General features: G+C 42.6%; 2 protein-coding genes and 1 non-coding gene across 3 annotated transcripts; 2 read left to right on the plus strand and 1 right to left on the minus strand.

Moving 5' to 3' along the window:
- The first annotated feature begins 6176 nt into the window (after positions 1 to 6176).
- Positions 6177 to 6249, plus strand: TRNAF-GAA (transfer RNA phenylalanine (anticodon GAA)). Its single transcript has one exon. It is a non-coding gene; the product is annotated as a tRNA-Phe (tRNA).
- Positions 6250 to 16994: 10745 nt separating this feature from the next.
- DCT (dopachrome tautomerase) lies at positions 16995 to 36402 on the plus strand. Its single transcript, XM_063127445.1, has 8 exons — positions 16995 to 17424; positions 25445 to 25744; positions 27527 to 27627; positions 27942 to 28108; positions 30213 to 30392; positions 30498 to 30633; positions 33673 to 33874; positions 36157 to 36402. The coding sequence occupies exons 1-8, from the start codon at positions 17112 to 17114 to the stop codon at positions 36336 to 36338; spliced, it is 1581 nt and encodes a 526-aa protein (XP_062983515.1). The 5' UTR covers positions 16995 to 17111; the 3' UTR covers positions 36339 to 36402.
- An 18444-nt stretch (positions 36403 to 54846) lies between these two features.
- On the minus strand, positions 54847 to 966927 carry GPC6 (glypican 6). Its single transcript, XM_063126065.1, has 9 exons — positions 966676 to 966927; positions 719825 to 719983; positions 506268 to 506659; positions 303441 to 303606; positions 125804 to 125934; positions 118863 to 119006; positions 65543 to 65676; positions 60234 to 60409; positions 54847 to 55358 (listed from the first exon to the last, which is right to left on the minus strand). The coding sequence occupies exons 1-9, from the start codon at positions 966842 to 966844 to the stop codon at positions 55156 to 55158; spliced, it is 1674 nt and encodes a 557-aa protein (XP_062982135.1). The 5' UTR covers positions 966845 to 966927; the 3' UTR covers positions 54847 to 55155.
- Positions 966928 to 1153433: the final 186506 nt, after the last annotated feature.

Consider the following 1153433-nt stretch of genomic DNA (forward strand, 5'->3'; position numbering starts at 1 on the left):
AGGAAGGAAAAAGAAGAAGGAAGAAACAGTAGGAAAACATGGGAGGGTTATGAGAAGAAGACAATGGGCTCATCTACACCAAGCAGGATATTCCACTATGAAAGTGGTATGAAAGCGTTATATGGTATGTGTCAATGGGCCCCAACAGTTGTCAGTGCACTTCAATACTGTTATAAAGCAGTAGTGTGGCTCCTGCCTTTTATATACCGCTTTCATACCACCTTCATAGTGGAATATCCTGCTTGGTGTAGATGAGCCCAATGTTGTCTGCCTGCCTGCCACCCCACCCCCGCCAGATTCCCTGAATAAGGCAGGATAATGGAACAATAAAACCCTCATCTGGAAGCACCCTTGGTGAGGCAGCATACATACTAGTGGCACTTTATTTACTGATTTTCAAAACAAAAGGGAAGGGGAAGGCTGCTAGTATTGCATTAAGTTGAGAAGTGTTAGGAGATACTCAACAAATGTGAGTAATAATTGATAGATTTTCATCTCTATTTTAGGAGTTATCGTGATGCTGCCTTCATCCAAGTAAATAAATGACACCTAAACTTTTGCACATGTTCTTGAAATTCAACACAGACAGATTTGTCTAGCAATATATCCTAATTATAACAAAGAGTTGTATGACACCAGAAGGCAGCTTTTGTGGACTAGTATGTGTATGTTAGTCTTGAACACATTTGTATTATAACAATAAATGCCTGTGTTGTTAACATATTTATTGTGTTTTAATAACTAATACTTTTTGTTGTTTTGCTGCAACAGATTAATGGGCCCATCCTCCAGAAATTATCCTAACTATTATACTTACATGGAAGTAAATCCCATTGAAATCAATGGGTCTTGAATCATAGAATCATAGAATAGGTGAGTTTGAAGGGGCCTATAAGGCCATCGAGTCCAACCCGCCTGCTCAATGCTTCAAAGTAAACATGGCTGGGATCAGGTTGCTGGCTCTTTCTGGGATCATTGCAGATGGGGGATGAACAGAGATAAAATGTTCAATACATGTTCCACTTATTCCACCCTTCCCCAGTCTGGTGCCTTCCAGAAATCTGGGACTTCAGCATCCAGCATTCCTGTTCATTGGCCATGCTGGTGGGCGGTGATGGGAGTTGAAGTCCAAAACATCTCGAGAGCACACCAGGTGGAGATCGCTGCCTTAAACAATTAAGGCACAATCCTATTCATGTTTAGATGGGAAAAATACTCCTACAACTCTCAGTATGCTGAAGCCATCATTTCCTGTTTCCTAGATAGCGAAGACAGTCAGTAAAACAACATAACCCCCCCACACAAAAAACACACAACAAAATGTTCAGTTCAAAGGAACTGTTTTCCTCTGATCAAAGTGCCTGCTGGTTTTCCTAATTCATTGCAAAGTTGTTCTATGCCTGCAAGCTTGTCTTGTTCATGGAATAGTATGCATTTTGGTGTTCAATGGTTTTCTCAGATCTCTCTTTGAAAAGGACTTTTGAAGATGAAAAATATCTACCAAGAAGGCACAAACTATCATATTGTTGAGGGGAAAGGAAAATGATATTTATATGTTAGGTCCCCTTAATCCCTTGAGACCCAGCCACCAGAGACTTGGTCCTAATCTACACCAAGCAAGATATTGCACTATGAAAGCGGTATATAAAAGGCAGGAGCCACACTACTGCTTTATAGCGGTATTGAAGTGCATTGCAGGATCTACACTACTACTTTATAGTGGTACTGAAGTACACTGACAACTGTTGGGACCCATGACACATCTACACCAAGCAGGTATTCCACTATGAAAGTGATATGAAAGCAGTATATAGTATGTGTCAATGGTCCCCAATAGTTGTCAGTGCGCTTCAATACCGCGATAAAGCAGTAGTGTGGCTCCTGCCTCTTATATACTGCTTTCATACCGTAATATCCTGCTTGGTGAAGATGAGCCCGTGGTGTTAGATTAATTAAAATGAGGTTTCTAGGTAGGTTGATGCTAGGTAGGTTGATGCAGAGTGGCATCTGAAATACCACTCTGGCTAGCATGGCTGGTGCTCCTGTCAGGGTCCTGGTCGTTCTGTGGGATGTAGAGATGGCTCAAGTGGTTGACATGGCTCCCATGCTGGCTAGGGCATGCTGGGAGTTGTAGTGCCCATGATACCGCCGTCTGCCCATGATACCGCCATCTCTGCTGCCTTCTCTCTTGGAGGACTCTCTTTCTCTCACACTAGTCGCCCAGAGGGTCGGGGTGGTGGTGTGGGTCTTTTATTATCTAGTTTGTGCCAGTTCCAGCCTCTTTCCATTCCACCATCACATTGTTTTTCCTCCTTCGAGGTACATGTGGTGAGGCTTTTCGCTCCATTGCGACTGCGGATTGCAGTTCTGTATTGCCCCCCAGGCTTGTCCTCAAAATTTATCTCTGATTTTGATTCGTGGCTGTCCTTTTTCCTCTCTGATAACTGTCCTACTCTTATTTTGGGTGATTTCAATATTCATGTGGATGGCCCTCAAGACGCTGCAGCTCTACGATTTCACTCATTATCTTCCTCTTATGATCTTAAGTTTTGGTCTGATGGACCCACACATTCCCTTGGACACTGTCTGGATCTTACTCTCACTCGGAATTGCTCTGTTTTGGACTTTTCTACTGCTCACTTTCCGTTGTCAGTTTCTTTCAATATTACTCATAATCCTCCTCCTTCACGTCCCGCTTCTCGCTCTTGTCGTGACTTGCAATCTATCAATTATGAGGCTTTTTCTCAGTCTCTAGCCTCCTCTCTTCCTTCTGTCTTTTCGGCTGTCTCCTTGGACTCAGCTGTCTCCTTCTTTAATTCCTCCTTATCTTCAACTCTTGATAATCTTGCTCCATCTACAACTTGGATAGTTCGCCCTTCTCAACCCCAACCGTGGCTCACCTCTTTCCTCCGCTACCTTCGCTCTTGTTCCCGGGCAGCTGAACACCTTTGGCGTAGGACCAGGGACTGGGCGGACTTTGTCCATTACAAATTTGTACTCTCCTCTTTCTCTTCTGCCATTTCATTGGCCAAATAGCAGTATTACTTAACGTTGATCCAGTCAAATGCTAGGCATCCTCAGCGGCTCTTTGCGTCCTTCAATTCTCTTCTGAAGCCTAATCCACCATCTCTCCCCGCCTCTCTGTCTGCTAATAACTTTGCCTCTTTTTTCAATGCTAAAATCCAAACTATTCACTCTGATCTGGCCAGCTCTGCTCCTCTTCCAGTTCCTGTTCCTCATCTGTCAGTTCCTCCTGCAAATTTCTCTGCGTTTCCTTCGGTCTCAGCTGACAAACTGTCTACAGTACTGCGCTCTTCGAAGCCTTCCACTTGTTCTCGTGATCCGATTCCTTCTCGCGTCTTTATTAATCTTATCCCTGCTATCCTCCCTTCCTTGCTTCATATTATTAATTTTTCTCTGTCCTCTGGTTCATTTCCTTCTGCTTTTAAACACGCTACAGTCTCTCCTATTCTCAAGAAACCTACTCTTGATAGGCTATCTCTGTCTAACTACCGACCTGTCTCTTTGTTGCCATTTGTTTCAAAGATCCTGGAGCGTGTGGTCTACTCTTGTTTTCTTGATTTTCTTTCTAGTAACTCTGTTCTGGATCCTTTTCAATTTGGATTCCGTCCTTTGCATTCCACTGAAACAGCCCTTACTAAGATTACCAATGATCTTCTTACTGCCAAGTCTAAAGGCCATTATTCCGTTCTTATTCTCCTTGATCTAACTGCAGCCTTTGACACGGTTGATCATGATCTTCGTTTAGATTCCCTTCATGACCTTGGATTTTGTGGCTCTGTCTATAACTGGTTTGCCTCCTATCTAGCGGGCCGCTCTTTCAGCGTGTTGGCTAATGGCAGCTCGTCTTCTTCTTTTCCCCTTTCAGTAGGGGTTCCGCAAGGCTCAGTGCTTGGTCCGTTGTTGTTTTCTTTATACATGTTGCCCTTGGGTAATCTTATTCAATCTCATGGCCTCCAATATCATCTGTATGCCGATGATACACAATTATATCTTTCATCTCCGGATCTTTCTCCTGATGTTCACGATCGTATCTCGGCACGTCTTTCAGATATCTCGGCTTGGTTGCTTCATCGTCGTTTGAAACTTAATATGGCAAAGACTGAATTGCTTGTTTTTCCTCCTAAACCTTCTCCTCATCTCTCATTCTCTCTTACTGTCAATGATGTTACACTTACTCCAGTCAAGGAAGCTCGTAGTCTTGGCTTTATATTTGATTCCTCGCTCTCCTTTATTCCTCATATTGAGGCAGTAGCTAAATCCTGTCGTTTTTTCCTGTATAATATTGCCAGGATTCAATCATTTTTGTCTGTCTCTTCTGCCAAGACTCTTGTTCATGCATTGGTTATTTCTCGGTTGGACTACTGCAACCTTCTTCTCACTGGCCTTCCTTCTTCTCACTTCAGTCCATTGGTTTCTGTTCACCACTCTGCTGCTAAGATCATCTTCTTGGCTCGCCGCTCTGACCATGTAACTCCACTTCTGAAATCTCTTCATTGGCTTCCAATTCACTTCAGAATCCAATATAAACTTCTCCTGTTGACCTACAAAGCTTTTCACTGTCTAGCTCCTTCCTATCTCTCCTCTCTCATCTCACACTATTGCTCCGCTCGTGCTCTTCGCTCCTCTGATGCCATGTTTCTCGCCTGCCCAAGAGTCTCTACTTCCCTTGCTCGGCTTCGTCCATTTTCTTCTGCTGCCCCTTATACCTGGAACGCTCTTCCAGAACATTTGAGAACTACAAGTTCAACCACAGCTTTTAAAGCTCAGCTAAAAACTTTTCTTTTTCCTAAAGCTTTTAAAACTTGATTTTGTTCTGACTTTATACTGTTAGTTTTACCCTACCCAGTGCCTGTTTACCCTACCCTGTGCCTGTTTGCATTCTCTTCCCCTCCTTATTGTTTTATTATGATTTTATTAGAATGTAAGCCTATGCGGCAGGGTCTTGCTATTTACTGTTTTACTCTGTACAGCACCATGTACATTGATGGTGCTATATAAATAAATAAATAAATAAATAAATAATAATAATAATAATAATAATAATAGTGCTTCCCCCACCCCAGCCCAGTTTCTAAGCATGCATAGGATTGTGGCATTAGCCTCTCTCCCCATCTCTTTTACAATGACCCACTGCTGATTTATGGAGCTGGGAGGGTACTTTTTATGCGCCTCCTAGTTGTGTCTCATTGGCTGACTCTTTTTTTCTTTCTTAATAAGCAATGCTCACGGGGAATAAGTGCTCTTGATAAGTGCTTATAATTATATAGAATTATAAACAAACCTCAGTGGCAAAACCCGTTATTGTTATGTCACGTTTTATAATAATAATAATAATAATAATAATAATAATAATAATAATAATAATAATAATAGTGTTATGCCATTAGCCAGACTCTAGAGAGATGAAAGAGCACCAATCTCATGTCTTGTGGCAATATGAACTTATTTTATTTTCTATTGGTTAGCCAACCAATATATGCCAATTGCTTATTTTTTCCTGCAAAAAAATAAAACAAAAAATCCTACTTTTCATTCTTTGCTATTTGTATATTTGCCATCAGCAGTGATAGTAATGGATGTAGCAAATGCAGGATGAAATGTGATCCATCCCTTGTCCTATATCCAGGAATCTTCTATAATGTTAAGAACGTGTGTAATGATGTCTGGGGGGCGGGGGGGAATCAGACTGGAACTACGCGGATTTTTCCTATGCAGAGATTTCACGGTTCATTTGGAAAGCATCTCAAAAAGGGAAAGGGAGTAAACCCGTGCAGGATACAATTTTGGAAAGGAGAATAAGGGCCCCGGGGGCGTGGGGTGCACGAGATAGTTCTATATTACTTTATCTAGTTTTTAAATTTTATTATTGTGGTATATTAAGTTGATGTAATGTGATTATTGTATGTATAATAAAATTCAAATAAAAACTATTAAATAATAAAAAAGGAAAGCATCTCACAGCCACTGCCGATTTAGTTAATACGAGTAGAATCTGCAGATAATTTAATAAGCGTTGAGGGGCTGCTCCAGAGAAAACCAATTTCAAGTTTACTATGGGATCTGTTCAAGACCAAAACCACAAAACAAATCAAGAGAAAAATAAAATTGGAAAGTCCTTTTTCTAGACTGTCGTTTAAAGCTGCAGACCAGCTGCCGAAATAGCTCAGTTGGGAGAGCGTTAGACTGAAGATCTAAAGGTCCCTGGTTCGATCCCGGGTTTCGGCAGGTTGCATTTTCCTTGCAGAAAGGAAAACGTTTTTGTCCCCCTTCCTAAACTATTTTCTATATATTCTGCATTTAAGCCTTGGTAGTTGCTCCTTCCTGCACGTTGATAAGACCATAGACAAAAGTAATCAACCTTACAAAACACAGCATGATAAAGGGTTTAACTTTTAAATGCGAGATGGGGCGGAGAATACAAAATAAAAGTGGAGAAAAACACAGAACTACACACATTCTCACGATTTCTCAGGACTCCAGTAGGTTTCAAGTTCCTTTGCCACACTTTCTAGTATCCTATTTAATTTAAAGCTGCGGACGCATGGTTTTTTGTTGTTGTTGTTGTTTTAGTCGAACTCCAATCGACTTTGCCCCGTGAATGTAGATTTGAACCATGGCCCTTTACAGATGCTGGTGATTTTTACACGCAGATACCCCCAAATCTTCCCTCCAATCGTAGCTGAACTGCCAGCAACGAGCTTCCTCCCACCGCGTTAAAGTATAAAATGCATTTGATTTTAATCAAATTGACTTTGATTTTAATTATGCAAAACAGAAGAAGCCCTTACAATGCTGAGTTGCCCCAGTGGGAAGTTGATCAGGAGTCCAGGAGTCTCTCTCCCCGCCGTCCCTGGGCGCTAACAGCTTGGTTGCTACAATTAGCGACTAACACAGGTAGCTGTTTGGAATACATCTACGAAGGAATTTCCACCTAGATCAACATTTGCTGGTATCATGATTACCTCCTCCATCATCTCCCTTGCATACTTTGGGGGTGTTATGATATCGGATCTTCTCATCTGGCTCACAGGGATTCAATTCATGGGCTGTTGTTGGGGTATTGGAGGGTTGTTTCCAAATCCAACAAGCCATGCATCATCATCATCATCATCAGTATCCCACCTTTCCCCCAATACTGGGGCTCAAGGCAGCTTTACAAAACTAAAACATATACAATTTAAACATACAAATAGTAATATACAAAAGTTAAAAACATAATTAAATCATCTATACCTTTAAAAGATTAAAAGGCAAATGGCAAATAAAAAGTCCAACGTCTTAACAAAGGTCCAGACTATTCCCAAAGGCCTGCGGGAACAAGAAAGTTTTTGCCTGCCTCAGGAAGTATAGCAAGGAGGGAGCCAGTCTAGCCTCCCTGGGAAGGGAGTTCCAGAGCCTTGGAGCAGCCACCAAGAAGGCCCTCTTCTGCTTTCCCACCGGGCGTGCCTGCGGAACCAAGAGAAGGGCCTCCCCTAAAGATCTCAGGGCATGAACAGGCTCATAAGGGAGAATATGGTCTTTCAGACAACCTGGACCCGAGCCGTATAGGGTCTTTTTAGGTCATAAGCACCACTTTGAATTGTGCCTGGAAACAGATTGGAAGCCAGTGGAGCTGTTGTAACAAGGGAGGTGTATGCGCCCACGGCTTGTTTAATCCACTGTGAACGGGAGAACCAGCACACACACACATGGATCGATGCAACTGCCTGCATTTTTGGACTCTCCTTGCGGTCATGGCTACGGAAGCTGTCATAAAGCGCATCTGTTTATCAAAATTGACCACTACACCACTGGTAACAGCAGTTTGATAATGTAACTAACTACCTAGGTCTGAGGGGAATGGTGGATTCTCCCTTGCTGGAGATCTTCCAAAAGGGGATGGACAGACATGTGTTTAGGAGGCTCTCTAGTTCTGGATCTCCTGCGTTGAACAGATGACTAGATTAGATAGCTCCTACAAAGTCCCCCCACCCCAACTCTGTGATTCTACACAGTCCCGAGATGTGGTGCATTTTGCTTTTTTCCTGCTTTATCTGTACAAGGCAATCAAACACTGCCATTGTACTATGTGAAGAAATATGTCAAGGGATTCAAATGACTTGCGGACAGCAGTGCTCTTCTGCTTCCTAATGTGCAACTCTTAAAGATGTGGTTTAATGTACGGATACAAAACACTTTTATGGGGGGCATGTGATTATTTCATGATCTAATATAGGCACATACCCGGGGCTAATGAGTACACTGTGTGACTTAGGAAGTTGACTTCCCATTTAGGATGAATCGACAGCAGTCTTGTTAATAATTTGTCCTATTTCCTAGAAGTGAAGTCACTAAAACCCTCATTGCTGGGTTGTCTTGTTCATGGAATAGTATGTAATTTGGTGTTTAACTTTTTTTCTCTCCAGATCTCTCTTTGAAAAGGACCTTTGAAGATGAAAAACATCCTCCAAGCAGCACAAACAACTATATTTGGGAGGGGAAAAGAAAAGGATATTTATATGTCAGTTCCATGTAATCCCTTGAGTAGCCAAATAGCCACCACAGACTTGGTGTTAGAATGACTAGAGAGGAGGTTTCCAGGTAGGTTGATGGCATCTGAGTACCGATGGGACCACTCCGGCTGTCAGGGCCCTGGTCGCTCTGTGAGGTGTGGAGAGGACTCAGCTGGTTGAGTCTGGAAGGAAAAAACACCCACCACCTGTCACTCAATGGATGGAAGATCTTACTGCTCTTGTCATGTTGGAGTGTATCTCCTACAACTGCCAGTCATATGGATGCTTATTTAGATAGATGGACTGCTTATATTAACATATATATTTCAAATGGAATTGTTAATCCTTTCCCCTTTTTCCTTTCCTCTTTCCCCCCCTTTTACCTTTATCAAGGGAGATGATAATGATTACTGCATATTGATATATTTCATGGTATGAGGCTGCAGTGGGACGGGATCATGAGAGAGGGAAGAGGCCATGGGGGCTCAGCGGGTCCCCAGTGCTTCTGGTGGTGACCTGTCTTGGGCTGGGCCTATTGGGCAAGGTGCTCGAACAGGCGGTTCCAGTGAAATTCTGTATACTTTTGAATGAAACTTATTATCTGGACCCGTTTCAATACGCTTTCAGGCCCAGTTTAGTTGCCGTCATGGATGACCTATGCCAGGAGAAGGACAAGAGGACTACATTGCTGTCAGTTCTCCTGGACCTCTTGGTAGCTTTTCATATCATGGTATCCTTCACAGGCTGCCTGGGTTGGATCTACTGAAAGGGCAGCATGGTGCTTCCTTTACAGCCTCCATGATGCGATCTTCCATCTCTGTTTGAGGTTCCTCAGGGAGGGAAGGTTTAACACTGGCCAGTGTCTCATCTGGTGAGAAAGGTTGTGGTTCTTCCACTGCTCTGGGATACTGAAGGGGTGCTCCAGTGCTCGGATCCATCTCTTTTCTCTTCCTCTGTAAATTCTGTAGCAAACATCCCTGCAGCTCTTAAGACTTCTGCTTCTCCATAGCGGCTTGATTTTTGCAGAAAAGTTTGCCTGCATAGTCATCGCAATTCAGTTTCAAACAATCTCTCTTTTTTTCTTGAACTTCCACCCTCCTCTTCTCCAGAGAATATTGTCATTCCTTTTCTCTGTCTTCATAATATCTTTTCTCTCTTAATGTTTCTTTTAAAAATGTACTTTTAATGTGTTTGTATTCTGTTTTTATTCTATTTTATTTTGTCCGCTGCTCTGAAATTCTGAACGGGGAGCAATATAGAAGTCTTGTAAAATAAAATAAAATAAAATAAATAAATAAAATAACAATGCAGTCAGAAGTTGAGAAAGAGTAAGTTGCTTTTAAAAATAAAAATGAAATATCAAATTAGCGCACTAAAACTTACTTATCAGAATCCTAAGAGTAACTCACCAAACCAGCTTACAGGGGTGGGTGGTGGTGGTGGGGTGGGGTGGAATGAAGCCCACAGCTGACACTCCCTGGCATAGCTAGGCTAATGTTGTCTCTTTGCGATCCACATGTAGACAAATGGAGCTTCCTTAGCAGACACAAACAAATATTCCTGGGAGGCTGGGCAGCAACCAGGGAGGGAAATTCAAACTGACCAATCAATAACCTGGGAGGACCTGGTCACGCATGCACCAGGTGATTTCTGCCCTATTTCTTTTATCAACTCAGGTTATGGGAAAGGTGAAGCTGGAGTGACTGTCTGGAATGTATAGAAATGTAATTGTGGGAGTTTATCACAGTCTGGTCATGGTGTTCGTTCAGAGGCGTTTTGAAAAAGGGAAGGTGGAGGAAGGTTTGGTTCATCACAAATATTCTCTGGGGTTGTTTGAAAGTTTTGTTATACAGTACTTCTTTTATTTCACGCTGCTGGAGTTTTCAAACTGCATTTTGTTTTCTTTTTTGGTTTTATGGTAAACTTCTATTTTAATGTTACATTCCTGTAAGCTGTCCAGATAACTCCGGATATCTGGATATAACTCTGTTATATGGGTATCATATAAATATTGTTAATAAATAAATAAATGCATATGTAACTAAAGTCACACAAGGAAAGCTTTAGTGGGGCACTGCTTGTGAAAAGGGCAAAACAAGAACAAAATGGATTTGCCAGGGATACTTACTAAAAAAAAACCAAAAGAGTTGGCACATACATCACATTCCAAACTACTCCACGGATTATTGCAAGCATACAATGGGCAACTTTGCACGTCACACTAAGCCACCCTGTGAATGGGTTAGCCAGCTCACTAACTCAACAGACGATCGGGCAATGTGTGGTTGCTATGGCTTGTTTCCTTTCTCAATCCCCCCCACCCCCCCGCTGCCAACTCCCAGTTTATATCCCAGGCACTTTTGCTGCAACATTCCTCATCGTCTCGGTCCCTACATCAGCACCCTTTCTGCTATTGGTCTGCTGGGGGTGCCAGCTCCAAAGGCACCTCCCCCACATCAGATCATTAAATAGAATTGATCTGGAAGTGGGGGAACTAACATCTACCCCCTTGTCATGGTCGGATCAGGATTCCTATTGAGGTTTAGACTCTTGGCGGCCTTTCCCCTTTGCAAGGGTGGGGGGCCTATTAAAATGGTCTGCCCCGGAGGCTCATGGACTCCGATAGATTCCAGAGGGCTCTGGGGGATTTTCCTGTTGATATGGCCGGTGCTCCTGTCGAAGCCCAGGTCGCTCTGTGGAATGCAGAGATGACTCGGGCGGTTGACACGATCGCGCCCAAGCGTCCTCTCCCTCTGAGCAGAGCCCGGTCAGCTCCTTGGTATACACCTGAGCTAAGGGCAATGAAGCAAGAGGGGAGACGGCTAGAACGCAGGTGGAGGAAAACTCGTGCTGGGTCTGATCGAACACGGGTTAGAGCTCACTATCGAGCCTACTCTGTGGCGGTGAGGGTGGCAAAGAGGCAGTTCTTTTCCACCAGCATTGCGTCTTCTCAGTGTCGTCCGGCGGAGCTTTTCCGAGTGGTTCGTGGCCTGTTACACTCTGGGCCAGGGCGTGAGATAGTTGAACCCTCGGTAGCACGCTGTGATGAGTTTGCACAGCACTTTGAAGATAAAGTTGCTCAGATTTGTCATGAATTGGACACCACACTCCACTAGTAGAGGCATTCAGAGCGCTGTCCAGTTCAGTTTTATTGGATGAGTTTCAGTTATTGAGGCCTGAGGATGTGGACAAGGTGCTTGGCCAAGTCCGGTCGACCACCTGTGTGCTTGACTCTTGCCCTTCATGGCTCATTACATCAAATAAGGAGGGGATCGCCGGCTGGGTCCAGGAGGTTGTAAATGCCTCCTTGAGAGAGGGAGTGGTGCTGGCCTCTTTAAAAGAGGCGGTAATTAGACCACTCCTGAAGAAGCCTAATCTGGACCCGGAGGATGTTAACAACTACAGGCCGGTGGCTAATATCCCTTTCCTGGGCAAGGTGCTTGAGCAGGTGGTTGCAGGACAACTTGAATGAAACGGATTATCTAGATCCATTTCAATCGGGTTTCAGGCCTGGTTTTGGAACTGAAACTGCCTTGGTCGCCCTGTGGGATGACCTCTGCCAGGAGAGAGACAGGGGGAGTGCAACCCTGTTGGTTCTCCTGGACCTCTCAGCGGCCTTCAATACCATCGACCATGGTATCCTTCTGGATAGGTTGTCTGAGCTGGGAGTTGGAGGTACTGCATTGCAGTGGTTCCACTCCTACTTGGATGGCCGATTCCAGAAGGTGGTGCTGGGGAATTATTGCTCTGTGCCATGGCTCCTAAGCCATGGGATTCCACAGGGCTCTATCTTTCCCCCTATGCTGTTTAACATATACATGAAGCTGCTGGGGGAGGTTATCCGGAGATATGGACTGAGGAGTCATCAATATGTGGATGATACCCAGCTCTACCTTTCCTTTTCATCAAACCCAGGTGAGGCAGTGACTGTTCTGAACCAGTGCCTGGGCACAGTAATGGACTGGATGAGGGCTAACAAACTGAGACTTAATCTAGACAAGACGGAGGTACTGTTAGCGGGTGGTTCATCTGTCCGGCGAGGTGATGTTTGCCCTGTCCTGGACGGGGTTGCACTCTCTCTAAGGGATCGGGTCCGTAGTTTGAGGGTGCTCTTGGATCCAGAACTGTCACTTGAGGCACAGGTGAACTCAGTGGCAAAGAGCACCTTTTATCAGCTTAGGTTGATATACCAACTACACCCTTATCTGGACAGAGATAGCCTAGCTACAGTTATCCATGCTCTGATAACCTCTCATTTGGATTACTGCAATGCGTTATACGTGGGGCTGCCTTTGAAAACGGTCCGGAAGCTTCAGCTGGTACAAAACAGGGCAGCCTGTTTACTAACAGGGACTGGCCGGCGATATCACATTATGCCAGTCCTTTTACAACTTCATTGGCTGCCAGTCCAGGTCCGGGCCCGATTCAAAGTGCTGATATTGACATTTAAAGCCCTAAACGGTTTGGGGCCAGGTTATTTAAAGGAACGCCTCCTCCCATATGTACCTGCCCAGACCTTAAGATCATCTACAGGGGCCCTTCTCCATGAGCCCCTGCCAAAGGAAGTGAGGCAGGTGGCAACCAGGAGGAGGGCTTTCTCCGCTGTGGCACCCCGGTTGTGGAATGAGCTCCCCAGAGAGGTCTGCCTGGCATCTACACTGTACTCCTTTTGTTGCCAGCTGAAGACCTTTTTATTCTCACAGTATTTTAACACTTAATTTTAACTTAAATTAAATTTTTACTGTTCTAACTCTGTATTTTAATCTTATATCAATTTTGCTGCGTGGTTTTATCCTGGTTGTACTTTTTATACTGTATTTTGTAATTGTGCTTTTAACCTGTTGGTTGTTTTATGATGGTTTTAATTTTTGTGAACCGCCCAGAGAGCTTCGGCTATTGGGCGGTATAGAAATGTAATAAATAAATAAATAAATAAATAAAAATAAAAATTTTCTGAGACCTTGTGAATGGTTACGTGTTTGCTATTTATTTATTTTTTCAGGGTCTTGTGCAAGAACGCAAGAGAGCCTGTCCGCTATTTAGCCAGGCAATACCCCCCTCTTGTCAATGTCCTTGTCAATTTCATCCTCCCCTTCTGCTCCTCCCTTGTTAGCAAACACTTTTTAAAAAAGAGGCTGCTTCACCTTACCCCAAGTAAGCACATCCACCCAGAAAGATCCTTCTCCTGCAGCTGCCAGCTGCTCATGGCTCCCGCACCCCTTCATGCTTGTTGCTTCCCTCCACTGGTCTCTGGTGTTACCTGTCAGGTATACATATGAGTTGCGAAGCAGTGGGGTGGATCAGTAAACATACTAAAATTCAATTCAGAGCAATGAGAGGGATCAGTAAATACAGTATATTGCACATTTTTAGGCAGAGCACTAAAGCTGTTGGGGAAATTATGCAAGTTCCATGGCAGAGCAATGAAACAGATTGCTAAACTACAGAAATGTCATGGTGGAGCAGTAAAGTTGAGTGGAAAACTACACAAATTTCATAGTAGCAGACTTTTGCATCTTCACAAGACACATTTGGGACCTTTCCAGTGTCCTTTCTTCTTGATATTGAGGAGCATGGAGAGGCAGGCACTGACAAGGGATGAGATTGGATAGCGGCAGCGGCACTATCGGGATTGCAAGGAATGGCAGGGGTTCTTGGCACTCTTGCTGGATGACTCTCTAAACTGGTCCCGACACACCCTGATGAAGTTGCCCTGCCTGGTTCGGACATCATGATAAGACAGGATAAGACGTCATGAGAATGCACCATGGGTGATGATCATGTTGTGCAAACCAGGGGCATGTCTAGATGAGGGCTCATCCTGACGATTGCCCCGGGATCATCCCTGTGCATCCACATGATGCACAGGGGATCCTGGGGGCAAGCAGGGATGATCATAGAATCATAGAATAGCAGAGTTGGAAGAGACCTACAAGGCCATCGAGTCCAACCCCCTGCTCAATGCAGGAATCCACCCTAAAGCATCCCTGACAGATGGTTGTCCAGCTGCCTCTTGAAGGCCTCTAGTGTGGGAGAGCCCACAACCTCCCTAGGTAACTGATTCCATTGTCGTACTGCTCTAACAGTCAGGAAGTTTTTCCTGATGTCCAGCTGGAATCTGGTTCCCTTTAACTTGAGCCCATTATTCCGTGTCCTGCACTCTGAGAGGATCGAGAAGAGATCCTGGCCCTCCTCTGTGTGACAACCTTTTAAGTATTTGAAGAGTGCTATCATGTCTCCCCTCAATCTTCTGTTCTCCAGGCTAAACATGCCCAGTTCTTTCAGTCTCTCTTCATAGGGCTTTGTTTCTAGACCCCTGATCATCCTGGTTGCCCTCCCTTTCCCTGGAATAAGCGGGACGGCTTTAATCCCGACTTTTCCCGTGGTCTCAGGATCGTCCCAAGACGTATGGGCAACCATCCTGGTTTTGTCCCGGCTCCTTGCGAGTAAACGTGAGGAGCTGGGAACCAGGCATGGGACATGGAGCTCCTCAGGAGTTCTGTGCCCATCAGGAGTGGGAGAGCAGGAGCTTTTTTTTGGGGGGGGAGGGTAAAATCCCTACCTGTACTGCTGGAGCGCTTGTATGCTCATTTTCAATAATTAAAAAAACCAAAATGGCGGGCGCAACTTCCACTTCCTCCTGGGACATTGTGTGCTGCGTGTGGACTGAGGGGGAGGATCGCGCGATCACCATATTGCGAGATCCTCCCCCTCCCCTCCCCTCCCTAGGTCTAGACATGCCCCAGGTCAATGGAAGATAGCGCTTTGAGCCCTCAGGAAAGTGTAGAGCAGGAGTGTTGAACTTCTTTCAGTCCAAGGGCCAAATTCCATTTTGGAGAAGCTGTTGCGGCCATATTCCAGTGGTGGGCAAAAGCTGAAGATAAAAGCCGTGGGGCCAAACTGCCCAAACTACCAGCATATTATAGTTTAAAGCTCTAACTAAGCCTCAGGAGAGGCATTTCAGCCTTTCAGAATGAAGGAGAAAACCTGCACCAATGTTGGGAAACCATCAAATGAGTGGTACTTGAGGAGGCAGGATGTGGCAATCTGGAGAAGCCGAGGGCCAGATTAGGACCCCGGGGCTGAGGTTCTGCACTCTTGGAGGAGGGAAACAAAGCTATATGAATAATAAGTTCAATAGTACAGACATATTTGATATCCTAGGGTGGATCTAGACAGAGTCCTGAAGGCGCTTGCGTGTGCCTCCAGTGCGCCCCGAAACTGATTGTGTAGGTCTTGCCCTACCTGGCCAGAAGAGACGGAGGAGGAGGCAGCAGCGATGGCCCCGCATCGCCCCTCGCGGGGACGGGGCGAAAAGCTGCCGCCCTGCCTTCTTCCGCCGAGCTCTCCAACCTGGGTGGCTCTTTCGACGACAGCAGGAGGCTGGCGGGGAGGTGGGCGACGGTGGTGGCGGTGGCCGGATTCCCCAGTGAAGCCGCCGAGGCCGGAAACTTTTCACCCCGTCCCTGCGAGGGGCGATGTGGGGCCGATGCTGCTGCCTCCTCCTCCGTCTCTTCTGGCCAGGTAGGGCAAGACCTACGCAATCAGTTTTGGGGCGCACTGGAGGCGCACGCAAGCACCTTCAGGACGCTGTCTAGATCTGCCCCCTTTAAAAGTCTGGCTTCAATATGCTGGCAGTCTACTTGCCTACCTTCCTTCAGATGGATTTGCTTGAGGCCAATTTCTAGTGGAATAATTGCATTTGTAATGTTGTTATATTATTTTAGGAGATGCATACTTAATTTACGCAAATTGGCAGGGGCAAGATTGAACAAATCTCAACAGGCATGTAATCTTCTCGGGGCGGTGGAGATGCCAACATGTAAGGGCAGACTGTTCCAAAATGAGGAGGAAGGAAAGCCGAAAGCTGGCAAGAAGGCCAAGGCTGACTTTGCTGTAACGCTCGTCTTGGATCCCTCTCGTAACCTGAACCTTGGACTTGTGGGGCCGGGAAAGAAGTGGTTAGGATGGGATGCTCGGATGACTGCATGAAGAAAATGGTGACGTTTAGAGTGAATTGCTGTTTCAAAGAATACAATACAATATAATATAAGCTAATAATGTTAGAAAGAAACATGCATCTTTGCAACACGCAGCATGAACTGTGATGCCAGTGGTTTTGAAAACACGAGGGGGGGGGGAGGGAGAGAGAGAGAGAAGTAAATCAAAGACATTTTTTCTGCCTGATCCAGAGCCAAGGGCCTCCAGTCTTCTCTCCTCCAATCCATCCCCTGCATAGGCCCCTTTTTGCCCTTGATGTCATGTGCTCAACACAAGGGTTTGTAAAAGGCTAATCCTTCTAATTAGGGCATGCTAACCCCCCAAAGACCCCCCCTCAAGCTATGGCCTTTTGGCAAACAACAAAGACCTAAACTGTCTGCCTTTTAACCACATTCAAGGAATTTAGAGCTCAGGATTAAGCCAGCACCCCAAAGCCTAATTTAGTAAGCAGCAAAGAGGGAAAAGACCTCATTTGGTCAGGTATAATCTGGCTCGCTTGTTCAGCCCAGAAAGACTGCTAATCAAATCGACTTCATCATTATTACAAAGACCGAGAAGTTCCCAGGGTGAGTGAAGCTCTGGAGCTCGACACCAATGGGCTTCCTGCTGCGATGGGGGAGGCTGGTTTGCTGGCCTCTCTTAGGTTACCTCAGCCTTTTCGGGCCTCAGGGAGCCGAGGCCCAGTTCCCACGAGCGTGTATGACTGTGGAGAGGCTGCAGTCCAAACAATGCTGCCCGGCTTTGGGGACTAATCCTGACAACGTGTGTGGTTCGCAGCAAGCTCGAGGGGTCTGTAAGGAGGTGCAAGTGGACACCAAGCCTTGGGGTGGACCCTACACGCTCCGCAACGTGGACGATCGGGAAAGATGGCCACTGAAGTTCTTCAACAGGAGTTGCCAGTGCACAGGTGAGAGGAAGAGGGCGGCTGAGGGGGCTCTCTAATCATGCTTCTGGAAGATTCTAGAATATACTCAAAAGAATCTACGATTCCACTAGATTCCATCTGCTTTGCATGTATATCCAAACTTGCATGTTCATTGAACTCTACCCACATACACCCCTTATTATAATCCCTGTTGTGTATTAATGAGTGTTTCTACTGTTACTTTTTTCTGTTCATGTTCTGAAAATGCCAGTAAGGAAGTAGCAAGAAAACAGCTGCAGGTGCACTTTGTAACGTGTTCAGACCTGAGACTAGGTAGATTAACAGCAGGGAAGCCTTCCAGAGCTTTGCCAGATGCTCCTTTTAGGCAATTTCCACATTAAAAATTGGGGCTTACGGCGAGGAAAGTGTGCATGTGATTGTAACCCAGTTCTCCTTCTTGCCAGGCAGTTAATGATTTGGGAGTGAATGAATTAATAGAAGTGGCCCCAAATGCATATTTTTAATGTGGAAATTGCAAGGAGCATCTCAATAGGACTTGTTTTTGAGTAGGCAGGTGTAGGAATGTAAAACACAATGGGTTGGATCCAGACTTCGTCATGCTTAGAGTAGACCTATTGAAGTAAACAGGACTTAAATTTTTCGTGGTTTAACTTGTCCCATTCCTTTCATGGAGTTTACTTGAAGTATGACTCTGTATGGAATCAACCCAATGTTTGCACCCCACTTTCTTGAGAGGTGAAAAGTCCTAGGGGACAAGCTACAGGCTTTAGTTTCCTTTGGGTAAGAGAGCATTAGAAATGTATGGCGTCTTTGTAATATTTGTTTGATTCGCAATCATGAAAGCAGAGTATATTGGAAGCAAATTGGCGCTACTACAGCAGAAGACAAACTCCAGAGAACACTCCTATTACACAACAAGGTGCTTCACTTTCAGCTCCAAAACTCTCTGGGTTTGTTCCAGACATACTTCTAGTACATCCAGTGAAATCCATAGGATGTAGGTTAGTTATGCCTAGCCTAAGAGCAATTAATTTCAATGGATCTACTCTAAGTCTGGATCTAACCCTCTGCTGTTTTTTTCTAAAGCTTTCTAAATATTAACTGAAAATTAGGCCAGATCCACACCAAGCAGGATATAGCACTTCAAAAATGATATATGGAATGTATCATGGGACACAACAGTGCACTTCAATACCGTTATAAAGCAGTAGTGTAGATCCTACCCCAGATCCAACTGCTGCTCTGCTCTTTTTTCCTCAGCTAGAGAGTTATCGACTTCTCCAAGCACTGATGGGTATCGTCATCCAAAAAGCTGGGGAGAGATTTTTAGCTCCTGTTGATCACCTTGGAATATGTTACCCAGCTGTCAGATTAACAAAGGGACGGTCAGCCAGTATCGGTAATGGGGCATTAAAACCACTACCAAATTGTAACAAAGCAGCATTAAAATGAAAATAATAATAATACTAACAAGCAATTCTGGCTATGCTATTCCCATAATTCCTGAAGCTACACTTCTTGGGTGTTTGAAAGATATTATTTTGGAGGAAGAGTTAGAGCTAGCTACTAGTTTTCTTATGGCTATTAGACACAGTATAGCATCATTTTAGAAATTTCCAAGGTCTCTTTTCCTCTTAAAATCCATATGCGTGTGTGTGTTCTCTGGAATACGTTTGTTTGTCTCATACTTAAACCATCCGATGTCTCTTTTTCTGATAATCTCGATGTACGTGTGTCCCGGGGCGAGAGGTGGGGAGGCTTTACTCTGTTATGCTAAAAGCGACACTTTCTGACTTTGCCAAAATTCTGTTATATCTACTGGAGCACAAAAGCGCCGTTATATGACCTCGTGTAAGAACCGCGAATGCAGCAACTTGAATGAAAGTTTTCAGCTGACTGATACATTGCATTTCAAAGGGTTTATGTGTTTCAGGTTAGATGTGTTCAGGTGGCTGCTGTGCCCAGAGGGGAGGGAAAAGAAAGTTTTCCAAATAATGTAAATTTGATTGCCAAGTTACAACCCAGAGATACAAGCTTTATTTATTTATTTATTTATTACATTTCTATCCCACCTTTCTTCTGGGACGTCAAGAGAGTGTACACGGTTCCCCCTATTTTATCCTTAGATTTAGACCAGCTCAAGGTCACCCAGTCAGCTTCATGGCTGAATGGGGATTTGAACTCTGGTCTCCCCAGTCTAGGCCTGACAATATAACCACATTGTGCTGGCAGCGAGAGGTGAAGCACTTGTGTTGTTTCCTACCTGGTATATAAGAACAGAAGAAGTGCCCTGATGCTGGATCAGGCCAAGGGTCCATCTAGTCCAGCACTCTGTTCACACAGTGGCCAACCAGCCGTCGGCCAGGGAGGAACAAGCAGGGCATGGTGCAACAGCACCCTCCCACCTATGTTCCCCAGCAACTGGTGCACACAGGCTTACTGCCTCGAATACTGGAGACAGCACACAACCATCAGGACTAGTAGCCATTGATAGCCTTTGCCTCCAGGAATTTATCCAACCCCCTTTTAAAGCCATCCAAATTGGTGGCCATCACTACATCTTGTGGTACTTCCTTTTATTTGTCCTGGATCTCCCACCAATCAGCTTCATGGGATGACCCCAGGCTCTAGTGTTTTGAGAGAGGGAGAAAAACGTCTCCCTATCCTCCATCCCTCTCCACCATTGGCTGTGTGCCACTCCTAGAGTCCTGCAGGAGGGAGGGGGAATGCCGGTACCCAGAAGGGAACGGGCAGACCCTGTGGCTGCCTTATCTCCGGCTGCATTTGGGGGAAATATTTTATTTTCTCAGTATTTTAACAGTCTATAAATTAATTTTAACTTGGTGTTTTAAATTTGTATTTTAAATTTGTATTTTTGCATTGCTGCTGTTTTTATCTGGTTGAGCTTTTATATTGTATTTTAAATTATGGTTTTATACTGTTGTTTTATACTTGAATTGTCTTAATTTTGTAAACCGCCCAGAGAACTTTGGCTATTGGGTGGTATAGAAATGCAATAAATAAATAAATAAATAAATAAATAAGCACACCGCATACCTCCAAATTTCAATCTGGCACCCCCTAGGTGCAAATTTGAAATGGCACCATTGGCTAACATTGAGGGCAGACCCGGAATCAAATGGTTGGCATGACTGGGCATCTAGCAAGGCTCAAGTGTCAACAGTGGTCCACCACTGACTGCTGGACCTCCTTGCTGCTCCCTTGCCACAGCAGACAGTATGCAAAGAAGTGTCCTTTTATCGGACAGATAAAAGGAAGTACTTCTTCACGCAACACATAGTTCAACTATGGAATTCACTACCAGAAAATGTAATGATGGCCATCAATTTGGATGGCTTTAAAAGGGGGTTGGATAAATTCCTGGAGAAGGCTATCAATGGCTACTAGCCCTGATGGCTACATGCTACCTCCAGTATCAGAGGCAGTAAGCCAATATACATGAATTGCTGGGGAACATGGGTGGGAGGGTGCTGTTGCATTGTGTCCTGCTTTGCTTGTCCCTGACTGATGGCTGGTTGGCCACTGCATGAACAGTGCTGGACTAGATGGACCCCTTGTCTGATCCAGGATGGCTCTTCTTATGTTTTTAGGTGAGGAGCAGTGAGATGGTAGGACAGCAACCACAGCTGCCATCTCCTCACTCCCAGTACTGTGGCAGAACTTGTACAAGCTGAGGATCCTTCTCCTCACTTTTATTATTTATTTATTACATGTCTAGACCGCCCATTAGGCATCACTGCTCACTTGCGTTTTCTTTCACCATGGCAGAGGGCATTTAGGTGAAGAAACAGCAGCAGCAAGGAAGTAGAGGAATGGCTGCCTCCTCCACCCACTCTCAATTGGTTCCATGCCATGGGAGAAGTGGAGCCAACTAGACAGGTCATATTTTGAGGGGGGTGGTCTAGTGAGGGTGTCTTGTTCAAGGACACCCCAAAAATCTGAAGCTGGCCCTGACTGAAAGTACACTTAATATATAGTAAACGTCAAAGAATGGTGTCAGATGGCAACTAGATACTTTAGACCATGAAGGTTTCAGGTTTCTAAACGGTTAGGGCCTTGGGGACCTCATCAAGCCAAACTTCCTGTCTCGAATTTCATTTTTTTCATTGTGGGATACTCTTTCCTATATAACTCAATATCCTTCCCGGCTGTAATAAAAAGACATTGTGACATTCAGTGAGGGGAATAGATTTGCAGTGGGGGGAGGTAGAATCAGTGGCTCGACAGCCAAGACTGGATTGATTTGTGGCAAATTTCTTAAATTGAGAAAGAGTGACAGCACTTCCTTCTCGATTTGACAGATGTGTCACAAATCAATCCAGTCTTGGTTTGAGAGCCAGTGTGGTGTTGTGGCTAGAGTGTTGGACTGGGAGTTGGGAGATCCAGGTTCTAGTCCCCACTTGGCCATGGAAACTCATTGGGTAATTTTGGGCCACTTATAGACTCTCAGCCCAAAATGGAGAGAAGGAGGATTATGTATGCCTCCTTGGGTTCCTTCGTGGAGAAAAGGCAGGATATAAATGCAATTAATAACAATGACTAATAATAATAATAATAATAATAATAATAATAATAATAATAATAAATGCAATTGTATTCAGGCTAGAGAGTGAAAAGAACTCATGCTTGTTAAAACAACTGCTTTTTGAAAAAAATCGATCAGGCTCACTACGACACACACCATCATCTCGGCCTTTGCCTCGGGTTGCAAAATGTCTTGGGCTGGCCCTAGCGGCCCACTAACATTCTGTTTTTTGTTTCTTCCCTGGGATTGCAAAACCTGGGAGGTTGCAAAACACCAGGAAGGCACCACTACCTAACTGGTGGGCTGCCTTGAGTTTGGTGAGTCATAAGCTGTGCAGGCCCAATCCAGGGCAGGGTTATTATGTATGTCTTCCATCCTAGCCTTTGCAATCAATTGCAGGCTAAGAAGCAGCAGCCGAGTAGAATGTTTGAACCATGGTACTATGTGTTGCGGACACTGCTCTACTTACAACTTTGGTACTATAAATCCGATGTAATTAAATATGAAAGTCTGACCTATTCCTGTGTTTTCCTGTTAATACTTCTTGTAAGGGATTATTGTTAGAATGCGTTGCAGTGAGTCTACTGATTTAGGGTAGAGGTCATGAATGCAATTACAAGCAATTATCAGCCATTATTGCTCTTGGACAGCTTAGTCTATAATGCATCTTTTGTGAATGTGGTATGTTTCCCTTGTATGCTGAGAGGAGCGAGCCAATATTTGCTCAGAGTGCTATTTCTTCTGAAGGAAGATCTTGTGGACTCATCAGGGCAGTGTCAGAGGCAGTTCAGAACTATGGAAAGGCAAGCCAGGCCTGCAATAGTATATCATTTCATCTGACTCTTATATTACTCTTAGGTGTGTATTTAATATAGCTGGCTCTGTGTTATATGAGGAGCTCAAAAGATTCACCTAAGAAAAGCTTGACTAGATTACATATCATAAAAACATAAGAAGAACCCTGAGAGGGATCAGACCCAAGGGCTACCTAGTCCCACAGTCTTTTTGCCCAGTGGCCAACCAGTGACACCTCTACACTTGTATATGAAACATTGTTTTTACAGTCATTGAACATTTTGTTTTTGAACGATTTAAAATGTAGCAGTTTTTAAAACGTTTACTTACTTTTCTCTTTCCGTGGGAATGCATTCCTTTTGGCCACACTAAGAAAAGAAATCCGTTTGTTCTATCCCCGTCTGCCAATTTCCCCTCCCACTTCCTCTTCTCTCTGAGACAATCCTCCGCCTACAAACAATCCAGCAAGCAGCCTCCCAAAAGTGAAACTGGAAGTGTCTGCAAAAAAGAGGCTTGAAAGAAAAAAATGGCTCCAACTTTGGGTGCGGCAATTACATAAACATGCCCCCCAGGAATGCGATTGGCTAATTAAGAACTACAGGAAACCCATTTAATACGATGAAATCGGCCACATCATACCAAACAGAACAACTTATTTCAGAGAAGTACAAAATAAAAATCGGGAACAGACAACAATAAAACATCACAAACTATACATCATGTGGCGAAATACTACCAAACGCACACTTAAAAATGGTAAGACACGTTCTAACTTGACTAGTGTAGATCCCCTCCAGATGCATATGGGAAGCATGTGGGTACAGAAAGCACATGCAGTAGAACCCTCCCACTCATGTTCCCAAGCTACTGCCCCTGGTATTGGAGATAATACATAACCATCATATAGCCATTGATAACCTTGTCCTCTATGAATTGCTCTAATCCCTTTTAAAGACTTTGTAGGGTGGCCAGGTGTCCTCTTTTTAAATGGACAGCCCTCTCTTCGAAGCACTGTCTAGTCCTATTTGAAAATTGCTTTGTGATTGGTGAACCGACACGTGGTTTTGGTGGGATTTGCGAACCTGTGCTTGGTGAACTTCTGTGAACACAGCACTATGTTTATAGGCAGGGCTGGTGCCAATCTATTTTGCACCCTAGGCAAGGTGAGCTACTTGCACCCCCCCAAAAAAAATTGCCAAATTCGATTCAGCTGTTCAAGAAGAGTTTCTGAACTATTATATTTTTCTTTTATTATGTTTTTTCTTAAAACAGCTAATTTGTATAAAACGGTGACCCTTAAAGGTCAGTACTGCGCCCCTCTGAGGTCTGTGCCCTAGGCAGCTGCCTAGCTGTCACACCAAATGCACAGACACCAGAAGGCAGAGCAGAGCTCCTGGGGTGGGGCCAGGGGCCGTGTGACCTTTCTCCCTCCATGCATTTCATAGACACATGGATTCAACTTTCCGTTAACTGGCAGGAAAATTCACTCAGATGAAAACAGGAGAACAAAAGGTATCACCCTCCGACTGGCAGGCCTGCCTACTTCCCAAGCTGAGGTTTGTGCTTTTAAATTGGCACTTCCTGCCCCTGTTCAAGCAAGCTGAATAGCTGTAACAAGATGGACACGTGCTCGGGTCCTTGACACAGCAGGAGGTTATGAGCACTTCTCCTCCTCCTCCTAATCACACCCGTTTGTATAACACAGGGATGCAGAATCCAGCCCACCTGGTGTCCCAATCCATCCCTCTGGGGATTCCCACATGGCCCTTCTCTAGCTTCACCCCCTTTCCACCAACCACCCATTGTTTGGTGGCGTCTCAGCATTTGTGGGTTCCCCTTTCACACTCTCATTATGAAAGATTAAAACATCTGTCCTAAGGCTTAGCTATCTGGCAGTAGGAACTTTAAGATAAAATAGGCTGGTATTTTGGCCCTGCCCGTTTTGCCCTGCCCTCTGCTGGAATGCCACCCTGAGACCTTTTCCAAAATTGAACTCAGCCCTCGGTCTAAAAAAGTTTCAATACCCCTGGTATAGTATCTATTTCTGTGACCTATTTGTCTACCTATTTATATCTACACCGTGGCATAAACCAGTGGTCGAAGCATAAAGTGTTGGTTATTACGTTTAAAGCTGTACATAGTTTGGGTCCAGGTTACCACCTTCCCCCATACAATCCTCCCCACACACTCAGGTCTTCTAGGAAGAATTTACTCCAGTCAGCCAAAACTAGGCTGGCAACTGTTATCCAGAGGACCTTCTCTTCTGCCATTCCCAGACTCTGGAATGGCCTGCCAGGAGAGATTTGTCAACTTAATAGTCTTTCCAAGTTTAAGAAAGCCATAAAGATTGACCCAGATGAATTTTAAGATGTCCGGTTATTAATATTGCATCAGTTTTATATGTGTTTTAATCAGTTTTATGCATTTTATGGTATTTTTGTATTTAATGTTCCCTGCCTCGCTCCAGAGGGAGAGGCAGGTAAGAATTGTTGTTGTTATTATTATTAAACTGGTCCAGACCCAAGACCCACCTCAGACTCCCAACCTGCAACTTGGGACCCATGGCCAACATTTCCCCATGCCCAACATGGCGGCAACAGCTTTGATGCAACCCATCTAGACTGATCTTGCAACCCATTTTTGGGTCGTGACCCGCCAGTTGAAGACCACTGGCGTAAATGATGTTCTCTTTTAATACAGGAAACTTTGCCGGCTACAACTGTGGGGACTGCAAATTTGGCTGGGTGGGGCCCAACTGTGATGAAAAGAAGCCTCCAGTCATCCGGAAGAACATTCACGCTTTGACCGAAGATGAGCGGGAACAGTTCTTAGATGCGCTAATCCGTGCAAAGTCAACGGTTCACCCAGACTATATGATTGCAACCCAGCACTGGATGAGCCTGCTCGGTCCCAAGGGAAACGACCCGCAAGTCACAAACTGCAGCATTTATGACTACTATGTGTGGCTTCATTATTACTCCGTCAGAGACACTTTATTAGGTTGGTGCTTCCCATTATGGAGGGCTGGGATATAAAAAGGGTGAAACGCACACTGAAGGATGATCAATGGGCTTTTACAGTGAGAAAAAAGACTGTAGGTAACGTAGTAAATAGAACATTCCCAGCACAGTGGGTGCAGTTTATTTAGAATGCGGGTATTGAACCTCTTTTAGCCCAAGGGCAAATTCTGTTTCAGAGACGCTCTTGGGGCAAAAGAGACAAGGCCTAAAGTACAAGCACATTTTAGTTCAAAGCTCTGTTTGCCAGTAACTAAGGCCCCGTCTTGACAGCAGTGGATTGGCCCCAGGAGGTCTCAGGCTCCCGCACTCACACTCCTTCCTGGCATCTGCACCAGAAGGGGCGCGAGTGCGGAGTTACTGCTGAGCGTCAGGGAGGGGGAAGGACCGGAGCAGTGAGAGGGGGAGGAAGACAGGGATGCGAACCATCTCTCCTCCCCCTGACCTCCCTCTTGCTGCCCCGTTCCTTCCCCCCCTGTTTTTTTATCTATTGATGCAAAGGATTGCATCTATAGATAAAAAAGGTGTGTGTGGAAGGAACGGGGCAGCGAGAGGGAGATCAGAGGGAGGAGAGCCGGTTCACGTCCCTGTCTTCCTCCCCTTCTCCCCATTTTTTTAATCTATAGATGCAATCCTTCGGATCTATAGATAAAAATAAATAATTAAAAAAATGGGGAGGGGGAGAGAGGGGGAGGAAGACAGGGACGTGAACCGGCTCTCTTCCCTCTGACTTCCCTCTCGCTGCTCCGTTTCTTACACACACACACACACACACACACACACACACTGTTGTTATTTAATCTATAGATGCGAAGGATCACATCTATAGATAAGAAATAAAAAATGGGGGTGGGAGAGAAATGGGGCAGTGAAAGGGAGGTCAGAGGGAGGGACCCTCTCTTCTTCCCCCTCTAGCTGTCCTGTTCTTCTCCCCCCCTTATTTTTTTAAAAAAATATTTTTATCTATAGATGTGAAGGATCACATCTATAGATAAAAAAAAATTAAAAAGGGAAGGAAAGGAAAGGAACGGGGCAGCCAGAGGGGGAGGAAGAGAAGGACGCCTGGTGCCCGAACCAGCCCTCCTCCAGCTGATGGCGACCAATCAGCGATGTGCAGGGACCGCCTCGTGGCCACCCCGGGATAAATGGCAGGTGTAGACAAGCCCTTAGTGCTATGCAGAGAAAAGCTCTTCTCTTGAATCAACAGCTGTGCAGAGATTAGCGATTTTAAGCAGACAAAATCTCAGTGGATAAATCAGCTGCTGATCAGAAATAAATCATTTCCCCTACCTGGAGAGAGCAGGGACAGCTTAGGAAAGAACCTGGTGGGCTGGATGGGTAACTCTCATAGGCCATATCTAGCATAACAGGTTCCCCATGCTTGTTCTATATGATGGAGAAAACAATCTCCTTCTTTATTTAAAGTTTTTATTTGTTCTTTTTTTTAATATAGCGAAACAAAGCCAATCAAAATTTCCAGCCTATCCACACCCCCATAAAATTACCTTTCCTCCTCCCTCCACAATAACTGTTTCTCAGTAGCAACATTACATCTACAACATTATTTCAACCACCTGCAGACTTACAAAACAAAAATCAAAACCACAAAGGACAAAAGGGTAGGGGAAGAGAAGGAAAGTAGAAGGGGACGGAAGGGAACAGGGAAGGTGACTCTGGAGGTTTTTTTAACCCCCCAACAGATCTAGACTAACTATCAGGATGCCTTTTCTGCATTCCAATTGTTGCTCCACTCTTCTGTCTACAGGACCAGGCCGCCCCTTCACAGCAATAGACTTCTCCCATCAAGGCCCTGCCTTTGTTACTTGGCATAGGTATCATTTGCTACTGCTGGAAAGAGATCTGCAGGTTAGTGAAAACACTCACCTGTGCACATGAGATGTATATTTCGTTAGGCACATGCCTGTTGGCAAATGAGCTGTTACATGGAATATTATGCCCTGGTTTACACATGACAGCAACCCAGAGTATGGGTTGTTGTTGAATCGTGGGTTGTCATTACGTGTGAACCCCTGCACTATGGTTTAACTATAGATTCTTAATGAATTGTTTTGCAAGGGTTGGGTTTTTGTTTTGTTTTGTGTTAATGTAAACCAAAAAATACAATACAAAAGAATTGTCATCTCTCTTCCCGTCTCTCTCCACATGTCCACGTTATTTAGAGGATGATTGGCAATGAGTCCTTTGCATTGCCTTACTGGAATTTTGCTACGGGCAGAAATGAGTGTGACGTGTGCACTGATCAGCTTCTTGGGGCATCAAGACCAGATGACCCAAACCTAATAAGTCGGAATTCAAGGTTTTCACAGTGGGAGACAGTATGCAATAGGTAACAAATTCTGAGGACACGGAATTGTTGGAAATGTGTAGCCACCTTCTCAACTATTTTTTTCCTAGGGTTATGTTATTCAATAATGTTTAGTTCATTAGTCATTTGTCTTTTAACTGTTAAATCAATTATTTATTTTCAGGATTTAAATAGCATTCTATATCGGACAATTCATTTATTGCATTTAAATAAATGTTTCTTATCAAAACCTCAAAAACTGGAAGTAATCTTAAACTACTAAAGGAAGTTTAAGATCACTTCCAGTTTGATAAACAAAAGCTACCACCAAGACTTGGTTTAGATATAGTGCTAAAATTTAGATTTTACATGAATATGGTTAATCATGGTCTAGGAAACAAGACAGCATCAAAAACCATGGCTTAAAGTTGGGTTGTTCCCCTAAATCAGGGGTACAAATAGCATGCCCCAAACCCTATCTGGCAGCCCCCAGACCTCCAGCATAAGTTGCTGCTGAAAAAAGGGAGACAATTGGAAAAACACTCTAGGAAAAGACTCCATGAAGCCCTTTAGATTAAACAGAAATCGTTGCTTTGTTTCCTGCTTCTCTTCCATATTTGAAATGAGCTGAATGGGAGGAGAGCAGCGACCACGTGATCTGCAATTTAAAACTTCCCTGCTCATATAAATTAATGGGGCAGTGCCCTCTAGTGGGTGTTTTGTAGTGCATCTTTGACAGCACACAGCAGGAAATCCCGAAACATCTCAGAACAATTGGTTTTTCCAAGGTTTATTTTTTAGCAGAATGACTGTGAAAAGGAGCAGGAGACATGCAGGAGGCCCATGATATGGTCAAAATGCCTGCAAAATTCTTTTAGTGACCAGTCACGAGAGTCCTATAAATCGCTTGTTTAAAGAACCCCTATGATTCCTGCCATAGGAGCCTCATTCCTAGAACATCTCTAGAGTGCTTGAACATTCCTGCCTCCTTCCTAGAATACTCTGGGGAAGATCTAGGAACTAGGCTTCTATGGCAGGAACCACAGAGTCCATTCCTAGAACATTCCCTCCCTTTTTTGCTAATCTGAACTACTGTATTTCTTCGATTGTAAGATGCCATCGATTGTAAGATGCACACTACGTAATTTCAGTACCACCAACAGGAAAAAAAAACTCTAAGACACACCCACGATTCTAAGACGCACCCCATTTTTAGAGATGCTTATATGGGAAAAAAAGTGTGTCTTAGAATTGAAGAAATAGGGTATCGCTGTTGCTGCAAGACAAAGATCTGTTGCTGTTGGAATGTGTGAGAATGCATGTGTGTGAGGGGTGTGTGTGTGTGTATGTGAGTGACATCTCTGAGTGTGAGAGTAGCATGTGTGCATGAGAGAGTGGATGTCACAGAATGTTGTGTGGCACCTGATGTGGCCCATGGGGCTGAAAAGGTTGTGTTCACCTGCTGTAAATCATGGGTGGGCAGCACTGAGCGTTCTACTCACGTTCAAGCGAACAAGAGTAGAACTACCTTTCAGACCTTGCTGGTTCAACATATCAAGGTCTGAACTGAAGGGGGATTGGAGCCAGTGTGCCTAGAGATGTTGGGCTGGGGCCAGCATGAAAAGCCCTGTTCCTTAACCCACTTTAAGCCTTCATGCGTTCAGGCAAACACCTGAAAAGGGCTAGTGTGCTTGTGACTTAATGAAAATGCTTAGTTAGGAACCCAACGTTGTGCCTCTCTAGACTTATTATTAGCAAATATCTGACAGTTTGAGAGATCAAAATTTGTCCCAATGATTAACAAAACTGAAGTGTTGGTTCATTAATCTTCAAATTAAACCAATTAAAACTTGCTGTTTTAATTGGAGAGGTGGGTAAGAAATTATTATTATTATTATTATTATTATTATTATTATTATTATTACTATTTATCAACCAGCCTTCCCCAACTTTGTACCCTGTAGACTTTTGGGCCACAACTCCCAGCATTCCTAACCACTGGTCATACTGGCTGGGGTTGATGGGAGTTGAAGTCCAAAATGTGTGGAGGGCATCAGGTCAAGGACGGCTGTTCCAAACCAATGCCAGCAACACGTGGCACAAAATAAGGTCTAACTGCTCCATGTCTCTCTGTTTCAAACTCAAGTTTGGACGATTACAACCGTCTGGTTACATTATGCAATGGGACGAGTGAAGGGCTTCTGCGGAGGAACCCATTCAGCAAAGCTGGAGATCGGCTGCCGACCATGGAAGATGTTCAGAACTGTCTCTCTCTTCAGAATTTTGACAAGCCTCCTTTCTTTCGGAATTCTAGTTTTAGCTTCAGGTTAGTTCTTTGGCTCTTTGGTTGGCAATGGTGTTTCTTCTAGGCCAGAAGGTGGCTAGATAGTAATGCTGTGCTGTGCTTTGCTTTGCTTGTCCTCTGCCTCAGGAATGCTTTGGAAGGTTTTGATAAACCAGATGGAACCTTGGACATGCCAGTCGCAAGTCTCCATAACTTGGTCCACTCTGTCTTGAACGGGACCGGTGCTCTTCCTCATTCTGCCGCTAATGATCCCATCTTTGTGGTAGGTCCTTGTTCTGCTTTTGGTTTCCTTAAAGCAAGGGTGGGCAGCATCCAGGAGTTGGAGGGCCACGTTGCCCGCTCCAGAGTCACATTGCCTCCCCCCTCCAGAACATCTTCCCTGCCAGAATTGCAACTGCTCGGAGTTGTTGGTGCCAAAATTCCAGCAATTCTGCTGGGAAACAAAGTGGATGAGAATCATACGCACTTGCTTCCCTGCAGAATCGGGTTTCCAACAGCCCATGAAACAGCCATTTGCTGGGCTTTCGGGAGCTCCATTCTGCAAAGAAACTGGATGCACGAAGGGAGCCATCGCTGGGATTTTGATGGTGGCAGAGGCAAAGACAGCGGGGACTGGGGACAGGAGCAGAAATCGCCATGGTGTGCCGCATGTAGCTCACAGACCATGTGTTGCCCACTCCTGCCTTAAAGGCTTATAACCAAATATACCTTCATGAGAGTTTTTCTCAATAGGAATGGTGCCCCCATTTTATAAATGCAAATGGCAATCATGTCTTCTCTTGATTCCATGTCTTGTCTTGTGTTCAATCAGGCTTATTCTTGGGTAAGTGTGTTTCAGATTGCACCCTGCATCATAAAGGTATTGAACTTAAGATCCAATAGATACCTACCCGTACACTACGCTCAACATCCAAGGTCCTCCTCCGGGTGCCTACTCCAAGGGAAGCTCAGAGGATAGCAACAAGGGAGAGGGCCTTTTCTGTGGTGGCCCCCCAATTGTGGAACAATCTCCCTGATGAGGCCTGACTGGCGCTGTCATTGTTATCTTTTCGGCACCAGGTCAAGACTTTTCTTTCCTCCCAGCTTTTAACAGCATATGTTGAGTTTTAACGGACTCCAGAACTAGCTTTGGCTAGTTAAAAATTGTTTTAAATGTTAGCTGTTTTTAATTTTTTAAATTGTTGTATATTGATTTTTAATGTCCAGTCTTTTAATCTTTGTAAACCACCCAGAGAGCTTCAGCTATGGGGTGGTATAGAAATTTAATAATAAATAAAAAAATAAAAAAATGTGAGTTTATACTCCACTCCCTGTAAGTTGTTTAGGGAGGGGTATAAAGTGGTAGAAGGATCCCTACATGGGATACAGAGTATGAGTTCTTATACCACTTAACTACAGTATGCCATCTCCGGTATTAAAGATGCATCTCAGAGGTGGGAAGAAGCCCTAGCGAAGGCTTTGGAGAGCTGACACAACCAAGATACCTGGGCCCTGTCTTTACGGAGCTGAGTTGGCACTGCCTTCCCCCCAAACCCTAGGGTTTTACTAACTGGGGTGGTGTCGGGTAATGCCAACACGAAGGAGGCTACTGGTGGAAGGCAACCAATCGCCGGTCGCCTTCCACCAGGGACCATCCCTGGATTGGCCCTGGAGCAATGTCAGACTGTGGAAGAACTGTACTGATCTCACTCCCACTGAAAACATCAGGGTAAGTCCCCGACTCTTTCAAAGCACAGGTTCGTGGGAAAGCCCCATGGTGGCTGTGAATCTGCGGCTGCATCATAGAACTGATGCAGCATAGATTTGCAGACACTGCAGGGCTTTCTCCACTTACAGACGGCGCCCTAGTAAAGTTTTGCCTTGAATGGCCTGTGTTCCAGAGGGCACACACGTTACATTACATACCAAGTTAAATGTTGGACTTCAGATTCAACAGAAACAGGCAACCTGGTACTTTCCAGATGTTTTGGATGACCATTGGACAGGTTGGCTGGGGCTTATGGGAGTTGTAGTCCAAAACATCTGGAGGGCAACAGTAGTGAGGCTGATGGATCAATGGCATGACTCTATATAAAACAGTCTGCTATATTCACAAATAGCCACCTTTACAAAGAATGGAAGTGAATTGTAGAGGTAAAAACAACAGTGGGCTCAGATCATACACAGAATGGAGAGTAATGTGATTTTTTAATTTCACAAAGAGAGCAAAATCTGACTCATTAATTTCATTATGATAAAATGATCTCAACTCTGTTCTGAAGACAAGAGTATCCCATTGTACATCTTATGTATTCTCTGCATGGGTAGCTTGGTAAGAAGTAATATTTTACAAACCTGCTCAGTTTAAGGACATTCTTAAAAGCTTTGCTGTTTATTCACAAAAATAAATCTTCTTGTTCTGGGGACATAAAGGAGGACTTCGGCTCCCTCTGGTGGCTAGATCCCTGCTGCTTTAGGGATCCCTGCAGCTTGTAGAGTTTTATTTTTTAAAAAACTCTGTTTTATCTTAGTAGAATTCTGTAACGGTGCCTAAAAAGATGGAATCATCGGTGGGTTCCTCCACAATAGTTTAAAAAAAATAATTGCTTGATAAGCCAAAGAAAAAAAGGGGAAATTCTCATTCTCTGGACCCTTGATGTAACAAATACTGGTTATAAAAATAATGTGCATCTCAAAATTAGCACTCTAGAAGACCTAGACGTAATCATATCGGTATATTTCCAAATCACTGTGTAAAATTTCTTAAAGGGACAAGTTAAAACCAAAGCAAATAGACCATGGTTCCATTGACTTTTAATATTGCATCTCGGTGCTTTTCTGCGGTCTCAAAGCATCCCAGGTAGTAATAGCCAGCACAGCCATATATATAGCTATATACTTGATTGAACACGGAGTCTCACTTCTGCCAACCAAAATGGGCTTGGCAAAATACATTGTGGCCAGCTGTACACCAAACAGGATATGACACTTTGAAAGTGATCTGAAAATGGTATATGGAGGGTGTCCTGGGCCCCAACAGTTGTCAATACCGTTATAAGCTGTTATGAAGCAGTAGTGTAGATCCTGCCGGTATATCTGTGCTCTCTTTCAACTCCAAAGCAACTCTTTTTCTTCCCTCAAACAGTAAGCCGGCATAGTAGATCAGCCTGAATGGATCGCTCTAGATGCTATTTGCAATAAGCTGTAGTTACTGCCACAGCTTTGTGCCTCAGTAACCTCCCCCTTCCTCAGCCATTAGGACTGCCTCTTGCATTTAGCGCAAGGGCCGGCAACTGAAGATACCTGTGAATTGAATTTGCAGGTCCTCCACACCTTTACGGATGCTATTTTTGATGAATGGATGAAACGATTTCGCCCACCTGACAGTGCGTGGCCTCAGGAGCTGGCGCCCATTGGCCACAACCGAAAGTTCAACATGGTGCCCTTCTTCCCTCCCATTGCCAACGAGGAGGTGTTTCTAACCGCAGAGCAACTTGGCTACAACTATGCCATTGACCTGCCAGGTAACGCCTACAGTTGTTTTCTGAAGTACAGTGCCAATTAGAGTAACAACGACAACAACACAGCATTGGAGTGTGGAGTAAGCTGCTGGCAGCATCCCTCTGGCATCTGGAGCATGGTACGACCAAGAAAGTCAGGTGTTGAACAACAGATGTTAAAGATGTAGCTCAGCAACGACTTTTTCTTTTCTATGTCTCTTCCTTTTTTACTGGCTTTTACTGATTCGCAAATCAGATTGGGGCCTTCACACCTAAAATTTACTTGCATCCAAGGATAAATGGCCAATTTTGAAGTGCAGGCACTCATCACGACTGTTTCCACGGCTTCACTCCCAAAATGCAGACAGCTCTGTTGATCTATATAGGTGCTTAAGTGTGTGTAATGCACAGATATATACCCTGAAGAACAGCAGTACATAGCATAATACCCAATTTATTAGGATCAGCTGATAATAATAAAACAGTGAGCTGGCAAAGGACAAGCTAGTGGTTAGCATGTTGGATCTTGGTGAAAGAGACCTGAGATTGTATAAGAAAGAGACAAACGGTGTAAGACCATTACCTTAAGTTTTCCTAGGAGTTTCCTCCCAGCAGCAGGGTGATACTGGCTGGGTTCATACAACATGCTAACCCACATTCAATGGTTGAGTGTGGGTTGTTGTTGAACCATGGGTTGTTGTTGAAATGTGAGTTAGAGGGTTGTCTGAATCCAGGATGTTTGTAGGGAGGCTTGTTAATCATGCAGTGTGGCTTATTAACCACCCTGAACAACCCAGCAACAAACCATGGGTTCTCAAGGTAGCTTGTCAGAAAAAAAAATAAGCCGTACTGCATAGTTAACAACCCACCCTGTGGAAGATGTGCTGCATTAAGGCAACATGGCAGTTCTGGTCACCACACCTAAAAAAGGATATTATAGAGCTGGAAAAAGGGCAGAAAAGGGCAACTAAAATGATTAAGGGGCTGGAGCCTACAAGGGAAGGTTACATCAACTGGGATTGTTTAGCCTGGAAAAAAGGAGGCTAAGGGGAGACATGATACAGGTGGAAAAAATGATGCATGGTGTGGAGAACGTGGACAGGGAGACATTTTTCTCCCTCTCTCATAATACAAGAACCCGGGGTCATCCCATGAAGCTGATTGGTGGGAGATCCAGGACAAATAAAAGGAAGTACTTCTTCACAGAGTGCATAGTTAAATTATGGAACTCACTGCCACAGGATGTGGTGATGGCCACCAATCTGGATGGCTTCAAAAGGGGGTTGGATAAATTCCTGGAGGCGAAGGCTATCAATGGCTACTAGCCCTGATGGTTGTGTGCCATCTTCAGTATTTGAGGCAGTAAGCCTGTTATGCACCAGTTGCTGGGGAATCTGAGCTGTTGCACCATATCCTGCTTGTTCATCCCTGGCCAACGGCTGATTGGCCACTGTGTGAACAGAGTGCTGGAGGGGATCTACACTACTGCTTTTAAAGCTCTTTAAAGCACTTTGAAACCTGTATGTGCAGTGGTTCCTGGGCCCCAACGGTTGTCAAAACTGTTATAAAGTGCTTTAAAGCAGTAGTGTAGTCCGTCCGTCCCCCCCTCCCCAGACTAGATTGACCCTTGCTCTGATCCAGCATGGCACTTCTTATGTTCTTATGATAACCCGCGGTACAACTATAAGCCATGGTTCAACAACAACAACCCACACTCAACCACTGAGGATGGCTTTGCGTGTTGTGGGAACCCAGCCAGTATCTTATCAATAAACTAGTTCCAGCACTTTTCGTCTCTGTCAGGAGCAGGTCTTTTGGAAAGCCTTACAGAAGTCTTTTTGTAAACTGTTGATTGATTGCCCATTGCAGACTAAGCCACCCTGAAATTCTTTGCGTTACACTAAGGGACAGTACATTGCTGCCAGGAAAATTAATTTCCTCCTGGCTACTGTGAGGAGTGCAGTTTAAGTTCAGTGGGAATAGAAGAGCCCGAGGGGGTGGCCGATGATGTCAGAGTCCCTGCTAATGAAAACGACCCAGCATTTCGAGCCTGCAAGCACCGGCTCCACGACACCACGGCCTGCGACAGCAGTGGGCAATGGCAGCTGCCCAAGGATGCCACGTGCTGCTGCTGCGCCTGGCACAAACCTTGGGTTAAGCATGAACACCAAGCAACACCTTTGCCGGAAGTGTTAGCTGCCCAGGATTTCCTTTTGCCTGCTGTGCCTTTTCCCCCGCGGAGCTGATTTCTAGCCGTGAAGCTTCACCACGACGTTGTAACTGACTCTGTTTTCCTGCCTTTCCAGATTCGGCTCAAGAGGCCCGCGCTTGGGCTCTTATGGTTGGATCCACCATTGGAGGAGCTCTGATCGCCTTAACTGTGCTGGTCCTTCTGCTTGTCCTCTTCCAGCACAGGAGGCACAGGAAAGGTTTCGAGCCTCTAATGAATGCGAGGTTCAGTGTAAAGAAATATACTGAAGACCCCTAAAGGAGGAGGAGTGTTTTTGTAAGTAGCCAAGTGGTCCACATTGACCATTTGTTGAACTAGGAACTTGACATGTAGCTTATCATTTGAAACCCCTCGACGGATTACCCATTTCTTCTTGATTTGGGTCCATCACACCCATTTTCACCCATTTTGGGAGGTCACCTGGCAGCCCTGGGCACAGATTTTGACCTCCAGTCCGTGAATGATAGTTGATTTTTCCACAGTGAAAAAAAAAAAGTGTGCTCAGATGTACAGGAAGGAATCCTTCATGGCTGGCCCACATCTCTGAATCCTTGTGAAATGCGTTTGCCCACTATCGCTCCAGGAGTGCCTTAAAAGATTACTTCCGCAAGCTTCTTTCAGACCCTGAAGGTGGGACCCCCAAGGGTGCTAATCTTGGGATAAACAAACATAGAAGGCAGATTTGATGTCCACACGCAGGATATCCCTTGCTGTAAACACGTCCCAGACTTTGCATCCCCATAAACTCAACGCAGTAATTATAGGAGTGGTACAATTTTGATTGCACACCTGCTCCTGCTGTTTTAGCAGTTAGCACAGCGTGGCTTAAAAAACAACCTCCTTGAGTAAAATGATTCTCAATACCATTCCCTTTCGGTGTATTTAGCCGACTGAGGCCGTAGCTAGACCTAAGGTTTATCCCAGGATTGTCCTGGGGTCAAACCTGTTCATCTAAGTGCCACACAGGGCATCCAGCGCTCAGGCAGGGACGAACCTGGGATGATCCTGGGATAAACCTTAGGTCTAGCTATGGCCTATTGATTAAGTTGTGCTTTACAAGACCGAGTGCTGAGCCCCGCAGGGGTGGGCAACTTGTGGCCCCTCCAAGTGTTGTTAGACTCCCATCAGCCCTAGTCGGCAAAGCCAGTGGTGATGGACAATGGGAACTGAAGTCCAACCACATCTGGAGAGCCACAAGTTGCTCACCCCTGGAGTATACTGATGCTGATCCATGGACTCCTGTGTGCAGCTGTGAGGTGTGTTGCATGCTTGTAAGCTCACATGCAAACAGGGGCTGCCCACCGTGCAGCTTTGATGACACCAGTCACACGTCAGAGAGGCCATGTTCAGTGGGTCTCAAAAATAATGTAAGGTATTATTATTATTATTACTACATCTTTATCCCATCCCTTCCAGAAGGCACATGGTTCTCTCTCCACCCGTTTTATCCTCACAGCAACCTGGTGAGGTAGGTTAGGTTGAGAGAAAGTGGTTGACTTGAGGTGTTCTTGGTTCTAGTCAGTCACTTGGGCTTGCCCCCCCCCAACCTGATGCCCTCCAGGTGTTGTTCGACTTCAACCCCCATCATCCCCAGCCAGCATGGTCAATGGTCAGGAATGCTGGGAGTTGTAATCCAAAACACCTGAAGGATGTGAGGTTGGGAACGGCTGCACTGACTACTGCACCATGCTGGTTGTCCAAGCTGACCACCCCAAGTAGCTGTTTGGAGAGGCCTCATGGCCCTAACCAACACAAAGACTGCTCCAGCTGCTGAATTTTATTCTGCACACTAAGCTTTTGTTCATGTGCAACTCAGGCTGTGATCCTGTGCCCACCAACCTGGGAGTAAGCCCCACTGAATTCGTTGAGGCTTGCTTATGCATATAGACAATTGCGCTGTCAATTTGGAAGGGCTGTCCATTTGTGGACACCTGCAGGTAGCCCTCAGTTGGTATTCATTAAACTTATCTTCTAAAACTAAGTTACCCCATACATGAATGATTCTATTTCAAAATCTGCTGCGACTACAGAATCATATCCCTGACTAGTATACGCACGGAGGAGTTGCACATTGGAACACCATCTTTCTTCACTCACGTCAAGAGGCGCTTATTACTCTGCCTTCCTACTGAAATATGGTTATTCTGCTTACAAATTATTGTCACGCGTAGCCATAACTCCGATGGTGATCGTATGGTAATACAAATGTAAACAATGCCCATTTTTGCTTCCCATGCTTTCTGTGCATCATTAAATAAAACTGACCATCCCAAAATATGGGCGGGGGGTGAGTTGGGGACGACGACACTGCTTTTTTAAAAACAGGAATGGAAATGTGTGTTGTATAAAAGCATAGAAGGCCCTCTTGTGGCTGATTTGAAAACTACTTGGAGATATTCTACATAACCCCCACCCCATTGGTTAATAATCAAGACTGAGGGTCATGGATCCTGTTACATCATCCACACCTTTGAACAAGCAGGCTTAAACTTGCCTCTCTTTAATTTGTAAGAAAAAGAAGTCGCGAGCCCCCAATTTGAAATGTGTTTCCAATCCGGATTGGGGGCCCTGTGCCAGGTTTCTGCCAAAATTTGCCCTCTCCCCGGCTGCTCTTTGCCCCTGAAGGTGCTATTTGCAGCTTGGTAGGGTGGGGATTTACAGCAGCAAATTGGAGGGAAGTCCCAATCCAGATTGAGAACGTCTTCTGGATTGGGGCTCCCAGTGGCTGCTTTTTGTTCAGGATAAAAGTAGCTCAGCTTAAGCCATTCCAATAAAGCTGAGGTGGGGAACCTCTGGATGTTGTTGGACCACAACTCCCATCATCCTTGACATTGGCCATGCTGGCTGGGGTGATGGGGATTGGAACTCATAACATCTGGACAGCCCCTGACATAAAGTATTGTTTGGCCCAGAAGAGTTTTAAGTATGGTCCCTTCAAGGTAATTCAACTGGACTTCCTCGGGGGAGCCCAGCTGAGGGAGGGGATTGGAGCAGGGGCCATTTTGTTTTGAAGCCTGATTAAAGAAAGAAGGCCTAAGCGCATTGGACTCAATCCAACTAAAGTTAATTGTGACTCAGATTGCTATCCTGCGCACACTTACTTGGGGGTAAACGCCATTGAACTCAGTGGGACGTACTTCTTAGAAATCATGTAAAAGCTTAGCCTGTAAGTCCTAATTAAACCAATGGATCAAATTAAGATACTCCTAACAAATAAATGAAATAAATAAGATGGAAAACATCATTAGAGTTTGTAGTCAGACCATTGGTGTATCTATCTCTGTGTTGTCTACATACTGACTGAAAATGGCTCTCCACACCAAGGTTTCAGAGAGGATATCTTTCCCAGCCCTATCTGGGAACTTCTCCAGACAAAACCCATGCTCTGCAACTGAGCTATGACCCCCCCTCCCCTAATGCAGGTAGGCACGCCAAGATACAGGGACTGAAAACAACAGTGCTGGCATGGTTGGGCCCACACACCCCAGCAGAGGACTCACTTCCAGAGCCCCCTGGACTGCTGCCCTTCTTCTCCTTCTCCTCCATCGTTTGTAAGCCTATGCGGCAGGGTCTTGCTATTTACTGTTTTACTCTGTACAGCACCATGTACATTGATGGTGCTATATAAATTAATAATAATAATAATAATAATAATAATAATAATAATAATAATAATAACAATAATAATAATAACAGTCTCTCATTCTGGCCAAGACAATTATGGTGCAGAGGAGAAACAGTAGATGCCACTCTTGGCTCATTGAGTTTGTGCCTGCTAAGCAAGCAAGTGGTTGCATTGTTGAGATAAAGGAACAGCATCTGAGGACCATGGTGGTAAGAAGTCACTGAGGGAGGAGAACCCATTGAGAGTGTGGCCCAAGGGCCCACCACAACCTAGAGCCAGCACTGGCACCGGCCAGCCTCACAACGAGCCTCCGCTCACTTGTTGGCAAGATCCATCCACCCAGAGCCTCCTGAGGCTGGTATGGCACACACACATTTGTTCTTTCTGAGCCTATGTCTCGAAGGCAGCTTCCCCTGGTGACTATAGTGCTAACACTGGCAGAGTATGATGGGAGTTGTAGTCCAACACATCGGGTGAGGGGGGTGGAATCAGGCTGGGGAGGTTTGCAGTAAATCAGAGGTGGGGAACCTTTTTTAGGCCAAGGGTCGAATTGCCAAATGTGAAAGGTCTTGGGGTTCTCATTCCCTGGGGCGGGTAGGCAGGGGGGGGGGGGCAAAGCGTGATTATCACCATGTTACATGTCTGCTCTGAAGTCATCAGGACAAGACTTCTGCATGTCTACTAAGAACTGAATCGCTCAGCAGCACTTTCTAAGCATCTCAAACACCACACCTCTGCAAGTGGCCTCGCCTGCAAAACACACAGCTCAGTCCTGTACCACAGCTCTCCTGCCTGCAAAATGCACAGCTCAAAATATTTGCAACAGGTCAATTCTTTGCCAGGTATTTTAAGGTCAATTGCCTTTAAATTGCCCCTCCCCCCTGGTGACTCCCCCAGCCCCACTGGCTTCTTGTTGGCTTCCCTGGTCCACCAACTGCCCTTGTAGCCCCCCCCCCCCTTTCCACTAACTGCTCTCTTCACCAGACATTTTGCCTGCTTCGGGCCTTCTCCCACCTGATTGAGCCAGTGGCTGAAGGAGTCACAGATGCTTAGCCAAGTGATTGTGGAAGCTGCCAGTCAGGTGAAGCCTCCTGACTGAGATGGTGGCTTCACCTGCCTGCCCCACATCTTCTCCAAGGGCGAAAAGGTGTCAGGGTAGTGGAGCCGGTTCTTGGTGGACATGTCGTAGGGAACCAAATTATGCCAGGAAGCACAGCCACATCTCTTGATGTCACTCAGTCTCTGGAGGCCTGGGAGGGGAAGGCTCCCTTCCCCCATGGCAGCCATTTTATGAGAGTACCCACCACATCCTCAAAATTCCAAATGTGTCCTCTGACCCAGAAAGATTGGGGATCCCTGACATATGGGATTGGAGGGGAGTGGGTGAGTCACTCTCCATGGCAAGATGAGCCAACCACTGAAGTCCAGGGCTTGGTCACCACGGATGGCATTGTTTCTTGCCTGCTTGTTTCTTGTAGCACCCTTCTGCTTGAAAGCAAGGGATAATCAGCTGGCTCTCACCTCCTGCTGGTCGTTGCTTTATTCCCTCTTAAACATCTGGGCCAGCCGCAGCTCCTGAGTACCAAGAAATGTTGCCAGAGAGTAAGGGTGAGCAGTCTTAAGGCTTGTGGGATCTGCTTTGTATTTTGACTGGAAATTTGGACATCCAACGTCTGGTGCTAAATGCAAAGTAGTGGCTCAGGGCAGTCGAGATGTAGAATTAAAGCCCTTGGAACAGATGCTTGGCACCAAGAATTTGTTTTTATTACCAGAACTGAGTTCACAGTCCTTTCACAAGCACCAGCTCTTGGTTTTTCCAGCACCCTAATTTAGTGGGGAGTAGTCTACTTGTTGCTGGTGTTGATAAACCATTGGAAATAATAATAAAAAATGCTTGCAGATCTATTGCAAACCCATTTAAAGACCCACCAAGAGATTGTGATCAATGAGTGTCTGCATCCCTCAACAGATTAATGAAAAGACGTCACCCCCATTTAGTTCTGTAGTTAACTTCTATAGATTCTATTCCTTATAGTGTCCCAGAGCCAAATTATATGGTAATCGCAGCTTGTAGCTGCGGCTTGTCTTATATTTTACTGTCGTGTGAGCGTGCACATACCCTGACTTGGATCAGGACTGTAGTGCTCCTGGAGTAGAGGGCTAAACCTTCCCCCTATTCCCCCCTCCAAATTACACACACATCAGAGGAGAAGAGCAGTTAAAAAAAAAAGTATCCATTAGAGTCAATGGAGACTATTTTATTTTTTTAACCCCACCCCACCTCAATATTTGTGTGCAGTGGGGGGGGGACACATGGGGGAATGTTTATCCCTTCCCTCCTTTAGCATCATGGTCTCGATCCAAATCAGGGCTATGCATACTTACATGACAATAAACTGCAAGATAGGCCTCAGCTACACTAGGGTGACCATATGGAAAGGAGGACAGGGCTCCTGTGTCTTTAACAGTTGGGTAGAAAAGGGAATTTCAGCAGTTGCCATTTGTATGCATGCAGCACCTGGTGAAATTTCCTCTTCATTACAACAGTTAAAGCTGCAGGAGCCCTGTCCTCTTTTACATCTGGTCAAGAGGGCAGGGCTCCTGCAACTTTAGCTGTTGTGATGAAGAGGGAATTTCACCAGGTGCTGCATGCATACAAATGGCAACTTGGTCATATGGTCACCCTAGCGACAGCTGACAGAAAGCTCTGGCGTGGGCCGGTCCATGAAGTCACGAAGAGTTGGAAGCGACTGAACGAATAAATAACAAAAGCTACACACCCTGCGATAGTGTAACATGTAGCTTAGCTCCCAGTGGAAGGCATGGGAACAGGGTTTTTTGTCCATTTCATGGTGAGCTGTGTGCGCCACTTTCTGCATTTGTTTTGCAATTCTGCACGCTTGGACCTTTCAAGCACCACAGGAACCAAACTGTCATGTTTTGGTAACAACCTTGAAACACTGCCCACAAGGTGCAGGGCTGGCAGGGTTGGGAGGTCCGGATGCAAGCTTTCGGTACGGAAGAGTCTATATGTGGCATTAGGCCTTTAAAGCAAATCCGTTTGTGACTGTGGCAGCAGCACATGCTGTATCCGTCAACAGTTCTGTTTTAATTTAATATATTCAGTGATTTGCAACACTTGGTTTAACCTCCCCGTACTCCCTACTAAGAGATGCTGCTGCAGGCTGATTAACAAATTAGATTATGAATTCTATGAGAGCTTGTTGTTAATCTAATTGAAGCCTAATTGTGACTTCATTAGCATCTTCTAATTTTCTCTCTTGCTGATACTTAAGGTTATCTGAGGTATTCTGCAACCCTAAAATCAACAACAATATGTTTGTCAAAGTAAACCCATTCATTTCAGTGGAACTTGCCACCATCTTAGGTAGTAGCTGCCCTTCTGTTCTGATGTGGAAGGATAGAAGATGCCTTAACTCCTCTGTCTTTTTTGGAAACCTTGCCTTGAATCAGCTGAGCCCTTATGTGTGTGGAAGGTAGATCTAGATCATCGTCATCGTCATCGTCGTCGTTATCACCCCTTTATTTACAGATGTGAAGGATGAAGTTGGGGCTATACTAGCTTGCCTAAGGCCTCCCAGTCAATTCATGGTTGAATACAGTGACCATATGAAAAGGAGGACAGAGTTCCTGTATCTTTAACAGTTGCCTAGAAAAGGGAATTTCAGCAGGTGTCATTTGTATGCATGCAGCACCTGATGAAATTCCCTCTTCATCACAACAATTAAAGCTGCAGGAGCTATACTCAAGTGACCAGATTTAAAAGAGGGCAGGGCACCTGCAGCTTTAACTGTTGTGATGAAGAGGGAATTTCACCAGGTTCTCCATATATACAAATGACACCTGCTGAAATTCCCTTTTCAATACCACTGTTAAAGATACAGGAGCCCTGTTCTCCTTTTCATATAGTCACCCTATGGTTGAGGTGGGGTGAGATTTGAAGTGAGGGCTTCCAGGATTGCAGCTCTTACCCTTAGGCTGCAATCCTAAGCATTCTTACCAGGGTATAAACCCAATTGGACACTGTGGATCTTCCAAAGTAATCATGCATAGAATTGCACTATGGGGGCACACTCCAACCTATACTTACTGAGATGTACATCCCACTGTGCTCAATGGGCTGATAACTCTGTACAGCAGGGATGCAGAAGCCTCAGTCCACAGGACTAATCCAGCCTGTTCACTTCCCTATTCTGGGAATCCAGGGATCAGAGATATCGGCGGGGATTCTCCTGGGTGCCATGGTCCTTCTGGCAGTGGCTGAGTCTATCTTCATGGCACAGAGTGTCCATGGAGGTGCTGGACAGCACATGAAGCTCAGGAATTGACCTGCATCGGGAGGAGCATGTGTCCTTCCCAGCACTAGTTGAATACCATTCTCTGTGCTAAAAGAGGGCCGGAACTTCATGCCTCTGTCAACATGGATAAAAGCACCATGGGTGGGGGCCAGGGCTGGATGACATCAGTAGGCCTGGCCATATCTATTGACATTACCCAGCCTGCAGGGGAGCAATCTGGGCCACCCACCCCAGCCTCGTTCTGCACCCCTGCTGTGCAGGATTGCACCTTTCGTTGCTATATTATACCCTTTCTCCATCCTTTGTGATGGCAGGGAAATATTCAAATCCTGAATTCCAAGACTTAACTCTTCCATCAGGCTAGGAGAGAGATGCCAGTGTGGTAACTGGGATCCCGTTAGGAATTCTTTTGTTTCCATGTGCATTGAGAAAATTGCACCTCTTCCTTTCCAGCCCCCCGCCCCCAGTAGGAAGCTTTTCAAACTTTATATTTTTTTAATGGATAAATGTACACAAGGAGAACAGAGTATGGAATGCAAGAGCATTGATAAGAGAGAGCATATTTTTGTCACCCACACAAACCCTGCAGATTTTAACCATCATCTTCAGTTTGTACCAGTATCAATGCAGTGAACATCAGCCTGATCATGCGTCCGTGTACATATTATTATTAGTGAGGTATAAGAAGGCCAACTTCCCCCTTACTGCTAATGGGGCACTATCCCTGACCTCTCATTGCTTGCTAACTGAACAAATCGAAGGTGGAGGCTCACTGATGGTTGGTCATGTTGTTTTCCTAATTCCTAACTGCATCAGCTTCCCCATGTCCATGCAAGGAAACAAGATGCTGAAATGGATTGGGATAGCTCAGTGGTCTTCAACTGGTCCAGACCTGAGACCCACCTTGGATTCCCAACCTGCGACACGGGACCCACTTTCACAATTTTCTCCATTCCCTTCATGGCGGCAACAGCTTTGCCAAGACTCATCTGGACCGATCTCTCGATCCACTTTTGGGTCGTGACCCACTAGTTGAAGACTGCTAGCTCACAAGCAGTTTCTGGTCTAGCCAATTTTACTCCTAAGGGAAACACACCAAAGAGTGTGCATGTGCATGAGAGCAACCGAGGAAATGCATCTTTACTTTTTTAAAAGCCATGTAAAAAGAACAGGCATTTGGAATAGTGGGGAGAGTGTGCAATGCTTCATGAGCCCTCTACAGTGGGGGGGGGGGTAACAGCAGTCACCAGCAGTCACATCAAAATGAATTCATGTCCATTGTAGCAGTGCTGCTCATGCTTCTGGGAGCTCATTGTTTCAGACAGTGTGGAAGTGTTACAAAAGCCTGGAAACTGGATTGATCATAGTGGCACATGAAAAGCAGAGATGTACTATAGGCAATAGCTCCACAGTACAATTTCCAGTCAAAGGTTGGAATCACGTTGCCATCACTTGCTGATCCTGGGACCACTATTGATATCATGCTCACATGGTGCTGAACCCTTGAAAAAGCCCATTTCCTGGAGGAATGGGTTTTCCTGCAATTGCACAGATCTCCCTGGCATTGCTGGTAGAACCTGCAAGGGACCAGCAGGGGCCTGAAACCATTCGGCTGATACCTGCTCGAGTGGGAGGCAGCTGCAGTATCAGAACTAACCAAAGTCCTCTGATTGGCTGAAAAGATATTCTGAAAACAATGGATTAATCATACAATCTTATCCCTTGGCTCTATGGTGGTCCTGGAAAACAAACAACCAGAACCTAAACTGCCATTTGGAAGTGGTCTGCACAACGTTTGCCTTAATGGATGATCCCCACATTAATTAATTGTAGAATCACCATACATTTTCACATTATGTGTGCTTCCTCATAATTAACAGATTATTACTATATAATCATCGTCGTCATCATCATCATCATCATCATCATCATCATCATCATCATCTCCTGCTGTTACTTTAGAAAGGTAAGCAGCTTAAATAGAGTTCTCAGTGGTGTCCTATCTAGCCACTAATTAGGTAACCCCTCCTGACCTTGATTAGGTATCCTTTTCCTTACCTTTACCAGTGTATGGGACCAGATGGTTCTGAAAATGGACTTTCCAATAGTATGTATTATGAAAAGTGGATGGACCTTAGTACAAGGTTTACCGCTTCCCTACGTACATTTCATATTATTAAACTTCAGTGTGCACCAAAACTGTCGGCAAAGCCGGTTCTAGGTTTTTGACGGCCCTTGGGCAAGTCTCTCTCAATGGACCTCCTCCCTCAGTGAATCTACCTTCTCACTGCCATTGTCACCAGCTGCTCTTGGTCCTCAAGTTCCTTGCCTGACAGACAGAGAGCCAGTGAGCAAGTAGGCCATAGCTTCTACTGCCCCTCCTTCTCACTACCACTACTGCCTGGGTGAGACCAAGAAGCAAATGAGTAAGCAGGTTGCTATGGTGAAGAGGAGAAGCAAGTCCTGGGGCTGTTGTTAGTAGACCTTTGCTAGTGTGACCCTGAGCTGGTGCCCAACTATGCCTACCCTTGATGCTAGCCCTATATGTTGCCATTAACCAGGATGGCATAAGGTCCTCGTAGATGGGTCATAAACCTTCTGGAAATAGAAGAATGCAACACCTTATGAGGATGACATAAGGGGAAATGACAGATGGGTCTTTTCTAAAACAAAATCTCTGGCATGGCTGTGGTTAGAACTACCATAAAACTATCTGCAACCATAACCAATCCAATGCATAGGGATATTCTGTAGGATTTCAGATCTGCATGCTGCTCCAACCGTTGCATTCTTATTAGCGCAACCTTGTTACAAAACCAAATTCAGCTTTGTTCACTGTATCTTGCTATAAACAGAAGGGAAAATGTTGCACTATGGCACAGAAATAACTTAGCATTTCCGATAGAAAAACAATTATTATAAGGAAGGGGAGTGTAAAGAGGAGCACTTCAAAATGATATAGAAACTTGCCTTTAGAAGCACCAGGTTTTTAGATCTTTATTTCCTAACTCCAAGATTCAACACGCTCTGTCAATTTAATAGCGCCGTCACATTCCAAGACAATGTGAGGTGTGACAAAGAGACAATTCAAGCTTTAGGGAATATTTGAGAGTTTATGTGAACATCTCACACAAAGTGATCACCATACTTACTGCGGAGGAAGAAACAGGGAAATATGATTGGACAAATTCATCCCTGATTTAATTCACATGCTAATCCGTGGACTACGACCAAAACATGATAAATGGATGCATGTTTACCTGGCTTCCATCTTACCCAGTCAATGTCAGTTTCAGGATGGGGAGGTGGAACCATTACTGCTGCATAGAACCTAGCACCGTCATCGGAGCTGCCATGAATGGGGCCCACCCTGAAACAGAATCCAAAATGCCGGCTCTTGGGAAACTCAGCATGGCATTCCTCAGCTAATCACCATTTGTTCTCCTGAGTCACTGAATATGTAACTCTGGCCCTTTCTACACCTAAGGATTATCCCAGGCAAATGGAGGGATCATCCCTGCCTGCTCCCAGGATCCCCTGTGTGTCATTTGCATGCACAGGGATGATCCCGGGATGATCCTGGGATAAATGGCTGGTGTAGACATGCCCTGGATCCCTTCCTTCATTTATTAATGCTAGGCAGGGCTGGACTTTCCATGTGGCAGAGTGAGACAGCCATCTCAGATAGCAGATTTTGGGCTATTTACTTTGTTATTATTATATTTCTACTGCCAGGGATGGAGAGAGGTCCTATAGGATTTTCTGCCTTATGTGCCAAAATAAGTTGGCTCAATTTGGATAGTATGCACCTTGACTTTGGTGAGTAAGAGGCGCCATTTGCTGCCCTGACTCAAGCAGCAAAATGTTCTGGGACATACTAATATCTGGATGGAGTGGTGTGACAGCCACATTGATACAGCTGGATCTTGAGGTCTCCATTCATGTTTGTAAAAGGAAGCATCTGTGACAGGCAAGTGAGGTGGTACTTCCTGCCTCGAGTTCATCAGGCCCTGGGGAATGGTAACATTGGTAGAGAAAGTAACCATGAAAGTCACCCACTCCACGTGGCATGAGATTGATCCACATGGAAGCACTTCCCACACAACTCGGTAACCAGGCTTTTGTTGTGGAAGATCTCCCCTGGTTCCCAGACATGCCAAGAGCAAACAGTGCTCTGGGAGAATTTTTGGAATGTGGAATTGAGAAGCACATATGAGGTTAATTAAGCAGGGAAGAATCCAGCCTGTTCAGGCAGAATCTGAAAAGAAAAATTGTCCAATTCCCCAAATGTTAATAGAGCCTGCTGGAATGGGAAGACTAGTGGAGGACAATCCTGTAGCCCTTTCCTACCTTTTCTAAAAGTCATTTTAGTAGGCTGCTCATATACCCAAGCTCTACCATTTTTTCTTCCATGTGTAGACAACCTGGTGCGCTCCAGATATTTTGGACTACAGCTCCCACTAACCCTGGCCATTGGCCATGCTGGTTGGAATGTAGGAGAATTGTAGTCCAAATCATCATAAAAACATAAGAAGAGCTATGCTGGATCAGACCAAGGGTCCATCTAGTCCAGCACTCTGTTCACACAGTGACCAGGAACCCACAAGTAGGACATAGGTGCAATAGCACCCTCCCACTGGTGTATTTAGGCTTACTGCCTCAGATACTGGAGGTAGCCATAACCATCTCGAGAGTACTAAGTAGTCTACCCATGGGCTGAACTGTGACACATGGAGTAATACATTATATTTACATATAACATAATTAGATGGAAAGTAAAATTAGTCTTTGTTTTAAGAATATCTCACTACAACAGTCAAAGGCCTCATAAATATCCTTGCAGACTGGAAGAGGATAAGAGCAGTAAAGTGTCTAAAGAGAATAAGAGTGAGCTACAAGAGAAACTGACCAATATAAATAAAGATTTTTTTTTTTAAAAAAGGACTACAATTGGTGTCAGTAATAGGGTGAGCTCAAGATGGCATTACTCTACAGAAGCCAGGGCAGACGTAACTATGGGTATAAAGATGTCATTGACATTCTCCAAAACTAGCTGCAACATACAGAAGGTCCTACATTATGGATGGTACCTCTTCTGGCCAAGGCTTGGGGTCAAGTAGGAGCCACTGTGCAGTTATGATAGATCTCGAGAGAGTACTTTAAAATCTGGACAGTGGGTAGGTTCAAAGATCAGCAACACTGGTGAGCACATGATGCAAGTCAGGAGGCTAAGATGGCAGGCAAGGTATCAAGACTCTGGATGGAGCACAGTGGAGCTCAAGGAAAGGATAAAGGGAATGACCAGGCAACCTAAGATGTTGCTCCAACAATGGTCAAGAGCCTGTTGAGGGCTTACATACTGCTGCAAGGAGTTGTATGGCTTCAGTCCGGATTTTCCATAAAATTGACAGGACCAGATAATGTCAAGTGGATGGGCCAACCCCTAATGTCTTCTGGCTCTGGGATGGGGGTTGTTTCAGGAAGCAGTCTGACCCCAGTCTGAGAGATGCACTACAGCAGGGGTGGGCAACTTGTGGTCTTCCAGATGTTTTGGCCCACAACTCCTATCTGCCCTAGCCAGCACAGTCGATGCTGAGGGATGATGGGAGTTGCAGGCCACAACACTTGGAGGGCCACAAGTTGCCCATCCCTGCACTATGGCAACGACGTGTGATATACCTGCTTTTGCTTTTGAGACTGGGTAAAGATGGGATCCCTGGAGCTGAGTCAATTTCTGGGAAAAGAGTCAGTATCTGAAGATATTGGCATGGATTTCTAGGATTGGTGATGGAGGAAACATGGTCCAGTGGTATAGTACTAAATTTTGAAGTGCAAGTACAGTCCTGAATAGCCATGTCCCTAAGGAGAGTCCAAAAATGTAGGCAGCGGTTTTAATCCAAATCAGTAGTTTTCATTTCTACCAGGAGGAGCTGTTTTGTAAAGCTAATGAACCTTAATTGCCCATTCCAGACGAAACCACACCAAAACATTTTGCACAACAACAATTTATTGTTGTTGACAAAAATCTACTTTCCCCAGCTACTGTGAGGATTGCAGCTAAGCTTGGATGCCAGTGTCCTTGCTATTCAAAAAGTGCTGCCACTGTATCCCTACAAAGCCTGGTTTTACTACACCACTGCCTGTGGGTCCCCCCTCCCCTTTCTCATCATCCATAGACACCTCTAAAGAGACGGTCCCCCAAGGCACGGCTTCCTGAGACAGCCCAGGACCCCTGGCATTCCAGGGCTACTTCTTCAATGTAGAACTTTCTGTGTTTGGGTCCTGGCCCATGATAGCCACCCTTAGGTAAAGTATCTCCATGCTTCTGCCTACAGCTGCCAAGAGAATGGTATATGTGTGTCTGTGGTCTTCCGTCAGATGGCAGACATTCACATGATAACACCTCTATACATTAGAACTGGGGATAAGTTTCCACAGAGATATTGTTTATATAGGCATCTCCATGTACTGAGTGTTTTGACTCTATTCTTCTGCGGTTACTTGTTATTGTACATGTGCTGCAGCACGATAAGATTCCGACAACGTGACTTTCAACCGCTGAAACAGAACGCTGCACGTCTTGCGGTTGTTGGGTCACATGTGGAAACATTTGCAAGAACACGAAACCGTAGCAGAATGAGAGAGAAATAAAACCTCTTGGTAGCATTTTCCTCTGCAAAGTGTTTGTACGCATGCACCTTAAGTCGGTGGGTATCCAGCCAAATTTGCAAAAATACCAAGATGAAAGTACTTGGTAGGGAATATGTTAGGGTGTTTATGACACCCTTAGTAATGGGTGAATTCAATTTCGGAGAAGCACTTGGGGTCATCGTTCCAGTGGTGGGCGGGTTTGAGGGCAAAAGGGGGAGGGCCGAAAATATCTGTGTATTGTAGCTTAAAACACTGTCGCTGGCTTAGCCTCAGGAGGGGCATTTCAACCATTTAGAGTGAAGCAAAAAACTGAATGAAAACTGAGAAACCAACAAACAATGGGGGCGGGAAGAGGGTGGGATTGGGGAAGGGGGTGTGGCCATCTGGGGGAACCCCACAGGGTCAGATTGCAACTACAGGAAGGCTAGATCTGGCCCTCAGTGCCCCATCCATCTTTGCACTTTAGCCAGGTAAAGGGCCATAGCTCAGCAGAATAGTATATGCACATATAAGGTCCCCAGTTCAATCCCTGCCCATTGCAGTTCTGCTTGAAGCCTTGTTGCCAGCCAGGCAAGTGTAGACAGAACTGGGGAAAATGGACTATTGGTGTGATTCAGTATAAGGCAGCCGTTTATGTACAGATCCTCAACTACAGGTAGTGGTGGGACACTCAGCAGCCCCATCCAGAGGATGTTAGCCACACTTAAGCCCCCTTGGAATTAATGGGACTTATTATGTTAGGCATGACTCTGGTGACCACATGAAAAGGAGGACAGGGTTCCTGAGTCTTTAACAGTTATATTGAATAGGGAATTTCAAGAGGTGTCATTTGTATGCATGCATTTGCAGCATTTGGTGAAATTCCCTCTTCATCACAACAGGTAAAGCTGCAGAAGCCCTGCCTTCTTTTATATCTGGTCAAGAGGGCAGGGCTCCTGAAGCTTTAACTGTTGTGATGAAGAGGGAATTTCACTAGGTGTTGCATACGTACAAATGACCCCTGCTGAAAATCCCCTTTCTATGCAAGTGTTAAAGATACAGGAGCCCTGTCCTCCTTTCCATATGGTCACCTTAGTCATGACCATTGGTTATAATCCAGCAGAGGTTTGGATCGTGGCCAAAGATACCTCTGTGAAATGGGCAATAGGCAGTTATAAATAGGCCAGGAAGCACAGGCAACTTTCAGAAAACAACAACTGTGTAACTCTGAATTGGGCGGATGAGGTTGGATTGTAGAACGTTTTAAATAATAATAATTTAAAGAAACCAGAATCTCTCTCTTTCTGAGAATCACACTCTCTGCATTTTGTTTTCCTATTTGACATAGCATATAATCCTTAGCTATATATACGGTTCATTTTAGGGGGAAGGGGTATAAAAGTGCTCAAGTATATTTTATACATTTGTGCCGCGAGTGTACTACGTTCATCACTAAATCGATAGCTAATTATAATTAGATGAGGGAACAATCATTTTGAGACATGTACAATTTACATGGTCAAGGCCTTAACTGCACCGTGTGACTGGCTTCCGGGAATTTTTTCTTTATCAACACTTAGAAGGGTCACCATAGTTGGGCAATCTCTTTATACCACAACAACTCCAGCACTCTAGCCCTTTTACGACTAGGCCGGTTTAGGTAGTAAGGCCTGGTTTAGGCCTTTCTCTTCCCCTGGAGAGCCGGGCGCAGAGGGCCTAGGACATCGGAATAAATTTCTCCTTCCTTGCCATGCTAGGCTGTTCTCATGGAATCGTTTTGGCACTTCACCTTGCAACATGCAAAAGACTGCGAGGGTGGCTATGTGCCCGCTTTTACAGAGGACAGTCCTCTATTGGAAGTGCTGCCAGAGGACTGTCCTCTATGTTGAAGGTGTTCCTCTATTGGAATGGCTGCCCAGTCCAAGTTCAGTGTAAAGATAAAGAACCATAAGAAGGGAAGGCGTGCAGGGGCCTTGAAGTTGCCCACCAACAGTCAACACCTGGACAGCAGGCTGAGCAAGTCATACCGCTCACCTGGTCACAGTCCGTCCCACCAGGGCGAGAAGTACAGTATTTCTGTTTTAATTAGAACAATTATCTTAGGGTGACCAACTGTCAGGATTTCCCCGGATTTGTCCTGGTTTTTGTTCTTTCCATGGTGTCAGGGGGGATTTTCTATAATTTTCAATAATGTCCTGGAATGACACACCTTCCTCTTTAAGGCTGCCATTAGCATGGCAGGAGGGAGTGACATGCTTTCTTGAGGCACATCATTCCCCCACCCCGAGCTCCAATTGAGGTCTTAAAGGGGAAAGTGGGTCATTCGTGGACATTATAGAAAAGGCCCCAATTGGAGTGGATGGTGGTGGTGCAGAATGAAATCCTTTCCCCTCCTCCACTCCAATCGGGTTCTTTAAGGTGGCGGGGGAATAACGTACTTTCTGCAGGACTCAGAAAGCTGCTTCCCCACACACACACACTAGGTGTCCTCCTTTTTGGTTTCCCAAATATGGTCACCCTAAATTATCTCCAAAGCTGCATTTATACACAGCCCTTAACAGATTCAAATTTTGTGCCCTCTTTTTTCCTAGGTTTTCTTTTATGACATATTTCCTCTTTTTTTGGTGACTTGTAAGTGGCCAGCTTGTGCCCAGTGACCAGGCTATTCACCGCGGAAGCAGGTGTAATACCATACACTGAGACCTGTATTCACCTCTGGGTGCTCGTGGTGGGGTGAAGGAGAGCCATGGAGGCAGCACAACAAGGGAAGAGAAAACATATGCTTATCTACCAGATCATGCTATTCTGATGAATACTAGGGCTAGTATAACCATTGTAAGCTGTTTAAACTGGCTTCTGAAGAAAGCACATAAGGATGGAATCATATGCATGTTTAGACAGAAAAATGTCCTGCACTTCCCAACTTTCTCCAGCCAGCACAGGATATTTTTTTCCCTGTCTAAACTTGCATAGGATTGCACTCGAGTACAATTTGCCATTGCAAACTTCCATTGTTCCACATATTTTCATGTCTGTTATTGCACAGGCCTGCACAAATACACAGACACAAAAAGAAGGTTAGCGTCGCCTCTCTGCAACTCCGTAAAGAAATGGGCAACCGAAAATGCAAAATGTTTTCTTCTTTGATTCGTGTGCTTGCTAATCATGAACGGATGACTTTTCCTAAGCAGCACAACAAAAATAAAAGCTGGTTGACAAAACATTTCCCCCCCTACAAAGATGTGTCAACCCTGAGCTTGTAATTAAGAAGTTAAAATCTGTGATTGATATATATATATATTTATATATATAAAAATAGATGGTCATACTAAGACTAAAAAAGTGAAAGAAATTTTGCATGTCAGTACTATATATAATTATATATATATATATACATATATTTTTGTGTTAACGTTTTACCAACAGAGTTCCCTTCTGATACAGAAACTAATAGATATGAAGGATGCCATTCCTATGCAAAACTAACATATTGATCCAATTGCCATTGATCAGTTCCTTTGAAACCTGCCGTTTTGGTTCGGTAACAAACACAGCTGCAGAAAGTTCTACTTGAGGCCAAACCTTGCCACTAAAGAAAAGAGATTATATCACAAGAAATTATGATATTTTTTCTGTCCAAACCCTTGAGTTTTTTTTTTTTTTAACAAGAATTGTTATGACTTCATTACACACTTGTGATGATGATCAACCTGCTGGACTCTTGTGTCGATTATACACCATGAGTGTATAATCGCATGTGACAAATAGCATGAGAATTCATATAAGAACTGGGCTAAACATGTGAATATTTTGAGAGGAATTACTAGAAGCTTTTCTGGTTTTGTTTCCAACCTATTGCCAAATCTTCTGTTTATGGCCAATGGAGTGCAAAACATACACTTGTTCTTGTATTAAAAAAAAACAGAAAATAAAACTCCAAGAATACTCCCTCCAGGGTAAACATCATTTGGGTGACCTGAAATGCGTTAAAGAAGCACCCCAGAAAATATACCTTGTCTTTTCCTTGGGTTTCACATTTAGTCTTGTTGTTATTGTTGGACCCTAGGGTTAGCTTGATTTTGAACAAATACCTATTTTCTTTGTTTCTTTTCCCTTTTTCTTTGAAATGGAACCCCCCCCGACCCCTTGCACCCTAATCCTTTCCCTCCCCCACCACCCCAACTTTCTTCCTGCAGCATAAAAGCAAATGAAGCTCTGAAAAGTCTCCTGTAATAAAAATGCAAGGAAGAGATCTCTGAGGAGCGGACATTGTCTTCACAGCTATCTGAAAGGAACAGGAGACAGTTCCGTCCGGCACCTGGTACTCTTTGGGAAAGCTCAAAGGGGAGCAGGTTGTAGCGCCTTCACTCTCTTCTGGTAGAAAACTGCACTATTTTGTGGCATGGTCCATTGTCCAAGAGCATAGGGGAAAAAGAGAAAGTTGGCTGTTTTGTTTTGTTTTTCAAGAGCTAAAGACAGTCATCGCTGACCACAGCCAGGATTATCTACACTGCCGTTGCAGTAGGAGGACCAGGCAGACGGCAAACCATGCGAGTGCTGATTGGCTGGGATGGCTTGCTGAAGAGTCCACTTCCCTTCTATCCGAGTCCACGAACGGGGCTTCCGTGGTGATGAATTCAAACTCTGTCGGACAAATGTCATCAGTGCAACCGCTCCCGCTTCCTGAGCCACTGGTCTCGTCACCTGCGGGAAGCAAAGGGAGGAAAACAGGGAAATAGTGTCAGAGAAAAGCCCTAATTTCTTATACCTGCTGATTTCTGGAAGAGCCAGAAATCAGCAGGAAGGTCAGGGACAGGCAACTCCTGTGGCCCTCCAGATGTTTTGGCCTACAACTCCTATGAGCCATAGTCAGAATAGCCAGTGGTGAGGGACCATGGGAGCTGTAGGCCAAAACATCCGGAGGGCCACACGTAGCCTACTCCTGCTTTTGGTCCTGAAACAGGAAACCATTGTGCACATTGTTCAAAGCATGGTGCATGAACCAGCCCTGGGACACGCTTAGATTCATTTGAGAGGTTGGATCCAGGATCTGTCTTCTGTGAGAGAAAGGGCTCTCTTCATGGAAGGTCCCTTCACTTGATTTTTAGGGATCACCCCCTTCCCCATAAACCAGAACTCATCTCGTTCAGCAAAGTCTCCTGTGTAACACTTTCAGGGGGCTGGAAAGACTGTCATGGAAAGGAGGGGGTGGGGTAATTCACTTCCGACAGTGCAGTTGACCCAGCATAAATCTGAATCCAACCCAAGATCTGGGAGCTACTGCAGGGTGGGTCATAGATGGGGCATGTCTACACCAGGCGATATCCTGGGATCATCCCTGTGTGTCCACATGATGCACAGGGGATCCTGGGGGTAGAGAGGGATGATCCCTCCATTTCCTTGGGATATCACGATACCCTTTCTTCGTAGCTTTTCCCGCAGTCCTGGGATGATCCCAAGGACCGCTGTTGGTGTGACCACCCATCCCGGCTTCTTCCCTCTTCTCCACGAGTAGCGGGGGTCATCAGAGGGAAGAGTCCAGGGCCATCGGGGGTAGGGTGGGGGGCAGGAGCGCCCCCCTTTTTTAACTTACTCTTTCACTGGAATGCATGTGTGCTCCAGCTCCTCTTCTTTTTTAAAAAATGGTGGGCGCAACGGCCTCCTTCCTCCCTGGATGTTGTGCACCGTGTGTGAACGCAGAGGGAGGGTCTCATGATCAGCATATCATGACATCCTCCCCCTTCTCTCCCAGAACACTGGGAAGTGCAGACATGCCCCTACACAGTTTGGATGAAGTCAGAATGCAGCTTCCCATGATGTGCGATGCTGCTCCCGTGGGGAAATGCTGCCGCATGGATTCCTCCTGCAGGAGCTGGGGGCTCTGATCTTCACACTGTTGTCAGGATCTGTCCGGCAGCACCACCTGGTGGCCACAGTGCACCTTGCTGGCTGCAGAGTAGTTGCAGGACCCAGGCCCATATCAGCAAGCACTCCCAGATGGGCTGATGCAGACCAGCTGGGAGCAGCCAGGAAAGGGCTATATAAGAAGGACATTTCCACCTCAGCTTTTGCCACAGCAACATGGTCTCCTGTAGCCTGTTCCTGACTTTTGCTTTGCTTGGCCTGGCAATGCCTTTTGCCCTGCTTGAACCCTGTTGCTCCTGGAGTCTGAACCCTGCTCGTCTTGGGACCTTGCCTTTGCCTCCAGCCCTGCCTGGACTCTGTTGTCAGTTCCACCACTGTCCATCCCAGCCCTGGTGTTCCTGTGCTGAGGCCTTGCTGCCCACGCCCCGGACCCTGACACTGTGGAAATGAGCCCTGCCACAAGGGTAATATGAAAAGGGACCTGAAGTTAAACAAATGGAAGTCCCCACTGAATTCAATTAGAAAATGAAATATGTCCCTAACTCTCCCCAACTGAACTGGAAAGAGGCTTAAGTGCTTAACTTTGGCTGGATCATGCCCATGGTTTGTGGATCAAAGAAAGCACTGGAATGAAATAGTGGACAAAAAGATGGCTTCCCATATGCAGCCTCTAGCATGTGCAATAAAGGCCTAATCTACACCAAGGAAGATATTGCACTATGAAAGCAGCATATAAAAGGCAGGAGCCACACTACTGCTTTATAGCGGTATAGAAGTGCACTGACAAGTGTTGGGGCCCATTGAGACACAAACCATATAACACTTTAATACCACTATAACCTGCTTGGTGTGGCTCCTGCCTTTTATATACTGCTTTCATACCACTTTCATAGTGCAATGTCCTGCTTGGTGTAGATTAGGCCCAAGATTCTCTGTCTCATAGCCTTTTAGTAGGTTTTTCTCACTGCGAATTCTGAATGTATTTTTAAATTGTTTTGGATATACCGTATATAAGATCCTTGAATTGTGTGTCTGAGCACAAGGAGTTCTCTCTTGCAGATCTCTTAATTAATAGCCCTTAGGTTTAAATTTCTGTGCATACCCAAAAGAAAAACAAACATGCTGTGAGCTTGAAGCATCAATTCTGTCCTGGATGTAAATTAACTGTCAAAAGTATGCATACATTGGCTTAATATGTATACGTTCATCTGGTGCTCAAAGTGGTGTGGAGTTTGAAGGCCATCAGGAGGGACTAAGCTGAGTTAAGAGATCTCCTTTCTGGCCCCAGATGTAGTGTTTATCACCCTTCTAGATAAAATGCTGAGTTACAGCTTGAGATCAAGGAATCCAGGGGTGAAATCCAACATTGTGCAAACCAAGGGCCGCTTTAATGACATGGCTTTCTTTTCCTGCTTGCAGCCCCCATATCCAGTACCCAAAAATCTGCTCTGGAGGGTCCCCAACCCTTCGGGGAAGAGTTTGAGGGTGCACAAGGTGGGTCAAGGGGAGAGGGAATTGTCCTCCATCCCTGTTCTGTGAGCAGAAGTAGTGGATTCTTGCACTGAGCAGGGAGTTGGACTCGATGGCATCATAGGCCCTTTCCAACTCTACTATTCTATGATTCTGTGATTTTATGGTTCTGTCAGCAGGAGAACTTAATTGGATCTCATGCACAACAGGTTTCCATGGATGGTTCCCTATGAAGTGGGAGCTGTGGACCCAGATTATATGCACATGTACACCGGGATGTGCACTGATATACTATACAATTGGAAGTATACCTATTTTATATTGCATAGCCATCCATGAAAATACCCAAATATCTGCATATCAGGTGGAATAATTTGTTTCAGACAAAAAGTTATGGTTATGTTTCATTTGTATGCATGCAGCACCTGGTGAAATTCCCTCTTCATCACAACACTTAAAGCTGCAGGAGACTTGCCCTCTTTTGTATCTGGTCAAGAGGGCAAGGCTCCTGCAGCTTTAACTGTTGTGATGAAGAGGGAATTTCACCAGGTGCTGCGTGCATAATGACACCTGCTGAAAGTCCCTTTTCTATGCAACTGTTAGATACAGGAGCCCTGTCCTCCTTTTTGTATGGTCACCCTACTTAAATCTTTCCCACTGAAATCAATGCAGCTTGGGAATTTTTAACTTTGGATGGATCACAGCCATTGTCATCCTTGAAAATAAGGATGAAATTAAGTCACTACCTGGGACTTAATGGGTGGGTCCTTTAGATGGCCATGTGTATTACTTCAGGTGTAAAACATACAACTTAAATTTCTCTTCCCCCTGCTTTCCCTCTATGCTTTACTACTGCTTCTACAACACCCACTGTTTGCCAGCCCTGATTTAAACAAACAAACAAAACTCTGAGGGTGTGAAGTCTTACTTTTTAAACTCACTTATACCATAGTACCATCATGATGACAGGAATAAGATGGAGTTGGTTGCAGCTCTCCTTGTGCCCTCATCTCCTGCTACTCTCGGGGCTGGGGTCATCTGAGGACCCCCTGGGCTGTGTGGCCCTAAAAACATCACTGTCAGAGCACCAGACATATTTTTCCAGACAGACTAGCACTAGGTAGAGAACATAGCTCTGTGGTAAAGAAGAAGGTTTCCATGAAGTGTGTACAATCCTGGCATCTTTGGTTATGGGACCTCCGGCTGCCAGGAAAGACCGCAGCCTGTGTGACCTCAGAAAGCCACTGCCAGTAAGGCTAGGCAGCACTGGGACCAATGGGCCCTGACCCTTCTGTATAAGGCCGCTCATTATAAAGTCAAGCTTGGACAGTAACATTTCTTGCAGAGAGTTTCCGTTAATTGGCATTGCAGCCATTGGAAGTGCTTTTTGAAAGCCCTTAGGTAATTCATTTTCCAAGGGCCACCTCCCTCAGTGGCCTTGTTCAGATGACATGATAATCAATGGGGGGGGGGATGAGGCAACTGTCTGTTGAGTTGATTGTGTTGTGTGTGTGGGATAACACATAACACACAGTACATTATTATTTTTTAATTAAACAATGGGTAGCTATGTTGCTTATCAAATAATCAATTGATTAAAATGTCTTGTGGAGGGCTCCATTGTATAATCACACACCCACACCCCATTGAGTGCACTATTCCATTGGCCATAGAGTTCTCCGGCAGGAGCGGCCGAAAACACCCCGGCTGCTTCTGTACAGGCGCCAAAACTTGCAATGGCTGATGGGATATGGCTGGGAGGAGGGAGGGAGGAGCACCAGCAGCCCAGAAGGATGCTGGAACTTTCAGCCATGCGACGGGGGGAGGGGCAACATGTTGTGTGGGGAGTACTAGCAAAATTATGCACAGTGAGTGTGTTATTCCCCCTCCATTGCCTAATATGTCATCCGAACTTGGCCAGTGAGTCTACCTTCTCACCACCATTGTCATTAGCTGCTCTTGGTCCTCCCCAACATTGCTACCATTGCTGCTCCTTCTCATCACCACCATTTTCTGGGCCAGAGCAAGAGGCAAGTAAACAAGCACATTGCAATGATGAAGAGGAGGAGGAGGAGGAGGAGGAGGAGGAGGCGGCCTTTACTGGGATGTGGGCCACATTGGCAGGTACTCAACCATGCCTGTACTTGTTTCAGCTAAAAACATCATACTGGAAGAGTTTTATATCCCGGAAAGCAATGCTGCAACAGAGCAGATTAAGGTTCTTTGACTGATACAATGCCTTACTTGTATCCTGAAAGTTCACATCGTTTCCATTGTATGCATTCTTGAGCTTGTTTGTCATGACCCTCAGGGCCATTATTTGTTGCCGTATGTAGGTATCAGGCCTGGTGATGTCCACATCAACCTCGGGATTGTTGATCTGGTTGGTAAGCCCATCATTCATGATCTCTGGTAGATATCTAGGCAATGGAATGAAGGATGAAGATGGGGCATTATTAAGGTAATTCCCAGAAGGGGAGCTGTGGTCCAGCAAAAACAAGAGAGAGTCTTGTGGCAACTTAAAGACTAACAAACTTATTATGGCATAAGCTTTTGGTTACATCTAAATAACTGTTTTAAAGTGGTATTGAAGTACACTGATAACTGTTGGGGCAAAAACCACATTCTATATACCTCTTTCATAGTGTTATTTCCTACTTTTTATTCCATATTTGTAATGACTTGACACAAGGTGTAGATCTGGCCTTTGTGAACTAACATCCATTATTCCCCGACACAACTAAAGGTTCAGTTTACATTCGGCATTTGCTGCAAACTTGCTTACAGGATTACTCACATATTCCACCAGGTTATTTTTGATAGTACTTCGATTGTTTTTCAGAAAGGCCCCTTTCACTGACCGGAAACCATAGCCCACAATTTGAACTTTATTGAGAAACAATGAGAAATTGTGCTAATTAACACATTGGGTTGGATCCAGACTTAGTCATTCTTAGAGTAGACCCACTGAAATTAAAAACTGTATACTTATTTCAGTGGGTCTACTCTGATTATGATTAAGTCTGGATCCAATGCATTAAAAAGCACTTTGCTTCTTCATATGATTCAGTCCTCATATATGGTATTTATTTATTTATTTATTTATTTATTTAATAACCTGCCTTCCTGCCAAAAAGAAAGAAAAGGTGCTTAAGGCAGCCAACAATAAAATCCAGATTAAAATCTTAATTAAAAAATAATGTTGAAACATATAAATAAAAACACAATTAAAATGCAACACTAAAAGAAATAAATGGCACTAACTAATTAAAAACCCTTTCAGCAACAGACCAGGTTATATGCCAAAGGCATTAGTAGTACGAACACCCAAGTATATTGTGATGCATGAAGATTGTTTTGGGAAGGCGGGGTGGGGGGCAGAAAATGATTTTCACATGAAAATGTGTCTGTCATTTAAAGGAAGAACGATTTATTATTATGACAGGGTTTCATGTGAACTCAGTACCGTTAAGGCTCTGTGTGAGAAATTAAAAGTTTAGAAAAGAAGCACAATTTGGAAACTGGCCCAAACCATCTGTCTGTGTATCTCTCTCTGTGCTCATGTTCTTAGCTTCTTCAGTGTGAATCTCGTGAGCTAAGCAAGTTGAACTTTGTTCCAATTCAATGGGACAAGTTTGAGCATCATCACACGGGAGAAAATCGTGTTTCCTTACCATTGCTTCTTCGCCCATGCGTTTGTCCTTCATTACTTCCTCTTTCAAAAGAGGAAGTAAACAACGTGCATGTGACCCATCCAATGGGCCATTTTGGTTGCACTGCTTCTCCTGCACACAGCAGGAGATAGTGACAACTTCCATCTTTAAAAATAAATCAGGCTTACTGGGGTGTTTTTTTGTCACGTGAAGAAGGCTAGAAGGGGCAGGAGGCGCATGGGAGGCAGGTGACATCATGAGAGGGACCCGTGGAAATCTGTGAGTGCCCAGCAACGAGCATGAAATAAAACACTCATCTGATGATGGCCTTAGTCATTACTTAAACACCATTGATTTCAGTGGGAACCAAGTGCACTGAATGGAGTCCAGATCTGACTGTATGTTCTAATGAAAAAATGTAGGGACATCTGGGCTTACCAGCTAGCTACTGAAGGAATGCATTGTAATGAAAAGAAGGTTAATGAGATATGGAATTGCACATATGTATTTTCAAACATTGGGCGGAATCCAATGGGCTAGGCTGGCTTTCTCTCTGCTGTCCTTCCACTGGCAGGCAAAGGCATTTTTATTCAAGCAGGCCTTTGGCATGTAAGACTGGGTTGGGTACTGCTTTTATTCTTTTAATGTGTTTTTTTAATTGTGTTTTTAATGTATTGGTTTCTGATTGTTTTAACTAAGTTCTTATTTTAAATTTTTCATTCCTATTATTGTTAGCCACCTTGAGCACCATTTCCTTGGTGGAAAGGTGGGATATTGAATGAATGAATGGATGGATGAATGACCTTCTTCTGCAACGTGCAGCTGCATGGGAGTGTTGGCATCTTCTAAAGTGCACTTATATTGCAGGACACAAGGTGACTTAGGTTGCAATCCCTGTAGACACTTAACTGGCAATATGCCCCATTGAATTCAATAGGACCTATGCCAGAGTAGACAAGATAGGATCGTGCTCAGTAGAGGCTGGTGGCTCTGATTTTAGTGGGGCTGGAAATCCATTCTGGGTTTCGGTCAGAACTAGCCAGAACTCTAAAGGAGCTAACTAAAGGGCTGAACTTTGGGGCTAGGTTCAGCACCTTGGACAGCTACTTTAGAGTTTTGGCCAATACTGATTGAAATCCAGAATGGATTTTCAGCCCCACCAAAATCAGAGCTACCAGCCTCTACTGAGCACAATCCTATGCATGTCTACTCTGGCGTAGGTCCTATTGAATTCAATGGGGTGTACTGCCAGTTACGTGTGAACGGGATTGCAACCTAAGTCACCTTGTGTCCTGCAATATAAGTGCACTTTAGAAGATGCCAACACTCCCATGCAGCTGCACATTGCCGAAGAAGGTCATCCATCCATCCATCCATCCATTCATTCAATATCCCACCTTTCCACCAAGGAAATGGTGCTCAAGGTGGCTAACAATAATAGGAGCGTGGGTTGTGCAAAGGGCGAAAAGGTTCAGAGTTGCGATGACTGTGTTTTCATGTGTTCATCTGCATCAAACCATTTCTCACACCCACATCTCCCAAGTCCTTGTTCATACATGACCTGATCAAATTACATCTCTGACATCAAATAAATAAATGACATCAAATAAGGCATTATTGGCTGACTTTCAACAACAACAGAAATGGCCAGGAAGAGCAATCCTTCTGTGTGCGATTTGCTAATTGGTGGCCTGGAATTAACTCTGCCTGGCCTCTATTTAATTAGCATTGGCACTTGCAAGGCATGGAGGATAATAATAACCACAAGTGATCTTGACACATACTGACTTCTTTAGGAGGATGCCAGATAGCTTTCTTTGCCACAGCCTGAATTACGAATGAGCTGAAAGTTGAAGGATACTGAATATAATACAGGGCATTCACACCCAAGGCATCTCTGCTATAAACACAGGGACATAGTTAGACACTTAAAAGATTCAGGCTTCAGGCCCATGGGCCACATAGCTCTATTAAGTTTGCATATTCTAATCTATAGCTATATATGCAAATTTAGAAGTCATTTATTTAAATTTCACAGAACGTGAAAGCAGTCAATTTCTCCTTGAAATTACCTCAAATAAAATAAATCGTTCAATTAAATTCCACCCCAGACCATCCCAAAACACTAGTTCCTCTTCAATTACAATTAACTAGCTGTACCCGCCATAACATACACCATTGTAGCATATCAGCCTTGGGCCGTCCGCCCAGCTCACATGAGATTAGGCCTGGGCCTGGGCTTGCAGCAGGCGAGTGGCCTCCCACCTGACCACCAAGGGCCCCGGCCATGCTTCGCTCATGATCCGGACCCTCTCCCCGGGGTTCCTGTCAGACTTGGGCCGCCCGCTCAGCTCTCATGAGATTAGTCCGAGGCCTCGGCTCGCAGCAGGCGAGCGGCCTCCCCCCCCACGGGTACTCACCCCATCCCATCTGGCTCTTATTGGGACTGGAACACACAAGGGTGGAGGTTTTATGCTTCCTGTCCCAGAAGGGTCCCTGCAAAAAAATGCCCCTGTGTTGCAGTTAGTGATGGGGTGTGTGTGGAAGCTCCCATTGGCACTATGATGGGGGGAGGAGGAGGGGGGGAATTTCAGTGCAGCGGGATGTGATTGACAGTGATGTGTTTCACACCATGTGTAGTTAAGCCTAATAATTTTTTGTGGAGTATTGCGTTGCCCCTGGCTCCCAACTACAGTTCCTGAGAGGTGGATAGGTGGGGTTTTATATTATAATACATTATTTTATTTGTATTTGTATGTTTGTATTTTGTTCAGGAAAGAATCTTGTGGCACTTTAAAGACTAACAAATTTATAATGGCATATAATGTGATATGCCATTATAATAATATTTATATAATTATAATATTTATAATGTGTGTATGTATATATAGATATATATGATGGCCCTTTCCATCTTCTCTTATTGTTGTTTTTATGCTTTTGATGTTGTGTATTTCTTTTTAATGTTAACTGTTTTTAACTTTTGTAAACAGCCCAGAGAGCTTCGGCTATGGGGCGGTGTATAAATGTAATAAATAAATAAATATCATTCTGACATTATATTTTAACACATTGCAAGATATGGGTGCAGCACATCTATGATCATCAGACGAACATTTTATAGCATGCTTATTACTGGCCACTTAACGGATATTCGCGGGTCCTTTTGACGATGCCATCCACCTCCTATGCATCTTCCGCTCCTTCTCGTTCTTTTTCCATGAAAAAATAAGGTCCAGAAAATCTGTCTGTTCTGGTTTGAAGTGAAACGTGCTGCCATTTCCTGCTGTGCGCAGGAAAGCAGCATGAAAAGAACGCCCACTGAATGGACCACGTGGTCTTTGTTTACTTCTTCTTCCTTCAGCGTCTGAAGAAAAAGGAAGCTGATCATCCCTATTGTGTTGTGGGACAGAAGCATGATTCAAAGCAACAGGGTGGGGGAAATGTGATTCCACCCATCTGATGACACTCTATGTCTTTAAAAAAGTATATGCGAACAGGCCTTGAGATTGAGAAACTTGGTTTTGACTTCTTTCTTTAGGTTACCAACTGGGTACCAGACTAATGTTCCAGAAGGTATTATTCTCTAACCATAGGACACCTTCTTGAAATTGTACTTTCTATAAGTTTTTTCTAATTGTACTTTCTATACATTTTTCCTAATTTGCATTCACAAATACAATGGAAATGGAGATAAAGTCTTCGAGCTGTCCTTGGTAAGATGTGCCACCATTCTTTGTGTGCATTCACATAGTATTTCCAAACATGGCATCACAAAGTGAGCACTGCTGAACACTGCATGGTTTCATGAAAGTTAAATATGCAAATATCAATTGATATGTCCTTTTCCCCCACTGCCTTCCCACCCGCCCCGCTGCCTGCCCACCCTGCCGCCCTTACTTGGCTTTGGTATGCCCATTCCAGCATTCCTCATTTGACAGGCCAGCTGTCACACTTTCTTCCTTGCAGATAGTGTATGGTAACGTGGACCAGAACTTTTTGGAAAGCTTCAGTTTTTCTTTAATGTCAATGACCTGAGCGAAAGACAAAGGAAAGGTGGTTGGTGAAAAAGGTGAGTAGATTCCATTCCTCTTTTTGAAATGGTAAATATCGTTTTTGATGGTGGTGACAATTAAGGAGCTCATCTCAATCAATCAACCTTTATTTACAGTCAACAGAACATTATTATAGCATATAGGTTATAGGTACACAGACGTTAATAAAAATACATGATGGTAAAAAGAAAAGATACAAAATTTGTAAAAATGCTAATCAGTAGGTTTAAAATAATGATGAGACATCCATGAGAGGTCTAATGAGAATAGTCAGATTCAAAAATTTGGCCACTTGCTCAGTAATAGGTTTATTGGTGCCCTGAAAGTAAAATAATCATAAGAGACTCAGGAGAGCGACCGGGGAAACACTGTATAATAGGACATATTAGGTCTCTCCTGGCCTCTTGATAAGGGGATCGATCCAGGCCTAGCATTGACCCATTGAAATAACAAAGACTTAAGTTAGTCATGACATTTCAATGGGTATGCTCCAGGGTGGAGAACCAAGGGCCTTATTTGGCCCTCCTGTAGTTCTAGATGTCCACGCTCCTGTCTTCTGACCCTACCCTCTTTCTTCCAACCACTAATAGTTTAGTGATCTCCTGTCTCCACCCTCTCCCCGCCCCAGAATGTGGCCCCCAAGAACTTCTCTGAAATTGAATTCAGCCCTTGGCCTGAAAGAGGTTCTTCATCTCTGGTCTTCTCTAATTATGACTAAGCCTGGATCCAATCCATGAAGTCTAAAGCAGAATAAAGCCAGCAACTGCATAAAACCAAAATAAAACCATTAGTGGCAATCCAATACTGTTGTTTATTCCAATTCCCCTTTTGAAAAATCAGGATGCAAAGTTAAAAGGGTAAGGGTAATAGCAATTACCCTAACGTCACTTTCCTTAACCCAGACCACTTTATGGTGAGGCATGGCTTCCGTCCATCAGATTAGTAGTTTCTGAACTGTGTTCCAAAGAGGTTTATTGGGTTTTCTCAACAAGAGAGATCAGCAATAGTTGGCAGTCTTCTGTTCATGATAGCTTGCTCCCTACTACTAACCTTGTGTGGGATTTTTCTACAACTGGCTAGTTAACATGGATGATGAATCAATAGTGAGGCTTGCCACTACATGAAATGAATGCCCCCCCTACTAGAAGATGTCCTAGAATCATGTTCCACAATCTAGGGTTCTTTGATAATAGTTGATGTGGAAACCACATGTTGCAGGTAAAAAGTTAGGGCCAAAACCGACATTACTTTAAATATGTGTTGAGCAGCTATGCCTTCCCCATTTTTCTTTTACTCTGGAGTAGCTGCAGGGCTCCCACTCTGCACTGGGATCCCAGTACAGAGAGGAGGGGGGGGGGCTTTTAAGATCCTGATCAGTGGTCATGTGCATAATCTAGTGTAAAAGAAAGAAAGAAAGGAAACACTAAGCAAAGAGACACACATTTAAAGTAATGCCTGTCCTGGCCTCAGACATTTAAGACTGATGACATGGCTTGCCACATTCAAAGAAAACAACAACATTAGAAACTCAGTGAGAAGAAGTTTTAAACTGATATTAGTAATTCTTCCTTAAAAAGCTTCCATGTCACGCACCCATTCTACAGTGAGGAGTCAAATATGTTGATTTCCTAAGACTGTTGCTTCCTCCCCTCCTTTAATAGTTAGAGGACCATTTCACCCTCTAGATGGCAGTATTGGCCAGCACTTACTTCCTCCACCTCCTCCTCCTCCTCCTTCCAGCCAGCCAGCTAGGCCAGGCCTCCCAACTACACGTACGATATTCCACCCCAAATAAAATTGTAGATTGTTCTACTGAATATAAAACTGACAGGCCTGATATTTTAAAACTTGAAACTGACAGGCTGCTATTTTTAATGAGGTCTGCCGGAGCCAAGGTTAACCAAAGCCTTAGTTCCTTACAAAATGTGAAGCCCTCAATTCTCAGCAAGAGACTGTAGGACGCCATCTAGTTCCTAAAATTGCATCACGGGCGTGTTTTACACAAGAAAGGGCTTTTGATTTTTGATTTATTTTAAAAAATACAACATTGAGCAAATTTAATTTTAAAAAAGTTTCTGTTTTTTTTGTGTGTGTGCAAAGAATAGCATAATACGGTTAGCTCCATGCCACCTAGAGGATTTTGTAATTGGTAAAATAAATTTAGAGAGCTCTTTAATGTAATTTAAATCAATATCTCTTTTTTCTTTGACATTAACACCCCCCCAAAAAAAAATCTCAAAAGGAAATTAAAGTACAGCCCTAAGCTTGTCTATTTAGAACTAAGTCCTAATTAGTTCAAAGGGGATTACTCTCATGTTCGTGTGCATAGGATGGCAGCCTTAAAGGAAGCTCTCACGCAAATGGATGAGGAAATGCCAAATGTGTTTAAACAGAGAGTATATATTCATTTTCTCTTCCAGATTGTGTCACACAGCAAGAGTCAGATCAATATGAAGCTTCACAAGTAACAATGGTCACGGAATTCCATTTGTCTCCCAGCATGGAGAAAGGGACTCCATCGGCATTGGGAGAAGGAGATGCTCTCTCCAGTGTCACCCAAGACTCCAGCTTTATGGAGCAACTGGTGTCCCCATGGGGCACCGCACAGTAAGTGAAGTGACTTGTCTAATGTGTGATGTGGCACCTGTATGGAGGCACTGCACAAAGTGACTCAAGCAGCACTCGGAAGTGGAACTCTGACCAGCATCAACCAAGTCCTCCTCACAGCTGAGTCCTCCCTCCTGAGTCTGCCTCCTGCTGTTATCTCCAATCTGAGTTCAGAGATAACAATGGAGATTCATCCAGGAGAAATTCCCCAGAGGTGGAGCTTGAAAGCCAAGCCCTACACACCAGAAGAATCCCAGGAAGTTCTATGGGCCAAACTGGTCAAGGGGCGAGATTAGAGCCCAGAGGGGTGTTTCTGCACTCCAGACGTAGAGAGAGAAAAAATCAAACAATTAGGTCAAAGGGAAATTAAATGTAAAAAAAAGAGAGCAAAGTATGGTAATTCCATTAAAGCATACATGCATGTCAAATAACTACCGTGACCATTATTCAAGCAGTGTTAATAATAACATAAACATTCTAGCAGTGGAACGCTAATTAACACTGGCAGTGGGATTAAAAAAAACACCCCAAACAAAAAAACCCACATTGCCTCTATTCAGTCCACAGATGATTGAGCCAAATGTCTAGATAAGTTATTATTCAGCTGTTTCATGCTGGAATCTGGTCATACATCTCAAAAGCGATATCGGAGAGTTGCAAAATACACAGAAAGGGGCAACCAAAAAGGATCACAGAGATGGAGCACCTTCTAGGATTGGAACATTTTAGTTAAGGGGGGGGGAAGGCTAGTAAGGGAGGGGGATTTATAACACTACGCATTGTGTGGAGAAAGGGAACCAGAGGGTTGTATCTCTCTCTCATAGAACTTGGCAGCATCTATGAAACTGATTGGCAGGAGTTTCAGGAACTCACAGGAAAAAAGTGTTTCTTCACACGGCGGAAAAACTATGGGATTCACTGCTACAAGATCTAGTGATGGTCACCAGCTTGGAAAGGTGATTAGGCAAATTCATGAAGGATAAGGCTATTAATGGTTACAACTCAGCACCATATCTTGCGTTAGAGGAAGCGTGCCTATATATACCACTTTCTGGGGAGCAAGAATGGGAAGGTGTTATTGCACTTCGATGCGCTTGTAGAAATCCCATTGAGGCATATTTTTGGCGATTGTGACAAACAGGATGACAACTCAGGAGACGCTTGGTCTGACCCTGTAGGACTTATGTTATTATGCTCTTGTTTTCAGCCTTCTGTAAAACACCAAAGGTGAGGGAAACATACATCTCCTACAGCTGGATTTCTGAATTGGAGAAGCATCTGCATTTCTGCTGAAAGTGGTACTTTGGGCATTTGCTTCATGCTAAGCACTAATATACCCCGTATAGTCCCAATGCCTTGTTTGTTTGGGAAGGGACAGTTAGGAGAAGCGAAACTAGGCAGGGGATGAACTGTTTCCTGCCATTTCCTCACTCTTTCATTCTCAGCTGCTTTTCCCCACCTGAACCCTCGTCTATACAACAACGGGATTTCTCCTCATTAAATATAAACCCAAATTTTCATTGATTCGAAGGTAGGTAAAGAGCGTCACACTGCAGCAGCAACAGCGATTTATCTCCTGATTTTTTGTTGTCGCACATTATGGGATATACGATCCGATGGAGGGGAGACAAGGAAAACTATTAACTTTCAATGCAGAGCTCTGCAGATTCATATCACAGCAAATCAGGAGAAGTGGGAAAAGGAATGAGGCTGGAGATGTGGATGGCTGCCCATTTTCGCCTCTTTGTTTCTGCAGAGCTCCATAGGATCAGATAGTTCAAACGAAAAAGCGTGCGAACAAACGCCAGAGCTGATAGGTGGGAAAGCGGGACACCGGCCAATCACATTGTCCTACATGCTAAGCACCGCCCACCTGTCAGAATGCTATTTAACTCCCCCAATGACACATAAGCATAATGTGGAGCAAAATCGGGCATGACTGAAAACTTGCAGTAAATCGCAGATGCGAATATGCACATTATTGCGGTAAAACCCCGGCGCTGCGGCGAATGGACGGCTGTACTGTGTCCGGAAATGCAAAAATGCGCATTTACATCACGGAAAATAAGCCGTATAGACCAGCCCTTTGGCTTCAAATGTGTGTTTGCCCTCACATTGTCACCCCTTAAAATGGTGAAATTAAAAGCTATCAAATTTGACTAATCAAATAACAGCTACATAAGTGATCGCATAACCACTAGGTGATCATTTCTCAGCTATGGCCCAACAATGTCCTCACAAGCAGCAACGTCTCAGGTAGTTCATGCATATAATTTTTAATACATGATCCCATTGGGTTGCATCCAGTATGAGTCCTGCTTAGAGTAGACCCATTCAAATAAATGGGACTTAAGTTAGACTGACATTGGATATGCAGGATGGTCTCCTGCAAAAGCAGGGTAGTTTATACAATTTCAAATCTCATTGTACTTCCATCATCTGTGTGACTCTCTCTCTCTTCTCTCTCGTTTCTGGCCCTTTCTACACCTAAGGGTTATCCCAGGCAAATGGAGGGATTATCCCTCCCTGCTTCTGGGATCACCTGTGTGGCATCTGGATACACAGGGATGATCCCAGGATGATCCCGGTTTATAGATGTGGTGTAGACATGCCCACCTCTCCCTCTCTCTCCATTCAGTCACCTTCCCTAGATGACTTTGAAATAAGAAATGCCTGTGCATTCTGACCAACCAAAGACCTTTCCAAAATAGAAAAAGACAGATGAGGCAGCTGAAAATATAGAAGTATAATTTAATATTCAAAATGATAAACACACACACACACACACATTTCTATCTCACAGTAGAACTGCATCCGCTTTAATATTTCTATCACAGCCAACTGTATGATGTAAGCTTCAGAAGTAACAAAAAAAGGCCCCCAAACAAAAAAGACCGGAAATTCAAAGGAAAGAAAAACTTAACTCCCTGAAGCAGAAATCTGAAGAAACCTGTAAAAGCGTTTCCTTTTCCTAGACAACTTGGGAACAGTGTTAAAAAGCTAAGTTGTAAATCCGATTCAAGAAAATCCAAAGCATTCTGAAGGAGATGCATTTTATTGTGGATGACTTTATATATATATATATATATATATATATATATATATATATATAGCGTCAGAAGCACACGAGCATCTTAAAGATGAAGTGCTTGGGGGCTTTTCCATGGCATGTCTTTAGCTTAGTGCTGAAATTTCAGGCATATACTTTCATCTCTTGAAGAAAGCAGAGGCAGTACAAGATCTCAGGTAAATAGATAATAATAGAAAGTTGAGTTCCTACATCTTCTTCACTGGCTATGAAAACTCCTTTGATTGCAGTGAAGAAATGGTCCACCCTTTCAATGTTTTTTTTTTTGAGATCATTAGCAAGGCCATTATAGTTAAGTAATAGGTGGGTGGTGTATATGAGCTGAAAGAATATCTGCTTTCATGTCAGTGAATCAATAAACTGGAGGATAAATCTTTCTTTTTCTTTCAGTGTATGAAATTTGATGGATGTTGATATTCAATTATGCATGTTGACAATCCAAGACATATGTTGTGAATATGCAACAACTCAAGGAATACAGTGGGAAACACTTGACAACCACCTAAGTCTGATTGTCAACATTCATTGGTGCCTGTCTGAAAAATGGGGAAATGCCTTATCTATTTTTGGTCATTCTCAAAACCCACTCAGAAGTGTCAGCAGCCACAATGTTGACATTCACCAAAGCTAATGACAGCTTTCTCTAATGCTGCAGTGTCAGGGCCTAGTGTCAGGATGATCCAACCAGGCTGGTGGTTAGGTTAGGATCTGGAGGAGGCAGAGAAGGATCCAAAGGTAGGGTGACCATATGAAAAGGAGGACAGGGCTCCTGTATCTTTAACTGTAATGTAGAAAAGGGAATTTCAGCAGGTGTCAATTGAAGAGGGTGAAATTCTCTCTTCATCAACACAGTTAAAGCTACGGAAGCCCTGCCCTCTTTTGTATCTGGCCACGCTACTATAGCTAGCGTAGCTTTAACTGTTGTGAAGAAGAGGGAATTTCATCCACTTCAATTGACACCTGTTGCAATTCCCTTTTCATAGAATCATAGAATCATAGAATAGCAGAGTTGGAAAGGGCCTACAAGGCCATCGAGTCCAACCCCCTGCTCAATGCAGGAATCCACCCTAAAGCATCCCTGACAGATGGTTGTCCAGCTGCCTCTTGAAGGCCTCTAGTGTGGGAGAGCCCACAACCTCCCTACATTACTGTTAAAGATATAGGAGCCCTGTCCTCCTTTTCATATGGTCACGCTACCCAAGGGCCAAAGGAAGTGTATCTGGTCCAACACATGCTGGTGGTTCAGTCCTGGAGCAGGTTGACAAGGGGGCTCTTTGTTAGTTCATGGATGTGGAAACCCAGGCTTGTGGGCCAAATCTGGCTCACCTACTTCTCCAATCCAACCCACTGGAGTTCCCCAGATGGCCACAGCTCTTCCCCTGGCTCCAGCCCCTTCCCCCCAATGGCTGATCATTTGATTGTTTCCTGGGCTTAACAAGGATACCCCCTTCCAGTTCTAAAATGCCTCTGCTAAGGCTTAGTTATTGGCAGTAAGAACTTTAAGCTAAAATAAGGTGGCATTTCGGAGCCTGTCTCTTTTACATTTGGTCCCACCCCTTCCCCCTTCCTCCCTGGCCACCACTGAAATGCAGCCCCCAACTTGAATTTGGTCCTCAGGTTGAAACAGGTTCAATAACCATGTCTTAGATGACTGGAGTCAGAAGCCCTTGCTGATCTACTATGAATCACCCAGAGATCTACCAGCAGATCCCAGGGGCTGTGTACGCGTGGGTTGCAGATCTGCCCTGTGTGGTTACACAAAGCAGGTGCAGGTTCGCAGCCACAGCAGGGCTTCCCCGCAATGTTGCATTTTGGAAAAGTTGGGATTTATCTCGACTTTTCCAAAGGGAGCGGTGTCAACACAGCGCTTCCGCCATGTAACGACACTCTGCAGCCAATCCAGGGCCAACCTGGGGCAGAGCCTAGTGGAAGGCGACCAACGATTGGTCGCCTCCCACCAGGAAGTGGGTGGGGGTGGCTCTGGACCTGGATGGCCACCTGGAAATCCCATGCTCCCTCTTCGACATCGGGATTACCTGACACCACCTTGGGATAAAGAAAGTGTAGGGATGAAGAGGGAGGCAGCGCCAACCCCTGTCTACCCACCCAGCACCCTCAGTCTACCTTCTTTCTTCCCCTGCTGTAGAAGATGAGCACAACGTCTCTGGAAATAAAAGTCGGGGGACAAGGCAGGGAAAACACGTTTCACTGCTGGCCTCTGAAGATGAGGTGGGTAATCTGGGGCTGAGACATGCCTCATGATTGCCAACCCATAGGTATCCATGTTAGGAAGTCTAGAACCTTTTCCAGACAAGGGGCCACAAAACAGAGCTTATTTAGTGATCTCTAGAAACTTGAATTAGTGATTTGAATGCAATAAGCAGCAATTTCACAACTGGGATATTTCCCAAGGCACTGCTGGCTGCTCTACAGCAGGGAGTACACACAAACCCCTTCATATGTTGAATGATGATGCGGAGGGAGCCACAGGGATTATTAGCCCCACCCATTGCCATACACACCGGACCCTTTCTTCACCAAACGTCCTTTGATATTCACTGGAAATACAGATTTATGGAGAAGCAACTCCTACACATGTGGATAGAACTTGATTCTTCCTCACACGTATGAGTTTTCCACATGGAGAACTCTTTCTGATGAATGTCAAGCACACATCTGGCAGGGCAGCATGTGGGTCATGGATGGTAGTGAAATAAGTTTGTTCATAAAGCTTTTTCATGGGATACTAGTTGGGATCCACACTTAGGCATGCTTAGAGTAAACCACTGAAATCAATGGGACAAATAAGTCATGACTAACTTAAGTCCCACGCATTTCAATGGCTCCATTCTAAGCCTGACTAAGACTGGTTCCAACTCATAGAGGGTCAAAACAGACTTTACTTTAAATCTGTGTCTAGCAGCTACGTCTTTTTTATTTTTACTCTAGAGTAGCATAGGGGCTACTGAATTGGGACCCAAGGATAGGGGTAGGGGGGCCTTTAAGATCTGGATTGGGCTCTCTGTACCTACTCTAGAGTAATAATAATTATAATAATGCAGCTGCTAGGCCCAGATTTAAAGTAATGTCTTTTTTGGCCCTCAATGTCGAAAATTACACTCAGACTATCTCCTCAAAATGCGAGCTACATGGGACTGTTTTCCACAGTTTAAAGCAGCCTTCCCCAACTTGGTAGCCTCCAGTTGGTTTGGATGTCAGTTCCCATTAGCCCAACCAACATGATTGCGAAGACTGGAAATTGGGAGGCACCTGGTTGAGGAATGCTTGTTTAAAAAAAAAACCCTTTTGTATCTGTATCCTTTCTGCTTAAAAATGAAAAGAGAAAACTTCATAAAAGAAGTATATATATACTATTTTCTAACTCTCTAGCTTTTATCTGAGGGATTCATTGATTGGTCCTGGCTTAACATTTCCTTAGAGGCAAAAATCTCATCTTCCCACCAGCAGGGATTCTGCAGAATTCAGGGGTACATATCTTGTCTTTGAGACCGCTTGGTTTAAACAGGGCTCCTGCTATTCTTTTGGCATCAGATGTTGCATGTAAAAAATAAATAAAACGTTTAAAAAAGTGCTTGAGCTTGAAACTGTGACAAATTAATTAACAATCCCCCACCCCAAAATGAATGGAGGAATTTGTGGTTATAGAGGTGGAAAGTTTGCAGTAAGGGGGGGGAATCATGAGGGGGAAAACATAAAAGAGTTTTGAAATTTCATCACTAGATGAAATAAAATCAGTTGACTTTCAAGTTTTCTTTAAAAAGTGAACAGCTTTCTCATGTTCAAATTATGAAGGGAAAAAACCCATGAAAACATGATAGAAAAGATGGAAAAGTGAAGCTCTAAGGCAGGTTCATGGCAGTATTGATTAGAGCATCCTTCTCCAAGCTTGTGCCCTCCAGATGTTTTGGCTATGCTAAAACATCTGGAGGGAGTTGAAGTCCAAAAATCTGGGAGGCAACAGGTTGGGGAAGCCTGGTTTAGGAGCACAATGCAAAAAGAATAATCATGACAAAGGCCAAGGTCTTACGGATGAGGAGTTAAACTTGTTTCTGGGTAGTACTTCTTCAAACAGCTGGTAGGAGCTTTGTGGTTAACTGCACAATCCCATACATGCCTTCTCAGAAGTAAGCCCCACTGCATTCAACAGGACTTACTCTCAGGTAAGTGGGTCTGGGATTGTAGCCAAAATGCTTGTCCTCTACAGAGGATATCATTCACCTTTAAGACTTCACATTTTCCCTGTAAAGGGAAGTGTATGGAGAAGCATTCAGCCACGTCAACCATTTCTACAGATAGGGTGGCCACTTGCACACTGGCAAAAAGAAGAAGGAAATTCATCACTAAAAAAAGGAGGACAAAGGAGGTACAGATTTGCATAAAATTTGCATATGTTACTTTATGTATAGATGCATATTCACAAATCATTAGTGTGATTAAAATAGAAATACAGCACAGTGACCAAGAGACATGTGTACCTACTCAGTCCACTGTCCAAGTGCTAACTGTTGATGTGCAATTTCACTGCCTCTGCTCTCCCTTTTTATGATTCTTTATCTTTAAACTAGATTTTGAGCAAACATCTCATCTAAGTCAGTATGCCTTCAAATAGAAGGCTGTCCTCTGTTACTCCATCATATACTTTACTACACTCTGTAAACTATTTTTATTTATTTATTTATCACATTTATATGCAATTAGTATATAGGACAATAAATCTAGGAGTTTCGTTTTGTTTAATTATAGGACTTGATCCCTTATTTGCTTTGCTGGAGGAAAGAGAGTACATCAGCAGGTGCCATCTAAACCCTGTATCATGATTTTTGTTGTGTTATTTTTATTTATTTATTTCATTTATATTATTTATTTCATTTATATCCCACCTTTTTTCCTCCAAGGAACCCAAGGCGGCGTACATAATCCTCCTCCTCTCCATTTTATCCTCACAACAACAACCCTGTGAAGTAGGTTGGGCTGCGAGTATATGACTGGCTGAAAGTCACCCAGTGGGCTTCCATAGTCAAGCAGGGACTAGAACCCAGATCTCCTGATTTCCAGTCTGGAAATCAGTCTGGCCACTGCACCATACTGGCTCTCCAACTATGACATATGACCACCATATCTACAACATTCTCCAAGTGTATCAAGTATACCAGAGAGAGCAACATTTATAACGGGGGTGAGGCTGCTTTGAAAGGAACCTCATTGATACCTTTTGTCCTTTTCTCCTCCAGGGTTAAGCTCAGTTCTGAAATTTGCAGAGGAAACCTGTTGTAGATATCACTGATTGGCTAGCTCCTGTTACATCACAAAGCCATTTCTCCCAATTCCCTCAGCAGTTTTTCAAGGACTGTTTTCCAAGGATGTTTCTTTTTTTAAAAAAAAATGGTGAAGGATGTATGTATATAGGGCTTCCTAGAGGTGTGTGTGTGTGTGGAATTGGCACAATTTGCCTCAGCTCCCTGCAAAGCACGCCCCCTCCCTTCAGCTCATTAGCCTGGTTCTGCCACATTGCTTACCAGAACCCCACACATGGGTCCTTGTAGGTCAAAATGCAGGGGCCCCAACATTATATCTGCCTCAGGCTCCCTAAGCCCTCTGGGAGGCCGTGAAATATATAAACAGATGAGCAGCCTTCTTGAAGTATAGATAAATGGTCAAAACTGACAGTTAAACCACCATTTGATTCATTGGCAAGTACATCCTTCCAATTGTTCACCTTATGAGAGAGGGACCAGCGCAAATGCTCCTTTTTATATTATGCCTGTCTTCACCCACAGAGTGAAAGGTTTGAAAGCTGTGCAGAAACACCTCCTCATCAGATAAAGTGTTAGGCTTTTTAATTAATCCACTCAGGCCAAGCTGCCGTCCTGCTGTGTGAAAGTATCATTCATCAGAAGCGAATGCTATTTACACTGTCCCTGCTCCCAATTTGAGCTCTGGAAAAGAAATTGCACTTTAAAATTCTCCTTACTAGGTGACAGGAAGCTACAGACAACTGGCTTTCTTTCGGTTATAGGCCCACCGTGGCATTGTTTTGGGTCTGCATGAATTCATTTTCTGAAACTATTAAAGTAACAGGACTCTCTCTTCATTCCATAAACCAACGTCTGAGACCAGTGATGGACTGGATGTGGCTTCAGAAGCTGAGGCTTAATCCAGATAAAAGAGACGTCTTTTTGGTTAGCAGGAAAGCTGAACCAGGATTAAATCTACAGTTACTTTTGGATGGAGTTGAGATGTTGTCCACTCCTCGTTGGTTTTATGCTGCCTGTGCCAGCTATTTGTATGGTTGCTTCCGTTCTGGTTTTGATTTGTGTTATGCTGCTTGAATTTTTAAATTGCAATTACGCCATTGTTAGTTTCTACCATTTGTATGGTTTTGTAATTTCATTGCATTTTAAATGTTTGTAAGCCGCTTTGTGGGCACTTTCCGCTAGGAAAGCAGGCTTTAAATTGAAATATAAATAATTAAAATACATCTTCCATATACATAAGATTCACAACTTGGTGCATGTGTTTCACTAGAAATATATTCTAGTGCTAGTTTACACTATTTTATTCAGTAGCTTTTAATCTCTTTTCTTCTTCTGGAAGAATTTAGATATAAACACAAACTTTGCAGGATTGCACTGGAAGTTCTTGAGTACTATATTAGGATCAATTTTTTCTCAATGGATTCCCCTTCTGCCCCAGAAGCTTTTGAGGAGAAGTATGAATCCAACGAACTTGAGTTCCACAAAAGGCATAACTTCCTTTCACATATCAAATTCCACAGGGTAGTCAGATTAAATCAAGGGACAGGTTTTCCAATCTAACCAATGCAAAAGAAGGGCCTTGCCAGACGACGGGATAGCCCGGTACGAGCCCCGAGCTGGCCCCTGTACATCCAGATGATGCACAGGGGATCCCGGGCTCAGGCAGGGCTGAAACCTCCTTCGGCCCGGGCTAACCGGAACCTCTTTTGGACCGGTATTGGCCTGAGACTGTGGGTGTCTAGCTCATTCCACCGCTTTTCCCAGCTACCACACTTACTTGCGAGTAGCCGGGACAAGCTGGGGGGGGAGAGCAGAGCCCGGGGGAGGTGGGGGGTAAGATTGGAGCCCGGGGGGGGGGAGATTGGAGCCCGGGGGAGGGGGGTGGGGAGATCGGAGGCAGGGGGGGGAAGGGGGGCTGGCAGGCGGGCAACGGAGCTGACGGGGATGGGGAGGAAACAAAGCCGGCGACCCATGGCCGGGGAGGGGGGTGAAGTTAAAAAAAAAAGTCCAAAATGTGAAAGAAAGAGCAGGAAAACTGGGGCTCCATCAAGAGAATAGATACATATAGTTACCTGATATAGACATCAAAATGATCAACAATTGTGATTATGCTATAATTCATACCTTAGGTTTTACTCACTGAAAATGTACTTTAGTCCTTGTATAGATATAATTAATCCAGGTCTAAGACATGCACTGTCAAACCTGTCAAAGGCTCTCATATTTTATTTCTCCATCAAAGTAATGGCAGTATAGGAAGGAAAATTGAAAATAAAAAAAATACTGCATAGCAAAGGCAGGCCTTTCAAGAAAATGAGGGAATTTGGGGAAGGGTCTTCAGGGCAATTGATTTACTGTAGTTCTTCATGAATACAGAACTGCATGTTTTAGTCTTTAGGCACCCCATCATACAGACACAGCAAGCATTCTTAAACAAATCCAATGTGTGAGGAGGAAAGAAAACAAAATATAGATATCGGCTCAGCAAGCACTTTTTCTACAATGATTCTAAAGGCTCAGTACAACTCCTGACATCATCTCTGCTTTTTTAAAATCTGAGTTACAATGTAAGGTAGCACATGATGCAAAAGCAGTGATCAAGAAGAGAAAAGGGTATGCCTTGAACATCCCACGGTGGAACAAGATGTTACATGTGACGCAGGGCTGCCTGTGAAAATGGTAGCTCCGTGTCCAGTTTTTTTCTCTTCATTTTCTCCTAAAACATTTAGGTACACTTACCTGCATCATGATTTCACATTTTGCATTTCCCTGCTGCCTATCTGAGTATTATTGGCAACTAGCAAGGGTAGTTGACTGATAATGTCTCAGTGCGGGTCTCTGTGCCGAAATATTATGGACAGTACTCAAATTATGGAGGGAAAGGTAGGAGAACCATCAAGGAAATTCATAACTCCACCTCCTATCTCTTTCCAATTTTAGCTGTATCATAGCTCTACTTTAGCCTTTTAAAAACATCAGGTTGTGGGGCTGACCGCCCTCTGCCTCCACCCTGTAATTCAGGCAATGTTTATGAGGAAAAGGAGGGGGATCTTGACTGAGGACCCCTGCTTTTAGTGAGCAATCCCATCCTGAGCATAACACATGTTCCCATTCATACTGTGCTTTCTTGCACAATGGTCTTAGTACCTTTTGTTCTGTGTAAAGTAAAATGTGATGAAGGCACAATTAGGGAAAAAATTACATTTGCAAGGTTCTTAGAAATAATTTTTAAAACTCTCTTTTGGAAGAGAATGCTGGGTTGTTGGATGAATGCATGCATAATTTTTCACTCCCTGCACTAAAGACAGCATGGTGGTGAAGATAACTGACAGTGCAATCCTATACATCGACTCAAGACATAAATCACATCGAGTAAACTGCAGTCAAAGTTACTGGATACATCTTGTTTTAGGTGAGATGTAAAATCCAGTGCCTGAACCATCATACCCAGTACCAGTCACCAGAAGAAGATGGCTGTTTGATGTGGGGCCACTCCTTTTTCAGTGAAGAAATGATTGGGTCTCCAATTTTAGAGCTTTTCTACACGAGGCTGTTAATCCACCATGTCTACTTCTGGTTTTGTCATAGAATTGAGATCCAAGCACTACACAAACAGAATTCTCACTACATAACCTCAAGGTGGCACTGTGGTACTGCAGAATAGCACAATTACATAAGTGGAAAAAGCATTTTCTTTCACTTTCACAAATAACACCACATTTTCTGTTCTAAAAAAGATGCTGAAAGTGGCGTTTAAAAATAGAAGTGAAACTGGAGGTCACAATGTCATCTAAAGGACAGGTGAACAACTGTGACTAGGGAATAATGAGCAGACAGTAAATGTCTCCTGTAGAAAAACTCTTGATCTACTTTGTTAACTGCTTCCCCTTTCTAGTCTTACAGGACAACCCTATATATATCTACTCAAAAATAAGTCTCATTAAGTTTAATTGGGTTTACTCTCAGGTAAATGGTATAAGGATTGTAATCTTAGTGTTCAAAGGTTATTTTCTCGCTACATTTTCCTAGAGGCAAAATGCAACTGTGCTGTTGGCATGCTGAAATAACCACCTGCATCCTCTATACACCATGTAGTGGCAACTCACTCGCATACAACATATAGGCATGACCATTATTCCCTCATCCTTTCTCAGCACAAGGAGCAAAAAGACTCCACCACTTGATACGAGTAACTTTATAAAGGGGACTGCAGCATTTATAGTCAACGTCTGACTGTATCTTCATCATGCCCTTGTTCACCTGTAGAAGCCTTTCCAAAACATTCAGTATTCAAAAATAGAAGGGGGAAAAAAGGTATGTGAAAGCTTAATGCTGGAGGAGATGAAATGGAGACAAAGGCATCCGTTTGCTCACGGTTTCAGTCGAAGAAGCTCCGGTTTCATCCCTTTTGGAGAGGAAGCAGAAATCAGAGTCAATTACTCCATCACCACCTTTCATCTCAGCGTAAAGAGAGACCATGGAGGTGATGGCTAATGGTCAGAATCCTTTAAATAGCCCTGACAGGCATGCTTCAGCTAGCTGAGTGCCTTTTATTTTGGCTCATTTATGGTCTTGTCCATGGAAATGCCGCTATTTGCATTCAGGATGAGGGTGATGTTCAATTAATGCCAAAGGCTGAAATATGCTGAGCGCCCTCGATAACCCAGGCCTTAAATGACTTTGTATGACCGGACATTGAAAAGGATATTTACTCAAGTTTCTTTTATAGTGTTACTGCAGTTGCATCTTTGGAGTCAGGAACGGCAGAAGATAAAAGAAATACAGAAAGGCTATGGAGGCAATCCTATACACAGTTGCTTGGGAGTAAGCTCCATTGTAAAGAATGGGATTTACTTTTGAGTAGATGCCTATAGGATTGTATTGACACTGGACAGCCTTCCCCAACCAGGTGCACTCCAGATGTTTTGGGGCTGAAGGAAAATACTTCAATGCCAGCAAGTATGACCAATAATCAGGAATGATGAGAGTTTTAGTCCAAACATCTGGAGGGCACTGGACTGGGGGAAGGCTGCTGTATAAGTATGTCTAGTCTAAATATAGACTGGGTTCACGCAACATGATCATTCACACTCGTGTTGTGTGAAGTGTTGGTTGAATATGGCTTGTTGTTGAATTGTGGGTTACCGTGTTGTCTGAGCCAGCGGATTTTCTGCAGGGTGGCTTATTTTTCTCAAACAAGCCACCTTGAGAACCTTTAGTTTGTTGTTTGGTTTCTCAGGGTGGTTAACAAGCCATCTTGCATGGCTAACAAGCCACCCTTTGGAAAACATGCTGGGTTCAGACAATACAATAATCCACAGTTCACCAACAACCCACGGTTCAGCGATAATCCACACTTAGCCCGTACTGAATGTGAGTTATCATGTTGTGCGAACCCAGTCATGGAGTCTACAGTCAACAAGTGTTGAGATAACCTTCAACGTGGCTGCCCTGAGGGAATGCATTTTAACTCAACTAAGAGAGTGACAAAGGTCTTAGCCAGTCAACCCGGCTCACTGATGATTACCATAGCCCAAGAGGGAGAGTTGGGACAAGCCCTTTGGCCCCTCCGGCTCCCACATGTCCCCATAGACATTATTGTGGGATAGCCTCCTGGAGTGGGGAGCCCTCTTTCCTCGAGAAAGCTCTCCCCATGATTTAGGACCCTGGAGGATTACGTAGGGTTCTAAATCATGTGGGGAGCCTATTTGAGAACAAGAGGGTCATCACTGCAGACGGTCAGCTCCCAACACAAGGACGTCTGCAGGAATGGCAACTGGAATGTGTGAGCACTGGACCAATGGGATCATCTCCACTCTTCCTCCCCCTTACTATGATAACCACACAGTGCGGGGGCAGTGAGGCAGGGCACCTCAGGCAGCAGACTGGCTCCTAGTTTCATTTCTCATTGTTACTGCCAACATGCCCCTGTGCTTTCATGCTGATTCACTTGGTTCAAAAACTGGATTTCCCCCTGCCTTGTCTCTGTTCGTTTCCAGGATCCCAGTCTTGTGCTAGGTGATCCTCAGTAGTCGACAGCAAATGACCTCAAAGACTCTTGAGATTCTTATTCAAAAGCAGCTTCCTGATCTCCTGCTGTCAGCCCTAATTTTCAATTCAGAGAGGAGAGCTATGGTGACCTTCCTGTTCTGGATGGGCTGCTGTATAAACACCGAGTCTTCATTCACTTTTAAAAAAATGAAAATAAAAATGCTGACCTAGCAACATACATACAATAAATCAAAAACTTGCAGCAATGGGTAGATTGCACTCCAAACCAGCAGGCCTTTGCAATTTTTATACCAAGTGGTAATATATCGGCTCCAGGGGAACTGGACGAGAATTTGTGAGAAAGACAGTGTTGCTTTTAAAATTATTGTGCAAACCCTATGAGAGAAATATGGGCAATCTTTAGGGCAAATAGTATACAGCAGAAGATAAAGGAATATCTGGGTGTTGCCATATTTTCTGCATCCTTCAAACTGCTTTAAGTTGGCCTTTTAATAAATATTGGAGAAGCTGCTTCTCACTGATGAAGCTTTCCCCAGTTTTCTTCCTTCCTTCCTTTTCCTTTCCTTCCTTTTCCTTCCCTTCCCTTCCTTCCTCCCATCTTCGTCCTCCTCCTCCTCCTCCTCCTCCTCCTCCTCCTCCTCCTCTTCTTCTTTTTCTTCTTTTTCTTCTTCTTCTTCTTCTTCTTCTTCTTCTTCTTCTTCTTCTTCTTCTTCTTCTTCTCTGTTTTGGATGTTGGACAGAGAAATACTTCCAATTTTTGGAAAACTGCAAAACCCTTTACAAGCTCATATCCAATGATCCTCCCTCCCTTTCTTATTGGAGGAAAGCTTGATATCTACTCTCTATTTCAAGGGGGAAAAAACTTATTTATGAATGAAATCTTTATTGCTAAAAATTCTTATTTATGAACTGCACCTATTTCTGAGATAAGCAACAGTAATTTAATAGATCACGACAGTGGCAGGAAACCTGATACTCTCCAGATGTTGTTGGACTTCAACTCCCATCAGCCCCAGCCAACATGACCAATGGTCAGGGTGATAGAAGCTGTAGTCTAATATCTGGAACACCCTAGGATCCCTTTCCTAGCATTACAAATAGGGATGTCGGAGAAATCCAGAACAGAATCAAATGAGTTCGTATTTTTATGAATCCAACCGGCAGATTCCACAGACTTTTTTTAAAAAAAAACTTTTCAGAATTTTTCTCAAATTTAATCATAAAAAAAACCAGCAGCCAAAAATGCATATTTCCCCCATAGGCTAAAGCATGAAAATGTGCCTTTGGGGAGAAGGATTTGTGCAATGGGGGGGGGGCTGGTTGCACATTTTTGCAAGTGTGAATTTGCACAAAGGTGAATTTGCGCAAATTTGGGGAAAATTGGAAAAAAACCTGATTTCATCAGTGAGCAGAGAATGGAACGAAAGGCACATGATAATCGATGAAACACAGATAGAATGGATTTTAAAAAATCTTTTCATCCCTAGTAACAAGGTTGGTATGTTCTCATAAATTACTGCTTGTGTTCCAGCACATGTAAGGGCCAAGGCAGTCTTTACATTAAAGACAGTGCAAGTGGTAACATCTTTTGCCCTTTTTAACTTTAGTGTAAGTACAGGGCCCCTGATACAGATTGGGAGCCTGAGGGGGGCAGGTAGGGGTGGGTTTTTTTAACCTCTCTGCTTTGGGCCCAATCCAAATCACCCCCTCCTTACACCTGCAATTCATAGTGCCAAATAATGATCCATTCGCTTTAATGGATCACTGTGTGACACTGTAAATTGCACAATCTTTTCAGTTTGTGATGGTGCGGGATTAAGTTAGCCTAGGTTGAGCAAAAATCATAGCTATCACAGACTCAGAAAGTTATGTGAATGAGCCTTCAGGTTAAGAAACTTGGCAATGGATTGGTAATTCGGGTTTACCTGGCTCAGTATTGTTGACTCAGACTGGCAGCAATTCTCTACAGTTTTAGCCAATTCCCACCCACCTCCCAAGCTCTATCCTGAAATGCTAAGGACTGAACCTGTGACCTTTGGCATGCCCCTGAGCTGGGTTAAATTGTGAACTGGGTTTGTGGTGACATTTTAATAGGACTATAATTGTGAGCTGCATTCCACACAGATTTAAACCACTTTACTATGAATATGGTTACAGGTAGCATGCATGTTCATAGATTTTACATACATTAAAATGTGAGCTTTTAATATCTTTATAGAAATCTACAGTATTATTTCTTCTGCTTAATGGTGATAAATAAACATTTGTGAAATGTTGAACATAGTGGGCTAGATCCAAGATCTGTCCTCCGTTGATGGGCTCTGCTCACGGAAAGTGCCTCCATCTGATTTTGGGGCAAAGGCACCTGAACCCTCCCCCCCTGCTCTCCCCATTCACCAGGGTCTCCTGATCTTCTGTATAGCAGTTTTGGGGGGCTGGAAGGACTGCTATGGGGAGGAGGGGTGGGGATGTCCGCTTCCGCCAGCCCAGCCCAGTTGCACACGCCTAAATCTGGATCCAATCAAGTGTAGTGTTTAGAGTGTCATAAGGCTGAGGAGACTCTGGTTCGAAGTCTACGCAGCAGTGAAGTTCACTGGGTGAACATGTGCCATTACACCCATGCTCAATCTAGCTTGCTTTACTAACTTGTTTAGGTGGGAGGGGAGTCATGAATGCCACCTTGAACTCCTTGGTGGAAAGGTGGGATATAAATGTAATAAAAAAATTTAAAAAATGTGTTTAGAACCTTATATGGCACCTGTTGAAAAGGAGGTACATTTCCATTTTGCCAGAGAAAGAGTTCTGAGTAACTGCAAAGGCTTGCCTGCCCTGCCACAAACCACGGGCCAGATGAATAAAACTGATCACTGGCACTAATTTGTATCACTTATTCTCTGGGAGCAACATGCCTACAGCTGTACTCTGAACCTTCAAAACAATTTCAGTGTGAAAGGCTTGGAGCACAGTTTAATCTTAGTACATTTACTGATATGTTTGCATTTTAAAAGACCCCAGCACCTTGATCTAAACAAGATCTTATGGCTTAGAAAGTCCAGCCTCTCCCCACTTACAGTTACGGATGGTACCCTTGTACTAGCACCCCCATATTCCGCACACTATAGAAGTGGAACGCATATGCATAACTCTTGGAAATTGGACAGGTTTTCCATTTGCAGCCTGAATGCAACATTTAATCTCAGTATATGAAATACAAATGCTGAGTGGTATGGTCCTATACATGTTTACTAAGAAGCCCGACTTGTTCCATGGGGCTGGTAAGTGTGCCTAGGATTCCCAGGCCATAGCTAGATGGGGTGATATCCTGGGGAATGCTCCAGGATCGTCCCTGTGCATTCACATGATGCACAGGGGATCCCGGGAGCAGGGAGGGATGGCCCTCCCTTTCTCTGGGATATTGCCCTACACTTCTAGCCTGCTTTTCCCATGGTCTCAGGCTGATCCTGAGACCACGGAACGTGTGGCCGGGCGTCACGGTTTGTTCCGGCTCCTCGCGAGTAACCATGAGGAGCTGGGCATGGGGGGGGGGTGAAGTGGGGTGAGTTTTTTTTTAAAAAAAATCTCACCATTTGCACCTGAGCGCCTGTGCATTCCGTCCCCTTTTAAAAAATGGCAGCTGCAATGTTGTGCGCCATGTGTAATCGCCTCCCTCCAACCCCCTCGTCTAACTGAGGGCCCAGATAGGATAGCAGCTTTATATTTGTCAGAATCTGTTGATATTTTGATCTTGGTATACTTCAAAATATGGAATCAGAAGGCTATGTTCCGATCTATCCATGATGGTACCTGCCTAGGATTGCTGTACTGAGCTGGAACCAGTGGAAGCTGGAGGCTGTGATTTCGGCAGGGCTGTGAATCCATTCTGGGTTTCCGTTAGAACCAACCAGAACTCTAAAGGTGCTATCATGGATACTGAACCCATTTTGGGGACAGCACTTTGCATAGCTCCTTTAGAACTCTGTCTGGTTCTGTCTTAAACCCAGAATGGATTTACAACTCCACTGATATCAGAGCCACCAGCCTCTATTGGCTGGAACTGAGGGTGAAGTATCAGCACCTCAGCACTGAAGGCAATTCCTGAGCTGATCTTTATATTGGTGCAAGGAGATTGCAACCTCCCCTCCCCCTGCCCAGGTACAGGTAGTAGCATCTATATTCAGTGGATCGCGTTATAAAACAAGTATTACAGCACAAACATTATCAGATGTTATTTAGAAAGGAAAAAAAAAGGCTTGGGAAGTGATGTTCATTTTCACATTTATTAAGCTAGCGACAGGGTCATTGCATTGACTGGAGTACGGAATTCAAATTATTATAAAAAAGAGAAAAGGTTAAAACAGCAGAAATAAATAAATAAAGTTCAAAACCTAGATAAACAACCAGCCCACAGATGGTGTAATTCTTTATAAAGGTCTTCATAAAAATACTCAGTTCCTATCAGTGGGTTCATAAAAACACCCACAGTAAGACCAAATGTGCCACAAAGAATTTATTTTCCTGTGTCTCGGTTTCTTATTTTTCCTGCAAACCTCAAGAACAAGCTGAATAATTTTCACATTATAACCATTCCTCACTAAGTTCTCTAAAACGGTTGTGTAAGGGGAGGGGATTCAGGCGGGTCCTGTGAATATGGTCCTGTGTGTTTATTAACAATCTCCATGAGAGCGCACTGCAGGTAATTTAAGAGGAGAGCATCACCCTTGCCTTGAATAGATTTGCACTGGCGCTTTTCTGGATATGGAGTGCTCAGTACCACATGTGGACAGATCCGGATTTCATGCTTTTGGGAACATCTGGCCACACCTTCTGCTCATTAACACACATAACTCATGTGGCACATAATTTTGTCATTATTCTCACATTACAGCTTGCAGTCAAGGATGAATAACTGAACGTGTCGTCAAGTACCAAAGGCGCACAGTTGTGAAATCTGGCCCTCGTCCTTTTCAAATACTCAAAAGCGGAAATCAGGAAGAGGATAATCAAGTCCCCACCTTTGAATAGGCCAAAGGGACCCAGCCAAATCGTACACATGTGCTCGCCTTTCCCAATTGGTGAGAGGGGTCACATGGGCTAGTCTGCTCATCACCTCTGTGTCATTGTGCCACCACAGCACTCAAACAATTGCCAATCAGGATCACTCCTCATGGGTAGGAGCTTTCTGCAAGTGCATCTATAGGTGCTGAGAACTTGTTCCAATGAACGTCAATCAGATGTTCATTGGAGTAGTGTTGCAGTGAGGCATTGTGGCGGAGGGCCAGTTCACTGGCCTCACACACCCCTCCAAGCATTCATTTAGTGCAAGGACAGGGTTGTATGTATCCCCTAAAATAGGGGTGCAGAACCTCAGGTCTAGAGGTCCAATCTGGCCCACTTCAGCTCCCAATTTTGCCTTCCAGGGTTCTCTAGCTGGCAGGCCCACCAGGCCCAAGCCAGGTCATTGCCTGAAGCCAGATCTGCCACACTGCCCTCTCCCCACTCCACAGCCTCCTCCTCCCCCCACGCCTCCTCCCTGCGCCATGCCGGCCAATCCTGCCGGCTTACTTTTCTTTATGCAGGCCTGCATGCTGTCTGTAAGGTTTTTCTGCCTCCAGGATCTCTCATGATACCTTTTTGAATGTGCAGGCACGGCACAGCATGGCTCCTGAAGACAGAAAGACCTTACAGGTAGCAGGTGGGCCTATGTTAAGGCAAGTAAGCCGGCAAGGTTGGGAGGTGTGGTGCAGCGGGGTTGAGCGAGGCCCGGCATGGCATAGTGAGGTGTCGAGGGTGAGCGTGCGTGCAAGCAGGTGGCTGCTTCTTCTGGGGCCCGTCTTTATGGCGGCACTCTGGTGCCACGAGGTGCCTTGCTCCCGCACTGGCATTCCTTCCAAGAATCTACATGGGAAGGAACGCAAACGCAAACTTCCCCACTCTTTAAAAGTAAATAAACAAAAAAAAACAGGGGAGAGGAACAGGGCTGTTCCTCCCCCCCATTTTTATTATCTGTATCTCCACAGCTGTATAAAAAAACGGGGGGGGGGAGGAATGAGGCAGCGAGAGGAGGACACAAGGAGGGCAGGGACTCAGGGCAAAGCACCTCTACTCCCTCTGGCTGCCTGTTCCTTCCTCCCATTTCTTATTTTTATTATCTGTATCTGCACAGCTGCGGAGAAACAGATAATATATATTTTTAAAAAGGGGGGTTGGAATGAATGGCCCCGTTCCTCTCTTCCCCCTTTTTTACTTTTACAGGCAAGGGGCCGCCCATGGCGACCAATCAGGGGGCACCATGGGCTCCACTGTGAAAAAAGTCCGGGTGAGTGCCCGAAATTTTTGGAGCTGAGTTTCCATGGTTTGCCCCTGCATGGCTTCACAATGGCGGCTGTGTCATGTAGATGACGTGCTGCTACTGCAAAGCCACCCCGGGGCAAACCCTTCATGTAGACAAGCCCTTGGTCCTGCTAGCTGCCTGCATGGCTGGCCATGTGGGTGCCCACCCAGCAGGACCCAGCAGCTGCAGACCCTTTGGAGGGGAGAGAGCTGCCCTCCCCATTCTCCGCTGCCTGCTGCGGCTGCTTTCTACCACCTGCCAGGTGGACACGCCCCCTTTTCCTATCCTCACCCCCCCCCATTCCCACCTTTCATTGGGGTTTTGTGCAGTCCTTTCCCCATTCCAAAAGGTTGAAATGCTTCTCCCAAGGCTTAATTACTGGCAATAAGAGCTTTAGGCTAAAATATGCTGGTATAATTTATATTTTTGTCTCTCTGCCCATCACTGGAATGTGGCCCCCTGAGAGCATCTCCAAAATGGAATTCATTCCTCAGTCTGAGAGAGGTTCAGCTCCCCCACCCCACAGTGTCTGGTTCTGTTTTGTGGTTTTGTTTCGTTTGCTCCCTGGAGGCACACACTTTCTGATTATGTCATTTCTCTGGAACGTTGAGTCCAGGGTGTCCCAGTAGGTTTTAAAGTGAGAATCCAGTCTCAGATATCTGAGCTGGTCAGATACCAGCTGGTAGCCTATCTAGGGACCTCGGGCTCTGGGTTCCCTGCTTTCATTACGGGGCTAGTTCAGAACAGGGTTATGCAGAGAAAGACGTTTGTTCCATGAAAAGGTAGATTCATTTCTCACACTGCATGAGACAGTGATTTACCGGAGGTTACAAACCGACTACAGCTGCTAAAAATAACAGACCAACCTCCTAATTACTTTTGGGGTATACTGATTTTGAGGGATAGGAAACCAACAGGGGTGAGCTTTCATACTGAGGAGCAACTCTGCTGCTGTGCTTTGCTATTTTCCCTTGGATATATGAGGAACGGTGTAGGTAGTGGTTCTGCTTCATATTTTGCCAGTTCTCTACTTCACCTCTCCTCCCCACTGTCCCAGAAATGATCAAACACGAACTTTCTGTCAGGAGGAAATGAGAGATGCACTTCTAAAGGCAAGCGTGGAGGTTCTAAACTAAAGCAGAGTTTAAATCAGGTGCATTTTTTTGTTTTGCACACCATGCCCTCATCTATACGACCATGGGATTGCTCCTCAATATTTTTTAACCCAATTTTTCGCAGATTCTATTCTGCTCACAGAGCGTCACACTGCAGCGTTGTTAATGCACACCTCCATACAATTGCGGGCGGGCGGACTGGTCTACCTCCATGTTCACATATGGAGATTGGATCGGCGGTTGCATTACTTGGATTACTACATTCATTTATATTAAAGAAGTAAGGAAGAGAAAATTGTGACGTCAAAGTTCCGTCCATGGTTTTGGGGAAGGCGGGAAATCGGCAAGCCAATCACTTTGTCCTGCTCTGAAAGCTCCACCCACACTTCAAAATCCGATTTTATTCCAACGACACATTACTATTATGCGGTTTAAACTCGAAGGTATAGCAAAAGTTGTGGTAAGTCGCGTCTCCGAATATGCACATTTTCGGGTTTAAAGACTGGCGCTGCACTGAATGGACAGCTGCATCATATGTCTGAGAAATGCTAAGTTAAGGCGGTGTAAAGATGCCGTATAGACAAGCCCCATCTCTTTTTAAACTGGAGATCCAAGTTTAGATGTGGCCCTCTCCAGATTACTACTAGTAATCTTTTGCTCCCAGTTACCAACTCAAAGGCAAGAGGTGTGCGGAAAGCATAGTTACTGTGACATTTGTGACTGGCTTCCAATCTATTGGGGAAGGGGGTCTGCCCCTCTCTATCCCCTCCACAGAGTAGCCTTTCCATAAAACTAATGGAAAAACAGTGTTTTAAACTGTTGGGTGTTTTACTGTGGTTTTAATTTTTGTGAACCGCCCAGAGAGCTTCGGCTATTGGGCGGTATAAAAATGTAATAAATAAATAAAATAAATAAATGAATAAATAAACTAATGGTTGACCAGGAATGTACTCAATGGGCGCCAGTGGAAATATATGTTCTCCAAATTTACTACCACTTAAAGTGAAACATCCCATATTTTTTCTTATATCCCCTCCCCCATTCCAATTCCCTGTGTCCTGCTTCTTTGATATTAGTCTTTGAGCTTTTCTACATGAAGCTGTTAATTGCTGTATTTACTTTTGGCTTCACCACAGAATTGAGATCCAAGCTCTACACAAACAGCTTTTCCTTTCCTACATAACTGCTAGGTGAAGCTGTGCTATAACAGAATAGCGCAAATAGACAAGTAGAAAGAATGGTTTGAGAAATAATACCCTATTTCCCCCATTCTAAACACACACACACACACACACTTAAAAAACAGAAGTGAAACTCGAGAGTTATGTCATCTAAAACATCCATAAACAAATGTGAATAACTAAGGATCGATGAGCACTCCATATATGCGTCAGGTAGAAAAGCTCACCAAGTTCACAAACCCAATGTATTTTATTCTTCCTTGTGCTTATTCATTGTTCCTTAGTACAACAATTACAACAACAAACATACAATTGGGAATGAGACATAGCTTTGAGGTGGAATTCTGAGAACTTCAAAGAACTCAACCCTCACTGATTCTCCCATCCTTACAACTGCTATGTCTTCTTCTTTGCTTTGCAAAAGTTATAAAAGTTCAGGCTGTGAAGGGGAGAGCCCTCCTTGGCCACTGGGAGGTGAGGTCACTTATTAGGAAGCCTTCCGTAAATTAACGAAAGTGCTTTCTGAGGCCATTTTCTATTCTCCCAACATTTTAACAATCTATAAATACATTTTAACATGGTGTTTTAAATTTGTAATTTTGCATTGCTGCTGTTTTTATCTGGTTGAGCTTTTATATTGTATTTTATATTATGGTTTTATACTGTTGTTTTATACTTTGAATGTTTTTAATTTTTGTGAACCGCCCAGAGAGCTCCGGCTATTGGGCAGTATAGAAATGTAATAAATAAAATAAAATAAAATAAAATAAAATAAAATAAAATAAAATAAAATAAATAATTACAGCTTTGACTTAAGTAGAAAGTCATTTTAGGGGCCTATAGTTGGTCCTGGGCTTGTCACAAACAACAACAACACATTTCTCTGCCACCCAATAGTCTCTGGGCAGTTTATAAAAATCAAAACCCTAAAATACAGCATGATAAAATGTGATACAAAACCTTTAACGTACAAACAATTAATACAATTTAAAACAGCTAAAACCCATTAACAACAAGATGCTAGGACCCAATAAAACAACTGACTTAAATTCGAAAGGCCCATCATATACTATCAAATGCCTGAGCGTAGAGGAAATTCTTAACCTGGGGGCTGTCTTCATGGGGCCAGGTTGGTGCCTCCTCCTTCCTCAACCCAGCGCTTTCCCTCTCCTGGGGTGGCCTTGGATAATTCTGAAATCGAGGAGGGAGCGCGGGGTTTCTGGGTGGTTGGTTGCCTTCCACCAGGTTCCGCCCCTGGATTGGCCATGGATTGGTCATGGAGTGACATTACACGGCGGAAGTACTGTGTTGACGTTGCTCCCTTTGAAAAAGTTGGGTTAAAATCCCGACTTTTTCAAATTGCAGCATTGCGGGGAAGCCCTGCGGTGGCTGCGAACCTGCGCCTGCATTGTCTAACTGACGGGATGCAAATCCACAGCCACCACAGGGCTTTCCCCACTTGTAGACAGCCCCCTGGTGTTGAAAAGATAACGATATGAACCTCACCTGGGAGAGCATTCCACAAATGGAAGGCCACCACCAGAAAGGCACTCTCCCTTGTTGCCATCCTCCAAACCTCAGCCAAATGCAGTTACACTTTCACTGTATATATTCCCCATCAAGACGAAGAGTTTGGCAGTGGAAAGGAGCCCCATCTCCCCCACAGGCTTTAAAATCTGAACCCCTGGAGAACTTATGTGAACTTGGAAAATATATCCAAGACACCTGCACCTACTACATTAAGGAAGGCTCCATCATTAAGCACATGAATTGCATCTATGGATGCTGGTGGTTCCGATGCCAGGAGGGTGGTGAATCCACTCTGAGTCCGTTGCTAGACCTACCTGATAATCCGGTGGTGAGGAGGGGCCAGCCTGCGCTAGAAGTAGTATGGGCTGTTGCTCCAATCCACACGTCAGATGCGACGGGCTGCAGGAAAGCTCCGTCGCATCCGCAATTTTGTTTGTAGTGTTAAAAGGCCGGGTGTGCAGGAGCACACCAGTGGCAAAAGTAAGTGGTTTTTTAAAAAATTGTTCTCCCTGCTCTCACCGCCGGCTCCGATCTCCCTGCCCCCCTGGCTCCGATCTCCCTGCCCCCCTGGCTCCGATCTCCCTGCCCCCCTGGCTCCGATCTCCCTGCCCCCTGGCTCTGATCTCCCTGCCCCCCTGGCTCCGATCTCCCTGCCCCCTGGCTCTGATCTCCCTGCCCCCTGGCTCCGATCTCCCTGCCCCCCCCGGCTCCGATCTCCCTGCCCCCCGGCTCCGATCTCCCTGCCCCCCCGCTCCGATCTCCCTGCTCCCCCGGCTCCGATCTCCCTGCTCCCCCGGCTCCGATCTCCCTGCTCCCCCGGCTCTGATCTCCCTGCTCCCCCGGCTCCGATCTCCCTGCTCCCCCGGCTCCGATCTCCCTGCCCCCTGGCTCCGATCTCCCTGCCCCCTGGCCCCGATCTCCCTGCCCCCTGGCTCTGATCTCCCTGCTCCCCCGGCTCCGATCTCCCTGCTCCCCCGGCTCCGATCTCCCTGCTCCCCCGGCTCCGATCTCCCTGCCCCCTGGCTCCGATCTCCCTGCCCCCTGGCCCCGATCTCCCTGCCCCCTGGCTCCGATCTCCCTGCCCCCGCTCCAATCTTCATGCCCTGCCCTGATGGCTGCAGCGCTCCTGTGGAGTGCTGCGTCCCGTCTGCCACTTTCCCCTGCTACTCATGAGTAATTGCAGTAGCCGGGGAAATCGGTCTCAGCCCGAGACCGCAGGAAATACCGGGCTACAATTGTAGCCAAATACCCCGGGGCAAGGGAGGGTTACCCCTGCCTGACCCTTGGATCCCCTGTGCGTCATTTGGATGTACAGGGGCTAAACCCTGGTCTAGCAACGGCCTGAGTTTCAGTCAGAACTCTAAAGCAGCTATCCAAGGTGTGGGTTTCGGATTAAAACCCGGAGCGGATTCATCACCCCACTAACATCGGAGCCAATAGCAACCACGGTCTTCCATGCAGAAATACTCAGGTTCAAACTCCAGAATCTCGCAGTAGGGTGTGGAAAGACTCCTGTCTGAAGTCCTGGACAGCCAGTGCCCATTAGTGTTAACAGCATTAAACTAGATAGACCAAGGATCTGTCTCAGTATAAGGCATTTTTCTCTGCTTAGCATTTTAAATCTGCTTTTCAGTGTCAAGTCCAATATAAGGATTTATTTCCTTGAACAATATGAATTCTACAGAATAAAGTTATCATGCAGACACTGATCTTTGCCTTGTGTATCCCCTCCCTGCAAAAACAAAACCGGGAGGGGGGGAGGAAATAAACCCAAACGCCTTTCTCCTTCACAAATCATCACCCAGCAATAAACAGAATGTTGTAGCTGCAAAACTAGTGCAGGTTCCTGAACGGGAATCGTTGGTGATTTTAAATGATGATGTATGAAAGAGAGGCAGGGAAATTTGATTTTTCTCAGACTAGGCTGACCCTATAAAACTGAGTGGAGCAGAAAAATTGGTTTGACTAAGCAAACATGACATGGAAGTCATAAAAGGAGCAGCGTTTACAATATGAAACATCAGAATGCCTCATTGCTGTAAATATATTGTCTAAAGCAGAATGACATTTAAATGACAGCAGTAAACGCATTTTCTTCATTATCCTTTATCTGCCTGCATTTCTGTCCATTTTATATATGCCAATGTAGTCCTGCGGCCTAAGAATTTCTATGCCACAATGGCCCTAGGTGAAATGCAATTTCCCAGCAGTAAATGTGCTGACTCTTTCAGAAAATGTAAAATCTCTGCCTCCTTTTTTCTTTTTAAATACTTCCTTTTAAAAGTGAAGTTTTTGTCCAACATGCTTATGGACAAAAGCCACAATCCAGCCAAAGCTGAGCATATTAAAACATCCATTGGTTTCAACTGGTGAGATGTAAGCACATGCTTCTTTTTCCCTTTTAAACCAATGGGACTTAAAAGGAGGTAACATTGGTTGCATTGTGCCCTCAAAACATGTGGTTTAACATGTCTGTTAAACGAAGAGGGCAGCAGGTGGATTTAAGACAGAGGACAAATGGCCACGCCCCCTTCCTCAGGCCACGCCCTTCCCCCCACTGATTATTTGATGGTCTCCCAACTTTTGCACAGTTTTTTTTCCATTATAAAGAATTTAAATGCTTCTCCTGTGGCCTAGTTTCTTGCAGTATGAGCTTTAAGCTAAAATGCTCTGTTTCTTTGGCCTTGCTTCCTTGTCTTCTTCCCTTCCCACCACGGGAATGTAGTCCCCGATGCCCCAAAATTTAATTTGGCCCTTGGGCCAAAAGCGGTTTAACACCTCTTGCTTAAGGGTATGTCTGCTCTAGCTCATTTTCACACAAACCTGTCATGGAAAAGAGTGCAAAGAAAGGGCCGTTCTGTGTCTCAACACTTGGCTCCAATGAAAGCTTCCATGTCCTGGTTTGTTAAGCCAGTGGTTTTTCATACATTAATGGCCTCGTAGAACAACACAGGATGAAACCTGCTGCTTATATTAGGGTGACCATATGACTGGATTTGCCTGGATTTGTCCGGGGTTCTGATGACAAATCCAGGAGTGGGAGGGGAAATCCGGCTTTTTCCAAAGAGCAACTCTAAAGGGAATTAACAGAAATTATTTTTAAAGATAAAGAGATGAAACTTGGCACCATGATTGCGCTTAACAAGGACTTTAGCTATGCCAAGTTTGAAACAGATCTGTCCATCCATTGAGTTTTAGGATTTTTTCTAAAGTTTGAGGTTTTAAAATTATTTTTTTTAAATGACATTTTTAAAAGATAAAGGGCTGAAAGTTGGCAACATGATAGCTCTTAAGGAGAGATTTAGCCATGCCAAGTTTGAATCAGATCTGTTCATCCTTTTTTTTTTTTTTAGGATTTTTTTAAAAAGTTCAAAGTTTTAAAATTATTGTGTTTTAAAACTGCTGGAGCCATATCCTTCAAACTCAGGTTGTCAAACCTCCTCTTTGGGGTGTTGCACATTGAGCAGTTTCAGCCCTTGCCATTAAGGGAATCTCCAATCTTTAGGTAAACTGCCACAACACCCACCCTAATGTTAGAGTAGAGAAACTTGTGACAATTATACACAAGCTTTTTTAAAAAATTGAAATTAAAAAAGCCAGCCATCCGGCTGGCCAGTAGCAAACCCTGTTAACAACAACAGCAGGTTGCAATGAGTGAAGATACAGTCAGAAAAGATATTTGAGGGAAGGGGAGACTGTATCACACAGAGCATAGCAAAAGTTTCAAAGTACAGCAAAACCTACAAAAGTAGGAGTGAGTGAAGTTAATTTCAGATACATTGAATCTCTCACTTGTTCTTTATTTCAGTGATTTTAACATTTCAGATGTTATATAGAACAGATTTGTCTTAAATATGTGCTGTAAAATCAGACATGTGACCAAGGCTATGTTTGGGTAGGCACGCCCCCTTGGTACTGGACACGCACCCTTTGGGGCCGACCATGTTGTCCTCCTTTTTGGTTTGCAAAATATGGTCACCCCAGCTTATATACCAACAGACTTTTAAAACCATTGCTATTTAAGGTTTAGCACATCATCTTTCTTAAGCTAGTGGATTCTCATAGACTATTGCCAAATATGCTGTCATGAAATGATCGTTTGCATACAGGAAAACATTACCTATCCATCTTCCATGTTTCATTTATGAAGAAGAACTGCCAGCTTCCACCCAAGTGAGAGCCTTTGCACTTGGCTTACTTCACAGTGTTCTATCAAAGGCATTTAAGAGAGCAATCCTGTCTGGTGCACAGGCAAATGTCCCTGATTTCAATGAGGCGGATGCATGAGTAGCTATGAGCGAGACCCCCATTGGGGAGTGCTCATGTCTGGCATGTGAAAAGCACAATTTCCCTTTGCCTTCCATTGATTCCAGAGACAGTTAAACAGCAGGTTAACCCCAATCCTGCTCTTTTTAAAATCAACGTCAGAAACTCCACCACCTACAAGCTGGAACATAATTAAGTTTTGCATGCATAAAAGTTTCTTTGCAATGCTGATTCATACTTCTTCTTCTTCTTCTTCTTCTTCTTCTTCTTCTTCTTCTTCTTCTTCTTCTTCTTCTTCTATGAATATGAAAGGCACCACTGAGGAAGGCGTTAATTGTATCTTTTGCAGAAGGAAGCATCATGGAGTGATGAGACTGATTATCTGGACCTATTTCAATCCGGTTTCAGACCAGGTTTTGATACAGGGACTGCCTTGGTCATCCTCATGGATGACCTATGCCAGGAGTAGGACAGCAGTGGTGCAACTCCACTAATTCTCCTAAATTTCTCAGTTGCTTTTGATACCATCAACTATAGTTTCCTTCTGGATAGGCTTTCTGGGTTGGAAGCTGGAAGTACAGTGAAAAGGAAGCTCTACCACCACCACCAAAAAGTCCAAATCCAGAAGGTATCGCTGGGAGACTACTGCTTGGCCCCATGGCATTTATGCTATTTGGTTCCACAGAGTTCTATGTTGTCCCCCATGCTTTTGAACACTTGTATGAAACTGTTGGATGAGATCATTCAGGGATTTGGAGTGAGGTCCCATCGCTATGCTAATGACTCCTCCCTGCCTCTCCACCTTTCTCTTTCATCGGATTTAGGTGAGAAAATTGCTGGACCAAATTGCTGGATGATAGCCAAAAAAGTGAAACTCAGGCCCGATAAGATAGACATTCTGTGGGGAGTGGTTTATCTATTCAGAGATATGGTGTTCAATCTGCTGTGCAAGGGGTTGCACTTTCTCTAAAGTAGGTGTGGGTGGCCCTCAGAGGGTATCCCCTGTGGCCCACAGGTACCCTGGCCAGCCTCCCTGCCCAATTCCCCTCTTCCTCTGAATCTTTTTTCCCTTTAGGGCATAGAATGGACTATTCTACTGCACCCTCCGCTGTAGCCCACCTAACTCTAGTTTTTCTCTCAAGAATAAAATTGAAAGGGAAACAACAGAGCATGGAGGGCTAGAGCGCTGTTTGCTGCTCTAGCCAGCTGTATTCTATGGTTCCTCTCTTAATAACATTCTGGAGCTGGCTAGAGCAGCAAAAGACACCCTAACCCTCCATACTCTGTAATTTCTCTCTCAATAATATTATTCTCGAGGGAGAGAACCACAGAGTTCAGCAGGCTAAAGTAGACACATCTCCTCTTCTAGCAGGAAGGGAAGGCCTTCTCTGTCCAGGGAGTGGAGGTTTGAAATCCTGATGCAGATTCCCACATGGAGGGGAGGCAAGGCGGTACTCTGTGTGCCTGGAGGCAGGGGAAGGGGGAGGAGTCTGTTTATGTGTGACAGAAAGAGAGTGGGTGAAGGCGATGTGCATCTTTGAGTTTATTCATGCAAGTGTGGGAGAGAGGGAAGTGGAGTAATGCAGCCCTACCCACTGTTGACTCTGGTACGCCCACTAAGAGCACGTGACTGCTGTCCCACCACCTAACAATACACACAGCCCTTGGAGGGGAGGGGGAAGATTGCCCACCCCTGTCCAACATTAAGGGAAATTCCGTTGTTTACCTGGGGCTCTTGCGCTTCCCGGTTTTTTGGTCTGATTGATATGGGCTGCATTACATGGGAGAAGAGGGGAGACAAGGCAGAAGATCTTTCTGTCTCCCAGGGCTCCTTTAAACGGCAGACATCTTTGGATCAAGGGAGCACCACCCTCCCTCCCTGGCATATGTACAAGGGAGCTGGGTGTGTGCCTTGTTTTCGTTTGCTCTAAGTCTGTAACTCTTGGCACACTTACTTGGAAATAAGTCCCATTGTCTTCTGAGTAGACCCATGCGGTACTACTAGCTCAAACCAACAGGGAAACCCCCCCACACTGGATTTAAACCAAGCAAAACTAAAATCTAGCAAAATGAAGGGTCTTGTTCTTGCGGTCTTATAGAACCGTCTATGCCTCTGCAGCACACTTACTTAGGATTAAGCCCCATTGAACTTCAAGGGGGTGTTCTTGCTGGGGTGGGGAATCAGATCTGCCTGCCTTTGTTGCAGGGAAGCATTTTACTCTCTTCTCCCTCCGATAACATGGAAAGTTCTTCCTCAGCAGGTTCATAGCACATTGCCAGCTTTACACACTGCCAAATTTGCGCTATTAAGGGTTTATTCTAGCTTATCTCTGAATTTTCTGAAAATGGAACGTGTGTGTGTGTGTGAAAGGGCAGGTGACGTTCTCACTGTTGCCAACATCATTTAATCGACCTGCAAACTTCCATGAGTGGCCAGGCAAGAGTGTGCTATAAATTGGTCATTTAGAGAAGCCCTAAGTCTTGGGGTACTCCTGGATCCAGCTTTGTCATAGGGAGGGTTCCTGACAGCATGGAGGCTTTTCAGGGTGTTCAGCTGAACATGCAAAGGTGAGCGGAATGGCAGGGCTGCCGTGCATTCACCTGAAGGCATGAATAGGGCTACTATTCTGTTTCCAAAGAGAATCCAAGCCTCTCCCCTACGTCATGCTTGCAAACTTCATTTCCTTTTAAAAATATATTTGAATTATCCCTCTACTCAATGAGCATGCAATGCGATTTATTAAAAACAACAACACAGAATATAACCGTTCCAAAGAAAAATAAAATAAAACTGGTGATGCATGAATTGTAATTAAACAGCGAAACCTTCTAAAAAAATATATCAAAGAGCAGCTTTAATTACTAAAACCACAGCAAAACTGTGTATATACCAGATGTCTAAAGGTGAATAACAAGGGAGCCCATCTAAACTTCCTGGGAAGGCAGCTTAACAATCGTAGAACTGCTACACAGAAGTCTCTGGCCATAGTTAGACCTAAGGTTTATCCCTGGATCATCCAGGGGTCAAACCTATTCATCTAGGTGACACACAGGGGATCCAGTGCTCAGGCAAGGGCGAACCCTGGATGATCCCAGGATAAACCTTAGGTCTAGCTGTGGCCTCTGTCTTTGTGTACCCACCAACCTCACCTCTCTAGAGGTTAGGACATGTAACAGACCCTCAGATGATGAATGTAAGCTCCAGGCAGGTCCAAACAGGAGGGAGGTGGTCTTTCAGATACCCTGGGCTCAAGTCATCAATAGCTTGGAGAGCTCCTTTAGATTCATTAGTTTTGAATGAAACTCCGAGTGGATTCACCATCCCGCTGACATCAGAGCCAACTGCCTCTACTCGCTGGGAGCCCACAAAACTCAGAGCCAGCTCTGATAGTGGGGAGAGAACGGTGTGGGGCCAGCAAGGTGATATCATTTTTGTTCTTTGCTGGATACCTTCCTTTGTTGGGAAAGTGGTAAACAATGAGCCCAAAGGTGGAAGCTCACCTTCATGAATTCAGTACTGACTGCATGCACACCTCCCAATTGCTGTTTGCCTGAAAGCTCAATGACAGCGCAAGTCTTGGAGCAAAGGTAAATAAATCCCTTTCGTTTTAGTAGCTGTTTCCCCCCTCTAAGTACTAGTAACATCCACAGAAGTCCATAAAGTGTCAAATGTCCATTACGAGCAAAAGAGAAATATATTAGGAGCTATACATTTGGCTTGGGAAATCACTTTTCCTTTGCTGTAAACCGACTTCTTGTTATGACTGTGTCTGTCAAAGGCAAAATCCTCTGCAGCACATTTCTCTTATGACTACTCAAGCAGTGCATCTGTTAAATCCAAAAAGCTGAAAATGGCTAGGGAGAACCAACATCAAGAGAACAGCTGAATCGGGCGTTTCCATTTGCAACTCTGGCCCTCTTTGTTTCCAATACATTCTGACTGCAGCAAAGAGATTTAATTGCACTTATCATTTCCAAACCCGGTTCTCAAGTGACTTCTTCCTGGAATGATTTGACACCATCGACATCAACATTGTCAAATGAGATCGTGCATTTTCATCTGGGTGTGCATCGCCGGCGCCGTTCTCTGTTTTCGCTCCATTCGGTGGGAAATCACAGCCTCCATTTTTGTCTGCAGGAGAAGAGGCTAAACAGCAGCACGGCTGTACTGCATTTGCTATGCTTGCGCTAAACCAACAAGACGAGTCAGAGAGCCAATTCAAATCTCCAGAAAAAAAACAAGGAGGCGCAGCCACCCCTGGAATGGAGATAAAGGATTGTATAATAGTTCCCCTCCCATTGCTTTCAATGAGAGGTAAATTTTAAAAAGCCAAGATCTGCCAGAAGAAAAAGATTTTAAAAAACCCAACAACCTCCTTTCCCTGCTCCTACCATGGCCAGAAATGAGCTGGCAGGGCTTGATCATCCGTAAGAAGACTCTCCCTCACATAGGATTGCTTGGTGTGTCAAGGAATGCGGAAGCATTTTGTCCATACATTTATTTATGTGCCCCCCACCCTACTTATGAAAAATGATTTCCCATCACCTGTAGCACCTTTTCCTGGCTACTGCTTTTCCTAATTTTATCAAGGATTATAGAACTGATCCATCCTGAAGGCTGGTCCTTGCCCATGGGAACACAATATATCCTCTCAGTGAGTATAGCTTGTATGCTTTTCCCTCTTTGCCTTATTTTAGTTTTCTGTGATCAGGTTATTTTCTCTGTTCTGCTTTTAGCTTCAGTAGCATTCCATTATTTTTTTCAGAGGACATCAGGGGCCCTTCCACACGCCGTAGTGAAGGTGTGTGCATGCGCCCCAACTATGGCCCCAAAACGATAGTATGTACCTGTAGCCTGAAGAGACGGAGGCAGTGGCGTCTGGGGAATCCGGGCGCGTCTGTCGCCGCCGCTACCCGCCTGCCTCCTGCTGCCTGGGTAAGAGCAACCTGGGTCGGAGAGCTCGGCAGAGGCAGAAGCCGAGCTCTCCGACCCGAGTCGCTCTTACCCCGGCAGCAGGAGGCAGGCGGAGAGGCGGAGGTGGCTGGGGAATCCAGAGCTCTTCATTCCCTACTCATGGTTGTTTATGGGTTCTTTTGATGATGACCTAACCCTCCAGTGTCACTTCTGTGTCTAACCAGGTTTTTTAGAGTAGGAAAAATGCGGATTTTAATTGTGAAAGCGAAAGAAAGTGTGATTTTCGCTATTCCGCTATACTACAGTGCCATCTAGAGGTTCTGTGAAAGAAAAGCAGGAAAGGAAACGTTCCCTGCGTAGTGCTCAGATCTCAATTCTGTGATGAAGCTAAAGTAGGTGCATCAAATTAACAGCTGATTAACAGACTCGTGTAGAAAAGATCTGAACCTACGTTATTGAATAACAGTAAACAAATATAAATACTACTACAATCAAGTAAATGGGCATGTGTATACACTATTCAAGTCAACGTCCTATGCTGCTATCACTGCTATAGATATTATGATGTATTCCAAAATAAAATTAATATAATAAATACCACTAGTGCTTGTTGATATTATTGTAATAAATTACATCTATCCAGGTGTGGGCCTTTGGACCTTACTGAATCTTGCATTTTTCCAAATTAAATATCTCCCCTCCTCACTGAAATTGGAAATGATACTCCTGAGGTCTTGCTCAAAGTAAACCTTGTGGTGGGACTGCAAAGCCCTAAAGCAGTTTTGGGAACTAGCTTTCAAGGCAGTCTCCGAGGCCACAGGTCAGAGAATTCTGCCTGAACCGAGGTTGGCTTTGTTGTCCCTGCTGAATGTCTTAAATCCATCCCTTGTCCACAAAGAACTCATCCTGACCATGCTTCCTCCTTCCCCTCTTCCCCTTCCCTCTGTCTTCAATGCATCCAGTTGGTCCTGGTCCCCATTAACTGGGACCAGGGCATCCTGGTGGATGACCGTTTCTCACTGTGTCTTAGGGGGCCGGAGCAACACTGGGTATATCAGCTAGTCATTATTACAATAGAAAATCTGGTAGGTAAGAAAAGATGGAATACCTACACAATGCCTTCTGACTGCTAGCTCTCAGTGGAGGCTGTAGCTTTGCACCTTGTTCTGACTGAAACCCAGAGCAGATTCACTGCCCCCACTGACACTGGCGCCACCACCCTCCACTGCTAGCTATAGGAACCCACCCATCCAGGAGCACCCTAGATTTCTGGATTGGATGTCTCCTTCTCACATGAAACAAACCAGGCTTTTGCCTATTAAATATTTATTCCACAATAAATGTGTAACTCATTAGTACATAAAACAGCCCTGACGAATCAGACCATCAAGATCCATCAACTCCCCCCGCCCCCACATCCTGCTTCCCACAGGGGCCAACCAGATGCCCCTGGAAAGCCTCAAGTTCAATCATGGTACCTTTGCATACTTGTTCTCTCATTCCTTTGGCTAAATCAGTCATTCTCAAACTGTGCGGTGGGAGCATATTAGTGATTGTGAGAGAGAACTGCTGGTGTGCTGTGAGAAAGTAATGAGGCACCTGTGAGCCCAAAGATCTCACCCATAGAGGAAGTGGCCGGCTACATCTTTTGGTCTTCTCTCTTTCCCTCAAGGTGCAAAGATGTCACACAATAACCCACCCTCAGAGAGACTGTCTAGTGCAGCTTAGCATCTGGGTGTGCCTCTTGATTGGATGGAAGCCAACTCAGAGAGGATGCCTCTGGAATGGATGGTGGCAGGTCCAGCCCAAGATATTGAACTGACTGAGGAGTATCAGCAAATGCCACCCCTCACTCTGGTCAAAGTGCATGGGACCCAGCTCTAGCAAACTTATTTTGGCACTTGAGGCACAAAATACTGCAAGCTCCTCTGGATAGTCGCTTCCCTGGCAGTACAAATACAAGAATAATACACTAAATAACTAACCATCTGCTGCCCTTACAGGACAGGTGTGGAAAGAGAGGCTGGCTCTGGTGCTATACAGGATGATAAATGTAGGCTGGTATTTGTCAGAAAATAATGTTTTTTAAAAAAAATTCAAGAAGGTTCAACATTTCGGATCGTCAGATCCTTCGTCAGGAGCTACAATTGAAATATAATACGGGTCTCTACTTCCCTTGCTCGGCTTCGTCCATTTTCTTCTGCTGCCCCTTATGCCTGGAACGCTCTCCCAGAACATTTGAGAACTACAAGTTCAACCGCAGCTTTTAAAGCTCAGCTAAAAACTTTTCTTTTTCCTAAAGCTTTTAAAACTTGATTTTGTTCTGACTTTATACTTTTAGTTTTACCCTACCCAGTGCCTGTTTACTCTACCCTGTGCCTGTTTGCTTTCTCTTCCCCTCCTTATTGTTTTATCATAGTTTTATTAGAATGTAAGCCTATGCGGCAGGATCTCGCTATTTACTGTTTTACTCTGTACAGCACCATGTACATTGATGGTGCTATATAAATAAATAAATAAATAAATAAATAAATAATAATAATAATAATACAAATACCATGTTATATTTCAATTGTAGCTCCTGACAAAGGATCTGATGATCTGAAACATTGAGCCTTCTTGAACTTTTAAATAAAAACTTCTTTTTTTTTTTGGACAAATACCGTACCAGCCTACATTTATCATCCTGTATAGCACCAGAGCCAGCCTCTCTTTCCACACCTTTTTGTGGTGTGCTGTTTCTCCTTTCCCCCCTCATCGCCCTTACAGGACACCCAAAATAAGCTGTCTGTGGCTGCCTCATTCTAACGGTACAGGTGGTCCTATGGGACATCCCAATTTGTGCAGTAGATGTACTTATCTGAAGGTAGATAACACTTATAAACTCTAAAAGGAAACTTCAACAGTCATAAGACAGACGTGTCCTTCAAATTTCTATGCAGAAGAAAAGCATTCACCAGCTATTAGGAGTTTGAGAAACATTGGCCTAAATTCAAGCCATGCTGCGAATGAAAACAAGGGGTGATGAAAAGGACCCATTTAGAGTATTAGGATTTCTGAAAACTAGAAATGAAATTATTTTTGCAGAAAATCAGAGGGAATGTAACAGAGATGACACTAGATGTAGTTTGCACAGCAAAATCAGAAACAGGCAAATGGATATGAAAGTCAAGAATACGAATACCAGAGCTTACACCATGTTGCATTGTCTTCCAGATAGTCCTCTGGGAAGCAAAAGGGAAAGAAAAAGAAAAAGAATTCAAGACAAAGTGTTAGGATATAGAAAGCAGATAGCTGCACAAAAGATAATGTATCGGTATCAGCAAACCACTGTGAATTGGGTTTATTTAATTATGCACGCTATGGGTGACAATATACACATATCCAATTAGCCTTAAGCCATCTCTGCATCATTTAACTCTTCTTCCTTTTTTTGGGTACATTTTATTTTAAGTGCTTGAAATAATTTTTAATTTTATTTTTTCTCAGTGCTACAAAGCTATACAACAAAAGCTCTTAGCATTGTAAGAATGATATATACAAACATCCCAACCCTTTTCCATTAAACGATTTTTTTTTTTAAAAAACCACCACATATATTTATTTTTACTCTGATCCTGATTTCATCAAGGAATGTTCTACATAACAGAAAGAGATAGCTTTAAAAAAAGAAAGAAAAGAAAAATAACATCAGGAGCAATTCCTTCTCAACATCTTAATGGAAATAAATCTGAGGCACTTAATTCATACTGGAGATAGAAGCCCTTTTTGAAACTTAGGACTCCGTTAAGGGCCATTAGTTCTTAATTTTGTTCCCCATATATCCACGTGACTATTTTACACATGTACACATCCACCCACACCTCTTGGTTATTTTAGGTGACGTTTCGGCAAAGACTGACGCTATAAAGATGACAAAGATGTCTCTCACTTCATTTTAAACACTCTATACTGCCTTGTATTGCAGTGCTTATGATAAATCAATATAAAACAATCTGGCTATATATTATCAGGGAGACCTCAAAGACAGTTTTATTCCAAAAGCCCTTGTGTTTATTTTGGTCCCTTTCTGGCTCAGTTGCAATTGATTTGTTTTTGGTTGTTCTCTTCTGCTTCAAGTAATACAAAAAGAAAAAAAGAGAGGAGTTTTTTTCTGGTTGGAACCAGTTCAGATTATCCTACGTTGTTATCTAAGGATGAATCTTTACTCATTAGTCTGTGATAATTGTGTTTCTCCACTGAAGTGTAAATATATTAATAATAACATATCTTTTTTCCAAACTGGGATGTTGCCCATTACTCTGTACCATTGCATTTGATACCTGTTTTTTTTTTTTAAGTATTGCATTTATATCCTTCCTTTCTTCCATAATGGAACGCAAGGTGGTGCATCTCGTATGCATCCAGATACTGATATGATCCAGACCTGTAAGGCAGCTTGTATCACATGTTCTTCATATCATCTCCTGCCCTGGTACCAACTGAATTGGCAGCCTCAGAAAGTTCATCTGTGAGATCAGGGTTTATTGTGACTTGTCCAAGTTTTGGGAATAGATACAGTTGGGGGTTACGAACAGAGAAGGAAGTACCAGAAATAAAACACAGACACCAGAATATGGGATTAAAATAGGGCCTCTTTATTTACTCATGGCAATTCTACCCTCCATGGATCTGCGTGTGACCGTGCGGGAATCATCTTATTTCTCTTCAGGAATCTAGCCTGTCCCCAGGGTGATCCACTCCGCTGGAAAAGGGGGGGTCGGGTGACCTGGCCCCCTTTCCAACCACACTTGCATATTTGGGGAGACTGACCTGCGTCATCTCCACTCAGGCTGCACAGCCAAGTAGATGAGACAAGAAGGTCCCCAAAGTCAAACCATATCCTGGCACAAAGGCTTCAAAGCCCCGAGGAGCAGGACCTCTGGATTGCCCATCACCATAAAGGTGCCAGCGTGGTCACCGTCCCTATCCTGACTTCCACCAATTCCTGCACAACGCTGCCATTAGATCAACCTATTGATCCAGTATAGTGTAGGCGAAAACCTGCTCGTTTCTAAATGGCAGGGAAAATTCCTACTCAGCCCCCTCTCCAAAGAAGGTGACTAGTTACACCTATACTGGTTTACAGGGTGGGAGGGTGGGGCCGAAAGTGAAAGAGGCCAAGTGCCTCGTGGGGTTGAGCCTTTATACCCTCGGCTTCGCCCCCACAACACGAGGCAGCACACGTGCAGCCTGTGCTGTGGTTGTTTCGTTTCTATCTCCTCCCTGCTCGCAAATACCGGCCCCCGCCCGAGCCCGTTAGGCAGGGTGGTGAATGGGCTTTCAAGGCTGAGTTGCTTGGATTTTTCATCTCTCAGAAGAACACAGGAAATCGAGGAGAGAAATGCTTGTTGTAGCAGTGACTAGTCATGAGGCAACATTTATGGACAAGAAGCTATCACTGAAATTAAATGGTGGCTGGCGTGTCCAAGGGATATTAAGAGGATTCAGACAATTTATGAGCCTCGTAATCGATGAGCATGAGGAAGTTGGACAGGGTGGACAACAGAACAACACAGAGATAGTGATAATTCAAGGAAACAGCTTACTAGAAATCTGGGAACAAGAATAAATGAACCAGCGGATCCTGCTACAGTCATTATTAGTATTAGTATTATCTAGAGTGACCATATGGAAAAGAGGACAGGGCTCCAGTATCTTTAGCAGTTGTAGAGAAAAGAGAATTTCAGCAGGTGTCATTTGTATGCAGGCAGCACCTGGTAAACTTCCCTCTTCATCACAACAGTTAAAGCTGCAGGAGCCCTGCCCTCTTTTGTATCTGGTCAAGTGGCCAAGGCCCCTGCAGCTTTAACTATTGTGATGAACAGGGAATTTCACCAGGTGCTGCATCCATGCAAAAGACACCTGCTGAAATTCCCTTTTCTATACAACTGTTAAAAATACAGGAGCCCTGTCCTCCTTTCCATATGGTCATCCAATTATTACCATTGTGGATTCTACTTGAAGTAGACATTCCTCAAAGTATACATTATTAAAACTGGGGCAAACACAGGAAATGGCTTTTGGCTTCATAAACTCATAGACTCATAGGACATGTTTATCTACAGCTAAATAAAACATCCATGTTCAGAGGTATTATACCTCCAAGCATCTTATCTTGTGGGCAACAATAAGGAATGGTCATCACCTTTGTACGTTACCAGAGCATTTCCAGACGCATCTGGCTGTCTACTGCTGGGAACAGGATGTTAGACTACCGGGGGGGCGGGATCTACACTACTGCTTTAAAGCGCTTTATAACAGTTTTGACAACTGTTGGGGCCCAGGACACACTGCATATACAGGTTTCAAAACGTTTTCAAAGTGCTTTAAAGCGCTTTAAAAGCAGTAGTGTAGATCCCCCCAACTTGTATCTTGGTCGGAACCTGTCTAAACAACTTGGGAGATTTGTACCACAAGGAGAACTGTCTCGATTTATGCCTCCTCATCCATCAAATACTATAAACCAAGGGTGGGGAATTATCAGGATTGGGAACCAAATCTGACCCTCCTGGGGTCCTGATCCAGCCCTCCAGAATTCCCAGGTGGCCACACACGTTTTACTGGCATTGTCCCTTTTCTCCCAACAACTGATGACTGGGTGGTTTCCTGGCTTTTGTGTACCCTCCCTCCCCCCATTCTAAAATGCCCCTCTTAAGGCTTAGTTATTGGAAAACAGAGCTACAATATGTTCCAGGGGTCTGGAAACAAAGCCCTATGAGAAGAGACTGAAAGAACTGGGCATGTTCAGCCTGGATACGAGAAGACTAAGGGGAGACATGATAGCACTCTTCAACTACTTGAAAGGTTATCACACAGAGGAGGGACAGGATCTCTTCTGGATCATCCCAGAGTGCAGGACATGGAATAATGGGCTCAAATTACAGGAAGCCTGATTCCGGCTGGACATCAGTAAAAACTTCCTGACTGTTAGAGCAGTGCGACAATGGAACCAGTTACCTAGGGAGGTTGTGGGCTCTCCCACACTAGGGACATTCAAGATGCAGCTAGACAGCCATCTGTCAGTGATGCTTTAAGGTAGATTCCTGCATTGAGCATGGGGTTGGACTCAATGGCCTTATAGGCCCCTTCCAATTCTACTATTCTATGATTCTTTGTCGTGCGTACACATGGGTATTTTTAGTCTCCCCCGCTTTACCTTCGTTCCCACCCACCACTGGAATATGGCCTCTGAGAGCTTCTCTGGAATTGAATTTTGCTCTTGAATTGAAAGGTTTCCCACCTGTGCTATAAACTTATCCTTAATTCCTTGTTCATTCATTTACAGTGTGATCCTATGCATACATCTATAGATGTAAGTCTCAGTGAATTCAGTTGGGATTTCTCTCAGGCAAATAGGTGTAGGATCGCAGCCTGAATTAGTTGGGAAGCAGAGCAGGGCTTTTTCAGTTGTGTTAGCCATAGTCTGAAATTTTCTGCCCAGGTTGATTGGTTAGGCAACCCCTTCTACAATTTCTACTGACAGGGAAGGGCCCTTATTATTTTTGAAGGCTTTTCTCAACCACAGATAAATTATGGAATGGGACTGAATTAACATTTTTGCTATTGTGTAAGCTGGTCTTCGGAGTGGTAATGCTCATATTGGTATTGATAGTATTTTAATTATTAGCTGAAATGCATTGTATCATGCCTTTTGCATGTCACTTTGGGAATGCTTTATTTGCATAGCAAAGTGAGTCATAAATAATAAAACAAGTTTTTATACTGTTGTTTTTATGTTTTTGGTTTTAAATTTTGTATACTTTTTAATGTTCACTGTTTTTAACTTTTGTAAACTGCCCAGAGAGCTTCAGCTATGGGGCGATATATAAATGTAATAAGTAAATAAATAAACATGAACAGCAACACATACATTTTCCCAATTCACATTCAGTCCAGAGAAAAATGGGAATAACCGTAAACTGCAGCATATGGCTAAGTGGGAACCATGATCATTTGCCTACTGTTCTACAGAAATGCAGAAAAGTATGTGGCAGAGTCACATAAAGCTAAATTTGTCCATGCAAGTCATTGGGATTGCACAGGACAGATTGCCTTATTTACACTGAGATTTGCTCATGTTTCAGATACCAGGGACCAGCCACCAGTACAACTGCTGTAAATCCTTAGTACAGACAGACATGAGTTGCTCTAAAAAGTGTCCTTTTGTCTTCTTCTTCTTGGTATAGTTAATCCTGGATTCAAGCTACTAGTAAGCAGCACAGCTTCAAAACATCACTTATCCCCATTTTGTCAGCCCGTTTTATGAGTTTACTTTGGCTTAGCTGACTCCTCTCTAGCTGAAATACACAAAGAAGGTATTGTTCTTTGTCCTTACAACAGTGTTTTTATAATTTTTAAGGCCGATTCCCACTGCTGTAGAATGAGTGAAAAATAGCTTTATGATATGTTAGGAAGTGTTTCCTGGCAGAGACGTGAAAGATCCTGATTCTCATTTCACAGCTTATTTACAGATGTAATTTGGGGTGATGGGGAAGGGCAATCACAGAGAATTCAAAAATTCTGTGTATCAAAAATGTATGTGTTATATGAATGTGCTAATTGCATATTTATTTTGCCCTTGGTTATGTCTCCAGGATTCCCCCACCCCATTTTTTAAAACAATGTGCTGGATCCAGACTTAGGCAGGATCTACACTACTGCTTTAAAACGGTTTATAACAGTAGTGACAACTGTTGAGGCCCAGGACACACTCCCTATACAGTCTTCAAAATATTTTCCAAGTGTTATATCCTGGAAATGCAGTTAACTAACTTAAGTCCCAATGGTTTCAGTGGGTCTACTCTAAGCATATTTAAGTCTGCACCGAACATACTGGCCCCATTCAGAAGACACCTTAAACCATGGCTTTAACCACAGTGGTTAAGCCAGAAAGCCAGGCTGTGTTCAGAAGACACCTTAAACCATGGCTTTAACAACAGTGGTTAAGCCAGAAAGTCTTATTCACTGTGGTTAAAGCCATGGTTTAAGGTGTCGTCTGAACAGGGCCAATGACTCCAGTCTTGCTGAAGTGTAACTCACAGTGGCCATGGAAGACGAAGCATTCCCATCACTAGTCCAATAGGGCTCCGATTAGCACCAAAATGTGGATGCAAATGTGCATTCAGAGGTACCTCTGTATCCATATTATGGGCTGACTGTGCACATGCCTGATTCATACAGATTCCCCTTGCTAGATGGCAGGTTTTTTTTTTTTTTTAAAAAAAACCCTTCATTTCTACTCGAGCAGTCCATGTTCTGAATTAGCAGGAGAGAAAAGTATTTTTGAACTGCAATTGTGGCAAGTAACCTGCTCCTGAGCAGATGTGTTTCTGTGGAAAATATGTGAATTGGAATATATGTGTCAGCATGTGCCAATAGACGGATATTGGATATTTTGCTGGAGGTCTTCAAGTGGAGGCTGGACAGCCATCCGTTTGGGATGTTCTACCTCTGGGCTTCCTGCATGGGGCAGTGGGTAGGACTAGATGGCCTCCAACACCCCTCCGACTGTAGATTCTATGATACTTACATTTTAAAAAATTATATATATAAATTCTCAAAATTTATATATATAAAATGCTTAGGTATGTTTCCGTAAAGGCTTCAGCTGATACAGGTTGCTAAGCAACAGTAACCCCGGGGGAGAGGGTCTGGATCATGAGCGAGGCACGGCTGGGGCCCTTGGTGTCTGGGTGGGAGGCCGCTTGCCTGCTGCGAGCCCAGGCCCCAGCCTAATCTCATGCGAGATAGGCGGGCGGCCCAAGGCTGACAGGAACCCTGGGGAAAGGGGGACACCTGCTCCCCCTCCCCCCAACCTCCCTGCCCCCCAGATCGGCCAGACAGTGCTGTATCAGCAGCCTCCAAGCAGCCCGCGCCCCTGCAATGATATTTAATTAATAAACTTTAAGATATGCTACAACAGCGTGTGTTACGCCGGGTACAGCTAGTATGATAGAAATGTTGCTGTTGTTAATAATAGTAATTGGATTTCTTAGTTGTGTTTCTCATAAGAGAAACTTACAACAAAATTACAAAACACACACACACACACACACACACACACACACACACACATATATATATATATATATATATATATATATGCTAAAAACAAATGCCATTCAAATACCACCACCACCACCATCATCATACATGTGTACATACTGATGATATCGGCAAGATATCGTAATTTCTTTTAAAATATAGCATATCCTATCATCTCAGCCATGTAGGTATTACAAATTTGGATATATTTGGACATATTTATAAGAAATTCTTATTGTAACACTTTGCAGCCAAACTCTTTGAGTAAGCTGCAGAATTAGCGAACATTTATTTTTTAAAAAAGAGAGGAATGAAGAAAAAAAACTTTACAATGAAGTCACTGTACTACAGCAGTTTTACTTTTATATTTTGGATGTAAAGAGTCATTTCAGAGTAATCTTCAATAGAAAAGCTTGAATAGGATTCCTCTAGAGGGGAGTACCTTGCAGTGCTTGTCAAAACAAAAATATTTATTTTGTGTCTGAGGGGACGATGGTTGAAGGCACTGATTGCTAAAACACTGTTGCATATGTCTAATGTAGTTATAAAACAAGTTTTTCGTCCGGTCTTGTATGAAATGTGAATTCCTTAATTAAACTTTAGCGAGGGAAGATGCATTATGCATGCGGACACTTAACAACAATAAGTGCTTATTTAATTATGAGTGGAGCTGTAAAAATGAGTGTATTGTGAAGTTAATTGGTAGCTGAAGTGATTGCACTTTAATGTGACAGGCACGAGATTACTCATTTCAGATGTAGGCATGCTCCATTTTCTCACGGACGGAAATGGATCTATCTGTCGAAATGCTGCTCTCTGTGTTTCATCTTGAGAGTAACGTATTACAACTAGTGAAAATATCTCCCAAATGGTGGGAATCTTTTAAATTGGCCATATGGCCAGGCTCAATTCGCCATTTGGAACTTAGATCTTTAAATCATGGAAGGGGAAAGTGGGAGAGGTTTGCTTTTCTTGCTGCTTACCACAATGGCCTTTAACTAACAGTGCTATACTTACCAGGGCCAGATCTACACTACTGCTTTAAAGCGCTTTATAACTGTTTTGAAAATGGTATATGGAGTGTGTCCTGGGCCCCAACAGTTGTCAAAACTGTTAGAAAGTGCTTTAAAGCACTTTAATGCAGTAGTGTAGATCCTGCCTAAATAGGAGAACATGGGAGACGGGGGTGGAGCTGCACTGAGTAGCCCCTCCCTCTGGCATTTGAGCATTGAGCAAGAATGTCTCCAGGAGGGACCTTCGCTGGACATGCCAGTGCTGGCTCCAGAATTTGGAAGGCCCTCATTTAGTGTGACGATATGAAAAGGAGGACAGGGCTCCTCCTTTATCTTTAAGAGTTGTATAGAAAAGGGAAATTCCCTCTTCCTCACAACAGCTAAAGCTACAGGAGCCCTGTCCTCTTGAACAGATACAAAAGAAGGCAGGGCTCCTGTAGCTTTAGCTGTTGTGAGGAAGAGGGAATTTCACCAGGTGCTACATGCATACATATGAGGCCCAGTATTGGGCAAAAGGCGGAATCATCATCATCATCATCATCATCATCATCATCATCATCATCATCATCTTCTTGCTGAAATTCCCTTTTCTATACAACTATTAATGATTCAGGAGCCCTTTCCTCCTTTCCATATGGTCACCCTACCTCATTGCTATTGCCACCAGCTGTTATTGCTCCTCTTCCTCTTTGTTATTACTGCTACCAATTCCTAGCTTGACAGAGAGCCAGTGAGCAAGTAGGCCCCTACTGCTCCTCCCTTGCATCACCACCACTGGTGGACGAACAAGTTGCAATGGCGAAGAGGTGGAGCATCTCCAGGAGCCTCTTGTCAATGGGCTTCTTCAGACGAGTGTTTTATCACATGCTCGCGACTGGCCACTCACAATGCAGTGATCGTCCTGTGCATCTCAGAAAAGCCAACTTTTCTGAGAAGTTCCGCTATAAAGTGCCCACTAGAGGGAGCTGTCCCATTAAACTGCGTTGAAGCTGTACAAGCCACATGGTCGTTTCTCTTCCTGCTCTTTCGCTCTGTGTAATTGGAGCTCATTACAGAAGCGGAAGAGATGCAGCTTCAGAGCCAACGGTAAGGGAACACGACTTCCCATTTCCCTTCGGCTGAAGGAGGTCATAGTTGGTGTCCTGCACCCCACAGACTCTGTCTTTGAAACATGCCTGTTTTATTTAAACAAAGCCTTTCCACTGTGTTCTCTCAGGCTGTGGCCCCTCCCTCCTCAGGGTTGGAAGGGGTGAGCATTGCCCCCAACCACTTCCTGGTTCCTCTTCGGGAGAACAACCCACTCAGGCCAAATCCAGTACTTCTTTCATACTGTTACACTCGACAGGTGCCCAGTCCTTGATGCCTACCCTTAATGCCGGTCCAGGTGCATGTGAAGCCCTCCATGCGAGCCAGAATCCTGTCAGCATGGTGTTTTGACTCATGTGGAGGCCAGACGTTTTTGTTCTATGTGCGGACACCAGTGGAGGGGATCAGATGACATGTGTGACATCCTAGGCAAAACTACACAATGTGGCCTTGCTCTGGGGTCGCATGTTCACTTATCCATTCAGTTGAATGCCGGAATAGGGCTTATGCATTGAAAGAGATTTTTCCTTGCTGCTTTGCTGAGGGGGGTGGGTGCGCTATTTGGGGGGGGGGCAGGGTTCTTTCTCCCAGGTGAACCTACATAGGTTCCTCAAACAGGCAGGATCTACACTCCTGCTTTAAAACAGTTTATATAACAGTAGTGACAACTGTTGGGGCCCAGGACACACTCCACAGACAGTTTTCAAAACATTTTCAAAGTGTCATATCCTGCTTGGTGTAGATCTGGCCACAGTGTCTACTAGCTTCTCATCCCTCTCAGGTTTCTGACAGTACCCAGAACGGTGAATTGCCCTAAGAGAATTAGCTTGACAGAGAGAAGTGACAGGTGAGAAGCACACTCCACACATAATGACACGGTGATCATTTGTGGCAGCCCATATGTAGCGCTACATTTGGGGATGTGAGGAGCCAGCACATTTGCCATTGTGGAATCCTGTGGGAGGGAGTTCCATGCACATGAGCAAGAAGGCTCCAAAAGCCTGGGACCAGGACCAAGCCAGGGAGTCCAGCAGTATTTGATTATGGCGGTCAAACATTTAACTGGGCCCATCAAAGATGTGCTTGATTGAGTAGCAGCAGCCTATTAGGGCAAAAGCACAAGGGAGGCCTAATGAAGAAGAGAGGTTTTTATTTATTTACTTATTTATTACATTTATATCCCGCCTTTTTTTCTCCGAGGAACCCAAGGCAGCATACATATCCTCTTCCTCCCCCCCCCCCCCCATTTTATCCTCACAACAACAACCCTGTGAAGTAGGTTGGGCTGAGAGTCTGTGACTGACCCAAAGTCACCCAGTGGGTTTCCATGGCTGAGTGAGGACTAGAACCTGGATCTCCCAACTCCCAGTCCAACACTTTAGCCACTACACCATGCTGGTTAGATGGAATTCCAGAGAAGTGGATCTGGGATGGGATGCATGGATGTGTGGGGGATCAAGAAACAGAGTAATTGGGCTGAGGTTGGTGAAGCAGAAGGGGCTTACTTAATATTCTTACTTAACACAACCTCCAAAATCCATAAGGTTCATGCTATTGGATGCAACACTGCGAATTAATTCTGTGAAATATCAGAAGCAGATGGTATAACAAAGTACCATCTAATAAAAGGTTATTGCTATCTCTGGCAGTTTATTAGCAGATTTTATTTCTAACACATCCAGCTATCTGTTGTCAAGATGTTATGCCAGAATGTAGATATAGGAATGCACATCCCGCTGAAAACAATGCCGGGAGCGTAGATCACATCCACGCTCAAGTGCATATTTGGATGGGCTTGGGACGCTCTAGCGCTGTTGAAATTAAGCAGGTATGGACCTGTAGGACCACCAAAAGCTCCATATCTGCATGGTAGATGACTGCAAACTCTATCTAAGCAACTGTGAGAGTTTTAAAAGAAAAGAAAGCTATATATATATATATCATATAATTCCTGGAGATGGTTAAGGTATTTTTTAAAAAATAGGAATGCCATGAAAGATGATGAGCTTCCAGTATGGTCTTGAACTTGTGGGCTCCTGCTCTTAAAACTATCTGGTGAGTCTTTCTATCCATCCCAAAAAAATGTTTCAGGACATTCATCAAAGTTGTGGGCCTGATGTACCTGGGGCAGTGATGATGGGGAAGTCTGCTTGCCTTTGATAAAACCACTTTCGGGGTCAGCAACTTCCACCAAAGATGTACTGGGAGACAGCCTTGAGAGAAGCATCCTTGCTTGGGTCCAACTTTAGCATTTAAGTGCAATGAGTTGTACCAGAATGTGCATAGGGACACACATCTCATTGAAAACAATGCATTGAGGATAGAAAGCATCTATAATAAAATGCACATTCTGATAATGCACATTTGGATGTGTATCAGATTGATACCTGCATCTCGTGACCCAAGAAGTGATTCACATGAAATTTTCCTCAGCTGAATCAAGGCATCCACCCAAACTCTACCCTTCCCTCATGGCTGTCAAAAGCGTTGTTTTCTTACATTCTGTGGGGGTTGTGGGGTGCTCAGTAGGATCATTTGGTCATAGGAACAGTGCTGAGTAAGAAGGCATATAACACTTTGACATAATTTCAAAATATCCCAGTTTTTTAAACAGCCATTCATTTTATCGGATGACAATTGCTCAAATTGTATGAACAATCTTTAATTATTATGATACTTCTGGTTTGGTTGTGTACAGCTATGTAGTGAAACACTACAGCCCCAGACCTGGCTCAGAGGACATGACAGCCCACCCTGCGTTAATCCACTCAGCTGGTGGGGGTTATTTGAGGATTAAACAACTCTCTCATAATCCATGGTATGTTTTAGGTTTATGTGAGGGTTGTTTAACCCTGAAATAACCCTGCCAACCAATGCTGGCAACCCTTGGCCAGGGCTTGCATATTTATAACGATTACCAGCGGGACTCCAGTTCCTTGCAGGTAAATTAACCCATGATGGGCTGCCGTGTCATGCAAACTGGCCTATTGTCTAATAACAAACACAACCCAAGTTTAAGGGAGAAAATATGGGATGTTTAATGATTTGTAAAGTTCTACAGTAGCTAACCAAAATTATGTTGTTGTTGTTTTAAAGATTTGCAACCTGAAAAAAAAGCAAAGACTTAGGGCCTTGCTAGACGAGGCCTTAGTGCGCTGTGAGGCCCGGTTTCCCTGCTGTGTGTCCAGATGACCCACAGGGGAATCTGGGGTCAGGCCGCACTGAAGCCTCCCTTAACGCTCCATAAGCGAATTTGCTTATGGCGCGCCTTTTCCGCAGCCCCGGCCTGAGGACGAGGCTGCGAAACGTCTAGCAAGGTCTGTGGCTTTTTGCGGCTACTCGCTTAGCCGGGAAAAGCCACAGACTGGGCAAAGCGCTCATACGAGCGCTGTGCCCATTGGGCCAGGGGGGGATCCCGGGGGGGGAAGGCCAGACCTGGCAGGAGGGGGGGAGAAGGCCGGGCACCAGGATGGCATCAGGGAGAGGGAGGACGGGCAGCATGGACATCGGGGAGAGGGAGGACGGGCGACACGGACATCGGGGAGAGGGAGGACGGGCGGCATGGACATCGGGGAGAGGGAGGACGGGCGACACGGGCATCGGGGAGAGGGAGGACGGGCGGGGAAAGAGTGGGCAGGGAGGCATCGGGGATGGCAGGGGGGATCAGGAGCGGGTTTTTTTTAATTTTTTTTTAAAAAAGGCGCTTACCTTGTCCGCGGCTTCAGGGTGCACATGGCCCCTTTAAATTGAAAACAAAATGGCCGACACTACAGGGCTTCCAGAGTCCCTGCGCGTCGGCCGTCTAGGAGGTGGGGCAGCGCGCGCTAAAGTTAGCGCGCCGTCGCCCCGCCTCCCTGCTGGCTTAACCGGCATGGTCTAGCAAGGCCCTTACACTGCTTGAGAAAGCACAGGTAAGAATTTTGCTATAACTAGCTTTTCCCCTCCTTCATTTAACAAGTAAATCAGAGATGGGAAACCTCTTTTAGCCCCACAGCTGAATTCAAATTCGGAGAGGCTCTCAAGGGGCACATTCCAGTGGTGGGTGGAGCCAAAGGAAATGGGGGATGGGCAAAGCAAAAGGGTTGAGGGCAAAAATACAACAACCCCCCCCCCCATTCAACACACACACACACAGAGCGTACATTGGAGCTTAAAGCTCTCACTGTCAATAGGCAAGCCTTAGGAGAGGGATTTCAACCTTTTAAAATGGAGGGAAATAGCACAAAACCCAGGAAATCACAAAACCATCTGTGGTTGGGGGAAAAGGGGAAAAGGCCTGGGAAAGGGAGTGTGGCCATCTGGGGAACCCTGGAAGAATGCATTTGGACCCCAGGAGAGTTGGATTGGAACCCTTGGGCCTGGGGCTCCCCACCCTTGATTTAAAGGAACATCTTAACCAAACGGCATTTCTCCAAAAGGAATGGTGTGTCTATTTCATTGAACCTCAAGAGTACTTCTAGTATTACTTATTGGTATGCAAAAGAATGGAATTATTTTATTGTTACTTGTTTTCTGAGGAAAGCAGCTGCTCATTGTTCTAGGACACATCTTCCTCTTGCAGTTTCACCCAATCGCCACTTCAGGAGGGTCAGCTTTCAAAATAAAGATTCCTTCATTTTAATGACAGTTGAGATCACGTTTACCACAGATGTGACTTACCAGCCGATCCAAGCTCGTACCAGCAGCTGTTGTCGGCCTTTCTTCAGGGTTATAGGGTCGAAAGCGGGTATTAAAGTTATCAGGAATGGAGCGGGAGGATCTTAAACCTGGAGCTGGTTTAGGCTGTCCACATCCTTGAAAGACCTGCAAGAACCAAGTTTTATTACACCAAAGGGTCCATCAAAATAGATTCTAGCAGCATCTAACTCTGGGTAGAAATTTAGCATTGATAAACCAGGTGAAAGTGATATGTCTGCAGTGTTATCATCAACCCTTGAAGAAGCAGACTTTTTAAATATTGATTTGCTGTGTGGTATTTTTGGTGGTCTTACTTGTTGAAGGCCATCCACCAAGCTTGGTAAATTAATCAGGGATTTCAGGTTGCGTCTTCTGTATCCAAACTATATGTTCCTATCCTTTGTCCCATAATGGACCTCGCTTCTTAGATGATGATGATTGCATTTATATCCTGCCCTTTTTCCTCCAAGGAACCCAAGGTGGCATACATATAGCTTCATCCCACGTACCTGTTTCCCTCGAATTATCCCCTACGGTGCAAAGCTGTCATTGTTGTTGTTGCTAGCTAAATCACAACCCGGGCAGCAGTGCTCCTAAGATCCTTTGCATACCAGGAAAAGGTTTTAAGGGGGGAAATGTAAAAAAATCATTACAAAATCAACAGATGACCCAATCCGATTCAAATTTGGTATGCTTAAAGCTCTCCTTAATATCTATTACTGTGCCAATTTTGATGTCTTTATCTTTAAAACTTACACAGATGAACGCATTTGTTTAATTTGAAGTTTAAACGTATCAAATCCTGCTCCTGCAGTGGCTGCTCGGAAAACAACAAATGATTCGCTCCAAAAGTAGTAGCAAAACAGGTCGGGTCTTTTGGCTTCATAGCACAATTAAAGCAGGATGCATGGGAGTACTTCACAGTCAAAGCAGATTATAAACTGGAAAACTTCAGAGTCCTTTGCACACAATTTGCAGTGATTGGCGTGATAAAGCTCTTAATCCTCCTCCTCTCCCTTTTATCCTCACAACGTCAACCCTGTGAGGTTGGTTGGGCTGAGAGTTTGTGACTGGCCCAAAGCCACCCAGTGGGTTTCCATGGCTGAGTGGGGACTAGAACCCAGATCTCCCGACTCCCAGTCTGACACTTTAGCCACTACACCACACTGGCTCTCCCTAACATGGGCTGAATGAAAAAAAGAGCGGATAGGTTCCATTTTGGTTTCCACGTAGGCTGAACAAACAATATCTGTGTTTTTCAACATTTTTTTCAGCGTACTAAAAATCACCTGAGCATGGTCTTGAGCATGGACTACCTCCAGGACTGCACAGGGTCCCCCTTTCAAGTCTGAGAAACCTCTCTGGGCTTTGTTGTTTTGGGATTGTTCAGGGACGTCCAAAGGCAATGGAGCTTCCTTCATTTAGGGCAAGGGTTCAGAACCTCAGACCTACTGGCCGAATCCTGCCCTCCTGGGTTTTCAATTTTGCTCTTTGGGGTTCCCCAGAAGGCTATACTGTTTCCCCTGGTCTTCCCTTCCCCCCTGATCATTTGGTGGTTTCCCAGCTATAGTGCAGTTTTTTCTCTTCAAGGTTGAAATGCCTCTCCTAAGAGTTAGTTACTGGCAGGAAGAGCTTTAGGATAAAATATGCTGGTATTTTAGCCCCACCCCTTTTGCCTTTAGCCCCTCCCACCACTAGAATGTGGGCACTGAAAGCTTCTTCAGAACAGAATTTGGGCTTTGGGGTGAAAGAAATTCAATATGTTCAGGGTTTATTTAGGCTTTGCTCTGGACCTCCACAGTGCCAAGACTGGGAAATTCCTCACCACCACCCTAAAATAGCCTTGAAAGGATAGCTTTTTCAGTGGGGGGAGAAATCTACCTCATAGGAAGGGCAACATTTGAAGCAAAAATCAGCACTCATGGAAATACAGTTCAGCCCTAGTGCATCAACATAAGAGAGAAATTTTACTCTCCCTTAGGGCAGGTTCACTTGATTTTTCTGTACTGACTGGCGTGTGAATGGACTTCATTGACAACCATTGTGCTTCAAGTGATATCTTCTCAAAGGAGAGTGGCCTGTTCCCTTAATTGAATAAAACTGAGTGGGAGCCATTTCTGAGACCTATCAAACTAAGGAATGCTAAAGTGGAGAGACAAGGCTTTTGAATTCAAGTGTGCACCTCAAGAATCCTGATCAACATAAATTGAAGGAGGCATTTTTGGTAGATGGCTAATGGCCCCGGAGAAGGTGACATATTACAAAGACGATTGTGTCATAATAGCCTCAATGTGGCTGGTGTTATAGATGGGTGAGACTAAGTGGCTGAAAATTAAAAGGAGGAAATTGATCTCATTGATACTATTTATTGATGTGTCAGATTCTAGACCGAGGTCTGACAGAATGAAATAGTGTTGTTAGACTCCACAGAACATAATGTCACACTTCTGAATGGCTTTAAAATTAAGTAAAGTGTATGCTTCATTTAATCACTTTCCACATGTTATATTTCGAAAGCCAGGCACATACAGGAGATCACAAGCAGGATCTAGATAAACCCAACCCAAGCAAGCCTAGGGGGGTCTGTGGATCTCGATTAATAACATTTGTTGTATTTGCCATATTCATGTAATATATTTGATATTAAAGGCCTGTGATTTAGGCTGACATGAATGTCCATCTGACTTCAAGCTAGCAAAGAGCTTGTCAGAAAAGGTTTTGCTAACATGGGAGATCTGCAGGAAGCGGAAACCTGGGAGTCTGCAAAAATTAAACAATGCCCCATTATTTGTAGCCCCAGGACTCTCTTAGATATAAGGGAGACCTAAATGATGGGACACGTCTTGTGTCTGAGATATAGTGTAAGGAAAAAAGACTTGTGTGCCCTGATGTGAATGCAAATGAAGAGGAGCCCAGGTGGGGAATGCATGTTATCAGTTCTTGGAGACACCACCAATGGCCTAAGAGAACAGCTTGGGCAGGCTCTTTTGAAGTTTTCTTTTATAATATTGGGAACCCAGTATTAAATCCTACTATTGCTACATAGAAGGATATGTGAGGCAAAGCACTGTGTGGGACATGGTGGAGGCAATCCATAGCTAGCTACCAAGCAGCAAAAACAAAGTCTCCTGGTTTCCCAAACCAGAAGCCTTTGTACGAGTCAGGAAATACTACCTGATCCACTCTCACTAATTCCTTGGCCAAGCTTCCTTGGCTTGTGTAGTTGGTCTTCTACTCTGGTCTGATTTGGGTTGTGGTACACAAACTGAATCCTTGCCTAACATCCCTTTGATTGACAGTTCAAGACCTACTGAGAGCTCAATTCTCATCCCCTCAATTCTACTAGGGATGGATGAACCTGTCAGTTTTGCTTTGTCCCATATTTGATTTTTTTTAAAAAAAACCTCAAGTTTTTTCAGTCCCCTTTATGAAGATATTTGCAGATTTCTTATAAAAAAAAAAACCCGAACAAAGTTCTCATCCCGGCCAAATTCAATAGTTGCATATATTCCCAGCACGGGAAGCACCATGTTGTACCTGCCTACTATGCAGATATTAAAGCTAAGGAATATATCAGACCAAAGAGGGGGCAACCCTAATTCTGTACTAACATTTATTTTATTTTTATTACATTTTAATAATGTAATGTGATTTTTTCTCTGCTTTTGAATTTTTAAAACCTCAAGTTCTTTCCATCCCATTTCTTTGCTATTTTTAAAAAGTTCTTATCAAAAATCAAACTGAACAAAATCCTCACTCATCTCTACATTCTATCCCTACACAGGATGCACAAAGCTAGAAAACCATCTATGCTAGCATTTAGCTTAGACTTTACAGGCAAAACAAGTTTCTAAGGAGACCAAACAATGTTACAGTTTGGGCTGGATCCAGGATCTGCCTTCCTTGAGAAGGGCTCTGTTTGCAGAAGGTCCCCTCCACAAAATTCTTGAGGACCCCCTCCCCCCCACAACAACTCATCCCATGCATCAGTGTCTCATGACTGTGTAGCATTATCAGGGGGCTGAAGGCAAGGAGGGGGTGGGGAAGTCCACTTCCATCAGGGCAATTGATCCAGTGTAAATCTGGATCCAAGCATTTGTCATCTAGTTGAGGCATTTAGGGCTCATCTACACCAAGCAGGATATTATTATTATTATTATTATTATTATTTATTTATATAGCACCATCAATGTACATGGTGCTGTACAGAGTAAAACAGTAAATAGCAAGACCCTGCCGCATAGGCTTACAATCTAATAAAATCATAGTAAAACAATAAGGAGGGGAAGAGAATGCCAACAGGTACAGGGAAGGGTAAGCAGGCACAGGGTAGGGAAAAACTAACAGTAGAAAGTAACAGTAGAAGTCTGCACAACATCAAGTTTTAAAAGCTTTAGGAAAAAGAAAAGTTTTTAGTTGAGCTTTAAAAGCTGTGGTTGAACTTGTAGTTCTCAAATGTTCTGGAAGAGCGTTCCAGGCGTAAGGGGCAGCAGACGAAAATGGACGAAGCCGAGCAAGGGAAGTAGAGGCCCTTGGGCAGGCGAGAAACATGGCATCAGAGGAGCGAAGAGCACGAGCGGGGCAATAGTGTGAGATGAGAGAGGAGAGATAGGAAGGAGCTAGACCGTGAAAAGCTTTGAAGGTTAACAGGAGAAGTTTATATTGGATTCTGAAGTGAATTGGAAGTCAATGAAGAGATTTCAGAAGCGGGGTAACATGGTCGGAGCGGCGTGCTAAGAAGATGATCTTTGCGGCAGAGTGGTGAACAGAAACCAACGGGCTGATGTGAGAAGAAGGAAGGCCAGAGAGAAGAAGGTTGCAGTAGTCCAACCGTGAAATAACCAGTGCATGAACAAGCGTCTTGGCAGAAGAGACAGACAAAAATGATCGAATCCTGGCAATATTATACAGGAAAAATCGACAAGATTTAGCTACTGCCTCAATATGAGGAATAAAGGAGAGCGAGGAGTCGAAGATAAAGCCAAGGCTACGAGCTTCCTTGACCGGAGTAAGCGTAACATCATTGACAGTAAGAGAGAATGAGAGATGAGGAGAAGGTTTAGGAGGAAAAACAAGCAATTCAGTCTTTGCCATGTTAAGCTTCAAGCGACGATGAAGCAGCCAAGCTGAGATATCTGAAAGACATGCCGAGATACGATCGTGAACATCAGGAGAAAGTTCCGGAGATGACAGATATAGTTGTGTATCATCGGCATACAGATGATATTGGAGACCATGAGATTGAATAAGCTTGCCCAAGGGCAACATGTATAAGGAAAACAACAACGGGCCAAGCACCGAGCCTTGCGGAACCCCTACTGAAAGGGGAAAGGAGGAAGACAAGCTGCCATTAGTCAACACGCTGAAAGAGCGACCCGCTAGATAGGAGGCAAACCAGTTATAGACAGAGCCACAAAATCCACGGTCATGAAGGGAATCTAAGAGAAGATCATGATCAACCGTGTCAAAGGCTGCAGTTAGATCAAGGAGAATAAGAACGGAATAATGGCCTTTAGACTTGGCAGTAAGGAGATCATTGGTGATCTTAGTAAGGGCTGTTTCGGTGGAATGCAGAGGACGGAATCCAGATTGAAATGGATCCAAAGCAGAGTTACTAGAAAGAAAGTCAAGACAGCGAGAGTAGACCACACGCTCCAGGATCTTTGAAACAAACGGCAACAAAGAGACAGGTCGGTAGTTAGACAGAGATAGCCTATCAAGAGTAGGTTTCTTGAGAATGGGAGAGACTGTAGCATGTTTAAAAGCAGAAGGAGATGAACCAGAGGACAGAGAAAGATTAATAATATGTAGCAAGGAAGGGAGGATAGCAGGAATAAGATTAATAAAGACGTGAGAAGGAATCGGATCACGAGAACAAGTGGAAGGCTTCGAAGAGCGCAGTATTGTAGACAGTTCATCCGCAGAGACCGAAGGAAACGCAGAGAAATTTGCAGGAGGAGCTGACATATGAGGAACTGGAAGAGGAGCAGAGCTGGCCAGATCAGAGCGGATAGTTTGGATTTTAGCATTGAAAAAAGAGGCAAAGTTATTAGCAGACAGAGAGGCGGGGAGAGATGGCGGATTAGGCTTCAGAAGAGAATTGAAGGACGCAAAGAGCCGCTGAGGATGCCTAGCATTTGACTGGATCAGCGTTGAGTAGTACTGCTGTTTGGCCAGTGAGATGGCAGAAGAGAAAGAGGAGAGTACAAATTTGTAATGGACAAAGTCTGCCCGGTCCCTGGTCTTACGCCAAAGGCGTTCAGCTGCCCGGGAACAAGAGCGAAGGTAGCGGAGGGAAGAGGTGAGCCACGGTTGGGGTTGAGAAGGGCGAACTATCCGAGTTGTAGATGGAGCAAGATTATCAAGAGTTGAAGATAAGGAGGAATTAAAGAAGGAGACAGCTGAGTCCAAGGAGACAGCCGAACAGACAGAAGGAAGGGAGGAGGCTAGAGACTGGGAAAAAGCCTCGTAATTGATAGATTGCAAGTCACGACAAGAGCGAGAAGCGGGACGTGAAGGAGGAGGATTATGAGTAATATTGAAAGAAACTAGGTGATGATCTGACAGCGGAAAGTGAGGAAATATTCCACTATGAAAGCAGTATATAAAAGGCAGGAGCCACACTACTACTTTATAGCAGTATTGAAGTGCACTGCAGGATCTACACTACTGCTTTATAGCAGTACTGAAGTGCACGGACAACTGTTGGGGCCCAGGACACATCTACACCAAGCAGGATATAACACTATGAAAGGGATATGAAAGCAGTATGTGGTCTGTGTCAATGGGCCCCAACAGTTGCCAGTACACTTCAATACCACTATAAAGCAATAGTGTGGCACCTGCCTTTTATATGCCACTTTCATAGTGGAATATCCTGCTTGGTGTAGATGAGCCCTTAGTAGCAAAACCATGTTCCATACCTTTGCTGTCACGTGCATACTGTTTTCTTGCATGTTCATGATGGCTTCAGAAATCTTGACATCAATAGGATCCATCACTGATTCGATGTTGAAAGGCCCCTCTAATCGGTCTGCTACCAAAAGCATCGCATCTGTTAAAAGACAAAGGAGCCAGCCATCAGATAATGAGTAACTGTGGAGCCTCATGTGATTCGGCACAATGTGTCCCGATAGAGATGATTCTACTTCACCGTCTTGCAATTGTCTCACAGAGAATCAATGGAAACCAGGTGTGTCTCCTACACAGAACACACAGCCGCACAGCTGGCGAAACTGCTGTGGCCACTTCAATTTGACATTAGCAGGAGATAAAGGGGGAAGGAGGGAGAGGGAATACTGAAGACTTCCAGCAAATGCGCAGATAACAGTCACCAAAAGGTGAATGTATTGCCCCAACTATGGCCTTAGCTAGACCTAAGGTTTATCCCGGGATCGTCCCGGGTCGTCCCTGCCTGCTCCTGGGATATCCTGTATGTCATTTACATGAACAGGGATGACCCTGGGATGATCCCGGGATAAACCTTAGGTCTAGCTAAGGCCTAAGTCTGCGGACCTTTCACACTTTCTGTTTTAACGGGGAACCTGCAAAATGTTTTCTGCATACACACATGCATTTTCCAACTGTGAGCATCCTGCAACTATATGAACCAGTTAGCCAGGATTGACTTTGACAGTAGTCACTGAAGAAGTACAAAAATACTTTTTTCATTTTATTATGCTGATGTCCCAGCCTTCTTTCAAGGAGCTCAGAGTGGAACACATAACATCCCACTTTATCTTGACAACAAACCTGGGAGGTAGATTGAACTAAAAGTAAGTGACTGTGTCCCCAAAGCACCCCCAGGGAACTTCATGGTTTCTCAGGGATTTTGGGTCTCTCAGCTCCACGTCCAACTCTACACTGGTACAGTGCCCCCAGATGCACAGGCAAAATGCCCCAGGTTCAATCCCCGGCAGGTTCAAAATGCCCCAGGTTCAATCCCTGAGAAGAATGGGGGCTCATCTACACCAAGCAGGATAGTCCACTATGAAAGCGGTATATAAAAGGCAGGAACCACACTACTGCTTTATAGTGGTATTGAATTGCACTGACAACTGTTGGGGCCCATTGACACACACCATATACCGCTTTCATAGCACTTTCATAGTGTTATGTCCTGCTTGGTGTGGAGGTGTCATGGGTCCCAACAGTTGGCAGTGCACTTCAGTACCACTATAAAACAGTAGTATAGATCCTGCAGCGCACTTCAATACCGCTATAAAGCAGTGGTGTGGCTCCAGCCTTTTATTTACTGCTTTCATACCACTTTCATAGTGGAATATCCTGCTTGGTGTAGATGAGCCCTGGGAAAGAGCCCTGTGTGGGGAGGATTTGTCCCACATGGCTGGCATTTGCAGGAATCAGTGCCTGCAAGCGATGGCTAAGTCACTTTCTCCATGCATGGAGAGGCATGGAGCTCCATGCCTTTCTCTGCACAGAGGGGAAAAATGGGTGGAGCGGTGTGTGATGATGTCACAGCAGGGGGAGGGGCTTCAGGGCTGGGGCCCATCCCTGTTATATCATCTGGCCCAATGGCTTGATTCAAGGGAGGGGCAATCCAGCTCACAGACCAAAATAAGTTGTTTGCCCCTGATATATATTAAACCTCCGGCTGAAGGAACCAGAAGCAAGTTGAAACCTTTCCCCACAAAAACTATCTCCTGTTCTTCTTCTCTAAAGGAGCGGGGGGGGGGGGGGTTGGAGGCAGCAGAGAGTTTAAAAATGGCATTAATAATGGATGGCGTATCCTATTGCCTCATGCAGCAGAGACAAAAACATCCCTTTTATCTTGACACCTGAAACAGATAATTTGCTAGACAATTCGTATATAGACTTATCCATCATAAAAATGAAAGCTGATCGAAATGAACCCTTGGGGTATATTCAGGAGTTTTGCACAAGACGGAGAAAACTTTGATGTGATATACTGGGATCTTATAATTAAAGCAGCTGTTCATTCTGACCCCAAGGACCCCATTTCCTTGCAATACAAACAGGGGATAAATATTGGATTCCTGCCATGACGTACAGGTACAAGCCGTGTTTTATGCTCCGTGCATTTTACAAAATGCAGCTGGATGCTGTCTGTTGGAAGATCTATTTCATGGTTCTGCTGGGGTTACACAAGCTCGTTTGTTTAATTACATAGCTTCGTACTCAGAGTGTTACATAATGGAGAATAACAAGAAGGTGGTGATGTATATGCTACTGTATTTACAGCACACCTTTGACCAGCTGAGATACTGCCAGGTAATTCATCATCCAAAAGTATATGCTACCTTGCACTCTAACCCCAAAGCACGTTCAGACAGTGTTCGTTTTATTGCCATGTATAAAAAGAACATTCTTTTCTCAAAATGTAGAATTGCTTTTAAGCTCCAGACAAGACTGACACCAATAGGTTCTATATTTAAGACCTTGTTAGCTAACCAGCCTTTACAGAAACATTGCAAAAGATTGTAAGCTTCCTCCGGGTTTGACTTGGGATAGCCACTTATGCATTGCCTAAAAATGAGGAAACACATCACTGAAACAAAGGACACACATTTGCATAACATTTGTATATGCTAATATATATGCCCATTTAAAAATAATGGGCCTGTTCAGACAACATGCTAAACCATGGTTAGGCCACTAACCCTTTTGCAGCAAATGGTTAGTGAGCATGTTTAAACCATGGTTATGTAGTCACCATGGTTAGGAATGGTTCACACGACACACTAAACCATAATGTTTAGCTCAAAATGCTTAGGCACTGTGGGGTAGCTTGTCATGTCAACAGGGTCAGTGACTAGAGCTGAAATAGAAAGTCAAGGCATCTCTCTATAATGGAGAAGACTGTGACCAGGTTACCTGTGTGACTTGCACTTTTTGCTGTTCTAACTGTTGATAGGCAATTTCAAGGTCCATCCTTATGGTTCCCCTTCCTTATGGTTTTTTCTTGTTTATTTTGGATTTGGAATGGATAGGCCTTCAAGCAGAGGGTGTCTTCAAATAGAAGACTGTCCTTGGTAAGGTAGAACACATGGCCACTGTAGTTAGGGTGACTATATTTTGGAAACCAAAAAGGAGGACAACATGGTGGGTCCCCAAGGGGGCGTGCCCACCTACATGTCCGGCCCCAGGGGGCATGTCCAACACCAAGGCGGCGGTGCCCACCAAAACATAGCCTTGGTCACATATCTGTTCTGACTGTATCTGTTCTGTACAGCACCATGAAAATTGATGGCGCTATATAAATAAATATTAATAATAAATATTAATAATCCTCACTCTGCTACAAGCTGCTGCTACTGCTGCTGTTAACGGGGTTTGCTGCCGGCTGGCTGGCCGGCTTTTGTATTTCTAAATTTCATTTTGTGTGTGTGTGTGTGAAACTTGTGTATGATTGTTACAAGTTTCTCTACTCTAACATTAGGGTGGGTGTTGTGGGCAGTGGACAGTACTTCACCCATTCACGCTTCTCACTTTTATACATTAGCTTCTCAAGGCTTGTGCGTTGGCACCACTTTGCACATCCAGACTTTGGACACCTGTCTACTTCCTGCACAAACACGTGACTCTGAGACCCTTTAAAGATTAAAACTTTATTCTTTTAAAGCTCCTCAATCATAAATGGAAAACCTGTTTTCCCCAAACCATTACATGAAAATGAAACTGGAACTTTTGGTTTTGCTTTCAATGATGCTGTATGTCGGATGGGGCCTTCACAGCTTGCAATTCACCAGTCCCAACACAGCCCACCAAGGAAGTCTACCAGGGACTTGATAAGCCTCGTTTTGGTTGCCTGATTGCCATTGGAAAAAGTGGGACATTGATAAGCAAGGATAGCGGACTGCTTTTAGTTTGGTGGATTACAGGTTGTCCACTTGTATTTTAGAAAGAATAAAAATAGAGTTTGGGAAAGGGGAGTGAGTGCTGTACGTCCATAATTTTTCACACAGCTTTAAAAATGCCAGGAACAACCATTAGGGATGTTGAAGAAATCCACAAAAGATTCAAACAAGTTCAGATTTCCATGAATCTGACCTGCGGCATTTTCTGAGTAGCGTGGATTCTGCAGACTTGCAGACCGTTTTTTTAAAAAAAATTGGGGGAGGGGTTGTGCAAATTTACACTTGCCCCGTGCACATTTGTGCAAATGCACATTTGGAAACTGGAACAAACTGCTCATACCTAAAAATCGAATTACGTCAATGAGTGCACAATGGAACAAAAGATGACTGCTATTTTGGTCTACAAATCCATCATCATTGGTTATGCTGGCTAGGGCTGGTGGGAGTTGTAGGCCAAAACATCTGGAGAATTACCAACTTGTCCACCACTGCTCTAAATCTCTGAAAGATTGAGAGGCTCAGTCACTGCATTGACATCTCCTGCATTTCAAGGTACAAAAATGAGTTTTTGATCTTCACTGTCCAGCCTGGGCACATTCAGAGTTGTAAGAAGGAGAAAATAAAGAAGTGACTGTAGTTATTATTATTTTTTTTAAAAAAGAATAGTGTTCTGGTCAGTTCTTGAACATCAGATTTGCAGCCCTACACCCACAATCAGACACAAGGGGAGGGTTGCTTTGAGCAGCAAAAGAAATATTGTGCCAACCCTGAATTTCTGCTCAGAGCAGGAAAGGAAAATTGATATGACAATGCTCTTATGCAATTTTCTTGCTGAATTTAAAAATGTAGATGTCAAGACCGGGTTTCCAGGAAAGTAAAATAGCTCAGCTGCACACTTTCCACCTAGTTAATGAGTAGATTCATAATGTAGATGGACACAAAGCTTTTGCGTCTTTACTAGAAATGCAACACGTTACCACCTCTACCGAACAAAGAAATCACGGGCCATTTTTCCTGTGTTCCGTCCCCCCCACCCTGGCACCCCCTCCACTTTGCGCAGGTTTCATGACTGGTAAATCACGAAACGGCATTTCTCCTCTTGAAATAAAATGCATGAAGTCTCACAACACTGACTTATTTACACATGTGGCAGATTAGAGATGTTGTAATGGGAAAGTGTAAAACCAATGCTGAATTATGGGGCATCTATGAGTACACTGGGAGCCAAGCCAATTTCTAGTCTATTGGATTTGGGAAAGGAAAGACTGTGGAAAGGAGACCTTTTGCATCTCGCACATCATTCCTTACATTTCCTTAAAGTGATATATGTCACTATGGATTTATACAGTTTTGGAGGAATATGGAGAGGCAGCAGGAAGGAATTCTTTGCATACTGGAATCAGGGCTATTTATTTATTTTTCATCTTATTTTGTTACGTTTCTATTCCACCCTTTCTCCACGGAGCTCAGAGCAGCATACATGGTTCCCCAGCCCCAGTTTTAACCTCACAATAACCCTGTGAGCTAGGTTAGGCTGAAAGCGTGCGACCGGGCCAGTGATCTTCATAGCTGAGCAGGGATGTGGACTACGGATTAGTCCAACACTCTAATCATCACAACACACGGATTCTCACATAATGTTGAATGTGCAAAATGCCTGCTTCTTTGGGCTTCCTCGAAAAAGGAGGTGGAGCCAAAAGGAAAAGAGGGCAGGGCCAAAATACCATCATATTCTAGTTTAAACTCTTACTGCCAGTAACTGAGTATTATAAGATGCATTTCAATAGTTTAGAATGGGGATAAAGCCTCCTCAAAGTTGAGAAACTGCCATATATTTGATGGTTAGATAAAGCAAAGGGGGCCTTTTGGGGGTCAAGACTGCAATCCCCAAAGGGCTAGATATGGCTGCCAAGGCTGAGGTTCTGCCCCCCTTTGACTTCTTAATGCAAATTTAGTTTTCTTCTGGGTGATAGATTACTGCTGTGCAAATTATGTGTTTGCAATGCCTGTCTAAAGTGCATATATTACAAGTTCTTTAAACAAGACCCCAGGCCCTATGGAGATTGCTGTAACAAATGGCTTTCTTTTCTTTTTTTCGCTCACCAATTGTCTTGTTTTAATCAGCCCCATTGGTCTGAGAGGAAGCATTATTTTCTGGCGGGTGCGTGGGTGGGTAGTGTTTAATTTTTCTGATTAGAGGTTATTTTGGCTGTTGTCTTAGTCCAGATGTGATGTGGGACATAAGGGCCTCTTTCTATCCAAAAGCTTGGATACAAGCAAATGAATAAATAGAAAAAGTGAGCGAATGAATAGAAAAGCAACTGAATATTTGATCCAGCCAAATGTAAGAAGTTTGAATACCAATGGGAGACAGTGAAGCATGTGTCTAGCTCACCAATTGAAATTAATGGGATCTCAGTTAGTCATAATTAAATTGAGTCCCATTTATTTCAGTGGGTCTTCTCTTCACATAATTAAATCTTTATCCAACCCATTGAGACATTAGGCTGCAATCGTATATACCAGCTTTCCCCAACCTGGTATCTTCCAGATCTTTTGAACTGCAAGTCTCATCAGCATCATCCAGCACAGCCAATAGTCAGGAATGCTGGGAGTTGTAGTCTAAAACTTCTGGAGTGCATCAGGTTGGGGAAGGATGCTATACACAGTTACCATTCCCACTCAACTCATTAGACTTACTTCTAAATGGATCTGCATTTGATTGTGCTAGAGGTGTGCTTAACTTTGGCTGGATTTTGAATAAAATAGAGCTATTGGCTCTAAATATTTGTATCCAATCTGAGATTTAAGATGGAGTGGACAGGCAATTAATTAATTAAAATTTAAGTACTGGTGGCCTTACACAATACAGTGTTTAAACAACAACAACAACAACTGAATTCAAACAAAAATGAAAAACCCAGGTAAATAAACATAAAATGCCAACTTTGAATTAAATCCATTAAAACAACCGAGTTCAAATCATTCAAGTAATTTGGAACTGTTCATTTAAATTAAATAAAAATAAACGGAAAGCATAAAAAGTAATGCAAATGGAATTCAGTACGAATTCCCTTTTATGTTTAATGAAGTAGGCAAACTGTTGTTTTGTTTTTCTCCTGCACAAACTAGAATCACCGTGAGGAGCCATGCCAAGACATCTTAAAGGGCGTGCAGTTTATGTTTCAAATCAAAACTATCATTTACAGCCAAGAGCTCCCTTTCGGCATGTGAGTGCAGTGTGATTTCAGACCTGAACGGTTAGGGTGACTAATATTTCTTTCATGAAGCAAGTATTGCCAGACTAAGCCAAGAACAAAAAAGCCAAAAAACAAAGATGATGTACACTAAACCTTGAATGTACACATTAATGTGTCCGGTCACTTCATCCTTATTTGTTTGAAGCTCCTGGCTTTAAGGGCCCCATATCCAAAGATGGATGTGAATGCTTTGTGCACATCTCGAAATAATTACAGAGAGAATTGCTGAGTGTTTAGGCATTCTGAAAACCCAGGCGCCAGTCCAAGGCTTCACAGGACTCTGAGGTTCTTATGCTGGAGTTTGGGATTTCACCCTTCACTTCAATTATTGTGGGATAATGGGGATGTATAGGCAGAGCCTGGTCTGGGAAAACACCAACTGCCTGATTGCTGAGGCTCCTAGAAATTTCATGGCAGCTCCCAGTTATTAAACCTGATCATTTATTTATTCAATTTGTATCTAGGGTGGGCACTTATGAATCACCAAAAAAGAGATCAAAAGACGACACCCATTTGCAAATGTCAATGTGTGTGTTATAGAGAGGGGCGGGGGAGAAGCTATTTTTGAAATAATTAGTTCAATTTAAATAGAAATACAGTTCTTTTCACCATAGGGCCTGTTCAGACAACACACTAAGCCATTGTTAGGCTACAAACCCTTTCGCAGCAAATGGTAAGTCAGCATGTTTAAACCATGGTTATGCAGCTACCATGGTTAGGAATGGCTCACATGACAGGCTAAGCCATAATGTTTAGCTCAAAATGCTTAGCCACTGTGGCTTAATGTGTCGTCTGCACAGGGCCATTGTGTGGTAGACCAGGTGGGGGGAATTGTAAAGCTGGGCCTATGAATTTGAAATATTATTTCTCCAGTTCCGTACGGAACTGTTTCAAGCATCATCATAGATACTAAGTGTGAATTCAATTCTCAAGTGTGGATCCTTACATAGCCAAAATGGCACCATCCATGAAAAAGGCAGAGGTATCAGCAGGTTCGGGGACAACCTAAAGTGTGCAAAAGTACCCAAAAAAGAAAAGGAAAGAAAGCTGTAAAGGAGAAATGAAACTTCCAAGTAGCTGAATGAGGACTTCGCATGCTCAGTGGCCATGGAATGCTGTCTAACTGTTGGGGCAGAAGTTGGAATGGAGGCTCGTGGAAAAGGGCATGGATGGATGGATGGCACCCTGAACAAGAGCAATGCACATTGCAATATTTTGTTGTAGCTCCCAGTGGTTTAAATGAATGGAGAACTTGCTGAAAGCTTGGTGTGCACACCAGAGTCTTTGAGCTCTTTGAGATGGGGGGGAAATCGTGTTTCCTTGCCATGACTCTTGCTTCCTGCTTCTCTTCCATGATATAGATGAGAAGAATCGCACAGGGGAGAAAGGGGAATTGGCAGCAACCCTGTGGCCCATTGAATGTAGTGGGACAGCGCCTTCTAGTGGGTGTTTTATAGCGAAACTTCTTTGCACATGGCAGGAAATGGTGACCAATTTCACAATAAATCAGAGGAGTCGCATTTTTGGTGGATTATTTTACTACCAAAAAAAAATAAAAAATGGCAGAAGGAGTGGGCGACCAGCAGGATACACGCAGGAGGAGCATGGCGTCGTCAAAAGGTCCATGAATGGCCAGTAATGAACATGTTGTAATATGCTCGTCTGATGATGCTCTTTGTATGCATATGCACTAGAATAGCTGGATCAGGGCTATGATCCATCCCCCACCACTCCAAGTAAGTGTTGGTAGGCCTGTGAACTGTCAAGAGCACTTTCAGCCAAGCACCTTAGGGGAGAAAAACAATAAAAAGGAATCGCTGAATAATACAAAAGACTTTATTTGCTTCCTCTCTCTCAGACTACAATGAAGAAAGATTTTTCCATCAATCCCGTTGTGCTTGTCTCTTGCCCTCTGCGTCGAGCAGTTCAAGAAATCATTCTCCTACCACATAGGACATAAAGAGTGAAAAATATTGGCAAGCTTTTGCTGTCTTGTACTCGCTGATAGGAAGGAAATGAGTTTCTGTGGATGAGCAGTGGGTTTTCTGCAGTGGATTGGACATTGGAACAGCGCACTGCTTTACATGTTTGACAAAATGACATTATGCTTGTAGAAATGAATACTTTTTTTTAAAAGCCAAACACAACCCACTCGTGGCTTAATCTATCACAGTATTAGCAATTCTACATAATTTAATTCAATCCAGTATGGCAAGAGTCTCAGAGTCTTGCTAGACCTACTGCCGAATCCTGCGGTGAGGAGGGGCCAGGCCGTGCTAAAAGTAGCACAGCTTGTAGGTCCCGTCTACACCTGAGGTGCAACAGGGCTGAGGGAAGCCCCGTCGCATCCACCATTTTTTCCCCTTAAAGCGGCCACGTGCGCATCCAACAACCAGGTACGTAATTTTTTTTAAAAAAAGGTTCCCCCTTCTCCCGATTCCCCCCACGACCTCCCCTGGCCTCCGATCCCCCCTGTCCCCATGTCCATGTCTCGCCACCCCCCTGTCCCCACTTGCTGTGTCCTGCCGCCACTGCCGCCACCAATGTCCCCAGTCGCTCTGTCCCGCTGCTGCCGCCGCCAATGTCTGCAGCTGGCGTTTCCTGTTGTCGCTATGTCCAGCCTGTGATGCGTACTGTCACTATCCGGCCAGACATGGCGACAGCACGCATCACAGGCCGGACATGGCGACAACAGGAAACGCCGGCTGGGGACATTGACAGCAGTGGCGGCGGCAGCAAGTGGGGATGGGGGGTGGCGAGACATGGACGTGGGGACAGTGGGGATCGGAGGCCAGGGGAGGTCGTGGGGGGGAATCGGGGGAAGGGGCGGGAGTGCTGCGGCCCATCCGCCGCTTTTCCCGGCTACTCGTGTAAGTGCAGTAGCTGGGAAAAGTGGCGGAATGGTCTACATGCCCGCGGTCCTGGCCTTAGCCCAACCTGAGGCTGGGACCGCAGGAAAAAACAGGCTAAATGGGGTTTCACTTACCCTGCGCCCAGGGAGGTTTCACCCCTGCCTGACCCTGGGATCCCCTGTGCGTCATTTGGACGCACAGGGGCGAGCCCGGGGTGAGCACCGGGCTAAACCTCCGTCTAGCAAGGCCCTCATTGTGTGGAAGGTACAGAAAATAGACCAGAGGGTCAAATATTTGCCATTACAGAAACCAGCCTTAAAAAAGTGCCCCCCCTTTTACACTTTTTAAACTGAAAGACAAACATCTATCTATCTATCTATCTATCTATCTACACAACAATCTTAGATTTTTGTCATATGATTTCATCCTACAAGCTTTTCTACATGACACATCTATTGTGCACTTGTCATCCCTTACTCATGGTTGTTTACGGGTTCTTTAGATGATGTTGTTGTAAACTGCCCAGAGAGCCTCGGCTGGGGGGCGGTATATAAAAGTAATAAAATAAAAATAAATACATAAATAAATGTTGTGGCACACCAGTTTTGCTTCTGTTTTTTAAGAGCACTTTTGTAGGGTGTTTTTGATCAGGAAAAATGCAGCATTATTTGTGAAAGTCTAAAAAAATGCATTTTGCTACGTGTGTAATTGTGTTATTCCACTACACCACAGCTCCACCTAGAGGTTATGTAGCAGAAAAGCTGGAAAGGAAAAGCTCTTTGTGCTTTGAAACTGAAGGTAGATACAGCAGATTGACAGCCTTGTGTAAAAAAAAAGCTCCATGTCAATTTTCCATGTGTTCATTTATGTCTCTTCTGTCCAATTTTCTCATTAATCTGCAAGATGTTTTTTTTTTTTTAAAAACTGCATAAATATTCCTATGTATATACATATGAATCTATGTTTTGATGTGGATTGGTTTTGTACTTTGCAAACATTTTACAAACTGCTTTGCTTTAATTTATTAAATTTTCTAATTTGAAAACTTTACAACCATTCTAAAATCTGCTGTGCTTTCAAATTGGTCTACCTGTGAGTCACTTAGCTGTACAAGCATTGTTTATTCTCATCCTATCAGCATTCTTATAATATTTCAGTTTTAATGCCAAAAATGTGTAGTCTCACAATATTTTGCTTCTTTTCTACCGAGCTATTGGCATTCTTAAAAGTCAAAATGAAGATGAACGTGTAGGAACAACTAACTTTACAATTACATGACCCATGATGCAGCATGATTGGGAGTGAGACCTGATAGCACAGAAACCTCTGGGGCCTTAACTGAAATGAACTAACAATACTGAACGATGCCTGTATAAATTGAAACAGCCAAAATCCAAATAGGTATAGAGATTACTCATGGAACCTTCTCTTCAGGGCTGGGAAAATTAAAATGAAATTAGAATTCCACCTGCAGCTTTCACACATACCTATGGAAAATACAAAAGGACATGTAACACTTGTTTGAAAATGTTCCGCTCAAAATAAGCAGAGCAATCCTTTTGCTGAGAATGCTGTGGATCTCCTCTTCCACACCTGTAGACAGAGCTAGGATTAGGGAGGAAGAGATCTGATTATGGATCTTCCTTCCTGGACCCCCCCCCCACCCAGCTGCTGCAGAAAGCAACTGTGACCTCTTCTGTGACCTCTTCAGAGAAGTCAGAGAGGGAGAAAAGGAATGTGCTTATGGGCGGGGTGAGGAAAGGCCAGGACATCCAGTGGTCTCTTCACTCCCCATCCCACCCAGTGAAGGATAAGTCAGCTGGATGGGCTCAGAGGCCTGTCTAGCTACTTGTTCTGCTTTTAACAGGGGAACTGAGGTGAAATTGTCTTTCTCCACCTCTCATTCTGCCTGGCTCTTGCCAACAGGGCAAAGGATAACCAGAGAGTTCCAGATTCAGTCCTCGGCATATTGAGAGCACAACTCATAGGATTGCACCCTAAAAAGAAATATGCTCGCACATTCAAAAAAGGAGTAATAAGCTTCAATTACTTACTGGAGTACCCAGTTGTTGTTACAATATAAAACTTCCACACCACTACTGCTACTCAAGTATTAATTGCTTAATTGGCTAATCAATTGTGATCAATTGATTAATCAATTAATTGTAATTGTAATCAATTAATTGTAATCAATTGTAATCAATTAATTGTAATCAATTGTAAATTGTAATCAATTAATTGTAATTGTAATTAATTATAATCAATTCATTAATTGACTAATCAATTTATTTAAGTATTGATTAACTGATTAATCAATTAATATAATACATGTCAACTCAATACACAAATATATGTCTATTCAAAAGCTGACTTGCTCCCAGGAGACTGTGTATAGAATTGTAGTTTAAATCTACATATATTCCCCAATGAATATAACAATAGTTTTGAAGAAAAAGAAGCCACTTGTATATTGGATATGTACTTGTTACAGCAGGTATCATCTAAGAAGATACATTCCCTCTGATATGAGAGTGAATGGCTCTTCTAAGACAGTGCCTGCTGTCTGCAGTTTTTGTTAGGACTTATAGTAAAATGACACCTTCCATACTCATTTGTTTTTTATGATGTGAATTGATAATTTTTCATAGACTTGATGGTGTGTGATAGAGCCATCATTGTCTGTGACTACAAATATTCATTATATGTGTGCCCACCCTGTGGTCTCTGATCAAACAAGTTTTGTAGGTTTTCTGTAGTGCTTGAAAAACATGCAAAACCTGTTTGAGCACACCTGTAGTGCATTTCCTGCCCCAATTTTTGGGGTGGTTCTGTCTCCCTGCACCGCTGGATTACTCGTTTGAAAACTGCTCCATTTTTTGAGAACCATGCTATTATTGTCAACGGAAATTTACAGAAATGCATACATCTCCATCATTTTTAAAAATAAAAAGATGAAACTTGGCACCTGGTAGCTCTTAAGTAGGGCTTTAGCCATGCTAAGTTTAAATCAGATCCCTTCATGCCATGATTTTTAGGATTTTTTTAAAAAAAAATCCCCTCAACCTCCCACCCCCAAACAAAACTGTGCAGGACCTATCCTTTACTTTGCTGATGCACAGTTGTGCATCTTCATCTTATAAAAATAGTGATCTACATATATATATATATATATATATATATATATATATTCCAAAGCATATAAACTTGAGTCCTGTCTTCAAAACAGGAGATATACTAGCACTAGCAAATTTTTCTCTCTTGACTTCATGCCCAGCCGAGTTGCATCCATACTTGCAGTTCACAGATCAGCCTTTGGCACAAGATTCTTTCCTGTATCCTAATATTGGCTTGTGAGACTATATGGATCTACACTGCCTGCCAGTCATCATCACTTCCTGGGACAACTCATTTATAGTGAATGGTTTTCATTATTTTCATAATGTGAGCCATTTTTCCTAAATCCTTCCTTTCAGCCAATGTCAATAGTGCATATGAGGAGTGGGACTTGTACTCTTTCTCACTCCATGAGCTAGCAAACAAATGAGTTCCAAGACAGGGGAAAATGGGTTATATCGTTTGCAATCCCTCCCCCTAAGCACTGTGATTGAAGTGGGGACAGGGAGGAAATTGTGGCTAATGGTTAGCCACAGATGTCAATCTCAAGACTTCCCCCCACTTCACCCCTTGGCATCTTCCTAATATGGAAGTGTGTTCAGCTAGCCGTCCATCAACATGAAACATGCCCTCATGTTGCCCCCCCCCCAAATTCGGACCTACAGTTCCATTCGGGGCTCCGAATGATCTTCTAATTGCACTGTGGGGTTCTGATGGTTTTGAAACTGCCCCCAAACTGCACCACAATTTAAGAGATTTGTTGGAGGTCCAGTGGACCCCCAGATTCTTGGTGTGGAGCGCACACCCCTAGTGACCAACCAGCTGTCGACCAGGGACCCACAAGCAGGATATGGTGCAACAGCACCCTCCCACTGATGTTCCCCAGCAACTGGTGTATATAGGCTTACTGCCCCTGATACTGCCTCTGATACCGTAAATGACAGATTTGTCTTGTTTTGTAATCAGGCTACCCTTGCACTCAGAAATACAAATAGAAATAGAGACTATCAACATTAAAAAAAGCCCTACTGAGTCAAAGTCTATCCAGTCCCAGCATCCTGGTTCTCATAGTTGCAAGTCAGATGGCCCAACGTAAAGCCCACAAGCAAAACATGAAGACAACAGCCATCATGACTAATTGGGATTTTCTACATGAGGCTTTTAACTCGTACGTTTACTAAGGCTTCTGCTTCCAGATTCTTTGTGGGATTAAGTTCGGCTCCTTTATGTGTAGTTTCTTTTTCATGGGTTTTTCTTTTTCTGCCTTTCTATACATTCTATTATATAACTACTAGGTGGTGCTGTGGTATAGTGGCATGGTGAATTCCACAAGGCTTCGATGATGCTACCGGGCAAAATACCAGACTGGCTTCTTTAAGGGAAAAAATGCACTTATATTGGCAAAGCACAGGAGAAGCTCTGGAAGACAGTGACATTGTGTAAAGGACCTGCAAACTACTGTGAGAAATCACAAGTAGGGATAGATGGACTCATCCCAGTCTGCCAACCAACTGACCCTGTTTTGTGAACCGCCCAGAGAGCTTCGGCTATTGGGTGGTATAAAAATGTAATAAATAAATAAATAAATAAATAAATAAATAAATAAATAAATAAGGATGAGCTGCCAGGTGGTCTGTGGGCACCCAGCGAGTGGGCTGCCTGATCCCTCACTGAGACACCATTTTGAGTAAAAATGGCCATTCTTTTACGTAAAGAGCTTTTATATAAATGGCGCCAGTAAAGCAGCCAGTTATGCAAGATTACAAGTAAAGCACTCTGCTATCTTTGGTAAATGCCTGTATTATGGCCTCCATTTGCATCAAAGGCCCTTTACGTAAAAGCATATTTTTATGCTATTTTTACACAAAATGGCAACTTGGTGGTTTGCGGACTGGAGTCCAGGAGGCCAAGCCGGAGGGAACCCACCAGATTCCACCCCACTCTCGGACTCCAGCAACATCCCTAATCATGAGCATAGAATAAATGCCCTGTGTGGAACAGCTTGTAGCTCCTGAAATGAAACAGACTGAAATTAAACAAAAAATGAACAGTCACATTACCCCCAAGAGAAAGAAAAATAAAATTACAAAGGAATGGGATTCAACTGTCAAGAGAAATGAGGGTAAATTGAAAATGTAGCAAGAACAGTAACCTTCCCAACTCTGCAGAAATATATAAAGCTGTCAACCCATGAACCAATATTATCCTGTTTTTCTTCAACACTTCAACAGCCCATTTCTCCGTATACTCAAGGAAGTTGGTGTGCACTATTCTGCCCAACTGGTCTGTGCAAACTTAATGATCACTGAACTTTTGCTTTCACTAAATGAGACATCATCTCATTTAGATGATGCACTCAGATACCTTATCTTACTGCATGAGGAACCCTCATCAAAAACCACCGACAGTAATACACTTTGTAAATTATGACCCCACTGGTTCTATGAGTGGCTGGCTGATTTTTGCTATAATCCCGTTTACATTTTTTATTGCTGCTTATTTAGATGGATAATTTTTTTCCATGTCATCTGCAGCTTGGAGAGTTCATATAATTCATACAAACATATTGGTTCTGGCCCTTCGTTTGATGAGATAAGTTCAAATGGCAAATCACCATGTGAAATTTCATGTCTAATCTACGCTTTCCTTGGGAACTCCCCCCCCCCCATTTCATCTTCTTCTGATCACAGAAATTAGAGTTGAAAAAAAGAATCTTTTCAGCCAGCTAGTTCATTCCCTTGCCAGTACAGAATTATTACCAGCTGTATATATTCTCTGTTGCTGCTTCCAGTCCAATTTAAAAATGACTCAGGTGCTGAGGCTGTCATCATTCCACTTCCATATCAAATGCACCTCACTGTTAAGATTTGTACCCTCCCTGACTTTTTAGCTCAATATTTCTTTGCTCCCTTTTGCTTCTTTTTGGCCAGACAACCCCATTTATAGGCATCATATACAATTGCACTTTCCCCCTGTAATATTTACCTTCTTCAAACACTTAGCCGACACCTGCGATAAACTTAAATTAATAATGCCCCGAAGTATACGTATTTATCTCTTCAAATTCTTCATCATAAATCAATCCTCAAAGTCCATTCTTCTTTTCTTTTCTTTCTTTTGCTTCTTAACGTTGCTTCTCAAGTCCTTTCATTGAGCTGATCCCACCACCACTACCACCATGATTCCACATGTACATCGAAAGAGCTTGAAATTTTCTGGGTCCAACACCACTGGGTTATGTCCAATGGTGTCTTTCCACCAGTAGACGAGAAGAGACAAATGACTACATGTCCCTCTCCTCTCCAGCCCCTTGCACTCACCTCAAATCTGGCTGGTCCAGAGGGTTTGGGGACCCTTTGAATTAGATCTGGGGAACATGTGCAGGGCTGTAGGAGGGAGAAGAAAATTTAGCCCCCAGATGTTGAGGGTTGTTTTTAACTGAAAGATCTCCCTTAATGTTTGATTCAAATATAATTCAGTGGTATAGTACATGTTTTGAATGCAGACCATCCAAGGTTCAACCCCTGGCATCTCCAGGTAGGGATGGAAAAGACCCCTGCCTGAAAACCTGGAAAGCCACTGCTAGTCAGTGTCGGCAACACTGATCTAGATGGATCAATGGCTGGCTCTGGCATGGGTCTGTCTCCACTGTTCCTATATTTCTAATCTATAGACCTCTCTCTCTGGGCATGTCTAGATGGGGCAATATCCCAGGGATCATCTTGGGATCATCCCTGTGTGTCCACATGACACACAGGGGATCCTGGGAGCAGGGAGGGAAGATCCCTAAATTTCCCTGGGATATTGCCTTACACTTTTGTCCCAGTTTTTCCCATGGTCCCGGGATGATCCCGAGACCGTGGGACATGTGGGCGGTTGTTCCGGTTTGTCCTGGCTCTTCACGAGTAACCGCGAGTTATCGGAAACCGGGCGCGGAGCTCCTGAGAAGGGTGGGACATTCTTCTGGCTAAAGATGCATAAGATTGTGCCCTAAGGCTAGCTCTATTCATAGGGCATATCTCCATGACAAAAGCCCATGCTCAGAATTTGGCCTTGTAGAAGGGCCCATGAAGGCCAGGGTGTTTTCCCAGGGTATGCATCTCTGGGATACCTCAGAATGCAGAGCACCACAGTTTGACCCATCCTCTGTATAGAGCAAGAGCCCTGACACATCCTCACTGGAGGGACTAGATACATAGTGTGAATGTACCTAATATCTGAGATGAGCCATGCTAAAATATCCTTGGACTGCTGCCCATGCATTCATATCTCATTAGGTTCTCATTTTGCAAAAACATATTTGACATTGCCACTAGTCTTTCACTTCCTTTTGGAGTTGGCTGTAGAGTAATTGTCTAAAGATGGCTTAGTTAGATGGTTGCCAGGTGTTTCCCAGAAAGGATTCTTTGTAATGTTAAAGACAGTTTTCAAAAACAGTCTAATTGAACTCCATGAGGTGATACAGGAGGTGTTTCTGGTGATGGGGTGGGGTAGCAAAGGAAGGGTATTTTATAGGGTGACCATATGAAAAGGAGGACAGGGCTCCTGTATCTTTAACAGTTGCATAGAAAAGGGAATTTCAGCAGGTGTCATTTGTATATATGGAGAACCTGGTGAAACTCTCTCTTCATCACAACAGTTACAGCTGCAGGAGCTATACTAGAGTGACCAGATTTAAAAGCGGGCAGGGCACCTGCAACTTTAACTGTTGTGATGAAGAGGAAATTTCACCAGGTTCCCCATATATACAAATGACACCTCCTGAAATTTCCTTTTCAATACAACTGTGAAAGATACAGGAGCCCTGTCCTCCTTTTCATATGGTCACCCTAGTATTTTACAAAAAAGAAAGTGCTGAAATAAATAACTGTGGGCTCATAGACTAGGGTTCCAGATTGAAAGTGAATCTCAGGACTCAAACCAGCAATTAGTCTTGAAATGGCAAAATGAGGGATGTTGGGCAAGGATTCAGGCTGTGCAGTGTCACTTAGTGCTAGGTGAACCACAGGGAGGCTGGTTACACCGGACGTGGCCTACCTGTGCCCTAAATGGTATTGGACCAGATTATTTGAAGGACAGCCTGCACCCATATGGACCTGCCCAGGCCTTAAGACCATGAATGATGTGTAGGCCCAGTATTAAGGTTCCCCAAATGGCAGCAATTAAAGTCAGGGCCTTTTCAGTGGGAGACCCACATCTTTAGAACTCTCACTGAAAGAAGTACTCATGGCCCTAACTAGTTTTTTAAGCACACCTTAAATATTCATGTTTCAGATTGTTTTTCATTGAGGGGTTGGGTTTTAAATTGCTGCTGCTTTTAGTTTGAAATGCTTTTAAAAAGCACACAACTTACATTGTTTTGAACAGTTTGTGAGCTATCGTGGGAGGGCTTTGCCCTGAGAGGTGGAATATAAATTCCTGAAATAAATAAATAATTCAAGCAGGCTTTCTGCCTGCTCGAGGTTTGAATATTTTACTCTTGGCTCTTGTGATGCCCTCTAGGTGCTTGATGGGCTTGACCTTATCTGTTGTTTTCGCATGTGATTTGTAATTGGGTTTTAGATTTGATTGTTTTGTATTCTTGGTTGTTTTCGCCTTGTTTCCGAACTTTCCCCGACTGACTCATGTTGAGGCAAAATGGTAAGATATAAATATTTTTTAACAAATGAAATAAATTATGAATAAATGGCTAAACTTAACAAGTGTATAAGACAAAAATGGGATACTTTCATGACCAAATGGCCACCTTTTACTGAATTTCAGAAAACGAATTTGCAGTCAGAAAATATTGTAAGATTGTTTCAGACACCTCTCTCTCTCTTTTTTCCTTTTTCATTATGGATTATTTTGATAGTTTTCTTATGCCCCATAGCATTTATTCAATTACCTTTTTTTTGGGTAATGACTTAAATATATATATATATTTTAAAAAAATAAGAGACAAATCAAAAACTTACTGTTCGATGACAGGCTTTAAAAATGAATTGGAAGGAAAGTGAAGGAGAATAAAAACCTAGTCCAAAGCAGACTTTTCTTGTTAAGTCATGGGCTGGGCATTGTCAATATCCTACACCAAGCAGGATATTGCACTATGAAAGCGGTATGAAAGAGGTATATGCTATGTATCAATGGGCACCAACGGTTGTCGGTGCAGTTCAATACCGCTATAAAGCAGTTGTGCGGCTCCTGCCTCTTATATACTGCTTTCATAGTGCAATATCCTGCTTGGGATAGATTAGGCCAACAACACAAGAAATGAAGGGAAATCCAGACAGCCAGAGTTTAATAACTGAGGGAGAACAAGGAATGGACTGGAAGCCCAGTTCCCTGACCTGTCAAGGGAAGTGTCATTAATATGGTGGCACCTCCCCAAGGGGTTTTTGATGCTTACTTAGGAAACATCAAAACCAATATATTTGAAATCAGTATCTTTTTATTTATTACTATCAGCATGAGTAGATATCACAGCAAAAATGGATGGAATGAATTGCATAAGAAAGTAAAGAAGGGGTAGAAAGGATATCAATTACAGAAACCAAGAACTATGAGTTAACAGGGGAGGGGGAGAGTTCACATTGCACATGTTTCAACATGAGCAAAGGCTTCTGATCATGGCAAAAGGTTTTTATCCTGTGGCTGGGCAAAAAGTAGAATGGCCACTAAAATACTAAAAACTAATCATATCCCAAGAAACGGTGATATGCTAAGCTATGGGATTTTGCAGTTCTAAATAAATTAACTTGGAGAAATAAGTTGGCTGTTGGGTATATTGTTGCTGTTGCAAATCTCTTTCTCCTTTGGAAAATTTGATTTTAAAAAATCAACGAAGATCTGTCAAAAAAGAGAGAAAAGTCTATTGCAAAGATTCTCCTTCCTGTCTTCCAACAGATATCATTTTATGCTAAAGAGCTTGATAAGTTTTACTAGAGGTACAGCAACTTGCTAACTCCATATGTAGCCTGGATCCAAACCGGGGGGGGGGGGGGAGAAGTCTAATTGGTATATTTTAAGCAACCATATGCTATGCATGATAATTAAATTTCTGCGTTCATTCATGAAAAATGTACGAAACCAGAAATACGCATGGGGAAAAATCGCCCCGAGGCTTCCAAATCTGCTTGATGCAATTCTTTGCCATTTTCAGAACAGAAATGAGCATGAGTGAGTTTCACACACTTTAATGTGTGCTGTAATGGAACACTATTTGTCAATATACAATTGCAGGTATGAGCCCCTCCACAATCCGTATGGGTACCACAGGTGGGGGAAAACTGTTGCATTACCCCTACGCACCACACCAGTGTCCCAATTTGGATCAGCCCCCCTGCACCTACTCTAAAGTTTTAAAAAAGGGAAAAATATAAACTGCTTATGTCTTCAAAAGTAATGTGTACTTTGGCCCCAAGTGCAAACAGCAGTCGGCCAGCGAAGAAAGATAAACAGGTTATATTATCTGCAAGCATTTCAAATACTGCAAAGTATAATCTAATGGTCCAGAACAGATATAATCTGGATTATCCATTTCAGATTTCAAATAGATGCTGGAAGCACCAGTTCTGCATCTCTTCCTCTTGTTTCCCGATATCACTGAGTACTACTAAAAGGCGAGAGGTAATGACATCACCCAGCCCAGTAGTGTCAACACTGAAAGCTTCATCACACGTACCTGTTTCCCTCAAATTATCCCCTACAGAGCTAAGCTGTCGCTGTTGTTAGCTAAATCACACCCAAGGCGGGAGCACTCCTAAAATCCTTTGCATACCAGGAAATGGGTTTAAGGAGGGAAATGTAAAAAATCATTAAATATCAACAGATGACCCAATCTGATTCAAATTTGGTTTGCTTAAAGCTCTCCTTAATATCTATTGCTGTGCCAATTTTGATGTCTTTATCTTTAAAACTTACGCAGATGTAAGCATTTGTTTAATTTTTCTTTAAACATGATCCTCTGCCCCCAGTGGCTGCTCTGAAAACAACAAATGATTCGCTTGAAAACTAGTAGCTAAATACCTCGATTCTTTTCCCTTTATAGCACAATTAAAGCAGGATGCATGGGAGTAATTCACAGTCAAAGCAGATTATAAATTGGAAAACTTCAGAATACTTCACAATAAAAGCAGATTATAAACTGGAAAACTTCAGAGTCCTTTGCACACAATTCACAGTGGTTGCACAGTATAACGCTGGTGTGATAAAGCTCTGACTGACAGCCTCTCTCCAGTGTTTCAAGCTGGATTCTTTCCTAGCCCTACCTGGAGAAGCCAGGGATCGTAGCTCAGACCTCCTGCATGGAAAGCATGTGTTCTATCACAATGAGCTATGGCCTTCCATTTTTGAGGGCTAAGAATTGTGTGCAGGCACAAACATGTTTACCTTACCTTCAGTTGTTATATCAGTGTATGGAAGCAAATTGAGTCTTGGGGCCAAAGTAGGCAAAATTTCAGTATCAAATCCCACATTGAGATGGATCATAACTAAGTGAGTTGCACTTAGTTCTCATTGAAATCATGGGAATAACCAATTTGTCCCACTGATTTCAACATGAACTGAGCAAAATGGCTCCAATCCATTGTTTTAGCTATGTTTCCAAATGCATGAACACTTCATCTTGAAAAGTGTTCTTAGTGGCTCCTGTACAGCTCTTGGAACCTGGAGAAATATCACAGCCACTACCATAACTGGTGACCTTCAGGAAAGGCCATATTGCTGAACATGGGAGTCTGGGTTTTTTTGGAACAATTTAGGATTCTGGGCGAAACGTCCAAAATAGCCCCCCCCCAAAGGGCAGAAGGGTATTCATCATGGAAGCTGAGGAATTCATAATTCCCAGCCACCCATAATGCCCATACACAAGACCATCAAGGATTTCTTGTGCTTCTGCTAGCACAAATTGGACCTTCTCCATCACCCTCCACCACAGGTAAGCAATGCAAAATTTAGGAAGGACAGTGTCCAATCCATGCCAGCAGCAAATCATGGTGCAGGGAAGTTCTGGATGCCCCTTTGCATGGGCAGTTCATCTAAAGACTGGCTAAAATCAGGATGGGCATCTCAGTACACCTGCTTCCCCCAATTCAGTCAGCTTTGTCAAAGTTAAGTAGCATTGAAAGCTGTGCAAGTACATCATGACTAAGGGGGGGGGGGGTTGGATACATTCCCGGAGGAGGAGGCTATCAATGGCTACTAGCCCTGATGGTTGTGTGCTATCTCCAGTATTTGAGGCAGTAAGCCTGTGTGCACCAGTTGCTGGGGAACATGGGTGGGAGGGTGCTGTTGCACCATGTTCTGCTTGTTCATCCCTGGCTGATGGCTGGTTGGCCACTGTGTGAACGGAGTGCTGGACTAGATGAATCCTTGGTCTGATCCAGCATGTCATTTCTTTTGTTCTTATCAGTGGGTTGGATCTAGACTTACCATATTTCTTCGATTCTAAGATGCACTTTTTTCCCTATATAAACATCTCTAAAAAAGGGGTGCGTCTTAGAATCGCGGGTGCGATTATTACTCTTCAAATCAAAGCTTTTTTTCTGTTGGTGGTACTGAAATTAGTGTGCGTCTTACAATCGATGGCTTCTTACAATCGAAGAAATACGGTAGATATCCATAGAGTAGAGTTAGGCAGGGGAGGAGGGAGGGAAGGCAGGCAGGCAGCAGACATTTCTGGGGGCATAAGGAAGTGAGCCAAGGATAGTTTCAAAGCCAGTAATGCATATAAAATGGAATAAATAAATAAATAAATAAATAAACAAAGGAGGGGTGGAATTAAAGGCAGCAGTGTTGCTGAATAAACAACAAGAAGAATTTTTTTAAAAAGGCCATATCTGTCTTTTACCAGTAAGAGGGGAGTGGACGTGCCCAAGGGGAGGGGGATTAAGAAGTAACCTTTCACTTCAACTCATGAAAGGCATTAGCTCAGCTGCTTCTATGCCAAGAAGCTACCTGTTACTTCAACTCATGACAGGCATTAGCTTCAGCGCAGGGCACGTCCACATGCCCTAGGGGACCTCATCCCCTGCACCACATCTATTCAGTTGTTCCCCAAGGTTAGGGTGGGTAGCAGTGCTGTATTTCCTATCTGTTATTTATTTGCTTAGTATATGATTTCAGGTTGTGTTTGTGCATTTGGTGGGGCTACTGTTTTAAAAAACACTGGGAAAAGTCCGTTCAGACTAAGAAAGAGAAGTTCCCAGAATCCCAAGTTACCCGTTTTGCCTATCCCCTCCTCCAACTTTGGGATCATGTGATCATGACCGGGAGTTGAATCTGCCCCTCAGCCCTTCGGAAAAGGTACCTTTCCCCACTGTTTTTACCCGATTTTTTCAAAAAATTCTAGCAAGCGAACCGCAGCACGCAGAGAGCTGAGAGGAGGCTCAAAATGACCCCCAGCCACGACTCTCTAAGCACAAGAAGTTTCAGAAAGATAGCTTAAAAAACAACACAGTTATCCCCCATTCTTTTCCGCAATGCAATCCTATGGGCGAAATTTTTCAAAATGGCGGTCGGATCGGTCCGCGAAAAGAGAAGCGCTCCACATATGGGCGCTTCTCTTCGCCGTGCTTCTACGGGTCCCTGGTCCGCTTCTACTCCGCCTCTGGGCAAGGCGGAGCAGGCCAATTCGCTTCTGATTCTCTGATTCTCCGATTCTAATTGGAGCGGAGCACATCCCTACTAAATAGTGCCACATTTCTCTCTCTCTCTCTCTCTCTCTCTCTCTCACACACACACACACACACCATCAGCTTTTATGGCAGATATGATCCATTGCAAAGGGGAGGGGAATGAAAACGACACCAGAACAAAATAGACTGAATGGACATTGAACTAAATCAAACTGGGAATGAAATTTTCATGACTTTTTCTCTCCTCCCCAAATGAAAGCAGCACCTCACAAAAGTTGTGTGTGTGTGTGTGTGTGTATGGGTGGGGGCTTTTGGGTTCTGGGGAGGTTGTCTTCCAGGAAAACTTTCAGCTCCCACTTTCCTTTTTTTGCCCCCCCCCCCCCAACTGTTCTCTGGAGAACATTCAGCCAAGCCTTAGAGTCAACACATCTGGAGAAATGTCAACGTTTTCGGAGAAAATTGGAAAAGGAGATCTGAGCTAACAGGAGCTGTGGAGCTGAGCCCATATTGTTCGTGTCTTAATACCAGCTTAGCTAGATCCTCCTAATCCATGGAGTATGTAGCAAAATTCCTTTTGTAGCGGTGACATCTGGTATCAAAGAGCAGAAATAATAATACGTTCCTTGAGTTCTGTGCCCGAGAGCTTTACTCTGTAGATCTTTCTCCATGCCTATATCTCTGCACTGCTGGGCCAGTGTCAGCTGACCTCTCTCTGATGTACACCATTGTATCTTCTGCATCACTAGGACCTCTGCTATTCGGGGCCCACAGTCTATGCTAACCTTTGGGAATGGGTGTATTTTAAACAACGGCTAGCCAAAACGATGCAGGCTGTTTAGTAGTCACCATGTTGGCTACCGCTTTGCTCTGCTGAATAACCAACAATGTTCTTGCCAGCTTTACCGGTATGCAATAAATTCCAATGACACTATTGCTAAGCAGGTATCAAACTCAGGGGCACAGGTAATATTGATTCCCCGCCCCCCCTCTAGCTTTTTGATTAATATGGAAACCTACTGCACATTGCTCACAGCAGCTCACGATCTGTTCTTCTCTGCCTCCGCTTGCCGCATTTATTCTCTACAGAGCTCGATACCACAAATAAACATGAGGTTTGGAAAAACAAAAAACAAGGTGCTGTGTTTTTTTAAAGCAAGTTTTTTCGGTTAACATCGAGATAAGTGCTCAACTACTTAAACTGTAACTCTAAAAAGCACATTTGTATTCCCAAGCGATATTGCACATCAATACACCCGCAGATCAATACGACCGATACGATTTATCTATTTGTTATTTTGACATCCCTTCCTGGGGGAATAAGAAGCAGTGGGGGGGGGGGGGAGGGAAGGATGGACAGAGATCTCAAAGGGTAATTTCTTCACACTTGTCTCACTGAGCTAATGACATTATTGGGATGAAAACAGAATTTGATCAATAACAAAAGTGCAGCATGGTGCAGTTGTACAGTTGAGTGCAGTAACTTTTTAAGGGAGCACAGCAAGCATTTCAATATGCCTGCCTGTATTGGAAAGCTATAAACAGAGTTACAGGATTAAGCAGATGACTTGACCCATCAACATTCCTTCTGGTGAGTACTAAGACTATAGTGCGTATGTATACACACACACACACCATTTTGCATGCCATCCCAATCATGTTGTAATTTGGGGTTTTAACTTTTGTGGCAGCTTTGACTATTAGGCAGCATAGAAATGTAAGTAAGTAAGCAAGCAAGAAAATAAATCAATAAATAAAACCCCTAAATAGGGACACAGCCTAGATTCTGATACCTGCACTTGGTAAATCCCTATCTGTATTCTGTCTTTTGACAATATCTTAGGATGGTTTTAAAAATGTTTTGCACTAGCTTCCCTTCCATCCTTGCCTCTATGATTACCTAATCAGACTGTCAATGTTGCTGAATGGGTTTCAGTTGCAACTGTTCTATATGACATAACCGAATCCTCTATATGTTTAAACAGTGTACGGAACACCCTTAAGTTAAAAACGACTACTGTTGACCAGTTGTGCAGTGTTAAAGCTGGCCAAAGGCCTGATGGAGGGCCATTGGATGTGGTATGGGCTGCTCCATCAGAGGAGAGGGAGTCCTGCTAGACAGAGGGACAGCACTTCTGCCATCGGAGGGCCCCTGATAGGACCACAAAAAGTTCCTTGAGTAGAGTTGTCCCACTAGTGGTTGGTCTGTTGGTGGGGTGTGTGTGTGTGGAGGAATGGGTTTTTTCAGGATATCTTGGGGGATGGATGAAGATCCATGGGATCCTAAATCCCCTTTTTCCTCTGACATACCCCCTAAGTGAGTTCTCAGCTTTGCAAGCCCTGAAGCTGGTGTAGTTACTTCCCTTCCATTGATCTCAGTGGGAAGGAGCAGAGAGACGCATGGCAAAAAAGGTAAGAAAAAGCTGCCCCACATCACCCATCCTGGCTGCAGCGAGCCAGTAGGGCATTCTGTGGTGGTGGCTGTGTCACAGAATCTCCCCACTCCCTTCACCAGAATTACCCTGTCCAGCTGCAGTGCTGTACCCACTTATTTGGGAGATAGCCCCATTGAACTCAATGAGACATACTTCTGAGTAGAAGTTGTACACTACAGAGCCAGTGCAAAACAGAGAAGAGTGTGAGACTAAGGGCTTCTCCACATTTAGCAAAAATCCCGTAGCCTTACCGAGGCTTTGTCTTCCAGAGTCTTTGCGTATTTAACGATTGGCACAATGCAAGCATTTCTCTCCTTTGTTTTCGCTGGTTCCTTACTATACATTTAATTTACACCACCAGCAGATGGTGCTGCTTTATTGCACGATTTTGATTTATTAGAGTATTTTGGGGGTTTCATAAAATGGCGGACTCCCCCTTGAAAATGGTGGGAGAGGCATCAGAGATGGATGATGTCATGAAAAAGACCGGCAAACTTCTGTGAGTGACAAATCACAAACTTGCTACAAATTGCTTATGTAGAGAAAGCTCAAAATACGTAGTAGCATTGGGGGGTGGGAGGCAGTGGTCCTTGGCGTGAGAATTGTTATAAGCACACAGAAATGAGGGACGACATCAGATAACTATGCAACAATGATGGAATTCTATAGGACATTACATATTCTGTGAGAAACAGAGGCAGAGAACAGACTCACACACAAACCCCTTGCAACATGGCTAGCCTTTATTAACCCTCGGACAAATAAATTACAACTATCAAACTGCAGATATTTCTTACATATTCAATTTATTGTCAGCTACTTGAAAATCTGTATAAACAAAACCTTAACGTATCAGAAGGTTAAAGCCTAACCTAGCATGTGAACTGAAATGTTTATTTGCTTAAGACTATGGCAGCAATGGGAAGCTCTTGGTCAAATATTTTAAATGGATTAACATGCCGGTTGGGAGGAAGCAGTAGAGAGAGGGCCTACAGCTGTGGGAAAGCTCTACAGCAGTCAGCCTTGGGGAGGAATGATAAGCATCCAGCATGGGGTGGGATTGGAACTGAGACAGGGAGAGGGAGAGGGAGAGGGAGAGAGAGAGAGAATGTTTATTTGTTAGTTTGTTTGCTATTTCTCTGTTTGCTTTGAGAAGCCAGACCGGCCCAGCGTAATCCCAGTATGTAAACTTGTTTAAATAGGGGAGGGATATTTGTGAGTCTAGGTTATAACGTTTTTGTGAGACTGGGAAAAAAATCATAAACTAGCTTTTAATTGTTTTGTGACAGTGGAGAAATTATAAATTGGCTTATAGTTCCTTTGTGAGACTGGAAAAATCACAAACTGGCCTATAGCTCATTTGTGAGTATGTAAAAATACTTGTGTGGCGCAGAATGGTAAGCGGCAGTTACTGCAGCCAAAACTCTCCCCACGGCCTGAGTTCGATCCCAGCGGAAGCTGGTTCTCGGGCAGCCGGCTCAGGTCGACTCAGCCTTCCATCCTTCCGAGGTCGGTAAAATGAGTACTCAGCTAGCTGGGGGAAAGGTAGCCGCAACTGGGGAAGGCAATGGCAAACCACCCCGCTACAAGTCTGCCAAGAAAACGTCAGCGAAAGCAGGCATCCCTCTAGGAGTCAGCAATGACTCAAGTGCTTGCACGAGAGGTTCCTTTCCCTTTTTCTTTCCAAAAATCATAAAATGACTTATAATGCATTTGCACCATGCCATGTCTTTAAAAAAACACCCACCTGAGCCAGTTGGATGGATGGCCAACTTCTATATCTTTAAAAGCCCTTCTGCACAATATTGGTCTCACCTCGGGTGACCTCTTGGCTCCTCCTCTACTGACCTGCTTTGCACCCCACCTGTCAGACTGGCCAAGAGCCACCACTGCAACCAGGGTAGGACCAATGATTCATCCATGAGATGCCTCTCCAGATCTGAGGGGCTAAGCTACACATTAGGCACAAATTCATCCCAGACTCAATGCTTTTTTTTTAAAAAAAAGGCAGCTTTGAATAGGTAATTTGAAGCAGAGGAGGAGGGCATCCATCCAAAGGTACTTTACCCATTTCTCATGTGATGTTTTGCTACATCACGTCCCTCTCATAATTGCACATTTCATTTAAAATCCCAGAGGAGGGGGAGGGAAAAGCTGATGGAGAAGAAGCCAAAGTGGGGAAAGGGTTCTGGTGCTCTGATTTAGGATGGCCACTTATGCACTGCTAAAAAAAAAAGAGGACAAAAAGGGACAGATTTGCATAAATACAAATTTAGAAATCTCTACCTAAAATGCGGAAAGTATATGTGTGTGATGTATGTCTGGATATGTTTATCCACTTCCAGATGAGTTAGAAACTTGAAATTTGGCATGCTGATAGGGCTGGTTGTACAATGTACCAGAAAAATCTAAAACACAGAATTTGGGGCACTAATAATAATAATAATAATAATAATAATAATAATAATAATAATAATAATAATAATAATAATACACACCAAGGCTTATGGCTATGATTCCCAGCATACCTTGGGTGGAACTCCTAGCATGTTTTGGGTGGGAGGCCAGACTTACTGGCCTTTGGCGGCCATTGTGAGTGCATAGGCGGGTTGCTGCTGCATGTCTTTCCAAACCCCAGCTCCTAAGGTTGGTCTTGAGCAACCAGGTCAGCCCCCTTTCTAAATAACTCTTCCAAAGTACATAACAGCCTGGGTAGGTCTAATTTACTTTTATATTATTTAAATAATACAAACCACAATTCCTGTTCCTGTATCTGAGGCATTTACTATTGCTTTTTATGTATATTTCCAGCTACTGAAGAGGCCACTGAAGAAGACAACTTGTTGGAATGCGTTTGGCCTATGCTTATTGTGATTACTGAGCATGGCTTTTTATTGTATTATTTTTATTGTATAAAAAGTGCTCTTTTAAAATTATTTTAAGTCCTAATTTTGAGAATTACACTATGCATTAAATTATATTGATTGATTGATTATTTATTTCCTTAACTTCTTTGTTACCAACTGTTCAGTTTTTGGTTAAGGCTAGCACCTGGTTCTTGTGCTGAGGTCCAAACAAATGAACATACTCTCATACTCAGTGGAGGCTGGTGGCTCTGAACTCAGTGGGGCAGTGAATCCACTCTGGGTTTCAGTCAGAATTCTAAAGGAGTGATCCAACGTGCGGAAGCTCCTTTAGAGTTTTGACTGGTTCTGACTGAAACCCAGAGTGGGTTCACCGCCCCACTGACATCAGCCTCCACTGCTCGCACTCCAGGGGAAAAGCGAATGAAACACTTTCCCCAAATCACTAACTAATATGATCTAAGACAACAGTGGAAGTGGGAAAGTGAGCTAAGAGCATCATAGAATCATAGAATAGCAGAGTTGGAAGGGGCCTACAAGGCGATCGAGTCCAACCCGCTGCTCAGTGCAGGAATCCACCCTAAAGCATCCCTGACAGATGGTTGTCCAGCTGCCTCTTAAAGGCCTCTAGTGTGGGAGAGCCCACAACCTCCCTAGGTAACTGATTCCATTGTCGTACTGCTCTAACAGTCAGGAAGTTTTTCCTGATGTCTAGCCAGAATCTGGCTTCCTGTAACTTGAGCCCATTATTCCTTGTCCTGCACTCTGGGATGACAGAGGAGAGATCCTGGCCCTCCTCTGTGTGACAGCCTTTCAAGTATTTGAAGAGTGCTATCATGTCTCCCCTCAATCTTCTCTTCTCCAGGCTAAACATGCCCAGTTCTTTCAGTCTCCCTTCATAGGGCTTTGTTTCCAGACACCTGATCATCCTGGTTGCCCTCCTCTGAACACGCTCCAGCTTGTCTGCGTCCTTCTTGAATTGTGGAGCCCAGAACTGGACGCAATACTCTAGATCAGTACATTTTATCCCTGCAAACCTTTTGTTTATGTTTGCAAACTTGGAGCGTCTTCAAATGATAAATGGCAGAGCTTCCATCATAACAGTGAGACGCAGCATCAATATTTCAAGTGTCTGCATGCTACACATAGTGAATGACTTCATATGAAATTAATTACCTTTAAAATGGAAGATGCACATAAATCAATCTAGCTGAAAAATAAATGATTTATTTTCCCTCCATCCAACGGGAAGAGATAATGATGCATGCTGATCAATGCCTTGCAAAAAGAGAGGGAGGGGAAACTACAGAAAGTTATACGGCCCCCAGGGATTGCTCCCGCTCTGTGGATAATTTTATTTGCCTGTGTATCTCTCAGAGAGAAGCTAGTGCTGATAAAACGACTAACAGGATGTAACAAGAGCCCCTTGGTTTCCTCTGGATGATTAGGGGGAAAACTTCATACAATATGAGGAGTAAAGGATAACTTTATCCACTACACACCAACTGACACCGTAAATGAATCCCAGGGACCGATATGTTTCAGGCAAAGGTCCCTACAACAGTTTTGCCTTTCCCCCCTGTGGCATGAGCGCACGCGAGATAATTTAGCTCAATATTTCAGAAAGTTCCAGATGCCATTTTTAAAAGCTGCTGCTTTTGTTGAAAGAGATGGATATGAACACTGTAACCAGGTGATGGTGTGTTCTGCCTCTACTGAAATAGTCCCTTTGATTGGGTTTCAAAGACTCAGCAGGCGAGAGGCTTCTATTGTATGGGTTTGGGCAAATAATGTTGACAATTCAGGAAAAAATAAGGTCATATATATATATATATATATATATATATATATATATATATATTTGCAACCTCCAGAACTAATGCAACCCCTCTTGACCCAATAAGCTAACACCTCTCTAAAGCCCTACAAGGCAATCCGCTGCAGCATTCTGCTGATGGTTATGGAACTAATGTTGTGTCAATTTTTGCCCAAGTTTGAATTTTGTTGTGGAAAGAATGGCTATTCAGGATAGGGTGAACGTTTTGTGCAAGCCATCCCAACCTTACCTAGTTTGGGGCCAGTTCCAATCAGCTGTTTCGAAAACAGCTGTTCTGAACAGTGCTGATCAGCTGTTGCTTCAATGTCATTGTTTTAATACCAAAAAAAGCAGGGGGAAGAGCTTCCCTTTGTAGAAACAGTGAGGTCATCATGGAGCCAATCAGATTTGGCTAGATGATGACATCACCAAGGATATACAAATCTATTCAGAGGAGTTTCATTTGCATTCAATTGCTCTGTTGTGTCACCAGATCTGATTGGATACCCTGTACCTTGCAGTTTCTAGAATTATATTTCCATTGACAGCTAACCCCGGTTGTCAGCAGGGAGAAGACATCTGAAAAAAGGTGTGTGGGAAGGGCTATTGTTAAGCCTTAGCTAGACCTACCTGATAGTCCGTGACAGAGGAGGGAAGATCTCGTGTTGCGATTAATGCAAGATCCCTCTTCCGTTTACACATGAGGCGCGACGACCTCAGGAAGAGAGGCGTTGCGCCCGCCGTTTTTTAATTTTTAAAGAAGACAGAGTGCACAAACGCTTGTGCGCTAAAGGTAGGTGTTTTTTTTTTTTAAAAAATAACTTAATTTCCCCGCTCCCTCCACCCTACCTCCAATGGGCACAGCGCTCAGCCCAAGACTGCGGAAAAAGTGGGCCCAAAGTGAAGGGCTCTATCTCAGGGCAAGGAAGGGATAATCCCTCCCTGATCCTGGGATCCCCTGTGCGTCATGTGGATGCACAGGAACGATCCCGGAGTTCACCCCATGATAAAGCCCGATCTAGCTAAGGCCTTAGAAGGACTGTTTGAACCCAGGGTAAGCCTTTTTCTTCCTTTTTGTACTCAAAATCAGTGAAGGGAGGCTACTGGCTTGCAAGTGGGGGAAGAAGTATTTTCAAAACATGCCCCCTCTATTTTGGCTCAGTCCTATATGAAACACATTGAAATTATTGCATTTCATTAGTCCAGGTCAAAGCATAACTTGGCATACAAGCTCTGCCATAGGCCTAAATGCCACTCCCCCATACAGATAACAATTTTCTTGAATTGGCAGCTATGGAAATACATTTATACAAACATATGACCCTTCCAGGCAATACATGCATCACTTTGTGTGTGTGTGCATGCTGAGGATGGAATGTGTAAGCGCAGTGTACAGATATCTAGATTTAGCAGGTAGGTATTAGTCACACAACACACATGTTTTGGCTTACTCATATCCATTGTGTGAAGTGCCTACACTCTGGGATGCAGTGTCAACCAGCATCCTTACCAGGTGCACTCAAGAGAAAGGCCATTGATTTCAATGAAATACTTGAGTAAGTACAACCCTGGGATCGATTGACATGATCAGATTTTCCAACAGCTGTCCATAGATGAAGGTAGATGGGTGGGATGAGTTGGTACTCACTATCAATACATCCAAGAAGCACCACAAGCAATTTCCCTGATGCTGTTCTGTCAGTTTGCTGCTCATAGCCAATGTTCCATGCCAAACATAAATATTCTCAACTCTTGTTATTTCCTGCAATTATTGTACGTTTTATGCTGTGCAACACACTGCAAGCCAAAGGTGAGGATTGGCTATCAAATTTTCTAATTAATTAATTAAGTAATTAAAGAAATACAATACTGATCTCTCTCTCTGTTCAGGGCACAGGCAATTCAGAATATCTCCCAGAATTTCTGGATATAATTCCATATATTTTATCTTGGGAGGAAATTATGCCTATCAAATTTCACATAGATTTTATTTCTTTAAACCTCAATGAAAAGAATGCTATGCTTTCGCTAAATAAAACTGTGTCCTGATCAGATTAGAGGAACTTCGACAGGTGGCTGAATCTTCTGCCTAGTCCAGGTATTTAAAAAGGCATGACAAAAATGTATGTCCAAAGCCAACGGGCTTCTAGGTTAATACTTGAGTTTTGTATCATGTCAAGATGAAGGACAGATGTCCTTTATGCTGGCAGCTTAACATATAAAGACCCCCCGCCCTTGCAAGGGATTCTCAGCCAGCCAGATGGATGACAAATCCTATGCTGGTAGAGATAGGCCTGAGGGAAAGGGTGTCCAGACCACTAAAAGCTATCCAACATGCATCTCAGTGGGCTCTTCTCTGTAAAAACAACTCTTCTGCAGTTGTTAAGAGAATGCTACTGGCAGAGAATCTAGAGTCACACTGAGAAACTAAATAGAGACAGAATGTTTTGGACCAGGGATCAAAACAGGAACCAGGGATGGAGGGATGTGATCCGAGACTCATGTTTTGCAGCTGCTGGCTATTTGCAGAAAAGAGCATGGCCTGTAGCAGGAAGGAGATGAAAGTGCATCATGAATTTGGAGGCTGCCCTAAGCAGTAATACACTGACACCCTTATGTAAAGAAGGGAGTCATGCTGCCGGAGGGTGATCAAGCAAGTGTGTGATGCAGGGCCAATGTGACATCAGCAACAGCAGTTAGGTGGTGTCATGGATGAGATTGGATTTTTATTGAACTCACCGCTGGAGAGGGGAAGGAAACCTTTTAATCTCCCTGTTTAAAAGACTCTGCTAGACTAGATGGACCCTTGGTCAGATCTAGGATGGCTCTTTTTATGTTTTTTAGGCTATGCCTGCTGTTGGGAGTGTAGAGGAGGCTTAACTATTTGGAACTTGATATATGCTGTAGTTCAGGGACAAGCAATTTTTGGCCCTCCAGCTGTTTTGGCCTACAACTTCCATCAGCCCTCACTATTGGCTATGCTGGCTAATATTGATGGGAGTGGTAGGCCAAAATTTCTGGGAGGCTAAGAGTTGCCTACCCCAACTGTAATTGGAGAGGTAGTTGCTATTGTGGTGTGGGTCTTTTATTATCGAGTTTGTGCCAGTTCCAGCCTCTTCCAATTCCACCTTCACACTGTTTCTCCTCCTTTGAGGCACATGTGGTGAGACTCTTCGCTCCGCTGCGACTGCGGGTTGCAGTTCTCTACCGCTCCCCTGGCTCATCCTCTAAATTTCTCGCTGATCTGGACTCATGGCTGTCCTTTCTCCTCTCTGACAACGCTCCTACTCTGATCTTGGGTGACTTCAATATCCATGTGGATGACCCTCACAATGCTGCAGCTCTACGATTTCGCTCCTTATCTTCCTCTTACGATCTCAAGCTCTGCTCTAAAGCACCCACACATTCCCTTGGACACTGTCTGGATCTTGTCCTCACTCGGAACTGCTCTGTCCTGGACTTTTCTATTGTTGACTTTCCTCTGTCAGATCATCATCTAGTCTCTTTCAATATTACTCACAATCCCCCTCCTTCACGTCCCACTTCACGCCCTTGTCGTGACCTGCATTCTATCAACTATGAGGCTTTCTCTCAGTCTCTAGCCTCCTCTCTTCCTTCTGTCTTCACAGCCGTCTCCTTGGACTCAGCCGTCTCCTCCTTTAACTCCACATTGTCTTCAACTCTTGATAATCTTGCTCCATCTACAACTCGGATAGTTCGCCCCTCTCAACCCCAACCGTGGCTCACCTCTTTCCTCCGCTACCTTCGCTCTTGCTCCCGGGCAGCCGAACGCCTGTGGCGTAAGACCAGGGACTTGGCGGACTTTGTCCACTACAAATTTATTCTCTCCTCTTTCTCTTCTGCCATTTCACTGGCCAAACAGCAGCACTACTCAACGCTGATCCAGTCAAATGCTAGACACCCTCAGCGGCTCTTCAAGTCCTTCAATTCTCTCCTGAAACCTAATCCACCATCTCTCCCCGCCTCTCTGTCTGCCAATGACTTTGCCTCTTTCTTCAATGCTAAAATCCAAACTATTCGCTCCGATCTGGCCAGCTCTGCTCCGCTCCCAGCTCCTGTGCCTCACCTGTCAGTTCCTCCTGCAACTCTCTCGGCGTTCCCCTCAGTCTCAGCTGATGAACTGTCTAAAATACTGCGCTCGTCGAAGCCTTCCACTTGTTCCCGTGATCCAATTCCCTCTCGCATCTTTATTAATCTTATCCCCGCTATCCTCCCGTCCTTGCTTCACATCATTAATTCTTCTCTGTCCTCTGGCTCATTTCCCTCTGCTTTTAAACATGCTACCGTCTCTCCCATTCTCAAAAAACCCACTCTTGATCGACTTTCTCTGTCTAACTACCGACCTGTCTCTCTGTTGCCCCTTGTCTCAAAGATTCTGGAACGTGTGGTCTACTCTCGCTGTCTTGACTTTCTCTCTAGTAACTCTGCTCTGGATCCCTTTCAATCTGGATTCCGTCCTTTGCATTCCACTGAAACAGCCCTTACCAAGATCACCAATGATCTTCTCACTGCCAAGTCTAAGGGCCATTATTCCGTCCTTATTCTCCTTGATCTAACTGCAGCCTTTGACACGGTTGATCACGATCTTCTCTTAGATTCCCTCCATGACCTTGGACTCTGTGGCTCTGTCTATAACTGGTTCGCCTCCTATCTAGAGGGTCGCTCCTTCAGCGTGTCGGCTAACGGCAGCTCGTCCTCCTCCTTTCCCCTTTCAGTAGGGGTTCCGCAAGGCTCGGTGCTTGGCCCGCTGCTGTTTTCTCTATACATGCTGCCCTTGGGTAAACTTATTCAATCTCATGGCCTCCAATATCACCTGTATGCCGATGACACACAACTATACCTCTCATCTCCGGAACTTTCTCCTGATGTCCACGATCGTATCTCAGCATGTCTTTCAGATATCTCAGCCTGGCTGCTTCATCGCCGTTTGAAACTCAATATGGCAAAAACTGAACTGCTTGTTTTTCCTCCTAAACCTTCTCCTCATCTCTCATTCTCTCTTACTGTCAACGATGTCACGCTTACTCCGGTCAAGGAAACTCGTAGCCTTGGCTTTATATTTGATTCCTCGCTCTCCTTTATTCCTCATATCAAGGCAGTAGCTAAATCTTGTCGTTTCTTCCTGTATAATATTGCCAGGATTCGACCATTTTTGTCTGTCTCTTCTGCCAAGACTCTCGTTCACGCACTGGTTATCTCTCGGTTGGACTACTGCAACCTCCTCCTCTCTGGCCTCCCCTCATCTCACATCAGTCCGCTGGTCTCTGTCCACCACTCTGCCGCTAAGATCATCTTCCTGGCCCGCCGCTCTGACCATGTCACTCCGCTTCTGAAATCTCTTCATTGGCTCCCAATTCACTCCAGAATCCAATATAAACTTCTCCTGTTGACCTTCAAAGCTTTTCACGGTCTAGCTCCTGCCTATCTCTCCTCTCTCATCTCACACTATTGCCCCGCTCGTGCTCTTCGCTCCTCTGATGCCATGCTTCTTGCCTGCCCAAGGGTCTCTACTTCCCTTGCTCGGCTTCGCCCATTTTCCTCTGCTGCCCCTCATGCCTGGAATGCTCTTCCAGAACACCTGAGAACTACCAACTCAATCACAGCTTTTAAAACACAGCTAAAAACTTTTCTTTTCCCTATAGCTTTTAAACTTTGAGTTTGTTCTGACTCTATACTGTTAGCTTCACCCTTCCCGGTGCCTGTTTACACTTTCCTGTGCCTGTTTGCATTCTCCTTCCCTCTTTATTGTTTACTACAACTTTATTAGATTGTAAGCCTATGCGGCAGGGTCTTGCTATTTACTGTGTTATCTGTACAGCACCATGTACATCGATGGTGCTATATAAATAAATAATAATAATAATAAATAATTATGCTCTAGGAAGAAGTGTTTGTTTTTGACTGGTGATAGGTGTGCCTAGCCTCACACCACATTGGGAGGGAGACTTATGAATTCTGATAGATACAAGAATTTGATGGCCATCAAGGAACATTGCCCTATCTGAATGTTTTAGACATGCCCAGACTAGTGAATTCTGACCACACACACACATACAAGCACAAAGCCATTTTGATGTCTGGACATCAGAAAAAATATATTCTGATACTGAAATATGACTGGGCAACGAAATAATGATGTTCACAGACCATCTGAAAACATTACCATTGAAGAAATCTGATCAGGAAAGGGGAAATGATGTTACACTGGTCCTCCCATTAGGTAGAGTGAGGCAGCTGCCTGAGGCAGCAAATTTTGGTTGTCATGAAAAGGCAGGGTCAGGTGCTGAAATACCTTGGCTGGCCTTGGACACCTTGACTAGGATGGGTGGCAGTGGTGCTATTTGCTGCTCTGCCTCTGGCAGCAAAATGTCTTGGACTGGCCCTTGCAGTGGTGGCACAATAAAAGCGAAAAACAAGAAGAAGAAGAAGAAGAAGAAGAAGAAGAAGAAGAAGAAGAAGAAGAAGAAGAAGAAGAAGTTAGAGATAGTTAGCAAGAGGCTGGCAACCTGGGGTCATCCGGTGCTGAAAAGCTTGCAGGCAGTAGAGCTGAGGTATGGAAATCATTTTTTGATGAGGACTGTGTGTGTGTGTGTGCGTGTGCGTGTGTGCACGCGCTTGCCTCTCTGAAGGTCACTTTGAGCAACGTTTGCAAAGGCATGCTGTGCGTATTTTTGGTACTCAGTCCCTTAGACAATTTAGAAACTGAATACCAAAAGCACCTACTTAGGAATGATAAGGAATGGAGAAACCTCAGGAGTAAACCTGCAGGCATAGGGAAATATTAAGAAGTGAGTTATTAACATTTCCCATTTTATTATGTCAGATATGTCAGCATGTATCAGCTACAAAAAAGAAAAGGAAAAAAGATTGCAAATTGCTCTTAGTCCCCCAAAACGCCCAGCCCCAAATCTTCCTTCAGCCTTATAGGCTCTGTCTTTGCTTCTCAGACCCTTCCCAGACCGTACGCTCTCCAAGCTGTCAGCTTCCCCACTTCAGAGGCTTCTTCGTATATATTTCCCATGGAACTCCCTTGACACTCTCTTGGGACATCAGTATTGCTCCAGCATGTTTGCATTTTCCTTTTTTCACAAATGAAGGCATCTCCTGTTTTAAAGGTCACCATAACCTCCTCCAGGCAGGTAGTGCAGGAGTTTCAACTCCTGTGCTTGCCTAGTTTAGGGCCCAATGCTATACATGTTTAGACAGAAAAAAAGGCCTGCAATTTCCAGCATTCCCCAGCCAACCACAGCCCAGCCAGCCATGACAGTTGTAGGACTTCTTTCTGTCTAAAACATGTATAGGATTGCATCTTTAGTCCATGAAGCCTATAGCTCTTGGCTGAAGCAGACATTATTGTAAATCTCTGTTTAGCAGCTATGTCTCCCCCTTCATATTTACTCTAGAGTAGGCACATACTCATCCACCCCAGGAATTATTTTAATGAAAATAGAAGCTACAGCTCATTTGTTTTTACAAGACTACTAGATTAAAGAAAAGCAATCTGCATCAAGGAGTTGATTTCAGGGTTAACCAAGGCCTTAGCTAGACCTAAGGTTTATCCTGGGGTCATCCTTGTTCATGTAATATCCCGGGACCAGGCAGGGACGACCTTGGGAAGATCCCGGGATAAACCTTAGGTCTAGCTAAGGCCCAAGACACATTGCACCAGTTTTAAAATCTCTTCACTGGCTGCTACTTACATGGTTTGGGTCCAGGCTACCTGCGGGATCGCCTTCTCCCATACAATCCGCCCCGCACACTCAGGTCCTCTGGGAAGAATCTACTTCAGTCAGTCAAAGTTAGGCTGACGGGTATTACCCAGTGGACCTTCTCTTCTGCTGCTCCCAAAATGTGGAATGGCCTGCTGGAGGAGACTCGTCAACTTGACAGTCTATTAGCATTCAAGAAAGCTATCAAGACTGATCTCTTCCGGCAGGCCTATCCAGGGGAATTTTGGGATGTTTTTATAATGTTTTTAGGATGCTTTAACAATGTATATTATGTTCTTAATTCAGTTTTATATATTTTATATTCACTGTTGTTCCCCACCTCGATCAAAATGGAGAGGCGGGTAAGAAATAACAACAACAACAACAACAAATATAAGTAATCACCCAACAAAGAACTTCGGCTGTTAAGCGGTATAGAAATGCAATCAACCAACAAGTGTTTCTCTCCTTTTCCTTCTTTTTTGCTTTCTATTTTTTCTTGTGTTGTTCTTCCTCATTGCTTCAGCCAGCTTCATCCCTCCCCCCCATCTTGCAGGTGTCTCTCATTTTTTGTGCTTCCCCCTCTATTTTTTTCTCCCCTTACCCCATCATTAAGGCATTTTGGACCCTGCTCTGCTAGGAGTAGGTTTTAGACATCAAGGTGGTGACTGGAGATTTGCCACCCTGCTGTGATCAGCTGTTCGTTGGTTTTTAGTTTTGGCTGTACTTATTACAGGTAGTTTGGAAGAATTCAGAATTAACTCTTGTTTACACATATCTTTTCCAGGGAACTGTTTTCAGTGTTTGCCAAACATGGCTGTTCTGTCAATTTAAAATTTGTTTTCTTGTCTTGTAATTATCCATTACACACACACACACACACACACACACACACTCACATACACACAGAGTAAAGCCTAATGTGGGAAACAATATGCCGATTATCTGTTAAAGAAAGCATCTGTTAGGAACCCCCTGCCAACAAATGTTTTTAATAAGAGTAAAAAGAGACTTTATACATTTCAATTTCAATTGGCAAGCTGACACTCTTCCTTTGCAATGAGCCACAAAATCGGATCCAGCTACACCGCCTTTCCCACTGTAGGGAGACTCTCAGCCTATGCTCCATCCCAGGGTACCTACCACCATTACTCTCTAACTCTAGGTTGAGGACTTACCCAAGAAATCAAATCAAAATTTACCTTTGCCTGCATGATAGCTCAAAACCAAACCTCTTTGCAACACAACTCTTTGCAACACAAGTTAATTGTAAGTCCTATGCGGGCATTTGGTCTGTCCACATGCAGGGCCGGTGCCCAACTATTTTGCACCCTAGGCAAGACAAGCTACTTGCACCACCACCAACCCCAAAAATTTGCCAACTTCGATTCAGCTGTTCAAGAAGAGTTTCTGAACTATTATATTTTCGTTTTATGTTTTTTCTTAAAACAGCTAATTTATATAAAACTATGACCTTTAAAGGGCAGTACTGTGCCCCTCTGAGGTCTGCGCCCTAGGCAGCTGCCTAGTTGGCCTAATGATAGCGCCGGCCCTGCCCACATGAGGGCTAAAAAATGGGTGAGGGAAGGCCTGCCATCTGCTCAGTCCCAGACCTTCCTCAGGGTTTCCAATCATGCAGAGGCTTCTACTTGCATTCAAGCAATCATGACTAGATCCCCACCTTCTGATATTCTCTATGAAAACAGGGAGGACTGAACAGGCTGGGACGGGACTTGTGGGCACGCCATCTCCCCACGACCCTTTAAGCCCTCATGTGAGCAGCCTGAATGCCTTTATATGGCTGTAGAAGATCTGTGCTCTGGCACAAAAGAGTCTGACTGCTTTTTTATTATTTATTCATTTATTTTACTTATTTATTAAATTTATATATAGCTGACGCTCTCTAGGCGGTTTACAAAAGTTAAAAACAGTGAACATTAAAAAGTATACAAAATTTAAAACCATCAAAAATATAAAAACAACAGTATCCGTTTAAACAGCAACAGTTCTGGGGTCCATTAAACAAACAAACAAACAAACAAACTTAGCATATGTTGTTAAATGCTGTTAAATGCCTGGGAGAAGAGAAAAGTCTGGACCTGGTGCTGAAAAGATAACAATATTGGTGCCAAGAGAGCCACATTGGGGAGATCATTCCATAATTGGGGGCCGCCACTGCCCTCACCCTTGTTGCCATCCTCCGAGCTTCCCTCGGAGTAGGCACTCAGAGGAGGACCTTAGATGTTGAACGCAGTGTACGGGTAGGTTCATGTCGGGAGAGGTGTTCCGTCAGGTATTGTGGTCCCAAGCCATGTAAGTCTTTATAGGTTAAATGACAGGGGTGGACAACTTTTAGGGCCCTGTGGGCTGCATGTGGTGTTCGGTGGGTACCAGGGAGCCACATCACACGCACAGACATGCATATACACTCTCCCTACATCCTGCTCATGATTGCTAGGAGGAAGGAGAAGTTCTAACCTCACCCTCCTCCCAGTGATGCTTCTGGGAAAGAAGGTACAAAGGGACAACTCTTCAGAATAAGTTCTCCTGAGAAACAGGGTGTATGAGAAAGCTTTGCACCCTGTTTTCCAGGAGAATCGGGTCCTGCCAGCCCACCAAACAACTGTCAGGTGGGCCGGCAGGAAAATAGGGCATGCAGAGACGACTCTCCTCATGATGTGTGCTATGTCCCAGCAGACAAATGTGATATAAATATCAAAAGAAATAAATACGTTAAATAAATAACAAAAACTTTGCAATTGGGCAAGTGGAGCTAGGCCAGGGATGGGAGGGACCCCACCCTACGGCTCTTTGGCAACTATCCTCATTCTGCTATACAGCACACTAATATAGCAAAATAATCCCTTGATGTCAATGTATGTAAGTGTTGCAGGAATTGCTTCTAAATATTCAGGTAATACAAAAGCACAAAGCAATTACTAATGGTTAATTGTCTTTTTGGCCCTCTGAGAGAAAATTTGAGTGTGGTCACAGCCAAATAATGAGTATACTTGATTAAAGGGATGGGCCCCGTCACCAGTGTCCCCAAAGAACTGAACATCTCATACTCTTACTAGCACATGTGGTAAAATGCAATGTTTCATTTATTTTGGTTTTTTTTTAAAAAAATATAAGCTTTTCACCAAAGAGAAAAAAAAGTATGGAAGCCCAAACATAAGACATTTTAAAAATGTGACACTGGCCTTAGCTAGACCTAAGGTTTATCCCAGGATCATCCCGGGGTCGTCCCTGCCTGCTCCTGGGATATCCTGTGTGTCATTTACATGAACAGGGATGACCCCGGGACAATCCCGGGATAAACCTTAGGTCTAGCTAAGGCCACTGTTGTATTTCGGTATATTTATGGGATTTTCCTCAGAACCAATGACATATACATTTTAATAAATAATTAAGGGCATTAACAAAGCAAAAGTATAAGTGGTGTCCATAATATAATCTAGAAATTGAATCTAGAAAAGTTCCTAGAGCTCCAGCCTGATTTTGACAACAAAGTTAGAACTTTTTTGTAGATCTGGTTCTACCCCAAGAATCTAACTCTCATTAAATTCTCCAAACCAACACCCCTACTTTAAATCAAGCTTTTTGTTAAAGGGATTATTCATTCACTGAAGCGCTGATGTTCCTTCCTAATGTCATGAAACTACTAGACAACACATGGCCTGTGTAAACTCTTATCCTCCAATTACCTCAATGTTCATGGCCTTCTTCAAATGCCATGATTACTACCCATATACATGTATGCTCATTTATAAGAAGAGGTGGATCAAGTGGTTTGAGATTGCAAACCAACTTCCTGCTAGTAAATTGCTCTAGGCACATATTTTGCCTGGCACAGTATTTTTCAAACTTTCTATCTTGACTTCCCTGTCAAGGAGACTTTGAACATTGTAGAAGATTCTGGGCTATGTTCTAGACAGCACACTACATCTCATCCTTTGCTGGATGCCCTCCTTGGTTTGTGGGTTCCCTCCCACATGGGGTGTCTACATGTCCACACATCGAGACCTGGTTGCATCAGCATGTGGGCAGCAGCAGTGCTCTGATCAGCACTGCTAGTGAGCTGTCCATTTTAATTTCCCACAGTGCCCCAGAGCAATGCTACATTCATATTATAGGAAATTAAAAATGGCAGTTTTCAGACTCAAGCTACCCAGTGAAAATAATTTTACCATTACATCCAAACCTGGCCATCCAAATTCTCCCCTCTAACATGCTAGTTTGAAGCCAGAGTTTGAAGTTGGCTTATGGATCCAGGCTTGTTAGAGGAGCAACAAGCCAGAGACCTGATCAGAACATAACACTAAGCTTTTCTGCCCTGGTATGTTTGTGGTTACTTTAGCTGCTTCCACTTGCAAGAACAACCAAGCAGGAGTAATTGAGCCATGTGCACTAGCACGCTGCTCATTACTAATAAGCCAGAATTCTTAGCAATTCCAGCTCAGTATTTTGTGTGAACACAACCAAAGTGAGACAAAACAAGTAGGACAACAAGGATTGGGGCCAAGGTATAAGCATAGGCATCAGATAACAATGCTTAATTTAAATTATTAATTTAAATAATAATTTAATTTAAATTATTGAATACTGAGATGGAAACTGGGACACTAATGCCTGATAGCCAGTATCAGGGGCAGTAAGCCTATATACATCAGTTCATGGGGAACGGGTGGGAGGGTCTGTTGCATCGTGTCCTGCTTGTGGGTCCCTGGTCAACAACTGGTTGGCCACTGTGTGAATGGAGTGCTGACTAGATGGACCCTTGGTCTGATCCAGCAGGGCTCTTCTTATGTTCTTATTATATCGGCCCAAATGATGTCCTTACCTTTACATAAATTTATTCTGGGGTGCTGCATGTTTCTATTGGCTCATGCCAATGGCAACATCCTACATCTGGTTTTGTCCAAGAGACAACTCTGCATTGAGACTTTTAGCTTGTATGAACTAGACCTTAGTTCTACCACAGGAAGGCAGATCCTCTCTCAGCCCGTGGGCTGAATTCAATTTCCGAGAAGCTCTTGGGGCCATATTCTAGTGGTGGGCAGGGCTGAAGGCAAATGGGGCCAAGTACCAAAAATACTGGAGTATTTTAGTTTAAAGCTCTTACTGCCAGCCATAGGAGAGGCATTTCAACCTTTTAGGATGGGAAAAAATACATTAAACCTGGGAAACCCCCCAAACGATAGGTGATCAGGGGAAAATGAATGGGGCCAGGGAAAGGGTGTGTGGCTAACAGGGGAACATGAAGGATTAGATTAGGACCCCAGGCAGGCCAGATTTTGCCCCAGGCCTGAGGTCCCACACCCCTGTTCTATCACAACCAGGCCTATTCCAGGTGTTGGTCTATATTGGAAACAGTCCATCTCTGTTTCTATATTTATGAATTTATCCTTTTGACTTCTACCAATTCAGCAAACATTGGCTGTAAAACATAAGAGCGTGCATTATTATAATGCCTACGTTGCAGTTTAATTATCACGAGCCTTTTAAAATAAAGAAACCTTTCGACTGCAAATATTTAGCAAGGTGTAACGGTAAGCATTTTCTAATACTGGGAAGATAAGCAAAGCACAAAGATAAATAATGTTTTGGGATGTTACATTTTAATTGCCTAAAATGGTTTAAGCAGAGTTTTTCCCCCTCTTCCTTATTATGGAAAAGTTCATTATAAACCTAATCATAAGTAAATTAAATAAACAATTATTGTTTAAAAAAAGAACTAGCGGCACTGTACCTAATTATACATACAGCCCATATTAATTTCCCATTTGTGTGGACAAAAAGATAAGGAAATATTGGAAGGCAGTGCAACACTTTAGTATGGCAGATGAAACACTAGAGCGTAAAATTGCTAAGTACTACATACACTTCTATGTATTATAATTTATACCTTTTGTTGTTGAGATAGGTTCCACATGTGACACATAGATGCTTTGCAAACTCTGTCCCCTCTCAAATAATGTATTTTGTTCTTTTAAAAAACAACAACAACCCTGGCGGCTACAAATATGCAGACGGCAAAGTGCTGCATAGTTGTGCAAGATGATCATGCAATATGATAACGTTATCATATTGGCCAGTCCCCATCAATAATCTGGCTGCCCTGTTTTGGACTAGCTGAAATTCCAAGACCATTTTGAAAGGCAGCTGCATGTATAATATAAGCTCATAAAAGATGCTCTGACCAACCAAGGCGATCAGTGCCTCTTGTGACGATGTTGGACCCATGATAGCTGCCAACCTATGAACCTGATTCTTTAGGGTGTGTGCAACCCCATCTAAAACTGGGTAAACACTATACAGCCAGTCATCCAGATGAAACACCCTCAATAATATCTCTATCTTGTTTGGATTCCATTGCAGTTTATTGGCACTCATCCAGTCCATTATCTTGCCCAAGCATTAGTTCAGAACATCAACTGCCTCACCTGCACTAAACAAAAGGAGAGGTAGAGCTGTGAGACATCTCCAACCACATTCCCTGAATAACCTCTCCAACAGTTTCTAGTAAATGTTGAAAAGCATGGAGGGAGAAACCTGTAGCGTAACTATGACAAGGAAAAGCAATAATTCCCCAGTACCTCCTTCTGGAATTGACCATCCAAGTAGGAGTGGAACCACTGCCACACAGTGCCCCTTCACCCAGCTCAGACAGGCTATCCAGAGGAATACCATGGTGAATGGTTTCAAATGTTGCCGGGAGGGCCAAGAAAACCAACAGGGTTGCACTTCCCCAGTCCCTCTGCCAGCACAGATTATCCCACAGCACAACTAAGGTAGTTTCTGTTCCAAAACCAGGCCTAAAGCTGGACTGAACTGGATCAAGAATATCAGTTTCATCCAAGAGTGCCTTGAGTTGATCAGAGGACACTTGCTTGAGCACCTTGCCTATGAAGGGATTTCAGCAACCAGCCTATAGTTGTTTTCATCTTCTGGGTCCAGGTTAGGTTTCTTTGAGAGTGGCCTGATTACTACATCTTTTAAATATGCTTGTACCTCTCCTTTGTCAGTGGACTTTACAACCTCCCAGACCCATATGGCTATCTCCTTCCTATCAGATAAAGGCGACGGGTTGAGCATACAAGGGGTTGGCCAAACTTGAACAAGCAACTTTTTTACATCCTGAGGCTTCAATAACTGAAATACAAGCATCAGAACACCAGAAAGAAGAGCCTACATGTGTATAGCTATATGTATGTAGAGCCTTCACCTGCACAGGAACCCAGAATGCGCAGGGTTTCCAATCTACCGAACTACAGGTATGAAGGTCCTACTTTCAGAAGTTCTGTTGAATGTGAGGAGCTTCAGGGCAGGGGCAGTGGGCAGGGTTATGTTCCCCCCTCCACTGTATCATGAATAATAGAACCAAGTGAAGAGTCACATGATCTAGTCAGAGAACAGGAAGTGCTGGGATAGCAGCTCTGTGGGAGGGCCTTTCACTCACTGCAGCTTGCCAAGAGTAGCTGGCTAAGGATACCTACAAGTTTACAAAGACCTTTCTTCTAATCTAAAGCCTGCAAGTGGTTTATGTTAATGAAACATCCATATCTATGCAGCATGCACCTAAAGTGCTAGACTGTGATGTGAACAGCCCTGTTGTTTGTACCAGAAGTGGCAAAATCAAATCTGAGGAAAACCACCGAAATCTTTTCTCATAATTGTAATGGCCACATTCTTGAAGCTAATTAACAAGTAGCTCATTAGTTCTTGGAAGTATGAAAGAAGTGCTCTGAGAATCATGCCCTGGTTTGTCTAATGTACAGCTCAAATTTCTGCTTAATATTTATGCATTTCCTCTCCAGTTTCCACTTTTAAAATATGTCCGCTTCATTGGCCTTTACTGCCCTTTTGTTTAGTCACTTAAAATGAAAAGAAAATACAATTTTTCCTTTAGGCAAAATGCCATTGGAGAGGAAAAAGGAGATTGAAGGCAAGCTAACAATATGAATAATACAAATATATATAATAATAATAAATAAAATATGGTTAGATCTATGCACTATACTGTGTAGCCTTTTGTTGGAACAGTGTTCTGAAGGCAGTCATACATCTTCATAATCTTTTTCTTCCCACCCACTACCAAAATACATTTCCCTGGTGACATTGTATATAAAAAAATATTGCTCTTTTCCCAAAGGAGCTTTTACAGTTTCTTTTATTACTGGGTGTATATTTTACAAGCCTGTAATAAAATAAGCAAACAACTTATGAAGCTCCACTTATTTTCAGCAACAAATTACTGGAATGTGCATGAAGTTCTTTGAGTCACCTGTCCATTTCTCCTCTTGAAAAGCAGGAATGGTATATGGAACAAACTTTTACACTGTCTGCTGGTTTTATAATCCGAATAAAATATACTGATTTTACTACCATGCCTTTCAATATCTGAATAAAAATATTTACATTTTTGGGGTTTCAAAATCCTTCAATAACTGAATTGGAAATATTCAGCTCTTTCAGTATACAGCCTTCCACAAATGTCATTTATATTTAAATATTCCCCCCTTTATGATGGTGTGAGAAACTCTTCTTCCACATAAATTACATTTACAGAATAATCCTATCCATGTTTACTTAAGACATAAGCCCCACTGAGTTCAAAGGAAGTGGAACTTATTCCCAAGTACATTCAGAGAGAAAGTGAGAGTTGAGACAGCAAGGTCTCAGCCCAAAATGACTGGCATTTGGCAGCTCCCCTAAAAGAACGGTGTTCATTAGATACTGTTCTACAGTGCTCCATCTGAGAGAGATGGCTTAGGTAGAAACAGATGCCATTGGACTCTTCTCTTACAAGCTGTCAGAGATGCTAAGCCCTCCCACTGAGTAGTGAGGCAACAGAGACTCGCTGTGCAATCCACAAACACTTTATTCAGCTAATAGCACCTCTTCACCTCTGTAGGGACTACAAAAGCTAAGAGCTGTCCTCTAGGCCTACTTAGCAAAGTAAACATTTCAGTAAGAGAGCTACTGAAAATAAGGCAGTTTCCTTTCAACTCAGGCACGTTCGCTGCCATGCTTGGCTGGCTTTTTCTGAGCTTCTGGCTTCAGGGAGGATCCTCCCAACCCAACTTCTGATAGGCAGCCAATCTGGTATGAGGCCTCCCACCTCCTCCTCTTACTCCCAGCTCCGCCCACTTAACTCAGTGGCGAGCTCTTGTATCTGTCAATCCCAAAGTTCCCTCCCCCTCCAACAGACCTGGATTCCCATGGGGAGGAAAGTCTCTGAGCCTGGCCTTCCTCCTTGATAAGCCCCTGGGAAGGTTTTTCACTAGTTCCTGGAGAGTCTTGTGGAATTTCCTCCCCTGCTCCATCTCTGAAAATCTGAATCAGAGTCCAAAACTAAAACAGAGGGCTTGGGCTCAATCCTGACACCAGACCTGTCTCAAACAATCACCATATTACTAATATTTGCTTATTTTCCTCTTCTCTCTCCACCACTTTCCCCTTTCGCATTGTATATATTGCTAGTATTTTCCCCAATCATTGGCTCCCAATCAATTTCTTAGCTCAATTCAAATTTTTGACCTTTAAAGCCCTGCACAGCTTGGGACATCAGCATCTAAAGGAGTTTTCCCCAACCTGGTACCCTCCAGATGTGTTGGATTGCAACCCTAAAGGATCATCCCTTCCCCTATGTACCTTACCTGAGCCCTAGGATAATTTATGGAGGTCTTTCTCAACAGCCCATGTGTTAGTCAGCTGGCTTACTCTTCTTTGCCCACCTAGGTGTACCCACGTTTCCAATGCATTGTCAGTATGGGTTTCCGTCTTCAGGAGTAGTGTAGCACTTACATGGTGGGCATTGTTAGAAGTCCTGGAATTCCCAGAACCTCTTGCGATACTTTGCCTGACCTTGTGCACACACCGTGTGGCTCCTGAAGGTGGAAAGCCCTTATGCATGAAAATAATAGCAAACCAGCTGACCTGCTGGTTGTTAAGTGCATAGGCCAGGCAGGTGGGCAAAGTTAGAAGGTACACATGTAGAGTATGGTGGAGTGGGGATGGAGGAGAGGAGAGACCCGACATGGTGCACGAGCGATCGGCTACTTCATGATCCTGCCAGCTGCCATGCAGGAGGCTGGCAGGACCAAAAAGAGGCAGAGCCCTTGGAGAGAGAGAGCACCACTCTTCCCATACTCCACTACCTGCTGCACCAGCTTCCTACCTCTTTATGGAAGTATAGAGCGTGGATACAAGGGAGAGGGCCTTCTTAGTGATGCCTCCCCTTCTTGTGAAATGCCCTTCCTGCTCCTAGATAGATTTGCCTGGCATCTATATTAATGTCTTTCTGATGCCAGGCAATGATTTATTTTACTATTCTCCCAGGCGTTTAAATATTAATATTTTAGTCCTTGCTTTCATGGCAGCTCGTGTTTTTGATTTACAAAGGGATTCTAGCTCTCTGCATGATTAGGTCATATATGATCCCCAGTATTATGCTTACTCTTCATTCGGTTCTGGTTGTTTTGTTTTATTGGATATCAGTGTTATATCTGATTGGATGGTATGGAATTTATATTTTCAAATTGTTTAAAAATGATTAATTGTATGTCACCCGGAAAAGTTAGGTAACGGGGCGACTAATGAATAAATAACAAAATAAATATTTTAAACCATGAGCCATCTTGAGTGTATTGGCAGAAAGGTGGTACTTAAATGTAGTCAATTAATAAATGTGTGTGTGTGCATAATAGGATTGCAGATGGGCAGAGCAACCCTATTGGTGGGGGGGGGTGAGATCCAAAGGCAGAGGAACTGTCTTATCTAAGGGGATGGGAAGAAGGACCAGTATCCCTCCCCCTTTTAACTTTTATGATTTCCCTCTGATTGGTTACAATGGAAGGGAAATTATGTACACTAGCACCAGAACTTGAGCACATTTTCCCCAATTTGGGGTGAGTGTTGGGAAAATAGGAAGGCTAGAGATCTACAGTTCCAAGCCTTCTCCCTCCCTGGCCTGGACATGCCCATGGAATCCCCCCTTTGGCATCCCCCCCAATGTCACATCTAGCCCTGCTCCCCCTGGGTTGGAAGAAGGTGTTTCAGGTGATCAATCAGAATCAGACTCTGAAATCGAGGAGGGCAGCCTGTACCAGTGGGGAAGAAAGCTCTCACAGGCTTTTCACCAGCTGGTGGTGAACTCTCTCCAGAGCTTTTCTTGTCAAGGGCAAATAATACACAGTCAGTGGGAAGCCAACATTCTTCCAAAGAAGAGAGCACAGACAGGTTAGCCAATCCTAGAGTATGCCACTTGACTAAAATAGGCGGAATGAAAGGAAGGAGAGAGGAAGTCAGCCCAGTTCGCATCTTGGCAGAAGCTGCCGCAGAACTAGAGGGGATCTACACTAGTCAAGTTAGAACGTGTCTTACCATTTTTTAAGTGTGCGTTTGGTAGTATTTCGCCTCATGACGTATAGTTTGTGACATTTTATTGTTGTCTGTTCTCCGGTTTTTATTTTGAACTTCTCTGAAATAAGTCATTATATTTGTTATGATGTGGCCGATTTCATCATATTAAATGGGTTTCCTGTAGTTCTTAATTAGCCAATCGCATTCCTGGGGGGCATGTTTATGTAATTTCCGTGCCCAAAGTTGGAGCCGTTTTTTTTCTTTCAAGCCTCTTTTTTGCAGACACTTCCAGTTTCACTTTTGGGAGGCTGCTTGCTGGATTGTTTGTAGGTGGAGTATTGTCTTGGAGAGAAGAGGAAGTGGGAGGGGAAATTGGCAGAATAGAACAAACGGATTTCTTTTCTTAGTGTGGCCAAAAGGAATGCATTCCCACGAAAAGAGAAAAGTAAGTAAACTTTTTTAAAACTGCTATGTTTTAAATCGTTCAAAAACAAAATGTTCAATGACTGTAAAAACAACATTTCATATACTAGTGTAGACCCCTTCCTAGTCTCTCTGAAGTTAATGCGTCTTGGGAAAAAGCTTTCCATTCTTCTTGGAAGGACAATTGTCTCTCTTAGTTGGCACAGTTTTGCCTAGGGGAAAGTTCCAAGAGATTAGACTCTCTTCAGGTGGGAAGAGAAGTATATTGCTTGAATAAAGCTTTGTGGATTACTTCGCAGGAATTGTTATTGTCTCCCAAGAAGGCAGGAAGTTTTGAGAAACGCAACACCCAATGTTGTTCTGAGTCACTGATGTGAAGGTCATAGAAGTTTCTGCAGTAGCTGGGAGGAAGTTTAGGAGGTCAGATCTCCCTTTCTGAGGCTGGGCACCTCTTTCTACCCTTGAAGGAGGAGATGCAAAACATCCTTTGGCCCTAGGGTGCCTTCCCAGGATCATAGGATTGCCTCAGAAAAAGTATGGGCAACTCCTTGCATTCAGTCTGGTGGGGATTGTTAGGGTTTTCAAGACAGTTTTCAACTCAGGCCATTCAAAATGTAAATCAGGAGATTCAACGCACAGCCAATTGAAAAGCAAATCAAGGTGACTCATGCAACAAGACAGCCTTGCAAATAAGGCCACCAAAATTACTAACAACCCACAGCCTTCTTTTATTGGCCTGGCTACCCATGTAGGCTTACTAAAACCAAATTAATCATTTATGGCATACAAAGGCGTGGGGGAGCAAACACCCACTACCTTTGTCAATCTTTCCACCTGAATGCCTGGAAGCAGCTTATTATGGGTCATCTTAAATTACAGGTAATGAGAATAAATAAGGGGAATTCTACATTGCTGTACCCAATAACAAGGCCATTCTTTTTCATATCATTCAGTCCAGACACCATACCTAGCATGGCTGCTAAGGTATTGCCAAAAATGAGATATAAAGCACAGGACAAAAGAGGGTGCAGATTTATTCAACGTTTTCATATGCTAATTTGAAAAAAATGTAGAAATCGTTACTGGCATTTAAATTTCACAGAAGGCAAGCCCGTTAATTTCCCATACAAACGGGAAATTTGTGAACTGCCCAGAGAGCTTCGGCTATTGGGCGGTATAAACATGCAATAAATAAATAAATAAATTCTTCAGTTAATTTCTACTCCAGCTTCTGGTCATCCCAAAGCCATTCCTCTTCAAAAAATGTACCCTCAATCAGGTGGGCTTTTAAACACCACCCCCTCCCCAAAAGTGGAAGCAAGCAACCAGGCAAGCCAAAGGAAAGGTGTATCATGGCAAGAGGACACACTGGTCCCTCCCACTTTGCTAGGCCTCAGGTGCCTCTTGATGTCTGGCACTCTCCTATTTGTTAGGGAACTCCCTCAACTTCCCTACCACCTGGAACTGAAGGAGGGCTCTGCACTAAGGGCACCTGAGAGAAAGAGAATCGGGGAAGGGGGGGTCAGTTCGGGTTTCAGCCTGCCCTTCTCTGCTGTGACACTATGTGGTGAGCCAGTGTAGGTGCAGTGGCTAGAATGTTGGCCTGGGAGTCAGGAGACCAAGGTTCCATGGTCCCACTTGACCATGGAAGCTCACTGGGTGACTGTGGGCCAGTCACAGACTCTCAGCCCAACCTACCTCACAGGGTTGTTATTGTGAGGATAAAATGGAGAGGAGGAGGAGGAGGGTTATGTACACTGCCTTGGAAGGAAAAAATGGGATATAAATGTAATAAATAAATAAATCTCTCCCAGGTGGTGCCTTGCGCACTTCCTCACTTTGCTCCTGCTCAGCTTTGTCTTCTTTGTGAAAATTGAAGCCTCAGATGCCTCTGGGAAAGGATGGCACATGTTGATATACTGCCATGTCCCAGAGGCATTTGAGGCTTCAATTCACAATCGTCAACAACAACCACAACCAGAACTAAGTCAGATTTCATTGTAAGATTGAGGGACACAACAGAAATTACATTAGTGCTGTGATTAGCAACCTTAAAAAAAAAGAGAGAGATAAATACCAGGTGTGGAGGAACCTCTGATTTTCATTAGGACAGCAGTGTCTGGGGATGGGAGGTTTAACCTTCCCTCCAACCTACATTCCCAACCCCTTTCACATGGCAATCAGCATGAGAAAAAAAGGTCCTAGTTGCATCAATGGGAATGTTTTTCCCCCTAATATTATTTATTTTCTGTGTGTGTGTGTGTGTGTGTGTGAGAGAGAGAGAGAGAGAGAGAGGGAGAGAGAGAGGGAGGATGGGCGGGCGGGCGAGCAAGTGTGATTTTCCTTAGGATTGTAGCTGGGAAGGAAAGAGGATGTGGTTCCAATCAAAATACACCCCCCCAGTATTTAATTTAGAAGACCCCTAGGTTGTTAAAAAAAACTTCCCCCAAACTGGCATCCTCAAATCTCTTGGACTGCAACTCCCATCATTCCCAGAACTACCACTTCCATAATTTCCACCTGGTTGGACTGCCACACCCATCATTCATAGCCAAGGACCATGATGGTTGGGAATGATGGGAGTTACAATCCAACGCATCTGGAGGGCACTAGGTTGGGTAAGGCTGCTTTAAAGTAACTTTTGGTTTGGCCCCATGGCGACTCTGTGATGGATAGAGAAAAAGCCCAAGGTTTGAGTCTCCAAGAGCACACATGCTTTGAAGGACCCTCTTTCAGAAAGTAGACATCAAGCATCTCAGTCTGAAAATGAAAAAGGGTGACTTGGAACATGAATCCAGCATTTCTAAAACATCTGTGAAAGCTGTCCGAAGTACTTAACCGTATGTTTCTTAATCATTGCTTGGCTGCTTTAGGTCAGTGGCCTTCAATATGCAAAGATCTCAAATTTCTGATGTTTTAAAGATCTAAACAAATGTTTGTCACCTAACAGGCAGCTATAATGAGCTTGCAAAGGCCAGAGATTGAACCTGTGCCACAATACCGTACAAATCCACCTCTACCCTTAAGAATTCCTTTAACACTCACCTTCCTCCATAATTTAAGATACCGTCATCCCCTCTGCAAAATAAATCATTCATGTGCAATATCAAGAGGAAAAAAATCTGACTAAGCTAAATCAATCTGTAGTAAATATTTGATAGCTTCCCTTCATGGCTTGATGATAACATTGCATATTGTTCCATACAAGAGTAGACTAAAGAGTTTCTCTCTTTTTACATACTATGCACAAGATGACTTATACAAATGTTTCCAATTGCTATTAATGGAGACAGCATAGCTACAGGTACAGAATTCACATCAAAAGAGAAAACAGAAATGATCATATTGTGGCATTGTTACAGAACCAGCTGTCTGGCATAAGCACATGCATATCTGAGTCAGCAGAATGTATTATTCCTCCAAATATAGCAAAGGCAACATCTTGCAGGATGTTTGACCTTCCCCAACCTGGTGCCTTCCAGATGTGTCAGACTACACTTCCCATAAGCCCCAACTGGTGTGGGCAATGGCACGTCCCACTGAACTTGGGATGTTCAGTCTGGAGAAAAGACGACTGAGGGGAGACTTGTTAGCAGTGTTCAGGTACATAAAAGGGTGCGACAGGGAAGATGGACAAGGACTATTTTCCTTTGCCACAGAAATTAAGACCCAAAATAATGGTTACAAGTTACTGCTACCTAGATTTTGATTAAATATAAAGGGAAACTTCCTGATGGTAAGATCTGTACAACAGAGGAACAGTGTACCTATGGAAGTTGTGGGTTCTCCATCTAGATGATCTTTAGGGTTCCTTCCAACTTCCAATTCTATGATTCTGTTATTCTTAATCTGCAACAGCCATGGAAGAGGAAGAGGAGGAGAAAGCTATCAATGGCTATTAGTCCTGATGGCTATGTGCTATCTCCAGTATCAGAGGCAGCATGCCTATGTACACCAGGTGCTGGGGAACATGGGTGGGAAGGTGCTGTTGCTGTGGGTTTCTGGCTGACAGCTGTTTGGCTGCTGTGTGAATGGAATGCTGGACTAGATGGACCTTGGTCTGTTCCAGCACGGCTCTTCTTATGTTCTTAAGAAAGACTGACTGTGTGGTAGAGGTGAAAAAACACCATCGTAATCAATCCTCTGCCTTCTTCCACAGCTACGTCTCTTTTTGTCCTGCTGAATACCTATGCATGTGTGTCAAGTGAGAATAGAATGGGGAGTGGGATGGAATCAATCTTGACATTGATTTTTATGTTATTATTCATGCAACCCATTGGAAATAAAGTTTTTTTAAAATGAATATTTAGAGCCTTAGGAACTGTGGACCCACCTCTTTTAATAAAGCTGACCATCTCTCTCTCTCTCTCTCTCTCTCCACCCCACCCCCCTCTGTCCATTTAAAACAGCAATGTTACTGGTCCAAAAAATGAGACAGCATAAAAACAACCTAGTCTGGAATCATTTTGGTTTGCCTATTGGGATCTCAAAAATATTGTCTTCACATCCCGGATTCGACATTCCTGCATGATGAGCCGACAGTATAACTAATGGGGTTGCAGGATACCTTATAACCCTGCTGTCAGTGCAGCTTTTGGGATTGATGAAGTGCTGGCACACCTACACGGAGAAAGATGTATGGATCCATGCTGGGTTGCAACTAGCACATAAATCCTCATTCGTTATTGTCTCCTTTGTCACTCTTCTTTATTTTTCTTCTTTTTAGAAATCAAGTATTGGGGGACTTTAGCAAAGTTAGAAAATGCCTTGTGTTGTCATTAGCTGTACTGGATAACCCAGGGTTATAAAGAAAGAAAGAAAGAAAAACAACAACCCAGAATTACGGAAGTGAAAGAGAATGGCCTGGGGTCACTAGACCATTGTCTATACAGAGTCTGACTCTCCAGGCTCTACAAGGAAGTTGTGAGTAAATTCAGAGAGTAAAATGATTTGTATTGGCCTAACACTTGGACGTTCCCACACATGTCATCACCCTGATTAAATATTATGAAAGGAAGAATAAGTAGGTGCTGTAAAGTGAATTAAAAAAAAAGTTCCAATACTGCTTATATACACTGAGGCCTCAGCTAGATCTAGCGGTCTAGCGGGTTGGAGGGGTGAAGATCTTGCGATATTTTTATCGTAAGATCTCCCCCTCTGTTTACACGCAGCACGCGACAATGTCGGATGGCAAGAATGTCACAGCCACCATTTTTTTAAAAAAAATCTTAAAGAAGAAGAACGCACAAATGCTCGTGTGCAGAAAAGTAGGTTTTTAAAAAAAATTAAACTTAATTCCCCACTCCCCCCAGCCCCGATGGTCGCAGAGCTCCTGATCCCAGCTCCTCGCAAGGAACCGTGAGGAACTGGGACAACCCGCAATGCCCACCCACATGTTCTCGGGATCATCCCGAGACCACGGAAAAAGCAGTCCTAAAGTGTAGGGCGAGATCCCGGGGCAAGGAAGGGATGATCCCTCCCAGGATCCCCTGTGCATCATGTGGGATCCCCCCAGGATTTCGTCCTGTCTAGCTAAGGCCTTACAGTGTAGTAAGACAAGACCAAAAGAGAAGAGGAGCGGTCACATAAGGAACACCCATTGTATTTGGATGTTAATACTTAACATAGAAAAAGGTTCTGGTAGCAGAGAGTTAGTTGCTGTTCCTGTTTAAATCAGTTTTACTCGTTGTGGAAGAAGTATTTGGGGCCATGTGAAGTGTGTCTGCAATTGCTTACAATATATGGGTACCATTTGTCAAGTATTTCGGTTTGTAAAGTAGAGAGACAACGGAGGTGTCAAATTAAAGCACAGAACCAGAAGATTCACAGGGAATAATTGTTTTTCTAATTTATTCCCCAAATCAGATAAACCTGACAAAAGAATAAGACAACAGATAGATGCTGGCTGCAGTATTAAAACTTTGTAGCTATTGGCTGTGGGAACTCTTGATTTCAGTTGATTGAAATGAGCTCACCCTTAGCCATTGGCCCATTGCTGTAGTGTCATGGAATGTTTATGAACATTCCAAAGGATTATTTTTTTTTTAAAAAAAAAACCCAATTTGTCAGCACACAAAGCACAGAGGCTGATGGACTTGTGTACTCTTGGTGGAAACGGGTTCATCAGAGGAGATAGAAGCAGCACCATTGAAGTATTAGTCGAAAGGTGTCTGACTACGTGTGGGAACATTGTGCATGAGTAGTATAAGAAAAGCATATGCGCCTGTATGTGAATGACGGGGAGTGTGAGAGAATGAAGGGGAAATGGATGGGGAAAAATCTGTAATTTACACAGAGCTCCTCTAAATATTGTTCTGGGAGGCCTTCATTCTCTATCCCATTCACCGCTGAAATTCTTCTTTGATATGGAGGCAGAAGAATATGTTAAAATGCAATCATTTTGCCCCACCATCCGCTTTCCATAAGCGGCGCCTTATAGACCAAATAATATATCATTGCCCAAGTGTTTAAAGGAGTTTAATTAAATGTATCACTTCCAATAAATTCCTTGGGCAAACACACCACCATAGGGACACATAAAGAATGTGAACATTAATTGCATTTGAGATTAGCCTCGCTGAATTGAATTCTCACACACTGATACCCTTTGTTCTTAAGCTATAAATATCAGGCGTTTATACATCTAACTATTGGCAGTTTTACTGTAACTTAGAATTCCCATTAGGCCAGCGTGGGATAGGGGGGAAAGGGGTCTGAAAAGTCCCAATTCAGCTGGGGGGACGGGGGGACGGGACAAAGCTTCACTCTTGATCCTGTTTTTAAAATAAGATTTTCTTTAAAAAAATTGTATGATGTTTTCTTACTTTTGAAACCAGAGTTAAATGGTTGTACACATTTGGTCCATGCCTTTATGTAGCATGTGCCTCTCTTGGGTTTAAATAGTGATGACGTTTGGTGGTAAAGAATAAATGTGGCTGGCTGACCTGGAAAAATATCATTCAAATGAAAGCTAACACATTTTAATAAAACTACATAGAGTAGAAAAATCTATTCAAGAAGGGGAGGGGATGGTGGAAAGCAAGGACACCCTAATGAAATTCCAATTTGCTGATAGATTAATTAAATTCCCTACCCATCCAACCCTGACTGAATCTGTCCCACATGTGAGAGCCTGAAAGATGAATTTACTAATTAATGTTAATGCAGAGAATGGAACAATTAGAAGAACAGGCACACAACAAAGTGAACATCCCTCTTTAACACAGTCAGTGCAAGCAGCGTGAGTATAAGTAACTAAATTGCAGTGTTTGCAAGATCTGTTGAGAACCAAACAGGCTACAGCACTTTGGGTAATAACTCAATAACTCCTATCACATAACCAGATACATTTGTTCATATGCGGAGAGATGTTCCATTATAAAGACATTCTGGGAAAAGATACTTCGGAGATCTACAAATATTAGTGGTTTTTGGTAGCCAGCTCACATTTATAATAATAACTGAACAAAATCCCTACCTTCTTCAGGCAAAGTTCATGCTCTCCCACCAAACTCTCCCTGAAGACTCAAGGGAGATGGTTTTTTTAACATCCCTTATTCAACCTTTTAAAATCATTTATTCATAATAATTATTGGGAAGGGATGTAGCTCACTTGCTTGGCATGCAGAAGGTCCTAAATTCAATGCCTGCTTCTCCAGATAGGGCTGGGAAAATTCTGCCAGAATCCTTGGAGTGCTGCTGCCAGTCAGTGTCAACAATACGGGGCTAGATAGGTCTAACTTGGTATAAAGCAGCTTCCTGTGTTCCTAATCTGGCCCACTTGCAGCTTTATTCAGTTTGGCTTTTGGTGGATGCCTGTAGGACAGGATTTAACAGTGTTAACCACCGCAAATGAGCTTTTTATGTGTTAAACAGACTATTCCCCTCCCTGAGCCCTTTGGAAAGGTCAGGGTATAAACTGAGCCAACTAATAAAATGAATAGGAATAGATTGCTCTGGGAGGAGAGTGCCAACAGTGGTCGTCCCAGCTCTTTAAAAACGGCTTAAAATAAGGTGTGTATCACAAGAGGCAGAGAAAGGCCTTGGCTTTTCTGACCTTGGTGGACAAAACACACAACCACAATGATGTAAGGACCAGCAGCATTTCCTTGGTCACGGCCTGTCTTCACCTTGTCTCAGTAAGTCTGCTTTTAAAGATCCACTCTTGGCCAGGCCATGGTTTCAACTCAGAGTACAATATATTTTATTGCCAATTAAAGGAAATTAATCAAAGGAGTCATTTCTAACTGAAAGCAAACATGGAGCAAAAGACAGCTTTATTAGCTGAGGGGTTTATCTCGAAGCACTTGCATAACCACACAGAAGGTTTCTTGCATACAATTGTTTATGATACATTTCATTATTAGCATCCTAATGTCTTTCAATTGCTGATCAATGTTACATTAAATATGGATTTGCTTGCAAGGTAGACTTTAAGGAGCCTGCATGGACTACTGAGTAAATGTCTGCTTTAACAAGTCCATAATTATGTATTTACAATAAGAGATTCTCTGTAATAGCTCCTTTGGAGCCATTGCAAATGATTAACTCAATAATGCACATTTCTAGGTTAATTATATCTGAATGCCGTCACTATCAGAGACATCGGGAGGAGACAATGAAAGGGATGGATGGAAAGCAAAGTCGTTTCAGAGCATGAAACAGATGATACTGTACCAAAGTGAGGCTACGCTCCAACGTTTACACAGGTCAAGGCATACCGACATTTCTCAGGCTGTCTGCCAGTTCCATTGCTATGTACAATATGACACGTAGTCAAAATAATTTCTTGTCCATTGTGGTTTTAGGCAAGTTGGAGGAAAAGAAAACACAGGTTGATGGGAGCATCCCCGTTGCTTCATCCTGATACATCATTAGTAGTCTATTGAAAGCAAGAAGGCTATGTAATTACCACTAATAATCTTAAAATATCTGTCCCTTCCCTGTTTTAAGAGATGTGAATGGGAGAAATCCACTCATTTTGACATACAGACTGGGGCCATTGCTAGACGGGACTTTATCCTGAGGCGATCCCAGGGAACGTCCCTGTGCGTTCACATGACGCAAAGCGGATCCTGGGATCAGGGAGCGATGATCCCTCCCTTGCCCCGGGATAAGGCCCTACACTTTAGGTCTGCTTTTTCCGTGGTCTTGGGATGATCCTGAGACCGCGGAAAGTGTGTTCCACCATCATGGTTTGTCCCTGCTCCTCGCAGTTATTTATGAGGAGCAGAGACCCATGCACAGGGTGCAGAGCTCCTCAGGAGCTCTGCACCCATCAGGGGTGGGATGAGCAGGAAAATAATAATAAAAAAACCCCACTTACCTTTTGCGCACGAGTGCTCATGCGCTCCTTCCTCTTTAAAAAAAAATGGCGGGTGCGACGTCCTCTCCCTCTGAGGTCGTCACATGCCACATGTAAACAGAGGGGGAGATCTCACGATAAAAATATCACGAGATCTTCGCCCCTCCGTTGCACTAGACCAGTAGGTCTAGCTGAGGCCAGGTTCCTTTCAAGCTTTTAAAGAAAACTCTTGGAAAAAGCTGAGGCTTCTCCCAAGTGATCTCCAAAACTGGGAAAGGTGAGGTTTTAGCCTGGAGGAACTTCTCCATTGTTTCTGTCCTCTTACCTGCAAGCTTATAACCGGCAACGCCCAACTGAAAGTTTGGGCAGGAAGCTGGCCGTTGCGTTTGGGGAGGAGTGAAAAAAATGCTCCTGCCCAGCAACAGGAGCACGTGTTGACCGGGGTGGGGCTGCAGTACTTAAGCAGCCCTCACCAAGCCTCGGCCTCTTTCTGGTCACTGAGGCTTGGTCCACTTCATTGGCAGGGATGTGCAGGAATTGGTTTGTTCAGACAGGGACGGTAAGCGCACTGGCACCCGTTTTGGGTGATTGGCATATCCAGACGGCCTGCTCCGCGGGGCTCCACGGCTCACGTGTCAGGATATGGTGTGCCTTTGGAGACCCTCCTGTTTCACTTACTTGCTGTCGTTATGGCAGCGAGTGGGGTGCGACAGGGCGGTCTCCCCACACTTGCATAAGTGACCGATAAGGGAGGAGCCAGGGGTCCGGCTTCTTTCTTGAAGTGTGGCTTGCCCATAACAGCAGGCCAGGGGGCCTGAGCTAGGAAATAATTCCCACACAGTCACATGAAGATCCAGGGAGGGATGTAGCTACCAAACTATAAATAAAGAGGCCCAAGTTGAATCCAACATATGTGTCTGTGTCTTATTTACGCTTCCTCCTCCAACATGCAACTCCTCCCCATTGCTAAGTTATACTGGGCAGGACAAGCAGATGAAAAAAAACAGCAATTAAGGAGTGGGAAATGCTGCTGAAATTTCCTTTTCAATACAACTGTGAAAGATACAGGAGACCTGTCCTCCTTTTCATATGGTCACCCTATTTTTGTGAACCACCCAGAGAGCGTCAGCTATTGGGCGTGATAGAAATCCAGTAAATAAATAAATAAATAAATAATGGAGGCTATAACCCTACTCTGAAGCCTTCATTGTGGTGTCAGAAATGTCCTCCTTTCCATATGGTCACCCTAGGTATGGCCCCTCCCTGACTTGAAAGTGTTCTCTGTGGCATCTCTTTCCCTCTCTACATCTCACTGCAATAACATGCAGTTTTAGGGCAGCCTCCTGAAATGATTTGCCACAAGGAGAGAACGGGTGATTATATTTATTTTGCTGGGGATTTCTTTCTTTCTTATTTTTTACACAGGACTTCTTCACAGTGCTAAAGCTGTCACACCTGAATGCTTTCAAGTTTAAGCAACGTATTTGCCTCCCTGTTGTGCTGAATAAATAGGCCAATATGAAATGCCAGATATGTTACTTTTTAGTGGCTCTGCTGATTCTCGGGAGGTTTAGGCAAACCAAGCACTTGTTTCTGATTTAAATTTAGCAGCCTTTCCCATTTCCTTTTTTTCCAGCCTCGCCCTTTTTAGAATTTCAAAAATCTGGATATTTTTTTTTATTCCTTCTTGTTTCTGGCTACCAATACGCATTAAGTTTGCTGACGTTATGAGCATGCTACAAGCGAAATGAACATTGACTGACTCATATGGACTACCTCAGGTGTAGATGGGCTGTTAGCAGACTGGACAGCTGTAAAAGATACATGGGCCATTATGAGGCAAAATACTAAGATGGAAATGGAGATAATGCCGCACTGCTTCAGAGACAGCAACACCGACTAAAGCTCAGAGACTTCATTCCTAAGTACCCACAAATGTACATTAACATCCAAGACTTTCTATGTTAAGGAGAGTTACAAAGCAGACTATTGCAGTGAGGTTAGACTGACTGACCCTATGGAAAAGTGCCTAAGAATAAATGTTATGCACTGTACTGCTACATCACTTAATGAAGGTGAATAAAGATATTTGAAACAACCTGGATTGGATAACAATTCTCAAAAATGTTGAGTTTTGAAATGTTGAGTTTTGACTTTTACAAAATGGCTACTAGCCTTCTGCTGTCAATTAAGTAGCACTTGCGAGAAAACCACAGATACTTGCAGTAAAGTTGCTGTATTTCTGTTATTTCTTGTAACTGAAATGAACATACATTTACAGTCAGAATGAATGCAACTCCGATAAAGCTTCAAGGTGGTTCTCCATTTTGAAAACAATTTTCTATTCATTCTTGTTCTTCTTGTCAATTGAAACATGCTCTTCATGATTTTGATGGATGGGACTTTGGCCAGATAAAATTCCTATGAGTTTACCTCTCTACTCTTATCCACAGATGCACAGTTTGGTACCACTGTTCCTAGCAGTGGCCATAAAACTGGAAGACTTTCAGGAATCTTACACCGTATTATTGTGGTCATATATGCCAGCTTGTCTCCTAGTTCATGTAACTAAAAGTAACACTGTTTTTTAGAGCACTTTAAAAAAAGCCAGATGTGCTGGTCCATGGGAGAAAACAATCCAAAGTCTACATTTGGGCAATGTCTAGGCGCAACCATAATGCTACAAAAGATTGTGAAAGCTTTTGAGTTCTCCAGAACTCTTCATCATGTTAGGTGGCACAAAAAAGCAGGGGATGGAGGAAGGAACAGAAAAGTCCAAAAATTAGGCAGAAGTACAGATTAATTTTAGGTGGTGCACTAGCAGTGGTGCTCTATGCCAACGCAAACTGAGGGCCTTGCTAGATCCAGCCGGATAAGCCGGCAGGGAGGCGGGGCGACAGCGTGCTAACTTTAGCGCGCACCGCCCCGCCTCCTAGACAGCCGACACGCAGGGACTACGGAAGCCCTGTAGCGTCGCCTGTCCTCCCTCTCTTCGATGCCCGTGTCGCCCATCCTCCCTCTCCCCGATGCCCGTGTCCTCCCTCTCTTCGATGCCATCCCGGTGCCCGGCCTTCTCCCCCCCTCTCCTGCCGGGTCCGGCCTTCCCCCCCCCGGGATCCCCCCGGCCCGATTAAGCCCCCCCACTCCTGATCCCCCTGCCATCCCTGATGCCTCCCTGCCCACTCTTTCCCCGCCCATCCTCCCTCTCCCCGATGCCCGTGTTGCCCGTCCTCCCTCTCTTCGATGCCCATGTCGCCCGTCCTCCCTCTCCCCGATGCCCATATCGCCCGTCCTCCCTCTCCCCGATGCCCGTGTCGCCCATCCTCCCTCTCCCCGATGCCCGTGTCGCCCGTCCTCCCTCTCCCCGATGCCCGTGTCGCCCGTCCTCCCTCTCTTCGATGCCCGTGTCGCCCGTCCTCCCTCTCCCCGATGCCCGTGTCGCCTGTCCTCCCTCTCCCCGATGCCCATGTCGCCCGTCCTCCCTCTCCCCAATGCCCATGTCGCCCGTCCTCCCTCTCCCCGATGCCCGTGTCGCCTGTCCTCCCTCTCTTCGATGCCCATGTCGCCCATCCTCCCTCTCTTCAATGCCATCCCGGTACCTGGCCTTCTCCCCCCCCTCTCCTGCCGGGTCCGGCCTTCCCCCCCCCAGGATCCCCCCCCGGCCCGATGGGCACAGTGCTCATATGAGCGCTGTGCTCAGTCCGTGGCTTTTCCCAGCTAATCGCGAGTAGCCGCAAAAAGCCACGGACCTTGCTAGATGTTCCGCAGCCCGGGCCTCAGGCGGGGCTGCGGGAAAGGCGCACCATAAGCGACTTCGCTTATGGCGCGTTAAGGGAGGTTTCAGTGCGGCCTGACCCCGGATTCCCCTGTGCGTCATCTGGACGCACAGCAGGGAAACCGGGCCTCACAGAGCGCTAAGGCCTCGTCTAGCAAGGCCCTAAGATTCAAATCAGAGTTACAGGCAGCCTTTATGTTTTCAGAAACAGAGATCAGCCATTGCTTCTCTATGCTAGGATGGATGGCTAGGTGTAATCTGATACCTGCCAATCCTATCAGTGAATAATTCCTTCAGTCTGCAAATATCCATTTTAAGACTCAGACTAAACTACAGACCTCATAACTATAACATCATTGTTATGGACTTTTCTGTTTCTTCCTCCATCTTCTGATTTTTGTACCACTTAGCTTGATGAAGAGTTCTGGAGAACTTGAAAGCTTTTGTGGCATTTTGGTTGTTCCTAATGAAGGTATTGCCCAACTGTTTTGGAGCAATTAGGTTCTGGCACTATTATTTATTTTATCTCCTTAGGAGAATATTCATGAATAATGTTAAGTTGGAATGCAGAATCAAAATGTGATGTGGATTTAACATAGGGAGCCTTACAGTATCCACCTAAACCTGCTATAGAAAAAGTGCAAATAATTCTTGACATACTAAGTCAAGTATGTTGACTTAGTATGTTTCTAGTGACTGGCAGTTGCCCTTCAGGGTGTCAAACAAGAGTCTTTCCCTACCTGAACATGCAAGGAATTGAAATTGGCACCTTTTACCTGCAAAACCTATATTCTACCACTGAGCTATGGTCTACCAACCACTTCTGTTTCCTCCTTAACCCCATGTTCATGTTCAGAGCTGCCTGTAGGAGAACGCAGAAAGAAAGGAAGTTGTTTTATAACTTCTTGCTTTACACCTAGCTCTGTATTGTTCACACCTGGTGCCCTCCAGTTATTTTAGAGCTTTTCTACAAGAAGCTGTTAATTGCTATATCTACTTTTGGTTTTGTCACAAAATTGAGATCCAAGCTCCTCACAAAGAGTTTTTCCTTTTATGTTTCTCTACTACATAACCTCTAGGTGGCACTGTGCTACAGCAGAGTATCAACACAAGTAGGAAATACATTTTCTTTCGCTTAGCATCTCATTTTCCTTAATCTAAAAATAACTTTTGCTCTTAAACGTGCTCTTAAAAAGCAGAAGTGAGACTGGAGGATCACATCATGTAAAATACCCCTAAACCACCATGAGGAAGGAATCACGAGTGCACAATAAGTGCCTTATGTAGAAAAGCTCTTAGGTTATGAGTCTCATAATCTCTTAACCAAAAAAAGGAAGAGATAGTCTCTAGTGTTAAAAAGTAGAAAAGTTTTAATCTCTTTGTACAGATGTCTCAAACGTTTACAAATGTATTGTTGTTACAAGACTTTTTGAATAAAAGCTCGACGTTTCGGATCTGCCGATCCTTCTTCAAGAGCTACGAACAAAGGAATTTTTTTGAACAACACATGTCATATTTATATTGAATATCATTATACATTATACACGAGAAAGTGTAAAAGTCTGGGGAAAAAAACAAGAGGAGAACAAAAGGAAGAAAAAGAAAACGAAAACAGAACAACACCTTTTCTTCTTTGTAATTAATAGTAACCTAACCTTGACTGGAAAACATTATTATTGTATATTTTTTACAGCAATTTATTTATAACTTGAGATGGTGACCTTGGAGTCTGCATTATATAAATATGGGTTATTATTATTATTATTATTATTATTATTATTATTATTATTATTTATTTATATAGCACCATCAATGTACATGGTGCTGTACAGATAACACAGTAAATAGCAAGACCCTGCCGCATAGGCTTACAATCTAATAAGTTGTAGTAAACAATAAAGAGGGAAGGAGAATGCAAACAGGCAGAGGGAAGTGTAAACAGGCACCGGGTAGGGTGAAGCTAACAGTATAGAGTCAGAACAAACTCAATATTTGAAGGCTATAGGGAAAAGAAAAGTTTTTAGCTGAGTTTGTTCAAATAACAGGATTTGTATTCTTAATTTTTAATTTTTTTGTGATAATTGTCTATGTGGGAAATTTTCTGGTTTTGTATATAAATATGACATGTGTTGTTCAAATTTTTTTTCTTTGTTCTTAGCTCCTGAAGTAGGATCGGCAGATCCGAAACATTGAGCTTTTATTCAAAAAGTCTTGTAACAACAATATATTTTTAAACGTTTGAGACATCTGTACAAAGAGATTCAAACTTTTCTACTTTTTAACACTAGAGACTCTCTCTTCCTTTTTTTGGTTTCATGTAGTGTTTCTCCCCCCCCCCCCCATAATCTCTTACCATTGGCCATGCTGGCTGGGTTTGATAGGAGTTGTAGTCCAAACCATTGAGAGGCTATTTACCCTTGACAGCAGCTCTCTAGGGTTTCAGATGGGAACCTTTTCCAGCTGTACCTGGAGAGGCCAGGGACTGAATCTGGAAACATTTCCATGCAAAACAGGTGTTCTCCCACTGAGCTATGCAAGAAAACATGTTTCCCTTTTGGGGAAGAGGTATGTATTTTTCCTCCCCATGTCTAAGATGCAGGGATCAAAGTAAGTTGAATCATTTCCACTTCTTCTCTTGATGCTTCAGTTGATCTTTTGAAGCCACCCACAGAATCCACTTTTATTGAGAAAGAGCCACAAAAATAAATTATAAGCAAAGATATGTGAAGGAATTATAGTAAAATATGCTCCATCTTTATGGCCTTTGTTATAAATTAAATAGAAAAGAAGAGGTTGATATTTCTAAAAGGGTTATTCTATTATGGTTTGATATGATTTAATTGAACGTTGTGACATACTAACAACGATTATGTGCTGCGCTGGAATTTTTTGAAATTAAATGTACAAGTGTTATAAAATCCAATTAACAACAACAAAAAACCTTTTAGTCTAACACGTTGTGTTAAGGGTTTTCCATGTTCACTGAAGCTCTAAAATACTGGGAAATTACAGCTATTAAGGGTCATACCTTAACATGTTATTTAGGCAATATGAATATATGGTATGGTATCTATTGAATTTTTTTTAGCAATATCTCAGTTATACATTACTACTCTTAAATGATATGATGAGTCTGAGATGCCAGGGGGTTCCCCACCTCATTCACAGTTAGTTTCTTTGCTCACCAGAGTATCATCTATTTTCCAGGCAAAGACATTTTCTGAGTCTATCTAACCTATCTTACAGTGCTCTGGGCAGAAACTAGTTTTACAGGAATTCTTAGTTTCCTTTTGAGGAGCAACTGGAGGGAGTAACAACCCCACCCATTTCTTAAGAGTGGGTTGCCAGTCCCCTCCGTAGCCACAGCTTTTCCCCACGCCCACCTCTGAATTGGCAGCCGGAGTGGGGAACAGCTGGTACTCCTCAGGTGGCCGGATTTCGCCCTGGGGCCTCCAGGGGCTGATCACTATGGCTGTTTCTACACCAGCCCGATTGTCCGGGCTGGTCACGGCCAAGCCCCTGTGCATCCAAATGACACACAGGGACTCCCAGGGGCAGGGGGAATGAGCACGGATTTTCCCAGGGATAAATAAACCATGGGAAAACCTGATTCTTCCCATGGTCTTGGGATCATCCTGGGACTGTGGGAGGTGTGTGGCCGCCTGCCCCTGCTTTGTCCTGCCTCCTCATGAGTAAACACGAGGAGGTGGGAAATGGGCACGGGGCACGGAGCTCTTTGGGTGCTCTGTGCCCATCGGGGTGGGGGGCAGGAGCAGTTTTTTAAAATTGACATTTTTGTTGGAGTGCAAGTGCGCTCACCTTCCCTTAAAAAAATGGTGGGTGTGGTGTCCCTGCTTCCTCCCGGAACGTCGTGTGCCTCGTGTGCATGGTGGGGGAGGCTCTCATGTTCAGGAAATCGCAAGAGCCTCCCCCCTGCCTCCTGGAATGCTGGGAAGTGTAGAAAGGCCCTATCACAGGCTTGTTAGGAGGCTAAAATGCCCACCGAGTTTTGCTGAACAGAAGCAGGACACCCAGTTTTATAACTGTGCAAATACTTGCCATTCCATTCAAAGAGTCAAGTGGGGTGACTTTACAGACTCATTCAGTGATTTTGTTTGCTGATGCATATGACAAGCACAGTTTGCTTTTATAATGGTATAAACCCGAAGTCCCCGGGGTGCCCATGGGCACCAACATACGTACAGACACATCCCTAATATATATACATATACATGAGGTTGCAAAGTGAAGGGCTGCCCTCCAGCACCATCTTTATTTGGATTCAATTCAAAAAACCACTTTTCTGTTTTACAGGTGAGACCCTGCCTCTACTTAGGTTACTTTTCTTTTAGTCTCACAAGTTTGCTTTTTGGGAAGTGAGTGGGTTGTGCCAGGCCACACCCACCATGTCAACCATTTTACACATGGGCAAGCTTCCTGTGGCAGCCGTTTTGTGAAAGCACCCACAAATCTCTCTCAAAATTCCAACTGTGCCCACCTACCCAGAAAGGCTGGGGACCCCTGGTATAAACTACAGTGAGCGACGGAGGAAAGAGAATCCGCATTGTTTTAAATTAAAAAAGGAGCGTGCGGTCAGCATCTGAAGCCTAACGTTAGCCCTTTGAATGAAGAGGCTTTAACATTAATGTATGCTAAGGAACTATGTCTGCCAGATTTCAAGCTAAATGAGGAAACCTTTGTTTTTTCAGCAGGCTTCCTGTTGGAATGAGTAAATGAGACTTGCTGAATGCCCTAAAAAAGAAAGAAAGAGGAACTATTTTGTATTAATTATTTGAACACCTGCTCCTTACGAGAGGGAATTGGCTTGAGATAATAGCTGTGGTTCACCAGTAAGGCTTCCCCGGTCAGCTGGGAGCGGCTCCCCAATGCATTCCATTTCCACACGATTCCATTCCAAACTTCAACTTGCTGGCTTTAGGGGTGAAACTCACTTTCTTTCAAGCTCCCCACTGGATTGCTTTTTTGCCATTTGTCATTAGCAAAAGAGGCAGAAAAGGGGCAAGGACGGGGAGGGTCAGATCTGAAACGCAAACATTGACTTTGTCCTCTCTCCCCACTCCCTTGCTCATTGCAAGACTTGCAAACCCTCAAATGATGCATAACCTACTTAGGATAAAAAGAAAAAGAGGAGGACATATTCCAAAATGAAGTCAGAAAACCGAAAATGCTCTCCCTTCTCTCTTTCTTCCTTTAATTTGTTTCAACTATTTTAATTTGGTTCCTAACTGTTTCTAACCAAAGATAAATAGAATTGCTGATGAGCCACATTATATTCTCACAGAATGAGCTGGAGCAAAAGCACACGAGGTGTAATTAATGCGTAGCAGCAGCAGTACGGTTTATAGGGTTTAAATGAATAGGCACGTTTAAATATGCCGGCATGAACTCTTGCACTCCAATTTTAACAGGGTGAAATTCCATTAACTTCTTTTGATATTAAGCTTGTCGGGGAGATTACGATGTAAGCATTTCTTACGATCTTTAGTAGCAGGGTTGGTTTGGTGTGGGTTTTTTTTGCCAACCAGAAATCCTCAAATGCGTTGACCCTCCATGGGAACTACTTATTGATAATAGTGGTCCAGTACATAGACGTCTTTGAATACAAGCTGTTTCCTGTTACTTTTCTAAAAGGAAATATTTGATTTCAACACATTTCACAGCACAAGAGCTCAGCAGGTAAGAGGGAAGAATTCAGCTGTGGAGCTACATCGAATATGTACATACTATACCACAGAGCATTCAGGAAGGATGTTCCTCTTTAAGGCTGTGTGATACACTTTCCTACATTTGTATGTGAGTAGGTCTCTCATGATCTGTACAAAGCAGGAGTTGGTAACCTTGTATCCTGAGAGCACCTAATTTTATAAAGGTGGGAGGAGAACAGAGGAAAGGAAGGTGGGAGTGGAATTAACACCAGTTTGTATAGATTCTTCTAGCCATACAATTATTTTTTACCAGGACTGGCAAGCCCAGTAGCTTCATATTGCCTGCCAATTGCAGGGTACAAGCCAATTTCCTTATGAAGCCTGTAGAAATAGGCTTGGTCCAAACCTCAGTGCTTGAGATTCCCACAGTCCAATTCCGAACAGTGTCTGTGCATGTGGAAGATGCCACCAGACGCCTTCACCCTTAGACTTCAATGCAATGCCAACATTTGCCCTGGATGGACGTGTGCCTGTTATACTAGGCAAATGCTAATTTTATTGCCTTGAACTCACAATCCACGCTTGTCTCCCTTGACTTTCCATATATGGGAGAGGGCTTTCTCTGTTGTGGCACCCCGACTGTGGAATGCCATCCCCTTGGAAGCCCGACTGGCGCCAACGCTGATTTTATTCTGGCACCAAGTGAAAACATGGCTTTTTAACAAAGCCTTTAATGCTTAAATTCACCAAGTTTGCACATTGTTTTAACTGTTTTTTTATTTTAATTTACATACTGGTTTTAACTTGATTCATGTCTAAATTTGTTTTGAGCTGTGTATATTTGTTTTGTATTGTATGATTTTATCTGTACACCGCCCTGAGATCCTAGTGATATAGGGCGGGATACACATGTTTTAAGTAAATAAATAAATAAGTATCTCCAAACTCTAGCTGAGTGCTTTAACGTGCAGCATTTTTAAGGTTCTTGTGTCTGGCCTATTTGTCATCGCCGTTTTCTTGTCAAACAGACAGCCTGCCCGCGGTCCCTTTGTGTGAGCTGGCTTGTCCCTTTATCTTTGGCCCGCAGTCGCTCATTCTTCCCCCTTACTCCTGCTCACCCTGCTGTGTCTCTTACTTCAGATCCTGCTGCCACCACTGCACTCCCCTTTTCCCCAATTTATTTTTTTCTGATCGGCGCTTGGCTTCATGGCGGTGTATGTGTAACGTAAGAAGATAACAGACGTTAACTGTTTGCTTAATCAATACTGACAAAAAGAAATGTCATCCCGCCCCGCCCCTTGTTGTCTGCAGTCGCAACGCCTGAAAGCGGCCTTCTCCTCTGGGTTTTGCTGCCTGAGGCAAAGGACAAGATGGTGACCTCACCTGATTCCCCCTACTACAGATGACTGGATCGGCAGCTGAATCTTCCATCCACATTGGTGAAGCGGCAGCATTCTCCGCTATAGCTGAAGTCAGCAGGCTAGCTTTGGAAGTGTGGGCTGGGCCACATGGGACACACAGTCCTCCAACCCGTTACTGCCGCTCATTCACTGCTCAGCCTGATCCCTGCTTGCTGCCCACCAGTAGGGGTGCCGCTAGGCCTGGGTCCTTGGGGCCCCAGCCCTGAATTTATTCCACAGAGCCCCATGTGCCCATTGGTACCAACAGAAGGTGTTCTCCCTCCTCTTGACTTGCAGGGGGACATTCTCAAGGGGGTTTGAAGCTGGGGAGGGGAGAGTTTTCTCTCCCTTGCCCACAGCCTGCAACATTCACACCACATAAATATCTTCCCCTCAAGCTGGCGGGGAAAACCCCATTTCCATTTGTTTGGGATGATCTGGAGCAGGGTGCAAATTAAATGAAGAATTCATTTGAGATTAATTAGATGAGGCATGAATTGGCTGGCTTTGCTTCCTGTGAAATTCAAAAACACACACATCATAATTATATCTATATTTGCATATATAGCTATAAATTAGCATAGGCAGATTTTATGCAGATTTGCATTTAATGAAACTGAGGCCCAAATGGTTTTAAGTGCAGCGCTGGTGTGTGTTTCATGAGCAGAGCTATGTCTGCTAGAGTGACTGGCTATCTGCCTTTTCACTCGGTCAGGAGGCTTTCCCCACAGTGCCATCAGTGACTCATTGAACGGAGGCGGAGGAGGCAAGATAGCCAAGTAGTCCAGGCCAGCAACGATCAAGCATCACAAGGACCAAGTCACTGGCTCATGAGTAGGGTGACCTTATGGAAAGGATGACAGGGCTCCTGTATCTTTAACAGTTGCATAGAAATGGGAATTTCAGCAGATGCCATTTGTATGCATGCAGCACCTGGTGAAATTCCCTCTTCATCACAACAGGTAAAGCTGCAGGATCCCTGCCCTCTTTTGTATCTGGTCACTCTAGCTATACTCCTGCATCTTTAACTGTTGTGATGAAGAGGGGATTTCACCAGGTGCTGCATGCACACAAATGACACCTGCTGAATTGCTCTTTTCTATGCAACTGTTAATGATACAGGGACCCTGTCCTCCTTTCCATATGGTCACCCTACTAATGAGGAAGAGCCAAGGGGGGCTGCCCCTGAGCACCACCTCACCAGCAACCACCACCTAAGGAAGGTGCCTCACCCCACCCAATGGTAGGGCTAGCCCTTCATCCCTGCTTATACATCCAGGTAGCCTTTGAATCTTCAAATCCTTTCTTAAATTTTAGACATCACCAAACACATAGAGAAGCGAGGAGATAAGAGACTAAGCACAGGTTTCCTTGGGCTTGCTAAACTTTAATACTCATTTAACCCCAGCTGTCATCCAATGACATTCAACAGATCGTGTCAATTCCTGTGGGTATGAATACACTTCACCCAATAAATCTACACTTTGTAATAACTCTAAGGGTTTTCACACAAGGAGAGTAAAACCCACTTCCTAGCCTACTTCTGAACATTCAAAGTGCCAATTAAAGCAGAAAGGTTAGGGGAGGGGGAAAGACAGGAGGGCACAACATGGAGTCTGCAAAACTCCCCCACCGCACACGTTTATAAACCCCCCATGGTCAGCACCACCAGCTGCAGCCCTATTAAATTCAATAATATGATGCTCATTGGAGAATTCATACAATTTACCTACAAAAAATTCAATTTCCTGCAAATTGTCTGGAGTTTAATGCCAAAGCCCCTACCTTTCTAAAAAATAAACTAATTATGAAGAAAGCACTGATGCCACCAGTTTCATGATCTCCCTGAAAATATATTGGGGCGGGGAGAGGAGAGAGAATTTATCCAGCTCAGATGAATAAAATTTAAGAAGCCTTAATGGTATTTTCCCCCAAAGCGAAGATGATACGGATGCCCAGAGGCAACGTTCTCCCATCAGTACGTCCTGTTTATATTCCAGAAGAGAACTTGAAAGGCCCTTTCCCCCCACATGCTCCGGTATCGATGTCATTCAGAAGCTTGGTTCAGAGACTCGCATTTGGCACCAGCCCACAGGGTGCCATGGCATATCGGGAGGGATCTCTCGCAACTCAGCAGGCCGCTATCACCTTGCTCGAGTCATCCTCCCGAGTGGCGCTGTAAAACTGTCGGCAAGGAAATGCCTTTGGAAAGGGGCCTGGCAGTTTGCTTGCATGTGAAATACCTTGTGGGCCACTTTAAGCCTAGATCAAAAAAAGCGCCTTTCCATTCATACCCACCTGTAACAAGTGAAAGTTACAGAGGTGCTTAGGTAAAGAAAGCGGAGGCAAGAGCTGTGCTCTTTGAAAAGCATTTCTGTGCTGGCATGCAAAAGGGATCCTTCCTGTGAAATACTTCCAATAAATCCTTCCCCTCAAGGATGGCTTCGTCCTGACATTATTCTAGAATTGAGCTAACGTAGGGTGACCATATGAAAAGGAGGACCGGGCTCCTGTATCTTTAACAGTTGCATAGAAAAGGGAATTTCAGCAGCTGTCATTTGTATATATGGAGACCCTGGTGAAATTTCCTCTTCATCACAACAGTTAAAGGTACAGCAGCTATACTAGAGTGACCAGATTTAAAAGAGGGCAGGGCACCTGCAGCTTTAACTGTTGTGATGAAGAGGAAATTTCACGAGATTCTCCATATATACAAATGACACCCGTTGAAATTCCCTTTTCAATGCAACTGTTAAAGATACAGCAGCCCTGCCCTCCTTTTCATAGGGTCACCCTAGCTAATGCTACTCATAATTTGTCATTAGTGTCTTCAGCAGTGTAAAGAAACCATCAACAGCACTTCCCCTTTGCTGAAAACATTTCATAGAATCATAGAATAGCAGTGTTGGAAGGGTCCTACAAGGCCATCAAGTCCAACCCCCTGCTCAGTGCAGGAATCCACCCTAAAGCATCCCTATTTGCAATGCCCTTGCCCTCAGTAATGCCATGAAGTAGCCATATCTAATTGGTTGTATAGTATTATGATGACATCCAATTTCTTAGGTGATTCCAAATTGTTTGGGATTGCCTATGTGACTAATCGGGGCAGAATAATCCAGTAGAATAAACAGCAGTCAGATCTCTCACCTACACCATGCATTATATTGCACTATGAAAGCGGTATGAAAGTGGTACATAAATGTCAGGAGCCACACCAAGCAGGATATAGTGGCATGAAAGTGGTATGTTTCAATGGGCCCCAACAGTTGTCAGTGCACTTCAATATCGCTATAAAGCAGTAGTGTGGCTCCTGCCTTTTATATACTGCTTTCATACCACTTTCAGAGTGGAATATCCTGCTTGGTGTAGATGAGAACGGAGAGGAAGAGAGAGAGATGGTGCAGAAGCGTCAGTAATCTGAGCATCCAAAAATGCAAATAGCCCTCAAGTGTGTTTCAGGAAATATTTCTGTCCTACTAGTAGTTTTATTTGCTAGCTAAACATTGAACTAGACGAATACTTCATGCAGCTCTACATTATTTAAAACACAGAGACAATCACAGCGTAGGGAAAATACATGTGCACTTAAGCACATGGTCACATTTGAAAATTACTTGGATGTGTTTTGCTGGTTTCAAACGTGTAATCACAGCACTCTTAGAGAAAGGAGACTGTGCAGAAGACATGGCATGCGAATAGGGATAGGGAGAGATTAATCCAGTTTGCATTTTACTTTTAATACAAACTTGCCTAATTTCACCCCTTTGAACCACTACACAAACTGAAATTCAGTTACCCTTCAAAATTCTCATTTCTCTGAATTTTGCAATGGAGTTCTGTGTAGATAGTTGCCACTTGCATATTATCTGATCCCACTAGTGATAAGAAGGGGGCCATATGTGTTGGGTAGAGGGAGGGGCAGAAATGGTGTGGGAAGTAACATTGTTTTCTCGATTACATGTGGTTTCTCGATTACAGAATGTGTGAGGCCTAAAAGCGGGGAAAGGGATGGATCTGTGTATCATGGCTCCACACCCCAACATCTCCATGTGCAACACACTTCACCTTTCATTCCACAATGTCCCTGCACTGAGCAAGGAGGGTTGAATGTAGATTCTTTGGGAGGTTCTGCTTGTGTAGCGTGAGAATTGAGTGCCTGGAGATGGCAAGGGGGCACTGCACAAGTGACACTGGGTTGGCCCCTAACGTAGCCTTGAGCAATGCTTTGTTGCTTGATTTGTTCATGATCCCCTCAAACACGTGACTAGGAATCCTCCTCTTATATTTTGAGAAGAGGGAATGGGCATTCACCTGCCAACAGCCAATAGCTATAGGAGAGGCTTGGGGGAAATGGAGATGACATCATCTGGTGTGAAGGCATGGGATGCTGCAACCTTGATGAAGCTAAGTGGGTCTAGGACTGGTCAGTTTCTGGAAGGGTGACTACCTGGGAACCCCATGTACATTGATTCCTGCATTGAGCAGGGGGTTGGACTCGATGGCCTTGTAGGCCCCTTCCAATTCTAATATTCTATGAAATTCTATGTGTCAGCAATGGCTCCTTCCTCTTCTTCCTGTTCCCCTTGCCTTATCCCACATAGTCAAAGAGGCCAAAGGAGAAGGAGTCTCACACTGCACATTCTCCACAGCAGCTATAGTTGTCTTTTGAAAACAGGCGTTTAGGCACATGCAGCAGGCAAGCAAATGTGTAACTTTTGTTTTCCAAAAATACCTGTAGGTTTTGGTGTGTGGAGGCTGGGCTTGTCCAGGGCAGCAGCAGTGATAGCTCCTTCTCTTTGGTCCTCTCTGACTATGGGGATAAGGTAACATTGGCAAGCAGCTTCCAAAGATTCTCCTGCATCAAATGGGGGTTCTGAATGATGGGGAGTCCCTTTCCCCCTTCGGAATTCCATCAAGTGGAATTCCTAACCATGCAGTTGAAAGGATTGAATAAAACTGAACCACGGTCACACAATAACCCTCTTCAGGTGGTCCAAAGAATGTGTGAGGCCTAAAAGTGGGGACAGGGATGGGTCCTTGCATGCTGACTCCATCCCCAATATCTCCATGTGCAATTGGCCTCACCCTTAAGTCCCTCAACATCCCTGCGTTGAGCTTGGAGGGTTGAATAGAGGTTCTAGGGATGGTTCTGCCAGTTTCATTTTCTCCGGCATTCAATTATTATTTTTAAAGTCTCAAGTCCTTTCTGTCGCAAATATAAAGACATTTGAGAATTCTGTCAAAAACAAGTTGAAATAAAATTCTCACCCATCTGCACTGGCTAAATCCAATACATCCAGCTGTTCCCAGCATGGAGAGGACCATGATGTGTCAGTACCTGACACTCAGCTAAGTAATCTATCAGAAAAAAGAGGTGATGCCCCTGGTTGAATAAACAGGGATTCACACTAAGAGTTACCCACTCAAAATCCTGGGCCTGGATGGATGAACCTGTCAGTTTTGGTTTTCCCCACATTCATTTTTTTTAAATATATATTAAGTTTTTCCATACTGAATATGGAGAAATTAGCAATTTTTTGGATAAATTCTTAACAAAAACAAACCAAAATGAAATTCTCACCATGCCCTACAAACTTCTACTCACATTAAATTGAACGTGAGTAGAACCTCTGTTCAGACCATGCCACGGTAGAGGTTATGGGGATGAGGCCCAGGACATATCCAGACACTTGTGGGGGGGGGCAGTTGTTATGTCCCCATTGCTGTCCTCACTCTTAGCCCTCACACATTTTTTGGAACACCTGAAGAGGGAGAATGTAATTTCCCTAACGGTAAAACTGGGAATAATAATAACCTACCTCACAAGTCTGTTTTATGAACAAATCCAGGAAAAGACTTTATTTATTTATTTATTTATTTATGTATTTATTTAGAAGATTTATATACCACTCCCCATTGAAAATTTTTGGAGCGGTGTACAAGATAAAATGAAAATAAAAACAGAATAAAACAGTTAAAACAAATTTTAAAAGAAGCAAATACAGAGATTCAAGGCTGCATATTAAGGAAAGGCTTCCTGGAATAAAGATGTTTTCAGGAGGCACCGAAAGGAGTACAAGGTTGGAGCCTGCCTGACCTCCAGTGGCAGGGAATTCCATAGGAGGGGAGCCACCACACTGAAGGCTCTTCCCCTGGTGGACTCCAATCGGAGGATGGATCTATGTGGAACCACCAGGAGCAGGCCCTCAGATGACCTCAGTGACCTCAGGAGCAGGTTGGTAAGGGAGTAGGTGCTCTCTCAGGTATCCTGGTCCCAAGTTGACTAAGTTACCATTCATCAAGTTTAAAAAGGGGCATGAGCAGTATTTGAAAGTACTCTGTTGGTGATATAGAACTTAGATTCCTTTCTTATATATGCCTCCTCCAAAAATGTGGCTATTAAGTGGAATATTTCCTAGAATTGTTAATTTTGTAGTTACATGTAACTAGGATCTTAATAAGACATTCAGGTTACTACATAGCTTCTCTTCCCACCCCAATAACATACTTACTAGTATGTTTCATTATGCCTATATTGATAAACATTCTATTTTACTACTATTTTTTTAACAAATAAAGTCATATATCAAAACACTGGCACAGAAATAAGGTGCCAGAGCAACAGCCATCTCCTTTGCTACTTTTTTTCATTGTTGCAAAATAAAAGGAAAACAACTAGTTTGATTGGCACCTTTTTCTTTCTTTCTAAGTCTCTGCCGTGCTGTTCATTTAGTAACCTGTCAAACAAAGTCCTTGGCAGAAAAAACATTTCAGCAAGACTTCAAAACACACTGATGAAAGCTCCAACAAGATTCACATGTTGGTCAAATTCCAAACACCACAAGAAAGTTTAACCACCATAGGGAGTAACATTCAAGCATTTTGAAGTATAGGGTTAAACTTTGCTTAAACATATCTGATCACCAAGCTGTAGTTCTGCCATTCATTTCTCATTAAAATATGGATTTAGGCACCAAGGGTAATGTTTAGCATTCTTCGCCTCAGGGTAGGCCTGAAAACTTTGGCCTTGATAAACATCCATTAAAAATTAAGTTCCAACCATGGAGCAGCTCAGGATCTTTAATAAGTCACATACTTCTTGTTTCAGTTCCCCATCAGTAAAATGAGAATGATTTTCAAAGTGAGTGTGTGGCTCAGTTCAGACAAACATGTTAGTCAATGCAATGTGAAAACTCCACTTAATGGTTGAATTTTTATGGGGTACCCACCACACAACATGTTCTAACTCCACCATTGTGTGACTGTGGGCTTCCGTGGCGTTGAGTAAAATCCATTGTGAAGTTTGAGTGACAGTTCCTCTGCCCTCTCTCCTCCCCTGGTCCTCCCAATGGTTCAGCATTAGCCATTGCTGTATAAAACACAGAACAACCCCCGGCAGCTCTAGTGTGGCACTCCCTCCTTTCGCCGCTCTTGCCAGAGAACTGTGTAGCCAGTGGGAAAAATCAACTCAACACAATGGAAAACTCCATGGAGCCTGCCACACAACATTCCACAAAATAGTTGTGCAGGAACTCTTCTCTGCACAGTGTTGATATTCTGCGTGTGGTCTTTTCCAAAAAATCCACCACCCTCCACTGTTGCATGGAGTTTTCCATTGGACAACACATTTCTCAATGGTAGTGTAAAATCTCCACGGGAGTTCTAAAACCACAGTTGAGAAACGTGTTGTCTGAACTGAGCCTGTGTGTTTACAAACTCAAAGTTTCGGATAAGCGATGCTTCCTTGTAGTGAGCTGCCCAAATTGCTTTTGCTTTATTTTATAAATAAATAAATGCATTGAAGGGAGACAACTGTTCTTAAGAAACTTGTCCACCATTACTAGTGTTTCTATACAATTCACAATGACATGCATGTTGAGTATGCTCTAAGTCACAGGGTCACACTTTCAGGGCTAAAGGGATGTTTGCAAGAATTCCCTTTATATGTAAAGCCAATGTATGGAGGGGTAACATGGTTGGGATGGCCAAAGTCCTACTTTACAGAGGACAATTCTCTCTTTGAAGGGCTGTCAGGAACAGGGCTGGTTTAAAGAAAGGAGGGAAAACAGGGGCTTGAAATTTCCCATCAAAATTTAGCCTGTTACTGCACTAGGCATATACCATGTGCTCGGTATTGGTCACTCACGGAAGTTCGTGGGTCCTATACATGACATCCTCCTCCTCCAGGGTGCCTCCTGCTCTGTGCAAGTTTTTTGTGTCACCGAAAATTTGGCATTTCTCTTTCTCTCGCAATGAACCGCTTTAACTCTAAGTGTAATGATGGCATGGCGGATTATTGCAGATAATACAGCCATGCAATCTAGTGGCTTTATAATGAAACATATGGAACTTGCTGAGGAAAGGAGAAGAAGAACCCGATCTAATCCCACAAGGAATCTGGAAGCAGAAGCCCATATGAAGTTGTGGGATTTTTGCCTGATGTAGAAATACTCTTATTTCCTGGAGAGCAGATTGATTAGGGGCACAGGTCAAAGTCTTCCCTACTATTTAAATTACAGTACATAGTCTGAGTTTGCATCTGTAGATATAAATTACCATGTGCAACTGTTATGCAAATCAGTGTCCTCCTTTTTTTGCTTTTTGGTGATGCTTAAGTGGCTACCCTTAAGTGGCTGAGCAGGGTGGCAACTACTGACATATGTGCACATAAAATGCACATTTATAAACACATTACAAAATCTTAAAGGTACACCTTAAAAAGTAATGAGTGAACTTTCAGTGTATTGATATTTTCATGTGATAGAGCTCTAGTTTTGCAGAATGACTACCAGGAAATATTGTACAACTTACATGATCAAATCTCTCCATGGGATTCTCCCCACAAATACTAACAAATACCATGTAAAATTCTGTAAAATATTGGCAGAACACAGTACTTTCAAGGCTATTGTTGGTTCTTTCTCTCTCTTGCAACCTAAGATTACTTAAACTGCATTATTCAACCAATGACTTTGGCTATCTTTAGGACCTTAATGCATTTTAGAGTAATACACCCTCATTACCCTGTGTAAAATCACAAAGATCAGTGTGGAAATATATATAACTCCATGCGACCTCCGTAATCAGTGCCACAATTTGCAGTGAATCCAAAGCAGCAGGCTGTCTGTCGTCCTTGCATAAATTGCCTGTATCTGTTCTGAATTCCCGACAGCCAACCAGAAGATGGAATTTGTACATGGCTGCCTTCAAGACCCACAACTCAGGTGGTAGATGAACTCCATGAAATATGTATTCGTGTAATCACCAGGGGTAAGGTCTGATTACTTCAATACATTATATTGCTTGGGGGTAATAGTGCGAATAAAATGATGACCATATCAACCAGGGAGGTTATCATTCGTTTTCTTCATAGGGTTCCATCTGTATTATTCAACTCTCATCCATATTTTACTCAAGGCAGCTGTGATAAAAATGGTAAAGCCAGTGACGCGTGGCTGCTTTTAATTTAGATCCATTTCCAGCATAAAGTGCAACACAGGGTTATGCAAATGGATAGTCAGAAAGTCAGCGGTTCTATTGTGTATATTGTAATGCATTGTAGTTCCAGTGCTTCAAAGGTTCTAGAAACATTTGACTAACACCTCCATTATTTTGCAACAGCTTCGTAAGCTGGTGATGATGTGTCCTTAGCAGTTTATTTATTCATTTAAAGCGGGTTCTATACGGCTTGACATCCCAGGGTCTCCAAGCAGTTTACATAGAAATACATGCAATACAATATCAAAACCAACGTCGAAACAGTACAAAACATTAAAAAGCTGAATATTGCAACAAAGGCAGTAAACAGAGCAGTGTCAGGATCGATTACAAGTCAAGGAAAGCCTGAGTGAACAAATGTGTTTTCAAGTTTTCCACCTCTTGAACGACATATGGGAGAATGTTCCAGAGATTGTGTGCTATTACTGAGAAGGCCCATTTAACGTGCTGTTAGTTGACAACAAGTGTTTTGTTTCTCATTTTATAATTATAACTCTTACATGGGGAATAATTTAGTTCAGGGATAGTAGTCACCCTTACCGTTGGCTTTGGATGATGGGTGTTGTAGTATAACAACATCAAGTTTAGGGTGACCAGGTACAAAAGAGGGCAGGGCTAATGCAGCTTTACCTGTTGTGATGAAGAGGGAATTCCACCAGGTGCTGCCTGCATACAAATGACACCTGCTGAAATTCCTTTTTCTATACAACTGTTAAAGATACAGGAGCCCTGAGCTCCTTTTCATATGGTCACCCTAATCAAGTTGCCCATCTCTAATTTAGTGCATAGGTCCTGAAACCAGGTTTCAATGGCCTAGCTATTCTCACTGCTGGCTGGGGACCAATGATAGCTGTACCCAAATCCAGACTTGAAAAAGGCTTCCTTGGCTCAGCTGATGAACCCTGAGATGGGGATTGGAATTGCAGACACAACTGGGAGTCACAGTCTGATGTGCAACAAGTACAAGGTACTGCTCCACTGACCAAGCAAGACTGGAAGGCCAGGTCCCTCAGACCTGGCCAATCCAAGCCGGATCTACACACATATATAAAACGTCATTTTTTGAGTCATTAAACGTATTGTTTTATTACGATTTTATACGTCCCCAGGCACATATATTTATTAAAACATTTCTTACCATTGTGTTGTCCATAGATATGCGCTGATCCGGGCCACACAATGTATTTTTTTTTATTATTATTATTAAATTTTTATTCATTTTCAACACTATATAAACATAGATAAACATTACCAAAATATAACTGAAACAAAACACAATAAGAAAAAAAAACATCAAATATCTGCTGCATACATATTGAATGATTGTTGAGTACAAATATCAAAAACTATTACATATACCTTATCATACTACAACATCTTCGTTCTTAACATAAAAGTGCACCCCCCACCTCGGGATCATTCTTGAGTCCAAAATCTAATCGTTTCTTCTGCTGGTGGTTTCCCACTTCCCTTAATAAACACAAACACTAGGAACTGTTTCCAAATTCCTTCGAACTCATTTATTTTAGTTACGCCTTTTCTCCACTTAATATTACATGTCAGTTTATCATTAATGGCTATGTCCCATACTTCTTTGTACCATTCCTCAATAGAATATTCCCCTTGGACCTTCCAGTTCCTAGCTACCATCAGTCGTGCTGCAACCAACAAATTCGATATCAGCTCTATAGTTCCTTTTCCACACTTTATATCTTCAAATAGTGACAGCAATGCTATTTTTGGTGTTTGTTCTATTTTCATTCCCACTATTTCTTCAATTTCTGAGAACACCATCTTCCATAATCTTTGTACATATTTGCATTGCCACCACATATGTAAATACGTTCCTTTTTCCCCACAACCTCTCCAACAATTTGCTGAATGTTGATCACTTATCTTATTCAATCTAACCGGGGTTAGGTACCACCTCCATAGGATTTTAAAATAATTCTCCTTTATTCTTACTGATAAACTTCTCAACACTCTTTGTTTCCATAGTCCCTCCCAGCTCTGTCGCCCTATTTGTATCTTCAAATCTGATTCCCAAACCATTTTCTCTGTATTCTCTCTAAACTCCTTCTCTAACAATATTTTATATATTTCACTCATTAATCCTTTTGAAACTATACTCCCTCCTTTCCCTTCCTCCTTACTTACTACTAATTCTTCAAACCTCGTCATCTTTCTGCACATTCTATTATCTTTAATCCACTTTTTATTCCATTGCTCTAATTGACCATATTCTAGCCAAGATAGTTTCTTCTCCTTTAACAAATTTTCCATATCCTCTCTTGTTTTAATATCTCTTACCCAATCCTTTAATCTTATTTTATTTTTCTCTTTTAATATTTTACATAATCTACCCTTTAGATCCTCTGGGAAATTCTTTAACATTATTATCGGTGCTAAGGGAGAGTTGCTCGGAAGCAGCTTCCCTTTAAATTTACTCCAAATTTCCCATTGAGTCCTCAGGAGTGGATTATCTATACTTCCAACCCACTTTCTTCCTCCGTCTTTAAAAAAAACATTCTCCAAATTCATCTCTACCTTATTTATGGTTTTTTCTTCCATCCAATATAAATCTCCTACTCCCATAATTGCTTCTACAACATGTCTTAATCTATTTGCTACGTAGTATAATTTTATGTTTGGGAGACCCATTCCCCCCTTTTTTTGGCTTAGGTACCAATTATTTTTATTCACTCTTGCTCTCTTTTCTCCATTACAATATTTATTAATAATATTTTGCCAACTTTTTATCTCGGTTTCTGATATTTTTATAGGTAACATTCTAAATACAAAATTAATTTTAGCTAATATCTTCATTTTTATTAAGGCTATTCTTCCGAACCAAGATAAATTTAATCTTTTATATTTCTCCAATTTCTCTAATACCTCTTTCTTTAACCTCGTTAAATTTTCCTTTTCAAGATTCTCTAAATTTTTTGTAATTTTAATTCCCAAATATTTAATCTCATTCTTAACTTTCAATTCCATTCCCTTAAATTCCCAATCCTTTTCTTCCTTCTTGGTATAGTTAAACAACATCATCTCTGATTTAGACCAATTTATTTTTAACCCTGTAATTTCCTCAAATTCCCTCAACTGATATTTAATTCTTTCTAATTTTCTTAATGGATTCTTAATGGTCAATAAAGTGTCATCCGCAAACATGTTTAACTTTATTTCCCTTACCTCTCCAATTCCTTCTAACTCTTCATCCTCCCTTAGTGCCTTCGCCAAAACTTCCATAACCATTACAAACAGGACCGGCGAGAGCGGACATCCTTGTCTTGTTCCTCTGGCTAGTCGTATCTTTTCAGTAAGTCCGTCATTTACCACCACTACCGCTGTATTTTGGGAATATAGCTGTTCTATTACATTTTTAAATTTATTTCCAAATCCCAATTTATCTATAATACTCTTTAGTGCCTGCCAGCTCACACAATCAAAAGCTTTAAAAATATCTAATGCCATAATACCTGCCTTAATATTTGCTTTTTTTATTACATTTATTACATTTAAAACTCTACCCACTAAATTATGCATATGCCTTCCTACCACAAACCCACATTGATCTGCTCCTATATATTCTGCCAAAAATTTATTTAGCCGTTTGGCCATAATAGATGTAAAAATTTTAGCATCCTGATTTATTAAAGAAATAGGTCTATAAGAATCGGGATTAGTCAAATCTTTATCTGGTTTTGGGATCAGAATTATCACTGAATGTTCCCATGATTCAGGTATCTTCTCTCCTGATAATATCCTATTATAAAGTTCCATTAATTTTGGAACTAAACAGTCTTTGAAGACCTTATAATATTCTGGACCCAAACCATCTGCTCCCGGTGATTTACCAACTTTTAACTTATCAATAACCTCTTCAACTTCTCTTTGAGTTATTACTGACTCCATTAACTCCTTATATTCTAATTTTATTCCCTTCTTTATAAACCTTCCAATATACTCCTCCACCTTTTCTTGTTGAATTTCTTTACCCTTATACAATTCCTGATAGAATTCCTGAAAAATTTTTATTTTAGCTTTCATTGCATGACAATAATTCCCTCGGCTATCTTTCAACGTTTCTATCCCATTCCTCCCTTTTTCTTTTTGTGTGAGCTTGGCAAGCAACCTCGAGTTCTTATCACTGTTTTCAAAATATTCCCTTTTCATATACATTAAATTCTTTTGAATCTCTTCTATATTTAAATTTTCTAATTGTTTCTTCTTAGCTTGTATTTCCACTAATTTATATTTATCTTTAACTCGCCAATATCTTTCCTCCAAGTTTTTAATTTCTATCTCTAACTTTTCCTGTTCTGCACGTTGTTGTCTTTTTAAACTACATGTTTCTCTAATACAGATTCCTCTTGCTACAGCCTTCATGGTGTCCCAAATGACTGACCCAGCTGTTCCTCCTTTTTCATTAATTTCCCATGACTCCGACAGTTCCTTCCGAATTTTATCTACTATTTTATGATATTTCAATATCTTTGTATTCAGCTTCCATCTATATGCCTCTTTATAATCTTTCTTAACTGTAAATTCTAGACTTAACAAGGCATGATCAGTTACTTTTATTACCCCCATTTCCATTTTACAAATCCTCGTTGCAAAATCTTTTGAAACAAATATATAATCTATCCTGGAGTATGTATGATGAACTGGGGAAAAGTATGAAAATCCAGGCCTATTCCCGTTAAGTAAACGCCACGAATCTAAATAATCATTTTCTTTTACTAATTTATTCAATATAGTCATATTGTTCCTCTTTTCAGCATTAGTGGGATTTGACCTGTCCCGTTTATTATCCATAACCATATTAAAATCCCCAGCTAATATAACATACCCCTCCTTAAATTCTTCTATTTCTTTAAACAACTTTATAAAAAACTCTCTATGCCTCTCATTTGGGGCATAAACATTAATCAAAGTATAGACCTTTCCCTCAATTTTACCTTTTAACATAAGATATCTGCCCTTATCATCCTTTTTTACTTCTTCTAATATAAACCCACTTTTTTTTTAAATCAAAGTGGCCACTCCATTTTTTTTCGATGTCCCTAATGACTTTTCATAATAGGCTAACCACTTTAATTTTATCATATTCGAATTCTCGGAGCCTTGGTGTGTCTCTTGGACCATTATAATATCTGATCCCTCTTTATTAAGCATTTGTTCTATTCTCTTCCTTTTCACGACTGCCCCCAAACCTTTAACATTGAGTGTTGATACCTTTATCTTTTTATCCATAATCAACCTTTTGAAATCTCTTCCGATCCCTTGTGCTCAGCAGTTCAAACTTGCTTACATAAAAAAACAAACTCCATACATAAAACCCCCACCCTCCTACCCCAATCCCTCCTCTCCTACCTTCCCCCCCTCCCCACCCCCCCCACTCTAATACTCAATGTATTTTTAATAGTTTTTTCCTCAAATCCCCCGTCTGCGATTTGTTCTTCCTGCTTCCTGTTTTCTTCCATTGCCCCTCATCTGAGAGGGAGGGAGGGAGGGAGGGATGGAGCCTCCAGCAGGGTTAGGGGATTACTTTCAAGTAAATCCCATTGATTTCAAATGTTTACACCACATCCTAGCTTCCCTTTGAGGAAAGCCCATTGAACAGAGAGAGTCTTACTTCGGAGTAAACACATATCGAACAATGCCCATACACATGCAGGGAGCCTCCAGCAGGGTTAGGGGATTAATCCCATTGATTTCAACTGTTTACATCACATGCAGATCATAGAAAGGGGAAGGGAAGTTGTGGCTCCAAAGAGGAACACAAGGCAAGAAAGAGTTGAAACTGCTGCTACTTTGGCGGGAAACACAGGAAACACCCCCGAGGAAGGTGATTGGCTAAGGGAAAGCATTTGAAAATAATGGAATGTTTCTTAACGACACAATCAGCCACATTACAGAAAATACAGCTACTTCTATGAGTAAGATCGGAAAATATAACGACAGGAACAGTAAGTGATAAAACGCTAAAAATCAAGCGTCATGTGGCGGGATAAGACGGAAAACGCAATTAAAACATTTATAAGAGGTTTATTCACTTATATATGTGTAGATCCACTCCCAGAGGTTTCATAGTGCCTTCCAATTGCAGGAAGTGATGTTGTACTTATCTGTCTGGTGTTGCCTGGCAGCATACATCCTGGAGGGCAGCTATTTTCCCTGGACTAGGGTGACCATATGAAAAGGCGGACAGGGCTCCTGTATCTTTAACAATTGTATTGAAAAGGGAATTTCTGCAGGTGTCATTTGTATACATGGAGAACCTGATGAAATTTCCTCTTCATCACAGCAGTTAAAGCTGCAGGTGCCCTGCCCTCTTTTAAATCTGGTCACTCGAGTATAGCTCCTGCAGCTTTAACTGTTGTGATGAAGAGGGAATTTCACCAGGTTCTCCATGTAGACAAATGACACCTGCAGAAATTCTCTTTTCTATGCAACTGTTAAAGGTACAGGAGCCCTGTCCTCCTTTCCATATGGTCACTCTACCCTGGACGTGCCCCAAGCGGCTAAAGGCAGCAGCAGTACAAATGCCAGAATGATGGGGAGAGATTTTTATCTCTTTCCCCCCTTCTTTGTTGCTCCACCACCAAAAGATGAGCCGGGGGCAGCATTCCATATGGCTTGCATGATGAGAAGGCCCACCCTGAATAACAGTTAAATCTACTCTTCCTGGAAGTGGCGGTGCTGCTCGCCCTGTGCTCACTGCAGGCCTCGTGGGGAGCAGGGTCAGATCTACACCAAGCAGGATATGATACTTTGAAAACTGTATATCGAGTGTGTCCTGGGCCCCAACTGTTGTCACTACTGTTATAAACCATTTTAAGCTGTAGTGTAGATCCTGTCTGGTTCTATTAGTACTGCAGAGGATTCAAGACCACCTACTTCCTATGCTAGAATCCTGATCCATATCATGTTGTTCATTCTTACTTTTGAGTCAGGAAAAAAGACTACCAGTGGAAATCTATACAAATGTACTCAGGAGTAAGTACCATTCAGTTCAATGGGGCTTATTCCCAGGTAAATGAGTAGAGAACTGCAGCATTACTACATCTTGAAAGTAATGCTTAGTTTGGCTTTATATTGTGCCTCACTCAGAGTCAGATATCCAAGTGGTGTGATTAATTTATGAATGTAGTTTTGAATGGCGGCACCAGAAGGAGGGGAGACAAGAACCTTCCCTCCAGACAAGTAGTTCGGTACAGTTCCCCTCCACATCCCCAGACGGCTGCAGTTACTTAATCCAAAAGCACTTTTCACATCCAAATTAGAAGTACAGAGGGTAGGCAGAGAAATCAACAAAAATACCATCACAAAGCCAGAATGAACTTCTACAAAAAGGGGGGATTATTGACAAGAAAAGAGAGAAGACCAAAAAAAAAAAAAAAAAAAAAAAAAAAAAAAGAAGAGAAGAGATAAAGATGCAAGGGAAAAGACTGAGATATAACAGGGAAAGGTTTAAGAGAAATGGAAATGTATCACTTCGGAAGAGGCCCATTTTTTAAATCTCTAAATAAACAGTATGTCAAAGAAAGCCATTAGATGATGTGGTATTGCTCTCTCTATCAGATGCCAAATCCTTCTATCTCTGTAGTCTAATGTGAGTACACCTGTTTTTAATCCGCACTACAGCAGAAAGTAGTAGGGTCCTAGGCGATGGGGATTGAGAAGCATAAAACATCAATTTAGGGATAGAGAAAGGAAAGGCTCCCGAACCCATGGCAGTACCTGTGGGAGGGGCAGGGTTGCAGGGATAAAGGACACGCCACCACCTATCACCCTACTCTCCTGCTATGGCTGGGTTAGACGCAGTGTTAGGACAAATTAAGGGGGGAATCCAATGGCAAGTCATATACAGGTGAATGGTCAAGAACAGTGATCCAGCAAGCGGGCAGTTCAAGGCGGGAGTAGTCAGGTAAGAGGCAACAGTCAAAGGCATAGTATTAGCAGGGAAGAGGATGCGTTCCAAAAGGCAGGTAGGAAGCACAGCCAAATTCAAACATGGATAAGTAGTCAAACATAAATGCGGTATAAGCAGCAGAGTCAAGTCAGAGTCCAAAGGCCAGTAGTATAAAGGTTCAGTGACAGAGCAAGGTCAGGGATGCAAGGCACGGGTGCTGGTAGTCGGATATTGTTCCAACAGTAGCTAGAATGGAACTGAAGGCTTATGTAGCCTGAGTTCCCAGGGCCCCACTCAGTGGTCAGCAACAGTTCATTACAGGCCCTCTGTCAAACTGCTCATGAGGAGGTCCTAGCTCATGAGAAAGCCCTTACTCTTGAGGAATCCCCCCTGCAGGTAGGCCACTCCTTTGCTTTGCCATGGTCTTAACCTGTACCTTCAGGTGCTGGCATTCTCGGGGACTAGATGGGGGCTCAGCATCCCCCTCTGACCCAAAAGCAGGGATGCCCATTTTTCAAAGGGGATGATCTGAACCACTCTCTCCTATGGCCCTAGGACCTTCCTGGTCAGCCCCAGGATCCTTGAAATGGATCCCCAATGCTCATGAGTAGGGTGACCATATGAAAAGGAGGACAGGGCTCCTGTATCTTTAACAGTTGCATAGAAAAGGGAATTTCAGCAGGTGTCATTTGTATACATGGAGAACCTGGTGAAATTCCCTTTTCATCACAACAGTTAAAGCTGCAGGAGCTATACTCGAGTGACCAGATTTAAAAGAGGGCAGGGCACCTGCAGCTTTAACTGTTGTGATGAAGAGGGAATTTCACCAGGTTCTCCATATATACAAATGACACCTGCTGAAATTCCCTTTTCAATACAATTGTTAAAGATACAGGAGCCCTGTCCTCCTTTTCATTTGGTCACCCTACTCAGGAGGCTCTGGATCATCCTCTTAAGGGGATTCCTCCTGCAGAGAGAGATGACATCTACCCTGCTTTGGGGCCAACTTGGCATGTTTCCCAGACATCACCCACCTCTGAGTAGCTCTCCAATCATCACAAAAAGGGGACACAACAAGAGGCAGTAATTAGGCCACTCTTGAGGAAGCTTAAACCAGACCTGGGCCTAATCTACACCAAGCGGGATATTGCACTATGAAAGCGGTATATAAAAGGCAGGAGCCACGCCAAGCAGGATACAGCACAATGAAAGTGGTAGGAAAGCGGTATATGGTATGTGTCAATGGGCCCCAACAGTTATCAGTGCACTATAAAGCAGTAGTGCAGCTCCTGCCTCTTGTATAAATACCGCTTTCATAGTGCAATATCCTGCTTGGTGTAGATTAGGACCTGGAAATCTTTAAGAATTGAAGGCCAGTTGCCGGCTCTGGTCAAAAAGTGCAGCAAGTAAAACCAAGGCTGTGGGGTGGCATTATGCACTTTGCAAATGAATGGTAACTTTTCCTCATTCCCCTATCATCCTTATTCTCATAGGCAGCTTTCAAAAGCAGAACATTTGTCATTTTGCCATGAAAAGCTGTTTTCACTGCTGCAACTGGTAGTTTAGAACGTATCTAGTGTTCCCTTCTAAATATGTTAAGATTTTATGTTATGTTCTGAAATATGTGTAGCGATCACCCCCGCCCTGTCCCCATCTGCTACTTAGAACTTTATCCCAACATGGTGGCACATATCTATCTATAGTTCAAAATAAACTGAGGATCCCCCCCCCACCTGCCTTGACATTCAAAATATGCTAGTTTTGTACTGATGTTTTTCCTCTGACTGCATTAACAATTTAAGATAGTTCTAGCATTTCAGAAACCAACAGCAGCTCTATTCGTTTCACGTATGTTTTGTTTGGTTGAACTTAAAGGACCCAAACAAAGTGCAATTTATTGGGTGCTGAGACCCAGGGGAGTCCCAGGTTCAAATCCCCACTCAGCCATGAAACTCACTGGTTGGCCTTGGGTCAGTCACTCTCTCTTTTAATCTAATCCATTTCACAGGGTTGTTGTGAAGATAAAGTGTGTGTGTGTGTGTGAGAGAGAGAGAGATAGAGAGAGAGACACACACAGAGAGAGAGAGAGCGAACCTTGTAAACCATGCTGAGCTCCTTGGAGGAAGAGCAAAATATAGCAAAATATATAGCAAATATATAGCAAAAATTAAAATATATGATGGGTTGGATCTAGCATCTGTCTTTCATAGACAAAGGATCTGCAGTCATGGAAGCTGCCTCTACCTGATTTTGGGGACCCTCCCCTCCCCTCCCCTCCACACACATACCACAGCTCACCCCATTCAGCAGGATCTGCTAACCCTCTGTGCAGCTTTTTCAGGGGCTGCTATGGGAAGGAGTGGGATGGGATGTCCACTTCCATCGGTCCAGTTTCATGCACCTAAATCTGCACCCAACCCCTTGTATTCCTGAACTTGTCCTAAAGTACATCAACTGGGACTCAAAGAATGGTGCACTGGGGTGTAAACACCACTGAATTCAATAAGGCTTACTCCTGGATAAAGATGCATTGCTGTTACCATGGCACAGTGGGTTATTGTGGGTTAAATAACCCACAATGAGCCTTGGTGTGTACAAGATATTTGTGGCTGCCATTTTGAATATGCAATCCTCGATTGGGGCAATCAGGGTTGCACTGTGTTGTGCGAACCTGGCCACTGTGGGTTATTTGAGGGTTAAACAACCTCACATAATCCTCAATTAGTAGTAATAACCCACGATGGTCTGGCCATGTCATGTGAACCAGCATGACGTCTCTCTCACAGGAAGAATGAGAGATGAGCAAATGAGCAGGCAGGGAGAGAAAGGAAGGGAGGCACTGCTGCTGCCACTACTTCTTTCCTCCATCCCAATATGATTTTTACCACCTCTTCCTTCCTGCTGCTGCACCACCATCTCCTCCTCCTCTGCCTTCAAGCCAGGAGGAGGAGGAGGGGGGGAAGCAATGTGCACACCAGTGCAGAAACGTATCAGGACCGTCTCCACAGCCATGCCCACCCACCCACCCCCCGCATGAAAGTCCAAATATGTAGGCAACTGTGGCCGTAGCTAGACCTAAGGTTTATCCCAGGATCATCCCGGGTTCATCGTTGCCTGGGGGCTGGATGCCCTGTGTGGCACTTAGATGAACAGGTTTGACCCCAGGACAATCCTGGGATAAACCTTAGGTCTAGCTGTGGCCTGTGTTGATCTGCATCAATTAAACTGTTCAACTCCACCAGAAGCTGGTCTTTTGTAAGGCTAATGGCTCTTAATTGCACATGCACAGACAAGCCGCCCCAAAATACTCTGCATCACAACAGGAAACAATATATTATTGCTGGGAAAATTCATTCCACGACCCCCTCCATCTACTTTGGGGATTGCAGCTAAACCCAGAGAGTACAGGGAAATCTGAGGGGGACGTCAGATGATGTCAGCACATTCCTGGTCATGAATAGGTGCCACTGTTGCATCCCTGCGAGCTCCTGCCCCACTACATCATTGATACACACTCGTTCGTATTGGAGAAGAAAGCGAGAGAGACATAGAAGGGAGGGGATTTCATAAACCAAAGTTTATGAAGGCTGCACACCAGAGAGGCCTTTGGGTGCAATATATTCTGATGCACTTTTCGCCATGACAGAGGTAACATCTAGTTTATTACCTACAAATGGGCAGCTGACAAAAATCAGAAACAAATGAGCAGGACACTGAGTAGGCGGCACTGAATTAGTCTGTTCATTACATAGCCAGTTAGGTTTTACATTTCTTTTAAAACTTTTTTTTTTTTTAAAAAAAAATGCTTCATATTTCATTTCACCTATAGTCTTTCATTACACTTTGATATGTAACAGTTTGATAATATGGGCTGATTACACCACAACTTTCTGAACAGCCTGCCTACAGTATTTTTACTCTGCCAGTGGATGAAGGATTGGTGAATAATTAAAACCCAAAAAACCCAAAACTCTGATTCAGAGATGGATGTGATCATTGGAGAAGGAAACTGCTCTAAGTTTGTTTGTTGTAAGGTTTGTTTGTCTGAATTCCCTCTCTTAGTGCTGCTGCTGCTATTATTATTATTATTATTATTATTATTATTATTATTATTATTATTATTACATTCTATACCATGCCAAAGCTATCGACCTGAGAATTCAGAGAGGGTAAAGAAGAGAGCTAGAGCAAAGAGAGTTTTGTTAGAATGCTGTATTTTGGGATAAGGAATGATAAGAAAGTATTAGGGAATAGAAAGTATGTATTATTTTTAGTTTTCCTCTTTTGTTCCCTGAAATGATTCAGACTTGTAAGTCCTTTGGGGACAGATACAGATATTGGTAAATTTATTTATTTATTGCATTTTTATACAGCCCAATAGCCGAAGCTCTCTGGGTGGTTCACAAAAATTAAAACCATGAAAACCATTCAAAATATAAAACAAACAACAGTATAAAAACATAATATAAAATACAATATTTTATACCCAGGTGATGGTGTGGTGTATATCAATCAATCAATCAGTCAATCAATGTGACCATTATTTATTTATTTATTTATTTATTATGTTTATATCCCGCCTTTTTCCATCTAAGGAACCCAAGGTGGCATACATAATCCTCCTCCTCTCCATTTTATCCTCACAACAACCACCCCGTGAGGTAGGTTTGGCTGAGAGACTGTGACTGGCCCAAAGTCACCCAGTGGGTTACCATGGCCAAGTGGGGACTAGAACCTGGATCTACCGACTCCCAGTCCAACACCTTAGCCACTATACTACACTGGCTCTTACCATTATGATGGACACTGGGACATCTTCAGAGACTCAGTCAGGGCTGGCATCAAGGGTAGGCAAGATTAGGATCCTGCTGAGGGCCCCACTCCAGCAGCCTTCCCCCCCCCCCACTGATAACAGAACCCTGGAGTTGCTCCTCCTCTTGATCATTGCAGCTCGATTGTTCACCTGCCTCTCACTCTGGCCCAGGTAAAAGTGATGGTGACAAGGAGGAGCAGGAGATGCCACTGCCTAATTGCTCATTGCCTCTCGAGCAAGCAAATGGGTGCAATAATGAGAAAGACATGAAGGAGCAAAAGCAGCTGGTGGCAATGTCAGTGAGAAGGTAGACTCACTGAGGGAGGGGGTTATTGAAGGTGTCTTGCCCAAAAGTTCTCAAGAACCTGGAGCCTGCACTGGACTTGGGAATGGCTCATGCAGTGCCCCTGTGCTTTCAATCACCTTGATGGGATTTGGGGATAGATTTAAAGGTTTAATAGAACAATTATACTTGCGAAATTTAGCTTCAGTAGTGGTAAATGATGGAAATAATTAATAAATTTATAAATAATGATGAAAAAATACAACTAGCCCGAGGAACAAGATAAGGTTGCCCACTTTCACCGGTTTTATTTGTATTGGTTATAGAACTATTGGCGAACGTGATAAGAGAAGACGCGATTGAGGGAATAGGATGGAAGGAGGAAATCAAAATAAATATGTTTGCAGATGATACTGTATTAACAATTAAGAATCCATTAAAGAAAATGGATAGAATAAAACATCATCTGAGGGAATTTGAGGAGGTGACGGGATTAAAAATAAATTGGACAAAGTCAGAGATGATGTTGTTTAATTATAGTAAAAAAGAGAAGAGAGAGTGGGAGAGTAGAGAGAAAAATATGAAAGTTAAAGAAATAATAAAATACCCAGGAATTAAGCTTACTAGGAATTTAGAGGATTTGGAAAAGGGAAATTTAAACAGTTTGAAACAAGAAGTTATGAGTAAATTAGAAAAATATAAAAGGATAAACTTATCTCGGTTTGGAAGAATAGCCCTTATAAAAATGAGGATTTTACCAAAAGTATTTTTTTTATTTAGAATGATACCAATAAGAATATCAGAAAAAGAATTAAAAAGTTGGCAAAGTATAGTAAATAACTTTTGTAATGGAGATAGAAAGGCGAGACTTAATAAAAAAAAGTTGGTATGTAATGCAGGAAAAAGGAGGGCTAGGGCTCCCAAACCTAAAGTTATATCACGTAGCTAATAGGTTAAGACACGTAGTAGAAAGTATGATAGGAATAGGAGATTTAAGTTGGTTGGAGGATAGAAAGGGAGAGAATATAGAATGGAAATTAGAAAATTTATTTTTTAGAGATTATGCAAAGAAATGGGCGGAAGAAATAGAGAACCCCCTTTTAAAAAATCACTGGGAAATATGGCGATTATATAAAAAGGATTTACTTCCGAGTATTTCCCCAATATCACCAGTGATAATGATGAGGAACTTTCTGGGAAATTTTGAAAAAGAGTTGGGAAAAGGTTTAAAAGAAGGAAAGGTAATGAAGTTAAAAGATTGGTTAGAAAGAATGAAAACTAGGGAAGAAATAAAGGAGAGATTAAAAGAGGGAAATATATCGTGGTTAAATTATATTCAATTAGAACAATGGCCGAAGAAATGGTTAAAGGATAATGGAGAGTGTAGAGGAATTACGAAGTTTGAGGAGCGGATTTAAAAAAAAAGAAAATGAGAAAAGAGAAAAATCAATAAAAGGTTTAACAAGTGAAATATGTAGAATATTAGTGGGAAAGGGAGAGACGGAAAGTGTAGGTAAGATGGTATGGGGAACTGACTTGAAGGAACAAATAGGGCAACAGAGTTGGAAAGGGATATGGATTCTTGTAGTTTTAGGTCCGATTTAATTAGAAGTAGTATGGAAGGCTTTGGGCCTGTTCACCCTCTGGAATGTTAGAATCTGTGTGCATTGATCTCTGTCAGCATTTTCAAAGCAGGATTGGGGAGTTGTTCTACTTGACTTGGCCTTCTCAGAGAAGCGATCTGTGAGAACTTGATAGAGAAGGGGTGGGGGTTTGCAGAAGGATTGCCCAGATTGAAGTGCCATCTTGGTGGGCTGAAAAGTGCAGCCCTGTTTGGACAGGGGCATTGCTGAAAGGCCAAAAGCACCTGTCAATCAAGTGGTCTGAAAGAGGCTTACACTTCCCTTTTTAAGCTGGTGCAAAGGCAAGAAGGCTTTGCTAGGAACATCTGGTCTGCATTCCTGATAAACCTCCCTGTTTGGATCCATCATCATCTCAGAGTCCAAGGGCACATGTAGTAGCGATGAGCTTTTTGTGTCTTTTCTAGAATTTCTTGGAGACTATAGATACTGACCATCAGCTATATGATTTCTGAAGTGTGTAACCATTAAGCTTTTGCCATGGGATTTCCTGCAATAAAGAAGTCTCACTGATTTGGGTGTCCCATGTCAGTTTACCAGAACATGTACTTGCCTGAGGGACTGGGAAACCCAACAGGTTCTGTAGACATGACTGCTGCAATTTCCATGTTAGTTGTGGTGTGTTTGAAATCATTGGCTTGTGTCCAAAGGTGCTCTCTAGCATGTAGAAAGCGTTTTCTCTTCTTCTTGTTGTTGTTGTTAAACCAGAATGTTACACAAGAAAAGTGAAACCAAAAAAATAACAATATTAATCTGCTTGCACAAGAGTTTGTGCAATTTCTTGGAGAAGTGGACTTTGAAAGCTATCATGCCACTATGAGATCTCTCCTACAAGATCTTCTACAAGTATTTGTGGAATAATGTGAAAGGCTATTCGTCCACACAGGATTCTTTGGATCCAGCCAATTATCATAATTTTTGTGAACCGCCCAGAGAGCTCCGGCTATTGCGCGGTATAGAAATGTAATAAATAAATAAATAAATAAATAAATAAATAAATAAATAAAATCATATCACATCAACATGGAGACACTAGTTTACATGAAAATGCTGCCTCCTTGTGATATAGGTCCACCCACAAAGCCCTATATACTGTACATCTGGATGCAGTTGCCTGATGTCCCCAGACGGATAAGAATCAGCTCACAATACCAGATCCTTGACCCCTTACTCACAAGAATAGCACTAAAAAATAACAATACTATAACTTTAAGGGAAGATGTCCTATTTCATAGATAATATAGGCTATCAACCATTTTTCAACTGGAATTGTACCCATCATTGTACTTCTCCAGTAACAACTGTACCTTAGTCAATATTTATTAATCATTGCTTCATTTTCCTAAAGAATTTTCTTAAAATCTATTCTTTTGCACATACAGAACTGACCCCGCCACTGAAAAGAATGGGGAAACCCTAATGGACAAGCTGTCTGGAGTTGTAGGCATAGAAGACAGGCAGAAATACCTATTCAATCATTCCTGCTGTGCAGTTCACCCTAAGATTATTTCAGGAAGGTGAAATTTTAGCATTCAGTGTGCAAAGATTTTCACACACAGGCATTGACTGACACAAGGAAAACATTATTATCCTTCAGTGGTTTCTACTGTGTCCTTCGCAATTCAGGAGTCAGACCAATTTAATTTAGGTCATTTATCATTCCTGACTTCTAAACCTTCAGCCATAATGTGAAGGCTACCGGTTGTAAGTAATTTCATAGTATCACTTCAGTCACACTAAGGACTGCTTCTTACATGTTTTCCTCACTCACATAATGCAAAAGGCACATTGCTGTATCATAGGGATGTCACACAAGTGCCAGCTATCCAATTATATCTATGCATGCTTGCTCAGTCGGTTGTTATATATATAATTCTTCAGTGAGAAACAATGTTGGAAGTAGCCCATTTACTCAAATGAACTCACTTATTTTAGAAATTTGAAATATGCTGTGCAAATATTTGACCCCCAAAATAAGTGCCACTCAGGTCCTAGAACTACACCAGATTTACACAACTAAGTGTTCTCCAGATGTTTTGAACAGAAATTCCCATTGGCCCCAGCCAACAACTGGAGAGTACTAGGTTGTGGAAGCCTGATCTACACCCTTCTTAGACATGCTCTGTTTCTCATTCTCTGTACAGACATTGATCAGGACTGAGTTGCCAAGTGGGGTGATGGTCAGTCAGGGCACCTAAATGATGTCTTATGTACATACATAGACATAGATAGATTAGCCTTCCCCAACCTGGTGCTCTCCAGATGTTCTGGACTACAGGTCCTAGCATTCTTGACCATTGGCTGTACTGGCTGAAACTGATGGGAGTTAAAGTACAAAACATCTGGAAAACACCAGGTTGGGGAAGTCTGGTATAGGCTATATGTACAGAGCTTGTGTGCAATAGAATGCAAAACATAGACCACTGTGTAGACATCTGAACCAATGCCTGGACCTTAAGATTATGAGAGGGGAACATCTGTGTATATCTTACCGCTGACCAGACCTCACATCTCATGTCTTTTGTAATATTTGAAAGGATTTGTAAATCTGAAATATGTGTGAAGTGCACTCTGAGATAACTCAGCCAATTGTAGCTCCAGGCAGCCGGTTTACTTTACATTTTCAGACAAGCAAATGCTTTTCAAACAGCACAGAAAAGACACAATTGACCCCTGACTGAAAATCAGTAAACTTTTATTTTTATTTTTGCTGGAATAAATGAAGCTTCATTTGATTTTTGTACTGATAAACTCAAACCATGTTGCATCATAACACTGTGGTGTTGTGAATTATTGTAAATGGATACCCTTTTTTGGTTACTTTTTTTTGTTGGAGTTGATGTTTCTTGTTTCTTCCCCCCCCCCCCTCTTTTTTTGGTTTTGTCATAATGACAAATACAATTAAACAGCAACAACAACCCAGGAATACACCATTCCTGGGTTATCATTACATCTGAACCTGGTACACTGGGTTGTTTAGGGGTTAAACAACCCTTTGTTAGTCCAACAATTACACAAGGTTTGTTGTTGGGTTAATTCTGGGTTGTTCAACCCCTAAACAACCCAGAGTTCCAGGTTTGGACATAACAATAACAACCCAGGAAAGGGGTTTCCTGGGTTGGCTGATTGAAAGTCGAAGCAACAAGCACATAGGAGGCAGTATGCTCACATGCTATCATACTGCCATGGCTAACTATGGGTTAAACAACCCGTAGTTAGCCATTGCATGTGAACTGGGTCAAAGATGTATTAATTGCTGTCTGAGTGGGAAAGTACTAGGTATGTATTGGGATGCTAAGTAGTTCTTCTGTTAATATTTGTATGTAATGCTATAGTTGCATATTTAACACAAATTTGATGTTGATTGGTGATATGTATAATTAAAAATATATTTTAAAATATTGATATTTCTTTTTTTGTTATGGTTTAATACTACTCACTTTTAAATACCACACAATGGCCTCATGGGGTCTGACTTTGAAACGGCTTGTGAATGCATGCCATTAGGTCTACAGAACTCTATCGAGTGTCTCTAACAAATAGATGGTAGCTATCATTCTGAAGGAGGCCGCTGCATGGTAACCTGGCCCTGAACGTACCTCTCATGAAACTATACATACATATATAGATGGATCCTGAACTTTACATTTGTGGAAGATTCAGAACCAGCAGGAATGGCACAGCTACTTATATGACTCCAGTTTGCTGATGAATGGATCTACAACAGAGATGGGTAACTTTGGAGAGGAAAGGAGACCATTCTCCACCCCACCCCGCCCCAATTCACCATGAGCCACAATCTTGCTGCTGGCTTACCAAATATCGGGGTGGAGAGGGGAAGCAAAAGCAAGAGTTGAAAAAGAAGATAAATTTGTCAATAATATGCAGGGAGAAAGTAAAAAAGAAATTAAATTTATCCTTCCAAAGCTGCTAGATTAGAATAGGCAAATTTAGCTTGAAAACAACTTTCATTTGCATATTCTATGCCTCCATTGTGATTTGCCTCCGAATTTGAAACTGCAACTTTTTTACTTTTTGCCTATTTTTTTTTAAAATAACAGGCACAGTGGGGCAATGGGAGATGGCAGGGGCTGTGTGAGCCCTTCAGGCTGTATGTTGTTCACCCTGATCTACAACGTCTTGGGGAGCATAGCATAAAAACTGGAGCTGTGCCGAAAATTTCTTCCACGAAAATGTTGATCATTCTCATTCAGTTTGATAGAAATGAAATTGCTTTCAAAAGAAATTCAAAGGAGAAAAAGAACTGGAGAAATTCTCATGGGTTTGGTTAAGAGTTCTTGTGCTTACCTTACTTATGGGATCGCTGACGAGTGTGTGTGAGCATCCCGTTTCATTGTACAGTACTCCCTGACAGGCTGTAGCCTCCTTGGCTTCCTGCATTTCCTGCCCAGAGAAGGCATCATGAATTTATTCCTTTCCTAGGGCCTTTTCAGATCACGAAGTGCAGGCAGCCTGGGAGGCTGTAGAGCAGTGGTTCCCAAACTTCTTCAGGTAACCGCCCCCTTGGTTCCACAAACTCATGCCCAGTGCCCCCTGCACATGGCCCCTTTAAATGGGAAGCACCTGCCGCAGGCTTGGCCAGGGAAAAGAGAGCGAAAACCTGTTTTGCAGCCGGCGTGGCGTGGCACACCAAGCTGGGTATGTCTCTTCATTAGCATTTTGGTGCTTTTGAAACATTTCAATTCACTGTTAAAAGGACTCTTCTTAAACGGTATTAATACATGTGTGGATTCTTCTTCTATATGGCTTGGGACCAAACTACCTTCTCCCATAAAAATGTCCCTGGGTTTTAAGACCTTCTGGAGAGAGGCTTCTTAGAAAAGACAACCTCGAGCGCCCCCTGCTGCCCCTTTGCCTCCCAGCGCCCCCTGCCGTCCCCTTGCCTCTTAATGCCCCCCTATGCAATCCCACCCCCCCCAAGGGGGCAGTACCACCCACTTTTGGAACCACTGCTGTAGAGCAATGGTGAGATGTGTAATAGAAAGAAAAATTCAGACAGTACGCTCAGCTACTTCACAGTTATTTGGTAAGGTCAAAAACATCACCAAGGCACATTCAAAATAAATTATAAAATGCCCTGACAACGACGCAGAAAAATGGAAGCCCCTTTCATGGGGAAAGAAAACTTTCAGGAAATTCCTGAGATTTTTCTTTTCTTACCCCTTAGAAACAAAAGGACATTTTCCAGACCCCCCCTATTTTCTTCACCATGGTTTTTTTTTTGTGATGGTTGCATTCCCTCCCCTCAATGCCCTGGGGTGATGCTAGGGTATATGGGGCATTGTGGAGGATGCAAAATGGGGGCAGGCTGCCAACACAGTTGGTGCTGTTGCCACTTGCAAGTAGCAGTGCAACCCCCCCTCCAAAAAAAAAAAAACCCTGGGAAAAGAAAGAAAGCAATTGTTCTACAACCCTTGCCAATGGTGATGCCTGCCCATGAGAAATTGTTGGGAGAATTTCTCCTCCCCCTGGGGAAATTTGGTAAAATTACCCCCCCCCCCATTTCTCTACCCACAAAAGGGGTGGAGAATTTTGAGAGGCCACTTGTGCACGGCTCTAATAAAAACACAAAAGGGAATCTGGCCAGATGCTGAGTTGTATCTGAGAGAAGGAGGTCCCCAGACAGAGGCTGGATCAGCTGTCAGACAAATCTGCTATTTCATGGTTTGCAAGCACTATAAAAACCAATGCTTTGCTGTTTTTTCATAGTGCTACACTGAAGCAACCTGTGTGATCTTATAGGGATACTGCAAGTGTGTATTAGAAGTAGGATATTTAGCAAACTGGGGCAGGAGTAGTTACTCTGCTCTGATTTATCTTCATCTTCAACTTTATCAGCAGGCTTATTTCACGCAGCACCCCAGATAAGCTTCTCAATTCAGTTCTGACTTGTATTAACATTCCCACTAATATCTGTTGGATAGTTGACTCACTTTAATACACCCTAGAAACTTTTCAGAGCCTCTTCCAGTTTCTACTCTTGCTCACAGTATCACAATGATATCAGAAAATCACATAACCCCACAAAATGCTTTTCAAACAACTTATTTTCAAAATTCCTCTTTCCACTTCCACTTCTAACTTCAACACCCTTTGTTTTGGCCATGATCCACCTGATCACTGCAAGGGATTCTGGGAAGCATTCTAGGTGCATGCTAAATTCATGTGGAATGCTGGCTGGGCTCTAGGACCAGATCTACACTGACCAGGATATAACACTATGCAAGCAGTTAGAAAATGGTATGTAGAAAATGTCATGGGCCTCAACAGTTGTCAGTGCACTTCAATACCATTATAAAGCAGTAGGGTAGATCCTGCCCAGGACTTCATTGTTACTTCACATGCGAATGCACTTTGAACTCACCCCGAAGTCACCTGTGGCTGCTCGTTGCAGGGAACCACAGTGTGAACAAAGAAGTGTATCTACCATCCTGAAGTGCACTTCAATACCACTATAAAGCGGTAGTGTGGCTCCTGCCTTTTACATACCACGTTCATACCACTTTCATAGTGGAATATCCTGCTTGGTGTGGATGAGCTCTAAATTTTTCTTTGTAAAAGCTTTCAAGGAAGCCCAGCACTTATATTTCTGTGATAGACAGAAATGTGTTCCATTGGCCTGGTACACAAATATCAGTAACCCATGTTTTATTTAATTCATGGTTTGTTGCCCTACTCTAGATTTGTCTGGCAGACAGTTGAACAAACCATGATTTGTTTTCTCAATCCCTGGGTTGTTTGTTTCCCTTCTCCTTTGCCCACTCCCTCCCTGAATCCCAAATATATTTGTGGAGCTGTAGCACTGGCATGTAGAGCAGCTGGGATTTTTTTTTACCACTTTTATCTGACACCTCTGTAGCATGATGTAGCCCATGAACAACCCACAATTTGAGGTTCACATGTAACAACAACCCATGGTTTAAACAACCTAGAGTTTACAAACATGGGTTCTTTTTCTGGGTTGTTTGCATTAACAAACCATGGTTTGTTAGCCATGTTCACACATTAGGACAATCCAGGAGTCAATAACCCAAACCATGGGTTAGTGTTCTGTGTGAATCAGGCAAATCAAAGTTCTTAGTTTTACCATTTTTGAGCCACATTTTTTGAGTCTGTTGATAACTGCATGAAGAAACCAAGAGCCTTTTTTGTTTGTTTGTGAACACTCATATCTTTACTGAACAATTTTCAGTTACTTGCATTATGCAATAAACTCTAAATTTGCAGCAATATTTAGGAGAGATTGCAGTCAGCCCCTATTTGTAAAACATCATTTTGCTGTTTATTGGCTTTATTAAATGAATTTGCTTTTTTCTGTTTCTTTCAATAATGTAAAGGAAACGTGTTCCTCCTGCTCTCTCTCATCTGTAAGCCACCTTTGTAAACAAGGTGGCTCTTTTATTTTGCCATTCCTGGTGAAAGTAATTTAATATACCAATTGTCCCAATTTGTGATAATATGTGATGACAGCCTGATAGCCATGTGTGAATTATAAATCTCGCACTGCCAGAATGGAGCCTGCTTTCTTATCAGGACAGTAAACAGCACTAGCATGGAAAGGTCTAATCACATACATAGATAATTTAGGAACCTAGCAATTGTTTTTAGGCATCAGTTTTCAAATTCGACTGGATATATATCTGCAGTGCATAAATTATGCTCATTGCAGCAACAGCATATTACATCACATAAGTGCAGCATGGCTGAGTTACAGCTATCTTTTGATAGATACCATTTGGGGACCTGATGGGTCAAATCTTGAGACTGTGGACCACTTCTTATAGTATTTTTTAGTACCTGAATCCTCTGTACAGATATCAAAATTCAAAATGCACGTCATTCGTAGGGTGACCATATGAAAAGGAGGGCAGGGCTCCTGTATCTTTAACAGTAGTAGAGAAAAGGGGATTTCAGCAAGGGTCACTTGTACGAATGAAGCACCCAGTGAAATTCCCTCATCATCACAACAATTAAAGCTGCAGGAGTATAGCTAGAGTGACCAGATACAAAAGACAGCAGGGCTCTTGCAGCTTTATCTGTTGTGATGAAGAGGGAATTTCACCAGGTGCTGCATGCATACAAATGAAATTCCCTTTTCTCTACTACTGTTAAAGATACAGGAGCCCTGTTCTCCTTTTTATATGGTCACCCTAGGCCTAATCTACACCTACAGTCCTTTCACAAGGGAGGAAGGGTGGTTGCGAGTTTTCCTGCTTCCGGGATCGGCACGCATGGGGCACATGTGAGCAAAGTTTTCCACATTTTCAGGAGTGCCGTTGTGGGAAAATGTGTGCCCTGTGATGGTGCTTCTGCATTTGGATCGGGAGAATTTGGCAAGGATAGGCAGAATACATGGCTACAAGGATTTTTTTTATGACTCGTCAGAAATGCGCATGGACGCAAATGCATAGCTACACATGGGGTGGATAGGGAGTTCATTGGATGTGCGATGCTGCACAGAGTTATGTTTGTGTTAAAAAAAAGACACTTGATGAAACATACACACACCCTTCACAGGTCATTGGCTGTTCGCTGATCCCGGAACTCACGTTGAACAGCAACAACCTTGCAAAGGGGGGGCACACCGGACACGGACTTCGGGATTGTAGCGAAAGGGGAGGGGGGAACCATGACAAAATGAGTCAGCAATATTCCAGAATAACTGAGTGGTGGAGTCAAGATCACAATGGGATCAGCTGTGCGTCATGTGGCCTGATAGGGATCACTTCAATATTATTCTGTAATAAACGGCTGGTGTAGACACAGGCCTAGTCAGTTGTGAATGGCACTCATGTGAGTATATGGCTGCTTTTGCTTAGTAAAAGTATACAAAATGAGTGCTTAGGAAAGAACCGTATTGCCCCAAAGTTTGGTTTATTCTGATTTGAACATGTGTGCCATTTAGCACCCTTCACATGTTAAGTCACGTGAAGGGACAACATGTGTACAAAGGGGTAGTTGGGGGGCCCTGGCTCTGCTCCCACTGTCCATGCATAGTACTGAAATCTGATCTGGGGGCGTTGTGTGGTCAGGGGTATGGCCAGAGATGCAACTCTTTTGCAAACACATTGCCCTGTAACATGACTAATGTGTGAAGGGTGCTTCTATGTCTATAGAATCTGGCTACATCCAATAGCTCAGAAGCGCAAGAGTGTATTACAGCCCAACGTATTTGGGAAATACAATTTCCTTTTTCAGGGCCAATCTGAGTGAGTATGATTCTAGGCTCTAGGGCATTCCTGAATCAAATCCATTTCTCTTTTGTTTCTCAGTCACATAGCCTGCCTTCTTCTTTACTTCCCTGCATGCAATATCCCACACTCCACTGTGTATGGCTCAAGATACCGTAATCATTTCAGTCTGATTGATACCTTCACAGTGATGTGGACTATTTTGAAGGGGTGACAAAACACAAAGAGGATTATTATTTGAGTTTCAGTCTTTTAAGAACATCCATACATGTAGTTGCAATTGCTATTCCAAATGTTTGCCCATGAAATCAACGTGTCCTACAGATTCATTAAAGAAAGAAAAAGAAAAGAAAAAGAAAGACTCCCAGCTGGATACCATATTGTAGCTAACTATTTCTCATGTAGGCTCAGAATAAATCCCGTTATCTCCCAGTTGTCAGGTTTACATCCTTCTCTATTGTTTAGCTAGCAATACTGAATCACTAGTAGTTCTTTATGTGGTATGAAGAAAAGGCTTGATCTCCATCTCTCAATTTGGAGCTGGTATCTATGGTTATTGCTTCGTCTGAAGCAGTCTTATGTGTAATGACCTCTGTGGCATGCTGCAATTCATATTATTTTCCAGGAGTTCATAAGAGGGAAGATTCAGGTTTGAGAAAATGGTCTTACAATGTTTCTTTCTTTTATATAGTCTGTCCTACATAAGTCATGCAGGAAATGGATCATTGTATGTATAGATTCTAGTCGTTCTCAACATTGCCCTTTCTCTGAGTTTTCTTCCATTCTAGAGTTCTGTGTAAGTGCTACAAACGGTTGGGGTACACTAGGAGAAGTGTATTATCTCAGTGAGAGGAAATTTGAAATGTGCTGGATAGGCCATGACTGAAGTACTAGGTTTGGATGTCATTTTTCTGTTTTAAAAACAATGCCTGCTTATTAAAGAGAACCAAAAGAGCAACAAAAATGACAATGGCTTTTAAGAAACACGGCATGATAAAGTGAGGCGACATAATAGTTTCAAATATTTAAAGAGGCAGGAAGCAAAAACTGCTCTCCTACTGGAGAAGGATATGGGGGAAAAGGGTTTTAAATTGCAGAAAGGTTTCTTGGTAGGTCCATTGCTTTATTTAAAAGTCCTTGCATGAGAAAAGCTCTGATTTTGATATTAATTGATGTCATGGGCCAAATCAGCAACTTCATGAGCTGAAGCTAGGATTTAGCCTACTGAGCTGGCTGCGTGCTCAGGCCTCAAAACTATCTGTGTAGCATCAGGTCCCCAAGAGCCATTAGATACATTAATACATTAATTATGGGCTTCTGTACACAACACTTTTATAGTGTGCTCATGATTGGTCACTCATGGAGGTTTGCAGGTCCTTTACATGACATAGTCAACCTCCAGGGCCTCTCCTGTACTTTATAAGCTTTATCATGATTTTTTTTTTTTTTTTGTAACAGAGAAAATGTGGAAATAAATTTAACCATGTTTTGAAGTGCTCCAACAACTGCCAAATTTCTGAAATTCTGCTATACCACAGCACCATCTAGTGTCTCTGTAATGAAACATATAGATCTTGCAGAGAAGAAATACCCCGAAACAAGCTCATGTAAAGGGGCTGATCCTAATCCTGCAAAGGATCTGGAAGCAGCAGCTCCAGCAGAGGTGTGGGATAAAAGCCTGACGTAGAGAAGCCCCATGTAGCCGAGGGCAATTTTTTTCTTTTCTCTAGTGCAAACATGTGCAGGCCCAATTTGGATTGGGACCATCATGCACTGAGAGGGGAAGATTAAGCTTAAGTGGCAGGAAAGCAGATTGCCAACAGTATTACTAATGAGTACCCTGGAGGCACCAGTTTAGTGAAAGGGAATTGCCTATGGAAAAACCATAAGTAGGACATAAATGCAATAGCATCGTCCCATTCATGTTCTCCAGAAACTGGTATGCAGAGGTAATATATAGCTGTCATGATTAGTAGCCATTGATAGCCTTATCCTCCATGAAACTGCCTCATCATCTTTAAAAGCCATCCTAATTGGTGGCCATCACCAGATCTTATGGTTATAAAATTCCATAGTTTAACTATGTGCTGTTTGAAGAAGTACTTCCTTTTCTCTGTCCTGAATCGCTCACCATTCAGCTTCATGGGGTGACCTCAATGAGAAAGGATTTAAAAGTTCTCCCCATCCACTTTCTTTCTCCACACCATGTAATATTTTACATATCTCTCTCATGTCCCTGCTTACTCACCTTTTTTTCTTAGACAAAACACTGTGGGGCTTGGGGAGTAGTGTTTTAGGAGGGCCTCTTCTTAACACCACAAGGCATAACTAGATGGCACAGAAGTAGACATTACACTAGTTCTAGCTCCTGACAGGGTCAGGTTCACCCTTAACTAGTCATGTGATGTGGAGGCCATGAACTGGCTTCTGCCTCAACCAGTTCCCACACTGCAAATGATTCCCTTGCAGATCTCCTCCTGTGAAAAGTTCATAAAGGTGTGGCCTGAGGTGCGTCCGATATATGTGTGTGTGTATCGTTCTTTATTCAAGGTATGTGTGCCAGTGTATTGTAGTGGCTAAAGTGTTGGACTAGGAGTCAGGAGATCTGGGTTCTAGTCCCCACATGGCCAGGGAAACCCACTGGGTGACTTTGGGCCAGTCACAAACTCTCAGACCAACCCACCTCACAGGGTTGTTGTTGTGAGGATAAAACAGAGAGGAGGTTTATGTATATTGCCTTGGGTTCCTTGGAGGAAAAAAAGGCGGGATATAAATTCAATAATAAATAATAATAAAAATGGTATGGTCCTAAGTGGAGCAACCCGAACACTGGTTTGCCACCTCAGTGGAAATGAGGCCTTTGGTGCAGTTATAATCACAAAGCAGGTGGGTGAAACGGTTCAACTTAGGCACGAAAAAGATTGTCCTGGTGGAAGTTTATGTACAGGCCCAAAAACCCACCCACTTTGGGTAAACATAATGGCCTACAGTACTTGCGGTGTTATGAAACACTGCCTTTAGGGCTTCTCAAGCTGACTCGTCCTTTGCTGCTGACAGCTGATAGGAGCCAGAGCAGTTAGCAAAGAAGACTGCCTCAGTCACCCTCACTGCATTCGTAAAGCAGGCTGACAGCTCCATTAAACGGAGGATGCAACATCCCACCCTCTATACATTTTTAATGCTAATGCATACAGCTTTTCCTTCAGGAAATGTTTCTTTTTTATTATCAGGGCCCAGATTAAATTTTTAACAACTTTCTTTTAAACTTTAGAACAGAGGCGTTCTTATCACATTTGCAGCCTGGGTTAAGAGAGGGCTGGGGAGGAATTATAATTCACAGATATCTCTTCAAGAAGTCATCTCATAGGCACCATTCCGCTTCTCGCCTTTATTCCCTGGGACTGAAACATGGTACCAGAATGTCTCCAAGGGCTAGTCTTCAGGCTATTTTAACAAGGGTGGGGGGAGAGGTCTAGCAGAATAAGATTGCCCAAACCAGGGCTGGGCAAAGAATGCGCTGCCATTTTTGGATTTTTCCCAGGGGATATGAGAACCCCATAAAGTGTTTGTGGGTAAGGTGGTTACCAGTAAAAGTGGCAGCAATAACTTCCCCCTCCATTTCTTGGTTAAGTCAACATTTTCCATGCTAGAGGATGATCCAAATCAAGATGGTGTCCTGTAATGTCACTTCAATCCTGGCCACGTTGTAAAGGAACATGGTAGCAGATCTGGCTGTTGACTGCAGCAGCTCAGCCACTTAACGTGGTGTGTAAAGTGGGGAAACTGAAGCCAAAATTGTAAGTTTAAGGACAATCTTTTCCCACATATAACTACTTCGATTAAATCTTTGGCAAAGTCAGGGCCTGCTGGCTTATTATTTCTTCCAAACAGACTCTGCACCAATAGTTATGCACTTTGTAGCTACTCTGGAAAGTGATGGGGTGGAAGGACAGATTTGCTCTGTTTCTCTCTTGAGCCTGATGCCTACTGCTCAGCATATCCAGCCGCTTGAAATAAAATAAAGTTAAATGAGTCCTCTTGCAAATATGGTGTGCGAAATATTGTACCATAGTGTAGAAACAATGGGCTTCACAAAATGTCCTTACCATATTTATGAATGAAATATACAGACGTCTGTATGTATGTGAGAATGAATAAAATGTTTTCCACGCACAAAATCTCCCCATTCATGTGAAGAATGCTGAGAATGAGACAATGCAGTATGATACAAATCAAGTGAAGAACTAAGTGTAGAAAATAGCTAGCATCGAAAAGCCCAAGGACAAATTATAAGAATATGATGCCCTAGAGTCACAGAGATTTAGAGGCACCTAACATCACAGGATAATATCTGGCATTTGATGGAACACTATTAAATATTATGGCAGACTAGGGCTCTCATCAATACATCTGTTAACCTGGCCCTTGAGGTATATGAGGGTGCAATGTAGATAATGCCTTGAGAGCTTTTTACCTCATTGTGAACAATTATGTAGTACCCAACTAGGTGTTTGGGCATTCCAAGGATGCCCAATATCACACAATAAAGTTAAAATAGAGACTCTAGAGAGACATTTCCTGCTTGATGTTGAAAAGAATTTCAACAGTGTTAGCAAAAACGATGAGAGCGATTACTCTGACTATAGGCTGAGGTTGGCGCTTTCTTCCATTCACTATCAAAGATGGAGCAATTAACTCGTGGGTTGCAGATTCTGTTGCAGGGGAAGAGAGAGAGGCCGTGACATAAAGGCAATGGCAAAATCTATCTGTACAAAGAATGACCTGTCTGTTTGCTAGGACTAGGAATATATACTACAGCTCAAATGAAAATTCACCATACATTTGACAACATTTTAAACTTCACGTTTCATATTTTGATGTTGGATTATAAGGTCAAAGTGTACAGAGGACGCGTCTCTGGATGTGAGGATTGGTCTTTGCAGTTTTATGAGATGGTATTTAGGTGTTAATATTCACACGTAGGTGTGAATATTGGCGGTCAAATCCATATAACTGTGATATTGAATCAGACACAGGTTTTGAATCTCCAACTATTCAAATAATAAGGGGGAGGGGCTGTGGCTCAATGGTAGAGCACATGCATGTTGGAGGACCCAAGTTCAATCCCCAGCATTTCCATGTAGGGCCAGGAAAGACTCTTCTCTGAAACCTTGGAGAGCTACTGCCAGTCAGTGTAAACCCAATGGTTTGACTCTAAATAGGCCAATTGGTTGAATTTGGCCACATTTTGACTGGTGGCAGGCGTGCGGGCATCGAGAGAAAGGATAAGGTTGGTGAGTATTCTTAGGCACCACTGTGGTGATTGGTAATACCTGAGGCCCTCGGCTGGGAGTCCTGAGGCACCAGATGATGGGATAAGGGTTACCTCTTAGGCCAACCTTACTCACTCACTCAGAGTTTACCAACCTGAGAGGTAGTGACATCAGAAGGCCTACCTACCCCAAAAGGGGAATCCTGACGGGTGGCGACAGACATGCGCCACTGGTTGGGATATGAATGGATCGCCCAATCCCAATTATGGCCAAGACATTGTCCAAGATAGGATGCCCACCTAGGGCTCTATCTTCCTTTGCAGGTATTCATAAATAAATGTGGCCCTATTTTAAATCCAATTTCTTGTCTCATCTCGTTATTTCACCTTCCACCAGCAATGATATATTGTTTCCCTTGTCTTTCTTTCTTACTCTCTCTTTTTTCTTGTAAAGGCCTTCATAACCCACAAGTTAATTCAGGCTCTGTCTTTCTCTTAAATGATTATATATAGTTCGAGATGAAAGCTCAACTCTGAATATTTAATCATCTGATCTGGAATTTGACATGTTGGTTTCTAATCAAGGGGGATTCAGAATCCATCATTTTAGCGATCATAACTTTTTATTATGGTAAACCTTCAGTGTGGTTGTCATGGAACCAGCTATGCTCTGATCCATGTGTGGAAACCAAATAGTGTGTCCCCCTGTTTTTGCCCTTCCTGGTACTTTACGCTACCACAATATGTAATTCTTTATTTTATCTTTAAATTCAGTAAATAGGATTTCCCCCCCCCCCAATATTGCAAGATTTTATATGGGGTAATAAGAAACCCAGAACAGCTTTAATAGTATGATGAAGACCTAAATTTCAAGGTGGAATATTGTGCCCAAATATTGCAAAATACTACCAAGCAATGAAATTATAAGACATAATAAAATGGACTACAGCAAACAACAACACTCCTTGGTACATGGTAGAACAAAATAGCTGAAAGGTTCCCCTTTCCCATTTGCCATGGGCGTATAAAGGAAACTTTAGTAAAAATAGTAATACAATTCTAAATGTTAAAAATCCCTATGTTTTGTGCATAATCCAAGTATAGGACACTGTAAAAATATTTAAGACCAGGTATATCTCTCTTAATCTCCTTCATTTATAACAACATATTTTCACATGCTGGTAAAGATTCATTGTGGGACTTGCTAAGACAAAAACAATGTACAAGCTGGGCAGAACTGCCAAATTAAGAACTACATAAATACTCAATCTAGGACAGGTACCTGAAGAATAGAATTATCTAAATTTTAAAAACTAACTAAGGAGAGAAAAGGTTTTAAAGGTTATTGTCAAAAATATATACTTTACTGTTACATCAAGATCTAAATAAGGGTGAATTCTTTAAAACCCATTGGGAGTCAATGACAGCAGCAAGAATTAATGAAGAAGAATGGGGAATAGTTCTCACAAAAAGAATGAGCAACTCAATCTGTATCAGCTTAAATCAATTATAAATTGATTTAAATTCAGCCCACTTCTACCTTCCAAAACTATCTTTTTGCCTCAACCTTTTATATATTAAAACTAGCTTGTGCCCTTGCAACTCCTGACCAATTAGGAACGCTCACTGTTTTCCTAAATTGTTCTACTGAGCTCTTTGCAAACATTTCTGCAGAAAATGAAACTACTTTGCAACCAAAACCTTCTTGGCACCATAGTACAAATTAACCCTCTTTTGCAGGTTCTTTATTTATGTGACCTCTTGATGAATCTTCTGTTCTTTTGCTTGCTTGGTGGCATCTGAACATCTAACCTTTTGATTTTAGCAAATAGTGAAATCTAATCCCATAATATCCAAACCAAACTACATACAAAATTATGAGACATATCCTTCGCAGTGTTACAACAGAGAATCCATTAAAAAAAACATTTTGGAGTTTAGGATTATTTTCAGCCTGAATGTCTGGCTAAGGCAATGTTGGCATACTATGAGACAGATCACATAATGCAGATATGGGCTGTTTCTACACCTGCCTTCCCCCCACCCCCGGGATTGTCCCAGGATCACCCCTGTGGATCAAAATGACACACAGATTCCGGGAGCAGGCAAGGACGATCCCTCCATTTTCCTGGGATAATCCTTAGGTGTAGAAAGGGCCATGGTTTCCTTTTAAACTGGAATGCATTGTAGGCAGTATCCAATAAGGGCCTTGGGCATGCAGCCAGCCCTGCCTGTCGTAGTCTGTGCATGGCCACTGCTGCTTGTAGCCGTGTGTTGCTGCTGCTGCTTACAGCACTTCTGGGGGCAAGTTTCCAAATGAGCAGAAACAATCCTTTCTGGAAGGGCCATGCCGTGTCCCCTCCAGAAACGAGTTCAGTGTTTCAGTTCATTTCAGGGATTGCCCCTGGAAGCACAACACTGCAGCCACAAGCTGCCATGGGGGCTGGGCACAAGACCCCTACTGTCCTCTCTTTCCACAGTGGCCAATCAGATGCCTATGGGAAGCCCATAAGCAGGGTACCAGTGCAATAGCATCCTCCTGCAAACATTTATCAGCAACTGGCATACAGAGTCATCTCTCTGATATGGAGGTAATACATTTTCACTTTTCTCATAACTACATACAGTGTTAACACATTCTCCTCATCCCATTGTGCCAGTGTTAGCTCTGCTTAGGCAAGGATAGTGTTCAGTGCTTAAATTTCAGAGGCCTAGTTTTCCCCTACACCTTTATACATGTGGGAAAAGGGAGTTTGTCTACTCAGTCTTATGTGCATGTGCTGGAGATAGTGGGGGCTGTATAACCTTCCTCTGCCCCTCCTGAATTGAAACTCTGTCAATTTCTTGTCTTGCCACCACTGCTGATGAATATCAACCCATGATGCCAGTGAAAGAGAGCAGGGGGAGAGAAAAGGAGCACAAAAGAAGAAGAAGAAGGATCAGGTTGTTTGACTTGAGGATGTAAATGTGATGCCAAGTCTGGTGCCTGGATTCAATTTTCAGAGAGACTTTCTCATTATAAAAATGCTAAGAAAGAATCCTCTGCATCATATCAGTCTATTGACTGGGGGAAATAGGGGCCCGACTGTCAAGAAAAGATAGCCAGCGATGAAAGATACACATAGTAAGATAGGCTAGCTTTGCATCAAGGGAGCTATTTTCTATGTGCTAGACAAAGAGCTGTGGTTTGGATTTATTCCTACATAACCTCGCTGTAACTTCTGCTGTGCTTTATATACTGTTCACAGAAACTTATCTTGTTATAAACTCTTCCTATTTGATAAACTTGGATTTGTGCCTTGGATTTAACTTGAGGTCAAACAGGGAGCTCAGCAGATGGAGAGTTTGCTGTGTTTATCAATGAGGGCTGGGACTGTGCAGCTTGTGGAGCACAGCGTGTGTGATTGCAACAGTCCTCTTGAGCTGGGTACCAAGAGACATTTACCCTCTGCAAAGGCAGCTGGCTTTACAGTACGGCATGTGACCTCAGTCGCATTTTAGTCCTTATCCTTTCTTTGGGAAAGGGTGAAAAATATAGCCTTACACTGAACAATTAAGTAAAGTTTTCCCTGTATTGATGCCTGCCATCTTCTACAATATGGACCAAGAGTCTTGCTATATATGGTTCCAGTCATATACCATTTGACCTAAACCAGGTTAGCATGATGGTGATGATGATTATAAAAGCCAAACAGTAGTGGAGATACGAAACAAAATGATCATGCATACAATCATACCATAGAATCATAGAATCATAGAACAGCAGAGTTGGAAGGGGCCTACAAGGCCATCGAGTCCAACCCCCTGCTCAGTGCAGGAATCCACCTTAAAGCATCCCTGACAGATGGTTGTCCAGCTGCCTCTTGAATTCCTCTGGTGTGGGAGAGCCCACAACCTCCCTAGGTAACTCATTCCATTGTCATACTGCTCTAACAGTCAGGAAGTTTTTCCTGATGTCCAGCTGGAATCTGGCTTCCTGTAACTTGAGCCCGTTATTCCGTGTCCTGCACTCTGGGAGGATCGAAAACAGATCCTGGCCCTCCTCTGTGTGACAACCTTTCAAGTATTTGAAGAGTGCTATCATGTCTCCCCTCAATCTTCTCTTCTCCAGGCTAAACATGCCCAGTTGTTTCAGTCTCTTTTCACAGGGCTTTGTTTCCAGACCCCTGATCATCCAGGTTGCCCTCCTCTGAACACGCTCCAGCTTGTCTGTGTCCTTCTTGAATATCCAGAGCTACCAACAGAATGGCTCTTTAGGGCTCTAGCCAGCCTAGAACAGGAACCTTTTAGATCTTAATCCTTGCCATTCCAGGATGCTAGTCCAGATTTGGGGCCCTGCAGTGACTCCAGAGTAAAAATTGGTGGCTACCACAAGACGTAGTGATGGCCACCTATTTGGATGGCTTTAAAAGGGGGTTAGACAAATTTCTGAAAGAGAAGGCTACCAATACCCACTAGTCCTGAGGGCTTGGGCCTTGTCTACACCAGCCATTTATTTCAGAATAATATCAAAGTCATCCCTACTGGGCCACATGATGCATAGCTCCTCCCACAGTGATCTCAGGTCCACCCCTCAGTTTTCCCCAAATATCGCTGACTGCTTTTGTCACATTTTGGGGGCTATCTCAGTACAATTCTGAAGTCTGTGGCTGGTGTGCCCCTGCTTCGCGAAGCTGTTGCTATTCGGCGCAAATTCCTGGCTCAGCAAACAGCTAATCAGCTGTCGGCGTGTGCAGGCGTTTCGGAGGTGTGTGCGAGTGGATGCGGCCACCATTTTTGCCACATGTTTTGGATGTGTATTGGCATGTTGTGTCGGCGAGAGTTTGTATTTTATTTTTTTAACACATACATATCTCTGCGCAGCATCGCACATGCGATGGACTCCCTATTCTCCCCCTGTGTAGCTGTGAATTTGCCTTTCTGCGCATGCCTGACGAGTCATAAAAAAACATCCCCGTAGCTGTGGAATCTGCTTGTCCCTGCCCACTGCTCCCAATCCACATGCAGAAGCGCTGTCACGGGGCACACAGCCTCCTGCAACAGCACTCCTGAAAATGTGGAAAACTTCACTCACGTGTGCCCTGTGAGTGCCGATCACAGAAGTGGGAAAACTCACAACTACCCCTCCTCCCTTGCAAAAGGATTGTAGGTGTAGATTCGGCCTAAATGTTACCTCCAGTATCAGAGACACTATGTCTATGTATACCAGATGCTGGGGAACATGGGCAGGAAGGTGCTATTGAACTCATGTCCTGCTTTTTGGTTTCCTGTGAGCAGGTGAATGTCTACTGTGTGAACAGAATGCTGGATTAGATGGACCCTTGGTCTGATCCAGCATTGCTCTTCTCACCCTATGTTCTTAAAAATGAAGGGGGGGGAGCATAACTGCTAGATACAGATGTAAAGTAATACTTTGGTCGAAAGCCTGTGAAACCTTTACGTTCACTGTTTTCTTGTGGCTTGTGCTTTCACAGGCAATAGTCAGCCTACTTCATCTTATGCACAAAGAAGGCTAAGAAGGAAGAAGGAGTATATACAGAAGAGGGTTAAGGTAAACTGAAAAATAAATCAAGTTAGCAAAGTGAGAACTAAAGATAACACCCTGTTAGCTTGAGCATCTAAACACAATAAATAACCTCTTCCACAGAGTTGAGCCAACCTGAGTATGATGCCAAAGGAAAAGCAAACGAGAATATGAAATAACAAAACTCTTAGAAAAAGATGGAGCTAAAGATAATGACAACAACAACAAAAACCCAACATGCACGTAACAAAGCCTTTTGAGGGTTACTGATGATTTAGGTAAAATAACAACTGGGTATAGCCTTGAGATAAGGGTAAAGCTTTATTGTATGTGGTTTCAATATTCATTTTAATAGAGGAATCCTACCTGCGGAGGTGGATAGCTCCAATGTCAGAGACACGGAAAAATTTAAAAGGCCTGCTGGGTTTGGGTCAGCAGGGTGGAAAGGAGGGAGAAGCGGCATTTGTCCTGTTTTCTTTTCCTGTTCTAGGGGAAGCAGTGGGAGGGAATTTAGGTACGCCAAGCCCAGCGCTGACATACATTTCCCCCCACGTCAGGGGCATGTCTGGGGAGTGAGAGGGTGTTGGATCCCGCAGATGAAAAGCAGTTCCCAAGCCACCCATGACATGTCCCCATCTGCCTCCATTTTGTGTCCACCAATGTCGGAGCACCAGCATTAGAGGGGCAATTAGAAATGTGGACATTTCCGCCGGGGCTGGGAGGGAGCGTCCAAGGTGAGACGTCTCCCTCTGAAGATGAATCTCTTTCTCTCTCCCACTCAGATCTGGAGCCTTCTGTGACACCTGCCCAGGGACCCTAGGATTACAGCCTTAGAAAATTATTATTATTATTATTAATAAAAAAGAATTAGGAGAAAAATCCATGAAAGAAATAAAAGATCAGCATAAAAATGGAAACAGGCTTGGAAGATAAAATCATCTGACCAGTGAAACAAATGCTAGCAAGAGAAGGGAATTTTTAACCAGCTGGTGAAACAGAGGGCATGTCTGCTTGTCACAACATGGGTTAATTTACCTGTGGGGGCTGTTGCTTTGTACTGGCGGCCTGTGGGCACCATCTTGGCGTGGTGTCTGCAGCCACCCAGCTTACTGTGGGTTGTTGTTTCATGCAAAAACAGATGGCAAGGGTTGTTTTGTTAGATCAATGTTCTTTTCACCGAAGGACGAAATCCAAACAGCCCTTAAGCACGGCTCCACCATTCCAGAGACAGAGGGTTGAAAAGTGCTTTATTGATTAGTAATCAAGGCCTGGTCTCTTCAAAGGGAGCAATCAGACAAAAGACATAGGGAATACAGTACAGTATTTGAGCTTGCAAGGGGCAGGGCCCTGTTGCAGCATTAACCAATCAGAACATAACACTGGGGCATAGCTAATTATGCTAAACAATTCTCTCTGTTCTGTAAACAATACCTTTGGCCTGACAGTAAGTTACACAAGTTAACTTTGACACAGCAGCACTGGAGCCAGCTGGAGCCAGAGCTCTTGTTTATGTTAGATAAGAAGGATGCACTCAAGGAGACATTCTCGCATACAGGACATCATGACATTTTGCTTGCAATTTGATGGCTACTTTACAGTTTCCTGTTAAAAATGGAGGTGGTTGTGCTAACATTCCCCCCCTTTAAAGCGATTAAAACTTTGCAAACCCTTATCTTCCTGCCTTACAGTTTGAGGGTTAGATAACCCTCAAATAACTCTAAATCAAGCCATGTTTTGTTTGAGGGTGGTCTAATACTAAAAAACAACAACCCCTGCTGCCTGGGTTCACATGACAAACTAAGCCATGGCAAGCCAGGCGCTCTCCACCCAACTTCTTTCCTCACTATTTCTCTCCCTTCTCTGTCCCTAGCCTTTCCCTTTCTCTCTCTTCCTAGTCCCTAGGCTTTCTCTTTCTCTCCCATTCATCCCCTTATCTTCCAGTTTCCCTACACTCCCAACCTCTAGCAGTACCTTTTCTCCCCACCACCTTTTCACCTCACTATTTCTCCCCTCCTATCCTTTAGTCTCATTTTTGCTCTCCGCTCTACCCCTTTTCCTTGCTATTTTCCCCTCTCTCCCAGCCCTAACCTTGCTTTCCCACTCCTCCCTACACGCCCCCTCTTTTGACTAGCCATGCCCTAATGGTAGTCCTAATGGTAGCCATAGGAACCATTTTGTGGTGGTGCCCACAGCAGTTTCTTAGATTCCTAAATGTGCCCACAGGTCCAAAAAGGTTGGGGATCCTTGCTCTACAATACTATTTTAAAAAAAATAAAAATAAAATCTAACTTTTTCCATGGTGATACTAAAATGTTGGGCAGAAATGTATAAGCAAAGACTGACTAACCAGGGCCACATCTACACAAAGCAAGGTATAACACTTGGAAAATGTTTTGAAAATGGTATCTGGAGGGTGTCCTGGACCTGAACAGTTGTCAAAACCATTATAAAGCGGAGAAACAGTTAAATTTGGTTAAGTGACATCTACCTCTTCCACATACCCTTTAAAAAATTGTACCTGCAGAAGAGGCCTGTGTGACTTGAAAGCTTACTTTAAAGACTAATTGGTCCAAATAAAGGTGTTATAAAAAAAGGAGTATTAGTATTCTCTACATCTTTGCATATAGCATTTCATTAGTTCAAGTAAAGAGTTTATTAAATTTGGTGTTGCTAGTTACTGACTCACTCTATTTTTTATGCATAGGAAAATTACTACTTACTGCTACTTGAATTAAACTTCCTAGTTTTTATTTGGATTTTTAAAGCTTTACTATAAATTGCTAGAACCAAAATGTACACTAACACCATAAAAATAAAATAGAAAATCTTTAAAGAGCTGCAATCCAGAAAATGTATGTTTGCATCAAGGATCATAAATGTAGCCACAGATAATTGTAAACATATGGCAAGTTACTTCTAAATACTTATATTTAGGGAAACGTAATTCTGTTGTATATCTTGTTGAAGTCACTGAATGCTCATACCTTGAAAATTTGTGTAAATATCTCCAGTGCCTCTTCAGCCAAAACATATATAGGTGTGTGTATAAGAATTGTAATGAATTGCTTGCTATGCTGTTTTTTAAGATTTGATGTTTATTATGAGATGCTTTTGAACAGTGGCATATAAGTGAAACTAAACTCTGTGTTTGTGTGTGTATGTTGGATTTGCACTTCACTAGTTGAGGATATAATTCCTCATACCTTTAAACAGATTTTTGATTAGTTATTCAGCTGCATGGGAATATTCCAGTTCATCAGTTGTAAAATACAAGGTTGTACGAAGTTGTAAACACTCAGGTTGAGCAGAGTCGCTTGATACCTCTTTGTCCACAGAACAATCCTTTCATGTATGTCACTAGTATTCTTGTTGTACGGATAGAGTTAATAAGTTTTAGCTCTTATCGTGAAACAAAAACTAGGATGGTAAGTCTAACAAGCACCGCAAATATCGTGTTTCCTCTTCCCACCCCTGAGCTGAGTCTTCTACCTTCCGTTATTGATAATTTTCATCTCTTTACACCAAGTAGCTCACCTTCTACATCCTCCCCTCCACCATATTTGTAGGCTATAGGCAGTGGCTTTCAAACAGGGCCCGCATTGCCATTAGGCAGAGTGAGGTATTACGGGTGGGGAGTGATGGTAACATTTTGGGTGACAGAGATATGTGGGACATGCAGCCTACCCTGTTCTCCTCAAGCTAGCCTGCTGCCCTCAGGAGGACGCTGTGCCAACACCAGCATCAAAATAAGGTTCAACAGCCAGTCTGATGGCCTTCTATATGTGAAACGGGTCGCTATCTTGTCTTTTGCCCCAAGCAGCAAAATGTCTTGGGACAGCCTTGCTTTCAAAGAGTGCCCTAGATAATCCATGGGGGTCTTTGGAAGCTTATTATGAGTTCCTCAGTGAGAAAATTAGTCAGGTCAGACAAGCTTTTCTGCAACACGGTTTGACTGCCTTTATCCATATTCACCTACAATGTAAGGGCAAATATGTTTATTGCGGGTGTTACTTTGGCATGTGTTCATGCACAAATCCATTCTATCCCATGTCGGTATTCATTGGCTTTTAAACAAACAAACAAAAAATCACATGAAAATTCATATTTAAATTTGTAGTGTTAAGCATGTTTTCTATCAAATTCCACTTTTTAAAAGATATTTTTATCTGTTTTCTGAGCTAAAAACTGCATTGGACCATTCAGGAAGAGTGAAAGATGGTGGATAACTAACTCTGTCCTGCACAGTAGTCTAGGAAATGCAGATTAATTCATACCACAACTGGCAAAAAGCAAATTCCTCAAGCCTCGGGAGTTTTATGAATGGTGGGCTCTCAGTTAATGTGGGGCAACCATGAAGTTCAACAGGTTTGGCCTAGGTGACATGTGAACTAACTGTGTACCTTAAAATGTGGCCTAGAATCGTATCTAGCATCTATATAAAATTTACTATTCAAATCATCATATGAAAGATTGTGTGGTGGGGGATGGGGTGGGTGGGATGGAGACCCAGTTGGGCAGCTCCTGTTGTTGCTCTACCTGAAGATGATTCCAACATTTTGGAAATGGGTGGAGTGAGATGCCAGACATAAGCAATGAGTTGCAAAGACTGCTATATAAATGGTGTGGGAGACATAGACAGGTGAGAGGCAGGGAACAATGAAAGCTGGAAGGTCCAAGTTGTGAAGACTGAGGAGGACCAAGGTAAGCAGGGCCGGTGTCAAAGGTAGTGTCGTTGGGCATCTGTTGAGGTCCCACACCCAGCAGGAGAATACTCCTCTTCTTCACTATTTTAACATGCTTGTTCAATTGCCTCTGACTTCGGCCCAAACAACCATGGTGGTGAGAAGAAGGAGCAGCAGATGCCACTGCCTAATTGCTTACTGCCTCTCTGCTTCTCAAGAAAGTGATAAGAGGAGGAGCAATAGTAGGTGGTGAGAACGGTGGTGAGAAGGTAGACGAAAAGGAGGACAGGGCTCCTGTATCTTTAACAGTTGTATTGAAAAGGAAATTTCAGCAGGTGTCATTCATATACCCTCTTCATCATAAAAGTTAAAGCTGCAGGAGCCATGCCCCCTTTGTATCTGGTGAAGAGGGCAGGGCTCCTGCAGCTTTAATGGTTAACTCTCTCAAGGATTTCAGATGTTAAATTGGCTCTGGGTCTTATCATTAGAGGAGTTTTTCACAGACATTTTCTGCTCCTGGTGATCCAGCAAACTTATTGAAGCTAAGCATGTCTAGGACTGCCCAGTGCCTGGATGGGAGAGGCGCCAACGAATCCTATGTAGGCTGCCTGGCATTCTATTATGGAAGAAAGACGATATGCATTTAGTAATGAATTAAAACACAATTAAAGGGCAGACTTTCATAGTAATCTAGAACAGTAAATATATTTCATATAATATTTACTCCTATAGGAGTAAATTTAGCTAGATATGTAAATTTGAATATGAATAACACTACTCAGTGATCATACTTCCACTAAGTCAAAAGTGCTCTTGAATGACTACTGTCTTATAGGTAATTCAATACAGATAGCATCCTCCTGTGCTTGACAGTGGTTAAATTCTAGCTTAAAGGGGTGTGTGTGATATATTAAATTTTGCTACCATGATTTCCTACAACAGTCAGTCCCCCCTTCTCTCTTTTCCTCCCAGTACTGATTATACCTGAACCTGCTCATTTTAAAAGATATGATGAAATCACAGTTTGAAGTGTCATGGCTGCAGGGGAGCTTGAAGGGGACTGGGCCAGAACGTGCTAGGTGAATTGCTTATTTTTCACAGTGGTTGGAGGAATTGGGAGAGCAAAAACAAAGATTCATAGTGGAGAAAAAACATGAGACATTTTAAAAACTTCTACTACAAAAGGCAATTAATCCCCTCAAAGTTATTCCAGTATTTTCTCTTAGGGTATCATGTTTAGAAAAGCAAATAAAATGGTGGAATAATTTTAGATATTCTCCAGGGACTATTATTCTGCCTTAATGGCAGGGGTGAGCAACTTGTGGCCTTCCAGATGTTTTGGCCTACAACTCACATCAACCCTAACCAGCATAGCTGAAGGTGAGGGATGATGAGAGTTGTTGCTCAACCCTACCTTATTTATTTATTTGTGACATTTGTATATATTTGTATACATTTGTATAATAAAATCCCTCTGCGGTTTAAAACAAATATCATGGAAGATGGGTGAAGTGCCAGACGACTAGAGGAGGGCTAACATTACCCCTTTCTTCAAAAAGGGCAAAAAGGAGGAATCTGGAAACTACAGACCAGTTAGTCTGACATCCATCCCTGGGAAAATTTTGGAGCAGATTATAAAGAAGTCAGTCAGTAAGCACCTTGAAAACAATGCAGCGATTACTAGAAGCCAACATGGATTAGTAAAGAACAAATCCTGCCAGTCTAATTTGATTTCATTTTTTGATCGGATAACCTCCCTTGTGGACTGTGGGAATGCTGTGGACATAATATATCTTGACTTCAGCAAAGCTTTTGACAAAGTGCCCCATGACATTCTGATTAACAACCTAGCTAAAAGTGGGCTAGATGGAACAACTATTAGGTGGATCCACAGTTGGCTACAGAATTGGACTTAGAGAGTGCTAATCAATGGTACCTTCTCAAACTGGGGGAAGGTAATGAGTGGGGTACTGCAGGGCTCAGTCCTGGGCCCAGTGCTCTTCAACATTTTTATTAATGATTTGGATGAGGAGGTGCAGGGATTGCTTATCAAATTTGCAGATGACACAAAATTGGGTGGGATAGCTAATACCCTGGAAGACAGAAGCAAACTTCACAGTGATCTTGATAGGCTGGAGCGCTAGGCTGAAAACAACAGAATGAAATTGAATAGGGATACATGCCAAGTTCTACACCTTGGAAAAAGAAACTAAATGCACAGTTACAAGATGGGGGATACTTGGCTCAGCAATACTACAAGAGAGAAGGATCTTGGAATTGTTGTAGATCACAAGCTGACTTTGAGCCAACAGTGTGATATGGCTGCAAAAAAAGCAAATGCTATTTTGAGCTGCATTTAAAAGTATAGCTTCCAAATCACACAAGGTACTGGTTCCCCTCTATTCAGCACTGTTTAGGCATCATCTTGAGTGTTGCATTCAGTTCTGGGCACCACAGTTCAAGAAGGAGGCAGACAAGCTGGTGGGGGTTCAGAGGAGGGCAATGAGGATGATCAGGGGTCTGGAAACAAAGCTTTATGAGGAGAGACTGAAAGAACTGGGCATGTTTAGCCTGGAGAAGAGAAGACAGAGGGGAGACATGATAGCACTCTTCAAATACTTGAAAGGGTGTTACACAGAGGAGGGCCAGGATCACTTCTCGATCATCCCAGAGTACAGAACATGGAATAATGGGCTCCTGTTATGGCTCCTGATGTGGCTGGACATCAGGAAAAACTTCCTGACTGTTAGAGGAGTACAACAATGGAACCAATTACCTAGGGAGGTTGTGGGCTCTCCCACACTAGAGGCCTTCAAGAGGCAGCTGGACAGCCATCTTTCAGGTATGTGTTGAGGTGGATTCCTGCATTTGGCCAGTGGCTGGACTCGATGGCCTTATAGGGATAGCTACGACGTGAGCTATAATTACTAATGTAAAGGATCAGGAGATCCAAACAAGAAGCAAGATGGAGTCAGGTCCAGGAAAAACAAAACAGCCATGCATACTGGCAGACACACAAGATTGAGAGCACTGAAACAGGAATACAGAACAGATGGCAGATGAAAGGGAAAAGGTTTATAAAAAGTGGAAACAAAAGTCTAAAATGAGTAGGCTTGGGCAGTTGATGAAATTTCAACCAAATCCCGTGGGGCCTGCTCTTGTTGTTCAATTGGCCTTCTGTTACAATCAACACAAGAGGTGGTGAACACGGTCTGAAGGCAGTCTATAGTTGTTGTTTTTGGGTCTGGGTTTTTTAAAAAGAGAGAGTTGGAGTTGGGTTAGGATCATGTCCTGTGGTGGACATACACTCATTCCTTTTGCCCCCTTTCATCTCTAGTCAGGTGAGTTTGACAGATTCATGAGGCCAGAGCCATCTGAACCCAGTACGCACAACTCCAGGGACTCCAGACTAATCTGGAAAATCTTCTAGGGCAAACACTATCATCAACCATCCCAGACCCTCAGGACCACATGGTCTGGAGTGTAGGTTCCTCTTACCTCATTCCATACAAATGAAAGCATTGACAGTTTAATACAGGGAAAAGAGGCTGTAAATGGGAGAACACTTTAAGGACCCTAGGCAGACTGGGTTTGGCTCATGGGGCTGAGGTTTAATCCCTCACCCCTGCCCCAAACATATAAAAGTTGCAAGGAGATGCAATTAATTTCCTCCTAGGGCAGCAACATAGCTTGACCTGGCCCTGAAACACTACAGAAGCCTGCAAATCGAGGGCTTTTCTTCATGAGGCTTGTTATTAACCCATCACTTTACCAAAGTTTCTGCTTCCAGATTCTTTGTGGGATTAAGATCAGTTCCTTTACATGTCCCCCCCCCCGGGGGGCTTTTCTTTCTCTGCCTTTCTATATGTTCCATGACATAACCACTAGCTGGCGTAGTTGTATAGTGGAATTGCACAAACACAACAGGATTTCATGCCGCCATTCACAGAATAACCAGTCTTTCCTTGTTAGAAAAAACAACATTGTACTGGTTGCAAGTCATGGGAGAGGCCCTAGAGGATGATGACATTGGGTAAAGCTCCCGCGAGCTGTCATGAGTGAAGAATCATGGGTGCACAATAAGTGCCTCGTGTAGAAAGGCTCCAAGTTACCACAGACCGTGAGGTAAATGTGCACCATACAGGGCAACAATGCCTTCTGTCATACCACCTAATGCTACCACTTGTACTTCTGTTTGCTATACTCAGCTGTAGTCGACAGCCAGGCAAACAAGATCATAGCAATATATTATACCAATATTACATGTCAGGATAGACTTGGCTAACAAAGCGAGAATAATACATAAAAAAAGTGAAACATGATCTCATGTGCTAAACATTCACAGGCCATGGAAATGCATGTGAAGTATAGAAGCATGCTTTAATCTAGATAAGCATAATGCCAGTCATTATGATGGTCATAGTATGGGTGACGGGAGATCCCGGGACGCATAGAAAGGTATAATGTAGTTTGCTTTGTCACAGAGTACCTGTTACTGATGACTGAATTGTCTTGGGGAGGAGGTTGCTTTCATTGCGGTGATTTATTTCCCTCCCACATGAATGAATAACAGCATTTTTTTTTTTTTTTAAAAAAAAAGCACTTTAGGACAATGTTCATCTAATGAACAATGTTCATCTCATTCCTTAGGCACCTTTCAAGACTGCAACCTTCTCAGGGTGGCTTACAATATAAAACATCCAACTCTGTATCAATTTAACTAATTCATAAAACTGTAAATTTTAAACAAATTTAAGAATACACCAGTAACAGAAACAGCATATACAACAAAAACAACAACTAACTTTTCAATTGAAAGCCAAACGAAACAAACATTTTTTAAAAATCCTATTAGGGCGCAATCCTATGCATGTTTTGACAGGGGGGGGGGAAATCCTACCATTCCTAACATTCCCCAGTCAGCATGACTGGCAGGTGCATGCTGGGAGTTGTTTGCAGCTCTTTCTGTCTAAACGTGTGTAAGATTGTGCCCTTAAAAATAAGAACAGCTGGAACCAGCTTCATATCTCTTGGAAAGGAGTTCCACAATGTTGAGGCCACCACTGAGAAAGCCCTAATGCTGGAGGCCACCACTGAGAAAGCCCTAATGCTGGAAAGCATTGTAATTCTGGCCCTACCGGATTTTTTTGGTGCCCTTTGAGACTGTGTTCCAGATTGAAGCATGTTTATTTTGGCAGTTGCAGCTACTGAAAACTGAGCAACCCATTATCTGTATAGTTACATCCCTTCCAATTCCTATCCCTGCTTGGAATCCATTTCTTGGTGTGACACTAAAGTATGACAGAACCCTGGGAACTCTCTTTCATGTATATTAATAATTTTGGAACTGTCTCTTGTGGAGCTCCAGCCTTTACAAGCATTTTGACCATTGTTCATGAACAAACGTACAAAACACCGGGGAAGCAAATCTTCACTTTCGGAACAAAGAGAACCACAAACAATCTCACATACAATTTAATGTGTGTTTCTCCACAATGAGGCCATTTAGATTTTGAGTTTCGGTCATCAATCTTTGGGGAAAAAAATGTAATGTAGAGTATGTGAAAAAATATGTATAAAATGTTACCTGGTTCTACGGGTATGCATAGTTCTGGCTGAGCACAGTGCACCTTACACCAGAGTATGTAATGGTAATGACAAACAGGAGTTTGCACCTCTAACCCTGCAAGGTAGAACAGGCTGCAAGAAACCCTTTGTCTATATTCCTCAGAGGTAGACTGCCATCACCCACATGATTAATAACTCCTGAATCCTGGATATGTGGGAATCCTGGCTTTCACTCTTATGGAGGATAGGAACCTTTCCCGGAGCTGCCTTTAATTTCCTTTAAAAAACCAACCCCCCTACGTTATTGTGTATGCGAAGTGATCTAGGCATACCAGGTAAGGCTAACTTTCATGCTATGCAAAGAACTAAGCCAACTCCAGCCTCGAATTGGGTATATTTATTAAAGAATCCAGCAGAGAGAAGTTCAGAAAGGGTCAGTTGGTATCAAAATAAATTGAAACATCCAACTTGCTAATGAAAACTTACTTCTCAGTATCCTAACAATCACCCACCAAACCATCTTGGTGGTGGTGAGTGTCTTTGTGGTGGTGATAGGGACACCTGGAGCTCCACAGTGTAGCAGAGTCCAGTCTTGGCTCTTTGCCCGCTGTTTGAAGGAAGATTTTCCAAATAAAGGCAGCTGGACAGCTCCCAGAGAGGAACACTCAAACTGACCTGTCAAACCTGTCAGAGCCCAAGGAATTGCTGCATGCACCTATTTAACATAAAGTTGAATCTTGGATAGCTAGGTGGGGGAAGAGTCAAGAGTCAGCTTGGGATGAATGCAGATGTTGATACCTAAACATGTGTGTGCAGAGAAACTTCTAGAAAAGGGTAGGGGTGTGTGAAGGTAGAGGTTGCGTTCATCACATTTGGCCAATGCAATCATAGCATTCCATTTTTCTTGGGAGGGTTGATAGTTCTCTGGTGGAGCACATGCTTTCCATGTAGAAGGGGCCTAAATTCAATCCTTGAGACCTTCACTTAATTACATCAGGTAGCTGGACTAGGAAAGACCGCCTCCTGCCCTGAGAACCACTGTCAGTCATAGTAGTAAACACTATCAGACAAATGGTCTGACTTAATATGATGCAGCTTCAGATGTTCATATATGTACTACCGTATTTCTTCGATTCTAAGACGGCATCGATTGTAAGACGCACACTAATTTCAGTACCACCAACAGAAAAAAGAGCTTTGATTCTAAGAAATAATAAACACACCCGCGATTCTAAGATGCACCCCATTTTTAGAGATGTTTATATGGGGGGAAAAAGTGTGTCTTAGAATCGAAGAAATACGGTATTACATGCCATGGGGCAACTGAGTTTATATGCCAGCGTTAACAATGGTTGCTATCTGGAGTTTGCCATAATGATGGCTATCAGGGGCTGTGGCTCAGTGGTAGAGCCCCTATTTTGCATGCAGAAGGTCCCAGGTTTGATCCCAGGCTCCTCCAAGCAGGGCTAGGACCGAATCCCACCTGAAACCCTTTTGGGCTGCTGCCTGTCAGTGGTGACAGTATTGGGCTAGATGGACCCATGGTCTCACACCATATAAGGCAGCTTGCTATGGTCCCGTGCTGTTGATGGCATCTCTTTTTTGCATAGATTTTTCAGTGGATCATTTCAAATTATACCAGATGGTTCCTAACTTTTTACTTGCTGGGATAAAACCTTATGAATCTTCTCTTCTTGTTAGTTTATCCAAGCTTTTCGGAAGGCGACTGTTAATTCTGATTAAATGTAGTGATGCTAATTTATCTAATCTATTTTTGTGTAACCTGTCAAGGTGAGAATGTTATCTCATGTAGTAATTTATACATTTGCTGTACATCACAAAAAATTAAGTGATCTCTGTCTATGCTATTTCTATTGATAACACTGTTTGCATATTTCTTATTATGCAGAACTGACGGCAAAACAATTTTCCAGCATTTTTTGTCTCTTTAGACAAGTTTTCCCTAACCTGGTCCCCTCCACAGGTTTTGGAGAACACCTCCCATCAACCCCAGCTAGCATGTCCAATAGTCAGGGACGATGGGAGTTTTAGCCCCATACATCTGGAGGGCACCAGTTTGGAGGGGGCTGCTTTAGACTGTAATCATATGCATGTGTATTCAGAAGTAAATTTTAATCAGTTCAATGGGACTTAATCCCAGGTAAGTGAGTATAGATTTGCAGTCTTAATGTTGTTCACATGCTAATTTATGCTGGCATGCTGCACCAAGGAAGGGATTTTAAGATTATGTGACAACTCCAGCATCTGCTCCATTGGGACCAGGCTGAACAGCTTGAATAGACAGTTAAAGTTACAGGAGCCCTGCCCTCTTTTGTATCTGGTCACTCTAGTCTAGCTCCTGCAGCTTTAACTGTTGTAATGAAGAGAGAATTTCACCAGGTGCTGCATGCACACAAATGACACCTGCTGAAATTCCCTTCTCTACACAACAGTTTAAGATACAGGAGCCCTGTCTTCCTTTCCATATGGTCACCCTAGGGGTGGGCAACTTGTAGCCTACAATGTTTTGACCTACAACTCCCATCATTCCTCATTGTTAGCTATGCTTCCAAGGGGTGATGGGAGTTGTAGGCCAAAATATCTAGGGCTCCACAAGTTGCCCACCCCTGATCTAGGTAGACCCAAGTTAAGGAAGACTGGGCTAGATGGATCAAAGAATTGATTCATCTGTTCAAAACTATCCAAATGATACCCTAAAACAGAAATAAAGGATAGAGCTGAACAATGGAATAAATTATGTTTCTGGCTGCCGATTTCATTCACTAGAACCTTCAGTTCAGTTTAACTAAAGAGTAGGGATGTGTGGATTTTGTAAAATCCATTCTCTCTGCATTTCATGGATTGTCAAGTGCTTTTTTGTTCCATCACCTGCTCATTGACGGAAGCAGATTTTCCAATTTGCCGAATTTGCCCAGATTCGCACTCGTGAAAATGTACACATCCCTCCAAAACACACATTTTCATGCTGTATCCTATTGGGAAATGTGCATTTTCAGCTCATGTTCTTTTTATTTTACGTATTTTTCTATGATGATTTTTCCAGAAAGTAAAAAGCCAGACTGCAAATTCTCAAAATCCATATGACTCGGGAAAAGCTGGTCTACTGCAAAATCTGCGGATTGGTTTCATAGTCATCTGAACTCACTGGATTCTGTTGCAGAACTCTCCCACATCTCTACTACAGGAGAAAGTACTTTCCCAAAGTGAGTTAGACTTTATAAATTTAACCTGTAAGAAGTGGTGGGGACCTGCGACTCTCCAGATATTCCCGCACTGCAACTCTCATAATCCTGATCTATTGACTATGCTCGCTGGAGCTGATGGGAGTTGGAGTCCAAGAAAACTTGGAAGGCCACAGTTTCCCTACACTGCCAGCAATGAACCACAACAGTTCAAATGTGAAACTCAAGAGTTTGGAAGGCAGCGTTAGATCAGTAAACTCCGCTGTCCTCTTGTTGGCACACAGGGACGGGCTGCTCCAGAAAGACCTAGCTTGGCTTTTCTCTTGCTCCACACAGCCATCAGTTAAATTTCTTTTTTTAATCAAGCAAGGCCTGATGGGGCCAGTTCAATGCCGAATCCATTACTAACCTGGTTTGGAAATGACAGACTACGGCAGAGGAGTTCCCAAAGCAATGTCTTTAGGAGTCCCAAATGACCCCAGCCATTTCACAACACAGCAATATAGCTTTTTATTTCTCAGAAAGAAAGAGCAGAACTAGAGCACTGAGCCAGAAATATTTCAGCAACAAACTAACCTACAGTTAAAATAAGGCCCGGTATCTCTGCAAGATTGCACATTACGAATGAGTCTGGGCCCAATTGGGCAGCCATTTCACAAACAAAAAAGTTCCACTGGCATCAATGAAAGGACAATTTGCCCAGCTAAGGACCATTAATGGGGCCCTTTAGGATCCTAATCTAAAAGCAAACTAAGGAATGCTACAATTATTTTGTAAATATTTCCCAAGCCTAGTGTTAAGATTCCGGATAAAACTTAATTACTAATCTTAACCATTCTCAAGGCTATTTTAGAATCCTTTGGAAAGGATTTCACAATCATTTTGAAAAATAAACACTGGAACAACCACTGAGGATTACTGTTTAGGATTTTTTCTGTTTCAATTTGTTTTATCTTTTACATGATGTTTTACAGGCTCTTGTATTTTATGATTGCACTTCTGTTTTGTGAACTTCCCAAAGAGCAGTTTCCGGTTGCAGGGAAGGGCAATCAAAATGAGCAGCAATTCCCCTACCAGGAAAGTTTACAAAGTTTGGAGCTATTAAGTTAAGAAAAAAGGCGGTTAATGGGGGACATGATACAAATTATAAAATATTATGCATGGTGTGGAGACAGTGGATAGAATTTTTTCCCCTCCCTCTCTCATAATACTAGAACTTGGTTTTATCCAATGAAGCTCAATGATGAAAGACTCAGGACAGATGAAAAGAAGTACTTTTTGCACAGTGCATCATTAAACTGTGGAATTCACTCCCAGAAAATGTAGTGATTGCCGCCAAGTTGGATGGCTTTAAAAGAGGATTAGACAAATTCTTGAAGGATGGCTACTAGTCATGATGGCTATATGCTACCTCCAGTATCTGAGGCAGTACACCAGTCGCTGGGGAATAACAGCAAGAGAGAGCTAGTGCACTCATGTGCTGCTTGTGGGCTTCCCACAGGCATATGGTTGGTCATGTGGGGAGCAGAATGCTAAATTAGATAAGCCTTTGGTCTGACCAAGCAGGGCTCTTCAATTCTCTGGCTATTGGGCATGGAAGGGAAAACAAAAACTTCCCCAAAAAAGGCTGGGGGAGGTGAGAATTTCAGAGAATCTTCCCATTGTAGCAGAGTACAGGTTTCTCCATTCTTTTTACGTGTAGGGAGTTTTGAGGGGTCCTCTATCTATTTATTTTTAAAAAAACACCCACAGCACTTGTAGGAACCCAGCAGTTCTTCCTGAATGCCTATTGGACAGGGAGAGGTCACATGGCCTCCAATAGGCATTCGTGAAGAATTGCCGGGCTCCTCCAAATGCCAGGGGTGTTTTAAAAATAAAAAAATAGAAGTAAGCCCTGTAAACAACCAGCAACACTTTTAAAAGGTATGTGGAAATGCTGTCCCCCTCCCCAAGGAGAAAAATCTCCTGGAATTCTCCCCCTCCCTGCAAAAGAGGCAAGAACAAAAATATGTCTCTTTCACAGGGAGAGAAAAAGTTCCCAAAAATAAGGGGAAGGATTTGGCCCAGCACTAATTCATAGACTTTTTCTGGCCATTGTATATGTATTGTATATCACCATTTTCTCCTATATTCATTGATAAGCTTTGATTCAACATAAGCTGGTATTTTCCACAAGCATGTACAGTATGATTGGAATATTCTGTTTTTGAGACACTTTTTAGCAAAGACATTCTAGTTACGTGTATTGTAGTAAGTAAGGCATGTTGTTTTTAATGAGGTACAGATACTTTATGGTGATAATCAATACAGATTGCTGGAGAGCCCTGTCATGGTTTACAAGTCTTTCAGATCCAATTATTTTGCGAACGGCAAACACATGAGGAATAAATATGCTAAACAATTCAAAACTCTTTGATGATCCTAACATTAATTTGTCTCCAATGATGTACAGCCTTTTATAAAGTTATGTTTTATGAAAATCAGACGTCAGTTGGTTGGAGGTATCCAGTGTCTGAAATATTTGTTAGATGTACTTCAAGAGGCTGTTCTGTTTGTTACGGTGGAGCTTGTGAAATACAGATTGTATAAACATTTGTTCTGCTTATATGGCAATTCTTTACTCTCTTTTTTAAAAAAACAACACCACTAACCTTTGTTTTTCTTATTGCTTAAAAGCTTCAGGATCAATAGGTAGGGTGACCACATGAAAAGGAGGACAGGGCTCCTGTATCTTTAACAGTTGTATTGAAAAGGAAATTGCAGCAGGTGTCATTTGTATATATGGAGAACCTGGTGAAATTCCCTCTTCATCACAACAGTTAAAGCTGCAGGTGCCTTGCCCTCTTTTAAATCTGGTCACTCTAGTATAGCTCCTGCACCTTTAACTGTTGTGATGAACAGGGAATTTCACCAGGTTCCCCATATATACAAATGACCCCTGCTGAAATTTCCTTTTCAATACAACTGTTAAAGATACAGGAGCCCTGTCCTCCTTTTCATATGGTCACCCTAGCAATAGGTGAAATCAAAGAGGAATGATTTCAACTGTTAGCTCCTTGGGAAGTGTGTGTGTGTGTGTGTGTGTGACAAAGCCATGCCATAAATGGCTTCATCATTTTTGTGAGGTAAGCCTGTTGTACATGCTTCTCTCTGATTAGTAGGTTTCTTCCCCCACTTCCCCATATAGCATAGGTGGGCAACCTCCATCCCACGAGCCTGGTCTAACCCAGGGAGGCTATTCATCCAGCCTGTAGTGGCTTGGACTCCCTCTGTGGAGATAAAAACTGTGGTGATAACACGGGGATTTCCCCCAAGCGGAGTGGCGCTTGCGCATTCATACGTTGCTTGCAGGAGGTCCTGAAAGTGCCAGAAGTCTTTGTTTCTGCTTCCTGCTCCCAATTTCCCCCCTGTCATTCTGTCTGCTTTCTGGTTTTGGATCTTAAAACTGATGGGAAGATGTGCGGTGCTCTGCATGGACCCATGGATGCTAGCCATCCTGGCCAAGAATGCTGTAGTTTGAAAGCAGGGGCTGGGGAACCTTTTTCAAACAGAGGGCCACACATTCCTTTTCGGCAAACCTTCTGGTGGCTGCATGCAAGAGGTGGGCAGTCACTCCTGCAAACGTAGGCAGGGAAGACTTCACTGTGGCTGCTCTTTAGATATTGAGCTCCATCCGACGAGCGTTTTATTGGACGCTCATTACTGGGCACTCGCGGAGTTTGCTCAGGTTCCTCACATGACGTCGTCTGCTTCTCGCGTGCTTCCAGCCCCTTCTGGCCTTCCTTGCACGTCAACCCCCCCCCCCCTCATTAAGTCCGATTTTTTTAAAAAACTCAGAATCGCTGCTCTCTCCTGCTGTGTGCAGGAGAAGCAGCGCCATTACAACAGCGGACTCAATGGGCCTCGTGCTTGTTCTGTACTTCCTCTTTTGAAAGAGGAAGTAAATGAGGAACAAAAACACGGGAGGAGAAACAATGGATCTCATTATGTCCAGCTGCAACCTGAGGCTGCAACTGTATACTCTCACCTCGAACTATGGACCATTGTATTCAATAGGGCTAAACCTCTGAGTAGCCATGTATAGAATGCACTGTGAGTGACAAGTACAGTGATACTTTACTTCAGGAAAGCACTCACGAGAGCACTGAGGCACATGATGGGGGAACTTACATAACATTACAAGAGCAGAAGGGAAGCCTGAAAATCTTACACTGCAATAAATGAATATATAAATAAATAAATAAAAAAATGCTGCGATGGTACTAAATTCCTTGGACGTTTACTGCTCATCCAAGGAGTTGCAACACATAACCTTCTATATGAGCATTTAGGAGTGCAATCCTATGAATGTTTATACAGAAAAGAAAGTCCTACAACTCCCAGTTGGGAGTTCAGGACTTTTTTTGGGCATAAATGTGCATAGGATTGTGCACCTTAAATATGTGCATCAGGGTGGGCAACCTGTAGTCCTCCAGTTGTTGTTGGGCTGCAATTCCCATCATCCCTGATCACTGATCATGCTAGTTGGGCTGATTGGAGTTACAGCCCAATAACAGCTGGAAGAGCACAGGTTCCTCACACTCAGGGCATGTCTACCCCAGGGGATTGTCCTAGGATTGTCCCTGTGTATCCACATGATGCACAGGGGATCCCGGGAGCAGGGAGGGAAGATCTCTGCATTTCCCTGGGATATCTCCATACCCTTTCTTCACAGCTTTCCCCACAGTCCTGGGATGATCCCAGGGACTGACGGGGTGTGTGGTTGCCCATCTTGGCTTTTCCCCTCTTTCCCGCAAGTAGCGGGGGTCATCAGAGTGAAAGGTGCTGGGCTGGGAAGAGTCCAGGGCCATTGGGGGTGGGGGGTGGAGTGTGGTTGGGGCTTCTTGGTTTTTTTTACTTCTTGGTGTGCTCCAGCTTGTGTCTTTTTTAAAAAAAAAAATGGTGGGCGCAACGTCCTCCTTTCTCCCTGGACGTCACGTGCCGCGTGTGAATGCAGGGGGAGGATCTTGCAATAAGCATATCGCGAGATTCTCCCCCATCCCTCCTGGAACGCTGGGAGGTGTAGACTTGCCCTCAGTGTTCATGAATCGGGCCACAGTTACAAATGCAGCCAGAATTTGCAGATTGAGTAGGGATGAAGGTAAAACTTCCTTTCCGCCTCCCAAATTATTGTAAAACTTAAGACCAAACAAACAAACATAAAAAGTAAGGACTCAATCACCCTGGAAAGGAAAGCCATAGGAACCCTGCATATAATCTGTACTCCAGATATCTCAGAACTCATAAATCATGGCAGCAATATCCTAATCGTGTGTTTTTATGGGTCATAATGATTTTATCTTGATCTAAATCATACAAAAATACATCTATGAATTATGGATGCCTTTAGCACTCAAGAATAATCAATCCCCTTCTCAATTGCAATATAAATTTCACTATGGTCTTCATGCATGCACAGACTATGCTCCCACGCTCAGAAACCAGTTAAATATTTATTTGTTCTTCTACATGCTTTGGGTGGAGTGGGGAGAGAGAAATTATTAGTGGTGTAGTGGTAACTTTTGAAGGGAAGGAATCCTTCATGACCAACTCCACATCTATGCCCTCAAGGAGAATCCATAGTCCTGCTCCGAGATGTTATCTATACCTATATATTCTGTTATTTATACTCAAAGGAGAAAAGAAATTTTCTACATGAGGCCATTAATCACTGTATCTACGCTTAGTGTTGTTGAAGAATTGAGATTCAAGTACTACACAAGGAGCATTTCCTTTCCTGCTATTCTGGTACATAACTTCTACATGGCACTGTGGTATAGCGCAAACCCAAAAATGAAATAGGTGTTTTCTTTCACTTTCACAACTAAATGCTGCATTTTCCCTGCTCTAGAAAAACTTGCAGAAAGTGCTGATGGGACACAGGAGCAAAATGGAAGGGTCATGACATCGTCTAAACAACCAGTAAATGACACTGAGTAAGGAATGACCAACACACAATGCATGTTTCATGCAGAAAAGCCCCAAGGCTTTGGTTAAATAATCCAGAATAAAACACTGACATTCAAAACAAGCAAACCACTAATAAAATAGCAAAAATTTGCTTCTAATCAAATATAAAAAATTAGTTTACAGGGTATGACTGCAATCCTTGCTTATGGGTGTTCAAACAACGGATCCACCCCACTTCTAACAGATGGCCTGCTTCATAATTGCAATACTTAGCTACCTTGGATTAAGCGTGATTTAACTCATTTGTGCTTACTAAGTTCTGACTGCATAAGTTCGCCTTGTAAAACAATTGAGCTTTAACAAAAGGTCTTCAAGCAACTGAAATTCAGGCTTTAGCTTTGAATTACAGATGCAAACAATCTTGCAAAGAAGTGTTGCCATTTAAATTGCCAGCATGGAGGTACCCCACCCAAGAAAAAATACATATATCCAGCTTCAGTTTGAGCGTTTCCCTCAATTCTCTGACTTCCTCTCTGCTTTCATGTCAATTATTAAAGGCAAGGACAGCTCTGACTGGCTGGATAAAACACAGAGCAAGCATTCCAGAAGGAAGAGAACGATCTTGAGATACTGCATGTTGGCCATCACTGTGCCCAGGCTTCACAGCCACTCTTATTTAGATGGCCTTTAAGGGAATAACCATCTCAAGATAAAAATGATACCAAACAGTGAAAATCAAATATGGGCATGTCTAGACCTATGGTCCGGAGGGAGAAGATCTCGCGATATGGTGATCGTGAGATCCTCCCCCTCAGTCTACACACAGTGCACGGCGTCCCGGGAGTAAGAGGCTGTTGCGCCTGCCATTTTATTCATTTGTTTTTTTATCGAAAATGATTGCAGGATCGCTCCTATGAAAATGGTATTTTTTTAAAAAACAAACAAACACATCCACCCCCAATGGGCACATGTCCCGTGGTCTCGGGATCATCCTGGGACCGTGGGAAAAACTGGGACGAAGTGTAGGGCAATATCCCAGGGAAATGCAGGGATCTTCTCTCCCTGCTCCTGGGATCCCCTGTGCATCACGTGGATGCACTGGGATGATCCTGGGGTGATCCTCAGGATATCACTACATCTAGCCATGCCCTACAATAATATTCAATAACTATTCCACAAACAATCTATAAAAAGAGATATCACCAACCAACCCACCAAAAAATACTGCTGCCCACGGACTATGGAAAGGCCAGCAAAACCAGGTAAGACTATAAAGCCTTTCTGAAGACCTGCAAATAAAGTCTTCTTTGTCGACTTCCCACTGGAAACTCATGCCAGAAGTGGGGGACCACCACTGATGTTCTCCCTTGTACACACCAGCTCAATCATCCTTGGTAGGAGCAAATATGAAGAGCCTCTGTTGATGACCTCGGGGTGTGGGCAGACTAGTATGCAGTTGGGCATGCAAGAAGGAACAGGACGTGGTATCCAGCAGCAACCAAATGGTCTGTCACTGAAGCTGATCATTTTTGTGGTCTCATTGCTATATCTCACTGTCATTACTTCCTCCTCTCACACATGTGGCAATGAATCTTTGGTTGCCAACAGAGAAGGAGGTGCAGTAGAGGCGGTACTCTGGCAAACAGCAGCTGGTGGCCATGCAAACAAGGGGGCCTGCCCGCCTCTAATGGATGGTTCACATCATGATTTATCTGCAGAATAAGAGCTCTGATCTCGGTGGAGGTGGGATGCATGTGCATCTCTTCTGCAGGACTCCAACCTTCATAAATTTATCTGCAAAGGTGACATGGCAGGTGTGCAGGACTGATGGAAATGTCAGGCGGGTTTTATGAAGGTGTCATGCTACACATTAAGAAAATCGCATATGTTTCTGTTTCATAGCTTTCAATTGTCATGGTATTTTGTTCTGCCCCAAGCACTTAAGAACTTGGTATTTAGCAGATATTATCCACCCTCATTGGCATTAAAGTGGGGGCGGGGGAGAGGAAGAGAAGCAATAAAAAAAGTAGCATTTATGGCAGTGATTAAGGCTTCATACTAGCATTAAGTTCTAACTTCATCAGAGGACATATGGTTGAATGTAGAAGAGATGGCTTCAGATTTCAGCCCAGCTGTAGGCTTGAGTAGATGACACTTTCCCAGGCTCAGTTCTTCAAGTGTACATTAAAAATAAAAATGAATCACCTACAGGAGGGGTGGGCAATGTTTTCTAGGCAAGGGGATGCATTGGCCCCAGTGAAACCCTCTAGGTGTGTGGCTGGATAAAACACACCTAGATATGTGTGTGTAGGTACACATATGTAGGTACACACCTACATATACCCACAGATATATGTACATGCACACACATCCCGTTCACTTGCTCTCTCTTACACACACACACACACACACACACACACGGCATGTCTAGACAAGGGGGGTTGAGGGGGATGATCTCGCGATTTTATTATCACGAGATCGTCCCCATCGTCTATATGTGGCGCACAATGTCACTGGCGCCATTTTGGATTTTTTTTTTAAAGGAAAAGGAGCACACGAGTGCTTGAACAAAATGGGTGAGTCTTTTTTTTTTTAAAAAAAAATCCCCTCACGCTCCCCCATCCCCAATGGGCACTGAGCTCCTGAGGAGCTCCTTGCCTTGTTTGTCTCCTCGCAGTTACTTGCTAGGAGCCAGGGAAAAAACGTGGTGGTGGGCCACACATCCTGTGGTCTCGGGATCATCCTGAGACCGTTTGAAAAAGCGGGATGGAAGGGTAGGGTGATATCCCGGGGAAAGGGAGGAATCATCCCTCCCTGCTCCCAGGATGCCCTGTGCGTTATGTGGAGGCACAGGGATGATCCTGGAGTGATCCCCAGGATATGGCCCCGTCTAGCCATGCCCGCAGTCTTCCAGTCCCAACCCCATCAATACTACTCAAAATCACTGTTTCGCTGCTGCTAATAGTAGTGGGGAAAAGAGAGCTGCTCATTATCATGCTGGAGTGGAAGGCTTTACCCTCCCCTCTTCAGTGACCTTGGGAACATTTGAGGCCATCGTGAATAGTGAAGTTGCGGCGGGCAGGCACCATGGCTTATCATGCTGTCCAAACTTGGGGAGGGTGACTTGTTGCCATGGATAACAAACCAACCCCAACTCATAGAAGCTCACCTGGCTTCTATGAACTGAAGTCAGGGTAGCTCAAGTCAATGAAGCAACATTAGGGTGACCATATTTTTGAAACCAAAAAGGAGGACAATATGGCCGCCCTCAAGGAGGAGTGGCCACCCCAACGTGCCCACCCCAAGGTGGGGCCAACTCAACATGTCCGGCCCCCAAGGGGGCGTGACCTCGGTCACATGTCTAATTCTACACCTTACAATTAACACAAAAGTGTTCTACGTGATATCTTAATATTAAAATCACTGAAATAAAGAACAAGTGAGACATTCAACGTTTCAGAAATTAACATTTATTTTTATTTACTGTACAAATTTTAAGACTTTTCTTCTGATGTGCCCTGGAATATGGGGGTGAGAGGGGGGAAAAGGGAGAAAGGAGAAAATGGGGGAAGAAAATAGCCAGAAGCAGCTAGAAAATGGGGGTGAGAAAAAAAGGGGGGAAGGAGAAAATGGGGGAATGAAGCAGCTAGAAAATGGGGGAGAGAAAAAAGGGAGAAGGAGAAAATGGGGGAATGAAGCAGCTAGAAAATGGGGGAGAGAAAAATGGGAGAAGGAGAAAATGGGGGAATGAAGCAGCTAGAAAATGGGGAGAGAAAAAAGGGAGAAGGAGAAAATGGGGGAATGAAGCAGCTAGAAAATGGGGGAGATAAAAAAAGGGAGAAGGAGAAAATAGGGGAATGAAGCAGCTAGAAAATGGGGGAGATAAAAAAAGGGAGAAGGAGAAAATAGGGGAATGAAGCAGCTAGAAAATGGGGGTGAGAAAAAAAGGGGGAAGGAGAAAATGGGGGAATCAAACAGACAGAAAATGGGGGTGAGAAAGAGGAAGGGGAAGGAGAAAATGGAATGAAACTGCCAGAAAATGGGGTTGAAAAAAAAGGGGGAAGGAGAAAAAGGAGGGCAACAGAGAAGACTTTTAAGGGAGACTGTTAGATTGAGAGGAGGCAATTATGGAGGGGGAGACTCCATAAGACTCACCTCTGGAAAATCCAGCCACCTACTCACTCACCCACCTAACCAGCCTTCGTAGCAGCCCCTCAGGGCATCATAGAAACCATGACGAGACCACAGCAGGGAAAGCTGGAAACACACACTTCCGGCTCCCAAGCGAAGGGGGAAAAATTAGGATGGCCGCACTGCTGGCCCTCGCCCAGGCTCCAGTCGCCCAGGCTGCCCGTGCCTGAAGATGGGGCAGAGGATGGCTGCGCTCCTAGCCACCTACCTTCTGGGTGCTGCTGGTTGTCGTCTGCCGCACCGCACTGCCCACTACTGCTGCTTCTGCCTGCTGCTCCCACCACAATGGCTGCGGCTGGTGCTGCGGTGCAGCAGCAGCCAGCCAGCCGGGTCTTCAGTGCACTCTAAATCTCGCGAAATCTTGGCTGGGAAGTCTCGCAGGGAACCAGAAGTCTCGCTGTTAGTCTTCCAATTTCCTTGGGAAGAAGGCCGGGCTGACGGGGAAAAGAAGGCCTAATGCAACTACAGGGCTGGGCACCCCCATTTTACTAATGAGTTGGCCCTCAACTCCGGTTGCTCTTCTTTTCCCTGAGGAGTCTGGACTTCTCCGGTGGGTATGGTCAGGCTAAGCAACATGCTGTTGTGAAGTGTAGAGTGAAGTGCAGGAATTGCTCATTTTTGAATTTCCTCGCTCAAGGGGCATTTAAATTGCCCTAGCCCTAACATAAATTTTATGCATTTCTTTTCTGGCACAGATATCTATTTGAGCGCAGTTTAGGCCTTTATCTCTGCCAAATCAGTCTTTTCTTTTCTTTTCTTTTTTAAAGATCTTTTTGTTTCTCTCCATTTATACATTCGGTTAATCCTGACATAAATTATTAGAAAGAGGATTAGAAAGGGACACGGCCTTTTGGTATTCTGGCTGCACTCCAGCCATCCACAAAGTAGACCACAAAGCAACGCTTTTCTTCTGATCCTAATCTGCGCTTTGTGTAGTTTAATTGCTAACGACAGCTTCAAAATATGAGGATGAAATTTAAATGATAGCCTAATGAAAACAGGGTCATGGATCAGCAGCTCCATGGACACAGGCAAAATCATTAACTACCTGACTTTCCTAATCTTTGCCTGTGGTTAAATAAGGCAAAGCAAATATGCCTATGAATGGGCTTATTGAAAAGTAACTCTCTCTTTTTGGCAGGCTCTGACATGCTGCCATTCTTCCCTGGAAGTTTTAATGGTGTGCAAATGAGGCTCTGCATTTCTACAGGCAGCCACCGTGAAAACTGGGCAGAGCTTCTAAAACCACAGGACTCTTTTGGCAAACAAGCTTTGGCTATCAAATATTACTTTCCCTCCTTCTCCATAAGGATTCCCCCACCATTATTTAAGGCTTTTGCCTAATTCTAAAGTTCTGGAAGGCCATTTATTTACTTAATGATATTTATACATCATTTCTAAGCAATGTGCAAATCCTATAGAGGACAACATTACCTTCCTGGTAACTTCAAGGCTCGACTTCTGCAATGCGCTTTACATAGGGCTACCTTTGTGCCTAGTCCAGAAACTTCAGCTAGTTCAAAATATGGCAGCCAGGCTGGTCACCGGTACACCTAGGGGTGTCCACATTACACCAGTTTTAAAATCTCTTCACTGGCTGCCAATTAGTTTCTGAGCAAAGTATAACGTGTTGGTTATCACCTTTAAAGCCCTACATGGTTTGGGTCCAGGGTACCTGCGGGATCGCCTTCTCCATACAATCCGCCCTGCACACTCAGGTCCTCTGGAAAAAATCTACTTCAGCTAGCAAAAGCGAGATTAACAACTGCTACCCAGAGGACCTTCTCTTCTGCTGCTCCCAGACTGCGGAATGGCCTGCCGGAGGAGACTCATCAACTTAACAGTATACTAGCATTCAACAATGCTATAAAGACTGATCTCTTCCGGCAGGCCTATCCAGTGGAATTTTAAGATGTTTTTAGAATGTTTTTTAGGATGTTTTAACAATGTATTTTATGTTTTAATTCAGTTTTATGTATTTTACCATTTACTGTTGTTCGCCGCCTCGATCAAAACGGAGAGGCGGGTAAGAAATATAATAATAATAATAATAATAATAATAATAATAATAATAATAATAATAATAATAATTCCTGGGAATGGATGTTGGAAAAGGTATGTTTTTTGTAGGCACCAAAAGGCCAGAAGGGTTGGCGCATTTTCCTGGTGAGCTGGAAGCACCTCACTTTAGTTTGGCATCAGCCACTAGGAAGAATGGGGTTACATTAATCTATATCTGTATCCACGTATACATCCCAGCACTGGGCAGGACCAAAGGCAAAAGGCAAAAGGGGTGGACCTGAAAATACCAGTTTATTTTAGCTGAAAGCTCTTATGTAACTATGCCTTATGAGAGGCATTTTACCCTGTTGGAATGGGGGAAAACTGCACAAATGAACAGTGATTGGGAGAAAGGGGGCGTGGCTGGGAAAATGAGCCATCTGGAGAACCTCAGAAGGCCAGATTGGGACACCATGGCAGAATTTGCACTACTGCTTTATAACAGTTTTGACAACTGTTTAGGCCCAGCACACATTACATATACCATTTCAAGCTGTTTTCAAAGTGTTCTATACTGCTTGGTGTAGATCTGGTCCATGGGCCGGATTTGGCCCACAGGTGTGAGGTTCTGCACCCCTGATACACTACACTACACACACACACACACACACACACACACACACACACACACATGCACACACACACATTTTCAACAGCGTATGATGTGGGCTTTAAGATGAAATTGCCAAACCTGTTCTATAGGAAATTGGACCAAAAATCAGAGCCTGTGTGCTTATCAAAAGTGCATAATCAATATCCTTCATGGTTAATGTATTATCCTTTAATTTAGTTTAACCACTCTGTTTCAAGTCAGCAGAAGCTGTATTTCTTCCACCGATCTGCTGTAAAGGAAGTAGGCCTTCTAATCTGTATTAGGCCTGATTTTTATGTTATGGTTGCTGCATCCCCGCTACAGCAGTAATGCAATTATGTAAAAACTATTGCAAAGCAAAAACACACTCTGGCCTCCAACTTGTTGTTCACCCCACACAATTCTACCTCTCCCATATTATTATTATGTCACTGGAGCATCATGGGATGGAACCCCCAGAATGTGGCAACCATATCACTCTCATAATTAGCCCTTAGTAATTATGAATACAGAAACATGTTTTTCAAGTATAGTTAACATAGAAAACAAAGTGGTAATCTTATGTAAAGAACAAGCATTTTTTCAAAAGAGAACATCCAAACTAGGAATCATTCATGCATTATGAACCTAACTTAAACAGATTCAACAGTATGGTAGTATTTTGTAATGTTTGCCAGATTTGTCAGATCAGCTGTCTGAATCTACAGGATTTGACTCAAATTCTGTTTTTAGTGAATCTTGGTTGTAACTTGATTTGATATTCTTGGCTTGGTGACTGCAAATATTATTGCTCATTGTAAATAAAAAAAGAGAGTCATAGTGTCCTTTGCTCTGTAGGTTTAAATCTAATAATTCCCAAGAACATAGGAGTAGCATCTTAGCCACGTGAGTGTGTTAAAATTATAATTTAAATTGGCTAGATGAATACATTAATAGAATCTTTGTCCTTTGTTGTTGTTTACTTGCCACTGTTGTTGAAATTTCCATCAGCCAATTTTGTTCATGCTTCTGTTGTTTTTTGTTTTATTTTTATTTTTTTTAATCAACATGGACAACATCTGTTTCTCCATCTTGCTTACAGATTTGCTCCTTCTAGATGAATACTAAAACAAAATTCTCTTTCTTTTGTGGGCTGTTTGCTGTGCATTGGTGAAGGTGTGGGGGAGGGAAGTATGGCGCACAATGTGCAAAAACAGTTAAAATGTTTTCCTGCCCTGGCTTTGAAAATGAGTGCCTTAATCCATGCTAATCTAGTTCAATACTTTGAAAACAATTATGTTTAGTTAACAGCCCACCTGCCAGCCTGAGTAGTATTATAAATATGCTTCAGTGCATACACATTTTCACTCTATTGCACCTGTAGGCGGAATTAAAGAAAAGGATAATAATTCTGAAACTGATTACGGGGGGCTCGGTGTTGTATATGTACAATCCAGTTTAGTGTTTGGTATTCTTTGCAGTTGTAATGATTACTGACATGCAGGAAAGGAAAGCTGGCAGGAGGGAGCGAGGGGGAGACACCCTAACAGGGCTTTATATACAGTGATTAGAAACAGCGCTCCGGTAGTTCTGCGTAATTGGCAGTAATCCCTTTTGTTTTGAGTTTATTCAGCAACGTAGTTCACAAGTAGTATCACACATAGGAATGTAAGAAGAGCCCTGCTGGACCAGACCAAAGGCATTTTGTTCCCACAGTGACTTAAACAGATGCCTGTAAGAGGCCTCCAGGTAGGGCAGGAATGTAATTTTATTTTTATTTGTTTGTTATTGCATTTATATTCCGCCTTTTTTCCTCCACGGAACCCAAGGTGGCATACATAATAATCCTCCTCCTCCTCCTCCTCCTCCTCCTCCTCCTCCTCCTCTCCATTTTATCCTCACAACAACAATCCTGTGAGGTAGGTTGGGCTGAGAGTCTGTGACTGGCCCAAAGTCACCCAGTGAGCTTCCATGGCCAAGTGGGGACTAGAACCCGGATCTCTCGACTCCCAGTCCAACACTTTAGCTACTACGCCACACTGGCAACACCCCCCCCCCCACTTGTGCTCCCAGCAACTGGTATTCAGAAACATGCTGGTGTTCGAGGCCTCTGATACTGCAGGTATTATATTGCCATCATGACTAGGAGCCATTGATAGTCCTGTAGATCAAACACTTTTTGGCATTTCACTATAACCCATGGAGCCTTCTCCCCCAGTCTCCTCCTGGCTCATGAGGCTTCACATCATTAAAAGTCAGAGGCAGAATCTTAAGTACTGCTTTATAATGGTTTATAATGATATTGACAACCGTTAGGGCCCAGGGCCAGATCTTCACCAAGTGGCTATTAGGGGTGTGCACTCTGCCCCGGAATTATCTGGTAGCTGCGAACATCAGCGGAGCATTCGATCTTCCAGAGCAGATTGGCCGCTGCCAAACCCATTGATTAATATCAGGCAGAGACGTGCCTAATCAGAGCTTCTAAAGTTGTGTATGTGTATCTGTGCGTGTGTCTCCATATTTGGAAGACGCTGAGTGGGGTGAGGGGTAGCTTTGATATTGACTCCTGTGGCTAACCAATAGGAATAGCTACAGCGGTTTTCTCCTCCAATCGCAGTGTTCAGGGAAGAGGGAAACACTAACTGGTGGCTGCCGATCCTGGGGGAGAGGCAGAGAGGGAGCGTGTTTCTGCTTGGACTCATAGAAGTCAATCATCCACATTTTCACAGTGTGAAAGTATTGCTGGGCTGGCTGGCACTGTGAGTGAAAAAGCTTGGCAGGGTCTTTATTTCAGTGGCTGGGTGCAGGGAAGGTTTTTTCCCCCCTGTCCAATAGATCTGGAGGGCATCAGGTTGGAGAAGGCTGGAGTGGGGATTAAAAAAAAATCCTAAAAAATCAAGGCATGAACTAATCTAATTCAACGTTGGTGGAGCTAAAGCCCTCCTTAAGACATATTACCTTGTCATGTTTCATCTCTTGATCTATAAAAAATATGCAGATGTAAGCATTTTGTTAATTTCCATTTTAAAATTCCTAAACAATCAAACATGAACAGTTTTGATTCAAACCTGGTGGGGCTAAAGCTATCACTGTGCCAAGTTTATCTCTTTATCTTTAAAAATGAGGGAGCTGTAATCATTTCTGTTAATACCAGTTACCCAAATATTGAACGGTTCTTTGAGGGTAATTCAACAAGGTGGAGAGACGGGGAGGGGCTCCGAAATCGAGGCAGAGAATCACCTCTACGGAGCTCCAGATCGGATTTCGAGGCAGAGAAGACCCACTTTGCACACCCCTAGTAGCTATGCGATTGAAGCCTCAAAAGGGTTGTATTTGCATACTGGGAAGGATCACAAAAGACCATTCGTGTTGGGTAAGGGAGCAGTAAGCTGCATGTTTAAGCATTCATAGTAATCTTATTAGCTTAGCTGTTGAAAGTGTGCAGCTCAACAGCACACAAGCAATTGTTGTTTGCATTCTAGAGGCCTGATCATGTGATTTTAGCCTAAGTCAGCTCTGGATTAGCCTTTAAGCAATATAAGCACGTGCTTAGGGCACCAAGGTACCATAGCTGTAGCCATCTAATTTTAAGGAATTCCAGATTAAAAATAGTTTTTAATAATTTTTTGCATTTGCATTTCCCCCTTATAACAGTTTTATTAAAAATGCATAATACAGTGATGAAAATTTGTATTTTTTCGGTTGCCCTAGTTATAAGTAATTGGCTTATATTGCTTGCTGCTATTTAGTGTTAAATAAATATAATAAAAACAGTTTATATTTAATATAGTTATGTGTTCTGGCGTGGGGGATGGCCTTGAAGAAAACTGAGTTTTTAATGTCTTATTTCACCTTCAGCATTTATTGAGTCTTAATGTCTTGCTGGCTAAGCAATGGAAGGGCCAAGGGGGCACCATTATTGGGCTGTGCTTAGGGCATCAGGTGACCTTAATCCGGCCCTGGCCTAAGTGCTTTGGATTTTGCAGGCTTATGCCAAATTGCATCTGTCATCCCTGTGTATCAGTCCAGTGTGTTGGATTGGTGGGACAGACTAGTGTGTTCCCATTTCCTTTGATGCTGGTGTAGGGGGAAGCATAATCCAATCTGGCTCAAACATAAACTAGTTTATCAGTCATTCCTTCTTTCCTGGATAACCTACGAATTGTAGTTTCTTGAGGCTAGGAAACTCTAAGGGCTCATCTACACCAAGCAGGATATTCCACTATGAAAGTGGTATGAAAGTGGAATATAAAAGGCAGGAGCCACACTATTGAAGTACACTGACAACTGTTGGGGCCCATTGACATGACATATACCATATACTGCTTTCATACCACTTTCATAGTGTTATATCCTGCTTGGTGTAGATGTGTCCTGGGCCCCAACAGTTGTCAGTGCACTTCAGTACCACTATAAAGCAGTAGTAAACAGCTTTCAAAGTGGAATATCCTGCTTGATGTAGATGAGCCCTAAGAGAGCGTTCTTTGTACTTCACTAAACTATAACTCCCAGGATTCTTTGTAAGAAGTCATGACACATAAGCCCTGTTGAGAGAACATATCCAACCCCTTTTTGACATTCAACAAATGCATGTAGGGATTCAACAAATGCATGCCACTACAATATTTCTCCACCCCCCCAACCACCCCAGCACATTCACTGACCATCAGAAAGGGGCTTTTTGAAAGCCTGAAAATGCACAGCTGGGATTGCACCTTGTGTCTTCAGCGTCCTACTGTATGCACAATTGGGGCCTCTTGTTTCTTTATAGTTATAGGCACAAGTTATAGGCACTTGTTTTGAATTGTTGAAAGGTTTGTCCCTAGAGGGCCTTAGTAGAAAAAGGGAGGGAAGAGAGGCAGAAAGAAATAGCTAGTTAGCAAAAGGTGGGCTGGGGAGGGGGGAATCATGAAAAATAAAAGTTTAGAAATAAAGTGAAGGTCTCTTTGCATTCAAACCTTGTTTTTGGGTCCTCCCTGCTAAGAACCCTACTTTTTCAGCACTACAATTGTGTACTCAAAAGCCTGCATACATACAAATTGTACACTCTGTTCAGACGTTTTGCTGAATGTGTGAAAGGTGGAGTGCATCCAGAGGTTGTGATCCTCTTCCCTCTTTGACATATTGAGTTGATAGAGATACATTGTCTTAACTGGTTTTATAAATGGCATAAAGCCGGTGGAGTATAGATAGGATCATGCAGCCCAGTCCTATTTGAAATACGTACTTGATAAAAGTAAATCCCAGAGAGTTCAATGGGATTTACTTCCATTGATTGCAGAGTTCGTATATCACCTTTCCTAAGCGTTCAAAGCACTTCCTATACATTATTGCAGTTATTCTCATAACATCCCTATCAGGTCCTTCTGCATTGTGATTCCCAGATTTCAGGTGGGCTAGAAACTGAAGTGAAAAAGCATCAGCTCGCATAATACCTCTTTGATAGCTCATGGCTCAGTTGATATTTTAAATGAGAGGATATCAGCTCGTAGTTCATGCTCTGAATAACCATTTTATACCAGCTCTCCTTGGTCAATATAACAATGGACAAGAGATGCCCTTATACAGATATCAATATAGGCTTAATACAGCAAGTCCTGCTGCTTCTCATAAGTAGTGCAAAACATCTCTACTTATATTCAATTTTCCTATGGTCACATTATGACTTTAACTGAATTTGAAAACTGAAGCTATAGTTCACATCATCTCAGGAGGGGAAAAGAAAAGACTAAAGAATCCATGATAACATGTCCCTTCAAGACCCAGAATAAAAAGATAGGTTGCAAGAAAGCATTGGGCATTTCTCTCAAAATATCATGACTTTTCAAGCCAATCTCATGTTTCTCAGGGATCTACGTCACAATTCTTAAAAGCCTGCTGTTGGCATCAGTAACTGCAGAAAATGGCACTTCTGTTAAATGCAACTGCATGACAAAAGTACCCCTGGCAAGGTCATTGGAAAGGTCTGGCAGTGAATGCTTTAAGGAATAGAAATTGCTTTCAAGTACATTTGAGCTTTCACACCACCTACATTAGGGACACTGACCTTCAAAATAATTGATAATACATACATAGGAAGCATCTCTCTGGGATCCCAATGTGAACATCCAGCCGTTCTGTACACATCTCTTACCCACTGTTTTTCCCACAAGGCAATTCAGCAACTGAAGTTGAGTCCCAGTCTAAATTTACGTCAAATTTCATTTTGCCATCTCTAAAATTGCTTGGGTAAGAAATTGGTGCATGGATAATCAGAGCTTGCTGAGAATAGCAAATAAATTTGACAGCATCTTCTGACATCCAGTTACATGATCTGGAGCTCAAAGCTCCTATTTCTACATGAAGCTCATGTACAAATTTAATTTTTAATATGATTTTAAGCTGCTTTAAGGGTTTTTAAGCTGCCTCAAACTAGCATACAAGATAAAACAAATATAAAATTATACAAAACAAATACAGTAGAAAACCAATGAATACAAATTTAATAAAAACACTATAAATACAGATAATACCAGTTAAACCTGCAGTCCAAAGGCTCTGGAAAGGCCAATGAAAATAAATAGATCTTCAGACCCTTCCTGGAGACCTGCAAAGAAGGGGCTTGACAAACTCCAGATGGAAGCTGATTCCAAAATGGTAGGGCCACCACAGAAAAGGCTCTCTCCCTTGTACTTACAAGCCTAACTGGTGGTGGGCAAGTGAGAAGGGCTTCTGTTGGGCAGACTGGTTTGGGAGAGGTGGTCCTTCAAATAACTTGGGTTCAAATTATTGAAGGCTTTAAAGATTAAAACCATTACTTTAAATTGGGCTCAGAAATGCACTGGCAACCAATGCAGCTGGCGTAGTATCAGTGTCATGTGAGCATACCACCCAACCCCCACCAATATACTGGTGGCTGCATTTTCCACCAGCTGAAGTTTGTAAACTGTTTTTAAAGGCAGCTCCATCTACAGCGCTTTACAGTAGGCCAGCCTAGATGTCAGGAGAGTATGAATGACGATGACAACATCCTTATTTTTCGGAATAAGGTATACAGTTGGTGTAACAGACTAATCTGGTAAAACGTTTCCTGGTTCATGGTGTTTGTGCTTCCCCAGTTATCACCAGGTCCAGTATCACACCCAAACTGTGCATTTGGGATTGTCTGTCTACTTCACTGGACTGAGAAGCTCTGTATGTATGGACTTAGTCTCTAAAAGATAAGTCTGTTTTTGGTCCAGGTTACATTCTCATCTATTCATTCATAAATCCATTCTGTACTGTTTCTACAATAATCCATAATCATTTAAAGCACACACACACACACACACACACACACACAAGTTCACATTTAAATACATATTTCTGCAAGTAATTTTTCACAACTGCATGTTCCTAAACAAATTTTATCTGAAAAATACACATTTCTAAACATGTTTTAGCTCAAAATATGCATTTTAAATGCATTTTGAACAGAGAAATGGATTGCAAAATTCAGAGCAGTGAGAAATCTGAAGGACAGCTATGTTCCAATCCACACATTACTCCAGGAGAGGAGTTCAGTTTTTAAATCAAAATTTACAAAGGTTGAATTCCTCGACCATCACTAGTCCCTATGATTGAAAGAATAATGAAGTCTGTAGTGCCTCTGTGTGTGTATCAGAGTTCCTATATTTACAAGAAGCATTTGGAGTCTGGGATGCATGCTTTATTTTATGGAAAAATGAATCAGATATGCATGCCAGCACTGGAACTCCTTTCTATTAAAATGGCCGCCCTGTAGGACAGAGATGACCTACTTCTGAAGTCTCAGCGGCCACTCCGTTCTCCAGATACTAGTCCCAGGACAACCTCCTTATGGATGGTTAGGTTCTATAATGAAATTGACATTAATTTTCAGTAAGGGAGTCACATGTCACAAAGTAGATGGGTTTGGATAATTTCATATTGTTGACTGGACAGGGAATGAGGGAGTGTGGCAAGAATGTGTTTCCTGGAAAACCCTCACTCAAAAGGCAGATTGACAATAAAATACAATGTAGGCTTATTACTTCTTTTCCTTAAAAGTGAAACTGAGCAACCGTTTTTTATCTGGATTAAAACTTAGTCAGACTAGTGGGAGGACCAGATAAATTTGCCCCAGGGGACAGCTAGCTTGTGGGCTGCCAGTTGTTCAACCCTGTTTTGAGATTAGTTTTGTTTTTATGTAACAAAGATGAACTTCTGAAATCAGAAATCCTTATCCCCTTACACAATTATTTTGCTGGGCAATTATCTGGTTATATTTGTTATCTTCTATATGAAATAGGAACACCACTTTATAGGGGGTGGGAAGGCTGATAGAAAATGTTATGAGGAACAAATTCTTTCATCCACTATCAATCCCCTCCACACTTGTCAGTAGATTTATTATGGTGTGATTCATACTGCTCTATCACAGATCCCAAATTGTGTTCTGGAAACAATTTTTATAATGTCCCCATTGTTGAGGTAAACTGGTAAGTCATTTTAAAAATCCAAATAAAGCTCTAGCGCCATGGTACACTTTTGTTTTTTATAGCATATATCAGTATATTTATCCAATAATTCTGTGTACTGTGTAATAGTTTGTATTGGTATAAAGGTTTTATTGATGCTTTGCTACCTTGAGTTATGCAGGTCATCTGAAAGAAGTAGCAGCATGACTTTTATGGCACGCTATGCCTCCATAAAGTCTGCGTATGTCATGCAAAATAGAGTGCTAAACAGATAGTGATGATAAGAAGCACAGCAAAGCATTCTCAAACTGCTGTTATTGATGCTTCTTATACATGATTGTCCCTCAGTAATGTGTGTTGACTTTGAGACCCATACATTCTTTGGGTTTAGTGGGTTCCTTGGGCTCAGTATCACTATTATGCTGTCTCTTTCTTGGAGATCAGACAGCACCTAATCTTGTACTTGGTGAAATTATATTTCTTTTAATTTCACATTTTTGCCTTCTGAGAAATGAGTGTTTTTTGACCAGTCATGGCCTCCCCATGGCAGCCATTTTGTGAGAGTGTCTATGACATTCTCAAAATTCCACAAAAAGGCTGGGGATCCTTGACGTATTGTGATGACATCAGAAGGCACACATTTTGGGTCAATAGCAATGACTGGGGAGAAATAAGGAGGAGATGCATGCTGATGTATTTCCATGCAGCTCCTTGTCTATCATATTGCTAAGAGTTGGTGTAGTGCAGTTGCTAAGAGACAGAGACAAGACTGAGTATGAGTCTTGTCTTTGCCATGAATCTACTAGGTGGCCTCAGGCATGCACCTCTCTTTCACCCTCAGTCTTTACATCTGAAATATGGGTGTTAATAACACTGAACAGGGTCGACCCACTCTACCATTAGGCTTAGTGAGGCAACCATCACAGGCAGCTGAGTTGGAGTGTATTTATTATTATTTATATAGACATTTCTATACCACCTTTTGGCGTAAAAAAGAGGACCTAAGGTGGTTTACAAAACAAAAATACCACAGCAATTGAATTAAGAACAAAGCATCAAAATTAAATGGAGTAAAAATATCAATGTCAAATTAAAAACCATTAAAAGCCATGCAGAATAGAAATGTTTTCACTGCTTACCGAAAAGCAGGGAGGGGGCTGGTCATCCTCAATAGAAGACATATTAATTCAAGAAATTGCAATTGAAAATCACAGTTTAAGTTTGATTTAGATAAGATTAAGGGTAGAATAGAAACACTAGTTTTGGAAGTAAGAAAATCTTACCATAAGATTGAAAGGACAAGATTTAGTAGGCTTCCTATAGGAACAACTTAAAGAATTTCTAGAATGTGGATTATGTGGGAGGAATAGAGAAGGAATTCTGAATATTTGTTTTTAATCAAATTTATCAGCTTTAGGGTAAAAGATTCAATACAAAGGAAAATTTGGTCTGGTCTCTAACAACTGGAGCAAACAAAGCTGAAGCATTCACAGTTTTGCAAACAAAAGATTTGCAAACAAAAAAGAAGAAGAAAGGAGCTGATTAATTTGTAGTAATTTTACTTTTAAAGAAGCAGCTCAAGCACATAATTTACTCGTTGAAGATGCGGAATGGCAAAGATTCTTAGAAATAAATAGATAATGGTAAAATCAACATTTAGTACTTGAATTAGCACTTTGAATTCTTTACATGCACTTCATTTATGAAATCTTTCACCATGTGATATATATTAAAACATGAAGCAATTTCTTTAGCAATCAATACATTGAGTTCCACTCAGCCAATTTACTGTTAAATAAATAATTAAATAAATAAAGCATTTACCGCACAGGTTTGGTGAAATAAAATACTGAAAGTCACTTTTTGCCCTAATTTCATCAAAATAACTGGAAAAAATGTTTTTCTATTACATATAACTTCAAAATTGTGGAATCATAACGATTTCGGGAAATTTTTATTGAGAAAGCTTTTAAAACTGAATAACTTTCTAAGTTACTATACCAGTCTTATCTCTGACAGTTTTAATATAAATTAAATACGAAGTTGTGAAATCTGAAAAAAGGGTAAAACAGCTGATTAACGAAGTTACTAAGTCATGTGTTACACACACGTGGTTGCAATTTTTTTTGCAATAAGTACATCTAGTAGACCATTAGTAAATAAATAATAATAATAAAAATGTTATTATATTATCAAATTTCTGATAACATTTTTTAAACTTGTCAAAGCTAAGGGCAACTTCTGATGTAGCATGGATCTTGAATATGCACATAGTAATTCTTAAAACTCCAGCAAAGGAGATCGTTACCTTGTCGTGGTGCTGGAGCTTGAGCACCTCAAGGATGCCATGAGCTAAACCGTGAAGGGACACCCAAGACGGGAAGGTCATGGTAGAGAGGTCAGACTAAATACGATCCCTGGGGAAGGTAATGGCAACCCACCCCAGTATTCTTGCCATGAAAACTAAATGGATCAGTACAACCAGAGATATGTCGATATACCATCGGAAGATGGGACCCCCAGGTCAGAAGATGGTCAAAATGCTACTGGGGAGGAACAAAGGATAAGTTCAACTAGCCCCAGATGTGATGACGCAGCTAGCTCAAAGCCGAAAGGACGGCTAGCGGCCGATGGTGCTGGTGGTGAACGACGAATCCGATGTTCTAAAGATCAACACACTATAGGAACCTGGAATGTAAGATCTATGAGCCAGGGCAAATTGGACGTGGTTATTGGCGAGATGTCAAGATTAAATATAGATATATTGGGTGTCAGCGAACTGAAATGGACCGGAATGGGCCACTTCACATCAGATCAGCACCAGATCTACTACTGTGGACAAGAGGATCACAGAAGAAACGGAGTAGCCTTCATAATTAATAATAAAGTGGCTAAAGCAGTGCTTGGATACAATCCAAAAAATGATAGAATGATCTCAATTCGAATTCAGGGTAAACCATTTAACATCACAGTGATCCAAATATATGCCCCAACCACAGATGCTGAAGAAGCAGAAGTAGATCAGTTCTATGAGGATCTGCAGCACCTACTGGATAATACACCAAAAAGAGATGTTTTTTTTCGTTACAGGAGACTGGAACGCTAAGGTGGGCAGTCAAATGACATCTGGAATTACAGGTAAGCATGGTCTAGGAGAACAAAATGAAACGGGACATAGGCTGATAGAATTCTGCCAGGACAACTCACTGTGCATAACAAACACTCTCTTCCAACAACCTAAAAGACGGCTTTATACATGGACTTCACCAGATGGCCGACACCGAAATCAGATTGACTACATCCTTTGCAGCCAAAGGTGGTGGACATCTATACAGACAGTAAAAACAAGACCTGGAGCTGACTGTAGTTCAGATCACGAACTTCTTATTGCACAATTTAGAATCAAACTAAAGAGAATAGGGAAGACCCACAGATCAGTTAGATATGAGCTCACAAATATTCCTAATGAATATGCAGTGGAAGTGAAGAACAGATTTAAGGGACTAGATTTAGTAGATAGGGTCCCGGAAGAACTATGGACAGAAGTTCGCAACATTGTCCAAGAGGTGGCAACAAAAAACATCCCAAAGAAAAAGAAAACCAAGAAGGCAAGATGGCTGTCTGCTGAGACACTGGAAGTAGCCCAAGAAAGAAGGAAAGCAAAAGGCAACAGTGATAGGAGGAGATATGCCCAATTAAATGCAAAATTCCAGAGGTTAGCCAGAAGAGATAAGGAATTATTTTTAAACAAGCAATGTGCGGAAGTGGAAGAAGACAATAGAATAGGAAGGACAAGAGACCTCTTCCAGAAAATTAGCAACATCGGAGGTAAATTCCAGGCAAAAATGGGTATGATCAAAAACAAAGATCGCAAGGACCTAACAGAAACAGAAGAGATCAAGAAAAGGTGGCAAGAATATACGGAAGATCTGTATAGGAAGGATAATAATATCGGGGATAGCTCAGACAGTGTGGTCAGTGAGTTAGAGCCAGACATCCTGAAGAGTGAGGTCGAATGGGCCTTAAGAAGCATTGCTAATAACAAGGCAGCAGGAGACGACGGCATCCCAGCTGAACTGTTTAAAATATTGCAAGATGATGCTGTCAAGGTGATGCATGCCATATGCCAGCAAATCTGGAAAACACAAGAATGGCCCTCAGACTGGAAAAAATCAACTTATATCCCCATACCAAAAAAGGGAAACACTAAAGAATGTTCCAACTATCGTACAGTGGCACTTATTTCACATGCCAGCAAGGTAATGCTCAAGATCCTGCAAGGTAGACTCCAGCAATTCATGGAGCGAGAATTGCCAGATGTACAAGCTGGGTTTAGAAAAGGCAGAGGAACTAGAGACCAAATTGCCAATATCCGCTGGATAATGGAGAAAGCCAGGGAGTTCCAGAAAAACATCTATTTCTGTTTTATCGACTATTCTAAAGCCTTTGTCTGTGTGGATCATAACAAACTGTGGCAAGTTCTTGGTGGTATGGGGATACCAAGTCATCTTGTCTGCCTCCTGAGGAATCTGTATAACGAACAAGTAGCAACGGTAAGAACAGACCACGGAACAACGGACTGGTTTAAGATTGGGAAAGGAGTACTGCAGGGTTGTATACTCTCACCTTATCTATTTAACTTGTATGCAGAACACATCATGCGATGTGCTGGGCTTGACGAATCCAAGGCTGGAGTTAAAATTGCAGGAAGAAACATTAACAACCTCAGATATGCAGATGACACCACTTTGATGGCTGAAAGCGAGGAGGAGCTGAGGAGCCTTATGACAAAGGTGAAAGAAGAAAGTGCAAAAGCCGGGTTGCAGTTAAACCTCAAAAAAACCAAGATTATGGCAACTAGCTTGATTGATAACTGGCAAACAGAGGGAGAAAACGTGGAGGCAGTGACAGACTTTGTATTTCTGGGCGCAAAGATTACTGCAGACGCTGACTGCAGCCAGGAAATCAGAAGACGTTTACTTCTTGGGAGGAGAGCAATGACAAATCTTGATAAAATAGTTAAGAGCAGAGACACCACACTGACAACAAAGGTCCGCATAGTTAAAGCAATGGTATTCCTCGTAGTAACCTATGGCTGCGAGAGCTGGACCATAAGGAAGGCTGAGCAAAGGAAGATAGATGCTTTTGAACTGTGGTGTTGGAGGAAAATTCTGAGAGTGCCGTGGACTGCAAGAAGATCAAACCAGTCCATACTCCAGGAAATAAAGCCAGACTGCTCACTTGAGGGAATGGTATTAAAGGCAAAACTGAAGTACTTTGGCCACATAATGAGAAGACAGGATACCCTGGAGAAGAGGCTGATGCTAGGGAAAGTGGAAGGCAAAAGGAAGAGGGGCCGACCAAGGGCAAGATGGATGGATGATATTCTGGAGGTGACAGACTTGACCTTGGGGAAGCTGGGGGTGGCAACAGCCAACAGAAAGCTCTGGCGTGGGTTGGTCCATGAAGTCACAAAGAGTCGGAAACGACTGAACGAATAAACAACAACAACAATTCTTAAAAATGATCAAAGACATATAAGATGACCAAAGGCATGTAGGAATAGGCAGCCTCGAGTAGTTACTTATGACTATTCGTTTATGACATTCCTACCCTTCTCCCAAGCACAATCATATACGAACTCATGTAGTTGAGCCCAATGACAGGTTTTTGATTTTTCTTCAGAAAAGTTGTCTTGGGAGGGGGAAATTGAGAGTGGAGAAGTGATTGATGGAGTGTTACCCTTTCTCCAGTCACCCTTTGCCTTCGTGCCCTTCAAGTGGCTTTCCTCCCTGTGAGGTCTGGAATGTGTGCATCAGGGTTTGAATATGTGTTTTTATCTATGTACAAAGACTAGAATATGTTAGGCACCTTTATAAATAATAAACATGACTCTGGTAAATCGGCAGGGAGTCTTACACAACCAGAGAATGCACCACTAGACAGTTCCAGGAAGTGATCCATGGATAACGAGACCACCAATGTGCACTCTGAAGAAACTGCAGGCCATTCTCAAAACTATTAATACTAGGCTCATGATTCACTCATTTATTATTGTTGTCTATTGTCAATGCAGTAGGGAATACAGTATTTGTTCCAATTAGTTTAAAAAACTGAAAAGTTTCAACTGGAGCTTATGTTTTTAGATCACTATGCTGTATATTAAATAAAGTTTCTACTTAATTCACGTTGAAATCAAGTCTGCCCTATCCATTCATACTGTAAGTGTGATAAACTTTACCTGCTGCCCCGTTCTCTGATTTATCCTCAAATGAGAGCAATCCAACAGTAAAAGTACAAGTTCCTGGCAGAATTATATCTGCCAAGCTGCGTCAATGAGAATTCTTCGAACATTTGAACCACTCGACCTTCACAAAGGGACATTAGAAAAGTATGATTTCTCCTGTCATACTGCACTAATATAGGTTCTGGCTTGCAATACAGAGCTGGGCGAATTGGTGGTAACTGGCTTCTTCTACTGAATCATTTAAAGGTTGGAATAAAGATCCTATTCATCTTTTTAAAATCACTAGTTTTCATGGCCTGTTTCCAATATAATCCAGTTAAAATTTCACACCTATCACAGCAAATCGTTCATAATCAGAGGAAAAAGTGATCTGCAAGTATATTTTCCATCAAGCTGTTTTCACAATGTACACTAATGGCATGGGAATGAGAATACCTTAATTTTTCCATCAGAGAGCAAGCTGAAGGTAGAAGGAGACTTTATATTCTCAGAGTGCTATCAAGGTCTCATTGCTGGCTGAGTTTTCAGCACATATCTGATGGTCCTAGCAAAGGACAACAAAGAGACTCACATGTTCAGCTGATCTCAAGCAGTGATTAAATCACTCATGCTTCATCCACAGGTAAAGCAAGGCATGTGTTCCCCCTCCCCCTTCACACAACTCCAGCACTGTGGGAGTTGATTCATAATGGCGTGATTCCATGGCTCTCAGGAAAGTGTGTGAATGAAGCAACCATCTGGGCAGGGTGCATGGAATATCCTACTAGGAATGAAAGGACTGGGTGGGAAAGGCCCACATAATTATATACACTGAAATAATCTTTGGAGGCCTTTGACCACACTTGCCTGCTGCCTCTGTATTCTGGCAACCTTCCATCCCCATGAAGAACATTTCTGGTCCACATGTAATGATATCCCATGGTTTAAACAACCCAACAATAAACTATGGGTTTTTTTTCTGTGGGTTGTTCCTACTTAACAAACCATGGTTTGTTAGTGCAGCTGGGGCCATAGCTAGACGGGGTGATTCCTTGGTGATCGCCGTAGGATCATCCCTGTGCGTCCAAATCATGCACAGGACATCCCAGAAGCAGGGAGGGATGATCCTTCCCTTGCCCTGGGATATCACCCTACAGTTGTAGCCTGCTTTTTCCATGGTCTTGGGATGATCCTGAGACTGCGGAACGTGTGGGCGCACGTCATGGTTTGTCCTGGCTCCTCGCAAGTAACCACAAGGAGCTGGGAGCTGGGCATGGGGCACAGAGCTCCTTAGGAGCTCTGTGCCCATCAGGGGTGGGGTGGGGGGAGCAGGGAAATTTTTTTTTTTAAATACTCACCTTTTCCACACAAGTGCTTTAGCGCTCTGTCCCCTTTAAAATTAAAAAAATGGTGGGTGTGATGTCACACGCCGTGTGTAAACCAGGGCGATGATCTTATGATCATAAAATCATGAGACCGCCTCCCTCCGACATCAACCTCCCCACCGCCCTTTAGCTGAGGCCTGGGTTTGCACATCATGACAAATGAGATTTCAACAACCCATGAGTTAAATAAACCACTGGTTAGTGTTGTGAGTGAACCTGGTCAATATGATGTTGAAATGAGTGGAACAGAGAAGTGAAATGAATGGAAAAGAAATCAAAAGAAGGAGTATCAGATATGACTTAAAGTCAAATGCCTTGTTAGTAAAATTTGGGATAAACCTCTTGTTTGGAAACAGAGGACGTAAAACACTGATACCATAATTTGAAACTCAAACAACACATTGTTCAGAAATGACTTTCCAATTTGGATATTACATGCAAGCTTATAAGAAAAATACACATATAAAATGTGTATTTTAGATTGCAGGTATGTTCCTCTGCTGGCTGTTCCCTAGCTCCTAGCTGCCAACACATCCTCATCTTGATGACCTCTTTTAGGATATCTCAGAAGGATCATGGGGATAAGAGAGGTAAAGTGGCCTTAGAATGCTTGAGTGTCCTTAGAAAGCTTTTGAAATGTCTAACTAAGGCCTAGGTTTCTTCATGAGACATAAGTTCAGTTGCCCTCTCTGACTCACTGGATTTCAAAGGTGCAAATTCAAACTCAGATTAGATCACCAAATTAACAGATACAATATCTGCTGAAGCCACAAAGCAGGTGTATTCCTTTATGGGGAATTTAGTGTTGATCAAAATACTAGGGATGTGAAACCTCCTCCTAAAAAGAGTTGAAATATGACAGTGAATGAGTTCAAAGGGGGTCGCATGTGCCTAGAATTAATTATCTCTCCTCTCCTCATCCATGTAAACAGCATTCACATTTAGCCAAATTCTAATAATTCAAGTGGCTTAGGTTGGAGTTCGGCTCCATGAAAATTGCTTCCAAAGAAGACACCATAGATAATTCAGGTTTTTTTTCAAACTGTCTTTGTGATTTTTAAAATGGGAATCAACTAGATCATCCTCATCATTTTTTTTAACAAGTTCAAATCTCCAGGGCCCGATGAACTACATCCTAAAGTAATGAAGAAGCTAGCAGAAGAACTCTCAGAACCTTTGTCTATTATCTTTGAAAAATCATGGAAGACGGGTGAGGTGCCGGACGACTGGAGGAGGGCTAACGTTGTCCCTATCTTCCAAAAGGGCAAAAAGGGGGAATCCAGGAACTACAGACCAGTCAGTCTGACATCCATCCCTGGAAATTTTTTGGAGCAGATTATAAAAAACATAAGAACATAAGCAGTGCCATGCTGGATCAGACCAAGGGTCCATCTAGTCCAGCACTCTGTTCAAATCAATCTATAAGCACCTTGAAAACAACACAGTGATTACTAGAAGCCAGCACGGATTTGTCAAGAACAAATCCTGCCGGACTAATCTGATCTCATCTTTTGATTGGGTAACCTCCCTGGTTGACTGTGGGAATGCTGTGGACATAATATATCTTGGCCAGCAAAGCTTTTGACGACGTGCCCCATGACATTCTGATTAACAAACTAGCTAAAAGTCGGCTAGATGGAACAACTATTAGGTGGATCCACAGTTGGCTACAGAATTGGACTCAAATAGTGCTAATCAATGGTACCTTCTCAAACTGGGGGAAGGTAACGAGTGGGGTACCACAGGGCTCAGTCCTGGGCTCAGTGCTCTTCAACATTTTTATTAACGATTTGGACGAGGAGATGTAGGGACTGCTTATCAAATTTGCAGATGACACAAAATTGGGTGGGAAATTTAATAGGGATAAATGCCAAGTTCTACACCTTAAAAAAAGAAACTAAATGCACAGTTACAAGATGGGGGATACTTGGCTCAACAATACTACAAGAAAGAAGGATCTTGGAATTGTTGTAGATCACAAGCTGAATATGAGCCAACAGTGTGATGTGGCTGAAAAAAAGCAAATGCTATTTTGAGCTGCATTTAAAAGTATAGTTACCAAATTGCGTGAGGTACTGGTTCCCCTCTATTCAGCACTGCTTAGGCCTTATCTTGAGTATTGCATTCAGTTCTGGGCACCACAGTTCAAGAAGGAGGAGGATAAGCTGGAGGGGGTTCAGAGGAGAGCAATGAGGATGATCAAGGGTCTGCAAACAAATCCCTATGAGAAGAGACTGAAAGTTTAGCCTGGAGAAGAGAAGATTGAGGGGAGACATGCTAGCACTCTTCAAATACTTGAAAGGTTGTCACCCAGAGGAGGGCCAGGATCTATTCTCGATCATCCCAGAGTGCAGGACATGGAATAATGGGCTCAAGTTACAGCTGGACATCAGAAAAAACGTCCTGACTGTTAGAGCAGTACAACAATGAACCAACTACCTAGTGAATTTGTGGGCTCTCCCACACTAGTGGCCTTCAAGAGGCAGCTGGACAACCATCTGTCAGGTATGCTTTAAGGTGGATTTGTGCATTGAGCAGGGGGTTGGACTTGATGGCCTTATAGGCCCCTTCCAACTCTACTATTCTGTTTCTAACTTCATCATCTGATATGAAGATTATATGGAGTAAGGAGACTTACCATGCAAAATACCTTGCAAAATGCAGTATAATCTTAATAAACTACTCATCAAGCCCAATCCTATACATATTTATTTAGAAATAAGTTCCACTGAGTTCAGTGGGATCTAAGTGTACATAGAATTGCAGCCTTAAAATATATTCTGTGTACTCCTAAGAAATGTAATATACTGGTCATGGTAATGCTATATAGATAGCACTCTCACTTAGATTATTCAAGGCTATAATCCAGCTCCATTAAAACCAATGAGAATTCTGCCACTAGCGATAGGATTATGTGCGCAGATGACTCCAGTGATAATTCAGATTGTATTGGTTTTTTAAAATCCAATCTTCTGATTTTAAAATAGTAATCACTGACCAGGAAAACATAATATTTTGTATATAGATACATGGGGTGATCATCAAACCACCTCTGTATATTGTGCAAATTTGGGATAAAGCAAAACTTATAATTTCAATGAACTGCTCTCCTTTAAAAAGACTCTTGCAAACTTCAACTCTCAAATTGAAACATCACCCAGGAGAATGAATGTTCCTCAGAAAATAGCCGGGTGAAAAATATGGAAATGGTACTTCATCAAAAAGCTCTACATTATGGACAAAGATATTTGAAAACTGTTTACAAACTAGTGAAAATTTCAGGTCACCCGAAAGGCATAAAAAATTGCAGTCAGCCAATTTTTGTGCATTTATTTACATAGCAAAATTGCACACATGGTGCTTTCACCTCCAAATAAAATATTACAGGATCTGAATTAAATTGGACTGGTCTGAAAAGCTACTCCCAATGGAAGTTTTTTTTTTTTTAAAAAAAAATAGTTTGAAAAGCTCCTTACTTATATAAGTTCCTTTAGTCAAAAATTGCTATTTCCCCCTAGCTATTGTTACTGGGCTCCGTCGTGTTCTTCTATATATGCCTGATGAAGAAAACCACTGTGCAGCAGTACAAACAATACATTAATCTCAGGCAGTGTCTGTTCCTGAAGCAAGTGTCTCCGAAATGTCAAAGTATATTTAACTCCCTTTCTCATCTTTATTAGATGGCATGAATTGACATATTACAGCCCATCATATAGGAGACCACAGGATTTATTTAGACATTTGCTCTGAAGGGCCAGTTCCCTCCATTTGGATAACACCGGGGCATAAAATCGGGTTTATTCTATTCTCTTACAGAGTGCTCTAATGATGTTTTATTATACATAGCTGTACATTAAAACAGAAAACTGTTTTCAGGCCATACCCTTTGCAGGGCCTCTGGTCTTGCACTGCACAATATTCTGCTTCTTTAAATATTGTTTGTTTTTAATGGACCCCACAATTGTTGTTTTTAAATGGATACTGTTGTTTTTATACTGTTTTTATGTGTGTGTGTGTGTGTGTGTGTGTGTTTTTAAATTGTATACTTTTAATGTTTACTATTTTTAAATGTTGTAAACCGCCCAGAGAGCTTCGGCTGTGGGGCGGTATATAAATGTAATTAAATAAATAAATAAATAAATAAATAAAGGAGTATTTTTATAAAATCCAGGCTTAAACTGCCCCGGAGTGGAGAGTGTCTCTCTGCCCCCACCCTGGCTTCCATTTTATTCAAGACTGGGTTAAAGTTTGGCCATTGATGGTTAAAGGAAATAGCCTGGGTCAAGCATGCTTCATACTGAATGGCTCTACCACAAGCATGCATACATATACACACACACTTATAATTCCATCTGCCCATAAAGTGAAATCTTTGAGAGTGAGGAAAGGGCTTTCTTAGGTTTCCTTTACATATTACAATACAAGGGAAAGGACAGAAAACACAATACAGAAGCTAGGTGTGTGTGTGTGTGTGTGTGTGTGTGTGTGTGGTGTCTTGAGGTGGGGAGGGCTATCTTCATGGCGCCGAGTTGGAGCCGCTTCGCCACCAAACCCCGCAGTTTCACTGGTGAGGGAGGCAGCAAGTTATACAGGTGGAGGGAGGCAGTGCAGGCTTTCTGACGGCCATTAAGCTTACTGGGGCCACCCCCTCCCATGACTACTGGCGACCAATGGCTGGTTGCTTTCCACCCAGGAATGCTCCCTGGAGCAGCGCCTGAGTGGGGACGGATGTGGAAGAGCCACGCCAACCTCCCTCAGACAGGAAAAGTCATGGTAAGTCCTCAACATTTTTGCTCCAGGTCTTCAGCTCTGCTCTGGGGTGGCTCCAAATAGGCAGCTGTGTCATATAACCAATGCAGGGCATATTCAGAGCCCCCCAGGGCTTGCAGAACGTATAGACAGTGCCCCAGTCTCCTAAACAGGGCCTGCAGGCAGCGTGGATTTGAAGCCACCCCAGGGCAAAGACAACAAATAGACCACAACGTATTCCATGGCATCTGGGAAGGCATTCCAGGTATCATAGGACTGCAGCCTTAACGTTTTCATAGTTTGCTTGTTTTGGTGGTGTTTTATTGTATGCCATGCTGGGAGTGATACATGTGAAATTATTGGGATGTTTCATGTAAAAGTAACAAAATAAGAATAAATACTTTTTAACAACAGTTGTGGTGGGACTGAAATGTCACAGAAAACAAAAGTAACACCTTGTTATTAGATGACCATCTCTACTGTCTGTTTTTCCTCTTGCTTTGTTCCTGCCTGTTGCCGTACCGTGTATGGTACAGGGAAGAGGGAAAGGAAAGGCCATGTACATGAGCAGGACGCAACAGCCAGGACAGGGGACAGTAGAGCTGAAATGAACTTCCTCCCCTAAAATGCTCCTCCAATTTCTCCTCTGTGAATTCGGATGTCACATATTTGCACAATATTTACTGAAAATGATTCAGTGATTAATATCCAACAGATCTGATTTCACTGTTTGACTGTTTGGATGTAATGAGATTGAATATTTGACTGGGTTCTCACACTGGCTGCCACAGTGTTTTGGACTGGAGAGGTGACAGGATACCTGAGAGAGCGCCTTCTCCCTTACCAACCTGCCCGATCACTGAGGTCATCGGAGGGCATGCCCCTGGTGGTTCCACGTGGACCTTTGGCCTGATTGGAATCCATTGGGAGAAGAGCCTTTAGTGTAGTGGCCCCTTCTCCATGGAACTCTCTGCCCCTGGAGGTCAGGCAGATGCCAACACTAGGATGCTTCCGGCGCTTCCTGAAAACGACTCTCTTTTGAGAAGCCTTCCCCAACTGACTAGCCACTGTTTTTCTGGTTCCTTTGTTTATAAATTAAACAATTTTAATTTGCTTTTTAAATTTCTTTCTTTTACTGCTTACACCTATGTTCACCACTGTGGAATCTGTGTTAGATAAATGAGTGGTACATAAATATTCTAAATCATCGTCATCATCGTCGTCAGTGTTTAGGATATGACTCTATTTGGCAGCTTATGACATTTGATAAATGGCACACACTTGCATCTTTTAAATCTCAAGAACTTTTTGTCCCGAATATGGAGAACGCTGTGAGTTTTGGTAAATGCTTACCAAAACGGAACGGAACTGAAATTCTTACCCATCCCTAGTCCAAAGCCACTGAGGGCTTTAAAGGTTAAAATCGCCATGTCCAAGGTGTATGCAGTGTAACTGTTTGAAGTCAGCCATCTAGCCACTGCATTTCGAATCAACTGCCATTTCTGACGTTGTCAAAGGCAGCCCCATGTACAATACCAGGTTCTCAAGTCTCCTACAATACTTTATTTGAGGCACTACACTTCAGAGTAGGCAGTGTCTAAATTGCTGTGGCTGTGAATGATTTTATTTTTTAAAGTACTTTGCAATTACGTATGCTTTATATATGCCAGGTCCACTAACTTTCTGTTGTCCTGGAACCTTCCTGCCACTCGAAGGCAAGGCTGTAAAAAGCATGGAAAAGCTCATTCTCATTCATTAACACTTGCAAAAGTAACAAACTAAAAAAAACAAAAACAAAGGAAAAGTAAACACTAAGCCACTTTATAGATGTTGCTTCAAGCGCTATGCTTGAAATGCAAGGCAATTTAGGGATAATTCATAATTGCAAAATGTCAGCATTTTGATTTGTAAGCAGATGAAAAAAAAGAGAGAGGGAGGAAGAGAGAGAGAGAGAGAGAGATTCCAAAACATAATCATCCATTTTAAAATAAATTACTTGAAACCCCTGGGAATAAGACTGATGAGCTAGAGGATTCTCATCCTTTCCCACTGAGCACTTGATACCCAACCCCCTTTCCTACAAATCTGCTTCAAGTAAGAAGAAAATAAATACAATACAAAACAAAAACATAACAAGGAATAATTAACCAATGAATCAAAATGTAGCTGGAGCCTCCTGCTACTTATGAACACTTATGCTAGCAAAGGCGTCTTTTCTATCAATAGTTACACAATGGACTTATTATCTCTGTGCCAAATATTGGCACTCGTGTGAATTTACAGCACATCCATATAAATATATATAGACAGCATCTTGCAGCAGGGAGAGATCTTAGATGCATTGAGGGAGGATACGGTATGCAGATTATTAAGAACACTTCGTTTGAGAGATGTGATTTACAAAACAAACAAATTTGGATCAATATGAAGTCTCCCATTTTTGGGCATGGTGATTGAAGGGGCGATGATAAAGCAGCTACAGGAATTTTGGGATGAAATGGATGTTCCAGGCCCTTATCAGTTGGGGTTCAGAGATGGCTGGTGGATGATGTCTGACTGGATGCTTGACAGCAGAAGTGTGTGGCCCTGTTCAAGCTCTTAGACCTTCCATTTACTTGATAAACTTTATCATTAAATCCTTTTAGGATGGTTTGAGTGGTTATGGGGAGAAGGTATCACTCTTTGGTGGTAGACAGTCATCAGAAAGTATTATTGAATGAAAGCTAAGTGTCTGAAGAAGGATCCCAGGGCACAGGCATCTCCAGGATCACCCTGCACACAATGCCTTCCTTTGAGAAAGAACCCTTCAAGAGTGTGGCATTGGGCCTGGTAGGTTCTCCAGAGCACCTGCTCAATGTCTTGCTTTGAGAGGTGGCTGTGTTGCCAGCTGAGGAAACATGGCCAGTGGTAGTAGGTAGCCCTCCACATGGTTGATAGAGGCATGTCTAATCTGCCAACCTTCCTGATCCACCACCTGAGGTGAGGGTCTCACTCTGCCTCATGGGAAGGCTGGTCCTATTTATAGTAGTTTCTTGAGTCTGTTCTGCATTTTTTTTTTTTAAAAAAAGAAAGACAGTAATGTTCTTGTCGAGCTTCCTGACTGGTGTGTCCGCTAAGCCTTCCATGACACTGAGGTCAATTTGAACAGAAAATACTACTACTATTACTATTATGTTATCACTTGGTACTACTAGCATAATCTGCCTCCATATATTCTTTTATTCATTCTTATTAGGAAAAGTAATGTGTTGCAGTTGGGGACAACCTTGTGTTTAAAAACTGCCCACTACCCTTGAAACTAGGTAGTGTGGTCACCACCAAAATGAATCAATGGGGTTGTGGGAAGAATTGCAGGGAAGGAGCAGAATGTTTCTGATGCTCCCCCTCTCCCTCAGCACACACTGAAGGAGAGGGAAGCCATGCATTCATCTGTTAGGTTTAAAGTGGAGCAGGGGAAACATTTTTCACTAGGGATTTCCTGAGTATTTGATCAAGAGCACTCCCAAACAGAAATGCCCTTGAGAGGAGGATCGGGGCAAACACAGCCCTGTTTGTAGCCTGCATCAGGCATGGCTGTGCTTGACCCAATCCTGAGCCATTTCCCCTTTCCCTGACCCAAAGGATTCCAGAAACCTACTTTTGAACAGGGGGGAGACAGAGGTGACTTTGGGGTGCTCCAATTCCCAGCACAGCATCTTTTCATGCCAATGATGGGATGGGGACTACAAGTTGGGGAAATGACATTGTGCATGCTGTTACTACTAGGGAGAAGGGAATGGCAGTGGTGCTGGAGGAGGCATTTTTGAGCATGCTCAAGGCCTTGTGCATGTTTGTCCTGAACATACACAAAGCCTAGACCCTTTTTGGAGTGAGCTAACGGCACTTGTTGACCCCTATTCCTTACTCCTCTGCAAGGTTGTGTTTGCTTTGGGGAAACGGATCTGGATACTACCTTGGGGGTCAGATTTGGAAAATATATATATCTGGCCCTACCCATTGCAATGGTCTGAATAATGGGAGAGAAGTAGAGGAATGGAAAGGTCTGGACTCTCCACTTCTTTCCTTAGCTAGAACTTAATAAAGATCAATAATGGAAGAGCCCCATCAGCTAACTAGTCTGGGGCAGTTGAATAAAATTTAGTTGCTTCTATACTATGATATAACTAAGAGCCCATGTCAAACAATGACTAGGATACTGAGTTTGCCTAAGGAAAATCTGGGTTCAAATCTATGTCCAGAAATTTGGTAGCTTTGGAGGAGTTATTATTGCTCATTCTGATCTTAAACAGTGGTTCTGAACTACTTCTGGCAGGCCTATCCAGTAGAATTTTAGGATACTTTTAGTATGCTTTTTGGATGCTTTTTGGATTTTTTTAACAGTGTATACTATGTTTTAATCAGTATTTTATGCTTGCTCTTGTTCCCCGCCTCGATCCAATCGGAGAGGTGGGTAAGAAATAAATTATTATTATTATTATTATTATTAATAATAATAATAATAATAATAATAATAATAATAATAATAATAATTTGGAGAAAGAATGGAGAGGAGAAAAGTCACTTTACAGGATTGCTATTATAACACTGTATACTTTCATGAATGGAATAGGAGCTTGAGAAGTAAAGTTACTATGGAAGCTTAAATGGGATGGTATTTATTCTTGAACTTTGCTCTGCATGAAAATATATATGAGAAACAGTACAGGCTCAGTAAGTGTTTGCAAACTATACATCAATGTTACTTGCATGTGTTGTTTTTGCTGATGGTCACTAGAAAATATCTTATGGGAGAAAACACTTCCTGTTATTGGGGGTTTTATTGGTGTTCTATCTTGGGCAAATGACTAGCTTGTAAAAGCAAGAGAGTTCCATACAATACACAACTCAGAGAAGCCATTAAGAATATAGACCCACTATACTGCATAAGACACTGAGGCCATAGCTAGACCTAAGGTTTATCCCTGGATCGTCCAGGGGTCAAACCTGTTCAACTAGGTGACACACAGGGGATCCAGTGCTCAGGCAGGGGCGAACCCTGGATGATCCCAGGATAAACCTTAGGTCTAGCTGTGGCCTAAGAGTCACTCCCTGTGTTACCCTTTTATGACATAGGACTGTTCTTGCAACTTACTCACCTGCTTTGTCTTAAATTTATCTTGTTAGAAAAGTGGAATATGTACACTGCGAGGTGCCACGCTAGTTGGAGCCTGACCTAGTGAACGACTATGATGTGCACTCCAGGTGTGCAAGAGATTGAGGGTATACAACATAAGAGCCTGAAACTGGAAGCTAACATAATCACCAGGTTCGCATGTTGTAAAAACCCTGAGTTAACAAATTGTGTGTTGTTGAGAAGATGACTGGGATATAGTTTGCATGCTGATTTCTGTGTGCCCGCTCTCTTCCACTGTGATAAACAACCCAGGGTTGCTTTGTCCTTATTTATTTATTTATTTATTTATTACATTTTTATACCGCCCAATAGCCGAAGCTCTCTGGGTGGTTCACCTTAGCCTGTTCATTATGGCACCCAAACTCAGAACTCTGGGTTGTTGGGAGAGAAACAACCCAGACTTTGAACCTGTGTTTAAACCTAGAGTTCCAGGGTCGGATGTCATGACGGAACATTCCCAGATTGTTTACTGCAGCAAGGGTGGGCAGGTGCATGAGATCCAGCATACATGCTCACTGCCTCCTCTTCTTTTCAATAATCTTCAGTTTCTTAAACATTGGTTGTTGTGACATGCAAAGTGGGCCAAGACTTGCCCAGTACTACTATAAGTAACAGGAAACTCCCTGTAGGAGGTTCTGCTTGATGGATGCACTTCAAAGTCCCGTTTAACAGACTGAAGCAGTCCATGAGCTGAAGAATGCAGCTTAGATTTATCTATGGTCTCCCAATAGCCCTGATATCGTTGGGGTGGGGAGGGGAGTGTGTTTATTAACTTCTGTGTTTTTGTTTTAATTTTTGTGAATTGCCCAAAGAGTTTTGACTATTGGGTAGTATTGAAATGTAATGAATGAATGGATGACATGTCAGACCTGATTCCCTATTAATATAGGATGCTTGAGGAATATGATCTTTGCAAATTCAAATCTAAATTGATCTGATATGTACTTCTGGGAGTAATGGGTAGTATCCAATGTTAGTCCTACTTAGAGTAGATCCAACTGAAATGAATGGGGCTTAAGTTAGACATGACGAACAAGTCCCATTAATTTCAGTGGGTCTACTCTAAGTAGGACTAACATTGGTTACTACCCAATGTGTAGATCGGAACTCAGTTATGGTGAAACAGAATAGATGAGACTGGTGAACACGTACAAAAGGGATGCAGTTTGACATGAAACTACAAAGAGCCAATCTGTACATTGAGAATAATGGCATGCTAGAGCTGTATTGAAATTGTTCAGTTCAGACTCCATTTATAGATGGTCACCCTGTGGGAAACTATCTTCAGTTGGAAAGCCAGCCCATCAGAGAGAAAGATGTTAGCTAACTGCTCTCCTTGTTGTGCTAGTTTATTAGGAAATTTCCCTGTAATGGAAGGAATTAGGTGGTATTGTGGGGTGGGAGAATTGGCATTTTGCACATTTCTTGTTCGATAAAAAATCATCTGAAATGGCCCCATCTTTACCTCACTGTGACTGACAATACAACATGCCAAATGTGACATTTGAAATCATCTTGGGAGAGCCCTTCAGAGCCCAAATGACTGATATACTTTAAAGACATCTCTCACAGCTCAAAATTCTTTTAAGGTAAATGATTTCATAATGGTTTCTTTGAGGCGATTTCTCTGTTTTATCACTGCTTTCTTTTGCAAATACTTAGGGCATATCTATACTGCAGAGTAAGGCCTCAACTCTATACTCACGTACATGAAAACAACCCCCCCACAAACTGAACTAAATGGGGCTCACTTCAGAGTAGATATGTTTAGTATTGTGCTGTTCAACCAGTTGAGTAGCCATTCGCTCTCCCTAGAGAACTCTGGCAGTTATAGTTCAGGGTGCAGAATAGGTGCGTTGAGATGTTAAGGAACCTCTGACAGAAAATTGTCATCATCCTTCTCTGTGGGAAACCCATGTCCAAGCATGGCTGTTTGTTTATTCTCTCCAGCCTCCTAACGTTTCAATCTTAGAAAGCTCTCTTTTAAAAAATGCACAGATGTCACAAAAACCCAACAATCATGATTAAATTATTGCCACTCTGCCTTCCAAACTAGCCTTAAAACTTGCATTTTAGCTCTCTATGTATCTTAGTGGGATCTTAGTTTTCCTTAGCAAACCAAAAAATAATATCTGCTTCCCAGAATCATGTGAATCTAAACATGTATCTCGGCATGTCTTTCAGATATCTCAGCTTGGCTGCTTCATCGTCGCTTGAAACTTAACATGGCAAAGACTGAATTGCTTGTTTTTCCTCCTAAACCTTCTCATCTCTCATTCTCTCTTACTGTCAATGATGTTACGCTTACTCCGGTCAAGGAAGCTCGTAGCCTTGGCTTTATCTTCGACTCCTCGCTCTCCTTTATTCCTCATATTGAGGCAGTAGCTAAATCTTGTCGATTTTTCCTGTATAATATTGCCAGGATTCGATCATTTTTGTCTGTCTCTTCTGCCAAGACGCTTGTTCATGCACTGGTTATTTCACGGTTGGACTACTGCAACCTTCTTCTCTCTGGCCTTCCTTCTTCTCACATCAGTCCGTTGGTTTCTGTTCACCACTCTGCCGCAAAGATCATCTTCTTGGCTCGCCGCTCTGACCATGTTACTCCGCTTCTGAAATCTCTTCATTGGCTTCCAATTCACTTCAGAATCCAATATAAACTTCTCCTGTTAACCTTCAAAGCTTTTCACGGTCTAGCTCCTTCCTATCTCTCCTCTCTCATCTCACACTATTGCCCCGCTCGTGCTCTTCGCTCCTCTGATGCCATGTTTCTCGCCTGCCCAAGGGCCTCTACTTCCCTTGCTCGGCTTCATCCATTTTCGTCTGCTGCCCCTTACGCCTGGAACGCTCTTCCAGAACATTTGAGAACTACAAGTTCAACCACAGCTTTTAAAGCACAACTAAAAACTTTTCTTTTTCCTAAAGCTTTTAAAACTTGATGTTGTGCAGACTTCTACTGTTACTTTCTACTGTTAGTTTTTCCCTACCCAGTGCCTGCTTACCCTACCCTGTACCTGTTTGCATTCTCTTCCCCTCCTTATTGTTTTACTATGATTTTATTAGATTGTAAGCCTATGCGGCAGGGTCTTGCTATTTACTGTTTTACTCTGTACAGCACCATGTACATTGATGGTGCTATATAAATAAATAATAATAATAATAATAATGTGGTTTGACATGGGACATTGAAAGTCAGAGACAATTTAGTGGGAACAATAACAAAAAATAGGATGATGATGATGATGATGAAATTAGATCACGAATGAAAAAGATAATGTTGCTTAAAAAAAATACTTTCTAATCCAGTGTGCTATGATACATACTTGCTTGATTTATAGGTTTTTAAGACTACTTCCAAGGGTTGAGGAAGCAAAAAAAAAAAAAAAATCTGTTGCCATTGTCCCTCAAGCTTGTGCTGGGAGAGAGACAGAAGTAGGAACAGAAATTTATCTCATAGCCTAACATTCTTCAAAAGGAGGTTAAATTGAACCTGAATATCCCAGGAAATTAGAGTTCAATCTTTTAGTAGGCAAAACCTTCAGGACTGGGAAAGGTTGACAACCCATTTCTTAGGACATGGACCAATCAACCTCATGTATATCCTAGAGATGAGAAGAGGCAGAACCCATGAAAAGCAAATTAAAAAGACTTATTCTAAAACGAGCCTTCCATTTTCATGCTAATGAAGGTCGTTTTGAATTAAGCAATGTAAGCATTGAGACAGGAAGGATAGAATTTCTTACTTTTATCTCCCTGGGGTTGTTTTGGTGACAGACAAAGGGATACACACTTGGAGGAAGTCAGAGTAGTTCTGCTGAATCTCAAAATGGATTTTGGGCACAATACAATTGCAGCAGTAATATCGAACATAGCCAGGATTATCTTCAAACTGCACAATTAAATTGGTAAGAAATCATGATAATTAAAAGTGGTCTAAAGCAGGTCCAAATATGGAATGTAAGTATGCCCACAGTGTTCTCAGAACAGAAGTACATCGTTGAGGGAAGGCATGAAAATTGTTTGTAACAAAATCGGATGCAAACACAACATTGTGCATCGTACAATGTCGGATTGGTTGGCCAACAAATATGGCTCCTGCATTTTCATTTCAGCCTCATGTTCATACAGGGTAATATCCAGCTGTGACCTAAGACTAGTGCTAATGATGTTGCACCAGCAGAAACCCATTCTTGTACAATATCATTAGTGCTTGTTAGGGCAACAGGAAAATGAGGCGATTTGCAGCCACATTTTGGTGGCAATGCTGAGATGTGGTGGCAAATTGCTACTTTCCCCTCTGCCCTGGCAAGCACTAGTTATGGTGTGCAAGCATTGACTTTTGCTTGTGCAATGTCATTAGCACCAGCACTGGGGCACAGTTAGTAAAGAACAGATCTACATCAATATTGAGTTGAAATGTAGAGGGCTTTTTCTTTACTTCATTTAGTGAGTACTTTTGCCCATTGTGAAAAGCAATTTCCCTTTCAATAATTTGCTACATACCGCCATAATACCATAGCATTCAGTACTGAATATCAGCTTGACTAGGTTCATTTGAAGGAGAAGAAAACGACTCAGCAAATGAAAATAAATTAAATGGTATTGAAGCAGGGAAAGAAGAGTGAACAAGAGTGAACATTTGTATAGGGACAAACAAGAAAAGGAGAGCATGGAGAGGTTTGGTGGATATTTTGGACCTCACAAAAGTCACTTTTGTGCTGGATCACTTGGATCCATTTAGCACAGACCTAGGTCTTTCTGGCTTTTTAGAGAAAGGTGTGTGTGTGTGTTTCTCCTTCATACCACAAGGAAAAGTTCTAGAATGGTGAAGTACTCAAATATTCCAGAAGGTTTATACCTTCCCTCTTGTTGGGGGTTTCCCACATTTATGGACAAAGGGATTCTGACAGTAAAGATGCCTTCCCAACCTGGTGTTCTCCAGATTTGGTGGACTACTACTCCTAGAATCTCCCAACCAGCTATACCACAAGATATAGTGATAGCCACCAATTTGGATGGCTTTAAAAGGCTGAGATTTGAGACAATAAAGAGGTGTGCTGTGCGATCCACAAAGCTTTATACAGTAAATAGACATCTCTTCACAGTTGCCTATTAATTTATAAACAGTTTCTTGTCATGCCTCACAGCCTTTTATTGAACCCCTTCTTTAGGGGGGTCTTCAAGCTGTAACCTCTGGTGAAATGCTAGCTTAGCAGACCACCTCCCATCTCCTCTCAACTCTACCCATTTGCCATGTGGCTGACTTTAAGATCTGTTAATTCTGATTGAATTCCCAGGGAGGGGGAAAATGATCTCTAAGCCTAAGCCTCCTGTTTGATAAACACATGAGAAGATTCTTCCTTGACTCCTAGAGAGTCTTAGAGAATTTCCTTCCCTGCTTCCTGTCTTACCTGATCTACTTCTTCAAGCTTCAAGTCTGATTTGGAATACACACTAGGGAGACTTGCCTGATCCTGACAAAGGCTGTCAATGGCTTCTAGTTCTTCAAATACTTAAAGGTTGTCACACAGAGGAGGGTCTCTTCTTAATCATCCCAGAGTGCAGGACACGGAATAATGGCCTGAAGTTACAGGAAGCCAGATTCCGGCTGGACATCAGGAAAACCTTCCTGACTGTTAGAGCAGTATGACAATGGAACCAGTTACCAGTTACCTCCCACATTAGAGGCATTCAAGAGGCAGCTGGACAACCATCTGTCAGGTATGCTTTAGGGTGGATTCCTGCACTGAGCAGGCGGTTGGACTCGATGGCCTTGTAGGCCCCTTCCAACTCTGCTATTCAATGATTCTATGAAGGTGACATTCAGTATTACAGCAAGTATGGCTATGTACTAGGGCTGTGCATGAACCGATATGCTCCGCACCCAATCCGCAAATTCCAGATCGGGCCCGCTCCGCCCCGCGTCGATCCGCCTACGGGCCACTCCACTCCGCTGTGGAGCTCCAGCTCCGAATTGGAGCTCCACAGCGCTGCCGCCAAGTAAGCCCTCCTCCCCCCTTACCTGCATCCATCGCGGTCCGGCGGCTGCTTCAACTGAGCCCGAGGACTCAGACAGGAAGTCAGGTAAGGGGACAGGGTCTTACCTGAGTCCATTGCAGCCTGGTCTTCCAGTTTGAGTCCTCGGGCTCAGTTGAAGCTGCTGCCGGAACGCGACGGACTCAGGTAAGACCCTTCCCCCCCGCCCCCTTACCTGGCTCCGCTGCCATTGCCACATGGGCTGCGGTGGTGGCGCTGCCACTAGTTAAGGCCCCCCTTCCCCCTTACCTGCATCCGTTGCGTTCCAGCAATGGCTTCACCAGAGGCTGAGGACTCAAACAGGAAGACCAGGCCGCAGTTGTGGCCTGGTCTTCTGGTTTGAGCCTCAGCCTCAGGTGAAGCCTGTGCCGGAATGCGACGGACTCAGGTAAGACCCTGTCCCCTTACCTGGCTCTGCCACCATTGCCACACGGACTGTGGCAGCACCAAGTAAGCCCCCACTTACCATTTTTTTGGAGCTCCGGATCAAGGCAAAGGATCCGCTTGGTCTCGATCCTCTTCGTCTCGATCTGCAGCCCCCCAACCCGCTTCATCTCCGCCTTTGTCGGAGGCGAATCAGGCCACCTCGCTATTGCTTCTACGCTCTGATGCGAAGCAGAGCACAGCCCTACTATGTACAGCAGTTGCTGGGGAATATAAGTGGGAGAATGCTGTTGCACTCATGTCCTGCTTGAGGGTTTCCCATGGGCAGTTGGTTGGACACTGTGAACAGAATGCTGGGCTAGATGGACCCTTGGTCTAATTCAGCACAGCTCTTCTTATGTTCTTATGTGGTAGCAAAGAGTTAGAAACTGTATTATACATGTTCCTATTGTGTGATTTTTATAGGGACAAAAGAACTGATTTAAGGTCAAATGACATGTTAACAGGGTTCACCCAACAAGCTAATCTGCACTCAAGGGTTGAGTGTGGGTTGTTGTTAAACAATGGGTTATTCTTGAAACGGGGGTTATTATGTTGTCTGAACCCAGCTGCACTAACAAACTAAGGTTTGTTAACCAAGAACAACCCATGAAGAGAACCCATGGTTCATTGTAGGATTGTGAACTGGGTTGTTTGTTGGGAAGACTTGCAAAAAGGCTGTGTTTTAATGCAGGCAATGCATTCGTTTTCTGAATATTCTGTCTGCAATAAATACATGAAAAGTTATCTGCAGAAAAGGCTTATAGTTTTCTACCCATTTACCACTTTATGTCACCTAGACAGAAGAAGACAAATCCTTTGGGAGAGGGGTGGAGAGGTGTAAATAAATATTGTCACATTTGCCTAAGCAAAGACTGTTAATGCACAAAATTATATATTTTTCTTCATGCCTGGTTCACAACACAAGCTCAAGAGGTAAAATTACTCATGCATCCTATCCAATCTTTTATAGCTCAGTGGTGCTGTATACTTTTTCATTTTAATTCACCTCATAGAAGTTATGTTTGGTTTCGTATGAAAGGAATTGCATATGATGTTTGCTATTAGGAGGGGCCTGATGGATGTCTGACAGAAGTAGTCCAGTTGCAGTTTCCACATCAGCAAAGCTGCTAGTAGCCACAGAAAGTGTGCTAAAATAGTATCCCTCTTCCCAAAAGAATAAAAAAATGGTTTTACTCCAAATTTAACCTGAGAGCTTCAGCTACTAGGTGCTATAGAAATATATTATATAAATAAAATAAATATTGCCGATTATTATTGTTATTGTTATTATTAAACACACCTTAAAGAATAATTAGTAAGACCCAAATGAATAATAATATTTTCTAAGACTGAGATGAAGCGCTCCCCCATTTACTGGCAGTGAAAGTGGCCCAAGTGTGTGTATGTGTGCTACCATTGCTGGAGGCAGTTTGCCACTGTGAAGAAGTAGCGGAGGTCCTAGTGATGGTTACTGGCCACCAAACACCATTTCCCTCCCAGAATGCCCCTGGGAAATGCTACATTAAGACATAGCGTTGTTCTGCGGAGGCTTCTATAGGTTATGTCACTATTGTCCCCGGAAAAAAAAAAAGACAAAAAGGCACCTCTGCTGCTGGCAACAGAAAACCTTCTGAAGTTGATTGCACCCCTGAAACCACCTCCTATTTTCTGGTCACTTCTTTACCCTCACCTCCCCAAATTTCCAGCTGAAAGTTGGCACCAGAAACCATTTGGTTCAGCCCTCATATTTTCAAGCTTCCACCTGAAAATACCTAAAGGTCCAGGCTTGTATTCTCTTCTTCTGCTGCTGCTGCTGCTATTATTATTATTATTATTATTATTATTATTATTATTATTTCTTTCCCACCTCTCCCTCTGGATTGAGGCAGGGAACAACATTGAATACAAAAATATAAAATACATAAAACCGATTAAAAACATAAAACGAATTCATTAATAAAATCTCAAAAACTTTAAGACATTTTAAAATTCGACTGGGTAAGCCTGCTGGAAGAGATCTGTCTTTATAGCTTTTTTAAATTCAGAAAGACTGTTAAGCTGGCGGATCTCTCCCGGCAGGCCTTTCCACAGTCTGGGAGTGGCAGAAGAGAAGATCCTTTGGGTAATGGTTGTCAGCCTAGTTTTGGCTAACTGAAGTAAATTCTTCCCAGAGGACCTGAGTGTGTGGGGTGGATTGTACAGTAGAAGGAGATCCTGCAGGTAACCTGGACCCAAACCCATTCAAATAAGCGTACTGGCTCTAATGTTTGGTTGTGGTAGTAGTGGTGGTGGGGAAATGACCTGGTCCTAAAGGATCTAATAGCTTTATAAAAGACTTGGGCCTGATCTACACCAAGCAGGATATAACACTTTGAAAATGGTTTGAGAATGGTATATGGAATGTACCATGGGAGCCAATAGTACATTGCCCTTCAAAACCGTTATAAAGCAGTAGTGTAGATCCTGCCCTGCTCCCAGTAGAGAGGAAACCCAATGGGATTAGTTTGTTGATGTAGATCAACACAGCTGCCTGCATTTTGGGCTCCACTTGGGGGAATGACTATGAGGCCTGTCATGATGAGCCCCTACATTTCAAAATTTACCAATACACCACTGATTTTTTTTTATTTTTTATCACACTTAATAGCACCATCCTAATTCTGCTTATTGTTTATGTCAAGGTTGGGAAAGCTGCAGCCCTCCAGATGATACTGGAGTACAACTCCCAACATCCCTGACCATTGGCTATGCTGGCTGAGGGTAATGGGAGTTGGAGTCTGACAACCTTTGGAAATCTGCAGGTCCCTTTCCTCTGGTTTATATGCTAACTTATCCTTGGATGGAAGCAAAGGGTGCCATGAGCCTCTGATTTCCTAACAGTTTTTGAATCTCTTTCAGTTCACTTAAATCATGCTGTGAGTTCAGGAGGGTGCATCTTGGGATAACTGAGAATGTAAACAGATCCTCAGTCGTCCACTCCATTCCCCCTCTTTTCTCTCTTTTAAAAATATATATTATGTTTCCCTCACTGTTTTTCCCTCACCTCTTCTTTTCATCACCTCTTCCCCTCCTCCCCCGTCGTATTTTCCAGTCTCTAAACCCAACATATCGTGCTCATGCTGTTTTGTAAGGTTGGGGGGGGGGGGGGAAACAAGCTCACCTGTGCATTTTCTGTCAAAATAAAGATGTCAAGAGCTTTTCTACCTTTTTCTTTTGTCCTACACAGGGGAGCTTTGCCTTATTGCTCATTGTGCATTTCTTTTCTTTCAAGGTAGTGGAAGAAGGCAGAAAGATTAGGCAGGCACTCCAAGAGAATAATTAATTGTGATTTTTGTGGCGGGGATAAGGGAACACACACCCCTCCCAATACCCAATGGGATTTGTTTGTGTCAGATATTTGCCTTGTTTCACTAGTACTTAGTTTTAAAAACTTATCACCCTGTAGCTGCGCTCAGACAGATGAAGGACACTTTCATATCAACTCCTTTTTTCTTTCCCTTTTCTCTTTCTCTGCATTGTGGTTAAATCCTGTCGCTTCGAAACTGAGCCATTCCGAATAGCAGGCAAACAGAAATTGTTCAGGGACACACCGCCGAATGGCTGCATGAATTGCAGTGGAACGTACGTTGATCTGAACTGAAAGTTTCCCTTTTTTATTCATCAGTGCGATACCTTCTTATTATTCTGAGTATGGAAGGAGAGAGTTTGGCATGTTTTTAACTTGAGTTATGGGACTGATCGCTTTGCCTGTCACATCGAAGGTTCTCAGAGCACCTCCCTGCCCCCAGTCATACTGACTTAGGGAAAGAAGGAACCATGGATGTTGCTGTCTTCATATTTGCAAGAGACAGATCAGCTTGAACCTTTTATTTCAAATGCTCTCTCCTTCTTTCTCCTACTAGATTTATCACAAATTCAGCCCAAATATCTGCAGCGTGCTTCACACACAGACACGCACGCACACACACACACAGACACACACACACACACATACAGACAGAAATGTCTAGGAATTTAGCTTAGGAACTTCAGTATCACATGACAACGAGACATTGGGAGAGATTTCATGAAAAATAGCTCTGAGGCGGAACAATGATTCTTTCCTACAAACCACAGAAACTTTGATCGAAGAGTGTGAGTGACAACCGAACAAAGGCATTCAGTCAGTATGTCCTATTTTCCATTGGGCAAATGCTGAACTTTTCCAAACTTGCAATGAAGTTGTGTGGATTAATTTTATTTTCCCTCCCTCCCGTCTTACCTATGAAGAGGTTCCATTCGGTGTCCAAATCAGCTTGGTTTGCCAGGCAGCCCTTCATTACGTTGAGGCAGTAATTGTTGCAAGGTTTCACAGTGGGAAGTCCCCGGCAGTAAGGGCAGTACAGCATCTTCATTAGTGCCCGGATGCATCCTGGGGTAGGACTGACCTACGGAGTTTAAGGGCAGCAAACAGAAAACAAAAGAAGTCAATCTCCTATCTCCATCCAGAGACCTAATAAGTGGAAAAAAACCAAAACAAAAACTGCAAGTCCCCAGGCGATGAAACATCTGGGTCTTCATGACAAGAACTTAACACTTAATAATACCTTCCTGAGGAACCGGGACTTGCCTGCCAATTATCCAAGCTAGCATAGATATCAGTGATTCCAAGGAATGTGGACGCCAACTGTATTGGCGTTTGTGATATTTGAAACCAGGTTACCTGAAAACGCTTGCTTGAATTAAAACATCTGCAGGCTGGGATGAATGGACAAATTAGGGACACAAAATCACTCTGTGTCATTCTTGCATGCATCCACTTATCAGTCTATTTCACACTGATTAACAACTTTTTAAAATCCACCCTAACATGCATTGAAATAAGTATTTTTTTTAATGTTTTCTCTTAAAACATGTATTTTTAAACATTTTCTCTCCCACAATGTGAATTTTAAAAACATCTTGATGTGTTTTTGAGTCAAGATCTGGGTCACAATATTCTAGAAATGTGAAGCTATTATATCTAGAACTCTGTCGGGTTAGAGACTGGGAGATGACTTTAAAGAAGAGAAAGCACACACACACCAAATTAAATGTTATAATCTACATTTCTGTTTTGAGCGTCCATAAAGGAATGCAGCATGATCCTTTCCTGGTAACAACAATCGTATTTCGATTTGTGTTTACTGGGCTACATAATCATCCCTTCAGCTCCATATGCTCTGTGTGTTTCTTTGACTCATTATCTTAGCAGAATGGAGTTGCTTCCCGCTGACTGTTTTGCAAATATTAGAGAAAGCACATGCCATTTAGCAAATAATGATGTTGTAGAGGGGGAGGGGAGAGAGAAAAGTTCCCATTTTCTCTTTCTCTTTAAACTAAATTTGCTCACTGTTTGACACAAAATATTCTTTTTCTCATTGACAATCGCTTATCTCTCCCAAGTTCAGTTTGTTACTGCCGGTTTCATTGAACAGTCTGCACAGCAATTTATCTGCCGGGCCATGTTCTGTGCTGGGGAGTTAGCAAGGGGCTGATGTAGAGATACATTGCTCTTTAATCTCCGTGGGCTAATCCCTGGCTTTCAACAGGAGAGAGACTGTTCCATGTCTCCGATTGTATAACTAGTCGTTTCAAGTTTTGGAATATCTAAGAGGCTCCCTTCACAATTTTCAGCTTGCTTGCTTTACCGGCCCTGATCTCCTCTATCTGCACTGGTTTAATCCAGGAATGTGCAACAAATTTGGACTCAAGGGCCACATCTGGTGTCCACTGCGGGGAGGCACACGTGTGTGCATGTACATATACACATGCACACTTTCCCTCCCTACCCCACATACACATCTCAGCACATAGGGAGGAGGAAGTTTATATATCACCCCTCTGCCCACTGTGATTTGGGATTGAGGGCGAAGGGTGGTGAAAGGTTCTCCCACCCCTCCAGCAATCACAACTGAGATTGCTGTTTCTCTGAAACCTCTACTAGCAGCACTAAAACAGAGATCTCATAAATGGGATTGCTGTCCCAGCATTGCCAACAGCAGCACTGGAACAGTGGTCCCCCCCACTCCCCAAAGTCCACCTGATCAGCTGGCCTGCGGGGGAAATTGGGTGGGGTCTGCCAGCTTTGCAGGCCACACCAGGAGTGGCAGAGGGCTGTATGTGACCTGCAGGTTGTGCAACCCTGGTTAAATTGAAAATTGGCATTGCCAGCCCTTTGTGCCTGCAATTAGACCACTAACTCTCACTACATCCATTCCCTAGATTGTTACAACCCCAGGTTTGCCACCTAGGGCTCATCTACACCAAGCAGGATATTGCACTATGAAAGCAGTATGGAAGCGGTATAGAAAAGGCAAGAGCTGCACTACTGCTTTATAGTGGTATTGGAGTGCACTGAAAACTGTTGGGGCCCATTGACACATACCATATACCGCTTTCATACTGCTTACGTAGTGTTACATCCTGCTTGGTGTAGATGTGTCATGGGCCCCAACAGTTGTCAGTGCACTTCAAAGCAGTAGTGTAAATTCTGCAGTGCACTTCAATATAGCTACAAAGCAGTAGTGTGGCTCCTGCCTTTTATATACCTTTTTCATACCGCTTTCATAGTGCAATGTCCTGCTTGGTGCAGATGAGCCCCTAGTATCCAATCAAAAGGAAGCCATGGTCAGTCAGTGTAGTCATGTGATATACATGTTTCCAAACACCATTTAGTTACATTCACACATTACAATTGTAACTGTATACTTGGGGTGGGGTGGGGTGGGGGGAAAAGAGGAAACATACATCTAAAGAAAGTCATGTGTGAACCAGCTCTTATTTGCAAGCTACATTTTAGGCATATATAGTTTCACCTAAGAGTACAATTGCTCCTTGCCTATCATATCCTTCTGCTGCCCTGTAGAATGAAAAACAAACAAAAAGCAATTGACATTGCCAGCACAAGCATGTTTAGAGATGCCTTACATGATTGAAGCCTTCCTTATCAACTCAATTGCAACCAGAGTTATTTCCTTCATCTGGTTTCCATCTTTGTCTGTCTCTCTCAGTCTTCCATTCAGCACCTGTCACATGCAGATCTGCACCAGTTCAAACCCTTCAGAAAACTTCATATTGTCCACGAGTAAACTTAGGTGCTAGGTTGCCAAACTGTGCAGTGATTCCCCGTGTGTGTGTGTGTTTGTGTAGACACTTGTGGGTGGGGGAAGCATGAAGTTCTTCCTGGAGGAAGAGATGGAGAATTCCACTTCTCCATCAGTTAAAAGTTTGGCATTGCAGCTTCCAAGAAAAGACTGAATAGCCTGAGGTAAGACCTTTGGGGAAGAGGGTGGCTGCCATAAAGCTTCCCACCTACCTGCTTCCCTCGGATTATCCCCGTAGCACTAAGCTTTCGCGGTTGTTGTTGTTTTTGCTACCGGGTGACAGCGATCCTTTGCATACCAGGAAGTGAGTTTAAGGGGGGAAATGTAAACAATCATAAAAAATCAACGGATGACCCAATTCAATTCAAATTTGGTATGCTTAAAGCACTCCCTAATATCTATTACTGTGCCAATTTTGGTGTCTTTATCTTTAAAGCTTACGCAGATGTAAGCATTTCTTTAAAATCCTGCTCCTGCGCCCCAGCGGCGGCTCGGAAGATATGCTCAAAATGTAGGGGCTAAATACGGCAAATCTTTTTGCTTTATTGCACAATTAAGGCAGGATGCATGGGAGTACTTCACAATCAAAGCAGATTCTAAGGTGGAAAACTTCTGAGCCCTTTGCATGCAATTTGCAGTGATTGCACAGTATAACGCTGGTGTGATAAAGCTCATAGTCCATGGGTTCTTATAAACTGCAGAAGGCTGTATGTGAGGATTGCCAAGGAATTCATCTATGGAACAGATGGCTCGTGCTGGTCTAAGGATGAGCCAGAAGGCAGATTAAGTTCAGAAAGGGTGGTCAGTTTTAAAGCTGTGAGAAAAAAAATGGTCTCAAACTGATTTCATAAACAGGTTAAATTAAGAGTTAACAGAGAAGCCAGTTCATCAATGGTCAGCAAGTTAGCCTATAAAGAAGTTCACAGCTATAAACCCACCCCACCTGCCTGCTTAAATGTAGGAAGCAGGCACATTCAAAAAGTCCTTTTATTTGGAGATATTTTCAGTTGACACCATTCTCTATAGATGTCCTGACTTGGACACTGTGGGCGAGTATTACTTCTCACTTGGGGCGTTACTAGACGAGGCTCTAGCGCGCGTTACCTTCCGCAGTCACGTCGAGGCTTCCAGATGACGTTCACGAGGATCCGCCGTTATCCTGCGGTGAAGCCTCTTTCTCCCGACTTTAAAAAAGTGAGTTTTAGGGCGCCTTTTCCTGCCGTCCCGCGGTAATTTGGAGTACGTGTGGGAGGATGTGAGGTCACTGCGGTCCGCACTGGGCAGGAAAAGGCGTGCTAAGGGGGAGTGGTCAGCGGCTTCGGTCAAGCCGCCTCCGCCATTTGCGCGCAGTCCGCCAGCTGGGGCAGCGCGGCGGAGCGTCTTTTTTTTTTTATTCCCCCAGTGACAGTTTGCGCAGGAACGGAGGAACGGAAAAGTGGCTAGTGTGCTGCTGGGGTGTGTGGGGGATAGGTGGGGGATGTGCGCCTGTTCTAGTGGTTTTTTTTTATTTCCCCAGTGACAGTTTGCGCAGGACCGGAGGACCGGAAAAGTGGCTGGTGACTCCTTGCGGTGGGCAGCTACCGTGGCCGCATAATGGCGGTGCTGTACGCTGCCTGTTAGTGTGGGTACCAGGCTGGCAGAGGGCAGAGCTGTTTGTGGGCTGCTGCCATGGCTACGGCCAGATGTGGGTTGGCTCCTTGGGATGGGGCACAGGGCACAGAGGCGGTCATCGGCGGCGACACCTCAGAGGCATGATGGGAGATGTAGGCACAGAGTGGCCATGCAGACGATTGACCTCGGGTCATATGACACCCGCCACGACCCCCATCAGGAAGTGAGCGCATCAATGTTGACCCTCAACAGCACCAGCAGCACTTCAGCTGGCACTGGCACTGCCGCCGCTGCCGCCGCCAGGGCCGGCGGCGGCATCGCTGACGGCTGCGCAAGTTTGCGGTCTTTCGGACGTGCGCAAACCGTGCAGCGAGCGAAAAAAAAAGCCGCGGCAATCAGGCCGGTGTGGCTGCGCAACCGTGCTCGCGGCGGCAGCAGCACAACCGGCGCAAACTTCCGCCACAAATCGAAGGCAGGTGTGGATCATGAGGCGTCACGGCTGAACGGGAAAAGCCGCTTTCACCGCTCCTCAACGACGGAACACCCGGTAGGTCTAGCAACGCCCTTGCTGTGGTAAACAGAGAGCTTTATCAGCCATTTGTGAATCTCCAAGTGACTTTTTTTAAAGCTGGGAAAGAGAAATTCAGATATATTTTTGGGAGTGAGAAGGTGGATTTGGCTTACCTCAGTTTTAGATGAGGTAGCTGTGGGAAACTTTTTTATTTCTTTCCCCCCACTTTAAAAATGGCTTCATGGTTGCAACCACAAGGCTCTCTTCCCAGCTTTTTCCCAATGGCGCTTTGCCCCAGACCCCAAGATACTCACCCACTTGACCATGAGGCATTTTTAAAGTGGCAAATAAGCCTACTAAAGAAGTTCTCCTTGGCCACACCTAAAACTAAGGTAAATCAAACACATCCACCCCTTCCTGAAGATATATCTGATTTTCCCCTGCTCACTTGAAAGCAGCCAAAAATCCCCATCACCTTCATGGGAGATGAATGTTCCCTCCAAAAGTGGTGGGAGATTTTTGGCACACTCTTTGTTAAAAGGTTCATAGCATATTTTCACAGTGTCACATGTAGTGCAGGTACTGTAAACATTTTTTTACAAGCTCCATCCCCGGTCAAATGGACTTTGTGTCATGCTTGGAGGAATCTACAAAGCATTGGTGGCAAAAACTTGAACACAAACAAACAAGCTTATGTTCCTTTGAACTCAATTGGAGTAGCTTCTGAGCATACATGCTTAAGACCATACTGCACTACTGTTAAGGCTAGATTTCCAAAGCTGTTGATAAGATAATATGAAGAAAAATATTTATGTGGGAGGAGGAATGGTGGATAATCAATGGTAGATCCAGATTCCAGGAAATGGCTGAAACAACGAATTGGCAACTGAAGGGGAATTTAATTATGAACTTAATTAAAACAGGGCTGGCCAAATGTTGATAAGAGAACATAGTCCAGAGAGTCAGATATTAAATCTGAGACTCAAGCAAGAAAATATTTAAAAGTGTACCACAAACTCAAAACAAGAAATATTGACATTACTATCCCACTTTTCTGTAAAGACCATGTGCCAGTGCTTTTTTGAGATGTAAATCTTGGGGCCATAATTCTTAGCCCGCCAATGTCAGTCTGTATAAACGAAAACACTTATCACAGAATTCAGTGGTGCCAGAACTTTCCACTTTACTGAACAATATATCCCTCCTTCCAACAATCTTCACACAACCCGAGCTTTGAACTTGGCTGTAATGAGAAGGAGCCTCTCAGATGGGTAGCTTTAAACGCATCATCCTGAAACAGGAATGACAAATTGTTCTAGTGTCCAGCAGAGAATGCAGCATTCTCTCTGCTGCCCTCAGGGAAGATGCCAGATTGGCAAGGAGACTTGCATCCTTTTGCAATTGACTCTATAGCCTGTGATGTTGTTAAATATGTTTATGATATTGCACAAGTTTTATAGGGTGAAATCCAGTATGATACAAGTGGACTTCCATGTGTGCAACAGGACTTTCCCCCACCCCTCCCCTCTGCAAGCCCTCATGCTCTGCCAAAATCTGTTCTGGAGGGCCCTGCAGCCTTCCAAAACAGATTTTGTGGGCCTAGAGGTATGGAGAGGGGGAAATCCATAGCTGTATGGAGAGGGGGAAATCACATCTCTCTCTCTCTCTCTCTCTCTCTCTCTCTCTCTCTCTCTCTCTTCCACTGATGTAAACTGTTCTATAAGGGAAACAGAGTACAGCCCACAGTCCCTAGTAGGTAACTATCAGGTATAGTATTTTGACTATAGGCAGTAAACTGGCCCTATTTTCAATGGAATGGACATGAACCATACATTATCACCACCAGAGTGCTAGAAGAAGTGTTACTCTGAAAATTAACAACACACTGAACATGTCAGTAGTTTCTTAAGGATAGCGGAAGTTATTCTGTGCTTGAATTTAAAGCATGGAAAAGTATCAAGAATGCCAACAAGAATATTCATATGCTGGAGAGTGCAAGGCATAAGCCTTGCTTCAGAAGATACTCTGTCTAAAGAAGAACTTATTCTGTTTACAAATGCTATTATACCTACATTGTATCCACAAAAAACAAAAGTGTAATTAAGTCTCTGATCCTATACTTATTTACTTCTGAACAGATACATACAGGATTGCGCTGGAAGGCTGCAGTCCTAAACACACTGACAGGGAGTAAGCCCCATTAAATAAGTGGGACTTATTTCAGAGCAGACATACTCCAATCCCAAGGCTCCAATCCTAGGCATTCATATGGGGGGGGGGGAGGTGGAATAAGTACCATTATACATTTATCTGACTTAGATTTACTTTTGAATACATTTAAGATCATAATACTCTGCTCACTGAAATCAGAGAGACATCACAACCAGGTTTCATTGATTGAAAAAAATATGGGACCCTGCATCTCCCCACCCCCAATCCAACCCTTCCCCTATTCGGATGCAGCTTGCTTCAGGCTGCTTTGGGATAAAAGATTATGTAGAAAAGATCCAGCGAATTCCATCTGACATGCAATTTGATTTGAGTATAGCGTATGATCAACTGGCTGGATCATGTCGTAGTAGCTCTTCGATAATATCCATGACTATGAGATTGTGCTGTTTTCGTTCCTGTTTTCTTTTCAAAGAAAATTTATCTACTGAATATCAGTGACATGGAAAACATAACTAGGCTAATCAAATATTTAACACATGCTCAAGTATGCCATGGGATAATGACTGAAGTCTCAAATAACATGCCTCTGGGATGTGTCCTTGTAATGCTGCTCAAATGTCAATTTTGGGCATCCAGGGGTACACTAAAATATTCACATCAGTGTATTGTAAGTTTCCATCATCTAGCAACATGCATATGTACATCCTTTTTGCTTATCAACCTCCTGGCCTTTACAACTGGGTGAACCAAGGAGATAGTTCACACAGGCATGCTTTTTGCTTGTTGATGGGAACATCAACTCATGAATTGCTTGTGTGAATGAGTCATGACAGACCACACACTACAGATGAAACTTTCCCATTGCTTTAGGTCAACTGACACACAATGCCAAGAGTCATCAAGTATTGATTAATCAAGTGATGAGAGATCAAGTGATCTACACGTGTGTGTGTGTGTGTGTGTGTGTGTGTGTGTGTGTGTGTGTGTGAACCAGCTCTCAGAAGGGAATAAAACAGACCAAATATATCGCATATCGATGCTTCCAGATGAGGCTTTTATAGTGCCATCATCCTGCCTTATTTATGGAATTTTATCAGAGAGAGGCAGACGGGGTCATCTTCCACTCATCACCTTCCTGTGTTTCCCCACCGCTTATTCCATCTTTATTTTACTGCAGAAAAGCCATTAAGTAGAAAAAGTAGCTGCAGCAAACCTTCTAATTGGTAGCATTATGAACCCTTTGTCTGGAAGCACCCCATGGTCGTGTGACAGCCCACTTTGGGTTATTTAATCCAATGTGAAGCTGCAGTCCGTGTGGCTGCCATTTTCAATATGCAACCCGTACTTGGGGGTTACTGTGTCATGCGAATGTGGTGAGCGAGGGTTATATGAGGATTGCACACAAGCGTGGCATAACTCATGATCTGTTTTAGGGTTATGCGAGGGTTGCTTAACCCTCACATAACCCATACCTGCTGGGTTCACATGACACAACTCCCCATGAGGGGGCTTGCACATCCAATGCGGCACCTGTGGGTGCTACGGCTCATTGTGAATGAAATAATCCACTACAAACTACAGCATATCATCCAAACCTGGTCCATATCTACTAAACAGATTACATTCTGCAGCCATTCCTGCTCCTCCTAGCAATTTGTCTTCCCCAGTCCAAGACTGTTTGACGTCTGTCATCTTTTTTCATTTAACAATCCCAGTGCTTTGTTGTTTAGGATTTTCCTGGTTAGATGGCAAGTCTGGATAACAAAAAGCATTGCACTATTCACTTTTTTCATTCTATTTTCACTCAAGCATAATGATTACCAAGGATGCCTGTCTTCTATTAACATCCTTAATTCTTATAAATATGCTATTTAATCCAGAGTTGTTTTTTTCAAAAAAATCTGTGAGACTTGACTTCTATATATTCTGCAGAACCTCATCCATAAACCTGTCCTATTTATATGGATAAAAATAAATGAGGTATCATTATTGAAGGGATAACATTACATGTGCTTATTTATTTAAGGAAGGTGTACATTATAAGTAGGTAAAAGCTTGCAAACTTAAAAATAACTGTTCTTATTAAATTATACATTTCTGAAGCTAATTCACAGATACTAAGAACATTATTCTAATCACATAGCATGTAGCTGAAAGTTAGCTTTTAATTTACTCTAGACTAAGCATGAATGGCCCAAATGAAGATCAGGACCACCATGCACTGCGAGGAGGATTAAACCTTCCCCCACCATCTTGTCTTCCTCCCTGAAATATCAGAGGGATTAACAAAAGAAAAACAACAACAACCCTCTCCATTGGTATCAATAGAGGACTGTCCTCTGTTTGAAGGGATTCTCTATTTGAAGAGCTACCCAGTCTAAATCTGGTTTAAAGAAAAAGAACTACAAGAAGGAAGAGCTGGGACTTGAAGTTGCCCATCAACAGCAACAAGTCCATGCAGACACACAGGTCACCTGATCAAGGTCTTCCCCACTATGGTGAAACGAATTGCATTTGTATTTAATTATAGTAAAGATTTCTAAATTTGTATTTACATGTATAAATTAGGGCTGTGCTCCACTTCGGTTCGTAGAAGTGGGAATGCAACGGCCCGATTCGCCTCCGCCAAAGACGGAGCTGGATCAGGTCGGGGGAGCTGTGGATCGAGATGAAGTGGATTGCGACAAAGTGGATCGCTTCACCTCGATCTGCAGCTCTGAAGACAGGTAAGTGGGGGGGAGGGGGGCTTACCTGCCTCCATTGCGGTCCAGCGCCGGCTTCTACTGAGGCCCAGGCCTCAAACCGGAAGAGCAGGCCGAGGCTTTCTCTTCCAGTTTGAGGCCTGGGCCTCAGTAGAAGCCGGCGCCTGACCGTGACGGAGGCAGGTAAGTGGGGGGGCCTTAACTGGCTCTGCTGCCCACCGCGGTCCGTGTGGCAGCAGACAATGGAGCCAGGTAAGGTGGAGGGGGACTTATTCGCCCCCATTTTGTCCCCCCTTCCCCACCTACCTGCCTCCGCTGTGGAAGCAAGTAAGTGGGGAAGGCGGGGCAAAATGGTGGGCGAATCTCGATCCAACCCTTCAGATCTCGCTCCGGGATCCAATCCAGAGCGGGTTGGGGAAGGGTCAGATTGGCCCAAACTGGTTCGGGCCCAATCCGAAAGTTCCGGATTGGGCCATGAAGCAGTTTGGGGGGCTGGTACACAGCCCTAGTATAAATTAGCATACGTAACGTTTATGCAAACCTGTGCCCTCTTTTTGTCCTGTTCTTTGGGTTTCCTCTTTTTTTGGCATTGTCTAAATCGCCACCCTAGATGCTCAAGACTTTTACTGGGTTTAAATTTCTACCAGGAAGGTAATGAGGGGACAGGCCTTAACTCTCTGTAATAATCAGAAACGTTAATCTGCATAAACATACAGGCTTTAAGCAGTTGCTACCCCTACTGCAGGTGAACAATTCCCACGTGGCAACTGCAAAATCCTAAGACTTGAATGAGAATGAGAAAGTCACACGCTATAGAAGAAAACAACAGCAAGAATCTTTTAACAAATGGGCTAGATGTGTGTATGTGTGTATGCTCCTGTATCATTATTCAATCAATCCTCCAGAGCCTCTCTTCTCACTTATGAGAGTGAAGATGGAACTGCAGCCATCAAAGCTGAGAGCAGTCTATTTTGGGAACCATTTATAGTATACATAAAAAGTCTAATTAAATAATTACTTCATTTCGGCAGGATCCCATGATAAGAATCAATAGCCAGGCCACTGATCTTGCATTAATTTGTCCTTACATTGTCACTAAATCTTGTCACAGTCACACTTTCTTGACACCTCGAATTAACCTTGACAGTAACCTTAGCTTTAAAATAGAAGCCTGAAAGAGATTTTCCTTAACTAAATCTTGTCTTTAGTTCCTGAAAATGGTTCAGCAACTGCTCTATGGAATCATATATATACTAATAGCAAACTCAAATCCCTGAGTACCAATACTTATGTAGCCAAAATGGTACCATACACACACAAGATGGAGGGATCAGCAGGCTTGGGGGAACCCCAATATTTGCCGAAGTACAAAAAGCTTTAGAATAAATCAGCCTAATGAAGACTGAGCATGCTCTGTGGACATGGAATGTGGACATAGAACGCTTATTGTTGGGGGGTGGGTGGGCAGAAAATTGGGGATGGAATGGAGTAAGCTGGGAAAGGATGTGACTGGCTGAAACCCTGAACAAGTGCACTCCCAGCCACCTATTGACCCCTGCAAGATCTACTAAGCCCTCCAACACGCACGCACGCACACACACGCACACACCCCATAATGAAGAAAGGGACATCAACGTCTCAAACAATAGACAAGTGATTTAATTTTATTCCAAACTCATGTGTAAAAAACATATGGGTCAAAATTCATAAGACGGAGACCTGAAAACATAATAGTATGATGTTTATAAAGTTACTGCTACTTTTACATTTGGATCCTATAGGATGCATTAAAACAAAACAAGGTCAAATAAGGGCCTCTACTCACCTCAAACCAGCTAGGGTTATATGAATGAGAAAGCTACCTTCTCCATATTTAACTCTATGTAATAAATATGTTTCTTCCCCATCTCTTAGGGGAAGCCCTCACAAGGTGATTTATAACAAAAATGTTAAAAACAGAACAATTGGCCAACGATAATAAAAACAACACCACACTAACAGCATATTGCTGCATCAGAAAATACCACACACACACAGGTAGGTGCTGCGAATGTAGTTCTCCTCTCTTATCAATAGCTGTGAGCTCATACCATGATGGAGAAAAGATGGGTTCCCACCAATCATCTGTTTGGGACAGGCAGCGGGGAACTTCGCTTCAGCCCCCTTAATCTCCCTTCCCCAATAAATGGCTGATCAGCAGAGTTCCAAGTCTGTGTAAGGGACTACAGGGATGTTCTGTTGCAGGGATAGTCAGTCTTCTGGCTTGCAGGGATTGATATTCTTTTTATTAAAACCCCAAGGTCCATCAGTCAGAATCACATGCAAAATAGTGGCTCGCGGTGTGTGGGGATGAACATATAACTGGATGCCTCTGAGCACAAACACAACCCAGAAGTATCAGAACTGAAATTTCACACAGCACTTCACTACTGGTTTCCTTCCAAGCTTTCTTCATTTCAGTACCCTAATTGGGGGTGGGGGGAGTACAATCCCAATCCCCAGGTATGCTGGATGGAGGGGGTTAGGTTACAGAGAATTGCCTCTCTGCTGGTGGACTGGAGCTCCGGTGGGGATGAAAGGATATGCAACTCAGGGCCCTAATTATGCCCATGGGAAATTCCATGGGTTCAGATTTACTGTCAGTGGTGGTGCGCCCCAACTGGGGTGTTATGAGACACCTCTAGATTGGGCTCATCAGCTATGCCAGCCTGGAACTATAGTGTAGCTGATTTCCCCCATTGGTTTCAATTGTGGGGGAGATTACCCCCCAGGAAACATCTGCAGGCTAAAATGGCTGGTAAAGCTCCATCCTGACCTCCAACCGTGGCCGGTATTAGCTGGTAGGGCTTTGGAATTGGCAGATGCCCAGCCACTGGGCTCCTCCACTTAGGACTGTGCTGCCTGTTTGCAGAAACTTGGGAGTTAGAAACTTGTATCCATCTAATGCAAATCTCACACCCCCAGATTTCCCATACAGTGTTAAAAAATATACAGTGTTCTTCATTCTGCAAATACAGTCATGCGTGAAAATGCCCTCTGCAAAACCTCTGCACTTTTCTAATATTTTGCAACAAATGGCTGACGATTTAACATGACAGATCATCTTTCATGCTTCATTCCATCACCACTTACTATGCTAACAGTGCAATACTATACGAGTTGGAGAAGCAGGACCATAGTCAGCTGCCCTGCTCTTTAGGCACCCATGTTCCACTTGTAGGCTTGTTGGACATCTATGCTGAGGAGGACATAATGTCACATAGAGTCAACATACTTAAATTCCAGTGCACATTGACTCATACATGATCATATTATGCCAGTAGTTTTCCATCTGCACTGGCTGCCAGTCCATTTCTGGCCCAAAGTCAAAGTGCTGGTATTAACATTCAAAGCCTTGAATGGCTTGGGGCCAGATTAACTGAAGGATCGTCTCCTCCCATGAACACCTTCCCAGACCTTAAGATCATCTTCATCAGCCCTACTCCAGGAGCCTCAACTAAAGAAAGTAAGATGGGGGTTACTAAGAAGGTCTTTCTTTTTTTTTTTTTGCTGCGGCACCCCGATTGTCCCAGAGAGGCTCACCTGGGTTCTACATTGCTCTTTTCTCGGTGCCAGGTGAAGATCTATTTATTTTCCTAAACATTGCAGTTTTTCAGTTTCTATTTTAAATCTGGTACAATATTTTAAATATTTGCACTGCTGCTAGTTTCTATTTGGTTATTATTTTTATTTTATTCTGTAGTTTTAAACGTATTATTATTATTATTATTATTATTATTATTATTATTATTATTATTATTATTATTGTATTCCGCCTTTTGCCCAATACTGGGCCTCAAGGCGGTATTACAAAGTTTAAAACATACATTTTAAAACATAGGAAAAGAAATGGAAAAAAAAGTTTAAAATACACAACACCCCCAAAGAAGCCTGCCTCTTAAGCTCCCAGTCCCAAAAAGTTGTTGCAGCTGGGTGTGTGTGAGATGGTTCTGTGCTGGGAGGCTGAGTCTGAGTTTAAGCATTTGTATTTGATCATCTTGTATTTTATGGTTTTAATTGTTGTGAAACACCCAGAGAGCTTTGGCTATTGGGCAGTATAGGAATGAAATAAATACATATGTAGGGCCTACGTACATTAGACTTTACTCATTCTGACTGTAAATGGCCATCACTACTATAAACTGGTCATAAGAACATTCTTACTTCTACTATCCCTGACTATCCAATGTATAATTAATTTCTTTGTGTCTATCTCCTACAATTCACTCATTTTCTTCCATAGTAGTATAAAGTATGTGGGCTATTATTATGAGCCAAAATCTTCTATCATTAGGTTTGCAATATCCACTTACCTGGGCGCAAGCCCCATTGAACTCACTGGGACTGACTTCTAAGTAAACATGGATAGGATTGTGCTGTTATAGAGATAAATTTTCCCAAAAAGATTGTTCATGTACACAGATAATATTTAAGTACATTTATGCCTTTTATGACAATGGTTTGTCAAAGAACTAAAAATATAACTCATTAATTGCAGTTTTTTTGCAAAGAAAAGCCCTCCTAAGTACATAACTCAATGTGATGATCCCATTAAGACAAAAATGGCTATTTATCAAACTAGGTATAATGTAGTTTTATTTTATCATACTTAGTAGAATTCACAGGACAAGAATAATGAATTATATGGATATAACTGGAATGCCCAGGAAAGAGTGTTTGTTAGTGTGTCTGTGTGTGTAGTTGTTTTAATAAGGGTTTTCAAACATTGTGAGGATTTCCCCTCCATTTTCATCAACAGCAGTCTATCAAATAATTTCAGGGTGTGTGGGAGACATGAAAAAACACCAGCATTGTAATAATAATAATAATAATAATAATAATAATAATAATAATAATAATAATATCCAGTTACATTTTGGGAAATGCTCTCCACTCAGCCTCCCACAGATCTCCCTTGTTCCATGGTTAAATAAAATATTTTACATTAACTATTCTAAGACTACCTTGGAAAATATCAATTACATAAAATGAAGAAATAAAAAGATTTGACGGATACAATTGACAATATATTAATATCATCAGATTTATATTTACCTACATCGCACTCTGATATTAACCTTGGGGCTGTCTGTCTATACACAGCCAAAGCCCTGCAGTGGCTGCAAAGCTGTGCTGCTTCGGTTATACAATGCAGTTGCAGATCCGCAGCCACCATGGGGCTTTCCCGCAAAATTTGCAGATTTTTTCATTGGGAACAAGGTCAGTATGGCTCTTCCGCTGTCTGACCTGACTCCATGGCCGACCTGGGAGATGGGGTGTGGGGAGGGATGGGATGGTCCTAGTGGAAGGTAACCAGCGATTGGTCACCTTCCACCAGAAAGAGGGTGAAGGGAGGGGATCACTGGATCAATGGAAACCCCACACTCCTTCCTTGACTTTGGGATTACCTGCGGCCACTCTGGGTAAGTAAAACCATGGGATTTGGGTGTGTATGCATGATGGATACATGATATGTTTGTGTGTGTGAGAGAAATGGGGGTTAAAGAGAGGTAGAAAGAACTGTTGGTGATCTGGGGTGAGAAGAAAAGGAGAGTCGGCTGTAAGGTGGGGAGGGGAAAAAAAGAGTTTGCTTTCTATGAAATAGGTTTCCTTTGGAGTTGAAAACTATGGGTTTAAAGAAGTTATTTAGTGTAGGGACTTAGACCCGTCCTCTGCTTTGTATTTAGTCTTTTGGGCAGGTTACTTGTACTTTGCGACAAGTCACACCTCCCATGACAGCCATATTGTGGTGGTGCCCAAGATAGTTTCTCAAATTGCCAAATGTGCCCATGGGCCACAAAAGGTTGCCTACTCCTGTTAAATAAAAGTATTGCCCAACTGTGGATTTTGGAAAATTCTTTTTGAACTTGAAAGCTGCCAAATCTACTATTCGTATATATTTCTCTTGAAAACTGCCAACTTTACCATCGTATATCTCGAAATGTTATGAGCTACGCTACTTTAGTTGGAGTTGCAATATCCTGATCTTAACTCTTTGTGGCCACAGCAGCCCCATCATTCAAACCCACCGCTCCCAAGTGACAATTAATGTAAATTTAGAGACGAAAAGTCCTCTGCAGACACAGCAAATACCATATCTTTGCATTGCAAATGGCTCAGTACATCCCATCACAGATGACCAATGACTCCAGATTCTTGCTTAGATATTAATATACTGGCATTAGTTCTTCATACCAAGGACTTATTGTCAAATTATATCATGTAGCATCTTTGTGTTTGACTGACTGTCTTATAGAAAGGCCAAGACCTATTATTCACTCAAGCCGTGTTTTTTTTCAGGTTGATGTATTTTCACTACCCCAAATGAATACCTTGCTGATGCAAATAGGACCCTGTGCTCTAAAGGTCATTTTTGAGAGCCAGTGAAAAGTCGAACCACCTTTCAGGATGAAAGATGCGCGCACTGAAGCGAGCCTGAATCAGATGCAAACAAACAGACGTAACATGTATTTCATTGTTATAACCTAGCCCATGTTATGAACTTTAATGCATGAATTTGGTATGTGCATGTCCTGAAGGCCAAGGGAGCTCATTATATCCCAGTCTTGTTTAGCTGGAAAAGGGAAATAGAGGAATGGTAGTGGGAGGGAGAATGAGAGAAGCGGCTGCATTCGGAAGATGGGGGCATCCCTATATTTCACTAGATGTATTCACAAAGTCTAATGGTCAGCGAAAATTCCCTCTGGCACTGTAGAGGTAAATGGTCTCCAGAATCTGAGAAAGGCAGCCTGGGGGGGGGGGAGTTAAAAAGTGGTGATTAGGAGTCAATTGTTGTAGTAGTTTTTTAAATGAGGAATAGAAGGTGGGATAAATGGTGCCTGGAAACAATAGGTTTGAGAGACAACCCCCCCCCCATGTAGCCTAGATGTTTATATCTTTTACTAGCAATGTACTGATATGTAATTCATCTATGGTTTAACATAGATGCCACTAACAAATACTTTGTTTTTAACTAAATGAGGTGACTCAGCATTTTTACTAAATGCCCTCATTAGCGGATATATCCAAAGATGTTCGTCTCTTGAGCTCAAGGCAATGACAGGGAGAGCGAGTGGGGCGACAACCCATTGATTTTACCCAATAATAAATCAGGGGTGAGCAGCTGGGTTGTTTAGACCCTAAACAAGCCAGTGGTCTGGGTTTGCACGCCACACTTCACAACCCGTGAAGAAGTTGATTGGGGTTGTGCTGTAAAGCTGCAGGCAGTTCATCTCTGTCAACCCATCGGTCAACGGTTACGTGTGAACGAGGTCAGTGGCTGGCTAAGCTGTTATTAAGGGCCCTGGAACTAAAACCAAATGGGTTACACAAAGAGAATTTGGAATGGAGAGACTAATATGAGGAAAACAATTAATATGGGGGGGGAAATAAAGGAACTTGGAAGAAGGAGGCAAGGGAGAGTTATTAGCAAAGTGTGCATAGATAAGAGCAGTTGCACTTGGCTTGACACTATGGAAGACCTTAGCATATTGTCTTAGGCTCTCAGCTTATCCTCTGAAAAAGTAAATCATTGGGCTTAGAGTCAGCAACTTATGAACAGTAGTTGTAAACCACTGCTAGGCATGGTTCCCTAGGATTCAGAGAGGCTTGCAAGAAGTCAGTGCCTCCAAGACTGAGGTTGCAAGCCCAGAGCGGGAAGCTTGTGGGTGTCCTAGGTCGAGAGGTTGCGCTCACAGTGTAATTGGTCTGTGCCATGAATGAAAACTAGCTAAAAAGCTGCAATGGGTGCTCCACCAAGGGCAAAGCTTTATCTGGGTATAGAAAACATTAGATCTCTCTGGCCATATAATGTAACAAGATGGGACCAAGTAGGAGAGGGAGAATCCTAGGAGGGATCATGAGGAACCGACTGTGAGCTCTACGGCAGTTACAGACTTCAAACTAAGGGCAATAACTTTGTGAGGTCTCAGGTTGGGGTACAATAAAGGGATCAATAGCTCGACTCTGGGAATGAAACAAACCGTAAAGAATTTTCTGGCTGCTTTACAGAAGTAAAGTGAGATGACTAAGCATTACAAAAGCCATGCTTCAAGGTTAGGTAGATGTACATAGTACAAAGGGTATAATGAGAGGTGCCCGGGCGATGCTTTAACCTGATGTTTCAGGATTGGGCCATGTTTCCACAAAGAGTATAAATTGGCTAATTTAAAGGTACACTCATGCGTTGCTTGACTAAAGTGGTGATTTTGTAATCAGGAAAGCATTTCCCAGAGTTCCCAAGACTTGCATACCGTGACAAGGCAACTCCTCTTTGATTCAACTAAGGTAGAGGACACATAGGTCACATAGTTTGGATACTATAAAAATATGCAGGCTTGTACACTCACAGTAGGATCCTCTTGCTTCTAGCTGCCATGAAATCCTTTCTTGTGTGCCCTTACTGAGAGCAACAATGCATATTACATAAGTTGCTAGGGTGATGCCAACCAAATACCAAAATATGGACTATGCATGTACAAAGCCATCATGAGCTTCTTAAGAAGAGTAGGCCGGCTGGCTTAATAATAGACCTATCTACCAACAACGTGGACACACTTAATAAGTTACATTTTTCCTGAGATGACAAAACCTGTTTTGGTAGGGAAAGTTGTTACAACTCTTTCTTTAGCTCCTTTGCAAGCATTCTAAGCAAAAGATGCATGGGGTAGAATTAAAATAGAATTAAGCTGTAATCCTATTGTAAATAGGTTTTATATTAAGTTTTAAATTGTATTTGTAAGGTTTTAATCTTTTGTAAACTGCCCAGATAGCTTTGGCTATAAGGTGGTGGTACTACTGCTACTACTACTACTACTACTACTACTACTACTACTAATAATAATAATAACAAAAATAGCCTCCAGTTACAAACTTGTGCACAAGGGATCTAAAAGAACTCACACAAAAAGTTTATGGATAATTAGATACGAATCTCAACACTCAATGTCAAAGGTTTGGGGGCAATTGTTAAAAGGAAGAGAATTGAGCAATTATTAAATAAAGAAGGGGCCGACTTTATCTTTCTACAGGAAACACATCAAGCTAAGGCAGGTATGAATGAAATATGTTTAAAATGGTCAGGGTGTTATGAAAAGTCCCTGGGGACTTCAAAAAAAAAAATGGGGTAGCTATAATAATTTCAAAGAAAAGTGGATTTAATATAGAAAAGAGTAAAAAGGATGAGAAAGGGAGATATATTATGATACAAGGGCAATTGGAAGGTAATTATTATACTTTAATAAATGTATATGCCCCAAATGAGAGACAAAAAGATTTTTTTAAAGAATTGTTTAAGGAAATAGAGGAATTTAAAAGAGGTTATGTTATTTTAGCTGGAGATTTTAATATGGTTATGGATAAAAGGGTAGATAGGTCCAACCCTACTAGGTTTGAAATAATAAATAATATTACAATTTTAAATAAAATGATAAAAGAGAAGGATTATGTGGATGGGTGGTGTTTAACCAGAATGGGGGAACCAGGCTTTACGTATTATTCTCCAGTTCATAAAACTTTTTCTAGGATAGATCATATTTTTGACTCAAAGGATTTAGCAATAAAGGTGTGTAATATGAAATTAGGGGTAATTAAAGTAGCTGACCATGCATTGGTAAGCTTTGATTTTAAAGTAAAAGGAGATTATAGGGACACAAATAGATGGAAGATGAATACTAGGATTTTAAAATAAGGTTGTAGAAAAACTGCAGAAAGAAATGTCAGAAATATGGGAAATTAACGAAAATGGGGGAAGTTCAGCATCAGTTGTGTGGGATACAATGAAGGCTGTGACTAGAGGGATCTGTATTAGAGAAATGTGTAATTTAAGGAGGCAACAAGAGGGAATACAGAAAAATTTAGAGGAAGGGATCAAGAAGTTGGAAAAAGAGTATTTGCAAAGCAGAAACAAACAAACATTGATAGAATTACAAGCAAAAAAGAAAGAATTAGAAAATAAGAATTTAGAAGAAGTACAGAAGAATTTGATTTATATGAAAAGAGAGTATTTCGAGAATAGTAATAAAAATTCAAAGGTGCTAGCGAGGCTCACACAAAAGGAAAAGTCAAAGAACTCGATAGGGATAGTGAAGGACAAATTAGGAAAACCATGTAGTATTATGAAAGAGAAAATAAAGATATTTCAGGAATTTTACCAAGGATTATACAAAGAGAATGACACACTAAAGATGAAGATGGAGAGATATATAGATAAATATATAAAGAAGTGTCTAATAGAAGAGGATAAAGATTTAATGGAAAGGGATATATCTCAAAGGGAAATAGAGGAAGCCATTGAGAAATTGAGAGGGGGTAAATCCCCCGGGTTAGATGGGTTGGGATCTGAATATTATAAAACATTTTAAAAAATGTTGGTACCAAAATTAATGAAATTATATAATGGAATAATAAAAGGAGAGAAGATACCACCATTGTGGGAACAATCATTAATTATATTAATTCCAAAGCCGGATAAGGACTTAACAGTCCTAGATTCTTATAGACCAATTTCATTAATAAATCAGGACGCAAATTTTTTTTCAGCTATATTGGCAAGGAGGATGAATACTTTTATAGGTAATTATATTGGGGAGGATCAGTGTGGCTTTGTGGCGGGTAGATAAATGCCTAATTTGTTTGGAAGAGTTTTAAATATGGTACAAGAGGTAAAAAAGATAAAGACAAAAGCAGGAATAATAGCGTTGGATATATTTAAGGCGTTTGATTGTGTGAGCTGGCAAGCACTAAAGAGGATAATAGAAAAAATGGGGTTTGGAAATAGATTCAAAGGTCTAATCAAACAATTATACTCACAAAACACAGCTTCAGTGGTGATAAATGATGGAGTTACAGAAAAGATACAACTGGCCCGAGGGACTAGACAAGGATGTCCACTCTCACCGGTCCTATTTGTATTGGTTATAGAACTATTGGCAAATGTGATAAGAGAAGACGATAATATAGAGGGAGTAGGTTGCAATAAACAAACAAACAAACAAAATGTTTGCAGATGACACATTATTGACAATTAAGAATCCATTAGAAAAAATGGAAAGAATTAAGCATCATCTGAGGGATTTTGTAGAAGTTACGGGATTGAGAATAAACTGGACAAAATCAGAGATGATGTTGTTTAATTATACTAAAAAGGAAGGGAAAGATTGGGAAAGTAAGGAGAAGAATATGAAAATTAAAGAGATGATTAAATATTTGGGAATTAAAATTACAAAAGATTTAGAGGATTTAGAAAAGGAGAACTTAAACAATTTTTAAAAAGAAGTTATAGATAAATTAGAAAAATATAAAGGATTAAATTTATCGTGGTTTGGAAGAATAGCTTTAGTAAAAGTGAAGATATTACCAAAGGTAAATTTTGTGTTTAGAATGTTACCAATAAGAATATCTGAAAAAGAGATAAAAAGTTGGCAAAATATTTTAAATAATTATTGTAATGGGAACAGGAAAGCGAGAATAAATAAAAAAAGGTGGTATTTAACACAAAAAGAAGGAGGATTAGGACTCCCAAATATAAAATTATATTATGTAGCTAATAGATTAAGACACATAGTAGAAGGTATGTTAGGAGTGGGAGATTAAGTTGGTTAGAGGATAGAAAAGGAATGGATAAAGAGTGGAAATTGGAAAACATATTTTTTTAGAGAATATAATAAAAAATGGGGGGAAGAAATAGAGAACCCCCTTCTAAAAAATCACTGGGAAATATGGCGTGTATATAAAAAGGAGTTACTTCCAAGTATTTCTCCAATAACACCAGTGATAATGTTAGGAAAATTTCCAGGGAATTTAAAAGATAAATTAGGGAAAATATTAATAGAGAAGGACATAATCAAACTAAAAAATTGGTTAAGGAGGATGAACACTTGAGAAGAAATAGAAGAGGTATTAAAGGAGAAGAATTTAACATGGTTAAATTATTTTCAGTTAGAGCAATGGATGAAGAAATGGTTAAAGGATAATGGAGAGTGTAGAGAATTAACGAAATTTGAGGAGATAATTTTAAAGAGAGAAATTGAGAAAGGAGAAAATAAAATGATAAAAGGTTTAACGAGTGAAATTTATAGAATATTGGTTGGGAAGGGGGAGTTCAGAAAACATGGGCAAGATGGTGTGGGAAACGGATTTGAAGATACAAATAGGGCAACAGAGTTGGGAGGGAATATGGAGACAAAGAGTGTTGAGAAGTATGTCAATGAGGATAAAAGAGAACTACTATAAGATTTTATGGAGGTGGTATCTAACCCCAGTGAGATTAAATAAAATAAACAAGCTGTATTTAGCAAATTGCTGGAGAGGATGTAAAGAAAAAGGAACGTATTTACATATGTGGTGGGAATGTGTATTTGTTCAAAAACTGTGGAAGATGGTGTTTAAAGAGATAAATGATATAGTGGGAATGGAGATTGAAGAGACACCTACAGTGGCATTGCTATCATTATATGGAGATTTAAAATGTAATAAAGAAACAAAAGAACTGATAACGAATTTGCTGACAGCAGCAAGGTTGATCTTATCTAGGAACTGGAAGGTACAAGGAGATTATCATGTTGAGGATTGGTATAAAGAGCTTTGGGATATTGCTATAAATGATAAATTGACATGTAATATAAAAGTAAGAAGAGGGATAACAAAAATGAATGATTTTTGAGGGAATTTGGAATCAGTTCCTAGAATATGTATTATCTAAGGGGAGTGGAAAACCACCTCCAGAAGAATCAATGAGATTTTGGAAACAGGAATAGATCCCGGGGTGGGGTGTGTGTGCACTTTATGTAATGGAATGATGTTAAAAATATTAAATTAGAAACGTTATAAGGTTATTCAAATTTATGTATTATGTTTTAATTTTTTTAAAAAAAAATTCTTGTTGTTACTGTAGTATTGTATTAGTGTATTGTTAATAAAAATGTCAAAAAATAAAATAAAAAACAAACAAACTTGTCTCCTTTTATTTGCATTATACATTTTCTTCTATATTAATAGAAATCTCAAGTATCTAACTAGATGTAAGTTCCACTGAACTCATTAGGTCTTCTGAATGTACATGCATAGAATTGTGCTCTTAATTACTAGTTAACCCTAGCATGTGGCAATATGAAACATCTTAAATATTTTTGTTTTTGTACATATTTACCTTTTAATTATATAGAGAAAAACTTGTGTGTTTGTGGGGGGGGGAGCACTGGGGGCAGCAGGCTCCCCTTCTAAGACCTTAGCTAGACCTAAGGTTTATCCCGGGGTCGTCCCTGCCTGCTCCTGGGATATCCTGTGTGTCATTTACATGAACAGGGATGATCCTGGGATAAACCTTAGGTCTAGCTATGGCCTAAGTTATATGTATTGTTTCACCATGTGAAATGAGCCTACACACGTGTGTTTATATCATGTAGGCACTTCATACAATTGGGGACCTGAAAAGATGGAAAGATGACTATCTGCATAAAAGTGAGTGGAAGAGGGAATGAAATGGAGTATCGTAGAGGGGCATGGCTGGCTGATTGGAATGGTGAAGAGGAGTACTTCATTTTTTGCTATAAGCCCCCTTTGTCTACTCTAATTTTCTTTTTGTTTTCATAATGGCTGAGGTTGTTTGGACAAGGTGATGGGAGCTTCACGATCAGGAGAGAAAACTGAAGCTTCAATCTTAAGCATGCTTACTTTCCAATTATATATTTCTAGGTTCAAACTATATATCTTTCAGCTTTTGAGAAGAAGGTTGCACCTTAGAAAGTATGTGGGCCGTTGTCTTGCTTACTTCTTCCTGATCAGACATCGATCAGAACAACATGGTTGTTGGGTTGCATTGTAACCAAGAAAAATACTGGAGGGTCGGTGGGTGGGAACAGGGATATTTGAATGGGAAATCCACAGAACTTTGAATGCTATGGTTTCAAAATGCATGTAAGGTAATATTTTTAAAATGAATATATCATGGGCTGAACATGAATGTTAGATACATGTTTTGGCAGCCCTTGTTCCCAGGCTGAGCAGAGGTAGAGTGGCAATGCTCTGTTCCAAGGCTTGGCCGAACAAAAAGAGGGTGGAGTATGTGGATTGTTTCCTGAAATAAAAGAAAAAGGATTTAGCCCAGTTTCAACCATGTGAACAAATATCTTTCCAGATGTATTGAAGAAGCTACTTGCACGAATGTCAGAGGCTATTATCAGGATGCTTAGATGTCATTTCTGAAGAGAGAAAACAATGACAGATTTACATGCACCTATGCTATGGAACAAATGTGCTTACTTGGTGTGCTAGACACGTGCTGCTTCAAACACCTGCCATCCCAGTTTGTTGCCCTTCGCCTTTGTTTAGCATCCCAGCCTTTTAATCGCTTCCATTTACAAACTTGTCTCCTTTTATTTAGTACTATGCATTTTCTCCTACACTAATGGAAACTTCAAGAAGTATTAAACTGTATCCTCCTCAGGGCAGATGTCTTGGTCTGAACATCTAAAAATAAGAGACATTTGTCAATGTTCTCGCTCTCTCCCCACCCCCCTCTTTTTAATCTGGTACTGTGTTCACTGATAGGAATAGATGAGGAAAAGCAAAGCGAGTGGGTTGTTTGGCTCAAAATCTGATCCCAAACAGTGACAAAAGTAGGGGTGTGTACGGACCCCCCGCTCCGCTTCACTTGCAGATCCGTGATTTTCGGACCGGGCCGCTTCGCCCCGCCCCCGCTCCGCCCACTTCCGCCCCGCTCCGCTCGGAGCTCCGGATCCGGATCGGAGCTCCGTTTTCCCCCCCATAGGGTTGCATTGAAAGCTAAAAAAGTATACAACTTTTTTTCTGTTCAAGTTAGAAACCTCATGTTTGGCACCATGACACCTCATGGGGGTATACACACGCACGCCAAGTTTCAAGGCAATCCCATCATCCCTTGATTTTTGGGGAATTTTTGAAAATCGGGCACCCCATTCAGACCCCTTTCCATAGCTCCATCAATTTGCACGTTAGAAACCTCAAACTCGGCACCATGATAGTTTATCCATGTGTCCACATGGACGCCAAGATTCAAGGCAATCCCATCATCCCCTGATTTTTTGGGAATTTTTGAAAATCGGGCACCCCATTCACACCCCTTTCCATAGCTCCGTCAATTTGCACGTTAGAAACCTCAAACTCACCACCATGACAGCTTATCCAGGGATCCACATGGACACCAAGTTTCAAGGCAATCCCATCATCCCCTGATTTTTGGGGAATTTTTGAAAATCGGGCACCCCATTCACACCCCTTTCCATAGCTCCGTCAATTTGCACGTTAGAAACCTCAAACTTGCCACCATGACAGCTTATCCAGGGATACACATGGACGCCAAGTTTCAAGGCAATCCCATCATCCCCTGATTTTTGGGGAATTTTTGAAAATCGGGCACCCCATTCACACCCCTTTCCATAGCTCCGTCAATTTGCACGTTAGAAACCTCAAACTCGCCACCATGACAGCTTATCCAGGGATACATACGAACGCCGAGACTCAAGGCAGTCCCATCATCCCCTGATTTTTGGGGAATTTATGAAAATCCAACACCCCATTCACATCCCTTTCCAATAGCTCCGTCAATTTGCACGTTAAAAAAACCCCTCAAACTCACCACCATGACAGCTTATCCAGGGATACATACGCCGCACGCCGAGACTCAAGGCAGTCCCATCATCCCCTGTTTTTTGGCGGGGCTTAAACCTGCAGACCTCTCAATGGGGCCATTTCAAAGGAAATCCCAACATGCCATGAATTGGGGAGTAGAGATCAACCTATATGAATCTTCTTCCACACTTGAAAAATGGATTTGGAACTTGAGCACAGGAAGGACTTCTCCCCTGAGTCAAAGCTACACATACACAACATCCCTGCAAGGCGGGCAGGGGAGGAGAGAGGGAAGGCAGGCAGGCAGGCAGCAGACATTTCTGGGGGCATAAGGAAGTGAGCCAAGGATAAGCCAGTAATGCATATAAAATGGAATAAATAAATAAATAAATAAACGAAGGAGGGGTGGAATTAAAAGCAGCAGTGTTGCTGAATAAACAACAAGAAGAACTTTTTAAAAAAGGCTATATCTGTCTTTTACCAGTAATAGGGGGACGTGCCCAGGGGAGAGGGAAGCAGCTGCCAGTTCAGCTCAAGAAAGCCATTGCTTCACCAACAGCTCTGAGAAGTAAACGGTCACTTCAACTCATAATAGGCATCGCTCCACCACTAAGAAGTAAACGCTCACTTCGACTCATGATAGGCATTGCTCCACCATTTTACTCTCTTTGGAAGGCTCTGATGGCCTTCCAGTGCAGGAGAGAGTGGGGGCACGTCCACGATGAGATGCCCTAGGGGAGCTCATCCCCTTGCACCACATCTTTTCAGTTGTTCCCCAAAGTTAGGGTGGGTAGCAGTGCTGTGTTTCTATCTCTTATTCTTGGCTTAGTATATGATTTCAGGTTGTGTTTGTGCATTTGGTGGGGCTACTGTGTTAAAAAACACTGGGAAAAGTCCGTTCAGATTAAGAAAGAGAAGTTTCCCAGAATCCCAAGTTACCCATTTTGCCTATGCCCTCCTCTAACTTTGGGATCATGTGATCATGACCGGGAGCTGACTCTGCCCCTCAGCCCTTTGAAAAAGGTATTTTTCCCGCCGATTTTTTAAAAAATTCTAGCGCGCGACCCGCACCACGCAGAGGTGAGAGTAGTCTCAAAATGACCCCCATCCACGACTCTCTGTGCACAAGAATTTTCAGAACGATAGCTTAAAAATCAACCCAGTTATCCCCGATTCTTTCCCGCAATGCAATCCTATGGGCGAAAAGCCGAAAACTGCCGTTTGAGCCGCGCTGTCCCTGTTTGTTGACCCGATTTTTAAAAAAATATAGCACGCAACCCACATGACGCAGAGAGATGAGAGTAGTCTCAAAATGACCCCCATCCACGACTCTCTGTGAACAAGAATTTCCAGAACGATAGCTTCAAAAACAACCTAGTTATCCGCGATTATTTCCCGCAATGCAATCCTATGGCGAAATGTTTTCAAGATGGCGACCGGAGCGCTCCGCCTGAACTAGGAGCTCCGAAAAATGGTCGCTTCTCTTCGCCTTGCTTCTAGGGGTCCGCGGCCCGCTTCTACTCCACCTCTGGGTAAGGCGGAGCAGGCCAATCCGCTACTGCTTCTCTGCTCCTAATCGGAGCGGAGCACATGCCTAGACAAAAGTAGATTTTAAATCAAATCTGTGCCAGAAAAAGGAATCTTCTTTTCATTACACCACAAACAAAAATGCAAGCTATAAACATATGACAGCCACTAGCCTGACTCAAACGTTTAGGCCATAGCTAGACCGGAGGTTTATCTCTGGATCGTCCAGGGGTCAAACCTGTTCATCTAGGTGACACACAGGGGATCCAGTGCTCAGGCAGGGGCAAACCCTGGATGATCCCAGGATAAACCTTAGGTCTAGCTGTGGCCTTAGACTACCCAACTTCTATGTGTCAGAAGTCTTGTAGCCTTCTTACCTGAAATCCTGTTAAATGGAAATGGCAGGGATTGAACAAGGGACCCTTGACATGTAAAACACAACTCTCCCACTGTGCTACAGCTCTTCTTGTCCTAGGCCAGATATACACTAAGCAGGATATGACACTTTGGCCCTTTCTACACCATCGTTTTTTGGAGGGATCATCCCTGTGCATCCAAATGACACACAGGGGATCCCGGGAGCAGGCAGGGATGATCCCTCCATTTTCCTGGGATAACCGTTAGGTGTAGAAAGAGCCCTTGAAAACAGTTTGAAAACTGCATTTTGAGTGTGTCCTGGGCCTCAACAGTTTGTTTAGGGCAGGATCTACACTACTGCTATAAACTGTTTTAAAGCAGTAATTTAGATCCTGCCCTAAACAAGCTAAGAAAGGAATGTATTTTGAAACACAATGAAATTAATGTGACAATGATTCAAAAAAGGTTGCTGAACAGGCTCAAGTTGAGTGAGCTGGAATTTGAAGAGATCCACCTACCAAGTCTAATAAATGCAGTTAGCAGGAATATTTCTATCTCACACAGAGGAGGCTTGTCGATAGTAGTTATTCATTAAAGAAAAAAACCTACGGTTTACAAAACAATGTTAAGGCTCTACAGTTTTCAACCAAGTACCAAAAAGCAGGGAAATTGGGAGTTAAGGCTCACAAGCCTTAACTCCACATCCTCCCTAAGGAGGCAGGAAGTGCCAGTGAAATTCTCCTTCTCCCAAAGCAGATAAACCATGAGGACAGGATGGAGAATAGGATATGCAGAGGTGACTGTGGGGTTGTGGAAAACTGATGACGAACAACTTAGAGCCACCTACTTCTCTTTTTTTGTTTTTGTTTTTGTTTAGAGTGTTGTGCTGGTCTCGGACCGTAATAAAGTGATTGATTGATTTGTTTAGAGCAGCCCTTCTCCAACCTGGAGGGGATCTACACTAGTCAAGTTAGAACGTGTCTTTTTAAGTGTCCGTTTCGTAGTATTACGCCACATGACATTCCGTTTGTGATTTTTATTGACTTTTCGCCGTTTTTTATTTTGAACTTATTTGAAATAAGTTGTTCTATTTGGTATGATTTGGCCTATTTCATCATATTAAATGGGTTTCCTGCATTTCATAATTAGCCAATCACATTCCTGGGGGGATGTTTATGTAATTTCCGCACCCAAAGTTGGAGCCATTTTTTTCTTTCAAGCCTCTTTTTTGCAGCCACTTCCAGTTTCACTTTCGGGAGGCTACTTGGTGGATAGTTTGTAGGTGGAGGATTGTCTCAGAGAGAAGAAGAAGTGGGAGGGGAAATTGGCAGACGGGGAAATAGAACAAACAGATTTATTTTCTTAGTGTGGCCAAAAGGAATGCATTCCCACAGAAAGAGAAAAGTAAGTAAACGTTTTAAAAACTGCTTTAAATTTTAAAGCAGTTTTTATCTGCTTTAACGTTTTAAATCGTTCAAAAACAAAATGTTCAATGACTGTAAAAACAACGTTTCATATACTAGTGTAGATCCCCTCCTGGTGTCTTCCAAAGGTGTTGGACTACAACTCCCATCATTGCAAGTCAGTATGTCTCATGGTCAGGAATGCTGGGAATCCCCCTTCCCACCCACTTTCCCAGTGCAATGGGGCTTTTCTCCTCCACCCTCCCTTCTGATCAACTCTAAGTCTCCATATGTGGCTACATCACACTATGAAGTCAGCTAGGGACTCAAGGAATAAAAATTCTTTAAAAATCAAATACATGGGATTTTTAAAAATAGAACTTGGGGTGGGAGAGGAAGCTTAAACCCTTCATTCACAAAAAGCCATGGTCCCTAAATACACAGCAATTCCAAAGACAACTACAATAACATCCACACTCCTTCAAGTTAGTGCATGGAAGTGAGAGTCATTGCATGCAATAGAATTTACTTCTGAGTAGACATGTCTTGGATTGACTTGAAAATTAGCCCTGCAAATGCACCACAATATATCATTGTTTAACCCCTGAAGCCAAGGTCTGAAGTAAGCACAGCTGTGGGAAATGAAGCTGAGGAGGGGACTGCATTTGCAGGTGAGAATCAGTATGTGTTGGAGAGCTTACATCCCCATCATTTCCACTGCAAATGCCTCTCCCCTGCATTCTCCTTTCCCTTGAAAAAGTAAGTTTGGGCAATACACATTTGACATGAGAATAGCCACCTTATTACGAATGTATAAGGCATTCCTAAGTGATAAGAGGCCAACACACTTGTTTTTATCAAGGAGGTGTCATAGTGACTGAAAGTCAATCCTAAAACTGAATTCAGTGGGAGGAAGTCACATTGGTGGGGCTCACCTCCAACTAAACATGCATAGAAGAACCAGGCGCTATGATTGATTTAGCAGCTGTTCTCATGGTCAAACAGAACATTTGCCTCAAACGTAGCAAGTCCATAGCAGCTTCTTGGTTTCCCCAGTGTGCTGTTGCCATACTTTGCTCTGAGACGGCCATTTTATTTTGTTGCAGTTGCCTAGCAACCGTACTCTATTAGCGTCAGCAAAATGGCTGGAGTTGGGAGTGAGGCACCAAGGCATTGTAGGTAAGAAGAGAAGGGATTACATGCACGGCATGCATGATGAAACACAAAACCAGCAAAGATGTGGAGCAAAATCTGTGAAGAGGACCTATAGAGCTCTTGGATCACTGGGAATCGTTTCTGTGCATCTATCAAGGATCACATTGTTTGAAGGCATAATGTTTAGCTCTGTATTTATTTAGCAAATGCATACATAGAGATAACCAAAATCCTACTTCCAAATTTCGTGGACCACTCCTCCCACCCCCAATTTTGGAATAGAGTTTTGTGGAAATTCCAAAGGGTCAGATACTTTTTAGTGACAAGGCCTATGTTTAATGAGAAATCTTCAGATACCTATGGGTAGCCCAGTTGTTTTAGACATTGCGTCTTTTGGTGATCACTTAAGAATTGCCAAAAATGAGGAAATTACCACAAAATATGGTATTTGCATAAAATATGCATATATATGTATAGATGCAAATAATTAGAAATTATTATTAAAATTTAAACAAATATAATGCACCTCATCATAGTGGGGAAGCCTATGACCAGGTGGGCAGAATCTGCTCTGTCTGCTGTTCATGTGCTAAATGTTGATGGGCAACTTCAAGGACCCTGCTCTTCCTTCTTATGATGCTTTATCTTTATTTATTTTATTATTTATTTATTCATAACATTTATATCCCACCCAATTTCCTCCAAGGAACCCAAGGCGGCGAACATAATCCTCCTCAGCTCCATTTTATCCTCACAACAACAACCCTGTGAGGTAGGTTGGGCTGAGAGTCTGTGAGTGGCCCAAAGTTACCCAGTGAGCTTCCATGGCCGAGTGGGGACTAGAGCCCAGATTTCCCGACTCCCAGTCCAACACTTTAGCCACGACACCACACTGGCTCTCTATTTAAAGGGACAGCTCTTGAAATAGGGGGGTGGGTGTTCTCTGTAAAGTAGGACAGATGCCCCCCCCCCACTAGTTCAACCCACTGGAGCTCAGTTCTTGAGTGGGCAGCCTTATGTGTTGATTTTCAGCCATGTTGAACTGTTTCTTCAACACAGCTGAAACTATACTCAAGACAGATTACCAATGATTTCATGCCACACATATTCTGCAAAGATGTTGAAAAATGGCCATTGAACTATAGGTTGTGTTTGGAATAATTTGGCTTATTTCTATATGCATTTGCTCACTACCTGCACTCCCCCTTCTTTTCTACAATGCCTTTGGCCTTCACCCCCAAATCGAGCCATTTTGGTGCAGTTAGAATAGAACATGGTTCCTAGCCAACTGCAGCAAAGTAACATGGTTATTCATGCACCTTTCCCCCCAGGTATGCAGCACTTATGCAACCACTTTTGTAAACCACCCAGAGAGCTTCAGCTATGGGGTGGTATATAAATAATAATAATAATAATAATAATAATAATAATAATAATAATGAGGCTGAACTTGCTAGGCTGAAAGTGACCAGAGTTAATCAGGCCCAAATTAAGCTGGTGTAACATTACATCAGAGAAACATAATTGTATTAGAAATCAAATATTGATAAATATATATATTGATAAATATATTAATAAAATATTAATGATAGAGGAGATTTAGTATGCATTTCCCTTAAACCGTATCTCTATATTATAGACGGAAACTCTATCGGATGTACACACACACACACACACACATAGTAATTCTCACACTGCGTGTTAGGTCACACTACTGTACTGCAAGAGAACTGATACTGTGCTGTGCTGTGAGAAACACATCAACACATAGCATTCAATTAGAAGGCTGATGCAAAACAAAGATCCACATAGCAAACCTACCTCTAGAGGAGCTGGGCAGGTAATTCTTATTTATCCACACTGTACAAGTATATGTTTGGGGTGCACGACTGATGTTTGCCTCCAGTTTTTATTCAGGGAAAAAATGCTTCTCGGTTCAGTCATCAGAATTCTGGGAAAGAGTTGTCTACATCAACCATGAATGCTGCAATTATCCAGCATGCATCCCAGTACAAAAATTGGATTCAGTCAATAAAACTAATTATATTGCCAGGCCTTAACAGAAACCTTATATGGTTTTTCATAGCTACCTCTCAAAGTTCAATTCACCACAAACATGTTTGCATATACTACTTTCAGAGGGTGTTTAAAAAACACAACACCTTCAGAACAAAAGATGTTCATCACTACTGACTAATAACTTTTCCTTAAAATCATATATATATATATATATATATATATATATATATATATATATGGCAAAAAGGCTTGTCATGACTTCCACAGAATGGGTAGAGGTCCTGCATATTGTAGAGAGGGATGCCCTGCACCCTTGTTTAGGCAATAAAATTCAACACTGTTTAAGCAGAAAATGAATGACATGCAACACAATGCTATTCATATTTAGTCGAATGTAAGTCCCACTGTGTCCAATGCGGCTCGCAGTCTCATATGCAGGTTCAGGATTGTAGCCATAGCCTAATTTACTTGCTGTCATGGGACTGTTTTCTTTCTCTTTTTTTATCTTAATGTGTTCTCCCTCCCCTTCCTATCATGCTGCAACAAAATGGATATTAAAAATTACTCTGTACAGCACCATGTACATTGATGGTGCTATATAAATAAATAAATAAATAAATAAATAATAATAATAATAATAATAATAATAATAAAATAAATAAATAAAAATAAATCAAGAAAGAGCTGTAGGGCCATTTTGAATTGGAATAACAGAGAAGTTAAATCACCCCATCCAACCCATCCCATTGAGCAGGGGATTGGACTCGATGGCCTTGTAGGTCCCTTCCAACTCTACTATTCTATGATTCTATGATCCCACAAAGCCCTGTTCAATTTTAAAATGCCAATATCCACATTTTTTATTTTTCCTTTCTTTCTGCAGGCTGCATGAAAGTTCTATATAAAATAAATTCAAATTATTTTCTCCAGAAAATGATTTTTTTTAAAAAAAGAACAGATTAAGGGTACATGCTCATAATCCTTTATTAACATTCCACCATCCAGAATTTCTACCAGAAGACAAATTAAAGCAGAACCCCAGGGTTATCAGATCAATGGAGCAATAATGGAGCAGAAGCAGGGGACTCCACTCATTCATAATGTTTACATGAAGAAGCATCAAGTTACACATCAGCAAAAAAAAAAAAAAATCCAATTATTTGTGAGCATTTTATCATGATCAATTACTAGTTAAAATTCATTTCAGATTTAAGGACAATTTTAGATTGCTTTGGATGATAACTTTATGAAGAGGATCCAAAGAGCTACTTTAAGCATGCCCAGTGGTTTGGATCTTTTAAAATTTTTTTTTTCCCCTTTGAGTGACAGACAGGCCCATGTGCTATGTCATCAACCCAGAATTCCCTCAGTTTCACAGAAGGTTTATTATTTAATGTATTGATTTGATGGATATCCTGCCTTGCCACCAAATACTGATGCTCGAGTTTGTGCCATGCAACATGAGTGGCAGCTGTAGGAGAAATGGATCTAGTCGCACCGGGCTTTGGATCCAGGCCAAAATGCCTGATGGATACAAAGGCATGTTTCTGACAACTGAGCAAAAGTAAATGCACTAGTGAGTGAGAAGTAGTGGCCTCCTATTTCTGGGGAAGAATGAGAGGTCACTGAGGCTGGAGCACCCCAGTTCCTATGATCCAGCCCTCAGGAAAGGTTTCCTCTGCCAGTTGCAGAGATTTCTGTGTGAGGCATGTGTAACAGAGCAATCTTACTGACATTTGCCCACAAGCAGTGTGATTGTGCCATTTTATTGAAGAACATTTGTCACAAGAGCCCCCATGCAGGGTTGTTTTGTGAAGTTACCAAGCATGTACTCTATGTATAAAATACTCTCCTTTGGTTTTCATTTCAACAACCTACACTATTGAGTTTACAACTCTATTTATTTCAAAAGCATCAGGTGGGACAGATCGCCTGCTAGCCCAACAGCTTTACAATGCTATTGATGTATAGAAGATATTTTGACCCCGGCAGAGCTGTAAAATAATAATCTTAGCGAGCTCCTCCACCCCCATAATTGACCTCCCACAAAATGCTGGGGACCAGAAAAGAAGAAGAAAACTTCAGTCAGAATGAGCATCATTTTGATGTTTTTAGAAAATCCAACTGATGTTGGAAATGAATTTTGAAAATGGAAGGTGCAGCAATAAATAACATGAAATTGGTACAGATCTGCTCTGAACATCTGAGGGACTTCTTAAGCCAGTGTTCTTTCAGAGAGAGAGAGAGAGAGAGAGAGAGAGAGAGAGAGAGAGAGAGAGAGAGAGAGAGAGAGAGAGAGAGAGATGGGGCGGGAGAGAGTAGTTTGAAAAGAAACACTGACATGTGAATTCAAAGCATTTCTTTGTATAACTCCCACATATTTGTGGACACAGAAGCTGTTCACATAGCTGTAGTTGTCCACATAGAAGCTGTAATACTTGAAATGCATTTTCTTTGGTTCAACATATCTATGTGGAGAGTTACTATGTTCCTCTACTATGTTCCTCTATGTGGAGAGTTACTATGTTCCTCTACTATGTTCCTCTATGTGGAGAGTTACTATGTTCCTCTAGCCACCCACTTGTGTTCCATATGAAGGGAAGGGAGCGGAAACAATTTCCTGACAATCAGGAAAACATGAAAATATAAGAAAGTGTGAGATATGTTGGGATATTTTACACAACAATTGGCATCATAATCACAACCGGAAATACATTTAGGGATAGAAGAGAAATTACTTCACATTTTAATCTGAACTTCCTTAATTTGCACCATTCCTGCTTGTGGGTCCTTGGTCAACAGCTGGTTGGCCACTGTGTGAACAGAGTGCTGGACTAGATGGACCCTTGGTCTGATCCAGCATAGTTCTTATGTTCTTAATTTTCCACTTTTGAACCAAGACATGAACCAAAACTCAGTTATCCTTTGAAATTCATTCAGACTTCCCTGAATTTTGCAATGGACTTGCCCAATCAAAAGATGCAAAGAAAAATATTTATATTTAGAGAAAGTGCACGCAAAAATGCATACCTTAGTGAAAACATTAGATTGCATTACTTTAGGGAAATGCTTGCAAAAATGTATACATTGGGGGGGGGAAATGAATAAAAATGATGTATGAGGAGAAATGCACATGAAGACATGTACAAATGTTCACACAGACTTAAACATCCTCACAAATTTCAACGCAAACCAAACTTAAATTTGGAAAAGTTCTCAAAGTTTGTCACAAAAACTTAAGATTGGAAAAAGGAGAAACTGAGAGAATCCATGTTATTTCTCCACACAGTACAAGAATAGGGAGTGCCCGTGCAGCAATTGACAATACCATTGCCATGTTGTAAAAGGGGATTCTAATAAAGTCATCAGTGGCTGCTATTAGGGCTCGTGAAAAAAAGATCAGTTTAGGAAATTCTACTGAAAAGGGAACATAAGCATTCTGTCAATGGAAAAACTAGGGAGCTATCATAAATATTCACACAGAGAAATCACCAACCTCTCTTCAGAGGAAAAAATCTGCATTATATTGTCTTTGCCTGTGATATTTATTATCACATATATCAACAGGGGCTGGGAAACTGGCAATGTTTTTGCACAGGCCTGCAGTTGATGTCGATTTTGGTAACTGGCACAGGATTTCCGCTGAGAGGATCTCACACTAAGATGCCAAGAAATAATTTCAGACCAAGCTGCCACACATTAACCACCACAAGCTCTCCTTAACTTATAGCCCATATCTAGAGTTATAGGTGTGTGCAGGGGAGACCAGGTTCTAGGGTGTCCACTTACAAATTACCAAAAATGAGGAAATGCATCATCAGAAAAGAGCACATAAGAGGGTACCAATTTGCATACAAGTTGCATATTCTAAACTTAATGCAAATTTAGAAATGATTATTATAATTTAAATAGGAGTACAGTACATCTCACCATAGGGTGGAAGACTGCAACCAAGGGCATGTCTACACCATGCCTTTTCCCCAGGATCACCCCTGGATCATCCCTGTGTGTCCACATGATGCACATGTGATCCCAAAAGCAGGCAGGGATGATCCCTCCATTTCCCTGGGATTTCTGGGACCACTGTTTCCCATTTTCCCCTGCAAACTTGGGACAATCCCGAGGACCACGGGCAGCGTTGGTGCCTGTCCTGGCTTCTTCCTCCTCCCCACAAGTAGCGGGAGTCAGCAGAGGGAAGGAACTGGGCAGGGCCCCCCCAAGGACATCAGGGGTGGGTGGGGAGTGGGTTCAAGGTTGTTGTTTTTACTTACTTTTTCGCTGGAGTGCAAGTGCGCCACAGCAGCCATGACAGTGCAACATCCATTTTCCCTACCGGGATGTTCCCCGGAAGCAGATAAGTCCAGGATCGTCCCCGCTCCCTCCCTCAGTCTGCTAAGTGTTGATGGGCAAATTCAAAGCCCCTGCTCTTCCTTCTGATAGTTCTTTATCTTTAACCTAGGTGCAGACTGGACAGCTGTTAAAATAGAGGCCATTCAAAATAGAGGACAATCCTCTGGCAGATCTTTGAGTAGAGGGCTGTCCTCTGTAAAAGAGGATATATGGCCACCCTAGCAGGAAATCACTGAATTTTTCAAAGTTAGCTAAGTTGGGGTCCAGGTTTCCATATTCAGAATGGTGTACTGTCCTCGTCATACAAAAGGAGAAATTTAGGTAGATGAAGCCAGGGGAATATGTGCCTGCTGAGCTGCCCTCTGCCCACTGCCCATATAACTACTAGTAAAATAAGAAGCCTATGATGAATAGCATATCATTCCAACTCCCGGGGCTTCATTACTGGGCTGCAGGCAGGCCCGGTACCAGACTATTTTGCGCCCTAGACAAGGCGAGCTACTTCCACCTCCCAAAAGAATGGCCAACTTCTATTCAGCTGTTCAAGAAGACTTTCTGAACTATTATATTTTCCTTTTATTATGTTTTTTCTTAAAACAGCTAATTTCTATAAGACTGGGACCCTTAAAGGTCAATACTGTGCCCCTCTGAGGTCTGCGCCCTAGGCGGCTGCCTAGTTGGCCTAATGGTAGCGCAGGCCCTGGCTACAGGCTTTCAGACAGATGCCTTGCTATCCCTTCTGCACATTCCCCTATTCTCACAACCCAGCTTCATGAAAGCCTGCTTCAGGTGGAGCCATTTCTATTTAGCCAAAGTGATAACCTACTAGTGCATCTGGTGTACTGGCAATTATTACACTAGCCAACATTATTTGGAGGTGGGGGACAGGACTGGGGCAGGAAATGCAACTCATTTCAGCAGTACTAGTCATTTAAAATTGTGCTAACTGGAAACACTGCATATTTTCATATAAGTACAGTGCACTATTTAATAAGTCCAGGGCCAGTTTTCTCAGCGAATTCACTTCGCAGCTCGAAAAGGGAAGCCAGATGGTGTCACAGCATGAAAATCTTGCCACAGTGGAAAACCCAGATGGCAATCTGACACAATCCTTGTTTGAACTGTGTGCAGGTGCCACCTGCAATGGAGGGAGAGCAGGATCCGCGCAGCACGATCCTAGGCTACACTGTTCCTTTTCAAATGAGAAGCAGAGTTCCTTTTCATGACAATGAAGTGTCAATACCAAAACGGTGCAGTAGAGGGATCAGAACCTCTATTACAATTTCTCTTCTTGGAATCTGGGCCTCCAGCATCCCACATACTAAATGAATGAGTGAACGGCTGTTGTACCACTACTCTTTCACTAGTGAGATTTCCCAGCCCAGTTAGATTTTAAGCCCAAGGGTAAATCTGATTTTATCTTGTTTAAAGAGCCCCAAGCATATCATAGAATCATAGAATAGTAGAGTTGGAAGGGGCCTACAAGACCATCGAGTCCAACCCCTTGCTCAATGCAGGAATCAATGTACATGGGGTTCTCAGGTAGTCACTCTTCCAGAAACTGACCAGGCCTAGACCTGCTTAGCTTCATCAAGGTTGCACCATCCCATGCCATCACACCATAACAATAACTATGTACAGATGACACTTGTAAGGGTCTATAAAGCAAGGGTAGGCAATGTGGTCCTCACATGCATCAAGGTGCTACTGGACACCTTTCATGGGGGCCACTGATGTGCCCTAGCCCTTCCACTCTTTTTTTATTTAAACTAACATGTTTTCTTACTGGCAGATGGGCTTACTGTGAAATACTTTTCTGATGGTGCTGAAAACTGTGGGTTTAAAGAAATTGGGGGCTCAGACTCTACTTCTGCATTGTACCCCAACTTTTGGGCAGGTTACTTGTTCTTTGTGATTAGCCATGCCTCATGGTAGCCATTTTGTTGTGGTGCCCACAACAGTGTCTTGAATTACCAGATGTTCCTATGGCTCAAAAAGGGTGCATGTTCCTGCTATAAAATAAATAAATAAATGTCCAGATCTGGGTCTAGCAACACACAGTTATGCATGGATAATGGTGCTGGTATATGGATGGTGATCCCCATTCAGATACACGTCTGAAAGTGCATCAAACTGAAAGTAATGCATTGCAGACAGATGACATCAACAAGTACTTGGGCATGCAGATCTTCTTATCTGGATCAGGGGAATATTTACATGAGTCAAAGAGCCCCAATTCAGATCAAGCTATCTGTATGCAGAAGCTGGCATACAGCTTCCCAGACATGTGTCACTTACCCAATGAAGAACTGTGGGTGTAAACTGGGTTGTGTCATCCCAATATGGATTTCCCCTATCTGCACTGCATTCCTTTCTACTGGAACTGCTTTTGGATGAGAATTCTGATCTCCATTCCACTGTGCTATAGCTGGATCAGGATGAAAGTCTTACAAAAATGCCACGAAAGTTTCACAGATACCTGAGCTACTTCTGAAGCCAAAAAACAAACAAACCACCTCTCAAGAGGGGATTCATTTAACGGCATTATAGTAAAAATAACATCTCTGTCAGCTGGCATCAAAGTGTGAGCCAATTAGCACTCAAAGAGGCTGTGAAGGTGAAAGTGGACATTCACCATCCAGGCAGACTAGATCATTTTTACCTTCAGGCATTTGAATATTCCAGTAAACATATGGTGCAGGTTGTTCAGTTAATCTCTAATGAAAACATCAGTGCCATAGATCAAGTGTGATGGGCGTCAGAGTGATCTAGTTCAATGGCCTTTCACATCTGGATGTCTTTTCTTCCCCTCTTAGCAGGGGCAAATACAACAGAACAGGGTCAATTGTCACTGCATTAAATAAATTGATATGACAGCATATATGGATAAACTGTTTGAAGGCAAGCATTAAAAACCACCCGTTCATGCAACCTGAATGCAAAATCACTAGTGCTATTATTGTTGTTTATGGTATACTGAGCACTATCGATGTACACGGTAAGATGCAGAGTAACGTAAGAAAAAAAGGTTAGGTCAATGACTGGAGGAGTTGACAATCTAAATGTTGACAAAGGGGAAAACAATGGAGGAAAGGAGGGGAGGAAAGACAGAGGCCCCAGTTGGAGCAGTGGAGTGGGTGGGAAAGCACACTTTCTGGATGGTGGCCGCCATTAGCATGCCAGGGGAATTGTGCACTTTCTGAATGCTCCAGAAAGCTTGTTTTTTCAGGGTGGACCCACGCTTGAGGACTTGCAGGCACTTTCGAGTGCTCGGATGTGGCTCCACCCTCACACCTGGAGCGTCTGGTTAAGTCCATGAGGGCTGGATGTGAGGGGGTCCACTGCCCTCATGGACCCAACCAGATCTTAGCGACAACCCTAGGCCAAGGTAAGACGGGGGAAATATATGCGGTTGTAGTTACATGTAATGAAGCTTAGTTTCTGGATGACTGAAGACTTAAACCAACAGCTTGAAAAAGAGCAGAGGTGGGTGAACTACTTAGTTTTGCTCTGCAAATTATTCAATCACTCTGCTCAAACTCCAGAGTGAAATGTAGAAGCCAGAATGCTTATCACGATTCAGCCTGAACATGCATACAGAGGCCTAGCGTCAGTGAGCCTTTGCTTATATATCCGATAGCCACGAAACACTGCTTTGGGGACAGAGCTTTTACTGATCTGTGTACTGATTTTGAGCAGGAATGGGTTGCAGTCCAGTGCCTTTCCCCTCTAAAATGCACTCATAAGGACTTAAATAAACCACCAATCTACACAACTGAGCTCACAAACCTTAGCCCACACATCTTTTCCATTGTGGTGTTGGGACAATCTAGTGGATAGCTAGAAAAAGGTGCTTACCTCTTCCACTTTATCACTTCTTTCCAACTGCAACACCATACCACCCGTTTCATCCCTACCAAGTATCTCAGGTCCCAAAGCAATCCCAGATGACTTGCAGCATTCCTTCTGGTGGCAATTTCAATCTGGTAGCGAATAAATATTTTTTTCTTTTACCACCCATCCATTTTATCCTCAACAAGCATCTTAGGTCCCAAAGCAACCCAAGATATATTGCAGCATGCCTGCTGGTGGAAATCCCAATGTGGTGGTGAATGAATGTTTTTCTTTCATTCATCACATCACAGTTCCAAGTCCAGGATACAAAACCCCAACTCTCATGTGATTCAGTCTACTGTATCACCACACATAAACCAGCATTAAAGGACCCTCCCTCCTACTGTTTAACCCAGCCTGCCTACCAGCTATTGATATAGGCAAGAATAGGGTGACCATATGAAAAGGAGGACAGGGCTCCTGTATCTTTAACTGTTGCATCGAAAAAGGAATACAGAAATACAGGAGCCCTGTCCTCCTTTTCATATGGTCGCCCTAGGCAAGAAGCCAGCATGGTCAACTCGCAGGAGGATTCCTCTAGCAATGAAGTGAGGTTCAGATACTTCATAAGGCAATATAGGACCAGGACAACATGGGACAACTTTGCCTGCCCCAGACACTCCATCCTCCTCATGTGGATTTGGTCCTGAAAGACCAAGCAAAGTGTGGGTGTAAGAAAGCACAATAAGAAAGCAACATTGCAGGATATTGGCATGAATGATGGGGCACATCAATTAAGGCATCAGCCTTAGCTTTGAATTTTCTGGCTTTGTCAAGCTTGAGCCAACATGGTGCAACCTCAACTCTGATCTTAAACTGGAAGGGTTTTTTGATCACTGAATAAGATTTATGAAAGAGATGGTACCTTTTATATGGTCAGCTGTCTTGAGCGCATTGACAAAACGGCATATTATATAGACGTGGCAATTCAACCCAGAAAATAAGCTCTTCCTTGTCTAAGAATACCTTGGCTCCCATCACATTCACCAGCCTCCCCATGGATCTCTGCCTGTGCTGAAAGTAAAGCAGTTTAAAACCAGCTGAAGCATTTTTATGTTCATAATTAGAATGCATTAAAAGAGCAGCATTAAAAACCAGGAATGCTCTCACACTCCGGCCCCCATTCAGAGACAGTCATGGGCAACAAGGTGTTGCATATTTGGCTAATGGTGTGAGACAGCTGATGAGAATATGTGCTACCAGCTGCTTTTTCAATGAAGATGGGTAGTCTCATCCACACCCACATGCGTGGCAAACTGTGGATGGGGGGTTGCATTGGACTACTCACCTGCAGATGTACATCCTTGACAGGATCTTACTGCACAAAATGTATTGATATGTGAACATTTATGAGCTAGAGCCAACCATCAGATGTGGGATGTGGCCTGAAATGACAGTAACTGTTGAGGCAATGGGAGAAGAAAGCAGTTTTGCTGGGGAATTTGGCTTTTTCAAGGCTTAATTCACTCTCATGTTACTGCTGAGACCCTGCCAAGGTAAGCTATGTATGTGGCTGACAGTTCTTTTATATAAAATATGTCAAGAAGGCCCAGCAGTAGTTTAAGCTAGTATAGAGGTGGCAGGCATTCAGGTCTCAGGGCCGGCAAGTACCCGGAGCAGACAAACAGAGGGCAAGCAGCTAGGCGGCAATCAAGAGGGCAGGAAGGCCAGCATTCGATGGGCAGCCCAGAATCAGGTGTGCTGGCATCAGGTAGGTTGGTGGTGCAGAGCGATAGCATACTTTACGTTTAACATGGAGAGATTTCAGGGAGGAAGGCTTTTGTTTGTGTGTGTGGATTTCTCAACGTTAGCTGAAAAGGTTGGAAAAATATATGATAGATGATAGCTAATTGGGAATGCATTAAAAGCCCTTTCAAAGCTATAGGCTGATTGGTTTGGAGGGTTTCCTATAACTTGGGCAGAGAAGCTCATGAACTGCACAGCTCCACATTCCTCAAGGCTCTGCTGCTTTCTGAACTTTGCCAATAGTTACCTGGAACCTAATTCTCCCACCACCACCACCTCCCACACACATAGTGGTGTCTGCTGCCCACTGAGTCTGGTGTGGCAGAAGACAGGATCACCAAGGCCGTAGGTAGACCTAAGGTTTATCCCAGAATCATCCTGGGTTCATCGTTGCCTGAGGGCTGGATGCCCTGTGTGGCACTTAGATGAACAGGTTTGACCCCAGGACAATCCTGGGATAAACCTTAGGTCTAGCTACGGCCCAAGTCAAGGAGCTATTAGAGCAGGAGCATTGTTTTGAATCCACAACAGCTAGCAACCAATAGCATAGAAAGGGGAATCCAAATTATCCTACCCACCCACCCCGGCTCTTCCTGGGGATATCAGATTGCTCCCTCAATTACTTATAAAAAGTTTGCCAGAAGTCTTTCTATCGCTTATGTTTAAAAATGGGTGGTCGTCAGCCAGATTTGGCCCATAAGAGTTTGATGGCCCTGCCAAAAGGTCATCAAGCATATGTAAAATGTTTGCCCACAATTTCACTTGTGAGGAAATGATGAATATTTTCAAGCTGTAATCATCATCATCTTGCATACGTTTAATGAGCATTTCAAACATGGGGAAGAAGAGATCCATGCCACCACACAAAAACACCTGTTCGCCTGTTCCAGCAATAACTTCCATTGCACAGAAAATCAAGTAACTTTAAGATCTTGTTTACAAAACAGTGAGGGGAGAGGGAAACTTATAGCCACACGAAATGATGGTGATGATTCTGTGTGATGCAGAGCCACACAGAAAAGCAATCTTTGGAACCTAACAGAAAGTTCAGAGATCATCCAAATTCCACCCCTTTACATGTAATAACCACCACCACCCAACACAGAAAAGCAGCCTTTGGAAACCACCAGCAACCCATTGCAAAAGGGACATTGAAGCCATAGCTAGACCTAAGGTTTATCCCTAGATCGTCCAGGGGTCAAACCTGTTCATCTAGGTGACACACAGGGGATCCAGTGCTCAGGCAGGGGCGAACCCTGGATGATCCCAGGATAAACCTTAGGTCTAGCTGTGGCCCCAGAGAACATGCCTGCAAGCTGAGTGTGTGGGGTGGGCGTGGGTATCTGGAACCCAGCAGCAAAAGAAAACTTTGAGAGATGAAGATGAAAACTACTGTTACTACTACTAATAATAATAACTGGCTGTCAAAGTTAAAGAACTATGGCAACAGGAAAAACTCACAATTATTCTGTTAGTCATATCAGTCACCAGCATCACATCAAAAGACTATACAGAAAACCATCAGTAATTGGGCCTACCAAAATATATTCTCACCAACATCCAGAGTCATACTTAAAACATGCTCAATAGTCAAGAAATTCCTGAAGCAGTAAAAGACAGCACGATTTGGCAAAGCCTGTCATGTTCATCTAGAAAAAACGCCATGAGTGCAAAAAGTCAGATGATGATGATAATAATAATAATAATGACGTACCTTGATACCAGATTTGTTATAGCCAATGACGGTGAGTAAACACAATCTAAATGTTTAAATCCAAATGTACCCAATTAGACTGTGTTTTCTTTAATAAAGAGAATATTTGATGTGTCAGTTTCTGCTCTGTCAAACGCCCCAAGGCAAATTATTCATACATTTTAACAACAACGTCTTTCTAAGTGCTAATATTTTTGCAAGAATCCATGACCACTGATTTCTTATGTTCTGGTGACCTGTTTGCTTGCAACACTTTATAAAGCCTTACTGACGATTTGACTATAAAAATATCATAGGGCCAGTTTCAAAACACACACCTCCTTTTCACGGCTTCTTTCCATTTGGCCTGGTAGTTTAAAATCCTGCATTAAAAGCATGCATCGTTGATGTTATGGAGATGAATGGTCACTATGAGGTAAAAGCCAGCCATGCTGTTGTCAGTCAGCACAAGCACTTTTAAATGACGTTTTGAGCAACTTAGCCAGTACATTTTACCATAAAGAGAGTTTTGTTGTCAGATGGAAACACCTTTGGGCAGCCCTGGTGTTTTTTTCTTTGTTTGCTTCAATATATTGCAATAGCGTGTGCCTGGCTGTAAATCTTATGTTTGTGTAAGCAGTTAAACTGACAGCTGTGGATACTTAAGTGCTCAGTTCAGCGTCAGAGCAGATACTACATGACCAGCGGCACAAGCGGCTTTTGCCCTCTGAACTGATGGGTCACCCTCTTTGTCCATCTAGAGAGTACTGAGAAAGACCTCCAGACAGGCATTAAGATTCATATGACACTGTTCTCTCTTGAAACTTCCCAAATTCCACAGCCTTTTTCATATCGTCCCTGAATCTCTGTGCTTATACTGTAATAAAGCTGTTAAGAGGCACAACCTCTTTAAGCCCAGGGACTAAATTCCATTTCAGAGATGCTCCCATGGGCTGCATTCTGGTGGGAAGTTGGAAGGGGAAAGGGACAGGGCCAAAATACCAGCATATTATAGCTTCAACCTCTTACTGTAAGTAACTAAGCCTTAGGTGAGGCTTTTCAATGAGGGGGGTGGGGGTGGGGGTGGAGGAAACCATCACAAAAGGTGGGAAGCCACCAAAAACCCTGGAAACCCTGGCTAGGGACTGTCTGAAGAACATCAGCTGACCAGATTGGAAGAACTGGAGGGCCAGCCCTGCACCCCTGCTTTAGAGCGCCACAAGTCTCTTTGTTGTTTTTACTAATATGTTTTACTCTCTGGCAGTCTGTGCCTTTGCTTGATGAAAAATATTACTTCTACAAAAAGACCAAGAGTACAACACGATTTGAAAAGGCTGCTTCCTGTTTCTACAGAAGGGCACCAGCCATCAAAACTGGTGGAACATATCATATATATTTTTCTGCACCAAACTCTTTCAGTCAGGGGTGGCAACTTCTGGGCCTCCAGATATTTTAGCCTCCTATTTTCATCATCCCTCACCTCCCCATTCTGCCTAGGACTGATGGGAGTTGTAGGCCAAACTATCTAGAGGTCTGTAAGTTGCCCACACCTGGTTTATGGCCTTTGAATATAAGTGGCACTGAGTACATCAATCTTGAATCTTAGACACTGAGGCCTGGACTGTTGTTGCTATAGCACTATATTGCCATATATCAATTGATGTATCAGTGCTTTGAAACTCATAGCGTGTGGCAACATTGGAGCCAAGCACCCCGTATCGTTCCAGGAACATTTTGCATCTGCCCACAACAGTTGTTCAAATAGCCTCAAAATCTGGTAGATGGTTTGCTGCCAAGATGGTTTGCTATCTAGTCTCACATGAGTTCCAGAATGATGCATGAAATTACACTGAATACCGCAGTGTAGTATGGCAGGAATAATGCATTTCTGGACCCCTGACCATAGTCTGGAGAACAGGGCAGAGACGTTACCTAATCCTGTTCTAATAATTGATGTAGGTGTGAATAACAACAACTACTACCGCTGCTGCAAATTACAGATAGATGAATGCCAACAGAAAAGGCATACTGATTCATGTTGTGCCCCCCGCCCCCCGCCCCTCAGAAGTGTCTCTAAAAGTGGGGCAGGAGAGAGTCCTTCTTACTGCTTTGCAGTTAGTCCATCAGCCGGGGCATCATTGCTGGCTAAGGGAAGAATAGGCCATAGCCCTTCATTACAGGCTGTGGGTTGGGGATAGGGGAATGGATGTTCCCACCACCCCAACACTAGTTTCCTAATAATAAGAAACTCAAGCAAAGCAATATCAAATAATCGTTTGGAACTAAATTACCTGTAATATCTCCCATTTTCGCCTCTGCAGTTTGAGTTGAGAATAAAATAGTTCTCCTTCAGATATCCCCTTCCCTTTTCATAATATGAGAAAAAACCTGCTACATAAATGTATCACGCTATTAGCATTACAATCAAACGATAAGGTATGGCAGGGGACTGAAAAGAGGAGAATAGAATAAAGAGTAGACAAAGGTTCCTGCCTGAAAACCACAGCAGGCTTGATGAGCTCTACTGAGACCCCTTTTTAGTTTACACTTGGAGGGCAGGCAGCAGAGATGGGTGGCATGGCGACATTTCACCAGTCCAAATGTCGCTCTTTGTTTTGAAAGACTTGAAACAGGATTTCAAAATCCCAGGGAGGTTTTGCAGCATCCCAGTTTGCCATATTGGTTTTATGACTAAAAATGTATCCCCATCTGCTATTTAAAATTGATTTAACATAGAAAATAAGTGGTGTCCCTGCCTCTTTTGTTTTGTGAACTGATTTATTTATTTATTTTTATAGCAGGGCACTTTTTCTTTATGTAAAGTATTATTAATCTCATCATCAGTTTGGTAAATTATCTCACCACTGAAGTGTGAGCTATGGTCAAATACACTATTTTTTTATCATGTTAACCATCACTCAGGCCACAGCTAGACCTAAGGTTTATCCTGGGATCATCCAGGGTTCACCCCTGCCTGAGCACTGGATCCCCTGTGTGTCACCTAGATGAACAGGTTTGACCCCTGGACGATCCAGGGATAAACCTTAGGTCTAGCTATGGCTTCAGATGTCGAAGGATAAGGGTGACCACACTGGGGCCATAGCTAGACCTAAGGTATATCCCTGAATCGTCCGGGATCAAACCTGTTCATCCAGGTGACACACAGGGGATCCAGTGCTCAGGCAGGGGCGAACCCTGGATGATCCCAGGATAAACCTTAGGTCTAGCTGTGGCCTGGCTGACCATACTCTCTTAACTATTTCACATGCTCAGGGCTCATCTACACCAAGCAGGATATTCCAGTATGAAAGTGGTATGAGAGTGGTATATAAAAGGCAGGAGCCACATTACTGCTTTATAGTGATATTGAAGTGCACTGACAAAGGTTGGGGCCCAGGACACATCTACACCAAGCAGGATATAACACTATGAAAGTAGTATGAAAGCAGTATATGGTATTTGTCATGGGTCCCAACAGTTGTCAGTGCACTTCAATACCACTATAAAGCAGTAGTGTGGCTCCTGCCTTTTATATACCACTTTCATAGTGGAATATCCTGCTTGGTGTAGATGAGCCCTCAGGCTGGGCAGGTATATGACTTCCATTTGATTGCAAAGCAAATGGAATGGCACATCCTCACCCCAATTTGACATACAAGAGGAGGCCATCTTGAAAGTCTTTAGGGAACTGCAGAGACATTTAGCCCTGCTACTGTGCTGGGATTCCAACCTCTGGTTTATTCCACCCTAGTTGAATTCCAGTCGGAAATCCAAATTTTGGAACACAACTTATGGAATCTTGCGCACATTTCCTCGAAAGCAGAGTTTTAAACGACTATGTAATTTCATTTTTAATAAAATAAAATAATAGCTTTTACCTTCATTGCTCATTTGTGACAAAATCCCCATTGAAATTGAAAGGGGGCCCCAAAAGAGGCTACAGCCATGAAAATGCCTGACAGAGAGCAAAAGATATCAATTCATCGCTACAGACTTTGGCACAAGAAGGCGTTCAGCTGTCATTTGGGGGCTGCAGCCTCTTTCAATCTCCCTATCAGTTCCAAGTGCACTATTACCAGTTGCAGGTTACTGAAAGAATTTGGGGCGAGGCACCCTCAATGCCCCCCTCCGTCAATGGGCATGTCTAGACCTAGGGAGGGGAGGGGGAGGATCTCGTGATATGGTGATCATGAGATCCTCCCCCTCAGTCCACATGCAGCGTGCGACATCCCGGGAGGAAGAGGATGTCATGCCCCCTATTTTGTTTTGTTTTTCCCTTGAAAATGAGCACATGAGCACTCCAGCGATACAGGTAGGGTTGTGGTTGTTGTTTTAAAAAAGATCCTGCTCCCCCCATTCCCCTGATGGGCACGGTTCCTGGCTCCTCACATTTACTCATGAGGAGCCAGGATGAAACCGGGACGGCTGCCCACAACATCCCGCAGTCTCAGGACGATCCTGAGACCACAGGAAAAGTTGGGATTAAAGCCATCCCGTTTATCCCGGGGAAAGGGAGGGATCATCCCTCCCTGCCCCCAGGATCCCCTGTGCGTCATGTGGACACACAGGGATGATCCTGGGGTGATCCCTGGGATAAGCCCTCATCTAGACATGCCCAGTGGCTGCCTTCTCACCAGCCTTCTCACCAGTTGCTACTGCTCCTCTTCTTTTTTCTCACCATTGTTCCCACTTTTGTGCTTTACAGGCAGAGAACCAGGGAGCAAGTGGGCAGTGGCATCTACTGCTCATCTTTCTCACCTCCACTACCATTGTCTGGGTCAGAGCGGGAGGCAGGTGAACAAGTAGGTTGAAATTGTGAAGAGAACGAGCCACCCCAGAGAACACTTGTCAATGGGCCCAGCTGGGGTGTGTGTGTGGCCCCTTGGCAGATGTCCGACCATGCCTACCCTTGATGATGGCAGTGATTGCATCATTTTATCATGAGCAGGGCGGGAAGATAATACTACATGCCTGCTCCGGCTGACGCTTCCCAGGACCATTTCCTATTGCCTTTGGGAAAGAGCAGGAGAGGAAGGGAGCAAGGGAGACCAAGGACGAATCTACACCAAGCAAGATATTGCACTATGAAAGCGGAATATAAAAGGCACGAGCCACACCAAGCACGATATGAAAGTGGTCTATGGTCTGTGTCAATGGGCCCCAACAGTTGTCATTGCACTTCAATACCACTATAAAGCAGTAGTGCGGCTCCTGCCTATTATATACCGCTTTCATAGTGGAATATCCTGCTTGGTGTAGATTAGGCTGCAGATAAAACTAGACAACTACTCCTGTTGCACCTGAACTGTCCCTCCCCTGGGACCAATTTATACCAACTGCACTGTGGGTAGGCGCCTGATGAGTTATTTCATTTCAGCATTATGATTTTATTACTGTATTTTGATTTTATGCATCATCCGCCTTCAAATGATTAGTATCCTGAAAGGTGGGATGGAAATAATCTTTTTTTAAAAAAATCATTGCACCATTTGTGCAATCAAAAAAAGGAAAAACACCAATGGGTAAAAGTAAAACAGACAATTCTTTCAAAATGTTTAGCAGTTTAGTTTACTCTCAGAAAAATCTGAAAAAATCCACTCCGCCAAGTTCTGGTCTGGAAACCAGATGTTGCAACCATGGAACTGCAAACTCTAGGGTAGAATCCTCTTGAGGTAGATTATTCTATAACCATCCCAACCAAGTAGCAAGTCTGTCTAATAAGGAAGTTACTACTGTGCTGAGTCCAGGAGTTATCAGTGGGACACACACAAAACAGGAAGACAGGGAATGAGAGGGGAATGGCTGCTTAAACCAGCGTGTAGTTTAGATACGACTTAAGTGTTCAGTAATTTATGGTGAGTAGGGACATGTTTGAAATGCTCATTAAATGTATGCAAGATGATGATGATTAAAGCTTGAAAACATTCATCATTTCTTCACAAGAGAAATAGAGGGCAAACGTTTTACCCTATGCATGATGACGTTTTGGTAGGGCCATCAAGGTCTTAGGGGCCAAATCTGGCTGATGACCACCTGCTTTCAAATATAAGTGATAGAAAGACTTCTGGCAAACTTCATATAAGTAATTGAGGGGGCAATCAGATGTCCCCAGACAGAATCTGGGGGGGGGGGGATAGGATAATCCAGATTCCTGGATCTAAGGCTGGAAACTGCTCCGACGGCAGATCCAGGGATCCGCAATGCCCACTCCCTCGCAGCTGGCAAGGAGAGAACGATGCCAGCTGCCTCTCCAAGGTTGCAAAGGTGGCCTTGGAGAATCGGTAAAGGGGACGTGCCAGTGGGTGGGTAGGGGAGGATAGGGGACTGGATAGACAGAATATGACATCTCCCCAGGATGCCCCAGCCTCCTTCCCTCCTGCTCTGCTGCATCCCAGCTAGATGGTTGGGTGGGGGAAGCCTCTCTAGCCAAAATGCAGAGCCAGAGGAACACTCTGGGCTCATCTACACCAAGCAAGATATTCCACTATGAAAGTGGTATATAAAAGGCAGGAGCCACACAACTGCTTTATAGCGGTACTGAAGTGCACTGACAACTGTAGGGGCCCATTGAGACATACTATATACCACTTTCATACTGCTATATGCTGCTTGGTGTGGCTCTTGCCTTTTATATACCGCTTTCATAGTGGAATATCCTGCTTGGTGTAGATGAGCCCAGAGATGATGGTCGCTTCTGTGCTACTCCCACTCTGCATAGGATGTCTGTAAGCCTCCAAGGATAGTGCCCTAACATTTTCTAACAGAGCGATGTTCTAAAATGGTGGGCATTACCTGTGAAATATCCCACTCCAGATTCTAATACGCATCCTCATCCCAGGTATGTTTGTTCAGAAGCTGAATAAATGGAGCTTACCCACAGAAAAGTGTCCATAGAGACTTGCCCCACCCCCACCCCGCCACCGGCCCCAGCGTTAAGTCCCACTGTGCTCAATGGGGAAGTGTGCATAGGATTTCAGCCTTAGACAGCCAACACAAAAGATACAGATCTTGTTTCACCAGCTGCTGGAGCTAGCTGTTCGACCTCTTATGATTTCCTTTCATCCCCAACCATTGTGTGGATCAGTTCCAGGCATTCTTTCTTAGGTTATAATCATTTGAAAAAAGATACCAGGGAGAATAACATAGAGACTGCAAAGCAAGCCATCAGGACGGGCAAACAAATTGATAATCTGCCATCCGAAATGATCAAGTTGTCAAGAATGACATTGATATAAAACCCCCAGTTATGTCAGACGAAGCACTGTAATACCGAGGGGATGAAAATGAGCCAGATTTAATTTGTCAATGTGTTGATGTTATTTTGACAAGATTTCAGTGAAATTGTCACATCTGTCGAAATTCTGCTGGAAAAATTAGATGTAGCAAAGAACACCAAACAATCTTATTTTCTAGTATTGAGCATCCTGGGATTTACTCTAGTGAGTCATCAGCCGGCAGCAAACGCAAAGTGTCACAACAACACAGCAAAGATACCATCTGTTAAAGGGAGAGGATGAAACCAAAAAACCATCTGGGCCGTGAAATTCATCAGTTCAGTCCTGTTTACATTCTATGCTTCTATGCCGTCACTGGATTGCTTTCTTGAAGCGAAACGCACATGAAAATATCCATAATAAGTGAACTCCCCTTCTCTTGATCAGGAATTGGATTGGCAATTATGAGTGCCACGGCAGAACGGTATGAAAACTGTTTTATTGGGAGAGTTCTAAACTGCACGTATGTGACATCCTTTCTGGGACCCATGGGGGCTCTGGCAATGCTGACTGTGTGGCTGTGTGGGAAAGCAGCACTGGCAGTAGAAGGTCATCAGTGACAGTGTTGTCCTCTGTTGCCAGCCAAAATGAGGTGCCAGTTATTGTGGCACACCTCCTTTGGTCTTCTGCCAGTCTTCACTGTGTGCAAGCAGAGGCAGGTCGCTGTGTGTGAGAAGGTGGGGGTTCCACTGAAATTGCTGCGGTGCTGGTGGAGTTCCTGACAAAACGAACAGCCTTCTTTTAAACTAAATTTGGCCTTTTGAGGCTACTGTTTAGCTGCTGCTGACAACATCTAGCAGTGTGTGACACTGTCCCTGTTCAGATGACATGCTGAGTCATGGTGGTTAAGCATTTTGAGCTAAGTATTATGGCCTTGTGTGTCATCTGAATCATGACTTAGGCCATAGCTAGACCTAAGGTTTATCCCTGGATCGTCCAGGGGTCAAACCTGTTCATCTAGGTGACACACAGGGGATCCAGTGCTCAGGCAGGGGCGAACCCTGGATGATCCCAGGATAAACCTTAGGTCTAGCTGTGGCCTTAGTGTGTTCTCCTAACCATGGTGGCTACATAACTGCAGCTTAAACACACTCACTAACCATTTGCTGCAAAAGGGTTACCGGCCTAACCATGGCTTAGCATGTCATTTGAACAGGGTCAATGTGTGTGTGTGCCCCCCTGAGCCCCCTGAAATTCTCCACCCCTGCTCTAAGGCTTTACAAGGATGGAGTAGGTTAATACGAGCTAGAATTTGAGTTCCAAAGAAGTGTGCTTCAAAGTACAAACAACATTTTCTCTTTTGGGTTTGTAAGTTTTGGCAAATTGGCCTTGCTGTCTGATTCAGGGCTCCTTGCCAAAAAAAAACCCTTACGTTTGATGGAAGACCATTGCCAATGGCTGGCATCTTTTTGCTTTCTAGCTATGTAGCCCCAGAGGCTTTCTCTCTCTGCACTCCAGGATAACTCACATGCAGCAGCCTGATCTGGCACATGAGCCTGACCTGTCTGATGGAAATAGCTATGGGCTGTCTCACATCTTCTTTTATCTACCTGGTTCTTTTAAAAAAAAGGGGAGGTGCCCCCAGATTCCATCTGGATTGCCATATTTTGGATGTGGAATGAATGGTTATAAAGCTGTCTTACATATTGTATGTTCCAATTTTGTTGTAAATCAACTTGTCTTTTTTGAGAAAGGCATAAAAAAATTAACTACTACCACTACTACTACTACTACTACTACTAATAATAATAATGATTGTTCCCCCCCCCTCAAATCTGACTGACTTTGGACTGTGGGAGATGTTTGCCTTCATATCCTAATGTTTGCTTACGGATCACTTGCTTGTGCCATCTTGGTTTGTTTCATTCAACCACCTCCTTGCTTGGATTACCCCACACTGGTCTGTCCTGCTGCTAACTACTTGGAGGACACCATGATTTTAATGGCCATAGGCCAGCCTTCCTCAGCCTGGTGCCCACCAGACGTTTTGTACCACAACACCCTGCATCACTGACCACTGGCCATGCTGGCTGTACCTGATGGGAGTTGCAGTCCAAAACATCTGGAGGACATCAAGTTGAGGAAGGCCACCTGCCATAGGCTAACTGATCGTGGACTTTAAAATATTAAGAATTTAGAGGTGTGTTTGGAGATTTGTATCCTCAACACAGGGTGGGAAGGATTTATTATTATTATTATTATTATTATTATTATTATTATTCTGGGACTAAAATTATATAATCCTGTTTAGTGCATACATGGCAATGCCTTTTGGTTACTGTCACACTGTACTACAGAATAGAAATTGGGCAAATTCACTCTTACAGAATTGATTAGCAGTGTGTTTTCTGACAGCTTGTAGACTGCTGATTGGCCAATATAGTAAATACAGAGAGGCATCAATTGCCACAGAAATGCAGACATCAAGATTGGCCATAGATAATTCTTTCAGCTACGCTATCTGGATTTGTAAGACAAATTCTAATAAACCGTGAATATCATATGTTGAGCCTCTTCAAGTGCTGTCATTGAAAATGGTTTCAAGCCATATACAATATTAGCTGTCAGTCTCCATACTGAAAGTATTATACATAAATCAGGAGGGACCTCATGAATTAACACTAAATGCATACCCAGGCAGCTGTTTTGTCTGTATGACGAATGTTTAGATTGCATGCCTATGCTGTTGGCTTTCTTTCTAAAGTAAGCTGAAATGTAAGTGATTTTTGTAGGGATAAGTGAGTTCCTTTATCAGCAGACACCCAGAGAGAAAGAACTCCTTTATTTACTATTTATTTACTATTGTGTTTGCTTATAATGAAATGGAGAATATTAACAAAGGTAACTTCATAGTGTGACATGTCAACTTGGTCTCCTCTATCAATGAAATCATATTTAAATAACATTCCTATTTATCAAAGTGAGCATACTTGGGACCACTTAACATGGATTAGCAAGTGCTGAACTCTTTAACTATCCTGTCATATCCGTGAAAATGACATTAAAATGGTGGATACTGTGTGTGTTCTTACTTGTCAGTGTTTGGTTATGGCTGAAGGATAATTTTTCATAGGCATGTATGAATCTTTCAAATTTCGATTTCTCTCAGTTTCCATTTTTCATACCTTAAGTTCAGTTCATCTGGAACTGTGAGACTTTCTCCTGTCTTAAGTTTGGCTCATTCTGAACTTTTTTTTAAAAAAAATTGTATAAACATTCATAAGCATTTTTGGCCACATTTATTTTAATACATGCATTTTGTATGCATTTTGCCAACCAATTTTCCTAATATAGTGCATTTTAATGGTATTTCCCCCCAATACATGCATTTTTTGTATGAATATTTTGAATGGGGAACTTCTTCACAAAATTCAGAGAAGTGTGGATTTTAAAAGATAATTGAATTTCGGTTCACATAGTGGTTTGAAAATGTGAAATTAGGTATGTTCACATTAAAATATGAAATGATCAAATTTCTTCCCCATCATTACCTTTTAACCTATGTTAGTGACTGGAAATATAATATGCAGTGTGTGGTGGTTATTTTGATTGATTCATGCAGAGGACAAGGATGCAACCTTGTGCACGTCATGTAAACCTATCCGTTTATTTTGTGTGCCTTCTAGCCATTCATACAAATAAATCAGAATGGAATATATATGTGGTCAAAGGAGACTCTCAGTGACTTGCCATATACAGACAGTGGGATGAAATGAAAAGCTGATGATAATATCTTTATATCAATAAGCATAAAAAGGGGCCTATTATTATGACTTAAATTGACAGCAGGTGGTAGAGTAGTTCATATGTAACAGTGACAAACACACCTACACACCCAGTAGACTTGGGCACATGGGGTCACTCTGGACTGCTGATGTAGAAGTACCATTTGTGCACAGAAACATCTCTGTGTGGATGCTGTATATGCTGCAACCGGGGCCAGCGCTACCATTAGGCCAACTAGGGAAGTCACCTAGGCAGCCACCTAGGGCACAGACCTCAGAGGGGCACAGTACTGCCCTTTAAGGGTCACAGTTTTATACAAATTAGCTGTTTTAAGAAAAAAACATAAAACGAAAATATAATAGTTCAGAAACTCTTCTTGAACAGCTGAATCGAAGTTGGCAATTTTTTTTGGGTGGTGGTGGTGGTGCAGGTAGCTCGCCTTGCCTAGGGCGCAAAATAATCTGGCACCGGCCCTGGCTGCAACAACAATTCCTTTGATAGCAGATGTTTTGGAAAGTTCTTTGCGCGGGGCAAGAGGAGAGGTTGGACAACTTTGTTGTTGTTTTACGTCGCTGTCATTTGGCTACTGCTGCGAATGGCAACAAAGCCCTCTCCTTCTTATAAGGCCACTGCCATACATAAGCCAAGGCTCACTGCCGTACATAAGCCAAGGCACAGGCAAATACTCACGAAGTGCTCTGCTGAGGCCTCAGCTGCTGTTCACACCAGATCAGGCAGTGTTGAAGAGCCCCGTGGTTGTGGCTTGGGTTGTGTCAGAATGAGTTGATGGGCAGAACTCAGCCTGTGCTCAGTTCAGAATGTGGCCTGCTGTTAAAAGTACTTGCTGACCAGGGAACAAAGGGATCACCGTTTTATGTGTTTTATTCTCTGGGACCAACAAAACAATAATGGCACATACTCAACTGTCTCCTTTTTGTGAGAGAAGATGAAGATAAAATCAATAAAAACGACAGCTTGAAATGAAGAAGAGGTGATGTCACACCAATACATCCAAGAGAATGGAGCAGTGCTCTGCATTTTGTTTGTCTAGTATGAAGGATGGTTGCAAGAAAGTGATTCTGGTTGTCAGTGTCAGCCATAAGATGAAGAACAAATGTAAGACAGAAGAATGTGAAGAGACAGAGAAACAGAGAGAGAGAGAGAGAGAGAGAGAGAGAGAGAGAGAGAGAGAGAGAGAGAGAGAAAGTAAATTCCACTCTTGGATATGTATTTGCACATCATAAAATAGGGGTGTTGAACCTGAGACCCATGGGTCACATCTGTCCACCTCGGGCCCAAATCTGGCCCTCTGGTTCCAACCCTTTTCCCCTGAACATCAATCATTTTGTGTTTTCCTGATTTTGTGCAGTTTTCCCTGTTCTGAAAGAATAGGTACTGGCAGTAAGAGCTTTAAGCTAAAGTATTTCATTTCATTTCATTTCATTTATTACATTTTTATACTGCCCAATAGCCACAGCTTTCTTGGTGATTTACAAAGATTAAAAATATATTATACATAGTATAAAAATCAATTTAAATATAAATATATAAACAGACAACACACATACACACACACACTAACATATATCTAAATAATGTTTAAACAATCAATAAGAAAGATCTAGGACCTGATTAAAAACTCATCATGTGCTGCCAAATGCATGAAAAAAGAGGATGGTCTTAGCCTGGTGCTGAAAATATAACAATGTTGCACCATGGGTCTTGTCAGGAAGGTTGTTCCATAATTGGGAAGCCACCACTGAGAAGGCCCTCTCCCTTGTTTCTGCCTTCCAAGCCTTCCTTGGAGGCACCTGGGGGAGGGTCTTAGATTATGGGTAGGTTCATGCTGGGAGAGGCACTCTGTCAGATATTGTGGTCCTGAACCAAGTAAGTCTTTAAAAGTCAAAACCAGCACCTTGGATCAGGCTCAGAAACATACAGGCAGCCAGTGCAAGTGGTATTATATGTTTGCACTGGCTTGTCCCCATTAACAATCTAGCTGCCACATTTTGCATGAGCTGTAGCTTCTGAACCATCTTCAAAGCTGCACCATGAAGAGTGCATTTCAGTAATCTAACTTTGAGGTTGCAAGAGAACTGAAGCCAGAATATCTCTGTCTAGATAGGAGCGTAGCTGGACCACCAAACAAAGCAGGTAGTAAGCACTCTGTGCCACTGAGGCTAGCGAATGGCGAGCTCCCTGGGAGCTCGCCAAGTGCTGCCCAACTGGCCTTCTTCCAGCCCAGTCAGTCCAGTGAGTGCTCAGCATTGCACGCATCCCAGGCCTCTGGAAAGTGCATAATTCCCACGGCAAGCCATTAGCGCACTTTCTGCAAGCCTTGGACATGTGCTTTCCCTCCCTCACCCTGCACCCATCCGGGCCTAAAAGGGCCTCTTAATGCTTGGGTTAAAAGGCTCTTTCAAGCCCCATTATTATTATTATTATTATTATTATTATTATTATTATTATCATCATCATCATCATCATCATCATCATCATCATCATCATCATTTTTATACTGCCCAATAGCTGAAGCCCTCTGGGCGGTTCACAAAAATTAAAATCATGAAGAGCATAAAAACAACCAACAATCTAAAAACACAAATACAAAATACAATATAAAAAGCCCAGGCTTGCAGAAGGAGCACTTCCAGGAGGCAGATGGGTATGTGTGTGTGTCTTCTAGGCTCTTTGATACAATTGGGCGCTTGTGACAATCTTAACATTCAGTGGTTTCATGTAGATATTGAACAGCATGGGAGACAAAATTGACCCCTGCGGAACCCCATACTGGAGAATCCATTCCTCAAACACCACCTTTGGGAGCTGAACCTCCAAGAAGGAGGGAAACCACCACAGTGCAGTACCTCCCACTGCCAACTCAGACAATCGTCAGAAGGATACCATGCTCAATGGTATCGAAAGCCATCAAGAGATCAAGGAGAATCAACAAGGTCACACTCCCACTGTCTCTCTCCCAACGTAAGTCATTATACAGAGCAACCAAGGCTGTTTCCATGCCAAAACCTGGCCTGGACCCTGACTAAAATGGATCCAGAAAATTGGTCTCATCCATGAGTACCTGGAGCTGGTTGGCAACTAAATTATGCTGGTATGGTATATGGTCCCTGAGAGCTTCTCCACAATTGAATCCAGCCCTTGGGTTGAAAGCAGCTGGACACCACTGCCATAAAACATTGGTTGGTTTTCTCATGTGATGACTAAAATGTTATTGCCAAACTGGCATTCATCTGTGGCTCATGGGACAATGATTTAGGCATCTGTAGAGCGGGTCTGCTTCTCCCCAAAATTCAGGGCAGAGCTCCATTGAGCGGGTTCCCTGCTCCAATTTTTGGAGGTGGTCCATCTCTCTGCACCACCAGATTACTCATCAGAAAACTGCTCCATTTTCGGAGAACTGCGCTGTTATCGTCAATGGGAATTAACAAAAATGCATCCATCTCCGTCATTTTTAAAGATAAAGAGATGAAACTACATCAAGAGAAACCACCAAGGCAAGTGGAAAAAACAAAAATGTGCTGGGTGATGGATTTTAGAGCATACAAATCAGGCCCAACACATGCAGAAACATGGATGGTCAGTTTTACTTTCAGGAATCTACAATCTGGATCACACATGGTCGATTACATCACTTGATTTCTCATCAGTTGATGATTCACAACTGCATAGGTGATCTCATAGAATTATTGAATAGTAGAGTTGGGAGGAGTCCAGCTCCCTGCTCAATGCAGGAATCCACCTTAAAGCATCCCTGACAGATGGCTGTCCAGCTGCCTCTTGAAGGCATCTAGTGTGGGAGAGCCCACGACTTCCCTAGATCATTGGTTCCATTGTCGTACTGCTCTAAAAGTCAGAAAGTTTCTCCAGATGTCCAGCTGGAACCTGGCTTCCTGTAACTTGAGCCCATTATTCTGTGTCCTGTACTCTGAGAGGATTGAGAAGAAATCCTGATCTTCCTCTGTGTGACAACCTTTCAAATACTTGAAGAGTTCTATCAAGTCTCCCCTCAGTCTTCTCTTCTCAAGGCTAAACATGCCCAGTTCTTTCAGTCTCTCCTCATAGGGCTTTGTTTCCAGACCTCTGATCATCCTCGTTGCCCTCCTCTGAACCTCCTCTAACTTGTCTGCCTCCTTCTTGAGGTGTGGACACAGTACTCAAGATGAGGCCTAACCAGTGTCAAATAGAGGGGAACGAGTACCTTGTGCGATTTGGAAACTATACTTCTATTAATCTGGCTCTTTTCATTGAAAAGGAGGTGAGGTGAGAAGAAAAGGATTGAGCTATGATGGCATGGTCATGCATGCAAGTCACATCACCATTTGATGCTGTGTCTGTGAACTGGTCTACAGTGTCCAATACTTGTTTATGAAATATGAGATCATGAAATAGTTGAGGTCATGAAGCTTATAAAAATGCCATCTTTTGTTCCATTTTCTCAGAGCCAAGGTGGGAGCTGTGTGATCTGTTCTTCTGAGTAATTTAAACAAAAAATATATGCAACACTGTAGGGCAGGGGAGGCTGCAGTAATGGAGAGAGAGGATTCTTTCTTGATTTAAACTGTCCCCTTTAAGCTATTTACCCCACAGGGTACCATACATGCATCCAGAGCCCTTTGTCTGAACTGATCCAGAAGTAGCACAGTGGTAGAGCAGCTGTTTGGCATGCAGAAGGTTCCAAGTTCAATCTTCAGCATGTCTGGGTAGGACTAGGAAGAAATCCTCCCTGAAACCCTGGAGAGCTGCTGTTAATCAGTGTTGACAATACTGGGCTAGATTGACCGATGGACTAACTCAGTAAAAGGCAGCATCCTAAGCATTCTCCTATGAAACCATAATAATTTCCCCCTGCCCGTTATGGTAGATGCTGTTTGAGTGCTCTTCATTTGTAGTTGAAATTCCAGTCTCATAAAATGGCTGTCCTGCTATCTTGACAATAAATCTTACTTTGGAGAAAGGTCTGGGGGGAAAAAATGTTATTGTTAAAAAATAAAATAACACCCTCTCCAAGATCTAGTTAATTTGGCTTTGGGCTATAATCATGTAACTAATGATTTACTGTATTGCTTCGTACTCTAAATTTACCTGAAATATGTCCTTATTATCTGTAAAATATCCCACAAGCAGTAACAACGAACACAATCAAATGTGAAATAATGAGGAGGTTCAAATTAAGCAGGCGATTTAAATTGAAACAGAATGAAGGAAATTGAAATGCTACAGATAGCCACATGTGATCTGACCTTCTATTGCCCAGGACTACGTGTTCTGACTGCATTTGCCAACAAAACTAAAATCAACACCTCCATTCGGTGCCTATCAAAGTAATTCTGCTAAGGACTGACTTTTTTTTACTCATGATGGGTTTGCTCAGCATGTCTTCTGCCAAGGGAGGGATGGAGGGATGATAGATGGCATGACATTTCCCTTATATTCAAGCATAGGAATAGCTAAGTAACTATCTAAAAGGTTGCAATTGTCTTTATTTTCAGTAAGATTTTGTAAAAGCTTTCTTTCTGACAATGAAAAGGTTTACTGATATGTCCCCCACCGTGTGTGTGTGTGTGTGTGTGTGTGTGTTGGATGGACAAATAAGTCTATTTCTAGTCTGTATCAGCTTCACTTATGTTCATTCCTAAGTAAGTTTTGACCCATTTCCAGATTAATCTGCATTTCAAAAAACACACACATGAAAATTCCTATTTTACTATGTATTTAAATACATATTTATGAATGTACTTTCTCACATTGATGAATTTCTAAATATATTTGATCTCAAAGTGTGCATTTCTAAACATATTTTATTCTAAAATATGCATTTTTATATTTTTTTGTGTGAGAAGAACTATACCACCAAATTCAAAGAGTAAAATTCAAAGGATAATTACATTGTGGACTGGGAAGTGCAGAGCAAGTTGGTTTTCTTTAAAATGCAGACTGAATGAAATCCTTGAACAAACACATATATTACAGTGCAATCGCACATACATCTACTCAGAAGTAAGTCCCACTGAATTCATTTGAACTTATTCCCAGATAACTATGCGCACGGCACCTTAATGGTGTGCAAAGTTGTCACGTTGCTTTCAGGGAGGCAGTAGCACTAGTTCCACACTGGTATATCGTCTTTCTAAATCTGCAGTCACACTTGAGCCACTAATCCATACGTCCAATGAGATAATACCTTCGATTAGCTTGACTAGTTTTAATAAATACTGGAAGCAGACATTCAGGCTGCACACAACTTTTCTCCAGGCTGAGGTGACGAGGGCAAAGATAAACATCAATACTTGCTTAGGAAATTAGGCACTTGATCGTTCCTATCTTACAGAGGTTTACTGGTCACTGTGTTGACATGGAGACAGCCTAACTTGAATGCAAAGATAACTTTCTGACGTCATGCATGATGTCACAAATAGCTTAAGGTCCAAGCCCTGGCAAAGTTAGAGTCATTTAACAATCAGATTGAGATTGAAGACTGTTGAGATGGCTCTTTATAAGAGGTGATGAAAAGTGGGGTATGTTACCTTTTATCATATCATGTCACGGAAGCCGAACAGCCCCCTAGGAGCAGGTCCTCCAGACATGCCAATCACGAGGAGGTGGCAGAGTGCCCTGCCCTTGACTCACATGGCACACGAGTGGAACATGTGTGGCAACACACGAGGTGCCCATTTCTGCTCCTCCCCATCTGCAATGGCCATTTTCTCACCAAAGCAGCTTGGCGGGCTCTGGATTTCTTCATTTCTACTGGCTTCCAAATTGCCAGGCGCTATTATGACAGAAAGTTTGACTTTCAGTTGTCAAATTTGATGACCAAATTATTCTACTAATAGCAATATAATTGATATATTTCAAATGCATTAAGCCTTGATGTGATGCAATGTGTAAGTAAATATGAATTAACATCCACCCCTCCCCCATGGTTAATAAATGTCCACAAAATGGTCCAAAAACTCCATCAACAAAATGAACTGTATTAAGTCAATATAGTAAAGAATCTGACTGTGAATGAATAACATTGGGCTACAGGCCAATGTATACAATATAGGTTATGTGGCCAGTAAAGTCTTTGTTGCTATAAGATTTTTATTTGCCATTTTTCTACAAACCCACCATTTATGAGGAAATATCTGCATGCCTCAACATCCTCACTAACATTTTATGACTTCCTTTGGATATATTTTTGTTAGTTAAAATTTAATGAGGAACCACGGCTGAAAGTAATTTGTAAGGCTTCATCATTCATCGAATAACCCACTTGATTAATAAATCTCTGGCTGCCTTATGCATTTTCAAAACTTTGTTAAATGAACTTTCAAAGTTCCTTTGTTTCAGTATGCATTGACAGATTTCACCAGCGCTACAGAAAAAGTGAAACAGCTAATTCTATAGAAAAGGAAAGTCTGATTTAGAGGGGGGAAAGTTAAGTCCTGGACTGTGGTGGGCTTAGCTTTGAGTCCAGATGTATAAAGAGCACCTGCACAGCAAGGAAAGTTGATGGACCATAGTAAAAATGGAAGGTCAGAACAGGAGGAGGGGTTATGAGCATCCCCAAGGGCCTGGCCTTGGGGTTTCATGTATGCCAAGGCCAAAAGCTTCTAAGGTCTTTGCTAGACCTACCTTGGAATCCGTGCAGGAGGAGGGGCGAGTCCGTGCTACAAGTAGCATGGGCCGTCGCCCCTGTCTACATCTAAGATGTAGGACCTGTCATGTCCACCATTTTTTTTTAGTTTTAAAGGGCCATGTGCATAGGAGCGCACCAACAATAAAGGTAAGGGTGTTTTTTTTTTAAAAAAAGGGTTCCTCACTCCCCCTGGCTCCGATGTCCCCCATCTCTGGCTCCAATGTCCCCCCCTCTCCCCATGGCTTTGTTTCCCCCATCTCCTCCTGGCTCTGTTTCCCCCCCGCCTGCGATCTCTGTTTCCCCCACCCGTGATCCCCCACCCACGATCTCCATTTCCCCCCGACTGCAATCCCCCACCCGAGATCTCCATTTCCCCCATCCCCCCTGGCTCTGATTCCCCCCAATCCCCCTGGCTCTGATTCCCCCCCATCCCCCTGGTTCCGATTCCCCCCAATCCCCCTGGCTCTGATTCCCCCCCATCCCCCTGGTTCCGATTCCCTCATCTCCTCCTGGCTCCATTTCCCCTCACCCGCAATCTCTGTTTCCCTCCTGCCCGCAATCTCCATTTTCCTCCACCCCCTGGCTCTGATTCCCCCCACCCCCTGGCTCTGATTCCCCCCATCCCCCCCGGCTCCGATTCCCCCCCCCATCCCCCTGGCTCCGATTCCCCCCATCTCCCTCCCTGCCCTGATGGCTGCAGTGTGCCATCCACCGATTTTCCTGGCTACTTGCAAGTAAATGCGGTAGCCAGGAAAAGTGGTGGAACAGGCTACATGCCCGCAGTCTTGGGCTCAGCCCGAGACCGTGGGAAATACCTGGCCACAAGTGGTGCCGGTTACCCCGGGGCCAGGGAGGTTTGACCCCTGCCTGAGCCCAGGATCCCCTGTACGTCATCTGGATGCACAGGGATGAGCTCGGGCCTCGCACTGGGCTAACCCCTCATCTAGCAAAGGCCTAAGTCTATGCTTTTAAAGGTTGACAGATGCGGCGTACTCTGTTTAAGAAGAAAATAAGGGAAGATACCAATGCAAAAAAGAAAAGAAAAAAGGAAAGCAGGAGGCGCATTTGGGACTTTGTTGTTTAGAGAAAAGGCAAGAGAGGGTGAGAGTAGAAAGTTATATACAATTCTGCATGGCATAGTACTAGAACCAGGGTCATTCTGTGATGCTGGATAGTGGGAGATTCACACTTTAACTAGCCACTCTCCTTCTTTTAGGGTGCATAGTTAAAGTGTGGAATTTCCTATAGGTGCTTCCTGATGAGGCTATTATCAAGAATCCACTCTGTCCCATTCACAGAATTCTGCCGAGGGTTCAGATGTTGTCTTCCAGCCGTAACCCTCTTGGGTTTTCCCTCTGCTTTTCTTGTCATTTTTTAATCACAGAAAATCCATTAAGGAGGAAAAGACAGTGCACCCCCACAATGCTTTCTGAGTGGAAGCACTAGAGCCCTCCTTCTGGAAGCATCCCACCACAACATTTGATATGATGACTCTGGGCCATCTCCAGACTCAGAGGCAGCATGCCTCCGAATACCTGTTGTTGAGGAACAAGCCGTGTGGCCTTTCTGGTGGCCATTTGGCTCTCTGGGCCTGCCCTGTGCTCCTTGCCTGGCTTCCCAATTTATCTGACCAATTAGAGGTCACCTTTTGCCCAGGAACACCCCCGGCCCGATGCTGGAGGTCAAAAGGTGGAAGAGCCGTAGTGACCTCGCTCCAGCAGGAAAACTCCCCAACTTTTCCAATGCGCAACTTGCCGGAAAGTCCTGCAATGGCTGTGAGGTGGCTACTGCGTTGTATAACCAATGCAGCACCATCACATAGCCACCACGGGGCTTTTAAACATATAGACAGCCCTTAAATATTACATGCTCATGGTGCCAGCTAAAGACCTATTTGTTAACCTAAGCTTTTAATTGAATTTTTCCTCTCTTTTCTTTTGCTGAATTGCATAAATTCTTATTTATCTGTTATTGATTATATTTTTTTGTTAACATATTATTTTACTGTGTTTTTATTACTTGTACTCTGCTTTGGGATTATTTATAATGAAAAGTGGGTAAACAAATAAGTAAATAAAGAGAATTTGAAACTCTTTTGGTTGAAAACATTGCATTTTTGTTCACCTTGGCAGGACTCTATACTCTGCCTAAAGACATAGAGTAAAATCTAGTCCAGTGTGGAGCAGGCACTCATAATAGGAATTAAAGTGGTATGTCTGTCTTTATTTATTTATTTATTTATTTATTACATTTTTATACCGCCCAATAACCGAAGCTCTCTGGGCGGTTCACAAAAATTAAAACCACAATTAAACACCCAACAGGTTAAAAACACAATTACGAAATACAGTATAAAAAGCGCAACCAGGATAAAACCACACAGCAAAGTTGATATAAGATTAAAATACAGAGTTAAAACAGTAAAATTTAAATTAAAGTTAAAATTAAGTGTTAAAATACTGAGTGAATAAAAAGGTCTTCAGCTGGCCCTCAGATTACCCCTAGTAGTACTACCCCTAGATTATGTATTATCTAGTGCTGTGCACGGACCCCTGAACCACTTCATGGCCCAATCTGGAACTTCCGGTTTGGGCCTGAACCGCTTTGGGTCGATCTGCCCATTCCCCGCTCCGCTCCACGGAGCGAGATCTGGAGGGACGGATTGAGATTTTGCCCCCCCTTCCCTAATTACTTGCCTCCGTGGCAGATGGTGGAGGCAGGTAAGGGGGGAAGGGGGGACAAAATGGGGCCCGATGAGATAAACTCCCACCCGCCCCCTTACCTGGCTCCATCATGGTCTGGCGCAGGCTTCAACTGAGGGCCAGGCCTCAAAGCAGAAGCAGGCCACAGCCTGCTTCCGCTTTAAGGCTTGGCCCTCAGTTGAAGCCTGTGATGGACTGCGGCAGAGCGAGGTAAGCCAAATTCCCACCACCCCCCTTATCAGTGTCCGTTGTGGGCTTCAATTGAGGCCCCAGCTTGAAGCTGGAAGAGGAGGCTGCGGCCTCTTCCGGCTTGAAGCTGGGGCCTCAATTGAAGCCCGCGACGGACACAGGTAACCCCCCTCCCCCCTGCCCCCTTATCTGGCTCCGTCGCCATCACTGCATGGACTGCGGCGCCGGCACCAGGTGAGTTCCCCTCCCCCCCCACTTACCTGCATCCGGAGCTCCAGATTGAGGCGAACCGCTTCACCACAATCTGCAGCTCCTCCGACCCGATCCGTCTCCGCCTTTGGCAGAGGCAAATCAGGCTGCTCCACTATCGCTTCTACGATCCAAAGTGAAGCAGAGCACATCCCTAGTATTATCTTCCTCCTTTGAATCCTGATCGACTCATTCACAGACCACAGATTGATGTCACATTCCCCAAAGCTAGGGTGCTGTTATTTTTTAATGTTTTTTTTTTTGCCTGCGTACAGAAATGCCTGTCCAGTAATAAAGATGTCCACTTAGCGATTGCAATAGAAACCTTATTCCAAAGAGAGCAACTTACAGAAGGGTGTGTGTGTTGTTTTTGAAGAACCCATTCAATTAAAAAAAATGAAATAGTGCAGAAATCTGGTGACTGAGGTTTGCTTTGTTTTGTTTTTGGAACGAAGTCACTGTCCTGTGTAATTTACAACAGGAAATAAATCAGTGAGACAGAAAACATATGCAATGGCTAAACATGGGGAACTGTCACATCAATTCAGTGTCAATCTGCTTCTATCTAGTTAAAACAGACTTCTTGCATTTCTGACTCACACACTCACTCAGCCAACCACACACAAGTATCTTCTTTCTGAATAAAGGTTTGTATTGATTTTTTAGGACCTTCTCCCCAGGTTTTCATGGGTTTCTTTCTTTCTATTTTTAAGGAACCTTCCCCACTCTATTTATTTAATAATGGTTAAAATATCTAATGATTGTCGAGACTGAATTGCAGAAGCATCAGGCTGTAGCATCTTTCAGTTATGGATATACTACCTTTAAATATCCAATTGTGCCGTGGGAAGAAGCTGATTCACGTATGTGTGTGTTCATTTCTTATGCTACAAATTCAACATGATGCAATGACTGCATGTGTGAAGCAGCTCTCAATGGTAGCCAGTATGTTGCAGTGATTAAAATGTTGGTTTAGGACTGGGGAGTCCTTGGTTCAAATCCCCACTCAATCATGAAGCTCACTGGGCCAGTGATCGTCTTGGGCCAGTGATAGACAGTCATCTTGGGCTAGTGGCCCGTTCTCAGCCTAACCTACCTCACAGTCTTTTAGCAAGGATAAACTGAGGAAAAAAGGAGAGCCATGTATGTTACCAGGAACTCCTTGGAGGAAGTCCAAGTTTATTAGTAGACCAAATACCACACAGGGTTTTCCTATCACTGGTCATCCTCCTTCACCCATGGTACTATTGTGTGTTCCCTACTTATATGTGTTGAGTCATTCTAGGGTCTACCTGGGTCTTGGTTTCCTTTGGTAATATTTGCTTTATTTGCAAAACACAAGTAGAACATACCTGCAGGTAAGTAGCAAGCACACTCCTATTAGGCAGCAAGTTTGCTATCCCTCATCATGGCCTGTTCCAGTTGGACCACCCCACCCACAAATATCAACTGGCATGTGGGAAAGAAAAAGGAGCAGGTGAGACAGGAGCAGGCAAAGGGAACATCAGGGCCTACTCCAGACTGGACTGCCCCAACCCCTCACAGATTAGAGAGGAAGCAGGGCCATTCCACCAACTTTTTTGGTGACCATCTTTTTTGCTGATAGGTTGTATGCCACTTTATGTATATGTATATATATACATCAGGTCCCCAGAGAATGATACCATGTACCCAATTGTGTACTTGATTTTGTTCTGACTTTATACTGTTAGTTTTACCCTACCCAGTGCCTGTTTACCCTACCCTGTGCCTGTTTGCTTTCTCTTCCCCTCCTTATTGTTTTATTATGGTTTTATTAGAATGTAAACCTATGCAGCAGGATCTCGCTATTTACTGTTTTACTCTGTACAGCACCATGTACATTGATGGTGCTATATAAATAAATAATAATAATAATAATAATAATAATAATACCCAAAGATATCTCCATTTGTATATAAAAATCAGCATGTGGGGGAGAAGAAGGGATCAAAACTCACCTTCCTCCCCCGTCTTACCTTGTTGTGCTTGGCTGCTTTAAGCCATTCCCCACTCCTCAGCTCAGCTCACTTCCAGTATTGGGGCTGGGCTGGGGGAAAATCTCTTAAAGCATAGGAAATTTCAGTTTCCTGTCTTGATGCTCAGAGCCAGGAAACCGTATCCCCCATCTCCTTCCCCTTGCAGTGAGCTCGTACAGGGTGAAAGGGGGTGTTCTTGGGGGTAGGGAGGAGAGGAGACTGCGAAAGTGGAGCTAAAAGGTGTCGCCAGCTGTCTCCAGGCTTCTTCCCTCTTCCTCCCTGAAGCTTCCGCTAGACAGGTGAAAATGCCCATCTAGCTAAAATGCAAAGCAGGACGCCCAACGCGCCTCCTCTCTGCACTTAGGAGGCTTAGGAGTACCCAGGGCGCATCCCAAAGGACTGTGCCGTCAATGTGTTTGCTGTTAAGGTGCCACAAGACTCTTTGTTGCTTTGGCTGCAACAGACTAACACAGCTATCTCCTCCGGCCTTTTAAATAATTTGTGTAGCCTGGTGCTCTCAGTTTTTAAATCGGTGTATTTAATTTGGGGCTGCTGCAAGCTTTGTTGTGTTGCCATATTTATGTGGCTTTCACCTTGATTGTGTTATGTTTTGTTTTGTATTTCGATCATATTGAGATTTCTGTCTTATGAGACACCCAGAACAGGGTTATGTTATTGTGAGGGGGTGGGGAGGACAAAGCAAATGCAGCGGATAATTAAATAAATGCATCATATACGAAACCAAAGACGGAGCCGTTTTTGCATACTCAAATATTTTGGGGCATTGTTCAGTTGTGACAGTTTCCCTGTTCAGCTACAGGTCATCCAGTGCTCACTAATCAAGTCAGGAGACATCGACGTTGTATTTGCATGTGTTACTCACTCTCAAGATTCAACCTAATCAGTAAAGTTAATATTGTCTGGCTTTAGGAGAACATATTAACTCTCTTGAATGGTTGCTTCTCCCAGCTGACTATGCTATGATTTTTGTATTTTAATACACTGAGATAAATAAATAATCCATTTCCCTTTTGATTTTTCCCTTCTTTGAAATGCCTCTCGAGTAACTCAGTGTTCCAAACTGAGTTCTCAGCAGCCACAAAATTTAATTAAAGTTTCATTAAAATAACTGTAATTATCCTAGCTTAGTAATAAGAAACTTTATTTATCACACAAATGATTTCTTGTGTTTGTCATCAAGCACACTGTTTGGCTAACTCAATACAGCAAGTTTGGGGCGTCTTTTTGGGCTTGTAGGAGGAGGCTGCCTTGTACTCTTAGTCAACACTCAACATTAGAGCTTGGTTCCTTGTCTATACAAGGCTAATATTTCTTTGCTGAATGTTTGCTGTATTGACATTAGGCTGATTTATCCATGAAAGTGTGCATGGGTGAATTTCATTTTAAAGCTGCCTCCCCAAACCATTTATTTATCTTCCAATGTGGTTCAGTGCACCTTAGGTCCATTGAAAGGCAGTTTATTAGGTGACTATCTTTTTGGCAATAATTTACAAGGTCCTCCAAGCATCTTTAAACTAGGCTGAGCCTCTACTGTCAGTAACAATGCCCCTGAAACCTAGCGACTGCAGTAGAAAGCAGAAGTCTACAAAAGGGCGGGTTGTTACTTCCACTGAATTGACATCATTGACATTCTGAAAATACTGTCCCTGAAGGCGAAGAGTTCTTGATGCTGAATAATTTAGCGTGCAACCCTACATGCAGAGTGATTGCGTAAAATGATGGCAAACAATGCCGCTTCTTTTCAAAACAAGACCCTGATCCAAAAGATCATGAGTGCCAATAAAAAAGATGAATTCTAAAGACCTTTACCACCCAGGTATATAAGCAGATAAAAGAAAACAAAGCTTTTCATTAACTGCATATATTGGACCTGCTCTCTTTCACTAACATTAGAAGTTCAAAAAAGGGGATTGCTCCAAAGGAAGCCACCCTTTGAGTAAACCCATTCATTTCAAAGGGTCTACTCTGCTCTAAATATGACTAAGGATGCAATCTTATGTATGTTTGGACTGGCAAGGAAATGCTGGGAGTTGTAGGACTTTCTCTCTCTCTAAATGTGCATAGGATTGTGCCTTAAGAAACCATCTTATGCTTTCAGAGGAAAATCTTCAATGTTGGAGGCTCTGCACTTCCCTATCCCTGTTGTCTGTTGTCAGCAGGGCAGAAATCAGGAGGCAAGGGGGGGGGGGGTTCTTGTATTTTCTTTCTGTCTGTGGTTGGGTGGTGGGAAATACTCTCACCCATTGTCAGCAAGGGGAGGGAAACATTAGATGCATCCCTGCTGTAAAGTAAGCCATTCCATACATTAAATGGAGCAAGGGTGGGTTAGTGAGTGGAGGTGGGTAATGGTGAGGATATTTCTGATGGCATCCCCCTCCTTCGGTGAATGCAATAAACTATTTTATTTATTTATTTATTTATTTATTTATTTATTTATTTATTTATTACATTTCTATACCACCCAATTGCCAAAGCTCTCTGGGCTGTTCACAAAAATTAAAACTATAATAAAACAACCAACAGTCTAAAAACGCAAATGCAAAATACAGTATAAAAAGCACAACCAGGATAAAACCACACAGCAGAAATTGATATAAGATTAAAATACAGAATTAGAACAGTAACATTTAAATTTAAGTTAAAATTAAGTGTTAAAATACTGAGAGAATAAAAAGGTCTTCAGCTGGCGACGAAAGGAGTACAGTGTAGGCGCCAGGCTAGGGTGACCATATTTTGGAAACCAAAAAGGAGGACAACGTGGTGGCCCCCAAGGGGGCGTGTCCAGCACCAAGGGGGCGTGCCCACCCGAACATAGCCTTGGTCACGTCTGATGTTACAGCATACATTTAAGACAAATCTGTTCTACATAACATCTTAATGTTAAAATCACTGAAATAAAGAACAAGTGAGAGATTCAATGTATCTGAAATTAACTTCACTCACTCCTACTTTTGTAGGTTTTGCTGTACTTTGAAGCTTTTGCTATACTCTGTGTGTTACATTCTCCTCTTCCCTCAAATGTCTTTTCTGACTGTAACTTCACTCATTGCAAGCTGCTGTTGTTGTTAACAGGGTTTGCTACTGGCTCCAGATCTGTTTCAAATTTAGTATGGCTAAAGCTCTACCTAAAAGCTTTCATGGTGCCAACTTTCAGCTCTTTATCTTTAAAAATGACAGTTTAAAAAATAATAATTTAAAAACCTCATTTTAAAAAAAAATCCTAAAAAATCAATGGATAAACAGATCCATTTCAAATTTGGTGTGGCTAAAGCTCTACCTAAATCCTATCATTGTACAAAGTTTCATCTCTTTATCTTTAAAAATGACGATTTTAAAAATAATAATTTTAAAACCTCTATTTTTAAAAAAATCCTAAAAAAATCAATGAATGAACAGATCTGTTTCAAATTTGGTGTGGCTAAAGCTCTACCTAAATCCTTTCTTGGTGCAAAGTTTCATCTCTTTATCTTTAAAAATGACAATTTAAAAAATAATAATTTAAAAACCTCAATTTTAAAAAAATTCCTAAAAAATCAATGGATTAACGGATCTGTTTCAAATTTGGTATGACTAAAGCCCTTCCTAAGAGATACCATTGTGCCAAGTTTCATGTCTTTATCTTTAAAAATGACAGAGTTATAAGCATTTTTGTTAATTCCCATTAGAGCTGCTCTTTGAGGAAAAAATCCGGATTTCCCCTCCCCCTCCTGGATTTGCCATCAAGAACCCAGGCAAATCCGGGCAAATCCGGTCATATGGTCACCCTATGCCAGGCGGACCTCTCTGGGGAGCTCATTCCACAGCTAGGTTGCCACAGCGGAGAAAGCCCTCCTCCTAGTAGCCATGTGCCTCACTTCCTTTGGCAGGGGCTCACAGAGAAGGGCCCCTCTGGATGATCTTAAGGTCCGGGCAGGTACATATGGGATGAGGCGTTCCTTCAAATAACCTGGCCCCAAACCGTTTAGGGCTTTGAATGTTAATACAGTTCTTTGGACCACATGTTTCTGTTCATTTTGACTAAATCATTCGCAACCATCCACCAACATTCCCCATCCTAGAAATGACCACAAATGCATTTTAACTGGAGTTTGGTTGTAAAGCAAATGCTGAATTTTCTACAGGATTATAATATTAAGCTCCTCGATATCTACATATGTGCAACATGACAAATAATGAAATGGTTGAAAATAGGTGGCAAGTAGCAGGTTTGTACCCAGTCTCTGGGGGGCGGGGAAGGGAGTGGGCAAGGGGCTGCAATCCTAGTATGCTGGGTGGGAGGGCAGGAGAGAAAGGATGCTTCAATCCTTCTTCTGGGTCGTTACTCAAGGAAACAGAACAGCTATTCACATTGGTTTTCTTATAGACAGCCATTTCCAGAACAGGGCTGCCTGAGTACTCTGAAGGTTCATTTGACCTGCAGATGGTATAAGCAATTTGTTGGGCAATGCAAGGAGCATATGTAGAGCTTCTGAGCTGTGTCTCTAATCTACACTTTCCCCTTTGCGTGGAACCTGCTGATTAGAATTCCTCTGAATGAAGTCAATATTTGTACAATAAAAATGAAGTTGACTTTGAATTTTAAACAGGCACCGAGTCCATCATGCATGCTTGTCTAAAATGACTAATTCTCCCTATAGGAATCTCTCAACATCTTCAGAAGCCTACAGCCACAACACTGCCCTGTGAAGACGTGATGAAAATTAGAACTGGGGAACACAATATATGGGTGGACTCAGTTGAAGTACTCAGGGCTCATCTACACCAAGCAAGATATTGCACTATGAAAGCGGTATGAAAGCAGTATATAAAATGCAGGAGCCACACTGCTGCTTTATAGTGGTATTGAAGTGCACTGACAACTGTTGGGGTACATTGACACATATCATATACCGCTTTCATACTATTTTCATAGTGTTATATCCTGCTTGGTGTAGATGTGTCCTGGGCCCCAACAGTTGTCCGTGCACTACAGTACCACTAAAGTAGTAGTGTGGCTCCTGCCTTTTATATACTACTTTCATATCCCTTTCGTAGTGCAATATCCTGCTTGGTGTAGATGAGCCCTCAGTTCTTCTCCATGTCGGAATACCAGTGGAAGAAGGAGGGCAGGATGGAGAATTCATGTGGAGTTTGCACAAAGGACCAGAGACCAAGAGCAGGGAGGAATATACCTGCTTTGCTTGAGAATTTCCCCTTCCTTTCACACAGCACACTGGTAAACATTCCCATAATTTTTCCATTAATACTTCTGGTTTGGGCCTTTCCCCAAAGTATGGCATGCTTCAGGTAGTGGAAGTAAAGGGGAATGAGCAACATTTTTATAAAAGAAGGATAGGGCATTGGTTAATCTAGGGCAAAGTGGCAGAAGGGCATGGGAGATGTATAAAAATGCCTTTAAAAGTATGACATACTTTCTGGACAGTCCTTTGCAGGTTCCCATCATTATGGAAACACTTCCCCCATGTACCTGAAGTACTAATTAATTATAACCATATGCCACTGTGGTTAGCATACTATTATTATTAGAATTAGAGAGAGGGGAAGGGGGGAGAGAGAGTTTGTATATATAAAGTCAGTAGACATTGCTTTCCACCTCTAACAAATTAAGCAAAATGTCCCTGAGAGAAGGAAGGTAAGGTAGAACTCAATGGATTTTTTGTTTGTTTACCCTTCTTGTTTTAGAACTTGTTTAGTTGTCAGCACAGTATCCAGATACACCTTCCTGTGAGCTTTCTTTCCTTATGGTTGATCGAAAAACTAACAGCACTGAGGATAGTTTACAAATTACAACTAGTAATGGGAGGCAGGGAATCATATACTGCTGGAGGCAAGCAAGTAAGTCACAGCCAAATCCCTTTTCCATTTGGACCGGAATGCAATTAGATTTCTGTACAATTACATGATGGAAATTTGTACCATAATTATGAAATATTTTCCATGTTATTGAGACGTCAACAGTGTGTTATTTTACAAAAATGGGTTGTTTGTTTCTGTGAACAATTATAATCCCTATTGTAATGTCTGAGGCTAGACTTACACTACTAATATATAGCAGTACTGAAGTGCACTGATAACTGTTGGGGCACATTACACAGTCCATATTGTGCTTTCTTATTGTCATTTCCTGCTTTAATCCATTGAAATTTTAGAATGTTTTTTAGGATGTTTTAAGGATGTTTTAATCATGTATACTAAGTTTTTAATCAGTTTTTATGTGCTTTATATTCACTGTTGTTCCCCACCTCGATCCAAGTGGAGAGGCGGGTAAGAAATGTATTATTATTATTATTATTATTATTATTATTATTATTATTATTATTTATTCCACATTATCCAAAATACTGTAACAAATGTCATTGTGTGTCCTAGAAGGTATAAATGCGCAAGAAGGATACAATTTTACCATGACAGGATCGTAATGATTTGACACAAGGTGTAGATCTGGCCTGAGTTATTACTTCTGCCTTCGTATTTCTGAATTGTCGCCACGTTCTACCACCACCAGCTTTGGCAGTGGGTGGCAGGTCACCCGTTTGGACCCAGCCATTGGAAGAAGGGAGGCAAAGAGCTGACTTTAATCTAGTGTGCCAGGAGAAAGGGAGTGGAGGGGGATCCGTTGAACCCCGACTCTACCCCGAGGACCTCTCATTTCCCACCTTGGCTTGGCACCCTCCGTCTCTCAATATTTTGTGGTGATAGTGGTCCCCAGTTGATGGAGCTGTGTATTTTTTTTTACTTTGCTGTCCCAGATTGGTTGTATGGTTTGTGGGGAATTATTTTTGCTTACTCCACACTGATCTGACAGTGAAGCTAGTTGGCAGGTACACAGTAGTAGGAAATAATGAAGAGCAACAATTTGGTGATCACCCTGACATATCTTTTAAAATGAAGGCAAGCTTCTAGCAGAGGTGTAACATTCTGCCAAAGAGAGGCTCCTGTTTCTAGTGTAGTACCTGCATTCTGCACCAGCTGCAAATTCTGGACTAAGTCTAAGGGAAGGCACCATGGAGTGCATTGCAATAATCCCATCTTGAGGTCACCAATGTCTCAACCACAATGGCCAAGCTATCATGGTTCAGAAATAGCTTTATCTGGCCTTAGCTGGTAAAATGTGGTCCTAGCCACCAAGGCCACCCGAGCCTCTAGTGACAAAGTTGTACCCCCCCCCACAAGTAGGACTATGCCCAACCTGTGCACCTCTTTCTTCAGGAGGAGTGCAACCCCATGAAGGAGAGGCAACTGACCTATTTTCCAGACTCATGGGATGGTCTACTTTTATCAACCAAGAGGACAAAACTCTGCTTTCCTGCTGGAAGTTGGGCTTGTAAGAAATTCAAATGTAGACTCCCATATATGTGCAAGTTCCCTTGTGTCTCAGGCCATAGCTAGATGGGGCGAAATCCTGGGGCGATCCCCGGTATCATCCCTGTATCTTCACATGATGCACAATGGATCTCGGGATCAGGGAAGGATGATCCCTCCCTTGCCCCAGGATCTCGCCCAACCCTTTGAGCCTGGTTTTTTTCGCAGTCCTGGGCTGATCCCAAGACCGCGGAATGTGTGGCTGGGCGTCGTGGTTTGTCCCAGTTCCTTGCGGTTCCTCACAAGGAGCTGGGATCCACACACAGGGTGCAGAGCTCCTCAGGAGCACTGCCCCCATTGGGGGTGGGGTGGGGGGAATGGGGAAAATATTTTTTTAAAAAACCCCAACAACTTACCTTTTGTGCACGAGCACTGGTGCGTGTCTTCTTCTTTAAGAAAAACAACAAAATGGCAGGTGTGACGCCTCTCCCTCTGAGGTCATCATGTGCCGCGTGTGAACAGAGGGGGAGATTTCACGATAAAAATATCGCAAGATCTTAACCCCTCCATCCTGCTGGACCAGGTAGGTCTAGCTGAGGCCTCAGACACTTTCCTTGGTGATTGCAACCTGTCAGAGGCTGGCTGGCTGGACGGCCAGCAGCTGAGGCTACTCCAGAAGCAGCAAATACATTTTCCTTTAACACAAAAAGAAGAACCAACCCCAAATGCTAGGATTTTATCATTTCAATGAATCAGATCATTAAATTTGAGTTATAGCCCATCAGAGTCTCACAGAATGAAATGATGAAACGCTGGCGCCTTGCCAAAGCATTAAAGCTCTTTGGGTTTATTTTTGTCTGCGAAAGTCAATGTTCTCTCATAGAGCAGCTTTCCCAGGTGCAATGAAAATGCAAATTGAAAACTTTGAGGCACTATTGTTAAATGATTCCCACATGCTTTGATGGAGAAACATGCAAAAAACACTTTTCTTAATAGAAATTACATTGGAATAATGCACCTACAAAACATCTGGGGGCACTGGAATGGACTTAAAGTGAGGAGCAGAGAACAGCTGTGTGTTTCAAACGAATCTCTTTCAATGGATGATTATTGGCAAGGCGGGAAATGGCGGGAGGGGGAAGGACATGAGCGCTGTCTCTTGTTAAATTGATAAACTTGTGTGAATGAAGCACGCAAAGAGCAAAATCCACTTCATATTATGCTACTATTCAATGTGGTGCCTGTGGACACCAATGGGCCCACGAATATCTGATTTCTATTTTACTTCTTAAAGATTTTTAAAATTAACTTTAACTGGCAGGCTGGCATTTTGCCAAGTGAAGTTGTGTCCTTCAGTGTCATCTTTAGTTGGGTTCTAAAATTTGTGTGTGTGTGTGTGTGTCTGTGTGTGTTTTGGACCTCAGACTCCACCTCTGCCTTGTATAGCTTCTTGGGCAAGTTACTTTTCTCTTACTCTCACCAGTTTGCCTTCTGGAAAATGAATGTTTTGTGACGGGGCATGTCCACCATTTCAGCCATTATATGAATGGGCATGCCTACCCCAAGCAGCCATTTTGTGAGAGTGGCCATGACATTCTCTCCGAATTTAAAACATACCCACTGACCCAAAAAGGTTGGGGATCCTGGTACCATAGTATAGAGATTAAAGGACTACAGAGGCCACCAGTGAAGGAGGAAGCAGCAGCCAGGCACCTCTCCATCGTGCCTGGGTCCAGCTCCAGCTGAGAGCCCCCTCCCTCCTGCTACCAACTGTCACTGCAGAGGCCACCAGTGAGGGAGGAAGCAGCAGCCAGGCACCTCTCTATCATGCCTGGGTCCAGCTCCAGCTGACAGCCCCCCCTCCTGCTACCAACTGTCTCTGCAGAGGCCACTAGTGAGGGAGGAAGCAGCAGCCAGGCACCTCTCCATCATGCCTGGGTCCAGCTCCAGCTGACAGCCCCCCTTCCTGCTACCAACTGTCTCTGCAGAGGCCACCAATGAGGGAGGAAGCAGCAGCCAGGCACCTCTCCACCGTGCCTGGGTCCAGCTCCAGCTGACAGCCCCCCTCCTGCTACCAACTGTCTCAGCAGAGGCCACCAGTGAGGGAGGAAGCAGCAGCCAGGCACCTCTCCATCGTGCCTGGGTCCAGCTCCAGCTGAGAGCCCCCTCTCTCCTGCTACCAACTGACACTGCAGAGGCCTCCAATGAGGGAGGAAGGAGCAGCCAGGCACCTCTCCATCATGCCTGGGTCCAGCTCCAGCTGACAGCCCCCCCTCCTGCTACCAACTGTCTCTGCAGAGGCTACCAATGAGGGAGGAAGCAGCAGCCAGGCACCTCTCCATCATGCCTGGGTCCAGCTCCAGTTGAGAGCCCCCTCCCTCCTACTGCCAGCTGTCAACTGTCACTGCTGAACTTTGCAACTAAGAATGTAGTGCCTGAATTTGCTTTTCTTCCCTCCCCTCCCTTCCAATCCCCTTTCCTTTTGTGTCATATCTTTTAGATTGTAAGCCTGTGGGCAGGGACTGTCAAGAAATATTTTTGTAAGCCGTCGTGAGAGCCTTTTTTGACTGAATGGTGGGATAAATATGCTTAAATAAATAAATAAAGGATGGAATTCTGAACTAGGATGTCCTTGTCTCTCTAGGCAAGCTACTCTTCCTTAGCCCCACTCCTTTTATCTGTAATAAGGGGCCAGTACTTTTTAAGGGTCCAAACTATTTGAATTGCTAGCTTCACTATTTGGTTGTGTTATTTTGCATTTTATTACTGGGCTCTAATGGTTATTATAGCCTGTCATTATAAACACCCCTGGAAACAGGGTTAGGTCTAGACTTAGTAAAGTGTAGAGTAGATCCATTTAAATCCATGGAACTTCAATTAGTTATGACTAACATATTGATTTGAATGGGTCTCCTCTTAAGTAAGACAAAGTCCAACTCCTATCAATAGATGAAAGCACAATATCTGTTTGAAAAGAAAAGGTTAAATAAACAAACAAAATAGCAGTACTGACTTGCCTTACAGGACGGTTGTAAGAGTGACGGAGGACTCTAACCTACCATTCAATGGTAAGTACTGTTATTAAGTAAAAGGGGCTTTTCAAGATTGTATGCATTGGAACTCACACCTCGGGGGTGGGGGGTGGGGGAGGTTAAGCAAATTTTCCAAATGCACAAATGCCCTGTCAGATACCCCCCCACCCGAGCCAAACACATTATTTCTTTTTCACGACTGGACAGATTATCACCAACACTAGTGCACCTTAAACTTAAAGACAGATTGACAGGGCCATACAGAAGGACAACAGACCAAGAGAAGTCCACCACTGGTTGTCACCTACAGCCCCCAATTGAAACTACTGCAACGGATCATCAGTGAACTCCAACCCATCTTCAGCACAGACACTTCTCGCAAGCCTTGGGACGCAGACCAGTCCTGGCCTACAGACAACCTCCCAACCTGAAGTGGATGCTAACCAGCAACAGTACACAGGACAGAGGGACCAGACCATGCAATAGACCCAAGTGCCAACTCTGCCCCCACATCTATTCAGGCAACACTGTTACAGGACCCAACAACATCAGTCACACCATCAAGGGCTCTTTCACCTGCATCCTTATATAACATGTGCCTTACTTTTTTCACCACTTTTTTCAACTGCACATTATCAGATTTCCGGTTGCACATTTTTCCCCAATTGCACATTTGTTGTCCAACTGCACACTAAAAAAACAAACTGTCACACCTCCAATTATCAAAGTGCAGCTTGCAGGTTTCAGTATGTTTTTTTGTGGGGTGGGGTATTGCTTTACATACTGTATGTTACCAGGAATAGATGCTTGATATGCCTTTTGATACTACCCCACCCACCCCGCTTGCCTTTTAAATGACTTTTGCTGTTTTTTTTTATGATCTTTGGCTAACACAGAAATAAATTTACTGGCAGTTGAGCCAAAACATGCCTTTATGGTGGTGAGCACCCCTGTATAATAAGAGAAACAAAGGCAGAGAAAAGGCTATGCTCATGAGTCATACTGAACTTATTTCCTCTCCCCTAAAAGATATAAATAGAAAAGAGACATTAATGAGATCAGTAATCTCAGCAGGCTCCAACCCCTCGCCAAAGTGGCTTGAAATGGCCATGATAAATTGTTAAGCCTTGACAGAGCAAAAGAAGATGAAATATTTTCTACAGAAAGTGATGTTTGTTTGTGTGTGTGTGTGTTCTAATTTATCATCCGTAGATCATAAGTGCAGCCCTGTTGGCATGCTGATAAATTAATGTTAGTCAGTGGAACAAGGTAGTGAAATTCAAAACAAAACAAGAAATTCATGAAACATGTATCAATTTTTTTTAAAAAAACACCAAAAAACGGATAAGTAGGTTTTAATGAAATGGACAATAAGATTAAGATTAGGCTATAAGCTCCATCACACCAGGGGTTAACACACTCCCTACCTTCGCTTCTCAGGCATTTTTTTCATTCCTCAGTTACTTCCTCTTTTCAAAAGAGGAAGTACAGAACAAGCACGAGGCCCATTGAGTCCGCTGTTCTAATGCCGCTGCTTCTCCTGCATACAGCAAGAGAGAGCAGCAATTCCGAGTTTAAAAATACATTGGACTTAATGAAGCTTTTTTGTTGTTGACAAGGAAGGCCAGAAGGGGTGGAAGGCGCACGGGAGGCAGACGATGTCATGTGTTGGACCTTAGCAAACTCGTCAGATGGAGCTCTCTGACAACTTTGAGAGATACAAAACAACAACAACATTACATGTTCTACTAGACTAAGGGCTTTGCTAGACCTGCCGGCTTATCCCGGCAGGGAGGCGGGGTGGCAGCGCACTGACATTAGCACGCGCCGCCGCAGCTTCCAGACGCCAGATGCGCAGGGACGTCGGATCCCTCCAGCGTCCGCCATTTTTTTTTTTTTTTGTAGTTTAAAGGGGCCGCGTGCGGCCCAAAGACTGCGGACTGGTAAGTCCTTTTTTAAAAAAGGGGGGGGGAAGGATGGCAAGGGGGGATGGCAACGGGGGAGGGCGGGTGAGAGAGTGCCGCATGCCGCCGCCCGAGCAAGCAGGTGAGCGGCGCTTGCCCGGGCAAGGCCCGGCATGGGGCGGCATTGCCCAGGCAAGTGCCGCTCGCCTGCTTGCTCGGGTGGCGGCGCTTGCCCGGGCGATGCCCCCCCATGCCAGGCCTTGCCTTGGCAGCGGCGCTCGCCTGCTTGCTTGGGCGGCGGCGGGCGGCGCTCTCTCACCCACCCTCCCCCCTTGCCATCCCCCCTTGCCATCCTTCCCCCTGCCCCTCTCTTCCCCCCCCTGGGCCGATGGGCACAGCGCTCATATGAGCGCTGTGCCAGGTCTGTGGCTTTTCGCAGCTACTCGCGAGTAAGCGAGTAGCCGCAAAAAGCCGCGGACCTTCCTAGACGTTTCGCAGCTCCGGCCTGAGGCCGGGGCTGCGAAAAAGGCGCGCCATTAGCGACTTTGCTTATAGCGCGTTGGAGGAGGCCTCAGTGCGGCCTGGGCCCTGATTCCCCTGTGCGTCATGTGGACGCACAGCAGGGAAACCGGGTCTCAAGGCGCGCTAAGGCCTCGTCTAGCAAGGCCCTAAGTATCAGCTTCTAAATTTTGGGGCATGAATTTTGAAAATGTTTCTGTTCTAGAATGAAAGATTAAGGTTGAGCTAAAAAGGCGTGCTTTTTGCATATACACTTGGAAGAGGCAAAAATGTGTTCTTTGACAGTATTTCATGGAATTTGCAAAAAAGCAGAAAGGTGTTCATATAGATTCAAAGACTTCAGTGATCTGATAGGCTGGGTTCAGCCATGAGATCAGTGAAGGAAGCACCACCCACACTCTCAGCTTCATTTATCTAGTGATGTCATCATGTAGCTGTGATGTGATGTCATGATATTCGCTATGTGTTCCCTAATAAGCTGGTATCATTCAAGCACATGAAACATGTTGCTAAACAGCAGCAGAGGGAGGAAAATAATGACTGTGAAGAGTCACAGAGAAAGAAGGGACCTTTTAAAAAATGAAGTAGGTGAAAATATTGAAGATAAATGAGTAGATCCCGATTTAGACAGGTGCAACTAGGCTGGTGGAAGCAGACTTCCCTGCTGCCTCCTCAGTCTCCCATGGCAGCTCCCTGAAAAAGTTGCAGAGAGGGTCAGGAAACCCTGCTGAATGGCATGAGCTGTGGTGCAGAGTGCAGCTAGAGTGTATCTGGTCACTCTAGTATAGCCAGAGTGACCAGATACAAAAGAGGGCAAGTCTCCTGCAGCTTTAACTGTTGTGATGAAGGAGGAATTTCACCAGGTGCTGCAATGACACCTGCTGAAATTCCCTTTTCAATACAACTGTTAAAGGTACAGGAGCCCTGTCCTCTTTTCCATATGATCACCCTACCCCCAAATCCATTAGATCTGCAACCATCGTTGCTTCTGTACTCGAAGAGCGACTCCTCCATCTCATCCTACGGTGCCCATGTGTCTTCTTTTACAGAGGACAGCCCGCTCTTTGAAGGGATGTCTAATCCGCTGTTTTGAAAACATCCTCTATTTGAGTCTGTAGCTCCGTGGTACAGCAACTGCTTTGCATGCAGAAGGTCCCAGGTTCAATCTCTGGCATCACCAGGTAGGGCTAGGAAAGAATCCTTCCTGAAATCCAGGAGATGCACAGCCAGTCAGTGTCGACAGTACTGTGAAAGACGGACTTATGGTCCGGCTTGAGATAAGGCAGCTTCCTATTTTCCTAACCATCCAAAGGAAGAGATGGACCTTGAAGTCGCCCATCAAGAGCCGCTGGACAAAAGACCAAGTAGAAGCACACAGGTCACAGTCTTCCACTGTGTATTATATTTCTATTTAAATTGTAATAATAATTTCTATATTGGCATTCATACATATACATTAGCATATGCAGATTTGATGTAAATCAGTGTCCACTTCTGCTCTCTTTTGGGGTGATCCAAAGTGTACTCTTCCTCATTAGGGATCAAGGAAGGAAGGAAAGTAACCTCTCGTGCAAGTACTGAGTCATTACTGACTCTTGGAGGGACGCCAGCTTTCGTTGACGTTTTCTTGGCAGGCCTTATAGAGGGGTGGTTTGCCGTTGCCTTCCCCGGCTGTTATTCCCTTTCCCCCAGCTAACTGGGTACTCATTTTACCGACCTCGGGAGGATGGAAGGCTGAGTCGACCTGAGCCGGCTGCCTGAAACCAGCTTCCGCTGGGATCAAACTCAGGCCGTGAGGAGAGTTTCAGCTGCAGAAACTGCTGCTTTACCACTCTGCGCCACACGAGGCTTAGGGATCAAAGCACTGTCGAAATAGCCCCTTCGTTCTTTCGCCTCAGTGGTCCCCTTCACACACGCAGAATGTAGTCACTTCCACAAGGTGTCATCCCATACTGCCATGGTGCCTGGACACATTATATGACCATGTGGATGATGCCAAGTGAGTGGGCCTTTCCTATCCAATTGGCATCCTCTCTACAGTCAGGGTGCTGCTTGCTTGGGACAGGTTCATGTGTTATCCATATGCATGTCCTAGTAGGGTGGGATTGTGCCACTCCAAAGTGGCTCCCATGATGCTGGCTGAGCATAGGAAGGGGGCTGTCTGTTACCAGTTGAGGAAAGGATGGAAACCAATGAATACCCATCCGCAGGTATTTCAGCAGCACATGTTTGGAAAAAAAACAATGTCACCTGAACTCTGCTGTAGAGATGAAGTTAGCTTGCATTTTTATATACATTTTTAATGCACCCAAACATAAGCCTCAGGCAGGCTCGAAAAAGAAGTAGCAAATATACCAAAGTCAGTGTTTCCATAGCTTTACAGATATTGCCAAGCTGTTGGAAATAATTAAACTGGAAGTTTTGAGGGGGGGGGAAATAACCTAAGTACATGAAAAAGGAACCATTTTTACATAATGAACCTGGACCATTGCCCTCAAAACATCTTTCCAAGTGCGATCCCAATAGGTTTAAGAGATTAGTGATGGATGCAGTGCTCTGCCTCTGCCGGCACAGAGGAGAAAAGTACAGTCAGATCCTAAGAATGTTAACTTGGAACTAAGTCCTGTTGAGTCTAATGGGACTTTATTAAGTTTAGGATTGTTGCCAAACAGACATAATTTCAAGGTCTGCATGTAGTAACTAGTACTTTATATTTTTCTACAAATTCAGAGTGGGATGATAGTGAGAAATGAGAATGAAGTTAAAGCAATTTTCAGGGGAAAGGAGAAAGCCAGGATATTTGGGGGGCTTAGGAGGCACTTACCAGTAAAAACAGAGCCCGATCAGCTCCGCGCCTATCTTAAAGCAGTGTCTTCTTTATCAGGGACAAGGTGGGCTGCCATATCCCTCCACCAATCCCCAGCCTGGAATGATGCTATCACTGCATTATTTTTATTATTATCTCTTGTCTCGTTCCTGGTGTTTTTTTCTAGACAGACATGATACCAAGTCATGCTGTCTTTTACCGATTCAGGAATTTCCTGACTATTGAGCATGTGTTAAGTATGACTACTTTATGAATGTTGGTGTGGCTGTATTTTGGTAGGCCCAGGTTCTGAAGGCTTTTTGTATAGTTTTTGGATGTGTTGCCAGTAATTGAGGAGGGCCTTCTTTGCTGTGGCACCCCAGCTGTGGAATGAGCTCCCTAAGTAGGTTCGCTTGGCACCTACATTATATGCTTTTAGACGCCAGGTGAAGACGTTTTTATTCTCCCAGCATTTTAACAGTCTATAAATAAATTTTAACTTGGTGTTTTAAATTTGTAATTGCTGCTGTTTTTATCTGGTTGAGCTTTTATATTGTATTTTATACTATGGTTTTATACTGTTGTTTTATACTTTGAATGTTTTTAATTTTTGTGAACCGCCCAGAGAGCTCCAGCTATTGGGCGGTATAGAAATGTAATAAATAAATAAATAAATAAATTGATGTGACCAATGGTATAACTGTGACCTTTTCCTGGGGGAATCCGCACGTTGTTCCGAGATCGCTTCTAAGCGACCCCAGTGTGGCGTGAAAGCGATCGTGTACCTGGCCTTTGGAAGAGCTGACGAAGAGACGTCCTTCCTGCCGCCGCCGCCACCACCCACAGATCTCCTCGACGGCCGGCGAGGAGAGCTCGGCTGAAGAAGGCGGGGTTGAGAGCGGAAGAAGCTCTCCACCCCGCCTTCTTCTCCCGAGCTCTGCGTCCCAGCCGGCGAGGAGGTCTGCGGGTGGCGGTGGCGGTGGCAAGGACGTCTCTTCGTCGGCTCTTCCAAAGGTCAGTTACACGCTCACTTTCACGCCGCACTGGGGTCGCTTAGAAGCGATCTCGGAACGACGTGAGGATTCCCCCCCTGTTGCCATAGTTCTTTAACTTCCATAGCCAGTGGTTGTTGTTGATGATGATGGTGATATGGTGAGGAGGAGAAATCTGTGAGCCATCTTGAGTTCCTTGCTTGAGGAAAAATGCAATAAATAATAATAATAATAATAATAATAATAATAATAATAATAATTCAATCCTTCCTCACAAGAGAGCCCAAGGTACTGCACAATGTAATGAAACTCTGACTGATTGGCTCTGAAGATTGCATTGATTTTCCCATCCATTCCTTTCCACAGCAGCCCCTGTAGCTTCCAGAGTCAGGAGAAACTGCTGAATAGGATGAGCTGTGGTGTGGCAAGAAGGAGGGGATCCCCAAAAATCCAAAGGAGGGACCTTCCATGAGCAAAACTCTTCCTCTTGCAGAAGGCAGACCCCGGACCCAGCCCATCATATATACATAGTTAAAAATATCAACCATCATTTATAAATAATAAAAAGATCAACCACAAAACCATAGATCACGCCTCTAGAACCAAACCACATCATGACAGCAATGAAAATGCGGGTATGAGCAAGAAAGAGGAGAGATAATGTGGCAGCTGCTTTTACTGATGAACTCCAAAAAACACTGCAACTTTCTCCAGCCGGAGAAGCCAAATATGCCCTCCCAGTTCGTATCCTGAAGGTGGAGGGTGCAAAAGCGTGACGGTATTCTTCACTCGGCCCTAGCAGCGACTATATATGTTCAGCAAGTGTGGCTTCTTTTCTTAATCTGCTATGCACTGAGAAGACGGAGGAAAAAATGCTGCTACAAAACCTCTGACTGCAATGGGTCTATTTAAAGCACAGCCTTCTGTTTGGCCAGGAAATACCATTCTACCAATGGCTTTTTGCCATGATTCCTAAATAGGGGCTTCATTTTGAGAGGCAAGATAACTCTTGGTAACACCTGCTGTGGACAAACCACTCCAGATGGTTCTTCCCATCATATCTGTTGATTTTGTCAGTGCAAGATGCAGCTGGCCAGCTACAGTTCAAAGCAAAATTCAAGACTACGAAGACCTTGGACTTCAATTCTTATGCTCAGGAACATGCAGCTCTACTGTCTTCCAAGGGGCTGCAAGCCTATAAGTCAATAATAATAATAATAATAATAATAATAATAATAATAATTTCTTACCCACCTCTCCCTTTGGATCGAGGCGGGGAACAACATTAGAACAGGAATCAATACATCTTAAAAATGCATGATTTAACATTGATCTGGATAGGCCTGCCGGAAAAGGCTAGTCTTTAAAGCGGCCTTAAAATCACACAGAGAGTTAATTTTACGAATCTCCTCCGGCAGGCCATTCCACAATCTGGGGGCAACAGAAGAAAAGGTCCTCTGGGAAACTGATGTCAGCCTAGTTTTAGCTGACTGAAGTAAGTTCACCCCAGAGGACCTGAGTGTGCAGGGTGGACTATATGAATAATAATGATAGGAACCCCACCCCCAAATTTCAACTTGATCCTTCTTCTCTACCTGCGGATTTCTCCTAGATGCCCTTCCTTTAGTCCCTGTTTCTTTGTCCATTGCCTACCCTGAGCCTTCCCTTCAGTCTCCTAGCTTCTCTGGGCTCACCACCTTTTCATTTCCTTATACCCTGGGACTTCTTCCTGGGGCAGAGCTACACTAATGGTTTATAACGTTAAGGAAGGGTTCCGATAACTTATTGGGTCACATTATTATTATTATTATTATTATTATTATTATTATTATTATTATTTATTTATATAGCACCATCAATGTACATGGTGCTGTACAAAGTAAAACAGTAAATAGCGAGACCCTGCCGCATAAGCTTACATTCTAATAAAACCATAATAAAACAATAAGGAGGGGAAGAGAAAGCAAACAGGCACAGGGTAGGGTAAACAGGCACTAGGTAGGGTAAAACTAACAGTATAAAGTCAGTTTCTTATGTTTTATCATCGTTGTATTCTCCTTCGTTCTTTCATTTTATTCATTCCATTGTTATGTTTAAATACCGTTGGAAGCGTTTGTATGTGGCCCCGTGTGTCATAATAGTTTTTGCTGAACTGACTTTTGAATCGTCACTTGTCAGCGAATCGCTTTCAAGGGGGCGTGGAAACTTCCTTTCGGTGCCGAAATCAAAGCGCAGCGATAGCACTAAATGGGGAGGAGGGAGAATGGAGGAGAAGAGGAAGTGGGTGGAGCACAGAACAAACCAATGCTAGGAACCTCAAACATATAGCGTTAGAAGACACAGTGTGATGGCTTAATGAATTGATAATGGGAAAGAGAAAGGCAAGTAGCATTATAATGACTCAGTGTGCCCTGTGACGTTTTAAACCAGTACAACATATTACGTTATCAGAGGAACTATACTATGTTATAAACACTGGTGTAGATTTGCCTCTGTTCATAAGCCTGCTATATGGGGTAAGGGAGGGGGGATATAATCCCAGACAACTATTCTTTCTCACACAATAGCTGGACTGCCAACATTTTTGTTTCCTGAGCAGCTGAGAGACCACACCAGTTCAACCTGTGTCAGGTACTTCACTGCCACAAGGGCAATACAATACAGATTTTGCAACTTAAGGTCTCAGAGAACACAACGTATACCCCAGCTTGGGCTCTTCCAGGCTTTTGTTTATATATGTATGAACAGAAAGAAGAGGGGTTACCACTGTTCACCAGGATAATGTTTAGTTCCCTGAGCAACTGAACATGCTAAAAGACCACACTAGCTTAGCCTGTGTCAGAGGCAGTGCCAGCTCCAGGGCAAGATACCCTCAGTGGGGGCCCTCGCTCGGTGAGTCTACCTTCTCATTGCCATGGTTACCAGCTGCTACCACTCTTCCCCCTATCCCTCATTATTGCCACTTCTTGCTTGCTGGACAGGCAGAGAGACAGCAGCATCTACTGTTCCTCCTTCTCACCTCCACTTTTGTCTGGCCCAGAGTGAGAGGCAGGTGAGCAAGCAGGTTGCAAAGGTGAAGAGGAGGAGCAACTCCAGGGGACTCTTGTTTATGGGCCCTTCCATGCCCTTTCACACTGCTCCTGGTCAGAAGCTTCAAGGCCACAAGTGCAATATAATATAGGGTAACTGTTGAGCGCTTGAATATTCTGTGCCAACACAATATGCAGTTTAACAGTCTCGAGCCAGAAGGATGCTTCTTCTATAAAGTGGGACATATGGCCACCCTATCCATTATACATCCCTGTACAGTAAAGACAGGGGAGTTTTAATCCTCACTCATTTCCACCACCACTCACCCTAGTGTGCAGGGGCAGGGCTCCTGTTCACTATTCCAGCCAGCCAGCCATGCCCTCATCCAGGATAATCTATTGCAACACCCACAACAAAATGCTGCAACACCTACTTCCCTTTCATGGCAATTAAGCTTGGGGGGAAATCCTTTGGTGCCAATGTGTTCTGCGTTGACTGTAGTAGTCAGACTCTGAGTGCAGGGCTAACACAGAATCAAAGCAACGAAGCCAGCAAACATCCAAGCACAGAGGTTTCTATCCAATGGGGTTCAGGCTAAGACAGGAGTGGTCCAAATAACAGGCAGAGGTCAAAACACCAGCATGCAGTCAGATAAGTGGCATCAGGCTACAGCAGGATTGGTCCAGATAATAACCAAAGGTCAAAACACCGTCAATCAGTCAGACACATTATGCAGTCCAGAGGGAGAGCCAGTAAGGAGTCCAATAACACAGAGCATCAATCAGAGGTCCAGGAGGCAAAGTACACAGCACAGGAGCTAGGAGAACAGTGTTGTTTCAACACTAGCTAAGTCTACAGGCTTTTAATCTCAAAGGCTTTTAATCTCAAAGCAGGCTGAGCCCCACCCAGAGCTCAGCTGCAGTAAGCACAGCTCCCTGTTCAAAACCCTACTCCTGAGGAGGCACTTTCTCCTGAGGAGTCCTTTTCTGCATAGCAGCACTCCTCCCAGGGGCCCTACTGGCCTGTCACTTGAGGTGATGACACTCCTGCCTCAGAGACAGAGTCTCCTCCTCCTGACAGGGATGGACCTGCAACCATCACCCCTGAGGGGCCAGGTTCCTGCTGGTATGGAGGCAGTACCTGATCTGGGATGTCCTGGGTCTCTGGGGGCTCCAACTCCTCAAAGGAGGCAGACTCCTCTCATGGGGGCATAATACAATGGGAGTTTTTTCTTAAATTTAGTTGCTATGCAAGAGGGAGCTTTTCCAGGGGGATCACAGTTGGGTGGGAAAGCTTAACCTTTCCTTCCTTGTGTCCCCAAACTCCCCACCTCCTGGCATGACAATTAAGTTTAGGGGGGAGGAAACCCATCAATGCCAATGGAAAGATTGGGCTCAAATCTTTTAAGTGCCTAGCAGCGTCCCCGGCCCATGCTAATAACCATGCCCGCATGACTACAGTGGGGCTTATTTACAAATAAAAGGTAGGTAGGATGGCATCCTTTGCTACAGAAACATGCAGAGAATGGAAATGTGGCCTATAAAAAGCTGCCTATAAAATCAACTTCTTTGGATGCATTGGATGATGAATGTTTGTTGAAAATAGAAGAATCATGTAATTATCAGTGGCTTTACTAGCGACTGTTGAGTTCTTCTCCATTCCAGGGGTTTATAATAGGTAAATTTTATGTACTTGAAAACATCTAGACAATTAAAAAAAAACATCCCAGTTTGGGGTAATATAGGTGACTAATCATTCTGAGATATATCTGGATTATTTAGTTGAAATTTGATTTAATCATTATGCAGGAAGAATAAGATATTTTTAAACTAAAGAAGTAGGAGAATTATTACACTGTCATCTTTTTTTCATTCCCCAAGATACCACAAAATTTTGAACATAAATCAGATTAGAGCATAAATGGAATAACTGAGGAGAGGATTACTAAAATAACATGAAATAATTCATGAGGTTTTGGTTTAATGCATGATTCATTTGCATTAAATTGCTTGAATTCTATCGAGCCCCTGAGATGTAAAGTGTGGCTTGCACATGGCATGCAATGGCTTCCTGTCCTTGGCTAGCCATGGTGTCTTAAGCTTGGAACGGATGGACCGGCAGTCCAATTCTGGACCAGTTCCACATTCGCTAGCCAAGCATCCATTGCACATAGTAGGATAATATGTTAATAATAATTATATTATTATCATCATCATAATCAGCAACAGCACATTGATGGTGCTTTTGAGAATTCAAAGCACTTCACATACAACTATGTAAACCTTACAAGAACTATGGAAAGCAAGTATGATTATCCTGTGCTGCAAATGGGTGTCGAAGATGAGAGGGAGCCATTTTACTAAGCCCATCTGGTGACATCAACTACATGTTGTTTGTGTTGTATGTGTGTGGAAAGGGAGTGCATGGACCTTCTACCACTCATACTGGATCCTTTGTCAGATGAGTGCGTGAACCATACCTCAATATCCCTGCTAAAGATTTGCCCCTCCAGATTCTTAATATTTATTTATTTATTTATTTATTTATTTCCTGGCTTTCTTCCATTATGGAACTGAAGGCCACTTACATCAGTTTTCCATGGTGGTGGTGAGGTTTCCCATCCAGACCTGCTTATCTTTAGCAAGGTGGCTGCATCATGTGCCCTCAGCCGAGAAGAATTCCTTTTAGGCAGGATGTTTCTAGCTCCAGAATCTCTATGCTCTTAGCAGTGAAGTACATGTGTTTTTACCTCACTGATCTGGGCAGAGAGCCCTCACTATAGTACTACCTGGAGCCAATGTGATGAAGTGGCTCTAGTGTCAGAGTAGGACTAGGCTTTGGGGCAGTGATTCTCTCTTATTCTCATCTACCTCATAGAGCTGCTGTGGGGATAAAATGGAGAGGAGGAAAAGGGGGATATAAATGGAATGAATGATAGAATGAATGGTGGTACCTGTCATTTTTCACAGTCTCTCCAGCATTCACATATGCTGGCAAACTGACATGGGACACCCAATCAGTGAGACTTCTTTTATTCTGGGAAATCTCACAGTGAAAAGCTTAACGATTACACACTTCCAAAAACACTTAAAGCGGATTGATGGTCAGAACACTTTAGGCTCCATGCTTCAGGTAATCACAATGATAATTCTTGAAAGGCTTAACAAACTAGGGGTGTGCACGGTCCCCCCGCTCCGCCCCGCGGGCCAATCCAAAAATTTCGGATTGGCCCGCTCTGCTCCGCACCGCTCTGCCCATACTCTGCTCCTCTTCGCCGCGGAGCTCCGGCTTCGAATCGGAGCTCCGCAGTGGAGGGGAGTGGTGCCAGGTAAGGCCGGGAGAGGAGGGCAGGGGGGGTTACCGGGCCCTGCCACCATTGCCGCCCATGCGGCGATGGCGGCAGAGCCCGGTAAGGGACCAAGGGGGAGGGGGGCCTTACCTGCCTCCGTCCGTGGTCCGTCAGCTTCTTCAATTGAGCCCGCGGTTCAACCAGGAAGTCTGGGCCGCAAGTGCGGCCTAGACTTCCTGGTTGAAACACGGGCTCAATTGAAGAAGCCGAGGGACCGCGGACGGAGGCAGGTAAGGGAGAGGAGGGGGGGTTTACCGGGCCCTGCTGCTGTCGCCGCATGGGTGACAGCAACAGCGGCATGGCTCGGTAAAACCCACTTACCTTTCCGGCGGAGCTCCGGATCGAGGCGAAGGATCCGCCTTCACCTCAATCCTCTTCACCATGCTCCGCCAGACCCCCAGTCCTCTTCACCTCCGCCTTAAGGGGAGGCAAAACACCCCGCTCCACTTCTGATTCGCTGGTCCGATTAGAAGCGGAGCACATCCCTATAATAAACCATCCCAAGGGAGCTAGTCCAAACGCGGCCACACATTGACTACACAGGGAACATGCCCAAAACCTAAACAAGATCATGGGAAGGATAAAATCTCAGGCACAAGAACTCCCGTGCATGAACTACAGCACCGAGACTCTCTGCCACCTGAGTCTGGCAGGAAAGAAGTCCAAGAGTCCATCCCAGCCTGCCGTATGCTGAGCTGACCTCAAATACATAAACTCCACAGCAAATGTGAGCTGCAGTCTATGAAAAACCTCGCCGTACTTTTCATGGCACCCAGTCCTTAGAAATCCAAAGTCCAAATAGAAGAGAGTCCATGTGCAGAGTGCTTTTGAAGTTCCAAACAGTGATGGATCCAAACAGGGAGAGATTTTGGGCCATGAGTCCAAAGACGATCCTAGCAAAAGTCTCCATGCCTTTTGCTCCAGCTTATAAGGAAGGCATGGGCCTCTTTCAAACCACTTGACAGACAGGGGCTCTGGCCTGTAAATCATGCCTGTGCGGCACTGCTCACTCCACCAAGATGATGCTACAATCTGAGTGACTCCTTCAACAAGTGGCCCCCATGTTTGTAAAACACTCTATCAGTCCTCAGAGAACTAGCAGCTTCAAGGCTGAGACATGGAGTGAACTACTCCCGTGGGAAGTTCTGACAGAGACCAGCTTGCACAGATTCTGACATTCCCAAACTATTTCTAAAAAATCTACCTACAATCAACTCTTATACCGGAGAGTACCCTGAATTGGTGTGTGTGTGTATGTGTATGTATGTGTCCCACTACTTGTTTAGTGGCAAAACCTGAGATGTTGTGTCAGCAGAATTACCCATGCAGATAAGAGCAATTCCACTTCTACTGTGGACATTTATAGGATGAGACCTTATATTATTATAAATTAAATTATTAGATGGCATAATATTGAGATAACATGCCTTTTTATATAGTTATATCAAATTATGTGATTAAGGTTAAACCAGGCTTAGAGTTAGTTCATGGACTGTTCCCATTGGTTATTCCACCCACCCACCCACTCACCCACCCACCCACACCCACACTCATGGGCATTGGCTATTCTTGTAAAACATGAGCTCGTCTTCAAGGATCTCAGCCATGGCACATTCTGTTATCTCTAAGACCTCAAAAGGTATTGAAAAGAACACAGAAATCAATGTAATTGTGATGTGTATGTTATCAGCTTCTACTTCATACTGCTCATGAGAGTCGAAACCTAGCATCAGTTGAAAAAGGGCCTACAACATTAAATATGAACTGACACATCATCTTTCTTTATTATTCATCAAGGTCTAAAGAGAAAACTAGGCACAAATTGAAGCATTCCAGTTTACCACATTAAGAACATAAGAAGTGTCGTGCTGGTTCAGCCCAAAGGCCTATCTAGTAAAACTTTCTGATCCCACAGTGGCTAACCAGATGCCCATAGGAAGCTCACATATGGGACAAAAGCACAATAGCATCCTCTCACTCATGTACCCCAGCAAATGCTTCTGATCTTGAAGGTTATACCCATCATGACTAGTACCCCTTTAAATCTATCCAAGTTAGTGGCCATCATGACATCCGGTGGCAGCAAATTCCATAGTTTAACTATGTGTTGTGTGAAAACGTACTTTGTCTTATCTAACCTGAAACTGCCACCATTTAGGCCTTAGCTAGACTTAAGGTTTATCCTGTGATCATCCCGAGGTCATCCCTGCCTGCTCCCGGGATATCCTGTGTGTCATTTACATGAACAGGGATTACCCCGGGATAAACCTTAGGTTTAGCTAAGGCCTTAGGTTCATTGGATATCTCTGGGTTTATTAGATAGATAGATAGATAGATAGATGGATAGATGGATGGATGGATGGATAGATAGATATCTCACCCATGCATAATAGCACACCTTCTTCACATAACTAGAGAAAGCAAGGCACACATAACACCAACTGACAAATACAGCCAATAGTCAGGAATAATGGGAGTTGGAATCCAAAACCACCACAGGGCTACCAAGTTGCAGAAGAATGGTAACAACATTTATAATTTGGACCATGGAATGTTGCCAGTTGAAGAAAAAAAGAAAAATGCAGCAAGAGAGGAGTGAATCAGTTTGTTCAGGTCCTGAACAGCTTAGAATGAGTATCTTAGAAGCACAGTTTATGGTACATAGGGTACAAAAAAAAGTTAAAGTACAAACTCAATTTATACTACTATGGATATCACTAGGAAGATGACTAGAGAAACACCACCTCAATTAGGCTAGTGAATAAAATTAAGAACGTAAGAATTGCTGTGTTTATGTAGTCGAGCATTCTGTTCCCACAGTGGCCAACCTATGAGAAGTCCACAAGCAGAACATGAGTGCAACAGCTCTCTTCGGCTCATGCTCCCAAGCAACTGGTGTACCTAGGCAAGCTGCCTCTGATAATGGAGGAAATATATTGACATCATGACTAGTAGCAACTTATTTACCCTAGAAGTGTTTCTGGTTAAAAGATTGCAGTCCCATCAGGCACTAATACAACCCAGCCCCATTCAAATTTAATAGGATTGTATATGGGAGCAGTGTTCAATGAAGCCTATCCTAAATAAATTTCAGAAATTCTTTCATACATTTTATTCAAAGGACTAGGCAGTGCGAAAAGGTCTAGGCAGTTAGCTCGCTTTGCAGCCCATTTTATTTTTTCATCTTTGAAGGTGTGTAACTCAAATTCATATATTGGTGTCATGTCTCAGAAGAGACTTAAAAAGGAGCACAAAAGAAAAGAGATACTGGTAATGCAGAGGTCTATTTGGTACATTTTTCACAATATGTAGAAATCTTGTTGCGCTAACATCAAAGCGATGTGTAGAACAAAATAAATATACATGGTTAGTTATAGTGAGGAATTGGTTTAAGAACTCACATTAACTCTTCCAGAAAATAAAGAAAATAAAAATACATTGGAGAGGCTAACAAAACTTCAAACACCATTAGCTTCAGTTCACCATGTCTAAATTATTCTAATCTAATGTACTGAGTGCATTCAGTTGTTTGGTGTTTTCTTTTTTAGGAAAAAAAATACCTTGTACTGACCATTCTAATTTAATCAGTGTTGTCACCCTGGAGGAAAGATGGATGCACTTTGCAAGATCATACATAAGTTATGGAGAAGAAGAAGAAAAAACCCACCTTCCTAGAGCAAACCACAAGATTGACTGATTTTCACATCTGAGCATCTTGCATCTTGAGAAACTGATTTCTCATCTCTCAGGACTATTGGTTTTGTGTTTTCTCACCTGCCAGCCCCCACCCCAGCCCACCCCCTGCACCTTCACTTTAGGCTTAGAATTTGAGAATACTGTTGCTGAACTCTGTTATTTGAGAATGGAAATTTGAAAGGGCAATTTTCTTGACTGAGAGCTTATTGATAGTGCATAGGAACACTCAAAGTCCCTGTGATTAAAAATGGCAGGAAGTTGAAATGCACAATATAAAAAGGAAAGAAATTAAGCTATAGTTCTGCCACATCCAGCAGCAACAGATCTTGGGACTTGCAGAAACAGTATCTGTTCCTTGTCATAGCATCGAAGTGCTGAAGCCACCCAAATCTGATCAACCCAAAAAAGCAAGCAAGCAAAAAAGCCCCCTGCCCCTTTTCAGCAGTGGCAGATGGTGAGGGTGAAGGGGCCACCAGACAAGCCTTGGGGGCTGCTCACAACCTGATCTATTGGCACCCCTGCTTTAAGGAGGGAAAGAAACCGTTACCCAACACTTTAATATTGAGTTGTATTTTGAATAGGAACCTGCAGCACAGCAAATCTCCTCATGAGTAAATAAGGGCAAACTCTGTTGTTCATCAAGTTGAAGCTTAATCTCCAGACAAGATGGAAGTCCTGGTGGCCAGTCAGTTTGGGGTTCCGGTTGCCTGGAAGTAGATATTCAACCTGTTCCGGAGAGTGTTGAACTCTTTGTGAAGCAAGGACCATGTTTGCTACTTGGGCCAGATCTACACCAAGCAAGATATTGCACTATGAAAGCGGTATGAAAGCAGTATATAAGATGCAGGAGCCACAGTACTGCTTTATACTGCTATTGTTCACCATTCTGAAAACTCTTGGATGAGGAATGGTATAGAAATATTGTAAATAAATAAATAAGATGGACATCTATACAGACAGTAGAAACAAGACCTGGAGCTGACTGTAGTTCAGATCACGAACTTCTTATTGCACAATTTAGAATCAAACTAAAGAGAATAGGGAAGACCCACAGATCAGTTAGATATGAGCTCACTAATATTCCTAATGAATATGCAGTGGAAGTGAAGAACAGATTTAAGGGACTAGATTTAGTAGATAGGGTCCCGGAAGAACTATGGACAGAAGTTCGCAACATTGTCCAAGAGGTGGCAACAAAAAAATCCCAAAGAAAAAGAAAACCAAGAAGGCAAGATGGCTGTCTGCTGAGACACTGGAAGTAGCCTAAGAAAGAAGGAAAGCAAAAGGCAACAGTGATAGGGGGAGATATGCCGAATTAAATGCAAAATTCCAGAGGTTAGCCAGAAGAGATAAGGAATTATTTTTATTTATTTATTTTTATTTATTTATCATACTTATACCCCGCTCCTCAGCCAAAAAAGGCTCTCGGAGCGGCTTACACTTAGCAAAAAAGACAGTCTCTGCCCTCAGGCTTACAACCTAATAAAGACATGACACACAAGGAAAAGGAGTCAAGGAGGGAGGGAGGGAGGAGAGAGAAGAGAGAGAGAGAGAGAGAGAGAGAGAGAGAGAGAGAGAGAGAGAGAGAGAGAGAGAGTCCAGCAGGAGCAGGCCCCGATGTTACTTCTGCCTGCTCCTGTCCCCTCGGTCCTTCTTCTTCCCCACAGGGCCAAGATGGTAGTTTGCCCTGTGGGGGGGGGGGAAAGAGTCCAGCAGGAGCAGGTCCCGATGTTACTTCTGCCTGCTCCTGTCCCCTCGGTCCTTCAAAACAAGCAATGTGCGGAAGTGGAAGAAGACAATAGAATAGGAAGGACAAGAGACCTCTTCCAGAAAATTAGAAACATCGGAGGTAAATTCCAGGCAAAAATGGGTATGATCAAAAACAAAGATGGCAAGAACCTAACAGAAACAGAAGAGATCAAGAAAAGGTGGCAAGAATATACGGAAGATCTGTATAGGAAGGATAATAATATCGGGGATAGCTCAGACAGTGTGGTCAGTGAGTTAGAGCCAGACATCCTGAAGAGTGAGGTCGAATGGGCCTTAAGAAGCATTGCTAATAACAAGGCAGCAGGAGACGACGGTATCCCAGCTGAACTGTTTAAAATATTGCAAGATGATGCTGTCAAGGTGATGCATGCCATATGCCAGCAAATCTGGAAAACACAAGAATGGCCATCAGACTGGAAAAAATCAACTTATATCCCCATACCAAAAAAGGGAAACACTAAAGAATGTTCCAGCTATCGTACAGTGGCACTTATTTCACATGCCAGCAAGGTAATGCTCAAGATCCTGCAAGGTAGACTCCAGCAATTCATGGAGCGAGAATTGCCAGATGTACAAGCTGGGTTTAGAAAAGGCAGAGGAACTAGAGACCAAATTGCCAATATCCGCTGGATAATGGAGAAAGCCAGGGAGTTCCAGAAAAACATCTATTTCTGTTTTATCGACTATTCTAAAGCCTTTGACTGTGTGGATCATAACAAACTGTGGCAAGTTCTTGGTGGTATGGGGATACCAAGTCATCTTGTCTGCCTCCTGAGGAATCTGTATAACGAACAAGTAGCAACGGTAAGAACAGACCACGGAACAACAGACTGGTTTAAGATTGGGAAAGGAGTACGGCAGGGTTGTATACTCTCACCGTATCTATTTAACTTGTATGCAGAACACATCATGCGACGTGCTGGGCTTGACGAATCCAAGGCTGGAGTTAAAATTGCAGGAAGAAACATTAACAACCTCAGATATGCAGATGACACCACTTTGATGGCTGAAAGCGAGGAGGAGCTGAGGAGCCTTATGACAAAGGTGAAAGAAGAAAGTGCAAAAGCTGGGTTGCAGTTAAACCTCAAAAAAACCAAGATTATGGCAACTAGCTTGATTGATAACTGGCAAATAGAGGGAGAAAACGTGGAGGCAGTGACAGACTTTGTATTTCTGGGCGCAAAGATGACTGCAGACGCTGACTGCAGCCAGGAAATCAGAAGACGTTTACTTCTTGGGAGGAGAGCAATGACAAATCTTGATAAAATAGTTAAGAGCAGAGACACCACACTGACAACAAAGGTCCGCATAGTTAAAGCAACGGTATTCCCCGTAGTAACCTATGGCTGCGAGAGCTGGACCATAAGGAAGGCTGAGCGAAGGGAGATAGATGCTTTTGAACTGTGGTGTTGGAGGAAAATTCTGAGAGTGCCGTGGACTGCAAGAAGATCAAACCAGTCCATACTCCAGGAAATAAAGCCAGACTGCTCACTTGAGGGAATGGTATTAAAGGCAAAACTGAAGTACTTTGGCCACATAATGAGAAGACAGGATACCCTGGAGAAGAGGCTGATGCTAGGGAAAGTGGAAGGCAAAAGGAAGAGGGGCCGACCAAGGGCAAGATGGATGGATGATATTCTGGAGGTGACAGACTTGACCTTGGGGAAGCTGGGGGTGGCGACAGCCGACAGAAAGCTCTGGCGTGGGCTGGTCCATGAAGTCACGAAGAGTCGGAAACGACTGAACGAATAAACAACAAAAGTGTAATATGCTCTATTTGAAGCCACCCAGAAACTTCAACTGGCCCAAAATACATTCACTAGTTGTTTCAGACTGCTTTATTCAACTTGTAAACTGCTTGATCTATCACTGACAGAAATATGGGATAAAAATACTTTGAAATAAATAATTTTGTTCATCCTGATTATGTCCCTTGTCCTTCCTTTTACAAACTGTGCTTAAGACCTAACCACACTCTATTCTATTCTGTCATATTTGAACTTGCTGCCAGTATGATAACATATTTTTTATGCTGCAGCTCATACTGCAACTCCTTCGGGTATTTTAAAATTATATTTCATAGTGACATCTATTTGGAGCAAACAAAACCAAACAAAGCCCAAGACTACATTTTCCCAAATCTTCCTTTTCTTTTAAATTCCTTCTTAACCCATCATAGCTGTCACTTCATAATTTTAGCCCTGCTTGCTTTTCTGAATGTCAATACCGCGGAGTAACTGCTTTAGTGTCTGGGAGTTTCATAGGCATTTAAGATCTATTTCACGGGTTGTTTTTCATTTTATAGTGCTTCTTCTGACAGAATGCGCCGACTGTAACAATTTGGCGAGCACAGCAGACATCTGACATCTGATTATCATGTAGTAACAGCCATCCACTGGGTAGGGCTTCACCAGCTGCTCCCCTGTTTTGTATCTGAACCTGCCATGTCTTCCTTGCCTTCATCTCTGCCTGAAGCAGATTCTGCATTAGGAAGAAACTGTGAACAGGAGAAAAGATATCCTACTTAGCGACGGGCTGGCTCAGCCTGCTCAGTTCTGAACGAGCAGGGATAAGGCTATCTGTTTTCCAAAATAAGATGACAACTACTAACCCCCACCCCCCAACAGAAAATAGGCTTTATTTCCGAGTCTATTCTGAAGTTCAGCCCTATCTTGCTATATTTCCTTGGTGCCTGGAACACTGTTGTAGAGCAATAGCCCCAGGGCCGGAATCCTGGAGCTACCATTCCTGCTGCTTCTGATGCTATTGTGGTGGCAATTTAGGGCATCCTCAAGGCCCTCACCTCAGCTCTTTTCACTGGCACTGCCACAGGCAACTTGGTATATGGAAGGAAATGGAGTGCTGATGGGGTAAGCTGCTAATGGAGTGAGAGCTCACGATGGGCAAATTTACCTTAAATGAACTCATTATTTCCTCAGGAAGTAAAAAATTCATCTGTGTAATCTCAGATGATAGTTTTTCTTTAAGTCAAGGTATCGTTCTGTGTGCAAATGCGCAATGTCAAACTGAGCTCCATCACACCTGGGGAAAAATGCTGGCTACCGTGACTTCTCCGCTCCTGGTTTTGTCGTTCAACTACTTCCTGTTTGAAAACAGGAAGTAAACAATGAGCACAAGGCCCATTCAGTCGGGCGTTGTAATCACGCTGCTTCTCCCACACACAGCAGGAGAGAGCAGCAACTTCTGGTTTTAAAAATATTTCAGATGTTTTGTTTTTTCTTGCGGCTCAAGGAAGGCCAGAAGGGGCAATAGGCGCACAAGTGGCAGACGACGTCTGGCTCTATATCATCTACACAGGTTCCCATTTGTTCCCAGTCTCAGTTCAAAGTGTTGATCTTGATCTTTAAAGTCCTTAACACCCCAGGACCAATGTACCTTAAAAACCCCCACCTCTCCCCATATATATCAGCCTGGCGCTTGAAACAGGGCCTTTTCTGTAGGTATAGGGAGAAATTTGTTCAGATTGCATTTTAATGCAAATTTACCTAATTTCATACTTTCATACTTCGGGCTCATTTACACCAAGCAGGATATTCCACTATGAAAGTGGCATGAAAGCGGTATATAAAATGTAGGAGCCACACTGCTGCTTTATAGTGGTATTGAAGTGCACTGACAACTGTTGGGGCCCATTGACACCTACCATATACTGCTTTCATACTGCTATATCCTGCTTGGTGTGGCTCCTGCCTTTTATATACCGCTTTCATACCACTTTCATAGTGGAATATCCTGCTTGGTGTAGATGAGCCCTAAGAAACAATCCAAAACCCAATTATCCTTTGACATTTGCACTTCTCGGAATTTTGCCATGGAGTTCTCCAATCAAAAATAAATGCAGAAATGCGTATATTAGGGAAAAGTGCAAACAACCTCTGGCATCTTGAAGACTGACGAACTCACTCTGGCATATGCTTTCATGGACACTGTCCACTTCATCAGGTGCCTGAACTGGACAGTGTGCACAAAAACATATGCCAGAATAAGGACGCAATTGTATTGGATTGCCACCCTCTAGATGGAAGCCTCTGATCTCAGAAGCTTCCAAATATCCAACGCCCTGCCAGGATGTTGCCAACAGAGCAGGAGGAGTGATAGGTGTGGTTTTTACCTTTCTATCCTCCTTTGCATCCCCCACCCTCAATACAGGCCTCTGAACCCATCTAGAAGAGACATGCTGCCAGGGCTAGGGCTTGAAAGGCCATAGGATCCAATGGGTCCTAGCCTCTCCCCTCCTCTCCCTTCCCTTCCCCACTCATTCAAATACCCCCTTTTCTCCCTTGCTGAAGTCATCGGAGGTCGCTTTTGCAACCTCAGGGAGTAGCTGCCATGGTTCATTCTGTGGCAGCTGCAAAGGGGTGGGGGAGGGATTAGAACACAGACCCCCCCTCCTGAAGTTATAGGAGTGTCTATGGCTTCAGAAGGTGGCTCTGACACACCCTATGGTTCCTAGGATACTCTCTAAGGAATCACAGGATTGCTTTGCAAATATGTTAATTGTTTGGGTGCTACAGGACCCATTGCTGCTTTCGTTCAACAAACTAACATCGCTACCTCTAGGGAAATTGTTACAAATCTGAGCATTTTACCAATATATATATATATATAATGTTTAAACATTCATTATCTGAGGGAATATAGTAGTCAACTTGTGTATAGTAGTCAACATTTTGTACAAAAATTCATATGAATGTTCAAGTAACCTTTTGGGGGGAAATTCTCTAAGTTCAGGAAGAACCGAAGTTGAGGTTGGAAAAAAAAATTCTTACCCGCCTCTCCCTCTGGATCGAGGTGGGGTACAACACAAATACAAAACACCATAAAATACATATAATTGATTAAAAATATATAAAACTAATACATTATTAAAAGGCAGCACATTATTAAAAGCATGGTTTCCAATCCCAAGAGCTCTTGAAGAGCCCTTTTCAGATCGCTCTGCTGAATGCTCAGAACATTGAGTGCCGCGGGGCCCGCAAAACTCCCCAAGTTATAGCCCATCCCTGGTTTATAAAGGAAATGGGGTGATTTGGGAGCAGGGGAAAGGGGCAGGGAAGTGAGGAAGACGGCAGGGATTCAATGTCTTTACTTTTTAAACAGAAGGTGCATTTGTGTGTGTGTGTGTGTGTGTGTGTGTGTGTGTGAGAGAGAGAGAGAGAGAGAGAGAGAGAGAGAGAATGGTAACAGTTGAACAAGCATATTTTATTTATTTATTTATTTATTAAACTTTTATACCGCCCAATAGCCGTAGTATACTACGTCTAAGGCCTTATCTCCACCAAGCAGGATATAGCGGTATGAAAGCAGTATATGGTATGTGTGCAATTGGTCCTGTATTTTGTAGTAATGCATTTGCATCTTTGATATGATTTTTCATCGTGGTTGTAATTTGATTGTAATGCCTTGCAGGATACAGGCAGGAATTTTTTGCTTTGAAAGGATTTAGCTCTCCTTGGGGAGAGCACAGGTGATTATCACTATCAATTATCTCACCAAAAATACATCCCTCAAATTTGGGAATAACCAGGTCAGCCCACTTTTAAAAAACCTACTCTGAAGTACATAAAAGCCTAGGTAGGTTCAATTTATTCCCATATTATTCATATAATAATAATTCCTGTATTTGAGGCTATTAATATTATTATTATTATTATTATTATTGTTTTTTATGTATACTTTCAGCTGTTTGGCCTCTGAAGAAGACAAGTCATCGAAACACATTTTGTGATGATTGAGCATGATTTTTATTGTGTTATTGACTTTGAATGTGTATAATAAGTGCTCCTGGAAACTTATATTAAGTGTTAATTTTGTTAATTACACTTTGTATTAAATTTTATATACTTTTTTGTATTCCCTATTTCCTTAACTTTTTTGCTATCTACATTTTGGTTTTGGTTAAGGTTAGCACCTGTTTTTCGCATTAATGTATCAATGGACCCCAACAGTTGTCAGTGCACTTTAATACTGCTATAAAGCGGTAGTGTGGCTCCTGCCTTTTATATACCGCTTTCATACCGCAATATCCTGCTTGGTGGAGATTAGGTTTAAATTACAGGTAATATAATCTACATCTTTATGAGGGATTTTTCCCCTCTCTTGCAAATTAGTAAACGCAAACCAGGCAACCATTACTGAATTTTGAATCCTGCCATCCTACCATAAGCATCACTTATAATTCTACCAGACACACCATTTTTAATAAAGTATTACCTTGAGTTACTACTACTTCTTGGGACCCTACTACAAAATTCTCTGGGAAATTATCTGTTATCGCAACAGTCGTTCTATTCTATTCTGGCAGGCAATTCCATTTTCCATTTAACAAAAGGGAAATGGAGATAATTTTGTTGCCCGCAAGACTAATTTCTTCTCAGCAGCAGAATTTTCCATCCAGTGAATGCAGTTGTGACAATGGAGCTTGCTGACTGCGGTGTATTTCAGCCCTGTGATTCAGCAGGTGGCCTCATTTCCATCCTAATCATACTGTATCGGTATCTCTTCCATTTTTATCCTGAATCCTATCCGTTCGTGTTCTCGTCCTTATCTGACCTTGATAAACTGATTGCATTTGCGAAGCTTACAATTTGCTCTTTAGATGCCTTTCCAGCTGAGTTATTGGCTGAGCAGCTGAACAGAGTTGGTTAATCTTTCCTTGCCTTTGGGCAAGAAATCATATTTTGCTGAAAACAGCTAGGATGAAACATATAAAATGTTCTACTTCATGAGAGGGACATCTTTCCATGTCAGACTACTCAATTTTATTATTTGTTGACATTTTTATTCTTCACAAAGAATTTAGAAAATGTTATTCCCGTATGAATTGGAATTTTATCGTGCGTATGTGGAAAGGGACAGGCAGTGAAGATAATGTTTTTGTAAGATCTCTAGAGTTCCTCCCCGCCAAGCAGTTTTTATTCTAATAATACTGGAATATAGGATAGCAATCTTAATTTTATATCTATCTAACTTAAAGGTGTGCACTGGCCCCCAGATTTGATTCAGTCCCTGATTCAGTTGTTTGGAAATGGCCTGGCTCTCTCAGAATGATTAGAAGGCTGTCAACTTCAACTAGAGTATTGAACCAGAGCTGATATTTAGAAATCTTTGTACTATTGACTACCATGGGAAATAAAAAAGGCTATAATTATTTTGTTTGTCAGAAGTGGATGAAATTTGAAGGCATAGTAGGCCCATAGAAGGGAATTACACCCACCAAATTTCAGGGAAAATGGTGCATTTGTAGCTGCAGACACTTAGCCTCTTATGTTCCTTGTGGACCACTGTTTTGAAAATGAGGCATTCCTAAGTAAGAAGCCTGCAAAGTTTCAGAAAGATAGGTAAAGAGTGATTCATGTGGAAGTGGACTTTGAAATTTTGCCGGGAGGGAATCTCCACATGACATTCCTCATGTCACAAGTTCAAGACCCATTGAGGGCTGGATCCTACTATAGCCATAGCCAATTTCACGCAGTGCATATACTCCTGAAACGTTTAATGTTAGAAAACATGGTGATAGATGGGCAGTAAGGATCACACCAGATTTCTCACATGTGAATCAAAAGTAATGCCCCGTTTCATTCCATTTGAACAATTCAACATAGTTTCTGAAAGTATGGATTACTTACACATCTTTCAAAAGGTTTTGTCAAATACCTAGCACTTCAGGTAAATGTACACAGAACTACTAAAGAAAGAAACCAATATGCTATACTGCCTTGGAAATCCTTGGATGCAGCCTTCCCCACCTGGTGCTCTCCAGATGTTTTGGACTAGAACTGCAGACATCTCTGACTATTGGCCATGTTGGCCACAGCTGATGGGAGTTCAACTCCAAAACATCTGGAGGCCACCAGGTTTAATGTTAATATCAGGCCATAATCATGGACTTACCAATGCTGTGTCCCATCCCCTTTGTTCTGTATTGTGGATACCAAAGAAAGGCAATCTGGTTCACTCCAGATGTTTTGAACTAAAACTTCCATCAGTCCCAGCCATCATGGCTAATGGTCAGGGGTTCTGGGAACTGTAGTCCAAACATTTTACCCCCTCATTTACATACTCATGTATTTAGGTTGTTATATCCTGGTAGCTTAAACAGAAAACATGATTTTTAATTAATGGGGAGTGCTGGAAGCTTATGATGTCTGCATGTAATAATTTGCCATTTACAAATACAGGCAGAAGGGGGAGGCAAGGACGCACAACCTAGTACAGAAATTGCTACACATCCATTCACCACTCACACACTCATGCAGATTGCAACATAAGAAACTGCTGCTTGGCTCCTTCTTTCTTAGATGCTCAGGGTGGCGCCACAGTCTATACGAGGGGTAGACAACCTGGCATCCTCCAGATGTTTTGGACTACAATTCCCATAACCCCTAGCCATTATCCATGTGGGCTGGGGCTGATGGGAGTTTTAGTCTAAAACATCTGGAGCACACCAGCTTGCATATCCCTGTTCTACACAGCAGACGGGAGTGCTCTGGATACCTCAGCCTGGCCTGTTTCCCCAACATTGGTATGGCATCCACACTTCACATGTTTTCAGCATTACTTGTGCAATTGCTGCCATCATGTGTGCCATGTAATATGCGAGCTGCCTGACCATCCTTTTCAGTCCCCATCCCTTTGAGGGAGGTATAGCATGTGGATAAGGATGTTTCTGACTGCAAGGAAGGACTTCTCCTAAAAAAGTAACTCCTCATGAATAGGGCTCTGCCCAGAGAGCAATAATGTACTGAAGCTGAGCTTTGGGTGAGGCTCAACAGGCTCTGGTGTTAAAACCCTTCAGTGTCTGCCTAACCAGTGCTGGGAGCAACACTGTTTTTGCAGCTCCTGTGTTTTCCACATTTCTACCATGCTCTGTAGTACATGATTCAGCAAAGGGGCTGTCAGAGAAAAACACACTTGGGGTGGGCAAACATGCCCTTAGTTAGTGGCAGTAAGAGCTTTAAGCTAAAATATATTGGTATTTTAAGTCCCACCCATTTTGTCTTTGACCCACCCCTTTTTCCTTCAGCACCACCCACTACTGGAATGCAGCCCCTGAGAAGTTCTCCAACACGGAGCTGAATTCCCTGACTAGGTAGTCTCCTAGTTGCACTACATAAATGTTCATTAATCATCCATAAACAGAGGGTAAAAAAGATTGCAGAACAGCAGGGCTTTGAGACTGGGTCCAAAGTAAAAAGCACATTGCCTGGAATTTCATATATATATATATATATATTCCAAACAAAATAAAACAGTATTTATAAATGGTGGCAAAAAGCTCAGATTTTAGCAGGCAGTGTTTATATAAAGCTGTATTTTATTTTGTTCTGCTCTGACACTCCCATGATGGTAATGGTAGGGACAGCAGAGAAATGAAATAGAAAGGCACAGATAGCCATGTAAAAATAAGTACAAGTTGAAAAATGAAGCTTAAAGCCAGATAAGAAAGAGACCCATGGAACGCTTAGCTTTCTCCAAGCCAAAAACCTGGGAGCCTTAATTATGATTCATGAAGTCATTAATTCTTTTTTGGCATGAGAGTTAATGGAATAATGATTTTTAATCACACAGGGATCACTCTTGAAACATCTCAACAAAATGTTATCATGCATAACTATAGTTTCAAAAACAGGGAGTTTCAGAGGAAAAATGAGACACTCCCAAACTATATGCTCTTTTGGGCAGCTGCATGGAAAGCTACATTTAAAAACAAAATTCACCTTAAGATATTAAAACCTTTTACAGAAAATTGGCACAAGGCACCCACTGCTACAGAAAATATATGTGCACCATTTTTCTTAACTAGAGTAAAATGCAGTCCTAGGGTCCTTGGAGAGCATCCCAAAAGTTTCAACAGAGTCCCCCACGCCAAAGACGTAGACACTGCTATGACCTTGCCTGCTTCCTGAGGTCACAAAAGAGGCCTCAAATGATCTCATAGAGGTCAAAAAGGGTGTGTGTCTTGCATTGGCTGCAACAGATTCTGAGTGAAGGGACTAACCAAGAAGCAAGGTAATGAAACAGGCAAAGGTCAAGGCACAGGCAATCAGTCGGATATGTGGGATCAGGCTAAGGCATGAGTGGTTAAGGTAACAGACAGAGGTCAAAACACAGTTAGGCAGACAGATACATTACATAATCCAGAAGCAGAGTCAAGATGTAGCCCGAGGATCAGTACTACAGAGCATGGTAAAAATGTAGAAAACACAGGAGCTGCAAAAATAGTGTTGGTCCCAGCACTGGTTAGGCAGACACTGAGGGATTTTAACACCAGAGCCTGTTGAGCCTCACCCAGAGCTCAGCTTCAGTACATTATTGCTCTCTGGGCAGAGCCCAACTCATGAGGAGTTACTTTTTCAGGAGTCCTTCCTTGCAGTCAGAAACATCTTACAGGAACACTGTTGATTAGCCCCTTAAGGCAACAATGCTCTCTGGGACGGGGGGGTCATCCAGCCTGTGTTTCTAAAGCAGAGCTCCCCCTCTCCTGTGGGGATAGACCAGTGTCTCTCTCTGGAGGGCCCAGGCTCCCCCAAGTCTCCTGATATAGATGGTTCAATGGCATCATCCATTACTGGGAGCTCTAGCCCCTCAGAGAAGGGGGAGTCCTCCAGTAGGGGCATGGTAGGCATTCTGGTGGGCAGGGAGGAGAGAGGAGGGAAGAGGAGAGCCCACATTTTGATCAATGAGGGGAACAGCAGTAAGTATAAGATACTGATTAAAAACATAGGCCTTCCTAGACGAGGGTTTAGCCTGATGGGAGGCCCGTGCTCCCTGCTGTGCATGCAGATGACGCACAGGGGATCTCGGGGTCAGGCCAGGCTAAACCCTCCCTTGACCCAGGATAACCGGATACGCTTGTGGCCCGGTTTTTCCGCAGGCCCGGGCTGAGCCTGGGGCTGCAGAAGGTCTAGCTAGTTCCGTGGCTTTTCCCGGCTGCTTGCTTACTCACGAGTAGCCAGGAGAAGCTGTGCCCATCGGGCTGGGGGGGGGAAGATGGGGGCCAGGGGGAAAGAGCAGACCCGGCGGGAGAGATCCGGTAAGAGTGGAGCCGGGGGGGGGAGATCACGGACGGGGCGGGGGGAGGAGGGGGCATCGGACATGGCGAGCAGGCGAGCGAGCGGGGAGGTAGACAGGCGAGCGGGGGGATGGACGAGCAAGTGGGCGGGCGGGTGGGTGAGCAGGCGAGTGGGGGGCATCAGACATTGGGGGGAAATTGGGGGCAGGGGGGAGTGGGGAACCTTTTTTATTTTTTAAAAAAAGACTTACCTTTTTGTTGGTGTGCTCCTGCGCACGTGGCCCCTTTAACTTATATAAAAAAATGCAGGATGCGACGGGGCTTTCCTTTCCCCATCGCGTCTGATGTCTGGATAGGCGCGACGGCCCGTGCTAATTGTAGCACGGGCTCGCTGCGCCTGAAGGCCAGATTACCAGGTAGGTCTAGCAAGGCCCATAGTATACATTGTTAAAACATCCTAAAAGCATCCTAAAATTCCACTGGATACGGCTGCCAGAAGCGATAAGTCTTTATAGCTTTCTTAAATGCTAAAAGACTGTTAAGTTGATGGAGCAGCAGAAGAGAAGTTCCTCTGGGTAATACTTGTCAGCCTAGTTTTGGCTGGCTGAAGGAAATTCTTCCCAGAGGACCTGAGTGTGCGGGGCAGATTATATGGGAGAAGGTGATCCCGCAGGTAGCCTGGACCCAAACCATGTAGGGCTTTAAAGGTGATAACCAACACTTTATACTTTGCCCAGAAACTAATTGGCAGCCAGTGAAGAGCTTTTACTGGCTGCCAATCACAAATTCCAAAATGTATGGATTTCTAATCACAAAATCATCCATTTCTGCATTCAGTTCTGGGTGGTGCAGATGGGTGGGATAAATCCATGAAAATAATAATAATACTCAGAGCGAATTCCTCCCCTATCCTTAGCTCCAGATGGTGGATCTTGGAGTTCTCCTAAAAAATAAAGTAGATCCTGTAAGCCTAGGTCTGTCTACCTCTGGCTTAAACCGCAGTGTCCTTGTTCAGATGTGACAGGAAATGAGCAAGTCATGTAATTAATGCCAAATCTGGAAGCACGAAGAGAGGGGAGCGATGGGTTGAGGAGAGAACAAGGGAGCAGGAGGCTCATTCCTGTTCTTATAACCTATGGTTTATCAGTCTGGGATTAGGGTGCCTGAACCTGGCCACAGATACCCTCTAATACTGTATTGTTGAGATGTGACTTGTAAGGCTTTCCCTCAAATTATTAAGGGTCAGCACAGGATTCCATATCAAAAGGAGGAGAAACCTTGACTGATCTAGGGAGAGAAGAAAGAGAAATACACCGTATGACATTGTGCCTTCATCTGCTACTGGACCTGGAATAGGCACTACTAAATTGTGGATCAGAAGTGCTCACAGATCTCTTAAAAGTTGTCTTCTTCTTCTACATGCTTTGGCAACAGCTTTCTGTGCTGCCAATAGATTATTCCTGAACAGAATTCTCCAGATAACTGAATCGGAGGCATGCATCTTGTTACTTTGCAGTTCATCTAAGCTGTTTCTCCTTTGCTTAATGTCCTTACCCAGGACAATGCATCCTTGGATTGATGGGGTGAGGTGCCACATGCAAATCTACCAAGAGCAGCAGCTGCACAAATAAGTTGGCTCAGCAGCAAACTGCAACAAGCAATTTATTTAACAGGCTATGGAAACTTGATTCATTCTGGTTATCATTTTGTTTTCTTGTTATTCCCATTCAATTAAAATCATTGCAGTTAATTAAAGAGGCATGATTGGCTTATTTGGATCTGAAGATGTAGCACTTTGCAGTGTATACTGTGATTAAAACATATGAGATATAGTTAGACAGATTGGTACAAGAGGATTTGACAACCCGAACACATATTTGCTTGGACAGTGAAATATAATTCTAATTTGAAGGTTTATATGAATATGTTTGTTTCTTAATGGGATTTCCAATGCATGTTTTGCATTTTTCTATATTCCTCATATGTTTGTGTTTTGTCCTCCTCCCCTTTTTGCACTTGATACGGTATATTTAGGAGATGGGGTTTTAACATTTGATTTTTTAAGATTTGATTATTCATCTTGGAGCTGGCTGTAAGTTGGCATAGCTTTGATTTCTAAGGGTTGTTAGAAGTCAACAGAATGTATGTATATCATTGTCTTGTTTCAGAGTTGCAAAGAAGGCCTGGGAAGAATAAGACAATTTAAGAAACAAAATCTGAGGTTCTTAAAAGGAACTACAAAACGCATAATTTCAAAATGTGATGTGAGATCAACTGTTCCTGTAACTTGTGACTGATTTTTGATCAAGGCCAACATGAGTTGGCTTGATCATAACCTTGATCGTTTTTCAAGTACGCACTAAGCTTGGAGGACCATAGTGCTAAACATTGGCTCCTACATGGACCAGCAATGTTTTCCTGTTCATGACTATAGCACCCAGGCCCAGGTCCAAGTCTAGTCATTTTGCTATAGAAGGAGAAGTAGATGAGGATGTATGCAGCACACAATTGTTGACCTGATTGTAGAAAGGTCAGGAAAAAGTAAGAGGGAAGACAGGGGAGAGGGTCATCTGGAAAGGCAGGAAACAATAGGCATGTGTGGGGAAACATGAATCTACAAAGAGAAAAGGACTAGATCAGGGGGGAAATTGCCAGAATGGTGGAAGACAAGTAGGCTTTCTTCTATACCTTACTTTTACATGGGACCAATGATTCTGAGCATGGGTTGACAACCAGGTACCCTTCAGAAGATTTGGACTACAACTCCCATCAGCTCCAGCAAGCATGGCCAATGGAAAGGGATTGTGGGTACTGTAGTCTAAAACATCTGTTGGGCACCAAGTTGTGGAGTCCTGGTTTAGGTTGTATGGTGAGGATGAAGGCCTGTTCCTCATTCTGCTCTAATGCAGAAGCTTTAATTCATCTACAAGACAGCAACAAGCAATAGTCTTTTCCAAAGATGAAGGCAACATATTTTTGGGGTTTGTCCAACCAAGTACAGCTGCTCAAGCACATCTGCAAGGACCCAAGACATGGTCTGAGATTACAAGATGCAGCTGCCTTGCTGAAGCTAAGCCGGTCTGGTTCTGGTTAGTGCTGGGATGGGAGAAATCCGGGGAACCCCAGGTCTCCTGGTGGCATAACAGTGAGATAGAGATGTGTGGAATAAATTAAATAAATAATTGTGTTGGCTCCGGCATATTTCGAGTGTGGGTTTCTTGAAAACAAATCAAAAGAAGATTAAAAAATATTGGCAGCCTAACTGGTTCATTGAAGAAAGAACCAAAAGCAACAGCCGTGTAATCACTTCATTAGGACCAACTGAAACAAAGTAGGGAGCAAGATTTCAAGTTCATCAGAACTCTTCTTCAGGTGAGTTGCTACGTCTGGTGGGGAAAGGGAAGGAGAATTTGAAGGACATTATGAAAAACTCAGTCCGCAGATTTGAATGTGAGAGGTGTTTTGTAGACCTTATCAGGTTCAATTATGCCTGGTGCAAGGAGGGAAAAAAGATTTCAGGCTACAACAAGGCATGGCTGTGATGAAGAATCAATAGATGTTCTCACTTTGAAAATATAAACGCCAACAGTAATTTGGATCCGCCTCTAACATGGAGCAAAAGATGAGCTATCTGAACATGAAAAAGCTCTTTCCATCAGAGCTCTGTTGGGAAGCAGAAATATAGTGCCCGTCCAACTTCTTATCTGAACTGGAAGCAATGCTGAGCACATCAGAGTCCTCTGTTTTATATCAACAGTCTTGTAACTAATGTGATTCCCTTTGCTGACACACTGAAGCGTTTTCAGACTGCAAAGATAAAAGAAATGGATGGAACTTGAATAATTAATAACCTGAAGCTAAATGAGTCGGTGGTTTTTGCAAACCACATGGCCCTCATTTGGAATAAAAGAGAATACTAATATACTACCGGCGAGAACTTTTGAAGACCTTTAGGTGTTCCAAGCCAATGAGTTGAACATCTGGCTTGTTGAACACCTGCTTTGAACATCAGAGTATTTGGTAAAACAAAATCTTCTCAGCGGAACATGAAGGATTATGAACTGAATCAGCACATTGCACACCTGAGCCACGCAACGATGAGAAAGTTAATTCCTCGAAAAGTTCAAAGGCTAAAAGAGACATAAAATTTGGAAAGCAAATACTACAGCAAAAATCCACTATCGATACAGGCAGTGACATATTTGCAGAGGCAGCCGTGAGACGTGGGTCTACTGGAGAAAGGAAATGCCGTATGTGTCTGCATTCCTCCATAATTTGAAAAGGGTGAACCTGTGTCCTACTTCACATGGGTATCTGAAGGCATCCTCTGTTTGATGGACTGCCCATGCCAAGTCCTGTTTAAAAATAAAGAACCGTCAGAATGGAGAGCAAAGAGGGGCCTTGACAGAGACTGAACCATAACTTGGCCATAACCTTCCCCATTATGGCGAGATTTCGATTTCAATTGTGAAATTATCACAATTATTTCTAAATTTGCATCCAAGCGTATAAATCAGTGTATGGAAATTTTATGCAAATATGTATTGTCTTTTGTCCTCTCTCTCTCTCTCTCTCTCTCTCTCTCTCTCTTTTTGTGATGCATTTTCCTTTTTCAGCAATACATATAAGTGGTCACCCTGCACTTGAATCATTGGGACTTTTTACTTTAGAGTCCAATCCTATTCCAAAACCTCAATCCTAAAATGTGGGTTTTCTTGCAGCTTGTTACCAGACTTAGACCTGCACTCATGTCCTCCTTGTAGGTTTCTCATGGGCATCTGATTGGCCACTGCAGGAACAGAATACTGGACTAGAGAGGCTTTGGGTCTGATCCAGCACAGCTCTTATCGTTTTCTTATGAAAGCAGCCTCATTGTTCCATTCAAGCTGCATAGTTTTTTCTCCAGAGAGCAAAAAAGCGAGACCTACAATGCTTCAATAAATACTGCCGAAGAATGCAACTTAATCCTGCACAGAAATGCCCTCAGGATATGGGTTTAAATTGCCTGAGATAAAGCTAACGTATTCCTCTTTTTTATTGCAAATATTGCTGCATTGAAGTGAATTGCAGAGGAGACTGTTGTGCTGTGAATTAAGAACAGCAACAGGAGAACATACATAAACATGTCATAGGCCATCAAAATCATTGTTACCTCCTCCCCACACCAATTAAGTTCTTGAGAGCTCCAGCCATATTTCCTAAAAACGAAAGTGAGAAGCAATTTACAAGCAAATGAATATCCTAATTTATTTAACGTCATTTTAATGGATTCAATTTATTTATTTATTTCCTTACAGAAGTGTCAACTTCCATTGTAGACGATAAGTCTTGGCATTTATTGTTAATATATCTTTTGTACTCACAATTACTTGCAAAATGCTAATCAGGCTTATTTCCTGCTCGGTTCTATTAGCTTACCACTTCAAAAGCATGGCTGCTATGATTTAAAGACAGTTTTTGAATAGCTTTGCTCTCCCCGTAGCACTTGAAATCACCCCCACCCTCCAGACTCCAATCTTTAGCAGACTGTTTATTCCATTGGGGGCAATTTCCTCTAATTAAGACATGTGTGTCCTGAAACTGAAGCCATTTCTTCAGAAAGTGGTTCTGCGTGGGAGCATTGCATAGGCCTGTATCTCCACCAGAAACCAACTTGAACCTCAAATTATACTGAGAATATAGCATTTTCCCCTGTTAGAACAGTCAGCAGATCTGTCTGTCAGACCTAATAGTTGCAACACAAAATTTGTGCATAGTCAGTCTTTAGAGTCATAATATCTTCCTGAAATTTGTGAGTTATGTATGTATGTATTATTGCATTTATATCCCGCCTTTTTTCCTCCAAGGAACCCAAGGCAGCATACATAATCCTCCTCCTCTCCATTTTATCCTCACAACAACTCTGTAAAGTGGGATGGGCTAAAAGTCTGTGACTGGCCTAAAGTCACCCAGTGGGTTTCCATCTCCCGATTCCCAGCCCGACACTTTAACCACTACACCACACTGGTATCTTCAATCTATTGAAAACTCATGGAAAACTTTACATTCTAATATGATTTGTGATGTTCCCCCTGATAGAAGCCATTTCTGCCTACTCTTTTAACAATTTCACTCTGCTCCTGTGCTCAGTAGCAGTACTGCACTGTAACGTACTTCGTCGATTGATTATATTTCTATACCACCTTTCTGAAACCAACCAATGCAAGGGTGAACATATGGGAAGGAAGACGGGGCTCCTGTATCTTTAACAGCTGCATAGAAAAGGGAATTTCAGCAGGTGTCATTTGTACACAAGTAGCAGCTGGTGAAAGTCCCTCTTCATCACAACTGTTAAAGCTGAAGGAGCCCTGATCTCTTTTGCATCTGGTCAAGCTAGGCAGGGCTCCTGCAGCTTTAACAGTTGTGATAAAGAGTAATTTCGCCAGGTTCTCCATATATAAAAATGACACCTGCTGAAATTCCCTTTTCAATACAACTGTTAAAGATACAGGAGCCCTGTCCTCCTTTTCATATGGTCACCCTAAGCGTGCGCCACAGTTTGGGAGCAGCGCAAGTGAAACCCCTTACCCACATGCACAACAAGCGGGCCTCTGCAAACCAGAGTGTCTTCAAAAGAGCCTCTCTTGTTGATCTTAATATCTGAGCAGGTGCATACCAAGGCAGGCAGTCCCTTAGATAGCCAGGTCCTAAGCCATTTAGTAGGGTGACCATATGAAAAGGAGGACAGGGCTCCTGTATCTTTAACAGTAATGTAGAAAAGGGAATTTCAGCAGGTATCAATTGAAGAGCGTGAAATTCCTGCTTCATCACAACAGTTAAAGCTACTCTAGCTATAGTAGAGTGGCCAGATACAAAAGAGGGCAGGGCTTCTGCAGCTTTAACTGTTGTGATGAAGAGGGAATTTCACCCTCTTCAATTGACACCTGCTGAAATTCCCTTTTCTACATTACTGTTAAAGATACAGGAGCCCTGTCCTCCTTTTCATATGGTCACTCTACATTTAGAGCATTAAAAGTTAACGCTGTGGGGTGGGCAGCCCACAGCCTGTGGCTTCCATGTGGCACCTGCTGCTCTCCACTGCTTCTCTTGCATTTCCAACAGTTGTACAGTGTGTTAATTGTGGGTTGTTGCCACTACGGCCCTTTCTACACCTACAGATTATCCCAGGAAAATGGAGGGATCGTCTCTGCCTGCTCCCAGGACCCCCTGTGTGTCATTTGCATGCACAGCAATGATCCTAGAATGATCCCTGGAAAAAAGGCAGGTATAGAAATGGCCTACATGACCAGCTCAGGGATTCAAAACCAGACTTTTAAGAGCAAAACACTCCAAGCCCTGGTCAGCCAAATCTGCCAATTTTGCTTCCTCCAAAATTCATTTAATTTTTTTTTAAAAAAATCTCAAGTTCTTTTGCCCAAAATATGGCGAAATTGGCAAATTCTGGTTAATCCTTTCAAAACAATGAACTGAACTGAAATTCTCACCCATTGAAATGCTCTACAGAAAAGTAAAGAGGAAACACACAAGTCCAAGATTTGTCACAGCTTGTTCATACATCATGGTTCTCAATTACTCAGCCTATGCCTCTTCCTCGTTGGTTTCCCTGTCGCCTTTCCCTTGTCTGCCTGTCATTCAGATCACCACCCTGTGAGCAGGGCTTTGTTTTATACCATAGTTGCTGTTGTACAGCACCTTATCTTTGGTTTTAAGTGGAACTATTATTTATGGAACTATGTGCGTGAGGATTTTGAACCCTGCAAAACGGTTTGGTGAATCCCGTTCTTGATCTGTACCGTGCATTATCCCTTCCTTGTTACAATTCCCTGCTTAGCTGCCTCTGTCACCTTCACAACTTTATTTCAGAACTTAGTTAATTACCCTTTGATCTGCTAATTGCTTGTTACCTGCAGATCTCTTGTTCCTCCTTGCATATAAAAATGCTGTTCCTTTCACATGAATTGTCATACTGGGAGGAAACAATGGGGCATCTGGCCTGGCATTTTCTCTCCAATCCTGGGCAATGATGGCTCTCCACTTTAACACACACTGACTGATCCTGCCCATTCTTTCACCTGCAAACTCCCAGAGAAGCAAGAGCCAGCTTTCTGCGCACCTGCTCCCTTTGTTTTATCCTCATTGACAGCAGCTGTACAGAGAGCAGATGTCTTTTCTAAACTGTCCATGGTGACACTTGATTTCCCCCCTCCCCTCCTTGCAAGGCTACAATTAATTCAGGATATGCTAGTTAGAATCCATGAACAGGGCAAATGTCCTGCCTCCACCCCCAGAAGATGTTATATGCAAATCATGACATGGAAATCTTGGACGAAATCATAACCTGTTCACCCTGGAGGTAACAACAGACAGAATTAACAACCAGGCCTCAGGACTTGGCACCATTGTGTTTACTAATTAAAGGGTCTGATCATTTAAAATGTGAATGGCATAAGTGCCTCTCCTAGTATGAACCTACCAGCACACTAAGGCCAACATCTGAGGCCCTCCTCCAAGAGCGTCCTCTGACTGAAGGAGGTTCAGAGGATGCCAACAAAGGAGAGGGACTTTTCAGTGTTGGCCCTCTGATAATTAGGGATGTGCTCCGCTTCTCTTTGGTTCAGAGAAGCAGGAGCGAGGCGGCCTAATTCGCCTCTGAAAAAGGCGGAGGCGAAGAGAGTCAGGGGGGCTGCGGATCGAGGTGAAGAGGATCGCCTCAATCCGGAGCTTCGCCTGCAGGTAAGTGGGGGGGAGGGGGACTAATCTGGTGCTGCCGGCGCCACCATCCATGAGGCGGCAGTGGCGGCAGCACCAGGTAAGGGAGCAGGGAGGAGGGACACTAACCTTCCTCCGTCGCGGGCTTCAACTGAGGCCCCGGTTGAAGCCGGAAGTGAAGGCCGAGGCCCCTTCCGGCTTCAACCGCAGAGTGGAGCGGGAGACGGGCGGAGCGGTGCGAAGAGGATCGGGCCCGATCCGGATTTTCTGGATCAGGCCACGAAGTGGATTGGGGGGTCCGTGCACACCCCTACTGATAATAGAATGCTCTCCCCAGTGGGGTCTGCCTGGCACCAACATTGTCATCTTTTTGGCACCAGGTTAAGATTTTCCTCTACTCCCAGGCATTTTATGACACACAATGGGCTTTTAATTTAGTTGTTTTATCAGTTACTGTTATTTTATTGTGAATTGTTTTTAGCTGGTTTAAATTGCTTTAAGCTTTAGTATGTTTAACTTCTCTTGTTAAGATGGCTTAAATTTTTTCTCTAAGGGAAGCAATCCAATAAATTTAGTAAATAAATAATGGAAGATATTTTGATTTATGAAATATGAGGGGTTTTGGGGTGGGCATGTTTTTAATCAATGAAAAAAATTATGGGTTTGATCCACACTTAGTCATAATTCAAGTAGACTGTGGTGTTACCCACATTTCTATTCCCTTAGGTATGTCTGGATGAGTATGTCTAGAGAGTGCAGAATGTTGGACTGAGTGGGTGTGGCTGGTGATGCTGTGGAAAGGGAGGGAAGAGTATATACAGGGGGAAGTTTAGTGGTTTGAGGTATTCGGTTGGTGATTGGGTTTGGAGGGTAGATGTGTTTAGCTAAGTGATTTCTTGTCAGGAGTTGTGTGAGGAGTGAGTGAAAATAAGATCATGGGGACTAAGGATTGTTATTATTAGATGGGTTACTACCAGTATTATTAAGAATAGGCAGGGTTGGAACATAATTCGAAGGAACTAAGAACTGTAAACAACAATAAACATTTTCTTTATTTTGCTACCATAAAACCATGTGTCAGTTTGGCTGTGTCTCCTGCTCTATTAGTTCATAAATAAACACATTATATTAAACCTTCAGCCTGCTATATTCACAGAAAAGCCTTTTCCAAAACTCCTTACCTTTTTCCTCTGCTATAAGGGAAAGGTTCTACTTTTTCTTTTTACCCTTCCTCAGGTATTTAAGTGGTGGTGCTTAGCCAGAGGGAGGTGTGTGCGTCAAAGCCTTGAGTGTTGGGTGGCGGCATCACATAGACCCATTAAAATAAACGAGAGTTAAGTTAGTCATGACTCATTTTAGTACTATCGATTTCAATGGGTCTAGTATGACTAAGCCTGGTTCCAACCCAAAATGTTCTCCTGTCTTTCATCCCATGCTTTCTCTCTCTTCTTAAATGGTATCACAACATCTTTTTCTACTGGCTAAAATGGAGCCTTGGGGGAAAGGAAGAGTATATGAATGCAAGATCTTTGCTCTATTGCACCACTTACTGGTTTTAGTAAAGCCTTCTGAAACATATCTTGGAAACAGAAGTTTAAGGCCGGGGTGGGCCAAGTGACATCCAACAACATCTGGAGGGGTGCAACTGCCATCAGCCCTAGCCAGCATAACCTATGGTACGTGATGATGGGAGTTGCAATCCAACCACATCTGGTGGACTAAAATTTGCCCACTCCTGGTTTAGAGTAAGAGGGTTCTACATCTTGCTTTTGATATGTGGATTGATTAGGGTTATGCCCTATATTGTGTTGTGACCTGTTCTCTAAAGGTCATCAGGAAGAGTGCATGTCAAAACATGCTATTTTCGGCTTCATCAAGACAGATCTTTGCCAATGCAATCCCTGAAAGTAGAAATTAATAAAAATAATAGTGTTGTGCCAAAACTGTCAATTATTCCATTTTCAGCATTTCATGGGGGATGGAGGGGAACAAAAACTTTGGCAAAATAGGCTGAAAGAGGTGAGAATTTCAGAGATTTTTTTTCCTTGGGGAGGGGGACAGGGTTTCCACATACCTTCCAAAGTGTAGGCAGTTACTGAGGAGTCTTTATTCACTTTTTCTTGTCTTTTTGAAAAACATGCATGGCACTTGCAGGATCTCAGGAGTTCTTCTTGAATGCTTATTGGAGAGATCAAGGTCATATAGTCTCCAACAGGCATAAAGGAAGAACTGCTGGACTCCTCCAAGTGCTGGTGTTTTTTTTAAAAAAAAAAATACAGAGAAGACCCCTAAACAACCAGCTAAACTTTAAAAAGGTATGTGGAAAAGCTGTCCCCCTCCCCATGAAGAAAATCCTCCAAAATCCTCCCATTCCTTGCAAAAGAGGCAGAAAAAACAATGGCTCTTTCGCAGGGAGAGAAAACGTTCCTGAAAACAGGGGGTCAGGATTCAGCCCAGGACTAAAAAATATATTAAAATAAATAAATACAGTATTTACTTCCTTCCCTGAAGTGTGCGATTTAGTGATACATTTGGGAAACAGGGAAGAGTGGACGTGTGCAATGCTGTGATTGTAAGTCATCCATCCAGCAAAACCTAAAGAGAATTGTTATCAGTTCTAAACACCGGACGTCTAAATGAAATGCACTTTAGAAAAAAGTCCTGCTGTTCTGAATAGCATTCGGAGAGACTGTTGCTGGAATGATATAACCAGGTACCTTTATAATAAGAAAGGAACTTTGCTAGACTTCTCAGAAATTAATGGGCCGTTTCAAAAAGTCTTTATATTATATTTGTAATTTGCAAAGTGCTTTTCATTGTTTACTCCAAGGTCATTCCTCTAGCTCTAAGCTGCAGCCTGTTTTTCTCCACCAGCCTTTGGGCTGGAATGGCGATACTTGGTAGAACACATCCACAGCAGGACGCCAGGACCGGCCAGCAAAGTAGGAGGGGAGATGCATGCCTTCATAAGGCAGTGCTACCAACTCCCAATGGCCTCTTTACCTCCAATGTGGCAACCTGGTTGGTGTGGGACTAGTGAATCACCCTTTGGGATCAGATTAGGATTGCGGGGGTGGAGTATTCTCTCTCCCACACACACACAAACCCAGAGATCTTCTCAGGAGGCTTTACTGGTCATTTGGCAGCCAATGTTCTGCACTTTGGATAGCATCTTTAGAGCTCTGGATAGTTCTGACTGAAACCCAGAATGGATTCACAGCCCCACCAAAATCGGAGCCTCCAGCTTCCACTAGATGTGACTGATCTGGCGCATTGATCTAGAAGAGTGTTGCCCCAATAAGGAGAGTGTGGGAGGACCTCCCACCGTCCTTTATTATCAGGTGCCTGCATGGGGGGTTGGGAATTCTGGCTAGTTTGATGCAGATAGTTACCAGTGAATAATGTTGTGGCCTATAAACTCAATCACTGTCTTGTGTCTTCATTACAAATCTGTGAATATACCTGGCGTAGAAAAATACCTGATTAAGATTGAAGACATAGGAGTGTGTGTGTGTGTGTCCTCTTTAATTTTCTATTTGCATCTTATGATCACTGGAGAAGCCCCCTAGCATCTACTGCACTTTGATTTTTCCTTCTCACATTTGCCTTCTTCCAATCAACTTTGCCCTTTCTTTGTACCCCAGAGGCAAATGGAGTAGCCCAAATGTCACCTGCAAAACCCATTACCTAATTTTTGATTAAGCCATTACACTTTGCCTTTTTCATACCAGCACAACGACATATTTCAATCCCTCCTATCTGCGTTTCTCTAATCTGGCTTTCCCTCTCGACCCCATTTCTCTTTCACCTTTACTTATACCACCCTCTGTTCCTGGAGACACCAAGGTCCCAGCAGCAGGACTGAAAAATGCTCAGGGCTTTATTGTAGCAGATTGATTTAAGTGATGCTAAAGTGACAACAGCTCTCCTAAGGGTATGGGAGAATTTGGTCTGGACCGCATTCTTCAGTGAAGTGATCTAAATTGAAATAATATGTGGATTGGGACACAGTTATCCTTTGGATTCCATACCTCTCTGAATGTTATGATGCAGTTCTCAGCTCAAACATTACAAATAGTAGGGAAAGTCATGTACAAAAAAATGTGTATATTAGGGGAAGTTGTATACACAAGTGAGCATATTAGGGACTGGTTGGAGTGGATTAGAAGGATGCTAACTGAACACATTGGTAGGGCACCCCTCTCATGGCATGGGATGCAAACAAAATGTGAGTGTTAGTGAAAATTGCATGAGAAAATAAATGCTAATTGTCTTGCTTTGGATTTCTTTTATATTTGCAGACTGATGTGGAAACTGGATGGAACAGACTTAAAATTAATGCATGTGAAACTGACACGGACCAGATACAAATCCATTCATCCATCCCTAGCCTCTACCTGGATGATATAGCTTTCCCTCCTGTCAGTAGCTTTACCAAGTAGAAAATATCTGCTGGCACAACCCTCAACGTCTTTACAGTCAGTACACTGAAGATATAACAGCCATGAAGAACAATAACTCCTGAAGATCAATTACACCACTATACTCGAAATCCAGAGGCTTTGGCCCTGCTTACATTATTGGAGTAGTATGGTGACTACCACCTTTGTCTCTATGCCACTCCTGGTAGCTGCTACACATTCATCTACTCACATGGTTTGGGATGGTGAGGGTGGAATCAAATCCACCCCACCTCATTAGAGGGGTGTGTCACTAGCATGTTATGTTAGCATTCATCCACTCCATCCTAACCATATGGATGGATATAGACATTGGATGGATTCACCCATCAGGCTAACCCATGATCATGTAAACAATCTACTGTGTTCCCAGCAGACGATCAGGCAAATAAGCTACACAGAGAAGTTTATTTCATTCCCCTCGCCCCTCCTCCTCCTGTAGTCCTCCCGCCCTGCTAGGCAAGTATCCCAGCTTCCTTTGTGGCAGGAATAGAGATCAATTGAGAGGAGCAGTGATGGCAGCATTTTTGGCTGCTCTTACTGAGCAGCTCCGTAGGCAATCTCTGTAACCCACACTGGTGTGACAGACCATACGCTGACTCACCATAGCTAAAATAATTCTTATTGCAGACCATGGGTTCTCAGGGTGGCTCATTTGGGGGAAATAACCCATTGGTTATTTCCCCCAAATAAGGGGAGGACATCCCACAGACAACACACTAATCCAGTGGTTCCCAATTAGCTAAGTACTGTGGACCCCTTGTTTTTCAAATGCCAAGCCATGGACTTTTGAAAATTTTGTTATCTCTATGGTAGTTACTTGTGCGAAGCAATTTTTTGGAGAAAATAAGGGGTAGCCCCTAATTAGCAAAGGATTTTAGGTATACTAAAAAACAGACCATAAAATTTGTTATATTTGTGATATTACCATGCAAAAACGACAATGATTTAGTTAGGAATATAAAGACGAATTTAATTTTACTAATGTCTAGTTTACAATTGAACAAATTATGACATGTCTAACAGCTACTAAACCTAAATGTGATGGGAGAAATCATGCCTCTTTTTGTCCCGAACAATCCCTTCCACATCCGGTTCAATATTTCCTACTTTTAATCTCAAATCTGGATCAACATCAAGCTGATTTCTATGCTTGTCCTTCATGTAACAAAATGTCGAAAATGTTTATTCACAAAGATATGTGGAACAAAAGAGAACTAGATGTTTCAAAGCTTTTTCACCTAACTTCTTATAATCAGGAAAAACCTTCACCCAGAATTGGTCCAGTCTATAGTCTTTGAAAAATGATTTCAATGAACCATCACAAGTCACGTCAGCAAGTGCACCTTGCTCTTCTGCAGATAGAGTTCAGTTGTACGTCACCACATTCAAAAGGATTCCTTCTCCATGAGTTTTCAGGATTAGGTGCAGGGAAGTAATCTCTGAAGCTAGTTGCTAAATCACACAGGTGCTTTCGTGCATGATGGCACCATTGAAGCAAATGGAGCGCAGGAGACAGCGTATTTTCTTCTATTAAAATGCAGACCTTGCAGAGCTAATATGTGAATGGTGCCACGGACCCCCTGGGGTCTGCGGACCACCAATTGGGAACCACTGCGCTAATCCATCATCGGTTGTTCCAGAAAACAAACCATCATGGTTAGGTTGTTGTGTGAACTCACTCAGTCATTACCTGCTGTGGAGTGAAACCAACCATCCTGCCCAAGATGACAAGCATTTAAGATGGGGTATTTCTATTGCTTCAAAATAAATGCATACAATTATAGATATTAAAATATATAAAGTACCTCTAAGAACAGAATTAGGTACAGTCTCTCCAAACTTTATATATATTGGAGGACTGTCTTTGAAGTATACTTGTTTATAAGTCCAGTGTTTAGAAGTGATAAGAACTCCCCTTAGATTTTTCTATGACTAATAATCACAGAATTGCAGATGTCCATTCTCCCTAGTTCCCAAACTTATTACTCAATCACCACACTTCAGAGGAATCAATGAATAAACTGTATTGCATCTTTTTTCATTACTCCCTTCTTTTAAGTACTGTGATTGAATAAACCCTTTAAAGATTTTCCACATCTGCTCTGTTATTTTACCCATACTTTCTGTCCTGATCTCCATAGTAACATAGGCTATAGTACTTCTCACCCTAAGGAGAGTTATTTACAAATCACTTAACTGCCAGTCTTAGAGGAATAATTTGGTTAAAATATACACTGATGCTAATGGGATGCTCAGAGACAGCTGAACCAAATCTGCTTTTGTCGTTCTGTGTGCAAACAAAGGGAAGTCTCCAATGGTGTCATTCTGCTAGCCTAAATGACAATGCACTAGCAAAAACTAGGTTCTGAACTATGTGCAAGGAAAGAATCTAAGTAAATTTACATTTAAAGTTATGTTTGCCCAAGCAGTTGTGCAACCACCTTCAGGAGAGAGAGCCACTAGTGCAATGCGCCCTGCTAGCGCAATGTGTAAGTGCTTGCACAACTAAACATTTCAGCAGAGCTCCACCAGCACTATTTGAGTTTGCAGGAGGACACCTTTGGATACTGCCTTTTCTATCCTGCACTCAGAGGGGAGGCTGGGGCTGGAGGCTGGATTACCTAAATGCCCCCTTCCAACTCTATGATTCTGTGATACTGCCCAAATGACATCAAGAATGGATCTGTTGTTTATTTTGCGCTCTTCAAATCTAAATGCTCGAGTACCCTCATGAGACTTTCTGACCTTTAAAACAAAAGCAAATGATTGGGGTCAGGGGTGGGGAGCCCTTTGGTGCTTGTTCAGTACCAAACCCATGTACCTGCACCCAAGAGTTGTGGTTGGGATATGGCTCTCAGTGCTTACAGATGAGCACTAGCTATTAAAAGCTCCATCCGACGAGCATTTTACTGCACGCTCGTTACTGGGCACTCACGAATTACTCACATGACGCCGTCTGCCTCTCGCCCGTCTTCCGACCCTTCTGGCCATTATTGCCCCGCAAAAAAACCTTCATTAAGTCCAGTTGCTGTTCTCTCCTACCAGACTGAATGGAGCTAATTACTTCCTGTTTTCAGGCAGTAAAACAGGAAGCAGCGACAGAAGAAATGACGGGAGCCGTACATTTGACTAGGTGTGATGGGGCTTTAAGACGACACATGTTTGGCGCAAGAAACAGTCGTGTATCACCGAGGTGCTTGTGGCAAAGCGTGGAACCACTGTTAGGTTCTGCTTCTGGGTAAGTGTGTTTTTGGGTCAGCATACAACTCATTCATAATGCTGAAGCAAGCCGAAAGGCAGGGGAGAAGCTTCGCAAGCACACATTTATGAGGGCCGTTCCTGATAACCAAGTCTTTTTGAGGAGCATGTGAGGGGGAAGAATTTTGCATTCTGATGGCAAACTGAGCCACACTGGTGCATATCCTGCTGCTGATAAGGTAGAGGGAAGGAAGAAGACATGGCCTAGAGCAAGAAAAAGCTAGACATTAGACAGACGATGCCCCTGGGAGGTGGCAAGCAAGAGTTGAATAAGCAAGAGTGTCATGGGTGAGCTGCGGGAGATTAGTTGCAGCAGCCTACCAAGTGTTAGGGGCCAGGACCTATCGAACACTGCATCACATGTTTGTTTGTTTGCCATCCTGGAGGATAATCTCTGAGTCAAAAAAAAAAAAAAAGGTGGATATGCTATAATACATGAGCGATGATGGTAGCGTCAGTTTCTCTCCATTGCACGAAGTGGAACGAAGTGGATATAACCCATAGCTCCCTAGTCTCCATGTGTTGGGGGATGGTGGAAAGGCTCACTTTGTGCTTCCATCAATTATGAGGCACACACTTTCCCCTTGTCAATTAATCTATGTCAGGAAAATAATGTGGTCTCACTTGGGGGATCTTCAGTAGAGGTGGTTGTCAAGGACAGTTGTGTGAATGGAGGGAAGCCAAGAGAGAATTTGGTAAATTCTCTGTCTCTCTGTCTCTGTCTCTGTCTCTGTCTCTCTGTCTCTCTCTGTCTCTCTCTGTCTGTCTGTCTCTCTCTCTCTCTCTCTCTCTCTCTCTCTCTCATGAATTTATCAAAATTTGCACAGTCCATTATAAACACAAGGAAAGAAATTGAGATTTAAAAAACATGAGATGTAGGAGAAACCAAAACGGTCCATCCAGATCCAGGAGTTTTTGTGCTTCAGTCTTAAAAAGACTTGTTTTGAATCACTATTATTCAATGATGTTAGCACTGAATCATGGCTGTCACCATTTATTTTTTCCTGACAGGCTCCTGAACTTTAACAGCTACATGGCAGGAAGGTACAACATGGTCCTCTCTATGCTGGAAACAGCGGTATCTCTTGAATTTGGCCTATGGAGACAGCTGAGAATGTCCTTTTCTTTTTGATAAAAAAAAAATCATATTTCTTCATAGGTGACATGGAAAGAACTTGAGATTTTAAAAATATGAATGCGGGAGAAAGTGGAAAAAAAAAAACAAATTTGTCCATCCCTAGCTAAGGAGGGCAGTAACTGGAGCCAGGGTGGCCAAAATTAATGGTTGTCCAACCTAGAGTTCTGGTAAAAAGGTAAAAGAGGGACTTTTTTTTTTCATCAATGAGGCCAAACTGCTTATGACCAGCCATGAGAAGAACAGCTAAAAGAAGAAATTCTAAAAGCCAATTTTATATATTCAGGAAAAACAGCAACAATATATGTTACAGTCCTCTGGGAGTGTACCATTTCAGTCTGCACGTTGCAAATCCTATGGCTGAATGCTCCCCCCTCTCAAAAATGTTGGGCACCCCCCCCCAAACTATCATATAACAATGAAGTTTAATTTGTTTTTAACTGTGTATATTTATTGTTTTATACTGTATGTTTTTATCTGTACGCTGCCCTGAGATCTTAGTGATATAGGGCGGGATATAAATCTTTTTAATAAATAAATAAATAATGATATATTTCTACTAGCAGGGTTTTTTTGTATGTTGGCTAAACTTGTTTATATATACACCACTACATAATCAAGATGGCAAACACAAGTTCTTTGCAAGGCTATCCTTTAAGTATCCATTGAGGGCCAAGGCATTACTTTAAACCTGTATTTATGGCTAAAATTACACTACTGCTTTATAGTGATATTGAAGTGCACTAATAACTGTTGGGAAACATTCCATATTCCATATACCACTTTCATCATGTTATATCCTGCTTTTTATTTTTATTGCAAATTTAGAAAGAAGCACTTGAAATAGAAATACAGAATATCTCACCATAGCGGAGAAGAGTGTGACCATGGCCCTTTCTACACCTAAGGATTATCCCAGGAAAATGGAGGGATAGTTCCTGCCTGCTTCCAGGATCCTCTGATCCAGGGACTATCCCTGGAAAAAGGCAGGTGTAGAAACGGCCCAGGTCATTGCATCCCTGCTCAGTGAGCTGTCCAGTCGATCTTGTCCAGACAATCTTCATTCATTCTCCCTTCTTATGGTTCTTTACCAGATTTGGAATGGATAGGCCTTAAAAGTGAGGATGCCTTAAAAGAGAGGATTGCTCTCTGAAAGCCCTGCACATTGAGGACCGTCCTCCATGAAGTAGGACACACGGCCACCCTTCTTCGCAACTTCTCATAATTTATATTTACTGTGTGGCTGTAATAGACACCGGTGGTTTTTGTTTGCAAAAAGAGCTCCCCGCCTTTTTTTTTTAAAAAAAGAGCAGGTATCCTCTGGATTTAAAAGTCTGAATTAAAAAATTAGGGTGTTTTGTTTTTAACCCTCACACCATCAAGCATTTCCTTGCCTAAGCCTCAGTCCAAAGTTTTATTAACACAAAGGAGATGAGAATCACACGAGTCCTGGTTTGGAAGTAATTGGTATGCAGTATATGTGAGAAACAAGAAGGTGCAGAAACTATTGCTCAAAGTGTAAAAATGTGCTTGGGGAATTAGTGTCATCTTTCGAAACTGACAAATTGCTCACTCTATGGAAAATTTAGACACCGGTGGTTTACTTCACACAGGATGTGGGGAAGTGACAGGAAAAGCAGAGGGACATTTTAGGACAAAGAATGAATTCTGATTTGATTGCTGCGTGGCTGTAATAGAACCTCTCTTGGGTGTGATTTTAAGCCAAGGTCTGGTACCAGGGCAACAATTTTACACGTATGTGTGTACTGTATTCCATTTTGCATTATAGGATATTTGTTCCATTACCTTAATAATAGCCTCTCTTCTTCATTCCCTCCCTCTACTAAAGTATTCAATTTAGTAGTGACATCGGGGACCTATGAGAGAATGGCAGGCACAACAAATGAAATATTCTTGCCATGGAAGTGGCACAACGTGTCCTGTGAAGTCACATTCATGCTCCACTACAGACTCCAGTGATTATTCCGTATTTGTTTCTAAAAGTTCTAGGCAGACTTAATGCAGTGTTAACGGGGTTTACATCCATGCCACTTAATATGTTAAAATCCCTAAGGATCCTATGCATGTTTAAACAGAAAAAAAGGTCATAACATTCCCAGCATTCCCCAGCCAGCCATGCATGAGACGTATACACAAGTACTTGAAAAGAGAAATTCATTTTTGACAGACAACTATTCTGGATGCCATCTGACATATCCTTGCAATCCTAATAGTGCCTGTATGGTTAACCTCAGTGGAGGCTAGTAGCACTGATGCCAGGGGGCACTGAATCCACTCCTGGTTTCAGTCAGAACTCTAAAGAAGCTATCCAAGGTGCACTGTGGATAGCTTCTTTGGAGTCCTGACTGATTCTGACAAAAAACCAGAGCAGATTTACTGCCCACTGGCATCAGAGTCTCCAGCCTCTACTGGTTAAATTATAGAGTAGTCCTGGTCAATGTTAAAAATCACAATGTGGCAAATTGAGCACTCTCCAAGTTCCAGGGAGTAACAGTGCCAGAGGAGGCAGGCCCAACTCAGAGAACTTGGCTGCAGGAGAGGTCTACTCAGGAGGATAAAGGTTCCTCATGAATAAAGGGCCCTCCTCATGAAGAGGACTCTTGGCAATCAAAGTGAATGACTGCAGCTGGGGTTTGGATGAGGCTCTCTCAGTTGCAGGATGAAAAGCTCAGTAGAAGCTTAGAGAAGCTACTGAAAATAACACCTGTATTTTACTTTGGACCGTGCCTTCTGCTTGGACCCCACTCTGTGACCTTGGCCTGGATATGAGCTCTCTCTCTCAGCACAATCTCTTTGCTATTTGCTACTTTGGGTTAGACTAGGACTGTTTGTGGACTCTGGCTTGGCTTGTCCTTTGGTTGCCCTGATTCACCAAACCCCAGCCCAGCCTTAACACCTGGGATGAGGCAGGTGGAGAGTGGAAATAGGATGTGGACAGTAGTGCTGGGCCAAAACCTACCCCCTATTTTCGGGGACTTTCTCTCTCCCTGCGAGAGAGGCATTGTTTTTTCTGCCTCTTTTGCAGGGAGGGGGGGACTATTTGGAGAATTCTTTCCTTGGGGAAGGGGACAGGACTTCCACATACCTTTTTTTAATCCAGTCCTCAAGATTGGATTACTGCAATGCACTCTATGTGGGGCTGCCTTTAAAGCTGCTCCAGAAGCTGGAGCTAGTGCAGAATGCTGTAGTTCAGCTGTTGTCTGGAGCTGCCCCTCTCCAGCATGTAACTCTTCTGCTGAGGGAACTGCACTGGCTGCCTATTTGCTACCGGGCCAGGTTTAAGGTTCTTGTACTTGTGTACAAACCCCTGAACAACTTGGGACCAGGATACCTGAGAGAGCGCCTTCTCCCTTACCAACCTGCCCAGTCACTGAGGTCATCCAAGCTCATGGTGGTTCCACATAGACCCATCCTTAGGGTGACCATATTTGGGAAACCAAAAAAGAGGACACCTAGTGTGTGTGTGGGGAAGCAGCTTTCTGAGTCCTGCAGAAAGTACTTTATTCCCCCACCACCTTAAAGAACCCGATTGGAGTGGAGGAGGGGAAAGGATTTCATTCTGCACCACCACCATCCACTCCAATTGGGGCCTTTTCTATAATGTCCACGAATGACTCACTTTCCCCTTTAAGACCTCAATTGGAGCTCGGGGTGGGGGAATGATGTGCCTCAAGAAAGCATGTCATTCCCTCCTGCCATGCTAATGGCAGCCTTAAAGGGGAAGGTGTGTCATTCCAGGACATTATTGAAAATTATAGAAAATCCGCCCTGACACCATGGAAAGAACAAAACACAGGACAAATCCGGGGAAATCCTGACAGTTGGTCACCCTACCCATCCTCCAATTGGAGTCCATCAGGGGAAGAGCCTTCAGTGTGGTGGCCCCCCTCCTATGGAATTCCCTGCCTCTGGAGGTCAGGCAGTGCCAACTTTGTATTCCTTTCAGCGCCTCCTGAAAACGTCATTATTCCAGGAAGCCTTTCCTTAATGACCAGCCATGGTTCACTGTACATTTTGCTTCTTTTAAAATCTATTTTAAAGTGTTTATTCTGCATGTTTTTTATCTTGTACACTGCTCCAAAATTTTGAATGGGGAGTGGTATATAAATATGGTATAAATATAGTAAATAAATAAATAAATGTAGCCACTTGCTGAGGGTCCTTCTTCCTATTTTTTAGTTTTTCAAAAAACAACACCCCTTCCTCCAGCATTTGGATGAGCCCAGCAGTTCTTACTGGATGCCTATTGGAGACCATGTGATCTTGCCCTCTCCAATAAGCACTCAGGAAGAACTCCTGGGCTCCTGAAAATGTGGGGGTGTTTAAAAAACACAATAAAAAGAAAGAAGACCCCCTTAACAACTGGCTACATTTTAAAAGGTATGTGGGAAACCTGTTTCCATCACCAAGGAGAAAATTCTCCGAAATTCTCATCTCTCTTTTGCCTGAGTTCATCTCCCCCCCCCCCCCCCCCGCAACAGAAAATGCCAAAAATGGAATGGTCAAAATTTTCAGCACAGCACTACCTGCTAGTCCTGTCTGGAGGATGCTGGGTCTCGGTTTCAAAGAAAATTCTCAGAAAACTTGCATGCCCGTAAACACTGTATCCTGATCCAATGTTAAGAAGTAGTTTTGGAAAAAGGCTGTCTACACATATGACGGATCAACTTTACTCAGGTTTACTTTCTGCCTTTAACTGCCATACGCATATATAATTCACCAGGTGACGGCAACACTGTAAATGTATATAATTTTTCTTCCTTAACACTATACCCTGTCAATAACAATATGCTGTGTGATAGTCCCCCTCCCCACAACAATAAATCAGCATTATGGTAATGCTGGAAAAGGTATGATTACTATAGTTCTGGTGGATAATTCGTGTTCTCCATATATAATCTGAATTACCACCTGAATGGGTTGCTCTATTTGTAGCACATTAAATAATTTATATAGGAAGCAGAGTAATACAGAATAGCAGTGAGCCCCTAGAGGTGGGTGAATAATACATTAAAAATCTTTTTTATTCTGTTGGTGTGCATGCAAGTGTGTGTCCTTGTTTACTGGATATCATACTGAGCAGCTAGATGGGAGCCTGCAAAGTACATTTTAATACATCCATACAAATACAGGACACGGTTATAATGGAATAGATTATGCCACTTCAGTTTTTGCATCTAAAAAGAAGGCGTCCTTAATGAAAAAGTTTCCCCTACTATACCCTCGTCTCCTTGAAAAGTATCTCAAAATCCTCAAGCTCAAGCGTAGCGAAACTTTGCAGACTACCTGCTAGAAACTACTGAAGGAGGAAACACTCTAGTCAGATTGCAGGTTTGGATCAGATAGTTACACAAACAGCGAGAACATCATATGCTATGTGCCTGAGGTCAAAAAGTTATAAGAAGTCGCCACCTTTTTATGCTTCAGGGCATAAATTGATTGCCTTCTGGAACACCAAAAGAATTTCTTTTTCACCTCTAGGTATAAAGAGCTGCACAACTGAACCGACATATCGAGTACATGTTCTTTCCCCTTAAAACATTGTTGATAGGCCATGAACAGAAAAGTTTGGTAGATTTACGATCCCAGAAGATTTCCTTTCACTGTAGTTACATTAAATAGGGAACTTCTTCATCTTAAGGGAGTGGATTTTTGCCCAGGCAAAGTCCTGGATGATAATCTTGTGCCATTGAGAGTAGGGTGACCATATGAAAAGGAGGACAGGGCTCCTGTATCTTTAACAGTTGTATTGAAAACGAAATCTCAGCAAGTGTCATTTGTATATATGGGGAACCTGGTGAAATTTCCTCTTCATCACACTGATTAAAGCTGCAGGTGCCCTGCCCTCTTTTAAATCTGGACACTCTAGTATAGCTCCTGCAGCTTTAACTGTTGTGATGAAGAGAGAATTTCACCAGGTTCTCCATATATACAAATGACACCAGCTGAAATTCCCTTTTCAGTACAACTGTTAAAGATACAGGAGCCCTGTCCTCCTTTTCATATGGTCACCCTAATTGAGAGCACCTTGGTTTGAGGGTTGTTTTTTGGCCAACTATCAGGCACACACACATATCATATCATGGAGAAAGTCATCCAAGAGGCCTCTGCATTATCACAGATGCTTCTGGAGCAATTTCCCACTTCCTGGTGCCACATCTAAAGCCCTTTCCACAATGTGGGGTGCTGGAAGGGCCAAAAAATTGCTGGTAGGACTCAGGTGCCACTAGGCCATCCCAGGATTAAATAGTCAACTATGAACAATATGTTACAAAACTTAAAATTCAGAACTGGCTTCCTAATTTTGGATTTACAAATTAGCAACACTCGGAAAACTCTTCGTAACCTTTTGCACTATGGGCAGTATCCAATGATGTCAAAAGATAAACACACAGATTTTAGAAGAAGCTGTTTAACAGCTCGGGAACTTCAAAGTATCAGAAGGTTAATGAAAGAGATTTACTTTCTAGGAATACATTGTACTCTAACATAGTATTTTAAAAACTGAATGAATAAAGTGGTTTAAATCTATAAAAAGTCAAGCCTATGTCATGTTGAAAACATTGGGACTAATGTAACCCAGGCTAACATGTCCCATTGATTTCAGGTAACAATGACCCTGTTCAGATGACATACTAAGCCATGGTGGTTAAGCACTTTGAGCAAAACATTTTGGCTTAGCGTTTCATGTGAAGCATGACTTAGTGGCCTAATCTACACCAAGCAGGATATTGCACTATGAAAGTGGTATATAAAAGGCAGGAGCCACACTACTGCTTTATAGCAGTATTGAAGTGCACTGACAACTATTGGGGCCCATTGACACATACCATATACTGCTTTCATCCTGCTTGGTGTGGCTCCTGCCTTTTATATACCACTTTCATAGTGCAATATCCTGTTTGGTGTAGATCTGGCCAGTGTATCATGTAAAGTTTAAAACATTCCTAAACACGGTGGCCTCATAACTAGGGGTGTGCACGGACCCCCCGATCCACTTCTCTTCCAGATCCACAATTTGTGGATCAGGCCGCTTTGCTCTGCCCCACTCCGCCTATAGTCCGCTCCGCTCCGCTGCGGAGCTCCAGATCCGGATCGGAGCTCTGCTTTCCCCCCCATAGGCTTGCATTGAAATCCAAAAAAGTCTACAACTTTTTTTCTGTTAAAGTTAGAAACCTCAAGTTTGGCACCATGACACCTCATGGACGTATACACACGCATGCCAAGACTCAAGCCAATCCAAGTGTCCCCTGATTTTTGGGGAATTTTTGAAAATCGGACACCCCATTTTCAGACATGGACTGTTCTCCGACATTTTGACAGATAAAAAATATTGAAGTGGGCACCCTCACAGATGTCATCTAGATCCACATTCATGCCAAGTTTCAAGCAAATCCCATCATCCCCTGGTTTTTGGTGGGCTTAAACCTTTTAACTCACCCCAAATCAAGTCCCATGCTACAACTATGTCAATTTGCACATCAGAAACCTCACGTTCAGTCCCATGACAGCTTATCCATGTGTCCACATGGACACCAAGTTTCAAGCAAATCCCCTGATTTTTGGGGAATTTATGAAAATCGGACACCCCAGTATCTCAGGGATTTTAAAGCTGCAGACAGGGGCCATTTCAAAGGAAATCCCAACATTCCATGAATTGGGGAGTAGAGATAAACCTATATGAATCTTCTTCCACACTTGAAAAATTGATTTGGAACTTCCAAAAGTCTAAGTGAGCGCAGGAAGGACTTATCCCCTCAGTCAAAGCAAGACACACAAAAATCATCCCTGCGAGGTGGGCAGGGGAGGAGGGAGGGAAGGCAGGCAGGCAGCAGACATTTCTGGGGGCACAAGGAAGTGAGCCAAGATAGTTTCAAAGCCAGTAATGCAAACCATCCCTGTGAGGTGGGAGCAGCACAGAGAGATGTCTTTTATTTTGCTTCCCATAACTAGGAGGCTAGGAGGATAAGAGTAAAGCTTTGTGATCCTTGCTTCAGAGTTGATTGACTGCACTGTGATCACAGCCATTATTAAACAACAACAACAACAACAACAACAATAGTAACATTAATAATAGCAGTACTAATTAATATTAATAGCAATAATAACAACAACAACAACAACAACAACAAAAACAATAAGGAGTTGAACCACAATGAAAGCCTGCCTGACTTCACTGAAGAGGAAAAGCCAGGAGAGCTTGGGCTATGGGGTGTAAATATAAAATGGAATAAATAAATAAATAAATAAATAAAGGAGGGGTGGAATTAAAAGCAGCAGTGTTGCAGAATAAACAACAAGAAGAATTTTTTTAAAAAAAGGCTATATCTGTCTTTTACCAGTAAGAGGGAAGTGGACGTGCCCAGGGGGAGGGGGAATTATGCCAATTTTGACTGGCCCTGTCTAGGGACCATTCTTTAAGAAGCAAACTAACACTTCAACTCATGATAGGCATTAACTTGCTTCTCCACTGGTTTACCTTTGGAGGGCTCTGATGACCCTCCAGGGCAGGACATAGTGTCTGTGCACTGGGCACGTCCACGTGCCCTAGGGGAGCTCATCCCCTTGCACCACATCTATTCAGTTGTTCACCAAGGTTAGGGTGGGTAGCAGTGCTGTGTTTCCTATCTGTTATTTATTTGCTTAGTATATGATTTCAGGTTGTGTTTGTGCATTTGGTGGGGCTACTGTTTTAAAAAACACTGGGAAAAGTCCATTCACAGACTTAGAAAGAGAAGTTTCCCAGTATCCCAAGTCACGTTTTGCCTATCCCGTCCTCCAACTTTGGGATCATGTGATCATGAATCTGCCTCTCAGCACTTCAAAAAGGTACCTCTCCCTTTTTTTTACCCGATTTTTCCAAAAATTATAGCAAGCGAACCGCACCATGCAGAGAGCTGAGAGTAGGCTCAAAATGACCCCCAGCCACGACTCTCTAAGCACAAGAAGTTTCAGAAAGATAGCTTTAAAAACAACAGAATTATCCCCTTTTCTTTTCCGCAATGCAATCCTATGGGCGAAATTTTTCAAAATGGCGATCGGAACGCTCCGCGAAAAGAGAAGCGCTTCTCCTATGGGTGCTTCTCTTCGCCTTGCTTCTAAGGGTCTGCGGTCCGCTTCTACTCCACCTCTGGGCAAGGCGGAGAGGCCAATTCACTTCTGATTCTCCGATTCTAATTGGAGCGGAGCACACCTCTACTCATAACCACAGTTTAAATACGCTCAGTAATCATTTGCTGCAAAAGGGTTAGAGGCCTATCCATGCCTTAGTATGTTGTATGAATAGGCATGCTGAGTTTGTTGTTACTGACATTTTATGGATTTTCCTAATAATTTCCAATGTTGAGGTGGCCGTTTTCACTGCTGCTGATGAATGTTTTCAGTGAGCTTTCCAACACACACCCAAGATTTCTCTGCTGGATGGTTTTAGCCCATTCAGACCAGGGCTCAAAGTCAGAGTGGTTGGGAGAAAAAATGGATGGTTAGATGAGATCCCATTATGTTCTACTGAAAAGAAGTGGGATGGCACTTGGCGCACTGATTCAGACTCCATCAGCACATGTTAGTTAATGGGTTTTTATCCCAGGATGCTTCATAATTACACTGAACCTCATTTTGTCCATTCATCCAAAGCATAGATATCTTTTGGGACCTCTTCACAATCTGTTTAGGATTTCAGAATCCTGAATAGTTTGGTGTCATCTGTACATTTGGGAACCTCACAGTTTACCCCTGATTCCAGATCATTTAAGATTAAGTTAATTGGAATCGCTCCCCATTGCTTGAACTCTATTGCTTATGTTACTCCACTGTGAAAACTATGCATAAATTCCTACCCTTTGCCAGAAACTGCAAGTTCCCGTCCTGTGTAGTGAACCACTGAACTGCTGGTGACAAGTTCTCAAAAAAGTACCTTCAGGCCTTGGACTCACTTCACCCATGCAGGTTGGACATTGCATTCTTCTGAGCAGGAAGTCATAGAACAGTAGCTCCTGTTCCATTTGAACCTTGCCTGGTCAACATGGCATTCCTGCATCCTTATTCTTCACTCCTGACATCTGGTTTGCACCTCTTGCTAGACTCTTTCTTCATGTTTTGATCTTGACTTACTTTTTGGCCCTGATTACTGGCTGGTCCTGTAGCTCCTAGTTCCCAGCCACTACCTCACCCCATATGTCTCTTTATAGCCAGCCCTGACACCCTCTGCTTCCCATTATTTAACTAGTTACCAATCCATAAGAAGGCCTGTTCTCTTCTCCCATGACTACCAAGTGCCTTTGGTGAGAGGTTGCACATCCCTGTGGAGAATTAGGCATTACTTTGGCCATGTGTTGTGACCCCACTAAATACACACACATAGAAGAATGGGTAATTCCTTCATAGTAGGCAACTTCATCTAGGAATCGGAGGGGCTGACAACTTGCTCATTTCTCCTTTCAAGGGTCCAGCTCACTGTGCAATGCACTTGGAAAAGTTTTAATAGGTGTCACAATGGCGACTGTTTGCATTCTATGGGTGCAGACCTGGCTTCTGTTCTTGCATTAATCAAATAACAGCAATGCACATATATTGCTGCTGCACTACTAATCATTCTGTTGCATTGGTGGGACCCACTGCTAGCACAATGAGGAGTTAGCAGTTCGTAAAGGAAACCTGAAATGAGCAGAAATGCTCATTTCTGGATCCGGACAGGTCAACAGAGCCTCCTTCTATGAGCTCCACGGATCTGCCCCATTCCAGAAATGAAAGTGGCACCAGCAGTGGGCCCCACTGGCATGCTGGTAGCACAAGAGACTGCCCATCTTCTTTTTCTTGTATAAAATGCAGAGAGAATTCAAATGGTTAAGGATTCAGGAAGGCAGGAATAAAAGAAAAATCTACAGTCTTGGAAACCCCAACTGAGTGTGAGACCAAAGCCAGACATCCCACCACCTTCCAATATCGCTCACCGCGTGGCACATACAGATGTTTCCATTTGTTTTATTACTTGTAGCTAAATTTTTATTATTGGGTCTATTAGAAGTCCAGTGTGGATATGATTTGTAATAACAAGACCCAGGTGTTCTTTTTAAATTCCCATCCCACTCTTTGCTTGACAACACATTTCACTTCAGCTGTTTGTTGTTATGGCTGCAGGCAGCCAACTGCTAAGAAGTAAACATGACAAATATTTCCTTAGACTTTATGATTCAAAGCCAGCAAAGAAAAGTGCAGGTGGAGAAGCTGCGCTGCTTACATAACAAAGAAATAATGATTTACAATCGGTTTCCTCCTTGCATTGCATGTTATGAAGACAGCACACTGACTATGCTACGAACAAGCCTACTTATGAGTCCATATGTATATGTGTGTGTATGAAGCTGCTGATACAAAAGTTCCCTCTAGTCCAGCCTTCCTCAACCTGGGGCACTCCAGATGTGTTGGACTACAACTCTCAGAATGCCCCCGCCAGCTCTGCTGGCGGGGGCATTCTGGGAGATGCAGTCCAACACATCTGGAGCGCCCCAGGTTGAGGAAGGCTGCTCTAGTCTGTGCTGTAGAAACAGTGCTGGCAACACAAGATTGGTATACTTGACTTAGATTTACAGTGGGCCACAAAAGAAACTACCAGGAGTTATCGAACACTTAGCATTGAGTGATAGCTATTCTACTTACTAACTTTTCCCGTCATTCATAACAAAGAAAGAGAAACACAGAGAGAGAAGTCGCCATGAAATTAGGATCAATTCTCATTTATCTTCTCCTTTTGTACCCATTAAGCGAGCCCACACTTCCTGAGGCGGTTTAGGGGTCCCCAAAGTGTGCCTAGCAGTAACAGAAGAAGAACAAGAAGAAAAATATTCATGTTGTTACAACTAGATCCTTTGCTTCATCACTCTTTCGAAAGCTGATGAGACGAAAGAGCAGGTGTGGGACCAGCTGATGAGCAATCAGCTCCTGCCGCATATGCTGGTGAGCAATGCGACAACACATCAAAGATGCTTCTGAAATCCTGCAAGGGAAGGAGCTGGAGCTGGAGGGGAAGAACTAGCAAGCAGCGAGGATGGGAGTTGGAGTGGAGAAATGACAACCGGGGGAAGCAAAAGCGCCTCATCCATCTCTTGGTGTGTCTCTTCTGTGGTTTACAGATTTCCAGCAAACCCTCACCTCACTTTTCAATGTCAATGAATCCACCCACACTAGCCAAAAATATTTACAGAAAATTCACTACTGTAGTTTAAATTCCATATAAAGGTGGTCTTGAAAGGTGGTGATTTGCTTTGAGACATTGCAGTTCTTTACACGAGCAAAATAAGGCACACCCGTGAATGGCCACTCATGGAAGTTTGTGGGTCCTTTTGTCAATGATGTCAACCTCCTGCATGTCTCTCATGCCTTCCCCCAGTTATTCTGTTCTAAAAAACACACAAAAATCTGGATATCCTGATTCTTCTGAAATATTTCAGGATTTCCTACCTGTGCAGCTGAAGTTGAGCTACAAACCACCTACTAGAGGGTGCTGACCCATTCAAGACTATGAGAACTGAGAGAAGGGGAAGTTTTCAATTATAGACCATGTGGTCGCCCCTTGCCACCCGTATAATACAGCCCATTACAGTTGTGCAAGAGAAGCTGGAAGAAAAGCCCCAGTAAGGCAACATGATTTCCACTTAATCTAAAAAAGCCCAATGATGACAATAATTGGCCGGGGGGGGGGGGGGAATTGTTTGTATATTTCTGTTTTCAAGGCTTTGATAAAGCTAAACGCCATGAGTACTGCCCTTAAATGCCCTTCATTGGCCAAAGACCAAAGCCTGTGGCAGCTTCCACATTAGGCATTGAGTGTGGAATTACCATGTCTCAGAGTCAGGGATGAAATCTGGCCTTCCAAGGTTCCTCAGTTGAACATGCTTCCTTCCTCTGCTTTTGTGCAGTCCCTCCTCCCCATAGTAAAACATTGAAATGCCTTTCTTAAGGCCTAGTTCTGGCAGTACGAACTTTAAGCTAAAATATGCTAGCATTTTTAGCAATTTTAATCCCAACTTGGGATATCTGGAAAAAAAATCATTTCAGTTTGTTTTGATCAGTTTACACAGTTCACACCTTTCAACCTGGACACAGGCTTGGATGAAAACTTTGGTCAAAATTTGAACTCTTCTGAGCTTGCAATGTGATCCGTGTACCCCAAGAAATGTGTTCAAAAGCATGCGTACATTTGAAAAATGCACATGAAAAACTGCATACTTCTGAAAAATGCACACTAATATGTTTTGATCAGTGGGAGAAGAATCCATGCATTTCAAAGATGTGCACAATTAATGCGTTCACTTAGAAAAAATGTGCATGAAAATACAAATGGATTTTCATGTGAAAAGAAAAGAAAAAACCAAAGCTCTCAACCTAATATGGACCTCAAGTTGGAATGAGCTTCAAGTTGGAATTTGGAGAACTTTGGTGAGGTCAAGTTTTGTTGATAAGCTAGGGTGACAGGGCTGCTGTATCTTTAAGAGTTGTAGAGAAAAGGGAATTTCAGCAGGTGTCCTTTGTATGCATGCACTGCCTAGTGAAATTCCCTCTTCATCACAACAGTTAAAGCTGCAGGAGCTATACTAGAGTGACAAGACACAAAATTGGGCAGGGCTCCTGCAGCTTTAATTGTTGTGATGAAGAGGGAAAATCACCAGGTGCTGCATGCATACAAAGGACACCTGCTACAATTCCCTTTTCTGTGCAACTGTTAAAGATACAGGAGACCTCTCACCCTAGCTTATCAACAAAACTCAACTTTACCAAAGTTCTCCAAATTCCATCTTGAAGCTCGTTCTGACTGTTAAAGATACAGGAGTGTGTCCTCTTTTTCATATGGTCACCCCAGGATAAGCACATTCCTAACTCCTCCCATTTTGCCTTTGGCTCCACCCACCACTGGAATGCAACCCCCAAGAGCTTTGCTGGCTTTGAATCAAAAGTAGTTCCCCACCTCTGGCTTACTACTGGGCAGTGATATATCAGGCAGGTGAGCCTTTGGACAGCTCAGTACATGTTCGCTCTACGTTGGTGGTGGGCACCATCTTATGACCCTGTTAATTCTTTTTAATCAGTCTTTAAATCAGCACAAAAGTCCTTCCTGAGCTGTATCTTTAAATATGAAAATATTAGTGAAAGGGTATTTTAATGAAGGAGCGTGATAGTGCTATAACACTTACTAAAAAAAACCACACTTTTCAGTCACTGCCATTTTAACAACAGGGTTCTCACCTCCACCCCCAGATTAAACACTTCCACACTACACTTTCAATCCAAAACAAATATTAAATACTTTGGGTGTTGACATTTCATGGAGAGTAAGAGATAATCACACTTAAACGAATAAATGCCTAGTGCTAAATAAATAATTGACTGGTGTTTGTGGTTGTTTTAAAGGGTTCCTTGGATTTTTTTTCAATTAGCCACTTCCCCTTCCCCAACTTTTAATAGAACAACATGTTACATGCAAACACATGTAACTAATTTCTGGGGATCATGGGACAGGGGATGGGAAGCACCGGGAGAAGAAGAGGGCACTTATTCTTTACCTGGTTGTGATTTCTCCACTTCCCCAGTGGCTTTTCCCCTGCGGGCTCCAAAACCACGTTTGCCCTATTGTCAAATAGTTTCACCAGCATTTATATTTGTTGTCAAATACTTCACCAGCCTTTGTATGACTTATGATTGTATTAATAGAAACCTTGTTAAAATAATGGTCAGAAATGATGTATTCCTTTCTTAAAGCTTTCTGAAACTGAGCTTGTTATATAATAGATGAATGGAATTCTAAACTGGGGTGGAGGGATCCCTTTAAAGGGAAAGGCTTGATAAATACCTTTTATACTTACAGTGGTTTGCATGCAAAGGTCCTTTGTCATAAATAAGATGGTGGAAAAAAATTAAAGAAAAAGTAAAATATACCCTTCACTTTAAAGCACATAATTCATAAAGAAATAGGCTTTAGAAAGGCAATGTGAACATGTTGGTTTTATAATATAAAAATATATGATGTATTGTGTGTACATAGGACAGAGTGCATTGTATAACGTGGCAACAGGAGCAATTATTCTTGGCTGCAAATAAACAGTTTGCTTTCCATGGCCAAGAGATCTTCACATGGCTGTGTGAATCTGTCATTTGTAGTCAGGGATTGCAGAACCTTTCAAGCTCCCGTAATGGCATGCTGCAAATGGCATACCCACATGACCAAGATAGGGTCTGGCAGAGCCTCTCCAGGCTGTGTACAGCTGTCATTTGTAGCCAGTGGAGGCTTGCAAGCGCCATGCCCCATCATCCCTTGCTGCAAATGGCAGATTCATGCAGACATGTTGGGAAATGGCGCTGGGCAGGTGTGGAGGTTTGAGGCCTACAGAGGCAAGGAAAAAAGGTCAGGCCTTAGTGGCCTGGGTTTTTCTATTGGGAGTAGTAGTCATAGAATCATAGAATCATAGAATAGCAGAGTTGGAATGGGCCTACAAGGCCATCGAGTCCAACCCCCTGCTCAATGCAGGAATCCACCCTAAAGCATCCCTGACAGATGATTGTCCAGCTGCTGTTGAATGCCTCTAGTGTGGGAGAGCCCACAACCTCCCTAGGTAACTGATTCCATTGTCGTTACTGCTCTAACAGTCAGTAAGTTTTTCCTGATGTCCAGCTGGAATCTGGCTTCCTTTAACTTGAGCCCGTTATTCTGTGTCCTGCACTCTGGGATGATCAAGAAGAGATCCTGGCCCTCCTCTATGTGACAACCTTTCAAGTATTTGAAGAGTGCTGTCATGTCTCCCCTCAATCTTCTCTTCTCCAGGCTAAACATGCCCAGTTCTTTCAGTCTCTCTTCATAGGGCTTTGTTTCCTGAGAGGAATAGTTTCTTTTCCACAGTTAAGTTTCATTTCTTCACATTTGAAACAGTACTTTTGGCCTGGGGAAGGAGGGGGTAAAAAGAGAGAGCCAGCCAGGAAGAGCCAGCCAGAAAAGATGAGAACAAGGAGAAGAAGCAGCCTTGGGAAGTTTAAGTGCAGCTAGGGTAGGGAAACGTGTGTTTTGCAATTTTTCTTTTCTTTTAATGCCTTTGTATCACTCAGCTCTATTGACTAAATACCTTTACTTGTAATTTGGATATTTAATATTCTAGTAAACTGTTGTGTTAAATCTCAACTATCTGGTTTGCCGATCACCCCACATCTACAACCTAAACCCCATGTTACTGGGAAGGGAAAGGCAAAAGAAGGAAAGTGGGACTCTTAAGGAGACAGAAGATCCTTAAGGCGTTGCTCAGGGAATTTGGGACACAGAAGGAACCTTAACAACAGGGATGGGGGAATTGTTTCCATCTGAGGGCAGAAATCAATTTTGGAGAAGCTCTCAGGGGCCGCAGTTCAGTGGTTGGCAGGGCTGGAAGCAAAGGGGTCAGGATCAAAGATGAAAGGAGCAGGTCCAAAAACATGCCAGTCTATTTTAGCTTAAAGCTCTTATGGTGAGAAACTATTTATTTATTTATTTATTTATTACATTTTTATACCACCCAATAGCCGAAGCTCTCTATGCGGTTCACAAAACTAAACATTAGGAGAGGCATTTCAGCCTTTAGAATGTGGAACAATCTGCACAAAAATCTAGGAAGCTAGCAAATAATTGGAGATTGGCCCAAAGCAGGTGGGACCAGGGGAAGGCGGCATTGCCATCTGGAGAACTCCAGAGGACTAGATTGGGATTCAAGGTGGGTCAGATTTGGCCCTTGAGCCTGAGGTTTCCTACATCTGTTGTAGGAGGTTGATGAGATGGGCGAGGGGAGGAACAAAGTGTGAATGGTGGAGTTTTGAATTCAAATTTGCTCAGAAACTATCTGAGCCCATTTCCCAGTTTTCTGGGAAATGGCTCAGCTTATCATAGCAAACTCTGGGTTGCTAAGAGTTGAACACCATCCCCAAAGAGCTTTGCTAATGGTGAGAGAGGTCAGGAAAATACACATTGAAGCTTGTTGTGTGAAAAAGCCTAGCAGGAATCCAGCTATGTGGCTCGGAGAAGAAGGCCAGATGTCACACACTGCTTCAAGAAAAGAGATAATAAATTCCATCAGCTTTCTTCGAATCAGCCCTCCACATTATATTTTTCGGTTGTTTGAACCACAGCTGTAAGTGGGAACGTCCCCATTTGCAACAGACCATCCTGATGAAAAGCTTTTGATTTATTTTGCTTGTAAATAAAAGGTCACATGTAGTATATGGAGGCGCTTTGAAAACAGCAGCTTCCGGGAGAATCATCACGGCTAAAAACATAAATATCTGCTCTGCCCCTTTAAACAGGGACAAGAAGAGACATAAATCTGTACTAAAGCTTGTGAATACCAATGAGACAAAAGCACATCTAATGCACCAATTGGTGAGATATAAACAGTGTTGTCCACAGTTCCTTCACGGCTTTGAAACTGTCTCGCAGTGAGCGAATTCTAAGAGATGTCAAGTCTTTTTTTTCCCTGAAGCAATGTGATATGTGGCCTTGCTTTGGAGCCATATAAGAGCGTTGCTTATGCCTTAGCACAGCCAGCATCTTTCAGTGAATCTATAATGCAGTTTCCTGGATGCAATATACCCAGTTCTGAAAACAAGTTGAATTGGAGACCGTGGTCTGAGTCTGAGCACATGGTACAGCTAGTCCCGCATTTGACTTGCTTCGTGCCTAGTGTGGCCACTTATAGGGTGACCATATGGAAAGGAGGACAGGGCCCCTGTATATTTAACACTTGTATAGAAAAGGGAATTTCAGCAGGTGTCATTTGTATATATGGAGAACCTGGCGAAATCCCCTCTTCATCACCACAGTTAAAGCTGCAGGAGCCCTGCCCTCTTTAGTATCTGGTCAAGAGGGCAGGGCTCCTGTGGCTTTTACTGTGGTGATGAAGAGGAGATTTCATCAGGTGCTGCATGCATACAAATGACCCCTGCTGAAATTCCTTTTTCTATACAACTGTTAAAGATACAGGAGCCTTGTCCTCCTTTCCATATGGTCACCCTAGCCACTTACGAATTGTGGGAAAAAGAGGACATGAATCACCTAAAAAGAGAACAAAAGAGGACTTTGGTTTGCATACAAGTTCCCTGTGCTATTTACATGTGGAAATAATTATTACAATTTAAATAGAAAAACAGTACATTTCACTATACTGTGGAAGAGTATGACCAGGGCAGGATCTATGCTACTGCTTTAAAATGTTTTGTAATGGTATGGACAACTGTTCTGGCCCAGGACACATTCCATATTCCATTTTCAGCCCATTTTCAAAGTATTATGTCCTGTTTGGTGTAAATCTGGCCCATGTGCCTGTTCAGTCTGCTGTCCAAGTGCTGTTCATGGGCACCTTCAAGGCCCAGCTATTTCTTCTGATGGTTCTTTATCTTTAAAGCACACTTGGCCTGGGCAGCCCTTCAAACACAGGATTATCCTCTGTAAAAGAGAACACAAAGCCACCCTACAAAGTACATATGCTGAGCATCAGATGTGACGTGTATGTTTTCACTGCCTTCCGCCCTTTAAAATAAATGGACTTCACATCCTTGTAAGGCATGCAAGCAGCAACTCTATTTTTAAAAAATAATAATAAAAGTTTCAGATGCAAACAAGATCCACTCTTCCGAAACCAAGGGTAGGGAATCTTTTCTCCCCCTTCCCCTGTTGAGGGCTGTATTCTCTCAAGGGTAACCAGTCAGGAGGTGCATGCTGAGTGCTGAGTGGACCAGAGCTGAAAATAGACTGAACTGTGCCTTTTCTCTCTCTCTCACTATCACCACCTTTTTTCCCTTGCTCTTGCTGTGCCAACCCCCCTTCTCTGTCTTTCCCCCCACTTCTCTCTCTTTCTACCCTCTCTTCTCTCTTATCTTCTACCACTCCCTTCTGTCTCTCTCTCCTCTCCTTTCCCTCCCCCACCCCTCTCCAAGAAGATGGGACAGATTGATGGAAGGACAGATCACTCTTGTTAGAAGTCTAAACTGATCATTTGAAGAGGACTTCCCTCTTCCTTCCATTTCTCTGCCCATTTCAGCTCTCCCCCTGTTGCCCCCCATGTTGCCCTCCTTCTCTACATCTGGGCTCCTCGCACCCATGAATGAAATTAAGCTGAGGCCCTCAAGCAGCCCTTAGGCTGCAGGTTTCTCACCTCAGCAATAACTTAAACAACAATAGCAACAACAACAGACCAGGCAACTGCCTCTTTTTAATCTTGGCACTTACTTCCTAGTAAAGATGCTTTAACCCTTGATAATTGCATTGATATGAGATAGAGCTCCATCACACCAGGAGTTTAATGCACTCTCGCCACGTCTGGTATGTGGTTTTGCAGCGCTGGACTCATATGACATCGCCCCATCCTACACCCATCTCACCTCTTTTCCTCTATTTTGCATATTATTCTGGTGTGGGGAAAGTCTGGATTATTTCCCCCAAGCACATTTAATGTGCCCTTATGCATCCGTGTATTGCTGTCCTCTCGCTTTTTCCTTTGTTGGGTATGTGTGCTTTGAATGGAGTCTTGTTGATGAAAGGGGAAGGCGGGGCAGTTCTCCTCCTCCAGCACACTGTGTTGAACAAATGGACTTGTGCTTAGTTGGCTGAATGGATGTTTTACTACTCCAAACCCACCCTCATTGCCCGCAGAAATGGAGCCCAGCCGATGAAATGTTAAATCAGTAAATCACTAGACAACAAAGCCAAAGCAAGTGGGGGAAGGAGCCCACGCCCATCAGAGTACCACAACCAATGAACTGGAGGCAGAAGGAGAAGGGGCAGGGTGGAGTAGAAGAGCAAACAAGAGAAAGGGATGTTTCACAGTGCAGCGCAATACCACAAACCCACGAGAAAAGGACCATTACCTTGGCATGCTTATGAAATGGAGGTAAAAAATGCAGAGGCAAACCAGGGGGGAAAATAGGTGTGTTAGAGCCCATAGTGAGCTTGGGACTGGCCAGACATTTTTCTTAACGAAAAGCAACAGCGAGATTGGAACCACACTGTATGGGAAAGAGCATTTAACCCTTTCCCCATGTCCTGTCCCTCCTAAAAATGCCCCCCCACCAGCTGTTATTTTTTCTCAAAACTTTGCTTCCAAGGAGCGTATAGCCTTGCAGTCTTAAAAGTTCTGTAATGCTGTTTTTGTTATCCTGAACAATCCAACTAAAAGATATCAGCGATTGTTTCACAAGTGACACTGTTTTGCTTTGTTTTAAAAAATACAATTGGTACAGTATCTGAAAGGGAAAGAAGTACTTTAAATTCAAATGAAAACCCCACTTACTTGGCTATTAAATTTGAATGATGTAACAGACTCACATGTCAGTGTTCATATTCTCCTTGGGCAGCATCATATGAAGAAGAACTTTGGGGCAAACCTCGTGTTCCTTGTTTCAGCTGGGAAAGCAATCAAATGCTTAATTTTCAGAATAATCAGCGGGCTGCATCTGGAGGAAGCTGGTCATGCTTTACACCCCATTGAAATCAATGGAACTTCAGTTACTTAGGCTATGTCTACACCAGCCATTTATTCTAGAATAATATCGATGTGGTCCTTATCAGGCCACATGAAGCACAGCTGATCCCAGTGTGATCTCGAGTCCACCACTCATTTATTCAGGGATATCGCTGACTGTTTTTTTCACTTTTTATTGTCTCTCTCGCTACAATCCCGAAGTCCATGGCCAGTGGGCCCACCCTTCATGAAGCTGTTGCTCTTCACCATAAGCTCCTGGCTCAACAAACAGCCAACCCACTGTCAGGGGCCTGTGCCTGGGTATTGACATGTTTCTTTGTCAAGTGCTTTTTTTATATCACTGTGCAGCAATGCATTTTCGACACAGTACCTATCCCCCCCTTATGTTGCTACATGTCTGCGCTGGTGCGCACCTTGCAAGAGTTTTTTTTAAAAAAATTCCCTGCCTTATACCCATCTGCCTAGTCCCACTGACTTCTGCCAATACACATTCGGAACTGCTATCATGAGGCACACCTTCTCCCACAATGGCTCTCCTTTACTCATGGGAAACATCACTCACATGTGCCCCGTCAGCACCGATCGTGGAACCAGGAAAACTCACAACCATCCCATCTCCCTTGCGAAAGGGGTGTAGGTGTAGTTTAGGCCTTAGTCATGACTAACTCGTCCAATTGATTTCAATTGGACTAAAGTGAGATGAATTTCCTCTGGATCCAAACTGGTTTGTCTTCAGGTACGTGTATACCAATTTTTAGTTTTCTTTCTGAAGCAGAACTACTCTCACCATTTTGATATCATGCTCAATGAGTGACTGAGGCTGAGGCATATTTATAGATAAAATTAGTTTTAGAATCCACTAGATAATAACGACTGCTTTTCAAAACTGGTTAGATACAGTGAAAAACTACGTTTAGCTTTGAACCAAAAAAAAAAAAAATACATGTGGAAAAATACAAAATAAGAATTTGTACATAGTAGTTACACAAACTTCAGTAAAGTCTAAAATGCACAAGCTTCTATTTAGAAGATATTGATTATTTTTCCCAAGATAATAAATATTCACAGGTTTGTATCTTGGCAAGCTGGCAAATGATTCTCAGTTAATAATTACTGACTTTTACCCTTCTGTATTTAAGCAATCATTCTCCTTTTAATGATTTCCACTAAGACATTCACATTTATTGACTAATGTTTGTTTGGGCTGTGTCATCATAACCATGACATATTTTTCATCTTATAGATTAAGTGCCATCTTTACTGAAACTGGGCCATGTTGTACATGGTGGCTTGCTTCATTAGCTAGGGACTCGAATGGGTTGCTTTCCCAGTTACGTATGGGAGAGGGTCTCTTCAAACAAGGCTTCCTTCTATGAGCGGAAAACTGAACTCTGTGCATTTAATGGACAAAGCCTTTGCTTAAGAATATGGCCGTTTCACTGACCTTGAAAAGATGAAATGAAATCCTGTTATAACTGCAGGTACAACCCACTCAACAGTGTAATGGTGACAGAGAGGATACACACACACACACACACACAGAGAGAGAGAGAGAGAGAGAGAGAGAGAGAGAGGCACTCCAGGATACACGATTTCTTCCCACAACTTTAATCGAGATAAAGTGTGACAAACAAGGCTAACTGCCACTTACAGTAGAGCCATTTTATATCAAAGAAGAATCACAGGGCTTTTAACACTACTTGCCTTTCCCCCCTTGTCGAGAGAGAAAATGATATATAGGGCAGGGAGCGACAGCTCACACTTCTTCAGTAGAAAGAATAACATCTCGAGGTTAAACAAAATGACCTTTTCTAGTTCTGCGTTCAGAGGGTAATAGCTCTCTTTCCCTCCACCCCGCTCACGGTAATGTTTCAGTTCAGGAATGGGGAAGCTCAGTGGCAGAGCACATACATTGTACGCCGATGATCAGGTAGCAGATGGTGGGAAAGTCCCAACTCCCAGTCACCCTGTTCAGATGACATGCGGAGCCATGGTGGTTAAACATTTTGAGCTCAACATTATGGCTTAGTGTGTTTTGTAAACCATGATTTAGTGTGTCGTGTGAACCATTCCTAACCATGGTGGTTACATAATCACAGCTTAAACATGCTCACTAACCATTTGCTGCAAAAGGGTTGGCGGCCTAAACATTAGGGATGTGCTCCGCTTCTAATCGGACCGGCGAATTAGAAGCGGAGTGGGGTGCTTCGCCTCCCCTTAAGGCGGAGGCGAAGAGGATTGGGGGGCCGGAGGAGCGTGGCGAAGAGGATCGAGGTGAAGGCGGATCCTTCGCCTCGATCCGGAGCTCCGCCGGAAAGGTAAGTGGGGTTTACCGGGCCCTGCCGCTGTCGCTGTCGCCCATGCGGCGACAGCGGCAGGGCCCGGTAACCCCCCCTCCTCTCCCTTACTTGCCTCCGTCCGCGGTCCCTCAGCTTCTTCAATTGAGCCCGTGGTTCAATCAGGAAGTCTAGGCCGCACTTGAGGCCCAGACTTCCTGGCTGAACCGTGGGCTCAACTTGAAGAAGCCGAGGGACCGCGGACGGAGGCAGGTAAGGCCCCCCTCCCCCTTGGTCCCTTCATGGGCTCTGCCGCCATCGCCGCACGGGCGGTGAAGGCGGCAGGGCCCGGTAACCCCCCCCCCCCGCCCTCCTCTCCCGGCCTTACCTGGCACCACTCCCCTCCACTGTGGAGCTCCGATTCGGAGCCGGAGCTCTGCGGCGAAAAGGAGCGGAGTATGGGTGGAGCGGCGTGGAGCGGAGTGGGCCGATCCGAAATTTTCAGATCGGCCCGTGGGGCAGAGCAGGGGGGTCCATGCACACCCCTACTAAACATGGCTTAGCATGTTGTCTGAACAGGCCCTCTCGCTGAAACCCTAGAGAACTCCTGCCAGTCAAAGAAGACAATACTGGGCTAGATGGACCAATGGTCTGACTCAGTAAAAGGCAGGTTTATGTGTTCAAAACAGAGGGTATTCTTTGTGGTGGTGATGTGACTTTAGTATGCCCTTCCCAGGAAGGTTCACCTGGTACCAATACTATTCCTTTCAGCTCCAGGTTAAAACTACCCCCCAGGCATTTTGAATTATTGGATTGTCAGCTGGCTGTATAGTTGTTGTCTCTCTCAGTTTTATTGCACTTTTGCTGACGTCTTACGTTGTTTTAATATTTTCTTGATTATGTTAGGGCAGGCAACCTGCTGCGCTCTTGACAGTTGGGACTACAATTCCCATAGCTCCTGATCACTGACCATGTTTGCCAGGGCTGATGGGAGTTGTAGTACAAACATCTGGAGGGCACCAGATTGCCTGTGTTTGTTTTATGTATGCTACCATGAAATCCCTTTTTGGATGAGATGTGGGTTATACATGGTTAAAATAAATAAATAAATAAATAAATAAATAAATAAAAAAATAAAAAAATAGTAAAGGAAGAAATGGGACCATATGCCTATAAAATGGCTGGTTATAAGAGGGCAGTAAGTTGGGGGCAGATGCCAGGACCCTCAGAGCAATAGGGAACTTCCTGAGAAGATCTAAGAGCAAAACTGCCAAAGAAAAGGCATCACATCACTGTTTTGCTTTCCCTATGTGTGATGAATCAGTCATTTATTTACACACTGTAAATCTTGATTCTGGTCTCGAATGTAGGAAGGTGGCAGTCATTTGCTTCAAAAATGCCGTTCCTTAAAAGCTCCATCTGATGAGCGTTTTACTGCCCGCTCGTTACTGGGCATTCACGGATTGCTCACATGACATTGTCTGCCTCTCGCACGTCTTCCGCCCCTTCTGGCCTTCCTTGCGCCACAAAACCCCCAGAAAAAGTCTGATTGTTACTCTCTCCTGCCGGACTGAATGGGCCTTGTTACTTCCTGTTTTCAGGAAGTGATGTCGTAGCATCACGGAGAAGCGAAAGGAGCCGCACATTTTGACCTAGATGTAATGGGGCTATTAGACTTGAAGTCTCTGTCCCATTACCTGAGCTGGGGATGGGCTGGAGGGCTGTTTGAAATACAAGTCAACCTGTCCAGACTTAAAAGCATTTCTGTCATGATTGTCACTTTATTTAGGCTGCCATCCTCTGCATGTTTACAAAGAAAAAAGTCCTACAATTCCAAGCATGTTGGAGACAGAATGGCTTCAGTTCCCTCTTAGCTGAGTTTTGAGCTAGTCCAAACCTTCAGAAATGGCATGCAGTACAGTCCTCCCAGTGTGACACTTTGGGCCCAGATTTTTTCCAAAGTTAAAGACTGACTTTTAAAATATGGTGGGATGTTGCCTTTTCTAATTTCAAAGAAGCAGGCTTCAAAAAGGGCAGTTCCCACACCAGCAGAAAGAAAATAGGTGCCCCACGGGCCGATCCGATAGCCAGGTACATACTGCTGGGCAATCTATTCTTCTCACAGTGAAGATGCATACAACAGTTGTAATATTCACAAAGACTAAACAGATGTGTGTGTGCACCTGATCACAGAGCATTCCCCAAATATTTTGATCAGCTCTGATATTTTTGGTGTCTGCTGCCTCTTGCAATCTGCTCCACTCTTACTTTGAGCATTTCAAGTAAAATTCCAGTTTTCTAGTTGCCTCATTAAACATCATAGCATTTTCAAACAGTTATGTGTCCACTGTAGTAAGCCTAAGGGTAGTGCGGTGCTGAAATTTCCTTTGTACGTGCGCTCCTTGGGTGGCATCCACCTGCAGCTACTGCCTTTCTAGATGCATGTTCACAGGTTTTGCACACTCAATTGTGTATCCCTCCCATTACGCATACCTAAAATGTTTTCACTTCCCAAATATTTATATCCACATTGCAAAATACTGGTGACAGTCAAATACTGGAGAGCGTCTGGCACCTGCTTACTTGGCAGCCCAGTTGCTTAAAACAGTGGCATCTCCCATTACATAGTTTGACTAAAGTCCTTCTTCAATCAATCAAAGTGTTTATGAATTTGCACCTTCTATGTAATGGACGCCTGTGTCTATATACAATAAAAATATAATGAAAAAACTTCGCATAGTATAAAAAAATAAACTCAGGAGCATAACCATAAATAAAATAAAATACGAGAGTTATAATTAAATTTAAAGTTAGAAAGTCATTAAAAACAACATCAAGGGGCCCTTTGAAAGTATAGTTATACGGGGGCCAACCTCACTTCCCTTAGTTGCCACAGTTTATATTATATTTTATTTATTTGTTTGTTTATTTATTTATTTATTACATTTTTATACCGCCCAATAGCCAAAACTCTCTGGGCGGTTCACAAAAATTAAAACCATGAAAAGCATAATAAAACAAACAACAGTTTAAAAACGCAGATACAAAATACAATATAAAAAGCACAACCAGGATAAAACCAACACAGCAGAAATTGATATAGATTAAAATAAGGAATTAAAACAGCAAAGTTTAAATTTAAGCTAAATTAGGTGTTAAAATACTGAGAAAATTAAAAGCTTTTCCTTTTAACTGTTCAAAGTGATATACAGTTGTAATGCTCCTACCTATAATGACTTACAAACAACTCCCAGAGATTTTTGGTTAAAGGAAAAAGTTCACGAATAAGGGCCAAAACTGACATTCCTTTAAATATGTACTTAGCAGCTACCTGTTTTTAAAACTTTTACTCTACAGTAGGTACAGGAGCTCTCAGTCTGGATTGCGACCCTAGCATGGGGGAGGGGATAGGAAGATATTTAAGATTTGGATTGTTCCTCTGGCACCTATTCTAAAGTAAAACAAAGAAAAGATTTGGCTGCTAGAAAGAGCATTTAAAGGATTGTCTGTTTTGGCCTTAATCTATTAGCCTGGTTCACACATAATGCTAACCCATGCCATGGGTTGTGAACTCTGTGTTGTTAAACCATTGGTTATTGTTATATGTGAATCCAGAATTGTGGTTTTTTTACAGGTTCTTTCACCAGGCTACAGAGACAGTGGCCTTAGCTAGACCCAAGGTTTATCCCGGAATCATCCCGGGGTCATCCCTGTTCATGTAAATGACACACAGGATATCCCAGGAGCAGGCAGGGATGACCCCGGGATAAACCTTAGGTCTAGCTAAGGCCAAAGAGCAAGAGTGGTAAAAAAAAAACAAAATAAAACAAAACTCATCCACTGTGCATGCCAGTACTACAGAACTGCAAAGGCATTTGGGATACAGGAGGAAGCAGGCAAAAGACAAGGGAACAAACAACCCAGTGACTGAGAAAACAAATCACAGTTTGATTAGTCATCTGCCAGACAAACCTAGGCAGGGTAGAAAATCATGGTTTAAATAAACCATGGGTTAATATTATGTGCAAACTAGTTCATTGGGTCTGCCAGACCGTATAGGAATTACCTTTGGTGTCCTACAATCCCAAACCATATGCCTCTATTAATAACAATAATCCTTACAATTTCACTTGGTTAGATTCTATGAAACAATTTCTATGTTTATTCTCATTTAATACTAGAGAGGGGGTATAGGGTAGGGAGCGCTCTTGTTGGAAGCCTGTCAGCATCTTAGAGGGAAACATGGTATCATCTACATGGAGAAAACAGAATTCAGTGACAGTCATTCATCTTGTCAGCTTGTCACTCATTCAATGGAAATAAAGGCTCAGCAATCAATCACTGTAGTATTCTGAAACTAAATATTGAGGAAAGCAGCTTCTGGAACACCAGCCTTTGGAAATCTTCCTATACAGTGATGGAAACTTAATTTTGATGAAATGTAAATCTGAGATCCCAAACTGACTAGATATTGTGAAAAGCAACGCATCACAAGTACAAAATACACTCCCAAATGGAGTGAGTGTGGATTTGGGGGGTTGGGGAACGAGTGGGCTATTTTTACCATGAAAATAATTTCCTACCAATCTGCACAACAGTAAAGGGATTGTTCGGTTTGTGTAAAATGCAACAAAATATTGTTCATTTGAAATGTGCATTTTAAAGAGTTAGTTCTTTAACACATTGCAAAAGGGAGCACTGCTTTACAGAAGCAGGACATGCAAATATGAAAGCAACCTGGGCTTCTGATTTTCTTTTCTGATTTGATGTAATGCCAGAAAAGGAACACTGAGATCATATCATGAGCCACCACTTTGGATACTATATCACGAGGGGACTGAGAAGCGCAAAGCACCCACTCTTCTGCAAACTCCCACACCAGTCGTAATGTTTGGATCCATTATTTTATTCTCACTTGCCAAACCACTTCACTGCAAGTGACTTCTTCAGGTACTAACAGTGCAATCCAAACCTTATTGCATAGCTGTCCAAAGGGGGTTAGGATGAGGAGGAAATACCTCCTCCACTGACAAAAGAGAGCTCCTCTGGTGTGTGTGTGTGTGTTCTTGTAGGTGTCCACTGTGGTGGCCCCCAATATGCCTATGGAAAGTCCTGCAGGCATACATCTGCCATGGGTGATGTTACCACCACTGGTAGTTGGGGTTAGGCCTGTAGTGGGGTGTCCCATGTCCCAGAGCAAGGGATGGGCAAGATGGAGTCAACCATGGTTCCACTGGATCTAAAGTCCCTCCATTCATCAGAGAGATGCAAGGAGCAACCCCAGTATAACGGCCTGGAGTTAGCATACCTACCCCACCGGAATCTATAGAGGAAAAGGCGGGGGGAACCCAAGAATTGTGCAGGATGGGTAAGTAAAAACCTTCCCTTTTGTATCTGCTGCCCTGACTGGCACAAACTGGCAGACCCTTAGGAAGTAGGGGTGTGCACGGACCCCCCGCTCTGCTTCTCTTTTGGATCCGCGATTTGCAGATCGGGCCGCTTCGCTCCGCCCCCGCTCCGCCTATGTCCGCTCCGCTCCGCTGCGGAGCTCCGGATTTGCAGATCGGGCCGCTTTTTTCTGTTAAAGTTAGAAACCTCAAGTTTGGCACCATGACACCTCATGGAGGTATACACAAGCATGCCAAGTTTCAAGCCAATCCCATCATCTCCACCGTGCCTGGGTCCAGCTCCAGCTGAGAGCCCCCTCCCTCCTGCTACCAACTGTCTCTGCAGAGGCCACCAGTGAGGGAGGAAGCAGCAGCCAGGCACCTCTCCACGGTGCCTGGGTCCAGCTCCAGCTGAGAGCCCCCTCCCTCCTGCTACCAACTGTCTCTGGAGAGGCCACCAGTGAGGGAGGAAGCAGCAGCCAGGCACCTCTCCACCGTGCCTGGGTCCAGCTCCAGCTGAGAGCCCCCTCCCTCCTGCTACCAACTGTCTCTGGAGAGGCCACCAGTGAGGGAGGAAGCAGCAGCCAGGCATCTCTCCACCGCACCTGGGTCCAGCTCCAGCTGAGAGCCCCCTCCCTCCTGCTACCAGCTGTCACTGCAGAGGCCACCAGTGAGGGAGGAAGCAGCAGCCAGGCACCTCTCCACCGTGCCTGGGTCCAGCTCCAGCTGAGAGCCCCCTCCCTCCTGCTGCTGTCAACTGTAAATGCTGAACTTTACAACTAAGATTGTAGTGCCTGAATTTGCTTTCCTTTTCCCCCTCCTCCTCCTCCCTCCCAATCCCCTTTCCTTTTGTGTCACATCTTTTAGATTGTAAGCCTGTGGGCAGGGACTGTCAAGAAATACTTTTGTAAGCCGCCGTGAGAGCCTTTTTTGGCTGAATGGTGGCATAAAAATCCTTAAATAAATAAATAAATAAATAAATAAATCATCCCCTGATTTTTGGGGAATTTTTGAAAATCGGGCACCCCATTCACACCCCTTTCGATAGCTCCATCAATTTGCATGTTAGAAACCTCAAACTTGGCACCATGATAGCTTATCCAAGGATACACATGCACGCCAAGACTCAAGGCAATCCCATCATCCCCTGATTTTTGGCGGGGCTCTAACCTTTTAACTCACCCCAAATCAAGTCCCATTTTACAACTACGTCAATTTGCATGTCAGAAACCTCACCTTCGGTCCCATGACAGCTTACCCATGTGTCCACATGGATGCCAAGTTTCAAGCCAACGGCCTCATCCCCAGATTTTTGGGGAATTTATGAAAGTCGGACACCCCAGTATCTGCAGACAGCTCAATGGGCCCATTTCAAAGGAAATCCCAACATGCCATGAATTGGGGAGTAGAGATAAACCAAAATATGAATCTTCTTCCACACTTGAAAAATTGATTTGGAACTTGAGCACAGGAAGGACTTCTCCCGAGTCAAAGCAAGACACACAAAAACCATCCCTGCGAGGTGGGCAGGGGAGGAGGGAGGGAAGGCAGGCAGGCAGCAGACATTTCTGGGGGCACAAGGAAGTGAGGCAAGGATAGTTTCAAAGCCAGTAATGCATATAAAATGGAATAAATAAATAAATAAATAAATAAACAAAGGAGGGGTGGAATTAAAAGCAGCAGTGTTGCGGAATAAACAACAGGAAGAATTTTTTTAAAAAGGCTATATCTGTCTTTTACCAATAAGAGGGGAGTGGACGTACCCAAGAGGAGGGGGAATCATCTGCCAATTTGACTGGTCCTGTCTAGGTACAAGTCTTTAAGAAGCAAACAATCACTTCAACTCATGATAGGTATTCTCTAATTTACCTTTGGAGGGCTCTGATGGCCCTCCAAGGACAGGAGAGTACACAGGGCACGTCCATGCCCTAGGGGAGCTCATCCCCTTGCACCACATCTATTCAGTTGTTCCCCAAAGTTAGGGTGGGTAGCAGTGCTGTGCTTTTTCTGTCTCTTATTATTGGCTTAGTATATGATTTCAGGTTGTGTTTGTGCATTTGGTGGGGCTACTGTTTTAAAAAACACTAGGAAAAGTCTGTTCAGACTAAGAAAGAGAAGTTCCCAGAATCCCAAGTTACCCATTTTGCCTACCCCTCCTCCAACTTTGGGATCATGTGATCATGACCGGGAGTTGACTCTGCCCCTCAGCCCTTCGAAAAAGGTATTTTCCCACTGTTTTACCCGATTTTTCCAAAAATTCTAGCAAGCGAACCGCAGCACGCAGAGAGCTGAGAGTAGGCTCAAAATGACCCCCAGCCACAACTCTCTAAGCACAAGAAGTTTCAGAAAGATAGCTTTAAAAACAACAGTTGTCCCCTATTCTTTTCCGCAATGCAATCCTATGGGCGAAATGTTTCAAAATGGCGATCGGATCGGTCCGCGAAAAGCAAAGCGCTCCGCATATGGGCGCTTCTCTTCGCCGTGCTTCTACGGGTCCCTGGTCCGCTTCTACTCCGCCTCTGGGCAAGGCGGAGCAGGCCAATTCGCTTCTGATTCTCCGCTTCTAATCGGAGCGGAGCACATGCCTATTAGGAAGTGATGCCCCCTGCTCCAAACCCACTTAGAGTTTCCTTGTAAGTTATAAACATATGAAGCTGCCCTATATTGAGTCAGGTTTGTCAATCAGCAAAACCCGACCTCGTTGAAGTTCTCCAAGATCCATTTTGAAGCTCATTTCAACTTGAGTCCATATCTGTTTGGGAGCTTTGTTTTTGGGTGTTGGTTTTGTTGCGTGAAAATCTGTGTGTATTTTTGTGAGTCTTTTTCCAAATGTATGAAACTTTGAAATGTACACATTCTTCTCCCATGGACTGAAGTGCATTTTTCTGCATTTTGAAAAGTATGCATTTTTTCATATGCGTTTTTCAAACGTATGCATGCTGCTGTCGGACACTTTTTTGACGAAATGTGTCTGCAATTACAGATTTCAATCACAGATTGTGTCCAAAGCTTGTACAGGGTAAATCCTGATCAAAAACAAACTGAAACAAATTTCTCATACATCGTTGATATCGAGTCAAATCACTGGTCCATTACATTTCATCCCTACTGCCTGTTCAGCTGTATTTCCTGAACTTTTCTTCAATTGGAGGTGCCCGAGATTGAACTTGCAGCCTTAAAGCTCCGTCCGATGACTGTTTTACTGCACACTCGTTACTGGGCACTCACGAATTGCTCACATGACATCGTCTGCCTCTCTCACAACTTCTGCCCCTTCTTTCCTTTTTTGCGCCGCAACCCAACCCCCCCCCCCCCGAAAAAGTCCATTTGCTGCTCTCTCCTACCAGGCTGAATGGGTCTAATTACTTCCTGTTTTCAGGAAGCAATGTTGGAGTGATGACAGAGAAGCGACGGGAGCTGTGCGTTTCGACCTAGATGCGATGGGGCTTTTAGGCACACAAAGCAAGTGCTCAGCCACTAAGTGACGCCCCCTCCAAAAGAGCGTAACGGAAGTTCATCTCTATGCTTATATTTATTCACCAGGTTAACTTTATAGTTAAATAGCAGTGGCAATTTAACCTTCTACCCAAACTGATCTGTTCTGGCAGGCCTATCCGGTGGAATTTTAAGATGTTTTTAGAATGTTTTTAGGATGTTTTTTAGGATGTTTTTAAACAACGTATATTATGTTTTAATTCAGTTTTAATTGTTGTTCCACGCTTCGATCAGAATGGAGAGGCAGGAAATAAATAAATTTAGTATTATTATTACTATTAAACGGCAGCAGCCCAGTATTCAAAGGATAGGACTTTGGTATGGAAGCAGCATACTATACCAATACTAGACAGGATGTTTAGTATTGTCAGAAGTGCAAGATTCTTCGTACACTGGCAAACATTCAAGGACTCCATAAGAGACATGTGCCTGGATGTCCAGGGGCTAGGAGACAACTATATCAGGTAACTCAGACGCACCATAAAGACTGTTACAAAATGTGTGACTGATACACGCTGCTGGGATTTGGAAGGCTTCAGTGGTGAATGAACTACACACAACCCCAAGCCCCCTTTCCTGTATGCTGTTTATTCACTTTCTCAAGTCCTTGCAGGATTGTTGAATGGATTCATGAGAGAGCTCTGCTTCACCCCCTTTCAGAAAACCCTATTCAGAAGATTTTTACTCATGCATAGAAGTTATTACTCATGCATAGACCAATGCTTGAGTCCTAATCTAACACCCGAAGCACTACACTACACTGGTTGTCAGTCCCCATGGTTTTTCTCTTTCTCCAAAAGCAGGTATTGTGTCCATACGTTGAGGCAGACCTGTCAGTTTTGCTTTCCCCCACATTCACACCATTGAAATTCCAAGTCCTTTCTCCCCTGAATGTTAATTTTGTGAAGTTAGGTACATTCCTCTTCAAAAAAATTATCTGAAATGAAATTCTTACCCATTTCTACATATGCCCCCCCCCCCAAAATCCCCGGGCAGCTAATGACAGCTTTGGGTCTTCTAAGCACAAATGGTCTGGATCCAAACCATTTTGTGTAAGATAGTTGAAGCTCCCCTGTGAGACTTTCCAGCTGAAACTCTGGAACTTCTCCTAACAACTGAAATCCGCTTCTTTTCTTGCAAAAGTAAGCCTTGCAGTCAGAGCAGTAAGGTGTTTACATGAGCTCAATTAGTCCATGGTTAGGGTATACATGAGCTCAATTAAAGGGATAAATAAGTGATTCTTGTTTAAACAGAAAACAGATTAGAACAAACCGACAACTACAATAATCGTGTTGTTGACCTCACAGAGCTATAGGGAAAAGGAGTGTTAATTTTAGAGTGGAGATAAAAGTAGGGGGGTAAGGCATGAATTTAAAGTGACAGCGTACATAATCTATACTGGTACAATTTACAAGTTATCAGGTTTTTAACTCTCCATTTATATCTTGTAACTCCTTCACTCATTCCTGCTTTTGTGCCAGTCAAGAACTGCAAATGAAATGTCCAGTATTGTTAAACCTTGCCTGTTTTAGTGAAGTACAAACATGACCGTTCATCAGAAGACTCTTTTGCTCAAACACACTGCGGTGATGTGGTATGATCTCAGCAAAGGAACTATCTGTCTGCATAAAACTCAGACCCCAAGGTAGTTTCCCATTGTAGCCTCACACCAAACAACTGAACCCAGGGCAGGGATGTGGAGAAGGAGGAGGTGGTTAGGCAGCTGCTACAGGCTGACTCAGTTCTCAGTTGGCTACCAATGAGGTTTCTGGGGGAAAGTAGATGAACTGAGATTTAGGATGCATTTGTGTATGTACAATGTATCTTTTTATCACAGAAACTTGGGTCACCAGGAAATGCTATTCCCTCCAACACAATCGTAAAATGTACACCTGTACACAGTATAGTGATGGGAGTGGGGGGAAACGTCCACAATTCCTGACAGTGTGCGACTCTGTTTCCACCGTGAAGGACCCTAAATATCAAAGTTAACATATCACCTCACCATTCTGAGTGCTCTCTGAAAGAGAAAGGTCTTCAGCATCTTTTGGAAAGTAACCAATTGAATAGTCCAAAGAAGGTAATTCTATCCCTGTGATACTATGCTGACTAGGGCCAGTTCCAGTTTTTGGGGGGGTTGGGGGAAGCTTTACCAAAATAGTCTTTGAGCCTCCCTTTCCTGAATGGGCCTCTTCCTCCTCCTTACCACTGTTTCTGCTTCCCATTCACTTCCTGTCTCTGTCTAGCCTGCATTGCCAGCCTGAGGGAGAGGGCAAGGTAAGCAGAGACCATTGCACTTCTCTCACTGCTCACTTGCTCAGAGAAGGCAATTAAACAGGCAATGCCAGCAAAGAGGAGCGGCAGCAGCAGGCTAGAGGATACTAGGGCTGTCAGTGGGACCAGTACAGAGGCACGGGCCCAATAATGCCACCCTGTGATTCCAACATTGATGCTGGCTGATTCTTCCACACTGGTGCAACTGCTCTGGATCAGAAACTGGCACAATGTGGTATATGGGTGCCACTTGCGAATGGATGCAAATATGGCTATTTGATCTGCTTTTGTTGAAATTTACATATAATCCAGATTTTCTAAAATGTTGTAACCAATTAAAATTGATACTTTAAATATACTCTTCTTTTCGTTTAGGATCTGTTTTGTTGAAAATTACAATAAAAAGAATCCATACTGTAAGTTTTGTTATATTAGGTGGGGTTTGGTGGCCATTGTGCTCAGTGGTGAAGTGGAAAAGAAGTGCAGGTGCTCATCACAACAGTTCTTATGCCCAAGCCAAGGAAAATCTAAAATTGCAGGCAGCTGTCTTGATTTACATCTATATATGTATTATTTCTATGTGTGTGGGTACCATCCCACCAAAACAGCAGCATGCAATATATTATTGCTGGGGAAATCCATTCCGCCCCTCGCCCCCACATCGCCCCCACATCCTCTTCGCTGTGAGGATGGCAGCGAAGCTCCAAGAGAACAGGAAAGTCTAAGGGGGACGGCACACAACATAATCATCCCTGCTAATTGAATAGTCCCAGTGCTTTGACCCTGCGTGCCCTGCCTCCATTACACCATCAGTTGTGTTGAGTCCTAAACATATTTAGGCTATTAAATATGCCAATTGATTAATGAAGTACTGTAACAGGGGCCAACCTTTCAGCTTCAAGAAGTCTGGTAACTTTTGACGGATCATTATGAATTTTGGATAGATTATGCTGGATTTGCCCATAAAATGCCTGTCATTGTGATGGGCAGGATGTGTGTATGAGAGAGAGGGAGAGAGAGAGAGATGGGGGGGAGGAAGGGAGGCGTTGTATATCACAAGGCCCTCTCAGCAATTTATCCCCTTTTTTTTGAACATATTGCTAACGTATGTTTGCACAAGTGCCTGATTTTACAAGGCTTATTCGATGTATGAAAGTTTTTATCAGACCTGCAAATGCTAACCTTCAAGAGAGAGCCTACAATTGCTATGGTATCTGACACCTATTTGAGTCTAGCAAGCTCATTTTGAATTAATTGCTTTGCCCTTGTGTGTATTTATATTGGATCTTATGCATTCAGACCTCTTGCATACAAGTCCAATTTGCCAGAGGGGGAAAAAAAGTACATCAAGACCAAATTTGCATAAGCAGTGAATACAAATGGGATTAGCATACAGGCTACAGGAGATGCATTCAAAAACATTCAACTGTATTTTTGTGATCTGAAGCTGTCAGCAAATGAGCAACTAATTTTCAGATGCAGCTTCATTTGGATCATTTGCAAGTGCCTTTGTGTGAGACAGGAAGCTGTATCCTTTGATTACTTTGTATTCAATTGGCTTTTGTAGCTTGGAAGAGGCATAAGTAGCAAGGTAATTCCCTCCCCACTCACAATTTTGGGCATAAAAATTGAGCCAATCACCTATTTCTTTTCTTTCAAATATTTCTATACATTACTTTATGTAAATATGCAAAACACCCATCATTATGTTGGGTAGGAATAATGTTTGAAGGAGGGGTTTTATATTGAAACTCCCCTGAAATATTATGCATATGTTATGCATATATTATGCAATATTATGCATATATTCTGTGTTTTAGAATTTTAAATTTTGTATACTCATTTTTATCTTAATTTTAGAATTTCTGTAAACCGCCCAGAGAGCCCTGGCTATGGGGGCAGTATATAAGTGTAATAAATAAATAAATAAATAAAGTCCTCTCCAGCCCAACATGAATTCACCATTAATGGGAGAGAGGTTTTTCCTCTGTGGTGGTAATACCTAAGGGTGCATGTTTAGGCAGAAAAAAGTCTTGCAACTCTCAGCACCGCCCCCACCCCCCACCCACCCCCCACAGCCATGCTGTCTGGGGAACACTGAGAGTTCCAGGACTTTCTTCTGTCTAAACATGCATAGGATTGTGCCTTAAGTTCATAATGGTCCTAATTTTAGCACATTACTTTTCCCCATTGAAATGAAAGACAGCAATTCCTTCACTTATTTACTTTAAGTATTCATATCCCACTTTTAGGACAAAGTCCCAAGGCAGCTTACAAAAATAAGAATTAAAATCTGAAATCATCAAAATATACAAAGTTGAAGAACATGTCAGTTAAAAAGATATTTAGCTAGCAAGCAAAAGAAAAAGCGGGGAGAGGCAGAGAAGGACTTATAAAATCTTTTTAAAAAGATATTCAGGTCATTAGAAAACCAATTCCAAATATAGAAAAGGCAACCACAGAAAAGGCCCTTGATAGCCTTTGATGTTGGCCCAGAAAGCAGGGTCTCTAAAGATAATTGCAAAGCTTGGATAGGTTCATATGGATGACGTCTGCCTCCCATGTGTCTCCTGCCCCTTCTGCTCTGTTTTCCACCACAAAATAAGACCCAGAAAATCCCTTTTTTAAAAAATTGAAATGAAACTTGCTGCCATTTCCTGCTGTGTGCAGGAAAAGCAATGCGATAAAACACCCACTGAATGGGCCAAGTGATCGTTGCTTGCTTCCTCTTTCTTCCCCATGTGAAGAAAGAGGAAGCTGATCGTCCCTATTGTGCGACAGAAAAGCGAAGGTAGGGAAATGGGATTCTTGCGTCTGATGATGCTCCGAGTCTGGTTTAAAGAGAAAGAATCAGAAGGAGGGAGAACAAGGGCTGTGAAGTTGCAGGTCACCAGTTAACACTTGGACAAGCAGACTAAACATAATCACAGGTCACTTCCCAACAATTATGAGATATACTGAGTTTCTATTTAAAACATAACAACAATTTCTAAATATGTATCTCTACATACAAATAATCATATGCACATTTTTATTAAATGCATTTCCCCTTTTGGGGTGATGCGAAATAAGTGGACATCCAATGAGCAGGATGGAAGTTAAGAGTTTCCAAATGAAACTGCAGACAGAATATTCAATGTACAACCTGCAGGCTACAAATGGGATGCATAGCAGAGACATGTGGCACTCCCTTTCACGAACAGGAAGACCTTTCTGTTGACTGAAAGAAAGGAAGAAAGATTTATATTGCAGGACCTAATACACTCAGAAAGATCTCAGCTTTTGTGTTTGAAGCAATTCATGCCTAGGGATAAACCCAGGCAGGTTTTGGGAGATGCCTCTGTCTGTAAGGTGAAGACAAATTACTCAAAACCCTATTTCCTTTATTCATCATTTGTATTATGAGGGATTTCTCTTTAGTCACAAAAACTCCTTTTCCTCCCTGTAATGGGATACTGCTCCCGGTCGATATCATGTGCAGAAAGACGACTTATGGTGGGAGATTAGTGCTGCCATCATGACCCCACCAGCAACTACTAAAAATGTGAGCAAGGAGGCTGATGTTGCTCACACCTGGATTGACACAGCCTCAGCCATATTACAAATGGATAAAGTCATTGCAGATGCTGAGCAGGGAGCGCAGAGCTGGAGTTAGCTGCTGCTAAAAGGATAGGGCAGACCTTGCAGCTTAGCCAAGAAGGCAAGTTGCAGGGCTGCCCACCGTCCGCGTTATCTATATCAGCCTTCCCCAAGCTAGAGCCACCCAGATGTCAAATGTCATAAGCCCCAGCCAGCATGGCCAATGGCCAAGAGTACTGAGAGTTGTAGTCCTGTCTTACACCTGGGGCGTCATCCAACCAGGACCCACACTAAACAGATTTGAAGCTACCATTATGACTCATGTTCACTCGTGTGAATAAATGATGTCATTTATTAATGCAAATAAGAAAGGCAAAGAAAAGCTTAGAAATGCCCCTCAACTTGAAGCTGGAGCTGCCCTGCAGCCCTTGAAGTAGCAGGTGTCATCCCAGGGCAGGTTATTTAAGCAGGTGGTGCACCTTCCCCCTGTCAGATGAGAACGGGTAGCAGGCCAATCTGTCCAGGATTTTATAGACTTGTTTCTCCTAGTTTCAGGGTGTCAGAAGGCACACATACACTTCTCTCTTCCTTCACTAAGGAGGAGAGGGAGGGGGGTTAATTTCTTGGCAGAAAAGAGAGTTTCTCACAGCAGAGAAAGGAACATCCCTATCAGAAGAAAAGTACAAATTGTACAGGACAGCTACTGTGCATTATCTACTTTTGTTGTAGCAAAAGGCACTGACCTTCACTATAAGCTATAAGAACCAACTCTAACTTCATAATAGTTGCCAATAGCTCTACCAAATAAGTACACATATGCTACTAGAAACTGTGTATGTCTCTGTGCAATTTCACTCCTGACTCCTCGACATTCTTCTGAACCAAATACAATACAAGTCCAAATCATCTGGATGGGGAAACTTGATCTATATCTACAATCCTGGAATTTATGCAACAGTTGATCAGGGCTTAGGAAAAACCCACATATATTTAATTAGCAGTGTGAACAGTTAAAAGGGATTTATACCAGGAATGTCCATGGATGCATGGCAAATTTTGGATTCCTCTGCCCATGCTCTACCACTTTGGCCTGTGCTGTAGCTTAGGCTTCAATGAAAAGCTGGACCTTTGGAACATTACCATTGGAGCTTGTGCCTGCAAAATCTCATCTTTCTCTAGAGTTGCCCAGAAGGAGGGCAACTGCATGCCACCAACAAGCAAGCCCCACCTCCCCAGACCTCAGCTCCAGTGCACCTTAAGGCCCTCTGCCTCAGCCTTGCCACATTGCTCACTGGAGTTCCACATGGCTTTGTAGGGGACAGCAGCAGAGCCCTAATGTCACATCTTTCACATGCCCCATAATCCCTCTGGGCAGCCCTGCCCTTGTCCAACAATCCCTCTTTAGCAGTCCACGTATACCACGGCCTTAAAGCTTTGGAGTGCCACATTGAAGTACTTTTTATTTATTTATTTGTGACATTTGTATACTGTAAATATAATAAAACTTCTCAGAAACTTTTTATTCTATGTAGCACTGCTGAACTGATGTTGATCCACTGCTTCCTCAGAAAGTAATTCCCATTTCTTCAGAAATATACTTATGGAGAAGGCTATCAGTAAAACAAAATATCACCGATGTTGGAAATGTTGCTTAAACCTCCCTGATTTGACAGGATCAGATCCAGAAATTAATAATAATTGGAAAAAGTAAAATTAGACCAAAGGGTGCTTTTTATCCACATACTGTGCTCAGAAAGTAAAGGCACAATCCTTTGCATATTTAGACTGGCTTGGGGATGCCAGAGCTGTAGTTGTGCCCTAAGTTTAATAATCTTACTCAACAAGTTGCTTCAAAAACTACCCTCTGATCTTCAAAACAGGAATTTGATTTAAACATTTCAATATGCCAACTCCCTAACTTCATGACCTCCCAGAAAGTGAAACTCTCAAAAGAAGCCCAATGACAGTTCGTTTCTTCCATTTTATATGACCTTTAGCAGCCATTGTACTTTATCCCTCTTTTCACATGTGATAGATTCTCCTTCGCAGAGGACCAGGAAGATTACATTATTGAGTTCTAAGCCTGAAGGTGCACTCTTAGTATGCATGACCATACTATAATAAGGCACACAAACGTTTTACCAGTAATTCTTAAACTAGGAGGAGATCTACACTAGTCAAGTTAGAACGTGTCTTACCATTTTTAAGTGTCCGTTTCGTAGTATTACACCACATGACGTTCAGTTTGTGACGTTTTATTGTTGTCTTTTCTCCAGTTTTTATTTTGAACTTCTATGAAATAAGTCATTCTATTTGGTATGATTTCATTGTATTAAATGGGTTTCCTGTAGTTCTTAATTAGCCAATCGTATTCCTGGGGGGCATGTTTATGTAATTTCCGCGCCCAAAGTTGGAGCCATTTTTTTCCTTTCAAGACTCTTTTTTGCAGCCACTTACAGTTTCACTTTTGGGAGGCTACTTGGTGGATTGTTTGTAGGTGGAGGATTGTCTTGGAGAGAAGAGGAAGTGGGAGGGGAAATTGGCAGATGGGGAAATAGAACAAACGGATTTATTTTCTTAGTGTGGCCAAAAGGAATGCATTCCCATGGAAAGAGAAAACGTAAGTAAACGTTTTAAAAACTGCTACGTTTTAAATCATTCAAAAACAAAACGTTCAATGACTGTAAAAACAATGTTTCATATACTAGTGTAGATCCCCTGTAAGTGTCAAGGGACACTAGCAAGCCAAATGAGATCTACTAGAAATACATCCATTAAAAACAACAACAATCCACCCTGATAGCTGTTGTGAGCCCAAAGGCCATTCTCTTAGCATCTCTGCATGCTTTCCTGTTCTGGCCGGGTGTTGCTGGATCTGTGTACAGTTCACCCATGTGGTAAACTACTAAACTGCAGGTGATAGCACCTTCAGTGTAGTACCTTTAGACCCTGGACTGACTCTGCCCATCTATGCTGGCCATTGGATCCTTCTGGGCAGGAAAGAGTGTAAGAGTCCTTCCTGAGCTGTGTACATGTATTCTTGGTTATTCATCTGGTTTATTATTTAGTCCTGACTTGCTCTTTGGACTTGATTTCTGGCCTGCACCTTGACCCTGCCTCCAGGTTTAGACTTGACTTCTGACTCTTGGTTTGCTTTCCATTCCTGACTAGTTCTTTGGTCCTGAATAACTAGTTTCCCCCATGGATTCTGGCTCACCTATAATTGCTGCCTATAGACCAGTCCTGACACCTTGCCTTTTTGCAACCAGTCTCCACCATGTGTATTACTTGTGCCATGTCTCTGCATCAGGAATGATAGGGTCATCAACTACGCCTGTTGCAGAGACTTGGCAAAACTGTCAGCTCTCAAAGGTAGATGCCCACTGTGTTTTTTGTAAATCACTGCTCCTGCCTTGCTTCCTTCTAAGCTGGAGGCACACCCTGACTGGAAAAAAACCCAGGGATGGGCTTTCTGAGGGGGCAAATTCTTAATTTTTCAACCTTGGATCTCCAGATGTTGTCCACCTACATCTCCCATCATCCCCAGCCATAATATTCAGGTGGGAGCTATATCAACAATGGCCTCCACCTTCTGATGCCTGGTAAAAAACAGTTTATACATTTTTATCTCAAAGTGGCTTCTACACAAAGTCATGAAAATGATGAAGTCTTTATTATTACAGCACTTTTGCCAGTTTTCCCAGCCTTGGAAGACTGCATTTGCAATCATTTTGCTGCCTAATCTCTCATCAAAGTCACAATGCCTCTGAACAAAGCATTATGCCAGTTTTCTGGGGCACAGCTGTCACTCAAAAGATGGACTTAGGTGATGAGGCACAGCCAGTACTATCTCTGCTGTGGGAAGGCTGCTGTTTACATGCACAATGTCACAGTAATGCCAAGCACCTGATGTGCCAACATGTAATTTGTGAACAATAGGGAAATCGTTGGCATGGTGCCTTCAACCAGGTCCTGCCAAAGGCAAATGAAATTGCCGTAGGTATCTGAGAAACCTATTAAGAGCACAGGTGTCCAAGCACATGAGACCAAAAACTCTCAAATGCTCTAATGAAAAGTGTGCAAATTGCAAACAACAATATACCATCAGAAAACAAGAAAATCAGACAAAGTAATCCAGAGATGGGCAACTTGTGTTTTTTAGAACATCTTTAGATGAGTATTATCACAAGTTCGTGACTCAAGGATCTCCGTGGGTAATTTTGATGATGCAGTGATCCTCCTGCGTGTCTCCTGCTTCTTTTGTTATTGTTTTCTGCTACAGAATATGACCTGGAAAATCCATTTCTTCTTGTCTCTGACAGTAATTAGTGCCATTTCCTGCTGTGTGCAGGAGAAGCTGTGCTGCAAAAATGCCCATTGAATGGGCCGTGTGGTCGCTACTTGCTTCCTCTTTCTTCCCTGTGTGAAGAAAGAGGAAGTTGCTCATCCCTATTGTGGGACAGAAGCAGGAGGCAATGTCATGGTAGGAAACACAATTTTGCCCCTGTCTGAAAATGCCCTTAGTCTTGGGGGTCCTGATCCTGTCAGGTCCCAGTCAAACCAAATTCGTGGGATATCAAAGTGAGACAAAAGCTATGGCTAGACCAGGCCGATATCCCGGGATTGTCCTGGGATCATCCCTGTGCATCCAAATGACACACAGGGGATCCCAGGAGCAGGCAAGGAAGACCCCTCCATTTGCCTGGGATAATCCTTAGGTCTAGTTAAGGCCAAAGTCAGAAACGGATATTTTAACAGTTTATTGAGTAATAAATGGAAGTAGGTAGAATATGCCTACCTTCTCACACGACCCTTCAGCTGACAGAAGCAGTCCCTCATCACAGCTGACTGTGTCCTGGTGTCCCCACAGTACATGAGACGCCACCCCATTGACCAACAGATTTCTCCAGGCTGTTAGTGCATGTTTCCCCCCTTGGAATGAGACCAAAGAGCAAAACCAGCCTGCTGGATTTTACAGGTGTGTCTCCTGTTTCGTAGCCTGTCTGAGAAAAGCCTTTTCTTTCTCAGGAGAAGTGGGGGTTCTCTTACACATCTTCTGGGAGAAGTCCTTATCTCAGAGGTTGAGATCATGCGGATGTGGCTGTACTTCCTTGGTAGCTTTTGTGAGAGGCCCACTAAAAAGCTGCCAATTATAGAAGCCTGTTTTTGTGTGTGTGTTTTTTACTAAAATCTGCCCACTATGTTACACTATGCAGGTCTCTATACATTTACAAACTGCATACAGTGTCAGTTCAATCCCTGACTCCTTGCCTGTCTTCTGAAACCAAACTCACTACATTGTGGCTCTCCAGATGTTTGGGCCAACAACTGCCAGCAGCCTTCACAGTTGGCTATGCTATCTAGAGCTGCTGGAAGTACATGGCCAAAACATTTAGAAGGCTAAAAGTTGCCTGTCCTTGCAATAACGGGACCTCAAAACATGATGCCCCAGAAAAAGGACATACAATGGAAAAACAGTATGGAAAAACTCCCAGGAGCTCATCTACACCAAGCAGTATATAGCACTATGAAAGCGGGATGAAAGCGGTATATAAAAGGCAGGAGTCACACCAAGCACGATGTAGCAATATGGAAGCGGTATATGGTATGTGTCAATGGGCCCCAACAGTTGTCAGTGCATTTCAATACCACTATAAAGCAGTAGTGTGGCTCCTGCCTTTTATGTACCACTTTCATAGTGGAATATCCTGCTTGGTGTAGATGAGCCCCTAGTTTCCTCATTGGCTTTAGATGTTTTCCCATAAGAAATAAAATATGAAGATGCACAGTATGAAAGCTCATTACTCTTATGCTCCATGCTGCATGATGTTATATGTTTAGAATTCCCACTGAGATCGGCAGGTGCTACTCACAGGTAAATAGGCATAAGATTACAGCCTTACAAATAGATCTCAGGTTCAAGGCACCCAAAGCCCTATTTAAATATGTGAACTCTAGCATGGAGTTATTACTGGTAAAAGATGGGCTTAAGCGACATTAGATGTTTTTGTGGGCAGATACTAAGAGAATAACTCATTTTGATCTCCAACAAACATCTCATAGCAGAGCCTGGAAGGGGTGCCATTTAGGAGGGTAGTGCATCTCAGTTCCCCACCTCCACACCTTGTGTTTCAGACCCAATTTGATTATCTATCAGGAATGGCTTGCCAGTGACACACAGGGCATGTCTACACCAGCCATTTATCCTGGGATTGTCCCGGGATCATCCCTGTGCATCCAAATGACACACAGGGGATCCTGGGAGCAGGCTGGAATGATCCCTCCATTTTCCTGGGATAATCCTTGGGTGTAGAAAGAGCCACAGTAAGGCCGTAGCTAGACCTAAGGTTTATCCCAGGATCATCCTGGGTTCGTCCCTGCCTGAGCGCTGGATGCCCTGTGTGGCACTTAGATGAACAGGTTTGACCCCAAGACAATCCTGGGATAAACCTTAGGTCTAGCTACGGCCCAGGTCACTACAGTTTTAAACAATTAAATGAGCTCATGTATTAGGTATGCAAACTAAAGACAACCCCACCCTTTCCTTAAAGGGGAAAAAGCGGGTGGCCATCCTGTGTGGATAGCTATGCTGTAGTTGTTCTGAGAAATAAAAACTAACTGCAACAAATACTCATAAAAGCTGCATTTTATATTCTCGGTTTCCGAGAGGCAGATCCACTGTTTAACATAGTGCTCAACATAAGTGGGAGTTTGAAGTGCCAAACTTTGGCTTGTTTGTGCTGCAGGTGTTTTAGAGGTGGCCAAAACACCCTCTATCTCATTTCGGAAGGAACTCATCCTTCTCCAGCTTTTCCTGAGAGCGCTCCGAAATGCCAACATGTCCTGGCACATTCCAACTGCTCTTCCCAGGCTTTTCTGTAGTTGGTTTTTCTCCTTATATCCTTTCCCAACTGTACTTTGTGGTGGGGACAGGTGGGGAGAGAGAAAAGGAAGTTAAATGTAGGTATGTGGAAACCAAGCACACCCAAACCCATCAAAGTTCTATGAGTTCCATCTCGAAGCTCGGCCCAACATCTGTCCATATCAGATTGTGACCCCCCCTTCTTTTTGCATGAAAATCACAAAGTACTTTGTTGCATAATCCAAAGTATGCAATCTTCTCTCATTTATTAAAGTGTGTTTGTGTGAGGTTGTTTTTTTTTTTTAAAAAAAAAACTCACATATTTTTCATGTGTATATGTGTGTATGCAATTTTCCAATGCATCCCACCCAACCCCATCCCTAGGCATTACAAGCTCAGGCATGCATGAAAGGATTGCAGATGGACGCATGTTCAGGAGGTACAAATGGGAGACACAAACGAACTAAAGTAAATTTCTCATACACTTCTCTACTTAAATGTGGTTATGCTGGAAGATTCAATTCAAAAGATTTGGGGACCTTGTGCTAGAGGTCTCAAATTTGGCACTCTACCAATGAGACCTAGGTGCTTTACTCAGTGCAGTATAGTACCAGTACAGTGAGGAACTGCTGGCCTGTTCATCATTGTGCTACAGTGCCACCACTATAGATGGCAAGAGCTTAGTATTGCAGTTAGGGATCAAGTGACACAAGGGGCCAATAAGGTACTTCCTGGTCCGATAAAGTGGCTGATTCTGGTGCATGCCATAAGCTTGCAGAAGGATGTTTAGCATGTTAAGGAAGGTGACCTGCAATAACATCTGTTTGTTTTGCTCTTTAAAATGAATGTTCCATTTATTTATTTATTTATTTATTTATTTATTACATTTTTATACCGCCCAATAGCCGAAACTCTCTGGGCGGTTCACAAAAATTAAAACCACAGTAAAACACCCAACAGTTTAAAACACAATTACGAAATACAGTATAAAAAGCGCAATTCCTTTGTAATAATATGTAATTTACCTGATGCAGTTTCATCTTCCTTCCCTTGTGAAGCTGTGGATTTCAGTAATGCATGCGAACAGTGAAATAATATTCATTAAATTGTCATTATAAGTTGACACAAGAGAGAGACAGCAAAGCAGAATGCTTTGGCCTGGTTCTGGTTCGCACAATCATTGTAGGTTAAACAAGCCATGGTAGCTTGTTTAAGCACAGCATTGGCTGGGCACGGTTTGCATAATCACCCACCTTGCTGTGGCTTGTGGTGTCATCCGAATTCAGGCAACACAGCTTGTTTGAAGAACAGCCAGCCCTCAAATAACCCAACAACAGCCCGTGGTTATGCAAATCATGTTCCACATCTGCCTTGACTAATTTAGCATTCAGTGATCATGCAAACTGGGTCTTTTGAGTTTTGTGGTAGGAAAAAATGGAATCTTGGCTTAATGAATTAGTTTGGGTGAAATACTGAAGTCTCTAGGAACAGGTATAACAATGTAATTCTGATTCAAGTTCTCTTTTAGTTAAACGGATTCATGGGTCAGCCTTGCAGCGAAATGTTTCACTTCTGTTTTGTTTAGGATTGTGTGATTATTGTTCCCCAGGGAGAAATATGAACCGAAATTCCTGTGACAGATGCAGAGAAGGAAGAAGGAATAGCTTCTCCCTCCATTTTGTGGAAACAAAGGGGAAATAAATCTTTTAACCTGCTAATACATCTCTACCTCTAAAGATATATTCTGACACAAAATTACATTGCACTGAGATCTATTAGGTTGTGGAATAGTCTCTCAAGGAAGTAATGCAAGCCCGATGGATTGAGACATTTAAAAATAGACTAGGCAAAAGACGAGAATAAGTAGTGCTTGTAACATTTCTCCACTCCCCCTGCACATAAGCTAAAGACTTACAACACAATTCTATACATATTAGGACTGTGCTAGCTTTGAGATTCGGCTTCGAAAATTCAAATCCTGACAGCCATTTTAGGACAGATCCGCCATTTTATGATGAAAAATCCGCCATTTTATGCAGGAGCAATCTGCCATTGCTCCTGCACAGCTCAAGGGATCTGGTATTGTTGTAAATTCCTACAACTCTCAGGATGCACTGCCTGGGAGGGAGGGTCCAGGAATGGCGTGCAGTTGTGTCTTTATCACTGTGATCGCTGCCACTGCTGCTGCGATCATCCGGGTGCAGCAGCAATTGCCCAGCCACCGCAGTGATCTCCCAGCCATCCACATGTTTCAGAATGTGCATGTCCCTGGATGGGGCACTGCATGTTCCCCAAGCACCCTGCAGCTGCCTGTGTCCCCCACAGAACACTCAGTTTTTCACAACCATTTTTGTCAAAAATGCCTCCTCTTTATGACTCTTTTTTTTTGTATGGGGAAGTTATTTTGCCCATTTACATCATCCTGCTTGTTCTATTTTTCCAATTTTTCTCAATAATGCACAATATTTTTTTCAACATCCCTCAATGATGCCATCATACATTAGCGATGTAGCATTGCAACAGTGTGCCATTGGCTCTGTGATGGTCACTAACTAGTTGGCATCACCCATGTGACAATTCCAGGAAGCATTGCCTTCATTCGGTGTCCTTCTCAGTAGCCCTCACTTGCACTCAGTGACATTAGGATGTAATCAAATCTGATGGCCATGAGGCGTTATGGTGTCACCTTTTCCATGGTGTAATATTTATTTATTTCATTACATGACATTTCTAATCCACACAATAACTAATTTTCTCCAGGTGGTTTAATTAGTTGGGATCACCCATATGATTAATCCAGGAAGGTTGATAGAGTAGAATAGCAGAAGCCAGGAGAAATAATGCTACCTAATAGGGCTAAAAATATCCAGAGGTGGAATATTTGCAGAGTCACGGTTGTTCATTTTTGTGGTGGTGGTGGGCATTTTCTATGCTTAAACTCATTTCTGTTGGAAAATAAAATATTGAAAAGATTTGGTACAGCTGTAGTTTATATAGTACAGCCATAATTGCCCATGGTATACACACTCATTTCTTTTGTCCTGGGCAGGATCTACACTACTGCTTTATAGCAGTATTGAAGTGCACTGACAACTGTTCGGGCCCATGATACATCTACACCAGGCAGGATATAACACTATGAAAGTGGTATGAAAGCGGCATGTGCTATGTGTCAATGGGCCCCAACTGTCAGTGCACTTCGATACCACTATAAAGCAGTAGTGTGGCTCCTGCCTTTTATATACAGCTTTCATAGCACTTTCATATTGGAATATCCTGCTTGGTGTAGATGAGCCTCTGCTGTCATCTCTGGTGAAACATTATTGTTGTTGTTGTTGTTGTTGTTGTTGTTGTTATTATTATTATTATTATTATTATTATTATTATTATTATTATTTTGTATCCCGCCTTTTGCCCAATATTGTTTTGCTGGTTTTGGAAACACCAGAAACAAGCAATAGTGGGACAGAAGGAATGCGTGTATACACTACAAAAAATGATAGCTTTGTCATAGCACCTTCAGTTCTCTAAAAACTATTGACTGTTACTGAACTACATTTTCCTGGAGAGAAAGAGAGGGTTGGGGAGGAAAGAGAAAGGGACAATTAAATAGTAAACAGCACTTCAATCCGTTAGGAAGTTAGTCAATTTTGTGTCCGGAACTTTGCAGCAACATTTTCCAGGGATGGAAAAGATATCGTGTGTGTGTGTGTGTGTGTGTGTGTGTGTGTGTGTTTGTGTGTATGGATGTATAGAAAGGGAAAGGAGAGAGAAATCATATTCTACATTCTGACTAGACCACAATATAATTTATGAAAGAGTCCCAAAGTCAGCTCTCTCATTAAGTAAACCACATGCTTGGAGATAAGTCTCATTAGAATGCCAGGGCACATTCAGAGAGCGGCTGGTGCTATTTACTGAGGCAGTAACTCCTTTGCTGGTTTCATTTTGGGCTCTATATCAAAAAGTGAAAACCAGCAATCCATCATGAGTTTATGAAAAACAAATGAAAAGTTCCATATAGTCTTAGAGACCTTGGTGTGTGTGTGTGTACATATATGAAAATTATTAGCAAATCAAAGGCAAGTTTACCTTTCTAATGAGAATGGAACTCTGCAAACATGCTGGGAACGAAAATACCCTTACGAGCCCCACCGTGTCTTACAGCAATTGTCAATTATCCTTTGTTTGGATCCATGGAGGGGTTCCACCCACCATATATATATATATATATATATGAGGTATATTTGCTTTAAACCATTTGCTGTTGGAAAGGAAGCTTTCCACAAACAGTTCAGCTTTATTTACTCTAGAAATACAGCCTGTTTTCCCATCCTGTCGCTGCAACCCTTGACATATGAATATTGATGGTAGCTACTTTTGGCTATCCTTTGGCTTCTACCTGCCAATGCCCATTTCTGATCCACTAAACATACAGCAAAGAGATGGGGGGTGCGGAGAATTACTGATTTATTTTTGTCCCATGGAGCTGCAACTGCCAGCTTGTTTCAGACAACCGCTCCCAAATTTGCATGCCTCCTTCTTGCCAGAAGCCTCTCTAAATGTCACTGTACCTTTGACAGCAATCATAAAGCCATTGGTTGCAAGGGGATGCGGACGCTCAGCTTGGGAAATCCCATAAGCCAGTAATATTAAATGCTGGCAAGGATTTATGTACAGTCATCAGGCACTTATTTTCCTTTGCAATAGTCAACAGCTGCAAAATTCTCTTTAAAAAATATATTTTCACATAAGCAGAAACAAACACTAGGATTTGCAACCTATATCAAAATTCTGGGCTCTTTTCTAGTGGCAAGTAGCCTTTACCACCCAGTCAGAATTATCTGGACATACTTATTTATTAATTTGTAGATAACTTTTTTTTTTTAATATCACCTTTCAGTGTAGGGTTGCTACTTACAAAATCCCCCAGCAAAAGGGCATGCATCACCAAAAGAGAAGTCAAAAGATTGTGTGTGTGTGTGTGTAGATGCACATTTACAAATAATTATTTTAATTTAAAGAGAAATACAGTACATCTCACCATAGTCTGGAAGACTGTGACCAGGGCAGGATCTACACTACTGCTTTAAAATGGTTTATAACAGTTTTGACAACTGTTGAGGCCCATGACACACTCCATATACAGTTTTCAAAACATTTTCAACGTGTTTTATCCTGCTTGGTGTAGATCTGGTTCAGGTAACCTGCGCCCCTCCTGTTCAGCCTGCTGTCCAGGTGCTGACTGTTGATGGGCAACAGTTCTTATGGTTCTATCTTTAAACTAGAACTGGACTGGGAAGCCCTTCAAATAGAGGACTGTCCTCTGTAAAAGTGGACACTTGGCTACCCCAAGGCAGTTCATTACAATAAAAACATAATCTTATATAAGAATACGGTAGTGTAAGGCTTATTACTCAGGATCTTCCATACCGATTTTCCTCATTTTGTTTAACTGAAGCTTGAGCAGTGTGGTAGTGCAGAACATTTTTGAAAGTTCACAAAAGCTAAAAGCTCAAGCTTTAATAGCAATTAATTTCCTCTGCACCAAACAGGCAAGGTAGCCCCTCCATCAGTGAGATGACAGACAGCCCAGCTCAGCCAATCAGTGTGATGCAAAGGTGGGTTCTGTCCCAGCTGCTCGATTAGGCTGTCACCACCAGTGAGGAGTAGGAAGGAGACCTATCGGGGTGTAGAAGGGAGGGTGCAGGGTTGTACTGCATGCAAATTTTGGAAGGGGAATTCACTATACATGAGCCACATTTGCATTATTCATGAGCCTCTCTGTAGTGAGCGGACTGAGTGGGTAAAAAACAGGAAAGGACCAGGACTTTACACGAATCCTGATTAGAAATAATAAAGCCACAATAAACCAACCAACCAACCAACCAAGTTAACACACAGTTAAAACCAATTTAAAAGCCTGGCAAAATAGAATTTTTTGACTGCCTGCTTAAAAACCATCAACAAAGGGGCCAGTTGATCTTCTCTTGGAAGATAGTTCCACAAATGGGGTGCTGCTACTGAAGAGACCCTTCTAGCCGCCCACCACATCTCCCTTGGCAATGGAACACAGAGGAGGGTTCTCCCTCACACTTTGGCCTAATTCTCACTGAGGAGGAAACCTGCTGGAAGCTGTACGTCTCCAGACTGCAGGGAATGGGATTGCATGATCAAATACTCCTTCATACTGAGAAAAAGAGGGGGAGAATCCTTCTACATAGAAAGTGATGCCCCCTCAGACAATCATATCCCTCAGCTTAACCACCTGAGATATAAGCATTTTGTCCACACACACAGCCCTTTTGCCCCTCTCTTCATACAAGCCATGATTAAACCAAGCAGTTCCAATTAACCATAATTTCCTCATTTGTCCAGACAAAGAAGCTATGGTTACCGAGTTCAGAACAAGCTGTGATCTTAAACCATTTTTTGAAGTTGTTTTAAGATTCTGGCTCATTCCAAACCTGGTAACCTAAGGGCAACAACAAGACTTTAAATGTATGTCTAGCAGTGATGTCTTCTTTTAATTTTTACTCTAGAATATGTGCAGCCCCCCAATCCAGATCTTAAAAGCCCCTCTACCCCCATGCCAGGGTCCTGACCTGATTGTGGGACCTGTGCCTACTCTAGAATAAAACTGGTGTGTGTGGGGGGAGATAGCTGCTAGACAAACATTTAAAGTCATGCTCGATTTTGCCCATAATTTCCTGATTGTGAGAAAACAGATAACTGTATTTAATTAGAGACTTCCTGCATTAATTGTGGCTTGAATGAAGGGTTGTGACCAAGATATGATTAGCTGAACCTAATTAACATAACAGAGACCAGAATTCTAGCCTACATAGCTCTCAAACACATGAACTTCCCTGTAGTTGGAAGTGGTACACTCCAGATTCAGGTTTACCACTGCTGTGAGAAATCAATCAATCAATCAATCAATTAAACAAGATTGATTGATTGATTGATCAATCAACCGATAAACAGACAGAACTTAGAGCTGGGATATATGTTACATTATTCACAGAGCAAGCATGTCTGCTCTGCTTGAGTAGAACAGTCAAGGGCTTTACGTGTGAAGCTGTGCCTCCAAACAGAGATGGCTGAAGAAGATAAGGGCATGTCTACACCAGCTCTATATCCCGGGATTGTCCTGGGATCGTTCCTGTGCATCCAAATGACACACAGTGGATCCCGGGAGCAGGCAGGGACGATCCCTCCATTTTCCTGGGATAGCCCTTAGGTGTAGAAAGGGCCTAAAAGTGCTGTTTTCTCCCTTACCATTCCTGTGCTGCTGGTAAGATGGGAGCCACTATCACTCACCATTGGCCAAGCACCATCTTGGTAGAGAAGTGATGCTGGTTGGCTCAGTTTTCCATACGTTCTATTGTCTTCTTACTGTTATCTCTGCCCAGGTATAAATCGAAGCCACGCCGTGACCACTTCTATGCTTCCATACAAGCTCTATTGAAGGATGAATGGTGCCTGCTCTATTGTACCTTAAAACTGCATCTATTTCTCATATAATAATAGAAAGAGACTTGAGCCAATCAGTTTTCTTAGTATTTCTATTCCCCATCCTTGCCTTTTACTAGATGTTCCCCTTGACACTAATATTTTACATATTGTACTTATAGCTGACAGGTTATGGATTATTTGGTAAGTATTTTATACTTCTTTTATAGGTTCCAATGACATGTGCAGCTAATACACCAGGTTATTATGTTGCGAGGTGTATATTTTTCATAAAAAGCGGTCCCACGAAATGGTTTCATTTGAAAATATTTCTTAATAACTCCCTAAGATTGCACTATGTTTCTATTTCCTTTGTGTATTTCAGTTAAGTTTTGGTACTTGTGGGAAAGGAATCAAGTCCACTGTCTGCAAAAGAAAAGAACAACTTGCCTTTTTATGGGCAAAGCTTCATAAGTCTGGATGAGAGAAGTTCAACCAAACCCTAGAAAATGAAGAAACAAGACAGTTTGCCTATTAAATAAGTATTTGCATTTTATTTTTATTTTTCGATGGAACTGGCAACACGAACTCCTCAGAATCATGGATTCGGTGGTGACAGCACTTGTCAGAAGGGACATGGCTTTCGACTACCAAGACATCAATTTTCAGGGAGCACGCAGATAGGCGTGACAGTGAGCCATTACTGTCACAGCCAACAGCCCCATCAAAAGACAACAACAAATTAGCCTCAGTCACATAGTTCTAAACTGACTTGGATTTTGGAAGTATCCCATAACTGTGATTCTTTGGAGGAACTGAAAGGGTACTTCAGGGAATCTAGGAAGCTGGGATGGGGCTGGGTAAGGAAGGATAAAAGGAGGCAATGGGGTATAGGTCAAGGAAGGGATGAAATTGTGCAACGGAAGTATGCTTCATCAACCCAGATCCTTTAAAACTGTCCCTCGTCTTTTAGAGTTGGGATATTTTTTGCCCACAGCGCTTGCATACTTTCTGAGAATGTAACAAAGCAGCAGCAGCAAACCAAATATTTCTAGAGACACAAATAATTTATCAGAATGTTACTATAGTAGAATTTACAGGTACTATGATGGATTTGCTAAAAGTAAACAATTTACCAAAGGAACCCAAACTTCTGCCTCCTCCTTATAACTCCTACCTAGAGGGTATCTATATGGTCTGTTCACCCCATTGTGGCTATGCAGTGGAGCTGCATGGTTTACATGACACAGTCGGTAACTCACAGTCACATCGGGCTTTTTCTCAGTGTTCTTTAACCACGATTACTATTTTTTGTTGTTGCTCTGAGTCTACCATGTTGTTTCTCAGGCCTTAGCTATACCAGGCTATGTCCTGGGGCAAACCCTGGGATTGTCCTCCCTTGCCCCAGGATAGAGCCTTCCCCTTGGGCCCATTTTTTCCGCGGTCCCGGGCTGAGCCTGAGACCGCAGAACATGTGGTCCATTTCTGCAGCTTAATCCCGCTCTGCGGGATTACTTGCGGGGAGCCGTGAGCCGTGCATGGGGTGCAGAGCTCCTCAGGAGCGCTGCACCCATTGGAGTTAGGGTAGGGAGAGCAGGGAAACCAAATTAAATTAAAACAACACTTACTTTCAGCGCATGAGCGTTCGTGCGCTGCCATCGCTTTAAGAAAATAAAAAAAAGGCATGAGCAACGCCTCTCTTCCTGAGGTCGTTGCGCCTTACGTGTAAACAGAGGAGGGATCTCACATTAATCACAATGCAAGATCTTCACTCCTCCATTGCGTGGTAAAAGGTAGGTCTAGCTAAGGCCTCAGTTTGTCAGTGGTGGCCTCTGTTCAGGTTCAGTCAGTGGCTGTTGCTGGGGGGCGAATGAAAGGCGAGACTAAGTCCCAGGGTAAGTGCAGGAAGACAGGGCCGGGTCCGGGTTTGATGAGTAGAATGGCCGCTGGTGTTGCGTTTATTTGGCCAGATAGCCCACACTCCCTCCTTTATTGTTCCCACTCCACAGTAGTGTTGATGTGGGGCTTTGAGGAATAAACTGGAAAGCAGCATTGTATAGATGCCACCCTAGAAGGGACCCATTCTTCCGTTTTGTAGGACTGTCACAGTTAATGGTTCAAGGTAGGCTTTAAGTAGGGTTCCAGTCAATAAAGCAAACTTTACCAGCTGTTGCCACCTAGCAATTCTCTGGCTGTTTAAGATGTCTAAAACAACTAAAAATGACCTCAGTAATTGTGGGAAGTCCAAAACGAGTTTAAAAGAGCTGCCTTGTTTAGGAATGGTGGCAGAGTGCAACAAAAGTGATATTTTTGCAGCGGTATACTAAAGACCACCCAGCCAACCAGAAGACATAGATCATACTTCCTTGAAACAGGTTACATCTCATTCCCAGAGGCAAGCCATAGTAATAATGCGGGATTTCAACTATTTTGACTTCTGATGGAAATCCAACCCTGCTAAGAATGGAATGCCCAACAAATTCATGAATGGTCCTGCTGACAGCTTCATTTTTCAGAAGGAACAAGGGGATATGCCATTTTAGCCTTAATCCTGCCCAGCAAGGATGAACTGGTTGAAGAAGTGAAAGTGGCAGGGACCCTGGGGGAAAGTGACAATGTCATCTTGAAATGTGTAATTGCCAGGGATGTGAAAACTCTGCATAGTTGGACATGCGCTCTGGACTTTAGGAAAGGTGATTTCACAGAGCTCAGAGGACAGTTAGGTATAGAATCTCATGGCAAGAAACTCTGAAGGAGAAATGGGGTGAAGAAGGTTGGGCGATTCTAAAAAATGGAAAATACTGAAGTAGGGATGGTGTGAGCATCCGACTGAGGGTCGAAGCTTGTGGAGAATTGCTTGTCCCCCGATGTGAAGTCACATGCACCGAGTTGGGCAAGTGTGGAGGCGGCCACTCGCTAGCCAAGCCGCCTGTCCTTGCTGCTGCTGCAGCCATAGCAAGGACGTGAGGAGAGGCCCCTCCTCTCTCTCCTTCCATCCCTGCTACTATGGTGGCAGTGGCGGCAGCAAGGACAGGCTCCAGTTATTTTATCTAAGTGTTAGGCACTCACGCAAAGCAATTGAGGCCTGCCTTCACAGCAGCCGGAGGGAAAGGATGGAGTGCTTCTCTCTCTCCCCCACTGTCCTTGCAGCGACAGCAATGGCTAAGACAGGCTCTGGTTGTTTTACGTAATTGAAAATTATTCTAATGAGAAGGAAAAAAATGGGAGACTTCTAAAGAAGCTGGTATGGCTGCACAGGGAGTCCTATAATGAGTCAAGACTTTAAAAGGTCATGTATAGGAGATGGAAGGAGGGCCAGATTGTAAATGTGTCTTTGAATGAGGGTTGAGTTCCAGATTCTCAAAAAGAAGCTGTTGTGAGACTGTTGAAGAAACTGTAATTGTATTCCAACACACTAGATAATTATCAGTCAGTTTCCAATCTTCCTTTTTAAAGTAAGGTCCTAGAATGAGTGGTGGCAACACAACTCCAGGCTTCCTTGGATTAAGTTAATTCTTTGGATTCTTCCAAAATGGGTTCTGACCCAGTTTTGGGGCAGAAATAGCTGCGGTCACCTTGATGGAAGACCTACCCGGGACTGAAAAAGGGAGTATGTTTATGTAGGTTCTGCTAGACTTTGATGCCATTGATCATGGAATCCTTCAGGTACATTTGGTTTGCATGGGACTTGGGAGCTCCATTTTATGGTTGTTCTGCTCCTTTCTGCCCCAAAATTTTCAGATGGTGGTACTGGGGGAACTTGGACCCATAGCAATTAGCCTATGGAGTTCACCACAGCTTTGATTTGTCCCCTGTGCTCTTTAATATTTACATGATGTTGTGTTTCCCAAACCTCCTGCCTTATTGGGAGACAATAAAGAGGTCTGCCATGTAATCCACAAAGATTTATTCAGGCAATAACACCTGAAGAGAGGTGTTGACACCTGAAAAGAGTCCAACCCCTAGGAACTTTCATCTAGGCAAAACTATGCAAACTAAGCAAGACAACTGTCCTTTCAAGAAGAACGGAAAGCCTTTGCCAGAATGCTTTAACTTCAGGGAGACTGGTTCTGAAGAAGCCTTTGGCGAGAAGCTAGCCGGGCCGACCTTCTCTCACCTTCCTTTTAGTTTGTGGCCTGCTCTAGGATCAGCTAGCCTTTCAGTGTCCTCCCCTTCGGAAGAATACTGATTTCCCGCAGACTGTGTGCTGTTAACGTTTTCAGAGATAAGGTCTGGCGAAGGCTCATTCCCAGCTGGTGAAGAGCCTGTGAGTGTCACCTCCCCCACTCCCCATATAGGCTGGTATGTTTCTGGCACCATCTCTTCTGCTTCAGAATCTGATTCTGACTGATCGCCTGAAACTCCTTCTACCAGCCTAAGGGGAACAGGCCTAGTCATGACACATGAAGCCACTGGGGGAGGTTATCCAGAGTTTTCAGGTTGGGTTTCATCCATATGCTGATGTTACCCAGTTCTTCCTCTCATTTTCTACAGATGCCAAGGAGGCTGTGGAAGCCCTGAACCACTGCTGGGATGTAGTGATGGACTGGCTGTGGGTTAACAAGTTGAGGGGCAGGAGGAAATGTTACACACAGCTGCCAGTTTATGTGGAAGCTGTGTTGATATCATAACATAGAGTTCTGACTGATCACAAGAACAACAGGAGGAATTTTTGCAAATGGATTTTTTTTCTGATTATAGCTGCTCTATAAACCAACACTTGTCACATCTTAGCCATTCCTGAGAATACACACACCTGACAGTGCCGGTCGTACCTCGCTAACATCAGCACCATTAATGCAATTTTTCCGTCAAGTGTTATTAATATTCTTTGTGATCTGCATCTTGGCTTGTAAACCTCAATACTGTATTGGTACTGCCTAAGGGAATGTCCTTGTACTACTGAATCGCTGCAGATGACAGAAGAGCATCGTTCAAAACATCCTTTGGAGATCAGCTTATGGCACCTGGTTCTGCCGTCTCCTCTGACAACATCTCCTTTTAATAGCACTACACATTGCTACAATACTGCTATTGTTAAAGGGTTGACTAAGACCACACACCAGCACACAGAGGAATAAACAGTTTTGCAGATAAATAATGCCATTTTAAAAAGTGAATAGTGCCTGTCAATAGAGTTTCATAGCTTTTGCCTCTCTCTTTCTTCTCTCTCTCCATGAGCACACCTGTATGCATATTGTTGAAACTCTAATCAGGCCGAAACTGGTGAGCACATCGCAGATTGCCACTGCGATTAGAACTTTTGAGAGCTGCTTCACACTTAATGTAGCAGCCAGGATAGCTGTGGGCTGTTTTACTCGCTCCCGCTGGTCGGCGATAAACACATGAAGTGCAAAGGGCAGACACAATTCTCTAATCATGCAAGGTACATTTTATTTATTTTCCATTTTCCTTCCATCATGGAACTCCCATTGCAGAGAGACGGGGCCAATCAGTGGGGATGTATCCAGTACGTGCAACACGTGTCTCTTCACATTCTCCACCCAAGTCGTGGGGAGAGATATTGGGAGTCCCATTTCACCAAATTTCTTCTGAGTGAGGAGAAATTCCCCAACAGTTTCTCAGGGATGGGATTCACCATTAACTGGTAGTAGCACTGATTCTTTCTCTCCCCCCCCCACATGGTGTATTTTCTTGCAGTGGGGGTGGGGATTGCCATTGCAAGTGACAGCAGCATAAATTGTATTAACTGCCTGGCCACCATTTACCATTCTCCCACAATGCCCCAGTCCTAGCATCTTTCTGGGAAGAAAATGGCATCCTCCTCCACCACCAAGAACAACAAAACATGGTGAAGAACTGGGGATGCACAGCTGTGCATTATCGGGTGTGTGTGTGTGTGTGTCTGAGAGAGAGAGAGAGAGAGAGAGAGAAGGAATGACTTGGGGGGAATTAAAAATTCTTAAAAAATCAAAGGATGAACCCATCTGATTCAATCTTGGCAACTCTAAAGCCCTACTTAAGAGCTCTCACAGTCCCAAGTTTCATCTCTTTATCTTTAAAAATGAGGGAGGTGTAAGCATTTTGGTTAATTGCCCTGGGAGCTACAATGAGTATTGGGGGAAAGCTGCCACTTGATCACAATGTCCATCAATGACAAGAACCAATGAACTGGAGGGGGAAGGAAAAGAGGCTGGGCTGGGTGGGCACAATAGCAGCAGGAGAGCAAACAAGTGAAAAGAGAGTAAATCGACCATTGTGAAAGGGAAGAAGGCTTGCCGTGCTTATGAAACAGAGGTAAAAAATACAGAGGCAAACCAGGAGGGGGGGGGGAAATAGGTGTGATAGAGCTCAGTGTCTCAGTTCTGGCCAGAAACACCATAATAATAGAGGGCCATTCTCTCCTGACACCCTTTGCAATTTCCCCAATATAAATTCCCTCTTCCAAAGATGCTCTTTGCTCTGTAAAGAGATCCAGAAAAATCCCCATCCCTTGAAGCATAAGGTAAATGGGGAATGGGATTTTGGTTTTACTCCTCTGTGTAAAATATCTCAGATTGGGGGCAGGCTTAGAAAGAGCAGACCTACTGAAATCATCGCTAACTTAAGTCCCAATGATTTCAGTGGACCTACTCTAAGTATGAGTAAGCCTGGATCCATCCCCTCAAGTTTTATTCTGCTGGGCACATTCTTTCTCTCACAGTTCTCATTTTTATTTTCAGCCAGAACTATATATATAAAAGGGGGGGGATCTAGCTCTATGTAAACTTAGTATTAGCACTAATAAATATTTTGACAATTTTACTGCATAACGAGAAGAGCGCAGTTTCCTCTGTTATTCAAAGAGGCAGCTCAAAGGAGGAGGGAGCTGGCTGCTGTTTTTCTCACTCGGATAGAGCCTAAAACGGTGGGAGTAGCAGCTTCTAGCCGGCATATTCCCTCTTAGCATTACAGGTTGAAAGCTTAGATGGAATGAATTGTACCACAGTAATAATGCATTCAATCTGGGAGTTCAGAGATTTTTGTAGTTTATTACACCGGGCGAGGAAATAGCCTGAGGACTCCCACAAGAGCAGCAGGCAGGCAGGTTTTCTGTGGAGGTTTCTGACAGGAGCTCACCCTGTGGTCTAGCTTTTCTGTCTTGTACTCTGAAAAAGGAATGAGAGAAAAACAGGGTGGGGTGAGGAGGGGGTGGGAAAGCAGGGACGGTGGAAGGAGAGATGATGAAAGGCCTGTAAGTGCTTATCTCTCCTAGCGAAGTACATGTCACGCATGACGGATGGGATAACAGCAGCTTTCCATACACATCCTGAAAATGGCCATTCTTTGCATTTGATGCAGAGGGAAGGTTGCTCACTTGAAGGTTGTTTTAAGATCTCTAGAAGGTAGGGCGAGGTGATGCCGTGCGTCGATTTTTCTTTCACAGACCTCTGCCCAATACTTAAACAAGCTCCTTTTTGTATGGTTATGCTCCACTTCTCTGAATATTGAGGAGGCCAGAAGGAGCACCCGGCAGGGGTGGGAAATGTGTGTCTGCTCAGATGTTGTTGGACTGCAACTCCCACCAGCCCTAACCAGCATAGCCAACGGTGATGGATGATGGGAGTTTCAGGCCACAGCTAGACCTAAGGTTTATCCTGGGATCATCCAGGGTTCACCCCTGCCTGAGCACTGGATCCCCTGTGTGTCACCTAGATGAACAGGTTTGACCCCTGGACGATCCAGGGATAAACCTTAGGTCTAGCTATGGCCTCAGTCTAACAACATCCAGAGACCACGGGCTCATCTACACCAAGCAGGATATTCCACTATGAAAGCGGTATATAAAAGGCAGGAGCCACACTACTGCTTTATAGGAGTATTGAAGTGCACTGCAGGATCTACACTACTGCTTTATAGTGGTACTGAAGTGCACTGACAACTGTTGGGTCCCATGACACATCTACCCCAAGCAGGATATAATGCTATGAAAGTGGTATGAAAGCAGTATATGGTATGTGTCATAGGGCCCCAACAGTTGTCAGTACACTTCAATACTGCTATACAGCAGTAGTGTGGCTCCTGCCTTTTATATACCACTTTCATAGTGGACTATCCTGCTTGGTGTAGATGAGCATCCCCATGAGACCTTGCCGTAGTCTGGGGAAAGAAAGAGCTATAGCCTGTGGCACTGATTCTGAGTCAGAAGGGGAAGCTGTAGAGTCAGGCCTAGCCATAGGGAAGCAAGACGCCTGAGAACTCAGTTCTACCAGGCCTCCCACTGGCTTACAAGCTGCAAAGGGCTGAGAGTGGCTTATCTTCCACAGATGGGAGACCAGACCTTGATTGTGGCCCCCTGCTTCTCGACCAGGGTCATCTTTCATGGGCACAGGGCAGCAGGAGAAGGACTCTTCAGGAGAGGTGTTTTGGGGGTGTCTCCTTGAGGCCATAGCTAGACCCAAGGTTTATCCCTGGATCATCCAGGCGTCAAACCTGTTCATCTAGGTGACACACAGGGGATCCAGTGCTCAGGCAGGGGCGAACCCTGGATGATCCCAGGATAAACCTTAGGTCTAGCTGTGGCCTTAGTGTGTTGTCAACTAAAGAGGGTGGTCCTGAGTCATCCCATTTATTTTTATTTACAAATATTTCTTGATAACCTTTCAGGGCAGAAGGCTTTCAGGGCAGAAGTCCCATGAGGCACAGCAACCACCTGAGAGCCAGGTTTCCCTGCAAGGATTGAATGTCCAATAGTGATCTTTAGCAGCCATTCCCCTGTATTTAAACCAGTACAACCAGCAGGAGACTTTGTGGAAGCAACGGCTGGTAACCTGGAAAGCTTCCTGGTTTCACTGGAACTGTGAACTTATTTTTGGATTTATTTTGTGTATGGAATCCAGGGCTGATTGGGTCCTTTGTTGTGATGCTCATGAACCGATTCTTGTCAGGGAACAACGTTGTAATCTGTTAAGTGTGGTTCTTTATTGGGACTGTAAAGCCTTATAGCTAATTACTAGAATTACCGCAATAAAAGGTTTTACTGTGACTTCTGCCTCGGCTCTGGGAAGTCAGATTCTGACAGGCACCATGTTCCCCATGCCTGCACTATTTGGCCGAGGGAGCACTAGAGCCTTCAGATGTAATTGCAGGACTGGCTGTTCAACAAATGGAAGCAGAGGGGGAAGGCGATTTTTGGCACTCTCAGCAGCACTTTCCCCTCCTGGTTTCAGGACCCCCACAAAGTTCTAGGGGGACCTCTAAACCTCCAGAATAGATTTTGAATAGACCCCCTCCATTTCCAAGGTATTTATTTATTTATTACATTTCTATACTGCCCAATAGCCGGAGCTCTCTGGGCGGTTCACAAAAATTAAAAACATTCAAAGTATAAAATAACAGTATAAAACCATAATATAAAATACAGTATAAAAGCTCAACCAGATAAAAACAGCAGCAATGCAAAATTACCAATTTGAAACACCGTTAAAGTTTATTTATAGACTGTTAAAATGCTGGTAGAATAAAAAGGTCTTCACCTGGTGTCTAAAAGCATATAATGTAGGTGCCAAGCGAACTTCCTTAGGGAGCTCATTCTACAGCCAGGTGCCACAGCAGAGAAGGCCCTCCTCCTAGTAGCCACCTGCCTCACTTCCTTTGGCAGGGGCTCGTGGAGAAGGACCCCTGAGGATGACCTTAGGGTCAGGGCAGGTACATACGGGAGGAGGCGTTCCTTCAGATAGCCTGGCCCCAAGCCGTTTAGAGCTTTAAATGTCAATACCAGCACTTTGAATTGGGCCCAGACCTGGACTGGCAGCCAATGAATCTGGAAAAGGACTGGCGTGATGTGGTCTCGTTGGCCAGTCTCTGTTAGTAACCGTACTGCCCTGTTTTGTACCAGTTGAAGTTTCCGGACCATTTTCAAAGGCAGCCCCATGTATAACGTATTGCAGTAATCCAAACGAGAGGTTATCAGAGCATGGATAACTGTAGCTAGGCTATCTCTGTCCAGATAAGGGCGCAGTTGGTATATCAGCCTAAGCTGATAAAAGGCATCAAGAGATGGGGTGCACAACCTTTTGGGCCTGTGGGCACATTTGGAAACTGGAGAAACTGACCTAGGCACAGCCATAAAATGGCTGCCATGGATGTGCATGGCTAAACACAAAGGACATGTAACCTGCCCAGAGGCATTCATGGAAATTAAGATGGCAGAAGCTAGAGGCTTCCACTTTATTTTAAAGAAATCCCAGCTGCTAGTAAGAATATATACAAATATTTTAAGTAGTAAATGGGAGGAGTAGGGTGTTTCAGTGGGCAACAAGAAAAATGCCTGGGATCACATTGATGGCCACGTGCACCACATTGGCCTTGTTCAGACAACATGCTAAACCATGCTGTTTAACCACAAAATGGTTAAGAGTATTCCCTTAACCATTTTGTGGTTAAGCAGCATGGTTTAGCATGTTGTCTGAACCAGGCCACTGTCTACCCTGATCTGGAGCATGGTGCATGGGCAATATGTATCTTCAAGCCCTAGTCACGGCCACGAAAGTTTAAGCAGATTGCTCATGTGAGACAATTTGAAACTATCTAGCAGCATTGCTGAAAAGTGAATGCGAAGAGCCAGCCTTCTGGAGGTTTCCAGAAAAGCTAAGTACATCATTACAAGGACTTGCACTAGCAAAGCCAAGAAGTTGCAATTTACAGTGTGTGTGTGTGTGTGTGTGTGTTGCAATGCATTCTCTGGCGAGGAAATTTGATAAACATACCACCAATGAGCTGAAGCTCATCTGATCTCCTTCATTGACTCTCCTGCTGACACTGCCAGATTTGAACATGGTATTGTTTGTCTGTGATTAATCTTATGGCAGCTTTAGAGGGTTTCTTTCTTTCTTTTTTCTTTTGCTGTTTAGCATGGTGAAGCAAGGGGTGGGGGTGAAGTGGAGAAATGCAGAAGAATCAAGCAGAGGATGGAAAGGGAGATATGAAAAAAAAAGGGGGGGGGGGAAGCCGGAAGGTTAAATAGCACTCTGAGATGTAAATCATTCTGTGACATGCTGACTTTGTAGAACTACTGGAGTTACTGATTATCTTTAAGATGTTTTAACAGACTGCCGACAGAAGCTGTGTTTCCAAACCATGGCATGATAAGGCCTACTTATTTCATTTCTTATATGGATCTGAAGTAAAAGGAGTAATGGATTCTCCCCATCATGTCTGCATAGAGCGTAGTGTTATTCAAAAGGATATCTGATTTGTATAAAATTGAACTTCCTCTGAATATTAATGATATGTGAACTGGTTGTCTATCGAAGCTGTTGCTTCAGGCAGAGGCATTGGAAACATCTATGCGGTAAAGATTCACCTACAACCATTTCAGAGAGACTCTCATTTCTTTTAAAGGGGTCAAAATGGTTCCTATGGTGGTGGTGGAGTCCTTTGTCTTTACCTTTTCTTTTTGGTCACTGTTCAGTGCTGTGCTCAGCTTTTGCTTCTCTGGACTGCTACTGTTTCATTGGCATTTTTCCTCTGAATGCTCCTTCCTGGAGTGAAGCCAGCTAATCTGAGATCTCAGATCAAGTATGATCCCATCACTAAGGGAAGGAGTAGATGATTTAGTGTAAGGGCACTATTTCCTGGACTGGTCAGATGGGTGATGCTAACCAACCAGGAGTTCACTCCATCTCCTTTAAGCACCAAAGTAATAGGAGAGTAGGGTGACCATATTTGGGAAACCAAAAAAGAGGACACCTAGTGTATGTGTGGGGAAGCAGCTTTCTGAGTCCTGCAGAAAGGACGTTATTCCCCCGCCACCTTAAAGAACCCGATTGGAGTGGAGGAGGGGAAAGGATTTCATTCTGCACCACCACCATCCACTCCAATTGGGGCCTTTTCTATAATGTCCACGAATGACCCACTTTCCCCTTTAAGACCTCAATTGGAGCTCGGGTTGGGGGAATGATGTGCCTCAAGAAAGCATGTCATTCCCTCCTGCCATGCTAATGGCAGCCTTAAAGAGGAAGGTGTGTCATTCCAGGACATTATTGAAAATTATAGAAAATCCCCCCTGACACCATGGAAAGAACAAAAACCAGGACAAATCCGGGGAAATCCTGACAGTTGGTCACCCTATAGGAGAGGGCACTCTCTGGATTGTGCTGTGTCCTATTCCCTTTCAACTGTGAATTAGCATTCACACCTCATTAGACTGTCTCCATGGACTGTCTCCTTTGCTAGACCAGCGGTTATCCCGGGCTGGTACCTGGGATCACCCCTGTGCATCCAGATGACACACAGGGGATCCTGGGCTCAGGCAGGGATCAACCCTCCCTGATCCCGGGATATAGGCCTACCCTTTGGCCTGCTTTTACCGTGAGTGTGTGGTGCACCCATCAGGGCTAAGGTGGTGGTGGGGGGAGCAGGGAAATCAATTTTTAAAAACAAACACACACCCTACCTTTATTCGCTCATGCACAGCCAGCCTTTTAAAAGTTATTTTAAAAATGGCGGGCGCGATGGCTCTCTTCTTGAGCTTGTCGTGTCTTGCGTGTAAACGAGGGCGAGATCTCGCGTTATTCACAACGCGAGGTCTCCCCTCCTCTTCCCCTGATTTTCAGGTGGCTCTAGCAAAGGCCTGGATGTGAAGCTGTCTGAATGAGGAAACTCAGGTGTTTTCAGGGTTTCCTTCAATCCAGCTCTGCATTGGATTGGCTGAACCCGCCCCCCTTTCCTCATGCAATTCTCACACATGGATCTCCATTTTTCCATTATTCTTTCTCTCTCCCTAGAATGTTTCCTATGAATGTGAGAATGATCCACATTGAAGTTACTTTGAAAGTTACTAAGGGCACAATCCTTTGTAACTGGTTGGAGAATCCTGGGAGTTGTAGGACTTTAAGGTAGGTCTAGCAAAGGCCTTTGATTCCTATTAGAGCAGCTGAAGAAGGTGGAAACCGAATGTTTTGCATTAAAATTTCATTTCCCCCCCTTGATTTGTTAGTCACACTAATAAATATATCTTTTAAAGTGATTAACTTCTGGGATCAATAAAACTGTTTGATGATTTCAAAATTTAATATATGGAGAGAGAGAGAGAGAGAGAGAGAATGAGCATTGGATTCAAACTAAACAGAATCAGTTTCGGTACTTGAGACAAAGCAGATGGCCTCTACAGAGGTCCAATTAGAATCAGGATGTTCTCTTCATGGTCTGAGCCAAATTTTGTGGTTCTATACATACAAACATACATATATACACATACAGTGAGTGAATGAATGAAAAAGTGTACACATACAAACACATGCGCGCGCACACACACACACTTAAATGAATCTACACATGATGTAAAAGACAAATGGTTCCCAACTACACCCACCCACCTCCTGGGAAAGGAGGCAATCTTTGCCTGGCATTCTTTTATATGTTCTGTTCTAGCAGAAGTAGTATTTTGCCTCCACTGTGCAATAACTCCTTTTCCATCCCATGCACATAATACTTTATCACTGTCCTCAAATTGCATTTTCCAGCGTTAATATACTATTTGTTTTGGCTCCTAATTACCAGCTTTATCAGCATGTCATATTTGTTCCCCCCCATCCCATTAATTATATTCTGAATCAGTGTGACACTTGATATTGACCTTTATTTTTAGCTCTCTCTCTCTCTCTCCCTCTTAGAAAAGAGGGTGACTGCTTATTTATAAACCATGAAAACCGAGTTTGTGAGAATATTGATTCAGGGTCTTTAAAAAGCAGCAGGCTGGCAGGCAGCAACTCGAAGTGATCACTGGCAATTAGCAGGGCACATTTTTCACTGCTAAACTTTGCCTTTACCTTCTAATTCTATTACTGCATTTGTTTCGCTCTGCCCAGAAAATACTGTGTTTGTGGCAAGAAACCAGCTATCTGTATAATTTAATAACGAAAGCCAGAGATAAAAATTGATTTAGTCAGCTTCGAAAGCAAGGCAACGGCATAATTGACACCAGGTGCTCGGAAAAGTTTTCAAATAGCTATTTTAAAAATAATAATTAGATGTTCCTTTAATTGTTACATTCCTGAACCGGAATATCGAGATGTTAGTGACAGTGGCAAAAGTTACAACTAACTGCAAACCCATATAAAAAATTAGGGAAGCTGTGAGTGCCTGATTGGGTCCAGGAGTCCTTTGTATCTCCTGTGTTTGCATGGACATTCCTAAGTATGTTTGTGCACAATTCTTCTTGTATGCATGAAATCACCTCTCCAGCAGTCTGTAGTCTCCTCAGCTTCCCACACTTCTATTAATTCTTCCTATAAGTCTTTTTCAGACCAGGAAATGCAGGCAGCCCAGGAGGCTGCAGAGTAGGGTGATCATATGGAAAGGAAGACAGGGCTCCTGTACCTTTAACAGTTGCATAGAAAAGGGAATTTCAGTAGGTGCTATTTGTATGCATGCAGTACCTGGTGAAATTCCCACTTTATCACAACAGTTCCAGCTGCAGGAGCCCTCCCCGCTTGACCAGATACAAAAGAGAGCAGATTTCCTGCAGCTTTGACTGTTGTGATGAAGAGGGAATTTCACCAGGTGCTGCACGCATACAAATGACACCTGCTGAAAGTCCCTTTTCTATTCAACTGTTAAAGATACAAGAGCCATGTCTTCCTTTTCATATGGTCACCCTACTGCAGAGCAATGGAGAGATGTATAATGGAAAGAAAAAAATATGCACACTGCACCTTCGGCCACTTTGCAGTGATTTGGTAATCTCAAAAACACCACCAAAATAAATTCAAAATAAATTATAGAATGCCCTGAGAATGAGGCAGAAAAAAAGCCTCTTTCAAAGGGGAAGACATTTTTGAGGAAATTAGAGGGCAGATTGTGGCACCAGACTAGTTCCATCTCTTCCCTGGAGCTGAACACTCCCCATATTTGCTGTGAGGACCAAGTGATGGACTGTATAGACTTTGGGCCTGATCCAGCATGGCTCTTGTTATGTTCTTATGTTTCTGGGGGGTTTTAAGGGCTTGTGAATCCCTTGTACAAGTCACGTTTGTGATGATGGCAGAATTCTTTCTATTTACAAATCGACCAGGTGTGTGTGTCTGTTGTGTGTGCGTGACAACCTAAAATATTGCTCTGAAGGATGGGATCATTCCTCATAGGGGCACAGCTTCTAGTGGCCATCACCTATTTGTAAAGATGAGCTGGAGCCAACTTGAACAGAAGTATGGAGTAGATTATTAATAGAGCTATGCACAAGAGGCCTCTTGAAATTCTCCACCCTATTTGTGGGTAGAAACATTGGGAAATGTCTCCAAGGGGAGGAGATATTTTCCAACAATTTCTCACAGGTAGGCATCACCACTGGCAGGGCTTGTAGAAGAGCTTCTTTCTTTCTCCCCCACCCCCCAAGGATTTTTGGGCTTTTTGCATTGCCAGTACAAATGTGTTGGCAGCCTGGCCCCCATTTTGAATCGTCCACAATTCTTGCCCCATGAAAGATGTTTCCATTTTTCTTCCTCATTCTCAGGGCATTTTATAATTTATTTTGAGAATCTGTTGGTGCTGTTTTTGACTTTAACCAATCATTGTGAGGTGGCTGAGGGTACTATATTTTTCTTTCTATTACACATCTCACCATTGCTCTACAATCTCCCAGGCTATCTGCACTTCCTGATCTGAAAAGGCCCTTTGGGAGGAATAAAAATATGTTGTCTTCTGAGTAGGAAGTGTGGGAAGCCAAGGAGGCTACAGACTGTCAGAGAGATGATTGTACAATGAAAGACAGACGCTCATACACACTCCTCAGCCATTTCATAAGGAAGGCAAGCACAAGAACTTTGAACCAAACTCATGAGAATTTCCCCAAAATTTCTTCTCCTTTGAACTTCTTTTCAAAAGCAATTTCTTTTCTATCAAATTCAATGAGAATAGTTGAAATGTTCATGGGAGAATTTTTCAGCACAGCACTAATTATTAATCCTGTAGAAAGTTGAGTGAATGCTTGGGGGCGGGGGGAATATGTCATTTGGAGACCAAATTCATATGGGTCTCTACTTAGGGATGTGGAAATCAGCTAAACTTGAACTAATCAAGTTTCTCCAAACTCCATCTCAAAATTCATTCTGATTCATGTCCATTTCAGTTTTGTTTCTTCAGCTATGAAAATTCATGCACATTTTCATGTGTGTTTCCCCAACGTACCCATCAATTGCATGCATATATAGAAATTCATGAGCACTTTTTAAATTTAAGTACTTTTTGAGCACATTTTTCTTTTGGTCCACAAATCACATTGCAGGCTCAGAAATGTATTGACTTAAACCACCTATTTTGTTTGAGTCCGTGTTTGGGTCACAGAGGTGAGAATTGTGTGAATCCTGGTCAACAACAAACTGAAATGAATTTCTCATACCTCCCTAGGTTCTACAGCTGAAGCATTTAGTTTGAAGCATTACTGCTGCTATGGCTAAGGATACTTTAAGAGGCTCTATTTTTGCCACACAAAAACATTATTATGTTTCAGAGGCCCCATGGTATTTATTTTAAGAGATGTCTTAGGAAAACTGGCTTATTTATTTATTGATATCTATATCACACCTTTCCTTCAAGGAGATCAAGGCAACATCTATAACCTATCATTTTAAGCTCTTTCTATTCTCATCATATGGATACATTGGAAGAAAAACCAACCAGCCTTCCCCTTGAGCAAACCCGCGGATCTCTTTTGAAAGACAATAAGTCGATGTCTTTCTCTTCCCATTCCTTTCTATGGTTTAATATTTGTCAGCCAGACTGTCTGTCTATTCATCTGCCTGTCTCTTTTTAAAATTAAATTTATTATTAAAGTTTGCCTAACGCAACATTTTGAGGCAAATTTGAATGTTTCCAGTTGGTGATATGTCTGAGACATTTTGAAGGGAACAAAATGCGTTTTGATCTGACTAGCAATATTTTAGGGATGGAGAAGTGCATCCTTAAGTTACCAAGGATCACCTAAAATGGATAGGCTCTGCTATTTAATTGAAGCATTATTATCCCACTCTTCAGTCACAAAGGGTCTTGGAGTAGCTTAACTGACCAATAAGAAGCCGGTTTAGAGCTGGTTTCCGAGTAGTGTTGATGGAATAGCCCTGCTTCCCTTCTCTCCCTCTCCTACAGTCTGATGGAACAGACACTGTTAGATGCTGGGCATTTTAGGTATCCTTGAGAGTCCACTGCCATTATATCAGATGAGTTTATTGCACTCACAGTTTTTTGCGGGTCCCCCTCATTTCATCGTCTGCCTCCTGCATGCCTCCTGCCCTTTCTAGCCTTCCTCATGCAACAACCCCCCCCCCCCAGTAAGTCCAACTTATTTTTAAAGACAGAAGTTGCCGCTATCGCCTGCTGTATGCAGGAGCAGCAGCACGATCAAAACAGCCCATTGAATGGGCCACGTGCAAGTTGTTTACTTCCTTTTTCAAAAGAGGAAGTAATGAGGGACAAACATGTGGGTGGAGAAGCAACGGTAAACACACACAATTCCCCCCCCCCATGTGATGATGCTCATAATTAGTGCAAAGCTGAAGGAAGGTGCTTCTTAAGAACATTTCCTGTGGCTGAACTGCCAAAACTTCAGTGATTTGCAGATGGCCCAATAAAAGTCAATAAATACTTTGGCCATTGAGTGTGAGAGCAATGCCACTTCGGGCAGTATCTAGAGGTGTCATTCTGCAAACTCAAGCAGTGCTAGTGGAGCTCTGCCAAATCTTTTTTTTTCTGCAAGTGCTTGTGCACCCAGTTTTGGAAGTGGTTGCCCAACCGCACTTGTGCAAACATAACTTTAGTTGGATTCTTCTCTTGCTCTGCCATTTGCATTAGTGGAACCACATGATTGGATACTCCCCTTTTTTGCCACCAGTGATGTCATCCCACACATCCAATTCTGATTGACTATGAAAGACATCCTGTTCATTATGTAATCCCTTACTGGCTGGGATCGTCTATGTGACTATTTCTAGGAAGTAGACTTGATTTTAAAAAAGTGCCTAATCAGCAGCAGAGCAGGGAAATAATGCCAGGGACATGCATGGAAAAACTAAATATTCCCAGCATTAAAAGGAATTTGGGAATTATTTTGGCCTGAAAAATGGCAAGGCTCATTTAACACAATTCTAATTATAATCTGTACATTATCCATATGATCAGAGCTTTTCGGGGGGGACGGGGACACACACCTCCTTCTGTGAATGGTTTCCGTGCTTTCTTTGTATTGAAAGGTGATGGGAGAAAGAATAATAGGATGGGACGAAGATGTGATTTACAAACAGATGAATTAACTATTCTAAGGCCAGATCTACACCAAGCAGGATATGATACTTTGAAAGCAGTTTGAAAACTGTATACAGAGTGGGTCCTGGGCCCCAACAGTTGTCAATACCATTATAAACCGTCTTAAAGCTGTAGTGTAGATCCTGCCTAACCCTCCTTATTGAGTAATTTATATGAAAAATAGAAAAAAGAACACACACCCTGTTTAACTATTATTCTAGCTTTCAGCCAGCCAATAATCATGAAAGTGATACAGTGGATCAGAGATACAGGAGATGGTGGGCTAACTAGGGTGGCCATGTGAAAAGGAGGACATGGATCCTGTATCTTTAACAGTAGTATAGAAAAGGGAATTTCATCAGGTGACATTTGTATGCATTCAGTATAGCTAGATGACCAGATACAAAACAGGGCAGGGCTCCTTCTGCTTTAACTGTTGTGATGAAGAGGGAATTTCACTAGGTGCATACAAATGACACCTGCTGAAATTCCCTTTTCTGTACAACTGTTAAAGATACAGGAGCCCTGTCCTCCTTTCCCTATGTTCACCCTGGGCCTAACTCTTTTTGCATGGTTTCGTGAAAGAATACAGCTTCCCACCTCAAATCTGAATCCTGGGCCAGATCTACACTACTGCTTTAAAGCGCTTTATAACAGTTTTATAGCGCTTTAAAGCAGTTAAAGCGCTTTATAACTGTTATAAAGCGCTTTAAAGCAGTAGCGTAGATCCGGTCCAGTTGTTGTTGATTCAGCAATTCTAATCCCACATTCTGAATGACGCAGAACCTTTATTGGGTTATATACTGGAAATCTGTATCAGAAACTTATGAAACAGAGATTTCACTAATTTAGAGGAAAAGATAAGACATTTTATTAAAGAAGCAGTATTTCTTTTTCTCACATTTGTATGTCACCTTTGAAATTCTTTGAAGTCTATTTGACACCAAGTTAATATGTTTTTATTTACCCAAGAATTTTAATTTGTATAATCCTTCAGTCTGATATATATGTTTGCTGTGTTTTATTATGGTTCCGTAGTTTTAAGTGTTTTATTGCATTGTGCTAGGTTTTAAATAATTTGCCATTTACATTGCTGTTCACCCTGGAATCTGATATGATTAAGTGTGGAATAAAAAAGGTTAAATGTTTAAAATTGTTTAAGACAAACATTGGGTCATGTCATGTTATCCTCACAGCAACCCTACAGAGGGCTAGTCTGTTGCCCAGGGCAATTCTCAGCTGAGCGGGAATTCAAACCCACACCTCTCCGACCCAAAGCCAACAAAGTAGCTGCTACACCACATTAGCGGCACAGATGGGGATGTTTCTGCAACAACTGCGTGACAGTGAAAAGTATCACTTCTTTTTCCTCTCTCCTTTCATCACAGAAAAGGCCTGTCTCTTGAAGTGTTACAGCACAGTGGAAATTAAAATCATCACCACTATAGTGCATTTCCTGAAGCAACTCCAAATACTCAGTTACCTTTATTAAAGATATGTCAAAGCTACGGGTTGTAAGTTCTCAAAGTACAAGAAGAGCAGCTGCCTTTTAAAAAAAAGACGACGACGAAGAAGAAGAAAAAAGGCACAGTCGAAGGTAAGGCAAGCAGATTCTTTGCTGAATATTTCATTAATCATGAAGTCTCTAAATCATCCACATCATTCCGTTTTGCATCTGAACACCGCCCGGCCGATTACAAAGAGCTGCAATATAGAGTGGGCGGGGGAACGTGACAGTTGACTTATTTTTATATTCTGGATTTTATCCATCTACTCTTTACCTACTCAGCTATACTCTGTGATATGAATATAAATTATTTGATGAGATTGCCACTTTCATGGTCCCATTTTAGACTAGAACAGTGGAAAAATAATAAGAGAACAAGGAATTCTTTTGAAAGGGAAAGGAACAACACTCATTGTACAACGCTGAGGAAGCTATCTATAATACAGGTAAATAGTCTTCTGAGCTCTAAATTGGTAGCATGACCACACCGGATAGTTAAGTAGAGTAGCGTGTTGTTTGATTCGGTTTTATGTACATAGTGATTTGAGTGTTCATTTCTATAAGCATCAGAGGATAAGAGCGTAAATTATGAATTGGGGTGTGCACCAAACAGAGGATTTTAGAGCCATCTGCTCAAACTTGCATACAAATAAGAATCTTGCTTTGGAAACCCAAAGCTTCATCCATCTCCCAATTGATTATAATGGTGAAATCAACAGAGGAATATAATATCGTGTCTTTGGGATAGAATTGGATGCAATTCACGAAAATAGTGGATGAAGACTAGCATATGTGAGACAAATTACAGGGTAATTTTTTCTTATTTCTTGGCAGAATTCAATGAAAGTTGCATCCCTTTCAGAGGGGGATGAAGCCTACAAAATTTCAGACAGATAGGTGCTGGGTGTTCTGTAGAATGGGAGCCTTTAAAGTCTGGGTGTTCCACAAAATGGTTTGGTTATGCCATGGTGGGCAATTTGTTTGAATACGTCATACATATTAGTGGTAGGTAAGTGATCTTAAAAAATCAGAAGGATAGGTGCAGGGCTTGGGGGCAAGGAAAGTCTTTAACATTTGGGGGATTTGTGTCCCCTCTCCGTCCCCCCCTGTGATTTTTGGGACAAATTATATGAAAACAACATATACCATAAAGGTGTGTCTATCCAAGAACTGTGCAACATTTCAAAATGATAGGTGCAAGGAAGTCAAGATGGATGAAAAACAGTTTTAGAGGTTTTGTTGTTGTTGTTTCTGCTCAATTGACAGCATCAAAGTCACAGGAAGTGCTTCATCCTTGTTGGAGTGGATGGATGATGCTTTCTTGAGAAAATATATTAATGTGTACACCATGGAGCTTGTGCGTACTCTATCATGCAAAGGGAGCCTTTAAAGAATGGGATATTTTTAAAACGACACCCTCCCTCCACTTTTGTAGGCAATTTACTGTGTTCTTTTTTTGTGTGGCTGTGTTTTACATACACACGCAAACCGAGGTCTAGAAGATGGCACCGGCATGATAGGTGGTGTTTTAATGAGCTCCAATATTTTTAGTTTTATTTTCCCTTCTGTACTGCCTGTTTGGTTTTTAAGTTGGCTATCGTATTTAGTGTCTCGCAGAATTGTTTCTTTTTCTTTGCACTGTTCTGGAAACTTTGTTTTGCCTGTTTACAACATCTGTGTGGATTTGTTATCGGCTACTCTACTACTCTGATACTCTGCTGGCAACTTTCCTAGATCAAAAAACGGAAGCTAAGAATCATAACTTTGGGAAATACACACGCAAACCACATTCGAGTATGCTGGGTGCAACCATTAGACAATACTTGTTTTTAAAGCTGCCAGAGCACCTATCCCTCCCTATTTTCTTCCAGAGATGGGATATCCTCCTCACTCTTTGTTTCAGATCGAGAAGCTGAGCTCATTCCTGGACTTTGTATTGAGCAGTGGGAGAGGAGCATCAGAGGTGCCACAATCAAGGCCTCATTCACACCAAGCAGGATATTGCACTATGAAAGCAGTATGAAAGCAGTATATAAAAGGCAGGAGCCACACTACTGCTTTATAGCAGTATTGAAGTGCACTGATGACTGTTGGGTTGTCAGATACCATATACTGCTTTCATAGTGCTATATCCTGCTTGGTGTAGCTCCTGCCTTTTATATACCACTTTCATACTGCTTTCATAGTGCAATATCCTGCTTGGTGTAGATTAGGCCCAAGTCCAGTACCCCCCACTCCAGCTATGCTCACTGCCTGGAGGTATGGAGCTGGTGTGCCCTTGTTATAAGCTGGTGGCAAGCAACACCTTTAGCAGCAAGGGGTGCCCTGCTCTTCACTGTACCACACAGTAATTTCTCCCCCAGTGAGAAAGTTCAGGGAGAGCTGCCTCAGGTAGCTGGCTGGCTCAGTTTGTAGGTAAGCGGAGTTTCACCAAGCCCCACACAACCTGAATCAGCTTGTGGAGACTTGGTGGAACCTCACTTCTCTGCCTGGGAGTTGGTGTCAGGGCTAATCTAAACATCCAATAAGTACATATAGTGGAGCTATTGCAGCCTAGCTTTCTCTGTTCTCCTGTAAGTATTCTCTTGTAACTGTATTCTCCTATCTCAGTGGAGCAGTGAATCTGCTCTGGGTTTTAGTCAGAACTGAACTGAAGCTCAGTTATCCTTTGAAATCCACACTTATCTGGTTTTTTTCAATGGTATTCTCCAATATAAAAATGGCTACAAAGATGCATATATTAGGGGAAATAATGTTTTACAATGCATTATATTAGGATAATGCTTGCAAAAATGTGTATATTATGCAAAAAATGCATACAAGAAGAATTGTGCACAAAAATACTTAGGAATGTTCATGCATACACACACAATATATATGGGGTGGATTCTCAAAATTTGGGATGAACCAAATTTAAGACTGGAGAAATTCTCAATTTGAGATGAGTCAAATGTAAAATTATGTATGTATGTATGTATGTATGTATTACATTTATATCCCACCTTTTTTCCTCCAAGGAACCCATACATAATCCTCCTCCTCTCCATTTTATCCTCAAAACAACAACCTTGTTGAGCTGAAAATCTGTCATTGGCCCAAAGTCACTCAGTGAGCTTCCATGATCAAGTGGGGACTAGAACCCGGATCTCTTGACTCCCAGTGCAACACTCTACCCACTATGCCACACTGGCTCTCTCATTAGAAAAATGAGAAACTGAAAGAAATCAAAATCAACAAATTCATCCATCCTTCTATAAGACCAAGCAGCGTCTGGGTTTTGCTGGGTTTACTCTGTGCTTTGCGTACTGCCTTTGTGAATGCACATTTGTTATTGCCATGAACAATAGGCTGTGTGAATGCAAACTTAAGAATTCATCTATCGGAATGATGTTTTATAGTTATTAACTCATGCACAGCCTGCTGACTTGCTACTGGCACCTTCCAAAGTCATAAGTCAAAACTAAAGTCTTCACAAAGATCGATGCATGTAGAAATGACAATCAGTGCTTTGCCCGCCTTCATCAATCCCGAGGTGTCACAGCTCTGCTCAGCATGTAACCTTTGAGCAAATAATCCATTCCCTTGGGATGCTGATGTCATACCTTCCTGTGTTTTGTTTTCTGTGTTTAGCTGTCAAGCATAAAGCTTTGAGGAGAGATCAGATCTGTCGTGGTGGAGTGCCTCAAAACGTAAGCCAAGAAATCCCAACTGGGTTGAAGTATCACCTCAACGATGAACTCGCTGTGGCTTTACATAAGAGACTGTTCTCTCAGCTTTGGCACCCCGACCCCCACATCCACATGTAATATGGAGATAATACTGACTGACTTTTATCAGATACATTCCTGACCTGGGAATGATTGAACCAGTGGAGCCTGGTAGCTCCGATGTCTGTGGGGCTGTCAATCTATTTGGGGGATTGGGGTCAGCACCTTGGATAGCTGTTTTAGAGCTCTGACTGGTTGTGACTGAATCTCAGGGTGGATGCATACCCCCACTGACATCGAAGCCCTCAAGCTCCACTAGATTCTGAAACCCCGCAGCGTCACTCAAATGCACAAAGCTACATTTTTAAAACAGTATTTACCATGCAGGTTGAGGGAATTTCTTCATAGACAAAAAGACTGACAAACATATTTTCATCTTAGATGCTCTTTTCTTCTGTTGGTCATTTGTCCACAGCAGCATTCTGATTTATATGTAGACAGATAAAGCACTATACAATGCACCATAAAAGTGTTCAATGATATCTCTCTATCTCTCTGTCTCTCTATCTCAAACTAACCCGTTGAAAGAAAAAAAAGTTAGATCCCTAAACATACTTATCAGAAGTTCTATAATATGGATCTGGGGAAAAACACATTCTAGAATACTGTCTTGGCTACAGCCATCATGGCAGCCACCAGAACTTTCCAAAATGACTGAACAACGTTTCCCCACCCCCCACTAAGTAGCACACAATATCCTAATGTCATAATGGATACTCTTTTGACCAAGAGGTCTTGTAATCATTATGCATCTTGTTATAGTTTCGCATTAGGAACAAGATAATCTGACCTCTGACACCAGCTAGTGGACAACAGACCTCTGGGAAGTTCTATCCTTTAAGTCGCAGGAAAAATATGAGCAAGGGAAGATCAACCTGGATCCTGATGGATGTAAATGGATACTGACTCATCTCTTTGTTCTGTCAAACAAATCTCTTTCCTCAACCTTTCCCCTCAGTTCCTCTTCCCTTACAGTCCTGGCCCAAGATATTTTGTTGACTGAGAAGAAGGACAACATGACACCCCTCCCATTCCTTTTACAAAGGCTGACTGGGCTGTCAGTTGAATCTTTTTGCAATGCAAGGGTGACCACAGGAAAAGGAGGACAAGGCTCCTGTATCTTTAACAGTTGTTTGGAAAAGGGAATTTCAGTAGGTGTCATTGTTATGCATGTAGCACCTAGTGAAATTCCCTCTTCATCACAACAATTAAAGCTCTAGCAGCCCTGCCCCCTTTTGTATCTGGTCACGCTAGGCAGGGCTCCTGTAGTTTTAACTGTTGTGATGAAGAGGGAATTTCACCACGTGCTACATACATAACAATGACACCTACTGAACTTCTCTTTTCTGCGTAACTGTTAAAGATGCAGGAGCCCTGTCCTCCTTTTCATGTGGTCACCCTAGGCAACACTGACAATGGGACAGCATCTTCCACCATACTTAAAGGCAACAGGCTACTTTATAGGATGTAAGACAGGCCATGTGACACACAATTCTCGCATCCTAACAACTTGCTGTTGCCTCCCAGCATTTGCCACGTAAGGCAACCACTTCACTTTGTTTAATGGTAGGACTGGCGCTCTTCCCTTCTATGGCCAGTTTTTTACATTGTAAGCATGAGGGTAGGATGTGTTGTCTAATCTACAGTGCCTCATTGATTTGGAAGCTCCAGAAATAACAATAACATCAAAAACAATACCAGTCTGATCAACACTTGGTCTGTTGAATAAGTTCTGTTCTGTCAAGCTTATCTTCACTTTTGATACAGGTAGATGTTTTTGGTTGCGAGAAAAGACATACCCCATGAGAAATGTCGCTACTCCTGTAAGCTGATTCAAACATTTGGAGATCAGAATGTAAAAACAAGACAAAAATCACACCAGCTTGATAATTATTCAAACTCAACCACTTAAAATTCTTGTAGACGTTTCACCTGAGGAACCTTCACATTTCTCTGGAATTTTGTATCGTGCAAAATGTGGTGGCAACACTGCTTCAATGTATTACAGGATGCCAACCATTTACAGGAGAGGAAAACTCAAGACAAAATGGACTTGTGCTAAAATCTAAAAAAGGGATTCACAGCTCACATTGCTTCAAATCATCAATCTTTCCAGTAAGTCACAGATCTTTTGCACCCAACCACCAGGAATAATAGATCTTGGCTGATCTTTCCAACTCCAAGCATTCAAGCAGGAGCGCCATGTTTTTTGTTTTGTTTTACTAATTAGCAGCTCCACATCAGTATCATCATCAACAAACATGGGAAATCCTAATAACAGATTTCTCATACTATTATGCTTAATTTGACCCTTAGGTTCAGGGCTGGTGCCAGACTATTTTGCGCCCTAGGCAAGGCGAGTTACTTGCACCCCACCCCCCAAAATTGCCAACTTCGATTCAGCTGTTCAAGAAGAGTTTCTGAACTATTATATTTTCCTTTTATTATGTTTTTTTTCTTAATACAGCTAATTTGTATAAAAGTGTGACCCTTAAAGGTCAGTACTGCTCTGAGGTCTGTGCCCTAGGCGGCTGCCTAATTGGCCTAACGGTAGCACTGGCCCTGCTTAGGTTGTACCACTTCAGGCCTTCCTATTATGATAGCTTTCCACATGTGGTATCAAACATATAATCCATTAGTTGTAATCAGAAGTGGTACCATTCACATATATCATTTTGCTTTTTCTATGTGTCTCAATCCTCTGAGAGACTGAGACTCATGCAGGGGGAAGAGTGAGGGGCTAGCCCACTGCTATAACTGACCCTCTGATAATAAAGGGCTTTGGGCTAGATGAATATTGACACAATGTTCCTTTCTAAATCTTGGCAGGCCTGCTATAATTCTGACAGAATCCAAGGGGGGAAACTTGCTACAGTTACTCACACACCAACAAATCTCCCCTTCAGCTATAATGGTGACACAGATCGAAAGTTGCATGCCATCAATGACAGTGCGGAATAGGAGCTCAGGCCTCCAGTGAAGCAACAGAAAGGAATACACTGGCAACAACAAAAAAGAAATCATTTTGATTACCTTAGATACCCTGTTAGCAACTTCTCTGCCTACGGTCAGTCCCTGAACAAAGGTCCTCGCGGCGATGAAGGCTCTCGTCACTTGAACCTTCAGCTTCCTGGGTACGTCCCCAAAAGGCTTAAGCTGGTCTGTGTATTTGCTTACACACTCCAGATAGTCCTCAGAGAAATGATAGTGGGGGTTTATGAGCTGGAACATTCGCTCTAATAGCCGAGCCCAGAAGTCATTCAACATTTCCTCCAAGTTCACGTTGCCTCCAGTGTAATATCGCTTCAGTTCTATGAAGAGATCCTGGAATACCTCCGAATTCTGCATGTACAGCATGCCATACGTCCGTACAAACATGTCATTTAAGGATCTCTCTGCATTCTCCAGGAGTTCTCGGAAAAACTCTATACAAAAAAGAAGCATGTATGTAAGGAAAACAGAACAACAACAACAACAACAACTTTAACAATATGATAATGATGGTGATGATGATAATAACAATGATGATAATGGCAGCTATAATAACGACAGCAAGGCCCTGACAAAAATGATGATTACAGTGTATCACATCTGTTGTATCCTGTAATGCAGGGCAGAGCAACACATAGCATATGGATTGCATGCAGCTTCTGTCACCCTTGGTGTGCTCTGTGGTGACTCCATCCCAGTAAGCTACTGAGATTTGTGGCACGAACAAAAAGCTCAGTGGTTTACTACCATGGAGCAATAAACAGGACAACTTTAGCATGTTCTAAAATGAAACAAGCTCTATTTTATATATTTACCATTGCTTATTTTGCCACTGCCACCAAATTGCCAGTGGCAGGAGCATGGACTGCCAAAGGGGCCCCGGCTGAAGACAAAATGGCCGCCACTACCCTCAAAGCTGCCCAGGCCTGCGTTAATTGACTGCGTTGAGGAAGAAATTTGCTCAAACAGTTGTGTTACCTTTGCTTTAAACAAAAATAAATAAATAAACAGTCCAATACTGTGCATCCTTATTCAGAAGCAAGTCCTATTGTGTTCACTGGGGCTTACTCACAAGTAAGTGTGTATGGTAATACAGCCTGAGATTTGAATTGGAGAATGGCTCCTTTGAAATCACATTAAAAATAGAAAGCACTGGATTCCTCATGAGGGTGCAGAATCAAAAATCCATAGCTCTAAATGTTAAATATGCTTTTAAGGAAACTGCTCTGAAAGCTGTTCCATTTATATTTCAAGGATTGTTTAAGCACTGAAACTCCTACCACTTAGATATTGAATTGCTAGCGTTCCAGCTTTTGAGTACTAAATATAAGAGAATGAGATATTCAGGGAAGAGGATGCCTAAGACAACAAGTTTAAAACGAAGAATTGCCTTGAAAGCTTGCAGGTGGGAGAGAGGGGAAGGGGGCAGGGGCAGCGCTTAATGGCTCACCACCGGTGAGTTGAAGAAGGGATTCTTCAGCTCCCATCCTGCTTTCACAACCTGAACTGGGCCCAAAAAGGCACTGAGATCAGAGGTATTCTGTGACCTTTGTCAAGTATTACCTGAGCTAGCCCAAGACATTTTGCTGTCTGAGGCAAAAGATAAGATGCCCCCCCCCCGCATATAAAGAAGCAGATTGGACAGGGAATCTTACCTCAGCAGGCCAGCTCAGGGAATACAGGACAGGCAGTACGACTCACAGAGACCTGTCTTTCTACACCTTGCTGCCTATCCCTGCTGACTGAGGTGGCTGCCTCACTCTGCTTAGTTGTAGGGCCGGCCCTGAACATTACATTAGTTATGCGGAGATGCAGAGGAAACACTCTTGTGCCTCCTTATTTCATTGAAGGAGTGGGTCCCAGTGTGGAATACACGGCTGTCATCATCATCTGCTCCAGATTCCCTTATGCAATCTGTCAAACTCCAGTTTATTATAGGCTGATCACTTTGGAATTGTTAAAAAGGAGAAAATGTGTCACCAAAAAAGAGGGCAGCAGTGTGCATAATATTCACATATGCCAATTTATAGGTACAAATGCAAATTCAGGCATTAGTGTTATAAAGGGTGACCATATGAAAAGGAGGACAGGGAATTTCAGCAGGTGTCATTTGTATGCATGCAGCACCTGGTGAAATTCCCTCTTCATTACAATAGTTAAAGCTGCAGGTGCCCTCCTTTCTTTTGTATCTGGTCAAGAGGGCTGGACTCCTGCAGCTTTAACTGTGGTGATGAAGAGGAAATTTCACCAGGTTCCCCATATATACAAATGACACCTGCTGAAATTCCCTTTTCTATGCAACTGTTGAAGATACAGGAGCCCTGTCCTCCTTTCATATCGTCACCGTATGTTATAATTTAAATGGAAATGCAGTATACCCCATTTTAGTATGAAAAACTGTGAAAAGGTGATCTGTGTGCCTACCTGTTCAGTCTGTTGTTCAGGTGCTGTTCATGAACAACAGTTCTCCTGGCTCTTCAGAGGCCTGTCCCCCGTTGTTGTTTATTAAAAGGACACATGGCCACCCTGGTCTCAGGGATGGCACCAAGGGTAGGCATGGTTGGGCACCTACCGAGGGCCCACACACCGGCAGGGGCCCACAGACACCCTCTGGAGATGCTCCTGCTTTTCACCATTGCAACCTACTTGTTCACCTGCCTTTTATTTTAGGCTAGAGACAATGGTGGTAGTGTGAAGGAGGGGGAGGAGCAGGTTCTACATATTTCTAACATTTATTTATTTATTTATTTATTTATTTATTTATTTATTTATTTATTTATTACATTTCTATACTGCCCAATAGCCAAAGCACTCTGAGCTGCTCATAACAACACCACAAAATGATCATACAATACAATGAAACATGTAAAAGCTTAAAACTACAATATAAAAGTCCAAACCACAACAAAATTTAGCAGCAATGCAGGGATTTAAAAATGCGATAACAGGTTTAAAATAACAAAGTTAAAATATTAAAAATGCATGGGATTTTTTTTTAAAGAGTCTTCACCTGGCACTGGAAAGAGCACAATGTAGGTGCCAGGTGAGCCTCTCTGGGAAGCTCATTCCACACCTGGGGTGCCACAGCAGAAAACGCCCTTTTTCTGGTAGCCACCTGCCTTGCTTCCTTTGGCGCAGGCTCCTAGAGAAGGGCTGCTGAAGATGATCTTAGGGTCTGGGCAGGCACATATGGAAGGAGATGATTTTTCAGATAACCTGGCACTAAGCTGTTTGGGGCTCTGAATGCTAATATCAGCACTTATCAAGCCCAGAAATGGGCTGGCAACCAGCATAGATAGAACAGTACTGGCATATTATGATCACATTGGCCAGTTCCCATTAACATCTTGTGGCCCTGTTTTGGACCAGCTGAAGTCTCCGGACCATTTTTGAAAGCAGTCCCATGTATAATGCATTGCAGTAATCCAGACAAGGGGTTATATCAGAGCATGGATATCCTGGCTTCAGTTGTCTGTGCTCTAGCAACCTCCAAGTTAGATTACTGCAATGCACTCTACGTGGGGCTGCCTTCGAAGATAGTTCGGAAGCTGCAGCTTGTGTAAAATGCGGCGGCCAGATTGATAATGGGGACCAGAAGATTTGAACATTTAAGACTGACTCTGGCCTGCTTGCATTAGCTGCCTATATGCTTCTGAGCCTGATCAAGGTGCTGGTTCTATCCTATAAAACTTTACATGGGTTGGGACCACAATTAACCTTGTAAACCACCCAGAGAGCTTCGGCTATGGGGTGGTATATAAACATAATAAATAAATTTAAAACCACACAAACATGCAGCATATGCAAAAGAATACATCTAAAAACAACTATAAACAACTTTAAGCTATGAACCTAAACACAGATCCAGGATCAGTGAAGCTCATCACACATTGCTAAATGCCTGGGAGAAGAGAAAAGTCTTGACCTGGCGCTGAAAAGATAGCAATGTTGGTGCCAGGCAGGCCTCATTCTATAATGGGGCCACAGAGAATGCCCTCTACCTTGTTTCCATCTTCCAAGCCTCCCTCAGAGGAGGCACCTGGAGGAGGACCTTAGATGTTGAACATAGTATACAGGTAGGTTCATGTTGGGAAAGGCATCCTGTCAGGTAAAGACTGAACATTAAAAATCAATATACAAAATTTAAAACCATAAAAACAGCAAACATGCGCAGAGATTTTAGGCTATGGGACGGTATAGAAATAATAATAATAATAATAATAATAATAATAATAATAATAATAATAATAATAATTCTATCTTTGGCTTAAACTAATATATTTGGTATATTAGCTTAAGCAGATTAAAGGTGCTCTGTGCCACTGAGTCCACTTATGCCCCTAGTGACAGTTCTGGGTCCTAGAACACCCCCAAATTATAGACCTGATCCTTTAGGGGGAGTGCACATTGAACCTTATGGTCAGACAAACCACTCATTAACAATACTTCCATCTTGTCTGGATTGAGTCTCAGTTTGATGAAAAGGGTGGGTGTTATCTGCATATTGATGACACTTTGGCCCACACTGCTGGGTAATGTAGATGTTGAACAGCATAAGGGGTAGAATAGAGTCCTGTGGAACCCCATAGCATATCTGCCAAGGCACAGAGCAATAATCCCCCAGCACCACCTTCCAAGTAAGAGCAGAAACACTGCAGCACAGTGCCTCCAACTTCCAGCCCAGCCAACCTACCTAGAAGGAAACCATGGTTGATGGTATCAAAAGCTGCTGAGAGATCCAAGAAAATCACACTCCCTCTGTCCCTGTCCTGGCTAAGGTCACCACACAGGGTGACTAAGGCAGTTTCCATTCCAAAGGCAGGCCTGAAGTCCGACTGAAATAGATCTAGATCCATTTCATTCAGGAGTATCGGTTAGTAACAGAGTGTTCAATGTAGGATCAGCGGAAATCCCCCACCCCAATGTATTTTGATATTCTTTGCAATAGTACAGAATTACCAGCTCTTAAAGAAACATTCCAAAATTATGTTAAAGTTCAAGCCTGAACATTAATATTCTTTATTGTAATAGAAGATGTTGCTCTCTCTCCATCACTACAAGTATCCTAGTTTTATGGCTTCTCACATGAAATCTAAGGGCTCCATCACACCAGTGTTTTATCACACTTTTGTCCTGCCTTATTTACTATTTTGCCCTGCGACCCTCACATGATGACATCCCTGTCATGCAGTAATCTCACCTTTTCCCCTCCATTTTCCATGTTTTCCCAGGGCAAGGAAAGTGCGTTATTTTTTCTTCACGCAGGATAAAACTGCCCTTCCGTCCCTGTGTATTGCCATCCTCACACTATGTTGCAGAACGTCCCTTCTTGCGGGGTGTGTGTGTGTGCATTGAAGGGCGGTCTTGTTGACTAAAGAGGATGGTGGGGGCAGTTCTCCAGTGTGCTGAGTCTAATGGACTTTCACTGCTCCAATCCCACTCTCATTGCTCTATCATCCACCCATTTCAACTCCCATCTTTTTTTTTGCCTGCTGTATGAGGTGCCCAGCCGATGAAATGCTAAATCACTAAACTTTAGACAAGAAAACCAGAACAAGCTGGCGTGGGGTGGGTGGGAAGGTGCCTATGTCCATCAGGATGTCCATCAACCAAAAGAACCAATGAACTTGAGGAGGAAGGAGAAGGGGTGGGGTGGGGCAGTGATAACAGGAAGCATAAGCCAGCACAGATGAAAAGGTAAACAAGGCAAAATAGTGCAACAACGCATGCATGTGAAAGTGACCAGCTTGACGCGCTATTGAAACAGAGGTGGAAATCATGGATGCATACCAGGGTAAAAAAAGTAGGTGTGATGGAGCACTATGTCCAATCCCAGGCAAGCTGATGTAATTGCATGTGTTACAAAGATACCTCCTGGCTATGAGTTCACAGTACTGGATTTACAGTGTGTGCTCTGCCTCAGAATTCTGGGATGCTTGCTCAGAAACTGGAAATACTGGGTTTCAAGTAGATAAGCACACACACACACACACACACACACCACAAATGCATGTCAAAACAAATACAACTGAAAATTGAAATATGTTATGCTACTGAATGATAAACAAAGGTAATTTTGAGAAGCCATTTCGGACTCATTACAGCAACATGAACTTGTGACAACACCCCCATCCCGACCAACTCAAAGTCTACAAAATACTAGGTGCTGATTAATTGTAATTTCCTTCTACATAAGTAAAATCATCACCAGTATGTTATAATTTTGCTGTCCCCTACATAGCCCTAGATGTTAAGTGCTGCAGTATTTACCAAGCATATAATTAAGTGTGTGTTCCCATTAAGTAATATAATATTAGGGTTCATTATGGAATTATACTGTTCAGTCAGCCTAGCATCTAAAACAGAGTTGTCACTTTCACTAACATAGGCTTAATTTCATTAGTCACATGTTACCCTCCTGGACAGCCAAAGAGTACTTCATTCATATTTGCCTTTTAACTTTTAAGTTAAGCTCCATTTTAATTGGTGGATGTGTTTTTCAGGCCTGAATTAACCATGGTGATAATAATGCCCCATCTGACTAATATTTTGTTATATTACTCAAGGTGTGGACTACACAAGAATCAGAATAAGGTAATAGTTGCTGTTTTTTATTGCTGTTTTTATGCTTTTGATGGTTTTAATATTTTGATGGTTTTATTGCTGTTTTTATGCTTTTGATCTGTATATTTCTTTTTAATGTGCACTGTTTTTAACTTTTGTAAACTGCCCAGAGAGCTTCGGCTATGGGGTGGTATATAAATTTAATAAATAAAGAAAGAAATAAAATACTGAGATGGTAGTATGAATTGCAATATTTCAGATAAGGGATTACATTTTTGAATGTTCACCTATGAAATCCAAGAAAAGAAGCACCCTGGCATATAAGGTAGGGTGACCATATGAAAAAGAGGACAGGGCTCCTGTATCTTTAACAGTTGCATAGAAAAGGGAATTTCAGCAGGTGTCATTTGTATATATGGAAAACCTGGTGAAATTCCCTCTTCATCACAGCAGTTAAAGCTGCAGGAGCTATACTAGAGTGACCAGATTTAAAAGAGGGCAGGGCACCTGCAGCTTTAACTATTGTGATGAAGAGGAAATTTCAACAGGTTCCCCATATATACAAATGACAGCTGCTGAAATTCCCTTTTCAATACAACTGTTAAAGATACAGGAGCCCTGTCCTCCTTTTCATATGGTCACCCTAATATAAGGGTGAGCTAAAACCTTTCTCCATCGTAAATGAAGATGTTTTGTTTTTAATTTCTTTAAATGTTAGAGAAACTGTTAAAAAATGGCAACCCTTCAACCTGTAGGGTGAAGTAGTGTGCATTTTTAAGTGCTTTTATGCCTAACATTATTTATTTTTATTTATCAAGATTTTTAGGCTGCCTTTAATGGTAGAACTAGGGATGTCAGAGGAGTCCAGTTTGGGGGTGGAGCTCAGTAAGCATTCTCCAGCTCAACCCACAGATGCCAATCCACGTACCCCTGAGCTTCCCTGACACAATGTGTGCTGAATCGGGCAAGTTCACGGTTTCTCGACTCCTCTTCTCCCACAGGGCTGCCATTTTGCGTAAATAGCCATTTACACAAAATTACAGGCATAAACGGTCTAATTAGACTGTGGCGCTATTTACAGCCACCATTTTACGCAAATTGTGATTTAGGGTTTTTATGCAAAATGGTGGTTTGCCAGAAAAAGAGGAGCCGTGAGCTCTTGTCAGGCACCTGGGGACCATCAGGTGGCTTGCAGCCCTGGCCACCAGGATTGGGCAGCCGGTGGGTGTGGCATCTTCCCAAAAGGCAAATACAGACAACATTTTTATCAGGGCTGGTGCTAAAAAGTTAGAATATTTGCAAACACCTCCTTGTACCTGGAAAGTTAGCATGGAAGGAAGCAGGTTTAGCCTAGCTTGCTCCATGAGCTGCTACATTTCTATGTGCATGGAATCTTTTAGAGGGGTAAGTATTTAATTATGAAGTCCTTATTTGCAGTGTGAAGTACTGCAGCCCACACAACATGGGAAAGCTGCAGAGAAACAAACCCACAGTGCAATACACCAGTGCATTAAAGTTCTAGAGGCAGCTCAGCAGTAGCCGCAAGGCCTTCCTCAGACATTTATGCAGGTCATGGCCTTTTCCATGGTGTATTTTAAGAATCTTTTAAGCACAGCCAGACATACGGGATTGTTCAAGCTTCATGCCAGCTGTGATGGAACAAAAATGACTTCTATGTTTGTATTTAGTTTGTTTTTGGGATACTATGGAGCTAAATCTTTCTGTGTGTGTGTGTGTGTGTGTGTGTGTGTTGTTCAGTTTCAGCCAAAAGGTCAAACGTTTAATTAGCTTTTAAGAGTTGGGATGTCTGCTCAGGAAGCCAAAGATCTGCAGGCAGCTCAAGTCAAAAGTTTAGTTAGATTAGGAACCAGGAAGTTTACGAAAGAGGAAGAAAAGTTTTGTGGGGGATCAACTGAAAGTCAGGGGAAGAACGAAGGAAAAGAATTTTAGGGCAAAGGTGAACAAGAAACTACCCTCCTAAAGGGTTGGAGTTGGGGAGGGAAAATAACTAATTTCAAGACAGAAAAGCCTAAGGCAGAAGCTGAGAGAGAGAGAGAAAGAGAGAAGGAAAGGAAGAGTCAGAGCTGCTGTAATTGGAGAACTGGTTAAAACAGTGTGGGGCCTATGTTTAAGCTATTACTTGGGTAAGGGACTTGGATAAAACAGAAACACAGTTAGGCTAGCTTGATGTGTTTATCTCTGGTTATTTTATTATCCTATTGTTCATGTGTTTTGTATGTGTGCTGCGTGAATATGTGATCCATTCATATGTTGAAACTCTTATGTGAACTGCCCAGAGAGCTTCGGCTATGGGACGGTATACAAATGCAAATAATAATAATAATAATAATAATAATAATAATAATAATAATAATAATAATAATTCCCTATTAGGAACTTAAATGTTGTTATTGAAAATTTTCTTGTCTCCTTTCTTTTTCGTTACCTCCCCTATGTCTCATAGCTAATCTCCATACTACCTAAATTGGATATCTGAGACCAAGAGAGTTTTAAGTCTTGTTTGGTAGAGGCAGCCAGAGGAATAAGGTCTTCGAACTGGTGGCAGTGGAAAAGGCCACAGGAAACGGAAGGGCAAAAAGGGGTTGGAGTGCCCAATTTCCCCCGTTTTCCTTTCCACTCACAGGACAGGGTGTGGCTGTTTCATGACACCACCCTAACATGGAAAGGAGCTTTGCATGGGGATTATCAACCTCAGTCTGGCAGGGCTTTGCCATCCAAGCAACCTCTCCTGTTCACTGAGAATGACTTCCAGCAGCTGCGTCTACCTCCTTCTTGGAAAGCCATATGCATTTGCAATATATTTAAAATGAGTATATGGAGCAGCAGAAAGCTGGAGATTTGGCCTAAATCCCAGGATCAGTTTACTGGAACAAATGGACCATACTGCAAGCATTGTAATCCCTTGGATTAAATCCTAGTTCCCCCACCCCCAAGATGAATCTTGGGGATGGGGTTATGTCATGTTTATGTGATTCAGATGGCAAAATCACAGATTACGTTTGAAAGTGAGATGCCACCAGCTCACTATGGGAACTGCTGATTTCATCCTGGTCAGAAATTTCATTCTGGTCAGATATTTAAAACCAAGGCAGGATCTATACTACTGCTTTATAATGGTTTTGAGAACTGCTCAGGCCCAGGACACATTCCATATACCGTTTTCAAAGTGTTATATCCAGCTTGGTGTAGATCTGGCCCAAGAGATCAGTGATGGAATCATGCCCAACAAAGGGTTCACATTTAACAGTAGTTGGTCTTTCAAGAGACACTGACCTGGTTCTCATGATCACAGGGTGATTAATAAACCAGGGTAACTTCATAACCACCCTGCACATGCTGGTCAAATACAAGAAGGATTAGCATAATTACCTTCAGCAGCACAGTTTGTCATGTTAAATCCATTCAGGATGGCTTGTTCCCATTTCCCATGGGTAGCAATCCACCCAGCACCCATAGGAACATTTGAAGCTGACTTATGCGGATTCAGACTTTTGGTCCATCTAGCCCACTGACTGGCAGCAGTCCTCTAGGTTTCAGGCAGGACGTTTTTCCATCTCTATCTGGAGAAGGTGGGGATTGAAACTGGAGCCTTCTGCATGCAAGTTGGGGTGATCTACGACTGAGCCACAGCATCCATGAGCTGTTGTAGGGTTCTGAGGTTCACTTGTCAACCACAGCAAAAACAACACCTTGGCTGGGTTTGCATGACACAACAAACTGTGCTGCTGAGGGTGATTATGCTAACCACCACCACCCTGGCATGTTTCAGGCCAGGGCACAGCACTGAAACAGCCTTGGCTGCCTTGGTTGCTCCAGGTGACAGACAGGGGGAGTGCTACCCTGGCACCTCAAAGGGACATGGGCAATCTCCTAAAACAAAGTCCCAGGAAAGGTTGCTCTGAGCCACCAGAATCGGGCAGAGAGATCCGTCACGCAGTTGTCAATCTCATCCTACCACTACTGAGCTGACCCTGTTACCACGACTTCAGGAAAGGTTAAGACTCAGTCTCAGGAGTCCCATCCTTCTGCTAAGGACTGGGAACTCCCTGCCACCTGAGTCTGGGCATGAACACAGAACCCACAGCATATGCAAGTCCAAGTATATGAAAAGCCTCACTACTTTTCACGGCACAGGTCTTAGATATCTAAAGTCAAAATAGCAAAGCATCTGTGTGCAAAGTGCTTTCCAAGTCTCAAACGGAGATGGAATCTAAAGCAGGAGGGAGATCAGGTGTTGCATCGAGAGGTGAAACCTAGCAAAACTTTTTCAGCTTTGCATCAGCATTTAATGCCTATTCAAAGCCACTTGACAGGCAGGTCCTCTGACCTGTAAACTATGCCCACGTGCCAAGAGGGCGGGATGTTACAACTCACTTCAAAGAGCAGCCCCCAACGTTCCAAAACACTCTGAAGTCCCCAGAGAACCAGCAGCTTCAAGGCTGAGACAAAGGAGTGAACAAGCTATTCCTATGGGAACTTCTTACAGAGATAAGCTTGCAAGAGACATCTGGCATTGTCAAATTATTTCCTAATAAATCTACCCACTAGGTACAAAGCCTATACCTGACACCTGTCTTAAAAGAATTGCATAGACTGCCTATATGCTCCTGGTTGGAATTCAAGGTGTTGGCAATGACATTTAAAACCCTAAATGGTTCGGGACATCGGTACTTGAGAGAGCGCCTCTCCCTATATATGCCTAGCTGAGAATTGAGATCTGTGGGAGGAGCCCTCCTCTGTGTCCCACCAACGCAAAACATACATTATAGTGGGACATGGGAGAGGGCTTTCTCTGTGGTGGCACCCCAGCTGTGGAATACTCTCCCCTTGGTGGCCCGATTGGCGCCGACACTGGCTTCATTTCAGCGCCAAGTTAAAACATGGCTTTTTATTAAAGCCTTTGGTTGTTTTTAAACTTTTCTACTGGTTTTAGTTTGTTAATAACTCAATATACTTTTAGCTGTGTATATTTATTGTTTTACATTGTTCTGATCTTATCTGTACACTGCCCTGAGATCCAAGTGATATAGGATGGGATACAAATATTTTAATAAATAAATAAAAATAAATGTGGCCAGCATGCACAACAGAGGAAATAAGCCACCATAACTTATTTCCCCAGCCGTGATCTTGCAAATCAGGTCACTGTCACAAAAAAATAAGTCGTTATCTGAAATAAAAAGAAAGTGAGTTGTAAATTAAAGTGTAACGTTTGATCCCCGCTCCTTCTCTGTTGTTCATATCAAACAGCCTGCCTTCAGCACGCATGTGCTGATGCTTTTATATTATCTGCTGTAATTGTAGCAACTACAGTATTGAATGTGTTTCTTTTGGGTTCGTTTTTTTTAAAAGGAAGGTTATGTCTCTCTTCCCTTTACCTGCTGCCTTATAAGCAGTCTTGAAAAGCATTAATATTTCAAGCTGAGAGGCAGCAGTATTTGCAGACTAGTAATCAGCAATCCTTCGAGCAGAAAAATCCGGATGGGAATAAGATGTCTGTGTCTTCGTTGGGCTGTTGTTAAAAGGTTTAAGATCGCCAGTGACACATTGCTCCTCTGATTTTTGCCATCCTGACCTGGGGATATAGGTGGCCTGTCTGGAGAAACTGCTTCTTCCTAAGCGTCTGTTTACCCAATCTTCCTCTGAATGGCTGATGGTAATGAATCTCCTTCCTCCAGACCCAACTGCTGAATTCAGTTATCATCAAGCACACCCATCAACTAGCGTTCTAATCTTGCTCTGATGGATGGAATACTAACCTTTCACAAGATTAGAGACACAAGGTGCTCTGGAGATAATAAAATTCAAATAGGTTTATTTCAAAGGGCAACTCAATCTTGATTTTGTTCATGGGTCACTTGACAGATCATTTGCCAGTGTAGAGGAGAGGTGTGGGTGGGTGTGGGTGGGTGTGCTTTGTGTGTGTCCTTCTAAATCTGCCTTCTGAGCAGTGCTCAAACTATTTCAAATTAGAAAGCACTAAGGATGGACAGATCACTTTAGGTCTGGCCCGTATCACTTTTGCATGTATTCACCCATAAGTCCATTTTGTCTCATTTCCACATTGAACTGCAAACATTTAAAATCATCTGCACAAAAATTATATTTAAATATGTATTTAAATTAAGGCTGCGATGAAAATTGCACCATTGTTTCCTGCCCTGCCCCTCCTCAGACCATTTTCTTTCCTTTTGAGAGAAAAGAAATTGATTTTGAAAAGAAATTCAAAGGAGCAGAAAATTTCAGAGAAATTCTTGTGCTTACTTTACTGTTGAGGTGGCTGAGAAATACGTGCAACTGCCCGGTCTTTCATTGTACAATCCAACAGCCTGTAGCCTCCCTGGCTTCCCACTCCTCAAAGCCCAGGGGAAGACATCATTAAGGCATTCCTTCCATGGGGCTTTTTTGGACCAGGAAGTCTAGGTAGCCAGGGAAGCTGTAGAGTGATGGAGAAATGTGTAATAGGGGAAAATAAGGCAGGCTCCATAACACCCTCCCGAAAGAATTTCAAAATAAATGAGTGCCCTGAGAATGAGGCAGAAGAAAGGAAGCCTCTTTCATAGTGGAAAAAAACTTCTGCGAAGCTGAAGAATGGATTTTGGCACAGCACTAACTTCACCTCTACCTCAGAGACAGATTCAACACTGCCTCCCTCATCCCTGCAAAAAAGTAATGGTGTTATAAGCATCGCTTAAACTGTGCATTTTGATGGTTTGGTTGGTTTTTTTTACTTAGAACTGTGTCCCATCCAGGGATAGACAAGTCTATCAATTTCATATTCTCGGAGTTTTTCATTTTTCTTAACTTCTGGTCACACTAAGCTTTGGGATTCTATTTTTCAAAGTTTGCATCACGATTATACATTTTAACATACAGTTCTCCTAATACATGCATTTTGCTCATATTTTTGCCTTACACATTTTTTGAAAATGATTTTCCTATAATAATGCATTTTCAATGTTATTTTCACTAATATATGTTAACTTTTCCTGAATACTCATATTTTTGTATCCAAATTTTGAACAAAATTTGGAGAAGTGCACATTTCCATGGATAACCACGTTTCGGTTCACGTATTGGTTCAAAAGTGCAAAATTAGGTAAATGAGAATCAAACACATTTCTCTTCAAGTCAGAACATTTGTAAAGGCATAAAATCAGATAGACAACTATGTTCTAATTGGCAGATTAGTATGGGAAGTGTGAATCATTTCATATAGGGGTGGGAGATAATTTTATGGTCCAGCTCAAAAATTGTGTATAGAAATGTGTATAATGGGGGAGTTACATACAAAAAAGAGTGTGTATTAGGGGAAATTGCATACAAAATGCATATGGTAGATGAAATTGTATAGAAAAATATATATGTTAGGGGAAATTGAGTGTGAAAATAAATACGAAGGGGTTTTTTTTAACAAAATAAGACAGAGTGATACATAAATTGGATGGAATGGACTTATGATTGAAATCATGTGAAAATGAATTGGACTGGAAATAGAATGTTTTCCTGGTTTGTATCTGACTTTGCAAAGATTGAATTCTTCTGAAAAGGACCATCAGGCTGGGTATGGAAGGTGTCAGTGAGCATTTCAGTATTGATCAGTTATTTTATGAATCAAAATTAGCAACAATAGAGCCATAGCAATAATACAGCCATAGCAACAATAGGGCCAATTAGCAGCAATAGGGGATAAAGTCAAGGAAATCAAGATGGGTAGTCTTTTTACCTATGCCCACAGGTATAAGAAAATAAACTGCTTTGGCCCTTTCATTATAAATCATAGGATTCATGCTTTCAGCGTAACGAACATATCTTAAGACTGCAACCACTTTGACAACTAACGGTCTATGTTGAAATACATGTCACAGGACTGTGTCTCAACAGAAGCAGTTAGAAGGTGGAGTGCGATACTTTCAAAGCAAGCTAATTGCAAAAAGGAAACAGATGGATGTATGGTTGCTTAAATGATTGCAATATCCATCTACGTATTGTTTTCCTAGTATTAAAATTATTTGCACTCTGCACATGCATAAATGCCTTGTCTATCATTGGTTACTGTATTGCAAAACTGTATTATGATTGGCGGGAAGGTTCTGTCATTGTCTGTAAGGGGAACTGATCTTATAAATATGTTAGCCTTTCCTGAAATTAGTGGGCAGTCCTTCAGATCCTCTAAGGGTTGCCTTGCAGCACTGCAGGCTGCTCGTAATAAACCTTTTCTAAGATGAGAGAAATTGAGAGTCTTTGACCACCACTCAGCGATAAAGGGGACCCGCCCTTTTGGGTTCCTTCCCAACAAGCAGCAACACGGCCATAATACTAGGACCATAGCAACACTAGGGCCATAGCAATTGTTCCCCTGATATCTCACGTGTCAACTCAGGGCCAATGTAATGTCTGAGAATGGAGGGTGTGTGTCATAAGACTACCAATAGGGCAGTGGACTACTTCAGTGGACAAGTAGAGGAGTTTATATCCCCACCTTCCAGAAACATGCAGTACCATCCTGTGTGTCCAAAGTAGGGATGGGTGAGAAATGTGTTGTGTCAACCTTTTAATGTAAATTTGGCATTGATGGAATGAATATGTGAGCTGAGAAAGGGCAGTATCCAATGATATCCAAGCAGCAGTAGGACCCATTGCTTGCACACTGGCAATTTAGTGCAGCTCAGATAGGAACTGGAAATGAGCAGAAATGGAGCTGCACCAATCTGTCCCAATCTGGAAATGAGCAATTCTTCTAATTTCAGGGCCTGCTTTATAAAATGCTAAATCCCTATTGCAGAAGTGGTAGATCCTGCTTGCGCAGCAGAATCGGCAGGAGTGAAGCAGCCCTGTTGGATATTACCCAATGTTGCATCCTGAAGCCTGCACTTTTCCAAGTTTGGCAACACATCTGGTCAGAGGAAAAATGCAAACAAAGATGCACATACTAGTAAAAAGCACACACAAAATACACTTCTCTGAGAAAACTATGCATGAAACTGCGGTACATCAATGCAGTACTTGGGAAAAAAATGTGTACATTAGAAAACTGAGCACAAAAATGTGCACATTTGGGAAAATGCAGGCAAGCAAGTAGAAAAGTATATGTGGACTTAAAAAAAATACTTGCACTGATGTGGAAGCAGGATGGAACCAACTAAATCCTGAAAATCATACTATTTCTGCAAGAACAACATTGTCAGACCTATCCATCCATCCTTATTCCAAAGTAAGTTCCATGGAATGCAAGGGACTGACTCCTTTGTAAGTCTGTTTAGAATCATAGCCTGAATCATTTATGTAACATAAAGTTCTGTAAAAATAAATAAATAAATAAATAAAATAAACACCTTGCATATTCATCCCCCAAGGTATATTATTTTTTGCTATATATTAGAGATAGAGTCAGTTTCTTCCTCTTTTCCCTCCCCCAGTCAGAAGCAGAAGGTACGTGCACAACATCTGAGCCCTAGAAAATTCAAATGGATTACCATGTTGTCAAAACTGGCATGCAACTGTCAAAATACATCTTTTGAGACAACTGTGTGAACCCCCCCCCAATACGAAACTATTATTTTTAGCACACAATGGTGGCATATTTATGAGGTGTTACAGGATGTACTTTCATTTGTACAGATATGACAGCACAGAAGCAGTCTTTTTTTTTTTTTACTGCAGACAAAATTCTACATATTTTTCTACTACCTCCAAGGAATAGGAGGAGACATCATATTAACAATTGCAATTGAGGAGAATTTCTATTAAAATTCCTCATCTGAGAAAAGTATTTTGCTCAGGGGTAAACATCTGCTTCAGTGCCTGACATATGTACTTGGCTGGACAATGGAATTGTAGAAACATGGGTGTTTATGCAGCATGATCAAGCCAAGTTATTTGTGCATTTAAAAATTATGACCGCTGGGGATGAAATGTGCATTTCTATAAAGCACTGAGCCAGCTGATACACAATGTCCTTTCCTGAATTATGAAACTTTTTTACTATGTGGGCTTTTGTAGTCCTCTGACGTGAGTGTCCTGCTCGGTACATGAACCATCTGAACCTCAAAAAAGGTACACTCCTTCATTATCAGTTCTTTCTCCACTGCAATTGGAATTTCACATCCTGACACACTTCAGACTAAGAAACCTTGGTTTTTCCTTCACATATAAGTAGGAAGATTCTGATGGATGTAATATCATGTTTCATAGCCACAAGCAGGGATGGGTGAGATAATGAGTTTGGCTCACATTTCAATTCAAACTTACTAAATTTGAATTTCCTGAATCTACTCATGAACTGCAACGCAGTTATATGGCAATATTCACAATTTTCAGCATTTGGATATTTAAAAAAATGTGCAAATATTTCAGAAAAGTGCAAATGTAATCAGTTTATCATAGAGTTAAATCACTTGAAAAAAACATTTGTATATTTGGAAAAGTGCATGCAAACACATTGGGAAAGGTCTGTACAAAAATGTGCATATTTTGAGAAATGCACATGAAAATATGTATGCAAAGGGGAAAATTGCAAAGAAACCTACACAATACCTTTAAAAGAAAAATTTAAAATGGAGGGAAATCTAGCTTTGTCCATCCCTAAGTCTACAAGTGTTTATTTATCTTTATATGGAGACTTACATTTCACATATGCATCCAATATATTATTGTTCTATTTTGGTGGGGTGGGTGGGTAGATGATAGCTCAAAAGCTACATGTTCAGAAAAATCACGTGGAGGACCCATTTCAAATTGCATGTTAAAACAAACAAACCAATTCTCACTGCATGTAGAAAATTAGTAAACCATTGGAGGAAAGCTGTAACATACTCCTTCCCCATGCAGGAGTTTTCAGATACTAGTGAGAATGGACCTTATTATCCTAAGGTCTGAAGCCCCCTGCACTGGTACACTGCACAATTCCCCCTGCACTAAGAGTAGGCAAACCAAAACCCAAGCTTGCTTAAATCCTCCAGATTCCATTGTGAAGCTTATTCGAACTCGAGTCTGTATCAGATCGCAAGCTTTGCTTTTTTCTTCTTGAACGTATTTCTCTGTGTATTTTTTTCTCCAAATGTACGCATCAATTGTGCCCATCTTTAAAATCTACATATTCTCCTCGCATTGATCATGGGGGTGTTTGTGCACATTTTTCAAAAGTATTTGTTTTTTCATACACATTTTCTCAAAGGTACACATTTTTTCATGCCCATTTTTCAAATGTGCGGACGCTGCAGAACACATTTGCGAGGCTGGGGGGTGGACAGGGGGGGAGCTGTCCACGGATCACATTGCAAGCTCAGAAATGCACAGACTTTGATTGGAGATTGCATCCAAGTCTGTCTTCATCCTGAAAGGTAAATCCTGAGCAAAAATGAACTGAAACTAATTCTCCATACATCCTTAACTAAGGGACATTGAAGCTGCCTTAGATCACACTGCTCAACCATCCAACATAAATCTACTCTGGGATTTAGTTAGAACCAGCCAGAACTCTAAAGAAGATATCCAAGGTGCTGAACCCCCACCCCCAAAACAAGTTCAGCACCTTGGATAGCTCCGTAGTGCTTTGGGCTGGTTCTGACTGATACCCGTATTCACAGCCCCATTGGAACTGGAGCCACAAGCTTCTACTGGTGCAACCTTTATGATGTCACATACTACCACTGGCACTATACAAAATCATCTAGATCTTGATCTAACCCAGCAGTCACATTACAAAGGCAGATTGCCATATTAGCGAAACGTAACTGAAGTTAAACCCAGCAATTAAACCTTAGCGTTGTTGCTTTTTTCCTTCCAAAGAAGAACATTTAGTTTTAAAATAGAGCATCAGGCACTTCCTAGTTAAACTCTTGAGTACCCTTGCTTTTGTGGGGATTAAGTCACAACCTTAATGCTACTTTAATGTAGCCTTTTGTAGTATAATTACAATATATTCTCTAGTGAGGAGCATAACGACTATTAATCAGCTAGCTGTTAGAGTCCACAAAAGAAACCTTCATCTGTTATTAGCGGCATTACTAAATCCCACTCCAGCGTCAACCCAGAAATGTAAACAAACAAGTCACAAAAAGGCAGTATTTTCTATTAAAATGCTTTCTATGATTCAAGCATGTAAAAGCAATCTCCTAGTTTACATAACAAAGACCCACAGTTGTCTGCAAAACAGGACGCTGTATTCAAGTTATAGTTAGGGTCACATATAACACGCACAGAAGAGCAGGGCTGTAGGTGATGTATGCAACCCTAGGTTATAACTTACCTACATGATATGAGGGCCTATGCATTGCTGCCTCCAAAAGCAGCAGCCCTGTCCTTCCTTCTGTTTATTCTACCCTCCCTGGAAACCTCAGGAGGCAAAAGGCATGATGTGACATCGTCACATGATTGCTCCCAACCTTGCTACTGCTTGTGGGGGCAGGAAAATTTGCAACATATCAGAGGAGGACAGAAGGTAGATCTCCAGATGTTCGGTACTTCAGTTCCCAGAAGCCCTTGTCAGCATAGCCAATGGTTCAGAATGCTGGGACTTGAAATCCTAACATCTGGACATCTACTTCCTGCCCATCCCTGGTCTACATCAAACGTCTGTACACATATTCACCAGCGCACACATTCACTCAATACATGAGGGGAGAGTCATTCCATGCCTGCTGACTCCAGGCCCTAAATGCTGACACACCTACTGACAGTGGCAACTTGTAGCTAGGAATGTACAGATTTTGTTAAATCCATTCTGTCTGTGTTACACCGATTATCAGGCATCTTTTGTTCTGTCATCTGCTCATTGATGGAATCAGATACTTTTTAGGGATGTAGGAGAATTTCATTCCTGTTTGCAAATGTACATTTGCTGTAATGCACATTAATGCAAGCGTGCACTTGCCCAAGTAAAAGACTGGTCCACAAGTCCACAGAATCTGCAAATGAGAAAAAGCCAGTCCTCTGTGGAATCTGCAGGTCAGATTCAGAGAAATCCAACCCCATTTGAATCCATTGTGGATTTCTCCAACATCCCTACTCATAGTGGTAAGACATGGCTGCCGGACAGTATGGCAAGCAGGTGTTTTGGCATTTGGGCTGTGTCAGTGTTTGCACTGCCACTCCTCCCCATACACATTTTTTTTCTGGTGGGGGACATCTGCATACCTTATAGCAGGGGTGTCAAACCTCTTTCAGCCGGGTTTATCTGTCTTTCATGGCGTTGTTGCTTGCCTGGAGTCCCTCTTTCAGGAACATTAACATATAGTTCTGCATTTACATCTCCTATCTCCCTTTTACCTAATCTATATCCCTGAGCTTGGAAAGGATATAAATGCCAGTAGGTAAGCCATCTGTACTTGTCCTGTCTTAATTACATCACAGGCATCACCTCGGCCATTGACAGGCCTATAGCTCCTATGAAGGATTCATTGACACAGCACTGTCAGAGTCTAAAAAGAAACACTTCCTTTCTGTTAAAAGGACCAAGAATTAGTATTCCAACTGTGTTGCTGCATACTTGTGAAGTAACCCGACAATATCCGTACGGGTGAGCTATTTGAAAGCCAGATGCAAGAACAACTGCACAGACTGTATCGGGAATACTCACTAGAATAAAAAGTAATAGAAATAGAACCGCAGAGATTTTCTTTTACTTACTCTGTGCAGACCTGAAATTAAATTTCCTATTTGGATTTAAAATATCGTGAATTTACAAAAATTAAGATTTGAGTGAACTCACCTGCTCTGGCCTGCCTGACCGCACTTGCAGGCTACATGAGCCTCTTCAGAAGCTCGGCCTCACCTGGTGAGCACCCCGCTGGCACCCGCCTGCTGAAACTGCACGCTTTCCCTTCCTGTGGCAATGGCGGCACAGTATTGCCACACAACCTTTTATCAGCTTAGGGTGATATAACAACTACACCCTTATCTGGACAGAGATAGCCTAGCTACAGTTATCCATGCTCTGATAACCTCTTGTTTGGATTACTGCAATGCATTGCACATGGGGCTGCCTTTGAAAACGGTCCGGAAACTTCAGCTGGTACAAAACAGGGCAGCCCGTTTACTAACAGGGACTGGCTGGTGAGACCACATTCCGCCAGTCCTTTTACAACTTCATTGGCTGCCAGTCCAGGTCCGTGCCCGATTCAAAGTGCTGATATTAACATTCAAAGCCCCAAACAGTTTGTGGCCAGGTTATTTGAAGGAACGCCTCCTCCCATATGTACCTGCCCAGACCTTAAGATCATCCACAGAGGCCCTTCTCTGTGAGCCCCTGCCAAAGGAAGTGAGGCAGGTGGCTACTAGGAGGAGGGTCTTCTCTGCTGTGGCACCCCGGCTGTGGAATGAGCTCCCCAGAGAGGACCACCTGGCGCCTACACTGTACTCCTTTCGTCACCAGCTGAAGACGTTTTTATTCTCTCAGGATTTTAACACTTAATTTTAACTTAAATTTAAATTGTACTGTTCTAATTCTGTATTTTAATCTTATATCAATTTCTGCTGCATGGTTTTATCTTGGTTGTGCTTTTTATATTGTATTTTATATTTGTGTTTTTAGACTGTTTTATTATGGTTTTAATTTTTGTAAACCGCCCAGAGAGCTTCAGCTATTGGGCGGTATAAAAATGTAATAAATAAATAAATAAATAAATAAACCAGATTTGGTTATGTGATGATGGCACTGAGGGCAAATAAAGCATTCCCATTGCCTTCACACTTAATGTTGAAAGGGAACTTATCTCCAGCGCCCAGCCAACAGGGAAACACTCCCTGTCTTCACATGCTGCTGCTGGTACTTCCATGGTAATGAACGCCAGGGGGCAAGACATTCACCCCAATCTAGCTCTAGTCACATGTAGTCATTCAATAAAGATGCACATTTGGATCTACATTAAAATGCACATCCCAGTGAAAGTGATTCAATGCGGATGGACAACATCTGCATTTGGATGCACGTCTGGATGGGGATTGCAACTATTTATTTTCAGATGAATGTACATCCCCACCCATAGTCAGCCCAAACTACTGAGCTATGTGCTGAGAGGGAGAATCAACTAGCTGCCTCAGCAATGGGAAGGTGTTTCCTCCCCTCCCTCCCGTCGATGCTCTTCTACCACTGAACAGTATTGCAGCCTTTCACTAAAGGGTCTACGCATCTACCAAGAGAGCGATGTGCTTTGCAAGAAGTGGAAGGGTTTGCACATTCATTCCATTTCAGCTCAGCACTGGTTTGGACATGAACAAAATCAGGCTACATGGGTTAGACTACACTGGACCTCCCCAGAGAGGACAGGTGTTATGGCCAATCAGCATACTTTCCCTCATGGTCAGCTACCTTTCCCCTGTATGAAATGGACAATATAGGGCATGGCTTGTCTGAATTGTTTGGTACAAGCCCAAGCTGTCTTTTTAAAGGACGCTGCAACCTTTCCAAATGTCAACTAAATGGTTGTTTGTATAAACGATACCTTATGCTCAGGGCCACTGTTAAGGCTAGGCATGGTCAGGCACCTTCCAAGGGCTCACACCCGAGGAGGAGCCCACTGACTAAGTCCCCTGGACTTGCTCCTCCTCTAAACCTGCCTGTTGTTTACCTGCCTCTCTCTCTAGACAAGACAATGACGGGGATGCCGCTTCCTGTTTGCACACTGGCTCTCTGCCTGTCAAGCAAGGAAGTGGTCGCACTGATAATATAGAGGATTCCTGCATTGTGCAGGGGGTTGGACTCGATGGCCTTATAGGCCCCGTCCAATTCTATGATTCTATAATTCTATGAGGATCAATCTTAGGTAGTGGCAATAAGGATGAGAAGCAGACTCACTGAGGAGAGGGGCCCATTGAGGGTGTGTTGCCCCAAATCCTCCAAAACTACTTGTGCTTCTAATGAACCACTCAGATCATCCATTTGCCATGAATGGGGTGGGCCATAACTCATTGGCCATGAAGGTGAGAATCAAACAAGAGCACAGTGGTCCTGGGAATTGGCTCTGAAAATCACCTGGAACATGAAAAAAAACAAAAAAAAACATTTACCTTCTTCAAAGCTTTAAAATCTATTCGCACCACTGCTGCTTGTACTAGTTGATTAATGTGATACAGTATTGGAGAAAACAATCCTATGAATATAACTAAACATTTTGGAGGCTGAATAATGCATTCATTCGTTGAAGAAAAGTATCCACCAGCATTTAATTATTTAAGATACTCAATTGTCACTAATAATCCTCTAACCGTATTCATTTAGGCCTAAAGTACATCTTAATAGCAGACTTTGTTGATACGCTGTTGCAGTTTTACAATTGTCAACATATATATATATATATATATATATATATATGTTGACAATTGAAGGAGGGAATGCTAGAACCCATTTTCATTCTTTAATTGGTATACAAGGCACTAACAAATGATTAAAAAGATAAATCAAAAGTTTTCCAAAACCATGAGCCTCCCAGTCACTTTAATGGTTTTCTTTGCACTACCAAGATGTTTATTATACACTCATTTAGAAAACAATGAGCTCTTACTGTTTATGAAAGTTTAATCTCTTACCCGTTTATTGCTTTAATATATCTCACATTGGTAAGGTTTACTTTTAAATGAAATCCACAATTGTGGCATGTGGGTTCTATTTTATACATAGACTACCAACAGAATGAGTAACATCATAATTGTATTCATCTACGAAGCAATTAAAATGGGGGTAATTGCTTTTGCTTCACTCATATCTGCATATAAAGTAACAGAATTAATATTTTATCATTTTGGCACTGCTTTTTGTTAGTAGAATTTCAACATCCATTTCTCTTTGGCCCTGGGCAATTGGGCAAACCTTTGGAAAAGTTCAGCAGAGAAAAAGAAAAAAAGAAGCATAATACAAATTTGCAAGTAGAATGTTCCATCAAGCCCTAGGAGGAAAAAAAAATCCATTTTGAAACCTAGGCTTTTACAATACACACACATATTCTTTAGTTAGCTGGATGACTAAATTGCTTGCAAGCACTTAGCAAAAGATGAATTTGTAAAATAAATTTTTTTTGGTCATGCTTCAATTTTTCCTTCTCCTACAATAGTTACATATGTGCATGTGTGTATGTGTTGTGGGATGGAATGGGAGGTATGACCTTTAGAAAAAATAAAGGTTCACTGTGCAAATGTGAAGGCTTGCATGCATATAAATAGCAGCCCGCTACATAGAATTTATTAATAAAGACTTCTTGACATAGAACTCATGGTTCCAGCAAATGTATAGTTCTACTGCTGAACACACAATGACCCTGTTCAGACAACACATGAAGCCACAGTGGTTAAGCAGTTTGAGCGAAACATTATGGCTTAGTGTGTTGGGGGAACCATTCCTAACATAGTGGCTACATAACCATAGTTTAAAGACACTCACTAACCATTTGCTGCAAAAGGGTTAGAGGCCTAACCATGGTTTAGCGTGTTGCCTGAACAGGTCCATTGTCTTATTTCAGCTCAACAGTCTCAGATTGACTTGCACCAATGATAGGTAACCTTTTGGGGTCATGAGCACATTTGGCAATTTGAGAATCTGTCTTGGGCAGCATGGGAGGCCTGGCAAAGAACAAGTAGCCTGCTCAAAGGTTGAGTACATGGCAGAGGTGAGTCTGAGCCCCACCATACTAAACAACATTTTTGAACCCACTGTTTTCAGCACCAACAGAAACCTATTTCATAGAAAGTTCAGCTGCCAGTTAGAAAATGTGTCCTTCTTTTTAAAAGAGAGAGGTAAAGCACCTGGGTAGACACTAAGAAAGATATCCAGGTGGAGTATCGGTGTGTGGGCACCATGTTGCCTACTTCTGCTGTACACTCCTCAGTATCCTCACCAGCTATGTTCAATAGAAGGTAGGGATGGGTGATTATTTTTTTAATCAGGTTCTTATTTTTTTCACTTCTAAGTTCATTTCATCCCATTTCCACTTCAGATTGCTTTTTTTTTTTAAGTCAGCATGAAAAAATCACAGGCATTTTTGTGTGAGTTTTTAAAATTATACATTTTCTACACTTTTTTTTTTAAAAAAATGCATGATTTTTCCTTGCCCACCCCCAAAGGCATGCATTTCTTTTTCCAAGTTGCATTGCAAACTTTAGAACTATATGTTTCGATTTCATGAATTGCGAGCTAAACTAATTTGTCACCCATCCCTAATAGAGACATATGCCATGTCAGTCTCATCTGTGGGGCTGCATGTCTTCTTTCAGGCAGGAGTTCAGATTTTAGCCTTTTCATTTCATCTCGCATCTGCACCTATCCCTATGCTGGTCATAAAGCCCATTCTTACATTCCTTCAGCATGTGCAAGCCACTGCCATGTTTCTGCTTCCCAAGCTGTTCTAATAGCATAAGAACCCTAAAAGAGCTGATGACACCTTGCATACCAGCACTGCCTGTCTTGAGAGCTGGCGCAATGCTATTGTGAATGGCAGCCATTTTGTCAATTTCCCCCCGATGTGATCTCAGGGCTTCTTAATTGTTTATTTTCTGGAAGGATCCCAGAAGAGACAGAAAAAAGAGATTACTTCAAAGCCATGTTTTGCCTGGACTGTCTCCCTCTTTCCTCATAGGGCTTTCTACCACCAACGGCCTTTTAGGACAGTCCAGGGTCTCATCGACACCAAGCAGGCTATTTCACTATGGAAGTGGTATATAAAAGGCAGGAGCCACACTACTGCTTTATAGCAGTATAGAAGTGCACTGACAACAGTTGGGGCCCATTGACACATGCCATATATCAAGAGAGAGAGAGCGCCTTCTCCCTTACCAACCTGCCCGGTCACTGAGGTCATCCGCGGGCCTGCTCCTGGTGGTTTCCACCTAGATCCATCCTCCGATTGGAATCCACCAGGGGAAGAGCCTTCAGCGTGGTGGCTCTCCTCCTGTGGAACTCCCTGCTTCTGGAGGTCAGGCAGGCGCCAACCTTGTACTCCTTTCGGCGCCTCCTGAAAACATCTTTATTCCAAGAAGCCTTTCTTTAACATGCAGCCTTGGATTACTGTTATTGTTTCTTTTAAATTTTGTTTTAACTGTTTTATTCTGTTTTTATTTTCATTTTACCTTGTACACCGCTCCGAAATTTTTCAATGGGGAGCGGTATATAAATATTATAAATAATAATAATAATAATAATAATAATAATAATAATAATAATAATAATATACCTCTTTCATATCACTTTCATAGTGTTATATCCTGCTTGATGTAGATGTGTCATGGGCCCCAACAATTGTGAAGATCCTACAGTGCACTTCAATACCACTATAAAGCAGGAGTGTGGCTCCTGCCTTTTTTATACCGCTTTCATACTGCTTTCATAGTGGAATATCCTGCTTGGTGTAGATGAGCCCCAAGTGTTTCTGATTGTTGTTCATGGTTTTTATTAATGTATTGTATTTCATTTGTAAACTGCCATTTTAGGATTTCCCCCCCTGAAAGGTGGGATATAAATAATGGTAATAAATCAAGAAATATGCTAATATAGGTATAGATGCAAATTTATAAATAATTACCATTGTTTAAATAGAAAAGCATCTCTGATTGTAGGTAAGAGTGAGACCAGGTGATCTGGGTGTAGGGATGGATGGATTTTTATTTAATCCATCCCATCTGTTTTCACGCATCTTTCATTCCATCCTGCACTCATTGATGGAATCTGACCCCCCCTTTGGAAAAGTACAGGAAAAGTTTTGGCGCAATTTATAGAACTTTCTCGAGCATGTAACATCTCCCTGTTTTTCTTAGCTCAGTGTACAATCAAAGAGCAGAGCATACACACACAGACACACATGCAAAAGAGTACTGCACAAAGGAGGATGAAGGGTGATCAGAGATTTTTAAAATAGTGTGTGTGTGTGTGTTTGTGTGTGTGTGTGTGCATGCGTGCGTGCGTGCTGAAATGGCATATATATTAGGGCATTTTCCAGTAACTTTCATATTTTCATATGACTAAATTTGTGTACAATTCTGAAAAGTTTTTTTTAAAATAGCCAGCAAGTCTGTGGAACCTGCACAACTCAGAAGATTCCTCCCAGCAGTGGAATTCATGGGTGAATTCATAGAAATCCAAATTTGGAGTATTGGCTAATATGTAGAAAGGAGCTGGAGTACCAATGGAACACTTGCTACATTAACGAAGAGGCAGGAGTTAACGCTGAGAAAAATTCCAGCCACCACTGAAACTTAGAAATTATTTTTCTGACTCACTCTTATTCTGAATGCCTTCACTGTACACTAACACTTCCTTTATTAAACATACTGCAAAACTAAATTGGAGGATGAATATTTCCCTCCATTTTATATCAGTTGTGGGTTTCAACTATTCTTTGCTTCAATGCTCTACATTTTAAAAAACGCATTAACGTTTTAAAACGTGCATGGTTCAGAACGGCTTGTGGGTGTAAGTGCACTCCAAAATTCTGTCTGATCCATTATTTTATAGCCGGGCCATTTTTCTTAATCCATCATTATCAAAGGCACTTAAAATATTTATAGTCAGTTGATTATTACATTTTTATGGAGTTCTTAACCTCTGATCAGGCTCTCTTCCTTTCTTGCTCTAAATGTTTATTTCCCTACTACAGCTCAGCTAAGTCGTCTCTGGAGATACACCTAATGAGTTTAATAGGGAGGTGCACTTTGCTAAGCTGCTTTAAATGATCTTTGTAAAAGCTTTCGTGTTGCATTGATCGTCTTGTAATCTGGTCACATCCTGCTCTTTGGTCTATTTCATTTATGGTGAAATATATCTATGGTCTCTTGGGCCAATAGAAACTATATAGAAGTAGCTCCAGGATGCCCCAGGCCAGGCAAAAGACTTTTGGGGCACATTGAAAGCAGGTTGTCCTGAGTACTATGCATCAGGGTGGGCAGAAGGTAGATTTAGATCTCCAGATTTCTGACTCCTAATTGTTTAACAGTATCAACAATCAAAAAGTCTCCCCCTACTCACACACACATTATATTACTGCAATTAAGAAACTTTGCAGGGGAGGTGGAAGGAATAGATTTTTAGTATGTGGAAGGACTTTAAGCTTCATTCAGTTTTGGTACTTCTTATTAATTATTATTATTATTATTATTAATTAAGTTATTATTATTTCATTAAATTTATTTTCCACCCAAAAATGATGCTCAGAACAATTTTCTGAGCTTAGAACTCATCAATTCTAAAGTATATGATGGTTGCCCTTGGCTCCGATTAATAGATCTTGGGGTTCTAGTAAAAACAAAACTATATATCCTGAAAGCCTGAAATCTGCCCACCCCTGCTGTACACTGAAGTGAACAGAATCAGCACAAGAGCACTACTGTGCCCTTAGGGGGTTTCCATTCATTTCAATGAGGCTTGTGCAGGAGAACTTTTCAATGGGTTCTTATGAACATAGGAATTTTCCCAATTTAATGTGGAACTTAAGAGCCTTCCATTCACTTCAATGAGGCTTGTGCAGGAGAACTTTTCAATGGGTTCTTATGAACATAGGAATTTCCCCAATTTAATATGGAACTTAAGAGCCTTCTTCCTAATAAAGTGATGGATGGACTCCCCAACACCTGCCCAATAGGCACAGATGCACTCCTAGCATTTACAGGTGACACTGACAGCATTTTCAAGTTGCAGAGGCCCTTTACTATGGCAGTAAGCAGACTACATGGTTGCACTCCAATTTACTACATAATTATTTATATGCCAGTGGGGTGTTTGCAAACAATCGGGTGTTTACCTGTCCTGGATGGGTTTGCACTCCCTCTGAAGAAGTAGGTCCATAGTTTCAGGGTGCTCTTAGATCCATCTTTGTTGCTGGAGGCCTTGGTGGCCTGGAGCGCCCATTATCAACTTCAGTTGATACACCAGCTATGCCCATTCCTGGATAGGATTAGCTTAGCCATGATCATTCATGCACTGGTAACCCCATGATTTGACTACTGTAATGCACTCTATATGGGTCTACCCATATACGTGGTTTGGAAGCTGCAGCTAGTACAGAACGCAGCAGCTAGGGTGCTCATGGGGACACCTAACTATGCTCATGTAAAACCTGTGCTAAAAGAACTGCACTGGATGCCTGTTAGCTACCGAGCCATGTACAACGTTATGTTATTATCCTGTAAAGCCCTAAACAACTTAGGACGAGGATACCTAGCAGACCGCCCACCTTTATATACACCCAGACGACATTTATGATCTTCAGAGGAGGTCTTGCAGGTTATTCCAAAACGAACAGAATGTTGGCATGAAGAACCTCAATGCGGACCTTCTCTGTAGTGGCACCCACTATCTGGAAAAGCCTCCCTTGTGTAGTTCAGGAGGTGGAAAATATAACATCCTTTAAATGCCTCCTGAAAAACATATCTTTTCACACAGGCTTTCCCTGGACTGTAACTTATTTTGGTTTTATATGGCATTTTTAACTTTTAAAGATTTAAATGTATTCTGAATTCTTTTATTTTATGGTTTTAATTATGAACTGCCCAGAGAGCATCAGCTATTGAGAAGTATAAATATGAAATAAATAAATAAATAAATAAATAAATAAATACTTCATTCTGCATCCTTTCCCCAAGCTTCTGAAGGGGACGTCATGCATCTCTGCTGTGGGGAGATGGGGAAGACACAGGTTCACTCTTTACAAAGTATGGGTATTATCCTGTTGTGCCCATTGGCTCATATCACCCACTGCTTGTGCAGCAAGCCTTTTGCAGTTCTAAAAAGAACCCGGAGTGCATGAAAATGCTTGTTTCCAGATCAGTGCCGCTCAGTAGAGCTCTCTCGTCTCCAGGGTTATTTCTAGAAGCACAAAAGCCCTGCTGCACACGTGGTGGGTCCCATGAGTGTAATGGAACTGTGGAGGTATGGATACTGCCCAATACTTGGAATAGTAAAAAGATACAGCTCTGGTCAGGCATTCAAAATGAATGTGTGATGAAGGCAATAGGGCTCTAGTGTGTGTAGGCGCCGCCCCCAACATCCCCATCCTACAGAGGGACTCATAACACAGATTCTGAGGGGCCTTCTAAATGTGTTCAGCTAAACACGCTGAGAATCTTCCACATGATTAGGAACCCTGCATTATCAGGGTTTCCAGTTGCATGGAGGCTGTTAAGCCCTTTCAACTGAATCTGGTTAGAAGCCCTCTTCAGACCTTGGCCTTAGCTAGACCTAAGGATTATCCAAGGCAAATGGAGGGGTCATCCCTGCCTGCTCCTGGGATCCCGTGTGTCATCCCGTGTGTCAGGCCTAAATCCTGGGACAATCCCAGGATATAGGCCTGGTCTAGCCATGGCCCTTAACGCTGAATGCATGAAGGCCTGACACTCCCGTCATGGGAGGGCTGAAGGTGAGGGTTGAGGGAAAGGTTAAAGTACACAGTCCTGTTACCCCCTTCACACATCCATTTTTCATCCCTTAAGGAAGCTTATGTATGAGTTTCTTGTGCATCATTGATTTCTGTTTCCTCGTAATGTGTAGGAAAGCAATAAATGTTCTTCTTGAGGAAATGCAATTCTTTAAAGAAACAAACAAAATGAGGTAGGAGTTTGAATAGATCTAATCTAAGGGTTACTGTAGCAATAGGTCTTTCATAATAATCTTTTAAAATATTGCAAGGTACCCAGCACCACCCAAAAAAGCAGAGTGTGGAATGAATTTAAATAACTAAAACAAACTTGGAAATGAGAGAATTGATCCATGGCTGTTGTTTTCTAGTAAGTGAATGCGATACTGTTATATGTCTCCTGGAGTGAATTTCTTTCTGATTCTTATCTTCACTGACATTAAAAGAAAAGAAAAGTGCTTTTGAAAAAGACATTGCCTGAGCTAGAAAAGAAATACAGGATGTGATGGAGTCCAATTTTCCAGCTCCATGTTCATGCTGATACAAGATTTTTGTTTTGCTTTGCTTTGGGTATGCACCGTGAACTCTCCTTCCTTTATTTTTACAAACCATATTTCACACACGTTTACAGATAAAATAATTCAGAAAATGTAATCTCTTTCTTAGGTCACAGGACATAAGCGATTCCAGTGAACCAAAAAAATAAGAGTCTCAAAAACCTCATATTTCACTAAGTGCTCTCTTGAGATTTATTCTGCTCCAGCTTTCTAAAAGTTGTGCATCATTGTCTTATTTGTCCTAATCTCCTTTTTACGTTCTTTCCTATTGCCTATTTCTTAATCTCTCTCTGCCTCCGAAATAATCATGTGAACTGCTTTACAAACAAGCCCTGATACAATGCTCAGCACATTTGTAATGCACCCAAGTGAACCATTTCTCTCATTGCTATCAGTTGAAGGTCTCACTCGCCTTTCCTTTGAAGAGAAATTGCAAAACATCACAATTTGCAAAATAATTAGAGACATCTTTAAACAAAGATCCTGTCCATAAATACCATTCAGACCAAAATAAAATATTGACAGAGAATCTATGCAATCAAAATCACAATGGATTGGATCCAGGATCTGCCTTCTATGAGAAGAAGGGACCTTCCCTGAAAGGAAGGTCTCCACCTGATTTGGGGGATCCTCCTGCCTTCACAACACAGCTTACTCCATTTAGCAGGGTCTCCTAACTCTCTGTGTTGCATTTTCAGGGGGTTGTGAAGGAATGAGGGGGCAAGTACAGTTCATGCAGCATACATCTGGATCCAACCCAATAGAAGCCACTTGATGGGTTTCTTTCTTTTCTTTTTCAAAAGCAGGTTAGTATTGTCCCCATAGGGCTGATTCACATATGCATACACATCACTTGATATTACATTACGAAGTGGCAATTCAAACATTCCTGTTTACCACTTAAACATAGGTGTGAATGAGTCGTCACCATAGATCAAATCTCACAAAGAGAACTCTCACCTCACTTCCAACACAATGTTTCTCAAGGGGATCAGGGGGGGATCTACACTACTGCTTTAAAGTGCTTTAAAGCGCTTTATAACAGTTTTGACAACTGTTGGGGCCCAGGACACACTGCATATACAGGTTTCAAAACGTTTTCAAAGTGCTTTAAAGAGCTTTAAAAGCAGTAGTGTAGATCCCGCCCAGACACACTTTCGGTTGTATATGACACCAAGGCAGGATCTACACTACTGCTTTGGCATTGAAGTGCACTGACTTCTGTTGGGGCCCATGACACATCCACACCAAGCAGGATATAGTACTATGAAAGCAGTATGAAAGCAGTATGTGGTATGTGTCCTGGGCCCCAACAGTTGTCAGTGCCCTTCAATACCATTATAAAGCAGTAATGTGGCTCCTGCCTTTATATTAGGGGTGTGCTCTCTGCCCTGGAATTATCTGGTAACCGTGAACATCCGCGGAGCATTCAATCTTCCAGAGTGGAGATTGGCCGCTTCCAAACCCATTGATTAATATCAGAGCAGAGACATGCCCAATTGGAGCTTCTAACTAGGGCTGTGCACAACCCCCCTGATCTGCTTCATGGCCCAATCCAGAACTTCTGGATTGGGCCTGATCCTCTTCGGGCCGATCCGCCCGTCCACCGCTCCGCTCTGCGGAGCGAGATCCGGCTCCGCTGCCATTGCTGCACGGACAGCAGCACTGCCGCCGCCAGGTAAGCCAACCCCCTCACCCCCTTACTTGTGTCCGTCAAAGCGGGCTTCAATTGAGGCCCCGGCTTGAAGCTGGAAGATGCCTCAGCCTTCACTTCTGGCTTCAACCGGGCCCTCAACTGAAGCCGCGACAGACTGCGATGGACACAGGTAAGCCTCCCTCCTCCCTGCCCCCTTACCTGGCTCCGCCATCGCCGCATGGATGCCACCGCTGGGGCCGCCAGGTAGGCCAACCCCCCCACCCCCTTACCTGCTTCTATCATGGTCTGTTGCGGGCTTCAATTGAGGCCCCCGGCTTGAAGCTGGAAGAAGCCTCAGCATTGTAAACCGCCCAGAGAGCTTTGGCTGTGGGGCGGTATATAAATGTAATTAAATAAATAAATAAATAAATTCACTTCCGGCTTCAACCGGGACTTCAATTGAAGCCTGCAATGGACGCAGGTAAGCCTCCCTCCTCCCTGCCCCCTTACCAGGCTCCGCCATCGCTGCTGCATGGATGGTGGTGGTGCCATCGCCAGGTAGGCCAACCCCCCGCCCCCTTACCTGCATCCGTCACGGTCAGCTGCAGCCTCTTCCGCTTGAAGCCGGGGCCTCAATTGAAGCCCGCGACGGACCGCGATGGACACAGGTAAGCTTCCCTCCTCCCTGCCCCCTTACCTGGCTCCATCGCCATCACCGCAGGGACTGCGGTGGCGGCGGCAGCACCAGATGAGTCCCCTTCCCCCCCACTTACCTGCGTTCGGAGCTCCAGATCAAGGCAATCCTCTTCGCCTTGATCCGCAGCCCCCCGACTTGCTTCTCCTCCGCCTTTTCTGGAGGTGAATCAGGCTGGCTCACTATCGCTTCTATGCTCCAAAGTAAAGCGGAGCACAGCCCTACTTCTAACATCAAAATTATCCAACTGTTTTTCAAGCATCAATGCTCATTCTCTCTCTCTCTCTCTCTCTCTCTCTCTCTCTCTCTCTCTCTCTCTCTGTTATTATTATTATTATTATTATTATTATTATTATTATTTATTTATTTATTTATATAGCACCATCAATGTACTAGAAACCTGAATTCAACCACCTGGAACCAAATGCAAATTAGTGACACAGGTGAGCAGACATCATTAAGGCACAGAATAACTCTGAGCACATACTCAGAACATGAATTTGTGATTGGTACCAGAACCAATTTAACAAGTCCTTTCACACACAAAAACATTCTGAATTTCCCCCTACAAGCATTCTTTTTTAGCAACCTAGTTTTAATTGTTGCAGTTGTTAGACAACCGGCAGTCAGAAACCCTTGCCGATCCACTGCAAATCAACCAGAGATCTACCAGTAGATCCCAAACATATGTGGTAGATAGAGTTCATGCACCATAATCAGTGCTGTCAACGGTAGCAGAAATCCTTGCAATTAGCAATCTGTACATAACCTGCCACTGCATGTGAGGATTTTCAGTATTTACTTCCAGTACAATGACTCCCTGCAGTGGCTTTTCTCTTACTTTTCTTTGCCTCCTGTGCCTTCCTTTGCAGAGAAGGCATGCTGCAAATGATAGGGATACTTTTTTTAGATAGCTATTTGTCTTGAATGACAGACATTGCTACACTGAATCCCCAAGCTAACTGCAATCTGCCTTTGATGCTTATTTCCCCCAGTTGCTTTGGACCACTGCTGGGATCTTTTAGCTCTTGTTCAACTGTGTGTAATACCAAACAATGAGTTGAAGAAATACACATTCAGTGAGTTGAAGAAATATACAGGGATAGAATCAGCACTTCCTGCCATATTGCCAACAAGATGACCGGATTTCTGCTGCAAATGCTACTCTGATCGTTTAAAGGTTATTTATTACATTTTTAAATCCTGTCCTTTCTCCAAGTAGCTCAGAGTAGCATACATGGTTCTTTCTCTTCCCACCCCATCCCGCTTTACGCTCACAACGCTCCTATGAGTTAGGTCATACTGGGCCTGTTCAGACCACACGCTAAGCCATGGTTAGGCTGCTAACCCTTTTGCAGCAAATGGTTTGTGAGTATGTTTAAACCATGGTTATATAACTACCATGGTTAGGAATGGTTCACACAACATGCTAAGTCATGGTTCACACAACACACTATACCATAATATTTAGCTCAAAATGCTTAGCCACCATGGCTTAGCGTGTTGTCTGAACAGAGTCAATGAGAGAAAGCGTGACTAGCCCATTGGCACTCAGTCAGCTTCAGGGCTGAGTGAGAATCTGAATTAAGGCTTCCCCAATCCTAGCCCAACTCTCGAACCACTACGCTGCCCTGGCTTTAAATGAAGGCAAACAACTGGTCTGCATTTCTTGTGGTCCATCAGTTGCAACAGAGGCCACCTGACATGTATTGAATCCTGCTCTATTTTTGAAGAGAGCCCAGCAGACAGCAAAAGAGGTAAGTTGAGACCCCAGTGGGCCACCTTACATGGATGGTTGGCTGCATTTGGCTTAGTGCAGGAGTGCAGAACCTCAGGCCTGGGAGCCAGATCCAGCCCTCCTGATCACAAGACAAATGGTGATTTCCTGGCTATTATTATTATTATTATTATTATTATTATTATTATTATTATTAATCTTTCTGGATTCTAAAAGGTTAAAATGCCATTCCTAAGCCTTAGTTCCTGGCAGAAAGAGCTTTAAGCTAAAATACGCTGGCATTTTGGGTATATTGCCTTTCTAGTGTCAGCCCTGCCCACCACTGGAATGCACCCCCAAGAATTTCTTTGAAATAGAATCTGGCCCCGGGGCTGAAAGAGGTTCAACACCCCTGGCTCAATGGGCAGAAAGCTGTCCAGACCTGAGACATGGGAACACAAATCTGATGTAGCTGCTCTCTTTCAATGGAGCAGTATAAAATATTACCACATTCAGCCTTGTTTTAGTTTTACAAGAGAGCAGGGTAGGTGACCTGGTCTTATCAATCCATAATTCAACCAACATATCATCAGTTGTGAAACCAAAGTTAACAACTCTGAGGCATCTTCCTTCACCAATGCTGAGATTACAAGTCTGAATAAGAATGAACTCCTACCATGTTTCTCATTTTGGAGATTTAAGAAAGGTAAACAAATACAAAATACAGATTTTGTCTGCTCATTAGCATGCTCAGAAAAGATTCTGAAGACACAGGGAGCTTTCGGGGTTTTCCCCCCAATAAAAGCACCCCGCCAGCACCGCATCACAAGCCCCCCTTTTTTCCCATCCTGCAGAGTCTCAAAAGAGTTTTATATTATTCAGTATGGTCGGCAGCTGCTCCTGAAAGAAGGAAGGACACCTTCTGCATGTAGAAATCTTGCCTGCATGCTTCTCTGGATGGCAGTCTCTGAGCACACACTGCAGTCCAGCTATGCATTCTGCGTTCAGTGACCGAAACTTCAGTTAATGCAGAACTGAAACACTCTTCTGCAGATAAGGGTTTAGTGCCAACGTCACGTAAGTGGATGTCTGCTCACACAATGGGACTTGTACTCACGCCACAGGACTTCTCCATTGCCTCCTCCCCCCCTGAAGCATCCCATGCGTCACCTGAATCTGCTCTGGAGGGTCCCCCAAAAGGAAACTCATTCTGCCAGCAGTCTTCCTTACACTGGTGGAACAACACCATCGGAATATAACCTAAGAAGTGTAGAGTTGAATCAGTCCCTCAAGTTTAGCAGAAAGCAAAGTTCTTTGGTTGTGCCCTTGATTTGTTTATGCTCCCTGTCTCGTGTTACAGGGCAGAAATTACATTAGAATGGCATTAATTGTTGTTGCTATGCTTTTTATATTTTTAAACTTTGAATATCTGTTTTTAATGCTTACTGTTTTTAACTTCTGTAAACTGCCCAGAGAGCTTTGGCTATGGGGAGGTATATAAATGTAATAAATAAATAACTAAATCTCATGACTACTTCCTGTATTCCAAGAAGTGGTAAAAAGGAGATACCAAAGGGGGGGGGAGAGAAAGCAGAAGATGGCACACATGGCATTATGACATTTTATCTGAGCCCATGAAGAAAGTTAGGATGAGTACACAGTGAGTACACAGTCTAGTAGGTATCATGTGTAGATGTTGCTTGTATGCACTGGTGTCTCCATGTACTATTGTGGCTTCTTTTTTTCAAACAGTTGTGATTATTCAGGTGGGGTAGTGGACATTTTATAGTCCCCCCAGGGCATCCCAACTGGTGCCCTCATACAATTTGTGCTGGGCCGCTAGGCCCTTAGTAGTGAAAGATAGTGTGTGAGTCAACAAACACATGAACCAGGATTTGCAGATGAACAGGAATTTTAATTGAGATGTTAAAGCATGTTTAGCTCCATCCACATGTTACTTGTGAGAATAGGGTATCCATGGTGAAAGGAGAAGCAGGACAGAACATTTAGTCTCATCCCTGAAGTTGTGCCACTCCACTCACTCCCACCATTGCTGTATTCTCCATAACATCTGAAGGAAGTGGTGGTGGGGCCCCTCCATGGAGTTTTCTGTGCAATTTAGAACTTGCATAATCAGGGTTCTATATTGTGTGAGGAGCCTCCACAAGACCAGAAGACTCCCTGCTGCAGAAGTTATGCAGATCATGGCAGCAGCAGCAAGAGAAAAGGAAGGAACGCCACAACTTTGGGCTGTGGCTAAACCGTTGGAGGCTGGCAGCTGCAATGTCAGTGGTGCAGTTAATCCATTGTGAGTGTCAGTCAGGCGTTTGAAGGAGCTGGCCAAGTGCTGAACACGATCACCCAAACAGTTTCAGCACCTTGGATAGTTCCTTTAAAGTTCTGACTGAAACCCAAAGTGGTTTCACCACCCCACTGACATCGAAGCCACCAGCCTCCACTGGGCTAAACCCCCAGCCCCATGGCCCCTTGCATCAGGGATACCTAATGGTTAAATCAAAATGGATGGTTCTATAGACATGGGCTAAATTCCTGGGGGTGAGGGAAGGAGTCTAGCCTGATCCTGAGACAACATCTAGCTTTGCACCTACCCACCCACCCATGTTGTCATTCCTGAAAAAAACAAAATAAAACAGGATGTCAATATTGTTACTATTAGAGATAGCAAGGCAAAGTTAACATCAATGAATTTACAATATTAAAGGATTAATTGAAAAAGTTTTGGTCTGTCTGGGAGAGTAAATCACAAAGTTTTTGTGTGTGTAGCTCATGGTGATGTGTCTTCGGTTTTCTTCAAGGAATACTGACTCATTTCCAGGAGAGCAACTCTTCTTAGAGTTCGCACTCTGAGTCATGTTCTTTGCATACAGAATATTAGTTTCTGGAAATGCAGACATGATTTTATTTCTGAGTCTAGGAATACATAAGGGATACATAATGGACAAAATAATGATGCCTATTTAAGAGTCTTTTCTCCTGGACTATGACCCATGTGAGGTATAGGGAACAGTAAAAAGGCAGGTAAATGTTTTGTAGAGAAAATAACAGGCAGCATTATTTAATAAGGGCCATGCCAAATCATCAGTGTCCTCTTAGAACACCTGCTCTCAGCGATTTGACAACCAGGAAGGCTTCTCGTCTTATGCAATGTGTTAAATCACAAAAAGCGATCCAGTAATAATGAGTGCAATATTCTTTGGGTATTATTTTATTTTATTTCTTTAAAGGGTGTTCAAAGGGGAAGCCAAAACAAATTTGCATAGTCCTGTTTAGTAGAATCCTCCTGTACAATATCCTTCCTTTAAACTATTTCCATTTATATGTAAATTACCAGCCATTTTGGAGGGCATGAAGAGCTATTCCATTTACAGCTTTTGGATGCTGATTTTAAGCACACCTGAACCCACTTGACATGCACTTTCCATAATCCTAGTTGCCATTATTTGCAGATGGCCACAAAGTAGGGGGTAAAACTCTAAGGACACTATCTCTGCAATTGCATTTCTTTGTCTACATGCAAATGTGGATGTCACCACCAATGCTTCATGTTTATTTAACACCAAGAGTTTGCAAGAATGTTATGTTTCTCAAGTTTTGACTTTTGATTATGCCAAAAGTGAAATTTGGGGCAAGCATCATGGCTAAACTTTCTATTCTTGCCCACTTCATCAAGATTACAAATCCCATATTGCATTCCTAAACCAGTCACAGATATGCTCGCAATACCCATCCAGTGTTCCTGTATTTTTACGGGCTGCCAAACTTAAAATGCTATGCAAATATGTGATAATATTGTGCAATTACAATAATATCGTGCAATTACAAAATTGTGCAATGAATTCACAATTCAGTATTTTAGTGGTGTGTGTGTGTGTAGGGGTCATGTAGCCTGGTTCTGGAATAGTAGAATTCACTGCAAAAGCAATGCTGGGGATTTCTTTTAGCTGAATGCAGCCATCTTGCAGGATTTGTGTAGGATGAAATATCAGGCTTGTAACGAATTCAGACAAATATTTAAGCACTTTTATTTAAGCACTTTTAAACATACTCTTCAATATGAAGAGCAGCTCTGAGAAATAAAGAAGTCATGCTTCTTTTTCAATGTGTCAAGGCTTGGAAGGCCTCACAAAAGACGTACCTAGATACTGCAAGGAAACGCAACGGCTTAACATTTTTGATTAGACAATGTTAAAAGCGGGAAGACAGGAAGACCCTGGATTAGAAGTCGATTTGGAAGAGAGGTTTAAGAAAGGAAATGGGAGAGACTTCAGAGAGGGAGGTTGACTCTAGCAGAAGGAGTTGCACAGCAAAAGGCCCAAGGGCAAGTGGAAAAAGGGAACTGAGGTCAGTGATAGGAGATGCCACATGCAGGAAATGAAAAATTGAAGGCACTGCTAAGAACTCCTCCAAACTACCCTACAGCTGCCATAAAAGTCCTCCATGAATGCTCCATTCGAATGAGCTGAAAATGGATCTATTAAAGGGAATGGCTCTGCTCTGGGGAAAGTGGGTGGTGAATGACACCCCAAGGGAGACCTATTCTGATGCAATGGTGTGTGTGTGTGTGAGAGAGAGAGAGAGACAGAGAGAGAGAGAGAGAGAGTTTGATGCTTTTTAGGGGGGGTATAGGTTGATACTGAATTGGTATCCTAGGAGATTGTCTGAGAATTTGAAAATGGCCTTAAACTGGGGAATCATTACTTGGGAATAAACCTTTAGCCGTGTATGGAATGCAGTAAAACAAGGCAGTTTACACATCACACTAAGCCACCCTGCAAATAAGTCAGCAAGGGATGGTTGCTCACTTGATCATTCGACATATGATTGGGTACTCGGCAGATTTCTGCCACTTGTTACTGCTCTCAGTCCCTGCTACTGGCTCCCAGAATGTATCGCAGATGCCTTTGGGGCAGAACTCCTTGTTTCCTTGGCCTGAATGTCACTACACTTTCTGCAAATGGTCTGCTGGAGTTGCTGGCTACTGAAGGAAACTCCCCACCTCCACATCAGAACCCTTATGAATGCAGCAAACATTTCCCTCTGAGGTATTGTGCAAGACCACCTGTCTGCTATTTAGCCCAGCATATTGGTACCCTCCTCTTCTCAATGTCCTTGCCAATGTCATCCTCCACTCTGGCATTTTTTTTTTTTTTTAGAAGGCTGCTTCACCTACTACCAATTACACCTGCCTGAAAAGCTCCTCCTTCTGCAGCTGCCGGCCACTTTTGGTCCCCCAACTCCACTTCGTGCTTGTCACTTCCCTCCACTGGTCTCCATTGTTAGCTGTCAGATATACATATGGGTTATAGAGCCGTGCACAGGCATCAGTAAAGATACATAAATTTCAAGGCGAAGCAGGAAGTAAGGGGGATTGGTAAACATACATAAATTTCAAGCTGAACCAGGGAGTGAGGGGATAAGGATACACAAATTTCAAGGCAAAGCAGTAAAGCAGAGAGGAAAATTGGATCCAAGTTAATGTTCAACCCGGAATGTGCGAACTAGGTAAATCCAGATCAAAAATTAATCGAAATGTGTTTTTCATACACCCTTACTCTCAATATACTGAGAAATATCCAACACTGTTGGTCCACTTATACTATTGACATACTGCTAGTGTAAGTGGCCTCTAGTGGTACGTCAACAGCCTAAGCTTCCACAATGGCCACCAATTTGGATGGCTTTAAAAGGGGGTTGGATAAATTCCTGGAGGCGAAGGCCATCAATGGCTACTAGTCCTGTTGGCTATGTGCTATCTCCAGTATCAGAGGCAGTAAGCCTGTGTGAACCAGTTGCTGGGGAACATGGGTGGGAGAGTCCTGCTTGTTCATCCCTGGCTGACAGCTAATTGGCCACTGTGTGAACAGTGTGCTGGACTAGATGGACCCTTGGTCTGATCCACCATGGCACTTATGTTCTTAATGAGTTTTCAAGGGCAGCTTACACTATTGGTGCACCACTAGATCTCCTTTACACTAATGGTACATTAATAACATGAGTGAACCAGCAATGCTGGATACTGCCCATTCCTACCTAATCAGTGATACGTGAAGTTTCTTCTGGTTAAATCTATTTTTATTAGCCCCAGGAGTATGCGACCCAAAACGCAGTGGGAAGAAGTCACGTTGTGTGCATTTTCTGACATTGATCATTGTTGTTTTTCCTTTGACTGTTTTTTCAACTGTTTGACCATTATTTTGCTCATAATTCATGGGGTTATCCATGCCCAAATCTTTCTGTTATTGTTGCCACTGCTGCTGCTAGTAACTGTGAAGTTCCCTTTCGTTTCAACATCAGAGCTCTTTTTGAGTAAGGAAATAATTGCCTGCCAAGGGTATCAAGCAAAGCGTAGCATCTGGTAGAAACACGAGCCACTCCTGGTGAACTACAGAAGTGAACTCCAACCTTGATGCCCACAGAAAAGATTTTAAACTAAAACTTAATATTTAACAACTGACAGTGGTTTTGCAGAGCTTTTGTCCCCAGAAGGACCCCTTTCTTCTCTTGCAAAGTGGGACCAGCTTTATTTGAGAAGTTACTTCCTGCTAAATTGACAAAGGTGCCGGAATTAATATTTATTAGAGCTGGATTCTTGCTCTGTGCAGTCTTTTATCTTACAGCGTTACATGGAAGAGAAGAAGAAGGCCAGGGCAGCTGGAGAATGCCCAGATAATGTGAGAAAACAAAAGCAAAAGGCAGAGCAAATGGTGGAGAGAAGTCAGGGCGCAGGAGGGCAGCCCTGCCAAATTCACCTTTCCCCATCTCTTCCTTTGCCAGCTCTAGACTTTGCTTTTCACAGATTAGATCAAATGCTCACCCAGCAGTGGGAGGAAAGACTGCGAAGTGGGTCATAAAGAACTGATTTAAAAGTTATAGCAAACACAATAGTGCAGGATGGAATCTGAGTAGGGGCGGAAAGAGGCACAAATCACTCAGAGGAAACTTCTAGATGAAAGTCTTCTTTTGGCTGTTGGAAATCCTGACCCAGAGAGGAGACTCCCTTCTAACCAGAACACAGAACAGACAGCGAGGTTTTTGAAGAAGGGGAAACCTGTGGCCTTGTGGATGTTGTTGTATCCTATCTCCCATCAGCCCCAGCAAGCATAGGCAAGGGGCAGGGAGGATGGGAGTTGTAGTCCAAGTGCACCTGGAGGGCCACAGGTTCCCACCCTTAGGGACTGATTTACTATCACCTAGCTCCTTAGGGTGGTCAGTTGTTCTCCTTTACAGAGGACAGTCCTCTATTTGAAAGGCTACCAGAAGATCATCCTCTGTTTGAAGGCATCGTCTATTTGAAGGGCTGTTCTGTCCAATTCTAGCTTAAAAATAAAGAACCATAAGAAATGTTGCCATCAACAACTAGCACCTGAACTGCAGACTGAAGAGGCTGGCATACAGTTGGTTACTCTTCCACACCATGGTGGGATGTACTGTATTTTTATTTAAATTATAATAACTATCCCTAAAGTTGCATTTATAGATATAAATTAACATATGCAAATTTTATTCACATGGGCCTCTTCTTTGTGGGGGTTGCATTTCCTCGTTTGGGGGTGATTCATAAGTAGCCACCCCAATTTGCATACAGGAAAAAGATTTACTCAGGTGCCCACTCTGATTCTGGTGGCTCCCATTATAGAAGCATGGTAGGGTTTATGGATCATGCTCTAAAAGTAAACTTGCATGATATGTTATTTCTTGAAGATGGATGGTAGTTCCAAATTAATGCATAGGCGTTTAATTATAACCACAATGTTACCTTTAATTATTATTACAGTGCTAGGTCAATCAACACACATCCAGGAAAGTGTTCATATATATTATTAGTGTTATACAGCACTGATAGTGGTGGGTAGGAATCCAGTCATATATATCTTGCCATAAGACATAAAAAGAGGGAGGGTCATAGTTCAGTTTTCGAGTACAAGCTTTTCATGCAAAAGGTTCCAGGCTCAATTCCCGGTGTCTCTAGGTGAGGAAGAATCCAATCCAGAATCCTGAGGAGCCCTGGGCTGCCAGGCAGTGTGGACCCTACAGAGCTAGATTAACAAATTGTCTGACTCAGTGGGCTGTTCACACAACACACTAACCCACATTAAATGTTTGACTGTGGGTTATTGTTGAACCATGTGCTGTTTGTTGAACTGTGGGATAGGGTGTTGTCTGAACCCAGGACACTTTCTGGAGGGTGGCTTGTTAACCATGCAGTGTGTGTGGCTTGTTAAGCACCCTGAAAACCGAACAACAAACCATGGGTTCTCAAGGTGACTTGCTCGAGAAAAATAACCCACACTTTAAGGGTTAACAAGCCACCCTGAGGAAAACATCCTGGGTTAAGACAACATGCTAACCCATGGTTCAGCAAACAACCCACAATTCAGCAACAACACACACTCAACCACTGAGTCATGTTAGCATGTTGTGTGAATCCAGTAAGTACAGAGCAATTTCCTATATTCCTAACCACAAAATAATATGGGTTGAAAGGACTGTTTGGAATGTGCCTTCTCCCCTCCACTCAGATTTGTTTCTGAATAAAAAGCTCACTGAAATAAACTTTGGTATTTAAAAACCACACACCCATACTTATAAACGATGTACCTGAAAATGTTTCCTCACAAGAGGTTTGCCTTCTGCCCCTCCCCTCCCTCAATGTCAAGATGCAAAGATGTTTTCAGCTCTAAAAGCTGGTTTGATCTACATCCAAAAGCATTACTGCGAAAACACACGACAGGCAGTGAAGGACATTGCCTGTGACCCCCATTTTTGTTTGCTTGTTAAAGGAGAAGGAGCGCACGGGTGCAAATTGTGAGGTTTCTTTAAAAAAAAAAAAAAAAACTCCCCCCACCCCCAATGGGGGGGGGCACAGAGCTCCTGAGGAGCTCAGCTCCGGGCTCCTCGTGGTTACTTGCGAGGAGCCAAGACAAACAGCAACGCCTGGCCACACTTTCCGCGGTCTCGGGATCGAAAAAGTGGGCTAGAAGTGTAGGGTGATATTATTATTATTATTATTATTATTATTATTATTATTATTATTATTTGCATAGCTGAAGCTCTCTGGGTGGTTCACATAACCCGGGGCAAGGGAAGGATCATCCCTCCCTGCTCCTGGGATGTGAACCCACAGGAATGATCCTGGGGCGATCCCTGAGATATCGCCCTGTCTAGCTATGGCCTAAGCCTCTTCCATCTGTATGTTCCATATAACCTCATTTTTGCCTCATATAACAACACATCATTCTGAGTGAGCTCCATTTGATGCTTAAATGTGCCATGGGATATTTTTTCAAGGGAGCAATTTGAGATATCTACTCTGCTTCCGACTAGCGCTGTGCCAAAAGTTTCTCCCATTGTTATTATTATTATTACCATTCTCACTCAATTTGATAGGGAACAAAATCAAGGGTGAAGAACATTTTGGAGACATTCCCATGGTTGGGTTTGGGTTTCTTGTGCTTACCTTACTTAGGAAATGGCGGAGGAGCCTGCACAAGTGTCTTGCCTTTCATTGTACCATCACCTCTCTGGCAGCCTCCCAAGCTTCCAACACTTTGGTTAGAGCCCACACCCTGAGGTAATTCATCCCGTAGGGCTTCTTTGTCAGATCAGGAAGTGCAGGCTGCCTGGGAGACTGCAGAACAACAGAGAGATGTGTAATAGAAAGAAAACACACAGATAGCATCCTTGGCCTCCTTGCAAAAACACCACCGAAATAAATTTTAACACACCCTGAGAATGAGGTAGAACAATGGAAGCGTCTTTCATGGGGGAAGGAAACTTTCAGGAAATTGGAAGCTATCTTAACCCTAGCTCCACCTCTTCTCAGGAACTAGACACGACCCTGCTTACATCACACCTGCATTGTAGTGGATGCAAAATGGAGGCCAGCCTGCCAACGCAGTTAATCCTATTGCCAGTTGCAGTGTCAGCATGGGGGGGAAAAGCCCTTATGAAAAAGAAAGAAACTGTGCTATGCCTGTCAATGGTGAGCCCTACATGCTGGAAATTGTTGAGCATTTCTCTTCCCCATGGAGATATTTGGTGAAATTATTTCCTCAATTTCTTTGCCCACAAATAGGGTGAAGAATTTCAAGAGGCCATTTGTTCACAGCTCTACTCCAGACCGCAACCCTCCTTTTTCTTTGCTTTTATGGCATTTACATCCCATTCTTTCCCCAAGGACCTCAGCATATCTCACGGACTTTACCCTCCGACCAAACCCGTGAAGTAAGCTACAGTACCTTAGTGAACTGCAAGACTGAGGAACTATTTGAACTCACATCTCCCCCGTTCCAAGTCCAGCACTCCACTTGGAACACCCTGACCATTCTAGCTCTGCATTTATTTAGCACATGTTAAGTAGAATTTGGCTGCCCAAGAAACAAATCTCATTCCACAAACCTAATATTCGGGTTTCATATTTGCATCTCGCCCTTCCTCCAGTGGTACTCAGACTGGTGTACATGAATTAACCTAGTTTATGCTCACAACATAAAAGGGAGGTCATTGTGAGGTCATTGTGAGGAAACAGTGATGGGTCCCAAGGCTCCCAGTGCAAGGCTCCCATTGCACTTCATAGCTAACCAGGGAATGGAACACAGGTATCCCCAAAACACTGTAACCCAGGAGTGGGCAACTTGTGACCCTTCAGAGCTTTGGCTTGCAGCCCTAATCACCCCTCACCATTGATTATGGGAGCTGTACATAAATACATCTGGACAGCCACTAGTTACCCACACCTGCTCTACCCACTATAGCACACTGTTTCCAAGCATGAAAGACATTTTCTTCCTCTTATCACTCTTAGGGCAGTGTCATAGTCACTGAGGACGCGTTTCCTGCACTGAAGGGGGAAAAAACATCACAGGAGTTTTGCAAATAGCAACGTAATCTGTACAATCTCTGGGTTCTGAAGATGATGGGAACACATGCATTTTCTTAGGTATTCTCCATGTCTGTGGTGATTTGACAGCAAAAAGTAAATGTTTGGGATTATATAATGAATCCTGTAAAAGGGTTGGGTGAGAAAGAAATCACTGCTACCCGATTGTCTGACGTTATCCAATTTAAAACACCTTTCAGTACATCGTTGAAATGTAAAACAGGATGGAGACAATTTCCTGAAATGAAAATATTTTGCCTGGCTATCATGCAATTGACTCTGAGGAATGTAAAAGCCTGAGGTGATACAAATTTCAGAAGCCAGTTAAGATGGAACTAACGCTGCATTTCCCCCCCCCCACAGGAAACGTATATATGCCACCCACATATATATGCCACCCACTACTTCAAGTCAAAAAGACAAGTCCCTTCTTAGCAAAACTTTCTGTGACATGGGTCTGAACCAAGAAGGCCTTTCATCTGAAGGCTCCCATATATTTAGCCAGAATAGCTACAGAGATGCCATTTCGTGAAACCCTCCAGATCACATACAACCAAGTCTTCTTTACATCTACAGCTTGGTCTAGCAGCAAAGAATTAGCTGCATCCTCCCCACTTTTCACATTCTTGAGGGGATCCCTGGAGTTAATAGCCTTCTTCCTTGTGCATTACTTGCCTACTTACAAGTTACATCTAGCTCAGGCATCTCACCCCCTCCATCTGTCACTCATAACCTTCCTCATTAGATGACATCGAGCCAAGAGGTGGAACCTCTTTGGACTCGGGGCCAAATCCCCAGAGAGTCACACTCCGTTCCCCTGTCCCCATCCTCTTTCCCTTGACTGCCAATCATTTGGTTGTTTCCATGCCTTTCTGAAGATTTTCCCCCCATTCCAAAAGATTGAAATGTTTCTTCTAAGGCTTAGTTATTGGCAGTAAGACTTTTCTCCAAGCTGGGAGAGTGGGCATCCAAATGGCAGATGCAGTTCAATGTAAGCAAGTGTAAGGTGATGCACGTTGGGGAAAAAAAACCCAACCTCAAGTATAAGCTAATGAGATCTGAGCTGGCAGTGACCAAACAAGAAAGAGATCTTGGGATTGTGGTGGACAGCTCGATGAAAATGTCCACCCAGTGTGTGGCCACTGTAAAGAAGGCAAACTCCATGTTAAGCATTATAAGAAAAGGAATTGAGAATAAAATGGCCAGTATCATACTGCCCTTATACAAATCTATGGTGCGACCACACCTGTGTACAGTTCTGGTCACCACACCAAAAAAAGGATATTATAGAGCTGGGAAAGGGGTAACTAAAATGATTAGGGGGCTGAAGCATCTCTCCTACGAGGGAAGGTTTCATCAACTGGGATTGTTTAGATTGGAAAAAAGGAGGCTAAGGGGAGACATGATAAAGGTGTACAAAATTATGCATGGTGTGGAGAATGTGGACAGGGAGACATTTTTCTCCCTCTCTCAAAATGGTAGAACCCAGGGTCATCCCATGAAACTGGTGGGAGATCCAGGACAAAGAAAAGGAAGTACTTCTTCACATAGTGCATAGTTAAATTATGGCACTCACGACCACAAGATGTAGTGATGGCTACCAATCTGGATGGCTTTAAAAGGGGGTTGGATAAATTCCTGGAGGCGAAGGGTATCAATGTCTGATTGTTGTGTGCTATCTCCAGTATTCGAGGCAGTAAGCCTGTGTGCACCAGTTGCTGGGGAACATGGGCGGGAGGGTGCCGTTGCACCATGTCCTGCTTGTTCATCCCTGGCCGATAGCTGGTTGGCCACTGTGTGAACAGAGTGCTGGACTAGATGGACCCTTGGTCTGATCCAGCATCAGGGCACTTCTTATGTTGCTAGTTTTGGTGCTGTCTCTTTGCCATTGGTTCTGCCCCTTCTGCTCCTTGGCTCCACCCCTTTTGCCCCTTGGTCATTGGCTTTGCCCCTTTTGCTTTTGCCCCCCCCCCAAAAAAGTGCTCCCAAGATGCAAAGACCTGTCTCAATAAATCAGCCTGCTTGGCAGGGAGGAATCAAAGACAGGGCTGAACAAGGAGTTCGAAAGCCTGGGAGCAGCCACTGAGATGGCCTTCTCCCAAGTTCCTGTGAAATGTGACTTAGGGCTCATCTACACCAAGCAGGGCATTCCACTATGAAAGTGGTATGGAAAAGGCAGGATCCACACTACTGCTTTATAGTGGTATTGAGGTGCACTGACAACTGTTGGGGCCCACATACCATATATCGCTTTCACATCACTTTCATAGTGGAATATCCTGCTTGGTGTAGATGTGCCCTCAGATGTTGGTGGGGCAGAAAGAAAGCCTCTCCCATAGAATGCAAAATGCTCAAACCTCATGGAGCTCTTTGGGGTGGGGTGGGGGCACTGCACTTCTGTAAACCTTGAGTCTCTTCAAGCCTTGGGCCAGATCTATACCAAACGGAATATAACACTTTGAAAACCATTTGAAAACTGTATATGGAGTGTGAGCTGGAGTGTCATCCCACGGGGGGAAATCGTGTTTCCTTACCATCACTTCTCCGCCCGCGCTTTTGTCCCTCATTTGCTCAACTTGCTTCACGCTGCTTCTCCTGCACACAGCAGACGATAGCGGCAAGTTCCACCTCAAAAATAATACGGATTTATCAGGGTCTTTTTTTTTTTTTGGTTACATGAAGAAGGCTAGAAGGGGCGGAAGGTACACAGTACACCAATGATGTCGTGAATGCAACCCATGAAAATTTGTGAGTGCCCAACAATGAGCGTGCAATAAAATGCTCATCTGATAATACCCCCCTGGGTCCCAAGTCAAAACCGCTATGAACCATTTTAAAGCAGTAGTGCAGATCCTGCCCTGATCTTTGGCATGGGTTTGGCTGCATAAGAATGAACATCCGCCACCCCACTCTACTGAAATAGCCATAGGGAAGATCTCATGGGCCAATTCTCATTCAATTTGGTGCAGCTTGCTTAGCAATGCATTTTTCTGGATTGGGTCTTATCGCCTTAACACTTAAGTGATGGAACCAGCAGAATGACTACTAGCACCACAGTAGCAAAATGTTTTTCTTCAGCTGTGACTATTATTTGTACACGCGCACACACACACACACACACACAGAAAGAGAGACTGTTTGTCTCACCACAAAAAAGAATATAGAGTCATTACTGTTACCATGTCAATGACAAATGGACTGTACAAGCACATTATGTCTGAGGGACACTAGAAACAACTGTGTTTTCTGTATCACAGGAGATAGCAATTTTAAAATCGCTACAGTCAGCAACATTGAAATTGAACAGCAGGAAATAACACTGAACACAGCGTATGAGTAACATAAAGTAACACGGAGACGCACAGCAAGGACATTAAAAAAAAACACCCATGCCTAAAATGCCATCAATAATCCATGCTGTATTTCACATATAGTTTGGAAACAGTGATTAGTAGCTAAAATTTCTCAACATACTGGGTTTACCCGAGGCTAGAATTTCATTTTTCACTTTAGCAATTCTGTCAGGCCACTAAAGGTGACTCTGGCATTACTTATGCTACTTTCATGATTTCATCACAAATAGGGAAAAGCAAATCGGTCTCTTTCTGTCCCATATCACATTTTTAAATGCATCATTCCTCTCTGCTGTTTTCCATTAATCAATCATGATTTTTATTTTTTAACAGACAGTATATTTTTTGTTGTTTCTGTATATAATACTAGTTGTTTCGTTTATTACATTTATATCACACATTTTCTCCGAGCTGCTTAAGGTAGTGTACACATTTCTCTCCTCTATTTTATCTTCACGACAACCCTGTGAGGTAGGCTGGACTATGAGTACTTGGCCCAAGGTCAGGCAATGAGGTTCATGGCTGAGTGAGGATTTAAACCCAAGGGTAGCATCCAATGTTAGTCCTACTTTGAGTAGACCGATTGAAACGACTCCGGCATAAATTAGTCATGACTAACACAAGTCCCATTCATTTTAATGGGTCTACTCTAAGTAGGACTAACACGGGATACTATCCCCAGTCTCCCCAGCCCTAGTTCAGCATGCTAAGAACTACACCGCACTGGCTGTAGTATTATGTCCATTCTCCATGCAGGATGTATTGTGTGTGGCTCCTGCCTCTTGCGTCCCCCTTCTTTACAGACTGACAATACAATCCTTTGCATGTCCACTCAGAGAGGTAACAGCTACTGTATTCAGTGGTGCTGGAGAGCCAAAACAGATACTACTTTAAATCTCTATCTAGCAGCTACGTCAATGGGTCCCAGGCGGTGTCTACTGTAGAGTAAAAATGAAAGTGAGGTGTAGTTGCTAGATACAGATTTAAAGCAATGTCTGTTTTGGTCCTGAGACGCACATGTAATTGTCTAGATAAGTACATGCAACCATGCATGTGCTCTCCTGGGTTATGGGGAGCTGGTTTGATACTGGAGATGGTTGGCACTTGCCCACAATCTCAGATGCCTCCCTGCACTCCAAAGTCACATTAAGCACCCACCTTAATGGGCTGTAGGGAGGTGGCTGCCATTTGCAGCTACCATTGTGGGCAAGTGTAGTGTAGTGCCACAGAGTTAGACCAGGTCTCGGGAAAGCTGGGTTCTACTCCCCACTCACCCATAAAGCTCACTGGGTGACTTTGGGCCAGTCACTGACCCTCAGCCTAACCTACCTCACAGTGTTGTTGTGAGGATAAAATGGAGAGGAGGAGGATTGTATATGGTGCCTTGGGCTCCTTGGAAGAAAGTCATGCTATAAATTATTATTATTATTATTATTATTATTATTATTATTAATTATTATTATTATTATTATTAATTATTAATAATTGTTATTATTATCATCATCCAGAACCCCATCCAGAACAGATTAACCACCTTCCATCCTTCCATTCACCTTCCAACACTAAAAGCATCTCAGTCTTGCCTGGATATAGTTTCAGTGTATTAGCCCTCATCTAGTCCATTGTCTCAGGCAGGCACTGATTTAGCACATCCACAGCCTCCCCTGGCAAGGGTGAAAAACAGAAATACAGCTGTGTGTCATCAGCATACTGATGACAATGCACTCCAAAATTCCAGATGACCCCACTCAACAGTTTCATGCAGATGTTGAACAGCAGGGTGGACAAACTGACCCATGTTAGATGTTCCATGGGGCAGACCAATGTTCCCCTAGCACCACCTTCTGGAACTGACCCTCCAAGAATGAGCAAAAGCACTTCAGTGCAGTGCCTTCCACTTAAAGCCATCAATTTGGATGGCTTTGAAGGAGGATTAAGCGAATTCATGGAGCCTATCAATGGCTACTACCAATACAAACTATATATTATCTCTGCATACTAGTTGTTGGAGAACATGAATAGGATGATGCTGTTGCATTCCTGTCCTGCTTGTGCGTTTCCTTGAGGCATCTGGTTGACCACTGTGTGAACAGAATGCTGGTCTAGATGGACCCTTGGTTGGATCCAGCATGGCTCTTCTTATATTCTTACATTCCTAAATGTTACAAATTGTGCTCTAAATGATGGAGATGGGGAAGAGGCTTTTATTATTAATATTGCTAAACCACTGGGACTCAGAAACCCTTGCAGATCTCCTACAAATCACTCTGAGACCAGCACCAGTAGTTCTACCTTCAACACACCCGTGTAGTACAGCATGAAGAGCACTAGCCCTCTTTCTTCCAGAAATGGCCTCTTTTTTGCTACCTTTTACTTCCCTTCCACTGCGTTTCACTAAGTTTAGTGTCACTTTTGACTCAAAGCCCCCAGCCTTTTCAACGGCAGGGCTCAAAATCAAACAGCAGCTTCCGCTCTAAGGGCATACAAATAAAGACATTCTTCTGAAGGTATGGTGGGATCAAGTCTGAAGCCCCCTGGAATACTCTGCAGCCTGCTTGAAAGCCTGAGCGACTTTATCGTCTGTGTTCCCAGGATGAAAAAGATCTGCAGATCCTTCTCAATGAGCACCCTGGTTATTAGTTAACAACCTTCTCTATTTTCTCCGCCAGACATATTTCTGCTAGCAACGCTTCTGGTACAACAGTCTTTGATCAGCCAATATTCCAACAGTATTCTTTCTCCCAACCAAGCACTGCACCCCAATAACCTTTCTGTATTTATTAAATAAAGTAAATCAGAGGAAGAACATAGACATATAATTTCTTGTGTGGAGCAGAATTAGAGGTCTGGGAGATATTCAGCTACAGAAAACAAATGGATCTAAATTCTTTCTATTCACTACACCAAAAACGTAACATTTTTGCATGAATTTAGCCTATATCGAAATTGCAAGTAGACTAAGTGTGTTCAAACATATCTGTCTATTCTTTCTAACCATTTTTAAGGTAAAGAAACAAAAGACGAACAATTCTACATACTTCCTTATACCTTTTCTTTCCCAATTCTTACAGGAAGAAGGAGAGGGCGCGAGAGAGTAATGTATTGTAATTGGCAGAAAGTTAAAGCCATATGTTTAGCTATTCAGTTACTAGAACAACTTCAATCAATGGCAACATTTTAATTAATTTAAGGTGCAATCCTATGCATGTTTAGACAGAAAACTCCCTACAACTCCCAGCATTCCCAGACACCCATGCTGGGCTGGGGGCTGTAGGACTTTTTTCTGTCTAACCATGCATAAGATTAGTCTATTTCTGGCCTATGTCAGTTTCACATATGATCCAACCCTTTTCTGCATTAATCTGCATTTTTAAAAATCTACCCCAAAGTTGGCAGATACACACACACACACACACACACACACACACACACACACACACACATTTCTGGTCAAAATAATACAACCTAATCATATTTTTATATGATTTATTAAACTAAGAACGCTGTTAGAACATGCAGGAAGTGCAAAAGCCAATGAATAACTCAGTACCAATCTGCACATTAGTCTGGGAGATGTGGATCTGTTCAATTTGTTTTGGCATTCACTGGGGCTAGGGTGACCCTATGGAAAGGAGGACCGGGCTCCTGTATCTTTAACAGTTGTCTAGAGAAGGGAATTTCAGCAGGTGTCATTTGTATGCATGCAGCACCTGGTGAAATTCCCTCTTCATCACAACAGTTAAAGCTGCAGGCGCCCTGCCTGGCACGACCAGATACAAAAGAGGTCAGGGCACCTGCAGCTTTAACTGTTGTGATGAAGAGGGAATTTCACCAGGTGCTGCATGCATACAAATGACACCTGCTGAAATTCCCTTCTCTAGACAACTGTTAAAGATACAGCAGCCCTTTCCTCCTTTCCATAGGGTCACTCTACCTGGTAATGGCATGGGGATCAAGCACCATCATGTCCACAATCTGGATTGGGTCTGAATTGATTCAGCTTGGTTTGGAATAAGCAAATCTATTTCCTGACCCCCCTTTTTTTGTGTGTGTGTGTGACAGAATAGCTGGACTTATTTCAAGCTAATGTGAACCAAGCCTATGAGAGCTCAGCTAACACTAGTGATTAGTCTGTTAACTGACATTACTAAAAGCATTTGCATTAATAATCAATTTTGTTCACTATATTCACAATGTAGGGTCACACACACACACCCCGCCATGTAACTGAAACAGACATACACAGAGCTGTGGATACAAAACCTCCCTTATAGGGTTGTTGTTGTTGTTAGGATCACTGTTATCATGTATGCCAGCATTCCCTAACCTGTGCCTTCCAGATGTTTTGTACTTCAGTTCCCATCAGCCCCAGCCATCATGTCCCAATGATCAGGAATGCCAGGAATTGTAGTCCACACCATCTGGAGGGTACCATGTTGGTGAAGGTTGATAGTTGTGAAGCAGTTTGGATGCTCCAAACATGTTATACAAAGGCCAAATACTGTCATCCGTGGTCTCGTAAAAGATACATTTGCCTTGTCTGGTTTGTATTTCATAAGCTAAGCCCCCATTGTGGATAGTTGCCTGTGATAATGACCTGGTACCTTGTAATGAGGGTTTAATCACACTTCCTGATTCATTAAAGAAGAAAGTACAGAAACAAGGCATGTAGTTCTAGGCTGGTTTTATTTAGCGTATGTATTTACTTTGTAGCGCAAGCTATCAACTTGATTAAGAGCGACACCTTAAAAGGGCTTGGGGACAGCTATCTTTCACTGCAAAGCAAATGGACCAAATTAACCATTCTGTGTACAGCAATTCTAGACGGCACCACACCAAGGAAGAACGAGATGAGGTTCAATACTTTTAAAGAGCACTGGCTATTATTTAGTCCTTAACCCATCTATTGATTAATTAAACTGCTGCTGATGTGTAAGAGGATCAGTCTTGCTACTAAAGGGGAAAAAAGAAAGGGTGGGGGAAGAAAAGATGGGGGAAAGGTTGAAAGCTGCCATCAAGTTTCCAGGACTTCTATTAATATTGCCCAAGAAGTACTCAATATAGGCAAGAGCATGAAATGAGAGACAGAGGTGAAGCTTTTCTCAATACTGGTAATTAATTCCCACTTTGCATAGGCTAATTGAGGGCAATCAGAGAATACTGTGTGCCATTTCATTACCTTAGCCATCAAATGGACTCCAACATTCATTCCTTGCTACACTGCTTAACCTACATTTTCCCTTTACTAGTGGAAACAAAAGACCCACACCTATTTTTCTCTTGTAAGGGTTGACATTTCTCAGCTACTTGCAACAATTAATTCTTGTGCTCTTGACATGTGCTTTGGTTGGGATACATTATTATTAATAAAGTATTATTTATAAAAATAATCTCAATATACATGAACCTAGTTCACACATAATGTTAACCCATGGTTTATTGCATCCATGGGTTGCTGAATTCTGGGTTGTTGCGGTGTGTGAAGCCAACCACACTAACAAACCATGATTTGTTAACCACACACAATCCAGAAAGAAAGCCCATGCTTTGCTGTTGCGTTGTAAACTCTGGGTTATTTAAATCATGGGTTGTTGTTACATATGAACCCAGAATCATGAGTTGTTTCTCAGAGTTACAGAGGTGATGGGCAAGAGTGGTCAGGGAGGAGGTGAAGGAGGAGAGAAACGAACAACTCAGGGACTGAGAAAACAAACTGATTTGTTTGTTTGCTTGCCTGACAAATTCTGGGTACAAAAATTGCATTAACCATGGGTTAGTATTATGTGTAAACCAGGTCATGGTGTTGTTTGCAAAGGGTGTACAATGGAAAGTTAGAAAATGGAAACAGCAGGGGAAAGGGAAGAAATGGGATAGGAGGGTCAAAGGTAACAAGCTTGCAATATCAAATATGCCCATTCATGCTCATTACTAAAATGAAAATTGGCCTAAGTTTGTGGAAACCATTAATTAACTTATTAATGGTTTCCACAAACCATTAATAAGTGAATGAATGTCTTCATTCATTTTAAAACATGTTTATACATGTCATTAATAAATTCAATTTATAACAATTAAAAAAACTTGTTTGCAATTTTCCATGACATGACCCCCTTTTGATGATTCTCTTTTGTTCTTACAAAAGATATCAGTTTAGACATTCACCATGATTCCAATACCTTCATTATCTATTCTTTTATGTTTGGTGTTCTAGACAATTTTGAATATTTAGCATAAAAATAGTCTAATCATATAAACGCATGACCAGTCAGTTCTCTGTGTACTTTTTGTATTAAATCTTTTGTGGGCAACTTGTGTTCCTCCAGATGTTTTGAACTACAGCTTCCTATAGCCCTAGTTAGTATAGCCAATAGTGAGGGATGATGGGAGTTGTAGGCCAAAACATCAGTCAGGACGCAAGTAGCCCACTCTTGGAATAAATTAAAAGAATGGGTCGAGCCTAATGGTACATTAAGAAACAAAGATTTCCTCTCTTCCCCCCTCCCCCAAATCTTTTAACATTTATGGCATTTGGATATGCACATGTGTGCATGCAGCGCCCACATGCACCCACACCCAGATTTCGTTATTTCTGGGAAATGTTTTCAGATTAATATTGCAATGGGCATTTGGAAGGGCATGCAATGGCTTGAAACCATGTTGTTGATCATCACAGTATAAAGCAAATGTTTCCATTTTCCTCTGCCAAAGGTGTACGTGCCCTGACAGCAAAGGGTGCTCTTTTGTAGGCACAGGCCTGACAAAGACTCCACCCACCCACCCACACTCAGCAAATATTTTTTCCTGTTCCCAAAGAGCAAAAAACAGCAGCATGGGAACAATGAATGCTACCATTTCATGATAAAACAGTGTAGCCTTGTCACCTGAAGGAAGACAACAAGATATAACTGGACATCGTTACTGAAAAATTCACAAGCTGTTGATTTGAGGTATGAAATGTAACACATAAACTTGCTGTATTTATCAAAAGTGTGTGTGTGTGTGTGTGTGTGTGTGTGTGAGAGAGAGAGAGAGAGAGAGAGAGAGAGAGAGAGAGAGAGAGAGAGAGAGAATGATTCATGGCACAGCATGAATTTGTGGGCACCCCTCTTCAGTTTCTCATGACATCCCTGGAAACTAGACCTACTGAATTCCCCTTGAGGAAATCATAGGAATACAGGAATCTGCCAGATACTGAGTTAGACCCATGGTCCATTCTGCCCAGTATTGTTGACACTGACTGGCAGTGGTTCTCCGAGATTTCAGGCAAAACAAAATCCAGCCATATGCAGAGATGCCAGGGGTTATTATTATTATTATTATTATTATTATTATTATTATTATTATTTATTTATATAGCACCATCAATGTACATGGTGCTGTACAGAGTAAAACAGTAAATAGCAAGACCCTGCCGCATAGGCTTACAATCTAATAAAATCATAGTAAAACAATAAGGAGGGGAAGAGAATGCAAACAGGTACAGGGTAGGGTAAGCAGGCACAGGGTAGGGAAAAACTAACAGTAGAAAGTAACAGTAGAAGTCTGCACAACATCAAGTTTTAAAAGCTTTAGGAAAAAGAAAAGTTTTTAGTTGAGCTTTAAAAGCTGTGGTTGAACTTGTAGTTCTCAAATGTTCTGGAAGAGCGTTCCAGGCGTAAGGGGCAGCAGACGAAAATGGACGAAGCCGAGCAAGGGAAGTAGAAGCCCTTGGGCAGGCGAGAAACATGGCATCAGAGGAGCGAAGAGCACGAGCGGGGCAATAGTGTGAGATGAGAGAGGAGAGATAGGAAGGAGCTAGACCGTGAAAAGCTTTGAAGGTTAACAGGAGAAGTTTATATTGGATTCTGAAGTGAATTGGAAGCCAATGAAGAGATTTCAGAAGCGGAGTAACATGGTCGGAGCGGCGAGCCAAGAAGATGATCTTTAACTTGGGTCTTCTGCATGTACAGCAATTGCTCTACTACTAAGCTATGTCTCCTTCTTGAGTCCTTTAGGGTCAGCCAATGCAGGCAGCAAAGGAAAAGCCCGCCAGCTGGCATATAGTCCTTTAAACTGTAAGAGGGAAAAACCAGCTCTCCAAAAAGCTTAAGGAACTTCAGTGACACTGAAATTGGCCTTGGAGGAAGTTAGGCATAGGAGTTAATCTTCCTCTTCCCATAGAATCAGAGCCACAATAAATGGGATGCACATTCAGGTGTGGATGCTATCTGCTGCATTGCTGTCAATGGGGATGCCCATGTTGATGTACATTCCATTAAAAGCAATGCATCAATAAATCACCTTCACTGGCATATGCATGTGGTTATGTGCCCATACACAAGCGGCAAAACATTTCACAGCTCTACATTTCTTTATTCTCCCTATGCGTCCGCCCAGCTTTCAGTCCTTTTTGCACATTCTTATTGCCACACACCAAATCCTTGTAGCACTGAAACGGCGACTTCCTTTGACCTTTCCTTGCTGGAAGCGAACTTGCATCCATTCATAATCATCTTTGCCAGTCATTATTTCTTTGCCACTGCAGAATTTCAACACATTAGTCGAGATATTTCAGAAAATGACTCTTTCAAATTGAGCAATGCTTCACCTTCAGATTAGGTTGTTTTTCTATCTCATTAGCAAGAGAAAAAACTAAAAGATGTTGTAGAGCCACCAGGCTTCTTCTTTAATATATATATATATATATATATATATATATATATAGTGTGTGTGTGTGTGACAGAGAACTCATCTCATCTCTTTTATTCTTCTCCTGCCCCTCAACATAGAGAATGTAAGGAAGTAAGCTCACCAGGACATTTTCATTCAAATGCACACTTGAATACTGTAAAAACCAAAGGATGGGAAAAGATTTGAAGACTAACACAAATCACTGTGTGTGCATCAATCTTAGAATCATAGCAGACTGTTTCCCTATGAACTATGACCTCATGCAGCTATTGCACCCAGCTGTTTACCTCTCTGGACTTTCCACCATTCTCAGTACGAATCACCTGGCTCTTGTCCATAGATCTTTCACCCCCTTGGAGCTCATGCATGAAGAGGCAGCCAAAAGGAGAAGGCCTGTGAACTTAATGTCCACCAACAATGAACAGTAATCAAGAAGGAGGTGAAAACTTAATTTGTCCTCATAGAGGTCAGCGAAAACCCATGTAGGGTGGCCACTTCTGAATCACCCCCACAAAGGACATCAATTTGCATAAAATTTGTATACGCTGATATATATGTATTGATGCAAATTTAAATATCGTAATTTAAATATAAATACAGTACATCTAACCATAGCGTGGAACACTTTGACCAGGTGACCCGTGTGCCTTCCTGCTCAAAGCTCCTCTACATTTTTTTTAAAAAATCCCAATGTCTTACCAGGGCTTTCTGCTTCCGTTTTCATTCTGGGATTGCAATCTGCTCAATTTTGTTCTGTGCAGTCATGGGAGGTTTGAATTGAATACTTCCTATCTCTGTTCAACTAAAACAAAAAAACAGCCCCATATAGTGGCAGAATTACAGAGCAATGTCAACTTTACATGGGGCCAATTCCGCGGATATTACCCCTGTGTTTTCTAACATCAGGATAAGGGGGGATAGTGCAGGAGACCTCCTGGATGTTGACAATGTCATGTAATGGACCCACAAGCTTCCTGACTGGCCAACCATGAGCATACAATCAATTTCTCATTCCGAGAAGCTCTCAGACTGCTATCCAGGTGCCCGCTGTTGATTAGGTTGTTTTTCTCTCTCATTAGCAAGAGAACCCCCTAATAGGTGTTAAAGAGCAACTAGAACTCTTCTTTTAAATAAGAGAACTCATTTATTTTATTCTTCTCCCTCTTTCCCCAATACAGAAAACTTAAGGAAGTAAGCTCAGATGGATATTTTCATACAAATGCATACTTGAATGCTCCTGTTTGGTTGGCAGTTATATAGAATCATAGAATCAAGGCCATCGAGTCCAACCCCCTGCTCAATGCAGGAATCAACCTTAAAGCATACCTGAGAGATGGCTGTCCAGCTGCTCTTGAATGCCTCTAGTGTGGGAGAGCCCACTACCTCCCCAGGTAACTGGTAACTGGTTCCAGGTAACTGACTCTAAAAGTCAGGAAGTTTTTTCCTGATGTCTAGCCAGAATCTGGCTTCCTGTAACTTGAGCCCATTATTCCTTGTCCTGCACTCTGGGATGATCCTGGCCCTCCTCTGTGTGACAACCTTTCAAGTATTTGAAGAGTGCTATCATGTCTCCCTTCAATCTTCTCTTCTCCAGGCTAAACATGCCCTGTTCTTTCAGTCCCTCTTCATAGGACTTTGTTTCCAGGCCCCTGATCCTCTCAGGTGCTGGGCTTCTGCATTCTACAGTACATGTCCTCTCTCATCATTTTCTTCTATGGCTCACCTATGCTCTTCCCTAGGAGCTCCCCTTCTATTGGGCCCTCTACTATGCCCACCCTACTTCCTACTGATTCTCAACTTCAGCTGTTCTGGGCCTTGTTTCCAGATCTGCTCTTCCCTGCACTCTTTCAGTGTACCCATGTGACACCAGATCACCCAGAGTCTTCTATTGTAGCTCTAAATATTAGCTGAAGAAGTAAGTTAGGGCTGCTCCCTGGGCACTAGTGAAGACTTAAACTACAATTCTGTGTGTACTTGTCTCGGGAGTAAGTCACATTAATCAGGCTGCAAACAATCCTTGTTCAGCACAAGTTCCATAGTAGGGAACTGTTAGTGGGCCTGCATGTGAATGTGCGTCCTGCCAATTCAATGGCGCCCAGATGAGTAGTGCAATATAACTGCATCTACTGCAGTGAAAGTATGAACATCTCCTTTGCTAGATTGGAGCAACTGTTAAATGCACAAACTTGTTTCTTATTTATTTATTTTATGGAAAGGTATTTGTAGGCAAAGCAGCAGTTTCTGCAGCCAAAACTCTCCCCACGGCCTGAGTTCGATCCCAGCGGAAGATGGTTTCAGGCAGCCGGCTCGGGTCGACTCAGCCTTCAATCCTCCCGAGGTCGGTAAAATGAGTACCCAGCTAGCTGGGGGAAAAGGAATAATGGCCGGGGAAGGCAACGGCAAATCACCCCGCTATAAGGCCTGCCAAGAAAACATCAGCGAAAGCTGGCGTCCCTCCAAGAGTCAGCAATGACTCAGTGCTTGCACGAGAGGTTCCTTTCTTTCCTTAAGGCTAGAACCCTCTTAATCATGTAAAATAGAGGCAGACCTGGCTTTAGAGATCTGAAGTGCTCCTTATGTACAGAGCAAAAGTATGGTAAATTCCACTTCATATTTTCAGGTTTATCTAAACAGGAATTATTAAGAGGAGGGATGCCCTCTATAGAAAATGTAGTGCTTAAATTGGAACTTAGATGAGCATTCGGCAGCTCCCTTGGGGCTTATTTATCCAGCAGAGAGATTTAATTTGAAAAAGAAATAATGAGCTTACAACCCACCCCCTCCAATTTTAATGCTATCAACAAAGTATTTCTTTCATATTGATTGAAACTAAAGTGGTTTTGTTATGAGATTATGAAGTATTTTTATGGCCAAGCACTATTTGAATAATAATAATAATAATAATAATAATAATAATAATAATAATAATAATGCTCAAATGGAGTAACCAAGTACATTTTAAAAGTACATTTCTAGCAGAGTTCATTCTTCACAGTAATTAAGGTATTATATATTTTGATAATTTCACTACCAGGATGGGAATGTGAAATGACTGAAGTTTAATCTTAAAATCTTTTTTTTTTAGTTTTCAGGTTTCACCAGTCTGAATAATAATACTTATTGTATGTACTTAATAACAAAAATGAAAGAACATTACTTGTTCTGATACACACTAAGGATGCACTTTTTAAAATCTCAATTTTATTATTGTTAGCCTCCTTGAGAGGCAGTTTAGCAGAAAGATAGGATATTAATTTAATATAGAGCCAGTGTGGCGTAGTGGCTAGAGTGTTGGACTGGGAGTTGGGAGTTCCAGGTTCTAGTTCCCACATGGCCATGGAAACCCACTGGGTGATTTTGGGCCAGTCACAGAGGCCCTTTCTACACCTAAGGATTATCCCAGAAAAATGGAGGGATCGTCCCTGCCTGCTCCCGGGATCCCCTGTGTGTCATTTGCTTGCACAGGGATGATCCCGGGATGATCCCTGGAAAAAAGGTAGATGTAGTAAAGGCATGTGTCTCAGCCCAACCTACCTCACAGAGCTGTTGTTGTGAAGATAAAATGTAGAGGAGGAGGATTATGTATGCCGCCTTGGGTTCCTTGGAGGAAAACAGGTGGAATATAAGTGTAATAAATAAATAAATAATAAATAATAATAAATTACTAAATAAATTCTCTCTCTCTCTCTCTCTCTCTCTCTCTCTCTCTCTCTCTCTCTCTCTCTCTCCTCAATTTTAGTGAGTTAGGAATATGTGGAACCCCTGTAAGAATATCCATGCTCTGATAACCTCTCGTTTGGATTACTGCAATGCATTATACATGGGGCTGCCTTAGAAAACGATCCGGAAACTTCAGCTGGTACAAAACAGGGCAGCACGGTTACTAACAGGGACTGGCCGGTGAGACCACATTATGCCAGTCGTTTTACAACTTCATTGGCTGCCAGTCCAGGTCTGGGCCCGATTCAATGTGCTGGTATTAACATTCAAAGCCCAAAATGGTTTGGGGCCAGGTTATTTGAAGGAACGCCTCCTCCCATATGTACCTGCCCGGACCTTAAGATCATCCACAGGGGTCTTTCTCCGTGAGCCCCTGCCAAAGGAAGTGAGGCAGGTGGCTACTAGGAGGACGGCTTTCTCTGCTGTGGCACCCCGGCTGTGGAATGAGCTCCCCAAAGAGGTCCGCCTGGCAGCTACACTGTACTCCTTTTGTCGCCAGCTGAAGACCTTTTTATTCTCTCAGTATTTTAACACTTAATTTTAATTTTAATTTAAATTGTACTGTTCTAATTCTGTATTTTAATCTTATATCAATTTCTGCTGCGTGGTTTTATCCTGGTTGTGCTTTTTTCTACTGTATTTTGTATTTGTGTTTTCAGACTGTTGGTTGTTTTATTATGGTTTTAATTTTTGTGAACCACCCAGAGAGCTTCGGCTATTGGGCGGTATAAAAATGTAATAAATAAATAAATAAATAAATAAATAAAATAAAATAAAGAATAATCATGGGGTGTGGCATCCCATTCAGGATTTCACTCTCTGACCAGGATGCTGTGCCAACTATACACTGATTTTTGTTTTGTTAAACTGGGCCAGATCTACACTAAGCAGGATATAACACTTTGAAAATGGTATATGTAATGTGTCCTGGGCCCGAACAGTTGTCAAAACCATTATAAACTGTTATAAAGCAGTAGTGTAGATCCTGCCCAAGTCTTGCTGTCGTATTATCAGCAACAATGCTAAAAGAGAGGGGGGGATTGCAGAACCATTCAGATATTCCCTAGATTGCGCCTAGATTGCCAGTGTGGAAGATCCTTTGCCAACTCAGATGTATCAGAGAATGCTCTGGGGAGCCGTTTGAATGCTCCCTTTCAAAGATGGGACTTGTCAGCAGCAACTTTTGCAGCCCACTTAGTGGATTGAGGGTGACAGGATAGCAAGACCCCCCTCACCAATTTACCCTAACCCTCCCCCATACACACACCCACACCATCTGCCAGCTCAATCAACATTTTGCGGATTCTGACAGCAACCTCAGAGTGAACCTATTGCTTGATTTTAGAATACATATATAAAGGTGGAGTATGAATGAAAAACATACGTCTAGAAAGGGACACATGCCTGAACTCTTTGCAAACGATACCCCCAGCAATTAGGCATGATGGGATGAATGTTGGATCTGCCTTCTGTGGATAGGAGAGGCTCTGCTCATGGAAAGTGCCTCCACCTGATTTTAGGGAATCCCCTCCTTCCACCACAGCTCTCCCCATTCAGCACGGCCCCTGACCTTCTGTGTAGCATTTTCAGGGTGCAGGTATGGCTGCCGCAGGGAGGTGGAGTGGGAAAATCTGTTTCCACTAGAACAGCTGAACAGGATCCAACCCAATGTTTCTGTAGAAACATATTAACTGTTTTTATATTTTTTATGGTTTTTATGATTTTAAATTTTGTATATTGATTTTTAATGTTCACTGCTTTTAACCTTTGTAAAACACGCAGAGAGCTTCAGCTATGGGATATAAATGCAATACATAAATAAATAAATAAATCATAATATTATTTTTAATTATAGTACTTTCTTGGATCTCAGGACAGAATTCATTTTAATACAAAGCATAATATGTAATACACTAAAGTGTGCTACACTGAATATTTTATATTTGTGATATCCCTGTCTTCAAAGCAACAGACTAATAGCTTGCTGAACAGTGGTGTGTTTGACATCCTTTTTATTTCTCTGGCTATCACTACTTCTTGGCACTGTTTTCTGTCCCCTTCCCTAGTGCCCAGTATTTATTTTAACTTGCCAACCCTGCCATTTAGAGCTCCATCAGATGGGGCAGGGGAATTCACAATTCCCTATCCTCACTTCTCCACCCTACTTTTGTTGCTCAATACTTCTTCTTTCTCAGGGAGAGGAAAGAGGTAGTAAACAACCTGCATGTGGCCTTTACAGTGGGCTGTTTTCATTAGGGGTGTGCACGGACCCCCCAATCCGCTTCGTGGCCCGATCCGGAAAATCCGGATCGGGCCCGATCCTCTTCACGCCGCTCCGCCCATCTCCCGCTCCACTCTGCGGAGCGAGATCCAGCTTCGACGCCGTCACTATATGGGCGGCGGCGGCGCAAGAGAAACCACCCACCCACCCCGCCCCCTTACCTTCCTCCATTGTGGGATTCAATTGAGGCCCCGGTTGAAGCCGGAAGAGGCCTCGGCCTTCACTTCCAGCTTCAACCGGGGCCTCAATTGAAGGCGCCGATGGAGGAAGGTAAGCGTCCCTCCTCCCTGCTCCCTTACTTGCCGCTGCCGCCGCCGCTGCATGGATGGTGGCACTGGCGGTGCCAGGTAAGCCAGGCCCCCGCTCCGTCCCCCGTCCCAGCCCCCGCCCCCTTACCTTCTTCCATCGCGGGATTCAATTGAGGCCCCGGTTGAAGCCGGAAGAGGCCTCGGCCTTCACTTCCGGCTTCAACCGGGGCCTCAATTGAAGCCGGCGACGGAGGAAGGTAAGTGTCCCTCCTCCCTGCTCCTTTACCTGGTGCTGCTGCCGCCACCTCCGCCTTAAGGGTAGGCGAAACTCCCCGCTCCGCTCCTGCTTCTCCGGTTCGAGGAGAAGCAGAGCACATCCCTAGTTTTCATTGTGCTGCTTCTCCTGCACACAGCAGGAGATAGCAAGTTCCATCTCTAAAAATAATGCAGATTTAGGACCTACAAAAGCATGTGAGTGCCCAGTAATAAGTGTACAATAAAATGCTCATCTGATAATGCTCTTACTGTGATTCTTTGCTGTGATTTTCTTGACAAAATGTCCATGATGCTGTCACATTAGGTATTGTGTTGTGATGTCATTGATGGAATTATGTGGCTTGCTAGAGCCAAGAGGACTAAAACATATGATGGACAAATGAAGCCAAAGAATGGGAACACAAAGACAGACCAAAAAGACCAATTCCAAAACAGTATGAATGTGCTAAAAATCACTGGACACGGGACACACATTTCAATCAACACTCACAAAAAATGAGTTGAGTAGTTAGGCTCAGTCCTACTGTCCTACACTTAAATAATAAAGGATAAGGTACAAACAAATCTACCACAAAAACATAATAAATGTGCCTGCCTTTTGTTCTTATACAACTTTTTGTTTTTGTTTTAGGAAGTTCACATATTCCCTTTTGCAAGAACTCTACTACAGTGCTACTAGGCAGACTGCCTAGATTTTAATTATCAACTTTCATTTCCTTAAGACTGCCAAACCTACTGTTTTCCATTGGTGTCCCAATGAAATCCAACTAATTAAACTATAGATGTTGAATGTTGACCTGTGGCACTAGGAATTTGACCCATAACTTGTCCTTTCCTGCTACATGTGCTTGATCAGGGTCATAAACAATCATCATTATCTGGAGAGTTAAAGACAACCCAAAGACTTGAAAGTGGAAAAATTAAAACTTAACTTTTGAGTGGAACCACTCAAAGTTCTTATCTGTTTATGCAAGTGTTCAGATACACCAGCCCTCTACTCAGAAAATATGGCAGATAAGATCCATGTGATTTTTCTTCTAAAATCAAGCCTGTAGGATGTGAACTTTGATTTTGAAAATCTAAACATATCAGACAATGCAACGGGCTTGATCCAAAGGTTCCCTTCCTTGCATAGGAAGTGGTCCTTGTATTGACAGAAAGACTCCTTCCATCAGAGGAAACAAACCTCTGAACTTAGCCCACTGTGAATTGCCAAAAAAATCAACATACAAAAGCACCCAGCCAGCATTGGAAATGTAAGTGCAGAGGCGGTTTCTGCCCATGGATTACCCAGTTGGAATGGGAATCATAGATGCAGAAATTGTGGGGGCAATTTCATTGAATTTCTCCCGGGGGAGGAGAAAGGCTCCAAAAGTTTCACAGGGGTGAATCTCACCATTAGCAGTGGCAGTAGCATCACTTTTCTTTCCCCCACATTTTTCTTCCTCTCCTACTTTCCCCATTTTTGTCTGTGATGCAGGTGACAGCAGTAACAACTGTGTTGACAACCTGGCCACCGTTTTGCATCCTCCACAATGCCCTATACCTAGCATAATTACAGGGCACTGTGGGTATTTTGGAGAGGGGGGGTGTTAGCTACTACCATCTAAAAAAATAAACGGTGAAGAACATTTTTTTAAAAAAATAAAGAAATCCTGCCTTCATTTTCTAGGAGGACGAGGAAAAAAATATCTTAGTAATCTTCTCAGAAAAATGTCTTCTGAGAAATTCTGGTTCAGCTCCATACAACACAGACTGAGGCACATCATGTAATCTCCAGTTGCTATTGATTTGTTTCCCCAATTGTGCCAACATCTTAACATATACTTTTTTAGATCTAATCTTCTAGGTTGAAAAGAGGAACTGTGGTATTCTTTGAGGTGTGGTATTTCTTTCTAGAGATGTCTAGTTCATAACTGTAATAGGGCAAAAACTACAAAACAAACAAACATCCCACTGTTTATTTTTAGGAGTGTAAAAAGTAGTGCTGAGCTGCAAGTACTCTTCCCTCACCCCACTGCTCCCTGGATCATTTTTAGCAGTGTCAAGAAGAACACATCCCATTCCTGTGATTTAAGAGGAATTACTGCAAAAGTGTTTGCCTATGCTGCTCCGGAAGCTGGAGCTAGTGCAGAATGCTGCAGCTCGGCTGTTGTCTGGAGCTGCCCCTCTCCAGCATGTAACTCCTCTGCTGAGGGAACTGCACTGGCTGCCTATTCGCTACTGGGCCAGGTTTAAGGTTCTTGTACTTGTGTACAAAGCCCTAAACAACTTGGGACCAGGATACCTGAGAGAGCGCCTTCTCCCTTACCAACCTGCCCGGTCACTGAGGTCATCCGAGGGCCTGCTCCTGGTGGTTCCACATAGATCCATCCTCCGATTGGACTCCACCAGGAGAAGAGCCTTCAGCGTGGTGGCGCCCCTCCTGTGGAATTCCCTGCCTCTGGAGGTCAGGCAGGCACCAACCTTGTACTCCTTTCGGCGCCTCCTGAAAACATCTTTATTCCAAGAAGCCTTTCTCTAACATGCAGCCTTGGATTACTGTTTTTGCTTCTTTTAAATTTTGTTTTAACTGTTTTCATTCTGTTTTTATTTTCATTTTACCTTGTACACCGCTCCAAAATTTTTCAATGGGGAAGGGTATATAAATATTCTAAATAAATAAATAAATAATAAATATTTAGAAAGCCCTGCCATCACTCTGAGCTAACTTTGCCTATTTAGAAAATATGGTCTTCATTCTGAACTAACTTTGCTGTCACATTGCCAGAACTGATTTCTTGCATAGCTTTGTGATATCTGATTTACAGTGCAATCTTATGCATGTTTACTCAGAGATAAGTTTCACTGTGATCAATGAGACTTGGAAGTCACACTGTGTTTCCATTCTGCATATTATCCCTGTGGGTATGGAGTCACCTATGATACTAATAAAAGAAAAAGAAGCATTAATTAGAAAGAAAATGGAACCAAAGTAGCAGCAGAAGGGGAAAGCAATTATAGGAAATAAGACTGAAAAAAACATGGTGAATAAAACACTTTTAAAATGCAATCCACTCCCACAATTCTGCCCAATGCCACTTTTGGTCTAAAACTGACCAATAACTGGCATAGCCTTAGTAAAAATCAATATGAAATAAAATGGATGTTTAGAAAGGTTGAAATATGCATAATTTAAGAAGGGTTACTCTTAGGGTGACCAGATACACCGGGAAACCCTGGAGACCTCCGGAAAAATGGAGGTCTCAGAGGCAACCGGGACTGGGCCCAAATTCACTGGGGAAAAGGGCCGGTGCATGCATTCTCGGACTTCCGGGAATGCGTGCACCAGCAATGTGATTCACGGACAAATAAATTAAAATAAAATAAAATAATTAATCAAATATGCTTTAATCGATGGGAGAAGAATACGTGCATTTCAAAGATGAACACAATTGATGTATATATTTGGAAATATATATACAGAAGTATGCACGAATTTCATGCAAAAAGAAAAAAAAAAGCTCACCATCAGATATGGACCTAAGAAGGAACAAGTTTTGAGATGGAATTCGGAGAACGTTGGTGAGCTCAAGCCTTGCTGATTTGCACATCTCTAGTATTCATATCTACACATGCATATATCCCCAAGTTATCCTGCATTAAAGTGTATAAAGCCATTTTCCATTTTACGTGTGTTTGTATAAATGGGGCGAACTCTACAGATTTTCCAGATTACTTTGGTACTGTAGAATCCTGTACTTGTTCCTATACAGCTGGGGTGGGGAACCTGCAAGCCCCCCTCTGATTAGACTTCATTCTAATTTTCCATATGCAGTAGGATAGCCTCAGGCAATTTACACACCAGACAATGGTTCCATGCAAGCAATAATCGTGTTGATTGTAGAAAGGAATTACTGGGCTTGACAGATACAAGGAGCTGCCTCCCCCTACCCCATGCTGGGTTAAACAAGGTAGCAACTTAACTTGGAGCTTTTCATAATCAGAATAACATGGTTAATATGATGCTCAGTTTTCTCTCCTGAGTAGAAGGCACAGAACACTAAATATCTGGGGGCGGGCGCTGGTTTTATACCACAATGCAATCAAAGGTAAGCATGGTCTCAGCTCTCTCACACTAAAATGACCGGGATATGGCAGCACTTAACTTTAGCTGAATTTTGCCCCTCATCTTTTGTACCAGAGCACATCTGAAAACGTATGCTGCAGGGGCAGGCAAAATAAATACTGTTATAAGAAACACATTCCTCCCGCCTTTTCTCTCCCCCACCCCAATACATGTTTTATGAACTTCCCAGCTGTGCTAATGCTAACAAATTGCCGGGCACTGATACCTGAGGCTTATCTAGCTGGGGATTTGAACTCAAGCACCTCGGCAATTAAGCAGATATCATGCCAGGAGAAATCCCAGTGGTGTTTCTTTTTCTGCTAAAGTAAGATTGCATGGGAAAACACTGTCCATACATCTCTCTACGTGCACAGTACTTACTCCATGGAGCCAGCTCTCTGTGAAAAACATAGTCACCGTTGGCCTTTGATGTTGGAGCTGTGAGTTATAATGTATTAGCAGCTGATTGTGCTTAGTACAAGTGGAGCATTTATATTGTAAGCCGCCTTGTGAGGGCTCTGCCTTGAAAGCCAGCCAAGAAATGCTTTAAATAATACATAAATACAATTCCAATTATTATTTATTACCAGCAAAATCAATATAAAACATGCAGAGGATAGATAAAAATTGACATAAAAACAAAATACAGCTTGGTGAAGTTCCTTTTCGCAGGAGGATTGCAACGTTATTTTTTCTAATTTGCATTGAGATCATAAGAAACTTAGAGACCCTTTCAGTAATATGGGAGGACACATCCCTTAAACAAATTAATACCAAAGTTGTGGGGTTACATCCAGAAAAGGGTGTTAATAATGGAAAGATTAGCTTCTTTCTGCATTTCTCACACATGTTTCAAAGCAAAACAACATGTTTAACAGATTCTATTGCTCCAGAACCACAGGGATATATCTGTTCATTAACCGGGATTTTACTAAATCGTCCTTCTAGTAGTGCTGATGACAACACATTAAAGTGAGCAAAAATAAATAGTGCTCTCTCTCTCTCTCTCTCATTTTCTTGATTTCTTAATCTTATGGTCATGTTTCACAAACAAGATATCCACCTAATCTGGGATCTATTTCTTCTTTATGCCTTCTTTCTCTCTTGTTGACTTTATATTAAAAAAACATCTGGTAGACAGCTGATTGATCTGATCTATTCTCATTTAATTCTCCCATCACAGGCACATCCATTTCCTGTATCATGTTTGTAACATCTATGGCTCCTCCCTCCCTAAGCTTCAGTGCAAGGCAAAGCATGAGTCTAGCTGCTGGCCCTTGGTATTAACAGTGTGGGATTAACTAGTCAGCATTTACAGGGACCAAGTACAACGTTTTTGCTCCTTGTCTGTTTGATCTTAGGTGGTATTTTCTCCTTTGCGTTGCACAATTGGTCAAGGGAGGCTGATATTGGTGTAAAGAATAGGGATGGGGAGAAATTCTCCCAGTTCACATTTGTATGCAAACTTACCAAATTTGCATTATCCGAAGCCTTATATGAACTGGAACACATTGATATCTGCATTTTCTTCAAACTTTGTGAAGAAAATTTGCACACAGGGATGCTGCAGCCAACTGGTTAGGGTTTGAAACCTGGCAAGAAATCCAGCTCAGCTCCCCTAGATATCAATCTGCACTCGCCGAGTTGGGCAAACATGCAACTGCCCACCCACTTGGCGACACACCATAATGGTGGTTCGTTTTTGACTCTAAAGGTTACATTTGTGTAAATGGTGGGGTTAAAGGGCGATGTTGCATGAATGGAGCATTCATGCCTGTAATGTTGCATAAATGGCCCATTTACGGCTGCCATTCACCCAACATGATCTTCCTGGATAACCCCACCCACCCACCCACCCAAATCACCATTGTTGTGCAACCATGGCATGGCAGTTCATTAGGTGGACAGATGGCCTTATGGCTTCATCTGGTATTCTTCGGGCCATCCAGAAACTCACTTGTCCATCCTTAGCTATGGCCTCTCCTGAACAGGGATAGCTTGGCACAGCGGTAGAGGTGTTAGTAAACTCAAGACTGGATAACTGCAATGTGCTCTCAACCTGCCCTTAGAGCACATTGGAAGATGGAGTTATTGTAGAACTGTCCTCTTTCAGCATGTAACTCCTTGGCTGAGGGAAGTGCATGGCTGCTTATTCACTACCGAGCCTGGTTTAAGTTTTTTGTACTTGTGTACAAAGCCCTAAACAACTTGGCACCAGGATAAGTGAGGGGGTTACCAGCCTGCCCAATCACTGAGTTCATCAGAGGTCATCTCCTGGTAGTTCCACGTGGACCTATGGCCCAACTGGAGTCCACTCGAAGAAAAGCCTTCAGTGTGGTTGCTCCCTTCCTATGGAACTCCCTGCTTCTAGAGGTCAGGCAGGTGCCAACATTGCATTGTTTTCTGCACCGCCTGAAAACAGATCTTTTCCAGAAAGTCTTCCTTGGTTGACCAGACTTGGTTTCATTAGCACTCTGATTTTTAAAGAGTAGTTTTAATATCATGTTTCATTCTTTTTATCTTTTATTCCTTTTATCTTGTTGTTCACCACTCCAGAATCTGACCAGATGTGGAGCAATATACAAATGCGGTAAATAAATAAATAATTGTCATCTCTATGATCTGCAGGATTGCCTTTGCAGTGCCACAATGCTTGAAATGTGCTTTGTGGCCTAGATAGGGCTGCTAACTCTCAAAATAGTAACATCACAACAATTTTGGTATCTGAAAGGGTCCTGGAGGCAAAGCCTCCCATTAAGGGGAGAGCACCAAGTGCTAAACAACAACAACAACAACAACAACTCAGACCTACCCTTGCTTTCCTGGTAACTGTCCCCAGAGATGGGTGGAAAGCCCTCAAAAGTACTGGTTTATTTTTTAAGGATAAGTTCACAATCCTAGATATAAATATCGGCGTACCTTGCAAAATTCTAAAGCAAATTCCCCCAGAAAGTGATAGAGAAGAAAGATGTTAATGAGGGTGGGTGGAAGTAAGGCAGTGCATCAAGCAAGATGGAACATTTCCAGAACAGACTGGGTTGAGTCCAGGTTTAGTCTCTCAGAGTAAAGCCATTGAAATAAAAGGGCCTTAAGCTAGTCCTGACTAACTTAAATTCCATTAATTACAATGAGTCTACTTTAAGTATAATTAAACCTGGATCCAACTTTCAGCATCCACAAAACATAACTATTCTCTGGAATCACCGTTATACTGTATCCCCCTCTCCCCGTTTGATATGTTGACCTGTAATCATTTTGACCATCTGCAAAAATAGTAAAATGATGATGTTGATGATGATGATGATGATGATGTGCAATCAGGTATTTTCTGAGCAGCCAGCCTGAATTTTAACTCTACAACTCTAAAATGCTACATTCAGCATTTCCATCCTTTGCTCCGCTTTGATTTTGCTTCTGACGATGACACATGATAACACACTGTACAATTGTAGTTACCTTTCATCTAAGAATTCTGAACCACTTTGCAAACATTAAGCTGTAACACCCCTCCAAGGTAGCTGACATAATTTACCACCTTTTATCACATAACAGTAAGATATTATGCAGTAATTCTTTTCCCTTACATGTCTTTGTGACTCAGTGAGATCAGGCAGAATTAAGGCAGGAACAACTTATCCTATTTCCAGGGGCGTGGGGGAATGTTAAAGAAAACACAGACACATTCAACACATCATTACTCCCAGAGAGATCAAACAACTTTGCATCTCATGAGACATTCATAAGATAGAGCTCTCAGAGGACAAACACCTTCAAAAACGGTTCATAATGCATTGCTCTAAAATGGTACACCTTAAGACTACATCACCATAGGCAATATGAAGGCATTGTATTAATTTTGGAGAGCTTAGATTTGGGTCGCTGCCAGAAGGGATAGTGTGCAAAGCTGGGTTATAGACAACTGAGAGTGCAACACGCAGTGCATTTTGATACCAGGGGCTGTAAAGTAATTGTAACATAGAAGGAAAATCTTTCCGCCTTCACTGGCGAGCAGCTGCTACACTGCTATCTCCTCTGGAATCAGGATGAAGAAAACTACCATGTGAAGAAGATAGGATCACATGCCAACAATTCGGTGTAATTATTAGGGCTGTGCACGGACACACACACCCCGAACCGCTTCGTGGCCTGATCCGCAACTTTCGGATTGGGCCGATCCATTTTGGGTCAATCCATGGAGCGAGATCCAGAGGGGCGGATCGAGATTTTGCCCCCCGTTCCCTTCTTACTTGCCTCCACGGTGGACGGCGGAGGCAGGTTAGGGGGAAGGGAGGGCAAAATGGGGGCTGAATAATGGGGCTTGCCCCCTTACCTGGCTCTGCCACCGTCACTGCATGGAATGCAGCAGCAGTGGCAGAGCAAGGTAAGTCCCCCCCACTTACCTGCCTCCGTCGCGGTCCAGTGCCGGCTTCAACTGAGGGCCATGGCTCAAACCGGAAGAGCAGGCCATGGCCTGCTCTTCTGGATGGAGGCCTGGTCCTCAGTTGAAGCTGGTGCCGGACCTCGACAGAGGCACATAAGCCCCCCTGCCCCCTTACCTGGCTCCGCTGTCCTCGCCCCATGGACTGCGGCGGCGGAGCCAGGTAAGTCCCCCACCCACTTACTTGCCTCCATTGCAGTCCATTGCAGGCTTCAACTGAGGCCTGGGCCTCAGTTGAAGCATGCGCCGGACCGCAACAGAGGCAGGTAAGCCCCCCTGCCCCCTTACCAGTGTTTGGAACTCCAGATGGAGATAAACTGCTTCGCCTACATCCGCAACTCCCCGACCCAATCCAGATCTGCCTTTGGAGGAGGCGGATTGGGTCAGTCCACTCCGGATTCGAGATCCGAATCAGAGCAGAGCACAGCCCCAGTAATTATCAGGCAGGAGGATTGAAATGTTTCCTGGGGAGAAAGGTTGGTGTAGTTTAATGGTTGTCCTAGGACAGAAGTTGGCAGAAGATCAGTGGGGATCTACAACTAGATCTCTTGGTGATTTGCAGCAGATAAACAAGAGATTATGGAATCATATAATCATAGAATAGTAGAGTTGGAAGGGGCCCACAAGGCCATTGAGTCCAACCCCCTGCTCAATGCAGGAATCCACCTTAAAGCATCCCTGACAGATTGCTGTCCAGCTGCCTCTTGAAGGCCTCTAGGGTGGGAATGCCCACAACATCCCTAGGTAACTGGTTCCATTGTCGTACTGCTCTGACTGTCAGGAAGTTTTTCCTGATGTCCAGCCGGAATCTGGCTTCCTGTAACTTGAGCCCATTATTCCGTGGATCCCATCTGTTTTAAAATAGCATCAACTAAACAGCATTGTAAAAGCAGTGGAGGCTGGTGGCTTCGATGCCAGTGGGGCAGTGAATCCACTCTGGGATTCAGTCAGAATCAATCAGACCTTGGATAGCTCCTTTGGATTCTGACTAGTTCTTACTGAAACCCAGAGTGGATTCACCACCCTGCTGACATCAGAGCCACCAGCCGCCACTGCTTTTACAATGCTGTTCAATTGTTGCTGTTTTAAAACAAACTGTTTAAAAAAAATTAAGATAGCTTGAGGGAAAACTAGGAGTAGGTTTTGATCTGAAGGGGCTATGAGCTCAGTCCTCACCCTGAAAACAAAATCCTGGGTTGAACAGGTATTCAGAGGCACCCAGCCTTTCATTCTAAGGCTGTGGGTGGGCCTCCTCAGTGGTTGCTTTTGAACTGGCTGTAGTAAGTAGACCTCCGAGTTCTAGAAAAAACAAGTAGATCCTGGAAGTCTGGAGTTTATATTATTTCTCAACTCTGAGTGCTCATACTACTAGTTCCCACTACTACTAGTTCTTACTACTGTAAATTGGGAGTAGGATTAATTTATCTCATAATTTTGTTGTAATGTAAAAAAATGCCTAAGGCAAACACTTGCATATTTTGGACACGTTAAGGGCTTTCTTTCTTTCTTTCTTTCTTTTACACACATGCATATAAATCAAATAATTGCCTTGCATGTGGGGACATGAACCTCAGCAGACCAAATGCCACATTTAAAATGTTAAGAAGGCAATACTTTCAGTCATAAGGGACAAGTTCAGCACCTTAGATAGCTCCTTTAGAATCCCGGCTAGCTCTGACTAAAATCCAGAATGGAATTACAGCCCCACCAAAATCGGAGCCACCAGCTTCATTGCCTGTAGGTGTGAGAAATCTGTATGAGTTTCGCATCTGCAGCTACAACTTTGAAAAGTGACCAAAGGTGCTGCTGCAAACATCCGCTTTGTTCGGCTTCACCTAATTTCAGAAGAATGGACAATGTGACAGCATAATGGAGTGATTATTTTGAGGGACTCACAAGTTGTTTCCTAGTCTGACTGGAAGCCTAACCCCCCAATGCCAGTTTTGAGTTAATGTTCTACAAGCGGCAGGATTCATCTGATCATTAATTCACAAACCTCAGCAGTTGGTGTGACAGCTACAGTGCCCATGGGCTCAGTCATGCTTCACCACCACCTTCAGTAATTGTCTGCTACTAAGAGACATGTAGTCTAGGCCTATAACTGACATGGCTGTCATAGAGAGGATGAGAAAAACCCACAGGTCTTTGAGAGAGAGGGAGGAAGGGAGGGGAGAAGAGAGAGGAGGTGACGGCTGGTGAGAACAAGTATCCAAAGCTGCTGCCAAGATCGACTGGTGCCATCTCAAGATAGTGGGGCACACAGAAGAGAAATGGAAGCCAATCTGTCATTAACACCAGCGAATCAGTTCACCCTTGGAATAGAACAGAGTTTTGAGAGGATACATCTTATGACAGACCAGTTGCAATGTAACCCTGTGCCACAAAAACACAACAATGGAACTATCCAAATGCAGCGTTATTTCCTTTTTATTTATGACAAGATGAGGTACAGCCCTGCCCTCTGTTGTATCTGGTCGAGAGGGCAGGGCTCCTGCAGCTTTAACTGTTGTGATGAGGAGGGAATTTCACCAGGTATTGCCTGCATACAAATGACACCTGCTGAAATTCCCTTTTCTTCCCTGTCCCCCTCTCCACATGGTCACTCTAAGTTAGACCTCTGGCAAGCAAAATCTTCTTTCTTTCCCCACCAGCCACCTGCTAGGTGGAGAGAGAGAGAAAGAGAGAGAGAGAGAGAGAGAGAGAGAGAGAGAGAGAGAGAGAGAGAAGAGGGTGTAAATAAGAGAGAGAGAGAGAGAGAGAGAGAGAGAGAAGAGGGTGTAAATAAGAGAGAGAGAGAGAGAGAGAGAGAGAGAGAGAGAGAGAGAGGGAGGGAGGGAGGGAGGGAGGGAGGGAGGGAGGGAGAAGAGGGTGTAAATAATAGAGGGAGAGAGAAGAGGGTGTAAATAAGAGAGAGAGGGAGAGAGAGAGGGTGAGAGAGAGGGAGAGAGGGAGAGGGAGGGAGAGGGGAGGGAGAGAGAGTGGGGGAGGGAGAGAGAGAGATGGCACTGCCCATTTTGGCTCTAGATTCACCTACTCGTGTCTTCAGCCCTGTCCACTGGTGGCGTAAGGTTCCAGAAAAGTTAGCCCTGAGGGAATGTGGTTCTCCATCCCTACTCTAGTTTATCACTTGATTTCCCCCGAAAACAAGTTTTAAAACTAACAGTACATGTCCCCCTGGATGAAATATAATGCTGATAAGACTTTAAAAAAAATCTCAAGTTTTTGTGCAAAATTACTTCCCTACTTCAAAAGAAGCTGACCCTGCGAATCTGCCCCGAAGCTCCACATCACTGGGGAGGAATGGGATGCATGCAAGGATAAATTTGACCAGTGGATGATGGGAACAATACAGATGACTATTAGACAGCTTTCAACCTTCATTAGGATGTTAGATGAGAGTTGCCTACAGGACAAAGCATTAGCCAGAAGTCTTCTTTAAGGGATTCTTCGAAGCAATCTATAAACACCCTTACAACAAAAGGAAACTGAAGGTATAGAAGAAACTAGCGAGAACACCATTCTGTTTCTCCAGGGCACATGGAAAATCTTGACATAAAAACAAACACATGACTAGAAGGTAAAGTATTATTAAATACTAGAAACCAAGGAAGATAAAGCAGCTTTAGTTGTGGGAGCTTTAGCTGGTAAAGGAATGTAAGCCTAGGAACTTCCAGATTAGTCTCACTAATTTCAGTGGGGCTTATTTCCTGGTAAGTAACTTCAAATTGCATGGCCCTCGATAACAACTGGTACCTGCTACATAATTAAGAGCATCATCACTTCTGTTTAAGTAGCAGTGTGCTTTTGCTACTTTACCCTAGGTCAGGGGTAGGGACGCTCTTTCACCCCAAGGGCCAAATGCAATTCTGGAGAAGTTCTTGGTGGCCCCGTTCCAATGGTGGGTGAGGCTGAAGGCAAAGGTGGTGGGGAAGGTCCCAAAATACAGAGAATACCAACCTATTATACCTGGAAGCTTTAACTGCCAGTAACCAAGCTTTTTCAACCATTTAGAATGGGGGGGGGGGAATGCATAGGGTGACCATATTTGGGAAACCAAAAAAGAGGACACCTAGTGTGTGTGTGGGGAAGCAGCTTTCTGAGTCCTGCAGAAAGTACGTTATTCCCCCGCCACCTTAAAGAACCCGATTGGAGTGGAGGAGGGGAAAGGATTTCATTCTGCACCACCACCATCCACTCCAATTGGGGCCTTTTCTATAATGTCCACGAATGACCCACTTTCCCCTTTAAGACCTCAATTGGAGCTCGGGGTGGGGGAATGATGTGCCTCAAGAAAGCATGTCATTCCCTCCTACCATGCTAATGGCAGCCTTAAAGAGGAAGGTGTATCATTCCAGGACATTAGTGAAAATTATAGAAAATCCCCCCTGACACCATGGAAAGAACAAAAACCAGGACAAATCCGGGGAAATCCTGACAGTTGGTCACCCTAGGAATGCACAATAACCTGGAAATGAACCAATGGTTGGTGGTTGGTAGAAAGGGGCCAGACGAAGGGGTGTGGCCATCTGGGGAACCCTGGAAGGTTAGATTGGGATCCCAAGAAGGCTGGATTTGGCTGCCAGGCCTGAGGTTTTCCACCCCTGTCCTAAGTAGAGTGCATTTACAGTTTACTTTCCATAGCCTCAAACCAGATATATGCACACAACAGTGGGGTGTTCACTTATTGCTATGCATGCCTAGCTGTGCATACCTAGCTGCAAACAAAACTGTCATGGTCTCAGGACCCACTGCTTGTTTGGGAGGGATGCTTCCCATCCCAACCATAGTGAATATCATACATGTAATTCTCAGCACATCGTCAGAAAACATGCATGTAGTCCTGCCTGCTAGATGCAGAGTTCAAGACCAGAGAATCATAGAATCATAGAATAGCAGAGTTGGAAGGGGCCTACAAGGCCATCGAGTCCAACCCTCTGCTCAATGCAGGAATCCACCCTAAAGAGCATATGCTAAGAGCATATGCAGTGTGTTTCCAAGTGCGTTTCTGGGTCCAGCATGGGATGGCTACCTAGAAAGATGCTTGTTGCGTACATCATCCTCAATGGGTTGGGGCCTATGTGTGAAAATCAATGGAATCCTTGAATATCGAAAGTATAAGGGACAAGTGTCTGTATTTGTTCCAAAAAAAAATCCAGCAGTACCAATGTACAGGTGGTGTCCCCAATGCGCAGACATTCCCCTGTCTCTTGATTGGGGAAATTCCAGTTATATGCAAAACACGTCCTTCACAAAAGGTAATGCATTGCTTCTGAAAATGAAGGGAGTTTGTATCACAGCCTTCTGCAATCCCAATATCTATGCAAGCAACCAGAGAGATCTCCATACTGAGAGAGAGAGAGAGAGAGAGAGAGAGAGAGAGAGAGAGAGAGAGAGAGAGAGATGTTTAATATCCTTCAAATGGATGCTAAATTGTTGCCAGTGAAGATGTTATTATACCCATGGAGAGATTTTCTTGCGTGGCTTCCCAAAAGAAAACAATTCATAAAGTTTAATTTATTTTAGAGGTGGAATGAGGATTGCCTGAACTTTTTCTTTGGATGATCCTTAAATGGGTAGAGGGAAATGAGTTCTGGATGATGAATTGTCTAGGGGTGTGTGTGTGTGTGTGTGTGTGTGTGTGTGTGTGTGTGTGTGTGTGTGTGTACTTTATAGAAGAAATGTATAGAACAGGTGTGGGGAACCTGTAGTTCTCCAGATGTTGTTAAACTACAATTCCCAGCATCCCCAACCTTTGGCCATACTGGAGAGTCCAACAACATCTGGTGGGTCACAGGTTCCCCAACCCTTGTACAGTGTCACACCAAGAATGTAAAATGGAAGCTCCTATATATATATATATATATATATATATATATATATATTAAAAAGCTAAACAGTAATTCAGTCTTGAGGTGGTTTTTCTTTTGCATTATGAAACTTAGAAAATGAAAATTAATATTCGCAAAGCATTCACATAATAATATTATTGTAATAACAGTTACAAGGATATCCTCACCACATTAAATAAAGAGACTGGCCAGCCAAATTACTTACTTTTAAATTCCATTGATCTGAACCAGAGCGTTAAGTACTGGCCTAGATCTTTGATTGAAATGAATGGGACTTATGCCAGTCATATTTTACATTACAATGCAATCCCAATATCCTAATATTATGCATGTCATGATTGTATTGGAACTTTCCTGTGCAAAACAGTAGCATTCCAAACAGTGTGAGACTGATGAAAGCAGCCAGAAAAGCTGATGCTTGGCTGTGTATTGTGGAATCGGAAGACCAAGCAGGAGGCTCTGTTCATAGTATGAGCTGCTCATCATATACTGTAATATGATGAACTGATTATTAATTGAAATTTCAAGAGCTAACCACTTACAGCAAGTACTATATTAAAGATCTTCTGGTACTTGTGATCATATCTGGCATAAAAGCGACTTGCCAATTTGGATGGCTTTAAAAGGGGGTTGGATAAATTCCTGGAGGCGAAGGCTATCAATGGCTACTAGCCCTGATGGTTGTGTGCAGCCTCCATTATTCGAGGCAGTAAGCCTGTGTGCACCAGTTGCTGGGGAACATGGGTAGGAGGGTGCTGTTGCACCATGTCCTGCTTTGTTGGTCCCTGGCCAATGGCTGGTTGGCCACCGTGTGAACAGAGTGCTGGATTAGATGGGCCCTCGGTCTGATCCAGCAGGGCTCTTCTTATGTGCTTATGTTCTTATGCCTATATCATTCACTATTTTAGTGATTACATATTCAAGTTGTGCAGTTTGAAAAACCCAGTGAAGGCCTCTCTCAGAACCTGGCCAGCCCCTGCAGCAGGCTATGCCTTTGGCTGCTAGTAAATCCATGGTGAGAAGTTGGTCCCCAGCACTGCTATGACTAAATGCTTTGTTAATGCCAGCTGTTTTCCCTTACTGTAGAATTCACAAATAATACATGCCTCTATGCTTTACCATTTAAGGCTGCAAGCCTAAGCAGATAAGTTTGGAAATTCCAGGTTTACATGGGCCCTTGGGTGTGGTCCTCCCACCTTGCCCATGAGGCCCTTCTTCCATGCTGTGGCCAATGGGTGGCCCTTGATCCTCTCTCTTCCTCCTGCCTGAGCCCTATGAATTTCTGCTACATATAGGCAGGTAGGTGGACAGGTGAGACCTCCACGAAAATGGCAGGAAGAGAAAGATAATTTGCAGAAGCAGAGGCAGCACCAGCCATGGAGGAAGAAGGGCAAACGTTGGCAAGGAGGCAATGCTAGGGCATTGATAGCTGGTGGTGTTGGGCCTGCTTGGAAGCAAATTCCACCAGAATAGACTACTGACTTCATTACAAATTGGGGGCCATCAAAGGACCCCCAGATATCTCCTTAAGGATGGCTTAAGCATGGTATCAAACAAGGTTTCTGACAGTGTAAGCTTTTTAAACTGCCACTCCACATTTCATCTTGACTTACAACTTACTTTAAATGCATGGGCAATCAATATTGACAAATCCATGGCACTGCCAGGCATACATGTATGACACTACAGCCTGTTTATAAACAGGTTTTTTTTTTTTAAAAGGCCATTGTAGAGGCTCCCTAATCTATTGATGACTTTTTACTAATCTGGACCCATGGAGAGGAGTCACTAATGTGATTCCATCTAGATTTTGATAAATTCCATCCTACTCTAAACCTGAGCATTGCCTATTCTAATATACACTTACGTTTCCTTGACACTACAGTCATTTTGAAAGACAGCAGGAGGCCAACAGAGTTACCGTCCTGATCCTATTAAACCAGGCAGGTGCTGTATGTGCTCAGATCTGCATTATTATAAAAAACAACTAGATAAACCAAGTCAAGCTTTCCTTAGTGTGAAATACAATCCTAGTACAATGATTTTCTTCCTCTGTTTTTAGGAGTCAGATCAATACTTTGGGCAAGACTACTCCAGCAAAGCAGGATAGAACACCTCTGATAATCACTCCCAGCCCCCAATTAGAAGCTTTGTCCTGAATTATAAAAGACCTAAATCTAATTCTTGAGAATGACTCCACTCTCAAGAACACGTGGAGGGAAGCGTAGGCCTGCATTAAGGTGCATCCTCCTACAAACTAAAGACAAAAGACCCTCTCTTGATTTAGAACAAGGAATCAGATCTTGAATCAGACCCAAATGCCATCTGTGCCCTTTAATTAGCAGAAACAATGTAATTAGTGGTCCCAATGATGCAATCCATCACATCCAAGTACTTACACCAGTGTGCCAACTAATATCGTATGCCGAGGATTGTGTATTAAGTGCCCCCTGGCAGGAGAAACTGGACAAACAAGCCTGACTTTAAGACAAAGACTGAATGGACATAAATCAGATATAAAGACCAAAAACATTAGGAAGTCTGTTGGTGAGCATTTTAACCTCCGTGGATGTAAGTCAGAGGCCTCAAGGTAGCCATTCGAAAGAAAATCAATTCAGGGGGATGATTGGAACGTGAGATAGCGGAACAGGAACTCAAACTAAAATTTAATTGTGTCAGTCTGGCTTTGAACAGAGATGACAGGTTTTATGCACATTATACAGGCACATAGGTTTGTAGTCAAACCCCCCCCCCCCCATTTTTGCATGCTGTGCTTAATACCACTCATTTATTATAGATTGCTCATTAAATGAAAGCAGAATGTTCTCTCTCTATTTGCTGATACCTGACAGTCCCACCTTGCTTCTATCCCTTCCAACATCTGATGAAGCAAGGGCTTACCTATGAATGCTCATATCTGGACAGGGATAACCTAGCTTCAGTTGTCCATGCTCTGGTAACCTCCAACTTAGATTACTGCAATGCACTCTACATGGGGCTGCCTTTGAAGATGGTTCGGAAGCTGCAGCTTGTGCAAAATGCAGCGGCCAGAATGATAACCAGAAGGTTCAAACATATAAGACCGATTCTGGCCCACTTGCATTGGCTGCCTATATGTTTCTGAGCCCAATTCAAGGTGCTGTTTTTAACCTATGAAGTCCTACATGGCTTGGGACCACAATACCTGATGGAACGCCTCTCCCAACATGAACCTACCCGTACACTATGCTCAACATATAAGGTCCTCCTCTGAGTGCCTACTCCGAAGGAAGCTTGGAGGATGGCAACAAGGGACAGTGCCTTTTCCACGTTAACCCCCCAATTATGGAATGATCTTCCCAACAAGGCTCACCTAGAGCCAACATTGTTAACTTTTTGGCGCCAGGTTAAGACTTTTCTCTTCTCCCAGGCAGTTAACAACATTAGCTGAGTTTTTTAAAAAAACTGACCCTAGAATAGTTGTTTTAAATGGATATTGCTGTTTTTATGCTTTTGATGGTTTAAAATTTTTGTATATTTGTTTTTAATGTTCACTGCTTTTAACTTCTGTAAACAGCCCAAAAAGCTTCGGCTATGGGGTGGTATATAAATGTAATAAATAAATAAATAAATAAATAAATAAATAAATAAATAAATACACACACACACACACACACACACACACTCATTCTTCTACTGATTGGTTCAGGAAAGCCCCAACTATGGGCATATCCCATGCATGGGGAGGTAGCGGGACTGTGTCCCCTAACCTCAGCAACCACGCATTGACCAGTATGTCAGCAAGGGGGGCTGTCCTGATGTTCTACACAATGTGTGATTGGCAGAGGTCCAGGAGGCAGAGGCCCACTATCATTCCACACATTGGGCCATGCACAGAGAAATGGCTTTTTTTAAACACACCCCATGTGATCACTGATTGTCTGGAATCACTCAGGGGTACGGATAGATGGACTCACTTGCGTCCAATACATTGGATGCTCACCCCACCGCCACTGTCCACCTCCGCCTATTGGGCCACATGAGCTTCTTCTCAGGCTCGGTGAGGCCCAATGAGCACTTGGGAGCCATCCACCCTCACTCCAGAAATTATGTACTTCCCTCATTGTGTAAATGGCACCCGTAAACGCCCCATTTATGCAACAGATGGAAATACGTAATTTCCATTGCACAATGGAGGCTCTCAATGAGGGCGGACAGCTGCCAAATGCTCGTCAGGACTCATGGACACTCAGAGCATGAGTCCGTGAATGCGCTACATGCACCTGACTAGATCCAAAGGGGGCAGATGTGGGGGAGTCCATTGGACTCCCGGACTTGGTTGGGTGCCCACAACATCCTACTCAGTGTCTTGAAAGCAGCATCAAATCATGGCTCCAAACTGATGGGGGAAACCAACACACAAAGGTTGGGGCTTTTACAAAGGACTTTTCATATCCCTTGAAAGCCAATTTTTGCCTAGGAAACATTTGCACATGAAAATTAGCGCAGCACTGGCAATAACCAACAAAGTTTTTTTATTGCAATGATATTCATTGCAAAATTTGATATTAATAAAAAGAAGTCTGCTTTATCGTTTTAATGAATCCTTTTCTTTGACGGTCGACCTGGTTCAATCCTGTTTTCGTCTGAGTAGCTTGGGGAGAACTGGTGTGTTTTCTTGTTTCACAGCATTAATCATTTAATAGCTCTGTTGGTTTCATTCCCAAGACCCACTCAGATTGCAGAGATAAAAGTTTTCTACTGCTTGCCTCCTACTTGACGTCCAGAAATACAATCAGACAACTATTATCACATCGAAGATCTGCATGGTCTTCAATCTTTAATGCAACATTTCAGTTCCGGTATCTTAGTGTTGATCTTGTACTGTGGTTTATCCTTCTCATCCCGGCACAACATAATACCCGCCCAGCTGCTTACCAATGTTGTTATTCTTTGGCTGCCATTTTGCCAAGACATTATTCTTCCTATTGTTCCAAGTTGCTTAGAATGTTTCCTGTGTAGGTGCTAAGGATGATTCCTATATACATGTCAAAGTTAGATAAAATGATATCTTCTGAGCGAAAATAATGACATCCGCCTCCCACCACTACCACCATGTCTTGTTTAATAAGGTGCACCAGTCTTTTGACACTGCGTAAGAATCCTGCGAAAATAAGCAGTTATTATGACTCTTTCCAAAACAACATTTCCACATGATTTAATTGTGAACCAGCCGCAAAGGTCACCTTGGCGTCTCCTGCTCTTTGGTTTATAGCAATCTGTAATGTGACTGCTACAGGCTCATGTGTTAACGAGTGTTTTGGCACAAGGGAATTGTGCCTCAGAAAGGGGTGTTGCATGAGATGACCTTCAGACATCTTTGATTTCTGTAATTACATGTTAAGCTAGACAGGAGTGTTGAAACAAGATCCAATCTAGGAAGAACTTGCAGCAAATAGGTCAAAGCTGGTAACAGGTCTTTATGGAGTTAAGGCCACCCACGTAAACTTTCCCCTTTCTCTATTCTAGTGTTAGCATCTCAGAGAGACTTTGGGTCAAAGCGCAAAGTCTTTCTGAAACAAAGAAATGTACAAAGAAGAATATTGCCATTTTCTTATGGCGGAAATGGATTTACTCACAAAATTCTGCTTTGCAAATGTTGGCAGTGAATGTTTTTCAAATGGGCAGAATTGAATATTTGCCTAATATTTGAATTCTATGAAGGAAACCCTGAAGTGATGGACAGACTGTATTTTAGGAAAACATGCCCACCATTGCTGATGGACTCATCACAGAACTCCTGATGGGCTTCCAGAGACCCATGAAAACCACAGCTATAACCATTATATCCATAGGTTCTCAGGAAGACATTTTAGCCATATTTGGGCAATTCTCCCTTGCATAGTTAACAATAAACTGATTGCACAGGGTTCTGTGGCGTTACACCCCACAAGTCAATTCCAAATGTATGTCTGCAGTTTGTAAGTCTGTGGTTTTTAGAATGTTGGCCTGAGTGGGCGGAGTTAGAATGTCTTGGGAGGGGGGAGGAGTGATATATAAGGGAATGACTGAGGGGATTGAGAGTTCTTTTCAAGGTTCTTTTTCAGGAAAGCTTTCCAGGGAGACTTGTTAGGTACTCTTAGAGTCTGTAGTGCTCTCTGTGTTTATGGTACTTAAGTTCTGGGAAATTTGAGAGTCAGTGTAGTGAGTGGTGTCTTTAGAGTGTGGTGTGCACATAGTGGAAGTATATTAATCAATACTGATAATAAAGAAAGTTCAAGAATGATTGTGTGAGAAAAAGGAAAGAGCAAATGTGAGAGTGACCGGATTGTATGAAAGGTTTCAAAAAGGTTTTTAAATGTTGTTATTTGAAACAAAGCTTATGAACTTTTAAAAATAAATTTTGATTGTTTTGTTTTTAAACTACCACAAAAATCCCACGTGTCTGTTTGGCATTTATCATCTTAAGTTTACACATTCAGCACCCACTCTGACAATCATTCACCTAAGCAGATATAAATCACAGCACATTATTATATATATTAAAATCCTTCTCCATTTTAAACCCCTTTCTCCACATAGTTTGGAGGAAGGTGGGTTTTATCCCTTGCCTCAGGCGTATCAAGCGGTGGTGCTTAGCTTGAGCAGGGAGTAGCCTCGGCCGGGTCTGGTGTTCAGAGCCTGTGTCGTGGCAGGCTCCACGTCGTTGGTGGAGCCTATGCATATAGAGCAGGCTCCTCTCTACAGACATGCTCCCAATGCATGGATTACATGGAGGGGGCATGATGATAGGCCTGGGGCCATGGGCAGCACCCACTCTTCCCTAGGGATGTCAGAGAAAACCACTTCTGGGGTGGAGCTCAAAGTGGTTTCATAGGTTCAGCGCCCTAGATTCTGTTTTTATTCCCACTGCAGCACCTGACTTAGGCCAGTTTGCTGATTTCCCAGTCATTTTGCACATTTTTTTTTAGCAAGTTCCACAATTGGTGCAAATTTCTGACCAATTTGCACAAATTACTTAGAAATTTGTTCGAATTGCTGCAAAACTTTCACAAATTGCTCAGAAGCTGCAGAACTTGCAACATCTGTGAAAAAAACGCGCTCAAAAATTCCCAGATTTTGGAGAAAGGCTCACAGTTCCAACTCGCAAATGCAAATTGAGTCATACATGCTGTGAAATTCTGTAGAGTAAAAAAAAAAAGAACCAGATACCACTGTGACACACATCCTTATTCTTCCCTCATGATTGTGAGGGCATGTCTACACCTCCTGGCATTCCGGGACGGAGGGGGGAGGATCTCACAATATGCTGATCGCAAGATCCTCCCCCTGCATTCACTTGTACAATGTACGATGTCCACAGAGGAGCAAAAGTAAGTAAAAAAAACACCCGACCCCACTCCCCCCCCCAATGGCCCTGGACTCTTCCCATCCTGTCTCCTTCCCTCTGATGACCCCCACTACTCATGGGTAAGAGGGAAGAAGCCAGGATGGGCGGCCACACCACCCACAGTCCTTGGGATCGTCCTGGGACCATGGGAAAAGCCACAAAGAAAGGGTATGGTGATAACCCAGGGAAATGCAGGGATCCCTGCTCCCAGGATCCCCTGTGCATCATGTGGACGCACAGGGTTGATCCCAGGATGATCCCCGGGCAGCAGTTTCTGCAACTGAAACTCTCCACACGGCCTGAGTTCGATCCCAGCGGAAGCTGGTTTCAGGCAGCCGGCTTGGGTCGACTCAGCCTTCCATCCTCCCGAGGTTGGTAAAATGAGTACCCAGCTAGCTGGGGGAAAGGTAATCACGGCTGGGGAAGGCAACGGCAAACCACCCCGCTATAAGGACTGCCAAGAAAACGTCAGCAAAAGCTGGCGTCCCTCCAAGAGTCAGTAATGACTCAGTGCTTGCACGAAAGGTTCCTTTCCTTTCAGACATGCCTTTAAATCACCTGAGGGGAAATTTCCAAACACCGCTTTTGAAAAACACAGATGTATCATTAACACCACACTTTCCCTTCCAGCAGTTCTGTGAGGAGCATCGGAGACCATGGATAGTGGGATAGAGGAAGGGGGAAACGCTGGCCTGAAGATAGCATGTGATGCCTCCATCCCACTGGGACCTCTAGGAAAAGAAACCAAAAGAAACTTAATGGAATAATTTTTAAAAACCAAGAATTGATTTAATTTGGGATGGGGAGGAAGCAAAGACCTCTTTTCACTGTCCTTCTCTCTTCTCTTCCTAGCCTCTTCAGAATTTTTCTTCCTGCCACAGGTCATCAGGGTCAAAAAGTGTATTCAACTATAGAGCTGCACTGCACAGGATTATTTCATGTTTTTTTTTACAATATCTGATGGTTGACATGCAATACTTTCAGTCTTAGACTGGCTTAAACTAGGAATTTTTTTTAATGTTACATTATTTGATGGATAACATACAATAGTAGTTAATACCTGACAATCAGCTAATCAGATGTCATATTTGATTCCTATCAAACTTAAAACTATCAAGAGATGCCAACAAGACTTGAACATTTCCACCGTGAACTGGACCATTTACATCTTGAATTAGAACCAGGGAAATAAAAGTTTCAAATCCCAACTCAGCCACAGCTTGAAATCCAAAATATCCAGGCATGTTGAAGCCAGGGGTGGGTGGGGGGAATCGGTGGCCTTTTTTTGTCCAACCCCCACTGGGAAAAATAAATTCAGGGAGATTTTGAAAAATATTCATTACTTAACTTTTAAGGACCCTTTACAGATCTAAAATCACTTCGTTACTTTAGGAACATAAAATATGTTACATATAACTTGGTTTGCTCATAAAAGTATCATCTTTTTGTTATATTAAATTTAAGAGTATAGTTTATTCAGAATTAATTGAATTTACTTTTAAAAGATTTCAGTTTTCGTAACAAATGGAACTACAAGTTGCTGAACCAAAGGAATCTAGCACTTCATAATTTTTGCAAGTTGTATGAGAAGCAGGTAAAAGATAAAAGTATAAATTTATTTATTTATTTGGGGGTTGGACTTGATGGCCTGGGGGTTGGACTCAGTGGCCATATAGGCCCCTTCCAACTCTACTATTCTATGTTTCTATGATCTATATAGCACCATCAGTGTACATGGTGCTGTACATAGTAAAATAATAAAACAGCAACTCCCTGTCACAGAGGCTTATGTTCTGATAAAATAAAAATAAAACAACAAGAAAGGGAGGGAAGGCACCAAATAGGCACAGGGGACAATAAACCTAACAACATTATGAAAAAGTAAGATTGAACTTATTATTTCAGAAAACAAAATACATCATTAACATTCTCGTAGAATAACGAGGTATTGCTCATTTCCAGGAAAAGAATTGAAAAAAGAGTAAAGCTAAGACTCATTTCAACCTTTCCTCTTTTTTTTGGAAAAACGAAATAAAACATATCCTTGAGGGAATTATTTTCCAATTGTTTTTCTGATCCTCCACATCTCTAGCTACAGCTAATTGGGTCTTAGCCTACCACAACTCATAGTGTAGGGTGACCATATGAAAAGGAGGACAGGGCTCCTGTATCTTTAACAGTTGTATTGAAAAGGGAATTTCAGCAGGTGTCATTTGTATATATGAAGAACTTGGTGAAATTCCCTCTTCATCACCACAGTTAAAGCTTCAGGAGCTATACTAGAGTGACCAGATTTAAAAGAGGGCAAGGCACCTGCAGCTTTAACTGTGGTGATGAAGAGGAAATTTCACCAGGTGTCATTTCAAATGACACCTGCTGAAATCCCCTTTTGAATACAACTGTTAAAGATACAGGAGCCCTGTCCTCCTTTTCATATGGTCACCCTATCATAGTGTTGCAATGAGGATAAAATGAGCAGAGGGAAAACCATGGTGCAGCTGGGTCATTTTAGACCCAGGACTTAATGGTCTTATGGGACCCCCTTATGGGGGACCCATGTTGTGAAGTGCAGCGGGGACTTAGCACTTCATAAAGGAATCCTGGAAATGACCTGTTCTCCGTTCTGTGAACTCCGCTCACCAGAAGTGACCTACTGCTCTCATTTTGGGACCCCGGGCCTTGGCCCTAAGGTCCAGACTTACCTGCACTGCTGAGAAAGACCTTCTACAGCACCCTCAATTTCTTGGAGGAAAGGTGGGATAAAAACATAGTAAATACATAAAAAACAACATTAACGATGCCCATCAGCTGGAAAACAACCAGGTGAAATTCACCTTGTCCACATAATTGTAAAATCCACACACTTTTCAAGTGCATTGCAAATGCATTCATATCAGAGAGACTATGGGGAAATGGTCTCTATATTCTTTGAGATGAGTGTGATGTAGAATGAGACAGATTCGTTTATTTGGGCCAACTGAATTCCAAAGAAATTTTGTTTCCTCCAAAACCAGGCACATGGAAAATGAGAGAACAGAAGATACAGAGGAAGAAATCAATGACTTACTGTTTACACAATCATCAGAAGAATACACTACTGAGCTATACCTGTATTAAGCTCCTTTAAGTAATTTGTTAAATATTTCTTTTAAATGTCAGATGTGTCTCCAGGTATTCCTACATGTAAACCTATATTACCTTGCTGAATGCACTAAAGATTAATAAAAGGGATTAAGTACAAGGACTGGTTTTATGAAAGTCTCTCCATGAAGAAAGAGAGAGAGAGAGAGAGAGAGAGAGAGAGAGAGAGAGAGAATAATGCAAAGCAGTTCCTTTAAGATCAAATATGAACAACACAATAGGAGCAAGGAGAGTAGGATAGTATATCAATGAATGTTGACTATCGCTTTGGGCAACTAGGGGAGAATTATTCATACACATATAGGGAGACCATATGAAAAGGAGGACAGGGCTCCTGTATCTTTAACAGCTGTATTGAAAAGGGAATTTCAGCAGGTGTCATTTGTATATATGAAGAACCTGGTGAAACTTCCTCTTCATCACCACAATTAAAGCTGCAGGTGCCCTGCCCTCTTTTAAATCTGGTCACTCTAGTATAGCTCCTGCAGCTTTAACTGTTGAGATGAAGAGGGAATTTCACCAGGTTCTTCATATATACAAATGACCCCTGCTGACATTTCCTTTTCAATGCAACTGTTAAAGATACTGGAGCCCTGTCCTCCTTTTCATATGGTCACCCTATACACACAGGAACTGGAAGTAAAAGAGATCAGGGATATAGTACCACTGAGGGTTAACAGGAGCAATATAAAGGTTGGGCTTTATGTTAAAAAGACATGGACTGTGCCAGTGTTCCTTCCTACAACTGGTGGCAAATGAGACAAACAGCTGCAAGCTATGGTGGAAGAAAGCAACTCTTATCTCATTTTCAGGCCCTCATGAACATACGTTTTGAACATCCTGGTGGGGATGGGGTGGGGTGGAGAGGGAAGCAATGGTGGTCACTGATCTGGAGTGAGAAAATGGCCAGTATCTCAAAGGTTACACTCTTTCTGGTCTACTTCCCTGCTCCTGAGTACCTCTTCCAAAAAAATTAAAGCTATCTCTGTGTTATATCTAGTGTGGTCCTTGATGTGTGTTTTGTGCTGGGGTTCCCAAACCTTTTAACAAGGGGGCTCCTCAAGCCAAGCAAATAATTGAATCTATTCAGGCATCATGCAAAGTTCAAGCCATAAGCACAAGCAGATAGAAAGGAGAGGGAAAGAACAAGGTAAACTGAACCCATGTGAATGAACCGAAGCAAGAAGCACTTTTCTCTCTCTCTCTCTCTCTCTCTCTCTCTCTCTCTCTCTGTGTGTGTGTGTGTGTAGGAGATAGAGTGTTGACACATTACACCACATTACCTCTGACAATCCAAACATGAACACTGAATTCCCAGGCAAACCAGGGAGGTGTAATTCAATGCTGATTCAAACATACCAAACATACCAAACATGACCTCAGCCATTTTCAGGAATTTATAAGGCAAGATAATAATAATAATAATAATAATAATAATAATAATAATAATAATAATTCTTATCCGCCTCTCCATTTTGATCGAGGTGGGGAACAACAATAAACGGTAAAATACATAAAACTGAAATACATTGTTAAAACACCCTAAAAATCATTCTAGAAACTTCTTGAAATTCCAGTGGATAGGCCAGAAGAGATCAGTCTTTATAGCTTTCTTGAATGCTAGTAGGCTATTAAGTTGACGAGTCTCCTCCGGCAGGCCATAGTCCACAGTCTGGGAGCAGCAGAAGAGAAGATCCTCTTCAACATGAGGATCACATCACACAGAGGAGGGCCAGGATCTCTTCTCGGTCCTGCCAGAGTGCAGGACACGGAATAATGGGCTCAAGTTTCAGGAAGCCAGATTCCGGCTGGACATGAGGAAAAACTTCCTGACTGTTAGAGCGGTATGACAATGGAACCAGTTTCCTAGGGAGGTTGTGGGCTCTCCCACTCTAGAGGCCTTCAAGAGGCAGCTGGACAACCATCTGTCAGGGATGCTTTACGGCGGATTCCAGCATTGAGCATGGGGTTGGACTCAATGGCCTTATAGGCCCCTTCCAACTCTACTATCCTATGATTCTATGATTCTATGAACATACATGGGGGACATAGTGGGCAGGTTCTGTTTCCATCCTATGTACCTTCACTGGAACACCTACAGCAGTCTTCCCCAACCTGGTGCCCTTCAGATGTGTTGGATGCAGTACCTGTAATTCCCAGCCAGAATAGCCATTGAGCATGGTGGCTGGGATTTCTGGAAGTTACAATCCAACACCCTTGGAGGGCATCAGGTTGGGAAAAACTGCAGGGGGCGCTATTGTGTACATCTGTATGTACACAAAAAAATACTCTCTCCACTGGTGTGTTTGGTTGTGCTGACATCCAACAAACCCCTTCATGCATTAAAAGTACATGTGAGGAGGTGGCAGGGCTGTACAAGCTACCCCTGCCAACCCCCACCCCAGCTACGCATGTGCATTTATTTATTTACTGTGTTTATAGCCCACCTTTTTTCCACCAAGGAACCCAAGGCGGCGTACACAATCCTCCTCCTCTCCATTTTATCCTCACAACCACCCTGTGAGGTAGCTTGGGCTGAGAGCTTGTGACTGGCCCAAAGTCACCCAGTGAGCTTTCATGGCCAAGCAGGGACTAGAAGCCAGATCTCCCAGCCCAACACTTTAGCTACTACACCACACTGAACCTGAGAAGAGGCCCTACATTTGAAATTGTGTATATGCATAGAGGTCTTCCACAAAAGGGGATTTTGATTGGCCTAGGATCCCCTTCACACCGCAGCCTGCATGCGTAGGGCATATTAGTATGCACTAGTATGCGTACTCCTTGCATACGTCAATCTACACCCTTCTCATGCTTGCCCAGTGCATGGCCAGTGTGCACAAATGTGGGAGAATCACAAAATCCAACTGGGAACAGATTGGGTGCATAGGTGGAAGCAACCCTCCCCTCCCCTTGTTCACTGTATATGGCCGAATGCATAGAAAAGTCTAACAAGAACAAAGAATCCATCCTTTAGCTTCTCCCTTTTACCTCTCGCCTAGCTTAAATTGATCCACTCTTAGTGCTCTCGTTCCCTGCCAGGTAGTGGTAAGATATGTGGAAGCTTGTAATACATAGGCACAGCTGTTGAGCAAACCATTCCATGCATGACCACAAAAGAAGGAAGAGAGGAAACAAACAGAAATAGGGTAATGCAACAACTCAGCAGGAGCATATGGATCAAATTAAGGCCTCTCAGAGGAAGACGAAAACCCCATCAACATGTAAAGCACACTATTATGAACGAAGAAGGAGAACGTTCCTTTCAGCACTGTGATGTTTACCTGGAGACTGTTTTCTCTGAGAAGTGATGGGTCTTTTCAATCTTAGATACTGGGAGTTTCCTCCCCCCCCCTCCTCCTGCCCCACTTATCAGGCTGTTCTCGTCACAGAAGGAAATTAGGTTAAAGTCGGTGTACCGCAGAGGGTAGAAGCCTGCAATGAACTCTGCAAAGATGAATGCAAGCAAGGTCAAAAACCCATACGACAGAGCTACAGTGCCTGCCCCCTTATTCCTTAAGTAGGCACACCCACTTTAAATGGTCTGTATACTATAGGTAGCTCCCCCCCCAAACCCCAACCCCACTGCACGGTGGTTTGTCTCAATGGTTTATAATAAACCCATTACTAATGTTTGCTGATCCCCAACTGATTTTTTATGGATTTAGTCCTCATTGCTTTATCTATCACATTTGTATCCTGTCCAAGGAGCTCAAGGTGGCATTAATTTAATTTAAGAATTTTTAGGCCACCTTTACATACATGGAGCTTACCTGTTATCTCTTCACACGTTTTGGAAATGGTATGAAAATTGCACAGTTTAAAGATAAGTTGTGGGATGGTACTTGTGAGTTCCCATGATCCTTTAGTTAACAAAAACACTCTAAGGAGCAGTTAGAGCAGGAGTAGGCAACACGTTGCCTGCGGACACCAATGCACCCCCAGATACTTTTCTTGGTGCTTGCCAAGGTGCCTTAGCACTCCCACTTTTTTTAAAAAAAGATTAAATTAACACATTTTATTAAATTAACACAACCCCAACACAGCTAGGATTGCTTTGAAGTAGTTTTCGGTTGGTGCCGGAAACTCTTGTTTCAAAGGAGTTGTTTAGTGCGTTGGGTCTCAGACGCCATCTCTGCCCTGTACTCAGTTACATGCCCGTGGCTATGTTTCATGAGCCAGCCATTTCGTGGGGGTTCCCAGGATAGTTTCTTCAATGACCAAATGTGCCCATCCCTGAGTATGAGTATAAAATGTAAATTCAAAGCTGAAGAGAGTGAAATAGCAGGTCTTTAAAATGAAGGCTAAGACCTGGAATAAGCAACCCTTGAACAAGTGTCTGGATGTGGAACTAGGGCAGGTGAGTGAAAACAAGCTGAAAATTAATCTAGGAAAGAGGGAGGTTCTGTAAGGTTGGGAAACTGGCAGTTCTGCCAGTTCAGCCCAATGCATTCTTCTGCCTGAGGCAAAGGACAAAATGGTGTCCTGTCCCCATTCTATATACATAAGCCAGGCGGCTGAGTCCTCCTTCAATACTGGCAATGGGATAGTGTCATCACATCAGGGGCAACAGGCTAGTTTAAGTGGCCCAGGCTATGTTGCATGGCATATGCAGCTCATTCCACCAAGAGAAGGGAACAGCCAGGAGGCTGCTACCACTGCCTCCCCTTCATCTATCACCTGAGGCCATTGCCTCTCTCTGTTTAACGGTAATGATCTAGATAATAGTGTGGAACTGGCCCTGGATGGGGTTGCAGTCCCCTTGAAGGACCAGATGCACAGCTTGTAGGTGCTCCTGGAATGGTTATTGTTTGATGAGGTGGTTGTGCCCAAGGAATGACCTTCGCAAGGTCTGGTTTGTACAACAGCTACAAACATATCTGGAGCATATCTGGTCATCTCCAACCTGGATGACTACAATGCACTTTATGTGGGGCTGCCTTTGAAGACAGTGTGGAAGCTGCAGCTGGTAGAAATGGAATGTTTGGAAGGAACCATAGACTACTAACTAGGGATGTACGAAAAACTGTTTGTTTTAGTCCAGAATTTACCCAGTTTGCACCTCCCAAACTCAAACACAATCTGCAGTTGAAGTCTGTTCATTTCCGATGTGTGGGCCAAAGGGAAGTGCATTTGAAAATGTGGACATCTGAAAAATTCACATGGAATGTGCCTACTTCTGACCACACTTTAATCGATGGGAGAAAAATGCATGCTTTCAAAAATGCGCAGGATGGATGAGTCCATTTTGAAAATTGTGCATGAAAAAGTTCATGAGCATTTATGCAAACAACAACAAGGTTATAATCTGATATGGACGTGGCTGGAGGTGGAATTCGGAGGACCTTGAAGAGTTCCCAGTTTTGCTGATTTGCACATCCCTATTACTAATCAGGACATGGCATAATATCAAGCTTGAACTATATCTGGCAGGTGATTTATGTCAACAGGATGCATTCTGGCTGCTGATATACAGCATTGGTCTCCCTTCCATTTCTAGTTGGGATGTATTTGCCATATGGTATGCAAACAAGATTATGCAAGTTGGAAAAAATCACCTTGCCGTTCTGATGTCATGATTAATATTACGGGACCCATGAGAAGAAGGGAAGGGGAAACTTCTGGGGGGGAAAAATTGAGATACTGAAAGCTAATTAACTGTCATGATACAACAGGGACTGAGAGATTATGGAGTAATTTAACTGTAAAATAATAATAAATATACACTGTATTCGACTTAGTTTTGTTATTAGAAAAACAAACAGGTGTGTTTTCTTGCAGTAGAACCATCTTCGCAAACACACAGGCTGGCTTCCATCTTACTACTTCCCTGCCTCCCACAGACCATCTGTTCAGCCTTTTAATTGCAATTAGTGCTATTGACTGATTTATTTCATTATCTTCTACCAAGCAGTTTTTCTACATTTAGACAGCCCGGCATACAGATTGTTTTTGTTTTGTTTAAAAATGAAATGTAGAAGAGGTTAGCATCCCAATAACTGAAAATAGATTCTCCCAAAATAGGGCACCTGAGCCCGCATGGTATGGGACGAGACCTATGGGGATAGATTTGGGGAAAGGACTGCTGAGGAGCAAAAATGCTCCATTTTTTTGCAGCTGCATTTGCTGGCCAATAAGTCCAATATGGGGGAGAAGCTGCAATTGTGGGTGAGGAATCAAATTCACCAGTGCAACATGGAGCTCCTCTCCGCAGCTGCCATTTTCCTTTTCCCAAAGCTCCTTGGTGGAACAACACATTGCTCACAGCATCCCAGAATGATCCTGTGCCATCCTAGGCATGTTTACTGAGAAGTAAGCCCTGCTGTGCTCAACTGGGCTCATTCCCAGGTAAGCATCATAGAAGGCAGTATTAACCTCAGTACTTTGGGCTCAACGCTAGTTATGTCACAGCTAGTGGTGTTGTTAAAACTCATAATCACCTGGTTTGGACTATGGATGGAAATACTATAAATCAGACATTATTTCCCTCCAAGTTCTTCTACAGCTCAGAATAGAAAACGAGATTCTGCACACAGGCAGGGAGTAGCTTTTATTTAAAGCAATTTAATATAGTGCAACCAATGTTATGACTCAATTTAGAACTTTCTGGAAAAAATGTGTTGTTTCTCCCCCCCTCCCCACCCTGCTGAGAGTTCTATAAAAATACTCATAATTACTAATGAACACCATTAATTACAACTGTAATTCAATATAACACTGTGAAATGGATGAACTGGCACATGGATTAGTTAGCCGAACAACATAGATAAGCCTCCAAATTATATATAAATTTCATTTATATCCCACCTTTTTTCCTCCAAGGAACCCAAGGTGGCATACATAATCCTCCTCCTCTCCATTTTATCCTCACAACAACAACCCTGTGAGGTAGGTTGGGCTGAGAGTTTGTGACTGGCCCAAAGTCACCCAGTGGGTTTCCATGGCTGAGTGGGGACTAGAACCCGGATCTCCTGACTCCCAATCCAACCCCTTAGCCATATATCATATCTTATCATGTAGTGGCTAAAGTGTTGGACTGGAGGACGATTATGTATGCTGACTTGGGTTCCTTAACAGGAAAAAATGTGGTATATAAATGCAACAACAAAAACATCTCCACACAAAAGGTTCTTTGGAAAATATACAAGCTCCACCCCTATCTCCATAATATAAACTTTTTATTTTAGTTCTAATTATTGGCTTATAGAAGTGCAGTTCAGAAATACTTACAAACAATTAAAAACAAAAACATGCAACAGTTATTGACCACTTCCAAGGGCCAAAGGAAATTGCAACTTTATTTTTCTAGGTCTTGGAAGATTTATCCCAGGACTGGAGGATCACCCACCCACCCTGTTGAGGTCTATTTGGAACTTTCAGTAAAAACTTTTTGAAACAAAACTCTTCTTGATTTCTTAGATAATACAACTTAGCTAGACCTAAGGTTTATCCCGGGATCATCCCGGGGTCGTCCCTGCCTGCTCCCAGGATCCCCTGTGTGTCATTTACATGAACAGGGATGACCCTGGGACGATCCCGGGATAAACCTTAGGTCTAGGTAAGGCCTTTGATGGTCTATGCTGGGATGGTGGGGAGGGAGAGGACAGGATAGATAGATAGATAGATAGATAGATAGCAATCCACAGCTATATAAAATGCTTTCTTGTTCTGTTTTGCTTGCTATTTTAAAAAAAGCAATAAAAAGAAAATAAGAGTTTGCTTGCATATACAAAGCAGAACTGGATTGCCAATATTTACTTTATGGGAAAAAGAAAGAAATTACCTTGAAGGTTTTATGGGTTCTGTTTACTTTCCGATCATCTAAAGAACAACTGTTCCTGGTTTTCTCAGTTTTCTCTACCTCTTTTTATTAAGTGTCATTTATAGAGGCAGACTTAAATCTAAGCTGACTGCTTGTGCAAATGTGCATGCAGAAAAGTTGAAGAGTGTTTGAAATGCTCCCTACATTTTACAAGTGTTAGTGTTAAAATCTGGATAGGAGAATCTCATGGCATGACAGGTTGCTGTCACACAAACCAACAGCTTCCCACAATTTACTGATATCAGTCAAGTGTTTTGTCTTAGTTTGGGATCTATCTATATACCGTTCTCTTATGTCAAGAAGTAACATGAGTGGACATGCTTTACAACACAAGTCCAAACAAACAGGGCCATTGGTTCTGGATGAGGTATTTCAGGCAGAATAAGCCAATGTGGTACTTGGTACGCTCCACCAGTCTGGAGAAGGAAAAATGAGGTTGTTGTAGAGAAATTCAAGTCTAAAATTGGTTGCAATCAAGGCAATTTCGATTAATTTCAGTCCTTACGGGACTTGATCAGGTATAAGTATCTGAACAATGCATTAACAACGAAAAGAGGAATTGCATAGCTTTAAAACAGGAGGACAAACAAGGGTACCAAATTGCGTAACATTTGCACATAGGTGCAAATTTAGAGATACGAACTGTAATTTGTAAGAGAAATACAATACCAGTCTCTATCGTGTGCACGACGGTGACCAGGTGATGTGTGAGACTGCTCCAACTGCTCTCCAGGTGCTCACTGCTGATGGGCAACTTAAAGGCCTGGGATCAGTAAGGGCAATTTCAGAGGTCCATGTGCAGTACTTCACCTTTCGTCACGGGAGTGGATGGCATCCATTTGCTTATGTGGGAGAAATTGAATTGGTAGAAATAGATGCCATCCATTCCTGTGGGGAAATGTAAAGTCTTGCACTTGGGCTCCTGAACTTGCAGGGCCTACCCTTACTGATCTGGGGCATGGTATGTGCCTCAACGGGCGCTGAATCTCCAAGGGGGTCCTTGGAATGTATGGGTCCTCCCTCCATATACACCAGGCTTCCCCATCCTGGTACTCTCCAATGACCACGCTGGCTGGGTATGATGGGAGTTGTAGTCCAACATATCTGGAGGGCACCAGGTTGGGGAAGGCTGATTGTTACCATGGCCATCATAGTAACAACTCTTATTCGACAGAAATAAACAATGACACAAAATCATTGTGTTCACACAAAAGTGTGAACACACAGAGATATGCACACAGTAAGGAAACACACACACCCTCTCTGTGTATGAATCAGCAACAAACTGGAGCTCTGTGCTACCATCACTTTTGCAAAGAGTCTAGCATATCTGTTAGATGAATCATTGAAAAACTATTTTATGGTCGTCACAAATTGGGGATAGTTAAGCAAACAATTTACTGGTCAAGCAAGCACTCCTGGGATAGTTAAAACTGAAAACATCTGACATAAGGGGCATGTCTACACCTGCCTTTCCCCCCCGGGATCATCCCAGGATTGTCCCTGTGCATCCAAATGACACACAGAGGATTCCGAGAGCAGGCAGGGATGGTCCCTCTATTTTCCTGGGATAATCCTTAGGTGTAGAAAGGGCCACTGTCACTCTGATTCCTGCAACAATTCACATTTTAACATGATTGAGAAGTCATTTTAAAATGTGTTACCTTCTTTGATTTCAGAGCTCTGCAAAGTACAAGCTGAAAAGCCAAAGCGGTAGAAAGAAACCCATTTCGTTTTCTTTCTTCTTCTTCTTTTAAATGGTGCTTTCACTATTTAAATCCGCCCCCACCCCCCGCATGCTTTAAATTTCAAATAGATACATTATTTAAACTGTTTTAGCTGCTAATTCAATTCATATCTTTGAACTCATGCTAGGCTTGAGCTGCATTACATTTTGAATACCAGTTCGGAAAAATAATAATAACATAAAAGACCTTTTGTTGAATAGAAAATGACTCTTAGCACTCAGCTCCTCCTAGGCAAATGAACACATATTCCAGCAATAACGATTTTACATGAAAGACAAAATGTGATGGATGGGAGGCTGAGTGGCTACTATTGAGTTACAGCCATTTTCACTACCCTTCAAAAAGCTACGTAATAACATGGTAACAATGCTAAGTTTTGATATTAACCAGTGAGGACATTAGGACTTTCGAGGAAAGTGCTAGGAGCTGATATTTAAAAACCTGGCAGCCAGCAAAAATCGAAGCTCTCTTCAGAATGTAAAAATGGCTTTATAATGCAATAAATTTCACTTACATCACACACTCTAGTGATGAAAGCCTGTTTTCTTCTGACATCATCCGTGGTTAGCTTGAACAATGACCTAGGACAGGGGTGTCAAACATCTTTCATCTAAGGGTTGAATTCGATTTTGGTAGGATGACCATATGGAAAGGAGGACAGGGCTTCTGTATCTTTAATAGTTGTATTGAAATGGGAATTTCAGCACGTGTCATTTGTATACATTCAGCACCTGGAGAAATTCCCTCTTCATCACAATGGTTAAAGCTGCAGGAGTCCTGCCCTCTTGATCAGATACAAAAGAAGGCAAGGCTTCAGCAACTTTAAGTGTCAGGGTCTGCCTAGCTTCCTCACCATAGGACCAGATGACAGAAATATTGATTCCATAACTTAGCTTTATTCATAGGTGAATCAGCTGACACAGATCTCAGTTCAGAAGTCACAACACTTAGAAATTACAGCTCAGTTAACTTGAAAACTAACGCCCCAAGGCTTAAATTAAGGAGCATTCCAGAAACAGTTACATACTCATAGTCAAAGCCTTAACTCCTACAACTACAATTTGAAGTTCAAAGCCCTCTTAGATCCAGGTTCAAGATGAAAGTTCCCAAGCTTTTATTGAAAAGGGTGCTTTGCAGATCTTAGGCTTGGAATTAAACAAGGCTAGAAATACACACACACGGGCAGAGATCAAGTCCAACAACAGAGTCTATATTGGAAATCTGTGATGTATGGGCATCAAGGCAAAACCACAGTCTTAAAGGTCAGTAAGGTTCCAAACCAGAAGACATTCTGAGCCATCAAAAGGTAGGTACTCAGTTCTTGGCACACATTAGTCCATGGTCTCTGAGAAGACTGGCATTATATTCTACATTTGGTTTTAACAATACTAGGGTTTAGCAGATGAAGTTCTAGAAAGCATAACAAGTTGAGCAGGAGGTTGGACTCGATGGCCTTGTAGGCCCCTTCCAACTCTGCTATTCTTTGATTCTATGATAAGTCCAGAGGAGAGAGTATGTTGTTAGCCTAATGGATGCAAAGTCAAGGCAGAAGGTATCACAGGCAGTAAGAGACAGAGCAACTGTTCCCTTGCTGGAAGCAAGACGGAGTCCCAATGTCCTGGTACAACATTAGTTGACACTGAAGAGTTTTCTGGTTACAAGATTCTATGGAAATGCAAATAGACCAGGCAGAACATGTTCTGCCAAAAGGTAAAAAAGAAGAAAACAGGTTGCCCACAAAGCTGTTTGGATGGCATCTGTTGTTTTTCCACATTTCAATTTCACCATATGCTTCAACCTTACATTTTATTTTAACTAATCTTAGTTAATCTAATGCTGCAATTATTATAAGGGGAAATCACAGTGACGTAGACTGTAGCATTCATGAATAATGTGTAAATGAGATGCCCAGTAGGGCTGTGTACTGCCTCGGGCTGAATCCCCGAAACTGAGGCGAGGTGGGCTGATTCGCCCCACCTTGCCTCAGTTCTGACTTGGTTCTGGGGTGGCCCAAGCAGGCTGGTACCGAAGCTTTGGAATGCCTCGGGCCACTTCGGATGGCACTGGACTCACCCCCTCTCCCGGCTCAGCTGCCACTGCTGCATTGCTGCAGCAACCAGGAAAACTCAGCGTCCTCCTGAGAGCCAGGCCGCAATTTGAAGAAATTGTGGGGGGTCTGTGCCACAAACTACAGCAGCCATAAAGGTAAAATGGCTCTTTGTGGCTACCATAGATTGTGGTCATAGATGTACTAAAACAGAACCCCCTCCTGAAATCGCAGACTGGCTCTCAGGAGGACACCACATTTCCTGGTCGTGGCAGTGATAGTGCGATGGTGGAAGCGATGGGGTAATGCAGCTGTGACAGTGGCACGGTGGCAGCAGGTGAGCAGGTAAGTCCTAGCGGCAGCAGCTCTGGGTTGGGGGGACGATGGGGGAGGTAGGTAGCATGGAGTCAGGAGTCCAATGGACCCAGACTTGCTCCTGGCTCTCCTGGGTGCCGGCTGCATGGTCAGCACCCAGGGACCTGCAAGGCCATGTCACCTTGGGGCCCCCAAATCTCACGCCAAGGCGAGGCAGGCAAACCCCAAAGCAGCCTGAGGCAAATTGGGGCCATTTGGGGGCTCCAAAATGGCCTCCAAGGTGAATCGGGGAGACCATGCACAACCCTAATGCCCAGTTATCTTCTTAATTTTAGCTTTCAACCTTTTTAAAAAAGCTTGCCTTCACACCAAGTTTCAGAATAGCTGACAACCTTATAAACTGAAGTGTAACCCTTTCTGAGACAAGTAGTGAATTTCATCATCATCATCATCATCATCATCATCATCATCATCATCATCCCAGTTCCTCACATATTTGTTATGATGTTATAAAAGGGAACATATGTATCATTAAATGTAATTATATTTTGTCCTTTTGAAGTGCACTCATCACATCCAGGGTATTTGAAAAGCCTAGGTTTAAGAATGAAATGAATCCTTGGATTATATTCTCATTATAAAATGATTAGAAACTATTTCACCTTAAGCTCAGCATCCCAGAACTTCATGCTTCTGAATACATTTCCCCATAAAAAACTGCCTCAACCACAGCAATAACAATTTTAACCACACAGGTTCAGCATGATGAGCTGTAACTTCCACAACTAGCCATTTTCCACCTTGCACTCCTTTCTTCCAAGTCCTCTCTGCTGCATTTCAACAAATGTCCAAAAGGCATCCTGTCCAAAAGGCATCCTGAATTAAGTGTCTTACAATGTACGGTTCCTATCAATGAACAAAATGGTGGCACGGGATGAATGAATCCTGCAAGCACAGGTAGCTTAGTCCTACACACATTTACTCAGAAGTAAATGCCACTGTGTTCAGTGGTGCCACTTACTTCTAAGTAAGCATTCATAGGGCTGCAACTTTGCAAACCAATCTTATGCATTCTTTGTCAGAAGGGGCCTATAAGGCCATTGATGCACGAATCCACAATGGCTGTCCAGCTGCATCTTCAATGCTTCAAGTGTAGGAGCCCAGTACCTCCCTGGGTGATTAGTTCCATTGTCGTACTGCTCTAACAGTCAGGATGTTTTTTTCCCCAATGTTCAGTTGGAATCTGGCTTCCGGTGACTTGAGCCCATTATTCCATGTCCTGCACTCTGGGATGATCGAGAAGAGACCCTGGCCCTCCTCTGTGTGACAACCTTTCAAGTACTTGAAGAGTGTTATCATGTCTCCCCTCAGTCTTCTCTTCTCCAGTCTAAACATGCCCATTGCCCAGCTCTTTCAATCTCTCCTCATAGGGCTTTCTTTCCAGACCCCTGAACATCCTCAACTTGAATTCAATAGAACTACTGCCAAGGAAAAGTGCATAGGATTGGAGCTTTGAATGCTTACAACCCAATGTGGTTTAAGCAGCCTAACTGTACACAGGATTTACTGTCATTCTCAAAAGAGATCTGCATTGGGTAGGTGGCATTGGGGAAGTCATTATTCAGCAGCTTTGCTTCTATATTGTTTTGTGTGCTTTACTTCCTCAAGTGGCTAGACGTTCCAGAGGCAATACTACCCAGGTTTGGTTTCCTTTGGAGGAAATCCCACAGGAGGCTTATGTTGTTTTTATAATATGTTTTTTATAATATTTGTGAACCGCCTAGGGAGCTTCAGGTATTGGGCAGTATAAAAATGCAATCAATCAATCAATCAATCAATCAATAGATTTATTTACAAGTATACAAGTGGAGGCAAGCGGTATACATCCTCATACCAGGCAGCAGATCTGCTGTCCCACATAAGATCCCAAGAGAGATGCTTCCAGCCTTAAACTAACTCTCTGCCTCTCTGGAAAAATGCAGAGTCCCAACCAGGGATCAGTGAATTTGTCAAGCTCAGGGTTTTTCCCCCCAGGTTCTTATTTTTCAAAGCTAAGTCCATTCTGTCCCATTTCTGCATCTGATTGCATTTTTTTAGCTTTTCAAGAACAATTCTTTGCATTTTCATTCACATTTTTTAAAATACTCATTCTTGAACACATGTCTTCTTTGAACGTACACATTTTTGTACACAATTGTGCACATTTTTGTCTGTACAGTGCATACTCAAACATCATCCTCATAGTGGTAAAGCTTGATGCTCTCTATCAATGAACAGGTTGTATCCAATTCCACACTATCCAGAATGGCTTCCACGAACCAAACATTGAACTCCAGAGCAAATTTTAAGGGGGGGGGGCATGGGGGGCTGCAAGGAAAAGGACAGGAGTGGAAATCCCCACTCCATGAGCATGTCTTAAGATTGTCTTAAGATCTTTTATTTGTATTATGGTGATCCTCAGGGCAAACCAGATGTTACATAGCAGATGTGTGTGACAGTCTCCCCCTTTTTCTAAATGGAAAAACTGCCCTGGAAGGCTGAATATTTCTCACAAAGCAGCCCTGAAAGTCTGCCACTTTGACTACAATGGCCTAATTGGGGTGCTTCCCAAATGACAATTTCTTTTAAAAGTCACCCTCTCCAATCTGTTTTCCATCTCACAGGCAGCGACGGCTCCAATTTTAATGGGGCCGTAAATCCATTCTGGGTTTCAATCAGAACCAGCCAGAAGTCTAAAGGGCTGAACCGTATCCTAAAAACGGGTCCAGTGCATTGCCTGGCTCCTTCAAAGTACTGGCTGGTTCTGACTATAATCTAGAATGGATTCACCGTCCTGGCGAAACTGGAGCCAACAGCTTCCACTGCTCACGGAGAAAGTATATGGGTGTCCCGAATCTAGTTGTGCCATAATTCTCATACGAAGGACTTAGCCTTGTCAGATAAGACTGTCCACTGCCCAGAATTGTTTTTCAATCTTAAAGAGCTCTCCTGATAAATAGAAAGATCTGATATTTCTCCCCAAGCAATGCGGATGTGCTTATTTTAAATATATCACCATGGCACTGCTCACCTCAAAACACTGTACATATTTTATTTCTAGCAGCAACCATGACATTGAAACCCCAAATAATTAACAGGCCTTATCTGAGCTGCAGCTTAGTTCACAACAAAATCTGCGGAAGGAAAGTCATAGAAGTATCGCATTTACAGTCAGGCAAAAAGTAATGCCACCAGGAACTATCAATATTTCCTCCCCCCGCAAACCCTCTTTTGCCTATAAATACCACGCTTGCGGCAGAACTGAAAATAGAACTCAGGATTCCAGACTCCCATTATTCTGTAGATTTAAACACAAGACAATATTTATAATCCATTCTAAGGCATTCAAGAGTGGGCTAAAGATGACTAAAAACTAATGGATATATGGAGTGGGTGCAGGAAAAAAATGAAAAAAAGGTTTATCCACCTAATGCAAGATAACGATGAGATTTATAAAGAGTTTGAAGAGAAGCAGTTTTGAGTATGGATTTATGCAAACTCCTTTCCTATGATTTTTGTATTTATTTATAATGCTCTTAAACAGAGTTCCTATTAAGCTTTCCTTTGAAAGGAAGACAGTGGATTATCATTTAGAGAGGCATTATTCAGGAATCCTAGCATCCATCATCTGGTGTTTTACTCTCTGGAGAAAACATACAACATGACACCAAAGGCTGCCAATTCCCCCCCTCCTTCTCCGGCTCCTTTCGCCTCCATCTTCTTAAAGATGTGCAGATCTCAAACTTTTTCTGTGCAATAAAATAAAATAAAAAGTGAGGAAATATGACTGACTATACAACCAATGTGCAATCATAAAAACATAATTGAAAACCGGGAATATATTGTGTGTGACTGTAATATGCTGCTAATTTTCCACTAGCATTGTAAATGAACAGATGTGCGGCTGACAGACAGGACTTGGACGAGTGGCTCATTCAGTTATTACAATCATACAATTTTATGTTCAGTCCTTCCTGTTTGTTAAACATCTGCGGCACCCATGGACATCAGAAAACAATTTTAAAATGTGGAGAATAACTTCAGATGGGAAAAACATTTCAAAAACAACACCGGATGTAGGGTGGCCATGTGACCTACTTTACGAAGACCAGTCCTCTATTCGAAGGTCTGTACAGTCCAAGTCTCATTTAAAGATAAAGAATCATAGAATAGTAAAGTTGGAAGGGGCCTATAAGGCCACTGAGTCCAACCCCCTGCTCAGTGCAGGAATCCACATTAAAACATACCTGGTAGGTAGCTGTCCAGCTGCATTCTGAATGCCTCTAGTGTGGGAGAGCCCACCACCTCCTGAGGAAATTGGGTCCATTGTTGTACTGCTCTAACAGTCAGGAAGTTTTTCCTGATGTCCAGCTGGAATCTGGCTTACTGTAACTTGAGCCCATTATTTCATGTCCTGTACTCTGAGATGATTGAGAAGAGACCCTGGCCCTCCTCTGTGTGATAACCTTTCAAGTACTTGAAGAGTGCTATCATGTCTCCCCTCAGTATTCTCTTCTCAAGGCTAAACATACTCAGTTCTTTCAGTCTCTCCTCATCTGGCTTTGTTTCCAGACACCTGATCATCCTCATGTCCCTCCTCTGATCATGCTCTAGCTTGTCTGCATCCTTTTTGAAGTGTGGTTCCCAGAACTGGACACAGTACTCAAGATGAGGCCTAACCGGTGGCGAAGAGAGAAATCAGTATCTTGCGTGATCTGGAAGCTATTCTTCTATTAATGTAGCCCAAAATAGCATTTGCTTTTTTTGCAGCCACATCGCACTGTTGGCTTATTTATTTATTTATTTTATTACATTTATATACTTCTCCCCCATAGCTGAAGCTCTCTGGGCGGTTTACACTCTCATATTCAGCTTGTAATCTACAACAATTCCAAGATCCTTCTCGCTTATAGTATTGCTGAGCCAAGTATCCCCCAACTGGTAACTGCGCATTTGGTTTCTTTTTCCTAGGTGTAGAATATGGCATTTATCCCTATTAAATTTCATTCTTTTGCTTTCAGCCCAGCACTCCAGCCTATCAAGATCACTTTGAACTTTGTTTCTGTCTTCCAGAGTATTAGCTATTCCACCCAGTTTTGTGTCATCTCCAAATTTGATAAGCATTCCCTGCACCTACTCATCCAAGTCAATAATAAAAATGTTGAACAGCACTGGGCCCAGGACTGAGCCCTGCAATATCCCACTTGCTGTCATGTCTAACCCTACTGCCCCTGTTTTGGGAGAAGATATTTCAGGTAATCAATCAGAATCAGATTCAGAACTAGAAGACGCAGTGCCAGACACCAGCCAGCCTGTACCATTGTGGGAGGAAGCTCTCATGGGCGATTCCCCAGCTGAGAGTCAGCCCTCTCCAGAGCTTATCTCCTCAAGGCCAAATCCTACACACTCAGTGAGAAGTGAGATTTCTTCCAGAGGTGAGCATCCGGACAAGCTAGCTGATGCTAGGGTCCGCCGGAAGCTGAAATGCACGGCGCAGAAGGAAGGCCTGAGAAAGTCGGATAGATTACGCCAGAACTGGCCTCCGCACCAGGCGCTCTAAAGTTACGAACATTTGAGAAGTGGCTTCCTATTCTTCTTGAACGGACAATTGTCTTGCTTAGTTTGCATAGTTTTGCCTAGGGGGATGTTTCCAAGAGGTTAGACTCTATTCAGATAGAAGAGATGTTTGTTGCTTAATAAAAGCTTTGTGGATTATTTAGCAAGCCTTGTCATTTGCCTCCCATCGAAAGCAGGAGTGTTCTGAGCAACACAACACTTGCTACCTCTCCCCAGTTTGAGAAGGTACCATTGATAAGCACTCTTTGTGTCTGATTCTGTAGCCAACTGTGGATCCCCCTAACAGTTGTTCCATCTAGCCTACTTTTAGCTAGTTTGCTAATCAGAATATTATGGGGTGATTTGTCCAAAGCTTTGCTGAAATCAAGATATATTATGTCCACAGCATTCCCACAGTCCATATGAAGGGAAAACAGTGGAAGCCTTGAAGTTGCCCATCAATAGCATTTAGACAGCAGACATGTCACACACACATGGCTTGCTCACAATAGTCTCCACCATGCTGAAATGCACTATATTTCTTTTAACAACAAAACAAATGATTACTAGTAGTGCATCAAGTTGATACATTTGTATAATGTGTGTTTTTTAAAAAAAGAATATTTAGCTTTAATTTTTTTAAACATACACAGATTTTAAAATGTGAAATGTTTCAGTAAAAAACACAAGCTTCAATCACAAAAAAGAGTATGGTACAATATGTACAATCTCCCCCTCAGTACGAATAGCTGGCATGGGTTGGGTGGTGGTGTCCAATCCAGATCAGGGCTGCTGTGGGGGGCAAAAAGTTAAAGCCTCCTCCCCCATCAGGTACATTGCCAGAGCAGCAGGCCTACTCATCTCTCTCGATCTGCTATTTACATTTTAAAAATAATTTACACAATTGCTAATTGCTTGTATGGGGTCACGTTTAGTTTGGCCCTTAAGGCATGCACACATTGCAAAGGTAAGTTCTGTGGCATAGCCAAGATGGCCGAAAGGAGTTTTAGCCTGAAGCGCCACCAGAAGCCACAACTGAAGTACTGTGTGAATTTTACCCTGAATCATAAGCAAGTGGTATTTAACGGTGAATGAGACAAAATAAAGAGCATGCTTGTGAATGGCAAAAAATAAAATAAAAATAAAAGTCATTTCAGTAGATGCTGACAAAGAGCATGTTTGAAAGCATCTACTGAAAAAGCCACTTGCTATTATATTCCTCAACTCCAAGTGCTTTCATTTGAAGAACACATTATTCATGTGTAACTGTTCCCCCCACTTGACCACAAATTCCCAGTAAAGGCTACCTGAGACATTGCTAAAAGGACTTCAATGTTCCTGGAGCCAGATCGGTGTTGTCCACACAAGTATTTCACTGAATACATGAATATAACTTCGTATGATTTAACTGACAATTCATCATAATACTATTGGGTAGCCTTTCCCCAGACTCTGCAAAGGCTTTTGTTAAGGTTTATGCTGTCAGATGACAAAATGCTGATATCCATTGAGTCAACATATCTCTGCTCATTTCACGGGGTGGGGATGGTTTATTTTTCCAGCTTGAATTCATTTTCTGGTCTGCATTAGAGATTTCAAGCAAAAGTATAAACAGGAAGTAAATGAATTTACAATGTAAGTTCCCATCTGGTTGCTCTGTGAATAAGTAATTCATTCATGTTGCTGCTGTTTGTATTAAATACTGACAATTACTAAAACAGCAATCCTTCTGATAGATACATGCAGGTAGGCCCCACAGTAATAACATTCAGCCAACTCTACACAGGAGTGCAGCTGGAGTAGTAGTAGTAGTAGTAATAATAGTATGGACATGGAGGACAGAACCATGCATACAGTGAGAGCTGCATTCATTATTTTTGCTGCAACAGTTCCATATATTTATTTATTTATTTATTACATTTCTATACCGCCCAATAGCCGGAGCTCTCTGGGTGGTTCACAAAAAATAAAACCATTCAAAGTATAAAACAACAGTATAAAACAATAATATAAAATACAATATAAAAGCTCAAGCAGATAAAAACAGCAGCGATGCAAAATTACAAATTTAAATTTTAATATTTAATTTAAATATAGAGTAGCCCATGTCAGCTACTTTACATGAGACTGTCTTCTAGATGAAGGGCTGTCATGCTAGAGTCCTCTCTAAACCAAGGGCCTTGCTAGACGAGGCTTTAGCGCAGTTCGAGGCCCGGCCTCATCCCTGTGCGTCCAGATGACGCACAGAGGATCCCGGGCTCAGGCAGGGCTCAAACCTTTTGGCCCGGTTTTTCCACAGTCTCGGCCTGAGCCTTGGGCTGCGGAAGGTCTAGCCCATTCCACCGCTTTTCCCGGCTACCGCATTTACTCATGAGTAGCCAAGAGAAGCCGCGCTGTGCCCATCGGGCCAGGGGGGGAATCGCGGGGGGGGGAGGGAGGTCAGGGCCGGGGGGGGGAATCACGGGGGGGGAGAAATGGGGGGCAGGGGGAAAAGAGCAGAGCCTGTGGGAGAGATGGGGGGAAGAGCAGAGCCAGGGGACATCGGGGGGGAATTGTGGCCCAGGGGCGATGGGGGGGATTGGAGATCACGGGTGGGTGGGTGAGGGGGCATTGGACATGGCAGGCAGGTGGGCGAGGGGGGCATTGGACGTGGTGGGTGGGTGGGCGGGCAAGGGGGGCATTGGACATGGCGGGTGGGTGGGTGGGTGGGCGGGCGAGGAGGCATTGGACATGGCAGGCGGGTGGGCGAGGGGGGCATTGGACATGACAGGGGTGGGCAGGGGGGCATCAGACATCACAGGGGGGGAAATCGGGGGCAGGGGGAGCGGGGAACCCTTTTAAAAAAAAACACCCTACCTTATCGTTGGTGCGCTCCTGTGCACATGGCCCCTTTAAGCTGAAAAAAAAGGGCCGATGCGACGGGGCTTTCCTTTACCCCGTCGCATGTTACGTCTAGCTAGATGTGACAGCCCATGCTACTTCTAGCACAGGCTGGCCCCTCTACAGGCCTGGATTCCCAGGTAGATCTAGCAAAGCCCCAAGTCAAGTTTACATATAAAGAACCATAAGAAGACTGTAATAGATGAGTGAGTGGCAGGAATGATGGACAGCTGAGACCAGAATGGAATGTTGGGTGGAGCTAGTAGTAGGTGGAGAAAGAACATCATCACATGGGGTGGAATTGTGCTTCCCTACCGTCACTTTGCCTCCTGCTTCTGTCCCACAATAGGAATTAACAGCTTCTCATTCATCACACGGAGAAGAAAGAGGAAGCAACCAATGACCATGTGGCCCGTTTGGTGGGTGCATTTATCGCGCTGCTTCTCCTGCACACAGCAGGAAATGGCAGCAAGTTTTGTCACCTCCCCCAAAAAACAGATTTTCCACGTCTTTTTTGTGACTGAAAAATGAGCAGAAGGAGCGGGAGGTGCACGGGAAGTAGACAATGTCGTGAAAAGGACCCGCAAATATCTGTGAGTGGCCAATAACGAGTGTGCGATACAATGCTCATCTGATGATGCTCAAAGTCAGTCAGAAGGAGGAACAGTTAGAGAGAAGCCAGGGAAGTAGGGTTACAGGGGAAAGATAGTGAGAGAAATTATTGTCCAGAGTTAGTTAAGTTAGTGAGTAGAATCAGAGACATGAGAAGAGAGGGAGAGAAGCTATTGAAAGCAGAGGTGAAGTGTTCAGTTTCTAGAATTATTATTATTCTTAATCCATTATTGTTAGTTATGAATGTTGACCTGTTAAATAAATAAGTACATGTGCCTATGTTTAAATACCTATGTTCTGGTCTGGGTGGATCTGAAGACTGGCATATCTCATTACATGTGTTAAGGATATCAAGATGCAAGTCCTGTTGAACTCTATCAGTAGGTGGTGGCACCTGGTATTTTAGGGACTCCTGGGGAAAAATATGGAGTCACTGACCTCTAGGGTTTAGGGTCATATAGGGAACCTCGTAGTTTGTCTCATAATTTGGTGGTAGATGTAGGGTATGGATTTGTGAAATCAGAATTTAATTGGGGGGATAACGTAGAATAAAAGCCCTGAATCACCCAGTGATTCAGGGCTTTTATCCTATATTACAGTCAGTTAGTTGAAGACCGAAGATTAGAGAATGCCTTCTAAGAAAGTATCCAAGTTAAAGGGAGCTGGCAAAAATTCAGAAATGAATCCTGACTCCACTGAGTTTTGGAGAATGAAGTTCAAAGTTGAGAAGGTCTATGAACTTCAGCTGAGAGAAAAAAAATGGAACTTGGACACGTGAGAATCAAACACACCTGTGCAGACCAACCTGCTCTATCCCAATCACTGACTATTTTCTCCTTGATCAAAAACACATTGCACATTGATATGGGAATGTTTTCCTCATACACCTGGGAATGACAAAGAAGGTTTCTTCATTAACTTTGAGAGAGGATAAAGTGATTATGATGTATCCAATAATAAATGCACAATATAGGTATGAGCTCAGATTCATGACGATTTAAGTGAGCTTTATGGAGAAGAATCTAGAGACTATGAATTTTATAAAACACATGTGTGGGAATGATTTGGCTTGACTCCCAAGCCTCTTTTTGTTAAACTCTCCACTGACACTGTGACATTATCAATCCTGTGTGGTTTGGCTGAGGAATTTCATAAAGTATATGGGACAGGCTTCTATCTGAAGGACTATCACAGAGTACCAAAAGAACTCGGCCATGGAAGCACACTGGGTGACTTTCTTGTGAGGATAAAATGGAGAGGAGGAGGATTGTGTATGCTGCCTTGGGTTCCTTGGAGGAAAACAGCGGGATATGAATGTAATAAATAAATAAAAAATAATATCCCTATCAAGGATCCCTTCACCCATTATTACACATTCCTGAAGGCTCCACTCAATCGGTTGTATGTTGCATCTGCAATTGATGGTTTTACACCAATTTAAAAACAAGGACAGTGTTTGTTCTTTTTGTTACATTTTTTTTAAAAAAAGCCAGAAAATTGTCTTACAATATGTTATCAATAGTTCAAAAATATACCTCAGTAGCTCCAGTGAGGAAAGTGGCAGTCTGTGTGTAGATGTGCACACACATACATGAATATGTGCTAAATGCACTAACTCAGCAACTCAAGGAATTTAACTATTAGACCAAAGGTAAGCAACAGGGTACCCCACAAACACCAATGTGCCCCCATACACCTTTTTTGGCATTTGCTAAGATGCTCTAACCCTGCTGCTTTTTAAAATAAATAAACAAACACAATGGGAATTCTGTGAAACAGGTTTCTGTTGGTGCTGAAATTGTGGGTTCAAAGACATTGTACAGTGTGTTGGGGCCCAGACTCCACCTCTGCCTTTTACTCAGTCTTTTTGAGCAAGTTACATGCCCTTTTCCATACCTCACATGGCAGCCATTTTGTAGTTATGCTCAGGACAGTTTACTGAATTGCCAGGTGAACCTGTGGCTCAAATAACTCGTTTACCCTTGCCCTAGAGACCTGGAGAGGCAACTAAACCCTGAAAGCATTCCCTCTGTTTCTGATATTTGGGTGGGAATACTGATAGCCAAAGCAACCAGATCTACACCAAGCAGGTTATAACACTATGAAAGTCGGTTGAAAATGGTATAAGGAATGTGTTATGGGGCCCAACAGTTTTCAGTGCACCTCAATACCATTATAAAGCAGTAAATCCTGCCTGAGGTATCAGCAGGCTTGGGGAAACCAATAATCTTTAGGTGGGGGGAAAAACTAAGGGAGATAATATCCCCCAAACAGTCCAATGAAGACTGAGCATGCTCAGTGGCTACAGAATGCTGACTGGCTGTGGAGAATAGGAGAAAAAGAAAACAGGGTGAACGTGGGAATGCAACGGAGGTCCTGGGAAGAGGGCACTGAACAGGAACACTCCATAGTGCAACATTTTATTGCAGGTCCAACTTGTGCAGTTACATTACCAAACTCATATTACCAAAATGTTAACCAGCCAGCCTCAAAAGCAGAAATTGGACAGTATAGGGACAGTGATTTTACATAGGTGCCAAAACAACAACAACGGAACTGTCCCTCAGGAATAGGAACAGCCAGAGAATACCGATTTCTTTTGCTGAGGAAACAAGCTCATGAGCAACTCAGCTGTAAGAACTACTGGTGGGAAATCTAATGAAGCAGAGGTTGCCTTCTAGATTCTCACCCCCACACACATACACACCTAAGTAAGTGTTGACAACCTAACCACTAGCAAACAGATAAAAATAAGAAGAAGAGCCACTTAAATAATAATGGGTATGGAACACACTGAAACCTGCTTCTTCCATTGTCGGATTGTTCTCATGGTTATGAAAATTGCTTTAATTTCATTTCAAAATCCACCTTCTTACATTGTTTCTCCCCTCCCCTGTTTCTTTTTTTTAAAAAGTCCTCCTTTTCTTGACCTCTTCCTGGCTCAATTGCCTAAATACAATCTTTCTATCTTTTGCAGCAACATCTTCACTGTTTCGAAGATAGTGATCATGTTGTCAAGTTCACCTTTAAATTACTGTTTTGTGCTAAGCATACTGGCATCTTTCAAACTCACATGAAAGGCTTCATAAATCCATTGTCATCTTTGTACTCGTCTCTGGATACTGGGAGTTATTCCCCAGGAAAGAACGGAATAAAGAGCAAACCAACTTCAGATTGGACAAAAACAAAGCACTGACTCTGAGGACAGGGTTTTTTTTAGTTAATTTCCTTCTCTGCACAGTTTATTTTGCTCCAAGAATATAAACTCTGAGAAAATCTGGAGAGTTGGACTAACTTTTAGGCTATAGTAGGTAACTCTCCAGGCCATAGATTCAAATTCCATTCTCTTCAAAGATCTGCATGAAACCATGGATAAAATTCTGTTCCCTGGATGTAGGCAAATTTAGGAGACATCATTGATCTCTGCCAATGAGAATATGTAAGTATGAAAGATGGACTTAAAAAGAAATCAGGATGAATCTCTAAAATGGTTAAATGATCATTATCAATTAGCATCAGTTAGCTTGGGGGGGTTGAAAAACATATTAACTACTTTGGTTCCCAGCTTCATGCATATTCTAATGGTGATCAAAATCCATGTTTAATCCTTCCCAAATAATGCTTCCCACACTTGATTCATTTATTTCCTGCACATTGCAAATCCGGATAGCAAAAATAGGCAAGCAAAATGGATTTTGAAGCTTGAAATCTAAAAGTATCAGATATTCAAAGCTAGATTTAAAACTAATTTGCTTTGGTTAGCAGAAGAAGATAGTTGAATTAAGCAGGATAATCTGAAGTAATCTGAATTAAACTGAGCTACTTTCTTGGAAGTATTTTGCTTTTATTAGTTGGTGAAATATCCCACTCTCCCCACTACTATTTCTTCACCTTTTCTTTATTTTGACATATGTATACAGGTTATAAAAAATAAGGTAAAGTGTTTCTCTTCTTTGATTGTGTGTGCACTTTAACATTTTATCCACGGGTAGGCAACCTGGACTCCTCCAGATGTTTGGACTACAACTCCCATAAGCCCCAATCAGAGTGGTCAATGGATAGGGATTATAGGAGTTGTAGTCCTGGAGGGAACCAGGTTAGCTACCCTGATTTAATCTAACTAATAAGAACATCCACCTTTACTGTTTTACTCTGTACAGCACCATGTACATTGATGGTGCTATATAAATAATAATAATAATAATAATAATAATAATAATAATAATAATGGGCACACATTTTATCTTCATCTGCATAGATCCTATGTCAATCCAAAAAGAATTGTCTTCTATGGCCTTAGCTAGACCTAAGGTTTATCCCGGGATCATCCCGGGGTCATCCCTGTTCATGTAAATTACACACAGGGGAACCCGGGAGCAGGCAGGGACGACCCCGGGGATGACGCCAGGAAACACCTTAGGTCTAGCTAAGGTCTATGTTAGAGGTACCGGGTATGATCTATCCCCAAGCAAGCAGGGATTGGGGCAGTAGTATCCTCTTCCCTCCCTCCTGATACCCATTTCCTCTTTACCACCATGCTGGCTATTGCACAGGCCTGGAAACCAATGCAGATTTTCCTTACAGTTGTATTACTTGAGAACGGAACTGGCTAGGGAAAGAGAAGGAGACAAGGATTGTGCCTAAGCGAAGACAAGCTCATGGTCCCTGTCTTAACTGCAAAGCAATTAAAGCAGGAATGCCAAGATGTGGGAGACTTTGGATGGCGTAAGAAAAACCAACTTCAAACTGTGGCTTCAGATCCTGGTTGATATTAAACCACAGTTCCCTGCTTTGGATGTAAAGGCTAACTGTGGTTTAATAACGCCAGGATGTAAGCACTGAGGGAGGGAGGGATGGGGTGAAGAAAGGGGTGAGGAGCGAGTTTGTGGTCTCATCACTCCTTCGCAGCTACTAAACTATGGTTTAGCAAGCTGGGAACTATATGTCTGACTCTGGGCCAATGACTGCAACATCAAATTATGGTTTGCATGTGCAAAAACGGCAATCTCAGAGCACACCACAAATACACTGATTTCATTTCAAATACTATACTTTTCAAGTGAGACAGACCAGGGGTATGAAACCTCTTTCACCCTGAGGGCTGAATTCAATTTCAGGGTACTCTGAGAGGCCTCGTTCTAGTAGTGATTGGGGCAAAAGGAATGGGGCCAAAAATACAAATGATTACAATACCAGCATGTTGTCACTTGCAGCTCTTCCTGTCAGTAAGGACATAAGAACTTAAGAACAGCCGTGCTGGATCAGAGCAAGGGTGTATCTAGTCCAGTACTCAGCTCACACAGTGGCCAGCCAGCTGTTGACCAGGGACCCACAAGCAGGACATGAGTGCAACATGTCCTGGTTTTTTTATATATATATACTGTTTGTTTTGTACTTTGAATGATTTTAGTTTTTGTGAACCACCCAGGGAGCTTCTGCTGTTGGGCGGTATTAAAATGCAATAAATAAAAATAAATAATAAATAATAACAGCACCTAGTCCCATGTTCCATCAGGACTAGTTGTCATGGTAAACAAGGTACAGGAGAGGCACTTAATCCATTTAGAATGGGGGAGAACTGCACAAAAGTTGGGAAACCACCTGACAATTGCTGGGTTGGACAACAGGGGATGTTGGACAACAGGGAAAGGGAGTGTGGCCATCTGGAGAACCTCCAAGGGCCATATTTCCCCCCAGCCCTGTGGTACCCCACCCTTGGTGTACACATTTAACTCCCGGTCATTGTGCCATAGTTTATTAAGTAATGTGAGAATGGGATGGGTAGTCAAGAAATATAGTGAGGGAAATGCATACATCTTCCCCAAACCCTTTTTATAGCATTTGTAGCACAGCTTTGGGGATTTAAAATTTATTTTTATTATCAGAACAGACACGAAGATTTAATGGCCTGATTTCTGTTTAGCAAAGTGTAATTCAATTTCTCCCACTACAGTATTTTCAGACATCATATCCACCCTAAAGTGAAGATTAGCTTCCCTAGACCTGTTAATACCCCCATCTTACATGTGCTAAGCAATGGCACTCACAGCTTGAACATGAACAGCAGAAGGAATGAGAACAGAGTTAGAACAGAGGTGTCTCCAAGTATCCAAAAACAACTGTGAAAATATGGGTATATTTTTTGCAAAGCATCAATCCATATTTTGCCAGTTCACTGGATATTTTAAGCTTTTTGAAACACACTAGATAAACACAAGCTTACGATATATCCCAATATACAATAAAACTTTAACAAGTGCAAAGATTTTTTTTTTTAACAAGCGTGTTCGGGCAACTGTTGGGCAGCAAGAAGGGCCTTGATGTCCTTCTGAATCTCTTCTAGAAGCTGTTAGCTCAGCAGGAAGAACAAGTTTCCTCATTCCCAAAACCAACAATTACCACAAAGACAAACCACTTCTATTCCTCCAACTAGTACAACATGAAGGGCTACTGATACCTCTGCCTTTGTCAACAGTGACTGCAACCCATACCTCACCATACTAGTTCATCTCCTCTTTCCTTACACAAAGAGATTGACTGTAGTAATGCAATATCTATTTCCCCCCAATGTTTCAAGAAGCCCTTAAAGTTAGAGCTGTTATAGAGCTTCCTGCTGTTGATTGCAAAAATACAAATTTAGGGGTAGTTTGGTTTATTCTAACTATACAAAGTTGTGAATGATGACTTCCCACGTTCACCAGCACTAAATGTTTCATGTTCCCTTGGAGGTTTAAGCCATACTAGGGTGACCATATGAAAAGGAGGACAGGGCTCCTGTATCTTTAACAGTTGCATAGAAAAGGGAATTTCAGCAGGTGTCATTTATATATATGGAGAACCTGTTGGAATTCCATCTTAATCACAACAGTCAAAGGTGCAGGAACTATACTAGAGTGACCATATTTAAAAGAGGGCAGGGCACCTGCAGCTTTAACTGTTGTGATGAAGAGGAAATTTCACCAGGTTCTCCATATATACAAATGACATCTGTTGAAATTCCCTTTTCAATACAACTGTTAAAGATACAGGAGCCCTGTCCTCCTTTTCATATGGTCACCTTAAGCTGCCATACCCCATCACAAAAGCTCAAAAGGGTGGGTACGTAGGTGTAATTTAAAGCTTGTTCCCAGCCTGGACTACTAATTTTTTTGTGGGCTGGTCGGAGGATCAGGTGAGGATACACTAGGACATAGCATCTGGATGCATGCTGCAATTGGTGTCTAGGGCAGGATTTATATTACTGCTTTAAAACAGTTGATAACATTATTGTCAACTGTTGGGGCCAATGACACAGAGTGTCATCAGATGAGTATTTTATCCCACGCTCATGACTGGTCATTTACAGATCTTTGCAGGTCATTTCGACAACGCAGTCATCCTGCCGCATGTCTCCCGCTCCATTCCCCTGTTTTTGCATCTTAAAATAAGCCACAAAAAAGCGACTTTTTTTGAAGTAAGTCAGGATTTGTCGGGATTTCCTGCCATGTGCAGGAAAGTTCCACTATAAAAGACGCTTTCCCCATTGTTCTGTAGGAGCCACGTGGTCTCTGCACACTCCCCCATGTAATTTTAGCTTGTCCCCAATGTGGAAGTGAAGCGGGGAGCAGAGCAATGGTACATGACGGTAGGGAAATGTGATTCCCCCGTCTGATGATCCTCACATGCCATGTAGTTTTCAAACCATTTTCAAAATGTTGTATCCTGCTTGGTTTAGATCTGGTGAGAGGTGGGGAACTGCCTTACTTAACTGAGCTACAAACAGAGGCCAGCCCTTGTTCTTCTGGTGGCTCTCTCCAGGTCTCCATGTGAGATTAGGAAGTGAGGCAAGTGGCTACCAGGAGGAGGGCCTTCTCTGCTGTGGCACCCCGGCTGTGGAATGAGCTCCCTAAGGAGGTTTGCTTGGCACCTACATTATATGCTTTTAGACGCCAGGTGAAGACCTTTTTATTCTCCCAACATTTTAACAATCTATAAATTTTAAATAACATGGTTTTAAATTTGTAATTTTGCATTGCTGCTGTTTTTATCTGGTTGAGCTTTTATATTGTATTTTATATTATGGTTTTATACTGTTATTTTATACTTTGAATGGTTTTAATTTTTGTGAACCGCCCAGAGAGCTCCGGCTATTGGGAGGTATAGAAATGTAATTAAATGAATAAATAAATAAATAAATTAGCTGGTCCCCTATTTTTGGGCCTGAGCAGAAACGTCCGTTTCAGAGAAGCTTTCAAGGGCCACCTCCCAAGGGCCAGAGGAAAAGACTCAAGGCACAGGGCCAAAATACAACCATCACCACCCAGCATATTTTAGCTTAAAAGTCTTACTGCCAAAACCTAAACCTTAGGAGAGAGCGTTTAGAATGAGAAAAACATGCAAAAGCTGGACAAATAATCAGTGATCAGGTAAAAGGGGGTGTGGTCAGAAGAAGGGGGTGTGGTTCAGGGAACCAAAAAGGCAGATTTGGCCCACGAGCCTGAGGGTCCCCACCTCTCATCCAAAGCAAACTTCCCTTCTTGTAGTTAGTGGTGTGAGATTGGGTGGAGGGCCTGAACTTAGCCCACCAGCTGACATGCCAGGTAGCCACTATTTTTGTAGCCCTGGGAATGCAGCAAAGCCAGGGTGGCTGCTCTACATCAAGCTAAGAATGGCCTGGTTCAGACAACACGTTAAACCATGCTGCTTAACTACAAAATGGTTAATGGAATGCATTAAGGTCAATGCATTCCCTTAACCAGCGGCATGGTTTAGCGTGTTGTCTGAATGGGGCCATCGTGTCAATAGTTTCCCTGGTTTGATCATCTCTCTTTTGTGTAGAAAGGCAAAAGCAGTCTGCTTTCCCCTGCTGTGTTCCCTTTCTTTTTCTGTAACATCTTTTCAAGTTGGAATGAATGCACTGCCACCATATAAAAGTCCATCCTGTTCTTTTCAGCGCCTCATCTGACAAGAAGCAGTCAAAAGTCATTTAGCGGCTGACATTGATGTAACTTTGCCATGAGCAACTAAAGCAATTATGAGGCCTGGTTTGGGCACAGCTGAACCACCTTGATAAGGAGGCAGTGAAAAATGACACATCACAGAGGCTGAATGGTTTCATCGGTGCATCGGTAAATCAGCATGAATGTCCCCAGCATCTCTGATGATAACAGAACCATCTAACAAGGAAGGAGGGGTTTTACAGCTGCCCACGTTTTTACTGACTGGCTGAAAGGCACAGGGAGGAAACACACCTGTATGCTGTCATTTCATGGAGATGAGGCCTGTTTTCAGTTTGAAGGCTCAGAAGCTGTTTGAGCTGTTAAAGCTGAATAAGGCATTTTTGTTTTGTTTTGTTGTTGTTAAAACTCCTTAAATAATAATAATAATAATAATAATAATAATAATAATAATAATAATAATAACAATAATAATAATAACAACAACAACAACAACTCCTCTCTCAACAGGCAGCAACACTGTGAAGCTGCGAGAGACGGAGTCCAGTTTGTGGTGTCCCCAATGTGGTGCCCATTTTTTTTCTTCTTCTTCTCTTTTTTTTAAAAAAATTCCCTCCATTTTTTAAAATAAATAAACATGAATGTGCATGAAATTCATATAACGTTCTAGCAATTATATGTGGGTTTCAACAAAAGTGGACCAAATATTCCAACAAATATCCATTTGAAGGTGTTGTCTATATGCCACCCATTCAAATATTGAAAGCATTGTAAGGTCCTCAGTTCAGTGCATTATGGGAGATGAGTGTTTCTACTTCCAATGTTGTAATATCAGCCTTTTAGCCCTCAAAAGGGTGCAGAGAATCCATTTCTGCTGACCCTTTGTTGATTTCCACAAAGCAGGAAAATAATTTAAAAGATGTGCATCAGTGACTCTTAAAGACTGTTTCAGTACAATATTTATCTCCTCCCCAAAAGAACCAACTACTGGGCAGGATCTACACCAGAAGTCCGCATGGTGCCTACACTGTACTCCTTTCGTCGCCAGCTGAAGACCTTTTTATTCTCCCAGTATTTTAACACTTAATTTTAACTTAAATTTAATTTTTACTGTTTTAACTCTGTATTTTAATTTTATATCAATTTTGCTGCGTGGTTTTTATACTGGTTGTGCTTTTTATATTGTATTGTGTATTTGTGCTTTTAACCTGTTGGTTGTCTTACTATGATTTTAATTTTTGTGAACCACTCAGAGAGCTTCGGCTATTGGGCGGTATAGAAATATAATAAATAAATAAATAAATAAATAAATAATAAATACTGCTTATAACAGTGTATAATGGTTCTGACAACTGTTCAGGCCCATGGCACATTACATATACCGTTTTCATACCATTTAAAAAGTGTTACATCCTGCTTGGTGTAGACTGGCCCCATTGCTAAAACATATGTTTAAAAGAAGTACTAGCAGTATTGCACCACCAGTAATTAGACAACCCCTTATTAAAGAGTTGTTGCAGTGTCCAGTGATCCACTGATTAGGCATTTGGTGGTGGTGGTGTCCACCGCATGGACTCAAGTTCCCAAAGGTGCCCACGGGTCCACAAAGGTTGGGTACCCATGCTCTAGGAGGCTTTCCAGGAAGCACAAGCAGCCAGAGAGTCTGCAAGGACAGAATACGATAAAAATTATAAAATAAAGCGTGCGTACCCCTACCCCCAGCTCAGTCATATCCTTACAGTATGGTAAGCACTGAAGCCCTGCCCACTGAGCAATTTCTCTGAACTTTTTACCCTTTCCCACAATTTCCGAGTGCAATTTCTTTTCCCTCCTCCCCCAATGACTGATCAAAAATAGACAGATTGAAAAATTTGGCAGACTGCTATTTTTAAACTGCCTTTCAAGTAAATCCATGTTTATACATTATGTGTATTTCCTAACAATGTGCATCAGAAGCCCAAGTTGAATTGGACCCCTTCAGGCCATTTCTGGTGCTTCCTGAGGTGACATGTTCTCATTTTGAGAACAATTGTCCATAAGAAACTTAGGGGAAGAATGTGCATCCTTTTTTATTATTATTGTTTTGTTTTGTTTTGGATACCTTCAAAATGTCAAGAATGCCTTCATGCCAAAATCCCTGTACCTATTCATCTGAAACATGACAGGCTCAATCCCCTCACAAGGGGCAACTGTTCATACAAATTGCATCTAATTCTTCCAAGAAAAACAAGAGTTATTGTCTGTTCCCTTTATTAAAAAAATAACTAGAATATAAAGCTGTGTAGTTCAAAAATTCTGAACCTATTTTTCTTATATTTGACAGGCATAATTTCCATCTAAGGGGCAGATTTATCCACTTCTGCCAAACAGGAAAAAGGGATGGCCATTCTTTTAATTTCTTATGATAGTCAATGGGAGGTGTGAAGCCCCAGATCACTGAATTTCAACTTCGGTTTAGTCCTCGAGTCAACATGGATGGCCTCTAAATTGGTGCTGTTTTCTAAAATGCTGAATTGGGGCCTGCACCACCCAGAGAGCTTCGGCTGTGGGGCGGTATATAAATGTAATAATAAATAAATAAATAAATAAATAATAAATTGTCATCAGTGCAGACCTCTAATATCTTCTGTTCAATCTCATAAGGCATTCTGGAAGACTTTCTCTCTCTCTCTCTTTCGGAATATAACCCAAATTACTTCACCTCTTCAAGCATCTTCCCTGACATTAATGGTTTTACTTTAACCATGCATTGCAAATTGGGTTTGATGCTTTATGAGGATCCTGAATCTCTCTTATGGATTTTCAGATGTTGGCAGGCATGTATAGCTTTGGCTGTACACACGCAGATCAATTAAAATAGGACAACAACTACCTAATTAACTTGGCCTGGGATCAAGCTTTTTCAGGAATTTATGAGCTAGCAGTCTAAGCACAGATGACTGAGTAGTTTGGAAAGTTTCACGATCCAACTGTACTGAAACCAACAAACTTGCAGCCATCATATTCTATAGCAGCAGTCCAAAGCATACACATTCTCAGGATTTTTCCTTCTCTAATATTCCTTTAACCCAAGGGTGGGCAACCTCACCTACGATACTTGCCACATAATGAAGAACATCACTATTTCTGTTTAGGTAGCAGTGCGCCTTTGTTACGTTACTCTAAGTCAAGGATAGGGAAGCTGTTCCAGCCCAAATTCAATTTTGGAGAAGCTCTTGAGGGCCACATTCCAACGGGGTGGGTGCCCCCCCTAATACAACTAAAGACCAGATATAAATAAAAATATCATCATCATCATCATCATCATCATCATCATCATCATTATCACCATCATCATCAACAACACCAAACCCCCAGCATATTGTAGCTTGATGCTCTTAGTGTCTACACCTCCTGGTGGAGGGAGGAGGATCTCGAGATATGCTGATTGCTAGATCCTTCCCCTCAGTCCACATGCGGCGTGTGACGTCCTGGGAGGAAGGATGTTGTGACTACCATTTTTTTTTCTTTACTGAAGATGACCGCACAAGTGCTCCATCAAAAAGGTTAGTTTGGTTTTTTTAAAAAAAATTCTGCTTCCCCCCCCCCCAATGGGCATGGAGCGCACGAGGAGCTCCGTGCCTGGTTCCTAGCTCCTTGCATTTACTCATGAGGAGCTGGGATGAAACTGGGATGGCCACCCACATTTCCCACAGTCTTGGGATGATCCCGAGATCATGGGAAAAGTCGGGCTAAAAACCATCCCAGTAATCCCGAGGAAATGGAAGGATCATCCCTCCCAGCCTCCAGGATCTCCTGTGCGTCATGTGGATGCACAGGGATGATCCCAAGGTGATCCCTGGGATAAGGACTCATCTAGACATGTCCACAGCCTTAGGAAAGAAATTTCCATTTTTTAGAATGGTGGGGGGACTACACAAAAGCATGGGGAAAGGGGGCATGGCCAGCCATCTGCTGGATTTGGCCAACGGACCTTAGGCTTCCCAACTTTGCTTTAACAAATGATTTTATCGGCGGGTGTATTTCCTAACAAAAAGAGATGAGCCATATTTTCCTTAGAAGAAACTAAGACAAAGGAAAAGTTCCTCTGGCGTGTGGCTGCCTAATGTGAGATTGGCAGTCACAAGCCAGAGGACCCTATTCTTTGCCACTCCTCAGCTGTGGAATGACCTGCCAGATGAAATGTGCCTGCTGACCTCTTTGAATGTCTTTAAGCAGGCACTAATCATTCCGGCAGGCTTTCCCTTTTTAGAATCTTATTGCTGGCCATTACATATTGTTTTTATGCTGTACTGTTATATTGTTTTATCTTGTTTAAATTGTTTTTAACTTTGTGTGCCCCCCCTGGGTATTTTGTATGTAGGTGGGATATACATTGAATAAATAAATAACAATGACAACAACAACACTTTAGCCTGGGTATGTAAGGGCTGGTTGCCAATTTTTCTCATGCAAAATGACCTTTTAGGGGATTGAATTTGCATAGGAATATGCGGATTTTGTAAAATCCATTCCATCTGCATTTAACAGATTGTCAGATGCTTTGTTCCATTGAGGGAATCAGTTTTTTCCCCAATTTCCTGAATTTGTGCAATTTTGCAAATTTGCTGTAGCTAAAATGCACAAATCTGCTCCCAAACGTGCCAATCCCACCCACCCCCATGCGCAAATCCATCAAAATGTGCACTTTCATTCTTTAGCCTATGGGGTAAATGTGCACTTTCAGCTGGTGTTTTTTTTATTTTACATATTTTTCTAGAACTAAATTTGTGTAAAATTCCAGAAAGCTTTTAAAAAAAGTAGTTTGCAAGTCTGTAGAATCCATATGACTCAGGAAAAGCTGTTATTTTGTGGAATTTGTGGGTTGGATTCATAGAAATTGAGGTTAATTTGATTCCATTGCATATTTTTCCAACATCCCAAATTAGCATTGTGGTGATGGTGAAAATGCTTAACCCTTCCCCTGCCAGTGCTTTTTTCTGAAACCTCTCTCTCTCTCTCTCTCTCTCTCTCACACACACACACACACACACACACACACACTTTTGCCCTTGGCCATTTGTGAGGTAAATACAGCTCTGAGACATTGATAAAGGGGCAGGTTCAGGGGGGAAATGAATGATAGTCCCTTTCCTCACATTCTTTTCTCCTACTGTGTGCTCTTTAAAAGCAAGGAGTCACTAGACATCTTTTGCAGACAGCTTCAGCGTAATATGCATTTTGCCCCTTTGTTTCTTCCTATAAAGCAGCCTTCCTCAACCTGGGGCGCTCCAGATGTGTTGGACTACAACTCCCAGAATGCCCCAGCCAGGCTGGGGCATTCTGGGAGATGCAGTCCAACACATCTGGAGCGCCCCAGGTTGAGGAAGGCTGCTATAAAGGAACAAATAAAAGCATCGAAATGCTAGTATAGGAATGAAATTGTAAGGGACAGGGAGCAAAAATAGGGGGGGGGGGGGGAAGAGAAGGGGTAAATGAGCCGAGAGAGGTATGAGAGAAGAAGAGCTGCTTAACATTATCTTTTCATTAATTTTATTGTGCACACAGGTGAGTAAATTGCGCTAGGTGTTTAAATAAATAAATGAATGAGGAAAATCTATCAGTTTCATGAGAGTTTTGATAAAGATAACAAAAGGTGGCAGTATCTGTCTAGAGCAACTTGTCATTTTCTCTCAATACTGAAACTCCCCCTTTTCTCTTCTTTATCATGGCCTTTCCAGAGACACTTAGTCATCTTCTGGAATCAGATAAGAAAGGATTCTGGTGGTTCACTTAAATGCAACAAGGTTAAATACAACTCGGGAGCATCAGATAAGCAGCTAAAATATTTAAGCTTGTCTTTCTTTCTTTCCTTCCTTATTTTTGAAGGTTCTAAAGTGTCTCTTGTTAGCTGAAAAGGTAATACCTTTTAGTTGATATTTTCTACCATGTGCTTTGGTTATGCGTAATTAATGGCAGATGTTTGAAAACATCTGCTCATTCCAAGCCACTAAAATCAAGGGGAGGGGTGGCTGGGTTAAAATTTGGCATTCAGTTCTGTTAAGTCACATGGCCGGAGGGACCTTCACTTTGATTTCTCTCAAGTCTCTGGGACTTCCTTTAAACTTGAGGAAAGTCAGAGCCTTCTCCCTCACATGTCCTTCTGTTCTAGAACTGCTTTCTTGCCAGTGTTTGAAGAAAACCATGGAAACCCAAGCTTGTTCTGGCTTATAATACATGGTCTGGCAAATAAAATGAACAGGAGTTTGGTCTAAGCTGGTTGAAAGGGCCATTGTTGTTGTTTAAACTGCCACTCATTAGTCCTTCCTTTAAGGAGTTCAGATCAATAAGCACAGCTGTTATTCATTTTTTTTTTTTATCCTCACAACAACCTTGTGGGGTACAAATAGACTGTCTCTTGCTCTTCATTGGATAACAGCCTGCTGAGCCATTACATTCCACTTTGGGATGGGTGATTGAACAGGTGCTCATATTTTTGTTTTTATTCATGGGAAAATGTTCAGCATTTCCTATGACAGGGATAAACTTTGCACAAACATTCCACAATGTATCAAATTTGTGAAATGGGCTATAAATACAGTCCCAACCAGCTCTGATGTTTGGTGGCAACTCAGGAAAGGGCCTGCACCCAGACAAAACCAGACAGCAGCCTACTGGTCTAGCACAATGGTGGGGTGAAGATCTCAAGATATTTTTATCACGAGATCTCCCCCTCTGTTGGGGGAGGGCAAGATCGCAAGGCAAAGGAGGGATCATCCCTCCCTGATCCTGGGATCCCATGTGCATCATGTGAATGCACAGGGACAATCCCGGGGATCTCCCCGGGATAAAGCCCCATCTAGCTATGGCTTTAGATTTCTTTAGCAGTTGGAGAAGGAAACAGAAAGCTCCAAAAGAGAAAAAGTGGTAGAAATTATAATCTATTAGCGGATAGAAGGTTTGTTCACTGTTGTGGCAGATCAGCCTGCAGTCTGAACCCTTATTTGATATCTCTACTTGGATGTCTAGGTGGGCAGTCCCTGTGGGGCTGCAGTCATGGTCATCATTTTTATTTTCCCAAAATGCAATGCACCAGAGGTTCTGGAAAAAAAACATGGGAGGGGAAGGGAGGGGAGGGGAGGGGGTCTGCCTTTCGGTTACCCGTTCCACTCTCCACTAGTAAGTGAGCTAGGCTGCTTCAGAGGCCTAGTCTAGCTGACCTGGGCAGGATCTACACTGCTGCTTATAACGGTTATAATAGTTTTGACAAGTGTTCAGGCCCAGGACACATTACACATACCATTTTCAAACTGTTTTAAAAGTATTGTATCCTGCACGGTGTAGATCTGGCCCTGTTTTTGAGGCAGCGTAATGGGAGGCAAAATCACCTCCTTCCTTCCTTCCTGGCTCTTTGGCCCAGAACATAGGATAAAAAGAGATCAAAGTAACACAAAAACAAACCACGGAGATCAACACATCAGAAGGATCAGCAAGAAGAGTCAGGCAAGCCATTTGCTATAGTTCTCACTGTAGATCATTTTAAAGATGAAAATCTTGGGGGCAATTCTCTCTTTCTAAAAATTTCTCATACTGCTTTTGGAGTTGGATTTCTTTTCCCACTTCTTGAACAATTAATTTTTACAAGGTAAATGTCACCAGTCAGCATATCTGTAAAATATCACATTAACTCTGACATCCCAGGGGCAGCAATATTCCTGTTAGTTTTTACTTTGTGATGGTAGATCCAAATGATTAAAATTGCCTATTTTGTAAAGCAGAGTTATTTAAGGGTTTGAAGGAAAGCCAGGGAAATCCCTTCTTCCATTTTCTGGTTCTAAACCATATAATTTTCTGGGGAGAAAAATCAATTTGTCTAAATCTCTGCTGATTCACAATCCACATATCACTCAATATTTCAATACATTCCCTTATATTTTCTCCTGTCCAGATATTTTTCCCAGTCTACCACACATAAATATTTAGCTGCAAGATGCCCCCACCCCACCTTGAGGGCTGCTGTTTATGATTCATTACTTACTCAGGTAACATTTGAGAACAAAAGTTCACCACACCATTTAGGAAAAGTGCATGCATTTAAAATTTGTGGCTTTCCTGGTTTAACATCCTGACAATTTGGGAAAGGATGGAGCCCTTTTGAAAGGGAAAACTGTGTATTATAGATATGAGCATCCTTCACTTCTGACATATTGGAATTCTAGTACAGCAGATAAAAGAAGCAGCCCTGGTAGAAATTAGTTCAAAAGTGACAATAAACAATTCTATTTTCCATTTTTATTCCAAGTCTCCAAATCTGCATTAATCTCCTTCACTTTTCGAGATACACACATGTAACTGGGCACCATGATAGCTTCCACATAGGACCTTAGGCATGGCCACTTTGAAGGAAATTGGATCATGTCCTGATTTTTAGCAATTTTTTAAAGTTAAACCTCAACCACAATATCCTTTAGAAATAAAATGTGTATTGGAAGGAGATAATGAAAGTGCTTCTTGAAAAATGAAGAGATGAATGCAGTTTTGTAAATTGGGGAATGGTTGAGGGTTAAATTGTTAAAAATTCGCTAAAAATCTGGGGATAACTAAGGATATATTTAGACTCTATCATGTTGCCCAGTTACATGTGTGTATCTTGAAAAATAAAAAAGTTATAGGTGTTTTTCTTTTCTAATGTAAGTCTATGGGGGGAAATCTGGACTTCCGGATCTCACACCGGATTTGGATCCGGATCAGAAGAGGTCCGGATCAATCCAGATCGGTTCGGACCCAATCTGGAAGGTCTGGATCGGGATCCAGAGTGGATTGGGGGGTCCCTGAACTGCCCTACACAGTGGCATTCTCTGCAAAGCAAATGTTCAACCCTTCCCAACAATGCTGCATGTCACAATCCTGTAACAACACTTTACCCCAGGTGTGTAAAGGCCTACACCATAATGCACCATAATGTTTAAATGTGCCCTTCCATGGCTGTGCTAGTGTAACATGCAAGTTAATTGAATTGGGCAAGGTCGGTTGCTAAATGTCTTCTCACATTAACTCAAATATGCTCTTAGTTCTCTCACCCAATACACACAAAATAAGAAAAACTCAGATTATGGATGCCAAGACATCCATTTCCTTGTGGGAGCTACTTGGAAGAAGCTCCAATTCATGAGGAGGCACCTGCATACACTCAATAAAACCATCCCCATGCACTATCATTTTCTTCTTATTATTATTTTTTTAGTCTCTAGGCTCATCAAGGCCAGAGTAGAATTCTTGTCTAATTAGACTGATTTCAGGCTGCAGTGAGAGCTTTTCATCCCCCTTCACCTCCTGGAAGCTGAGGAAGTTATCCAGGCTGACAGTGATTGGCTACACAGGCTCACCTCACATCTGTCAAGGGCTGGGGATAGGGTATTATGCCAGTAGGGTAAGGTTGCCATTTGGTCTTTTATCTTGGTCTTCATTTTGGTCTTCATTCTGGTCTTCATTTTGATGTTCAGACTTTGTCTGCCTGTGCTAATGGGCTTTCGGGCTTGTGAGCTTTTGTATCCAGAACTGGGCCCTGTCCTAACAGAAGTCCCTTACCTAGGTAAAGTGTGGGATATGCTACATATTGCTTTTCTGTTGTTTTTCAACAGTGTTGTTTCAACGGATTTCTCCATTGTTCCGAAGAGTTTCTCTGGTTTCTTTGATTTTTGTCACCTTTCCCTTTGGTTTTGCCACTCTATAGAGTTTTAACCTTGGGGCTTGAAATAGAGGGCGTCTGCTTGAACTCTTATTTTTGTGCCCCCAAATGTGTCCTGAAAGGTCCAACAGCCCCCTGGTTCAGGCTGAGGTAGACATAAGAGGTGGTGGCAGACTGCTGGGTAATTTATTTGCCCTGTGCCCACACTGCAGGGAGGTTGGGTAACCCCATTCCTCCCCTTTACGATGTACCTGAACCAGAGGTTTTGCACTGAGTCCAATAAGAAGAATTTGGGGGATTTAAAAGCTTCTATCTCATTCAAGGTGGGCTTTTAAGAGCCCTCGAAGTTTCTATCCTAGTCTATCTTGGGAGAACTTTATCGGTATTCCTATAGGTATGGCTTGAGGTGCCAATTCAATGCTTCGCTGCAGTTGCCCAAGTTCCAAATGGGTTTTGCCAAACTCTGATATTATGTTGTTTGGCCGTAACTTGCTTGTTGAGAAAGGCTTTCAGATCAAAAACCTTTCTCCCCGGGTTATGAATGTGTTATAGCTGTATTACATTGTTTGTGCCAGTAGTGGGGAACCTTAAACCCAGGGGCCAAATGCTGCCCTCTTGGGGGCCCAAACAGATCATTATAACCACTTCCCCAGTCTCTGTGCCCCCAACCATCAATCACATTTATTTATTTATTTATTTATTTATTTATTTATTTATTTATTTATTACACTTATATACTGCCCCCCATAGCCAGAGCTCTCTGACTGGTTTACAGAAATTCTAAAATTGAGATAAAAACAAGTATACAAAATTTAAAATTTTAAAACACAGCACATACACACATAAAGCATTAAAAACCGTTAAAAAACTAAACATGTGGGTGATTAAGATGTGCTGCCATATGCCTGGGCAAAGAGGAAAGTCTTAACCTGGTGCCGGAAAGATAGCAGCGTTGGTGCCAGGCGAGCCTCATCAGGGAGATTGTTTCATAGTCTGGGGGCCACCACCGAAAAGGCCCTGTCCCTCGTTGCCACACTCCAAGCCTCTCTCAGAGTAGGCACCCGGAGGAGGACCTTAGATGTTGAACGTAGTGACCGGGTTATATTCATATCGGGAGAGGCGTTCTGTCATGCATTTGGTGGTTTCCTGCTTTTGTGCTGTTCCCCCCCCCCTTCTAAAAGTTGAAATGCTTCCCCTAAGGCTACTTACTGATATAAGTACTTACTGATAGTAAGAGCTTTTAGGTACAATATGCTGGTACTTTGGCCTCACCCCTTTTTGCCTCTTGCACCACCCACCAGAGGTATGTGGCTCCAGAGGGCTTCTCTAAAATTGAATTTGGCCCTCAGGCGAAAAGTGATCTTCCAACCCTGATCTAGGACTTCACTGTGTTTGGTGGGCTTTTGGGGTTGCTGTTTTTGTTGATTTGGGAAGTTTGGGGTTTTTACGGTGCTGGTATAGCTAGACAAGGGGGGTGGAGGGATATGATCTCGTGATATGATGATAATGAGATCCTCCCCTCAGTCTACATGTGGCGTGCGACGTCCCAGGAGGAAGAGGACAATGCGCCCACCATTTTGTTTCTGTTTTTTTAATTGAAAAAAAGCATAGGACTGCTCCATCGCAAAAGTGAGTTGTGTGTTGTTGTTTTTTTAAAAAAAATAACAACCTCCCACTCCCCCCACCCCCAATGGGCACAATACGTATTTTTATTGTTTGGTTTTAAAATATACATATTTTATTATTGTAAATCTGTTTCATATTTTTTTTTTAAAAAAAGAGGGATATAGCTTGTTATAAATATAAATAAATAATACCTGTATCCTTGTGTAGTAGTTGTGCGTGAACATTTATTTGCCAATTTTTTTAAAAATAAAATAAAAATAAGAATCCCAGGAATTGTTGCATAATTTTTAGCTAAGTCTCTTGTGAAAACTTCAAAGGTTTTGTCATTTTTTTTAGACTACACTATAACTCAACAAAGCAAAGGTCAAATATGCATTAATTTCCTGTCCTTAATGGGAATGAGGCAGTAGCTGTGAGAGTTCATCAGCCTAAATGCCCATGACATTTCCATTTGAATCATGGCAATTTAAAGGCAAAAGTTGATTACATTAAAAGCTTGCTATTATTTAGACCAAAATGCATTTAATCTAAAGAAAAGGGTCATTCAAAGCTGACCTAGCCTCTGCTTAGGGATATATTAATCAGATGCACATTATAATCATCTCTTCATTTTCCTAAACATCTGTTTCATGCATTTTCCATCTAAGTAAAATACTGAAATACAACCAGTCTTGGAAATTGAAGCAATACACACACACACACACACACACATACACACACACTTAGAAGTTTTATATGTAATCAGATTAAGGGTCAGTGTCCTGGCACCCACCCACACTCAATAAAAATGCATTGTATTAGCAGTTTCACATAGTCAGATTTTGTTTTTGCTGTAAAAATGCAAATTACTGAAGGCTTCCTCCAAAATAAAAATTCACAACTGGATGTTGGAGAAGATAAACACTACATGCCAGCAACCCACACACAATTTCTTTGCGGTTATCGCCTGTGTTTAAATTACTTGGTGGTTGGACTTAACCTTTGTAAATTATGCTGAAGTGTTGCCCTAAGCATGGCATTTAAAATAATCAGCAATGATACAAAGCACTCTGCAGCCTTCAACACCGGGAGTAAGGAAAGAATGACCTCTAGGATATCATCAAGGGGAGATTACGTTTGTTCTAATACGGAGATAATGTGACCATAGCATCCATGTGTAGCACTTTCCATAATGTTTCAAAAACACATTTATTTCTTAGATCTTTTACATATATCCATCACACTCCGGTGTGACGGTGAAACAGAAGATGGTGTGGATACACAGACAAAGCAGAGGGGCTATGTATATAAGAGGAGACTTAAGGCATTGATTTAAGGTGCACATTTAGACAGAAAAAAATCCTACAACTCCCACCATCCCCCAGCCAGTGGTGGGCAGGGTATGGGAGTCAAACATGGCTAGGTGTCCCATTCCTGCCAGCCCTGCCATGTGGGTCAAATCCTGCCTTGCCAGGCATTGTCCTGTGGGTCAAGAATAAAGAGTTTCAGCAAGGAGCACATGAAGAGAGATGTTGTTTCAGCCATGACTACGCTCCAACTGACCATCGCACAGGTGATGCTGCTGCCACACCCATTCCTGGTGTGTCAATGGGCCCGTGATCTATGGCATGTCTCCTCCTCATGAGTGGGGCTCTGGGATATTTGATATGCTGCCCTATGCGCCCTCTAAGCTTCATCCAGACACACTGCTGCCTTTGTTCCTGGAAGTGATCCTGTTGGATCTGGAGTAAGGGGATGGGATCCGTCTTCCAGCACTGCAGGGAATCGCTAGGGATGTACAAATCAGCAAAACTCAAGCTTGCTAAAGTTCTCTGAATTCCAACTCAAAACTCATTCCAACTCGAGTCTGCATGAGATTGCAAGCTTCAGGTTTTTTTTTTCTTTTCACATGAAAACCTGTGCATATTTTTACAAATGTACAGTATACATTAATTGTGCACTTCTTTGAAATGTATGCATTCTTCTCTCATTGATTAAAGTGTATTTGTGCAAAAGTACGCACAGTTTTCATGCAGACTTTTCAAATGTACGCATGAAATGTATGGGCTTCAATCGCAGATTGCATCTGATTCCATGTTGAACCCAGAAAGTGTGAACTGGGTAAATCCTGTTAAAAAATTAACTGAAATCAATTTCTCACAAATCCCTAGGAACCACTTTGAGTAGCACTCAGCAACCTCTGACTCCCCTTGACATCTTATCCAATTTCAAAGTGGTCCTACTGGTGAGACATGACATTAGGCCACCTCTTTTCTGCTTCTTATTTCTGCCACCTCCTTTTCTCTCTCTACCTCTTCTTTCCATCCCAATGGGCTGCCAGAGAAGGGACAGATGGCCCTTGTTAGAAGTCTGAATCAACCATATGTAGATGGCTTTTGAAATTAGGTTGAGGGACAAATGAAAGAGCCTTTATACACCAGTTGCTGGGGAACATGGATAGGAGGATGCTGTTGCACCATGTCCTGCTTTGTTGGTCCCTGGTCGACAGCTAGGCAGGATCTACACTACTGTTTTATAATGGTATTGAAGTGCACTGACAACAGTTGGGGCCAACTGACATATACCATATACTGCTTTCATATCACTTTCAATGTGTTTTGTTCTGCTTGCTCTAGATCTGGTCCTGGGCCACAGCTAGACCTAAGGTTTATCCTGGGATCATCCAGGGTTTGCCCCTGCCTGAGCACTGGATCCCCTGTGTGTCACCTAGATGAACAGGTTTGACCCCTGGATGATCCAGGGATAAACCTTAGGTCTAGCTATGGCCCTGGTTGTGAGCAGACTGCTGGACTAGATGGATCCTTGGTCTGAACCAGTATGGCTCTTCTTATATTCTTATGTTCTTAAAGTAAGTTCGGGGCCACAAGTTGCTCATCCCTGGTCATTATCATGACAAAGAGTCTCTGGGCAAATCTACACCAAGCAGAGTATTCCACTATGAAAGTGGTATACAAAAGGCAGGAGCCACAACAAGCAGGATACAGCAGTATGAAACAGGTATATGGTATGTGTCAATGGCCCCCAAAAGTTGTCAGTGCACTTCAATACTGCTATAAAGCAGTAGTGTGGCTCCTGCCTTTTATATACCGCTTTCATAGTGGAATATCCTGCTTGGTGTAGATGAGCCCAATGTCTACCTGTTCCAAAGAAAAACTTATTTATTTATTTATTTATTTATTTATTTATTTATTTATTTATTTATTACATTTTTATACCACCCAATAGCCGAAGCTCTCTGTAGTCCAATAAATCTGTAGTCCAATTTTTTTAAAAAAAATTGGGTTGTTGTTATTATTATTATTTTCCTATGTTGGCTGAAGGCCAAAGGGAAATAAACATTTTAAGACTTTAATCACTCTCAGTTTAAACTACCAATTAGCATATTAATGTAATGGCCCTGTGGTCTTTTCCAAGCAGCTAAATATAAATGGCTAAATCAAAATCTTTATGATGTACATATGTGGAGATCAGCATGGCCCGAGGAGAAGTAAAGAGATGCAGCTTAATATATTGGGTAATAAAATGATTTTTTAAAAGACTTGACTGCCTTGCACTCCAACATCTGGAATCTGAGCCAAATAGCAATTGTCACATCAGTCATCTCTTGCTTTCCCAAAGTGATCGGTATTGATTTCTCTACACATTCATCATCAGCTGTGCTTAAAATGTATTCAAACCAGCTCATGAACTTGTAATAAACCCCCCAATGATTAGACAATGTATTGCAAAAGTGGACTTCCATATGGTGGTTTTAGACATGTATAAATATTCCTGAATCATTCCAAGACAGAAGTCACCCAGAGCCAATTTTATTATGGGTAAATGAGTGGCATATGCATGCTACTAAGTTCATCCATTTCTATAGACAGAAGAATAATTTATAGATATGAATTAAGAACCAACCAAAATGCCAATGACTACAAGGTTCATTTCATATATGTATGAACTGCCCTATCAGAAGCTTTCTGGGTGATGTACACAATAAAAGCAACAACAACAAAAAAGATGATAAAACCACATAACAAAATATATTAAAAAGTATTGTTTTTAAGAGCAGCAGCAAAACTTCAGCATTTAAAAGAGATAAGAGGGTGTTAAACTTTCCTCCTTCCACCTTAATCACTATAAGTGGTGCATAGGTATTGCCATGAACTGCAGTTACAGGTAACCTTGACCCTGATCTGAAACCCAATTAAACCCAATTAAAAGGCAATTCCAAACTGAGGGAATGGGAATTTAAATGACAGATGCAATTCAATGTAAGCTTGTGTAAAGTAATGCAGATTGTGGCAAAAAAATAAAAAAAAAATCCTGACTTTACATATACACTGACAGAATCTGAGGTGGTGGTGACTGGTTGAGAATGAGATATTGGTGATGTGGTGGTTAGTTCGATGAAAAGGGTGGCCCAGGGTGCGGCTGCTTGAAAAAGGCAAATTCCATTTTGGGAATCCTTGTAACTAAACTGTGAATATCATACTGGCCTTAAACAAATCTATGGTGTGATGACGCTTGGAATATTGTGTACTGTCCTGGTTAATGCATCTCAAAAAAGATATTGTAGAGTTGGAAAAGGTGAAGGAAAGGGCAAAAAAAAATATGATTGAGCAAGTCCTCTGTGAGGAAAGGTTACAATGTTTGGGGCTGTTTAGCTTAGAAAAAAAGGTAAGCAAGAGAAATGATACAATGAATGGGCATATTCCTAGGAGAGATCCATAAATTCCTGTTTTGTTTTGTTTTGTTTTTTAAAAAAGCTTTTCTACTGTTTGGTAATTAAGTTATTTGTTTTCATCTCTCAAACGAAGAACATACTTATCATACTTACTTTAATGGCTAGTGGTTTCATTTTCATTTCAACAAGTTACTCTTCAGAGATATAAAGTAATAAAAATGCTTCATGTTCTCAGCTGATGGAACAATCCAGTGTCTTTTGTTGCATAATTTTGGGGGAAATGGTCTACATTTGATTCCTAAACGAAAATGTGATGTGCTGAGGTTTTACAAACGTAAAGAAAGAAAGAAAAACACCTGGTAGGGCTTCTGTCTGTCTCCTCTTGCACACAAAATTCACCCAGTAGGATTCCGCAATCTAGCATAGATGTGACCATGCCAGAAATTGAATGATTAACCTAGAATGGTACTTTAAAAGGATTTTGACCAAACAATAACCACATCAGCATACTGTGGAGGAAATGGGGAAGAAGTAAGTGAAGAGAGTTTGCGTGGAAACCTCTTGCTATGTGAGCCTCAGACGCTCAGAATCAAAGTCCCATGTCAGCATGACACACCAACATATCCACAGATAAGCAGGTCTAGACCACATGCTGCGAGCGTCCACAAGTATCTTGTTGCTGGTGCATGCACAACTGAGAATCCTGAAGTAACACTAAACTAAGGGTGGGGGGCTGGTTTGGATTGGGAATGTCGAGCATTGGGAGTGGGGGGTTAACCATTTCCTCCCCCGCCAGGATCTCAATCCAAATCAGCCCCACACTTTGTGCCAATGGCACATAGAAAAAAGGATCCTATTGGTAACACCTCCTTATATACAAGTTGCTCACCCCCAGCTTCATAGATGGGCAGGAATAGATTCTTCGAGCCCTTGTCAGGTTATGGAAATCAGTTTGTAATTTTCTTGCTTTAGGACAGCCTACCCCAACTGATGCCCTCCGTATGCTTTGGGCTTCAACTCTTCACATTCCTGAACATTGCTGGAGTTGATCATGGCTGAACCTCAAAATATCTGGAGGGCATCTGGTTGGGGAAGCCTGATTTAGAATTGTAACAGCTCCGAGTGTAAACATTTCAGTAAACATTCAAAGCCATCATGTGTAACACAACTGTGCTTCAGCCACTGCTTGTGTTCCATTACGAGATTGTATTTAAGCTTTTACAGTGTCGCTCCTCAGTATGAAAGCAGTTGGCATTTGGTGTTCAAAGACAGCTATAACACCAAACCATCTGCACCACTCTGCTTCAAGAGGGACATTAATTTTTATTCTTCTTGGATCCTGAAGGAATAGATTTGCTAAACCTCAGCATGCTCACTAGTCAGATAAAATTCAGCCAGCCAACTGTGGCCAAAAAATGTGCGCCAGCCGGAAGCTTTTTCTGCAATAACAAGTATTTGTTTTTCTGAGGCCCTCAATGGCAGAGAAATGTACTGAAGCAAGGTAACTCTAAGTAACAGGGGCTGTGATAGATCTTGACAGCATACACTGACCTAAAACCTCAACATGCTAGAAAGTGGGAGAGGGGAGGAAGAGGAGAAAGGGGGGATAGGACAGAAAGGAAGTGGGAAAAGCTATTTCTATACTTGCCTTTCCCCCCGGGACCATCCGGGGACCATCCCTGTGCATCAAAATGACACACAGGGGATCCCAGGAGCAGGCAGGGACGATCCCTTCATTTGCCGGGGATAATCCTTAGGTATAGAAAGGGCCAAAGAGAAGCTTTGACGTGTCTGATACTAGCTTGATATTAGTGTTATCCTTTTTCAAGCACAGTTTGAAACCATAAGCCATGTTGGCCATCAGATCGTGGTCTTAATCTAAAGCAGATCTAGTTCCAACTGAGGTGGGAAACCTGTGTCTGGTCTGTACCTGTTCAAATTGCAGGCAATGTTCCTCCATACTAGCTTCTCACAGGTCCAGTTCAGACAACAAGCTAAACCACAAAGGTTAAGCTTTTTGAGCTAAACATTATGACGTAGCGTGTCATATGAACCATTCCTAATCATGATGGCTTCATAACCACAGTTTAAACATGCTCACTAGCCACTTGCTGCAAAAGGGTTAGCGGCCTAACCATGGTTTAGTGTGTTGTCTGAACAGGCCCATAGAAATCTCAGTATCGGGGAGGAGGATAGCTAGGCTAGAATTCTTCTTCCTTGGTATCAGGTTTTCTACATGCAGGGAGGTTTTTTTGTATGAAGGACCATCCATTTGTGTGAAACCTTGCCCGCAACATGAAATGGCACAGCCAAACTTCCAAGGTAGCTTGGAAAAGAAGGCAAGCTATTTCCAAAATGTTAAGAAAGCAGCTCAGCTTATCTTCCAGTGTTGGAGGGAAGTGCTCTCTCACTAGCCACTACAACGTAGGCCAGAGGTAGGCACCCCAGGGCCCTCCCATATTTTGAACTACATGCTTGATGGGGCTAGTGGGAGTTGTAGTCCAAAACATCTGGAGGGCACCAACAAGTTGGCCATCCCTGATGTACGCAAAGTGGATTTTTTGCCATTTACCATAAATGGATCTTAGAAAATACACATCCCCTTCTCATCATACCAGTGCCAAAATTAAGCTAGTGAGAATATGTTGCTTGACTAAATCCATTCGTTTTCTCCTTGGAGATTCTTGTCAGACAGGTGTTTGATTATCCACATTTCAGTGAAATAATACAGAGGGTTTCCCTCCACTCCATGTCACAAAAGCAGAACTTACAACTACCACCTATAACTAGAATTGCTGCTATCATGAGCTGTCTCTGTCATAGACTTCAGTTTCTTTCCAAAGCACTTCCATGCAAATTCACCCATTCTTACAGTGTTATCCTCCCTCCTTCCTAAAAATACAGAGTAAAAAAAATAAATAAATGATCACAGGTTTACTTTATTTAATGAACCACACTATTTTTGTTTTTTTTCTAAAGCTGATATTGCAGAACATTACATTTTGGCTTTTTTTTTTTTACATCATATGGTATGGATACCACTGCATATTACTGCCTGCTCCTCATCCAGTATATGTGAATCAGTAGTTTTCTTACCCGAGACCCAACCTCAGCCACTGGGCTTTGTTTCCAGACTTGGAACTCTGATTTCTATGTTTTCAACCTAAAAATTGCAGTATTGGCAACAAGCTGTTCACATTACTGATCTCCTCCACTTGTGTCGTCCGTAATTTGAAATTATTTAAGCCAACATAAAATTTTATAGTTTGTTCTTTAGGCAAGTCAGGTTTGTTCAGAGGGCCATGCTGACTTCTCTTGGATCAAGCAGAAGTCCCTGGCAAATGATTTGCCACTTATTTTTCTAACATTTGTGTCCCGTTCATAGGAAATCAGCCCCTGCAGTTTGCACCATTTCCCTTCTGACTGTCAGGGCAAGTATTTCCAAAGCAGAAATAAAATCTATGGTGGTACAGGCAACCCACAAGAAAGTGCCCGCTTTCTCGGCCACATTAAACAGATGCTTTCAGGGAACCAATGGCACCCAAGGGATAAGCACTGAGGTTACAAACCACGAACCTCGTTCATCACTTTTCTGACAACCACTCCGATAAAGTTTGGAGTACTTCTGTAAATGCTGCTCTATGGAGTGTAAATATAGCTGCAGTGATACAACACTTTGGAGATTATGATGTCCTTTTGAATTGGGATTAAAGATGTTGAGCTGTCAGATAATTTTTTCCTCTGTTTATCCTTTGTCAAATCTATATTTACAAAACTTGCCCATCCATGCACACTTTCCATACACAAGTGATAAGGACACCTTCCTTACATGCCATATAGTGATTGGATCTGAATGCACCATAAATGCAAGCTGGTCCCCCCCCCCCCAACAACAAAAATGCTATTTATTTTCAATCAGAGAAGAAAGTATAACTTGCTATAGTACAATACCCTAATCCCTTCCCACCATCAGAATAACGCTACAACTTTCACTAATTGCCTACACAGGATACCATTTTAGACATAAGGTTCTACATAAACGATAACAAAGCCTAGACCTGAGATTTACATACTGCAATAAATAAAAGCACATGCAAAGCTGAAAAGTAATTCAACCTGCTATAAAATAAGTGTAGACAAAAATACTATATCCATACTCACATGCCCCATTAAACCAAAGCCAGGAGCGTTTACCCAATGTTAATCTACTGTTATTTCGTCTTACGATTGCTTCCTGGCCTGACTCCCAAAAGTATATGAGAATTCAGCATGAAGTATTCTTAAATAAAACTTGTCATAATTTTTCTAGTTAAACATTATAGTATAGCTCTAAAGTGTAAAAGTCTATGTGAAAGATTTTATTTCCCTGATATATAGTAATAGGGGCTTTAATTTTTGCGTTAAAATGTACTGAAACACCATCTCTTCCTGCATAGAGAGAGAGACTTGTAAGCATCTGAGATTGGCACAGTAATTGTAGATAATAAGAGTAGATGGAATATACAAGATTTATGGATATGCACATGTGTGTTTAAAGTGGATGCCAGAAATAGACTCTTGCCAACCGCATGGGATGGAAAGTTGATAATCACAAGCACATTTTCTGAATGCCCCCAGATAGATAAGACATTTTTTCCTCATTTGTCATAGTTACACTACTGAGTGTTGACAATTGTGTGATGTTAACACAGTTCACCAGCCTATGTTTGCTTTTTTGTTAATTTGTTAAAGAACATTTCAGGACTGGCCACATTTCCACATGATTGTGGGTAATCCCACATCTTCTGACATTTGCTACATATTCTATTATTATTATTAACGCACACACATCAGCTGTTGCTATTTCATTATTACAAATTCTCCAGATAGGAATAGACAACCATGATAAATGCATGTTTCCCAATTCAGTGCTCTAAGTGCGCAGCCGCCGCACACCATGGTAACAGTCAAAGTCCGGTCAACACTTCTACAAGGGTATGTAATCAAATATGCATTTCTCTTTAGGAATGGGGAGAAATTTGTTTGGTTCACATTTCAATCTAACTAGATCACACTTACTGAACCAATACTCAAACTGAAACACTGTTAGTGAAAATAAGATATAAAATGCATTATACAAAATAACATTCAAATGTTTACATTAGGGCAGGGGTGGGCAACCTGTGCCCCTCCAGATCTTTTGGCCTACAACTCCCATGATCTTTCCCCCATTGCCTATGACGGCTAGGGCTAATCTGAAATTCTGCAGAACATACACAAATATGCACACACAAATATAAAAGGTTTTAAAACTGTCCTCACTATATACATTCAGAATGGAAAAAAATGTGTTATATTCCATTTAGATCTCCATGCATAAGTATGGTTTGAAGTTTTGTGGACAAATCTTTTATCTGTAGCATAGCAGCAATGCAACTTAAATGGACATCATTGTCTAGGTCATGCCCCCTTCCTTCCTTCCTTCCTTCCTTCCTTCCTTTCTTCTTATCTTGAGTTCTCCAATCCAAAACCAATTAGCAAAAGCAATGTCGCCAAATGGAAAACAGTAGGAGCCAATCACTCAAAAGAACCTAGGATCCTTTGCAAACTACAGACATTTGATCATAACTTCCCTTTGGGCAAGGACAGGAAGTTAATATTTTGAAAATTATAAGGTAAGTGCCCGACAGACATAGCAGGATCAAAGTCCATCCATCACACTTCTGGCACAAGAGAAATGTCACTTTGTTGACATAAGCCCATCAAAAGACAGTTGGTCTAGGTATTACACTCACCACAGGGACTGAACATCCCGTATCACAGCCAAGTCACTCAGTAATACTCTCTTCACAAATCCTGACCATCATGAAGTCAATTTCCCTGCCCACCTCTGCCTGCCTCACCAGTGGCTACCAATGATATGGAGGGGCAGCAAGAGAAACACACAGACATGATGGGTAGGATTCACATAGTCAACAATATAGTTGAAATACTTGTCTAAAGAAAAATCACCATGGTGTGTGTTTAACCTCTAGACCAGGAGTGGAGGACATGTTATCGTTCCAGAGATTGGTGGACTGAAACTTTCATGATCCCTAGCCAGTATAACCAGTGGTGAGGGACGATGGGAGTCCAACGTCTCTAGCTATATTGCTTATCTTTAACCCATCTCTAGCTACAGAGACGGGCAGTGAAACATGGAGATAATACCACAGTTCACGTGTGCACAAGCTGAACTAACCTGATATTGCTTATACTGATTATTATATCAGTGTCATTTAGCATAGCACTGAAAAGAGCTTTTCACTGCTGTATTCAGTGTTTCATTTCTATAGTCCCCCCACTCTTTTCTCCCTAAACAAACTGAAAAACTAATACCAAATTTATCTTTGGGAAGAAAGAACATTTTTTTTCCCTTTTAAAAAAATCTACTGACAACACATTTTTTAAAATAATTATTATAGCAATATCAGTTATTTCTTGGTTAACGTGACAATCTCAGAAACAGAATTAGCAAAGCTAATCTAACTGAAAGATCCACATCCCCACTTTTTAAGATGCTAAAAATATTTATCACATGGATACTTAAGCAGGTAAAAGCTCAGTAACCAGGTTTCAAAATATGTTAACACAGTATGCCAGTCCTTTTCCAGTTACACTGGCTCCCAGTCCATGTCCAGGCCCTATTCAAAGTGCTGGTATTAACATGCAAAGCTATAAATGGATTGGGGACAGGTTATCTGAAGGATTGCCTCCTCCCAAATGTACCTGCCTGGACACTAAACATCATCTTCAGGGATCCTTCTCTTTGAGGCCCCGCCAAAGGAAGTGAGGCGGGTGGCTACCAGGAGGGCCTTTTCTGCTTTGGCACCTCAGCTGTGGAATGAGGTCCCCAGAGCGGTCCGCCTGGCACCGACGTTGTACTTTTCCTAGTCTGTTAACTCTGCTGTTTTAAATCTGTATTTTAAATCTCTACATTGCAGCTCAATTTTATTTTGGTTGTACTTTTATATTGTGGTTTTATATTGTGGCTTAAGCGTCCATATTTTATACTTTACACACAGTTCTTTAAGGATTTAATTTTTGTGAACTGCCCAGAGAACTTCAGCTACTGGGTAGTATAGAATTGAAATAAATAATAATAAAAAAATAATACAATGGTATTAATGAAAAATGTTCTTTGTTAATTCTTTAACAAGGAAACAAGTTTAGATAACGAAGCCCTGTTCAATGAGTCCCTTTGCTATGTTAAAGTGAAGTCAATATAGTTGTCAACACAACTGGAAAAAATCTCACCAGGGCTGGGCTGAGACATTTTGCTATCTTAAATGATGGCACCTGCTCCCCACAATCCATACACAAAAGCTGACTGAACTGCCAGTAGAGTCTTGCATCAGGGGATGGGAGAGCACCTGCCACTGCAATGGGGGGCAGCAAGCCAGTTTAAGGTTGTGCAGGTCTTGTGGGAACAGGCAGGGCTGCTGCCTCTGCTCCCCCCTCCCCAAATCTGCTCCCCGAGGCAGGTGCTTTACATTGGCTAATAGCCAGGCCAGCCCTGAATCTAACTGTGAGCATGACCTGCTGAGGTGCGTGCAGAATTCTGGATCAAGGTCAGAACTCGTCCCCCAACTGGGTGCAAGGTGTATTCCTTTCCCACAGTGAGCTCTTGAACATAGGCTTTTGGAGAGGGGGGGAGGGAAAGCAAGTTGCATGCAAACTCTGGGCATGACTAGATGGGACGATATCACAGGGATCATCCCAGTATCATACCTGTGTGATCACATGACGCACAGGGGATCCCGGGAGCAGGGAGGGATAATCCCTCCCTTTGCCCAGGTTAAGGCCCTATATATCCCAACTTTTCCCGCAGCCTCGGGATGATTCCGAGACCGTGGGATGTGTGGGCGGCCATCCCGGTTTGTCCCAGCTCCTCGTGAGTAAATGGGAGGAGCCGGGCACAGAGCATGGACTTCAGGAGCTCTGTGCTCATCGGGGGTGTGAGGGGGGAGTGGGATTATTTATTTATTTTTTAAAAAAACAACTCACTTTTTTGGTAGAGCATTCCTGAGCTCTTTTTCAATAAATAATTAAAAAATGGTGGGCGCAATGTTCTCTTCCTCCCGGGATGTTGTGCGACGCGTGTAGACACCCTGGGACAATCCCGGAAGCAGGTAAGTCCGGGATTGTCCCACCCACCTCCCTCCCTCCCTCCCTCTACACCGTATGGTTTAGACATGCCCTCTTTTTCCTCATGGAAATTGCCACCCTGGCAAGCTCAGGAGGTAGACAATGGAGGCTGGCAACTCCGATGTTAGTGGGGCTGTAAATTCACTCTGGGTTTCAGTCAGAACCAGTCAGAACTCTTAAAAAGCTAACCAGGGTGCCGGCCATGCTGCTGAACACTAGCTATAAAATAGTTTCAGGACCTTGGATAGTTCCTTTAAGGCTTCTGACTGAATTCCAGAGTGGGTTCACAGCCCTACTTATATCAGAGTCTCCTGCCTCCATTGGCTTCTGATCCTTTCAGATATTTTTTGTGAACCGCCCAGAGAGCTCCGGCTATTGGGAGGTATAGAAATTAATTAAATAAATAAATAAATAAATAAATAAATAAATAAATAAATAAATATGCATGCATACAAAGCAGCGCTAATAAAACTGGGCATGAGGCATAGGGTTGCCTTTTAGCTGAATGGCTGGAAGATGCCAGAGTGAGACCAGAAGTGTCACAACTTGCTCTTGCTGCCACCCCAATGGGTCCATGACAAATGCTCCTCTCACTCTGGCATCTTCCAGCCACTCTCCACCAATCCTAGCAATAATCATCTTGGTCATCCATGCATAGGAGAATTATTTCTTTGATTCCATGCCTCATTTTGAATTGACTTCACTACTATATAGTGAAACAAAACTATATTGTGTGCACTGCGTGGTCACTATGGAGAAAGGAGAAAAGAACATGGTCTCTCTTCAGTGTAGACTCTTATTTATCACATTTCGATTCCATCTTCCTCCAAGGAGTTTAGCATAGCAAAGCAGAGGTTTAATTACCACAAAGGTTTTAGGGTAACCAGGTCAAGATTACTAAGTCAGTTCTGTAGGTGAACAGAGATTTGAATTCAGGTCTGTGTGGTTCACATAGAAATACTTATCCCATGTGTGCTTCCCATATTCAAAGGGGAGATGGAATTTGAAAGGGAGAAACTGCAGGTGAATGGGTGGCCTCTTTCATCCTTTGCCTATCAGCTGCTTTTCCTTTGCAACCCTTTCATCCATCAGCTTCTCACATAAGCAGCATGTTCAGACTCTTACTGCACAGTGTTTTAGTTTTTCCCCTCAGGCTAAAGCAAAAAGAAGTGTATTAACAAAACAACAAAACAAAAACAAAACACACACACACACACACACACACACACTTTAGCTGTATATAAACTACTTTACAAAGGACACAAAAAAAGGAAAATTTCCTAGTGTTTGACCAAGTAAACTTTTGTTTTGTCAAACACAAACAGAATAAATCCACATTTTATATCTCTTTCAAATCAGCAGTCCATCAAAAGATTTCACTTTTAACAGTTTATGTCACCCATTATGTTTTTATAATTAAATGAAGACTGTGGTTTCTACAAGACCGGGCAACTTGTATTTTGTAAAAAGCTCCCTGGGAATGAAGCCTTCCTTCTTTCGGATGTCAAGAACTCTCCTCAAACATATTTTAATGAATGCTTAGAGAATAAAAGCCACAAACCACATTTCCCACAGACAAGCTGAATTATTTTTTTTAAAAAAATACAGGATTTGAGATTTGCATGAACTCCCAACATCATAATCCCCACATCCAGGTTGTCATTAGCTTGTACAAGAAATTATTTTATCCGACAGACCAAAATTAGTCTCCTGGGCAAAATCATTTGGAACTGGAGGAGGTACAGTATGTTTTCTTGTCTACCTTCTGAAGGGGAATTTTTCTTTAACTTTCTCTGATCAATCTAAGCGGACTTCTCTTCTTTATTTTCCTGTCAGCCTGATGAATTCCCAAAGTTTTAATTGACTTCTACTTGGCAAGAACATATAATTTTCAATTATGAACTTACAGAAATAGGATAAAAGAAGGTGGGGTGGGTATAATGCATAGGACTGGAGATGAGAAGTTTTGTTGTTGTTGCTTCTGCCCATTAAGAACAGACACAGAATTTTATTTATTATATTGGATAGTAATGAAAATGCACCTCCCCTATTCTATTCCTTTATTGTGCCTCTGGCTCACTTTCTTCCCTGTGTTCCACTTTGGGCCAGTCTAGAGATGTCCACCACTGGAGAATTTCTTGATCTTCAAGTGGCTCATGGGGAGAGCAAAAAGCCACCTGGAGTTCGAGAAAGGGAGGTGGAGAACTTCTACTGATGGTGGTGGTGACGAGAATAATTTTGAGATGGGGGATCTTAGTTTTCTCTTTCCCCCTCTTTCTTTCTTTTTTTAAACTTTAAACAAGAGAAAGCCACTACACTTAGCACCCCATCTGAAAAGTCTTTGAGGATGGTGGGGAAAAGTCATAAAGGCTACGCCTCAGAGTTGATGTTTAAGGCCTTGAAGACCACAGAGCACCCAGATGACTACCCAGAGAATGGCAGGTGATGATGGGATGGCTGCAAACCGGCCTGGCACTAGGGCCATTGTGGGCGTGCCAAGGCTCACCAGCGCCTGACATGGCTTACTGCACCATTCTTGCTTCTTAGTTTGGGTGTGTGTGTGTTTAAATAGGATAAAAGAAGGTGGGGTGGGTATAATGCGTTACAGATACTCACTACAGATGTTAATTTTTTTCTTTAAAAATATATATTATCCTGTTCTACAATGAAATGGTGTTTATTCTCTAGTAAATGTGTTGAGCATCAGGCCAGCAGAAGAAAATTCCTTTTTATTCGTGTAGCTATGATTTAAGTGAGTATAAAAATGCAAAACTGCCCACGCTCAGAGTATTTCTTTGCTGAAACATTGTCTCTTCTTGCATAGAGAGAGACAAGTAACTTGACAAGTAAATTATGATCTGCATCAGGGTAAGTTCGCTCATCACTACTTCCAAGGCACATTGGGCTTACTAGGTTATAACCAGCACTTTGAATTGCATCCCATTTCCAGTCACTCCTACTCACTGACGTTTCCTGGATCCTATATGTATGCAATTTCAGCCTTCCATCTTGTGGGAAAGTACCACTAACATTTTGACATCTGAATGAGTCCGTCATTTAGTCAATAGTCTACCTGTCTACCTACCAACTAACCTACCTACCTACACTATTAAATCCTTGACTGCCAATGTTGATCCTTCCCTCCAGTCCATGGGCTGCCTCTGTTTCCCCTTTGTAAAAGGAAAACTGAGTATAATGTATACCTCTAGCTTTAGATTCATATGATATCGCATTATGTAGAATAATACAACATCTGGGCTATGTCTATTAATTTAAGAGATGTTATTTCTCTTTCAGTGTAACTCATTCATAGGAAGAGGAAAACAAATCCGAGGAAAACAAATAAGAAGTAATAAAACCTCCCACAAGTGTAAATCTGGAAAGGAGAACCAACTGCAGACAATGTTAATATGTGTATGGGAACCCTTAGGTTATCAAGCTTCTAACGAATGCCAAAAGCCCCCTAACAACATGCAATAAATTAGATTCCTCTAACACCAAAATTAGAAATGGGCCAAGGCATACTGGCAACAATTCGATCAAAATCCAGATGGTAATACAGTTAAGGAGGAAGTTTAGAACAGGGTCCAAAATTGATAGTGGTATGAATCCAAACTTAGATAATTCTGACTGAATCTATTTATACTGATTAAGCATTCCATGGCCACTACCTCTGGCCATTATAAGCAGATATTAATGCATGGTAATATTCAATGAAGAGCAAATGTGGTGTTTCTGTAGGCAGGCAGAACCCTGAACATTGACTGCACCTAGACAATCTGTGTTGCCAAACTAATATGTGAATGGGCATACAATTATCCTGTGGTTTGTGCACTTCCCTAAATGTTGTAATGCAATTCCCTGATTTTTTTAAAAAAATGTGTACAAAGGTGTGTACGTTAGCAAAAATTGGGTACAGAAATATGTACATTAGGGGAAAATAGCATACAAAAAAAGCACAGATTAGGGTAAAGTGGTTGCAAAAAAACTGTATATTAGGTCAAAGTGAGTACAAGAACTAGGATGAATTTTCTGGCAGACTTGCAAAAAAAAATATCAAACTGATACAAATATAGAATGGAATTAATTTATGCTTGCTAAAATGTTTATGTTTATAGAAAGAGAGACAGATTTAGCCATCCCTCGTATTTGCACTTATTACCTTTAAAAACAAAAAGCAGCAAATAATCGGTGATAGATTGTCATATTGTCATATTATTGTCGTATTATAACCATTTAGTGTCAGAGGTGTCAGTGAATTTGTTCAAAACATTTTTGACTGTTTCTAGTGTTATCATGCATCCTTCCTCACCCCCTTTCCCTTCATCAAATGAATATACAATTCAAAATTAAAGCTAGGAATAAACAAAGTACACAAGGACCGGTGAAGCACACCAGCAAAATATTTGAAGATAAGAGTTTATTGCAGAGGCAGTGGCAGCCATGTATTTCAGCCCCCCTTTCCAGTCAAAGTGTAATTAGAGACATTTTGACTTGCTAATGCTACTTGGACATCTGTTTAGCTAAGCTCACACTTTAAAGACCTGATCTTTGTCTCCCTAATTACACATAATATCAGGGCACTTCTGTTCTTGTTTTTTAGATTGCCGAATAATATGCATTTTACTTGACATAATGTCTCTTTGGTGCCATCCAACTATTCTGGGCAGGTTTCCTCATTCCCTTCTACAACATTAATCCAAGAAAATGGTGCACAGAACTGTAGCTAGTTCACAGAATTTGTGTGTGCTAAAGGCTAAAACAGACATTATTTAAAGGTGTGTCCAGCATCTCTGTCTTCTTCGTCATCATCTTCTTCTTCTTACTCTAGAGTAGGTGCAGGAGCCCCAATCTCTATTCTAAAAGCCCCCCCCCCCATCCTCTGTGATAGGATCCATGATAGGCACATAACTGCAAAAAGAAAAAAAGAAGAAGACACATAACTGCAAGACTCGCATTTAAAGTAATGTCTATTTTGGCCCTAAGTAGCAGAGACTGGGGCTGGTTCATGAGTGTGATTTGCTATGTGTTTTTGTGGCTCCATACGTATATGTATATATGGTTCACTGATATATGTTTTTTCCAGGTCTCATCCAAGAGTGCCTGGAGCTGGTCTGCAACCACTTGCTCAAGGACCTTGCCCAGGAATAGAACATTTGCTACTGGACTATAGTTATTAAAATTTTCAGGGGCCAGGGAAGATTTCTTCAGGAGCGGCCTCACTACTGCCTCTTTCAGGTGGCCCGGAACCACTCCCTCTCGTGAAGAGGCATTAATCACTTCCCTGGCCCAGCCAATTGTTCTATCCCTGCTAGCTTTTATTAGCCAACAGGGGCAAGGATCAAATATGCAGGTGGTTGCATGAACCTGTCCAAGCATCTTGTCAGTGTCCTTGAGCTGCACCAACTGAAACTCATCCAGGAAAATTGGACAAAACTGTGCTCTTGATAGCTCATCTGATTCACCTGGAGTCCAAGTCCTGGCAGATGCAGGAGATTGTATTCTGGAAGTGCCCAGCAAATAGATTACAGCAGGCCTTAGAAGGTTCTGCAGTATCCTTGGAGCCAACATGTTATAGCCCCTGGACAACTCTGAAAAGCTCCGCTGAGCAGCAGACTGAAATTTCTATAGTGGCAGCAAAGTATTGTTTTTTTTTTTTAGCTGCCCTCACTGCCCCTGAATGTAATTAGTGTTTGATTACATCCGCTAGGAGTTCGTCTCCATATGCACTCAAGCCGTCTCCTATTTTACTTTAGATTTATACACTGCTCCATTCCAAATGATTGAGACAAGTAACAAAAATAGGACAGTACAAAATCCCAAACATCCCACCTTTGAGCAGAATAAAATGGCATCAAATCCACTGATACCCAGGAAATGCCTCTCCTAAGGCTCAGTTACTGGCAGTAACAGCTTTAAACTAAAATATAGTGGAGTGTTTTTGGGGTGTGTGAAAATTTGGGCCCAACCATTTTACCTTTGACTCCTACCTTTGTCCTTGGCCCTGACAACCCTGGAATGCTGGTCCCAAGAGCATCTCTGAAACTTAATTTAAGAACCCTGCTTTTAAGGTATGTTGGGTTCAAGTGATTTAGCCCTTAGGTTATAACCAGCATCTTAAATAGTGCTTGGAAGAGTGTAGGGATCTGGTGCAGAAATCAGAGGACAGATGAAATGTGCTCCTAGCAGAAAGAATTCAAACCAATTTTAGACTGACCCACCACAATTCAGAGTAGGTTTTAGTAGGTTTCAGGAGGCATTCTCAGTGTGCCAGGTTCTTTTCAAAGGCCTCTGGGCACCTGTGATGGTTGATTGTCCAACTGTGATCTCCAGAAAGACTGTAGCCAACACAGTTGACAGAATTATTCTGGGGAGTGACCATCCCATGCCAGGATAATCAAAGGATCTGGCCTGCAGTAAGATTATTGCCATCAGTCCTCTTTTGGACTGTGCTCTATGATAGGGTGACCATATTTGGGAAACCAAAAAAGAGGACACCTAGTGTGTGTGTGTGGGGAAGCAGCTTTCTGAGTCCTGCAGAAAGTACGTTATTCCCCCGCCACCTTAAAGAACCCGATTGGAGTGGAGGAAGGGAAAGGATTTCATTCTGCACCACCACCATCCACTCCAATTGGGGCCTTTTCTATAATGTCCACGAATGACCCACTTTCCCCTTTAAGACCTCAATTGGAGCTCGGGGTGGGGGAATGATGTGCCTCAAGAAAGCATGTTATTCCCTCCTGCCATGCTAATGGCAGCCTTAAAGGGGAAGGTGTGTCATTCCAGGACATTATTGAAAATAGAAAATCCCCCCTGACACCATGGAAAGTACAAAAACCAGGACAAATCTGGGGAAATCCTGACAGTTGGTCACCCTACTCTATGAATGTGTGTACAAGTAAAACTCAAGCTCAATGCCCTCCTAATTCCACCTCAAACCTTGTTTCACATCATGTCTGTTTCAGAGTCCTATCTTTTTTTTTTGCATGAAAATGCATGCATATTTTCATATTTTAAAATACACACACAAATATCCACATCATTTGTGTGCATCTTTGAAATGCATTCATTCTTCTTTGAAATGTATGCATTTGTACACATTTTCTCATGCATATGTTTCAAATGTACACATATTCTGTGGGGTCTATAAATCACTCATACATGTGCCGACTTTGACCACAGATTATGGTCATATCCGTGTTCAGTTTCGGAGGTATGTGGTGGGTAAATTCTGATAAAAACAAACAAACTGAAACAAATTTCTCATACTTTCCTATAATAGTCCTGAAATACCCCTAGTTTTGCCTCTCTTTCTGAGTTAACAAGGAATAATACAGCCATTGTAATTGCAACTTTACACTTTCAGTTTCATTTTTTAAAAAAACCAATATACAAGCAGCAGGATTTTGGGGGAATGCAGCTGAGAAGTGATTTTTGCATATGTAACAATGTGTTTTAGAAACTCAGCTGTGAAAGTCGGGTTAGGCTATCTAAATCTACAATCTTTTCCTTCTCTTGTGGGTCCTTGATTAAAGAAATCCTGTAAATTAAACAAGAGGTCATATTGTTATGTTGAGCAATAAATGCAGAATAAGGAGGTACAATCTGATATGCCACCCAAAGTCTTCCTTGTTCATGGTACCTATATTTCTCTTTACTACCATAGCATCCAATTAAGGAGCCAAAGGAAACTGGCTAAACATTACACTTCATAGCTCTTTTTATGGTGGTTTTTTTTTTTTTTTTTTGCATAAAACATAACATTGAGTTATCTTTTTCTGTCCACACAAACAGAATACCAAACAAACACGCACATCCCAAAATAGGTTATACTAGAAGATCACCCATCCAAAAAGGTACTTGACATGTCCAATTTTTTTTCATTTCGGAGTCCAGAAAAACTACATCACAGAATCTTTTCTTGTCATGCAAGTAGCAAGACGAGAACATGACGGATACTAATACTTCTTGATAGTGTTTGCATGAGTGCCCTCTAAAAGACGATGTCTTATTATTTATAATCTCCGTGTAAATTTTCAGTGAATGAGGCATTTATTACAATTCTCATTTCATTTATCTTAATGGCCACCCTGCAAGTTAGCTTAAAAGATGACTTACCCAGCAGCTTAATGACTCAATGAGAATTTAAAATTGGCAGCTAAATCTAACATCCCATCCAACATGACACACTGCCCTCAACTGGTATAACTACATCACCAGATTGTATCAGTTTTTCATATGAGTTTAACTGTCATGGATTCCCCAAAAGAACCATGAGAATAGCAGCTTGGCATCAATGCTGCAAATTCTGTTAGATTGAGGGTTAAACCAGTTTCTACCTATAGTGCTCCTCTGAAGCCTTTTGCAGGAGTTCCTGATCTGTGTTTACTAAACATGTGAGGAGTAGGAGCTCATTTCTGCCACCATCCACACACGGAAGGTGATGTTTTGAAAAGGAGAGCTCCTTCCATCCACAGAGGGTCTCGGTGCAATATTGAACATGAATTTCCCAGTGTTAGAAATGGTGTGGAGAACCTCCATAGAAAATGGAGGCTCTCCATTTGAGAAAGTTTCCCACCACGTGTAGAGGGTGATAGAAATGGCTATGAAGGGGGCGGAGCTAGCACACTTCCCCTCTTCACATATTCAATAAATACAGCTCAGAAATGCCTGATAGGGCTTTAACCACCATTTCATGGAAACCTCAACAGACTGCTCTATGTCCACTTCTGGGGCCTTAGCTAGACCTACCTTTTGTTCCAGGGGAGAGGAGGGGAGACCTCGTGTTGGGATTAATGCGAGATCTCGCCCCCGTTTACACATAAGGTGCGATGACCTCTGGAAGAGAAGCGTTGTGCTCGCCATTTCTTTTATTTTTAAAGGGAGAGGAGTGCACGAACGCTCATGCACTGAAGGTAGGTGCTTTTAAAAATTTCATTTCATTTCCCCGCTCCCCACACCCTAACCCCGATGGGAGCAGCTCCCAGCTCCACGTAAGTAATCATGCGGAATGGGGTCAAGCCGCGGAAATGGGCCATGCGTTCCGCGGTCTCCGGCTCAGGAAAAAGCAGGCCCAAAAGGGAGGGCTATATCCCGGGGTAAGGGAGGGATGATCCCTCCCTGATCCTGGGATCCCCTGTGCATCATCTGGACTCACAGGGACAATCCCGGGGTTCGCCCCGGGATACAGCCTGGTCTAGCTAAGGCCTGAGTCTCCGTGCTTCCCTGTCGCAGGCTAAAGTCTTTGGATTCCAGAGTCTTTTTAGCCAGTGGAGCAAAATACAAAGTGTTTCCCATTCAATCTCAGGCCTTAGCTAGACCTAAGGTTTATCCCGGGATTGTCCCGGGGTCTTCCTTGTTCATGTAAATGACACACAGGATATCCCAGGAGCAGGCAGGGATGATCCCGGGATAAACCTTAGGTCTAGCTAAGGCCTCAGTGGATATCCCATTCACTAGGGCCAGGTGGCAAGGGTGATATGACTCCCTAGCTGGAGAATATCTATTTCTCCAGCTATGGGCAAGCTTCTTAATCTCTTAGACAATACAGAAGTTGCTAAAGCCCTTGCTTCCATTGCTATGCTCCTGCCTCCACATCTATGTGCAACCACTACAGTAAACAGACCTGGGCCAGATCTACACCAAGCAGGATATAACACTTTGAAAACAGTTTGAAAACTGTATATGGAATGTGTCCTGGGCCCCAACCGTTGTCAATACCATTATAAACCATTTTAAAGCAGTAGTGTAGATCCTGCCCTGGGCTTGGAATGAATCACTTGAAATAGTAAATCAGCCCAGGAACTGAGAGTGGATGCTGAAGGAGAAGAAGGAGGCAGTACCCTTTTTAAATATCTCCCATTTCAGTTCTGACACACACACACACATATAGTTCCATCTGCAGCATTTAATTTGGCAGGATTTGGGGATCCAATGCATATGTAACACCAAGCCTGCTCGCTTGCTGCCATTCATCCCCTGGACTTCCATCCAATAGTGGCAAGGATATTGCTGCTGCTGACAATAGCTTGTGGACCCTTTTTGCCAATGTCAAAAATAAAAAAGGAACTCACTCCAGAAAATCAAGCCAGGGTTTTATTTTAGGTGTGAGCAGGGATGTATGAGCATTGTTTCCCTTCACAAATCCATCAAAAATGTCCCATTCACAACTCCAGGGCCGGATCTACACACATATATAAAACGTCATTTTTTGAGTCATTAAACGTATTGTTTTATTATGATTTTATACGTCCCCAGGCACATATATTTATTAAAACGTTTCTTACCATTGTGTTGTCCGTAGATATGCACTGATCTGGGCCACACAATGTATTTTTAATAGTTTTTTCCTCAATCCCCTGACTGCGGTTTATTCCTCCCGCTTCCTGTTTTCTTCCATTGCCTCTCCACCGAGAGGGAGGAAGGGACAGAGGGAGCCTCCAGCAGAGTTAGGGGATTGCTTTCAAGTAAATCCCATTGATTTCAACTGTTTACATCACATGCTGGCTTCCCTTTGAGGAAAGCCAGAGAGAGTCTTACTTCGGAGTAAACACATATTGAACAATGCCCATACACATGCAGGGAGCCTCCAGCAGGGTTAGGGGATTAATCCCATTGATTTCAACTGTTTACATCATATGCTGGCTTCCCTTTGAGGAAAGCCCATTGAACAGAGAGAGTCTTACTTCAGAGTAAACAGATATTGAACAATGCCCATACACATCTGCAAAGAGGAACACAAGGCAAGAAAGAGTTGAAATGGCTGCTACTTTGGGCAGGAAACACAGGAAACACCCCTGAGGAAGATGATTGGCTAAGGGACAGCATTTGAAAATAATGGTATGCTTCTTAACGACACAATCGGCCATATTACAGAAAATATAGCTACTTCTACGGGTAAGATCAGAAAATATAACGACAGGAACAGTAAGTGATAAAACGATAAAAAACAAGCATCATGTGGCGGGGTAAGACGGAAAACGCAATTAAAAACTTTTAAAAGAGGTTTATTCACTTATGTGTAGATCTACTCCTGATGTGAAAGCGAACGGGAGCACATGTTTTCATAAACAGTTTGCAGATTCCCAAACTTGCATTTGCAAAATGTGCACTGTAAAACCATGTGCATTTTTTAAAATGCACAAATTAAGAAATGCACACTTTAAAATGCTCAATTTTTAAAATACACTTTTTTTAAAAAATTAGCATTTTCATGCTTTAGTCAATGGAGGAAGTACCCACTTTTTGAAAAATAGGCACTTTTCCTGTTTGAACAAACTACAAAAACAGGTCACAAATGGGAATGAGCCAAACCGAGCTTTGAAATGATGTTCAGAGAATTTCAATGAGCTGAAGCATCATGGTTCTTCCGTCCCTAGTTCCAACAGATGGTAGCCTCTTATTGGGAAAAGACCTCCAATAGCAGGAACATGCCGAACATTTGGCCACCTGATTGCAACAAACATGGAACGTTTATAACATCACATGCTAATGAACACTGGAGGTTCATTTGTATTTCATAGAATCATAGAATAGCAGAGTTGGAAGGGGCCTACAAGGCCATCGAGTCCAACCCCCTGCTCAATGCAGGAATCCACCCTAAAGCATCCCTGACAGATGGTAGGCAGAGCCTATTCACCCCAGGCCATGTCCAGCTTGATTCTGATCACAAAAAGTAGAGCTGCTTTAATTCTCCAACGCCCATGTCCGAACTATCACAAGGTTGTTGCTTAATAGCTTATGGAAGTTTCTAGAACAGGTAAGAGTTTGAGCAGTGTTTGTTTCCATTCTTACAGCTCTCTATATGATAGGAGTTGCTAGAAGAAAAAGTTGAATCCTACAATGTAAATGATTTATCTGCTCTTCTTGCTCTAAAATATATTGGAAGGCACAATGAATGCAGGCATCTGACAGGCAATTTCGTATGATGATGATAATTTTTATTATTTCAAACAAACCTCCTCCCTCACCCAGTTTATCTCGCAAACCAGATGCAGCTGCCATTGTTTTGTACTGTGGCGACAGATTTTAAAAACCATAAGAATATTCCAAAACTGCCCTCCTGTCATTTCTCAGGCTAAAGGAGAGAGATGCACCATGAAGTGATAAATAAGTATTACTTCATTAGTTACACTCAAGTGTTGTTGTTCGTAAGTTCACTTAAATATTTATCCTTGCCATAACGGTATCAGTGATTTTATATTTAAGGACATGGAATTAAAACCTGCAACACCTCCTTCTTTGATATAAAAGAGCAAAGAGCTCATGATATATCTTGGTATAAATGGGAGAACTGAGTACATGGTTAACTCTCCCTCTCTCTCTCCTTCCCGCACCCCCCCTCCCCGGTGCGAATCAATTGAATTCACACACCCCTTGTTTTTGCAGTCACAATCAAACAGAAAAACCAAGGGGGTTATTGAGTCCAAAGTGAACTGCCATACATGGCTGGTGGTGGCTCAAGTTGTGCTGGCTTCGAATATGGGCACCAGCACATCCCAGCTGTGCAGGCATAGGGTTGCCAGATCACAGAAAAACAGCCCCTGTCTGGCTATTTTATTTATTTATTTATTTATTTGTGATCACTATGCAGGCACACATAAGGGGAAGAGCCTGTATAGTCCACCTTTGGAATATTCGAGAGTATCCATGCTGGGATGATGGGAGCTGGGGAAGGCTGTTCTAGACTGATAACCAAAGCATTTGCTATGGTAGGGTCAACCCATCAGATTCACTGCACTAATGCACCAGATCTAACGATCAAAGAAGTGGACCCCAACGTTTTCCACTCAGCTCTTCTTTGACTACCACAATAGCAGCATAGAGAGAAATGATCCCAAGTTAGCTAGAGTTTTTCTCTGTATTATTTCTTCACTCATAATGTAAACAGATGAAACTCAAATTTCAGGTGGCCAATCAAACAGGAGTGGTATATTAGGGCTGGGCATGTTTAAAGCAGTTTTGTCCCAGAAGCTTCAGGTTGGTTCAGGCAGATTCTCTGAATTATGATTGGCTTTGCTTGTGGTCACAACCACAAGTGCACATATGAAGTGTCTCATGAGCATTTCTAGTTCAAACTCAGAATGGTTCTTGGCATTAATGAATAGTGCACTGAAGAGTTTTCTAAGTAAAACCTGATCATGTACAATTCAACCTATTGATTTGTATGACCTGCCTGTGATACTCAAGAGAGTGATGTGGACAGCAGTATATCCAATTCTAAACAGTTGATGGTAATCCAGATAGCTGTAGTACCATCTTACATGCAGTGCAGCCCAGTTCTCACCAGTTGCATGTGCTTGCCACTGCACATAGGAAACAACGTGTGCCCTGTAGATGCAGGCGTATTCATTTATATACACCCCCACACACACTTATCTATGATTTTTTCATGTAAGGGCTGGAAAGAAGTCAGGCAACTTGCTTATATGTCCAGAAACTTCCATCACATATCAGTTCATATGCACAGCTGTGGACATGCACAATCCCAAGGTTTAGGGCTGTGGCCCACCATTCATCTCACCAATTTCAACCATCCCTTGAATCCAACATTCAATCTTTTACAAGCCTGGATATACAGGTAGCCACAGCTGATACAATCACATGCGGGGGGAAATCTCGGTGCCACCTGAGATGCTTCAGCAGCAAGGAGGGCTTGTGCTGAAATTCTGCAGTACGAGTCCAATCTGCAGTGAAGCCACTATGGCCACAGCCACTGCCACAAACATCCAGAGCAACATCTAGAGATGCTGGGGACCCTGGAAAATGCATCCTTCATGGTTCTTGACATTCCCAGATGCCCTGCATGTGTACATAGCCCCATTTAGAGATAAAGGAACTAAAAGAACTACATTTCCCATCATTCCTATTGATTGTATATGCTGACATATATATGCATGGCAGCATCTAGGACCTAACAGAGGCTTCAATAGATCTTACCACCACCACTGAATCCAAGCTCAGTAAAGTAAGTAAAAGTCGATGGTACAGAGGTCTTGCAAGATGGGGTGGGGGTGGCCTACATTGGCTGAAGCAGACTCAGTGAAGGGACTAACTGCAAAGCAAGGTAATGAAACAGGCAGAGGTCAAAGCAAACACAATCAGTCAGATGCATGGGGTCAGGCTAAGGTAGGAGTGGTCAAGGTAGTAGGCAGAAGTCAAAATGCAGACAATAAGATATGTAACACGGTCCAGAAGCTGAGTTGAGCAGGAATACCAGGTCAGTAGCACGAAGGTTCTATCATAAGGCAAGGTCAGGAAAACAGGATACAAGGCAGTAGGAGCTGTAAGACATTGTTTCCATCACTGTCTGGGCAGACATTGAAGGCTTTTATCACCAGAACTTGCTTGAGCCTCACCCAGGCTCAGCAGGAGTACATTAGGGCTCTCTGGGTCAGAGCTCTATTCATGAGGAGACACTTTCTCCTAAGGAGTCCCCCCCTTTTTTTTGCAAGCAGGCACTCCTTCACTGGGCGATGGTCTGAGTGCATACCTTCAAGCACTCGCTGGGTGGTGGGTCGACATCCCCCTTTGACTCAGGCCATAGCTAGACCTAAGGTTTATCCCTGGATCATCCAGGGGTCAAACCTGTTCATCTAGGTGACACACAGGAGATCCAGTGCTCAGGCAGGGGTGAACCCTGGATGATCCCAGGATAAACCTTAGGTCTAGCTGTGGCCTCAGAAGCAGAACTTTCCACTTCTTGAGGGGACAGTATGAAGTCCTCTCAGCCCCAGGATCTCTTGAGGCATTTGTTCCCCAGGGACATTTGGCTCTGAAGGCTCTGGATTGTCCTCTGAGGGGGCATGGCAGGGGGTGAGAGGCAAGAGCATTTTGGACTGGCCCAGACTTCAGACTGGTCTGGGCCTTGTCCACAATGGAACTTGGGGAAGGCAGATCTTCAGGCCTGCCTTATCACTAGTTAGAAGCCTTTTCTTCTGCACAGGATTGTGTGGCCGACAGGAATTCCTAACTAATAATGTCACTATATGGAGCATCAGTCATGGGGCTGCTGTGTGGATGAGAGAAAAGTAGGTTTCTGAAATAGAATCATGCTGGGAGAGCTGAAAATGATCCATAATACTTTCCAGCTTCCCCACCCCACCAAAATAAAAAAAGCGTGGTAATTTGTATAAAACAAACCGAGCTCAAAATCATAATAAGAAAACATGCAGTTTTGACATTTCAGTGATATTGAAATCCCAAGCAATGCCTTATTGGTGTCGGTTTGAATCTTTTATCAAAGACTAACTTGCAGAGTCAAGGCCACTAGCTACATCCATGCTGACACTGATGAAATTACCCAACGGACAAAGAGTCTCCTGAGGCACACCCTGTCACAGGTAATAAAAGAAGTGGAGAGAAGAAAAGTTTCCCAGTTTTATGCAATCAAAAATCCAGTGGAGAAAGTTCAAAGATTTAAGACTTAACAAACAAACAAACAAATAAATATTTTACTTTCCTGAAAACACTGTCATCCTGTTTGGACTTAGTAGCAAAATAATGTGCGGGACACTTTTAAAAAACATTTTCACCGGCTGTTCAAGAAACGTGTAATTATACCGGGAGTGCAGGACAGCGCATTCCTAGATGTGCATAGTGTGAAGTAAATTCCATGGTGCTCAGTAGGGCTTCTTCCCAGGTAAGCAGGTAGAGGATCTTCAGAGGATATGTCAGGAGCTAAGCCTTAGGAGTCTCCTCCTTCTCTCTCCAACCTCGGAGGGAGGGGGGGATCCAACCTATGTCCCTAGGACACTCTCTTACTCCATTATGTCATCGGAAGAGATCTTAAGTAATGTTACTTAAACACTAATACATTTAAGAAAGAAAGTAGAACAAAGGTGAGTAAACTTCAGGCTTGTGGGACCTACATAATTTTTTACCAGAATCTCTACATCCACAACTGCAAAAGGTGTAAATTTAGAAGATGTCTAAGGTCAGGAATTGGTTTTTAGAATAGAATAAACCCCACAGTACTTCCATAAAAGAATCCATTCCTGATTATTCCAAACTTTCTTCTAGAGATGGATGGACTCACCTCCACCCATGTTCAGTGGCTTGTTGACAAGCCACTGCCGCTGCTGCCTGCTGTGCAACCTTCTCGCAGGTTCATCGAGTGCCTGATGAGGCCGTGTACCTGCCTGTGGCTCCCTTGGAGCTGCCATTTACACAGCATGACCTTCCTGGATATTTGCAAGCCACCATTTTGCACAAAATGGAAGCTTGCAAGATGGTGGCCTGCCCCATTGGGTGGTCACTGAGCCACAAGGTGCTCAGCGATCCTGCCCATGAGTGCGCCACAACCTGGCGAAAGAGGTCTGGGAGTTGGGATGTGGGGGAGACCACTGGGCCCACTTGGACACTCAAGACATTCCTACTTTCTTCATTTCGGCAACATAATGAGGGGACTCATTTTTTTGCTGCTGTGGATGAACAACTGGGAATCTGAAATCTTTGGTGATCTACTGCGGATCACTCAGAGATCTACCCATACAGGCAGGTCAACATTCTGCCTGAAGTAAAGAGTGAACCTGCTAAGTATTATATACCAGGGTAGAATGCCTGTTTTACATATTGAGATAAAAAGGCCTGTTCCAGCTTTAGTTATAGGAAGTTCCAAATGACAACTGATTAGTTCTGCGTACAGTTTTTAATGACAATTGCCATCCTCTTTTATCAGTCCCTTCTGATTAACGTAGAGTTGAACTGGCTACAGCAGCAGTGTAGAACTTGAAGCCCTCCAGCAGTTGTTGAATTACAACTCCCATAATTTACCATGCTGGCTGGGGCTGATGAAGGTTGGAGTCCAACAACATCTGGAAGGCCAACAACATCTGGATGTTCCCCCTCTCCAGGCAACAGGAACAATTAAAAACGTGGCATGTAAAATGATGCTGAACTATTGGTTAGAGATTATCTTTAGTGAGCTTTGGTGTCCCCTTAGGAAAGCCTTTCAGGAAATGAATAATAATTCTTGGAAGTGGTTTGCCTCATCCCTAGGGGTGAATTTTGGTTTTTCTGAACTCCACATAAGTAGTTTTGGGATGGAGGTCACTAAAATGTTTCTGAGGCAGAGACTGTTTGATGTTTCCCTAACCATGGATAAAGCAACTGGATCAGTTTCTAAAATAGTGCCATTGTATAAGAATTCCCTTTACATTTCTTTCATCCTACTGTGTTATTTAAAGGATTTGCAGAAATTCAGAGATAGTATAGTCTTACTAAAGCTCTGTTAAATCTGATAACTTCAGTTGTGTTAGATGGAAGATACAGGAATAGCCTATTCTGAGCATACCTGTCCATGTGGTTTAAAACAGGCATAAGACATTGTCTAAATCATTACATATCGTCCTTTGTATCATGTGCTGAGAGAACAATACTTGGGTCAAATTTGAGAGAAAATGGTAGGGAGCTCCATCATGAGACTGCAATCTATTCTTTGTGGAAAGACAGATATCTAACTGCAAAGACCTATGTTTTCTATCTACAGTAATTGCTGGTAGGGGAAAATTCTTAAGGGAGAATGCTGTGTCTTGTCAAGGATTTTTAGTTCATGACTGATATTATATAATTTCATTCAGATTTGTGTAAATTTTATTTGTTTAACTTGTCATAGTATAGGGACAATAATTTTAAAGAGGAATGCTATAGAGATCCAGAATGTTAAGTTTGTTTCTATATAATTTCAGTTTGTGTCATTTTTATTTATGTTAACATTCTACTTTTATATAGATAGCTAGTTCTCGTTGTTGTTGTTGTTACTGCATTGTGATGGTCCAATGACCAGGTACAAAGAAATAGATCTGTAATTACTACATCTGCCTAGCTCAAGGTGTAGAAGGCTGCTTTTGTTTGTGTGACTACCTTGCTGAATTGGGGTACATGAAAGTCATCACACCACCTTTCCCCAACCTGGTGCCCTCCAGAAGAATGGAAATTCTAGGAGTTGTCCAACACATCTGGGGTGTCCAAAACACTCACATCTGGGTTGGGGATCAACCAGGTAGGCATCATGCCTACCCCACAACAGCTCTGTGACCTAGGCCATAGCTAGACAGGGGCGATCCCTGGGATCATCCCTATGTGTTCACATGATGTACAGGGGATCCCGGGAGCAGGGAGGCATGATCTCTCTCTTGCCCCAGGATCTCGCCCTAGCCTTTGAGCCCACTTTTTCCATGGTCTCAGGCTGATTCCAAGACCACAGAACGTGTGTGCGGGTGTCACAGTTTGTCCTGGCTCCTCGCAGTTACTTGCGAGGAGCTGGGACCCGCTCACAGGGCGCAGAGCTCCTCAAGAGCTCTGTGCCCATCGGGGGTGGGGGTGGAAAATTGTAAAAAAACCAACAACTTACCTTTTGTGCATGAGTGTTCGTGCACTCTGCTCCTTTAAGAAAAAACAAAATGGTGGGTGCAACGTCCTCTCCCTCCGAGGTCATTGTGCACCATGTATAAACAGAGGGGAGATCTCATGATAAAAATATCACGAGATCTTCACCCCTCCGTCGCGCTAGACCAGGTAGGTCTAGCTGAGGCCCTGGTCTCACTGAAGGGCTCACATGACAATGCTCCATACACATCCTTGCCTAATCTTCTACGTGACATCTAGTTTTCTATGCATTTGTAGTATAGTGAGGCATTCAATTAAGGCAGACTGGAGGGCACAGCCTGACTCATATTTCCAGCCTTCATGAGAACTAGGTCTGTGACAGAGGCCATACTAGTACACAGTCACTTGCCAAAGGCCAAGTGGGAATTTGAATGCAGTTTTCTCACATCCAATCCCATATCTTTATCCAAAGCATAGCACTTTGAATATTTCTTTAAATATTTGGAACTAGTGATGTGGTCCTTTGAATCTTGCCTGCATATGTGTTTAACAATGGCAACTTTTTTAGTGCACATATCCCTATTTCTCTACTAGTGGGAAAGCTTCCCCCCGCCACTCCATTTCTGAAAATTCAGAAACAGAATAGATTAGTAGCATCCACAAAAACAATGGGACTGATTATTAGTCCCCTGAATCCCCAATTTAGCAAGAACTCTTAAGCATAGTTCAGCTTGAAAATTGTTATTCGAAGTGGGAATAAGATGCTTCAGAACACAGTCTGAAATTCATTTCAATTAAATAATACAAAATGATGGTTCACGTTTGGATGGTTATTATGCAACTGGGGGGCATTAAAGCACAAGCCCAGAGATGAATAAGTTCTAGCTATCTAATAAATATGACAATTGCCTTAAAATTTACTGCTTGGAGTTTCTGCTGCACAGTTGCACAATTATGATATAAAAAATAGACAGAGGCTCAGAGGTCCTCAGAAAATGGTTCCCCCAACCACATTTTGGTGGCTCTATTGGTATGCATCAAGTAGTTGTGTATCTTGACAAGCCTTGCTGAACACCCTTCACCATCTCTGTCCTATTTTGTTCGCTTGTTTCTTGGAGTTGAAGTACAAACTCAGTAATATTATGTGGTGTAGCCCTCCCTAGATGATATGATTTCAGAAAGCAAAGGGGGGGGGGAAATCGCATGTTTCAATGTTCAGACATCCCTGACTGTAGAAAACCAGCACGAGAAAGGCTAGGCTAATTCTCCATGACTTGCTAGCATTCCACTGACACAATATGTTTTGATGTGAGGGAATGTTCAAATATGTGATTTCCTCTGCCTCTATATAAAAAGATGTAGTTAAAGCCTACACAATTTGCCAACTAGTGATGGTTGAATTCACCCCAACAGAAATTGTAATTTGCCTCTCAGGTTACCAAATACTCCATCCAATCTCAGATGAAAGTTCTCCATTGTTCTGAGATCTCGTTTTGTATATACAAACTGCTCCCAAAGCACAGTTCGCCTCCCTGTCTGCCAAGCAGCCATCCCTGGCTGTATCCCAACCCTCCCAACCTTCTCTTCCTTGAAATGCTGTATGTTAAAGTAGCAACAGCTTTAGAAAAGCTCAGTTTGTAGTAGTATGGATCTCTTCACTGACAGGCTTTCAGCCTGGCAGCACTTCCTGAAAAGCCCATGTGACCTCATGTGATTAACCTGCCCGGTCACTGAGGTCATCCGAGGGGATGCTCCTGGTGGTTCCACATAGACCCATCCTCCGATTGAAGTCAACTAGGGGAAGAACCTTCAGTGTGGTGGCCCCCCTCCTACGGAATTCCCTGCCTCTGGAGGTCAAGCAGGCGCCAAATTTGTATTCCTTTTGGTGCCTCCTGAAAACAAAATTGTTCCAATGACCAGCCACGGTTCACAGTTGACCTTTCATTTTGCTTTTAAAAATCTATTTTAAGGTGTTTTATTCTGTTGTTATTGTACTTTATCTTGTACACCGCTCTGAAATTTTGAATGGGTAGCGGTATATAAATACTGTAAATAAATAAAATTAAATTATTATTATTATTATTTATTTATATAGCACCATCGATGTACAAGGGCACATGGTCACATGGGCATTCCAGAAACTGCTGCTTGCTGAAAGACTATCTGTGAAAAGACAAAAGATAGTCATGTAATCTGTAGCAGGTGCTCATAATCAATCTTGATTTGAATAACAAAGTTTGTTAAGATAGCCATCCAAGCTCAATAGATATATGGTCACTATGAACACAATAGATTCTACTAATGAGCCACATAATTTCACATTTCACCAGCATCCCTACTTGCGACGCATCAAGTCAAATACAGAGCTAAAATATGCATTTTGGTCTATGAAGTGCTAAGCATGTCTGCACTGCAGGCAGGCAGCAAAACTAAAATGCCCCTGATGGGCTGCCATAGATGGCTGACAGCCTACATAGTATTATAGAATAATAGAGTTGGAAGGGGCCTTCAAGGCCATCGAGTCCAACCCCCTGCTCATTGCAGGAATCTACCTTAAAGCATACCTGACAGATGGCTGTCCAGCTGCCTCTTGAAGGCCTCTAGTGTGGGAGAGCCCACAACCTCCCTAGGTAATTGGTTCCATTGTCGTACTGCTCTAACAGTCAGGAAGTTTTTCCTGATGTCCAGCTGGAATCTGGCTTCCTGTAACTTGAGCCCATGATTCTGTGTCCTGCACTCTGGGAGGATCAAGAAGAGATCCTGGCCCTCCTCTGTGTGACAACTTTTCAAGTATTTGAAGAGTGCTATCATGTCTCCCCTCAATCTTCTCTTTTCCAGACTAAACATGCCCAGTTCTTTCAGTCTCTCCTCATAGGGCTTTGTTTCCAGACCCCTGATCATCTTGGTTGCCCTCCTCTGAATGTTGTTGTTTATTCGTTAAGTCGTTTCTGACTCTTCGTGACTTCATGGACCAGCCCACGCCAGAGCTTTCTGTCGGCCGTTGCCACCCCTAGCTCCCCCAAGGTTAAGTCTGTCACCTCCAGAATATCATCCATCCATCCTGCCCTTGGTCGGCCCCTCTTCCTTTTGCCTTCCACTTTCCCTAGCATCAGCCTCTTCTCCAGGGTATCCTGTCTTCCTTCTTGAAGTGAGGAGCCCAGAACTGGACTCATCCTGGTTAGTAGATCACACCTTTACAGGCTAGGGGGGTAATGAACATGTATTTTTCCTAACAATAAAACAAATCAATAGGATGTATTTAAATGGACTTTAGAACCTAAAATTGTATAAAATCTGAGGAGAGAGACTGTCCACATGCCCCAACTTCAATGTCCAAAATTGAGAGTGGCACATCACAGGAGAAAAATGCACAGACTCCAGATGTGTGGGATGTTTGGTTGGCAGCACAGCAGCATGGAAAAGGAGTGAGTAGGACCATTTCCAGATCCCATTCCACAAAGCAATGAAAATCACTTCCTTTGCTGACTTCATAAATCAAATCAGACCTCTTTAGATCATCTCAATTAGTCACGATGTAATTCAATTAAATTGCCCGAATCCAATTCTTCAGCTTTTCTTGTATTTATTTCAACCTCAGTTTCAATACGTTGGAAGTCACAAGAGATGCGCTTTTGTAGCATACCTGACAACCTCGTCCGTGTTTATGTTATTACAGCTGGTTCAGTTTTGAAAGCAGGATCTCAAAACCACAGCAACAAACGCCCAAATTCCCTTAAAGCTGAAAATATAAAGGATGCCAAAAAAGAAAAGAAAAGACGTCATACCAGCTGTCTCTGGACAAAACCAGGCACAAAGTAGTAACTTCCCTTTGACTACACCTGGACTCGGTTTCTAATGTCACCTGCCATTTTATTTAACAAACTCTGAACAAGATCAAGTCATGGTTGCCTATGTATCGAGTGTGTTCAGAGTGTCCGCACAAAAAATTAAGAGAAAAATAATGCTATAGCAAGAAAAGGAATATTATTTTGCTGAGCTCCTTTAACCCTGAGTAAAAAGTGCAATGAATCATGGAATAATGAATTATAGGAGAGAGAGGCTGTTAAAGAGAAAAGAGACCAGGCAGGACTTTGAACAAGTCATAACGGGCAACATCCCACAGACTTTATCAAGAGATTTTTTTTAAGTTCACGTTGTTAAACCTGTGGGGGAAAAGCAAATGTTTAGCAAAATCCACTGAGTCCTGAATTCATTTCTGTTTGTTCCCTTTGATAGAGTCCTTCATAATAAGAGGTTTAGAAGGCAGCAGGAAAGAACTTGGCAGATGTCCAACACCTGTCGACATCTGGAGGATCTAAAAGAAAGGAAATTATGAAAGGATGTATTCCGTGGTTTATCCATTAAACTACCTTAAATCCAAAGCTAAATTGTGCTCCAAGTTACCTCCTTTTTTTTTTCAGGGCTGCAGGGCAATGACTGAAATTAGTGGTCTAACTTTGCACATTGTGATGACACATCAGATCCGGCACTCAAGTCTCCGGACCAACCTAAGGGACACTTTCCTTTCCTTCCAGCAATGCTCTTTTCTCTATACTGCTATACCAATGTGCTGTGAAGCCTCTATAGGAGGCCTGAAGATGTTCCCTGCCAAGCCAAACACAGCCAACCAACTATGTATTGTATCCTGCAAAGACTCCTGCCATTCCTCCAACAGGCGGCTTGTCAATCCCTGCTGGGGTGCCATTGTGCTTGGTGGAGTACTAGGGTAGCCATGTGTTCTGTTTTACAGAGGTCAGTCCTCAATTTGAACGGCTGTCAGAGGACAGTCTTCTATTTGAAGGCACCTTCATTTTGAAGGGCTGTCCAAGTTTGGGTTAATATGCACAATGTATATATCAGCATATGCAAATTTTAAGCAAACCAATCTTATATTTGGTCTTCTCTTTTTTTTGCAATGCACAAGTAGCCAGCACAAGTTACTAGATCTGCTTTACAGAGTGTAGTGCTGATGGCTAGGGCCAGAGTGGGATTGAGGCTTAAAGTATCCGAACTGGACCAGGGAGGACACTGCTTTGTCCAATGCAGCTAAGCATCTGCCTGGTGGTCTCTTGGAACCATTTTGGGAAAAGTTCTGCAATAGATACAGATTTATGCTTATGAGGTTTTGTTTCCTTTTTGGAAAAAAAACTTGCAGTACAGTAAGAGCCACGACAACCCAGTTGCTGCTTACATTTTAAAGATACACACAAACTGGAGATGATTTCACTTGCAACATGAATCTATGTTTGCAAGGACACCATCAATATAGATAATAAGTGAAATTGTGGAAACGATTGCATGTGGGGCATTCCTTGATTTCCGATTTCATTCCACCCCATTTTAAAGACAAATCACCAGAGCAAGAGCATCAAATGTAGCAGAAGCACAACCGCCCTCCGTTCCCAGAGGCCTTTCAGGCTCTCTCAATTTCATGCTTCCTTGCACCACTTATTTACACTAAAACTATTTCTGCTATGCACTCCAGAACAAACACTTGGACTTGATCTTCTTGCAAATCTCAGCTGCATTTTTGTGTGCACTCAGTGAAGCCCCTGCTATGGACTCCTAGTTGACATCTCAGGTGAGATACAAGTGAACTGTCTAATGGAAGCTAATGTCCCATCAAAATGAGGTCAACAATGATGCAATCAAGTGTGTGTGTGTGTGTGTGTGTGTGTGTGTGTATCCATTCCATGGCATACCTGCTTTTTGGTCAAGCATTTAAATCTAGTATAGAAACCGCAAGAAGTCAGTCAGTGCAGCATGCTTACAATGCATCTGCAGTCACTCATTCTATTGCTAATCTCTTTTGAAATTAGAAACTAAGTGTTTCATTTGATTTGCTCTCATAAGTACAAGCCTAGAGTGCCCGTCGTCGTCGTCATCATCATCATCATCATCATCATCATCAAATATGTTTATTTTTGTAACCAAAAGTCATCAGGAAATGCACAACAGGGGAAAATAAAATAAAAGTCATGCAGAATTCAAGGATGTGCCCAGAATCCAAAGACCTTTGCAATTAGTTTTATACAAACAAGGGAGCTTTACACTTTTGTTCTTTGAACAGAAATACACCATATCAGCCTTCCCCAACCTTTCAGATGTGTTGGACTACTACTTCTATCATCATCCAGACAACTAGCTGGAGAAAGATGGGCATTGTTGTATATTAGAATGTTTTAGGATGTTTTAAGGATGTTTTAATCATGTATACTATGCTTTTAATCGGTTTTTATGTGTTTTATATTTGCTGTTGTTCCCCGCCTTGATCCAAGTGAAGAGGCGGGTAAGAAATATATTATTATTATTATTATTATTATTATTATTATTATTATTATTATTATTATTATTATCACATTTGAAGGGAACAAAGTTGGTGAAAGCTGCTTCATTCTATCTCCCCAGTCCCAAAAGTGAAGGCTATTGTCTGACAACTAGTAGGAAACAAGTTGCATAACACAACTTTTTTAAAAGAAAGAAAGAAAGAAAGAAAGAAAGAAAGAAAGAAAGAAAGAAAGACATACCTTAAATCCAATAACAGCCACTAGCTGCACAATTCAGTAAGGCCCTATACTTGTGTGAATTCTTTGACATGATAAAGATTGCATTCAGGCATCACACAAAGGCAGTAGTATAAAACACTACTGCTTTATACTATTGACAACAGTTGGGGCCCAGGATACATTCCATATACTGTTTTCAAACAGGCTTTTAAAGTGTTATATCCTGCTTGTATAGATCTGGCCTAAACGATAGTTTGGCATGATGAAAGAAAAAAAGCTGCAGCAAGCCTTGGGCTCACATGCTTCTCCCTCTTCTCTATACCTCCTGCACAAACACAAAGATGCAATTGGGAGCTTTGCTTCTGGTTTCAATTAACCACAGTTTAGCCTGTGATCTGAACCTGGACCTAAACTGTGATTAATATTAACTATGGTTTGTTGAAACGAGGCAGCTTCCTAGCCCATGGTTTGAAGTTGGCTTGGTTCAAACAAAGCATGGTTAAGATTATCCACTTAACTGGGGTCAGACTGTAAAACAAGTTGCAGTTAATCGAAAACTGAAGCACAATATTCCAGATTCCTTCTCACAGCCCCTCTGGAAGCTGAGGGGGAATGTGTGAGTCTGAGGCTTTTGAAACTCGTTCTTGACATACAAAACTATGGATGTCCAGACTGGCCCAAAATCTCCATGACATTACTTCCTCGCATTATTTTCATGAAATTTGATGATTTTTAAAAAGGCATCCTCCTATTCCAGATCTGAGGGCATTTCCAAAAAGGGAAGATGCGGCAAATTAATGGACTACTTGATTTACTATATTTATATACTGCCCAATAACAACACGTTCGGATTTTGCCACATCAAGGTGAAACATCACACTCAACCACAGTTTCTCATCTATACCATAGGAAGTGATGATACAGGAAGTGATGATAATGAGCTACCTCTTAAGAGTATGCATAGTTTAATAGCTATGAATCATAGAGATCTTTGCTCCATCAGTATACACTTTAGTGGTACATGTTTATTTACTTCTGGGATTTTACTACTGCAATATGTCTTTAAAATGTCATCGATATTGCAAAGGAAGTTAAGATGCAGCTTCTGGATTGCTCTGTCAGCAGGTCAGAAGGAACACTGGAGGTAATTTCTTATTCCTTCTAAAATAAAAATAAAAATAAATCCAGCTAGATGGGTGTCATGTCTAGCCCTACTCCCCCTCCCATTTTGGAAGAAGGTCTTTCAAGTATTTAATCAGAATCAGACTCTGAAGTAGAGAAGTCAGTGCCAAACACAGGCCAGCCTGTACCAGTGGAGGACAGAGCTCTCACGCTTTCTTCTCCAGCTGGTCCTGATCTCATCTCATCAAGGGCAATGTTGGGAAGCCAATATTCTTCTGAAGAGGAGGCCACCAACAGGCTAACTGATCCTAGAGTCCGGCGCAGGCTAAAAAACACAGAGCGAAAGGAGAGCGTGAGGAAGTCAGCCAGGCTCGCATAGCGCCAGAAACAGCCTCTCTGAAGTAACACGCTTTGGGAAAAAGCTTCCTGTTCTTCTTGATAGGACAATTGTCTCGCTTAGTTTGCATAGCTTTGCCTAGGGAAAAGTTTCCAAGAGGCTAGACTCTCTTCATGTGGGAAGAGATGTTTATTGCTTAATAAAAGCTTTGTGAATTACTTAGCAGGCCTCTTCGTTGGTCTCCTGTCAAAAGCAGGAGTTTCCTGAGAAACACGACAGTGGGCTTCTGAGAATATAGAGCTAACGCAGGGACTGATATGGAGAAGCCACTATCTTCAGGATCCTGCAGCCTCTCCTTTCCCCGCCCACTGCCCAACCCCTTTTGGACCTCTATGAGGTCCTCTGAGATTGCAACAGCCACTGCTGTGCTTCCCAGGGCAGCTCCAAAGCAAAGGGGGAAGGGTCTGATCCCCTCTCCCAAGGCAGCCTCAAGAGGGGGAATCTGATATATCTTACAGTCTCTGGTATGCTCTCCCAGTGACCACAAGATTGCACCACTAATCCTTAATCTTTTTAATGCATTTTAAGTTTTTTCTGTAAAACTGCTGAAGAGATCTCTTTTTAAATATCATAAGTGGCATATAGATCTAAGGGGGGGGGGAGTTATATAGAAATGAAAATAAGACATCTGTATCCATTTCATGCTATTTGATTGTGTGAAGAATTATGGCTTTTTAAAATATATATATTGCTTTTTATCTTAACTTCCCCCCTGCCCGACACACACTTTTTCTTTCATTCTTTCTTTCCTTTAACAGGATCATCAAAACATGCCCCTAAGAGGAAATTCTACCACCATAGCAAATGAGACTTGGACTAAAGAGGTATTTTTTAGGATTGGGAACTAAATCGTACTAACAAGCAGAAAAAGATAAAATAAAAAGATGTCCTTTTAAAACAATTATATGCATTCCAAACTTACAAGAGGGGGAGGGGGGGAAACACTGGCAAACACAGCTGAATGGTTATCTTCCGTAAATGATATTACATACAAAATGCAAAGAACATAAAGATTTGCCTTGGTTCTCTGTGCCTATAAATGCTAACTATATAGACCTTGATTATTATTTTTTCAAATGCAAATTGGTATGCCTGGAAAAAGAAACTCTGAAGAGTTATTTTACAACAGATGCACAAGTGTCCATTGAAAGACAAATACTTCAACAAGTTAACTATTTTTACATTTTGAATTGCAGAGTGTTCTATAGAGCAGGAAGCGCTTCTGACCCACTGGCAAATCTGGAATCTTAGACAAAAGAATTGCATCTGGCATTATTTTGATCTAGAGGCTTTCATACAGTTGTAACTTTGTCATAGTTGCTATGTAAAAAATAAAATAAAATGTGATAGCAGCAGGCAAAAGGGACGATAATCAAAATGAAGCAGCACTGGTTAAGAAGGGTGGGTGTACCCACTGTCACAAAACAGTTGCAGGGATGGACTGACCTGGCTCCAGCAATTTATTTATTTATTTATTTATTACATTTATATACCGCCCCATAGCCGAAGCACTCTGGGCAGTTTACAAAAGTTAAAAACAATAAACTTTAAAAAAGTATACAAAATTTAAAAATCATCAGAAACATAAAAACGACAATATGGCAAAATCTGGACTTTAAATGGAGAGCTTTGGACTGCACTGCTCATGTCCCACTCACATATTGGTGAATTTGGTGACCCATGGTGGGGGCTCCCCACGGCTGCATACACAGAGTGATGTGTGAAGGTGGCACATCTTATCTGTAATATCCCCAATTCGAGGGGTGGAAGAATAAGGGGAGCACTTATCCTGCCCAATTCACACATCACTTATCTACAAAAGTGAACATGTACACAGACACACTTTATATCTTACCACCCATTAAAATAAAATCACCCAATTTATTTACGCATAAAATAGATGAAGGCTAGGTCTTCTCCTGGTGTTTTGGAGTAAAACTTCCATAATCCTTAAGCAATGGCCAGGCTAGATTGGACTAATGGGAATTGTCATCAAAAACACCAGAGGAGCCCAAGTTGCTATCCTGATCTAGACTGAATTTCTCAACAAGCTTTGACAAAACACCAAAGAAACTATTTTTCATAGGTGGCAATGATGATGAGCATTGATCTCACTGCCTACCAATTATTATTATTATTATTATTGTTGTTGTTATTATTTTACCAGGCAAAATAATCTTTCAGACATTGACTTAGAGAAGAATTAGATGCTGAGAACTGTGTAGAGATGTATGAAAATTTCATTTTGGTCTGCAAATCATCCAATTATGCCTCATTTGGAACCTCGAACGTGAATGGAAATGCATTTTTAAAACAACAACAACAAAAACTCCACACATTCCTGAACTTGCAATCACATTTTAAAAATGGGTAGTTTTTTTGGGGTTTTTTTGGCTTTAAATCTGCACTTTGAAATATGCATTTTTCAAAAATACACATTTTCACACTTTAACCAATGGAGGTTATGTATGTAGTTTTTGAAAAATGAACACAGAAATGTGCACGTCTCCTTTTCAAAATGCATATTTTTCCTGTTTAAACAAACTGAAAAACAGTTTGCAAATGAAAACGGGAAAGACCCAAACTAAGCTTCTATTTGAAGTGCAGAGAACTTGGCAAGTTTGAACATCCCTGGTTCTCCCATCCCTAGTAAAATTTTGGATACTGCCCAGCTCAGCCATCATATGTCTCTTCCTGACCTCCCTCTCCTTCTCCCACAAACTGTAGAAAAACAAAATGTGTGATATGAAACTCTAAATTTCCCCACTCATTTTAGTAGAAAGTGATGTGGGGTAGACCTGAGAAAACTTACAACATATTATCTAATGCCTTTTGTTTCTCTAACTTCTCCAGAAGCAGAGCGGCAGGGTTGCTACATTTGGCGGTATTTCCTCCTATTGGTCACATTCACACCTAACAATAAACCAGGAATTCTGTCTTAATAAACTACGATGTGAACAAGCTATCTTCACCCTTTGTGCCAGTGGAAAAACAACCCAGAAAGAGGAGAACTTGGTGCAATTTCCAAACCTGGAATTATAGTTAAGTGTGCCGAAACAAGCCAGGATTATACGACAGTGTTAAATGGGAGTTGCTGTTGGCTTATGAATCTGGGTTTATTTGGACACACTTAACCATATTCTTGAGTTCAAACATCAGAAAAAAACACTGCCTTCCTGTTTTGTTTACCCAGTTGCTCCAAAGCTGGAATGAACAGACTGTCATTCACACCATGGCTTGTGAAGCAGAGGGTTGTACCCAATGGGCTCTATCCAATGTTAGTATAGAAAGGGTCTACTCTAAGTAGGACTAAAATGGGATATAAACCAGTGGCTGATTCTAGTCTTAGAAGCCTTGATTTGAACCCTTCGGGACAATTTGGACTGCAAGAACCAATCCAGAGTGGGAAAGCAATTTAGACTGGAGAAGAAGTAGGTGAAGAAAAGGATATGTGCCCTTATGTTTTCCCTGCAATTTTTCTGGTCTAAAGTCTTGTCCACTACAGCAACTTTTTTTCCCTCAGGGATCTAGGGAATTTACACAAGTTAGCATGCAAATCTAGGGAATTTACACAAGTTAGCATGTGGTTAGCCCCTTAGAAATCTTTCCATTCATGCTTGTGTGAAAATAACTTTGAACCCTTACATGAGATACATAGCTGGTTCTTATTCAAGTAGCAGAACAGACTGCTTTCTACAGCACCAGGAAGGAGATTTCCCCATAGGTTTATTACTGTATTAGAAAAGAAATTACTCATTTTATTTATTTTAAATGATTTATACAAGATATTCCCCTGCAGTGTCACAACCTATTTTAAATGAAACTTCTCATGCATGCAAACATTTTTATTTTCCTATGCATATTGTGCCATATTGATTCGGAATGCACCCTTTTTTCCCCCCTTCAGGCCTTTCCAATTATTCCTTTAAAAATGTCAGAATAGAAACGGGATGTTTTTTACATGAAGGGGCATAAGAAAAAAATATTATTCATACAGCACCATGCAGCTCCAGAAGCACAAAAAGAGGTAGCTTCCTGACCCCAGGGAGATTACAATCTAAATGTTGACACTGGGGCTTACAGAGGAGAAGGCAAAGGAAGCAAGAGATAATAAAGCAACAAAGAACTGTCAAAAAGTCCAGGAAACCCACATTCCCAGTTTTAAGGTATAATTCCATGAATTATACCTTAATTCCATGAATTTTAAATTAAATATTTCATCTTGAAAATTTCAGTAGAAATTTTGGTAAATTGTTGAATAATAATTGCAGATGTCCATTTTGGCTCTACTTTTAACTAACTGATTCCACTATGATCCAGTTTTATGATCCAGAGACTCGAGAAGAAAAATGCTGCTGCATTCAACCCTTCACGGTAAAGAACAACTACTCTGGGGAAAACATCAACAACACATTCCACATTTTACGAATGGTGAATTTATGAATTCCCAGCACATTTTTATAAATGCATATATACTTACAGTCTACGTTGGGATAAATTGATACATCAACATTACACAGTCCTGCTTATTTCAGAAAGCCTGAAAAACATGCATGATGCAAAATTCTCTTCAAAACACATATTTCTTCAACATCACATTCTATTTTGGCAAATGCAAAACATTTTTACTCATCTAACAAACAGTGATTTCAAAAACTCCTTTCTGCTTTTTGTGATTTGGCCCCATCGTGATTTGGGGTAATTAACTATGTTTGAGCTGTAATTGAAGAAGAAATAATAGCTCTTTATAATCCTTGCAACATCTTTACTTCAAAACTCCCCCTCTAACAACCTACACTTCATCTTTCTTTATGTTTTTTTTCTAAATAATTATATAGCTTCATTTCCCCATAACATAAATGTTCACAGTACTTTTCATTTTCCCTACCTCTTGAATGAGAAGGTAAATACTGGAGGACTGAAGTATGCTGATTCATAAAATGTAAATGTATGCCTTTATTAAGGGTGTTGTTTTGTTTTTTTTAGCAGATCTGCCTTCATTTTACATGTGTATCACTTTCATCCAGTGGAGACTGGGGGCTCCAATTTCAGCGGGCTGTGAATCCATGCTGGGTTTTAGTCAGAACCAGACATAACTCCAAAGGAGCTATCCAAGGTGCTGAACCCTACCCCGCAAAATAGGTTCAGCATCTTGGATAACTCCTTTGGAGTTATGTCTGGTTCTGACTAAAATGCAGAATGGATTCACTGCCCACACTACTTGGATGATGCAAGGCTATTAAACTTGCTTCTCCCAGCACATGAAGAGCGCGTATGCTAACTGATGTATATAGGTCAAATTTAGAAATGATTACTATCATGCTAGTTGGTGAACTTTTCTACTTGAGGCATTTATTGCATGCTCATCATTCCTTACTCACAGCTGTTTATATGTCATGACCCTCCAGTTTCACTTCTGTTTTTAAAGAGCACTTTCCCAGATATTTTTTTAGGGTAGGAAAATAAAGCGTTATTTAAGAAATTGAAAGAAAACACATTTTCATACTTGTCTAATTCTGTTATTCCACTATGGCACAGTGCCACCTAGAGGTTATGTAGTAGAAAAGCAGGAAAACGGAAATCCTGTATGTGCAATGTAGATACAATAGATTAACGGCCTGGTGTAGAAAAGCTCAGTATGTTTAGAAATAATACCTATAATTTAAATAGAAATACAATAAAGTTCACCTTGGGGTGGGTGGGGAGAGAGACTGTGACCAGGTGACCTGCTCAGTCTGTTGTCCAGGTACTTTCAAAGTATTATTTCGTGAACTGCCCAGAAAACTTCAGCTATTAGGAGGTATAGAAATGTAATAACTAATTGCTGATGGGCAAGTTCAAGGCCTTTGCTCTTCCACCCCTTCTCCTGTTTATTTCTCTTTCAAACAGACTTGGACTGGACAACCTGTCATACAGAGGACTTCTCCAAATAGAGGACTGTCCCCTACTAGCACTTCAAATAGAATCCTATTGTCTATAAAGTTGGTCACATGGATACCCTGTTGTTGCCATGTTATGACTTCCCTTTCCTCACTGGTGCAGCAGTAAGGTAGCATCCCTGCTTGGCCAGAGGGAAAAAAGCAAAGGCAACAGGATACACAGAAGCCTGGGATGAGGCCTTCTAGCTGACTGCAGGACCTGTCAGAATCAATAGCTTCTCCTGAGATAAACAGGCTCTTTTAGGCCTGTCTTCACATGGCCTCAGGTTTCCACAACAAGGATGAATAGAATTATTTAAGATCACATAAGGGGAAAGACAGATAAGGGGAAAGGCCCTCTCTCCTCCCCACATAATATGATGGGCATCAGGAAATATGTCATTTGTGCATGTGCAAGTTGACAGGAGAGTACACTAAATGGTTCCCTTCCCACCCACCCCAATGAAAAATACAGGAAACCTCCCTCCCTCCCGCCCCGATTGCAGATATCAGCATGTATTGGTTGCTTGTATCCTGCATGTATCCCCATCCTTGCAGATACCAGCACTTATCCCCATCCTTACTTTTTGTTAGGGAGACTTAAAAAAGAACCCTGACACATCTAATTAGTATGCAGGTGTCCGAGTCTAAATGATGCAAGGTTTGGCTGTGCTTTGCTAATTCAGAGTAACCATTTAAGCTTTTCCACGGCGGCCAACAATGCCTCCATGCTGCCTTTCCCCAATAAAGTTTCTCCACCTTTTATGACCCTCTTCCTCAAAGATATTATTGTTGCCAAACTGAGGAGGCAGCAAAAATGAATGAGAAATCATTCACCAGCCATCGCTATTCATCTTTTGCCACTTTACGAGGAGAGGTGCTTCACTTTAATTATATTTATAATTAGAGGTTACTCCTCACAGCATTTCCATAGACAAATTTATATGACAATTAACTACTTTACAACACCTTTGTAAAGTGGAACCTTCCACTCTTTTAAAAACAGTTGATACCATCACTTTTCACTTTCAAACTCTAATTCACTGCTTTCCTCTGCTCTATATTCTTACAAAAGCGCTATGTATTCATTTTTACCCTAAGGGTAAAAAAATGAAGTGCTATGTGTGTTGGAGGGCTGGCCTGGTATAATTACATTTCCTCATCTTCATTTACCTATTCATCTTCTGGGAATAAACTTATTTTTGCCTTGATCATTATTATTCACCACCAATTCACTAGGCTGGGATGTTTCAATACTTTGTGCAATAGTAGTATTAATAAATGGCTTTTAAAAAACCCTTCCACTATCAAGGCTGCCTTTAGGGATCTACACTTGATCCCTTCACCCCACCACATGAACATGACACACACACATTCACTGAACACATGAAGAAGAAGCAGGATCACATCCACTGGCATTGACGCTGATGTGCCCACTGGCCGTGCCTCCCCGAGCAGCCACAGTTACCATATGCATGAGAAAAGGCCCAATGGACACACAACTCTATGTGCTTAGGGGCCTTCCTCATAATTGGGAACCCTGGGCCCTGTGGCATGTATGGCTACATGCGCAAAAGGCATGTAGCCATACATGCCTTTTGCGCATTAATTCCCATTAATTCCACATGTGTGGCCTCAGAGCAGCAAAGCAGCAGTGCTTGGGTATGGGGCAGTGATCCCAGCTCCCAGACACATTCCCTGAATGCATGGGAGGGGTCATGTGTAAATCTCTTGGGGTTCCTCTGAAGTGCTTGAATCAGAACATCCAGTTAGAGCTGCACTGAAATCACACACTTTTTCAACAGAAAAAGTAGGCTTCCAAGGGGTGTGAAAATCACACCCACAAAGCTGTTTGTGCCTTTTGTGTGGTGGGGGTTTACACCTTCTTGCAGCTTCAGTATGCTTCTTATTTGGCACCATTTCACGGCTTCATTCTTCCTCACATCATTCCAACCAATCAGGGATCATGTAATGAAGGGGTGCTGTACCTCAGGCCTGGGAGCCAATTCCAGAACTCATGGGATCCCAGTCTGGCCCTTCAGGGTTCCCCATATGGCCACACCCCCTTCCCCATATGGCCACACCCTTTCCCTAGATAACCACGGCCCTTTCCCTGGCCCCATCCCCTTTCACCCAATCACTCATCATTTGGTGTTTTCCCAGCTTTTGTGCTGTTTTTTCCCCTTTCCAAAAGGAGAAAACCTGTGACTTAGTTACTGATAGTAAGAGCTTTAAGCTAAAAATGCTGGTATTTAAGTCACCACCCCTTTTATCACAACTGGAATGCATCTCCTGAGAGTTTCTTTGAAATGGAATTCGGTTCTTGGGCTGAAAGATGTTCAACAGCCCTGATGTAATGAACGCCATGATTATTATGGCACCACGTTGCAAAATGAATTTGGCTTTGTGACCGCTTTATTGATGGCAAGCGAAACCAAGCATTTCCTCTCAGGCAAAATCAAGCGTCAAGGGTAGGGGGTGCTTCCTTTGAATATTTTCATGCCTTTTCACACCTACAAAAAAAGAGGAAATGTTTTTATCCGTTTTGCAGGCGGGGATGGTGACAAAAATTGCCCCCTCACTTTCTTATTTATTTGATTTGTATCCACTTTTCTACCAAGATTCTATCAAGGAAGGTGGGGCAGCTCTCCTGCACATGGGGCACCAGAAACCTGCCTTCTGCACCACCCCAGCCTGCTGATCTGAGGAGATAGCAGCTGAAAGTTCCAACTGGGACAATTCCCACAACAGCCCAGAATTCCAGTCTGAGGAGTCATGTGACATCTGAGGGCCAATCCAATGCCACTGTCTGTTGTAACACGCCCAGAACTGCTGCATTCCATGAATCTGAGCAACATCCCAATGAGCAACATCCCAACATCTACTGGTGTTAGAGCTGTCCAAAACATTCAGCCACTTTTGCCTTGGGCTGACAGGCAGCACAAACAAAAGACTTAACTTTGAGAAGGTGGAGGAGTGACCACAAATGGGAGGGCTTCAAGAGACAGAAGAGACATTCCCTCCTTATTCAGAAAGGATGCTCCTCAGGAATCTTATTTCCAGTTACAGAGAGCTTGGGAAGGGTCTTTCTGTCAGTCCACCCACCCCCATCTCAAAGGTCTGGGTTCTTTACAGTTAGCAAGGGGGAATTGGCAGGGAAGAGTGAGTTACAGTGGAGAGCAGCAGCAAGCCCCATTTCAAGCCAAGACACGACACTGAGGTTTTTTCAAACTGGAGCGAGGCTTTTAGAAAGGGGAAAATTCATATGTTGGAATCCCCAAGTTTCAGATTCTGCTCCATCAACATTTCTTAAGTGTTCTGTATCTTAGCTTATATATTTGATTCTTGGTTTTCCCTCTCCTGCTTTTCTTTGATACTGCCCCATCATATTTATGGTTTTTATGTTTCATCACAGAACAGGAACCACTCTGAAAAGCCTATCTGAAACCTTTAGACCTTTACATTCTTTAATGTGCAATCTTATGCATGTTTGGAGAGAAAAAGTCCTTCAACTCCCAGCATGCTAGCTGGGAAATGCTGGGAGTTGTAGGACTTTTTCTCTCCAATCATGCATAAGATTGTGCCTTAAAGCCTCAAGTTCCATCTCACTGAAATAGATAGGACCAGTCTATGCGTAAGAGGATCACAGTCTCACAATCTAGCACACAATCAACTATGCTAGACGGGTCCTATTTAGCTTCATCCCATGTACCTGTTTCCTTCGGATTATCCCTGTAGCTCTAAGCTTTTGCCGTTGTTGTTGTTTTTGCTCCGGGCAACAGCGATCCTTTGCAAACCAGGAAGTGAGTTTAATGGGGGAAATGTAAAATTAATAAAAAATCAATGGATGACCCAATCCAATTCAAATTTGGTATGCTTAAAGGTCTCCCTAATATCTATTACTGTGCCAATTTTGGTGTCTTTATCTTTAAAGCTTACCCAGATGTAAGCATCTCTTTAAAATCCTGCTCCTGCACCCCAGCGGCGGCTCGGAAGATACGCTCAAAAAGTAGGGGCTAAATACGGCAAATCTTTTGGCTGCATAGCAACATTAAGGCAAGATGCATGGGAGTACTTCACAATCAAAGCAGATTATAAAATGGGAAACTTCTGAGTCCTTTGCATGCAATTCACAGTGATTGCACAGTATAACGCTGGTGTGATAAAGCTTATTGACATAAGCACATGAAGCCAGCTAAAGTAATAAAAGGCAGCCTTTTATAAATATTTAAAAGACAGCCTTTTATTCTAAGAAGCATATAATTCCACTTTCTTTGGCACCTTGTAGTTAGCCTAGTTCATCCTTTCTATATACTTTGCATACTTTAAACCATCTGTCTTTTTATTCAAATTCCTTTTCTAGAAAGAACTTTAGAAGTGCAACATTCCCAGCTCACCCCAAGGAAGTCGTATTTGAATGCAGAATGTTGGAAGTTGTGTCAAAAATGTGGAATGTGCAGTGATCTTGATCTTAGAAAAGGCATCTTTCTTCAAGGGCTAGTATAAAAGCTTGGCACATTCAAATATTGAACTAAATTTAGTGATAATAGAAAGGTCCACATCCTATTATGAAGCCAAGATCCAATCTGCCCCCCGACATTCCTAAGCCCTTCTCAGTGTGAAATTCTACAATGAGTAGATTCACTTACACAGCCTCTGTTAACATGCATGACATTCATGACTCATGCTGCTAATTTGGTAAGGCAATATATCAAGATGATACTGTTTAATGGAAATGTGCCCTTTGTTTTACGGGGTAGAACAGCTTGTACGTAAAATGAAATTAAATAGAACCCTTCACTTTGTGTTAGATACACAGAACTGCATTCGAGTGTTCTTAGAAAACTGGAAGTCAAGGAAGTTTAAAAGTGTTGAATATCTGGTGCTGCCTCCTCAAATGCCAATAGGCACATTACATTTTTTAAAAAATAACCATCTAGCATTTACACAGCGTTTTACAAAGTTCAGTGCACTTTATTCACCTTACAGTCTTATGTGGTAAGTCCCTGTTCTTTCAGCCACACTTGCAGCATAATCTTTTATATGTCTACTCAGAAGTAAGGCCCATTGAGTTCAATGGAGCATACTCCCAGGTATGTGTACGTAGGATTGCAGCCTTAAAGTAATTGTTATGAATGTCTGCCACTGTTTCTCATTGGGTCTGTGACTGTATAATAAATGATGATGATGCTTTGATTATGAGGACTAACTAGCTGGATTGGTGTCTCTGTGTTCCAACCCATTCAGTAAGATGTTCAGTTGCTACTTTGCTCTCCAACTCCTCAGTTATAGAAGTTATAGTGGATGAGACATAGAGAAGAGCCTTGGACATTTGAGAGTCAGCTGTCTCTTAACTCCTAATGCTTCCAAATAAAAATTAAAAACAAACAAATACCTTAACCAATGAGACATGATTTAGATGGTTTTTGTTACACTATGGGCCTAATAGTTTTAATTTACTTTTTAAAAAACTTTTTTTTAACTTTCTGCATTCCAATTTGCTTTTGTTATCTATGTGTGGTTTTCATTTTGCACGACACTTGGAATGCAATTTCATAGGAAAGCGACTGGAAATTATTATAGAATAATGGTGGGGGACCTTATAATAACTTCTATTCTCTCGATATTACAAGGTTAGGAAGGTAATACTGAGTAATAATGACTACCTTAGAGCCGCCTAGTGATTTTATCTGAAATTGGGGGGGGGGGGGAACCAACGAGACATTCCACAACAGCAGGAAGCCACAGAAAGAATCAAGAGCCATATGCACTGTCAACTACTTATTGAGTAATTAAGTTCCCAAAACCAGGATGTTGAACCTCAGCCAAATATGGCGGTCTTGGGGTCCCAATCTAGCCCTCTGAGGTTCCCTAGACAGAGCCCTACCCTAGGGTGACCATATGAAAAGGAGGACAGGGCTCCTGTATCTTCAACAGTTGCACAGAAAAAGGAATTTCAGCAGGTGTCATTTGTATATATGGAGAACCTGGTGAAATTTCCTCTTCATCACAACAGTTAAAGCTGCAGGAGCTATACTGCAGCTATACTGTGACCAGATTTAAAAGAGGGCAGGGCATCTTTTCAGATGGTCACCCAACCCTACCCAGTCTTTTCCCCAACCACCAGTCATTTATGGGTTTCCTGGCTTCTGCACAGTTTTTCTCCAATCTGAAAAGGTTAAGGCTTAGTTATCAGCAGAAATACCTTAAAGCTAACACTAGTATTTGGGGTACATTTGACATTTTGCCTTGGGATGTACCTCCTGAAAGTTTTTCCAAAAATTTAATTTTGCCCTTGGTTTATTTGTTTGCTTTTTAAGATTTTATTGGTTTTCAAAATAAAATCAATCAAACCCACCAAAAAAATAAAAAATAAAATAAAAAGAAAGGAAATAAATAAAAAGAAATACACTTAATTTAAATCTAATTCTTGACAGAGGGTAATACATTTAACCTCTATTTTTTTCCGCTTTACTTTGCCATACCAAGATATACGTGAAATCCAAGGGCTGCTTAGAAGTTGCCTTTCTAATTCTTCGCTATATCAAGCTTATATCTAGTCTTTTCTCAATGCTGTGGAAAGGCTTTGATAAATAGTGCTGTGTATATCTCTGATCAGTATATAGAATAAAAGCTTGCCATATTTTATAGAAGTCAGATGTTTTGACTTTGCTTTTGGCTAGTTTCAGCTGATATGTCATTTTTTTCCTGCCATGGCAATTTGCCATAACTCCATATATCACAATTGCAATGTTAGAAGTTCATCAGTTTTCCTACTTTTGGCTTTGACTCTTCGGGCAGCCAGGATGAACTCAATTAATTCCTTAGATGTCACTTCTGCATTTTGTTCTTCCCATATAAGGCCAACACTGGTGTCAAATGTATGCTTTGATATGTAATAGTTGCCATTTCTGAAAATATGATGTTCCAAAACTGATACAATAGGACATGTCCATTACATATGGATATATAACCCTTGCTGATTACAGTTTCTCCACCACGCCAGTGAGGTGTAGTGGCTAAGGTGTTGGACTGGGAGTCAGGAGATCCGGGTTCTAGTCCCCACACAGCCATGGAAACCCACTGGGTGACATTGGGCCAGTCACAAACTCTCCGCCCAACCTACTTCACAGGGTTGTTGTTGTGAGGATAAAATGGAGAGGAGGAGGATTATGTATGCCGCCTTGGGTTCATTGGAGGAAAAAAATGGGTTGTAAATGCAATAACAACAACAACAACAATTTTGTATTGCTTGTGTTGGCTATTCTTGACAACTGTACTGGGTGTGATATACTATCAGTGTAACAATTTCAACATCTCCCTGAGAGTTAGTACAGTTTTCCTTGGTTGTGTCACGCATACTTTACCCCATATCTTTTGCTCTATCGGGCCTTGGGTTGAAAGAGGCACCTGCTTTCCACATTTCAAGCTAATGTTCTTGCTCAAGGGCAGAGTATAAATCAATAAAACACCTTATCAATGAAATTATCAGGTTGTGTAAATAATCCTAATATAATTATGCATATTAACAATTTAACTATCAATAGACCCTATTAAAATTATAATTAAAAATTCCAATACAATTATATATGCAGACAATGTCATTAAAAGGGGAACAGGGAGAGAAATGAACCCTCAAATGTCCTGCATAGGCCTACATAATTTTTTAGAAATTTGGTCACAATTCTAGGCAACTTGTTTTATTAATATAGCTTTGTAAATAAAAGAGAAAAAGAAAAGTCAAAGTAGCCTCATATTCAAAATTTAAAATGAAGAATGCATTTCTTATTCCATATTAAGAACTCAATTAACAGCACAATCCTATGCATGTTAATGCAGAAGTATGTCCCATTGTGTCCAGTGGGGCTTAGTCCCAGGGAAATGTGCATAGGATTGCAGACTAAGATAATGAATAATAAAAGTAAAACACTGAGGGTATTAATATCAGCTTTCAAGATCTGGAAAAAGCTTCATCCAAAAACTGTAATAAAACCAAGGAAACGCTTGTAGCAAGTCTGAAATAGACAAATTTATGACCCCACATGTAACAATTACTATTTTCTAGCTTTCTCTACAACAACACCACTCAGACTCTAAATTAAGTATTCCCAGTGTTAATGAATATATTTTCAAAACTCACTGGGACTTTAAAAAAAAATCTCTGATTTATGGGCTCTAATTTCCCCACTATGACCACACAAAAAGGTTAGCACCAAAGTGCTTTATCAGAGTTTCATTCTCTTTTTAAATAAAGATGATACTTGGATATTAATTAATTCTTATGTTTTCCTATTGGGTTTCTCTTTGTGGCCTTTTTTCATAATTCCTCAGCAAATAAATGACAGTACCTGCAGTTCTTGTTTGTTTTCTGAAATAACATTTGAACCAGGTACTTCCAAGTTGAAACTCTTTGCTACTATACAGCACCAACTCTAGAACTCAAGGGTTCTAGAACATTGTCTCGGCTTGCGAAATATCAGGCAAATAATTTGTCTTCCTCCCATTACGTATCATTGAAAAGGGGGAATGATTACATAAACAAGGGGTAATTTATGTTTCTTTCTGGGGCTAAATCCATAAGACAAGTGGAAGAGCATAATTAAGACCAAACGGGAAATCTGTGGTTGATTTAAGACTTTGTGTTCTCACCCCCAGGTCAATTGTGTTGAATTGATACTATTACACAGAGCTACACAAGCATAATTTAGGAACCAACTCACTTGCAAGGGAAGACTGAAATCACAGAAATTTATAATACCATGCATACTATTAACTTGGAGATGCTTGTATATGAGTGTGTGTGTGTGCGTGCGTGCGTGCGCGCGCACGCACGCACGCACGCACACACAGCAGTGCTGAGACTCATGATTGGTAGGTGTAAAAAGGCAAACTCAAAGGTTTTCCCGAAAGCCCATTATAAATTGAGCCCAAATCTCCCCACACTTGATGCCCTGTTCATAATGGGTTATCCCTGATATCAGTCATGCTTCTTTCTATGACACCCCCTTCACTTCCCACCCAAAGTTATCTAACACAACAGCAACAGTGTGGCCTCCTGGTGAGGCCATCCTTGCACTGCCACAGCATCTACAGGATGTGGCCTTCAGGGACCCTGGATATATCATTCTCTGCTTGAGACGGCAGGTGCCATGGGAACAAATTACATTTCTCACAGTTACATATGCTCGCCCCAACACACATGCACTATTGAATTAGAGCAAAAACAAAACAAAACCCCGTGTCTTGTTTTTGTTTGCCCTGAATCACTTCTGTCAGAGAGCTTCAGCTATTGGGCGGTATAAAAATGTAATAAATAAATAAATAAATAAATAAATTTGGCCCTTTTGGGCTACTGATAAGATCACTTGGAACATACCAGATCAAGATGGGTCAGTGGGTGGGATCTAATATAAATGGAAGACAAATTTAAACAGAACAACCCCACCCTCCACACACATTTAACACTGTGTCTCACTCAGCCATGAGCTGTGACTAGTCAAAGCGGTTCTTTGAGAAAGTAGCTCCTTAAGAACATGCTTTATCAGTCAAAAAGTCTATGTACTCCAGCATTTGGTATGCACAGTGGCCAACTAGATGTCTAAAGGAAATCTACAAGCAGGACATGAGCGCAATAGCAGCTTTGTTTTCCCCAGGAACTCATATTCAGAGCCATATCACTGGCTTCGAGATGGGAGCTAATATATAGCCTTCATGACTAGTAGCCCTTGATAGCCTCATTCTCCATGAATCTATCTAATGCTCATCTGAGTTAGGGTGGCCCATTGTGCTTCATCAAAAAGAAGGAACACATCACCAAAAAAAGAGGACAAAAGAGATAATCAGTTTGCATAAAATATGCATATGCAAATTTAGAAATAATAACTATATTTTAAATAGAAATACAATGTATCTCCACCATAGTGGAGAGGACTGACTAAGTGACCTATCTGCCTCCTCAGTCTCCTGTCCAGGTGCTAACTGCTGATGGGCTATTGCAAAGCCCCTGCTCTTTGTCTCTCTCCTTATGGTTCTTTGACTTCAAACCAGACCTGGCCTGGACAGCCCATCAAATAGAGGACACTTTCAAATATAATATTGTCCTCTGCCAGCTCTCCAAAACAGAGGACTGTTCTGTGTAAAGACAACTGGCCACCCTAAATTCCATAGTTTATCTACGTCCTGTGTGAGGTAAAGTGTCACCTACTCTGGGATTCTGTATGGAAAGCTGTACAGTCTCTTTAATAAGTAGAGAAGAGCCAGATGACAATTTTAATTTTTGTGAACCGCCCAGAGAGCTTCGGCTATTGGGCGGTATAAAAATGTAATAAATAAATAAAATTAATAAATAAATGACAAGTTGCATGAGGAGTGCAACAGGGTTACGTGCCCATTTTATTTATTTATTTATCTAATCGATTTATATCCCGTCCTTCAATACCTGGATTTACAGGGTAGCATACACAGCCAACAACCCAGCACAATGTGAGACAATGGGCTATGCTATCTGGCCACTGTTTGTTTCAGACTGATTAGACACGGTTTTATTCACACTAATGAAACATCTGCCAAAAGTTACTGTACATAGCAGATAATGACATTGCAACAGCAAAAGGAAAGAGGTCTATGAAAACTGACTCCTTGACAATGCAAAATGGTTAAAATGAAAAGCTGTGGGTTTTTTTTCTTCTTCTTCTTTAAAGCAGCTTTTCAAAGAGATTATAGCTCCTATCAAAGCTGTCTCACGATCCAATCAAATCTGTCTTACTCCTTGGTGTTTTTCACTGACCCTCTCATGGTCCACTTGCTTTATCTGCTCGTCTGTCTGAACCAGCCGATTCTGTCACATACCGAAACCCACTAGAGCAAATCCTTTTACCATGAAACTATTACAGCATGTGTCATTCGCTGTCCCTGCAAAAACTTGTCTTGGAGTTTGCAACCGCCATTCGGAAGGCTCTTGAAGTGGCACAGCTTCAAAGTTCCTAACTAACTGCAAACACATTGTAAAATTGTCTAAAATCCTTGTATGAGGAGCGTAAGTCATACAGGCTTTGCACAGCTGTGTAGCTGGGGAAGGACAGCGCAGGAGGCAAAGAGATTTTTAAGGTTGGGGTGAGTATCTCCTGATACTAATGCTTGTCTCCAGGATACTATAAGCTACGAAGTCCTGAAATAGCCAAATTCAGAATTTTGAATGCAAAATTCTCCAACTGAACTAATGAGCAGACTGGAGAAGACTTGAGTGCTGAAATTTGCAGTTTCCTGAATTTATCACTTACAGTTATCGGTTCTAAAAAAATAAAGTGCACACAAATGTTTTAAATAAAATAAATAAATAAATGAATAAATAAATAAATGTGCTTGTCCAGTGAAATAGCTCACAAAAATCTAGATGTTATGAAAATGTGGGGACAAAAGTGTGCACAATAGCGAAAACAAATGCAGAGAAGTACTTTATCAAAGGGAAAATGCATACATTCGTGAAAAGTATACACAAAAATGTATAGGTTTGGAAAAAGTCCGCAAAATTTGCATATACTAGGAGAAGTACTCTTGAAGATCTGTACAAATTTCCAGGCATATTTTTCAAAATACAGTTCATCCATTGACGCAGAATTGGGCCAAACCAAATTTAAACTTGGAAAATTAAGAAACTGGACAGAACTGAAATCGACAAAGCCTCTCATTACTATTCTCGCCCCCTTTTTTCCTTTGCATTCTTCACTGCACACCCTCAACATTCCATGTTTCACTTGCTCTCAACCATTAGTTTAATTTCTAGGTGCAAAAACACAGGGTTGTTGTTCTTCTATGTGATTAGAATTGTGTCAAGAGGAGTTTGGAATGATACTTGTGGGCCCCACCCCCTCCATCCTATCCCATTGCCCACTGTCCCATGCACTGGAGAGCAAAGGTTTGAAGTGATGAACTTGTAAAGGTTCACCACAAAATTTTAAACTCTGTGCGATCACTGTTCTAAATTGTGTGGTGAGTCTTCCCATATAGAGCAGGCTTCCCATGTCATCCTTGCCCTAAATGCATGGATGGCACAATAACAGGGACATGATGGAAATGGCAGGGCCACTAAGTGCAGCTCTGTTCTCACCATCATCACACAATTCTAATCATGCAGGGTATGAAAGACCCAATAAGGCTACGATCTGCCTTATTTCCAGTTCCTTTAGGGGTGGGCAATTTATGGCTCCCCAGATGTTTGGGGTTACAGTTCCCATGACCCCTCATCACTAGCTATGCTGGCTAGGGCTGATGGGAGTTGTAGGCTAAAACACCTGCTGCAGACCCTGGGCATGGCTAGGCGTGGGGGGTGGAGAGTGGTGATCTCACGATTTTATGATCATGGGATTGTCGCCCTCGTCTACACGTGGCGCGCAACATTGCAGCTGCCATTTTGGATTTTTTTTTAAAGGGAAAGGAACGCATCAGGGCTCAAATGACAGTTTTTTAAAAAACAACAACCCTCCCCCTCCCCCACCCCACCCCCGATGGGCACAGAGCTCCTGAGGAGCACTGTGCCTGGTTCCCGGCTCCTCGTGTTTACTTGTGAGGAGCCGGGACATACCAGCGATGGCGGGCCACACCTTCAGCGGCCTCGGGATCATCCAGAGATCACAGAAAAATTGGAATTAATCTGTAGGCCGATATCCAGGACCAAGAGAGGGATCTTCCTTCCCTGCTCCCGAGATGCCCTATGAGTCATGTGGATGCACAGGGATGATCCCGGGGCGATCACCAGGATATCGCCCCCTCTAGCCATGCCCCCTGTCCGTAATGGTGATTGGGCAGCAATGTGCCATTCCATGTGAACCTGGACATTTCCTCTCCAGTCAGTGAGATCCATTACTCTAATTCCCCCTATTGTTATGCCCTTAATGTAGAGATCCTGGAAGGTCACAGAGCAATTTGGTTTGGGTTTTTAAATTCAGTTTCTTTTAATATACAAACATATATACTGCTGCATCCCTAAGGAGTATATAGAAGCGTATAGAAGGTATATAGAACATGCTGTGTTATTTTTGGGTGGCCCTGCTTTGCTTCCAAGCTGATGGCACATGACTACCCAAGTTCATTTTTAGAGGAAGTGATGATGATATATTATGGATAGACAATTTGCTATATGTGTGCTCAATTCAGCCCCGTTCATAAAAGCTTCTGCCCTGCCCTACCTCAGTCTGTCAACAGCATTATTATTTTTAAAGAAACGCGTCACTTCAGACAAAGGGATTAGGGAAAAAGAATACAGTGTATCATAAGCAGAGAAAATCCGCCTCAATTTTTTTAAAAAATGGTTTCTGTGTTTGTTTGTTTGTTTGTTTATAAATACTGATAAAATTCTTTGTTAACTGCAAACATGCATAAAAAGTTGCAATGCTTATTAATTCTTGGTTAAATGCAAACAGCATGCACATAAAGTTGCAATGCTTATGAATGGAAATCTTTGTATTTGCCCATCAAGATACAATTTCCTTTCTATAAATTATCATGACTGGTTTAATTGCAAATCTAAAAAAAAGAAAAGAAAAGAATAGAATAATGATAGTGTTTACAAATCGGAGTTACAAACCTGAAAGGTATACACCATCATTTTCTTTTCCTCTGGAAATTAATGATTTCAATTTATGGCAACTCGATAGCAAAGATCCAACCACCAACCAGCTAACATGCTCAATCTAAACATTTAGCAGCAGGTTTTTACATTAGTAACAGCAAGAATCTATTTCACAGGAGATGACTGAGAATAAATTATTCTCATTTTAGAAGTCCTTAAGGCCAAAAGTGCTTTATCCTGCTTACAAAGTTCTAACTAGCTCCACATGATGTCATCCAGATTAATGTTAATAGACACAAATTTTGGGAGTCTTTGGATAATACTAAACAGTCACTTAAAATATGCAGCTAACGTCGGAGGAAACTGAAGGAAGAAGGCACATACTGATATGAAATGAAGATATGGACTTGCTGTGATTAGAAGCCTTGGTCATGGGTATATTTTAGGGATGTGCTCCGCTCCGATTAGGAGCGTAGAAGCAGTAGCGGATTGGCCTGCTCCGCCTTACCCAGAGGCGGAGTAGGAGCGGACCGCGGACCCCCTAGAAGCAAGGCGAAGAGAAGCGACCATTTTTCGGAGCTCCGAGTTCAGTCGGAGCGCTCCGGTCGCCATCTTGAAAACATTTCGCCATAGGATTGCATTGCGGCAAATAATCGCGCATAACTACATTGTTTTTGAAGCTATCGTTCTGGAAATTCTTGTGCACAGAGAGTCGTGGATGGGGGTCATTTTGAGACCACTCTCACCTCTCTGCGTGCTGTGGTTCACGTGCAATAATTTTTTAAAAATCGGGTCAACCGCGGGGCTCAAACGGCGTTTCGGCTTTTCGCCCATAGGATTGCATTGAGGGAAAGAATCGGGGATAACTGGGGGGGGGTTTAAGCTATCGTTCTGAAAATTCTTGTGCACAGAGAGTCGTGGATGGGGGTCATTTTGAGACCACTCTCAACTTTCTGCGTGCTGTGGTTCACGTGCAATATTTTTTTAAAAATCGGGTCAACCGCGGGGCTCAAACGGCGTTTCGGCTTTTCGCCCATAGGATTGCATTGAGGGAAAGAATCGGGGATAACTGGGGGGGGGTTTAAGCTATCGTTCTGAAAATTCTTGTGCACAGAGAGTCGTGGATGGGGGTCATTTTGAGACCACTCTCAACTTTCTGCATCGTACGGGTCGCGGGCTAGAAGTTTTTAAAAAATCGGCGGGAAAAATACCTTTTTCAAAGGGCTGAGGGGCAGAGTCAGCTCCCGGTCATGATGATCCCAAAGTTGGAGGAGGGCATAGGCAAAACAGGTAACTTGGGATTCTGGGAAACTTCTCTTTCTTCATCTGAACGGGCTTTTCCCCGTGTTTTTTAACACAGTAGCCCCACCAAATGCACAAACACAACCTGAAATCATATACTAAGCCAAGAATAAGAGATAGAAAACACAGCACTGCTCCCCACCCTAACCTTGGTGAACAACTGAATCGATGTGGTGCAAGGGGATGAGCTCCCCTAGGGCATCTCATCGTGGACGTGCCCCCACTCTCTCCTGCACTGGAAGGCCATAGAGCCTTCCAAAGAGAGTAAAACGGTGGAGCAATGCCTATCATGAGTTGAAGTGAATGGTCACTTTTCAGTGGTGGAGCAATGCCTGTTATGAGTTGAAGTGAGCGTTTTACTTCTTCTCAGAGCTGTTGGTGGCTGTCTTGAACTGGCAGCTACTTCCCCCTCCCCCGGGCACGTCCCCCTATTGCTGGTAAAAGACAGATATAGCCTTTTTTTTTAAATTCTTCTTGCTGTTTATTGAGCAACACTGCTGCTTTTAATTCCACCCCTCCTTTGTTTATTGATTGATTTATTCCATTTTATATGCATTACTGGCTTATCCTTGGCTCCCTTCCTTATGCCCCCAGAAATGCCAGCTGCATGCCTGCCTGCCTTCCCTCCCTCCTCCCCTGCCCACCTCGCAGGGATGTTGTGTGTGGGGTGCCCGATTTTCAAAAATTCGCCAAAAATCAGGGGATGATGGGATTGCCTTGAAACTTGGCGTGTGTGTGTATACGCCCATGAGGTGTCATGGTGCCAAACGTGAGGTTTCTAACTTCAACGGAAAAAAAGTTGTTTACTTTTTTAGCTTTCAATGCAACCCTATGGGGGGGCAAAAACGGAGCTCCGGATCCGGATCCGGAGCTCCGAGCGGAGCGGAGCGGAAGTGGGCGGAGCGGGGGCGGGGCGGAGCGACCCGCTCCGAAAAATGGCGGATCTGCAAGTGAAGCGGAGCGGGGGGTCCGTGCACACCCCTAGTATATTTGGACTGCTGTATGTGCAAAATTTCATAATGGCCACTAACACCATAGCCATCACCATTCACCCATCATGCCATTGATGCAAAAGAGGTGGTATGTAAACAGTGGTGTTGATTTTTAAAGCAAGTGTCCGGAAGGGTTAACCATGCAGTAGCATTTCCAAGGCATTCTCGTCTTGTCCCTAATTAAAAACCCGTTAGCCCTGAAAATAATTCAAGAGTGTAAACTCATGCAAATGGGATAAGCTTAAACAGCAAAGATGCCCCTTAAGAGAAAGAAATAGAATTGATTTCCCTTATCTGTACCACACCATACACTTCCCTTACTATTGCCTCATTCAGAATCATCTGTCACCATCTGAATTCTTCCCTTTCACAAATTCCAGGGTTCCTGTCAACAACATTTAAATCCCAGGCCATCCTAAATAGTAATAGCCTGTCAATGAAGGCTGCTAAATCCCTCATAGTGATGTGGAATGCCTCTTTGCATGAAGGGTGATGGCCACTAGCCCATAAAGAAGCATTTGGTCCATTTAAGAAGGCTTCCTTCAACAACATTTGTTGGGGAGTTAGGTGTAGGTCTGCATCTAATGTACTATTTATAGCAAAGGTGGTAGCATATCAGCTCCAGGCATTTTGGGATGAAATAGAGCATCTCAATTTATTTCAAGGTGGTGCCTGGATAGATTTGGCTGTGGTCACTCTGATAGATGATCTTCCCTGGGAGAAAGATGGCCCGCTTGACGTTTCAGTTCTCTCATTGGCCACAGGCCCAGAAAGGCATTATGCGATTGGTTCAGCTCACTACTTTTCAAATGTAATAATACTCTAATTAAAAATGGTGGTTTATTTACTCTTATGTGGGGCTGCTCTCCAAAAACTCAGCTAACCCAGAATCTGACAGCCAGATTTTAGCCAGTGCAAAACATCAAGTTCATCTAACATTGGTTCTTCATGATATGCACCAGGTTCTATGCAAATGTGCTGGTTTGGGCCTCTAAAGCTCTAAATGGCCTTGAGCTGGGATACCTGAAGGACTACTTCCCTCTCTCCTCAATATACCCTTTCCATACCCATACATACAGATGGTTTAAATAATCGGAGCATTTAAGTTAAAGTTCTTGTGCCACCAGTACTGGATATGAGCAAATCACCTACCAGGAACGTCAGTGTTGTCAGCCATGTCTTGGAACTGCCTCCCCAGCACACAGAGTCATTAGGCCCACTCAATTGTAAATGATGGTGGAAACCATTTTTCTGCCTGCCCACCCTTTGTGCTAATTCATTCAACCTATTAGACTCACTAGGGCTAATCTACTCCAAGCAGGATATTCCACTATGAAAGTTGTATGAAAGTGGTATATAAAAGGCAGGAGCCACACTACTGCTTTATAGTGGTATTGAAGGGCAATGACAATTGTCGGGGGCCATCACACATACCATATAGCACTTTCATACCACTTTCATAGTGGGATATCCTGCTTGGTGTAGATGTGTCCTGGGCCCCAAAGTTGTCAGTGTACTTCAATACCGCTATAAAGCAGTAGTGTGTCTCCTGCCTTTTATATACTGCTTTCATACATCCTTCATAGTGGAATACCCTGCTTGGTGTAGATGAGCCCTAGTTGTTCTTGTTTGTTCCCCATCTGCTAGAAGAGCAGAAATGGAGTTCATCTGGTCATGGTTTGGTGCTTCATCTGTGAGGTCTTCAGGACTTGTCTTGGGCCTTTTTTTGGCTCTAGGGAGAAGTCCTGCCAATGCACCTCTAACAGTTCTGTTGTTAGGACTGCTTGTGTGTCATAATAGAAGTGCTTTAGAAGAAGCATATCTATTGTTTCAACCATAATAACATATACAGTTAAATCTAATGGCAACAGAGAGCTCTACCACTACAACCACATAAGCTCAGAAAGCAATTTTGACAAGTCCGTCCTAAAGAAAGAAACTATGTACAGGTGAAAGTTTCATTTTAAAAAATAGACATTAAAAAGTAATTTAAGTAAAAACAACAACCACAACATTTTGCTGTCAAACAAAGTTGGTATTCACTTTCTAAAAATCAGCATTCAAATACAAAACATTCTGCTTTGTACTCAATTCAGCATTTGAAAGTGTGCTGAACTGCATTATCCTTCTACACAGAAACAGAACCTTCCAGTTATGATGCAGAAAGCACTTCATTTAAATGCAGATTCAGACTTTTAATTCAATAAATTGCCTCTTTTGAAATAAGAATGGCAAAGTTAACATTTGTTCAAAAGCTTCTCATGAAAGACAATATCCACTGTGATCAAATCTGAACTAGATTCCCAATTATAAACTTGTCTAACCAAAGTGAACATTATTTTCATAATCCTTTTCTTTTAGAATTTCAAAAGTATTTTATTTCTATTTTCAAAACCAGCATGCTGATAGAATGTATATAATACAGAAAGTCTATATGATTTTCAGGGGAATTTTCTGAAGTTTAACTTGTGCTGTAGGGAGTCTACATGAGTTAAATTCCTGTCACTGCTTTACCTTCAGTGGTCTAAGCCAAAGACTCTAATTGTAATCAGATTTTCTTGGAAGTAAGTCTAAGTAGTTTCAGCTGAATTTACTTCCGTCTAAATGTGATTAAGATTCAAGATTGACATTTAAGTCTGCTCAGGGTCACTTGGATCAGCTAAAACTTATGGAGGCAAGCCATAACAATACTGCTGCCATATTCAGAGGATCTCTGACAAGCAGACACAAATGAGCAAAATCCCTGGGACATCACAGGATAGTAACACTGATTGACACAAGTGCACAAAAATGAACATGTGAACAAAATAAATAAGATAAAAGCTTAGTATGTATATTCAGGGCTTTTCTCAGGTTTTATTTTATACAATTTACTCTGAAAACAATGTTCCTAAGTTGTCTTATCTATCATTTTTTTACACATAATCTATCCATATTTCACATTCTTCATCTTGGTGTTACATTCATATATCCCTTTACGTAAGATGCCAGTGGGATCAAACATGGAATCTGGCATCAGGGCACAAGTATCTGATTCTCTTGCCACGGGGACAATGTTCAGCAGCCTTCCCCAATCTGATGTCTTTCCCAATCTGATGTCTTCCACATGCTGCTAGGCCTGATATCCCACCCAGCCTAGCTAGCATGACCAATGGTCAGAAATGCTGGGAGCTGTAGTCCAAATATGTGGACGGCACCAGATTGGGGAAGGCCAGTGTAACTAAACCAACCTGCACATGCCAATGTGTACAGATTTCAGTAAGGCAGCAGAGGTACATTCTGATATGGATGTAGGTAAACTCCATCCCATATGATCCAATTATCTCTTTATAGTTCAGATGAAATGTATATTTCCTTCTGTCTCTCAATGCGTTCAGTTATATTATTCTTCCTGAGCATCTGAGGCCACTGTGTATTTTTTCTTCACATTTAATAATTCACATTTGAAGCATCCTACTGTGCAAGACTATCACTGGAACCAAGGCAATGCCTGCACATGGTGCAGCCCAAATAATCATCTAATATATTTACCTATTCATATAAAATGTTAGGGGGTAATGGGCACTGGAGCCTAACAACTGTTGTAAATCATACTTAGAGTAGACCTATTGAAATGAATGACACTTAAGTTAATCATAACTAACTTAAGCCCTAATCATTTCAATGGGTCTATATGAAGTAGGATATAGGTTGGATTTTATCTCCTGGATCCACAAAGTGGCTTGCAATTGCAGAGGAAACTGCTGGCCTAAATTCTATGGATAAGGTGTACTGCAGTGTTCAGACCAGCAGGGATCAGGGAATATGAAGAGTTTAGGTTCCCATCTCTGCGATATAACTGCTGCTTTTGGATCTAGATCTTTGAGAAACTATTGCCATTGTCACCGGCAGAATCTACACTACTGCTTCAAAACAGTGTATAACAGTAGTGACAACTGTTGGGGCCCAGGACACACTCAATACACAGTTTTCAAACCATTTTCAAAGTGTCATATCCTGCTTGGTATAAATCATTACCATCACCATCACCAATATTATTATTATTATGATGATGATGATGATGATGATGATGATGTTGTTGTTGTTGTTGTTGTTGTTGTTTTTGTTAATTTAAATATAAACCATTTTTCATCCACAGGACCTAGGGCTGTGTACACAGCATTAAAAATAAACCACAAATTTGATGTAAAAGCCATGCAATTACACATTCAAAACAAAGAACAACAATTCTTAAACTAGCAAGCCAGACAAAGACACAACAATCGGTTCAGTTTAAAAAATGACTTCAATTTAAAATGTCCAAACATTAAAATTAAAAAATTAAAATGCCTGAGCAAGAAGACAAGTTTTAACGTGGCACTGAAAAGAAAACAAAGTAGGTGCTAATCGTATCTCCTTTGGAAGGGCATTCCAAAGTCGGGTGCCACCAAAGAGAAGGCCCCCTCCTTTTTAATTGCATAGTACATATCTCCCACCAATGTTATTTGGAGAACTCCCTCCTCTGAGGATTCCAGCACGTGGGCAGGATAGTCAGTTGTTCCAGTATTTGGACACCAAGCCATTTAGAGCTTTAAAGTGATAACTAGCACACTGAATTGTGCTCAGTAGCAAACAGCGAGCCAATGTGATTCCTTAATAATTAGTGTAATATGGCTCTTTTGTGATGACCCATTCAGAATTCTGGCCACTGAATTTTGTAAAAGCTGAAGCGTCTGAACTGTTTCCAAATGCAGCCACACATATACTACCTTACAGCACTCCGACCTGGATGTTACCAGAGCATGAATCACCATGGCAATCTTGCACTCACCTCAGGAAGAGTAAGGAGCTCAGAAACTATGGAGTATCTGGGTTGCCTCCCTGCCTTCCTCCAGCCCACCAGCCCAATAATTCTATGGAATGAACTTCACTTCTTGGAAAATGTTAGGGAGGAAAAATAGCCATCACTTAAAGCAGCAACCTTACAGCCTAATTTCACTATAAGGTTATAAAAAGCCATTGAAGACAGCACAGTATATTTTACTTACATTTTTGTTCAAGAAACAGATTATTGACATTCCTGATTAACTATAAATGGATCCTGTACGCAAATCTCAAAATGAGAGCCCAAGATTAATCCTAACCTAGTTGTGTAGATTAAGGAAGAAACCAACCATTTGGGAAAGGTAGGGTGAGTTAACAGGGAATTCAATCTCAGCTCCACATTAAATCTCAGAAATTGCTCAATTATTAGATAATTAAACCAGACAGTTAATTTACAATCCAGAAGACAAAAAAGATCAATCATATGAGATGTATGCTTAGTACAAAAGCACTCCATCTCTCTCTTTCTTTGAATAATTTATCATACACCACATCAAGGCTGAATTTATCTTTCTTCAATCATGGGAAAATCTGTTGAAGTGAATTGGGAAGCCCACACTCCCACGGAAACTTCTGGAACACCTTCATGGTTCTGGAATGTGGACAAGGGGAATAAGAATGTTTTTTCCCCAACCATTTATTGTGGACTTCTATACATATCTACTAGGGGTTTGTTGCAGATTTGGCTGAATTGTGAAAACTGAGCTCCCATTCCAGAACTGATGTGAACAGCTTCAAGAGATGTCCCTATTGAAATGGATGGGATTTCAGTTAGTCATGACTAATTGAAGTCCCTTTCATTTCAATGGGTCTATTTTAAGTAGGATTTATGTTGGATTTTACCCAGTGTGTCTTCAAAAATTGATATATCTCCTCCCCAAGCCCTCCATATAAGGAAAACAACACCACGGTAGATAAAGTCGGGAGGGAGAGGAGGAGGAGTGATTGTGTAACTGGCAGCTCTAGGTTTTTATCATAGCGAGTGGTTTCAATCCCAGTGCTTTTGGGAAGGAAAGTTGAAGTAATATCTTGCAGAACTGAGCAGAGTTTGGTGTTCTTTTCTAGTTTTCTTTAGCAGGAACGTTTGGTGATGACTGTGGGACCTGCGAATGTGTTTGCTTGGAAAATGCTTGATATTTCAAGCCCTTCTGCCCCTGCCACTGTATGTTCCTCATCCCAAAACAGTCTTGAATCGTTTTTCATTCATCCTAACTCCCTATTTGTTCCACTCTGATATTTTGTAGGTTTCTTGTCTACATTGCCAAAAATCCCATTGGCGAGGCCACCTATCCTTTTGATTTTTTTTCAGGTTTCTTAACACCTCTATGCTGTATGTCATTTTCACAACAATTGTCCCCCCAAAACATAGAGGATAAGCACATCATTTTTCAAAACCCCAATCTCTAAAGGCTGTTCTTCTACTAAGTTCTGTGCATCTTCTCATCTGAAACTTGGCAGGCTTTTTACCCTCCAAAGTGGTAACAACCTCTGCAAATTTCATTTGAGTTCATCCAAGAAATAATAATAAAAAGTGGTTGGCACTTCCCTTGAAGAAAAATAAACCATGACGTAAAAGCACGTAGCACAAACATTCCTGCATTTATTTGTCTGAAATGTGGTGGGTGTATAAGGGATTACTATGCTTTCACATTTCATTCAATTCTGATAAGCAGACAAAAAGCTATAGCCATTTGTTGATTTCCAATGACATGATTTCCAATGATTTCCAATGACATCAGAAGACATGATGATCTGGAATGCTGGATTGGGCTTCAGATTCAAATCTGAGTAGAAGCAGGCAGCATTTAAATCAGTCAAACCCAAGTCACATTGTTTTCCAAATTGCTGAAATGGGGTCCAAACCGAAACTCGTGGTTGGTTCACACTCCTAATACCTACTCAAAAATAAGTCCCATTATATTCATTGGTATTTATTCTCTGGCGTAGGATTGCAGCCTTACGTGCACATACAATTATGAACTATTCTTTTTCTCCTGCACCTACTCAGCTTGATCAGTGTTGAATAATTTTATAGCCACATCTTGATAGTGGAGGGATATTCTGCACCATGCAGCCAGAACTTATACATCCACATTTTATATTTACTTAATTTGTCTCTGTGTGGCTAACAATAGAAGTTTTAAAAATATACAAACAAACAAACAAACAGAAGTCTTAAAAACCAAACATGATAAAAATCAACCAAAGTACATAACTAACTAAAAATCAAACCAGCAACAGCAAAACATTGAAACAGCAGAGTTAAAAGCACTGATGATCTGAAAACAATCTTTAAATGCCTAAGAATGCAGCCATTTTGATGCAGTTGCATATAGATTAAACATTTTCCAAGAGAGTTAGGAAGGACCCAGAAAAATAATAATTGCAGGGATAAAGATTTATCATAGTGCTCTGTTTTAATTTCCTAGCATTCTATTTCAGTGAATTTGAAAGTTTGTGGTGTCCTGATTTCTGATGATCAAATGTCAGCCCCAAAGCAGATAATTTTGTTATTGGACATGAGAACTCAATTTGACAGTGGCATTCAGGATTTGATGAATGTTTGTACATTGTAAATTTGCAAGGTGTGTTGTTGGGTTAGTAACATATTCCCGAGTATTGATCTTTTTTTCTGGTATATTAAAAACAGAAAAGAAGATATGATCAATCAATGTGATATTTATCAACTCTATCAAGTGTTAAGCGCTTCAATTAATAATCTTGCATCCATTGGCAGGTTTGGCATATATATGATTAAGGAGTTTTGTCCATGACTATTGACCTTCAATGTACTTTTCATAAAACTGGGCTTTCATATCATCACATCATAAACATAATCAAGTGAATCAACCAGATGCAGTGTGAAGACATGAATGTACGAGTCTTGTCTTCATATAACAGAACAACCTGATGCCCTCCTGATGTTTTGGACTACAGTCCCAGCCAGCAGGACCAATGGTTAGAGATTATGGGTTCTGTCCTTCAAATCATCTGGTGGGCATCAGGTTGCCTGCCCGTGATAGAGTAGAACTAGTGATAGAGCCTTGCATACAGATGGTCCTAGATTCAATCCCTGCCATCTCCAGTTAAACGGCAGCAGATCTGATGATGGAAAAAACACCTGAGACCCAGAAGAGCTGTTTTGAGCATGGGTAGAATATATTGGGCAGGGTGGGCACGACATAGGTATAAGGCAGCTTCCTATCCATCAACAGCATTCTGCTTCCCACTTAGAATGGCACCACAAAACCCAATTCTCCTGCAACATCTTTCATGAATGTGCTCTTTCTACTACCATTTAGTCTTCCTTTATTCTTCCATAATCCAGTCTTTAAGACAAGCACTGTCTCCCCCTTTGCCTTATCCTTTGCATCATACCTAATAGACCTTTCAGGCTAGAATACTCTAGAGAAGTCAGAGAAATCCATTTGGGGGGGAAGGGGGAGGAGTTCAATGTGTTTTCCTAGGCTTGGCCCTCTGGACTTTGTTTCAGTTCCTGCTGCAATGCCCAACTTGATCTGCAGCAAGTTGGGCCAGTTTGCAGATTTTCTAGAAATTTTCTGCATTTGGGGAAGGCAGGTTCTGCCATCTGCACAAATTTCTGAGCCGTTTGCTCAAATTTGGCTGCGATTTGCACAAATTGCTCAGAAACGTGCACATATTGCAGACCCTTAAAAAACCAAAACCGAAAAGCACAACACAGAGTTCAAGCCCGCAGCTCAGCCCACAGATTCAAAGCGAGTCATACACACCATGGAACTTTGCTGAGCCCCCGAAGAACTGGATTTCCTAGCGATGGACATCCCTAGAATGCTGTCATGGTCATTCTCAATACAACCATGCAGAAACTGTTTTAAACTGTAGCAGCAAAAGAAGGTAAGCGAAAGGATCCAGTAGAAATGATTCTAAGGACATTCGATAATAAGCACAGCAAGAAGGAATACTGCTGCATGTAAGGACGCCAGAGAATGCAGAGTGAATCTCAGTTAATATTAAATTCCGCCAAAGGGAACAAGTCAAAGTAGGCTGTGTTAGACTGCAAAACCAGTGAACTAGGAACCCACCAAGGGCTCATCTACACCTAGCAGGATATTCCACTATGAAAGCGGTATGAAAGCAGTATATAAAAGGCAGAAGCCACACCACTGCTTTATAGCGGTATGGAAGTGCACTGACAACTGTTGGAGCCCATTGACGCATATCATATACCGTTTTCATACCACTTTCATAGTGTTATCCTACTTGGTGTAGATGTGTCATGGGCCCCAACAGTTGACAGTGCACTTCAGTACCACTATAAAGCAGTAGTGTAGCTCCTGTCTTTTATATACCGCTTTCATACCTCTCTCATAGTGGAATCTCCTGCTTGGTGTAGATGATTCCCAAGACAAAGACCAGTTTTGGTGGATTCCTAGTCTTCTATTGTACCCTGCCAGGTCACTGTGAACCCCACTGTTATAACAGCTGCAGGTAGGAACAATTTCAGGAGGATTATTAACTGGTACGGCTGGGTGAGCTTTTATCCTACAATCACACTGCCTCAAACACAGAATTTTAAAGAGGGTTCAGATATCGTTGTTTTCTATTTGTAACCCTCCCTTATTTCCTCACTGCATTTGTCTTTTTCCTTAAGAGGGGAAAAAAATCCCTTAAGGAGGAAAAGACGGAATTGGTGCATATTATCTTTTGATTTGTAGCACTAGGAGCCATCCATCTGGATGCACCCTTTGTCTTAATTGTAAACTGGGAGAGCTTGGTATACTGGTCTCACCACCAGGATGTTTGATATATGCTTTAAAAGCTAGCAGATGGACACTTCTACCATTCTGAGATAAACAGCACCATGTTCTAGAAGCATAAAACAAACAGATTACACAGTGAATGGAAAAGGGCAAAGTACAAATCAATCATTCCAAGTAATAAGCTATCTGCCAGCAATAGCTTTGTAAAGGACATGGGAGTATTTATTTTGGTATTCTGTCCACAAATATTTCACAGGGAAAACCTCTGAGATGACACACTGAATCCCATCACTAGAGCAAGGGCTGAGACTGAAGATGTCAGATAGCAAGGGAGTTGGAACGAAACACTCCAGCCATGCAGTTTAATACCGACCATCAAACTAGCCTTGCAGGCTCATCCATTTAAGCTGAAAACTATTGGGCATTAAAAAAAAAGAAAGAAAGGAAATGCATTTTCTTTTTTCATATGCTTATGAGCACACCACCATGCATTTACCAATCCTTCATGTTAATTTATATTTATTTACCATGTTGTTTCGAGAGTAAACTAGAGAATCTTTACACACACACACACACACACACACACACATACACACACCTTTCTCCAGCAGCTCAAGGATCACTAGTACAGAGGGAGAGATGGGTTGTTGTTGTTGTTGTTGTTGTTATTATTGGGTGACTTGTTCTCCTGTCTTAACTACTGGGATTAAATCCACCCTAAAACAGTCCTATGAATTATTTCTTCTTCTTCTTCTTCTTCTTCTTCTTCTTCTTCTTCTTCTTTGCATTTTTATACCGCCCAACAGCTGAAGCTCCCTGAGCGGTTGCTACCACTTACTGAGTGAAAAGAACATTATTTTTGGAAGGTGTGGGGAGATCACACTATGGAACTAAGTTACCACTCTGGCAATTCCCAATCTCTGTCTGCCCAATGCCCTACAGCAGCCTTCCACAACCTGGTATCTTAAAGATGTGTCAGACTGCAATTCCCAACATTCCCAGCCAGCATGGCTATTGGCTGTTTTGCAGTACTAGAAATGAGAACTCTTCTTCTCTCAAAAGAGAGGCAAGAACCAGGCTGAGTCTGTTTCTCAGAAAGCCAGGCCTGCATATGAACTAAAGTTTCAATCCCATTCAATTCCATAGTGTCCTTGTGGTAGAGTCTGAAACTAGGCTGCTTAATGGTTAAACCAAAACCCAACAAACATAAGGAATAACTAAGAGAATTCATAAGATCAAAACAAAAGGGTAAAGGAAGCATGAACAAGAAGTGTAGTACTTATTTAAATATGTAAATTAACATGTAAATTTCAGCAAGATTGGTCAAGCATTTTCAATTTTATGAACTCGATGGCCTTGTAGGCTGCTTCCAACTCTACTGTTCTATGAACATTAGAAAGAACCCCACCCCACCCCAATTAGTGCTTTATAATGGCAGAATGCAGAATCTAGTGTCCGCTCTTAACTACATGGACACTGCAGTGTCCATGTAAATATATGTAGTCTATGTATCTAAATAGGTATCCATATAACGTAGGAGATAGATTCAAATGTAGCAAAAGCAGTAAGATCATCAGTCGATTCAGTGATAGATGATGGGTATTTTACCTTCCAAGCTTGGAAGGATAAAAGGTCATAAAAAAAAAGTCCTCTGGTAAAAATACCATCTAATACGACTGACATATTCACACCAAGAATGGAAGAGCCAGCTTGGGTTGGATATGCAAAGGCATAAACAGTAACACACAGTTAAATTTAACAACCACCACAACAAATCAAAGTACCTTTTTATGGAGATTTGAAAAGGGTCTGAAAATTGAAATACTGATAAGTGATAATAGTGCCAACTCTCCTTAACAACATGTCTACATTAATTGGTGATAAACTTGGCATTCAGTGATCTATGGTAGATTTGTTGTGGTGAATACAGAACATGTTTGTTTTCTGGCAATTGGAGAACATAGATTATGGCAGACTATCAGCACCTGCATTACCTATGTCAAAAAAAGTATCCAATGATTGATAGATGTGACATTTTAAATAAACTATTTATTTATCATCCACAAGGTGAATCAAAACAGCACATCAATTAAATTGGAAACAATACAAACTCCTCTTTGCATAGAAAACATACATCAGTTTAAGAGTTTCCTAATGTTCTAATTTTCTGAGAGCATGAAGGAACATTCAATCATGGATTTCCACCTGCACTGAAGTAGGGTACCACCCCAGTGTACAATGGGCCCAACTCTCTGGTGTTCTTCTAAGGCCTTGCTAGACCTACCTTTGAATCCGGCCTTCAGGTACGGCGAGCCCGTGCTACAATTAGCACAGACCGTCGCGCCTATCCAGACGTCACACGCGATGGGGAAAGGAAAGCCCTGTCGTGTCCTCCATTTTTTAAAATAAGTTAAAGGGGCCATGTGCACAGGAGCACACCAATGAAAAGGTAGTTCTTTTTTTTTTTTTTTTTTTTAAAAAAGGGGGTTCCCCCCTGCCCCCGATTTCCCTCCCACAATGTCTGATGCCCCCCCGCTTGCCTGGTCGCCCCCTCGTTCGCCCGTCTGCTCACCCCTACTCGCCATGTCTGATGCACCCTCCACCACCACCCCGGCCGCAATCTCCCCACCCTGGCTCTACTCTTCCCCCCCATCTCTCCTGCTGGGTCCACTCTTCCCACCTGGCCCCCATCACTCCCCCCCACGATTCCCTTGCCCCCGGCCGATGGGCCCAGCGGGACCAGTGCGTGACACAGCTGTGCCCAGTGTGCGGCTTCTCCCGGCTACTCACGAGTAAGCGAGCAGCCAGGAAAAGCCATGGAACCAGCTAGACCTTCCGTAGCCCCGGGCTCAGCTCGGGGCTGCAGAAAAACCAGGCCACAAGTGGATCCGGTTATCCTGGGTCAAGGGAGGGTTTAGCCCAGCCTGACCCTGGGATCCCCTGTGCGTCATCTGCATGCACAGCAGGGAACCCAGGCCTCACACCGGGCTAAACCCTCGTCTAGGAAGGCTCCCAATCAACTCCAACCCCACAAGCACTTAGTGTATTTCATGATTGTATGATATTGAAGTGGCAGGACAATTGCCTGTTAGTATTCAGACCACTAAGATAATCTTTCCCAAATCTGGTACCCTCCAGATGTTTTGGACTTCAGCTCCCATCACCCCAGCCAGCATGGGAAATAGTCAGGAATATTGGGGGTTACACTCTAAAACATCTGAGTGACCTAAGGTTACATTTTTAGTTTCTAGATCAGGATGGGCAACTAGTGGATCTCCAGATGGCCAGCTCCCAACAACCCTAGTCAGCATAGTGAATGGTGAGAGCTGATGGGGGTTGTGGCTCTCCAGATCTGTTGGCCCCAAATTGCCTACCCCTGTGTTAGGTGGAAGCATGAAAAGAAGATTGTAAGTCACTCATGTTTCCTCTCCTGCTGCTCATGGTGGCCACGTTCAGACGATCACGGTGGCAAAAGACCCCTTCGTCGGTTCTTTGCCAATGTTCATAATTTACATAATTATCTGCAATGCTGCACAGGTAGCCATGTTGTCCGAATGTGGCATGGCAGGGGTGTCTTCATACCCATGCTACAACCCCTACTGCAAGTCGTGGTTTGTAGGGTTAGTATGAAGACACAATGCGTGCTGGGTTCAGTTGATACAGCAACCTGCACTGTGATTGCGGGTTATTATGTACATTGAGGTCATATCACTGGCACATTCGGGCAGGTAAAAAAACAATAATGGATTATTTTGTCCCTGCAATCATCCAAACCCAGTCAGTATGTGCAAAGGTTCCATGTGCAAAGGCACTACAGGGGTAGAGAGGGAAGTTGTCCCTGAAAATCAAGCCCATGATCTTGTCCCAAACTATGGTATTCCCTCATTATTTCAGTAATAGTTCATCTTTTGTGAAAATGTGTGCTTGATGATTTTATTGTTCTTGGGCAGATTAATAATGGCATGGTTTATTTTTATTGTCTTTTTATTGTGATCTGCACTGTGAGCTTTTATTAAGTGAAAGATGGTTTTCAATTTGAAAAACAGATTAAAACAAACAAACAAACAAACATGTGGCATGTGTGGGAGTATATAAAAAAAGGAAATTTTAAAGGCACAATTATAAACAATTCCAATGAGGGAAAAATATAGAAAACAACAGAAGAAACCAATGTGGCTCCACAAAAAACTTACAGATGACCTCGAAACAAACAAATAAACAAACAAACATATAGGAAGTGGAAGGAAGGCCAGGCTACAAAATAAGAGTACAGACAGGTTGCACAGAAGTGCCGAAATGGCATCAGGAAACCTAACGCTGAGATTAGCGAGGGATGCTAAAAGCAATAAAAAGGCTTTCTTTATATACGTGAATAGTAAAAGACAGAGGGAAGAAATGGTGGCTCAACTGCTTAATGACGATGGCAAATTGATTACAGATAACAAAGAAAAGTGCTCAATTCCTACTTGGGCTCAGTCTTCTCCCAAAAGTGGGTCTATGACCCCCCTGGAAAAAGTGAAGCACAAGCTGAGGGGGCAGGATTGCAGTTTGAGACTGATAAACAAATTGTCAAGGAACACCTCATTTCTTTGAACGAGTTCAAGTCTCCAGGGCCCAATGAACTGCATCCTAGAGTAATGAAGGAGCTAGCGGAAGAACTCTCGGAATCTTTGTCTATTATCTTTGTAAAATCATGGAAGACGGGTGAGGTGCCAGACGACTGGAGGAGTGCTAACGTTTTCCTTATCTTCAAAAAGGGCAAAAAGGAGGAACCTGGGAACTACAGACCAGTCAGTCTGACAGCCATCCCTGGGAAAATTTTGGAGCAGATTATAAGGAAGTCAATCTATAAGCACCTTGAAAACATTGCAGTGATTACTAGAAGCCAACATGGATTTGTCAAGAACAAATCCTGTCAGAGTAATCTGATATCATTTTTTGATTGGGTAACCTCCCTTGTGGGCTGTGGGAATGCCGTGGACATAATATATCTTGACTTCAGCAAAGCTTTTGACAAAGTGCCCCATGATATTCTGATTAACAAACTAGCTAAAAGTGGGCTAGATGGAACAACTATGTGGTGGATCCACAGTTGGCTACAGAATCGAACTCAAATAGTGCTCAAAGAGTACCTTCTCAAACTGGGGGGAGGTAATGAGTGGGGTACTGCAGGGCTCAGTCTTCTTCGAACCCACACTTTTCAAAGCCAACAGAAACATGAAGGCAAACATTTTCTCACTCAAGCCTATGGCAGCCAACTCATTTCCCCTCTCCCTGCTCTTTTTCTCTCTCAGTCTGACAAGAATCCCTTTTTCTTGGTAGCTGGGTGCACTGATGTTACATTATTGATATTAGTTCATTCTAATGTTACAGAGCATCCTTCTTGGAAGTCAAATTCCTTTCAATAACTTGTTATTCTATGTTTAATTATTTCCTACTAAGGAAAAAAAGGAGATTATTTATAGGCACCCCCTCATATGATGCAAAGTGACTGTGACCTTTCTGCCCCATTAGGATGGGGAAAATAAAGCTGCCAGCTGGACATAAATGGAAACTGTAATTGAGGGGGTTTGCCATCTTCTCCAATTAGGAAAAATGCCAAAGCAGACCCAGCAATGAGAGTATCAAGAAAGTAAGGCAGTCATCTTCCCATGTCACTCACAGAACAAGTAGCATGTTAACCTGGTTAGAAAAGTTAGCCTGTTCCAGATGTGTGCTTCTTGTTTTCAGATGAGTCCTTTCATGGAAAAAAAATACTAACCAGAGTTCAGGTCATTGCCACCCCCATCCCCAAATAAGAAGAGCTCAACTGGATCAGACAAAAGGTCTACCCAGTCCAGCATTCTGTACTTACAGAAGCCAACCAGCTACTTGTGGAAAACCAACAAGCAGGACCTGAGTGTTATATCACCCTCCTGGCTGTGTTCCCCAACAGTCTAGTGTACATGGGCATAGTGCCTCTGATGCAGGAGGTAGCATATATCCATCAGCAGTAGGAGCAACTGATAACCTTATCCTCCATGAATTTGTCTGAAGGTAAAGCCATCTGAATTGGTGTTCATTACTACATCTTGTAGTAGTGAATTCCATAGTTTAACTGTATGAAGAAGGAACTCCACTTATCTGTATCTCCCACTGAACAGCTTCATGGGATACCTCTGGCTTCTTCTATTTTGGGAGAGGGCCAAAACTGTCTCCCTATCTGCTTTCTCCACACCTATGATGTCTCCCCCTACTCACATTTATTTTTCTAAGCTAAACAGACTTTTCTGCACTTTTTCAAACTCTGCAATATCCTTTTTAGCTGTGGTGACCAGAACTGTACACAGTCAGCCCCCACCTCCAGCATTTGGCAGAATATAAAACAATCACTTGAAGAAACTCAGCGTAGAAAGGAAGATATTGAAGCCTGGAGATTTTACCATGAGGGCTGCAGCATCAAGTAAGGGTACCCAGGGCCAGATTTAGCAACAGCTTCCAATCAAGCAGCACTAGGTTAAGTGCCCCATAATTCAATTGGGCACAGCAGTCAGGGTAGTAGAAATCCAGGCACTCCAGGCACAGGGTGACTTCCCTCCAGGTATGTCATGATCATTGGCAGGAATTTCCACAAGCAATGCAATTTTGGACACAGCACAACCCTGATGAGATTTCACCCATTCCATGCTAATCCAACTTTCAGGAGCCTTGAAGGCTTTAGCAACAACCCTGGTTAGCTTGACGTCTGTTCCAGGTAAATTGGTTGAAAGCATTATTAAAGACAAAAATAGTAAGCTTACAGAAGGGCATGTCCCACTGAAGAAGAATCAACACAGCTTCCGAAAGGCAAGTCCTGTCTCACTAATCTTCTAGAATTCTTTGAGAATGTGAACAAACATGTAGAGAGAGGTGATCCAGTGGACATTGTTTACTTGGACTTCCAAAAGTCTTTTGATAAAGTCCCTCACCAAAGACTCCTGAACAAACTTAGCAGTCATGGAATAAGACGAGAGGTGTTCTTAAGGATTAGTAACTGGTTAAATTCTCCCGATGGAGGGAAGTAAATAGTGGGATCCCACAGGGATCAGTATTGGGACCAATTCAGAAATGATCTGGCATTAGAAGTGAACAGTGAAGTGGCCAAGTTTGCTGATGACACCAAATTATTTAAGGTGGTTTTAAAAAAAGGGATTGTGAAGGGATCTCTCCAAGCTGGGAGAGTGGGCATCCAAATGGCAGACATAGTTCAATGTAAGTAAGAGCAAGGTGATGTACGTTGGAGCAAAAAACCCCCACACCTTCAAGTATAACCTGGTGGGATCTGAGCTGGTGGTGACTGAACAAGAAAGAGATCTTGGGGTTGAGGTGGACAGCTCAATGCTAATATCAACCAATGTGCAGCAGCTGTAAAGAAGGCAAACTCCATGTTAGGCATTATAAGAAAAGGAATTGAGAATAAAACGGCCAGTATCATACTGCCCTTATACAAATCTATGGTGTGACCACGCTTCGAATACTATGTCACCACATCTAAAAACAATTATTATAGAGCTGGAAAAAGTGCAGAAAAGGGCAAATCTGGATGGACAAATCTGTTGTTTCCTCTCGGTTTCTCATCCAAACAGAAGTTCATTTCATCTCCAAGTTGCAACGCTGTGCAAGCCTATTGTACTGTGATGAAAGATCTTCCTCACCACTTCTTTCTAAATGTAGCTCTTATTTTCACATCTATCCAAATGGATCTGCAGCTTTACCGCATTGTGCCTTCCATGGCAAAGCGGCATTTTGTTTGTGCCATTTGGATATTTCGATGTGAAAGGATCAAAGAGCTGTAAATCAAACAAGTTTTATGGGGCTTTTACTGCCTCTCTCTCTCAAACTAATGTGACTCTCTGAACAGCTTTGAGACCAGAGTCTGTATAAAATTTGGGCAATGAATTGCAATAAATTCTGGCTTTATCTGTATCTTGATATACCTGACTTAGATGCACCTACTATGACGATACCATTTGAAGCATCCAAATGGCAGGTGGGCACTAATAAAAAAACCAGTTTAACATCCTTATATGCCATCCATAACCATGGAAATTGATACTTCCGCAAGTCTTTTATGTTTATATTCATTTTTATTTTTAACTGATCTATGTCCACAGACTCAGGGTAAGTACCAAATGTGAAAGATAAAAAAATATAAAGTAATATTAAGCAGAAACGCTGAGCGCCATGTGAAGTGCTGCTGCATGTAAGTATTTTTTTGTCTCACTTATATGGGACAAGCAACATTTGACAAGGTAGAGAAAGTCTTTATGCATGCAGGAAGAGTTACTATGGGTGAGGAGATCATTAAGTCTTCCAAGGGACAGATCAGTACAAATGAAAAGCCCTACAGACCTGATAATCTCTTTGGATAACTTGCAGATTACTGAATTAAATATCTTTTCAGAACGTTTGGAGGGCCGGCCCCTCATGTTTTCTGCACTCAGGTTGTTTTGCAACAGCTACATCAGGGGCCGATCTACACCAAGCAGGATATAACACTTTTAAAACAATATGAAACCTGTATATGTAATGTGTCCTGGGCCTGAACAGTTGTCATAACCATTATAAACCATTATAAGCAGTAGTGTAGATCCTGCCCGGCATGCATTTCCAGAATCCGAAATGTATATCCATATCATGTACTTTGTCTTTATCACACCGAAAAGCCACTACTTTGGCATGGACAAGACTTAATGCAGAGTATTTCACACTTACTACTGTAGAGTAAGCCTGGAACCAGCTTCCCTTTAATTGTTCTCTCATTTAAAAAATCAAAAATCAAAATCTCATTGCAATTTGCCCACAGTTATTCAGAGGATTAGTTAAGAAATGTCACTGAACAGATACTGCCTGCTCATTAACATTCATGGCAAAACCCCTTCTGGTGGGGTTGGTTTCAGCTGCTGATAGAGCAATACTTAAAAACGAAATTGGCTTGGCTGCAAAACAGCTGCTCAGCAAAGCCACCATGCAGGGGGAATTGGCGATAATAAGATGATAGTCTTACGACAACACAGGGAGGATAATATATTTTAAACTCCTTTGAGGTGTGTTTGCCTCATGGAGTCTAAGTATTAAAACACACACACACACACACACTTGTTTGTCTATTTCTGGAATGGGTTGTTCTGCACTGCCCAACTAATTTAGACCCTGCCCTGTCCTGAAACAACAACGGAGATCAATGTGAATCCATGATGTTTCAACAGTAATGTTTCTTTTACTCATAAATGTTTTCAGGAATGAAGGAAGATCAGTTAGCCTGCTTCGGTGCACATGTAACTAGTAGAAATGCTTATTTTGGAAATCTGATTTCGAAGCTAAATGCCTCCAAGGTCATGACTCGTTACAGCCGGGGGCATGTGGGGTTGCCAGCTGCCATCCCTGGAGATCATACAGTAAAACACTCCAAGGCAACAGGAGATTGTGCAGCTGCTGTAATTTGGCCCAATTCCTCCTCTGGCCCTTCATTGGCTCTCCACCCCTGCCTTCCGGGGACAAACCTTCAAGTCCCGCTTCAGACGGAGAGAGCTGGTGAAGCATCAGAAGAAGAATGGGAAGCAATGTGTATTTTGTTGCTGCTTGAAAGCTTTTGAAAGGGACTGTGGTGGACCACTCATAACCTTTCTTGTTCTGGCTTGAAGCCAACGCAATAGATTGAGGAAAGGGGCAGAGGAAGGAAGATCAGAATTTTCTCCCACATAAGACACCATTTTGAGTCAAACTAAACATTCCTTTAACCACACGTAGCTGAGCTATGCATGATTATCTCCCCTTGCTGTCTTGGAAGTGTGCATGGCCCTAATTTAGATCAGAACCACTGCACTTCAGGAGAGTCATATTTAAGCTTCCTTCCCACACTATTTTTATCCTGAAATTCCACTCCCCACAGGGCGGGTGGGCGGTGTTTAGAAAAAAGGGGGGGAAGTCTCCATTGATGTATGATCCCCCATAAAAAGGGAGATATTTCAGGATGAAAATGGGAAGGGCGAAAAATCTTAAACCCTCTATCCCCAAAGCGCCAAAGTCCTGATCTGAACTGGGGCTATGCAGTAACAAAATACTGACATTTACGAGGACAATAACCAAAGGCTAATCAGAAGTTAAGAATGGAAGCCATCAGTGGCATGGTGGCAAATCTCAACGACCATTTGGGTTTCGCCACCTGTTCTCTGAACAAGCTCTTCCAAAAGCTGATAATTCTTAGAGCACAACTATTTATTTATTTATTTATTTATTACATTTATATACCACCCCATAGCCGAAGCTCTCTGGGCGGTTATGCAGTGATGTTATAACTTTATTGCACATTGCCAAAGGCCTTTGTAAACTACTTATCCATCAATTAATGCAACAAACTAAAATTTTTGCAAGATACAATATACAGTGTCAATGTACATTAAAAACAAACAAAAAACCTGGTCATAATTAAAATCCACCTCCAATAAATCTGAACTCAGTTTAAATCTTTCACATTATTCATTGAAAAGATGTACGAAATGTCCTGGCTGCTGTGGCAAATAATGCCACAAAGTATGAAATATAACACCGCTTATCTAATAGTAACTCTGTCAATGTCTTCAGGTGTTTTATTCAGGTACTGTAAAAGAATATTTGATCAAAACTTTCCCCTTGGGTTAGAATGTAAGGGGCAGAATAATAAACAGTACCTTCTATTTTCAATATAATTGCATCCAAAAACACTTTTCTTTTCTTTTTGCTGTTGCTAAAGTGAGGTACCTACGTACCTCCCTTCAAGATAAGCAGATGGCATTGCTTGGAACTTAAGTTCTGTAAAGGCCCTATGTAACTGGGGATAGTCAGTGTTTGAACAGTCATGTGAGTCATAAGCACAAAACATTACAATGTAATTTGAATAGCATTGTTCATCTCTCCATGAATCAACACAATTTCTTCCTCCTACATTATTTCACCGTATGCTCTGAAGCAGAGAATGCAAGTTCCCACAATGTGCTCATCCCCTCTGATAGAAAGAGTGCAAAAAAGGACTTCAACCCTTGCAATGATGCCGCATCAGGAAGGTGTAAAGATGCACAACAAAGTGAGGGGGAAGGGAATGTCATGGTGAAATGCTACAGGCCAGTTGGCAATCATGTGCTATGGGTGAGTCGGGGGCATCTCTTTGACAATGGAAATACATGCTCTATCCCGAAATCTCATGTACTACACATTAAGGGTGCAATCCTATGAATTGCACCTCTGGCGACTGGAACCTCTCAAGCTCAGAGGTGACTGATAATCCAATGCAGAGTGGGAGGAGGTGCAGAGGTGACCTTCGCCTCCCCCTTTATCCTGCCCCGCATATGAGGGCACTTCATCTAGCAAAGGTGCTTTGGAGGGAGAGGGAAGGAGGCTGGAAGAAGCTCAGGCAACTCATATCTTGGCCTCTCCAGTCTCCTCCTCTCCCTGCCCACCAGAACGCCTCCTTTCCTCCTCCTCTTCCTCGGTCGCTTCTCTGGCTGCGAGTGGGCATGAGAGGAGGGTTGGATATCTGACTCCTCTTACTGATGTCAGAGCACTGTCTCCAACCTCAGAGGGGAGAATCCAAGCAATCCTATAGTCCCTGGGGTGATTGCCCAGGGACCATAGGATTGCTCTCTAACTCTGTTACACATCATGTATTTTCACAGTGACCTCTGCCTGTGGTTGCTATTGTAGGAGTGGGGTGGGGGGAAAGCTAGTAATATTCTAAAAACCTGGAACATGGTATACTATAAACATCAATATCCACCAATATGCAGCCACCTCACCACAGACTGATCAGACCTGCCCTGGAAATAGATGAAAGTTTTCCCCTTGGGTTACCACACATTAATGTCCCCTCCCTCCATGAGGCATCATAGCAAATTTCCATGCATTTGGGGAAGGTATGGAAAGAGGTATAAGGCTCTGGGGAACAGGGACCTTTCTTTTGAGGAATTAATGCCAAAAGAGATGTGAAGTTGGGAAACACAAGACAGCATCCTAAATCTCTTCTTAATGGCGTGTGCGTGTGTGCGCATGCATGCATACGCCTGGAACAATGACATATGGCTAGGATCCTACATGTCTGATAGTATTCCTGTCTGCAGCCAGATCCATGGTCTGCATCAAGGAAAGGTGTGGGACATTTCAGTTCATCTGGGACGCATATTGGCATATTGTTGGGATACTACAGCAAAAAGCTTAACCTAGCTCCCATGGCATCCGTGGTTTAGTTTGCAAAATGAAAATCCAGCTGCTCAGCCAAGCAACCATTTCAAAACAGCAGAAAGAGGCACCTCATCTCAGGCGGGGTAGTTCTAATCTTTTAAACAGTAGGCAAGTCTTCAGGCTTCCAGCAGTCTAGTCTTTCACATCATTGTAATTAAAAACAGTAATTGCAATTAAGGGGTACCAGCTTTAAAGCTCTAGCAGGGCAACAACCAGTGTGATATCCAATTGCTTGGAAGAGACAATGAACATTTGTCTTGAATGTGTAGACTCCTACGATAAGCCAGGGTATACCAGCTAAAGGATCTGACGGTACAAAGGATTCATTGCTTGAACTTTGGAAGAGGTGAAACACATAATCAGTAGTTTCATCTGGTTAGCTATTGCTGGACTGTATCTTTCAGGCCACAGATCAGAGATCAAATGTTTGAATGCCCCCCATCCCAATTAAAAACAAATAAACTGAAGAATAAACTCGCATTTTAGGGAAAGGGATATAGTCTAGCTAGCCATTTCCATGAAGTGCTAATTTTGTATATACAGGGAATTTAAAACAAAACGAAACAGGTTAGTATCCCATCTGAAGTAGTACAGCCCAGTTCCCTTATGTATAATGTCATAGATGACTATGAGGTTTATCTCTAAGAATAAGCAAAATATAACATCCTACTCACCATCAAATTTCTTGTGCCTGGACACAAATGTTGTGCGCACAAAATGACTTGTCTCATCCACCAGGTTCTCAAATTCCAGTTTGCTTTGCTGGCTTAGCTTGTCTTCCATTTCTGATGTGCAGCATGTATATTCCTGAGGGCAGATTCTTAAATGTTCCCCTGCAATGATAAGAAATGGGTGTAAAGGAAGGCATTCAAAGTCTACACGCCCATCCATATCTACTGTCAAGTCAGTATCGGACTGAACTGAAGTAAATTGCTTTCCATGCACTTCTAAGCCATCACTCTTCTTTGAAATGATACAGTCACTACGATACCACATGGCCAATCATGTCTCCAACCAAAGAGATTATGGCATGTGCATCACTGGAAGGATCTTGAGCTGTTCTTCATCCAAAGAACTTTTAAGAGCAAACAGGGGCTCGTCTACACGGGCGTTTTACCCTGGGTTAGCTTTGGAGTGGTGGCAGGTGATCTACATGATGCAGCCACCGCTCCGAAGGGATCCAGGGGCAAAGCCCCAAAGCTCCATGCTAAAAATGTTGGGTACTTACCCAAATAATTTTAGCTCGGAGCCAGGGTCCATGCCTCTGCAGAGCCTTTTTAAGAAAAAAAAATTAAAGGAGGAAGGGAGCAGACTGGGAGCTCCAGGCTCCACGCTAAGGTCTCATCCACACCAAGCAGGCTATTCCACTATGAAAGCAGTATATAAAAGGCATATATAAAAGGCAGAAGCCACACAACTTCTTTATAGCACTATTGAAGTGCACTGCAGAATCTTCACTACTGCTTTATAGTGATACTGAAGTGCACTGAGAACTGTTGGGGCCCAGGACACATCTACACCAAGCAGGATATTGCACTATGAAAGCAGTAAGAAAGCGGTATATGGTATGTGTCAATGGGCCCAAACTGTTGTCAGTGCACTTCAATACCACTATAAAGCAGTAGTGTGGCTCCTGCTTTTTATATCCCACTTTCATACTGCTTTCATAGTGGAATATCCTGCTTGGTGTAGATGAGCCCTAATACATTTTAAAGAAACGGGGAGGAACAGGGCAGCATGGAGTCAGCTGTTGTTGCCAGGACAAGCACTGGGGTGGGGGAAGGAACATGGCAGCCAGCAGATGCTGGGAAGGAGCACCAATTCAGGATCCTGGAGCCTCAGGGTGCAGATCCGAGGCCGTCAAGACGGGGACCAAGTGTATTAATCTTTCTTTCTTTCTTTCTTTCTTTCTTTCTTTCTTTCTTATGTTTTATATATTTCCTGACATACAAATATGCCCTCCACGCAAAAAAGCTTCACCATGGAAGATTTGCAGTCTTCATTTAGTTAGGAGATCCATGTCACCCCTCATGTGAATCAGAAAGAAACAGGTAAAGAAGATCACAGTTGTCACCAGAAATGGAGACAGTCAGAAACGTTGCATGGAAGAAAAGGGAACCAAGGCTGGCTAAATGATCTTCATCAGTACAACTCCAGTAGGGTAAATGGCCTTTTGCAAGATAGTCCAGCTGAAAATAGAGAGTTCCTTGCCCCTGGGAGCTTACATTCCACTGTTAGATAGTAGAGAGAGATGGCAGAAGGAATGAACATTTGGGAGCGGTGACTGAAGGAACAAAATAAAAGCGCATCTAGTAACAACTACATGAAGATTTCTTTAAATTTGTTCAGCAGTATATAAAGCTAATAAATAAACAAACAAGACTTCACGCATTCAGGATAACAACTGGAATTAAGCAGCATGCAATAAAGGACACAAGCCAAGGGACAGATTCTATCAGGCAAGAGTACTGTGATGTAGATAGTTTAGTAGTAAGGACCATATAAGGAAAGGGCACACTTGATATGAGAAAAGATGATTATGAGTGGCAGCTACTTAGAACACACAGTGTTGGCTTTAAAGCCATATATGTAGTGCATCCATATGTACTAGCGCACTAACTCAAATAGTCATTGCAACCAGATGCAAATGTTTAGGAGAAACAGTATGAAGGAATCTGGCGGAGATGAGGTTTTGCATGGGCAGACACCCTCCTTTAATGACTTCAGCTATAGAGCAATCCAAGTGATGAACCTCTTGGTTGTTTTAATCCACTCAATGTTTAGGGGTATGTGAATCCCTTCAGGATTTGCTCAACCCCATGAAAAGCGAGGCATTGGCCCTGTTCAGCCAACATGCTAAACCATACTGCTTAACCACAAAATGGTTCATGAAATGCATGCATTCCATGAACCATTTTGTGGTTAAGCAGCCTGGTTTAGCATATTGTCTGAACGGGGCCATTTTAAACAATCTACCATACATAGATTTCATTTTCCTTTAGGTAGTCTTGTCTGACTTTGAGACTGGGCATCATCCTTAGTCAAGGAGCGAGAATCTGAACTATATTTTTCATAAACTTCAGTAACTCGGAAGACAAGACTTAACTGAAGTCTATATTGAGTCCTAAGGAAGACCTCTTTTCAACACAAGTGAATGCATTAAAAAAGAATCACAGGAAGCCATTTGCTTAAACTTAACGAACAGAGGCCAAATTCAACTCTAACATCCGTGGCTCTGCTGTCATCACAAAAGCACTCCTGGGTCGCTGGTTCCATGTTGCCTTGCCTAGGTGCATACTGTTTGCACAAGTGAAGGCTCCTGCACAAGGGATGCTGAACACCCACAGAGGCAGAGAACGGGCTAACACAGAGATGATGACATCCCATCCCACCCTCTCCTACATACATTCACTGTACTGTTGGGGTGGGGAACCTCTTTCAGCCAGAGGACAAGCTTTCAAGGCCCACATTCCTATGGTGGGCAGGGCCCAAGGCAAAAGGGGTGGGGTCAAACCACCAAAAATGCCATCATATGTTAGCTTAAATCTGTTATTGACAGTAACTAAGTTTTAGGAGAGCCATTCCAACCTTCTAGAATGGAGAGGGGAAAATGCAAAAGCCAGAAATCCACCATATGATTAGTAAGCAGAAAGGGTGTGGCCAGTAAAAGGGAGCATGGCTACCTGAGGAACCCCAGAGAGCTGGACTGGGATCCTAGAAGGGTTGGATTTGGGCCTGAAGTTCTGTACAGCTTTGCATGGATGGCTTTCAAAGGGGGGTGGATAAATTTCTGGAGAAGGCTATCAATGGCTACTAGACCTGATGGTTGTGTGCTATCTCCAGTATTCGAAGCAGTAAGTCTGTGTGCACCAGTTGCTGGGGAATATGGGTGGGAGGGTGCTGTTGCACCATGTCCTGCTTTGTTGGTCTCTGGTCAACAGCTGGTTGGCCACTCTGTGAACACAGTGCTGGACTCGATAGACCCTTGGTCTGATCCAGCATGGCGCTTATGTTCTGCCAAAGTTTCAGTTGTGAGAAATATTTCTTTTGTAGCCTTAACATACTTTCTCATCTCTCATCTCACACTATCGCCCCGCTCGTGCTCTCCGCTCCTCTGATGCCATGCTTCTCGCCTGCCCAAGGACCTCCACTTCCCTTACTCGGCTTCGTCCTTTTTCTTCTGCTGTCCCTTACGTCTGGAACGCTCTTCCAGAACACTTGAGAACTACAAACTCAATCACTGCTTTTAAAACTCAGCTAAAAACTTTTCTTTTCCCTATAGCCTTCAAATATTGAGTTTGTTCTGACTCTACACTGTTAGCTTCACCCTACCCGGCGCCTGTTTACATTCCCTGTGCCTGTTTACATTCTCCTTCCCTCTTTATTGTTTACTACAACTTATTAGATTGTAAGCCTATGCGGCAGGGTCTTGCTATTTACTGTGTTATCTGTACAGCACCATGTACATTGATGGTGCTATATAAATAAATAAATAAATAAATAAATAAATAAATAAATAATAATAATAATAATAATAATAACTTTAAGAAGGAAGAATTGGCCCAGGGAGGAGTTGAGGATGACCATTTCTGTTTGTCCATATATAAGCTTAAATGCTGCTATACAGCTCTTTCCGGCTTCACCCAGTGCCTTTTAATGGCAACGTTAGCTGTCACACATTCTGCATAGACAACAGCTGATTTCTTGTTAGACATGCCAAACACATCATTGTGAGGAAGAATGCAATGAAATGTTTAATTAATGTTTATGCTGTACCCAAAATGATGCAATGAAAAAGGTAATGATTTTTTTTAAAAAAATAATTCTGGAGATTTATCTCTCGATGCACCATGCCAATGCTTTTGACAGGATTGCTTCCTTCAGTGTAATCTGCAAGTGGAAGCCAGTTCTTTAGCTCATGAAATTAAAATGCTTGGTTATTACATGAACTGTGAATTTCCAATTGGTGCTGTTCTCCGGTTGTCAGAATTATTTAGCTTGGCTTGCAAGGAGGAGAGAATTCCATTGTCCCTCCTGAGAAATGTAACGAAGTACTTGCCCCAGTGACACAGACTATTCACATGCCAATGTAAATACTTTGCTTGCCAATGTAAATACCCAGGATGATTCAAATCTCTGCAGGCTCTTTTAGAGCAAAACGATAATCCAGGGGCTTATACAATAGGGAATGGCTAACTTTTTCAGATGGAAGGTGTATTTAGAACTCTATAATCTCATTCAGTAGTCATACTGAGAACATGGTGCTATTGATTAGCAGTATTGGTACTACTTTGATCTGGCACCAATAATATAGTAATGTCGGCTTCTTTAGGGAGGGTGTCACCACTAAAAAGGCCCTCTAATTTGTACAGACATAACACACTTCACCACCTGATATTACCTGAAGAAAGTGCTGATATGAAAAACTTAATACATGGGCAGGATGGTTTGGGAGGTGGGGCTCCTCCAAATATTTGGGTCCCGTGCCATTTAAGGCTGTAAAAGTAAACACTACACATTGAACTAGGCTGAGAAATGAAGAGGCAGCCAATGTAATTCTTTAAGAACTGGTGTGATATGGCTCCACCTAGTCTGCTGAATTCTGAACCAATTTAAACTCCTGAGTCAGCCACACATGTAACACTTTAGAATAATCCCATTGGAAGGTTGGTTGTGGGTCACTGTAGGCAAGCTACACTGTCCAGGAATGGCTACAGTTGGTCAACTAGCTGAAGCTGGTACAGTTGGTCAACTAGCTGAAGGTGCTCCATGCCACTGAGGCCACCTGGGCCTCTGGCAACAATGTGGATCAAGGAGTACTCTGGAACTGCCTATTTGTTCTTTAAGGGGCAGCACATCCCCATCCAGAACAGGTTGAACACTGATTCCCTGCCCTAAAAAAATAGTTACGCAATGCTTCTATTGCGTCAGGATTTAGCTCTCATACAACCCATGGCCACATCCAGGCAATGGTTCAGCACCTTCACAGATTCACTTGACTCAGTTGTCAAAGAGAAACAGAGCTGGGCATCATCAATACTGACAACACTTCACTCCAAATTGCAGCCTGAAGATGGATCAATGCAACTCCAGATAATCATTGTACCGTCTACAGTAGAAAAGTGGTGCTGGCTTTGTTGTTATTAACAGTTTATTAGATTGGATTCTACTGGAGAATGTGAACAAACAACAAACTCTCCCCCCCTTCATGCTCGCCTGCCCCCATTTCCTCTCCATCAGTTTTCCACCTCCTTTCTTCACCCTGTCCTGTATTAAAAGAGTAAAGATTCCATGTCTATAAATAAAACCATCAAACAAAAATTGGATAAATAAATAGTCATATACAAAATAATAATAATTAAAATAATAAAATAAAAAGGATGTGTCAAGCTGGCCTGCCCTGGGGTTTTTCAATGCAGCACATTACTATGCATATAATTTAAGAACACCTCCCCATATTGATTTTTTATTATTATTTATTTATTTATTTATTACATTTTTATACCGCCCAATAGCCGAAGCTCTCTGGGCGGTTCACAAAAACTAAACCCATTAAGAACATAATAAAACATCCAACAATCTAAAAACCCAAATACAAAATACAATATAAAAAGCACAACCAGGATAAAACCACACAGCAGAAACTGATATAGGATTAAAATACAGAATTAAAACAGCCAAGTTTAAATTTAGATGTTAAAATACTGAGAAAATAAAAAGGTCTTCAGCTGGCGACGAAAAGAATACAGTGTAGGCACCAGGCGGACCTCTTTGGGGAGCTCGTTCCACAGCCGGGGTGCCACGGCGGAGCAAGCCCTCCTCCTATTTAAGGTGATCTCAGTTGAATAATTGATCAGCAACAAACATATTAAACAGCCTACATTGGTAGGCAAAACTGTCTAATAGTTCTGTGGGTGCTAAGTATCAAAGCAGATGACATGAAATTCCTGTGCAGACCTTCTTAAACGAGGAACAATCAATATGGAGAGGGGGAAATTGGTGACACACTCACTGGCCCCATCCCCAAACTGTATAGAGCACTATGTGTGTACAAGGAGTGTATATATGAGTTCTGTGTACACAGTCAGCAGGGCCAGTGAGCATGATGTTGATGTCTACCTCAATGCATTGGCTGCACATGTTTTCAGAGATTTAGTGACCAGTTTGTAAATGTTCTATCGGGATGTGGGAACATCACCATAGGCCCTGTGAAAGCAGATAATAATAATAATAATAATAATAATAATAATAATAATAATAATAAAAAATTATTTATTTCTTACCCGTCTCTCTCATTGGATTGAGGCGGGGAACAACATTTGTACAATACAATATAAATCAAATATATAAAATTAATTAAAAGAGCATAGAAAACCAATAAAATATCAAAACAAAAATCAAGACATCTTAAAATCCTTGGTTTAATAAACTGTGTAGAACTATCAAGTTCGCTGAAGGCAGGGAGCAAGCTCTTGTTGGTCTGGCATGTGCAAAATAACATTGGAACTAGCTAGGCTGTACTAATGTAGTATCAAAATGTTAGGTATAAGATATGCAACACGGTAACAAATAACTCCAGTATTTGGATTCAAGATCCCTCCGTCTACAGTACTTGGTTGTAAATCACAATTACTCGTTAAATTCCACGGGTTCCCTACAGCAGTGAATTATTATGGGCAATCTTACACGAGGCTTCTTCATTAACACCGTGATCCCTCCCTGATCAAACTACATTTGTATCACTTTCCCCTTAATTTCTCCAATCCAGCTCATTTTCTTGTGCAATGTGTTGTTCTAAAATGGCAGCTAATTATTGATCTGGATATTTACAAACCTTAATCACTTTACAGGCAACCACAAACCTGCTGCTTCTTTACCATGGAAAACTCCACACACTTTTACATTCTTACAGCAGTTACAGCAAATATTATATGGCTTAAGGGGCATCAGATAGAGCTGACTGCCTTTCCCTTGCCCATGAAGGGTGTCTCCACAGAAAAGCTTGACTGCGTTAAGTTATGCTGTGCCAGCACTATGCCAGACACAAACAAGAATTAATTCTGCAGTTCACAGTGACCTACTACAACTCACTGAACCACAGTGCTTCAGACTAAAGATTCTAACTTACGTCTCTCTCTTTTCGTGGCCCGTATTATATAAATCAAGCCAATCACCTGCTACAAATTCAACAACTAGTGCTCAATTCCAGTTTTTATTACAGCTGTAATCTCACACCTGTCTGCACTTGCTCCATATTGGCAAAGCTTTACAGTTGAATTTGGAAGAATCCCACATAACTGGAATGCAGGCAGCATAGAAGTGCAGCTTATACGAGCACACTCGTTCTATAGTCAAACTCAGATAATGGAGGAGGGAGGGTGATTCGGCAACAACCCTCCCACCAGGAAAAAGCAGGAAAAGAGGTCTCTGAGTAGCTCAGGCCAGACATCAAGGCTGATCTACAAACTTGGCTGAGTGGTAGCTCAAAGAGGTCTTTCAAGCTGGTGTTAAATCCAACATAAGCACTACTCAGTAGACACAGTGAAATGAAAGAGATGAGACACATTGAAATAAATGTGTTCTATCCGATTGTTCTGGCCAAAAAAGAAAAGAAAAGTGGATATCCGGGATAAAACCCAGCCTAGGTCCTACTTAGAGTAGGTCCATAGAAATGGACTTATGTTAGTCATGACTAATGGGTCTACTCTACAATAATACAAATTTATTTGTGCAGCAAAAGCCATTACAGAGAAACAGGACACACAGAAACCAAAGTAAAATACACATCAGTTTAAAATAATGTTAAAACCCAAATGTAGTGGCTTACTCATCAATACAGATCAGCTTATCGCAAATTTCTCTCCTTAAAATTGCTGCTGTGAAGGCAAACTGGGCCACCTTTTCAGAAACCTGGTGCAATCTGTACCCCTCACCCCAATAAGAAATTAGAACTTAGGCTGTGTTTTGCCCCTGATGTCCACTTGTTTGGCCAGAACAGTCTGATAGAACACAGCCAAGCCCCCATTATCCCACCTGCCAATGACACACTCATGCACGTGCGTGCACATGCACACACTCATGCTCACATTTCCAAACACTCCCTCAAGTACTTTCATTCTCTCTCTCTCTCATATATGTGCACACACACACTCCCCTGACCAGTGATCTCCATCAGAATCACTGGGGGAAAGGCTTTACCCTCTCGCACCCACACTGATCCTTGTCAAGATCATGGTTTCCCTGCTGCTATAAACACTGAGGAAACCATGTGACCTGGATGAGGAATGCTGGGATGAAGAGCTTTATCACCCCAGGGTTATACTGTGCAATCACTGCGAATTGCATGCAAAGGACTCCGAAGTTTTCCAGTTTATAATCTGTTTTTATTGTGAAGTAGTCCCATGCATCCTGCTTTAATTGTGCTTCAAAGGCAAAAGACCCAACCTATTTTGGTACTACTTTTGGAGCGAATCGTTTGTTGTTTTCCGAGCAGCCACTGGGGGTGCAGGAGCAGGATTTGTTATGTTTAAAGAAAAATTAAACAAATGCTTACATCTGCGTAAGTTTTAAAGATAAAGACATCAAAATTGGCACAGTAATAGATATTAAGGAGAGGTTTAAGTATACCAAATTTGAATCAGATTGGGCCATCTGTTGATTTTTTAATGATTTTTTACATTTTCCCCTATAAACCCATTTCCTGGTATGCAAAGGATTTTATGAGCGCTGCCGCTCGGGGTGTGATTTAGCAAGCAACAACAACAACGACAGCTAAACGCTGTAGGGGATAATTCGAGGGAAACAGGTATGTGGGATGAAGCTAGAAGAGAGACCCTAACCTCCCCTGCCCAGTGATCCTAATGATTGTTGCAGGGAGATAAAATTAGGATTGCAGAGATTGCTGTTTCGGTACTTCTAATAGCACCAGGATAATAGCAATCTGCCCGCCACCCCCAGATAATGGCTGACCAGATGGAAGGTGGGGGATACAAATCTTTATTTTCCAGTACTAAAGCACTAAGTTGCTTCCAGCTACCATCTTGAATCTCCACCCTGTGCCCTGGAAATTGTATCACTCATGTTTTGTGTGGCTGTGTGCATGTGGGAAAGTGATGATGGCTGATGCTACAAAATCATGGAAGCGGCCCATCCCAAAAGCATGGTAACTGCCATGTTTTTGTGGCAACAGCCACCCTTCCCACCACCAAAATACTCTGGAGTGACACAATTTCCTGGGCACCGAGGGAAAAATCAAGATGGTGAATGGAAACCGTTCAGTTCTGAAGCACCCTCCGCCACTGGTTGCTGGAATTTTGGGGTTGTGAATCCATTCTGGGGTTCAGTCAGAACCGGCCAGAACTCTAAAGGAGCTATCCAAGAACTGAAAGGTTAAAAAGAATAATGAAGTGGGCCAAGGGATGTTGTTCAGTGCCAGGGTAAATGTTTAAAGATAAAAATGTTAAAAAATAGGACCCAAGGTACATGTTATGGGTGGATCCTTCCAGAGTCCTTGGCCCCAAGAACCTGCCCAAGTATGCATCATGGTAGTGCCAGGCCTGATAACATGAAATTTAAAATAGTGAGTCATTTTCTAGAAGAATAGTCAAAATATAAAATTAGCCTTTTATTTCTCCCACATCTGAAATCTTACTGAAGCTCTGACCACAGTCATTAATGATAATGGCACCCTTGTTGTAGTAAAATTTAATCGTACAAACTTATCTGAATTTCTTATGATGTGCGACATAAATTTTAAAATTACAAGAATCATATTTTTATGATGTACTCAATTTTTTGATAGCTACTGCCCTAACCCTAGCTAGTAGCCAATCATAAACTCTATAATTTATGCTATGCCACCTGAGGTTATTAAACCAGTGCCATAACTGTGAGAATAATGATATGACCATTTCTGACATTCTTTGTGAAATGCAAGAATGGACAATGCTAAATGCCCACATTGGCTGGATCCTCAGTTCACTTAAGGAAATTTACGGAAGGGAAGTTTCCTATCCCCTCCTCCTCCCTGCTGCCACCTAAAAAAACAAAAAAGCCACTCCACAACGCCATGGGTTTCTCCTGAAAAATGTGAGATGGCTCAAGGGGCAAGAAACTTTACTTGAACTTCCTTAAGCTAATTTATTTTAAGATCCAAATCCAATGTTGGGTGGTTGTTACCACCCTCAGCAGCCTTTCTGTTTCCATTTTTTACTGCTTCACTGCCAGCATTTTAACCTCAGAACAATCTAGAGGAAAGCCAGAATGAGAGTAATTTGCGTAAGGACACCTAGGCCCTTTCTGCACCATACAGGCGTAGAGTGAGGGGGGGCGATCCCAGACTTACCTCCTGCCGGGATCATCCCCCATGTCCCCATGGCCAGCACAACATCTGGGAAGGGAGGAGGGACGTCACATGAGCGGAGGCGGCCCTTTTTTTTTAAAGGTACAGGTAAGTAAAAATAAACAAACAACCCCGCCCCGCTCCTGCTCCACCACCCACCCCCGATTCCTCCTGGCCTGGCTACTTGCAGGGAGGAGGGCAGAAGCCGGGACAGGCAGTCACTACTTTTTTACTTTAATCCTATTGATGTTTGGATTTGGCCCTGACCTCTACAAATATATACCCTCCAGACTATTTCCTCCCAAGGGAATGCAGTGCTTAATCCCCATAAAGTTTACCCATCTTTGGAGATGCCGGGGTCTGCAAAGCCAGAGCACCAGACATTGGGCTCCATCACATCTGCTTTTTTTCCTTGCTTGCCTCCACTATTTCCACCTGTGTTTCATTAGCGTGTCACGCTAATGGTCCCTTTCACGTGTGTTTGTTAGTATCGCCACTGTACCGGTGAAATCTCCTTTTGTTTGTTTGCTGTCCCACTCTGTCCCACCCCACCCCTTCTTCCTCCAATTCATTGGGTCTTGTCGCTCATGGACATTGTTATGAGTGGGCGCCTTCCCTCCCCACTCGCTCTGACTTGGCTGCCTAGCGTTTCAGCGATTTAACATTTCATCAGCTGGGTGCCATTTCTGCGGGCAATAAGGGTGGGGTTGGAGCAGCAAAAGTCCATTCAACTGAGTCAGCACAAGCCTGTTCATTTGACAGGAGGAGAACCTCCTCGCCCTCCTCTTTTGTCAGCAAGACCTCCCTTCAAAGCATGTGCCCCAAACATAATGTGAGGACAGCAATACACAGGGGGGGAAGGGCCCTTTAATCCCACATGGAGGAAATAAACAAGACTTTCCCCACCTTAGGAAAACACAGAAAATGGAGGAGAAGAGGCAGGGTGACTACAGGACAGGCACAACATCATGTTAGTACCGTGCTGCAAAATGGCAAACCAGGCATGACGAGAATGCAATAAAACACTGGTGTGATGGAGCCCATTGCAGTTCTAATCACACTGACTTGAAAGATAAAACCCCATCAACATCAATTCCAAATTAAGTGGGTTTAAAATTGCATCCTTATGTTTTGTGTGCATAAATTATTTGTATATAAATAGGAACAATTTAACTCAGTCCATAGATATATTTCAAAGAATATGCTTTGATTGCACCCTATTGAATATTTTAAGACTACTCTTGGTTTAGGATTCTGGTTTACATTTCTTTTGCTGATTGTTTATTCAGTAGAAATGTCATAACTGGCAGTTGTCTTCTCAGAATCACACTTGTTCCGAAGTTATAGGGGATTTAATGTCATATACATTTCTTATAATAAATGCCAGCTCAGAGTCTGTGATGTTCCCGTTGCTTGCCAGAGTTTCCCACATATTTACGTCAAACATTTGAAGTCACATTTACAAGCATCTTTGCATCAGGTCTCTTAAGCATTGGCTATCTGTAAGGTAGCCTGCATGACTATCTTTTTGAGAGGGAGTGGATGATGTGTGTTAGCTTGGACAAGCGTTAGACCCAGACCAGGGTGAAAGGTGGCTGGACATAAATGTAGACCTGGACCAGATCTACACCTTGTATTATATCGATACGATCCTATCATGGTCATGTTGCACATTTATACCCCGTAGCAACCACAATGACATAGGTTGCGGTATTAAGGATAATATGGAATATGGATGCTGCAAGCACCCAACTGGACACACCCACCCCACGTCCAGCACCCCCAGACCCTCCTGACATGAGCACAGCCCCCCCCCCCACCGGAGTGCTTGCAAGGCCCTAGCAAGGGCACAGCAGCTGCCCGCCCGTGCACCAAAATCACACACTTCCCCATCCTGCATCAATGGCAGCCTGAGGTTCACGCAGCCTGGTTAGTGGGGGCAGGCAGCAAGGTGAGCACAGGTGAGTTCGCCCACCACTAAATAAAAAGCAGGAAACAACACTAGGAAACCAGTATATGAGATGCATAATATGCCCTGATGGTTATCAGTGCACTTCAGTACTGATACAAAGCATTAGAGTATATCTAGCCAAGGACAGTGTGTTTTCAATCTCACAGTCCCTAGGGTCAGTAGGTGGAATTCAGAGAAACAGAAGGCACTGCTCTATTGACTCGATAAATCTGGATCCAACCTTATGCATTCTTACAATTGTTTGCAAGAATCAAGGCACCGTAAGCAGTATTTGAGATCTTTATTGCACTCCTGATATGATTTGATGGAGCCCTTGTTGTAATCATCAGCACTAACTCTCTATACTAGCTTGCACTGAGGAGGGAGCCGTTTTATAAGACTCTGTCTGACACAATTAAGTGTTCCTTATCAAATGAAAAACTGTTTGCTTTTCCTTAATGGAAGAATATGTTCGTATGTTAAGTCATGGCTAATATGCCTAGGTCATGTCAAAGAACGATATCCAGAGGCAACTTGAATTGTATGGAGAGAAATAGTTGTGCATAAGCAATATGTTCTTAGAGGGCAAAACACTGCCCTACAGTTTCACTGGAAAAGCATGGGGGCTGGAATAAACAAGATCTGGTATTTCTGCCAGCACTGCATGTCAGCGACCAGGAGTACAGAGAAAAGCTAGAAGAACATTTAGTGGAAAAACTTGCAGGAGATCTAGGCAGGATGAGTAGGGAGGGAGTGAAAGCAGGCAAATAAGGAATAGGTGGGGATGCTGGCAAGGACCGGTAGTTGGCATTGCACATTTTTCAGCCTTAGTACTGCAGCTATGGCAGAATGCTTCATGCCGGCACCCTGTGCTGAGTCCAAGCTATTTTACTGCAGTTTTGCAGCACCAAGAACTAATAAACCTACTCACCACATCCGGCAGTCATGAGTTGCGACATCTCAAAGCTACAGGATGAAAGGCAAGCGAAATGTTTTGTTATCTGGATTGTAACAGTGTGTGTTTTACCCTAGTTTATAATGAATAAATGAATACGTCATAGATGAGCAGGTTTGGGAAGGCTCTCGGGAAAGCCATCTTTGATGGCCCTCTCCTCCGGTGAATCTACTTTCTCACCACCATTGTCAGCAGCTGCTGTTGCTCCTCCCCCTCTTTCTCATCAGTGCCACTAGCTTCTTGATTGACAGGCAGAGATCCAGGGAGCAAGTAGGCAGCGACATCTACTGCTCTTCTGTCTCGACATCACCAGCATCTGCATCAGAATGAGGGGCAGGAGGTGAACAAGCATGTTGCAATGGTGGAGCACAGGAGCAACTCCAGAGGGCTTTTGTCAGTCGGTCCCTACTGGGGTATGGATGCTCAGAAGGTGCCCAACCATGTCTACTCTTGACACTGGCCCTGTATGTAAGTTCAGGAGAGTCTCAGAAGGTGTCTGTCTGCTATTCCCACGGGCCAATACTTGGAAGGCATTTCGATGGGTGAATAAGCCATCACTCTACATCATTGAGTAGCTCACCAAAGAGACAGCAGATCAAGGGGCTCCTGCTCTTGCCTCTAATTAATTTATTTACAATATTTATATACTGCTCCTCCTTCAGACTTTCAGAGCAGTGGACAAAATAAAATAAGAATAAAACAGAATAAAAACACATTAACGGTATATTTCTTAAAAGAAACAACAATTGCTCCTGGCTATTTTCAGCATGCTTCTATTGTGCATGGAAAGGTCAGACTGCTATTACACCTCCAGGACTTAGTGCCACCAGAGCTGAAGGCAGCCTTCCATACAACACTAACTTTTTCCACTGTCCAAAATAAAGGCAACAGTGTCGATTGCAACACTATCATGGGATTGCTCACTTCAACACCACAGGAAAACCAATTTTGAAGTGATGCCCCCAATCTTTTTCTCTTTAGACATACCGTAAGGCAGAAGTCATAACACTGACAGGGAAATCTGAAGAAGCCAGATTGTTAGGGAAATTCCCCGATCCAGTAGGGAAGAGAAGGGAGTCTAGGCAGGTCCAGATGCAAAGGCTTTTATTCAGAACTACACGTGTAGGAGAAATCCCAGCTCCAGCAAGCCGAAGGCAGAACTCTGCCCATCATCCACACACAACATACTTTTATACTTTCAAAGTTGCTCTGATGAAATCATACTTTTCCCTCCTCCTCCCTCCCGTGACTTATCACAAGTCCCATACATGTTCCATAAATGAAACCATTCTTAAATAAACAATACCATATTTTGGCAGCCTATGACCGGTACAAATGTTGCATTCTGTTCCTGATAAGCCCCCACCCAAGGGTGCTTGGAAAGTTTCCTGAGCCTTCTCTGAGTACTTTCAACGACCAGTCAGGGGGACTCAAGGTGATAAACAGAGAAACGATGCACCTTCATGTCTGTGTGATACAGAGCCTGGTTCCGAAACACAAGGCTTTCAGATATGTTATAGGAAAAGCAACATTTGACCATGGCAGATAGGGAGCCAGTGCTTAGGCGCAGAGTTCAAGACAGCCTTGAACAGCTGGTCAAGAGGCTTTTCTGTTTGTCTTCTATTCAAGAGCAAGTGAGGGGGGGGAGTGTCAGAGATTCTGTGTGTTTGTGTACTTTTTCCATATCAGAGAGAAGGATTTTGGGGTTTCTTCAGATTTCCCTGTCAACACCAATGGGAATTTAAGAACAACATCATGCGCTATAATGGCTTTCAAACCTTGAAACACACACACACACTGCTGCATGCTAACAAACCAGAAACATTTGATTTAGCATTCTAGCCAATATTCAAATGAAGAAAATTGAAATATTACTTCACTGGACCAAAAATTGGTCCCAACGAACAGGGCTCTCCTTCTGGCTTGGCAATTATCTCCTCTGTACGGCATAACAAAGCAGCGCTTCGACTTGCTGAAATTGCATCTGGCATTTAAATTGCACAGTTCAACTTTTCTACTTAAACTCAAACTCAAACATGCAATGATTCAAATCCATTCTACAGGGATGTTTTCAGACAAGGCACCGCTGAAAGGCAGTATTTCCTCCAAATTAGTCGATGAATATCTCTCTGCAGTGCACGAGATGTAAGCAGCCATTCTTTGGGGGTGCTAAATTTGTGGGAAGATGAGCCAACACATCCCTTTCACCTCCCCTTGCTGCCCCTAAGAAACCATGAGTTCTTTTTCTACCCTGCGTGAGTTCATCTGTTTGTCCTCAACAGGAAAAAAACCCATCTTTCTTCAGACACCTTTTGTTCCCTTAGAGGTTTGAGGTCAATTAAAAAATGAATGCCTTCCAAAACAGACTGATAATTAGTTAACAGTCTCTTCATTATGAGTCCCTTGAGGGACATTAATTTACAACAAGTCCTGACCCAGTTGTCCTTGGGAAACCATCAAACTCACAGAAATGGGGGCTACGGCAAAGCTGTTCATTCCATTATTGCAATAGCACAATCAAGAACACTCTCTGGAATTTTATGTGCTATTCTGCTTGACGATCATCCTTAACTCTTGTTCGCTTAGTACATTCTTCAAGAACACATGTGGACAACATTGTGTTTCCCAGTGGCATTGCTAGGTGTGAGAATGCAAGTTCATGTATATGCTTATCACTGTGTCCAGTGCTTTGTTAGAAGAACAGAATAAGAATAGAAACACATTAGAATACCCTCACTGAATCAAACTCATGGTCCATTTAGGTCAGCATCTTCTTTCCAGCACTAGCTAGGGGGATAACTCGGATGGCCATGGACCCAATCCAGTGGAGGCTGGTGACTCCAACTTCAGTGGGGCCATAATTCCATTCTGGATTTCAGTCAGAACTCTAAAGAAGCCATCCAAGGTGCTGTGTGTATTCAGCGAGTAGGGCCCAGCACCTCAGAGAGCTCCTTTAAAGTTCTGGCTGGTTCTGAGGCCACAGCTAGACCTAAACTTTTATCCTGGGATCATCCAGGGTTCGCCCCTGCCTGAGCACTGGATCCCCTGTGTGTCACCTAGATGAACAGGTTTGACCCCTGGACGATCCAGGGATAAACCTTAGGTCTAGCTATGGCCTGATTAAAACCCAGAATGGGATCACAGCCCCTCCAAAATTGGAGCCACTAGCCTCCAGTGGTCCAATCCAACTCTGGTTTCTGGGAAAGAACCACAGGAAGAACAGGAGGCCTTGAAGCTGCCCACCATCAGCACCTGGACAACAAACTGAACAGGAAGGTGCACGGGTTTCCCGGTCACACTCTTCCATCCTACGGTGTTTCTATTGTGTTTCTATTTAAATACATTATAGCAATGATGTCTGAAGTTGCATCTATTCATATATCAGCATGTGCAACATTTATACACATCTGTGTCCTCTTTTTTGGGTGATCTGTTTCCTCTTTCTTGCCAATGTGTAAGTAGCACCCCTGCAGATATCCCAAGAAGTGCACAAGTATGGTGCACAAGTTTAGCTTGGGGAAAAGGAGACTAAAGGGAGACATGATACAGGTGTACAAAATTATGCATGGTGTGCAGAATGTGGACAGGGAGACATTTTTCTCCCTCTCTCAAAATACTAGAACCCAGGGTCATTCCATGAAGCTGATTGGTGAGAGATCCAGGACAAATAAAAGGAAGTACTTCTTCACACAGTGCAGTGTTAAATTATGGAACACACTACCACAAGATGTAGTGATGGCCACCAATCTGGATGGCTTTAAAAGGGGGTTGGATAAATTCCTGGAGGCAAAGGCTATCAATGGCTACTAGCCCTGATGGTTGTGTGCTATCTCCAGTATTCGAGGCAGTAAGCCTATGTGCACCAGTTGCTGGGGAACATGGGTGGGAGGGTGCTGTTGCACCAAGACCTGTCTTGTTGGTCCCTGGCCGATGGCTGGGTGGGCACTGTGTGAACAGAGTGCTGGACTAGATGGACCCTTGGCCTGATCCAGCATCAGGGCACTTCTTATGATCTTATGGTATGTAGGCAATAGTACACTTGATCTTAGCCAAAAGGCAGAGAAGCAATAGCCAATTTCTTGTTTGTCACCAGCATCTGTTATTTGGTGTTAAATTGCATCCAAATATAGGCATTCCACTCAGCTATCATGGGCAATGGCTATTTATTGAACTATCCTCTGTGAAGTTGTTTAATTGCCATTTTAAAGCTATATGCACCAATGGCCATCACCAAAACTTGTGGCCATAAATTCCAGAAGTCATCCAGAAATACTGGCAATCAATATTGCTGGATGAGCCCATGTTCTAATGTTAAGAGAGGGGGGGGGGGAAACTATATTTGCCCATTCCCAGCATGCATTGCCCAGGAAAGTGCACTGGCTGCTATTCACTACCAAGCCAAGTTTAAGGTTCTAGTACTAGTCTACAAAGCCCTAAACAACTTGAGACCAGGATAACTGAGAGAGCACATTCACCCCTATCAACCTGCCCAGTCATTGAGGTCATGCTCCTGATGGTTCCACATGTACCTATGAACTGATTGGAATCCACCAGAGAAAGGGTCTTCCGTGTGTTGGCCCCCTGTTATATGAAATTCCCTGCCTCTGAAGGCCAGGCAGGTGCCCACCTTGTATTCTTTTCAGCACCTCCTGAAAACACTGTTGTTCCAGGAAGCTTTCCCTGAATGGTTTTGTTTCTTTTAAAAAATTATTTTGATGTGTTTTTATTCTTTTATTCTATTTGTTCACTGCTCCAAAATTCTTGAATAGGGAGCAGTATATAAATATTGTAAAATAAAAATAAGATAAATATCTCTATCCTAAGTTTGTGACTCAGCAGGATGAGGGTGGAATGTGTGAGGCAAATTCTCCTTTTAACTACTAGGGAGAGAACATTGCAACCTGTTATACATGCACACATTTTAAAGGGTACCGTAATTTATTCTGAAAATGCCACATGTGATACCGAGGAAGTTGTTCTGCAATTACACGCTTTCTCATTTTCTTTCAGCAGTATATTAATCCAAATCCGACCTTTCTATTAGATTATTTGATACTGCAGCAGATCAAAGTTACATTAAAGAGAGATCAAATAGCCACTGGCGCTCATCTTTAAAGATGATTTCTTAAGACATGTACATTTTTTAGTTCATACTGTTCTGCTAACAGTAACCTTTATTCCATTCAAGCCTCCCAGGTTTATATTAACAGTACTGAGAAAACAAAGAAAGAACACATAAAATAGACAGCAGCATTTCAAGACCTGCTTCCATGGGGTATGTATCAGCACAGAGCTGGCTTTAAAAGTTGTCAGTTATTTTCATTATTAACCATGGATTTATGTTCTTGGCAGCGTCTGATACTTGGCAAGGTTCAGAACTTTCAGAATCAATAACCAAATGTAATAGATTCTTGCCCTTCAACTACTTTAATGGCAAAGGTTTGACCTTTACAGTTAAAGATCAACCTGAAAGGAAACCCACATCTGAATTTTATGCCTTCTCTGTAGTTATCTCTTTGAATATTGCTCCCCGCATGGGATAGACAACTTCCTGTTGTTGATATAGGCTCTGCTGTTGGAAAGTATTTTAATTCTGATAATTGCCTTCCACAGGTGCCACCGGGACTCTTGAGTTCAGAACCCGATTCCCCCATACTGAGGGATTCCTCTGCCAGTCAGAAAAAAGTAGACCAAAGAGTCCAATTCAGAATAAAGCAACTTCATAAACCACCCAGAAAATGGTTGTTGTTGGGTCATATATAAATGCTGGGAATAAATAGATAAAATATGTTTTAGCATACTACTCATGGTTGAGTATTGAACTACATAACCCCAACATCCACACTGTAGAATGGCCTGCCAGAGGAGATTCGTCAACTTAACACTCTCTCTGAGTTTAAGACAGCTGTAAAGACTAGTTTCGTGTGGCGCAGAGCGGTAAAGCAGCAGTTTCTGCAGCTGAAACTCCCCATGGCCTGAAACGCTCCCCACTCCCAGCAGAAGCTGGTTTCAGGCAGCCGGCTCGGGTCAACTCAGCCTTCCATCCTCCCGACGTTGGTAAAATGAGTACCCACTTAGCGGGGGAAAAGGTAATAATGGCTGGGGAAGGCAATGGCAAACCACCCCACTATAAAGCCTGCCAAGAAAATGTCAGCAAAAGCTGGCGTCCCTCCAAGAGTCAGTAATGACTCAGTGCTTGCACGAGAGGTTCCTTTCATTTTCAAAGACTAGTCTCTTCCGGCAGGCCTACCCAGATGAATTATAAACCTAAGAATTTTAAGATGCTGTGATTGTTATTTTATTACTGTATTAGTTTTATATGCTCTTTTAACTAGTTTAATGTATTATATTGTATTTAGGGTAATAGATGCTCTATGTACCATCCATTGCATGCATCCTTCCTTCTTTCCTAAATCTGTATCACTTGGCAAAAATACATGCTGGTTTCCCCAGTACTAAGCAAGATTACAAAACAAAAACAAACCAGTGATTGGGGACTAAGAAAAGGGGACAAATTTGCTACCTTGCCTCATATATTTCTTTTCCAGTGGAGTAGTATATATTTATATGAACTAATATACATAATGTACATTGATGGTGCTATATAAATAAATAATAATAATAATAATAATATATCATTATCGCTATCATGAACCATTCCCCAGTGTTATGTACAGTATGTACATGTGTGTTGTCTTCAACACAGTGGTGGCCAGATCTATCAAGTCCTTTTCTATGGGCTTTCTTTTTTTGTAATTCCAAATCCATTCCACGCCAGTTCCATGCAGATGTTTCTTTTTTTAAAAGGAAAACAAATAAACCCATACATAGGGGCGGGTGGATTGCATGTTGTTAAAAATGTGCACATTTTTGAAATCAGGTGTATGTTTTTTGTATGCAGCCACCCATTGACTGAAGCATATTTTTGCACATGTTTTAAATGTCTACATTTTCTTCATGGGTTTGCTCTTCTTTGGAACATATTGCATGTCTAGAAAGGTACTGATTAAGGAATGCAAATTGTGCCTGCTCTGCATCTGTTTCAGTGAATGGCAAAAATCTGCAAAAATAAAATAAAAATCTTACAGAGCAGATTCCTTAGACATCCCTATTCAAACTGAATAGATATTTGCAGATATTGAAGAATACTATAACAGAACTTGTCCTGAGCCCAGTGATCAGCAGGAGAAGCAAGTATCATGCAATTTATTACAGTATGTTTATGATACAGAAGCAAGTCACCTACAAAGTCAAGGTCAGAGGAGCTATTAAAAAAAAAAACAGAAAACAAAAAGGAAGTTCACACCTGCCTACTAAATAATATGAATACTAGGTGGGCATTTTTTTAAATTACTAATTAGCAATTCATCAAGCTGATTATATTCATTTATTTTCAGCTAATGATTCCCATAGCACTTTCTGTTTACAGAAGATAGATTTATCGGTTTATAATGAGGAACATCATAGTGCAGGTGGTACTGACCGTTTATATCGTATTTTGTACTACGGTTTTATACTGTTGTTTTATACTTCGAATGTTTTTAATTTTTCTGAACCGCCCAGAGAGCTCCGGCTATTGGGCGGTATAGAAATGTAATAAATAAATAAATAAATAAATGTGCTTAAAGTCTGAATGAGCCCATCCACCACTGTAAAGCATTTTTAAATTGAAATTCTTTGATTGCACTTTGTTTTTCAAAAGTGGGATCAACCTTCCTCCAGATAGTTTATGTTTGTTTTCTTCAACATTTTTAAGTGATTTGGAAAAATAAAATCTTTACAGGTTCAAGTTTGCTTTAATGAAATGTTCAAGCATCTGCAGAAAAATGCTGAATTTCCTGCCTATTTTCTATGCATGTTTACTTGGAACAGAGCTGTACTGTGTTCAGTGGGACATAGTGGAGCCACATGGCTAGCAGGAATCACAGGGATAGAATTAGGGGAAAGCATCAAAGTTTTAATAGAAGAGCATCCCACGTTCCAACTACATGGCAGCCTAGAATATGGCCAAATGAGAGAGTGAAACATTTAGAGATAGATACATTTAGAGAAATTCAGGAGTGTCAGAAATACAGATGGGTGAAAATTTCATTTCAGTTTGATTCTGATAAGAATTTGCCAAAATCCACATTGTTCATATCTGGGAATGAAAGAACATATATGTACATACACATACACACACACACACACACACACACACACACACACACACCAGCTTCAAGTTCTCCCACATTGTTCTATACATACCACATCACACCAGTCCTTTTCCAGCTTCATTGGCTGCCAGTCCAGGTCCGGGCCCGATTCAAAGTGCTGATATTAACATTTAAAGCCCTAAACGGCTTGGGGTCAGGCTATCTGAAGGAAAGCCTCCTCCCGTATGTACTTGCCTGGACCCTAAGGTCATCCTCAGGGGTCCTTCTCCGTGAGCCCCTGCCAAAGGAAGTGAGGCAGGTGGCTACCAGGAGGAGGGCCTTCTCTGCTGTGGCACCCCGGCTGTGGAATGAGCTCCCTAAAGAGGTTTGCTTGGCACCTACATTATATGCCTTTAGATGACAGGTGAAGATCTTTTTATTCTCCCAGCATTTTAACAGTCTATAAATAAATTTTAACTTGGTGTTTTAAATTTGTAATTTTGCATTGCTGCTGTTTTTATCTGGTTGAGCTTTTAAATTGTATTTTATATTATGGTTTTATACTGTTGTTTTATACTTTGAATGGTTTTAATTTTTGTGAACTGCCCAGAGAGCTCCGGCTATTGGGTGGTATAGAAATGTAATAAATAAATAAATAATACTACATACATACATACATACACACACACACACACACACACACACACACACACAACGTGGGAGAAAGTGAAGCTGACAGATTTGTCCACCCCTGGCCCAGTAATGGCTCCACCCCTCTTAAAAGGACAGTGACATGCATTACAATTACTTCCCTCCTTCACAGTTCTCCTATAAGCATGTTTGCTACATCAAGTGAATGTATGTTGTGGAGAAAAGTTAATGGGTGAAGCAGCGTTTCCTACTGCTATGTTCTGCCAGTAGTGATTGTCGCACTCCTTTGCAACAGACTTTCCAGCCCAGTGTTTGCTGTTAGTTGGATAGGTCCACTCTTACTTCCACTTAAATGTACATAATACTGGAACATTAGGATTCTACTTTATGCGTCACTAAAAAAATCAATGGATGTGTGAAAAAACTGCCTTTGAACATGGCTCCTGTAGATACATTATCTTACAACCAGATGACAATTGGAAAATGTTCCATACCAGAGCGATCCTGCATACTGAATGTACATCACTTTTGACTCAGATAATGGGTCGGTATACTTTGTACTAGTGAAAGCATGCAGTTGGAATTGTGTCTTTGTTCCAGGCACCTCTATTCATTCCATTGCTGTGGAGCTCCAGAATCAGTCAACCTTCCTCAGCTCATTGTACTAAACCGATACCAACTATCGGTTCTGGAAAGCTGGTGACTCAGATCTGGGGATGTGAGAATTCTAGGGAATTCTGTTCTGTTTAAGCCTGATTGCATTCTACAGCATTTCTATTCTGATAAGTAGCAGCAGACTATATCATACTTGTTTCCCCAATTTCAGAAATGTTTTGCACATTTTTTTCTGATTTCTGCCATTTGTACGAGCCGTAATTTGTGCATTTTTAAAAAAGTTTTTTGACTATCTTCTGCTCATGTGCACAGTCACAAGTCTGCTTGTCTGCTGTGTAGCCCTGCAGAGGCATATTCCACTCTTGTAAATATCCTTGTCAGTTTCATCCTCTCCACACATTACTTTTCTTTAGCCCAGCAGGGCCATATTCTGTACTTGTTAAAAAACATGTCAATTTCATCATCCAAAGAGGGAGAAATTGACAAGTTTTTTGACACATATGGAATATGGCCCTGCTAACACTATGAGTGCATTTGTAAAATTCCCACAGACACGCTTTAACCAATGGGAGAATAATGTGTACATTTCAAAGATGTGCACAGTTGATGCATACATTTGAAAAATGTGCAGAAATTTTCATGGAAAAAGAAAAGAAACAAAGCTCGCAGTCCGAGAGGGTCATGAAACGAATTGAACTTTAAGGTGGAATTTGGAGAACTTTGAGGAGCTCAACTTTTGCTTGTTCGCCCATTGCTAAATTTGATTCAGACTTCTGGCAAGGGCAATCCGTCCCTCCCCAGGCAGCCTGCTCGGTGTGGAGGGAGAGAGAGAGAGAAGAGGTCGGCCAAAATTGAAAGAGAAGGGAGTGGCCCTATCCATGTCCAGCATTTAGCCTTGATAGATGACACATATCGCTCCCAACAGGGGGGTGGGGGAAAGGATCCCACTGGCTTTAACCGTTTCTCTCAGTTTTGTGAGAAAAGATCCATTTTGCATTGACACCTGAAGAAAACTGAAATGGCACGATATTGCCATTCTAAGATAATTATATGTATTATATAACTGTGAGTTACATTTTAGCAACTGTTGTAAGTCGTAATTATTAAAAAATTGCCTTGTCACTAAAATCACACAGGATGTTTCTTCATAATGGTTTGTGACACTTCAAACGATACACATTTTTACAGTGGAATCCTGCCATGCTGGACATGCTTCCACTGCTGACCAGGGACACTGCAAATTGCCCCATTGTTCATGGCAAGCCAAGGTTTTCCCAAGCCTCAACTTGAATAATTCAGAAGCCTTATTCTCAGGCTTCCAATGTGTTTAGCATGGGCAAAGAATAGTGGGTAGAATAGGGTGACCATATGAAAAGGAGGACAGGGCTCCTGTATCTTTAACAGTTGTATTGAAAAGGAAATTTCAGCAGGTGTCATTCGTATATATGGAGAACCTGGTGAAATGTCCTCTTCATCACAACAGTTAAAGCTGCAGGTGGCCTGCCCTCTTTTAAATCTGGTCATAGTATAGCTGCAGTATAGCTCCTGCAGCTTTAACCGTTGTGATGAGGAGGACATTTCACCAGGTGTGACATGCATACAAATGACACCTGCTGAAATTCCCTTTTCTATGCAACTGTTAAAGATACAGGAGCCCTGTCCTCCTTTCCATATGGTCACCCTAGGGTAGAAGGTCCCCACTATTATTCAATTATTCAGTAATTGAGGCTTCAGTGAGTCTTGAGTGGGCACAGCTACCACCTGGAAGTTTGGGTATACTGATTAAAGAAACATGGAAAGATCTGAAAAGGTCCCTTCCCCAAAATATTATATGCAATTCTTTAGATTAATGCAGGGAACACAGATTCTTTCAAGACCGAAAATGGCAGAATGCCAAGCTTCCGTAGATTCTGTAGTGGGATCTTTAAAACATCCTGTATGCTGTCGAGGCATGTGCTCTACCTACTATTTAAGGGAGATCCTTTGTGTCAAGCGACAATTGTATGACTGCTGGCGACAATTTCGAGGCAAAATCTGGCAAGCGGCGATTTCATGCTAATTTGATGCAGCGTTTTGAGTCGAGATGGTATCAAAGCTATGTTTGACAAGGTACATTGAAAGTATGGAACAATCAACCTGAAGCCTCGTCAGTTGTTTTACCAGTGAATAGAGTTTCAGAAAAGGCAGAGTGGCTGAATTTCCATGACAAGAGGCTGTATCATCTGCAGAAGCATTTTTAGATGAAGCTGACAGATAATATAGTGAGCAAAGTCCATAAAGGTGAAAGTGTGATCAATCAGTGCCATACCCTCATGATTAAACATGCTGCTATCATACTGGCAGTGAATGAGTACGACAGAGATTACTACATGATTCCAAAGAGCTATATTATCTCTTTTTTTAAAAAAAAAAATACACTGTGTTGAATCTAGGGCAACTTAAATCATGATTTAAAGCACTGAGCAGAAACCTTAATTTAAATCTCTGACTTTAACCAGCTTTTCCCATTTGTACATCAGTTAATTTCTAGGGGGAAAGGTATTCTCATTAGATGATAGAACCATTAAGATTTATAACTAAATAGAATTACTTTACTAAATTTAGCTGATTGTTATGTTGTTATGTTGTATTATATTATAAACTATAGCCATAAGCATTTTTTTAAGCAATTATACAGATGATCTTTTCCCCTCGAAAATACATTTCAGAGTATATCAATAAGGGCCTCCTTTAATTTTACAAAAACTAAGCCAATGAAAGCCTTGCTGCATTATTTGTTTACAATAATGTCAAACCCTCCCAAGTTGGCTTCCAACATATTAATTCACAAAATAAGAACAACTTTAAAACAGTCCCCTACACATACGCACAAAACACAATTACAATAAAAGAATAAACGCATGCAATAACACTAACAAATAACACCCAACCCAGTAAAAACAATAAATTCAGATAAATGATTAAATCTAGAGCAGCATGACAAATACAGCAGCCCAGTAAAATCCTTAAGACATTGGCCAACTTCGCTCTGGCAGCTCAAATGTACAGAGCAAAATTTCGGACCTTGTATGTATGATTTGTTTTGGTATTGTTTTTATTGTGCTTGTTGTAACCATGGGTTGGAACAATAAAGCTTTGTTACTACTACCACCACCAATAAAAAAAAGGAAAGTGAAAAAGAAAATGAATGGTTTAAATAATATATTGGATCATGGCAATGAAACCTATCATTTTATGTGTTCCATTTACTTTGAATAGCTAACACTAAGTTATTAATATTAACCCTACATCATGTCTAAGTTAACTAAAATTTTAAGTTGAAATACTACCTTTCATCCCACATCCTTTCATTCCAGAGAAAATCCACAAACATCCCAAGCTTCTTTTTATGATTACTTTTATCCTTCTTTTTTAATGAATTGTAAGATTGCTAGTACCGAGGCCACATAGGAATCAGAGGGCACGAGAAAATTCACTGTATACAGACAGTCTTGTAGCTGTGCTCTCTCATTTCCTTCTTTTTCCATCAATACGACCAAGGTTTCACAGACTCCTGATAAGCCAAGGCACTTCTGTTTTATTTTCTGAATTAAAATTGGAAGCACACTTCACCGCTACACCTGAAGAGATGGGATGGGGAGGGTCACATCCAGAGCACTGACATGCAGGGGCACAGTGGGGGACCTCCTAGGAGGGCAGGTGGTTCTGTCATGCATCTCTGCGTCGGATGCTATTGGATCACTCAAATTCTATCCCCAGCAGCATGACCTGCCTTTCATTGAAGGTGGTTTGGAAGGAGGCATGTCCAGAGACTCTCTGGAGCCTTTAATTTTTCATTTTCTTATAGGCTGATGGACTACCAAATTGCTTGCAGTGCATGGTTTGCGAATGTTCAAGCTGCATAGAGTGATATACAGACTATGTGACTATGATCCCATTAAACAACCTTATCCTCATGCTAATTCGATAGACAGTGTCAAGTATTTAATTAGCACTGAATACACGTTTGGATGAAAGAATGAATAAAATAAATAAATAAATGGCAAATCTGTTAAGCTCGCCGAATTTCTCGTTTTTCCACCATCAGTCTCATTCTGACTTGGGTTCACATTGGATATCAAACTTTTTCTTTTCTGCATGGAAATATGTACATATTTCTGTGTGCATTTTTCTGTGCGTAGGCATTATTTGCATGCATTTCCTAAATGTCTGCATTTTTTCCGCAGTGACATCAGCAGTTTGGCGTGCCTTCTTAAATGTACACATTCTTTGTAAGGGCATTTCATTTGTATACATTTTTTGTATTTCATTTGTATACATTTTTTGTATCAATCTCCCATATCTTCTCCCCACCACCCACCCCACTGGCCCCTCAAACTCATTGCAGGTCTTAGAAATGTATAGATTTGATAGCCAGATCTATTTAGTGTTGAGTCTTTGGTGGTGTGAATCAGCTATTGTCCCATAAAGCTGCAATCCAAATAAATAAATAAATAAAATGTCTCACTCAACAGTGATCATCAGAGCTTTTTCTGACATGAATGGTTTAGATGAGTCTTCTACTGTGCAATCGCCCTGCCTCATACATGGAATTTTACAGGACATCCAGGCATTCCTGTCTTCCATTTGTAACTAGAGATGGACAAACTTACCCCAAATGAATTTGAGTATCTTTCTCCTTGGAGAAGACATTTGAGTAACTTTCTCCTTGGAGAAGAGACGGGATTTCCTCTTACCTTTTTAAGGGTAGTTGATGGCTAAGGATCTTCTTTCTATTTTTTTAATTTTATTTTAAAAACACCCCCTTTCCCATACTTGCAGGAGCCCAGGACTCTTCTCCAGCCCAGCAGCTCTTTCTGAATTCCCAGGAGACCATGTGACTACTCCCTCTCCTATAAGAAATTAGCAAGGCTGCAGAAGACAGCCGACAGAAAGCTCTGGCGTGGGCTGGTCCATGAAGTCGCGAAGAGTCGGAAATGACTGAACGAATAAACAACAAAAAAAGAAACATTTTCTTCCTTGCAGCAACACAGAGCAAGCAAGGTAAGAGGGTTTTTTTCTAAAAGTCCAAAGGTTCCATTTGTTCACGCTTTGCAACAGACCAGGAGTCTCTGAAAAGCTGCTGTAACCTGGGAATTCTTCCTGAATGCCTATAGGAGAAGGTGAGGTCTCATGTTCTCATTGGAATTCAAGAAGTTCTGCCCAGCTGGAATGTCCTGCTGGGGCATTTTTCAAGTAAATAAAATAGAAAGAAGATCCTTCAGTCACCTCCCCAACTTAAAAAGGTTTGAGGAAACCCTCCACCCCTCCCCAAGGAGAAAACTCTTGGAAATACTCCACCTCCACATGAAAAGAGGAAGAAAAAAGGCTCTTTTGCAGGGAGAGAAAAAACTCATGAAAACAGTGGGATGGGGCAGGATTTGGCACAGCACTAGTAGGTACTGCCATTCCAGTGGATTAATGCCGAGTTATTTGCACTTTGTTTTTGTGGTTTGTAAAAAGCAACAGGATGTATCATACAGAATGGCCAAACACACCAATGAAAACTAAAAAATACTGACATTCATATATTTTATACATCTAGCATGCTTTTTTCCCCAGAACGTGACATGCGTGTATATCATGCTCCAAGGATATGAGATAAAATGGGGATGACATCATATTTTAAAAAAGCATTATCATAGAGAAATTCCATGAGCTCAATATCAGATCAATCATTACACTGTCAAACACTAATCCTGTTATCCTATATCTACTGTCTGAGAATAAGCCCCATTAGATTTTTATTTTATTTATTTATAAAGGCATTTCCAGGGTAGTTTTCAGCACCAAACAAGGGCCCCAAACTTATTTACAATACACTAAAATATTAAAATTGATAAACAATTTAAACATTCTAAAGAATATTGAAGCAAAGTTTAAGAGCAAAAATTAAAACAAAGTGGGCTGAAAAATAACTAAAGTATTTTAGTTTTAAACACCATTGATAGCCAGATGAACTCAAAATATTTCTTTATTGCCTAAAATCCATCAGGCACAAGACTGGTCTAATTTCTTCTGGGGTTGGGGAGTGGCAGGGAATTCCACAACCAGGTTGTGAAAGTCCTATAAACCAAATATTTTTATTGTGATCTCCAACAATTATTGCGATCTTCAGGCAGGTTCACATGGGAAGAGGTAGTCTTTGAGATATCCCATCCTAAACCATTCAGGGCATATTAGGTTAGAGCCACCACCATGAACTGTGACCAGAAATGTATTGGAAGCCAGTGCAATTGATGTAAGATTGGCATATTATGGTCTGAAAAGCAGACACCAGAAAGCATCTTGGCCATTGCTCATGGCTCTTTTCACACATTCATTAAAGGTAGTCCTGTGTAGAGTGTGTTGCAGTAGCCACATCTAGAGATGATCAGGATTTGTGCCAGTGTGGCCAGATCTATCTTCTTCAAGAAGGGGTACAGCTGATGAAGCTGAGCCAAGGCACTCCAGTCCACTTGGGCACCCAGAAGCAATACCAGATCCAGGACACTTCCCAAACTCCCAGCTGCATATCAACTTGTCTATTGCCCATCAGAACCTCTGCCTTGTCTGGATTGCACCTTGGTTTGTTGGCCTACATCCAGGTCGGGAGTCTGTTCTGTAGTGGAAAGTGTAGTTACTAACCCATCTCCACTCTAAAATGGTACAGTTACATGAATGGGCTGCTCAACACTGCTCTTATCGCTGCTTCCTTTAATAATACAAGAGTGCTGCCCCCTTCAAGGAAAAATAATTACCCCCACCCACCTCACTAGTGCTGCTCTGGCAGCTTTCATCAGCCAGGATGAACACGGATCTAATAAGCGAGTGGTCAGCCTCACAATTCTCCAAGCAACTTGTCAATATCCTCAGGCTGAACAAGATGGAACTCATCCATCAAAATCAAACAAGCAAATGTCTGACTGTACACAATTAGGCGATTGTTGTATAGCCACTGGCTTAGGAACGAGCTCCATTGAACTCATTGGGACTCACTACTGAATAAACGTGTACAACATTGCACCATTCAATTCATTGAACATACACATCAGAATACAACATGCCACCAAGCCTGCAGGATCAGAGGAACAAAAAATGTACAAACATAATTAAACTGAATGCATTCAAGACTAAAAAGACTCAAATTAACAAAGATATTAATCAGTGCACCCTAAAGGAACTGTGAAGCATTATTATTTACCCAAAGCCTTAGATTTGAAGCCTACATTATTTCCACACTTTGCATTTAACAAGTTCAGCCCTCTGTGGCCTTGGTATATATCTTAGCAAGTTTTGTCAGTCCCAGCAAAAGCTTTCCCTCTACTAAAAATGGGCCAAATACACAGAATGGCAAACGACCTTCACCTTACATGTTATCATTTAGAATTGCATAAACTGCTGGAGGAACTACATAATATAGGAAAGGCGTGATTATCAAGAAAAAGAACAGCCCTGCCTCTCCTCCTCCCCTTCCACCATTAATGACGGAAGGTGATGCCATCCTACAGTCTTTCCCTATCCCTGCTCTAGTTCAAGTGATTTGCTACCTCAGAGAGTCTTGAGCCACTGTGAGCAGCCACCTGAGGATAACGGGAGCAGGGGCTGATAGGGAAAGCCATCTGCAAGAACTGCTCACCCCCTCCCAAATAAATATTCCTCAGCTGGCTGCTCGCAATGGCACAAAACTCTCCATCACAGTATCCAGGGTTCCAAATTTTTGAGGGCCGTTGGGCAAGGCACGGTCAATGCCCCCCTTCCTCAGTGAGTCTACCTTGTCACCCCCATTGCCACCAGCTGCCATTGCTCCTCCTTCATGTTCTCATCAGTGCTACTGCTTCCTTGCTTGGCAAGCAGAGATCAAGCAGGGAGTGGCAACTTCTGCTTCTCATCACCATTGTCTGGGAAAATGTCCTACTATTAATAGATCAGGCTCGGGGTAAACCAAGGGACAACCCAGAAGCAAGTCAATTAGCAGGCAATAGTTGACAGCACAGTTTTATCAGGAGCAAACCAAAAGAGAGGTCTGAAAAACAGCCAAGGTCAAAACACTGATAGACAATCAAATATGATACACACTCCCATGAAGCCCATTCATAAGTACACAAGAAGATCCATGCCTGATCAGACCAAGGGTCCATCTAGTCCAGCATTCTATTCACACAGTGGCCAACCTGTTGTTGACAAGGAACCCACAAGCAAGACAGGAGTGTAACAACACCCTCCCACTGATACCTCCCAAAACTACCTCTTATATTGAAGGTAGTCAAGCAGTAGTCCAAGATCTGTAACACACAGGCTCAATCTCAAGGGAAAATCAGGAAAACAAGGTAGTAGGAGCTAGTAAAGGCACTGTCTGGCTAGGCAGACACTGAAGGTTTTTAACACCTGCTGAGCCCCACCCAGGACTCAGCTGCACTACATTAGGGCTCTCTGGTCAGAGCCCTGCTCATGAGAAGTCACTTTCTCCCAAGGTGTCTTTCCTTGCAAGTGAGCACTCCTTCTCACAGAAACCTACAGGCTTATCATTTGAGGCGACAATGGTCCTGGGGGCCAGGGGGTTGCTCAGTTTCTGCCTCAAGGCTCAGAGTCCTTCTGCTTTGGTGACAGGGAAGGTGTCCTCAGTTTCCCCAGGTGCTCCCAGGTGCCCTCAGTTTCTCGAAACTCTAACACTTCTTCTGAGGGTTTCTTCAGTGGGGCATGACAAAAAGAGGCAGGTGAACAAGCATGATGCAATGATAAAGAGAATGAGTGAGTTCAGGGCACTCTTGTCAGTGGGCCTCTACTGGGGTGCAGTATAATATTATATTATTATTATTATTATTATTATTATTTATTTATTTATTTATATAGCACCATCAATGTACATGGTGCTGTACAGATAACACAGTAAATAGCAAGACCCTGCCGCATAGGCTTACAATCTAATAAGTTGTAGTAAACAATAAAGAGGGAAGGAGAATGCAAACAGGCACAGGGAAGTGTAAACAGGCACCGGGTAGGGAGAAGCTAACAGTATAGAGTCAGAATATATTATGATTATGATTATTATGATTATTATTAATAATAATAATAATTTATATAGCACCAACAATGTACTTGGTGCTGTACAGTATGTACAAATAAAACAGCAACAATATCCTGCCCAGAGGCTTACAATCTAAAATCACATTGAAACCTATGAGGGGGAGGGGTTACACAAAGACAGAATAAGGGAATAATCAAAGCATTGTGAACAATAAATCAGGCTAGTGTTGACCCTTGATGCTGGCCCTGCAAATACCACAGCCATTTGGGTTGTTTTCTCTGAACATCCTCTTCCACACCAAGCCTACGTTTTCCCAAGAAAATAACAAAAAGCACTCAGACACCTTATAAGTAAGCAGAAGCAGATAAGGGTGGGCGGGAAAGAGAGGGCTATGCATTTATTTAGGGATGGATGGTGAGGGGCGGGGGAGGGAGAGAATAACTGTTGTCCCACCCACTTTTGGCTCTGATCCCACCCATCACTGCTCCAACTACTTTCCTATGAGCAAATACAGCCCTGACATTAAAAAGCTCCCCCACTTCCGATATAATGCTTCACTACAATTTCCATCATAAAATGGCTTTGGATATTTGTGTTCAGGAAACTGCATCAGGGTCTTCGGACGGATAATGATTTACAATGCAGTCTTATGCATATCTACTCCCCCCTAGCATGTGGGTACAGAATTGCAGCCTAAAAGAATTGCAGCCTAACAGATTTAAGGAATTTATTTATTTTATTTGTATTTTGCGTTTATCCCCCCAAAATGACATTCAGTGCAGCTTGAATTGACTATCACTCCCTTTCATTCATGTTATCTGTCCGCTGAGTTTTTCCAGCAGCTTAAGGTTGAGCTTCCCAAGAGTAACTAAATCTCCTTCACGTGAAAATTTCAGGTCTTTTTCATGTTCAGACTCACACTGATATTACAAAACCGACTTTAATCAAACACGTAATTCTCTTTATTGTATGCAATCACGACTTTTAATTTCGGGCCATAAATCTCTAAGAACCGTTGTACATGTGAAGAAATACACACGCAGGAGCCATCCATGTATCGTAATAAGGTGCATTATATTCCTGTCACTTGTCTAGCAGCAGGATCGAAGTGGTCATGTGGATGTTGTCAGCTCCAAAATAAGTAGGAAGCAAGCCAGAGAAGCACACTACTCCACAGAGATGTGAAGACTGCATGACGGATACCAGTTGAACTGCATTAGCTGGAGTGGCTGATTGGATCAAGAATGCATCTTTGAAATATCAGGGCACCATTGTTTGTGCGCTTTCTCTGAGTTGTTCCCAGTTGCGGTGCGAACAACAGGTAATTTTGTGTTATAAACAATCAATAGTGCCTGACCCCTGATAGTGAAATCATCTACTTCTGCATAACTTCTGGGGAAATAAATGAAACTGTCTGCACGGAATGGACACCACATAGTTTTGAGCTGAGCAGAATAGCATGGTGCCCGTGGAGGCTGGTGGGTCTGATGTCAGTGGAGCAATGAATCCGCTCTGGGTTTCAGTCGGAACCAATCAGAAACATGCAGCAGATTCACTGCCCCATTGGCATCAGAGCCACCAGCTTCCACTGCATGCTACAGCTCTTTCTGCACCATCTTACTGGGCTGCAGGTGGGGATAAAATGTGGTTGGGTGCCAGAGGATCTCGTCGAAGGCATTTCTGCCCAGAATTTCCCTATTCTTATGGGTTATCTGCTCCTGTTGCAGCCCCTGTGCCACATCCTGTACTGTTCACTGGACTCAAGCAACCCTCAGGCCTGGAAGGGGCAGCACCAGTGGGAGAAAGAGGGAGTGTCCAAGTTCATATATTCTCCCCTCCCCCCCCCCCGCAACATACTTGTGGGTGCAAATGTATATGTAGCCGGATGTGTGCCGGTATGTGTTGGACTTTCATATTGCTGCTTACTTTTATTAGAGTTTTATTTGTAGTTTTTTGGGGGTGCTGTTATCAATGGGCAAAATCCAGCATAAGTCCTACTTAGAGTACACCCATTAAAATGAATGGGACTGAAGTTAGTTAAATCTCATTCCTTCCATGGGCCCACTCTAGTCAGACGCATGCTGGATTTTACCCATTGTGTTTTGTATAACACCTAGAGAAATGTGTCTATGAGGGGCTGAATAAATAAATGAAATAAATAAATGTAGCTCAGCTCCACGATGCAGAAATGAGCAACTTCTCCCTGTGCCACGTGCTGACTTGATTGACACATCTGCCCCAGGCATATCTGATAATATCCCTCCTACTGGCCTCATTCTGTGTAAGCGATCATCACAGTAATTTGTCTCCAGAGATGGAAGCCAGAAAAACAAAAGGCATATGCACCATGGTAACGGCCTTCATCAAACACTGGCTGCGTGATGCAATAGATCTCGCGAAACAGCTGCTGTCAGCTGGCATGGCAAAGAGCCGCAGACTTCATGCTGCCAACTTTAATCTTAGCATGATGTGAAGTTTTAATCTTAGCCCGATGGGAAGTTTCAATATCGCACAATTTCACAATGACGGAGAAACAAGAAGACCTGGACGGTGCCCTGATGAAATAGACCCCCCCTCCCCATGGTTGCCAGCAGTGCTTCTGAACAGTTGACACCCCAAATGGAATAAGCCCTCGGAAGTCCACCCATGCAATTGCACGCAAGCATGTACACGTGCATGCAAACGGTTCCCCTGAGTATCTTCTGTTTTTCAATCACTCCCTTTATTGGAGGAGCCAGCACCTGTACTTAGATATATGAAGTATAGCCAGATCATATTGTGAGGAGAATTGCCTCCCTGGTTACTGAACCTGACTTGGTCAAGCTGCTACTCAGCTTTACCTCTCGTTTCCATCTGCACATCGTCCCAGGGAGGCTGTGGAACTCCTGAACCAGTGCCTGGATGCTGTTTTGGGATGGATGAGGGTGAACAAACTGAAACTTAATCCAGACAAGATGGAGGTACTGTGGGTGGGGAAACCAACTCCTTCAGATAGAGGTTTACAGCTGGTCTTAATTGGAGTTGCACTCCCACTAGAAGACCAAGTGTGCAGTCTGGGAGTCCACCTGGACACTGAAGTAACTGGGGAAGCCCAGGTGTCTGCGGTGTCCAGGAGTGCATTTTACCAGCTTAGGCTAGTACACCAGCTGCAGCCCTACGGACCTTTCCTAAGTTATCTATGCACTAGTCAGAAGTGCAAGCGCTGGTAACTTCAAAGCTTGACTTCTGCAATGTGCTCTACATTAGGCATGTGCTCCGCTCCGATTAGAAGCGCAGAAGCAGGAGCCAATTGGCCTGCTCCGCCTTGCCCAGAGGTGGAGTAGAAGCGGACCGCGGACCCTAGAAGCAAGGCAAAGAGAAGCGGCCATTTTCGGAGCGCTCCGGTTTCCGCGGTCCGATCCGATCGCCATCTTGAAACATTTCGCCCATAGGATTGCATTGCGGAAAAGAAAGGGGGATAACTGTGTTGTTTTTGAAGCTATCTTTCTGAAAATACTTGTGCTTGGAGAGTCATGGATGGGGGTCATTTTGAGCCTACTCTCAGCTCTCTGTGTGCTGCGGTTCGTGTGCTAGAATTTTTTTAAAAACAGGCGGGAAAATACCTTTTCTGAAGGGCTGAGGGGCAGAGTCAACTCCCGGTAATGATCACATGATCCCAAAGTTGGAGGAGGGGATAGGCAAAACGGGTAACTTGGGATTCTGGGAAAGTCTCTTTCTTAGTCTGAATGGACTTTTCCCAGTGTTTTTTAAAACAGTAGCCCCACCAAATGCACAAACACAACCTGAAATCATATACTAAGCCAATAATAAGAGATAGAAACACAGCACTGCTACCCACCCTAACTTTGGGGAACAACTGAAAAGATGTGGTGCAAGGGGATGAACTCCCCTAGGGCATGCCATGTGGACGTGCCCTCACTCTCTCCTGTACTTGGAGGGCCATCAGAGCCCTCCAAAGAGAGTAACCCGGTGGAGCAATGCCTATCATGAGTTGAAGTGAGAGTTCTACTCCTCAGCTCTTGTGGTGAAGCAATGTCTTTCATGAGTTGAACTGGCAGCTGCTTCCCCCTCCCCTGGGCACGTCCCCCTATTGCTGGTAAAAGACAGATATAGCCTTTTTAAAAAAGTTCTTCTTGTTGTTTATTCAGCAACACTGCTGCTTTTAATTCCACCCCTCCTTCGTTTATTTATTTATTTATTTATTTATTCCATTTTATATGCATTACTGGCTTATCCTTGGCTCACTTCCTTATGCCCCCAGAAATGTCTGCTGCCTAACTGCCTTCCCTCTCTCCTCCCCTGCCCGCCTCGCAGGGATGTTGTGTGTGTCTGGCTTTGACTCAGGGGAGAAGTCCTTCCTGCGCTCACTTGGAGTTTTGGAAGTTCCAAATCCATTTTTCAAGTGTGGAAGAAGATTCATATAGGTTTATCTCTACTCTCCAATTCATGGCATGTTGGGATTTCCTTTGAAATGGCCCCATTGAGATGTCTGCAGGTTTAAGCCCTGCCAAAAAACAGGGGATGATGGGACTGCCTTGAGTCTGGGCGTGCGTGTGTATCCCTGGATAAGCTATCATGGTGGCGAGTTTGAGGTTTTTAATGTGCAAATTGACAGAGCTATCGAAAGGGGTGTGAATGGGGTGTTGGATTTTCATAAATTCCCCAAAATTCAAGGGATGATGGGATTGCCTTGAGTCTTGGCGTGCGTGTGTATCCCTGGATAAGCTATCATGGTGGCGAGTTTGAGGTTTTTAACGTGCAAATTGACAGAGCTATCGAAAGGGGTGTGAATGGGGTGTTGGATTTTCATAAATTCCCCAAAATTTAGGGGATGATGGGATTGCCCTGAGTCTTGGCGTGCGTGTGTATACCTCCATGAGGTGTCATGGTGCCAAACGTGAGGTTTCTAACTTTCAAAGAAAAAAAGTTGTATACTTTTTAAGCTTAATGCAAGCCTATGGGGGGGGGGGGGAAACGGAGCTCCGATCTGGATCTGGAGCTCCGCAGCGGAGCGGAGCGGGCATGGGCTGAGCGGGGGCGGAGCGAAGCGGCCCGATCTGCAAATTGCGGATCTGGAAGTGAAGCGGAGCGGGGGGGTCCGTGCACACCCCTACTCTACATACATCTACTTTGTGCCTAGTCCAGAAATTTCAACTAGTTCAAAATATGGCAACCAGGTTGTTCACCGGTACACCCAGGGGTGACCATATTACACTACACTGGCTGCCAATTAGTTTCACGGCGAAGTATAAAGTGTTGGTTTTTACCTTTAAAGCCTTACATAGTTTGGGTCCAGGTTACCTGCTTGATCGCCTCCTCCTGTACAATCCGCCCCACACACTCAGGTCCTCTAGGAAGAATTTACTTCAGCCAGCAAAAACTAGAGTGACAATTGTTACCCAGAGGACCTTCTCTTCTGCCACTCCCAGACTGTGGAATGGCCTGCTGGGAGAGATTCACCAACTCAACAGTCTTTCTGAATTTAAAAAAGCTATAACGACTGATCTCTTCCAGCAGGTTTACCAGTGAAATTTTACAAAGTCTGGCTGTTATTTTAGTAATGTACTGGTTTTATATGTTTTAATTTGTTTTATTTATTTTATAATATTTTTGTATTTTATGTTGTTCCCTGCCTCGATCCAGAGGGAGAGGTGGGAAATAAATAAATTATTATTATTATTATTATTATTATTATTATTATTATTATTATTATTATTACTATTAGTCACCTCCAGGCTGGACTACTGTAATGTGCCGTACATGGGGCTGCCTTTGAAGATGGTTTGGAAACTTCAGCTGGTGCAGAATGCCCCCCCCCCCCGAGTACTGGCAAGCGCAAGGTAATTGATCACTTAATTCCTATACTCCGCCAGCTGTACTGGTTACCAGTGTGTTTCTGAACCAAACTCAAAGTGCTGTTTTTGACCTTTAAAGCCCTCAATGGTTTGGAACGAAGTTACTTGAAGGGCTGTCTTCACCTGTATCAGCCTGCCTGCATTTTAAGATCAGAAAGAGAGGCCCTTCTCATTCGCCCACCCATCAGACCAATTAGCTGAGTGATCACACGGGAGAGGGCCTTCCCTGCAGTGGCCCCACACCTTTGGAACAAGTTGCCATCGGAGGTCTACCATGTGCCACCCTTGCAGGCTTTTAAGTCGGCCTTGAAAAGATACTATTTTACCGTGGCCTCCTCATGATATGAGTACTGTCGCCGCTGCTATTGCCATTGTGGTTGCTGTTTTTATTGTTGGCTTTTATTGTTTTTAATTGCTATTATATTGTGTTTATGTTTTTACTGCTTTTATGTATTTTATTGTTGTTGTAAGCTGCCTTGTTAGGGCTTCTGCCCTGAAAGGCGGCCAAGAAATGTTTTAAATAAAATAAATACACCTCTAAGCTCCGAGCCTTACAATTCTGCAATACAATATCCTGTTTAGAAGTGCTAAAGGCTTTCTGTTAATGTCTAGCCCCCTAGTCGAAATTATTCCTTCTTTTCATTGGACTCCCACACCTCCGTGATTAAAGCACTTGTCACCTTTCAAATGGATTTCTCTGTTTCACTGTATGTGGGGCCAAAATGTGAGACCAATATAGAGGCTGTTTGTAGTACCTAAAGTAGCTCCCACCACCTCTCTGCTGCGAAATGACGTAATTGTTTGTCTCTTCTTTATGCACTGCTTTCAGGGATGTTTTGCGAGGGCTTCAAGATGACATGGAGCCACACAAAGTAGGACAACTTTATTTGTGAGTAGAGTAATGGTGTGCTTGTCATGGAGACGCACTGTAGTTCAGTGGGAGAGCACATGCTTTGCATGCACGAGGTCCCAAATTCAATCCATGGCTAGGGATTAGTGAGAAATTTGTCCCGTCAAGAATTTTTAAAACAGGATTTACCCGATCCTCACCTCGCCGTCAGAAGTTCGTAGATTTCTGTGTAAAATGCTTAGATAGCTCAGGATATCAAGCAATGTAGAGGTAGTTTAAATAAATAAAATAAATAATTTCTGGGGTTCGCGAACAACATGCACAAATTTGAACAATGCACAAAAGACACTCAACACATTTCTAAAATGTGCACAAACGTGCCTTAATCAATGGGGGACATGAGTACATGAATGCAGGTGCTTGAAAAAATGTGCACAAAGACATCATAGGATCCCCCCCGCAAAAAAAATCCCCCATCAAATACATTGGTACTGATATAGAGGAAGGAAAAGGAGGAATTCCATGGAAAATGAGTTGATAGATTCATCCATCCATATACCTGTATGTTCTCGTACATCGCTTTTCTAGATATCTTCTCCTCCTTTACAGGGAACTGTATGACAGTAGGTGAATTCCAGTGCTAGTATTTGGATACCTAACATATTTTTTAGCTCCCTTTATAAGTTCTTGCTGAAATTGCTCAATTTACCCTATTCATGGAGTTTCATTCCATCCCCTTCCTAAGATTAGAGGCTGAATCCTAAGAGATTAGACTGAAATTTGTATTTGAATATTCACGTGGCTAGAACATCTAAAACCTAACAAAACTCTCAAAGAATTCTGGCACATTAGAAGAAGGGGGGGGGGGGGAACTACTAGCAACACAGCGAAAATTACTTCTTTTTTTTAATGAAAGGAATTCAATTTATGATCCAACACTAAAATCAGTGTTCCTGTGTCATCTGCAAATCCTCCTTAGAAATGGAAACCAATCTGAGGCAGAGTAACTGCTACGCAAACCAAAAATGAATAACAAAGTAGGCAATTTTCTAAAGCAAATTAAAATGCAATAGCAGGAATTTCATGAATATTTGAAGGGATGCTTGCCTTTCAGAGACAAACATCTGCACCTCTTTTACCAACCATATTTTTCAGAAACATGGTGAGGAAAATGTTGCTTGAAAGCTTAACTCCAAAGGTCCTGAAACAATCCTATTTTAAAACGGCTAATTTGTGTTGTGTGTGGAGAGGGGGGGGGATTCCTGTATTGTTGTAGTTTTTACATTTCAAAGTGTGCCTTTGGTATGAAGTGATTTCAGAGAGCAATAAAAATATTACAGGCAGATATTTAACAGACAATGGCCACTTCAAATGCATAATGTCAAAAAAAGTAGGCAGAACCATCAAGAAGAACTTAAGAGCCGCTTGCTTGAAACAGCTGCATCTGCCTATAATGGTGCTTCAGAGGCAAATATCATTTGACAGAGTATTAATAATCTGAAGTGATAGTGTAGTTCTGTCCCCTCGTATAACCCACTAAAGAGCACATTTTAATAAGCAGAGGCCTAATCGCACTGATGCCCTTGCCAAACCTATCATACTTTGGGTGTTTGTGCAAAAGCAATAATAGCTTTAAAAATAGTCGATGAAATGGAAAAGAGACCAAACTGAGGAAGTATCAAGAGCTCAAATTTCGGCTGCCCATCTGTGCTGGCTCCAGGTTGTGAGTGGAGAAGGAAGTATGGAATAATGACTCAGACACTAGAGCTGTGCCCGCAATCAAAAGGACACCGCCAGACCAGTCCCACCCGTGTGGGGCTAAAGAAACATGCCCGAAAAAATGGGCCTAGCAATGCCCGGGGCTTGGAATGTGCTGGGAGCAGGCCTCAAGCCCGTCTGGGCTGCAGTAGGCCTCAATAAGGTGTTCCAGAGGGTGTGTGTGTGCTTCCAACTAGTGCCCTGAAATGGCAGGCTGGGTATGGGGTGCAGCCGCGCCTCATTCCTGCATTGAGATCTGCCGCCGCCAGTATCAATGGGGAGAAATCATCGAAGACAAGCCAAGTCCCGCTGCTGAAATCACCGCCGCCACCTTGTTGCTGCAAAAAAGTATCAACTAGGCCTCAAGGCCTAGGAGCTCTACTATGATGCTGCATATCGTGCAGCTGAAAAGACAGGCGGGAACAGCTTTTATAGGCTTGGCCCCGCCCCTGCCTCACATGGCCCACGTGTGCAACACGTGAGGCCTTTATTCCCTTCCTCCCCACTGCAACTACTGTTTGTCCCCCTCCCGCTGTGCCAGCCAAGAGGGATAAAATATTTTTTGTGAGCCCTCAGACAAAGCTCACTCAATGGACCCCTCTGACAGTGACTCTACCCTCTCACCATCCTTGGTCATGAGCTGCTATTGCTCTCCCTCCTCTTTCTTATCAGTGATAATACTTATTTGCTTGAGAGGCAGAGAGTTAGTGAGCAAGAAGGAAATGACATCTTCCGCTGCTCCTTCTCACCACTGCCATTGTCTGGGTGACAGCAGGTGAACATGCAGGTTGCAGTAGTGAAGAAGAGGAACACACCCTGGAGACTACTGCCAATGGGCCCCTGCTAGGATGTGGGCCCCCAGCAGGTGACCAACCATACCTACCCTTGACACCAGCCTTGCTTCCCATAAAGGCCAAGAAAAATGGCAGCCAGCCAGAGTTCTTTGGGAGTAGTGTAGGGTGAAACTGTGAATTTTGTCTGAGGGAAGAATCATGTGGCAGGTGCAACCATGACCTTGAGACCCAGTCATTGGTATCTGTGCCACTCCAGGATTGATGAAGAAATCGATTTGTGAAAGAACATGTATAAAACTGACAAAGACCAGAAACTGACCAATCCATCTATTCCTACATGTGAGGCCTTACTTCAGAAGTTAATAATAAGTGTGAATACAAGAAAGCATAACTTCCTTGTGTGTTACAGTCTTCACATATTAATTTAACATCCAAAGCCACTTTTACTTTTACTTCTTAAATCCATAGGTTGAAACCGACTGGGAAATTCTGTTCTATTTTAACACGGCAATCTTTTGGAGAGTGCTGTATTAGCATTTCAGTGCGCTCTTTCTAAAAGAATTCTTCATTACACAGATTTCTATAAATGTTTTGTGCAAGGAGACACCCTCTAGCATTAGACCTATTGCCAAGATGATGGCCAGTCATCAGAAAACGTATTGAAATTCAAGTTGTCGCCTGAATTTTCTCTGTGCTGACTGTTACGTTGCAGACACTTGTGGACCAGTCATAAGAACGGCAGGTGAGCACCTTGTTAAATAAATAACAAGGAATTTAGCAGAGGGATTGCATACCTCGATGTGAGCATCACATCGGCACAAGCACAGACATAAACCTGATTTCCTCCCAATTTATCCATTTAGACCAAATAACATCCAGAGAGTAATGCTGACATAAATTACCTCCAAATCCGACCAAACCACAGACACGGACTGCCAGCAGCTTAAGCTGCCTAATTAATGTGTACCTGCAGCACACAGGAAGGCAGTAATGCTCTAAAGGACTCAAGCAATGCAATTAATTTCAGACCTTGGTCTTTGCTCCTCTCTCCTTTCCTCTCTCAGTCACTGTTTCCCAAAACATTGAGGAACCGTTAATGGTGGCATGAAAAATAAATAAAACAGTCAGCCTTGCATTAATATGATCCTGCATGCTGTCAAAACATTTTAGCATGAACCTCTGTAGCGCAACACTTAGCGGTCTTCCCAGCTCTCTAAACTTAGGCTTGTCCTTCTTATTTATGCATCCTGATAAAATGGCCGCTGCTGGATTAAATGATGTGAAGGCACTGCGCCAAGTCTACACAAGCAGTGACCCACCAAGGTGAACGTAGGTGACCAGCCATGGGCTGTGCCATGATGGGTTGTTCACCAAACCTTCTTTTGCAGCCTAAACAATGCAACAAATAAACCAAACCAAACAAGCAAAACCAAAACATTTTGGCCCTAAGCTTTGTCCACCTCACAGCGTTCTTGTGAGGAAAATCGAGGTAAGGCTTTTTAAAGCAACCTAGGTGTATACAAAAAAGAAGGGATGGACGTGACAGAGCACAATGTAAGAACCTAATGTAAGAAGAACTGTGCTGGATCAGACCAAGGGTCCACCTAGACCAGCATTCTGTTCACACAGTGGCCAACCATCTGTTGAATGTGAAATCCACAAGCAGGACACAAGTGCAATGGCGCCCTCCCATTTATGTTCCCAATCACTGATGTACATAGGCATACTGCCTCTGATACTGCCTCTGATATAGCTATCAGGACTTGTAGCCAGTGATAGAGCAATGACTACTAGTTCTGATGTCTATATTCTACCTCTGATCCTGACGCCCTCCACCTATCCTAAACACTGCTGGCAGGAGCCAGGCAGGGCAAAAGGAATGATGGAGGCATTTTCACCTCTCTTTCCTCATTGAAAAGGATTTTTAGCTAGACAGGACTCTGTGCCAGTCTAACTTGCTTATTGTCCTGGGGATGTGGGGCAGGAATGGAGAGCATTTAGGATCCTACAGATCCTGGATTCTCCTCCTCCCTCTTCTCCCCACCCATCTTTCCACCCACCCCATCCTCTTCTGAGGTTGCTGTTGTGACCTCGGAAAGAGAGCTGCAGAAATGTCTGTGGCAGTTGGGAGGCAAGGCGGGGAGGTCCATGAATGCATCTCCTCCTCTATGTTCCTAAGCCTAACTATGTCTATGGGTGCAGAAGAAGAGATCCGCAGCATCTGTGGGTGTGGAGAAGATCCACAGCATCCTATGGCACCCCAGAGATTTTCTAAGGGGGCATAGATTGCTGCGGCCATGAACATCACAGATCTTAATACAGTTGACATTTGCAGAGCCTTTAACACAGGTAAAAGGAGTTATTGTTTGGAAAATAATTTCCACACAAATTGATGGATTCCACCAGCAGTACCAAGCACTAAAGAGAAATCTAGTTCTCAGTTTGTGTATTTACTTTGGATCAATCCATTCATTGAACAGTCCCCCCCCCCATTGATTAATATTATCCCTGGGACTTCAGAAGGGAAGCAATGTTTCACACAGTAACACTGCAATCTTATACCCATTCACGTGGGAGGAAACCCTATTGAACGCACTGGCACTTACTTCTGAGTAGAGGACTGCAATCCTTTGTACACTTACTTTGTGAATAAATCCTGTTGAGCCTAATGGGACTTACGTCTGCATAAGCATGCATAGGACTGAGTTGCTTTAATTGTAATCCTTAGAAATTATGGCTGCAGTAGGATCCAGACGTACCTGGGAATAAGTTTCATTCCCCTTAGTTGGGTTACTTCTGAGTAGACATATAGCTAGCTCAGTATTCCTTAAAATAAATCTATAAGGTAGACTAGTGTTATTATCCCCATGTTTCAAATAGTATTCTTAGGTGTTATATTAAACTAGCTTTTCAAGTTGCAACATTAAAAAATGATTAAAAGCATACAATACATTAAAATGAACAAATGATATGAATACCTAATGAAAAAAATAAAACATGTCCCGTTCCACAGTATATATCTTAGCACAATAGCAAATCTATATAAGAAACAAAGCTCTGGATTTTTAAAAAGAAAAGAAAATACTGTTGCTTACTGCATTATACCTGCATTTATTATACGCTCTCTCTTTTATTACTACAGGTATTTGCATAGAAATGTTGGGGGGAAGGAAATTATGGGCAAAATGAACACTTTTGAAAAGCATTCGATTTGCTTCTATTGCTGTACTTTTCTTTTCATTACCAAGGCAATCTCCTAAAAAGCATGATCGTTGTTTCTAAGAATTCATTTGTTCCCACCGTTTGTTCTCCAACTGAACTCTTAATCCTGGTTTGGCAACATCACAAATCAGGTAGGGAAGAAATAATTACACTAGCATAAACTGTAGCTTTTGAGTTAAGTTTGAGAAGAAGGAAGACGGAGATTAGATCTTCAAAATATAGGGTGTTGTGTTTTATAAATGCAAAACCCCTGGGAAGGAAAGACATAGGAAGATGATTTAAAGAAAATAAGTGGTTCTTGAAAAGATTTTGGTTGCAATTCATTCTGATTGTTTTCAGTGCTCCTTATCAAGTGCTATTTCCTCCTTATTGTCTACAAGAACTCAAGGCTGTCAACCAAGATGGAGTTTAGAATGCTTAGTGGAACTCCCACCATATTTAATCAGAAGTAAGTCTCACCGAGCTCCATGAAAGTCCATTAAAGGTGTAATCCTATGCATGTTTAGACCGAAAAAAGCCCTTAAATTCCCAGCATCCATGCAGCCAGCCATGCTGGAAATTGCAGGAGTTTTTTTCTGTCTAAACTTGCATAGGATTGCAGTCTAAGTATGCTTAGAACTACAGCCCAACAGTTCCATCCTACCTATGTCTACACAGAAGTAAGTCCCTTTGGGTTCAATGGGACATACTCCCAGGAAAGTGTGTATAGGATTGCAGTCCAAGGCTGCAATCCTGTGCACACTTTCCTGGGAGTAAATCTTATTAAACTAAATAGGACTTGCTTCAAAGTAAGAAGGCATAGGCTTGAATGTCAATAGCATTATTTGTATTCAGTTTTGTGTTAGAATAGTGAGCCAAAATGCCCACTATATTAAATATTCCTTTTTAAAAAAAAGCATGGTCAACACTGGCCCCTTATTTTTTTTAACAACCCTTAAATATTAAACATATTAACTAATATACCCTTGAAATATAACTAATGCAAAGAAATATAACCAATACAGGCATATTAGAAAGTGAACCAACTGATTAAACATGAGAAAATGAAGCAAAATGTTGTCATGTAATTTGTTATTCCAGTGATTTAGAAATACATTTAATTTCTCCATGTATCTATTTGTAGATTGTGTTTCCTTACGTCTTCCTTCTACTGTTATGTGAGTTTGGTTTAAAAAGCCACTGCCCAAATATAGACCAAACCAGCACTGTCCTCTTTATTTTTTTATTTTTTACAAGAAGTAGCCTCAATCCAGCTCAAAAGTTCAACATGCAAAGAGGAGGAGGTTAACCCTTTTCTCCCAATACTATTTTTTAAAAATATCATCATCATCATCATCAGATATCACCACTCCCCCACTTCTGCTTACCCGAAGGTGCTGCTTACTGAAAATAGCACCTTTGGGGGCAGGAGGCAAACATTTGGTGGCGTCTGTTGGCTCCAATGGCTATGAATCCATTTTGGGTTTTAGTTAGAACCATAAAGGAGCTAATAAAAGCGCTGACCTTGGTTGGGGCAGGAAAGGCTCAGCACTTTAGACTGCTCCTTTGGAGTTCTGGTTAGTTCTGACTGAAATCCAGAGTGGATTCACAGCTACACTGACATCAGAGCCACCAGCCTCCACTGCAGCCATCAGTACGTGAGGGAAGATGATCCGACTATTTAGGAAACCTTCTATTGTAGCATCCCGTATCAAGTGGCAAACACAGGAAGGGGAGTTGTCAAGCACCCTGCACACCACAATGGGATTATGGCATCTATAATATGCATCAATAGGTAACAAAGAAGTTAAGGAACTAAAAAAAAAATAATATTTAATACATAATGTGATTTTAAAATTAACACACAATATAATTTTCAGAGAGCACTTTTTAGACACATCCAATACTAATAATATAATTAAAACTGTGCTCAGTGATCACAATTAGCACAGGCCAGATGTGTTTCGACCAGTTGTCTTCCTCAGTGACCAGTTAACCAGGCTGTTATGCACATCAGAAGAATTATTTTAAAAGGGGGGCTGACCTGGTTCTTCCCAAAATTCAGGGGTATATAAACGTCACTCCCCTCAATGGAAAGTACGGTGCATCAGCGTTTGCGATCTGCCTCGGCTTACATGAACCAGTAGCTAAAGTTAAATAATTCTTCTGAAGTTAATTTTAAAATCACATTATGTATTAAATATTATTTATTATTTAGTTTCTTAACTTCTTTGTTACCTATTGTTTCATTTTTGGTTAAGGCTAGCACTTGTTTTTTGCGCTATGCATTTATGCATCACCAGGGGGGAAAAAAGAGCGACCAAAGATAGGACACAAATTTGCACACGTTGCATATGCAAATCTATAATGTGCATATTTAGAAACGATTACTATTGCTTAAATAGAACCACAGTACATCTCACCACAGTGGGGGGGGAAACTGTGACCTGTCTGCTGTCCAGATGCTAAATGTTGGTGGGCAATTTCAAGGCCCCGTCTCCCCATCCTTAGGGGTCTTTATCTTTAAAATGGCCTTGGACTGAGCAGACCTTCAAATAGATGACTGTCTAATGAAAAGAAGGGCATATGGCCACCCTCAGCATGATGGAAGGTCACAGGTTGTTCAGGTCTGGCATAACAGGTTGCAAATCACAAAGATATGCATCAGTATTCCAGATCACACTGTCTTATGCTGAGAAAAGTATATTTTCCATCCCCAAAGGGGATAATTCATACTTAGCTAATGAAGTAACACAGTCCTCAAAGGGGAGACTTTTGCACCCGTATTGGATCATCAAGACATTGATATTAAAAGGCTAATGTTCATCATTTCAATTGCTAGCCATTTGTATGGAATGCTTTTCATTGACCCCAAAGAGATTGCCTGAATTTGGAGCTATTCTCCAATTTATTTATGCTTCTGTTGCTTGGCATCAGTGTTTATTTCCTTAATTTCATTCCACTGATCTCAATTATACCACTTGTGTGTTTAAATTATTCTTTCCCCCCTCTTTGGCATTTATACCCTTCAACATCCATAGATTTATGTTCCCATTAGTTATTGCTTAGCAGAATGATGAATATTGAGGTCTTTTAATCTGCTCTCATAAGTCAGTTTCTCTAGCTCCACATGCATTGCTGTTCTCTGAATTCCCTGCAATTTGTCAGTATTTGTCGGGCAATGAGAATACCTGAAATATATGGAATACTCCAATTACACCCAGCAAAGGCGCAAAGGAGGGAAATCTCAAATCTCTCTCTTAGATAATGAAGTCTTCTATTATAAAAGATCAAGCAGACTAGCTACTATTTTTCAAAGCATAAGCAGTCCTTGAAATATTGATAATGTTGATTAGCAATGTTAGTGCAGTCCTATTATATGTTTGCTCAGAAGTAAGCTCAATTTGGCTTATTTCTAAGTAACTGAGTATAGGATTGCAGCCTGAGTCACCTATGGACTGATTCCCCTTTGCATGTATGTCGCTAGATTTCCCATCAGTTAGATGGGTGATCACACGTGACAGGGTCTTCCCTGCAGTGGCTCCATACCTTTGGAACAAGCTGCCTTCAGAGGTCCGCCATGCTCCATCTTTGCAGGCTTTTAAGAAGGCCTTGAAAACACATTATTTTGCCATGGCCTTCTCTTGACATGACTGTTGTTGTTGCTGCTGGTTTAACAGTTGGCTTTTACTGTTGTTTTTATTGCTATTTTATTCTATTTATGTTTTTACTGCTTTTTAATGTTTTAACTGTTTTTATGTATTTTATTGCTGTAAGCCACCTTGGGAGGGCATCTGCCCTGAAAAGTGGCCAAAAATGTTATAAATCAATAAATCAATAAATAAATTCCCCATCATTTCAATATTCAACGCCTGATGACTCACAACTGAGGCCAGGTCTAAAACATGAGGGTGCAGAATGAATATTAGTTCAGACTACAAGGATAAGCCATTCCACCCCCCACATAGGAATAAAACAAATGCACCCTGCAAATAGAAAACTAGCATAACAGCGCAAGATCTAGCCTAAAACTTTGTCCTTGCTATGCTAGTTTTCTACTTATAGGGAGGACCCCCTGACACACAGAAAACACATTTGTCTAGGAAAGAAGATAGGAAGTTGCCCTATACTAAGTATGACAAATGGTCTACCTAAGGCAGTCCAGAATACACTGGCTAGTGGCAGCTCTTTAGTGTTTCAGGCATGAGTTTTTCCTGGCCCTAATAGGAGATGCCAGGGGTTAGGCCTGGAAACTTCTACGTCAACACATGTGCTCTGCCACTGTGCTACAGCCCGTCTCCTTGTCTGAAGTGATGCAATCCATTCTCCCAACCCTGGATCCAGCACTTGCTGCCAGTGGAGGCTGGTAGCTCTGTTTTTGGCAGTGCTGCGAATCCATGCTGGGTTTCAGTCAGAACCAGCCAGAACTCTAAAGGCTGGTCTATCCAAGGTGCTGAACCTCTTTTGGGTAACTCCTTTAGAGTTCTGGCTGGATCTGACTGAAACCCAGCATGGACTCAGAGCCCGACCAAATTCAGAGCCACGAGCTTCCAGGGCCTGCTGCTTACATAAAACTGATGTGTAACTAGGGATGTGTGGAATCTCCTGAGACATTTCACTAGGGATACTGAAATTCCTTTCCTCTCAAAATGCCTTGGAAGTTTCTCTTTGACCCCTCCACCCCCATAACAATTTTGCTTTAGGTAAAATGTGCCAACAAGTTTAGATCCAGCACTCCTCAGCTGTTGCCTACTGAGTGGAGTGTTTTGAGGCCAGGCCCAAACTCCCAGCAAGACATCCAGGGCCAATGGACAGAATATGATGACATAAATAGGGTGAACATATTTTGGAAACCAAAAAGGAGGACAACATGGTCACCCCCAAGGGGGTGTGTCCAGTACCAAGGGGGCGTGCCCACCCAAACATAGCCTTGGTCACATGTCTGATTTTACAGCACACATTTAAGACAAATCTGTTCTACATAACATCTTAATGTTAAAATCACTGAAATAAAGAGCTAGTGAGAGATTCAATGTATCTGAAATTAACTTCACTCACTCCTACTTTTGTAGGTTTTGCTGTACTTTGAAGCTTTTGCTGTACTCTGTGTGTTACATTCTCCCCTTCCCTCAAATATCTTTTCTGACTGTATCTTTACTCATTTCAAGCTGCTGTTGTTGTTAACAGGGTTTGCTACTGCCTCCAGATCTGTTTCAAATTTGGTATGGCTAAAGCTCTACCTAAAAGCTATCATGGTGCCAACTTTCAGCTCTTTATCTTTAAAAATGACAGTTTTAAAAATAATAATTTTAAAACCTCATTTTAAAAAAAAATCCTAAAAAAATCAATGGATGAACAGATCTGTTTCAAATTTGGTGTGGCTAAAGCTCTACCTAAATCCTATCATGGTACAAAGTTTCATCTCTTTATCTTTAAAAATGATGATTTTAAAAATAATAATTTTAAAACCTCAATTTTAAAAAAAATCCTAAAAAATCAATGGATGAACAGATCTGTTTCAAATTTGGTGTGGCTAAAGCTCTACCTAAATCCTATCATGGTACAAAGTTTCATCTCTTTATCTTTAAAAATGACGATTTTAAAAACAATAATTTTAAAACCTCAATTTAAAAAAAAAATCCTAAAAAATCAATGGATGAACGGATCTGTTTCAAATTTGGTGTGGCTAAAGCTCTACTTAAATCCTTTCATGGTGCAAAGTTTCATCTCTTTATCTTTAAAATGACGATTTAAAAATAATAATTTTAAACCCTCAATTTTTTTAAAAAAATCTAAAAAATCAATGGATGAACGGATCTGTTTCAAATTTGGTATGACTAAAGCCCTTCCTAAGAGCTACCAATCTGCCAAGTTTCATGTCTTTATCTTAAAAAATGGCAGAGTTATAAGCATTTTTGTTAATTCCAATTAGAGCTGCTCTTTGGAAAAACATCCGGATTTCCCCTCCCCCTCCCGGATTTGCCATCAAAAACCCAGTCACCCTACATAACATAATTTGACTATAACCTCCATGAATGCTTTTCCGTTGGCCAAACAGACTTTAAATCTATATCTAGGAGCTATGTCTCTCCCCTGCCTTTTTTTTTTTTTTTTTTTTTTACTCTAGAATAGGTTCAGGGGCAATCCAGCCCTTAACCCCGCTACTGAACTGGATCATCCCCTGCATCTATTCTAGAGTAAAAAAATAAAAAGAAGAAGATGTATCTGCTAGATAAGGATTTAACATAATGTCTGTTTTGTCCTTGGCAGAATCTACACTACTGCTTTAAAATGGTTTATAATAGTAGTGACAACTGTTGGGGCCCAGGACACACTCCCTATACAGTCTTCAAAATGTTTTCAAAGTGTTATATCCTGCTTGGTGTAGATCTGACCCTTATGTGTTCCAGGTAGGGATATGTGGCGCTGCCTTGAGGATTAGTGAAACTTCTCTGACATTTCACCTAAACCAGAACCTCTATATCCGTCATAAAAAATATATGTTTGAAGCTAAAATCAGCATCACCTCTACTATGAATTCCATTGAAAAACATTATCTGTGGGGTTAATAAAAGGTAATGCAAAATTTATTCTGCTGCCTGTTTGCTGTTTAATTGCTCATTCATACATGCATCTCACCACTTGCAATCATCAAGTGATAAAACACATGTGTGAAGCTCCCTGCCCCTGGCCAGATGTGCTTTTGACATTCCATATACATTTCAGGTGAGGACCAAAGATGATAACTGGTAAACTTTACATCTAACTTGGAATTCTCTGCTGCATACCCTGAAAAAACAGCTGAACGTTTTAAAATTCAACTTCGGTGGAACTCTAATTCTACAACCCTGGTTCTCTTTCTAACCAACAGTAATTCAAAGTCTTGTTCATGCTGAATTTAAAAACTTGGTGTTAGCTGTTTTATATTGCCCGCACATTCCATGTTAGCTCTCAGGGATTAACCATCCTATGGAATGCTCAGGTCCTCCTTTCTCTCCTCTGAAATACAATTTTCTTTTGGCTCCGTGCCCAAAGGCTGTGACGAAGCATTAGCTCTCTAGACAGGTCTCATTCTCTTTGAGTTAAATAAGAAGTGCTGAGCCTACTGGTTCACTAATACCTCCACTACATAATCCCTTATTTTGTGGCCTGACCTGGCTGATCCCGGAGTTAAGAACTGCTCATAAAGAAAGGTGGGGGAAGTCTTGCTAACAAAGATAAGTAAAGGGGTGTTACTGTTGCGTTGCAGTCAGTGAAGTGGCAAGCAATGCAAAGATAACTCTGCCAGGTTAACATGTCTGACCCCCACAAGGAAAAGTTACACGATGACAGTTTTAAAACAAAACCAAGAAACAAACACTGAGAGGTGTTACACCCTATTTCAGCTTCATTGAAAAAGAAAGTGAATGGAGAGAAAATAACCATCTTCCTAAACCCACAGGGATTGGGGTCAGGTTACCTGAAGGAATGGCTTCTCTCACAAATATCTATCTGAAAGTTAAGATAATCTTCTGAGGCCCGTCTCTAGCTGCCCCCACAGGGCCTTATCTGTAGTAGCATCCCAGTTGTGGAATGCTCTCCCAGAGAGGCTTCCCTGGGTGCCTACACTGGGGTCTATTCAGTGACCACTGAAGACAAGGGATGGGTTAATGAGTGATGTTTGAGATTGCTAGGATTCTCCGAACGTTGTCTCTCCCCTTGCCCTCTACCTGATTCCTGTTGGCATTTGCAATTGCTGCTTGCTCTGCACGAACGGGAAGATTTTGCAAATCAAGCGGCAATTGAACAAGGAATTTGCACAAAATTCCACAAATCCACCCATAGATTAAAGCAGGACTGATTCAGTCTACAGGGGAAATTTGCGCAAAATCAAACTGGCAGTTTGTGAACATTCTCAGCAGACATGTGCTCGCACTAGCTATTGCGTTTCGGCCTTCGAACAGGGCATGCTTGCACATTTTGCAAGCGAAACTTGAATTCTCATATATCACTCTTGAAGGCCTTTTCTTATTTTCCCAGATGTTTTAAATCCTACAATCTATTAGTGCTTGTTAGATCCTTTGTCCTAGTGTTATTTGGTTTCGGAAGTTTATTTAGTTTTCTGCTATTGCTGCTTTTACTTTCTTTTAGACTTCATGTTTGTGCTTTATTGATTTTATGATTTCATATTTTTATTTTATTTATTGTAAACCATCCAGAGAACCTTTGATATTGGGTGGGATAAATTATTGAGAGTCGGTAAGTAAATGTGGTGTTAAAAGCTTTCTGCGATGAAGGCTCAGGGCCTTTGCTGTCACTGGATGAATAGCTTGGGCCAAAGAGTATTCAGGATCAATCCTGCAGCAGCACTGTTATCCGGAGCCAGACCAAGACATGCAAAGAGTGTTAGGACAAAGTAGGAGTAAGAAGGCAAGTGAGACCCAGGCTTATGCTTAGCTATTATGAAGCTCACTGAGGGCTCTTGAATATCCACCTTCTTTCAGCTGTTTCAAGAGTTGCTGTGAGGATGAACCGATATATAACAACATGCCCAGAGCCCCTAGAGCAGTGGAGCAGAACCTCAGGTCTGGGCCAAATCCAGCCTTCCTGAGGTCACAAACTGGCCTTCTGGTTCCTGAGAAGACCACTCCCCCTTTCCTTAGCCCCACCCATTTCCTCCTGACTACCAACCATTCGGTGGATTCCTGGCTTTGGTGCTGTGTTCACCCCATGCTAAAAGGCTGACATGCCTCTCCTGAGGCTTAACTACTGGAAGTAAGAGCTTTCAACTGAAATCTGCTGGTATTTTGGGCCCCACACCCTTTGGATTTTGGTCCCACTTTCTTTTTGCCTTCAGCTCCATTCCCTACTGGAAGGCGGCCTCCAAGAGCTTCTCCAAAATGGCTTCAGGACTGAAAGAGGTTCTGAACACCCGCCCTAGGAAAATGACAGGGGAGATGGCTATGTATGTAGATCTGACTTACATAAGGGTAGGGATTGGTGAGCTCAGAGAGCGCTCAACTTGCAAGCGCTCACAACGACGTCACCTCAGCCTGCCCCAACAAACCGTGCCCTGCAACCCCCTGCTGAGCACTCGCGAGGTTCATGAGTGCTCAGTAGCCACCTACCCTGGCTTTGGGCCTTTCCCCCACTACTTTAATGGTGGCCACCATTAACGCAGCGGGGGGAAAGGGCACAGGGTGCGATCCCAGAAGCCAGGGCGGACTGAAGCCTGAGCGTTTTGGGGGGCTCGTGAGCATTCAGGTGCAGGTCCATCCTTGCACCTGGCGTGTCTGCTTGGGCCCCCATGAGGGCCAGATGCGGGGGGATCCACTGTCCTCGCAGACACTCACAACATCCCTACCTAAGGGTCAATTGGTTATTTATCGCATATTTCACCTGTATTTATTCTAGACTGCTCAGGATGACATGTAAGGGGCTATTTTACATCTGAGGTAAGCTGGGCAGACATATGGAGACTTACCCAAGGCTATCCGGTGAGCGTAATAACGGAGAGTGGTACTTGAACTATGGATAAAAATTAAGAGGGCTATTCAATTCACAAACCACACCCCACACTCTCCTGTTTAAGCCAAATTACATCCCCATAGCTTTCTAAAACTGGGAGTTAAGGGGGACATAAAAAAGTAACTGGCTCCTCTCAGGTATGTTGGATCATAATTCCCATTACCCCAGCCTGGGGGTGACAGCACTTGTAGTTCAATATATCTGAAAGGCACCAGGTTGGGAGGGGCTATTTCTATACTTATCTATATATGGAAAGTGTAAATGTAACTTATATCACTAATAATAAGTCGTCTGGAAAAATCAAGTTTGTGTTAAATTAGAAGGGGCTGCACCCCCTGTTGGATTGAAATAATTCCCTGTCCCCCTCCCCTCCCAAAGAAATGCAACAGAGAGAGGTGCACATCCTTTTAAACTGATTATTATTGCAGAATGAAGAGATCGCATTTCCATTTCAAGTGTGCCCTTTGCCAATTCATAGGACTCCAACCTGTTCGTATTCAGGTTAATGGCACAACTCCCGTTTATTCCAAAGAAAACAAGAACAAGTCTACAGCATGAAAAGGTCAACAGAATGCAATTACATCTGAGTTTGGAAGAGCAAAATGTAAAAAAACCCAATTAAAGTCAAAGGGAGTTTGGGTCACAAAAAATGGGATATCGTTAGTCAGTGGAAGTTTGAGATGCAATTACTCTAATTAATGCCGACTCTTCTGAGCTGGAGTATTTCAAATGAATTGGACTCCCTATTCTTTTTGAAAATGTCTAGAGGTCGGCATTTATCAGGTCAAGTATTTTTCCTTCACCAAAGTCCTGGGATTGCCACCCAACTCTAGCAACTAATTCAGATGAAGTGATTTTACTGCACAGCCTCTGAATAAAAACTCTGTGTGGGGGGGGGGGGCATAATTTGAAGTATAATTTGAAAACTGCTAAGGGTGCAACCTGGGAGTAATTTCTATTGAATTCAGTGGGGTTTTGTTCAGAATAGTCATACGTAGGACTTTTCTGCAAATTATATATTATGTTGATAATAAAGTAGTCAAGTTCTCACCTCACAAAAAGCCCTCAAAGATATCACAAAATGAATATATGAGTAATAAAATATCTTGGCAGAATCTAATCTTTAACAAACTGGTGTAAAGCCCATGTCACCATGGGCGCTAGTAGTCCTGTTCCTTTTCCACTCCCCTCCCATTAGCCCCCTCACCACAGAGGGGCCCATGAATGGGAGAAATGTAGCTCATGCATAGTGAATTTCCACCTCCAAAATTTACATGTGGCACGGCCTCTCCCCCTCCCTTATGCACACCGCTTTGGGTTCCTCCATCCCTTCCCCTCTCTTTGCAGGTGGCAACAGCCTAACAGCACGGCTGGGCCAGGGCCCATTTTTGTGCCGAACTGATTGGCCAAGCAGGGCTGTCTGTCATCTTGTTGGTGGAGGGACTGCCCTGCCTTTTGGGCTTGGAAGAAATTAATTGCCATTAAAGCTCAAGCTTCAGTTTCAAACAAAAATGACCAAAATAGGTCTGGGAGATCTCTCGTAATAAGCCTTACACTACAGTACTCTTATATAAGATTCCTAAAAGGAAGAAAATGCTTGAGAAACAAAAGAGATTATCTTGCATAGATTTTCATGGCAGAACTGAACTCTTATCTGCTTTATTGAATACATTTCCTAGCTAAAGGTTTCTGCTTGCATGTGAACGAAATTAATCGGTGAGATGACATTGTGAAGAGCAGCAAAATAATCCTTATACCCTGGCACCATTACTAAGGCCAGAGAGAGAGAGAGAGAGAGAGAGAGAGAGAGAGAGAGAGAGAGAGAGAGAGAGAGAGAGAGAGAGAGAAGAGCTGTGTATGCACAGCAAAGTTCATGGGCAGGCTATCAATCCTTGGCAAAGAAATCAGAAAACAGAACAAGAGATCTTACCTTGATGATATTTTTGGCCAAAAAGAAAGGATACTGTCAGAGGTCGTAATTATATTTTGCACCATGTCTAGAAAAGATTTAGATGGGATCCCAAGAACCCTTGCATGAAAGCAAATTCCAGTGAAATCAACAAAATGTACTTCTGCGCAACATTATAGCAGGTCTGTGCAACTTTCGATTAGACCTAAGCTAAGCAAGACAGAATTGTTCTGCAATGAGTTCCCATAACCCCAACCCACCCTGGCTTGTTTTTTTTAAAAAATAAAATAAATCATTCACACACTGATGTAGAAAGAAACGGGATGGAACAAATCTGTGGTTTGAAAAACATGAATGTGACAGAAAGCAAAACAGACAGATTTCTCCATTCATAGGGAGCAAGAGAACCCAAGTAGGGATGAAGTAGGGATGATAAAGAAACAAGAGGGCTCTCCACTTGGTGACTTGGGGAGGGGTGCTCTAGTTGCTGCTCCCCTAAACTTGTTTGCCAAATCATTCTTGGCCACTAATTTTCTTCCTATCCTTTGTGCAGGGAATCAGTGGCTTTCATAAGCCCAAAGTGCTACTTTGTTGGTTTGGAACACATTTGCAAGAAATGACAAGGTGGCCCTGTACAGCCTGTGTATTTCAGGCTTCCCCCCCCCCTTTCTTTTTTTTGACAGCCGGATGAAGGTGTTTCACTCTCAGCTGGAGCTCCTTGTATATCAACAATTAATATGGAAATCAGCCTCCACTAATTAATAGCCCACAGGAGATTTGTGTCGTTCTATTTCTCACTCAAACAAAGGGGTCATGGAATGTAACATCTCTCCTCACCACCTTCAAGCACAATCTTCTCTGCCTCGGGGGAATTTTTCAGGCATTGGGCTTTCAACAAATAACCTTGTCAAAGTACACTTTATTTTCAGAATTGTACTGGTAGGGGTGGTGGGGTGTAACAACCCCAGGCCTCATAAAACAGGTTTAGATAAAAACAACAACCATGGACCAACTTTTATCCTTCCTGCCTACTTGTATGACACGGTTCATTTTGTACAGCTGGCACACAAGATTTTTTAGAAGTGTTCTCTTCTCACTTACATCAGCGGTGGGTCACTTGCAGCTTGTGCCTGTCAAAACGTGAAGAGGGTCTAGGGAGAAATACTCTAACAAGCATTCCATGCCAGAAGGATAGAAATGTGACCTACAATGGCATAAGGATTAACACCATTGCAAGAAGATAGGACCCGGTGGACTGCGTATTACTCAATCTTGGCACGTGCTCAAAGCATGGAGTAAACATTGATTGCACACAATGATCACTTCCACAGGAGCAGAAGGGGGGAGGTAAAGCAAACCAAGGGGTGTCAGAGCCCTAGTGTTTACAGGGCACAGATGTGAGAGTTGATTGTGCATAACGCAGATGTAGGCAAAGCATATGAAGAAATGCAGTTTAATGGTAGACCTATATGGCAAAGAGGTATATCATGGTCCTTTCCTTACTGGAAATAGCTGTACCTATTGACCCAGTTCACACATAATAATAAATCTGTGTTATTGTAAATGAGGCAGAATGCCCAATCACTTCTGCTGGAAGTGGGAGCAACAAAACAAACCACAGAACTTCTGCCTGCAATTCTGGGTTATTGTTACATGCGAACTGGGCCATTAAATCTGGCCAGTCCTCATGGGTGAGAATTTCATTCTGTTCATTTTTTATAAGAACTTCCCGAAATTCACCATTTACTTAATATACAGCCTGGAGAGGAACCTTGAGATTAAAAATAAATGTGAAGCAAGGAAAGGTAACAGATTCATCCATCTCTAGAATTGTGTGGGTCTTTCCCATAGAACTAGGATCCCACCTCTAGCAGGGGGGCATCAGATGGGCACCTACAAATAATTAGCTTTGCTGATATAATTGGGGGTCCTTTCAGTGTCGCAGCAATGCCATGTGATGCATACACGGAAAAGCACTTCTCATGGTGCGCCTCTGACATTTAAGAGCACCATTGTGTGAGAAGCAGTTATCAGATATCTATGGGAGAAGCTGGTAACTTCAAAATCCAACCAGTTTTCTTAGAAAAGCGCAGCTGATTAATTCTAGACTTACTTTTACCGACTTGCCACCTGCTCTCTTGTAATTTATCCATCTTCCCAACTCAAGTGCATTACGGCAGTCTGTGTGGTGCGCGTGCCCCAAAGCACAAAGTGGAAGTAAATCAAATCAATAAACCTAAGGCTATGTGCACATAAGCTGCTTTGCTCTTCCCCTGTTCCTTTTCATCTTGGAGGCCTCCACCTGTGTTTGCTACTATCTGTCCAAGATAAAGGTAATCCATGCCATTCGACGTAAAAGAGCTCACTGCCTGTCAAACAGTTTGACCATCCCCAAAGAGGAGACAAACCTTTGAGTTCCTGAAGTGCCATACCGTTAACCAAACCCCACGCCTGCATTCGCCTGAAGCGCTAATTTATTTTGCAGATGGCTCCTTTTTGAGTCAACAGTGTCTCATCTTGGCCATGCCGTCTCCTCTGGATCCCAGAAGAGCTTTCATCTCCACTCCATCAACTTCCACGCACACGGCAGGGGAAAGCTGAATCGTTGTTTTCTAAGCAAAGGCACACAAAGGCAACCGTTGTTGGTCATCTCTCTGGTTACCCATTATTTTGCTGAGCCTGTACATTCTGAAAATGTCCTCTTACCTCGAGGTAGCAATGCTGCCTTACCCTTTAATATTGATATTTAATTTTTATTGGGAAGGTTAACCAAATTAAAACTTAGTACTTAAAAAAAGCTATTCAAACTGTTCCTGAGTAGCAGCAAAAAAGAAAAAAAGTCTTTGCTGTATATGGGAGTTGGCTGTTCTATGGCAGTTCTGGAAATTAACAAAATGAACAAATTAAAGGACATTGTACAGAGCATAAATAGAAAACCCATTTCATAGGAGTTGGTGGGGCAATGGATTCAGGTTATTAATTACTGGAGCATTTACCAATTGGAAAAGACATAGCACTTGTAAGATTTTACGGGAAAAGTTAATTGCAGAAATTAATACCAACTAACCTCTGAGGTAAATTCATTAAAAAAAACCAATGTTGCATTGGCTAGGAAATCAGATTTAAAGTAGTATTTTATTTCACAGTAAAGAAATTAATTGTGGAAGTAGGTACTCTATTGAGAACTCTCAAAGCTAATGATTTTTTTTTAATGTATATACTTGCATGAATATGAAACCAGCCTTAAGGGTTTGTGTCAAATATCTCACTGTCACTTCTGGCTAAAGTGAACAAGTTGACATGTTGAGGTCTCAAAGGAATTAAATGGGTCACCAGACTGTAGGTGTAGTAGAAGTAATCTGTCATCCTTAAGCAGTTCAGCAGGTAATTGTTAAACTTCTGCAAATGTTGGAACAAGTTTATGATGACTGAAGAAACAGAATCATTAGACTTGGCAAACTATTTCTCCTTACCTTTGCGGATTTTATTTTTATTTTATTTTTTAGAAAAGAACTTGGAATGCAGATGAAGCAGCGAATGCCTCATCAATCAAATCTGAAGAATTTGCAATCCACCAAGCCAAAATGCACCCCAACACCCATATCATTGAGGTCTATGGGGCGGGGTGGGGCTGGGGCACAGACACCCTGCCCCCAACCAGACAGAGAAATAAAGAGAAATATCCTTTACTGTTAGATATAGATGGATAAATCTGTCAGTTTTGGACAAATCTGTCAGTCAGTTTTGGTTTCTATCAGTTGCTCATTTTTCTAATCTTAATTTTGAGGTATTTTTTTTAAAGTTTACTTGAAAATTTGCACACATTTGTGTATGTTCATTTTTGTACACAATTTTGCCTCGTATACACTTTTTAAAGGAGTTTTCCTAATACAATGCATTTTTTAATATTATTTTCATGATTATGGAAAATTCCATTACAAAATTTGGAGAAGTGGAGATTTCAAAGGATGGATGAGTTTCAGTTCACGTTCAAAGTTAAGCTGGTCCACAGGGAACAAATTTCTTCTGCATCCTCATTGAACTACCACAATACATGGCCTGAGGCTTATATCCAGCTATATTGCTCACAAGTTGTGCAGAGTTGTTAAAAGTTTTTCTTCAGCACTCTTTCTCTTTCTTGTCAGAATCTGGGTGGCAGTAGAAGAGGAGGCTCATTTTCTCATTGGCCTTGACATCATTAAGTTTTGCTTTGCCATATAATTTCTCGGAGAAGAGCCAAGTCCTCTCCCAGAGTTAATGGCTCAAGGAGAAAGCCATGTAACCAAGTCCTCTCCCTGAAGCATTACGCCAGGATCTTCTTCTTCTGAGGATGAGTGCGTGGGGTCCTCTGAGAATGAGGTTTTGTGTTCCTGGGCCATGCCACCTGGGAATGTTTGCGTATTTGAACCCTTTGACTGTTTGGCGCATGTTATGCCAATGGCAACATGTAAAAGAGATTGTTAAAGAGGAGGGATAGGAAAGACAACCTCATTCACAGCAACAGGTGTCTTCTCACTTTTTACTCTCCTTGAAGTATTTATCACATTCCATTGCTTGAACAGGTGGGCTCGCTATTCTGTGTATGATACAACCAAGTGCTTTCCTTTCCCTCACAGGACCAGCTCTAGCATCACCCAAGCTGCATTGCTGCAGATATTCTGGTACCACTAAAGTGCCACAAATGGTCAATTACTACATTTGTTATTGTATTTTTGCCCTGGGGCACCATTTGGGATTCCAGCAAAATCCTTGGCCCTCTTTTCCACTTGAAACCTAATACTCTTGTGCATGTAGAGAAATGGCCAGAGAATTCATGTCTTCCCTTGTCCTTTATATCCATTCCACCCCAATAACAAGGGAGAGGGATCTTTTCAGTGGTGGCCCCCCGACTGTAGAATGATCTCACTGATGAGGCTCACCTGGCACCAACACTGTTATATTTCAGGCGCCAGGTCAAGACTTTTCTCTTCTCCCAGGCATTTAACAGCATTTAACAATGCTAAGTTTGTTTTCTAACGGACCCCAGAACTGTTGTTTTTAAATGGATACTGTTGTTTTTATATAGTTGTTTTTATGTTTCTGATGATTCTTAAATTTTGTATACTTTTTAAATGTTTACTGTTTTAACTTTTGTAAACCGCCCAGAGAGCTTCGGTTATGGGGCGGTATATAAATGTAATAAATAAATAAATAAATAAATAAATAACACGTTCAACCTCTCATTTTCCTCACAGACAAAAATCTGTTCTACATTCCTTGCAGCCTGTTGGTCTCTTGCATTTTAGAATCACATGGCGCCATGAGGCCCAACTGCCCTGCATTCAGTATTCACTGCCAGCAAAAGCCCAGGAACTTAATGTGGGGCCTAGGGACGTCTCAGGCTGAAAAGTTCACTGCCATCACAGCAAGATGGTGAACAGGTGGTAGCAGTGCGCTAGACTCATTGATAATACTATCCTCACAAAATGCGGGACCCTGTTACAATTATAGGCTCCCAGAAGGACAGGAAATATTAATACGGCCTGCTGAATAGAAAACATGGCTCAATGAAAAGATGTATTTAAACAAACAACAGAGAAGCAACATCTGCTCTTTGAAAAATGCCATTGGCACGAACAGAGAAATTGCTGGGATCTGAAGTTTGAAACCTGGAACTTACCCAATATGTTTTGATTACTTTGCGGATGAAATTCAATGAAGAGGCCAAAGGCATCTTCAATTACAGAAAATATTGAGATGATTAATGCTTGCTATTTATCTCAGAAGCAAATAGGAAAAAGGCTTCAAAAAGGTGCTGTGAAGCAGCTTCTTAGCAACACACACACTAGGTTCAACACTTCTTTAGTATATATATATTTTACTCATGTCCCATTTCTCATCACATATTATTGCCTGGCACAGGTGGTGTTTTCTGGGCCCCAAAGCCCAGATGGATTCAATGGATTCAAGCCAGGCACTGCCAGATTTAAGAACAAACCAAGAAAGCCATGGTTTAGGGCCTCATATTATAATGGAAATCGATTTGGCTTAATTACTTTGAAAAGTCTATTTTGACTTATAGCAGAGTTACCTTATATAAAGAAACCGTGGCAACACAGCATTTGATATTGGAGGCAGACTAGAGCCAGTTTAAAAGAAGTTCACATCATCTTACATTATTAGTGCTTTTATGCACATCTTCAGAAAAGGCTAAGTACAAGAACCCCCTAAAACTGGGTACTCTTTCTATTATAATTTAATACACTTTTTTCTTTTTCTTTTTATGGTATGGGGCCTCTGAATCTTGATGTAGTTTAGAGCCTCACCATGTCTTAATCTGCCCCTGAAGCCAGGGGTGGGGAGCATGTGGCCTTCCAGATGTTGTTGGATGTAACTGTACTGGTTCCCTAGCCAATATAGCCAGTGGTGAGGCATGCTGGGAATTGCAGTCCATCTGCTGCTGTCACTTGCAGTGGCAGAAAAATAAAGGAGGAGAGAAGCTGTGTTACAGTCACTGCTAACAGTGATTCCCACTCCTGATAAAGTGTTGGAGAATTTCTCGTCCTCCTGGAGAAATGTGATGAAATGGGTCTCTCCCCTCCAACACATACATCCTCTGCACCCACAAATAGGGTTCAATTCCTCTGCACCCACAAAAAGAGGCTGTTTGCTCTAACTGTAGTTAAGCTATCCCCTATGAAATGTAAATTATTTATTACAGTTAAGGGCCAATAAGAATGTTGATTCAAAGAACAAATGAAGCTGTTTAAGAACAGATAGGTCAAACAATTGGGTTTTAAAAAGAGGCTGACATAATTTCTCCACCTAATTTTCACTGAAGTACAAAAGAAAAAAGAAGCAACCCTCTCAGTAATAAAGGATGAATCGCCCCTTAAGCAGAACAATTCCAGATGTTCCAAAGATCACCCCAGAAGAGTTCTTAGTAGAGAGAGAACCAGCATCTCTCTGCAACCGTAATGACAATTACAATAAAGGAGTACATGACCAACGGAGTCCGCAACTCCAATTCGACACAGATGTCTGTTAATCCGGATCTCATTAAATCGTCCACTTTACAGTGAAGAGGGCAACACATTGAAACAGGTGAGCATAAATCTCTCCTGTATTTGGAAACAATTCTGTATTTTGAAGGAGTATTTAAGAATAATGTTGGACAGGATTTATCAGCTACCATTTTCGAATACTGAAGATTTAGATTAGGGGTGTGCACGGACCCCCCGCTCCGCTTCTTTTCCAGATCTGCGATTTGCGGATCGGGCTGCTCAACTCAGCCCCCGCTCCGCCTATGTCTGCTCCGTTCCGCTGCAGAGCTCCGGATCCAGATCGGAGCTCCGTTTCCCCCCCCCCCCATAGGCTTGCATTGAAAGCTAAAAAAGTATACAATTTTTTTCTGTTAAAGTTAGAAACCTCAAGTTTGGCACCATGACACCTCATAGACGTATACACATGCACGCCAAGTTTCAAACCAATCCCATCATCCCCTGATTTTGGGGGAAATTTTGAAAATCGGGCACCCCATTCACACCCCTTTCGATAGCTCCGTCAATTTGCACGTTAGAAGCCTCTAACCCGGCACCATGATAGCTTATCCAGGGATACACATGCACGCCAAGATTCAAGGCAATCCCATCATCCCCTGATTTTTGGCCAGGCTCTAACCTTTTAACTCACCCCAAATCAAGTCCTATTTTACAACTACGTCAATTTGCATGTCAGAAACCTCACCTTCGGTCCTATGACAGCTTACCCATGTGTCCACATGGATGCCAAGTTTCAAGTCAATCCCATCATCCCCGGATTTTGGGGGAATTTATGAAAGTCGGACACCCCAGTATCTGCAGACAGCTCAATGGGCCCATTTCAAAGGAAATCCCAACATGCCATGAATTGGGGAGTAGAGATAAACCTAAATATGAATCTTCTTCCACACTTGAAAAATACATTTGGAACTTCCAAAAGTCTAAGTGAGCGCAGGAAGGACTTCTCCCCTGAGTCAAAGCCAGACACAAACCATCCCTGCGAGGCGGGCAGGGGAGGAGGGAGGGAAGGCAGGCAGGCAGCAGACATTTCTGGGGGCATAAGGAAGTGAGCCAAGGATAGTTTCAAAGCCAGTAATGCATATAAAATGGAATAAATAAATAAATAAATAAATAAATAAATAAACAAACAAAGGAGGGGTGGAATTAAAAGCAGCAGTGTTGCTGAATAAACAACAAGAAGAATTTTTTTTAAAAAGGCTATATCTGTCTTTTACCAATAAGAGGGGAGTGGACGTGCCCAAGAGGAGGTGGAATCATCTGCCAATTTGACTGGTCCTGTCTAGGTACCAGTCTTTAAGAAGCAAACGATCACTTCAACTTATGATAGGCATTCACTCCAGTGATTTACCTTTGGAGGGCTCTGATGGCCCTCCAAGGACAGGAGAGTGCACAGGGCACGTCCTTGCCCTAGGGGAGCTCATCCCCTTGCACCACATCTATTCAGTTGTTCCCCAAAGTTAGGGTGGGTAGCAGTGCTGTGCTTTTTCTGTCTCTTATTTTTGGCTTAGTATATGATTTCAGGTTGTGTTTGTGCATTTGGTGGGGCTACTGTTTTAAAAAACACTGGGAAAAGTCCGTTCAGACTAAGAAAGAGACGTTCCCAGAATCCCAAGTTACCCGTTTTGCCTATCCCCTCCTCCAACTTTGGGATCATGTGATCATGACTGGGAGTTGACTCTGCCCCTCAGCCCTTCGAAAAAGGTATTTTCCCACTGTTTTACCCGATTTTCCCAAAAATTCTAGCAAGCGAACCGCAGCATGCAGAGAGCTGAGAGTAGGCTCAAAATGACCCCCAGCCACGACTCTCTAAGCACACAAACTTTCAGAAAGATTGCTTTAAAAACAACACAGTTATCCCCTATTCTTTTCCGCAATGCAATCCTATGGGCGAAATTTTTCAAAATGGCGATCGGTTCAGTCCGCGAAAGGAGAAGTGCTCCGCGTATGGGCGCTTCTCTTAGCCGTGCTTCTACGAGTCCCTAGTCTGCTTCTACTCCGCCTCTGGGCAAGGCGGAGCAGGCCAATTCGCTTCTGATTCTCCGCTTCTAATCGGAGCGGAGCACATCCCTAATTTAGATCTCTGTCTAAACTAATCTCTGTCTAAACAAAAGTTGTGCCTACTCTAAACAATAATTGCCCAGAACCTCAACAGAAAAACCCAGTCTTCTCCATTTCCCTCACACACAAAAAGAATGTGAGAACAATAAATGAATATAGCCAGCAGGAGCTGCAGAAAACTGCAAATGTAGCCACCATTTCACAGCACTCATCCAAGTCTGGCATCCAGCCGATCAAATAACCACTTCCAGATAAAAAGTGGCATTCCTCACACAGGGAGGTAAACCCAGAATCTTCCTGAGGAAACGACATTGGATTCTTTTCACTGGAAAGTTAAATCCAAAAATCCATCCAGACCGGGATCCCAATGTGATGCAAGGGCACTATGCATACATATCTACCCTCACACTAAACGTTTCTTCTTTCTATGTCACTCTTTGGCACACATAAATCGCATGCAGAAGTCCTGGATAAGGGCAACATTCTTACATACTGCAGCAAACAAGGCAAGGAGCTGTCTATATTTACATTTCAATGACAGATGTTCCAACTTGACTGCTACAAATGCCACTGGTATCAGTGGTGAGGAGAGAAAAAACCTCTTTGTCAAAACTGAATAATATAACCGGATTATGGTTTCAAAAATGTATGCCCTGATGTTCACTTATTTATGGCGCTAAAATGCTCCTCTAATCACGGCTATATTGCGAACTTCCATTTTCCCATAAACGATGAATTTGCAGATTTCTCCATTATTTATGGGCCTCAGTTATTTCTCCTTCAGAGTTGATTGAATATATATATTGCATTGTTTTGTTACACTTAGATTCCGATTGCTGAAAAGGTTTCATGGCAGCTTTCCTTGTCTTCTCTGCGGCTCTTAAAATTCTTTTACTTGGCTTATTTTTTTCCTCATAAGAATCTAGCACAGTGCATCGCCAACTTTCTCTAATTACTATTTTCAGTAACCCCGCTGCATTTTTCCATATGTGTACTGTTGAAACTGACAGCATATTTCATTATTGCATAATAATAGTAATCCTTTTCTTAGATATGAAGGCATGCTGCTAAGTTGATTGTCGCATAGGTGGAGAAGATCCAGCCTGAACATCTTAAAGGCTGAGTTTCCGATGGGTAGGGTTACATTTATAGGGAGGAAATGAAATTCATTGTAACTAGGGTGGCCATTTGCACATCGTCAAAGAAGAAGACGTGGGTTGCGAAGAAAGAGGACAAAAGTGGGTGGTTATTTGCATAACCCTGGCATATTAAAATATATAGGTGCAGATCACATTTTGAAATAGTCTTTGCATTGCTGCTAGGTTTTATCTTGGTTTTTAAATTTTATTTTATACTGTAGTTTTAACATTTTAAACCTTTATATTGTATTTTATCACATTGTATTTTATGGCTCTAATTGTTCTGAACCACCCAGAAAGCCTCAGCTCTTGGGTGGTCTAGAAATATCATGAATAAATAAATAAAATACAATCATTTAAACAGAAATACAACACATATCACAACAGTGGGGAAGACCGCAACATGTGCCTGCTCAGTCTGCTGTCCAAATTGATGAGCAATTTTAAGTATTTCGGTTTAAATTTACTTCTTTATATCAATTCTACACCACTCAATAGCTCAAGCTTTCTGTGCAGTTCACAAAAATTTAAACTGTAAAATACAGCATAAAACTATATAAAATATGAAAGCTGAATTTTTTTTGGGAATCACCCAGAGAGCTTTGGCTATTGGGCGGTATAGAAATGCAATAAATAAATACATAAATAAAAAAAAAATACAACCAGAATAAAACCTAGCAGCAATGCAGAGATTTAAAACGCAGATTTAAAACAGAAGAGCTAAAAGACTAGAATCCTAAAATGCTGGGAAAATCAAAGGGTCTTCCCCTGGCACCGAAAGGACTACAATGTAGGAACCAGGCAAACCTCTCTAGGGAGCTCATTCTACAGCCAGGGTGCCATAACATAAAAGGCCTTCTTTGTGGTAGCCACCCAGCTGACTTCCTTTGGCTGGTGTTCCTGGAGAAGGACCCCTGAGGATGTCCTTAGGGTCCAGGCAGATATGCGAGGAGGTGATTCTGCAATTCTTTATCATTCAGTTGGACTTGGCTGGGCAGCCCTTCAAATAGAAGACTGTCCTCTGTAAGTTAGGACATATGGCTACCCTAACTTTAATGTGAAATTTTATGGTTAGGCATTAATGTTTCAAAAGCTAGGCATGGCCTGGAATGACTGAGCCGGATGTGGCCTACCATTGCTATTATTTTTGGTGACCATCCCAACCTGCAATTGACCAGGCCACATCCTCCCCTAGGAGGCCTGAATGCTCCCATGACTGTGTGTCACATGATGCACAGACAAATTATACTACATGTGGAAATACAGGGTCATCCTGGGACAGGATACTATCAGAGGAAATACAGCTTGCCTAGTTGTGGACACAGCCCAATATTGCCACCACCACCACGTCTATTTCTATCCTTCTTCTACTTGCTACACTCTCCTTGACCCCATCAAGGAGAGGCAGGTAAGAAATAAATTATGATTATGATTATGATTATTATGATTATTATTTTCAGAAGTTCCCCAGCTCTCCAAAGCAGATTTGGCGGGTGGATGCACAGAGGGCTGTAAGGGAGAGAGGCATCTATTCTACTAAAGATGTTCCATTGGATTTCTCCTTATAGAAATACTTTTCCTACATTCCAGCTTTCCCCAATCTCTAACTGATTTGGACTGCAACTCCCATTAGCCTTAGCCCACATGGCAAATGGTCAGAGATGACGTAAGCTGTGGTCCAACAGTCAGCTTTAATTGCCACTTGCATAATATACAATTTTGGGTTTTGTTTGTTTGTTTTGCTTTGCCACAGTTTGGGAAGTAGATGTATGCAGTTGCTTCCTAATATGCAGCAAGACAAACGTATGTGCTCTAGGACACATGTGACAGCATACCCATTTTTCTTATAGAAATTGTCCCATGAAGGAGAGGGGCACTTCATATTTGAACTGTGAAGTATCCTTGAATGCACTCTCTCTTATGAAGGGAAAAAAAGACCCCAACAAGATTCTTTTGGAGGTGGCTATTGCTCCTCTCACAGGGAAACAGTCTCAGTACACTGAGATGTGGAGGCAAGAGGACAAAAGAAGGCGAGAAAATTACATTGCAATGGTCAAAAACATACTAGTTCTGATCCTTTAGTTAGGTCTCTGACAGGAAACTTCAAAGATGACTGAGATAAATGTTTATTACACTTTGAAAAAGGAAACCACACAGAAGCAACTGTGTAGTGCAAGTGTAATTATTTACAGGTTTTATTGGAAAGATGGTTACCATGCAGTCCTAGGTACTTTCGTGGTAGTCAAGAAAGCACCCAGAAGGCCACCCTACTGAATGGCGGTCTTCTGGGTGCTTTCTTGATTACCATCCTTTTTTTATGGTAAAAGATGAGCAAAGAAAATGATGAAATTTGGGTTGCCATACATTTACAGGCCTATTAGAAAATAAAGATTAAACCAGTCATGTCACTGAATGTCAGAACCTCTTGTTAAGAAGTGCAAAGCTCACCAACCCATAATGCTCACTTCCTATCTAAGGTAGGGTGACCATATGAAAAGGAGGACAGGGCTCCTGTATCTTTAGCAGTTGCATAGAAAAGGGAATTTCAGCAGATGTCATTTGTATATCTGGAGAACCTGGTGAAATTTCCTCTTCATCACAACAGTTAAAGCTGCACGAGCTATACTAGAGTCCCCAGATTTAAAAGAGGGCAGGGCACCTGCAGCTTTAACTGTTGTGATGAAGAGGAAGTTTCACCAGGTTCTCCATATTCCCTTCTCACTCTTTCCATCCCTGATGTCTTGAATAATTTGGATGGACATCTGGTAACCTCGAAACTACATCTCTCCAGGATCTTGGTGCCTGGAGCCTTGATATGTGTAGTTTCCAGGGCACTTGGCATCTGTACAAAGAATCTCAGATCTTGGGGGGAAACTACATTTCCACAACTACCTGGGACTTTGCCACAGTTTCACAGCTGCCCAGGCAGGAAGGCCTCAACTGTGTTTTCCCCTGCTGCTACAACTGTTTTCACCACTGCAGCCAGGCCACATAAGTGAGAAGGGGGCTGTGGGTGGGGCTTAGGTGTTTCCAAGGTAGTCACAGGAGTGTGTGGGTGCTTGAAGACACTGGGACTGCAGCAGGCCCCAAATCAGACTGAATAAACCAAGTTGTTTTAATTTTCTTTTTAAGGGAAAGAAGCTTGGTTTGACAAGCTTCTTTCAGCAGAGGCAAGATGTATTGACCATCATTGTATTTGTTCTATGCTCATGATTCTAAGAGGGTTCTCTCAAAACTGGCTCCAAGTCACCAAAATATATTGGTTGTCTTCTCTATTTACTTGGTCAGCAGACAAATAAATAGACAGAGACATATAGAAGTGGCTTCTGGAATCTTTCAGCTGGGAACAGCAAATGCATATTGATGATTGGATTAAGTTGTATACCCATGCTCTGTATCTTTTCATATTTTATGAAAGTCTTTAGAGCAAAATTATATAAATGAAAGATGAGAAGTAATTTCAATCTAAACACTTGTCACAGACTTACTATGCCTGAGTAGGAGCTCAATGGTAAATTGGAATTCATTCAGCAATCAATCATCTAGCAACCTATGGCATAAAATGAGTTGAGCTTCACAGCAGTCGGAATTCACTCCTTTCTGTGAGAAAGGTTTCAGGTTCACATTGGTGGGGTGGGGAGGAGATGGGGTGTTATCTGGATTAATGTGAAAGTACAAAGGAGATTGCAAGGGTGTGTAATGATGCGGCTAGACTTTATCCCATCCTTTGTTTGTTTTTGATGTGGCTCTACAGTAAATGGAAAACATTAATATTTTAAGGGGGAAATGCAACACTGGTGAATCAGAGTATACTTAATAGTTCCAAGAGACCGGCACGTCTGATGTCAGACTGCATGTTTGGAGTGTAGCCCAACTTCTCTTTTCAACTTTTTAAAGTGGACTCTGTTGTACTCGGGTGTGCCTGAAGAACTCAAGGGGTTCATTTCTTGAAGGCAAAACACCAACAAAGTGTCTAGCTTTAATTGCCTTTCAATAGGAGCTAAAGGACTAAAGACACACTTACCGAAACCTTCCCACAGCTGTGGAACTATGATTGCCTAAAAGGATGCAGGAATAACTTACAGAGATATGTGGGAGGGCAATTTATACAGCAATAGTCACAACTACTTCTAATAGAGAGCCACTGTGGTATAGTGGCTAGAGTGTTGGACTGGGAATTGGGAGATCTGGGTTCTAGTCTTCACTTGGCCATGGAAGCTCACTGGGTGAGACTCTCAGCCTAACGTACCTCACAGCGTGGCTATTGAGAAGATAAAATAGAGAGGATGAGGATTATGTATGCCGTCTTGGGTTCCTTGGAGGAAAAAGGCAGGATATAAAAGTTATAAATAAATAATTTCTCAGTGTGGGTGAGAAAATAATTCAGTTCACATTTTAATGTGAATTTACCTAATTTTGCACTTTTGAACCAATGTGAGAACTGAAATACAGATTTTTTTTTTGAAATATGAATATCACTGAATTTTGTGACGGAGCTCTCCAATAAAACAATGTACTAAAAAATGCCTGCGTTCATGCAAATATTATTTTTATATAAAAATATATGTGCAAATTTCTCTATATTCAAGTCTAAAAGATGCTGAGATTTTTTTAAAAAAAAACACATGAGAGGAACTGAAACTGCCAGATTTATCCATCCAAGCCTATGGCTTCAAGTGCTTAGCTCTTAAATGTCTGGTTTTGTATTCCCATGTATTCAACCATTTTAAAGCTGAATTAGGGTGCAAACCCATGCATGTTTAGACAGAAAAAAGTCTTACAACTCCCAACATTCCCCTGCCAGCATGGCAGCTGTGCCATGACAGCTATGTCCAGTATGGTTGATTAAATAATGCTGGAAGTTGTAGGACTTCTTTCTGTCTCAATGAGCCTCAGATTGTACACTTAACATCATTAATGTTGAATTAGAGTTTCCACCACTATTTTTCCTGAGAGACCCTTTACCTTAACATGGTTCTCTCCATGCTGGGAATGGCACTGATTAAATGGCCAGTGCAGATGGCTGAGTATTTCAATTCAGTTTGGTTTTTTTTTAGGGATGTATGAGACTTTAATTTTTGCTCGCAAACACATGTACACCAAAAATATTCACAAATTGTCAAACATGGGCTCACATTCGGCTTGTTCCCAATTCCCAGTTCAATTTGCACAAATTTCCTAATTTTCACAAATTCCATCAATGGACAGAATCAGCCCCACTTTAGTTTATGGAGGAAATTAGTGCATCCTGTTTGATCACTGCTGAATTTGTGCAAGTTTCTTGTTTGTGCAGTGTGAGGAGCAATTACAAATACAGAGGAGAACCAGGCATGAGATGAGTAGCGAGACAATAATTGGAGAAAGTTGGCAAACTCAAACATCGCTCAATTGTCCATGTCAAGTGTTTCTTCGTATTTGATATGGAAAGAACTTGAGATATAAAAAATTCCAATGCAGAAGAAAGCGAAACAGAGAGATTGGTCCATCTCTAGGTTCAGATGCTTTGACAGCCCCCATGGGAACATGAGGAGTTGCTGGCAGGGCCGGTGCTAACGTTAGGCCAACTAGGCAGCTGCCTAGGGCGCAGACCTCAGAGGGGCGCAGTACTGCCCTTTAAGGGTCACAGTTTTATTCAAATTAGCTGTTTTCAGGAAAAAACATAATAAAAGGAAAATATAATAGTTCAGAAACTCTTCCTGAACAGCTGAATCGAAGTTGGGAATTTGGTGGTGGTGGTGGGGTGCAAGTAGCTCACCTTGCCTAGGGTGCAAAATAGTTTGACACTGGCCCTGGTTGCTGGGCTCACAACCTGGCCAGAATCATGCAGAAGTGCCAATTATATGACATGTTGGATAAGGTCCATCTGTATAAGGTCCAAATACCAGGCTTCCAGGATTTTTGTATGATGTGTAAACAAATTAAGATATATATATATATATAGGAGCTGCGATCTCAAATATACCTCCAGCACAATCCAGTGCTTGTCAGTTCAGAATATTACATTCAATGGGAGTTTCATTTTATGTATTTATTTATCACATTTCTAATGCCCAATAGCTGAAGTAAAACAAAACTTTAAACCATAATAGAAAAATATTAAACGGTTTAAAACAGAAAAAAAACCTAGAGTAAATAACAATAACAACAACACAAAGTAAAAGCCAGCAGCAGTGCAAGAATCCTAAGATACGCAAACATATTTTATATCTATCTATCTGAAAACAAAACACACTTACTCCCAGGTAAGTGTCTAAAGGATTGCAGTGTTAGTAGGTAAGTTCGTCACTGAGACTTATTGTTAGTTCATGGTGTATTATCTCTTTCTAGTTGTGAAGCAGTTATTAGAAGGAAGGATGGAATAGAGCCACTTACCTTTGTTTCAAAATATTGCTTATGGTTTTTTTACAGCTCTATCAAAAGAAATTAAGATTATACTGGGTCCTCTAGTTTTCAATTCATCTATACCCTCCATAGGTACTGGTCTGTGTTAGAGTCTTGTGAATTCTAGCTATTTAGCATTAGGAAAGGCCTAGTGGTAGATATAAAGTACAGTAAAGGTGTGATTGGAATGGGACACATAGATCTGGAAAATTGTTGCATTCTCTGGCCACGCTTTTATATATTTGTTACACAGGATTTCAAATCAAAGGGATCCTTTTTCTCGCGCAAAAGGCTACAGTCATTTTCGCAGCATAACAAATGATTCTCTCAGACTATCTTATTAACAGCACCTTGCATTATTCAACAGTGTTGCTTGCTGAAACAATTTTTCTGATCAGAAACACTGCATTTTAAAAAAGCGACTCTGACTTTAAATATTTAATACTTCAGCATCTCCAGATCTCCAAAAGTAACAAGCTATTTCGGCAAAGGAGTGCACTTTGTGTAATGTTAAAAGCATTTCTGGCGTTTTGAGTTAGCTGCTTTTTAATGACTGTATTTTCCTAACATTAAAAATGAATTAATATCTGCCTGCCTGAGTAGTCTGCTGAACACTGACAGAGTAAATCCTGTTGGGGTTACTCATACCTTGCAGATGTTAGTGAGATCAGTGGAATACTTTGTGTTTTGTGCTTTGAAAAAAAAAGGGAAAAAGAAATTGCTTTAAAATTCAACACTGCACAGGCTGTGACACTGCTGGTTGAACTTGAAGAACATTCATGCTCATTCCCTCTGAACTTTATTGAGCTTCTCAGAGACACATGTCAAATGCCATAAAAATGGGCTAGAGATGGCGTGAGGTGTGGCAAATAAGTCAGAATTGTACTATCACTACTGATACTACCACTACTGCTGATATTACTCTTGACAGGCCTGGTGTCAGGCCTCAGCATGGTCAGGCACTTGCCAAGGGTCTTAACCCCCACAAGGAGCCTACTGAGAAGAACCCCCTGAATCTGTTCCTCTTCATCACCATTGCAACCTACTTGCTTATTTGCTTCTCATTCTGGCCCACAAACTGGTAATGGTGAGAAAGAAAAGCGATAGATTCCACTGCCTACATGCTCACTAGCTCTCTACCTATCAAGCAAGCAAGTTGTAGCAATAATGAGAGGATGAAGCATAATACCAGCTGGTGACAATGGTGGAAACAACGTAGACTCACTGAGGGAAAGGACCCACTGAAGATGTCTTTCCCAACAGTCCTCCAAAACCTGGAGCCAGCACTGACTGTTGTTGCTGCAACGGAATACTAATGTTCTTTTATGGAAAAGTTGGACTTTCCCCCTCGGCAACAAGAGAATCGGATACCAAAATGCTTACACTATGTGAAAACCAGTTTGAAAATGGCTCCAGTTGTGTGAAATTACACCCCTCCACTCACCCATATTCCACAAAGAAAAGAAATATTTGTGATTGTATATTTGATGACACAACCCAATGGAGAAATGCAGGAGTGGGGCACTGTTGGCTTGGGTGTTCTTTCTTTCTTTGCTTTAAGGCTCCTATTTCCCCTGGCTGCAACAGTCTGGCTCTGCAATAAATCCACCCAAAACATTACAGACCATTGGGGGATGAGCCATGGCCTACTAATAGAGCACATGCTTTGTATGCAGAAGGGCACAGATTCACTTTGTGGCCTCTCTAGCTAAAAGGACTTGGTATCAGGTAATCTGAAAGACCCACAGCTGAGACCCTAAAGAGTTGTTGGCTGCCATTGTTGGTAGACAATACTGGGTGAGATGGACTAAACTTCTGACTTGGTGCAAGGCACTTTCCTATTTTCACTGTGCTTCATCTTTATTTCCATTCCAGGAACTTCTCTAGGTACTACACTTGGACCCAGATTCCTCCAACACCAGACCCTGGATAGATCCCACCCCCCAAATTTGATTAAGGATTGGCATCTGTAGGGTCAGATTTTTGTGAGCCCAGACAAGGAACCTGGAATAGGCCTCCTTGGGCAAAGGCCTTGCCCCATGCAAGGAAGAGTGTGCTCTTGCTATCTTCAATACAACCTCCCTGCTAATATTCTAAGCGTCAGAAAGTCAATACAACCTCCCTGCTAATATTCTAAGTGTCAGAGAGCTTCGGCTATTGGGCGGTATAAAAATATAATAAATAAATAAATAAATAAATGAGCTGAGGTGAATTATAAGGGCTTGAGGCTTGGCTGAGTAGGCCTTTCTCACAACCACCATGAGCTGAGGAGCCATTTCTGTTTCTTGCAACAATACTTTTCTCAGTAGCCAGGATTGCTGAGGTGGCTGCTGCATCTCCAAGAGTACACCCCAATTCACACTAGCCTTTCTCCTAGAATTTGTAATCCCATATACTGAGTTACATAGAAGATTTTGGTGGTGACAGCACTAGGGCTGGTTGAAAAATTCACTGTTTGTTAAACAGGTTTACCAGATTCACACCCTTGGAACGGAATGCAGACCCACACACAATTTGTAATTGGAAATCCATATAGTTTTGAGCTTCTGACACGTTATTCAAAACAAAACAAAAAGTGCACAAGGAACTCTGCATACATTTCTAAAATGTGAACCAATGCTTTAGTCAATGGGTGCATGCATACCCAGTGTACATCCACACATCTGAAAAATGTGTGCAAAAATATATATAAATCCCTGTGCGGAAAAATACTCATATGAAACCAGGCTGCAACAAGCTTAGTAGAGAAGAACCAAGAACCTTGGTGGAATCAAGGTGCTCTTATCCACCCATTCCTATACTGCTCCTATAACAGCTATATTGGATAGGGAATCCTGCTGTTTTCAGAGAATCTGTTCATTTTATTTTATTTTTGGTCCTATCCCTGTATCTTCTCATTTTCCATGTGCAAAAGTGAAATATTAATTCAGTCATTGTAAAGTCCCCCCAAAGGGTCGATATGGATGCCAACTCCCAACTGGGACTATAGATACATATACATTAGCTGTTTTGCTGGTGCGTAACAATAACAGCAATAAAGTATAAATCTGGTGACAGGAAGCCTCAGACAGGTCATTTTTACAAGCTACGGTTGGAAACATTACTCAGGTAAGGTCCTTTATCACAGCAAGCTGTAGGCAACTGTTTTCAAATCCCCAAGCAACCACCCCACTGCTAAAGGGAAGATGGACAAGAATGTACGAGTGCATTTCCAATGCAAAGGGCAAAATCATTCCCCTCCCTGCGAGCAAGCATAGCAGGGAAGAAATAAAAGTGTTGCATATGTTGCATATGTTACATATGCAACTATCTGGCTATATTCTGACACATAGCACATTTTTATTTCATAGCATAAAAATGACCTTGAACTGGGGCTGCACTGAGTCAGAGCTGCCCATTGAGATGAATGGAGCACTTGGGGCAACGTATCATATGCTAAGCACTGCAACTGGCTGGCCTAGGAGACAGGCTACGCATTAGGGCAAGGTGTCCATCCAAATGTTTTGACCACAACTCCCATGAGCTCTAGCCAATGGCCTACAACTCCTAGATGTTTTGGCCTACAACTCCCATGACACATTTGGTGTCCATCCAAATGTTTTGACCACCTAGATGTTTTGGCCTACAACTCCCATGAGCTAGAGCTCATGGGAGTTGAAGGCCAAAACATCTAGGTGGTCACAAGTTGTCCATTAGGGTCATGATGGGCATTGGGATGTCCATGAGTCAGGAGCATCATCTACTAAGTTTCCCCACATCCAATGATGTGGGGAATCATTGGGAGGAAATGGCCCTACTTACAAAACATCACAGTTCAGACATGGGAAATTCAGGACGTGGGAAACTCTCACCCCATGCAACAATATTGTCTGTGAGCCAAAACCAGTATCTTGGGCAGTCACCAGCCTTTCCCAAATTAAATGCAATAAAATAAAATCCTTTCAGAAAGAAGCAGAGCCAGTGAATATTAAAATAGTTGGTCACATAAATGACAAAGACTCTTACTAACTTCTCAAACAAATTACTGTTTGCAAACTCACCGGAGATTTTTTTTTTAATCGCAATGGTCACTATAAGGGAGCAGCCCAGCTCTAAGTCACTTTGAGTTGCATTTAGAGCTGAAACAAAGTACAGTTCCTCAAATATTCACTTGAATATTTGTACATGCAAAGAATGTTTACCATCAAAATCCAGAGAGGTTAATTCTGAGGATTTTGAAGGGAGCAAACTGATTTCAGTTTTAGATTTGTTGCAACCAAAGGCATGAAAGTAACTGGATCCTAATCATTTAGACAATCGTTTCTAGTTCCCCTTCATTACAGACATTAATGCAGCGTCTATAGACCAACGTCCACCAACTGTGCAGTCCCATTTTTGGAAGGGTGTAATAGCTAGCGAGGCTAATAATTGAAAAGTAATTATGTTGTGGCTGAAACAGAGCTTCAAATGTATATAACAAGTGTATATTCAGGGACAGCAATCCCCAAATTTGTATGAAACCTGTGATGAGTAATGTAAAACAGTCTGCGTGGCTTGATGTTTTTGTTGCTATATCATTACCTTGTATTTCTCAAATAAAATAACTGTTTCTTTAAAAAGAGAGAGAGAGGATCAAATCTGTCTAAAATGTAAATCTACCATCAGCTTTCCATGGATGAAGCCACTGATTACCTGCCACAAATGAAAGATTTGGTTATTCCGTGTCCTTGCATGATCTCTCTCTCTCTCTCTCTCTCTCTCTCTCTCTCTCTCTCTCTCTCTCTCCCCCCTCTCTCTCCCCCCCCCCCCCTTTTGGCAAGTTTGCTGCACAGGCTACTGAGGAAACCTACCACATCACCTTCACAGCCACCCCACCTAACGCAGGGTTAAGAAAGTTCATAAACTGCAGGCATGCGACAAATTACTGCTTTCCAAAAGATAGTCAAGGACACTTTATTATAAAGTAGCTACAGCTTCATCTTGCAAGCGGTATGATTTATACCTTGAAGTTGCCTTTGAACATATGATTGAGGATTATGGCTCTGCATTATTTTCTTATTCCAAAAGAGAATGCATTTTAACCAGGACTGCTAAAATTGGAGCATTTTATTCTGCCCAAGCCTAAAAGCAGCCTGGCTTATGCAAAATTTAGAAAGCGATAAAAAAAAAAATCCTTACCATGTCTTACTGATACCTTTCATACTTGGAGATTGTGTAGATCTCTCCATATTCATAGAGCAGGGCTTTATATTTAATTCTCACAGACAAAGCTGTAGCAGTCGGTGAAAGACCCTGCAAGCAAAGAATTGTTGCAAACTGGAACTAGGTTTTTTGCTATAATATATATATATATATATATATATATATATATATATATATATATATATTTGCCTTAAGTTCAGTGAATTGTTATTGTTGGTCCAATTACAGTCCTTGTTTAATCCTTGTAAAAGTTTTTTCCTCTCAGCTTCTTTTGTGTGCGCAAAAATGTGATATTAGTGATATGAAAATTGCTTGCCCAAAACATATACTTCAGGCAAAAGTGTGTCCAAAAATGTGTATATTAGACAGATGTGAGTACAAAAATCAATATGAATTTCCATTCAGATTACAAAACACACACAAAGTAATGCGGAAACCACTAACATTTGATTAAATGCTAACGTTTGGAAAAATGAGATCCTGGAATTGACAGGTTTGCCTATCCCTACTATGCAGAGGTCCACGGAAGCATTGGAGCACCTGGGTCATGGCTCTTGTCTGCGAACTGAAAGACTGTGCATGTACCAGGTTCCCCTTGATAACCTGGATATGTTAAAGATGCACAGAAACACTTGCTTAATTGGTTTGGAGTCAAGCGGATGGGCAGGCAAGCAAGAGCGCTCATTCTTTGAAAAGACTGAGGAGGCAATCCTGAAGCAATGTGGAGCACTGTTGGTCCTTTGAGTAACTTGAAGACTGCTCAGTAAGGAGATGCCATTTCCCCCCATCCCCACCCACCCCGCCCCAGTCACTTTTAATAGTGATGCTGCAACACAATCAATTCTTCCTCTGGCAAACTGTATTATTGTAACAGCTAGTGAGAAGAATTGTGTGAATGTGTTCGGGTTTCTTATAGGGCTGTGCAAGGACACCCCCCAAAACCACTTCGTGGCCCGATCCGCTTCGGAGGGCTGGATCAAGATTTTGCCCCCTTCCCCACTTACTTGCCTCCGTGGTGGACGGTGGAGGCAGGTAAGTGGGGAAGGGGGACAAAATGGGGGCTGAATAAGCCCCCCTGCCCCCTTACCTGGCTCCTCTGCTGTTAACACACAGACTGCAGTGGAACCAGGTAAGCCCCACTCCCCCCACTTACCTGTATCCATCACAGTCCAGTGCTGGCTTCAACTGAGGCCCAGGCTTCAAGCTGCAAGAGGCCGCGGCCTGCTTCTGGCCTGGGCCTCAGTTGAAGCCAGTGCCAGACCATGACAGAGGCAGGTAAGCCCCCTCCCCTTCTCCCTTACATGGCTCTGCCGCCATCACCACACGGACTGCGGCGCCAGCACCAGGTGAGTCCCACCTCCCCCCCCCACTTACCTGTGTCCAGCGCTCCAGATCAAGGCGAAGTGGTTCGCCTCGATCCGCAGCTCCCTTGACCCGATTCAGATCCAACTTTGGCGGAGGCGGATCGGGTCGCTCCGCTCCAGATTCGGGGAACCGAAATGGAGCACAGCACATCCCTAGTTTCTTGTGTGTGTGTGTTTTCTTGTCATTAGGGTTCCTGTAGATTATTGTGTGTCATTTGTATCATCGCATTATTTATTTATTTTTTAAAAATACCACACGTTTGCAATGCTGAGTTAAGGTTGCCACCTCTTCTTTTTTTGACAAGCATCTCGTCTTTAACAGCTAGATGGCGGGCAGGTGAAACATGATCCTTTCCATGCTGGGAAGAGCTGCACTTCTTGAATTGCAGAGGGTGGAAGATTCATTTCAGTTTCGTTTTCATCATAGTTGACCAAAATCTGAAAAAGGTGTTTGTTTGTTTTTACATTTAGGAGAGAAAGAACTAGAGATTTTAAAGGTTGGAATGTGGGACAGATTCTCCCATCCCTAGAGCAGAGGGATGTTGTGTGGGTCCCAGTGCTGGTGTTAACAGTTTGAGAGTGCTGCCGTTTTATAACCTGCAATGGGAAATCTTCCATAACATGATTTGCACTTTCCCCCCCTGTTGCAGTTTAGTATATTTAAGGTCAGTATTCAGGATTGTATGGTGGGAGAGGAGGAGGACAGCATTTTTTTTCTGTTATAAATTATACCCTTTCCTATATGGACTACGCAAATTCAAACACTTTTATTTGACTCTTGGCTGAAGCCTTGAACACACTTACCAGGGAACAAGTCCCATTAAATGTAATAAGACCTCTGAGAAAACAGGCCTAGTAGGACTGCACTGTACATTTTGTAGATCTTAAGGATGAAACATTTTCATGACAAAAGGCGGGGGAGATCTTAACCCAGCTGTAATTGTCTTTAATCAGCCAATGCTTCCCTCATTTGAGTAGGCAATCCTGCTTTAAGTCTGCTTTTTTAAACACACAGACACCCATCTGAACCTCATTATTCTCTGTCTACTTGCTATCTGAAGGGTTTTGCCAAGGAGAAGGGACGCACATCTTGTTAGGGAACTTTATGAAATCCATCCAGCAGAGGCGACAGTAAATCTTCAAACCATTTATGACCATATGTCACAACTCCTAAAGGCAAATGAGGGACCTGACAGCTTTTAAATAATATTTGGTAATGATGGTGGTTGAGGGACTTGCCCCTCCTTCCATCATGTCTCTTTCACCCAGCCTTGCTCCTTGCAGTAGTAGGTAGTAGAACCCCACTAATGTAAAATACTGAAAGGAGCATGAGAGTTATAGGCAGAAGATGGAAGGCATCAGCACTTTTTACTTCTGCCACTCATAAATTTTCCAGATTAAGCTCGTCTCAGAGGCAGCAATATATAGTCCAGATTTCTGACTTCATTCCAAGTGACTAACAAATAGACTGAGGGAGAAGGAAATTGTATTTACTTGAAAAGCTCAACTAGTTACACCAAGATTTAATTCAACATTTAGAAGATTGAGGACATGGCAAGCTGTATAGAGCAATATGAAGTATTAAACGTGCACATGTTATCTGTCCCTCCCCTCATTCATTCAGCCAGCTTTCTCAGTGTGCATTGTTAACACAAAAATATGTGCACATGCATGTAAAACAACATAGAATATCATTGGTAAAACATACTTGTCTATAGGTCAGTGATGAAAAGGGTGCTCCATCTGTAGCATGGTTTGGTAGGCTTTTCAATTAGGGGGCATTTACCTCATTCAACATGCTACCCATAACCAACACGTGCTTGGGAACTCCAGCAGTCTTTCCAAAGTAATGGTCACTGTTGTACATGATTTGGTAACTAGAGGATATGAAAAGTATATGCCAGATAGAAGAAAATCCTAGTTCCAACCAAAACCCTAGTTCCAAAAACTTTGGAGGGACAACAAGAGGGTCACCATGGAAACCATCTTAAACCTGTTTCCTTGATGCCTTTCCATTTCAATTTTGCCACATTTTTGCATGTCCCTAAGTTAAGGACATAAAATCTCATCTTGAAAAGGCAATCATCTGGTCTCTAACTATTTTCTCAAATGTGCAGATGGAGATACGGAGGCCTCAGCAGTTACTGGTCCAAACGGTATGAAGAATTCACTGGTCATTGAATGCTCATTTTGGTCAGTGCACTGTAGAAAAGGCACCCATGTATCCAAAAAGCCATTATTCTATTATAAGCTTTCACTATTTGGACTTGACCAGTTAATTCCCCCTCCCCCTTAAAGGCTATATATCCTGCACTGCATGGATCCAATATGAAATTGTTGGGGCACTAGGAGTCTTCCAGTTGTGTGCAACACATAATTTAGTTGGGTCACCAAGCATGTGATCAACAACTAAAAACACAGTTTGAGCATTAGACTTCGTTGCTTCTGATATTATGCTGCCAGAATGGAAATGAGTATTTACTTCTTTAAGAGCATGATCCTTTATAAGTCTATGCAGAAGTAAGCCCATTGAGATGAATAGAATTACTCCTAGGTAAGTGAGGACACTGGCATTTTCAGCCAGGGAATTTAGGGCCACTGGGGGGCTGTACCCTCTGCTCCCCAGGAATAAGATCTAGTCAAAGGAGAGACCAACTTCACCCATCCATCAGCCAGAGAAGGAGCAATTCCTTGGAGTTCCCCATCTCTGCCAGAAAACACACTCAGCTTCACAACTGCCTGGCAACCCTGGGACTGCTGGAAAAATGGGGAAAGAAATCTTGGCCCCATCCACTGGCCAAATAACTCCCAATCACTATTCAAGCAAGAACACCAGCAAGGAAAGATCAACCCGGACTGGAGTACATTTAAATGCCTGCTTGCAGCTCACCACCTTTTAGTTCACCGTTCTTGAAAAACAGATCTCATTCTTCATCCTTTCCCCTCCCCTCATGTGTCTTGTCATTTTAGTTTGTAAGTCTGATGGCAGGGCCTGTCCCTTCTTCTAACTGATGTAAGACAATAATTGTCTGAAAAGCAGGATACAAATACAACAAGCAAACTAATAAATATACAGTGAAACATTGCATAACTTCTCAGCTGTCAAAGCCTGCCATGTGTTTCCCTTTGTGTGGTAATTTGTAAAATTATCTAGTTCTGTAAAATATAGTTTCTAAAACTAATGATCTTTGCAGTGAGTTTGTTTCTAAAAACAACCCATCAAAGGCTATCTTCCTCTGCTCTCTGGACACTTTAGAATCCTACAGAAGAGAAAATGGAGACATAATACAAAGTACTTCCATATCTAATATCAAAAGTAACCCATCTAATATCATGAGGGAAATTACACAAGATACTGTGCTTGCTTCAACAGGCAAGAACACACTAACTACACAGGATCCTTAGGGGCAGATCCTCCAATTGATGCAAATGGAATTAGGCTGAATTGCACCAGCTGTCAATAAGGCACTGTTTACCTACCAATCACTTCATTTATCTCTCGTCAGAATTAGACAACCAAATCCAAAACCTAACTAATTTCAGAACATCATGTCGTTTCGGTGAAATCTGATTGTGCTAATGGCTGGGAAAAGAATACAGATGGTGGTAATTTATGTTATTAGTTCAAATACACAGTAATTTAATTGAGTATAAATGTTGCTAACAGCAAACAGTTTCAAAACATTGAAACCAAGAGAAACAGACCTCGTTAATGCACTTAGAGGCCCTTCTGCCCATGGAAGCCTTTAGAAGGAAGCAGCAGTTTCTAATGTTGGAGAGATGTCCACAGGTGGGATTGCTTTTTAACGCACTGTGAAGAACTGCAGGCATGATATTTTCTCCTGCGTATGCTGTTCGAAGCACACATAGGCTGGGAAAGTGACGGGATCTACTTCTCATATTAGTTAATAGCTGAGTGTCTGCCTGTGCATGAACTTGGCCATGGGCTACAGGAAACAGGAAGAGAAAAGGTCTCCACTGACGTCTATGGGGATGCTATGGTAAAAGAACATACCATGCCTTAAAGCAGCCTTCCCCAATGTGGTGTCTTCAGATGTTTTGGACTGTAACATCCATTAATCCCACCCGCATGGCCAATAACCAGGGATGGTAGAAGTTGTATTTCAAAACATCTGGAGGGCACCAGTCTGGGGAAGACTGCCCTAAATCAAAGACAACAGGGATGATGTTCTAAAGCAGACAAATTAAAGCATGGTTAGTTGAATGCAACATCATGAAAGTAGATCTCTGCTCGCACAATGGGATGTCCCCTGGCTTACCTCCTCCTGCAGTCGCCCAATGTCCCTACAAATGTGCTGCAGGGGACCTCCAACACTCCAGTACAGATTTGGGGGACACAGAGAGGCTGCATGGGGGAAATTGTTCCACTAACAGTTTTGGTTCTGCCATTGGATGCCCAGGACTGAATCCAATCCAGTACCAGAGCCAAATGGCATTCACCTGAGACTTTTTGCAGATCGGTATTTTGTTTGATTAAACTGCAGAACTAAGGGTGATGTACTACAGTTATACTTTAAATAGGGAGCTTGATCTTTTAAAGTCTGGCTTCCCCTCCCCTCACAGGACTTTTGGCAGATATCAGCAAATCAAATCCCTTGCCCCTCTTTCAGTCTCAAAGTGGGTTCTCTGGCTTTCTTTTACACAACTCCACATTCATGTTGTTTAGGTGACCAAGATTTCACTCATGCTTCCTCTTCTGGGGATGGGAACAACTTAGTTATAAAATTCTGCAAAGAGAATTAATGACACCAAAAGGCAGCAAGCAGCCAAACAACACTGTTGTTCCCAGCTTCTACTGTAAAACAAGCAGCACAGAGGTGGGCAACATATGACCCACAGGACATATGCTGGAGGTTTCCGCAGCCACCACAGTCCCACTGCCACAAAATGGCCCCTTTTCCCCACCACCATGCTGCCAAACTAGCAGAATTGGTTTCCCCAGACTTTAGTCTTGAAGAGGATGAGATATATGGTACAAGAATGTGGTGAGCATGGTGCTTCTGGAGTCCCATGACTCGTCTTTATTGCTCACATGACTGACAATGTTATTGCCATGCATACAACACCACTGCAGTTGTACATTCTTAAGTCAGTCCTTTAGCAGGCTCAGTGGTCTGCTTCTTAGTTTGTCCCTTTGATATATGTACATTAACATATTGAAGAGCAATGTGTTATGAATTATTGGTGGCATGTAGTGCAATCCAAATCATCTTCAGTCATTGGTAAGTTCCACTGCATTAAGAGGGATTGCTCTCAGCTATGATTGCAGCCTAGGCACCTCCCTGATTTTGAAACTGGTCCACTAATTCAATGTATTTATGATAAAGCCCAAGAGAGCTGCACATTGATGGGCCAATATTAACTCTCGTGTGTGATTTCCTGGCAATAACAGATGTGTATACATTATATACCAGCCGTGTTTACCTCGTCCTGTTGCCTTTGGCAGGATTAATTTCTTTTTTCCCCCCATTTGAATTTGTAGCAGAAGTTTTTTTTTATCCTGTATCCTCATCTATGGGGCTCATAATTAAAACTTTTATATGCTTGTACATGAAAGCTATAGCAAGGAGCAGTTGTTCATTTTATTTTCCAGGATGTTATGTGCCACCCTGTTCATACCTTCCACCCTTCAATAAAATGGGGGCTTTAACATTCATTAAAGCTTTCACTTTGCCCATTTCCAGATTTAGCCAGTTCCATTCTGCTGCTTTCACTTAATTATGGATGCTAAAGCTTTTAGCAGCAGAGAATCAGATATGTTTGGTTATGAATGATTAAGTGTGCATGAGGTGTGGGTTTTTTTCTGGTGCATTAATTGCCTAGTATAAAAAAGAAACATGAGAAAGATGTCATGTCTGCCTGCCACATATTGCTGTTAAAGATGAGGAGCCTGTTAGAAAAAATGATGTGGCACCCTTAATTCAACACAAACATGGTTGAGTACATAGGGTTTCAAAACTAAGCTTTTGAGATGGAAGAACTCCAAGCTCTGGGCCTGGATGGACCAATCTGTCCATTTTGGTTTCTCCCACATTCAATTAAAAAAATGCTCAAGTTCTCTCCATCACAAATGTGAAGAAATTTGTAAATGTTGAGAATTTCTCATAAAAATTGATCTGAAACAAAAGTTTCACAATTCCCTACCCATGGCTGTGAAATAAAGGAAGGAAAATTTTCATTAGGGTGACCATATGAAAAGGAGGACAGGGCTCCTGTATCTTTAACAGTTGTAGAGAAAAGGGATTTTCAGCAGGTGTTGTTTGTATGCATACAGCATCAGGTGAAATTCCCTCTTCATTGCAATAGTTAAAGCTGCAGGTGCCCTCCTCTCTTTTGTATCTGGTCAAGAGGGCAGGACTCCTGCAGCTTTAACTGTTATGATGAAGACAGAATTTTACCAGGTGCTACATGCATTCAAATGACACTTGCTGAGATTCCCTTTTCTATACAACTTTAAAGATACAGGAGCCCTGTCCTCCTTTTTATATGGTCACCCTACTTTCATCCCATTGGGTAAACTGCCCCTATATGCTGTATATGAAAAAAGAAAGACATCTTCTACAGCCCATTGCTTCTAGTAATCCTGAAATACATTACAACTTGAAAAATACTCTGTCTTTGCTTGAATTGATAAATATAAGATAGCCAGAAACACAACAACTTAAGTAGTCAGGGCATACACTTTCCTACAATATCCAGGACCAGCATCAATGGTAAGCATGTTCAAGTACCTGATGATGATTCACATCCTAGCCGTGGGGCACTGACAAGAACCCTCTGACTTGGTCCTCTTCTTCGCCATTGCAATCTCCTTCTTCACCTGCCATTGCAGGTGGTGATGGTGAGAAAGGAAACAGTAGATGTCACTGCCTACGTGCTCCCTGGCTCTCTGATGGTCAAGCAAGCAAGCAGTAGCAGCAATTATGAGGAAGAAGAGCAATAGGAGTGGTGAGAAAGTAGACTAAATGAGGTTCATTGAGGATGACTTGGCCCAAGGGCCCTCAAGAACTTGGAGCTGGCACTGACAGTACCATTCATTGCCACACAGCAAAGTTCATTGTAATAAAGTTGCCGCTGCCAACAACATCAAAATAGCCACGTAAACTCCACCGAAGCTGATTTTCGAAGCAACCCCAAGGAGAAACCATTTATTTAAAATGTAAAACCAGCCACGGTTCCTTCATCCAAAATTCCCTGCATCTTCTTGAAAGCAAAGTTTCAGGACGATAAAGCAGTGGCATGATGAATACTGGAAAAGGTCGCTACTAATTAGTTGTGTACTCTTAATGCATTTCACAGAGAAACAGCTGGCAGATGACACACTGATTTCTTTCTAAAGGACATCACTGAAAGATGCTCCAGCTAGGGTCCTGCGAGCACCTACCTTAAGCAAGAGAAACAACAATTTGCTCCGGTCTGTTATGCTAAAAACTTCACAGACTTTTTCAAAGAACTTCATACCACAGACAGCAAGCACCTAATATGCTAAAGACCAGCTTTGCCTAGTAAATCTATCTAATGACAAGCTTAGAGAGAAAGGTAACCTTCTTACAAAACTTTAAACACCACTGGTAGTAAAATTAAATGGATTTTGCCGCCTATGCCTTGTCTATATTTTAAAAGGATAATTGCATTTTGCCCACCCATCTTCTTTTTTATTATGTCTATAGAACGCTTTGGCTTCAATCCAACATGCCACGCTCCATTGGTTTCAATGGGACTCACAAATGCATAACAGGGTGCAAGCTTTATGCCTTGGTGCGCAAAGAGATTTACAGTCGCTTCCTCACCTTCAAATCAGCCCGGTGAAGGAGGCAATTATTAAGCCAGTTTTACAGATGAGGAATGGGAGCTAAGAGAGACTCAACTGCTAAAGTCACCCACATCTCTGTAATTTGAATCCAGGTCCCTTAAATCGTTTGCCTCTGGCTTTTAACATAAGCATCTACACTCACTGAAAAGAGTAAGAGGCAGCCATGCTCTTGCCACTGTCCTGGGCAGGATCTACACTACTGGTTATAACGGTTTATAATGGTTTTGACAACTGTTCAGGCCCAGGACACATTACATATACAGTTTTCATACTGTTTTAAAAGTGTTATATCCTGCTTGGTGTAGATCGGCCCCTGGTTGGTAACTGTTTTTGGACCTCCCCCATCGCAAAATGGACTCCATCAACAGCCACCACACCTAGTTATTTGTAAAGTGATCGAATGAGTTTGTGTTTCTCTTACCCCCTTTTAACACTTTATTTATTTAGTTTCCTTAGTTCATTTATATCCTGGTTCCTTTCTCTGCCTGAATAAGAATGCTACCTACCAAATGAAACTACTCTGAGTTGTGTGCCTTGCAATAAAATGAATAGAGCGAAACCTACTGAAATTATTGGGATGCCTTACGAATTACACATGCACACACAGGATTTATTTCTTTGTTGCATGCCTTTGAGAGTTCCTATTTATTGGATTTCTATTTATTTTCCAGAAGGCTCATTTAACAAATGAAATATATTAACTGTCTATGACAGGGGGTATTTATTAATTAAGATGTCTATACTGTACCATCCTATCCCATCCCAAACAGGATTTTCAAGGTAGCTAAAAATCATTATATATAAAAGAGGGCTTTCTCTGTTGTGGCACCCCGACTGTGGAATGCCCTCCCCTTGGTGGCCCGATTGGCGCCAACATTGATTTCATTTCAACGCCAAGTAAAAACATGGCTTTTAAACAAAGCCTTTGATGGTTAAACTCACTGGCACATTGTTTTAATAGTTTTAACTGCTTTTACTGCTTTTAAATTATATATTGTTATAACTTGGATCATGGTATAATTTGTTTTTAACTGTGCATATTTATTGTTTTATACTGTATGTTTTTATCTATATGCCGCTCTGAGAACTTAATGATATAGGGTGGGATATAAATGTTTTAAATAAATAAATAAATAAATAAATAAATAAATAAATATTATCAATGATATGGTGATGCCAGCCTAACTTTCCCAAAGCCTCCCTCCTTTGGAACTAATTTTCAAAGAGACAGAGACAATAGCAACAACTGCATAGCCTTACAGTGTAAGGTATTTACCAGGACTCACAACCTGATGACAGTGCTTTTGTTATGGTCACAGCTTGAAAAATGACCTATAAACTAACATTGTTGGATAATTTGCCAGACAAATTTGCCAGAAGGATGCAGACAAGCTGGAATGTGTTCAGAGGAGGGCAACGAGGTCTATAGTGAAGGCTTTTAGCTCCAAAGCCTGATGAGCCCCACCCAGAGCTCAGCTGCAGTAATAAGAGCTCCCTGTTTACAGTGCTATTCCTGAGAAGTCATGTTCTCCTGTGGAGTCTTTCTCTGCAAGCCAGCGCTCCTCCTCACAGGGGCCCTGGTGGCCTCAGATGCAGAGTCCCCTCCTACTGACAGGGATGGACCTGCAACCATCACACCTGAGGGCCCAGGCTCCTGCTGGTCTGGGGGCAGTACCTGATCTGGGGTGCCTTGGCTCTCTGGGGACTCCAGCTTCTTCTCTAAGGAGAACTCCTCCCATGGGGGCATGACACAGCCTTCCCCAACCTGGTGTCCTCCAGATATTTTGGATTACGCTTCCCATTAGCCCCAGCCAGCATGGTAAAATAAGACATGTAGTCCAAAACATCTGGAGGGCACCAGATTGAGGAAGGCTGGGGTAGGTCATCAAGGTAAGGGGTGTAGGAAAGCCATCATGAATGAGTTTTCTATTTAAGACACTGCTGCTTACAGTGAAGAATACTGCTGTGTGGCAATGAGCCACAAATAATGTCTGCTATATTTAGAGCAGACAGTGGGCAGTGAAAAAGACACATTATGCATAGGGATGTGGCAAGAATGGATGTTAAGAACAAAATGACAAAAATAGAAGTTGAGTACTGATAACAGAGATTCTGTGTGGGTAATATATTTCTCTCTCTTTCCTGCGTTTTCTTTCTTTCTCTCTTTGTTCTGCTTTTGAAACCATATACACTTTCTCCTGAAATAAAAGATACTGGCCTGGAAAATAAAGGTCATGATTAAGATTTACAGTAGAGTTAAAATCTCAGCATTTTCTCTAGCGTGGAAGCAATTAACACCTCCAGTTTCAGCCAGCTAAAGTGAGGTGGAAGACAGCGGCTTGTCTGCATAGTTGGAAGAAAGGTCAACAACAAGACATGTTAGCCACACATTAATCTCACACACTTTCTGGTATGGAAAAATTGTGTACAAATCCATGGCCCAGCAACTTGATTTAGGAGCCATTTAACTCTCCAGAGAACTAAAGGGCTCTGTTTTGTTTGGCAAGATGCAATCACCAGTACTAAGAAATACATTAATGAAATACATCGTGGTGAGCACAACTTGCAAGTGATCCCCCCTAACTTAGTTGAATGCAACAAATCCACAAGTATGAAAGAATGGTAACTTCCAATACAGAAAACAGGAGTTTATTTCCTACAAAAATGATGGTTGTTACTAGAAATAATTCAACTGGCTGCATTTCTTTTAAATTTACATCAGCGTAACAGCACTTGTATTAATGAGCATTATAGTTTTATGAACAGGTTTCATATTTTTAGCTAGGATTGTATTTTGTAGTCCCTGGGGAAGGGGGACTTTTCCTAGGAGAATCTTGCAGAATTCATTATGTTCATGTTCTCATATCATGAGCAATTTCAGCAACAACAGGGATATATGGATAGAACCACTCAGCGTTAAGCTGAGAAGCAAGGCTCTGCTTACGCTTAGGTGTCTTGTACACTTGATACCATATGCACATTGGTGCTCTCAGGTATTGTAATCATAATAAACCTGCAATGGGTTTATTGTGCGGTGATGTAACTGATGCATGTGTTCATCTCATGATAAAACAGGGGTGCAGAATCTATTTTAGCTGGGGGCCCAGATTGGTTGATGTAATGGGTGTGGCCACACCTTCTTATGTCCACACCCACTGTCATAAGGGCGTTGACCCACCTATTGCCATAGGGACACAGATGGCTCTGGGAACTTGCTCTCTCCCCAGCACTGTCCAAATTCTGGGTTCATGCACTCCTTGTCTTCCTGATGGGGACAGCAAGAGACACATGAAGGGACTTGGCTGGCGTTGGAAGGAATAGAGTCAGGCACGTCCTCCATGCACCTCTCAACCCCTGTGGCAGTGAGAGGCTTGTGAAGGAAGACTCGGCCACTATTTCCTAACACACATCAGAGATAACAACTGGGATTCCAGGGGCAGCCTGTTCATATAGGTGAAATAGGCAGTCACCTAGGGTGTCAAGTTAAGTGAGGCGCCAAATAAGGGTGTGCGAATCCACTTGTGCCAAACCCGGGGGGTGCTTGCCCCATCGCCACTGCCATCTGTGAGTGCTCTTCTGAGGCTCAGCTTCGCCTGGTGAGCACTCGATAGCCATGCGCACCAAAATCTAGCACTTCCCCCTCCCTGCATCAAGGGCGGACACCTCTGACGCAACAGGGGGGAAGCTTCAATCAAGTGCACATCCCCCCTGCAGGCCAATGGTGGCCTTGCACTGGCATTCCTTCTCCCAAACACTGTGATTGGAGGAGAACATGGTCACGGACAATGCTGTTGCAATTCCTAATTGGTTAGCCACATGTGTCAATATCAATGATCAAAACTACCCCACCCCATCACCCCATGTTCCTTATTGGGAAGTTTTCAATTAGACACACTACACACATTAAATGGTCAAATAATTTTGGAGATGTTAGAAGCTCCGATTGGGCGCATCGCTGAGATTAATCAATGGGTTTAGAAGCAGCCAATCTCCACTCTGAAAGATCAAATCCTCCATGGAAGTTCACAGTTAACAGATTTTTCCAGTGTGGAGTGCATACCCCTATTAGCTATTACTTCATTCCAATTGATTTCAATGGGAACGAGGTGCAGCTAATTGAGCCTGGATTTGGGATTATATTTAGTGCATTTTTCTGTCTTGACCAGTGCCTTCCCAAGTTCAGGCCCTCCATATGTTTTGGACCACAACTCCCAGGATGCCTGACCATTGGTCTTGCTGGCAGGAGCTGAAGGGCTTTGAGAACACCAGGTTGGGAAGGCTAGCCTAGATGTATCTTAATAACTATATCCCTGCTATACTCTCTAATATTCTTGAAGCCCTCAAGGATGCAAGAGAAGTAAAAGAGCAGGAAAATGAGCAAAACAGTTCATTCAAGTACACTTTTAGACAGCATGAAGTAGGAAAAAAATAGAACATGACACAGTCCTTACTGTACAAAAGAGTCCTTGTGGCTCTAGGATATCAGCAGATATTTTTATCCATTTGCTCTTAAAAGCAAAACAAACATCCAGTTTGCCTTTTAAAGTGCAATCATTCTTAAGAGCAGGTGATTGCTCTAGTTATCAAGGTATGTCCATCAAGAAAGAACTCAGTCTCACAAGCTATAAAATTATAACCTGGGAATTAAATAGAACCACTTATTGTTTGGAGTATCGGGTGCTACTTTTATGTACCTTTGGAATCCCATAAATGGTCCAATAAGAAGGCATGGAAAAAGCAGACAGTACATGTAACTCTAGTTTTGCTTTGGTGTTCATGTAAGCAGTGTAATTCAGTGATTTCTTGCCTTAGTGAGGATCTACATAGTGAGCAGGAAAGAAGATAAGAACAGCCATGCTGGATCAGACCTAGAGTTCTTCTAGTACAGTACTAATTGCATACAGTGGACAATCAGCTGTTGACCACGGATGAACAAGCAGGACATGGTGCAACAGCACCCTCCACCCATGTTGCCCAGCAACTAGTGTACACAGGCTTACTGCCTCTAATACTGGGGATAGCACATAACCATCAAGACTAGTAGCTATTGATAGCCTTCACCTCCAGGAATTTTTCCAACCTCCTTTCAAAGCCATCCAAATTGGTGGCCATCACATCTTGTGGTAGTGAATTCCATAGTTCAACTATGCATTGTGTAAAGAAGTACTTCCTTTCATCTGTCCTGAATCTCCCACCAATCAACTTCATGGGATGACCCCAAGTTCTAGTATTATGGGAGAGGGAGAAAAATGTCTCCCTATCCACATTCTCCACACCATGCATAATTTTTTTACACTTCTATCATGTCTCCCCTTAGCCTCCTTTTTTCCAAGCTAAACAATCCCAGCGTTTGTAACCTTCTTTCATAGGGGAGTTGCTCCAGTCCCTAAATCACTTTAGTTGCCTTTTTCTGCACTTTTTCCAGCTCTACAATATCTTTTTGTGTGATCTCACCATAGATTTGTATAAAGACAGTATGATACTGGCAGTTTTATTCCTTTTCTTGTAATGCCTATCATGGAGTTTGCCTTCTTTACAGCAGCCTCATAATGGGTTGACATTGCCACTAAGCTGTCCGCCACAAGCCCAAATCTTCTTTCTTGGTTGGTAATTGCCAGCTCAGATTCCATCAGGGCCCGATTTACACCAAGCAGGATTTAAGACTTTGAAAACGGTTTGAAAACTGTATAGGGAGTGGGTCCTGGGCCCCAACCGTTGTCAATATCATTATAAACCATTTTAAAGCAGTAGTGTAGATCCTGCCCAAGTTATACTTGGTTGGGTTTTTTTTGTCCTAGCATGCATCACTTTACACTTGTTTAGGAAAGGAAAGGAAAGGAACCTCTCGTGCAAGCACTGAGTCATTACTGACTCTTGGAGGGACGCCAGCTATCTGCCATTTGGAGGCCCACTCTCCCAGCTTGAAGAGATCCCTTTGGAGCGCCTCACAATCCCTTTTTGTTTTAACCACCTCCAAGCTGACTATCCACCAGCTGATCTGAATCAGGCTGCATGGACGTGGGCCACCTGGCAGATTTTCTGCCTTTGCATGGCAGTGGTTCAGTAGTAGGGATGGGAGGATGGGAGGAGAACAATGGATTTCCCTGGAGCCCCTGGCTCAGCTTGCCTTTGTGTCCCAAGCAGCGGGCTGTTTCCTGAAATCCAGGAACTGATGAATATAAGAAAGCCATAAAGACTGATCTCTTCCGGCAGGCCTACCCAGATGCCTTTTTTTTAATGGTGTGCTACTTTTAATGATGCACTGGTTTTAAATGTTTGAATAAGTTTTATGTATCTTATGTTGGTTTTAATTGTGTTGTACCCTGCCTCGATCCAGAGGGAGAGGCGGGTAGGAGAGGCGGGTAACAAATAAATTATTATTATTATTATTATTATTATTATTATTATTATTATTATTATTATTATTATTATTATTATTATTATTATTTTCCTTCTCCCTGGCAGGACCCAGTCAGGGATAAGGAAACACTTGCACCCAAACACTAGGGCCCTTTCGATACCTCCCAGCCTTCCGGAAGGAAGAGGGGAGGGTCTTGGGATTTCCTGGTTCCGAGATCCTCCCCCTGGGTCCACATGCCCGCGACACATCCAGGACGGCGTGGGCACCATTATTATTTTTTTGAAGCAGCGGGGACGGTCCCGCAAGAGCAAAGCCCTGCTCCATCAGAAATGTGAGTTCAAAAAACAACCCCCCCCAAAAAAAACCCTCCCTGCCATCCCAGGGGTGGTGAAATTGCTGCCAGCCCCTCCCCTGATGGGCATGGAGCTGTGTGCCCATTTCTGGTCACTCGTGCCCAAGGCCGCAGGAAGAATCGGGTTTTCCCAGGGTTCCTTTATCCCTGGGAAAACCAGTGCCCATCCCCCTCTGCCCCGGAGAGTCCCTGTGCGTCTTTTGGATCCACAGAGATTGAGCCGTGACCAGGCCGGACTATCGGGCTGATGTATAAAATGGCCTAGCACTGCAATTGCCCAGCCCTGGTTGTTTTGCAGAAGTGTTTCCTTCTTCCTTGATGGAGAAAGAAACCCTTGTACTCAATGACCAGGGATGGGTAATACAGGCAGCACTGGCCATTTTGCCCAAGTGTCTCCAACTTTGTTTAGCTTCCTCTCTATGTCACACCATGGTTATCAAGCCTTTTGGATGACAAAAGTAAAACATTTACACTGCAAATTGACTACATTAAACATGACAAATAATACTCACTCAGTCATCATATGCACTGCAAAAGATGGACACAATCTATCTGTCTCTTTTTAAAAAGCTATTCTTGGAGCCTGAACAATAAATTCATTTCCTTTCTGTTTCAAAATTAAGTTTGTAACAATTTTTAAATTAGGTTCACAACAAATATAAAATGTGAATAAAGGGGGGGGGGAAGACTTTAATTTTGTACCTCACTTTGTGGCAAAATGCAAGAAACTAGCATGTTTTTCTTCTATTTACTGCTAGTTTTTGCCAGGTAGTGAATTAACAAAATTGTTGTTGTTCTTTTAAGAGAATCACGGGGGAAATTAAGCCACTTGTAAATTAGAGAGGAAGAATTTAATCTGGCCAAAGTTCAACTTCTGTACTTTGAAGTCCAACTGATTTCAATTTAGGGGGCTAGGTAGGGGAAGTAAAACACACTTGTAAGCTTCCCGTTGAAAGCAACAGGACTTGAAAATATCACTAAATTCTCTCTGGGGCTTACTCCAAAAACAGTATGCATAAGCACATAAAAGTGCATAACCTCAGCAGGGCTGGGCTCCAAATTCTGAAAATACTGACTATGAAATTCCTAAAGGGGAATCTCCACCCTTCTTGCACAACTTGTCAGTGTAGAATATAGTTTCACATCTTACTAAGAGAGAGGGGGGAGAGATAAATTTATTTAGAAATCTAAGACAGGGTAGACAACCTGGTACCTTCCAGATATTTTGGACTAAAATCCCCCCAAAGCCCCAGCCAGCAAGGGCAGGGATCATGGGAATAGTAGTCCAAAGAGCTGTAGGGCACGTACCCCTGCCCTAAGGAAAACACAAGTCCTTTTCCACACAATTACACATTTACAACCACTCTAACATGCTCTATCTTGGGCTGCACTTAATGATGGTTTAGAAGCTGTAGCTGGTGCAAAATGCCATGGCTCATCTCCTGGGGAGGCCTGGAAATGGGAAGGCAGAAACCTATTCAGCCAGTTCAGTGGCAAATTCCACTGACAGCCAGTGTGCTTCAGGGTCCAATTTTAGATGCTGTTATTGGCTTATAAAAGCCCTTTAACAGCCTGGAACCTGAATAGCTTAGAGAGCACCTCTTCCCATATGAGCTCACCCATCCATTAAGGTCATTGGAGAGGCCCTATTAAACGTAATGGGGGAATAAGAATCGTAGCAGATAGGGCTTTCTATGTGGTTACACTAGACCTGAAGTGCACATATGCCTATCTTTGCTACCTAAATGGGAAGCACTACACAGTATTTTTTTTTTTTTTTGGTCAGCCATTCATGGATTAAGTGCATTGCTCCCAACTTTGTTGTTTTGTCTGCCTGATCATGATCCTTTCTATTTTGTTGTCAGCTTTCATCGTTGATTTCAATGGGTTCCCCCCCCCCAGATTTTGAATATTGTCTGCTATCCTGAACGTTTGGAAGGATGGACTATAAGTCTGTGATTCAAAGAGGTGTTCCAAGCATGTCTAACCATTTGGACATGCCCAATACAATTTTTGCCGCCCCCTCCCCAGCTAGGCTCTTTCTGAATGATAGACCATCATGCCATATCACAAACTGTTTTTGAAATCCCCAGTTTCAAAAGCTGATAATGTAGGAGGGCTGCCATTGAGAAATACAAGCCCAAAGCCTGAGCAACTAACAGCACACGCCTCTACCCACTTACCTGGACGTCAGCTCCATTGACCTAAGTGGAACTTGCTTTTGAAATGCATAGGACTGTACTGTAAATAATTAATATACCTTTGTTCCTCTAAATCACAGATGGGCAGCCAGTGACCCATATGCGCCCCCCCCCGAGGTCTTGAGTGTAGCCCACCACAGGTACTCAAGCCCCCCCCCCAATTCCCCCCTGCAAACCACTGCTCAGCTGTCCAGCAACCTGGGGGAGGAGGACTGGAATAGGAAGGAGGTGAACAGAAATACCCTTTCTCTTGAGCAGTCCTCTTTACATAAATGGAGCTCTGCCCATCCAGCCAACAGCTCTTGGGTGGGCTGGGAGAGCATGACTGTAGTGTGGAGGATGGTGTATGGTGAGGGCCATTCCTGCATGCTCGCCTCCCCACAAGAATGGTATTCCCCACATCCCATCAAATAAGAAAGACGGAGAGAGAGAAAGAGTTTGAGAATAGGGGTTGAGTGGAAGGCTGTGTGTGCATTCTCTGTCTAAGTGTGGGGAAAGGTTGTGTGAAAAAGGGGGGGGAGAGGGAAGTGGCTGAGTTTGTGGGCATGCACGTATCCATGTATGGGTTTGGAACATGATACCAGACCTGACCATACCCACCACCACTTTCATCCATGACCATAACTAGCATGGGACCCCCTGCCCAACTTCCACTGCCTCAGGCAGCCCTCAGGGGCATAAAAATTGTTGCCAGCCTTCCATAATCTGGTGCCCTCCATATGTTTTGGGCTACAATTCCCACCATTCCTGACCATTGGCCATGCTGGCTGGGGCTGATGGGAGTTGAAGTCCAAAACCAGGTAGGGAAAGGTAGCTGTAAATAAATCCGAAGAAGATTTTTCAGCAGGCATCAAGAAAATCAAGCACACATTGTTGGTATACCGCAGGGGTGGTAAACACCTGTGCTGCAATCAAGCTTTACATAATATACAGCAAGTCAGACATGGGCTGCTACTTCATCCTTGGACAAAAAAATTATGCCCTTAAAAATCAGTAGTCACATCACTGGCATTGCTAACCAAAGAAAAGGTTGCTAAAATATGCTCTTGTCCTACTCTTTTTGCTGATGGCATGGTATCTCAATTTGGCCTCATAGGCCCCTCCTTTCCCCAATATTTATGTTTCAGATCAATAATGTTATTACCAATAAAGATGCCTTCTGCCAATATATCGATCTCAAATTAAGCAGTCTGTCCATACCAATCAAATCAAAGCCTTAATCAAGATCAACAGATGTAACAAATTATCTTTTCTTATGACAACAGTTGTACGAATTCCACTGCATGCTTGTTCTCCTTATAGCTCCATTAGTAGAGAAAAGACCTTCGTCTGGTCTTTTCATTTAATTTATTATATCTCTATACCGACCCATAGCCGAAGCTCTCTGGGCAGTTCATGTATGCAAGTAACAACTGAGTGTTATCTTTGGAACCTTTCTTTGGAACATGGGGGTGGGGAGGATTTCCATTGGGATCATGGTGGGGAGGAAAAGATTAACTGCCTTTCTGCATGTGATCCTGATTTCAAACAGGCACCCCAATGATTGCTATTTCCACTTTAGAAATCAATGATACAACTTCAAGTGATTTGTTTGCATCACATATCGTTTGGTCATCTGAAACAACCCTTTTCTTTGGCTGCATCCTGGAGGGTGCTGGACAATACCAAAAGGGTTTTAATGGGAGTCCAGAAAACCCAAACGCTTTGACCCAAATACTTAACCAGCGTCTCTGGGAGGTATTGGTGTTCTTTTAGCAGGAACATGATGTATTTCAATGGCATTCCTGCTCCAGATACATTTACACTTCCTAATATATTATTTTCCACAGCACAATCAAGCCAAGCAAGAGTTACTTCTTAAAGGTAGTATTACTCGCCACTTTGGCAGGGACGATCAATGCAGCCATTAACACAAGAGCATTACCTAGGCTCTTTCTGATAGCAAGAACAAGTAGCGTTTTATGAAGGGAGTATATTAATGTTGTCTTCATAGTCATTATCAGTTAATTCCTTGCAGAGTTCATATTGTGGATGTTTCACAAGCTTTCAACAGTCTGTTCTCTATGTGGTGTATAAGCTCTGGAGACTGCAGAGCCGCCTCTATTTTATAGCCCCCTCAGTTTGGTGCTAATGATATCTATCCATCTTGTCTTCTGTCTCCCTAATCTCCTCTCACCTTCTGCTTCCTAGTGAAACAGCCTCCTTAGTAATTTCCTGACATTCCCCTTCTGAAACAGTTCAGTCCTTGGAGTACTGTTTCAACTAGAAGCCACATTGAAAAAAAGGGTAGCATCCCTATAGGGGGACATTTTGTAGATTAGGCATCCTGTCATTAGGATATGTTTTTGCCTCCTCAAAAGTATTTTTGTTCTGAATTTCCCCCCTGTCCTCCACTACAAATATCCATACCTTGCTATCTCCTGATTTAACCATGGTCTGCAAAATATGTTGTTATATGTAATTCAAAGTCAAGAGGTAGTTGGTCATCCCTTTTTTGACTACATTCCCATTGATCGATTCTCATGTGACACTTCATTGGAAAGCTCTTAACACACATATTTCAAGAATAACAGTTTTCGCTATCATTCAAAGTCGGGATTTTGTTTTTGTCAATAAAACTTTTTTTTTAAGATTTAGGTTATCTCCTATAATAATGTAATATAAAGTTTTACTTTTAATATTAAAAATTAAGGTATAATTAAGCAACCTAATTAATTGCAAATTGGAGCAAAGAGAAACATGAACACAAAAAAGTCTCTGTACAGCTTTATAAACATAGGTGAAGGGCAAAGTGCAATGGTATGCCAGTAACATATAGCCTGTAAACAAATCATGAAGAGATTAAGGCCTTAGCTAGGCCTAAGGATTATCCTAGGCAGATGGAGGGATCATGCCTGCCTGCTCCCGGGATCCCCTGTGTGTCATTTGGATGCCCAGGGATGATCCCGGGTGATATAGGCCTGGTCTAGGTAAGGCCTAAGAAACACCTACAGTTAAAAGTCAAAAGTTTAATTATTGCTCAGAAAGGAAGTCTCCAGCTGTTAAATTTAACAGAATAACATTTAAAAATCGCTGTGCATCTTTAGTTAAGTTAAAGCTTTCATTAAATTTGATTTCTCTCCACGAACTGTGTTCACAGGGAACCAACTGGTTCACTTTTTTTTTTTTTATCACTTTCTTCCTACGCTTACTCCACTAAGCCAAACACAGCTCACCAGTCATATGCTATATATTATATTAATAGCTTCCTGGTGTTTGTTTGTTTGTTTCACTCTCAAGCAAGCAAAACCCCCAACAGATTTATTGAGTTCCTTTAGGGCTGCAATAAATGGCAGGTGGGCTGCGTTCAGCTTGGTGGGTCACTATTTGTGCAGGCCTGCTTCACATGTTTTCTTACAGGCATCTGAGATTGCGGTAAAATAGGTTTCTGTTGGTACTGAAAACTATGGGTTCAGAAAGAGCTGTTTAGCATGTTGGGGCTCAGAGACCCCATCTCTCCCCATAATACGTTTTTAGGGCATGCTACTTATATTTTGCCACACCTCCATTTTGTGATGGTACCCAGGACAGTCTTTCAAATTGCCAGATGTGCCAACAGCCCAAAAGGTTGCCTATCCCTGCTTTAGAAGGTAAAAATACATAAGGGGAGTGCATAAACACTTCAGAAGACTGATATTTTCTCTTTATCTCTAAAAGGGAATTCAAGGTTACTAACCTTTGCTCCTATGCACCTGGTTAGCAGGTATTAGCAATCACATACAGCATGTCTACACCAGCCCTATATCCCAGGATCGTCCCGGGATTGTTCCTGTGCATCCAAATGCCACACAGGGGATCCCGGGAGCAGGCAGGGATGATCCCTCCATTTTCCTGGGATAACCCTTAGGTGTAGAAGGGGCCATAGTGTACGTCACAATGCATACATTGAGAAAGTATGTTCTATCATATCTCAGCAGGAAGTTAGTTAAGCTTGAAGGATTCCATATTTGAGGATTCCAAGGCAAACTGACTCAATTTGCACCTCCTGAAGGAATATGTGGACTGGAACAACTGGCTTTTCACACTTCCCGGATGTTCCAGTGCCATTCTCAGCTCAAAAGAACATTTCAAATTACACCTAGAAATGCGCATTTTGAGATAAAATACGATCCTGGCTGTGGATCAGCCTCCCCAGAGGGGCTCATCTGCTGCCTGCTTTATGAACTTTTCAGCAATGCATAAAAGATATTTTTATTCACCCAGGCCTTTTAAACAATTTGTGTTTATAGAGGGGAAAACACACCTGTACTGTCAATGACTGAGTTGTGTTGTGTTTTATATCGCGAATAGCTTTCCTCTGATTAAAAGAAAATTTTAAAACAGTTTATTGTGTCTGTTTCTCATATGTTTTTTTTTAAAAAATATTGGGTTGGATCCAGAATTAATCATGTGTTGAGAAGATCAACAGAAATAAATGAGACTTCAGTTAATCAGAGTAGTCCCATTCTTTTCAATGAATCTACTCTAAGTATGCTTGTATTTTATTCTTTGCTATTGTGAGCTACTCAGAGAGCATATGATGATGGGCAGCCATTTAAATTCAATAATAAATAAAATAATACATAAACACATTTTAATTCAAATTTCCACATGGATTTCTTAAAACACATGCAGGCACACACACACACACAGAGCTGTGGAAGCACGATGGAACTCGTAACACACCAAGGGCCTTCCTAGACGAGGCCTTAGCGCGCCTTCTGTCCCGGCTTCCCTGCTGTGCGTCCAGATGACGCACAGGGGAATCCGGAGACAGGCCACGCTGAGGCCTCCTCCAATGCGCCATAAGCGAATTTGCTTATGGCGCGCCTTTTCCCCAGCTCCGGCCTCAGGCCGTGGACCTGCCTGGCACAGCGCTCATAGGAGCGCTGTGCCCATCGGCGGGGGGGGCGAAGGCTGGGAGGGTGGGTGGCAGGGTGGGTAGCACGGGGGGAGGGCGGGTGCGATTGCCCAGGCTTGGGCGGCGTGCGGCACGATCGCACCCGCCCTCCCCCCGTGCCACCCACCCTGACACCCACCCTCCCAGCCTTCGCCCCCCCCCGTAAAAAAAACATAAAAAAAACACTTACCTTGTCCGCCGTCTTCGGCCCCTTTAAAATAATTAAAAAATGGCGGATGCCGCAGGGACGCGACATCCCTATGCGTCCGTTGTGTGGTAGCCTGGGGGAGGCGCGCTAACGGTAGCGCGCCTCGGCCCCGCCTCCCTGCCGGCGTAAGCCGGCAGGTCTAGCAAGGCCCCTAGTTACACAAGAAAATTTATCATGTATTTTGAAAATAAACATTGTACAACATTCAAAATAAACTTTGGGCACGAATAAGATCTGGGAATGTCTCATTTTTATCATTTTTTAACCTGTTTGTTTGTTTGTTTGTTTTTAATATTATTTTTATTGATTTTCAAGTTATGACAAATACAACAAACACACATAGTAAAAGAAAACACTCAACAACAAAACAAATGTTCCCACAGCACTGCTATAAAAAAAGCATGGGTGTTCATTCCTTCAATAAGCACTTAGTAAATATAGAAATCTTAAACAAATCTATACTTTCTGGTACAGAAAAAGATGCAGGTTAAGTTAGAACCTCTGACCAAAAGGATTCCTGAGTCATTGGAGGTCTAGGTTCACCAGGATTCATATTAATAAATGAGAAAAAGTCCAACCAGTTTTCCACAAATGTGTCTGATATTTCTCCTCTTGCTAACCTGCTATGTTGAGTCAACTTGTTTGTTTTTAAAATGCTAGGTCCCACCCAGCTCAGCCCACCCCAAGTCAATGTCTGGGACATCTGTTCAAGAGACACAGGACCAAAGTTCTTTGGGACATTCAGAACTATTTGCATGGTTCCTTGGATATAAATTGACTCCATGGTCCAGTGCCAAATTACAAACTCACTCCTGAACTGCAAATTGAAAAGGAAAAGTGTTGTTGGGTAAGTGCACAATTTTGGAGAAAAGGGGTGGGTGGCTGACGAGCACTGGACGGGCTTCGAGGACACTTGAGCAGGGTCCACGCTCATTCCAGGAACACCTGACTGGGTCCAGAGGAGTGGATGCAGGGGGAAGGCGTCTGCCAGACTCCTGGACCCAGTCAGGCGCTGGAGACAACCCTATTGACTAGGCATAAGAACAAAAGAAGAGCCATGCTGTATCAGATCAAGGGTTCAGCTAGCCCAGCATTCTGTTCACACAGTGGCCAACTAACTGACTGTAGGAAACCCACAAGCAGGACTTAAGTGCCTACACACCACAACATCCATGATCCCCAGCAATGTACATACGCATACTCCCTCTGACAATGGAAGTAACATATAGCTATCAGGACTAGTAGCTACTGATAAACTTAGGTAGACACCTTTTGCAGCCCTGGACCACTATGGCCAATACTCCGCACCATGATTGCAAATGGGATTGTTGGCATTGCTGGTGCTACATTTATTATTATTATTATTTAAATCTAATAATAATAATAATAATAATAATAATAATAATAATAATAATATATAATTTTATTTCATACCTGCCTCTCCATCCTGATCAAGGCAGGGAACAACAATAAGTATAAAATACATAAAATACTGTTTTTTAAATTGCTGTAACCCACCCTGAGCAATGCAAATACATTAGAAGGGGCAGGATGTTTTTTTAAAAAAGCAAACATTTTAATTTTTGCAAAGTATACAAATATTATACATTTGTCCCCATAGATATGCCAGGAGAAAACCCAGGGATCAATAACGCATTCAGGTTTCTCAGAATTGTTGATTTGGTCTGCACGTTCCTAGGAAGTATGCATGTTCCTAGGAAGCAAAGTAAAAAAATAATTACTTTGGAAATGCTTTACTTCAGCTCGCCTTTAACAGCATCGACCACAGCTACGGCAACAAAAACCGAACACACGACAAACTTCTATCTGATCAAGAGGATTTACTAGTCACTGGCTGCAAAGCTGTATAATTCCTGGGACAGTTAACTTGGTTTTGTTTTACCCGGTGTGAGCTCAGAATCCCTGGTGGGTCTCACTTCTCCTTCCCTGGAACGAATAAGGTTAATGCACAGCGGCCCGCCTCACTATTAATCAGCAAAGCAGCTTCTCTCGCCACGCTCTTGCAGCTGTTCACAGTGGGAGCTGAAGTGACATCGGTTCCCATTAAAATAAAACCCTAAGAAACGGTGTCAAGCCTGAAGAGAGATACAGCCCAGGGAGGAGAAGAAAAAGAAAGAGCCAAAGGATCTACTAAATCTCAGAGACTCCTGGTGGGAGGGTTCTCTCTGAGCTGACATGAAGCCCTTTATCTTGCCTTTTTTGCTCTGCATAATCACAGCACTTAAGAAATATGGGGGCGGGGAGAGGCTAATTAGCTGTGTAAGTGTGCATGCAGAAAACTTGATGCTCATCCATAACAAGACACTTCTAACACATTAGCATCTATTGTTCAGCATAGAGGAATGTGTTGTATGAACGGTTATACAATCTCTCTTACAATTTGGTTGGATACCTGAACCAAAGATTTATATATAAATCTTTCCAAGTAGGACAGAAAAAATAATTAAGTATCTAGATCAACTGAAGTATCTAGATGTTTACTCTTCCCCCACCCCACTCTTACTAGTACCCTAGGCTGGCCATGTGCCATCTTTTATATACTAGTATTTCAAGGGATGCCAAAGGACTATTTTGGAAGCATCCTCTATTTGAAGGGCTGGCTAGTCCAAGTCTAGTACAAAGCTGAAGAACCACTGGAAGGAAGGGCCGGGCCTTGAAGTTGCACATCCATTGCAGCTGGATGAGAGACTGAATGGGCACACAGGTCACCTGTTCTCAGTCTCCCACACTACAGTGAGATGTACTCTATATCTATTTAAATAATCATTTCTAAATTTGCATCTATTTATATAAATTAACTTTTATGCAAACATGTGTCCTCATTTGTCCTCCCCAACTGTGTCTCCCTCTCAACCCTTAGAAGCAGTTCAGTGTGGAGGTTATTTTGATTTATTCCTTCACATATCCTGGTATTCCCAGAACTCTCTGGGGTCACAGCTAGACCTAAGGTTTATCCCAGGATTGTCCTGGGGTCAAACCTGTTCATCTAAGTGCCACACAGGGCATCCAGCGCTCAGGCAGGGATGAACCCAGGATGATCCTGGGATAAACCTTAGGTCTAGCTATGGCCTAGGTGTCAGTGAAAGATGGGTAACATACAATGAGTCAGAAGAAATACTCCCAATATTTGCCTGAACACAATAAGAGTCCTTGGCTGACTTTGGAAAGAAGGTGGCCTTTATTCACTCTATTCATCCAGTGGAATTTTCGGATGCTTTTAGGATGTTTTTAGGAAGTTTTAACAATGTATACTATGCTTTTAATCAATATTTTATGTATTTTATACTTACTGTTGTTCCCCGCCTCAATCAGGATGGAGAGGCAGGTATGAAATAAATTTATTATTATTATTATTATTATTATTATTATTGAACTCAAAAGAATGAAGAAGGCAGAGAGACAGGGGAAAAGAATAGAGAAATCTTTAGGTACTATCTCCCAAACTGACCTACCTCACAAGAGGTTGGATCCAGACTTAGTCCTTCTTAGAGTAGACCCATTGAAATCAATGCAACAAGTTAGTCATTATTAGTCTCACTGATTTAAAGAGGTCTGAATTCCATACAGGGTTCTATAGCTTTACAACATTCTTATCACAGTTCCTTTTGCCGTTTCTAAGGGCAAAATTATGTGTTACCTTATTCACACTTTTTTAAAAAGTGAGTTGTTAAAGTGACATGTTGTTTTGAAGAAAAAAACATTTGTCTCCTCCCCACACTTGCAAAACTACCATAGTATCCCTGGTTAGAACTGTGTTCCTGATTTGGATTCTGAACCTGCACCAGTTTCCAGCTCCAAATTCTCTGAAGTTCCTGAAGTTCCTGTTTGCAATCAAGGGCCTGCCTTCATGGCACTGCATTGCTGCGGCTTTGGAGAAAAACCTGGGCTTTTGCTGCTGCAGGGTGGCCAATCCTGACGGCAGGAGGCAGCCTAGGCTTTCCGGCAGCCATTCAGCTCACTGGGCCTGCCCTTTGCCTGGCTTCCGGTGACCAATCAGAAGTCGCCTTCCACCTGGGAACACCCCTGGCTCATTGTTGGAGCAAGGTTAGATGGCAGAAGAGCCATGGTGACCTCACTCCAGCATAAAAAGTCAGGGTAAGTCCGTGACTTTTTAAACACACCGCTTCGTAGGAAAGCCCAGTGTTGGCTGCAAATTGGCAGCTGTGTCATATAATTGACAAAGCGCCACCTTGCAGCCACCGTGGGGCTTTTAAACTGTATAGGCAGCCCCAAGAATAAATAGTAGGGCAAACAGCTGTGGAATATGTATGTGTGGTGGGGGGCATGCACTGCCCCAATCCGGATCAGATCTGCTTTTTTTTCAAAATAAAAGTGGCAAGTCTCAGCATACTTTTTTTTAAAAAAGTATGAACATCCTAATGTGCAGTTTGGCCCTTTAATGAGACATGATATCTAGTTTCCAACAGAAACTAGGAGAGGAGGAACAGTTAACAGAGAAACAAAAAAAATTCTTTGTCAAATATATGATAGATGAATTTAAAAACAAAACAAAACACATCCTCCAGGAGCTCAATTCTGGATTCCCAAAGTAAGATCTTCTTATACATTCATAACATTTAGCTTTATTATTACTGGCCAAGGAATTAGAGAGAGATTTTAAAAATTCAGCCACAGCATTTGACTTAATGAACTCCTCTAGCCATAAACTGCAGAAGTTGGATATGTGCATTTACACTTGAAGTAGAATATCCATTTATGGGCTCTCAAATTAATGGCTATTATAGCTGAAGTCAGTTGACTGGCCTGCCTCTATGCTAGAAGTTAGACATGCTCTTAAGTGCCCCAGTGGATAATGAACTACACGGGCTGGTACTTTGGTGTTTTGGGATCTTATTAAGGAAAGACATTACAACAGACCTCATAATCTCATTTCATTCAGAGCAGGACATACACCTGCTTGTCAACCCAGTAAAATATCCCACTGAAGAAAAAGGAAGCAATAAATCCAGATTGCCTGAACCTACGGCAAATAAAAAATTATAGTGAGAAGAGGTTTCTGTAACAGATGGCAATTCCAAAGAGGACTGCAATGCTAACCCTGAATGGAACATCACAGTAGTTTCCTCCATCCGATATCTTTACTCCTTTGGCCATGAATTTTATGAGAAAATCAAAGGTCATGACAATGTGACAAAGTGATTGGCTGGAATGTCATTTTCCTTTCATGGAAATCCTTTCAAAACAGCTGTATCCATGTGACCCCAAAATTATATCCATGGGTTATATATCTTATACTTTCAGAAGTTCAGCCATTTAAAAAAGTCCTGAAAAAGATTCTTCCCTTCAACACATATATTGCTATGGCCTTTCTTCCAAGAGAAGGTTAACTTTATCCTGCCATTTTAATTACTTTTGGAACAGCTGACCTTTTTTTGAAATTTAAAACATCTCCAAAGTATGATAGATAAATATATACGTTTTCCGCCTTGGGAGACTTTGCAACTGGGAACACATCCAGTTCTGAGTAACAAAGATTACTAGGTCTCTCTCTGGAAAGAGCGAGTGAGTGAAAGGGAGAGAATAGTTTAAGCGCTTTAAATTGTGAGTTGTTAATCTCCTGCATGTAAAAGTCCAGATGCCCTATCTCCTAGGTCAGAGCTAGTATGATTGAACCTTAGAGAGATGAATAATAGCCAGACTTAGAGGGGATCTACACTAGTCAAGTTAGAACATGTCTTACAGTTTTTAAGTGTGCGTATGGTAGTATTTCACCACATAACGTTCAGTTTGTGATGTTTTATTGTTGTGTGTTCTCCGGTTTTTATTTTGAACTTCTCTGAAATAAGTCGTTCTATTTGGTATGATGTGGCCGATTTCATCGTATTAAATGGGTTTCCTGTAGTTCTTAATTAGCCAATCACATTCGTGGGGGGCATGTTTATGTAATTAACGTGCTCAAAGTTGGAGCCGGTTTTTTTCTTTCAAGTCTTTTTTTTGCAGACATTTTTTAGTTTCACTTTGGGGAGGCTGCTTGCTGGTTTGTTTGCCTGTGGAGGATTCTCGGAGAGAAGAGGAAGTGGGAGGGGAAATTGGCAGATGGGGCGGGGGGGGAGGGAAAATGGATTTCTTTTCTTAGTGTGGCCAAAAGGAATGCATTCCCACGGAAAGAGAAAAGTAAGTAAACGATTTAAAAACTGCTACATTTTAAATTGTTCAAAAACAAAATGTTCAATGATGGTAAAAACAACATTTCATATACTAGTGTAGATCCCTTTTTAGTCCTGCTTAGAGTACTCCCATTGAAAGCCATGGGATAGTTCAGTCATGACTAATGTAAGTCTCACTCATTTCAGTAGGTCTACTCGAAGCAGGATCCAAACCCCTCACTTTCAGATGGGACTTACAAAATTACATAGTTTGTCCAGTTATATCCAGTTGGCTGGGATACAAAGGTATTTTGGGTGCATATCTAAAGTGCTTTTCTGAGCAAAGGAATTTTGTCAATGTTTGTTTTGAGTGTTGGATGCTGCAATGGTTGTGGGGAGAGTAGCACTCATGAGTGGTGTTTCAAACTATATAGGCAGGAGGCTATCATGAAAAGACAGAGGCACCACAGTTCTACATGTACATAGAGAAGCCACCTCACCTGTGTGTGTGTGTTTGTGTGTGTGTTTGGATTTAGGACTACATCCACTTTTACTTTATTTCTGTGCTCCTTATTCAAAAGATGAAAGTTAAAATCAAGGCGAGAAATCAGGGCAATTCCTCAAAGTTCTTTTAAGGGTAAAGGAGATCTCATTAAGATTATATTTAAAGCCTAGCTGAACTGCTTAAAATATATTTTTGTATGGCTGGGGCAGCTGTCATAGCCGTTCTCATTAACGTGAATACAGGAATATTAATATAAGCTGCGGAATGGCGGTGTCAGAAAAGATCAATGACTCTGCATTGTCATACATATTATTTCACTTACAGTGTATTTCACCAGTTCAATTTAGACAAGGCTCAGCACGTTCCGATTCAGTTGTGCTTCACTGGACAAACTCACATTTTCCAAAAAATAAAATAAAATAAATAAACCCCGTGCAGTCTAGTCGTATCCCCTGTTGAACTGCTGAAGCAACAATGAAAGCTCAATGCTGCCTCAGGTATAAGAGCACCTTGCCTGAACTCTGTACCTTAAATCCCCTTGCATCACAATTCCCTCACAACCCAGGAATGAGGACATGAGGAATGCAATCAGCCACAATTTGATATACAAAGACGTTGGGTAGGGAGAAGCATTGCTAAGGAGAAACATTGCTGTCTGAGTGAAATAAGTTCAGCCATGCCAGCCCTTGATCATCTGAGCTGGTCCAGCCTTTTCCTCATGCTTTGTCCCTAAAGGATGGAGGCCAAACACATCCTGCTTGTGAAATGAGCTGCTTGCACAGTAAAAGCAGATCCGCTAGCAAGTTAAAAGCAGACACAGGCCTAAAGCTAGGCCTACCTGTTAGCACGCGATGGAGGAGGGAAGATCTAGCGATGTGTTTATCGCAAGATCCTTCCTCTGTTTACATGCAATGCGCGACGACCTCAGAAGGAGAGATGTCATGCCTGCCATTTTTTTATTAAAGGGCCAGCAGTGCACGAATGCTAGTGAGCAAAAGGTAAGTAACTTTTTAAATTTAAATTATTTTCCCCACTCCCCCACCCTACCCCCGATGGGCGCAGCACTCCTGAGGAACGCTGCACCCCGTGCGCGGCTCTCAGCTCCTCGCGAGGAATTGGGTCACCATAGAACAACCAGGGCTAAAGGGGAGGGCGAGATCCTGGGTCAAGGGACCCATCATCCCTCCCTGATCCTGGGATTCTCTGTGTGTCATGTCTAGCTATGGCCACAGTGAGGTTCTTGCTCAAAGGGTCTTGGGCATCCCCTCCCTGTCTGTCTCCTTGCTCCGAAACAGGCCTTTGCATGACACTCCTACATCTTGCTGAGACTTTTTCGGAGTACTGGACTGGCGGTGCAAGAGGAGACTAGGAGTTGGATCCAAAGGGACCCTTGAGGAAGGGCCTGCTGCTGGAGGTTATGATGCAACACTTCTGGGGGCCAAAATGAGCCGAAAAGCTTGATTCTGGAAGGGGTGCGACCTGTCACCAGGCACCCGTGTAAGGGTCCCATTGGATCCCACCACCAGAAAAATAAACCAAGGGTTATGCTGCACCACCATAGGAGAATTGTATATTCTTTATTATTATTATTATTTATTTATATAGCACCATCAGTGTACATGGTGCTGTACAGAGTAAAACAGTAAATAGCAAGACCCTGCCGCATAGGCTTACATTCTAATAAGGAGCATACTGTGGTGATATATATAGAAGGGACTGCAAAAGTGTATGTATGAGAGTATACCTTCAGCAAAATATATACAATTGTTCATACAAACTTTTAAAAACACACACTCAGGGTTCAAGATGAACTGAACTTAAAATTGGAAAAATTCTCAAAGACTGAGACAAACCAAACTTAAGACTGGAAAACAGTAGAGGCTGGTGGCTACTACATTACTGAGGTACATGAATTGACTCTGGGTTTCAGTCACAACTCTAAGGGAACTATCCAAGGTCCTGAACCCTATCCCCAAAACGCATAGAGGTGCACTTAACTTATCCACCCATAATCTAACCTAATAAGTGACTGCGTGTGTTCAGGCCCTGGGCTGGGAATAGCAATGTGCCACCCCAGCATCTGCGTTTGGCAAGCAGCGTGATTTCTCGGGACTGACCAAGCCCAGCCCAAATACAGGGAGTCTGAGCCCAATAAACCCCACAGAATCTCCTGCCTGATGTATTTCAGGATCCAGATACTCCATCACATTCCATGTGGGATGTTTATAAAGTTTACAATCTGCAAATCTGAACTTAAAAGTTAGGATTTGCAAATGAAGAACTGGGTCATTGAGGTTAAATCTGATACTTGCAAATACCTGCTTCATGTATAAGTGTCAGGAAAAAGGAAAGAGAAGGAGGGGGGGGGAAGGCTTTTGAGATTGAAAAATAAAAAGGTGAACTTTCCAGTGCTGAGATTTTTCAGATTCAATTAAATCAAGCCTTATCAGTAGCAAGTAGCCTCAAAGATTCTATTAAAACATAATACTAGAGAAAATTGAAAAGATCATAATAGTAATGTAATTGCACCAAAGTCTAGAAATATGTTCTGTTAGCCAGACTGTGAAAATCAATCATTGGCTTGTGCATATGAGCTAATCCAAATGAACCTCATTTAGCATTCACTTTAATGACAGCTCTGTAGGCCGGTCTTCAGACTGCTGAACTCAGTAATGTATAACCATCTCCTCTGCCAATAATATTCAATTTATGAACTGCACAATAGGCACTTTCCACAATTACAAAGAACCAGCCACCTTTCTTACTGTACTACTGTTTGCCTTTAATGCAGGTGGAAAATGAAAGACATCAGAGCAGTTCAAAGTATAAGTGTGCATTAAGTTCTTAAAAAGTTTTCCCCCCATTGAATGATGACTGAATAGAAGATCAGTTCTCCAGCGCAAATGATGATTAAAACTTACCCCCTCTTTGGATCTTTCATCAATTTAGTGTGTTTTTAAGGTCTTTGCACTGCTTCTGGCTTTCACTTTGGCGGGGTTTTCTTAAATTTTAACTCTAGTTTTATTCTGTTCCAAACTTTTAAATATTTTTATATTATGTTCTATTGTGCTATTGTATTTTACCCTTTGAAGTCCCGTCTTGTGAACTGTCCAGACAGCTTCAGCTACTGGGCAGTACAAAATCATTAAGGGCACAATCCTACGCAAGTTTAGACAGAAAAAAAGTCCTACAAGTTGCAGCATCTCTCCAGCTACCCATGCTAATTAGAACATGCTGGGAATTGTAGGAATTTGGCCTTAGCTAGACCTACCTGTTAGCATACGACAGAGGAGGGAGGATCTCGCGTTGTGTTTAACAGGAGATCCCTCCTTTGTTTACATGTGACGCGCGACGACCTCAGAAGGAGAGGCATCGCACCCGCCATTTTTTTTTATTAAAGGGCCAGCAGTGCACAGACGCTCGTGTGCATAAGGTAAGTGTTTTTTAAAAAAATTAAATTACTTTCCCTGCTCCCCACACCCTACCCATGTGGAGGAATCGTGCGGAGCCTGGTCAACCCGCGGCATCCAGCCACACGTTCTGCGGTCTCGGGCTCAACCCGGGACCGTGAAAAAACTGGGGCCAAAGGGAAGGGCGAGATCCCAGGGCAAGGGAGGGCTCATCCCTCCCTGATCCCGGGATCCCCTGTGCATCATGTGGATGCACAGAGATGATCCCTGGGATCACCCTGGGATAAAGCCCCATTTAGCTATAGCCTTTGTTTTCTGTCTAAACATGCATAGGAATGTGCCCTAAATAAAACGAAAAGCATCTTAAATAGTTTTGTAAACTTGCTTCGAAGCTTGACGATCCCAGCGGAAGCTGGTTTCAGGCAGCTGGCTCGGGTCGACTCAGCCTTCCATCCTCCCGAGGTCGATAAAATGAGTACCCAGTTAGCTGGGGGAAAGGTAATAACGGCCGGGGAAGGCAACGGCAAACCACCCCGCTATAAGGCCTGCTAAGAAAACGTCGGCGAAAGCTGGCGTCCCTCCAAGAGTCAGTAATGACTCAGTGCTTGCACGAGAGGTCCCTTTCCTTCCTCTCATTGGTGCAGGTGTCATGATAAAATGAGGTTAAAACGAACGGGACAATGAGGAAATAAATCACATGTTCGCGATTCTGGATCCTAATGTGCCAACTAACGTTGCAGGGAGCGACCATTGTTTATGACCATTAGAAAGGGCCAGTTCACCTTCCAACATTTCAAGTGCAATAACAAAACAGGACAAGAGTTCTGTTTACCATGGATTAACCATCATGCCTAAAAGGAAACCTTGTCATGAGAAAACTAATGGTTTATTTTAGTCCTTTGCTGAACATTTCTCCCACATTTTTTGACTGTTCTCATTCATTTTGAAAGAAAAGAAATTGCTTTCAAATAGAAATTCAAAGGAGAAGAAAACTTTAGAGAAATTCCCATGGATTGGATTCAGGTTCTTGTACTTAGCTTACTTATGAGTTGGACAAGGAGTATGTATGAGTCTCCTGTCATTTACTGTACAATCGTCTCTCCAACAGCCTGTGGCCTCCTCAGCTTCCAGCGTTTCTATTAAAGGCCAGGAGAAGAAATCATGTGCTATTTCCTCTCACAGGCTCTTTTCAGACCAGGAAGTGCAAGCAACCTGGGAGGCTGCAGAGCAATGACGAGAAGTATAATAGAAAGAAAAAGCATACACTGCACCCTCGACCACCTCTCAATGATTAGGTAAGCTCAAAAACTCCACCCAAAAGAAATTCAAAATCAATCATAAAATGCCTTGAGAATGAGGCAGAACAACAGAAGCCTCTTTCACAGGAGAAGAGAAACGTTCAGGAAATGAGAGGACAGATTGTGGTACTGCACTCGCTCCACCTCTGCCCTGGAGCTGGACACACACTGGCCCACTCACAACTCCAGCGTAGTGGATGCTAAATCAGAGTTGGGCTGCCAACACAGTGGATGCTGTTGCTACTTACGGTGGCAGCGCAACACCCCCAAAACCCTTAGGAGAAAAGAAAGAAGCTGTACTCCATCCCTTCACGATGGTGAGCCCGCCCTGTAAGCAGGGTGGATTTGATTTAAATCAATTTGATTTAAATCATGATTTAAATCACGTTTTAAATCACTACTCAGAAAGACTCGATTTAATCATGTGACTTCCCCCCCCCCAAAAAAGTGCACTCTATTCATAGAATTTTTTGAAATTTAGCACTTAAGAGCTAAGGGTTTGATTCTGTGTACATAGATTTGCAAAGGAACAATGGGATTGTGATCTCTGCAAATGCAAATTCACAGTTTTGAGAACTGTAAAACCAAGCATCTGTGATAATATCTTCTAGATAGAAAAAATGCCCAATAATCTTACAGAAATGTCCGGAACAGCATGACATTGTGAATGGAAGAATGGAATTCACTTACCAAAAAATTTAAACATTGCATGAATATACAGCCTCATACTACATAATTAAAAACTAATCCTTATTTACCTTTGGACTATAATGTATCTTAAATAGAAAACTATCTTTCGATAGATTTTTTTTTCCTCAAAAAGCATTTTATTTAAAAAAAATCTAATTTAAATTTAAAAAATATGATTTAAATTTTAAAAATCCATACATATTTTTTTAAAAAAGATTTTTATCCACCCTGCTTGTAAGAAACTGTTGGAGAATTTCTCCTCTCCTTGGAGAAATTCAGTGAAATTGTCCTTCCAATTTCTCTCCCCGCAAATAGGGTGGAGAACTTTGGGAGGCCACTTGCACACAACTCTAGTGTGTATACAAACCATTTCAACCAAATACTTCTAGATTATCTATTGCAGGAAAAGCAACATCTTGTAGAACCTTTAAGACCATCGAATTTATTTCAGCATACATTTTTGTGGAATAGGGCAGCGTCCAACACTGGCAGTCCACCAGTAGCAATCACAGTGCACTAACAGGAGCAACCACTAGGGAAACTAGCTCAGACTAACACTTCTAGAACAGGACATGTGCTTTCCATGAGCTCTTCTGGCTTGTCCTGTTCCAGAAGCACTAGTTTGGGCAAGTTTCCTGTTACTAGCTTCCACATGGGCTAGTGGGTGTTTTTGCTAGTAGATGCTATCGATAGAGTCCACTTCAGCACACACACACTCATGCGCACAGATACACACACACACAGCAGTGTAGAACGAAAACTGTAAAAAGTGGGATTAAATGGTAATGCAATAGCTGTGGTCGGTGACAATTCACTTAGAACTGAAATGTTCCAGAAGCACTAGTTTGAATTAGGTTCCTGTTGCTAGCCTCCAGTTCTGATAGTGGGCATTTTTGCTAGTGCAAGAGCAGAATAGGAGGGGATCTACACTAGTATATGAAATGTTGTTTTTACAGTCATTGAACGTTTTGTTTTTGAACGATTTAAACGTAGCAGTTTTTAAAACATTTACTTACTTTTCTCTTTCCGTGGGAATGCATTCCTTTTGGCTACACTAAGAAAAGAAATCCAATTGTTCTTTTTCCTCCGTCTGCCAATTTCCCCTCCCATTTCCTCTTCTCTCCAAGAATCCTCCACTTACAAACAATCCAGCAAGCAGCCTCCCAAAAGTGAAACTAAAAGTGGCTGCAAAAAAGAGGCTTGAAAGAAAAAAAAACGTCTCCAACTTTGGGTGCGGAAATTACATAAACATGTGATTGGCTAATTAAGAACGACAGGAAACCCATTTAATATGATGAAATTGGCCACATCATACCAAATAGAACGACTTATTTCAGAGAAGTTCAAAATAAAAACCGGAGAACAGACAACAATAAAACGTCACAAACTGAACATCATGTTGCAAAATACTACCAAACACACACTTAAAAACGGTAAGACACGTTCTAACTTGACTAGTGTAGATCCCCTCCAGGATACTATCCAAAGAGTCCACTTCAGCACATTCCTACACACACACACACACACACACACACACACACACACACAGAGGTGTAGAAGGAAAACTGTAAAAAAAGTAGGATTAAATGGTAATGCAAAAAGTACAGTCTGTTACAATTCAGTTAGAACTTATATGTTTGCAAAACAAGCCCAGTGACCATTCACAACAGCAGTAATAATTTAATTAACTTAGTTTTGTTAAAACAACTAACAATAGTGGAACAGGAAGCCATTATCTGTATTCAAACTCAAATAAATAGAATCAAACTTTGTTATTAGTTCTAGTAGTGCTGTTTTATGTGGAGTCTCCCTTTGAAATTCCTCCTGTGGAGAATGTCAACTAAAGCAATTTTAGCTTCAACTCTCTTTCCCCTCCCGAACACTCACTCTCATTTAGAGAAAGTTTTCAACTAAAAATATTTTCCCCTCAGCACTCACCCTGCAGCCCACACTTTCATATTAATCACACCAGCAAAGTCATATTGCTTGCATGCTCACTGCCATGCATTATGAGCAAGACAACTACAGGCAGGGGGCCTATAAGAGTCACGGCACGCTTGAGCGATAGTTATGTTTAATCGCAGAATAGGTAAACAATGCAGCATCTCCAGCAGAGGGGAAAAATGGAAAGAGAATTCATGTATTCCTTGCCATAAGGAGACCCCGCTAGTCAACTTTATATAGCCGGGCAACTTTGAATCAATGCCTTGAAGTCTAAATGGACAGCCATTGATCTTCCCAGGTGTGCTGCTTCATACTCAATGAGATGGAAATAGATATAACAGTGCAACCTTAAGGTAGTAAGAGAGAAACAGGATGTACATGGATATTAGCCAAAACAAAAACCACACAACCACTGTCACCACCCCACCTGTCACTCAGAAAACCACATTTAACTCGACACGTCGTGACCTAGAAACTCCCATTGAGTTGCATTGTGTCAAAATGATTTATGAAAGGGAGAAAAAAAAAGGTTGAAGGAAGTTGATTGCTCATAATATTTTACCCAGCTTAGCGTTGGCCTATGTCTTTACACAAATGATTTATTTTAAAAACCATTCCCACATAATGGTTCTGTTCACATTTGGTTTCTTTCCAGTTGTACTAGAGTTGACAGCATCCTTGGGCTTCCTTTGTTTTCAGTGCAACTGAGAGATCTACACTAGTCAAGTTAGAACGTGTCTTACCGTTTTTAAGTGTGCGTTTGGTAGTATTTCGCCACATGACGTTCAGTTTGTGACGTTTTATTGTTGTCTGTTCTCCGGTTTTTATTTTGAACTTCTCTGAAATAAGTCGTTCTATTTGGTATGATGTGGCTGATTTCATCATATTAAATGGGTTTCTTGTAGTTTTTAATTAGCCAATCACATTCCGGGGGGGGGGGGGGCGTTTTTATGTAATTTCCGCGCCCAAAGTGGGAGCTGGTTTTTTTTGTTTGTTTGTTTTCTTTCAAGCCTCTCTTTTGCAGCCACTTCCAGTTTCACTTTTGGGAGGCTGCTAGCTGGTGGAGGATTGTCTCGGAGAGAAGAGGAAGTGGGAGGGGACATTACAAATGGATTTCTTTTCTTAGAGTGGCCAAAAGGAATGCATTCCCACAGAAAGAGAAAAGTAAGTAAACATTTTAAAAACTGCTACGTTTTAAATTGTTCAAAAACAAAACGTCCAATGACTGTAAAACAACGTTTCATATGCTAGTGTAGATCCCCTCTGAATCAGCCTACACTTTGGACAGATAATCATAGAATCACTTAATTGGATGGTGTGTAGTGAGTGGATCAAGCACCCTGCCCCAATATAGGGACATCATATATCTAACCATATCAGACAGATACCTGTCCAAACATTTCTGAAACTTATCCAAGGCACAAGCTGTAGGCAAATCATTTCATTTCTGTTAGTCTGATAGTTCGCATGCTTGCTTGCATGCTGACATGTAAGCTACATGGTTTGGGTCCAGGCTACTTGCGGGATCGCCTTCTCCCGTACAATCCGCAAAGCACACTCAGGTCCTCTGGGAAGAATCTACTTCAGTCTGCCAAAATTAGGCTGACAAGTATTACCCAGAGGACCTTCTCTTCTGTTGCTCCCAGACTATGGAATGGCCTGCCAGAGGAGACTTGTCAACTTTTAGCATTTAAGAAAGCTGTCAAGACTGATCTATTCTGGCAGGCCTATCTAGTGGAATTTTAGGATGTTTTAGGATGTTTTAATAATGTATACTATGTTTTAATTCAGTTTTATGTATTTTATACTTCTTGTTGTTCCCCGCCTTGATCCAAACGGAGAGGCGGGTAAGAAATAAATTGTATGATGATGATGATGATGATGATGATGGTGTCTACTTGACTGCACCTGTGTACACACACACACATACACACACCAACATATTAAACATATTGCTGTCCTCACTGAGGGAACTTCTATCTGCAAAAGTGGCTTTCACTTCCGAAGGATGCAACCATTGCCTCTATCTCTTACTACTCACCCCAAGAATCTATTAATGAGGTGATTAGTAAATCGTCAGCTATTTATGTGAAGGATATAAATCCTGCCATCTGCAGTTGTCAATTTTTACAAAGTGGCTCCAGAATCTGCTTGAAATTCTATGGTTTTTACTCCCCTCCCCTGCAAATCTTTAGCCCAATCCTGTAGATTATTTCTCAATGCATATATGAAAACATTGGTTTACTTCAAAGTGTACTAATTGCAGGTGCATGAAAGGCACAGTGGATTTTTCTAATGAGAGCTTTTTTTCCCTTCCAGTGCGCCATAGAGCCACAATTTACATTCATAAGGCAACACCTGTGTGCCCTGAGGATGTATAGGATTAGCCATCTGAGATGGAGCAGGGGGAAAAAAGAGTCAGGCAGTTAATTTAAAACATTAATTTAGGAGTCACTCCTCAAACTAATGATCTTGAGAAATACAGTTCAAATTCTCCTGCAGATCTTTTCCTGGAGGTAAAACTGCAAGTAAAATACCATTGAATATTGTGTTTGCCTTCTGAGGAAAATTTTCAGAGGCAAATGAGGTACTAAGTAGTGGTCAAGTATCCTTAATAAATCACTTTTTTAAAAAATAAATAAAAATGCTATCCTGTTTCTCCAAAGCAAGAATGGGACTGGTTTTTTTGTAATATCAAAGTGGGGGAAGACACATTCATTTATTTTTCTTGGCCCTAAAAGCGGTACAGAATAATTACTAAAATATATAACTATAACCTCAAAAAAAGAAATAAAAATGATTTTACAAATGTGTCAACCTCTCTCTGGCTGCCGTTTGTCTAAGTTCACCATGACTAGGTTTGGACAAATAATGACCCTGTTCAGCTGACACGCAGACTATGGTGGTTAAGCATTTTGAGCTAAACATTATGGCTTAGCGTGTCGTGTGAACCATGACTTAGCATGTCGTGAGAACCATTCCTAACCACACAGCCTCACAGCCATGGTTTACATGCTCACTAATAATTTACTGCAAAAGGGTTAGCAGCCTAACCATGGCTTAGTGTGTTGTCTGAACAAGCCCAATGGGTTAAACAATCCATCATGGATTATTTAACCCATCAATACCTGTTTGCATTCTCTTCCCCTCCTTATTGTTTTACTATGATTTTATTAGATTGTAAGCCTATGCGGCAGGGTCTTGCTATTTACTGTTTTACTCTGTACAGCACCATGTACACTGATGGTGCTATATAAATAAATAAATTAATAATAATAATAATAATAATAATAATAATAATAATAATAATATGGGGAATGTGGATAGGGAGACGTTTTCCTCCCTCTCTCAAAATACTAGAACCCGGAGTCATCCCATGAAGCTGATTGGTGGGAGATTCAGGACAAATAAAAAGAAGTACTTCTTCACACAGCGCATAGTTAAATTATGGAATTCACTAACACAAGATGTAGTGACGGCCACCAATTTGGATAGCTTTAAAAGGGGGTTGGATAAACTCCTGGAGACAAAGGCTATTTGTGGCTACTAGCCCTGATGTTTGTGTGCTATCTCCAGTATTTGAGACAGTAAGCCTGTGTGCACCTGTTGCTGGGGAATATGGGTGGGAGGGTGCTGTTGCTCCATGTCCGGCTTTGTTGGTCCCTGGCCCACTGTGAATAGAGTGCTGGACTAGATGGACCCTTGGTCTGATCCAGCATGGCACTTCTTACATTCTTACGTTAGGATTTTTTTTAACCCACATGGATTATTTGCCCCAAATAATCCACTCTGCTAGCCCATGGTCTGCAGTAGGGATTATTTAGGGCCTTGCTAGACCTGCCGGCTTATGCCGGCAGGGAGGCGGGGCCAAGGTGTGCTAATGTTAGCGCGCCTCCCCCAGGCTTCCACACGCTGGACACGCAGGGACGTTGGGTCCCTGCGGCGTCCGCCATTTTTTTGTTTGTTTGTTTAAAGGGGCCAGGTGCGGCCCGAAGACTCCGGAGACGGTAGGAGTTTTTTTTAAAGGGGGGGAAAGGATGGCAGGGTGGGTGGCAAGGGGGCAGGGCGGGAGCGATCGCACCACGCGCCGCCCGAGCAAGCAGGCGAGCGGCGCTTGCCCGGGCAATGCTTGGCATGGGGCGGAATTGCCCGGGCAAGCGCCGCTCGCCTGCTTGCTCGGGCGGCGCGCGGCGCGATCGCACCCGCCCTGCCCCCTTGCCACCCACCCTGCCATCCTTCCCCCTCCCCTCTCTCCCCCCCCTGGGCCGATGGGCACAGAGCTCGTATGAGCGCTGTGCCAGGAAGGTCCGCAGCTTTTCGCGGCTTCTCGCGAGTAAGCGAGGAGCCGCAAAAAGCCGCGGAAGTCGCTAGACGTTCCCCAGCTCCAGCCTGAGGCCGGAGCTGGGGAAAAGGCGCGTCATAAGCGAATTCGCTTATGGCGCATTGGAGGAGGCCTCACTGCGGCCTGCCGCCGGATTCCCCTGTGCGTCATCTGGACGCACAGCAGGGAAACCGGGTCTGAAGGCGCGCTAAGGCCTCGTCTAGCAAGGCCCTTAATCCACTGTGGGTTATCATGTCATCTGTTGGGTACTGCGGGTTAATTTGCTTTCCTATAGAGTTGCACAGCAAGATGGGATCATATAGCTGCTGCTGCTCTATAAGCCCTTGAAGATTTGCAGGGTTGAGATCACACTTCATAACTGGCAGCCTCCAATTTCACCCAGGAAAGTGGGAAATTGGGGTGCCCCAAATAGAAAGTGGCACAAATAAACCTTTGGGAAATAAGCAAAAATAAAGAAACATTTGCATGAATTCATACCTGTGCAATTGTACACTTTAAGCTATGGGGAAACGAACATTTTTGGTCATTTTCTCTACATATGAGCTGGGCCAAGAAGGAGATCTCAACAGGTGGGCAGGCTGATATGAGTGAATGCAATCCCAAACCATTTAGGGCTTTGAAATATCAGAAATTGAAACTGGGTCTGGAAAAATATTGGCAACCAGTGTTACTGAAACAATGTAAGCATCACATGTTCTTGTCACCTGGCACCAACCAATACATAAGCAAGCAGACACATTTTTCACCAGTTGCAATTTCGAAAACATCTTTAAAGCAGCCCTATCTCTGTAATCCCATTCCAGGAAGATGTTCACATCTTGATTTCAGTCTATTATGAATCTTCTAAAGGGACAGGACCTGCTTCCATATAAAGGCAACAGTCCAAGCCGCATCTGAGCCACTGGAAGTCACAAGATAGTATTAAACATATTTACGAATTCTGTCTTGAAGTAAGTGACATGCTTTGCTCCCACGGCTTTTCAAGGGAGACTGTTCCAAAAGCTTTCCACTCTTTTAAAATAAAACTTTATAATTTTGATAATAAGTGTGCTATTCCCCAGCCTATTAGGGCAAACAAAGTGCTCTAATACAAGCTACTAACATCTGTAAAATCACACATGGAGGATTCTTTTTACAAGTTAAAAAAATCTATCAAATAAATGGGGAAATCAATGGTCAAAGCAAATCTCTAGGAACACTTATTTGCTTAATAAGGGAGTAAGCCAATCTTCTGAGAAATAATTTACCAGAAAGTGTCCTTTCATTGTTTCTAATAAATGCAATGGGGGGAAATGTAATATATGCTGGGTTTTTAAACATTGATTAGATACAGCTGGCCAATTAATGGTTTCTTTTTTGCTGTAATCCTTCAAGTGGAATGGAAGAGCTGGCAGAAATGGCTGTAACTTCGGATACTTTAGTTACCTATTTTCAGTGTACATAAAAAGTGCTAAGTAAGAAAAAAAAGAGGCAGGACACATTCTTTGAATAATTACAGTATATGAATGATATTTTTTTTTAAAAAAATGATGAGTTAAAATTCACCAGGTTCACATAATGACTGCACCTCACCATGGTGGACTGTGGTTAGGGCTAACCCTAACCCTAACCCTAACCTTAACCCATGGCTTAAATATTCAAAAGGGCAGCCAGCATGCACCATAACCCATCATAGCTTAAACAAATAAGCCATGTTGGGCTGAGCCGATTGTGCAAATCGGCCCACTGTCTTAAAAATTGGTTAGTTCATTCAAATACAATAATGATCATAGAATCATAGAATCATCGAGCTGGAAGGGGTCTATAAGGCCATCAAGTCCAACCCCCTACTCAATGCAGGAATCCACATTAAAGCATAACTGACAGCTGCCTCTTGAAGGCCGCTAGTATGGGAGAGCCCATACCTTCCTATGTAATTGATTCCATTGTCATACTGCTCTAACACTCAGGAAGTTTTCCTGATGTCCAGCCAGAACCTGGCTTCCTGTAACTTCAGCCCATCATTCCATGTCCTGCCCTCTGGGATGATTGAGAAATGATCCTGGTCCTCCTCTATGTGACAACCTTTCAAGTACTTAAAGTGTGCTATTGTGTCTTCCCTAAGTCTTCAGGAACTATCCTGTGCTCAACTCTGCCAAAATCCAAACCATTATTTATAATACAATCCTAATGAAATTTACTTAGAAGTAAACCCACACTGTTCAATGGGCCTGTGTTTTGTTCCTCTACAAAGTAACATAATGGGGATTGTGAAACTGCTGCCCTTCACCCCCTATGAGCACAGAGCATACCCCATGCGGCTCCGTGCCCGTTTGCAAAGCCCTGCTACTCGTGGGGAGACCCAGGAGCCTGTGATACACCAATACCAGGATAAGTGCAGTCCATTTTATCCCAGGGAAAGTGAGAGGTCATCCCCAGTTGACCCTGGGACCAGCTGTGTGCCATTTGGACGCACAAGGACAACCTTGAGCTCACGTTGACATAAATGGATGGTGCAGACATGCCCTAAGTTAGATACCTGTTTTTATAAACCAACATTTCGTCATGTATGGAGTGTTTAGCTCAGATTGGGTGGGGGAAACCTTCTTGGTGAAGAATCCACTCAGTAGGTTTGGGCAAGACTCCAGACCTGTGTAGATTACCATGATTCTAGAGAATCAATATCTAACATGGAGAAAAGGGAGCAGGATTGTGCTCACTGGATATACTCCTGATTTCCTTGTGTCCATGGTATCTTCTTCATTGAACTCACACTGCATTTTCTTGCAGACAGAGGACGAAAGCAGATAGGAGTGGCTGAACGGAGGGCAAACAAGGGAGGAACAAGGAGAAGAAATGAGAGAGGAAAATAGAGGAAGGAGACAGAGCCTTATATAAGAGAAAAAGAGCCCAGGTCTGGTTGCTCTCCCCAGCTATTTGGAAGCAAGTAAGGTGGTCCATAGCCTCAGTAGCAGAAGGAACTGAAGTGTACGGCTTAAACCCTGTATTTTTGTTAACAAGCCTACCTTCCTTCCCTCCTTTCTACCAGACTGCAGAAAAGGTTGTTGGCAACTATACACAGTGGGGCCCGTAGGTCTGTATCTAAACAGGTGCAGATTGACTTTTGCCATGGGCATGTCCCTCTGAGAAATGCCTTCCAAAGCCCCTAGTATATTCCCTAATTGTATATAAACTGCATAAAAGCTGGTAGACCACCACCAGTGGTTGGCAGGAAGGGCCATGGCCTTCTGGGGAATCCCCTGGATTGGGCCCTTTGGAGGACTGGATTAGAACCCATCTAGGCATCACCCATATAGAGAATATATCTGATCATCTGAAGGGGATCAGGTTGCAAACTAAATTTAAAGTTGTCTGCACAAGACTTAAATCTCTCAGCATAAATTATCTCACACAATTGTCCTAAGGGGGAAACGCTGCTCTAAGCTTGTCAGAGGAAGGGCAGGATGCAAACTTAGCATATATTTCAGCATTACAAATAGTCATGGGTATATCATATTGACAAAGAGAGATGGATAGCTGAGAAAGAACTTTAGGGGTGCAATCCTATGCATGTGTGGATAGAAAAAGGTCCTACAACTCCCAGCCAGCTCAGAGTTATAGGACTTTCTCTTTTATATCTAAACTTTAAATCTATGACATCCATATACCTTTGGATTTTTATGTCACAGATGAATTCAGAATGGAAATAATGGGCTAACATCAGTTTAGGATGGAGTTAATTTCTCCTCCTTCCAGAGTGAAAGAGAAATGCCCCCTGGAATCTGTAGTCCCTCCAGGCCTGTGAGGATTTTTAACATGTTTTCTGCAAGTTCCTGTTGACCCTAACTGTGAGCTATTAGTGTAGCCACTAACACTAGACAGGAGTTGGTCTCTTGGGCCATGGTTCTTCCATAAATTTTATTCTTGACAACAGCAGTGAAGGCAGCATCCTCACCCGTGTTAGCCCAGGGAGACGTAATAGAAAACAATAAATGTAAGCTTTTAAAAGCACACAACCTGCCCCCGCACCAAGATAGCCTATATTATCCATGTCGAAGCTGCCCTGTGCCTGCACCACTTCCACATTCCATTTAAAAAAGAATAAATCCTCCATGACAACCCTTAATGGTCTCCACGGTTATTCACTGAACTTGCCCTCAAATTACGGGGAAATAAAACGATAATAATGCTTGACTGAAAATGAGGAGGTGGACCCTCAGAAGAAAGCAGATCGGTTTTGCATCTATTCCTTCAAGTTGGCTTTATTTGTTCAGGAAAGTAGCAAAGCACTGTAGCTAATAATCACTACCAATTAGCACACCAATACAGTGATAGGGCACTTAAATCACCCCCTGAAGCATACACTCTGGAAACAGGTTCTGTCTGTAGTTTGTAGGCTGTTAGATTTATTTATGATTATTTCACCATTCTTAATCTAACAGTTTCTTTTAACCACTTCGGCATGAGCAACATAACTCTCTTTTCTACATCATGATTTTTTCACCCTCTACAGGCAATTCATAAGCTGCATTCCAATTAGGGGTGTGCAGATTTTGTAAGCTCCATTCTGTCATTTCACAGATGGTTGGATGCCTTTCATTCCATCGCCTGATCATTGATGGAATTTGAACTTTCTTAATTTCCCAAATTTGCACAAGTTTGCATTTGCGCAAATTTGCACTTGCAAAATTGACAAATCCTTCTTCCAATGTACGTTTATTTATTTATTTTATTGCATTTTCATGCTAAAGCCGATGGGGAGAAGGCACATTTTTGGCCAGTGTTTTATTTTATTTTAAGAATTTTTCTACATCAAAATTTGCATAAAATTCTGGAAAGCAAAAATAAAAGTAAAACTGGTCTGCAAGTCTGCCACAGAACCCATGAGTCGCATTCATATACATCCGAACTAATTCAATTTTGATGCGGATTTCTCTAACATCCCTAATTCCGATAGAGAGCCACCCTATGTGAATTCCAGGTACATACTTAGCAAAATATAGGGTGGGCAACTGGCCATCTTCCCAAGTTACACTTATAGTCAGTATAACTTACTGACCTGCATTGCAGACCCACTGAAGGCTAGTGGATGCCTGAACCTGAATGAAGTGAAAGATGATAGAATGGACTGGAAAATTTCAAATCATATGTAGGAGTTTACATAGAGCATGTTTAGAAATGTAAACAGCAGTAACAACCACCTCGCTGAAATTAGAAAACTTGGAAAACTGAAAAAATTGGGAAAGTGCTGCTGATAGGGTTGAACTGAAAGGCAGGCAACTGCTGAGGGCACCAGTCATGGGCAATCTTCTGAAACAAAGAGTACAAAATTTCATCTTCACTTGTAAAGGTTGCAGCACTGATCCGCATGGCCAGCATTGTATGAATGGAGAAATGGGCAACCTGCAGTACTCCAGATGTTGTTAGATTGCAACTTCCATCAGCCATAGCCAACGAAGCCAATTATGAGGCAAGATGGGAGCACCAGCCCAAAATAATCTCAGGGGCCACAAGTTGCCCACTGCTGCACGATGATGATGATGATGATGATGATGATGATGATGAAATGTACAACATCGGTGCCCACTGGACAAATGGTGTGGTGTGGTGTGTGTGTGTGTGTGTGTGTGAGAGAGAGAGAGAGAGAGAGAGAGAGAGAGAGATCATGTATCTAAGTCATGAAAAGGGCTACAAATAAAAAAGAGTAGAGACAATCCCTCGTAGCAACAACAAATTTCTGGCTTTTGCACATTTTCCCCCACTGTAAAAGGTTGAAATTGATTGATTGATTGATTGATTGATTTGGACCCTGCCTTTCTACCAAGAAAATGGCAATCAAGGCAGCTTACAAGCATAAATAAAACTTGATTAAAACAATAATAAAGCAATGCATTAAAACACAATAAAATCACAGCAATAATACAATTAAAACACCACCCAACCCAATGGATTGGCTTACACACCAAAGGCCTGCTTGAATAAACAGTTTTTTGCCTGCCAGTGGAAGGACATCAGAGAGGGAGTGAACATCAGGGAGTTCCACAGCCTGGGAGTGGCCTCCGAGAAGGCCTTCTTTTGTGTCTCTGATGGTGGCAGTACTATTATTATTATTTATTTATTTATTTATTTATTTATTTATTTATTTATTTAGCACCATCAATGTACATGGTGCTGTACAGATTACACAGTAAATAGCAAGACCCTGCCGCATAGGCTTACAATCTAATAAAGTTGTAGTAAACAGTAAGGAGGGAAAGAGAATGCAAACAGGCACAGGGAAGTGTACAGGCACTGGGTAGGGTGAGGCTAAGAGTATAGAGTCAGAACAAACTCAATATTTAAAAGCTATAGGGAAAAGAAGTACTGAAAGAAGGGTCTCTCCCAAAGACCTTAAGAACGGGGCAGGCCCATATGGTAGAAGGCGCTCTTTCGGGTAGCCTGGTCGCAAGCAATATAGGGCTTCATAAGTCATAACGATCACTTCGAATTGTGCCTGGAAACAGATCAGTAGCCAGAGAAGGTGTTGTAACAAGGGAGTCAAGTGCTCCCTGTAACCAGCCCTGGTCAACAGTCTGACTGCAGCATTCTGGACAAGCTGAAGTTTCAGAACAGTTTTCAAAGGCAACCCCATGCAGAGTGTGTTACATGTGTGCCTGGCATACTAGCCTCAGCTGTGCAAACACACCCCTGGCCACCACCGAAACCTGGGCATCTGGGTTCAGGGCTGAGTATATCCAAACTGTGGGCCTGTTCAGGGAGACTCTTCAGGGAGAGTATAAACCCATTCAGCATTGGCTTGAATCCCTACTCCTTGATCTGCCTTTCAACTGACCAGAAGCACCTATGTCTTGTCTGGATTAAGCTTCAGTCTATTTGCCTTCATCCATTATTGACATTACACACCGATTTAAAACTAGAACAATTCCCTTGGATGCCTCTCCTAAGACTTAGCTGCTGGCACTAAGAGCTTTAAGATACGATATGCTGGTATTCTGTTTTATTTTTGTATTTTGGCCCTGCTCTTTTAGCCTTTGAGAATGGATAGTTATCTGTAGCCCAGCACACTCATGACGTGGAAATAGACATGCCGTACTTCTAGAGATGCAAGCCAGTATCTATGATAGAGAAAAGGCATGATCTTCACCGATATGATCATCCTAAAAATTAATGATGCACTGGTTTTAAACGTTTGAATTAGTTGTATGTATTTTATGGTGATTTTATTAGGATTGTACCCCGTCTCCATCCAGAGGGAGAGGCGGGTAACAAATAAAGTGATGATGATGATGATGATGATGATGTGTGCAGTGGAGGCTGATGGAGCTATCAAAGGTGTTGAACCCATTGGAGGAATACGATTCAGCACTTTGGAGAGCTCCTTTAGAGTTCTGACTAGTATTGACTGAAGCCCAGAATTGATTCACAGCCTCACTAAAATCGAAGCCACCACCTTCCACTGAATGTGTGCATTGTTTCTAAGAACAGCATCTCTGAAATCTACCGAATGCTCTCTAATTGCAAATCCTTTGCCCCCACCCCAAACAAACACGCTAGATTGATAAATAAGTAAAATCAAATCAAATCAAAGTATGTGAAAACCAAAGCCTTTTGTTTTCTCCTGTTGCACTTTTGAGATTCCATGCGCCTCAGACAACGTAGCAATTCTTCCTTTGCTGTTGAGGTTTCCATGAATAGAAGAACCCAAACTTATGAGCATCATTTACATTGAGAGTCAGAATAATCACACAAGTAAGAGTTGATGAATAATTAATTTGACCGCACTACACATTAGCATTGTTCTATTTTTATTTTATGGAGCTCAAGATGACATCACAACCTATTTCAGAGAGGGACAAGGAGCAATTAGTGTGTCTAACTGACTGATGAAATGATGTGCGAATAATTTCAGGAGCACAGGTGGACAGTTTGCCTGCTGCTCAAATATGGTTGTTGTTTTTAAATAACTTGATTACAAATATAAGACATCTAATGCAAAGAAAAGAGAGAGCCACACCATAACAGCCATCCTTTCTTTAAGGTGTTTTTACTGCATGCGTTCATTCTTTATTATTTAAATACACTTTATTTTAAGAATTTTTCATTTATATAAGCATAATTGCATAATTATCTAGAGTGATACTTGCATGTAATAAGTGACTGAGGGGGCAATGTTATGACCGCTAGACATTGTCTGAGGAGCCATGTGAAACTGGGGGCTTCCATCTCCAAGGCTGTAAACAAAGCTACAACCCCAGAGGTGAACATCCCCAGTTAGATCTTCACTGCAGAAAGCTCTGTGGCAGCTAGGGATGTTGTGGACACCCTGGACCGAGAGGTCTGACAGAACCTCCTGCATCCATCCGCCAGATCCAGTCTGGAACCCACTGTGCATTGATGGGCCCATGCTTCAAATGGCCACGTGGCCCATGAAGGCCCCATTTACACAAAAGCAAAGGCGCAAACGCTCTTTACGGATGCCATTTATGCCAGGGGGGAAAAACATGTAATTTACGGAGCCTTCATTGTTGTGCACAACAGAGGCTCCGTACAAGGGCAGATGGGCTTGCAATGTCATTGGAGAAGAAGCTTGGGCAGGGGCGGGGACGAATTGGACATGGGCAAGTCCATTGATCCCGAGTGACAGCTCCCCTTCTGAGGTTGGTGTCACAATCTTGGATGAAGACAGGGAGAGCACAAAATGCATGTGGCAGTGGGGGAAGGAGGAAGGCGGAGAGGTCAGCATAAGCCGTATCCTTCCAATGCAGCTCCACTAGATGGGCTCGGTCTAGTAGAAAAAAATTAAACAAAGGATGGAGAGGTAAAAATTGCTTCTGCTGCTCCTTCCATCCTACTAGCAGCAGCCCAGCAGGGATTAGGACATTTGGAGGCCCCTGAGATTGGAGGCTTCCATCTAGCAGGTGGCAACTTGATCACGTTGCACCTTATGGGTGGAATCCAACTAAAGTCCTATTAGAGTGGATTCATTGCAATGAATGGGACTTAAGTTAGTCATGACTTAAGTTACTCATTCATTTCAATGACTCTCCTCCAAGAAGGACTTTAGTTGGATTCCACCCTAAGGCTGCAATCCTATACTAACATCCCATGGAAGACGTACCATTGAACTCAATGTGCCTTATGTCTGAGCAGACATGTACAGAACTGCACTAGAGACCACTACAAACAACACAAGCATGATAAAAGGGGTTTGGATGATGACACACATCAAAGGATTGCATATCGAATCCTTCACAGAGGGGGACTGACAAAAGCCTATCTGGATATGCGCATTTTGACACCAAAGGGTATACTTGGATGAGAAAAGGATCCACTCCCCGACCCCACATTGTCATTGTATTAGGGATTGGTTGTCACTCTAATCTGAATTGCACTGGCACCTTCCTACTTTTCTTTTTTAATGGCCAGAAACTTTAAATGTCTTAAATTGTGTAAACCAGCCAGAGAGCTTCAGCTATGAAGCGGTATAGAAATGAAATACTGCTACTACTAATAATAATAATTTTAATAATACGAATAATTTAATAATAATAATTTTGATTGAACCTTTTAATCGTTTCACAGGGCATATGGGTTGGGGTTCGTGGTGCAGCTGCTTACACATCAGCTGCTGTATTTTGTCATGGATACAATACTCTCAGTCCTACGGCCTCTTTGGGACACTTATTCAATAGAGCCAATAGGCAGTATTCACTGCTATTTTGAGATGCACATATAAAATAATGGTTCCAACACACACACACACACACACACACACACAATATGGGAAGGGAAGGTACTTCCAGGTAGAGAGTTCCTAGTATTACTAATCAAAAGACATTTTGGTTTTGTCTCCTTAAAAGATTTTTTGTGATAAGAAGAAAAAAGGATGGAAGAAGCATTGGGGAAATGGCACGGTAACTAACTGGAGACAAAATTATCTGGGTGGATGGGTGTCTTCCCACAATAAAATCCTGTGAATGATGCAGGGTGATTGCACCACAACAGCCTTGTCTAGAAGCACCCAGCGGAAAAAGTTCTGCCACTTGGACAAATGCTCCACTCCTTCTCGGCAAGCACTGCTTGTGCGATGGGAAGAGAAGTAAAGAAAAAGTTAATTGAGAGGTTGATGATAATCAATGCTTTCCTCCTTTGCTATGCAACGCTAAATGAAAAGCCCTGATCGTACTCACGGCTCTTGCTGTCGTGGCCCTGATTTCCCCCTCCCACTTCTGTCATTGGCCAAGACGACACTATGTCTTAAGAAAGCCAAATGCAGTGACATCTCTGATGTGCTCAGATTCTAGAGTGACTGTAGCCCTATAAATATGCAGGTAAGTGCAGCCTATTCTGCAATCATCGGAGATTGCTAGAGCAGCCTGTGCTTGCCAATACAGAGAGCAATGATTCATACAAGAGCCAAGTTAAATCAATGATTCATCTTCTGCACTGGCTCCTCATTGGACGGCTGGGTGATGTTTGTACAATACAAGCAGCTGCATTCTCAAATTGTTTCTCCTCTGGTAGCAGATGTGCTATAAAGACAGCAGCCAATGTCTTTACAATGCCTTCCACACATTTCTGGTGACCCCCAAAGTGAGACAGCTTCTTGCGGACTTGAAACCATCTAGATGTTTTACTTAAAGGTGGATTTTCAGTTGAGATGTGGCTTTCCAATGGGAAGAATTACGGGTGTGGAGAAATTAATTCAGTTCACATTTTAAGGCAAACCTATCTAATTTCACACTTTCAAACCAATATGCAGACCAAAATTCAGTTATCTTTCTCCAGAGAGGTAGCTGTGTTCATCTGTTGTAGCAGAAACAACAAAATTTCTTGTGGCACATTCAAGATTAACAAATTTATTCTGGCATAAACTTCAGGGGACTGTTAAGGTAATAATCATGGTCTGTCCTCCCCCACACCATTTTAGTTCCTGTTTACATCCCCCTTGCATTTGTATATAGATCTGCAAGGTTGAGGTTGACACTCCATACATCTATGAAATGAATAGTATCCACAAAAGCATACACCAGAATGCATTTGTTAGCCTTTAAGGTGCCACAAGACTCTTTGTTGTTTCAGCTCTTCTTCAAAATTCACACTCCTCTGAGTTTTCCAATCCCCCAAAATTGTACAACGGTAAATGAATTAGAAGGAAACAAGGTTTTAAAAATATTCCATTAAGAAAATTGCTTGCAAAGATATGTTTTAGGTAGAATTGCATGCAAAAGTTTATGCATTAAGAGAAATGTGCTCAGAAATGTAGACATTGCCATGCAAACTTTTTAAAAAATCTCAAAATTGAGGATAAAGGAAAGATTGGAAAAATTCTCAAAAACTCACAATTGTTTACAGGTTCTTTAGACAATGTTGTGGCCCTCTAGTTTCACTTCTATGTCTAAAAACACCTCTGGCAAGTTTTGTTTTATTATGGTTTTAATTTTTGTGAACTGCCCAGAGAGCTTCAGCTATTGGGCGGTATAAAAATGTAGTAAATAAATAAATAAATATTATTATTTTTAGATCAGGAAAAATGCAGTATTACTTGTGAACGCAAAAGAAAGAATTTTTTTTCATGTGAGCTGTTCTGCTACCTAGAGGTTATGCCATGGAAAAGCAGGAAAGGAAATATTCTTTGTGTTTCTCAGATCTCATTCTGCGATGAAACTGAAAATAGATACAATGCATTAACAGCATTGTGTTGAAAAGTCATAAGATAGGAAGAATGAGAAACTGAGACAAATGGAAATTGATAGTTTGGTCTATCCATATTAATGACCAGCACTCCCTGATGGCTGTACCTGCAGGCATCTATCTTACTGTTTCAGTGCTTTTGATTCCTACAATGTAATTGTTTCAAGTGGTTCTGCCTGGCTTGGTCTCCCATCAATTCATGCTGCCTTTGCAGTCTATGAAGTAAGGCAAGTTAGCTAAATAGTTGTTCCTACAATGAACACAGGGAAGACACCCGCTCTTATTAAGGGTATTTACTGTGTTACTGGTTGCTGGGCGTGCACTATAGTAGCCAACCAGGATCATGAGAACCTATCATTGTAACTTTCCTCATGAGAGAGAGAGAGAGAGAAGATAATGAAAACAGAGGGCCAAACCTCATGTTCTTTGGGAGAGCTGTTACTGGATCTTCTGAGATTTTCTTTTTCAATGAAATGCAGTAATTGGATACTTGAGGATGCTTGAGAAACTTGATCTTTGTGAATTCCAGTATGAACTGAACCTGATCTCCCTGCTGAGAAGCCAGCCAGAGACAGACTCCCACATTTTGACATTCCACTGCCTGAGAAGCCCCCAAATAATCAGTCCATTCCATCTTTGAATCTGAATTTTCTTCCAAGGTCACAGTGCTAGAGACAGGGGAAAGGCATGAGGGGGGAAGGCACGAGAGAGAGAGGGGGGGGGGAGAGAGAGAGAGACAGAGAGAGACAGAGAGAGAGACAGAGAGATTTACATACTGAAAAAGTCTGGGTTGGAAATGCTCCAGATTCAAGTATGTTAGAACTGCTAAAAGAGGTGAGTGCAAGCAGTCCCTCGAAATTCTCTAGCCTCCTTGTGAGCAGGGACATTGGGGTGACCATTTCATTGAATTTCTCCAAGGAGAGAATAAATTATCCCACAGTTTCTTGTGGATGGGGCTCACTCTTAGCAGTGGCAGAAATTCCTAGGTTTCTTTCTTTATTCCTGGGTGGTGTGGGGGGGATTGCCACGGCATGTGACAACAGCCACTGTGCTGGCATGCTGGCCACCATTTTGCATCCTCCACAATGCCTGGGACTAAGCATAGTTCCAGAGCACTGTGTGCGTGCGTGTGCATGTGTGTGTGTTGTGGGAGAGGATGGTGGCACCACAAAAGAAAATGGTGGAGAATATTAAGAGAAAATGCTCTGGCTTTCTTTTTCTAAGATGTGAATATCATTTGAGAAATCATTTCCTGAGAAATTTCAACTTAGCTCTAGATTCTAGTAAAACATGGAGAGGACTTTTAATTATTACAGGCCTGGGCTGAGGTGTCATCCTGAAAGAAGCTAATTCTCTGCCTGCTTTGCAGTTCACCTCCAAAGTCTGCTCCACACTTTCGAAAAATAATTTCTGAAACCACACAAAGGTGTCATGTCAATGTGCCCCAGAGAGTTTAAGGGAAGTTTCTTTTCTCACAAGAGCTGCAACAAATTACAAAGTGTGACAACCAACACTGACAAAAGCCAATGGGTATTGATGCAACTCCAAAGCTGACACATCTGCTGATTAATTTAAATTAGTACTGAGAAGAGAAAACAAGTCAGTGTAGACAGAAATGTTGCATTACAGGTTCCAATCAGTTCTCCTGATTTCATTTGAATGAGACCAAGGCACAACTGCTACATAGTCTTTGAGGAAATCAGCCCAAGTATACTGCACATTGTTGTAATAATTGTTACTATTAAATATATATAGACGCAAAACTTGTGTAAAAGGGTATTGTGTGATTAAAGGGGCTGTAGGGCCGCCCCCATCCCTGATTCATGGTACCCCACACCATCTCCACCCACATATTAGGGCAGACATTTGAGGATAGGAAGCTAGATCTCAGTGATGTAGCTATACATTTTGAAGTGCAGGCACTCATAGTACTTCCCATAGCTATGCCCCAAGGAGAGTCCAAAAATGCAAATGCCTGTGTTGATCCATATCTGTTCATTGTATATATGTGCATGGGAGAGCTCAGAACAATACATTGTAGCTGGGAAAATCCATTCCACCTCCTGCCCCAAGCTACTGTAAGGACTGCAGCGAAGCTCAGAGGGATCGGGCTGGCTGGCAGATGACATCATAGAATCATAGAATCATAGAATAGCAGAGTTGGAAGAGGCCTACAAGGCCATTGAGTCCAACCCCCTGCTCAATGCAGGAATCCACCCTAAAGCATCCCCAACAGATGCTTGTCCAGCTGCCTCTTGAAGGCCTCTAGTGTGGGAGAGCCCACAACCTCCCTAGGCAACTGATTCCATTATTGTACTGCTCTAACAGTCAGGAAGTTTTTCCTGATGTCCAGCTGGAATCTGGCTTCCTTTAACTTGAGCCCGTTACTCCATGTCCTGCACTCTGGGAGGATGGAGAAGAGATCCTGGCCCTCCTCTGTGTGACAACCTTTTAAGTATTTGAAGACTGCTATCATTCTCCCCTCAATCTTCTCTTCTCCAGGCTAAACATGCCCAGTTCTTTCAGTCTCTCTTCATAGGGCTTTGTTTCCAGACTCCTGATCATCCTGGTTGCCCTCCTCTGAACACGCTCCAGCTTGTCTGTGTCCTTCTTTAATTGTGGAGCCCAGAACTGGACACAATACTCTAGACGAGGCCTAACCAGGGCCGAATAGAGAGGAACCAGTACCTCACGTGATTTGGAAGCTATACTTCTATTAACGCAGCCCAAAATAGCATTTGCCTTTCTTGCAGCCATATCGCACTGTTGGATCATATTCAGCTTGTGATCTACAACAATTCCAAGATCCTTCTCGTTTGTAGTATTGCTGAGCCAAGTATCCCCCATCTTGTAACTGTGCATTTGGTTTCTGTTTCCTAGATGTAGAACTTGGCATTTATCCCTATTAAATTTCATTCTGTTGTTTTCAGCCCAGCACTCCAGCCTATCAAGATCACTTTGAAGTTTGTTTCTGTCTTCCAGGGTATTAGCTATCCCACCCAATTTTGTGTCATCTGCAAATTTGATAAGCATTCCCTGCACCTCCTCATCCAAATCATTGTCCAAATCATTGTCCCTGCTAACCAAAATGTCCTATCACTTTGCCCCTGAGAGCCCTGGCTCCACGACACTAGTGCCTGATCCTAGCATGTAATCAGCAGGGATGAGGCCCATGGGTCATGCATTGGTGGGACAATGACAGTCCCACAATTGCAATAATAATAATAATAATAATAATAATAATAATAATAATAATTTGTTTCCCGCCTCTCCCTGCGGATCGAGGCAGGGTACAACATAAATTCAAATGCCATAAAATACATATAATTAAAACATTTAAAACTAATACATCATTAAAAGCAGCACATTATTAAAAGGCATCTTAAAATTTAACTTTGTAGGCCTGTCGGAAGAAATCAGTCTTTATAGCTTTCTTAAAATCCGGAAGACTGTTAAGTTGACGAATCTCTCCCAGCAGGTCATTCCATGATCTGGGAGCGGCAGAGGAAGAGGTCCTCTGGTTAATAGTTGTCAGCCTTGTTTTTGCTGACTGGAGTAAATTCTTCCCAGAGGACCTGAGTGTGTGGAGAGGATTGTACAGGAGAAGGCGATCCCGTAGGTAGCCTGGATCCAAACCATATAGGGCTTTAAAGGTGATAAACCAACACTTTATACTTTGTCCAGAAACTAATTGTCAGCCAGTGAAGAGATTTTAAAACTGGTGTAATGTGGTCACCCCTAGGTGTACCGGTGACCAGCCGGGCTGCCATATTTTGAACTAGTTGAAGTTTCCAGACTATGCACAAAGGTAGCCCTATGTAGAGCGCATTGCAGAAGTCGAGCCTCAAAGTTACCAGCGCGTGCACAACCGTGTTTAGGTCTTCCGACTTTACGAAGGGTTGCAGCTGGTGTATCAGCCGAAGCTGATAGTAGGCTCTCCTGGCCATCACATCTCTCTGGGCTGTCATTTGGAGCGACGGATCCAGAAGCACCCCCAAGCTGCGAACACAGTCTTTCAGAGGGAGTGTAACCCCTCTTCATATGACAAGTGTAATGCATGATGGGCTCTAAGGTGACTTCCAAGAATATATGAAATGCACTAGGAAGTCACTGCTTGAACATTGAACAATAAAAACAAATGAAAAGCCAGAATGGCAGAAGCAATAAAAAATCAAATCAGCCAGCAAGTGGGGAAGTTTGCAAGGAAAGGTGGCTCTGTCTTCAACCCATTTTCAGTGAGCAGAACTGGCCCAAGACATTTTAGTGCCCGAGGATTCCTCCATACTCCCCACTTATTCACTTGGGGGCACAACTAACTGAGAAGTTGCCTCCTGTGGCAACCTTACCAAGAGAGGCTATAGCCACAATGGCCTGCTGGTCCCCAGCATTTTAGAAAGCCCCTATGCCTTTTACTTGTGGTGATGTAAGAAAAAGTGTGCTGGCAGAATTCCGCCCAACTGCTCACTAACGAGTCAAACAATGATTTATTTATTTTAACGTATTAGCCTACCACAGCCTTCCTTTCAACCTCGTGCCCTCCAGAGATGTCGAACTGCATTGCCATGCTGGCTGGAAATGATGGACTTTGCAGTCCAACGCATTTGGAGGCCTACCAGTAATATGGTCAGGGTGTTCTGCAACTATTCCCTGCCCCTTTGGAGTTCTTTATCTGAAAATGCCTGGCTATGGGCCTCCTGACTGAAATGAGCAGGAGCTGTGCCGAGTGCAATACCACGTGCTTGCAGCAATGGTCATACATGTCAATGGTTCTTGCACGCTAGAGAATGTTATGGTGGATAAGAATGTAAGAACAAAAGAAGAGCCATGATGGATCAGACCAAAGGCCCATCTAGTCCAGCACTCTGTTCACACAGTGGCCAACCATCGACCAGGGAACCCACAAGCAAGACAGAGAGGATCCTGTGATTGAGATCTGTCTTCATTCCAATCTGCTCCTCAAATTGACTGTTTGAAACAGCCTCCCTGCCTTAAGGGAGAGCCATCTCTATCAGGGAGGTTGCCTATTTACTGCACCTAAGGCTTACAAAAATCCACACAAACTCTCGGCAAACTGAGAGCCAGGTATTTGGGGACACAGCCGGATGTCTTGATGCCGCTGATAGGTTCGCCTCGCTACTTTATGGAAAGCTGTTGACTTGCATCCAGCAGGGCAACTAATATTCTGTAGCTAATTGTGTGCACTACCATGACAGAACATCGAAGGAAGGACACCATTTCGTATGTCCCCAGGGGGAAGAGCACGATATTTCATTTACAGCCACCCATCTGCCGGTCACGGCACAATCACATCCCATGCAAAAGTCACAGCATCCTATGCCCTTCAGGAATGTTTCCTCCAGATAACATCCACTTTCCCTTTCTATACACACATCTCTGCTTAGATGTCATCAAAGTGATACCACTTGATTAGCTTGTTGAGTGGACCAGGAGTTGCATTCCAGAACCAAGACAGAGAACACACGGTTTCAGTGTTACAAAGGAAAAGCTGTTCAGTGAACTGGGATTGTGACTCTGTGTGTGTGTGTGTGTGTGAATAGTGAAGCTTCTGACCTTGTAAACTGGAATTTTACATCTGCCATCCCAACCTGGTGCCTTGCAGATAAGTTGGACTATAACTCCATCATCCACAACCAGGAATGTCCATGCCCCTACTCCATGTAATACCAGATCATGAAACAAATTTCTCTCTGTTACACAGACACCATGAGTTTGCAATCCTGGCTCTGGAATGCAAACGCCTGGTCCAGTCAACAAGCTAATTATGTGGTACAGATGAGCATTAGGTTTTCAATGTCTAGGCTGCAGTCCTAAACAGCCAACTTACTAGTGAGTAAACTGCATCAGATATAGTGGGGCTGACTTTTGAGTAAACATGAACAGGGTCGTACAATTATTTTTATGAAAACTACAGCAGTGTGTTTTAGAACAAACTAAGTGACTAGCATGAGGACTGAACAAACCTAATTATGAAAGGTGAAACTACATAACACCAGAGAAAAGCAATATATGACAGCTTGATTATATGCACCAAAGTCAGAACTGAAAATGTTCACTGCATGTTAAAAAAAAGAGAGGTGGCAAACCAGAAGCGACTCACTACAGCGCTTTGCTGCTAAAGGAAATTAGATGTAGGGAATGCCCTCAAGGCAGCAGAGGAAATTCTGAAGTCCATATTTCAAACCCACAGAGATTGTAATGGGGCAGTGGGGGAGGGAAATTAAGTCAAAGTCTTCACTATACTTCAGTTAGTACATCTCTGTTGTATGAACCTGGCTGTGGGAGGGGGTGCCACATCTCTGCTTCAGATAATGGATGCTTAAACAATTATTGTCCTCATCTTGCGTGGTTTAATTCTATTAAGACTCTTTTTGTGAGCAAGAAGATTCCAGGTTATCAGATAGAACACAGCAGCATCACCCCAGATGCACTTTTCAGGTGATAACATGAAAAAAAAAACCCACCTGAAATGCACTCTGAGCCCAGCTTTTATGATAATAAAATAGAGAAGCTATTGGATGGATGAAGATAAGAATGATGAAAGAGAAACAAGAGAGAAAGCTAAAACAATTTATGCTATCGAAATGAATGAGATTGTACTACTTTTTAAAAACATGGTTTTCATTCAAATTAATAAATATAAGATCAAAGTAATCTAGCTTCACTTTGTACAGGTTAAAATATTTGGGGTGAATACAGACAAGCATTTATGAAGTGGTGATGTAACAACTTTGCAGAAACTCATAAGAATGACTTAGCGATGACCATTTCACCAGATTGTATGATATATGTTAAAAAATTCCTTTCCTTTCGACAAAATAATACAAATGATCAAGTCATCAAGAGGGATAAAGATGAATAGTTTGGTTATGTGTATGAGATTTCGTACCACGTTCTCCTTAGGGATAGAGATGTCATGACACATTCTCATGTACTCTCTCATAACTCAGAGCTTTTCCATGTGAAGCATTTCTTGTGCACTTGTAATTTCCCTACGGGTTCTTTAGACAATATTGTGACCCTCCAGTTTCATTTCTGTGTCTATAAAGCGCTTTTGGTATGTTTTTTTCAGAACAAGGAAAATTCAGTATTATTTGTGAAAGCAAAAGAAAACACTATTTATCCTATTCTGCTATACCACAGTGCCACCTAGAGATTATATGGTGGAAAAGCAAGAAAAGGAAACACTGTTGTTGTAGTGCTCAATTCTGCAATGAAACCAAAAGTAGATACAGCACATTAACAGCCTTGCTGAAAAAGCTCCCTGCACAAAGGTTCACAATTAAATACCATTTTCTCTTAAAACACACATTTCTCTATGCATTTCAAAATATTTTTGAACTGCACTGAAACATTTGGAAAATATGAATGCTAGTAGAAAATTGAATTCCTATCCACAGATTAGTCAAGGAGGTGTGGATCAAGTCAGTTCAGATCAAAATACACAAAGATACAATTTCTCAAGCATCCCTAGTACTTACAGTTTGCAGATGAAGCAGGGTGACCAACTGTCAGGATTTCCCTGGATTTGTCCTGGTTTTTGTTCTTTCCATGGTGTCAGGGGGGATTTTCTATAATTTTCAATAATGTCCTGGAATGACACACCTTCCCCTTTAAGGCTGCCATTAGCATGGCAGGAGTGAATGACATGCTTTCTTGAGGCACATCATTCCCCCACCCCGAGCTCCAATTGAGGTCTTAAAGGGGAAAGTGGGTCATTCGTGGACATTATAGAAAAGGCCCCAATTGGAGTGGATGGTGGTGGTGCAGAATGAAATCCTGTCCCCTCCTCCACCACTCCAATCGGGTTCTTTAAGGTGGTGGGGGAATAACGTACTTTTTGCAGGACTCAGAAAGCTGCTTCCCCACACACACACTAGGTGTCCTCTTTTTTGGTTTCCCAAATATGGTCACCCTAGATGAAGCAACTGAGGCAATGCGTTGATTTAAATAAATATCTCAGTAGGAAATTAAAGGATTCAGACAAACACTTGGATATATTAACAAAGTTTCTATAAATTTCAAATGAGTAACAATAAATAAAAATACCTTTCCCTTCCTGCCCTCATTTTATAATGTAATCAGCCCTTTATCCTTTCATGTAGTTCCTAGGGATGGGCGAATTCCCCTGCATCCTGTGTGTTTCTGCTCGCTGGACTCCTAACAGTTACCCAACTGTGGCATCATCCAGGGTGAACTGCCAGATGGTCTGTGGGTTTCTAGAGAGAGCTCACTTTTTTTGTGTCCATGAGCCATGATTTGCACAAAATCGCAGCTGGGACTATTTACAGGAATCAGGATATGCACAAAATCGTAGCCGTAAATATCGCAGTTTGCATAAAACGGCAGATGTAAGGGATCCAGCTCTTGCCTGCTCCTCACAGCCATCCTTTCCCCAAATGATGAGGTCAGCTCTTCATCTTGGCTTTTTGCTCACTCATTTAAAACCTTCTCTTCCTCTCTTTCTTCCCTTCTTCTTCTCCCTCTCTCCACTCTCTTTCCAAGTGTCCTTTTAAACAGCTCTTCCACTGATTTTCCATTCTCCCTAGCAACTGTTGGCATGACTGAACCCTTGTCAACATTCCACTGGTCTGGATTACTTATCCCATGGCAGATGTAGACATGGTCAGCTCCTCTCTGCAAATGTTCACATGCTACATGTGGAAGTCATTAGGAGGGGTCACATGACATATTTGACATTGAGGGCAGGGCTACATGACACAACCCCAGTCTAAGCTCACATGTTGAAATATACAGTAAATTGAACACCCAAGTAGAGCTTCTTTGTCAAATAGAACTGTCTGCAAATACTGCACTGGTTGCCAGTTATTTTCCAGGCTCAGTTCAAACTCTAAATTACTTAGGGCCTGTCTGTCTGAGGGACCACCTATCTTGGTATGAAACTGCTCTGTTATGAAGATCAGCAGGAGAGGCCCTTTGAAAACAACAACACCCCCCACCTGCAGAAGCCCACAGGTTTTCTCCTGTGCTGCTCCCAAACTCTGGAACCCTTTGGAGTTGCAACTGGTCTCTACTCTCAGCATGCAGGAAGGTGGTCAAGACATACCTTTTATAACATGGCTTTTTAAATTGTTATTATGGTTTTGTTTCTATAGTTCTGCTATATTTTCACTTGATTACTAGCAACTTTTCTGTTGTAACACCAAAACTGGATAAGACTTTCCTTCATACAAAAAGCAAACAAAAAAACCTTATTGCAGTGTTGTTGTTTTTAATAAAATGTACCATCTTATATAAGAATGCGGTAGTATAAGACTTATTACTCGGGATCTACCAGACCAATTTTGCTCATTATTGTTTTAAACTGAAGCTTCAGCAGAACATTCTGAAAGTTTGGGTAAGTTCAAAGCTCGAGCTTTAATAACAACTAATTTCCTCTGTGCCAAACAGGCAGGCCAGCCCCTCTGCTTGCGGGATGATGGATAGCCCTGCTTGGCTAATCAGTGTGGCATGAAGGCAGGCACCAAACGCAACCACACAGTTAGGCTGTCACCTCCAGTGAGGAAGGGGAAGGGGATGGAGGCGGACAATCAGGATGTGCCACGTGCAAATTTCAGAGGGGGGATTCACTATGCATGACCCACATTTGCATTATTCATGAGCCCCTCTGTGGTGAGGGGACTTAGGGGCAAAAGTGGGGGGAAAGAGTGGGAAAATAACAGGACTACTAACACCCATGGCGACATGGGCTTTACACAAGTAATATAAAATAGCATAAAAATAGTACAGCTGTAAGATTGCCTGGCACCTTACTATAAATTTGTAGTAAATTTATAGTAAACTTGCTGCAGAGATTATGAGAAGAATATCTTGGATCAACTGAACATTAAATTCATCTTCCCACTGATGTCAGGTTTATATGTTACCTCCAGTGTCAGAGGCAGTATACATATGTAAGCAGTTGCTGGGAAACAAGACCTGGAAGGTGCTATTGCACCCATATTGTACTTGTGGGTATCCCACAGGCAGCTGGTTGTTGTTGTTGTTGTTGCTGCTGTTGTTGTTATTTATTGCATTTGTATAAGACCCCATAGCCGAAGCTCTCTGGGCAGTTCACATAAGATAAAACATTTAAAAAACAATATACAAAAATTAAAAACCACAAAAATATGCAAAATACACATACATTTAAAACCACTATAACAACTTTAAAAACGATGAGCAAAAAAAAAAAAAAAAAACAGACTCAGGCTCATTACATATTGCTAAATGCCTGGAAGAAGATAAAAGTCTTGACCTGGTGCCGAAAAGATGATACTCGGCATCAGGGAGATTGTTCCACAGTTGGGGGGCCACCACAGAGAAGGCCCTCTCTCTTGTTGACACTAGGGCTGTGCTCTGCTTCGCTTCGGAGAAGCGATAGTGGAGCAGCCTGATTCACCTCTGACAAAGGCGGAGATGAATCAGGTTGGGGGGGGCTGCAGATCGAGGCGAAGCGGTTCGCCTCGATCTGGAGCTCCAGACTCAGGTAAGTGGGGGGGAGGGGGACTCACCTGGCAGCAGCGGCGCAGTCCATGCAGCGACAGTGATGGAGCCAGGTAAGGGGGCAGGGGGACTTACCTGCCTCTGTCACAGGCTTCAACTGAGGGCCAGGCCTCAAAGCGATGGAGGCAGGTAAGGGGTTGGAAGGGAGTTTCACTTACCTGGCTCTGCCACTGCCGCCGCAGTCCGTGTGGCAGCAGCGGAGCCAGGTAAGGGGGGAGGGGGGCTTACCTGCCTCTGTCGTGGTCCGTCGTGGGCTTCAACTGAGGCCCCGGCTTGAACCCAGAAGAGGCTGCAGCCTTCTCTTCCAACTTCAACCGGAGCCTCAACTGAAGCCCGCGACAGACCATGATGGACACAAGTAAAGGGGCGGGGGGTTGGCTTACCTGGCGCCACTGCCACCATCCATGCAGCGACGGCAGTGGAGCCGGATCCCGTTCCACTCCACGGAGTGGGGGATGGGCGGATCGGCCCAAAGCGGTTCGGGCCCGATCTGGAAGTTCTGGATTGGGCCACGAAGCGGTTTGGGGAGGTCCATGCACAGCCCTAGTTGCCACCCTCCGAGCTTCCCTTGGAGTAGGCATCCAGAGATTGAACGTAGTGTCCTTGTAGGTTCATGTCGGGAGAGGCGTTGGTCACTGTGTGGTCAGAATGCTGTACTAGATGACCCCTTTGTCTAATTGAGTATAGCTCTTCTTACGTTCTTAAATGAGTTGGGTTTTTTTCCAATCAAAATCTCAATAATAATGGACCAATGTCTTTATTCGTATAGATTTTGAGGGAATTGGCCAGTTCTGATTTGGGATGTCTATTATATTCGAGAAAGAAAGATGTTCTAGGATGAGAGAAATCCCCTAAATGAAAAAAAAAATGTGGCAACCCCTATCCCCAGTGTTTTCTGTGTTTGTGCCTGTTGAACATTTCCTCTTCTTTGCTCACCTGTCCCAGAAGTGAATTGTTTTTACATATTTTTGTCTTTTCAGAGCTTTTCACTTCAATAAAATCCCAGTAGAAACCACCATTGTAAAGGAGTAATGTTAGTACTCCTAATCATGGCCCTAGAAACAGAATCTAAGAGAATTTTAGTAAACTTCCTGCTAAGTTCAGGGTTGTCCACCGACCTCTGTCACTTTCATTGTTTTGAAATATAATTAATACACAAGAGAAACTATCTTCTATTCCTCCTAGAGCAAACAAAAACTATGTTGACTTTGGGATTAAGCAAGAAGAAAAGGCTGCATGCAACTCTGAAGTTATTATGTGGGATGAATGGCGTTAAACATTTATTTCTAATGTTATTCTGAGGGATTGAATGCACAGGCTCAGTCACAGAGTACAGTGCTGCTTCCACTGGATATCATTCACTAATCATAAACATGAAAAGAGCTTTTTCATTCATGGGAAAGAAACACTAAAAATGTATAGAAATGTGTCAGTCACCTAATTATTTTAGCGTAAACTAAACATCTCCACGGTGGACCACAGCAGATCTATAATGCAATGGGCATATTTTTCTTGCTGTAAATATAATCATTAATGGGGGGGGGGAATGCATTCTGTTTTGTTAACCACAGAATTTGAACAAAGAGAACAAGAATTCACTATCAAATGTATGGCCTAATTGTGAAATTTATGATCTGTAAACTGGGGTGTCATTTAGGAAGGGCAAACAGGAACAACTGCTCCCTCGGTGTTGCAGATCATTTGTGATTATTCCGCAAGAACCCTGAAATCTCTGGTGATTGTGACGTACTAAAAGATAACCACAGCAAATGTTCTTAAAATGCTTCCCATACTAACCTGGCCATTCATAAGATGAGGTCATTCTCTGAGTTCTGTTTGTAGGATAAGTTCCTTAAATATCTATGAAGGAGAAGGCCTTTTCAGTGTTGGCACTCCAACTTTGAAACACCTTCCCAAAGGAATTAAAACTGATGCCAACATTTTATTCTTTTCAGATCCCGGTCCAAAAAATAAAATAAAAAATAATCCCAGGCATTTAAAACTTACTGTATTGTTTTAACTGGTTGAATAGTTTATTTATTACCACTCAAATTTTATTGGTATTGTTCTTATTTTCATTGCTACTTCAATATCAGATTGATAGATGGAATTTTTATGCATGCCTCCTCTGGAACCACATCTCCCCTGCATGTATTCACACATGCAGCAATGCAATTTGATTTCTCTGCACTAGATTCCGATTGGCTGAACATAGAACTGACTCCAATGGAAAGCATTGAGCCTGAGTTGATATGAAGCTATATGAGAATTCTATCTGCGGAGGTGCTCAGTGGTAAACTACATGCTTTGAATACAGGTGTGCCAGGTTCAAAGGTCTCGCAACGCCAGTTGAAAAATCAGGGAGCAGATGATGGAAAAGAGAGAGTCATTAATAGTCAGAATGCATAATAGAGTACTAGGTTAACAATTAGGGCAGTATCCAATACTGCCCTTCTGGAAGAGGGCCCCATCACCGATTCTGTTCCACACCGATTCCCTTATGTGAGCTAGAAAGATGCGTTTCGGCTCATTTGGGTTGCCCCTAGAAGCAGTAAATCTCCGTTGCGCAAGCAGTGGGCATCACTTGCGGAATGGAATTGGCACAGCTAGCTGCTGATGGGTGGTTACTGTTGGATTTTGCCCTTAGTCTGACTTAGTATGTGGCAGCTTCATGTGTTCCTTTGGTGTTGCGACTTACAGAATCCAATAATTACCAGGTACTGAAGTTTTCAAATGATGAAAATGCATGCGTGAAGTTAAAATTGTATCTGAGTTATCAACCGCTGAGCCAAAATAGCTCCAGTTAGTTGGGCACAAGAAAGACTGTGATGTTTTTAGATTAGTTTTCGGCTCAGCCCAAGACTCAAGTAACATACATGCATGTTTGAACCTGCCCTTCCAAATCGCCTTCATATCCTCTGCTCAACACACTGAGGATTGATTTTATCTCCTCTACACCTTGATGGAAGTTCTGAGACACACTCATATATGAGACAAAATGTTTGCCTAAACATTTCTCAGAAAAGGTTTCCTAGGAACAACTGCATAATACATAAAATGCAGCGAAGACATGGCAAGACAGAGATCCAATACTGAATGATCTGAAGGCCAAATCACAGATGACAGCGGTTCATGAATGGATCTCCTCTCTCGCTTTCAAATTAAAAGAGGCACAAGCAATCAAAAATTGATCAGGATAGCTACTGTAGGATGGGTGTTTAATCTTTCCCCATGCTATTTTCCACATCTAAGTTACTTGCACATTTGCACGTCTTAGTTCTACAGAAGAAAAAAGACAGATGCCTATATGGTGCCTAAAAACTAGCAAAGGGTAGTTGTGTTGGTTGTTCCATGAAGAAGGGGGAGGGGGCAAAATCCACAGTACCTTTATTGGAACCTACCAAAATTCCACAATCTTCATCGAGGGAGGGGGAGGAACTGGGGATAGGGAAAGAAACAGAGTCCCCCCAAATCGCCCAGGTGTTATGGCCATGAAGTATGCAGATTAGACAAACCAATTCATTGCAGTCTGAAAGAATTAGCCAGTGTTAGGTGTTGCGAGTATCAGATTACACCTAGCCATGCAGTTTGGGAAGCAACAGCAATGGTTCTGCCCTAGGCAAAACACACAAGTTCCTGAAACATTCTAGACACTGTGTGATTTATGTTATGTTTTTGTGTGTGTTCTAGAGCTAATGGTGGGTTTGGGGGCAATTTACATCAGAGAGCTAAGGCATGGGAAGGAAAGGAAAGGGTTAAACGCTACCTTCCCCCAGTAGCACTCTTCTAATTAAAACTGAGCTGGATAAATACCTGGAGGAGAAGGCTATCAATGGCTACTAGTCCTGATGGCTATGTGCTATCTTGAGTATCAGAGGCAGTAAGCCTATATACACCAATTGCTGGGGAACTTGAGTGGGAGGGTACTCTTGCACTCATGTTCTGGTTGTGGGTCCCTGGTGAACAGCTGGTTGGCCACTGTGTAAACAGAGCGCTGGAGTAGATGGACCCTTGGTCTGATCCAGCAGGGCTCTTCTTAGGTTCTTACTTTCTTATGTTCTTATGTCCCTTCCACCTTCTTTACACTAATGTATTCATGTGCAGGGAGGGGTCACGTGGGCTCCTGAAAGGGCTTTCTTTAGGCCAATGTTGTAGGGGTCAAATCCATCCTGCCTGGGTTCCCACAGCATTGTTGAGAAAGCCTGAGGAGTAGGCAAAATTCTGCCCTTCCCTTGATAAATTCAGAAGAAAGGTGGTAGGGAGGCTTCATTTTGGCCACACAGCTATGGCCTTGATCTGCTCCAGTCTCGAGTCGGAGGCCAGATTATTTACTGAGCATCTGTTCAAACAATCCAGTTTATCCCACACTGTTTCTGGAACAGACTGGGAGAGGATGTCTCCCTATAACTCTTTTCCCTTGTCTACACAAATGCTTTCTTTGGTCTATCGCATTTTATTTCCTCGTTTTTACTATGAAAACATGCTGTTCAAACCCATCTTGGTTTATCTCTGGCATTCCTGTAATGATGTACTGCTTGCAACATTTGCCTTTGTAAGAGTTTGATTCCAGCAATATTGAAATTCTAATTGAGTGGCATTGTCCAAATGGGAAGATAGACTTTATAATAGGATAAACACAGCGTCGTTAATGCTTTATTTTTTAAAGAAAAATATATATTTAAAAAAGCATGTTTTAAAAGCATAATCTATTTAAAGCAAATGGATTAACATACACAATGCAGGAAAAAAATGATAATCACTTTAGAATGGGGTATTTATTTTTCATATTCATGGAGCAATGTGAGTGTGGAGAAGTGACCTGCAGAGAGGGACATTAAGACTGGCAAAAACCCATAAAGAGATAAGGGGCGGGAGGGAGGATTAACATTTTATGCATTCATTCACTATTGTTAAAAGCCACAAACCTCATTCATTTCAACTAGGCTTCTACAGAAGAAGTTCTAATGCTGCAGGAAGCAGCAGCAATCCCTAGTCAACATGCTGTTCTTAAATACAGATTTGGCAGCAGTGGCCTCCCCACAGAAAACTGGCACAAGAGGAATTTGCAGAGGAGACAGAGCGGATAGAAGAGGGCGGGTTTCGTGGTGCTTAAGCTTTCCCATGCCTCTCATCACTTTCCCCATGCAAAAACAGGAGGTGAAGCGGCGACCCAGGATTTCCAGCCCCTGTTTGCAGGGTGGCCATGTGGCCCACTTTGTACAGGACAGTCCTCTATTATGAAGGGCTGCTAAAGGGCAGTCCTCTATTTGAAGTCATTCTCTATTTGAAGGGCTGCCCAATCCAAGGTAGGTTTAAACAAAAAAACAAAAAAAACAAAACAAAAAAAATGCCCTAAGAAGGAACATTGGAGGTCTTGAAGTTGTCCATCAACAATTAGTACCCGAAGGTAGGCTAAGCAGGCACACGGGACACCTGGTCATAGTCTTCACCATGGTGAGATGTATTTGTATTTAAGTTATTTCTAAATTTTCATCCATACATATATATTTGCACATGTAAATTACATGTAAATCAATGTCCTCTTTTGTTCTTTTTTTGGGTGTGTGTGTGTGTGTGTGTGTGTGTGACTCATTTCCTCTCTTTTTAGGCAATGCCTAAATGGCCGCCCTAGCCATTTCTCACCAAACATGTAATTTCCCCTCACTCGTGTTTGCTTGAACTGTTTCAGAGAAGAGATGGGTTGAATATGGCAGGCTAAAAGAAATGAAAAACAAACCAAAACCCAAATTCCAGGAATCAGTTGCAACAATTCTATAACTGTTGGTTCCCACTTGAACATTAGTACTCATACAAAATTGATGGCATCCTATCTGACATCAGTTTGTTCATTTGTCCTGTCTTTAACTCCAGCGGGCCTTCGTGGGAGCCTGTGGGATCTGGCCTGTGGAGTTCAGATCCATGGCTCTCAAAGTGCACAATGATCAACCGTAAAGAGGGACAGCCAGCTGCTGGAAAAGACGCAAGGCCCTGTACAATGTCAGGCACTGTTTTCAGAGTGTACATTCTTTCAACCAGGAACCAAACGTCCAACCACCATCTTCTCAGGACCTATTGCGTGCAGTTTCCCAGGGGTTCTCATTCCATGCTGCTCCAGATATATAGATACAGATATAGATGTAAGAAAAAGGGACCGCTGGACAGGAATCATTGACAAGGGGAGTCACCATGTCATCTGCTGTTCCCCCCCCCCAATGTAGTTTCCTGTGTTCACATTTTATTGGAGTGGCATGGAATGGATCCAAGGGAAATTGACAGCCATACTGGGTTTATAGAGCATGTTTTCATTTTCAGTTCCTTCCCTAACAGTTTCCAAGAGTGCATATGTTAGGAGGCATGAAAGCAGCATTTTATTTAATAAAAGCTACAGAGACAAACATAAACAGCAGAAGCCAACAATAGACCAGGAAAGAGGCCTCAGCCCTTTTATAAGGCTTACACCTCTAAAAGGTTTGCCACATTCCCAGAGAGCTGTAGCCTGTCCCACTTGCTCAGTCACTTAATGGCTCACCTGAGCCATGAGCCATTCTTTCACTCAGACAAGATTATTTTTTTTAAGAATAGCGACTAGAACACATGCTGGCTTTATCCTTTTCACAGCCACAGGACACTGAGCTTATGCTTGTAGTAAGCTTTCAACGATTACCAAAAGGTCTCTTCCTTTGGAAATTACAGGCAATTCAGACCCACAATCAGCACACATATGAAGATAGGATTTTATGTCCTACTGTACATCACATTCCACTGACTAAAAAGCAGCAACTTCAGCCATTTTTGTTGGCCATTCACCCAGCATGGAGAGACCTTTTTGGAAGTCTTCTTTTGGGATAACTTATCCTAAATAATTTGGCATCAGCTGCAAATTTGTCTCTCTCATTGTTGATATCTTGCTCCAAATAATTTGTGAACAATTTAAATAAAAATATTCCCAATTCAGGGAATATTCACTGTTTACATCAGTGCACTGTCAAAAGTGTCCAATTCCACACCCACCCTTGCCTTTTGTCCACCTGAATTTAAATAAATTCCAGCTCTAATGCTTTCATAAAGTGACAATGTGCTGTGTAGGAAACACAAACATCTTATGGCAAATTAGCTTTGTCCAGTCTGACTCACTACTGATCAACACAGCAGCAGCATGGGAAAATGGTCAAGTTGGCAGCTATGGAAGCAAAATGGCTCAACATTTTCAGAGAATCTGAAATCTAAATTGGTAGTCTGTTTATGAAATTGTCATGACATTGATTTTCAACACACCCTACTGACCTCCCCCCCCCCGTCCTGTGTACAATCCCTCCTCAGTAAACTCAGTTATTTGTAACCGTCACATACAGATTTCATTCTTGCCTCTGTAGTCACCCAACTCCCAACAAGTCAATTCCATGTACTGGGCTCAACAGAATTACATTATTGACATTTCTCAGCTGAAAGGCTCTTGCTAATACCATCCAATTTTCTAGCACTTTCTGAAAAGTTCAGAAGATGCACCTTGCATAGGAGACATGAATTTACACTGAAGGGGTACCTATCATCTTGAATACAAATGCTCCCCTATAGTATTTGCCCAAAGCCAAAAGAGTGCATCTCTATAATAACTAACTGCAATTTAGACAAACAAAGCAGACTTGCACTTGAGATAAAATATGCTGGTGCTAGTGAATACTTTTTCTGCTTGAACAATCTCCAGGCTAACATCTTCAAGGCCTCCTAATTAGGAAGGCTCACACTGAACTTCAGACCTGTCACTCTTAATAAAATGTGTGTCAACAGCCGAGAGGAAAATGTCATTTTCACTCAAAAATGGATAACAACTGTGTTGTCTTATTACAACAGCAACACACGTTATAGACTTAGGTCTTTTATGCTTTGCAGGCAGTCCACAGAGGCACCATCAGACCAAACCGTTGCCATCCACAAAGGTAGAGGAAGTCCCAAACTTGATTTGACAGCCTCTGTTCCAAACCCGGTGTTTTATCACAGTAATTGTTACATAAACTATTGAGTTGAATCTCCATCACACTGTCTGATTATTCAGCCCCTAGCAAACACCAACAAATGTATTTAAAATCCTCCTTTAGCTAGCAGTATGAAATGGAAAATATACTAACCTGACACCTGGTAACAAAACACATTTCTATAGGTCTGATTCACACATGCACAGTCATCAGTTATGATGTAGGGTTGAATTACCTTTGTGGATAGAATTCGAGGCTATTCCCTGATCACTGCAAGCCCAAAACTTGTCAGTGGAGATGATCAACACATCCAGATGAGAGGTAACAAGTACTGAGTAATCAAGTAATTCACATGCATGCACAGTAAACTGGTGATGCACAGGACGGCATGATCTAAATCACTGGTTGCCAGCATTCAAAGGCACAAGTATATGATGTGATTATTTAAGTCTCAACTCTAAGCTGAATGTGTAAACTGCCATGTAGATTTCTCCTTTCCTTCTCAACCTCCTCCATCTATGCTCCTTCTCTTCCCCTTAATCACCTGAAACACTCCTCCCTCAGCCCTTGCTTTTGTATGGAAAAAGTTGGAGGGAAGCTTTCTCCAAAATTACTTTGTCTGTCGAAGGAACTTTCTCTGGATCCAACCTATTCTGATGGACATCGCATCGCATGATATCAAAGCTTTTGGCTATGGTGTATCAAAGTAGATCATCCTTTCCCTTTGCAATCAACAAGATGGGAACTGAAAGCTTCAAGCTATTACTGCTTTATTATGTTAAAGACTAGCCTTTCTACAATGCAAGTTCAATGAAGCTCTCAGACTGCCCCAGGCTCTGAACGACTAATCTCAGATCTCTATTCCGGAAGACGATCTGTAGAGTAGTGAAGTTGCTGACAGTTTCCCCATGAACTCCCATGGTCAAACCTGCCTCACAGTGACATCCCTCCCTTAGGGTAGCTCCCTTCTACATTGGCTTCTAAGAGTGGCTATCCTGGCAGAGTGTCTTAGCCCCACTCCTAACTCCTCCCACCTTGACTTGCAATGCGCTCTATCATCTCTCAAGTCACACCCCTCTTCCTCCTCCTCCTCCTCCTCCTCCTCGGAAACCTACATTCTCATGTTGGAGTGGGGAAGCGGTGACTCAGCCTTGGCCATCCATTTTCAAGGTCTTGGAAAGAATCTCTACCAGCACCTTGGAGCTCTGGGTGAAGTTCTTCTCCCATGCTCTGATCTAGCTGTTCTGATTCCAATTCAGAATCAAAGTCATCAGAAGTCTCAAGGAGCATGGGATCATCCCTGGCACGGTGTCTGATATGGCTTCTATGTTCAACCTTGCAAGATATCAATTAACGTTGCAGCCATTGAGTAGTGAGCATGTATGTATGGAATCTAGATGTGAACCCTTCTCTTTTGGGGTGTCCACATCTCAATATCGTGCAAATTGGAAGCACAAGAACCGGAACCTGAGACAGAAAGGTACAATGTGGTGCAAATATTATGTGCACCAACAGTAACATCTTCCCCTCTGAGGACAATCCTCTTTTGTGCATCTCCAATCTTCTGTGACCCTATGCAGAGATTGTATGGTTTGCAGAGATATACAGTGGTATACAGTGCTTTTTTGGGGGGGGGACTTCAGTAAGGTCACCAACAAAATAAAAGATAATCAAAACGGAAACCCCAAAGTCAGCACAATATTTAAAAAGTGGCATATAACTGATAGCTGCAAACAGCAGCAGAAAACAAAGAAGATAATGACACAGAAACTGTGGAATTTGCTGTCACAAGATGTGGTGATGGCTAGAGATGTAGCAGGGATTAGATGAATTTATCATGGGTAAGGTGACCAATGGCTACTAGTCATATTGGTGGCTACATTTGCTAGCTTAAGAGTTAGAGGCAGCTTGCTTCCAAATACTAGTCAATGGGGAACAACAGTGAGAAAGAGCCATCACCAAACGTAGTAATGACTGGCTTCAGTGTTTACATTTGCCACAATTATAAAATGTCCCAGTAATAAATTACAGGGCCATCAAACTCCCCCCCAAAGTTCTTCTTACATGTTACCCTGTATCTATATACCTTGTCCAGGTCTTGTGATATTTGATGGCGCTAAACAGAAGCAGTTTTAGAGCAGAACGAACAACATTCTGAACAGAGAGTTGCTGTCTGAGAACAGTGTGCGTGTGTTTGTACGGCTACACTAGAGGCAGAGACATTTGTGCTTAGTTGTGTGACACGCTCTCTCAAGAACTACCTGCCTCAGAGTTTTGTAGGCAAAGGCAAGAGGAAGGAGCAGCTGGCAGGAGGAGAAAGCACCATAGTAATCAAGGAGTTACAGAATAGTCAGCAAGATTGATAGGACTCTTCTTCAGCCTGAATGTGAGAGAGAGGAAAGGAGAGATGTTTTGCAGCATGGTAAAAAAAAAAAAAAAAAAAAGCCCTAGAGTGAACCACGTGTAATTTCAGAATACAGAAATGTTAATTTCAGAATTAAAACAAAAATGTTTCTTTCGTGACTCATGAAATTGTATATATTGAATGGGAACATAGTATGTGTGTTACAAGTCTGTACTGGGCCCCCAAGAATGTTGCCTGGGCTCTGCCCCCTCAGTTACCTGGCTGTGACAACAATAGGGAGAAAACTCTCTCTCTCTCTCTCTTCGTGTCTGAAAGAGAATGGTGCTACAGGAGATGCTAGGGATGCATAGGGTGACCATATGAAAAGGACAGGGTTCCTGTATTTTTAACAGTTGAATAGAAAAGGGGAATTTCAGCAGGTGTCATTTGTTTGCATGCAGCACCTGGTGAAATTCCCTCTTCATCGCAACAGTTAAAGCTGCAGGAACCCTGCTCTCTTCTGTATCTGGTCACACTAGGCAGGGTTCCTGCAGCTTTAACTGTTGTGATGAAGAGGGAATTTCACCAGGTGCTGCATGCATTCAAATGACACCTGCTGAACTTCCCTTTTCTATGCAACTGTTAAAGATACAGGAGCACTGTCCCCCTTTCCATATGATCACCCTACGGATGCAGAGAAATGTACAGCTGGGAATACTGTATTTCCTGGCATTCGTGGTACTCTGAAAGCTTTTCTGACATGCACCATGGAAGGAGGAAGCAGTGGAAGAGATGGAGAACATCCTCCCTGCTACCATCACTGCCAAAGAATCAGCAGTTGTTGATGTAGCCACAATGCAGATAAGTTGCAACATAGTAGGGTAGCAAGAATTACTGAGATGATGCAAGTGAAGCAGTTTGGATCCTAAAGGATCCTATGTATACTGCCTGCTACCATGTCGTTGTCATCATCATCGTCACCACCATCATCTTATTCTTTACATAAATGGACACTTCATGGTGTTTTCACAGGAAACAGACATAAAAAATGGAGAGGCAGGTAAGTATTATTATTATTATTATTATTATTATTATTATTATTAAATTATTTATTAACATATGCCTCTTTTTTCAAGTTAAGACTATCTTCCCTTTGTAGCTTTGTTTATCCTGCACCAATCCAAGTTGATCCTCGGTTACTCTGTTTTTCCTACTGTCTGGCCATTATAAACAATGGTTATACAATATTGCATGGGTGCAGGCTTTCCTGTCTATACAAGAGAAGATTACTTTTATCCCTTTGGTTGCTTATAACCAAAACAAAGGAGGAAATGATTTGAACTGGCTCTGACTGACAAGTGAGATACTTAATTCTTTCAAATTCTGACGCGCAGCAAATCCTTCATGAATAACTTATTGGAAACATCATCTGGCTCACCACAGTGTGTGCACTTCAGTGGCATTAAATGCACTGCAATGATACATGTATTTTGTGCTGTTTTTAGGAGTGTTGTACCTGTCAGATCAGCAGGCAGCATTAGCAGAGAGAAAACAAATGTACAGGTTTAACAGTGTCCCCAGAATCATTTTAACAGATCCATTAAGGAGAAAGAAAAGTAGGCCGTCAAAGGTATTTCCCAGGACCCCCATAGTTCTTGTGTATGTGCATACCCAAGGATTTCCATGCAGACAGCCAAGTGTTTCTGTGCTTCCAGGAAGGCACTCTGAATTTCCAGTTCCTGCTGTACTGGAGGCCACTTCCAGAGTGCCCCTGACTTTGTGGATCAATTTCTCAAGGACCAGGAAAGAATGATGGACTGCAGTGGAAAGGGAAGCAAAGAGGACTAGGGAAGGCACACTGAAGGCAAATCATTGTGACCTTATTGTTCTTGCCTACTGCCAGAAGAAGCCACACGCTTTTGGAGAAAATATAAGCAAGTGCAGCACTTCCGGCAGAGGGCTGGAAGGAGGCTCTCCATGGCTGCTTGTAGTAGTGGTAAGAATCAGTACCATTTACAAGCACTAAGAGGCTTCAGAACACACAGAATTTGTGTACATTGATCCAACATCCTACAATCTTTACTGGCATAGAGATGTCAGATCATGAATTTTGGAAATCCCCTATTGGATTCATTTTAAAACACAGAGAAAGTAGGGATATGGTGGATGTACTACATCCAGTCTTTCAAGACAAAATAGAGCCAGCATATAAATAGCTGATTTAAATGGATGATGGCCATGGAAAAGACTCTCCCTGTCCTGTCACTAACCTGTGTATCTCTTTCATACAGCTGCCGTCCATTTTAGAAGTCCATTTGCAAGCCTAAATGCATGCAGAATTTGCATGCCAGGTATCTATGGCTCTTGGCAAACAACAAGCTGAAATGCAAATAATGCACATATAGAGGCTGAGAGGGCCTATTGAGCACATGAAGCATCTAGAGGAGTAAGAGTCCAGAGGAGTAATACCATCCTCCACATCCTCCATGTGGGCATTGCATCTTCAGGCCAGGGGGTATGTTTTGTTGCGAAGTGGGAAATGACACCAAGTCATAATGCATGTTGAATAGTTCAATGAAAATGTCAACTGAGCCTGCTGCAGCTGTGAAAAAAAATCACATTTTATTCTGGACCTTACTAGAAAATGGATTTAAAATAAAATGGCCAGCATCATAATTCCCTAATCAAAGTTGATGTGGCAGTTGTTTTGAAATATTGCGTAAAGTTCTACTCACCCAATCTTTAAATTGGTCCTTAGAGCTGGAATGGGTTCAGAAGAACAGGACCAACAGAATGAGCCATTACCAACATCCAAAGCAGGCCGGGATGCACAATAAGAAGGCAATTTAGACCTTTCCTGGCCTGTTTAGGATTCAGTGCTGGAACATAACAGCCAATTCACCACCTGAAACCGGGCATGATAGAACCATTTCTGAAGCAGCAGTCAGATCACACATCTGTGCTACATTTGATCTTTTACAAAGATGGGACGTACACAATGTGGCTAGGAAGGAAAGAACAAATGTGATCTTTGAGCAATTTGCATAAGACTCTCTTTCAGCACACTGGGAACCGTAAGAGATCTTAAACGTACTCAGCGTGGCAAAGAAATAAATGCAGGCTATATGGAAATCTGCAGCCATGAACTCCATTTGACTTGTGAGTACAACCATTTGCAAGAGACTCTTCAAATCACTCATACTAGAAATTGTGCTTCCCTTTGCTTTTGACAGCTTCGTAAAGTGTTTTGCACTGGCTGCTGCATTAGGCAGTCACATTTATGTTTGCTTCTGTTATCGGAAAGCAAAACAATCTGTTCACTTAGTTAATTGATTACAAAGACTAAAAGCCAGACAAACCTTTCCACAAACTCTCTCATTAAGCATCATCACTTATTCTTTTGGCTGCAAGAGCCATTGATATTTCTGCTGTACATGTAGCTCAATCACCTTTTTGATCTTAGCATGATTTGTAGCAGATACAAATAATTATGGGAATGAAGAAAAGAATTAAGTATAGCACCAGGGTATTCAGGGCTGAGTGGCATTCTCATGCCATGGTTCAACCTGCTTCACCCCACACTGTGTGGCTGGAAATAACATGGGAGATCTGATGCAAAATGTGGGGGTGCTCTTGGATCCAGAACTGTCACTTGAGGCACAGGTGAACTCAGTGGCAAAGAGCACCTTGACAGAGGTAGCCTAGCTACAGTTATACATGCTCTGATAACCTCTCGTCTGGATTACTGCAATGCATGGGGCTGCCTTTGAAAATGGTCTGGAAACTTCAGCTGGTACAAAACAGGGCAGCCCGTTTTCTAGCAGGGACTGGCCAGCGAGACCACATCACACCAGTCCTTTTCCAACTTCATTGGCTGCCAGTCCAGGTCTGGGCTCGAATCAAAGTGCTGGTACTTACATTCAAAGCCCTAAATGGCTTGGGGCCAGGTTATTTGAAGGAACACCTCCTCCTATTTGTACCTGCCTAGACCTTAAGATCATCCACAGGGGTCCTTCTCCATGAGCCCCTGCCAAAGAAAGTGAGACAGGTGGCTACTAGGAGAAGGGCCTTCTCTGCTGTGGCGCCCCAGCTGTGGAATGAGCTCTCCAGAGAGGTTCGCCTGGTGCCTACACTGTATTCCTTCCACTGCCAGCTGAAGACCTTTTTATTTTCTCAGTATTTTAACACCTAATTTAACTTAAATTTAAACTTTGCTGTTTTAATTCTTTATCTTAATCTATATCAATTTCTGCTGTGTGGTTTTATCCTGCTTGTGATTTTGTATTTTTGTTTTTAGACTGTTGGTTGTTTTGTTACGCTTTTCATGGTTTTAATTTTTGTGAACCGCCCAGAGAGCTTCAGCTATTGGGCAGCATAAAAATGTAATAAATAAATAAATAAACACCAGGTCTCTTCCTCCATTATCATCAGCATGATGTTTATTTGTATGTCATTTTTCCATGGTAAAACCATGCTCAAAATGGCTCACAACAATATCAAAAGACTACATAGTAACATTTTAAGGTAATTAACAATTACAAATCATAACAAAGTTTAAATAATCGTACCCTATGGGGTTCTCACCCAGTGCTGCCACCGCCTATGGGGTGGGTGGGGGGAACTGCTCTTTCACTGGGCAATCTCACCTATTGCATTTCTTATTTCCTGCAAAGGCTCATCTTTCAGGGCCTAAAAAACTCTTTGTCACTATAACTCAGGGTACAACCAATTCTCTTAGCATATTCTAAACCTCCTAGTAGCCTGGTATAAGAGGCTTAGGCATGAGATATGATGAGGTGAACTATTAAACAAGTTAATTTATCAAAGGGATATTTTGTACATAAGGGATTACTAATATTGACTTTGGGGTTTTCAAAAGATTGCTTAGTGACAATTTTTAAGGACTCGAGGGACACTACGGCTGTCTATACATGCTCAAAGCCCCGCAGTGGCTGCAAATCAGCACTGCTTCAGTTAGATGTCGCAGCCACAGATTCACAGCCACTGTGGGGCTTTTCCAAAAAGCTGCACAGTAAAAAAATTAGGGACTTACCCTGACTTTTTCAGTGGGAGCGAGGTCACCCTACCTCTTCTGCTATCTGCCGGGCTGGTGCTACCATAGAGGCCACTCAGGCGGCCACCTAAAGCACCAAGCTAAGAGGGGCACCGGGCACAATGCAGCACTCACGCGCATTGGCTGTGAGCCGGGCTGGCCCGAGGAATCAGCTGGGCCTGGGCGGGCGAGATAGCGCCCCATGCCCACCCAGCCGAAGCGAAGCCAGGGATGCTGGGGTGGGGGTGGGGCGTTTCCACCTTCGGACTTCTGGAACGTGCCCAGAAGAGAGAGAGAGAGAGAGAATGTATGGGTGAATGGGGTGTCTGAGTGAATGCATGTGTTCATGCGTGTGTTTGTTTGGAGTGAGTGATGCTGCGTGTGTGTGTGAGTGCGCGTGTGAGTTGGGGGGTATGATTTGGAGGTGATATTCCTATTAAATAATGCATTTTAGAGCCATAGACATTCCTTTCCAATTTGTTTGCTATAATTGGCATGACGTATTTCTTGCACTTTAAAATAAATTTAGCAGTTTCAAGTTTTGTGCTTCTTCTTTTTTCCAGGAAACATATGTTCTTAAAAATCAAAGTTGTTATTTCTTTGTGGGTGGGTGGGTGAAAGTAGCTCACCTTGCCTAGGGCGCAAAATAGTCTGGCAACGGCCCTGGCTATCTGATTTCACTCAGTGGTCAATCCAGGTGGCAGTACTGGCGGAAGGCGACCAGTGATTGGTCACTGGAAGCCAGGAAGTGCTGGGGGGGGGGAGGCTCCAGTATCCAGACGACTGTCCAAAAACCATGCTCCCTCCTTGGTGTGGCGATTACCTGATGCCACCCCAGGTAAGTGAAACCATGAGGTTTAGGAGGAACACAGGGCCAACTCAACACCATGAAGACAGCCCCACTGTTGCTGCTATAAGCCTCTTATTGACTTCTTTTACCTCAGACCAAAATTCCTAAACCTCCATGCCAGGCAAATACATTCACAAACAGGTCCTGCTATTGGGCGCAGTCTTTTCCTGTTGTATTTCTGGCTGCTTGGTTAGTTTATTTGGGCTTTCACTGACTACTTCTAGCAAGATCTTCGGGCAGCCTTCCAGCATAACACAACCTCCTGCTCCCCACTCCCGATCTTTACCAGCCATGTATGGTTATTCCACGAAGAAGGAATAGCTTATTTACTTATTTATTTATTTATTACATTTTTATACCGCCCAATAGCCAAAGCTCTCTGGGCGGTTCACAAAAATTAAAACCGTAATAAAACCACCAACATGTTAAAAGCACAATTACAAAATACAGTATAAAAAGCACAACCAGGATAAAACCACGCAGCAAAATTGATATAAGATTAAAACACAGAGTTAGAACAGTAAAATTTAAATTTAAGTTAAAATTAAGTGTTAAAATACTGAGAGAATATAAAGGTCTTCAGCTGGCGACGAAAGGAGTACAGTGTAGGCACCAGGTGGACCTCTCTGGGGAGCTCATTCCACAACCGGGCTTAGCTGTTGATATTCAGGGCTTAGCTGTTGATTTTCACCCCCCAGCTTTCTCTTACGCCTGTAATACCATATACCAACCAGTAGACTTTGTCTCTCACTGACTACCAACAGACTCCATAAATTTTTCTCTGTCAGCTCCTTAACTGTCTTTTCCTAATCACTCTAGCTAGAATCCCCAAATGACCAAAATTGAACTTATTTGATCTAACTATATTCAAAGTGATTCTCTCTCCCACTTCAGAAGATTGCTAAGCAACTATTACACATGCCCTTGATAGTAACAAAACAAGGTCTCAGGCCTACTCAGTTCCATTATAACTGAGGCCACACAAAGTAAACATTACAGAACAACCACAGTTATATACATGGTGTTTACTCATATGCACATTGAAACATCTCAAATTAATAAATACACACTAAGATTAAACAGTTCTTTCCCCACGACTAGAGCTGTAGAGGGGAAAGGACGGGGAGCTGTTAAGAAGTCTGTTCCAAGACAAGCAGAGACTGGTGCTGCATTAAATGTTTACATTTTTACAGAGGAGGTTAAAAGAAGCCTCTCCAAGTGTGCAAAACCCCTCTTGTAAGCCCTCCTAATATATTATTTTAGGCCTGGGACAAAATGCACCCTGAATGGCTCCATTTGCAGGCCATAAAACTGGAGGAGGAGTTAAGCTATTCTTAGACGTGGAAGCATACAGTTTCCCCAAAGTATCCTATTCAGAGGGGCATCCCAGAAAAACCTACAGCCTTCACCATCAGAGCAAGGACGCTCCAGTATGTTTCCACCCTCAGACCATTGTACATTCTCACCCTGAAAATGCTATAGAGGGGAGGCACATTCAGTACCTTTTCCCCATCCCCCTCTTCAGACTGAACTTTCAAAAGTCTAATTCAGACTAGGCTTTTCCACACTTGTTTTCCATCTCAATATGCCACTGCTTTAGCACCATATACTTTATTGTAAGGTATCATACCACACTTTATAGTCAAAGCGAGTTGCATGATTAAAACACAACAAATAAAGAAGGATCAAAAACTAGCAGCAGCTACAAAAGCAGCATAACACCGAATACAAGAGCATTAAGTAAAATGCAATTCCTGGGAAGAAAAAAGAGGTAACGGGCCTGGGCAATGCCAATTAAGAACGTCTCCATCTGGTGCTGGGACTAGGTCAGCAGCACACAATGGAGAAGGCCTACCTTTGGTCACCTTCACCTTTATCCCCCCCCCCAAGTCAGAGGAACCTGGGAAAGCACCCAGGAATGACCTTCTGGAAATGACCATATATCTAAAACTGGAACTAACAGAGCACACTGCCCCGATCCCCATTCTCAGAACAGCCAATCTAGAAGAATGGCCAATGGTATCATTGGTGTCATCCAAGAATACCTAAAGTTGCATAGCAACTGCTCACACACATACCTTGCGCAAAAAGGATATATTTATAACCGACTAATTGTTGACACAATCCTGTGGGTTCAGAGAGGTCTTCTTTAGAAGTGGCTTCATGGCTATTGCCTTTCAATTGGCCAGGGCTGCCCTCTGTCATAAGGAGTCATTCATAATGTCCAGGACCAAGCCAGTAAATCCTCCTGTCTTAAACCAGGAAGGGAAAGAGGAACATTTACAGGTGCTAAGCCTCACTCCTCCACCCTGTCCACATCCTCAGGCTGTAACAACTGGAATTCAACCCATAACACTGGACTAGACACATCCAACACCTGTACTGTAGACAAAATGGTATCTAAGCCACTACAGATGCAAATTATTTTCCTCTCAATATGAATCAAGCAAGTCACAGCAGATACCATGGAACAAAATTAGTTCTATCCAGTGGAAGAAGGCATTTAGATGAGATTGTGTAAACTGCCTGAGTCATCTCTATATCCTGCAGAGTGACCAGACCATTTCTAGTTGTGGACCAATTGTGGGGTTGCCATACCAACCTGAAATTCAGAAATCCCGAAATATATCAGCTTTCTTGGATGGATCTTTCTAACTGGCCCACAATCCCTGCATAAGGAGTAAACCACTTCTATTTCTTTCTTTCTTTACCATTGCATGATCCCAAGCAGAGTTCATGTGATGAATGTGCTGATATCTTAGTGCCGTGTTCCCAGGCTCCGTTTTTCAGCAACTTTTTGAGACCTCACAGACCATCAAGCACTAGTACAACCTGCTCACTCTAAACAGTGTGCCTCATTTAGTTCACACAGAGTTCCCATTTGTATGTTTATTTTTCATGTGATAACTTACTGCAAATGGACTTCTATGTATCATTTTGATTTGTTGCTCATTCTTTCTGAATGTACTCTCTCGCGGCATAAGCTGAGATTTACCATAACCTGAATAATAACAGAAAGCTGAGGTTTCTCAGGACATAGACTTCTTTCCCTTCATGATAGTGGGGAAATATTTGCAAGTTTAAATGATTATCATCACAGCAGTCCCGCATACAGTCATGTTTTGGGCTACAGTCCTGCATATACATAAAATTCCTTAAATCCTAGTGAAGTCAGTAGGATTTAAGAAGCATTACTACCCAAGATTAGGATAACCTGTTTGTATTTGAGGTCAAGTCACATATCTGAGAAAATCCTAGGCTTCACCGAAGGAAGAGAACCTGTTAAGTTTCTATGTTATATCAGTAATCTTGAAGTTGCTTCTGTCTCCCAAGTGGGAATCACCCTTGGTAACTCCCCAGATATTTCACCTAGACCAGAGAATGTCCTCAGTCTTTGGGTGACTCTTTTTTGCTTGCCTTGTACTATCTTGTATATTATGGCTGAGCAGAAAACTCGAACACACCATGAAATTTTACTTGAGGTAAAATTCAATGGAAGCTCTACTCTAAATCTCATGAAAGTTTAAGGGCTCAGCTGAAGTCTTGGAAATGTCCTATATCTCTCAAGAGCATCTATTATTATAAACAACTGTTTTCTTACAAGACACTTTGGTGTCCCCTTTTCTCCATCTGGGTTGTAATGCTGGAGATGCAACAATACAATAAATGCCTAAGCTCCTACTAGAGTGCCTTAAGAGAACAGCGAGTAAAACATATTAAAAAAACAAGTATTTATGGGGCAACTTTATTGAGAGAATGCCAAAAGTGAATTTGGATTACCTTCTTCCATACAAACCTGCCAGTTTATGAAGATAATCAACAGAGACTCATTTGAATGTCCCACCAACATTGGAAGTGCACTTGATTCTATGTGGGCACACCTATACTTTGGAACTCCCTTCCTAGGGAGGGCCATCTAGCAGACTCTCTGTTGGCCTTCTGCCACAAGGCCTTTAGTGAATAGGGAGTTTTTTTTTGTTTTGCTTCTCATGGTGTGAAATAGTGTGAAGCTGCTCTGTAGGGAACTTCTAATTTTTTGAGTCTGATTTATTTCTTTTGATTTTTAGGCTGCTCATATACAAATACAGGTACACACTCACACACACATGATAACAGAGATAGGCCTAATCTACACCAAGCAGGATATTGCACTATGATAGAGGTAAGAAAGCGGTATATGGTATGTGTCAATGGGCCCCAATAGTTGTCAGTGCACTTCAATACCACTACAAAGCAGTAGTGTGGCTCCTGCCTTTTATATACCACTTTCATAGTGGAATATCCTGCTTGGTGTAGATTAGACCATAGTGTACTTTCCCACTATCATCATTTTTCACCACTGTAATCAAGGAAAAGAGTTCTATGACCTGACAAACCTAAATTTTCTGTTATTATACAGGTTACGGTAAGAGAGGAGATTGTTAAATATATATTAACTCTTGTTACTTTATATTGTTGTTTTTGCTATTGTGTTACTCTTTAAAACTTTGTAAGCCACCTTGAATTTGTTTTATTTATTTAAAGTTTTTTTAAGCCATGTTTAAGGATGGCCATGAACGTTTTTGTAGAAAGGGCAGGGTATAACCATCCTACACAATTTACTTGAGCCCTAAAAATAAGTAAAATGAAACTTCTTTATGAATAACACTCCATAAAATATAGTGGCATTCTTTAGCGAATAAGGGTAAGTTTGCACACAATCTGTTTGTCTCATGGTTGGGTTTGAACTTGGTATAAAGCTAAAGGAAAGAAAAATACAACAGCAAACAGAAGAAGGCTGAAATCCAGTCTTCATTAAAGTTTTATGCATCCTTTATACTGGGAAAAAGCAGTCTGAATACTCAAAAGGCCTTGTATGCTCTTTTAACCAGTCACCTCTCTCTTCTGATTTCTCAAAAGCTAGAATACATCCCCTTCTTCTCAACTGTGGTCTTCAAGTGTTGAATGAGCAAAAGTTACAGAAAAGGAAAATCTGCTCTTGGAATAGAATCCTGGTGAAGGGGTGCCCCGCCCCTAGAGAATTTCAGACACCAGATTTGATTTTTGACTGGAACTAGATGCCTCCGAAGTCTGTGGCCACAGCTAGACCTAAGGTTTATCCTGGGATCATCCAGGGTTCACCCCTGCCTGAGCACTGGATCCCCTGTGTGTCACCTAGATGAACAGGTTTGACCCCTGGACGATCCAGGGATAAACCTTAGGTCTAGCTACAGCCCATGTTGGCTCAAACTGGATCTATTTTGGACACCCTCCTGAACCCTCCCAGACAGAAAGATGCCCCTTTCCCAAACTTACATGGATGTTTGTGGGAGCACCACAGTGGGGGCTCTAATAAGCAATAGACATGACTGCGAACATCTGCGACCTCATCTAGGGCCATCTCAGTGTCATGTTTCTCAAAAACCTCCTGCTTCCTTGGGAGACAATAACGAGGCCTGCTAAGTAATCCACAAAGCTTTATTTTAGCAATAAACATCTCTTCCTGCCTGAAGAGAGTCTAATCTCTTGGAACTTTCCCCTCAGCAAAACTATGCAAACTACACGAGACAACTGTCCGTTCAAGAAGAATGAAAAGCCTTTTCCCAAGACTTGTTAACTTCAGAAAGACTAGTTCTGAGGCGGCTTCTGACATGATGCGAGCCGGACCGACTTCCTCTCGCCTTCCTTTTGCTCTGCCCATTTTAGCCTGCAACGTACTCTAGAATCGGCTAACCTGTCAGTGCTCTCTCCTTCGGAAGAATGTTGGCTTCCCACTGACAATGTATTATTTGCCCTTGATGAGATGAGCTCTGGAGAGAGTTCACCACCAGCTGGTGAAGCGTTCGTGAGAGCTTTCTCCCCCACTGATACAGGCTGGCCTGTGTCTGGCGCTGACTCCTCTACACCAGAGTCTGATTCTGATTGATTACCTGAAACACCTTCTTCCAAACTAGGGGGAGCAGGGCTATGCATGATGCTCAGGTTGTTGTGAATTTTGGGAACTATATTGCCCATGGAATTTGGCAGCTCTAGATGCCAATACTATGCTGCCTAAACCGCAGCTCCCACTGCAAATTCACCCCATCACTGCTGTGTAAAAGTGTACACACCCACACACATGCACACCCACACATACACACATCTGGTGCTAATTTGCACCAAACAATTACAGGCTAGGGTAATATTCAAAGATTAGAGAGATCTGGAGGATGTTCAAGCTAATTCCCCTGAATTATTTCCAGCACAGAAGGAACGGTCGGGGGTATTTGCCCATTGACACAATATTGAGCTTCAATAAACAATTCACATTCGTCTCAAAGAGCTGGTGAAAAGACATGAAAAATTAGTCTCGATTTAAAAGCAAAAGGAGACAAAAGACTATGCCTGCTGCCACAGGCAAAACGTGTATTTCGATCGTGCTTGCATACACAGTTACAACTGTGTTACAACTACTTTTCAGGAGTGGAATCTACAAACCAAAGCTCTAATAAATCATTTGGAGGGTCCCAGGTTTAGGAAGTTCTGGGAAGCTACAAGAATCAGTACCATGGACAGCAGCTTCTCTCTGATGAGAGATTTCTTGTCTCACCAGCAGGAGACAAGAACAGTTGCTTTTTGAAAGGGCATTTCAGCTCTTGACCAATTCTGGACCCACTGAGAACAGTCTTTCAACAACCCTAAACCTATTACATATAACTCAGAGAATCAATACAGTGCAGGAAGAAAAGATACAAGGCTCTTGCAAAAATGGTACGTAGTTACAAAAATGTGTAGAGATGAACACTTCATTCAATTTCTGGGGAATGAGAATTTTGCACATAAGCCCATGCTGTTCTGTTTTCATGCGACGATTTCTTTTCTTTTTAAAAAACAAATCTACCAGAAAATTCAGATATAAATGCTACGTTAACATGTATTTTAACATATTTTCTCAAAGCATACACATAGATAACCATATTTTATCTATATTTTAAAGATATGCATTTATAAATGTATTTTGTCCTAAAATACAATTCTTTATATGTGTTTTAGTAGTTTGTGTGAGCCAAGAACTGCGTTGCAATCTGCACATTTAGCATGGGAGGTACAGATCAGGACAGTTTTCATCAGAATCTTCAAATATCAAATTCCTCAAGTATCCCTAAAATCAAGCTAAAGAAGTTTATTTTCTAAGTATAGGCAAATGAACCACTTAGGGTACCAAGTCAGAAATATATTAGAAATGTCACACTTCTCCATCAATCCTTCAAAATAAATTAATTAGCAAGTGAGAAGTAATTGTGGGTCACAGTTAAGATATAATTCAAATCAATGAAAAAAATTGCACACTGTCATGAACCTCGAAATATTGTTTTCATTTTGATTTTAGGCGTTTTTGTATAAGGAAAAATAACTGAGTTGGGAAAGGACAGTTCTATCATTATGCTTTGATGCATTCTTTGGTTATATATTAAGTGGCACCTCTAACTATTAGTGATAATAAATTATCTTTAACCACCACCACCCAACAAAAATCCAACCTTTGCATTTATTTATTTTATTCATTTGAATTATTTCTAGAACTTTTAAGGCCAAAAGCTACAATAAACCCACACAATAAATCCTCATAAAATATGAAAACAGAAAAAAATGGAAAAATCAACAAACACTAGCAATAAAGCATCTAGCTCAGATAGTACTTCTCAGAAAGGAGCCTTTACCAGACCTGTATAGAAGGACCTTTTGCACCTTCTTGCTCTAAGAAACCCAAATTCATAAGATCCTGATTTAGAAACTGAACTTTTAACGTAACTAGCATAAACTGATAAAAAAAAGTTGGGTGAATGTGGAAGGATCTTTCAGAAATACCACATGTGTGTGTGCGTGTCTGTGTGAGAGAGATTTAATTACTCAGTATCTCAACACAGTTTTTATTTTACCCAACAAAACCTTCACCTCATTAAGAGAATATTTTTAATTGTACACACACTTCTTTGTAGCAGTTATATTGCCCTATCTCTTTCCACAGATGAATTCAAGCAACTGGAAGAAGTACATGGCTATACAGATGGCTGGGAATGATGGGAGTTGCAGTCCAACACATCCATAGGTGCAATCCAACACATCTTCCCCAGGTTGGGAAAAGATGATCTACAGCAATGGCATCAGAAACACTTCTTGGACTAGGGAGAGCCGACTGGAGAACATTTGTGAACCGCCCAGGGAGCTTCGGCTGTTGGGTGGTATAAAAATGCAATAAATAAATAAAATAAATAAATTTCCCTTTGCCAGTATAAGCATAAGACCATATTCATCGCTGTCCCCCGGTGCATCTAACTGACATTGTCCATGAGACAATGGCAGAGAGTAGGGATGTACAGATTTTGCTAAACTTGTTCCATTTGTGTTTCATTAATTGTCAGGCTACTTTTTTGCTTCTTTTTTTTAAAGGGATGTATGAGAATTTCTTTCCACTTGTGCAAGGGTATTTTGTAGGTATTTTGTGCAAGGGTATTTTGTAGATAAGCAGGGTATAAATTGAATGGCATTTGTATGCACAGGAATGATCCCGGGATGATTCCCAGGATATAGGGCTGGTGTAGACATGGCCACTGTTGAAAGGCGATCTAAGAGCATCCATAACATCTGGTCTTCAAGAACTATTGTTGTGAGAGTACTATGACCTGCCTACAAATCTGTTGTTATGATCTTGAATCACTCTGGAAACCATTCCAGTTGAAAAGTGGCATACATAGATATTATGAAATAAATAAATAAATGAAAAAGATAAACTTTGTCGGATCCACACACACCCCACTACTCCTAAACCACATTGTATTTGTGTTCTACCTCTTTAACCTGTCTGCACTTTTTTAAAAGGCTAATGCAACCCCACTCCTGCCCCCAAAAACCAACAACAACAACAAAAATCCATAGCCACAAACTCACCACAAAATGAATGAAACTGCAGCGATTCACTTTAAAAGAATCTACATCAGAGTAAAAGGCAGCCCACAAGGGTTTTTAATCAGCTAGCATGGCAGCCTTTGAAAAAAGGAGGATGGTTTGAAAGGGGGGATATCACCCCCTCCTGCAAATGGCTCTCTAGCTTGCCTGAGCATTGGGTGTTTTGAGCTGCTCTGACTCTGTAGTGGTGTTATAATAATGTGGGAAGAAAACATGGGAAGCAATAACTTTGTTTTTATGGGAAGAAAGCATGGGAAAGAACATTACCTTCACACCGTTTATAATAGAGATGGGAAAATTTGTCCTAACCCAATTCAGAATAGGTTCATTTTTTCTGACCCTTTCCTGAGGATTTTAAGAAAAAAACAGTAAGGGTTTTCCTTCCAAGTACTCGGAAATCTTGGAAAGGCTTCCAAATGCTTCCTTGCCAGTTTTCCACTGTCCTTATTCTTCCCAACAGCTTGTTTATCTCTTTCCTAAACTTACCTCAGGAAAGGCTTCCCAAGTCTAACCCTGTACCCTTTCCCCTATGGAGGGACAAATCTTCCAACTTCAGTTTATCTCAGTTTCTTATTTTTCCCATCTCACATTCGGTTTCTCTTAAACTTCAAGAATTTCTGCAGTCATAGGGCTCATCTAAACCAAGCAGGATATTCCACTATGAAAGGTATATAAAAGGCAAGAGCCACACTACAGCTTTATAGCACTATTGAAGTGCACTGCAGGTTCTACACTACTGCTTTATAGTGGCACTGAAGTGCACTGACAACAGTTGGAGCCCATGACACAACCACACCAAGCAGGATATAACACTATGAAAGTGGTATGAAAGCGGTATACAGTATGTGTCATGGGCCCCAACAGTTGTCAGTGCATTTCAATACTGCTATAAAGCAGTAGTGTGGCTCCTGCCTTTTATATATTGCTTTCATACCGCTTTCATAGTGGAATATCCTGCTTGGTGTAGATGAGCCCATAAACTCAGTTCGTCCTGAACTTTGAAGGTTTTTTTTAATGTTCATGTGAAAATGTATAGGCATTATTGTATACATTTTGGGCCTAATATAAACATTTCTGCAAGCAGGTTTTCTAATATAATGCATTTTAAAATCTTATTTCACATAATATATCCACCTTTGTATGCATTTTTAAATTGCAAAATTCGGTGAAGGATAATTGAAGTTCAGTTCAGATAGTCTCTTGAAAATGCAAAATGACATAACTTCGCATTAAAATTCATTAAAATATGAAGTGAACGAATTCCCTCTCAGCAGTTAATTAGGACAGAATCCCTCAGCAACAGAAAGTCCCCAGTATAAAGAATCCTAGGAATTATAGTTTTCCTGAGAGTCTGAATCCTCATTTATGCCCTCCCTACATGACGGTGGGCCCAAATGCACAACAATATAAGCATGGATTGGCCCACAGTGTCCTGGAAGAAACCAAGTGGGCTCTGGATTGGTCCACGACAGCAATTCCTCCTTTTGTGTTTTCTTCTTTCTTAAAACGATTGCTATAATGCACCAAAATAATAATAAAAAAACTTCTCTGGATTCTGTGCCTACATGCACCTTTGACTTGAAAGTGTCTGAAGGTTCTCTCTTCAAATATCTTCACTTGGTGGTGAAGAAAATTGACTTGATCGTCTTGGAATCATTCTGAGCTTAACAGAGCTTTCTTCCCTGGGCTCCTAACAAGCTGAGCAGAGCTATTGTCAGAACATTTTAAGCTGAGAATTGTTGTCCGTGCTTCTTGGATGAAAAGAAAAGGACTTCCGGTGTGTCACCATTTGGGGCGCAAACCATACTTCTTAAGAACATCAACGCATAGCTTTGATTGGGCCATTCGCACAACAGAGCGAAAATGACTCTGTTCAATGTGAAATAGCTAGACTGTAGTCAAAGTGAAATTGACATTAATCATGCAAGGAATTTATTTTTTTTATACAGTTTTAGTGCTCCCCCATCCTTGATTGATCAACCTCACCACCATTTTAGTGTCTTTCAGATGTGTTGGACTGTAACTCCCAGTGCCCCCAGCCAGCACAGCTGAAGACTATGCTGGTTGGGTGATGCTAGAAGCTGTAATCCAAAACATCTAGAGGGCTGGGAAGAAAACAAACAGCACATTTCAGCCTACAAAATGCTTGACAATTCCTATCTCATCAAGCAGGACTGAATCACTCCATTTTCTCTGCCTTGCAGAGAAAAGGTCTTATCTCAGCAATTTGAGGGTAAGTAGCCTGGTTTCCCTTAATACACATACCCACCCTCTATGCACATCCTGCCTGTCTTAATGATGGACACTGAGCGAATAGGGCAACAGCTGCAGTCACATTTAATTCTCACACCCAAACGGTTTGAAAGAGTGAGAATTCCCTATTTCAGATGAGCCAACCCCCTCTGTTTCTGGTTGATTCACTACTGCACATGTCCCTCTTAACGGGAAAGTAGCAACCCAAAGCAGCAATGCATGCAGAGATGCAACGGCAGCCTCCTCAGAGGAGAGGTAATTCAATAGAGTCTCCTCCACTGGAATGCAAGGCCTGGATCTGAGATACCCAAGGAAGAGCCTGAGGCTTTAGCTAGACCTAAGGTTTATCCCGGGATCATCCCGGGGTCGTCCTTGCCTGCTCCTGGGATATCCTGTGTGTCATTTCGTTGAACAGGGATGACCCCGGGACGATCTCGGGATAAACCTTAGGTCTAGCTAAGTCGCATGTTGATCATGCCTGATGCAGTCATATGGCAGAATGGCTTGTCCCCAATGGAAGCTAACTGGCAGGAGTAAAGGCCAGAGCAAGTGTACATGCAGAAACACAGAAGGTAGCCTCTTATGTTGGAAGGTGCTTTTGGCTCACAAGATCCCTCATTCATTCATTGTTCTTTATTACAGTCACAGACCAGCAAAATCAACACCAAAACATACAAAGGATAGATAAAAGGTGACATAAAAACAGAATACAGCTCGGTGAGTTGCTTCTCTCAGAAGGATTGCAATGTTATTTTTCTAGTTTGCATTGAGGTCATGAGAAACTTAGAGACCCTTTCAGTAATATGGGAGGACACATCCCTTAAACAAATTAATACCAACGTTGTGGGGCTATATCCAGAAAAGGCTGTTAATAAGGGAAAGATTAACTTTTTTCTACATTCGTCATACATGTTACAATGCAAATGACATGTTCAACAGATTCTATTGCTCCAGAACCACAGGGACATATCCGTTCATTAACCGGGATCTTACTAAATCGTGTAACGTGGCCCAGCACACAGATTGGGAATTAATGCACTTGCAGATAATAACTCTGCGAGGAATGACTAAACATTCTGGTGGAGGATAAGGATGGCATGTGCCACGCTGTTCCCTCACCCATTGCCACTGTTTCTCCCATTTAAACATGGCGATATGAATGGATGCTACAATCGTTTAATGCACCGGAGAAAACCTGCTCTGCCTTATGATTCACTCAGCATACAGACCAGTACATCATTGTCAGGAAAACCTTTGTTGCTTGCTCTTTCACAGCCTCCCTGTTTTCTCCTCTCTTTTTTTTAATTTGGAAAATGTCAGCACTATCTTTGATTTCTTTCCTCACCTTCGTGATCCCTGTTCAAGGGACAAAATCCTGCCTCCACTGATGTCCCTGGCAAAACAGAAATTGATTGCGACAGAGTCAGAATTTCACCCTTGGTAGAAAAAAAACCACATTGCTGTGATACAGAACACAGAATGGGAAGTCTGAGCCGTCTCTTCAAGGTTAGTCATATCTATTTCCTCCACCTAATCAGAGCAACTCAATTTTTTCTCCCCAGGACACTAACTCTGAAAACTCTGATTTTCAGCCCCACTGCTTTTTACTCAGTAGGCAGAGTTTTTGTTTTGTTTTTTACTTTTTAAGAAAGAATAAAGAGCCAAATTCTTCACATTCTGCTCTTCAGCCTGAAGACTGAGGAAGAGTACCAAACTTATCAAAACTGATGGGTTTTGAACTAAAAGATGTTGTACACAGAGAGCCTCAATTTGATGCAGCAATGTTTAGTGATACACAGAGATAATATAAAACATAATGCAATTTACCGCTTCATTTCTTCATGGAGTCTGAGTGGCAACACGATCTCACAGTGGTAAAGGGGTTTAGAAGAAAAGCAAAACCAATATGCGTATAAACCTATATATATCTATATCTATATATTCCACATTTTTAAATCACACTTCCCAGACTAATACGTGGATTGGAACACAATTATTTTTTGGACTCCATACTGCTCTGAGTTTTGCTCAAAAACTGTGTACAAAACCGCATATATTAGAGAACAGTACATGAAAAAGGCCCATGTTGCATACAAAAATAAATATGGACTTTTGTGCAGTTTAAAAAAGCAAAACAGAATGATGCGGAAACTGGATGGTATGACTGAATACATGTGTAACTGACATGGACCAGTTATGGAATGATTTATACATCTCTAATTTCAAGCCTGTCAATTCTGAACTTCAGAAACATCACTATGGGCCATCACAGATCAAACAGCAGAGAGAATCTATCACTTCAGACTGATCCTTTCAATTGAGTCAGCTCACCCATTTGGCTAGGAGCCAGTAAGCAATGAGCAACCAAGCAATGAGATATAAAATGACATGCGGAGATGTCATTTTACATGCTGGTAAGACACACAGGTAGCCTTCTCCCTTATGAGCCTGCCCGGGCTTTAAGACATTCAGAGGAGGCCCTCCTCTTGGTATCACCACCATCAAAGGCACATTTGGTAGGGATGCGAAAAAAGGTCTTCTCATGGCACTCCCAGGCTACGGAACTTCCTGCCGAGCAAGGCTATTTTTCCCCCTCCTCTGTTGTCCTTCCACCAGAAAGCAAAGATGGTTATATTAAGGCAGGCCTTTGGCATCTAAACTAGTCTGTTGATGAAAGGGTTTTTAATCAGTCAATGAAATTAATTGCTTTTATTGTTATGTTTTAATTGTGTTTTAAATTTATTCAAGTTTATTTATTTATTTAGAATATTTATATACCGCTCCCCATAGAATTTTTTTGGAGCGGTGTACAAGATAAAATTAAAATTAAAAACAGGATAAACACTTAAAACAAATTTTTAAAAAAGCAAATACAGAGACTCAAGGCTGCATATTAAGGAAAGGCTTCCTGGAATAAAGATGTTTTTAGGAGACGCCAAAATGAGTACAAGGTTGGAGCCTGCCTGACCTCCAGAGACAGGGAATTCCATAGGAGGGGAGCCACCACACTGAAGGCTCTTCTCCTGGTGGACTTCAATCGGAGGATGGATCTATGTGGAACCACCAGGAGCAGGCCCTCGGATGACCTCAGTGACCGGGCAGGTTGGTAGGGGAGAAGGCGCTCTCTCAGGTATCCTGGTCCCAAGTTGTTTAGGGCTTTGCACACAAGGACAAGAACCTTAAACCTGGCCTAGTAGCGAATAGGCAGCCAGAGCAGTTCCCTCAGTAGAGGAGTTACATGCTGGAAAGGGGCAGCTCCAGACAACAGTTTATGTTATGTTTTCATTAAGATTGTATTTTTCATGTGGATTTTATTATTAGCCACCTCAGCTGCCATTTTTAGGTGGAAAAAATGGGATATAAAATGCCCCCAAACCTTTCCGACTACAGCCTAAACCCTTGAAATTTGGGTAAATCAAATGGTTTAAGCATGCTGCAATTGAGATGCTTCCCGGATTTCTTCAGGCAACTGCCATTACATGCTGGAGGCTAATATGATAAAAGATTCATTGCTTACATGTTCCGATTACTGCAACAAAAAAAGTGTCCCCCCCCCTCCAACTTTCAACTGAAGCTTGAAGTCAAAAACAAAAGAGCGCACAATAGAAACATCTTTGTTAAAAAAAAACATTCCTCAGGGCATCGTCTCAAAAATACATAAAATATATACAGTTTAGTTTAGTGCACAATTATGACTTTGGCACACAGGCATTCTAATTTTACTTCTGAAACTGAATTCCCACTTGGCCTTAGATACAGAATAAAAGAGCTGTAAGGCCAAGATATAGATTATTTTTTCCCCAAGCAACCGATAGGCTCAAATGCTATTTTCCCCCTAGCTTTTCTCTCTCTCTCTCTCTCTCTCTCTCTCTCTCTCTCTCTCTCTTTAATAAATCCATACAAAGATGTAGAGAATTTGCTCTGGATTTTGTCATCACAGTGATGAAAGGAAGGAAGGTAAGTGGAAGCAAGCTGAGGAAGGAGCAAGAAAAGAAAATTCAAGACAGCCTATCAAACAGCTTAAATCGCTATCAGAACAAGAGAGATCCTTAAAGCTACTCAAACAACTACTTATGAATCTCTCTCACAACACATACACTGGAGGACTTCCTGATGCTTGACTGAGATTAGTGATATATCTTGACAAGTGTTGGAACACATGCCCAAACAGAGGACAAATCCGCTTCCAAAACCTGGAGTTCTCATCAGAGGGAGGGAGCCCAAAGTTGATTTAGGCCTTAGCTAGACCTAAGGTTTATCCCGGGGTCGTCCCTGCCTGCTCCCAGGATATCCTGTGTGTCATTTACATGAACAGGGATGACCCCGGGAAAATCCTGGTATAAACCTTAGGACTAGCTATGGCCTTAGACTCCTAAGGTAATGGGAGAAGAGAACAAATACCTGTTTAAACTATGGCCGTTGCTAGACGAGGCGTTAGCCCGGTGTGAGGCCCCGTCTCCCTCCTGTGCATCCAGATGACGCACAGGGGATTCCAGGGTCAGGCCGGGCTAAGTCCTCCCTTAACCCAGGATAAGCGGATTCGCTTATGGCCCGGCTTTTCCTGAGGCCGGGGCTGCGGAGAGTCTAGCGATTTCCGTGGTTTCTCCCGGCTGCTCGCGTACTCACAAGTAGCTGGGAGAAGCCAAGGACTGGACACAGCGCTCCACAGGAGCGCTGTGCCCATTGGGCCGGGGGGGGGGAATCACAGGGGGGGAGATGGGGGTCGGGGGAAAGACCGAACCCGGCAGGAGAGGGGGGAGAAGAACGGGGACGGGCATCGGGGAAGGGGGGGAAGAAGGACAGGAACAGGGCCTGGCGAGCGGGGACAGCCATGGCAGACGAAGAAGAACGGGGACAGTCATCGGGGACGGGGGGCGGGGGAAGAAGAACGGGAACGGGGACGGGCATCAGGGACGGGGGGCGGGGAAGAAGAACGGGGACAGGGACAGCCATGGCGATGGGGGGGATGGGTGAGCGAGCGGGTGGGGGGGGCATCAGACATCGTGGGGGGAATCAGGGTGAGCGGGGAACCCTTTATTATTTTTAAAAAACACTTACCTTCTTCGGTGGTGCGCTCCTGCACACATGGCCCTTTAAGGGGGGGAAAACCAGAGCACGCAACGGGGCTTTCCCTTGCCCCGTCGCGTGTTGACGTCTGGAAAAGGGCGACGGTGCGCGCTAGCTGTAGCGCGCCGTCGCCCCTCCTCCCAGACAGATTATCTCCTAGGTCTAGCAAGGCCCTATGTTACAGCTAAAAGGAAATGTTTTCTATCTCTTTGGCCCTTTCTACACCTAAGCTCCAGCTATTGGGTGGTATAGAAATGTAATAAATAAATAAATAAATACATAAATAAGGGTTATCCCAGGAAAATGGAGGGATCATCCCTGCCTGCTCCCAGGATCCCCTGTGTGGCATTTGGGGCTCATCTACCCCAAGCAGGATATTCCACTATGAAAGTGGTATATGGTATGTGTCAATGGGCCCCAACAGTTGTCAGTGCACTTCAATACTGCTATAAAGCAGTAGTGTGGCTCCTGCCTCTTATATTGCATCCAGTTCTGGGCACCACACTTAAAGAAGGATGCAGACAAGCTGGAGCATGTTCAGAGGAGGGCAATGAGGGTGATCAGGGGTCTGGAAACAAAGCCCTTTGAAGAGAGACTGAAAGAACTGGGCATGTTTAGCCTGGATAAGAGAAGATTGAGGGGAGACGTGATAGCACTCTTCAACTACTTAAAAGGTTGTCACACAGAGGAGGGCCAGGATCTCTTCTCGATCCTCCCAGAGTGCAGGACACAGAATTATGGGCTCAAGTTACAAAAAGCCAGGTTCCGGCTGGACATCAGGAAAAACTTCCTGACTGTTAGAGCAGTATGGCAATGGAACCAGTTATCTAGGGAGGTTGTGGGCTCTCCCACAGTAGAGGCCTTCAAGAGGCAGCTGGACAGCCATCTGTCAGATATGCTTTAAGGTGGATTCCTGCATTGAGCAGGGGGTTGGACTCGATGACCTTATAGGCCCCTTCCAACTCTACTATTCTATGATTCTATATACCGCTTTCATAGTGCAGTATCCTGCTTGGTGCAGATGAGCCCCTGGATGCACAGGGATGATCCTGGGATATAGGGCTGGGGTAGACATGCTGTTTGAGTGGTGCTTCTGTACAGCACTGATGCAAGACTTTTTGCTGCTTGAGACATATCAGCAAATCCCCACCCCACCCAAGCCAATGTGCATGGTACCAAGACAGGCCACATTACTTTGACACCCGAGACAGGAAATCCCACAAGCAGAAACTCCTTGAGAGTAATCCAGAATCAGCCACTGCACTCTGCCTAATACTAAGGTTTGCTGTGATATTCTTCATTTCATCTTCAAGTGTCTGAGCTTTACTCTAAGTTCTTACATTAGAAGCTTCTCCGGGATGGATAGAAGCTAGATCAGGATCTACTGGTAGATCTCTGGGTGATTTGCAGTACATTTCCGATACATGACTATTTAATAAGAATAACAATAAAATATTTTTTACACCTAAATGAGGCTGCTGAAATGAAGAAGAACTTGGGGTAAGTAGGAATGAACTTTTGTGTGACAAGACTATGAGGCCAGTTCAGTTTTGTTATTGAAAACATATTCCTAGGCTCAGAATGGGATCAGGGTGTGATACAATCAATAAAAACTATTCAACATCAAATTGTAAAATCACATCAACCAATCCCCAGCCTCAAATCCCGTATAAAATCAGCAAGGTCAAGTCAGAACCACACCATGATCATTAAGACCCAAAATATCAAGTGAATAGCCAGGTCAACTTGGCATCAAAATGAAGCCAGCGTCTGCCTCCAGGGAGAGAGCATTCCAGGAGTGGGTGCCACAGCAGTGAACACCCCCTCTGCATAGTGTACTATCCCCAATGGTGGAGTGTGGAGGATGGCCCCCTTGGCAATTCTTACCGCTTAGGAAGGTGTATACAGGGGAAGGTGATTGCCCCAAAGTTATCCAGCAAGCTTCGTGTCTGAATGGAGATGTTGAAGTCCTCATCCCACACTCTAGCCATGCCACCACATTGACACTCACCAAACTGTTCAGCAAGGGAGATAGATCTACATGCAGAACCAGCCTGACATGCGCACAGTCAATGTGAATGTGGAGATTCACATATGGATCCACAATCACATGTGCATTGCAATGCTCATCTTAGACCCACTGTGATGGCAGGATACACCTTGTGATGCAGTTGTGAGTGTGTCTGTAACATGTTGTTTCTCTGCCATACATCAACCTGGGGTTCTTGGTTATATCCTCAAAAGCTCAAGAACAGTGGCTGTGTCTCCAACCCAATTTGCCACTAAAATTTCACCTAAAGTGAAATTTGGAACAAATTTGATGGTCCTCCTCAGGCGAAATGCCAACAATGCTTTTCACATTTGGGTTCTGCACATTACACAGAATGAAGTAGTAGAAGTTTTGACTGCATGTATCATTCCAGAATGCAGATGGGGCTGTTATACTGGCACATGTATCTGCTTACATGCAGGGAGTTATTTACAGAGGGGAACTTTAAAAAATATTTCTCCTCTAGGCACTTTGAAATGCTACAGTCCAGAATTCTACCTCCTGAGTCTACCATCTCATTCTTCCTACTGTGTAATATAAACAAATAATATAAACCCACCACCAAAAAAATGGCTCTGTGGAATTTCAAGGAAGCCCCAATTCTGTGTATCTCGAAAAACTGTTATCAGATTTTCTCCTGAGATGAAGCATCCGAGTCACTTTAACAGAACCTAGATGAATTTTGATAATACTACAACCTGAGGTGATCCTATGAAGATGCAGGAAAAATAAAAAGAAATATTCCTTCATACAGTATTTATGTGCATAGGTGCTCAGATTTTCAGCCAAATTTATTTATAGAGAAGGGGCTGGGTCAGTGGACACAATCCACTCTTTCTGAGCATGTGTTGAAAATGTTGGGGTGTATAACAGAATCAAACATGTACTATGCCCAAGAATGGGGGGGGGGAATCAACTGTCCCTATACTGTATAATACTAAGCATTATTACTTCCTTCTTTTACCTTATTAAAAATGATTAAAATGGGTTGACTGGGCAAAACCAAACTTGGACAAAACCTTATTTCATAGGAAAACACTAGCTGAAGTGTATTTTTAAAGTTAGAGAGAAACAGCAGCATGAGGCATTCGTTGGTAATACAATTATGCCTAAATAAGATTTTTAAAACTGTAGGTAGAAATTATGAACTGTTGGTGAAACTGTTTCTAAAATACCTCCTTAATTGGAGCTCTGCTTTTTGCAGTACTTTGCTAGTAGTCTGAAAGCCTTGATGAGTGAAAAGAAAGCTTTTGGTTTTCATTAAAAAATTTGTACTGCTCCCCAGTTATAAGGAAAATAAAATGACAGCTTTGAACTACTGTATCTTGAGCTGCTTCACAAAGACAATTCTATACATATTTAGACATATTTACCAAAAATAAAATATTTCCAACGTACCTGATTATGCACAAGAGTTGAGGTTAAGCCAACACGCCTGTGAGTACTCCTTATTTTATTTTTGGTAAATACGTTTGCGCACTCCTGTAAAGTGTAGGTATAATCAAGTACTTTATTCTTTATTTCAGGGTCAATTATAGCAAGGGCATTCATTGACTTTGAAAGAACAAAATAAAAGACATTGAAAACGAAAATGGCTGCCTAATCTTTCAAGAAGGCATCAATCTTATACTCATTTACCTGGGAGTAAGCCACTTTGAACTGAATGAGATTCACTTTTGAGTAGTTGGGCCTAGGTTTGTGCGATGAGTCAGAAAAGAAAGTGGAGAAGTAAGAAAGTCGGCTCTGTGCCAATGGGGATTTAAAAGCTCAGATGCACATGCTGCAGCAATAATGTATGACTGAAGGAAAATGAAAAGGAGTAAACATTTAAAATACTTGAATTTCTGCTCTGTCAGGTGGTACCTTTCCTCTCTGGAAGCTCTATATAGATTTTATTTTCCTTTTGCTGCCGGGTTCATTAGTTCGACGATCTTAAGCGTCGACATGCTTAGTGGGCATAATTTCTCCATGAGGATGACTGTAGGAAAGAGCGCTACAAAGAGAGTGCCGTTCTACACAGGCCTACTTAGAAATAAGCCCCACTTCAGTTCAATGGGATTAAATTGCAGGTAAATGGGCAGAGGATTCCCAACTATGCATTTCTTTAGTGTGTACCTTGGTTTAAAGTAGGACTGAATGAGGAGTAGAGGCAGATTCAGCTTTCTGAACCTTAGGTTTAATACCAAAGTGTGCTGTTCCTAAGTGCAGAACCAAGGCCGGACCTACCATTAGGCTGATTCTGAAGGGAGGGGAACAGCAGTGGGGTGTGGAAGTTATGTATGCCATACAGCTTGCTAAGGTAGCCTGCTGCCTTCAGGTCTGGTAGACGATGCTATCCCATCACTAGGGAATGTCAAAAGAAATCCAAAACAGATTAAAACTAGTTTTCAGGGCAGGCTATCATCTTCAAATCAGGTGGATTACATGAATTTAGGGCTCTTTTTTCTGAATGCAAGTTAGATGAGGTACTATTTATTTATTTATTTATTTATTTATGCTATTCATAAATCCTATGACCATATATATGCCAATTTTACATCACTTTTACTTTAAAAATATGTAAATATATACACCTTTTTTTAAAAAAAAACCCAAACCTATGGTTTTTTTAATATACTTTCTGGAAAAACAAAAAACAAAAATCTGTTTCCATCCGTGAATGAACGACGGAATAGACAACTCCTTCCAATCAGCGGAACTCATACAAAACAGATTCAACGAAATCCAGATACCGCCACCGGTCACCAGTATTGAAGTCAACTGCCAGCCCAGTTAGCTTTTGTACATGAATTTGTGGGTTTGGGCATCTCATCCTTTACCTCTGGCAGCAATATCCTATATTTGGGGCAGGTCTGGGCAGAACTACAGATTATACAAAACATTTAGCTCTACTTGAAAATGGCTTCCCAATGGCCACCTTTCCTCTCCTGAGATGGAGTACAAGTTTCCTTATGCTTGTATGTCATAATACTATGTGCTTCCCAGCCTCTCCTCCACACCATTGCATGCTGCTGGTGAGGTGGGGAAACATTCGACATGATGACCTAAAGCAAATGTACTACATACTTCAGAGAGGGATGAGGGAGTTCAAACACCTGGCCGTCACATTTCTTATTATTTAAAATAATTTCTATTTGGAAATATTAAAAGTGGCTAACGGTAAAGATAAACCATCTCATTTAAAAACCCTGCCACCAACATTAAAATGACACAGAAATCATGAAAATAATGAAAAAACACATCAATAATATTGTCTTGCAAAGTATAGAAACGTAAAAATAATAATAATAATAATAATAATAATAATAATAATAATGATGATGCATTAGTTTCAAGAATACAGTTGAGACTGGCTGGCATAAGAAGGCTCAGTGGAACACTACATTTTTCAAAGCCCACCAAATGGTGAGCAGTGATGGAGCTAGGCAGACCTCTAGATCCGATACATGTTTTACTCACAAGGCAGTGTTACAGGATTCCATTTAGGGGTGAGAGCTTTTTGGCTGGTGTCTGCCACGAAAAGTAGTTTGGAATGCAAGAACAAACAGGCAACATGTTTTACAGCTTGGGGAGCTATTATTATTATTATTATTATTTATTTATTTATTTATTTATTTATATAGCACCATCAATGTACATGGTGCTGTACAGAGCTACAGATCAAGCTGCTGCTAAAGGCACAATCACAGAGGCTGGTTGAAAAGTTGGCAACTCAACTTTAATGGGAATCGACTGCAAGTAAATGTGCATAGGGGTTGCAGCTCTAGGCTTGAACCTCAGGCCTGTGGGCCTCATCTTATCAAGCCAGGCTCCCAATCTAGACTTCTGCACCCCTTCCTTGGCCCCACCCCCTTTGCCCACTCACCGATCATTTGCTGGTTTCCCACTTTTTTTTGTCTAAAAGGTTGAAATGCCTCCCCTAAGGCTGAGTTACTGGCAGCAAGTGCTTTGTGCCAAAATATACTGCTATTTGGGTTAAGTGTTATATTTTCCCAGCATCCCCCTTCGCCTTTGGTGCCACCCACCACTAGAATAGGGACTCCAAAAGCTTCTCCAAAATTGAATTCAGCGCTTGGGCTGAAAGAGGTTCAAATCTCCTGCAATAAACCCAGTGGGATTTAATTCTAATTTAAATATGCAGAGTATTGGGCTGCTAGTCTTGCATGGATTTTGTTTCCTCCCCTTTCCTTCGTTTGCCTGTTTGCATGGCTGGGGCCAAAGAGAGTAAACCACCAACTTTGTTTACCTTATCCACCAGAGGAGAGGTTCAAACAAATATCACCCTCGTTTAAATCAAATTTGACAAGGACAACGTTTGAGAATTCCCACACTAGATTTACTGTCAGGGAGGCAATGTCATAAAAAGTTCTTACATGGCACCTGTAGCAGTTCGACTGAAATCATGTTCTTCTAGGCACCACCCCACTTGAAATATCTACATTCCAGAGTGTTTAAAAAACCATTTAGTGCAGCAAGGTCTTCTTGATACTTTCCAGCATACATATTTTTGCTCTTATATATGACGCAGTATATCTAAACATCTGACCTTGGAAAGATGAGCTGTGGAGCCATGCCATGCTAAAATAAATCCTGTTGAACTTGTTTAGTAGTAAATTTTATGGGACCAGGCCAGCATGAAACAAATATTACCCATACAAATGCAAAGGAAAATACCCCAGTTTTCAATACATTACTGGACATTGCCCTCCTGAATCATTTGGGTAGGCCTTGTGAAGGAGACAGAGACAGAAATAGGAACTCTTGACACTGGCAGGCTATCTCTGCATTCTTTAGTGCACTATCTCCTTGTGGTGACAATGGCCTTAGCTAGACCAGGCGAAATCCCAGGGCGAACACGGGGATCGTCCCTGTACGTCCACATGACTTACAGGGTATCCCGGGATCAGGAAGGGATGATCCCTCCCCTGCTCTGGGATCTCACCCTCCCCTTTGGGCCCACTTTTTCCGTGGTCCTGGACTGCGCCCGAGACCGCAGAACATGTGACCCATTGCTGTGGCTTCACCCGGCTTCACCCAGCTCCGCGCAATTCCTTGCCGGGAGCCGCGCACAGGGTGCAGTGATCCTCAGGAGTGCTGTGCCCATCAGGGATAGGGTGGGAGGGATAAGGGGAATTAAATTATTTTTTTTAAAAAAGGACCTACCTTTGCGCACGACCATTAATGCGCTCCTGTTTCTTTAAAAATAAAAATGGCGGGCGTGACACGTCTCTTCTTGAGGTCATCTCGCATCACATGTAAACGGAGGAGGGATCTCGTGTTAATCACAACATGAGATCTTCCCTCCCCTGTCGTGGACTATAAAGTAGGTCTAGCTAAGGCCACAGCTAGAATCGTTTGGTTCCCACACACACCTCTTCTACACAATTACAACCTTGAGGTTACAGTAACATAATGAATGTAAAAAAACCAAGCATGCCTGCACTAGATCACCCTTGCACCATTTTGCTAACAAAACCAAGAGAGAGTTAAAAGATTTTGTCTCCCTGCCACAATCTGTGAAACAGTTTACTCTTGATCTAATGCAGAAGTGGAGGATGTATTTTCACAAGTGCAGAGATTGCTCCGGATCACATTTTGCATGATCGTTGCTCTCAGAATAGCCTTGGCATGCCAATTTACATCCACATGTAATACCAGCCCAAATGCATTGCACAGTGCGGCCCATTTCATAGTAACCAATAGGATCTTTCCCTGGACAACCAGAAGTTGGGTAATAGTCTGGATCTAAATGATCTCCAGGAACTTCGCTATAATCACGTCTCTAAGCTAATGGACAGTTAAAGACTGAGCATTTGCATGTCAAGTTTTTTCACTTGGATTTTGTTAGGCTATGCTATATCTACTATTTATTAATACTACTTTTACACTGCTTAATATCCTTTATAATAGTATATATAATGTTACCTATCCAAGGTCTTATATTGCAATAAACGTTTAGAAAAACTGGAGATACATTCTGTCTGAAAAGATTTTTTCCCCTGATTCAGTAGCACTTAAATGATGCACTGATGAACATTAATCTCTAGAAGACTGCATATGCATTCATGGCATATTATGGGCTGGCTGGTAGGAAAACTCATGTATCATAGGCCTAATCTACACCATGCAGGATATTGCACTATGAAAGCGGTATGGAAGTAGTATTTAAAAGGCAGGAGCCACACCAAGCAAGATATAGCACTATGAAAGCAGTATATGTTATGTGTCAATGGCCCCAACAGTTGTCAGTGCACTTCAGTACCCCTATAAAGCAGTAGTGTGGCTCCTGCCTTTTATATACTGCTTTCATACCACTTTCATAGGGCAATATCTTGCTTGGTGTAGATTAGGCCATATACTCATCAGAGGGCTTGGACTGGTTGTGACTCTTGGGTGTTTCAGAGGCAGGTTTCATTTCAAGCAACCCAAAGGTAACCATGGTATTATCTGTAGGGGGAAATGGTTAGCCATTCCCCCTTCCCTTCTCCTTTTTTGATAACATACTTCATCACATGGTTTTCATCTTTCTTTCTTTCCTCTCTGCTACAGGAACATAAAGTGCATTTACAATTCTAACCGTCCTGAAGAGTGCTTAAAATTTATGTTTTTACTATTCTAAAACTATAACATCACAAACAGATGACCCTTAGAAATCTCAAGAGGAAGGGTGAACGTAACAAATCTGTTAACAGGCGACACCACACCATGAAAAATTATTGAAGTTCCGCTTCCTAAAGAATGTACAGAGGTACTAATTAGATGCTATGTGCTAGGACAATGATGTATGAGATGATTTCAGTTAACTCAAGGAGGAAAACAAATCAACTCATTAAGGGAGGAAAAGTGCTGGGATTAATGGCAGTTTGGAGCTAATCTATGCTCTCTTGTGTTCATTAAATATTCCGGTAATTTGACATGCTGTACATCAGAAATAAACACCAGTGTTACATTGATCTCAAAAGACTGGGCAAAATGTATGTGTTGGAGTAGATCACTGTCCAAGCTGTGTGTACTTTTATCCCAGAGCATCCAACGACCTTAAGAGACAGTAAAACCCATGGTTTGTCTTACTTTAAGCTGTCAGTCTTCAGGCAGTTATATTGCCTAATGTATTTTCATCTGCACAACAGCAGCGCTTTATGTATTCAATGAATATGTATTATTTTGAATTGGTAACAAAACATTTTACTGAAATAATTTGCCAGGGAGTTTCGTAGCTAGTATTGTGATATGTGTAGCTCTGTTTCTTTAAGAATCCCAAGTCCTTTTTTCTGCCCACATCTCTCTTTCGGATGGGGGATTAATTTTTGAAAGTGTGACGGCACTGTGGGGTCACACTGCATAGCCAGCTGGATGCTTGGCAGCTGTGTGAAGGGGCCCTATGTGGGTATAATTCCTCCAGATGGGGAAGGATCATGATTGGGCCCTTTCACTTGGCTAAACACATTGTCATCAGGGGACATGGCTGAGTACCCCATCACCGACACATTATTTATTTTAGTACCGTGCTGAATCCTGCCCCCTTGTTTTGGGGAGTTTTTTCTCTCCTTGTGAAAGAGGCATTGTTTTCCCCCCCCCTGCCTCTTTTGCAGGGAGGGGGAGAATTTTGAATGATTTTCTCCTTGGGGAGGGGGAGGGGGTTCCATATACCTTTTAAGTTTGGGAGGTACTTTAATTACCTTCTTTCTGTTGTGGGGGATACTTGAAAGATGTCCCCAGCTCAAGACTCTTTACTCCAGCCTGACAGTACTTCTTGAACTCCTATGACACCACTTAGGACAAATGGACTCACCCTGGTCTGGTCCCACCAGGTGCTCCCTGAAACCCCAACATTGCTCGACAACCCCCACCAGACCCGCTTACTGAGCCTTCTCGCCTTTAATGTTGTGTAAATGGGCTCTTTATAGCCACCATTCGTGCAACTTTTATGGAAATCACTGAGCCATCATTTCTATACAAATGGTGGCTCACTATGGGGACAGGTGGCTGTTATACCTGCTTGCTGGGTGTGTAGCCATGAAGTGAGCAGGTCCTTGACCACGCCAAGACTTGAAAAATGGAGTCTGGGAGGTCAGGTGTGTAGGAGGGGAGTCCATCAGATTCCACCCCCATATCAGATACCCAGGACAATCCCAGAGACCACATGACCTCACTTTCAAAGACGAGCCTTGAGCCGAAACGTTATCTCTTAAGTGTTTTGTTACACAGGTTAATTACCCGGCCATAAATCTCTGGCCAGGAATGCAAACACAAGCCTGGATGCTGAAAAGATCAAGTCCCAGTCTTTAGACAGAAGCAGCAGTTCAACCATGAGGGAAAATCCAAGGAAGCTGGAACTCAAGCCTACTTGTCTGAGTCCACCAGCCAGAAACGAGGAATGCCGATATCACAGTGTCAATAGGCAGTCCGAAATCCAATCCAATCCAAGTCAAGAGCCGAGTCCCTTGTCCAGGATGTCAGAGTCAAGTAGATGCGTAGTCAATCAGCCAGTCCGAGTCAAGGGTCCAAGGTCAGAATCAGGAAGCAAGGCAAGGTACTGGCAACCAGGGAGAGTGAAAGATGTTGCCCAGAAAGACCCAGTGCTAGACTTCCTCCTTTTCTAATCCTGCCAGTCTGGCCCCACCCAGAGTCCAGCTGTGCCTTGTTACACCTGCCTCCTATTTAGGCTCGGCATCTTTCCCCTGCTGATTTCTCACACGCACACTCCTCCTCACTGCCTGCATCTGCTCAGCCCTCTTTCCTCGCCTCCGCTCCCGAGGGCTGGGTGACATCACCATCTGCTTCTTTGCCTCCACCTCCAGAAAATCAGGCAGCGCAAGAGTCTAGCTAGCCAGTGGCTCCTCCGATGGACCTGCGACCTCTTCCCTCTGCATGTTGATCTCCTGCCTGGCTGTGGGGGAGGAAACTCTCCTGTGGGTAAGTTTTCCTCCTCCTCTTCATCCATGGAGGCTTCCTCAGATGCAAACCTAACACTCACCCTGCCCTATAGACATCGCGGGTTGCAGAAGCTTCTTTTCAAAGAGTCCTAGGCTGCTTCAGAAAAGAAGAAATAGGAATTTTGGAGCTTTAGAAAAATTCTCATCTTGTTTGCTCTGTGTTGTTGCAAGGAAGAACTCTATAGAAAAAAAACAATTTTCCCTTGTTTTTCAAAGAAGCTTCTGTAGCCTACTTCCTGAATGCCTATAGGAGAGGGTGAGGTAAGGTGATTTCATGCGAGTTCAGAAAGAGCTGCCAGGCTGGAGGAGGCTCTCTATAAAAGAGTTCTGGGCTGCTCAAAGCACAGGGGGAGTTTTTAAAGTAAAAAAGAAGAGAGAAAATAGAAAGAAGACTCCTCAGCCATCACCTACACTTAAAAATTTAAGTAGACATCACGTCTCCTCCCCAAGGATAAAGTTATTTGAATTCTCACTTCCCCAGCCTCTTTCAGCAGAGCTTTCATTTTACCTGCTCCTCACAAAATGCCAAAAATGAAAGAATCAAACTATTTGGCATAGCACTACTTTCAATGCACATGAGTGTTCAACTCAACCCTCTTTTTCCCCCTTCATTTTCTCAACCGATCAGACATGTTGTAATTGGCCCTACTCCTACTAATGAATTCTAGCTCTCTTCTAATAGCTGTTGCGTACGTATCTGACTCCTGTTTTGATGTCATCTTCTGAGGAGCTAAATCACAAGTGTGACCCCACAAGTGAGTATAGCAATGTTGTTATTAACTGACTGAAAGATGACACCTCTTTGCATCTGGTACCACTCCTTTGAGGCTATAGAAGGAATCACAACTGACATTAAGAAACAATATGACCCCTACTTTGGATCATACCCTTGTCCCTGTCCACTGGGTTTGACAAGTAGTTCTCTTGGGGTTCAACACCTCACAGCCTGGTAAGGACCACCGCTGAAGCCTAATCCAGTATAATGTCCCGTCCCTTTACTAATAAGCCCTAACATGCAGGGTGCCATTTTTCATACACCCCTCTGTTTACTATATTAAAATATACATGGAACTTGCTTTACATGCACATGGAACTTCATTTGCCTTCTTGTTACATTTTCAAATAGATTAGATCAATCCTTTTGGAGCTCTTTGCACACTGCTTGGGGGTATTGCCATCCTGAGTAATTTTGTATTGTCTTTAGAAAAACAATAACAAAAAAACACACATGATCACTTCACTGCTCAGCCCTGTCTTCATGTTACTTATGAACAAAGTAGATTTCTAATATTTATTTATTGGTCTTTAAAGTATTTTAGGAGCAAGCCCACCTAAAGGGGATGACATAAAAACATCAAAAGATTATATCATAGGAACATATGAAGCTGCCTTATACTGAGGTCATAGCTAGATGTGGCAAAATCCTGGGGTGATCCCCGGGATCGTCCCTGTGCATCCACATGATGTACAGGGGATCCCGGGATCAGGGAGGGATGAGCCCTCCTTGCCCCGGGATCTCGCCCTCCCTTTAGGCCTGGTTTTTCTGCGGTCGTGGGCTGAGCCCGATACCATGGAACGTGTGGCCAGGCACCGCGGGTTGACCTGGCTCCGCGCGATTCCTCACGAGGAGCCAGGAGCACTGCACCCATCGGGCGTAGGGTGGGGGGAGCGGTGAAAATAATTTAAATTTTACCTTGTTGCACACAAGCATTCGTATGCTGCTGGCCCTTTAACAATAAAAAATGGCAGGCGCGAATGCTTCTCCTTCTGAGGTCGTCACATGTAAACAGAGGAGGGATCTCACGATAAACACATCATGAGATCTTCCCTCCTCCATCGCGTGCTAACAGGTAGGTCTAGCTAAGGCCTGAGTCAGACCATTGTCCATCAAGCCCAATATTATTGACACTGACTGGCAGCAGCTCCCCAGGAGAAGGTGAAGATTGAGCCTGAGACGTTCTATGTGCCAAGCATGTGCTCTACCACTGAGATACAGTCCCTTGTGGATCACTCTTGTCTGTGGTTTACAGACCATAGTTTTTTATTTAAGGACATACTTACTACAACTGTCCACTGCAGCTGTACTGGAGGTATGAGAAAGGAAAAGTAGATCAAACTGGCCCTGAGTAATAGTGCCTTGAGTGTCAAAACTCTCAGTGGTATGGAGCATGCACACAATTGGCCTACCTATTGCTAAGCAATACTCCCCTTTGCCCATCACCCTTCATGTCCACAATATTTCTGGTGGAAGGCAGAAAGAGCTGAGTTTTATTTTACACCACAACAATAAATTTTTCCAAGGGCAAAATTTGAAATGAATGTTGGAAGAACTAAAACTGGGCAAGATGTCAGGGAGACTTAAAGTTAATGATGTTAACCAGTTGGGTTTGTTTTGTGGGGAGGTGGCTTGAGAAGTCCCTAGTTTTAATCCATCACTTGAAACAGAAAAGGCTTTATTCTATTTGTTATTGTTTGTTTTTATTTTTGAGGGCTTGGAAGCAACCTGAAAAATGTACTGTGGACCATCAGTGGTCAGAGATGATAGTATAAAAACCACTGCACTAAACGTTGTCCATTGTGTGGAATGTGAGTAAGAAAGGAGGAATTAATAGACTATGGGGAAATGAACAAATCCCTTTTTTTAATGATGGTGACAACTGCACAATTAAATGAACTTATCAAGTCTTTAAAATACAGTCTTGTGTCAGTTGTTTCTTGACTGATCAGAAGATCGATCATGAATAAGGCATGTCTACATAGCCACTTCGGTAAGCATGCTGGGCACGTTTCAGTTCTCACGTACAGATTTAAAATTGTTGCCATCAGGCATCAAGGTTTGAAAAATGTGTTCAAAGAGGTGTCATTCTGATATATGTCACTCCCAATTATGTCAAGCTTTCATGTTCTTTAAGTTAAAGCCAGCTTGTTTGCGTAAGCTCTCCTCTTCACCTTGCATGTACCACGGAGACTAATTCTCATACCTGTGCTGAAACGAATGTTAGTCCAATTAGCGATAAGATAGGTATGCGTAAAAGGTGGCAGCATGAAAAAAAATCAATATTTGCCATTGAGAGACTATCAAAAGTGAAAGGAAAACTTATTGGCAGGATGATTGGATACAAAAACGAAATTCATTTCCACAACCCAAACAAACTTTCTGCATGGCTTGTCCTGTACTTCAAATCGTTCAGGAAAGTCAATTGAGCAGAAATGTTCAGAGGCTTTGCAGTGCTTCTGTAAAACTGGGGCGGGGGGGGGGGGGGAGTGGGAAAAACATAGCTTCTTTTCTTTTCTTTTTTTGAGTTCTCCACTGTCTCATTCATTTAATATTGGGCAAACTCCCCTTATCTCAATTCAAGTGCAGCTCAGGATCTATTAGCTTTCTTAGTGACCATTCCAAAAGGAAAAATAAAGAAAAGTTGAGACATTTTCCCAGAGTTCTCTCCCAGATCATAATGTTGGCAAATGCACATGAATTGGGTTGATTCAGAGGACATTAGCCACAGTTTAGTCCGTTTGCAATAAATTCGGAACAAACAAAAAAGAAAACATTTTCCTGTTTGGATGAAGAAAATCTCAGTGGCTTCATTTTTCATCTCCTTAAGTAGCTCATCAACTTGCATGTTAAATAGCCCAAAACATTTAATAGGTGTGCTTTATTAATAGAATTCCTGATATCTGAGTAGCCAAAAGGAAATTGTGAACACTAGAGTGGGTCTCCAGAGCAGAGAGTGATTTAAATAGCAGAGATAAATGACAGTGGCTATCCATTACACATTAAATACCCCCATATTAATTGATGTCTGGAAGAGGGTTGCCTCCAGTGTCAACCTACTTAGAGAAGATCCATTGAAATGAATGAGGCTTAAGTAAGACTATAACTGGATACCACCCATTGGATACAAACCATGGGGTCCCGAAGAAAAGTTTTTGCTGGCTTTTACCAATTTGAAGCATCACATAATGGAACTCCTTTTGCCTGAGATCCAAAATATGTATTCATAGGAGAGTATCAAGCATGCAGATAGGATTTCATTGGTTGTTGTCTTTTTAAATGTTGCTATGGTTTCCAAACTGGAGAGAGAGAAGCTTCTATAACCCTCTGGAAATTATATGAACCTTGAATCTTCAGCAGTGATAGCCAGTGGTTCTCCCTCACATGCACATTTCACTTTTATGGCCACTGGAATCTTAGCTTCATTCATTGGATAGATCTTTAATGCGTTAGGTGCTGTTATTGCTCACATTAACTTACATGCATTGTTTGGTTTTATATATTCTAACTTGTCTTTAGGGATCAGGTGTGAAAAATCTTTATTTTATCATTTCAGATTATACGAAATGAGTACATTCTGCAATGAAGCAACTATAGCCCCCAGACTGTGCAGCTCATGACCAATCTTTTCCGAAGAGAATCTGAGTAACAAAACTCTGCCTTAAGCTGAAAATTGGAGCCCACACACACACACACACACACACACACACACACACATATATATATTTGAGCACGCATAGATGTATGCATGTGATTCAAAATCACACAAACACAAATACTATCCATTGCCCTTAAAACTGCTGAACGTTGCAAGATAATAATAACATTAATAATAAATTTATTTCTTACCCACATCTCCATTTTGATCAAGGCGGGGAACAACAGTACATATAAAATACATAAAATACTGATTAAAAGCATGGTATACATTGTTAAAACATCCTAAAAGCATCTTAAAATTCAACTGGATAGGCCTGCAGAAAGAGATCAGTCTTTATAGATGAGACAACAGACAACTTATCTGTTTTCATGGTACATTCCATGACAGAATGGACAAGTGTAATGGGCAGTAGAAAGCTGACTTCCAAAAAAAAAAAAAAAAAAGCAATCAAGTTAATTAGTAAAGAATGAAAAATCTTATCACTGTCAGTAGAGCATACCAAATAAGAGATGATGATGATGATGATACTAATCCCCATGGAAAGATTTTATTCAAAAAATGCCTCAACACCACAAAATTAATGAAGCAACTCAATTCCAAATAAAAGTCCTAAGGTCTGGAAATGTTTATTAAAAAGAAACAAAAGCAAAACAACAATCACAGCAACCTTCATTCCATAAGTTTTGCATGAAAATATCAAAGCCCCTCAGGACATCTAGAGATGACAAGGGGATAGAACGTAGGGCCATGAGGAGTTCCCAAAGCAATTGTCCTCTCCAGGATTTCCGCTGCTCCTCAGTGGGGGTTTGTTTTCATGTTTCTTCCCAAGTCGGAACACCCAAATTCATCATGAAATTTTATTTTAAGCAAAACTCAGTGAATAGAGGTTATGAATTTGGGGACAGCTCCCCACAAATGACCACCCAGAGAGGGGCAGGTGAAGTGGGCAGTGGCCAACATGCTCAGCACCAGCACTGTGCCTGCTGTGGTTGGCTTTGCTTACTGCAGCATCCTTTCATTCTTTTCATTTTCAAAACTATTTTATAGCCAGGAGGCAGATGGCCAGCCATGAACGTTGGTAAAGATACTCAGTTGATTATTTTTTTTACTTTAAATACGTATTATCCATTCCTATGCAGAATGGGGCTGATTCCAAAGGAAATGTGTTTGCCATTAGCGATGCAGAAGCAAACTCCATTTTATTCCCACGGTGCTATGATTTAAGTATGTTTAAAATGGGAAACTGCACATGCTCAGAGGATTTCTTTCATTTTTTAAAAAATCAGAGTTAGCCAACAGATTTTTTGTTTGCTTCCTCCAACATGTCAAAAATGCAGAAGGTGCAGCTTTATAGCATGTCGTGGCCATGGTAGGGTAGTAGGTGTGGGTTTATTTCACACCCAAAATAATGCACATGGCTGTTTAAAGGGGGCCCTTTGGAAGCATCAATTTTAATATGGAGTTTAATCTTTTACTGTTTTATTCTTATGCTCAGTGCTCCAGAATCTGACTTAGATGTGGAGCGGTACAGAAATGTTGTAAATTAATTAATTAATTAAAAAAATAAACTAGGGCTGTGCACCGCCTTGGTCCGAACCCTGAATCCGAAGCAGATTGGGGTGATTCGGATCCTCCCGAACCGGATCCGAACTGGTTTGGGCGAAGTCCGAGGCAGCCCGAAGCTGAAGCCAATTAGCTCCGAGGCTTCAGGCTGCCTTGGCGCTTTGGAGGCGGCCCCACCCCGTCCACACCAGTCTCATTACCTGCCTCTGCCATCTGCCGCCGCCTTGCGTTCGGCGGCTGTTGACGCATAAGACAGAAAGTAGGCCCCGTGGCCTACTTCCGATCTTATGCATCGGCGGCAGTGGAAGCCGCCAGACGCAAGGATGGCGGCGACGGCAGAGAAGGTAAGCCACCTCCCCCATTTCTCACTTACCTGTTCCGCTGCCCCCGCCGCTGCGGTCTTTGCTAAGAACTGTAAGGTGAGTCCAGAAACAGTACAATCTGGACAGCTCCCATGCTATAGACAACCTACTCCAGCAGTGGAGTGAGTCAGACTGAGCCCCTTTAAGCTGTAGCAAATCTGGAAGGCTGAGCCAGACTCTTCTGGGCAACCACTGTTTCCTTACAGTGCCTTCATGGACCCTGTAGTCTGGACCCTCAGATACCTATTGATACAGATATTGCTAGCTCAGCCCCATGCGTGGCTTGAGATTCTGCCAACTCAGCACCATTGGGAGGGATTGAGGATCTGGCCTTCCGTAAGGGCCCCATTTGGAAAAGCTGCTTCTGCCTGATCTATATAGCACTTTCTTTGGGCTGGAAGGTCTGCCATGGGGAAAGAAGGGTCTGGGAATTCTGCTTCCATCAGCCCAGTTGCATGTACTGAATCAGTATCCAATTTTATGTATTCAGTGGAATGCCTAGGCAAGATATGGGAGAATATTGCCTGAATGCAATGTTTTGGAATGCAATTTCGATTTCCTATATTTGTTTAGATCACCTGAATTGAAACTTCACCTGTACCATACGTATCAGTGTTAGGAATTTGGAGATAGTCTGCTATATCTCAAAGCATAGTGCAATAAATCCAGAAGACCAGGATTTGCATAAATGGGGGAGAATAATGGGAAATTTTTTGTGAATATACTGTTCTAGATTCCCTTTATCTAGGGGGAATCAATTTAAATATTTTAATTAATCTCAATATATTAAGGCTGGGGTCTGCAGAAAGCAGATTTCCAGATGTTTTGGATTTCAACTCCCAGAAGCCCCTGTCACCATGGCCAATGGTCAGGAATGCTGGAAATAGAAGTCCAAAACATCTGAAGATCTACCTTCTCCCCACTCCTGTATTAAGGCAATGCTACTCACATAAAAGTGCATCATTCACTAATAGCGTTGTAAGACTTGGGGTTTTAGCTCACAACAGTTCAGATACTATTGGACTCCGCTACAATATGTATGCTCAAGTAGAAACTTACAAGTGCTAAAAAGCAAGAGAGAGAGGGAGAGGGAGAGGGAAGGAGGATGACTAGTTCTGTGAGAATGTGATGTGCATTTGAGTATAGCTCTAACAGACTATATCCTTCCTCTGATTTCTACTCATAGTTTTTGATCCAGCTCGTGAAAACACCTGCAAAAAACTGTTTGTGCACACAGATCTCTTTAGCTGGATAGCGACAACAGCCAGCTGTCGTAAGATCATTCTTGTAATGCATCAGGAGCCAAATGAGATTCAAGGGCTGAGGAGAGGTTATAAAGACATGACCGTGCAAAGTGCGCAAGCATGCATGTGAGACAGAAATTATGTAAATAGTATACAGCATCTCTTGGGAATTGAGAAGAAATTACTGCAATCAAGTGGGAAACAGGAAAACCATATGCCTGCTGTCTCATGTGGTGTAAATCACCCTGAAACGGGAAGCTATGCCAATGTACACACCAGCAAAGGAGATGGGGGAAGCCAACATAAACAGGCGATGCTTAAATAGAAACTTGAATGCTCCATCCTAATTTCCATTAAGTATATGCAGTGCATTGCTCCCCTTAATTTTGCCAGGTTGTTGATTTACTCTTTTTATTTTCCAGATGCGCTTTTAACACCTTTAAATTGACTAGGGTGAAGGGAAAAAGCCTTGCAAGACCATTCACCTCAGCAACAGTGTTGTGGGAACTAGAGCTGTGCCAAACATTATCTACACTTCCTTTTCAGCAATGCAATGTGTGGGGGGTGGGAGAGGAGGAGAGAACACTGCCGAATTTTTGTGGGATGGGTAGGTGGAGGATTGCACTTACTTTATTAGATGTACAAGGTGTCTGTTTTTACACTTCAGTACTCATTTGGTTTTGGGTTTTTTAAATGCATGAGCCAAAGCTCACAGGCCTCTCTACACACATTCTTTACACACATTCAGCAGCGCTTCCTAGAAGGCCCATGCGACCATTTGAGGCGTACGTGTGAGACTCTTTCCATGCAGGCTCCCAGCTGTTGGGTGGTCCAATATACATTTGAAGAAGTGCTGCCAGGCTGGGAGCCTGTGAAGAAGGAACCTTGCACTGCTGCGAGGGCGTGCTTTTAAGTCACTGAATCAAGAAAGAACCCTCAGCTACCTTGGGGGACTCATTACAACCCCCTTGCTCTCCTCCCCCAACAATGGTTTATCACAATTTCTTCCCATCCTGCAAAAGCAGCAGAATAATACATTCCATTTCCACAGTTTGGTGAAGAGTTGGCACAGCGCTAGTTTGGGGTTGGCACAGCACTAGTTGAAACGTGCAGTTTGTTGCCTGGCATCTCCCCTATGCCAAACTGAGCCTTTACATGAGGCAGGAATACCTGGGGAGGTGACAAAATAACTTTTGCACCATTGGTTGCAGACAACATTATAGAACAAAAGTGTGTGTGTGGGGGGGGGGGGGTAGCTGCCAGTGAGTCCACAGAGCATTCAAATCCCATACAACTCAATGGAGCACACTGGTGCCTGGTAGCCACATTTGGGAAACCATGGCTCAGCCCACAGAAAGACACCGCCGTGTACTTGACTAAGATGGGATACCAGAGGCAACTTGATCAGGAAGAACCAGTGTTTTCCCCAGGAACTGAAATTAGGATTCACCAGGGTAGCGAGGGGTGATGATTTTGCCCTTGGTAAAGGTGGACACAGGTTGTTTGGCAGCATAGTAAAAATAAAGTATGGAGGTTAGGAATCATAATCATTTAATTAACTTTCACTTAACATGAAGCATATTTACATCCTTCCTGTCATTTTGCAAAACTCTATTCATGCATTTCCTGAATGCAGAGAGTTCATTTTTAATCACTACTTGTGTACCGCCTAGTTCTGGCTCTTCAGTTGATATTTACTGTTTATATCTCTAGACTGAAGAGAACAGTCCTATTCAGACATTCTTCAAGCATATCTGTGGAGAGGATGCAGGGCTGCACACACTTCACCTTCAAACTCCTACATTGTGCAAGGAGATTTGAAGGGTGATTGTGGCCACGTTCACCTGAATGCATTGACAGTCTCCCTTCGGACCTTCCTGGTGCACATGGAAAACATGGCTTGGGACCACAATACCTGATGGAATGCCTCTCCCAACACAAACCTACCCATACACTGCACTCAACATCTAAGGTCCTCCTCTGATTGCCTACTCGGAGGGAAGCTCGGAGGATGGCAACAAGGGAGAGGGCCTTTTCAGTGGTGGCCCCTCCAATTTTGAAATGATCTCCCCAATGAGGCTCGCCTGGCGCCAACATTGTTATCTTTTTGGCTCCGGATTAAGACTTTTCTCTTCTCCCAGGCAGTTAACAACATATGCTGAGGTGATTTTTTAACTGGCCCCAGAATAGTAGTTTTAAATGGATATTGCTGTTTTTATGCTTTTGATAGTTTAAAATTTCTGTATATTTGTTTTTAATGTTCACTGTTTTAAACTTCTGTAAACTGCCCAGAGAGCTTCGGCTATGGGGCAGTATATAAATGTAATAAATAAATAAATATAAATAAAAATCAGTATGGAGGGTGTGGCGTGGTGCAGCCAGACCACCACCACCCCATGCCTCTCCATGGCAACATTTGGGCTAACTTCTTTCAAAACATAAAATACTATTCAGAGCTACAAAGAACACTGGATTGCAATTGTATTTCAAAGCATTCCTACTTTGTCTAGTCCAGAAAATATTGTGCGATATTTTTCCCTCCCAGAGGGAAATACTGCATTGGATAAGTTTATTTATTTAATTACATTACATTCCACTACTGCTGTAGCTCTCTGGACAGTTCACAACAATTAAAGCCATAAAATACAACATAAGATGCGCTCTAAAAGTTTAAACCCATGGTATGCAATAGAAGTAAATACCAAAATAAAACCTAGCAGCAAAGATTTAAAATGCAGGTTTAAAACAGAAACTGAAAGGCTAAAATGCCTAGCAAAATAAGACCACCTAGTGCCAGAAAGAGTACAATGTATATGTGGGTTGAGCCTCTCTGGGAAGCTCATTCTACAACCAGGGTGCCACAATAGAAAAGGTCCTCTTCTTAGTAGCTACCCACTTCATTTCCTTTGCCAAAGAAGGACCACTGAAGTTGATCTTAAGGTCTGGGCAGATTTAGAAGTTGAACTTTTGGGAGCATGTTCAGAGAATTGGGGCCAGGGAAGTGGCAGATTCCCTAGGAAGAAGTCCTTCTGCCTAAGCAGTTAGAGACAAGACACAAATTAATCCGGAAAGCCAGGGATATCCCTGTTCTTTTGCTTCTCAGATTATGAATATTGAGAGTACTGCTCCAAAGACACTGCATACACCTAACCAAAGATTAGTCATAGAGTATGTATTGGTTAAACTTTGTTGGGTAACAAATCACTCCAAGAAAATAGTAGACTTTTGGCACACAATTCACAAACACAGAGAGGAGCAATTTGTTGAATAAATTATTGGCTGTGAATTATTAACACAGTTTTACTTGTAAAGGAAACATTGAAAGAGACCCTTACTATGGCAACAGAAGGAAAACGGAAACAAGAGCAGACCAAGCACAAAGAAACACACAGAGAGAGGGGGGGGGGGGGAGAGAGAGAGGGAGAGAGAGATTGCTTTCTATATATTTTTCCTACTCTATCTTCTCACTGATAAAGCTATGAATCATATTGATTAAGAATTCCATAGTCACTTGTGCTATGCCGTTGGTGACCTTGATTTGTATTTGAAGAGATAATCTCTCAGTTTAGAAGTCAGTTGCTTTTCACAGGCATTGACACACTAAATTTCACTGCAAGTGCTGGCGTTAATTAATTTATGTAAATCAGCGTGATACACTCCCTGATTAATATCTTCTTCACTTTATTAATTTTGAGTGTTTTAAAGAGAAAGGCTGCCACACACTATCTACCTGGAAGACAATCAGATATGAACCTAAACTAAGCAATTTTAATACTTATCTAAATGACTTAAATATCAAAATGCATGTACTGCATATTCACACACATGCACACACACACTATCTCCACCAAAGAAAGTAAGGATATATCTTAATCGTAGTCTAGTGTTGCTGCCTTGCAACTCAGCCGACTTTAAATCCCCCAGTGCAGTGGAAGACAAGACTGACACGGATCCTCCCACCACCTCCTCCTCCTCCTCCTCCTCCTCCTCCTCCTCCTCCTCCTCCGGGCTACTGCGTCCACCCCTTCTTCAACCTGCTGTGGTAAGCAGGCCCCCAGCTGCCCCACACAGCAGGCAGGAGTGGGAGGTGCAGGAGATGACTAAGGGGCCAAGCTCTAGCTGCCTCGCCTCCCACTTCACCAAGGGATGTAAAGGTATCCTGTGCCCAGGTTTCAACGTGGGAATCCAAAATCAATCCAATAAGACAGGGAAGGGCAACCACTATTGGTCCAAGGGCTGGATTATCCCCAGTCCCCACCATGAAGCCAGAAGGCCTGATGATGTCAAGGAGAGAGGGGCTTACCCATCATTTGAGCTCTTTGAGAAGAGCCCTATGCTCACACTTAGAAGGCACCAGCTTGGACACGCCTCCTCTTTGCATGCTGGATATTTCACATTTGCACAGAGCGCCTACATCCATAGAGTACAACAACGCATAGACCAATTTTGCACAATCAGAACACCTCAGTTTTGTGGTGATCATATCACGTGGGTTGGGTCTACCTGTATAGGACTGTGCGTATGTGTAGGTCCTGATGCAAACATGAAATCCAAGCTTTGAAAATCAGCTGGCCATAAGAACATCTCCATGTGCAATCAGACCTTTTAACCTTTGTAAACCACCCAGAGAGCTTCAGCTATGGGGCAGTATATAAATGTAACAAACAAATAAAAATAAATAAATAAATAAATCATCCACCCCTTTTCACTTTTTTTTTTTTAAAAAAAATCCATGCAGAGGGAGGCACAGAGCTCTGCGCTGAATATGCAATGAACCATACATAATCATTGCAACTGAATGCTAGATGGATGCATGATCCACAATCTACAATCACTCATACTCATACACCATCTTGCCATAGTCTTAGGCCATAGCTAGACCTAAGGTTTATCCCTGGATCGTCCAGGGGTCAAACCTGTTCATCTAGGTGACACACAGGGGATCCAGTGCTCAGGCAGGGGTGAACCCTGGATGATCATAGGATAAACCTTAGGTCTAGCTGTGGCCTTAGTGAACTTGCCCCTAAACAACCTGTTTTAAGAATAAATGCATATTAAACTCATCTCAAGTCCAATAAGGAGCAATAAAGAAAGTATATACTGACTCCTCTCTGTATCAAAGCTTCTTCTCACAATATCGTTGCCACAGGGACTAAAGCAGTTCCTTTAGTGCTGATTCAAGATCAAATATGAACAACACAGTAGGAGCAAGGAGAGTAGGAGAGTATATCACTGAATGTTGACTATCGCTTTGGGCAACTGGGGGAGAATTATTCATATACACAGGAACTGGAAGTAAAAGAGATCTGGGATATAGTACCACTTAGGGTGACCATATGAAAAGGAGGATTGGGCTCCTGTATCTTTAAGTTGTATTGAAAAGGGAATTTCAGCAGGTGTCATTTGTATATATGGAGAACCTGGTGAAATTTCCTCTTCATCACAACAGTTAAAGCTGAAGGTGCCCTGCCCTCTTTTAAATCTGGTCACTCTAGTACAGCTCCTGCACTTTGTCAGTGACTGTATTATATGGAGCTTTCATGTGTGCACCAGTACACCATGGTCAGTATCCAGCATGGCTGGTCCATTTACACTCTTCATGTACTGCTGGCATAAGCAACTTCTAGCAGTACATAAGAGCATAAGCTGGCACAATGGTTTCCCTGGCAAACTTGTCTTGCAGTTTACATTATTGGTAGAGATAGGGACATCAACTGCAAAAGCAAACCAGCAGATTTGGATACTGTCCCATGTAGTTTATCCCTACCACATTTTCTATCTTCATCATCATGATCCTCAATCTCATAAAGTCCATGGAGATCAATGGGAGTGATTGCTGAAGATTTAAATCATTATTTACATTTTAAGCATTTCCAAGGTCATTAACTTTCAAGTGAGACACTGATCCTTACTCTACATATATTTTCTCCTATACTCTCCTCTCTCTGGGCTTCTCAAAGTTTAAGATGTGTAACAAAGGAATATTAAACATGTGTGCACACGCACGCACGCGCACACACACACACACACACACACACACACTATCTACTTTAAAATGCATTGAAATTGAGCAGATATGCTTTTTTTTTTAGGTGAATGCAGAATTCAGACTTGATAAAAAATGATCCTGGATATAGGCATAAATATAATGTGTTTAAGTGCAACCCTAAGTAAGTTAAGCATAAGTCCCTCTGAAATCAATTAAGCAGTTAAGATTCCCACTGTGTTCATCAAGAGTTAAATTTAGCTGAATGCCTAGATTTTCTAAGGTTATATTATCCACTTAACACTAATAAAAGTTGTAAGAGTGTACTATCAGCTATAAAATAGTAGGTTAACAAGGCCTAGAAACTGGAATGAGCTACTCCAGCTTAGGGAGCATCTAATTCTGACATTACAAAGTTGACTGTGTACACATTTACCTAAGGAGATGGAGAAATAATTCAGGCAACCCTGATTATTTTACGGAACATCCTTCAGATATCCAGTTAAAACTGTAACCTCTAAATTTGCTTGGGAGTAGATCATGCTTCTACTGCAGTGACCAATACCAGCACTCCCCTACTTCCATCAGGTGTTGTGGTAGGACATCAATTCCAGGCTGCCACCGTGCTCATACATGGCAGATTTCCCATTCTTCCCAGCATCTCTGGATGTGGCTACATGACCAAGGGAGCAATGAGAGCCCAACAGAAACCTACTACAGTGAGTTTTTCTCACTCTTGCCTCAGCAAGAGGGGCAAGAGGGCAATGGTGAAGGATCCTCAGTAGGTTGGTCACTTACAAAGTTGCCCCAAAAGAGGACAAGCATCACCCAGAAAGATGACAAAGGACAGCAGTGATTTGCATAAGATTTTCAGCATGTGCTAAGTTGTAGGTATAAATGCAAATTTAGAAATTATTATTCTAGTTTAACTAGAAATCATAAATGTCATCATAGTGTGGGAGACTGTGAGCAGGTGACCAGTGTTCCTTGTTCAGTCTGCTGTCCAGATGCTCACCGTTGATGGACAACAATACTTACTGTATGGTTCTTTTTATTTTTAAATTGCAATTGAACAGGTGAGCCCTTCAAAGAGAGGATGCCTTCAGAGAGAGGGGAGACCTCTGGTAGCCCTCCAAATGGAGGACTGTGCTCTGTAAAACAGGACACCTGGATGTTCTAGAGCATAGGTGGAGCCCCCAAACAGATCCAATGAAGATTGGTCCCTGTCTTTACAAGGGTCTAAATGCAATCCTATTTAGACCAGGGTCAATAAGTCTGAACTCCTCTTATCCCTCTCATGGATGCTATTTCCATCACGGCCATCAGTAGATTCAGCACAGCTCCCCTAGCAATTTGCGACAGGAAGCAGTCTGATTCCTTCAGTTATCCATTTGTATCTTTCCTGTCTCAGCAAAACATGCATTACTGCTGTTTGCCATCTCCCTCCCTGTCTCAGAACTGGTCTCCAGGGAATATTCTTCATCGCAGAAGCCCTTTAAATGGTCTGAGGTACTTGCCCTTTAGCCCTATGAGGTCAGAGAGTGATTATGCATGCTCTGCAGCCACCACATTTACATTCACCTCTCTCTAAATGGCAGACGTCTAAATAGCCTGAATAATTCTTGGCAGGCATTCCTTTCAAACAGCTCTATTTAGAGCTTGGCTTGAGGGGGTGATCACTTTGTCATGTTCAGTGGGGAGGGAAACCAGCATAGTTCTATTACATGAAGCAAGGGTATCCATGTTAGTCTCCCTTTTCAAAACTTATTAAAAAGGTCTGTTTCATCCTTAACCTTAACTGAAATTGTTTATTGAATTTACCTGGCTCTAAGGGTTGGAATTTTCACAGCATACCATACAGAACAAACTACGCATGAGGGGTATATGAGGCAAATTAGAGGCAGTATCCAATGAGATACGAGCACTAACCCCAGAAAAAACCATCGGACCAGCTAATGCTATGGGAAATATTAGCTACAGCAGGAGTGGGCAGCATGGCGAATAGTGAGGAATGCTGGGAGATGAAGTACAAGACATATGGACATCTATTTTCTGCCCACCCCGTGCTAGAGGTCCCTTACGCTAGTGCAATGTAATTTACATTATCATGCATGTCAACTTGGGCAGGATCTACACTACTGCTTTAAAATGATCTACAGTACAGTTTAAAATAACAGTACTGACAACTGTTGGACCCATGAAACACTCCATATACAGTATTTTCCTGCCCCTTCCTAACCCCCTTTTATATCCTATTGTCTGTGTAATTTGTGTGTTTTACTGAGGCCTTACGTGTTAGTTTTAGTGTCTGTAAATAAACTGCTTCAGTTCTTAAAAGTGTGTGTGTGGTTGAATTTCCCAGAGGGCTGGCTCTTCCTGACTAAGGTCAGGGCTAGGGAGGAGGTTACCTGGGAATTTGGATGGTTGGTCCAGGGGCCTACCTTGCAGGGACGCTGGGTGGACCCCAGCCTTCCTTCACATGGTGAAGGACACCATTTTCAAAGTGCCATATCCTCCTTGGTGTAGATACTGCCCTAAGAATCTTGTTGGGTTATGGAATGGGAAAGAAAAACATCTCAGCACTCCGAAAGGTATCATGTGAGAGGCCTCCAAAAAGTTTTGGGGGAATAGCACCTCCACTGCAAATACTCAGGCTTCAACACAATTGTTTCAGGTGAGCCAATGAAAAGAGTGAACTGAGAAGGACAAGAGTGCTCTGAGTGGAGATCAGGGGCAGGGAAATAGTGACATTTCCTGCAATGTTTATGAGGGATGCACTCCTTGAATATAGCCAGGGCTCCAGAAGACCTTTTAGAGGCTATCCTATTCTAGGTCTTCTACTGGGCTAGTAGGATAGAGAGCACTCTCAGATAAAGAACCAGGGACTGTTCTACCTCCTCCAGTGGTTGCCTTTGAAAGTCCCATTCCATGTTATTTAGTACTCAGGACTGCAACACTCTGGGATACACCATCACCTCCAAATTAGGTGAATGGCTACAAGGAGAACCAGAACTGAAGCCACCAGTAGACAGGGTTGCAGCTATTACAGTGAAATTAAGGCTGCAGAGCAAGAGACATGAAAGGATTAGAAGCAGGCTGGAAGGAGAGAAGCGTTAGGAGCACAATACTCAGCTAAGTGGACTTTTGCTCAAGATATCTGGACCCAATTTCAAAGTTTTGAATTCCCAGAAGCCATCATAGCTACCAAGGTCATGGATGGAGCACAACTTTCAGGCTGATTAAAGTCCTTTTGTATGTGCTAGGCAGTGAGTCAATCTCATCAACCGCTAGCTCCTAGAATTAAAGATATTGTATCTTCTCTCAACCCAAACCTGTTCTACTTTTCCTGTTCACAGAGTACTGGTGCAGACAAGAGTACAGTATTTGCAGAGGATTATGTGGCTATATGTACAGCTGGGTCAGCCCTCTCTTGCGGTGGAGTGGGAGGAGTGGTGAGTTGCCCATCATGCCAGGAGGACCTGTCACTGCCACATGCCACCTCCCTGCTCCATTACTACCACCACCACTGCCCACTCTGTGGATACTCTCAGAGTGGAGGGCAGGCAGCCTCTCTGAAGAGCTGCATCAGCCACAATAGAGCAGCTCTTCAGAAAGCTGGCCAGCCCCAAATGCCTGAGATTCTTCCTCAGAGTGAGGCATTGTGGGAGGGGTGTCTCTGGAGATTGTAAATTGTACATACGATTTCCATGGACACCCACACCCCCAGAATGCCTGACTCTGGGAAAGGACCTTCTCAGTTAGAATTTCAGCCTGAGAGGATTCTTAGCACAAGCCAGAGGTTGAATGGTTGAGGGCAGCACTCAGCCTCTGCTCAACATTTTAATCTTTGTAATCTGGCCGGAGAGCATTGGCTATGGGGCAGTATATAAATGTAATTAACAACAACATCAACTCTGAGGATACCCACAGTGCAAAACAGAGGGTGTCTGCTCTGGAGAGTCCCGTTGGCCACTCTCTCACTGCAGTACATAAACCCACCAATGTAGAAAGCCGTTTCATGCATCCGATGACACTTGATGCCGCAATAAATGTGTTAAGCCATACGGTAGTATGGGAATCTTTGCAGTTCAATGTCAAAAGGTGGTGATAAAAGACAGGGAAATTTCTGGTAGAATATTGAACTCCAATATGTTTTGTTCTTTATTCCTGCACGGTGTAAAATATGACTTAAGGGTTGAATTTTGTAACTGTTTTCATGTTTCTGAAGTGCTGAATTGAGAAATGGTAAGAACACCGACTACTGTAGGCAGAAAATGTTTAAGTACATCTTCTTTCTGTATTAAATTAATTGCTTCTAGAAAAAAAGTAGCATTTGGAGGGAGGAGATTTCTGGGTAAGGTCCTTTCATGCCTTGTAAAATGTAATTCCAATGAAGCTGAATGGGTGGTGCTGCAATCGTCCAACTCTGTAGTTGTTGTTGTTGTTTTTTAAAAAAATCACTTAATTTGTAAACCACTTCAAATGGCTGGGAGGCAAAGTATCAATATAATAATAATAATAATAATAATAATAATAATAATAATAATAATAATAATAATACCACCTTCCACCAAGATCCAGAAGGCCTGATGTAGATAGTATGCAGATAGTATTTTCTATTATCTATGCAACATAGAAATAGTGATTATTTTCTTTTATTCATCATATTGATCATTAACAGATATTAGCCCTTTTCATCCACCACAAATTAAATCACTGGGGCAGAGCGGGGAGAAGAATAGCATCTTGGCAAATAACTTGTGTGTGTCCATTGTAAGGTCTTGCCTCTACAACCGTATGCATGAAAGGGACTCCCACACTTCGGCAGAACCAAGACATTTTGCTGCTTGAGACCAAAGACAAGATGGTGCCCCTTCCTATTCATTGTACAGAAACCAAGTGGACAGGCAGTTAACAAAACAGTTTCCTCTACCATACCTAACGCAACAGCCTAGTTAATGGAGACAATGACCAGCCATTTAGTCTATGGAGACTGCCCTCCAACAGATGTCAATGGCTGGAGAGCTGAGCAGGAACAGCTTCTGTTCTGGTCACAAATCTGCCACCTGAGGAAAATGCATCATTCCGCCTCATAATAGGGCCAGCCATGTTCAGAAAAGTAGAGTAAGCCCAGTTTATGATAGGGAACAACACAGAGAAGAGCAATCCATGCATGGAACATCCTTGCGTCCAGTCTCAAACCCTCATTTCCTATGGCAGAAGCAAGACACTCTGCCTTTGATGCATGCCAAACTGCTATGCTTAAATGTACATTTAGGGGATCTCTTCAGTGTCACATAAGGGTATGTACCACAGAGGGGGAGCTGTGAGACTGGTCATGTAATATCTCTCTCTCTTTCATGTGGATAGTTATGAATATAACTATTGACATGAGACAGAATAAACTATGTACGTATGTATAGATACGTGCACACTGTGTGTGTGTGTGTATGTATGTACACATACATATATGGGAAGAGAGAGAGAGAGAGAGAGAGAGATAGAGGAGCAGGGGTCCAAGGCTTACATTCAGGGTCCAAGCATCAGCGGGGGGCAGGACACGCTTGAAACATGCCCCCCTCTGTCACATATACAATCTAATGATCTGTATTTAGAGGAAGACACTGTGTATGTGTGTGTGTGTGTGTGTGTGTGTGTGTGTGTGTGTGTGAGAGAGAGAGAGAGAGAGAGAGAGAGAGAGAGAACCAGGTGTTTACTCCCATATACCTTTGGCCTGTAAATCTTACCAGCAGCAGTGGCTCCCATTGGCCCTGGGGTCAAGTATGGTGCTTTGCCTCTCCCGTCAGCTATCCTTCCTTCCTACCTAGGTACAAAGAACTCTGGTTCCTGAGACAGCATGTCACACGGGTAAGCGCAAATCTTTCCATCTCGCAAGCTGCTGCAGTCCTGCTTTAACTGCCCAAGCAAACACACACATACTGTTCTAGGGGTCGGCAAGGAATTTGCTCCATGAAATTGTTGTTGTTGTTTAACGGATTTATTCCAGCTCTTACCTCCTAGATCTGTACATTGCTGAGCTTGTGAAGCATTGCATGTAACAACCACCACCACCACCACAACAACATATTTGACAACATGCACACGTTTGAAAAATGCACACAGAAAACTATGTACATTTGTAAAATATGCACAGACATGCTTTATAGCCAATGGCTGCATGCTTAGACAAATGTGTATGTTTGAAAATTGCACACACAAAAATGTAGACAATTATGTGTGGAAGAAAAGAGGACATATGCAACAAGAGAGGGAATGAATTGTCTTGTTATGCTCTAATGCTGCTTCTCCAATTGGCTCTGGCAAATTTCAACAGTATCTGGACAATCGGTACACAGAAATCCACGAACCAATGGTCTGCAATTTAGCCTATTTTTTATTTTCCTAAAGGGGTTGGAATCTGAGCTGAAGCCCCTTGGACCTCTGGGTGTCAGTAAAGTCTGCCATGTCCTTCCCCAAGCAAACTGGTTCTGCTCATGTTACCATCATGTTACTATCATTAATAAAAACTTGGAGGAAAGCAGCCTGTAGGCTGGGTGAAAAACGGTTGTAAGGACTGTTGGGGGGGGGGGAATGGCGGGGTGAAGAAAGAGGTCAGCACCCTTGTTCTGCCTATCAATTTCCGCTGGGAATCTCTGTCTCAAAGCTAGGCATTGCAAAGTAGAGGTGGTGAAGGAGGTGAACACAAGCGTTGGAAGCAGAGTATGTACCTGCTCTTAGACACTACAGTACGGTAGTTCTTCATCTACTTACAGGCTCTGAAGTACCATTGATTTCAAAGAGATTTAAGAGCTTGTCAGGTAGTGTATTTCTGGCCTTCACCTACTTTTGATAGCAAACTATTAGCCTCTTTTTCAAAGCCTCAGCATAGATAGCAATTTCAATGGAAGGCTTGTGCTTTGCACTTAAAAGGTGTGAGATAATAAAACATGAGCCAAATAATATAATGTTAATACAGTAAAATAATGGCATCCATCCTTGTATTACTTAAAAATATGTCCAGTTGGATATATTCTGAATCTTTTAGACTTTAAAAAGGAATGTTCCAAAGGGAGCCCACTAGCAGACAGATGATGGAGTGGCATGCAGTATCACTGCATAGTTTTTTATATATCCTTTTGGTGGACTAGGACAAATGTTTTCACTAATGCTGTTCCGAATATTTCAGTTCTGCCATTTTTGGCATTTTGTGAGGATGGGGGCAAAACTAAAACTCTGGAGACAAAGGCTAGGCAGGGGAGAATTTTCAGTAACTTTCTCCTTGGGAAGGAGGGCAGGATCTCCACATAAAATGTTATAAGTAGGCGGTAGCTGAGGAGTCTTCTTTCTATTTTTCTTTTCTTTTTCTTTTTTTTAAACTTTAAAAACACCCCCTGAACTTTGAGCAACCCAGGACTCCTTACAGAGTAGTACTTCCAGCCTGGCAGCTCTTTCTGAACTCTTTCTGAGACCAGCTGACCTCATCCTCTCCTATAAGACATTCCAGAAGCAGTCCCAGGCTTTAGAAGCTTCAATGCAAAGCAGGAGTAAACGGGGCTTTTAGAGCTTCAGAAAAGTTCTGTTCTTCCTTGCAACAACACAGATAAAGCAAGATAAAGAGTTTTTCTAAAACTCAAAAAGTCCCATTTCTACTTGTTTTCAGCAACCTAGGACTCTTTGCAAAGAAGTCCTATTGAATGCCTGAATGCCTATTGGAGAGGCGGAGATCACATGGTCTCATAGGAGTTCAAGAAATGCTGTTGGGCTGGAGAAGCCTATCAGTAAAGCATCTCTCATATAAAGAAGATCTTTCATCCACCTCCAAAACTTAAAAGGGTTTGTGGAAACCTAGTTCCCCCACCCAGGAGAAAATTATTCAGAATTCTTCCCCTTACTGTGAAAGAGGCAGAAAAACAATGCCTTTTTCACAAGGAGACAAAAAAATCCTAAAAAGAGGGGGCAGGATTCATCACAGCACTGGGTTTAACCATTCACAAACATTTTCACCGTTCACAAAGTTCTTCCTTGGGCAAGAATTAAAAGCAGACACTGTGATAAGTTTTTAAGTAGGCCAAAAGTTGAAATTATGAACCATTAGTTCACCTGGATGGTTCATAACATTTCAAGTTACTTCAGGCAGACAAAACTTTATCATCCAGCCTGTGCCATATAATGAGATGCCTCAGTCTCAAGAGTTAAACTTTAAATAAAAGAAAATGGTGGCACAGGCTGGCACGTACATGCCTTTACTCTTGCATAAATGGCCCTTTACAGCCACCATTTAGGCAATGGGGGAAATGTGCAATTTCTGGGGCCTCTACTGTAGGACACGATGAAGACTCCATATGAGGGCAGACAAGCTTGCGATGTCGTCAGATGCTCGCCAAACTCCAAAAGAAGCTCACACAACACTATGAGCAGGAACGGATGATAGAGGAGTGAGCATCTGACAAATTGGTTGTGAATGAATCCATCCATCCATACCAGGGGCCTCATCAGAGAGATAATTCCATAATAGGGGGGCCACCACTGAGAAGGCCCTTTCCCTTGTTGTCATCTTCTGAGCCTCCTTCAGAGGAAGCACTTGGACCATAGATGCTGAAATGTAGCATATGTGTAGGTTCATGCCAGGAGAAAAATGGAAAAGTTTCACGCTTTCTTACCATCACATTTTTTGGGCTGGTGCAGAGGTTATCTATGGCAGGAACTACACTACTGCTTTAAAACAGTTTATAACAGTAGTGACAACTGTTGGGGACCAGGACACACTCCATATACAGTTTTCGAAATGTTTTCAAAGTGTCATATCCTGTGTGTAGATCTGGCCTAGGTGGCAAACAAAAGACCCAAAACTCTACTCATTATACAAGAACTCCCCACCCTTTGGGACATGTTTCCAAATTGGTCACAGGCATGGGCTACTGCTAAACTCCACTCAGGAAAGGGGGCACAGGTCAGTGTGAAGAGCACATGCTATGCATGCAGAAGGTCTCAGATTCCATGTTGTATTCCATGTTGTTCCCTGCCTCGATCCAGAGGGAGAGGCAGGTAATAAATAGATGATGATGATGATGATGATGATGATGATTTAACCCCTGGCATCTCCAGTTAAATGGCTCAGGTATCAGGTAATGGAAAAGATTTCTGCCTAGGACACTGGAGTGCCACTGCCAGTGACAATAGGCACTACTGGGCTAGGTGGACTAGGGTGGCCATATGAAAAGGAGGACAGGGCTCCTGTATCTTTAACAGTTGTATTGAAAAGGGAATTTCAGCAGGTGTCATTTGTATATATGGAGAACCTGGTGAAATTTCCTCTTCATCACACCAGTTAAAGCTGCAGGTGCCCTGCCCTCTTTTAAATCTAGTCACTCTAGTATAGCTCCTGCAGCTTTAACTGTTGTGATGAAGAGGAAATTTCGCCAGGTTCTCCATATATACAAATGAGACCTGGTGAAATTTCCTTTTCACTACAACTGTTAAAGATACAGGAGCCCTGTCCTCCTTTTCACATGGCCACCCTAGGTGGACAAATAGTCTGACCTGGTTTAAGGCAGCTTCCCCCATCCCTAAGGGAAGGAGCCGAAGGATGTAGAAGAGACAGTAGGCAATGTGAAAATGCACCTCTCTTTTTATGCACTTCTCTTTTCTCCTAGCGTGCCAGCTTGAACAACCCATTCAGTCTTTGTTTCAGTGCATTGGAACATGGCCTTCCAAATTCTCACCATCCATCATTTTGCCACAAAAGCTGTGCCTTGCTTCCGGGGCTCATGATGTTCCTGAAAACCACTAACGTGTTGGAGTAAGCACATGCTGTGTTTTACTGTACAATCAGACACGGATAAGGACTTTGTCAAATGGTTGATGTTCATGTCATCATAACTGCTAGTGGAATGTTTCTGCCCACAATCAACATAATGCAACTCGTTAGATTTCCATACATGTCCCACAAACGTCCAGGCCAATGTTGAAATAAAGTTCAAACTGACTGTCGCCTATTGATTGCAATTAGCTTTTTTAAGATAGGCAGTGCCTTTGAGAAAGCATTATTAGAGGCTCTAGAACATGCATTGATATGATAAAACTTTCAAATCCAAGATAGAAGGGATTGCGTGTTCAGCTTCTTCAACACTGTTACCCTTTCATAAACAGAATATCAAATTACCATAGCAGATATCTGAAAGAAGAACATTTGATAAGGCGTTTTTCCTTGTTACTCCAAATGAAAAGTTATTAAATATTCACACAAAAAGAATGCGACTACATTCACATACTAATCTTCATGCAGTTCAAGAAGAATTTCTAAAGTGTTAGCCATGGGGCTATTATTTATAACTTATACATTTTAAAGCTTGCTTGCTTGTTTGCTTGCTTGCTTCAACAAGCTGTATTTAAAAAAAGTGAGTACTATTAATCAACCTCCAAGGATTTAATTGGCACCAAGATCCGATAACAAAATATCTTCCTACATCAAAAATGTGGAAACCAGCCTGATGGTAATGTTATGAAATGTATCTTGCAGAATTCACCCAGAATTCTGCAAGCTACATGAAAGACAGCTTATTTCAATGGGCTCAATGAAATTTTCATTCCCAAATGTGACTATTCCCAATGAGAAGCGTTAGATCTGAACTTGAAGCCAGAGAATTGCCCAGTGGGGAGAATCAAAAGAAGCTGCCCTGCACATTTAGCCCTGTGTTCTCTGCTCTGACTGGCAGCAGCTGTTCTGGGTCTCAAGCAGGGCTCTCTCTCATCACCTCCTACCTGATCCTTCGTCCATCTCGAGATGCCAATGATTGAACCTGGGGCCTTCAGCATGCAAAACATGTGGTTTACCTTTTTGCTCAGCCACCAACTCTCCATGTTGCCTTGCACACTGCTTTAGAAATATGGCCTGCAGGATGGGGGTGCCTTTCAAAACTGGTTTGGAATATGGCATCAAATGCTTTAAGGGGGGGAGGAAACCACACAATTCCACAGGAGATGCTCTTAACAAACCTTTCTCAACCTGATGCTGTGTAGATGTGTTGGACTACAGCTCTCAGCATCCCTGAAAACTGACCATGCAGGCTGGGGAATTGATGGGAATTGAACTCCAAAACCACCGGAGGGCACTGAGTTGGAGAAAGGTGGCTTCCTCCAAACACCTTAGAGACTTTCAGCAAACTCTGAAGGGTACCACATTGGGAAAGTCTGCCCTAAGCCCTTGATGGGCTCAAACAGGATGCCCCATGGATCAGACAGGGGAAGGAATTACAATCAGTTCCAGCAAGGATGTTCACAAAACACCCCATAATCCTACTGGCATGATGATACCAGAGGGCCAATCTGGGCCATGCGCCTAGTTTATATAAAGCTTTCAGAACTGTTGTCCTCCCTGGGAGAAGCCCCTAGGTAACACCAGGCCTGTTCAGACAACACACTAAGCCATGGTTAGATCACCAACCGTTTTGCAGCAAATCATTAGTGAGTATGTTTAAACAGTGATTATGTAGCCACCATGGTTAGGAATGGTTCACACAACATGCTAAGTCATGGTTCACATGACATGCTAAGCCATAAAGTTTAGCTCAAAATGCTTAATCACTGTGGCTTAGAGTGTCTTCTGAACAGGGTTACTGCCTTTAGCCTGTCTACTTCCTACGTGCCCAACATACTTATCCAGTCTCAGTCCTGAGCACCCAATGCCTAAAATAATTCTATGCCAACCTTCTATGCCCAATAACAAGAGGGTTACATAAAGCTAAAACAGCAACAACAATAGTACACACAAGCACCACAGGTAGAACAGTACATAAAAATAGCCATGAAATCTAAAAGTATAAAATGCCTGGGAGAAAAGAAAGGTCTACACCAGCAAGCCTTCTCAAGGAAGGTATTCCATAAATGCAGCATCACAACTGAGAAGGCCCTCTGTCCTGTAGCTACCTGCCTAACAGCATTTGGTGGGGGACCCAGAGGAGGGCCTCTAAAGACAACACAAGGGTCAAAGCAAGTACACACGGGAGGAAACATTCCTTTAGAAACTTTGGCTTCAATTTTATTTATTTATTTATTTATTTATTAAATTTATATACTGCCTCATAGCCGAAGCTCTCTGGGCAGTTTACAAAAGTTAAAAACAGTGAATATTAAAAAAGTATACAAAATTTAAAATCATCAAAAATATAAAAACAACAGTATCCATTTAACAACAACAGTTCTGGGGTCCATTAAAAAACAAACAAACTCAGCATATGTTGTTAAATGCTGTTAAATGCCTGGGAGAAGAGAAAAGCTGAAAAGATAACAATGTTGGTGCCAGGCGAGCCTCATTGCGGAGATCATTCCATAATTGGGGGGCCACCACTGAAAAGGCCCTCTCTCTTGTTGCCATCTTCCGAACTTCCCTCGGAGTAGACACTCAGAGGAAGATCGTAGATGTTGACGCAGTGTACGGGTAGGTTCATGTCGGGAGAGGTGTTCCGTCAGGTATTGTGGTCCCAAGCCATGTAATTGGGGGGCCACCACTGAAAAGGCCCTCTCCCTTGTTGCCATCTTCCGAACTTCCCTCGGAGTAGGCACTCAGAGGAAGATCGTAGATGTTGAGCGCAGTGTACGGGTAGGTTCATGTTGGGAGAGGTGTTCCGTCAGGTATTGTGGTCCCAAGCCATGTAATTGGGGGGCCACCACTGAAAAGGCCCTCTCCCTTGTTGCCATCTTCCGAACTTCCCTCGGAGTAGGCACTCAGAGGAAGATCGTAGATGTTGAGCGCAGTGTACGGGTAGGTTCATGTCGGGAGAGGTGTTCCGTCAGGTATTGTGGTCCCAAGCCATGTAAGGCTTTAAGCCATCTAGAACTTTAAAGATCAGCACCAGCTCTCTGAATTGGGCCTGTAAATGTACTGGAAATCCAATGCAGCTGGCAAAGCACTGGCGTCACATGATGGTATCGACAACTCCCAGTTTGAAGCCAAGCAGCGCTAATGCAGTGATTGTTTCTATCTGCCCAGCATAGGCTAATAGCCTATGACTTAATAAGCACCTCAGATCAGTTCTTACAAAGAGGAGTTTAGGATTTCACAAGAACTGAGTGTGCGTTGGGGCGGGGCGGGGCGGGGGGGACAAGGAAGAGGAATGGAGCAGAAAACTGGTAAATAGGGAATGAGCTAAACACCCCCTCCTTCCCACCCCATTGCTTCTCTATTCTCAATCACCCCTTGCCATAGCTGCTTTTCGAAGACATTTGGAGAACAGTAAATGTGTCTGCATGTAATGTCTAGTTTGGTCCAATCTCATATTGCAGTCTGCTGTACCCATTTTACTCAGGACTCATATCTGGCACCTTGGTTCTTATCACTATGACAAAACTGTGTGCAGGCAAGTACCCAATTACCTAAAGGTTGGGAACCGGCAACGCTATTGAACTTGACACACTATCACTCTCTAATGTGAATTTTCTCTCCTTCTATGATTTTTTTGTTGACATTTATGAAAATTCACAGCATTCACAAATCTACTAGGAAGAGGTGTTATGCAGCAAGCAAATTATAACCCAGGACTGAAAAGCTCCATCTGTTCCACGTAAACAGACAAGTCCTAAGTAGGTAGTCATTAAAGGTGTTTAAAAATAAAACTGCTATTTGAAAAAAATGGGAAATAATAATAATCCCTTTAAACAAAACAAAAATATTGCTCCTCCAGACAGCACTTATAAAACATCAATTCTCTTATGAGTTGGGAAAAATGCCAAACATCAGCTGCTGCAAGGTGGTCTGGGCTGCTTTTAAGCTGGCAACAAGGAAAAAGGCAGTGAAAGAAAATTAATTTCTGGTCTTGTTTGTGGAGTTTAGCTGATGAGATTGCAAATGTTACTGAGGTTGGCCTAATATGTCTCCAATCCCAAATGGCTTTTCCAAGGGGCATAAATAAAGGCCAATGGAAAATAAATATATTGATATTGCCGTCTTTAAAAGAAACCATCTGTTTTCAGTGGGAACAATGAAGCTGAATTGTTGCAGTCCAAACTGTGATTAGTTTTGCAGACTATTTCGCAACCCCTAGGACTAGCCATCTAAAACCAGGCATCAAAACAAACGACATGCAAGGTAAGCTAGAAAAGTCTGGTTTCCCTGTAATTTCAGACTTTCTTACTAACCCGAACACTGCATGTTTACATGAGAGTAATTGCCATTTAGTTCAAAGGGGCTTACTTCCGAGGAAGTGCACATAGGACTGCAGTCATAGACGTACATGACAGCAATTGTGGGATGCATCCTGTTTTAAGAAGGCTATGCATCACAATTCCTAATAAATAAATAAATAAATAAATACTAGACAAAATTATTGCTTGAATGAATGCAAGACGTGCAACTGTTTGGGCTAAGCATGGGCAGGGCCCAGCCTAAGTTAAGCACTTGCAACAAGATTCATAGCAGTTCAGATTTTTTTAAGGATACAAGAAATTAATGCATGACAAATGTAAAAGTACCCCGGTACTTGTTAACAGAGCATAGAGCATGAGATGGAGATGGAGATAACACATACAAGGTTAAAACAAAAATCAACTCCCACATTACCCAGTATGGGTCATACTAATCAATGTCTTTCATTCTATCCAAATTTCAAACTTGGCTATGGTAATGGCCTTGATCATTGATTGGTCACGACACCTGTTTTATTCTTGCCAGTTTCCATGTATCCATAACTCTCCCTTAAATCATTGTTTATTCTCCATCTCCTAATAACTGTAGTTCTTGTCACAGAACTGCCCTAAATTAGTACATCACTTGGTATGTGCCTGTATTTTTGTTCTGACCGCAAGGCCGACACATCCCCTGTTATTGTACACCCCTTGGTCCTTTTCACATTTTCCAGGCCCCTCCTTGAATATGTTATGTGAGTTTAAGATTGACCTAGGGCTCATCTACACCAAGCAGGATATTGCACTATGAAAGCAGTATATAAAAGGCAGGAGCCACACCAAGCAGGGTATAGCAGTATGAAAGTAGCATATGTTAAGTGTCAATGGGCCCCAACAGTTGTCAGTGCACTTCAATGCCGCTATAAAGCAGTAGTGTGGCTCCTGCCTCTTATATACTGCTTTCATAGTGGAATATCCTGATTGGAACATCTGAAGTTAAGATTAGAAAAATGAGGAACTGAATGATACTCAAGTTGTCCATTCTTATGCAGAAGGTGAATATTGAAACATTCTCATTTCAGACTGACGGCTGACTATACACTATGTTTAGCATCCAATTTAATTTACTCCCAGTAGTTGGAGATTTGGGTTAAATAATTATGCATTCCATTCATCTGCAATGAATGAATTGGCCAATGGTCAGGAATAATGGGAGTTGTGGTCCAACAACACATGGGTTCAACAACATATGGGGACACAATGGTGGCCTCTTTCCACAGCTTGACCTTGGGAAGAAATACATTGCAGGGCAGGGATGGTGCACCAGTGGGAGGAAAGCAAGTACCAGGAATAGGGATAGGCAGTAGTGGAGACGCTGCATGTGGGATGAGATAAAGCACTAAGGGGGACTGTTAATATTTAATGGTTTCCAACAGGAATTTTAATATCGCGTCTCTGAATTTAGTTATATGTAAAACATGGAGTATTCTGTCCTGAACCTTGAAGAATAGGCACTTGGGCACTATACATTCAAGCAATAAAATATCATAAGAAACTTAAAGATTGCACAGGCAGGCATTCCATATTTAAATATTTGCAATCACACAAGCAAGCCTATAAAATAATGTACTCCAAGTAGCTTATGCATTCCCATTCTTTTATGATTCTTGAGCTAAATGCAGCCTAGCCACGACTGTGTGAGTGCAGCTCTTTAGAAATGGTGAGGATTCATTGGAAATCTTTTGTTTCAGGGAGCTCCGCCGTTCTTCCGTTAGCCCCCTATACGAAATACACATGCGCCACATCTTCATCTCACATTGCTCATTGTTGGCTTAAATGGGCTCATTTGAGACACTTGATTTTGACCTAACCCCTTTCCCCGACTCCATTCAATAGGATAGAAATTATATAGCTGCCATAATCTCTCTTTTTGGGGGTGGGAGGGGTTGCATTCTGCCAGAAGTCTTTAATCAGAGCTTGTTCTTCAAAGCTGCTGCAGCTCTCGCCAATGCTGTTTTGCAGCCCTTTGACTGATTAAGTACTAATGGAAGAAAAAGGATTGCCTGTGTGTGCGTATGTGTAGAACTGAATGAGCTAATCAGGATGCCTGAACAGGTGGCCTGGAGATCCATTGCTCTTCTGTCTCTTGTCAAGTCCCCTTCTGCCTTGGCAAACTCTTTGTGTCAGGGCCTGAGAGTACATCTTAACATAATGTGGTGTCACATCATGTAAATGTTACAACAAGGATAGTTTATAGCATTTGTGTCCCAAATGGTGCTTTGAATATGTATTTGGGAGAAGAATTGTGCTCTGATTAAGAGCTTTCGAGAGATGCAAAGCAACATCTTCAAATGGCTTTATCTCTTTTTTCTTTTCTTCTTTAAAGTGCTACAAAAACAACAGCCTACAATATTTTTTTGAAAAAAGAGTTCTCGCTTTCCACACGCCATTCATCTCGTCTATCAAAATCACATTGCAAGGGTTCACATTTCAAGAGAAAATATGGCCAAACCCCACATGTATGCCTTCGGTAAAGCTCTGTTGCCAATACTAATGCATCCAGCCAGAGGATGTACGAGAACATTTCAGTTCATTTTTTAGCAGGGTTTACACAGTTCACACCTTCTGGACTGTAGTTGAAAGTCCATACGTTTGCGAGCTTGCAGTGTCATTTGCGGAACCCCCAAAATGTGTTTACATTTGACAAATGTGTACAAACATGCTTCAGTCAATGGGAGAAGAATGCATGCATTTCAAAGATGCGCACAACTGATGCAAACATGTGGCAGAATAAACACAAATTTTTATGCAGAAAGAAAAAATAAATGCAATCTGATATGGACACAAGAGAAAACAAGCTCCAAGGTGGAGAACTTTGATGAACTCAAGTTTTGCTTGTATACACAACCCTACCCACTGAGCTCCATGGCTAAGTGGACATTTGAACCTGTGTCTCCCAGCCTAAGGTCAACACTCTCATACACTAGCTCTCTTGAGGAGGCGGAGGCGGAGGCGGAGGCGGAGGAAGAGGAAGAGGAAGAGGAAGAAGAAGAAGAAGAAGAAGAAGAAGAAGAAGAAGAAGAAGAAGTCGTCCTCTATGATTTATTTGCTATGGGTACATTTTGAAGTAGTAAAGTATAAAAGCATTCCAGCTGCAATCACAAATGAAATCCAAGGACATGCCTATACTTTGCAGATGGGTGAATTCTACCATGCTTTTCTCAGTCTGATATGGAAATGAATAGATTTCTTTCAACAACAACAAACAAACAGCTTCATTTCCTTCCCCTTCCTTCACTGTCATTCTGATGTGCTCCACAGCACATCAGGACTGAAAGGGCAGGAGCCTTCGGAAAGAGTCGCACGTGCCACTACACTTTCAGTCCTGACATGGGATGGCGGAGAGGGAGGAATAAGCCCCTCTCCATCATTGCTGTCACCACCATCCCTGCCTGTAAGTATGAAAAGCGAAGGTTGTGGAAGGTGTTTTAGAGGCTGAAAGGTTGGTGGGGGAGGAAGCTCTTCATTTAGACTGGCTCAGAAAAGGTACCAATTAGATTCCATTTTGTTCCTCCTCTCTCCACCGCTCTCCTGGCATGCAGGTAAGTAAAGGGAAGGGTGTGAGAGTGATGGGTTTTTTTTAAGGCGGTGGGGAGGGATGGCAGGGACACCACATGGAGGGAATCCAGGAACTATTATTCAGCCTGGATATTGGTAGAGAGGGCTTTCTGAAAAGGTTGTCTCTCCTTTGACGTACCTTTTTAAGATCCCCAAACATTTTTTTCTGAGTTAGGCTCAAGCAAACGTGGCCAGCATTCCTAGCGTACATTTACTCCCAAATGCAGTGCTGTAGCCGCACTACCAGAGAGCAACAAGCATGATGGTGGGTCATTTCCAAGTGTCAAAACATTGCAACGTGCATCACAACAAGGAACACTTGAAAAGTCTTTTCTACACAGGCTTACTCATGCTTGAGGCTGTGGCTATACAGGAGGTTGTAAGTTTAATCAGTTAAAAAATACTGCTTGAGCTCAGGTCACTATCTCTGGCCATTTCTACACCTGCCTTTTTCCCCGGGATCATCCCTGTGTATGCAAACGACACACAGGGGATCCCGGGAGCAGGCAGGGGCAGTACTCCATTTTCCTGGGATAATCCCTAGGTGTAGAAAGGGCTTCCGTTGCATGACAGGCCATAATCAAAGCAGGTGCATGAAAGAGAAAGGAATCTTGGAAACCAAAGGGCAGATGTATGTTGCAAATTTTAAATTAGATTTAACATGGTTCAAACTGTTGACACTTCCCAAAGGAATCCCACAAGCCGATGCTTTGTAAGTGTGCAGAGAATTCTGTTAAAGCCCCTTATACAATATATCCACATTTGCTAATAGGTGGCTAGGTACGAGCATCCAGAATGGGATTGGGAATGGTGAGCATTCACAAGCACTGTTAGGGTAACTGGTAAGATCTGAGGCTCCCAGCTTTGAGCTCCGTGGCCTGGCTGGGAGATAAGGCTTATCTTTGAGGCCAACCCTTCGTACCCACTCAGAGCCTTGTGACCTGGGCTGGGGGTGACACCGGAAAGTCTCCCTACCCACAAGGGGCAGGCCCATGGGGAAGGCAAATGGTGCAGCGCCAACCCATGAGACATGAATGGCTCACACAACTTTGAGGGGCCTGTAAACAGGCCATACTGGATGCCCCATAGGATTTCCCCCCTTTTGCAGATCTTGAATAAATGTGGCCCTGTTTAAACCCAACTGTCCATGTCTCGTCTCGTTATTTATTGACCTCCACACCACAACAGAACTACAGTCCCCAGAAGATGAACCTTACAGCCATTTTAAAAAGTGAGCTATATGTGTAGAGCACAAGGACTATATAGTATTCACATTCTCCTTCCACATCAGTACTTTTGTTATCTCAACATTTCCACTGCTGTTTCTCTAATCACTTGTCAGGATACAGTTAAATGATGCTTTAAACATAGAGTATGATCTGAAGAATGACGTGTGGTGCATTCCATCCTTATTGTTACTTCACTCATACTTAAGTCCCACAGGTTTATACTCGGCATGGATGAATCTGTGAATTCCAAGCCCCAAGTGTGGTTCTTCCATCCAGTTTCCACATTTTCACACACGTTGGCCCAACACGTAAAATTTTGCATGCAATTTCCCCTAATATTCATTTTGTAAGTAATTTTCCCCAATATAATCCATTTTGAAATTACTTTCCATAATGAGCATATTTTTGTAGGCATTTTTGGAATCAAAGAAATTTTTGTGTGTAATAAATCCTCTTGGGATTGTAGTTCTAACATGGATATATATGGCCTTTTGAAAAATTTGGAGAAATGTGAACAATGAAAGATGCGAATTAAGAAGGCTCACATTAAAATGTGAACTTAATGAATTTCGACCATCCCTAGTTTATGCCATGTGAAACCAGCTCACACACCAGTGTGTGCACACGTTTGCATGTGTAGCAGTTCCTAGTGAGCCAGGACAGCTTCGTTCGGCATCTTCTACCAGAGACCCAGTATGAATAGCAACTTATACAATTCCCCCCCCTCCCAAACTCTATTGTTTTACCTTTAGAATTGTCGTGTTCTTCCTTGTTCCCTCTGGGATTCACACGTGCTGGCAAGCTGACACAAAACACTCACATCAGTGAGACTTCTTTTATTGAGGAAATCACACAGTAGACAAGCTTAATGGTTTCAGAGTCTCTAAAACACACTTAAAGCTGAATGATGGTTAGAAAAGTTTAGGCTGTTTTTTCTGAAACAATCTTTAAGGCAAACTCTCGGAGAGGTGTGTGTGAACAGGGTATGCCCAAAACAGCTTTGAGCTTCTCTAGATGCCGTGTAAACTGGCACCTCAAAGGGACATGGGCAATCTCCTAAAACAAAGTCCCAGGAAAGGTTGCTCTGAGCCACCAGAATCGGGCAGAGAGATCCGTCATGCAGTTGTCAATCTCAGCCTACCACTACTGAGCTGACCCTGTTACCACGACTTCAGGAAAGGTTAAGACTCAGTCCCAGGAGTCCCATCCTTCTGCTGAGGACTGGGAGCTCCCTACCACCTGAGTCTGGGCATGAATACAGAATCCACAGCATATGCAAGTCTAGGGGCCTTCCTAAACGAGGCCTTAGCGCGCCTTGAGACCCGGTTTCCCTGCTGTGCGTCCAGGTGACGCACAGGGGAATCCGGCGCCAGACCGCACTGAGGCCGCCTCTAACGCGCCATAAGCGAAGTCACTTATGGCACGCCTTTTTCACAGCCCCGGCCTCAGGCCGGGGCTGAGAAACATCTAGGATGGTCCGTGGCTTTTTGCGGCTACTCACTTACTCGCGAGTAGCCATGAAAAGCCACGGACCTGGCACAGCGCTCATACGAGCGCTGTGCCCATCGGCCCGGGGGGGGGGGAAGAGAGGGGCAGGGGGAAGGCCGGACCCAGCAGGACGGGGGGGGGGGAGAGCAGGCATCGGGGATGGCAAGGGGGGAGGGCGGGGGAGAGAGAGAGCGTCGGGTGCCACCGCCTGAGCAAGCAAACGAGCTGCACTGCCAGGGCAAGGCCTGGCATGGGGGGGAGCTTTGCCCGGGCAAGCGCCAGGCGCCGCCGCCCAAACAACCAGGCGAGCGGCGCTGCCAGGGCAAGGCCAGGGAAAGGGAGGGGAGGCTTCGTGTTATTTTTTAAAAAAACAGACTTACCTTCTCCGCAGTCTTCGCACGTGGCCCCTTTAAACTTAAAAAAAAATGGCGGACGCTGCAGGGAAGCCCGGGCAGCGTGCACTTACATCAGCGCGCCGTCGCCCCGCCTCCCTGCTGGCTTATCCCGGCAGGTCTAGCAAAGCCCTAAGTCTATGAAAAGCCTCACTACTTTTCATGGCACAGGTCTTAGATATCCAAAGTCTAAATAGCAAAGTGTCCATGTGTAGAGTGCTTTCAAAGTCCCAAGCAGAGATGGAATCTAAATCAGGAGGGAGGTCAGGCGTTGCGCCGAGAGATGAAACCTAGCAAAGCTTTTTCAGCTTTGCACCAGCATTTAAAACCTATTCAAAGCCACTTGACAGACAGGTCCTCTGACCTGTAAACTATGCTCATGCGCCAAGAGGGTGGGATGTTACAACCCACTTCGAAGAGCAGCCCCCACCTTTCCAAAACACTCTGAAGTTCCCAGAGAACCAGCAGCTTCAAGGCTGAAACAAAGGAGTGAACAAGCTACTCCCATGGGAACTTCTTACAAAGATAAGCTTGCAGAGACATCTGACATTCTCAAACCATTTCCTGATAAATCTACCCACTAGGTACAAGGCCAGCCTTATACCTATACTCGACAAGAACACGCACACACAATTTTTAACTTCTTTTTTCCTGAGTGGCACTTATGGGCTTCTAGAAACTGGAATTACCAAATGAAGCTGACTGAGTGGACCACCAAGTCCCACCCTTGCTGCAAGTATCTTGGAGTGCTTCATAACTCCATCTTGCTTCTCCCCTTTTCTTCTGATGTCCAATTCTGGAATCTCTTATTCCCACCCCTCCTCCTATTTGTTAGTAGTCTGTGTTCTCACAGGTTCAGGGGAGGGCCTGGCCAGGCTGTCGCCCAACTGATTAGGCTGCAGCAGGGCCTTATCCTCTCTGACATTAATATTCTCACTGGGCTGGAGGGGCTCCTGCAACCTTGCTGCCTCGACAACTCCTTCCACCTCCACTTCCCCATCTGACTCAAAATCAGTTCCGATGTCTTCTTGGGCGTGTCTGCTGAGGTACTGGGCCAAATCCCTATGTCTTTTTGGCTACCGTGTGAAGAGAATGCTGGACTAGATGGACCATTGGCCTGACCCAGCATGGTTTTTTCTTTTGTCCTTATGATTTGCCCTGCCTCCATTTCATTTTCACAACAGTTCTGTAAAAGACAGTGGTTGGCACAAAGTCACCAAAAGCTACATGGATGTGCAGAGATCTGAACCTGGGTCTCAGAGGAACACTACACCAATGGTCTTCAATTGGTCCAGGCCCAAGGCCCACCTCAGACTCCCAACCTGCAACATGGGATCCACTTTTACAATTTCACAATTGCCCAACATGGGGGCAACGGCTTTGCCACAACCCATCTAGACTCATCTCGTGATCCAGTTTTGGGTCACGACCCACCGGTTGACAACTACTGCACTACACAGAACAAAGCACACACACACACACACACACATCCAACTTAAACAGATTGTTCTGGTGTGTTACAACATAAAATGTAACTTTATTAAAGAATGAAAACATGGGCAAAGTGAGGCATTAGGAGTGTGCCTCAGGCTTACGTAGGTATCAAGGGGTCAAACCACAAAGGAATTTTGATGTAGGGGAACCAAGAACTGCAAGCTGTGATGTATCAGGCTACTGCTCTGTGCAAAGTCTGGACCCTTTGCCACTCATCTATTCATTTCGCTTTCCCTCCCAGCCAATCACTACCATGCTCCCCAAAGCTGCTCTCAGCTAAAAAGCTCAAGCAAAATGAAAGATAACTTAATCTGTCAACTGCCCAGGAAGGACGTTGCCCTGCTTTCGATTCTCAGAGGTCCGTTTCCTTTCCCTCTCGCTTCTCCTCCGCTTGGGCAGGGAATCAGCTGCGCACTGCCGGTTGGGCTCGTTAACAACTGCCCTCGAGGAACTGCTGTGGTCCAATTAAAGCACCAGAAAAGCACGCAAGGCCACCTAGCAGTACAGCGCAGGGCATTCTCCGCAACGCATCCACAGCCACTCCGAGCTCCCAGGGCCTGGCCGATTCATCCATTATTTATGGGAGCTCTCAAGCATACTTTCAGCGGACATTCGCGCATCTCCCTCCCTTTCGCTGGCTTTCCATCTGAGGCTCCTGTCGCAGTGGCTCTTCCAAGCAATGGAAGTATTAATCCAAGCAGATCGTCAGTGGGAAACACAACAGTGACAGACAAAAAGGATCGGGCCTCGTCTAGAAAGTATTCTCAAGCGTGTTAGCAAAAAACAACAGCCCTGGCAACAGGCAGAAAGGAAAACAAAGAAGGATCTACAAACCTGCCTCTCCTCCAGTGACAGATGTGTTTAACTCTTTGACTAGCCAATTGCACTGTTCTGAAGTGCCCTTGCATGAGAATACACAGCAGCGGGAGGTAATAGGTGGTTAGCAACCAACTCTCTGCAGCCTTTGTGGCGAAGCAGGAGTGGCGCTTTGTTCAAATGGGCTGCTTTTGTGCTGTGTAGACACACACAGAGTGGCACCCTGGGTTTGGCAGAGAAAGCAAGCAATAGTGACTTCGGGCTTATGGAGGCGGGATGACCCGCAAATCCTGGCTGGGGTAAGGAGTACCAGATTTTTTATTTTTATTTTTAAAGGGCTATGTTCCAGCAAAACTAGATTATGAATTAAAGCTGAAATGAGTTTGCTTTGGGAAATTCTCAATATATTTCTTTTAATCATAGAACAGCATTGAAGAAAGCCAGAATGCAAGGTGGAAAGTCACAGAGAGAGAGAAAGCAAGTGCATAGAGAAATCTGTGATTGTGAAAATTACTGTGAGTTTTAACCTTAGCAATGCAGGAAACAGAATCTTTGACAATGCAAGGAACAAGAGGCAACTGACAGGTTGTTCATGTTTAAAAACACCAATGTCCTTCACCCTTGGCACTAGCTCTGTCCCTCCTACAGCTCTTTGTTGAAGAAGCTACTAAACGGAGCTGGATGAAGTATGCTTTTTGGTATCATACGTAGGGCAAATGCTTGCGTTGGTGGAAACAAAAATAATGTTTTCCTTGCTTCCTTTGTTTAATTATTGTAAACAACAATTCTGGTATGTATCTATAGGACAGGAATGTTATAAGAATAAAGCATAGACCAAGAAGCCCATTCCTGCAATGCTGAAGCAGAAATCCATATGGACACCCACCTCGGGGAAACATAGGAAGCTGCCTTATACTGAATCAGGCCCTTGGTCCATCTAGCCCAGTATTGTCAACACTGACTGGCAGCAGAGGCTCTCCGGGGTTTCAGGCAGACATTTTTGCATCCCCACTTGGAGATGGCAGTGATCGAACCTGGGACCTTCTGCATGCAAAGCAGTGCTCTACCACCTGTATGCTCTACCACAGTTTTACCTAGAAAGTACCAACCCTCTAGATATAATGATGGAGGAACTAATCAGGAAGGGTTGATGGGTTGATGGGAGTCTGAGCTTTAGACAGCCACCTGCAAAATCCTGAAGTTCATCCTCCACTGTCTCCCTCTGTGTCTCATGGTAACCATGAAGGCACACATCTGAAGGGCCGTGGGGAGGGAAAGGAAAAGATACCAATGGTAAGGCCATAGGAAATTATAATGGATGGCATGGCAGCAGCCAAAACACACTGTTGTTCCAACTCAGGAACACAGGAAGTACTATTAGGAAGACTTTGGAGATGGAGGTTGTTCACAACTTTAAAAATGATTAAAGCACTGCTTCAGTCATGAGGATGCTTAAAATTGGGTAGGGAAACACACTTAACCATAGTGTTTCGAACTCATGGGCACGTCTGCCCTTTCCCCTCATGTGTGTTCATCTATGCACTAGAGTAGGGCCAACCCAAGGCATTCTGCTGCCTGAGGCAGAATAGCAAATGGAGCCTACCCATTTGCATCCAGGTCAAGGCATGGTACCCAAAACCGGTGAATTTATTTTGGTATATGAGTCAGGACATCCCACAAGCACCTCTCTCCATCCCTTGCAGTAAAAATACAATATTAACAACATAAATAGCTAACACTTTGTTGCCCTTCTGTGGCTCCCAAAATCTGCTGCCTGAGATGGTTGCTTTGCCTTGCCCAGTGGTAGGGCTGGCTCTGTGCTAGACATTAGCACTTAATGTAGGATGTAGGAGCTGATAGCCATTTGTGCTCACCACATAATGATTAACCTCTATTTTTTGTATTCATGCAGGGGAAGTGTTATACATGTAGTGTCACTAAGACAACGCTTCCCAACAATTCCACTCCTACACAACTGTACTAGTAATTTTGCTCCATGAAATGTTGGATGGATTGGTTTAGGAACTCTCCATCATAATCCCAGTAATGTCCTATCTGCAAGGAAGGTTTTGGGTTTTGGCCACTTTGTTTGTACTTAAGACATGCTTCTGTAATGTCTTAAACAGACCTTTTATGCGCTTTGTTGGATCACATAATTAATCACGCCAGTCAAGCTCTTTTCACACAGGCTGACGCTGACAAATGAAAATTGTTCATAGACTCAGAAAAAGGAGAGAGAGTGAACGAGCGCCAATTTTTAACTGTCTCAGGATTCTTGGCACAGCGTCTTGCTATGTAAGAGACATATTAATTACCTGAAGATAGATAAGGGATCTTGCTGAATATAAAGATAGTCTTTCAGTAAAGGACAGCATAGGGCACTTTTGAATTTACTTATTTAATTGTCCTCCCTCTCTCTCTCTCACACACACACAGACACACTTATACTGCTTTCTTCAATACCAAACGGGTTCCCGAATTGGCTAACAAATCAAAAGCATTTAAAAAACAAACTGTCAAAAAAGGGAGGCCATAGAACTACACAAAATTCAGAGCCAAACGAGATAAAAACAGTATCTAAAAAGCTTGAGGGGAAATGTCCTCACCTGGTGCTAGAAGGAGCAGAATCACTGGGGGTTGGGTAAGAAATTTGTTGTGTTCACATCTTCATGTGAGATTATCCAATTTGCACCTCCCAGAACTGAATGCAGACCCAAACACCATTTGTGATCAGAATTCATAAATGCCCAAGCTTGCAATGCAGTATGCTTTGTAAAACAAGACAAAAATGCGTTCGACAACATGTGCAAAGAAAAATGTGTACATATCTAAAACGCCCACAAATACACTTGAGCCAATGGATGTCATACATTAAAAATGCAAATTTTAAAAATGTGCACAAAGAAGTGCACATTTTGAAAAACGCAGACAAAATATGAGTTTCTTCGTGGGGCGTGGGGGAAAGCTCACAGAGATCTGGAACAAGCCCAGTGGTGGAAAACAGAAGACCTGAATGAAATCAAGTGGATTCCCCAACCTCTAACCAACAACACGCAAGGCTCCTTTGGGAGGGCATTCCAGAGATAGGGCACCATCACTGAAAAGCCCTTTATCACCTACTTCAACCTCAAAGACACAAGGGCCTGAAGAAGGGCCTCCAAAGAAGATTTCAGCATAACCAGGTTCTTGTGGGAGCCAATGATCTTCCAGGTATAACTCCGTCCTGAATGAGAGTTTTGTTCCCATTTGAATGAGAAAAGCGCCTCTCTAGCTGCACGTCTTTTAAAGTGCACACCCAAATGCATACTTTCCTCCATTGACTGAAGCATGAAAATAAGTATTTTTCCAAAATCTGCATTTTTAAAGTGCATGTTTTTCTGACACGTTCATTTTGCAGAGATGGCCGCAAGCTTTGGAAGATGTGACCTTTGCCCCCAAAATTCATGGCTGCAAACAAGGTCTGATCTTAAACTAACCAAAACAACAGTTTTGTGCATCTCTACTCATGACACTGTGCTAAGCAGTCATTCCACTCAGAGGATCATAGTTGCAGAAGTCCAATTCACATCCTCCTCCTCCTCCTCCTCCTCCTCCTCCTCCTCCTCCTCCTCCCTTTTCTTTGAGACAGGAGAATCATTAAATTTCAGCTCCCGTACATACATGTGTGTGCATGAAGCTCACACATCACATGGTATTATGATTGCAGCACTGAAATGATTGGCCCAAGGAACAGGATTTTTGGCCCAAGTAAGCATCAGAAACATCCCTTGTTTGTAAGTAATATACTTTGTCAGGCATATTTACACATTCAACACATATCAATGATTTTGTGTTCATATTCTCAGTACATAAGAAAATGTGGCCACTATGCAAATCAAGCCTCTTGTGAAAAACATTAAATGGCTGCCCCCCCCCCACTCCCCCACCCCAAACCACTGGTTGCTTCTTAAACAAGCTTCTGGTTTCTGATACCAAGGAATCCTTATGCATTTTGATAAGCAGTTCATGAAAATGCTCAAACAGCAGCCCAATTAAAAAATAATGAACCCATTTCCTCTGAAACAGAATCATTAACTTGATGGCTTCCAATGGCAGCATAAGGCTCACTACTTCATCAAACTGTCTTTGTGGTTCTTGGCCATCGGGACCTCTATAAACCTCAGGAACTCTTCAAATACAGAGGCTAATCAGACAACGCTGGCAGAAGTTTTCATATGCCCACTCTGCTCTGCATCATGGACTCCATTACCACTTGTAAAAGCAGACTGAGACCTCTCTTTCTCTCTCAGGGTCAAAGTACACATTACATTAATTACGCAGTGTGTAGCTGATTCCTCCTTTTGGGTTTTTATTATTATTCTAGTGGACTACCACGCACTGGAAGTAGGAGATTTCCCCTCCCACCTTTTGCTTCTTAAAATCCCACCCCCAGGGGGTTTAAAAAGGGGGAAAGTTCTCCATTAGTGTCAATGGTGAGTTTAAAAATAAAACACAGGGGGGGGGGAAACTCAGGACACAAATGGGGGGGAGGTTTAATCTTCCCCTCTCTGTGCACTGTGGTTCAAATCCAAATTGGGGCCCATGCACTTACACTAGAGTAAAAAGCATAGACAGGAGACAGCTATATGTTACTTACATTTATATCCTGCCTTTTCTCTAGGAGTTCATGGTCTTCCTCCTGCCCATTTTAAACTCACAACAACCCTATGGGGTAGATTAGGCTGAGTGTTGGTGATTGTCTCAGCATCACCCAGCGAACTTCATTTCTCAGTGAGCATGTGAACCTGTGTCATGCCAGTCCTCGTCCAACTACTATACCATGCTGAATAGCTGGTGGATTGGGGTTGACTTGGGCTACGTGTAGATCTCCAATTTCCTTTCAATGTGGGACAAAAGGGGAACATCCATGTGACTGCTTTTAAAAAGATTTGGAAGACAACACAAATTTGTCAACCTTGCAGCAAACACTCATGGAAGAGCCAGTACTATATTGATCCTTTACTGGGAGTCCACAGTATATTGATCCTTTACTGGGAGTCCACATGCCACAGAAACGCAGATATCAGAATACAAGATTTAATGAAATACTGTCTTACTTTATGTTTATGGATTCCATGTTACAGAATGGGCCTTTGTTTCCGTTGCTGTCCTATTGCTCCTGGCTTTCTCTTCTGTTCTGCACTGCCTCCCTCTTCCTTGCTGCCTCCCACCATTCCGTGGGGCACGGACCTACCCTTTTTGACTATACTAACTTGAACAGCTGCATGTATACTGATGGTGCTCTGGAGACAACTGGAGCATATGTTGATCTGCCCTTCTGTACTTACAAAAAAAGGTTAAAATGCTTTCGATAGCTTTCCTCCTCTAAATGTGTATTGTCTGCTTTTCATATGAATGAAGTTTCTAAACCTCTCTCCCCCACAGCTATTCCCCACCCACACACCCTATGTCGGGACTTGTGGTTTGGCCACCATATTGATTCGTCCCTATTTTCCTAGCTCCTTTACTCTTATTAGAATGCGGACATTGTCTTGCACAAGAGATGCAGCAGTGCCTAAGCAGGCAAACCAAAATTACAAAATCAATAGCAAAGCAACATGCATGATTACAGAGCTTTAAAAGAAGGGGGAAAAGGTACTAAAAAAGGCCGGGAAGGCTCTCTTTTTGCATTTAGAGTGTGTGTATGTGTGTGTGTTTTAAAACATACATAACACAGTCCTTCTGTTAAACCTCAGGCTCAGTTCAAACTGTCCCCAACCCTTTTATCCTATCTGAAAGTCACACCTCCTCAAAGTATAGAAATGTGGCCCTCATGTTTTAATTTTTCCAGTTTTTTTTAATATATGCACATAGATTTTTATATATCCATAGCAATGAATTCATATGAAATGCATAGAACTTTCTAACAATTATACATAGGCTTCAACAAACATAGATCAAATATCCAAGTAAGTATCCATTTGAAAGTGGCATGTATATGACAAGCATTCCAAAATTCAAAGTGTTGGGAGGTCTTCAATTCATTGCATTGTAGTAGGTGAGCGTTTATCCTTCCAATCTTGTATTATCAGTCTTTTAGCTGTCAAAGGGGTGCAGAGAAACCATTTATGCTGACCATTTGTTAATTTCGATGATGCAGGTAAATGTTTTAAAAGAATGTGTATGTGAGTGAATATTAAAGACTGTTCCAGTACAAAATATATCTCTGTAATCACCTCCTCCCAAAAAGAAGCAAGTACTGGACATTGCCAAAACATCTGTTTAAAAGAGGCTGTATTGCACCACCACCAATTAGCCAATTTAAACAATCTCTTATTAAAGAGATGACGGGTTGTCCAATAGACACAAAACAAAAGTTTTCACTGAATAAGACACCGCCTAAGATCCATAGACATGACAGGTAGATGCCAAAATGGTGACCACTGATTAGGAATTGTTTGATGGTGCCCAAGCAGTTTCTAAAATTCTCAAATGTGTCCATGGGCCCAAAAGGTTTGGGGAACCCTGCACTAAGTAGAGATAGCCAGATGGTGGTTCCTCCAGGTTCCATCTCTATGGCAGCTTGGCAGGGCAGCTGTCATTCAGCCTCTTTGGCTCTCTAACTGTATTTATAACTTCCCCTCATATTGGGGCAGTACTCCAGCTTGGAGGGAATGAGTAGGGTGGTTGTAATGAAATCCACAAGCTTCACCAATGTTCGTTTCTCCTTATAGTCTTCTAAAAGCAGTAACGAAGAATGGTCATTACAAAACGTAATGTACACACATAATTCGTAATCCACACGCTTAATTCAAGCACTTGCCCTGAGGATCACCAAACAAAGAATAATACAGTCATTTACTGTGGAATGAGAAAAATGGCTAATAACTAATGTGGAATACATGCTGTCACTTGCCCAACTTTTGCTTCATTTATTACCTCCTGGCTTTCTTAATCTTTTGAAAACGTGGTGATGATACATTTCATCTTATCTACTTGTACTGTGTTACTGGACACAGAGAGAACCAAACACAAATGGCAAATCTGTGCACAAATTGGATGGGCAAAAACAAATCCTGAGCCCACCCGCAGCGAAAGAAAAGCTCCCAATTGATCAATGGTCTGTATTCATAATCTCAAACATCCTTTTGCAACCGGATTTCAGCTTGCAAAATATTAAGCATCTGTGGCTTGGCCTCAATGCAGCTATGGTTTCTCTGCCCTGTGTGGACTATGTTTTAGACAATGATTTACAACATCCAGCTGGAGCTGATGTAAAAAAGCTAACTCAAAGTCTACACTGCTAATTAACTGGGTACAAAGATGCCTCCACGAAGGACCCATCAATTACGGGAATCTCAGAGGGCCACAGAACAGATACCCCTTTAAACAGACATATTTTTTTTTAAAAAAAAAACAACCCTAGAGATTCACAGTATATCTTTTTCCATAGAACAACACGTTGAACCATGATGAACTTGTAGTGAATTGTTTAAAGCCAGGCACTTTATGCCGTAAAACAGAAGCAGCAACAGAAAATATTGTCAAGACAGACTCAGTCCTGAAACAAGAGCATGTCTGTGGAGAATAGAGCACCATTGGGATTTCAATGGAAAGCATAAGTGTGGTTATTCCATAACCACTAGAGACCTTTTGCCCAAATTCTCATAGGTTATTTGGAAATCAAGCTGTGGAATATAACCTAGCACCTCTTTCCACATCCCTTTACACCAAAACCACAGTGTGCCTCATCATCTTCTCCCCTGCCTTGTCCCCCCTTTATCTCCAGCCATCACCTCATTTACCTTCGTAGATTTCGTCTATTGCCCCCTCTCTCCCTAATCCCCATGTGAAATAGCCCTCATCTTCACCAGGGTAGGCATAGTTCAGCGTCTCTCAAGGGCCACACTGACAAGAACCCCCAAGAGTTCCTCTTCCTCTTCATGGTGATCGACAGATGCATTTCAATCAGCATTTCCGTGTGGAAGGTGCCACTCAAATCCACCAAAATCAAATCCCTCAGTCATTCTTATGCCCCCCACTCTCCGTAACAGAGACCCGCATTCTCTTAACCCTGTAAGTCTAACACAACATCTCCACTAGAAGAATTTCTACATGTAAACTTCATTCTGTCCACGAGAATAAAACAGGTATGACTTCCATTTCTGAAATGATTTCTTGAATTTTTGGCATTATGAAAAGTCCAATCATCCCCACCCCCTCACAAAGTCATTAATCTAAAGCAGATCTACTCAGAAATGACATAAAATATTTAACTATCACTGTCATAAACATGAGCAATGCTCTTTATTTGTACAGTAGCAGTTTACAGATTTCAAATTGGGTCAGCAAAAACAATAACTTCAAAAAAGGAATGATGTTTCCCTTTGCAGTATAGCTCCTGGTTTAATTTGTTTTCCATGTGGAATACGTTAACAGCAGCAGCAAGGGAACTGAAGCATTCACTACTGTCCAATTGAGTTGCTGGTCTACATTACTTAATGTACTCAAAAATACTTGAACCGGATATTTAGCAAGGTTGTCTCAGCCATTCTCTTCACCAAGGCAGCTGTATATGGACTGAAAGCCAAATTCTCTGACTTGCTGCACCAAGCATAACACTTTATGGAGCTTCCATGCTGGAGGAACATTGTGGGGGAAAAATCATAGATGAAATTAACTATTTTAAAAACCTAGGTCAATTGATCAATCAAATATTAGTTCAATATTATTAAGAACAGTCAGTAGTATATGGCCCTACTTGCTGTCAAATTTATGCAAATGAGCCATGTGGCTTTGTTTTGGTCACGTGACCAAAACAAACACCACGTGACCGGAAGTGACGTCACCAGCTGTCGAAACAAATAACACGTGACCGGAACTGACGTCACCAGCTGTCAATACAAACCTATGCGGCAGGGCCTTGCTATTTACTGTTTTACTCTGTACAGCACCATGTACATTGATGGTGCTATATAAATAAATAAATAAATAATAATAATAATAATAATAATAATAATAATAATAATAATAATAATAAACAGCACGTGGCCGGAAGTGACGTCACGTGCTGTCAATACAAACAGCACGTGAACGGAACTGACGTCACCAGCTGTCAAAACAAAACACCATGTGCCCAGAAATGCTGGCACTACCTGTCAAATTTATGCAAATGAGCCACGTGGCCGGAAGTGACTTTTTTTCTGCGGCGACCGGAAATGATGCTTTTTGCAGGCGACCGGTGGAACATGTCCAGGCATGTCTCCCCACAGCCTCTCAGCGGTTGGCTAAGGAAGATCACATGGCCTGCCCCGCAGCCAATAGGAAGAGTTTTCAGAACCCCTAAAGGATTCACCAGGGTGTGCAGTGCTTTTCAGACTTTCAAGCCGTCGGGAACAGTTGCTGATTTTAAGCAGGAGACAACATGGAAACCCCCAGCACCCCGATGAGACCTATAGAGGTATCTACCCCACTGGCACCAGAGAGGCCTAACCCCAGAAAGCGTTATCTCAGCACCAGCTCTGACGATGAACAGTTCCCACCAACAAAGACCCCACAGGAGGAAGATGAGGAGATCTCACAAATATGGCAAAGCTTGTTGAACTCTATCTCGATACCAAACTCTATAATGCAGGTAAAACTTTTTTTTCTGGCATCCTATTTATGTGCAAAAACAACTTGTAAGAGTTACAGAAAATTACATTTTCCCGTTAAATTTCCAGGAGCCAGCAGCAGAGGCTGTAACAGCTGAAGAACCTGAGAAGTGCAGCAGTACTAGCATCCCACCGTCACCTATTGAGCTTTGGAATATGGCTTCTGCAAGTAACATTCACATTCAGGTGTGTGTGTGTGTGTGTGTGTGTGTGTGTGTGTGTGTGTTTTCAGTGTTCTGTCTAAAAAGTTTTCCAAATAGATTTAATGTTAATAGTTTTAAAATATCTTTTAGGCTCCTGGACATGTTCCACCGGTCGCCTGCAAAAAGCATCATTTCCGGTCGCCGCAGAAAAAAAGTCACTTCCGGCCACGTGGCTCATTTGCATAAATTTGACAGGTAGTGCCAGCATTTCTGGGCACATGGTGTTTTGTTTTGACAGCTGGTGATGTCAGTTCCGGTCACGTGCTGTTTGTATTGACAGCTGCTGACGTCAGTTCCGGTCACGTGTTATTTGTTTCGACAGCTGGTGATGTCACTTCCGGTCACGTGGTGTTTGTTTTGGTCACGTGACCAAAACAAAGCCACATGGCTCATTTGCATAAATTTGACAGCAAGTAGGGCCATATACTACTGCTATGATCTGAGGGTGTGCTTTCATACATAGCCTTGTTCACTTGAGAGCACACGTGGGAATAAATTCTGCAACACATGTGAGAATCCGTTCAAATGTGCAGAAAAGTGCAGCCACACAAATGCAGGCCATTTGACTACTCCATTCACACATTGCACCGCACCCCACACCAAAATGGTAGCATTCTCACAGATGGAAACATAAACTAGATTTGCTATATTTGGGTGGTCTGTCAGTGCCTGCACCTGATTGAGTGCTCACCTTCCAATTGTTTCATACAAGTGCACAGTATGGTAAGATGTATGTTTGTGATTGGCTGAAAATCCATTGTTAAGTATATTAAGATCTTCTGCAGAAAAGTTCACTACCGTATTTCTTCGATTCTAAGACGCACACTAATTTCAGTACCACCAACAGGAAAAAAAGCTTTGATTCTAAGAAATAATAAATGCACCCGCGATTCTAAGATGCACCCCGTTTTTAGAGATGTTTATATGGGGGAAAAGTGCATCTTAGAATCGAAGAAATACGGTAGTTTCAAGATCTGCATACCTGGTCTCCACCTATTTGACTGCAGTTCTGGAATGCAAGATTATGGCTGTATTTATTCAAATGTTGCCTTATACCAGGACGTCCAGCTGGCCCAAAATTGCCTCCTCTGACTGGCAGCACCTGCTACCTGTTTTGTTTGTTCTTTGTTGACTGAAGATGCTAGGGATTCCTGCATTGAGCAGGGGGTTGGACTCGATGGCCTTGTAGGCCCCTTCCAACTCTGCTATTCTATGATTCTATGATTGAACCTGGGACTTTTGTGAATAGAAAACATGTTCTCTGGCACTGAACTATGATCCATCAATGTCGAAGAAGCCAATTCTGCATTCTCAGATACTTGCTGATAGAAAAATTGCACGCAAAAAGAACATTTTTCCTCTAGGATCATGAGGGGAAATATAGATAAAGTGTATATGAGAGTTACCAACCACTCTAGTTTCTAAAGTGAAGTTTCACAGCAAATATGAAGACTCAAGTGAAACATCTGCAAAACATTTAAGGAAACAGTGGTCCTAAACACTCTTACAGGGAAGTAAGCTTCATTGAACTGACTTCTGGGTGAACGCATATAAAATTTCACTGTTAGGCATTTTCTTTAGCTCAGATTTTATTTTTTTCTAAAATGAAATAGTTGTACTCCCAAAATCTATTCCCACAGTATTATATAGGTAGGGAAGAGGTGTAGTAATATGGACTAAGCCTAGCAAAATTCATTGGGGATCAATTCCCTAAATTGGGAATGTCAGAGCATCTGTAGTCAAAGTTCGCTCATTTTCCTCTTCCTTCATCTCTTTTTCCTTGCATGCCATGCCCTTTGGCTTGCAAGTCTTTTCAGTTGTTTTAATCTGCGTAGAATGCTTAGTAAGTTTTAGGTGCTTCATGTCGTCGTCGTCATCATCACATTTTAAGTGAAACAGGTTGCTGGACAGATCCACCATTTAATACAGTCACTTCGGAAATGTTTCTTTTGTGGAAAGTGGGGGAAAGGAACACCAACCAGCAGCTGTCCATATCCTTTACATCTGCTGCTCAATAGGAAGCCCTGTTAAAAGGCTATTAGAATCTTAAGGTAACAGACCTTGTTGAGCTCTGGAAAAAAAAAAAGGCATAGCAATTTGCTGTTTGCGTTTGGAGTATGAGCCTCAACCACTTCCTTTGCCCGGACTGCAAACAGCTTCTGTCATGAGCCGTGAAAATCAATTCCACAATAATGAGGGTAAAATGAGCTGGAGGTACTTTTGCCTTCAGGACCAGCTGGCGCAGTAGAGCCTCCTTCTGGGCGCACATGGTATCTACAAGCGGTTTTACACGGAACGCTCCCTAAAGGCTTTGTGAAACAAATAACAGTTCAGGTACTATTAATAACTTTCCAACGGAGCCTCACAGGAGACTTGGCTCTGTAAAGTCTGAATTACAACTACGCGCAGCGTAAGCAGCAGGAAGCAATGCCGAACAGGGAGGAATTGGCTAAATGCTTGGTTTTATTTGCCTCTTTTATGTCCAGGATTATAGTAATTGCTTAGAATGCCCTTTCATCCAAATAACAGTATTCAAATCTCTTTAAAGGCAATAAAGCATTGTTTTATATTGCTCGAAGGAAAAGGTCGTGTTTAGCGAAGGAAAATTGTACATTATTGGGCCGGGGATCTTGGTGACAATCGTCTGCTATGTCTCAGGAGCCAGAGAAATATTATCTTATTTTATTGAAAAAGTGTTTTTCTCCCTTCCTAAGATGAGAAGCATAAATGACCACAGCTGGAGATGAGATACCAGTTAGGAAGTGTGACTCCTGAAGATTCACTACTTGATCATTGACAACGTCAATGGAAAGATGTTGCTTTCACAGTAAGGTTAAGACTGTCAACTGGAACGCATTTTATTTAATTAATTCCTATTGGGGGTTTTCACTAAACAAAACAGGACAGATTCATAAAGGAAATGTAGTGCATTAATTATCTCAGCTAGTAACCTCTGGGTTGACTGCATCCCTTAAGTTCCCAAAGACAGCAAAGATTCCAAAAGAGCCAGCTTTGATGTTAAGTGTGTATGCATGGATATTGAAGAATCCCATGAGCTGGGAGCTGCATTTTACTGAGGCACACATGCTAGTTTACTATTTACCACAGTGCCTGTCATGTGAATAGACAAAGCTGCCTACCTTATATCAAGATGTCATTGGCCCATCTAGTCCAATAATGTCTACTAGAGAGGGACAAATCTGCTTATTTCTCTTCCAGGTAACTTGTGCCTGAATTAAAACATACAGTGGTGGCCAAAATTGTGGACACTTTTTGAAATTTTCATGTTTTGCAACTTTGCATGCTTATAGAAAATGTTCTGTTTCACGAAATTCAACTGTTTATATATCAACTGAAAGACCTGATTCATGTAATACAACAATCCTGCTTCTTTTCCTGGGTGTCCAATCAAGTCTTTTCTTTGGTGCCATTGCTCTATTTATGATGTACGTACGTATATCAGTAATTTGAGAAATACTTCAAATATTCACACAATCTCCAATTGCACTTCAGTTACAGAACAAACAGCAAAACGGACTTTCCCCAACTTGAAATATGATGTATCGTAGCTACTGCCATGTGATTGGTCCTCAGAACGAGGACTGTGATTGGCCAGTAGGGTTTGCAATTCCAATCCACTTCTTCACTCAATCACACCTGTGTTTGCTTTTATACTAAAGTAAGCATAACTTTTTTTACAGCAGATATTTGCATTCTGTTTTTTGTATTGAATTCAGCATTAAATTCTCTTTCAATTGATATATAAACATTTGAATTTCGTGAAGCAGAACATTTTCTATAAGCATGCAAAGTTGCAAAACATGAAAATTTCAAAAAGCGTCCACAATTTTGGCCACCACTGTATGTCCATTCTGCAGCAGGCTGTGCATCTCAAATTTCTTTTCTCACACAATTTACACCCTAACATACCATTTGCAAACAGTTTTCCCTAACATATGCATTTTCATACAAAACGTTCCTCAACATACAGATTTTTTGTACACAATGTTTGAGCCGAGAACTGCATTTCAACATCTAGAAAAGTGCACAACCCGGAGGGCAACTGTTTTTGCATATTAGTCAGGGAAGTGCAAATTAGATTGGTTCATTTTTTTAAAAAAAAAGTGGAGAGAATTAAATTCCCTGCCCCCCCTTTCTAGTGTCTACTTCCCAGGGTCTCAGAATGGGTTTTTTCCAACTTGCTTATTGGAGGCTTTCCAGTGCAGAAGTAAGGGACTGAACCCAAACCTTCTCTGTACAAAATAAAAATAAAAAAAATGGACTCCACCATTGAGCTACAGTTTCCATTTCCTCCTCCACTTGAACAGCAGACGTTCTAGGATAGTAAGAGTAGACTTGGATTTCACACATAAAAATATATTTTTGAACAATTGCTAATTGCCGTCTTTAGCTTAGTTCTAAAATTCACATAGCCAACTTGGAGAATATCTGCTATTCAAACACACCCACTTGGGTGCACTTTGAGGGTGCCATTATATGCAGATATCCTTTGAAAATATATGAAGACAAATGGGAGTAGGTATGTGCATTCTCAAAGAGGAAAGGCACTCTGCATGTGCCTGCCTGGACTAAGACCATAGCTAGACCTAAGGTTTATCCCTGGATCGTCCAGGGTCAAACCTGTTCATCTAGGTGAAACACAGGGGATCCAGTGCTCAGGCAGGGGTGAACCCTGGATGATCCCAGGATAAACCTTAGGTCTAGCTGTGGCCTTAGACTCCAGACCCATTCTTTGAATAAACAGCTCCTTGCCCTCTGAGACAGTGTGAACAAATCCTGAAATGACAAATTTCTTTTTTAAAAAACACACAAGATATTGGCACCCTCTAAGTCAGATTTCTTACTTTGGAAAGGATATTTTCTCACACCTATGTACAAATAAGCTTGTGATTCTAGATTGATGCTACACTTCTTTATAGCTCATCTAACTGAACAATTTCAACATTTTTTGCAGCCTGCTTTGCTCCTACACAGAATAATTTGGGTTTCAGGGCCTGGGAGCAGCCACTGAAAAAGATATCTCTTGCTTACTACAGAAAACATGCCTCTGATGGTGGCTGAGGGGTTCTGGGAGTTGTAGTCCAGCACATCTGGAGGGCACCATATTGAGGAAAGATATTCTATTAGGTCAAGGATGGGGAAGCCATGGCCCTCTCAGTTGTTGTTGGTCTACTACTCCTATAATCCCTGACCACTGGCAATGTTGGCTGGGACTGATGGGAATTGGTGTCCTAAAATCTGGAAAGTCACAGATTCCCCACTCCTGTACTGAGGACACTATTCAAGTCAGTATTGGTAGACTGCAACTCCGATCAGCCTTAACATTTGGACAGCTGAGGCTAGTGCAGTAGCTGCTCCCATTCCTTGAGATGTCTGATTTGTCCACTTTGGTTATATCCCATTTGGACTACTATAACGGGCTCAACATGGGGCAGCCTTTTAAAAGTGTTTGGAAACTTTAGCTGGTCCAGAATGCTGCAGCCAGGCTTTTGACTGAGCCAGTTACAGGGAGCATGTGACTTTCTTCTAACAACAGCATCACTGGCTACCAGCCTATTTTTCCAGGCTCAATTCAAATTACTGGTTATTACCTATAAAGGCCTGTACAGCTTGGAACCAGGATATCTGAAAGTCTGCCTTCCCCCATACGAGCCTGCTCAGATTTTAAGATCTTCAGGGGAGACCCTCCTCACAGTAACAACACCATCAGAGGCTGTGCACATTTAATAGAAGCATCAGTCCAAATAAATTATAGGGTTTGGTTGTTTTAAGAAATGGGTAATATACCAGTGTCTCTTAACCAGTTCTGAACACTGTTCATCAAAGCTTATGCCAGGAAAAAAAATGTTAGGTTTTAAGATGTCACAAGTCTGTTTGTTATTTTTGTTGCAAGAGACTAACATGGCTACCCCTGTGGAAATTGACCCGTTCTATAGCTTAAAAGAAAGTTAGTGGTTGTGGGTTGCTGTTGTTTTTTTAAAAAAATACCCCATCAACTAAGGATCATCTTCAGAAGCATTTGAAAATAACGTATTTGATATATAGCCAAACTGATCATGTGCTGGCACCAGATAACACACATCTGGCTGCAAAAACTTAAAATGAACTGTTTTTATTGTTTGCCCTTTCCCCTCCCCACAAAGTATCATAGTTTGATCCTTTGCAGACAGCATTCAGCTAGCAGCAGTCTTTCCTAAGAGATATGGATGCAGGAATGGAAACTGTTATCTCCATAGGCTGCCCCTGTTCCACTCCTTAGTATACCTCACAGAGCCTCATGCTTTGATATTTTAATGTCAGACACACAGTAAAGGTTCTTTCACTGAACCCAGAAAATGCAGGTATTTGATTTAGTTGGAAATGGCTCTTTTTTCTGGGTAACTGCCAACATGGTTGAATTCACTAAGTTGGCACATTGTTTTTACTGCTTTTAACTTATATATTGTTTTAAATTGGTTTATGGTTTAATTTGTTTTTAGCTGTGTATATTTACTGTTTTATACTGTATGCTTTTATCTGTACGCCACCCTGAGATCTTATTGATATAGGGCGGGATATAAATGTTTAAAATAAATAAATAAATGGTCAACCAATATTTCTCACTGGACATGCTAAATCAGTATAAAACTGAGTATGTAACATTTAATAAGTTCAAATTGTACTTCAAGCTTTTCTATGATGGGAAACTACAGAAACCTACCTTGAAGCTAGTGTGTGTGTGTATGAGAAAGAGAGGATGGGGGGAGAGAGAAAATTGTGAAGGGGGTAAGTATGAGGGTGGGGGTAGGGACCTGCACACAGTTGTTTCTATTTTATCAATAAAAATGTATTCCCCTCCAAAAAAAGGAGTCAAAGTTCTCTACAAAACATAGAAACATAAAATAAAGCAATCAGTTAAAGTACACTGATCCCTCTAAAGTTATCAAACTAAAAGCATCAGCAAAGACAAAACACAAAGAGCCAGAACTATAAAATTATACACGTCAAAATCATGGATGCCGCTCTGGAGGAGGTATGTTCACACTAAGGATCCAGGACAGAGACTGCACATTAATAGGGCATGAAGGGCATGGTGTGGAGAATGTGGTTAGGTAGACCTCTCTCTCTCTCTCTCTCTCTCTCTCTCTCTCTCTCTCTCTCTCTCTCTCATATATAATTCTAGAACCCATGAAGCTTATGCTGGGCCAGAACCCAAAGCATAGCAGAACCATGGTATCTGCTCATCCAGATTAATTCTGGGCAATATTCAAGTCTGCCTACATGCCGGTGGGTCCCAACAGTAACAATGGGGAACAAGTTGTGTAAAAAGCGAGCAGTAATGTTGGTTTCCAGAATGAACCAGATCAGTGGGGCTTGCAGAAGGAAGCTCTACTTACCTGCCATGGACTGGAAACGAGCAGAAACTCTTGTTTCTGGGCTTGCTTTCTGAACCGTTTGCTTTGTATTGCAGAAGTGCTGGGTCCCACTTGTGTAACAGATAGAGAACACAGGGGCAGTATTGGACACTGCCCTCTGGTCTTGCCAAGTCCACTAAACTGCTTAATGTACATAGGGCTAAAATTTTAAGGGGTTAGTGGGGATGGTACATGCCTGCATCTTTCTCTGCCTCTGCTCCCTTTTGCAACGGTCACTTAGTCCTTTGCAATGATAGTGGCAGTATTGCTGCTACTGGCTGCCATCATACTTTGCCCATAATGCTCCTACTAAGTGAACCTGCCCATCCATGAAGACCGGCTGTCGCATCCCTCTTACATGTGCCATTGCCTTTTTGGGAAGGATTAGCAGCAATGCTCAAGAGGGTTTTGTCTGTGTTGGCCCCCCGTATGGGCAATAATTATATTTTTAAAATGTATATGCCTCAAAGAAAAAATAAAATAATAATTAGGAATTCAGCTTCCTAGCATATATTACACAAACACACACAATCTATAAGTACTATGAAAATTGTTTTGCTTTTTTTAAAAAATGGAATATATGTCAGTCAAAATAGACCAAATGCAAAATAGACCAAATAGTTATTTAATGGATTAAGAGGGGGTTCTCCCTCCCGACCTTCTTTTAAAGGTGGGAGATTCAGGACATATAAAAGGAAGCACTTCTTCACACAGTGCATGTTTTATACTTTGAATGTTTTTAATTTTTGTGAACCGCCCAGAGAGCTCTGGCTATTGGGCGGTATAGAAATGTAATAAATAAATAAATAAATAAACAAACTGTGGAATTCGCTACCACAAGATGTAGTGATGTCCACCAATTAGGGTGGCTTTAAAGGGAGATAAATTCCTGGAGAAGAAGACCATCAATGGCTACTAGTCATGATAGCTATGTGCTACCTCCAGTATCAGAGGAAGTAAGCTTATGTACACCAATTGCTGGGGAACATGGGTGGAAGTGTGCTGTTGTACTTGTGTCCTCCCTGTGGGTTACAGGTTGACAGCTGGTTGGCCACTGTGTGAACAGAATGCTGGACTAGATGGACCCTTGGTCTGATCCAGCATGTCTCCTCTTACGTTCTATGGTAGAATCCTATTGGCCTTGTATATTATCTGATCCCTGCTGAGATAGTAGTACAATATCACCTGCTGGCCATTGGTAGGAGTGAAAGCTCTTGTGCATTGGAGAGCAGGCCAGTAGTCCCTTTTTGTCCGGCAAGGTAAGAGAGTAAGGCTTCTAGGTCCTAGGTTCCTAGATCCCTTATGCCCTATGGGATAACCTAATTATTAAAATGGAGGAACTGCCGAAGTAGGTAGTAATGATAATTTGAAGTCTAACATTTCATTCAAAATGTAACCTTAACTATGCTGGAAACAGGAGCACTGATCCTTTAGTACTATAATGGAGTTTTAAGTACATGGCTTGTTATTTCAACTGAAAGCCTTAATGTAATTACACGAATCCTTACTTTGCAAAGCAGAAAACCAAGATTAGCACACATAGTGTTCTGCCCTGTGTTTAAAAAACACACCAAAAAACCAAAATAAAATACAGTAAAAATGCAAGCCAAGAGCTGGGTGATCCTACAGTGTCCACAGAGTCATTCAAAAGAACGGCAGGTGGTAATTTCAAAAACAAATTGCCCAGAAAAAGCTTTTATTGTTGATCACTTGTTATAAGACTTGCCATTTGCAAGTAATTGTACATTCAACTGAAACTGACCTTTTATGAGAGCCAAGTGGTAATATAAATGAAATTAATATATTCTTTATTGCAGACGTATAAAAAGAATGACCTAAGCTTTTAATACAGTGCTTGACCTCTTTGGTGTTTGAACATCACCATCAATGGAAGTGTGTAAGATACCCAAGGATGAAATAAGGAGCAGAGTAGCTGTAAAATGGCTTTTTTGGCACATTAGCACTTAGCGATGTGCAAAATACCTGCAGCTTTAGCAAGCCTTGCTTTTTCCTTTAGAAGAAAAATATAGCTGCAACACAATATATTTGGGGGGTGGGGCAGCAGTATCATTTATAGGGATGGCCATCACAGGGAAATCCAACCCTTTGGGGGGCTCACCAAATTTCCCCTGAGCCTCCAACTTAGCTTGCATTTGCAAGCTGAGCCATGAGCTTTCCCCCTGAAACATGGGAACTTTCTCAGATTTTTTATTTTTAACTCACCATTTTTTTAAAAAAAAAAAATGGCTGTATAATTTATGCAAGCTTCGGAGACAATTTGCTTAATTTGTGCAAATTGCAGGTATAATATGCTTAATATTCTGCCAACTGCAAGCACAATTTGAGCAAGTTAAGCAAATAATGCCCAAAATCTGCATAAATGACACAAATTGCAACTGCAATTTGCATACATGGTGTTTTTTTTAAAACCCAAAAACTTAAAGTACCATGAGCTGGCCCGACTTGATACAGATTGATCTGGGCCAGCGAGCGAGTAAGCGAACTGGAATCTGGGGTCCCAAATTGCTGAAAGCTCAGCGAACCTCAGCCCCCTCGATGGATTCCTCCATCATCCCTAGTCACATATAAAGAACCAAGTATCACTACTACTTTTGTGGTGGTGGTCCTTCAACCTTCCTCTACAGCTTTTAATAATGCTTGGGCAAAACCTCCCTGCAATCCTGGCAAAACTGAACAGCCTTAGCTGAAAGAGCTGTGCAGTCTCCCCACATGAATTAGGTCAGTTTGGGATTGCAGAATTCTGCTTCAAAGGTTTGGCAGCTCCTTCGTTGTATCCCTCGAGGGCTCACTAGGGACTGTGAAGGTCCTTTGGCTTTCCCTTTTAGGACTTGGCACAAGGACTTTATGGCTCATTCTACCAAAACTAGGGAACTTCTCCAAGCATATGCTTTTGAGGTTTTCCAACTGCTAAAGCAGGATTAAAATTGGCAAAACTATGTACACTCCAAGAAGCAGACTCTCAGAGCAGGGTCTGAGTACTTGTGGCATTCCAGACATTGTTTAAGTCTAATTCCTAATGGCCCCACCCAGCATAGCCAATAGTCAGGGATGATGGGAGTTGGAGTCCAAGAACAACTGGTGGGCCACAGGCATTCTGTCTTGAGAGGGTATAAAAATAAGCAACCCTATTCTCAGAGTATGACACCATGCACATCGTTTCATTAATAACAATGTCCATGGCCAGCCCTCCTAGGAGGCAAGGTGAATCTCTCACTTCAGGTGGCAGAGTGGGAGAAGTGGCAAATTGCACACTCCCCATGTCACCACCTCCAGCAGGTCCTCTCAAGAGTAGCCTGCTCCACAACCCTCCAACAGGCTGATTGGTATTAACTTATGGAAAACAAATGCTTTAGAAATAATTTGATTTCACGTTCTGTGGGTCCAATGATGCACATTCTATGTTACATGCACATGACAGCTTTATTTAAACATTGTTTTAGTCATCTGCTCCATCATTCTCACTGGCAAAAGCTCTTTTCACAGTGCTATGTGAAAGACCAGCCTTTGGCCCCCATATAATGGGAATTTTGCCTGTATATCAAGTGCTCTAAAGGAATTTGCAACACTGCACATTCAACGTGTATGCAAATCCCCAAACAGATTTAGATGTATGCGTTCTGTTTCAAAATTTGCTAGCTGGTGCATAAAAAGTTACACTTAGCAATTTAACACCAGCATAATAGAATGGCAAAGTAGTATGCTTGCAGTCACATGATTGCTGTGCTTTCTAAATAATATTCTGAGAAAGAAAAGAAGTATTAACCAAAAACCCAACAATGCCCAAACATGTGAAAACCACACTAGTAATATAATCACTTGAGTGTTCTCTGGATAGAAAGAGTAAAAAAAAATGCAAGTGTTCACATAAGTTCAGTTCAATAATAAAGGGAATTTACTAAAAAGGCTTAATATCCGTTACGATTCATCTACAGATATTTCAGTTTAGAGACATTGCTACCTGCACATGGACTTGTTTCAGGTTGGCACTGTACATCTGGATTCTAGAATTCATTATTTTTGAGATGTTGCTACTTATCTTATTTTCACAAAGAAAGCTTTCTTCTCAACCCTTTCCCAGGCTATTACCAAATATATCAACTAATTTGTTTGTTTGTTTGTTTGTTTGTTTAAAAAACTGTCCTTGGAGAAGTCCCTAACTTTTTAAAAAGCAGGCAAGAATGTCTAACTGTGACTAGACTTTGAATAAGTGCATAGAACTGTGTACTGAATGCAAGTCAGTTTTATTATTATTATTATTAACATTTATATACCACCATATAGCTGAAGCTCTCTGGGTGGTTTACCAGAGTGTCTCTACTGAAACTTAATGAAAATTTTGTGAAGTCCAATGCAATATTACACATTAATAACCAAAATAATAAATTAACTTAACTCTTTATTTGTACTCTATATAAGAAAAAATGAAAACACATCAAGTATACATCTTCATCAAGTCTTTGGGTTGTTTGTATGAGTTTGCTGGTAATGGTAACAAAAGAAATACTGTAATATTTAATGCCAGTATGTCTTTTCCAAGCAAGTTTTCCTCTAATCGAAGCACTCAGCACTATGTATAAAAGAGCATGCTGCCAATTACAGTCCCTTAAAACAAACAATCCTCTATCTCAGATACATGTCAAGTTAAACTGAAATGTTCCCAGTAACTCGCATCAGCTCAAGTCCAGTTAACCCACAGAAGTCAGAAAAGCTTATTAAAAAAAAGCAGGGAGAATACATCTGGATTTGTTGCTATTTCATATTCCACACACGTCAAACAAAAGGTGATGGTGTCAAAGCCTTAAGACCAAGCCGAAGAGTAATATTGGATTTAACAGTGATTCATGTTTTACTTTAAAACAGAGGCTGATTATTAGGTTCACTACCAGTCATTTTCGCAACTTTGCAAATATGTGTACTCTGCAAATAACTGATGAGCGCTTTCAAGCTTTGTGTTGGGAGCTATCTAAAACCTGGGGGGAGGGTGCAAAACAAAATTTTAAAACCTCAGAGAGCAAGTGGGGGTCCAAGCCATTCAAACTGCAATATCTGTCCTTAAAAAAGGGGAGGAAGACACAGAAAAGCAGACATCATCCATCACTGACCTAAAATGAAATAACACTCAGTCCAGGGAAAACCTCACTGAAGAACCCAGAGGCTCTTGCGCTCTGTCGGAGCAGAGCTCGCATGTAATTGATTAGCAACTTGAGGGAAAACTTAGAAGAGGCACAGCGAGGCCTTTAAAATTACTAAAAGTATAACTCTTCACTTTGATTGCTTACTTTTCTGCCTGGCCTCCAGAATCCTAATTCAGTTCAAGCAAGGACCGCCCTATTTTGCGTGGCTGGTTTGTTCTTTCTTTCTCCAAGCAAGTCCTCTGCCGAGTTTGTGGCCCTACCAACAAAAACATCCTTATGAAAAGAAGATCCTTCTATTTGATACCGGGTTCCAAACCAAAAGGACTACAAAGCAGCATCTACTTTAAAGCAATGGACGCAGTTATCTACCCATAACCAAGAGTGATGTGGTTGCAGCTGCCCCTATGGTTGCTCCCACACTACTCCATGTGATGGTTCTTTTGTTCATGTGGTTTGCTCAGATATGGACCGCAACTGCTGGCTTGTGCTTTTGCTAGGAAGGCGAGGGTTATACAGAGCCACGTGCTCCATCCTAACTATATGGGTGGAAGTTATAGGTATTGCCTGAACCAGCATGGAAGCAACCTTAAGTTCATACTCAGGAAAAATGAACTAACCCCCTCCCCAATATTCACCTGGCCATACTGGTGATCAAGGTAGATAAAGAGTGATGAAAGGAGGGAGATATCACCTTGATATGGGCAAACTATTGATCCCAACTATTGATGTGGGTGAAACAGAGAACATAGTAAGGGCATAGTCACACAACCCAGTCAGCCTCCCTAAATGACTTTAAGCCATATTGCAGTAGCCTAAGCAGATGATGTGAAAGCCAGTGCCACACACCAAACCCAGTGCAGATGAGCACTCAGCCGCCAACGTTCACTAAGTAGTGGTGGTGCTAAAGCACCAAATGGCAAGTTTGGAACATGGGATCAGTTTTGGCGAGACCAGCTCAGCATGTGGCAAGACTGCAGCTTTGACAGGTGAAGATGAAGAAGCCAGCTAGGAAATGCTAGGAGGTTGAAGACTTTTTTTTCTGCCTGAACATGCATAGGATTGTGCCTTTAAAGGACCAAACTAGATGAGATGTTTATTACGTGAATTCAATTAACGTGAATTCAATTAACATGCACGTTTCTAGGTGTACAAAGCAGCAGAGATGGGGGATGGGGCATGGTCCCAATGTTCATCAGTTGAAAACAAAACAATAACAAAACATGCACGTTAATTGCAGGTTGGTAATTAAGGTGACAACTAGCTTGGCCCTCAACATGCACATGCAGACAGCCAACTGGAAAACAACATGGCCGCCTGACAAGGGTAGTGGGATCAGTTCAAATCCAAGTGACTAAACCAACTGAGAACTGAGCGGGGACCCGAGTTCACTTTAACCTCACAGGTTCGTTTCTGTTTTAGGAAACAGCCATTTTTGGTGCTCTGAGGATGATTAATACCACCCCAGTAAAGAGTCAGCTATCAATATTAGCTGCATTACTCAACCCTCAGAGAGGTAGCAGGAGAGGAACAAATCAAACTGAAACCTGATGACGTACATTGAGTTCGACTAAAAAGACCTTTCAGTGGATGGCTTAATTCAGTGTTGGAAACTGACAGGCAGCAAGTTTCATTCTGGTAGGCTGCAGCAACCTTGCGCCCCTTCACTCCCTCGCACCCATCACCTTTGTAAAAACACACCAACACACACCACCTGGTAATTCTTTAGGTATCGATTTCTGAGCTACAACGAGCCATACCACTATACTGCTGCAAAGAGCACAGCAATAGGCTCACGATCATAAAATCCTGACAGAACCATTCCTGGGCAAAGGGGACGGGGGAGCTGACCAGCCATATTATCTCAAAATACAATTATATCGAAAAAGGTGGATTATTATTATTATTTGCTTGGAGGGGGTGGTCGCTTTCCCTTCATGAGGACTCACCCCTAACATTCCAGTTTTCCTCAGAGTTTACAGAGATTTACGTCCCCCCATCTCAGGTGAAGCGATCCTCTAATCCTTTACAGGTGTTCCACTAGAGAGAGGCAGCAAGGAATCCTGGACGAGGCAGAGCACACCCTACTGGCAAAGGACAACTGTGGGAGCAGCCCCTGACAAAGCCTTGCCGGATCAAAAATAAAGAAATCAAACCTCCAAACACACACACACACCTTACTCGTAACTTGTGGCTCTCCGCGCGATTTCTGTCGTTATACATGAAAGTCTTCCATGCGTTTTGTGAGGCTCTGGTAGACTGGGCTGGCCGTCTTCTACTAGAAGAGACAATCGGCTACGCACATCCCAACGATCTCCCAGCGCGTACACGGGACTAGAAACTTGTATTCCGGCTGTTTTATTCTTTGATGCCAACTAAGAACTTCGGGGGGGGGGGAGGGAGTCCTTCCTCTGTTCTCTCACATGTTCCCTCCCCTCAAAGTGAACCTCTCGCCAAACCTGCTGCCTTTTGCACTCCTAATTTGTTCTCCCCCCCGAAGGTCTCTTTGGAAGTCGAAAAAGGATTCTCTATATGCCCGACACAATGAAGCGATTCATAGCCTCAACTTCTTTAAGCAAGCAGCACGGAGTGGAAAAGGCATCGCTGCTCCCTTTCCCGGGAGGTGAAAGAAAAGAGAGAGAGAGAGAGAGAGAGAGAGGAAGAGGCAACGGGAACATTTTCCCAACATCAAGACGGACAGAAGCAGCAGCAGCAGCCGAAGGCGATGCCGCCGAGGCGCCCAGAGGACACGCGGATGGGCTTTGGCGTCGCACCTTTCCCCCGGCCCATCTCTCGAGGCGCTTACCTGCGATTTCCTGATAGGGGATGTTGAGCAGGCTGAATCCTTTGGCTTTGTACGCCTCCCTCACCTCGCCGCAGCCCCGAGCTTTCACGTCCACCGCCGCCGCTCCGGCGCAAAGTGACAGCAACAGCCCGGGGAGAGCCCAAAGCAGCGCCCCGGTCCAAGGAACCATGATGCGAAAAAGAAGCCGGGAAAAAGGGGGAACGAGGAACGCCAGCAACTCCCTTCCCCACCAAAAGAGCCCCTCCGATCTTTAAAAAATCATAATCGCAGAAAAAGAGCTACGTGCCAAATCCACTCGGAGCATAGATCCAGAGGATTCTCCTCCTCCTCCTCTTCTTCCTCTTCCTCCTCCTCTTCCTCTCCTTCCAAAAAGCCCCGAGCTGAGCCCTCCAGCGCGAAGCGCGAAGCGAAAAACCCCACCCCCGTGGGTCGGAGCAGAGGAGCCCCCCCGCCCCTGCAAGAGCCCAGGCAAACTTTGAGAAGCCGGTTGGGGAGGGCGACGCCGAGAAGGAGGACGCGGCAGCCGCCGCCGCCGCCTCCTCCTCCTCCTCCTCCCGCCCCTTCTCGCCCCTTTCCTCCTCCTCCTCCTCGGCCGGGAGCGTTAAAGTCCACCGCGGCTCAGTGCCGGCTTGGCGTCGCCCTCGCCGCCCTCCGGAGCCAGGAGCCGCGCGGCTGCCGGAGCCCCCGAGCCGCGCTGGGGCTGAGGGCGGCGGGCAGAGCGCTGCGCGGGGAGGGAGAGCGCGGCTGCCGCTCCGACGCGCCGGCGCCGGGTCGAGGCGGGCATCAAGGACCGGAGGGCTCGCCTGGCAGGGGAAGCCTCTGCTCCGCCGCGCAGCCCTGCCGAGAAGCAGCCTCCCGGAATCCAGCAGGCGAGGCAGCAAGCCGGGAGAGGCGCGCACGCAGCGCGAGCGAGCCAGCTACAGAGCGAGCGAGCGAGCGAGAGGAACGTGCTCCACATTGCACAGCCCGGCTCCAGACGAGGAGCGGCAAGGAAAACCCGGGATGGATTGTATTTTCCCTTTACCCCCCCCCCCGCGCTTCCCAAATGGAAAGGAGGCCGGGGGAGGTGGGGTGGGAGGGGGGCGGAGAAGGAGGAACGATATCCCCTCCCCATCCTCGCTGGCGAGGCAATAAATGCGGGAGACCCAGAGTATTCCTCCGCTTACCTCAACTGCCAGAGAAACCGCCGCGTTTCTGTCACACATACCTCTAGAGGGGGAAGAGATCCTAGTAGAACATTGCTGGGTTCTTCTCTCAACCCCATTCCCGCATTCACTGGCCTTTGCCTTGCAGATGTTTTGGAATCGAACTCCCATCATCCCCAAAGCCCTTTGTAGAGAGACTTGAGAACTGGGCATGTTTATCCTGGAGAAGAGAAGATTGAGGGGAGGCATGAGAGCACTCTTCAAATACTTGAAAGGTTGTCACACAGAGGAGGGCCAAGATCATTCCTCAATCCCAGAATGCAGGACGTGGAATAATGGGCTCAAGTTACAGGAAGCCAGATTCCGGCTGGACATCAGGAAAAACTTCCTGACTGTTAGAGCAGCACGACAATGGAACCAGTTACCTAGGGAGGTTGTGGGCTCTCCCACACTAGAGGCCTTCAAAAGGCAGCTGGACAACCATCAGTCAGGTATGCTTTAAGGTGGATTCCTGCATTGAGCAGGGGGTTGGACTCGATGGCCTTATAGGCCCCTTCCAAGTCTACCATTCTATGATTCTATGTGTCAACCTGGCTGTGGAGTGATGGGAGTTGTAGTCTGAAATACCTTGGGGGGGGCACCGGTTTGGGGAAGAGTGATCTAAGGGCTTAATTACACCTGATGTTAAACATTTACCTGAACGTGTAAGCCTATGCAGCAGGGTCTTGCTATTTACTGTGTAATCTGTACAGCACCATGTACATTGATGGTGCTATATAAATAAATAAATAATAATAATAATAATAATAATAATAATAATAATAACGCCCACACTTTTATGTTGAAGGAAAAGCAGCCCACTGAGTGAGGAGGAGAGACAATCTCACAGTAAATAGAAATCTTTCCTCCATTCCCCCACTACTTCAGTAATGGCTGGAAAAGAAAGGGGCTGTGTATGTTTGGGGTGGGGGTGAGCTCCATAGCATCAAATTCCCCCACCTACCCACAACACTTTCTCTTCACTGAGCTGTGCCGCTTCTAGGGGCAGGCAAGGAATGCCCAGGGACTGCTCCCACTCCTCGTTCTTTGGGTGCTTCCAGATCGAGGGGTCCAAACGCTCACCGTCAAAAGGCTCCAAACACAGCTTGTCTGACTTTTCCTACTCAGCAGATTTTAGGCGGTAAGGAAAAAGAGGTGCAAAGTCGCAGGAGAGTTACTAAGCTGATGTTGTCTGGACCCTCGCATGATACTCTGTGAATGAAGCAGGGCAATGGTGTGATAAGAGCCTCATCTGGAAGCAGCCTTGCGCACCCACGGTGGTCACGAGAGCAGAGAGGATTGTGCCCACAATAGGAACAGCGGAGAGAATGCAGCTCCCGCTGCCTGCTCATTCGTCCTCTTTCTCTGGGGGGGTGCAGCACAGAGGGCTGGTCATTGAAGAGCCACCCATTCACTCAGCCACCTGTGTGCTCCCCCCAAGTGGTAAGAGAGCAGACCTCTGAGCGGACGGAGGTAGTGCAGCCACCTTTTGCTTGCTTGCTCCCTCTGCTCTGTACCGTCCAGTGAAAGCGTAAGTGAGCAGCCAGAGGATACATAGGTAAGCAAGTTTCTGCTTCCTTTTGCTCACTTGTTCCATCTGGATGACCCTGCCTAATCCTGGTTGCCTCCACATGAGTGACCATGTGGAGGCAGCAGCTGCTCCAATAAGGAACAGCCACTGCCTCCTCCCTCCCTCCCTCCCTCCCTCCCTCCCTCTCTCTCTCTCTCTCTCTCTCTCTCTCTCTCTCTCTCTCTGTCTCTCTCTCTTTCTCTCTTTCTCTCTCTGGCTGGGTTCGGACAACACAATAAACACGGTTGATTTCATTGCCCCTCCTATTACCCCTGTTGATTATCATGTCCTCCAAACTTGCCCACCCCCTCTCTTAATTTGCAGGGAGAATTTGGCTCACTGGGCAGGATCCCCATCACTGTGCTCACTCTTTCTTTAGGCAGCTCCATAGGCTCAGTCCACCCAGCTGCGGTGCCCAGAGGGGATGAGCACAGAAGAGGGGAACAGAGCAGCCTCTGTCTCCCCTTGCTTGCACACTTCCTCACCCATCCCCTGTGGAATGCCAAGCCTGCTTGTGCATCCTATTTTTCTACATTGCATTATCCTAGCCAATTAGGGATCATGTAGTGAGGGAGGTGACATATCCTTATTAAGTCAATCACCGTTGGCTTTGTACCATCATCACAGGACAATGAAATGAAAAACCCTTACCATTGCTGTGCAGGTAGGGAGAAAACACACCTCCTCTTTGACCAGGCAACTGTGCAATCCCACCTCTTTTATCAGGGAGGGGAGGGGACTGTCAGCTCTCACAGCATAATGCAAGGAGGAAGGGGGCATTGCCTTGTCGCCAAGGCAACATGGGGGCTTGCTCCTTTCCCCTGTCAGGAGGGAAGAGTTGTGCCATCTTTGCAGGCTGCCCCCACCCCTAGAAAGGATGCTCCCATTTGCAGTTGTGCATCCTATCCCTTTGGGCAGTGCGGTGGGAAGAACTTGAAGGGTTTGGCCCAGGGTGGTTTCGCAGTAGTGGCAGGTCATCTACATGACGCAGCCGCCATTGAAAGCTATCCGGGGGCAAACCCTGGAAACTCCGCTCCAAAATGTAGTGGAATTATTTTATATGTGTTTGTAAAGTGCCACAATACCAGAAATGGTGAGGTGGCACTATTAAAAATGCTTTAAATAAAATAAATAAAATAAATAAAAAAGTTGGGCACTTACCCCAACATTTTTTGGCAGCAAAGCCCATGGCGCCCCCATGAGCTTCGCTTTTATAGGCGGTCTTTCCTCCCCACCTTTTCTTTAAAAAAATTATCTGTATCTGAGGAATGGGCAGCCAGAGGGAGGAGAAGTGGTTCACCCTGAGTCCCTGCTCCCTTTCCTCGAGTCCTCCTCTGGCTGCCTCGTTCCTCCCCCTCACATTTATTTTTATTATCTGTATCTGCGCAGATGCAGATACAGATAATTAAAAAAAATAAAAAGGGGGAAAGAGGAACGGCCTGGTTCCTCTCCTCTCCCTCCCCCCATTTTAATTTTTTTTTTCTACTTTAGAAGGGCCAGAAAGTGCGCACTTCCGTTCCTTCCCATGCAGATGCCAGGAAGGAATGCAAGTGTGGGAGCAAGGTGCCTCATGGCGCCAAAGCGCCGCTGTAAAGATGGGGGCCATCCAGAGGGAGTAAGTGAGCTGAAGGTGGCTACTTGGAGGATGCGCACCTGCCACCTTTGACTGCTGGGTGATGTGGAGTACTGGGCTAGTTGGGGCCCAATCCCAAGCAAGACTACAGCCTTAGCTAGACCTAAGGGTTATCACAGGCAAATGGAGGGGTCATCCCTGCCTGCTCCCGGGATCCCCTGTGTGTGTCCCCTGTGTGATCAGGAGGGCTTTAAACTGAATCTTACGGGGGCGGGAGACGTAAACCATGAGGCAGCAATGGATGAAGGCCAAGGCACCACAGTACAGAGAACAGCTCCAATAGTGCCCCAAAATAGTGTCCGCAACAATGTAGGAACAAAGCCAGACTATAAAACACATGGTCTTCGATGTCTATATACTAATGCCCAGAGCATGGGAAACAAACAGAACGAACTTGAACTCTTATTACATGAAGGCAAATACGACTTGATAGGTATAACTGAAACTTGGTGGAATGACTCCCATGACTGGAATATAGCAATTGAAGGATATAACTTGTTCAAAAAGAACAGAAGAAATAGAAAGGGAGGTGGAGTTGCACTTTATGTTAAAAATACCTGTCCCTGCACAGAAATGCAGGCGGATCAGACTGGGAGTCCCATCGAGAGCATCTAGATTAAAATAAATGGGGCAAGGAATAAAAAGAACATGATAATCGGAGTCTACTACCGACCACCCAATCAAGGAAAAGATGAGGATGAAACTTTTGAGAAATAAATTGCCAGTGTTTCAAGGAAGTGTGATGTAGTAGTGATGGGGGACTTCAATTACCCTGATATCTGTTGGGAGACCAATACTGCCAAAAGTGGCCCTTCCAAGAAATTCCTGACTTGTGTGGGTGATAACTTTCTCCTACAGAAAGTGGAGGAAGGAACTAGAGGATCGGCAATCCTTGACTTGATATTGACCAATAGAGATGACTTAGTGGATAAAGTGGCAGTTACGGGAACTCTGGGGGAAAGTGACCACATCATACTTGAATTCTTGATTATGAAGGAGACAAAAGTTGAGTGTAGCCATACACATACTCTGGATTTTAGGAAAACTGATTTTAATAAACTCAGAACTATGGTAAGTAAGGTCCCATGGCAAATGAGCCTAATGAAAAAAGGAATGCAGGATGGGTGGGAGTATTTAAAAAAGGACATTTTAAAGGCACAGTTACAAACAATTCCAACAAGGAGAAAAGATAGAAGACAACAGAGGAAACCAATGTGGCTCCACAAAAATCTTAGAGATGACCTGAAAAAAAAAAAGGGGATACATAGAGGAAGTGGAAGGAAGGCCAGGCTACAAAAGAAGAGTACAGACATGTGGCTCAGAAGTGCCGAAATGGCGTCAGGAAGGCGAAAGCTCAGAATGAGCTGAGATTAGCGAGGGATGCTAAAAGCAATAAAAAGGCTTTCTTCAGATATGTGAGTAGTAAAAGACAGAGGAAAGAAATGGTGGTTCAACTGCTTAATGAGGATGGCAAATTGATAACAGATGACAAAGAAAAGGCTGAAGTGCTCAATTCCTACTTTGCCTCAGTCTTCTCCCAAAAGCGGGTCTATGACCCCCCTGGAAAAAGTGAAGCAGAAGCTGAGGGGGCAGAATTACAGTTTGAGATTGATAAACAAATGGTCAAAGAACACCTAATTTCCTTGAATGAGCTCAAATCTCCAGGGCCCGATGAACTGCATCCTAGAGTAATGAAGGAGCTAGCGGAAGAACTCTCAGAACCTTTGTCTATTATCTTTGTAAAATCATGGAAGACGGGTGAGGTGCCGGACGACTGGAGGAGGGCTAACGTTGTCCCTATCTTCAAAAAGGGCAAAAAGGAGGAACCTGGGAACTACAGACCAGTCAGTCTGACATCCATCCCTGGGAAAATTCTGGAGCAGATTATAAAGAAGTCAATCTGTAAACACCTTGAAATCAATGCGGTGATCACTAGAAGCCAACATGGATTTGTCAAGAACAAGTCCTGTCAGACAAATTTGATCTCATTTTTTGATAAGGTAACCTCCCTTGTGGACTGTGGGAACGCTGTGGACGTCATATATCTTGACTTCAGCAAAGTTTTGACAAAGTACCGCATGACATTCTGATTAACAAACTAGCTAAAAGTGGGCTAGATGGAACAACTATTAGGTGGATTCACAGTTGGCTACAGAATCGGACTCAAAGAGTACTTATCAATGGAACCTTCTTAAACTGGGGAGAGGCAACCAGTGGGGTACCGCAGGGCTCAGTCCTGGGCCCAGTGCTCTTCAACATTTTTATTAATGATTTGGACGAGGAGGTGCAGGGAACGCTGATCAAATTTGCAGATGACACAAACTTGGGTGGGATAGCTAATACCCTGGAAGACAGAAACAAACTTCAAAGTGATCTTGATAGGCTGGAGTGCTGGGCTGAAAACAACAGGATGAAATTTAATAGGGATAAATGCCAAGTTCTACATTTAGGAAATAGAAACCAAAGGCACAGTTACAAGATGGTGGATACTTGGCTCAGCAATACTACAAACGAGAAGGATCTTGGAATTGTTGTAGATCGCAAGCTGAATATGAGCCAACAGTGCGATATGGCTGCAAGAAAGGCAAATGCTATTTTGGGCTGCATTAATAGAAGTATAGCTTCCAAATCACGTGAGGTACTGGTTCCTCTCTATTCAGCCCTGGTTAGGCCTCATCTAGAGTATTGCGTCCAGTTCTGGGCTCCACAATTCAAGAAGGACGCAGACAAGCTGGAGCGTGTTCAGAGGAGAGCAACCAAGATGATCAGAGGTCTGGAAACAAAGCTGGGCATGTTTAGCCTGGAGAAAAGAAGATTGAGAGGAGACATGATAGGACTCTTCAAATACTTAAAAGGTTGTCACACAGAGGAGGGCCAGGATCTCTTCTCGATCCTCCCAGAGTGCAGGACACGGAATATCAGGCTCAAGTTAAAGGAAGCCAGATTCCAGCTGGACATCAGGAAAAACTTCCTGACTGTTAGAGCAGTGCAACAATGGAATCAGTTACCTAGGGAGGTTGTGGGCTCTCCCACACTAGAGGCCTTCAAGAGGCAGCTGGACAAGCATCTGTCGGGGATGCTTTAGGGTGGATTCCTGCATTGAGCAGGGGGTTGGACTCGATGACCTTGTAGGCCCCTTCTAATTCTGCTATTCTATGATTCTATGATTTGGATGTACAGGGATGATCCCGGGACGTTCCTGGGATATAGGCCTGGTCTAGCTATGGCCACAGGGTCAGAAGTACAGTGCAGGTGAGTGAGAAGATGAAGAGGTTGTTCCTTCAATGACCAACCTTCTCTGCCACACCACCCAGAGAGAGAGGCTGAGTGAGTGGCAGTGTTAAGCATCCTTTTTCAAATTCCTGTTTGATGTTATGTAAGGCCCTAAATAAGATCGTGGTTTTCCCTCTTTACTAAACAATGAGGGAGAGATAAGGCTGCCAGTCTTTTTTCTGCTCCTGTGCCTTTAACAGCAAGCAACTTGGATAAATTAAGCTGGGAGTGTTCCCCCCCCCCACTAATTTATCTACTTGCCTGGAAAAGTTTCCCCTCCTAATGCCCCCCCACCACTCTTCTTTTGGTACCAGGTTGCTGATAAAGGCACAGAAGCAATGATAGAAAAAATTGGCAACGCTGGGTTCAGCTATAAATAGGGTTTCCAACTCCCCTGCTCCTGACAGTGACTTGATTTCCAGACATTAGGTGAGATAAGATTTGAAACAGAAATGTCCTGATTCAGTTCCTTAGAGTGTGATCCTCTACACACTTACCTGAGAGTAACTCTAATAGAACGCAGTGGGATTTACTCAGTCACAATTCTGCACCAACTCTAGCTCGGGTTGCCTCGAGATGGTGGACACTGAGCTTGTTCCATCTGAAATTTCTGACAAGGGATCTGCAGACAAGAGAAAAGAAGCCCTTTAGACTAAAGGACAATCGTGTTTGCTTACCGTTTCTTTGTTTCCTTTTTCTGTTCCGTATTTGAAATTAGCTGAATTACACAGGAGGAAAGCATCGACCGTGTGGTCTGTAATTGAAAACTTCCCAGGTCATATAATTGAATGGAACAGCATCCACTATGGGTGTTTTGACAGCACATGGCAGGAAATCCTGAGAAATTCCAGAAGAATTGGGTTTTCCAAGGTTTATTTTTAAATGGATTAACTGGGGAAAGAAGTGGGAGACATCCAGGAGGTTCACGATGTCATCAAAATGATCCACAAACTTCTGTGAGTGGCCAGCCACAAGTGTGACATACACTGCTTGTTTAAAGAAGCCCAAAGAGTCATGCAATGTTGGTGGGAAGATGGTTCAGAGTTGAAATTGGCCCCCCCCTCACCGTTTTTTTTAAATCACCATGACCAAAGTTTTTGACACACTGCTTTGCAATGTTGAAGTTAAGAAAATGAGCAAAAGTATAAGACAAATCAAATATGTACTGATTGGACCAAGCTGTGGGATTTTATTGTTGTGAAAATATGATGGCAGAAGAAGGGAAAGCAAACAAACATTCTCTCTAATGCCAGAATGAACAATATGAGCCAAATAAAAGTTCGGTGGGTCGTTGTTGTTATTTACTTTACCAATTCCAACCAGATTAGCACACCTCAATTACGAAACCATTGTCCACAGATGCACCCGTATTAGAAACCTATCATTAATCGAGCTGAGAAGAATAAATCACAGCAAGGAAAAGTACGTGGGGAGGGGGAACATACAAAAAAAGGGGATATGGGAAGATGCAAAATTTGTAAGTAATTGCTCCTGAAAATCTCCTAAATGTTCCCCTCCTCTTCTGTGCCTTTTCACAACCATGGTGTTTCTCTCTATTCTTCTGTTTCCTTGGCACCATTTTCTCTTTTCCTACATTGCATTATCCTAGCCAATTAGGGATCATGTAGTGAGGGAGGTGACATCCCATCCTTATAAAGTCAATCACAGTTGGCTTTGTACCATCTTCACAGGACAATGAAATGAAAAACCCTTACCATTGCTGTGCAGGTAGGGAGAAACCGCACCTCCTCTTTGACCAGGCAACTGTGCAATCCCACCTCTTTTATCAGGGAGGGGAGGGGAGGGGAGGGGAGGGGATTGCCAGCTCTCACAGCATAATGCAAGGAGGAAGGGAGCATTGCCTTGTCGCCAAGGCAACATGAGGGCTTGCTCCTTTCCCCTGTCATGAGTAAAGAGTTATGCCATCTTTGCAGGCTGTCCCCACCCCTAGAAAGGATGCTCCCATTTGCAGTTCATGAACAGCACTGTGAAGTGGGTGTTTTGCCTCAGATACACTTTAATATGCTGCTATGAAAGTGACTTGTGTTGTGTGGTAGAAGGGCTATTATATTCTAAGGGTTTTATCTAATGTGTGTCTAAACTGAGTTCCATTCATTTCACTGGGTCTACTCTAAGTAGGACTAAAATTGGGACAATCACAAGTACTCAATGGAAGGCAGTGACTGGGTTTGGACAACATGCTGTGGCTCCTTGTGGTTTTCTTAACTCAAGGCACCAGTTGTGGGTTGTCATGTCATGCAAACCCAAGTTAGCCCTCGCATAACACCTGCTTGCCGGGTTCGCAAGACAGAACAACCTCCAGTGTGCTATTGCATATTCAAAATGGTGTCTGCACATACTGCAGCATCACCAGCTGCCATTTTGTATCTCTTTGTCCGCGACTCACGAAGACAATTTCTCCCCACACCCTATCCAGCTTCAGCAGAACCCTAGCTGTAGAGCCAGAACCAGAAGTGAAGGGCGTGCTTAGCCTTCATTGAAACTGTCTCCCCAGTGCAGCATGTCAACTTGCCCCATAGGAGTGAATGGTCACTTTCGGAGGGCATTCAGAGTCATCCTTGGTCTGTCTGCTAAATTCATTCCATCACCTCAGTCATTAGAACTCCAGCCTGCTGCATAGCAAGACTGTTTATTGAGAGCCTGTAAAATACGTTGAGCAAAGCAAGAACCCAGAGCCCTGAAATGTCTGCACTCAGCACCTCACAGTGGTGATATATTCCAAGGTAATCCAGCCAGAGGGATTGTCGGTAAGTACTCACTTTCATTCTGGGAGCTAATAGATTGGAGCAGGGTGGAGGGATAAGCAAGCCCCCATGCAAAGGAAGGATTATTGGGGTACAAATGGCCTACCAGTACTAACAATCCAGCCAAGGCTTTGGGCAAAGAGCCACCTCAGTTGCAGGGGAAGAGCTGGGTTGGCCCTTTGCCTCCTGGCCAAAGCAAAACAAACACAGGAAGAAGGAGGAACAGTCCGGGAGGTGACTATTACCTGTGCTGGCAGCTTTCTCCAAATCCCTACGGCATCCTGCCTCGCTTGCCTCTTCAGAACCAGAAGAGGTGGAAATGAGAAGGGACAGTGCAAAGCCACAGTGGAGAGGCTGAGTACTGGCATCCTGTCTCTACCCCTTTGCTGGCAAAAGAAAGTGACTTTGGCATGGCGTGTGTTTCCCTTTTCTTTTTCTGTTCTTGTTTTCAAAGAAATATTACCAGGAACGATCCCACAGAGTTGTACAAAACAGGAGTTGCAAATTGCTGCATAAATTTATAGCAAGTTTTTTTATTTGTCCATTTTAAAAGCTCCCCTGATGTGGATTGAGCAGCAGCAGCATATATGAGAGAGAGAGAGAGAGAGAGATGGATGGTCATGTGTGCTTGCAACAAACAGATGAGACAACATGTTTGCCTTTAAGCACAGTCAAGGGGGAAAACACACACATAGAAGTGAAGAGAGCTCAGGGTTGGCGGCAGAAGTTAGCGTAGCCAGGCAACTTCTGATGGCTATATCCTGGAGGAGGGGGCCCATAGAGAACTGGCTGGCTTGTCTCTCTGTCCTTCCTGCCTGTCCTCTCATCTGCCCTCTTTTTCTGAACTGGAGTGGATGAACAAGCAGGTGGTGGGGAGCAGCAGCTGAAGCCAGTGCCCCTATTCACTCAATGGCTCTGCCTTTGGCAAAGGATGGCAGCAATGGCAAGGAGTGGGGACTGCCAGTGGCAACTGCAAGGAAGAGAAGGTGGTCCTGCAGACAAGAAGGCCCTAAGTGACATTCTTGGGACATTCCTGCCTGTGAATCACCAAAACCTGCAGCCGTCGCTAGCAGTGGTTGTGTGAGCTGGGCTGCACATGGCCTTGAAACAAAAATGTTGGTCCGTGGTAACTATCCCAGTATAATACCATCCCTCTGTTGCCTTTGGGAAAGATGTTTGGGGCCAGGATATCTGAAGAACTGCCTCCTTCCATATAAATCTGCCCATACCTGCCCCTCAGCAGAGGGCCTGAGAAAAGCTAGGTTGGTGGATTGTTGAGAAAGGGCCTTTTTGATAGCAGCACCCCAATTATGGGATTCCCTCCCAAGGGAGATGCGATTAGTTTCTTCCTTATTTGCCTTAAGACAGGTAATAAAAACTGCTCTGTTCCATCAGGCTTTTAATGCTGTGAAATGCTTTCTCTTCCATTTTCATGCTGTTCTTTGGTTTTATTTTGTGGTGGTGATGTTTTTGTCTTCCTTGTGTTTGGGGGTTTTATGAGAAGTTTGAATGGCATTTTAATTGCATGTATGATATGTGGGAGGTACAATTTATAAGCTTGATAAGTAAAGAAGTAACTCTTGTTTACTACCTAGAAGCTAAACGTTTGAGTAAGGTGGTGGTGGTGGGGAGATGGTGCAAAGTGATCCTACTACACATAAATGTAAAAATACATGGACAATTTTTTTTAAAAAAAAAAATCCCAGTGGATTGCCTCCAGGGCCAGCCCTACCATGAGACAGGGTGACGCTGTTGCCTCATGCAGCAGATGCTGGTATCAGACAGCAAAGTGTTGGAGGAGAGCTGTGTAATTCACAGCCTGCCCTATGCTCCCTAAGCTAGCCTGCTCTTTACAGGTCTGAAGATGGTATTGCTTTGCCAGTATCATAGAAACATTCTAGTCAGCTTTTCTATCATCTTTTAAGCATAACATGGGAGAGGGTACCATCTTGTTCTTTGCTTCAGGCAGCAAAACATCTTGAGCTGGGCCTCACTTCTTTTCGTTTCTCTCCTTGATTGCCTATTATTATTATTATTATTAATATTATTATTATTATTTGCATTTTTATTCCGCCCAATAGCCGAAGCTCCCTGGATGGTTCAGAAAAACTAAAACCATTCAAAGTATAAAACAAACCATATACAAACATGATATAAAATACACATTAAAACTGATTAAAAACATACCATACATGATTAAAACATCTTTAAAACATCCTGAAAACATGTTGTAGAACATGTCTAAGTGAAATCATTATAAAATAAGTCTTACACAATCATTTAAGATGTTTAATGTCCTTTAAAAAAGAAGAAGATGTAACTGGCCTTGACAAGTGTAATGGAAAGCAGGTAGAGAACCTCCTTCAGAAATGTGAAAACAGAGGTTCAGACAGTTATCCTTGCTGAAAAAAATAGGGTACTTCAAGTCCTTATTTTCATCTGTAAAATCCTGTCAGCCATACCACATGGGGAGAAGCAGGCCATGTGTATCACTCTGTAACAACACAGAGGCTTAGATAAGAACTATCCATATTATAAACCAAGAAAAAGGACTGAAAGAAACTGGAACAAGGATATAGGGAAGCAGTAGGCTGGCCAAGAGGATACAGGATAGATAGAGATACTTACACAGCAAAGAAGGTGTTGTCCAGGTAACAATCACGCCTGGTCTTGAAGTACTTACGCAAATACAGGCCTGTATGTTGGAGTGGGCCTAGGTCAGGGATAGGCAACTTGTGGCCCTCCAGATGTTGTTGGACTGCAACTCCCATCAGCCCCAGTCAGCATAGTCAAATGGTGAGGGATGATGGAATTTGGGGTTGAACAATGTCTGTAGGGCTACATGTTGCCTACCCCTGGCCTAGATAAACAGGTCTGGAATTTAGGGTGACAGTATGGAAAGGAGGACAGGGCTCCTGGATCTTTAACAGTTGTACAGAAAAGGGAATTTCAGCAGGTGTCCTTTCTATGCAGGCAGCACCTGATGAAATTCCCTCTTCATCACAACAGTTAAAGCTGCAGGAGTCCTGCCCTCCTTTGTATCTGGTCACTCTAGTATAGCTCCTGCAGCGTTAACTGGTGTGATGAAGCAGGAATTTCACCAGGTGCTGCCTGCATACAAATGACACCTTTTCTCTACAACTGTTAAAGACACAGGAGGCCTGTCCTCCTTTCCATATGGTCACTCTACTGGGATTATAATGGCCATTCCACATTACAAAGGGAAGAATATTCCCCTCTGTTAGCAATTTCCTCCTCCCACTTCTTCATTCCTTAGTGGATGTGCACTCAGGGAATCTATTCACCCGCACACAAACCTGAAAATATTGTGTGCAAGCATATTAGATTCCCTGTTTGTTTGCCTTGTGCCAAACTGGAGCTGAATTCCTTTCACTGAGGATACTGTTTTTATTATGCGATCATTCTGAGATCGCATAATATATATAACAGAACATCCACCCACAAATAATTTCCCGTCTTGTTGCACTGTTCCCAGGGGGGAAGCAGAAGTATTTCATTTGAAATAAATGCTGAGCTTTATTGAAATTTGAAATGACGGAATGCTTACAGTTCACTATGCAGGTATAATACGAGTTGCGTCAGTGCTTCTTGGGGGGGTGGGAATAGCAATTGGAAAAAGGCACTCCTACATGGAACAATTACAGATATAGTCAAATCAGGAGCTTTAGAAGTGGCTAACTTTAAATTGGCATGCCCCTACCAATTCTCAGCCATTAGAAGCTCCATCACACCTACACTTTTGCCCTCGTATTATCCCCCTTTGTTTCCATAGCATGTGAAGCCCTGATCACTTAGACCTGTGTGCTTTTAGGATTCATGCATCTTTACACCTCTCCTCCCCTGCGCACCTGTGAATCAGCTATTGCATCTGCCCACGGATCTCCTTCATAGCTCCCCCTACACTTTATTGGTTTGTGGTGGTTGGACAACTCCCCACCTCCTCTGCACTGACTGTGATGGACATGGGGCTACTAGGTGCACTGAACACTGTCTGGGATCAGGCTGGTAGGAAGAAAGGAAGGAAAGGTGTGTGGAGAGAGAGAGAGAGAGGAGAGAGAGAGAGAGAGAATCCCACTTCAGTAAAGTGCCCACCTGGATGGAAAGAGACTTCCCTGCTAATTGACTCAAGGTTGCCTCTCTGCCTCCCCTTGATGCAAAACAGGGGGAGGGGCACCTGGAATAAGAAAAGAAGACACTGCTGCAGCACTCCCAGGATTGGTATCCTCAGCCAACTGCGGAGACAGCTGGTGTCCAACCTGGTTCCCCTCGCTCTCTTCCTCTCCCCGCCTCACACGGTGCACCTCCCATACATGCTCCATCTGTCAAATGCATACACATGAGCCCTCTGTGGCTCTGTAGAACTGGAATGTGTGTTTACTCAGAAGTAAGACTCTCTCTGTTCAATGGGGTTTACTCAAAAGTAAGCCTGCATGCAACTTCAGCAGTTGAAATCAATGGGATTTATTTTTGAGTAAGGAAACTAGTAGATCTATAGTTTATGAACTTGAAGATGCACAGCTTCACATGATCAAACGAATGGGAGATCGATCCTACAATCCTTCGCACTGGTGCAAAATAGCAGAAAAGAATTTAAGGGAGGAATTTTAAAAGTCATAAAAAATCAAGGGATAACCCAATCTAATTCAAATTTGGTATGCTGAAAGCGACCTTAAGAACTATCACTGTGCCAATTTGGATCTCTTTATCTTTAAAACTTATGCATATATAAGCATTTGTTTAATTTCCATTTTAAAAATCCCTTAAAATCAAGGGATGATCCAATCAGATTCAAATTGGGGCCTTAAGAGCTATCACTGTGCCAATTTGGATCTCTTTATCTTGAAAAATGAGGGTGCTGCTGGCAAGGAGGGTGCATTTTCCACATTTCTTTTAAGGTGAAATGCCTACTCAGGAGTAAGAACATAGAGTTCAATGGGACCTCTTCTTGCTCCAGAGGGACTTCTTATAACCCACTTGCAAATTTAATCCATAGATTTATGGATTAATTGATTAATCAACTAAAACTCTCTTTTATTGAAAAGGAGAGAGAAAAGGGGGAAAGGAGAGAAGCTACGCAGCCTGCTGGAGAAAAGGCAGGCCCCTCTCTTTTGTCAGCAATACCGCCCCTTGAAAACACGCCCACAGAACATCAAATTGAAAATGATGGATGAAAAATCATGTTGAAGTTTGAGCGGTGTGCTTTTGCATTACCGGAAGAACCGGACTTACCACGCCCCAAAATATGTCGCTAAGAGGGGGGAGCGGAGAATCGCAATCTGCCGCCACCAGGATTTACCTTAGATATGCTTCCTCTTCCCTTACAGCCAGAATGTAAAGATAAGATGGGGGCTCTCTCTTTTTCATAGATCTATGATTACAAACTAGGTAAATGGCCCTTTACAGCCATTGTAGCTTGTGGCCATAGACCTATGAAAAAGAGAGAGCCCCATCATACCTTATATTGTGGCTTTAAGGGGGGAGGATGCACAGCAAAGGTAAGTCCCAGCAGAAACTCTGGGTACAAAGAGGGGAGGAGGGAGGCAAGTGACCAGGAACTCACAAAGGCTGACTCACTTTGGGAGGGCTGAATCTCACCTTGGCTTCAATACGGAAGTGAGGGCCAAGACCCCAAAGACCCTTAGTCTCTATCCAGTGCAAATGTGATTTTTTTGGGGGGGGGATTGGGGGTAAAGGGGGGTGTAAGGATCTCTATGTATGTTAATGTTCTAATGCATAAATACCTACATTCCTGGTTTTTAAATTTTGTTCTATTGTTTCATTGACAATTATTTTTTATGGTTGTTATTGGAATTGGGTTATTGCTTTTTTAATGTACATTGATGGTGCTATATAAATAAATAATAATAATAATAATTGTTATTTGATTTTATTGTCTATTTGAGATACCTTCAGCTGTTCATTTTTGGAACCAGAAAGGTGGGATATAAGTCTTAAAAAATACTCCATTCACTTAAAACTCTTGCTTAGGATGATGTTTATACATTGCTGTATTTTCTTTTCATTACAAACTAAAGGAAGGAAGAGAACAAGGCTGATCTAGGCCTTAAGAAGTAACTTAACTTTTAGTCCAATAACAGAGTTCCTTTCATTCCCTTGACAGAATCTCTCAAGAAGAAACTTAACAAAAACTGTTCCTGATTGCTCACCCTACCCACACAGCATTTGACATAACCTTTCTGTGTTTAATATTCATCAAAAACTTCCTAATGTGCCCACAGAAAATGAATTAGAATCGAGTTCAAGGGAATGAAGGATTACTTAAAACACATGATTATTTGTGAAGGAATAATCTCAGAGAGGGAGAAAAAAGAGGCGTTCCAGTGGTTGTGGAGGGGAGGAGACCAGAGAGGCCAGGATATGATTTATACTGAACCTCCTCCAAGCCTCCTTTCCTCCGCATTCATACTACCTTCACTGGGCGGCTGGTACCCTTGCTGCTTGGAAGTCCCCAAACTCAGAGACTTTCAAGATTTCCTATGGCCTGCTAGGTTGAAGCCGGCAGGCCAGGAGGAGTAGCAGAGTTGATAGACACACACATTTTAAGCAATGTGTTTCTGACCAAAGAAGCCCCTGTACAGATGCCCAGAATCCATCTATAATCAATTTATGCAGGGTAGAGGGAGGGATTTTAACTGCCGTCTCTGATTTTGAATTGCATACATTTGTCTGAAGCTGGGTGAATAGAGTCTAGGTTTGTACATGCAGTTATTGTATAGGCCAGCCTTCCCCAACCTGATGCTTTCTGGATGTTTTCGGACTACAAGTCCCATCAGTCCCATCCAGCATGGCCAGTGATGATGGAGTTGTAGTCCAAAGCCATCTGGAGGGCACCAGACTGTGGAAGGCTGAGGAAGGCTTTCTCCACGCAAGTAGAGATCTTGTCTTTTTTGGGGGGGGGCACGTTTTTATTGATTACATTATTTATCACATTCTTCTGTCCACCTAACAGTCCATAACGTTTAAAAGGCATCCCACACCATATGCTGGGAAGGGGAGAGGCAGAGGGGGAATCAGAGATTGACAGTGCAATCCTGCGCTTATCTCGCCCAAAGCAACCCCCCGCTGAGTTCTGATTCTCAAGAAAACATGCTGAAGAAACAAAGTTGGGTAGGGGACCCATTTCATGAAGCTGTTGCTCCTCAAATCACCTGGTCAATTTCACAAATATTTGATTAAATCCCTGGTTTTGCCAGCATTCAGCTTAAAAGTCTGGAAATTAAACATGCAATTCAAAACACTGTCAGTGGTTTTGAAAAGATTTTTAAAATCTTATCTTTAAAATGTTAGAGAGCTCTTTGGACAGCCTCTTCATCATCACCACTGGTAATTTCTGAATGTATATCACCATTAGACACTCCAGAAAAGAGACAGCAACATTCAATATGCCAGTCACCCTTGATGGACAAGCTGATTTGCATTGCACTGGAACCAGAACAATGTAGAACTGAAAAGTGAGTCAATTTAAGGCAATTTACCATTATGCCTTGTTCTTACATTCCATTAAAGCTTTAATCTTTCTGACAATTACAAAGCCCATGATGTGCAGCTATATCCAAATTTGGACATTACATGTACACAAAAATATTTTACAGTAAGTGATAAAACAGTGAAGGTGGGGCCTAGAGTTTTAAAATGATAATTGCTTGGCAATGTGTTTAAAAGTACACGGGCCTTTTTTCTTTCTTTGAAAAAGATCATCAAAGGGTTTAATATATATTGTAAATTACTGCTGTAATGATTCCATTTACAAAGGATATAATTTGCTATCCTATTTTCATAATGAATGGAAGCCTAATGAATCATGCAGGCGTTAGTGTTCAGTAGAAATATGGAACATCTTAGTTCAGATTGGATCATTAATTCTAACCATGATTGGATCCTGTTAGAAATCCCTTTTATTTTGTTGATAGGTTCACCTTTTCTATCAATCATGCATGCTTTTTTTTCCAAAGCTGCAAGTTTGTTCTAGCTCAGACCTATGAACTTTACAATGTCAAATAGAAGACTACTATACAATGACGGATCACACTTGACTACCACTTTTGGGAAGTCAAAAGACTTACGGTCTTCAGTCAGATTATTTGTCCATTTTGCCCAATATTATTTACTCTTACTCACAAATTCTGACTACAACCTTTTGGAACTTGCCTTGTTCATATGAGGTTATAACAGGAAGTTATACTGATTAGTTGTCCACCTAGCTCAGTTTTATTGACTCTGAAAACATCATCAGATGAGCGTTTTATAGCATACTCGTTACTGGCCACTTATGGATGTTCGCAGGTCCTTTTGATGCCGCTGTCTGCCTCCCATGTGTCTCCTGCTCCTTCTGCTCTCTTTTCCACAACAAAATAAGACCCAGAAAATCCATGTTTTTTATTCAAGGGAAACTTGCCTCCATTTCCTGCTGTGTGCAGTAAAAGCAGCATGATAAAAAAAAAAATCCACTGAATGGGCCATTTGGTCATTGCTGCTTTCTCTTTCTTCCTCAAGTGAAGGAAGAGGACGATGCTCATCCTTATTTTGGGACAGAAAAGTGATGATAGGGAAACATGACCCACCCACCCCGGTCTGATGATGCTGTGAGTCACAACATCTCTCTAGGCTCTTTATATCTGATTCTTTTCAAACTGGAGAAGTCGGTGATTGAATGTGGGACCCTCTGCCTGCAAAGCATGTGTTCTAGGACTGAGCTATGGTACCCACCAATACTCTTGCTTGGCAGCCCTAGCCAGAATAGCCAATGGTGGGGAAATGATGGGCGTTGAAGCCCAACAAAACGGGGGAGGGCTGCCCACCCTTGACCTAATGTCCACCCTTGACGTAATATCCACCCTTGACGTAATATCCACCCTTGATCTAATGTCTTACAGAGTGGAATTTCTTCAATGCTCCTAGCAGTTCAGATGGCAAGCTTTACAAGACCTGAGAGTTGTGTGAAACCTCCCTCCTTATTTCTAGAGATGTTTCCATCTTCTTGCACATTGTCACTACAGATATGCTCATTGTTGTGCATCACATGTGTCTTGGCCGAGGTGCATTTCATGTTTCCTATGTTTCCTATGTTTCCTATTGCAGAACTGCTGCCCTACAGCGAGGCTGAAAATACTTACAGAAATTGTTATTTGCACAAAACCGCAGCTGTAAATAGAATGGTTTGTGCAAAATTGCATGTGCAGATGGTTTATTTACAGCTGTGATTTTGAGAAAACCATGATTTTCGAAAATATTTACACTCTCAATTTTGCACAAACTCTGACATGCAAATAAAAAAGTAAAGAGTTGGGGCCACTGCGAGGATCTGCTGGGCCCAAAAAGGACCAGATTTATCCATGATGGACATTTATTTATTTATATTTATTTAAAACATGTCTTGGCCACCTTTCAAGGCAAAGCCCTCCCAAGGTGGCTCACAATAAAGTACATAAAATATTAAAACAATAAAACCAGCAGGAACAACAATACCAGCAATAATAAGAATAACAGCCATCATCATCATCATCATCATACTTATTCTGTTGTGCAATTGCAACTCATTCCAGTGGAGTTTATGCAGGAGCACTTCCAGATGAATGGGGTACATGGTCCGTATCTTCACAAATGTAATGCCTTTGGAAAACAATTGCCCCTGTATCAAAGTGCATTGGCTCATCATCTGACCCCATGAAGTTACAGTGGGAGGGAGGGGTGCCATGATTCAGGTTTACAAGTTGTAACACATACCATAAAACTAACAACACTGGTGTTGGTCCAGTTGTCACCGAGAAATGCAAGCCTTCCTACCACATCAAGAATATCCTGTGAGGATGGAGCAACACTTCATGTTTGCCACAGGGATATTGCTCAACGTGGCACCCTGTGTCCAGTTCACCTACCCTCCCACACAACATTGCAGTGAGTCCATCTTTGTAAATGGCCCAGAGAGCTTTGGATATTGGGTGGTATAGACATGTAATAAATGAAATGGATTGAATTCAGGTGACCTTGTGCTACCATAATTTGGCAGCAATGTATTATGCTGAAGACAGACAAGCAAATGCATAATGTTAAGTGAGCCTATATGAGATGGAGAGAGAGAACTTGAAATGGGGATGTAATTTTCAGCAGCATCTCTTGCCCTACAAAATTGAAAGCATGAAGGGGAAACACAGGGCCAATCACACCCGATGCTTCCCACTCCACCTTAACTTCCTTTTGCTGACTGGAGATATTGTAACCATGATATTGTAACCATGCATCATGCTTTCATTTTTGTAATGCCTGCATAGGTTGATTGTGGCACATGTAGCAAATGTTTTGGGTGGTGGCTGCCATTTTCCTAGGGAGATGCTAGGACTGGGGCATTGTGGAGAATGCAAAATGTTGGCCAGGCTTTTTTTTAAAAAAAACACTTAGAGAGAAAGACAGACAGACAGAAGCTACTCTCCTGCTAATGTCAACCCCAAATCCAAAGAAAATGACAGAGAATTTCTCCTTCCCCTGGAGAAATGCAGTGCTACCAGTATGGGTCTTTCTTAGAATTTCTGACAGAAATTCTAGCTCAAGAAATGGCTCTGGAGAAATATGGAACCCTTAAAACCTATCTCAGGTCCACATTTACAGGATGGGATCAAGAAGATGTAAAAGATCGTCTTACAAGCCAAAACAACGACAAGAACAGCTCCCCACACCCAAACATGCAGCTTTTCTCCTCAACCTGCCCTCATCTTTGCTTGCTGACTCTTTTCCATAACAGTAGCCAAGACTGGAGTGTACAATTTTCTCCCCCAATTTGTATGGAAAAAGCATAAGTGTCCCCGAGGGAATCCAAATTAATTACGCTTCCAGTTGTCTGCCAGCTCTGCACAAACTCAATAGCGGGGATTGATTCACAAGTAAAACTGAACAGGTTCCACACAGGCTCCTTATAACAACTTCTTTTTACTGCCTCTTCAGCAGACAGGAAAGCACACAGGCCTCTCTGTACCAGTTGAATTCACAGGTAAATTCGGTGCGGTATTATCTGCCAGATTCTTTAAATCAAGGTTAACAAAATATTTGTAATGCTATATATACACCTGGTTTATAGTACACTGCTATTTTGAACATGTATGCCCTTTGGAGCTGGATGTTTCATAACCCTTGGAAATCAATACAAGTAAAATGACCACAACTCACTGAGGACATCTTTCAGGTCAGTTCTCCTTGCCACACCCTGAAAAGGAATTAAAATCTTGCCCACTCTTAAGACTACAGGCTTCCTGGGTTATACTGTAAAGTTCTTGATTTTTTTAAAAAACGAACAAACACAAAAACAAATCCAGAATCCCAATTCTCCTTTTTCTTGTCTGGCCAGATTCCTTTTGGAATGTTTTTTTCCCCCCCTCCTTAGGACTTTCAGGAGAATCATATTCATTTTATAGCTAAGCAATATGGGCACTCAGGGCCACATCAAAAAGTTATGCATTTCCAGTAGAAGGAATGATACTTCTGGGTAGGCAAATGAATAAAACCTGGATATGTAGCCTGAGAACCCTGTGTGATCAAAGTTTAATCTAAGTAGATAATGCATAACATTTGAAGTAACCTTCAAACAGTTGGTCTTTGTCAAGAGCACAGAGGCGAAATGTTCAGGAGAAGAAGACCAGGTGCAGTAGGAACTTTGACATTCAGCTTAGAAAGATGAGATCGCCTTCCAAATATTTAAACAGGTTTTCAGGAAATTTAATCATTTTAAAGCCAGGCTGGCATCACACAGAGGTTGTTCTACACATCATGTAGAAGAAGCATGAAATATACTCCTAGTGATGGTTTTTCTGTGCCGCCATTGTTGTGTATAGTCACCTTGTGATCTTCCACATCCCACAGAAAGAGTCTAGTGTGCCATCCACTGACAAGAATGGGCAGCTTATTACCACTGGAGATATACTAATACTAATGCATGATCACACATCCAATTTCATTAACATGAGTAATGTTATGAATGCTGTGCAAGTTGTGCCAGCCAGCCATACAAACCACATCCTTCACCTGGCAAATTTCTTATTAATGATCTGGGATGTTGAAGGAATGGTTCCTTCATACTGACTCCACTATGGGATCCCTAGAACAGGGTGGGCAATTTGTGGCCCTCCAGATGTTTTGGCCTACAACTCCCACCATCCCTCACCATTGGCTATACTGCCTATGGCTGATGGGAGTTGTAGGCCAAAATATTTGGTATGCCACAAATTGCTCATACCTGTCCTAGAATGTGAGAGCCACTGAAGGAAGGTGATGCATTCTTCCTTCTTCTCCTTTTCTCCATCTATGTTCAACTTGCCTATTTGTCAATACACCTCAATATTTCAGAGATGCCATAAGTTTCCAATGACTTCTCCTTCCAAGGAAACTCAGCTTGGGTAAGCACTGCCCCTTGAACTTTGCACCACTTAGGGAAGAGGGAAGGGTGTACTAGAATTTCATTAATGTTAATAAGAAGATCTGCTACTAAGAACTGCTTACTGACTATACATGGAAATAAAAAACATTCACCTTATTTTACTGTTGCTGTTTGTACAGATTTGCATGGGTGCTGCATTGCTATTATTTTTTCCTTTTTCATGTTTGCTTTTTTATTGTAATTTGTTGTTCTTTCCTGTAAGCCATCTTCTGCAACCTCCATTGGAATTGTAGCTTACAGATACTGGAAATAAATGTGATATAAGTGGTGTCATAGAAAAACACACACATTGAGGCTCTTTCTAGCATCTTCCATGTGACAAAGGGCAGTATCCAATGTGACACGACCATTAATGTAAATTACATTTTGCTAGTGTAAACAAACTCTTATGTATTGTCAACAGTGCTTGCTTGTCGTGATGTGTTTCTAAAGAAAACCGGTGGCACCAACAAGTGCTATTGCCTTTGCACTAAAGGTAGTTTATGCCTGCACAATGTAATTTATGTTAGAAATAGTGTCACATTGGATTCTGTCCAAAGGTAACATGTAGACCAGCGCTACCAGCATGCCCAGCATTTATACTTATTGATCTAATTTTGGGGTAGATGGGTGAGTTTGAAAACATATCCAATGCAAACCAAACCTACCTACCTACCTACCTTCCTTCCTTCTTTCCTTCCTTCCCTCCCTCCTCCTCCTTCTTTTTCAACTTACCTTTATTTGAAGTACTGAACATTTGATATTGCACAATAGGAAAAGTATGTATGAATGTGAAACCCATAGATGCTTATGGAAAATCAGTTGGAGGGAGGTGCCATAAAAGAAGACATTGTCACCCTATAAATGAAATACCGTGCTCCAATGCGCTTAATGGACTGAAAACATCCGATTTGCTCTTATAAAAGCCATGTTCATTTGTTCCTATTCAATTATACTAATGAACTAATTACTTCAGTGCTAATGATTTCATTAGCTTTCTTTCCCTTTGCTGAGCCAAGAGTTAGAAGCCTTGAGCTCCCAGCATTACCCTATGGATCTGCTGTAGCTGAATATCAGCCTCAAGTTTGCCACCCAAACATCAAATAGCTTAGTTATTTTTTCCAAGGATATTTCCTATTTGTTAGGTTTTCAGTTTCCATATTCTCTATTCCTAGACTGGAAAATTGCCTGAGTTTCAAGAGGTTAGCATTCATTTCTATTGGTGTGCATGCTCCTTCAGCAGAATAGTTCACTAAAGTTAGTAAGGAAGTTTAAAAAGTAAGGGACTGTGAAATATTTATCACCTTACAACTTCTCCCCCAAAATGAAAATCTCTCTCTCTCTCTCTCTCTCTCTCTCTCTCTCTCTCTCTCTCCCTCCCCCTCTCTCCCCCTCCACCACCACACACACTGTACATCTGGAGTTGAGGGAAAGATGTGTGTTGCTGCAACAGATAGCCAGTTAGTACTGTTGACATCTTACTTTTACCATTTCAAAATCACTACAGTGGAAACTTGTAGAAGTAGTTACTTAGAAACTAGTTATTTTCCTGGGAGAGAAAGGGTTCATTCATACTGAACTCAGTGAGAAAACTGTCAAACTGCCCCCACTTCTTTTAAATATTATGACTGCCTTAATCTTTCGTGAGACTGACTGTAGACTTTTGCCATTGCAGGAAGAGTTTTTAGTCCACTATTTGCTTTTCAATTACATAATGTCTAGAATTATTAATTTCCGTGCTTGCAGCATAAGGCTAAACAGCCAATATGTATGGTGGTGGGTTTTTGTTTTGTTTTTTAAGTGCTTTCAATTTTTTAATTGCTTCCTTCTATTTTCTTAACTATTTTTGAATGAATTATATTTGCATGTTTCAATTACCGTCATTATTTAGTGGTCAGATGGAGAAGCAAAGGATATGTTCCAAGTTAAACTTAGTCCATTGAACTTCAGGTCTGATATACAACAGTGAAAGGAAAAGGCAATAATCTCACCAATTCTGGGACTCTACTTAGTAACAGTGAAGTAGTACTGTTGAAGCAGGAATGAGCTTACGGAAGGACGTTAGATCACGGGACTGTCTACATGATACCGCTTTCACTGCTGACTGCCCCCCTCCCAAACCTGCAGCATTGCAGTTGCAAAGCAACAACTACCATGATACATGGGCAGGATTGAACATGGAATATCCTGCCCTGAAACCTCTCAGGATCGGTTACACTGTTGTAATTCACAGCAAATAGCAACTAACGATAGGGCTTTGAAAATATTTTTCTTCTACTGAATTGCATAGCACTGAAAGGATGGCTCCACGCACCTACACAGCTTCACAGGCACCCATCTTCTCTCAGCTGTGCTCTTTGTAGTTGCAACGCTTTAAATCAACAGGCTTAACAGGCAACATAGTGCAGCAGTAAAGAGTGGAAAGGAGTGACTGAGCACATGTTTGCAACAGCACAGTTTCAAAGCAGCAGGGCTGGCTCCTCTCCTCGCTCCTGTACTTAGCAAAGTGCAATGGAAGGCAATGACTTACTTCCAGGTAGCCATGTTTAGCCCCCTGCTCTTACCACACCCTCGCCCCACACAACGTTTCTTTTGGCCAATCAACACCACTTCCACCAGCCAGCGCCAAAGCCAGCTGAGGTCACCAGGACTTCCAAACTGTACTGAATCCACAATGATGGGAAAATCCATCACAAAATGACTTTGGGGGGGGGGGACACCTGGATTTAGGGCAAGAAACCCCATGCTAGCTAAGGAGAGGGGCATGTGTCAACTGACATGATCAACTTGGGGGTTGTGTAGAATCAAAGTAAAAGCTCTGTGTAGATACACCCCCCTTCCCAGGAGGGTGGGAAGTGTTAGAGGAGAAACAAACATTTGTGAAGAGTGAAATATTGTGACCAACTAGAGACCTACTGACCTCTTTTAATCTAGGAGATTTTGACAGATACTGTCATTCCATAACTTTATTTTCTCTACATCCATTAGGACTGAGAATATTGTGTATTCATGAGACTGCTGTGAATCCCAGATCTCATTGTCAGAAAAAAAAAGTACCAAGGTTCTGTGTGAGCACTGACATGTAGAAAAACAGAGGTCTTTGTATATTCTGTGATTCCACAAAAGCTAAAATCAGGAATTTGGTAGATAATCTTTTTTTTTTTAATAATTTTATTTTTCTACAATACTTAAACATACACATTACATCCTCTCATAAAGAAAAAACAACAACATACTACATAATATTGAAACGTTGAATACATAGTATCTTATCTTAATAACATAATCAAAATTAACATAGAAGTGCACCCCCCACCTCGGGATCTCATTCCTGATTCCAGAATCTCATACTTTCTTCTGCTGGTGGTTTCCCACTTCCTTTTGAAAACACAAATATTAGGAACTGTTTCCAAATTCCTTCAAAATCATTTGATTTAGCTATACCTCTTCTCCATTTAATATTACTTGTCAATTTATCATTAATAGCTATATCCCATACTTCTTTATACCATTCTTCAATAGAATATTCCCCTTGAATCTTCCAGTTCCTAGCTACAATCAATCTTGCTGCAGTCAGCAAATTAGTTATCAATTCCTTGATTTCCTTTTTACATTTAAAATCTTCAAATAGTGACAGTAATGCAACTTTTGGTGTTCGTTCTATCTTCATTTCCACAATTTCTTCAATCTCCAAAAACACCATCTTCCAAAATTTTTGAACATAGTTACATTCCCACCACAAATGTAAATACGTTCCTTTACCCCCACAACCTCTCCAACAGTTTGCTGACTGCTGATTATTTATCTTATTCAATCTAACCGGAGTTAGGTACCACCTCCATATAATTTAAAAATAATTCTCTTTTATTCTTACTGACATATTTCTCAACGCTCTTTGTTTCCATAGTCCCTCCCAGCCCTGTTGTCCTATTTGTACATTCAAATCTGTCTCCCAAACCATTTTGCCTGAATTATCCATCAACCCTTTCTCCACCAATATTCTATATATTTCACTCATCAACCCTTTTAACACTGTTCTTTTCTCCCTATCATTTTCTTTCTTAACTATTAATTCCTCAAACTTCGTCAATTCTCTACAATCTCCGTTATCTCTTACCCACTTTTTAGTCCACTGTTCTAATTGCCAATAATTTAACCAAGTTAATTTGTTATCTTTAAAGACCTCTTCCATATCCTCTCTTGTATTCATTCCTCTTAACCATTCCTTTAATTTCATTTTATTTTTTTCTATTAAAACTTTACTTAATCTACTCTTTAATTCCTCCGGGAAATTCTTTAACATTATTACCGGTGACAAAGGGGAGGAAATACCAGGAATTTGGTATTTACCAGGAATTTGGTAGATAATCTGAATTATCTACCAAATATAGCTAAATCAAAATACCAGGAATTTGGTAGATAATCTGAATTAATTGGTTTACTAGTCCTTATGGTGGTGGAAATAGGCTTGAAATTGTGCTGGCAAACATCAGAAGCAAAAGAGTCCTGTGCTCTCCAGTGATCTTGGGCCAGGGTTCCTCGTTTATTCCCATGAGAAGCAAAAGAAGAATAAATTATGCAAAATGAGCAAATTTCCCTGAGTCGTATCATTTACAGTATATAGATAAAATAAATCTTAATTCCAGGTTAAGGTGTTTACTACTTTACTAAGGTGTTTACTACAACTGCAATATTGTTTACTCATGAGGAGCAATCAAGCCCTTATTTTATGCAAATGATTTAAAGAATCTCTTCACAAAACATTTGGACATGATTCTGCTCCATGTTTGCGGAACATAATTTAAATTTCAAATCCATCATCTGATCAGGAAAAGAGATATGGATTAGTTTGGCTGATCTATGGCACCAGAGGATCAATTATGTAGTGTTTAATTGCAAGGGACAGGAAAACCCCATGCAAATAGCATGCCTAATTAAACACTCTTGCATAGCCTATGCCAATATGCAGCCATTATTGTGAAGCATTAGCACATGATATTTTTTTAAAAAAAATTGCTACACCATCTGAAAATGGACATTTTCAGCATGTGTTGGCAAAGCTGTAGGCCCTGGTGAAGTGATTGTGTTTCATTGTCTACTCAACAGGCAGCAGAGGTTTTGTTTCCAGATCTCCTATCTCAAAGTGTGATGGTTGATCCAGTTCAATTTTTTTTATAAGTGGTTTCTTAGTGACATCAGATCAGATCTAGTTGGAATTACATTAGGGCTCACCCGGTGGGGCTGGTGGCTCCAATTTGGGTTGGGCTGTAATTCCATTCTGGGTCTCAGTCAGAATCAGCCAGAGCTCTAAAAGAGCTATCCAAAGTGCTGGAATCTAGCCCCATAATAGGTTCAGCACATTGGGCAGCTTCTTTAGAGCTCTGGCTGATTAGTAATAAAATCCAGAATGGAAACACAGCCCCAATAAAATAGGAGTCAGCAGCCTCCACTGGATTCACTTTCTGTCTTTTGGTAGGACTATTGCCATCGTTATTTGGTGAAGTCATCTCATGTTCTTCGTTGACACAGCAACTAAACTTATGGATGAAGATGTGAGGATTGGTCCACTTGGAAAACCAGGAGAGTCGAATAGCAATCAGCTGATCAGCAGGGCTTAGAGGAAAAAGTCGGTGAGGTTCTGCCAACTTCACGGGCTGCACAGGGAGTGGCCAGAGGCTGCATGTGGTTCTGAAGCTGCAGGTTCTGCACTGCTGCTCCAGGAACATCATGTGTTTCGCCAACACCACAACTTTTTTTCTTTTTTAAAATTTCTATTGTGAATATCAACAAACAAAACAGAAAATACATCGTGATAACGGGGGAGGGGGAACCATAGATTGTGTATATAGAATCATCATAATTTCCATCATATAAACTAAAAAAAGGGAGACAGTTATACAAAGGTTTCAAGAAAAGCAGACCAAATATCCGTATATTTATCCTCTTGCAAGTTGCGTCTATATAACACTCATTCAAAAGTTGATAATGTTATTAGGTCCTTGATCCATTGCATTATAGGAAGTGTAAATTTGTCCTTCTAATGTGATAACATAAGTCTTTTGGCTGTCATAAGGGCTCTGAAGATTCATCTGCACTGACCATGCGTTAACTTCCAGGAAACCGGTAGGTAATTTAGAAAGACACACACGTTCTCCCATATTATAGATTGTTTCAGTACAAAGTTCATCCTTATTACAACCTCCTCCCAAAAGGGGGCAACTACTGGGCATTGCCAAAACATATGAGTCAAAGAAGCATTAGATGCATTACATCTCCAGCAATTATGCAAATTAGACAAACCCTTATTGAAAAGACATTGTGGAGTCCAATAAACCTGAAACAAACTTTTTTGTTGAAAAAGACATAGCCTAAGATCCATAGAAGCTTCAGAAACAGATGCTAAAGCAACTGTCCAACACCACAACTTAATTTATGCTGAGATCGTGAGTTCAAGTAAAGTACATTCTATTATTATTACTAGTAAAAGTATAGTGTGCTTGTGTGCACACCAGATCGCTCATAGCAGTGCATCCATGTGTGTAAAATAAAAGTCACACACACCACGAAGAGAACACAGTGAGAAAAAATAGGGAAGTATGACTCCAATAATAAAATATTCACACATATTTATAAAGGAAATAAAATTATTATTATTATTATTATATTATTATTATTATTGCGTTTATATCCCACCTTTCTTCCTCTTAAGGAACCCAAGGCGGCATGCATAATCCTCCTCCTCTCCATTTTATCCTCACAACAACAACCCTGTGAGGTGGGGTGGGCTGAAAGTCTGTGACTGGCTCAAAGTCACCCAGTGGGTTTCCATGGCTGAGTGGGGACTAGAACCTGGATCTCCTGACTCCCAGTCCAATACTTTAGCCACTACACCACACTGGTGTAGTAGCTAAACACCACACATAATGAACATAGAACTAGATAATCAGCACAGAACGTAGAGGATCATCAGACAGGGGATGGGGAATCATGTTTCCCTGCTCCGTCTGTCCCCAATAGAGATGATCAGCTTTCCTTTTCTTCACACAGGGAAGAAAGAGGAAGCAAGCAAAAATCGTGTGGCCCATTCAGTTGGTGTTTTTATGGCGCAACCTCTCCTGCACACGACAGGAAATAGCAATTAGCATTACAGCCAGAAGAATGGGAATTTCTGGGTATTTTGAAGCAGGAAAAATGACAGAAGGAGCAGGACATGTACGGGAGGAATGCAGCATCGTCCGAATGTCCTGCGAAGATCCATAAGTAGCCCATCGTAAGTGCCATAAAACACTCATCTGATGATGCTCCTAGTCACAAAGGCAAAAATGGGGGAATTAGGGGGAAAGGGAAGTGGCACCACCTATACAACAAAGTTCTAAAAAGACGAAAGATAGATTAAGAAACATCAATGATAAGAAGTGGAATTTAACTTCTAGAGAAAGGATCAGGGAATGAATCAATTGGAATGGGGGGGAAAATGCTGGAACTGGGAAGCTGGAGAAGGGATTGGTTGGAAGGATAAGGACTGGAATCAGGAAGGATTAAGAAGTCACAAAGAACCCCTCCCTCACTGCACCAAAGACCTTTGGAAGTGCTGATGCTCAGATGAGACCCAACTAACAAAGAACAGAGAACAGAGTGCAACGAGGCACTATATAAGATTCAACATCCGTTCCCCAATGCACTATGACCTGAGATCCTTTAGCAATCCGTTCCCTGCTATTAGGAGGTGGATCTGTCAGTCACTCAAAGCCTCAGTCTCCACACGTTGGCATTTTTCATTTTCATTTTTCAAAGCAGCGTTTTCTTTGCAGCCCCTGGTCTTTTTGCAGCCCTCCAAAGCACTGAAGTGCCCATGAAATGCCATGGGGAAGGTCCAGATTTGTTTCTGGTTGCTTCAGAGGGAGTCCTGCTTCACCTCACTGAGGCACAGAATCTGTCCAAAATGGCTTGCTACAACTTGATTACCTTTCCATTTCTTCTTTCCCCCAATTCATCGCTTCTTGCCCTGAGGCATCCCTGAAGTAGTCTCTAGAAACTCTCAAGTGACATTCATATACAAGCCCAACTCTTTGGCTATGACTATGGATGGATGAATCGGTCAATTTGGATTTCGCTTAGTTTCTCATTTTTTTCTAATGTTAAGTTCGATTCATCCCAAACTTTGAGATTTTTTTTTTTAAGTCCACATGAAAATTCATGAGCATCTTTTTGTACATTTCTCTTAATAGATGCACTTTGCAAGTCATTTTACTGAACGCACACATCATTTTTTCTAGTGTCCTGAATGTAATGCATTTCAGTGTTATTTATGTATTTTGTGTTATTTTATGTATTTGATTAATATTGCATTGTTGTACTAATGTTGTTCCCCGCCTTCATCTAAAAGGAGTGGCGGGTAAGAAATAAATGTATTACTATTATTATTTTCCCTTTATATATTCATTGTACACATTGGCCCTGTACAGAAGTCACCTTAAACCATGGCTTTAACCATGGTGAATAAGGCAAAAAACCCACAAAAACCTTATTCACCATGGTTAAAGCCGTGGTTTAAGGTGTCTTCTGAATAGGGCCATTGTTTGATGGGAGAAATGCATTTCAAAATTTGGAGGAGTGTGAATTGCAAAGGATAACTGAGTTTTGGTTCACATAGTGTTTGGGAGAGCCAAATGACATAAAAATGTGAACTGAATGAATTTCTCCCCTATCCCTAATATGATTGAGCTTTGTGAAGGAAGAGCTTGTAATTGTCCTATCAGCAACTTGTCTGTCCAGCTCAAAATTGCGCTACAAAACACCCACTAGAGGGTGTTGTCCCATTCAACACTATGAGCAGGGGAAGTTTTCAGTTACAGACCACATGGTTGCCCCTTTCCTCCTGTGTAATTCAGTTCATTACAAGTGTGCAAGAGAAGCAGGAAGCAAAGCAGTGGTGAGCATACATGATTTCCTTTTAATGTAAAGAAGCCCTAAATGTTAAGCAAAGGTAAAGCCAAGCAATGTTTTGCTTTTCATCACATGCAATGTTTTGCTTTGTTTTGCTTGTTGATCACCTGCAACTCGTGCCTAACTTTTTAAGCTCTTTCTTGGCATATTTCATACTTAAGAGTAGTGCACATCAAACATGCAACCCCCACCCCTGCAAACATGGAGCTACCAGGGCAGATATAGACACATTCTTGGTCTTGTAGTGTCATAACCAAGAGAAATTCATGCCACCCTGTAGAGTTATGACATTTTTTTTTGATATAGCAAAATGTATGCCAGTGACTCAGTTAAATAGACTAGAAGGATTTAAAAAGTTAAGTGTCGCAGAGCAATCTGGTTTCTCTGCTAATCCTTCTGAGCCGATTTAATAAAATATATATTGCAATGCTGTTTGGTTAAGTGACCTTGGTAAAAGCAAGTAGGTGAATTTAGAAATTAGTTTAATTAGTGGAATTTTAATATCAGCTAGCTCATTCAGACTATTTACCATGCTGACCATTTAAGTCAATTTCACTAATGGATAGGGATACAGAAAAGTACACAGTATAAACACAGTGCGGAAGTCTAATTTAATAATTTCCCTCTAAGCCCCTTCAGCAAATTGCATATCTTAAAATGGAATTGCATATCTTAAAATGGAATTCCATTTAGCATTCACACAACAGCACAGAAATTTTTAGGTTATCGCTGACCTACTTGCATAATGAAAAAGTCTGCCAAAAGTATGTCGCACTTGTGATTCAAAGGCCTGATCGGCAAAAGGTCAGCCTGCACATCTGTGAAGATGTGTATAAATGCTTTCCCTACACACAAAGGCCTTAGCTAGACCTTCCGGATAATCCTGGATGGAGGAGGGGTGATCTCGTGTTGCGATTAATGCGAGATCTCACCCTCGTTTACACGTAACGCACAATAACCTCAGGAGGAGAGGCATTGCACCCGCCATTTTTTATTTTTTAAAGGGCACGGAGCGCACGAACGCTCGTGCGCAAAGGTAAGGTTTTTTTTTTTAAAAAAAATTAAACTACTTTCCCCATTCCCACCATCCTACCCCTGATGGGCACAGCGCTCCTGAGGAGTGCTGCACCCCATGCGCGTCTCCCAGCTCCACGCAGCTTCCGGCTCAGCCCAGGACCATGGAAAAACCGGGCCCAAAGTGTAGGGCTGTATCCTGGGGCCAGGGAGGGATGATCCCTCCTTGATCCTGGGATCCCCTGTGCGTCATCTGGATGTACAGGGACGATCCCAGGGTTTGCCTTGGGATAAAGGCTGGTCTAGCTAAGGTCAAAGTGTGGATCAACACAACTGCCAGGGAATCCCAGAATTTTTCAGAGGATTCTGAGATATATCCAAATAATCACTCCATGTGGGGCTTTGTCCAAGACTGTTTGGGTTCTCTGTTGCCACATGTGACCTAGAATGTAAGGAACACCCTATGGTGTGCTTACACTCCTCCCATTCATTTCAGTAGCACCAGTGCAGGAGACTGTCTCAGTAGGTTATGGCCTACTGCTTTTAGATTGGCCCATAATACTATTGCATTGCCACAAATTGTTGGGTCGTGCTTAACCAATCTGCTCATTTGCCCCAGCGCACTACTTCATAGTAGGATTAAGGCACAACAGCAATTAGCAACAGACAACATGAAAGAGAAACTCTGGTTTACATAAAAACAACACAAATTAATGCCTGATCTAATAACTTGTTATAGTTAAGCAGGTTGCCATTATTTTCCCTTTGTATCGCACAGTATGCTCCCATGAGAGTGTTCTGTTCAAGTTTTACATTAAAGTTGTAAATTATTTGTGTAGTCTTCCTTTTTGCGTACTCTTCCTATTTGTGCCACTTAAGAGCAAAAATGTTCTCTATTGTTATTGCAGATGCTAGAAGGAGAAATCCTTTGGGTGCAATTCGCTTCTCTAGTTTTCTCATTCCATGAAGCCCTTCAGCTCAGTTTGCAGTGATTCTAAATACTAAGAACATATATCACACACACACACACACACAGAGCATAAACCTAAAACAGCCTGCAAGTGCGTAACTCCTTTTCAAAATGAATAGGACTGATGTGTTTGCACAGGTTTTCCTAGGAATGTGCGAATCAGCAAAACCTGAACTCACAGAAGTGTTCTGGTCTTAAAGCTTGCTCTGATTCGAGTCTGTATTAGATCATGAGTTTTTTTTTCCTTTTCAGATGAGAATCCCTGAGTATTTCCACATGTATTTTTTCAAAATGTACACATCAAATGCGCACATCTTTGAAATGTATGCATTCTTTTCTCGTATTTGTGCACATTTTTCAAAAGTACACTTATTTAATGTGCATTTTTCAAAAGTACATACGCCATTCAACATATTCCTTTTTGGTCCTCAAACCATGCTGCAAGCTCAGAAATGAATAGACTTTGACCACAGATTGTGTCCCCTCCGTGTTCGGTCTGGAAGGGATGAACTGTGTCAAAACCAAACTGCAACGAAGCTCTCATACATCTCTAGACCAGAGCCCCAGTTATTTGAGTCTACTGGTGCCAAACAGACTGTTGGACAATGCAATCCAAAGAGGGTGTGGACTATGTTTTTTTTTTTTTTTTTTTTAAAAAAAGAAAGGGTATAAACCTCCAAAAAGAATCATATCAATTTTGGATGACAGGATAAGTTAGAAAGATAGATGGCCCTGGGGTAGTGGAGCACAAAAGGGGAAGTTACATGTTGGATTTTATTCCTTTTCTTTTTATATTATATATTCAAGGGAAGACTAAATTATATATAGCAAATTGTTTAAGATATACTTTTTTTCTTGTCTATTCCTTTCCTTTCCTCTTTCTTTTTTGCTTGTGGTTTGTTTTGTGAAAGTTTGTCTATTTTATTTTATTGTACGTAATTTTAATTAATAAAATAATAATAATAGTAGTAGCTAGAGTGTTGGACTGGGAGTAGGGAGATCCAGGTTCTAATCCCCACTCAGTCATGGAAGCTCACTGGGTGACTTTTGGCCAGTCACAGACTCTATTATTTTTATTATTATTATTATTATTATTATTATTATTATTATTATTATTTATTTATTTATTTATATAGCACCATCAATGTACATGGTGCTGTACAGAGTAAAACAGTAAATAGTGAGACCCTGCCGCATAGGCTTACATTCTAATAAAACCATGATAAAACAATAAGGAGGGGAAGAGAAAGCAAACAGGCACAGGGTAGGGTAAACAGGCACTCTAAGCCCAACCTTGTTGTTGTTACAATAAAGTGGAGAGCAGGAGGATTATGTACACCACCTTTGGAATAAAAAGGTCATGATATAAATATAATCAAAATAAATAAATTAATTAATTAATAAAGATGGGGAGGGTCAGCTGAAACAAGAAAAGGGTGCCTACCCCAAAGCTGGTGTACTTTACCAATTTACTCTGTTTTAGGAGATTAGGAGGGTGCCCTATTGGGCATAGGATGGTGAGATTTCCATCTCCACACATGGAGAGGGACTTTCTTCAGCAGAGAGGCACATCTGCCCTTGCAGACCTCCACCTTGCTGGCACAGAAACCTCTGTTTGTCATGCTGCTCTGTTGTTGGTGCTCAGGGGTATAGGCAAAAGGATTTGTGCACTGGTGAGGGTGGGTGGGGGAATCATGCCAAAGCTGGATCCAGAGAGCATTTGGATCTGCCTCCAGCACACCCTGTGTTTGCCTGTGCCAGTGCCAGAGCTGCCTAAACCAAACATATTTCTTTTCTGTTCCTATTTACACTATATATAGTATCTTTTCTTTTCCAATGTGGGCAGTGGGGGGGGGAGGAAGAGAAGAGAATAGGTTTGTGTTATGTACAACTGCATGAAGAACCTGCAAATCCAGTGCAAAAAGAGCAACCTCTAGTGTAGTACTTAATGTTGAGACTGGATATAAGATTGCCAGAAGGTGGTCTGTGTTTCCTATTTATCAGTCAGTGACTTTGGGTAGATTCCTTTATAAAGAGCTGCTTCACCATGAAGGATCTATGTATCCTGAATATAGTGGTTGAATAGCCAACTCTCTTGGATCCACTCATTTATTTATTTATAACTTTAAATGGTTTTTAGGCTGCCTTTAAGAGTAGGACTGGCTCATGGAACTTTACAAATTTGAAGAGTGAAGTATTTCAGTCTAACTGACTTTGATACTACCAAGACCACCTTCGCAAGCTGAGGCTTTGGACAGGGGCAGCTGGATAGCATACCAAAAGAACCCCCAAACTTCCCTGACAGATTGTACTTATGGCTGCGGACTCATTCCCTCCCAGGGCCAGTTAACATCAAAAAACAAACATCAGAACTGGAACCATAAAGTCGGCATCATCCACAACTACTACATGGGATTGTCTATACATAGGGCGGAAAAACCAGTGGCTGCGGATTTGCACTGCATCAGTTAGATGATACAGGTGTAGCTTTGCAGCCACCATGGGGCTTTCCTGTGAAGCTGCAGATTGAAAAAGTCAGAGATTTACCCCAACTTTTTCCAATCAGAGCGACATCAGTATGGCTCTTCCGACGTCTGCCATCTCTCCAGGGCCAATCTGGGGATGGTGCCTGGAAGAAGGTGACCAGCGATTGGTCACCTTTCACCAAGAAGAGTATGGAGGTGGCTGCAGTACCCAGATGGCCACTCAGAAACCCCACACTCCATCCTCGGTGTTGGGATTATTCGACACCACACCAGGAGAGGGAAACCACAGGGTTTCAGAGGGAGGCGGGAAGGCAGCCACCGTGATGACTGAAATAATTGCCGTTACGATGGGTGGATTTGTGTGGTGGGAAGGTTTGTCCATTGCAGGGACACCTCCAGTCTGAGTCAGAGACACAGTAGACTCATCATGTGGGGGAAGGCTTGGCTCCCAGGTTTTGCCTCCACCACAACGTTGTCCTTTGGGAGGCAAACCTATGGCCCTTGGCAAGCATCACAGGGCTCTTAGGATAGTTTGCATCTCCACCCGCTGCATCTTAGGTCGGAAACAGCACTCCAAACTCAGAAGATGGTGTTGGAGATCAGTCCTCCTCCCCTGCCCTTTGCAGCCAACTCTGAGAGAATGGTGTTGGCTGCCTCTCTGAGGTTGGAAAGTCAAGCTTTCAAAGGGGGGAAAAGGGACATTCCAGTGGGTGGAGAGCGGAGGAGATCAGAGAGGTCAGGTTACTTTTCATCCTCAACCTCTTTCCCACCCCTTCCAAGATGTCCTCACTAGACGGTCATAAAATCCCGTTCAGTGAAAATGCATGGAAGACATAGGAACATAAGAGCCCTGCTGGATCAGACCAAGGGTACATCTAGTCCAGCACTCTGTTCTCACCGTGGCCAACCAACTGTTGACCAGGAACCAACAAAGCAGGATATGGTGCAACAGCAGCCTCCCACCCCACAGGGAGGCCAATATCACTTCCACCAATCTTCCTGCTCTTCAGGCTTCAGCCCAGCAGGGCATAACAAACTTCGAAACCTCTGGATTTGAGAACTTCTGAGCAGTGCGGTGCAAGCCATAGGTTTGCACCCTAAGGGCTGTGTTTTACTTTCTCCCTCCAATGATAGTGGTACCCATTCACTTATATGGGGAAAAGGGAACAGTGTCTCAGCCGTCCTCAGCTGAGTCTGACATTGCAACCCATTTACTTCGTAGCATCAAATTGTGTCCTTTCTTTTTCTTGTTGTTTCCACTGCTCTTTTAAGGGAAATCCAAATAGAAATGCAGCCATAGCTGTACAGCTGCAAAACTCTTATTTTCACTTTGCTAAAGTGTTGTCAAATTCATGTTTTGCACCATCATCATAGGAATGACACATTACAATATAGCAGGATAGCATAGCAAGCATTAGTATGCCTGGGTAATTAACCTCATCCTCATGTAAATAAGATTAATTAGTAATTTTCTCCTCTAATCTGGTGGGAAACATGGATAATTATAGTTGTATTGTTTATGCAAATTTTACCCAAATATGCAGAAGGACAGAACAGGTTGCAAAGTAAAGTTCAACTAAATGACTACTCCTGAATATACCTCCAAAAGACAGATAAGCTAATTAAGACATGCCATCTACATAAACAAATATGGAAACCTACTCTGCATGCAACTACCCTGAAGTCCATTTCTCCTCGGCTTTCTTGTTCAGCACCCTACCAGACTGAGGTCAGTACCTGAAAATGTGACTTCTGTATCATATGGAATGACTCCTAGATCACAAACAAGACAATCTCCCTCACCACAGAAAATAAGAAGAATAAGAAGGACCATCCAGTGGTGCTACGTTTTGGAATGAGCCACAGGCACGGCAGTTTTCAGCCTGGTCGGCATGATTTCGGTAGGGCTGAGGGTGATTTCACATATTTACATGGCAGCAAAACCAGGTTTGTCACTGGGTGTTCATTTAACAGGAAGCTGCAGACAATCCTGGCTCCCCGAGGAGTGTACTGCCATGTAGGACTAAGCCAATTTTTTTAAAGGCTGAACGTTCCAAACAAATTTGGAGTAGGGTGACCATATGAAAAGGAGGACAGGGCGCCTGTAACTTTAACAGTTGTATAGAGAAAGCAATTTCAGCAGGTGTCATTTGTATGCATACAGCACCTGGTGAAATTCCCTCTTCATCACAACAGGTAAAGCTTCAGGAGCCCTGTCCTCTTTTGTAACTGTTCACTCTAGTATAGCTCCTGCAGCTTTAACTGTTGTGATGAAGAGGGAGTTTCACCAGGTGCTGTATGCACACAAATGACACCTGCTGAAATTGCTTTTTCTATACAACTGTTAAGCCCTGTCCTCCTTTTCATATGGTCACCCAAATTTGGAGGGAAGGTTGGTGCTGAAAGAGGACAGATGAAACCAAATCCCCCAGCTTCTCCTTGGTGGGAATGGGTCATGCAACATCAGTTTCCTGCCACAGATGCTGTGATTTCCAGTCCTAGGTCCTGACAAGAAAAGACAGTCTGATGTGGCTAGGTTGCTCATTGATACCTCTGACTTTCTCTGCCCCAAGATAAGCTTCTTTCCTTTGGGACAGGCGAAGAGGGCAACGGATATTTCTTGAGCATCTGAGGCTTTGTGATTATTCATCTAAGATGCATGCAAAGACTTGCTGCCTTTCAGGGTGAGCAATGGATGCTCATGTATTCCTGCTTTCTCCTGACTATAAGCTTATGGATGGCCTTGGGAAAATCACCCTCTCCCAGCCTGGAGAGGTGGGGTTAAAAAAAAATATTCCAGCATATTTTAGCTTATAGCTCTTACTATGAGTAACTAAGGCTTGGAATGGGGAGAAGCAGCGAAAGCTGGGGAACCACAAAGCAATGAGCAGTTGGGGAAAGGGGATGGGGCCACTTGAAGGGGCCATGACCATTCTTGAAAGTCCCTGCTTGGAATGACTGACTGACGGACTGACTGAATGATAGTTCAATAGCTGGAACAATTCAGCCCCTCTTGAGCTGTTTATATACTATACTAATTTAACTTTGTAAGTTACTCTGGGACCCATTTTGGCCAAACGGCAGGAGAAAAATGGAATGAATGAATGAATGAATGAATGAATGAATGAATGCACAATTAAAAAAACCTCAGGAAAAATCCATACAAAAGAATTTAAAAAGAAATATCTACACAACCAGCATGGAATAGGCTTGCAGGTAGGAACTGGAGGAAGCCTGCAGAAATGGACTTGGCAGATCCACCCATCACTAGAAAGCAATTCATGGCTGAAACCATCTAGAGAATTTGTAATAGTAGTAATTTCCAGCCACCCCACCCCACTCACAACACCAGTCACATTTGCCATTTCTTTTCAAACAACGGACTTTTACAGTGTCACCTTCGGACCACGAGTATCTTAGCAACCATCAAATCTTGGCTGAGTCAAAGTCTTTCCAGGTAATTTACAGTTCATTTGTTTCCATCTGACCTGAAAAATTACAAGGACAGGCTGCAATAAGGAATTGACCGATAACTCAACAGTGCAGACCCATTGAAAAGAATGGGACAAAAGCCAAGGTAGGAGGGAGAAATGCTACAGTGATGGTCCAATTACATTCAAGCAAGTTCCATTGATTTCAAGTTCAGCATTTGCTTAGCACCACTCTTATTGAAATCAGCAAGATTTAAAATGCTTGATGGACCATGTGCTATGTATTCGTTGTAAAATCATGAATCTGGATTATACCTGGATTTCATTTGAAGCCAGAGAGAGAGAGAGAGAGAGAGAGAGAGAGAGAGAGAGAGAGAGAGTTTCTTACACTTGAAAATTGAGATAATTCTTTTTGACGTGTGTGAATCAAAGATATTTCAGATAATTATGTTTTAATCATCATGTTCACTGTTTTACTAGTTAAGATTTTCCCTCAGCTGTTTAGTGCATTAATTACTATGTAAAGTTTATTGTACTTATAATAGAGAAATGCAATGACTATATAAAGTTTTACATTTCTGGAGTGAAAATTGAATATCTGTAGCTACTGATAATTGCCTGGGATAAAATCAGCAGATTTCCAACTTTCCTAAAATATAATCCTCATTCCTCATAGATTATGATAGATCCAATTAAAAATAAGAGGCAGTGACTACTGGCATAAAATGCTGTGAAGTTTAGCTATTTGCACAGAATAACAAAGAATGGGCAACAACTTGTCTTGTCACCAGTCATAATAACAATCCAGTCATCACTTTGAACAAGGACTGTCTAATGGTAAGAAGTGAAGTAGTCTGCATCCAAAATTAATAAACATTTGAATAACAGAAATGAAATAGCATGAGAAAACCTGACCACTAGGGGTGTGCACGGACCCCCCGCTCCGCTTCACTTCCAGATCTGTGGTTTGCGGATCGGGCCGCTTCGCTCTGCCCCCACTCCACCCATGCCCGCTCCGCTCCGCTGCGGAGCTCCGGATCCAGATCGGAGCTCCGTTTCCCCCCCCACACATAGGCTTGCATTAAGCTTAAAAAGTATACAACTTTTTTTCTGTGAAAGTTAGAAACCTCATGTTTGGCACCATGACACCTCATGGAGGTATACACACACACACCCAGACTCAAGGCAGTCCCTTCATCCCCTGATTTTTGGGGAATTTATGAAAATCCAACACCCCATTCACACCCTTTTCGATAGCTCCTTCAATTTGCACGTTAAAAACCTCAAACTCGCCACCATGATAGCTTATCCAGGGACACACACGCACGCCCAGACTCAAGGCAGTCCCATCATCCCCTGATTTTGGGGGAATTTATGAAAATCCAACACCCCATTCACACCCCTTTCGATAGCTCCGTCAATTTGCACGTTAAAAACCTCAAACTCGCCACCATGATAGCTTATCCAGGGATACACACGCACGCCAAGACTCAAGGCAGTCCCATCATCCCCTGTTTTTTGGCGGGGCTTAAACCAGCAGACATCTCAATGGGCCATTTCAAAGGAAATCCCAACATGCCATGAATTGAGGAGCAGAGATAAACCTATATGAGTCTTCTTCCACACTTGAAAAATGGATTTGGAACTTCCAAAACTCCAAGTGAGCACAGGAAGGACTTCTCCCCTGAGTCAAAGCCAGACACACACAACATCCCTGTGAGGCGGGCAGGGGAGGAGAGAGGGAAGGCAGGCAGGCAGGCAGCAGACATTTCTGGGGGCATAAGGTAGTGAGCCAAGGATAAGCCAGTAATGCATATAAAATGGAATAAATCAATAAATAAACAAAGGAGGGATGGAATTAAAAGCAGCAGTGTTGCTGAATAAACAACAAGAAGAACTTTTAAAAAAAGGCTATATCTGTCTTTTACCAGCAATAGGGGGACGTGCCCAGGGGAGGGGGAAGCAGCTGCCAGTTCAACTCATGAAAGACATTGCTTCACCATGAGAGCCGAGGAGTAGAACTCTCACTTCAACTCATGATAGGCATTGCTCCACCGGGTTACTCTCTTTGGAGGGCTCTGATGGCCCTCCAAGTACAGGAGAGAGTGGGGGCATGTCCACATGGGATGCCCTAGGGGAGCTCATCCCCTTGCACCACATCTTTTCAGTTGTTCCCCAAAGTTAGGGTGGGTAGCAGTGCTGTGTTTCTATCTCTTATTATTGGCTTAGTATATGATTTCAGGTTGTGTTTGTGCATTTGGTGGGGCTACTGTTTTAAAAAACACTGGGAAAAGTCCGTTCAGATTAAGAAAGAGAAGTTCCCAGAATCCCAAGTTTTGCCTATCCCCTCCTCCAACTTTGGGATCATGTGATCATGACCGGGAATTGACTCTGCCCCTCAGCACTTCGGAAAAGGTATTTTCCGCAGGTTTTTTAAAAAATTATAGCACACGAACCGCAACACACAGAGAACTGAGAGTAGTCTCAAAATGACCCCCATCCATGACTCTCCAATCACAAGAATTTTCAGAAAGATAGCTTCAAAAACAACACAGTTATCTGCGATTCTTTTCCGCAATGCAATCCTATGGGCGAAATGTTTCAAGATGGCGATTGGATTGGACCGCGGAAACCAGAGCGCTCCGAAAATGGGTGCTTCTCTTTGCCTTGCTTCTAGGGGTCCACGGTCTGCTTCTACTCCGCCTCTGGGCAAGGCGGAGCAGGCCAATTCGCTCCTGCTTCTGCGCTTCTAATCGGAGCGGAGCACATGCCTACTGACCACTACTAAAATTATTACACATCTGATTTTATGGATTGTAACATCAGGATCTGCCTTACATCAAACTGTTTTATTATTGTCTATAATGAATAGGAGCAGCTCTCCAGGTTTCTGAATGGGGTCTTTTCCAGTGGAGATGTCAGAAATTGAGACTTTCATGCAAAGCGTATGGTCTGCCCCTGAGCTATGGCCCTAAACATCTAATGACGTCACACTGGCAATACAGAATAACCTGCAGATGTAATGATCAAGGCTATACGTTTCCCTAATTTACAGAAACAAGGTAGAGGGGACAAGAACTTTAACACTAGGTGCCTCCTCTGAGGGAGGCTTAGCGGGTGGCAACAAGAGGGAGGGCCCATTTAGTGATGGCCCCCAATTATGATCTTCCCACAAGGCCTGCCTGGCACCAATATTATCTTTTCAGCAGCAGGTTAAAACTGCCCTCTTCTGTCAGGCATTTGGCACCATACAATGACCCTGTTCAGATGTCATGCTAAGCCATGGTGGTTAAGCATTTTGAACTAAACATCACGGCTTAGCAGGTCATATGAACCATGACTTATCCTGTTGTGTAAACTATTCCTAATCATGTTGGCTACCTAACCACAGTTTAAACATACTCACTAATCATTTGCTGCAAAAGGTTTAGCAGCCTAACCATGGCTTAGCGTCTTGCCTGAACAAGCCCAATGAGTTTTTAAGATCCTAGATTGCCTTTGGCTGATTGTTTAAACATTGTTTTAGAAATTTAATTATTTTTTATTTATTTACAATATTTATATATGTTGTGAACATAGAAATAAGATAGCAAAAAAAAAAGAAGAAGGTTAAAAACAGAAAATTAAAATTGTTCAATTTAAAATAGAATGCCAATAAAAATGGTGGCTAGTCAGTTGAGGAGTGCTTCTTGGAAAAGAGTTTTCAGGAGGCACCAGAAGCAGCACAGTGTTGGCGACTGACTGACCTCCACGGGCAGGGAGTTCCACAGGGAAGGGGCCACTACGCTAAAGGCTCTTCTGCTAGTGGACTCCAAACGGGCCAAAGGAACCACCAGGAGCATGCCCTCCAATGACCTCAGTGTTGTCTCTGCATGTGATATCTGTTTATATGCTTTTATAAAAATGGTTTTGCCCTTTGTATAATGTATTTTTTAATATTTGTGAACTTCCCAGAGAGCTTCAGCTATGGGGCAGTATACAAATCTAAGAAACAAACGAATGAATGAATGAATGCAATTAGCAACAAAAATGCTTAATGATTTTTAGATTTGTAAGGCAAACACAAACACTATGGGGTTGGGTACTGATTTAGGCATGTGCCTGGACTAGCTGAAATAGCTACACAGGAGGGATCCTGCTGAATGGAACGTGTGTTGGATGGAGATCCCTGAAAATCAGGCAGAGAAGCTGTTCTGTCTACAGAAGACAGATCCTGAATTCAACCCATAGGGTATAACCCTTCCGAAATGCCTCCCCCACCCCAATCTTGGATGAAGCAGCTGAAGAATTTCAAAGAAAGCGTTATAGAACTTATGACATTGGTTTGGTGGTGGTGGCCCCACATCTCTGAGTTATAACTGAATCTCACACTAAAAGTTTGAGATGGATTTGGAAGATAAGTAACTTCAGGCAAAGTGTCAGAGGAATTCTGGGGGAAGCCAAAATGCTTTTGTTTTGATATGAGTTTCAAAAAAATGTCTCAGGGGAATCTTGTACATCATTTCAGTTTTCTTTGGACCAAAAAAAATTTCAATTTACACCTCCTGGAACCAAACACAGATGCAAACATAGAGCTCCATCCAATTAGTGTTTTATTGCACACTCGTTACTGGGCACTCACACATTTCTTGGAGGTCCCTCATATGACGTTGTCTGCCTCTCGTGTGCCTTCTGCCCCTTTTGGCCTTCCTTGCACCACAAGAAAAACCAGAAAAAGTCCGGTTGCTGCTCTCTCCTGCTGTGTGTGGGAGAAGCAGCATGATTACAACATCTGACTGAATGGGCCTCATGCTCCTTGTTTACTTCCTGTTTTCAGACAGGAAGTAACTGAGAGACGATGGAGAAATGATGGTAGCTAAGTGTTTCTTCCTAGGTGTGATGGAGCTTATAATCTGTGTTCTGAAGTCCATATGTTTTCAAGCTTGCAATGCATTTGCATTCAATAAATGCATACAATTGAAAAACGCACTTAAAATGCATACCTTTGAAAAATGCACACAAACATGTTTTAGTCAATGGGAGAAAAATGTGTACACTACAAAATGCATAGAACTGATGCGCACAGTTGGGAAAAAAGTGCATGAAAGTATGCATGTATTTTGGCATGGGGGGGAATACACTGCTCGTCATCTGATATGAGCTCTCGGTTTGCTAAGTCGTCCATTGCTGCCCTGGGTTTACTTTATTGGTAGTAAGAAGAAAGGAGACATGACTCAAAATGCAGGGTTTTTAAAAGAACTGTAGAGGAATACAAGTGAACTAATCCATTATCGATATGTCCTCTGTCTGAGGCGTAAGGAATTTCTTCAGAAGAGAAGAATGAGAAAGCAGCAAGCTCCCGTTAGTGGGGGCTGTGGTAAGAGGCCTTGGGGAAATAAAATGATCTCTAGTATTGAGTTTTTAAATTGATGGATACATTAGGAAAAGCAGTCCAGGTTAACAAAGGGACTAGATCTGTTCCACAATCCAGTTAAGACAGAAACCCTCTTCAGGCGTTTGTGGCTGACGACGAAGGAGATTAGGGCCTTTGCAGCAGCAGCTGCCTCCCAGTTGTCTGGCCTTGTTGCCATAGATACATTAGAACAGAGGTGGGCAACACACAGCATGTAGGCCATATCTGGCCTCCATTATTTTGGCCCCCAACACCCCCCACTACTGCCGCTAAATTTGCCACCACATTGGCAGTAGCTGAGAAAGCAGTAGTTCTACTTTAAAATGTGTAGGGAGTGCAAACTTTGTTTAAACAAATCGGCCATTTTGTTCCTACTACTTCTATGTTATGAATTTTAGCAGCAAATTCATCAGTGCAGGCATGGGGGGTAGGGTTGCAGTCCACAACCCCTGGAGGTTCTCCACCCCTCATTAGCAGGAGAAGGTCTGAAACGGGGTGGTTGTTCTACATGTGTAGATCTCCTGCACTATTTTAAACCCTGATTAACAGTGCCTATTCTAGGGCAATGCTACGCCACCCTGTTGTGTGACCTACTCTTGAGGGCCCCATTTAGAGCACTTCCCACCTTTGTTTCAGAACACATGCAACTGTTCCTCAGGAAATCCTCTCTTTCCAGCCCACTCTCTGGTTCTACACAGTGAATGTTATCAACAATTAAATTGGATTATGTACTAACAGTGTATGTCAAAGGCACAAATCTTTTCTTGAGTGTACATGTTTAAAGAGGGAATTCATTGGTTGAGCTGTGTTGATTGACCCTCCTACTTTGTTTTGCATCTCCTTCTCGCCCATTTCCTGTAAGTTCCAGACTTGCTTGTGTAACTAATGTGCAGATAATATATTATGATGATGTGTCTCTGCAATATAATGTTCTTAAACTACATAGTGGCCTTAGCTAGACCTATCTTATAGTCCGCGATGGAAGAGGGGACATCTCACATTGTGATTAACGCGAGATCCCTCCTCCGTTTACACGTGAGGCATAACGACCTCAGGAAGACAGGCGTCGCACCCGCCATTTTTATTTTTAAAGAAACAGGAGCGCACGAACGGTCGTGTGAAAAGGTAGATCCTTTTTTTAAAAAATAATTTAATTTCCCCACTCCCCCCACCCTACCCCCCAATGGGCGCAGTGCTCCTGAGGAGCGCTGCACCCCATGTGTGGCTCCCGGCTCTGCTCGAGGAATTGCACGGAGCCGGGTCAAGCCACGGCAATGGGCCACATGTTCCGCGGTCTCAGGCTCAGCCCGGGACTGTGGATAAAGCGGGCCCAAAGGGAAGGCAAGATCCTGGGGCAAGGAAGGGATCATCCCTCCCTGATCCCTGGATCACCTGTGCATCATGTAGATGCACAGGGACGATCCTGGGGTTCGCCCCGGGATTTCGCCCGGTCTGGGGGCCGATCTACACCAAGCAGGATATAACACTTTAAAAATGGTATCAAAACGGTATTTGTAATGTGTCCTTGGCCTGAACAGTTGTCATAACCATTATAAACTTTAATAAGCAGTAGTGTAGATCCTGCCATGCTAAGGCCAGTGTTTCTTGCCATTTAGAGCGTCATCAGCTGAAGTGAAATTGTGTTAACCTACTATCACTTTGCCTCCTGCCCCACAATAGGGCCGAACAGCTTCCTCTTTCTTCACACGAGGGAGAAAGAGGAAGCAAGGAACAGCCACATGGCCCATTCAGTGGGCATTTCTATCATACTGCTTCTTCTCCACACAGCAGGAAATGGCAGCAAGTTTCATCACAGCCAAAAGAATCAGACTTTCCAGGTCTTTTTGTGACAGAAAAGTGAGTAGGAGGCACGCAGGAGGTAGACAGCATCGTGAAAAGGACCTGCGAAAATCTGTGAGTGGCCAATAATGAGCATGTGATAAAACGCTTATCTCATGAAGCTCTAAATCTTGAACATATAATTTCAGCCTTGCTGCAAATTGTCCCAACCCTCCTACTGAAGTCATTAATGGCCACCAGGAGCTGTGGTGGCTCTCACCAAGGCCACTGGCTCTTGGCATGGATACCTGCAGGCACCAAAATCTCAATGTGGCTGATAGCCTCAGTCAGGGCTGTGTGTGCCACAAGGGATCCAGGGTTGCGGAACGGACTGGTCAAAGGACTGAGTACATGGTTAGGGTGTGGTTAGGCAAACTGCACAATGCGCAGAGGTCCCGCTGTTGTGTGCAGCAGCACTAGGTGTGGTTAATGATAACAGTGAGATGCGGTTACTCTAACTACATTCCCTGAAGTGTCTGGAAGAGAGGAGATCATGGAGATTAGAAGTGGCAGAGGATGACTAGTAAGGCCTTCAGCAGTCTTGCTCCCCCACAAACAACAACCTTGCCCATGAGTGGCACCCAAACAGCATTTTCAATCAGATCTTCCCTCTTCCACAGCAAACTAAAGGCTGTGTCTCCCTCTGCTTTACCTACGTGGGATGGTTGAGCAGGAACAGAGATATATCCCGAAGAACATTTGAAGGGCTTCAAAGGAGGCCAGACTCCTGGGTTCTCTAGGAGAAGAGTGAGGTGTAATGCTTTGCTGGAATCCTGGATACCTGGGTAATTTCTGGGAGGGGAGCAGTGTCTTGACTACTCCAGCTTCCTGCTCTCCACAGGACCCTCCTCTCTCTGAACAGAGGATGGTCCCTGCTGCAACACAGCTGCTTTGAGCATCAGCTGCAAGAGCAGGGTGGGGAAAGGGAGATCCTCTCTCAGCTGCTGCCAGATTGAAATAGGTGTGTGGGCTACGCTTTTCCAGTGGAGAAAGTGGCAACAGCACAAGGCACACATGAGGGAACCAGAGCTGGCTGGGAAAGGAAGCGAATGCAATGAGCAGAGTGACCACGCCCCATGGCTCAACTCCCTTCTTTCCTTCCTGTGACCAGCGGCCCACCTCTTCCTTTCCTTCCAGGCCAATCCCATGCTGCAGCATTGTGAGTATAGAACACCAAGTGTGATAGCAGCCACTGCAATTCAAAAGTCAGCGGCCACTATCTCAGCTGGGGGCCAGTGGGTGAGTGATTGGGTGCACTTGCTTTGCCAAGGCATCCTAACTGTAGGCACAGAGGAATGCCTGAAGAGTGCTAAAATGTCCTTGGTATGGAATGAGAAGCTCTGGGTTCAAGTCCCTACCCAGCCATGAGCAATTTGCCTCAGATCATATCCTTGCAGCCTCCTCTCCCTATTCTGTGGAACAGGATTTACTTCTGGATGTTTTGCGAGAATGGGCAAAATAAAAACAGGGCTGTGTTCTGCAGGCTGAAATGCAGTGTCAGGTGATCCAGCCACACAAGGAAATGTTCCGAAACTGACCTAGTCCCAACGACTCCTGGCTAAGTGCTCTGTGATTCACACCTCAAAAGTGCTGGTAGTTGTCAGGTTAAGTACATCGTGTGCACAAAGGTTAGAAGCTTAATGCCCTTCACACTCTATGTTTCTTGAGCTAATGGTGTGAATGAACATGCTACAATCTAAGATGCCAGCGTTCACCCCCCCACTTAATTAGAGGAGGAATTCCTCAGTGTCTTGAATTTCCCCCAATTGCAATTAGGTCAGCTGAAACTGCCTGTACACTTAACTCTGCCATCAGTTGGAATGGTTTTGAACGCTTGTATTTCCCCCACAATTACCAAAGCTAATTTGAAAATTATAGGTACCACAACCTGATGATTAGGAGCAGCCCAGAACAGTGATTTGAAGGTCAAGGAGGAAATGGAGCAAGAAGAGTCAGCCTAGGGTAGGAACTGAAGAATAATGTTGGATAACAACATACAGCATTACTTTCTAAAAACGAGAAAGAATCAGATAGATAAGGACACAAGGCAATGTCAGAACATAACAAGAGCCATGCTGGATCAGACCAAGGGCAGTATCTAATATTGCTGCTGTGACCCCCCCCCCCCCCTTTCTGTTGTGCTAGGAGGTCCAACTGGCTTGGCAACAAGAATGAGTTCTTCCGATAATAATCCTGGAAATGGATAGAAACATTCTTTCCTGGAATGGAACAGGTCAACAGGGGTCCCTTCTGCAAGGTCCTCTTTCCAGAATCAAGTGTTTTGCTCATTTCTAATCATTACATGGTCTGCTACTTTCCCGTTGCACTAGTGGTGTTTCCTGCTAGCATCCAGGTGGCATTGAATACTGCCCCAAATGCCTATCTAGAACCAGACGTGTTAGGCAGCAACTAAGAAGTGTGTTTTGCAGGCCCAGTAGGGCTAGCTAGGGAAGCAGAACTATTTCTAATTAGTAATCAATCATGTGATAGAATCCTAGCTTCACAGGAACTAAAATCCAGCTCATATGTATGTATTAATCAAATTTATATGCTGCTCAACTGGCAGATGCCCTTGGGAGATTTTACAGGACCTACCTGGTAAAGTAGAATGTGTGAGGTGGAGCCCAGCCCATACTTACATGTGCATACATGTGCACAGGTTGTGCCCATATGACCAGTCCCCTGTCTCAAAGAAGTAGTTGGAGCATACAAGCCGGGTCTACCCATGTACAGATGTGAGTCGGGTCTGCCCATGTTATGGTCTGCGCCCAGGGCATTAGATGGACCCCTTGCTCCCATACAAATCTGTCTGGCTCCTCAGATCTTCTTGGGAGGCCCTGATCAGAATATCCGCAACTTTTACTAGGGTAATAGAATGCAGTTTTAATATTATTTTGTGGAATGTTCTTGAATTGTCAGGGTCAAGATTCAAGAGAGTCAGTTCTCCGAAACATCTTGCAATCAGAAAGAGAACAGCTGCTGTTATGACTTCTTAATAAACACCATTACATTTGAAAACTACTGTTAATGTTTTTTTCTTGGGGTGACCAACAACAGACCTTTTGAAAGATAGTGGGTGGCAACAAGGAGCACAGCCTTTTCAGTTCTGGTACCATTCACCAAGAACTGATAGTTTCTAAGCAACAGGTGAAGATGGTGTTTTAATGATATCTGATTTCAATGCTGTTGCTGAATGGGCTGCTTTCTAACTAAACATTGTAGGATTGCATCCCTACCTTTCATTTTTAGCCTGGCTTATTGTGTATTATTATTATTATTATTATTATTATTATTATTATTATTATTATTATTTATTTATATAGCACCATCAATGTACATGGTGCTGTACAGATTACACAGTAAATAGCAAGACCCTGCCGCATAGGCTTACAATCTAATAAAGTTGTAGTAAACAGTAAGGAGGGAAAGAGAATGCAAACAGGCACAGGGAAGTGTAAACAGGCACCGGGTAGGGTGAAGCTAAACAGTATAGAGTCAGAACAAACTCAACATTTAAAAGCTATAGGGAAAAGAAAAGTTTTTAGCTGAGTTTTAAAAGCTGTGATTGAGTTGGTAGTTCTCAAGTGTTCTGGAAGAGCATTCCTGGCGTAAGGGGCAGCAGAAGAAAAAGGACGAAGCCTAGTAAGGGAAGTGGAGGTCCTTGGGCAGGCGAGAAGCATGGCATCAGAGGAGCGGAGAGCACGAGCGGGACAATAGTGTGAGATGAGACAGGAGAGATAGACAGGAGCTAGACCGTGAAAAGCTTTGAAGGTCAGCAGGAGAAGTTTATATTGGATTCTGGAGTGAATTGGAAGCCAATGAAGAGATTTCAGAAGTGGAGTGACATGGTCAGAGCGGCGGGCCAAGAAGATGATCTTAGCGGCAGAGTGGTGAACAGAGACCAGCGGATGTATAAAAATAATAGGATGTTCAGTATGTTTTGTAGTGGTGGTGGTCTCATTCTGTTATAAGCCTGGTCTGATTTGCTCTGCTATTATTATTATTATTATTATTATTATTATTATTATTATTATTATTATTATTATTATTTCTGGTTGTTTTGGCAGGGAGTATCTGTTTTTGACTCAGTAAAGTTTGCCAAAGCTTTTATTTCTAAATTCAGCCTACTTTGGTCAACCACTTTTGCTAATATCCACATCTTAGTGCACTAAGTTAGGGTCCAAAGAGGTGCAGGGCAAAATGGGGTGGTGCTTGAACGTAAGTAGTGATTCCTTTTCTTTTTTTCTTTCTATCTCTCCATCCAGCGTGGAATCATTGGTCTTTAAACCTAACAGGCTGCATGTGTTGGTGATGATGGAAAGGCATTCACACATGCTTAAATATTACTGCACATATTACTGAACTGAAAGTTCATTCGGTGGTGGTGGATGAGAGGTGAAAAGAAATGGTGATGGGTTAAAATTCACCAAACATTTTGCGACCTCCCCTACATTAGTAAGGGAGGTCACATACAGACTTTTTATTTATTTATTTTATTAAAGATTATTGCTTCCGCCTGCGATGGCAACAAGAGCATGAACACTTTTTCTAATGGTCACAGGCTTTTAGTGAGTATTTTCTCTCTCCCCCAACCTGTCCTCAGAATCATGCTATATTCTGACATTCCAAGTGGGCTTTTTGAGAAAGGGAGACTAGGTTAATAAATAAAAGTTATTTTCGAAAATGTAGTATGATTTAATTTCATGTACAAATCAGGTACAGCTGCAGCAACAACTATCAAAATCTTCCCTCATATTATTGAAAGATACAAAATATAAATTGCTATTATAAAGAAATGGGGAAAGAATCTCTCCATGAAGCCAATAGATTCCACCCATATTTTTCTCTGTAGAGGGGGAGAAATACGTTAAATGTACCATCTGTCAACAATGAGATTGAAACTTGATGTAATTTTCTTCTTTTTCTCTTTTTCCTTTCTCTCTCTCTCTCTCTGTGTGTGTATTATTTATTTATTTATTTATTTATTACATTTCTATACCGCCCAATAGCCAAAGCTCTCTGGGCGGTTCACAAAAATTAAAAACATTCAAAGTATAAAACAACAGTATAAAACCATAATATAAAATACAATATAAAAGCTCAACCAGATAAAAACAGCAGCAATGCAAAATTACAAATTTAAAACATCAAGTTAAAATTTATTTATAGACTGTTAAAATGCTGGGAGAATAAAAAGGTCTTCGTCTAAAAGCATATAATGTAGGTGCCAAGAGAACCTCCTTAGGGAGCTCATTCCACAGCCGGGGTGCCACAGCAGAGAAGGCCCTGCTCCTGGTAGCCACCTGCCTCAGTTCCTTTGGCAGGGGCTCGCGGAATATATATATATATATATATATATATATATATATATATATATATGAAATTAATAAAGTTATTTTTTTATTAAAAAATTGGAATAAAATTAATAAAACAATCTGTTGCTATTTCCCCATCCAATGTAAGGGAGGGCCTGAAACATTCAGAGAATTTGGCAGGCCTCTCCCTGCCTTCCCAACGCAATAAATGGAGGAATTGCTTTCCTCCATTTTTACCACTTCCTAATGAGGTGGCAAAAAAAGAGAAGCTTTTGGTTAAACGATACTGCTGCTACGGTTGCTGCTGATGTTTGGAAACAGCACAGTAAAGTTATTCCAGAATATGTTCAACTGTTTGAAATCTCTTCCAGAAACAGTGGTCAGTGTATATGTGTGTGCTGTGATGCTTAGGCTAACGTAGTTTGAAGAAAACTGTAAGACCAACTAAAAGGTGCTTTTAAAAGGGAAATTTTCTGCTGTGGTGCTGCTTTACTTCTTCACGCTTGCATTTTATTTATTTATTTATTTTATTTATTACATTTTTATACCGCCCAATAGCCAAAGCTCTCTGGGCGGTTCACAAAAATTAAAACCACAGTAAAACAGTAAAAAAGTGCATTCCACTTTCCCTTCATCAGCCCATTGAGGTTCAGGCTAGCCAGAAGTTCTGCTGCTTTTCTTTTCCCTGCTCTCAGTTGGGAGCAGTCCTAGTGGGATATTTGTCCTTCCTTTCTCCACCTTCCCTTCCCTCAAGGAGCCCCACAGAGCATCCTGTTTTCTGCTCAGCAGATGGCTCTGAGAGCACTGCTGAAAAATTTAAAAGAACAGCGAGCAGGCCTCCATGCACAGCTCTTGGGGAAATCATATATAAATTAATAAAAGTGGTACACCTAATACATAATACATCACAAAACATTGTGCATTGTCACAATGACAAAAGAGAAAGGGGAGAGTGAAAAAATCCACGCTCTTTCATCTTCATATTAGTAGGCGCAGAAGAAAAAGGGTGTTCCTGCACCTCATGTTGAGAAATCCATTTGGTTTGAATGAAAGGAAACCCCAGGGAGAGACAAAGGGCATGTCTAGACGGGGTGATATCCCAGGGATTGTCCCAGGATCATCCCTGTGCATTTACATGACGCACAGGACACCCTGGGAGAAGGGAGGTACGATCCCTCCTTTGGCCTGGGATATCACCCTACCCTTCAATTCTGATTTTTCCCGTTGTCTCAGGATCATTCCCGAGACCATGGGATGTGTGGCCCACCATCATGGTTTTGTCCCGGATCCTCGTCAGGGGTGGGGTGGGGGAAGTGCGAGGTTTAAAATCAAACAAAAAACATATGGTTTCATTCAAGCACTCGTGCACTCATTTTCCTTTAAAAACAAACAAATCCAAAATGGTGGGCACAATGTCCTCTATCTCTTTTCATCTTCAGCAGGAGAGGCTGTGGATGTGTTGAACGGTGCCTGGCTGCGACAATGGACTGGATGAGGGCTAATAAACTGAGACTCAATCCAGACAAGACTGAGATGCTGTTAGTAGGTGATTCCGCTGACAGGATGGGGGGTGTTCTACCGGTTCTGGATGGGATTGCACTCACCCTGAAGGAGCAGGTTCGTAGCTTGGGGGTTCTTTTAGACCCATCATTGTCACTTGAGGCTCAGGTGACCTCAGTGGCACGGAGTGCTTTCTACAAACTCCGGTTGGTGGCCCAGCTACGCCCCTATCTAGACAGGGATAACCTGGCTTCAGTTGTCCATGCTCTGGTAACCTCCAAGTTAGATTACTGCAATGTGCTCTACGTAGGGCTGCCTTTGAAGACGGTTCGGAAGCTGCAGCTCGTGCAAAATGCAGTGGCCAGATTGATTTCGGGAACCAGAAGGTTTGACCATATAACACCTGCTCTGGTCCGCTTGCACTGGCTGCCTGTATGTTTCCGAGCCCAATTCAAGGTGCTGGTTTTGACCTATAAAGCCTTACATGGCTTGGGACCACAATACCTGACGGAACGCCTCTCCCGATGTGAATATACCTGGTCACTACGTTCAACATCTAAGGTCCTCCTCCGGGTGCCTACTCCGAGAGAGGCTCGGAGTGTGGCAACAAGGGATAGGGCCTTTTCGGTGGTGGCCCCCAGACTGTGGAATGATCTCCCTGATGAGGCTCGCCTGGCACCAACGCTGCTATCCTTTCGGATATGCTCTTTGCCCAGGCATATGGTGGCACATCCTAATTACCCACATGTTTAGTTTTTAATCAGTTTTTAATGCTTTATGTGTGTATGTTCTGTGTTTTAGAGTTTTAAATTTTGTATACTTGTTTTTACCTCAATTTTAGAATTTCTGTAAACCGCCCAGAGAGCCCTGGCTATGGGAACAGTATATAAGTTTAATAAATAAATAAATAAATAAGTATCTCCTGGGGTGGTGCGTGTAGTCAAGGGGGATGATCTCACAATCATAAAATCGCGAGATCTTCCCCCTCAACCCCCCTTGTCTAGCCATGCCCACAATCAGAGGACCAGGGTTGATACAGCTTCCCAGTCCTTCTGGATGACTGGGTGGGATGGACAGGCCAGGAGTGATGAGGGTTTGAGTGGCAATGGGAGTGGGAGGCACAGATCTGGAAAATAACAGTTTCCATCTGGGGTTTATTAGGCCCCTTCTTAGCAGGTCTTCAGGAAGGCTTTGAAGACTAGGGTTAGATCTACACTACTGCTTTATAGTGGTATTGAAATGCACTGATAACTATTGGGTCTCATTATACATTCCATATACCACTTTCATAGTGATATTTCCTGCTTTTTATTCCACATTTGTAATGATTTGACACAAGGTGTAGATGAGCAATCCAGTGATTTTTGAGCTTTTCTAAATTCTCCCAAAAACATTTTGAAGCTCATTTTGGCTCACTCCCATTTTAGTTTTTGACCTTTTTTTTGGTTCATTCAAACCAGAAAAGTGCACATTTCAAACAGGAAAATGCATACCTCTGTGTGTATTTTTCAAAAGTGTACATTCTCCCCGCCATGGAATAAAGGCATGAATGTGCAGATTTTTTGTTGTTGAAAAAAATGGGTTTTAAGTGCACATTTTAAACAAACAAACCACATTTTTCAAAACTGACAGCAAATTTGGGAACTTGCCACCATTTCTTGGGAGAAAAAAGCATTCCTGATCATACTATTGTCTAGGATTGTATGCATGATTTGTGAACAGAAACAATTTTTTTGCACATCTCTTCTGAAGACAACCTGTATCCAATGGCTTTCCAAAGGAAACCTGTGGTCTGCAGGTTTTATTTTACTGTATATTTATTGCCTATTTGTATATTTGTGTATGTATTTTTAGCCCTATATGCCACCCTGAGAGGTTTTACCCTTAAAGGTGGCCTAAATAATTTTAAATAAATAAAATAAATCAAGGTGTACAGAATGGGGATGTGGGGATTATTCAACACAAGGGTGCTCAAATATGTAAGTGGGTCTATGGGACATTATAGAGAATTAAAAGAGTGAGCAGATCTATTTTTCTGGTACTGCGACCATCACCATTTAAAACCACCAAGTTCCATTGGCTGAGGACACTCTTCCCTGGGGTGGATCCCTGTTTCTATATTAGGGTGGCCACCTGTGAATTCCCCCCTCAAAAGGAGAATATTCAGCACCAAAAAAGAGGATAAAAGAGGACAGTGATTTGCATGAAATGTGCATATGCTAATATATATGTGCAGATGCAAAGTTGGAAATAGTTATTATAATTTCAATAGAAAAATCACTTGAAAATGCACCATTTGCAATCCCAAATGCAAATGACAATAGGAGCAAATTTTCTCTGAAAATGTTCAGAAGTTCCCAAAATTGCATTCACATTTGCAAAATGTGAACTTGAAAAATATGTAATTTTCTCAAAAGGCACAATTTGCTCAAAATACACAACTTTATTAAAATGAATAACTTTTAAAACAAAGTGGTCTATGGGCAAAAAATGTGCAATTTCAGGATATTTGGAGAAATTGCGCATTTAGGGGATTTGTGCAAACTTGGATCACCCCCACAGCTTTATTTATTTATTTATTACATTTTTACACTGCCCAACAGCCTAAGCTTTCTTGGCTGTTTGCAACTAAAACCATAAAATCCAGATTAAAACTTTAAAATCACATAAAACCAGAATAAATCACAGCCCAGAGAAGGCTTGTTGAAAAAGATGTGTTTTTAGGAGGCATCTAAAAGTTATTACATTTTCCTCCTCCTGAACTGCATGAGGGAGGGGTTTCCAACTTTTTCCAACTTTCACATTTGATAGCTGTTCGTTTTGCACAGTTTCCCAATTCACACAAAATGAACTGTGATCGCAAACATGAGTGCAAACTGTAGAGAGATGAGTGGTGAGACGATACTCAGAGAATCTTGGCGAGCTTGAACATTGTTCATTCGCCCATCCCTAGTTAATGGGCAGCTCCAAGGCCCAGCTGTTTCTTCTGAGGGCTCTTCCTCTTTAAACTGGAGTTTGACTGGAGAGCCCTTCAAAGGTAGGAAACCTTCAGAAAAGAGAACAGTCTTCTGGTAGCACTTCAAATAGAAGGATAGTCCTCTGTAAAAGAGGACAGATGGACACTCTAACCAAGTAGATCGGTAGTCAGGGAGGGACAACTTACGCCTTGAAGAAAATGGCAGTACTTGGAAACACGGGTTATATATATTGCCAAAAAACAAACAAACACACATACAGACAATGCAGTGCATTTTGGAAAGATTATTTAACAGGAGAACGCAATGTACAACCTTGTATGTCTGTTCAGCCAGACATTTGTTATAAATAACATCAAATAGAAAAACAAAACAAGACACAAAGGTTTAAATTGCAGCTGAAAATATGGATCTGATCCATACAGCCCACTCTTTAACCTGCTGGCTACCAGCACTGTCCATTAACAGCAGGTTTCCAGCAAAGGGAAGTGGAAAACATAGCTGGATGTTAAGCCCATAGTCTGTAGTTCAGGTATTTTTGGATCAGAGAAATAACCAAGTAGCAGAGCATGCAGGCATCCTGCAGGCCTCTAACTCCGCTTCTAGCAACAGAAAGAGCTGCAAGTCCACTGCAAATGTATGAGATCTACATGATGTCTACTATTGCACCTTCCTGGGACTCAGGCACTGTTAAGAGGAGGCCTTCAGTGTTCCAGCATGGGACATGATCTACCTGTTGCTGGTTTTAGAACTGACACTCAGAGCTGTATTAGATCATGGCTATGGTCTATTATTCGGCTTTAAAAACACAAACACAGATGCTGATATTAGCAGATGGTAGAGGATATGGCCTTTTGCTGAATTCTAAAAATGTTATCTATTATTATTATTATTATTATTATTATTATTATTATTATTATTATTATTTGCATTTTTATACTGCCCAATAGCTGAAGCTCCCTGGTAATTTTCAGAGAAAATTTGCTCTTATTGTCATTTGCATTTGGGATTGCAAATAGTGCATTTTCAAGTGATTTTCTATTGAAATTATAATAATTATTTCCAACTTTGCATCTGCACATATATATTAGCATATGCACATTTCATGCAAATCACTGTTGTATCCTCTTTTTTGGTGCTGAATGCCCTCCTTTTGAGGGGGGAATTTGTATTTGTATTTCCTTTACAAATATTCTATCGAAGTATAAAACAACAGTCACAGAAACAAACCATAACATAGCATCAGTTACAAGTATAAAAAAAAGACTCACTCGTCAAATGCTTGCTTGAATTCCTGGGATTTATAAAACCTCCTAAATGTCATTAAGGAGCTGTGACATTTTTTCTTCAGGAAGCTTGTTCTAATTGCTTTGAGGTCATTGCAGGAAAGCTCCTGCTCCTTCCTAATATCCTTTAAAATATATATGGTACAATGGGTAGAGGCCTTCCTTACCCATGTCACATCTAGATCATAAATCAGTCATGCTTTGGTTCAATTGGACTCAATAGGACTTAAATTACTCATAACCCATTGATTTCAATGGGACAAAAGCATGACTAATTTAGTCTGGATCCTGCTTAATATGTCTGAGTATTGTGGCACCATTAAATGGTTTCAAATATTATTATGAGCATCATCAGATGGCGGGGAGAGGAATCGGGTTCCCTACTGTTGCTTCTCCACCCCTGCTCTTGTCCCATAATACTTCCCCTTTCTTCCCAGAGAAGAAAGAGGAAGTAAACAAAGACCATGTTGCCAATTCAGGGGCTGTTTTTATCATGCTGCTTTTCTGCACACAGCAGGAAATGGGGCACATTCCATTTCCTTAAAAAAATGGATTAAAGGGGGTCTATTTCGTGATGGAAGAAAAGGCCAGAACAGGTGAGATGGCAGACAGCATCATCTAAAGAATGCATGAAAAACCATGAGTGGGCAGTAGCATGTGTGCGATAAAACGCTTGTCTGATGAACCCCTATCAGGAAACTCTTTCTACATTATTTGTATGCCAAGGAACCATTGTACATAATCTCCTTGTTGCAGAGGATTTCAGAAAGCATGCTAGGATATACTGGTCAAGCTTATTAGACGTTATGTTTCAGAAGATGCAGGTTGTGCAGAATGCAGCAGCTAGGGTGCTCACTGGGACACCTAGCTCTGCCCATATAAAACCTGTGTTAAAAGACCTGTACTGGCTGCCTGTTAGCTACTGAGCCACGTACAAGGTTATGTTGTTATCCTGTAAAGCCGTAAACAACTTGGGACCAAGATACCTAGCAGACTGCCTTCCTTTATATACACCCAGATGACATCTTCAATAGTCACAGGAAGTCCTGTCGGCCATTTCAAAATGAGCAAAATGTTGCCACGAAAAACCTCAACAGCAGGCCTTCTCTGTAGCGGCACCCACCCTCTGGAAAACCCTCCCTCGTGAAGTACAGGAGGCGGAAAATGTAAAATACTTCAAACACCTCCTGAAAACATATCATTTTAGACAAACTTCCCCTGGACTATAACTTATTCTGGTGTATATGACATATGGCACTCCAGTCATCATAATTCCAGTTCTCCCTGGGAGAACTGGATTTCTTTGCTTGATTTGGGAAGACTGGTAAAGTATGCAGTTTGCTATGATGGTTTGCTCTCTATAGCCCTGTTTTAACGTTTTTAATCTTGATGTTTGTACATCATGGTTTTAATGTTTAACTGCCCAGAGAGCCTCGGCTGTTGGGCAGTATAAATATGAAATAAAAAAAATACTGTAGCCCTGAGTGTAGCGAGAATCCTAGAACCCAACCAAAATTTCTCTGTGGTGTTTCATAGTGTTGTTGTGGAGATCAATCCCAGTGGACAACATGTCTTTTGGAGAAGCTTATCTACCATGACTGATTTTCTCATTGAGGAACCCAAGAAACTTCCAAGGCCTCATTGTTCCCTAAAACAAAGTTTGAAATCCTGCTGTGGATTAAAGTGTTGTGTTCATGGCTGGGAACTTCCAGATGTTGGTGGACTGCAACTCCCACCAGCCCTAGTGAGCATAGCTAATCATGAGGGAGCTGGAGGGCAAGAAATTGCTCACCTCTCATGTAGATTTTCCTCAGATAGGAATGTAGTTGGTGTGGCGAAGATCCTACTTCCAAATACATGAAAATGAGAAGTTAAAAAATGACCTTGGGTAGACTTCCCTAAGGCTGGCAAGGAAGATTGGCTCTGAAGTGCGAACACATGTTCTGACCACCTACATAGAGCTGAATAGCACACAAAAGCCAGTTCCTTTCGAAAAGCCAAAATACCAACTGAGGAATGTACATGGCACTGTTTGCATTTGGGCTGTATGGAACAGTTTCTGTACTACAAATGCAGACGGTGAAATGATAGATACCCCCTCAGGCTGATGGAAGTTCCATACTGAAGTAAACAAAATGAAATGCTTATATGGAATATTAACTTGGGCAATGTAGGGAATTGCTTCTTCTCCATTTAGTTGACATGATTCATCAGGAATAAATGGTGAATCTAAGGTTAGGCGTAAGTAGTTTTCACAGTGTTTGCATTCTATGGTACGGATTGTACTTTATTTTACTGACGTTGTTGGAAGATTTATGCCTTAATGGTGGGTATACATTCTTATTTTATTTGTATTCTGCTAAAGAAATGGAAGACAACATCAAAACAAGGGCCTTTTCAGTGGCTCCTTTAAGACTGTGGAACTCCTGCCAAGGGATTCTAGGTTCACTGCCTCTCTGCTGTCTTTTTGCTGGCCGGTAAAGATGGTTTTATTCAAGCAAGCCTTTGGCATTTAAGTGGATCTGTTGGGTTGGGTGCTGTTATTTATTTTCTTGTCCATATTTTTAATTGGGTTTTTAATGTACTTGTTTTAGGATAGTTTTAACCAAGATTTTACTTTAAAAAAATAGTTCTTTGGTTGTTAGCTAGAGTATCAATCAATCAATCAATCAATTAAATAAATAAATAAATAAATAAATAAATATTAAGGGCTCCATTCAAGGTTCCGTGAACTGACGACTGCTTACACAATGGGATTTCCCCTTCTCTTGCCTGCTGCATCCCTCTGCACCACTCTAAATCTGCTCTGGACTATCCCTGAACCATCTGGAGCAGATTGGAGGTGCATGGGGACATGCAGGTGGAGGAGGAACCTGCTCTGCCAGCACATACCATTGGATACAGCCCTAAGACCCTGATCCAGTTCTCGTTGAGCTTTGTTGCATGCAGTTATTGTCCCTGAGAGGGCTGAATAGCTTTTTCATATATATATATATATATATATATATATATATGTATATATATATATATATATATGGAATACACACACACACACACACACACACATTTTCACGCTTTAGTCAAGGTGTGGAGGGGAGTTGGCACTTTTGAAAATGTGCACAAAAATGCATACTTTTTAAATGAAAAGAAAAACAGGTAGCAAATGGGAGTAGAAACCAGATAAACTGAGCTACAAAATGGATTTCAGAGAATCTCAGCAAACTCGATCATCCCTACTTCTTCCACCCCTAGTCTCACCTGAATGGGATGTGGTACATTCGGTATAAGTAAACATTTTTTAAAATAAATAAACTGCCTCTCTCTACACATATTACACATTTCTTTGGAAGACATCCTCCTGATATAAAATTCTCCATATTATGCCCCTTTCTATAAATTCAAGACATTTTGCAAATCAGGGTTAAGAAATCATTAGCAGTAGTGTTTTGAGGGACTTATGGTAGATAATGATAATAATAATAATAATAATAATAATAATAATAATAATAATAATTTTTCTTACCCGCCTCTCCATTCTGATTGAGGTGGGGAACAACAGTAAATATACTGTTTGGAGGAAGGTAGCTCCAAACCATAGAAATGACTCAGAATATCTTATCCTTTAAAACTGCATAGCTACTCTGAAAAAGAAGTTATATATTGTATAAATATAGGCTATCTCTAGTTTGCCTACACAGTTTATACCTCAATAAGAACATCTCAACATTTGATATTGGTAAGATTAAACTGTTCAAATAGGATGCATATTAATGCAATCTACTGTTTCTAGTTTTAATATTTTGAAAACGCTCAGGGTCCCCCCCCCCAATTTTTTATTAAGAAGCTTATTCAAAGAAAAATGAAAGGGAAAATACCAAAGAAAGGGGCTAATGGCATTATTCAGCTTAAATTTCAGTTTTAAGAGCCGGTTTTGTAAAATATTCATACAAACTAATGTACTTATGATGAAATATGCATATTTATATGTATAATCCACACACAATGATTGAATTGCCATTCTGTATCTTTTTTAAAAAAATCATTAGTGCATCCTAAGGATTACTACAGAATTGCTTGCTTAATTCACATAATGATTGTAGTTTTCGAATAAGAAAATGATTGAAAGAGAAGATTTATTTATTTATTTATTACATTTCTATACCGCCCAATAGCCGAAGCTCTCTGGGCAGTTCACAAAAATTAAAACCATAGTAAGACAACCAGCAGGTTAAAAGCACAAATACAAAATACAATATAAAAAGCACAACCAGAATAAAAACCACGCAGCAAAATTGATATAAAATTAAAATACAGAGTTAAAACAGTAAAATTTAAATTTAAGTTAAAATTAACTGTTAAAATACTGAGAGAATAAAAAGGTCTTCAACTGGCGATGAAAGGAGTACAGTGTAGGCACCAGGCGGACCTCTCTGGGGAGCTCATTCCACAACCAGGGTGCCACAGCGGAGAAAGCCCTCCTCCTAGTAGCCACCTGCCTCACTTCCTTTGGCAGGGGCTCACAGAGAAGGGCCCCTGTAGATGATCTCAAGGTCCAGGCAGGTACATATGGGAGGAGGCGTTCCTTCAAATAACCTGGCCCCAAACCGTTTAGGGCTTTAAATGTCAATACCAGCACTTTGAATCGGGCCCGGACCTGGACTGGCAGCCAATGAAGTTGTAAAAGGACTGGGGTAATATGATCTCGCCGGCCAGTCCCTGTTCGTAAACAGGCTGCCCTGTTTTGTACCAGTTGATGCTTCCGGACCGTTTTCAAAGGCAGCATATAATGCACTGCAGTAATCCAAACGAGAGGTTATCAGAGCATGGATAACTGTAGCTAGGCTATCTCTGTCCAGATAAGGGCGTAGTTGGTATATCAACCTAAGCTGATAAAAGGTGCTCTTTGCCACTGAGTTCACCTGTGCCTCAAGTGACAGTTCTGGATCCAAGTGCACCCCCAAACTACAGACCCAATCCTTTAGGGAGAGTGCACCCCCGTCCAGGACAGGGCAAACATCACCTCGCCAGACAGATGAACCACCCGCTAACAGTACCTCCATCTTGTCTGGATTGAGTCTCAGTTTGTTAGCCCTCATCCAGTCCATTACCGTGCCCAGGCACTGGTTCAGAACAGTCACTGCCTCACCTGGGTTTGATGAAAAGGAAAGGTAGAGCTGGGTATCATCCGCATATTGATGACACCTCAGTCCACATCTCCAGATAACCTCCCCCAGCGGCTTCATGTATATGTTAAACAGCATAGGGGATAAGATAGAGCCCTGCGGAACCCCATGGCTTAGAAGCCACGGCACAGAGCAATAATCCCCCAGCACCACCTTCTGGAATCGGCCATCCAAGTAGGAGCGGAACCACTGCAACGCAATACCTCCAACTCCCAGCTCAGACAACCTATCCAGAAGGATACCATGGTCGATGGTATTGAAGGCCACTGAGAGGTCCAGGAGAACCAACAGGGTCGCACTCCCCCTGTCTCCCCCTGTCTGCATATCTTTAGATGATGATGATTATAATAAGAAAGTGCCTAAAGTAGCCAGGTGCATTACATAGATAACATGAGCAAACCTGTCTGCAGGTTTACAAACTATTAAGTAGGGGGTCACTTGAGCCCCCTCATATGTTGAAAGAAGGGGTGAGGTGGTCATTGGGTAGTTCTGAATAGCCCTACCTCAGTCATTGACTGGGCATCAACCACACACTCCACAGGCCGTGTGTTTGGCAGCTGTGTGAAGGAGCCCTGTGCACATCCTAATGTACATCTGCTGATTTCCTCCACCCAGTGAGGGGATCCTAGGCCAATCAGGATTCACCTTGCATGGAGGAACTCTGTGTGCATAAATCTATACATGCATATGGACCCATAACATGGCTATTGAACACATTTCCATTGTGGGTGTGGACAATGCACAGGTCAGTGGGTGGGCATATGACACTGCAACCCCTTAACATGTTCCTTCAATGGATGTATATGTGTGTGAGCCGAAGTGATTCCCCAACCCCCTGTCAAAGGTAGACATGGTTCAAGTAAGACCCAGGGCTGGATTAAGGCATGCTAAGGCCCTAAACCATATCAAGATTCAGAGGCCCCACATCATAAAAATAAAGAGAAAAAAGTGTATTACATTATAATAGGAAGGATAATGAAAAGGTACAGTCCAGAATTAGAAATGCTTATAGTTAAGCAGTGTTAGACAGCCTTCTTTGAAAATGGGTATAAAAGTGCTAATAAAGTAAGTTGATTTGAACTTCTTCAAAACTGGCTCTAGTTGTTCTTCTTGCCTCCAATACTAAATGCTGTATTGCCAATCTTTCTCTATATAAGGCAACTCTGTTGTAAGTCACACCAGACTTTTCAGCTTATTTAAGCCAAAGAACATAAGATCATAAGAAGAGCCCTGCTGGATCAGACCAAGGGTCAATTTAGTCCAGAACTCTGTTCACACAGTGGCCAACCAGCTGTTGACCAGGGACCCACAAGCAGGACACGGTGCAACAGCACCCTCCTAGAAACCAGTGTATAGAGGCTTACTGTCTCTGATACTGTAGATAGCAGTAGGTGGATTATATTTTGAAGTAGTAGTGGTTTGGGATAAGAACATAAGAAGTGCCATGATGGATCAGACCAAGGGTCCATCTAGTCCAGCACTCTGTTCACACAGTAGCCAACCAACCATTGGCCAGGGACCAACAAGGCAGGTCTTGGTGCAACAGCACCCTCCCACCCATATTCCCCAGCAACTGATGCACACAGGCTTACTGCCTTGAATACTGGAGACAGCACACAACCATCAGAGCTGGTAGACATTGATACCCTTCGCCTCCAGGAATTTATCCAACCCCCTTTTAAAGCCATCCAGATTGGTGACCATCACCACAATTCATCTTATCTTACATCTTAGTTATCTCCAATATATTTAGAAGTCCCTCATAACATGAGGCCCTAAGCCATGGCTTACTTGGCTTGTTCCTAAATCCAGCACTGTCCACACCCCAGGAGGGGAACACTGACAAGAACCGCCTAGACTGGCTCCTCGTCCTCATCATTGTGACATGCTTTTTCACCTGCTTTTTGCTATGGTCCACATAATGGTGATGGAGAGGAGGAGGAGGAGGAGGAGGAGGAGGAGGAGGAGGAGGAGGAACAGTTAATGGCACTGTCTACTTGCTCAGTGGCTTTCTGCCTGTCAAGCAAGCAACTGGGAGCAATGATTAGAAAGAGGAGGAGGAGCAAGAGCGGCTGGTGGTGATGATGGTGAGAAGGTAGACACTACTGAGGGAGGAGACCCATTGAAGGTGTCTTGCCCATGGGACCTCAAAATCTGCAGCTGGCTCTTTCCCCCCATGATGGGTTCCCACCTGCGTTGCAGAAGAGGTCTGCAGTTAGGTACAGCATGGATCACAGGAATTTAATATGTAATCATATGATCCACATTAGACATGCCCTGAGAAAAAAATGTCTAGGCCCAAAAGCTGTGACATTAGTGGGCAATACCTTTATCAAAACATTATTTTATCATCTTTTTGAAGAACATGCATGAGTAAATGGAAATACAGTGTAGTCAAATAGTGACTTGCCCCTTTCTACAACTCTATGGTACTATAGTCGACTGCCGTACAATCTACCACATGTTCTTGCTTTGGGCAGACAGTTCTATAGCACCAAACCCACTTCTTTAGGAAGGCAACCTTTGTCACAGGACCTCTGGCAAATAAAACTGTTGAGAGTAGCTGTGAAGAACATAACACTTTGCAGAGCTGGCAAGGGATTAGGTAACAGTCCTGCTGCATCGTATTCCTATCTACTTAAATGGGTTCTTGAAAGAGATGGCAAAATAATGTTTTTATAAAAGGTGTTGGCCTATGATGTCAGTTTTTATTTCGTCAAGTGCTCTGCTTCGATCTTGTAATGATAATCTTTGCCATATAGTTTTAATAATGTGGCAAGAAAGATGGTGTTCAGGATCCACGGGCTGAATTATTCATAACATTTCAAGCATTAAATTGTCATCAAATGCTTTCCAATCTGCATTACCTCCAGTCATGCCATATTGCTATTGCCATGACTGCTTGTGTAATGAAAAACCTCACGGATGTTCTTCGATCACCACAATACACTTGAGAAACAGCAGACAAATTATTTTGATAAACAAGACAACTGTACTGAACCACCTGCTTTGTCTCTGAGCACACTGTAGAAATAGGTTTTTTTTTAGCTCTGACTAATGCTTTGTGATTGAATCAAATCCACTTGGTGTTATGGGGTTTAGCTCAGCAGTGGCACAAGATGTTTGCCACCTGAGGCAGGAAGATGCATGCTGACACTCCCTCTATGGTTGGTACCACTGTTACCACCATGCACTCCCCCCTCCCAAGATTGGGCTGGCAGCCTCTGGCCATGTTCAGAAGACACCTTAAACCATGGCTTTAACCATGGTGAGTCAGGCAAAAAGCCTTATCCACCGTGGTTAAAGCCATGGTTTAAGGTGTCTTCTGAACCGGCCCTCTCTGGAGCTATCCAGGGCTGAATGCCATGCCATTAAGAGTCCTTCCTCAATGCAATACAATGTGGGTGAGGTGGTCCTAAGGGCTGCCTGTACAGACCTTGACACCTCTGAGTAGGGCTAGGAATAACTGCATCTATTGCTTTTAAATTATATATTGTTTTAACTTGGATTATGGTTTAATTTGTTTTTAACTGTGTATATTTATTGTTTTATACTGTATGTTTTTATCTGTACACCACCCTGAGATCTTAGTGATATAGGGCAGGATATAAATATTTTAAATAAATAAATAATAAATAGGAATGACTGTTGTCTGGAAACTTAGAGTTCCCCTCCTGGGGTGTGAGCAATGCTTAGGAACAAGCCATCTAAGCCATGGCTTAGGGCTTCATTTTATGAGTCACAGGTGTGCCCATTGGTCTAAAAAGGTTGCCTATCCCTGGACTATATTTTAGTCCAACCTCCTGCTCAATGCAGTGCTGGGTTAGAGGGCTTTAACAGGCTTCTCCTGCATAATCTGCCTAGCTATTGCAATAATCACCCAAGGATCCCTGGTTGTGCCACCTCTGGAAGATGTTCACCTGGCAATAGCCAGGAAGAGGCCTTTTCCACAATGGCACCCACTCACTGGAATGCTGAGATGAATAACAATGGTTACAACAGAGTCAGAGCATGTTTTATTCACCTCAGTCTGTCATTATGATTTTTTAAACTCATGGTCTATCTTGTTATATCATTAGACTTTGTTTTTAGCCATACTGTATATTTAATACTGTAGTTTTATTTTTGTACACATCTGTAAATGTTATATGCAAGTGGTATAGAAACATTAGAAAGAAAGAAGGAAGGAAAGAAGGAAGGAGAGAAAGGAAGGAAGGAAGGAAGGAAGGAAGGAAGGAAGGAAGGTATTAGAGACCAATTTGAGGAAGATGAGGCTTGCCTGGGGCCAATATTGTTGACTTTTCGGTGCCAGGTCAAGACTTTTCTCTTCTCCCAGGCAATTAACAGCATATCTTGAGTTTTTTAACTGACCCCAGAATAGTTGTTTTTAAATGGATATTGTCTGTTTTTGTTTGTATTTTATGCTTTTTATGGTTTAAAATTTTGTATATTTCTTTTTAATGTTCACTTTTTTAACTTTTGTAAACTGCCCAGGGTGTATATAAATGTAATAAATAATAATAATAATAATAATAATAATAATAATAATAATAATGCTAAATGCATATCTGTGTTCAGGGGCATTATGCCTCTGCATACCAGTTACTTGCATACCAGTTACCTGGGCTCAAACAATAGGGGGAGGCTGTCACCTTTATGTTCTTTTTATTAGGGCTGTGCTCTGCTTTGCTTCAGAGCATAGAAGCAGTAGTGAGGTGGCCTGATTTGTCTCCGACAAAGGCAGAGACTAAGCGGGTTGGGGGGCTGCGGATCGAGGCGAAGAGGATCCAGACCAAGAGGATCCTTTGCCTCGATCCGGAGCTCCAAAAAAAAGGTAAGTGGGGGCTTACCTGGCGCTGCCGCAGTCCATGTGGTGACAGTGGCAGAGCCAGGTAAGGGGGCAGAAGGGAGGAGGGCTTACCTGCATCTGTCGTGGTCTGGCAGTGGCTTCAACTGAGGCTGAGGCTCAAACCAGAAGACCAGGCTGAAAAATGTCTATTTTTTCCTCTTTTTCTTTTCACTTCTGTCTTGTCTTTGTTTTAGGAAGCTATGGGGATAGGATGGTGTCTCTCTGTCTCTGTCTCTCTCTCTCTGTGTATGGGAGGAATGGTTTGAGGGGGGAAATGTTTAAAAATTCTAAAAATGAAGGGATGACCACATCTGCTTCAAACTTGGGGCCGATCTACACCAAGCAAGATATAACACTTTTAAAACGGTATAAAAACAGTATATGTAATGTGTCCAGGGCCTGAACAGTTGTCATAACCCTTATAAACCATGATAAGAAGCAGTGTAGATCCTGCCTTGGCAAGGCTAAAGCCCTACTTAAGAGCCATCATGGTGCCAAGTTTCATCTATTTATGTTTTAAAATGACAGAGTTGTAAGCATATTTATTAATTTCCATAGACTATAATGGAGTGGTTATCCGAAAACAGATCGGTGCTCCGATGGTGCACTGCTCCACTTCACAGGTATTCTACAGTTTTTGAACCATCCCTCTCCCAAAAATCAAGGCCTTGACAGAGCTTCGTCAAAGCTTAGAATTTTCATAGTGGAGTGCACAGCTCTAATATTTGGTGTGATTCATTGCATGTTCTTCATAAGTGAAAATAAATCCTTCACACACATACACACACAGCCTCTCAACTCCCCAGTTCCTCCATTTCCTATACATTTTACTGAACTGCCATTCTTCATCAATTATAGTCTGCAATTCATTGTTAGGTCACTAGGTGTCATGCGACTGAGGTAGAAAGAAAATTAATCCTCATGACTTTCTGGCAAGTATAGTTGGCACTGGTTGTGTTGCAATAAAGATGTGTTAGTGTTTATTGATTGCCATCTGTCATAATGGTATTAACCAATTAAACACCAGGATAAAAGAATGGATTGGCTTTTAAAGTTATTATCATTGACTTGTTTGGAAATATGTTCCATTCAGCAACTAGCTGTATCCTCAGTGAAAGCAACTGAGGATTACAGAGGTTTCACTACAACCGGAAGACAGCCAGTGTAATTTCAGAAAGACTTCAGTGTAACTTCAGCATGACTTCAGAAAACAATGTCCCCTGTCATTACCCTAGATCTAGTGTGTGCAGTCAAGAATAAAAGCAGCCAAGTAATGGCTTGTGTATCAGTGGAGATGTGTCAGTTGGTGATTGGTTGGACTGCCCTAAGGTCAGGCAGGTCTCTGGCTTCCATTGGCTGCAATTCTATCCTACAGAGCAGGGGGGGACCTGTGGTGCTTGGCTTAATTTCATGTATGGTGGCAGAGAAAGAGAGTGGGAGGGAGATGGGGTGGCAGAGCGAGAGAGCGAGAGCACTGTGTGGCTGGCACACTGATCCCACTTTTCCTTTGGCTAAATCCACCATTGACTGAGCACCTCCGCCCTGACTTTTCCCATAAGTCAGTGTTTTGTTTTATAAGGAAAAGTTTCCCACCCATGGTATAGAAAAGCAGGGCAGGCAGATATACCCACAGAAATAAGAAGTAAGCAGGATCCTGAGCAGGTAAGCCTTGGTCAGGGGAGAAGGAAGAGATGCAGATTGGACAGGAAGAGGAGATGGCCAAATGGGAGGAATCTGAGAGAAGAAGGACTAGGGGAGATCATGGGTGAGAGGAGAAGGGTATATAGCTGGAAGTAGCAGAAGAGAGGAAAACAGACATTTTCTTTCTTATTATTTATTTTATTTTAGGTATTTATGTGCAGTATCTAACAGGGTGCAGCACCCCTGCTAATCCCATTCTGAAGTGGCACCCACCGCTTGTTCGATGGAGAGTTAGTGCTTCCAGGAACAATTGGGAATGAAAGGAAACACTCATTTTTGGAATGGACAGGTCAGTGCAACTTGTGTAAAGGTGCTCTCTCAACCTGTCCCGATGCAGAAATGAGCACTTCCGCTTGTTTTCAGGCTTCCTATTGGAAGTGTTAAATTTCCCATGCACAAGTCGTGGATCCACTTGTGCGATGGAAGTGGGGTCACTTGCGCAATGGCCCAGTTGGATATTGCCCTATATCTTGCATCAATAATAGTAACAACAATAATTCCCAGAGCAAATTACACATCATAGAGTAAGAGTAATACAAATAAAAACTACAGCAACAATGAAAAGGCAGCAAAAATTAAAGTCAGAGCTATATACTGATTGAGGATCACCAGCCAAATCTTTTGTCGCAAGCCTGGAGTCACTCTGGGAAAGGATGGACACTTTCTGAGTCAAAGATGGAAAGATGACCCCCTACAAAAAGAAAAGAAAGAAAAAGAAAAGAAAAAGGTACAGGGACATTTTAATAGGTCCTGATTCATAATGGCTACCTTTTCCAGCCACATCTCCCTGCCCCCATTCAGCCTATTTTTTCTGGGTAAATGTACAAAAAAGGGGGGAAGGAGGCAGAGAAGGGTTAACTTATTGGTCACTGATGGACTCAGGTCCTAATAAGAGGGAAACTTTATCAGTGCTTTTGGATTACAAAGGCCACAGCTAGACCTAAGGTTTATCCTGGGGTCATCCAGGGTTCGCCCCTGCCTGAGCACTGGATCCCCTGTGTGTCACTAAGGCCACAGCTAGACCTAAGGTTTATCCTGGGATCATCCAGGGTTCGCCCCTGCCTGAGCACTGGATCCCCTGTGTGTCACCTAGTTGAACAGGTTTGACCCCTGGACGATCCAGGGATAAACCTTAGGTCTAGCTATGGCCAAAGTATGCTGCTTTGATGTTTGCTACTGAAGATCATCTTTAAGACATTGAAGGGCATCAACATTATTATTATTATTATTATTATTATTATTATTATTATTATTATTTATATAGCACCATCAATGTACATGGTGCTGTACAGAGTAAAACAGTAAATAGCAAGACCCTGCCGCATAGGCTTACAATCTTAAATTAACTTTAACTTAACCTACTTTACTCATTATCCTAAGTGGGACTAACTTAGCTGAAGCTCAGACCATTGGCATAACTGATTACATAAATGCCACTATGGAATAGGGATGCATCACTTGCATTTTGTGGCAAAAATGTTTCTAGGTGTTCAAAATTTGTCCACCAATCAGAACACTATCATGAACCATTCTTTTGACTCAATGAATGTAAATGCAACTCCTTGATCAAAGGCATGGGTGGGGGAATCCCATAATAATCCCAAAGTGTTCTTATATGAAAATCCACCAGGCATGCATGTATGCTTAGGGATGTTTTGACTTGCTCTGAAAGACAAGTATGAAATGTTTCTGGTGGGAGGGGGGTATGTGGCATTTATTGAAGAGCCATATTTGGATTTTGGTTCCTTTTATGCTAAATATGATGCTGTATTTCTACTAGCAGCATGTAATATACTTTGGTTTATACACAGGAATTTGACATATTCTTTGTAAACACACTGATGTCTGTGTGAGGAGAAAAAAGGCTGAGCCAATTTAATTCTTAAAAAAATGGGAAAATTGATCTCTGTTAATCATTAACCATTGTTTTCTCATTAGAAGAGAGAATATGCTTACTGCTGCTCTGATCAATTGATCAAATCTTATCAAAATAAGACGTCAGTGATAAAAACCACCTTGTAAAACAATACCCAGAGGGGAAATCATATTCGTTTGATTGCTAATGAAGCTGCAGTGTCCCTTTGGGATTCCTTACAGGAATGGTTTCACTGTAGAACTCATTAAAGAGATATCATAAATCTGAAAGACATGGAAAAATAGAGATTAGTATTTTTATTTTAAGGGATATGTTTCTTCTGCTTCTCTCCAACATTGGCAATGGTTATAATCCCATGATCAGTTATGCATGCTTAAGTGCCACTGAGTTTCATCAGGCAACTCAAGCATTTGCAACTGTGAACTGGATGGTAACCAATGATGGTTGTAAGTTATACAGTTCAACAGGCAATCAACCCTTCCCATTCTAATGATCACTTATTGTTATCATTCACTATTACATTTTATTACATGTTGTCCATGGTATTAGGCAATATTTTGATCATATGATGGTCAGATGGGATTTCTTCAAAGTGAACCTATTTGAAAGCATCCTACCAAAGGGCACAAATGGTTTGATCACCGAAGGGTTCACACTTTGCCAAAGGTCTGCAATGGAGGATCTTCACAGCAGCCTGGGATTGTCACATGAGCTCTTAGAGTGGTGTATCTGTCAGTAGAGAAACCATCTGTATATGGAGAAGTATCAACCACCCATCAGGGAACATTGATATGGGATGGGAAGGAAACATGTCATTTGCCCTGCCCTGTGATTTCTCCAAGCCAGAGTGGCATGGAGTCATATCATGAAGAACAAGCTCCTATGCAGCTACAGTAACACTTGCCTTGGGTCTCTATCTTTAACTAGGGGTCCCTGATAGGTGGTGGTATTTCCTCAGACCTGTCTAGCTGGGCAGCTAACTACACAAAATTGCTGCACATATTTTTTTAAACCAGACCCAGTGAAGAGGAGATATAATGAGACATGGACAGGAAAGAGTCATGAAACAAAGTATATGGCAAAGAGGAATTAGGGCAAGAAGAATACCATGTCGTTAAAAAAAGCAGAGATGAATAGAGTATGTGATGAGTTGGAAAAATGGAAGAGACAGTGACTTGAAATATGCAGCTCAGAATAGAATTGAAAGAAAAAATGTGGAACAAGATCACAGATAGACCTCTAATCCCAGTGTGACTGAAAGTGTGATAATTGAATGAGAAACAGTTGATATATGGTAGTATTGAAATGGATACAGAGAAATAAATACTATCAATGGTTGTATGCATTCTTTAAGCCTAAAATACTTGCACTTACATGATTGAGAATTACAAATATTACTTCCAAAGACAAAACTGCTCATGTGAGTCCCCTCGCTGGTCCTTCATGGCTAGCAAACAAATCCAGATTTTGTATAATATAACTGCTTTTCAGCCATGGTTCTCAAAAGAGCTTCTTACAAACAATGGAAGCCATAGAGAATACGAGTATAACAAATTCAGCCTTCCCCAATCTGGTGCCCTCGAGATGTATTGGAAAGCAACTCCCATAGTCCCCAGCCAGTTTAGCTCGGAATTATGGGATTTCCAGTTGAACACTTCTGGAGGGCACCAGATTGGGGATAAAATAAAATGAACTTTCATGTTCCAGCTGAGTTCCACACCGTACATGCTGCAATAGGGCCCTCCATGTTCTTCATACTATAATTTCCTGGATCTGCCATGAGAACCACCAGGGAAGATTAAGTGTGAACTATGTCATATGTGAGTACCATGGGCCTTGCAGGGACTGTGTGCTCTGAACCAGTACACCAGGGGGCATGTATCACCACATCAGGAATGGATGGTCCTGCAGCTCCCGCTTTTCAATCAGGTGTCTTTTACATGTGTGTCGAAGCCTATATTTACAAAACAACTCTTTCCCCTCCACCAGAAAAAGGAGCTGTTGCAGAATTTCAGGTCAATGTTTTATCAAAGCATCTCAGAAGAGAGTTATATTTCACACACACAAGGCAGTTTCCTAAACAACAAAACTGATGAGCAAAAAAACAACGCCCACACACAGCAAGTACTATGAAAAGGCCAGGCTGATGTTTTATGCATCTTTTAAAGATAAGTCAAGGTCATCTACTCCAAGCGTTTAAGATCACCAGTGAAGTCAGATATTCTGTTCTGCCAGTTTAGGTAGACGGACTCTTATGATGCATCCTTCTGCTCTTCAGCAAAGAACAGAGGAAAGAAAAAAATAGTTTTAACTGCATAGTTCTTGTAACAATACTACTATTACTTAGCATCTATACTGCACTTTTCCTCAGTGTTCAATGTACTTCATATGCCCAATTGTAGCAGCCCTTTTTGAGCATGCTGTGATTGTGCAAACTCCAGCAGCCACAGATGTAGACCCAAGTCCTCATAAATGGCACTTCCAAATGTATGCTGTTCTTTTGGTCACCAATCTGTTGGCAGTCCCTTCAGGCTCTCAGGGGGGTTACCTAATCATGAACCAACACTAAAAGGTAATGATAATATTAATATTATTAATCATCATCATCATCATAAATACAGTCTGCATATGCTGAATACTCTTTCTGTTAGTCTGTTGCAGGAAAAACAGCAAAGAGTCTTGTGATACCCTGAAGACTAAGAAATGTGTTGTGGTAGGGGTGAGGAACACATGGCCCTCGAGATGTTGATGAGTTAGAACTCACATTATCCCTAGCTAGCATCACCAATGATGATGGATAATGGGAGTTGCAGTCCAATGACATATAGAGTCCATATTTGAGGCTGGACCCAGAAGTGCCATTAGGCTGCTTTGCCCTCCCCATGTCTCTCCAGATGGCCACTGGCCACAGCTACAGCATTATTTTAAACTGCCCAGCTGTGCAGTGGCCACTCTGGAACCCAGCCTTTCTCAAGCAATGGTAGCTGGGCCCCTCCTATCTAGAATGGCCAGGTGTCTTACTTTATACGGACAGTCCTCTATTTTAGAGAGCTGCAAGAGAATGGACCTCTGTTGAAAGAGGTGTCCAGTTCAAGCATGATTGAAAGTCAAACAACCATAAGAGAGGAGAGTAAACAGGGGCCTTGAAGTTACCTGTCAACAGTTAGCAGACGGAACAGGTTCACAGGTCACAGTCTCCCCCAATAATGGGGAGATATATTGCCTTTCCGTTTACATGCTAGTAATTCTTTCTAAATGATCATCTCTACCTATACATATGAAGCTGCAAATGTTATGCAAATTACTGTCTTCTTTTGTCCTCTTTTTTGATGATGCATTTCCTCTTCTTTTTTTTTGGCAAAGCAGAAGTGGCCACTCTACTCCTGTCTTCCTGGCATTTTGCTGGGTCAGTAAGTAATGGGTTTGGGTTAGCTGGATATTGGAAGGGGGGCTGACTGGGTCCCTTTTTTCCACCTTCCCCACCCCCTCCACCAGTAATGCCACCTTAACTTCAAAAGCACGGTGAATCATATTCAGGTTCCAAATGAACTAGGGATTATTAGACCTCTGAGATGATTTTAATGGAAGTCATAAGTATCTGAAGCTAAGTGTTTCAAATGTGAACGACCGATGCAAATGGAACTAGGATGTTATAATTGCACAATGGATCGAGAAGGCAAGAGTGATTAGATTGTTGAGGAATGATTCATGCTTGGTAGTTTTCTATGAAGAAAGTTGGGAGTAAAATCAGATGTCTTTTGCCATGAAGGAAGTGATAAATTGACTGACGAAAAGAGCTTGCTCATTCCAACTCCTTGATAACTTTTGGTTTATGAATTAGTCATAAGGACCTGCAGTGACAGAGTTCAACCATCATAGGAGACATGGGCTGGGAAAGAATAGGAAGGAAGATGGCAAAGAAGAAGCCAAGACGGCAGCTGTGATTCTGGGAGGAATGGTAATGCTGCAACTTGTTAGGAGTGGAATAGCAATAGCCCCTGTGGGGTTGGTACCAGGGGATGGAATTTCATGTTTTAGTTTAGAGCAGGCAAGAGGTACCAATTGGAGAAGGGTACACATGATACTGTGTATCAAGGATATACTAGAATATACATTATAAAAAAGAAAGAAAGGATTAAGTATTTATTGAAATCAATCATTATGTTCTTTAAATATAGTGTAAAAATATAATTGTTAGACATACATTGCAAGTGGATTTATAGCTTTGGTATGCATCCCTCTCTTGAACCCATCATTCACCTGACAGCTGACCCCAAGGCCATCCCCACCTAGCATCCAAACAATTTCCTCCATTCCCTTCTCCTTCTTGCCAAGAGCAGGAGCACTGGTAATGGGACAGTTCCCCCCGGCCTCTCTATTCACTTCTCCTCTATGGTTGCCCAGAGTAAGTAATGCTAGGTGTGTTGAACCCTGGGAGGGTTGCTCATACAAGGACTCTTGAAGTTGCTTGGGCATAGATGGAAGTGAGTGGAGAGAGACACAGAGAGAGAGAGAGACTGAGGCAAGGTCTACACTACTGCTTTAAAATGGTTTATGACAGTAGTGACAACTGTTGGGGCCCAGGACACACTCCATATACAGTTTTATAACAATTTTCAACATGTTATATCCTACCTGGTGTACATCTGGCCAACGACAAAGGCCTAACCTAACCTACACCAGCCATTTATTCCGGAATAATATCGAGGTAATCCCTACCATGCCACATGACATTCATCTACTCCCGCAGTAATCTAGGGATGACTCCTCAGTTATTTAGGAATATCACACAGATTGCTTTTGCCACAGTTTTTTCAGCTCTCTCGCTACAATCCCGAAGTCCATGGCTGGTGTGCCCTCCCTTCCTGAAGCTGTTGCTGTTTGGTGTGAGCTCCTGGCTCGGCAAACAGCCAACCCGTGTCAGGGGTATGTCCAGCGGTTTCGGATGTGTGCAGAAGTGGGTGGCCACCATTTTGGGCACAATTTTTAATTGGTTATCGGTGTGTTTTGGCCCTGACTGCTTCTTCTTTTTTTTAACACAAACATATTGATGCCCAGGAGTGAATCTTTGACACAGTACCTACCCCCCCTTTGGATTTCTGCGTATTTGCACTGGTGTGCATCTCAGAGGAGGTATTAAAAAAACCCAACTGCACCCTGTACCCATCTGTCCAGTCCCTCCCATTTCTCCCGATACACCTTCGAAAGTGCCATCATGGGCTGCACGTCCTCCAACAATGGCTCTCCTTTACTCCTGGGAAACTTCACTCACATGTGCCTCGTGAGGGACAATCTTGGAAGCTGGACACCCCATGATCATCGTTCCCCCCTCTCAAAAGCGCTCTGGGTGTAGATGAGCCCAGAGACAGAGAGAGAAAGACAGTCAGAGTCAGGGAGAAACACAGTCCTTCTTGCTTTTCATTGCTGCCGCCACTTTTTGCTTCTAAAAGCTCAGGTTAATAGCTTAAGGAAGCAGTTCAATCCAGCATTGGCTCTGGAAGCTTTTGTGGTACACCTGCCTTTCACTAGCGTAGGTTGATTCACCAATTATGATCCCACCAATTCTCTCTCTCCCCCTGGAGAAAGATAGCCTAGCAACACAAAAGGTCATAACCTTTTCAGGCCTGTAGGAACATTTTGAATTATGAGAGAATGTCAGGGATGCTATGATAAAATGGCTGCTATATGGCCATGGCCAGCCACAAAACACAATTTCAAAGAAGGCAAAGTGGTGAGGCCGAGAGACAAGCAATTAGCTCCTGAGGACAAGGACAAGGTGGGGTGTGACTTCCCCACAAACACAAAACTAGGGGTGTGCACGGACCCCCCGCTCCGCTTCACTTGCAGATCCGCCATTTTTGGAGCAGGCCGCTTCGCCCTGCCCCCGCTCCGCCCACTTCCGCTCCGCTCCGCTCGGAGCTCCGGATCCGGATCAGAGCTCCATTTTTTCCCCCATAGGGTTGCATTGAAAGCTAAAAAATTATACAACATTTTTTCTGTTCAAGTTAGAAACCTCAAACTTGGCACCATGAAAGCTTATCCACGTGTCCACACGCACGCCAAGTTTCAAGCAAATCCCATCGTCCCCTGATTTTTGGGGAATTTTTGAAAATTGAGCACCCCATTCAGACCCCTTGGGATAGCTCCGTCAATTTGCACGTTAGAAACCTCAAACTCGGCACCAGGACAGCTTATCCATGTGTCCACATGGACGCCCAGACTCAAGGCAGTCCCATCATCCCCTGATTTTTGGCGCGGCTCTAACCTCTAACGCACCACCCATAACCCTAATTCACACCCCTTTCGATAGCTCCGTCAATTTGCACGTTAGAAACCTCAAACTCGGCACCATGATAGCTTATCCATGTGTCCATGTATAAGAATATAAGAATATGTTTAAGAATATTACTAAATGTAGGGAAATGGGACAAGAAGTGTGTGTATGCTTTCCCAAAAATGCTCAATCTGTGGCTGTTGCACTTTATAAAAGCAGTGCACGCAATCAGGCTTTAAGAGAGGGGAGGGGGGAAATGAACCAAACAAACAAACACACACTCCAAAATTTAAAAATAAAGTTTATATTAAATCAAAGTAAGGGAAAAACACAAAGCAAAGTAAGCAAAAAGTCAGAAAGAAGCAAACAAACACACGCGCCAAGCTAAAATCCTAATCTATCTCCAAAGTACACAGCAGCAGCTAGCTAAGTAGACCCTCTCCCAACGAACGCTAAACCCACAAGACGCTGAGAGCTCAAAGATCTCAGGATGACTCTGCCTTAGTCCCCCCCCTCGAACGCTGGGATTGGAGGATGCTTCATGAGGAGATCAATTCTCATCAGGATTGGGAGTTGAATGTGCCTGTCATCGCTTAAAAAAACAAACAAACCCCAAACTGTTTGTTGACCCGATTTTTTAAAAAATATAGCACACGACCCGCACGACGCAGAGAGGTGAGAGTAGTCTCAAAATGACCCCCATCCATGACTCTCTGTGCACAAGAATTTTCAGAACGATAGCTTAAAAAACAACCCAGTTATCCCCGATTATTTCCCGCAATGCAATCCTATGGGCGAAAAGCCGAAAACCGCCGTTTGAGCCGCGCTGTCCCTGTTTGTTGACCCGATTTTTTAAAAAATATAGCACACGACCCGCACGACGCAGAGAGGTGAGAGTAGTCTCAAAATGACCCCCATCCATGACTCTCTGTGCACAAGAATTTCCAGAACAATAGCTTCAAAAACAACCCAGTTATCCGCGATTATTTCCTGCAATGCAATCCTATGGCGAAATGTTTTCAAGATGGCGATCGGAGCGCTCCGCCTGAAATAGGAGCTCCGAAAAATGGGCGCTTCTCTTCGCCTTGCTTCTAGGGGTCTGCGGTCCGCTTCTACTCCGCCTCTGGGTAAGGCGGAGCAGGCCAATCCGCTACTGCTTCTCCGCTCCTAATCGGAGCGGAGCACATGCCTACACAAAACCATTCCTTTGAAATCACCATTTTCTGCTCTAGCAGAACATATAGTTTACAGAAGGCAACCAAATTAATGTATTCAAATCACCTCTAAATAAATTCCCCTAAATAATAATAATAATAATAATAATAATAATAATAATAATAATAATAATTCCTCCAAAGGATGGTAATCCCAAAATTTCTCAGCCAGATTCTGCTGCAAATAACTTCCCCGTTCAGTTAATTCATCTCCAGTCTCTTTTTCTCTGGGTACCCTCTGGCTGCTCCCCTGTACTCCACTGGTGGCCTCCACACCCCCACACTCCATCAGTTTTCCTACAACCCAGAAAGGTTATCTGGGTGGTGACAGGGGGAGGGTTCTTTTTAGGAGCATAGCAAGCAGGTTCAATCCCCACCACCTCCAGGTAGGGTGGAAAAACTCCTGCCTGAAACCCGGGACAGCTGCTGCCAGTTAATAACAACAATACTGGGCTAAATGGACCCATGATCTGTCTTAGTATAAGGCAGCTTCCTATGTTCCTGTGCAGAGACAAAGAACCATCTTGGGTTCTGAATGTCCAGTGCCCAAACTATATACTGGGGGTGGGCAAAACTTAGATTCCTAGATGTTTTGAACTCCAAGAAGCCCCTGCCAATGGTCAGGTATGGTGGGAGTTAAAGTCTACATCTGGAGACCTTCGTTCTACCCACACCTCCTCTACTGTACCATACACTTCTGATTTACCATATACTATACAGATCTGTGCAGATTTGAGCAACCATTTGACACCAATTTCTAAGCAGTGAAGATTTGTTTTGAGACTGGATTATATCAGAGATACCTTCATTTAGAAATATTTTTAGTTCATCACTTTTCTGTCAAAAGATGTGAAATGAACCACCAGCTGTTCCTCATTTTGCTAAATAGAACCAATGAAGATGTTTCAATATCAGAACCAAATCCTTTAACAAGCTTAGTCCTGACCGGTTTATAAAATTATATCACTCCCCAAATCCTGCCCATGTTTTATACAGATCACAGACAATTGGAAATGTTCTCATCTACAACTTCATTATATATACACACACTACACTCAAGCATTAGCTATTTTGATATGACAGGAAATATTAGGTTATCTAAAATGAATTCCAAACATTGAAAACTGGGTAGAAATAAGAGACTCCAGGAACACAATAATGGAATTGTACAGCTTGCTCCCTTTCATTAGTCCAAGAATTATGCGACCCAAAACCACAGGACAAGTTTTTTTCCTTATTTAAATGCAGAGCTAGGGATGTGCGAATAAGCAAATCTTGAGTTCAGCAAAGTTCTCATAATTCAATCTTGAAGCTTATTCTAACTTAAGTCTGTTAGAGATTGCAAGCTTTTTTCTTTTCCCATGAAAATCCATGTGTATTTTTCCACATGTAAACATTGATTGTGTACAGCTTTGAAATGCACACATTCGTCTCCCATTGACTAAAGCATATTTGTGCACATTTTTCAAAAGTAGGCACGTTTTCATGTGTATTTTTCAAATGTACACATGCTGTTGAATTCCTTTTGTATGGTGTGTGTGTGTGTGTGTGTGTGTGTGTGTGTGTGTGCGAATTGCATTGCAAGGTCAAAAATATATAGACTCCAACCACAAATTACGTATGAGTTCATGCTCTGTCCGGAAAAACAAAAGGGGAAAAAAATAAAGTTTGGGGGTTGGATACATAATTTTCTTTCCACAAAAAGAAGGGACTCTGCTCACATAAGGTCACTCTTCACCACCATAGCACACACTGTTCGGTAGGGTCTTCTGAGTGTTTAACGTCAAGAGCACAGTATTAGCAGTCCAGCAAAATGACAGTCCAAAAGCAGTGTCCTTTAAGAGGTCCAGAGGTCAGCAGCATGAGATAGCAGTCCAAGACAAAACAGGGATTCATTGTACTGGGAACTGAAATAAAGATTCTAGTAGGTCCAAATGAGGTCCAAATAAGGGCTTATAAGTAAGAACATAAGAAGAGCCATGCTGCACCAAACCATGGGTCCATCTAGTCCAGCATTCTGTTCACACAGTGGCCAACCAGATATTGGCCAGGCACCCACAAGCAGGACATCCTACATGTTCCCAAGCAACTGGTATATATAGGCTTACTGCCTTGGATACTGGAAGTAGCACATAACCATCAGGACTAGTAGCCATAGATAACCTTATTTGCTAGGAATTTATCCAATCCCTTTTAAAGCCATCCAAATTGGTGGTCATCACTGCATCTTGAGGTAGTGAATTTCATGCACTGTGTGAAGTACTTCCTTTTATCTGTGCTGAATCTCCCACCAAACAGCTTCATGGGTTCTAGTATTATGGGAGAGGGTGAAAAATGTCGCCCTATCCACATTCTCCACACCACGCATAATTTTGTGTATAGCCAGGTCGCCTAGTCCACACCCAGATATAATTGCAAACCATTAGTGTTGGCCTCAGAGTTTCCCTACTTTTGATGAGACCCTGGTGCTTGAGCAGATCTTTACTCTAGAGTAGACTTTTATTCTCACGGAGCCTGGATGTTGCAGTTCTTGGGGCATGCCCCTAGCCTTTCAGTAGTGGCTTGGGCCTCACCCTTCCTTCTCCAGCTCTAGGACTGGGTAGATACTCAGCCTCTTTCTCAAATTCTGTGGGGGAATACAGGGATTCCTCAGAGTCGGTCAGTACTTGTGGACCTGATGTACCTTCTCCGGAGGTGCCGGGGGGGACCCACAGACTCCATGTTATCTGTGTCCTCAACTGAAGAGTAATTCTGGCCAAGACAGGGGCCATCATGACACTGTGTTATTCTTTTAGGGGATTGGAGGGGCTGCCATAGGAGAGCAGGGGTGTAGAAGCCCACTTCCACCAGAACAGTTGATCCAGCAGAAATCTGGATTCCAACCCCCAGTTGATATCTTCCTAATGAAATTCACTTCTTGAAGAGTCAGTAAGAGTCACTTTATCAGCTTTATTTACTAGTAGACGGAGTTTGTATTCTGTAAGTTGGATACACATTCATGGCTGCTTGTGGATATCCCCTCCAGGTTGTATAGAGCATCTGAATCCCTAGCTCACAAAATACATGGATGTATTATGAATTGCCCCACTTTACACTTGTTTCCATCCATTAAACCACATTTGCCATTTTAATGCCTATTCCCCTGCCCCGCCCCCCTGCACCAGTTTGGAGAGATTCTTTTGAACTCATCGCTAAACCTTCAATACCATCCTCCAACTTGGCCACTTCACTGCTCACCCCCAACTCCAGATGAAATTAGATCAGCAATGTGGGCATATCTTTTTGTGGAAATGCGGTGAACTTTCATTGGGCAAATCTTGTCCCCTATACAGGAAATACCATTGTGAGCACTTCACATGTAGACCTGCATGTACACACAGGATAGGGTGACCATATGAAAAGGAGGACAGGGCTCCTGTATCTTTAACAGTTGTATTGAAAAGGGAATTTCAGCAAGTGTCATTTGCATATATGGAGAACCTGGTGAAATTTCCTCTTCATCACAACAGTTAAAGCTGAAGGTGTCCTGCCCTCTTTTAAATCTGGCCTCTCTAGTACAGCTTCTGCAGCTTTAACTGTTGTGATGAAAAGGAAATTTCACCAGGTTCTCCATATACACAAATGGCACCTGCTGAAATTCCCTTGTCTATACAACTGTTAAAGATACAGGAGCCCTGTCCTCCTTTTTATATGGTCACCCTAACACAGGAGCTTTCTACCGACACTCTAATGATTGTGTATAGGTGGGGCAGAACCTAGTCCTTCACCATGCATTCATTATCTGCTGACACCGAGCACGTCAATGAGGCTCTAGAGGAGCTTCAGTTGAGAAGATGACCAGAACACATGTGTTGTAACTGGGACAGCACACAGAATCGTTTCTGGAAAGACTTAAGGAACATAGAAGGCCCAGTGCAGAGGAAGAGGCCTAGACAAGGGATAGGCAAAGTGATGCCCTCCAGATGGACTACAACTTCCACCATTGGTCATGCTGGCTGAGGCTAATGGGAGCTGCAGTTGAAAACATCTGGAGGGCATCAAGTTGCCTACCACTGCAGTAGGTAGTTATGGTAGTAAATCAGATGACTTCAGAACTACCTCCATCCCTTATTTGTTTTGCTATTTCAACCTTTTGCATTTTCCAGATCATAAACAGCTGTTACTGTTTACTGATCTCTCTAACACGAACTCATTAGCTTGCAATTGTTCGTGTGTGTTCATTTTACCATTTGTTAATAACTGCCTTCCCCAAACTGAAATGTTAAGTGTTCTGCGGAACCTTTGCTTAAGGCAAATGCTACAGATCATTGAATAGTTTAATTAAGACTCACTGTTGGATGAGGTGTGAACTCCGTTACAGTGTTGAAGTGGAAAGCAACTCATCATTTGAATACAACGCAGGGTTGCGATAGTAGGATAAAAAGCCAAATCCATGAGGCCAAAAGATTATGCCTTGCAAGAGTTAACACACTGCAACTGTTTTGTCAGCATGGGAGGGGGGGGGGGAAAGAATTTAATTCATTCTGAAAGCCCTCTTCCATTCAAGACTTAATTAAATTATAATTTCTATATGCATGAAAAATTGTGTTGCCCCACACAGCCAGGGCGAAAGGGCACAAGCGTACCTTTAAATAGCTGCATTCAAATGACATTCACTTCAAGGCCAATATATCTTGTGACCTAAAGTTCCCATGGCGTTTCTGAAGTGGACATTTTGCTGGATGTAGGCCACCTTCCCACATTGTGCTGGCAGCATGGGATAATATGAGATGCCTTGGGACAGGTGGGAGAGGTCCATGCAGCCAATTGGGTCTTGTAAAGTGGAATGGTAACTTCGTTTGCATGTTCATTTCAGTCGAATAGACTCCATGTGTCTTTTCCAGTGATCAGACAAATTAGGTCCACCGCGCTGCCATGACAGCCATTCAGCTCAAAGTCAGTGGTGAATCTGGAACCAGCCACATCAAGGGATACCATGGCATGCCTGTATTGCACAAATAATACAACTGTTAAGAGTGTGGTCCTTAACAACTGTAACGTCCCAGTATTTGGGGGCTTCAGTGAACCTGGAAATCCCTTAACATGGGGGTCATCAACTTGTGGCCTTCCACTTACTTTGGCCCCACAACTTTTACCAGAGCAGCCAATGTGAGGGATCATGAGAGTTGTGGGCTAAAATATCTAGAAGGCCACAATTTGGCCTTGCCTTAACATGTTAAAGTTAAGCCTTGCTGTTGTTGTTGATAAGAACATAAGAAGACTCCTGCTGGATCAGACCATGGGTCCATCTAGTCCAACACTTCATTCACACAGTAGCCAACCAGCTGTCAGACAGGGACACACAAGCAGGATATGGGTGCAACAGCACCCTCTTGCCCATGTTCCCCAGCAACTGGTATATATAACCTTACTGCCTCCAATAATAGAGGTAGCACATAGCCATCAGGACTAGAAGCCATTGATAGCTTTCTCCTTCCTTGTTGTTAATTGAATATCTTATAGGAAGGTGGAATAATTTCTTTTAAAATGAACAAACAAAACCATCAGCTAACATTAAAAAAAATCAGAGGGACAATCTCATCTGCTTTGAGGGAACTGATCAAACTTTTTTTTTTCTGGCCCAATGGTAGGAAAACAAAATGTAATATGCTACATTGAAGGAATATTGTAATGAGATAGGGGTTAAGTTGGATGAGCTCAAGGTCACTTCTACACCAAGCAGGATATAACACTTTGAAAATGGTTGGAAAATAGTCCTGGGCCTGAACAATTGTCAAAACCATTATAAACGGTTATAAAGCAGTAGTGTAAATCCTGCCTCAGTGATTCTATGGTTGTAAGGCTGCGGTCTGGACAATAGAATGCCTGCTTAAGTGGTCAAACCTTCCTTGTCAGATAAAATAATGGTCAGGTATCTTTTCTTTTGTTCAGGAGATTTCTCTATATAGCCTTTGGGAATTCTCCCCCCTCCCACACACACACCTTTCCCTATGGAAGATTATGCCATCAAGTCTTTTATAAAGAATCTGCAAGTTTGGATTTTGAATCAGAAAGCTGCCTCAAAGACAAGATCAGGCTGGGAGTTAGAGAGCTGAGATGCTCTATAAATTTAGCTCTGGAGGCATCTTTAAGGAGCAACCCCCCCTCCCTAGAATCCTAATGGGGGAGCAGTGCATGTGGGTGTGTTAATTTGCTGCGAATCTCCATTTATGTTCAATCGGTCACAAATCCAAATATCACAAAATGCTATAAGCCTCAAGTATCTCATTCAAAGGAAAAAACATACCCTGGAGTTCTCCCCATCTGGGAAACTGGGTTACGAGTGCATAACAATGGGCTTATCTACACCAAGCAGGATATTCCACAATGAAAGTGGTATGAAAACGGTATATAAAAGGCAGGAGCTGCACTACTGCTTTATAGCGGTATTGAAGTGCACTGACAACTGTTGGGGCCCATTGACACATACCATATACCGCTTTCATAGTGTTATATCCTGCTTGGGGTAGATGTGTCCTGGGCCCCAACAGTTGTCAGTGCACTTCAATACCACTCTAAAGCAGTAGTGTAGATCCTGCAGTGCACTTCAATACTGCTATAAAGCAGTAGTGTGGCTCCTGTCTTTTATATACCGCTTTCATACTGCTTTCATAGTGGAATATCCTGCTTGTTGTAAATGAGCCCAGTATCTAGCTCTCACCTAGAGGGGGTCATGTACTGTCTCCTGTGAGGTGCTTGACAAGCCCTCGTGTTCTGAATCAAGGCAGCTAAAGAATAGGAACTTCATTAAAGCCTTGTTCCCTTGCTGGTAAGCTGCCATTTGTGGCTGATGTCCTGTGTTGAGTACTTGGTGATCCACGAGTCAAGCAGGTCTCATCTACCTTATTAACTGAGAGCCTGATAGACTTATGAACTGTGATGCTAAGCATGGTTCCACCAAAGGTTGTTCCTTGGAGTTCTATGGGATTACTTCCCTTGTAAATATGTTTAGGATTAAATACAAATATATGGTGTATAAGTATCGCAACAAAAGGCAGCCTGATACTTGATTAAGCCGGTTTGGTCCACTGTGAGTGTGGCATGTTCTTTTTAAAACAGAATTTGCACCAATTAGGATTTCATTAAAACAATTACACATTGACAATTAATGCTACATTAGCTAAACTGCCACACTAATGAAAACTGATTTTAAAAAACACTGAATGAAATTAATTTAAATCATTTAAGATTACACATCATAAATAACACAATACACCTGAAGAAAAAACAACTAAAAAGGGCTGAGATTTCATGGTAGGCACAATTGTTAATAAACTTTAAATTAGAAGTGTACCCATGGCTTCCAAATGTCTATGTATCATCATTCCACTTTTTCATGAAAAAGTAATAATGCCCTGAAATTGATGGAATAATTTCTTTGAGTTACTAATGCTACTTTAAGATTCATGTTGCAATTCCACAAGACATATTCAGTAAATAACAGATCCTAAGTAAATGAGAAATGTCTGTATAAACAAGCTGTATCTGAAAACATTATCCATGTACACTCACTAGAAGCTTTTTGTAGAGGCATCCCATCATGCAACAGGACCACATGACATCATCTGTCCTGGTCTAATAGGTGTCCATTCTATGAATGGTAAGGATGAAACAGTTAAGATCTCTCTGGGACATATAGACAGTGAATAACCTCACAGGCTAATCAGCAGAAAATGAAATGCATTCTAGAAAGTGTGCCAGGGTTGTAAGTGGAAATAAACATTTTGTACATACTGCTGGGTAGCCATTGAAATGATATACCTCAGATGACCTACCATCAAACAAAAGAAAAAAGGATATACAGCTCTGTCAATTTTGGTGTCTCTCAGTTTCTCATTCATCCAATCTTAAGTTTGGTTCATCTTGAACTTTAAACATTTCTCCAGCCTTAAGTTCAGTTCATCCTGAAATGCTGAGTTGTGGGTTGTTGTTTTTTGCATTTGCGCGGAAACATGTAACTATTTTTGTGCACATTTCTCTGAATGCTTGTATTTGTATGCAATTTTGCCTAATATGCACATTTTTGCAAATACGTACTTTTCTTATGTTATAATACATTTTGGAATGTTATTTTCCTGAATGTGTGCATCTTTGCATGCAATTTTTGATTACAAAATTCAGAGAAATGCAAAATCTTGATAACTAAGTTTCGGTTCACATAGTGGTTTTAAAATGTGAAATCTGGTAGGTTTGAATTAAAATGAAAAATGAACGTATTCCCCCCATCCCTAAAAAGACAATACAAAGAAAGCTCCTCAGTATTAGATACCTTAAATACAAACCATTTATCAAGGAAGATCTAGTGAGAGATGTCATCAAAAGAACAATGTCCAAAATTAATGCATATTTCCACAATGCAGCTTTTCATGATCTGAAATAAATCCCACTGTGTTTGGTGGGGCATACCAAACACAATACCAAATACAATAAGTGTATTTAGAATTGCAAACAATGTTATATTTCCAGTGCTAGTTCAGGAGGTAATCTGAGATTTGCTCCTGTGGTAGAAGATACTGGTTGATTCCAGTCTCTCCCTCTATATGTCCCATATGAAGCCTACTATACTGAATTAATTCAGTGTAGGGATATGGAATCATCGACATTCAAGCTACTAAAGTTCTCTGATTTCCATCTTGAAGCTCATTTTGACTCATGTCCTTATACCGATGCATTTTTTTTACTGATTTGCATATCAGTTTCGTGCATCTTTGAAATTTATGTATTCTTCTCCCATTGATTAAAGCATATGTGTCTGCATTTTTGATGCACATTTTCAAATGCATGCTGTCCAATGCAATTTTTTTGTTCATAAATCACATTGTGAGGTCAAAAATGCATCGGTTTTGACCACAGATTATGTCTGAGTCTGTGTTCGGTCCAGAAGGTGTGAACTGGGTAACTCCTGATAAAAAATGAACAGATTTCTCAGACATCCTTAATCCAGTGTAAGGGTCATGGATGCTTAAGGACGTAGCGGTGGTGAGAAATTAGCATGGTTAGACAAAACAGAGTGAAAGTTAAGGGAGGAAATAGGCTATAATTAACTAGTGTTTATCTTCCCATCCCTAGCTGTCAAAAGAAGCAGGAAGGGCAGGAAATATTAAGTCTTCCCAACTGGCCAGTAGTTCAGAGGGCTTTAACACAGAGAATACTTGGATGATCAGGCCATGCATAGAATTTGTGAAGCATGTCTTAATGTGTTTCTGAAAGATGGCAGTCAAAAATCACTCACTAATGATAGCCATCTGCTACACAGCAGCTGGTGTTACTTGCTGGACTTCCTGGTGGTACAATTAAACTTCCAGGACATTGAGGACTTTCTCTTTTTTGTCTTTTCTGTGAATTTCTCACCTCCCCAACCCAGTCATTTTTGTTTTATTAAACAGTGTAATAACTTTGGAAGACAGAATATAGAGGTAGCTTTGATGGGGGAAACTAAAAGGTTACAGGTTGGGGGTTGAATTATATATTCCTACAACAATAAAAGGCAGACATACTTGCGTAACTATGACACAGGTCAACAGAAGAATATAATTTACAAGTTCCTATTTTGGGCAGGTTCCTGTTTTAAGTTATTTCAATATTTCTGAGCATTCTTCTTTGTAAAACCAGCAGAATTGGGGTGGGGGGGTACCATCCCACAAGGATTCTACCGCTTGGTTTTGCTGACTGTGCAGATCAACCCTTAGCTAAAGTCATCACTTGATGAGTTCAGTATACTGCCCCAAGTGGAAAATGCACCAAAATACATCTCTACCTGTTTCTCCCGCAAAACAGCTTTGGGGGTAAGGAAGGGGTGAAGGAGCTCTTTGAACCTGAAGTCCATTTCAGAAAAAGCTCTTAGTACCCCACATTCCAGCAGTGGGCAGGTCCAAGAATACCAGCATATTTTAGCTTAAAGCTCTTACTGACAGTAACTAAGACCTAGGAAAGGCATTTCAATCTTTTAGAATGGAGGAAAAACTACACCAAAGCTGGGAAACCACCAGGGCCATGTCTAGACCTAGGGAGGGGAGGGGGAGGATGTCACGATATGGTGATCGTGAGATCCTCCCCCTCAGTTTACATATGGTGCATGATGTCCCAGGATGAAGAGGATGTCGTGCCAGCCATTTTTTTATCGAAAATGAGCACATGATCACTCGATCGCTAAAGATAGAGTGTATTTTTTTTAAAAAAAAGATCCTGCTCCTCCTCCCACCCTCAATGGGCACAAAGCTCCTGAAGAGCCCTGTGCCCCATGCCCAGTCCTTGGCTCCTCACGTTTACTCGCGAGGAGCCGGGAAGAAACCGGAACGGCTGCCCACATGTTCTGCAGTCTTGGGATAATCCCAAAACTGCAGGAAAAGTTGGGATTAAAGCCATCCCGGTTATCCTGGGGAAAGGGAGGGATCATCCCTCCCTGCCCCCGGGATTCCCTGTGCATCATGTGGACACAAAGGGATGATCCCAGGGAGATCCCCAGGATAAACCCTCATCTTGACATGCCCCAAATTATAGTTTGGGGAAAGGGGGACAGGGGAATCTGGGAAACTCTGGAGGACCAGATTGGAACACCAGGAGGGCCGGATTTGGCCCTCGGGTTTGAGGTTCCCTACCTCTGTTCTAGACCCATCTCCATCTTGTTTCTGCCCTTTGTAAATGGGCATTACTGAGAATTAGTTCATAGAATAGTAGATTTGGAAGGGGCCTATAAGGTCATTGGGTCCATCCCCCTGCTGAATGCAGGAATCCACCTTAAAGCATACCTGACAGGTGGCTGTTCAGCTGCATCTTGAGACTGGTTTGCCATCTTGGCTTTTCACCACCCCAGGTTGGAGGAACCCCATTTGTTTATGTACAGGGGTCTGTGTGGGTGGTGGGTGGGAGGTGTTTTATCACTGAAACTTCTAAAGTTAAAGAAGTGTATTTGATTAGTTTGATACAGATCAATTTCCAGGAAGAGACTCCACCTATTTATTTAATTAATTCAACTTCCAAAGGGATAGGTGTGTTAGTTTGTCACAGCAAGTACAAAAGAATATTAACTGTTATGGTTGCCATAAGCTTCTTGGTGATTTTAGCGGCTAAGATTTAGATAATTCAGGTAATCGTACACTTTCTGGTTCTTGAGCTGTACTACCATCTTTTTGAATATAGCTACTTCTGCTTGCTTCTGTCAAGGCACTCCACACAGGCTGAGGGCCTGTTGAGCCCTCAAGTTCATAGCCAATCACAGCAGACATTTGGAAACTCCCGGCTGATGTTTTTCTTGCCCTCTAAATTAATATCATTACCAACACCCTCCTGTGTACTTGTCCACACATAGTCAAGAGTGAAGACAAGGTAGCCACTTCCTAATAAAATGTGACAACAGTGTAGGCCACCCAGAGCCGGCTGTGTGAGCAGACTCACCAGGAAGCTTTACTAAAAGATTGCATGTCACATTCAAGGTAAATCAAAGAATCACTGTACTGAAAAATAATGTCATAGAGTCTGTAGTGAAAGCTGAGAGGTCTGTGTGAAATGAGCAGTTGTGGTCCATACAAACGCCCTACAATGCAATGATCAAATAGTTTCTCCCCAAATTTAACTCTTGGCACTTGCTACTAGTTCAGGAAGTGCTGGCTATTACCGCTCAGTTCTACTGCTTAATATGACAATGGATATAAGGTCATTAGATAAAGGCTGCTTTCCAAAAACTGTGGAGTGACCCAGCAAAGGCCTGTTTTCCATCTGAAATGGGTATTGAACAAGAGGAAAGGGAAAGTTGGCCAACTATATTCTCCTTGGTGAGATGAAATGTTTCTACTAGGTATTGCTTTCTCCAACGTGAGATGGGATATTCACATCATAACATCATGCCTTCCATCTCGGTGTTCAAAGATATTGCCCCTATCCAATACTTCTGAAAAGTATTACGTGCTATACTTTAAAGAACTGTGTGTTGTAATTTAAAGTATTATGTGGTTTATTGTGTGCTGTTATTACGCATTGTTTTGGTGTTTGTGTTTTATATATTTGAGAGAGCAATCTCAGGGACTATAGGTTTTCTCAGAAAACCCACCCAAGGTTGGAGACACTGCTCCAACCTTGGAAGGGGGTGTTGGAGATTCGACCCCAGACTCTGCCCTGTTGCAGCCAGCAGGGGAAGAACTTGTCAGCTGCTTCCCCAAGGTCTTAAAAACAACCCTGGAGGAGAAGGAAAGATGGAGTTCTGGTGGGTGGTGAGGGGAGGAGGTCTGAGAGGCCAGGATACAATTTTTCCTCAAGCTCCTTCTCTCCCCATCCAAAACACCCTCACTAGATGGGCTGAAAAGCCTATCTAATGAAAATCACCAAATACGGAGAATGGAGAGGCCGAGATTGCTTCCACCACTCTTTCTGCCCTGCCGGGTCCAAGGAGTGAGGGTGCAATTGATAGGATTGAACTCTGAGTGAATTGTACACTGCCCAGAGAATGTGGCTTCAAAAGTAAACTGAAATAAAGTGAAATAAAAGTTTCAGGGATGGCAATACTGGAGGTTGAACCTAAGTTTGAGATGCTATATTTGAGCATTGTTTTGTTTTTATAAGCACAAGAGAAAGCTCAATTGCCAGAACTTCCTTTCATGCCTATGATTTCACTAATTCCCCTGCCCTGGCTCAGGAAGCCACACTTCAGATTTTACACAGTGTTTAAGGTACCATAACTGACATTCACCCTTTTACATGGGAAATGCCAGTATAATGATGTTTAGAGGTACTTAACTCCTCTAATTTAATTCAATGGGACCAGGGCCGGATTAAGGCCAGCTGATGCCCTAAGCACAGCCCAGTAATGGTGCCCCCTTGGCCCTTCCATTGCTTAGCCAGCAAGACATTAAGACTCAATAAGTGCTGAAGGTGAAATAAGTCATTAAAAACTCAGTTTTCTTCAAGGCCATCCTATAATCTCTAGATAACTAGAGAAATAGATATTAATATATGGAAATCTGTACAATTTTGGTGCCCTTTCTCCCCCTAATGTATGTACTTTTGTGCCCATTTTTAAAATACATTTTCTCAAGTACTTTTTATTGATATAATGGTTTTGTGTCACTTTCCTCAAATATGCAGGTTTTATGCATACTTTCCCTTAATCTACACATTAATGGGCCTGTTCAGATGACATGTTAAGCCATAGTTAGGCTGCTAAGCCTCTTGCAGCAAATGGTTAGTGAGTGTGTTTAAACGGTGGTTATGTAGCTAGCCACCATGGTTAGGAATGCTTAATGGTTCTCACAACATGCCGAGCCATAACGTTTAGCTCAAAATGCTTAACCGCCTTGGCTTAGTGTGTCGTCTGAACAGAGTCTTGAGGCTCATGTACACCAAGCAGGATTTTCCACTATGAAAGTGGTATGAAAACGCTGTATAAAAGGCAGGACCCACACTTCTGCTTTATAGCAGTATTGAAGTGCACTGCAGGATTTACACTAACGCTTTGAAGTACACTGACAACTGTTGGGGCCCATGACACATCTACAGCAAGCAGGGTATAACACCACGAAAGCTATGAAAGCAGTATGGTAGGTGTCAATGGGCCCCAACAGTTGTCAGTGCACTCCAATACCACTATAAAGCAGTAGTGTGGCTCCTGCCTTTTATATACTGCTTTCATGCCACTTTCATAGTGGAATATCCTGCTTGGTATAGATGAGCCCTTGGTGTGCATTTTCTTTTCAGAAATGACGTGGATCATAGAGCTTGTAAAAATGTGGGTTTTGGTATAGAACTCTGACTTGACTCACTAATAGCTCAGGAGGTGTGAATTGGTTAAATCCATTAAAAAAGACACCACCTTGATGGAACACATTTCTCACTGATCGCTGTGCTAGGTGTCCTTGATCACATTAGTCTAGCATATCCAAGTACATTGAACTACTCTTCTAGTAGCTTTTTCAACTGCATGTTCAAGTGGTTTGATCTTCCCTTACTTTATACCACCATTCACAAGTTATGCTTTTTCCACTTTAAGTGTCACCACATTCCTTCCAGTTCGTGTAGGGGAAGACACTCCACGGCTTGCCTACCACTAATCCTGGCCGATTCTGCCCTGCAGCTGTACTTGTATTCAAGTAGATGAATGCATCTCCAATGAGACTGACAAAGTCAAGGGGAAGCCTTCCCAATTTCACTGGCAGATTCTCCACCTCCTTCCCTTCTGCACATAGTCATGTATTTCTGAATAAATAGAAATATACAATGTCCTGCTGCTGACATTTACAAGGCCTTCTCCCAACTGTGTCAGTTTACCAGAGAGGGAATATGATGAAGGAAATAGATGTGAAAGATGCCCTGTGTCCTGGAAAAAGTATAGGTAGGTGTTGTGGAAGGGAACCATACCATACCTATTGATAATGGGCAGAAGAGATGTTTTGCTGCAAGGGGCTCCTTCAGATAGGGAAAAATTGTATTTCCTTACCATAGCTCTGCTTCCTGCTTCACTTCTGCATTTGCAACAAGCTGAAATTACATGAGGAAGAGAACAATGACCACATGGCCCATACAATTCAATGGGACAGCGCCGTCTAACGGGCTTTTACAGCACAACTCCAGCTGCACATGACAGGAAATCCTGACAAATCCTGATGTGTCGGGTTTTCTGCAGCTTAATTTATAACACTAAAACTGGGAAATGGAGTGGGAGACATGCAGGATGCTGACGACATCATCAAAATAATCTGAGAACATCCATGAGTGGCCAGTCATGAGCATGCTATAAAATGCTCATTTAAAGAAGCTCAAGGAGTAGAGGTTAAAATGTGAAAAAAGCCATTTCTAAATGTGTACAACTTCATAGGAGATGCAAGGTGGATAGGAGATTAAAATTGGACTTCAGATAGAACTCACAAGAAGTACAGAAAGGCTGAAATGGCCTTTCTGCATGGCCATCATTTTTTTTTAATAAACTACTATGGCCACATTAAAGAGACATTTCTGACTTCCACACATGCCCGCCACAGTCAAAGATGGACTCAAAGGAAATGTAGATGGCATGCCTGAAATTGACCCTTGAGGCTGAAATCCTATGCACACTTACCTGAGAGTAAATCCCATTGAACTCAGCTGGACTTATATCTGAGTTGATGCGCTTATGAGTGCCTGTGGAAAAGCTCTTTATTCTGGGACAGCAAGGCTGTGTTTGTTCAATTCTGAAAGGAGCAACAAAGGGCAGGAGGCTCATTTATAATTCCTTAATAAATAGTTCAGGTGGCAGCAAATATTCCAAAAAGGAATCTGTTGCAAGGCTTATTCAGTCATGATGATGCTTTTCGATGAGCTCTTCAAGCATGTCTCCAATATACAACAAAGCCTGCAGATGCAAAGGATGGAATTTAAACCAGCCTGTTGGCAGCCCCCCGATTAAGCCACTGAGCATGTGTGAAATTGCAGTTTTGTATACCAGTTAACTGCAAAACCTCCTGGCCGAAACACCCATTTCCCCCTTTGACAGTTGCTTGATGTCTCAGGCTACAGTAGTGGTGTTGGCAGAAAGAGATAACCGTCCAGGGAACACTCGGTATGGTTGTGTAGTTAGCTATACGCTTCTGCAGCTGAACTGATCCCAAATGGGAAAACACCGGGACTCCCATATATGCTGCTCTGTGCTTTCCAAGGAAGAGGGTACTAGGCATAAGCATAATTCTCTCCCCTATTGTGGGTATACACCAGGTGTTCCATGAAGGAAGCCCCAGGAAGGAGAAATGTAAGGACCTCAAGGAACACTGAAGGGTTCGGGAGAGGGGGGAGTTGGAAGACCCCTCTTTGTCTTATTAGCTACCTTTCTCCTGCCTTCCTTTGCTCCCTGCTTTATTTATTAACTTATTTTATTATTGCATTTATATCCTGCCTTTTTTCCTCCAAGGAACCCAAGGCGGTGTACAAAATCCTCCTCCTCTCCATTTTATCCTCACAACAACCACCCTATGAGGTGGGTTGGGCTGAGAGTGTGTGAGTGGCCCAAAGTCACCCAGTGGGTTTCCATGGCTGAGTGGGGACGAGAACCCGGATCTCCCAACTCCCAGTCCAACACCTTAGCCACTACACCACACTGGCTATCTATCTATTTATTTATTTATTTATTTATTTATTACATTTTTATACCACCCACTAGCCGAAGCTCTCTGGGCAGTTCTCAAAAATGTTTTCTAACACATTTATTTATCTATTTGCAATATTTATATACCGCTCCCCATTGAAAATTTCAGAGTGGTGTACAAGGTAAAATAAAATAAAAACAGAATAAAACACTTTAAAAGAGATTTTTTTAAAAAAGCAAAATGTACAGTGAACTATGGCTGGTTATTAAGGAAAGGCTTCCTGGAATAATGACGTTTTCAGGAGGCGCTGAAAGGAATACAAAGTTGGTGCCTGCCTGACTTCCGGAGGCAGGGAATTCCATAGGAGAGGGGCTACCATGCCTTGCCTTGCCTCTCTACACCTGGGGTGGGGTTGGGGTTTGAACCTCTTTCAGCCCAAGAGCTCAATTCCATTTCAATTCCATTTCTCAGTGGTGGGGAGGGGGATATTTCAGGGGTGAGTGGGACTGAAGGCAAGCAGGGTGGGACTGAAGGCAAAAAGGCTTGAGGCCAGAACACCAAAAGTACCAGTAAAATGTAACTTAAAGCTCTTACTGCCAGCAACTACGGCCCTTTCTACACCTAAGGATTATCCCAGGAAAATAGAGGGATCATCCCTGCCTGCTCCCGGGATCCCCTGTGTGTCATTTGGATGCACAGAAACAATCCAGGGATGATCCCGGGGGGAAAGACAGGTGTAGAAACGGCCTAAGCCTTAGCAGAGGCATTTCAAGATAAGTGATCAGGTAAAGGGCAAGTGGGCATAGTCACCTGGGGAACTACACAGTGACAAATGGGGTCTCCAGGAAGGCCAACCTGAGGCTCCCCACCCCTGCTGTAAAGATCTAAGGGCAACACTATAGGGTTATCCTATTTTATCCCCCAATGACCCACATGAGGTCAGTTTGAGAGAAAGTGATTGGCCTGGGGTCATACAGGGAGCATGATGGCCGAGCAGGGATTTGAACCCCCATCCGAGTCCAATCCATTTTCCATTCAACTGACATAGCCCTACCATCACCAATGTGTAAGTGTACATATAGGGCTGGCTCAAAAGAGAAATCATCATTTTGAAGACTCAGTCAATTGAAATGGGTTGTTTCGATTTGCTGATTTCCTAACAAAATGGTGAAATAAATAATGATGGCTTGTAAAAACAACAGCAAACAAACAAACAAACAAACAAACAACAACCCTCCAAAAAGCTTTATTCAAAAGCAGAACTGGGGAGGGGAGGATCAGAGATTAACAATGCAATCCTAGTCCAGTGAGTTCAGTGAGCTCAAAGGCACTTGCTCCCAAAGAAATATGCTGATGAATCAGTGGAATGATTTGGTGGGACAAATATTGGGTGGGGCATTTCATAAAATGTTTTCCTTGAATTCCTGGGCCAATTTCATGAATTTCTGGTCAAATCACTGTTTATTGCCCGCTCTGGTACATAGGCAAATGCTTACTCCTCTGCTCCATCCCAAACCCACCTGCCCTTGTTATTTTAGAGCAGGGGTGACCTCCAGATGTCATTGCTGTTGGACCACAACTCACACAAGCCATAGCAAGCATAGCCAATGGTAACAGATGATGGGAGATGTGGTCAACAACATCTGGGGGACAATAGGTTGCGCAACCCTGCTACAAAGAATCCAAGCAAATGCAGCATTTCTCCCATTCTCTTTTTACTATAGAAAGATTATAATAGGTCTCCAACATTTCCATACAGTAGTCCTTTGAAACCCACCTGCATGTTTCCAAGGAGCTGCAAGCAGAAATTGAAGCAAAACCTCAGAGAGCAGTTGACGTGTGAGCAATTCTCCTCCTTCCATTAATACAACCTTATGGGAAAAGCTGAACTTCAATGCTGGAACAGCATTGCAGAAGATTTTTGAGGACCTCCATCCCTGCACACCACAGCTCAACAGATTCAGCTGGGACTCATGATGTTCTATGTAGCTTATTCAGGGGTCTGGAGGGGCTGCAATGGGAAGGGGGCAGGGAAGTCTACTTTCATTAGCACCGTCAATCCAGCATAAATCCAGATCCAAACCCAGGTAATTTCTATGTGGAGCATATATTGTTGGGGTGGAAAACTGCCTGGGCCTGTGAGGGCAACAGACACCCCTGCATCTGGCCTTCATGGGCCAAGGTGGATTTTCATCCCAACACTACTTGAAAGGACAAAGGGGGCACAGGTCTGGGCAGAACTCAGTTCCACCCTAACCTATGCCCTTTGTCCTCCCCCCTGCATTAATGGCAGCCATCATTAACTCATCAGAGGAAAATACACAATTCCCCCAAGTCTAGGCAAATTGCATTTCTCTCTCTCACCCTTGTACTGATGGGGGCCTCAAAAGCCCTATTATCAGTGAGGAAGGGGAAGAAACACAATTTCCATATGGGTAGAAATTTAGATGACATGAATTTTGGGAGCATCACTAGTCTTGCTGGATCACATCAAAGGTTGTCCAGAGTTCTTTGCAAAAATAAACCCCAAAACTCTAAGCAACTAGGGGAAATTGTATGGCCCACCAGTATTTCACCTCCATGCTATACAGAACTAAGATTATTTTCTTTACATCACTGAAAGACTTGCTTTTAAGTGCACCTCCTCTGAAGTGTGATTTATTGTCCTGGTTTTTGTCTAAAGACGTATAAAAGGAACAATGCTGGTATAACTTTACACACAGTGTGCAATGCTTTTTAAATTATTTTATTCATCGTCTAAAGAAAACTTTTCCATAGACATATGTGCTGCAACTTTATTTTTAAGCTGTCTCCTGTCACTACTGCCTGGTGAAGATAGAACCGAAATGCAACTTTGCAACACAATGTACTGTATATGTTGTTTGCTATTCACTTACAGCTTGTTTGATCTTGGTGACTGAAAATCATTCCTTCCATTTCCCCTAAAGAGAAAGACACAGAGAGAACTTCATTTAAATAAATTTAAAGCCTATATACTGACAGCGTATCATTGCTATTACTGGCAGTCCTTTGAAATTCTGCATTCCAAAGCTCATAGATTTAAAATAGACTGTCTGGCTTACAAGCCCTTTAGTGACACAAAAAAGGCAGGTGTGACACTATGAAAGAAAAATGAAGGATGCAGTTGGTGGCAGTTTTCCCGTGAAATCTTGTATTCATCTGTGCAAGCCGGTAGCCCAAAAGGTTAGCCATCGTACATCTTTTCACAAAAGTGCCTACTAACTCAGCAGTGCCTATTAAGATTTACTTATGTAGCACTGCCAGTGTACATGATACTTTGCAGAGTAACATAAGAGAGAAAAATAGAAGTCCTTGTCCCAACAAACTTACAATGTAAATTTTGGCAGTGGGTATGTCTACAATGGGAGGAGGAAGAAGGAAGGAACAAAGGCAGCAACCACGGTAACAACTAGGGATGGAGGTGAAATTCATTCAGTTCACATTTTAAGCTGGATTTTCCTATAGCAATAAACATGTATACAAAAAAAAATGTAAACATGCATGCAAAAATTCATGAATTAGGAGAAAAGTGCACAAAAATGCTTATAGTTTTTTCGTCAGGCTTTAAAAATATATCTCAGCGTTTGGGACAAAGGAAACGTATGACTTGAAAAACTATAGTTGAGACTTAATGAACGTAAGAGTGGAAAAATGAGAAATGGAGAGAAACCATCCCTAGCAACAAAGGGGTGTGGGTGGGGGGAAAGGGAATGAAATTTGGGCATAGTATTTATTTATTTATTTATTTATTTATTTATTTATTTATTTATTTATTTAAAACATTTATTTCTTACCCTTCCCACCATGGCAACTAACAATACTCAGAAGAAACACAACAACAAAAAAACCCAGCAAACTAGTGGGGAGGAGAAAGCAAATCAAATCAACCCCAAAGCTAAAACTGGAAGAAGAACAGGGAGAAATGCAATCTAACAAGTAAAGGAGATCAATCCCTCTCTAACAAATTGAAAGAAATATATATGGGGAGAGATGGTCCTTCATCTACTCCAGACCCAGGCTAGCTTTAAAGCTCAGTAGCAGCACTTTTAATTGGGACCAGAAACCAATTGGTTGAGAAGAGAGTTGGCATTACATTCTCTTTCGCCTCCTGCAGTCAGTCTGTTGGCTGCCTTCTGTACCAGTTTCAGTTCTTGCAAACTCTTCAAAGACAGCCCCTGTGGGATGACATCAAATTCTCCACTGAAATATCTCCATTCATGAGACTAACAGATGATATTAGCTGCTCTCAAAGCTTGTTATCCATGTCTTGTTCAGCTGCCAACCCACTAATTCACCAGTTGTGAAGTATCTGAAGGTCTAGTCCACATATGCATATTCATCACATTAAAAAGAACTCTTATAATACTAATAAATCATCACTTGTATCCCATTCTTCCTCTCAGGCGCTCAGAATGGGTTGAATATGGCTTCCAGATTGTCACCCATCCAAGCAGTAATTGGCGGATGTGGGTGATCACTATGCTTATATTGTATCGATTGAAACTTTATGTAGCTTGTTACAGACTGAAGCTTTCTTCAGATAAACTTGTGTGTTTCTCAATATGTGAGCAGAATCTTAGCAGCTAACCATGTCCTGAAGCTGTGTACCCCTTTGGACCCACCCTCAACACTGTACGTTGAGCATGAACATTAGGCAAAATTCATACAAAAATGCATATTATGAGAAATGTGCACAAAAATGCTTATGAATTTACATGCAAACTTAGGGCTTTTCTGACATCATGCTGAGCCATTGTTAGGCCACTAGCCATTTTGCATCTCTCTCCTCATTTCTTCTTCTAATTCCTTTCTCATCATATCTGTTCCCTATGGCTCGCTCCAAGCTCATCTCTCCCAACTTAGTTCCTGTTCGGTGTCTCCCCCCCTCGCAGCTGCCTTTCTCGTGCTCCTTATGGAACTGTCGCTCTATTGCTTCCAAGGCCCCTGTCATCCAGGACTTGTTCTTCTCTAGATCTCTCCACCTCCTTGCTCTTACCGAAACCTGGCTTCCTGCCCATGATACCGCCATCTCTGCTGCCCTCTCTCTTGGAGGACTCTCTTTCTCTCACTCGAGTCGCCCAGAGGGTCGAGGTGGTGGTGTGGGTCTTTTATTATCGAGTTTGTGCCAGTTCCAGCCTCTTTCCATTCCACCTTCACACTGTTTCTCCTCCTTTGAGGCACATGTGGTGAGACTCTTCACTCCGCTGCGACTGCGGGTTGCAGTTCTGTACCGCCCCCCTGGCTCATCCTCTAAATTTCTCTCTGATCTCGACTCATGGCTGTCCTTTCTCCTCTCTGACAACTCTCCTACTCTGATCTTGGGTGACTTCAATATCCATGTAGATGACCCTCACGATGCTGCAGCTCTACGATTTCGCTCCTTAACTTCCTCTTACGATCTTAAGCTCTGGTCTGAAGCACCCACACATTCCCTTGGACACTGTCTGGATCTTGTCCTCACTCGGAACTGCTCTGTCCTGGACTTTTCTATTGTTGACTTTCCTCTGTCAGATCATCATCTAGTCTCTTTCAATATCACTCACAATCCCCCTCCTTCACGTCCCGCTTCACGCCCTTGTCGTGACCTGCATTCTATCAACTATGAGGCTTTTTCTCAGTCTTTAGCCTCCTCTCTTCCTTCTATCTACACAGCCGTCTCCTTGGACTCAGCCGTCTCCTCCTTTAACTCCTCCTTATCTTCAACTCTTGATAATCTTGCTCCATCTACAACTCGGATAGTTCGCCCCTCTCAACCCCAACCGTGGCTCACCTCTTTCCTCCGCTACCTTCGCTCTTGTTCCCGGGCAGCCGAACGCCTGTGGCGTAAGACCAAGGACTGGGCGGACTTTGTCCACTACAAATTTGTTCTCTCCTCTTTCTCTTCTGCCATTTCACTGGCCAAACAGCAGCACTACTCAGCGTTGATCCAGTCAAATGCTAAGCACCCTCAGTGGCTCTTCGCATCCTTCAATTCTCTTCTGAAGCCTCTCCCCGCCTCTCTGTCTGCCAATGACTTTGCCTCTTTCTTCAATGCTAAAATCCAAACTATTCGCTCCGATCTAGCCAGCTCTGCTCCGCTTCCAGCTCCTGTCCCTCACCTGTCAGTTCCTCCTGCAACTCTCTCGGCGTTCCCTTCGGTCTCAGCTGATGAACTGTCTAAAATACTGCGCTCGTCGAAGCCTTCCACTTGTTCCCGTGATCCGATTCCCTCTCGCGTCTTTATTAATCTTATCCCCGCTATCCTCCCGTCCTTGCTTCACATCATTAATTCTTCTCTGTCCTCTGGTGCATTTCCTTCTGCTTTTAAACATGCTACAGTCTCCCCCATTCTCAAAAAACCCACTCTTGATCAACTATCCCTGTCTAACTACCGACCTGTCTCTCTCTTGCCCTTTGTCTCAAAGATCCTGGAACGTCTGGTGTACTCTCGTTGTCTTGACTTTCTCTCTAATAACTCTGCTCTGGATCCCTTTCAATCTGGCTTCCGTCCTTTGCATTCCACTGAAACAGCCCTTACCAAGATCACCAATGATCTTCTAACTGCCAAGTCTAAAGGCCATTATTCTGTCCTTATTCTCCTTGATCTAACCACAGCCTTTGACACGGTTGATCACGATCTTCTCTTAGATTCCCTCCATGACCTTGGACTCTGTGGCTCTGTCTATAACTGGTTCGCCTCCTATCTAGAGGGTCGCTCTTTCAGCGTGTCGGCTAACGGCAGCTCGTCCTCCTCTTTTCCCCTTTCAGTTGGGGTTCCCCAAGGCTCGGTGCTTGGCCCGTTGTTGTTCTCTCTATACATGCTGCCCTTGGGTAAGCTTATTCATTCTCACGGCCTCCAATATCACCTATATGCCGACGATACACAATTATATCTCTCATCTCCGGAACTTTCTCCTGATGTTCACGATCGTATCTCGGCATGTCTTTCAGATATCTCAGCCTGGCTGCTTCATCGTCGTTTGCAACTTAACATGGCAAAGACTGAATTGCTTGTTTTTCCTCCTAAACCTTCTCCTCACCTCTCATTCTCTCTTACTGTCAACGATGTCACGCTTACTCTGGTCAAGGAAGCTCGTAGTCTTGGCTTTATATTTGACTCCTCGCTCTCCTTTACTCCTCACATCGAGGCAGTAGCTAAATCCTGTCGTTTCTTCCTGTATAATATCGCCAGGATTCGACCATTTTTGTCTGTCTCTTCTGCCAAGACTCTCGTTCACGCCCTGGTTATCTCTCGGTTGGACTACTGCAACCTTCTTCTCTCTGGCCTTCCTTCGTCTCACATCAGTCCGCTGGTCTCTGTCCACCACTCTGCCGCTAAGATCATCTTCTTGGCCCGCCGCTCTGACCATGTCACTCCACTTCTGAAATCTCTTCATTGGCTTCCAATTCACTCCAGAATCCAAACTTCTCCTGCTGACCTTCAAAGCTCTTCACGGTCTAGCTCCTGCCTATCTCTCCTCTCTCATCTCACACTATCGCCCCACTCGTGCTCTCCGCTCCTCTGATGCCATGCTTCTCGCCTGCCCAAGGACCTCCACTTCCCTTACTCGGCTTCGTCCTTTTTCTTCTGCTGCCCCTTACGCCTGGAACGCTCTTCCAGAACACTTGAGAACTACAAACTCAATCACTGCTTTTAAAACTCAGTTAAAAACTTTTCTTTTCCCTATAGCCTTCAAATATTGAGTTTGTTCTGACTCTATACTGTTAGCTTCACCCTACCCGGTGCCTGTTTACACTTCCCTGTGCCTGTTTGCATTCTCCTTCCCTCTTTATTGTTTACTACAATTTATTAGATTGTAAGCCTATGCGGCAGGGTCTTGCTATTTACTGTGTTATCTGTACAGCACCATGTACATTGATGGTGCTATATAAATAAATAAATAATAATAATAATAAGTGGTTAGTGACAATGTTTATTGGTCAGGAATGGTTCACACAACATATTAAGTCATGATTCACATGACATACTAAACCATAATGTGTAGCTCAAAACACTTAACCATCATTGTTTAGCGTGTTGTCTGAACAGGGCCTTGGGGGCAGGAACTCAAAATTTAGAATGAACCAAACCTAAGATTGGGAAAATGAAAAATGGAAAGACACTGAAGTTTGTCCATCCCTAACATGATATGTGTAGACTTCCCTACTGCAAATGTTTATGCTCAATAAACAGATGTCAAGGTGGGGCCAAAGGGGTATGCAAAGCAGCATGGCTAGTCAGTATGGACCCACTCCAATGCATTGATTGAACACATGAGTAAATTTGTTTGAAGAGAACATGCCCCTCTCTTGTAGCCACCTGCCTAGCTTGCTTTAGCGGAGGCATCCAGAGGACGGCCTCTGAAGATGACCTAAGGATCTGAGCAGGTATGTATATATAGGAGGAGATGTACCTTTAGATCAGTGCTGTGCAAATTTAGCCCAGTGAGCTGTTGAAGGTGTGACTGATTGCCTCCCAGCATCAGACTCTAATAACCCCTTCAGCACTGAAACAGTTCTGCTAGATGACACTGTGGAGATGCAATGGAGGTGGAAAGAACTTATTCTTTGCCACCTCACTGCCTCCTGGTAGGCTTGATAATGAGCACTAACCAGTGTATGGTTGGGTTCAGCATGAGTCTTTCTCCACTTTCCTTCCTGCAGATGTCCCAATTGCTTCATTGTCCTCAGTTCTAAGGAGTTAATTTGTCTCTGCCAAGGGGGAGAGGGTGCTTGGGTGTGGTTGTATCAACTGCTCTAGTCAATTCCACATCTCACCTCTCCTACCAACTAGAAAATCCCTCAAAGTCATTTGGAAGCCACTAGGCGCCATTAGCCTCCAAGGGGGGACCATTCTAATAGGTCCCCCGCCTTTATAGGGGGAAAATGCTGCTGAAATCCAATATAAGAGAGCTCACCAACAAAACTTCCACTGATGTCTTCATGCAAGAGGAAAGCCAGCATATTGCTCTGTGTTAATTGTAGACAATTATCTATTGGTGGATTTGTGATTGTTGAAGGTAGGGCAATCTGTGACCTTTCAAACTTTCTTAATAAATGGTGTTCTTATAATGTCAAAGCACCCAATCAATACTAACAGGCAAAGCTATTCACAAGTCAATCTCCCTTCACACAGAAATGACCTCTGTGGCTTTTGGATCTTCTGAATCAGAAATGTGAGCCTACAAATCAACTTTCCTTTTTTTATCTTTTAGTTGAAGAGGTTACAGAAAGCCTACAGTCTAGGATTTAAACTTTTTTTTTCCTGGCCCTGCTCCAGGACTTATAACAGCTACCTCATATGCAGAAATATGGTTGAAGTTTTTTTCCTACTGCCGTCTTGTCTGGAAATGTTTCAGGTGTTAAATTATTGCAAGTCAGGCTTCTGTAAAAACAGAGGGATCCTGCCAGATGGCAATCCTAGTAGGAAGTATTATTATTTAAAATATATATTTTAATTGACTGACTCAAGTAGTATAACATTAACAATCAACATGAAAACATAAGCCAGAGAAACAAATTAGAAAGTGTTTTGCTATAAAACCTGGGGAAGGAACCCGGAGCCCGTCTACTCTTGTCTAGATGAAACGTAACAAGTTGGCAGAGATGACGTCAGCAGTCACGTGATGCTGTTGTTGTTACATTTCTTCTGACTTTTAAAACCGTTCCACTTTCTGTTGAAATCGTTTTAAAACTAACAATGTGCCCCAACCTTTCGTTGTATTCAATGCCATCTTTCAAAGTCATGTCTCGTGACCATGGTCTTTGCTTCCTGATTAGGACATGAGGGCTTTTCTAGGGGAGGGAGAGCTGGCACAACGCGACGAGGGGGAGGGGGAGGGGGAGGGAGGGCGGTGAAAGAGGGGACAGAGGCTTAATTTTTTTAAAAAACCGCTTATCTTTCGGGGCGCACGTGGCCCCTTTAAGACGCTGCAGGGCTTCCCTCGTCCCTACGCGTCGCCCCGCCTCCCTGCCAGCTTATCCCGGCAGGTCTAGCTCAGAGTCACCGGAAGAAGGAGGTTTACTTCAGAGCCGGTATGAGCATAATGAAGAACGTTCTAAAGAAGAGTGTGCCCGGGTAAAACGATAGAAGAAAAGGTATTTCGATTGACTGGGCTCAAGTTGCATTTTGTAATGTAGCAAGGGAGGACGCAACAATGCACTTAAACAACGGTGTAATGAATAGTGTAGATCCTGCCCCGGTTCACATTTGAGGAAAAGTTGTACAGCACAAATTATCATTATAGATCGCATGACAGAATCTTTCTGGAAGGAAAAGTGATGTGTTTGTGTGTGAGAGAGAGAGGGGGGTGGGGGAGAGAGAGAGAACAATCCCTTTGTTATCATGTGCAAGGAAAAGAAAGCATGTTTCAAATGAGGAGTAATATTTTGTTACACTTCTACTGTGACATATTAGCTCTTTGGCTTATGCTATTTTCCTCATAAACCAACCCTAAATTTTGTACTCAGAAGAGCTCTTCCAGTGTTTGGTCCATTTTTGAGGCCATGAGTAGAAACAGGATAACTTCCTAATGAAGGATTGAGGGTTCCTGAAAATTGATACCAACATTGGGCCTGGCTGAATCAGCTGCTTCACCACATCTGAGATAATGCCAAAAACCTGCTCCCCAAATGTCTTGATTGAAATCAGTGTGAAAACTGAATCAAAATGACTTCACACAAGTTGATTCCTGTCAGATGCAAGTGCAACTAACTTAGGGCAGGTCTACACCTCCTGGCATTCCAGGATGGAGGGGGGAGGATCTCACGATATGCTGATAGTGAGATCCTCCCCCTGGGTTCACACACAGTGCACGACGTCCAGGGAGGAAGGAGGATGTCGCACCTGCCTTTTTTTAAAAAAAAAAATGACACAAGCTGGAGTGCACCTGCACTCCAGCACAAAAGTAAGTTAAAAATAAAAAGCTCTGATCCCACTCCCAACCCCCGATGGCCCTGGACTCTTCCCATCCTGGCTCTTTCACTCTTATGACTCCTGCTACTCGCGGGGAAGAGGGAAGAAGCTGGGATGGGCGGCCACACCAACCGCAGTCCTTGGGATCATCCCAGGACCATGGGAAAAGCCATGAAGAAACGGTATGGCGATATCCCAGGGAAATGCAGGGATCTTTCCTCCCTGCTCCCCCGATCCCCAGTGCATCATGTGGATGCACTGGAACAAACCCCAGGATATCACCTGGTGTAGACATGCTTTTAATCTGGATCCAGCCCTGTCAATCATGGGATTAGTAGGGCATGGAAGAAAGGGAACATTCTCCCCAATGAGGCCTAGTAACTTGATTTCAATATTCTGGCATTTTGTGCACCAAGAAGAGCTATATTACCATACTCAGCTATTCATGTTTGGAAAGAAAAGTCCAGGGGAATTGTACTAAAACAGCTACTGTAAACAAATGGGAAGGTACTATAATACAGCAGTAGAACACATGCTTTGTAAGAAGGAGGCCCAAGGTTCAACTCCTGGCAAGTCCAGTTAAAAGGATCTCAGCTAGCATGATTGACTATTTCTACTATACTTTGGAAAGGTGATTTTTTTTAAAGAAGAATTGGCATGAAAGTCTTGGAGCTATTGGTAATGGGAAAAGTGAGATCCACTGAATCTTTCAAAGTGTAAATGGAAATCAAAGAATGGAATTGCTTTCTTTAAAAAACCAAACAAAATACCATTCAGTAAAGTGCAATGTGGCAAGCGTCCCATATATCTTTACTATTAGTTATTAACTGAAGGCATTTCTGAGGAATAACATTGAATTCTAATGTTTAAATATATATTTATATTTAGCTTTGTAGTAGTTAGGCACTATTCATGTCATTAAATATTACCTTTGTTTAGCTTATACTTTACTATGTTACGATGTTAATAAGATGAAAGCAGGGGGGTTCTTTGGGAAAACAATCATTTTTTTCCTGCTGTAATTCAGCTAAACAGCAGTAGTTATTTGGAACACCACAAAATTAGGTGAGGCGGGGGGGGCAGAAGAAACCTTGAGGATATAGCATCCCACCCCAGCCCCAGTCTTGAACGTGAAGTCTTTTTGGATGAGGGCTGAAATTAGTAGTAAAAAAATGGGATGAAGTATTTCTGCCTTGAGACACTCATACTTGTAGTAGAAATTATTTTTAAAAATCAGCTGTCGCTTTCTTCTTCCAAGTTGGAAACAATCTTTACTATAAAAGTACAAATTATTGGTTTATTAAAATCAGTGTAAAATTCAGCCTGGATCTCCACCTCCCTTATTAGTGCCTCATCTCCTCTTCTCTTTTTCCTTAGGTGGACTTGTTTTCCTGTTTCTCAGGTCATTGCATATCCTGCTTCTTCCATTAGCCATCTTGCCTCAGGACCCCTGTCTTGCCTTATAGGTTTCCTGCCTCTGCAACCTCTTTAGAGTCTTCAGACTCATCCCCAGAGCTACCAAGTTCCAAGCAGAACTGACTTTTCTTGCCCCACTCCTCCAAAACTGGATAGCAAACACGCTGAAGTGCTACATCTTGAGCATTTTGAGTAGGGATGTGCTCCGCTCCGATTAGAAGCGTAGAAGCAGAAGCGAATTGGCCTGCTCTGCCTTGCCCAGAGGCAGAGTAGAAGCAGACCGGGGATCCCTAGAAGCAAGGTGAAGAGAAGCGCCCATTTTGAGTAGGGATGTGCTCCGCTCCGATTAGAAGCGTAGAAGCAGAAGTGAATTGGCTTGCTCCGCCTTGCCCAGAGGCGGAGTAGAAGCAGACCAGGGATCCCTAGAAGCAAGGTGAAGAGAAGCACCCATTTTCGGAGCACTTCTCTTTCCGCGGACCGATCCGATCGCCATTTTGAAACATTTTGCCCATAGGATTGCATTGCGGAAAAGAAAAGGGGATAACTGTGTTGTTTTTGAAGCTATCTTTCTGAAACTTCTTGTGCTTAGAGAGTAATGGCTGGGGGTCATTTTGAGCCTACTCTCAGCTCCCTGCGTGGTGCGGTTCACTTGCTAGAATTTTTTAAAAAGTAGGGTAAAGGCGGGAAAAAGATTACCTTTTCGATTGCTGAGGGGCAGAGTCAACTCCTGGTCATGATCACATGATCCCAAAGTTGGAGGAGGGGATAGGCAAAACGGGTAACTTGGGATTCTGGGAACTTCTCTTTCTTAGTCTGAACGGACTTTTCCCAGTGTTTTTTAAAACAGCCCCACCAAATGCACAAACACAACCTGAAATCATATACTAAGCCAATAATAAGAGATAGAAACACAGCACTGCTACCCACCCTAACTTTGGGGAACAACTGAAAAGATGTGGTGCAAGGGGATGAGCTCCCCTAGGGCATCCCATGTGGACGTGCCCTCACTCTCTCCTGTACTTGGAGGGCCATCAGAGCCTTCCAAAGAGAGTAACCCGGTGGAGCAACACCTATCATGAGTTGAAGTGAGAGCTTTGCTTCTTAAAAGACTGTTTCCTAGACAGGACCAGTTAAATTGGCCGATGATTCCCCATCTGGGCACGTCCACCCCCCTCTTATTACTGGTAAAAGACAGATATAGCCTTTTTTAAAAAGTTCTTCTTGTTGTTTATTCAGCAACACTGTTGCTTTTAATTCCACCCCTCCTTTGTTTGATTATTTATTTATTTATTTATTTATTCCATTTTATATGCATTACTGGCTTATCCTTGGCTCACTTCCTTATGCCCCCAGAAATGTCTCCTGCCTGCCTGCCTTACCTCCCTCCTCCCCTGCCCACCTCGCAGGGATGTTGTGTGTGTCTGGCTTTGACTCAGGGGAGATGTCCTTCCTGCGCTCAATTAGACTTTTGGAAATTCCAAATCCATTTTTCAAGTGTGGAAGAAGATTCATAGGTTTATCTCTGCTCCCCAATTCATGGCATGTTGGAATTTCCTTTGAAATGGCCCCATTGAGCTGTATGCAGGTTTAAGCCCTGCCAAAAATCAGGGGATGATGGGATTGCCTTGTACCTTGGCATGATTGTGGGTCTAGATGGCATCTGTGAGTGTGCCCACTTATTTATTTTATTTATTTTATTTATTTAATTACATTTATATACCGCCCCACAGCCGAAGCTCTCTGGGCGGTTTACAACATTTTAAAATAGTAAACATTAAAAGTATACAATTTAAAAACACATACACACACACACATAAAAACAGTATAAAAACAACAGTATCCATTTAAAAACAACAATTGTGGGGTCGATTAAAAACAAACTTAACGTTGTTAAATGCTGTTAAAATGCTGTTAAAAATGCCTGGGAGAAGAGAAAAAAAACTTCCCTTTTTTATCTGTCCAAATGTCAGAGAACAGTCCACGTCTGCATATGGGGTGCTCGATTTCATAAATTCCCCAAAGATCAGGGGATGATGGGACTGCCTCGAGTCTGGGCATGCATGTGTATCCCTGGATAAGCTATCATGGTGGTGAGTTTGAGGTTTTTAACGTGCACATTGACAGAGCTATCGAAAGGGGTGTGAATGGGGTGCCCGATTTTCATAAATTCCCCCAAAATCAGGAGATGATGGGACTGCCTTGAGTCTGGGCGTGCATGTGTATTCCTGGATAAGCTGTCATGGTGGCGAGTTTGAGTTTTCTAACGTGCAAATTGACGGAGCTATGGAAAGGGGTGTGAATGGGGTGCCCGATTTTCATACATTCCCCAAAAATCAGGGGATGACGGGACTGCCTTGAGTCTGGGCGTGCATGTGTATACCTGGATAAGCTGTCATGGTGGCAAGTTTGAGGTTTCTAACGTTCAAATTGACGGAGCTATCGAAAGGGGTGTGAATGGGGTGCCCGATTTTCATAAATTCCCCAAAAATCAGGGGATGATGGGACTGCCTTGAGTCTGGGTGTGCATGTGTGTCCCTGGATAAGCTGTCATGGTGGTGAGTTTGAGGTTTCTAACGTGCAAATTGACGGAGCTATCGAAAGGGGTGTGAATGGGGTGCCCAATTTTCATAAATTCCTCCAAAATCAGGGGATGATGGGATTGCCTTGAGTGTTGGCGTGTGTGTGTATACCTCCATGAGGTGTCATGGTGCCAAACTTGAGGTTTCTAACTTTCACAGAAAAAAAGTTGTATACTTTTTTAGCTTAATGCAAGCCTATGGGGGGGGAAACGGAGCTCTGATCCGGATCCGGAGCTCCGTAGCGGAGTGGAGCGGACATAGGCGGAGCGGGGGTGGAGCGAAGCGGCCCAATCCACTAATCGCGGATCTGGAAGAGAAGCGGAGCGGAGGGTCGTGCACACCCCTAATTTTGAGTATTCATGGACATTCCATGTCATTACACCAGTTAAGGGTGCCCAATAGTCCGGGCTGGTAATGGTTTAGTCCCTGTGCGTCCAAATGTCACGCAGGGACTCTCTGGAGCAAGGGGGGATGAGCACAGGTTTTCCCAGGTATAAATAATCCCTAGGAAATCCCAATTCTTCCTGCAGTCTCAGGATCATCCTGAGACTGTGAGAGGTGTGGGTGCCTGTCCTGCAGTAAGCACAGCACCTCCCACATGGTGCGGCTCCATGCCCATCAGGGGAAGGGGTGGCAGCAATTTCGCCACCCCTGGAATGGCAGGGAGGGGGTTGTGGGGTGATTTCATTTTTAAAAATCTTACATTTTCTGTGGAGTGGGGCCTCCCAGTTGGGCTCCGCTGCTTTAAAAAGAAAAAAAGGCACCCAGGATGTCCCTGCTTCCTCCCGCAATGTCTCGTGTCTTGTGTGCACGCTGGGGGAGGTTGTCGTGATCAGGATATCGCAAGAGCCTCCCCCTCCCTCCTCGAACACTGGGAGGTGTAGAAAGAACATAAGACAACTGATGTCAAGTCATGTTAGACATCTCACTGACATGAGCAATACAATGGAGATGCTAGAAAGCACACCGTTTAAGACAGCCTACACAATAAAGATAATTATGCTTGGAAGAATTTGATAATTTTGGATCTTGGATTTAAAATAAGTTCACTTATGGAAGATCATGAAGGGAAACTTTCTAGCCCATGGAAAATGCATCACAAGACAAGGGTGGATAAATTAGATTGTAAGCCTATGCGGCAGAGTCTTGCTATTTACTGTTTTACTCTGTACAGCACCATGTACATTGATGGTGCTATATAAATAAATAAATAAATAAATAATAATAATAATAATAATAATAATAATAATAATTCTGGGGCCTACTTGTGTAGGTATTTAAACACATAGGCTCTGGTTCAGCCACACATGTTGTGCTTTCAACTGCACTCAAAAGTATTCAAGATCAGCAAAAAAATAACTGAATGACCTATCAAAGGCCATTTCTTCTTTCATAAATGTTAATTTCTTTCTCTGTCTTTCTTTTGAATCCATTGGCATGGGATCACACTAAAGGGAAAAAAATCCTTGAAATGTCTTTAAAGTCTTCTGAGGAGCAGAAAAGATTGGACATCATAAAGATTTTTTTTTTTAATGTACAAAGCCGACAACAGAAGTGGCCTAATTGACATAGAAGTCTGCTGCTTGGCTGTATTTTCTTTTAAATCAGTACTGTAACACAGAACAACTGCTTTCCTGTGTTTCAGCTGGTAATAATTCCAGACAATTTAGTTCCTGTTCTGAAAAATTTCCACATCGATTTCAAAGCCTGAAAATATATAAAAACATGATTCAAGCCACCATGGAGTATTTAGACAACTCTGAGGCATCAAATTTACCTCATAACAAAGCACATATAAATTGTCATGATGGCTTCTAGAGACACCATTCAGTTATGTGTGTTACAAATTCAAATATTTGATCCCCACCACATCACAGAGTACTTCAAGATTAGTCCCGGCCTGATACATCAGCTCTAATTATCCCCTGGCTTTTCAGGGGTTAACAGACGTCTCATTAAATTGTAAATGGAAGAGCTTGTGTGAAAGTTCTCTGTAAAGCTGCACCTTTTTGACCTCTCCCTTAATGGCTTCAGCTTTGCTTTTATCATCCTTTGAAATCATAGACACAGGAACACTTTGGTCTTCAAAAACACGGCACACTTTATCCAGCTCTGCAACAACTTGAAGACTTAATTATGCTATGTTTGTCAGAGAAAATGGACAAGTGACAAGAATAAGATTCTGGTTCATACAAGGGAAAGGCAGCCATGCAATTCCTCCTGACCATCCTTGCAGATAGAGATCACATGAGCTCTGAACACACAACAATAATGCCTCCACAGAACATGTGAAACAGAAAGTGGGATCACATGCCCTCGGTCCTACCCTTGGCTTGCATGTATTCTTCAGAAGGTCTGAACAGAGCCTTTGCATGGTCATATTTATGAGCAAAGGCATGGGATGTACAACTGAAAGTGGAGTCACAGCGGTCTATTGCAATTTCATCCCATTAGCTAGGTGCCTCATGATGCTGTCCCTCTTGATTCCCCTGCACCTTTTTGCATGTTTGGATTGCATAGTTGGGATAGGCTTGGAAAACACTATGGACATGTCTACACCAGTCAATATTCCAGGGATTGTCCCAGGATCATCCCTGTGCGTCCACATGACACACAGGGGATCCCGGGAGCAGGAAGGCATGATCCCTCCATTTCCCGGGGATATCGGTAGCCCCTTTTCCCCGGCTTTTCCCATGGTCTCGGAATTGTCCCGAGACTGTGGGAAGTATGGGCACCCATTGTGGCTTCATCCCACCTCCTTGCAAGTAAACACGAGGAGGGGGGAACTGGGCATGGGACATGGAGCTCTTCAGGCTCCATGGGGTGGTGGGGAGCGGGATTTGGTGTTTTTATTATTATTTTCGTACTTTTGGCAGAGGAGTGCATGTGCGTTCCTGTCCTCATTTTAAAAAAAATGCCGCCCATGACGTCCTTCCGGGACGTCATGTGGCCATCTGGACACCCAGGGAGGATCACGGAAGCTGGTAAGTCCGCGATCTTGTGGTGTAGACATGCCCTGTGCTAGTCTCATTTTGGTCCTTCCTAGTTGGACATTTCCAGAAGGTTGTGCTTGGGTGAAACCTTGGCCTTTGGCCGAAGGGATTTCACAGTGCTCCATCTTGTCCCCTATTCTATTTATCATCTACGTGAAACAACTGGGAGAAGTTGTTGGGGGATTTTGCGGCAGTGTCCCAGAGTGTGGTCTGAAGGCACATGAGGTAGTCACTTTGCTGAAACTAAGCAAGTCTCAATCTAGCCAGAACCTGGCTGGAAGATCTCTGTGGAATCCCATGTAGCCATCTTGAGTTCCATGATGGCAGAAAGGTGGATCTAACTGCAATTAATGAAAATATGTGATTTACACTCAGCACAGGTGTGATTGAGACCTCAGGGCAGGCCTGAGGCAGATCAGCAAATGGGTCCCCTAGCAAATCAAGATGCATACTGCCCTTGCACATGCACAAAGCTAGTTTTAAAGTATCACTTTATTTCAGATAAGTAAGTAAAGCAAACCTAATTCACACAACTAACCTGCCAACTCTTCAATTAGGGCCAAAGATATAGGACTCCCAAATCCAAAAATACTGAAGTGAGGCCAGAGATAAATATTTTCTATAAGCCAGGGGCATTGGTTGGCCTGGACTCAGTACCTGGATCTACAAATCCAACCTGCAAATTCCATAGCAGATTGGATTTCTCTGAGTCACGTGGGTTCCATGGACTTGAGGCTGTGTTTTGTTTTGTTTTTTTACTGAGGGGGGGTGGGATATGTGCCAATTCTCACTTGTGCTAGTGTACATTCAGGCTAACGCAAAAAGAGCTGGGTGCAAGTGGTCTCACAAAATTCTCCACCCTATTTGTGGATAGAGAAATTAGAGGGGCAATTTCACCGAATTTCTCCAGGGGGAGGAGAAATTCTCCACTCACAGGTAGGCATCACCATTGGCAAAAGTAGTAGAACAACTTCTTTCATTCTTTTATTTCCCCCCTAAGGGTTTTTTGCACTGCCTCTGCAAGTGGCAATGACACCAACTGTGTTGGCAGCCTGGCCCCCATTTTGCATTGTCCACAATGCCTCCTATACCTAGCACCACCCCAGGGCATTGAGGGGAGGGAATGCAGCTACCTCCACACACAAAAAAGTGTGAAGTAAATGTGGAGAAAATTCTGAAAAGTGTCATTTTATTTCTAGGAGGTAAGAAAAAAAATCTCAGGAATTTCCTGACAGTTTTCTTTTCTCGTGACAGGGACTTCTATTTTTCTGACTCACTCTCAAGGAAATTTATAATATATTTTGAGTGTGTGTTGGTGTTTTTAGCCTCACTAATCACAGTAAGGTGGTTAAGCGTACTTTCTGCATTTTTCTTTCTATTACGCATCTCACCATCATTCTATAGTCTCCTAGGCTGTCTGCACTTCCTGATCTGAAGAGGCCATTTGGGAGGAATAAAATTCATGATGTATTCCCCTGGCCTAGAAGTGCAGGAAGCCAAGGAGGCTACAGGCTATTAGAGAGATGACTTTATAGTGAAAGACAGGACATTTGTGCACACTTTTCAGCCACCACTTAAGTAAGGTAAGGATAAGAAACCTGAACCCAACCCATGAGAATTTCTCCAAAATTTCTTCTCCTTTGAATTTCCTTTCTATCAAATTGAATGAGAATGGTTGAAATTTTCATGGGAGAAATTTTTTGACACTGCTCTAAATGCACATTGGAACAAAATTCTTGTACATGTGTATGAAAAAATCTGATGCTGTCACTGAGTGGATGACCAAATGAAAGATGTCTGATGATTCATGAAACACCTACGAAATGGAGTTAACAAAATCCGTGCATCCCCATGTGTAGGGCAGGGAATTTCAGCAGGTGTTGAAGCTACACCTATGGAAACAAGCTACATCTATACAAATTCCCTTTTCCTACACACTAATTCAAGGTGCGATGGGCCTGTCCTTTTTAGCATTTGGCCACCCTAGTTTTGATGCAAAAAGCATGCAGACATACTACAAAGCAATGAAAACAATACAACCGCAAACGTCTTCTAGCATGGGTGGGGTTTGGTGGTTGTAGGGGTGACAAAGGAGTGGTAACTGAAAGGTTGACAGGAGGAGAAGGTGAGAATCAAGAGACCACTGATGAATGCAACCTCTCCCCTTCTCAAATAGCCTTAAGGCTTCAAGGCAGCATTTCTGTACACACTTACCAGGGAAGGCGTAACTTACTTGAGGATCAGCAGTATTTACTTCCAAGTGACATGAACATGATCTGGTTGCTGCAAGTGAGTGAGAGCAGCTGGCAGAGAATAGGAGAGGATGAAATGAGGAGCCCCTTGGGAGTGGCTCTGAACTTCTGCAGCTGCTTGGGCAGCCAGGAACTTCAGAGAGTTCTCCAGTGGTTTGATGCCTGCCTCATCACCAGCCATTTCTGCCTTCTCCCCATAATCTGGCTCAAAAGTTTACACACCTGGGTTTTCAAAGCTTCCTTATGAGCTAAATAAACAGGTAGTGGCCTGCAAATTTCTCTCTCCCAAACCCAATGTCCTGTGCATGTATTCTAAAAGGAAACAAAATGCAGACAAAGCTGAGAGAGAGCAAAAGCACTCAGCTGTTATTGGAGAATTTCTACTTAAATATTGTACTGTCATCTTGAAATGTTCAGATACATTTTAACAGCCACAACTAGAGATGGGAGAATAATTTGTTTAGTTCACCTTTTCATGCGAACTTACCCAACTTTGATTTTGAACCAATATGCAAACCATAATTCAAGTTACCCTTCAAAATGTGCATTTCTCCGAATTTTGCAATGGATGTCTCCAATCAAAAAATGTATACAAAAATGCATCTGGATGCTCAGGTTGTGACCAGGGCCAGGATTGCCTTTGCTTGGCTTAGACGAGTTTGCCAGTTGTGCACATTCCTTGAGAAAGCAGATCTGACCAAAATAACACATATCTTAATCAAATCATGATTTGATCTACTGCATTGTGCTCCACGTCTGGCTGCCCCTGAAAAGTGTTCAGAAATTTCAGCTGGTTCAGAACACAACAGCCAGACAGCTCAAAAACGCCAGTTATTGGGATCATGCGATTCTCCTATTGCAACAACTTCACTGGCTTCCAATCTGTTTCCAGGTCTAATTAAAAATGATGGTTTTTACTTTAAAGCCTAATGTGGGTTGGTTCCAGGATAGTTGAGGAACTGTCTTCTCCATATGACCCTGTCTGCTAAGGATGTGTAGTTCTACCAAGCCTGAGCTCATCAGTTTCCAGCTCAAAGTTCCTTCTGACCCAGGTCTTTACTGAATCATGAGCCTCCCCCCCCCCAAACCCCCGCATGGGAATTTGTGCATATTTCAATATACATGTTTCAAAATATATTCATTGTTGTGCACAATGTAGAATCACACATATTTTCCTCCCATCACATGTTTGTGTGCATCAGCACCATGTACATTGATGGTGCTATATAAATAAATAATAATAATAATAATAATAAATAATAATAATAATACACATTTTTGTGTGTGCATTTTCTGAATATAAACATTTTTGAACAGATTTTTTGTTGTATTTATTTATTAATTACCCAAATTTATATACCATTTTCCAAACAGTGTTGTCAAAATCACTTGAGCCTCCCTTTCTTTATGGAGCATCATGTTGTTCCCACTTTCTTAGCTCTCTGTTAGCATGTGAAGAATTTTGTGTTTTGGAAGGCTGTTCTACTGAGTTGTTGATGATTTAAAACTCCTTGGATTATCAGATACTGAGAATTGGATCTGCTACCTTTCTCTTTTTTATTATCTGATATTGTTTTCTTTTATTGATTTGTCTTAATGGCTTTTTAAAATTATGTTGTTAGTCAGCTCAGGCATTTTCTTTTAATAGACAAACAGGATACAAATAAGATGACCTAACCATGTGCAAGGTTCCAAGTCACTCAGAAAGAGCATGCCAATGTACAATGTGTGTACATAGGTTCTGTTCATATCTTCCATTGAATATATGGAGATCAGTGATAGGTGGTGTCATGACACAGGCCTCACACACCAGGTCTTGTCACACACAAACCCTCCTCCAGCCAAGCACCACCACTTGAACAACCTGAGGGTAGGGTAAAACACAACCTTTCCCTCATATGAGAGGGTAAAGGCTAGAATCTGAAAAGGTTTTACTGTGTATGTAATAAGCTGAAGGTTATATATAAGGTGTTTACGATAGTAACTGTAGAGCAGGTGATAAAGCCAAGTAGACATGTGGTTTGAGGTAACAAAACAAAACAAAATGTTTATTTTTGTTTAACAGATCTTAGTTACTTCAAATTCAAGTTAACCTGCTTAACCTACTAGTTTTAGTAAAAACAGTAATCTTAAGTCTCTTAAAATCTTATCTCCTTTCACTCTCCACACCACTGACAATCCTAACTGACACTCTCAACTTCCAACCAACTAACCAGCCCACCAGAGCTCTAACTCCCCCATTTATACTCCTCCCCTCTTTCACAGCATCATCAGCCACACCCACTCAGTCCAACATTCTGCACTCACTAGACATACAAAATCAGACATACCTAAGGGAACAGAAATGTGGGGTAATGCCACAGATTGCAGCAGGTGCTTCCCCACATCCACACAATAAATAATTAGTGGAAAGGTTCTGGACAAGTGCATTATATAAACCCAATCCTGCTGGGACCTCTGCAGCTGAGATGTTTCCAAAGAGTGACTGAAGTCATACCAGGCACTGATCACGGAAGTCAGACTTGATGTGCATCTGTGGAGTGCTCATTCTTAAAATACACTTCTCACCACAATTCCTTTACCCACAAATGGCCAGCTGGTTGTGTGCATTATAACTACTGGAACTAAGAAGCACCACATATATCAGAAGAGTTACTGCAATGTTTTATGACTTAAAGAATCACCATTAAGCTCACCAGACATAGGCATAAATGCTTCTCTGGTCTTTGGAACAGTGCCAAAGTTAAGAAAGTAGCATGAAAAATGGCATTATCCACTCCTTCCTCTGTGTGGTGTGCCCTGCTGTGTACTATGTTCTGATAGCATAATACAGAAGCCTGTCTGACACACTGGAAGAATTTTAATGACAGCATAAATCTGATGGTCCTCAAAGATCTAAGGAGAATTGAATAGCTGGTCAACAAGCTGATATATTAACAGCTTGCTTCTGGGTTCCATCTCTCTGTCATGCTGTACTACAGCTGTGCTAGGTTCAGCTGGTGAGAGTTGAAATCCAAAACCTCTGGAAGGCTCTAGCTTGGAGAAAGTTGCTCTACTGTGACAAAGAATGGAAACCAAGTTATGTCTATGCTGATGAAGGTCTAGAATTGGGGTAGAAACACATTCAGAAATGTGGACTTTCAAACCATGATGCAAACAAAAACTCAGTTATCTTTCAAAATTTGTATTCATATTTCTAATTCAGCGGATTAGACTTACTCAGTATTTTAGCCAAGATTTTTTTTTGGGGGGGGGTTATTATTTTCTGTGTGTGTGTGTGTGTGTGTGTGTGTGTATGTGTGTGTGTTGTCACTGCACTGAGACAGTGTAATGTACTTTAGTTTTGGTCATAATTTGTTTGTTTTCTGTGCATTAAAAATAAAGATTTTTTAAAAAACCATAAAAAACAGTTATCCAAATTTTGCAATGGAATAAAAAATGCGTTAAAATACATATATTAGGGGAAATAATGTTAAAATTCATGCAAAAATTTATATTAGGCAAAATGCACATATTATGAGAAACATGCACAAAAATGCTTATGAATTTCCATGCAAACTTTAGAAAAAAAATCAAAGTTTGGGACAAACTGAATCTAAGACTGGAGAAATTTGCAAAGTTCAAGGGGAACTCACCTTAAGATTGGAAAAATGAGAAACCAAGAGAAACCATCATAGACAGATTAGTTTGTCCTTAGATGGGTCTATGCAGATTAGTACTGTACCAGTTCCCCGTGGCTTCTGCTGTGTTCTCTAAGAAAAAGTAAACAGGCTGAAATCCTCAGGACAATTGAAAGAAAGGGGAAGTTGTTCCCAACAGGAAATTCAGGCCATGTATTGACAGAGGGAAAGTTTAACTCCATTCCATGTGCTGCCTAGTAATTTATTCAATACATGTGAATAAACAAAAATACAAAGTAATGTTTAGTTAGGAGTCAATGGATTTGGCTTACTTCTTTATTCATTCCTTTGTTCAATTTCAATCCCACTCATTGGCCTCTAAGACAATTTAGGATAATTAATTACAAAAAAAGACCTCCAAACAACAATCATTGAAAACGACAGCCAAGGAAAATAATTCCTTAACAAATAATGTCAAACTGAATTCATAGAAACAATTTCTAAAAGTGAAAAAGAAGAGAAACATTTTATTTGATTCCTCAAAACCCAGGAATTGCTTTTATTCCTCAAAACCAAGGAATTGCATCTATTGCTTTTAAATTATATATTGTTTTAACTTGGATTATGGTATAATTTGTTTTTAACTTTGTATATTTATTGTTTTATACTGTATGTTTTTATCTGTATGCCGCCCGGAGATCTTAGTGATATATGGCGGGATGTAAATATTTTAAATAAATAAATAATAAATAAGAAGGAAGGGGCCCTGTGGAGACCCTGAAGAAGGGAGTTCCAAACTGAGGATGCCACCACTGAAAAGGTCCCACTCGTAGTGGTCACCAATATCATATTTGCCAGAGAAGAGCCAGGGGAAAGGTCCTCACTAGAGATTCACTTCTGCTGAGGTACAGTTGTGGGGAGGAGGCACCATTGAGAGACCAAGCGCCCACACTTTGTTATACCAAGGTTGTGTAATGAAGGGTAATATGAAGACTGCTGAAGGGAAATATTCAAAAATATTATAAAAAAGTAATAATAAATAAATAAATATGGAACATAAATATATACTCCCAATATTCAATACAGCCTTTCCTCTGTTCTGACATACCCAAGAATGCTTCGGCTATTGGGCGGTATAAAAATGTATTAAATAAATAAAATAAAATAAATAAGAATATAGCGTTCAGTAAAGTGCTCTGTTTTACTTTGCCACTGCAAGGGTCAAAAGAGACATAAGAGAGGCTACAATCCTATGCACATTTAGATAGAAAAAAGTACTACAATCTCCAGCAAGAACTGCAAATGATTGCACTTTTAATGTGTAGCAGTTCTGGCTTTTATTCCATTTTTACCTTAAAGTAGGCTCAGGGCCCTAACATGGGGTGATGGTGGTAAGGGAGGCATTTATGACCCATTAAAGCAATGTCTGTTTTAATGCCAAGTCTGTAAGTTATAAGTCAATTGTATTTGGATGGGAAATGAAGCCACGTCAACAACTGTTTCTCCTTTTATTGCAAACATAGCACAATTTTAGGATGGTAGTAACTTAAGGTGGTGCCCATTCAGTAGTTCTTGCTATCACCAGAAAGGCTCACTCTAATTAATACTGACATAATTTCTGAAGAACAGAGTTCAGATATTTCTGCAACTTCGTACAACAATGTGCACAAGGAGGTCACACAATCTGTTAATATTTGCTCAGATAGCAATATTCTTTGTTCTCACAATTGGCATGTTTATTGACAGCTTTAAACCAGTGAATTACACTCTGATCTTTTAAGGTCGGTGGGTTGAAACAGAGCTGAGTCATCATTGATTCAACCACCACACTGGGGAAACAGGGACAGAACAGGAGGAGGTAAAGGGAACAGATGATGTTCAACGGGGCCAAATCTCTCACTGCATTTTTTTGGAATGTACATGTTGTAAAGCAGGGGTGGGGAACTGTAGCACTCCAGATGTTGTTCAACTCCAACTCCCATAAGCCCCTGCCAGCATGACCAATGGTCAGGCATGATGGGAGTTGTTCTCTGGCTCACCAGCAAGAGCCATTAACTTGGCAGGTACTAGGGGTTGGTTTTTTTTAATGGTGGACCCACACCTAGGTAGATACATATAGTCTTATAACTGCCAACCTTAAAGCCAACAACCCTGAAGACACATCTATTTCAGTCTATATTTGGTGCTTCAAAATCATTAGCTGCTTCTCTCTCTCTCTCTCTCTCTCTCTCTCTCTCTCTCTCTCTCTCTCTCTCTCTGTGTGTGTGTGTGTGTGAGTGTAATTTGTATGTTCATGTTTTGTAATGTAGTGGACCTCAGATATGTAAGTAGATCTAAACAATAGGGCAAGGTTAACAGAAATTTATAAAATAAACAAATGGGCAAGCACAGAATTCAGATAATGAAGAAAGGGAAGTCAACACATATAACACAGATGCTAGAATAAACAAATGCCTCCATCATTTAAATAAATAGCATTTCACAAACAGTAACGTTTACAACAGAGAGAATCTGTTGCAGTTCTGACTCTTCTTCTCCCTACCATTGGAGGTGACCCTTCAGACACAAACCCCTTAAGTCCCACTTTCCACCTAGGGATTTTGGGAGCACCTGATATGGAGGTTGTGTCTGGTGGGCTCCCCCCTGCTTGCCCCACCCCCGGACCCCACTCACGGAGCTGTGTGGAACTTATGGACACTCTCTCAGAACACCATGCAGTCCAGGAGTAACCGCCTGCTCCTCAGTGAGAGCCACCATTTTTACACAAGATGATGGCTCTGTAATGAAGGGCCATTTCAGCAACATTAGAGGCATAACGGGGTCTTCTATTATGGAGATGCCATCTTGGTGGTTTGCATCGAGCAGTTGGTGGCTGTGGGGCTCTCCCAGACCACTTGTCAAGCCATCCAGGAGCTCATGCAGCCCAACAAGCATGGGAAGGAGGCTGTGATGGCTCCGTCAGTGCCTGCTGGAAGTGGGTGGGGTGAGTCCATCTCCTCATATTTCTGCTTCTGACACAAAGCACAGATCCAACACTCTTTCAGGAACAGACACTTCTTCTGTTAACAGTAGCTGCTCTCTTTCTCTGACTGATCTTTTACTCTTGGGCTTCTACTATCTCAGATGCTTATTCCTGACTTTTCCATCTGTTTCCTCCTTCATCTTATGATGACTTTCTTTATCTTCCCTCTCAGTCAGCCATGACTCCCTCTTTTTCTGCTCTTCCCCTCTCTCCACATCAACTGCCAACATTCCTTTTCTGTTATCTGGGCAACTTGCTCACTTTCCCCACTCCCTGCTGTATCCATCTTATAATTTCAGTTCCTTCTACAGTAATAGTGGAAGCCACTTTGTGAGGAAAGTGACTACTGAAAGGCAAGTTACAAAACTTTTACAAATAAACAAATAAATTTAAATCCACAATAAATATAAATATTTTAAATAAATAAACAAACAAATAAAATGCATTGGTAAGGCCACAACTTCCCCATGCCTCCTGTAGAGCCATGGTCTCCAAATAATTTCAATGGAAGCCATAATGAAGTGAGAAAGAGCTGGAGGCAACAACATGGAGTCCACCCATTGACTCCCCCTTACACAAGTCTAAGCTATCTGATTATCAGGGGATCTCTGGGGCCATTGCTAGACCAGGCGTTAGCACGGTGTGAGGCCTGGTCTCCCTCCTGTGCATCCAGATGACGCACAGGGGATTCCGGGGTCAGGCCAGGCTAACGCCTCCCTTAAGCCAGGATAAGCGGATTCACTTATGGCCTGGTTTTTCCACAGCCCCGGCCTGAGGCCAGGGCTGCGGAAGGTCTATCAGGGTCCGTGGCTTTTCCTGGCTGCCTGCTTACTCGCGAGTAGCCGGGAGAAGCCACAGACTGGGCACAGCGCTCATAGGAGCGCTGTGCCCATCGGGGCTGGGGGGGGAATCATGGGGGGGTGGAGATAGGGGCCGGGAGAAAGGCCAGACCCGGCAGGAGAGGGGGAGGAAGAAGAACGGGCATGGGCATTGGGCATGGCGGATGGAGGATGGGGGGAAAGAAGGACAGGGGACAGGGCATTGGGGATGGGGGAAGAAGGACGGGCACGGGCATGGCGGACAGGGGATGGGGGAAAGAAGGATGGGGGACAGGGCATCGGGGAAGGGGGGAAGATGGGCAAGCGAGTGGGCAGGGGGGCATCAGGCATTGTGTGTGGGGAAATCAGGGGCAGGGGGAACGGGGGACCCTATATTTATTTATTTTTAAACTTACCTTTTCTGGCGGTGCGCTCCTGTGCACATGGCCCTTTAAGGTTTAAAGAAAATGGCGGATGAGACGGGGCTTCCCCTTGCCCTGTCACGTCTTACGTGTGGAAAAGGGTGATGGCATGCACTAGTTGCAGTGCGCCGTTGCCCCGACTCCCGGCCGGATTATCAGGCCCTGAGTTAAGATATACTTTAGATCAGTTTCATTTCATGACAGAATGCTTCAGAAGTGAACCAGTGCTGATGTAGGGAAACTCCTTGTACAACAAAGCAGCTCAAAAAGGGGCATTTGACCTCACTCTAAATCAAAACTAGACTCTTTGATCTTTGTCTCCTTCGTTTTAAACCTTCTTGTCTACCAGGCTTATGTGTCTTACATCTCAGACGTTACCTACAGAGCGATCCTATGGTCCCTGAGGTAGAACATCCCCTTGCAGTCGCTGTGGAAAACACCGTGGTGGCTGCTGTTCCAAGCTTGCAATAGCAACCTTGGAAGAACTCAGGGAGGCTAAAAAGGGGATAAGATGTTGGGTGGGGAGGGGAGAGGAGAGGAGAGATGTCTATCCACAGGATACACAGCCTCTCCATCACCATCCATGTCCACCACCTGTGAAAAGTCATCTAGATGGACTCAGAGGCTTATCTAGCTGAAATCGCTTTTTCAAAGAAAGAATGGGAACTGAATCACTACCATGGTTGCTCCTGCCCTGCCTGGCTCCTGTTGGCATTGCTTTGGGTAGCTGGAGCCCTCCATCTGTTGGGCATAATCCCTAGGATTGCACTTTTAATGTTTGACATTCTCAAATCTTAAATCCTAAGAGAGAAAAAGACACCCCTGATTTTTTTAAAAAAATAAATGAATCTAAGCAAGAGCAGTTAAGGATCCTAAAAAGCCTGCAGAACAAATTATGGATTTTAGTCACCTGCGGTCCTTGCAGCTCTTCTCATCTTATGATAAATGGGATGTTTAATTTAGTCAATACAAACTTCAATTGATGGTCACTTATTGAATAATTTAAATTGCCTTCAGTACACAAGTTGGCCTACATTTTTAGAAAATGAAAGTTGTAGGAATCCCCACAGGGCCATATACTGTATTTCTTTGTGGTGTAAAAGTTTGATGTATAAAATATAAAGCTTCCAAGTGATATATCAGATCACCTGTGCTATCTGCAACTGGTTAGGGTTATCAGTACAGCTAAATTAAAATCATAGAGAAATGACATATCTAGATTTCTGCATTAGATTTGATGATAATGATTCTTTAAATTATGTAGGGGGGAAGCATAGAAATGATCAAACATGAGAGTCTGTCAGCAGACTCTGCTGTTCGCATAAATTAACACTTGGTGAGTCATCAAAGATCATGGTCTTATTCCCTTCCAGCTCCATCTTAGGTCCCATTTTGAATATGAGTCAGAGGTGGTAGAGACAATGGTCTGTGATGACTGGTGTGAGCATTGGCCTCACATTCATCTTATAACACAATAACTTCCGTTGTCATGAGATTAATCTATTACAGGCTGTTCCAAGAAGACTGAAAAAGCTGGTTGCAATGCCTTTTGGTTAGAAGGAATGAATTTATGGCTTCAATCCTACATACACTTACTTGGAATTAAGTCCCATTTCACAATGAGTAGTCAGATTTCTTCTATGTTTAATCTCCCTCTGGTCATATCTCAAATTCATTCACTGCTAAGATGTGGATCCTCTTTTCATGGTGGAAATGCTAGTAAACAAACTGGAGACCATGCCATTTACGTGTACAGCTTGTATAAACTTAGTCTCTATTCAGACTTTCAGCAGAATGTGTAGACACCAAATTTGAGGAGAGCAAACATAATCTGACTTCCATCTCCTTGCATTCAATGGACGTGTGAAAAGAATTATGCTTCAGTAACATGGAACTAACTGTCTCAGTAAAAATTCTTGAAATACTCAAAGAATTTCTGATGAACAGGATGCCCAGTCAGTCATCCTGTCTCACATATTCTTATTCATGAGCATTGAGAAATCGATGTAAGAAACACAAAAGTCATCAATGAAGCAGGGCACCAAGCTTTAATAATCCACTGTTTTCTTTGCTATATCAAATAATTACATAGCACTTTTCATAAATGCATAAAACCCTTAAGCTCTCTGTCTTTTTAAATGCAACCATGCAAAGACTTCAATTACTAAAGATAGAAACAATGCCTGTTGGAAGTATCTTTCAGCAACTGCACAGTAACTGTGATATATTGTAAGAAGGCTAGCATGCTCACACACATGACACATGGCATACGCACATGCACATGCACACACACACATATTAGTGCTGTGCCAAATCCTGACCCCTATTTTCAGATTTTTTTTTCTCTCTGTGAAAATTGGGAGGGGGAAATTTTAGAGAATTTTCTCTTTGGAGGAGGGGAAGGGGTTCCCACATATCTTTTTAAGTGGAACTGCTTGTTGAGGGGGGTCTTCTTTAAAAAAAATGTTTTTTAAAAAAATCCTCCGGTATTTGGAGGAGCCTTACAGTTCTTCCAGAATGCTTAATGGAGACATATGACCTCACCTTCTCCAATAGGCATTCAGGAAGAACTCCTAGGATCCTGCAAGTGCCAGGGGTGCTTTAAAAATGGAAAGAAGATCCCTCAACAACTGTCTATATTTTAAAATGTATGCGGAAGCCCTGTTGCCCTCCCCAAGGAGAAAATTCTCCAAAATTCTCGCCTCTCCCAGCCTCTTTCGCCAGAGTTTTAGCTTTTCCAAAGTACTATCCACCATGAAATGCTGAAAATGGAAAAATCAAAATGTATGGCACAGCGCTAATATGAAATATCAAGTCCAAGGTCCCCCAAATAGGCACAAAACATATATTATAATAATAATATAAAACAAAGCTAGGGTTAACATGTTTCACTTATCTCACCAAAAATGATTTAAATCTAACATCATTTAGAACCTGGGGAAATATGGCAAGTCATATTTTTCTGCTTCTGATTTGTTCTGTTCTTTTATCTATTATAAAGAGTGACAAGGCCATATATACACTTGCTTGCACCTCAAGCTCAGAGGTCTTTTCTGCTTTGAAAGTTGGGTTTATACTCTGGAAAGGGCATCTGCTATAAAGATAGATTTAACAGGTGGTCATGAAATCAGCCTTTTTTGTACTTTGATGAACATTTTTTGAGTTCTTAAGGTACAGTCATTCAGAAGCTTGCTAAGCAACGTGAGAAGAACTACTGGCTACTGAAAGTTTGGGACAAACATGTAGGCAGGAGGCAGGAGTAGATGGGAATAGACCAGATGCCAATCAAGGTCTATTCAGATGCCAATCAAATTTCATACAGATGCCAATCAAATTTCAGGACACACCATTACTAAGTTTGACATATTGAATGGGGCATTTAAAGTGATGAAAAAGATATTATAAAGGGGTTGCAAGCTCCTGGCAAAGGATTACCTCTGCTAGCAGAAAGCTGCAATGGGTAATGTATTTCTTATTTCTTCCTCCTGTTCTAAACTTCACCACAAAGCACCATAGTACCTCTTCTTTACTTTTGTCTTAATGCCTTTTAAATGAACTCCATGTGTTTTTCTTATAACGTGACCGTGCTATCGAATTCAAGAAGATGGGTAGAAAAATATGAAGCAGGGCTTCCCCTGCGAGGCAAGATTTGTAGGCACTCATCTAAAATCAAGTGCCTTTGGCTATGAAATAAAAGCTGTTGTTTTTCAGGGCTTGAACCCACGTTGCAAACACCACCGGGAAGCTCCTATCCAATTAGCCACAACAGCAGACCAGAAACCCAGAAGCAAGGGGGCATTTGTCCTCCCTCTCCCCCACCCCAAGCCAGGAGAGAACTATGACTCCTGTCAGAATAGACACTGCTAGACAACCTGGACTCAGCATAAAGCAGCTTCATATATCCATTTGTCTCCTTTTCCAATTCCTGCCTAGTCTTTTTCAGGTGTTTGATGTTGCCCTTTCAGGTGGACTTGGGGGTAGTTGTATTAGGCTTTGCTATCATGCTAATTCATTACAAGACATAGGCAGCTCTTGCATGTACAACTGAACCTAACCTCTCCCCCCACCCCACAAGGGGATTGAATAGGACTTGTGAGACATACTAAGAAGTAACAGGACGTCTTTGTGTGCTTAAACATCTGATCTCCCCCTTTGGAGTGATATCCCAAACCACTATTATTTCAAAAGATAATCCACCTACAAATGAATGTTTGTATAATTATTTTCTTGGGGAAAAATTGAGAAATGCATTTCCTTGATCAGCCTTCTTCAACCATGGTGCCCTCCAGGTATATTAGACTGCAACTCACATCATGCCCAGCCTGCATGGTCAAGAGTCAGGAATCCTGGGAGTTGACATCCAAAACTTCTGGAAGACACCAGGTGGAGGAAAGACTGCATTAAATCCTTCATAATTTAGGATCACTGAAAGCTCTCTAGCCTTAAGAAGATGGGAGTGGAGAACATAGCATCCAGGTAACTACAACTCCAAAATAGTACCTGGGTCTTTCCTGCCTTGGATCTGGAGTCATTAAATTAGATTTGCAGGTCAGGCTGCTGCCAAAGGATTATTCCTAAGGTACAGTGGTGGAGCAGAACCAGAATTTGTAGTTATGCAATGCTAGAACTTTTATCAGCAGGGATTCCCCCCACCCCCCCTCAGAATTCCTTGTTCCTTTTGAACTGAGCTGCAATACTCATGGTGGCTGATGGGTGGAATGGGAAGATGAATTATTCTCTGCAACAACATATAATTATGAGCTGCACTTGATGCAATGCAAAGTATTTTAGGGTGGCCTCATTTGGAACGAACAATTAAGTCCCACTGACAGTGGAGGCTGGTGTCTCGGATGTCTGTGGGGCTGTGAATCCAAGGTACTGGAATCTGCCCCAAATAGGTTCAGCACCTTGGATAGCTCCTTTAGAGTTCTGACTGGTTCAAACTGAAACCCAGGGCAGATTAACCAACCCACTAACATCAGAGCACCAGCCTCCACTGCCCAATAACTTCATGAAAGACCTGTTCCAGGTAGAGATGAAAACTGCTAGAATTGGTTTGTGGATGTGGATCAACACAGCTGCGGCATTTTTTGGTCTCTCCTTGGGACTGTGGTTCTAAAGACTGCCATGATGAGCGCCTGCACATCAACAGATATGATAGAACCTGACTATCTGTTGGGATAGAGGAAGGTGTTGGGGTGTCTGGTCCCAGAACAATTGTCTAGAGAATAAAGTGCCTGCTGGAAATACAGTATTTGGTCATTCTTGAAAAAAAATATGGAATGGAGTAACCCTAAGACTTTCAGAAGAAGTTATTATTTGCCTTTATTAGAGGAAGCATAGGTCCATGTATTTTCAACCATATCTAATAGTAACTTTCTAGGCAATCTCAGTCCTTTGGTAGTCATTTTCTTTCTGTGAACTCTGCTAATGGAATTACATTTTGAAAGAACAAGCAAGCATTTTCTCCTATCTGATTCATACTGAGCTGTAATCTTGAAATGGCCCTCCTTGTCAAAAGAACAGCGGAAAGGTTAAATGAAAGCCTTCAAGAGTTGGGTTTATGAAGCTCATTGATGTAGTCAACTTAACAGAAGAGATTAACTGGGGTGGAGTTGGGGAAGGCATCCCCCTTCCACTAAAACCTTCTAACATTTCCATACAACTCCAGATTCGTATGGCTTACCTCATGGGTTAGTTAGCACAGATTTCCGAAACTTGTACAGAAGTGTGAAGATACTCAAGTGGGAAGACCCATAATATAGTGCAAATGTGAATTATGGGTTGTGTCGATCTTGGTGAACCATTTTAGGTTTGGGTGGATCCCATGGGGGAGGGAAACATGTGCAGAACATATTTTAAATGTATCCTGTTGTATATATTCAACATTGAATTGCAAAGAGAAAAAAGAAAAAAAAAGGGGGGGGAAATAGATTACATTAACTGTATTTGTTAAACTTAAGAACAATATTATTATTGCCACATGAGATCTAACTACTGAGAACAATAGTGTGAACTATGAACTAAGGAATTCAAATTTCATGTTGGCAACAACTCACTGGGTTATCTTATCTCCCTCAATTTTAGTACCTCCCTTGAGTCATTCTGGCTGCAGATAATGGAGGTTATAGTCTGACACATCTGGAGGCCACTAGATTGGGAAAGGCTGCCCTAACTCATGGGGCTGCTGTACGAATTAATAGATAAGGTATACAAAGCACTTCAAACGTTCAAAAATGTTATACATTGTTGTGTAACATCACCGTATTGTGAGTTCTCTACCTGATTCAAGTTCATGCACTGGTGCTTGCAGCTGGGAGGAAACTCGCAGCATAATGATGCCACCCATTTTATAGTACATGATATTACTGAGGAGCGGGAGGAGGAGGAGGAGGAAAAATAGAAACATGGGCCTGCTGTTCAGGTGTTAACAATTCAGCTCCCCTGACATCTTGTTCTGTCTGGAGCCAGTCAAGTGTGTAGAACTAGTGACTGTACCGGAGAATAATCCTGAAGAATAATCATATATGGTCTGAAACGCTGAAAAGAACAACCTGCGCGCACTTTTAAATGCACTCCTGTTAAATAATTGCCTCATGTTTAACGTATTGGCACTTCCCATGCAGCTTATAAATCTCACAAGCTGCTCTTGTGGGATTTCTCAGAACAGGGATAGACTTCTCAGCTGTTTGTGCCATCATTTCATGGCTCCCACTTGGAACTGTCATATTTATTAGCTGACACTCGCCATCCCACACTGTATGTTTCTGAAACGGTGGAACATAAACAGCACCAGAAAGCAATTTCTAACATTATTTCTGGTAGCCAGCCCTGCTTATATTCAGCTGTTCCCAGAGTTCCTCCTTTCTGAACTGTTTCTGTAATCCACTCCTCCTGTGAAGACAAAATTGTCTGACGGCTTCTGTTCAAATACACTTCAGATTTCTGAGCGAGGTAACCAGGGATTGCAGAAAAGCCTCTGGGAGTGTGTGTGTGCACGTAGAAATCTGAATGTCTCTGGGTTAGTAATATGATACCCTTAAATTAACATCTTGGGGCTTGCAAAAAAGAAAAGAAAAAAAGTAAATCCCAGACAAACTACTCTGCATTGTGGCTTTGTCTGCAAATGTACAGTTGCATGCATAAGCTGAAATCATTATTATCCCAAAGCCTATGAGAACTCCACTTCCTGTTGTGAAGAACAATCACGGAGAACAAATAAACAGACAGATTTTTTACACAGAGAACAATCTGTGGTTCTTTCCCCGAAGGATTCAGACTCCCTCTCTCCAAGCATGCGAAGCCTCGTACTTTGAAAATCTGACCTCTTATCTATCCAGTTCTGAAGTGCTGATCATAAAAGAAGACTTGCAGATTTGGACGCTTTCCCGGCATTGCATTACACCGTAAGCAGCGCAGCTCAACTTTCATGCACTTTCAAGGGACCAGCTTGGAAGGGGAACACAGGGTCTGGGGGAGAGCTAGATGCACGGCATTACGGAATGAGGGAGTGTGTTTAACCAGCAATCAAGGGGCGGGGGATAGTATTGCAGATGGGATGAGAGGCAAAATAATTATATGTTAATGGAAGGCAGGGAACCATGAACCTCTTTGTTCTGCAACCATACAAAAGAAGCTATGAGATAGACTGAGAGATTATTTGGCCCTGTGGACCAGCCACAGGTCTAAAAGAATGATAATCAACCCTACTTTTGACTTATTCATTCTCTGTTGGAAATGTTAATCTTTTTATTAGATTTATTGTAAAACTTCAGTAAGTTGGGAGTCTATAATATATGAAGAATCAGGGGCTCAATACAACACAAAACTTCTGTAAGGGTAGAGGCGAACACCTCTTTACAGCAAGGCCTGATTCGGACTTGCTTAAAGAACGTGATGGTAAACCCTACATTGTAAATAACACCCTCCCTGAACCATACTGTGGCCTTAGCTAGACCTAAGGATTATCTCCGGTAAATCCCTGCCTGCTCCTGGGATCCCTCGTGTGTCATTTGGATGCACAGGAATGATCCCGGGGCAATCTTGGGATATAGGCCTGATCTAGCCATGGCCTGTATTGGATCATTCCTTGCTAGTCTCCAATATTCAATTCTTGAGCAAGGTGCTAGACTGTGTGGTGGATTCTCAGCTCCATAGATTTTTGTTGAGATGGCTTGTCTAGATCCATTTCAATTGGGCTTCAGGCCTAGTTATGGGACATAGACTGCTTTGGAAGCCTTGCTGATCACCTATTCCAGGAACTGGACACGAGAAGGATGTTCCTGCTAGTTCTGCTGGAATTTTCAGCAGCTTTCAATGCCTTCGACCATAGTATCTTTCTGAGCCATCTGTCTGAAGTGGGTCTGGGAGGCACAGTTCTACGTGACTGTAGTCCCTTTTAGAGTGGTGATGTCAGAAGGGGGCATGGGTTCGAATCCCACCCTTGCCACCAAATCTGCGACACCACCACCCCACACACAAGGCTTTGATGCACACACCTCCCTCAGGCTAAGCACTACCACTTAAATACCCGAGGAAGGGGTAAAAAGAAAAGTATAACCTTTCCGTTATAGCCGAGGGAAAAGGTAAGGAGATTTGGAAAAGGCTTTTCTGTGAATATAGCAGGCTGAAGGTTTAATATAATGTGTTTATTTATGAACTAATAGAGCAGGAGACAAAGTCAAACTGACACATGGTTTTATGGTAGCAAAATAAAGAAAATGTTTATTGTTGTTTACAGTTCTTAGTTCCTTCGAATTATATTCAACTCCTGCCTATTCTTAATAATACTGGTAGTAACCAATCTAATAATAACAATCCTTAGTGCCTATAATCTTATTTTCACTCACTCCTCACACATCTCCTGACAAGAAATTACATAGCTAAACACATCTACTCTCCAAACTCAATCACCAACCAAACCCCTCAGACCACTCAGCTCCCCCATATATATAGACTCCTCCCCCTTTCCACAGCATCACCAGCCACACCCACTCAGTCCAACCTTCCATACTCTCTAGACATACTCACGCAGACTTGCCTAAGGGAATATAAATGTGGGTAACGCCACAGTGATGCTGTGGGATCCTTGTCCAACCGAATGGCCATTGGCATGTTACATTTTTATTATATTTTAATGTATTATTGTTTTATTATTATAACCAATGTTAATTGTGCTTACAATCTGCCTTGAGTGCCATTTTTTTTTTTGTAGAAAGGCGGCATACAAATAAAATTACTGTATTTCTTCGATTCTAAGATGCACTTTCCCCCCAATATAAACATCTCTAAAAACGGGCTGCGTCTTAGAATCGATGGTGTCTTAGAATCGCCTGCAAAGTACGCTGCTATCCCTCCACCCTGCTCTCGATGCCCAGGTGGCAAAAGGGCTTGTTGAGCACCTAAGCAGCTCTGCACTCACCATGTAGGCTGGGGAATGTGCTTGGCCTGATTGGGGGCCTCAGCGATGATCCGCGGCTGCCCTGGGCCTATTTGTGCTCCCCAGAGCTAACCGGGCTCACACACACACCAACGGAGCTCCGAGCCCTAAGCGGGCCCCGCCCACCGCACCACGAGCACATCCGGCCCAGTTGGGCCTAGTGGGCATGGCTATGCGGCTCCGTTCGGGTCGGGCCTGGCGCGTGCCTCACCTTGCGCATGGGCCGGGGCGGCCGGGTGGGCGCTGCAGGGCTCGCGGAGGGCTGTGCGAGGCGGGCGGGCGCCACTGGCTTCTTGCAGCTACTGGTTCTGTGCAGCAGAGGAGGAGAAGCAGCGCCGGCCGGGAAGACGGAGGCGACGCCCAGGAGGTGAGTTGCTGGACCGGGGTGTGGGCGGGACGTGCAGCTGCGCCTCGCGAATGACCCCCTCCCACTCCCTGCAAGAAGTGGTGGCAGCTGGTAAAGCCTCCGGGCCCTTGCACGTGCTCCCCGGTTGGCCCCCACCCACATCTCTTCCTTTACCTGCCAGCAATCCACTCCCCATGCATGGCAGAATATTTTTCCCCCATATAAACATCTCTAAAATGGGGTGTGCCTTAGAATCGATGGCGTCTTAGCATCGAAGAAATACGGTAATCAATAAATATTTGTCTAAACCTATCTTGTATCAGGATTTTCAGTAACAGAAGATGATCAGTATGATTCGAAGTGTTGTTGTAGTAGTATTTGTTTTGTTTTGCGCATCACTTCACATATTTGTGCAATCTACAATCCCAACATTTTCCAACCTCAAATTGTAGGATTTGTTTTTTTAGGAATGGTAGGAGTTTGAACAGTACATTGTTTAGATACAAACACTATTTCCACTATTGTTAATAAGTTCAGGATTAAAGCTTGAGGGTGTTTAATTACATTTAATGGAGACAATTTTCTTTTTTAAACACACACCTAGGGATGTCTGATGTTTGGAAATTAAATTAAATCCCTATATCTTCCTAACAACCCATTTCTTTCTTCACTTGACTAGCCTATAATCTTCCTGTTTGAGCCCCACTGATTTCACCTTCTTTCAAACATGGAACAAGATGTCAACCCACCTGAGGTGGGAAGACATGATGTCGGTGCATTTCCTTCCTCCCCTACTGCCTCTTCTGCTAACACCATCTTCTTCCTCAATTCCATCCTCCTGAGGGTGTCCTTTATCGGAGTGAAGCATTGTGGGTGAGGTGACCAAAGAGGCTACCTGTGCCACTATGGTACATGTGGTCTCCTGGGCCACCATGACAATGGTGCTTCATTCTGAGGAAGGATCTCTGAATGAGGCATTTGGGCCTTGTGGAGCTCTCTGGAGCTGGTGGCTAGCAGCTCTCCCAGCTGTGGAGGGGGTGGGGGATGAGGATCTGCCATCCCTCCTGATTCACCACTTGAGGCAAGGAGGGGATCTACACTAGTCAAGTTAAAATGTGTCTTATGTTTTTAAAGTGTGCGTTTAGTAGTATTTCACCACATGATGTTCAATTTGTCCCCGCTTGCCATGCCTTGTCCCCTGCCCGCTCGCCTGTGCCCGCTCGCCATGCCCTGGCTCCACTCTTCCCCCCATCTCTCCTGCCGGGTTGGCTCTTTCCCCCGGCCCCCATCTCCTCCCTGTGATTCCCCCCCCCTGATGGGCACAGCGCTCCTATGGAATGCGGTGCCCAGTCCATGGCTTCTCTCGGCTACTCGTAAGCGAGTAGCCGGGAAAAGCCACGGACCCTGCTAGACCTTCCGCAGCCCCGGCCTCAGGCCGGGGCTGTGGAAAAGCCAGGCCATAAGCGAATCCGCTTATCCCGGGTTAAGGAACGTCTTAGCCTGGCCTGACCCCGGAATCCCCTGTGCGTCATCTGGATGCACAGGAGGGAGACCAGGCCTCACACTACGCTAAGACCTCGTCTAGCAACGGCCATAGTGTGGCCAAAAGGAATGCATTCCCACGGCAAGAGAAAAGTAAGTAAACATTTTAAAAACTGCTACGTTCTTAATAGTTCAAAAACAAAACGTTCAATGACTGTAAAAACAATGTTTCATATGCTAGTGTAGATCCCCTCCTGGTCTCACCCTGCTTCATGGGAAGGCCAGAGCCACTGTCTCCTCTCCCCTGTTTTCTTGCTCACATTCTGTAGTTGCATGAGGGAAAGCTAGCAGAAGGAATGGAAATTTACATTGTGTTGCTTGCCTATATGAACATCAACACCCCGCCTCCTTTAATTCTTTTCTTCTTTTCTTTCATGACTTATTCTCTTGCGCTACTTGTGAAAGGAGGGAGAGCTACATGTGCCTCACAGAGCACAGTTCAGTTCTACTAAATGGATAATCTGGAAAAAATATCCTCAGATATATAAGTCCACGCTGTTTACATCGCCTTTTCTTCTATTTCCCAAGCCCTAAATGTTTTATTTGCTTTCTATTCATCTGCTTAGTTTTCATCTTTCTTTTCATCTGCCTGGGGAATCTGTTTTGTCCAAAGGGGGGACCCTTTTTTGCTCACCCCCTCTTTTCCACTCAAAGCTTCCTTTTCCAGGCTTCTCTCTCATTGCTTCACTCTCATCCCCAAAGCATGCAGTGCCTGGGTTGCACCTTATCTGTTATCAGATAAAGGTTTATCTTCTGAATGTAAGCACTCACAAAGACTTTCTGTTTCTTCTTCTTTATACATCTCCAAAATGTGCTCTCCCTCTCCTTATGCATGCCCTACTCACCTCTTTTCTGTGGGGATGAGGAAAAAAATTGTTTGATTTGCACATTAATACAAACTTACCTCATTTGTACTTCCAAAACCAATAGCTGCAGCAAAATGAAGCTGTTTTCAGAAATCCACACTTTCTCAAATTTTGTAATGCATCTCTCCAATTAAAATAAGTCTACAATAATGATTTTATTGGTTTATTTAACTTATGTTCATTCTATTTTTTCAGGCAGAGCCTTTTCAAGGTAGTTTACAAATGTGGGTTTCTTTCTTTCTTTTTTTGGTAAACAATACAATTTAAAATGAACGTAATTCAAAGAGTAGCCTAAAATATTTGATATATCAGGAATAAAAACTCACATTTATTTTAAAAAGGGCCATAAAAACGGGCATTTAGAATGGACATAAAATGGGCATAATAATGAATGCTCATTTAAAAGCAGACTAGAAAATCCAAGTCTGCAAAGTCTGTTTAAAAGCAATCAACAAGGCAGCCACACACACGTCCCATAGTAGGGCATTTAATGGAGACCATTTTCCTTTTTAAACACACACCTAGGGATGTCCATCATTTGGAAATCCAGCCTTTTTGTGGTTTGATGGACTTCTACTGTCTGCTTGCATTTGCGAGTTGAGCGAAACGTTTCCTCCAATCTTCAGGGACTTTTTCTATATTTTGGGTTGGGTGGGTTGGGCTGCAATTTGTGTAAATAGAGATTTGCACAAATTACGGGCACAATTTCCACAAATTTGCATAATTTGCACAAAATGTGACTGCAATTTTGCCCAAATCAGGCCAAACCACGTAATTTGCACAAATTATGCAAATTATGAGCATAATTTGTGCAAAATTTCTAAAAAAGGGAAATCTGTCACCTGACCTATCTCAAGTTGAACAAGTTGGTGTAAAAGAGACCAAAGTCTGGGGTGGGGGGAGACAATGGAGCTTTACCAATGGATCTCTATCAAGTAGGGCCATCTTGTGAATTTTCAGGTGTTTCCCCCCACACACACACACACAGCCACAGCTGCAATTTGCACAAATTATGCAAATAGTGGCCAAAATTTGTGTAATTTATGCAAATTGCAGCCACAACTTGCATACATGCCTAATTTTAGAGGGAGGGAAAAAAAAACATGAACAATCCTGGATATTGGGGAAAAGACCTCAGTTTGGCTTGCAATTGCCAGATTTCCAGGGAAATCTGGTGACCCCCCCCAAAAAGCTGGATTTCCTCATGACAGTCGCCCCTAATTGTATAAAATATGCCAACGTTTTTCAGAATTTGATATTTTCTGCATTCCGTGCCATCAGTATTTTTGTCATAGATATTTATCACTGCCTTTCTCTCACTGCAACATCTCTGCAGAACTTTCACAGCATTATGAAGTTCAGAGTTAAGGTGATTCACTTTGTTTTTCTCTGTCAGCACTTACACCATTAGCAAGTGGAACCCCTTCAAATTCTCTGAGTACTTTTTTTGCTTCCTCTATATATTCTTGACACAGTTTACAAGCAATATGCATACATTTTCCCCATCCTTAACAGCCTTGTCATGAATTAGTAACACTTCTAAACAGAGATTTATCAGCAAACTGAGTGACCTAACTCCTTAACGTAGGCCTATAATGCTCTATAATCTGAGATTAATATATCCTCTGTAAGTGTGAACCACCTTTATACAACAGTAATTGTGTAATTGAAAAACACTTTAAAAATATGTTTTAAGACTTTAAAAATACACACAAGTCCTTTTCTCTCTTTAGTCCTACACCCAATTAACCTGGGAGTAAGCCTCGTGTGGCGCAGAGTGGTAAGCGGCAGTTACTGCAGCCGAAACTCTCCCCACGGCCTGAGTTCGATCCCAGTGGAAGCTGGTTCTCAGGCAGCCGGCTCAGGTCGACTCAGCATTCCATTCTTCCGAGGTCGGTAAAATGAGTACCCAGCTAGCTGGGGAAAAGGCAACTGTGACTAGGGAAGGTAATTGCAAACCACCCCGCTACAAAGTCTGCCAAGAAAATGTCAGCGAAAGCAGGTGTCCCTCTAGGAGTCAGCAATGACTCAAGTGCTTGCATGAGAGGTTCCTTTCCTTTCCTTCAAGGGAACTGAAGTAAGGGAACTCAATGGTCATTAGTGCTGAGTTGATTTGTATAGGATTGCAGGATTAAGCTCTTTATTTTATACAAAAATAGAATAACACCTCTGTTAAAAGAAATGTAATTAGTAAAAGAATAAAACTGGACAATGCAGTAAACCCCACTACCCCTCACTCTCTTTTGATGTCCCGCTGCCACAAAACATAGGGACAAGCAGTGCGTCCAAAAATGCAGGCTAGCAAGCATTTCTGAAGCTCTCAGTCACCAATTAGTTACTCAGGACATAGCTAGACCTAAGGTTTATCCCTGGATCATCCAGGGTTCAAACCTGTTCATCTAGGTGACACACAGGGAATCCAGTGCTCAGGCAGGGGTGAACCCTGGATGATCCCAGGATAAACCTTAGGTCTAGCTGTGTCCTCAAGGTGGCTCTACCATCTCCCACCTCTATCTGGCTTTGCAAACATGTTTTGAGAAAAAGAAGGAGAGAGGGGAAATGGGCAAACATAATTCATGGTTCATCATGGTATGTGTTTCAATTCTATGTAAGCTGATTTCCATTTGAGCCACCAAGGGGCATGTCTATACCATAGGGTGTAGAGTGAGGGAGGGGGGAGGATTGTTAAAATTATCGGCTTCCGCAATCCTTCCCCAGCATCTTGACGGTCGAGCGACATCCTGGAAGGATGTTGCAGCTGCCATTTTAAAACAACAACAAAGAGTGCAGTTGTGCTCCAATGAAAAATTGTGTTAAAAAACTCACAAACCCGCTCTCCACCCCCACTCTTGATGGGCACGGACTGCCCCCACACAGCTCCATGCCCATTTTAAGTGCCCTGCGACTGGTGGAGAAAATGGGGCAACCTGGGAGCAGCAGAAACATAGCCTGCACTCCACAGGATGGTCCCAGGACCATGGGTTTTCCACAGTTCCCTATATCCCAGGAAAAGTCCTTGGTTATCCTGGGATGTCCCTGGGATCCCCTGTGAGTCATTTGAACACACAGGGATAATCCAGGGACTACCCCAGGATATAGGGCTGGTGTAAACATGCCCAAGGATAGGAAACCTCCTTAGCGGGATTTGATGGGAGACATGTCTCCCTGTCTTCTCTGCAATCACTAAGTGTCCTTTGAAGAGTAAACCAGGAATCAAGGATGAGAAATTGGGCAGTATCCAATGGAGACCGCCTGCACCGCAGATTCCCTTCTGCAAGCAAAACCCACCACTTTTGGAATGGATATTTAGCGCTGGGGTGGGGAACAAAACTAAATGAGGGGAGGAACAAAACTAAATGAGTGGGAACTACTCATTTCTGGAATGGAGAAGGCTGGTGGAGCTTGCATAAGGGAGCTTCACTGACCTGACCTGTTCCAGAAATGAGCTCATTTTGTTTTGCCGAAGGATGTGTAAATCTCCATTCCACAAATGGTAGGTGCCACTTACAGAAGGGAATCAGTGGGGCGGCTGCTTGTGGAATGGAAGCAGCAGTGGGCTTCACTCTCAGATGGGCAACAGTGGGTACTTCCCATTGACTCTAATGACAATTTTCTTGAAAAGCACACATCACACGTCAGGCCTTATGCACTGATAATAAATGACTCGCTTTTCATTCCTTGCCTGTTTTGTACAGCACTGCTGCTCAATTTTTGGCATATCTCTTTTTGTGTGTGTGTGTGTGTGGAGATGTTCTATTTTTTTCTTCATTTTGTACAGGCATTCTTTCCTTTTTTGAGGTGTTTTCACCCCTCTCTTTTAACCCCCCAAATGTCTTTGTCTGAACAGCAGTAGCTGAAGTAGCTTGGCAAAAACCTGGAGTAGCTTTGGCCAAATGAAGTGTTATTCAGCCATTGTGCAGCAATGTGTTGCATTTCTATACACCCCCCCTTTTGCATTTCTTTTAGCATTGGGCACACCTCACCTGCTAGGGTTGTGTGAATCAGCAAAAACCTGAACTCACCAGGGTTCTCTGAATTCCATCTCAAACTCAATGCTCCTTCTGACTTCAGTTTGTATCAGATTGTGAGCGTTGTTACTTTTCTTTTTGTATGAAAATTCATGTGTGTGTTTTTGCATATTTTTCAAAACATACATATTAATTGTGCCCATCTTTGAAATGTCTGCATTCTTCTCCCATTGCTTAAATCATATTTGTGTGCATTTTTCAAAAGTGCACATTTTTTCATGTACATTTTTAAAACGTACACCTGCTACCAAACACAATGTTTTTGAACCACGAATCGCATTGCAAGCTTGGAAATGTACAGACTTCAACCGTAGATTATGTCGGAGCCCATGTTTGGTCTGGAAGGTGGGATCTGGGTAAATTCTGATCAAAAATGAACTGAAAGAAATTCCTCATATATCCCTACATGTGAGTCTTCAAGGCGGATTGGCTGTAGACAATATCTCAGGTCAGATTTAAAGTTACTCTTTCCAGCCTTTCACATACAGAAATACTGGGCATAAAGCTTCTTGCTTGCACTCTGATTAGCTCTCACATTCTAGTAACTCCTGTCTAGATGATGATGACAGCAATGATACACACACACCTACACACACTGGACTACTCCATAATCAGTAGACTAGGAAAAGGTGAGGTTGATATATTTTTTAAAAATGCAATATATGAGAATCCCCAAGAAGATGAAAGCAAGCTAACTGTGTTCTTCTCTTTACCTTGACCTCTAAGGTACTAATGTTCACGATCGTATCTTGGCATGTCTTTCAGATATCTCAGCCTGGCTGCTTCATCGTCGTTTGAAACTTAATATGGCAAAAACTGAACTGCTTGTTTTTCCTCCTAAACCTTCTCCTCACCTCTTATTCTCTCTTACTGTCAACAATGTCACGCTTACTCCGGTCAAGGAAGCTCGTAGTCTTGGCTTTATATTTGACTCCTCGCTCTCCTTTACTCCTCACATCGAGGCAGTAGCTAAATCTTGTCGTTTCTTCCTGTATAATATTGCCAGGATTCGACCATTTTTGTCTGTCTCTTCTGCCAAGACTCTCGTTCACGCACTGGTTATCTCTCGGTTGGACTACTGCAACCTTCTTCTCTCTGGCCTTCCTTCGTCTCACATCAGTCCGCTGGTCTCTGTCCACCACTCTGCCGCTAAGATCATCTTCTTGGCCCGCCGCTCTGACCAGGTCACTCCACTTCTGAAATCTCTTCATTGGCTTCCAATTCACTCCAGAATCCAATATAAACTTCTCCTGCTGACCTTCAAAGCTCTTCACAGTCTAGCTCCTGCCTATCTCTCCTCTCTCATCTCACACTATCGCCCCGCTCGTGCTCTCCGCTCCTCTGATGCCATGCTTCTCGCCTGCCCAAGGACCTCCACTTCCCTTACTCGGCTCCGTCCTTTTTCTTCTGCTGCCCCTTACGCCTGGAACGCTCTTCCAGATCACTTGAGAACTACAAACTCAATCACTGCTTTTAAAATTGAGCTAAAAACTTTTCTTTTCCCTATAGCCTTCAAATATTGAGTTTGTTCTGACTCTATACTGTTAGCTTCACCCTACCCGGTGCCTGTTTACACTTCCCTGTGCCTGTTTGCATTCTCCTTCCCTCTTTATTGTTTACTACAACTTATTAGATTGTAAGCCTATGCGGCAGGGTCTTGCTATTTACTGTGTTATCTGTACAGCACCATGTACATTGATGGTGCTATATAAATAATAATAATAATAATAATAATAATAATAATAATAATAATAATAATAATAATAATAAGGTACTTATTTACTATGTATTTGGCATGCAAAAACCTCCCTGTCCCCATGCAAAAACCTGGGTGCCTGAGGAAATTGGGGAGTAGTTACCATGGTCCTATGTAGTCCTCATAATAATACATCATGGAGAGGCAATATGAAGATGGCACTTTGCGGGGTTGCATTTATGGAGAAGAGGCACAGAATGGATGAGATAGGTAGAGAAGCAAAAACACCCATGTCCTCAGAGTGAAGAAATAGCATGAGTAAATTAAAAAGGGGACTTTACTGGCCAGCAAGCTTGAGGCTGTTGATAAGGAATTCATGAGGATTTTCTTACTGCTTATACATTCAAAAATGTCCTGTGGAATCAAAGCTTGAGCTGCTTAATTTCTGATAGTTAGGCTTTTGTTAAAGGTACTAGAACAGATGCAGAAGAAGCTGGAAACCTTAGGGCTAAGCTGCATGCTATGAAATTTGTAGCATGTAATCCTAACAACTTTTTTTTTTTACTTTAGTGTAAGCATGTTAAATGTCCTGGTGTTAGATTTGTACCATGTAGCCCCAATAACTTATTTTACTTGAATGTAAGCGTATGGGGGCCTGATCCAGAGCAGGACCACCACACAAGCATGGGGGTTTAAACTTTCCCTCCATTCACTATTGGGTGGTATAGAAATACAATCAATCAATCAATCAATCAATCAATCAATCAATCTCTCCCACACCATACAGGGGCTAAAGAGGGGGGGACTGAATTAAGGGGTTGTTTTTCTTTTTCTTTAGCTGCAGCGGGTTGTGGGGAGGGGCAAATTTAGTGAGGTGAAACAGCAGGATGGGAAGGCTTAACCCCCCACCCTCAGCATTGTTCTGTGTTCCTGATTCAGATCAAGGCCAAACCTGTTCATCTAAGTGCCACACAGGGCATCCAGCGCTCAGGCAGGGACGAACCCGGGATGATCCTGGGATAAACCTTAGGTCTAGCTATGGCCCAAGTCTTGCACACTGAAGTAAAATAGAAAAGAAAAGCTAAAAGTCAGCAGCAGGCTACGCATTTGGCATTGGATGTAGTTCAACCCTTACATATACATGCTCACACTACTTCGCTTTTGGAGAGGAGAAGAAAATTAGGGATTTCCCTCACAATTAAGCATAATTTCAGAATGACTTCCTCTCCTCCAGCAGGCTGACGGAAGCTCCATGTGTCCAAAGGCTGTGCAAGAGAATTATACTTATTGTTGGCACACCGATTGATCAGCCCCCAAAATCCTCTTTTAGTAAACCAGAATTGCTGGATGAGTTTGGATTATGTAGTGTGAGCTGAAGGTGCCTGCTGAGCCAAATATTAAAACCGCGGGCCCTGCTGGAGCAAGAGCGTCTGATTAGTAAGCATGGATCTTCACTTATATGATACACATCTTTCAAAACCAATTAGAACTGGTGCTTTGCATTCCAACGATCAGATGGATAATCTTAATAATCCAGTTTTAAGAAAACAAAAATGTTGAAAACATACTTTTATTGACATTCCTCTATTAAATGAAAGATTCTTCCCTTTCCAGGAACACTTCAGGACAGTGGGCCTGCTATGTTTTTCCAATATTGCATCCAGAATGATGCTAAGCCCCAAAGCAGCGTTATTCCTTGGACTGGAGATCGGGAGGAAAATAGAAGCCACAGGACTGTCTATAGGAGCACCGCCATTACTTGTGGTGGTGGTAAAACAACATTTAAAATGTGGGGAGGGAGAAAAAGCTTTTGAGAGCCAATGTAATATAGTGGTTAGGGTGTTGAATTGGGACTCGGGAGATCCGGGTTCTAGTCCCCTCTTGGTCATGAAGCTCATTGGGTGACTTTAGGACAGTTACTGACTCTCAGTCTAACCTACCTCACAGGGTTGTTGTGAAGACAGGAGAAGGATCATGTTGGTTGCCTTGGGTTCCTTATAAAAGGAAAAAGGTGGGATAAATGTAATGTAATAATAATTGCTGCCGATTTTCCCAATGAACCCCCAAACTCTGAAAATTACAAGACTTTTACCTGCCCCCCCCCAAACTTCACTGAAATCCTTCCACTTTTGCAGCCCCTGAAAGTGTGTATGAAGGGAGGAGAGTTTTGGCTAAGCTTAAGAAACGCGTTCCCTACCAGGCTCCACATCAGTCACAATACTTTTAACGACTGACAGTTCCTGACCCTGAAAGAGTTCCTTTATTTTAGAAGTTGCATAAAAGGCAGAATTTTCCTAGGCCCAAGTTTATCCATCACAAGCAGTGGTGCAGTCAGAACAGAGCATTGGGGTAGATGTCCAGAGGCTAGGAAGTAAACAGAAGGAAAATTTGCACAACAGCAGTAACTGCTCTGAGAGGGGGCTGCGAAAAGAGGGGAGTCAATAACTCCCCTTTCTGGAGTTGCTGGAGATTTGGGGAAGTGTTGAAAGGGAGGTGGACACTGACAAGTGTCCATTCAACACTTAACAATGAGACAATTACATTGCCAACTGGGAGATTGTGTCCCCTTTGGTGCACTTACTTGGTTCACATTTCTATTTTCCTTTTTCAGCGCTAATGAATTGTGCAAGTGGATATGTGTTCCTCTTTTGTCTTATTATTAAAACAGCCAGTGTGGTGCAATGGATAGAGTGCTGGACTGGGAGTCGGGAGATCCAGGTTCTAGTCCCCCCCACTCAGCCATGGAATCCCACTGGGTGACTTTGGGCCAATCACAGACTCTCCGCCCAACTTACCTCACAGGGTTGGTGTTGTGAGGATAAAATGGAGAGGAGGAGGAAGAGGATTATGTACGCCACCTTGGGTTCCTTCGTGGGGAAAAAAGGTGGGATATAAATGAAATAAATAAACAAACAATGAGGAACCATATTGACTGGCAAATAGGCTTTTTCTTTCCTATACAAATCTTACCTACTCTTCTGCCCAAGGAACATCCGTGGAGGAAAGTGACATTTCCATTGGTCCCCTCCATAGGAATGGCCCTCCCATGAATTATTTACTTATTTATTTATTTCTGACATCTATATACCACTGAATATAATAACATCACTCAGGAGTTCACAATATTAAAATGCAATCTTAAAAACACAATACTATAATACAGCATTAAAAACACTTTCAACTACAGTAGAACATCAAGTAGCAGTAAAATGGGATGGCATCTTTAATTTACTTATACCCCAGGGAAAGCCTGAGTGAACAAGTGTAGTTTCAGCAGCATTTAAAGGATGCCACAGTTCCTTCCTCCCAAACTACACGAGGGAGGGTTTTCCAGAGGGCGAGTATTGCTATAGAGAAGGCCCGTCATCTGGGTACTTCATGGTGACATTCCATTCATCTTGGAATAACCAGCAGGGTGAGGAATGAAGCAGGGTGAGGCACCACATCAGACAGCAGAGTGGGGAGAGTGGCAAATTTCACCACTCCCCCAGGCCCGTACAAGGAAAGCCCACTGTTGGTGCCTCACCACCTCCAGTGGCTGCTCTTGAGAGCCCCGCTAGCCATTCTCCCACATGAAGCAGCAACAGCAGCGCTTTCGTAACGGCCCACCAGCTGCTTCGTCTGGTTGTGCAGCTCTCTATAAAGCTGCACAACTAGCAAGAGCAGCATAGACCACTTTTCAGGAAAGCAACTCTCTACAATACTACAGTTAAATATGTGCGACATCGCAAGGAAAACAGAAGACCTTTACAAGTCCAAGAGGTGACCCTATTCAATTTTAAGTGGCAACCTTATGTTTGGATTAAAATTGCTGCTAGGTTTTCTATTAGTCTCTCTATCTGGATTTTTTTAAATTTGTTTTTCAAGTTGTAGTTAATTAAGGCCATTGTTCTGCAAAGCTGAACTGCTCAGACTTGCACTCAATCTTTTGCTCAGGCTCAGGGGATCACTTGCGTGGATGGGGAGAATGGAAAGAGCTGAGTTCCAAGGAGAACTTTGCTTCTGAGCTTTCTATTTTGCCTTTGGAATGTTTGTTCCCTGATATTAACAGTAACAGAAAAGCCAATGCAAACAATATACCACAGTTGAGCTATTCCATAGGTCATGCAAGATGAGGTGGTAGGACTCTGTACTGTACCGCTTTGGATATTTATCTTTATCTCTACTTATCAGTTCAATTTATAAGTCATTAATTCAAAATATCTTTGCAATAATAGGACATTTAAGGCCCCCATTGGCATGGAGGGGAACATGTGATTTCCGGAGATTCCAGAAGTGCACATTCCCCCTCGCTGTATTAATGGTGGCCTTAAGCCCCATTGGAGCAGGGCGGGGGAGAGCTCAAAACTTATCTGAAACATTTAAATGTTTTTTTTTTAAAAAAAATTGCATGAAAATTCACAAGTATTTTTAGCTTCTAATACACATATTTTTCTATGCAATTTTGTCTAATATACACATTTTACAGCCCATTTTCCTATATAATGCATTTTCACATCATCTTCACTAATATGCACTAATATATGCATTCTTCTATCCTTTCTTTGATTGGAGAATATTGGAAATTTTGAGAAAAGTTCAAATTTTTCAGATTAACCGCATTGGTTTGAACATGTGAAATATTGATTTGAACATGTGACATTAGGTAAATTCACATTAAAATGCAAAGCCATTGAATTTCTCCTCCATCTCTAATTCGTAGTGAAATTCAGGACTCGGATGCACATGAAAACATCTTTTGTGTGAACTAGCTACTTATATGGGGAAAGTTGTAATGTTCTTTTTTTAAAAAAAAAATGTGCAACCATCATCAAGTGAACAAGTGCATTATAAATTTACTAGAGAAATCCAGGACTATGGTTCTAGGCAAGCCAACAGAAATAGCTAGTCCAACAGAAATAGCCAGTCCAAAATGTCTTGCAGGAAGGAACAATTTTCAATCCAAGGCCAAGCAATAAGTCAAATCTAGACAGTAGAGCAGGAAACTGAAGAGAAGACAAGAATACAGAGCTGAAGCAACTGTTCACCGGTGTGGTAGGGATGCTCTTCTTACTGCTCCAGGCTGCTGAGAGGCTGAAATAAAGTCTAATTGCCATGTCGGCCCTCCCAGCATGGATATAAATGAGCTAAGTTGCAAGTGAGTTCTGGCAATTTAACTCAACCCATTATATAGAGCTGTTTCCAATCTGGTATTTCAAAGTAACAGTGTACAGTCAGAGCAAGCACTATATCTTACCACTCTTTTTTTTTTAATGTAGCTCAGAACCACTTAGGTACATGAGGAGAAGAGATTTCCTGGGGGACAATGAAGGACTGGTTGGTGGTGGTTATTCCTTTGAAGAGGACCTGAGGAAATATGGTTACGAGTATTAATAAAAATACTCCACACGGCTCTTAACTCATGGATCTGAAGGAGCTCTTCAGACAGCTGGAGGGATACCCACTGGTACCAAAGAAGTGAACCAAGGAGACAAACAATTATTAATAATGAATAATAACTGGGTCATGAGACAGAACAGCTGCTGCTGAAAGTTGCCCACTTGCACATTGCTGCTTAAAGGAAGCATGCAGGATCTTGAATGAAAGGTTTTACCAGCCTACTACAAACACCTGGTAGACCTAAACATAGACCTTGGAAAAGCAGCTCAGAACACATGGTGGGGGGAAATGGAGGGTGTGATGGGGCCATAGGCCTGTGATCAGGGAGTCTTCTTTTGCATTCTTAATGTTTCAAGCAGCATATGTCCTGAAAATACACTAGTGTAGTTTAGTTGATCAGGTATAGGACTAGCCCAGCTCTCAGGTTGTTTTGGCCTACAATTCCCAGAATTCCTGATAACTGACTCTGGTGGCTAGGCTGATGGGATTTGGATGGCACCAGGTTGCAGAAGACTAAATTAGACGCAGGTTTATATCGCTGCTCATAAAGTCTTGGGCCAATTTCTTTCTCTATCTTCCAAGAAGGCTGTTGTTGGAATAAAATAGGGGTGAGCATCTTGGAGGGAGTCTAGCATAAAATATATATGTACAAACTCTTGAACCCTCAGTAACCTCCACTGCAGTTCTCGGTTGAGCTGATATCGACATTTAAGGATCCACTCCTTTGCTCTACACTTGTCAAAACACATTAGAGTAGTCTGATTAAAACCATGGGGGAGGTGAGGAGAGGAATCCGTTCACAGAAAGAGCAACCAATCATTTGAATAAAAATATCTTAAGGATGTGCAGAGAATTTCTGCATTATATTCAAACTGATCATCTTCCATTTCGAGATGCTGCATCTGGTTACCATACATTTGGTGACATAAAGGAAATTATTTACAGGGGAATAGGCCCAGCATAATTTCCTCCCAGTTTACTGTGGACATGCATTCTTTGGACCTTGAAGGGCACATGTGGACATGACATAAAGCACCTTTCCTAGTTTTCTTTTCAAAATTAAATAAAGAAATCCTAATTTGTAACTTTCTAAAACTCATTTTTATTACCAAAACATTTCCCCCTTCGTTACGATGCTAAAGACACAAAGCAATCCTCCAAAACATTCATAGTTTGTCAATGCTTACGTCCTATTTTCCATTTTATTTCTCCAATGTCTCATAAAGATAGCTATGAGGAGGTAGCAAAATATCATTTCAAACACTCAAAGTCAATGATGCAGAAAATAGAGGACCAGAATATCTTCGTAGGATGAGCACTGTCCTCATTGTTAGGCCCAGATGTTTGAAACAACCAGTAGACTGTATTAAAACACACGCGCACAGACACAACAGCTTGAAAGAAAGGTCTGCTTAGCTAGATTTATTAGGCAGGATCTCCACTCCGCCATATGGCAGGCTGGCTCTTCCAAGCAATTCGGTTCTGCGCATGAATGGAGCAGAGTGTGCCGACTTGCTCCAACAGATAAATTGATGCCGCCCAGGGGGTGAGGATGGGGGAGGGGGGAGAGGAGCTAGTTTGGGCGGAATACTTTTCTTGTGTCATTTGTGCTATATTTTCCAAGCCATCCATTATGCCCCAATATGTTTTCTGCCAAACTAGGGATTTCCATTAAAGCTTCTGTTTATAGGGATCTCCGGATAAGTAGTTGAAGCTGTGTGTATAAGATTTGTCATGTTGTTTAATACACCTCTTCTTTAACAAAATATTTCATGCGGGAAGCCCAAACAAAAGGATTTAGCAAGGTTTTAAAGGGCATTATTCAAGTCAATGAAAAGAACACTGTATATATTGTTCAAAAGATTGAAAGCTGAGCAAAGATATTCTCCCCTTGGCCCCCGTTTTCCAAAGTAAGTAACTCCATTAAAGTTTTGTGTCATTTAGCAACACAGTACCTCTGCTGCCCTGATTTGAATCAGCTTTTGTATTTCCTTTTTAAAAACAAGACGTGGCACTTACAGAAAACATTGCAGTCCACGTACTAAAGCAATCCTTGAAATACACAGACAGACAGACAGTGTGTGTGTGTGTGTGTGTGTGTGTGTGTGTGTGTGTGTGTGTGAAGAGGTGGAGAGGCAGAGAGAGAGATGTTCATATTCCTTGCACAAAGCTGCTAGCACTTTTTAAAAATAACAATAACAGTTAGATTTTTATTATTCCATTGTTCTTAAAGTGCTGTATTGCCTGAAATGCTGAATATGGAAAATGTCAACACACTTTCTAGAAATGAAGCGCCCCATTAAATTGTTACATATTAATCTGACTTAAGTATGAAACCGGTGTTAGGCAAAACTCTAGTTACTCAAAGTTCTCCAAATTCATCTTCAAAGTTCACTCCATCTTGTGTCCATATAATTGTGATTCTGGGAGGCTGCCATCATGGTGATGCGTTGGCCACCAACCCCCCACCCTCTGCCACCAAACCCCGTGGTATCCCTGCTGAGGGGTGGCAGTGAATAATCCCCACTAGGGGCAGCAGTGCGGGCTTTCTGTCAGCCAGAACAGATCCTCTTTAATTATTATAAATAACATTTGGCAAATCAAATTACCTTTTGTGTAGGTATGCAGAATTTCATTTCAGTACTAGCATTTTCACATTCATAAGGCAACTGTTTCTCAACACATTCCATCATTCATGGTAATATAGCGTGTCATCAGATGAGCATTTTATAGCACACTCATTACTGGCCACTTATGGATGTTCGTGGGTCCTTTCGATGACGTCCACCTCCTGCGCATCTCCCATTCCTTCTGCTCTGTTTTACACAACAAAATAAGACCCAGAAAATCCATCTTTTTAATTGAAGCAAAACTTGCCACCATTTCCTGCTGTGTGCAGGAAAAGCAGCGCAATAAAAATGCCCACTGAATGGGCCACATGTGAAGAAAGAGGAAGCTGCTCATCCGTATTGTGGGTCAGAAAAGTGACAGTCTGGAAATTTATTTATTTATTTATTTATTTATTACATTTTTATACCGCCCAATAGCTGAAGCTCTTTGGGCGGTTCACAAAAATTAAAACCATCATAAAACAACCAACAGGTTAAAAACACAAATACAAAATACAGTATAAAAAGCACAACCAGGATAAAACCACGCAGCAAAATTGATATACGGTTCAAATACAGAGTTAAAACAGTATAATTTAAATTTAAGTTAAAATTAAGTGTTAAAATACTGAGTGAATAAAAAGGTCTTCAGCTGGCGACGAAAGGAGTACAATGTAGGTGCCAGGCGGACCTCTCTGGGGAGCTCATTCCACAACCGGGGTGCCACAGCGGAGAAAGCCCTCCTCCTAGTAGCCACCTGCCCCACTTCCTTTGGCAGGGGCTCATGGAGAAGGGCCCCTGTAGATGATCTTAAGGTCCGGGTAGGTACATATGGGAGGAGGCGTTCCTTCAATAACCTGGCCCCAAACCGTTTAGGGCTTTAAATGTCAATACCAGCACTTTGAATCGGGCCCGGACCTGGACTGGCAGCCAATGAAGTTGTAAAAGGACTGGCATAATGTGATCTCGCCAGCCAGTCCCTGTTAGTAAACAGGCTGCCCTGTTTTGTACCAGCTGAAGCTTCCGGACCGTTTTCAAAGGCAGCCCCACGTATAACGCATTGCAGTAATCCAAGCAAGAGATTATCAGGGCATGGATAACTGTAGCTAGGCTATCACTGTCCAGATAAGGGCGCAGTTGGTATATCAGCCTAAGCTGATAAAAGGTGCTCTTTGCCACTGAGTTCACCTGTGCCTCAAGTGACAGTTCTGGATCCAAGAGCACCCCCAAACTACGGACCCGATCCTTTAGGGAGAGTGCAACCCTGTCCAGGACAGGGCAAATATCACCTCGCCGGACAAATGAACCACCCGCTAACAGTACCTCCGTCTTGTCTGGATTGAGTCTCAGTTTGTTAGCCCTCATCCAGTCCATTACCGTGCTCAGGCACTGGTTCAGAACAGTCACTGCCTCACCTGGGTTTGATGAAAAGGAAAGGTAGAGCTGGGTATCATCCGCATATTGATGACACCTCAGTCCACATCTCCGGATAACCTCCCCCAGCGGCTTCATGTATATGTTAAACAGCATAGGGGATAAAATAGAGCCCTGCGGAACCCCATGGCTTAGGAGCCACGGCACAGAGTAATAATCCCCCAGCAACACCTTCTGGAATCGGCCATCCAAGTAGGAGCGGAACCACTGCAACGCAGTACCTCCAACTCCCAGCTCAGACAACCTATCCAGAAGGATACCATGGTCAATGGTATCGAAGGCTGCTGAGAGGTCTAGGAGAACCAACAGGGTCGCACTCCCCCGTCTCTCTCCCGACAGAGGTCATCCCACAGGGCGACCAAGGCAGTTTCCGTTCCAAAACCAGGCCTGAAACCCGATTGAAATGGATCTAGATAATCCGTTTCATTCAAGAGTGCCTGGAGTTGTCCTGCAACCACCCGCTCAAGCACCTTGCCCAGGAAAGGGATATTAGCCACCGGCCTGTAGTTGTTAACATCCTCCGGGTCCAGATTAGGCTTCTTCAGGAGTGGTCTAATTACTGCCTTTTTTAAAGAGGCCGGCACCACTCCCTCTCTCATGGAGGCATTTACAACCTCCTGGACCCAGCCGGCGATCCCCTCCTTATTTGATGTAATGAGCCACGAGGGGCAAGGGTCAAGCACACAGGTGGTCGACCGGACTTGGCCAAGCACCTTGTCCACATCCTCGGGCCTCAATAACTGAAACTCATCCAATAAAACTGAGCCGGACGGCGCTCTGAACGCCTCTACTAATGGTGCTGCATTAAGTGTGGTGTCCAATTCATGGCAAATCTGAGCGACTTTATCTTCAAAGTGCCGTGCAAACTCATCACAGCGTGCTACCGAGGGTTCAACTATCTCACGCCCTGGCCCAGAGTGTAACAGGCCATGAACCACTCGGAAAAGCTCCACTGGACGACACTGAGAAGACGCAATGCTGGTGGAAAAGAACTGCCTCTTTGACACCCTCACCGCCACAGAGTAGGCTCGATAGTGAGCTCTAACCCGTGTTCGGTCAGACTCAGCACGAGTTTTCCTCCACCTGTGTTCTAGTCGTCTCCCCTCTTGCTTCATTGCCCTCAGCTCAGGTGTATACCAAGGAGCTGACCGGGCTCTGCTCAGAGGGAGAGGGCGCTTGGGCGCGATCGTGTCAACCGCCCGAGTCATCTCTGCATTCCACAGAGCGACCTGGGCTCTGTGATTTCCCCCATCTGATGATGCCCATAAAGCCTTGCTCTGTATTTAGCATGTTGCATTTAGCACTGCTTAGCACTGTATTTAGCCTTTGCTCCCTTCGTCTACCCTGAAATTTAGGACTGAGCAGAAAGTTCAGGAATGAACAGTTTGACATGAAAAAGTGCTTTCAGGCCTCATAAAAGGTTTCCTGAATTCCCCTTGAGAAGCTTGCCTTTTTCATGCCAATTCACTACAGTACACATTCCCAAATAGCTGGGGGCTGGAGCCATTTTTTTAATTGAAAATATCTCTTCTCTCTATTAACAGTGACCTTATCCTATAGCCAACCAGATTTGGCTGCATAACATAATCACTGAGGGAAAACAACTGATTCACTCCATTCCTCTCCCCTGTCCCTAGTCACTGATCAACAGAAAAAACTGATTAGCTACTAAGCTATGTTTGTTTGTTTGTTTAAAACAGTTCCTGACTGCCTTTCAGGGAAGAAGCCTTCCCAAGTTGGCTCACAGTAATAACAGTCCTGAATAAAATGTTTAAGGTTCTGTTGTTGACATACAAAGCCCTAAACAACTTGAGACCAGGATAGCAAATCCTCTTCCACCATATATGCCCAGTCAACGGGTGATACCTTCTGAAGAAGCTTTACAGGTCATTCAACAGCCAATGTAACAGTGCCATGTAGCAGTAAGGAACTGGCGCCCACTCTTTGGACACCCTCCCCTGTGAGGTTCAAGAGAAATAAATGGTGGCAAGTATTAAACGATTGTTCATACAGGTTCATACCTTTGAGGGATTCTGTTACTACCCTGTTTTATTCTTATGGTGCTGTAATGTTTTTTTATTATTATTTATTATTTTTTATCTTGTATATATTTGTACCACTTAGGGATTTTAATATAGTACGTGGTATAAAAATATATATATGATAAAATAAATACAGGGATGCATTTCGCACATAGGGGTGGAGAAGTTTGCTTGTGCTCCTTGTTGTGTTCAGCCCCAATGAAATTATTTCCAGGTAGGAAAAATGCTGTGTGTGAAGCAGCCCTTCACATCTGAATAACTGAGGGTGTTTTTCCCCTCTTGTAACATGCAGGTTTGACTTTCCTAACAGATACAAGCAGAGATGGCTGTTACCTTCGAGCTGGAATGCCAGCATTTTCTGAAGGAATCTCCTCTTCTGACTACTACTCTTGAGGGAAGACGTCCCTTCCGTACAAAATCACTGTTTGGTTTTAACAGGGACATTAGTGTGCAGCAATTTAAGGAACTGCTACAGGCAGATTTGGGTCCTTTGGGATGCATAAGATCATGTTTGTCTCTGTCTATTTAACATGTTAGGTTTACTGTGCAATTCCAGTGCTGTTTTAATAAGCTCTGCCAGCAGCAGAAGGGCAGAATTGTCTTGCGTTATACTCGGAAGCATTCCCTGAAGATTTTGCTTGGTGAACGTTTCCTCTTCCTTTCGGAGTTTCCTGTTTATTGACCCCTCTTTTATAACCTTTTAACAGAGACAGATATCCAAGTGTCTCTTCTCCACAGTAAATGTTATATTTAATCACACTGCTTGTTTAAAATGAAATGTGGCTCCCCCTAACCAAATAAAGTCTGCAAAGGTGGTAATGATCCAACACAAATGCAAGGTATCGATTTGTTAAGTGCGGTTACAACTACAATTTATGAGAATCTTAGTGTTGTTTTTCTGGTTACCTCTGAAGATGGCATGTATTTGACCAGTGGCTACAGAGCAGAGTTAAGCTCTAATTGAGAAACCTAAGGTCATCTCATTCCACCTAAGCAGCAAAAGGAGACAGCAAAATCCTTCCCATCAATCTAGGTGCAAGCAACATCTGGCCTTTTCTGTCCCAGAAGTATCTGCTGCAATGAGCATCCCAGTAAGCCATTCTTACCCCTTCAGTTATTCAAAACATAAGTTCAATAAATGCAATGGGGTAGCAATGTGGCAGCAGGATCCTTCCACTCTTCTTCATTAAACACCTGAACAGAGCCCTTGTGCATATGGATGTACATGTAGAGAGCTCTCCACATGTGTCCCCCCCCCAAATAATATTCACTGAGCTCACTTATTAAACAGCTTTTAAAATGTGGCTACATAGGAATATATCGATTTCAACGCATACGTGTATGAAAATACAAGTTTCTAAGAACTATGTGAAAACTTCAACAAAAGCAGACCATATAATCTAAATAACTATCCAATCCCAAGAAACACCACCTGTTCAAATGATGAAAGCATTGTAAGGTCTCCAATCCATTGCATTGTGAGAGGTGAGTGTTTATCTCTCCAATGTTGTGATATCAGCCTTTTAGCTGTAAGAAGGGTGCGGATAATTTGCGCTATTTGTTAATTTCCATGAAGCAGGTAGAGAATTGAAAAGATCATGTACACCAGTAAATATGGAAGAGTGTTCCAATACAAAATGTATCCATGTAATGATTTCCTCTTAAAAAGGAGCAGCTGCTAGGCATTGCCCAAACATATGCTCTTTCTTTCTTTCTTTCTTTCTTTCTTTCTTTCTTTCTTTCTTTCTTTCTTTCTTCCTTCCTTCCTTCCTTCCTTCCTTCCTTCCTTCCTTCCTTCCTTCCTTCCTTATGTTTTATTGTAAAGAAAAGAAAAGAAAGAAAGAAAACAACTTAGGGAGTTATCTTTTGCCCCCTCCCCCCCGACGGAGGATAGGATAGTTCAGTTTCCCAGCTCTGAGGTCAGATACAGGGCCCAACCTCAGAGCCAGAGAAAACCATGCTCCCCGTCCCTGCTCCCACCCCTTGTAGCTAGCCCAGAGAAAACTGTGCTGGCTCCCAGGGCCGGTGCCAGACTATTTTGTGCCCTAGGCAAGGTGAGCTACTTGCACAGTCTGTGATCCAAACTGAATTAAGTGTAACAGCATTGTTAGTGTTGAAAACAATAAACTGGTTAAAACTAACGATGAACTATTATAATTTCCTTTTATTCTGTTTTTTGTTTTGTTTAAACCGCTAAGTTGTATAAAACTGTGACCCTTAAAGGTCAGTACTGTGCCTCTCTGAGGTCTGCAGCCTTGGCGGCTGCCTAGTTCACCTTATCGTAGCGCCAGCCCTGTGGCTACCTCTCTACGCTTGAAAAACAGAGCATGGACACGTGGAAAAACAGGTGTTCCCAGGGACGTGGAGAGGAGGAGACTGGGGCGGATGTGACACGATGTATTCTACGGCTGCCTCCGCCTCCTTCTTTTCCCCTCTGAGGTTCCACTGCTAGATGGGAGAAGGTCTGCTCCACCATTTCCCTGCCCTGCATTGGATATTTGCCAGCCTGTGATTTCAGAGGCTGCTGACAATCCACACAGGACTGCGCCCCTGAAGAGTAATGATCTCCTCCCAAAAAGGGGTAACCACTAGGCATTGCCTAAACATATACTCTTTCTTTCTTTTTTATTTTTTCTTGTAAAATTTCAACAAAAGAGAAGATAAAAAAGAAAGAAAGAAAACAATTTATGGAGGCTTATGTGAATTGCCAAAGAAAGAGAGAATGCCAAAAGGAGAACAAAAGCCTAAGCTTTGCATATGCTAATTTCTATGTATGCATGCAAATTTAGAAATAAATTGTGTAAGTTCAATTTATAATTAAAATAGAAATCCACTACATCTTACCATAGTATGGAAAACTGTGAACAGGTGACTGTGTGTGTGCCTTATAGTTCTTTATCTTTAAATCAGAATTGAACTGGGCAGTTCTTCAAATACAGGACAGACCTCTGTAAAAGAGGATACACTGACACCCTATTTTCTACCAAGCCAGTTTATTAGTAACTTCAGAAAACTGCAAAGATTTCATTTTTTTTAAAGGATGAATTTAAAACTTACATTTAAAGAGCATTATCACACGGGGGGAAATCATGTTTCCTTACCGTTGCTTCTCTGCCCCTGCTTTTGTCCCTCATTACTTCCTCTTTCTACCCAGAGGGGAAAGAAGAAGTAAACACATGGCCCATTCAGGGGCTGTTTTTATCACACTGCATGCAGGAGATCATGGCACATTCAGTTTTTAAAGGAAATGCATTAAAAGGGATCTATTTTGCTAAGGAAAAATGAGCAGAAGGAGTGGGTGGCATGTGGGAGGTGAACATTCTCGTCTAAAGGATGCACACACATCCATATGTGGGCAGTAGTGAGTGATCTCTTCCGGCAGGCCTACCCAGTTGAATTTTAAGATGCCTTTTTTTTTTAATAATGTGCTGCTTTTAATAATGTATTAGATTTAAATGTTTTAATTAGTTATATGTATTTTATGGTGTTTTTATTTGTGTTGTACCCCGCCTCAATCCAGAAGGAAAGGGGCTAACAAAATTATTATTATTATTATTATTATTATTATTATTATTATTATTATTATTATTATGTGCATCTATTTCAGGGGTAGGCAACATGGGGTCCATGGACAGGTGCATGCCACATGAGGTCACCACCAGCCCTCATTGCATCCTCTGCCACCCTGCATTGTGCCCCCTATACCATTCATTGCCCCTGCTCTCCCACCATCCCCATTGCTCCCCAAATATTCCTTTAAAAAAATCCTCCTGAAAAAAATTGGCAACAATAGTGGCTACAGAACACTGAAATGGCCAAATATAGACTGTGAACCACCCTGGGATTCCAGTCTTTCAAAATGGCCCATGGGCCTTTCCGGAGTTTCCCCACCTTTGATCTACTCCCATTTCACCTTGCCCATGCTCTAAGTCCATCTGTTAAAGTCTTCATCCATGGATGTCTTCTGGCTGAGGGGCATCCCCAGGGGAGAAGGCCTTTGCATCAGTCTCTCCTTAGTTATGGAATGTCATCCCTACAGAATTTCCTCCATTACCAACACTGTTATCATTCAAGGCACAAGGCAAAAACATTTTTATTTAGCCAGGCATTTCAACAGATGTTTACACCTAAAGCAAACAGTTATTAGTCTCTTTTAAGGTTTTCATCTGTCTTCTGTCTTTGAGTTTTACACTGATCTTTCATGCTGTAGACCATCCTAAAATTTAGTTTGATGAGGGAAGGTTTTAAATAAACAAACAAACATCAGAAGTGATTTCCCCCTGCTGTTTTGTGGATTCAATCTTTATTGATCCAGTCAACAGATCTCACAATAAGAATAAGTTGCCACCAGGGATCCGCCAGGCCCCATCACTGCAGGCCTTTAAGAAGACTTATGTGTTTATTCTGGGTTTTCCCTGATTATGTTTTCCCAGACTGGGTTGTAGCTGCAATTGCATTGTAGCTTCTATCTTATGCTAGTGATTGTTGCCTTTTAGAACACTTGCAGTTTTTATTACTATGTCTGTTTGATGATGATGATGATTAGAATTTGATTATCTGCATTCTATTATTGTACACCACCCTGGGAGCGCTGCTGCCCTGAAAGACGGCCTAGAAATATTTTAAATAAATAATATGTATGCATCAGTCAGAATCCAGAAGTAAAATTTGAGAACCGTCAACTATCTCTACAGACAAATATGGAAAAGCAAAATTAAGTTTAACTGGATAATTTCCAGAGGAGTAGCTTTGTTAGTCTGTCACAGCAAAATCAATGAAGGTTCTTGTGGCACCTTAAAGTCTACCAAATGTATTATGGCTTAATCCTTTGTGGACTATGATAAACCTTCTGTGATACTTTTTTCTGTGATAAAGTCATTCATATGAGGAAATGTGCTGTCTCCCCCCTCCCTTTTTGTGTAACTTCCTGAGATTGTTACTGAGGTTGTGATTGCTAGCTTTCAAATTGATCTGCGATAGGGTGTTGTTGTTTTTGAGGGGGCAGATCAAAAAATCAGTCTTTGGCCTAAAAAGGCAAGAAACGTAATTAAAGAAGTATATGTATGGACTCGCTTTATTTGAATTAATTTGAATATTTGGTTTTTAAAATAACCTATTATCTAACTCAATCCATTCAATCCATTCAGTTTAATTACACACTTAAATATACACTAAAAATGGCGTTGTGTTGCTTTAAGCAAGGCTGAGGCCTGCCAGGGGTAGAAACGGTTGGTGGGGAAATGTCAGTATGCATCTCACTGTCACAGTGACTTGGTTCGAAACAGGAGACTTAGACTAGTTGTGCTGCACTTGGGGAGCTGAAAAGGAGCGAGGAGTAGCTGGGTGGGTCGTCTTGTAGTAGTGCAGATGACTGGACCCTAGAATGGCACCTAGAGTGACTGACCACTTCCTGCTCCTTCCCAGACCAACAGAATCAACTTGGGTATCTATTTTTATTTTTTTTATTTTTATTTACTGTACTTTTAAACCACCCAGCAACTGAAATTATACTTGAGTACAGAATATGACCTTGCATTCAAAATTAACGGTTCATGGGACAAAATAATAATATTGCTGATAGCATATCCTCCTACATGAAGGGAAGGGGGCCAAATTGGACTGCCAAATAGGAATTCAGTTTTAATAGAGCTGTAAGCTTTAATCAGTAGATTTATCAGCTGAAGTCTTGCTAAATATTATTACAAAGCAATACAAAACGTTCCATGAAATCGTGAAAGAAAAGCAAATACATGAGTAATTTGCCTTGTTACAGAATGAAGAATGCAGACCCCTTTCTCAAGAGAGGCAGAGGGAACTGACTGAGAGATGGAAATGGCTGGGATATACAGAGGTATGCACCGCCATTCCTGTTTGCTGTCCCCATGCTTTTTCTGAACACTCTGTCAAAAGGTGGGTTCAATATGCACCCCAATGGCACTGAAAAAAACTCATAAAACTTTTATGGCAGTCTTCCACAACTCCTTGTTCCACGTTGCTTTCAGCCATGACAAGATGTGGCTCTCCCACCACTTTAGTGAAAGAAGAATTGTTTTTACTCTTTTTGGGTCAATTCTAATGTCTCAGAAAACCATCCATGAAAACTATCCACATAAGGTATCGGTCGAAGGGCAGTGTCCAACCCTGCGCCTCTGCTGATGTTGTGCCAGCAGGCGCACTGTTGCTGCAACAGAATCTAGTGCTTCCTAGAGTAAACCCAGAAATAAGTCTGAAGTCAAGCTACATACTGCAGGCTTTACTGACTGTTCTGCTCCAGAAATGAATATTTCAGCTTGTTTCTGCTTGCTTTAGTGTGTGCTAGCTTCCTGTTGCCCAAACAGTGGGGCTCCAGGTGCGTGGGCAACCCAAAGTGGTCCTACAAAATCCTATAGCTACTTAGCCGAATACTTGTTTTGTCCCCCCCGCTGTGAGAAAGGGGTGTAGAGAATGAAAACAACAACAATATGTTGTCTATTTTTATAGCAGACAAATCCCTCTACACTGCCACAAACAGTATTAGGGATCTATAGGGTCCCACAGGTTTCAAATCGCTTTCCCAATGCAAAATGTTTCAACTTTCCTTGTGACTCAGCAAAACTTTCTTCTTCTTCTTCTTCTTCTTCTTCTTCTTCTTCTTCTTCTTCTTCTTCTTCTTCTTCGTTTTGTGCAAAGTCTACTAAGCCAGCTTTTAGGGTCACTGTGACCCAATTGCATCTGCAAATGTTTACAAGCAACCTGCATTCTTGGCTCAGCATGTGGCCAGACTTAATGGTAACTCTCAGTCAAGGGTCTTGAGATGACCAGTTTTCTCTGGTCACAGACAGAGCTTTGCAAAACGTATTGCTGAGGGTTGCCCTCAGCTCTTTCAGGGCATTATGTCGCTGGCCTCCTTCAAAATAATCAATAGTACTCGGATGTGATGATTGGCTTCAGTGCCAAACTAGCAATGTGTGAGAAAAGCTTGCTTCTGAATGTTTGCGCTGAGCTGTGGCATGCCACCAGTTGGGGAGGATTTAAAAGGGGCTCCCTGCAGCCCCATGGCAGAGCAGCTTGATTCAGGACAATCAATCAAGGTTTAAGGCGGGGAGAGGGAATTAAAGGGGCTGTGCCCCACCCATGCAGAGGGTGGTTGATTCACATTTTAGGTTTACCAAAGTCAATGTGTTTTTTATTGAAGAAGAAGAAGAAGAAGAAGAAGAAGAAGAAGAAGAAGAAGAAGAAGAAGAAGAAGAAGAAGAAGAAGAAGAAGAAGAAGAAGAAGAAGAAGAAGAGGCAGCTGCTGTACAAAGTACAGGAGATGTGGAAGTCAGGGGGCTTATGGCGGGGCTGTGTGTGTGTGGGATGGTGGAGGGTGGGTGAGTTGGGGTATGAGCTCCAGGCTGGGAAAAGGTTGGGGTCTCAGGTGATGCCTGGGGAGGGGGCTCTCAGGGACTAATTTCAGCACTGCAGTGGGCCATGTAGTTTGTAGCTAAGATGAAAACTGCATGGTCCACTGCAGTGCTGAAACTAGTCCCTGACAGGGGCTCATAGGTTGGGGTGGGGGTTGTACATGGGATGGAGACTTGAGTGTGACAGTGGGGGTTCATATCAGGTGTGGGTGTCTGGAAGTTGGTGTCCTGGGTGGGGGATTGGAGGTGGACGCTCATGCTGGGGGTGTCTATGCATGGGGGCTCAGGTTGGGGGTTCCAGGTTGGGGTGTGTGGGTTCAGAGAGCAGTTGTGGGAGCTTCGGCCTGGAACTGTGGGGTGAGTGCTTAGGGTGGTGATGCCTTGGGGGGAAGAGGCAAGGGGTCAGAAGCCAGGCACATCCAGGCATTTTTTTTCCAGGCACGTGAGGACTGTTTTTCTTTTCTTTTGCTCGTTCTATGGCAACCTTTCCAACTTGGTGCCCTCCAAATGATAGCTCAAAACCCGATGGACAGATGACCCACAAACTGGAGCACCCACTCCTGAGGCCATGAGCTCCCCTTGAGCCTCCACCCCAGACATCACCCCCAACCCCAGACAAGAAACAGAACAAAAATCCCATTTTTGTATTTAGTATTTCAGCCAAAAAGGTGAAACTTTTCTTTAGCTTATAGGAGTCAGGAAGCCAAGATTTCAGGAGACTGAATTGAAGGTCAGAGGAAGAAATGAGAGCAAGAAACCACTCTCCTGATCCATTAGAGTTATGGAGGGAAAATAAATAATTTTAAGATATAATAGACTAAGGCAGAAACAGAGAAGACATACAGAGAAAAATGAAAGATGGACAAAGTCCTAGATGAAAGAAGGAGTCAAAGCTGCTGGGACTGGAGAACTGTATGAGAGTTCCAGATCTTTAACAATAAGATATGACTTGGATAAGGGACCAGGATAAAACAGGGACATAAGCCTAATCTACACCAAGCAGGATATTGCACTATGAAAGCAGTATATAGTATGTGTCAATGGGCCCCAACAGTTGTCAATACACTTCAATACCACTATAAACCAGTAGTGTGGCTCCTGCCTTTTATATACCACTTTCATACCGTTTTCATAGTGAAATATCCTGCTTGGTATAGATTAAGCCCTAGTCTAGTTAGGTTAGCTGGACATATTTATCCCTAGTTATTTTATTTACTTATTGCTCTTGTGTTGTTTGGCTTGTGTATGTGTGTCCATTTAGATATTAAAACTATTACCGCTTTTCTTCAGTAAACATTTAAACATTGTTGTTTGAAACTTTGTGGTCTTTTTTCTTTCATATTACTCAGCTGTCCATGCAGGAGGAATTTTCTTTTCAAAAGCATCAAGCAGAAGATTCCCCCCACCCCAGGCACCTGAGAACTCTCTTTCTTTTCTTTTGCTCATTCTATGGCAACCTTCCCAACCCATTGCCTCCAGATATGTTGGACTGCAACTCCCATAATTCCCAGCCAGATTGGCCATTGGCAACATTCTGGAGGGCTCCAGGTTGGGAAACATTGTCCTATGGTATGATACCTAACTGGTTGGGCCCTAGAACCAGATTGGGGAAGGTTATTTTATGGTCTGATACTCAACTGGGGCCAGAGCTAGACCTAAGGTCTAACCCAGGATCATCCTGGGTTTGTCCCTGCCTGAGCGCTGGATGCCCTGTGTGGCACTTAGATGAACAGGTTTGACCCCAGGACAATCCTGGGATAAACCTTAGGTCTAGCTACAGCCTGGCTGTGTACTCAGAAACTGGGCCCAAGAATCCTGATTTTATTGCAGAGGAATAAGTGACACCTTTGACCTACAACTAGGACTGCTTCTTGCTCTTCAATTGCCCAGAATCATCTGTGACAGCCATAATCAGCTGGGTCTCCAGGTTAATTCACTACCCTGGAGAAATCCCCTTCTCTTCCCTCCACTTCCTGTCTGATGGTTCTTGCAGCAGGAGAAGCCTGGCTAGACAAAGTATCTAGGCTTTTTACTCGACAAATGAAATGGTCCTTTCCTGAGGCTACCCTGCCTAAGTGAGCTGAGTGTCTCTGTATTGGATTGGGCAGACAGAGAGTGCAGCACTGTTTTTAAACTGCCTGTCAGAGCTACTGAGAAGGAAGTCACAGTTATCTTCTTACAGGCGTGCATAGTGTTGACTGTTTGATTATATAGGGTTAGCTATGGAATACTAATGGACATCCACCCTGAGGGTGTTATACAGTGCATATAAAACCTTCAAAGTGATTAATACAATCAGCAACAGTAGAGTAGAAAAGCTGATGTGGTCTTTACTCCTTTATCACCTCTTCTTCCTCTCTATGTTTAATTTTGCTTTGGTACAGCTGGCAACAAAATCAGGTGTGGGAGTGAGATTTGCAGCAATTGCTTGTTTAGTTAGTGCAGATGCCTGCTTGAAAATACATGTGCATAAAGCCAGAACATCAGCAGTAATGATGAAGAGGTGTCAAGCCATGAAAGAGCTCAAAATCTAGCAAGGCGCTGCAGGGGATGACCATCATTTCTAAGTGTCTTATTCTTTTGGCCGCTTCTGTTCCCTGGCAGTCTGTTTCACATTCACTCGCAACCCGATTCGATTCATGTTATTGGGGACTAAATCCCACTGGTTTCAGTAGCACTTACACCCAAGTCAACATATCTAGAAGTATGGATGGTTGAGAAATTTGTTCAACTCACCTTTTATTTCACACTGACCTAATTTCACACTTTCAAACCACTATGTGAACTGCAGCTCAGCCTTCAAACTTCTTTGAAACCTTCTGAATTTTGCAATGGAGATCTCCAATCAAAAGACGTGTACAAAAATGCATATATAAGAGACAGTAATGTTCAAATATGCCTTAAGAGGGAAACAGTTTCCAAACAAAGAGGTGTATATTAGGCAAAATGCATAGGAAATGTTGACAAAATGATAAACGTTAACAAAAATAATTTTAAATCTTCATGGAAATTTCTTTTTAAAACATCCTCAAAGTTTGAGACAAACTGAACTTAACATTGGGAAAATGAGAAACTGAGACAGATCAAAATTGAAAGATTTGTCCATCCTTGCCTAAGAGTGCATCATTGGAGAGATAAAGCAGGGAGGTGCAGAGTGGGGAGAAGGCCATTTTCTCCTTCCTTCATCCCCTCTTCCTTTGCTCTGCAGTACACTAGGGCTAAGAGTGGTAGCCCTTGGGAATTGGACTCTGTCAGAGGGTCAGAGGAGGGGAAGGAAGGACATTTTTGAGGGGTGCTTTGCTGGCTGGTGGGGACAGGATTAGTGATGGGCAAACATGATATTTGAACTCATTGAAGTTCTTAGAATTCCTCCTCACAGCTCGGCGCGCTTTGTTTATGTTCCTGAATATCTCCCCCCACCCTCAATTGGGAAAATATGCATTTTTAAAAAAGAATATTTCCCTCCCTAGGCTAAATCGTGAAATGTGGATTGGACTGGTGGGGGGAGGATATCCACTTGCACAAGTGTGAATGTTCACAATTCACATTGCAATTTTTTTCCCTGAGAATTGTGGTCCTGCTCATCTTCACATTTCTGATTTGAACAGGGACATTTTTGCATGATTTGCAAACAGGAATGTGATTCTTGTACATCCCTAGCCAGAATACCTTCACCAGCCTGTGTATACTGATCCAAGCTGGAGGAGTGTTCACAGGGTTGCGTCAGGGGTCTTAAAAGTCCCCCCCCTGTTCTTTCAACAACCTTTTGGGATATGAGCCATACTCAAGGTTAACATGCACGGATGGAACATCTTCCTCTGCAAAGCAAAGAAGAACATACATCTTGTTCATGTGGAAGACTAGATAGCAGCACACATTAGAGGTTTCCGTGCATTTTTCGTGCATTGATTCCTAAAGACATTCTCAGCTCTTGGGCTTCTCCAACACCCATATAATTACATGAGACAGTTACCTGCAAACCTGAGCTTTAAAATTGTCCCAGGGTTCAAAATCATGAGATAGAAAAGGCTGTATGGATGAATCAGGACAGATGGGCATGCACTTAGAAATTAGTATTTGCCTGAAAGCATAACTAAGCTGGCTCTGTTTATGCCCCCTTTAATTATCAGTTTTTCCAAATTTACAGCACTACTTTAAATAAACGTGTACATTCAGAATACAGGAAAGCTGTATTAGGAATAGAACTTCATTTTTCAAAGTCAAAGAGCCATAAGTCAAAGAATCATGGGACTCATTAACCTGCGCAAGGGGGGACAGTATAAATGGTCTGCAGGTGAAGGCTGAGGGTGCCTAACATCTAAGCTGCCCTCAATGTGTTTCCACCAAGAGACAGACCCCCCTGTTGATGCCTAGTCCAGGGAAGAGGAACCTCTGGCCTTCCAGCCTACCAGGTCACTCTGGCCACCTCATCCCATTCAGCCTGCAGGACGTCAGGTGAGGTCCCTCCCCAAAACCCTACTCCCTCCAAGAAAGGAGAAGGGAGAGGAATAGCTGTGCTACAATCTCAAGGAGCATTCTTCAAAGCCATGGCTCAGTCTTCTTCTCTCTTCCTTCACCTCCCATGAGCAAAGAAGTTGAATGGGTAGCGAAACTGGATGAGGAGTCAGATGAATCCTGAGCTGCCTTCGCTTCCTCCCCCCTTCTCTGATAAAAGATAGTTTCGTTGAGCAAAAGATTAGGGCTGTGCATCACTTCAGTTCTGGATTCAAATCCAGAACCAAAGAATCAGTCTGAATCCAGAGTGGTCCAAAGCAGCCTGAAGTGGGTCAGATTGATCCAAAGCACTTTGGATTGCTTTGGACAGATCTGGATGGTAGTGAGCCCCTGCCCCTGCCTGTCAAGCTACATGAGCTGCTGGGACTTGCTGAACTTGTCCCCTCACACCTGGCACCCACCCATCCTCCATGCCAGCCACCATTCTTATGGAAGATGGGGCTCATTGCTCACAATGTCCGGGGTTCAATTTGGATTCAGATCTGAAGTAGGTTGGATTGGGTCCAAATTGTTCCAAGGTGGATCAGAGCTATTTCAGAAGCTCCGAATTGGCCTCTAAAGCAGGTTGGGGTGTGTGTGTCCATGCACAGCCCTATTTGGAATCATGTAAGGTCTCCCCAAACATATTGTGAATTTGATCTAATTCTTCATATGTCTAAATGACCTTTTCCAACTCCTCCCTGGTCCTGTTGCATACATTGCATTGCAGGCTGGAGTCTCCTGCTTTCCCCATCAGCAGTTCTTCCAATTCAAGGAAGGTACTGGTTTGGGGGGCTATATTTGAGTGCAGTTTTTTTCCTGTTTATATTTGTTGATTGCATGCATGCATGTTAAAAAAAAAATCATTTACAGAATCCAAAACTTCAATTGGGAATTCGTGATTATAGAAAATATCATCCTCTGTGGAAATCCAAGCCATCAACTTCCCTTTTTAGCAAAGGCACAGATTTGTTTTTGACATCTGAGATAGGAGATTCCCTTCTGGATTCCATTCAGAAAGTAATTTCACTTGCATGTTGCACTTTGAGTGTATCTCCTATTTAAAACATCCAGTTCTTGTAAAAAGAAACATTGTGTTTTAAAATTTACAGAATACATATCTCTTAAGCATGCCTCAGGCATCCTTTACACTAATCTGTCTGTGCAGTCTTGAAGTGAGAAACTGTTACAGGCCAGATCTGAATTAGATTTGATAACTTATTGCCTTAACCTCTGTAGAGCCAGAAGAGATAACAATTCTCAGTCAACCTACAGAATTAATGAGAGTCTCCTGGGAGCCTTCAAGCATGACGTCCATCAATTAAAGGGGAGTTAGAAACCCTTAGAAGAAGTTCTGAGTCTATTCTAAGAGTCTTTGTAACTATCTCTAAACTGCAGCAGTATGTTTGATATTAGTGGAATTAAGCCCTTTTATGTGATAAAGAATTAAATACAGAAAAATTAGCAAAACCAACACCAAGAAAATGAAATCCTTATAGCAGAGGCAAAATAATATGAGCCTATGACCATTTAACAGGGATAAAGATCTGACAGGCATTTAAGTACGTTAGAGAGATTGAGAATCAGTTGGACCTGGTTGATGCTCCTACAAACATTCAGATAATTTACTAGAAGAAAAATACAAAATGGCTACTACCAAACTGTAGCTATAACCCATTTCCCCATATGAATGTCTAAGGAAGGAGTTTTGTCAAAAGGTGGATAGAGGGGAACATAATAGGGTCAAATGCTGTGAAATCTAATACTAGAACCTGGGATCATCCCATGAAGCTGACTGGTGGGAGAGAAAGATAAAAGTACGTGCACAGTTAAACTATGGAATTCGTTACCACAAGATGTTGTGATGGCCACCAAATTAGATGGTTTTAATAGGGAGGGTTATAGAAATTCTTGGAGAAGGCTAACAATGGCTTCTAGTCATGGTGACTATATGCTACCACCAGTATGAGAGGCAGTAGGCCTACGTACAATAGTTGCTAGGGAACATGAGTGGGAGGTCATTGTTACACTCATGTCTTGCTTGTAGGTCTCCTATCAGCAGCTGGCTGGCCACTATATGAACAGAATGCTGGACTAGATGGACCTTTGGTTTGATCCAGCATGGCTCAACTTATGTTCTTAAACAGTCATCTGAGCAATGCGTTGCTTGCATGAAGACTAAGATGCTCCCCAGTTTTTCATATGTACTTGTTCATCAGTTTGCTTAAACTTAGGGCTCATATGTAATGTCTAGTGGTTTATCTGTAAGATTTAATTGCTTAGCAGCATTGCCAATGCTATTTCATGTATTGTAAAATATCACACACATACAAAAAACAACAATTGAAGGGAATGGGCAACAGCAGCAATAGGGCTGAATCCTAAACCAAAACTGGTTGTGTACAAAGGTTTTGCCAACCAAGTCATCCTACAGCACAAGCCCTTTCCCCCCTTTTCTTTATTCCCTCACTTTTTTCCTGTCTCATTGGGGCTTGGGGTTCACAGGGGAAGTGGTTGAAACCAGGCCAAGGCTTTCCTAGGCAAGGCAAGTCAGGTCAAGTTAACTCAGGCAACGTCAGGCACAGCCAGATCAAAGTCAGCAAACACAAGTCCAGTCAGGCGAAAGCAGGTTAAGTTGCCTTAAGCAGCAGTAAGGGAATTCAGGACCATAGACAGCTCCAAGAAAGCTGCTCCCTGGAGTTCTTCACCCTAAGGCAGCTATAGGGGGATGCTGTCTCAGTGGAGGTCTGATGCCAACAGAAGCCTTATGAAAATTGACAAGTCTTGTGGTAGAGTTGGTTCTACATCCCTGAAGGAGATGTGCTGGCTTTTAAAGGGCCATTGCCTAATTTTTTATTGAGCAGCTTCTGTAAAGTTGGAGAGATGGAGATGCTGTTGGTAACTGAGGATGATGGTAGGGCCAAGTTGTCCAGCATGAAGGGCATGGGAGAAGATACTAAAGCTTCTCTCCTGGGTGTGGCAGCCTCTGTGTCATCCTCTTCTGAGTCTCTCTCAGAGCATCGGGGCCAGGGACTGGGGGCTATGACAGGGTGGTTTTAAACATTTTTTTCAAGTAAAATGCATTGGACAAAGAGAACAAAGCTGAAATAAATTAAAATCCTGAGGAGGACTACCTGAAAATTTTAATTTTGCAATTAACCACTGCAAATGTTGATGAAATAGATCCAGTGACCACAAACTAAGACTGGAGATGTGTACTCAAAAAGTTGACTCTCAATTTATGAGGGCAGGGGATGACAGCCAGTGTAACATGAGAGATATATCAAGATGGTTTTGGGTTTAATTTTTTTTAAAAAAAATGAGTCATACTGAAAGATGCTTGAACAATTGAATCGAGAGCTGAAACAACAATAAGCAATTCACTGGGAATTAGCAGTAAATTGGATTGCTATGGTTTCATGCACAGAATATGTAAAATACTTTATAACTGTTGAACAGCAGTATTGTCAGCTGAGGTTAGTGTATCAGTAACTAGGGATGTGCTCCACTCCGATTAGAAGTGGCGAATCAGAAGCGAATTGGCCTGCTCCGCCTTGCCCAGAGGCGGAGTAGAAGCGGACCAGGGACCCGTAGAAGCAAGGCAAAGAGAAGCAGCCATTGGCGGAGTGCTTCTCTTTACGCGAAGCGATCCGATCACCATTTTGAAAAATTTCGCCCATAGGATTGCATTGCAGAAAAGAATTGGGGATAACTGTGTTGTTTTTTAAGCTATCTTTCTGAAACTTATTGTGCTTAGAGAGTCATGGATGGGGGTCATTTTGAGCCTACTCTCAGCTCTCTGCGTGCTGCAGTTCACTTGCTAGAATTTTTGGAAAAGTCGGGTAAATGAACAGGGACAGCGGGTAAACCGGCAGGTTTTTCCCCCTTTTTTCTTTTTGAAGCGATGAGAGGCACATTCAACTCCCAATCCTGATGAGAATTCATCACCTCATGACGCATCCTCCAATCCCAGCATTGGAGGGGGGGACTAAGGCAGAAGCACCCTCAGAGCTTTGAGCTCTCAGCATCTTGTGGGTTTTGCGTTCGTGGGGAGAGGAGTTAGTTAGGTGCTGCTGCTGTGTTTGGAGATAGATTAGATTTAGCTTGGCGTGTGTGTGTGTTTGTTTGCTTCGTTCTGACTTTTTGCTTAGTTTGCTCTGTGTTTTTCCCTTACTTTGATTTAATATAAACTTTATTTTTAAATTTTGGAGTGTGTGTTTGTTTGGTTGGTTGGTTGTCCCCCCCTCCCCTCCCTTAAAGCCTGACTGTGTTTCATCTTCCTTCTTTCTTCTAAATACAAAAAAATACCCAAAAAAATTTTTTTTCCCCTCTATTTCTTCTCTCTGTTACTTGGACTGTGTGTGTGACTGTGTTATTGTGTGAGTGTGCTGTGTGCACTGTTTGTGAAGTGCAACAGCCACAGATTGAGCATTTCAAATCCTGTTTGGGCAAAGCATACACACTTCTTGTCCCATTTCCCTACATATAGTATTAGTAATATTCTTATACATATTATTATTAGTCTTAGTATTATATTCTTATACATAATATTATAATTAGTATCAGGGTGGCATCTGGGAGGGTGCCTGCTTTAATTTTTTTTATCTGTCAAACCGTCGGAGAACAGCCCATGTCTGCAAATGGGGTGCCCGATTTTCATAAATTCCCCAAAAATCAGGGGATGATGGGACTGCCTTGAGTCTTGGCGTGCATGTGTATCCCTGGATAAGCTGTCATGGTGGTGAGTTTGAGGTTTCTAACGTGCAAATTCACGGAGGTATCAAAAGGGGTGTGAATGGGGTGCCCGATTTTCATAAATTCCCCAAAAATCAGGGGATGATGGGATTGCCTTGAGTCTTGGCGTGCGTGTGTATACATCCATGAGGTGTCATGATGTGAAACTTGAGGTTTCTAACTTTAACAGAAAAAAGTTGTATACTTTTTTAGCTTAATGCAAGCCTATGGGGGGGGGGGAAACAGAGCTCCGATCTGGATCCGGAGCTCCGCAGCGGAGCAGAGTGGACATAGGTGGAACGGGGGCAGAGCGAAGCGGTCCAATCTGCAAATCACAGATCTGAAAGAAAAGCGGAGCGGGTGGTCCGTGCACACCCCTATCAGTAACCACACTAAACAGAGGCAAAACAGGATAGAGAAATACTTGGGGGTGGACAACTGAAGGGAAAAGCAATGGACAGTATGCTTCTTATTTAGTATTACAGTACATTTATTTTCTTCTCATTTAAATGGTTTAGGTGTGCACATTATTCACTGGTCATTATAATTTTTGATATGTCTACAAGACTGTGAAGAAGTGCTTCAGTTATGTAAAATTAATAGTTTTTATGTTTAATTAATCTTCTTTTTAAAACGTTCATAGGGTCTCTTCACTTATTATAGTCACACTAAAAATGTGAATGTGCAAAAAGCACATGTGTTTGCAAACACATGTACCATAAAGGTACAGGGAACCAGGAATGGCTATGACACCCTATTAGGTCTTCAGTTGGTGGCAAAATCAGATTTGGTGCTTTGTAATACGTGAAAGGTCCTTATATGTTACATCCATTTTCTGAATATTGTGTTATGTTGTGTTGTAATAGTCTCCTGTATCTGCAGTCCCTTGCAGGATTTTCCATAGTATCAGTATCCTCTTTACATAGCCTTGACAAGATTTAGTTGTGCTTTAAGCTGCAAAGCCTTGCACTGGTAGGCACTATTCACTTCACTGGAGTTTGTAATGGAAGAGAGCACTCAAAAGTAAGTTGTAAGGTAGGGGGGAATCATTAAAAGCCTAGTAAAGAAATTGTAGCAGACAGAAATCTCTTCAGAGATGATCATCAAATTAAAAACACTGTATAATGAGTTACAAGTTGAAGGCACTGATTCTATGCCTGTTTCCTTGAATGGAAGTCCCATGGAGATCAATGGATATTGCTTCCAAAGGAAGTAAAAGGTCTCCAAAATATTACAGCATGAATGATAATAATTTCTTAATGAAGTAAAAATAATATTTTAATTGTTATTTTCTGTGAGAGTTAAGGCCCTTTATATCAACAAGGGACGAATCACTGTTGTCATTGAACCTCGAAACTCAAAACATTTTCAACAGCAGGCGATTCCTTTGAGAGGTCATTCTCTGCAAAATGCAGCATTGTCCTATGCTCTAGTAACCAAGGGGGTTACACCTCAGACTTTCTCTCATGGTTGTGGATAACCTTTAACCTGTTCAGTACCACAACCCAGAATAAGCTCAAACTAGCTCTTCTCTTCTTCTTAAGGATTGGATCAAGAGCCTTACGAATGGGATGTTTCCCTTTTCATGACACCATGATTACAGCTGAACAATGGCTGTTTCATATAACCAAGCTATCCTGCAACAGCTGCAGTAATGACCTCATAATCATGGAGGACAGAAACAACCTTTGGCTTGAAGTACAATTATAATCCTGTTCTTTTATTTTATTCTGTGAACTCTGGCAGCTCTGCAAGTGTCTCTCGTTTTTCCCCTCCTCATTGTCTTCTCATTTAAACTGAAATATGTCATCCTCCTTAGTCCAGCTCATTATATCCTCAGCAATTACAGTCAATCTATTTGACAAATGTTGAGTAACTTCAACTTAAATCTAATGTATTGGAAGATATTAAAAGATTAGGGTGAAAAGAACCCGTGAGTTCCAAAAGGACATCACTGCAGCCAAGAACTACTCAGGTTTTTTCAATGACAGAATAATTGGGGCAAAGGTAATCCTGAGCTGAAAGGGGAGTTGTAGTCGTTAGGCATTGTAGGGGGCAAAAGAACACAAAATGAGCCCAGCAGGAACAGATTAAAGGTCCATCTAGGCCAGCATCCTGCTTTCCAGAGAGACCAATCAGATGCTTTGAGGACACTCACACAGCAGGGCCTGAAGGCTACACCTGTCCTTGCACTTTGCCACAACAAACTGCTTTTCATGTGCATAATGCCTAAGAATGTAAAGATCCTCAGTAGCTCCCCTGCCAAATAAGCTAATCCTCTATGGATTTGTCTGATCCATTCTTAAAGCCAACTAAACCAGTGATGATAATTGCATCTGGTGACAATGAAATCCATACATTACATGGAGTACTTATGAAATGGAATGCCATAAATTAAGGAGGCCACTTTTGCCTCAATGCCCTGAACATGCTGCCGATCAAAATGATGATTGGGTGACTTGAGGAATTCTCAGAAATGTAAAATACTTCTCAGTCCATTCTCTCCAAATTTTATAATCATAATTTTATGGGCACAGGCTTGGATGTGAAGAATGCCTTCAGATCCTGTGAAACAGGTGGGGGAACTGTGGCCCTTTGGATGTAGTTGGAGTCAAAGTTCCATCAGCCCCAGCCATCATTGTCAATGGGCAAGGATGATGGGAGTTGGAACAGGGGAAAGGAAGAAGAGGAAGGTGACCTGGGTGAATTGGCTTGCTGGCTATGTAATTTCTGGGCATGGCCCAGCAAATGGTCCCAGACAAAAGCTAACCAAGACCAGGTGCTATTCAGAATATATTGTTCCTGCCTGTCTATATAATGGGGCCTTCAACACAAGATAGCTTTCAGTTCTGAAGTAAAGGGGTGTGAAGGGGCCTGAGTCTGGATACAATTCATGATATCTACCTGGTCAGTTCTGGGAGAGCGTTCATTCTGTTTGTCCTAGCCAGACCTTGTCCTTTGTGGGCTCTCACCAGGATGGTGGTTTCTTCCTCCTGCTTTGCTGTGAATATTGCTTTTGGGTGCTCACACCAGAAATCTGTGCAATCTTGGCCTGCAGGTTTCTGGATGTTCTGAGGTCAGGGGACCCGGGGGGCACTTTCAGAGTGTCAGCTTGACAACCTGACCCCATCTTCTCAAAGGGCAACAGCCCATTTAAGTTTATGCTTGGCCCATTCTGTTGCCAATTACCTATATTGGGTAGATGCCTTCTTTGTTATATTCCCCACAGTTTCGAACCCATTCTCAAGGGCCCTAGTGCCACCTGCTTGGCCCAGAACCAGGCCTGCATCCTTGTGTGGAGCATGGGATCAGAACTAGGTTAAGGATGTAAAGGCCAGCCTGGTTTTAGGTCCATTCCTTACCTGGTTTGTGCATCTTAAAATGTTCCTATGGGTTTAGTCCTGGCTGGGCTGGCACCGGGTTGTAACAAATAGGCATAATAACCCAAGTCATATCATATCCTTAAAGTCATGCACAACTGATGTACACATGTCTATGCGCGCACACACACATTTATTCATCATCACACAGACACATTTATTCAATACACACATTTATTCATGAGACACACACTTATTCATCCCAGAAAGAAAGAAAGAAAGAAAACAAAGAATGCGGACTGTAAAATCAATATGTCAGATCGGAAGAGCTGAGCTCCTCTATAATGTGTCTGTTCCAGTGCAATAAAGCTTACCTTCTGAATCACATATGTATTGACCTAATTACATAAATATTGACTTACCTTTATATGAAGCCATTTTCAGTCTCAGTGTAACCGCAATGTCAATATTTGTTGCATGTAACAACACTGAACTTCGACTTGTTAATTTTGATTGAAAGTCCTGCTCTATGAATTATAATACGGGATGAGAACTCAAATGACAAGCCTAATGCTACAAGATGCATCTCTGGCCGTAGCTAGACCTAAGGTTTATCCCAGGATTGTCCTGGGGTCAAACCTGTTCATCTAAGTGCCACACAGGGCATCCAGAGCTCAGGCAGGGATGATCCTGGGATAAACCTTAGGTCTAGCTACGGCCTCTGTCTCCTTGCAATTAGGATTTAGTGAATGAGGCATTTGAAGGGTCATGGATTGTTGTTTTGGATTATTGTTTTAGTGTTACTTTTACAAGACATAGTTTTTCTTTCTTTTACCTCCGCCCCATGCCCACATGACACATTATCTGCAGACAATATAAACACTAAATTACTATCAATCTGTCACATCAATTTATATAAGAAATGACATATTATTCTTAGTATCCAAAGGGAAGCATTTGAACAGGTTGAATAGGCCGTTATGTGGTTTACATTGGGAAGAGAGTATTTTCCTTCTCCCAACCAGTGGATTCGGTTCAGAGAGTTTCTCCATCAAATGAACAGAATTCCTGCCTGCCTCTTGGTATCCTCAGAAAAAATGGGAGGTTCCCATTCATCAGCATTGTTAGCAGTAGTAGGCAGATGGTATTATAGTCAGTCCCTGTCTGAAGTGTTTCCTGTCTTACTGACTGTACTGTGGCCATAGCTAGACCTAAGGTTTATCCCTGGATCGTCCAGGGGCCAAACCTGTTCATCTAGGTGACACACAGGGGATCCAGTGCTCAGGCAGGGGCGAACCCTGGATGATCCCAGTATAAACCTTAGGTCTAGCTGTGGCCTGTGTTTCTTGGAATTCCAAGCAAACAGGTGAAGTTATTTATCCACACTATGGAAAGGGTGTGCGAATGAACTGTACGTTTGTGTGTGTGTGTGTGTGTGTGTGTGTGTGAGAGAGAGAGAGAGAGAGAGAGAGAGAGAGAGAGAGAGATTGCACAGCAAGTTCTCTAAAGCTTTGTATTGAACAAAGACAAAACAGTATTGACATCTCAGCCTCCAAATGGGATTTCTGCCTCCTTCAGCAATTTTCCTGCACCATTTGCAGTGCTTTGCACAGAGGAAAAGAAGGGAACGATGGAGGAAAACAACAGGAGGGGCAAAATCCCACCCCATGCCCAGGACCCAAGGGACAACAAGGTCCTTACAAGGGGGTGGGACTTCCAGCCATATTCCTACATCCACCCTTTCTTTCCCCACAGTGCAAGCCAATGATGACAGCTTCCTCTCTGCTTTTTGATTTACACTGGGATAAAGAAGGGGTGCATGGATCAAAATGACTCAAGGGAGTGGAAATCCTACCCCTGCCAAGAACTTTGTTGCCCTGAAGGTCCTTGGTGGCATGGCTGGGATTCCCTCGCCTACTGGTGGTTTGCCTGCATGCACCCATTTTTCCCGGAATGACAAAAAGCATGCAAAAGGAAAATCTGAAAGAAATAACATTTTATTTTTGTATTAGTGCATTCAGAATAATGTTAATTCTTATTATCTCAAACTTATTAAATCCAAACCAAATACAAATAAGGCTCTTTTTTAGTCCAACCCCCCTCAAAATACACATCCTTCCTGCTATGGACACACTCTGGTCCAGACGCCAGTATAGGGCAGGCTATTGCCACAAACATAAGGTATTTGCAGGCAATTGAAGTCAATATAGTAGTAGCAGACAGAGAAGAGCCTTCAGCCACATATGGGAAGGTGGCTGTAGACTAACTCTTTGTGTGAGAATAGTGGTGTTACAAATACAAACTAGGAACTCTGTTGTGGTGGTATAAGTGGGCCATTTCTTTATCTTTAACAACACAATTCTATGCATGTTAATTTAGAAGTGAATTGTGTTCTATGGTGCTTAGGCCCAGGTAAGTGCGTTTAAGATTGCAGCATAAACTGTCAGTACTGGAAACCTTTTGTTTCCACTTAAGAGGCCATTTTCTGATCTTTATGGTATTAGAGACAAAAGCTTGAAAATGTGACTCATATGTTCTCAGAAACCAGGGGACAATTTTAAATGATTTTTAATTCATTTATTTTTTTAAGGTCAGGCTTGTGGTTTTTCCATAACCACATTTAGCCTAATATCAGGGCTGGTGTCCCTAAACAGGCTGGAAGTCTCAAAAGTGAGAAGCAACTTCTTACATTTCCGTCAGCCTGCCAGGAAAAATGAAACACAATGAAAGTAGCAGCAGGCACAGAAAATTTTAAAACAAAATGTAGATCATGCAGAGAAACTAAGGCAGCCATCTGAAAATATAATGAGCTCTGAAAACCATCGGACTGCACCATAGCAGTTGCTGCTCTTTTTGAGTGTGTGTGAGAGAGAGACGTAGGGTGGCCATATGGCAAGTTTTTCAGAGGGCAGTCCTCTATTTAAAGGTCTTCTAGAGGACTGTCTACTCTTTTGAATGTTGCCTCTGTTGGAAGGAGTGTCCAGTTCAAGTCCCGTATAAAGATAAAGAACCACCAGAAGGAAGAGCTAGCCTTATTATTAGCAGCACCCAGACAGCAGACTAAGCAAAACACAGAGGTCATCTAATCACAGATGAGATGTAGGATATTTCTATTTGAATTATAATAAATTTGCATAGATACATATATCTATGCACATTTAGGGTGGATTCCTGCATAGATCAGGGGGTCGGACTCGATGGCCTTGTAGGCCCCTTCCAACTCTACTATTCTATGATTCTATGATATTAGCCTATGCAAATCTTAGCATTCTTATCTTTTAAGGCAAACTAACAGAACCCCCCTATTTTTTCCAAGAGTTCCAACACGGTGGTGTTTGAATGTGGAGAACCCAAAGGTAGCTAGCTCAGCCCACCTAGCTCAGGAATCAAGGGATAAGAGCTGTGGCTGATTCATCATTCAACCTCCTGCTATGCATTTTTGTCATGTTCATTGTGGCATCAGAGCTAGGCAGGCACCACTGGTGCAGAACACACTGTGACTGTTCCTGAAATGATAAGTCTGCCGTTGCCTTTAAGAGCCTCACAAGTTGAAATGTAGACTACAAGAGATGTGCTATGGATCTTGAAGCTGTGGTTGTTACCCGTCTCCGTCCCCCTACCATTTTGATGCACATGTTGTGCAGCCTATGTTATTTATCACTAAATAAAATGTGTAAATTATGGTAGCACTCTAAACAATTATCTGCTTCCAAGGACAGCAGCACCATGAATTAAACCCTTAGTCCAAAACTGTACATCACTGTAAAAATGTCTGCAGGGTAAAATAATACAAATCCAGATGTTATAGCAGGCTTGGGGATATGGTAGCACGCCAGACAGCCCCTGTTTTATTAAAAGTGTGGTGGGGATGGCAATGCACTACCTCATGACAAGGCTGGGGGAAGGAAAAAAGATGATTAAATGAATCACCCCTGCTGGTTGTCATATTGTCCCCATTATTTTCCTCTAGCACACAGCTTTTGCCAGCTGCTGCTGCTACTGACTCAAGCAGAACTCCGGTGGGTCCAGCACACATGCACAGAACCTACCTTTCCCTATGCAGAGACATGGGGACTGTTTGTGGGAGGGCATCCTTCACAGGGCTCTTCCGAACTTATAAGGAAGTCTCCAAAAAAAGGAAACAAAGCCCCTATTGACTGTAGCCAATCGAAACTGACAGTAATCCCTCCCTGTGAAGAGGGATTGAGTGGGTGGCAGTGATGGTGCTTGGCTAGAAATCTCTTGGTTTACTGATCCAATCAGTTTTGTTGGGTTTGCCACATGACTCTGTATGAGCCAAATTAGGAGGAGCCAAAGATGAAGAGATAATCCAGAGCATGCTCCCTAATGCTGAGGGCCAAACTACACTTTTTGATACATGTTTTCCTCTTGTGTAAATGTGTGCAGTTCAAAATTGGCATCTTTAATTCTGTTGGGTATTAGCACTGGTCAGGCCTTTATCAGGCATTCATACGATGTCATGATGGGGCCAATCTCGCTTATCACTGCATAAACATTTAGGTCCTGGCCTGGGATATCAAAATTTGTCATTCTGGAGTAATCAGAATTTTGAATGTTCAAAATTCAAAAATCAGCAATCAGGTCTTGATTCCATCTATTGACCAGGGCTTCAACAGGATCGTCAACAATACCAGCCATAGCACCCTCTAAGGCTTTCTGGAATCCAAGAGGATCCATCAGCCTTCGAGGGTGGACCATTTTAATAGGTCCGCCACCCCTGCAGGGGTGGATGGTAGCCATGATATTAACCCTGACCAGAAAATGCTCTGTCCATCACAATGCAGAGGTATTTATCACCTCCGCCCACAGATCTGTCTGTTCGGAACTGAAAACAGCATCGAGGGTGCAACCTGCTGAATGTGTGGGTCCAGAGACCAATTGGGATAGGCCCATGTTTGTCATGGATGCCATGAACCTCCAAGCTGCACCTGACAAACCACTCCCGAAAGGGATGTTGAAGTCGCCCAGGACCAAAAGCCTGGGCGACTCCAACACCAATTCCGTGAGCTCGGCCAGGGAGTCTGATAGGCAGCGGGGTGGCCGGTACACTAACAGAATCCCCAGTCTATCCCTGGTCTTTAGATAAGATGAGGATGAGAACTTCATCTCACTATTTGCTTCAGTTCCTCAGACTCCTTTCTGAAAGCATCAGTTCTCCCTTACATCTTCTGCTGTGAAATCAGATGAAAAGAATTCATTCAGTTTTTCAGACATCTCCTTATCCTCTTTTAGTATTCTTTTGAATGGGCATCCAGAGGGATTTTGTAATGGTGAGCATTCACAGGCACTGTTGCGGTCACTGATAATTCCTGAGGGCTCCCAGCATTGAGCGCCATGGCCGGGATGGGAGATAAGGGTTACCTCTGAGACCAACCTTTCTCACCCACCTTGAGTCTTGTGGCCTGGGTTGGGTGTGACACCAGAAGGGGCAGCCTGTGGGAGGGTGAATTGTACAGCACCAACTCACAGGACATGAATAGCTCGCCCTCTTCCGAAAGGTCTGAAAACCAGGCCAGACTGGATGCCCTTTAGGTTCCCCCTTTGCAGATTTTTAATAAAATGTGGCCCTGTTTAAACCCAATGTTCTATGTGTCATCTCTTTATTTACTGACCTCCATCTCATGAATCTTCTTATCCTTTTTTAGTATTTTTTTAGTTCCATTAACATCCAAGGGTCCATCTGTCTCGCTAATTCAGCTGTCTTCCAAATAACAGCCCTTTATACAGTTCCCATCTCACTCTTGATGACCAATAATATTCTCTCTCCTGCACCCTCTCTGAAGATAGCACAATAGTTTGATTTTCTGCACATTTCCCCAATCAAATTACATTATCCTTAGCAGAAACTTTCATATAAATGTTGTATGTTTTCATGTCAGGTTCAGACAATTCAATAGCTCTACCACAGAGACCTGTGAGGAATAGTACTAGAGAAATAAGGCGAAGAGATATGCCTAAATAATAATCACAAAAGACTGCTTACCAGACACCCGCTTCTTCATAAAAATAATAATAATTGCTCAGTGCTTTCCTGTATGAGTGCCTTTCACTGAATGACTTCTCATTCATACCTATTTCAAGGACATTCTTACTACAATTAACAATCATAGCATAAGATCTCAGCAGAACAACCCAGCAACGATAGGAAACCTAGAAGCAGAGATGCATATATCAACCAGTTAATGGCAGATAATGCTTTAATATGCCTCCACCCTAATATTTAGTTCAAAGAACTATACCCATTTCTGGAAAGTTGATGGACATTTTAACAACCAATCCGAGAAAGCTGTTGCATGTTGCCAGTGGTTGAATGTGTTAATGAAAATCTATGTCTAATTGTGAATTTGCTTTATCTCTGTATGGACAACTGAAGTAAAGAGTCAGGCAGGACAAGATGTTCTGCAACTGCCTAGGTTTTTCTGTTTTGGTTTTTAAAATAATGTATATGTGTGATTACAGACCTGGGGCCCTCCTAGACGAGGCCTTAGCGCGCCTTCCGACCCGGTTTCCCTGCTGTGCGTCCAGATGACGCACAGGGGAATCGGGAGACAGGCCGCGCTGAGGCCTCCTCCAACGCGCCATAAGCGAATGCGCTTATGGCGCGCCTTTTCCCCAGCTCCAGCCTCAGGCCGGAGCTGGGGAACGTCTAGCGACTTCCGCGGCTTTTCGCGGCTCCTCGCTTACTTGCGAGGAGCCGCGAAAAGCTGCGGACCTTGCACAGTGCTCATAGGAGCGCTGTGCCCATCGGTGGGGGGGGGGTGGAAAGAGAGGGGAGAGGCAAGGATGGCAGGGTGGGTGGCACGGGGTGAGGGTGGGTGAGATCGCGCCGCGCGCCGCCCGAGCAAGCAGGCGAGCGGCGCTTGCCCGGGCAATGCCGCCCCATGCCAGGCATTGCCTGGGCAAGCGCCGCTCGCCTGCTTGCTCGGGCGGCGCGCGGCGCAATCTCACCCGCCCTCACCCCGTGCCACCCACCCTGCCATCCTTCGCCCCCCCCCCCCCGTAAAAATAACCAAAAAAACCCCTTACCTTCTCCGACGTCTTCGGGCCGCACCTGGCCCCTTTAACAAACAAACAAAAAAAGGCTGATGCCGCAGGGACTCGACGTCCCTGCGCGTCGTGCGTGTGGAAGCGTAGGGGAGGCGTGCTAACGTTAGCACGCCTTGGCCCTGCCTCCCTGCCGGCGTAAGCCGGCAGCTCTAATAAGGCCCCTGTAGTGTCATTTCCTTGAGCACAAGCTAGCCACCACAGCTTTCTGCTCTCATATCTCAAACCCTCCACTTTGCCCATAATGCTGTCAGAGCTGGTGGTCTAAAGGCCAGCCAGAAATCAGCAATTCATTCCTCAGACTGAGGAGCCACCTCAGAGTCAGCATTTTTTTAAGACCAGGTGAAACCCAATTGGCCCCTAATGTCACCTGACCCTTGCCGAGGTTGTAGCTGCAGTACCACTCCCTAACCATTTCTGGTACGAATAGCTCAAAGAAAAGAAGAAGGCAGGCAAGATTCTTTCTCCTCTGCCAAGCTACCATGGTGGCAGAAAGAGGGCCTTCTCTGAGGAGGCTGCACACCTTCAGAACAAATTCTCATCGGAGGTCTGCCATGTAGGCTTACAAGAACACCTTGAAAACATTTTATGTTACCATTGCCATTGTTGTTCTTGCTGGTTTTATTGTTGGCTTTTATGTTTTTAATTGATATTTCATTGTGTTTATATTTTTTAGAGCCTTTAATATTTTAACTGCTTTTAACTGTTTTATCATTGTAAGCTGCTTTGTGAAGGCTTCTGTCCTGAAAGGTGGCCAAGAAACGAGGGGTCTGCAAAGTGGGTCTTCTCCATCTCGAAATTTGATCCGGAGTTCCATTGAGGCAAATCTTTGCCCTGATTTCAGCATAGCTCCTTTTACTCCGCCCCATCGGGTTACCCATCGGAGAACAGCCCATTTTCTGATGACCACTCCAGTCAATGAAAAGTAATCAAATCCTTACAGCTACCTCATTTTTAAAGAAAAAGAGATGAAATTTGGCATGGAGCACTTTAGGCTTGCTAAGTTTGTAGCAGATCCATTAATGCCTTGATTATTAAGGAATGTTTAAATTCCCCCCCCCAAAACCATTATTTCCCTTAAACAAGCAAACAGATGTTCTCATTCTCTCTCTCTCTCTCTCTCTCTCTCTCTCTCTCTCTCACACACACACACACACACACACACACACTAATCCATCCCTGCACATTTATGGAGGGAGATTTTATCCTTTACTTTTTTCCTTTACTTTGCTGATGCAGAGCTCCACTGCTGGTGGTGGAAATTTCTACTCCAGCCTTCTCCAATCTGGTGCCCTCCAGATCTATTGGACAGACACCCACCCACCCTGCACTGGAAGCCCAGCCAACAGGAATAACAGTTTAACTGAAATAAAGAGCCTGCTGCCTGACTCAGGTGTAGAAGCTTTCTCACTCAGAATACCAGTCAGCTCAGCAGCACTTTCACACTATGGAAATGTGGATGATTGACTTCTATGAGTCCAAGCAGAAATGCGCTCCCTCTCCACCCTGCTCCCCAGCCAGAATCAGCAGCCAGTTAGTGTTTCCCACTCCCCTGAACATTGTGATTGGAGGAGAACATGGTCACAGACTGCAATGTGGCAATTCCTAATTGGTTAGCCACAGATGTCAATATCAAAGCTACCCCTCACCCCACTCAGCATCTTCCAAATATGGAGATATTCAATTAGGAGATATTACACACACACACACACACACACACACACACACACACACACACAGAGAGAGAGAGAGAGAGAGAGAGAGAGAGAGAGAGAGAGAGAGAGAGAGAGAGAGAGAGCATTGACATTAGAAGCTCTGATTGGGCACATCTCCACTCTGATATTAATCGATGGCTTTGGAAGCGGCCAATCTCTGCTCTTGAAGACTGACTGTTCCATGGATGTTTGCAGTTACCAGATAATTCTGGAGCAGAGTACACACCCCTACAAAAATGTTTTAAATAAATACATAAATAAGTCTGCACCTCCCAGTTGAAATCCTTGATTTGCTATCACTGTCACCTCCAAAAAATCCTCCCCCCCCCATGGTACATATGCATGTTGAAGCCACGCTACAGCATCACAGCTCAGTTTGCCTTTCCACCTCTCTTTGTTGTTCCTAATTACTACATTCAGGAAGAAACACAAAATGAATTTGTTACCCCCAGTGTGGAAAGATCTTAGAAACAGAGTCATTTCACTGTTTTAACAAAGTATACATTGGGAGGGGATTGTCAAAAGGCTGCAAGGACACCACCTATGGATCAAAAACCTCTCTGATATTTGCACGACCCCCTAAGGAGCAAACCTGCCAGGATCTTCACATCTCTGCAGTCAACCAGTTATAAAATTGAGCTCTGTATTAACATGTAAAAATGAATTCCTCATGTTCATCTCAGCAATAATTAACTCATCACACTTTCCATCCTCTCAAAAGCTGTGCAGGATGTCGTAATAATGGAACATGCAATCCACTGTTGAACAGCAATTCTTAAACCATTTTGACTATTCATAAACAGTTTTTCCTGCCAAAAAGTTTTTGTTCATTCTAAGCTACCTGCTGCTACTCATAAGTTTAAGTTGAAACTGGAAGGACTAGGTTTATCTTATCAGTTGCCTGTTGTTGCCTGAAGAAGTTTGCAATTCCCAGGAAAATAGGTTGTAAACCAATGGGTATCAGAGACCCGCCTTCTCCAACAGGCACGATCCAGGGATATAGGGCTGGTGTAGACATGCCCATGGTCTCCAAGGGTAGAATTTTATTTTGACCCATAGAAATGAATGGCATCCCTTCTGTTACATTGGAGAAAGTAAAATCATGCATTCAGGGTCACCACTGGGGCGGAAGCTAAGCCTGCTTCATCACCCCAATACATCTACAGCCCTTTCACAACAGAGGAGGGATAATTGCGATGGTTCCCAGCTTCTGCAATCAGTGCTCACGGGGCACACGCCACCAGTGTTTCCTGCAAGTAACGGAGAGCCGTTGCGGGAGAATGTGTGCCCCGTGACGACAGTTCTGAATGTGTATCAGCAGAAGTGGGTGGGACTAGGCAGATGGGTATGGGTCACAGAATTTTTTAGAAAAATAACTCCTCAGAGATGTGCACCAGCGCAGACACGTAGCGACACAAGGGGGATAGGTACTGTGTCGAAAATGTGTTCTTGCGCAGAAATATATTTGTTTTTTAAAAAACACTTGGTGAAGAAATATGCTGATACCCATGCCTACACCCCTCACAGTGGGTTGGCTGTTCACTGAGCTGGGAGCTCACTCTGAACAGCAACAGATTTGCAAAGGGGGGGGCACACCTTTGGGATTGTAGCGAGAGAGCTGAAAAAAACATGACAAAAGCAGTCAGCGATATTCCTGAATAACTGAGGGGTCGACCGAGATCACAGTGGGATCAGGTGTGTGTTATGTGGCCCGGTAGGGATGACTTTGATATTATCCTGGAATAAACAGTGGGTGAAGACACTGCAATGTCTCATTTTCTTAACTCTGTCTCATTTTTTTTTAGCCCAGGACAATCTATTTGGGCTACTGAGTACTGGGATGATCATGGTTTGCAAACCTGAACCGTTTTAAGCAGCATTTCTCCTCTGATATTTGGTGTGATACTAACAAGGTGCTGGAAGATAACTCATGGCCCTCCAGACTTCATCACCCAGAGTCCCTCACCACTGGCTACAGTGACTAAGGGTGATTACAAATTGCAGTGCAAGAACATCTGGAAGGCCACAAGCAAGGGTGTAGTGGTAACTTTTGAAGTGCAAATGCTCATCACGACACTCTCTAAAGCCACAACCCCAAGGAAAGTCCCAAAATTCAGGCAGCTGTGTCAATCCATATCAACAAGCCATCTTTGCCAGTAGCAAGTCTTTGGTAAAGTGAACAGGACTTAACTCAAGACTGAAACACCCTAAAATACAGTACTTTGTATTACAACAGGGAACAACATAGTATTATTGAGGAAATTCATTTTCCCACAGCTACTGTGAAAAGGGCAGCTGAGGCCAGAGGGAACAGGGAAGTCTGAAAAGGGGTGGGGGAGGCAGATCATGACATCAATGTCCCTGCTATTAAAACAAATGGGTTAGCAGTGGAGGCTGGTGGCTCCAATTTCAGTGGAGCAGTGAATCCATTCTGTTTTTCAGTCAGAACAAACCAGAACTTTAAAGGAGCTATAAAGCTCATCTACACCAAGCAGGATATTCCACTATGAAAGTGGCATGAAAGCGGTATATAAAAGGCAGGAGCCACACTACTGCTTTATAGCAGTATTGAAGTGCGCTGTACTGCTTTATAGTGGTACTGAAGTGCACTGACAACTGTTGGGACCCATGACACCTCCACACCAAGCATGATATAACACTATGAAAGTGGTATGAAAGTGGTATATGGTATGTGTCAAGGGGGCCCAACAGTTGTCAGTGCAGTTCAATACCACTATAAAGCAGTAGTGTGGCTCCTGCCTTTTATATATCACTTTCATACCACATTCATAGTGGAATATCCTGCTTGGTGTAGATGAGCCCATAAATGGTGTTGAACCTTTTTAAAGGATAAATAATAATAATAATAATAATAATAATAATAATAATAATAATAATAATAATAATTTCTTACCCGCCTCTCCATTTTGATTGAGGCGGGGAACAACAGTAAATATAAAATACATAAAACTGAATTAAAACATAATATACATTGTTAAAACATTCTAAAAACATTCTAAAAACATCCTAAAATTCCACTCGATAGGCCTGCCGGAAGAGATCAGTCAGGACGGGTTTAAGCAACTAAATTGTTGCTTAAACAATTGTTTTATATGTTATTGTAAAGCGCCTCGATGCCAGAAATGGTGAGGCAGCACTACAAAAATGCTTTAAATAATAAATAAATTAATTAATAAATAAACTAAAGTAACTCCTTTAGAGTTCTGGCAGATTCTGACTAAAACCCAGAATGGATTCACAGCCCTGCCAAAATCAGAGCCATCACCCTCCACTGAGTGGCAGTGCTTTCTGTGAGCCCACTACACGCCTAGTTTAGATGGATGGATGGATGGAGAGATAGAAATGTGATAGTCATAAATCTCTTCTTTTGCCTCCCCAAAACCTAATGTTTAAAAAGAAACATCCAAGAGGACTTTTTCATGCCACATGAAGTAGCACCACTGTGCTAAAAATGAAACTGAGAACTAGTGCAAAATGTGACTGGAGCTTCCTTTGTTAATAAAGAGCAAATGAAGCAGCTAATCTTAAGAGCTCCAAGAATTGTCAAGAAATCAAGAAAGTGTCCCAGGGAGGCTTTAGGGATTTGGGCAGAGGGGTGCCCTACTATTCAAGAGAAGAAGAAGAAGAAGAAGAAGAAGAAGAAGAAGAAGAAGAAGAAGAAGAAGAAGAAGAAGAAGAAGAAGAAGAAGAAGAAGAAGAAGAAGAGGAGGAGGAGGAGGAGGAGGAGGAGGAGGAGGAGGAGGAGGAGGAGAAGAAGAAGAAGAAGAAGAAGAAGAAGAAGAAGAAGAAGAAGAAGAAGAAGAAGAAGAAGAAGAAGAAGAAGAAGAAGATCAGTTTCAGTGTGCATGGATTTCATCACTGAAATTAAGTATAAGTGTATTTTCTAAAGCTTTTTATTTGTCCTTCATTCAGTAGAGCTGCTTATGGTAAAGGGCTGCAGAATGGAAAAGACAGATGGAAAATAAAGAATGGAAATGAGAATTGTAATTGATTTTGAGCATACAGTATCATTCTTTGCTTCTATAGTTTGCTTTCCATGCAACATGTATCATTTCTTTATGGATTACAAGTATGTCTCTTTGAAGATAAGAATAGAAGTAGTTCATTAAAAAAAGAAAAGGAAAAACAGTAAATGTTATACAATTGTGATTTCCACTCTAAAATCTCAGGGACGGATTACCAAAGACTCCTAGGAACCAAGCTTCAACATGGAGATAAGCCTTCTAAATCACACTCAAACCATACACTACACCCCATTGTTTCCCATCCTAGTGCCCTTCACATGTTTTGGACTGCAGCTCCCATCATTCCCAGCCATCATGGCCATTGGCCTACACACATGGAGAGCACCAGGTTGGGGAAGGCTGCCTTTCCTTCCATATCTGTCTTACCTGAAATGTTTGGTACTCCTTTAGTTATTGATCTCCACTGGACAGGTTTAATGATAAAACTTACAGCATGGTCCATACATGTTTACTAGGAAATGCGTCCAATGGGAGTTTGTTGAATCACACAGAAGGTGGTGCTGGCTGGGATTCCTGTTTGATACTATGGCTGTTGGTCTGTGGTGTACCTCAAGGTTCCATCTTTTCCCCCATTATGTTTAAGATATACAAGAAGCCACCATGAGACAAGTCTGATCTGGGCCAGATCTACACCAAATAGGATATGACACTTTGAAAACGATTGGAAACTGTATATGGAGTGAGCGCTGCAGCCAGGCTGTTGATTGGGGCTGATTACAGGGAGCCTGTGACTCCCTTGTTACAGCAGCTTTACTGGTTAACTTGTCTGTTTTGAGGAAGAATTCAAAGCTCTGTATAACATATAAAGCCCTAGATGGCTTTGAACCAGGTGGCCTGAAAGACTGCCTTCTCCCATATGAGCCTGCCCAGTTCTTAAGATCTTCTGAAGATGCCCTTTTATCAAGGCCTCTGCTTTCAGAGGCATGTTTAGTGGTGACCCAAGGCAGGGCCTTTTTCAGCTTTCTCCTGAGAAAGGCTAGTCTCTGTCTCTGGGCACATCTACACAAAGCAGGATATTCCACTATGAAAGTGGTATATAAAAGGCAGGGGCCACACTACTGCTTTATAGCGGTATTGAAGTGCACTGACAACTGTTGGGGACCATTGACACATACCATATACTGCTTTCATACCTCTATATCCTGCTCGGTGTGGCTCCTGCCTTTTATATGCCGCTTTCATAGTGCAATATCTTGCTTGGTGTAGATGAGCCCAGAGTCTCTGTCTCTGTCTCTCTCTCTCTGTCTGCTGTCCTTCCACTGGCAGGCAAAGACCACTTTATTCAAGATGGCTTTGGCCTGTAAGTGGGTCTTATCGGTTGGGTGCTTTTTTTGTTTTTAATCATTATTATTCTGAAATTGTTATGTTTTATTGAAAGCTG

The sequence above is a fragment of the Elgaria multicarinata genome, chromosome 5 (genome assembly GCF_023053635.1).
Source record: "Elgaria multicarinata webbii isolate HBS135686 ecotype San Diego chromosome 5, rElgMul1.1.pri, whole genome shotgun sequence".
NCBI lineage: Eukaryota > Metazoa > Chordata > Lepidosauria > Squamata > Anguidae > Elgaria > Elgaria multicarinata.

Coding starts and splice junctions, on each gene's coding strand:
- GPC6 (XM_063126065.1), bottom strand. CDS start 966,844: ATGGTTCCTTGGACCGGGGCGCTGCTTTGGGCTCTCCCCGGGCTGTTG. Junction 303,607..506,267: donor TTGCTAACAGGGTATCTAAG/GTAATCAAAATG, acceptor TAAACTCCGTAG/GTCAGTCCTACCCCAGGATG. Junction 65,677..118,862: donor GTACGAGCTTGGATCGGCTG/GTAAGTCACATC, acceptor TCTTTCGCTCAG/GTCATTGACATTAAAGAAAA.
- DCT (XM_063127445.1), top strand. CDS start 17,112: ATGGGCTTCCTGCTGCGATGGGGGAGGCTGGTTTGCTGGCCTCTCTTA. Junction 17,425..25,444: donor CAGGAGTTGCCAGTGCACAG/GTGAGAGGAAGA, acceptor CTTTTAATACAG/GAAACTTTGCCGGCTACAAC. Junction 28,109..30,212: donor TGGGAGACAGTATGCAATAG/GTAACAAATTCT, acceptor TTCAAACTCAAG/TTTGGACGATTACAACCGTC.